The sequence below is a fragment of the Drosophila montana genome, unplaced genomic scaffold (assembly GCF_035044405.1).
Source record: "Drosophila montana isolate Dmon_TW-CO22-7 unplaced genomic scaffold, ASM3504440v1 contig_1505_1, whole genome shotgun sequence".
Classification (NCBI taxonomy): domain Eukaryota; kingdom Metazoa; phylum Arthropoda; class Insecta; order Diptera; family Drosophilidae; genus Drosophila; species Drosophila montana.
In genome coordinates this window covers 4,498,049-5,424,906 of record NW_026996452.1, presented here as the reverse complement: position 1 = coordinate 5,424,906, position 926,858 = coordinate 4,498,049, and the positions used below count along the sequence as shown (strand labels likewise).

General features: G+C 39.6%; 119 protein-coding genes and 12 long non-coding RNA genes across 240 annotated transcripts; 60 read left to right on the top strand and 71 right to left on the bottom strand.

Moving 5' to 3' along the window:
- Nucleotides 1-14,946: 14,946 nt before the first annotated feature.
- Nucleotides 14,947-15,809, bottom strand: LOC135434948 (uncharacterized). Of its 4 annotated transcripts, none has more exons than XR_010437318.1 (3): nt 15,512-15,809; nt 15,265-15,454; nt 14,947-15,202 (listed from the first exon to the last, which is right to left on the bottom strand). It is a non-coding gene; the product is annotated as an uncharacterized LOC135434948 (long non-coding RNA). The 4 variants fall into 4 exon arrangements; XR_010437319.1 differs by having other exon boundaries at nt 15,520-15,809; XR_010437320.1 differs by having other exon boundaries at nt 15,536-15,809.
- A 1,977-nt stretch (nt 15,810-17,786) lies between these two features.
- Nucleotides 17,787-18,566, bottom strand: LOC135437326 (uncharacterized). 4 transcript variants are annotated; one of them, XR_010437667.1, is made up of 3 exons: nt 18,352-18,566; nt 18,105-18,294; nt 17,787-18,042 (listed from the first exon to the last, which is right to left on the bottom strand). It is a non-coding gene; the product is annotated as an uncharacterized LOC135437326 (long non-coding RNA). The 4 variants fall into 4 exon arrangements; XR_010437671.1 differs by having other exon boundaries at nt 18,360-18,566; XR_010437675.1 differs by having other exon boundaries at nt 18,376-18,566.
- Nucleotides 18,567-19,878: 1,312 nt separating this feature from the next.
- Nucleotides 19,879-23,328, bottom strand: LOC135439053 (uncharacterized). 2 transcript variants are annotated; one of them, XR_010437979.1, is made up of 13 exons: nt 23,232-23,328; nt 23,006-23,090; nt 22,816-22,881; nt 22,306-22,752; nt 21,791-22,248; nt 21,521-21,690; nt 21,268-21,317; nt 20,998-21,167; nt 20,743-20,792; nt 20,443-20,656; nt 20,264-20,330; nt 20,056-20,202; nt 19,879-19,987 (listed from the first exon to the last, which is right to left on the bottom strand). It is a non-coding gene; the product is annotated as an uncharacterized LOC135439053 (long non-coding RNA). The 2 variants fall into 2 exon arrangements; XR_010437975.1 differs by lacking the exons at nt 20,743-20,792; nt 20,998-21,167 and having other exon boundaries at nt 20,056-20,330; nt 23,232-23,327.
- LOC135439040 (uncharacterized) lies at nt 22,019-30,528 on the top strand. Of its 2 annotated transcripts, none has more exons than XM_064697658.1 (3): nt 22,019-22,149; nt 28,567-28,691; nt 28,753-30,528. In XM_064697658.1, the coding sequence occupies exon 3, from the start codon at nt 29,066-29,068 to the stop codon at nt 30,395-30,397; it is 1,332 nt and encodes a 443-aa protein (XP_064553728.1). In that variant the 5' UTR covers nt 22,019-22,149; nt 28,567-28,691; nt 28,753-29,065; the 3' UTR covers nt 30,398-30,528. The 2 variants fall into 2 exon arrangements, with proteins under 2 accessions (XP_064553728.1, XP_064553721.1); XM_064697651.1 differs by having other exon boundaries at nt 22,046-22,257.
- Nucleotides 30,529-30,537: 9 nt separating this feature from the next.
- On the top strand, nt 30,538-42,285 carry LOC135439026 (rho guanine nucleotide exchange factor 17). 2 transcript variants are annotated; one of them, XM_064697630.1, is made up of 15 exons: nt 30,538-30,547; nt 31,538-33,663; nt 33,716-34,220; nt 37,193-37,453; nt 37,522-37,712; nt 37,779-38,224; nt 38,287-38,509; nt 38,567-38,658; nt 38,758-39,347; nt 39,402-39,553; nt 39,657-39,724; nt 39,781-39,923; nt 39,991-40,112; nt 40,178-40,540; nt 40,613-42,285. In XM_064697630.1, the coding sequence occupies exons 2-15, from the start codon at nt 31,544-31,546 to the stop codon at nt 40,770-40,772; spliced, it is 5,436 nt and encodes a 1,811-aa protein (XP_064553700.1). In that variant the 5' UTR covers nt 30,538-30,547; nt 31,538-31,543; the 3' UTR covers nt 40,773-42,285. The 2 variants fall into 2 exon arrangements, with proteins under 2 accessions (XP_064553700.1, XP_064553707.1); XM_064697637.1 differs by lacking the exons at nt 30,538-30,547; nt 31,538-33,663; nt 33,716-34,220 and adding an exon at nt 36,726-37,103.
- A 2,113-nt stretch (nt 42,286-44,398) lies between these two features.
- Nucleotides 44,399-56,532, top strand: TyrR (Tyramine receptor). Of its 5 annotated transcripts, none has more exons than XM_064697595.1 (7): nt 44,399-44,517; nt 44,594-45,521; nt 47,433-48,142; nt 48,282-48,384; nt 48,442-48,567; nt 48,834-49,017; nt 56,401-56,532. In XM_064697595.1, exons 3-7 carry the CDS (start codon nt 47,620-47,622, stop codon nt 56,515-56,517), a joined length of 1,053 nt encoding a protein of 350 aa, XP_064553665.1. In that variant the 5' UTR covers nt 44,399-44,517; nt 44,594-45,521; nt 47,433-47,619; the 3' UTR covers nt 56,518-56,532. The 5 variants fall into 5 exon arrangements, with proteins under 5 accessions (XP_064553665.1, XP_064553673.1, XP_064553649.1 ...); XM_064697603.1 differs by lacking the exon at nt 56,401-56,532 and adding an exon at nt 49,384-49,662 and having other exon boundaries at nt 44,403-44,517; XM_064697579.1 differs by lacking the exons at nt 44,399-44,517; nt 56,401-56,532 and adding an exon at nt 49,521-52,779 and having other exon boundaries at nt 44,609-44,948.
- TyrRII (Tyramine receptor II) lies at nt 52,249-56,017 on the bottom strand. The gene is made up of 5 exons (XM_064697618.1): nt 55,715-56,017; nt 54,700-54,802; nt 54,009-54,134; nt 53,628-53,811; nt 52,249-53,566 (listed from the first exon to the last, which is right to left on the bottom strand). Exons 1-5 carry the CDS (start codon nt 55,938-55,940, stop codon nt 52,823-52,825), a joined length of 1,383 nt encoding a protein of 460 aa, XP_064553688.1. The 5' UTR covers nt 55,941-56,017; the 3' UTR covers nt 52,249-52,822.
- Nucleotides 56,533-61,036: 4,504 nt separating the features above from the next.
- Nucleotides 61,037-65,416, bottom strand: Xe7. Of its 2 annotated transcripts, none has more exons than XM_064697449.1 (8): nt 64,801-65,416; nt 64,225-64,685; nt 63,910-64,167; nt 62,703-62,910; nt 61,941-62,641; nt 61,815-61,871; nt 61,684-61,749; nt 61,037-61,614 (listed from the first exon to the last, which is right to left on the bottom strand). In XM_064697449.1, the coding sequence occupies exons 1-8, from the start codon at nt 65,002-65,004 to the stop codon at nt 61,137-61,139; spliced, it is 2,433 nt and encodes an 810-aa protein (XP_064553519.1). In that variant the 5' UTR covers nt 65,005-65,416; the 3' UTR covers nt 61,037-61,136. The 2 variants fall into 2 exon arrangements, with proteins under 2 accessions (XP_064553519.1, XP_064553511.1); XM_064697441.1 differs by having other exon boundaries at nt 61,684-61,767; nt 64,801-65,414.
- A 246-nt stretch (nt 65,417-65,662) lies between these two features.
- Atg17 (autophagy-related 17) lies at nt 65,663-75,925 on the top strand. 5 transcript variants are annotated; one of them, XM_064697428.1, is made up of 5 exons: nt 65,663-66,541; nt 69,028-72,045; nt 72,950-73,325; nt 73,390-73,493; nt 74,637-74,884. In XM_064697428.1, exons 2-5 carry the CDS (start codon nt 69,242-69,244, stop codon nt 74,656-74,658), a joined length of 3,306 nt encoding a protein of 1,101 aa, XP_064553498.1. In that variant the 5' UTR covers nt 65,663-66,541; nt 69,028-69,241; the 3' UTR covers nt 74,659-74,884. The 5 variants fall into 5 exon arrangements, with proteins under 5 accessions (XP_064553498.1, XP_064553490.1, XP_064553484.1 ...); XM_064697420.1 differs by having other exon boundaries at nt 74,634-74,884; XM_064697414.1 differs by having other exon boundaries at nt 65,664-66,541; nt 73,390-73,489; nt 74,637-75,925.
- Nucleotides 75,926-77,892: 1,967 nt separating this feature from the next.
- Rab23 (RAS oncogene family member Rab23) lies at nt 77,893-80,925 on the bottom strand. The gene is made up of 3 exons (XM_064692152.1): nt 80,548-80,925; nt 78,811-79,523; nt 77,893-78,735 (listed from the first exon to the last, which is right to left on the bottom strand). The coding sequence occupies exons 1-2, from the start codon at nt 80,674-80,676 to the stop codon at nt 78,822-78,824; spliced, it is 831 nt and encodes a 276-aa protein (XP_064548222.1). The 5' UTR covers nt 80,677-80,925; the 3' UTR covers nt 77,893-78,735; nt 78,811-78,821.
- Nucleotides 80,926-83,631: 2,706 nt separating this feature from the next.
- plx (PTB_TBC1D1_like and TBC domain-containing protein plx) lies at nt 83,632-118,162 on the top strand. 4 transcript variants are annotated; one of them, XM_064690110.1, is made up of 10 exons: nt 83,632-84,116; nt 84,943-85,296; nt 96,694-97,185; nt 112,857-113,587; nt 113,688-113,825; nt 114,041-114,928; nt 115,471-115,613; nt 115,670-116,262; nt 116,318-116,887; nt 116,949-118,162. In XM_064690110.1, the coding sequence occupies exons 2-10, from the start codon at nt 85,177-85,179 to the stop codon at nt 117,981-117,983; spliced, it is 4,710 nt and encodes a 1,569-aa protein (XP_064546180.1). In that variant the 5' UTR covers nt 83,632-84,116; nt 84,943-85,176; the 3' UTR covers nt 117,984-118,162. The 4 variants fall into 4 exon arrangements, with proteins under 4 accessions (XP_064546180.1, XP_064546187.1, XP_064546194.1 ...); XM_064690117.1 differs by lacking the exon at nt 113,688-113,825 and having other exon boundaries at nt 83,634-84,116; XM_064690124.1 differs by lacking the exons at nt 83,632-84,116; nt 84,943-85,296; nt 96,694-97,185 and adding an exon at nt 106,299-106,559.
- On the bottom strand, nt 90,333-91,482 carry LOC135436845 (uncharacterized). 2 transcript variants are annotated; one of them, XR_010437613.1, is made up of 3 exons: nt 91,229-91,482; nt 91,072-91,153; nt 90,333-91,001 (listed from the first exon to the last, which is right to left on the bottom strand). It is a non-coding gene; the product is annotated as an uncharacterized LOC135436845 (long non-coding RNA). The 2 variants fall into 2 exon arrangements; XR_010437612.1 differs by having other exon boundaries at nt 90,333-91,153.
- A 2,072-nt stretch (nt 118,163-120,234) lies between the features above and the next one.
- On the bottom strand, nt 120,235-125,086 carry cas (castor). Its single transcript, XM_064696412.1, has 4 exons — nt 124,015-125,086; nt 121,582-122,275; nt 121,124-121,515; nt 120,235-121,060 (listed from the first exon to the last, which is right to left on the bottom strand). The coding sequence occupies exons 1-4, from the start codon at nt 124,942-124,944 to the stop codon at nt 120,632-120,634; spliced, it is 2,445 nt and encodes an 814-aa protein (XP_064552482.1). The 5' UTR covers nt 124,945-125,086; the 3' UTR covers nt 120,235-120,631.
- An 18,392-nt stretch (nt 125,087-143,478) lies between these two features.
- Nucleotides 143,479-144,692, top strand: LOC135435494 (probable RNA methyltransferase CG1239). The gene is made up of 2 exons (XM_064692580.1): nt 143,479-144,408; nt 144,469-144,692. Exons 1-2 carry the CDS (start codon nt 143,575-143,577, stop codon nt 144,631-144,633), a joined length of 999 nt encoding a protein of 332 aa, XP_064548650.1. The 5' UTR covers nt 143,479-143,574; the 3' UTR covers nt 144,634-144,692.
- On the bottom strand, nt 144,635-146,310 carry LOC135435490 (CCA tRNA nucleotidyltransferase 1, mitochondrial). The gene is made up of 2 exons (XM_064692567.1): nt 145,095-146,310; nt 144,635-145,037 (listed from the first exon to the last, which is right to left on the bottom strand). The coding sequence occupies exons 1-2, from the start codon at nt 146,223-146,225 to the stop codon at nt 144,693-144,695; spliced, it is 1,476 nt and encodes a 491-aa protein (XP_064548637.1). The 5' UTR covers nt 146,226-146,310; the 3' UTR covers nt 144,635-144,692.
- Nucleotides 146,311-146,595: 285 nt separating this feature from the next.
- On the bottom strand, nt 146,596-157,560 carry slmb (beta-transducin repeat containing E3 ubiquitin protein ligase slmb). Of its 2 annotated transcripts, none has more exons than XM_064691232.1 (8): nt 156,913-157,560; nt 153,342-153,564; nt 149,339-149,610; nt 149,102-149,281; nt 148,583-149,037; nt 148,328-148,517; nt 148,136-148,271; nt 146,596-148,065 (listed from the first exon to the last, which is right to left on the bottom strand). In XM_064691232.1, exons 1-8 carry the CDS (start codon nt 156,967-156,969, stop codon nt 148,046-148,048), a joined length of 1,533 nt encoding a protein of 510 aa, XP_064547302.1. In that variant the 5' UTR covers nt 156,970-157,560; the 3' UTR covers nt 146,596-148,045. The 2 variants fall into 2 exon arrangements, with proteins under 2 accessions (XP_064547302.1, XP_064547308.1); XM_064691238.1 differs by lacking the exon at nt 156,913-157,560 and adding an exon at nt 154,016-154,078.
- Nucleotides 157,561-158,845: 1,285 nt separating this feature from the next.
- Prosbeta3 (proteasome subunit beta type-3) lies at nt 158,846-159,637 on the top strand. The gene has a single exon (XM_064693366.1). It carries the CDS (start codon nt 158,966-158,968, stop codon nt 159,581-159,583), a length of 618 nt encoding a protein of 205 aa, XP_064549436.1. The 5' UTR covers nt 158,846-158,965; the 3' UTR covers nt 159,584-159,637.
- LOC135435953 (MYG1 protein C27H6.8) lies at nt 159,619-160,876 on the bottom strand. Its single transcript, XM_064693245.1, has 2 exons — nt 160,460-160,876; nt 159,619-160,402 (listed from the first exon to the last, which is right to left on the bottom strand). Exons 1-2 carry the CDS (start codon nt 160,849-160,851, stop codon nt 159,655-159,657), a joined length of 1,140 nt encoding a protein of 379 aa, XP_064549315.1. The 5' UTR covers nt 160,852-160,876; the 3' UTR covers nt 159,619-159,654.
- A 271-nt stretch (nt 160,877-161,147) lies between these two features.
- On the top strand, nt 161,148-169,396 carry LOC135435899 (facilitated trehalose transporter Tret1). 6 transcript variants are annotated; one of them, XM_064693159.1, is made up of 7 exons: nt 161,148-161,432; nt 165,600-165,745; nt 166,083-166,202; nt 166,256-166,341; nt 166,552-166,668; nt 167,576-168,964; nt 169,025-169,396. In XM_064693159.1, exons 1-7 carry the CDS (start codon nt 161,383-161,385, stop codon nt 169,313-169,315), a joined length of 2,199 nt encoding a protein of 732 aa, XP_064549229.1. In that variant the 5' UTR covers nt 161,148-161,382; the 3' UTR covers nt 169,316-169,396. The 6 variants fall into 6 exon arrangements, with proteins under 6 accessions (XP_064549229.1, XP_064549245.1, XP_064549236.1 ...); XM_064693175.1 differs by lacking the exon at nt 161,148-161,432 and adding an exon at nt 163,381-163,427; XM_064693166.1 differs by lacking the exon at nt 161,148-161,432 and adding an exon at nt 165,209-165,465.
- Nucleotides 169,397-169,781: 385 nt separating this feature from the next.
- Nucleotides 169,782-173,542, bottom strand: LOC135435985 (WD repeat domain phosphoinositide-interacting protein 3). Of its 6 annotated transcripts, XM_064693348.1 has the most exons (8): nt 173,349-173,542; nt 173,144-173,230; nt 171,939-172,700; nt 171,315-171,876; nt 171,079-171,253; nt 170,864-171,012; nt 170,423-170,708; nt 169,782-169,971 (listed from the first exon to the last, which is right to left on the bottom strand). In XM_064693348.1, exons 1-4 carry the CDS (start codon nt 173,413-173,415, stop codon nt 171,770-171,772), a joined length of 1,023 nt encoding a protein of 340 aa, XP_064549418.1. In that variant the 5' UTR covers nt 173,416-173,542; the 3' UTR covers nt 169,782-169,971; nt 170,423-170,708; nt 170,864-171,012; nt 171,079-171,253; nt 171,315-171,769. The 6 variants fall into 6 exon arrangements, with proteins under 6 accessions (XP_064549418.1, XP_064549378.1, XP_064549399.1 ...); XM_064693308.1 differs by lacking the exon at nt 170,423-170,708; XM_064693329.1 differs by lacking the exon at nt 170,423-170,708 and having other exon boundaries at nt 171,079-171,239.
- A 284-nt stretch (nt 173,543-173,826) lies between these two features.
- On the top strand, nt 173,827-175,977 carry E(var)3-9 (Enhancer of variegation 3-9). The gene is made up of 4 exons (XM_064693234.1): nt 173,827-174,120; nt 174,175-175,009; nt 175,075-175,122; nt 175,188-175,977. Exons 1-4 carry the CDS (start codon nt 173,938-173,940, stop codon nt 175,613-175,615), a joined length of 1,494 nt encoding a protein of 497 aa, XP_064549304.1. The 5' UTR covers nt 173,827-173,937; the 3' UTR covers nt 175,616-175,977.
- LOC135435868 (nuclear factor related to kappa-B-binding protein) lies at nt 175,852-182,288 on the bottom strand. The gene is made up of 4 exons (XM_064693106.1): nt 180,835-182,288; nt 177,677-180,167; nt 176,779-177,419; nt 175,852-176,722 (listed from the first exon to the last, which is right to left on the bottom strand). Exons 1-4 carry the CDS (start codon nt 181,981-181,983, stop codon nt 176,171-176,173), a joined length of 4,833 nt encoding a protein of 1,610 aa, XP_064549176.1. The 5' UTR covers nt 181,984-182,288; the 3' UTR covers nt 175,852-176,170.
- A 394-nt stretch (nt 182,289-182,682) lies between these two features.
- On the top strand, nt 182,683-188,166 carry XNP. Its single transcript, XM_064693146.1, has 4 exons — nt 182,683-182,873; nt 183,274-185,315; nt 185,615-186,502; nt 186,609-188,166. Exons 2-4 carry the CDS (start codon nt 183,326-183,328, stop codon nt 187,685-187,687), a joined length of 3,957 nt encoding a protein of 1,318 aa, XP_064549216.1. The 5' UTR covers nt 182,683-182,873; nt 183,274-183,325; the 3' UTR covers nt 187,688-188,166.
- Nucleotides 188,167-188,402: 236 nt separating this feature from the next.
- Nucleotides 188,403-189,133, bottom strand: MED28 (mediator complex subunit 28). Its single transcript, XM_064693379.1, has one exon. It carries the CDS (start codon nt 189,038-189,040, stop codon nt 188,477-188,479), a length of 564 nt encoding a protein of 187 aa, XP_064549449.1. The 5' UTR covers nt 189,041-189,133; the 3' UTR covers nt 188,403-188,476.
- Nucleotides 189,134-189,237: 104 nt separating this feature from the next.
- On the top strand, nt 189,238-190,495 carry LOC135435975 (neugrin). Its single transcript, XM_064693296.1, has one exon. It carries the CDS (start codon nt 189,314-189,316, stop codon nt 190,379-190,381), a length of 1,068 nt encoding a protein of 355 aa, XP_064549366.1. The 5' UTR covers nt 189,238-189,313; the 3' UTR covers nt 190,382-190,495.
- A 224-nt stretch (nt 190,496-190,719) lies between these two features.
- Vps33B (vacuolar protein sorting 33B) lies at nt 190,720-193,062 on the bottom strand. 2 transcript variants are annotated; one of them, XM_064693212.1, is made up of 4 exons: nt 192,908-193,062; nt 192,748-192,848; nt 192,366-192,693; nt 190,720-192,244 (listed from the first exon to the last, which is right to left on the bottom strand). In XM_064693212.1, exons 1-4 carry the CDS (start codon nt 192,962-192,964, stop codon nt 190,805-190,807), a joined length of 1,926 nt encoding a protein of 641 aa, XP_064549282.1. In that variant the 5' UTR covers nt 192,965-193,062; the 3' UTR covers nt 190,720-190,804. The 2 variants fall into 2 exon arrangements, with proteins under 2 accessions (XP_064549282.1, XP_064549291.1); XM_064693221.1 differs by lacking the exons at nt 192,366-192,693; nt 192,748-192,848 and having other exon boundaries at nt 192,908-193,015.
- A 461-nt stretch (nt 193,063-193,523) lies between these two features.
- Nucleotides 193,524-194,505, top strand: Tctp (translationally controlled tumor protein). Its single transcript, XM_064693393.1, has one exon. The coding sequence runs from the start codon at nt 193,629-193,631 to the stop codon at nt 194,145-194,147; it is 519 nt and encodes a 172-aa protein (XP_064549463.1). The 5' UTR covers nt 193,524-193,628; the 3' UTR covers nt 194,148-194,505.
- Nucleotides 194,506-195,621: 1,116 nt separating this feature from the next.
- ZnT86D (zinc transporter 86D) lies at nt 195,622-197,883 on the bottom strand. 4 transcript variants are annotated; one of them, XM_064693286.1, is made up of 4 exons: nt 197,534-197,883; nt 197,265-197,477; nt 196,760-197,188; nt 195,622-196,699 (listed from the first exon to the last, which is right to left on the bottom strand). In XM_064693286.1, the coding sequence occupies exons 2-4, from the start codon at nt 197,443-197,445 to the stop codon at nt 196,200-196,202; spliced, it is 1,110 nt and encodes a 369-aa protein (XP_064549356.1). In that variant the 5' UTR covers nt 197,446-197,477; nt 197,534-197,883; the 3' UTR covers nt 195,622-196,199. The 4 variants fall into 4 exon arrangements, with proteins under 4 accessions (XP_064549356.1, XP_064549345.1, XP_064549337.1 ...); XM_064693275.1 differs by having other exon boundaries at nt 197,538-197,883; XM_064693267.1 differs by having other exon boundaries at nt 197,542-197,883.
- Nucleotides 197,884-198,203: 320 nt separating this feature from the next.
- On the bottom strand, nt 198,204-199,171 carry RpS25 (ribosomal protein S25). The gene is made up of 3 exons (XM_064693405.1): nt 199,043-199,171; nt 198,478-198,754; nt 198,204-198,408 (listed from the first exon to the last, which is right to left on the bottom strand). The coding sequence occupies exons 1-3, from the start codon at nt 199,043-199,045 to the stop codon at nt 198,335-198,337; spliced, it is 354 nt and encodes a 117-aa protein (XP_064549475.1). The 5' UTR covers nt 199,046-199,171; the 3' UTR covers nt 198,204-198,334.
- On the top strand, nt 199,093-203,653 carry LOC135435877 (mucin-19). Of its 3 annotated transcripts, XM_064693124.1 has the most exons (5): nt 199,093-199,223; nt 199,289-199,426; nt 199,484-199,678; nt 199,739-200,144; nt 200,217-203,653. In XM_064693124.1, exons 2-5 carry the CDS (start codon nt 199,344-199,346, stop codon nt 203,571-203,573), a joined length of 4,041 nt encoding a protein of 1,346 aa, XP_064549194.1. In that variant the 5' UTR covers nt 199,093-199,223; nt 199,289-199,343; the 3' UTR covers nt 203,574-203,653. The 3 variants fall into 3 exon arrangements, with proteins under 3 accessions (XP_064549194.1, XP_064549202.1, XP_064549187.1); XM_064693132.1 differs by having other exon boundaries at nt 199,219-199,426; nt 199,487-199,678; XM_064693117.1 differs by having other exon boundaries at nt 199,219-199,426.
- A 317-nt stretch (nt 203,654-203,970) lies between these two features.
- On the bottom strand, nt 203,971-204,648 carry LOC135435861 (uncharacterized). Its single transcript, XR_010437443.1, has 3 exons — nt 204,581-204,648; nt 204,378-204,530; nt 203,971-204,301 (listed from the first exon to the last, which is right to left on the bottom strand). It is a non-coding gene; the product is annotated as an uncharacterized LOC135435861 (long non-coding RNA).
- Nucleotides 204,649-205,023: 375 nt separating this feature from the next.
- Nucleotides 205,024-219,960, bottom strand: Csk (C-terminal Src kinase). The gene is made up of 9 exons (XM_064693086.1): nt 219,017-219,960; nt 210,269-210,951; nt 208,823-209,547; nt 208,314-208,533; nt 207,979-208,247; nt 207,753-207,914; nt 207,489-207,684; nt 206,999-207,085; nt 205,024-206,933 (listed from the first exon to the last, which is right to left on the bottom strand). The coding sequence occupies exons 1-9, from the start codon at nt 219,903-219,905 to the stop codon at nt 206,757-206,759; spliced, it is 3,408 nt and encodes a 1,135-aa protein (XP_064549156.1). The 5' UTR covers nt 219,906-219,960; the 3' UTR covers nt 205,024-206,756.
- A 12,504-nt stretch (nt 219,961-232,464) lies between these two features.
- Elp1 (elongator complex protein 1) lies at nt 232,465-240,753 on the top strand. The gene is made up of 6 exons (XM_064696642.1): nt 232,465-233,101; nt 233,280-234,360; nt 234,913-236,322; nt 238,448-238,682; nt 238,792-239,153; nt 240,551-240,753. The coding sequence occupies exons 1-6, from the start codon at nt 232,529-232,531 to the stop codon at nt 240,613-240,615; spliced, it is 3,726 nt and encodes a 1,241-aa protein (XP_064552712.1). The 5' UTR covers nt 232,465-232,528; the 3' UTR covers nt 240,616-240,753.
- Nucleotides 240,754-241,383: 630 nt separating this feature from the next.
- LOC135438333 (mucin-2) lies at nt 241,384-272,788 on the top strand. 2 transcript variants are annotated; one of them, XM_064696630.1, is made up of 5 exons: nt 241,384-241,987; nt 264,609-268,738; nt 269,428-269,524; nt 271,320-271,894; nt 272,272-272,377. In XM_064696630.1, the coding sequence occupies exons 2-5, from the start codon at nt 264,873-264,875 to the stop codon at nt 272,303-272,305; spliced, it is 4,572 nt and encodes a 1,523-aa protein (XP_064552700.1). In that variant the 5' UTR covers nt 241,384-241,987; nt 264,609-264,872; the 3' UTR covers nt 272,306-272,377. The 2 variants fall into 2 exon arrangements, with proteins under 2 accessions (XP_064552700.1, XP_064552691.1); XM_064696621.1 differs by having other exon boundaries at nt 241,389-241,987; nt 272,246-272,788.
- On the top strand, nt 252,564-253,668 carry LOC135438356 (uncharacterized). The gene is made up of 3 exons (XM_064696654.1): nt 252,564-253,146; nt 253,201-253,352; nt 253,452-253,668. The coding sequence occupies exon 1, from the start codon at nt 252,665-252,667 to the stop codon at nt 253,073-253,075; it is 411 nt and encodes a 136-aa protein (XP_064552724.1). The 5' UTR covers nt 252,564-252,664; the 3' UTR covers nt 253,076-253,146; nt 253,201-253,352; nt 253,452-253,668.
- Nucleotides 272,789-273,092: 304 nt separating the features above from the next.
- Nucleotides 273,093-273,940, top strand: LOC135438314 (peptidyl-prolyl cis-trans isomerase FKBP2). The gene is made up of 2 exons (XM_064696599.1): nt 273,093-273,281; nt 273,587-273,940. Exons 1-2 carry the CDS (start codon nt 273,132-273,134, stop codon nt 273,851-273,853), a joined length of 417 nt encoding a protein of 138 aa, XP_064552669.1. The 5' UTR covers nt 273,093-273,131; the 3' UTR covers nt 273,854-273,940.
- On the bottom strand, nt 273,891-277,637 carry LOC135438242 (zinc finger protein 84). Its single transcript, XM_064696482.1, has 6 exons — nt 277,403-277,637; nt 277,136-277,345; nt 276,837-277,078; nt 275,857-276,781; nt 275,195-275,794; nt 273,891-274,744 (listed from the first exon to the last, which is right to left on the bottom strand). Exons 1-6 carry the CDS (start codon nt 277,532-277,534, stop codon nt 273,941-273,943), a joined length of 2,913 nt encoding a protein of 970 aa, XP_064552552.1. The 5' UTR covers nt 277,535-277,637; the 3' UTR covers nt 273,891-273,940.
- Nucleotides 277,638-277,756: 119 nt separating this feature from the next.
- On the top strand, nt 277,757-356,586 carry LOC135438256 (uncharacterized). Of its 3 annotated transcripts, none has more exons than XM_064696516.1 (9): nt 277,757-277,825; nt 298,063-298,156; nt 349,240-349,941; nt 350,472-350,782; nt 352,379-352,996; nt 353,089-353,312; nt 354,102-354,274; nt 354,868-354,991; nt 355,886-356,586. In XM_064696516.1, the coding sequence occupies exons 3-9, from the start codon at nt 349,466-349,468 to the stop codon at nt 356,015-356,017; spliced, it is 2,058 nt and encodes a 685-aa protein (XP_064552586.1). In that variant the 5' UTR covers nt 277,757-277,825; nt 298,063-298,156; nt 349,240-349,465; the 3' UTR covers nt 356,018-356,586. The 3 variants fall into 3 exon arrangements, with proteins under 3 accessions (XP_064552586.1, XP_064552577.1, XP_064552595.1); XM_064696507.1 differs by lacking the exons at nt 277,757-277,825; nt 298,063-298,156 and adding exons at nt 339,945-340,009; nt 340,843-341,160; XM_064696525.1 differs by lacking the exons at nt 277,757-277,825; nt 298,063-298,156 and adding an exon at nt 340,130-340,302.
- Ho (Heme oxygenase) lies at nt 277,820-280,820 on the top strand. 2 transcript variants are annotated; one of them, XM_064696566.1, is made up of 3 exons: nt 277,820-277,834; nt 279,697-279,904; nt 279,970-280,820. In XM_064696566.1, the coding sequence occupies exons 2-3, from the start codon at nt 279,727-279,729 to the stop codon at nt 280,713-280,715; spliced, it is 924 nt and encodes a 307-aa protein (XP_064552636.1). In that variant the 5' UTR covers nt 277,820-277,834; nt 279,697-279,726; the 3' UTR covers nt 280,716-280,820. The 2 variants fall into 2 exon arrangements, with proteins under 2 accessions (XP_064552636.1, XP_064552625.1); XM_064696555.1 differs by lacking the exon at nt 277,820-277,834 and having other exon boundaries at nt 279,622-279,904.
- Nucleotides 277,930-279,293, bottom strand: Taf12 (TATA-box binding protein associated factor 12). 2 transcript variants are annotated; one of them, XM_064696586.1, is made up of 3 exons: nt 279,157-279,293; nt 278,534-278,753; nt 277,930-278,461 (listed from the first exon to the last, which is right to left on the bottom strand). In XM_064696586.1, exons 2-3 carry the CDS (start codon nt 278,726-278,728, stop codon nt 278,141-278,143), a joined length of 516 nt encoding a protein of 171 aa, XP_064552656.1. In that variant the 5' UTR covers nt 278,729-278,753; nt 279,157-279,293; the 3' UTR covers nt 277,930-278,140. The 2 variants fall into 2 exon arrangements, with proteins under 2 accessions (XP_064552656.1, XP_064552648.1); XM_064696578.1 differs by having other exon boundaries at nt 278,534-278,957; nt 279,157-279,292.
- Nucleotides 281,945-285,875, bottom strand: LOC135438248 (uncharacterized). The gene is made up of 5 exons (XM_064696496.1): nt 285,460-285,875; nt 284,368-284,888; nt 283,739-284,298; nt 282,946-283,681; nt 281,945-282,618 (listed from the first exon to the last, which is right to left on the bottom strand). The coding sequence occupies exons 1-5, from the start codon at nt 285,791-285,793 to the stop codon at nt 282,055-282,057; spliced, it is 2,715 nt and encodes a 904-aa protein (XP_064552566.1). The 5' UTR covers nt 285,794-285,875; the 3' UTR covers nt 281,945-282,054.
- LOC135438274 (uncharacterized) lies at nt 287,418-290,276 on the bottom strand. 2 transcript variants are annotated; one of them, XM_064696538.1, is made up of 4 exons: nt 290,065-290,273; nt 288,907-289,261; nt 288,322-288,842; nt 287,418-288,260 (listed from the first exon to the last, which is right to left on the bottom strand). In XM_064696538.1, exons 1-4 carry the CDS (start codon nt 290,068-290,070, stop codon nt 287,736-287,738), a joined length of 1,407 nt encoding a protein of 468 aa, XP_064552608.1. In that variant the 5' UTR covers nt 290,071-290,273; the 3' UTR covers nt 287,418-287,735. The 2 variants fall into 2 exon arrangements, with proteins under 2 accessions (XP_064552608.1, XP_064552615.1); XM_064696545.1 differs by having other exon boundaries at nt 288,019-288,260; nt 288,326-288,842; nt 290,065-290,276.
- LOC135434915 (uncharacterized) lies at nt 292,222-293,932 on the bottom strand. 2 transcript variants are annotated; one of them, XM_064691714.1, is made up of 4 exons: nt 293,686-293,932; nt 293,127-293,614; nt 292,566-292,932; nt 292,222-292,507 (listed from the first exon to the last, which is right to left on the bottom strand). In XM_064691714.1, exons 1-4 carry the CDS (start codon nt 293,885-293,887, stop codon nt 292,302-292,304), a joined length of 1,263 nt encoding a protein of 420 aa, XP_064547784.1. In that variant the 5' UTR covers nt 293,888-293,932; the 3' UTR covers nt 292,222-292,301. The 2 variants fall into 2 exon arrangements, with proteins under 2 accessions (XP_064547784.1, XP_064547794.1); XM_064691724.1 differs by lacking the exon at nt 292,222-292,507 and having other exon boundaries at nt 292,850-292,932; nt 293,123-293,614.
- Nucleotides 295,983-297,474, bottom strand: LOC135435398 (uncharacterized). Its single transcript, XM_064692436.1, has 4 exons — nt 297,283-297,474; nt 296,714-297,207; nt 296,299-296,653; nt 295,983-296,234 (listed from the first exon to the last, which is right to left on the bottom strand). Exons 1-4 carry the CDS (start codon nt 297,464-297,466, stop codon nt 296,083-296,085), a joined length of 1,185 nt encoding a protein of 394 aa, XP_064548506.1. The 5' UTR covers nt 297,467-297,474; the 3' UTR covers nt 295,983-296,082.
- Fer3 (48 related 3) lies at nt 298,432-300,186 on the bottom strand. 2 transcript variants are annotated; one of them, XM_064692549.1, is made up of 3 exons: nt 299,556-300,186; nt 299,063-299,492; nt 298,432-299,001 (listed from the first exon to the last, which is right to left on the bottom strand). In XM_064692549.1, the coding sequence occupies exons 2-3, from the start codon at nt 299,394-299,396 to the stop codon at nt 298,541-298,543; spliced, it is 795 nt and encodes a 264-aa protein (XP_064548619.1). In that variant the 5' UTR covers nt 299,397-299,492; nt 299,556-300,186; the 3' UTR covers nt 298,432-298,540. The 2 variants fall into 2 exon arrangements, with proteins under 2 accessions (XP_064548619.1, XP_064548612.1); XM_064692542.1 differs by having other exon boundaries at nt 299,063-300,186.
- On the top strand, nt 301,612-302,988 carry LOC135434328 (sn-1-specific diacylglycerol lipase ABHD11). The gene has a single exon (XM_064690878.1). It carries the CDS (start codon nt 301,730-301,732, stop codon nt 302,747-302,749), a length of 1,020 nt encoding a protein of 339 aa, XP_064546948.1. The 5' UTR covers nt 301,612-301,729; the 3' UTR covers nt 302,750-302,988.
- LOC135436175 (uncharacterized) lies at nt 312,371-313,907 on the top strand. Its single transcript, XM_064693677.1, has one exon. The coding sequence runs from the start codon at nt 312,464-312,466 to the stop codon at nt 313,691-313,693; it is 1,230 nt and encodes a 409-aa protein (XP_064549747.1). The 5' UTR covers nt 312,371-312,463; the 3' UTR covers nt 313,694-313,907.
- On the bottom strand, nt 327,579-328,264 carry LOC135434760 (uncharacterized). Its single transcript, XM_064691442.1, has one exon. The coding sequence runs from the start codon at nt 328,227-328,229 to the stop codon at nt 327,594-327,596; it is 636 nt and encodes a 211-aa protein (XP_064547512.1). The 5' UTR covers nt 328,230-328,264; the 3' UTR covers nt 327,579-327,593.
- Nucleotides 356,587-364,722: 8,136 nt separating the features above from the next.
- Nucleotides 364,723-368,746, bottom strand: Scm (Polycomb protein Scm). Its single transcript, XM_064691307.1, has 4 exons — nt 367,863-368,746; nt 366,875-367,792; nt 365,752-366,813; nt 364,723-365,676 (listed from the first exon to the last, which is right to left on the bottom strand). The coding sequence occupies exons 1-4, from the start codon at nt 368,349-368,351 to the stop codon at nt 365,539-365,541; spliced, it is 2,607 nt and encodes an 868-aa protein (XP_064547377.1). The 5' UTR covers nt 368,352-368,746; the 3' UTR covers nt 364,723-365,538.
- A 4,092-nt stretch (nt 368,747-372,838) lies between these two features.
- On the top strand, nt 372,839-391,183 carry Dh44 (diuretic hormone 44). 2 transcript variants are annotated; one of them, XM_064691340.1, is made up of 4 exons: nt 372,839-373,501; nt 379,331-379,562; nt 385,707-385,829; nt 388,975-391,183. In XM_064691340.1, exons 2-4 carry the CDS (start codon nt 379,332-379,334, stop codon nt 389,632-389,634), a joined length of 1,014 nt encoding a protein of 337 aa, XP_064547410.1. In that variant the 5' UTR covers nt 372,839-373,501; nt 379,331; the 3' UTR covers nt 389,635-391,183. The 2 variants fall into 2 exon arrangements, with proteins under 2 accessions (XP_064547410.1, XP_064547419.1); XM_064691349.1 differs by lacking the exons at nt 372,839-373,501; nt 379,331-379,562 and adding an exon at nt 381,822-382,176.
- LOC135434694 (uncharacterized) lies at nt 380,057-380,677 on the top strand. The gene is made up of 3 exons (XR_010437268.1): nt 380,057-380,207; nt 380,286-380,313; nt 380,386-380,677. It is a non-coding gene; the product is annotated as an uncharacterized LOC135434694 (long non-coding RNA).
- Fst (Frost) lies at nt 382,311-383,819 on the bottom strand. Of its 2 annotated transcripts, XM_064691327.1 has the most exons (2): nt 383,076-383,819; nt 382,311-383,015 (listed from the first exon to the last, which is right to left on the bottom strand). In XM_064691327.1, the coding sequence occupies exons 1-2, from the start codon at nt 383,787-383,789 to the stop codon at nt 382,482-382,484; spliced, it is 1,248 nt and encodes a 415-aa protein (XP_064547397.1). In that variant the 5' UTR covers nt 383,790-383,819; the 3' UTR covers nt 382,311-382,481. The 2 variants fall into 2 exon arrangements, with proteins under 2 accessions (XP_064547397.1, XP_064547389.1); XM_064691319.1 differs by having other exon boundaries at nt 382,311-383,818.
- LOC135435692 (proline-rich protein HaeIII subfamily 1-like) lies at nt 387,081-387,680 on the bottom strand. The gene is made up of 2 exons (XM_064692860.1): nt 387,471-387,680; nt 387,081-387,412 (listed from the first exon to the last, which is right to left on the bottom strand). The coding sequence occupies exons 1-2, from the start codon at nt 387,640-387,642 to the stop codon at nt 387,165-387,167; spliced, it is 420 nt and encodes a 139-aa protein (XP_064548930.1). The 5' UTR covers nt 387,643-387,680; the 3' UTR covers nt 387,081-387,164.
- Nucleotides 391,184-391,906: 723 nt separating the features above from the next.
- Nucleotides 391,907-422,493, bottom strand: Dhc1 (Dynein heavy chain 1). Of its 2 annotated transcripts, XM_064697808.1 has the most exons (39): nt 422,033-422,493; nt 420,945-421,082; nt 420,724-420,883; nt 420,509-420,659; nt 419,321-420,065; nt 418,492-418,702; nt 417,570-418,438; nt 417,389-417,508; nt 417,172-417,328; nt 417,007-417,061; nt 416,395-416,528; nt 416,113-416,336; nt 415,762-416,058; nt 415,254-415,698; nt 414,387-414,586; nt 413,167-414,333; nt 413,087-413,105; nt 412,867-412,946; nt 412,595-412,752; nt 412,079-412,529; nt 411,847-412,019; nt 409,459-409,614; nt 409,155-409,365; nt 405,491-405,877; nt 404,835-405,420; nt 404,541-404,774; nt 404,402-404,473; nt 401,237-403,923; nt 400,928-401,176; nt 399,129-400,866; nt 398,919-399,071; nt 398,566-398,858; nt 398,000-398,492; nt 396,855-397,044; nt 396,614-396,770; nt 394,664-394,759; nt 394,442-394,498; nt 393,543-393,675; nt 391,907-392,160 (listed from the first exon to the last, which is right to left on the bottom strand). In XM_064697808.1, the coding sequence occupies exons 1-39, from the start codon at nt 422,141-422,143 to the stop codon at nt 391,907-391,909; spliced, it is 14,211 nt and encodes a 4,736-aa protein (XP_064553878.1). In that variant the 5' UTR covers nt 422,144-422,493. The 2 variants fall into 2 exon arrangements, with proteins under 2 accessions (XP_064553878.1, XP_064553885.1); XM_064697815.1 differs by lacking the exon at nt 404,402-404,473.
- Nucleotides 394,817-395,652, bottom strand: LOC135439201 (uncharacterized). The gene is made up of 2 exons (XR_010438000.1): nt 395,519-395,652; nt 394,817-395,456 (listed from the first exon to the last, which is right to left on the bottom strand). It is a non-coding gene; the product is annotated as an uncharacterized LOC135439201 (long non-coding RNA).
- Nucleotides 418,856-421,272, top strand: LOC135439205 (uncharacterized). 4 transcript variants are annotated; one of them, XR_010438003.1, is made up of 4 exons: nt 418,856-419,054; nt 419,107-419,291; nt 419,353-420,886; nt 420,967-421,272. It is a non-coding gene; the product is annotated as an uncharacterized LOC135439205 (long non-coding RNA). The 4 variants fall into 4 exon arrangements; XR_010438002.1 differs by having other exon boundaries at nt 419,141-420,886; XR_010438004.1 differs by lacking the exon at nt 419,107-419,291 and having other exon boundaries at nt 418,857-419,054; nt 419,292-420,886.
- A 357-nt stretch (nt 422,494-422,850) lies between the features above and the next one.
- Nucleotides 422,851-428,038, top strand: glo (glorund). 5 transcript variants are annotated; one of them, XM_064697827.1, is made up of 8 exons: nt 422,851-423,010; nt 423,297-423,723; nt 423,790-423,921; nt 424,772-424,916; nt 425,499-425,635; nt 426,135-426,389; nt 426,717-427,210; nt 427,276-428,038. In XM_064697827.1, exons 2-8 carry the CDS (start codon nt 423,321-423,323, stop codon nt 427,576-427,578), a joined length of 1,869 nt encoding a protein of 622 aa, XP_064553897.1. In that variant the 5' UTR covers nt 422,851-423,010; nt 423,297-423,320; the 3' UTR covers nt 427,579-428,038. The 5 variants fall into 5 exon arrangements, with proteins under 5 accessions (XP_064553897.1, XP_064553912.1, XP_064553929.1 ...); XM_064697834.1 differs by having other exon boundaries at nt 422,866-423,006; XM_064697842.1 differs by lacking the exon at nt 426,135-426,389.
- Nucleotides 428,039-431,371: 3,333 nt separating this feature from the next.
- Nucleotides 431,372-452,784, top strand: ClC-a (chloride channel protein 2). Of its 14 annotated transcripts, XM_064691840.1 has the most exons (17): nt 431,372-431,522; nt 433,898-435,025; nt 446,484-446,591; nt 446,989-447,154; nt 447,235-447,363; nt 448,112-448,245; nt 448,390-448,546; nt 448,633-448,843; nt 448,901-449,002; nt 449,178-449,412; nt 449,472-450,578; nt 450,707-450,751; nt 450,910-450,954; nt 451,246-451,605; nt 451,801-451,836; nt 451,931-452,164; nt 452,230-452,784. In XM_064691840.1, the coding sequence occupies exons 2-17, from the start codon at nt 434,852-434,854 to the stop codon at nt 452,539-452,541; spliced, it is 3,555 nt and encodes a 1,184-aa protein (XP_064547910.1). In that variant the 5' UTR covers nt 431,372-431,522; nt 433,898-434,851; the 3' UTR covers nt 452,542-452,784. The 14 variants fall into 14 exon arrangements, with proteins under 14 accessions (XP_064547910.1, XP_064547920.1, XP_064547972.1 ...); XM_064691850.1 differs by lacking the exon at nt 431,372-431,522 and having other exon boundaries at nt 434,883-435,025; nt 446,970-447,154; XM_064691826.1 differs by lacking the exons at nt 431,372-431,522; nt 433,898-435,025 and adding an exon at nt 442,241-442,755.
- A 668-nt stretch (nt 452,785-453,452) lies between these two features.
- LOC135436768 (uncharacterized) lies at nt 453,453-454,267 on the top strand. 2 transcript variants are annotated; one of them, XM_064694485.1, is made up of 2 exons: nt 453,453-453,608; nt 453,674-454,267. In XM_064694485.1, exon 2 carries the CDS (start codon nt 453,714-453,716, stop codon nt 454,260-454,262), a length of 549 nt encoding a protein of 182 aa, XP_064550555.1. In that variant the 5' UTR covers nt 453,453-453,608; nt 453,674-453,713; the 3' UTR covers nt 454,263-454,267. The 2 variants fall into 2 exon arrangements, with proteins under 2 accessions (XP_064550555.1, XP_064550563.1); XM_064694493.1 differs by having other exon boundaries at nt 453,497-453,608; nt 453,687-454,267.
- A 945-nt stretch (nt 454,268-455,212) lies between these two features.
- LOC135437304 (uncharacterized) lies at nt 455,213-456,737 on the top strand. Its single transcript, XM_064695225.1, has 2 exons — nt 455,213-455,997; nt 456,060-456,737. Exon 2 carries the CDS (start codon nt 456,087-456,089, stop codon nt 456,633-456,635), a length of 549 nt encoding a protein of 182 aa, XP_064551295.1. The 5' UTR covers nt 455,213-455,997; nt 456,060-456,086; the 3' UTR covers nt 456,636-456,737.
- A 4,731-nt stretch (nt 456,738-461,468) lies between these two features.
- On the top strand, nt 461,469-462,349 carry LOC135436780 (uncharacterized). Of its 2 annotated transcripts, none has more exons than XM_064694505.1 (2): nt 461,469-461,607; nt 461,673-462,349. In XM_064694505.1, the coding sequence occupies exon 2, from the start codon at nt 461,713-461,715 to the stop codon at nt 462,247-462,249; it is 537 nt and encodes a 178-aa protein (XP_064550575.1). In that variant the 5' UTR covers nt 461,469-461,607; nt 461,673-461,712; the 3' UTR covers nt 462,250-462,349. The 2 variants fall into 2 exon arrangements, with proteins under 2 accessions (XP_064550575.1, XP_064550581.1); XM_064694511.1 differs by having other exon boundaries at nt 461,481-461,607; nt 461,686-462,349.
- Nucleotides 462,350-462,946: 597 nt separating this feature from the next.
- Nucleotides 462,947-464,072, top strand: LOC135434921 (uncharacterized). Of its 2 annotated transcripts, none has more exons than XR_010437314.1 (2): nt 462,947-463,248; nt 463,313-464,072. It is a non-coding gene; the product is annotated as an uncharacterized LOC135434921 (long non-coding RNA). The 2 variants fall into 2 exon arrangements; XR_010437313.1 differs by having other exon boundaries at nt 463,304-464,072.
- A 338-nt stretch (nt 464,073-464,410) lies between these two features.
- LOC135435069 (chloride channel protein 2-like) lies at nt 464,411-470,624 on the top strand. The gene is made up of 12 exons (XM_064691968.1): nt 464,411-464,732; nt 466,359-466,466; nt 466,535-466,706; nt 466,769-466,897; nt 466,958-467,091; nt 467,156-467,312; nt 467,368-467,578; nt 467,648-467,749; nt 468,517-468,751; nt 468,818-469,759; nt 469,818-470,051; nt 470,113-470,624. The coding sequence occupies exons 1-12, from the start codon at nt 464,547-464,549 to the stop codon at nt 470,329-470,331; spliced, it is 2,829 nt and encodes a 942-aa protein (XP_064548038.1). The 5' UTR covers nt 464,411-464,546; the 3' UTR covers nt 470,332-470,624.
- Nucleotides 470,625-472,679: 2,055 nt separating this feature from the next.
- Nucleotides 472,680-493,043, bottom strand: Lk6 (Lk6 kinase). Of its 2 annotated transcripts, none has more exons than XM_064691948.1 (6): nt 491,936-493,043; nt 477,750-477,929; nt 477,163-477,674; nt 476,869-477,091; nt 476,593-476,803; nt 472,680-476,520 (listed from the first exon to the last, which is right to left on the bottom strand). In XM_064691948.1, exons 1-6 carry the CDS (start codon nt 492,135-492,137, stop codon nt 474,141-474,143), a joined length of 3,708 nt encoding a protein of 1,235 aa, XP_064548018.1. In that variant the 5' UTR covers nt 492,138-493,043; the 3' UTR covers nt 472,680-474,140. The 2 variants fall into 2 exon arrangements, with proteins under 2 accessions (XP_064548018.1, XP_064548027.1); XM_064691957.1 differs by lacking the exon at nt 491,936-493,043 and adding an exon at nt 486,569-487,081.
- Nucleotides 493,044-493,747: 704 nt separating this feature from the next.
- On the top strand, nt 493,748-497,158 carry dmrt93B (doublesex-Mab related 93B). The gene is made up of 3 exons (XM_064689293.1): nt 493,748-494,020; nt 495,529-496,032; nt 496,882-497,158. The coding sequence occupies exons 1-3, from the start codon at nt 493,763-493,765 to the stop codon at nt 497,068-497,070; spliced, it is 951 nt and encodes a 316-aa protein (XP_064545363.1). The 5' UTR covers nt 493,748-493,762; the 3' UTR covers nt 497,071-497,158.
- Nucleotides 497,159-497,164: 6 nt separating this feature from the next.
- HHEX (Hematopoietically expressed homeobox) lies at nt 497,165-503,297 on the bottom strand. The gene is made up of 2 exons (XM_064689283.1): nt 502,868-503,297; nt 497,165-497,655 (listed from the first exon to the last, which is right to left on the bottom strand). The coding sequence occupies exons 1-2, from the start codon at nt 503,295-503,297 to the stop codon at nt 497,165-497,167; spliced, it is 921 nt and encodes a 306-aa protein (XP_064545353.1).
- Nucleotides 503,298-507,322: 4,025 nt separating this feature from the next.
- RhoGAP93B (MyTH4 and RhoGAP_KIAA1688 domain-containing protein RhoGAP93B) lies at nt 507,323-523,841 on the bottom strand. The gene is made up of 14 exons (XM_064694578.1): nt 523,360-523,841; nt 522,178-522,268; nt 513,375-513,772; nt 513,213-513,310; nt 512,970-513,141; nt 511,324-511,673; nt 510,109-511,261; nt 509,164-510,030; nt 508,956-509,099; nt 508,717-508,897; nt 508,422-508,538; nt 508,237-508,360; nt 508,019-508,173; nt 507,323-507,948 (listed from the first exon to the last, which is right to left on the bottom strand). The coding sequence occupies exons 1-14, from the start codon at nt 523,377-523,379 to the stop codon at nt 507,724-507,726; spliced, it is 4,095 nt and encodes a 1,364-aa protein (XP_064550648.1). The 5' UTR covers nt 523,380-523,841; the 3' UTR covers nt 507,323-507,723.
- A 390-nt stretch (nt 523,842-524,231) lies between these two features.
- On the bottom strand, nt 524,232-540,822 carry mura (murashka). Of its 4 annotated transcripts, none has more exons than XM_064694519.1 (9): nt 540,734-540,822; nt 538,159-538,765; nt 536,096-536,479; nt 530,664-532,014; nt 530,021-530,371; nt 528,754-529,961; nt 528,509-528,693; nt 528,329-528,441; nt 524,232-527,920 (listed from the first exon to the last, which is right to left on the bottom strand). In XM_064694519.1, exons 3-9 carry the CDS (start codon nt 536,386-536,388, stop codon nt 527,720-527,722), a joined length of 3,702 nt encoding a protein of 1,233 aa, XP_064550589.1. In that variant the 5' UTR covers nt 536,389-536,479; nt 538,159-538,765; nt 540,734-540,822; the 3' UTR covers nt 524,232-527,719. The 4 variants fall into 4 exon arrangements, with proteins under 4 accessions (XP_064550589.1, XP_064550605.1, XP_064550611.1 ...); XM_064694535.1 differs by having other exon boundaries at nt 530,664-531,222; nt 540,734-540,819; XM_064694541.1 differs by having other exon boundaries at nt 530,664-530,982; nt 540,734-540,818.
- A 114-nt stretch (nt 540,823-540,936) lies between these two features.
- On the top strand, nt 540,937-542,520 carry RnpS1 (RNA-binding protein S1). Its single transcript, XM_064694563.1, has 3 exons — nt 540,937-541,096; nt 541,156-541,314; nt 541,377-542,520. Coding segments are annotated over exons 1-3 (1,149 nt in total). The 5' UTR covers nt 540,937-541,094; the 3' UTR covers nt 542,365-542,520.
- A 361-nt stretch (nt 542,521-542,881) lies between these two features.
- On the bottom strand, nt 542,882-544,656 carry LOC135436827 (probable tRNA (uracil-O(2)-)-methyltransferase). The gene is made up of 2 exons (XM_064694551.1): nt 544,353-544,656; nt 542,882-544,292 (listed from the first exon to the last, which is right to left on the bottom strand). The coding sequence occupies exons 1-2, from the start codon at nt 544,621-544,623 to the stop codon at nt 542,923-542,925; spliced, it is 1,641 nt and encodes a 546-aa protein (XP_064550621.1). The 5' UTR covers nt 544,624-544,656; the 3' UTR covers nt 542,882-542,922.
- A 242-nt stretch (nt 544,657-544,898) lies between these two features.
- On the top strand, nt 544,899-546,703 carry BckdhA (Branched chain keto acid dehydrogenase E1 subunit alpha). The gene is made up of 4 exons (XM_064688455.1): nt 544,899-545,070; nt 545,150-545,687; nt 545,761-545,926; nt 545,991-546,703. The coding sequence occupies exons 1-4, from the start codon at nt 545,011-545,013 to the stop codon at nt 546,538-546,540; spliced, it is 1,314 nt and encodes a 437-aa protein (XP_064544525.1). The 5' UTR covers nt 544,899-545,010; the 3' UTR covers nt 546,541-546,703.
- Nucleotides 546,704-547,657: 954 nt separating this feature from the next.
- Nucleotides 547,658-549,418, bottom strand: AP-1mu (adaptor protein complex 1, mu subunit). The gene is made up of 3 exons (XM_064688466.1): nt 549,301-549,418; nt 548,226-549,158; nt 547,658-548,154 (listed from the first exon to the last, which is right to left on the bottom strand). Exons 2-3 carry the CDS (start codon nt 549,045-549,047, stop codon nt 547,696-547,698), a joined length of 1,281 nt encoding a protein of 426 aa, XP_064544536.1. The 5' UTR covers nt 549,048-549,158; nt 549,301-549,418; the 3' UTR covers nt 547,658-547,695.
- A 226-nt stretch (nt 549,419-549,644) lies between these two features.
- Nucleotides 549,645-551,488, top strand: MBD-like (methyl-CpG-binding domain protein 2). 2 transcript variants are annotated; one of them, XM_064688479.1, is made up of 3 exons: nt 549,647-549,881; nt 550,142-550,540; nt 550,806-551,488. In XM_064688479.1, the coding sequence occupies exons 1-3, from the start codon at nt 549,751-549,753 to the stop codon at nt 551,287-551,289; spliced, it is 1,014 nt and encodes a 337-aa protein (XP_064544549.1). In that variant the 5' UTR covers nt 549,647-549,750; the 3' UTR covers nt 551,290-551,488. The 2 variants fall into 2 exon arrangements, with proteins under 2 accessions (XP_064544559.1, XP_064544549.1); XM_064688489.1 differs by lacking the exon at nt 550,142-550,540 and having other exon boundaries at nt 549,645-549,881.
- An 84-nt stretch (nt 551,489-551,572) lies between these two features.
- LOC135432714 (metaxin-1 homolog) lies at nt 551,573-553,908 on the bottom strand. Of its 4 annotated transcripts, XR_010436953.1 has the most exons (6): nt 553,669-553,908; nt 553,383-553,553; nt 552,993-553,271; nt 552,188-552,583; nt 552,006-552,131; nt 551,573-551,952 (listed from the first exon to the last, which is right to left on the bottom strand). XR_010436953.1 is itself a non-coding variant. In XM_064688503.1 (5 exons), exons 1-5 carry the CDS (start codon nt 553,747-553,749, stop codon nt 551,881-551,883), a joined length of 999 nt encoding a protein of 332 aa, XP_064544573.1. In that variant the 5' UTR covers nt 553,750-553,905; the 3' UTR covers nt 551,573-551,880. The 4 variants fall into 4 exon arrangements, 3 of the variants coding, with proteins under 3 accessions (XP_064544573.1, XP_064544580.1, XP_064544591.1); XM_064688503.1 differs by lacking the exon at nt 552,006-552,131 and having other exon boundaries at nt 553,669-553,905; XM_064688510.1 differs by lacking the exon at nt 552,006-552,131 and having other exon boundaries at nt 553,407-553,553; nt 553,669-553,903.
- Nucleotides 553,909-554,067: 159 nt separating this feature from the next.
- LOC135433869 (U6 snRNA phosphodiesterase 1) lies at nt 554,068-555,268 on the top strand. Its single transcript, XM_064690157.1, has 4 exons — nt 554,068-554,372; nt 554,426-554,773; nt 554,845-554,866; nt 554,921-555,268. The coding sequence occupies exons 1-4, from the start codon at nt 554,284-554,286 to the stop codon at nt 555,236-555,238; spliced, it is 777 nt and encodes a 258-aa protein (XP_064546227.1). The 5' UTR covers nt 554,068-554,283; the 3' UTR covers nt 555,239-555,268.
- LOC135433888 (dynein regulatory complex protein 11) lies at nt 555,260-558,140 on the bottom strand. The gene is made up of 5 exons (XM_064690178.1): nt 557,859-558,140; nt 556,690-557,687; nt 555,725-556,633; nt 555,499-555,669; nt 555,260-555,439 (listed from the first exon to the last, which is right to left on the bottom strand). The coding sequence occupies exons 1-5, from the start codon at nt 558,138-558,140 to the stop codon at nt 555,265-555,267; spliced, it is 2,535 nt and encodes an 844-aa protein (XP_064546248.1). The 3' UTR covers nt 555,260-555,264.
- Nucleotides 558,118-560,366, bottom strand: Vps45 (vacuolar protein sorting 45). Its single transcript, XM_064690146.1, has 3 exons — nt 560,157-560,366; nt 559,895-560,093; nt 558,118-559,832 (listed from the first exon to the last, which is right to left on the bottom strand). The coding sequence occupies exons 1-3, from the start codon at nt 560,247-560,249 to the stop codon at nt 558,400-558,402; spliced, it is 1,725 nt and encodes a 574-aa protein (XP_064546216.1). The 5' UTR covers nt 560,250-560,366; the 3' UTR covers nt 558,118-558,399.
- Nucleotides 560,367-560,420: 54 nt separating this feature from the next.
- Nucleotides 560,421-561,815, bottom strand: LOC135433880 (mitochondrial pyruvate carrier 2-like). The gene is made up of 3 exons (XM_064690170.1): nt 561,532-561,815; nt 561,415-561,455; nt 560,421-560,981 (listed from the first exon to the last, which is right to left on the bottom strand). Exons 1-3 carry the CDS (start codon nt 561,701-561,703, stop codon nt 560,721-560,723), a joined length of 474 nt encoding a protein of 157 aa, XP_064546240.1. The 5' UTR covers nt 561,704-561,815; the 3' UTR covers nt 560,421-560,720.
- Nucleotides 561,816-563,884: 2,069 nt separating this feature from the next.
- Nucleotides 563,885-567,004, bottom strand: Kap-alpha3 (karyopherin alpha3). Of its 2 annotated transcripts, none has more exons than XM_064688614.1 (6): nt 566,863-567,004; nt 566,308-566,497; nt 565,863-566,243; nt 564,447-565,277; nt 564,211-564,384; nt 563,885-564,146 (listed from the first exon to the last, which is right to left on the bottom strand). In XM_064688614.1, exons 2-6 carry the CDS (start codon nt 566,365-566,367, stop codon nt 564,051-564,053), a joined length of 1,542 nt encoding a protein of 513 aa, XP_064544684.1. In that variant the 5' UTR covers nt 566,368-566,497; nt 566,863-567,004; the 3' UTR covers nt 563,885-564,050. The 2 variants fall into 2 exon arrangements, with proteins under 2 accessions (XP_064544684.1, XP_064544691.1); XM_064688621.1 differs by having other exon boundaries at nt 566,308-566,500; nt 566,863-566,989.
- Nucleotides 566,934-570,053, top strand: Son (Son RNA binding protein). Of its 2 annotated transcripts, XM_064688602.1 has the most exons (3): nt 566,934-567,072; nt 567,135-569,179; nt 569,244-570,053. In XM_064688602.1, exons 2-3 carry the CDS (start codon nt 567,248-567,250, stop codon nt 569,901-569,903), a joined length of 2,592 nt encoding a protein of 863 aa, XP_064544672.1. In that variant the 5' UTR covers nt 566,934-567,072; nt 567,135-567,247; the 3' UTR covers nt 569,904-570,053. The 2 variants fall into 2 exon arrangements, with proteins under 2 accessions (XP_064544672.1, XP_064544662.1); XM_064688592.1 differs by lacking the exon at nt 566,934-567,072 and having other exon boundaries at nt 567,116-569,179.
- A 440-nt stretch (nt 570,054-570,493) lies between these two features.
- On the top strand, nt 570,494-575,128 carry LOC135437148 (oocyte zinc finger protein XlCOF6). The gene is made up of 6 exons (XM_064695011.1): nt 570,494-571,084; nt 571,494-572,343; nt 572,818-572,904; nt 573,706-574,182; nt 574,335-574,484; nt 574,541-575,128. The coding sequence occupies exons 1-6, from the start codon at nt 570,950-570,952 to the stop codon at nt 574,624-574,626; spliced, it is 1,785 nt and encodes a 594-aa protein (XP_064551081.1). The 5' UTR covers nt 570,494-570,949; the 3' UTR covers nt 574,627-575,128.
- A 244-nt stretch (nt 575,129-575,372) lies between these two features.
- Nucleotides 575,373-578,023, top strand: P58IPK (dnaJ homolog subfamily C member P58IPK). The gene is made up of 3 exons (XM_064688533.1): nt 575,373-575,956; nt 576,179-576,295; nt 576,360-578,023. Exons 1-3 carry the CDS (start codon nt 575,860-575,862, stop codon nt 577,640-577,642), a joined length of 1,497 nt encoding a protein of 498 aa, XP_064544603.1. The 5' UTR covers nt 575,373-575,859; the 3' UTR covers nt 577,643-578,023.
- Nucleotides 578,024-578,544: 521 nt separating this feature from the next.
- bocks (bocksbeutel) lies at nt 578,545-580,252 on the bottom strand. Its single transcript, XM_064688545.1, has one exon. It carries the CDS (start codon nt 580,019-580,021, stop codon nt 578,762-578,764), a length of 1,260 nt encoding a protein of 419 aa, XP_064544615.1. The 5' UTR covers nt 580,022-580,252; the 3' UTR covers nt 578,545-578,761.
- Nucleotides 580,253-580,322: 70 nt separating this feature from the next.
- Nucleotides 580,323-581,396, top strand: ND-23 (NADH dehydrogenase (ubiquinone) 23 kDa subunit). Its single transcript, XM_064688559.1, has 3 exons — nt 580,323-580,480; nt 580,642-581,093; nt 581,149-581,396. Exons 1-3 carry the CDS (start codon nt 580,441-580,443, stop codon nt 581,308-581,310), a joined length of 654 nt encoding a protein of 217 aa, XP_064544629.1. The 5' UTR covers nt 580,323-580,440; the 3' UTR covers nt 581,311-581,396.
- On the bottom strand, nt 581,146-582,399 carry Arpc3A (Actin-related protein 2/3 complex, subunit 3A). The gene is made up of 3 exons (XM_064688570.1): nt 582,243-582,399; nt 581,929-582,102; nt 581,146-581,863 (listed from the first exon to the last, which is right to left on the bottom strand). Exons 1-3 carry the CDS (start codon nt 582,246-582,248, stop codon nt 581,510-581,512), a joined length of 534 nt encoding a protein of 177 aa, XP_064544640.1. The 5' UTR covers nt 582,249-582,399; the 3' UTR covers nt 581,146-581,509.
- A 109-nt stretch (nt 582,400-582,508) lies between these two features.
- LOC135432765 (uncharacterized) lies at nt 582,509-583,250 on the top strand. Its single transcript, XM_064688580.1, has 2 exons — nt 582,509-582,666; nt 582,724-583,250. Exons 1-2 carry the CDS (start codon nt 582,628-582,630, stop codon nt 583,213-583,215), a joined length of 531 nt encoding a protein of 176 aa, XP_064544650.1. The 5' UTR covers nt 582,509-582,627; the 3' UTR covers nt 583,216-583,250.
- Nucleotides 583,251-583,327: 77 nt separating this feature from the next.
- rec (recombination-defective) lies at nt 583,328-595,470 on the top strand. Its single transcript, XM_064694709.1, has 2 exons — nt 583,328-585,651; nt 594,897-595,470. Exons 1-2 carry the CDS (start codon nt 583,391-583,393, stop codon nt 595,264-595,266), a joined length of 2,631 nt encoding a protein of 876 aa, XP_064550779.1. The 5' UTR covers nt 583,328-583,390; the 3' UTR covers nt 595,267-595,470.
- On the bottom strand, nt 586,243-594,129 carry LOC135436876 (nose resistant to fluoxetine protein 6). The gene is made up of 8 exons (XM_064694644.1): nt 593,742-594,129; nt 590,722-591,023; nt 589,001-589,175; nt 588,165-588,874; nt 587,908-588,101; nt 587,504-587,844; nt 586,891-587,033; nt 586,243-586,823 (listed from the first exon to the last, which is right to left on the bottom strand). Exons 1-8 carry the CDS (start codon nt 593,809-593,811, stop codon nt 586,719-586,721), a joined length of 2,040 nt encoding a protein of 679 aa, XP_064550714.1. The 5' UTR covers nt 593,812-594,129; the 3' UTR covers nt 586,243-586,718.
- Nucleotides 595,471-597,080: 1,610 nt separating the features above from the next.
- alpha-Man-IIb (alpha-Mannosidase class II b) lies at nt 597,081-624,098 on the bottom strand. Of its 2 annotated transcripts, none has more exons than XM_064691566.1 (5): nt 623,771-624,098; nt 603,248-603,781; nt 600,331-602,395; nt 599,399-599,939; nt 597,081-599,337 (listed from the first exon to the last, which is right to left on the bottom strand). In XM_064691566.1, exons 2-5 carry the CDS (start codon nt 603,665-603,667, stop codon nt 598,581-598,583), a joined length of 3,783 nt encoding a protein of 1,260 aa, XP_064547636.1. In that variant the 5' UTR covers nt 603,668-603,781; nt 623,771-624,098; the 3' UTR covers nt 597,081-598,580. The 2 variants fall into 2 exon arrangements, with proteins under 2 accessions (XP_064547636.1, XP_064547644.1); XM_064691574.1 differs by lacking the exon at nt 623,771-624,098 and adding an exon at nt 617,611-617,753.
- Nucleotides 624,099-624,641: 543 nt separating this feature from the next.
- On the top strand, nt 624,642-625,705 carry LOC135436305 (trypsin-4). The gene is made up of 4 exons (XM_064693881.1): nt 624,642-625,255; nt 625,335-625,375; nt 625,444-625,515; nt 625,574-625,705. Exons 1-4 carry the CDS (start codon nt 624,663-624,665, stop codon nt 625,651-625,653), a joined length of 786 nt encoding a protein of 261 aa, XP_064549951.1. The 5' UTR covers nt 624,642-624,662; the 3' UTR covers nt 625,654-625,705.
- Nucleotides 625,706-625,842: 137 nt separating this feature from the next.
- Nucleotides 625,843-628,580, top strand: LOC135436284 (glycerophosphodiester phosphodiesterase 1). Of its 3 annotated transcripts, none has more exons than XM_064693853.1 (6): nt 625,843-626,070; nt 626,167-626,486; nt 626,580-626,752; nt 626,814-627,018; nt 627,091-627,266; nt 627,580-628,580. In XM_064693853.1, the coding sequence occupies exons 2-6, from the start codon at nt 626,181-626,183 to the stop codon at nt 627,731-627,733; spliced, it is 1,014 nt and encodes a 337-aa protein (XP_064549923.1). In that variant the 5' UTR covers nt 625,843-626,070; nt 626,167-626,180; the 3' UTR covers nt 627,734-628,580. The 3 variants fall into 3 exon arrangements, with proteins under 3 accessions (XP_064549923.1, XP_064549940.1, XP_064549931.1); XM_064693870.1 differs by having other exon boundaries at nt 626,164-626,486; XM_064693861.1 differs by having other exon boundaries at nt 625,843-626,486.
- Nucleotides 628,581-629,420: 840 nt separating this feature from the next.
- LOC135439060 (microtubule-associated protein futsch) lies at nt 629,421-642,962 on the bottom strand. Of its 2 annotated transcripts, XM_064697681.1 has the most exons (7): nt 642,355-642,962; nt 641,994-642,200; nt 641,878-641,924; nt 638,896-640,784; nt 638,747-638,836; nt 637,951-638,322; nt 629,421-637,896 (listed from the first exon to the last, which is right to left on the bottom strand). In XM_064697681.1, the coding sequence occupies exons 1-7, from the start codon at nt 642,520-642,522 to the stop codon at nt 629,573-629,575; spliced, it is 11,097 nt and encodes a 3,698-aa protein (XP_064553751.1). In that variant the 5' UTR covers nt 642,523-642,962; the 3' UTR covers nt 629,421-629,572. The 2 variants fall into 2 exon arrangements, with proteins under 2 accessions (XP_064553751.1, XP_064553759.1); XM_064697689.1 differs by lacking the exons at nt 638,747-638,836; nt 638,896-640,784; nt 641,878-641,924; nt 641,994-642,200; nt 642,355-642,962 and adding an exon at nt 638,415-638,439.
- Nucleotides 642,963-643,104: 142 nt separating this feature from the next.
- Sdhaf3 (Succinate dehydrogenase assembly factor 3) lies at nt 643,105-643,735 on the top strand. Of its 2 annotated transcripts, none has more exons than XM_064697728.1 (3): nt 643,105-643,298; nt 643,366-643,463; nt 643,520-643,735. In XM_064697728.1, the coding sequence occupies exons 1-3, from the start codon at nt 643,217-643,219 to the stop codon at nt 643,715-643,717; spliced, it is 378 nt and encodes a 125-aa protein (XP_064553798.1). In that variant the 5' UTR covers nt 643,105-643,216; the 3' UTR covers nt 643,718-643,735. The 2 variants fall into 2 exon arrangements, with proteins under 2 accessions (XP_064553798.1, XP_064553791.1); XM_064697721.1 differs by having other exon boundaries at nt 643,112-643,298; nt 643,354-643,463.
- Dhfr (dihydrofolate reductase) lies at nt 643,698-644,458 on the bottom strand. The gene is made up of 2 exons (XM_064697710.1): nt 644,283-644,458; nt 643,698-644,211 (listed from the first exon to the last, which is right to left on the bottom strand). Exons 1-2 carry the CDS (start codon nt 644,360-644,362, stop codon nt 643,737-643,739), a joined length of 555 nt encoding a protein of 184 aa, XP_064553780.1. The 5' UTR covers nt 644,363-644,458; the 3' UTR covers nt 643,698-643,736.
- A 146-nt stretch (nt 644,459-644,604) lies between these two features.
- LOC135439072 (soluble guanylate cyclase 89Db) lies at nt 644,605-646,776 on the bottom strand. Its single transcript, XM_064697701.1, has one exon. It carries the CDS (start codon nt 646,676-646,678, stop codon nt 644,675-644,677), a length of 2,004 nt encoding a protein of 667 aa, XP_064553771.1. The 5' UTR covers nt 646,679-646,776; the 3' UTR covers nt 644,605-644,674.
- A 4,071-nt stretch (nt 646,777-650,847) lies between these two features.
- On the bottom strand, nt 650,848-653,006 carry Gyc89Da (Guanylyl cyclase at 89Da). The gene has a single exon (XM_064692064.1). The coding sequence runs from the start codon at nt 652,969-652,971 to the stop codon at nt 650,968-650,970; it is 2,004 nt and encodes a 667-aa protein (XP_064548134.1). The 5' UTR covers nt 652,972-653,006; the 3' UTR covers nt 650,848-650,967.
- Nucleotides 653,007-655,445: 2,439 nt separating this feature from the next.
- Nucleotides 655,446-656,727, bottom strand: CSN5 (COP9 signalosome subunit 5). 2 transcript variants are annotated; one of them, XM_064692006.1, is made up of 3 exons: nt 656,394-656,727; nt 655,762-656,332; nt 655,446-655,680 (listed from the first exon to the last, which is right to left on the bottom strand). In XM_064692006.1, the coding sequence occupies exons 1-3, from the start codon at nt 656,652-656,654 to the stop codon at nt 655,535-655,537; spliced, it is 978 nt and encodes a 325-aa protein (XP_064548076.1). In that variant the 5' UTR covers nt 656,655-656,727; the 3' UTR covers nt 655,446-655,534. The 2 variants fall into 2 exon arrangements, with proteins under 2 accessions (XP_064548076.1, XP_064548068.1); XM_064691998.1 differs by having other exon boundaries at nt 655,756-656,332; nt 656,394-656,724.
- Nucleotides 656,728-656,835: 108 nt separating this feature from the next.
- LOC135435121 (V-type proton ATPase subunit F 1-like) lies at nt 656,836-657,600 on the top strand. The gene has a single exon (XM_064692028.1). It carries the CDS (start codon nt 657,084-657,086, stop codon nt 657,456-657,458), a length of 375 nt encoding a protein of 124 aa, XP_064548098.1. The 5' UTR covers nt 656,836-657,083; the 3' UTR covers nt 657,459-657,600.
- LOC135435111 (uncharacterized) lies at nt 657,520-658,653 on the bottom strand. Its single transcript, XM_064692016.1, has 3 exons — nt 658,475-658,653; nt 658,069-658,416; nt 657,520-657,996 (listed from the first exon to the last, which is right to left on the bottom strand). Exons 1-3 carry the CDS (start codon nt 658,484-658,486, stop codon nt 657,655-657,657), a joined length of 702 nt encoding a protein of 233 aa, XP_064548086.1. The 5' UTR covers nt 658,487-658,653; the 3' UTR covers nt 657,520-657,654.
- Nucleotides 658,654-658,925: 272 nt separating this feature from the next.
- Der-2 (Derlin-2) lies at nt 658,926-660,644 on the bottom strand. The gene is made up of 4 exons (XM_064694230.1): nt 660,297-660,644; nt 659,852-660,208; nt 659,609-659,772; nt 658,926-659,520 (listed from the first exon to the last, which is right to left on the bottom strand). Exons 1-4 carry the CDS (start codon nt 660,381-660,383, stop codon nt 659,352-659,354), a joined length of 777 nt encoding a protein of 258 aa, XP_064550300.1. The 5' UTR covers nt 660,384-660,644; the 3' UTR covers nt 658,926-659,351.
- Nucleotides 660,645-660,962: 318 nt separating this feature from the next.
- Nucleotides 660,963-676,273, top strand: lap (like-AP180). Of its 12 annotated transcripts, none has more exons than XM_064694061.1 (16): nt 660,964-661,496; nt 664,733-664,875; nt 665,779-665,854; nt 666,314-666,346; nt 666,649-666,751; nt 666,825-666,946; nt 667,007-667,200; nt 667,265-667,401; nt 667,731-667,896; nt 668,005-668,284; nt 668,883-668,978; nt 669,577-669,807; nt 671,603-671,900; nt 672,884-672,983; nt 674,334-674,423; nt 675,404-676,273. In XM_064694061.1, exons 1-16 carry the CDS (start codon nt 661,361-661,363, stop codon nt 675,593-675,595), a joined length of 2,397 nt encoding a protein of 798 aa, XP_064550131.1. In that variant the 5' UTR covers nt 660,964-661,360; the 3' UTR covers nt 675,596-676,273. The 12 variants fall into 12 exon arrangements, with proteins under 12 accessions (XP_064550207.1, XP_064550131.1, XP_064550122.1 ...); XM_064694052.1 differs by having other exon boundaries at nt 668,005-668,326; XM_064694070.1 differs by having other exon boundaries at nt 660,965-661,496; nt 668,005-668,326; nt 671,684-671,900.
- A 2,030-nt stretch (nt 676,274-678,303) lies between these two features.
- On the top strand, nt 678,304-680,683 carry LOC135436560 (uncharacterized). The gene is made up of 7 exons (XM_064694195.1): nt 678,304-678,609; nt 678,672-678,979; nt 679,037-679,590; nt 679,673-679,819; nt 679,903-680,013; nt 680,076-680,233; nt 680,296-680,683. The coding sequence occupies exons 1-7, from the start codon at nt 678,393-678,395 to the stop codon at nt 680,577-680,579; spliced, it is 1,779 nt and encodes a 592-aa protein (XP_064550265.1). The 5' UTR covers nt 678,304-678,392; the 3' UTR covers nt 680,580-680,683.
- Nucleotides 680,684-686,228: 5,545 nt separating this feature from the next.
- Nucleotides 686,229-688,580, bottom strand: LOC135436568 (uncharacterized). Its single transcript, XM_064694207.1, has 7 exons — nt 688,278-688,580; nt 687,908-688,215; nt 687,297-687,850; nt 687,101-687,247; nt 686,930-687,040; nt 686,710-686,867; nt 686,229-686,647 (listed from the first exon to the last, which is right to left on the bottom strand). The coding sequence occupies exons 1-7, from the start codon at nt 688,492-688,494 to the stop codon at nt 686,364-686,366; spliced, it is 1,779 nt and encodes a 592-aa protein (XP_064550277.1). The 5' UTR covers nt 688,495-688,580; the 3' UTR covers nt 686,229-686,363.
- Nucleotides 688,581-689,815: 1,235 nt separating this feature from the next.
- On the bottom strand, nt 689,816-693,157 carry LOC135436522 (uncharacterized). Its single transcript, XM_064694149.1, has 7 exons — nt 692,854-693,157; nt 692,486-692,793; nt 691,866-692,434; nt 691,662-691,808; nt 691,493-691,603; nt 690,737-690,894; nt 689,816-690,670 (listed from the first exon to the last, which is right to left on the bottom strand). Exons 1-7 carry the CDS (start codon nt 693,068-693,070, stop codon nt 690,384-690,386), a joined length of 1,797 nt encoding a protein of 598 aa, XP_064550219.1. The 5' UTR covers nt 693,071-693,157; the 3' UTR covers nt 689,816-690,383.
- A 424-nt stretch (nt 693,158-693,581) lies between these two features.
- LOC135436533 (uncharacterized) lies at nt 693,582-695,807 on the bottom strand. The gene is made up of 7 exons (XM_064694161.1): nt 695,568-695,807; nt 695,206-695,513; nt 694,570-695,135; nt 694,373-694,519; nt 694,208-694,318; nt 693,990-694,147; nt 693,582-693,922 (listed from the first exon to the last, which is right to left on the bottom strand). The coding sequence occupies exons 1-7, from the start codon at nt 695,782-695,784 to the stop codon at nt 693,636-693,638; spliced, it is 1,794 nt and encodes a 597-aa protein (XP_064550231.1). The 5' UTR covers nt 695,785-695,807; the 3' UTR covers nt 693,582-693,635.
- Nucleotides 695,745-697,138, bottom strand: LOC135433256 (uncharacterized). The gene is made up of 5 exons (XM_064689273.1): nt 696,948-697,138; nt 696,781-696,884; nt 696,536-696,697; nt 696,191-696,473; nt 695,745-696,033 (listed from the first exon to the last, which is right to left on the bottom strand). Exons 1-5 carry the CDS (start codon nt 697,136-697,138, stop codon nt 695,946-695,948), a joined length of 828 nt encoding a protein of 275 aa, XP_064545343.1. The 3' UTR covers nt 695,745-695,945.
- A 494-nt stretch (nt 697,139-697,632) lies between these two features.
- On the bottom strand, nt 697,633-700,451 carry LOC135436578 (uncharacterized). The gene is made up of 7 exons (XM_064694220.1): nt 700,133-700,451; nt 699,766-700,073; nt 699,151-699,710; nt 698,930-699,076; nt 698,743-698,853; nt 698,068-698,225; nt 697,633-698,004 (listed from the first exon to the last, which is right to left on the bottom strand). Exons 1-7 carry the CDS (start codon nt 700,347-700,349, stop codon nt 697,727-697,729), a joined length of 1,779 nt encoding a protein of 592 aa, XP_064550290.1. The 5' UTR covers nt 700,350-700,451; the 3' UTR covers nt 697,633-697,726.
- A 4,305-nt stretch (nt 700,452-704,756) lies between these two features.
- Nucleotides 704,757-708,063, top strand: LOC135436549 (uncharacterized). The gene is made up of 7 exons (XM_064694183.1): nt 704,757-705,061; nt 705,124-705,431; nt 705,489-706,042; nt 706,132-706,278; nt 707,322-707,432; nt 707,495-707,652; nt 707,715-708,063. Exons 1-7 carry the CDS (start codon nt 704,845-704,847, stop codon nt 707,999-708,001), a joined length of 1,782 nt encoding a protein of 593 aa, XP_064550253.1. The 5' UTR covers nt 704,757-704,844; the 3' UTR covers nt 708,002-708,063.
- A 326-nt stretch (nt 708,064-708,389) lies between these two features.
- On the top strand, nt 708,390-709,855 carry LOC135436595 (uncharacterized). 3 transcript variants are annotated; one of them, XM_064694241.1, is made up of 5 exons: nt 708,390-708,677; nt 708,738-708,837; nt 708,907-709,064; nt 709,127-709,409; nt 709,567-709,855. In XM_064694241.1, the coding sequence occupies exons 2-5, from the start codon at nt 708,830-708,832 to the stop codon at nt 709,652-709,654; spliced, it is 537 nt and encodes a 178-aa protein (XP_064550311.1). In that variant the 5' UTR covers nt 708,390-708,677; nt 708,738-708,829; the 3' UTR covers nt 709,655-709,855. The 3 variants fall into 3 exon arrangements, with proteins under 3 accessions (XP_064550311.1, XP_064550315.1, XP_064550326.1); XM_064694245.1 differs by having other exon boundaries at nt 708,393-708,677; nt 709,463-709,855; XM_064694256.1 differs by lacking the exons at nt 708,390-708,677; nt 708,738-708,837 and having other exon boundaries at nt 708,875-709,064.
- Nucleotides 709,790-712,018, top strand: LOC135436541 (uncharacterized). Its single transcript, XM_064694173.1, has 7 exons — nt 709,790-710,032; nt 710,087-710,394; nt 710,465-711,030; nt 711,081-711,227; nt 711,282-711,392; nt 711,453-711,610; nt 711,678-712,018. Exons 1-7 carry the CDS (start codon nt 709,816-709,818, stop codon nt 711,962-711,964), a joined length of 1,794 nt encoding a protein of 597 aa, XP_064550243.1. The 5' UTR covers nt 709,790-709,815; the 3' UTR covers nt 711,965-712,018.
- Nucleotides 712,019-712,518: 500 nt separating this feature from the next.
- On the top strand, nt 712,519-715,763 carry LOC135433247 (uncharacterized). The gene is made up of 7 exons (XM_064689265.1): nt 712,519-712,735; nt 712,796-713,103; nt 713,155-713,723; nt 713,781-713,927; nt 713,986-714,096; nt 714,685-714,842; nt 714,909-715,763. The coding sequence occupies exons 1-7, from the start codon at nt 712,519-712,521 to the stop codon at nt 715,193-715,195; spliced, it is 1,797 nt and encodes a 598-aa protein (XP_064545335.1). The 3' UTR covers nt 715,196-715,763.
- Nucleotides 715,764-723,984: 8,221 nt separating this feature from the next.
- LOC135436188 (uncharacterized) lies at nt 723,985-725,253 on the bottom strand. Its single transcript, XM_064693700.1, has 3 exons — nt 724,595-725,253; nt 724,175-724,539; nt 723,985-724,117 (listed from the first exon to the last, which is right to left on the bottom strand). Exon 1 carries the CDS (start codon nt 725,147-725,149, stop codon nt 724,625-724,627), a length of 525 nt encoding a protein of 174 aa, XP_064549770.1. The 5' UTR covers nt 725,150-725,253; the 3' UTR covers nt 723,985-724,117; nt 724,175-724,539; nt 724,595-724,624.
- Nucleotides 725,254-734,947: 9,694 nt separating this feature from the next.
- Nucleotides 734,948-737,700, bottom strand: LOC135436645 (facilitated trehalose transporter Tret1-like). The gene is made up of 6 exons (XM_064694325.1): nt 737,540-737,700; nt 737,246-737,475; nt 737,055-737,185; nt 736,311-736,660; nt 735,820-736,232; nt 734,948-735,757 (listed from the first exon to the last, which is right to left on the bottom strand). Exons 1-6 carry the CDS (start codon nt 737,616-737,618, stop codon nt 735,560-735,562), a joined length of 1,401 nt encoding a protein of 466 aa, XP_064550395.1. The 5' UTR covers nt 737,619-737,700; the 3' UTR covers nt 734,948-735,559.
- Nucleotides 737,701-755,190: 17,490 nt separating this feature from the next.
- On the top strand, nt 755,191-763,287 carry thw (thawb). The gene is made up of 5 exons (XM_064689251.1): nt 755,191-755,266; nt 757,609-757,656; nt 759,531-759,577; nt 759,640-759,906; nt 759,966-763,287. The coding sequence occupies exons 1-5, from the start codon at nt 755,191-755,193 to the stop codon at nt 763,155-763,157; spliced, it is 3,630 nt and encodes a 1,209-aa protein (XP_064545321.1). The 3' UTR covers nt 763,158-763,287.
- Nucleotides 763,288-765,036: 1,749 nt separating this feature from the next.
- LOC135438765 (uncharacterized) lies at nt 765,037-767,540 on the top strand. 2 transcript variants are annotated; one of them, XM_064697252.1, is made up of 3 exons: nt 765,037-765,160; nt 766,291-766,331; nt 766,393-767,540. In XM_064697252.1, the coding sequence occupies exons 1-3, from the start codon at nt 765,127-765,129 to the stop codon at nt 767,533-767,535; spliced, it is 1,218 nt and encodes a 405-aa protein (XP_064553322.1). In that variant the 5' UTR covers nt 765,037-765,126; the 3' UTR covers nt 767,536-767,540. The 2 variants fall into 2 exon arrangements, with proteins under 2 accessions (XP_064553322.1, XP_064553314.1); XM_064697244.1 differs by having other exon boundaries at nt 766,291-766,337.
- Nucleotides 767,541-767,707: 167 nt separating this feature from the next.
- Nucleotides 767,708-770,726, bottom strand: Noc3 (Nucleolar complex protein 3). The gene is made up of 4 exons (XM_064697172.1): nt 770,583-770,726; nt 768,902-770,520; nt 768,224-768,844; nt 767,708-768,156 (listed from the first exon to the last, which is right to left on the bottom strand). Exons 1-4 carry the CDS (start codon nt 770,589-770,591, stop codon nt 767,925-767,927), a joined length of 2,481 nt encoding a protein of 826 aa, XP_064553242.1. The 5' UTR covers nt 770,592-770,726; the 3' UTR covers nt 767,708-767,924.
- LOC135438785 (G patch domain-containing protein 11) lies at nt 770,718-771,973 on the top strand. Its single transcript, XM_064697276.1, has 2 exons — nt 770,718-770,863; nt 770,922-771,973. Exons 1-2 carry the CDS (start codon nt 770,733-770,735, stop codon nt 771,673-771,675), a joined length of 885 nt encoding a protein of 294 aa, XP_064553346.1. The 5' UTR covers nt 770,718-770,732; the 3' UTR covers nt 771,676-771,973.
- On the bottom strand, nt 771,713-773,241 carry LOC135438778 (serine/threonine-protein kinase 16). The gene is made up of 4 exons (XM_064697265.1): nt 773,049-773,241; nt 772,189-772,783; nt 772,000-772,134; nt 771,713-771,946 (listed from the first exon to the last, which is right to left on the bottom strand). The coding sequence occupies exons 1-4, from the start codon at nt 773,156-773,158 to the stop codon at nt 771,830-771,832; spliced, it is 957 nt and encodes a 318-aa protein (XP_064553335.1). The 5' UTR covers nt 773,159-773,241; the 3' UTR covers nt 771,713-771,829.
- Nucleotides 773,242-773,261: 20 nt separating this feature from the next.
- On the top strand, nt 773,262-774,341 carry Dtwd2 (DTW domain containing 2). Its single transcript, XM_064697288.1, has 2 exons — nt 773,262-773,478; nt 773,530-774,341. Exons 1-2 carry the CDS (start codon nt 773,390-773,392, stop codon nt 774,236-774,238), a joined length of 798 nt encoding a protein of 265 aa, XP_064553358.1. The 5' UTR covers nt 773,262-773,389; the 3' UTR covers nt 774,239-774,341.
- Obp84a (Odorant-binding protein 84a) lies at nt 774,268-775,740 on the bottom strand. Of its 2 annotated transcripts, none has more exons than XM_064697298.1 (4): nt 775,558-775,740; nt 774,726-774,787; nt 774,546-774,672; nt 774,268-774,477 (listed from the first exon to the last, which is right to left on the bottom strand). In XM_064697298.1, exons 1-4 carry the CDS (start codon nt 775,727-775,729, stop codon nt 774,383-774,385), a joined length of 456 nt encoding a protein of 151 aa, XP_064553368.1. In that variant the 5' UTR covers nt 775,730-775,740; the 3' UTR covers nt 774,268-774,382. The 2 variants fall into 2 exon arrangements, with proteins under 2 accessions (XP_064553368.1, XP_064553361.1); XM_064697291.1 differs by lacking the exon at nt 775,558-775,740 and adding an exon at nt 774,847-775,091.
- A 98-nt stretch (nt 775,741-775,838) lies between these two features.
- On the bottom strand, nt 775,839-795,084 carry Gld (Glucose dehydrogenase). 3 transcript variants are annotated; one of them, XM_064697194.1, is made up of 4 exons: nt 794,955-795,084; nt 781,517-781,698; nt 781,335-781,455; nt 775,839-777,841 (listed from the first exon to the last, which is right to left on the bottom strand). In XM_064697194.1, exons 2-4 carry the CDS (start codon nt 781,682-781,684, stop codon nt 776,253-776,255), a joined length of 1,878 nt encoding a protein of 625 aa, XP_064553264.1. In that variant the 5' UTR covers nt 781,685-781,698; nt 794,955-795,084; the 3' UTR covers nt 775,839-776,252. The 3 variants fall into 3 exon arrangements, with proteins under 3 accessions (XP_064553264.1, XP_064553253.1, XP_064553274.1); XM_064697183.1 differs by lacking the exon at nt 794,955-795,084 and adding an exon at nt 789,650-790,021; XM_064697204.1 differs by lacking the exon at nt 794,955-795,084 and adding an exon at nt 789,650-790,021 and having other exon boundaries at nt 776,292-777,841.
- Nucleotides 790,907-795,261, top strand: Syt4 (Synaptotagmin 4). 3 transcript variants are annotated; one of them, XM_064697231.1, is made up of 5 exons: nt 790,907-791,020; nt 791,643-791,749; nt 792,347-793,524; nt 793,587-793,661; nt 793,730-795,261. In XM_064697231.1, the coding sequence occupies exons 2-5, from the start codon at nt 791,707-791,709 to the stop codon at nt 793,847-793,849; spliced, it is 1,416 nt and encodes a 471-aa protein (XP_064553301.1). In that variant the 5' UTR covers nt 790,907-791,020; nt 791,643-791,706; the 3' UTR covers nt 793,850-795,261. The 3 variants fall into 3 exon arrangements, with proteins under 3 accessions (XP_064553301.1, XP_064553294.1, XP_064553289.1); XM_064697224.1 differs by having other exon boundaries at nt 790,930-791,036; XM_064697219.1 differs by having other exon boundaries at nt 790,931-791,028.
- A 1,237-nt stretch (nt 795,262-796,498) lies between these two features.
- On the bottom strand, nt 796,499-839,629 carry rn (rotund). Of its 2 annotated transcripts, XM_064693046.1 has the most exons (9): nt 839,468-839,629; nt 837,967-838,616; nt 829,531-830,133; nt 823,458-823,559; nt 821,898-821,940; nt 819,686-819,739; nt 818,580-818,866; nt 798,819-799,875; nt 796,503-798,755 (listed from the first exon to the last, which is right to left on the bottom strand). In XM_064693046.1, the coding sequence occupies exons 2-9, from the start codon at nt 838,438-838,440 to the stop codon at nt 798,439-798,441; spliced, it is 2,937 nt and encodes a 978-aa protein (XP_064549116.1). In that variant the 5' UTR covers nt 838,441-838,616; nt 839,468-839,629; the 3' UTR covers nt 796,503-798,438. The 2 variants fall into 2 exon arrangements, with proteins under 2 accessions (XP_064549123.1, XP_064549116.1); XM_064693053.1 differs by lacking the exons at nt 818,580-818,866; nt 819,686-819,739; nt 821,898-821,940; ... (2 more) ...; nt 837,967-838,616; nt 839,468-839,629 and adding an exon at nt 800,670-801,464 and having other exon boundaries at nt 796,499-798,755.
- Nucleotides 811,696-813,317, top strand: RacGAP84C (Rac GTPase activating protein at 84C). Its single transcript, XM_064693062.1, has 3 exons — nt 811,696-812,264; nt 812,330-813,119; nt 813,186-813,317. Exons 1-3 carry the CDS (start codon nt 811,990-811,992, stop codon nt 813,201-813,203), a joined length of 1,083 nt encoding a protein of 360 aa, XP_064549132.1. The 5' UTR covers nt 811,696-811,989; the 3' UTR covers nt 813,204-813,317.
- An 8,230-nt stretch (nt 839,630-847,859) lies between the features above and the next one.
- Nucleotides 847,860-849,053, bottom strand: LOC135433234 (endoplasmic reticulum resident protein 44). The gene has a single exon (XM_064689240.1). It carries the CDS (start codon nt 849,051-849,053, stop codon nt 847,860-847,862), a length of 1,194 nt encoding a protein of 397 aa, XP_064545310.1.
- A 35,617-nt stretch (nt 849,054-884,670) lies between these two features.
- Nucleotides 884,671-885,703, top strand: LOC135435152 (BCL-6 corepressor-like protein 1). The gene is made up of 2 exons (XM_064692052.1): nt 884,671-884,885; nt 884,942-885,703. Exons 1-2 carry the CDS (start codon nt 884,789-884,791, stop codon nt 885,613-885,615), a joined length of 771 nt encoding a protein of 256 aa, XP_064548122.1. The 5' UTR covers nt 884,671-884,788; the 3' UTR covers nt 885,616-885,703.
- A 388-nt stretch (nt 885,704-886,091) lies between these two features.
- Nucleotides 886,092-888,601, top strand: Irbp (Inverted repeat-binding protein). Its single transcript, XM_064693442.1, has 3 exons — nt 886,092-886,294; nt 886,352-886,886; nt 887,137-888,601. Exons 1-3 carry the CDS (start codon nt 886,175-886,177, stop codon nt 888,354-888,356), a joined length of 1,875 nt encoding a protein of 624 aa, XP_064549512.1. The 5' UTR covers nt 886,092-886,174; the 3' UTR covers nt 888,357-888,601.
- Nucleotides 888,602-889,541: 940 nt separating this feature from the next.
- On the bottom strand, nt 889,542-890,053 carry LOC135434976 (uncharacterized). The gene has a single exon (XM_064691814.1). The coding sequence runs from the start codon at nt 889,982-889,984 to the stop codon at nt 889,664-889,666; it is 321 nt and encodes a 106-aa protein (XP_064547884.1). The 5' UTR covers nt 889,985-890,053; the 3' UTR covers nt 889,542-889,663.
- Nucleotides 890,054-901,249: 11,196 nt separating this feature from the next.
- On the bottom strand, nt 901,250-901,819 carry LOC135435350 (uncharacterized). The gene is made up of 3 exons (XR_010437365.1): nt 901,805-901,819; nt 901,524-901,740; nt 901,250-901,469 (listed from the first exon to the last, which is right to left on the bottom strand). It is a non-coding gene; the product is annotated as an uncharacterized LOC135435350 (long non-coding RNA).
- Nucleotides 901,820-902,324: 505 nt separating this feature from the next.
- Nucleotides 902,325-904,160, bottom strand: LOC135434743 (uncharacterized). Its single transcript, XR_010437281.1, has 4 exons — nt 904,004-904,160; nt 903,211-903,942; nt 902,616-903,144; nt 902,325-902,560 (listed from the first exon to the last, which is right to left on the bottom strand). It is a non-coding gene; the product is annotated as an uncharacterized LOC135434743 (long non-coding RNA).
- A 923-nt stretch (nt 904,161-905,083) lies between these two features.
- LOC135436316 (uncharacterized) lies at nt 905,084-905,603 on the bottom strand. The gene is made up of 2 exons (XR_010437503.1): nt 905,412-905,603; nt 905,084-905,347 (listed from the first exon to the last, which is right to left on the bottom strand). It is a non-coding gene; the product is annotated as an uncharacterized LOC135436316 (long non-coding RNA).
- Between the last annotated feature and the right edge of the window lie 21,255 nt (nt 905,604-926,858).

Sequence of the window (926,858 nt, the reverse complement as noted above, 5' to 3'; positions counted from 1 at the left end):
CCAAACTTGACTCAGATACCAGGAGCCCTGCCAATCTGGCATGTGCAGCCTAGGGGAGCAAGCTGAAGCCAAATAGCCTCACCTGACCCTCCAACCCTATAACATACAGCCCTACCTGGCCGTTAAAACTGCTTTACCAAACTTGACTCAGATACCAGGAGCCCTGCCAATCTGGCATGTGCAGCCTAGGGGAGCAACCTGAAGCCAAATAGCCTCACCAGACTATCCAATCCTATAACATACAGCCCTACCTGGCCGTTAAAACTGCTTTCCATTAAAAGCCTCCAATTAAAACGACCGTTGCCGCGTGGTCCACTCAGTGGCGTTTGCGGATACTCCTCGAATCTTACCATTGGTTATCCACTGGTAGAGATTTGGGCCCCGTCTTCTATATGTACCAAGCAACAGGCTAGTATATATTGTCAAAAAAAAAAAAAAAAAAAAGACAGAATTGACAACTATACAATCAAAGCACTACCAGACTCTGCCCTAATATACCTTATATTAATTTTTAACAACTCACTTCGACTTGGCCATTTTCCACAACAATGGAAAATGGCTGTTGTCACAATGATACCCAAACCGGGTAAGCCGACCGAGCAACTCGCCTCATATAGACCTATTAGCCTACTTTCTGGCCTGTCAAAAATTCTAGAAAAACTTCTTCTAAGCCGCATGTTCAAATCCAAAACCTTCATATGCTATATACCTAGTCACCAATTCGGATTTCGCTACGAGCATAGCACTGAGCAACAATTGGCAAGAGTCACCCAATTTATACTCAGAGCTTATGAAAGAAATCAATTCTGTTCAGCTGTCTTTATTGACATACAAGAGGCCTTTGATCGTGTCTGGCATCCAGGACTATTTTTCAAACTCAAACCACTAATACCTCATGCGCTTTACGCAGTCATTAGACACTATCTCTCAAACAGAACTTTCATGGTTGAATGCCATGAAGGTGCTAGATCGACCCCAAAAACGATTTCGGCCGGAGTGCCACAAGGTAGCGTTTTGGGACCAATTCTGTACACCATTTATACAGCAGACATGCCTACCCCAGATAAAGTCTACACCAATATCCCACGCAACTCAGCAGCCTTACTTGCAACCTATGCTGATGACACTGTCGTCATGTTTGCCAACGAATCGGCTATAACAGCCATTGAGCAAGTTAACATAATGCTGGAGACCCTAGAAAAATGGACCAATAAATGGTGTATAAAAATAAATGCCAGCAAAACGGCACACATACTATTCCATCTAAAAGAAAACTATGAACTCATACTACCCATAATTTCGCCAAAAATCTTAGGCCAACCCATTATCTCCAAAGACTCCCATCCCTATCTGGGTGTAAATTTAGATAAGAAATTAAATTTCTGCAAACATATTGCAGCCCTTACAACCAAACTCAAAGCCAGAAGAGCCCAACTCGACTGGCTAATAAATAACCAAAGCAAACTCACATTAAATTGCAAAACCCTTTTGTATAAACAATTAATAGCCCCAATATGGCATTACGCTCTGCCAGTCTGGGGTGCACTCACCAGTGAAACTCAGATCAATAAAGTCACTACATTTCAAAATATTACCCTACGAACCATCACGAACCCCCCACCACTAACCAGAAATAGCACAATACACAACGACCTTAAGATATGCACAGTCGAAGACACATTTGACAAACTTTCTGCCAATTATGCCAAAAGACTTGGCAAACACTCAAACATTGAAGCAAAAAAGCTTGTTGCCACCCCATACGTCCCATTTCGTTTAGCCAGAAGTCGAGCCAGATATATGGATCAACTTAACAAACACGTTAGACCAATACAACGCACTATAGCCCCATTACCAACAGTCAGAAAACCTGTACAGAATCTCCAACCAGAATATTTTGCCAAACTTCAGAGCAAGAAACATAGCCTACTCCAACAAATCAGTGAGCTACGCGCTAGACTACCATTCGACCCAGACACCACAGAACGATCCTTTACACTCCGCTTTCCAATGAGTGTCAACGAAATGAATAACATCAATCGAGAACTAATCGCTCTCAACAATAAACTCCAAGAAACAGAACGACTACTAGCATCCTTTCCTGCGCAAGCTGAGAGTGCACCCCAGCAGCAACAAAAACCGCTTACACAGCCCCAACAAATTTCTGTGCAACCAGCACTTAGCCCCCTAGATGATACACTACCACTAACACTATAATCTAACCAATCTAACCAACAATAACCATAAAACTGCATACACCATATAAGTATGCTATGCTTAATCTATATAAACACCAAGCCATACTTACCAGTAATACAAACAAAACTGCCTAGCCTAATTAACAAATATATGGCAAACTAAACCAAAATAAAAACACATCATACTTACCAGTAGCACAATGATAACAAACCAAGAAAACTGCCTAGCCTAGTGGGTCAGCATATAGTGATGAAATATAATGATAAGAGCATCTCACGCTATCACTATCATTATCTCTGACAATGCTGACCCATACCCCCCTGGCCTGTTCACCAATCAGAACCCCCCTAATAGCACTAACAAACAACCCAATACCCAATACCAATACCAACTGCTCGACCTAAGTGAGCTTAAACAAAACCTAGCCAAGTCATACTGTGAGCCAAATAAAAGTGCCACATATGAATAAGTTGCTTAGCCCACAGAAACCAAGCCACACTCACCAAGAAACACATAAATATTAACTGCATACACCAACCACAAATGCCAATCACTAACACAACTAACACAACCAAGACAAGGCACCAATGCTTAGCACAAACAACAAATGCCAAACTCTAAGCCACACTCACCAATGACACTACAGTCCCAACACCCAACCCGGGGGACTGGCCATAGAATGCAAATTCAAAAAAATCCAAAATACTGCCTAGTCAAATGGATCAGCATAAAGTGAAGAAATATAATGATACAAGCACCTTGTGCTTCACTATCATTAACCCTGATCTTGCTGATCCAAACCCCTTGGCCAATCTAATCACTCAATTTAAAATAACTAACTCAAACATTAACAATTAAATAAATATTAACTGCCAAACCAAACAATGGCCAAATAAAGAACAATCAAACACACAACCAAATTACACTGTGTATTAATACCAAAATCCAATAGTCTATGCAAATATGCAACAAACTTCAAACTGCTGTACAAACTTAACCACCAAAATATCCAGCCAAAGCATATTGTGCACTTACAATTCGCACAAACTGCACTCCCAATTCTCAGTGCCAGTATTACCATATAACCAATTCCACTAACAATAATACTAACCCATTAATATGCAAGTCATTCAGTTTGTCAGAATAGAGACTGAGAAGAGACCCTAAAGTGTATGTTCTTAGACATGCAGACGACAACCAAGTTGCATATTAACGTTCATACCAGACAAACAAAAACAAACCCAATTTGCTCAATAGCAACAGGAGACCCATACACACCAAAAGTGACCCAAAATAACAATACAGCCATCCAATATTCGGATATATCACACCCCTAATAAATCTGCACCGCCTAAATTCCAGTGCCTAGAACAGTCATATCAGACTTCTAAAAACTGCTTAGCTTGGGTACCTGGAGCTCTGTCCTTCTGGACATGTGTAAACCAGGTGAGTGAGCAGTTATAGATTAAAAACAGCACAACAATATCCCAGTGCCTAAACTGCTTTGCTTGGGTGCCTGGAGCTCTGCCCTTCTGGGTATGTGTAAACCAGGTGAGTGAGCAGTGATAAAGAATAAAATCTGCACAACCTCAGTGCCTTAACTGCTTTGCTTGGGTGCCTGGAGCTCTGCCCTTCTGGGTATGTGTAAACCAGGTGAGTGAGCAGTGATAAAGAATAAAATCTGCACAACCTCAGTGCCTTAACTGCTTTGCTTGGGTGCCTGGAGCTCTGCCCTTCTGGGTATGTGTAAACCAGGTGAGTGAGCAGTGACCATGAAACCCCAAGAAAACAATGCTAGCCGGCACAACTCCTATGCCAAACAGCTCAACAAACCTCAAAAACCTGAACTGTCCCACCAGACTTCAAAACTAATCCACAACTAACCACCAACCTGGCGCAAACACTAACCACAACTAACAACCTCAATATGCTCTACACTTCCAAGGCTAGCCACCAAAGCCACAATAGCGTATTGACCAACCACCAATAAAAACAATTCGTGCTTCACCCAGCACAACAAGCTCCAACCTGAGCAACACCTAAGCGCCAAAAACAAGAGCTATACCTAGCCATAATCTGCAATACCAACAATTGCCTTCCAAGAAAACGACCGATTCCGCGTGGTCCGCTAAGCGGCGCAGTGCGGTAAACTTGTCCAGATCCAGCCATTACACGGATCTGGGCCACCAGCCGTATGTACTGAGTAATAGACCAGTACATACTACAAAAAAAAAAAAAAAAAAAATCTCTGACAATGCTGACCCAAACCCCCCTGGCCTGTTCATCAATCAGAACCCCCCTAATAGCACTAACAAACAACCCAATACCCAATACCAATACCAACTGCTCGACCTAAGTGAGCTTAAACAAAACCTAGCCAAGTCATACTGTGAGCCAAATAAAAGTGCCACATATGAATAAGTTGCTTAGCCCACAGAAACCAAGCCACACTCACCAAGAAACACATAAATATTAACTGCATACACCAACCACAAATGCCAATCACTAACACAACTAACACAACCAAGACAAGGCACCAATGCTTAGCACAAACAACAAATGCCAAACTCTAAGCCACACTCACCAATGACACTACAGTCCCAACACCCAACCCGGGGGACTGGCCATAGAATGCAAATTCAAAAAAATCCAAAATACTGCCTAGTCAAATGGATCAGCATAAAGTGAAGAAATATAATGATACAAGCACCTTGTGCTTCACTATCATTAACCCTGATCTTGCTGATCCAAACCCCTTGGCCAATCCAATTACTCAATTTAAAATAACTAACTCAAACATTAACAATTAAATAAATATTAACTGCCAAACCAAACAATGGCCAAATAAAGAACAATCAAACACACAACCAAATTACACTGTGTATTAATACCAAAATCCAATAGTCTATGCAAATATGCAACAAACTTCAAACTGCTGTACAAACTTAACCACCAAAATATCCAGCCAAAGCATATTGTGCACTTACAATTCGCACAAACTGCACTCCCAATTCTCAGTGCCAGTATTACCATATAACCAATTCCACTAACAATAATACTAACCCATTAATATGCAAGTCATTCAGTTTGTCAGAATAGAGACTGAGAAGAGACCCTAAAGTGTATGTTCTTAGACATGCAGACGACAACCAAGTTGCATATTAACGTTCATACCAGACAAACAAAAACAAACCCAATTTGCTCAATAGCAACAGGAGACCCATACACACCAAAAGTGACCCAAAATAACAATACAGCCATCCAATATTCGGATATATCACACCCCTAATAAATCTGCACCGCCTAAATTCCAGTGCCTAGAACAGTCATATCAGACTTCTAAAAACTGCTTAGCTTGGGTACCTGGAGCTCTGTCCTTCTGGACATGTGTAAACCAGGTGAGTGAGCAGTTATAGATTAAAAACAGCACAACAATATCCCAGTGCCTAAACTGCTTTGCTTGGGTGCCTGGAGCTCTGCCCTTCTGGGTATGTGTAAACCAGGTGAGTGAGCAGTGATAAAGAATAAAATCTGCACAACCTCAGTGCCTTAACTGCTTTGCTTGGGTGCCTGGAGCTCTGCCCTTCTGGGTATGTGTAAACCAGGTGAGTGAGCAGTGATAAAGAATAAAATCTGCACAACCTCAGTGCCTTAACTGCTTTGCTTGGGTGCCTGGAGCTCTGCCCTTCTGGGTATGTGTAAACCAGGTGAGTGAGCAGTGACCATGAAACCCCAAGAAAACAATGCTAGCCGGCACAACTCCTATGCCAAACAGCTCAACAAACCTCAAAAACCTGAACTGTCCCACCAGACTTCAAAACTAATCCACAACTAACCACCAACCTGGCGCAAACACTAACCACAACTAACAACCTCAATATGCTCTACACTTCCAAGGCTAGCCACCAAAGCCACAATAGCGTATTGACCAACCACCAATAAAAACAATTCGTGCTTCACCCAGCACAACAAGCTCCAACCTGAGCAACACCTAAGCGCCAAAAACAAGAGCTATACCTAGCCATAATCTGCAATACCAACAATTGCCTTCCAAGAAAACGACCGATTCCGCGTGGTCCGCTAAGCGGCGCAGTGCGGTAAACTTGTCCAGATCCAGCCATTACACGGATCTGGGCCACCAGCCGTATGTACTGAGTAATAGACCAGTACATACTACAAAAAAAAAAAAAAAAAAAAAAAAATGTATGGTATCTGTAAATGCTCTGTCAATATAAAGGAAAGGCCCCTACCTGCACCGCTACGACACGGCAAACTGATGCTGGCAACTTATGCCGATGACACGGCCATCTTGTCATCGGCAAACTTGCAAGAAGATGCCATTGCCAATTTGGATTTGTTCCTTGCCACCATTACAACATGGACACAAAAGTGGAGCATTAGCATCAACATTACCAAAACCAAGCACATAATGCACACTTGGAGAAGCTTGCAGATGCCAATTCTTTCCCCAAGAATTTTGGATCAACGGCTCACCACAGAAGAAAGGATTTCATACCTGGGAGTGCAAGTAGATAAAAAGCTTCTTTTGAGCAGCCACGTCACCACCATTGTCGCCAGGGTTAGAGACAGGGCCAAAAAGCTGCACTGGCTAATATCAGAAAGGAGCAAGCTACCATTAAAATGCAAGGTATCACTTTACAAGCAGCTCATAGCCCCAATATGGCAGTTCGCACTTCCGGTCTGGGGATCACTTCTATGCGAAGGCCAATTTGAACGGATTCAAGTTGCGCAAAACAAGATATTGCGAACCATTGCTGGAGCACCTTGGTACGTGCGAAACCAAAGCATCCACACTGATCTGAAGGTCGTGCCGGTGGAAAAAATGTATCAGGATGCTTGCTCCAGGTACTGGGCTCGGCTCAGCAACCACAGCAACGATGAAGCCAAAAATATTGCCCTTAAAGCAAGACTCCCACAACGTCACCTAGGTGTCAGAAGAAGATACGCTGAAATGCTTCGGAAGCACCTACCTCTGGGTCGCCTAGCACAGCAGCAGCGGTCACAGCAGGTCCAGCTACCTTCTCATGGGCAGCCACGTCCGCTCCCACGACCACCCAGTCTCAGAGACTACCTTGTATTTGACATACAAGAACTGCTAAGTCAAACTGTGGTGCAGCCCAACTACCTTCAGGATAGACGAAACAGCCCGTCTCATATGCAGCTGTGCTCAACTCTCGCTGCCACTACAAGGCCAGGAGCTCTCATTCCTCCCAGTCCAGAGACACCAAGCTCGCATCCAAATCCACAGACGCAGTGGGACGTGGCCACCAGTGCGGATCAAGAAGCAGTGTGCAACACCATGTGCACACTTGCTACACTGTTCATGATGGCAGCCAACCTCTATGTACTTGTACCACAGCGAGGGCCTAAGACTAGGACTACTTGCAGGACACGGCAACTCATCCAATTGCGACTGGCTGAAAGGCAGATAAAGCAAAGATTGCGTTACGCTAACGAACCAATCAGATGGCTTCATACAACTCGTTGCCAAAGGGTTGCCTACTTACAGAAATTCAGACTGCGACATCCCATACAATGGAAAAAGGCCTTGATGCTACGTCTCTCAAGCACCCACACCAATGGCATCTGGCGGCAGGATCAACGGTGGTCACGCTGGCGGCTCCAACTCATCCAGATGCAACGGCTATCAGACTGGGTAGCTTCCAGACAATTGGGGATTTTCCCAATCCTCAAATAATTAATTTGACAGCAATCCCCATGCCAAGGCTGGGAAACTTCACTTGAATTGTATATAACATGTCACTTAATTCATTGTAAGTACTCTAGGTATTAAATGAATAAAAAAACAGTCTGGATCCCAGTCCCCACTTCTCTGTCTGTCAACCAGGCATGGAGCTGGGCTCCGGAATCCAGACCGACATTGCGTTTGTTCCCTTGTGTCGAACGGTAAACAAAACAAAAACAAAAACAAAACAAAAACAAAAACAAACAAAATATAATCTAAAAATCTGAAAAACAAAAATAAAAATATTCTAAAGACAAAAATCAACAAAATTTTGCCGACGCTACATACGGGCAATCTGCCCCCGTCCCGTGCCTTTCCAAAAGGTGAAAGCATGGGTATCAAGCTAAAAGAAATTGGAAACGTAAAATCTGGAAGTTCCTCTGACTGGGACGACGATGAGTTCATAAGGAGACTCGGTGCTGCAAACGCTCAGGCCGTCGCGAGTGGAACAGATGCCTCTGTGTCGGCTAGATCTAGCAAGACATCGTCACTTAGAGAAAACTATCTAAAAGCACGACAACAGGAGACTTGTCAAAAAGTGCAGCGAAAACGTCGTGTCACTGGTGGTGAAAGCCCTAGGACACAGAAGAAAAAAGCCAATGAAGATGAAAATGTTGTTGAAACTGTGTCCTTGGAAGATGAAGATGTGGACGTTGAAGCAATGGACGTTACCCCTCAGCCGATTATAAACCCAAATCCTGAAACAGATGCTGAGGACATCGCTACTATCAATATGAATGCCAGGCCTGAGGAACCGCAACATATACCCCCACTTATGCCTACCAATAACTCTAACGCAAAACCCAATGTTCCAGACGTTGCCAGCAATGTTAAGATCAGGCCTGAACCGCTCTACGTGCCTGGACTTAACGGTAATATTGTCCCATTCCTAAAGGACATTGATGACTTAATTGGAGAGGGTAACTACCACACCAAACCGACTTCGGATCGCGGACTTCGTATTCAGTGCAACGACATTAGCTCATACCGCGCACTAGTAAGATTCTTTGAAGAATGCAGTGTTGAGTCCCATACTTACCAACTGAGCAGTGACCGTGGCTTCAGAGTAGTAATTAGACACCTTCACCGAGCTACTCCTAATGACTGGATCAAGCAGAAGCTTAGTGACAAGGGACACAACGTTCGATTTGTAAATGTTATCAAGAAGCGTTTCTCTGGCGAGCCTCTTGATCTCTTTCAAGTTGAGCTTGAGCCTAAAAAGAACAATAACGAAATTTTCGACTTAACAGTCTTGGGAGGCCAGCGAGTCAAAGTCGAAAAGCCAATAAGAAATACGGATGTTGTGCAGTGCCACCGTTGCCAACAGATTGGACACACCAAAAATTACTGTCGCCGCATATTTAGATGCGTAAAGTGCGGACAAGAGCACCCATCAACACTCTGTGAAAAGGCGCCTAGTGCAGAAGCGAAATGTGCTAATTGTAAGGGCCCACATGCTGCTAGTTACAGGGGCTGCATCTTCTTCAAAAACAATGCTAAAAAGAGGGAACCTGCCGTTCTACAAAGAGCCAATAGATTGCTATTTCAGCTTGGAGAACCCACCATTCCAATTAGCTCTGGTAGGCAACAGGGACGACCAAAGCAGCAACCGCTTCGGCCTCCAGTTGTTCAGGGCCAGCAGGCACAACAGCAGCAACCACAGCGGCCCTCTGAGCAGCAGAAGCAGCCGCAGCACAACCCATTCCGTCAGCAAGTGCAACACCAGCAGCCAATGCCTCAAGCTGCAAGCAGCTATGCAGCCGCCCTTAAAACTGGCCTGCCAGATGAGCGCTCCCAAGTGCAAAAGCAGACCGCACAGCGCCAAACAACTCGTCAGCAGCCTCAACATGATTCGAGATTGCAGCACAACAATCAGCCGCCTCAGCGCCACCAGCATGTGCATTATCAGGAGCGAGAAACTCGGCAAGTGATAGCACATCCTGCAGAAGCGCGCCAGCAACACAGGAGCCGCAGCCGCAGTTCACCGCGAGCTGCATACCCGCGAGATGACCTCAGCCGAAAACTTGATCAGCTGATCAACATAATGGTTGAACAACAAAGGAGCCCAATTGCCCCTGCCAATAACAGCAACCTGGAAAGTAAAATTGACAGATTAGTTGATCTAATGACGAGTATGATGGCTACCGTAAGCACTCTCATGTCTACCATGGAGCGCGTCAATGGTAACCAAAATGTCTAGCCACGACGCCAACTCCATCACTTCCTCCTCAGAGAGAAATGGGCATAACATATATGCCAGACTCAACACCAACGGCCTTAAAATTGTAGCCTGGAATGCAGCAGGACTACACAATAAACTGGAAGAGATGGAGTTATTTATGCTGCAAAACGAAATCGACGTAATGTTAATAGCTGAAAGCTACCTACGGGATGCAGAAACTATTGATATAAGGGGATACCACACTTACCTGGCAAACCACCCATCTAACAACCGCCGTGGAGGTGCAGCCATCCTAGTAAAGCGCACAATCCAACACATAGCGCTCATGCCGACAACCCTGGAGAAAATTCAGTGTGCGCCAGTTGCAATTACACTGCTAAATGGCTCAGTCATTAATGTTGCGGCCATATACTGCCCCCCGCGGGAACATTGGCTGGTTCAAGACTTCAACTACGTATTTAGACAGCTTGGTGCTAAATTTATTGCTGCTGGTGACTGGAATGCCAGAAGTTATTGGTGGGGCAACAGCAGATCAAACCGCAGGGGTAATCTACTCCTTGAAAGTGTGCAGCAGCAAAACCTTGACATTCTGGCAACTGGCTCGTCAACGCGCTTTCCAAATAATGCGCGCCAGTCCCCGACAGCCATTGACTTCGCAGTATATAAAGGTGTGCAGTATGGTCTGCTAAAAATAAGCACATCCAATGACTTAGGATCGGATCACTTGCCGCTGCTGATTGAACTACTGAGTAAGCCAGCAGAAGGCGAACCCAAGTGTCATCTTCTTCCAGCAAATGCGAGCATACCCAAATTTCAATTGTGGCTAAACATGCACATCAATTTGAACACTGAGCTTCACTGTGGCGAAGATATTGACGATGCGGTAGACATACTGGAAAATAATATCCACTCTGCAGCGAAATTTGCAACAAACCTAACTCACCAGCCTTACCGAGGGCAACCAAAATATAACTACACAATCAACATGCGCATTCAACAAATGATTGAGGCCAAGAGGCTGATTAAACGCCACATACAGGCATACCACAACCCGGCTGCTAGGCAAGCACACAACAGATTAGCCAACAACATTAGCCGGGAAATCAAGCAGGCCAAGGCGAGAAGACTTGATGAGTTGCTGAAATCTATCGATGCAAGGGATAGATACAGTATGCAAAAGTTATGGCGGCTAACGGGGAACATCAAAAGGCAGCCCGCACCTAATTTACCAGTGAGGAAGCACACTGAGGGAACTGGGGCTTCCCAGTGGTGCAAGACCACCGAAGAAAAAGCCGAAGCCTTTGCGCAGCACCTTGAACAAAGGTTTAGGCCAATGATCACCACGCTGCCCTCTGACAAGAGCCATGTCGAGATGCAAGTATCGCTACCTGTGGCCCAAGGTGAACTCTGCTTCCCTCCAGTCACGCTAGGGGAAGTACAAGCTATTATCAAAACGCTGCAAACAAAAAAGTCTCCGGGGATTGACCGAATCGATAATCGCACGATCAAGGAACTGCCACAGTCAGCTGTACTGTACCTAGTGCTTATTTTTAACGGTATCCTACGCTTTGGACACTTTCCTTGCAAGTGGAAATGTGCCAAAATAACAATGATCCAAAAGCCAGGCAAGCCCTCTGATCAGCTTGGATCATACAGGCCAATAAGCTTGCTCGCTGGCTTTTCAAAAATCTTTGAGCGACTGCTGCTGCGCCGGATGTTCCAATTGGACAACATCATCAATGCAATTCCGAGCCACCAATTCGGTTTCAGACGTGAGCATGCTGCTGAACAACAATTGGGTCGAGTTACGCAGTTTATACTAGAAGCGTACGAGGACAATAAATACTGCTCTGCGGTCTATATGGACATACAGGAGGCGTTTGATCGTGTCTGGCATGACGGACTGCGATTCAAGCTCAAACAGCTATTGCCGGAAGTCCTCTACCGAGTTATGAATAGCTATCTAAGCGAACGCACATTCATTGTGGACTGCTGTGGAGGTACGCGTTCCAGCCTAAAAGGAATCTGCGCCGGCGTTCCGCAGGGTAGTGTTTTAGGGCCTGTACTGTACACCCTATACACATCCGACATGCCCCTACCTGCACCGCTACGACACGGCAAACTGATGCTGGCAACTTATGCCGATGACACGGCCATCTTGTCATCGGCAAACTTGCAAGAAGATGCCATTGCCAATTTGGATTTGTTCCTTGCCACCATTACAACATGGACACAAAAGTGGAGCATTAGCATCAACATTACCAAAACCAAGCACATAATGCACACTTGGAGAAGCTTGCAGATGCCAATTCTTTCCCCAAGAATTTTGGATCAACGGCTCACCACAGAAGAAAGGATTTCATACCTGGGAGTGCAAGTAGATAAAAAGCTTCTTTTGAGCAGCCACGTCACCACCATTGTCGCCAGGGTTAGAGACAGGGCCAAAAAGCTGCACTGGCTAATATCAGAAAGGAGCAAGCTACCATTAAAATGCAAGGTATCACTTTACAAGCAGCTCATAGCCCCAATATGGCAGTTCGCACTTCCGGTCTGGGGATCACTTCTATGCGAAGGCCAATTTGAACGGATTCAAGTTGCGCAAAACAAGATATTGCGAACCATTGCTGGAGCACCTTGGTACGTGCGAAACCAAAGCATCCACACTGATCTGAAGGTCGTGCCGGTGGAAAAAATGTATCAGGATGCTTGCTCCAGGTACTGGGCTCGGCTCAGCAACCACAGCAACGATGAAGCCAAAAATATTGCCCTTAAAGCAAGACTCCCACAACGTCACCTAGGTGTCAGAAGAAGATACGCTGAAATGCTTCGGAAGCACCTACCTCTGGGTCGCCTAGCACAGCAGCAGCGGTCACAGCAGGTCCAGCTACCTTCTCATGGGCAGCCACGTCCGCTCCCACGACCACCCAGTCTCAGAGACTACCTTGTATTTGACATACAAGAACTGCTAAGTCAAACTGTGGTGCAGCCCAACTACCTTCAGGATAGACGAAACAGCCCGTCTCATATGCAGCTGTGCTCAACTCTCGCTGCCACTACAAGGCCAGGAGCTCTCATTCCTCCCAGTCCAGAGACACCAAGCTCGCATCCAAATCCACAGACGCAGTGGGACGTGGCCACCAGTGCGGATCAAGAAGCAGTGTGCAACACCATGTGCACACTTGCTACACTGTTCATGATGGCAGCCAACCTCTATGTACTTGTACCACAGCGTTTAATCAAAATATATTAATTTTGTCGACGGTAGTATAATTTAATTTTCGGTTTTTTCCTTTTAATCGGGATATATTTAATTTTGTCGACGGTAGTTGTTCTAAAATAACATAAATAGAATTTTTTCTTTTTTTTCCTTTTTCCGTTTAATCAAAATATATTATTTTGTTTTGTTTTTGGTCCTAGTATAATTTAATTTTTTGGTTTTTCCGTTTAATCAAAATTTTGTCGACCCTAGTTTAATTTAATTTTTTGTTTCCGTTTTATATTTAATTTTGTCGACGGTAGTATAATTTAATTTTCGGTCTTGCGCGAGCATTTGTACCTGGCCCCTTATAATCTCTGCATACAGCAACAAGAATGGCAGTGGTCTTCATCTCCACCACGTTTTGGTTCTTGTGCCTTTGAATCGAATCCTGGGGCCTCCTAGCTGATGTCCGTGTTTTATTACTGATGTTTTTATGCTTGATGCCCTATAACTGCCACTACCTTCCTCAATGGTCTGCAAAACCGTCTATGATGATCATATTTAATGCCTTATACTGTATATCGTTCTTGATGTGCCTCCCGTTATGCCCTGTGCCATATTACTGATGTACTTATGCTTGATAATCCACAACACTACCCATTATGACGTCTATTGAGCAAATCCTGTTAACTGATGCCCTTATGCTTGATACTCTAAAATTTCTCTCTGCCACTACACCATCCACGATGCTTACGTCAACCGTCCTACGATGTACTTGATACTCCTCTTGATGTCCAGAGCTAGCGTAATACATATACTGACTGAAGCTGCTTCCAAGCCTTCGTGTCCCTGTGCACGATCACCTGGCCAGTTTATACTGCCCCCAGCCAAGCCTTTCGTGCCCCCTGTGCACGATCACCTGGCCGGTTTTACCGTGCCCAGCCCCACACTAATTCACCCACACATTATGCACTGGTTTTTCGGCAAGTTACTTTATCAACTGTTAGCCTTTCTCCTAATCTTCACTTCAATTAATACAACTCTGTCATGCGCATCTCTGCTGATATGCATTCCTCCCAATACAACGAACAGAACAAGTTTGTCTCGTATACCAGGAGCCCTGTCTAAAATCATGTGCAGCCTAGGTGAGCAAACTGACTATACTATCCAAAACAACGAACAGGACATGTTTGTCTCGTATACCGGGGGCCCTGTTTAAAAACCATGAGCAGCCTAGGTGAGCAAACAGACTCGACTCTATCTCGGTATGATTATCATGCAGATGATGACTAAAAGTATTGCATGCTTTTTGTAAAAGTCTTCCAAAGTCTCCGTCTAGGATACTCTTCATAATTATCCTCACGATCTCTATTAACAAACTAATTTCCAAATTAACCAATCTCTATCAACTTCCTGGAGCATTATAATTATTCAATATGCACATGCATTCCGCTCTGCATACTAGAATAGAGACAATGCCAAGACCGCAACCGTGTATGTTCTAGTTATGCTGTCGGCAGCTTGTTCATATTACAATTTCTCGTACAGTTGAACAACTCCCATAGTCTTTAATTTCCAAATTAACCAATCTTCATAAACTTTCTGGAACATTATAATTATTCAATATGCAACTTGCTTTCCGCTCTGCATACTAGAATAGAGACAATGCCAAGACCGCAACCGTGTATGTTCTAGTTATGCTGTCGGCAGCTTGTTCATGTTACAACCATCCACTCCTAATAAACTTTTGCATCATTCATTTGATGTCTTTGTCATTTATCCAGTTGCACAGTCACACAACATCACCCATAAATAAACTTACTCTATACATTAAAAATCCATCGCACGTCAGTCTCTATGAGAGGGGAGACGCACAAACGACAACGCATGGTAACCAGTTAAAATACTTTGTCATACCTGGCATTGCAGCAGCAGGGTATTCTAAGATGTTTTTTAGTCCTGCCTTTTGTCTCAAGCAGCAGTTTTTTCATCCAAGTTGCCCTGCACTCTTGCCATTTTTACGTCACCTCCTCTCCCTTACAGCACATTATCAGAACAGCCGGCTTATGGCATTCAAAATACTAGTAATGCTGTCGCCGCTTTCAGTCTAAAGATGTTATGCTCAATTAATCACAATCAATTACAAAGAAGAAATGAGACAAACATAATTACACTTGCTATATCATACCGGGATAAAACCCTAAACTATATCAAATCAAAGTATTGTGATTATATTAAGCTTCAAATTTTGTAACTGGAATTTGTAAACATCTATCCTAAATAAATCCGGACAAAGCTTGGCTGCCTACATATGAATGTGGAGCGTGTTTGTTTGGAATGTGTTTCTGCACCATGGTCAAGTGGGAACCAATTCCTCCTGTGTGTTCACTCATATTCCATTCACACACTCGCTTCCATTTGGATGTATGGTATCTGTAAATGCTCTGTCAATATAAAGGAAAAAAAAGCTCTCAATATAAAGGAAAAAAGTTTCCTTTTATATTAATTTGTCGACGGTAGTATAATTTTGTTTTTTGGTTTCCTCCTTTCGTTTAATCAAAATATTTAATTTTGTCGACGGTAGTATAATTTAATTTTCGGTTTTTTCCTTTTAATCGGGATATATTTAATTTTGTCGACGGTAGTTGTTCTAAAATAACATAAATAGAATTTTTTCTTTTTTTTCCTTTTTCCGTTTAATCAAAATATATTATTTTGTTTTGTTTTGGTCCTAGTATAATTTAATTTTTTGGTTTTTCCGTTTAATCAAAATTTTGTCGACCCTAGTTTAATTTAATTTTTTGTTTCCGTTTTATATTTAATTTTGTCGACGGTAGTATAATTTTGTTTTTTGGTTTCCTCCTTTTTTCTGTTTAATCAAAATATATTAATTTTGTCGACGGTAGTATAATTTAATTTTCGGTTTTTTCCTTTTAATCGGGATATATTTAATTTTGTCGACGGTAGTTGTTCTAAAATAACATAAATAGAATTTTTTCCTTTTTTTCCTTTTTCCGTTTAATCAAAATATATTATTTTGTTTTGTTTTTGGTCCTAGTATAATTTAATTTTTTGGTTTTTCCGTTTAATCAAAATTTTGTCGACCCTAGTTTAATTTAATTTTTTGTTTCCGTTCTATATTTAATCTTTGTCGACGGTAGTATAATTTAATTTTCGGTCTTGCGCGAGCATTTGTACCTGGCCCTTATAATCTCTGCATACAGCAACAAGAATGGCAGTGGTCTTCATCTCCACCACGTTTTGGTTCTTGTGCCTTTGAATCGAATCCTGGGGCCTCCTAGCTGATGTCCGTGTTTTATTACTGATGTTTTTATGCTTGATGCCCTATAACTGCCACTACCTTCCTCAATGGTCTGCAAAACCGTCTATGATGATCATATTTAATGCCTTATACTGTATATCGTTCTTGATGTGCCTCCCGTTATGCCCTGTGCCATATTACTGATGTACTTATGCTTGATAATCCACAACACTACCCATTATGACGTCTATTGAGCAAATCCTGTTAACTGATGCCCTTATGCTTGATACTCTAAAATTTCTCTCTGCCACTACACCATCCACGATGCTTACGTCAACCGTCCTACGATGTACTTGATACTCCTCTTGATGTCCAGAGCTAGCGTAATACATATACTGACTGAAGCTGCTTCCAAGCCTTCGTGTCCCTGTGCACGATCACCTGGCCAGTTTATACTGCCCCCAGCCAAGCCTTTCGTGCCCCCTGTGCACGATCACCTGGCCGGTTTTACCGTGCCCAGCCCCACACTAATTCACCCACACATTATGCACTGGTTTTTCGGCAAGTTACTTTATCAACTGTTAGCCTTTCTCCTAATCTTCACTTCAATTAATACAACTCTGTCATGCGCATCTCTGCTGATATGCATTCCTCCCAATACAACGAACAGAACAAGTTTGTCTCGTATACCAGGAGCCCTGTCTAAAATCATGTGCAGCCTAGGTGAGCAAACTGACTATACTATCCAAAACAACGAACAGGACATGTTTGTCTCGTATACCGGGGGCCCTGTTTAAAAACCATGAGCAGCCTAGGTGAGCAAACAGACTCGACTCTATCTCGGTATGATTATCATGCAGATGATGACTAAAAGTACTGCATGCTTTTTGTAAAAGTCTTCCAAAGTCTCCGTCTAGGATACTCTTCATAATTATCCTCACGATCTCTATTAACAAACTAATTTCCAAATTAACCAATCTCTATCAACTTCCTGGAGCATTATAATTATTCAATATGCACATGCATTCCGCTCTGCATACTAGAATAGAGACAATGCCAAGACCGCAACCGTGTATGTTCTAGTTATGCTGTCGGCAGCTTGTTCATATTACAATTTCTCGTACAGTTGAACAACTCCCATAGTCTTTAATTTCCAAATTAACCAATCTTCATAAACTTTCTGGAACATTATAATTATTCAATATGCAACTTGCTTTCCGCTCTGCATACTAGAATAGAGACAATGCCAAGACCGCAACCGTGTATGTTCTAGTTATGCTGTCGGCAGCTTGTTCATGTTACAACCATCCACTCCTAATAAACTTTTGCATCATTCATTTGATGTCTTTGTCATTTATCCAGTTGCACAGTCACACAACATCACCCATAAATAAACTTACTCTATACATTAAAAATCCATCGCACGTCAGTCTCTATGAGAGGGGAGACGCACAAACGACAACGCATGGTAACCAGTTAAAATACTTTGTCATACCTGGCATTGCAGCAGCAGGGTATTCTAAGATGTTTTTTAGTCCTGCCTTTTGTCTCAAGCAGCAGTTTTTTCATCCAAGTTGCCCTGCACTCTTGCCATTTTTACGTCACCTCCTCTCCCTTACAGCACATTATCAGAACAGCCGGCTTATGGCATTCAAAATACTAGTAATGCTGTCGCCGCTTTCAGTCTAAAGATGTTATGCTCAATTAATCACAATCAATTACAAAGAAGAAATGAGACAAACATAATTACACTTGCTATATCATACCGGGATAAAACCCTAAACTATATCAAATCAAAGTATTGTGATTATATTAAGCTTCAAATTTTGTAACTGGAATTTGTAAACATCTATCCTAAATAAATCCGGACAAAGCTTGGCTGCCTACATATGAATGTGGAGCGTGTTTGTTTGGAATGTGTTTCTGCACCATGGTCAAGTGGGAACCAATTCCTCCTGTGTGTCACCAGCAACGCCCGCCAAATCTGCAGACTCTCCTAAGGGGTCAGCAACAGCTGATGGCAGCCACCACGCCCACATACGGGCACATGCAAGAGCCGCAAAATCCGCAGACGTTTCCTAAGGACAAGCAGGCACAGCAGCAGCGATCGATGGTGCCCCCAATGGACGACATTGGCACGAAAAAGCAGCCGCCAATTCAGCATCCTGTCCTTAAGGGACAGCAGCTTCTCCGGCAATGGGACATTGTTGTCAAAACAGCCTCCCTTGGCCAGGCGCAGCTACTCCAAAATGAGCAGAATGCCCAGCCGGCCAAGCAGGTACGCAATACGGCAAATAAATGCCAGCAAATGCAGACGCATATTGCACACTCGGCCAAATTGGAGCGGCGACGAGTACGCAGGCAACAGATGGCAACCCAGAGGCCATTTATTCAGCCCATCAGCCGCCGTACATGCAAGCAAAACAGAAATGTTAAAAAACGCAAAATGAAAATAATGCCATGCTTTCACTTACCTGCCATACTGGACAAGCGAATGCATCAGCAGCCAGCCCAGCACAATTGGAAACAGGCCAAACGTCATCCACTCGACGCTGAGTGGCCGGACACAGCGCCACCCGATCGTGCAAAAATGATGCAGCGCAAGCTGCATATCACTCAGCCTTCGGGCAATAAAATGCGCTTTGGGAGAGGCGCAAATACGGCGATCCACTTTCCATGCATCCTGGGAGCGTGGTTAGTGTTGACCATTGCCAGTCATCAGCTCCAGCAGCAGAAGATATACACACCCAAAGTGGTGCATCATCCAGCAAAGTTAGCAACGGCCATCACGCAATGCAAATTGCAATATTGTGTACCAATAAGTCGGCCATGTACCCGATGGAAGCCAATTGTCCATCGAAAGGCCAGAGGCAGACGACCAGTGCATCGTAAGGCGGTGCGGTATAGAATATAGTAATTTATTAGTTATATTTAGTCATAAAATTGTTAAATTTAAAATTTTCAACCACTTACATGTACTCAGCGTGCCCCTTTTGTACTTATGTATACTTGCCATTCACACGACAGCATTGCCAGCTGATCGTGCAGAGATTTCCCCTAGCTAACGGACCTAAGACAATATGTTAAATGTACAGAATATGTTATTTTATGTTATGTTTAAATGTAGGTCAGTCGAGATTAAATGTTAAATGTATCTCATGTCATGTTCCTCTCCACCTTGCAAACTGGAGAATGTTGCATAATATTAAGCGCCAACTCTGTTTCTAAAATTTCTGTTTGCATACCAATAAGTAGAAATGAGTAACAATAAAAGACGTCTCTGGAAAAAGACCTCTGGCGAGAGCGGTGATAACAGCAGTGGAATTTGTATTTTCAGCCGTCGTAACAAAATGTCGTGATTGGTTGCTGTATGGCGGCCTGGACATAGGGAAACAGTTATGTTACCGCTTTATTTTTAAACTATGTTTTCAAACTCGTAAACTTACCTTATTTTAATTTAATAATGACCAAGATGGGACGCCATTTCAATCTGCGAACTAAGCCTGTATACATTGTTGAACAGCAACAGCGGCATATTTATTTGAACCAGTCGTCATAGTAAAATGTCCAGTGTCCGGTTGCCCTATGGCGGCCTGGACATAGGGAAACAGCCTTGAGACCGCTTTATTTATAAACAATTAAGAGCTCGTAAACTTTATTTTCATTTCACAATGGCCAAGATTGGACTCCATTTATATCTGCGTAGTAAGCGTTACCGATGCTATTATTTGTTTAGGCGGAAATATGTATATTGTTCAATTGAATTATAGGAGAGCAATCGAAAAGCAAACAGCTAAAAAACCATTTATAAAAAATTTGTTGTTGTAACTTACCAGCAGAAGAAAATCGTGGCGTATTCCAAGTAACAAAAGCAACCTAGTCCACAGAGGCGGCTAAAGCAACATTGGCAGCCTGAGCATTTTGAGCGGAGGAGTTAGTTACGTTTACGAACTCGTAAACTTACTTAATTTTAATTTCACAATGTCCAAGATGGGACGCCATTTATATCTGCATAGTAAGTGTTACCGATGCTATTATTTGTTTAGGCTGAAAAAATAAATAAAAGTCCATATGTATATTGTTTAATTGTATTATCGGAGAGCAATCGAAAACTAGGAATAATTGACACTTACAAGTTGTTACACATTATTCAAATAAGCAAGATCCGGCCTCAGAAGCGCGGCTGAAAATAAATAAAATTAGAGATGCTACTTGCATACATTTTTTTGGTTTAATGCCAGTCGAACTAACGATAAACTTTCAGCAACATATGAGCGAAGCTATGTACAGTTGAATGACCAAATATAGATGGCGCCATATCAATGTGCGTCTAATGCAAAATAATCAGCTACAAAGCCATTTATAAAAAATTTGTTGTTGTAACTTACCAGCAGAAGAAAATCTTGAAGTATTCCAAGTACCAAAAGCAGCCTAGCCCTCAAAGAGGCGGCTAAAGCAACATTGGCAGCCTGAGCACTTTGAGCGGCGGATTTAGTTACGTTTACGAACACGTAAACTTACTTCATTTTAATTTCACAATGTCCAAGATTTACCGATGCTATAATTTGTTTAGGCGGAAACGATGTAAAAGTCCATATGTATATTGTTTAATTGTATTATAGGAGAGCAATCGAAAACTAGGAATCATTGACACTTACAAGTTGTTACACATTATTCAAATAAGCAATCTCCGGCCTCAGAAGCGCGGCTGAAAATAACTAAAATTAGAGATGCTAATTGCATACATTTTTCTGGTTTAATGGCAGTCGAACTATCGATAAACTTTCAGCAACATATGAGCGAAAGCAATGTACAGTTGAATGACCAAAAATAGATGGCGCCATATCAGTGTGCGTCTAATGCAGAATAATCAGCTACAAAACCATTTATAAAAAATTTGTTGTAACTTACCAGCAGAAGAAAATCTTGAAGTATTCCAAGTACCAAAAGCATCCTAGCCCTCAAAGAGGCGGCTAAAGCAACATTGGCAGCCTGAGCACTTTGAGCGGCGGACTTAGCTACGTTTACGAACACGTAAACTTACTTTATTTTAATTTCACAATCTCCAAGATGTACCGATGCTATAATTTGTTTAGGCGGAAACGATATAAAAGTCCATATGTATACTGTTTAATTGTATTATAGGAGAGCAATAGAAAACTAGGAATAATTGACACTTACAAGTTGTTACACATTATTCAAATTAGCAAGCTCAGCAGCGCGGCTGAACATAACTAATTTTAGAGATGCTAATTGAATACATTTTTCTGGTTAAATGCCACTATCGATAGAAAAACTAATCGAATGCTCTCGATGGGGAAACTATTGGACAATAAACCTTGTATGGTAATCATTTCGTAAGTTAGTCAGGACAAACTATTTTACATCTAAAGTAGGTCTTGCTATTTATTCTAACCAGAGTTTCTCAACCAAATTGTTTAGTCGACACAATATATTCCGTACCAAATTGACAGTTGTTATTGTTTCCAAGTGTTGTTTTAAAAGGAAGATCTAAAAGGCTGCTGCTGCCTAGCCATCCGGTGAGCAAGTACTCCTGATGGTGTGCATTCGATGCCTGCCCAGGCCTGAAGCTGCTCACGTGTCCGGTGGCAGAACATGCCGAGTCCACGCTTTACCCGCTGCTTTAAGTAATTGTTAATCATATATGTAAATGCAAGCAACACAAAGTTTTATACCTGTTGTCGTCTATCCTATCATGGCCAGCTGCTCTCAGCAGCTCAGCTATTTCCTATATGCCTCTGGTACCTTTCATAGTAACCACCACAGCAAGAGCGGAGACCAATGCCTAATGCTGCATAAGACGAGGCAAATCTGCTTGCACATTTACACTTGCTAGCCTATACCCATCAATACGCTCTATTCTAAAAAATGAAATCCAGCTGGCTGCCAGTGTCTCCACTCGTTGGTTGGCTTCATACAGTCCACAGTTAATCATTGTCATAGCTTGTATTAGCAGATTAAATAAATGTGTTTTGAATTCTGCCATTTGTCCGAGTAGCTAGTTTTTACCGGACACTACTCCGCAGTCTTGCCATACTACACAGTTGACCTCCATTTATCAGCATTTATCCAACCAGATGGCTTATTGCATGTAATATTAATACTGTCTTCGCAATCCGGCTCTACATATTTTATGTATAACGCTTGTAAAATTTACTTTGTAATGTCGGATTTAATAAACATACCTTGCTTGCCAAATTTATATGAAAAACATACGCCTCACGCTTTCTAGACAGCGGTAAGCAACAATTCTTTGGTTGCCAATAGTTTTTTTGATGTACCACCATTAATGTTATCGGCCAGGGTATTAAATTGTAAACACAAACAAAAAAAAATGAGAAAACAACAAGTATTTTTTGAATATGGTTTTATTACCTGATACTTTTGTTTTTTTTTGTTTATGTGTCCTTGCGCCTTTGCTTTGTCGGACGCCTATGTAAACTGTAGCATTGTTGAGTCTCTGCTGATATAAAAAGAATGAAAAGTCAAACCTAAACTAGTTAGAGACATATTAAATTTAATTAAGAATTACGTAAACTTATTTAATTTTAATTTAATAATAGAATAGATGGTGAAATTGTAAATGTATATTAGAATTTACCAAACGATGTTATTATTATTTCTATTAAAGGAACTTTATTGTGATATAAAAACCTTGCAGTGTGATTGCGAAAATCAGAGATGCGCAAAACGGTATCGATTCATCGATATTTTAAACCAACAGATGCTGATCTTCAATTTAGAAGCAAATCTGCAAATCTTTTTTATATTCCATTAAATGTATTTTGAGAAAATTCAAAATTAAAACATTAATTTGTTTAAAGACAAGGTGAAAGTGTTAGTGATGATTAATTTAAATAAAGGGGAGTTTTATTTCCCATCATAGCGAACTAGTTACATGAATATCTCTAGTCAGATGCTTATTAAACTATCGATAGCCTGATTCGTAGAGAGAATGGATAGAGTACAATCGAGCGCGACTAACATCGGTCATACTCGGATCGATACAAATAATGTGTAATACCTAAAATTTGGTCTGAGTGAAATGCGTTAACATTAACAAGGCTCTTATCGTTGTCATATAGGTCACAGCATGCCCATGCAAATTTAATTTTTTTTGTTCCTACTTTATTTGGTAAAGTTCAACAACTAGTCTCTCACAAATATTTTCTTTTGGCTATGTGTTTAAAGTGTGCTTTAAAGTTTTTGCTCATTTGCTGGCAATAAGATCAAGGGACTCAAAGCTTGGTAATCCAGTCAGGGCGACCGCGACCCATATTTCGCACCAATTTCATTTAGGAAAAAAACACCGAAATAAAACAACAACATAAAACCGCTTTTGCATCAATACAAATGCTCACTAAGCTTCAGAGAAAGAAGTAAAAGATATCCCACAGAAAGCAGTCGTGCTGCTATTTTGAAGATGATTTTTCCTTAAGTTAACTGCGTGTTGACTGTTGTGCTAAGGCATACTTTCGCTTTTAATATATACATATGAGGGATATGTAGTACACAAATCAAATGAAACTTTATAATTAATATTGTAAATACCCATTCATATTATATTTCTTTGCTGTCTTTAAAGTCATTATTATTATTTTTTCAATAATAAATATTTATTGAGAAGCCATATCTTACACATGCTTCATAGTTCAATAGCTTTTGCACTGTTAGCTTACAAGTACTGTAAATTAGTTTAGGCCACAATGAAATACACTATGTGGACTTATGCATTAATATGTAGGTGTTGTCTTTTTATACCCTTGCAGAGGGTATTATAATTTTGTCGTGAAATGTGTAACGCATAGAAGGAGACATCTCCGACCCCATGAAGTATATATATTCTTGATCAGTATCAACAGCCGAGTTGATATAGCCATGTCCGTCTGTCTGTTTCTATGCGAACTAGTCTCTCAGTTTTAAAGCTATCTTTTTGAAACTTTGCAGAAGTCCCTCTTTCTGTTGCACGCAGTTCATATGTCAAAACCAGCTGGATCGGACCACTATATCATATAGCTGCCATAGGAACGATCGGTCGAAAAGTAGGTTCTTGTATGAAAAACATTTTTGTTTATAAAGTTATCTTTACTAAACTTGGTATTTATTAGTTTTACTACGTTCCCCATATATATGCAAAATCCTATTAAGATCGGACAACTATATCATATAGCTGCCATAGGAACGATCGGTCGAAATTTAAGTTTTTGTATGGAAAATTTTTATGTTTTTCAAGATATCTTGACCAAACTCGGTATTTATTAGTTTTACTACGCTCCCCATATATATGCAAAATCCTATTAAGATCGGACAACTATATCATATAGCTGCCATAGGAACGATCGGTCGAAAATTATGCTGTTGTATGGAATTTTGTTTGTTTTTCAAGATATCTTGACCAAACTCGGCATTTATTAGTTTTACTATGCTCCCTCCACTTATGCAAAATCTTATTCACATCGGGCTACTATATCATATAGCTGCCATAGGAACGATCGGTCGAAAATTAAGTTGTTGTACGGAAACCTGTTTTGTTTTTCATGAGATCTTAACCATACTCGGCATTAACTATTTTCCCTGTGCTTCTTAGATACGGGCAAAGCACTATAAGCATTTTGAAAAGGTTGGGTCTGCAAGGGTATTAAATCTTCGATGTGCCGAAGATAGCACTTCTTTCTCGTTATACCCTTGCAGAGGGTATTATAATTTTGTCGTGAAATGTGTAACGCATAGAAGGAGACATCTCCGACCCCATAAAGTATATATATTCTTGATCAGTATCAACAGCCGAGTTGATATAGCCATGTCCGTCTGTCTGTTTCTATGCGAACTAGTCTCTCAGTTTTAAAGCTATCTTTATGAAACTTTGCAGAATTCCCTCTTTTTGTTGCACGCAGTTCATATGTCAAAACCAGCTGGATCGGACCACTATATCATATAGCTGCCAAAGGAACGATCGGTCGCAAAGTAGGTTCTTGTATGAAAAACATTTTTGTTTATAAAGTTATCTTGAATAAACTCGGTATTTATTAGTTTTACTACGCTCCCCATATATACGCAAAATCCTATTAAGATCGGACAACTATATCATATAGCTGCCATAGGAAAGATCGGTCGAAAATTAAGTTTTTGTATGGAAAATTTTTATGTGTTTCAAGATATCTTGACCAAACTCGGTATTTATTAGTTTTACTACGCTCCCCATATATATGCAAAATCCTATTAAGATCGGACAACTATATCATATAGCTGCCATAGGAACGATCAGTCGAAAATTATGCTGTTGTATGGGATTTTTTTTGTTTTTCAAGATATCTTGACCAAACTCGGCATTTATTAGTTTTACTATGCTCCCTCCACTTATGCAAAATCTTATTCACATCGGGCTACTATATCATATAGCTGCCATAGGAACGATCGGTCGAAAATTAAGTTGTTGTATGGAAACTAACTATTTTCCCTGTGCTTCTTAGATACGGGAAAAGCACTATGAGCATTTTGAAAAGGTTGGGTCTGCAAGGGTATTAAATCTTCGGCGTGCCGAAGATAGCACTACTTTCTCGTTTAAATTATGATTGTCTTACAATTTTCATCTTTTCGCACATAACCCGAATAATTACCTATAACATTTTAATGACAAATCGAGATACTCTACGCATCGGACTGTCGTAATAAGGGTTCCTATTGTCTCCTTATAGACCTAAACGAAAATACACATTCCCATATACACACTTTTGCACAGCTACCCTTTAATATAATTTTGATAGGTATAGGGTATATTAAATTACAGTTTCAATTGTTCCCTCGTATTCATTACTTTTATATTATATAACACTAAATAGCGTAATATGTATTTTTAAACATATAACACTAAATAGCGTAATATGTATTTTTAAACATTTTACAACAATCTGATCTTTGTTCTGTTCTTTCTTAGTTGGTGTTTTTGAGATTAAAATTCTTACATAATGACATTTTTCTTTCTGATATTTAAGCACATTTAAGTTAGAAAATATTCGAGCTTTGTGCACTTACAAATTGTAAATTCAATAAGTGGTTCCAGCATATACAGCTGTGAAAAAAATAATAGCACCACCACGACAAGCAATTTTTAAATCGTTGCCCAACTCACATTTTTAACGTTAAGGAAACCAAAAGCACATTTTTAGAAAGGGAAGACTCTTACAAATCTGGGAGTAAAAAAAGAATCATCCTTATTTTTAACGTTTTTAAGTTATTTAAGGAACTTTACTGAAATTGAAAAAATTGGGAGAAAAAAATAATAGCACCACTTTTCAAATATGGGTTTAAAATTAAAAAAATGAACGATAAGTACCGAATTCATTAGTTAACAATTTTGAACTATCAATACTAAATCTATATTCATCATTTAATATTTAGTACAGTGTCCTTTGTTGGCAATAACAGCTGCGCAGCGTCTTGGCATGGAATAAGCCAAGTCCTAGCATCGTTTTAGGGGAATTTTGGACCAGGACTCTTTAATTTCTTCCCAAAGTGATCCGATAGTGGTTGGCATGGAAGCAGCAACTGCCTTCTTCACGTCGGACCACAGATTTTCGATGGGGTTCAGGTCAGGCGACTGAGCAGGCCACTCCAAAACGTTCACAGAGTTCGCCCTGAACCATTCCTTTGCTTTCATGCTGGTGTGTTTGGGGTCATTGTCCTGTTAAAATACCCATAAGAGCAGCATTTCGTATTCTGCAAAGTGTAGCATTACTGTCTCCATGATATTCATGTACACATGCTGATCCATGATGGTTTTTATCCATGGTATTGGACCTACTCCATAGTAGGAGAAGCAGGCCCATACCATTACACTACACCCTCCATGCTGTATGGTTCTTGTGGTGTACTGGGGTTTGAATTCTGTGTTCTTTGGACGTCTAACGTATGACCGAGATCCCTTTCCACCAAACATACTCATTTGGACTCACTTTGGACTCATCTGACCATAGAATATTCCTTCATAGTTTAAGGCGTTTTTAATCATTTTAATAAAGCATCATACAAATTGACCAACTTCTCTGTAAGTTTTCCGTTCAATATCAATTTTTTGATAAGATAGCGCTTTTCCGCAGTGCAGTGCTTTCCACGTCCCATTGTAATGATTATTATTAACTTTTATGATAGAAACAATTAAATCTTAGTTAAAACTAATAAACACGTGATTTCTACAAAGGCAATTCCGCGATATATGGGGGATACACTAAAAAAAGTGCTAATGGTGCTATATTTTTTTTCGCTGTTTTTTGGGGCTTTTTTCTTAAAATCTCCAAAAAAAATATATAGACCGAAAATTGAACAACGGTAACAATTTTTTTGTTTATGGGGAATACTAAACAATTTAAAAAAAATAAAGATTTAAAAAAATCGCAACAGTAATCCAATTTTTTTTTATCAAGTACAAAATGTGTTGTAGTGGTGCTATTATTTTTTTCTCAACTGTAGATATAGACAGGTGTGCATAAGTACACATATTTATACCCTGAACCCGTTGAAAATTTTCAAAAAGTGTATAATGGTTTTCTTAAATGTAGTATAAAGGTAGAAGAAAGCATCTCTGACCTATTGAAGTATAAATGTTCTTACTGTTTAGCTCTGTTTTTTTTTAAATTATTATTTATTTGCTTACCAAGTACTTAGATAAAAACTGTAGATAAAACGCACCTTTTAGCTTTACACAGCTACAAAGATTTTTATACGTATGTTAGAACACAATCTCTTATACCCTAGCTACTTTTATAAAACATTCTTTAATGGTTATATTATTCATATATGTTTATAAATATTTCGTAAATGTATTTCATAATTTAAACATGTTAAAATTCTCAAAGTTTTAAAACAGTTTTAAGCTTTAAAGTTTTAAATTGTACGTCTGATAAATTTAATCTAACCAAGGGTTTCATTTGTTTGTTTAGAGGTATCTTGGATGTCGTCCATGATACAGAGAAGATAAGAGCTGCTCATATTGTACTAGCTTCAAACATTCCAACAACTATTACGGGACTGTTATATCACCAGCAATATTTACACAGTTGCAACTGTGAGTATACAAAAATAACAATAGAACCATTATTAAATCATCAAGAGTTCTCTCAATTCAGATATAAATATGATCCAAATTGTAATAGAGTTCTGCTTATAGTAGTATCAGAATATCCACTAATAGCTTCACAACTACCTAACGGGGCCTATAATATGTAGCAAGAAATCAACATTTATTAACTGGAGATATGGAATTATATCAGCTGATGGTCGAGTACTTATTACATTATACATATATCTAGCAGACGGAATCAAAGATTATTAAAAATATATCACTGTCCGAAAGCCCAATCAACTTTCCGGAAAATACAACTAGCTACGATATTCAATAACAATGAAAATTAAGATCCACCAAACCAAAAACCAGATCAGATGCATCGACTGCGTGAAAAGCTTCAACGTTCGAGTGAAAATGCTACAGAAAGCTCGCTGGCATGGCCGTTCTGCGAGCGGTGCTGCGGAGAGAGACGGCAGCAACGGCAAGAGCAGCAGCAGCCTGGCATCGTAGCTTTTTATCGCTCGTGCATGGATTCAGTATCTGATTTGTCGTCGTATCGTTTTGTCTCCGATGAAGAGGAAGCCAATGATAATGTTGTTGATGCTAATGATGACGTTAGTGTTGGCTCGCTGTCGCTGCCGTGTGTAGAAATAGAACAAAAGAAGTCAAAAACATCAACTATAGCACAATACACAAAAACATCGGCAACGAATAAGGCCTCAAAAGTTGAGGTGCCGCACGCGTCAGCATTTTCTCTACCGGATGATATTCGCAGTGTGTTACCAATAATTCGTGGTTGTAATAATAACAAAGTTATTTTGCGGCAGACACAGGAGCAGCATTTACTAAAGGTCTCTACATCTTTTAGAAAAAATCATGCTCCAATTGGGCATAGTCCTAATGACTCGTGCCGTTGTAGCAGGGACTATAATTTTAGACCTTATTTACGTTGTGGTCGTCGGAATCCACAACCAGTGCAGCCCAAACCCAAATCTCGCCCTCGAATTTGCTTTGGAGTGACCGCTTGCGGTAGCAATCATATCGTCGAGCCTGCACTAAAAATACCCCGATTGGAAAGGTGTCAAAAGCATCGACATGTCCACCCATTGAGTTGTGTGCCGCTTAAAAAACCATTGGTGTTGACAAATACTCATTTTCTAAGACGTGGACCCAGAAGCTGCTCAGATTTAAAATACATTTACTCATACGGTAACGGCTGCACGCAAGTGACAGCTGAAAATAGCTCTGACTCAACGTCGCGTAAGAAATTGCAATGGAAATCAACATGCATACTACGCTACGATCGTAATGAACATCTTAAAAAAGACTTTAATCAAAAGAGAAACTCGGAACAAAAACAGAGGCTGAAAACAGCAGGGGAAACAGGAAATTTATCAACAAGCTATTTGGCTGCCACAATAAATAGGGACGAAACAAGTGAATATTTCAATATAGCACGGCGATTTAAAAATGAAGAAAGTAAATATATTGACTCTTATAAAAGGCTAAAGTCGAACGGGTTTGATTTATCGAAATCATATAGAACCAAAGCTAAATTAAAAATATCTGACGATAGTGCTGTCCATATAGATTTAAATTCACCAGATGAACCAATTACAAATCGTAGCGAAAAGTCATTGTTTTTTCATAATTTTGATAAGAGCTGTTCCCAATCGAACATTTCCTCTAATATTTCGTTGCATTGAACCTTCGCCAGCATATCGGTGGATAATTTAAGATATACCAACTGTTTCAAAGTGAAAAACTCAACACCTCAGCATACAAACACTCCACTGCAAATCAAGCATCTTCCAAGTATTCAAACTTTTGACAATTCTACAAACTGCGACAAAAATGTAAGTATTTACACTATTCAAACCAATTAGCTTATGTTCGAAAATATTACTAATACTTACACGTCAAAATATGTACGAAAAATACGAGCTTTAAGTACCGGTTTTTAAAATTGAATTTTTTAATGAACTAATATTATGTGTGTGTATGTATCTTATTTATTGTATTAGTCAAAATGATTAGCTTACCATTGATAGTAGAGTAATTGTTCTTTCGACCGCCTAAACAAAACTTCCTTTTAAATAAGCTCTGTAATATTTTTCACGAACAGAGAATCATTTACAATATAATTGAATTTAGCTGATGTCCACACATATGTGTACAGAAATGTGTTCATGCAAACGGAAACAAGGCACATGGGGGATGCAAGATTGTAAATTTGACTACGTACTTGTATTTACTTACAGACATTATTATGCATACAAACGTATATAGATGTGATATTTGTTCTACAATTTGTTTGAGATATTCTTGTTCTCTGTGGTGCTCTATGCTGTGATTTGTGTAAGATTCTTTTAATATGTTCACGGGTGCATACATATAAAGATATTTACAATTTTAGCTGCTCTTTACGCTCGCTCTCTTCTGTATTCAATATAAATTCTTGTTTATACTAAAAATATCACTGTGTGCGTATGTAGTGAGTTTTTTTCATTGTACACATATATTTATATGTATGTATATTTAAATCCGTAGCATTTTGCTTTTTGCCCTCTGTACTGCAAAATATAGATCTTAAGGTAATATAGAGCCCATTTTGTTCGAAAACCAACTACAACTATTATTTGCCGATTTAGACTTCTGTTAGAGCTCAAGAATTTGCCAAATTTTGTTAGTCATTAAATTTTGTTTATGTACTTATTGTATGATGCGAAACTTTCGAACTAGTTTCTCAGGCTTGAAGTTAACTTGATGATGCAGTGTAAACTGTGTTAACATTTAAGTTGAACACTCATTTAATAAATTTCTATTATTGAATTCTTTGTTTACAGCACACGATGGATAAACGACGTAACACCTTGGACCGATTTCAACGCATAGCTTTTGGGCGTAAATCTAAGCCTTCAGTTTCCTCTGAAGCTGCCTCTAATGAAGGTTGTAGGTCATTCGGTCCAGATAAACAATCTGGTTCAGAAAAACAGTGTAATCTTTCCGAAAGATCAGAGCGTCTTAAAGAACTGACAGAGCTTTTACGTGGTGGCAACATTTCATGTGCCTCCTCTACGCCAACACCCCCACCAGTACCACCGCCCCGCAAGCCTAGAATTTCTCATAATAATTCGACGACTAGTAGTACCGAAACTCATGAATGTCAGTTATCAACATGTGGCCTAGTAGATTCGGATCCAGGGATGACGACTGAATTACTAAAACAGATCAGCACAAATAGCAACAAGAGTGGCAGCGGGAGTATTAGCGTGCCCGCTACAGCCGCACGTATCTTACACTCAATTAGACCAAATACAAGTCTCTCCAACTTGGAAGCTTTCATGATGTGCACTCGCGAGAAGTCTAAATCACCGCCACCCTTTGCAGAAGATGATGCGGTCGAGCCAACCAGTACCGAGTGGGCTTCACAGCTGTCCAGACCAGAATCTCGCATTGGAAGCAGCACTAGCACTCAGAAAGGGATATTGCCATTCCGTTCTGTTTCGTTTTCACAAATTGACTGTAAATCAACTTTGAGTGCTTTGCGCGATCGACTACGGCGGGATAAGGCAATTGAAACACCCCCTCCTATTCAAAACAACACCAAAACCATAGAATCTGCGGATTTGTTGTGCGATCGATCGCGTATTCCGGAACCAGGTTGGGTGCATATACCACTCAAGAACACGGGTTTATCTATTAATTTAAACTATGGGCAGGAGAAATCTCTTGAACATGTTCTAGAAGATGTGCCTGATATCATAGGAGAAGAAGATATATTTAATACTGACAATTGCAGTATCGCTGGTGCTTTACCAGCAACTGCTAGCAGTGTTATTGCGGCTCACGCGAAAATGGAGTCGCTTTCGGATACTATACCCTCGGAAGGAGAATATAATATTAACAAGGATTGTGCGACGATGACAGTAAATAGGAATTTAACGCCCAATATAGAGGAACCCAAAGTTGACTCGGAATTTAGTTCACCCAACATAGGCAAACTTCTAGAGGAACAGTGTCTGATTGAGTCGTCATCCGATAATATTTTACAAACAGCAACCACTTGCCTTATACCTGTCCCGGTTTATGAATGTGCAGCTCAAGAGTGGCTTGAAACACCCACTCAAGAATGGGTTGAGTTAGCTCCAGAGTTTGATATTGTGCCCGAAATAATACAGCCACCTGTCTCGCATGCGGCATGCAAAATAATGCAAACAGAAACATTAACAACTCTACCCAGCAATTTATTGCCAAGAATATCTGTGAGTCGGAGCTCAGAAGAGGGTGATGAATGTGGAAAAGATATAATATTACCCCACGCTGAATTAATGTCCGATCGACATAATACTTGCGATTCAGTGGAAAACCAGCTTCAACAGTGTAGCCAAGAAGACCTTGTTTTGGAGCTGCAGAGTTCAGACACAATAGCTACACCCAGGCACAGCACTGGTGAGCGTCAAAAGCGTTACTTAGACAAATCCACAAAACGGAAGGGCATGTACATAGATAATTCAGACTGGCATCAGCCAGTTGCATTAGATATTTCTGTTGCCAATTTTCAGGCGAATAAGCCAGATTCCACAAATGAAACACAGATGTATACCAATAGTCCAATCATGTTTGAAATGAATACACCAGAATTGGAGAAGGCATCACCTACATGGAGAAGATCAAATGAAAAGTCTCAACTACTAAGCAGTTTTAGCTGCCAAAGTAGCGAAGAAAAGGAAGATGCAACTAACAATAATACCAGCAAAACCAACAGCATCCTGCAAAATGATTCGCTGTCAGACACTGAAGAACGTGTTAGTTGGAGTCCAACTCCCAGCGGAGATTATGAAAATAAACGCTACTCAAAGCGCCCTCTCACTGTACGAGGCCCATATGGGCAAATGTTAGAAGCCGAGCTTAAAAAGCAAAATCGAATGAATTTTGATGAAATTCTTGAAGAAATACGCGACGCTGACAGGTAAGTTGCAGTATGTGTCAATTTTCTTAAAACTAAACCGATTTCGCCATAGACTACACCCGCGTCGTGAGCATAGCATCGTTGAGAGAAATCCCTTAGTTGGCTCAATACGTAGCAATATGCCACAATATTCTAATTCCATGCGTGTACGTAAGTCAAGCGCATACTTGCCAGTACCAACGCATGCACGCGCAGCTTCGACTCCTTCGCAAATTGAGCATGTAAATAAGCCGATTTCGTTGTCTGCCAAGGATCTTAACGAAACGATATTAGAAGCTGATAAGCAGCCGCAAAATCTGATAAAACGTGCCGCGTCCGAGACACCTACACCAAAAATGCATCATAGCAAGCGTAATAATAATGAAAACAAAAGTCAACATCACCATAACCATCACTATCACTCTACCAAGCGCAATGTTGAAGGCAACAATAGTAGCAGCAACAAACCAAAGGTTCCTTATTCTGCTGACGTACCACCAACAGCAGCTTTGCTGGCGGAACTGCTTAAGGGCTCCAGCGAAAACATGCTCTCCGAGCAGCGTCAGAAAATGATTGCGGTAAGTAACGTCCTCCTTGTATCTATTGTGTACATGTTACTAAAATCAGGGCAACGTAAATTGCAACGGTGTTGGGATAACACGTATTAAATTTGGTACTTGGTATTCTCATCGCTCATTGATCTTCATCTCTGAAGTTCTTGTTTTTAATAATCCCAAAATGTGTTAGTCATTAGAAATACCGTATATGTATATACATACATAAATGGTATATTGTTGTATTATTATTATAAATATATATATGTATATATATATATAGCCTGGCGCTCATGCATGTATATATATTTGTATATGCATAAGCGCCACGTTTTATAAATATTTAGGCATGAGCGCCAGGTTTTGTATTGTTTGAAGAGCATTTGTGGAAATAATTGGAAAATGAAAATGCGAATGTGCGCATGCTCCAACAATCAATGCGCATTGGAAATGTGTCACTGTGTTAGAAGAGAGCCTCTGAAGCTTGTTTCATCTCTTTGTTGGTCGCATGCACCGTGGTTAAAGCTAAAGCTTTTTCGGCTTATTTTGTTAAGAGACTCTCCATAGTGATTAGTTGTCTAAAGAATAAAAACTTGAATATTTATAATAACTTAAAGAGAATCAGTGTTTAGTCATGTCTAATTGTACCCAGCATCTAAAAACATCAGTTGATAACAAATTTAAAAACTCGAACTCTTCATTTTTACATTTAGTAAGTTCCTGATGAGAATATGCCACAGTTCGGTCATTTGTGGTTACATTTTAAATTTTAAATTTTAATTATGCGATTGGGCAGAATATTCCTTGATAAATACAAATTTTTAGACTAATGAAAAAGCATGTTCTATGCCCATATACTCTTTCTCGGACACTTGTCGCGTGCAGACCGTAAGTTTTGTATTCCAATTTTATCGTAAGCGTTAGCCTTGCTGGGGTGGCTGTTTTCACTTGGAATATAAAAAATGGAATTTAAGTGTGTATTTGGCACAATGGAATGCTTTTCAACGTGTTGAGTAGTACACTCCTGTGCAGCTAGTTGTATGCGCCATCAACGATATGAGTATCAAACCGCATCGCACACTCGCATATCTACACACTACACACACATTTATTATCGATGCTCTCCCGCGCAGCAACAGAATCTTCTCCGCCAACGCTGCTGCGCGCGTTTAAATTCCTTGTTTGCTTTTTGTACCTCAGTTGTATAGCGAAATTTTTCGTGTTTCGTTTGTTTTATTTTGTGGTGTTGTGGAAAATAGATTAATCTTAACAGTCACTCGAAAAATTCGATAACAATAACAATAAATCAATTAAAATACGTTAAAATTCGCGAAGTTATAGATATCAATAGTTTTTAAATAAATAATACAATGTTACTTTTTTAAAAAATGCCCTTATTTATATATAAAGTTTATGGGAAATTGTATGTACACGCATTTAAACATGTACGGATAAATTCAATCTATGTCAATGCAATCCTCGTTAATGACAAAAAATAGGGCCGGAGCTGAAAAAGAAATAGACAAAAAATAGATATGTATACAAATGTCTGTATCTAACTACATACATATGTACATATGTATACACAAAACCATTTAGACTACCAAACCAACCTCTTGTTGCGCCGCGCAACTCGAAAAATTGTAATTGTGTTGTGTTGTATTGCATGTGCACTGGGAAATCACGAATAAGGCTTTGATTTAAAAGGCAAAGCGCAATTAAATTAAATTTTTAGATTTTTTGTGTAGAATTGTACATGCAGTAATCCTCTTTGTTACTTCAAAATTGTTTGAATTTGACTATTATTATTATTTCACATATATATATGCATATACATACATATATGGTATGTATACCATATACATATACATACATACATACATGGATTCAATAGAATTTTATATATTTATATATACCATATACCCGTCTGCATATGTATAGTATAGTAATATACATATATAGTTGTAATGCACTGTTTCCTATATATATATGTGTGTATATAGGGATGTAAGTTCAAATCCATTAAAAGCACTTGTTTTTTTGTGGTACTTCTGAGTGAGAAAACACACAAACAACTTGTTTTGGCTAGAAAAGAAAAAAAGATAATAATTTATACGTCGCTGTTACAACTTAATAAATAACTCCACGAACTATATATATGAACATATGCTCGTGGGTTGTAGCTGTTCTCCCACTCGCCATCTACGCAGACTTATCCATGACCCTCATCACATCTCCTCTTCCTGCTCCTCCAGTATTACGATGCCAATGCGTTTCTTGTTTTGGAGCACTTAGTAGACCCATAACATGTTTTGCGATTTTAGTTACCTGCCTTTAATAAATGGAAGAACACGCGGCTATAGTTTGTTTCACCATATCTAGAACATTTTATTTTAAAAGTTAAGACAATAAATTATAACCTGATAGACAACCGGAATATTTAATGGTTTTATCGACAGAAAATATTAAAAAAAAAAACAGTGTTAAATTAATACAATATAAAAGAGAAAATATCGATTTAACAAATCACAATTTAAATTAACAATGTCGCACAACCGCGAAAATCTACGATTAAGTTTGCTGGATTTACAAGCTACCTTAACTGCACCTTCGAATACCATTGCTGCTTCTCTGTTGCCACAAACAGAAGGTTATGTGACACAGCCGCTTGCGACATCGTCGACACTGCCGGCTAGCAGCAGCAGTGTATCACAAGCTGTATCTCAGGCTACAACCACGGTGGCTCGGTTGAGTAAGGCTGGTTTTGGTACAGCGGGTCATCAAAATGACAAATATGATAGGCTAAAGAAAATGACTTCCATCACTTGCTCCGATTCCGAGGATGACTCGGAAAGGCGAGCACAGTTTGAAATAAGCAGCAAATGGAATCTGGGCGGTTATGATGGCGTAAGTGTGGTGGTAGTGATGACAATTGAATAACACTAAGTAGGGCTAAAAATATTTGATTGTAAAGCTTTGTATACTCTCATTTATAGGACACTCGTACCTACGTTGTACAAGAGATTTATCGGAATGAGCAATCATATGTGGAATCTCTGCAAACAGTTGTGCTTAAATATTTGAAAGTGTTGAAATCACCAGAACATGCAGGCATGATTGATACACGTACCGTTGATGAGATATTCTTTATGGTACCTGACATACTGGAAATACATGAGAAATTTTTGGCTGAGTTAAAACAACGCCTCGACGACTGGGATATACAGCAAAAAGTAGGAGATACGTTTATTGAAACGGTATATATACTTGATTTTAATATGTGTAGAAATATTAACATAAACATAACTTAAACCAAACATTACAGTTTTCAAAACTAGAGGTACTTGAGGTCTACACATCATTTGTAAACAACTGTAATCGAGCAAAAAATGCCATTCGTTTGATGAAGCATCAGCGACCCTCATTTGCCAAATTTTTAGAATCCACAGCTCGTGAGCACAAAGGAAAACTAACTCTGGACAACTTGCTTATTAAGCCAGTACAAAAATTTCCAAAGTACGTATAAATCCCAATTTTAATCTTCTTATAATGCTTATGTGATTCAATTTTAATTTTATGTAGCTACGAATTGCTCTTTCAACGCCTCATCAAGCATACAGATCACGATCATCCAGATCAGAAACATTTACAGGATGTGCTTAAATTGGTTCATGACATTTTGGTGCACATTAATTGCAAGGAACGTGAGATTATGGAAAATGGACAGCGTGAGGCAACTTTACGGGAATTGGAAGGCGTCATAGAAGGAATAACAGATTTAATAGCGCCAGAGCGTCAATTTTTGTTATTCGATTTAGTATCCATGCCATCGGGGCAGGGTGCTCGCAAGGATCGCGGTTTTTTTCTGTTTAATGATCTATTGGTTTTGACAAGTATTAAAAAGCGCAGTGGGACAATTAGGAAACCAAATAGCTCAATTTGCCCCGGCTCAGTGGCTACTACTTTGGACACTAATAAATATAAGTTCCTCACAAAAATTTCATTAGACTGCTTAGAGATTGTCAAGTGTAAGTTTTTATATATTTTATTATGATGAAAACACAATAGCCTAACCTACAATTGTATACAGCTAAAGATGAGAATATAAAACGCATCGTAAGCGAAATAGAAAACCTTAGCGAAGACAGCAATAAGCTACAGCAAATAACTGAAATCACGGCATCCATTAAGTATCCTCATCAGTATTTAGAAGACGTTATACGTGAACTGCATCGCGAAATTCAGCGACAGCTATCCGAGCGTCAGACAAATGACACACCGCTAAATATGTTGGAATTGACAGTTAGCTCACCGTAAGTACAAAAATACATATATTTCGATATAATTAATAAATAGTGCTGTTGTTTAAGGAATGGAAGTCAAAAGCTGACGGTAGTATTTAGCAAACCAGAAAGGCGTTCTAATTGGGAGGAGGTATTTATTGAAGCTAAACTAAAACTGGGTATGTTAACCAACAACAAGATATATTTTTAGTGGTTAAATTAATGTTTTAAATATGTTTTATTTTTACATTATTTCCCATATATCTTATTATCTGTAGCCGCTACACTTGAGCGACATCCCATTCCTGAATTCCTTACATCTATACCTATACGCAAAACACGTGCGGGTCTACAGTTTACTTGCGCGGCAGCTACGCTGAGCGATAAACGAGATGTTTGGGTGTGCAATAGTGATGGCTATGTGGGCCAAGTGTGCATTATGTCCTTACATCCGGAACCAAATGTAACCAGCTGTAATGGTGTTTGCAATGCACGGATACTTTGCGTAGCGTCAGTACCAGCGTACAGCAACACCCCTGAAGAACAACTAAGTGGTCAGGAGGATAAGCAACAGATATTGCGCTGCACTAGCACACTGTCCCATAGTTACACACAACAATTGCGGGATTATCGTAAAAGCATCTCGCCTATTGCACAGCCTGTTTTAGGATTAACAGTGTTAGAGAAGAAGAAAATCCCCACGTCCATTATTGGCAACGGTGCTGATGGCACCAGCAACAGTGATACTCAGCTAGATTTAAATCTAAGCTCCAGCGAAGATGAGGCGGATGTTGTTTCAGCTGCGCCACTAGAACAACGTATTCCTAGCCCTGCGCCTTCATTACATGCCACATATCATTTGCAGCAAGTAAGTATTTAAATTTCAAAGTATTTTGTGCAGTTGTAAAAGATTCATTTTAAGGACTCTAATCCCGATGAAAACGAATGCAATCAATCAACTATGTGGATTGGGACTGAAGACGGCTGCATTCATGTTTACAACAGTACTGATAATATACGTATTAAGAAAAATCGTATTAAAATCGAACATCATTCAGCTGTTTTTTCCATATTGTAAGTGCACATACGTACAATCGCTATCTATGCAACATATGTTGTATGGTTAGTGATACAATGAAGTACAATTGGTACCTATTTACTAGCTCCTGCATTACAGATACCTGGACAATCGTGTTTTCGTGTCCTTAGCAAATGGCGATATTTGTGTATATCTCAGAGATGGTGGTAAGATTTAAATATATAAAATTTAAATAATATAGTAAAACTGATTTGCCTTTCAGCATCTTCTTGGAATACATGCTCATCACATTGTCTCTCAATTGGTACAGTTTCGAGTCCAGTGACTAAACTGCTTAACGTTAATGGCAAGCTGTGGTGCTCCATACAGGGGATTATAAAAGTTTTAGATACTGAATCCTTTTCGGTATGAAACATAAAACTTTTTATTTGAAAAACAGCCTGGACGGCTTGGTAATGTTTTAATATTGCAGGTCGTTAATCAAATACAAATTTCTTCGGACTCAAAACCAATTACAAACATGACAGTTGCAAATTCTTTTGTGTGGATATCAATACAAAATTCAGCTTATATCAAGTGTTTTCATTCCAATACGTAAGTGGTATTATGAACTGTCTTGACCTCTAAATTATATACTCACTGTTTATTTAATTCAATAGCCACCAACTAATTACAGAAGTAAATCTTGCTCCTGCAGTTAATAAAATGTTGTCAAATTGTGACGAAATAATTAGGCAACATAAAGCCGCTTGCCTTCGCGTGACTTCCCTTCTCTGCTGCAAAGATCTCATTTGGATAGGAACCAGTGCAGGAGTTTTGTTAACAATACCAGCCCAGGGTTATGAAAAAGGTGCACACAATATAGTACCCACAGGCATACCGCACGGCCATACAGGGCATGTGCGATTCCTAACCTTTGTAGAGACACCGTCTCATGGGCTAGAAGGTAACTCGCAAATAATACCGCCTGCGACATCACGTGAAGCAGGAAGCGGCACAAGCGATGAGTACACTAAACCAGGGTGAGCCATGATTAGATATTATATTTATTATTTATATTTACAAGTTTTTATAAATTGTTTCTTGGCTGACAGTTCAACGAAGAACTCTAAGAAAAAATTGGAAACAAAAAATATACTTATTATATCTGGTGGTGATGGCTACGAAGACTTTCGCAATTCGGGTGCCAACTCACTAAGTGAAATTGCAGGTCGCGAGGACAGCACCAATCATTTATTAATATGGCAAATTTGAAGCAGAAGACGTAAAAATCGCTGGCGGTTATTGCTTTCGAGATGGAAAAACAACAACTGAGGTCGTCTTTAAATGTCCTTAATCTTTAAGCAATTGAAAAACTCAGAATTAAAAAGTAGACTGCGGCGATTTTTATTGTACTATAAACTATGCTGACAAACAAAAGTTGGCAGACCAGTGGAACAGTAACCACTAGTGTGTGTATTTGTATGTAAATTTTACAAGAATTGCATTGCTTATGGTATATAATTATATATATTTAACTAAATAGGTAGCAATGTATATAATTTTTGTATTGATAGAAGACTATATTAAAAAAAGAATTATGAGTGCCAAATATACACATTAATTGCGCCAAACATTCGGAATGAATTATTAAATATGTCAAATAATAAACCTATAGCTAGTTTCAATGACGTTTTATTCCATGCCCAATAAGCATAACTACAAACGCATATAAAAACAATATTTTTATAAAATATAAGAAATATGCAGACTAAATTATTTCCTATATTTATTATACACATATATATTATGTATGTATCTATATATATTTATATCTTAAATACCAATATTAAAATGTAAATATATATATATACAAAATTATAATACAATAAAAAATATCGCCCTTAAAATATATTAAAGGAAAAACGTTATCGAATTTATTCTAAAAGTAATCATTGAGTTCACATACATTCATTCTTTTAATAAATGAGCGAAAAAGAAAGTGAAAAAGTTTGTAAAAAACATAATGTTAACATTAAGTAAATTTCGATTTATTCAACTAGGTAACTTAATGGCGTTTTCAAAATGCAATGTAATGCAACTTTCATGCAAGTGAATTGAATTTCAAAAACTGACAACCCATACATACCAAGTGATATTCAAATGTTTGGGAATGTATCAACATGTGTGTATATTTTTCGAAATAACATATTACTAAGCTTGACTATTGCTAGCGATGCTTGCAGTATTAGGCATGATTGGAACCTTTCTCTTCAATACAAACAAATAATTAACTTACGGTCAAAAAAGTGTTGTTCTTTATTCTCACACGCATTGCCTAACAAGTGAGCTCACGCCATCTGTCTATATTTTTGTTAAAAAATGGTATCAAATTGTACTAGTGTTTGTGTATCTCTTAATGTAGTTAAACCATAGTATACATTTTGATTTAAAACTTTTTTAAATTAAATTAAATTAACAAACTGTTTTAAGAAAATTTATATAAAATAATTGTAACTTGCTAACTACAATAGACTTTTTACTTTAATTTTAATTTATTTTAATGGCATCTGACAATTGTTATCCTACCTCTATAAATACCAGCAGGTGTTAGAATAGAAATCGATACACTTATACCAGAATAAATCTGAAACAGATCTGTAATAATAGATTGTGAAACAATAACTTCCCTATACAAATTGCAAAGTAAGATTTAACAATACAAAAATTTAAATGTATAAATATTAATGTGTACGTTACCTGTTAAATAAACCAAATTTTCAAACTGCAGTTAAATATATAAACTTCTGTCAACTTTTCTACAGGCTCTCTATGTAGTGGCACCATTAATCCCATATTTAATGTATTCTTAAATTATACCATCCTAGGAGAAGTTGTGTTTCCCCAACTTTGACCGAACTATTTTTTTTCCCTTTCAGTTATACATGCATATCCATGGAAAGTTTCAATCTACTACCTTGAAGTCTACGTCTAAGTTATTTATTATATGTTTATTTGAAAATGAGTTTTAAGTGCAACAAAAACAATTAGAATCAAAATTGATATCCTTAAGCGCATTTGTCTATTCCACTTTTGATCTATCTGTGTTTTCTTTTACGTGTTAATCTTTAAAGCAATACAATTTAGCGAAATGATATTTGAATGCAGGATGTTTCTCCCTCGGAAACATTAAAATATAAATCACATTTCTCTTAGTATTGCGAGGACACAAGTAAATAGTAAATACAATATTTGTTTATTCGTTATTTGCAGGTTATTATTTACATAAAAGTTTAACCACCATTGACCTTTACAGGTCAACTTTATATTAGCATTTCATTAAAGAGGTCATTTAACGTTTGACATTTCGGGAAAATACAAGATAACTTGGGTATCGATCATTTTGAGCAAACGCTATATTGGTATTTAATTTTAATTGTCAACAAGTAAAATATGGCAGGAAAATTAAATTCACTATTTTGGACTTTATCATTTTTCGATTCCCGAGCCCGAGTGAATTGATTCTGGGCTATTTTTAAAATTTACGAACTCAATGTCAATTGTGATAAAGCTTGTAGCTTATAAATTTGGTGAATACATTGACAAACTAATTTGTTATACACAAATTTTGATTTTTCCTACTTTAGATATGCCTTATGACACAGTGATTTGATCCGACCAACCCCAACATATGTACTGACTGATGTCTGTAAAGCAGTAATTGAATTTACTACAGTAATATTCAAAAATTAAGCTATCGGAAATTGCTCCTTTGAATTAAATTTCATTTTGTTGTTGTAATAGTATATATTTACAATCTTGTGCGAGCGTCGGAAATTTCCCATATGCAAGCTAAGTATATTTATTCACACATTTCTTAATTCTCCCTAGGGACAAATCATTAGTAGAGCGTAAAAATAGTTATGTTGTCATAATGTGACTCATAATATGAAAATAGTCAGGCTCTGTGGTAATAATTTGTTGTATCCTGTGACGCTTTGCAATAAAATAAATTATAACATGTAGGTGCGTCCATACAAAGTAGAAATTATTCAACTACCTAACTAACTAACCAATGAATGTAAATATTAACAATATGCTTTAAGGTTTCTCTTCATTATTTAATTGGTTTTTGTTTTGTATGCGTATCTCTAAATAAATTAGAATTGTTTGTTGGGGGTTTTAAGAAAATTAGCCGATAATGTTAAGCAAATAATTATATATAACAAGCAGAAAGAGTCATCTCCCATAAGCATAAACAGCCAATTCAAGATTGCCTTAGTTTTGCTCCGTTGTAGAAATGAAATGCCATTAGAGTTGGGCTACATATATACATTTTAGCACTTTTGTAGTATAAAATCGGGTCAGATGTCATTCGCATACTACATTTATAATCATGTTAGACTGTACGATGATTTGTTCAAATTACGAGCATACATTTTACTTTATTAGTGTACTTTGTTTGCTTAATATATTAGCTACAATTTAAACGAACGTAAATACTTATATATCAAAGCGTAAAGAAGGAGTCATCTTCGATAAGCGTAAACAGCCAGAGATCGTTTGAGTTTTGCCGAGATGTAAAAATTAAATGCCTATAGAGATGCTTAATACACTTTAGCACTTTTGTTGCATATATAAGCAGATACGTAAGATTTTATTTGTATCTTAAATTTATAAATATGGTATGCTTAAATGTTGGAATACATTGTTGTTAATAATTTTATTTGCTTAATATAGTAGCTGCAATTAAAATAAAAGTAGCCAAATTTATTCCAGACATTGCATCATAAAAAATGCGCATGCGCGTAAATATAACATACATACCTTTCGTTAATTCCTTTAACCTACGTTCCACAGTATGTTTTCCACTATTGGCGACATTACAGAAATTTAAGTTAATCTATTTGTTCAATGTTTAGTTTTCTATTTCCTACAAAACTATAGTTTTTATTACAATCTTAACTGTACACTATAGAGCATACTATTAAACTGCATTCTAAAAGATTTTACTATAAACGTATTTATGTGTACATAAACATTTTAAGGCACACATACAAATATTGTTTTAAAATACAACGTATTTTTCGTTATAGCGAAGCTTTGAAAAGTAAATACGAGTCTTCAATCGCGATAGAAGGATTAACACCAGGCTACACTGTACTGTATAATCTAAAATAGGCAATACACATATATAGCACATATATATAAACGGGTCCCACATATTGGAAACTGTTGCGGTATGCCGCTTACAAAGCAAATACAATTTCCCCCACATACGCACACTGGGAGACGTGAAGAACACTCGTGGCATGTATCTTTCGTGTTCAAAGGCACACTTACAGATACATATATTTTCTCTGTTGTGTTACGGTTGTCAAAGCAGACGGCAGTTTTGGAAGAGCTCTGAACCGATGCAGTCGCGTCTATAATTTCGGCTAAGTCGATGTGGTATTTAAAAAATCGTTAGCTAAACACATCGAGTTGATGAAATATTTACTTAATGGAAACTTTTAATAATAATTATAATAAGCCCTGTGAAGTAAAATAATACCAACTTTGCTCTGAAAAGCACCAAAATAAAGACGCTGCATTCAAAAGTTAAATATTTATAAAAACTTACCAATGACCTATACAGGCAATGTTCAAATTACAAAATGTGAAATATAATTTAGAATGATATCGAGTTGACAAGACTCATGAAACGGATGCGTAAAAATTAAAATGTACCAAATGAGAAATTTCGTAAATACCTGGGTGTATAAGTTATCCTATATTAACTCTTTATACATCAAGCATAGCATTACCATCGTCTCGAGAACATTTAGTTAAATGTCTGACTGGGGTAAAACTATTGCTACTGCAATGTTAGTGCATTGAACATATACATATGCACATACATATGGGAAAATGCTGATAATAATAATGGACAAAAGCCATTATAATTAACACAGTAAAAATAACATAAGTGAAAATATCCAACAAGAAATGTCTAATAAATAATAAACGTTACAATTTGCTAAGGTAATGCTTTCATAATTATAACTTATAGGTTAACAAAATTTTTAGACTTTAAGCTAATTTTCACTGACTTCAAGTCTCCTTGAATGGTTGATTAAACTCGAATAATATGTGTGGAAGAAGCTTCTAGCCAATATGAATACCTAACAAATTATATTCGAACTTGTCAGAAATTGACAAAATTTTACAACATTTTCAAAACAAAAATTACAAATTTATAAGTAGAGTAAAAACGCATTTAACAATATCATTTTATCCGCCAAATAAAACTCATATTGTAGAAATAAAAACCGATGTTCCACCAGCTGTTGTAGAAGCTATTATTGACAGCTGGCCATTTTAATAGCATTTTAGCGCTCAGATTCAACCCAAATAAATTGCCTTCTTATTTTTGCAACTATTTTTTTATAAGTATGTATATACGTGTACAGACAATCAATTTTGATACACATAAGTATTTATACATAAATGAAAATGTATATATGTATCGTTCTTTTTCGCTGGAATTACGTGTTTGCATAAAAATATCCATTAGAAGCTTATAATGTAATAAATGTTTTTTTTTTGAATTAGGTAATAAGGGAATGACGCCAGCTTCACTCTGCCCTTTAAAGTAAAATAGCAGAAAAAGTTGTAGATATGTATACAACAAAAACGAAAGGGAAAATTTTCCTAACTAGTACATGGCCATATGCACACATATATACATGTCGTACAATTTATGGGTTATAGTTTTAAATTTACTTTCTAAGTGGTGTGACTATTCTTTTGAAAATCTTTATATATTGATCGACTTGAGACAATCGATTTTGTATTCAAAGCATATTTTGAAAATTGTCGTTCGTGCGTATGATTAAATTTGAAACCTTCATGGGACCTTCATGCGTATCGAACAACAGAAATTACCAGTTGGTACCATTCTATTTTATACACGATTTATCTTCCATAATAACCAAATTTATATAAAGCAAACAAAATATAAAGAAGAAATACGCAGTATGCATATGTGTAAAAATGAGGGTTTATAAATAATTGCATTAGGAAATCGCTTGATTTGTTATCATATGTGCGATAAGAAACTCTATGACAATGAATACTTTGTGGCATATGTGTGTACCTACATATATAGGTTTTATTCAAGAGTTATAGTGATAGATTTAAGTTTAAAAACTCTTTAAACAAAGCAGAGTAAAGAAAAAAGTATATGGGCGTAGGTAATACAATGTAAAATTCGCTAAAGACATTAACGCTTACATAAGGTTCTCTCTTTATATACTTATGAACGCCACTTTGTCTATATCACTTTTGGTTTTAATTTGCTTATCACACACCTATGTGTACATATGTATGCACCTATATACGCAATAGCAATCTGCGACAGCCACGGCATTTGGTAAACGCTATCAGACGAAAAATAAATAATACTTAATTCCACATTATTGTTATTGGCAGCGTCGAAAACTGTCGGTTTAAGGCAGACCGGGTTCTTTTTCATTATTCCATCAGTTTACTATTATTGGTCGGTTACACCCCAGGGGCCCCCGAAAACTCATGCATTGTACATATTCCCTAAAAAAGAGTCGGAAATTCCCTTTATACGTTATTTAAATTAATAGCCAAACGCCTCTTTTAATGGTGTTTTTGGCTGTGTTCATTAATCGTTTTCACTTTGTTTGTCGTTCGAAAAAAGTTTACTGTATAATTTAGATTTTATGTCAATGTAACTTATTATAACTCTGTACTGAAAACGTTATAACGATCGTTTATAAATTGTTGTTCTACTAGTAGTAAGGTGTAGTCGCAAGGTATAATGAAATTGTAAAACAGGTTCACTAATTGAAAATGAAATGAATGAAAAATGAAAAAAATACATGTGCCCATAATAGAACTTATTCTTTTTTTTTATCATCGTAGGGCATCGTTTGAAGATAAATATATTTTAATATAACCAACATGAAAAATGATGACGCTAAAGTATTCCAATTTCAATGGCAACTTGAAGTTATCGGGTATAAAAATCTACAAAATCTCCCAATGACTGTACAGCTTGAACTATGTCAATTCAACAATAATACATACTGTTGACTCTGATACAGCATATATGGCTCTGCATTCACAGTTGGAATATCAAAACGTTTTACTTCCACCACTGATGTATGTGGCCACTACATTCCTTGCCACAAGCGGCGTTATTGGATTGCAGCAAAACGTTTCTATTGGTTACGATAACTTTCTAGAAACATGGACTATTGGCAATCACAGTTTGTCACCAACGTCATATACGTCTGGCATCCCTTCGGTGCAGTCAAAACTAAATGACTCAGGAAATTTCGGAGATTCAGTGCCTACCCTAACATTTTTCAATTACTACAATGAATCTACAGCGACGGCCGAATGGGCTCACTTCTACGATCTCGTTCTTTCATGGCAGGGCATTTGCTTGATTGCTGTGTTCTGCACGTTTATCATTGTCACCGTTATTGGCAACACACTCATTATATTAGCTGTTCTGACCACTCGAAGACTTCGAACGGTTACAAACTGTTTTGTTATGAGTTTAGCAATAGCTGATTTACTTGTAGGGATTTTCGTTATGCCACCAGCAGTAGCTGTACATCTAATTGGTAAGCAATTCCACCAATCGAGTATAAATATACACATACACATGCATTTATTTAAACGAAGATTAAACCGCATTTTTGTCGTATAAAAGATCCATTTAAACTACAGTATTTTCTAAGCTCATTCCGTTGCTTTTTTCAGGTTCCTGGCAACTCGGCTGGGTACTCTGCGACATTTGGATATCTTTTGATGTCTTGCTGTGTACAGCATCTATTTTGAGTTTGTGTGCCATCAGTGTTGATAGGTATTCCAGTTTAAAATAGCACGGCTAACTTGTTAACAAAAAAATTTTACTTTTTAGATACCTTGCTGTTACACAGCCACTTACTTATTCTCGGAAACGACGTTCCAAGCGCCTCGCGCTTTTAATGATTCTTATTGTTTGGATCTTGGCATTGGCAATTACTTGTCCGCCCATGTTAGGATGGTAAGAAAATAACACCTATATAACTAAAAGAAAATAGTGAATGGATAAATATTAAGACATGTATGTATACTAACAGCTACGAAATGTTATGTTCGAAATGTTAGACTATACATATTCATACATATTCATGGACGACGATTAACGCACGCAAGCTATTTACTTTTCATAAATTTATTGTTTATCAAAATGTACCCAGCATTATTAATATTCAATAATTCGTTAAATATTCATAACTTCGTATGTAATATTCATAACTTTTTACATAGGTATGAACCTGGACGCCGAGACCTAAGAGAGTGTCGTTACAACCAAAATGAAGGCTATGTAATTTTTTCAGCGATGGGTTCATTTTTTATACCAATGGCTGTTATGATTTATGTTTATGCCAAGATTTCTTGTGTGATTGCAAAAAGACACGATAATATGACTGAAATTAATGTTCATAACAAGGTAAGCATTAAACGGAACATATCAAAAAATGTATAAGGAGTAGAATTCATTAAAGTAATAATAATAATAATAATAATAATAAAAATAATAATAATAATAATAATAATAATAATAATAATAATAATAATAATAATAATAATAATAATAATAATAATAATAATAATAATAATAATAATAATAATAATAATAATAATAATAATAATAATAATAATAATAATAATAATAATAATAATAATAATAATAATAATAATAATAATAATTATTATTATTATTATTATTATTATAATAATAATAATAATAATAATAATAATTATTATTATTATTATAATAATAATAATAGTCATACTAATAATAATATTTTTATAGGTAAATAATATGTATATGTTTACACCAATGCCGTAAATTATCCGTGAGATATACAAAATGTATTATAAGATTACGTTTTGGTATTTATGATACCAAGCAAAACGCGACTATTTTTAAAATTTATATTTCATACACAGAAATTTAAACGGTACACCGCCGCCGACGTTGAAAATGAGTTCTCTGAACAAGAACATAGTACGGGCTACAAAAGCAAACAGGCTACTGCGCAAACATTCTTCAACCAAACAATTTCCAAGGATCTACATGAAATCGTACTTAGCGATAACGACAATCTTGGAGTACCAACATCAGGTGGAATTCATGGTGAAAATTGCCAGACCTTGTTGGCTCTGCCATCAACCCATAATGCTAGTGGAAAAAACAGTTGCTATGAATTAACTCGACCATCTTCATTGTCTCTGAAACGGACGTCTACCGCTTCTACGACTATAACCACAATGGCAAGCGCTGTAGGTCCCAGCAGCAGTTTATTAGATGCGCCATGGCAAGCCCAGCCACAACAACAACCGCACACTCACAGCTTTCGGCATTCGCATCTAAGTGTGGGTGGTGGAGACAGACTGCGTGGCCACCATAATCATCCGTCTGCAGGGTCAGGAACGGCTGATGTTTCCACCACTACTTCAACCAATATTAAATCTCTGTCGAACCGCATTACATCCCTTAAAAAGGAAAACAAAACAACCCAGACACTAAGCATTGTCGTTGGTGGGTTTATCGCCTGCTGGCTCCCGTTTTTTGTCTACTATCTTATAACACCGTTTCTGGCCGAGCACCAAGTCAGTAGCACTTTGGCCAAGGCTCTTACTTGGCTCGGTTGGTTCAACAGCGCTATCAATCCTTTTATCTACGCATTTTATAGTGTCGACTTTCGTGCCGCCTTTTGGCGTTTAACCTGTAAACGATTTTTTAGTGACGACCAAAAGCCCCAATTTCCCACAAACACAATGTCTATTAGGCGATAGTCGTGGCGTGTCGCCCCCTTACATTCCTCCCGTACAACCACAGAAATGATGATATAAGGGATAGGGCTTGGCGACATGGCAACATTTCCTAAGCTACTACCGATATTGCTTTTAGATTATACAACTAGAAATTGCTATAGACACAAAATATCTAAATATATATTATATATTTATAGACCCTAACGTGCTTGATATGGTTTGTTGAAGTTTTATTTAAAGAATATTATTTATATATTTCTACGATGCTATGTGAAAAAAGTATTAGCCAGCTTTCATTTAACATTAGCATGTAGACATAGACACATATGCATGTTTCACTCTAAAAATGAGCATACGAATAAGCACGTGTTGCAACTGTGCCTACGTTGCTAATCAACAATACAAACCAAATTTTAGACAAAGGTCACTATTAATATTTTTGGTTTATATATACATAGTATATACAAAAACTGAATATATGTATATATTGTTAAATAGGAATATCTATACACATTTTGATATCTTACCATCCTTCTAATGAGATTTTCTTCAAAACAACAACAACTTCCATAAGAAACATAGTAGTATTGTTCTTTGTATATATAACAGTTGAAAATAAATATATACACGCACTACATTTAAATTGTGATTTAGCCCTAATTAAACCTAATTACATTTAAAATAAAGATTTTGTGACATTTCTTAGATCCATTTTGGGTGGCATCGTAAATAAAATGCCGAAAAGAAAATAGAAATTGCAGTCAATTGTGAATAAGTAGAAGTAATCTTAGCAACTATCTATATATATATATTCTTAGTAAAAATCAAATATGTACATTTACAGTATATCAAACCAATTTATATATGCAAATGCTTAGGAAATCCAAATTTAAAATTCCTGCTCACCGACAGCATAATAGCATTTTCATAATATTTCTTATAAAATACCTAGTGACATACTAAACGGTGACCAGCGCGTAGCCAAGGCGTAATGGCTACAAATCGGACGAAACTCAAAATTTCGCCTTTACAACTTACATTTATCATCAAAAAAGGCCGAATTTTTATTAAAATCCTTTAAAATGATTTTGAAGCCGATCGGACGGTCAACCAAAAACTTTCATACAAACATTTTCCGCTAATTTACCTCTATTACGGGTGGAATTCGCAAAATCGCCGAACCACGTCTCCATTGAGTTTTTTTCATAAACATCTTTGGAAATGAAATTAATCTCATCACTTCACTCACCAAATCTTTGACCCTCATTCATAAACACCCCCTAATTAAGTTGTCTTAGCGTGCACCTCCATCACATAAGGTAACTACAGTGGAAACTTCAGCTACTTAGCTCTTACGGTTTGGGCTGTGCGTTGATCACCAATCAGTCAGTCAGGACAAACTGTTTATATATAGTGATAAATTTTAATTTGTGTTTTACAATGAAGTAAGAATTTAGTGATGCTCTTGTCTAGCGCTGCGTCTAAGGTAGAAGTTAGTATTTGTTCAGAGATTTGTACACTGTGAAAGTGATGGTATATATATTATCGTTTTTTCGTTAACAACTTTATTTTTCCTTATATAATTCTAAGGCCAAGATTGAACGGTTACAAAAGTAATATCTCAATTTTAAATTGAACAAAATATTTTTTAACTTATTTATGTTGGCTAGAATATTAGTTTGACCCTTTTTAGTTTTCCTTAAGATTGGTTTTTATAAATTATATATAACACATGCATATACGAGCAGGCTTACGTGTTTATGGTGACCACCTTTTCTTTTGTGGACTTAAAAAGTTAAGTTATTTAAGAAATGCACAACGCATAAAAAGGGTTTTTTCAACTTACAAATGGATACTTCTAATCAAGACGGCTAGTTTTATTAGAATGCCTCTAGAGGTATTTACAAGTCTTGAGTAATAGATCAACTTTTTAACCAAAAATGTACATATTTTTTTTTAAGGGCCAGAAATGCTTCCGTTAGCCTATTTGAATAATTAAACTTATATGTTCTCCAATCTGGGTATGAAAAATCTTGGAGCCGGGCACCATTGAATAACCCACTCTTAATTTTAAAGGGAACAGTGATATATTTTTTGTATTCTATAAAATAATCAAATTGCGTAATTTAATTTCTGTATGTCGTATGCTTTCGGAGATATCCTATTTTGAAGAAGTCAGAAGCAAATAACAAAATTGAATATACTTAATTTTCGAATGGTAACTTAGCCCTATATCTGTCTTATCTGAGGGTAGAGCATGTACAAGCTCTGGGCTCATTATCAAATGGATAATCCATCTCAATTAAATGCATCTACGTTAATAAGTAAATATAAGTAAATAAATTAGCATTTAAATAAATATATTTATTTTATACGTGCTCTTACCTATGTTTTAATTTAAATAAAAATGATGGACTTTGTAAGCAATTAATATAGACGCAAATATGTATGATTTTATTGTGGGACTTAATGCTTTAGGTGCGAAACAGGTTCATACGATTTCGAGCCAGTTTCTGCTTGCAGATTCGCCGAAATGTTAAACGCCAAAACGCAGCTCGAAAATCAGGATTAAAGGCATAAATAAATGGATTAATGGCACAGTTTAGCCAGCCAACCCATGTAAAAAATGACATAAGACTTTCGAGTTTTTTTAACTGCGGCAGAAAGGGTATCAACAAATAGTAAGCAAAAAATGGCGTCCAGCAAGCAATCAGACCTCCCATAACAATGGTAAGGGTTTTAGTCGTTTTGGTATTTTTGATTTTTGTTGATACTCGCATTGGAATGCGATGACTTGCTAACTGTCTTTGAAACTGATGTAATGTTGTTGACGACCTGTTGGGCCCGTTATTATTTATCGTTTCTAAAGATGTGCCAGCCAGACATTGATTTTCTTTGTAATACAGTGCTGGTATAGACAAAGCGGACGCACATTTTGCATGATATCTACAATTGTTTGACGACATTCGTGAAAATTCTATAAGTTCATAGAATGTCGGTTGATGTTTGAGTTTCATTCTTTTATCGCCCAATTTAGTGTCCTGGCATTTACCGCATCTAACGTGGTTGGTGCTTAGTATGGGATTTACATGGGTACTTATTACACTGCAACGAGCTTCACAACATGGTAAACATTTGTGCGGGTTACAACGATAATGTTCAGATTCCAGGATAAAGTTGTCGCCGTCTAAATCATGATCAGCCGTGCGTTCCGATTTCTGGCCGAAAAATGAATTATATAACTATATAATGATATAAATATATTTTTGGAATACTTACTGCATCGCGTACAATCCGCTGTCGTCGTGATGTCAGAACATAACCAATCCTAACGTAAACGTACAACATGACAGTGAGGGGGATAAAAAACGAACCCATTGCTGAGTAAACGACATATCCTTTATTCTGATTGTACCGACAGTCAACAAAGTCTTTTTGATGACGGTTCCTACCCGGTTCATACCTGAATAAGTAAAATAGAGAATGATAGATAGTTTGTTATTAGATAAATACTACATTTTGTATGAGATGCACATTATTTTCAAAATGTTTCTTAAATATTTTTCCTAATTTAAAACTCACAAAACTAAATATGAGAAATATTATCCTTAAGAGTGCCCATACGTCACTATGTTTATATGAGCATATGAGCATACTTACCAGCCAAGCATGGGGGGACAAGTGATTACAAAGGCCAGTAACCAAACTCCAAGAATCATTAAGAATGCCAATCGTTTGCAACGCCATTTTTTCGAATATGTCAACGGTTGTGTCACTGCGAGATACCTAAGTACAAAGCAATAAAAACAGAGTAAATGAAAACAAAAACCAAGCGGCATATTGTGTATTAAGCTGTTAACAAACGTCCCTAGCAAACAGCGAAGCATGGCGTCAGCTTGGAAATGCCATTTAAATGTAATTGAAACTTCCAACAAAAGAAGCGAGCACTACGTACCGCCCACATTATTACCATCGGGCTCTCTATACTATTTCATTCTTTGCCCACGCCCTGTTACCTTTAAACGGCATGCTCAGAATGGGTCAATAAAACATTTTTTGCAGAGTATTTTCACCTTTTTATACGTCCATGACGTCATAACAATGAATTACCTTTTTTATAACAACGAATTAACGCACGACATAAGGATTTTATTAGCTAAGGCAGGTATACGAGTTTTCACATATATTAGTCATGAACATTAATACTCCTACCAAAGGGTGCATGTACTCGAACATACATCTATGAGTATAATTTATTCGCGACATACAGAGTGGGGATAAGGAACTGTTATGCTATTTGTACTGCTCAAGATATCGAATTTATAAATATTATCAATTATTTAATACGAACCTGTCTAAGCTAATGGCACATAAACTAAGAATAGACGCCGTGCATAGCAATATATCGAAGGAGATCCAAAACTCGCAGAGCAGCCAGCCAAGTTTCCATGAACCTGCATAAAGAATACATATAGTATATTAAAAATAAAAAAGACTTCACAAAATAAAAACTATCTTTGACATCCAGTATAAGAATTTAATTATTTATTCAGTAAACTGATGATTTAAGTACGCATTTAGTAAAAAATTAAATATAAATGGTTTACACAATGTACTCCTTAATTCGATGTTTTCACGACAATCAACGTGCAGAAATTTATTATGTTTACCCCAGGCCTTACCAGCTTAAAGTATGTAAAACCATGTTATGTTTGTAAAGCTTGAATGGAAATTGTTACTCCCAATTCACAAAAGGGCTGGAAGGCAAAGTTTTTGTTTTGTTTTACTTTAACCGAATTCGTTTGGCGTCTAAAACAACTTGCGCCTACCCATACTATGTACTACATCTTTACACTTTAAGGGATTGTACAGCTCTTCATTTTTTTAATTTGATTATTTGTTTGTAAAAGGTTGCCCTTAAAAGGAGAAAGTTTTAATGCCTGGCACTTTAGGAATCATAAAAGCATGTAATTAAATTTTGAGGTACCCTTGGCTACTGACTATTTTTTACCGTAGCGTAAGTTGTTAAAATAATTATTTTCGTTAGTAAACACAAATAATTTTGATAAAAACTCATGTGCAATGTACAATGGGTCACCAAATAAAAAAAGTTCATACAGTATCCGCACATACTGAAATTGTTATGCATGAAATTATCACAAAGTGCAAGTAAGACCTTGGCAAAAATGCGCACACCTAATTTGATATTTTATAAGGTCTCTCGTCACAACAGATGGAAAAACCTACATCCAGAATTCTCTCATATATAAGTAGCGGTTTTTTGCCTTTAACTTAAAATAACACAGCAAAAATATTACAATATTTTAGGTAAGAGTATTCAGTTATTTTTTAATATAAATACATACCAATGACGTGCAAGGCTACTGCCGGTGGCATAACGAAAATGCCCACAAGTAAATCAGCAACCGCCAAACTCATCACAAAGCAGTTTGTAACGGTACGCAGTCTTCTGGTGGTTAAAACAGCTAATATAACAAGCATATTTCCAATTACAGTCACCAATATCAGTAGTAAGAAAATAGCCACAGCTATAGACTTTGGCCAGGCCATACTTTTCAATGATGAGTTCATTATTTATAAAAAATCATTAGAAACTCAGTTGATAGACATTTTAGATACAAATATCTCAAAATTTGTTTATGTTGTATATTTCGCGCATGGTTATTACGATTATAAATATGGTTGGCAAACTATCATCTGTACTGATAACCTAAATAAAAAAATTGATAAAAGATTATCATAGAATTAATAGAGATAAAGAGCAACTTACATATATACATACATATGTAAAACCCACATGTTCCATCTATGCATTTCGACCAGGCTTGCCGCAGATTTTAATCCCTTATAACTTTGTGATTCGAAGATGACATGAAAATATATAACATAAAGGAGTACTCAGTTCATAACTGTCCTACCATTCTATACTAAGCATACATGTGTATACGAAAACCCATGCTAGCACACCAACCAATCTGATTCTTTTACCCACGAAAAATAAGTTTTAAAAACCTTCTTGCTTTATTTTCAGCAATTGATAGCGTCAAAAAATATTGTTTATTTGGACAGACAACCAGACGGACGAAAAGCAGAAAGGACATTCCACAAAAAGAACATTCTCCCTATGACTTTTAAACAGATGATATAAACTTACTTATGTTATTCTGTATTTAACCTTTATTCAACAACGGTAAATCCATAGCTTATAAGTTTCTAAGAAATATTCATATTCAAATTGTTAGATTGACACACCTGTTAAACAAATTTGCAATACAAACAAACTTACAAAGTTGTCTATATTTACAATTGAAAAATGTTGTATGTACTAACCATTACTATTCTTATAACTAATTATTTAATATATTTTTTAACCCGCTATTATTGGATGATTCACATGTATATCTATGAGCTAGTTGCATTAATATTAATTAAATATATTTTCTTTTTATAATCCTAAAGATGTTTTAAAACACTTGTATTATAAATATAGAAATTACCAAAATATTTCATTAAGAAAAAATAAACTCTAGAGATTTTTTATACACCACACAGTTGGTTTTAGCACACGTTAATTACAAACTGACAGAGCAACTTTTCGACGTTTGGATGGCGCTGGTACTGAGCGCAGCCACTGCTTCGTATGAGCATTATTTTTTTTTATTGGCTGCTAAAGTACACAAAACGCAGCGCATTGAGCCAACATGGGAGAATTCATTAGCTATTCAACATTTGCGTTTTGTTGCTTTTGGAATTTGTATTATTATTTTTAGCATTATTAAATCGGCCGAACACATTGATGTTTGTAGCTGTTTTGTTTAGGAAATATTGAAAATTTTCTGAAAATTGCTTTACATTTTATAAGTAGAAAACAGCTGAGGTGTTAACAAATAATCTTGTTTTATTCTAGTTATTTACCTGGATGAACATATATTTCTAATTATATTTGATATGGTGCGACAAAAGTTTACAGTTCGAGTCAAAAGCAACAAAAAGCAACAAAAGCAAGTAAAAGTAATTGTAAAAACACAATGGTCATGGGTTTGAAAAATTGGTGTCTCCACATGAAGCGGTGTCAACTCGTACAATTGCGTCATTGTTTCTTTATTTCTTTTTTTGGCAAACTGTCATTACCCAATCGCTAAGAGAAACCCCTATTACTTTTTGAGCAAAGAAAGAATTGGTTACAGGGAGAATAGTGAAGCTAGTAAACCAAAAGTTGTTCATGCAAGAACTTAATTTTCGACCAAACGTTTCTATCGTAGCAATATGTCATAGTGGTCCGATATTAATAGTAATTTACATAAGGATAATATTAAAGTTAATAATTACAACTAATATATACTGCCTCTAATAGAAAGACAGACTTATGCAAAGTTTCAAGATGTTAGCTTTAAAAGTGAGAAACTCTTTGCAGACAGACGGGCGGACAGAAGGAGATGGCTATATCAACTTGACTCTTGATACTGATCAATAATATTTGTACAGTAGGGGGTCCGGGATGTCTCCTTCTATGAGTTACACATTTTATGAAAAAATAAAAAAGCTTCTACAATGGTATATAAACGTCGCCCAAGGGATTTATTTTCCAAAACAATGAAAAATGTGTGAGTGTGAGATTGAGTGTCAAAGAGTGTAAGTTTTCCATATTTTCCATATTGCGCTGTGCGTTGATCAGTGAGTCATCACAAACAAGTTTATAGATGATATATATTTAATTGGAATGAAATGTTTAATAGCACAACAATTTATAGTTAATCTTATATTATATTATATATATTTAATAGTTTTAGGCACAAAAAATTATATTATAAAGAATCAACAACATTTTTTAATTTTAATTAGGACCACATTTCTTAATGGCCTGTTGTAAATTTCTCTTGCATTAATTATAAGTTTCACTTTTCATAAGATGTCAAAACAAATATATCTTCAAAATATTTTGTTGGCTGGCTCGAGGTCCGTGTTTGTTAAAACAAACAATGAAAAACAATTTTATTTTATATTTGTTTCCGATATATTTCGGTTGCACATCGGCAAACCGTCTTCAGGGCAATTATTTTACACGTCTGCGCTTTTTGACGTGGAGATTGTTAACAATCGACAATCGGCTGACCTCGAGCCAGCCAACAAAATATTTTGAAATATGGAAAGGTCGCCAGAGCCATCAACAAATATATCTTCTTGTTAAAAAAACTTGATTATTTTTTGTAAATACAAAGCAAGGGTTCTATCACTTAAACTTCATTCATAGCTCTGTGCGTTGAACCGGTAACGAATTAATAAGTTTATCAGTTAATTACAGCCCTCATACCTTTTGACGTATATCCCGTTATACACTTATAAGCGTTTATTATTAATTTAAGATAACCATAAACATGAAATCATTGACGTGCATCAATATTGACCTTTAATGGTTTCTGACCATATTAATTATGACAAATATTAAAGAATATTTGTATCTCTTGTCAAAATGTTAACAATAATTTACATTTTATTATTTAGAGAATGATTTGATTAACTCTTTTTTTACTTTATCAGCCTCTTTTTTTTTGCAACCAACCGCCAGGACGTTTCGGCTACGACTAACACAATTGTGAACAGAATATTTAGCCAACTTTCCCACTCGCTTTAGTTGGTCCTCTCTAACTTGCTATGTACCTATTGCTGTGTTTCATTAGTGCGTATAGGCGCTATATACACACACATATGTAAATATGCGTGCGGCTGTCCACTTGTTTGACAATATGAATTACTTGGGTAATTACAAAGACTTTGTCGCTCTAATTTTTGGAAAAACAAAATAAATAAAAAAAAAGAGAAGAGTGTACTCGAATAGGATCTGTCACATACATTTGGACAATTAAAGAATACCATTTTCAACGTGTTCGCCGTATAAAAAAGATGTAACAAACGAAACTTTATGGTCTAAAATTTCTATAAATTATATAGTATTCTTTGACTGACAACTAATCCAAAAAGTTTAAATTATAAAAATTAATATGTCAACCGTTAACTTTTACCTTTTATTTGGTCTGAAAAACCACTACATTGCTATTTGTGATAATAAATACTATTAGTTATTTTTAATCAATAACAAATAGGCATAAAATAGTATATAATTGACTAGTAAACCACCTAATGACGTAAATGACACATTTGTACTTACATATGTACGTTTACTTTCAAAAATAATATACTAGTAATTATGTACCATTGAGAGTGCCGGTCGATTTTAAAACCTACATAATTTAATGTAAATGGCATACTGCAGTATGTTAAAAAGAGAAACAATATTGACACTCACTAAAGCGTATGCAAATAAACTGTACTCTTGCAAATATAAACGTATATATATAATGCATATAATATCCATTTATATATATACATATATATATATATGAAATTTTCACTGTAGTTACCTTATGTGATGAAGGTGCACGTTAAAACGGGGTTTCGGGTAATTCCACCCGCAAGTGTGGAAAAATCCTCCGGCCTTAGACTCAAATTCATTTGAGGGGTGTTTCGCACTTTTTATAAAATCCATTCCCCCTTGATGGAAATGGGGGTCACGTTTGGTGGGTGACGTTTCACGCTCAAATTCATTTCCAAGAATCTTTTCCAAGCATCCTTGGTAGAAATGCGATTTAAAGATTTTTTGGTTTCCTTGTTTTTTTTTTGTTAATTTATTTTTGTTACTGCAAAGGCAAACGAGCGCGTAGCGCCAACTGGATTTGGGGCTGGTACAAGAGAGTTCAGGGTATCCCCTAGTCGGGAGCTCCCGACTAGAGTCTCTTACTTGTTTTGTTAAGCACCGTTACAAAAAATATTGCCACAATTTTAATGTATGAAAATGTAAAATAAATGTTGCCAGCTATTTTTTTTTGCAATAACATAGGTATAATGAGAGAAATAGAAAAATGAGAATTTCTTAAAAACTGGTTGGACTTTTTTTTTTACTCAAAAAGCCAAATATGTTGAAATATTACCACCTCTTTGTTATTATGCTGTGTATAAAGTACATAAATGCACTGTTGCCTTGTTTAGCAGCAATCTATTTCACCAAGGATAGTGTTTTATTGTAAAAAGCCAATTTCTTTTACATATACAAATAATTTAAATTAATTTTTTCCCGCTCAATAGTGTATTAAATTATTCAACACTAATTCCAAGCAGTGATTCGGTTCCTATTAGAGCTAGTAGCTCGATAGGCCTTTTGAATGAACACTAAGAAACTAGCTTATCGATTTGTTTAGAATTAATGCGTAAGGCTTCCTATAACATGTATCTTCATATCGATATACCGTTCATTGATGGCCATTATCCCTGAGAAAATATATTACGGTTCAAGTGTTTATAAGTTATGTTATTTAAAAAATGGTGGAAACCTAATTTTTCACCCCATTGGTTTACCCATATTATAAGCTGAAATTCAAAATCAAATGGATGTAGGCAGTAAATAATTTAATTTTTTGCAATTCTGCATTTAAAATTATTTGGTTTTGTGCTTAAAAACATAAATAAAGCATTTAAAAGTGAGCGATTCCTTTTTCGATACCAAGTACCAAAAATTGACGCTAGGTCACCGCCGTTAATTTGCAAGGTGCAGTTTCCGATATTTAAAAATTCCGAACCGAAAATTGAGGCAAAATAAAAGGAACAGATATAAATTTCTATGCGATATGGTGCTATAATGTACATTTTATTAGCTTAATATTTTATTGTGAACTGTGTTATTAATGTAATGTAAAATTATGCTAGTTAATTATGCTATGCGGCTATAGAATTGCGGCGACTGCCTCGGTTGCTACTGCCATGTCTTTTACGTTTATCGTCTGCCTTTATATTTCCATCCGCTGTTTCCCGGTTGGTATCTGGATCGGCATGAGCATCCGGATCTCTTTGGTCGCTCTTGCGCCGATGCCTAAATGTCTGTTTTATTTCGCGCACCTCTTCTCGCATGCGATCCTTGGTGTGCTGCTCGATGGTGCGCTGTATGTGCTCCGCGGAGGCCACCAGCTTATCAGCCTCAAGGACAATGCGTTTCGATGAATTGCTGCGGCTGCGACTACGGCTGTGACTGCGACGCTCACGGCGCGAATTCGAGCGCTTCGAGTGTGTGCGAGATCGGGAACGGGAGCGTGAGTAGCTGCTGGAGCGTGAGCGTCGGGTTGAGGCTAATTTGCGATTCTTGCGCTGCGCCGGCGTTTTGCTGCGACTGTGTGAATGTGAGCGACTGTGGCTGCGTCTTTAGTGGAATATAGAGAGTACAAGTAAAAACTGAACTTATAAAGAAAAACCCCATTCCCATGCCTACCTGGAGCGCGATGAGTAAGAGGACTTGCGGTAATTGGAGCGACTGCGGCTGCGTGAATGTGAACGCCTGGAACGACAAATAAGACTGCACATATATTGCAATGGAAGATAATCCGTTCCAGTTAGACTTACCGACGTCCACGCGAACGACTGCGACTGCGCGAATAGGAGCTGGACCGTGAACGATTTCTGCAGTAAATATATTTATATATACATAAGCGTAAAAATAGATAAACCAATATCAGAGACATCACTCACCTGCCGCGCGAGGACTTATGATAGTAGTTATCGTCGCCATCGACTTCGTCGTAGCAATCGCCATCGTAGTGTTTCGGATTATAGTAGGAGGAGGAGTGAGAGTCGTAGCCAAGTCGACTGCCGCGCATGCCCCGACCGCGTCCACGGCCGCGCGGACGCGGCGCAAAGCCGCGATAATTGCTGGACACGGGAAACGGCGGTGGACCGGGTGCACGATATAATGCTGCCCCGGGAAAAACGGTCGGCATGCCGTAACCAAACATGGAAAGCGATTGCATCCATTCGCTGGCTGCCTCAGCATTATACGCGGCAGCCGCAGCTGTGCCCGGTACAGCGCCCGCGGCCAAAGCGGCCGTTACAGCTTTGAACGGATTGATTACCACATTCGCATTGGCACTGGCCGTCTGAGCAGCTACTGCTGCAGGTACACTGGCGTCCACAACCTTGCCATTAACCTTATGCCTCTTGTTACCAATCGTGCCTTCTTCCTCGCTGCTAGCTGCGGCGGTGCTGCTGCTCTTCTTGGACTTGCTCTTGAGCAGGCCCATGAGCGGAGTATTGGTTTTGATTTCCTGGACAATCTTGCGCTGATCGCAGACTAGTTTCTCCGTGGCACTTTTGTACTTTTCCACCAGGCGACCGCGTTGCAGATCCTTCGCCTCATCATGTTGGGCACTATACGATTTTCGCTTTTGTTTGAGCTGAGAAGGCAGAAGAGAGCAAAATAAGATTGGAATTACGTTAACCTATGGCCCAACTAACCTGTATCCGCTCGAAGACCTGCTCCAGGATGCGTATGCTCTCCAGCTTTCGCTGCGCTATCATCAGTTTGCGCTCCTCGATGCGTATCTTTTGCGAGATCTCCACTTGGCCGCGCTCCTGTATCTTTTTCAGATGCTTCTCCTTTCGCTTCTCTTCGCGCGCTCGCTGTTTCTCCAACTCGGCTAATTTCAATTGTTCTTGCTTTTGCCTGTAAATTTTGTGCAATTTTGCGCATGTTTTTTTGTTTGTTTTGTTTTTGCTAACAACTTGTTACTGTTTCGTCTAGAAGAGGCAGAAAACTGTGTAGCTCGCCAAATTTGCCACAAATAGCCGACTATATATGCTCTTTATAACACATACGATGAAGATAAATAGTCGACTATATATGCTCAATATAACACATACACATGAAGATAGGTAACTATCGAACAGAAAATAAAACCGATGAAATTCTAGAGACTGAACTTTCAAATTAAAACAAATTGAAATATTGCGAATAATTTCCCTAGAAAAGTATTACTTGCGAGACTTATACCAAATAATCTGAACTAAAGCTAAAATCCTTAACATGTTATAGTGATCCCATATTGATATGCTTGAATAGAAGAAGTTATAGAGTTTTCTTCGGAGTGCCAAAGATTGAGTATTTCAATACTTAACAATGTTTTCAAACAAAAAAAAAAACTGGATTGTTTTCATACAAGCTAAATTCGTTTACTACATCATAAGTAATTCGATGCAGATAATGTTGCTTATACACAAAAAAAATCAAGCGTGTAATTGCTGGATTTGGTTAAGATATCTTGCAAAACAAGAGAGCTGTACAGAAACTTTGTATTTGACGTATTGTACCTACTGCCTGCAGCTACGACGGACCATGAAAAGCTTTATCAAGAAAGCTTTACGACTGAGATTAGTATGCATAAAAAATAAACATACAGAAATGCCTATTGCCAATCGGAAATATGGAATAATAATATATATATACACAAGAAGATTGATTCATTTCACGGTTCCAACTAATGCCTTGCATTTGGGTTAGGTATTTGAGTACATGGTTTTCCATACACTTAAACTGTTCCCAGCGCTAACCTGACAAAGACAATTTCGCTTGATTGTTAACCCGGCTGTTGTAATCGGGTTGGTATTGTTCTCAGCATTCAGTTTCATTTTCTGCCCGCGTACACAAAAATGATTTAAATCAAACCTTTCGCGGTCCTCCAGTTCGGCTTGTTTCTTTCTTTCGCGCTCGCGCTCCTCATCCTCAGCCTGAGCCTTAGCAATGCAGCGTTTCCGCATGCGCTCCCGCCGCTGTACGTGCGAATCACTCAGATGCTTCTGTTTGTCAAAGTTTACGTTGATGTTGATGGCCTGTGTCTTGTCTACGAACTTGCGCACTAGCTTGGTGCTCCTGAACTCATCCATCGCACGCACAAAGCTCGAGTATTCCTCGAATTGCACATAGCTGTAAATGTAAGCAATTAGGGACTACAGTAAATCCTCCATGGAAGAGGCTACTCACGCTTCAAAGAGCACATCCTGCTCGAAGCTAAATGTTCGCATGCCGCTGATATCCGATTGCATGCTCTTTCTATACGGATCGCAGATGGGTATATCAACGGTACGCACACGCCCGAACTTCTCGAAGATGCGCTTGAATATGCTCTCGCTGGGTTTCACATGCTCGTCGTTTTCGGCATGGCGCGCACAGAACCAGCGTATGGGCAGGTGGGTGATATGTATAGTGTCCGGTCGCTCGCCCGCCTTCATCTCGTCCATGTTGCGGGCATCCCGAAAATACGAGTCCCAGTCGTGGCGGGTGGGAAACTCATCCTTTGTCTCAGTGCAGCGCACACGAAAGGCGTCACTGAAGCCAGACAGGCGCAAAGCAACTCCGTCCAAGCGGTCAATGGCCAGACGTAAACGCTTGCGCTCGTCCAGCTCCGCCTCAAAACGTATGTAGTTAACGGTGCTCTTGGAGACCTGGGGAAGATAAAACAGTTATCACCAGCTGCAAAGGAGACATCAATCCCATCAAACCCAAGTTAAGGTGTCAGCTCGAAGAATTCTCCTTTCTCTTCTCTTCAGCTATACTTACCTTAAGCACCAGAAACTTATCCGGCTTGAGTTCTGCACTGAGTTTATCCATTATCTCTAGATTGGAAACGGATTTTCCGGTTTTGATTTTTTCGGGCAATGCAACTGATATTTGCATTTTTGCCAACGGCTTGAGGTACAAACTGTGCGGCAGATACAGCGGCGTGCAGTCCGCAACATTTTCTATAGTCTGAATGTTGATCATTGTTTTATAGGGTATTTTTGTTGTTTATGTGTTTTTTATATAAGGTAATTAAGGTAAAATACAAATAGTAAAATTGATATAAAAAAACAAAATATATAAACTACTTATAAAGTTAGAATCCTGTGTGTATGTGTTTTATAGGATGTGTGTGTGTACATGAAATATGTGTGTGTTCCCCGCCCGTTGCCCTGGCCTAAATCCGATGATGACGATTTTTCAATGGTATGTGTGTCTCTGCCGCTGAAAAGCTATCTGTGTTTTTTTTATAACGAAATCGTCACCACGGTGGCAGATCTACTTAAAACTAATAATATTATGACTTTTTATTGCCAAGTTTTTCCTAAAAACGAGGCACTTTAAAATTTTTCACTTTGCTGCTTTTGCACTTTTTTTAACTGCTAGAGATGAGAGCAATATCGGTGTTATCGAGTGACTGATTGAACACCCGCTCACGACAAACGATATTATTAGGTATCGATTATAGTATATTGTGAGTTGATTTTGTAAGTCGGTTTTATATTTTTATTCCTTTTGGTCTTGGACAATTTCACACTGATATTCACAGTAAATATTTTAATGGTCTTATTTACCTAAAAACAGGCTGAGGCTATTATAAATTTTGATCTCTGTCAATAGCAGGTTGTCAAATGTTAATGTTATTGTCGCTGTAATAGTCGCTGTTATAATACAGAAGAAGAAGACGGCGGAACTACGAATGTGCGTTATTTCATTTTTATACCATTTAATTTAATTAGAAATTTAAGTAATTCAACAATATGCGTGTGTGAAATTAATGTAATAATAAAAACCAACAAGGGACCCACGGCACAGCGTGTACATGGGAAAAAATTGACGCGAAATATAACTGCCAAAAACAACAACCACAGCAGCAGCGACCAGCACACCAACAACAACAGCAGCAGCAACAACAACGCAATTGTGATAGACAAAGAAATAGATTAAGAAGGGGAAAAGGAAACAGCAAAAAGCCCAACAAAATAATATAACGCAAAACAAAAACAAAACGCAACATATTTAAATATTAAGCATATCGCGCTAGTTTGGGCAGCTTTAACACATTGTTTTGATTTCTTTTTGATACGCAACGAAAAGTGATACAACAAAAATAAAGAAAAAAGCAATAAACAGGCAAAAGCAATGTGGTAAAAAATAAATAAGAATATACATAATTAGAGGAAATGCAAAAACGCTGGCGCTGACGCTAAGAGACAAGAAAAAGACGAAGAAGGAGAAGCTAAAGCTGGCCACCAGCAGCTTTTGTTTTGGGCTCCGACGTCAACGTCGCTGCTGCTGCTGCGGACACACACAAACAAACACTCACACACATACAGGCACACACAGCCACAGCTGATGTCAAATCATTCGCAGCGTTCGTGTTCGTGCTCGTGAGCGTTTTCAATTGATTAAAACCAAAACACACATATGTACACGGACAGACCACAAACAAACAAACAAATACAATCATACATAAACACACACAGGCCAGCCATTGTGAAAATTGATTAAAGATTACAAGGTAAGTGCGAGGCAGGCTGTCAGCAGCCACCACATCGTTTTAATTAAGCATCTATAGTTATAGTTTATGCAAACAAGTACACATTGTTGATGACGCCCTTTTTGCTGCATAAATTTCGAATGACCGCCCACAATCCCCATGCCTCCCTCCCCACCCATTCCCGGTCCAACACTGTGAAACCAAATGCAGCTCTGCACCTGCTGCCATTTTCTTTCTGAACGTCAGGCAACCCTTGTTTCTTTCGTGCTGTTGTTATTTGTTTGTGTGCGTCGGTTGGTTTGAGCCAAATTACAATTAATTGCAACAATTTACATATTTTAAGCGCATATCTAAATTAGTTTTCGCACAAATTATAACGTTTGGAAATTGCAACTGTCATTATTGCTCTATCTCTGTGTATGCGTTTTCGCTGAAATCATTTTTGCTAGCCCAAAACAATCGGCGCGTAGACAAAATGCAATGTAATGGAATATAACAAAGTGCAGGCCAAAACTATACACAAACGCACGCACAATCACAAGCAAATGCATACTCATACAAGTGCATAGTGCAGTTTGTGATGGCCAGTGCTGCCAACCGAGCGAAAGAAATATCATATGTACTTCATAACTGGCTGTTGCTGCTGTTTTTATTACTATAATGCAATCGTGATGTGATCGCGCGCATCAGCTGTTCACAAACAGCTGCGTATTGACGGGTTTAAGCAAGGTCTTCAAAATTTTCGCTAAAACTTAGCAACTAACTGTCATGTTTATCTCATTTTACTTGTTTATCGCACTTTACTTTTTTTGCCTTGAAGTTTCGCGAACGTACTAGCTTAAGTAGGCTCTGCTTGTTTAACTTACATTTTTATGTGTGTGTTTGGCCATTACAAATAATAATAATATTAACGCATTATAACCTAGTTTACTTAACAGCAGGACAATAACAAAAACGCAAAAAATATTCAATTATAAAAAAACAGAATGTGAAATTCCTAATTAATGACTACTCTTGTTCGTGTGTGTGTGAATATATATGTATATATATATATATATATATATATATATATGGGCGCGTGTGTATGCTTGTGACAGTGTTTGTGCTGCTGTTTTTGCCTCCTGCAACGCCGATAAACTCTGACGTCGCCGTTGTTGTCGACGTCGGTAGCTGTTGTTGTTGCTTGCTTTAATCAGTTAACAGTCTGCGGAGATGCTGCTAAATGACCCTAACGCACAAAGTTCAGGGCAATCTGCAAATCCCCCAACCATGCGTTAACAGCTGTTATCTGGTGCTGTATGCGCAGCGAACTTGATTTATTCGCTTTAATTACATTGCATGTCACAGGTATGTACAATTGTATACACATGCATGCTTGTACATACATATACATCTACGTATGTGCGCATGCATGGTCTTTGTACTTAATTGCGTTGATAAGCTGTTATCAGGTGGACACCGTGGGGCGATCTTGAATTTCATTGATGAGTAATCGAAAGTTAAAGCTGTCATTTTGTTGTTCCTGCTGCAATTGCTATTTCAATTGAGAGCGTAATACTTTTACTCTTAAGGAACTCAAACGGGAATTTTCGGCATTTTCCCTGTCTAAAAATGAATATTTCCCCTAATTAGTGAGTCTTTCTGGTTACTTTAACTTAATAAAGCAATTTTGAGAAAAAAATGTTTCTTTTCCAAAAATTATGAAATTCGCCTAGGTAAAAAAAAGCAGGCAGCAAAAGACGTCGCAGGTAATACAAAACTCATCTCTATCTCTCTTTAACTCGCATTCGCTCTTCTGCTCTTTCCATCTCTCACCCTCGTTTAAGTCGAGGGATCGCGCACACGTGTAGCCCTGCTCTTAACAGCGTCGTAAGCGTCGGCGGCGTTGGCTTCGACGTCGACGTCTGTTAGTTCTGTATGTTACGCCCGCAAGTCTAGACGTTTTTTTGTTTTTGGTTTAACTAAGGTGCGTTGATAATAACATCCGTTGTTTCTGTTGTTGTTCCCGTGTGCAATTTACATACATAGCTAAATCGACGTTATTTTTGTATTAATTTCTTATCGCTCCGTCCACGTTTGCACAAGCGCCAAAGTTTGCCAGACAAATTGTAAACAATATGTATTATATACATGTAACAACTCGAGTTGAATAAACAGCCACAAAAACAACTAGTTCTTTATTGCGACTTTAAAAAACGAGCAGCGACGTCGACGGCAGCGTTCGTTTAGTCATTAACATTTGAACTGCTGCCCGCCAACAGCAGCGCCATAGTGTCTAATCTAGCTGGCATGTTATCGCTAGCATTAGATCATGTTAACAGTGTCTGTTAAATGTTAATTGTAGATACACAGATGGCGACTAAGCATGTGCGCGTGAAATCACAAAAAAAAGTATTATGCTCTAAATAGAAATAAATGTAAGCTTATAGTACAATAAAATAATGATGACCCCCTCAGAACTGCGCCACTGTTAACGTTCTCTTTCTTTTTATTGCCTTGTTTTGCAGCCTCTCAACGCTAGGTGGCAGCTCCACGCAAATCAAACAAACAAACACACACACACACATGCACATGCACTTGCATGAACTCGGAAAGCATTAGCACTGCCAAACAAAGAGGAGACAAGAAGAAGAAGAAGAAGAAGCAAAGTGTAGCAGTAGGTGGCGGAGGAGGAGGAGAGCAACCGTTGAAGCCTAAACCCTCACCGACAGCTTCTGCCTCATGATGTTGTACGTATTCCATGTGGACGTCGGTCGCATGCTGAGCTTCGATATGACCGTTGCTCTGTCCTCGGTGGAGAATCTTAAGGAGACAATACAACGGCTACACGGCCTGCCTGCTGCCAATATTGTGTTGCTGGTTAGCGGAGGCGAGATGCTGACACACTCCACACAGGTGTCCTGCTATTCGGCGGGCACCGATACGAATCCAATTTTTATGTTTCTCACCGGCGACGAGCGGCTGGCGCCAACGATAGCCAGCGGCAGCGGCGGCGGCGGCGCTGGTAGGACAGCCAGTGAAGTGATAGATGCAGAACTGCGACGCCAGGTGGAGGAGAATCAGCCCGCTGTACTGGAGACGGTGCGTCAACGTGCAACGCTGGCGCAGCACTTGCGCGAACTGGGCCGCAAAGAGGAGCTGTTGTGCGAGCGTCTGGTGCACGAGCAGCATCTGCAGCAGCAGGGCTGGTCCGCGGTGGTGGCCAACATGGAGGACCTGACGAGCGAGTTCAGTGAGCGTTTTCACAACTTCTGTCTGGCCTTCGATCGACATCTGGAGCAGCGCGAGAGCTACCTGGAACTTTTGCGCAACTTTGGCGATGATCTCAAGCAGCTGGCGCGCATACCCATATTGCCGGCGCTGATGACGCTGGCCCAGGCCGATTTCCATGGCTTTGACGAGCTACTCGGCAACGACAACGACAACGTTGACGAAAACGTTGGGCAGCCGCAGCCGAAAACGGAGACTGAGGTGGGTGATTCCGGCGAGGCGGGCGATTGTGTGGAGAAGAGTAGCAGTAGTACATCGCCCAACAAGAAACTGAAAATGGGCCACGAGCAAGAGGATCAAGAGGAAACCTCCAACCCAAAGCAACAGCAGCAGCAGCAGCACCAACTCAATCTGCTACAGTGGATCAGCTCGAAGGGCAATCACGCGGCGCTGCAGCAAATGTGCGATGAGTGCGTCCAGGGCCTAGACACCTTCTCCCTGGAAATTTACGAGAAACTGAAGCTCGAGGTGCAGAACATCATCAAGAGTGCCAAACAGAGCGACGTCAAGGAGATCAAAGGCCTGAGCGATCGTCTGTACCGTCTCGACGAGTTCAAGTATGAAATACGCAAAATCGTGCAGGTTCAACGGGAACAGGCCACAGCGTTCCAACAAAATGAGACCCGTGCGGTGAATCTGCGCGATAATTCGGTGCTGCCCGATTTGTGCCTCTCGCATCGCTCCCAGCTGATGGTGATGCGAGATAATCATATTAAGATACGCGAATATAGTCGCTGTATAGCCAACTCCAAGGAGGAGCTGGGACGCAATCTGAACACGCGTCTGCGTCGCATCGTTTGGATCGAAAACGGAATGAGTGAGTTCGACAATCGCTTGCTCTTTTATCTGCGCTGCCTGCGGCGGGCCGAACGCCACATTAGCATCATCGAGCAGATACATCGGGCGCCGAGCACCTATGTGGCGGCCGTCACGGAGGTGGTGCGTCGGAAGATTTTCTCGGATGAGTTCCGTTTGTGGGCATCTCGGCTGTCTGTTGATTTCGATCGCATCCACAGCGAGGAGATGGAGCGGCGGCGTCTCTTCAACGACAGCTTCGATGGCCACTTTTTGAATATTCTATTTCCGGGCATGGCAGATATGCCGCCCACGTTTGCCAATGAGCATCCCGAGCTCAGCTTCGACACACGTCTGCCCCAGCTGAGCTGCTCCGATATTGAACTGCTCTCCGTGCAGCTGCCTGACCTAGCCACGCAGCTCCAGCTGCCGGACATGGCGCCCGTCCTGCAGTTCTTTGAGCAGCGGCACAAGACAGCAGCACAACCGGAGCAGATGGAACTGGCGCCAACAGCTGTCTGTCAGCCTGTCAGCACACAAACCGTGAGCACCTCCACCAGTCAGAATGTGGAGCAAGTTGCGCGCAGCACCGCCACGGAACAGCTGCTGATGCTCAGCGCCAGCACGCTGACGGATGACAATGCTGGCAGCGAGCAGCGGCTGCGCGATGCCCTCCAGGATATGTCCAAGCTGGCGTTGCAGTGCGTGGCCACGGCGCGCTCCAATCTGAGCACCCTGCGCAATGAGCTGAGCCGTGGCCACCAGGATGAGCTGCAGCTGTTGCAAGACAAGTGGCAACTGCTGCGCATGCAGTGCGAGCAGCGGGAAAAGCAGCAGGCGGAGCAGCTGGAGGAATTGCGTCAACAACTGCTGGCGGCGGACCACGACAAGATGACGGCCGTAGCGCAAGCACGCGAGCAGCTAATACACGAGCACAAAACGGAACTGGAGTCGCTGCGCTGCCGCTTCAAGCTGATGACCTCGATGGAGCGTTCTCCGTCGGACAGCAGCCTGGAGAAGCTGGAGCGGCCCACAAGCAGCGCCAGTGTGGCCAGCCTGGATGTGGAACAGCTCCTGGTGCAGCAGCGACAGGAGTTGCTCGCCCAACGAGAGCGCGCCATCAGCGAAGCTGTCGAGGCGGAGCGCGCTCTCTGGCAGTCGCGGCAACAGTTCTTGCCACTGAACTCAGAATCTGTGATGGCGAATGTGTCCATATTGAAGGACGTTCTGGAGGACAAGGAGCGCCAGCTGGACTTACTGCGTGAACAAAATCAATTGCTCACACAGGAGAGCTACCAGCTGAAGACACGCCTCGAGATGCTTACCAATGAGGATGGCAACAGCTGGCTAAAGGAGAAGATCGACTATCTGAGCCGTGACAAGTGCCGTCTGGAGGAGGAGCTCAGCCAGGAGAAGAGCAAGCGACTCGAAATGGAGTCCAGTGTGGCTGCAATGAGAAGGTGAGTTAATTATTGTCGAAACTTCATTATCCTGCTTGATTGACAGACTGATTGATACAACTGACTGATGCCCAATAAACTGATAGATTAACTGATTGACTGGCTGATGACTAATTGTTAGATTTACTAACAGTCTGGTTGTCTATCAAATTGATTTGATTGACTGACTTGGATTATAAGCTGACTGATTGAATAATTGATAGACTGATTGATTGACTAACTGATTGATTGATTACTTTTGACTGACTGACCTATTGATTGACTCATTGACATTCGGTCTGGTTGCATGTCTTGTCTTATACACTGGCTGATTGAATAATTGATTGAATGATTGATTGACTAACTGAATAGCCTATTGAATGACTGTCTAACGGTGTGAGTGTCGGCCTAATTGAGTGACTGACTGATGGCTTATAAGCTAACTGATTCTACAATTAATAAATTGACTTACCGATTGACTGACTAACTGATGACTAATGGCTAACGATCGGGTTGTCTGTCTTGGCTTATAAACTGACTGATTAAATAATTGATTGAGTGATTGATTGACTGACTAACGATCTTGTCAGTTTTATTCATTCACTGACTTATGGCTCATAAACTGACTGAACGAATAATTTAGGGATTGTTTGGTTGAGCTACTAATGGATTGACTAACTAACTGGTTACCTACCGCATGAGTGAATTATTGATTGACTGACTAAAGGACTCATTATAATTACCTAGCTAATTATCTGACTGAAGATTAATGAATTGGCTGATAGATTGCCTTACCGGTTGAATCACTGACTGACTGATAACAAGTTAATGCCCAACTGGTTGATGAACTGGGCGACTGATGGATTGGTTGATTTAATGACTTATTTATTGAGTGATTGATTAATTCTGTCTTCTATATAAACAGTTCCACTTATGAGCTGGGCGCTGCAGGCATGACCGGCACACTGACGCGCTCCAAGTCAAGTGGCGGCGGCGGCGGCTCGTCCTCGTCGAGTCATCGCCACATCACGCTCGAGGGCTGCACCAAGGGCGATTTGGTGTTTGTGATTTGGAGCATGCGGCATGGACAGTTCATGGTTGTCCAGGATTCGCTCACCCTCTATTTTGTGCATGCGGACAGTTTGCCCGCTCTGCAGCTGACGGCGCCTACGACGACGGCATCTTCTTCTCTGCCGCCTGGCGCCGAGGGACCGCTGGCTGTCGCGGAACTGAATCAGATACCGCTGCCCTACTACGCCATCGGGCGCATCATCGACAAGGAGTACTGCCAGGCGCGCAAGGTGAGCTCACAGTGAATAGTATGCAATAAGTCAATCCAAACTAAGCGTATTGTTTGCCATACAGGACGAGAACCGTTATCGTGTCAGCAAGGGCTCTAAGTTCTATCGGATCAAACTGGCGCCATTGTCCTCGCGATATCCGTTTCGTCGCGAGCGTTTGGAATGTAAGTGAGTGAGCGGGTGGCTAAAAGTCACGCAGTGAACGAACTGAAGCTCAGAACTGGTTACTTAGTTGTTCATGAAGTAACATATTTTATTGGTTTACCATTTAAAATCCTAGTTCCAGGAGCAGATTTTAGCTTTAATCTATTTAATTGCATTGATAAAAAATTGAAGAACTTGTTATAAGGTTAAATGAGAATAGCTAAAAAAGATTCAAAATGTACTAATGTACTTCCTTTGATTCGTATATTTAATAACTAAGCTTATTTTATAATAAAACAAGTAAGAGGTTCTAGTCGGGAGCTCCCGACTAGGGGATACCCTGCACCCTCTTCTTCCGACAGGCGATAGGTATAAAATAAAAAATACTTGATATATATATACTATTCTAGAAGCTACTGTCAAGTTTGGTGACTCTAGCTGATATTATTTGCCGAAATTGCTCAAAAAACAGGATTATCGATTTTTATCGATTACTTGGAAACGGGGCAAGTTATCGAATATCGGAAAAAAAGTCGATCTGCGCGCGGATTCTGAGGACCTACAGCTAAAATTTCAATTCCCTAGCTCTTATAGGTTCTGAGATCCTTGCGTTCATTCATACGGACGGGCGGACAGACAGACAGACGGACATGGCTAGATCGACTTGGCTATTGACGCTGATTAAGAATATATATACTTTATGGGGTCGGAGATGCTTCCTTCTGCCTGTTACATACGTTTGCACAAATACCCTGTTTACCCATTTTTAATGTGTTCAGGGTATAAAAATAGCCTGTTACGAAATGAACTGTGCTTGGAACTCGTCATGATTTACTTAGCTAGGCTTTTCTGAAAGTACTTCAGCAATAATTCTATTTGAAAAGAATAATAGAATAAATTGTACAGAATGGATGTAAAGAGAAACTGAGAAATATTGATCTCTGTAAATATTCGTTTTGTATTAACACTTTTGGAATAATAAAACTGTCCGTAATGAAAAATGTTAACTAAGTTTAGTTAAATATTCTTATTAGCACACTTAAAAGGAAACATGGGCTGTTAAAATTCAAACTTGAGCGTTCAATAATTGTTGACTAACAGCTGTTAATTCAGATAACAGATAACAATTAACTAACTAAATCTCTCTCATTAATATTTTTTTAGCAGCAAGCTCAGTCGGCGTTATTAGCCGCTGGCAGCTGGCGACGGCGGTGCGAGATGTGATTGATGCGCCCGGTTCAACGAGCATTGCTGGCAGCAGCGTCTATCAAAGCTTCAAGGAGCGCACGGTGAGCATCTCTAGCGTTAACGAGGAGGAGGACGAGTCGGCCTCTCTGCTCAGCGAGCGCTGTCGCTACATCAGCGTTAGTGAGGAGGATGAATTGCTGGCGCTTGCTGCTGGCGGCGGCGGCGGCGGCACAGAATCAACAAAAGCGATAGCAGCAGCAGCAACAGCAACAGCATCAACAAAAGCAGCAACAGCAACAATAACAGAAACGGCAGCAGCGACGGCAACTCAAGCACAGTCTGTGATAACAGAGCAGCCAACGGCATCAAGAAAACTAAAGTTGGATCTACTGTTGGCCTCTGCTGATATAATAACACAATCCCTAACACAACAACAACAACCACAACAGCAACAACCGCAACAGGCGAAGGAGAGTGAGAAGAAATCAAAGGAAGCTGCACAGTCGGAGCCTGTGGCGGACAACACGACAACAACGATTACTACAAATGTACCCAATCCTGTTTCGGCTGCAAATCTAAGCGAACTGGCCGAAGAGCCAGTCAATATCTATGTATCCACAGCAGCAGTAGCAACAACCACAACAACAATAACAACGGCAACAGTTGCCGATGTTGTTGTTGTCGTGGAGCCAATTGTAAACACAGCGGCAATATTACCAAGATCAATTGGTACGGCAACCATTAGCGAGGATTCCGATGAGTATCGCTCGCTGGAGGGCAAGGATGAAGCCGATGAAGAATAATACAATTTTTTATATATAATTATATATAGGATGTCCTAAGGCCGTAGATCACGGCATAGAAATGGCAACAGACGTCGCGACGTGTTTATTTAGGCTAAAACTCTTACTATTTATATAGGAATCGCCACCTTCCCCCGCCACCCCAACCCACAACTTACGCCTTTGACAAGTGAGCCACAGTGGAGACGATGGCGAAACACACACTCACACACACAAGAAATTCACATAGCACATGAAGAAGAAAGTTATATACTTAAATAATTTAATGTTTACAAATTCTGCAAATGGAAAAAAACAAAAAAAGATAATGAAACTAACGGCTAAAGTTCTATTATAGTTGTCTATAGTCTACATCTGTAATGTATAATCTTATATCACAGCTGTAAATGAGTTCGACTAAAGTCCCACACACACACACACAAACAATTTTTATTTCAAATAAAAATGACCACAAAATCAAATAAATTCAATTAGATTTTTGTTAAAGTTTTGAATGAAAAAAAATTGCACCTTTAATATTTTAGTGCCAAGAAATTGTTTGCAATAAACATTTATTTTTCTAGCAATTAAAATATATATAACAAATATTTATACGGCTAAATTATATTTTTATAGGAATTTTCACAGTTCCCCCTTATCCACAAATTATTCAAATTTTGCACACACCCCACCACATGACACCCACCACACCACACACACAATCGGAGAAAGTTTTTTGATAACGGAGGCGTAGCCCCGCCTATCTAACACCTATAGCTCAGCTCTTACTATCCTATAACAAGAGTTTTCAATTCTCTCTGTAAATAGCAATTCACAAATATTTCTGCCTTTCTTATATAACTTACAAGGTAACAACAACAACATACAATATATACACATTCAAGAGGAATATTGCGTCAAGAAGTTAAACAAAACAAAAAACTGCTTAAATTAAATAAAGCGCAACTGTATATAGAGAAACAAACAAACAAAAACCACTAAATTTTACTTTTACCAATATAAATTTAATTATTTTGTTTAAGTTGTCAGCAAGCATACAACAACAAACCGTTTAAAAGCGAAAATCAAATAAAACAAAAAAAAAATTGTAAAATTCTCGATGGCTTCTTTCGGCATCTGATAATTGTGGGCGCATAGAGGCGTGGCAGTCGATCCTAGCACACATATCGCACATATGCAATACATTTATCCACATAACCCTTTTTTCACTCAGAAACTTAGCGAACCGCCGCTTGAGATTTTCAGAGGAGATTTTGCTTGATGAGCGCTTGTAATTGCTGATTTTGGCGTTGGATATTTTGGAAAACAGAAAAATCTTCATAAAAGAACTTAGTTTACTACCGATTTCACCTATTGATATAATATTAATTTTTGTCATACGTGGGAAGTATAGCTAACCTATATACCTGCAATAACAAAAAAGTTGTGTTTTTGGCCAATATATAGTATAGTGATCCGATCCAGGGAACTCCGAGATATATAGTGCCAGCATTAAGAAGATAGCTTGTTGACAAATCTCATCAAGATAACTTTAAACTGTGCAACTAGATTGACTATAACCAGACAGACAGATTGACGGACATATCAACTCGCTTGTCGTTAGATCATTTACGACGAATATACATGCCTTTTGTAATCGGAGCTATATCGTTCAATGCGTTGCACTTTTATGTAAAAAACTATTAGAAAATACATTATTGAGGTCTTTAAAATCTATCGAGCTTAGGAAATTCTGTTGACGTCAATATATATTGATAGAAATTTAAAACGTTAGATTAGATTTTTGCAAATGTCTGCAGATATTTTAACTAAAAAATAGATTCGAGTTTTCAGATTCCAGAAATTTTTAATATTTTATAAATGGAATTGTTAAATATACAAAATAATTTATTAGTTTAATATTTATGAGCTTAGGTAATAACATATACTTGTATAATAATGTAGTTATAGTTAATATTTGCATATTTTGGGCTTGGATTCTCTGATCTATTCTCATGCTAATTGGCATTAGGACAAAACACACTCTGCATAGCCGACATAATTGCGTTTCTACATGCCTCTTGCTTGGTTAATAATTAAATGAGTTGGGCAATTAATTGCACATTTTGCCAGGGCTAATTTGCGAAGGATTCACACGAAGGCGCCCTCTAACCCCGCAGCCCCTCTCTCAAGTTGGGAGAGGTCCGGTGCTAGCGTGCCAAAAAGCCAATCTCAACTGTAGTAGAAAAATATACATAGCTATATATAGGGTATATATACTCGTATTAATATAGATACATACATATTTTTACAGAAGCGCACACACATATAATTAGATAATAGATAAATAATATATATATTTATCATATATATATATATATATATATATATATATATATATATATATATATATATATATATATATATATATATATATATATATTGAACGCTGCATCAGTCTCCGTTATAGAAAAGTGGGCATTATACAATGAAAAGTCGGTTACATGCTTATCTATTACTAACTAGACTAAAAATTAGAGTAGTTGCATAAATTATTGCACATGCATTTTGAGCTTGTGATTTTAAATACCCTTGCAGTTGGGTCTTATACATTTCTAAAAGCTGTTCGTAACGCAGAGATTTAATCTTAAATTCTTAGTTTTTATTTTAGTAAGGATTTCTGTTTAACTTTCTTGCTTAGTAAATGTCAGTTAAAGCTGTCAAACTGTACCAAAATATATTTAACTCATGACAATATTCTTAAATTATTTATTTATAAATAGTTTATGATGTTATTAGTTGATTTTTTATTAATTTACAATCAGTTTAAGTCATTAAAGTGGACCAAAATTGTTTTCGCTTTACAATTTTTAGCTATTTCATTTTTTAAGCTTTTTAAAGTTAAGCTTGTATAATATATTAAATTTGCTGATACTTTACATGTACAAGGATTGACTGAAATATTAGTCAATTAACACCAGAGTTTAGGCAGTTAAAGTGGACCAAAATCTAAAATATTTTAATATATTTATTTTGCTGACTGCAAGAGTATTTAAACTTCGTTAAGCCAAAGTTTTTGTTAAATAAACTATTCGTGTGCTTATGTTTTTTATCTGTTCACACCCCCCTGATTCCCATCTTTCCCCCTTCTTCCCTGCTCCACTCCACATATCATGCAATGACTGCCAACATTGCGGAGTCTGTGCACGACTAGTGAATGGCTCTGACTGCTGACTTGGGGCTGTGGCTGCATCCAACGCTTGGCTGGTCACATGCCTACAACTTGATTTGGGGCTCTAAAATAATAAAGCGTTAAATATGCTCCAGTTATTAATTGGCCTTAGCTGCACAGATCCCCTCGTACACCTTACCCTTAGCCGCCTCACAAGATGCCGCACTTTTTGAGCACAATTTTGCGCTTTCGCGCCGCACTGGAGCTGCTGCCCTTTTTGGCCGGCCGCAGGACAATAGTGCCGCTGCTGGACTTGGTGAAGGTCGGACTGAAGGCGCTGATGGTGGGTGTGCTGCTGTAGGGCGGATGCGTTGACTGTTGCTGACTATTGTTGGCGCCAGCGCCGGCCACCTGGTCGTAGCTCTGCGTCATCAGCTGGTGGCACTTGGTGGCCAAATAGCGAAACACAGAGGCCACATTGATGTCCTCCTTGACGGAGGTGCGTATCAGTCGGCAGTTGAGCATCTTGGCCAGCGTTTCCACCTCGTCCGCACTGACCACAGCCTGCTCGATTAGATCAATCTTGTTCTGCACTATCACCGTGGGTATCTCATTGCATTCGTTCTCCACTTTGCGCTTCCACTCCTTGATGGCATCGAAGGAGGCGCGATCTGTCGTCGAGAAGACTAGCACTGAGGCCTGGGCGCCCCGATAATACGCCTTGGTTATGCAATCGAACTCCTCCTGGCCGGCCGTGTCCCACAGCATGATGCGCACATCCTCGCCATCGATCTCGATCTGGCGCTCCAGAAAATCAACTCCAATCGTTTTCTTGTAGTCCTTGGTGAAGATGCCCTTGCAATAGCGCTGGATCATTGAGGATTTGCCGACGCCTCCATTGCCGACGATCACCTGAAAAAGTAAATAGTGAAGTGTTCAATTTATCAGCTATAAGTTCATTTCTCGATCTAAAAAATGTCAGATTATAATAATTGATATTATATTATGACAATTATTCAATTTTAAATATAATATTTGTCAAAACGTCAATAATAGATCAAACTTCAAATGCTTAAGTTTATAAATATGAGAATGATCATATTTTTATCAAAAATTTCGAGGAACATAAGAGAATAAAGATATGTATAAAGAAATTTTATGTATATAAGATATTTAACAGTTACTTAATCTCTTATTTAATCTCTTAAACAAGAGTTTTTATTTCGTTTAATCCTCAGGTGGAAAACCGAATGCAGCTTTGTTTAAGAGTCACACATTCTAGAAGAGGCATTTCCTCAGAATTTCTCATTCACCGGCGAATAATAACCGTTGCAAATGATCAATGATTGTTCTGCCTGCTCTGGTAGAATATATATATATAGTATATAAAGCTATTTATATAATTGCTGATGGTGTGCGTGTGTTGTGCAGGGGTTATTATTTAACGCTTATCCACGGCACAAGCTGCAGCAGCAACTACACTGAGAGAAAAAGGTCAAGAGTGTTGTACTTAAATCAAGTAAAAACGTTTTCAATATACGAACAAGGACGAAATTTCTTCGATTCCTATTTTAAGAACTTTTATTAATCCCGAAAATACAAAATATAAAGTACTGAATTACTCTGGCTAAAAAATTTAATTTGTTTTTCGCTTATCTGGAAAAAAGTATTTTCTAATAATTCCAAGTATTTTTTGCTAATATAATGTTCACAAAATGCAAAAAAGTTCTGGTAAAAAGTATTTTCTTGTATTCAATTAAGAAATTCGATTTAATAGAATTCAACATTGATTTTCTCCCAGTGTATCATTTATATCTATCCTCAGCTGATTGGAACTGGACACATTCATCATTCTAATTGTGGGGTCTTCGGCTGTTAAAGGGAGGGGGGGGGGGGGGGGGCAGGGGCACACACTAATGTGTGTCGGATAACTTACCACCTTAATGGCCAGCTCGATATCGTCCTCACGCATGCTACTGTAATTGTACTGGGACTGCGAGTGGGACTGTAGAGCAGCTGCAGCAGCTCCGCCCGTTGCCGTTGCCGTTTGGATTAACAGACGCATCGGCGGCCGCACGATCCGCTTTGTGTTCGGTTCGATTCGGTCGGCCCGTTGATTATTTAGCAGGCAATTAAAGCACGCTAAGCAAATGCTAGTATTCACCTGTTTTCGGCAAAGTCCAGTTTGTGCGGGGATTTTCACTTTTCGCGTGGCTTTTGCGTAATGTCAAAGCGATTGCAATTCACTTTCTACGCATTGATTTCACCAAAATCGAATACAGAAACTGGAACTGTGGAAAAGAAAACCCAAACGTCACGAAAAAATAGACTCACAAAAAAAATGCATGCAACAGATAAAGTTTTTCTTTCGTTTTCATAGCAACCGGTTTTTCAGTACGCTCTTTTTTTCAATTTTATTCATATACATTTTTTTTTTGGTCTTTTTCTTGCCTTCCTGTTTTGGGCTAGGGGCGGGCGATGACTGCGGCTTCTAATAAGACGCTACGTGAGCCGGTTACATTTACAACAAGTGCTACCAACACACCACGCAGCGCAAAGCGCGCGGCTCACGCATCGCAAACGACAAGTCGCAACTTGTCTCTTCGCCCAGTAGTTGTCATTAGAATTGGGAATGTAGCAAGATCAGAGGTGATGCTATGTGCATGTGTGTGTGTGTGCATGACATTAGCGCGTGCTTATGAATTCTTTAGAAATGTTGGAAATTAACTGTCAGAAGCTTTGTGGGCGCGCGAAGTCGAACTCTATTACCATATGCTATTTTAGAGACAATAGTAGTACAATAACCGTTTTATGACTATGAATTTTAAATTTTGCGGAATATGAATATTTATGAATACCAATTTTTCAAATAAACTGCTCCACTTGACGCCGTTGACACCGCTTTTCTAATTTTTAAGCAGAAATTACAATTTTTATTTTTTATTTTTATTAATTTTTTTAAACTCCAGCACTTTCACGCTTTAGGTTGAATAACATGTGAGGTTTCCATTCATTTTTATTCTCCTCAAATTTCCATTGACCAATCACAACCATTCACCATAATCAATGCAAGGCCCCATCTCTAACTGTTCCAATTCCAATATAAATTTGATGGGCCACACTGCATTTGCATTTCGCTTACATTTGGCTTTTAGATTTATGCAGTCTTCGACTCTTGGTTTTTGTGCTGCTCAAGCCACGGTGCGACATTTGACCGCGCGCTATTTTGTTGCCATTCGCTCGTTCTAATTATGTTGTGACTATTTCGCTTTTGGGCCACATTCTTATACACTCTTCTGCCGCTGCAAATCTTGAAGCTTTGCGCTGCGGGTTATTTGTGTGCCTTTTTGTTTTTGTCTATTGTTATGATAATTAAGGCCAGCGAGGTTATAGATTTAACTAGTTCAATAAGCATACAAACATATTTACATATGTGTGTGCCAACAACAACCAGACAAAGAAGAGAGTCGTGCCAGCGAAGCTTGACATAAAATCCAATTGGATCGCGAGCGAGTGCGCGCGCTTGTGTGTGTTTGTGTGTGGGACGCTAAGAATGAAAAACTGCACGCAGTCGCAGACGCGGTCGATGCTAGCTGCGCCGGCCTACCTGTTTCACCTGTATATTTGTCTGTGTTTGTACAAATTACAAATAATGCACATCATTGCAGTTTTCCACAGCGCTCAGTTCTTCGTGCCTGGGCTAAATTGTCTAGAATGTGCAATTATTTTGAAATTTGCTCACAAACTAATAGATTATTTTTGTTGTAGTTGTAGTTGATGGTGCTGCTGCTGCTGCGCTCGATTGCCGTTGCTTGGCCACTTCCTTCTTGATGCATTGTGTTGTGGTTGTTCTTTTTGTGGAATGTGGATTCTAACTTGGCCATTTAAGTACACACCGAGCAGTGCAACTGTGTGAGTGCAACAGGAACAACAAAAACAACAACAACAAATGCCACTTGTTACTGCCACTGCAACTGGCAACTAAAGCGCAGCGAATTTTCATGTGTGTGTGGAAAATTATGCAAATGCATGAGGTGTGTTGTTGCTGTCTGTTGCGCTACTTAAATCAATTATGAGCGCAAATTCCTCATTATTTAAATTAACTTTAAACACTCGATTCGCGCACTAACGGTAGTTTTCAAAACAGCCGTGGTGCTGTCGCTATCGCTGACAAAAGTCTCTATTTTTCGTTATTGTTGTTGTTCCATATCTTTTTTATAGCCCTTTCTCACACACACACACAAAAAGTTGACGGAGGCTCATTGTGTTTGTTGTTGGTGAGAAATTAACCAGTATATGTAAGTTTAAATATTAAACAACATATGCGAATGCGAAAATGCGAGAGCCGGAGGAGCTGTAAAAAACTCATAAGCCAGCAGCTTCAAACCACTCTTGAAGTTTGAAATAACGACAACGCTTGCGAAGCGCATTAATTAATGTTAGCGTTAGTCGCATCTGCTGCTATCTGCCTTTGGGCTTTGAACCGTAGTGAAAGTCTCTTCTTCTACATGTACACCCAAGAAAATATACCGAAAACGTACACACGAGTCATGCAGATCGAACAAAGCGCAAAGCGGCAATGAGTACACACCTGATGCTTAACGCGTTCCAGCACAAACTAAGTGGCTAAAGCATGGCTTACAACAACTTGGCTCAAAGACAAAGCTGGCAAGGTAGCAGAAGAAGAAGACGCGAGCGACCGGTAGTGTTAGTAAGTGGTTTAAGTGCGGCATAGTTGTAAAATATTGTTAACGTATGCTTATCTTTAAATTATAAGCATTTATTTAATTAATTTCTTTAAAAATTAAAACGTTTAAATTGCCTTCAATTTAAATAATAACGCCATCTTCTATCGATAACTATTTATGCAAGTATTTTGCAACACTTTTTTGCGCAGCCACGTGATGGGCTTTTACAACCAGCTGTTCAGCTGTGAATGATAACTTGTGGAGGTCGGCCAATAGACTCATACTGTTTCTTTGCGGAATGCTATCATTTGTTTATTTGGATTTGCGTTATTGTTTGGCGGGCAATAGTCTATTGTAATTTAAATCTATCCAATAGAGTAATTAAGTAATGGTTTAAAGAACATTAAATTAAACGCGAAGTCGTTTCAATTGATTGTTCCCGCGATCGCTTATTGTCATCAGCGTTGTATGCAAATATCAACGCATGCGCCTAATATGCAGGACGAAGGACGTTTGTCGTTGCCGCGGCTACATCGGAATAGAGAAATGTTTCGTTGTCGCACTGGCAGGAACATTGGAGCCATCATTCGTTCGGATACCGATTCAGTGCTCTGCGTAATTTCAACGCGATTTTATGTATCCGTCTCCATTCAGTTAGTTGACTTATTGTTTAGTTGCAAATCCCACGAATACCAATAAACGTGTCGTGTACGAGTGTGTGCGAGTCTATGTGTCGCGTGCTACATGTGTGTGGCGTAATGGCAGAAGTAAACTCAAAAGCGAAAAAAAACATTGTGAAACCATAGGAAAGTAAAATGTAAATGTTTATGCAAAAGTAAATTCCAACATTGCCATCGAGCGAATTTTTTTTAGGGGTGATTCTGGCTTCTTCTGCCCATGCCATGCCCCTGCCCCTGCCCTAGCCACTTGTGGTGGTGGCTCTCGTCCTCTGGCTCACACATTCCTATTTCTGGCAGTCGCGTGCAAAAAAAAACTAAGAAGAAGCAGAAACTTTGAGAATGCGAAGCGGCAATAAAGTAAAACAAGAAAGAACGTCTTTTTTCGGCGCATAGAAGTTCAAATACCCTTGCAAACCTAATGCAGATTTTCGAAATGTTTTTAAACTGAAGAACAGAAAGATGATTGATATAAAAGTTACACTTTGATTACATGGTATTTATTATTATGCAAAGAATATAGACTTATGAAGAAAAGATAGCTCACAGTTGAGGAAATAGTTTGTGTATAAACATATTTGGCTATTCCGATTGTGCAGCTAATACCGACCATCGAAGATGTCACGTTCTAAGCGTTACGCGTTTGGTGACAAAATAATAATGCCCTCTGCAAGGGCATTAAAAAGTCTGTGGCCAGGGTAGCTCTGAAAAATCAATATTGATAGTAAACTTTGTTGATGATGAGCCGCAAATAAATTCTCCATCAATCCAAAAAGTATATCAGTCAGGTGGTCATTGTCCTTACCAACAAATGCCGTTGGTCCCGGCCCCAAAAGTCTCCCCTGAGCACCAGGCGTGACTCATGCAGGACTCGCACCTCGACATTCGCTCTAAAGTGGAACACTGGCCGCCTGTTAATTTTATTGATTTCAGTTTAATGCCTATTTATTTATTTCTCTCATGTAGCAAATCACAACAATTAAAAAGTAATTACGAAACGGCAAACCAACAGTAACGGCAGAAACCCAATGAGCGTAAAGTGAATTGCAAAAAACAAATAATAAAATGAGAAAATGTAATTTGCATTGCAAATTGAACTTGTACTGCATTTAATATTCAAATTCAACATTGAAAACAACTAACTGTATACGCAGCCAGTATACACCCAAGTCGAGCTAAAGCAAAAACAATCTGATCAAAATGAAAACTCGGCTCGTTTCGTTGACATATCGCGGCAGTGCGTCCGTCGATCCGCGCTATTCGGCATCCATGTTGCCATGGACCATCAACGACATACGATCCACTGAGAGCTACACAAAGGTAAGTTAATCAATAATTATGTATGGCGCAAGCCCCCACAGTTTAAGATTAAGAAATAAACTTAATAAAATGAAGAAAAAAATATAAAAAAAATTGTGAGTATTTCGTAATTATGCGAATTGATTAGAAAGGACTGTTTTGCTTTCTTCAAAATTCTTTAAATGTTTTAAATCGTTTTTAATTTTGACTAACAGATATCGCAAAATTTGTGTTTGATTCAAGATTTTAATACCAATTTTTGTATTATATTTAAAAAAAATATTTATATATATATATATATTGTGCGCGTGAGATTTGTTCTGAAAATCAAAGAAGAAAATTGGACGACATACTATTGCTCTGCTTAGTTAGATATTAGACCAAGAAAGTCTGTTAATAGAGCTTTCTTTCTTTTATGAATATGAGTAACCGAAATTCTTTATTTAAAACATTTTTCTTCTCTTATAATCAAGTACTATATTTATTTATATATGCATATACAATCATAATCTTGATGCCGCAAACATTATTAGTTTGCAACAAATCACATATAGTTTGGAACAAAGCAAAACAAAAGAGACTTATATTTAATTGCATAAATCTACTTTTAGTTATCAAATACAGAAATGAGTCTGATAGAAAACTATTCTTATTTCCGGAAGCCCGCTTATTGCTATTGATATTTTAAATTAGATTAAAAATATATTTTTTCCTTGCAAAATCATATAGACATAATAGTAGCGTAAAAAATTAAAACAATCTTGGAATGGTATGAGCATACATAATTTTCTATTATACATTTTTTTTTTAAAGATTTTAGTCTTAGTTTAATTAGGTTGGTACTTGGCATTTATTTACGATACTTTTCAATCCTTAATAAAAGTATACAAAATTGTTAAAGATATATTTCAAATACAGTATCCATCTTTAAATCTATTTTGAGCGAGCATCCATTTTAAATCAAACGAAATGTATTTTTCTTGGTTCAGTCCAGTCCAGTTAAACATACTTTAGATAAGGATATACTATATTCTAATGGTCAAATTAAGAAAGAATGTATAAGAACTTTATCTCATTCCATAAATCTGCCCATGAGCTTTTGCTTATTGCAACTTTACAGCATTTCCATAACTTGGCATATTCCATCACAGGCGCCCGATTAAATCATCATCATGCCACACACTTGCCCGGCAGTCGGCGTTCTGTCATTTTGAATTATGTTGTCAGTCGGGCTGTCAACGCTCCTGGCATTGGCATGTTAATCCAATTGCAGCTGGTGATATCCATAACACGCTTTTATCTTTGCCCAAAACAATTAAAAGCAATTTGCAATTATTACGGCTCAATAAATCAATTAAACAACCCGCCAGGCAGGCTGGCATGCAGGCAGCTCAAAGTGGGCGCAAAGCGTACGAAATTTTATTAAACGATAATTACACTGATTAACTCTGTTGGCAACCGTTGGGACTGCCTAAAATTAGAACCACAATGCGGAAAGGTGAGTCCTAAATGAAAATCACAGTCACAGTACGAAACTCGTAGCTAATTAGGAGGACGACAACGTCATCCCGAAACGAACAAACAGCTGAAATAGGTATAAATGGACCTTATCCGAGGGTTACACGTTGAGTAGTGCGAATGTGAAGGTTCTTAATGGTGTCATCAAAAATTTGGTAGAGTTTATTTACTTTGATTTATTTTATTATCAGTATTATTAGTTATATGACTAATAATATTATTATTTTTGAAGAATCTGGCACTGCGACCTTCTGTCTATTGTCTATTGTGCTTTTACTCTGTCTTTGAGCTATAGCCCTTTCCTGAGTCCTACTGCTTGCAAAAATGCAAGGATTGTCACTGGCTTAAGAGTACTCAAACCTCAAATACTAAGACTGAGGGCCTAGTTCCTGATATACTCAGAGTAAAATTCTCATCCTACTACCAGCATGTGGTTTGGTCTCTTGTCGTCTTTAATGCAGGCTGTATGTGTCACACTTTTTAGCTTGTGTAGTTACTTGCGGCATCTGATGATCTATAAAGAGATTTTGTTTTGTTTAAATCCAGAAATTCAGCAGTTCTTCTGTTCTTTTACTGTGATTCGGGACCGGATATTAATTGCCTAATTGATTGGATCGCTTAGTCAGCTCATCTACCGAAGAGTGTTGTTCTCTTATTTTTCCTTTTCTCACTAACAAGTTCATTTCTCTAATAATCTTCTGAACTATCTCTTGATTTAGCAGGCATTACGAATTTTTGAAGATTTATTGATATAGATATATATGCACATTGGCGATTAAATGGGCAAAGGAAGATAAATATTAAGAAAATCTTTCTATCTAGATTATGATATAAATATATACAAATATAGATTCTGATAATGATACGGGATACTAAGTAGTTATGTGTCGATGCATAGCTGATGTATTGCTATGTATGAATTAATATGTATATATGTATTTATATATACCATTCGTTTTCGGTTTTAGTTATAAATATTACAATAGATTTAGAACAAATGTAAATTAAGCAGCATATAATTTTTGAAACAGATAAATTATATATATAGGCATACATTTTCATCAAATATTGGATGTTATGCAGCTTCGAAGATTCTATTCAGTCTGTGAACTTCTTGAACCCATCTCGAGTGCGCACATCTAGACCTGCCAGATTTATATATACACTCATATATACCAGGTGATAGGCTGGCGTGTTACGCATACGCCGCGTTGAGCACGTGCAGCGGCTAGTTGTCTACTGCGCTTCAATGCTAGCTCTGTCTTACTTCCACCCACTTTAAGTTGTATGTGCTATTTCAGTCGCACGTTGGTGTCCCATGGCTAATATTATTTGAAGCTTGAAATTAATTTGAGCAAAGCTTGCAATTAGGCGCACATCAGCCGCATGTGTGTGTGTGTGTGAATGTGGGCTCTACCTGTGCTTAGGTGTGTTAGCCAATGATGCTCCAGGGTTTTTGCTAGGGTCTGCCAAGTCGGTGACAGTGAAAGGCATTGCATAATTAAATTCCCTACAGTTGCCAACAAGTTGCGGGTCGAGGCTGAGTGAAAGTTGTATGAAAATCTTGGGATTCTACTCTTTGTGAATTGTCCTGCTCTCGTCCTGCTTGTCCATTTTGGTTTTGTGTTGGCCGCGCAGGTGGCTATGCGTTGCATTAAAAAGAATCCTTTTTACGAGCTGGCGCCACCACCGAGCAAATTGTGGGCGCTTTCGACCTATGATCCGGCAATTGTTGTAAGTTCCCATTGAATAGAAGAGCTGGCGGATATGCAGAGAGGGGCAGAGAAAGAGAGAGTAAAGAGTGGGCGTTGGGTTGCCGGAAATTATATTTATATAAAAAGGTAACTACTCTGGGAGCCGCTAACCAGAGTTCATATATTTGATACTTGATCCTGGCTTTGCAGTGTGGTCTCTTAAATGGAAAATTATGAGAATTAGTTTTTCCTTTTTTTTTTATTTTATTTTTGCACAGTCGGTTATAAGGAGAGTTTTAATAAACTACGTCTGGGTTATGCTTTCTTGCTCCAGTAACATTATATAACAACTGGGTTTAGTAATGAAATACTACACAGTCTTCCCATTACTTTATTAAAATATATCTTATTTCCTTTTTAAAGAATTTTTCTTTACTTTTTAACTTGGAGCTTTGTCTCTTCACTGGGCTAAATATTATTATCTTTAGATCATAGCATAAATGAAAATTTCTCAATTTATCCTTGGAATTCTTAACGTCTAGGCTTCTAGCAAGTTCATTTTACATCCTTTTATATATTGAAATTGTATTTTATAATTTATTTACACATTGGGTGCTTAATATTTCATCCTAAGAAGATAATATAACAATTTTTCAAGCTTAATTTGCAAATTTTTTTAAGCACTTTCGCATATAATGCCATAAAATTATGCATTCACAGCACACATACGCAACGCTCTCTGTCCCTCTCTCTCTTTCTTTTTGGCTTTCCCTCTTACTCTCTTTTTCTCTGTTGGCTTTCCCTCACTGTTGTGCACTTGGTAAGTCAGGCACTACAGACCCGGCCCAGACTATAATTTGATGCATATTTTCTTGTATAAATATTTACTAAAGCCTGCACTTTTGTTTATTATTTTCATATATGTTTGCATGTGGGCTGCCGCTGCCCTCCTCCCCACCCCCACCCTCCGCTTCAGTACATTGACATAAAACCAACACGCACCCAGAAGCCGAGGGAGAGATAGAGAAAAACAAATAGAGAAACTGAAGTGTTTGCCAGTGCTCTGGTTCGTGTTCATTTGCAGTGTGTGCGACAAATGCTGTGGCAGCTTAATGCTTTATTATGTTAAATAGCGCATGGAAATTATAACAAGCTGTCTTTTGGCTGCTGCTCAAGTGCGAAACGTGCCACGCCCATCCAACTCCCACGCCTCAACATCAAAGTCTTATGTCAACTTTTGCGCTGCTTCAACGGCCAAGCAAGCAGAGCTTTGTCTATGCGTGTGTGTTTTCGGAATTTTATAAATTTTTAACATGCATATTGTTCAGCAATTAGTGCAATGAAATATATAGCTTTGGTGAATAGCTAAGTTAGGCCAAGTCTTTAAATCAATGAAAAAGTTTTATCAACTAATATCAGTTTAATTACTTATAACTAAAGAAATGTAGCTTAAAATAAATGAGTCTTTAAACAAAAAGTATTTAAAACAAAGCTATTGTACATAACTTAAATTTTTTGTTTATTTGTTTTGTTTTTTCTAAGTACCTTTTGAGTTTTCGTAGTTAATATTTAGTTATATCATATATTATCTATAAGGATGGTGTATATGATGGCCTTTACCCAAACATAATTCTCAATTTTTTGCTAATATGCATACAACATATATTTATTAATAGAAAGCGTACTTTTTTTTTTTAGATATTAAACGTTTATTTTGTTGGATTTAATATGAACATTAAAATTGTTTTTATTCAACAGTTAAATGTACATTATTGTGTCATATGGTATTAATTTTAGCTAATATAATTGTTCCTCCCTTTAATATTTTATTAAGCTACAAGCCCATCAATTGTATTCACTTTTAATTTGAGTTCATTTAACTTTGTTATAAATTGACTAAAATCTAAATCAAGTCCAACAATAATTTGTAAAATCCCTACTTATTTTGCTGCCCAAAAACTCTGAACTAACGCCGCTCGTATCAATTGTCAGGTGGTTACTGCCTTCCTCCTATGCCCCAACCCTAAGCTTTGTGGCAGGTCTTCCATTGACGTCACGACGGCAGGCAGGAAGTTGATTTGAGCGAACTGCAAAAGAAAAATCAATAGATCGCTTGTTTCATTTGCCTGCAGAATATTTTTTTCTTTTTGTTTGGCGGATTTTTTGTTGCTGCTTTGGAAAAGTCACTCAAGTCCCGCTGCTAATCCGTTTCTGGCCGAGTCGAGTCACTTGAGCCGCAGCACCAGGCTTCCCATCCCTGTGCGTCGCAAATGGTTTCACACTTTACCGTCGTCAGCGGCTCTCCCAGTGGAGGACTCTCTGCTGGGGCTTACGCGGCGAATGCGTTACGTTTGCTTTGACTGGGCGCGAATGATGTCGCCCACTCGATTCCATTTGGCCGACGTTTTGAATTTGATGTTGTACACTTCTGCAGTCGCTAGACTACGGCATTTTTTATGTGTGGAACGGCGCGTCAGTTGCCACACTCACTTGACACGCTTCTGCTAGTCAGACCTGTGCCACATAGAAAATAATATTTTAAACTATGTGCAACGTTGTTCGAGTGAGCGTTGTAGCTGAGTACTTAGCACTCCGAGCATTTAGCTTATTGATAACAATTCAGGAGGTTGAAACATTTCTTGCTCGTTCTTTAGTAATTTTAAATGCTAAGCTCCAAACATAAATTGAAAATGTATGAAAATCCTAAACAAGGAATTGATTATGATTAAAGCTCTTATTACCTGTGACACAATTTTATTTCCACGTTCTTGACTTTTTTTCCCCTTTTTACCTGCCCCAACTTTAGCCGCATACAAAAGCTATACTGTGGCACACACTTCGTATGAGTTATAATTTTTCTTTTCTTTGTCAGCTGTCAGCATTTGACGTCTTGACCCCTTTTATACGGCTTCTGTTTCGTTTCTTCTGCCCATTCTCTGTGTCCTTTCATTCTTTGCAACTCTAATTGACGGCAAGTTAAGGAAAAGTTATGTTGTGTTCTCTTTCTCGGACTGCAAACATTTTATTTACTTTTGTATTTTATACAAAAATCTATTGTTGTCAAGCAAACACACACACATACACTTGCACATATTGAAATGCAGTTAGCGCCACGTGAAATCAGTCTCCGCGTATTGTTGTCCATTGTAGGGGTTATTTTTGTTGTTGCAGTTACTTGACATATTCATTACACAATTAAATTAGCGATGAGCACGTGAGAGAATACACTATGGAACAAATCATGTATTTCTCGCTTAGTTAGTTTGTTTGTTGTATTAATTGCCCACCACTAGATCAAATATTAGTTGATACACGTATTCATTATATTTCTCCCGTTTATATACAAACTAGTTGTTCATTGACTTGTAATTTCAATCCTGCTTAAACTGACGAAAGAATTACAAGCTTGTCTCCAATTAGAATCAGAACTCGTCATTTATAACTAAATCAATTTTATAAAGTCTTCCATTTGCAGTCCTAGTTTGGGCGTTGTGGATCGTGTCACGCGCCCATTTCCCATAAGGGTAATGTCTTTTCAAAGTATTATGCCAAAGTATTATGCCTTTTTAATTAGTTAATAATATACCTTAAATTGCAGCTCACTGTTGGATTCTTATTAAGTCACGATTGTGTTACGCGCTCATCTCCAATTAGAATCACGTATCGTCGTGCTGTCAACATCGCGTGTTATTGCTCACTGATTTACGCGTTTTAACTGTTTCTTCATTACATTTTCATGTGCCAGCTGACGTTCGTTGTTGTTATGCATGAACTGTGTTTAGTTGTTCTGGTTGTTGTTGTTGCTGCACAATAGATTGCCTACAATTTCCCATTACATTGCTGTTATTTTTGCTGCTGCTGCTGCTGCTGTTGTCGTCGGCAGCATTTTAGCCATATAATTTACATTAACTACTTCAGCTATTGCTGGCGCTGTTAAAGTCTTACTTTGTACTTTGTCAAATGGGGCCAAAAAGGTCAGAGTCTGGTTGTTGGCCATTGCTGACATAGCGGTTCTCATAAATATGGGGCAAAGCATCTGAAAATATTGCAATTAATGGCTAATATAACATAATTGAGCTTACGGCTAATCTTTGGCTGGCGGAGATATTAGTAACTTTCAATTACAGGTAGCTCGGAGGGGGTAATCGATTTGATTAAATCAATGTGATAAATATATTTTTAATTATTTTTTATTTTATAGTTTGCCTTGCCAAATAAAGTGCAGTACTCTGTTTGATTAAAGCTTGTTTACATTTCAACCCCCTCGATATGCTTCTGAAGCAGAATAGAGGCATACTCCCTTTTCTCTTTTCATTCGAACTACTAAATAATACAAGATTCGTAATCGGATATTGACGTAGCTGGTTCAATTACATCAAATTTAAGTAACTGACGACCGAATCTCCACTCTTAATGACATTCTTTACCTTGGAAATTTGCCTATTTAACCCAATGTAAAATGCTATCATATTGTTATACATTCTTTTATTTTAAGAACTATTTTGAGAACCTAACTCGGCTTCTCCTCCTGATCATCCTGATCATTTGCGCCGTGGATTGAGTGGTAAACCTTAATCCACTTAAAGTAACTAACTGCCTTACTCAACAAAAATTGGCAGAAAATAGGTCGCAGTTTTTAAACCTCAACAAATTGTCAATAAATAAAGTGTATATATTCCTAAACGGTTTCCCAAATCACTGCCATCTATTTTTTTCATGGGAACCATGCTCCCTTCTTTCCAATCTGCCGCTTTTAATCGTTTTGTTATAATGAAAAATCCCAAATCGCTTTGTTCGCTGATTGCATTACAAACAGAAATGGAACAATTTGTGATTCGGTCGACGCATAATTGGATTTGCTCAGTCAATGTCAAAGGCAAAGCGGAACGGCGTAAAATCAGTCGAGAGTCGAGAGTCGACAGTCAACAGTCGACACCACTTAATTCACCTGGCAACGACAGCGTCTCTCTCGGCGATTCTCACATCGGGTGAGTGTAGTGCATCAAGTGGCAATCGCAAATTAATTGAAAATTGGCAACGTGCAGGCGGACAAGTTGCCATTAAAAAATTAATTTCGAATGGTAAAGGTGACTCGAGGTAAGCCCCCAATGATTACCGTGTTGCCAGGCAGCCTCATTAGGCGCCCACACCGCGCAACACTCCCACTGGAATGTTATTAATTGCGAAGCTTTTTCTTTGATGCTGGAAAAGTTTTTCAGCTTTTCCTACTCCTTACTCTCCGAGCACAGTGTATTTAAGTAGTTCTCGAGCTAACGCCCACGTTGCTTACTAAACAGCAGGCGGCCGCAGTTTACGGATTTTAATTTAATTTTCTCCAAAACTTTTCATTTTCCATTTTCTGTGCTTGGTCGACATCCTTTCGATCGGATTCCTTTACAAGTTCTACAAGCTGCTCCCTGGTTCTGTTTTCTTTTTGGTTGTTTGGTTTTGTTTGTTTTTCTTCCTTCTGCCTCAATTAGTGAAAAAAAATGGATGTGTGTTCAAGTTCTTAATTGATTGACTATAAAATAAAGATATCTCTATATATAAAACTGTTCGTCCTGACTAACTGATTGGTGATAATTTTACTGTAGTTGCCTAATGCGGTGGAGGTGCACGGTATGTCAGGTTTTTTGGAAATTCCACCCGAAAGTGTGGAAAATCGCGAAAAACTCTTGTATGAAACCGATTGGCCTCAAACACATTTTCAAAGCCCTATATAAAAATTAAATGAACACGTGATCAGCGATTTTGGAGAATATCGATATAAGATCGAGATTTTGGAATGAATTATGTATGGTTTAATAAAAATAGATTAAAAAAAATGTCTTAATTTTCAAACAACTAAAATCGATATACTAATATATCTATAAATCAAATACTAATATTTCTAGACTTAGGAACTTAATTAATAAAAGCAAGTTTATTAGTTGTCACGTTAACTATTCAAGTTCTGGGCTATAAACATTTTAGTACCGTTTACCGTGTGGTGAAAATTTGAGTACTATGAAAAGCGTACTTTACGAAGAAAACGGTCCTACATAGAGGTATTAAGTTAGCAACGGCAACTCAATAGATGATATAGTTTATATGCAATCCAATAAATTATATAGTGCAATCTGAGAGTTATATGCAATCCAAAAAATTATATAGAGCAAACTGTGCATAAATATTGGCTTGAAAAAAGCTAGAAAAAATTAGAATTAATATAAGTATGAATTTAATACTTATCAGTTAGCTCAGATCAGAAAGTTTTCCAACTAAAACTTAAAAAAAAATGTTATGTATAGTTTCTATTGTTATGTTACCAATATTTCAGGATTTTTAATAAATGTTGCTAGTTGAACTTACGTCAGCTTTACCCAAAGCCGTGCTTACCTCTTTCTGGAACACACGCATACACACACAAACACCCACCACGTGGAGTAAACTAGCGTCTGCCTAACTAACTGAATATAAATTTCATTTGCTTTCCTTTAATTTTGTAGAATAAAACCTTTTGATGGCAAAATTCTAACCGACGACCCAAATGGGGCGACTGTTTTCTGCCAGCTACGGCCCTAGCCACAACATTGGCACACCCCTTCAACGAGCTCCCTCAGCACACCTGCCCCACCTACCCTATCCGTGCTACACATTGACACTCCCTAGATTCCCCTTTGGCGCATATAGTAAAAACTGAGCAGCAAAAAAAATAGAAATAATAATAAAGGGGGCCAACAACAAAAAACAAGCATTGAGAAATGGCGGCACATGTTGACGGTGAGGAGGACACCGGAAATGGAGCAGCCGCCATGTTTGCCATGTTGTCAAGCTGCTGTCAGCCTGCGCTTGCCTGTCTATCTGCCTGCCATCCAGTCTGTCTCTCTGTCTATCTGCGCCTCATCCTTTCCCTGTTACTCTCTGCCTCTAAGTCCACCCCTTTTGTACTTGTGCATGCAAGTAAACTGATTAAAAGAATGTAATACTGTTAATCTGCTTCGTCTAGTGGAAACGCTGAATGCAGCCAAAACCAAGGAATGAGAAGCACGAGTAGTTGCTGCTGCCTGTCTGTATGATATTTATACCCCGCACATTCGTTAAAACACAGCATATGCATTTAAATACTGAAAAGAAATTATGCCTATTGCTTGTCATTTGTTTTGTTGCGAATGAGGAGCATTCCACTGACTAAGCTATATTTAAAAGTATCTTACTTGTTTCCGTTGCAAAAGGCCCTACATTCATTCAGTTTGTTACATACCATGGCTTGACATTCGTTTTAGTTTGAACGAGGGACATTTCATTATATTTATTACATCTTTGACATATTTGCATTTGATAAATTTAGCTCTCATCCTACATCATTCTCAATCGGTCAGTGGATGCAGGCAATGAATGTTTGAGTTTTGAACAATGTGCATTCTACTTGCTTAGTTATAATTAAATAATCTGCAACCTAATTGGAATACATTTTACCTAGAGATGCTCAGCAAAAGTTATTCATATTGCTTGACATTTGTTTAATTTTAAATGTTTTGGCTTCGAATAAATATAAATTTTCGAATGCCTGAACAATTCATTACATTCATTTTGCGTAATACACTTATCTATGGAAAATTTAGGAATTTATTAAAATAGTTATTTAAGTTTTCTTCAGCAATGTTGTTCTGTCAGTGGAAGTGGCCAATTGAAGTTGTTTTAAGCAAAAAAATGTGGAATAAAAAATACATATGTATATTAAATCAAATTATGCTTAAGACCTAGTTGCATAGCGCTTTATTCGATTTATTTAGACTTAATTAGTATAATTAGTATAATTAAAATATATGCAAGAATTAGTTATAAACCATGATAACAAATTATTTCGTCTCATATGATGTATATGATGTAATTCTTAAGTGATTCCTTCATAGAAATCGATGTTACGTTCATTTGGCATGAAATATTTATTTATCATTCTATTAAACATTTGAATCAGACTATCTTAATTATATTTTAGCGCTGTATACTATTTTTTCAAGCTATTTCGTATTTGAGCTTGTCCATACTTGTCTCTAAATGAATGTCTGGGAAAATAAGTATAACGTATAATAACAGATGCAGCTACAAATAGAACATAGATAAAACTTCCATTGAAACAGCCTTCAATCTGTTGGCTACTCATTAAGTTTCTGCGCAATTTCGCAACGTAATGCTAATGTTTAACAATATCTACTGATTGCAGCTGTCGGTTGGCATTGAGCATGGCATACTGGAATCATACAACTCGGACTTTGAGCTACAATTCAGCCATCCGCTGAAGCATATTGTGGGCATGTGCCGCATTATACACAAGCCGCAGTCGAAGAGCATCGGCAATGGCTTCATCCAGCTCAAATCAAATGCTGGCCAGGCCTCAGCCGCCAATTGTGGAACAGCGGCCGCCCACTCATCTTCCACGTCTGCCGCCGCTGTGGCTGCTGCTGCTACTGGCTCACTGACCGCCAATGGGTCGCGCCAGACGCTAACCACATCCACATCCTACGGCTCACTCTCATCCAGTGCTGCGGCCGCTTATCAGTTGCAGCAGCAACAGCAGCAGCAGGCGGCCGACGCAGAGCAACCGCAGAACTTTATGGAATTCCAAGGACCCATTACTGGGCTGGTCTATTTGCTAAAAGATCCCAAGGATCCGTTGCTGCACATTTATCTATTTGAGTGCGACACCATCGAGGAGGTAAGTTCTGATTTGAGCTCAAATTCTGTTTGATTCTCGTCATTTGGTTTTTGCTTGGCCTTTTGTTTGGTATCTGTCATCCTGCAACCCCCGCCGCCACTCTGTGCTTACGTATGTGCAAATTTTATGTGTGCTCTTTGAAATGTATTCGACATGAAAATCTTTAGAAAACTTGCAACAATGGGTTTTGTAAACGATTTGAATTGAATGCAAAAGGCACGAATGCAGCTACCGATTTATGAGGAAACTTTAAAAGTTTTTCCTCTCTATAACTTTTAGTTGACTTTCCGTGCGGAAAAAACTTAAGTAAATGAAATTCAATAAAAATAGCGAGTCATGAACGTGACTGACGGGTAAATGACCCCGGACATAACATCTTGAGCTAATTAATGCAAGTTCTAAGCACCACGAACCATAAATACAAAAGGTCAGCACCTTTCACATTTTAATTATCTAAACTGGGCATTTTGTATTATAAGCACAAAGTGCATAAAATGGGTGAAAATTGTTAAATGCAACTTTTTAATTGTTCGCGCTGTTAGATTTAAACTCATTTTAAAGTTTTTAATGGTAGCCGGAATCGATTTGCGAACATTCATTATCATGGCTGGAATTGTGATATCCACTTATTTTCGTCCAAATAACCTTATAATAAACAATAAAAGTAAATGTACCTTTGACTATTTAATTTTGGTGAAAGTTAAATTAATGAAAGTTAATTAAAAATATTAAACTACTTATATTGGCTGTTTTTTCTGAATTTATCACTAATTGCGGGATAGTATTTAAATAAGAAAAGCTTTTTTTTTTAATATTAATTTTATTTATTTTACCAAGAATTTATCAATTTTGGCTATAACACGACAGGTAGGGTATATAAAGAGGCCACGCTTTATCAAATGGAGAAAGGGAAGTTCTTACTGCAGCAGGTCAGGATGTTATGGTCTTTCCAGCCGGGTGATGGGAAATACAAAAAGTAAAGTTAATATATTGATTCATATACGAAAATGATGTCGGCATTTTAAAGGACATGAAATTTAATCTATAATATATTAATTTATAAATGTTGCCAATTAAGTTATGTTAACGTATGTGCTGTGTGTCATAAGTCCATCAAACACACATGTAAACACCCAAAGTGGGTCAACCTGGCGCCAGGCAAAGCCCACAAAATGGCGCCAGCACGCCAAATATTTAGCGTCTAGCACGTAATAAAACAACTCCCGATTGTGTTTCTAATTAAGAGCGCTCGACCCATAACTAAAACAGGGACGTAAATAAACTACAAACGTCGCTGCTGACCAACCGCAAAATATTAATTTCCAATAAACAGTCAAGTAGCAAAAAATAAAACCATTATAAAATGCTGACACGCCCACTTCACAATTTATTATTAAGTGGGCGCCCATGCAACAAAATAGAAAGCTACAAAAAAAAAACCTAAAATAAATCCATTCAAAAACATGATTTTTTTTTTGTTTGGTATTAAATATTTTTGATATATTAGATATATACTTTTAGTATTTTTTGTGCATGCGTTTTTTGTGGCTCAATTTAAATTGCAATTCACTTTTTTTTTCGTGTTTTATTACAGTTTCTGCCTTTGTTGCTGTTGCTGATTTCATGTCAAAAGTTATTTTGGGCAACGTCAGTTTGCCACGCCCCCCGTAGCTTAATTTACCAGTTGCCTTTCTCTCGCTCTCAGTGTGTGTGTTGTTAAAAAGAGAAAACACTTTACCTGACTGTTCAGGTTGTGTAAGTGTGCGCGTGTGCGAGTGAGTTTTTTGTTTAAAATTTTGGTATCTGGGGCAGCAAGCTTAGGTCAGAGCGCCGGTAAATATGCTACAAAAACGATTCCAGCAAGTTTTTTTGTCTGATTAAATGCAATCAAATTAAATCTCTGTTAAAATTTAAAATGATACATTGAGCAAAAGTTTTAAAGATTAAAACTGTTTTTGTATTCTGTGTAGTAGAATACAGAATTATGAAATTAAAATTGAATTAGTTCAGTTAGAAATCATTTTTTTTAAAAAGCTTTGAAAATGATTTTGAAAGTGATCGGACGGGAATCAAACAACTTTTATGCAAATCGGACAAAACTTAAAATTCACCAAAAAAATCTTTGAAATGCATTTTCCACCGAAGGAGTTTAGATTTTGCGAAAAAGGTGAAACACGTCTCAAATGATTTTTCAGATAGATCTCTGGAAATGAATTTGAGTGCGAAACGTCACCCACCAAATCCTTGACCTCCATTTCCAACAAGGAGGAATGGATTTTTCAAAAAGTGTGAAACACCCCTTAAATGAATTTAAACATAGATCTTTAAATATGAATTTGGGGCCGATCGGATGGTAAACAAAAAACTTTCATACAACCGTTTTCCGCCAATTTACCACTGTTGCGGGTGGAATTTTCCAAATCGCTGAAATACGTACTTATTAAGTTCTTATGAAGAGCTTTAAAAATAAGTTTGGAGCAAATCGGACACAACTTAAAACGCCGCCCAAAAAAGCTTTAAATCGCATTCCCCCCGAAGAAGTTTGAAATCTGCGAAAAGTGAGAAACACGTCTCAAATGATTTTCCTAAAAGATCTCTGGAAATGAATTTGAGCGCGAAACGTCACCCACCAAATCTTTGACCTCCATTTCCACCAAGGAGGAATGGGTTTTCCGAAAAGTGCGAAACAGCCCTCAAATGAATTTGAACAAAGATCTTTGAAAATAAGTTTGGGGCCGATGGTAAACAAAAAAGTTACATACAAACGTTTTTCGCGATTTTTACACACTTGCGAGTGGAATTTCCCGAAACCCCGTCTTAACGTGCACCTACATCACATAGCTACAGTGAAAATTTCAGCTTCCTAGCTCTTACGGTTTGGGCTGTGCGTTGATCACCAATCAGTCAGTCAGTCAGGACAAACAGTTTTATATATAGAGATTATTATTACATTGCTTTTATTCTAACTAAATTATATTTTGAAAGATTTTAAATAGAATATTTAAAAGACCTGATGAAATTCCTTACTTCCTAATCTTCTTAATGCATGCTTTTTTTAAAACGTTAGACATGTGTAAAGTTCAATAGGTTTGTACAAATAATATAAATGGAATGTATTATAATGTTTCAAGTTAAATCTACATTTGGCTTTTATCCATATGACAATAACTAAGAATATATCTATATATACAGCCAAATCATAAATTCAACTTTCTAAGCAATTACAAATAAATCATCTGTATTTGTGGATCGTCTTAAACTTGATTGTAATTACAAAAGATCTGGGAATTTAGTCTAGTCAGCTAGGAAAAAGTGTACAGTTCTATAATATTCTATGACATTTAGCTAAATACTTAGAAGGCTTTTTATACCCTGAACCCATTTAAAATAGGTAAAAACGGTATAATGTATTGGTGTAAATGTTTGTAACAGGCAGAAGGAAGCATCTCCGTATAAAGTATATATAATTTTGATCAGCATCAACAGCCGAGTCGATCTAGCCATGTCCGTCCGTCCGTATGTATAAACGCAGGGATCTTAGAACCTATAAGAGCTAGACTTGAAATTTTAGCTGTCTTCCTAGTGACCGCGTAGATTGAGTTTGTTTCGGATATTCGATAACTTGCCCAGTTTCTAAGTAATCAATAAAAATCGATATCGAAATCCGGGTTTTTGAGCAATTTTGGTAAATAATAAGAGCTAGAGTCGCCAAACTTGACATGTAGCTTCTAGAATAGTATATATATATCAAGTATCTTTCATTTTATAGCTATCGCCACCTCCCCTTTACCACCACAAAGCTATAATTCAAGTTAATAAACCAACTTGTACTGCCCACTAGTTTAAGCCACAATTAATGCAATTGATAATACAATTGAGAATACACAAATATTCTATATTCTATTCTACAATAAGATGTACTGCTGAAAATTAAGAAACACAAAGGAAAATGTGTTTTGGCTGCCCACGTGTTTGCGGCAGCTAGCGCAAATTCCAAGAATTTCTGTATACATGTACACACACACATTCGTGCACGTCTGCTTTGAATTCTATCAACAGCATTGCAATCGCGATTGTATTGTTTTCTGTGCTGCTATTTTAATTCGTTTTTTTTTCATTAAGACTTAATTATTGGCGTGGCTTTTGAGTAGATGCGGCGGCAAGTAGTGCGGACAGTTACGAGATCAAACCCTACCGAGGAAGCTATTTTTTTTTTATCTGGTGTGGCTGTTGAGTAGAGTCGGCAGCAAGTAATGCGGTCAGTTACGAGTTCGAACCCAGTTAAGGGAACTTTTTTTAAATTTATCTTTATTACTACTAAAGCAAAACGATCGCGTAGCCCGAGCTGCATTTGATGTTGGAATAAGAGGGTTCAGGGTATCACCTAGTCGGGAGCTCCAGACTAGAACCTTTTACTTGTTTTCTTTTAATTGTAAGCACAATCTTTTGCATGCCTTTCTATGCGATTCGCATTGCTAACTCTTAATAAGTGCGTATGTCTTATAGGAAAAGAAATGATTTTTCAAAGATTTCTAAAATGTAATGTAACAAATTTGTATTGTCCATTTAATTTTTAATAATAATGCGCAGAACACGGGAACTTAAAATTTCCAAGGTATCCAAAATAATTGCCCGTGTGCGTCCCAGCCGGGTAGCGTCCTCCAACGCTAATAGGCGTCATTAGGCGGGGAGAGAAAAAAAAATGATAAAGGGAAACCATTAGCAAAGCGCACGAAAAGCTGGCAAAAATGTACATAATTGCCGGGCGGAGATAAGTGGAGCAGACTTTCAGCTCAGACAGTAAGCAGCTAGTGGCAACTGTGGTCGCGAACATTTCATAAACTCATGAATATTTAAAAGGCACGACTCACCTGCTAAACGCTTTGCTAAACACCTATGGACCACGTGGCGTATACTTAATGCGTTATGTGTAATGCGATTTTTTTTTAAAAAGCGCACTTTGAAACGGGATCCCGGCAACCGGACAACCAATTCACGTTGAATGCATGCCCTGCGGCGACTGTCCTTTGATTGTTGTCGCGATGCTGTGGCAAATGACGCATGACGCTGAGCTGTCATTTGCATGGGGCCATCATTGCCGTTTTAAGTACGCTTTTATTGTCCTGCAAAGTGGCCCTGAGCCGGGTAACGGCAACAGCAACTGCGTCAGGCATCGGGCACATTCACGTTCATTCGGCAAATGTCGTTTCCGCTGCCATAGCCGAGACATCATTGTTGCCATTCGCAACGCTCGCCTGACTTTTAATGGCCTTTGAGAGAACTTGCCAGCGTTATCCTGCCTCTGCTACTGTTGGCCCACATCGTCGAATCGAGTGTTGGCCACAATGTAAAGCGTTGACAATACCACTTTCTTTATCAATTGTAAAATAAAAGGCGAAATAAAAGGCGAGCGTAGGCTCTCATAATGTGACCGTGCAGATCAAGTAATTTCAACATATCGATAGTTCACCCCGTTTAAACGATATCGATAAGTATCGATTTGTGGATTGGATATACGAGCTAGAGACGCAGCAGTAACATTTTGTGCTTTTAGGTATCTTGCATTAAAGAGCTGTGCTGGAACAACATATTATATCTATCTTATTCCACTTTAACTAGCTTTCAGCTTTGACTGACACTGCTTTTGCTTCCTTAACTTGTTTTGTTTGCTGCTATTAAAAGTTTTTTCCTCATGTAAAATAGCAAAAAGTGAACATATAGTGCAATCAGTTCACGATGTGGGCGTGTCATATGGCCTCTTCTGCGCTCCACCGCATGGTGAGAACTTTAACCTGGTTTGTGCTACAATGGATGCTACGAGCTGAACATTTGCATATGCTCGAACTGTGCTGTCAGTTCTTCACGGAATTGTTGGCCTTGGCCTGTTGGTCGTATCCTGGTCGGCAACACACACACCCTCACACACATACCCACACAAGCTGGCACAACTTTTGAAATTGATATTGAGTATTAGAGCCTTGTATACCCCGCTGTACAGCCTGCCTCTTTGTGCCATTGATAATTGGCTTTTAGTTTTGTTTGCTTTCCTAGCTTGCAGCCAGTCCTTGGAACATCAAAGCCTGCCCGACAACAAATTGAATTTATCGCACATTTTAGCAGGAAGCAGCACTTTATATGTAACTTTATCGCCAAATTGACTATATTTACTATTGAGTAACATAGATCATTTAGTTAGCCTTTGCCTCTATATGAATAGTGCAAAACTTGTTGGACTTGTGTCAGTTGACTGCAGTTCTGATGCTTCCATTGTTGGCCTAGTCCATATTGATGGAGCCACTTTTTTCCAAATAATTTATCTGGCCTGCAGCTATCTAAAAGTTTACATATCATTTTTTAGTGTGTTCATCAACAAATTTATTTGTTTGCTTTGCGGTCGTTAGCAAATTGCTGTCAGTTCTCAATTTACGTTTTGGATATTTATTAAATTTCAATTCCAGTTTGCGGCGTGCGTGTATGTGTGTTTTTGTCTTTACAAGGAAGCTAGAAAATGGGCGATGCGTCCCAGGGCGTGTTCCCGACTAGAGCACTTTTACTTGAAGTCTTCCCATTTGCAATGTCATTTGCCTAATAGTTGGATTGCTTGCCTTTGTTTACTGCTTAACAATCCGCACAGATCACACATACGCAGCGTTGCCAGTTCGTACTTTTGACCACATAAACACAAACACACACACTCTATCTATCTCCCGCTAGCACTCTCTCATTTTCTCACACTCTCACTGTTGCTCTCCACGTTTTCATTGTGCACTCATTGAGAAACTTTTCAACTGTTTTGCGCTGTTGCTTCAATTTCACATGCGCAGGTTGCTTGGATATTGTGGTTGATGTTTTTGTTGCTTTGGTTGTTGTTGCTGCCTGTCAGCGATTCTCTCGCACTCAATGGGCTGGGAGACTAGCGGATGGGATCCGTTGTTGCTTTTCAGTTGTCTGGCGGCAATTGAATCGCTTGCGCGCTTTGCTGAATGCAGCGACTGCTACCAATAAATACACAACAACAACCAAACTCATTCGTCAAATAAAAAAAGTAATAAGAAGCGAATTAAAAAAAATATAAAAATAATAATTTCGATTTGAACAAGAATTAAACTCGTTTTGCTGTGCCAAGTGATGTGCCAATACGAAACAACAACAACAACAAGTTATAGAATATATATAAATAAAACGCGCCACACAAAAACCATAACAAAGTCCAAATTTCCATACACATGAACATCGTATATATATAAATTTACATATATATAAATATACTTATGTATGTAGATGCATATATATTCTCGTTGCGTCAGTTGAGCATTTCTTTTATTTTATCTTTCATTATTCAGTTAATTGAAATGCCTTTAAAGTTAAACACAAACAAATAAACAATTTAAATAAACAATTTAAATAACTGGACTGCTTTGGGACTCGCAGTTAAAAAAATATTTAAGCTTGTGATTAACCATCATGAGTTATTTATCAACAGTTCAGATCTGTTTCTTAGTAACTATTCGCGATATATCTATAATTTTCAAAGTTGATTTATTATTGTAGTTGTTTTCGCAGTGGACTTCAATTGTACTTGGATAAACAACTCTTACATAAAGCACTAAAAGCATTAGATTGTATTTGCATTGTCCCAAATATGTTACTTAAAAGTTTTGCCTGTCAATGGGTAGCGCAAACAGCCGATTCTCAAATCAAGCAAACGAATTAAATACAAAATCAATTAACACGACAATTAGCAAAAGGCAAAAGATACATCTGCATGCATCTCCTCTCTCTCCCTTCTCGCTCTCTCTCTCTTTTTCTCTCTGTGCCTCTATATATATATATATAAGTATATATATATGAAGTATTCAGATACAGATACAATGCCTCAACACTCACATATCAATTAGATACATTTAGTACCCTTGTGTTGTATTCATTCGATATGTAAATGAAATATATGCGAGCTCTGGGAATAACTAAACTACATATAATTAATTTTGACTTCTTATCGCACAACTTCAACCGCAACGATGTATTTTGGTACACCCCCTAGTAATATCTGTAATCACAGATTCCACAAAAGCCGCATTATTAGTTTCTCGTTAAATCGAAAAATACTCTCGTGCTGGCACCCTTATATCTATAAGGAATAGGAACCCGCTCCATTTGCGGTTGTTGTAACCGGCTTACAAAATTTGCCCTCCAAACGATCTAAGACTATCGCACGAGTCGTTTGTGTTTTTCATTTAGTTTTTGTTTTTTATTGCGACACGAGTCCAAAAACCGAATAGGATTCTGTGCTTTCATGTAGATTCAAATTGTATAAAAATATGTTAAAAGAATTTGTTGATAAAGCATATCAAATCATAAAATAAATAAAGGTAAAGCCAGCCCCTTTCATTTTTAAAGAATTTATTATGGAGTTTTAAAAGCATTCGAATATTAAATAAATATTTATAAAATACTTTAATCAGTGATCAAATATAATTTATGTTCTATTAAAAAAGTTGATGCTAAAATAAAATAAAAATAATCAATAAATATATAAAAATATACAAATATACCAAAAAATAACAAACACAAAATTTCCAAAGAATTAGAGTTAGAAAATCATTTGAGTGAATATTAAATAACTATTTAGGAATTACTTTATTCAGTAATCAAATATAATTTATGTTCTATTAAAAAAGTTAAAGTTAAAAATAGATAACGGAAAGTAAATCAATAAATATATAAAAATATATAAATATTAATAAAATAAGACCTATTTAATATAATACAACTAAATGTGCTTATAATAAACCAAATTTAAAAGAAAGTAAATTTAAATAAAAATAAAACAAATGAAATAAAGGTGTAAATAAATAAAATAATAAAGTATAAATAAAAAATTAACTTATTTAAAAAAATCAAATATAGTCTACAATTTATTGATTTATAACAAATATTTCTATTAACAAGGAAAATCAAAAATTATAGTAACAACAATCTTGTAATGTCCCGTCATATAAAAATGATGTGAAATCTATTAATACACATATGCATAAAACACAAAGATAAAAATTTGTATAAAAATAAAAACAACAAACATAAAATGGCAAACTCAACAAATTTGTGATACTTCTTATCTTCAATCTTAAGTGCACAACAAATTAAAAACTCAAATAATTTATGATATAAATTAAATTTGCTTACTGCGCCCAGCAACAGTAAGTTTCCTAAGTTGGAACAACAACGTGAAAACTACCCAAAACAACAACAACAAGAGCAACAACTAGAGGCAGCAGATACAATAGAATAAGATGTTTACGGTGCCATTTCATCGGGACACAATCCTGACGGCCTCTGTCAGCGATGCATCCGTGCTGAATAAAAGCCGCACCGTATGTACAGAAACTTCGGCGGAGTCAAGGCAGACTCTTCTTTAAATTGATTTCAATTTTTGTTTGTGCTTCGAATTGATTTTATTACAATTTCTTTTTGATTTTATTTATTTATTGTTTTAGTTTTATTTTTTGTTTGTTTACTTTTGCATTGTTGTTTCTTTTTGTTTTCTACCTTATGTAATGGATTGTCTCGACCTATGCATGCAGCCCGCAACTCGACTAATTGCATTGCTTAGCCCAAGCTTAACAATCCATTGAAAACTGAAAACTTCCAGAGCTGCCGCTGGCGTAACCCTGACATTGCCGGCTCTCCATTCCCATTTAACTTTAATTAAGGCGCCCTTGAAACAATATTTCAATTCTCCCAGCTGCCCCTCACAACTTAATTTCTCAACTACATATGTATCTTGTTCGCATGGCAAGATTTCTTTGGATTTTATTCTCTCTGCATGCATTATTAAAACTGTAGCGTCTCTCGATACCCATGCAAATGGCCAGCACATAAATGCATTATCATATAGAGTGCTTTTATTGCATTTATGCCTGGGACCTCCTCACTTGCAGCTGCTCTTGGAAATGAAATTTCTCGCGCGTGCCAAGAGCCAAAAGTCAGATACACAAAGTGACGCGTCAGCTACTTCTTTTTCGTCCGAACAGGAATTCTTTGATATTTTTATCTTTATTTTCATTTTTTCTCACTGTCATAGGCGCCAGAAAAGTTGGGTTTTCCACTGAATTTGGCGACTGTCGACCACACTTGACCCTGACCATGTCGTGCGCAAAGGAGCGTAACGTCTGGTAAACATTTCTCCTGTAAAGTTTTTCAAGGCACTGAAAGGTTGTCCAAAGTGCTTAACAAATTTGTTGGTCAAGTTGTGGCGCAGTTACAATGTGGAAAAAAACAAAAGTAAATAAAAAGAAACTGAAAAATATTATAGAATATTGTATTTGACACCATTTTTTTAATATTCCTTGTTAAAGTCAATGTCAGCGAGCTTATTTATATTGCAGTGTTGCCACTTTGCAATGCAATGAACTGGCAACACCCAACAGTGTTGGTAAATGGCTTAGGAAATGCCAACTTGTTCTCATGATGCTACAATTATTAAAACAACAAATTTAACAACATGAGAATTTAATTTACTTGCGTTTACTCAAGTCTGATTCTAAGTATTTAAGTTATCATTGGGTAAAGCTTAAACGTGCATCAGTTAACTGTTTTTAATAATCGCCAAATCCTACCAGAGTTGAGTATATATTATCAGTCGATTGTACCAGTTTGGATCTTGCGGATCCCCTACCATCACAACGTACAATCTTTCTTATAAATATGCAGTCGTAAATTGCACAACTAATAAACTATAATTAGGAATTATTAAAGAGTAGCACAAAAATAGTTTGCTGAAAATTATAGTTAAAGCTGAATGTTAAAGTAGCGTATTAAATTTAATTACAGCATTTTTCATAATATTGCTACGTCAAACATTTTCCACATTTCGCATGCGAATTTCTCTGATATTTTGCCAATTGAGTTTATATAATTTTCGACGATACATGTATGTATATTTCTGTCATAATTGCAAATTGGCGTTAAATAAACAAAAGCTTAATATATGTGTGTGTGTGTGCTTATTTGTAAACAAATCTTAAAGCGAACTGTGAACAGGTGAACAGGAAATTAAACTAAGCGCTCTAAACGAATCGCAGGGCATTACAAATTGGTTAAGGAAGCAGTTTGGTAAACGATCTTCAAGTTTAACCAACTGCCAATCCAAACAATCGCACTTTCTGTTTGCTTTGATATTTACAATTAACATTTAGAATAGCTTTGTCACGCGGTCATTAAACATATGCCGAAGGTTCAATAAACCTTTGGCTGCTCTTTAAAATTCATGCGGCAATTTGTTTGTTTGTTTTTTTTCTTTTCGCATTCGCAATCCTTCAGACACTTTGCGAACTGCATAAAAAGCCATAAACCAGCAAGAGCAGGGAAAATAAAGCTAAACGAGTTGCAATAACAGTTGTGGCTCAGTCTCTTGTCAGGCGACATTTGCAAATATTGAAAAATATTGTGTATGCCATCTACTGTAATAATGCAGCAAAAAAAAACTAAATGAATGCAGTAGTTACTGCGTAGTTTTTTTCGATTTTCTTCTCTCGCCTTGGGAGACAAAGAAGCGATAGCTTGTATTTTCTTACCAAAATATCTCTTACTTTCAGCCGTTTCGATGGTTCGGCGCACGGTTTGAACCAGTGCCCCATGAACCTATATTTGGGTTTGACTATTATTTAGTCAACAAATCCGGCTTAAGAATGGATTAAATTGGAATAAGCAGCTATAATACAGAAAATTAACATAATTAATTTACTTGCTGGCAATTGCAATATTAAACATAAAACAATTTGAAATTAGGGGTATTCCCAAGTCAATCACTTAGCAGCTTACACTTGCATTTGAATATAAAATTCAATTTTTTTGCGACAACAAAGTTTTGACAACATGCTAAACAATTTAATAAATATTAAATGCATTTGTCTGGCTTGTATATCATGTCATGGCAAATGTCTGAAGGACATGAAGCCAGACAATCCGGCGGCACACAAAGAAAAAACAATTGCCGGGTATGTGAAAAGCATAAATCTGTTGGAAAACACGCCCCCGTCATGTAATTTGAGTTTTTGTGGCGCGACAAATATTTTTTGTCATTGCGCGCAGTTTAAATACTGTTGATGTTGCATTAAATATATGCATATACAGAGATATCGATGGGTAGTCGTCACATTAAACAATAAACCAAAAACAACCTTTTATTCAACTACAGTAAAAAGTTGAAAGCACGTAAATATATACATATACATACATATGTTCATGGAAACAAATAATGAAAAAAATGGCGTCAAGAAAAATGCGCACAAAACGCGATGTGAACGTGACGTTGAATTGAATTTCTGTGAAATGTTTCGTAAACAAATTAAAGGTAAATATGTGTGACAGTACCTTGTTTGTTTGCTAGCCTCAATATACCCTGGGATTACATCACATTTTTTCGCAAAATCGGGGTCGGCTCGTAAATCAAAACTTTTTTGATGATTTTTTTGTGAATATCTTGAATATCTCATATTGTCTGATTTTGAAATGTTATACCTTTTCGAATTCGTACGGATCTCTACTATCAATTGGCATTCAAACAAATGCAAAATGGATGGGTTAAAAAAAGTTGTTGACCAAAAAACGATTCATTTGTAAAGTAAACCTTTTTTGATGATTTTTTGGAATATATCGGCCAAATAATGTCCGATTTTGGAATTTTATACCATTTTAGACTCGTAAGGATCATCGATTGGCATCACAAAAAATGAAAATCTAAATTTTGACCCAAATCGACCAAAAAGCAAGGGGTTCCATCACGTTTTTTCGCAAAATCGGGCTCGGCTCGAAAATCAAAACTTTTTTGATGATTTTTTTTTAATATCTCGGGTAAATATCGTCTGATTTTGAAATATTATACCTTTTTGAATTCATACAGATCCCAACTATCAATTGGCGTTCAAACAAAATCAAAATGGATGGGTTGAAAAACGTTGTTGTCCAACAAAACGATTCGTTTGTAAAGTCAACCTTTTTTGATGATTTATTGGAATATATCGGCCAAATAATGTCCGATTTTGGAATTTTATACCATTTTGGACTCGTAAGGATCAATACTATCTAAAAAATGAAAATCTAATTTTGACCCAAATCGACCAAAAAGCTGTCTGTCAAGACTAGAAATTGACTTAAGTAAAAAAGTCCCTCACTTATAGAACATTTCTTGGGTGCTAACCAAGTGTCTCGCCTAGGAGATAGAAATGCGTTAAGCCTAAGAGAAACGATGGTAACTAACCAGATACTTAAAACGATAGAGAAACTCATCTGCGAGTCTTCCAATATGAATATACTTTACTTTTGCATATCGCCAAAATATCTTTTGACTCTCTTCGAAAACATACCCAAACTTTTTTTTTCATCTATAAAGATAAGGCACTTCTACTTCTTATTCCCTTCTTACTCCCTGGTATATGTTTATAGTATTTATAACAACTAACCACTTCCGCTCTACCTACAGGGTATCTGCCAGCCGAGCCGTCGAATCTTTACTGGAGCATTTAATAAATATATCTCATGTAAACAAAAATGAAGCAAAAACATACTTGAAGGATTGTATGTATGTATGCATATATATAAATGGATGTATGTATGTTCGTATACGTATGTATATTATATATGTATATATGTACATATACATATATATATGTATGTCAGCCAAACAAAATGCCAAAGACGCGTTGCTAAGCGTGTCCCTGCTGCCTATCAACTATATAAGCGAATACACATGTGTACATGTATTTATATATATTTGGAAATTTGTCAACTTGTAGAGTCTGCAGAGAAATGACGTCACGATCACTCGCCCAGCGGCTGATCAGCTTCATATAGACAAAGCAGAGACAGCACCAAAATCGAGAAAAAGAACAAGAAGATTCATTTAACTCAATTTTGGTAGCCAAAAAGTAGCGCAATTTAATTTTGTATATTCGTTTCGTTATTTTTGCCCTAAAGTGCTGATAAATGACAATTATTTGTCATTGCAGTTAATGTATCTCGAAGATACACGGCATATCTTCTAGACAGCGGCACTAAGCACTGACATTGGACTTTGTAATTTGCTGGCAAATTTGGTTTAGCTCTTTGGCAGCATTTCAATGCCGCACAATTGGGCCAGAGGGCAGCCAAAAGAGATCAGAGCGCACATGTGCGAAAAAGAGTTCTCTCTATTTTTCTTAGTTTCCTCGTTCTCTCTAGGGAACTATCGCAACAAGCAGCGAACAGCTGTTCAGATTGGAAGATTCATCAGTTTTAGCTGCTGCTCCCCCGCTATGATGCATTGCTCAGATATTTGCGAAGAAGCGCAGACATGATGTCTGCACATGAATAGTGAACGTGATAATGAATAATACAATTGCTTTGAAGAAAATCTCAATATATCTATAACTTTAAAAATTTTGGTATTTATTGAAGGTTACAAAAAGGCGCGAGATAAATGCTCGATAAGTAAAAAGATTGATAAGAATACACAGAAACATTTTACAATTTCTGATGAGGTTTTTAAGAATGTCGTAAAGTCTATAGTAAAAACTCAACAATGAGATACTGGGAGAAATATCCCAACACTTATTATATATTAATTTCGTATAATCTTTAACCAAAAGGCTAAATGCTGTGTCCAGAATGCTTGTCTGGGAAATTTATTTAAATAATAGAGTATTTGAAATATTTGTCAAGGTAATATTAATATTTTTATTAGGATGAAGCGATTGCACTATCTGAAAGATACATACTCTTTGGTTTACCGTATTAATTATCGTAGCTGGGTAAACAATATCATAACTCTTCCATTCAAAATTTTAACTAATGTATCTTACTCAACCAAGGCAGTAAGTTACCTTACAGAAATCGGAATTTATTGAAAATGTGTCGCTCCTTGAAGTAGAGATAAATAGATAAAACCTGTTCCACTACTAACCTATCTATCGAACTGAACTCGTCTTGAACATAATTATCGCTTACCTTAATATAGAAATATGTTGTTGGCTATCTTGCAAAAATATAGTCTCATTCTTAACTTATTTAAATCGAGTGTAATATCCTTCTGATTGAATATAGCTGCATTTAAAATTGAAACATTCGGAAGAAATGAGATTCTTTAGGATTATTTTATCTTAACCCCGCAATAATTTACAACAATTCAACTTTGAAGCAGCATCGTCTCGAATATTTATGAGCGCAGCGTCATAAAAATTTTAATTTTGTACAGATTCCCGAACCGTCGAGTTTTTGTCGCCCCTCAAATAACATAATCATAACATAACCTAACCTAACCGAACCGAAGTGAATCTACTTTGTCGGTGTCATGAAATTGATGTCCTTAAGTGACAAAGCCATAAAAAGTTTCATAAACTAAAGACAAAAGTCATTAAACTAAATGGGATGACAGACGGGAAACTGGACAGGACTAAAGCAGAAAAACGCACCGAACGGTCATATAGTCATCCAAGCAACCTGTGAGGTGGGCGGCGGGGTGGGGAGTGCGTGGAATTGAGGACGTGGAGCATGTGCATCCGTAATGAAGTGGTTGGCTGTGCAGTCTGTAGATTGTTGTTGTACTTACCGCATGTCTGCATGTCTGTTCCAAGGCAATCTGATATGAAGCTTAATCTCGTATCTCTTCTCTCCCACCCTCTCTCATTTTGCAGATGGCCGAGCTGATGCATCAGATGCGCGATCCGGCGCACACGCTCGGCGGCTCAGTGGGCAGCATACCGCAGACACTGATTGCTGGTACTGGTGGCACCGCCCATGGTTCACTGAATGGCATACATGAGACGCCGGCGACAAATCTGAAGATGAGCGAGGCGCTGCGCAATGCCCAACACGATGCTAGTCCCAATCCCGTGAGCTCCAAGATGAAGGCATCCAAATCGTACACGCATGGGCTTAGTAACTCCTCGGGCACTGTAAACATTCCCACGTCCACGTCGGCACAGAGCAATCTGTCGCTGCTGTCGGACATCTCGCCAAATCACACACACTTCTTTGAGGTCATGTATGTGGGCAAGATACGCGTCTCGCAGAAGCGTGTGCCCAACACCTTCATTGACGACGCCTTGCCGAAGTTCAAGGCCTACGATGCGCAGCGTTTGCGGATCCTCCAGAATCGCAAGATGTCCCTGAGCAGCGAGGGCGGCATCGGGATTGAAGCCAAGACTGCCGGCGGCGCACTCAAGGGCCATGAACTCAAGGAGGTGGACGAGGAAGAGCAGGAGTCACAGCCCAAGCCACAGATTGAACTACAGCTTACAGGCGCCGAGGCGGATGCCCTACCACAACCACTGGACTCCACATCCTCCAACAAGGAGAACAAATCGCCAGCCAAGCGTGTGCTGCTGCGTGGTCAAAGCCAAATGGAGCTGGGCCAAAAGGAGGTGTAAGTATGCCATATTGAACTGTCTGTTGTCTGTCCTTTATGCCCCCAATTTCCCCCCTGACCAAAACTTATTCAAAAACCTCTATAAAAACGCAAGCAGCCCGGAGGATTCTAGTCAGCAACAGGAGGCGCCCAATGTCATTGTTAACAAACAGCCGACGCCGCCCAGGGAACAGGGCGAGGCGGTTGCTGCTGCTGCTGCTCCAACTCAATTGCATACACACTATGCGCTGGAGAAGTAAGTGGCGACCTAGCCCAGAGCCCACGCATGTTTAGTTGGTTATTTAGTTATCGTTTTAGACTTTTTCAGGTTTTTCTTTTCCGTTCGTTTGTTTTCTGTTATGTTTTTGCCTTGCACCAACGCCTTTTTCATTAGCATGCCACGCCCACGAAAACAGAACACTTATATATGCACGCACAGCTAATTCTCTCCTGATTGTACCTCCCTTATAGCATACCAAAGCTGAGGGATCGTTCCGCCTCGCAGGGCTGCATTCCGCCGTATGCGGAACAGAATCGCACCATGGTCTTCCTAGTGGGGCGCAGTGATTTGCGGCTCATCTCGCCGGATCGCAAGCAGGTACTGCTCTACAAGGATTTCAAGGATGTGGCCAGCTGTGTGCACGGCCAGAAGTCGCTGGATCACTTTGGCATCATCTGCCGCGAGCTGAACAACGAGGGCTACATTGGCTACGTTTTTAAGTGCCAGTCGGAGCACGTGTGCGATGACATCGTGGCGGCCATTGCTCAGGCCTTTGACACCTGTGCCGAGCAGAAGAAGAAGCAGGAGACGCAAATCTTCAGTTGCGAACATTGCCCCATGCTCTGGTACCACAAACTCTGCACCGACGTGGAGGGCCTCTCCGAGAAGAAGACGCAGGCCATGATCTGGCGTCGCATTGCCACGCTAAGCGATGAGGAGCAGGAAATGGTATGGGCCAAGTACTGCGGCTCCGAGAAGACCAACTCCCCGGTTGCCGAGCAGAATCAGTTCCTCATGATGCTGCTGCGCGCCCACTGCGAGTCGCGCCAGCAGCGTCACGTCCATGACACCGCCGAGAATCGTTCCGAGTTTCTCAATCAGTATTTGGGCGGCAGCACAATCTTCATGAAGGCCAAACGCTCGCTGACCAACTCCTTTGACAATCTGCTCAAGCGCAAGCCCTCCAAGGACGACATTGCCTTGCCGCCACACAATCTGCGTGATATACGCGAAGGATCCGCCGAACCACTAGGTGCTGAGTCACCACCCGAGGGCTTCCGTTCGCGCTCAAACACGGTGGGCGCCAGTCCCAGCAGCAAACCCAGCGTTGAGCAGCTCAAGAGCCCCATGATGGACATGTAAGTGCAAAGCCGCAGTTTGCCAAGTAGTTTGCCTACCAAAACTGTTTGTTTAGGTTGCCAGCATACGTCTATAATGTCGCCTTCTTGGGGGCTTGATCGCGCTTCCGCTAGACCCCGCCTCCAGATGGGCACCAACCGAAGAATTTAATTATTATGGTTAACACACATTAATTTTCCATTTTCTTGTGTTTTTACATTTATAATTATTCCTTTGTTCTTTGTGAACAAATAGAATAAATAATTATAAACTTACGCATGGGTTTGAACCGGTGACCTTTCGCTTGCTAGTCCGACGCTCAAATTCTCGCAGGCAGGCCGGAGGTCGTCTCTGAGGTCGAATTTTTCGAAGCCGCGAGTGCTAGGCACTCACTTTCGACCCAAAAGGAAGCTTCTGTAAAGAATGTCAGCTTTCTAGCCCTTCCGTTTGGGCTGCATAGATACAGATTATGCTTAGCATATACTTAAAATTATAATAATATTAATAATAATACTTAATCTATTAATTGACAACAATCATTTAATAATTCTGTCATTTGCAGCTTCATCAAAGTAGGCAACAGTCCGAAAGAGGCGGAAACACATCAGGGCTCCTGGCGCCAGGCCATACTCAACAGCGTGGTGACGCCCTCCAAGGGTCTAGACAGCGAGGCGCCCACCGAGTATCTGTCGCCCATGCGCAAACGTAAGTCCTCTTGCTCTAATCTCCTCTTGGGATCCAATCAAACCAATATCTTATAGCTGTCAAACGCGGCAAGAGGGATGCAGCCGAGCTGCGGGAACTGTGGCGCACGGCCATACGACAGACCATTATGCTGAACCGCATGGAAACGGAGAATGCCATGCTGCAGGCGCGTCAGAACGAGAACGAGCTGAAGCGCATTAAGCTGGACTACGAGGAGATCGTGCCATGCGACAAGCAGCTGATCGAGCGCTGGGAGCAAATCATTGAGCGCAACTCCATGCAGATAGGCAACAAAAAGGATCCCAAGGTGCTGCGCCATGCCATACGCACTGGAGTGCCCCGATCAAAGCGCGGCGATGTCTGGACTTTTCTGGCCGAACAGCACTCGATGAACATGGCTCCGGTGGACACGAAACGTTTTCCCAACTACAATACGCCGTATCAAACGCTGCTCAAGCATCTGACCGAGCATCAGCATGCGATATTTATTGATCTGGGTCGCACTTTTCCCAACCACCAGTTCTACAAGGATCCGCTGGGGCTGGGTCAGCTGTCGCTCTTCAATTTGCTGAAAGCCTACTCCATACTCGATCCAGAGCTGGGCTACTGCCAGGGACTGGGCTTCATTTGCGGCGTGCTGCTGTTGCATGTAGGTTGATCCTTGTTAGAGTCTTCTACTATGTATTAATGCCTCTTCCTTGCAGTGCGACGAAGCCAGCGCCTTTCAGCTGCTGAAGCATCTGATGTTCTGCCGCAACATGCGCACCAAATACCTGCCGGACATGAAGAAGTTCCAGCTGCAGCTGTATCAGCTGTCACGTCTGGTCAAGGATCATCTGCCCGATTTGTACGTGTGGCTGGATCAAAACGATGTCTCGCCCACTTTATACGCGGCGCCCTGGATTCTTACCGTATTCAGCTCACAGTTTCCGTTGGGATTTGTGGCGCGTGTTTTCGATCTGGTTTTCCTGGAGTCCTCTGATGTTATCTTTAAGTTTGCCATTGCCCTGCTTTCGGTGCACAAGCAGCAGCTGCTCGCACGCGATAACTTCGAGGAGATCATGGACTATCTGAAGTCGGTGGTGCCCAAAATGGACTCGCACTGCATGGAGCAAACCATGAAGCTGGTATTTGGGCTGGAAATAAGCAAGCAACTGGCCGAGTACAATGTGGAATACAATGTGCTGCAGGAGGAGATAACCACGACAAATCATCATCTCGAAATGCTAAACCGAGAAAAGGCAACGAGTCAGCATTTGGAGCAACAGCTGCAGGTGAGTAGCTACAAGTTTATTTTCCTTTTGGCTATTTAATTATCGACTTCCATTCTGCCAGTTCGCTCAATCGTCAATTGCACAGCTGGAGACCACACGCTCATCGCAGCAAACGCAAATCTCTACGCTGCAGTCGCAGGTGCAGTCCCTGGAGCTGACAATACAAACGTTGGGCCGTTACATTGGCCAACTGGTGGAGCACAATCCTGATTTGGAGCTGCCCAGCGAGGTGCGACGCATGCTGCAGCAGCTGGATGATCTGGAGCGGCAGCGACGCAAGCCAATCTTTGCCGAACGCAAAATTGGCAAATCCATTTCGGTCAACAGTCACTTGGGGTTTCCACTCAAGGTGCTCGAAGAACTGAGCGAAAGAGACGAACCTGGTTCGCCACAAAAGCAGAAGAAGGAGAAGACACCTTTTTTTGAGCAACTGCGCCAGCAACAGCAGCAACTGCAGCAGCAGCGCAACCACACCAATGGCCATCCGGAGCCGACTGTTGTTCCACCTGCACCACCAACGCGTCCCAATCGTCTGCTAGACAATGCCAGCGCCCGCAGCGTCATGCAAACGAAGCTTGACGAACTGAAGCTGCCGGAGCATGTCGATAAGTTTGTGGCCAACATCAAGAGCCCATTGGAGGTTGACTCTGGCGTTGGCACGCCGCTCAGCCCGCCCAGCACTGCAAGCAACGCTAGCAGCAACAGCACCGGCAGCAACAGTAACACTGGCAGCAACACTGGCAGCCTCTTCAGTCGCATTGGCTACAAAAGCACGCCCACAGCCCTCTCGCCGATGACCATGCGTCCCTATTATAGTGGCGCTATTGCCATAACCACAGCACCACATGAACACGAACAAGTAACGGATCCAGAGCCGGGCATGCATCCACTCAGCATGGTGGGGGGCGATGTTAATGTCCGCTTCAAGGGCACCACACAGCTCAAGTCCATACGGCCCGTTCATCATATGCGTGCCATCACCTTGTCCGGCGTGCCGCTGAGCAGCGCGGATCCAACGGTGGAACTGCCGGCGCCAAGCAGCGCGGTTCCAACGATGGAACTGGCATCACCGGCGGCGCCCAACGGTCGCAGCTAACGGTTCTGATTCATCAGCAAGCTGCTGCGTAGCCTCTACCGAGAGACGATTCCTGAGCAGCCCTAGACGCCCTAACGCTTACCAGTACACCTCAGTTGCGGCTTAGATGCAAAAAAAAAGAAAAACATCAGCAAAATACAAAAGCTATAAATTTCATTATGTTACATGTTGCGCACAAATTGATGCCATACATAAATATGTAATGGAAATCACTTCCGAAATTACCTAAACGTTATATACATATATGTATACAGACCCTATATATATATATATACTAGTACTTATACATGGAATTGGATAAATGCTTTTGCAACAACAATTTTATAAATTTTGGCTAACATAAATTGTTCGAAAACCACCTTTATCAAATCGACGCTTAGACCCCATATATATATATATATATATATCCCTATATATATGGCCTGATAAAAAGAATTTGCTTAGCAGAGTCTCGCAGTCTCTGTTTTGTTTATCTATTGTTCAGCATATTTAATTTGTAACGAATTTAATTAGTTTTACTTGTTGAATTTAATGTTTCTTTAGTTTTAGTTAATTAGTTTAAACAGTTTTGCCTAATTTATTATCAAATAATCATTTGTACATTATTTCTATTGGTTCTTATTGTAAACAAGAAACACAAAAATCCAAAAATCCAGCGATATATTAAAAAAATTCCGATAACATTTGCATGTATGTGTACATTATAGTAGCTATATAAATTTCGAAATCTCTTCTTGGACTTGGATTAACTATATTGATTGTTTAAATATACATACTTATATGCGAATATAAGAAAAATTAAATAAGTATATACGAAAATTGATGGAAATGCTTCATTGTTAAGTAAATTGCTTAGCTGGACTGTTTTTCATAGAGCGTCCAGAGTTCTTGTGTAGCTGACTTGTGTTTAGTCAATGAGTAAAATGAATCATATAAAAAACAGTAATAAATTCAACAACAATTATTTAATCGGCATTCAAAATGTTGTTTTCTTCTATGGTATAAGTTGTATAGGGGATAACCAGAAGTTTTTGGAAAAGTCAAAACATGTATTTTCAAATAATATAGTTTTATTTTATATTTTCAATAACTAAGCTAATTAAAATTATGAAATTTTGCATGAGCGCTTCTAAAATCTATTGGCAACCAAAGCTTTTAAATTTACAAAAGCTGTGACACCCACGTGATTTGGGTGAGGGAATATGAAATGCTTGCCCCGGAAATTATGAAATTTGTCGATCGTATCATTTTTTGACCTATTTTCCAATTCTCATCACCCTCAAGACCTCCTGAACCGGGTCTTGACATAAATATCTCATACTAAAATTTAGACGATCATCGATCAGTATCACCCCTTAAGCCTCCCCCTTATAAGTTATCTTTAATTCATTGTTATGTTCTATCATAAATTATTTTGTTATTTTTAGTTTAATTTTCTGATTAGTTTAAGTTGCCTTGCAAGGTAGCAGCACACTTATCTTGTTAAATAAATTTCATTATTATCTTTAAAACAAAAAAAAAAAAAAAAATATTTTCCAATTCTGTTTACCTAGTACATAAACTGAGATTTTCATTTAAATTTAGATGATCAGTGGCCCAAAATTGTTGCCGATAAAAGTATGCAGTAGGGTTTTTCGACAACTAAATCGACGCACTTGCCATTTCCGTTCGCCTGGTACCTTATTTTATTGCCAATGCCAATTGAACGTCCAAAACATGACCTTAATATACCCATAACATTAAAATTATAATATTTTTTAAAACAAATTTAATTGACTGCGTTAAATTAAGTCTGATCTTGCAAAAAAATACCTTTTTTCTTTGTCATTCGATTGACTTTTAATATGTTTTCAAACATCTATGTACAATGACAGATAAAATGTGATTAACAACGCAGGAAAATCAACTCAGCTGGGTCGAAATGGAAGTTCAAGGTAGAGCGGAAAAATGTTATTTACTCACGTAAGGAAAACATGCCCCAACCAAATACATAAATATATAAAAAAATAATTTTTAACTTTTCGATTTTTAAATATTAATCATATATAAACATATAATTCTTAAAATATAATTCATAGGATAATACGACATTAAAACAAGAATTTTCATTAACATATCACAAAGAAATTTGTATTTTTATTGATTTCACCCCTTTTAAAGAAAATCTCCTAGGTCCCGCATAGACAACTAAAATTAAAAATATTTTTTATACATTCATTTTAAAGACAAGCGATTTAGTTAATCTTAGGAAAACATCACAGTTTTAGTTAAACTAAATTCAAGTTTTATTTTTTTTTAGTTCGAAATGCTGAAATTTTTGGATAAGAAAAGGTTTAAAAAAAAAAGAAACAAATATTTATAAAAGCGAATTCAGCAACATTTTGTAAAGGCTTTCGAGCCAACAAAATGTGGCTGAGTTGGCTTTTGCAGAAGGAATGGGCTAAAAAAAAGGCAAAGAGACGTCCCGGCCATCCAACATTTTACCGGATCCCCTTTGACGAAATCCTGCTTAGAGCCTGATGCCTGGCCGCTGTCTAACAAAACGTCCGTATCAGTCAGTCTTCTATATAACTACGACTACCTCTATATACATATACATATATATATATACACCTATAGACATCTGTAGAGCGCTAGGACGTTCCCAGCTACTCCTTGAACTCGGGCTTAATGCTAAACTCGCTCTTCGGCTGCTGCTGGACGCCCGCCGCTGCCGCAGCGGCCGCTGCGCTGAAGGCGGCCAGATTGCCAAACATGGACGCATTCTGTGGCACGGCCAGCATATTGGCTGCCGCGGCGCCCGGATACAGATTCTGATAGAAGAGCGGATTCTGCAGCTGGAAGAGCGCCATCAAATGCGTCAGCTGGAAATTCGGCGCCGTTGCAGCGTCTGCGGCAGCTGCGGCGGCGGCAGCGGCCGTAAAGTTGGGCAGCAGATTGGGGAACAGAGCGCTGCTCAATGTATTGCTGTTGGGCGTAGGCTGGAACTGTGTCGGTGCTGTTGTCGCCGGATTGCTTTCGGTGTCCTCCAGTTTCAGACGCTTCGTCTCCGATTGCTGTGCATCGGCGGGAAGTTGCTGTATGAGAACAAATCAAAAAGATAATGAGGTTGGCGGGAATTTGAAACTGCAGGCACTTACAATCTTCTTGGGCGGCCGACCACGTTTGCGTGCCAGAAAGTGTTCCGCGGAGAGCGAGGAGAGCGGTGTGGTGGAGTTGGAGCTGTTGCTATTGGCGGCACTGGTCGGCAGCGGTGTTGCATCCAGTGAGGTGGTGTCGTCCGTGTCCTCCTGTTTGCTCTTGAACTGCTGATAGGCCTGTTCGCCATCCTGGCGATCGTGCTTGCGCTTGTGGCTTATCATTTGGCTGCTTGAGTGCAGGATATAGTTGCAGTTCTCGCGCACGCAGTGTATGTGGTTGCACACCGTGGAGAACTTGCAGGACTCGAAAGGACACTGCTCCGTTTTGAGTATCTTCTTGAAGCCATCTTGCGTCAGCTGATAGTCCTTCAAATGGTACGTCTTGTGCTTGTCTACAGAGTGTGGCAACTAGATGCTGTAGACTTGAAGTGGAATGTACGATCTAAAGGATCACTCACCCATATCGGCCTTGTTTTTGAAGGTGTGATTGCAGCCCTCGCGGCAACAATGATAGTGCGATATCTTCTTGCCGTAGAAGGGGCAATCTTCAATGCGACAATTCTCGTGGGCACGAAAACGCCGGAATCCCTCGTTCACAATCTCCGAGTCCTTGCGATGGAAGTTGGCATGCATCTGCACATCGCTGGTGCTCACATAGACCTTGGGACAGTGCTCGTAAACGCAGTGATAGTGGGTCTGCTTCCAATTGTAGGCACAGCCATCGCCATAGGCGGGCGCACAGTCATCCGCGGAAGAGAACCGTGCAAAGCCCAGTTTGAAGCTCTCCTTGCGCTTCTTGTGCCACTTTAGGTGGCGTATGATGTCATCCTTTTTGCTCAATATCTTACCCTGGCAGGGCTCATCGTAGCAGTGGAAATGCTCGCGCAGCGTCTCCTGCCGACAGAGCGTATTTTCGCACTCCAGATACGAGGACACCTTGCGCAGATTCTTCAGATTCTCCTCGTTCTGCAGAAAGGCATCCAAGCTGCTGGCCGTGCTCAGACTGACAATGCCCTTGCCCTGATCACTGGATGGCGGCGGCGTCAGCAGTGAGTTGCTTTGTGCCAGAGGCGTGCTCAATTTGGCCTCATTACTATCGATGCTGGTGACGACATTGTAGGAGGAGTCCGCTGGCTGCTTGACGGGCGTGTACTGCAATGCACAGAGCACAGAACGAACGGCTTGTTAAATTAAATAATAATAATATTCCAACAAAATCAGACTGCTTGGTGCCAGTGACCAGTGGCCAGTAGCCAGCTGCAGGGTTGGGGAACCCACGCGTTTTCGACACAGCAGCTGTTTGTTTTCCTTGGAATCGAGTTGATGTTTACATTGAGCAAGCAAATTGCGACAAAGTTTTGCTTCGGTTATTTTTTCGCGCAAAGTGCACGAATATGTTCAACTTCCCCACACTTGTGTCGAGCCATTCTCGAATTACAGACAGCGTGGGAGTTTATGACAAACATCAAAAAACACATTAAAAGGCTTGAAGAAACCATAAGGCATGACAGAAAAACTTGGCTTGCTCTTAAATTTAAAAGTTTTCTAGCAGAAATTGAGTGTATTTGAACGGTATATATAAGCTGATACTCTAGGCAATACGAAGATTTTTGAAGAATATTCTTTTTAGCAGATTTGTTTTAGTGAGTTTGGTAGCAAGAAATATATTAGGAATCATATTAATCGATTTTAATAAAATAAAAAATATTAAACTTAAAAACAAATACTCGAAAATATGTTGAAATAAAAAGTAGTAGAAGTAGTATGAGAAGCAGTATTAATAGAAGTAGTAGAAGCGGTAATAGTAGTATCAGTAGTAGTAGATTTATTAGCAGTAGTAGTTGAAGTAGCTGTAGTAATATAGTAGAAATTGTATAACTAGTTGTATAACTGAAAGTACTGGAAATTGTAACATTGTGGTATTAAGTTATAGGGCCAGTACAATTAGTATGAGAATTATCAATAGAATTGGTAGAATGAGTAGTATAAGTTGCAGTGTAGAAGCAGTAGTAACAGTAGTAGATGTTTTAGTAGCTGTAGTATATGTAGTAATAGTAGTAGAAGTTTTAGTAGCTGGAGTAGAATAAGTAGTAGAAGTTCTAATAGTAGTAGTAGAAGTAGCAGGAGTAATGGTAATAGTAGTAATAGTATATACAAAATAACAGTAGTAATATTTATAAGCAGTATTTATATTAGTAATAGTAATAAATGTAATAATTATATTGTAGCGAATATAGAAATCATATTAGTTGTAGTAGGAGGCGTATATGTTACATTAGTTGTAGTCACTATTAGAAGTAATATTATGCATCATATTAAAGGCAATAAATATATAATAGAGAATGAATAAAAGTGGATGATAGTACTAATAATAGTAGTAGTGGAAATTTAAAAAAATATGAAAAATGTTATATTTTAAATTGTTGTAAAATATCCTCAAACGAAATTGATAAATAAACTTGAAAAATCTTGTACAACATTCGTATCACTTTTTTTAAGATTTTGATTTTTGAATATTAATGAAATTCAGTCAAATGCAAATAAGTGCAATGTAAGGCTGTATTAGACTCGATTGAAATCTATTAAATATGAAGATATTAAAATATATATAAAAAAAAGATTAATAGTAATAAATATGAAGAATAGAAGTTAGAAGAATAAACTTGGTCTCCATATTTATATAAATTCTTAATTAAATTTTATATGTCTTTAATTTATGTTCATGCTACTCTTAACCGTTTCTTTATGCCGTATTCAATCATGTTTGTAAATTAGTTATTAGTCAAAAGAAAATTAAAAATCTTTTCGATAAAGTATCTTGTAAGTTAAATTTAAATGGAAAATACCAGAATAAAAATTTTTGATGGAATAATCTTAATTATAGAACTTACCATGCTGGGCGAGTCGTTGCTGTCGGTGGTGCTCGTACTCTCCAGCGGCTGTATGCCGGACAACAGGAGCAGCTTCTCGGTGCTGGCGCTGGTGCTAGCATCATTGGTGCTGGCCAGGCCCGAGGAGCTGCAGCTATTCAAGCTGGACAGCGGCTTGTCGTCCTCATCATCGAAATCCTGCTCATGTTTGACTGTGACTGCCGAAAGGTTGCCAGCTGCAGATGTTGCTGCTGTTGCTGCTGCTGCTGCTGCTTGCTCGTTTGGCGTTGATGTCACTGTGGAGGATTGCAAAAAGTTATTTACGGAAAATTGCTCGCTTTTCAGGGAGCTAGGGAAATTCTCCAACAGCATTTGCTGCATGGAGCTGGGCGTGTTGGGGGTTAGTAACAGGTTTGTTGTTGAAGTTGTCAGCAAATGTTGCTGCTGCTGCTGCTGCGGCTGTTGTTGTTGCTGCTGCTGCAGCTGTTGTTGCTGTTGTTGTTGCAACATGTACTGTGTCAGTGGTGACAAAGTGCTCAGCAACATTTGTGGCAACTGATAGTCAAAGTTTGTGTTAGTGTTTGTGTTGTTGTTAGGTGTTGTTGGTGTTGCCTGTGTTGTTAGTGTTGTAGCATTTTGCTCATATTGTTGTTGTGATAAAGCATTCAAATTACTATTGGGACTACAACTACGGCTACTACTACAGTTCGTGTTTTGCGAATTTGTTCGTTTGTGCGTTCTTGTCTTGTGTTGCTGCTGCTGCTGCAGTTGTTGCTGCTGCTGTTGCAGGCATGTGCTGCTGCTGATATCCTCTTTCTGTGTGTAGGCAAAGCTGGACAGCTGTTGTTGTTGTTGCGGTTGCTGCTGCTGCTGCTGCTGCTGCAGTTGTTGTTGTTGCTGCAGCAGGTTCATCATATAAAGCTGCATCATAAATTCCATTTGATTGGACATTTTGTGATCACGTTATATTTTTTTTTATAAGGATAACACAGCACGCAAAATCAATTGATTTTTCTTTGATAAAAAATTCTTGGTTCACAAGATTTTCACAGATTTCACAGCACACGCTCGACTCTGATCACGATCTTCAGATTCTTATGGCACGTCTCTGGCGATCCTCGAAGTTCGGCTGCGCAGCTCAAACTGTTTCAACTCTTCCGCCACAGTCAGCTAATATAGCAAAAATTGCGCAAAAGTCCCCGCAGCAAACCCTCTCTCTAAAAAACAATATACGAGATGTGCTCTTAAAAAACTGATCTGCCGCTCGCTCTCGCAGTCCCGCACTCTCGACTCTCTTAAAAAATGGAAAACCTTAAAGCGTTGTCCGCTTCGTGGTGGTGGTGTTGGCTGAGGACGCACAACCCTTAGTTTATTTAGCGCCCCGCTTGTGGAAATTGTGTGAAAAACGAAGCGTTTCCCTTGCATAACATGGTAAGAGATTGTCGCCGTTTTTTGCTAGTTTTTTGCTGCCGACCAATAAAATGCCAGCGTTCATGTAAATTTCTGCAGAAAAGCGAGTTTTTTAGGTAAAAATGTCATTGTAACCACCAACGGCTGCTCAGGAATTTCCCCTGTGCATTGTTAGCGAAGAGAGAGAAATATTGGAGAAATGTAAAGGAATGTGATGAGAGTTTTTGTGTTTAAAATATATGAATTAGAAAGAAAGGTAAGTTTAAAGTTCCAACTATCAAACGCAAAACAAAATTAACAAAAACATATACTAAATCTCTATAAATTTTGAGAAAATACTTGTGAATTTGTATATGGGTAACAAATTAAATTCACTTTTGCTTTAATTTAAAAAAATATATTAATTTCTCTTAATATTTCCTACTTAATTAATACTTTTTTTACTCTATATATGAAATTAAACATATTCATATTTTTTAACATTTTTCTTAATATATTTAAGTAGCGTAAATATTTTTTAATAAACGCCAATATACTAATTAAAGATTTCCACAAATAATATTTATTATAAATATAACAGAAAGTAAAAACTAAATATTTGTTCTTGAATTAAAACGATTTAAATTATTTCGGATAGTTTAATAAAATATTATGCTAAAAATAACCCCCTTGTGTATACTAGTTACTATTATTACTACTATATTTTCTTCAATAAGCTATAAGTTTTAGTTGATAGGATAGTTTGATCAAGTATAGTAAAGAATAGTGCAGAATAGTATAGTACAGTATAGTATAGTATAACATAGTATAGTCTAAAGTGTGTATAGTAGAGTTATCATTCCCTAGTATAGTATAGTAGAGTATAGTATTGTAAAGTATATTGTAATATTGTATAGTAAAATGCAGTGCTGTATAGTTTAGTATAGTATAGTAGTATAAATTGTAGCACATACACAAATCAGATTCTTCCAGAAAACCATCGCAAATTACATTTCTCATTGAAGTTTTTTTTTCTCACAGCATCCAAAATAATTTAAGCGGATATACAATCAGAATAAAAGTCGCACCAAATGTAGAACCCACATCTTGGCCCATTGAACAAATCCTTATGCAAATTATTTGCACAACTCGATCTAAATTTTAGAAACTATTCGAAAAAATAGCGCGCAGCCATTGGCACAGCTGCGATTCCGGTAATAATCGAATGGAATCCATTCAAATGCAAAAAATAAAAACATTTTTGGCGCACAAAATTAAAATTACAAACGAACAAAAAAAATCTGCATTACAATCGCGCAAAAAAACTCAATTAAAAATGCCAAAAATATTTATAGGCCTCGGCAAAAAAATTTGCATATAAAAAACGTTGCGAAAATGCTAAACAAGAGCAAACCCTTAGAAAAAAACGGTCGCCTCCAAAGGACGCGACATGTAACATCCGCTGCGCAAGCGCACAAAATTCTTTCTAGTGTAATTTGCATAAATTATTGTTGTAAAATATTGGCACGCAAAAGGATTTGCATAATTTTGGCACAGGCGCAGCGACCCAGCCTCAGGCGAGAGCGGGCGACAGGAAGCAGCAACCATCATCAGGAACAGGATTAATACCAGCCACCAGCCAGTGTTATGCAAATCGACCTGTGACGGAGGAGGAGGAGGGTTACCTAGTTTACCTCATCGAACAGCGCACGCGCGCCATGTGGAATGGAAATATATGCAAATCAGCTGAGGAAATGAATGGAAAAGCAATGCAAATGGAAATCCCTTGCCGAACAAATTGATTGGCGAGGGGCGGAAGTCGAGCTGCAGCTATCGATTGATTTCGTATGTCGAGCAGTAGATGGGAGTGGGACAGGGAAAGGAATTGCTCTGCTGGTTTGTCACTTGGTTGGCGAATTGAGATTGAAGTGGATTTACCAATTGTTGCCATAATTGAGTGACATGGAGAGAGAAAGGCCGAGCGGCCAGGCAAAGCTATGATCTGCATGCATCTACCCAGCTATTGATTACAAAAAAGGTTCCACGGAAAATGGCAACTGAGCAACTGAATAACTGACGGAAATCTGCATGAAAATGCGCACAAAAGCCCAAACATAGAATAGAATCCCGATCCCGAGTCGCTTTGTCGACTATAACTACGAGTAGAATCTAACCCAGCCCCGTTTAAATTTTGTTTCTGTCTCTCTGATTTTATTTTAGTAGAATGCAAATTTGCATACGAGAAATTCATATTCAGTTACAAATGTTTTCATTTTGTGTTTTGGCTTTTGTTGCCAATGCGAACATTGATTTCTACTCGTCCCTGTTCTTGCTCTGTCCTAGAGCTATGGGAAGTCAATGGCTGTGTTATGTTTAATTCCGCAGGATAACAATCGCTTTGCTCATGAAGCGACAATTATTATTTCTGGCTCTACAAATGTGTAACTCTTGCCATCAGGATAGAGAAGGAATTAGCATTACATTGGGGAGTCCTCTGGCTGGCAAATTGGATGACATGTTTCAATTAGCTGAAGCCAACTGAGAGAGTGGAGAGTGAAGGGCACGTTTCAAATATTAATATAAAAGCCCACACAAAGCGATCCGAGTTATGGTTTTATGGGAATTTAATTGATGGTAAGGCTGATCTTAGTTGAGTATTTCAGGAGTATAGAGAGTGTTTATATCTGCGATGCAATCAACGTGAGAAAATCATTGGGAACACTTGGAATACATCTTCCTAATTGCGACAATTTCCTGTGGCATCTTTTGTCCTTTCTTCACAATTTATGCTAAAACGTAAACAAAACGCGTTTGAATATTCAAGCGGATCCCTCCGCTTCAGTGGGCCGGAACACCCTTAGGAACCCAAGGATAAGATATCCTTAATGCATCGATATTTTGCCTATTTTCTTCCTTTTTGTGATCCTTTGTTTTGTGATGCGTTTGGCCACAGATTTATTGCCTCAACGAAATCTCAACTTTTACCCCCGAAAACGGATAAGAGTATTCTCAGTTCTAGCCCTAAGTCTGGATGATATTTCAATAAACTCTTGGCATTTATGCATAATGCAGTTATTTTGCGAAGGAATTCTTTAAGAACTTTGTTTGGTCAACTTTTTTGACCCTTGACGAATAGATTGGGTGCCGCTTTGCATAAATCTTTGAGGCTATCAACGTCCACGGGGATGCCTAATGGGATCTTTTGTAAACACAACTGTGAGCACAAAAGTCTTCTTAGGGATGCTCTCGCTGATAAAAGATGGGACACTTTAAGGAAATGAAGTCATTGGAAATGACAATGCAAATGTGCGAAGTGTTGTCCTAACATCCTGTGCACTTATTAGGGGAAGTTAAGGGCCAACGATGACCATCTGACTGACCAACCCGGCAAGAGACACGCGTCCGAGTCATTAAATCATTTAATGCTGGTCAAGGCATTGAAACCAGTTAAGAGATGATCGAGCTCTAGGCCGATGGCTTGGCGGGAGCGTGAAAGGGTTGCTAATGGTCAGTGCAGAGGTCAGTTTTGCTTTAGGAGAAGCACGCGACATCCTAGAGGCTGCAACATCTGATAACGAGTTGTTATTTTCTATCACAAAAAAGATCCTATCTATCACCCTCCGCTTCTAGTTTGTGCTCCAAAAGGCTTTCCCGCGAATTTCTTGAGAAATGTCCGTTAATTTGAGTACATGCTTGGGTTTAGGTTCAACAAAATGGCTGACCTCTGGGACAAGCAGTTCTCATATGCCAAGCAGGCCGATGTTGAACATGTTGTCATACTTATTCGAAGTAGGATACCCAATAGTAGACAAACTGGGAAGATAATTTGAATGCATGACCGCAAGCGAACCCTTTGAGCCGCCATTGTCCTGCTGTCCTGCGGAGGCAACAAAAGCAACAACTCATGCCCAACTGCCACCCCAGAACTAGGATACGTTGGCAACTGCCAGGACGCGATGCTGCCGTCGCTTTTGTATTTTCATATTGACCAGATCCCGTGATGGACCGCCATATGCCATGTTCCTCGAAGGGGTTCGTCCTTTTTTTATTTTTGGCTGAAATTTTCTTCGCGGCCTTTTCGAAAATTTAATGCCAGTGTCCAAACCGGTTTCTCGGTGTGTGATTACTTTCATTCGGCCTCGCGGCCGTGAGTCCGGTCCGGTTTTTAGGCAAGGAAGTCGTCCTTTTGGGCGACCCTTCAACCCTTTTGTTGTGAGGATGCGCAAAAGCGAATAAAATTGCAGCTTTCGCCTCATTGTGTTTTGCCTAGAAGGCCAGGACTCAGATGGAAAATCTTTTCTCAAGTTTTTTTCTTTTCATCTTCAAAGGATAATATCTAAATAACCGTTATAAATTATAGCCGAGCATTCGCATCTGGACCCCGCACAAAATGGCGACATTAGCCCGACTTGTTGACCATCTCAATATGTTTTAAGGGTCCTGCCACGCGCCCAAAGGATGACCACCATAAATGACCACTTAACACCTTTCGGCAAACCTGTTTGACTGCTTGACCAGTAAGGACGAGCGGCGCGTGCTTCAGAAATCCTCTGAGGACAAACACACGCGCTGACCATTGGTCAAGACGCGGCTACCTAGCTGATCCCAGGCCACTCCTTAAAGATAATCTGAGACTTAACGATTGTGTCCTTATTGTTCTCTGAAATGCAAGCGTGTCCTTTCAACAAAATTAAGATCTTATTAGCATTCACAATCTCTACGGGCATCCATGAAGTAAGGCAAACTGAACCTTTGCATTCGCCAAGGGTCAACGAAATTGAGCAAACAAAATGTTAAGTGTATTTTCATGCAAAATTTCGCAAAATGCCAAGACTTTATTGAAATATCATTCAGACTGAGGACTCGAACTGAGAATTCCTTTTTCCGTTTTCGGGGGTAAAAGTTGAGATTTAGTTGAGGCAATAAATCTGCGGCCAAACGCATCCCAAAACAAAGGATCACAAAAAGGAAGAAAATAGGCAAAATATCGATGCATTTAGGATATCTTATCCTTGGGTTCCTAAGGGTGTCCCAGGCCCACTGAAGGATCCCTCCGCTTGAATATTCAAACGCGTTTTGTTTACGTTTTAGCATAAATTGTGAAGTAAGGACAAAAGATGCCACAGGCAATTGTCGCAATTAGGAAGAGGTATTCCAAGTGTTCCCAATGATTTTCTCACGTTGATTGCATCGCAGATATAAACACTCTCTATACTCCTGAAATACTCAACTAAGATCAGCCTTACCATCAATTAAATTCCCATAAAACCATAACTCGGATCGCTTTGTGTGGGCTTTTATATTAATATTTGAAACGTGCCCTTCACTCTCCACTCTCTCAGTTGGCTTCAGCTAATTGAAACATGTCATCCAATTTGCCAGCCAGAGGACTCCCCAATGTAATGCTAATTCCTTCTCTATCCTGATGGCAAGAGTTACACATTTGTAGAGCCAGAAATAATAATTGTCGCTTCATGAGCAAAGCGATTGTTATCCTGCGGAATTAAACATAACACAGCCATTGACTTCCCATAGCTCTAGGACAAAGCAAGAACAGGGACGAGTAGAAATCAATGTTCGCATTGGCAACAAAAGCCAAAACACAAAATGAAAACATTTGTAACTGAATATGAATTTCTCGTATGCAAATTTGCATTCTACTAAAATAAAATCAGAGAGACAGAAACAAAATTTAAACGGGGCTGGGTTAGATTTTACTCGTAGTTATAGTCGACAAAGCGACTCGGGATCGGGATTCTATTCTATGTTTGGGCTTTTGTGCGCATTTTCATGCAGATTTCCGTCAGTTATTCAGTTGCTCAGTTGCCATTTTCCGTGGAACCTTTTTTGTAATCAATAGCTGGGTAGATGCATGCAGATCATAGCTTTGCCTGGCCGCTCGGCCTTTCTCTCTCCATGTCACTCAATTATGGCAACAATTGGTAAATCCACTTCAATCTCAATTCGCCAACCAAGTGACAAACCAGCAGAGCAATTCCTTTCCCTGTCCCACTCCCATCTACTGCTCGACATACGAAATCAATCGATAGCTGCAGTTCGGCTTCCGCCCCTCGCCAATCGATTTGCTCGGCAAGGGATTTCCTTTAGCATTGCTTTTCCATTCAATTTCTCAGCTGATTTGCATATATTTCCATTCCAAATGGCGCGCGTGCGCTGTTCGATGAGGTAAACTAGGTAACCCTCCTCCTCCTCCGACACAGATCGATTTGCATAACACTGGCTGTTGCAGGATATGCTGGCTGGCTGGGTCTCCGGCTGGCTGGCACCTCCCTTAAAAGTCGCCTGTGCCAAAATTATGCAAATATTTGTTAAATGCGTTTTGGGCATCAGGTCCTCATGGCAAAAATTTACATAATTTATTAATGCTATAACCCACATTAGGGTTGTAAAAAAGTAGACATACTTTTTTGGGGAAAGATTGGCAGCTGATTTTTAGTTCGATTTAATGAACTTTAGCCCATTTCGCTGCCAGGCTAAGAAAATTAATTAAAGAAGCAATTGTAGACATTTCTCTGACAATTTTCACGCTTTTCAGCGAAAACAAACGCAAAACGCAAAAAAACATGCCCAAATAATTTATCATAAATATTTGCCTTTTCAGCGAGTGTCCAATTTGATTGATGATCCTTATGAGTTCCTGGGGGCTGCCTAGAATAATCATTAGTGAGGACTCAAGTTACGATCGCAGCAATTTTCTCACGAGTTTCTTGTAAATTTTGCAAGACAAATAATTAAAGTTCCTTTTTTTTTGTAGGGTTGTGCCGTAAATCTAATGACAATATTAAAATTAATGATATCGTGCAGTGTTATAAGATACTTTTGCCTTGGTATCCTGCAAATATTTATCCTTTCCTTTTTTGGGCAAAATGTTGCTAAAATGCGCAGGAATTTGAGAAGCCATCGAGGCGGATAAAGGAAGGAAACTGATTGAACATCGAAAGGGTTGCAATTGGAGAAACTTTTTATGCCCGATTTTCGCAACCCTTGGCGAATATCCTTTCACTGCATGGGGTCAGCTGACAAAGTTCTCTGAACTCGGCTGCAACTTTAACGCAAGAAAAACGGAAAGAAAAATATGAAATTATAATCCTATTACATCGTCACAACAAACAGCACAACACGGCGCCCCATCCTTGGCATCCTTTCTTTTTTTTTACCTCCCGTTTCTGTTGATCATCTTCAGCTGCCATTTCGGAGCGTCTGTCGAGATCCTTTGCCTGCAAATTGCGTGCCAGCCGGAGATACGCGCATTGCCGAGACATTTGTCCTTAATTCTTACTCTCTTACAACGCAATCCTTTCAGCTACGCACACACACACACACAACGTGTCCTTACAAAAAGGATTACGCCGCATGCTTAGACAAATAGGCCGTTGGCAAACATCTTGTTAGGAGTTTGGCTTCCAATTGAGGGTGGATTGGTTTCCTCTTTTATTTATTTTTTTGGGCATTTTCTATACGAATTTCTTTTTTTTCTGTGGAAAAATCTTCGACGCAGTTTTGGCAGTTGCGCGATGAGGCGCACTCCGCCGACACAACGATGCTATACTACAGGATATCATGATCAGTGTTTTCTTTTTTTGTTCAATTTGGATTTCAGCTTGCTTGAATTTTTGTCAAAACTAAGCGGCTACTAAAGAACCGCGAAATAAAAACTATTGACATTGATAGAAAATCTTGAATTAAAACAGAAGACAAAAGCTATGTTTTTTTCTTAATATTTTAGAACAATCTTAATCCTAATCAGTCTTACTCGTAATAAATTTTACTCCCATTTCCACACAGAGATTGATCACCTAGACAGATTACAAAGATACTAAAGCCGACTAGATTGTATATACATCACATAAGGTAGCTAAGTAGAGTTTCTAATCAATTGGGCAATTAGTCAGGACAAAGAGCTTGATTTATATACATATTTTTATCATTCTTTTGCCCTATGCTCAGATGTTACATTTTCCGTGTCTTCTCTCAAATGAACCTGATAATAGTTATTAAAAGTTACAGGCGTACCCCTGACCTCGTGTCGCGCTTTTAACCAGATCTATTAATATATATATATAATATGCAATATATATTTTTTATATGTATGCCAATTAATCCGTCCTGTAGCTTCCTAGCTAAAAATCTGGCTTCTCATTTGTTTTTATATAATTATTTCATTATTTCTATATCATATAAAACTTTTATCACAATCATGCCAGCTTTAGTTGTCTTTTACCCTATTAAGGTTTTTTATTTTAAGATAAACTGAGCATTAAAAAATTAAATAAATTCTTTCCTAAATAAACAATATAAATTAAATTAGCAATTAAAATTAAATATATTTTATATTCAAGATAAAAGCATATAAATTGAATTAGCAACATGTTGAAGATTTCTTTGAACTTTAAATATTGCTTAAATATCTAACGCAAGGCTTGACCTGAAACTGTCAACACAACTCGTTAACGCGTAATCAATGCGTGTCCTGTCCTCGTGGCTCCGCCTCAATGTCAATGTCCTGGCCACCAGCTGTTTTCTAATGACTTGCACAATTTATGCAGATTGAGTGTCAAATTGGGGCGTCGAGGTCCTGTCAAGCGACAGCCACGTTATAAGGAAATTAAATGGGTTTTGCTGTTGGCCAAAAGATTTTCCAGAAAATATTTCTCTGTTTTTTTGAAAATCGAGCAAATCAATTTTAATATAAATTGAAGTTAGTTTTGTGCATTTGATTGACAGTACAAATTTTGGTCTGTTTCGGGAAACTTGCCGCCTAAGCAAACATTTGAGGATGCGATTCCGCAAGTATTCCCAGCACATTGTCTGTGGCAAGTTTGATTTATATTTGTTTGGACATTCAAGCATAAAAATTGCACCAGAACATAGCAGCGTGGTTCAGGAAAAAGATTTCAGGAACCCAACCCCTATTATAGGGCTTGCAATTTCGCCTCAACGGAAATGAAAGAAAAATAGGAAAGGACGCAATGCGAGGCAGTCGAGCATAAGGACACTTTTGCCACAGCTTAGTGCAGCCGGCCAAGGTCAGGGTCCATTAGGTTAAATGATATTGATGATGATGACGATGATATGGCTGAGGATGCGGCCGTTGATCAGCTGGCCGTCTGGATTGTCTACGGGGTGGATTGGTCTCTTCTTGAAACTTTTCTTGGCATTTGGCCTGCAAATTTTCTCACATTTTCACACACAAATTTATTGAGCTGTTTATAAAATATTCACATTGGTTTCCGTTTGCTAATAAAGCAATTAATAGGATTATATATGCGAGGACTTGGCCAGCTATAAGTATGTTGACAGCCTCCTGGCCAGGAGGTCAAGTTACGCTGGTCACTTCGCTGGCTCTTTTGCCCAGCTTAGGGGTGGCAATGTAAATACCAAAAAAGTGAGAATACATTTTCATAAAAACCAATAGAAAAGTGTTCACAGCTTGTAATGTGAGCTAAGCCCCTGCTTGATTGATAATCCGGTGGACAACTTTCTTTGGCACTTTCTTAGCGCCAAGCCATCGATCATTTATTAAGGGGTTGTTTTTGCTATAAAAAGTTTCAGATTTCCTGCAAAAGGAAAACCATCAAAAAAGGATACAATTTTGCTGCAAATCCTTTAACGGAATTCAATGACAAATGCCATCTTAATGACGTCAGCTGCAGCAAAAATTTGGCATCGCGAGATTTATGTGAAAACCGCCTCGCCTCGCCTTATCCTTGAACCAGCCTCTAGTCCTGCCTGCACCAAAGGGTTGCACATATGCAATTTTCCTCCTAAGGGTATGCAAAAAGTGTTTTACGGTTTTCTGCCTGTCTGAGCAAAAGGATTGCACAACCTTTCGCAATTTCCGTTCAACAACAGCTTCGAAATTCATTGTCCTGACGCGTAATCCTTTTTTTTCCTCTGGTAGGACTCTGTTACTATTTTACTGACATTTGATATTGCAAATTGCATAAACAACTAGCTTGGGAAATTAATAAATTGACGATTTGCCTGCACAGTTATGTGCTAAAGGGTTGCAGTTTTTCCTATCATTTCCTTTTATCCGCTGAAATACTTTGGCCGAGATATCGGCTTGAGAAAATTGCGATACGAGATTGTGGAAATTGTAATAGAAAAATGTTGTATAAAACGTAGATATAGAAAAGGCATTAGTAAGAATTTAAGTAAGAAAAACTTGAAGAAAAGCATCTTAAAGCTTTTTAGACAAACGAAAAAACAATGACATGTAAGTATAATCACATCAACTTATAAATATATAAGTATATCCTATTTAAATTCCAGAAAATGGCCGGAAATGCCTTCTTAAGTAAATGCCAGAAATTCTGTCCTTAAAACGAATTCCATATTAACTATAATTTTCAAGTAAAACAATTAAGACACATTAAGTTAATGCGAGATGCTAGATATTATAGCTCTAGATCTGAAAAGGCTGAAAGCTGCCTTTAAACCGAACCGGATCATATCTGCGATTGCTATGAACAGGACCTTAAGCCAAACCAAAACCCGAATGGGCAATTTAAAATTAAAAACTGAATTGTTGTTAATAATAATATAAATTCGAGAAATTACGGATATCTTCAGTCCACCGAAAATAAATACGCTGTAGATATTTACCTTGTGGATTTGCTGAAAATATCTTGGAAACCAGAATATTTGCCATACAAAAACTAAGTGTTCCATTGATTCATCCTATAGAAGTATATAATATAGTAGTAGTACAATCTTGATAAAGATAATAAAAGAGGGGATTAGTCAAGGCATCTTCATAAGCTACGAGTAGCCCATACAAGAACCTAGCCGTATGATATAGTGGTCCAATCCGGCCGGTTCCGATATATGTATTGTGTGCAACAGAAAGATGGAACTACACAACACCTAGTTTCAATAAAAACAGCCAGACGGACGGATAGACATACTGCCATGGCTACATCAACTCGGCTATTGATGCTGGCATAGAATATATCACTTTATGGGGTCGGATAGGTATCCTTCTATGCCTCAATTTTATTTCAGCGAAATATAGTTTATTCAAAACTTAGTTTTGTCTCTAGACTCAAGCCAAATACGAACATATTCTAATCCACATTAAGGTCTTAATCAAAATACTCAGCCCCGATCTCCAATATTTGCACAATTCCAATCAACTTCACACAAACATCAATAAATTAAAATACATGAATATTTAATGGGAATCAATTAAGTAACCCGAAAACACACAAATGCCTGCCTGAGGACTGCGTCTTAGCCCGACTATTGGCACTTGAGGAAAATTAACATTTAACACGGTTAATGCCAAACAACAAAACATCAAAATCGAATCAAGGAGCAGGGGCAGGAGCAGGAGCTCTAGTCCTGGCGTGAAGTAGAATTTTAAGTCGAAATCGGATCGCAGGGAAGCAACAAATTTGCATAACATTGGCACAAGTCAAAAATGCGACAAGCCGTTGAGAGTTGCACATCCCTTTCGGCGGGCCGAGCCAGGACCTTTCCAGGCCACCCGCTTAATTGAAAATGCCAAAATTATGCAAATTTCCTTCAGTTCGATTTTGCATAATCATTTGGGTTACATTTATGGCTAGCGAAATTGCAAGCTAGTGGAAAACGCGGAAAATTTATGCATTTCCATTTGGCAGTTGCCCATTATTACGTTCTGTGAATAATATTATGTTTATTATGTTTTTTATACATTTATTTTTTTGCATACCAGTTGATTGGAATCAGTGAGAAATGAACTTCGAATGAAAGTCTTTGATAATGTGGGAAACTGGCAAAAATGCAAAATGCTAAAATCTATTTTGTAATTAAATAAAATGCGTGGGAACTTATTTATCTGTGTTAATATAAGAAAGTACAAATATGATAGTCCTGATTACACATATAACATTCAAAGTATTAAAAACTTTTTAAACAACATCTCTCACAGCTAGAATCTGGTTCCCAATAAGAACTTTGAATATTTCAAGGATATGGACAGGAAAGTTAAGTCTAGTCTCGTTGATTGCGATTTGTGGCTTAAATGAGTCCCTGTCCAATGTCATCAAGGAGCTGGAGCACCAAGACTGTAGATGAGTTGACCAACAGTAGGAACATTAAGCAGCCCATTTCCATGCACCAACTGATTGAATTCTTGAGCAAACTAATTGAGAGCAGGCATTGTTGCGCTGTGCGAGAGGAAAGTCAATCAAAGAACGCCAAGGTGCTCGCCTGAATGAGATAATTTGCCGACTCCAACTTCCGCATGAAGTTCTGTCGGCTGTATAGAGTTTTCTGAGCACCATCGAAAAGGATTTGGACGTAAAGTAGAGCACAACATAAAAATTTAATTTTTAGTAAAAATACAAGTACTTATAACTTATTTATTTATATTAGATGTGAAATCGAAAACAAAAATCATTTAAAAGCTGCTTCAGCCTATTGAAAACATAATAAAAACAAATTATATTAAGTATTTACGAGATCGAAGATGAATTTGGGGTTGCTGCAATATTTTGAGACCTTATTTTAAGTAAGTCAATAATTGATGCGTTTTAAAACTCTAAAATTTCTGATTTATTATGTTATATAAATTACAATAGTTTATTAGCTATGACAGAATGGCACATGTTTTGATACTTGAGCCTATTTAAAGCTCTACATTATATTTTTCAAGACAAATAAAAAACGGAAAAACTATGATTGCAACTTTTGCTTTAAATATCTATGTAAAGTACTATTTGATAGGTGGAGTTCAAGGTAGTACGGGTAGATTAAATGGGCGGGAAACGAATGGAAACGTAATGCAGAAAAAAACTTGGCCCGCGCAGTAAACATTCAGCTCCTTAAATGCGCGTACTTAATAATTTTAACCTCCATAGTTTTCGAAACTTTCAATCATTTTGATATTTTTTTGTAATCTTTTCACACCTTTCCAATGCTTGATTGCATTTTCTCAATTGCCAGCACAGAGATCATTAATATGTTGACCAAGGCCAGAAATTTGCAGCACTGCAGATCATGAAAAACTTGTTTATAGACAAAGCATTGCCAAAATGATTGATTATTAAAAATAAAAAAATAAAAGTAAAATACTTTTGTGTTTTTGCAAACGTGTCTCGAAAACCTACGGCCATTTTATTGTTTGCCAAAAAATTATTTTAAGAGCGCACAATTCTCTCTTTTTCATCGAATTCGCTGTCTATGCTGCAATCCGTCTCCCTCTCTCTCTCGCTTAGCAAAATTCTGCGGGCAAAGAGACGAAGGTCAGTGAAATATTGTTGGGTACACGCAACGCTTTTATGTGTGCCCTAAACAATTGAACACGCTGTCACAAGCGACTGCGCACAGCATCAGCATCGGCATCAGCTTTATGATCCTTTGTCCTTTGGCTGCGCAGCTACCCCTTTCCCTATGATGGCCGTGGCACAGGCAAAACCTTTGCCAAAAAATGTAGCATTTATTTTTTGTAAATTTCAAATCACAATTTTCAAATGAAAATAAAAAGCTGACAACAACAACAAAAAAAAGGGTTGCTAAAGGCTAAACATAGCGCACGTCCAGCCGTATGAGGTTCTGGAGAGGCAGAGAGAGGGGAAAGTGCGAGATTGAGATGAGACTCATTTGGCAGCATATACTGAAAATCTCGCAGCTCTGAAAATCTCGACGCGCCTGACCAATTGACCACTGGCAACTGCTTAAACAGCAGCACGTGCCAGCGCCGGAGGACGTTGCAGACAGCAACAGCAACAACAACAAAAAACAATAACAATGCCGGATAACTCGTTGGTCACTTGGGTCACTTAAGGGGTTAACTTAGCTGGACACGCGTCACCCAAACAACAACAGCAGCAAAATAGATTTACATAAATGCAAGGCACACAATGAAAATCATTTTCCATTTTTCCCGAAAAAAAGCGGCAGTAAAAATGGGCGCAACTCCGTGTTGTGGTCAATGGGTAAAAACCATAAAGCGATTTAGATAAACGAGTTTTCACAACAAATTGTGTGAAAATTGTCTGACCAGTCACTTGAGTCCATAATTAAGCAGTTAAGCTTTTGGCATATATTAGAGCAAGGCAAGGACATATCAAATTTCCAAAGAGAAACAAAAAAACACTCGCATTTTTCTTGACAGAAAAGTTGCAGTTGGTAGGAAAAGCGCCGTCAACCCAATTCTTTTATTGAAACCCTATACAGCCATCGATCAGCGAGCGAGCGAGTTTCCGCAAATATCGCAAGGAAATGGAAAAATTCCCACAGTGCGAAAATCGCCGGCAAGGATTACAATCGTGTGCGTTGAGAAATTTACGAGCGATCAAATAACCGAAAACGAAAACTCAGCCAGGTATCAAAGGGTGCAAATAAAATTGCAAGAGCGAAGATCCTTGGTTCTGCGCGGCCCGGGTTCAAATGTGTCACGTCTTATGATGTCACTTTTGCACACACACACATACACACGCACAAACACACACACTCTCACACACAGCAACCCCAACAGTAGGCAGCACAGATAGTTATCTTCAATTCTCGATGCAGGATTCTCAATCCTTGTTCTTCATCCTGATCGGGTTCACACTAAATTACGCACAGAGGTGAAATGCAAACAATAAAAAACGGCTGCTCCTTGATGCCTTGACGGCCTTTGGCAACCCTTGCTCAAGCATTTTTCATTTTTCTTTCATTTTTCCCTTTGCTTATTTTGTTTTTTTTTTGTGACGAATTTAATGATTTTTGCCTCAAAACTGAAGCGATTTTTCATTGACCCAGCGCGGGGTTGGTTCAGAGATCGTCTTGGGGTTTCCTTTTGTCTTTTTGTTATGCCAGCTTGAACTGGGAATTGCATTCACCCGTGCACGCACAGACTGCGGCTTAGCCAGGCCTCTGGCCTTGGCCTTGGCCTGGTTTTGTGGGTCAATGTCGCATTAAGCCTAAATTTATGGCCTCTGAGTGCCAATAGTCATGCAGATTAATGAGCCAAGGGCAGCAAACGGTCTACCCCAGACCAAAAACCAAATACTCTCCTCCTTTGCTTTTCAATAATCCTTTATAATTCAGGCCAAGAAAATTAAATTAAATTCAAAATATGTCTAATAACTGGAATGTCACAAATTTGGTCGGCATATTTTCGTCAGCATAAATAGAGTATAATTTATTAAAGTCTATAGCTTAAATTAACTAAACTAAACTAAAGCTTAAAAAAAACTAAAATCTAAATCAAATTGACTAAAAAAAATTCAAATTATTCTTTTCTTATATTCTTACAGCATTCTAAAATGGAACTGGGCTTTGAAGTTGTATACTATGTCGTATTCTGAATAACTTAAATAACCACTTTTTATATCACACTTTTTCTTTATAGTTTATTTTACTTTCTACTATTTATCTTATTCCGAAACTAGAAATTAAGCGTACATTTTATAATTTATTATTCACATATTTCTACACAATAATCACCCTTAAAAACTTGCCCCAATATCAGAATCATTTAATTATAAAATCTCAAATCATCGAAAGCAACAAAAATACAAGTAAAGGTGAGCTAGTCAAACGTGCCCTACTAAGAGATACCCCAAGTCTAGCGCCGAGCTCCCGTTAAAATAATTGTAGCTTCGTCCTTCTTTCCTTAGCCATAATCTTTGGGAAATGCGTTAGAGATTGAGTCGGTGGTTTTTGTCCAATCTTTTTGAAATAGCAAAGCTTAAACCGTTCAATTCTAAAAAATTTTGTTTCCAATTTTAGGGGGAACGATGAGTCATCAAAAAAGTGAAACCTCCTTAACATACCGGCACACTTTACTGGAAACTACACATTCAATTTTATGTACCTTTGAGGATGGCTTAAAAATCTGTTTTCAAAATCGATATTTATCAGTATAATGATATCTCAAAATTATTTTGAAAATGGAGAATACGAGAATATATATTTAAAATATCGTCTCTAGTTTTTTTAGTTTCCGAGAATGCCATCCTACAGACGGATGGATAGATAGACGGACCGACAGATGGACATGGCCGAAATATAAGTAAACTTCAGGCGATCAAAAACTTCCATTAGCTTTTTACATACTTTTCCAAAAAAACATTATACCTTTTTACCAAATACAAATAAGCTTAGGGTATAAAAATGTAAAATCCGCGCAGACTTTTTACTTATCCACTCTTCGTGGCCGTTGGTTTTTCGCTACAACAACAAAAACAATAACAAATAGAAGAGCCAGCAGCTTGGGAAAGGTAACCTCAGTTCAAAATAATTTGATGCTAGATTTGTATGCATATTATGGGAGTAGAGAACAACACGCTGACCCAAAATTATAAAGTTACAACTGCAACCCTTTTGCTACCCCCCGATTGAATTACACATGAGCCGGCGAGACGATGGACCTGAACATGGACCATGGCCAGGATCGACCCCTGGGCAGCAGCAGCAGCAGCAGCGCTGGCTCGTTGCGTTGTCAACTTTGGCCGTGCTTGTTAACTGCGCCGCCCCTTTAGGGTTGTGTATATTCAAATTTGATGGCAGCCAAAGGATTTGACCAAACAAATCCCTTCTAATTTCAGTCGGGCTGCTGTTGTGCCGCGCATGTGCAGCAGATTAAACGCCGGACGCTGCGCAGCTTTTGAGCAAATGGTAAACGGGTTTTGAATTTCATAGGCCGCAGGATGCATGTCCCTATGTCCCTATATCTGCGTATGTGTGTGTGTTTGTGTGACCCATCCATCAGCGCTGTGTGGACGTGCGGAAGCTGCAGCGCAGCTAAAACTACAAGTCATTTGAAGTTCTAATAGACGTTGCATCCTTTTGTCGACAAAAGGCAAAATAAAATGAAAAAAAAAATGAGAACTGGTTTCCAATTGCGCACATTTGGTCCACAATTCGTGGTCCATGGTCCAGGTCTAAGTCCGACGCCCAACCCCCTGACGAGCCATATGAAATTAAATTTTATTCAAATTTTATTCCTTGCACGTTGTATGTTTTTTTTGTACCGGGAAATGTCTTGTGCAGCATGTTTCCTTTTATATACTATTTTTTTTTAATTTCATAATTTATTTTATAAAATTTATCTCTTGCCACTTTATGAGCACTTTGGACTATTTTGTTTTGAGAGTTTTATGGGAAATTTTCGAGGCGCTATAAGAAGGAAGATCGGATCATAAATTTAACATGAGAATAGTGAAGTTTATTTCAAATTTCATACTTATTATATTGACTGATAAAGGAGCAAAAAATAAGTTTTGGTAAAAATTTGAATATTTACTTTTTAAGAATCGTTCTTATAAGGGGCTGTACTAACACAGCTATTCCCTTTGCACCTACGCTCATCCGAACCCTTACAATCTCAATTTGTAAATTTTGCCACGCGACGGTCACTCATTCAAATTCAACCCCTGCAAACACTTCAACTGACCGCTGGTCCACACACACCCAAAAACAATGCTTCGTTATATGATTGGCATAATTTGTTATACAAGCTATTTGGCTGTCCCCGGTGTCTATCCCTTCCACAAAGGGGTCAACGAGCACGGCACACGCTCGTTCGGTTTAGCGGTTTCGCGTTTCAAATAGTCGTCGAAACGTTTAACGGAAATTTCTGACAATAGCAAACGGAAGTGCCAATACGCGCATTTATTATTCTTCTATTAGCCTTGCTTTATTATGCAAATTGGGCGAATTCTATTAACCTCCAACAACTCAGAACAGTTGCAGCAGGAAAGGTAGCAGGATGCGAACACTGAAACATTGCGCGCTCAATAAAATCAATATACAATCTCAGCCGCTATAAATCGATGGATATTAATTGAATAAATTTTTTGTGGAAAATGGGGGTTGTCAAATAATAATTTGCATATTGCAAAATGTGGATTTGGAACACGGTAAATTTTTATTAAAAAAGCAACTTAGCTATTAATATTACAATTAATCTTTATATTTTACTAATTGTTGTTTTTTTGTCCCGCCTATCTTTTAAAAGAATGTTAGGCCGGCTAACTTATCAGACAATCGGTTATCGGTTCAACACTTAACAGAAAACTCCACCAAATAATCAAATTTAACAGAATCACAGTTAGCAGAACCGCAGAACAGCTGTGTAAAATGTACATTTCTGGTAACTTACAACACTACTCTAAGCAGAATCTGTTCATCCCGCTAAAATTTTGTTTATTGTGCGGTGCTCGGAGTTTAAACGTTTTAAAACGTTTGAATATGGAAGTGGAAAACAATAACAACACAATTGTACCTGTAAACAAAAATGAACACTTTGCTTATAAGCGCTCAGCAACTGTCGATGATGAAGACAACGCTGAAAAAATCAAAAGGCTGAAACGAAATGAACTCGAGCCCTGCAGCGACGCTCAAGGAGTGGACGCACATGTTACTGAGGGCACAAACAAAAAACTGGCGGCACACCGACCACCCGCACATAGTCCCAAGAAGCGAATTCAGCTGGACAATAAAAACGCAGCTGGACTGGACAAGAAGCCTAAATACAATAAACATGAAACGTTCATGTTTGGAAACTATAGACACTACTACGGGAAACGTATACTGGACAAGGACTTCCATGACATACGGTTGGATGTGCTGGCCACGCAGTCGGAGTTGTTTCGCGACAAGCAGTTGCTCGACATTGGCTGCAATTCGGGTCATTTGTCCTTAGAGATAGCCAAGAAATTCGAAGTCAAGAGTCTTGTTGGGCTGGACATAGATCGCTTTCTGACCCACGAGGCTCAAATGGCCGTAAACCTACTAAAACGTGCCAGCAATGTTTCGGCAGCAAATGCTGCCGGCAGGTTTCCATACAATGTGAAATTTGTGCATGGTAATTATGTGCTGGCCGACGATGTCCTGCTCGAGATAGAACGTCCACAATACGACATAATCCTTTGCCTTTCCGTTACCAAATGGATACACCTGAACTTTTGTGATGAGGGCCTAAAGCAGGCTTTCCGACGAATGTACCTGCAGCTGCATCCCGGAGGTAAGCTGATACTGGAGCCCCAGTCATTTGATACCTATAAGCGACGCAAAAAACTTACGGTGAGTGGACCACAACAGAACCTGGTGTGTTCTTTCTAAAATTGTTCTCTCTGTTTGCAGGATAACATACGAGAGAACTACAATGCCATTCGATTCAAGCCAGAACAGTTTACAGCCTATCTACTCAGTCCGGAGGTTGGCTTTGCCGACATGGAACTAATGGGCGTGCCAGAACACTGCCAAGCAGGTTTCAAACGTCCCATACAGATCTTCAACAAAGTCTAACCTCTATCAACAGTTTTTGGTTCATTTGTCATAAAAAAAAAGTTAGTAAGAAAAAGTAATTACTGCGTGCGCTGCTTTTTATTGGGCGACACAGACGGAGACTGCAGTTGCTCCAATATGGCGGGCAGGCTCTCCAGCAGTTGTTCTGATGTCAGCGTAAAATCGCTGTCCGCCCAGAGCAGGCGCAACTCCGATAAAACAAGGCCCATTTGCTTACCCACCAAGCCGTAACCCTTGAGCGTGTTGCCGTTAATCGGAAGGTTGGGCGTCTGCCAGGCCTTGAGTTGATTGTATAGCTCTAACTTGTTGGCATATTTTAGCAGCTGCTCAACGTAATCGCGTTTGGCATACGACTGCAAGCACAGTTTCTGATAGTCACGCAGGGTATGATAATCGGAGTCTACCTGAAAATGAAATACTGTTAACATGAAATCCATTTACTAAGTTTATATTATAGTTACCCGCTGCCGCTGCTGCGTAATAAACAGCGCCAAGTCACGCTCGTAAGCGGACAGCTTTAAGCGCTCGTGAAGCTTCATAGCCTGATCGACGGTGTGCAACAGAGACGTCAAATACAGAATGGGATAATGTGGCTGCTCAAACCGTTTCAAGTCGTCGCAGAGTCGCTTAAATTCTGTGACATTTGGCTGCGGTGGCAGCCCACATTGCTCCAGCAGGCCACAATTAAACATTTCCAGCATCAGCTCGAGACCAAAGTTGCCTGCGACAATCTTCTGCAGCTCTGCCCAAATGCGCTCCCCACTAATCCGTGCAAGGCCCGCTGCATTCGCCTTTATAGCTGCCAGGGTGGCCTTGTCATGGGATTGTGCATCCGCGGATATGCGTCCATAGAAGCGAAAGTAGCGCAGAATGCGTAAATAATCCTCCTTAATGCGCACATCGGCATCACCCACAAACACCACGCGACGCTGCTGCACATCATCGTAACCGTAGAAGTAATCATAGACTGTCCCGTCAAATCCTAGATACATGGAGTTGATAGTCAAGTCACGGCGATTTGCATCCAATTGCCAGTCGGTGGTGAACACCACATCCGCATGGCGTCCGTCTGTGCGCACATCTATGCGCAATGTGGTCACTTCGAAGTTCTCCTTGTTGTGGATGCGCGGCGTGATTGTGCCATGCTTCTCGCCTTTGGCATTGATCATGCGCACCTCCTCCTTGGTAAACATATCCTTCATCTGGCCCGGTGTCGCGGTTGTGGCAAAATCAATGTCCTTCGGCTTAATGTTCATCAGTATATCCCGCACAGCGCCGCCTGCAATGCGCAGCTCATAGTTGTATTTCTTGAAAATGTCCACCAGAGCCTCCAGTTCCGGCGTAAATATGCTATGGAACTCCTCACTGTCGACCTTCTTGAATGCGGGATTCTCACGCATCTTGGGCGGCTTTCCAAGCTGTGCTATTATATCCGCCGAAAGTTCGGTTGTCGTTTTGGCGATTTTTGGCGGTGAGGCCATGCGAATCGCAGATGTTCTTAAATGGCTGGTATGCTGAATGCAACTGGCAGCAATAAATGCAGTAGCACGTGGCACGATCAAAATATTCATAAGGTAACGTGTACCAAGCATTCGAAAGCTTTAAAGCCAGCAAAATCAGTTTGTTTTCCGAAAAACAAAAAATTAAAACCAAAACTAAACAACAGAATTATGTTAAAGCAGCTGAACAAATCTAATTTTTGATTAACAGAATTATGTTATTACCCAACAGCGTCAGCTGGTTGTGTGACTATCGATAATAATATTAAAAATCTGTTATCGAAGTAAATCAATTTTTAAATAATGTGGTGTTGAATTTAAATCCATAGTTCTTCTGATATCATTATTTAGCAAATTTTAACGTCCCCTGTTGTTGCCGCCTCATCTTTCAAATTGTATATATTTAAAAATAACGTTTTTGAACGGAAACCAGTCTCCATTCATAACAATTAAATCATATAAATAGTATTTATACACAATTTATTATTATTTATAATCATATATATTGCCTATGTTACCAATTTTCTCAAGTTGCAATTCCTTTTGCCTTTTTAGCAGCTGCGTTTCCACTCAAAGGTTTTACATATTACGTAAATTTCAATTTTTATCAACTTTTTAGGCTTACAGTAAAACATTATTTATGTACATAATTTTAGAGCGCGGAAGTACCAATTCAATAAGATTGCTTTGAAGCTAAAGTTAGGCAATATAGTGAAATATGCATTGATCACAATCAATGGTGTATTTAGAAACGACATGAAAATTAGCTAGTTTCTACATATATATAACATCTACCATTGTCCAATTAAAGAATTGTATATTTATTGCAGTTTATATTTCTTAATATTATAGTTTTTCATGGTTTTGCCTAATAAACAGTATCAAACCGCACTGCAAAATACAGGCTAAGTGAAAACATGCACGATTTTCATGTCTTTTCATATACATAGTATTCATTTCAATTAGTTTTATATGTGTTACTTAAGGCCTAATCTTTAAATTTATCTTTCATTAATTTTTACAGTTTTAACACTAAAACATCAGGCATGTAAATTAAACTACAAAATGTGCAGTATGACAAAAGCAATTTGTAATGTTGAAAAATCAAAAAATATGTGTTCACAAAGTCAATGAAGCTATAACCAACATCTACTCTAAAGACTATGCTCTGTACGATCTGACAGTTTTGCCCATTTTGTATATCCTACACATGTAAATGTAAAAAAAACATGCCTCAAATTTCAAAATTACATTAAAGCCGCACTCAGCCCAATGCGTTTTAGTTTTTTGAGCTAATCATTAGTTACATAAACATTAGTACCGCTGCTGCAAGCATAAACAGTAGATCCAACGATTTACAAAGACTGACCTTAATTATTTCTATAATGCCTAATTAACTAATATATAATTCTGTTTATATTGTATACTATATATATATATGTTTTCTCTTTTCGTATAATTCTCAAACCTAACAGCCAGTTTATGCAAAAATATTTGTTATTATGCTCTTTTTGTATTTATTATTCGTTTATCTTATATTCTTCAATAACTTCATTAATTCATATTATGCACGCGTATGTTGCATACAATCTTAATTTTTTGTTTATTTTGTTTGTTTCTATTGTGTTTTTTATTTTTCTTGTTGCATTTCAGTAAAATCGGAGATCGCAATATCTTGGGTTCAACATAATTTAATGGACGAGTCTCAATGCTATTTGCTGGCTTTGTATAATTAATTAGTTTTCTTGAACAGCATTATCGGGATCATCAACATCATAATCAATATCTTCCAGCTCATAATTATATTCATCATCCTCATCGTCATCACCGTCTTCGTCATCGTTGCCCTCTTGTCCCTCCTCATCACTTGAGGCATACAGCTGAAGCTCCCGTAATTGCCGTTGAACAAAATGTTAATGTTCCATAAGGGCCGCTGAAATAACAAAGTCAACAGCACATAAATATTTAACACTTGAGATGGAAAAGTGAAAGTTGCTTCTTACGTGATGGTGTTCGGCCGGTCTTATTCTCATTGGGTGTGAAATTTAGAAAGTCCCATATCAAAATAGTATCATCGTGCGAGCTGCTCACAATTTGAAACTCATCGAACTGAAGGCGAAAAACGCGACCAGTGTGCTCCTAGAAGAACATGAAATTCGTAATCCATGACATATGAAAGTCGAAAGTGGACTCACCACGAGCGTATTGAGGCACAGTGTATTGGAGGCGGCACGTGGATCCAGCGCTGCAACCAAATCCCATACCTTAATTTTACCATCATAGGCGCCACTGACAATGCGCTTCGTATCGAAGCGGATGCAGCGCACCAGCTCTTCATGACCCTCCAGCACGCGTAGGCAGGCGCCACACTCAATATCCCACAACCTGCCAAGAGTTGATTTTGGAATAAATATTTTATTTAAATGCAAATACGCTCAGCTTAATTTCACCTGATAGAGTTGTCGGAGCTTCCGCTAACAACAAGACGATCCCTGTACTGCAGGCAAGCGATGCCACGTTTGTGGCCATTCAGGGTACGCACAAATTCACAGCTCGACGTAGACCACACTTTAATAGTGCGATCACCGCTGGCGGACACGATATACTTCTCATCAAAATCGACCACATTGACTGCTGCACGATGGCCGACTAGGACGCGACGCAACGTGATCTCGCTGGGCGAGGTCATGTCCCAGACCGCAATGGAGCGATCCTTGGAGCAGGTCACCATCATGCCATTGTTGAAACGCAAATGTAGCACTGCCTCACAATGATGTATAAGCGTGTTGACCATTTCGCCAGTGTTGACATCCCACACACGCACCGTGGAATCGCTGGAGCCACTGATAATCACCTTATCGTCATACTGCAGGCACAGAACAGAGCCAGTGTGTCCCATCAGTGTCTAAAAGGGGGCAGTTGATAGTTATTTAAAAGCACATTTTGGTTAAGCCTGCACTTGGTCTCACTTTGACGCACTGCAGATCCGTGCGATCCCATATCTTAATGGTGTTATCCCTTAAGCCAGACACAATCTTGCCGTCATCGTACTGTAGACAATATACGCCCTTCGAATTCTCTGAGCGACAATTGATGCGACGCAACATATGGCGTCCGGTTCGCCAGTTGTTCTCTATACTGTCAATATCCTAAAGATGAACAATGTTTATAATTTAATATATTTAGTTTTTACTTCAGGTACGCACATTCATGATCTTGGGAAACAGCTCGCGATGGAATGAGTGCGGTCGCTGTATTTGTCCCGGTCTTGGTTTAAACAGATGCTGCATCCAATTGCGACGCTCGGCCAGGCCGCGCCACAGGGAATCGGTGCGCACTTTGCGCTCAATGAGCTTTTTCCACAGCATGCCCTCGGATATGACTCGCAGCCATTCCTTGCACACCAACTCGGCGGACTTAAGCGATTCGGCATCCAGATACGACAAAATGTTCTCGGCAATATGATCCAGACCTTTTTCTGTTGAGCAGACGAAAGAGATGAATTAATTTGTGAATTGGTATGTTTTTAAATGGAGGATTTATTAACCATCTAAAGAATCTAGTACAACTAGTGGAACGCAGAAGAAAAGTATTCAACCCACAAGTGTGGAAAGCTCAAGTGCTTTTCATTCAAATTAAGTTATTTTTTAAAAACTTTTAACTTCTTTTCCAAACTTGACCTACATATAATCAAATAAATCAGTCGCGATTTTTGGAAAAATCGGCACCACTGTCGAAAAATAAATGGAAAACTGTTGGTTAAAAGTGGCAAAAACGCATGTGTTCTTATAAAAAAAAATGAATTCACATGGCGCTTAAGTAATTCTTGAAATGTATTAACTTGAGATGATTAATGTGCGCCAATGAACCCATTATGAGATACGTATAGGTAAACCTTGATGAGTCATCACAACTTTCAGTTTGCTTAGCTTCACTGCGTTTTGCGCTTCCTGACATGCTCTGCACACATAAGTGACTAAACAACATATTATACATATAAAATGAATATATAAAGGTAAATAAGTAGATACTTATAAATAGTAGCACCCAGTTTAAGGTCTAGTTATGACTCATTGCAGCTGCGGATTGTAATCTTTCGCTAATGAAGCAACAATATCCAAGTAGCTCGTACATTGCGCGACTCTACAGTAGTTGCTCCAGACCCACGCGCCACCTACAGACGCAACTTGGACGCACCTAACGGCATTTAGGAGCGGGAGATGAAGAGGCTTGACAGCGACCTATCGACAGACGGAACGCAAGGGGGAGAAGATAACTTAGCAAAGGGAAAGGCGTTAGGGGCCGGAGCGGAGTGTAGTGGAGAGGTAGGGACCGCCCTGCTGGTCTGCAGTGAAGTGCTGCATTTTGCCAAACACAATTAAAAATGTGCATAACTCGCAAAGTGACTTGGCAACGACAACGATGACAACGACAACAACAAAGTTGCAACGTTGATGTAGTTCAAGTTGTCTTCGTTGTTGTTGTGTTTCGAAGTCGCCGTCTAACGGTCCATGTCGCTTGCCTATCCTCAGTCTGTCTGTCTGTCACTCCTCAGTGTATGTGTGCGTGTGTGTGTGCGTGTGTGTGTGCGTGTGTGTGTGTGTGTGTGTGTGTGTGTGTGTGTGTGTGTGTGTGTGTGTGTGTGTGTGTGTGTGTGTGTGTGTGTGTGTGTGTGTCCGACTGCCTGGTTAGCTGCCTTTGAAGTGGATTACAATGTAAATGGAGGAAACAACGGTGCTTATGTCTCGCTCTCGTTCCCATTTTAATACACGCGCTCATCCTGACTAAATACAAGCAAAAGTCTAACGAGAATTCTTGTTCCTCTTTCGACTTATTATTCCCTTAGCCAGAGGGACTTATAGCTTTGTCATAAAATGTGTAACGCCTAGATGGAAACTTCTGTCTGTGTCTCAAACAAGATCCGATCGGAACACAATGTCATATACAAAAAATGTGGTAAATTTTTTTGGATTCTTGTATAGAAAAATAAAAAATTATTTTTTATAATATATTTATTATTATTTTAATTCTATTCTTTAAACTTGATTTATTTTATTTATGCATTGTTTTGTTTTATATTATTCAATTTAAATTGTATTATTTTTACTTATGAACTATAATATAGTTCACATAAAAACAATAGCTTTTGTACGAACATCAAAATTGGGTGTCCAATAAGAATATTACATTGTACCTTGCCATACATAATATAACAGCGAGGGTATCTTAAATTTGGCACACCGAACCGTTTCTTCTTGTTGTTAGGCAACAAAACAACTGCGGATGAGCCTGTGACTCGCTAGGCTTACAATGGGTATGTAATTACCCAAGGATATCCTGAGGCCATTCAACATTTCTCAGTAAATTCTAACTTTTTGAAAGAAAGAAATAAACATTTCATACTTTTAAATGCTCGTGCTCACACCATTTTCAGTTTGTAAGTTATTTAGTTAGTTTTTAGTTGAACTCCAATATGAATGTTTCCTTAGAGCTAAACTTTAAATATATATAATATATGTGTCCTAACATTTTATTATTAGATATTAGAATATAAGATGTTAGCAATAAAATGGATTTAATTTATAAATACTTTCTTCATGGAATCAAGTACTATATGTATGAGGTTTTGTTTTGCGCAGGTTTTGCTTTTTGTTTTCTTTTTGTTCCGGCAACGCGCGTTTAATGGAAGCAATGACCTTTGAGTCAACAACATAAGCAGCAGCAGCGGCCACGACTCCACCAACAGCGGACAGCGCCACCACCACCTGCAGTCCGCCCTCCGCTTCTCCCGCCACGGAACAGTTGCACGGTAACAGACAAGTGGGCAAGGATTGGCAGTGGAATTCCATTTGTTTGGTAACCTTCATGTTTGCCGTTCAAGTTTGTTCCTTAACTTTTTGTATTTGTTTCTCACTTTTCTTTTACTTTGCCTGTGCTTTTAATCGTTTATCTTTTAGTTCTAATCTTCTTCTTTATGTTTAACATTTTGTTTTAGTTGAGATCGATTGGTGCGGAATTAAGAAGGCTTAAAAGTGTGTGGAGGATTATGGGGGGAGCCAACGGAACGAAACAAGAAAATTATATGAAAAGTCCCTTGAAACACATAAATTTAATGAAAATATTCTCTGTTCACATTCTTGTCCAATGCATAATGTTTAGATTTCAATATGGAATACCTAATTTACAGTCTTCTAAGGGAATTCACGGATGGACTCATACAAAAACTTTACAATACATACATAGCTTTTGGTCCGAGCCTCGGTTTGTCAAATCGTTCCCAACATTAAATGTATTTGTTTTGTTGATTTTAAAGTTGGTTTAGTTCTGAGCAATACGCCCTTTAAGGCCAGGCCATATATAGCTACTAGCGGCTATTGGCCGGCCTTGCCCGTGGATCGTTTTGTGCTAAAAGTTTTAGATATTACCCATATTGATCTCCACTTCTATTTAAAAATATGTTTCAAGGGCAGCGAATAAAGATCCAAATGTTGGAATCAACGGTTTCCCCCATGTTAGACTTGCGCTAAGAATCTTGAAGCTAAAGAATAAACTTTCATTTATTTAACCTTTCACCCACATTTGCCGCCCACGAGTGTATCAAATAAATTCTCACAAAGATCTTTGAAAATGATTTTGAAGCCGATCGGATGGTAACCAAAAAAGTTTCATACAAACGTTTTTCGCGTTTTGGCACAGTTCCTAGCTCTTCCGGTTTGGGATGTGCGTTGTTCACCAATCAGTCAGTCAGTCAAAAAGATAGCCAGTCAATCAAAAAGTTAGTCAGTTATTTTTTTTTATAAATAAAGAAATTAATATCAAATGCGTTCCCTATATTTGTATAAAATTTTGAAGACTACTTAAAAAAAAAGTTCTGAAGATTTAGTTCCCACTGTTGTGGTGTCTGTTTCTTATTCATTTAAAATATGGTAAAGGTTTCCAGTTTTTCATATTTGGATGATCATGCACCCATTTGGAGATTATAATATATATTAGCTTCTTGATATGTTTCATTTAAGCTCAACCTGTGTTGTAGAACATCAAAAGAACTCCATTCTTTTTTTAAAGTCTTCCAATAGGAATATAAGAATTCATCATAGGCGCGAGTCTTTATATATTTTTGTAATCAGAGCTAAAAGCGAACCCTGCCCACATGTTGTCAATGTGTATTGCCTGCTGTCTATTCATGCTATTTTTGCTTGGTTTACTTACTTGGCAGCAATGTTATGAAGTCGCGCTGCAGCATCGGTTTGAGAAACGCATTGATCTGTCCGTGCTGATAGTGGCACATGCGCGATAGCAGCTGCTCCACAAAGTCCACCTGTCCGGCCTCGCTCCACTGTGTAAAGTACTGAAAGCAGACATCCCGCTCCGTCTGATATGTGGGCGATGCGTCTTTCTTGCGCACCGGATCGTACAGCATTGTGGTTGTGAACTATTTAGTTGGAAAGAAAGAGAATAAGAAAAGTAAAGAGAAAAGTTGATTATAACATTTTCTTTGCAGCTTAAGCAATATACGTGTCGCATATAACTGAGGTCGGGTCTGTTTCTCGCGATGTCAGAGGGCAGCTCGTTAAAGAGCTGCAAAGTAGGTAGCTCTCGGTTTTGGTTGTGGTATGACTAATGGCGTGGCAGGTTATGTGCCAAGTTGAAGTTGTGCAACTCTCAGACGGGTTGGCGACCAGCAAATAAACTTGAGGCTTACAATTAGCTAATTAGTTGAGCTCAAAGCTTGGCTTTTGTCAATGCTACTTATGTATTTGGACTTGTATAGTTTTTGGTTTTACAAAGCACAAAAATGGCAAAGCGCACAGACAAGCTTGAGAATGGGCACTTAAACAGAGCCAAATCATTCATAGCTTCAGGCGAGAACTTGAAAAACCTACCTGTCTAGAAAGAATTTGAAGAAATTTGATTATAGTTTGTGTTTCCATGTATATATTCCATATAAATGACAAGTAAGGAAAAAGAAAAGATCGTCTTGAACTGAGCTATATGTACTCGAAAGAGTGCCAATTATAACGTTCGAAAATGAACACAGGTTTTAGTTTCAGCCTTGGTTCGTCAAATTTTTCAAGTTTAAAATTTAACTATTTTTAATATTATTTTTGGTTAACTACTTTTCATTTATATGTACTGAAAATAACAAAAACATAAAATATTTCCAGAATATTTTTAACTTAACCATTTTTTGAAGGAGTATAAGGAACATAATCCATTTTCATGGGGTTTCTGGATATTATATTTCCGAAAGTACAGTTTTTATTATTATCAAAAATGAATTCATTATGAAAAGGCACTCGAATCAAACTTAAAATAAGAGTTAAAGATGGTTAAAATGTATTTTTATTTTTATTGCATTTATTTAAAAAAAAAAACCAGCCCATAAATGCTATCAGAAAGATGGAAGAGAAACATTTGCGGTAAAGTTGTGTGATTTTTAATAATTAAGTTAGCTGCAATGTTGGCAATTGTATGTGTGTGTATGTACGTGTATGTGCGTATATGTGTGTGTGTATGTGAGTATGATAAGTGTTTAAATACTGTATATGTAGTTGTATTAACACCTTGACTACATCAAAGCCTTGTATATAGAGGTGTGTGTGTATGCGTTTGTACACGTTTTTAGCGGCTTAAATGAATAGCATATCATATTTGTTGTTGTTGTTTGTTAGAGTTGTTTATTTGCGCTTGTATTAAAAGTAAAGTTTAAATCGTTTTTGAGGCTAACATTTTGGTGTAGGTAATGACTGTTGAGACTTATGGCCTCCGGCTACGCTTATTAGCCACTTGGCAGTGCAAACAATGATTTCCACTTACAGCTAGAAAAAAAGGTTTTCCTTGCTTTTCGCACAACTATGTATGTCAGGGAGCTTGCTTGAAATTTTTCCAAGATATTATATTCCCGAGAAAGACTAAACACCCTAAATAAAACTACAGTGAAAGCTATCTTCGAGTGAACAGCCACTGTGTTAGGTATTTTTATATGATTGCTCAAAAGACATGTCAAATTTATAAGAACTATTGACAAAAGCATAGATACATAATAAAAATTACTTCTAGAAACACTAAAATGCTTGCGATCGGCTTATACCTAAAGTTTCCATTTATTATTTAGTTTACTAATTAAAATAATGGAAATATATACAAATATCAACAGGTACAATCACATACGAGAATGTAGTAAATAAAATGTTCATTTAACATATTAACAGATCTTTTAATATATGTTATCCTGAATTTCTGTTATTAACAAGAAGACTGATGTTAAAGCAACAGAGCTTTCACTGTTATAAATTTCTCTTGTTATTTATTCCAATAAAAATGTAGAATTTTGTGCATTGCTCGCATTTAAATGTTTTTGGATAATCTTTGCAATGATTATAAAATCCAGAGAGAAACGTTACCGAACTGGTTTGTAGCCTTGTATATATATATATATATATACATATATACACTATATATATATAGTAATGTTTTGCGACCTGTGTTTCGGATCTATTTCGCGAGAGACTGCGCTGTGAAATCTTAATGAGAAACGTTAAAATTGGCCGCCATCTCACCTTGATGTCAGCTTTTGGGCTAACAATAACAAATATGACTCAAATGTAACTTAATTGCTGACCGCGTGCATTTTGGCCAAAAATCAACTTTTGACCCAGAAACAGAAAAACCAACAGCAAGTAAGCAAATGAATGGAGAAGCATTTATTGACTGCTTGCCAGCGTATGGGGGGAGGGGAAAACTGACCTTTATTCCGCCTTCGCCCCATATTGACATACAATAAACTCAATACAAACAACTTGTATTAAACGGATTGAAATAAATATGAATATTTATACAAAGTAAATAATAACAAATATGCCTACATATATTAATATATGAGTTGTGTGCATAAACAAAACTTGAAAGAAATGAAGGCCAATTAACTGCTAATTACAAAATATACAAATATAAACAAGTAAAAGTACTGTCGTGATTTATTGACGCGCAGATACCCTGTTCTTCCACATACAGTTTTTACAACTAAATTCTTAAATAACTTGATCGCATTGAATTGTGTGAAGATACCAAAAATCAAGCTTATATAGCTGAAAATACGCTTTCCCTTTATTTTAGGATGTATTTAGAAGGTTAATTATACTTGGATGTATGCTATACGAAAAACTTACTTGTCAAATACTCTTATAATATAAAATATATATTTTAAAAATCTGAGGCACATATTCATATTTATCGATTTTACGGTACGAGACATTAAAATCAAATTGTCTTGCTTATGTTATAAAAAAACGAAAATGTCAAGTTGGAGACTTCTAGCTCTTGTAGTCAGATCGTACCCGATTGCTCTTGCTGATCATGATACTATATGTGTGTATATACAATAGCAAATCAGTTAATACCACCTGTTTCTGCTTTATTAATCATTATTATCAATTATTTAATGGTTAAAGGGTATACAAAATAATGAGCGAATGCGAACTGATTAAAAAAAGAAAAGCTAACAAAATTTTAATAGAGTGCACGAGTGCAAAATTTATATATACATGTATATAAATACAAATACATTTGTATACGTATGTGTATACGAAAATAAAACACAAATACAAACGAACATAATTCGTACATATTATGTTTGTACATGCTTGCATATGTGACACCTTGAGCATGATGTATGTATTGATATTGAACATTGCATACATATATGTATATACATATACCAATACACATATGAAGAACACAAAATCTACGCATGAAATAATTTAATGAATGATGTACTTACTGCTTGGGCATTGGAGTTAGTCTCGTCCATTATTTTGTCAGTCTCCATTTTTATCATTGTGTTGTTGTTTCTTTTACTGCTGTGTTTGTTGAATTTCTGTAGCTGTTTTGGCTGCTGTTGTTTGGTGCACGCACACACACACAAGCACACAGATTTATCGTTTCGCAATAACTTAATTCAAACAATATGTGAATTAACTTAGCACTTGTATGCTGGCATTAAGTGATATTTGGGCATTATTTAAAGTTGCAAGAAAATTTCAAATTTGGTTGTTTGTCCCTACAGCAACTCTCTTCTCAGGGTGGTGACTTTAGCGCTTTCTCGTTTTTACCCACTTACAATTTTCATTGCTTTCTCGTTCGCGCTTTATATATATTCACCACGCCGCGCGTTACTGCCTCCAACAAATTCGTGTTATTCTCTTTGACAAGTCATTCTTTATACTTTTCATTTGACTTTTGCGCTATTTGCTGGCCTTCTTTGTGGTTTTACACAGCAATAGGATTGTAATCACACTGTGCAATTGCCCGCAAATGCACGTGTATTTGTGTGACACTTGTACACTTAATTTTAAATATATTTATAAATTTTTCTCCACTATTAATAAGCGACGGCACGTAAATGTTAGAGTTGTACCAATTGTTCGGAATATGTTCGATTGAACGACTTCCCGAACTGAATGAACGAACAGAATCACTTATTGTCGCTCATTCGGTTCGTTCTTTCGAACAAAAGTATCGATATAAGAACATGATATCGGTCGTCTTCTGTTAGAAATATTTACGTGCGTCAAATTAGCGGCGGTGACTTAGCGTCGATTTTTGGTACTTGGTATCGGAAAAGGAATCGGACGCTTTTAAATGCATTTATTAATGTTTTTAAGCACAAGACCCATTAAATTTAAATGCAGAATTGCAAAATATTAAATTATTTACTGGGATAATTATTCAAATTTATATTCAGGGATGTAAGATCGACAACCAATCGAATGTAAATTTAAATGTATCAATGTAACCATATTATAGGATGAGATAATAAGCAACTTAGTGCAATATGCCTGATGTATCGATATCGCTTACGATATCGATACTTCGAGCAAAACAAGAAGAAGAATAAAAAGAAGAATTCAATTCTAAAATCGGAGCCGTACGGAACGGACGAGAATCGTAAAAATAAAGCCAACGGCCGTTTGTATTTTACAGGGATAATAGTCTCGAAAACCGCATATATACGATTAAAGTCTATTATTATATACGATTAAAGTCTATAATTTTACCTAGCCAACTGTGAAAATTTTATGAAAATATTCGGTACCGTTTTTTAAATATTTGGTAAAGAGTACAGCAACCCCTTGTCGGCCCCATACAAAATGACCGCAAAAAATCAACCTTGTTTTTGAGCCCTAATTTCTTAACTCAGGGACAATGGCCCTCAATGCACGCTATACCCTTTTCTAATAATTGATAAATCGTGCTCTATATGCACAGCCCCCGTGCATTTGAGGCCATTATCGGATTTATTTATTCGAATGTCATTAATTTTGATTTTGAATACGATTTCAATCAGATTCGGATTGATTTAATCCTTGACGTAATATAGCTTGCGTTTTTGGTAAGACCTATCGATACTAAATCAGCTGCACCATTCAAAGTTGTTACTTATTATTCGCTCTTTTCAGCTTTGATGCAGAACTTAATCTAACTAGCAGTATTTTGTAGTAGCGTTTGTAGACTGATTTAAAAACCACATCAGGCTTATTGGTTCGTTTGCTTATTTAATGTTTTTTAATGTATCATATTTATTTGCTGGACTCCCCTTAGTTTTTCGTATATTTATTTTTAAATTATCTACGTCAGTTCGATAACACTTTCACATCAAAAAGTACTGCCAACCTGTCCATAAATTTGCAGTTTTATTTAGTTCATTTCTTTGAAAACAGTCTGGCAACGCTGAGCATACGGACAGAAACAAAAAGTCATCTTCGAAGCGGCGTTTAGCATTTTGCAAGTCTAATTTACGCCCATCTTTGTTACAGAGTGAAATATAACTAACAATGTCTATTTTGGCCTATAATGGAGGTTGCGTGGTCGCTATGCGGGGTAAGGACTGCGTGGCTATTGCAACGGATCACCGCTTTGGCGTGCAGGCACAAACCATTTCCACAGACTTTAAGAAAGTGTTCCACATTGCACCGCGGATGTTCCTAGGATTGACTGGCCTGCAGACGGACATATTGACAGTACGCGATCGTCTGATGTTCCGTAAAAACATATACGAAACAAAGGAGAATCGGGAGATGGCACCCAAACCATTTTCGGCCATGCTGTCTAGTTTTCTGTACGAGCATCGCTTTGGACCCTACTTCATCGAGCCGGTGGTGGCAGGTCTGGATCCAAAGACCATGAAACCCTTCATCTGCAACATGGACCTTATTGGATGCCCCAACGAGCCTGATGACTTTGTGGTAGCTGGCACCTGTGCTGAGCAATTGTATGGTATGTGCGAGACGCTATGGCGCCCGGACTTGGAACCGGATCAGCTGTTCGAGGTCATCGCTCAGTCGATGGTAAATGCATTCGATCGTGATGCCATGAGCGGTTGGGGCGCCACTGTTTACATTATCGAGAAGGACAAGATAACGGAGCGTACGCTGAAGACTCGCATGGATTAAGCTTTTTTTTTTCGTATAACATGAAGCAAATAAAATTTGTAAGGAAATGACCTAGTTTATTGTATATTGATTTAAGCTGTATTCTCGTCGACAAACTCTATGCTTTTCTGTGCCATGGCCAGCGCAGCCTCTTTTGTCTTGGCACCACCAATGAAGCCTGTGTGATGCACAAATATTAGATCGTTAGTCCCAGCCTTCTGGCACAGCTGCTCATCGCGAAGACCCCGCCAAGGTGTTGGCAAGAACTTGCGACCAAGGAAGCTGCTTGGCGTGACGGGCACGCCTGCGACTCGCCAATTGGCACCCTCATTAAATATGACCAACTTGGGCACACCTTCCACGCCGTACTCCTTTTCCAAATCGTTCAAATGCACTTTCCACGGACAGAATCTTTCTAGCAGAAGTATTTGACCACTTGCATGCACCGATTTTGCTTGCTCCAATGCCTGACGGACATAATCACGCGCCGCAATCCAAGTGCAGGCCACTTCCAGCACGTTATCAACGAATTCCTTGCCAGCTACAGTCATGGCCGTATGGAAGCGCTGCTCGCTATCAACGTCTGTTTCCTGCCACGAGGGATTCAGTTTGCTAATGCGAGCCGACAAATGTGTCGATATCTTATAACGTGGCTCGCCAACCTCAAACATGGGCACGCCATTGTCGATGGCATCGAGCTCACTGATAAAATTCCGATAGATTTGCAGAAATGCAAGTTTTATATTTTTTGCAGATAGTTGCATATTTCTCTCGCGTTGTAAAATACATTGTATCACACGCTCGCCATAGAAGCAGTAAATTAGGCCCGCGCTGCTCAGTCTACAAAAAGACGGGTTAGGTAATTTCAAAAATTATCAGATCACCAACTTTTCTTACCTTATGTCAAATTCGTCGACCAGTTCCGGGAGAACAGTGCTGAAGGTTTCCTTAAAAGTCAGCTGATGATGATCGTACCATTTCTTCTCGTGGTCAAAGACGCCGCCCACATCTACAATTATATCGCATTTCTCACGCAATGCCTTTTCGTCGCGACTGCGGAATATTTCAGCATTTTCATATTCGGGCAATTGTTTAAGCAGAAAACAGGCAACAACCTCGTCACAGTGAAACGTTCCGTTGTGAGTGCCTATCGTTAGGGGCGTGGGACGTTTAGCCGGCTTTGGTTCTCCATTCGCAGAGCTCATTTTCTTTTTGTAACTAGTCTGATCAAAAGCGTTAAACGGTTTACGGATGTTGGACAAAAAACGCGGTAAAAATCGTGTTACCATTGACACAATATACAATGTGTACACAAAGTTTTTAAATCCGATTTCTTGTATGTCGTTTACAATTGGCTCAGTGTGTGCACACTTCAAAAAGTAATACCATCGTGAATGGGTTTTGGTGTATGCAAGCACAGGGCGTTCATACAAATGGCGCCAAACACAAAAGGCCTACGTAGCTATCAGCAAATGTAGAAGCATTAAGAGCAAAGTGTATTTATTTTTCATGTTACGTAAATTTGTTGGAATATTTTCTATTAATTTGCTTTATCTAAAAAGCAATGTGGCTAGACACGTCACAATACACCCGCTTCAAGCCTGTACATATGCGCGCTTGTATTGGCTTGTGCAATTAACAGTTTGCAGCTAATTTCTTAACCAAAAACTTTATTGGGTCGCTTAAACCCATTTTTGGCCGGTATTTGAAATTTACAATGCTTAAGCGAAGAAAAGTTTGAGGATCCATCAGTGCGCCGTCGGAGTTCAAGATCATCGAATGGACACATAAATCCCTAGCTATTGGAAATAAAAAATAAAATGGCGGAGGCTCGCTTGCGCAGAAACATAAGTCGTCAAACGCCCATGATGTACGTAAATATGCGTGTTCGAATATATGTACATATGTAAGGGCATCCACTGTAAACTGAAAGTCATTCCAAAATTATTTTCCCTGCCAATTAAGTACTTACTACGCTGTCGCACAAAATCAAATTGCTCGTGTGTCTGTGTGTGTGTGTGTGTGTGCGTCGCTTATATAATCGACTGATGCCTTAAAAATTTAAATTTCGCATTTCCGTTAATTGTTCGGTGAGAGAATTTATCATTTGAGAAGTAATGCTGTCAGTGCAGGGCAATTAAAAAAAAACAACTAGACACTTGTGCAAAGCAAACATAAATCACTGCCAATGATCACGTGTGCGGGGCATCCAAAAACGTTTATTTCAAATTGTTCGTACGATCCTATACAATATTGTTGTTGTCTACCGTGACCTTCGTTTGCATGCGAGTTCGGAAATTGACAGCGATGCGAAATGTTGTAACGGAAATGCAAGTGTATTGTGAGTGTTTGAGTTGCAGCCAAGAAAAATGAACACGACAAATCATGAAGCACCTGGCCCGCAACAAACCCGTCTCAATCACTTTTCTTTTTGGAAACGCAACGCGAAGCACAATCACAATTAAGTTGTGGCCAATTTTCGATGTAACAGGGCTTCTGAACCGGGCTTCTTTTCGACTCAGTCAAATCCCCTTTAAAACAATAAACTATATTAGCGATAATTAATTTTTAACACCAAACACTTTGCAGCTAAGTTTTTATATGTATGTATTCATATTAGCGTAATAGGTCTAAAGCGAATTGTTTAATTACCAGAATAAATGTGTTAGTCCAGGTGCGCTTCAGTCACAGTAAACAATGTGTATAACCCGGAATGCTGGCATTGTTATTATTTTCTATTTATGTAAGTTTAGGTTCAAAGCGTACCATTTTCGATTTTGATTTTTGTGATTTTTGGTTATTTTTATTTAAACCTGTTTCCATTTCTCGCATTCACTGTCTCGTTGTCGCGAATACAATTTAATTCTTAAAATGCGGTTTTATTTGCAGTTAATTGCCAATGTGTAAATTCTCGCTAAGTCTCCGTCAGTCTGGCCGCATTATGTGCTCTGTCGTTGTGACGGTCGCTGTCTGTGCTGCTCTGTCGCTAGAAAAAAAAACTGCAATGCTTTGTTAACAACAACAGTTTGTGTGCATACTACGTATGTGTGTGTGTGTGTGAATGTGTACGTGTGTGTATTGTAAGCGCAGCTTTGATTGATTTTATTTTCGATACAAAGTATAAATAGGATAACGTTAAATACCGGTTTCTGTTCGCTTGCACCGGTAAATAGAATGAACCGGGTTGATATTTCATACCTATGTTTTTTATAGTTTTTGTCAATTCAACATATACATATGTACATATATCTATACATATATGTAGCTAGGCATAACAACAAAGTGCAAATCATTTCAAAGGCTTAAACCAAAGTTGGTTATGAAGCTTACGTTTCGCTTTTATACATTACTATATGTATGTATGTGTGCTTATGTAAATATGTATATGTAAATATAATCGCCTTATGTACATACGTGAAGATATTGATTAAATTTAATCGAGTTAGATTAATAGAGGCGGGAGACCTATACAAAATACTCCCTATATTTTTTGCACTAAAGCCGAAATGGTCCGTCTTAAGGTTGGATTCGGTTACATTGTTAGAGTGACCAAGTTTTTTTTTTATAGTAATCGGATTAATAACACTGTACACTATTCATTAAAAAGCTGTATCCTATGGTTATAATTTTATGACAGCCTACCAGGCTTTTTTGGTAATTCAATTAGAATTATTTTTTTTAAATTGAAGTTTATTAAAATATATTCTGTTAAATTACAATGTTTAATTTTGAAATATTTTGAATACCCAGCATTATGTGGAACACTTTGTGAATTTTTTAAGCTATTTACAATCAATGCGACGCAATCAACTCTGTCGGCAGCAGCGTCGTTGATGGCGACTGTGGAGAGAGAGAGAGAGCCGAGGTTTGTTTTGTAAGCTGCGTTTGCAGCAAACATGTGTATTTGCTTTTAAATTGTTGTTGTATTTGTTTTTCTTTTTATTGCTATTTTGCTTTTGTTGTAAGTGACGAGCTGAGCTGAGCTGAGCTTCGGGCTTGTTTCATTTTAGATTTCAGTTTGTTTTGACCGCGCGACGCGCAATGTTGTTGGCCTAAAGTGAATCGCACAAAATACAATATAGCGTAAAATTTTCTATGTAACGGCATATTAAGTGCAAAAATTGTGTGAAATCTGTTAAACAAATTGGAAATTTAATACACAATTTAATCAATAATTATGTAAATGCCAACTTAATATAAGCTAAAAGGATTTGTTTGTGCGCCGTTTCTCGTTCACGCTTTGGCTAAAGCATACGATTTCAAGGTTTCTTTTATGACCAGAATTCTGCGGTTCCGGTTGTGGCTTACGGCATTTGCATTAACAATTGGTATTCGGATTGTGCAAGCGCGTGCATGTGACCATTGGCCAGCCCGAACGAATCTGAATTTCATAAATACGAATTGTTTGCGAAGAAGCTAAGCCGTGTGTTGTTTAAAAAGTCCATAGCTGACCTAAAAAAGTTACTAATGTCCCTAATAAAAACAACAAAAGATGTTGGCTATAATATTGCTCAGATCCAAGCGAACACAATTGGCAAACTAATGTGTGTCATTAGATAATTAATTTATTTTGGAGCTTATGCAAATTTCACACCTCAAATTCTTGGTACATAATTAAAAACCAGTTTCGAAAGACAGTAAAAACTACAAATAATTTTTTTATTTTTATAAACTCTTCATGCCACCCCTTGAGATGGCACCAACACCTGGAGTGCGTACCAGCTGGCGCAAAGTACCAGAAATAGCTATCAAAATAAACAACAGCACACCCTAGAAAACACAAGCAACAATTTTAATTTCTAGCCGGCGGTTATGTGAAGACACGATCAAAATGATGTAGTAGGTGAAAGGTAACCTTATAGTTGCGTTTCCTTAGGTGCGGTCCCGAGATGAGCATCTCAAACTGCTAACTGGTTTATGGGTCTGCTTAAGAGGTGCCGCTGTCAAGGTCTGACCTGGCTCTGACCTATAAATTAATAGCTTAGCAGGAAAGGTAAACAGCTTAAGCATTAAGGCTTTTACAGGAAAAGCTTGTTTCTAAACTTGCTTTTGTTGACATCAGTACGCTGAACCTGCGAATTTAACTGGTTTAAGCCGCCGACTGCTTTTTACGAAAGTATAATGCCGCCCCAGGTGTTAGCTGTGCTATTGATATTTTATTATTTATGCAAATTGTGTTGACTTCTCGTTAAAGTTATCAATAATAATTTATAAATGCTCGCCACTTATGCATAAACAATATTTCAATATGTTTCCCAAAATCAATAAAAGATGTTAAAAAGCTATCTGATACATATCTTAATGAATGCCTTCAAAGCTACAATCATAAATATGGTCAAAAGAAAATAAATCAATTTGCACATATTAACACGTAACAACCATTTGTGTTAAAATATGCGACGTTCCCAGGCGCATAATAATCATTCGTGCTGAGTGAAACAAAAATATGTCAAAGAAAGCCGAAAACAAAAACAAAAACAAAAAAACAACTGCATTGACGCTTCGTTTTGAATTTTGAGTAATTATCCGTTGTCGTTGTCAATTAAAAATTCGATAATTCACAATAAACAGCGCCGCGAAGTGTTGCGTTAAGTTGATAGCGTTAGGTTTATTGCGCAAGCTACGCTGCGTTAAGTGGAATTCAATAAGTTGGCAGCGTTAAGTTTAATGCGTTAGGTTTGGCGCGTTAAGTATACTATTCGTTAAATTGGTTGCAGATATTAACTTGAACGCTCTCCATTGATGTGTATTGTTTTGTTAGCTATGCAAAACACTTAGGAAAATAAAAAACACCAGCTGTGAAACGCATGACCAAAGCACAATTTAAAAAGTCATCATCATACAAATCAAGTATACGCCACCATGTTCAATGGCAAGGGAGCTGTGTTAGCTGAGAAAAATGGGTAAAGAAAAAAAAACAAAACAACAAATTAAATCGCCGCTGCTTAAATTACTATAAAAAGTCACTTAACAACATTATGTTAAAAAAACCTGTTTTTTGTATTATTATTATTATTACTATTATTATCGTTAACAGCGCACTGAATGATCGTCCTTTATTCATGCAAAATGGTAGCAACAACAATCGGCGCATTTCCGGTGTGATCGATGTGGAAGTGAGCAACTTTCGACGGGCCCTGCCACAGTTTCTAGCTGTTAGTATTAAGAACATATTGCTATTCGGTAAATAACTTGTGATACTCGGATTTTTAATTATATATGCATATTTAATGCAAAATTAAAAGCAATCAGGGAATGAAGCTACAGAATTTCGTTAGAGCTAATCAATATACTTACAAGCATTCAAACTAACAATGAACAATGGAAAATTCGTTTACTCAAATAATGTCTGTATGTGTTAGTTTTCTGTGAACTTTGCTCTCTAGAAAATTAGTTTCTTTGCAAAAATGTCTTCAATAATATTGGCTTCATTCCCTGATTTTAAAAAACACAAATTGATCGTAGTTAAAAGGAAACCTAGTAAATTCTAAAAAAAATCTACATGGACATCCTATTGCAGGCTATGGCATGACTCTGGGATTTCCCACAATTGTTATACCAGCCATACAGGGCGGCGAGGGGCGAAGCGAGGATCATAGCAGTGATATAGTGCTTAACAAAGAGGAAATATCATGGTTCAGTAAGTCAGGATACAACAGATTAGAGTGCTCGTGCTCATAATTATTTCCGCAGGTTCCATTAATTTAATTTGTGTGCCGCTGGGTTGTCTCTTCTCGGGCTTGTTAACACAGCCTCTGGGCAAGCGCAGAGCTATGCAGGTGCGTATCCAAAAGAATTATATATACATACCGATAAATCTCAACTATCGGCAAAATAAAACATTGACACACTGAACTGGAAATTGAAATGAACCGCGTGGTTTTATTGTGCAATTATGCTGATGCTCCAAACCGCGTGATCTTTTGTTATTAACGCATTTGCATTGTATCTGTGTGTGCCAATGTATCTGTATCCGATTACGCTTTCAGTTTGTCAACCTGCCCATACTGGCTGCCTGGCTTTTGTTTCACTTTGCCACGCGCACGGAGCATCTGTATGCGGCGTTATGCTTGGCTGGTCTCGGCGGCGGCCTGATGGAAGCACCAGTAAGTGATCATGACCATTCAAAACAAGCCCACTAAACAACTAACCAACTAATTGCATTTTTCTGTAACCAAGTTTTGTAAGATTGATTTTGTGTTGACCTTGCTTAAAAAACAATGCACATTTGTTATTATACCAACTACCAGGCTTCCTCTGCTCACAATGCAACGAATAAGTCTTGGCGACCGACCTACGTGACTCTAAAACATTTACTTTTTGTAATTTGTTATATTTATTAGCTTTTCCAGCATATTTGGGGCTTTTAATTGTGTCGTATTCGTTTAGTTTCACATGATAAAGAACAAAAATTCTATTTTGCGTCGTTATCATTTTTCTGAAAGAATTTAATTTTTAAAAAAATCAAAAGTAATACAATATTAGATTACAAGTAAAACTGAAAGTGTAATTAGCCCAGAAATTAGAAAACTATGTCTATATCGATTTTGGTTCTTATTTAAATTAACTATTTTATATTTCTTGCAATATCCGGAATAGCTTTGATTGTTTCGGCTGTCACGATTAGAATTGTTTAATTGGCAATATTCAATGCAATTTGCGCGATGTTGTTTTGTCACGATAATCCAAATAATCATGATTAATTAATTTTTTCCGAACAAGATGATCCTCAATAACAGCCTGCAAATAGCACAAAGCGTGCATGTTATAAAAATACCAAATTTTTCGAATGCCAAATCCCACCTGGTAACACTTAAAGCTGTCAAGGCGGCACTTGTTAAATTCTCAATCATACATACATACATATAAGCATTTGGACATAAATACGCGAAGTCGTATGGGGCAGAATTGTATTGCCATTGTGAGCTGGCCTCGAAGGTCGCCTTAAAATGCCACTTATTGTTGCAAACAGCAGTTAATGTCAAAATACTAAATGATCTTCACCTTTTGCAGGTGCTGACATATGTGGCTGAGATTACGGAGCCGAAGTATCGAGGTATTTTGTCAGCGCTGGGCACCACATGCGTCATCACGGGCGTCTTTGTGCAATTCATACTTGGCTCCCTGATGGACTGGCGGAGCGTGGCGGCGGTGAGTTCCGCTTTTCCAGTGATTACAATTTTTATGCTGTGCTTTGTGCCCGAAAGTCCCATCTGGTTGATACGGGAGCAGCGATTCCGCGAGGCAGTCAAATCCCTGCAATGGCTACGCGGCTGGGTGCCGGAGCATCAAGTTGAGGCGGAATTTAATCAGCTGTACGATGAGCTAATCACACAGAAAGCCATCGAGGAGGCTGCCGAGGGTGGCGGCGCAGGGCCAGGCCAACGTCGCACACTGAAGAGACGTCTGCGCATGTGGCGAAAGCGCACATTCCTCGCGCCTTTCCTGCTCGTCTCGTTCACCTTCTTTACGGGTCACTTTTCCGGGAAAACGCCTCTACAGACATATGCCGTGCAGATCTTTCATACGCTGAAAGCACCCATGAATAAATATCATGCCACAATCCTGTTAGGCGTCGCCGAGATGCTGTCCACCATACTGGGCGTAATTCTGATACATTTTACGGGCAAACGGCCGCTGGTGCTTGTCTCGACAGTGGGCACAGGCTTGTGCTTCTTTGGCACAGCGACCTATGCGTACTTCCTCAACGATGTTCCCGGATTTGCAGTAAACAATGTCGTGGTTAATGCCTCAGCGATTGTGCCCAAAGAGAGCATCATTTCGCAAGCGAATATATCGAGAATATTCGAGAATCAATATCAGGATGAGCAGCTGCAGCAGCAGCAATTGACTACCTTGCTGCCAGAGCTGGAGCAGGACACGACCACGATGGCAATATTTGACACAACGATGGATATATGGAATCGTAGCAAACGGGAGCTGGATACAACCTTAAGTCCAGAAGAGGTGCAGGAATTTGAGGCCACCACGCTGCTCCCTGAAGCAGCTGTTTTCCCTGTTGGCGTCAGTATCGGTGCGACGCCATCAAAACCACCCATTGCAGAGGATCTGCTGCTGACTGTACCCAAACAGGAGCACAACTATTTGGTTTGGGTGCCGCTCATTCTATTGCTACTTTCCGCCTTCTTTTCACATCTGGGCATACGTATGATACCCTGGGTACTCATTGGCGAAGTCTTCCCCGCAGATATACGCAACAGTGCGTCCGGATTTGCAGGCGGCGTGGGCTACGTTTTCGGCTTTCTGGCCAATAAGCTCTTCCTGGTCATGCTCAGTGCACTGACGTTACCGGGCACGTTTGCGTTTTATGCCACTGTTGCTTTCATTGGCACCGTTGTGCTCTATTACACACTACCGGAGACTGAGGGACGCACACTGGCCGTAAGTAAACCTTGTTATAAGCAATATAATTTTGTTTAAAACTCGTCCAATCGATTTCAGGAAATTGAGGCACATTTCTCCAAGAAATCCGACATGAATCTGCTGCGCAAGCAGCCGCCACAGACGGCAAGCGAAAAACAACCAAATCAATCCATGAACCCAACAAATGCCATACAACTGGACAACTTACAGAACCTGCATGTGCCGATCAGCCCGCAGCAGCAGGCAAAGATTATTCATTTGCAGCAGAGTGACTTTACGCCACGGACCACGCTGGAACGGTCAGGCAGTTCACTTGGAGGCGCCACCAATCTTGCCTTTGAGGAGAGCAGTAATACCACGCATCTCTGAGCTCGATAGATACATTTTTGTTATGTTTTTAGACAGTCCAGTGATATTTGTAAAGCAATAAAAATACCATTTTTAGTTCTACTTCTTGTTTAAATATTATTTATTATACAAAATATTGTATAATTTTAAGTGTGTTCCTCAATCAAGTTTAATCTCAATCATGTTTTCGACAGCTCCGTCCTTTTTCATATATAAATCTCGTATTTCCTAGCTATGGTTTCTTAGAGATATATATGGTATATACAGCTCGGAAATATTCTACTATTTTGGAAACACCCAAAGTTATGAGAAAACTAGAATACTCAGGTACTCCGAACTGATCGACCCCATTTAAATGTTACGAATCTCTACATGATATTAACTAGGCTGTAAAACTAAATAATTAAGTGTTGAGATCAAAACTCTCAGTTATTGCTGTTTTATTTCCTTAATAAGTGAAAGATTAATCAATACAGTGAGATGCGAATTGTGTTAGTTCTGGTATTCACGCAGATCCTTTATTTTTTAATAAGCATATGTGCCAATCATCAATGGAGAATCCCACTCTACAGGACTAAAGTGCCTTTTTAAAAGATGTGCCTGTCATTGCATAAACCATATAAACCAGAAGACGATTGCCAAAAAGGACTCTGCCCGAAAGATATATGTCACACTACCTGCAATAACACGTATAAAAGTTTTCGATTAGCTACAGTGGAAACAGGTAAGCATATTCAAATTGCAATTATTTAATGTAAGATGGGCAACAACTGGCTCAAGCCACGCGTTGATCTGAAACTGAACAATGGTAATAATCAACGGAATCCTAATCCAAAGGGGTTTGTCCTCTCTTCGGTAGAACGAAGAACTCTCAAATATTTCCAATTAAGATGGGGACAGTAAGTCAAAAATCCTTTGATTTCATAAAGGATAATATCAAGCTTTTGTATATGGTATAGACTACGTCAACTGGGGGATGACAAATCGGTGAAATCTATATTAAAAAAAGTTTAAGAGTTAGAGGACCAAATTTGGAATGAAGGACTTTTAATGAGCTCCTCCTGAAATTGATTTAAAAACACTTTGCCTATACTACTGGGGTGTTACAAATCGGAAAACACGACAAACCTTAAAGAAATAGTCTGGCGGTAAAGGGTGTATATCCATCCTTTCGTATATATCAACTCATCGATCTCAGGGACTATAAGATAGTCGATAAATCCTCCTATCTTCATTAAATCGATATAAGAATGCTAGAGATACAAAATAAGTAGATTATGTAGATATATACAGATCAAGCGTATTTCACTATTCGGTTATCTTCCATTTCCCCCAAAAATTGTATAACACTCCAGTTAACAGGTAGAGTCATTCGCATTGGAAATTACATACTCTTCTGTGCCATATTTAAGACCTGAAAAAAATCAAACGCATCGAACAATATAAACCGAAGTTAATTACGAACACATTTCCCACAGTGTAGTAGGAAGCAGGATCGCTTGAGACGGTGGCTCGACGCTGGGTTCAAGGTATTTCCTAGTCGGGCACTCCCGACTAGAGCACTCTTACTTGATATTCTTGCACAGATCCTTGCCACTACAGTTCTTTGTCCCACGGACAGGGGGCTGATGGCAAAAGATCGATTTTCAATTGCACACGAATTTCCAGATTATTACGATGGTCCAATATGATATTCTTGTGCTTTTTCGTGTTGGCATCTTATATAAAATAATTGCAATTTGAATATGCTAATCGGGTTCAGTTGTAGCTAATCGAAAACTTACAAGCATGTTACTACAGGTAATGTGACGTATAACTTTCGGGCGGAATCCTTTTTAGCAATCGTTTTCCGATTTATATGGTGTCTTCAATGACCCAGACATCTTGTAAAAGGGCACTTTAGTCCTGTAGAGTTGGATTCTCGATTGGAGACCGGTAAGTATGCCTATTACAAAAAAACTGAATCTGTGTGAATACCAGAACTAACCGAATGTGTATCTTAGAGGAATCTTTCACTTACTGCATCAAGTATTGCAGTTCTCAAACGTTTTTAGCTTAATATGCAATTCGATCCATGTTCCACTTACTTAGAAATTCTAGTGGGAGTGTTACGTGATCATCAACACGTCTTGTGAGTTTTTAATAAAATATTGAATAACAAATACGAAAATACCAACTCTTTTACTCTAACTGTATTCAGTATTGCAATTCTCAAGTCTATATGATAGAAAATGCAATTCGAACAACGTTCCGCAAATTTTAGTAATAGCGCAGATCTAAATACAAGCGATCCCAACTAGAAGAACGGCGAATCGAATTAATTTTGTAACATTTACAATTGTTAATTACAGTTTTCTGTGAACTTCGACTGGTAAAGTAGGTTTAAAGCATGCTTAAATATAATATTGTGTAACACGAATTTCATGTATGTATATTAATATGCTTATATAGGTGCCACACAGTAATTGTTCAACTTTATGTTTCGTCATCCTGCAGCTCAAGGAATTGCGTGCAAACATCCCGACTGCATTCGCCCTTGTTATTGAATAGGAATTTGTAGTAGTGTCCATCCGCACAAATAGCTTTAAGGGGTAAGGTGGTATTTTATAGTAAACAAATTGTTTTTTAGTTTTAATGGACTTACCCACAACCGAATTGGATTCGGCACCAAAGGCACAAATACAGCGAGGTCCCTGCGGTATGGAAAATTTAACAAAACTCCATTGACTTGAGAAATACTTGGGTATAATTGGAAGCGATGATTCACGCGCCTTGTTGTCCTCCAAATTAAAGACGTGTATGGTTCCATGATCGGACGCCACAACAATCATTGTGGACAGATGATTGAAATTAATGCAAAATATGTTTGCATGATTACTGCCGCGCCGCAGCTCTGATACCTTTTTGCCATTCTCTGTATCGAAAATGCGTATTAGTGTACCTTTCTCGCCGGCGGTGGCCAAACGAGTGCCCTGCAAGTTTAATGCAATGCAACTGATGGCCGCCTCATGCGCAATCACCTCCAATGGGGCACGCTCTGTATTGGCAAGATCAACGATTTGTACATGACCGGTACGTCGGCCAGGGAATGCGAGTAGACTTTTATTGCTGTGCGGACACAAGACGCACAGGCCATTGGGATTGGAGCTTGTTTCAAACACATGCAGCTGCTGTGGTTGCTGTGTAAATGTATACACTTTGATGATGCCCTCCAGCACAACGACAATCCGATCCCGTCTCAGACGTACAGCGCGCACAGGTTGATTGAAATCCAGAGTAATAGCCGGTGATTTCTTGAGATCATCCCAGACAATTACCTTGTTTGGCGGATACAGGGGCCGAATACCGCCACCAACAAGCGCCAGATAATTGCAGCGAAAGAGCATTTCAACATGGCTGAGACCACCTGTAAAGCGCAAATACAATGAAAATTATTAGTCAACTGTGGAAAAGTCTCACACAACAAACAGTGAAGCTAGTTGTTGCTATAGACGAGGATTGTTGTTATATAAATATAATTTAAAAGCACATAATGTTATTTCCTATTTAAGCCTATTTTAAAATCAAGAGCTGAACATATTGCTCATTTACTTGAAGAATGTCATAACCAAAAAATCACGATTATGCGGAAAACGCGTTAAAAGATTTCGATTCAGCACCAACATGTAGGAAAAAGAAGAAATTAATATCTTCTCAAGTGAAAAGTAAGCAAAAAATATATGGTTTAAAATCAATTCAAAATAAAACCAAACCAAGAAAATATGATTTGTGTGGAATTACTGATCTGATAATTTTCTGCAAACCATTTATTTAGTCCATTTGACTAAAGCCTTACACACACAAGCTCACCTTCAGGAAAGTATTGGCGTTCCTTCTCTTTAAGCGGGTCACAGTTGTACACCCTAAACCCGGTGTCCGTGGCACAAGCAAAACATCCTGCGGCGTAATAAGATTAGTAAATCATTACATACACTTCATATATAGTATGCGTATTGCACGTTGAAGCTTCGTGCTCATGAATATGTAAACAACAAAACTAAGTAGATCTACATACCTTGGTCCTGGTTAAAGCCAGCATAGAGCAGGCCATTGCCATACGGATTCTGTTCCGTTAAATTCATAATAAAGTCGCTGCACTCGCAAGCCCAATGGTTTGCAAATTGTTTGCTCGGCTTCAACACCCCAAAATTTTTAACTGCGTGATGATTCCTATTTATTTTCTTTCAAGCTAGGGCTGGCAACATGTATGTGGTGCTGTGGAGCGCTGCCAACTCATTTCTACTCAAAATGGTGCAAGCAAAGTTATTTTCACTTTATTTATAGACTGTGCGGTATTTTAATACAAATATGCGAATTGATAGATTTTAATAATATTTTTTGTGTATATATTATTTATAATATTAAGTTAATAATTTTATATTAAACCAATATACCAATATACGTTTTTACCATTTCCATAAATTGTAGTATTTCTTCCAGTTGGTATATTTTTTGGGATCTGAATTTGTGATATTTTTGAGCATAAAGCAAACTGTCATACTATATACAATAAACGAAGCGTTGTGCATTTACTTTGGTAGATTTTATGGACTAGTATTAATGACCTAACTGTATGCAATTAACCAGAAAACAACTGAATTGGCATGGATTGCACTGATCTAAATACTTTCGGGGATGATGACGTTATTGAGCCGTGCCGAACATGCGGCATTTATTTCATTTCTAACCATGCAATCATACAGCCGATATTTACAAACGGCGCCGGCGACATTTTCAATGGCAACATGCAGGAAATAGTGGAGCAAATGAAAGCCTGGAAACTTGAAGTAGCTATGAACATTGTTTGTTAGACAACAATTTGAAATTAACTCCTATTACAGGTGGACAGAAACGACGGGCGGCCTCAGTACATGTGCATTGCGTGCATTGGTGAGTTCGAAAAAGTGCTGAACTTTAAGCGCAGCTGCCTGGAGACACAGGAACAGTTTGATGAGCTCGATTACAAGCGTGCACACAATGGGGTTGTGATTAAAAAGGAAATAGATCCGCAAAGTGAGACGGAGAAATATTGTGGCTTCATTTATCTCGACACGGACGAAGAGGAGGGCAGCGAAGAGGATGGCAGCAGGCGCGTCTGTGCTCCCCTCGATATACCACATGTACCTATCAAGGAGGAGCACACGGCTCGTGTGCCACAAGAGACGCAATATCAGCCAGCAGCGCCTTTGGTTAATCATCTGCACGAGGAGGCCACCTTTGCACAAGTAAAGCCTGAGGAGCTAGCCGCTGCAAATGGCTTTAGCTCTACCCTGTTCGAGCGTTCGCCTCAGCCGAATGAAAGTCAAGATGACGATGATGATATTATTAAATTCACCTATGAAGATGATGATAGCGGCGAAGCATTGGTCACGCTACCAGCTCCAATCGAGGAGCCTGGCGTCTATTGCAAGCTATGTGGACATGCTTCAGCCAGCAAGGAACAGCACAACGAGCACATGAGTCGCATACATATGCTCAAGGATTGCGAGTGCCATATATGCGGCAAGAAGTTTGCTAATGCACACGAATCACGTCTCAGGTTTCACATGAAATGGCACAAACTACAAAAGCATCTCAAATGCCCCATCTGTGGCTTCTTCTGTAACTCCAAAGATACGCTCAAAGAGCACAAGCTAGCGGTGCATACGCGCTCTAAGTGTGATTTCTGTGGCAAGAGTAAGTTGTATGCAATTAACTATTTCCTTCCCTATCAAGGTCATATTTTGTTTTTCAACCATCAGCTATGAAGCACCGGCAGCTACAAGCTCATCTCAATCGACATATAGAGGGTAAGAGTATTCAATTATATTCGTTGCTGATTCATAGGTTAATCATTTATGCATTTTTGACGCAGAACATGAGGAAGAATTGGCGCGCAAGCTGGGATCAATGCAAACAATAGAAACTTCCAATACAGCACAGCCTGATTTGATACAGTGCGCCTTCTGCGAGTGCACATTTGACGATGCCAATGAGCTGCAAATGCATGTGCTGACGACACACCGAACGCCGCCCGAAGAACAGCCAACGGTATTGGAATCGGCAATCGAACCGGAGCAGCTAACTCCAATTGCTGCGTCAAGCATCGGTCAATCAGACTTTTCAAACGAGACTTCACCAAGCACAACAAATGCCATGCAAGATGATACCAATAGGAGCCAACATTCCAGCAATCCGCGGCACACCAAGTCACTGTGCGAATGTAGTATTTGCGGCAAAACATTCGATTTAAAAATTAAACTTAACCGACATCTAAAACAGCACACTAAGGCGCCATTCTGATGGATAAGCGATGTTCGTAATCCGCTACAAGCAGCTGAAAGAATGGCCATAACTGGATAGTAAACACACACGCACACTCACACATAGCCATAGTCATGTCATTGTTTATATTCAATTGTTCATTTAGTTTATCTTAATTTTGTATACTTCATTAGCAGATAATTTCGTAGAAAACATAGGCTTCATTATTTTGTGTTGCGGCTGCGTCGTTGATGCGATACAGTGTGCTAGAAAAGTATGTTGCTAAATTAAAGCAGCTGCTGAACTTTTATTATGGAAATTTTTGTCTGTCTGTTATTATATTAATGTACAGCTGTATAGGTCTTTTTCTTCTAAATAAACATTATAATAGGTTTAATGAAGCTGTGCATTGCCCAACTTTTCAATTCTCATATAATTATACGAAGCAAAATTTGTGTTAAACTTTTTGCTTAAAAATCGTAATTTACATATGTAAACTACTATATATAGATATATATAAATGATAAAGGTTAAATCCAAACAACTGAATATGAAAACAACATAGTTTTAACAAGCCTCTGCCATGTGCTCCATTTAATTTCCATGCCCCCCGCTCGCCGTCTTCAGCACAGCTGCGGGTAACAGTTTGGTGTTTAATGTTTTGCCAGCCACCGCATCAACAGTTGCCGCCGTCACATTACTCAGTTTGACGCCGCTGCCGGCGCCAACGGCTGTTGTCGCCGTGGCCATGGGTATCACTTTCAAGCTGGACAACGGCTTAAGATTGACGCCCTGCAGTCCGGGCGTAAAGAACAACTGTCCGCCATTGTTTTGAACAGCAAATACAAGATTGTTGGCGGGTGTTGCATTGGTTGTTGCCATTGTTGTTGTGGTGCTCACATTGCCACTGCCACTGCTGGCAGCGAGCAGCACATTTTTGCCCAGACGCAGCGTTTGTCCCGCACCAGCGCCGATAAGCAACGTTTTGGGCGCACTCGCAATGCCGCTGGACGTGCCGGGCAGGCTATTACTGATGGTCGCGGTGCTGTTCACGGTGGCGCTGCTGCTGGTGGCGAGGCGCAACAATTGGTTGCCCATGATGACCGTCTGCATGGGTGCGCCTGCCGCATTGCGCGTTGGAATCGTCTGCAATAGGTATATGTTATAGGTGCTTCTTGAAAATTACAATTCCACGTGCTTACCGCTCCCTGTAGCTTCACCGTCTGCCCGCCAATTACAATGTTTTGCGCCGTCTTCATGGCGCCGCTCGTCAGCGTTGTGGCTGTGGGCGTTTGAGTGCTGACCCCTGTATTGCCGCCCAGTTTAAGAGTCTTAGCATGCAGCAGCAGCGGTTTGCCAGGCACAACTGTCGTCTTGCCAATGATCTTGGGCACCATAGACCCGGCTGTCACAATTCGCGCCGTTGTCGGAAGCTGCTTGGTCGTGGTCACTTGCTGCTGTTGGCCTTGGCCGCTGGGCGACAGTGTAATGACATTGCCACCGGCTGTGGTTGTGGCCAGCTGTATGAGCTTCCCAGCGTTCTGTTTTTGCAGTAGGCTCTCCAACGTCAATATGTGGCCGCCTTGTGTTGCTGTGGCCGTGCCAACGGACGTTGTTGCTGCCACCGGGGTCGTGCGTATGATACGCGTTGTTGTCTGCGAGGCACCAGCTGCTGTCGCCACCGGCTGCTTGAAGCTCTGCAATACAATGCGCTGCTGCTGCGGCGAGAGATTCGCGGTGGCCAGCGGCTTGGCCTGCCCGGCCATGGTACTGAGTATTTTAGGTGCCGCCTTTGGCAGCGCCTGGAACACAATGTTTTTGTTCGACGAAATTGCCGTGTTACCTGCATATAGAAAATCAGAACGGAAAATATGAGCATAATTTTATGAAAAACTGAAAGCTGATACTTTAAATGCATTCGCACAAAGACCTTTGGATATAAGTATCAATCCGATCTGATGGTTCTGTGAAGACATGAAGTAACTTCAGTAGAAGCTTTAGTCTGCAGTCAGGACGAACTGTTTTATGTATTACCCATAGCGCATTACATTTTGAGTATCAGCTATTTTTTTTAGAAATTGGCATATGTTATGCACTTACCCACGAGTATTCGCTGCTGTGGTTGAGGCTGTTGTTGTTGCTGCTGGTGCTGTTGAGTTTGTGCAGCAATTGCGGCCTTCTGCTTCAGCTGCTGCTGCTGCAGCGTGGCAAATGCCTGGGGCGACATCTTGACAATGGTACCCGTGCCGCTGGCTGTCGCATTGGCAATCGGACTGCCGCTACCCGTGCCCGTCGGCTTATTGCTGACAATGGAGACAGCGCCAATCTTTTGCTGCAACGGACGCACTGTGGTCTGTGCAAGCATTCGAGGTCCAAGTATTTGAACAGGCGCCGTGGGCTTGGCTGCCGCCGGACTGGCTGGCAGCTGTACAACTGACGGCTTGCTGCCAACTGTGCCTGCTCCACCGGCGGGCATCAGGCGTATAATATTCTTAGGCATTTGCGGGCGCGCGGGCGATGCTTTATTCGGCTGGTGGTGCTGCTGCTGTTTCTGCTGTTCCAATGGCACAATGAAGCTACCAGCTTGTCCACCCGGTGCTGGCGTCTGTGCGGGCGTATTGATGACAATGGGCTTTTTGATGGCCAGCTTTTTGTTGGGCGTAGCGGCCACATGCACTGTTTGCAGGCCACTGGGCGTGGACACCAGTATGGGCGTAGTATTGCGCGTGGGACTGCATTTGAGCCCCGTCTGCTGCTGCTGTGGCATTTTTGGCGATGTTTTCAGTAGCTGCACGGTGCCAGCGCCTGGCGCTGTGGGCGATCTTTCAAGCAGGGTCACAACGCCGCTACGCTGCGTGGCCTTAAGCAGAGATTTCTGTGCAGTCGCTAGCTGCTGGGTCGGGACTGCACCGCTCGTTGCAGTTACGGTTCCAGCGGGCGTGCCACTCGGCGGTATATGATACTTGAGTGGCGGCACCGGCGGACATTTCACCTGCAACGGCAGCGTTGATTGCTGATGCTGCTTTTTGATCAACACAGCACCGACGGCTGGTAGTGCAGTTGTTGTGCCCGTTGCTGGTGTTGTTGCAGTAGCTGCCACCAATGCGGGCAGCTCCTGTGCCGTGTCCATTGCGTCATCCTTCTTTGGCTTATTGTGCTTGCGCTGCTGCTGTTTCTGCTTGACCATAGTTTGGTTCTGGCGATGCATACGCTCAAAGTCCGCCTCGCTGCGATTGCGATGCAAATAGATCCAGATCTTTCGGCGCGCATCATAGCGGACACATGGATCCAGGCCGCCATGCATGCGATCTAGCGCACCGCTCACAATCGTTTGCAGCACGTTCTCCGCCGCCTGGCGATTGATAAACTGCGAGCACTTCAACAGCTCCGATATTTCTGAGCGAGTGCCCTCGCCGTTCGGCAGCCGTGCAGTGGCATCACGCACCAGCGTCAATATGGTAACATATGGCGGCCTGTCGTCCACCATGACGGCATGTCCGCGTGCCTTATTCAAGGCCAAACTCTGCGTATAAATGCCCTTGACCGGACCCACAACGCTCTCATAGCCGTGCATTCGATATGTGAAGGGACGATGCGGTTGCTCGAAGCGCAGACGCTCCTGCCGCTGAAATTCCAGCATCTCTGCTTGCGTGGCTACACGTACCGCCCAGCTGGTGGGACAGCGTGGCGGCGGTGTTGGCGTCATATCTAGCACCGCAGTGGGACTTAATTGCTGCTGTGCCGGGATCTGTTGCAGCGGCAACTGTTGCACAGTTGGGTCTTCCTTGCGTCGCTGCAACCAAAATTGGCAGATCGCTTGCAGACGCGCATCCGAGTCTCGGCCAGCGCCAATCCACTGATAAATGTTTAGCTGGGTTTTATGCTCAATGTAGGGCACATATTCCGCCGGCAGCGTGACGAAGTCACCAGATAAGAAGTTAACAGCCGATTGCAGCAGTTGCGTCCAATCGTTGGGCAGCTGGCGTAGCCAGTCCGGTGCCCCACCAGTACAGCTTTCCGTGCGCCACTTGTGCAGCTGCGACTGCAGCTCCTGGTAGGTCAAACGATGCTGTGGCGTGGACACAAACAAATCGCGCAACAGTGAAAAATAACAGGTGTGTGCACGTGGCGTGCCAGTTGTTGCTGCATCCCTTGTGGGACTGCCGGTGATATGAGCGCCAGCCTTGACCAATGCCCGGGGCGAGCTGCTGAACAAGGTACGCGACGCAATGGGCTCCAGTTTGGGCAACTGTTGTGCGAGGCCAACTGCAGCTGCATTCGCAAATGTCTTCGACATTTGTTGCATTGGCTCCGTCTGCTCCTGCAATTCCTGCTGTAGCTCCTCCTCGTCGGGCTCCAGGGCAGCGCGTCCGTACAGATGCTGCGGATCATCGGTGAGCAATTCGGCTGCCTGCTCCGTTTGCTTGGCCTTGCCACCAATGGGCACCAGGGCAGGCGGCTCATTGACCTGCTGATTGAAACGCGCTGTTAGTGCCTTCGGCTTGCGTCCTGGCTTAAAGCTGCCCACAAACTGGGCGCGTGTGCAAATATCACGCAGTCGTATATCAGCGGTGTCAAAGTCCGGCAATTGCTGAAACCAAATAGATTTGTTTTACTCTCATCATATTTTCTATTGATTCTAGTAATTATGAACGAAAAATATATCATATTTTATATAAACAAGAAGGTCTTACGCAGGGGCTAATTGTTATGCAATATTTCGTTTTCAGCGGGCAGAAAGCCAGGATTGAATATCCTACCGATATATTTTTAATCAATATTTAATTTATCGATATCAAATGAGCGCGTAAAAATTCAACATTTCAACCGATCCCTAAAAGACTAAGATTATATAAGTCGATTGCGCTCTAATTAGTTCATTACATTAGAATGATTATTAATTTGAATTAATTTCCAGTATCAGAAAACCGCTAACAGTAATTTTAAACTAATTAAAATCGTAGAAATGCTGGGAATCCTTTCGAATTAGTAGTATTAATCGAAACCTGTTAACTCTTTTAAATAAATAAAAAGAAATGTCATCGCTTAATGTAGGCATTAATTCGTATTTGAGTAATATCAAACTGAAGAAAACAATAAAAATGTTTACCACCGTTTCAAGATCTCTTATATATATATCTTGTTTACTGCATTTGCAGTTAAGCTGTGCCTCTTCTTGGACTAGGCTACTCGCATTTAAAAATCGTGACACGCACCCATATCTAATTCGCTACAGCTGGTAAAAATGCTTTACTCACCGGTTGCTGCAGTTTCCGTCGCTTGTAGTCGCGTAGGTATTTCTTAAAGTTTTTCTCATTGAGCGGCTGTATCTTATCTGACTGCATCCTCCGCAGCACCTGCTCATCATCCAGGCCTGGCCGGCGCTTGAAGAAGGTACTGTAAATGCATTTCTTATCCGCCGCATTTGATGGACGCGAAATTGTTTCCGTTTTCAACTGTCGCTCCTCGTCAATTATGGCGATCTGTGCAGCCTCCTCATCCTGCTCGTCGGCACTGATGTCGCCGGGCTGCAGCTGCAGATCGCGTGCCAGCTGCACGAGCTCCTGGCAGTATCGTTTGCGTGCACGGTCCACACAGAATTTGTTCTCTCTGTGAAGTGTCGGTGTTTTCCGTTTACGTGGGCAGGGCTGCGCCTTGAATGTGTCACCTTCTGGCGGCGGCGCCATTCCATATACCTGCTGCAGCATTTGCTCGCGGGAAAGAAACAGCTCCTTGGCCAAACGACTGAGTCGTTCGGCTTGTTGGAAGCGACGCTCACGTCGCTGCGAACGCTCAATGCTCAGACGCAGCTGCAACACATCCGGCCGCAGACTGCCCTCCTCCAACTTGCGCTGCAGTCGCAGCAATGGAGACTGCCCAAAGCGCTGCAGTCCACCGTTGAAGAGCTGCAGAAGCGTGCGCTGCTGTTCCGCTGCCGCCTGAGAAGGCCCCAGCAGAGCTGCATAGCTAGGCAGCAAAGGCTGCAGTTGCGCCTGCATATTGTTGGGCAGCATTTGCCAGGTCTCTACGGAAAAGAATTCATGGAAGACGCTCGCATTCTCGCAGAGGCCGCGGGGCAATCGAAATGTGTGCTGCTCACTGAGCTGAGCCAGTTCGAGCTCATCGGATTGCGTAGTGGTGCCATCATCCGATTCGGAATCGGTACGCGTGTCCTGGTCCGTGGCGTCCTCTTCATCGTCGTCGTCCTCATCGCTGGAGTTGCTGCTAGAGCTGCTTGCCGTTTTTTCACTGCTGCTAGTGGCGCTACTGTTGCTGCTACTACAGTCGCTTAGCTGGCCCCCATTGTCATTGATGTTGTAAGACCCGCTGAGCTCCTCCTCCTCTTCCTCGGATTCCGGGTATGGCATGCTGCTGCTGCTGATATTGTTGCTGTTGTTATTGCTCATAGCTACTTGAGGTTTTTTGTCGTTTTTACTCAATTAATGAATGCAGCTTTGCTTCTCTTCGCACACTGGGCAAATTTTTTCTCTACACTAATTTATAATTTTTGTCTCTTCCGCTGCCTCGTTATATCAAACATATTTGCTGCTTGTTTTCCTCTTTTTTATTGCTTTTGCTTCTTCGGCTGGTAGCATGTTTTCTCTGCGTTTTTTGGTGTTTTTCTTTGCTTCGTATTTTCGGCACGTGTTGGCAGCGCCTAACAGTTAAATTAAGGTATGGCAACGCTATACGAAATAACAGCTGACTACATGCAAATTCAATTAAATAAATGAAAATTAATTTTAATTTAAGCAACATTCTTTGGCACTAAAATCAAAAATTTAAACTTTATTAGTAAATAATAGTTTACGTAGGCATGTCTGCAAACTCGATCGAAATGGAGTACATATTATAGTTTTAAATAACAGTGACAAGAATGTGATTGGGAGACTACATTATATGTAAGACACGGGTAATCCATATTTTAATTTGTACAATAACTCGCTTAAATATCAATTAGTTTGTTCCCAATCAGCCTTTTACTTAATGTAAATTGTGATCCTTTAGATATCCAGTCACAGGGTGAATAAATAACAGTTATACGAATACTACTCACCTCTAGTGTCGGCGCTAGAGTTGCCCTTGCCATTATCAACATCTGTGTGTTTGTGTGCTGTGTATACCAGCAAATAAAATTTTTAGCGGCGGCGTTGGCAGTGCGATGCTAATGCTTTATTTTAAATATATGTAATTCATTTTGATTTAATAAATTTATTCATAAATAATTTATAAATGTGCAGTGAGTACACTGCAAGTGCAGTGCAAAATGCAAAAAGCAAATGAAAAATCGCAATAGGTGAGTGGCGCATTTGCATGTGTGTGTATATATGTACATGTGTATATGTGCGGTGCTGAGCGCGTCTGTGCCAAAAAGCGCGGCGGTGGAATGTTGAAAAATTAACCATTTAAAATCGTTTAAATGTCGTAAACTTATAATTAAAGATTATGTGTGTATTTCCATTTTGCAAACAAATAGTTTGTTTAAAGTCCGCAACCAACCGAGCCACATAAAGGTGCAACTAGAGCATTTGCAAAAAAAAAAAAAGGAAAAACTGAAGAAGCAGGGCGCAACAAAAACGCCGAAAGCAAACGCGCATCGAACAGCAGATCAGCAAATTGAACTAAAATGAAAAATTTGCAACAAATAAAATGTACTCGATTTTGTTGTGTTTACTTTTTTTTGTTAAACGTTTTAGCTTTGTTCGAAATTGAGACGCGGCGCAAAGAAGCTCCTACACGCTGTTACCTATGGGAGAGGAAAAGTCGGACCCTCGGGAGACATTTGTTGCAACTTTGATCAATCCACTGGACGGCGACGATAGCAACAATAGCAGCAACAAAAGCGGCAACAGCGGCGAGCAAAATATCAAAAGTATAAAAACGGAGCAACCAGACACAAGCAACAATGACAACGAGAACTCAACAAAAACAACTATTGAAGCGAACAAAACAGGCAGCAAAAGTAATGGCATTAACGGAAACGCAACAGCTACAACTGCAGCAATCAATTCACTAACTGACGCGGTCGGCTCGGACGATCAAACTGTTACTGACGACAAGCCAGCATTCAAAATAAGCATTGTGCCGCTGGAGAAACTGCTTGCACAGCCAAACAACAAGAGCAATAACAGCAGCCCCAGCACCAGGTCCACAAGAAACGCCGCCAACGTTAACGTCAACGTTAAGGCAAAAACAAATTTAAGGCCAGCCTCTGTACTGCCACCGCGCAAAAGTCGCAACAAAAACGTTTCCATTATCGAACTCAGCGACGACGAGGAGTCAACTGACGAAGAAGAGATTGTTGTGCAAAAAGCCAAACGCAATTCACGCATAAGCTCCTCATCGTCGGAGCAAAGCAGAGGACGCTCCAAGAAGCCTCCAATTAAACAGAGTTTACTCTCAAAGCTGCTAATTGACAGCGACAGCGCGACAAACGAGGAGCCCACACAAAAGCTACGTCGTTGCGTAGTGCGCCTAAAGCGTCTAAAGCTGCCCGCAGCATCAGCAGCAGTAGCAGGACGCGAAACAGCTGCCAAGCAAGTGCAGTCAAAGCGCAAGATGAGCACTGATTCGGAACTGGAGCAGGCGAGCACCTCGAAGCGCAATCGGCGCGATAAAACTGTCAGCGATAACGACTCCGATTACAAGGCAGCTGATGAGCCAGCGGAATCGGAGCAGGAAAAGCAAGAGAACTCTGATACCGAGGCTGAGGATGCTGAGGATGCTCAGAGCAGCGCCAGTGAGGTGATGCCACAACGGAAGCGTCGCAATTTTGGAAGCAAAAAAGATGCCGGCTCCGCACAGGACTCATCTGATTTTGAGCCCGAGGACAAGAAAAAAAAGAAGCGACGACGCATTAAAAAGAATTCCAGTGGCGATAGCGATGATGGTGACGACGAGAAGAACAAGAACAAGCGCAAGCATATACGCAAAATAATCAAGACTAAAGATTTGGATTTGACCACCAAGGAGGCAGCCAAAGAGGAGGAGGATCGCCGCAAACGTATCGAGGAGCGCCAAAAGCTCTACAATCGCATATTTGAGAAATCGGAAAGCATTGAAATAAGTGAATTGATACTAGACTTTGACGAGGATTCTAAGAAGGCACTGCTCCAGGTAGACAAGGGTCTGCTTAAGAAGCTAAAGCCTCACCAAGTGGCGGGCGTCAAGTTCATGTGGGATGCATGCTTCGAGACGCTCAAGGATAGCGAGCAAAAGCCCGGCTCCGGCTGTATACTGGCCCATTGCATGGGCCTGGGCAAAACGCTACAAGTGGTCACGCTATCTCACACGCTGCTCACAAACACTCGGCGCACCGGCGTGGAGCGTGTACTGGTCATCTCGCCACTGAGCACCGTAAATAATTGGGCTCGCGAGTTTGTACACTGGATGGCATTCGCCCATCGACGCGACATTGAGGTCTATGACATTTCACGCTACAAGGACAAACCGACGCGCATCTTCAAGCTAAACGAATGGTACGAAGAGGGCGGCGTCTGCATACTGGGCTACGATATGTATCGCATTTTGGCCAATGAAAAAGCTAAGGGCTTGCGTAAAAAGCAGCGCGAACAGCTGCAGCATGCGCTTGTCGAGCCAGGCCCAGATCTGGTTGTTTGCGATGAGGGTCATCTCCTGAAGAACGAGAAGACATCCATTAGCAAGGCGGTCACACGTATGCGCACCAAGCGTCGCATTGTACTCACTGGCACGCCGCTCCAAAATAATCTCAAAGAATGTAAGTAAATGCCTCAATGACACTTGCTTTTATGCAGTAATGACACTTGATTTAAGTAACACTGAAGCTTGGCCATCATTTAAAGAATGGCAGAGATTATATTGCCTTAGCTTTAAAAATCAAATCTTAAAGACTTACCAAAATAAATCTCCTCAGGCTATTTGCAATCTATTACTGCTCATTACAATTGCATCTGAAGCTTTCACCTAGTCTAATTTTTCAGGAATGCTTTAAGCAAATATCATCATAGTATAATCCACAAGAATATTAAATATTAATCTATTTTTTTTTTTACTTAGACTATTGCATGATTCAGTTTGTGAAGCCAAGTTTATTGGGCACATATAAGGAGTATATGAATCGCTTTGTTAATCCGATTAGCAATGGTCAATACACGGACTCTACGGAGCGTGATTTGCGTCTGATGAAGCATCGCTCGCACATTCTGCACAAGCTGCTCGAGGGCTGTATACAGCGTCGGGATTACTCAGTGCTAGCGCCCTATTTGCCTCCTAAGCATGAGTATGTCGTTTATACGACACTTTCTGAGCTACAGCAGCAGCTATATGGTTATTATATGACCACGCATCGGGACCAGGGCAGCTCTGATATTTGCGGCAAGGGTGCACGACTCTTTCAAGACTTTCAGGACTTGCGTCGCATCTGGACACATCCAATGAATCTGCGCGTGAACAGCGACAATGTTATTGCAAAACGTTTGCTGAGCAACGATGATTCTGATGAAATGGAAGGCTTTATATGTGATGATTCCGAGGAGGAGGATGCGGTTTCCAATTCATCGGACAGTGCTGAATCGTTTAAGTCGGATGCCAGTTTGACCCTTGTCAACACAGATGCCGCAGGCGGCAGTAAAGGAAAGAGTCGCAAGACGCGCAACGGTGTACGCTCTGGATTGGTGGACAGCGATTCGGATGTGGAGCTAATGGGAGGCGGTGTATCTGCGCAGAAGGATGATCCCTCTGAATGGTGGAAGCCCTTCGTTGAGGAGAGGGAGCTGAACAATGTTAATCATTCCCCCAAGCTGCTAATCCTGATGCGTTTACTGCAACAGTGCGAGGCCATTGGTGACAAATTGCTTGTCTTCTCGCAGTCCCTACAATCCTTGGATGTTATCGAGCATTTTCTCTCTTTGGTGGATAGCAATACCAAGGGCTATGAATTTGAGGGTGAGTCGTATTGTGCTTTATCCAAATGTTAATAGAAATGCGCCATAAATTAACATTTCCGTTAAAAAATATCCATTTTCGTAATGTTTTCTTTTTCGTACCGCAGGTGACGTGGGCAACTTCAAGGGCTGCTGGACACCCGGCGAGGATTACTTCCGCTTGGATGGCTCCTGCAGCGTGGAGCAGCGTGAATCCATGTGCAAAAAATTCAATAACGCCAGTAATTTGCGTGCCCGACTCTTTCTTATCTCGACACGCGCTGGCGGCTTGGGCATAAATCTTGTGGCCGCTAATCGTGTGGTCATCTTTGATGTGTCGTGGAATCCCTCGCACGATACGCAGAGCATCTTTCGTGTCTATCGCTTTGGTCAGGTGAAACCATGTTACATCTATCGTCTCATTGCCATGGGCACCATGGAGCAGAAGGTTTATGAGCGTCAGGTGGCCAAGCAGGCAACGGCCAAGCGTGTTATCGATGAGCAACAGATCTCTAGGCATTACAATCAAACCGATCTAATGGAACTGTACACATATGAGCTCAAGCCGACCGTTGAGCGCGAGATGCCGCTGCTGCCCAAAGATCGGCTGTTTGCCGAACTGTTGACGGAGCATGAAAAGCTGATATTCAAATACCATGAGCATGATTCGCTGCTGGAGCAGGAGGAGCACGAGAATCTAACTGAGGAGGAGCGCAAATCCGCCTGGGCCGAATATGAGGCGGAGAAGACGCGCGCTGTGCAGGCGTCTCAGTACATGAGTTATGATCGCAACGCCTTTGGGGCACAGATGGCCAGTCAGTTTGGCAATGCCTCTGGCAGCGTTACGTCTAACAAGATCTTTGGTTTCCGTTCGGATATTTTGTTGCAGTTGCTCAACATGAAAATATCGAAAGATCATCCGGAGCTAACACAGAATCAGGTCATACAACTGGTGCCCAGCTATCTGCAGCAATTATATAATGAAATGAACAATGGGGATCCCACCATGTACAAGGATCTGCTGCAGCTGCACACGCACATTGTGCATCCCAGCGGCTTGTACATGAATCCCTTGCTTTATGCCAATCAAAATCCATCAGCGGCGGGCTACAATCAAGGCACCGGACAGGCACCTGGTGGCGCTGTTGCGCCCACCAATGCCAATCCGCCCGGCTTTGAGGCGGACAAGGTATACGAGATTGACTAGATCGGATCTATTTGTGTTTAAGAAATCCATCATATGCGCACACACCGACTCACGCTAGGGAGATGTAGAATTGGAATTGCGATTGCTACAGCGATTGCTTGGCATGTTGCCTCATTCAACATTACATATGTGGTTTTTTTTTTTTCCAATTCGATGTTAGTTAATTGACGCTTTTATTTTCATTGGGAACAAAACAAATAGCTTTGTTTTCACACATTCATGATTATAGCCCAAGCATAAGTTTATATAGTTTCTATCTCTGAATTAAGTTTAAAACTGTCCTAATACATTTAGAATTATATTAGATATCGATACCAATACACACTCACACAAACACACATAAGCGAGCAAACATATAATGAGTTATATATACATAGATATAGTAGCTATTATACGCGATCTTTACTAAGGTCTACAAAATTTAACTACACACGCAGCAAAATAACAAACAATAAATGGCACAGAATACGAATACGAAACATACGTATTTTTTGTATGATATAAACAAAAGAAACCTTACAGGGGCACTTATTCCATATTAAACTTCTTGTTAATAGGATCCAAGAGACATTTCCCACTCTCCCAACAGCCGACCTAGCCGACTGTCTCTTTATACAAACTTGCCTCAATTGTAAGACATTCTTGATAAAACTGCAAAGCTTCAACTACTCGTATAGCTATTACATCGGATGTACACAGTCGAAAGACAACTTCCTTGTTTATATATAAGGGTTTCATTTATTTAAAGTTGTATAACTTATGTTTTATATTACGTGCTATAATAGATAATCATTTGGGCGGCAGTTTGCCCATCATGCGCAGCTGCTGTATTTGCTGCGCCTGCAGTAAATGCTGTTGTCCTGCAGGCAGTTGACCTACGGGCGGCAATCCGCCCGGTGGCATGCCGCTCATTAAACCGGGTCGCGGTCCGGGGCCGCCCATAGGCTGCATGCCAGTAGGGCATGGCCCTGGCATCATGGGCGGCGTGGGACGATTGTGTCCTTGCTGTATGTCCGATAGACAGGCCTTCCACTCTTCCAGACGATTATAGTGTTTTTGCAGCAACGCTTCTTTACGCTGTATCTCAATGCTGAGATCTTGATTCTCATCCTTTATGAGCATATAGGGTTTCAGAGTGGAAACAAGAAATCGTTTTTGCAGAAAGAATGCCTCCATTTGGCGTGCCACATCAATAAAACGATTTGTTGTTTTTTGCACATCCAGCTCGATTTCCTCCTTATTGGTGCCGGAGTTCGGTTCCTGTTTTGTTAGCGACAGCAGACAGGCCTGAAAAGCTTCCTCGAATTCGTCCATTAAATTGCCCGCACCAGCTTCGTTATTTGGTGTAGACATGCTCCTTTTTGTTTATTTCCCAAATTGTAGACGTACTTAAGCAATTGTAAACAAGTCTAAAAAGTTCGCAAAATAACGCGTTGTTCTTCGAAGCATTAAAAAATACCTAAAATAAAAGACGGTCATCGGTCAATCGGGTAGAAAAACATCAGCTGTTAATCGATAACTTTAGGCAAATCGTAACTATTTCAATTGCGGGAATGCCGCAGTGCTTTTTGTCTTACCATAATAGCTTGCATGTTGCGATAAAAACGGTATTTCAATAATGTTAAAATGAGTGCACGCCGCATCATAAGGAGCCTGCACACGGCAAAGTGGGGTCTTCTAGCTCGAGTTCCCCGCCGTGCCAATCCGGGCATGAGCTATCAACTGCAGGATTTGCAGCAGCAGAGTGCCGACGCGAGTGAGGATTATGCTGACATGGAAGCGGATTTTATGTTCGTCCATCAAACAGATCGCCAACACAATGCTCAACAGCAACAGCAACGCGATCGTGTACGCCAGTTCATGATCAAGCACAAATATTTTCGCGAGGTCAAATTGCTAAATTTGTTGCTGTACGCGGAAAAGGAGCAAATGCGTCTGCTGCACGAGCGAGATCCGGACGAATGGAGCGTTGAGCGACTGGCTGAGAGTTTTCCGGCAACACCGGAAATTGTACAGAAGGTGTTACGTTCCAAATGGCGGCCACAAAGTGTGGAACGCATACGCTCCCACGATGCCAGCGTCATGCACAACTGGACCGAATTGCACGCTGGAAAATGCGCGGGTGTACCTCCAGAGCTTTTGCATCACCTGCAAAAGTTCGCACAGCGCCAGCGACGAGACCTGCAACAGTTAACGCCAGAGCAGTGGCCAACGCGACCGGAGCTACCAGTACCCCAAAAAACTGAGTTTCGTGCCTTATTGGGCTACGAAGGCAACAAGCAGCTGACAACAGGAATGTCTGCCCAGCGAACAGACCCGCGGGGCATGGTTCCTTCGGCGTCTGAGGATGAAACCTATTTACTGGACAAAGTTAAAAACAAGCGAAAAATGCGCTTGCAAGAGTTGAAGGAGTCGCAGCTGGTGCCCCAGCAACAGCAACAGCTGGAACAACAGTTGTCCAATTTAAGCGGTACGGGTGTGTTGCCTAGTTTTGTGCAAAAATTCGAGCGCACTGAAATTGTGATCAGCGTTGCGGACCAGCGTAAATATGAGATGAGCAAAGTGAAGGATCGCATTGTTATACCACGCAAATTATACCGTCAAGGAGCCACATATCGCGTGGAGGATGCCTATTACGATGATGATGGGGAGTTTCTGTACCGTGTGCCCGGCATGACGGGAGACAATCAGTAGCACATTAAATACAAATTAATAATGCTAAACACCGTTATGTATAAATGTCCGTTGAATAAAATACAAAATGTCCTATTCATTGGAATAAATATGGTCACACTTTTGTATAACCTATCTGCATATGGCGATTGTCATTTTGTACCAGTAACTACCAAAAATTTACCAAAAATGGAGGAATAACGTTGTGTGAAATAATCCTCCAAAAAAATATTTTTGGCAACCGATTATAAAACCATAAAGGAAAACAGATCCAGTGGACTATTAAACAAAAATGGGAACCAGATTTGGCAAAGGTCGCAGCCGTGTCAGCCCTTAGTAAATCTATAGCCTTGCCTATCGACAATTCGAATAATTTCCCACAGGGAAATTAGTGTAATTTTAAAATTTACGTTTATAGACATGTAATATTTGATTGATGTATACTCAGTTGTTGAAGGCAGCAGCGATAAGATCGCTTCCAGCTAGTAGTGTATCGGAGGCAACAGTTATTTGGGCGCCCGTCAGTTTGGCCACAAAATCACAGGCTGCAATCTCTGCATAATTAGCCCCGCCCACCACAAACACAAACAAGTTGCGAAGTCGCAGCGGAAAAACATCAGCTGTCTCTGTTGGCGCCATTTTCAACTGCGCCGCATAGGCTTTGGGCGTATTAGCCTCTGCGCCCACATGCAGCTGCAGACCCTCGATCATTGCCAACTTGGTGGCCAGCTGCTCGGCGCTGTTGACATTAAGAAGCATGGAGCAAAGCTGAGCCGCCAGCGGTATGTACATACCATTAAACACAAAGCTGGGGCAGGATTTTAGAGCAGGATGGCCACTGGTGCTACCACAAGCAGGTTGCTCCACATCTGCGCAGGATGTCAACAACTTAAGACGATTAGCATTGGCCTGAAATTCGGTTTGCTGGAACTTGGGCAGCGGCAAATTGGACAACAGCTTGGCAGATGTTTTGCGCTCTGGAACCAGCACCGGCAATAAGCCCGCCTGGGCCAGCTGCTGAAAAACGCGCAGCTCCCGATGCCCAAACATGTTGCAATAATTGCGAGCAAAGCTCTGCAGTTCCTCGGGCGCAACGCCTGCGCACAAATGCAGCAAGCAGAGCAGGCGTAACGTATTGAAACGTTGTCCGTCCGTGGTCAGCAGCTCATCGATCTCGGTGAGAAGGCGCTTGCGTGATACGTTGTTTAGGATGTCCTCTTCTAGAGTTTGAAGTCGGCGAAAATTGCCCAGCATTTGTATGACAATCTCGGAAGCATTTAGATGGCGCAACACTTTGGCCTTCAGCTCCGTTAGTTTGGGCAGCTTCCGTGCCACGTAGTCGTGCATTTCCTCTAGCTGCATTTCGTTAAGTTTCTGCAGCTCCAGACCCAAAGCTTTCACCTGAGCGCGTACCAAGCTGCTAGCCTGTGCGAAATGTTTGTAACGATTATCGCCATAAATCTCATCACAGTCAGAGCTCAGGCGTATGCAACTGGGCTTGCCTGCGTTTGGCGGTGGGCCAGTTTTGCCTTGGAGAAGTTGCAGCTTTTGATTGCGTATCTTGTTGTTGGCATTGTCTATGATTATTTCGCCAGCGCGCAGCTGAAACACCTCCAACAGCAGACCTGCATAGATTGCGGGTGTTAGCAGTGTCGAGGTATAGTCCTTGTCTCTGTCAATAATTAGCCAGGCACCAAATTCTGGTGGATTTGGGGGCTTCGGTATCTTTCCGAGAGCCTTCAGCAACTGCAGCAGTTGCGCCGAGTGGTTGCCGAATGTGATCGTTACAGTAGGCTTCCCACAGATCATTTGCAGCAAGCGAAGGCTCGTTGCCACAGCAGGCAGTACAGAGCTATTGCCTTGCAGATAGAGACCTTCGTAGAGCTGTGTCAACGAGCGATAAGGGAAGAGACCGGGGCAGAGATTAAATATGCTGTTAGTCAGAATTTAAAATTAATGGTAGGTCCATCTACATAAACCCCAAGTCTTGCCACCCCACACTCACATTAGGCAGCTCCAGACTGAGCACACCTTGATCGAGGTATATGAAATCCCAGTTATAATGATGCAGCTGCACCACACCCCACAGTCCCGCCTGTTCCAAAAGTGCATGAAAATATGCATAGCAGCTGGGCACGCAAATAATATGAAACATACGCAATGCCAAATCCGTTGACTCACTGGGCGCGTTTATAGCCACCTGCTGCAACTGACGCAGCAGCGTTTGATATGTGCCCAGTAGACTTCGTATCATGTAAATATGAACTTGATCGGCGGCGCGGGGCAGACGTTGTTTCGCATCATGCTTGTAAATGCGCTGGATGCCTTTTAACCTAGAAGAGGTGTTCCGTTTATCACAGATGTTAAATACTCAGAAATTCACTCACTTAAGCCAGGAGGCAGTGCACACATGTTCCAGCGGCTTAATCAGCTCTGGCTCCAAGATGAGCTCCTTTTTGCCCGGTATGGAACATAGTATGGCCTGCAACTATAGCGGCCACACAACAATTTCTATTTCTAAGCTATTGAATTAGTTGTTGCACACACCTTTTCCTGCGCTACCAATTGAAATCCTTGGAGTTTCTTCTCCAACGTCACTTCCATTAGAGGGAATCGCCTGCGATACTTTCTGCCTAAAGCTTATCGATTCGTGTGTTCTACCGATAGCGGTTTACGATGTATCGATTTTACTTTTTTTTTATTCTTATTTATTTATTCTAAAAGGAAACTCGCTAATTGTTTAGTTTAGGTATCGCGAATAAAGAAGTTCCAATCGAGTCGGGTTTTGGCAATCAGTTGATTTTAATATACACCTGAAAAGGTTTAATCAGTAGTTAAGAACTATCATATGCAAATTTTGTAGACAGCTGTATCCTCAACTATTAAACGCTCATCTCGAAGAATTTACTCGTTTGGTGCTGTCAGGCAAGTTTTATTTTCTAATTATTTAATTTTTTATGCAGCATACAAACTACATATATTTAGAAAGTATCGTGACTCATTTGGACCTGTTTTGCTTACGTGAACTGTATTAAATAGCGGTACAAAACTAAACAATCAAATTTAAATAATTTTCGATAAAGAATATTAGTGCTCACTGTTATTAACAGATGAGCAAATGTTAAGTTAACATCATTCGCCATTTTTTTTTCTCGTTCCTTCTTTTTGCTGTTGCAGCGCGTGGCAGTTGTGGTCCCGGTTCGGTGCATTGTTAATTGCAATATTGCAAGATATTTTAGCTCGCATCTATTAAAAAACAAACGCCAAAATGAAAATCTATAAGGATATCATTACCGGTGACGAGATGTTCGCAGACACCTACAAAATGAAACTGGTCGACGAGGTTATCTATGAAGTCTATGGAAAATTAGTCAGCCGCTCCCAGGGTGATATTGCTATCGAGGGTTTTAACCCATCGGCCGAAGAACAGGACGAGGGCACAGACGCCAGTGTTGAAACTGGTGTCGATGTGGTTTTAAATCATCGTTTGCAGGAATCGTTCGCCTTTGGAGACAAGAAATCCTACACTCTCTACCTGAAGGATTACATGAAGAAGGTGCTGGAAAAGCTACAGGAGAAGTCACCTGACCAGGTCGATGTGTTCAAAACCAACATGAACAAAGCCATGAAAGACATTCTGGGCCGTTTCAAGGAACTGCAATTCTTCACGGGCGAGTCCATGGACGTTGATGGCATGGTAGCCATGTGTGAATATCGTGATATCAATGGCGAGAGCGTTCCAGTTTTTATGTTCTTCAAGCATGGTCTTGATGAGGAGAAGTGCTAAGAACATACTTCGTCTCTGTGTATGTCTCGACTTGGTGACTTGCGGCAACAGTTACAATAAGCATCGCCCAATCCAGGCACAACAGCAAGAGCCACCACTGTACATACACACACCCAAATATGCAGACAGACAGCAGACACACATACTCACGCATACCTATTACATATTTCTAACGGATTTTATTAGTTACAGTTTTTCCTAATTCTTGGCAACAGTTCGACGAAATTTATGTTTATGTTTAGGCAAGGTCCAAATTTTCAATTTGATTTCGTAATATTATTTAGTATCAATGAATATAACTGTTAATTGTATGAGCAAAATTTGTAGTTGTAGCATGAGGCGAACCGGGAAGAACAAGTCCACCAGGAGCCACACTCACACAGTAGCTAAAAATAACTAAATTATGGTAAAACTATTGTAATTGAAAACAGCGTAATTTAATACTTTTATAGCAATTTTGTATGCTTTCGTTAACGTTTTGAATACGGATTGTCAAAAGAACATGATATTCATTCTGAAAAAAAGTACGAACATTTGTATGTAATAAAAATAAAAACAACATTAAACGGAAACCATATACACAAACTGCAATTTCAAATGATGTTTATTGTAACACCCTTTTTTCCTAGATGCTTCAGGTAGGCGCAATTGAGATATCATTGCAGCTGCCGACTTACGAAGGTTTGCTTTCACCGGTATTTTTTTATTGCTGCGACTCTCCCCTTGAGCCATGACTCAGCCAAGGTCTGGAGATTTTTGACAACCGAAATGTTATTGACCTTTGACAATGATACATACGAATACTTGTCGACAATTCTTGTCATGCGCAATACACGTATGTATGTACATCAATCCTACTCTGTTGGCATCTATACACCACTGTGAATAAAAATGTCCTACATTTTGTACAATTTGTTGCTTTCGATATAACCTCAAACAACTGTATACCGTTTTTCTGCAATATATAAACCTATTTAAGCAGATTTCTGTGCATGTGTGTATAAGCGTGCGTTGTTCCGAGGTGCCGCCTATCGCTACTAAGCACACATTCGCACTCTCAAATAGAATATTTAAATACACACACATACATACAGACGCACGTGTATACCTGTTAGATCGCGTGTACGCTTGTGTACAGTATGCGCTGCCTGTGAACACTTTATAGGGCACAAATTTGAGCACGGGCAACGGAAATTCAAATTTGGGACGGTAACGCTTTTGAATCAGATGTCCAGTTGATAATCTGGCAGCTTTTGACATACATACACTTGCGAGAAAAATGAATTTAATCAATTTGTTTATAAATATAACAATAAAAGTGGATCCTATCAGATTACAGCCGTAAAGATAACAATTTTATAAAAATAAAATTCTGGAGCCCAATATCTGAAAACATTCCAGTTGGAATTTTAAGTATTTAAGAATAAGATCAATCCAGCGGGAAAGACAACTAACTTTTTGAATAAACAATCAATTCTGTGTGTATAAAAACGCTATTAACAAATTCTATTTTATTTCGTTCAGATTTTGATGCAGCAAAAACTGGCTCTTGCAAGTATTTCCATTTAAATAATGAAACTTGGAAAAATGTATGTGTTTTCAGTCAAATTTCATTAAATGTGTATAGTATGTGGGTTTGATCTTTCGAATTTAAAAAGAAGACTAAATAATTGCATATACTATTTTGAATGCATAAGTTTGGGACTTATATATTACAATTATACTAAGTTTATATATAAACAGCAGTTGCTGCATTGTTGCACTACGTTCACTTTGTTTCGCTTTTGATAGTATTGGAATGAGTCGATTTAACAAGTTAAAAAAATAAATTAACAAAGTTTCCCAAATTACTCGTACAACTTTCGTTTACACTTTACAGCTCTTGGTTGTTTTTTTTATAGCGCACTCAGACTAAGAAACTAAAATTTAGGTAAAAAAGCACATAATTATCATCGTACTACAATACATACACACACAACACACGCTGCTCAATATACATAGTAATCATATATATATGTATATAAAGATAATAGAAAACTGGAGCGCCGCTCATCACACATAGTCGAGCTGTATATATATCTGTTTCACGCCCACCGCCTCAAAGATCATGCGCGTATGCGTTACCACATACGTGGGATCCACATTCTTGGACACTTCCAGCTTGATGGCACCCACATATATATCCGAGCAGAGCGTCCAAAAGTGCGGCTCCTGAACCGAATAGACGCCGGCCAGGCCGGTCACCTTTTGATAGCACTGCAGCAGGGAGCGATCCAAGGCCGAGGGCTGGCGTTGCATCAGTATCAGTATGGACTCTTTAATCAAACTAAGCACGCTGAGCGCAATTAGTAACGCTATGAATATGGAGCAAATGGGATCCGCTATCATCCAGCCAAACATTTGCATAAGCACAGCCGAAATAATGACGCCCACCGAGCCCAGTGTATCGGCGAGAATGTGAAGAAAGACGCCACGCATGATCTGGGAGTTACTGCCACTGCCAAGATCATGCGAGTGCCCGTGGCTTCCGTGATCATGCGAGTGCCCGTGACCTGTAACCAGCAGGAAAATAAGAATTACATGAAAATAACATGGTGTTAACCTCAACTTACCATTGTCCAAAGAGATGGCCTGATGATTATGATTGTTGTGATCGTTGTGGTTGTGGGAATGACCATGACTGGACCCACCGTGGGAGTGTCCATGTCCGCCGCCGCCGCCACCGTGCGAGTGTCCATGTCCGCCATGATTAAAGGCATAAATGCCTACGAGGTTTACTAGCAGGCCCAACACAGATACCACAAATAAACGCTCGTGTTTAACCTCTGGCGGCTCTATTAGACGCTCCACTCCCTCGGATAGTATGAAGAAAGCAATAAAGAGCAGAAACAAGCTGTTTACAAAGCCCGCGAGAACCTCAGCGCGCACATAGCCATAGGAGAACTTATCATTGGCCTTCCATTTCGTAATGACGGAGGCAGCAAGGCCAGCTAACAGACCCGTGCAGTCGAAGAACATGTGAAAAGAGTCCGAGATCAAACCTAAAGATAAGTAAATTTAAGTTAAGTGTCTCAGACTTGGATAAGATAATGTGCACATGCTATATGCTAAGCTCACCCAAGCTGTTTGTCAAGATGCCATAGAAGAGCTCGACAAAGGCGAAACTCAGATTAAGCAGCAGAAAGAGAAACAAATTGCGTGAATTGCGATCGGAGAAGATGAGGCGCTTCCAGCTGTTCACTTTCTCCTTCACGCGGTAGGCAAAGTTGCTGCGATCCTTGTGCGTTAACGGTATCATTGTAGCGGCAAATGTCAATAACGTGCGTTGGCCTAAAAAACCGAAACAATAAAATAATTGCACACATTCTCTACTTGTTATCACACACATACGCACACACACTAGGGTTTTTTTTTAATTGTTTGCATACGTGGTATTATCGTTGGGCTAAGCTCTGGCCCCACTACAGCTGGCTCTGTTGCTAAACGCTTAAAGAATTTCTCTGCAGCGTCGGCGGCAACTTTTCGTGTAAATGACCCGCACGTACCGCTTCCTGCTACGTTAACGTGCCGCTCGAACGGCCGCTTATTTACACAGGTGTTTGCGGATCCGTTTTTGTTTTTGATTTTTTGTATTGTCTTATTGAGAACTTGCAATTTAATTCATTTTTTTTAAATCAGTCGAAAAATACAACCTGCAACCAATCTGCCGTGTTGTCATTAAATGTATGTGAATGTTACCCAGTAAACATTCTTTACGTTATAACGGCGATAGGGTTGCACAGCTAACAGAAATGACATTCACACAAAACTATCGAGCGTGATTAGCAAGACAAATTGTTTCAATAGTTTATATATTATATATATATTTTACTTCATTTTTTAGCTGTATTTTTTTTTTGCTTGTAAATACAATTGCATTAAACAAGACGACAAACAGGTCGTGTCACGGACACATGCCTATTTCTACTCGGAACATCTGTACCATTCGCAACAATGCACAAAACTGGTTTATTGCAAATTACAATAACAAAAAATAAATAAAATGTGACACACATGTTCCTTACATCAAAAAGCAAGTTTATTCAACATTCTACTTCACATAGCAGAGCCTTGGTACTTTCCATACAAATCAATTGCAATATTGTAAATGAAGGTTCGACACTGTAGATGTGCGGTAAAAAAAAAATTTACGCCTCATCACCCTTGGTGGCACGTGTGTAGATGACCTGGGAATGATGTTGCACGACCTGCTTAATCAGACCTAAAAAAAAAAACATGAAATAGATGAAAAACATTGCTTTGCTTGGAGTTCAGAGTGTGGTTAACTTACCCTTTTCGCGCAGCTCAATCAGAGCACGCTTGGCCAAAGAACCGCGGATCTTCAAGCGCTCAGAGACAACCGAGGGGGTGATCAGCTTGTAGGCAGGCACTTCCTTGTACAATTTCTCGTAGGTGGCCTTATCGAACAGTACTTGATTGTTCAGCTTATCCCTGACTTTGCCTTTGGACCACTTCTTCTTCTTGGCCTTACCGCCACCGGAGCCCTCCTTCTTCTTCTGTGTCTTTTGCGGCTGCTTGGCCGACGACTTTGCGTCCTTCTTAGGCGGCTGTTAAAAATGAGAAACAGAAAAATTGCCAGTTAATATTTAATTGCAATAATTCTACGTGTTTTGGAATACACATATGATTGTAGACGTTCGCTTTCGAGGTTATGGCGCTCTCATGTTTGTTTGCTGCACGCACCCCGCAATAACGACATTTTTAACTTAACACATGTAAATGCCTTTATAGCGCAAAACTTTGGCAGCGCTTGGTTACTGTATATCCATCACTCAAGGGCCATTTGCACATTGAAAACCATTTATTTTTTGCTGAAAACTAGCAGCCGAACTCACCATCGTGAAAACCCAATGCAGAAAGATGGAGGACGGAAACTGACAGAGTTACCATGCATTGGTAAAATTAGCAGAGATGCAAGTTGCTACTATCGCAACTTGACGCTATTGCCTATCGATAGCCGATACAACGGCGGCAACCCATTTGGCTTGCTCGGCGTGTGTCTTGTCATTTCATCTGGTAATTTAATAAAGTTTTGTCTTACACATTTGTGATTCGAATTTGTCAAACGTACTTATATTTAGCAGATAAAGCTTAAAACACACTGCACTGTACGTAGTATATCAAAACAATAAAACAATGGAGCGTCGTTATAGTTTGAGCCACTCGCCGCGTTTATCAAAGCCCATGGCGGATTCCACATGGATTGATGGCATGCCCGCGTAAGTAGCATTCATGTTATACTTGTATATTCATTAAAGCACTATTTAATTTATTAGCAGACAGCGAACGGTGACGCAGCAGCTACAAACGAACTTTGGGTCCAAGGAGCGCAGTAACTCGACCATTTGTTTAAGTAACAGCTACTCAAATGGCTCACCGCAGCACAGAAGCCTGCATCAGCTATCAAGAACATCTACGAGCGTATCCAAAATGACTCGTCAAAGACTTAATCTCAGCCAGTTGGATCCCAAGTGAGTAACTGTGGTTAAAAGTCTCAAATTGAATATAAATATTATTAATCCCGCACACAGAACCTTTGCGGACGTGCATAGCAGCGGCCTAGCCTCGCGCATTGTTGAATACCAGCGGGAGAGTGGCCGTGGCTTGCAGCGTAGCATATCCTTTAACAATGTTTACAATCCGTTTACACAGCCGCGACGTTCCAGCATTGCAGTGTCACCACTCTGCCACAAACCCAGCCTGCCGTCGGTGTCTATGACACGCATAGCGCCGCCCGAGCGCAGCTTTTACTGTGGCAACACATTACCCAGCCTTTTGCGTTCCAATTCGCTGCTGGGTGTGGAGAAGATCAGCGATCAGTTGTCGCGCGAAAATCGCCCCATAATGCATCCGCCGCCGATGCAGCACGAAAGCGAACCGACGCGTAGCGTCTTGGAGGAGCTGAAGGAGATTTCGCGCAAGCGCATCAACAGCGGCGTAAGTCAAAGTCTATCCGATGCAGGCTCTGGTGGCAATTGCTTTGGCTTAACTAACAAGAACTGTTTGCAGGAAATTCAACCCAACGAATATAATAGCAAAAAGAGCTGCAATCGCATTGCCGATTACGTGGATCATCATCATCATCATCAACAGCAGCAGCAGCATCATCAGCAGCAGCATCACCAGCAGCATCATCATCATCAGTTGTCCATGTTGCAGCCACAGTCTGGCTTTAAGCGGCAGCGTGAACTGACCGTTTCGGTGCCACTACGATTGCATCATCCGCCAATAGCGCTGCCACAGCATCAGCATCCACATCAGGCTTTGCACATGCCAGCGCATCATTTTACCGCCAGCGTCTCGCCACAGCAGTCACCGGAACAGCTGGCCAAGCGTCGCAATTGCAGCTATAGCAATGACATTGCCAGCTCCCTGAGCTCTAGCAAGCTACACAGTTACAAGCGCAAGCTATACGATATGCGCGCAACCAGCAACATTTCCACAAACAATGTCAATGCCAGCAGTGGCAGCAACAGCAGCAGCAGCTCATCGGAAACTTCACCCCGCCAACAGGCGGCCAAAATACAGCGCAATCAGCAACCCTCCACAGCTGATTTACGTCTGGAGCATTTGACTAGGACACAGAGTACGCCCATAACATCGCTGCCGGTGACAGCAGCACAGCGCACAGTCTCCGCTCCCGCAGTGCAGAGCCGACACGAGCCATCCAAACCCAAACTGACGCTGTTCAATGCACAACAACGACAACAGCAGCAACAGGAACAGCCGTTAGACCTGGATCTGGACAGTCCCGATGTGGACGCCAACGAATATGCGGGCATACAGTTTGTCAAGCCCAAGCAGCAGCATACGCTGGGCGCAAACAAAAACTCTCATCTGGAGCGCACACAAAAAACCAAACTGGCTTTAATGTTGAGTAGCCTGCGCGGTGAAATCTATCAGGATGACACGGCGTCAGATGAGGCAGATGCAACGCCAGTGAAGGCAATTGTGGCAGCACCAGCAACAACGACAGCCACAGTAACAGGTGTAACAACAACCACAACAACGACGAAGCCTACTACACTAGCGACGAATGTTCCGGCGTCAACGGCAATAACAACCGCTCCTAAAGCAGCCGAGACAAAAACAGCAGCAGCTGCAACAACAACAACAACAACGACGGCATCAGCAACAACAACAGTATCAGCAACAGCAACAACTGTAGCAACAAATATCATCAACAGCACATTGCCTTTGCTGTCATTTAACAACGCGACACCTAATGTCAGCGAAAAGTCAACAACTGTAGGAGTTTCTATTTCTGGCCTTACACTACCGACATCAACAGGCAAGCCAATAACAACTGTAGCAGCTACAACAGCAACATCAACACCTACATTTATGAGTTCGGCTTCAGCAACAATTGCAACAGCAGCAACTGTTTCGCCTGCTCTGACGTTTGGCAAGCCCGTAACTGCAGAAGCAGGAGCAGCGACTGTGCTGCCTGCTTTTACGTTTGGCAAGCCAACAGCGGCAGCAGCCGTAGCAGATGGTGCACCAACAACAGCAGCGCCAGCAACGACGGCAGCGCCAGCAACAACCATGTTTGCATTTGGCAACCCAGCAATCGCTACAACTGCAAGCAGTGCACCTGCAGCGGCAGCAGCACCAGCAGCAACAGTACTAGCAGCAGCATCATCAGCAGTACCAGGAGAAGCTACAGTAAGCACACCTTTGTTTAGTTTTGGTAAGCCAGCAGCTACTGCAACAGCAAACAGCACGCCATTTGCAACAGCTGCAGCAACAACCACGACCACAACAGCGGCAAGCGCTCCAGTATTTAGTTTTGGAAAAGGTGCAACCACTGCAACAGGACCAACAGCATCAGCAGCCACAACAACCAGCAAACCATTCACATTTGGCAACAGCAGCAGCAACATCAACAATAACAATAATGCTGCAGCAGCAACAGTTGCAACAGCTGCGCCTGGTGTCAAGCTTGATAACTGGCCGTCTCAGCCCAAGGAACCGATCGCCCTTAGCAACAGCTTTGGCAATGCTTTTAAGCCAGCTGCAACGACGGCATCTGCAGCAACATCTGCTGAGCCGGCCAAGATGTTTAGTTTTGGCAACAACACAACAACGCCAGCAGCTACGCCAGTATTTGGCAGTGCAGCAGCGCCAGCAGCTACGCCAATATTTGGTAGTGCAGCAGCGCCAGCAGCTACGCCCGTATTTGGCAGTGCATCAGCAACAACAGCACAGCCTGCTTTTAGTTTTGGCGGTGCAGCAACTGCAGCAGCAGCAACGGAGACAACAGCTGTTCCGCCCGCAGCAAACAGCTCGAATCTATTTGCATTTGCTGGTGCTAACAAGCCCGTGGCAAAAGCAACGCCCTTTACACTGCCCAACAAGGCCAGCAGCAGCAGCAGCAGCATGTTCAGTTTTGGCGGGGGCAACGGTGATGGACCAAAAATGGAAGCAACTGCAGGATCAGCGCCAGCGCCTTCAGCAGCCAGCAGCTTCAGTTTTAATAGCACGACTGCAACTGCCGCTGCACCTGCAGCGGCCACAAACACTTTCAGTTTCAATGCAACGGCCAAGCAGACGCCCATATTCGGCAGCAACAATGCAACAGAATCCAAGCCATTTGCATTTGGGGGAAATGCTGGCGCTCAACAGCAGGAGCAGCAGCAGCAGCCACAACAGACGACACCGGCAACAGCTGGACAAGCACAAACACAGCAACAGCAACGAGCGGGCGGCTTCTCATTTGCCTCGGTGGCTCAAAAGAGCGAAACCACAAATTTATTCAGCTCACCGGCGGCCACCACAGGCGTCGTTAAGCCTAGTTTTGGTTTTGGCGGCAACACGACGCCAGCAAGAGCATCTGCAGCAGCAACATCTGCGCCAGCCAACGGCGTTGGTGCATTTGCGGCACCAGCACAATCAGCCAGCAGCACTCCGAATTTGTTTACATTTGGCGGCAATGCTACGACCAATAATGCTCCAATTCCTGGCGGTAATCTATTTGCCAACGCTGTGGCCGCCGCACAGAATCAGCAACAGGCCAAGCCGGGCGGTTTCTCCTTCACCGCGAACAACAGCAACAACAGCAGCAGCAATGCACCACCAGTCAATGCGAATACGCCGTTTGCTTTTGGAGGCATCACATCCACGCCGCAGAGCAGCAATGTGGCCAAACCATTTGCCTTTGGCAATCCAACAGCCTCGAATATCTTTGGCAGCCCATCGGCGGCGCCGGCAGCTATAAATGGTGGAGCCACCAATTTTGGCGGTGCCGCCATACCGACTTCAGCTCCCGGCATGCCTGGTACGCCGCAGCAGATGAATCCATTCGCACCGCCCAGCACGCCCGAGAGCCGACCCATACGACGTGCCACACGACGCCTGAAAAAGTAGTGCTCGAAGAACCTCAATAGACCGTCTTCAAATCTTAGCCTTAAATTATAAAAAAAAAAACAGGACTCTATATGAATGAACTTTAGCTCTAATCTCCATTTATATTTTAGGTCATCAATTAGTTTTTTTTTAGAATATTAACTGAAAATAAAAATGTTCACTAAAGAAATTTGTAAATAAATGCTAAATGCTTAAAGGAGAAGGCTCAAGAATATGACGCTGTTTACAGGGTATCTGCTAGTCGGACTCTTTTAAACAGCAATCATAATTATATATTGTTAGCATACATATGTTAAAGACGGCACATTTTGTTAAAGGCATTAAAATTTACACTCTTGGATTGAAATCAGTTTCAAGTTTTATTATTTACATTCAATCTTGTTACTAAATCAAAAGAATTTCCGAGAGATCTTAACAACAAATACGAAATAAGCCTCCACCTCGCCGGTAATACGGGCAATTATTTTATAGAAGCTTTCCGGCAGAATTTCTGGTACTCCGTACCCTATGGGCACACAATTTTCGTATCTAAAAGTTGTCTTGCTCCACGGGGTTTCGACTTTGTTTTTATATAGCGGCAAATTTGTGCAGTGGTTATAATTTTTATAGAACAAATCGTTATAGTATCTATCTAAAAAATCGTCAAATTTCATATTTGGTATATGGTAGGGCAACGGTTTATAGTCATTCTCGGCTCCACTTGGGGAACTGAATGATTTCATTTCAATCTGTCAAAACAGAAAAATGGATACATATTACAAAACTTAGTTAATTACCATAAGTGGAGCTTGGTGCATGGATTACCCCGGTGGTGTCGTCAATATCATATTGCCATGTCCATTCGCCGAATATTGCAGATTCGCCACGTCGCATCCGTTTGATGTGCAGATCTATTTTCATTTTGCTCTCATCAGTAGAGTTCGAGTATATGGAGATAAGTTCGAAGTCCCAATTGCGCTGTCATGAAAATGTATTTATTTTTATACGTTCCTTGAAAAAAATATTACCTTGCTATTGGAACTATCACATAAAAACAGGAATATTCCTAATACGCTAAACGGAAACAGCATTATACTGATTTGATAAAGCACGGATGCACGTTGGGTGCTTATATAGCTAAAAAGCGCATGATATACATTAATAGCAAGGCAATTTGAATCGTTGGCGTGTCTACAGAACGGATATATGTTATCCGATACGATTTCGTGTACAATAACACGCTTTTATCAGTTACCATATCCAATATAAAATCTCCACAGAATACAAGAAAACAAAATCTAGAGTCTAAAGTTTAATTGTTAGCTAGCATGAACTTTGAAAGCAAAATGTAAAAAGGGATCTAGGAGTAAAAACAATAAATAAAACCCTTAAAAGGTAACATTTGTATTGACAATTAACCTTGCTATTATCCTAGGCCTTGAAATCAACATTAAAAATTAAAAAAACGAGATATAATTTGTCACTTTTATTAAAAGTTTTATATCCTTCTCAATCTCCAACTCCATTCCATTTAAGTATTACGTGTTCGTGCGATTTTTTGTGTAAAATTTTTCATTTTTTTTTCTAACTTAGAGTTTGTTTGACAAAAATGTTGTGAACTATTTTTAGGTTTTGTTGTTTTTAAAAAAGTAATAACTTTAAATTAAATGTAAGTTGATGTGGACGTGTACGTGTGTTTGTGTGTGTAAAATAAAAGTAAGTGTTAAAGCAAAATTGTACATGTTTCTTATGGAACAAGAAACGTATATAAAACATAAAAAGTTAAGTAAATTATATGTATAAATTGTTAATATGCATAAATAAATTACAAATTCTCTTATGCTGCAGGGTATTTCATTTGCTGGTCTTTAAAGCGACATTCTGATTTATCATCTATATGTATTGCATATACCATATATATATATATAAAAAAGATTGCAAGAGATTCCACAATAATAAACAAAAAGGTAGACAGAACATTTGGATTGATTTGGGGGAATTTCACATAGTAGATGAAACTTGCGCGTAATAATTTATATTATTATTATGATTATTAAACATTAAACATGCCACATATGCTAAGTATTTAGAGTTTAATGTGTTTTTTGTAATATGTAATAGTATTAATGTAATGCATATCTTCACAAGTGTTTTTTTTTTGTTGTTTTTCGCTTGTTGTAGTTTTTAAGGACACGCAGCCCAAGCTGCCTTTTTTTCGTTTTTTGATAGGTTGAAGTCAAATTTTTAATTTACTTGGGTTTTGTTTTTATAATTTTCGCTCATTTTTGATTAGATATACAAATATAAATGTAACTAAATTTAACTAATTTGCTGTTTTATTTTTATTTATATTATATTTAATGTTGTTGTTTTTTGTTCAGCAACTTGTTGTACAAGTTTTTGTTGCTGGTCGTTTGTGCTACAAATAGAGAGTGTTTAACAGAAATTGTACATAACTCGCCCGAAATTGGGATTTACAAGTAAGCTGAAGAGAAAAACAATATATAAACAATTTTTTTTTGTTTTTTAACGCCCCAAAAAAACAGTTAAGCTCCGCCGGGCCACTCATATGTATGCGTATTCTATAACATAAAACGTAAAGATTTGTATATATATATAGAGAGAGAGAAAGAAGTAGAGAAAGTAGTGTGTACAATTGGTTGAATTTGGGGGCGCTAAACAATATAAATATAGAACCTACAATTAACACAAATATAGATGTATATAATTTAGTAATAGTAATAGTAAACTACACAACGCTGCATATGTGTTTATATGTTTATGTAATGTACGTATGTATGTTTGTATGTTTGTATGTATGTATATATATGTATATGTATATATCGTTATATTGTAGTTATAGATCGTTAGCTGGGGCGCAACTCACTAACATTGCTTGATTGTGTTGGGTTTCCTTCGCTTAAGCTTACAAAAAACTTATCGCATAAATTATATATGTAAATAAATTGTTGTAAATTAGTTGTATACGTCTAGAGAATGATATATATATATATAAAGATATATATATATCTATATATTATTGGTACGAAAATTTGTTGCGTTCAGTGTCAGTGTGTAAACGAAGTTTTCGTTTTGCCTTGCCGGTTCCCATTTCCTTTTTCCAGCCCTCAAACTAAAGACGTTTTAAACATAATTTTCCATTAGCTATTGGAATTGTTTTTAGTTGTTGTTTTCGTGAGCCTCTCACGCCGTTGCATTATTTAGCTGCTGCAGCTTCACTTTCAGCTCCGCAAATGTTGGCCGCTTCGCTGGATTCAAATCCCACGCCTGACGCATCATTTCGTAGATTTCCGCTGGACAGCCCTCTGGCGCTTCCATTTTGTAGCCAACCTCTACGTGCTTTACCACATCCGCCAGTGGCTAAAAGTGGGTCGGAAAAGTTTTTTACTTGTGAAATTTATATATATATATCTTAAAGTACTTACAATTCGGGGATAGGGCACACGGCCAAAGGAGTAGATTTCCCACAGTAGTATGCCAAAACTCCACATATCCGATTTGTTAGAAAAGCGCTGCGAAAGAAATAGTAACAAAATATTAGTTTGACTTAATTAAAAAATAATAGAATAAAATAATTGAACATATTTCCATATATTTCTAGCTTTTATGCGCTCTTCTGTAAATTCCAAGGCACAGCAGCTCCTGTTAACCGCTTTTAACAGCTGTTAAGTTTTAATATATACATAACTGTTATTTAAAGCGGGTGTAAACAGCAGTTTGCTTTAATAAGAGCTCTTATATTATTCGAGTTCTTGCATAACATTACACACGAATGTTAGTTAGAGCTTGCCACAGCTAACAGCTGTTAAGACATGAAATACACATCTTACAAAGCCAATTAAAAATGTGGCTTTTATACGCTAACTAGAAAACCAAACTCAAACTATACTTTTATTTATATTCAAGTTAACTTACGCCATTTTTGAGTGCCTCGGGCGCTGTCCATTTGATGGGCAGCTTGCCAACGTCGAGATTATAGCATTCCTCGCGTGCCAGACCAAAGTCAGATACCTTGGCCACACAGTCCTCCGAGATAAGCACATTACGTGCAGCTAAATCGCGATGCACAACCTTTTTGGCCTCCAGATACTCCATGCCAGAGGCGGTGTCGCTGCAAGGTCCAAAGAGAGGGAATATTAAGAATAGATCAATGACAATATATAATATGTGGGAGCTTACAAGGCGAAATTGATTTGATCCTTTTTGGTTATGTGCTGCCGTCCACGCGAACGCAAATAATCAACCAGCGATCCTTTGCTCATGTATTCCGTAACCAAGTAGAGATGTTTGCTGGTAAAAACGAGGCCAATGAACTTGACCAGATTCTCATGCTCCAGCGTGCTGCAAGCGCAAAAGCAAGTATAGATTAATTGAAAAAGCTTCTCTTGGAATTTATGTCACTCACGTCATGACCGACGCCTCGGCGAGAAACTTTTGCACAGCGCCCTCATCTTTGAGCATCTTGACGGCGACCTTCTCGTTGCGCAATATGCCCAGCATGACGTCGCCAAACTCGCCCTTGCCAATGCTCTCCCGCAGCTGCAGCTCCGCCTCGGGTATTACCCAACCCTTGTCGACAAACTCTTTGGAGTTGATGCAAAACTCTTGTTTACCCAATTTGGGCAAACATTTAATGAGCTGCGTGCATAGACCATCCGCATCGGCCTCATAGTGCTGGAGCAAAAAAAATAAAACTACGTATAAGTAAGGTTTTCGATTGAAAAATTTCGCAGAATTTACCGCTACAAGTTGTCCCAGATTCTCAAAGTATTCCTCATCGTCGATGGTTAACTTATTCTCCAGATATTTGACACGATAATGCTCCACCTTGCCCTGAAAGCAAACGCACAGCGTATAATCACCGGGAAAATTTGTCGATTCGCGCACCAGGAACAGGCCATCCTCGCGCGGCTGCAGCAAATGCTCCGCCTCGTCGCGCGTTATGCTGCCATGAAACCAGCTGTCGAGGAGGAAACAAACAAAACGAAATGAGAGCTGGTGGCAATTGAAAGTGAAGAGGATGCTTTGAAGGTTAAATGTATAATTAATTTAGCACCAATTAATACAGTCAGGTGTGCATATAACGCTTTGAATGTAGACCATGGAGAACATCACTTATGATATTATGACTTGTATACATAAAGTTTGGGACATATAGAAAATGTTATCTATCAAATCAACCAATATAGATTGAATACATGAATTCGGTTTATAACTGAAATGTTGCTCAATTTTAGAATTCAACTTACGGCATTGCATTCAGCTTAACTTCACATTTTCGCAACTGATGTTGCTGCGGTGCACCTGTGGGCGATAGCGATGCATGATTCATGGCAGTTGTGGAGCCACTTGTCCACTTGTCCAAGCTGCCGCCGTTTATATCGAAGCTGTGCAGCGATGTGGACATGCCTGCGGTGTTGCTGCTGCTAGTGTTGCTGCTGGTGTTGTTGTTGCCGCTGCTGCTCCCGCTGTTGGCAACTGTTGGTTGTGCGGACTGCAGCAACATGTTGTTGCTGCCGCTGTTGCTGCAATTGCCGACGCCGCCGCCGCCGCCGCCGGTGAGGGCTAAGCTTTTTGGCGGCAATGCGCCAACCGGCGCATGCAGCGTTAGCGAGGAGGACATTAGATTATTGCTGGAAGCGCAGTTCGCCAGCAGCTGCATATGTTGCTGCTGCTGTTGCTGTGTGACGGCGGCAACAGCTGCTGCAGTTACGGATGCTGCTGCTGCTGCTGCCTGCTCAACCTGGGCATGTGTTCCTGTTGCTATTGGCGCGGGAGCAAATGTTGACAATATATTGTGCTGTTGCTGCTGCTGCTGGTGTATTGTCGTCGTCTGTTGCTGCTGTTGCGTCTGGTTGGGCGATTTTGGCGAATGATTGTTGATTAAATTATGACTATTTAATGCATGCGATGACAGGTGCAATGAGGCCGCCGTCGCCGCCGACGCTGCTGATGCTGCTGCTGGTGTTGGGTGCTGCAACAAAATGAGGCAAGTTTTTTGGTGAGTCAGCGAATCGCACAATTTTTTTCTGCCTAGAAATTGTTTATGAACCTGTTTAATAATGATTTTATTGAAGCTCAGTTACTAAATTAATTAGTTCATTTTTATATCTTTGATGAGCTATCATCATTTATTATCTAATTATATATAAGATAAGATTGTGCCACATGACGTGGGCCAGAAACTAAGGACATAGAAACTAATGAGCTTTATTTTTAAAAATGAGCGCAAAGTAATGCAAAACTCTTTTCAGTTAGTTGAGCTTTAAGCAGAAATAATTGTAGATGGCTTTAGTGGAACATTTATATGTAGCTTCCAAATCTAAAGGGAAGCACATATTAAAGTCAGTTGGCAGATTTTTTTAATTAATTTATCTATAGCTAGACTGCATTTACATTCTTAAAGTCTGAGTAGTTTTCGGAGCTTTAAGCTTTAAGAGCAGTTAATGGAAGAGCTTTAAGTAGCAGTTTTAAGCGACGCAATGATTTAGCCAGCTTTTAAATATAATTGTTTCGAGCTTTAAGTAATTGAAGCTTTAATGTTTTTGTTACTACTCACAATAATGTTGATTAAATTAGAACTTTTTTCAGAGTGAGAGAAGAAGAGTATGTAACTGGAAAGTTAACTCAATTCAAGAGCAACTCAACCTGTTGGGCTCAACAACAATTTGTTTCAACTTCATGATGACACTTACCACATTGTTCTCGCGATGATGATGATGGTGCGGTGGTATGCTCGGCGGCATTATATGTGGCTGGGATTGGCTCAACTGTTGCTGATGTAGCAGCGTTGTGGCACCAACGCCCACACCGACACCGACACCAACACCAACACCGACCCCGACACCGACAACACCCAGGGAATTGGGCTGTGGAGCGGGTCGTTTATTGTGCCGAAGCGGTGCGGTTGGCGGCATTTGATGCCCGGTGGCCTGCAGATACCATGGATCGCCAGCTGTGCCGCCGGATGCGGCTGACGCGTTGACCGATGGCTGCGAGAAGCCGCGATGATGACCAACGACCGTTGTTTGTCCGTTCTGTGTGGCGGTCGCGTGGCTGTTCATATCCTCGACCTTGCAGCTGGTGACGCTCCTGTCACCTGCTGTTGGCGTTACGTTTCCGGTTTGCGCTCTTGCAGTTGTTGCTGTTGTTGATTTTTGCGGCTTTGCAGCCGCAGTTGTTGGTGTTGTTGGTGATGTTTGTGTTTTTTGCGGCTGCTGCTGCTGCTGCTGTTTGTGCCTCAACTGACCCTGTTTGATTTCAACGGTTATCAGCTCACCCTCGCCGGCTGCTTTGGTCGTCGTCCTTGCCTTTGCTATCCTTGACTGGCTTTTGCGCGTTTGTATGTCCCTAGCCTTTGTTTCGCTTGCTTCTTCGTCTGCGTAAAAAGTGAATGTTATTTAGTCAATTGTTAAACTCTTGGCACACTCGGCCTAATCTAATCACAACAAAACGCACACACACACACACACACACACACACACACACACACACACACACACACACACACACACACACACACACACACACACACACACACACACACACACACACACACACACACACACACACACACACACACACACACACACACACACACACACACACACACACACACACACACACACACACACACACACACACACACACACACACACACACACACACACACACACACACACACACACACACACACACACACACACACACACACACACACACACACACACACACACACGCACACGCCATTAGTTAACTGCCATTGTAAACTGATCTTTGGCCGAGTATGGCCCACACAATGGCAAATATTCTCGCGGCATATGAATTGTTTGCTCAGCTCATTAAATATTCATATATAACATTAAATATTCAACTGCTCGGGCATTACCCATAAATTCGCTAATAGGATTTCAAGTTCAAATTCATATTTGAATGCAAACCCAGTTGAAATTTGGAGGCATTCAAATGCAATTAGCATGGGTAACTGAATTATCCCTGTTTGGCAACGCCCTGTCAGCTTTTGTATCAAATTTCACAGATCTGGCTAAGTACATAATATTTTTGCTACTGTTTTTGGAAAGTTCCATTGTTTCGTGTAGCTGTCAAATGCTTACTAGTTGACAAGCGTTTACTCCCGCTGTTTTTAAACAAATGGTAAAACAAACTGGCAACGTCTGACCAATTCCAGGTGGCAACCCTGCTCTTCAATATGATAATCGAATACCTCAAAGATTTGCAAATACAAGAACAACTTTTCAGGCCATAAGCAAATTTACCAGTTGGATAAACTGCCTGGTAAATTTGAAAAAAAAAATTTTGTGTTTAAGCAAATAAAAGCAAGAGCTTTTGGCTGTTAAACTGGCTGGTAAATTAAAGAGAAATATTTAGATACATCTTAAATTGATAGGCTTTTAGTTTTTTTATGATTTTTATCTTAACGGTAATTTGTCTTTACATTTAGGATCGCATTAAATGTTTTGCTATAAATGTTTCCAATCTATTTTACAAGTGTTTATCAATGAATGCACGCAACAAGTTATAACAATTCAAATGGCAATCGTATTGCACATTTAGCTAATCCCATGCACGTTTATTTAATCGGCGAACTTAACTTAAAAAGTCAGCAACGATTACGCAAAAGCATGTTCTTATAGCGCAAACAAATACTTAACAAAATCTGTACATATGTGTTACACATATATTTCTTATATTTTATGTATAATGGTAAATGTTGATTGTTGGTCAACGTAAATGACGGAACTTTAGCCGCATGTTAATCAAGTGAGCGACAAAAAATAAAAGGAATAAACGACGCAGTGGCAACGCCCACGCAATCACAAGACATGAACAGTGAGTGAGATAGAGAAAGAAAGAAAGAGAGAGAGGGAGATGGTGAGTTTTTGGCAAATGTAAAACATTGACATGTGACATGCATAATTAAAACTTTTACTGCGCAATTACAGGAGTAGCTTCAGATACTGTAATTTTATTTGTAATACCCTAGAATCACAGGTAGTTATAAAAGAGTTTCTTTGGCTGTGCATTAACGTTAAAAATTGAAATTGCGAGCTTGAGCTTATAACTTAATGTATATTTATATTTATATTTTGTGTAATGTACGCATATAAAGAATTCAGAGACAAATAAGTTGTTACAAAGGAAATTTAGTGCGACCTCAAATTAAAGTTAGGAGAAATTTTGACAGGCACAAAAGAAATTTAGTATGACAAGATAAAGTTGGGGAAATGACAGGCACAAGGAAAATTTACTTTGACGACAAGTTAAAGCTAGAGTAGATTTAAAAGGAAAAAGGAAATTTTGTTTGACAAGTTTGAGTTGACAGGCTCGAAGGAAATTTAGTTAGACAAGTTAAAGCTAGGGAAAATATTGGGAGGTACAAGGGAAATTTAACAAGTTAAAATAAGGGAACAAAAGGTCGAATGTCCTTAGATTTAGAGTTCGAAGATCTTAATTTGGAAACTTGGAAGCTGAAGCCGGTTCGGTACCCAGCAAATCTGACCACACTTCCTCAATTATTCCCCAAAATAGTTCATTTAAAAATAAGCAGAACGCTTAAATTAAGATTTAAAATGAGGAATACCCTTACGATAGTCACATAAGCTACAATCGATATTTGTCTTTTTAGAGAGCATCCCACTGTCAAGCATGGTACTCATAGAACCTCCAATTTTTATTTCTTACCGTAAAATGCTACAAATTTAATTATGCGATGAATCAGCAAGCGGTTTGCCATTAAAATTCTGAAGGCATTTTAAACTGAATTCACGCTACAAATTCCCAGCGAGACGAAACTTGGTCACTTTTAGTTTCTGTCTCAGAACTCTAAATTTTGCTGTTGTTAGTTGTCTGGATTCATTTGGCTCGTAATTGAGTTTTAAATTAATTTGGGTGTGTTGCTATTTTTTTCGGTTTCGGAATTGCTTAATTTTCAGATTTTATGTAAATTTCATTGCGGAAACGCTTTTTGCATGTTTAATGTTTGATTCTAGTCATGGTGCGAGACAGCGATTTATCGTGGGAGAGTCCGTCTTTAACGTGGGCTACGTTTCAATTGTGTGAAAGGTGGCAAAGCAGCGAGTGCTACAGCTTCAATTGCGGGTAAAAGCCTATCAAATTAGCAGTGTTGAGCTTTGACCTTGCCCAATTCAACAACATTTCTGAACCACATCCGTTAATTACCACTAGACACATTGTACAGACTCATGCAATTGCAATTATCCACAGTTTTATGTATAATTTAACACGTTTGTTTTTGCTGTTTTGTTTTTTTGTTTTTCTTTTTCTTCTCTTTAGTAAATTAGTTTGAACATGACTTCCCAAAATTGACTGCATGCAATTCGTCATTCATCGTCATCGTCGGTTTCCTGTTTCAAAATCACGCCAATCGATCGATCCAATTGGCTTGGCTTTAAAGCAAAATGTAAACAAGACCACAACAAATCCTAATTACTCTAATGATTACATTTAAATAGTGTTAGCGATAAGACGAGATCATGTTATTATTTCGATAGTAAATTCCTATTTATATGTTAACATTCAAAATATCAATTATAAAAAGTGGGATCTTTATTCTCTAAGAGAGAACTTCCCGTCGAAGAGAGCTGAGGCTTATTTTGGTTTGGTCAACAATAAATTGAAAAGTATATTGGTCATCAGGCTTTATAAACATAAATAAGAAATAATATAATGCAATTACCCCAAAGTTGTTACAAAAACCTTAACGTAGTTAATATGCTCTGAACAGGCGAATAAAAATACACAAAATGAACTTTGTGCGTTTTATTTTTACTCACTGATTACATTTTCGATATGTCAGTTCAGTTAAGCCCCTGACAATATCAATATCTGGTGCGAACTTTACACTTGTTATGCCCTGTAGTTGATGTCCTTATGAGGTATATTGGAAGAATAGAATCGCGGAGTTTGTAAACTATTCAAATTAATTTAACTAGCTTCCAGCTGATTTTGATCGTTTCTCGATATCGATATTCACAGCATTTATCGATTAGCAATGTAAAAAGTATCTAAGTCGCTTAATTCGCTTGTCAATTGTTACCGATAACAAGGCTGGATAGGTATGAATATAATAAGTCAGATCTTATGAAGTATGTACTTGAAAAGTTAGCATCATATATCCCAAGCTGTGCTCAGTTTTAATAGAGATTATTAATAGTTTTATTACGTCAATAATTATTTATTTAAATATATTAATACAACGATAACTAAATATCGATTGTAGTATTCAACTCAAACATTAGGTTTAGAGTTTAAGCTTTCGAGTTATAACTTATAGGTTATTGCCTAGTTGATCATTGCCTTATTTTTTTGTTTTGTTTAATTCGAATCTTACTGTCATCCAGGCTTAAAACTAATTGATGCTTGACCTTCGGCGCCAGTCAGACTGTAGGATCTGAGTGCCTTTTGCAGTCGCACTTCATAAGTTTACGCATTTGGATGTCATGTGTGGCATGAGTCAGTCGGATATATGTACACATACATTAACAGTTGCCTTACGATTCAACATTTACAAGCCACGATTCATACCAAGCAAACAAAGTCGAGTCATTGCATGAGGCAAGTGTTGAATGTAATTACATATTTACATATGACACACGCAGCCCAGACGCACGATAACTGGCGGGGGCTCTAGACATGATGACATGTTTTATATATATGTATATATATATATATATATGCATATGACTTCAGTTTCTCACTTTGACTTTGGCAACAAAATTTTCTATTTGCTAATCTGCACTTTACTTTTATGCAAATGTTAGTCCGTTTAGCTGCCAGTTAAATGAGAATTGCGAGTTATCGATTAATCGAAGCTTAAGTTGGCTGCGCTGCCGAAAGCACGCACGAAACGTAAACATTTATGATGATATATTGTGAGGGGTCGAAAACTAAGAGATTGTGCAAAGCAAGAAAAACAGATCAAAACAAAAGCTGATTGCCAAACAAAATAGTATTTATAATCTTTATGTTAGGCAAGCGTGTAAACAAGGTGTTAAACAAACAACAAGAATTGCCATTTGTAGCCTCAAAAACAAACAACAAACTCGAAAGGTTTTTAAAGCGCAATTAAATTGCCTGAAAAATGATCTCAAATATATTTATTAGCTGAACTGTCGTCTGTCAAAGCGCAAGCATCATAAAAATGCAGCTTGTGTTATTGTTATTATTATTATACATATATCTGCATTGTAATTTTTGAGCGCACAAAATAATCATTAATTTTGACAAAGCAAAAAAAAAGAAGGGTGTTTAAAAATAAATACAATGATCTGCCGGACATAAGTGCAAACGCATCCATAAACTTAAATGATTCATTGACAATTGTTTTCTTTATTTCATTTCATTTATTTTTGTCGTCTGTATAGACACACACTTTTGTAATGCACTGTTGGAAGCGTGTTGTGGGTGTCCGTATACGTGTGTATGTGTGTGAAATGCGCAGTATGCCAATAGGCGATTGCTTATATGGTTATATTATTGGCTTAGCTGGCTGTGGATGAGGTAATCCTCATTAGCTTGCGCAAATTGCCATTCGAGCAAAGAGCTAATTAAAAACAACGTCTAAATTTTAATTGAGCCTAAATAATTCACGTACATTTTATGAGGAAGAGCGCATTAGCGGTAACAACTAAAGAGGAGACTTTAGCATGTTGTCTATACAAATTATCGATGGTCATAAATAAAGAAATTGTTGTGTTATCGATAAACATCAGGATTTAAGATTAGGGGACAGAGAAAGAAGCAAAGAAAGACAAAGTGACGAAGGTAAGAGATAGTAAATGAAGTATAGAAGAAAGGAAGCATAAAGAAAGAAGGGAAAATGGTTACAGAGAAAAATGAGTTGACTGAAAAGGGAGTAGATAGAGAAAGTTTTGGAGTTACAGTTGTGGGTGTGAGAGAAAGATGGAAGGATGATTATTGATGGTAAGAAAAAATCTTAAACATAAGTGAACATTGCAAGGGTCGAGAGCTCAACACATTATAAGCGTATAGAGTTGAAAGAGGGGTACACTTAAAAAGTAGAAGATATATACTATAATAATGAAAGCAATAAAATTTTGAGTAAGTGCCATATAAAATAGCAATAAATGAAGGCATTAAAAGCACCCTCGAGCACTTCGCTAACGTTGCTGCCAAAAACCCTTAAATTATTCCACTCGAATGCCTTAACTGCACATGTAGCTGTCCTGTCTGCCAGGCACGGGGTCAATAACAGCTAAACCCGCAAAAACAAGAAATAATGCTTTTAACGAAATGGCGAATTTCAAATACCCTAGCAGGCACTTAGCAAAATGCGGTCTGTTGATATGCATAGCCATAACATGATGTTAACAGAATCTTCGAGCGATCGTTACGATCAATGTGTTAATATTTATAATTTATTCCTTAGATCAGGAATATATATTTGATGCGTTTGATAGGTTCACAGATGTCTTGCTGTATAAGGCATTTTATAAATATTGCGATAAAATATACCCAAAAGATTATCCCGAAATACGAACTCTAACCACAAACTGTCTCTCTCTCTCTTTCTCATACTCGCTGCTGCCCACCTGACACACAGCTAGCCATTGTAATTAGTACGTATGTGTGTGTGTAAAGGTAGGTTTGCATGTTGCCAATAAGTTGGCTTCCTTCTTCCTGCTGTCTGCTTGCGGTTTTTGCCGCGTCCCGCTTTGCATGCAATATGCAAATTGCTGGCCAAAAAGCCAGCGGAGCAAGTCCGTCCGTTCGTCCGTCCTTGTAGGCATAGCCTGTCTCATCTATGTGACTGTGGCACGCCATTCATGCTATCATCACATGGGATGTGCCTATTGTTATGCCTCTCACTCGGGCACTGACAGACTAAAGTTACCTCTTTCTTTCTGTCTATTCATTATTATTATTTTACACTTTCCAGCTCGAAACTGCACGAAATGATTGTCTGCCTCCCCTCCTACGGCCGATTCTCCTCCAGTAGTTGGGTTCCTTCCTTAACTCACACACAATGAGGAAGCAATACAAAAGATTCTCACGTACTTGTTACCTCTATAGGCGTTGAACTGCAATATATATATATATGTATATAGTTTTTCTTTTTTGTTTTGTTTTTCCAGCTCTTCCTACTAACTGTAGCATATACAATTTCCAACCCTCCCATTTGCTGTTGCCGCCGCATGACGAGAGTTCCCTCTGGGGCATTCTGTCAGTTAGTTAGTTAGTTAGTAAGTTGGTTGGCTCAAGCGTTGAAAGCAAGAAAATTTAGAGTAGATAAGTTGCCTAATAGAATTAGGAGTTGGTCTATAGATTAAAATATCCCAGCTAAGCTTTAGGCTAACTTTTGCCAAGTTCTAGTTCCAGGGTTTTCCTTGAAGATATTTAGGTCAATCTAAATTTATTTGTACTAAGAAACTGCGAATTTCATGTGTAACTTTAGAGCTTTAACTGATTTTTTGATTACTGCAATTAGTAGGTTCTGCTTCCATTTGCTTCAACTCTTTTATTCCCCATTAAAAAAAACATGCGTCAGCCCATGATAAATGCATTTCCAGCTTATGGCCATTCACTTTTGAAAAATCTCAATGAACGCATTTTTATTGCCTCATTGGCGGGACAATTCTCGTTCCCCCCCCCTCGAAAGGTAACATCTTGCAATTGGAGACTAACTGTTATGGTTTTGTTAAACCCCAAAACCCAAGACCCAACATCAATGTCAACCGAAACAAGGCTCTGAATGTGTTGGCTCTTGGCGGGTTTCGATGTTTGTCCGGTGTTAGCTGATTTACCAAGCGCAACGCTGGTAACTTTATATGCAGCGCAGCGCACTTGCGACATTGGGCACAGGGCTGCTTGGGGTTTACATTTTGTATTTTGGAATGCTATAGATATTGCTTGCGGTCCGAAATAATTCGAGTGCAAAACGCATTGCGAAAATGACAAAGGAACTGCGGCGAGGAAGACACAAACCACAAAATTAAAGCATAGCTAATAAATATAAGAGAGTATCTCTGGCAGAAAAGTTAACTTATTCTTTGAGGTTCACGATATTTGGGTGGAATAAAACTTAGATCTAAGAGTAAATGTTATATTAACACCCCTCAAGTGCTGTTAACAGTTTTATGTTAACATATTATTTAAATTGTTGTTATGTATTGATTTTATGATGATAATCTATTCGAAAGGCTTTATTTAAAAAGATATGAACTACTTTTCGATATGCCTCAAGCAAAACAATTGATGCTGGTTAAGTTTGAAACTATTTCTCGATTTTAGGATGCGATATTTTGCTTCTTTTTTTTTCCAATTCAAATGAATAGGTGGAATATATTTTATCTTCTGTCTTATGTCTGTGCCTAACTTGCAAATCAAAGTATTTTTCTGATTTTAATCTTTGTTTTTGGATCTTTGAATTAAAGAATACTAACCAAACCAATCATCGGTGCTGATGATGGGCGGCAGGGAGCTGTTGCTGTTGCTGCTGTTGATTTTGTTTTTGTTGTTGTTGCTGTTGTTGTTGCTTCTGCTCCTGGCTGACGCACGTTCTTTGGTGTTGCTTCTGCTGCTGCTTTCAGACTTTGGTTTAGTTACTGCTGTTGTTGTGGTTGTTGCTGCGGCTGTTGCTGCTGCTGATTGAAATCTGCGCTGTGCGTTACGCAGAAAGTTTAGCAAACGCACATCAATTGGCTGCACAGCTGTTGTTGCTGCCGTGTGTTTGCCTCTGCCGTTGAGGTTGGAACCCGTGGCAGTGCCAGTGCCAGTGCCACCACCTGTGGCGGCATATTTGTCACAAAAATAAAACTCCTTGCGCTTTGGCGGCGCATAGGCAGCACTGAGGCTGCTGCAGAGCTGCAGGGGACGGCGACGCGCCTTGGAAATGATTTGACCAGCAGTTGCGTGGCCGTTGATGGCGCTGCTGCAGTCGTTCGATTCGCGCTGGCTCAGGCTGCTGGCGCTGCGCGTCAGGCTCTGCTTGCACCAATAGACGTCCTTGCTGCCAAAATAATAGTAACGCCTGCGCGTATCCTGCGTGCCTGCGCCAGCCGCTGCTCGATGCCTGCTGCAATTGGAGCGTGTCGATGATTTCTTGCTGCTGTTCTGGCTGCTGTTCGTGGGGCTGTTGCCTGCGGTCTGGCTGCCGCTGCTGGTCTGCGAATTGTCGCTCTCGTTGCTCAAACTGTTGCCAGTTGATAATGCTGCTGCTGCTGCTGCATTCGCTGCTACTGCTGCAGTCGTCGCATTCGTTTGCGTGGGCGTGAGATACGAGTTGGATTGGATGAAAACGCCATCGCAGGTAATTTTGATTGTTGTCACCATGTTCCATGCGGCATTTCGTTTGCCTTTAATCACTCACTACATATACATATATATTTTTTATAAACCGCACCAAACTTTAAACAACCTTTTTTGATGGGAATTTATAATTAGTTTTTTGGTGGAGCAACTTTTAATTGGTTAAACTAAAGTTTAACTAACATTTTGTATGTTATCCTGCTGTTAAAAACTAGCCAAAGTGCTGTAAAGTGCCTCGAAAGCTCCCCCTAAACACTTATCAACACTGTCTTTTACTAGAACAGCCCAATACGTTACAAGTTTTAAGTATTCTCCCAAATCAGCGATAAAATGTCTGCATCCAGTACAATTTATGTAGCTTACGGATTTTACATGCCTTTTTATACCCTTGCAGAGGGTATTATAATTTTGTCGTGAAATGTGTAACGCATAGAAGGAGACATCTCCGACCACATAAAGTATATATATTCTTGATCAGTATCAACAGCCGAGTTGATATAGCCATGTCCGTCTGTCTGTTTCTATGCGAACTAGTCTCTCAGTTTTAAAGCTATCTTTATGAAACTTTGCAGAAGTCCCTCTTTCTGTTGCACGCAGTTCATATGTCAAAACCAGCTGGATCGGACCACTATATCATATAGCTGCCATAGGAACGATCGGTCGAAAAGTAGGTTCTTGTATGAAAAACATTTTTGTTTATAAAGTTATCTTTACTAAACTTGGTATTTATTAGTTTTACTACGTTCCCCATATATATATGCAAAATCCTATTAAGATCGGACAACTATATCATATAGCTGCCATAGGAACGATCGGTCGAAAATTAAGTTTTTGTATGGAAAATTTTTATGTTTTTCAAGATATCTTGACCAAACTCAGTACTTATTAGTTTTACTAAGCTCCCCATATATATGCAAAATTCGATTCAGATCGGGCAACTATATCATATAGCTGCCATAGGAACGATCGGTCGAAAATTAAGTTTTTGTATGGAAAATTTTTATGTTTTTCAAGATATCTTGACCAAACTCGGTATTCATTAGTTTTACTACGCTTCCCATATATATGCGAAATCCTATTAAGATCGGACAACTATATCATATAGCTGCCATAGGAAAGATCGGTCGAAAATTAAGTTTTTGTATGGAAAATTTTTATGTGTTTCAAGATATCTTGACCAAGCTCGGTATTTATTAGTTTTACTACGCTCCCCATATATATGCAAAATCCTATTAAGATCGGACAACTATATCATATAGCTGCCATAAGAACGATCGGTCGAAAATTATGCTGTTGTATGGAATTTTTTTTGTTTTTCAAGATATCTTGACCAAACTCGGCATTTATTAGTTTTACTATGCTCCCTCCACTATTGCAAAATCTTATTAACATCGGGCTACTATATCATATAGCTGACATTGGAACGATCGGTCGAAAATTAAGTTGTTGTACGGAAACCTGTTTTGTTTTTCATGATATCTTAACCATACTCGGCATTAACTATTTTCCCTGTGCTTCTTAGATACGGGCAAAGCACTATAAGCATTTTGAAAAGGTTGGGTCTGCAAGGGTATTAAATCTTCGGTGTGCCGAAGATAGCACTTCTTTCTCGTTTTTTCTTTTTTCGAAACTCTTCCTTTGATATTTTAAAACTATAAAAACTGTGTTGCGCTGTGAGAGCGGAGTATCAAGTTTTAGATGTTAGGTTTTACCAATTTAATGCACTTAGTAAAATGTGTGTGTTTTTTTTTTGCTCAAGCCAAGCAGACTTGTGAATTCAGTATTGTAAAATGGATAGAATTTCAAATCGCCCTACAGCACTGCAAACGGCTTTTTGCACAATATACAACACTGCTGTGCAAGTTTTAAGTTTGATTTTTTTATACGCTCAGTACAATTAGTGTTGGAGCAGTGTTAAAAACGTGCAGTTAACTGACTTTGCAGCACTGTTTTCGCCGCCATTTATTGGCCAGCAAATTAAGCTTAATCCTATTCGATAATTAATGCTCAACGCTTGCTTTTATCGATTTTTTAGCTTGGAACCCAAACAATAGGCTCATGTTTAGTTAAACATTGGCAATTCTATAGTAGCACTCATTGAACTCATCATCAACATCAGCCACAATGGAGAATCTACGCTCTATACGTGCCCAAACGGCACTCGGACCTGCCTCTAGCTGAATCGAGGCTAATGCCGTGGCAAACAATGTGCACTGAAAAAATTGTTTTCTTTTGTAATAGTACTAATTAAAGTTAGTTTTTTTTTTATAAAGCGCTTCAATTTGGTTCCGACAACAAAAGGGGGTTAAAAAAATCAATGGAGCATCGAAGCAATAAAGGAACTACAAATAATGATAATACCAGAGACAGACAACAGAAAAAGGCCAGCAAAAAAAAAAGCGCAAATGAAAAATATCTATGGAGAAAATCCAAGCGCAAAAGAAAAAAAAAATAGAAATAAAGTGAAACAAAAACCAGCAGCGGAAAGTGTCTTAAAGCCGAGAGCATGCTCCATATTTGTCAACTAGTCAAGACCCAAAGAGGGGCACAAGCAGGAGGCTGAGATCTATACAGCGCAGTAATAATAGTAATTGTGCTGTTGTTTGTTTGTTTTTTTTCTCTTCTTTTTCCTTTTGGCAGTCAATTTGCCACTTTAACTGCAAAACAAAAAAAACTTGACTACAAGACATATCATAAATAAATGCCAGAAATAGCAATAGTTGCAAAAGCGCTCAGTAAAGCTCTTAAAATTGCTTTTTTGTTTGTCTAGCCTTTCTTCTATTTTAGGTATTTATTGTTTTTTGGGTTGGGAAAACACGAACCAAGTCAGTTGTTTGAATTGAATTGGAACTTACGGGAATTGTGTGTAAGTAAGTAGCAATACATATAGAAGCACATACTATATGTACATATATTTGGGCGTGGGAATTTAGACAACGCCCATTGTTATAGCTCCTGCTTATACATATATTTTATTCAAGGCAGGCAGATATGCCTTGGGAAAGCCCGCGAACAGCCAGGTGAAATGTTACAGTTGCTCAGATGTCGACACAATGTGCAGCTAAAGTGTTATAAAAAAAGTTGTTCGAATTGTGATGCACACTTCACGATAGTCTTATATGGGCGTTAATTGGTTGGGAATTATTGCAAGTGCATGAAAGAAATAAAAATGTAGAGCTAAAAGTCAAAGTAATATATTTTGAACAAAAAGAAACCCAATAAAAAAATTAATATATCAAAGTTTAATGATTAAAAAGTGAACTCATATAAATGGAACTAGCTCCGAGGCGTATATTTATTGATCCTAGTTAAAAGAACTATTATAAATGAACTAAGTCAAATGAAAGAATTAACTAACTCGTACATTCATGAAACATTAAATTTCAGTTTGAATGTTCATCTTTAAGTGCAAATGAATTAGTTAACTTGATTTGAAAGTACGCGAATTGTTCGTTTCAACTAGTTCTAGTAATCTATTCGATATGCATCAAACTTTATTTTGAATGTGCAAAAATCCGCTTAAGAACACTAGTTCATCTTCTAGTTCATATTAACTAATTAGCTTAGGATATGGAAGATATGAAACTAAAAGAATTCAAATGAACTAGTTAACTTATTCTTGGATTCATTAAACATTAAATTTCAATTTGAATTTGCAATGTGCAATGTTAAAAACACTAGTTCATTTTCAAGCTCAAATGAACTTGTAAACTTGATATAAAAGATATGAAACTACAGGAATTCAAATGTTAACATATTCTTTTATTCAAAAAACTAATTCATTTTCAAGTTGGAATGAACTAGTAAACTTGATATGAAACTACACGAATTCAAATGAACTAGTTAACTTATAATAAGGTTTAATAAACATTAAACTTCATTTTGAAATCAGGTTAAAAACACTAGTTCATCTTAGGTTCAGTTCATCTGAAGAAATTTTAGTTGCATTTTATGATGAACTTGATCTTCTCGTTCTACAAAAGACCCACGAAAGGCAAGTTCATGACCACCCATCGTTTTAATTAGAGTTTTCACAATATACCATTTGTTTTAAAGAGCTTTTCACTTTTTACATTCCGAGGCTTAAGAACTTTGCCGTTCAAATGTCAGCCCCCAACGGCGGGGGAACTACAACTATGTCAGCTAATGGACAACCGAGTATGGAAATGAGTTGGAAGCCACAGAATTGGGCACGTGGAAAGTGATTGCTTATCGAGAGACCCAAATTTAGAATTCTTTTCGAGCGGGAAACAGGCATAGAAATACGTGTGCTCTTGAGTTACCGTCAAAGTTGAAGAAGAGACAACGAAAGGAAAAATAAAAAACTAATTAAGAAACAGAAAGACAACAACAAAAATTGAAAATATGACACAACATGTTTTTGTTGTCGCTTGGACAAAATGCAAAATGAAAAGCGAAATCAAAATAAAAGCAAACTACGCAAAAATATAAAAAACCAGCTCTTGAGTAAAAACAAAGTGGGCAATAATATAAAAACAAAAAGACCATAAAAACAAAAACTAAAAAGAGGAGAAAAAAAAAAAAAAAAACAACAATGGGCCACAAACTGAAAATGCGTGAAACGCCGCGGCGGATATCCTCAGGCGCGACTCGAAACATTTTTTTTTTTTTGGTAGCCCGCGGCGTTACCTGTTGCATGATATGCATGGGTATATATATGTATATATATATTCGGTATATATCTGGTGTTTAGTTTTTTGGCGAGTGTGTAGTGAAAGTTGCGCTTTTCTTTATTGCTCAGTGTACGTTTTGTAGGGCGCTGCAGTTAAGTTTAATTATTAATTGAAAAATTTATAATTAATTTGAAGTCAGGCACGCATAAAATAAAACGCGGCGCCACTTGAAATTGTGGAAAGCAAAGCTTGTGACGTGCTAATACACTATATTAGCACGATTCAAATTTGTAAAAGAAAATCTTTGGGAGCTGAACAAAAATGTGTTAATTTGTATATAACAAATAAATGATTGATACATTAATAAGTATGTATATACTAAATAAATAATTAATATATATAATCTATTTAGAAGGGATCTAAATCCCGTTAAGGAGTATATCACAAATGTTAATTTTCTGGCATATTTTTACCCGAGGCAAGTTTATTGCTTAAAATTTTTGATCCAAGTTTATCAGCCAGTTTCTGCCCGTGGTAAGTCTACCCGTACGATCTTGAATTACACAACTATTTGAAAATATTTTTAAAGTTCATCGAATAAACAGTTTCCCCTCCTTTTTTTCCGAAAAGTGTGAAACATTCCGTAAAATAATTTGCACAAAGATCTTTTAAAATGAGTTAGAGGCCGATCGGATCGTTATTTATTTTATATATATATGTATATAGAGATTAAGTAAAGCTGTTCAAAATTATGCACTTTAGATAAAAGCAATATAACAAAAATAGTTTTACGTTACGTAACGTTAAGTTGACGTGGTTTTCGTCTATAAAATTCAATTAATTTTTAAAAGATTTATTATTAATGAATATTATTATGACATCAAATCCTTTTGTCATGTATACTTCTTAGTTTTAAAATCGAATTGTTTTTCCTTCCTTCTTAATTTTTAAATATTTTTAATAATAATGTATAGATAAACTAAGTTTTAGAGAAGCGCAACCAACGGCATTAAAAATTCCAAATACCCCAATCATCACGCACACTTGAAGAGTGTAAAAAAAAGAAGAAGCGAAAAGGCAGAAAAACAATAAAATGAGGGGGAAAAATAAAATGAAATGCAATTGAAAAATGAAATGCGCCATTGGCTGATGATTGTTGGGACTACGTTTGGCTATTTGTTGGGATCGGTTCGGTTTTTATTTTACTTCTTTTTATTTATTTATTATTTAGCATTTAGCGTCGTGTGCAGTGAATGGCAAATTGCCTAAGTAGATGGAAAATATGTGCATACGAAAAATAAAAAACAACAACCAAACCGAACACAAAAACGTTAAGAAAACATTAAAAATAAATTCACGCGTCTGCAGTTGTTGTTGTTTTTGTGGTAGTTGTTGTTTTGTCCACTTTCACTTGGCCAAGAGGCAACTCTCTCAGGATGATGACGTTTCATGTGGATTAGCCGCAAGAAAATTGGCGAAACATGGCCCGGAGAGGGGCGGGACGGGGCAGGGCAGGGCAGAAGCGGACGGGCGCGCGCGTGAAAACTAGTTACAGTTTAAGGCCCAAAGTCACCGCGGCGGTGACTAATGCGCTGGAAAATTGAAAATGACTTTTCGCCGTTCGACAAGCTTCAAACCCACGAGCTTTTTGTCAAAGTGGCTTGTCTGGAGTGCCAGCACGTCGCCAAAATTAGCGTGGAAATCAATTGCGAAAATCTAATGATTCATGCGAATAAGTTGTGCCCTGTTGAGATATACCGGGGATTGGTTAACTAAAGGGGGGGTCAAATTAACTAGCCAAGAAATAGAGAGAAAATTAACATAAACGAATGGTAAAAATCCGTTTATTAGCTTTGAACTGGGACATAACTGATAAAATTTCAGATATTATAACAAAGAGGGGGAAAAAATAGAATATGCAGGAATTAGATAGAAGAAGATTAAAGAATGCAGACAGAAGAAGAGCTCTGAGAATGGTAATATAACCAACTAGATGAACTACAATTAAATATTTTTAAAAATATTTTGTAGAAGAGTCGCTACCAAATAGTTTTTAAGTTTTTACGAAGCTTCCATCCAGGACGTCGGAAAATGAGTGAAAATTCAATGAATAAAGGTAAACTGATTACAAGTTCAAATAGGTTAAAACCGTGTTTTAAAACTCTCAAAACTCGCTTGTTCTCTGCGAAAAATGCATGAAAGTTTTTTACCATTAAAGGCGTGAATTGGCAGAAAACAAATTGTATTCAACTTGTTGATATTTCACTTTGAATTCACTTTGAGAGATTTGCAATTCACTTCGCTGTGCGAAATGCCAATCGAGACCCGGCCGAAACCTCTCAATTCATTTATATAAAACGTAATTATATAATTATTAATGTGGCACTCAATCGATATAAACATTTTCTGATAATCTGCCCCACACAAACGAATCCAAAACCCATAATTAAATCGAAAGCTCTATACAAAAGGTCGTTGCGCCACCAAAAATTCGACTTGAAGTTCATATTAAACACACAAACTCTGAACATATATCATATTTTAATAATCACATCTTAGTTATATTTTTATTTTTTGCCAATCATTTGTCTGTTGATTTGGCATGGAATTTGCATATGTAAAGAGCTTGAGCTTCCTTAAGGGCAAACAAAAATAAAAAAGGCCGAAAATTTCGCATGCATCTAATTAATTATTACAAATTTTTTAAATATATTTGTTACACAATCGTTGTTTGCATTATTAGCTATTTGCACACACTGCCGTTAGCTTTAATTAAATGTTGTTAGTTATTGCAAAAAAACAAAAAAACAAGGCAATTGCAATTCGATTATTGGCAACAACAAAATATGAACACGCGACGTCGCGAAAGTTCGTTGCGCATGAGCACGTACGACGTGAGCTGCGTGAACCGCGCGGCTCGCTGGCAAGTCTCAAACTGACTCGAGCTCTGCGACCGGCATCAAGTCGAGGCGGCTCAAGCAGAAGAGAGCCCAGCGCAGCGAGCGGCTGTTAAGTCGAGTTTGGCTGTGGGTATGCGAGAGCGTTAGCGCCCTAACAGCGCTCTGCTGATCTAGCATGCAGTATGCACTTTACTCTCAAGACACACTCACACACTCTCACTCCCAACAATTGCGGCTGGAGCTCAAGTAAAGCTCTCTTTCGTGATTGCGGTCTCATCCAACATGTAGTATGCACTTTACTCTCAAGACACAAACACACTCTCTCACTCACAGCAAATGCAGCTGGAGCGCAGGTAAAGCTATATTTCGTGATTGCGCTCTCATCTAGGGAGCAGTATGCATTTTACTCTCAAGGCACACACACACACTCTCGCACACACCAATTGCACCTGGAGTTCAAGTAAAGCTCTTTTGGTCTCTGCGCTCTCATGCGATTGAAGTGTATTAGTTTCTCGCTTGAGAGACGCACCTATGCAGCCATGGATAAATATGCGTACACACACATTTATCGCATGCAATGGAAACTTGTAAACGCAGCGCTCGGCTTTGGTAGCAATTTTTGGCTTTTAAATTAATTGCCAAAGCATAATTTACGATAACAAATGTTGCTCAATTTTCAGCGATTCTTTTTGACGTTTTGACCATATTTGTTGGCCGACAAAATAAGTAAGTCACTTGATGTTGTTTTTTGGTTTTCAATTTGTTGTCAAATGACATTAAACAAAAAAAGCCAACGTTGACTGTGCGAAAGCTTCACTGTGCGAGCGAGACAGCTGATGTGCTTTTCAAATGCTTTGAAATAAATACTTTAAATAATTTGAATGGACAAAGAGATTGTGAAAAATGAAATTATTTAATGCAATCAAAAACCATTTTATTAGAATGGTGTTATATATTATATTATATTGCAGATCGACTACAAATACCCTATAATTTAATGTAATAGATAGAAGGTAAACAACGTAAACTATAGTTTATTCTATAATCACATAGTTTTGTTTGTGATTATGTATTACCCCTTAATTTTAGATCTGAATTAAGTCAATTTAATTTTTTCCCTTCAATTTATTTATCAATTTGCCTTCGCTTGGTGTATCGTTTTCTTCCTGTATTTTCTTTTTTATTATAATTTACTTTTGTCTCGCTTTTTATTTGTTTTTTGTTTTGCATACGTTCTAATTGTTTTGCCCGCTGTTGCGGCTGGCAATTTTAATTAATTTCGTCGTTTGTGTTGCTTTTGTCGCTGGGTCTGTCATGTCTCATATGTCAATTTTCAATTTTCGTTCCTTTTGTTTACGTTTCGCAGGCTAGCTGTTGTTCATGTTGTTGTTGCATAAGGAATTAAGCAAAAAAAAAGAACAATAAAAACTGCAGACATGCATAAAAAACAAATGCGCTGTTTATTGTTTCTGTTTGTGTTGTTGTTACAGCGCAGTTCGTGATATTTTGCCAATTTTCGCTACTTCGCATTTATGTGCATATTTCCAGCGCATAAACAGTTAACACTTGACGACCGCCCCCCTTCGCCCACACCAAACTCTAACTGTGCAAGTTTAGCAGTCAGATGTGAATAGAGAAACTGCATACGAAAAAAGAGGGAGATGCCATCCACAAAAAGAGAGAGCGAGTTGGGGCGAGAGAGCTGTTGCTGACGTCATCAACAGTGGTAGGCTGCTTGCATTGGAATTCGCAATGGAATTCGAACAACAACTGCAACAAGCTAGCCCTCTACACGCACACGCACCAGTGTTGCCCACTTTGGAGCAGCTAAAATGCTAATTTTGAGCAAAATAGCTGTAAAAGGCTAAATTCAACAAGAAGAACCGAAATATTGAAATATTTTAATATATCACATCTCTTCTACAATCTATTTGATAACTTCTGGCTTTGAATCCATTAATTGCTTATTTTCCTCTCGCTCTTTGTTTTCCCGCAATCTCACTTGAGCCAGATCTGACAACACTGGAACACACACACAGACAAACTGACAGCAGCCGAAGTGTGCTAAAAATAAATCTGTGTGCAAATTCACGTAAAACACAAACAAAAGCCTCATATACAAAGTAAAGAAAGGAAGAAGCGCAGGCAAACAAAAATCAATCGAAAAGCTCAGGTCAAATATGCAGCGAGAGCAAAATGCAAACAAATGCGAAAAACGAGCACAACGAAAATACATATTGACTTAAAAGAACAACAACAAAGTTGCTTTTACTCTGCTGCGTGTCTTGGCGGTAATCAATTTGCGCGACGATAACGATGATAACTATAACGACAGGTGCCGCAATGTAATTCCATGAAAACCCACGCGCCGGACGACTGATAACATAATGTACATGTATATTTATGTACATGTGTGAAGAGATAAGCGCTGGCTTTTACTTTAGTTATGTAAACAATGTTAAATATTGTGCAGAAATAATGTCACATTGCAATATGCGATAAGAGTCGAAAGGTCAAAGCTAATTAAAAATATAACACTAATCGTTAGCATCTTTTAATATCGCTTGCCATTGGACAGCACCAGCGAGCCAATCAGATGATAAATTAGAACACACTGTAAGATCAGCGTATGAAATCCACAAACACCAATGCAGCAAAAGTTCACGCAATTCTGACATTTACATACCCACACACACTCACACAAACCAGAGACAGAGGCAGGCTCCTGTGTACAACGCCCACGCGCATTGCAATATACAAACAAAGCAAAAGCTTTGGCGCAACAACAACTTCAAATGTGTGACGTCAGCGATACGAACAATTTTGCCGACTGACCAGCAAGAGCAACTACAACAACAAGGCTACGCATACACATACATATACTACAACGGAAACTACGATGCGCTACGCTTCGGTTATTGCCGTTAATTATTGCTGTCTGTTGTTGTTGTAGCTGTATTGAACTTGGTCATTCATGGAGCCGCTTGTTTTGCATGCGTGCATATGTGTGTGCGTGGCTGTGTGTATGTGAATGTGAAGCCTCGCTTGCTATTCACAATAAGCCGAAAAGGCAACAACAGCAACAAAATTGCGCGCCATTGGAGCACAGAGTTGTAAAACGTGTTTTTGTTGTGCTGATGTTGTTATTGTTGTTGCTGTTGTTACTGAACAAAAATGCGTAGTTTGTTGTTGTTTTTTTTTTGCTTTCGTTTTTGGCTGCGTCAAATAAGGCAAAAACAAATATATGTACACAAACTTATGCGCATATATATGTGTGTATGTATATATACTTTCAAAAGATTTCTCAAAGCGTTTACATATAACTATAGTTTGACCTCAGACAACTAACATAAAAAATCTTGTTTTGATTTTTAATCAAATCTTTTGTTTGCGTTTTATGGTTTTTATCACTGCAGCAACACATGTGTGAGGTTTATGCAATTTTATCAACATTGCCAAAAATATTTTATCCAATTTTGAACAACTAAAAATTAGGCAAACACAGACAAAAGCTGCTCTCAATCACACAAACATAGACAGACAGAGACAGCTGCCAAGGCGTGCCCATGTGCGTGGAATGCGGGAAGATGGCAGATAAAAAAAAGAGAGCACCAAATTACGTTAGTTCTTATTGGCACAGCAGCCAGGCTGATTGCCTTATCCTTTTTGCGCCAGCTTTCGTCACTTTCACCCACACGCACGTACGCACACATACGCAATGATATCAAGCAGACAGCACGACGCGCAAAAAGGGCGTTGGGTAGTCCTTATGTCAAAACAACACCAAAATCTCACATACATATGCACATTTACATTCACATTTTACACCTTACCTGCTTCCTATTGCTCTGCTGCGGCGGCTGCTGCTGTCTGGCATTCCACTACGCCTTCAATGCTGCTGCTGCTGCTGACGACGACGTCGACGCTGGTCGCCCATCAAGCAGTGATCGTACACATGCACATTTTAATTTTGAATATTATAAATTATTTATAAACATTTGCACGCACACACACACCGACGCCCGCACACCGATAGATATATATATACATATATATGTATATAAATATATATATGGCCCAACTTGCTGCTGGTTTTTTGTGTGGAATTTTCTACACTTTTCCTGCTACCTGCCACACATTTGTTATGCTGTTTTCTTTTTTACTCCTATGCCCGCGCAGCTGGCATCGTTTAAGTAGAGTAGTAACACGTATGCACACAACAATGTTTTAACGCACAGAACGTACTAATTTTACAGCAACAAAAAATTCCATGAAAAATAAAGCAGCCATCTTTGCCCAGTATTAGGATTGTTGATATTATATCGGTATATCGATATCAAGTGTGCGATAAATGATATCTGTGCGTTTTTTTTATTACCAAATTTACAAGGCTTATCGAGTTACTAAATAACGCAATGAACAGCTATCGATAGGCGTAAGTTCTGTAGGTCGTGACGTGAAAACTAAAATATTTCTTATCAATATTAGTGGAACTAATTTAAATAAAATTTTGCTCCCTTCATTATGAAATTCATTATAATACAAAACTTAATTAAATTACATTAAGCCATAAACAGTGCCGTTTATTATTCAGAAATTTGATCATTGCTGACGCAGTAGCGCTAGAAGCGATAGTTTAAATATGTTATCGTTATGTTTATTTTTTATGAAAATTAAAATAGAAGACTAAACAAATATAAAAAAGTAACTTGTTGGCTTATTTTTATTATTTCAGACATTGCTTTTAGTGATGTAAAGTATTTTTAAATATCAGTATGGCGCCCTGCCTACTTGCTTCTTCTTACACATTGATGACGTATTGCGCAAGCCAACGATAGTAGAAATATCGTGATGTAAATATGTAAGTTCGATAACTGATGTTTATTTTAATTTTTATACAACAATATACATTTATACTAAGGAATTGTTTTGAGAAGAGCTTTAAATGTGCCAACAACAATGTTTGGGCTTTGGTTTTTTCTTATTAATTGTTACACTCGATTATTCTCCGATAAGTGGTTCATTCGATATAAAAGTCATTCAGAGTATTTTATGTGGTATTTACTTGTGCGCACGTTGTTGTCATTGCATGACAAAATAATATAAAGAAAATATGCGCAATTTGAAACTGCAATATTGCAAGGAACAGAATACAGGCGTTAAAAATGCCAGACAACTGTTGCTCCAACCGGATCACGAACGTAGTGGCCAAGAAATCACATTCATTGTGACCGACAGCAAAATCTACGCCGTAGACATTGAAGCCGGCGATGGAGAAGCGCCAAAACTTATAACCGAACTGCCGGATATAGTCGGCGCAGAGTATTTGCAGCTCGACAACGTAATATGTGTGGCCACGGGCGCTGGCGAGGTGCTAATCCTCAAACCCGACACACTGGCACAGAGCGAGGGCACCTACTGCGACGTGGGTATTGAGTGCATGGCCTGGTCACCCAACCAGGAGGTGGTTGCCTTTATAACCAAAACAAAGAATGTGGTCGTCATGACCTGCACATATGATGTACTGGGCGAGCAGCCGCTAGATGCGGCACTCGCGGACGATCAGCAGTTCGTGAACGTGGGCTGGGGCAAAAAGGAGACACAGTTCCATGGCACGGCCGGTAAACAGGCGGCCAAACAGTCCGCAGAGTTCCAACCACCTGAAGATGTGCAGCAGTTACCACAGGTGAGTGCCGCGATTGACAGACTGACTAAGCTCTAGGTGGCTGCTTTTTCCACAGACGCAAAATTGCATTTGCTTGGAATTTATTTGTTTTTTATTCGCGGTTAGATTTTATTTAATACGATTTGTAATATTTGCTTGTATACATATATTTATTTATATACGACCTATTTGCCAACAGGATGTGCAGATTGCCTGGCGCGGTGATGGCGCCTATTTCGCCGTCTCCTATGTGGCCGCCCAGGTGGGTCGCACCTTCAGCGTCTACGACTGCGAGGGCAAGCTGCAATATACGGCGGAAAAGTGGAATGGATTGCAGACACCAATCGCCTGGCGTCCCAGCGGCAATTGGATTGCCCAACCGCAAATTCTGCCCAGCAAATCAATTGTGGCGCTGTTCGAAAAGAACGGTTTGCGTCATCGCGAATTTGTGTTGCCCTTCGATTTGCACGAGGAGGCAATTGTGCGGCTACGCTGGAGCAACGATTCAGATATCCTAGCGCTGCATACGGTTACAGAGGAGGCGCAAACAATTTATCTCTATACGATTGGCAATTATCATTGGTATCTGAAGCAGGTGCTGGTCTATAAAGAGCAACTGGATCCGCTTGCCTTCTTCCACTGGGACAATCGTCTGGGTAATGAGCACATGCTGCACGTTCTCCTCGAGAGTGGCAAACGGTATACGCATCGCTTTCATTATGCCATCGATTGCCAGCCGGGCACAGCCATTGTCTGTGTTATCGATGGCAAGCGACTACTATTGACCAATTTCTCGGCGGCTGTCGTGCCGCCGCCCATGTGCTGGCGCGTCGTCGAAATGAGTAGCTATATAAATGCCGTTTGCTCCTGCGATTCCCACATATGTATTTACACCAGCGATCGTGTGCTGCACTTTTATGTGCCGGAAATGAATCAGTTCTTATGCCACGATCAGCTCCAACCTGAGTTCGCGCAAATCCAATTGGCCAACTTGAGCTGCTTTTTCGATTCCTATTTGCTGGCCACACACAGCGTGGGCAGCCAGACGCGCATCCTATTGCTGAATAATGGCAAAACGACAAGCTCGCAGCGCATCGCTGGCACCATAAATGCCCTGGCCGTGAGCAATGGCAATTTCTACATCCAAACCCTCAACAATGGCGACATCTACGAGTTTGCCCTGACAGCCGACAAGCAGACAAAGCTAACGCGCAGCTATTTGCATCTTGGACAGGCCGTGGATCAAATGATATTTCACAGCAGCCCTTTCGCACCAGCAGGTATGTTCAAATCTATATGCGTATTTGATTGATTGACTGACTAATGGTGCTTGGCATCTGTACCTACTCTATAGCTCTTTTATGTGCTGTACATGAATACTTAGACTTAGACAAGTGAAGAAAATTAGTGACTGATTGACTGAGCTCTTGTGATGTAAATGAATTCAACTTTTTAGTCTGATTGATTGACGATTCAAAGAATTTATATTTTGGTTTGGGCTGACGTTTGTTTTAATAAACAAAAAAGGTTTTTCATACAATCAACTTAAACTTCGACCGACCATTCCTATAGCAGGTATATGTTAGACTGGTTCTGATCCTGCCGATTCCTAAGCAATGTTTCCTGTTTCGAATTTGTTTAGCAACAGATAGACGGTCCCGGCTGTCGATACTCAATAAGAATTAATTATATATATATAATTGGCTGATAAAAAGAAAGGAATACCGTGCTCGAATAGAAACTAATTTTTTAATAATTAAATAAAACAAAGTGTTCTCATCTTATATGAAGACGTCCCTTTGATAATGCTTAACAATTCACCTTCTTTGCAGGCAAACTCATTACGCTGCGCTCGCAGCAGCTGCTACATATAGATGGGCAGCGGATTGACGAGGATGTGACCTCAATCTGTGTGGTCGACGATTATTTGGTCTATACACAGCTGAATTCGCTGCACTTCGTGCGGCTGTTGGATAAAAGCGCTGTGTCCACGCGCAGCATTGAGCGTGGCGCCAAGCTGGTGACATCAGCAAGCGATGCCCGGCTGGTGTTGCAGCTGCCACGCGGTAATCTGGAGGTGATCTGTCCCCGTGTCCTGGCACTGGGCCTAATTGGCAGGCAACTCGAGCGTTATCAATACGACGAGGCAATGCGAATAGTGCGAAAACAGCGCATCAATCTGAACATCATCTGTGACCACAATGTCGAGCAATTTCGTGCCAATGTGGATAAGTTTCTGCGCCAGATTATGGACGCCCAATGGATATGCCTGTTCCTTAGCGAGCTGCAGAACGAGGACTATGCGCTGGGCATGTACGCCGGCAACTATGTCGCAACGCAGCAACACTATCCGCCCGACTACAATGTCAAGCAGAAGGTGCAAAAGATATGCGCCCTGTTGATCGCCCACATGACCCAGGCGACAGATCCCGCGCTAATGGCACGCTATCGACTGCCCATTATAACCGCCTACGTGAAGGCCGGCAGCCTGCCGCATGCATTGCAATACATTTGGCGGCACAAGCAGACGGATGCCCAGCTGGGGGAGCAGCTGCTCAAGTATCTGCTCTATTTGGTCGATGTGAATGAACTGTATAATGCCGCTCTGGGCACCTATCATTTTGGCCTGGTCCTGTTCGTTGCCGAGCAATCGCAAAAGGATCCCAAAGAGTTTTTGCCCTATCTCAACGAGCTGAAGGCCTTGCCGCTGAACTATCGCAAATTCAAGATCGATGAGCATCTGAAGCGCTTTGAACGTGCTCTCAATCATTTGGCTGAATGTGGCGAGGAGCATTATGATCTGGCGCTCGATTTCATACAAAAGCATAATCTTTATAGCCAGGCTCTGGTCGCCTATCAGGCTCAGGAGGATTTCCATCGGCGCATTTGTATCGCCTATGCGGATCATTTGCGCGCCAATGCCCAACTGGAGGCCGCCAGTCTTATGTACGAGCGGGGCGGACAGCTGCAGCAGGCGCTGCTTAGCGCCCGCCACACACTCGACTGGCAACGTGTCCTGAGGCTGGCACAGCGTGCCGCTGAGCCACTGGCCCAGGTGGCCAATTCACTGGTGGCGCCGCTCCAGCAACACGATCGTCATTTGGAAGCCTACGAGCTGCTCAAACGGTTTGAAGAGCCGACCAGTGAGGCGCCGCTGGACGTCCTGCTGCACGGCCATCTCTACGGGCGTGCCATCTACGAGGCGGGCCTGCTGGACGTAGACGGCACAGCCGATCTGTTGGGTAAGTTAACTCCTCGGAAGTCTCCAAATAACTTGTGTAAAATAAGTTTTCAAGCGATCTGCTTGGTTTGGTACCTGGCTTTAAACTGTTTTATAGCGGATTTATAGCTGGTTGGAATCGGCATCGCTTGAAGTTAAGGTTTTGCTTGAAAGCAGAATTATTTAAAATATTGAAACTGGCCAAAAACAATGTTTCGAATTTAAAAAGTACTTATTGCTTGCATTTAAGCCTGTTTTGCTTTAATCAGTGTGACCAGTTCACGCTTCATAAAAATAGCTGAAAATAGCCGAATTAGCTTAGGAAACAGGGTTGGTTGCTACTGACATGGCAAAAAATAGCTAAATCAGCTTAGAAAATAGCTAAATTCGTAAGACTAGCTGGTTTGTAAATGCTCGCTTGAAAGTTTTATAATTCCTTGCATTGATTCCCCGAAATATTCCACAAATTTGTATTGAATCCTGATAAAATTTGCTTGTGATTGTCTTTGAAGACTTTTTGTGCATTAATATTTGATAACTCACATGCAATAAATTGATGAAATTGAATTGATTAAATATAAAACTATTTTTATATAACAAATAGTTTCCAGAACAGTATTTTTCTTACAAATCAGAAGCTGCTTTAAAAGCAAAGGAATATTAAAACGTTAATATATGAACAAGTGTTTCATCAGTTCATCAATGAAAATGCTTGTAAATCAATAAATAGTAAATACATTTTCAACTCTAGTTGATGAAAAAAGCTAAATGGTTAAATTTTGGAAATGTTTACAACTGACAGCAGTGAAATAAAGTTCAAGTCTTAACGATCCCAAAAAGTTCTACTTCGGATTTCGGTAATTGCATTAGATAAGAGCAAATTGTCGAGGCCCTAACCAAATGAATAATAGTCCATCAATTTCGATAAATAGGTAGCCAAATGGAGTCTCAGTTAGACTTGGGGTATAAATATGGACTGCTCAAGATTGGAAGCTTCAAATCAAAAGCCGATATCATGAAGTTTTTAACGCTTGCAATTTTCGCAATCTTGTTGCTCGCCGTCCTGGGACAGCGGGCGGAACGCTTTGGCTGTCATCGCCATGGTGATGAATTGAAAAAATCAGTTTATACTGCCATGCCGCGTACTCAGCGCGATGTGCGCTCAGAGGATGAGGTACGCGTTGGACCTCATGCGGGTTACATGCCTCGGATTCCTCAGTTTTAATAAAACTATGAATGAACGAACAAAGGACGATGGGCCAACAGGGGAAACCCATCATCAGCATTAAAACTAAAAAATAAAATTTTTTTCATGCACAAATCGATTTGAATAAAAGTCACTGTGAAAGGAACATAAAGTTTTTTAAATGTGGCTACAAGATTAAATGCCAGCTCACAATTATATATTCGAATATAATATAGGGCAGCTCTATATATCATAGAGCTGCTTGCTAGGATGGGCTTTTGAGAAGTTCCTCTAACTAAAGATCTTTGTTAAAATCCATTTCAGAGTTGTTTATCACATTTCGGCTAAAAAGTCCACTTCTCTTGGATGAAAAATAGTTCTAAATAGGCCGTAATAAGAGCGAAAGTTTAGTTATTTTTACTTTTACTTATTTTAAACGATTTTTGAAGTGCAAACCAGGCGGAAACATTGACTCCAACTTTTGGCTCTTCATTCGTTTGTCTGGAAACTCTTTTCCGCAAAAATTTTTTTTAAAACATAATTTGTGACGTTATCTTTCCAGAAAGTGTGCTTAGCTTTAAATTTTCCATGGGCTTTATGCTTTGCGTAAAGCTTGACCCGTGCAAGGCCGGGTAATTTATGCTTGTAATATATAAGCTGAAAAATTGCGATCCCAACTGAATAAAGAAAGAGCTGAATTTCTATTTGCAGTGAATGCTAGAAGGTTGTTTTTGGATAGTTCCACGTGCAAGTGTGAAAAATAAGTGGAAACTGGTTGCATGAAACTCTTTTTATTCGATATGTTACAAAGTCATTTGAAATATTCATGTAAGACGTGTTTCACACTTTTACATCTTATTAGATAATTTTAACGCCAATTCAAAGCCATGTCATGTATTGAAATGGCATTTTGTTAAATCCAGTCTATACTCAGCTAACTTATTCACCTCCATCCAATCAGATAAACGCGTCAAGCCCGCGCTCATTGCATATGTCGCACAATTGGAGGCTTCACTGCGTGCAGATCGCGACCTTTTCGTGGAGTACAAACAGCGTCTGCTGGACATACGCAAGCGCCAGGCGACGGCAGCGGATGCCGGCGAGGAGCACGAGTTGGATATTGATGAGGTCGATCTGTTGTCGGAGACGAGCAGCATCAGCTCGTCGCGGCACAGCGGCAGCTCGCGGGGCACCGGGTAAGGAGTCACTTGCTGTTGCACCTGACTGCATCGAAGTTTTATTTTCTTCTTTTTTTCTTTTGTTTGTTTTTTTTTTTGGTACTCACTTTCTTTCGTTTTGGTGCAGAAAAACATTTCGCTCCAGCAAAAATCGACGCAAACACGAACGCAAACTGCTCAGCCTGAAGCCGGGCAACCCCTTCGAAGATATCGCGCTCATCGATGCGCTGCACAACCAAGTCACGAAGCTTGGCCAGCAGCAGCAGCAGCAGCTTGTGCGTGACACATGCAAAGCGCTCCTCCAGCTGCACACCGAGGATCTCCAGGCGGCGGCGCTACAGCGCCAATACGATGGCATTCTGACGGAGCTGCTCGCATCGCTGGACGAGATCTGGTTGCCGGAGCTAATGGGCGGCACCACACAGCATCTGACCGGACCCAATGTCGACTATCTGGCCCTGCAAAAGGAACAGCGTTACGCTCTAATATGTGGGTATTATTCAAATTAAGCATTGACTAGGACAAACAAATGTATAAGTAGTCAGAGATTGTGAGACTCGAGGAGGAGGGTGCCTCTCTCTATGCATGTAAAAAATAATAGTAAAATAATATGATATACAATATGTTATCTGATATGCAACTGATCCTTATCTATATACATATATCATATTTTTATATGCTGAAGGAGAGAGATTCCCTTTCCATATATCTAAAAAAAAATTTGATGTAATGTTATATACATTTTTATATATGACACATGATCAGTTGATCTCAAGGAGAGAGATTCCTTTTCCATTAATGTAAAGAACAGTGCAATAGAATTTTATTTGATATCATCTACAATGTCATATATGCCTTATGATATCCAACTGATTCCTTATCTATATATATCATTTCTCAAGGAGAGAGATTTCTCTTCAATATATCTATAAAATAGTTCAATAGAACTGAATATGACGCTATTTACCATATGATATATAACATATGATACGTTATTGATTTATATATATTATATTATATTTATTTATTTATATATCATATCATTATATTCTCAAGAAGATTTCGTTACCAAATGTAATAGAATTTTATATGATGCGATCTACAATATGATATACAACATATGATATGTAACTGATTCCTCCACAATGTCATCTCATTATATTCTCACGAGGATTCCTCTGCCATGTATGTAATAATTAATGCAATAGCATTATATATATTATACATGATATTTAACTGATCAATGTATATACATATATGATATATCAAGCTCGGATCTATAAAACTCAAGTGTAATTCTTTAGTATATATTAAATTATCTAATATACATTTTATATTATTATATTTAATTAAAAAATTACCTATTTCCATTCGCATTTGATCTTAAGAATATCGCCCTAGTGTTGGGTAATTTGTTGAAGTCTTAAGTATTTTCAAGTTTTTCTCATTAAAATATTACATATTTGGAAAATACAGAAAAAACTCTACATAAACTTAGTAAACTGATCGAAAATGTTCAAGATTAATCAGAAATTGTATTGTGTTTCGATTATTAACAGATTTTTCGTCAAAAACGTTCAAAAGTTTTTTAAAATTAAATTTAGATCAGAATTTTCTGTCTGTCCAACGTTTTAAATTAACAGTTTTAAGGTCTGAGGAGAGTTTTGTTATTTAAAAAAAAACTATGGAGAGTTTTAATCCTAAGTAAGATAATATACAATTATATATGGTTATAGCTTTGTGTCAAATCGATCGGAACTTACATATAAACAGCTCTTTAAACTATGTTTCAGTTAAAAAATCTTTAATTTATTTTCACTTTATAAACTTTATAAAACTAAAACTCGATACTAATATGATCTTATTCTCCCCTCTATTTATTTCAGCTCCCCTGAAGCGATTCAAGCCGCAATTGATCATTATCGATTGGAAGCATGGCATATTGCATTAGTTCTTATCATAATTGTGGTCATATTATGGATAGGTTAAATGGATTTACACTTTTCGTGCAAATTGTTTTTGGGCTAAACAAAATCAAAAAAATAGTTTATATATCGAATCGCCGTCTCTAATTGACTTTCACTATATTTTCACAGCTCTGAGATAAACGTTGCATTAAAATCACTAATTGAGTTTATTTATTGGCACGCAAACAGTTGCGTGTTTTGGCTGTAAAAAATGGGTGTATAAATATTAATTTAAAATTGGTATTTGGTACGGACTATCATTTAGGAGGCGTTTACTTTTGCTTATCACTGTGCAACGCCCTTCAAAGAATTCCAGCTGATTTCCTGGCACTGTTGGCGGCTGTTGGCGCTGCGCTGGCGTTAACAGCGGCGTGGGCGTCGCTGCCTGAAACAAGTTTACAGTGATTTGTTAAAGAGCACAGTATGCTAAATGCTCTACCCAAAGCAAGGCATTTAAAACACGTTAAGTAAAAGTAAAAGTTTGGTGTAAGGCACTACTACCATATTATTGGTATACTTATGCCCTCAAGCATTAATAACTGCATTAAATTAGTATACAATTTACTTAAGCACCTCTTTAATTAACTCATTTCGCCACATGAAACACCCTAATGCCCGCTGGACATGCGCGGCTAACATAGTCAGCCGCTGCTGCTGCTGCACTGAGCGCCGACGTCGACGTCGCAACTCCAATTGAGCTCTCTCTCTCGGCAGTGCTCACGTAGTTTTCGTTTTCGCAGCGCATTTCAGTGAGAGCCATTGAACGGTGCGGTCGTGTGTTCGCTGTCGCTGCGCAAAACTTTTATATTGGCGCGTCTCCTGTTTCATAGTGCGCCAAAAAATAAACTAAACTTAGGTGAATTTGTTAATAAACAAATAAGAATTATTTGTGAGTGTATATTTTTGTATATAGAGCAGCTGCAAGCTGTTTAATAAAGCGAAATTTTTGGCCCAAGCAACAAGTGCGACAGGAAACGCGCGCGTGGAAAACGTAACGAAATCGAAAATAAAGTGCAAATAAAAAAGTGTATGTGCATGTGAAGTTCCATTAATTTGCTAATTGGAAATCGCACTGAAAATTTATTGCTATTGATAGCTTATAATAGTAAGCATTTAATAGTGCTAATTGGAAAGAAAGTGTGAAATATATAGAAATATAATAAAGTAAAAATATAAAAATTCCATTCAATCGCGCAGTCGCAGATGTGCGTTAAGTTAATAAGCGCGCTAAATAAATAATTGTTGCTCAAAGGCGCGCATATTGAAATCAAATAATAATATTAACCAAAGCTGATTATATTTTCCCAATTGGAAGCGGCCAGCATAACAACAACAGCAACTATAACAAAATTTTTGGTAAGTCCCAGTGTGTTCTATATGTATGTATGTATGTGTGTATTATAAGCAGCGCTGTTGCTGCGCCGCGCTCTGTCGCTCTGCGATAATACATTGAACAGTTTTAAGCTTTGCATTTGTTTTTGTTTTTTTTTTCGGTAAGTCACCTCTTGGTGTTCTATAAGCAGAGCTGTCGACGTCAAGTGCTGCTGTTACGCGCTCTCTCTCTCCTCTCTTCGCTCTCGTTGCTCTAGTACGCTGTCCAGTTTAAAGCTCAGCTCAAACTTGCAAAACGACTTTCAACATCACTTTTGGTGTTGTTGTTTTTGCTACTTCTATTCGCCCCACCGTTGTTGTTGTTTTTTTAATTACACCTACTTTTTTCGCCGTGCTTTAGATTTGGATTTGTCGATTTTGTTGTTTTTGCTGCTGCTTTAGCACTTTTATTTTTTGGCACATGTCGAAATCGCCGCGGGCCTTAAATTGTTTTTCGCACAAAGCAATTATTTATTTATAGACTAAATGCCATAATTTCTTGTGCTTTTTTTGTGGAAATTTGTAATTTTTTAAAATTATTGTTGGCACAAGTCTTGCTTAAGAGCTAAAATTGTTGATTGAAACCAATTTTTTAAGCCTTGACATTGGCTAAAGTTTAATTGGAATGCGTTGAAAGTCCTTGACCGAATATTTGGAATTGGAAAAGTTTTAGGTCATGTTTAAGATTCTAGGAAAAATGATACATTTTCGGAAAAATGATACAAATTTAGCAGTTGTTAGCAGGGAAGATTTTGAGTTAATAAGGTTACAATGGAACTCGAAGGACCCATTGGGAATAACATATGTTAGGCAAGGTTAATGTTAACATTAACAATAATCCGATTCAGATATTTGATTTCTGATGTTGATTTTCCAATAAGAATCGTAATGGGATATTCAAGTTTTTTTTACATTCCGTTGGACATTCTCTATGTGAACCAATCAGGCTCGATTTGCAAATCTGTTGATAGATCTTATTTAAAATAAACAATGGCAAGCTGAAGCCCACTTTGCGAATAAATTATGATTATTTGAAGTCGTTGCGCGACTTCCTATACGGATTCTATGACTGACATAAGAGTATAGCATAAATATAGCATACGATTATCATTTATCTCATGATTTACAATGCGAATGTTGCCGTTGTTTCATTGTTTTGTTTTTTTTTTTTGTTTCTGCCCGTCTATGCGAATGTTACCCAATCCGAAAAAGTACACACACAACTCGAGGCACGTCTCGTATCTCCACGAAAGAGCCAAAGCCAAAAAAAGTGCTGAACGTGACTCAGACTCGGCAAATGCTACTCTTATCTCACAGGGCTCGAGCCTCGAGTCCAAGTCCGAGTCCGAGTTCGAGTTCGAGCTCGAGCCTCGCATCGACTGTGACCCGTGCTGACCACAAACCCTATAAAATATTGTAAAAAAAAATACAATCCATAAGCTACCTAAATCTTATGTGGCGGCGGCGGCTCCATTGAAACCGGTTTATAGCCAAACGCGTTCTGGACTCAAATCGACGACATTCCATGGAACTCAAACATTGGGTTTCTCTGGGGTTGGGTCTTTCGATATTTCTTTCATTTTGCTAAAACCTCTCGCAGCTCCCTTTGCAACGTTGGCGGCAGCTCATTTGGCATTCAAAATGTTTTCTCTATAAGAGACCTGAGGCCCATTATTAACAATTTATGTTGTAACTGCAAAATGCATAATGCATTTGTTGTCTCAGTTGTTGTTGCTGTTGTTGTCGTTGTTGTTGCTTGTCTCTAATTAAAAAAAAAAATGAAGAAAAACTTGACTGCAACATGATGTGGCAAATGCGCCGAGCGGCAACCTTCGCCTGAGGCATTCGATTTTGCATAGATTGGCCTAAGAAGAAATATATATAAAGCCATATATACACATATAAATATATAGAGAGACATAAAGATATAGTCAGAGTTTCAGCCACGTTTTAAATGCAACTCTTAGCACAAGTTAAGGCTTTTGTTTTATGACCTTCCCGCTTGTTAAGTCAAAGACGAGAGAATCAACACCGTCTGCACAGTGGTACACAGCTGTGTGAAAAGTGCATGAAATACAGTGTGCAGAAATTAAGCGCAAATTGTAAATATGTGAAGCTGAAATGTTTAAGATTCAGGGAGTGAAAACAAAACAAAATCATAAACAATCCAGTTATTCATTATTTGTATTACTTTTAATTCTTTAATCTATTTCTAAATATGAAAATAGGAAGATCTTGTTTTTGGCCTCGATTATTTTTTGATTATTTTATATAGTTAAATATATAACATATTTAACAATCTGTTATTCATATTAATTTTTAAGAAAACCTTGTTTTGGCTTATTAATATTAATATATTTAAGATGTTGTCGAAAATATATCATATTTTTTATATCTGTAATACATATATTATTAAGTCTATATTAGGGTTGTTCAAAGCAAGCGGTAAATCTCAATTTTCTTTATTTTCTCGTATAGCTTTTTACAGTCGAAATCATAAACGTACCGGTTCTCAAGTAGTTAACCTCAAAGTTTAATATAAAGCTATATAAAGGTACTTGGAAATTTTAGACCGCATGCAAATGAGGCATTTTTATTACACTGAGAACTCTTTCCGATAGTTTTCTTCCTCAATTGCAATAATAATAATCGAAAGCAACTTTGTAGAACACAATCGAAATCAAACTTGAAATTTGTCAAGTCGTTAAAAAAAATGAAGAGGAGCCGAAATAGGAAAAGTGTAGAAAAATATAAATGGTAAAAATCGAGTTGAGAATTGGATTAGTTACTGTAGTATCGCTCTCTCTCTCTCTTTCTCTCTCTCTCCCTCTCTCTTTTTTTTCAAGTATCTCGCTTCTATTCCCTCTTATTAAAAGCACCATTCTATGTCTTAAGTTTATGCTGAAAAGAAACACTTCTCTAACTTCCCCAACTTACATCATCTCAAATTAGTTGGCTCTTAAGTAAAGAAACTTTTGCGGGCCCAGAAATTTACAGCTGAAATCTCTTTCTACGGTTCGCTTTGGTCTCATTAAGTTAAATAGCGAGTGCTCTGTGGGCGTTACTCAACACTGTCGCAAAGTGTCTTGAGTTTCAGTTGAGGTCTGTGGAGGAGGAAGGTGGCGGGGGAGGGAAGGGGGCGGCACCCCTGAAACGAGTCGCATTGCATTAAGGTTGCCCTGCAGACCCACAGACCTGACCTATCGCGGTTCTTGTTTTTTCTTCATCTTTTTTTGTCGTTGTCATGTCTAATTCTTTCTTCTTCTTCTTCCTCTTCTTTTTCTGCATCTCTTTGTTTCGGTGTCTTTTATTTGGTTTTGTTGTTGGTTGCGTCTTGCAAAACATTTTGCGGTCTGCGTGTGAGCTCTTATCTTGCGCTTTTTGCATTTTGCAATCATCGAATGGACAAAATGTTTATTGGTCATTTTGACTACGTTGTGGTTGATTGATGCGGAGGAACAGGTTGCACAGCAGAAGCAAAATGTGCTAGTACAACGGTACAATGTTCACAAGAGTCAAAGGTCCAGATTTCTGGAAGTCTTAGTTACTGGAAGCCAAAGTCACTGGAAAGCTAAACATCTTATTTCAAAGACACTTCAAATTATTAACTGGAAGTCTTGGTTTCTGCGATCCCGCTCCTAGAAATAACCACCTAGAAATCTCTGAAAGTCTTAATTACTGGAAGCCAAAGTCTCTGGAAAGCCGACAATTGAAATGTCAAAGACACTTAAAGCAATAGTTACTGGAAGTCTTGGTTCCCTTAAATGAATATTTCTAGAAGTCAAAGTTAGGAAGCCTTCGTGCTTTTAAGGCTGAATTCTTGGAAGTACCTGGAAGTCTTTGAAATTGATATACATATAGTTCAAAGTTACTGGAAGCCTTGCTTCCTCACGGTCAGTGTTCCTGGAAGTACCTGGAACTATCTGAAATACAAATCCCTAGTAAATTCCCAGGAATTTTCCGGGACTTGATTGCCAAAAATCCCAGGAATTTCATTTACTTAAATGTCAGACTACCTGGAAATCAATGTTCTCGGCAATCAGACTTCTTCGATGTCAAAATCTCGTCAAGTCAAAGTTCCGGTAAGTCAAAATACAACAAAAGTTATGATTTTATGCAAGCCAAATTGACTGTTTGTCAAGTTCAAGCAATATCGTCCCCTCTTATCTTATTAAATAAAGTTTAAGAGTTGTTTCAACTTTTAAATTCTCTCAATCTTTCAGTCTCTCTTTCTCTCTCTCTCTCCCTCTCTCTCTCTTTGTCTATCTGTTTATCCCTCTGTTTCCTTTTATAAGATGCGCGCTGCTCTTTGCGCTTCTCATACAAGTTTTCCATACTTAATTCAATTAAAAGTTAAATTATTTTGTTGACAAGCGCAACTGCTTGCAACGGAAAAAAGTCAACGAACGTTTAACTTTTCATAGGAAGTAACTTTTTGGGTGCGAATGAGACAGCGAATAATTCGAGTATTCACTTAGAACACTCAATGTTTTCTTTCAGTTTCCATTTGCAGTTTTTACTCAATGCCATTTGATTTTCTTTACATTATGCCAAGCGTCGTCTTACGCCGTTTGGCAAGTTTTTCCGCATTCGAATAAAAATGACAATGGAGAACTTGGTACAAGCAGCAGCAAGCATGAGCTAGTATAGAAATTAGCTTGAAACTTAATAATGAAAGTAAACTTAATAATGAAAGTAACCTAATCCATACTCCAATAAAGTAAAGAACATGGAGGACGCCTATGCGTTAAATGAATTTTTATAGGTTTCTTCTGTAACTGCCAGCTTAAAGCCAGCTAAAATTAAGCTGCACAAGCGCCGTCCTCCATGGTCACTTTATGCGAAGGCAAATTGATAAAGAGTTAAAGTGTACTTAAGTTAACAAGCAGCTGCTAAACATCGAAAACGTGGAATATATTAATGCACATAAATAAAAGCATATAATAATATATATGTATATATATATATATATATATATATATATGTTATGTATTGTAATTTTGATGTAAGTCCAACTAGTCTTTCAGTTTCTATTGTGGAGTGCTTGAAATGAATTAAATTCTGAGAATGCTTTTTGTAGGCTCTATTATTATTGGGCACATTGCGATGATTGAATTTAATTCAATTATATGATGTGTGTGTGTGTGTTTATGTTTGTGCGTGTGCGTGTGTGTGTGTGTGTGTGTGTTTGTGTGCGAGTTACATCTTGCTCTAGCATTGGGTCTCTCTGCTCCAATCGGCCCTGAACTGTGACCCGGTGCCTGGCCCCCTGCGCCATAAAAAGGCAGGAAATTGTTGTTTTGGGGCCTAGTTTTATGTTTTTGTTTCTTTCGCGTTGGTAACCAGCTTTTGGCCTAAAACCCATTTGTTTTGGCTCTGTGTTTACCTGTACACATATGTCGCTATATTTCTGAGTGTGTGCTCGTTTGTGTATATATATATATATATGTGTGTGGATGTGTGTGTATTTAGCCACAGCTGCTGGCATAAAAATGCATTTAACAAAAACTGTTTCTGTTTACCTTTCACATACGGCCATTGAGGGCAGCCCACACACACACACACACATGAACACACACATGCATCAACATAAAACATACACACTCACACACACACATTGTTTGTTTATGCTTTGCACTCACAGATACTTTGCCTTTTTAGCTGTAGTTCTTTTATGCATCCCAAAGATACACAACCTATGCCCATTGTGTCAGCCGTCAGTGCAATATGGCTTGCAATTTTTTGTTAAACAAAAATAAACAACATTTGTTGTAAACACTCGCTGTGAGTGGAAGGCGATGCGGCTTACACTGACAGAAAAATGTTGGTTGATAATGTTTTCAATATGCTCAGCAAAAGTTTCTAGCCATGTTTCTTTAATTGTTTATTTTCTTAAAATATATTTATTTATTAAACTGTTTGCCTTTTGCGCCATTTGTGTACCTCTGGTCACTACATAAAAGAGCCAAGTAATATTGTTGCATTTCCTAAAATCTTTTATATTTTATTGAGCCCATAAACTGCAAGAAGTTTTACCTATATAATATGTATAACTGTATACTTATATACAATACTTCGTAATATTACAATATTCCTACAAATAAAAATGTTATATATTTTATACCGTTTACTAATAATTCTACTTTTTGCTATTGCTTATACTATTTTCTTCTCTTATACTTACTACTAAATATACTAATTATATACTTCGGAGTAATACCTTTCATATTTATACTACGATTTACTACCTATTCTTCTGATTGTTATTTGTACATCCCTTCTTCTACTACCTATATCACAGCTACTTATAATTCTTACTTCTTATACGACTTATTCCGTTTACTACTACTTATTTTATTACCATTGCCTTTACTAGATTTTGGTATGCGGCTAAAAAATAGTTTATGAAGCAGTTTTATATACTTAAGAATATCACAAACAAAGAGTATTTCGCTGGTTGCATAAATTCCCCCTAGATAAATAAGAATACTACATGTTTCTCTTATACTCACTACTAAATATAATTGGGATTCTTTTATACCTTTACTACGTTTAACATATTTTTACTTGATTATTTTTTTAATTGTTGTTTTTTACTTCATTTCTTCTACCACCTATACCATGTCTACTAATATTTCTTACTTATACGAGTTATATGTAGTTTTTTCTTCGTTTCTTATACCGCCTACTACGACAACTTATATTTCTAAAAAGTGCTTATACTATATGTTCTACTTATACTTACACTAATTTTGTACAACTTATAACTCATTATATTTCCTGCTTATTACTTATTACCTATACTGGTTTTTTCTAAGCATACAACTTATTTTACTTATACGTTCTTATACTTTAAGTCTTATACTTTCTACTAATACTTTCTTTCTGCTTATATTACACTCCTTATGTACAACTAATATCTTAATTTATTTCCTACTTTTGCTAATACTTATACTACTTCTTTCTACGCATACTGCTTATATTACTTTATGCTCTTATACTTAAAGTCTTATACTTTCTACTAATAATTTCGTTCTGCTTATATTACACTACTTATATAGAAGTTATAACTCAATACAGTTCTTACTATTACTTATATAGCTTATACTTCTTCTTATTATGCATAATACTTATATTACCTATATGTTTGTAAACTTCACGTCTTATACTTTCTGCTTATAATTACACTACTTATATACAACTTATATCTCAATATATTTCCTACTTTTACTTATACTTATACTTCTTTATTCTACGCATGCTATTTATATTACTTATATGTTTATATACTCGTATACTCTTATACTTTTATACTGTTTATATTCATTCTATGAAAAACTCTCGATGTTTTCACATATTCTCTGCAGAATTACATAAATATACACAAAATGTTGCTGACATACTAAATGTTACTTTAAAATGTATTGCTGAAGCTGACCGATTTTAACACACAATATGAATGGCCTTTTTTCTCACAGTGTACGCGCTCGTATCCATTATGGCCGACTCTGAACACTTAGTTTTCCGTAGGCGCAACACGTGCACCTATTTTGCATACGAAATCACATTCTCCACGCGCTGCAAGTAATTGGCCACAGAATATTATAAACTGTGTAAATGTACTTTACATTTTTTATATGGTTTTTTTGATTTGTTTATTGTTTGTGTTTGCCCTTTGGGCAGCGATATTCCCCGAATTCAACATACACAAACACCTGGCATGTGGAGTTCCCTTGAATTTCTTTTTATCTCGACATAAAACCAGTTTTTATATTCGTGCTAGCCACAGAAGTCAGGTAAAACAGTTGGTCCAGGGGTCCGGCGGGGCAAAACCCACACAATTTATTATGCATTTGCGATTATCAAATAAATATATACATATATGTATATATGTATATATGAGTAGGTATATTATATAGCAATGTTTTTAACATTTGGTGAGCTTTTTATTGTCAATTAGCAACGTCTTGCCATATCATTTGCCTTTACTCGAGTTCGCGCATTACACAGATCGTCGGATATATTCTCTATATCATTCAATAGCCATATCAAATTCTCAAAATGCTAATTAAATTGTTAATTTATTGTTGTTTATGTACATTAATTGCGCACTTTCAATTTACTTTTTTTCAACCTTTTACCTGACTTTTCGAACCAGGAATCTTATGTAAATTAGAATCAGCTATTTTCAATACAAGTTCTAGGAAGTAAGCATAGATAAATTTAGGCTTAAAAATAACTTTGTTAAGCAGTTAGTAAATAGTTTATGTTAATGTTGTAGCTTATAATATATTATTATATATGTACATACTGCAGTATATTATAAACAAAGATAATTTAGCTAGTTGCATATATTTCCGTTCTTTTCTCTTAAAGTTTATTTTTAAAAGAATTTCTAAATGCGATGAACAACAAAAACCTTTAATGAACGAATTTCTAAATGAGATGAACAATAAAATTAGTTTTTAAAACAATTCCTATATGATTTTTGGAATATACACACATTCGAATACTATCTTAAAGCTGTGCTAGTTGCATAAAGATCGGACAATAAACACAAAAGTTATTGAAGAATGAATTTTTGCATAGAATTCGGCCCAACTGGAGAACTTGTGTGTTTATCACGCCCTAATTATTTTATATTATTTATAGCTTTTAGCTTGTTAAGGCATATCAATTGCAAGTCTTAAGTTCCATTAAGACCTTTCACTCCAAACACCATACATTTTTGCAAACAGCCTTAAGTTTTTTATGGGGCATATTATTTGAGTTAAAAGTTAACGCTCCATTGCTAATCAATTACTTGGACAAACCTTGAACTGTCGAGGTAACGATTTAAATATTAGCTAAATATATGTCTGCCACACACACATACATGCCCTTTACGTATATATATGTGTATATGTATTTGTATTTATATTTAAGTTTTTTTTAAACCTTTATTTTCGCATTGCCAATGACAAATTTGCGTGTGCAGCAACAACAGAAGATGAAAAGCGAGACTGCGATGACCCAAAAAAAAAAGACCAATAAAAAAAAAAAGTCAAAGAAACAGAGAAAAAGTTATAAATATTCGATAAGTTATTGACATTTTTTTTTTAGGCCCAAATTATTTTTTGTCGTATGAAAGACCTGCAAAGTCTGGGAAAATTTCTAAAAGAGAAACAGTTGGCAAAAATGGCAGCAAAATAAATGTAATTATATGCCAAATACGTTATATTGATCAGTACACATTCTGCATGTGGGCGATATCACCCAATTGAGTGGAACATAAATGAAAGTCAAGCGTGAATTTAATTATATAATGATCAGCTGCCGCCCACGTCAACCGCAACAACTTGTCGCCTCTCACTGCCCGCTCAGCCGCTCTCTGACATTAACACATTTGAATGTGCCTGAGTCTGCGGAAAAACTTGTTTTCTTTTTCTTTCTTTTTTTTATGTCTGCCATCCAGCTGTCCGCTGTGAAAATTAGCCATGAAAATGTGTCTGGGAGAGATGCCAAGCGATGGCATCTCAGAGCTCAGCTGGAAAGTAAAAGTGCTGCGGCAGCGCCTACTTTTGCTTTCATTTAACAGCAACTTTAACTGCAGCAGCAGCAACAACAACAACTAAAACAACAACAACTGCAACTATTACGAGCACTTTTAATAAAAACAAAAATTACAATTCATTTAGTTGACTTTAAACTTAAGAAAATAAACCAAGAAAAAAAAAACAATATTATTTTTCCACTTTCATATATTCGAGTGTGCATATTTTAAGGAATTTTCTTTTGTAAGCTTTTGCGCTCGTTTAATAGCAATTATTTTAATTAATTAAAGTGTATTTTTCTTTTTGCACGAACTCAATTTTCTGAATATTATTTTGTTAGTTTAAGCAAATCTTATTTTTACTCTGTTCTCTTCAAGTCTATTCTCATTTTTTCTATTCGATCCTTTTTATATTCCATTCTAACTGAACTCTGAAAGAAACTCCATTTTCAACACTTCCCTGTCCAGTGGAAGTTATCTAGGATCCATATGATCTATAAGTCGGGCTAGCTAGAATATGACCCTAAGTAATATCGACCGATCAGTTTTCTGACCTCCTGGTCACCAATTTGGGTTCAGGCGAGGGCAAGGGCACTTAACCATATTATTAAGGCTACGACGACAAAGACTAATGCTATGGGTTCTTCGGAGACCTAAAGCAGGCCTTCGACCGCGTCCGGATTAACAGATTGCTCCAAAAAATTGCTGTCTGTTAGCTTTATATTGGGTGCTCACTGAACCCCATTTTCCAAATCCTTAAATCCCTTTATCCATGTTTTGGTTTCAAACTTGATTTTCTTTTATAGATCGAAATAGTTTGCTAAATATTCCAAGACTAGTTTGGACTGCGGTTAAATTATTTTATATTATTTCTAGCTTTTAGTTTGTTAAAGTATATCAGTGTTTAGCTTTAAGAGCTTTAAGTCCAAGCAGCAGAAATGTTTGTTCGATTTGAAATCTACTTTAGAGTCTTTTACAAGGCACAACCTTCGACAGATTTTATGGGCTGCCTTTACATTAGATTTAAAAAATTTTAGGAATAGTTGGCCTAGTTGAAAATAGATTCCCAAAAAAATCGATTATATTTTATTGAAACAATAAACCTAAAGAAGTCTTCAAATCGGGTCAAGATGCCGCACATTAAGCAGACCCCTCACCAAAAAATGATTGGCAAGGCGCCACGCAAGCCCCTGACACCGAAGGTAACCCGCAAGATGGCACCACCTGGGTTGCCCGAGGTGAGGCAACCCCATCGGTATCGACCCGGTGCAGCTGTGCTGCGTGAGATACGTCGCTATCAGAGGTCGTCGGAGCTGCTCATCCACAAGCAGCCCTTTCAGCGTTTGGTGCGTCAAATAAGCCAAGAGTTTGGCTGTCGGATGCGCATCCAGCCGGCGGCCCTGGCTGCCATGCAGGAGGCTGCCGAGTCCTATCTGGTTGGGCTGTTTGAGGAGTCCAATCTGTGTGCGCTGCATGGCCAGCGAAAGACCCTTATGCCCAAGGATCTGTTGCTAGCTCAGCGTATAAGGGGTGACAAATAGTCACGAATATTTGAATATTCGTTCGTTAGCTGTTTCGAATGCTATTAGTTTCTAGTTCAAAATGTTTTAAAGTTATGATTACAAATTTGATTTGGAGTTAATAATAATAATTAATAATATTACAGATCCCCGCACTATATAAGTAGTTAACTGAAGGAATATGATGCCCAAAATCAATTATTTTTCATGGCTTGATATTTGTATAGTTCTTTTTGCTCAGATGACGGAATTAGCCCGTTCGGACTACTATATCATTAAGCTGTGCTAGGAAGAATAGGTAGAAAATTAATTTATTTTATGAGAAACTTGTTTGTTTTATAAGAGATCTTGACCAAGTCCGGCAATTACAAATTTCAATATCTTCTATTATCCACAGCGAATCACTATATCATACAGCTCTAGAGGAAGAATCGGTAAAATATGAGTTTTTATATGGAAAACCTCCGTTTTTATACCCATGCAGAGGCTAATAGCCTCTTGTGTCATGAAAGAGACATATCCGACCCCATTAACGATATACAGTATGTCAAGAAAATGTTTTGACAAAGCAACAAAATTCATATTTTCCAGATTAATATGCAATTTAAACCACATACTTTTAATGCTTTTATTTTTTACATATTTTATATCGATATATTATTATTCTAGATCAGCATCAACTGCCGAGTTAATATTGCCATGTCAGTCTTTATGTCCGTCTGTCTATTTCTATGCGGACTAGTCTCTCCCTCTTAAAGCTATAGTTTTGAACCGACCGGATCGGAACACAATCTTACATAGCTGCCTTAGAAAGATCATCCGATCAATAGATTTCTGTATGGAAAACTTCTTTGTTTCTCAAGATATTTCGAGCAAACTCGGCATTTATCAGTTTCACTTTGCTCTTCATATATATGCAAAATCTTATCAAAATCGGAGCACTATATAATATATAAACAATAAGGAAAAATACTGTGTTTTTCAAGATATTTTCATTGAACTCAGCAATTAAAAGTTACACGATGCTCACATATCTGCAAAGCCATAGATCAAATGTCAATAAGGGTATTAAATCTTCGGCGTGTCGAAGATATCCCAAATATCTCATTCAAGTTATCTTCAGGAAACAAGAAACAGTTAAAAGCTTTACAATTCTTCTCACTTGCTGATGAGATTTAGAATTAACTCTCATTCTTCTACTTGTAATGAACTTTCTTGTCAAACTAAATTGCAATTGCATAAATAGTTACTCGAAAATTGCCACAGCGTATTATTTCACGACTTACATGATCCGCAGCTCATTGCTATGCTGTGAGCTACGCGAATGAGCTAAAAGTTTTCAGCTGACGCGACAACAATGAATGAACTCACATGAGTCACAACTCCAATGCACACACACTGCACACACACACCACACACACTCTATGTAGACCTGGCTTAAAATGTTAACTCATCTGGCTGCGCTTGTGTGGAATAACCTCAATTTGGTTCACACTGCGCATTGCGACTTCATCATGGCTTTAACTATTTTCATGCTCTTCGTAACGAAAAGCGAAAAACCCAAAAAAAAAAACAAAACAGTCCAAATCCAACCAAATACCACAAAATACAAACCAGTACACGTGCAATTGTGTCCAGCAACAACAATAACAAAACCAATAGCAATAGAAATTTGTCGACTCTTTTTATTGCCGTACATTGGGACGGCATAGCGAAAAGTTGGTCAAAAATGGTAAGGGAAAGAGTTGCTTTAATTTCGTTAATATCAGACTAGAAAAGTTTTCTCAATTTTATTATTGTAGAAAAACCAAAAATATTTTATTTTTTATTAATATCTATATTTTTTAATGGAACACGTAAATTATTTTAAAATTTCGTTGATTTAATTTGTTTTTGATTTCTCGTTGAACTTGAAAAAAACGAAGTCTTAAATTTCGCTCGTTTTTTAATGCTTCAAATTCTCTCCATTTAATAAATGCGAGACCTAACAAATATACAGTCTGCGAATTATATCATCCTTATTGACTTGCCAGGCGTCTTTTAAAGATACGAAGAATTGGAAGAGTCCGAGTGCGAAAGAGATTGCGAATGTATCATCCAATCGATCTCTCAGATCGGTTTTTATAACCAAACTTTTCTAGTTTAACCTCCTTTGTTAGACTTATCTGTAGAACAAGATGAATATAAAGTCAACTTTTTGCTAAATACCTTACATTTTGAAAAGCAAATTAAATGAAGAATTTTCTACCAAAATATATCGAATGTTACCACTGTGCAACGGTAGCTCTCTTGTGTCAGTGCCCAATTTACCAAACGCTATTCAATTTCGTGACATTCAAATTGGCCACGTAAAAAGGGCACAGATCTTCGACTTAGTTGCCTCCGTATTTGTATGTAGCAAGTGGCCAAATGTTTGTTGTTTTTGCTCCAATTTTCAGTTTAATTTGGTCACCATAAACGCTTTATTTTTGTGGTACTTGGTGGACGGATAAGTGTCTGTTGATTGACGGCCTTCAGCTGATTGAATGTGTCAAGATTCAGACAAGGCTGGTCCAAATGGGCTGCTTATAGCAAGATGAAGACATTTGCTGCTGATTATTTATTTAACATATTCTGACATATTCTGTGCTAGAACTAAGTTATCTTTTGAATATTTTTTTAGCTTTAAGCCGAGATTTAAACTCACATACTTAAATTAAGGCTTTAATTTGATCAGCCAGCTTTCTGAATTTTAAGATTTAGAGATTAAAGCTTCTTATTACAAATATAATATAGTTTGCCCCGAGATTTTATTTAATCCACTGATTATATAAAATTTGATTTATATTATGAATTAATCAGTATTTCATTAAAAAAACTTTAAGCCTTAATATTCTGCAGTTAAAAACTCTTGAAGCTCAGTTTAGTTCTTGTTTTCTTGTTCTGAAAGTAAAAAGCTCTAAGCAGTTGAATACGTTAAAAAGCTAATATAAATATTTTGGAGTTAAGTCGTAAAGCTCAGTTTTATTTTTGATTTTTAAGGTTTTAAGTGGTTCGAGCTAATAAATAATTAGACGTCAAATTCTATTCAATTAAAAAGCTTTAAGCTTTTGAATAAAGAACTCAAGCTTTAATATTATACTGCTAAAAGTCTTAAAGTTCAGTTTAATTTTTGTTTTCAAGCCTCTAAACTTCGACGAAACAGTGCTGCGAGCTAATAAAGCTTTTGAATAAAGAATTCAAGCTTTAATATTATACTGTAAATGTCTTAAAGCTCAGTTTAATTTTTGTTTTCAAGCCTCTAAGGTACAACGAAACAGTAGTTCGAGCGAATAAACGCTGCTCCACATATTTCAGCTCCCCTTAACTATTTTTCCATCAGAGATAATACTTTCCAGCTCTAACTGGAGCCACCCTACAAATTGTGCACTGCTCCTGTAAATTAAAAACCAACCCCAAAAAAAAAACACATAAATTGCCTTTCAGTTTGCCGCTCGGTCACACTTTGCCGTTTCATTAGGCAGCATAGATTGAAATCTTGGCCACACCAAATGCAACTTATGGGCCCGGCCAACAGCCATATATAAATATATAAATGTCTGAACAGACGACAAGTCGCGTGCCCAATTTGGAGCCAAACTGGCTCAGTAAATCAAATTTAGTATTTGCCCCAAATGCATACGAATATTGTATCATGTTTTTCTTTCTTTGTTTTTCTTTTTTTTTACTGTACAATTACTCTAATGACAAGCTCTATGGAATTGGTGGAGATATAAGAGATATGCGACACGAAACGAATTCATTTGTACGTTAATGTGCTGCTGCATAATTGCCTCTAATGCAGTTCAACAATTAGACAAAATTGCATCGGTTCCCCTATAAAAAAAGGCCTATTTTGATTGTAATGCTCTATGCTTAACATACTATTTATATATACATATGTACTGCCTTTTCCAGTTCTGTTTCTCTTTTGTCGTTACTGTCGTCATGTTGTAATTGCTTTACACTCTCTTTTTGTTTTGCCATTCACAGTGAATGCGCTACAGTCATGCATTTGGTACAATCTCAGCATAGATTGGGTGAAAAAATTCTACCTTGATATACTCTTCATGTTCTATGAATATTATGTCAAAACGTTTGTCTCTCCTTTTCTCCCCCTCTCTCTTTAAGGTTAATTGTCATGCAATTGCTTTTAATTCTGTTCTTTGTTTGCTTTTTATTGGCTCAGTTGCCATTCACAGCGAATGCATTGTAGTGACACCTCTTGGTACAGTCTCAGTTTAGTTGGGGGCAGGCTATTGTAATATTTATATGGAGCGCACATTTGTCAAATTGATTAGTGTACATAACTCTTTGCTATTCAATCGCACGAAATGCTCGAATTTACTCGATTTTTGCATTTAATTTTTGGTGCGGCTTTTGTTGTGGAGCCAATTTTATTTCTGTGATCAGGCGATTGTGTAGTTGACGCCAGCTGACTTGATTTCGACACGAGCTTTACATGTAATTGCAACTAAAGTAGTTTATGTCAATAAATCATTTCAAAAAAATTTCAATTTAATATGATGCACTCTGAATTGGTCATGAGATGAGTGAAATACTCGTTAGTTTACTGAAAAAAAAAAACATTTAACGTTTGTGTTTATTCAAGTGCTGCCTTTTAATGGGTTATGAAAATATTCAAACTTATTTTGAATTTCTCTCAATTGATTTCTTTTTTCTAGTTAAATATTAAGAAAAAAATAAACGGGAAAGTAAAGTTATTATCAGTACACCGAAAATCTAATACTCTTGTCATTTATTTTTGCAGAAATGTGAGCATAGTGAAGCTAGTAAATGCTCAGTTGAGATGCAAAATATCTTGAAAAACAGAATATTTTGCCATACAATAACCGACTTTTCGATTGATCGTTCCTATGGTAGATATACGATATCTTGTTCCGGTGGGGAGCAAAGGGAAGCTTATAAATGCCGAGTTTGCTCGAGATATCTTGATAAACAAAAGAGTTTTCCAAACAAGAACCTATGTTTCGACTGATCGTTCCTATGGCAGCTATATGCTATAGTGGATTCCGATATATGTACTGCCTGCAACAATGATAAGGATCTTTGCAAAGTATCAAGACGATAGCTTTAAAACTGAGAGAATACTTCACATAGAAAAAGACAGACTGACAGAAGGACATGAGTATATCAACTCGGCTGTTGATGCTGATCTTAAATATATATGCTGATCTGCACATATATGTATATATATATATATATATAGATACTTTATGGTGTCGGAGACATGTCCTTCTATGCATTACACATATCATGACAATATTATAATGCCTTTACAAGGGCGTAAAAAGACTTGATATGAAAATATTTGTTTTAATATCTTTGATTTACAATTCATTAAGGATTTCTTAAAAAAAAGATTCTACAGATTCGTTTGGCAATATTTGGATTTTAATTCGGCAAGAATAAAAATTTGCAAATGTTTGCTAAAAATCTGGCAAACATATGATGCGGTCATGGAAATTCATATAAATACATCTATACCCTATGCCCATAAAATGGCTCAAAACGGTATGTATGGCCGCGTATGTAAAATCAACAGACGAAAATGTTTTATGCTGAATATCTACTCAGATACGCACAACTTATATAAGAACTTATCTGATGTTAGTGACAGGTGTTTATTCAGTAAAATAAGTACATATATATGGATACCCTAGGTATGCTTAGTTAGTTATTAAGAACTCATCAGCTACTATACACAGGGTATTTAGCCTTTCTGCTTCCATTTAATTCATAGTTTCAAGTGCACTACATCAAAATAACTGCGGCTATATCTACATCATTATGGAATATATATATAGAATACTCGTATATGTTTAATATGCTCATCAGTTATTTGAGCAACAAATATGAGAGCTAGAAGAAATAATAGATGCAAAAACTGACCGGCATGTTGTGGAGGCATCTCGCTGCCTGGTTCAATAAACGCCATAGCAGTTGGGGCCACAAGGTCAAAATTGATGGTATTTTTGGCATATTATGAATTTGTGGATTTTTGTTGTTTGATTTTGTTTTCTATTTTAATTACGTTGAAAGTTCAGCCCGAGGGGCCCAACAAAACATAATGTGAATTGAGCTTTGATTTCCCTCGAACGCGTGATATAAGCAAATGTCATGCAAATGAGTCATCCCAAAGACGAATTAAAATGAAACAAATGAATGAACTGCGGCTCGGCCCAAAAGCGTTGAATGCATGTGAGTTATGAATAAAAAACTAGAAATTGCTTAGTATCTATAAATTAGATTGAAAAAGTTGGAATAGACTTGTATTGGAGCTTGTTGTTAAAATGAAATCGTTGGAATTTTTTTTAAAAATTTCTCGAACATTATATAATGACTGAATGTCACACACAAATTCACAATATGCAACATTTTTACCATTCCTTTAAAGCATTTTCAATAGTAAACAGTAACAGAAACTGTTGAATACATATGTATGTTGCATATTAATAAATACCATTCAGATTTATTTATTTACTTCTCCATAGAAACGTATTCAACTTTTAATATTCATATTTCACTCGTATACAAATTTCCACTCTTGCGGGTGAAATTCTATTTGTTGCGTATTATTACATATTATTGAGAAAGGAAGTCAAAATAAACTAGAAGATATTTAATATTCATACCATATATATGTATTTTGTACCCCTAATATATATATCTGTTATTCCCAGAGCCTTTACGCCTTTTTCATCCGTTTGGGTATGGAAATATCTATTATATTCCATATAGGTATCTCTTAAGTATCTCTTAAAGAGTTGCCCACCTTCTACTTTACCCACCCACAGCCCGACTTTTAAAAACTTGAGCAACTGTCAAACATTTTGCGAAACAATTAATTTCACATTTCAACATACATAATTACCAAGGTAAAGAAAAACAGTTATATATACTTTTAGTCAACGTACTGTGAATTATAAGCCAAAAAAGAAGAAGAAGAAGAAAGACAAACCTGGAAGCCAACCTTATACAATAATTAACGCCCGGCAACCGCTATAAAGCGTCATGTGCCCCATTCTTCACTTGGCTGATTTTAATGCTAAAAAAAAAAAAAATAGAGAAGAAGTAAAATAAAAATTCCTATTTATTATTGTTAAATATGTTTCTGTGGAACTGCATGAAATACTTGCCAACAATTAGTCTGCCGCGATCTGTGATTAACAAGCATAACTGTCTGCATTCTCCGCAGATTCAACAATTCTACAATTTGTAGAGTGCGTGCATATACCCAGATTTGGGTTAGCTTCAGATTTGGTTCGTGAATTCTGGTGATTAGTCGCGCAGACCCGCCGCTGTGTAGAAAGAAAGCGGCAAATGCTTCAATTAAGGCTAAAGATTGTAAATAATTGTTGACTTTAAGAGTTGATTTAAATTTCTAGAAGATGATATCTCTGCGCTCGAAGAAAGCAACAGGCCAAATAAAATTCTTGTATATTCATTGTTAACTTTGGAGCTTTCCTAACTCTACGAATTTCTTAAATTTTCTGAGCTTCTCCTATTACGATCTACAATTGGGGCTTTTCACAATTTCCTGAGCTATTAAGGATCAACGATCAACTCAACAAAACTTCGATCTATGCGAAGATGATCTTGCTGTGCAGCAATTGTTAACCTCTTGGAGCACAATTTCTTCACTTCATGAGTATTCAGAGTATATAATTGATCCTTCCACATAACGATCAACTATCAAGCCAAGCATATAATTTGTAAAAATTTCCACGAACAGCTCTCACGCAACCTGCGATCATCTGTCACGATAATTATCTCATTGTTCTTAAGAGTTCAATTAAATTTGTAAAGATAGACTGAGCTGCTGTTGATCTTGAAGTCACAACAATTTCCACAGCTTTCCACATAACGATCAACGAGCAAGAGATCAGCTCTTGCCCAACTTGCGATCATTTGGAGTAAAAATAACTCACGTTCTGCTCATCAATCAATGCTACGGTCCAAACTTATGACTGACTGTCTGATCGAGTCACAGGTCTTGGTCTTTGGCAAGATCCATTAGACGATCGTCACAGTATGCAGCAATACATTTTTCAACATTTTCTGTTTCTGTTTCTGTTTCACTCGAAGTGAAATCATTTTAATTGCAAATCGATTTCAACTAAAGATCGTTTGTAAATCTCCCTCTCGTCTGGGCCGCTGCAAAAACTGGTTTTTGCATTCAGCTCACGATCATCCGTTGTGTGGCAGATCTCTGAAGTAGTCTTTGCTCAGATCTTTTTAGATTCTAAGCCATTCGTTCATCTTCAGCGCGTTGCCGCTGATGCGGAAATGATACTTCTTCTTCTAGTCAAAGTCCGCGGATTTCTTTCAGGGTTTCCATTAACATTTCTTTGGATCTTCTGCACTTGCTGTAATATTTTGCTCGAGTCACGTTTATAGCACCAGTCGCCGGGTAACTTGTTTTGATTTGGGTTAAGCGTACTGAGTTTCAAATTGCAAACCAAGTTATGCCCTTTTGTTTTGTTGCTCTTTTAACTCTCTGCTTTGCCTGCTTTGGCTATAGTTCAACTATGTTTCGTAATTGGATCTACGTAATGCTTCGATTATGCTGTAAGATTATGCTCCGTCATGCTAGACTTGAGGTTCTTGGTTCTTCTTGTTTTGGATTTTGGGATGCATTACTTTAAATCATATATTTTGTACATTAAGCAATTATATATTTTCCTCTCTTTATAAAGAATTGTGAGTAAGAACGATTTTTCAGATAATTAAAAAAAAAACAATTAAATCAAATATCTGCACTTTATATTTTGCTGTAGCATTTAAAAAATTAAAAAATAAAAAACTTTTTAAAGTAACTAACAATAATGATAAATGGATATTTTTATTTTTAGAAATACACATTTTCCACTCGCTATTATTCCTAAAGATTACACATTTTTATAAAAATTTATTTAAATGGCATATATTACAACAAAAAACATTTACTTGTAGTGATCTTCAGTTTAACAACCAAAAATATGCTTTACTTTAGCTATCCTATGGGTAACGAAGCGGCTTTTGTTAACATTTCTCGCTTAGCCAAAAAGTATGCTATGATTTTTATGCGATCACTTAACATTATATCGTATCGAACCCAATACACGAAAATAACAAGAGTTTTCAGTTATGTATATACCTAAAAATTAAAATAAATAAACTATAATTTAATATATATTGTTTGTATCTTACTTTATTTTCTAAGCAATTTGTTTATTGTCCTGAAACAGATTACAAATAAAAAATAAAATAAAATTGCAATAAATATTTACATAAATTTAATTGTTAAATTTTATTTATTTAATTTTTGAATAGCTTACTGAAAAGGTCTTATTCCAGAAATAGTCGCTTATATTTTATACATTCAAAGGTAAAAAATATATCTGTTAAAAATATTATATGTGCTTTAGATATAAATATATAAATATTATATAAATCTATTTTTGGATTCTGAGCATATTTTCGGCAGATTTGTTGTGCTCAATAAAGATAATTTGCAGTTGCCACTGTTAGCCCTGTGATATGGAATTGTTGTAAGCTCTAAAGCAATCTTTTTACCTTGCACAGTTGCTGGACGAGCAGCCGGCCTCCGCTGATAAGAATTTACCTTTGCCGACTCTGCTTATCAGCAGCGACAGTTGACATTCAGAAAAATAAAGTTACAAAATTCTGTGTTTTTTTTTCTACTGTATCTGACTTATATCTTATCAAAGTGTTAGTTTTTTTTTCTGTTCGTTTACGGTTAGTCAGCAAACGCACATTCGGAGTTTATGGGCTTAACATTTTTTACATATTTATTTATGAGCTTCTGTGCTCTATTAGTTGTATATGTTTGTTTGTAAATTGCTCAACTCTACCATATTTGCATGCCCAGGCGCCCATTAAGAACCCATATGTGGCCCGAAACTCCCTTGACACACCTGAGCTCAAGCCACACCTTAGGCTTGTATTCACAGGTAACCGCCATCAAGGCACAGTGGTTTAAGCTCTGATAAACTAGGGCTGAAAATTTTAAATTTGTAAAACTGACAAAATGTTATTTATATATTATATATATCATAACATAATTATATGTAATAATAATTAGCTGAAAAATTATCTAAATTTCAACGAAAGCAAAAAAAGGTTATAATAAAAAATGTTTAATAAATAATTAGTTTAAACAATAATATTAAAATTGATAAGTTAAGTAATGTTTTTGTATACAGAACCATTCAGGTAAATTATAATCATTTTTTTTTTTTATGTGCCCACTGTCTTCATATATTGCTATGACTTTGCACCACTGTGCAGCAGTTGCTTTTAACGTTAATTGCCAACCGTTTGGGCCCTTTACGTAGACCAGCACCTCGTGACCAGGGTGGACTGTTGCCGTTGCCGTTGCATGCATTATTGACATGACATCGGGCGAATCGGTAGATAACAAAGCCTCGAATAACCATGGTGAAACCAGCCCCCAATTCAGCCAATATATAAACTAGCTGCCTTATGTATATACACAACGGCTTGCAATAGTTTTTATTACTGCATATGAGACGATGAACTTTGCTGGGGGAGGGATGTCGACAATTGGGGGCCTTAGCATTAATATGGCGTGTGCGCTGCAGTTGAATGAACCCAATATTTGCTCCATTTTGATTACATTTGATTTCATTTCATCAATAGTCAAATTGGAGTTTCATTGCGAACCAAGTGCACTGAACTTTGCAGCTATTGTTCGTTATATCTATATATACATACATACATATGTACATAGGTAATATCTGGGCCCATTTGTGCCGAAATTCTTTGAGGGGTTCGCAAGGTAAAGTAGTTTTCGGAACAGAATTGCTTAATAGAAGAGAATTCAGCTATCTTAATGATGATGATGATGATGTGACGATTTATGTGAGGCTCATTAATTGGAACTGTGAACTCTGTATATATACGATATATATGGTATAGTATTTACATTCCCGATAAAAGATTTGTCTACAATATATATGATTTATATTATTATTTATTTTTGTTATTTCACCCCCTCAAAATTGGTATTTAGACTTTAGGAAAATTTCCAACAGTATTGTAATTATGGAACATATGGCAAACACGCTTAACTATAATTCAGGTCTGTGAAAAGCAATTAAAAAGCTTCAGATTATTATTTTTTCAGCTTTCCCTTTTGCTTGGCCTATTTGTTTTTGCCTAGAACCTCTTAACCTTGAACTTGTGCAAGGCCTATGGAACCCACATTTAATTAAAAAACATTTCATAACGTGTTCTAATAATGTTCCCAACGTTTATGGGGAATTTGTTTGGTTAACTACCGTTAAGGCAAGGGAAATTGTTTCGGTGTTAGTTTTTGTTTTTGTAATTACTTCAAAGAAAGTGCCTCGAAATAGTTAAACGTTCCTGACCCGCATAGGGCTGACCTTAAAGGGAGAAACGCTTGGGCAAATATCGACTGTAATTTAGAAAAAAAAATTATTATTAATTCTATTGTTTATTCATGTTTATGTTTTACGTATTTTTGCAGGTCGCGCTAATTGAAATAATTACAAAATGGCAACGTGAAGAAACGCGAAACAACAACAAAACACTTAAAAATAAAATATTAAAACAACAACAATCGAGCTTAAAATGGGCACATAAATACGCACAACAATTGTAACCAAAGCTTTAAGCATATACTAAGAGGAAGAAGAAGCAGCGAGTGCAGGAGAACAAGCGTTAAATTGCAGCAACAATTTTCAAACGCAACGACACGAGGAATTTCATTGAGAGCGAGCGAGTCGGCAATATGCGTCTAGCCGGTGGGTCTCTGTCACGCCACTGGGCCATGGGCGCCTGTTTGCTGCTGCTGCTGGTTTGGCCCGCAACGCCGACGCAGGCACGTTTTATTGCTAAAAGAGAAACCGCCCATGTGGGGGATATGGGTGTGGATGCCCATACAGCTGACCCTGACATTGTTAAACCGAGCAGTGAAAGTGCGAGCGGATCGGAACTAACAAAAACAACAACAGCCACAACAACACGTCAAGACAATGTTTTAGCTATGTTAGCAGCGCGATTGCAGCTGAGAACAACAACAACAACAGAAGCACCAATGCAACAGGCGCAGTTAACAACAAACAGCAGCGGCTTAACAGAGCTGATTCCTAAATTAAAAATAGCAGAAGAGCAACGGTTGGTGACAACAGAAGCAACAACAGCAAATGTAAATCTTACTGGAAACTCCAACACTGCACCTATCCTGCCTGTTAATATGGAGACTGTTAAACTAAATGAAGAAGCCAAGCGGGATTCGAACAGCAGCAGCACTGCAGCAGCGCTAATATTAAATGCAGCAGAGCAACCGACAGCCAAACAGCAGGATAACAGCGCTCTTGAAATTTTACAGAATAATACAACAATAGCAGTAAATGCAGCCACTGTTACACAGCCAAATGAACATGAGCTAAACGTTAAAAAAACACAGGCAATTTTACAGCATGTTACAACAGAGAATCCAGAAAATGTGCAATCTATGGTTGGTGATCAGCAGCAGCAGAAAACAGCAACAGAAGTGCCAAAGGCAGAAATTCAGGAGCAGCTTAAACCTCTGGAGGGAGAGCTATCAAAACTGCAGCAAGAGTTGACAACAACGCCCACAACAACAACGACGACAACTTTAAAAACGCACTTTGCGTCCACACAGCGAGCCGAGGATCATGCGCGTGCTATGCAATTTCCCAGCAGCACTGAAAATGTTGCCGCCCTCTCACCCGTTACCCCCATGAAGCTGCGACCGCTGCCGATGACAACGACAACAATAACAACAACGCACACACCACAGCTGCTGGCAGCTCTGCTGCACGCGGGCGTCACTGTTACGCCCAGCGCCTCGCATGAAAATGTTATCGAGGAGGAGCAGCTAGTTCAGCCACAGCACGAAAAACGTGCGAAATTCATCAGTGGTAATTCGACAAATGCGCAACAGCTGACGCTGCCCAACGCGGCGGAGGTGTGGAGCTTAGCTGCCATGAAAATGGTGCCAACAACAACAACAACAACAACCACATCCACCACCACCACCATTGCGCCCACAGAGCTGGCCAATGAAATTGAGCTGCAGCAACAGAATCTCACGGAACAGCATAAGGAAAAAATTCTGTTAGACTGGCAGCAGATAATGTTAATGCAAACGAGCCAGGAGAATCACACAGAGCTCACGATGAGCACCACACTGGATGCCACCGAGGCAGCTACACAGGCGACAACATTACAATTGGATGATATGTTAGATGAAAAGGAAATGGAGACTTCAGCTAGCAGCGCTGTAACAGCCAGCACTGTTAACAGCACAGCAGCAACAGCGGACAGGCGACAGGATGAGTATGCAATTGATGAGATAGCAGTAACAACAAAAGAGAACTCAACAGCGGCTATGAAAGCTAAGCCTGAGTTGGCAAAGGCAGCTGGCACGGGAGATGCAATAGTAACAGCGACTGTAACGGCGCAGCCAGAGTTAACAGCTGCAGCAAACGGCAAAGCAGAGGCAACAATAACAGCCACAAAAACACCGCAGACAGCCTTAACAGAGCTTAATAAGCATATCCCAAAAGCAGGCGAAGCAGATGCTCCAGTTACAGGGACTGCAACTTCACAACCAAACTTAACAGAGCTAGCAAAGCCTAACTCAACAGCCCACGCAGCTGCAGTAGGCGCAACAGGCGAAACAGACATAGCAGCGGCAGCGACTGCGACTGCACAGCCAGCGTTAGCAGCTGCAGAAGCAGATGAGAAAGATACAACAATAACAGCGACTGCAACTGAGCAGCCAGCGTTAACAGAGCTGACAAAGCTCGCCTCCCAAGTAGCAGCAGCTGCTGGCGTTGCAACGAAGTCCGTAATAACAACAACTGCAACAACAAATAACGCAGAGGCAGCTGCAGCAACAACGACATCTGCTGCGCCGCCAACAGCTGTGCCTGAGATGCCAACAACAACAACAACAACAGTAACGCAAACAACAACAACAACAACAACTGCTCTGCCAAGTGCGTTGAACGACACCCGCTATGCGAATGAATTGGCAATGAAAGCGACGGCGCATGAAAATAATGAAAACGGCGATAAAAGCAACAATGTCGACAGCGACGACGTCATCAACGTCTCCGTCTCAGTCGCGGTCTCAACGACCGAGCGCCAGCCAATAACAGTTAGTATGCGAACAGCTGGCGAGGTGAACACAACGAAGACGACGCCAACGTCAACGCCGACGCCGACGACGCGTACATTGCTTGAAGAACAATTAGAAACAACAACAACAACTTTGGCAACGCCAACGCCAACGGAAATTGTCCAAATTAGCAATGAAGTCAATTTAGACACAATTACATTTAAAAATGTGACAAAAGACACAAATAATATATTAATTGAAAAGAGCAACGAGAAAAACAATAACAGCACTGCCAACGTAGTATCGCAGCAAATCAATAACAGCGCTGCCTACGACCCAGCACTGCAAATCAATAATAACAGCACTTCCAGTACAACAACAACAAGCACAGCAACACCCTCAACTCTGTTGACAGATGCTAAGGCTAACAGTGCGCTGAACGAGCATGAAACACTGCTGGAAACTAATAACATAGGCGAATCACCGGCTATATCAACAACAATAACAACAACATCAACTACTGTTAAGCCACTAGCAACAACAGAATCTACAGTAGCAGCTGTTAATGAGGTAGACGTAAGCACAGCAACAGCAATAACAGCTGTTACTGCTGCAACAGCTGCAGCTGCAAAGGACGCATCCGAGCTTTACGATGAGGATGATGATAATGAGGATAAGCGACAGCAGATTGAACATGAAAGTGTCACAGAGCAACAGTTGCTGAGCAAAACGACAATGGCGAACGCGACAACAACAACAACTGAGACTACAACAACCACAGAGGCGACAACAACAACATCAATTAGGCCACCAACAACAACTACCACAACGGAGGAGCCGTTTATCAGTTTGCTAGATGATAGCACCACAACGACAACATCAACAACAACAACAACCGAAACCATAAGAACAACCACAACTACAACAACAGAGCCCATCTACAGCTCCACCAGCGACAATAACATTAATATTAACAACACCAGCAACAGCATGCTGCCCACTGCTAGCAGTGCCAATGTTAATCTACCCACCACCAGCAGCATCCCCATGTTAATGCCAACACAACCGCCCACCGATGTGAATCACATGCAACAGCCGCCCGGCAACACTGGCACCGATGTCAACGTCATAATTGCCATAACGGTTAGCGTAATTGGCGTCGTGGCGCTCATCCTGCTGGTGGCTTTCCTCTATTTAATGCGCAAACGCCAAAAGCAGATGTCCTATAGCCAGCGCTGTCGTCCCGTCAGCCTCGATGCCTACTCTCTGGACAATGTCTCAGTGTTGGGCAGCGTGCGGCGCAAGGGACGCGATTTACGCGCCTCAAAACGTACCTACGGCAACGCCGCCTTCGATGATCCCTCGCTGCGTCACAATCTGCTGAGCGCCACAGAGTTGGGCAAGTTTGTGGAGCGGCGTTCGACCATCTTCGAAGAGTTCCGGGATGTGCCCCAAATCATTGCTAGGGCGGACGAGGTGCCAGCCGGGTGTGAGGACAAGAATCGGTGAGTAAGAGGGGAAAATCGAGGGATTTAAAAACAGAGAATAAAAGGGGGAAGAAAAAGAATAACAGGAGCAAGTGAAAGTGAAAGCGATGAGATGAGGAAGGAAATTCAAAGAAAGGGAGAGAGAAAAAAAATAGGAAAATGTAAATAGAATAAGAAATAAGGCATTCGAATTGAAACTAGAATAGTCATTGAAAAGGAATGAAAAGAATTAAATAATGAATTTCTTCATGTTCAAGGTTACAAGCTTGTGACGTAGTAAATATATATATATTTTATTGGGCCTCAAAAGCCTTTTATTTGTTAGCTTTGTTTTAAAAGCTGAGCGATGAGTGTATAGAAAGAGCAATTGTTCTATACGATTTTTGATTGAATACACCAAAACTTATCTCCTTCTCTTATCTTATCAACATTTTTCCATTATAAAGTACAAGTTCGCAGGTTCAAGTTGCTTTTTAGGGAAAGTTATCTGTATAAATCATTATTACACTAATATAAAACCTCACGTGTAGTACTTATTATAAAGATTACGCATCTTATGTCAAATACATAAATTATACAACTCTTTACTTTTATTTTTATTTTTTCGAATCACTTCCTGATGATCGTGAATTCAATGAATCAAAAAAAATCGCTGGATTGTTGGATTATTGCTCACACCCAACGTAACCTCAAACTTGAAACCGCAGCTACGCAAACGTAATTCCGCTTCCCGAGACGCGAGTGGTGCTCCAGCGCCAGGGCGATGATGACAAAACGGAATACATTAATGCCAATTATGTGCGGGTGAGTGTAACGAATAAATCTCCTTTCCAAACAAAATAGTAATTAATGCTAAATTGAAGATACCCTGTACACAGCTCAGAGCTGCTATCTCTCTCTGAGCCCTCTTTTAAGATCTAAATGCAGCCTTAAGTTTTCCTTTTGGTATTTACGTGGGAGGGTTTAAAAATCTGTTATATTATGGGTATTTCTAGATACTATAATCTCTGAGATATGCTCGAAAACCTTGTCTGAACAGCCTTCCGCCTGTTACATTCATTTATACACAATCAGCATACCTATCTTGCCCTTCTCAAATGTTTCCAGGGTATACAAAACAATCAAAAGCTACCTCTCAACAGCCGAAGCAGCAGCTTTCTCACATGTGTGTGGGCGTCTGTAGTTGTAGGCGTGTATGTATGTGTGTGTGTGTGTCTTAATCTTGCAACGGTACTGCTCAGACTTGCCACTGCGTCTAGCCTTGCATGACGTGTGCATGAAAGGGGGTTGTGTGGGGAGCGGTGTGAGGGGCCATAATTATACGGCCCATGAGATTAGCGAAGTGCCAAGAAAATTGTTTCAACCTCTTTGTTACATTGCCTGTTGTAAGCAAATGAGTTTAGTGCAAAAAAAAGTATAAAAATAATAATAATAAACGTATCAAAAACAAAACAAAAACTTTATGCATAATAATCATAAACAGAGGGAAAGTTTTTCGAGTGCACAACGAACTGTGAATATCCTAAGCACATTATATGTGCAGTAGAAATACCCAGTTCAAATAATACAGTCTTATAAACTGGTTTAATTAATTTATAATAAAATCGAATCTGATCAGTCTTCCTCAGTTAAGCAGTCCCAAGTTAAATATATACAACTGAATCTTTATAGTTTATTTAGACACCAGCCCTTTTCCTTTGTTAATGATATTGAGTCGCTAGAAATCAACGCAGTTTTATTCTTAAGCAAATATTTACATATTCATGGCAAACTTACCAAGCGGATAGTCTTTGTTGCGTTCTTTAATACATATATATGTATTTTATTTTGGTCGCCTGTTTATTGATCATTATTATCAGGATGTCACTAAATTTATTAAATTGATTCGATAACAGCCAAAAATAACCAAAAAAATCACAATTTGTGAGTCACATTTGGAAATTGAGTAGATATAAATATTTTGTGAGGGGTTCGCCTGTTTGCTGTCAAGGCACATGCATAGCTGTTAAGCCCCTTCTGTTAAGGGTATTTCCTAGATCAATTAAGGCAAGCAAATGCGCTACAGCATTGACGCGTGACGCGTGCGTCGCGCTGCGGTGAGCTTTTCAGGCGTTGGCCAAGTGCATTCAGGCGAAAAGGCTGCAAAGAGATAAGCTCGCAGATATAAATAAGCATATGTATTAGTGTGCTTTATATGTATGCAACTAGATTCTCAGCTCTTAAAACGTGTGGCAGCTGGCGATAAGCAAAGCATGCCGCGATTTTTATATACAATGCATATACATCTACAATATGTGTGCATGCATTTGTGTACACAATGGATAATGTAAAACAATTTTTTAAAAGAGCGCGCGTGCAGCTCAATGTCGGCTATTAAATGACGCACGCACACTCACAACATGCACAAAGAGAGCGCGTAATTGAGAGAGGGATCGAGAGAGTCTCGCATGTAATATAAAGCTTTTAATTAACTGTTATGTCATTGATTTATGTTCGTTATGTTAAGTTATGCGTTAACGCAATGTACATATGTATATTATCTGTTATTAATATGCATTAACATAATGTTAAACGTTCGCTATCTCTTTTACACACGCAGGGACCGCGTGATGCGCCCAACTATTACATTGCCTGCCAGGCGCCCCTGGAGAGCACCACCGCCGACTTTTGGCGCATGATCTGGGAGCAGCAGTCGCGCGTCATCGTCCAGGCAACCGACCTCACCGAAAATGGCATCGAGCGCTGTGCTGAGTATCTGCCGCCGTCGGTGACACTCGATAATCACAGCAGCTACGGCGATTATCAGGTCACGCTAAAGCATCGCGAGGTCAAGGATAAATATGCGATCTCAACACTAATGTTGAAGCGTGTCGATGGCGCCGAGTGCCGCGAGCTGACGCACTACTGGTACAAATGGCCCGAGTCGGGCGTGCCGCTCGAGGAGGCGCCCATCATTGCCATGCTGCTCGAGGCGCGCTCCTCTCTCAAATCGTATGCCCTGGAGCAGGCCAATGAGCTGAAGCATGAGAAGTCCTCCACACTCACTCTCAAATCGCTGGAGGGGCAGACGCCAAAAGCAGCGGCAGCACAAGAGGAGGAGTGCAGCACGTCGAGCGCGGCGAGCAATGAGATTAACGGCAATGTGGCCAACAAGACGGCGCGCAGTCAGCAGGGGTGAGTAACAACTACATAGAAAGAAGCATCATCTTCGGTTTGCCGAAGTCAAAATACCCTTGCAGATTTGTAAAACGAACAAAGTTTTCACTACAAAAGCTTAATTTAAAATCTATTATGAATAAAAGATGAGTGGGCATAGAATGAGCTAGACGGTCTTTGTTAAAAAGTTCTCGGATGTCTTTTTCTATGAGTTACATAGCTGGCAAAATCAGAATACCCTCTGCAAGGGTATTGCAAAATATAATTGTCATTTTTGTGACTTTGTTAATGTGACGTTGATGGTTAATCGTTAATTGTTTCCTGTTATTCATTCTTTGTGTGTATCCTCCCTCCTCCCGTCCCTTTTAGACCGCTAACCATTCACTGCTCCCCAGGTACGGGCCGTACCGGCACCATCATTGCCTGTGACATGGCCATACGGAGCCTGGAGACGCCCAAGCGTTCGGTGGATGTGCCCCAGTTGGTTTATTATGTGCGGCGGGGTCGGGCAAGTGCCGTACAGACCAAGGAGCAATACGAATTTATCTATAAGGTTGCCAATATGTATGCGACCAAAATCACAAATCTGTCAAATGATAATTGAGACTGTGCGAAAACAGTTGAGAACATTTTAACAAGTCCTTATATACACGCTGTATGCATATTATAGTCATAGCTCATATATGTATCTATAAATATTTACATATATATTTTAAATGTAACGCTATTTGTATTAGTATATTATGTACCTAGGTATTATCTATGATATACACATGTACGTGCTGGAAAAATTTCATTTGTGTATGTATGTATTCCTTTATTATTGTGATATATTCGTATATTTGTAAATCTCTTGTATAATCTGTTGCATATTTATAATAAGGCTTTGTTTTTTAATTGTGCGCTATTTGTGTTATTTTAAATTAAAGCATCAAAACGTCAATATTATATTCGGCCCAACTTTGTATTTAAAAGAGCTTTAATGTAAATTATTTAATAAATACTTAGCATATATTATGTGTGAAAAATATTAATTTTAATTTGAATATTAATTTTAATCCTGCTCACTGTGAATGGCAAATGAAGCGCTAATAACAAATGCACCATTTAAGGGAAATTCAAATTTTCCGCCAGCTGTGCTGTGAATGACAACAACGCAGCGATGATTATAAAAAATGAAAGCCATGCGGCGATAGTTATCGATAGGCGATATCACTTTTGCTTGCATTTAGCAAAGCTCAAAGTTTGTGGTAAAATGAAGCTGCAGTATTTGTTATTTATTTGCGCGGTTTTTGGCGCCGCCGTTGCCAATGACACGCCCAAAGTGAAAATAGGCGTTAAGAAGCGTGTGGAAAACTGCACGCGAAAAGCCAAAGGCGGTGACTTAATACATGTGCATTATAAGGTAACGGTGCCTTGAAATTGCGGTACACGTCACTTAGCTTACAGTTTATTTAATCTATTTTCGATGCTCTGCTCACAGAGTATTAAATAGGGTATATTGGCTGCAGTTACCTATCTTATCGAGGGCCATATTATCAGTACTATTTAAGCTTATAGCTATATACTACACAATAATGATAACAGTTAAGCGTTAAAAATTGTTTGGACATGCCCACCAAGAGGCGATCAATTCGATACATCCTAAAGAATTAGTTCTAGATTTTGGACATTTGAGGTATATAAGTGATGATATTGTTTATATTCTAGGGTAGTCTACAAGATGGCACCGAATTCGATAGCAGCCACAATCGCGGCAAACCATTCTCGTTCACGCTGGGCGCACGCCAGGTGATCAAGGGCTGGGATCAGGGCCTGCTGGGCATGTGCGAGGGCGAACGCCGCACGCTGACCATACCACCGGAACTGGGCTATGGCGCCAGCGGTGCGGGCGGCGGCAAAATACCGCCCAATGCGGTGCTCGTTTTCGATGTGGAAATGATCAAAATCGAGGCACGCGGCTCCGAGGAGCTGTAGAAGCCGTAAAAGTCAACCGTGAACAATTTGGCGCACATTTGATTAAAAACCAAACATATATTAAAAATTAAATAATTTTAAACATAATTAAGCAATTGATGTATTAGTGCTGCGGTCCTCCACCTCGTCAAAGTGGCGGCGCATCATGCGATGCTTCTCCAGGGCGGTGCCCTGTATGAAACGTTCGCCACAGGTGCCGCAAATAAAGGGACACTCGCCCGTGTGCTGCTGCAGATGAAGTTTCAGATCCTTCGCCTGGCGATAGCTCTTGTCGCAGTAGGTGCACTTGTGCGGCTTCAGGCCACTGTGCGTCAGCATGTGCCGCTTCAGTTTGTCGGATCGCGCAAAATCCTTGCCACACACCGTGCAATGGAACGGCTTCTCGCCGGTGTGCATCCGGCGATGCGACATCATCTCCGAATGGCGCGGAAATGCCATTTCACATAGATCGCATTTGAAGGGCTTCTCGCCCGTATGACGTCGCATATGTGTGACCAATGTGGCCGCCGACTGGGTCTCCCGCCCGCACAGCGAGCACAGAAACTTCTTGATGGCCTCCTTGCGCTTGCGATCCCCATTGATGTGCACATCCCGTATATGATTGTTCAGGCGCGCCTTCATCTGATACGTGCGATCACAGTGTGGACACTGCAGCAGCTGCACATCATCTGCCGGCGCTGCGGTATCAGCTGGCAAAGCTGGCACCCGATCAGTGCTAGCTGCTGCTGCTGCTTCACTAGCGGCTGCAGAGGTCGACTCCGCGCCACCATGTTGCAGTTGCATGTGCTGCTGCAGATTCTCTGGCCACATGAATTTGTAGCTGCATTTGCTGCACGCCAGTTTCTTATCGCTGCTCTGGCACTGCGATTGCTTGTGCTGATCCATGATGCTCTGAAAAATCGAATAAAAGTGTAAGTAATGTAGTCATTCAGCTGAGACCATCTCTCTAGCTGTTCTCTCTAGCATTTAAGTAATGAATTAATATTAAAGTAGTTTATCTTACTAAAAGCTATATGATATGAAGAGTTGGGCAAAGTAAGCTTCAAATTCAGTTAAAAGCTAGTTTTCAGTGCTTTAAGTTTGCGATTAGGATAAAGTATATTAAATCGTTTCAAAAAAGCTCGCTTAAGGTTAATAAGCTTTTAACATAAATTTATATCGCAATAAAATATTCTTAAATTTAAGGAGATTTCTGAACTCGCTTAAATTTAAGAAGCTTTTTGAGCTCGCTTAAATTTAAGGAGCTTTCTGAGCTCACTTTTTGAGATAAAATATTTAAAGCTGTTACTCTGCCGTAGGATTAATTTGATTCCAAGTAATCCAAGCTGTTTAACATCTCACCTTGCAAACGCATTTGAATATGCATAGCTCGCACTCGTGGGGCATCTTGTCAAAGCGATGCATGGCCCGCTGATGCTGGATCATCTCGTACTTGCGCTTGCATTGTACTTTGCACAGCTCGCAGATGTAGACCAGTCGTGTGTGTGGCGAGGCACGCGGCTGCATTTGCATTTGCATCTCATCCTCCGTTTCGGAGTCGCCCAGCTGTAGTTCGTAGCCGGATTCGTTTGTGATGGAGTAGTTGTGGGGCGAGTCGTAGTTCTGGTGCAGCGACAGGGCCAGTTTTAGCTCCAGCTGAATGTGCGCACGCAGATCACATATGCGCTCGAACTGAAGGTTGCAAACTTTGCATGTGATGCGCTTGGCGCCGTTTGGCTTTGAGGTGGCCGCAATGAGCGTTTCGGCCAGCGGTATATCCTGTTCCCGTATGCCATGACGCTTCAGATGCTTCACCAGATAGTCGCGACGATAGAACTTGCGTGTACACCATTGGCACGGTATCAGCTTGGATTCCTCCGCATGCACGCTGAGCATGTGCACCGTCAGCGATTTCTTCTTGTCGAAGACGCGCTTGCAATCGTTGCATTCATACGTTTGATTCTGGAATAGATTTGCTTCAAGTTAGCGTCTTATAAGGATCAAAAGATTTGGTATACCCTTACAGTAATACGATGCTCGCGTATATGCGCCTTTAGATTGTGCCGCCAGCGGAAGCGTAGCGGACATCTGTGGCACAGGAAGCGTTTTTGTGCGTTCTTGCACTGCAGCTCGTTGTGATGTCGCAGCAGCTGGAGGCTAACAAAGCGCGCATCACAGCGTCCGCAGATATGCGGCGCCTCCAACCAGGTGTGCATCAGACGCTGATGATCGAAGATCTGGTATTTGCGTTGAAAGCGCTCGTGGCACAGTTCACAGCTATATTTGGCTTTTGGTATGCTGCGTTGCTGTTTGCCCTGCTCATCGGCATCCAGTTCAGCCTCGCTTTCCGTCTCCGAGCTGTCCAGATCCATTTCATAGCCCGATTGGTTGGTTATTGAATAGAAACGTTGGTAAATTCCCGCGGCCAGATCTTTTTGTATGAGCACCTTTAGTTGTTCCTCGCTGATATGCTTGGCATCCGGATAGAACAGCTCGGCCAGTTCGTGTGGCTGCATATTTGAGCGTGCGCCAAAATTAACAATGTCCGGATGATGCTCCAAATGTCGACGCAAATCCGCTATCTTATCGTATTGACTCTGACAGATCATGCACTCAATTAGCTTGTAGCCATGCGGTTTGCACATGTTCACATCAATATCCTTGGCCTTTTTGCTCTCGCCCAAGTTGGCTGATCGCTTGGAATCGCGATGCACTTTCAGATGCGATTGCAGCGCTTCTCTGTGACTGAACTTGCGTATGCAATAGGAGCAGGAGAACCAGTCGGTTTTTGATTTATGCGCGCGTGTTGCATGCTGCTTGAGATACTCGGGTCGCTTGAAGCTTTTTGGGCAATCCGTGCATTTGAAAATTGAACGCTTCACGGTGCGCTGTTTGTCCGTTTGCTTCCACTTGCGCACGCGTGTTTGCAGAGGCAAATCATCGAGTGATCTAGAATATGGGAAATCCTTTAATATAATGATACAATTTGTTATTCGACGCTTACTCCTCATCTTCAATATCAGCCTTATATTCCTGTTTCTGCACATTGGTTGCTCTGGCAGCGGATGGGTCATCCTCCTGTTTCACTGGTTCGAGCATTGTGAGCGGATCGCCAGACTTTTTATTATCCAGCTCATCGTCAGCATCCACTTCCACATCGTGGGCGTTTTGTACAGTTGTAAACTCCGGTAGTTCCGTGCAGGTTATATCATTTTCAGCCTCCTCCTCCTCTGTCTCCATTTTAATCTGCGTTTATACAATTGATATTAGAGTTTTATTAGAAACATGACACAGATGACTAACCTCCACATGCTGCTCGGCACACAGCTCCATAGGCGCCTCCTGCAGGCAGTCATTGACCGCAGATATGTCGCTCTCCAGGCGGTCCACATGATTCATGAGCAGCTCATTGGCGGCCAACGCCTGTTTCACATAATAATAGGCGCCTATTAGCTTTCTGGCACAATTGCCGCACAGGCATTGCGGCAGCTGTTGCGCCAGCGTTTCATCCAACTAGAACACATATAAATTAATTGTTAATTGGACAGCAGTATTTCAATAACAACTCACATTGATGTGTGTCAATTCTGCTAAAATGTCGGAGAGCTGTTTATCCGGAAATCTTTTGGTGGATGTTGCCAATTTGTATAGTTTATCTGTGTCCCTTGCATCGCAAGTACGACACATGACGGGCAGCTTCATTTTATTTGATTTAATTTACATTTAATACATTTAAAACAGACACAAAGGTAACAAAACACAACATAAAAATTCAATGTCCTGCTAATCTACTAAATACATATGTATGTATGTGCAGTGCAACTGTGATGACAGTAGCTGACACAAAATCCAAACCTATCGATTAATCACGTGAGCGTATCGATAGCAGAAAGTGATGGCAATTTTTGCATGTCATGCATGTAATCATTTTGTGTACGGGACTTTTGTAGTGCAGTGTAGTAGTAATATAATTTCTAAAATAAACTGTATCAAGTGCGAAATGTAAGTAAATAAAATATCTTATTGTTTTATTAAGCAACTGCAACATGTTTATGTCTATGTCCAGCTTCACATGTGAACCCAGATTAAGAAGAAACTTTTGCCTTTTGCGCTTGCATTTATTGCATTTTGGTGTATATTTTAAGTAAATGATATTAATTGTAAACTATTGTTTAGCCGTGATATAACTTTGCTGCTTATACTCTAAATTGAATGTGCCTAAAATGAAGTGGAGTGTTCTTTCATGAAAGTATCATAAAAATTATATTGACAAACAAGAAACCCTGCATAGCACCCGTCCGCCCCCCTCTAGTACTTTTTTATAGTTTTCCTTATCAATGCTAGTCGCTGCTTGTGCGCCTCGGTAACTGCAGCACGTTTATACGGACGCAATTCATCTGTGCCAAAACCGGGTATCCACATATTATATTTTCGCTCAAAGTGCAGCTGCACATCGCGCACCTCAATTTTGTTTGATTTGCGGTGCTTGGCAAAGGCGCTTGTCGATTTGACGGTGTCCTCGACGAAGTCGTCTATGATTTGCAGCAACAGCTCTTCCACATCCTCATCCAGTTGCGTGGTGGTGTCCACCTCACGCACCAGCTCTGTGAGACGCGGCTTCGTTAACATCTTCAAAAAAAAAAGTAAAGGAAGAACTTTAAATAAGTGAAAGAGTTGGCTTTTGAGTATGTTTGTGCTTACAGGTGTATTCTCCGCGCCCGTTGCAGCGGTGTGGCTTGTGCTTTTACCACTAGCCCCTGTACCGCTCCCACCACCACCACCGCCACCGCCACCACCAGCACCGCCAGCGCCTGCTTGAGACGCTGTTGTGCCACCGTTTTGTGTGGATGAATTACTGTTGTTTGTCATGGGGCTGTGTTGTGAGGGCGATGCCATTGGTGTGTCGTGTTGCCCGCTGTTGCTATCAAAAGTGGTAAAAAGATCCGACATTGCTTTTTGGATAGTCTTGCGTTTTACAATATAGACAGGATATAGATGTTTAAATAAACTACTTATGCGAGTTAAAATGTAGAAAAATTTAGCTGTGTGTGCGGGGGGAGGGGGGTAAACAGATAAAACCAAAGCGTTGCAATTGTATCGATGTTGTTGTAGCTGTTGTTGTGTACTGTAATTAGTGTGTTTCAGTGCGTGATTTGTATGAGAGCGTTATTAATATAAATTGAAAAAATATTTGCAAAAATAGTGCATAGTTTTTATTATGCCATAGTTTTCACATTTGTTTTATCATGCAAGGGCTCCTTAAAGTACATTTTTTATGTATGTGCCTTCACAGCCCGCGCATAGGCGTCAAGCAAAACACTTACAGTTCGAATTATAATTAGCGTTTTATTTATTTTAAACAAATCAATTGAAAATTTTATATGAACAACAGAACAACAACCTCATCAGGCTTGCAGTAGTACTGTGAAACAGCCAAGCATCGCTAAATGATAACAAGTGCTGTAAAGTTAGCCGAATAATAATGCTGCCAGACATCGATAGTTCGATAGGTCTGAGGTCTGTTGTTTTGCTTATCTATTAGGCGCGGGCAGAACGTTATGCATGGCGGACTATCTTGATTGTTCGATTTCTTGTTTGTAGGGTCGTATTTTTAATTATATCGTTTGTGTTAAGTTAAGGCGGAACTTTTATGTTTCGCTTGTTTGATTTTAAATCATTTTTAACTCGAGTAGATATGTGTGTAAGATATTTGATTTAAAGTTGCCACTTGCTAATAATCGATAATACATACAATTTATCTTATCGCTTATTGCGAAATCGAAAAAACGTTCATTGTGTTAATGCGCACGAAGTCGTTTGGATTTACGCATTATTTATTAAAAACATATTACGTTATATTGAAGTGAACGCAAAGAAACACTCACAAAAGAAAAATGTCAACGGCCGAGGCAACACCCGTTCTAGAAGTCAAAGAGACTCCCGAAAACACTGAAAGCGCTGAAAGCAAAGATGAGGATTATGTGGACATGACATTTACAAAGGAAGTGCGCCAGGCGACAAAGGATGTGCACAAGCTTACGGATGTCCTGGTTAATGCTAAATTTGCCATTGGTAAATGTTTTACAAATTTTCAATTTGCTTTGTTATTTAACTGTATTCGTGTACCATATGCGCAGCGCTTACGGATGATGAAGTTTGGTACGATGGACTTTTGGTCTTTTACGAATTATATAAATTTTTTGAGGCCAACTTGCCGGAGCGCCTGCTGCCCAAGGAACTGCATCGTGCGGCTGCATTTGAACGTGACTTTGCCTATTTCTATGGTGCCGACTGGGACAAGTCATATGAGCCGCGTCCAGCTGTCAAAGTCTATTTGGCACACTTGGAGCAAGTGAAGGCCAAAAGCGAGGTGCTACTCTTCGCGTTTGCCTTCCAAATGTACATGGCCCTAATGTCTGGCGGACAGCTGTTGCAAAAGAAACGCATGATTGCACGCAAACTATGGATTTTTCCCAAAGACAGCGCCGAGCAGCAGCAAAAGCAAGCCGAAGCGGATGCTGCAGAGGCAACAGCCAAAGCAGCTGCCACAGCTCAGGATGATGGCATCGCAGACAACGATTTGCGTGCTCGACCCATGCCGGAACAGGTGACCATTGCACAAGTGGGCTGTGAGGCAACATACTTTCCCATACGCATACCCGCTCTGAAAGTCAAGCTCCGTCGCATTTTCAATGAGGTTTATGGCCAACTGGATGAAAAAACGCGTGCCGAATATATTGAAGAGAGTCGCAATGTATTTCGCATGAATATTGAACTGTTGCGCACTGTCAAGGGTGTGAATCGTGCCAATCTCAAAAAACTCGCTATTGCCGTTGTCTTTGTAACCAGTATTTATGTTGCTTTCAAGTTGGCTATCAAGTGATTTGTTAGTTACACATTTACAACTTTTATTTTAAATTAGATATTTATATATTATATACGCATGTTCGAACCAAAGTCAATAAATTAAATGTTACTTCCAATAGAATTCTTAGTTAAACTAAATCCATATGGCGATTCAACATTTCTGATATATTTTTCTTTTACCAATTTGTTCTCATATTCCTCGACACACTTTAAAATCACGCACGACTTTAAGAAAAGCTTTTTCACAGCACTTTATTATGGTTTTAAATAGCTCGCGTGTTTTTTTGCAGATCATGCTATCATTATATCTAGCTGGATATGGTCCATTTAGTTCCTTATACCTCAGCGATGCGGCATGCCACTGGGCCAGCTTTTTCAGCGCACATTTGGTGTGGTCCAAGTCCAGACCTTTCATTCGATCTGCCATTGTAAAACGCCTCTAGATCATCCATAAGCAAAAAGTTTTTCTCAATTGACTTATTTAATCTGTAGGTCCTGGGACTGAAGCTGATCGACAGACCCGGCTCCTGGTATAGCTGCTCAAAGGCAGGCACATAATTTGCATATACTTCATGCTCCTTGGGAACCATGTTAAATCCTGAGTTTTCTTCTATCGTAATGTCAGGCTCTACTTTCTGCATATAGGCGTAGTTCTTTGTAGTGTTATCTAAGAATACATAGATCTTGAAATTAGGAATAGGGCTTACTTTATTTAAGACGAACCTCTAAGCTGTACAGGCTTGGTTGTCGAAGAGCCTTCCAAAATCTTCTCGAACTGAGGCTCTTCGTCGCCAACAAGCTTACCAAAATCTTGAAAACTTAACCAATCCCAATCCAAATCATCTTTGGATTTTGCTTCGACATCGCTAAAAAATTGAATACATATTTTTAATAAAGGTGCAATGATTCCAATTGGAGATATGAGCTGTAGTAATCCGATTTTTCTTTTAATATTTTACAACTAAATTAATTAAAAAGACAAAAAGTTTTTCATGCAGATTGGGCTGAGTTTGCAAAAGAAAGACGGATGCATGTTAAACTTGGCAAAATATGCTATGGTTTTAAAAATAGTTTATATACCTCTAAGATCATGTGTTTTTAATACATCTGATAAAGTGAACAGATCCGATAGCTCTCTCAATACTTACCATATCAGACCTTCTTAGGCTCGCCAAGAATTCTTGAACAAAAAAAAAATTGTTCTTTGTTTCCGTTTAAATCATGAAACAAAATCAGTTATTGTTAAAAATATATTTGTAAGCTTTTTATTTTTTTATTTTATTTTATTTGAAAACAAATTGGACTTAAAATAAGTTGTAACAGTAACATTTACAGAAAGAAAATAAAAAAGAAACTTACTCTAAATCCAGGAGTCCTCTGTGATTTAGCCAGGGATAAATCGCCTCAGCATGTTTGCGATATCTGTCGTTATGGAAGAGCTTCTTCTTAAACTGTTTTCCCTCCTCATCGTTGCCCAACATGGCGTCAATGCTCGCATTGGCCGTGGGATCGAGCAGCACAGCCGTCATGACAGTCGCAACCGTGGTTGTGGCCCACAGGGGATTCTTGAGCAGAATAGTGTGCAGCTCCTTGAGGCTGGGTATGTGTCGGGGATACTTTAACAGCTCCAAATTGCGCTGCAGTTCCGTATGATAATAGCGCACAAAGTAATCGAATTTCTCCAGTTTTATATCAAAACTGGGCGAGGACAATAGAAAGTAATACAAATCCAAGGCGGGCGAATTAAACGACGACCGCTGAAAGTCCACAAATAGCGTGTCCACAATATCGCCCTGTGCATCATATTTAAACATCACATTATTTGTCCAGCAATCGCCATGGTTGAGGCAATTAAATTGGGTATCATCATAGATGCCTGCCTTGGTTTCCCAATGGAGCAGGTTTTCCAGGATTTGGCTCTGTAAATGGAATACTTTATAAGCATACACTGAGCAAAAATATGACATTCTAAAGTCTAAATATAATTCATATTGTTTAAATTTAATCAATTAAAAATTAAGAGGGATGGCTTGGATGAAGTAGAATACGATTATTCACAAGAATTTGCATACTTTCAAGAAGTGCCCAAAAGGTTTTGAGATTTTGAGTAATTTGAGGATAAAAAAAGTACCTTAGCTTAGGAAATATCAGACAGAATTTGGACAAGATTCGTACTAAAGTTTTGTTTTTTGTTCTTAGTATACTTCAGTTTTATCTTTATCTTTTGACTCTAGCCCAAAACTTACCACTTTGTCGCCAAAGATCTCGCTGCCCTTAAAGCTTCTCACAGCCTCTGAATTTACAGCCATAAAGTTTTTACGTTCCGAGCTGTCAAAAATAGGGCGTGTGGCCTCATTGTACAGCGACTTGTCCAGGCAATCCGCATAGGGGCCCTTGGTCACATAGAGCTGTGCGGATGCGGCATGCAACAGGGCCAATTTGGCCAGGACATGCTCCGTTTCTTTTATGCTCAGTCCCTGTAGGCGATCCGCATTCTTGTAGCCCGCCGGACGCAGATTCTGCAACAGAATGTGATCCGACTCGGGTGCATTTTGTAGCTTGTAGCTCTTGGGGGCAAAGACAACTGGCTGGCCAGCCTGCTCGTACAGCTGCTCCAGCTGAGTTATGACATTATACATGGCCATCTCCTTCTTGAAGGTGAGCATAAGGTCAAGAATTGCGGCTGATGCACTACTCGCTGGCGGCACTTTAAGCATAAAGGACGCACTTGAACTTTGACCATTTACGGTCTGGTAATCAATATCCACAGAGAGCATAATTGAGGAGTAATTATCACCGGCTTCGGTGGCCTTTTTGACACGAAAATCGAGAATTTCCTTAAAATCGGAATGATCGCTCCGGAGCAAATCCTTGAAGTGATCGCTGTTTACCCAAGAGGGCACATTAGAATCGAGCTCGGCTTTCGCAGGCGTTGCAATTGTCCGAGGAACAGCTGGGGCCTGCACAGCTTGCGGTGGTTCACTGAAATAAATAAATTAAGGTTAGCAATTAACTATGATTATATGGAGCTTCACTTACTAAATCTCCAGGAGACCACGATTGTCCAGCCAGGGCAGGATCTGTTCGATGTAGTGCTTGAAGCGTTTATTCGTGTACATTTGCTTCTTGAAATTAGCCGCCGACTCGTCGGTGCCCAAGAAGTTCTCAAATGTGGCCGTTTCCGTGGGATCCAGCAGCACCACGGGCAGCACCAAATAGCTGGCCATTAATGCCCAGCTGCCATATTTGTACATCTCCATTTGCAGCTCCACCAATTTGGGCAAACGTTCCTTATACTCCAGCAGCTGAAGGTGTTTAATCAGCTGATCGTGATAGTATTTGATAAAATAGTCGAATTCCTTCAGCTTGTGATCTATATGCACAGATGTCATAATAAAGTAGAGCAGATCTGCGGAAGGATGACCGTATCTGGGATTCTGGAAATCCACAAAAAGCATATCAAGCAGCTGGCCACTTGGATCAAATTTAAATAGGAAATTGTTAACCCAACAATCACCATGATTGATGACATTGAATTCGTTGGGATTGGCCTGGCCCAGAGCCATGAACATATCGTGCATTTTAGAGAAATATTTTTCCTAAAAAAAACAGTTGGCAAAATAATTATTTTATATATAAAATTAATATTATTTACAGCAGCTGCATACCAACTTGTCGCGATATTGCTCGCAGTTGTCATAGTGCTTTAGATTCTCGACGAACATCTTTTGTGTGGGTATCAACGTGGCATCCATCATGGCCATAGCCTTTTCGGGATTCGAGCCAAACATGCCGTACATAACGGTATCGGAGTAGGGTCCATGTAAGCTCTTGTAAACGGCACTCGCGGCATGATATTGCGCCAGCTTGCAGAGCACCACCTTGGCCTGTTCCACATTGAGGCATTCCAGGCGATTTACATTTCTATAACCATCCTGACCCAAATCATGCATAAGCACCGTGTTCTTCAGTTTGGGCTCCGTTTTCTGGCCCTCTTCGAATCGATAGGCGCGTGGCCCAAAGGTTATATCCAAGCCTTTGGACTTGTACAACTGCTCAAATTTAGGTATCAGATCAATGTAACACTCATTTTCATTATCGAAGAAGTTTGCCATTTCCAACATTTGCTGCATTTGAGGCGAGTCGTGGGGCACTTTCATCATATAAGAGATCGGCTTGACGGTTTTGTCTTGTCGGTAGATTAAAGAGAAATTAAAGTTAATATCTATTTCCATACATAAATATCTTAAGTTTTAAAAATGACTATATATGCCTAAAAATAAATTTATATTTTTATTTTTTTTTCATTTTAATATTAAAAAAGTGCGTGGCCTTGAATTTAAGCAGACATATGTTTATTTTATTTTATTTTTATTATGCTACCCACGAATTTCTATTTATAATCTCTTTCATTCTCAAAATTCTTCTATTTTACAATAGATTAAGCTCATAAATTATACAATTTTCAATTGAACAATCTATAATTGCTCTATTTATAGTTAAGTACATGGTATTATTACCGTTATCTCAATGTGTGTGTAGAACCACCCCCCCCCCCCCCCCTCCCCCCACCCCCCTCGAGCAGTCGCGAATAACAGAAAATTGTGATGTGTTGATAAGAAAATTGGGTATTTCACATATCATAATCTTAATTGAATTTTCGAGCTATTTCCAGAGTCTGTATTTTATTTAAAGGTATTTCCTCAGTCTGCGTAGCTAATCGAAAATTTGTGACGTCATCGGCAGCTGTTTTTACTCACCTGTTAGCTCTGCCTCAATGCTGACTCTCAGCATGAGCGTCGCATAGTTCTCGCCAGCGCCCAGGGCGGGCTTTACGCTGAAGCTCTGAATTTTTGAGAACTGCGGCACATTTTGTTTGAGTATCTCCACAAATTGCGATTCATTAATCCATTTGGGCGCTGGCGTGGAATTGACAACGACTGGCGGTGGTGCAGCCGGTGCCGGGGAGAACTTGATCTTTGATTTGGCATCGTCTTCCACTGGCACAGTGCTGGGCTGAGGCTCTGCCTCTGGCTTCTTCGTGGCGGGTTCCACATTGTAGCTATGCTTTGACTTGCTGTTATTATGACCCATAACAGATGTTAAATTATAAGAAGAAAAAACACTGCGCGATTTCTAAACGTCTGTACGACTTGACAAACAATTTTCAACTGAGCATTTGCCTTAAAATTTACGTTGATATTTATACCCAACTTTTACCGATAGCCGCTGATAGTCGAACTATTTTATCAGCATTTGTATTGTATTCGAGTATATACATGAAAAAATACATAAATAAATAAAAGAAAAAACAGCAGCATTATCGTACGAATATTTCACTCTATTTAAACTGGTTGATTACTCGAAACGAAACGTTGCTTTACCTGCTGAGGGCAATCAAAAGCTCTCTAACATCGCAGATATGGATGAATTTGCAGTTGTGCAGGCAATTATTCAATTCAATGGTCAAATGTTGAAATAAACTAGATTGCTTTAGTGGGGACTGGAAGATGCCCTACACATAAGTTCTATAATAATTAGACCTAAATATTCGTGAAGAATTTATTCAGAGAAATGCTATTTTAATACAGTGTTCTTTCGCTATATGGAATGCTTCGCATTTAGAGCTTATTCCCATCTTGGTATCCCTTTTCGATAGTCAAAAGTGTGCTTAATTTTTAATAGAGTGGAATAAACGCTGAATCTAATTTATATACAACTTCTAGTTTAATTGAAAAAAAAATGTATGTATATAACTCTTATAGTCACATCGATATATATATATATATATATAAATCTAGCTTAGGTAGCGACCACTGTACCTGTAAATTTGATTTGTTTATGTACTTTTTTTTAACATTTTATTTACTTACTCTCTGTTTTAAGACAATAAGTAAATTTAGTGTAATTAAAATTAACAGGAATTTTTATATTTTATTTATTATGTATGTTAGGTTGAAGTTGAACCTATTTAATTTATCTATCCGGGAGACCGAGAATATGGACTGTTGAAAGTCTTCTTGCAGCTAGACTATTATCTGTTAGATAAAAGGCTAGGTTACTTTGTTTATGTATAGATAACTATCTACTTTTTCAACATCTTTCTCACTTTGGGGAGAGACAGACTAACGAAAGGCCTTGGATTTACTCTGATCGAGACTATATAAGCCACACACAAGCACAACTCTATTACACCCTGTATATTTGACTCAATTGGGTATGAATGATTGTTTGGAGAATTTATAATTTTAGTATCTCTCCCCTCATTACTACCAGATCTGCTGTTAGTATAATCACAATGACTATGTCAATTACATAGAATACTTATATTTGCTTTCATAACCTGTTTGCTTATCTAATCTGAATACAATTAGTTGCATTGCTGATTGTATACGCTTCTCATTAGTGTGTGTTAATGTGTGTATCTGTGTGTGTGTCTGTGTATACATGGTCAATTTCTAGATTAAAAAAAAACTCGCTCTGTTATGAACATGTAAAAGGTCTATGACCGAATGTTTGAAACATTAAAATCTGTTCTTGTTGAATAATTGTATTTGATTTCAATAGCAATCCATTTCGAGTATATGGGTTTTATGCAAAAGGCATCTCAACATTAATATTTATCTATTATATTAATTTTAATTAATTTAATTTAAATTAATAATTTTGTTAGACAAAGTCCAGCTGGGAAGGGCGAAACGAAAAATGTAAACGTGAGTTTTGTTAAAAATTGACTTATTTATATTTTTTCATTATTATTAAACAATATAGTTTAAAAATGCTATTAATATAAATTTTAGATAAATTTAAGATTTTACGTTTCAAATCCCAAATAGCATTGATTAGCTAAATAATTTTAGCACAAATGTTAAGTATATATATGTATATTAATTAAACAAATTAATATGCAGTTTAAAATAGTTGGAACGGGTTGAAACGGCCAAATTGAATTTGTTTGTCGCCTGCAGCCTTTCTCCCAAAACTAAAGTTCTTGGCGTGTTGTTGTTGATTTATCGAATTGGATGTCATTTTGCTGCTATACTTCCAATAGGCCACGATTGTCCAGCCAGGGCATTATCTGTTCTATATTGGCTTTGTAGCGCTCATTCGTATACAGTTGACTCATGTACTCCCTGGTTTTCTCGTTCTGATCCAATAACACAATGGGTAGGACCATAACGGAGGCTGTGATCGCCCATATACCATATTTATAGAGTTGCATATGCAGTTCCGCCAGCGTGGGCAGGCGATCCTCATATTCCAGTAGTTTTAGATGCTCAATCAGTTGATCGTGATAATACTTAATGAAATAGTCAAAATACTTTAGTTTGTGATCTATGTGAACCGAGGTCATGATAAAGTTTAGTAAATCAGCCGATGGGTGACCATATTTTGGCAACTGAAAGTCCACGAAAATTATATCGATCAGCTCGCCTTTGGAACCGAATTTAAAGAGTAGATTATTAATCCAACAATCGCCATGATTGATCACATTGAATTCGGTGGGATCGAATGTGCTGAGTTTCAAAAATTTTCTGCTCATTTTGGAGAAAAGTAATGCCTAAAATAAGATTACATGCATTGTAAACAAATATTTAGTCAAAATGCATTTTCATGCTTACAAACTTTTCGCTGTACTTCTCTCCATCCTTATAGAAGTAAAGATGTTCCAAAAACATTTTCTTGAATGGCCCCATTATGCCCTCCAGTATGGAAACAGCTCTCTCCTTGTTCGAACCAAACATGGGCTGCGTAAACAGTTCCGGATAGGGTCCATTGATGACCCGACAGTGTGCACCCGCTGCATGATATTGCGCCAGTTTGCGCAGCACCAATTTGGACTGTTCCACATCGAGGCATTCCAGGCGATTCACATTTCTATAACCATCCTGGCACAAATCGTGCATGAGCACCGTATTGGCCAGTTTGGGCTCCTTTTTCAGGCTCTCCGTGAATTTGTAGGCACGTGGTGCAAACTTGATGTTCATGCCTATCGATTTATAGAGATCCTCGAACTTGGATATGAGCTCTGTGTAGGTTGCATTCTCGACAGTAAAGAAATTTACAGTCTTTAGCATCTGCTGCATTTTGGCTGATTCATGTGGCACCTTCATCATGAAAGACATGGACTTTATGCTTTTGTCTGGGTTATGGATTAGCAAAAACAAGGAAAATTTTAATGGATTTATCAGGCAGCTTCAACTTACCTGTCAGCTTAACATCAATGCTTATGCGCAATATCAGCGAGGAATAGTTTTCGCCGGCCGTTGAGGCTGGCTTAATGCAAAAGTTTTCGATCTTTGAGAACTCTGGCACATTGTCGCTAAGTATTTCCAAAAATTGCGACTTGTTTATCCAGCCTGGCACCAAATTATTATCAACATGTATTGGATACGTTAACTGGGTCAGATTGTCGTCGTGCTCATTTTGAATAGTCTCCAAGGAGCTGTGCATTTGTTGAATGCCTCTCGATGTCTTTTTACAATTATGATTGCGCTTGGAGCTACTCTGACCCATGTTAAACACTGAACTAAATACACAAATTTCTAAGACTTGATGACACTAAGACCAGTAGGACACAAGCAGAGAAATGGAGAGAGAGAGAGAAAGTATAGAGGGAGAGAAATTATTATTATTATTATTATTATTATTATTATTATTATTATTATTATTATTATTATTATTATTAGGACACAAGCAGAGAAATGGAGAGAGAGAGAGAAAGTATAGAGGGAGAGAAATTATTATTATTATTATTATTATTATTATTATTATTATTATTATTATTATTATTATTATTATTATTATTATTATTATTATTATTATTATTATTATTATTATTGTTATTATTATTATTATTATTATTATTATTATTATTATTATTATTATTATTATTATTATTATTATTATTATTATTATTATTATTATTATTATTATTATTATTATTATTATTATTATTATTATTATTATTATTATTTTTATTATTATTATTATTCTCTAAAAAAGTTGAGCGACTTTTGTAAGTTATGAAGACGGGAGAAACATCTTAATATTAACTTATTTTACTTATTAATCCATTTATTCATCTGTATCCATTCATATAGATCCTTTCTAAATTCCCATTTTGTTTGAATTTAGCGGAATTTATTTTAAATGCCAAAGAGCAACAATAGCTAAAAATATGAATGAAGAGGATACTCTACGTTATCGTTATCGATACCAATAAATCGAAAACTGGTTTACAATCGGCTTCGAAACGATGAAAACGATTCCGTTTCAGCCGGAATAGAGCACGACACACAATATTTGGAAACGTGTAATACTCGGAATATATGTTTTTGTTCCTTGCCAATCTCTATACTTACATACATATTATTTTCAAGGATATGAGCGATCGCGCTGCGCCACCGATATCTGCGCTTTTCTTCCCAAAGTTGCAGTCATATTAATTCGATTTACATGACTTTAGTTGATGTTTACACTAGCACATTTGCCATGCTTGTTTGGCTTAATCTACCATTTTAATACTAAAATTTAATTACTTTTTTTTTTGTTCATATATAAATAATTATATACTTTTGTCATAATATAGCCTACTGATTTTTATTATATTATTGACAGTTTAAGAAATCAGTCTTTACACTAGGCTTGTGTTGCACACCCTAAGAATAGTTGAGAGTAAAAATCTATTATTCGATTCTTAGCCTATTTATAAACAATGAGTATCTCTGAAGTTTCCGACACGTGAATCCCATTTGGTCCCAATTCATTGTAGTTACTTGTCTCAGCATAGTTGAAGTTACTTTTATTCTCAACGTTTACCAAAGAGGCTTCATCCCTAGCTTCTTCGGGTAGTCTCGTATAGTTTGCTGTGGAACTTTTCAGATCCAGCGCAGATCCAACCTCATGACAATACAATTGGTATTAATTTTCATATTTATACCAAAACTATTGGCATAGGTCGGTCTAAAATCAGACAGCAAAAGCTTTACATATTATCTGTGTCGAGCTTAGCTTAAACTATATAGTGTGCGTAAATGGACTTAAACTTCATATCCAAACATATACTCAATCTTATCTACATAGTATAAAGTTTGTCAATTATACGAAATGCCAAATTGATTTGTTTAACAATATTATTGCACGCATGATGAAATAGGCGACGAAAGGAATCATATATGCTACGGATAGCCTTATCGGAAAGCTTATCAATAAAGATATGCGCAAATACCACTTTAAATTATTAAACATCAAAACTGAAGAAAAAAAAAAAAATAAGGTCTTGTTTATTAACTTGTACTTTGGGATTTTATCCTGTTAAGTTGCTAGCTTTGCTAACTTTACTGAAAATACATTCAAACCTGTTCAAAGAGAACAATAGCGGGCACATTTTATCAATACAAAAATATCAGGTGGAATTTAATTGATAGGGGTATTCAATATGTTAGATACTATATCCTCTCAGATATGTTATATACATATATAAACGATATTTATAGTACAATATTTCGGTTTTTTTTATTTGTATTTATTTATTTAAAAAAATGTCACCGAACATTGGTTACTTAAACTAATTTCGTTTTGTACACGTTATTAGATTGGGGTAATAAGTTTGATTGAGAAATTTGGAATATCAATTGAGAAATGTCTTCAATATGGTCTGATATCTAATCGGGCAATCCACTTAAACACTATATGCCGCTGGGGTAAACTTGCCAGAGTAGGTTGCTAGCCTAAACATTTTTTTGTTGCTTATAATTCTCAAGTGGTTGTAGCTTTGGACTGAGGAGTATGTCTGACAAATCAAGAACCGGCAAGCTCTTGAAATTTCACTTCGTGTTTATATCTTAGAGTACAGAAAATATTAAATCATTTAATCTGTTTTTAAAGGTTAGACTACGTTTACAACTCAAAATTAGCCCACCGATTGCAGTTGAAGGTTGACGTTTAACGCCAGAAGTTATCACTAAAATAATACGCAATTCTTTATCGCTAGCTCTTGTGCCACCTTATCAGGTCATAATATGATTTAGCAATGCTTATAAAGTTCCCAAATAAATGTACAATTTTTAAAATGGCAATTTCGATCGTAACAAACTGATATTTAAGAACTGGCAATTGGCAGAAGCATTTGATAAGACCAGAATCAATTTTCTTGGATTCACCTTTGTAGAATCACAATGACTGCGTCTTCTTTTTTCTTCCATTGAAATACTACCAGGCAATTTGCCAATTTTCAACACCTGTTAAAAATTTAAAGGCCTGTTACCCCCTATAGGGTAGCTCCTAATCTAGTTTTATCTGCGAGTGTTAGAATTTTGTAGATATCTGGTTTTATGCACCTCTTTTGTTTTCCACACGATGTTTTCATATTTGTGAGATATCAGAAGTTTTTCTAAGATTTTTAAAATATCAGAAATCTATTCTCCTGGGTACAAAACCGGGGTTAAGATTTATATAGGCCTTTCTAGTAACTTTTTATCTTATCCGATTTCAACTCCCTTTTAATACAATGAAAGGTATATTTTGTATAAAAACAATCATATTTTTATTTGTACTGTTTTGTGTGGCATTAGAAATAGATATCACAGTTGCTTTTCAGTTATTTCTTTTGTCTATACACAAATAAGCCACGATTGTAAGCCCAGGGCAGCAGCTGCTTATATTGCTGAACAACACGTGGATGTCCAAACATGGTGTTTCTCAGTTGGTCGCCTTCACTCTCCTGATCCATCATGGTGTCCATGTTGGTCTTTTCGCTGGGATCGATCAGCACGAGTGGCAGTAGCAGCGATATCACGGGGTAAACTAAAGAATAAATTAGATAAGTTAACCAATAAGTAAAGTAATATGTGTTAAAACCAACCCCAATCGCCGTGGTTGAGAATCGCAATGTGGAGTCCCCTCAATGTAGGCACAGGCTGTGGATAATCCAAAAGCCTTAGATACTCAACCAGCCTGCTGTGATAGTAGTGTACAAAGTAGTCGAATTTGGAAAACTTGAGCTCGAAAGCAACCGAGGAGAGCAGTATATATATCAAATCCTGTGCGGGCGAGCAATAGCGACTCATCTGCAGATCAAGAAAGAAGGTTTCGCGAATTTCGCCTTGTTCATCATATTGAAACATGATATTATTGCAATAAAAATCGCCGTGATTAAGACAACGGAACTCGCCCTCAAACTTGGGCGCATGGGCCTGAAACATATCCGGCGCAATTGAGGTGTAGGATTTCTGGAATTCAATTAGAAGTTGACAAATAAATAAATTGATGATACCCTGTAGAAAGACACTTAAATATTTTCTTATTAATATTCTATTTTAATTATCTTGAGAACTCTTCGTCTTCAAGCGAACTTCAATTGTTTATAGATTTGCCTTCAAATTCTCTGCCATAATTACAGGGTATACAAATATCGCTTACTTACCAGTTCGCTCTCCATATAGGCCGCCTCATAGAGCGGCAGTGCCTTGATAAGCGACTTGGCTTGCGTATCTCGAAACTCTTGAAATTTATCCTCCTCACTGCACAGATTCCGATCGTAGAGCTTTGGATAGGCGCCCTTGCGCTCATAGCGCACAGCTGAGGCGGCATGGAATTGGGCCAACTTTTCCAGCACAGCTTTAGTATGCGGCATATCCAAGCCCTGCTGACGGTTGGCATTCTTGAAGCTGCGATTGCCCAGATCTTCCAGGATGATCAGCTCCTGACTCGCTGCATTTGCTGGCGCATAGTATTTGGCCCCAAAGGTTATTTCTTTTTTGTTGCTCCTAAACATTTGCTCGAATTCAGGCACATAGCTGCTATAGGTAAGCTTCTCCTTATCGAAGATCTTCCAGCTGGCAATCATATCACGTGTGCTCAAGGTTGTGGGCAACAATTTGACTATATACGAGGTATCTGCTTGACTGCTGTCTGTGAAGTTTTTGTTTTGAATTTATTAGAGTTGTCGATTTCTTGAGCTTAAGTTGACTTAAATCATTTACCATTTAGTTCAACGTTTATCTTAGCGCGCACCACCAAAGTCGTAAAGTTTTCGCCTTTGCCGCCAGTTGGTTCCACCTTAAAGTTTTTGATGGCCTTGAACTCCTTAAAGTCGCGTTGCAAGAACTCCACAAACATATGCTCATCCAACCAGTTCGGAAACTCTGGCAACTCTGGCACCTCTTTTCCACCCGTCTTTCCCATGTTTTTTCCACGTTAGAATTACGTTTTTACAGCCAGCTCTCTCAATTTATACTATAAGTTTGTCACTTGCCGGATGGTATGTTTATAAACAAAACAGAGCTTTCGTGCTTAAAGCTTAAAGCTTTATTGAAATTACGCCACTTTGTTAAATGAGTAACAAGTGTGTATGAATTTGTGATGCCCTGTATATAGTTTTGACTGTTAATATTAATAATTAAAATATCGATTAATTTGATCAGATTTTATAAGATAAATTTGATTAGTAAATAGGTTCCTCTACCTATTAGGTATTTTTTTTTAATTTAACATATATTTTATTTGGCATAAAACATAAGTAAATTTTAAATTCTTAAATACAGAGTATTTGGGCATTTGGTCACTAAATGCGTAAAATAAGCTTGTTTATCAAATGTCACTTAAATTTCATTCAGAGCTTTTGCAGCTTTAATGATTATCAAAGCTTTGTAAGCGAGATTTTCTCATTATTGAGATACCTTAATAAGTAAATCTGGATTTTGCCTAACTTTCCTTAAATATTCAAATAATATCAATTTAAGTGAGCATTTTCAAGCTTTTCTGGATTAATTTAATAATACTCGTTGTATATCATATGACATCGTAAAATATAACGTATTAATTTTCAACACATAATTTCTGACCATCTGTTTGGCTCATCTATCATGCCGTCAAATATATATTGGATTTCGTTCTAATAGCCTCAGAAAGTGTCGATATTTTTGCGCAAAATTTGCCAAAAATTGTAACAAAATTCAATTAATTTGTCACAGCGATTTGACATGCGCACAATAGACCCGAAGGGGGAGAGGGTGAGGATTACGCAAATCTCAGCCGGGAAATTGTTCATAGACTTGTTAATTTCCTACGCTGATTTACTATGGGTAACATTTAATTAGGGACACGCGGCAAGGATATGATATGATATGATCTTTAAAAGTTCGAAATTTTAAGTTCAATTCAATTTTTACTGAAGTTTCCCACACAGCAGGTGGTCTAGTTTGAGTTAGTTACTCTAAATACTACAGATAGATACGATTCTGACATAAGCCGCTAATCACAGACACGTGAGCGCACTTCATAAAGCCAAAGCCAAAGTCAAGCGTCAACCCCTACAGCAGGGGGGTAGCAATTGCTCAACCTAATGCGGCATGAAGTGTCACGAATTCATCAAAACATATTGCCAGCTACCGCACAACCAAAACAGGAGCAAAAAGGGTCGCTCTGTGTTACATCCTGATCCTGCCGAGCAACCCTCAGGTGGGTCTAGTTAGGTCTAACAGATTTTTTCGCCCCCCTCAAAACTAATTTGCCCAATGTTGCGCTCTGTGGCAACAACAACAACAACAAAAAAGGGCCCGCTAATCTGTTGAAAATGGGCGTTGAACGCAAAAATTCCTCGGTATTTAGGCGGGGCGGAAAACAATATATGTAAAAATACCAATGTAAACTAACAGATACCCTGTATGTGCAGACAAAAATATAAGGCAGGCCAATTTGATCTACCCAACAAAAGTTTTTTCTAATATTTTTTCTGTTTATTATTCTATCGCTTAGACATTTTTGGACTAGATGTTTTATATGCCCCATGTACCAAATTTCGATCTTTAATTTAAGATAAGTGTAAAACCAATTGTTCCTATTATTGGATCAATATGTTTAAGTGAGATGTGTTAATTTCCTCTCATCTAAAAGAGTATTGTGTATCTCAATCTATTATAGGTATCGCACAAAAATTCCCAAAATCAAATCTAATTCAAGTAAATTTACAGGGTATTCAAACTCTGCGCAATCGCGCCTCTCTTAAGTGTTGCACTTGTTTGCGCCCAACGAGGGTTGTTACAACAATTGTCATTGTATTGCAGCCCTAACACATTAATTTATTAATAATAATTTTACGCTTTGTTTACGTTGTCAAATTGTAGTTGGGTTGTCTTGTGTTTCTTGTTTTTTTTTGGCTGCCTCGGTGTTCTATCTAATGTGACTTTATTGTGTAGCATCAACATGTGCCGCAGCAGCTGCAATAGTTCGCACGCAAATCAAGCTTTAATAATGTTGTAGGTTGCAGTTGCAAGTGTGGTTCTTAGGGGATTATCAGGTGGTTGTTGGTATACATTTATTTTTGTTTAAAGTAATTTGTACAAGTTGACTTTAAGCCCTATGTAAATTGATTACGTTTGCTATTCAACCTCAAAGTAGCCACGATTCTCCAGCCAGGGCAGCAGCTTTCTAATTTCTGCAGAGTATTTAGCATATTTGAACAATTCATCCGTATCGTCACATTCGTAATCGGCCAAGACAATGGGCAGAATTTCCGTTACAATTTCAAAGGCTATATAATAGGTAAGAGTATTATTATATAGAATTTATAATTTCCAGCTATTTCCATAGCTTACCCCAGTGCCCGTAGTTAATTACATCCAGCTGAAAGTCCGTTAAGGAGGGCAACTTTCCCTTGAACTTTAACAACTTTAGATTTTCCGTCAGTTCATCCGTATAGTAGCGCAAACAGGCGTCAAATTGTTCAGTTTTTGCCGCAGATGCTGTTAAGATTAGTTGCAGCAGATCACGTATAGCAGGTCCATAGCTTGCACCAGCGAAATCGTGGAAAATCACATCTTTAAGCTGGCCAAACGCATCGAATTGGCCCAGTAAATTGTTTGGCCAACAGGCGCCGTTCAGAATGACATTGAAGGATCTCTTCAGATCCGGCGTCTCCATGTAGCCGGCTATATATTTCTGATATGATTTCTGAGTAAAGAAAATAGCTGCAAATATCTGATATACTTAGTAGATATTATTTTCACCAACCACCTTATCCTCATAATGCTTCAAATCGTTTGACCGCAAACTCTCATGAAATTTGCGTTGTAGCCAGCTCTTAAGCTCTTGTAACTCTTGGGCTGGTTCCTTACTTGGAACTAGCTCATTGAACTGAGCTGGATTCAGTTGCAAATATCGCGCTGTAGCCGCATGATAAGCGGCCAGTTTTGATAGCGACACCTCCATAGCTGATTGGTCTAGACCCTGCGGCTGGTTGGCCGACCGAAAGCCCTTGGCTTGAAGATCATCCAGAAAGAGACAGTTGGACAGTTGGTGCCTTGCAGTTGGAACCCTTCTATAGCAGCTGGGTGTGAAGGCTATGTTCTTATCAACATCCTTATAGAGCTTCTCGAGGGCAGGCAGCACCACCTCGTACATGTGCAGCTCACGCTGAAAGTTGTTGTCTTGAGGAAACTTTAAAGTTACCAGCTTAGCAAGATCCTTCGATTTCACGAGGTAGTTGATAGTGCGAGCAGAATTGCCTGTTCGATTGTGCAATCGTTATCGTTATCGTTATCGTTATCGCCTATCGAGAAGTTAGCTCTCCAAATGCTTACCCGCCAACTTTATTTGGATCTGCACACGCTGACCATTTTGTTCGGATCTGCAGCGGAAGCTTTCTATATGCTGAAATGTGGGGAATTCCTCTTTAATTAGTTGCTGCAATTCCTTCTGATCCAGCCAGGCCGGCGGATCGCTGGAAACATTCGAGATTTGCGTAACAAATGCGGGCTTCAACATTCTCGTTCGGCTTTCAATCGAATACTGGCGATTTATCAATACCAGAAAATTTAACAATCGTCTATGGAATTTAATGAGATCTCAGATAACGTTGTAGGAAATATGTGCCTGATAGCTTTTGTGCTTGAACGTCGTATCAACTAATCTATTGAACGCAGAAATTATGATATTTATATTATTTATCAGTTGTTGGCTTACATACATATTGCAAATAGTATTATGAAAATTTTGATAGTTCTTATGTGCTTATCAGAATGTGAAATCAACAAGGGTAAGAATCGATAAGAATGGAGAATTTAATAGGAGGCAAATAGTGCTGTGTAATTGGTTTTGATTTGCTTACTAATAAAGCTCTATCATTATAATTATTATTAATGTGATTATATAATGCATTTTTAACCTTTACTTCTCTTTGAATCATCATTATCTTCATAAACTAGCCTGAGATTCGAGCTCTATTCTTCGTTAGTTCTTCAGTTTCCTTGATCAGTTCACAGATAAGTTTACTATTTTATATAATCTAATTGAATTTATAATTTCAAATTTATTCTTTTTCGATTCCAGCAAACTTTTAATAATGCTTCTTTTAATTTCAGGCTTAGATACGGAGTTGCGCGAACTGCAAAGAAATCTCACGCCCTGCCTTTCACACAGATATGCTATAATGAGTTCTCAATTCTATATCTAAGGGTATGTATATCGATAAAGCCAATTTTAATTTCACTCACTCTAAAGCAAAGAATCCTTCCTACTAAATTTAAAGAGTGTGATATAAGACTGTTTGGGTCTAGTTCTTATTCTAAGAATAAATATTTTTATCTTGCACATTTTTTCATATGACCAAAGAGAAGCTTCTCTCAGAAGTGTATTAGAAGTCGGTACTCCTTGGTATGCGAAGTATGGATCCCTATAAGGGGAGCTTAAACTCCTTATATCCATTTATATTATATTCAAACTCCACACACTTCATAATTTGCACATCTATCACATTTATATGGGTTAATCTTAGGTCTAAGCACATGATATGGCAACAAAGAACACGGAACAATATTGTAATAATCCGCCCGACGAGATCTATGTCAAACTGTGGTTGTAGGGCGAGGCAAAGTCGCGTTGATAGGCCGCCGGATGCAGATGATGCGGATGCATTGGCGGACCTTGGGCCACAGCCGTTGAATGATGATGTCCATTCATGCCGCCGTACATGTCCGAGCGGGACTTGTGGGTGTTGGAGGGCGTGCCGCTCAACAGCTCCGCCATGAAGCCAATGTAGGTAATGGCCAGGCGCAGGGTCTCAATGCGTGATAGCCGCTTCTCATAGGCGAACGTTGGCACCTTGCGGCGCAACTTGTCAAAGGCCTCGTTCAGATTGAACATGCGACGGCGTTCGCGTATGTTTGCCGCGCGCCTCTGCGCCATGGAGGCGACACGACGGCGCGTTTTCTTCGAGCTGGCGGAGGAGGAGCCATGGGAGCGCCCATTCGTGCTTGGACGTTGGTTAACTAGCGGTGCCACTTGAGATCTTTGCCAGAGCGCTGCAAATTCACAAAACTGTCAACCGAATTTTTTAGAGTATTTATTAACAGAAGCACTTACACAAATCGGAGCAGGGAAAACCCGCGATAAGTTCCTGATAGGGCACTATGGGCGGCGGCGGTGGTGCCTCCTGGCCCCACAGTGGCTGAAAGGGCACCTCGGGCATGTAGGTGGGCTGCTCGCTCGGATGCTGCATGGCTGCTGCTGCTGCTGCTGCTGGTATATAGTATGTGTATATTGTCCTATTCTGATACGACTCACGACCTTGGGTCTGTTCTACTGTTCTGCTTGGAAGCCCGAATTGGAATAAATTCTGATTGTGCTGACTGCTTTGAAATGAGCTCTCCTCGGTTTGGCTTATTGGATTTCTGCCCACCCTTATGGTGGGCAGCATCTGCGAACGGCAGTCAAGGCGGCCATTTTGGATTGGCAACAGTTTGCGGCATTTTGATTGGCTGCCGCTCAACGGGGGTTGGGAGTCATGCGAAATCTGTTGTTACATGCATTTGGTTATAGCGTATGGAAAAGTTAAGGCCTCTTATTGGAGACTTACTCCACAAATATAATCAAGGTTTTTTTTGTTATTTTGATAAGAAAACACTTTTTCCCTATCAGTATGTACACCTTAAGTATTGAGGAATGTGAGAGTTTCTTAAATCAAATTTTGAATTTTTAAACAGCTATTTGTCATATATTAAAGTAGAATTTAGAGATTTGCGTTTTTAAATCTAACCAAATATTTATGGCAAATATTTGGCAAGTAAGAAAACATATCCTAGCTCATTTAAGATTAGGATTTTCATCCCTTTGCCTCTGTGTTCATCGCCTATTGGTCAATCTTTATTGGTTTGTGTATTCGCTTTAATCATAAATGAAACATAGGTGGCGCCATGCTTTTTATTAAAAGTCGACTATCAAGTTTTAAGCGCCTTATCGGACTTTAAAAGCTTTTATCCTTTGCTTTTTTAATAAAGAAATAACTTGTTATAAGTTAAAACGGTAATAATAGCTGAAAATGACTTTTCGTCTCCTTGTCTTGTTACTCGATGGCTTTTCTAAAGCTTTAGAATCAATCAGTTAAATGCAATGGAAAACTTAATTATGATGTGAGATAAAGCTATTGAAAGAATTTCTCTAAAATAAGCTGTCATTTATTATAAATATATAGATAGATAAATATTTTTCATTATATTAGAGACTGAAAAACCAAAGGAGAACGAAATGAAAAAAAATAATATATAGAGTAATATGAAATATTAAAAAATGTTGCAAAGAAAAATTAACAAGTTGAAGTTCTGTCAAACTTTTGCACCTGTATTTAAACTAATTAAAAATATATATAAATGCAGCAAAACGAATACCCCTAATGTTTTGGTCATCTAACTGTTGCTTGCCTTGTTTTTGTTTATAAATATCTGCCATGAATCACGCTCAGCAGCTTTTCAAATTATGCTTTGATCTCTCCCTCTCTCTCTCTCTCTCTCTCTCTCTCTCTCAGAAAGTTTAAGCTAATGCGCCAGTGCGGATAAATTCACCGGTATTTACGCTCTTATAAATATAAGAGATAGAATAACAGTATAAGTGTGACTGTTTAGGAGACTAGTTAGAATACAGCATATGTAAAGTTTTAAATTTTGTTTTGAGGTTACCTAAATTTATTTATTGGCTTTCCTTTGTAGTCAATTCCAGTTGCTGATTAACTCTTAATTTTTTTTTGCGCCACAGGGGGCCAAACTCAAAGGCATTTAATTGTGTCAATAAACAGAAAGCGAGATAGGATGTGCTTTAGGTACGTACTATTAAAATCACAACCACCTGTCTCCTCCCCTTGTCTGGCACGAGTTTTCTTTGACACCTAACACCATTGAGATACCCTTTTGTATTAAAACAACTCAACTTCAAACTTTTCCTTACAGTTGCTCTATTAAAAGCACATAGAGCTTGTTGTGAATAGGTTTATAAATATATCTGTGTATATATTTTATGTCTCAAACGCACTTGACACCTTTCTAAAGATACGCACGCAAAGTTCTCAATAATCCTCAGATATTTCCAAGAAATTTAAAGTGAAAAAAAAAGAGAAAAGAAATTCCAAAGACGATTTGTTTGCGTCTGCGGCAGAGAACTGTGCAAGATTTATGCCCTTTATAAGGAATATACATATGTGTACATTCATACTTCTGTCTATGTGTGTGTGTATATATGTGTGTACTCCGATACTCTAGAGTTTCTGTATTTGTGTGCGGCTTGTTGCAGCGTCATTTGCTGCTGCCTAATTTTCCACACAAATGCATTTTATTTATGACGTCATTTGGGGATTTGCTTGCGTAAAAGCCGCAGTAAACGAACTATGTCTGCCTTATGCTAGAGTTTGCCGACGCAAAGCTTTGTGTTTACTTTAGAGGATTATCGGATAACTTATTCATATTTTGTGAAAAAGAGAAAAGAAATTCATATTTTGCGATAATATTTGGTAAAATATGTTATAATGCGATATCATGTCATATGAAATTGTATATATTGTAATTGGAATTGTTTCCAATTTCTAGCAGCATTTTGTGTCTTTTATGTCAAAACTGACAGATAGATTCACGATAGAAAGTCAGCTGACTATTAGAAGTCGTCACTCTCCCAAGACATTTTAAATATTAAATATGTAAATTTCTAGTTAGCGCATCAGAAGTTATCTTTCATGGTTTTGTGGCACTGAGCCAGAGTTTCTGGGTCATGTTTTGTGAAATATGCCTATTGACGAGAAAACTCAGTGAATCAGTGATCAGTTCAGTTGCATCCTCATTTTCTAATCCATCAGTTTGGTCTAATTCAAAATTTTCCGTTTCTATGATACACATGAGACGCTGTATAGTATCCACAAGGATACACTCGATGCGCAGCTATGGCAGCATAAAGATGGATTATACGATGTACGAGATGCCGCACAGTCAACTGAATTCGCCGCCCATATTGCTTATGCATGGATTGAATCTCTCCCGGTCCAGTTGGCGACGCACAGCGCGACATTTGGTGAAGCAGGGCTCACGCTCGATGATCACCGTGGATGCCCGGAATCACGGCCGGAGTCCGCATTGTGCGGGGCATACGCCCGCCCACATGGCTGCCGATGTGGAGGCCTTTATCGCGCAGCATAGGCTGAATCGGATTGTTGCCTTGGGCCACAGCATGGGCGGACGGGCATTGATGACGCTGGCGCTGACCAGGCCCGAGCTGGTGGAGCGTGCCATCATTGTGGACATAACGCCGGGACCGGTGCCTGGCGATGTGGTCAACGCGTTGGAGTTGTTTAAGGTTATGGTGAGCGTGGTGTCGACTATACCCAAAGATCTTACCCTCTCCGAGGGTCGCAAGCACGTAATACCCGAGTTCAGTCAACTGGTCAAAAGCGATCACGATCTGATGCTGATCATACAGAATCTGCGAAAGCTCAAGGATGGCAGCTTTGGCTGGAGCGTGAATGCCCAGGCGATCATAGACGGCTGGGATGCAACAATTGTCAACTATGAGCAGACGCTGCAGGGTCTGCAGCCCTATCAGGGTGAGACCCTGCTAATTGCTGCGAATAGGGAATCGTTTGTAACGCCAGCAAATGTTGAGACAATGAGAAAATTCTTTCCCAAACTGCATGTCGAGTATTTGGATGCCGAACATAAAGTGCATATGGATCAGCCCGCGAAGTTTGTTAAGCTGATTGTCGACTTTACCAAAGCCTGCACAGCCTGTCCCCTGTAAGCCATGAAAGTAACAGACGTCCAATTGGTTATCCTCAAAGAAAACTAAACAAAAGTGAATACAAGAAATTGCACATAGTATAATAATCCCCCTAGGATAGAAACTGGAAAAGCGGAACGTTATCGTATTTCTATCGGTCTCGATAACAATTTATCGATTTATATCGTTTTAGCTTTCCTTGTACACTATCGAGATATTTCGAAAAGAAATAAATATATCCATTCATATAAGAAAAAAAATATTAATTGAGAGCTTTAGACTTGGATAGGTGAAAATTAAAGTGACAGAGATGACAGACAGAGAGAGAGCGAGAGAGAGAGAGAGAGAAAGAGAGAGAGAGAGAGAACGAGAGAAAGAAAGAGAGAGAGACAGAGAGAAATGGACTGAGAGACAAGAAGAGTAAACTGATTAGTAAGAAACGAAAACCGAAGTGAAAAGATAAAGGTAAAAGTCTGTGGGAGAAAGAGATGGACAGAGAGAGAGAGAGAGAGAAAGGAGAGGGAGAGGGAGAGTAAAGAGAAAGAAATAAAATAATCCCGAAATGGAAAGATCGAAGTTAATGTCTGTGAGAGAACGAGGACTGATCGAGACAGAGACATGAAGGAACTCATAGATATGGAGAGAGAGGCTTAAAATGAGAGAGGGACAGAGAAAGACCGCGAATCATAGATAAATGTGGAAAAAGAGTGGCAACAATAAAGAGAGAGCGATATAGAATATATTTAAAAAGATAAGAGCGAGTCAGCGACATAGTAAGAATAATATGTAGATGAAAAGACTGAGAGTAGAGAGAAGTGGGGGAGAAGGCAAAGAAGTGCTTATAATTCTCAAAGCTTGTTATCATTTGTACAAAGAGAAGGTTTGCAGTCTTGCTCTTATATTTTAAAAAAGTTCTTTAAATTCGCACACGTGTGTTTGCGGAAAACTTCGCCCAGACATGGAAGTTTTCGTGACATAACTAGAAGACGAGTTTTACACGACTCGAATGGGAAAATGTATTGCAACTGGCTGCGTGTATTGCTTAAATTGTTTCAACTAAAATAAGTTTCGAACATTTGACAGTTTATGACGGTTGCCAGGGCTTTGCTCGTATAAATAAACATGTGTGTATGGTGCAGGCGCCGCATATTGAAAATTGTGCAATTCAATGACAGCACATTCATTCCAAATGTTGACGAAATAAATGCGCTGTCAGCGCATTTCTGAAGACCGCAACCCTTTTGGGCACTGACAAGGGGATTTGAGCACACAGAAACGCAGAGACTTCAGTGAAAGTCAAAATCGATGCGAAATCAACGTGGCAGCCAATTGAACCGACCCTTAAGTCCCCTTCCTCAGACACACACACACACAGAATTTTGATACAGAACGAATGTAGAAAATATCTTGGTATTGGTAACTAGCATAGCATAAGGTGAGTCTAAAGTACGCAACAATGGAATACAATTTAGAAGCTTTTCCTCTGATTTATTTGTATCGAACGTGCCGTCTGCTGCCTCGAAATTCCCGATACCAAAGCTCACATTGTGAAAGGTGCTAACAGGTCTGTGTCAGAGGCAATATTTGCTTATTTGGCTGCCCCAAACAGATTTCTGCTTTAAAGTGTTCAATCTTTTAAAGTACTTATAAGCTTTTTGACTTAGCAAAGGACTTATCTGCCTAGACTTAGGATTGCCATAACTATTTCAAATTTGAAGGAAGGTATATATCACAATATCAGAATTTGCAAGCTTACATTTATTTTAAAAAGTTGCTTTTAGAATATGTAATTTATATTTAAACTGAAGAACGTATGAGCAGTGCAATTTAAATTCATTACAAAAGAGCGACAAGTGAAAGCTATCATAAACTGTAGGCAAAGTAAATAAGCCAAGTGCCAAGTTTATTTGCGGCGCATTGTTTTAAGTTTTGTGCTAAGTTTAAGTTAGTTTGGGATAACAATGGGTATTTGGCATCGAGCCTAAGCGCCCAACCTATGCCAAACTCATTTGGCAAACAAGCCGGCGATATTGCGAGAATGTTCAGCGCAGTGGAAGGAAGCGACGCTGACATGTTGGCACTCATTTATGCCTCAATGCATCACACGCTCTTTGTTGTTTTCTGTTAAGATCTTGCACAACGATAAGTGCAAATCACATTAAACTTTTCGATATAGCAAAGTTTTTACCCAAGATTCAAGTGCAAATAGCAGCAGTGGGGCAATAAATTACATTTCGGAGCAGCGTGCTATCAAAAACTAGCCGAACTGGCCCCGTCATCGAACAGCACCCCTGAGATATATGTATGCGCAAAAAAAAAACAAAAACTAAAAAGTGGCTAAAAACAGGCTGCTTTTTATGCTCTGTTCACAAAGCGTTAAAGGGTATATGGGTTTTGTGCAGAACTCGTCTGTTTCCTCATATTTGTGAAAGCTAAAGACTTAAGAGAAAGGGTTAACAAATTTTACTTGCTCTGAAGATTGAGTAAAAAATATGTGCCTAAATTGCTAATATTGATATGTTCCAAATCAAATTTTGTAATGCACTGCTTAGGGGCTTGACAGTTGAGAGTCAGAGGCAATAAGAATTAAATTTTTAAAGATTCGAGATCCTAACAATAATAAATATTTTTGTTTTTGAAATTTCTCTTAATTTTGTTTTTTTTTTTGAACGAAAAGCTCAATCTTTTTTAAAACACCAATGAAAAGCCAATTGACATAGTATATGTTGCTAAAATTCTATTATATTTCCATTCCTTCACACATTATAAACAATTTTAAGGCTTATTTCATTTATATTACGATAAACAGAGAGGAAGAGAGAGAGAGAGAGAGAGAGAGAGAGAGAGAGAGAGAGAGAGAGAGAGAAGAAAGGGATTTCTTTCTAAATGTTCTTAGCTGTTTTTACACTCTGAACAGGGTATTGCGCCGTCGGTTGCCTACGACTTAGAGTCCTTTGGTGCTTTTGTTCAAGGCGCACAAAACTTGAATGCGACAATTAATTTTAGTGAATTATGACCGCAGAGTGGAAAATGGCGCTAATGTGATGGGTAGCCATTGGCAGAAAACACTAACAGCTGTCAGCGGACACCAACACACTCAAACTACCAAGCACACACACACACACACAAACACACACACACTCTTTTATGTGTGTGTTACTATGCGCCATGTCCGAAATGTGGTTAGAAAGTTGTTGGCTAACAGCCTCTCGGTCAGCCTTTTTGGCTTAATGCAGCGTAATGCGAACCACAGTTCAAAAATGTACAACTCCCCGATGTGTCATTTGGCATATATGTATAAATGTGTGTGTGTATGTGTGAGACGCCAGCGGCGTATACGTGATATTTGCATGCTTTAAAGCCAGCCTCAGATGTGAGTGCCAACTGTCGCCACATTCGCTATGACATTGCCCATTATTTATGGCCAAACAATTGAGGCAGCCCTGGGTTCAAACTATTGTTCGATGCACGTGCAACAAAAAAGGAAGAACAATCACACACACACACACGCACACACATAGAGAGGCAAAAAAAGGCGGATGACAACAAAACCTAACAAAATGGCGGCAAAACAACGCGGAAGTCGCGAACTCAGTCGAGCTAAAAATGCTCGTAAAGTACAATGAACCGCAAGAGTTGCATTCAATGTGAGTCTATATGTGTGTGTTTGTCTGTGTGTGTGTGAAGTTGAGTGGATTTCAGTGAAAGAAATGCCAGAGAATTGTGCTGGCAAAAAGCAAGGCGCACTGTTATTGTTTTGCAGCATTTGGCATCATTTATTTTGTGGTCCAAACAAAGCGTTAAGTGGGCTGATATGTACGCCAAAAAGGACACACATAGGAGAGCATCTATGGAGCTGTCTACCACTAGCTTCCATCTGGCACAGCTGTTGTCAGTGCCAAGGAGAAATATAGTTATGGCCAACGGGTCAAGAGTGTCCATGTGAAGCGCTCCATTCGAGCGGGCTAACACAATCTAACATTTGTGGCAGTTCGGCTCGAGACAAAGCCTTGTTATCCACATCTAGATTTTGCATCGGTCTTTGTGACGTCACATTTATTTATTTGTCAATTTTACAATTTTTTAAACTACATAATTTGATTTTGCAAAATACATTTTTTTTTTTATTTTAAACATGTGCAAATATCAAAGATATTTATTTTGCATTAACCCAGTCAGGCTTAGGCTTGGCTGTTCCATTTCCAGCTAATTCGATTAACGGCTCGGTTCCTACTAAATACAATATTGAAAATTTGGGTCTTGAATAGGTTTTTGCAAACAAAATATAAAGTTTTTAAGACAACTCCATTGTAAATAATTAAAATTTGAATTAAATAATTAAATAAATTCGAAACAATAAAGACGAAGGGCTTTTGAAAATTGCGTTTTAGATTGGAATTAATCAATTTATATAATATAATAATATAGTTTTGATGGGTGCACATTCATCGGCTTAGCGTGGCAAAAGTTTTAATTAATTTTCTGTTATACGTGTCGTATACGTGATACGCTTTGACACTTGAACAGAAATTTTAACGCTGCACATCGATTGCGATTCTATTTTTTTTCTCAGCGTATTATTCACTTTAAGCTGTCATTTAAATATTGAATGAATACCACAATGATTGAGCGTAATGCGTGTTAATTAAATTGTTACATTTTTTGTCGGCTTTACTATATTTAATATTCATTTAATGATGTTGAAACTGTGGGCATTTATTTCAACAGCTTTTAATAATTAATCAAAATAAAAAGACAAGTATGTTAAAATAAATTTAAAGCATGATTACAAAAGCTCAGTGTAGATAATGTTTTTTGCATACAAATTATGTTGAAAATTATAGATTTTAAGACTAAGCCAAAAAGATTTTGCCTTGAATTATATTCATATAGTTTAAATGAAATTCAAAATAGAGAAAATATGGTTAGAAAAAAAAAAGAATATCGAACATTTTGTAAGAATCTGTATCTGTAAGATCTGGTTTGCAAATTTGCTTACATATACTTTGAATTGATTGAATTTTTTGCCAGATATATTTTATAAGTATATTTTGATTTTTAGTTTCCTAAATACGCTACAATTTCCGCCTGGTCAACTGCTCGTAAACCTAATCAACTAAGTATAAGAAAACAAAGTGAATAAAAATAAAAATAAAAATAAAAAGAAAGGAACTTGGCAACTCGGACGGCAAACAACAGGCTGCGAACGATAAGCAAATCACGCAATCTACTTTAACTCGACCTTAGGTTGCAACCGACTTCATGGTGCCTGGCTCGGCCGGTTCGGCCGGTTCGGGGGTTCGTCTTATGAACCGCATTCAGTTAATGGTATCCGCAGACGCAGTTTTGAGAAACTTTTTCATTCAATTCACTTAGGTTTGCTGTTTGCATTTTTTGTTGCTGCAACATTTTCTGCACTTCGACTCTTTGCTTACCTTGTGGCCTCGATTCTTGTGCTGTGCTACATTGCTGCAAAAGTTTGCGTAGCAAAAGTAAAACATGAACAACAAGTCCTGGCATGGACTCTCTGCATGCACAGCCTGGCGTCGTTTTTGCCATCGCAGCTAATGGTGTTTATTGCATTTACTCTCTCCTGCTGGCACTTAAATCGGCATCAGAAGGACAGAACGGCATTCAGCTGTGACACTGTGACGGCCAACCCACCCGCCCGCTGCCCCCGGCATAAAGTCAACGGACATTGGTAGCACCTGCAGCAACACGCAAATATTCAGACAGCCAGCAGCCAGCAGCCGGAGACGGCTTCGAGTCCAAGTCAACAGCTGACGGTGTTCAAGAAAGTGCTAAGTAAATTCACAATACAAAGTGAACAAGTTCGGTCAGAGGTCCTGCGGTTCGCCTAGCCGTCTCCCCGTTCCGAATACACCCATCAAAATGCACAGTCAGCGCCACGCCCCCACATCCTGCCTCCCACAAGTGGCGACGATTACGTACAAGATTTGGCTGCAGCAAACTTTGATTAAATCACATGACAAACTCCTAGCCAGCGGGAGTAAAATGTCGAGCCACGAACTTAAGGCTCTCTTCATGCTGGCACTGCCTGGGGCTGGAGCTCGGGCTGGGGCTGGGACTGGGTCGGATAGACTCAAGTGGTTTGCCACGGAGCCAATTGACTGGGTGTGGTGCCGGGTGGGGGCAGTGGCCGCAGCAGTCTGGGGTAAATAAATTCATTAAGCGATTAGATACGCTCTGCAGGTGATGCACCAACCCAGAGTTGCTCGTTGCTGAGTCCTTTTTTGTTGCATATCCTTTGTGCCATGCTGAAGTATTCAGTTGCCCGGATTAAATGGGTTTACTGTCAGCTATTATTGCTATTGTTTTCCCTCCAGCTGGGGGATAACCACTTTAAATCTTTCGAGACAATACAGCTGAGCACAGACTGGCCGAATTTAAATGAAGAGAATCTTTAGTCGAACTCAGATAAAATAAAAGTTGACTATAAACTAGAGAGCTGTCGAAATTATAGTATATATTAAAATTTTATTAAGTTCAAGCACGCACGATAAATAAAACTTTGATATGCTCTCCAATTAACAACTGGCTTTATTATTTTAAGATAAGAGTTAATTAACAAACTAGCAGGAAAACAAAATTTATTATATAGGAAAATTATGGTTATGACAAATAAATAAGTTAAATCGAAAAAAAAATATATAAAATATGTTAATAATGCCTGTATTTAAAAATTTGCATTACTTTTAATACCTATAATAATTCAAGGACTACATATTAGGGTGCAACAAAATAAAGTTAAGCAAAGCAGGAGTATAAATATAGTAAAAATATAAATTAAATATATAAATTATATGTGTACATTTATAAATTATATATTATATATATGTATTCCTGTAATTAATTTAAACCCAACTTTAAAGCTGCTTTCGATTGCATTTCGATTAGCTGGTTTGTCTCATTAGCCATCTAATGCGAATTAGCCATTATTTCTAATCAGATTCCACATGGCTCTCTGTGTGTTTAACCAGATTCAAGTCAGATCGGCCTATGCTCTTTGATGGGGGCACGTAATTTATCTCAATTAAACTTGGATTACAAATTATGAATATTGATTTATGGCCAAGTCTGTTTGTCTGCCAGCTAATTTGATTTGGGACAAAGGTATGTGAGCTGTCCAACCCTATTCACGGGCATGGCAACTGCAAATCGGACACGGGTCCTGCAAAGTTTTGCGCTCTGTTTGCTGCAAATTCATTAGCAGAAGTTCCTGCTGCTCCTCAAGCTGCCAAGCGAGACAAGATGAAAAGATTGCGCTAGAAAAGGCGGATAAACTCGAGTGCAAGCCAAATTTCGCCTCGCTGCACTTTTGTCTTTTCCCAATTATAGATGAGCGTCAAAGTTTTGTGACAATTTGCGCTGTCTTGGTTTTGCGCGAGTCCTTGAGATAGTTCTTTACCTCCTTTCAACCAAATGTTGAGTAGTTGATTTTTAATATTGCTTCCCAACGATAGTGTGGAACGCTTTTATAAGGAAATTTTATGATTTAGTTGGGCAATCGCTACGCTTGCTTCCTCTGATAGGGCGCAGAATGCAGGACACAGGACACACGGCACAGGGCACTTTAACGGCCAACAATAAAAGCAACAAAAACAAACAAAAACAAAAAACAACACCGAAAGCCAACGTTGACCTAATGAGCTCCTAGCCACAGACGGCAAAATGAAATTGAGACGCCGCAGCGGCATTTCATTTAATTGTGCAAACTGTGTGGCAGACACAAGTCCTTGGTCCTGGCTCCTAATGAAGCCGCCTGTTGTCGCTGCTAATGTCGATAAGGTCATACGGGGCGTGGCATCGTAAAGAGGCGCCATAAAAGCGAAACGCCACTTGGCAATGCCGTGCCGCCAGCAGAAGAAGGAATGGGGCCAAGCGGTTTTCGCTTATCAGTGCCGTGTACTGAGAGCAACATAGATATAAAATATATATATATGCATGTATATTTCTATATATATCAGGATATGTACATAAATGCGTCCTTGCTGCGCAGAAATACGCAGAATTTATATCATCAGCTCAGTCGCCAAAGTTGGAAACTCTAGAATCTTGCTCTAGCGTCAACTTTGGCCCCCGGCCGACGCGTCGTTGACTTTTGTTTGTTGCCCCCCAAATTAATGTTCGTCTAGTTTTTGGTAACCCCCCCCCCCCCCCCCCCTCTTCTCCTTTGCGGGTGGAGTTAATGTGGTTGCTCATTAGTAAAATAATTGCCAACTAATTGGCTTGAGCAACAACAGAGTGTGTTGCCCGGCAACTGGATTAGTCGCAGCGAGATTGCAACACTTCTATTTGCCATAGAATATAAATTTCAACAGCGTTTATTGTTCATGATTAAAGATTAAAGAGGGTTTTAGATGGAACACTCTAGCCTTTTATCGATTTAACTTGATTTTGTACGAAATGGATGAAGGCTACATTTTGTGTTATGCCAAAAATTATATATTAGATGATGGGCAAATTATTAATATATTTATATATAAATACAGAGCTGCAAAACTATATATATAATAATATAGATAATGTTTATATATTAAATTAGTTATCAATAATATGATCGATAATACTATCGATCATATAAAAAAAAAGTCAGCTATATAGTTGAATAATGTTTATTATTATTATATATTTGTTATATTATTATAAATGTTAAACTATTCCATGTTGAATTAGTAATTGGCCGATTTACCCAAATTTAACATTTACCAAATATGGGTAGAATATACATCGATTGGTTGGGCTTCAAGTTACTTATGCTTTATGTTGTCATCCGAATTTTTGTATTTTATACCAAACTATTTTGACAAAAGATTGATTTAGTTCGGATGTCAGTTCGACTGTTATTGGGGCAGTTTATTTTGAATTCAGTTTATATTCAAAAATAAATTGGAATGAAAGGTACAAACCGGTTCGAATCACAAAATGCACGCCCATAAATATAACCGCGGTTCTAACCATTAAAATATTTATGCTTTTCTTAGGGTCTCACTCTTTTTGACTCAAGGTATTCTCTGTGCTTTTTATATATCCCTTTATATATTACTATTCTTCTATGCAACGAGTTTAATTTGCTCTTCAATTAGCCAGCATTTTTATTTTGTAAGTTTATTGCATTATAGCTTCACCTTTTCAGCTGCAGTTCTCTCCTTAAATGCGAATTTTACCGTATAATTTTCTTTTTTATTAACGCACTTAATGCTTGGCGTTGCCATAAAAACGCAATCAAACTTTACTGATTAAAGTGAAAATGTGAAAAATTATGAATCAATTTTTCACTCAACGAGCGAAAGTGCAAAGTCATCAGCTTTATGCAATGGGGGCAGGACGAGTTGTTGTAGTTGCACTTTGCATTTATTTAAAGCCCAGGACAGTGGGCCTTAAATTCGTGACCATTTTTATTTTGAAATTTTTTTTACTCAATAAAATGGCTTTACTCTAAAAGTATATTTTGTTCATTTTCGAAACTCTCGAGACACTCAGTTGAATACAGAAATTTCCCGAAATGGTGGCTGTTGATTAATTGTCAAAAAAAAAAAAAAGAGAGAAGCAAAATCGATAAACCGAGTAGTCTATGGGAATTTACATAGTTTAGGTAACCAGCTTTGTATGCTTATGAGCTAGAATATTCAGTAGTTTTTATTCTTTCATAGGGAACGGTTCATGTTTAGTTCGGCAGTAAAAAATCATTTTTTTTTTACACTTTTTTAAACGATGGACTTTGCGACAGTTGATTCGGTGTATGAAAATCTATTTTCAGCTCAAAATTTTTTTGCACTGCACGAGCAGCAACAATTAGATAAGCAAAATTACACTGATATGGTCAATACTGCGGTCGGAGAACTAGATATGTATCGCTTTGAAAATGGGGGCGGTGATGCGCGCGGTTCGCTGCTGCTGGGCGACGACTACTGCAGGACCTTCAGCGAGGATACAGTCGGGGCTGCGGCCGCGATAGCATTTCCATCAACAGCTGAAACAGCTGCCGCAGGAACAACAACAGCAACAACAGCAACAGCTGCAACAACTGCAACAACAACTGTATCGGCAACATCGGCAACTGTAACAGAATCGTCAGTAAAAGAAAGCACAGCAGCAGCCGCAGCAGCAGCAACATCGAATACAGCATCCTTGTTACAGCTGAAGGACAAGGACGAGACTACAAAAACAATAAATGATTTTGATCTTTTGACTATAATGGGCTATCGCCCACCAAATGACTGGGCATCACAATTTCGGCTGCAGCGTCCAGCGCCGACAATGCAAATAGGCGAGGAGAAGTTTGTGCTTCGCCTGGACACGATATTTGTGCTGGGCATGCGTCTGAATGTAACCAAAAATGACATTATTATATTCTTTGGTAAAATGGGACGCATCAAAATGGACGAGCTGACCATGAAGCCAAAGATCTTTGTTTATAAAAATAAGCTAACGGGGCGCTCGAAAGGTGAGGCAACCATTACATACACGAGCCCCTATGCCGCTCAGGCGGCCATACATTATCTAGACGGGGCCAAATTTTTGGGCCAAGTGCTCAACGTGGTGCCCGCCTATCTATCGACACGGCCCGGCAAGAGCGTACGCTTTAGCTACGCCCAGAAGACCGGGATCGAGCAACAGCGCCGTCAGCGACAGAACAAATGGAAGCCAGCATTTGACAATTGGGTCTGCGAATTGTGCCGGAACAGCAATTTTGTGTGGCGGATGAGCTGCAATCGTTGTCGGGTCAGCAAGAGCGAGGCCATTGCCATGGCCAATGCTGGACAGAGCAGCAATTGGCGGCCGCGCAAGCACGATTGGACCTGTGGCTACTGCTTCAATGTGAATTTTTGGTATCGTCAGAAGTGCAATCGTTGTAGTGCGCCCAAAGCTGAGCTGCATTCCAGCTCGGAATCAGACAGGGACAAGTGGGAGCTGGTAGTTAGCCAGACCTCTGTAGTTTAGTTTGATCCAATTCATATATTAGGCCTAAAACACCTAACTTCAAATTGATAGTGATAATATATGGTTACAGTTATCGAGCTGCCAGTTTTTTTTTTTTAATTTAATAACAGTTGCAAAGGAGCGCCTACTCTGTCGAAACTCTTGCCTCCTAAAATGTCAATGTTGTTAAAGTTTTCAATAAATGAAAAGTGGCGTCTTTACATGTAAACCTAAATCAATATTTCTCTTACGAATTTTCATTCAATCTATCTATACCCTAAAAGTATCCTGTTTTTCCGTTCATTCTTTTCGTCATATTCTACAGATCCTCTGTAAGCCGCCTAAACTTTCGTATTCCTATAATGAACAGATGTGAATTGAGTATAGATATATTTTCTCTTAAGGCCCTTTCAACCTCAAAACAAACGTAATCCCATCCGTAAATGAATAAATGACATCAAATTAATTCCATTCGATCGACGGGATTATATATATTTATAATACCTCACCTCTTTAATATAACTTTGTAAGTGGGGCAGCTTAAAATATTTAAATTGTTTTCGTTTTTGATGAAGCACTTCGCTTTGGATTAAAGTCTTTTGTTTTATTGCTTGATATGCGAACGCTTTAGCAAACACTATATACTATATTTATTGAGTTGTATGCCGTATGCGTAAAGCTGGCGGGCACTGTGTCGCAAAAGCAATTTGCTATTAGCAGATGGCGAATGCCAGGACAACAAAGGATTTGAATTTAACCAGAACCGTAGACAAGAGTCGGCACAGCCCCAACAACATTAACCAGCAATTGTTGCTATTTTTGTTGTTGTTGTTGTTGTCGTTGTTGTTGGGGCTTGTTGGGTTTATGTGTTTGTTGTTGTAGTTCTGCTTATTGTAGTTGAATGCCTTGTGCTGCAGAGCAGATTTTGATGTTGCACAGTCTGTGAAAGCTGTATCTGTGTGTGTGTGTGTGTGTGTGGAAATACATGCAATAAAATATGTACGTGTCTAAATTTTAATATGCCTGCGTGTCTGTTTAGCATTTGATTCAATTCGCTGCGTCTGTGTCTCCGTGACACTGCCATCTCTTGGTCTGTCTTTTCGCCTACGCTCTACTTGGGTTATATTTGACTTGCTACTTATTTATTGTACATATAATGAAATTTCACGTAATCCTCATTAAGACCGAAATACCCACACACACACACACACACACACACACACACACGAATCGTTGACATTAGGTTGACTCGTTTGCTTTGTTTTTGTTGATGCTACAACTAGCTGAGCTTGGAAAGTCTTTGTACATGGGTTTGTGTGTGCTTTCAGCGCACAGACAAAACTACAGCCAGAAAATAGATGGAGTAACTAAAGTTTTATTCCCCTTGAAAATGTACTTAGTTTTGAGCAGAGCTGCGAACTGCTTCAAGCTGGCTTTGTGAACAGCCAAGTTCACGAACTGAACTAAAGCTGTAAGCCGTGAACGGATAATTTTCAGTTGATTGTTTGGCAGCCCTGGCTTACTTTTTTTTGCGCAGAACTGCAAACTGCTTCAAGCTGGCTTTGTGAACAGCCAAGTTCACGTGCTGAACTAAAGCTGTACGCCGTGAACGGATAATTTTCATTTGATTGTTTTGCAGCCCTGGCTTAACAGTTGTGTCAAGCGGAACTTAGAACTACTTTTTCAATGTTAAAAGTTTTCAAAATATCAAAATGAAATAACAACAGCTTAATCAGTCCCTTTGAAGCCCAGCGAACTGTACTCAAAAATGCTTTTTACATAATTTCTGTTGTTTATGTTTTTCGTCCCGTTTGTGCCAGTCAGCTAAAAAATAAGAATATGAGGCAACAAAAAGTGAAGTGTTTTGCAAATTATGCAAAACATAATAATAAAATTTAATAAAAATGCCAAGTAGGGAGACGGCATGTGGAAATGGGCTTACGTACTGCGATGATTGTCCCAAATGTGGGCGGGGGCAGCCTGCAACATTTTTATGCAAATTCCTGTGTCCGCATTTTCGAGTGGCTCAATTTTGAGGCAGGGCCTGAGACCTCGAGGCAACTGCTGCCGAGATTATGTGTAAAAGGGCTGCGTTTGTTGTTTTTTTTTTCAATCTCCCCTCCTGCTCTCTCTCTCTCTCTCGCGCTCTATTCACTCTCGCGCTCTATTCCACTCTAACATTATGTTTATCAGGTAGTTGTTTATACAGCTGCACTTTTAAACTAATTTTATTACATTTCTTGAGAAAGTCTATGACACCTCTCTCTCTTTCTTCCGCTCTCTTGCTCTCTCTGCGTTTGGCTTTCAATTTCTCCCTCTCTTTCTGTCTTATCGCTTCTTCATTGTCGGATTTAAGCCAATGCTCATCGTTGTATTGTTGTTGCCATATAAGAATGGCTTTTAAAATAGGCAAATAAGTACTTTGTAAGTAATTTGGGCGCCAGCTGCTTGACGTGCGGGGAGGGGGGCGGTGGGGAAGTTCAGTGGGTTTGCCTAAGGAGCGCCCATCGGCAGACACTCATAAAAATAAGTGAAGAGACAGCCCTCGCGCAATATTGGCATTCAAATGCGAGCAGGGAAAGGCCCGCAATGCAAAAAGTTGAAAAACTTTTGTTTTGTTTTATTCGGTTGCGAGGTTATAAAATGAAACGAATGTAGACAAAAGTTTTCGCCGTTTGAAAAGTCGGCAAATACGCGTACCCGACACGCCCATTGACGTCGCACCGCCCAGCATCAGTGTGGTGTGCAAAGGTGGAGAGGGGGGAGGGGGGGAGGATCGCTGTCAGCAGTCAGTCAATGTACAATGGTCCAGAAAAGGAATGTTGGTGGCATAAATGCTTAACATAGTAATTTCCCTCAATAAATGATATTTCAACTTAATTTAAACAATATATAAAACGAAAGTTTTATCGACTTTAGTCATTAGCTTTTTTTAAACTCATAGAATCATAAAGAATATTTCAGTACACCTTTTGTTTCAAAATAAAGTCATTGGTAACAACGAGCAATAAATCCTACCTACCTACCTAAATTTTTTTTAATAAATAAAAAATATTTGATAAGGCCAATTATTTATAGTTTCCACCTTTAAATAAAATTTAAATAATTTTAGTTTCGTCCCACTGTTGCCTAGCCCTGACGCCTGCCGCCTGCCGATTCGAATGCGGCCGGAAACAATAAAAATGCCGGTCCGACAATGCGCGCTGCATAAAAACGGCTTATTACGCCGTATATTAGGCTACGGCATTTTTTCTATGCTCGCCCCCGCTCTTGTCGGGGGCTGCCAAAGCTTCAACAACAATTGAAATAAATGAATTTGCCAAAAGGATTGCGGGACGAGCGCACATAAATTGGCATATTACAATACCAAGTGGAGGTGGAAAAACCAAGAGTAAATTTTAATTTTCTGTGGCTGCGAATTTTGAAATTCAATCCTGTACAGAAAATCAAAATCAAATTCATTTCAAGCTCGGCAAAATTTGTGTCCAACTCAAGCCGCAAAAGGCCCAACGCGTTAACTTAATTAACTTTCGCAAAAAAGGTGCATATCCAGAGGGCAATCCCACTTAGTATGAGTGGGATTAGAAGAACACACACCCACACACAAACACACACCCACACAGACACACAAAAGTAAGCCAATTTCATGCGTCGTCGTATTCCAGTCAAAATAGGTCCCAAAAAACTGGCACCTATTTCAAACTCAATTAAACACGGCAGCGCTCGGGCCATGTACCAAACCAATTGGAACAGTTGGGCTGGGAGTTGGCTAAAAGCTTACTCTATACCCTGCCCATTTGCACAAATTGTCCACAGCTGTTTTCAATGTATGTGTGTGTGTGTGTATCCTGCAACTGTAATAACCCTTTTCTGCCTTTTCGGATTAACCGGTTGCCAGATTTGTACGGCCTTGTCTGCCCTTTGTTGATTTGTTATTTTATTGTGATCCTAATGTCGCCTAGTACCAGGCATGGGATAACATCTTAAAATAGTTTTTTTTTTTTAAATGTTTATTGTATTGAATCAAAAATAGCATACATTTTAATTTTTATTCTTAAAACAGTTAATTGAAACATATCGAAATTTTATATTATAATTAACTTTAAACATTCTCATGTTTCTTTTTTGACTGAAATGCTATAATACGTTATCGAAATTAATTGCAGTCCTTAATTCGAATCGATGAGTTCTTTCTTGATCTTGAAAAAATGTCCACTTTTTTTTGCAAAAGATTTCACAAATTCCACTAAAATAATCTTGATTGTGGCCTTTGACAATTTTATCGATTTTTATACTGATTTTAATCATATCTAAAAAGTGAGAGAAAATGTCTTGAATAACCCATTTCTTTCCTTGGTTATAAACAGCAACAAAGAGAAAAAGAAACCGTACGACTAAAAATTTCTTCATAAAAACTAACATAAGATATTTAGTTAAGACTTCAACTTGAAGCAGCCTCTCCCAGATATTCGATCTCGCTTTAGTCTATTTAAATTTTCATAAAAATTGAAGCCTGTTTTTGATATGAGCTTTAGAGATGAACGTAAGAAACAAAGGATTGGTAAAAAGCGTTAACTTATCCTATGAAGTGCCTTAAAATATTTGGTATAATTATTCCTTAAGATTCTATAAGATTGTGTCCAAACAGTTACCCAACTCACAGGCAAAGCGATCAATTATTACCCCAACAACGTTTTTGGACTCTAAGTACATTATTAAACCCGTTTACCCCTGTAGAGGGTAGCTACATATCAAGCATACCCGACCAAAGCTTTTTTACTTGTTTTGTGGTAACAAACAGCAGAAATTGGCAACAGTCTCTTGCATTTAAATGACTTAACTCTGTCATTGTTGGGATTATTTCATTTCGTGCCAACTAAGAAAATTGGCAACGAAAATTTACATATGCATGAAAACAGAACAAGAAGAAGAAGATGGAGAAGATGTGGCACAACAAATTCTCAACTGTGGATTATTTCCGCTCTCGTGTCCCGTTCATTCACAAACATTCACAGCATACACTCACAACATACACTCACAGACACTCACTTGCACACGTGTGCACCTTTTTTTGTGGACGGTTTGGGTCATTTTGTGCCCCATAAGGCTTTACATTTGAATGGGGCAACTGACCCGCATATGACCACGCATAATTAGACCATTTTTGGGGCCATAATATGGCCCAAATATTTGTGCTGGCAAATTGATTTCGTTGGGCCAGTTGTTTTGGGCGATTCGCTTTATTTTTGTAGCACACAGAAAGCAAGGTGTTTCGTGTTAAGCATGTTTATGTTTCTTTAATGGTAATATCGCAAATGATATGTAAAATGCAATTTAAGGTGTAAGCCTTTAAGGTAAACAGTTTATAGCTGTGTGGCTCTTAAGTGTGTGGGAGTGCTGACAACTGAAGTTTCTTTGGTTCGTGGAAAACCCAACAAGGTCTTGGAATCGAAACAGAGCCCATCAATTTTTTATGAAAATGCCAATTATTTCCAACATATTTTGCTTGTTAGCAGAGCTAGCAAATAAGCAGACTTGCAGGTAATACGCTTAATAATACCTATAGTAACAGTTGACTAAAAAATTAGAACCAAGTTTCATTGCTAGACAACACCAATGCCAATTGCTGTACGTTCCACTTGGCGAGTTAACACTGTAGTTGATAACATATTGCATGCCTTTCTGCAATTCCAGGTACATAACACGCTTTCAAATGCCATGGTGCTTTATGATTTTAGCCCAGACTATTCAGTTCGTGTCATCAGCCATTCGCATCTCGACTACTCAACTAATTGCTTATCCGTAGCTATGCGCTCGCACAGCCACGCCTACCGCCCACAATCGTTGTCCCTCGAATGGGAGTTTCTTGGGCTGTGCTGAATAGTTGTGTGCCCCTGGCTGAAAGAATGCCACGCATCAAATGCTTCTGCATTTTAAAATTCCTGTGTGCAACGTTCAAGTCACGCATCAGTGACGCCTTGGGGCGTGGCAGCCGCCCATTAGCAGCGAACTTGACAGTTGCTGATGGAGATGCTGTTGTTGTTGTTGCTGTTGCAGGTGGAGCCGTTGCTGCTGCTGTTATTGCTGCTGTTGTTGATGCTGTTATTGCCGCTCTTGTTGCTGCTGTTGTTGCTGATGAAGCTGTTGTTGTGATATTCTTTTGCTGCTGCTGTAATTTCTATTCTTTTGATGGAGATGTTGTTGTTGTTGTTTTTTAGGTGGAGCTGCTGCTGCTGCTGTTATTGCTGCTGTTGTTGCTGACGGAGCTGTTGTTGTGCTATTCTGTTGTTGCTGCTGCTCGTTGTTTGCTGTTCTTGTTTCTCTGCTGCCCTGTTGATGTTGAAATTGTTGTTGCTTCTGTTTTGATGATTGTAATTGTTGATGGAAATTTAGTTGTTGCTGTTGCTGTTATAGCTGCTGCTGATGTTGCTGACGACTCACTTGTTGCTGCCGCTGCTTATTAATTTCATCAACAACGCATCAACAACAGCAACAGCAGAAGCTACAGCTTTAGCATTTTTGTACATGTGCCCATTCATTGAGCAAGCAAAATGCGGGCAAATGGTACAACAAGTTTTCCATTAGCAATAACAAACTGCAGTTGCTGCAGCTGTCGTGAACCCAAGCTGACGCAAAAGAAAATGCATGCAAAAAAGTGTAGAAAAATGTCATAAAATTAATGGGCCAAAGGCAGGCAATCAGGGCGCATCCATTTTAATGAGAAGCAGCATTTGTTTATTTTTCCCTCATGTTTATGTCTGTGACACATTAGCGAAATTGCGTTAAATAATTTTTGTGTTGCGGCTATAAATTTAACGATGCATTAAGCTAAGCGAAGGGCAACAGCTGAGAAGCAAAAGTTTAAAGTCGCTGCCGCGCCCCTTGGCCGGGGTTCGTGTGGGGAGGGGGACGTGGAGTGGGCATTCAGTGTCGTTCATTTGCAATCATTTGGCAGTCGTGACTTTCGGTTACATTCCAAACCGGAAACAGCCAGACGCTTGCCAACATCCGGCCGACTGTGAGGCCAAAGTCGTTGAGAATTTTAACATTTCAACTTGGCACATTTGGCGAATTATTCAAATTCTTGTCACTGCAACACGCAAAAAGCACAAAAAAAAAGGAAACGCAGAAGATATATATGTATACATGTATATATATATACATGTTAAGACAGCTGGCGAAATAAAAGCAAAGGCAGCCGGCTATAAGAATTGCCAAAAGATTTATGCCAGTTCATATACAGGCAACTGGCAACAAAGTTAAAAGCGCAAATAAAATGTTTGCTCACATTTTTGTAATTTCGAGAAAATTGCACGTTTATTGCCCCATCGCGTGCTTGTCTCTGGCTTCAACTTTAAATTCAGCACAGGCAAAGCGGAGGCAGACACCGCGTTGAAGAGCAGAAGAAATATCCTCCTACCCTATCTACATATCTACATGCCACGCATTGAATAATTAATATTGCGCATACGACGTGTTGCCATCACGTAATGTCGCAACACTGTGCAGCTATGTATGTCCCATTTACAACACTGACTGCTCCCGTCACTTTATTATGATAATCAGCGCAGACAACTTGCATTTGCGTTAACTTAAGATGCGTAGTTATTAGTTATGACATTTTAAAAAGATGCCAACTAAAGGCTGTCGGAAAGGTGTTCAGTAATTATGTAAAAGAAAACTGCATTGCAGTGTTGCAAAAGAATCCATTTCTTAAGAGAGATGTATCTGCTCTTAAGTCATGTAAGTAGGTATCCATTATACCCTTTTACCAAATATTCAAATCTTCAAATTGGTGCCCCTTTTCGGACTCCTTAGGATCAGGCAAAATAAGGTGCATATAGATAATAGCGAGATATTATATAGATTTCTTATAAATAGTACTTAACGGTCCAGGAACAGATCTAGACTACACTACAAAGATTTAATGTATATGTATATAGGGTATACCCAAGTCGAGCAGCCTCTAGAAGTGCCACACATACACATATCACAATAATAGATGCCTGATAAAGCTGATAAACTGTCAAATTGGATTCCGTCAACTGTGTTAGGAAGTGTTTTGGACTATCTGAGCTGTTGCATGAAATGCAAAATCATAATTTACGCTAAGCTGACAACCCTAGATACTCGTCCATGAAGTTGCCAACACTGTCAAATGCTTGTTTGTAAATTATTTAAAGCCACATAAATCAAAGCACACAAAAGCAGTTCAAATGTGCGAGGGGGCGGCAACATAAACATGAACTCTAAGCCGCCCACTTTGACACAGACACACACGCACACACACAAACATCCATCCACTTGTACACACAATAACAACAGTAATAGGTAGACCAACAATAACAATTGGGGCAGCGACAACAAATTTGTCAACGCACCGCGTAAATGGCAAACGTTGAGTTCGAGATGTAACATTTTGGCATTACATCAATGCAACTGGGGCTTGGGCAAATTCCCAAGCGGCATATATATGAGGGGGTCTGGTCTATAGAATGGGAATTACCATGTCATGCATGCAAATTGGCAAAAACGGAAGAAAACTTAACAACTACTCCGACGAGCTACAGTTGAAGCAACGGAAATTGATGATGCGGTTGCCAGGTGCTGCTTCAAAGCGCGCCAGGTGAATCAATTGCGGCTTACGGGCGGGGCAAACAGGGTTTCAGGTTGTTGAGTAGTTGAAATGATGTGGCCTGTGCGCCAATAAATAATCAATAGTTACCAATATTTGCATATATTCGATTGTATTCATTTTGTTTCTTAGTAAATAAATGTTAACAAAACCAAGTCAACGTCTTTGAGTAGTTACAAATGATGTAAAGTGGTAATGTGCGCCGATAAGAAATCGATAATAATCGATATTTGCTCATATTCGATTCTTCAGTATTTTACCAATCAATATTATTATAAACATAATATAATCGAAATAATTGATTTAACCCCGATACAACTAGCTTTTTAACTATATTCGATAAACTTTCGATGTATTTACAGTCGATTGGCTTTTTTTTATAAGTTCGTTAGCTGTCGACTGTATTCGAAATTTATGTATATTCGATAGGTTATATATCGATTCATTCGATGTTGGTTTAACTATCGATAACAATCTCATATTAATTGAATAAATGAAAAAATGTTTCCTTATAAGGAACAAAATTGATAATTGATTTAACCTCGATACAACTTGATTTTTAACTGCATTCGATAAACTTTCGATATATTTACAGTCGATTGGCTTTTTTTTTATAAATTCGTTAGCTGTCGACTATATTCGAAATTTGTGTATATTCGATAGATTATTTGATATTTGATTATCGATATATCGATTCATTCAATGTTGGTTTAACCATCGATAACAATCTCATATTAATTGAATAAATGAAAAAATGTTTCCTTATAAGGAACAAATTTATTTCTGGCATACGGTAAAGATTTGTAAATTTATCAAGAACACCTCAGACGATTGAGATTTATTGATGGCTTTTATGGGCCTTTTGCAAAATTGCGCAACTAACCGCAAGAAGTTAATTGCGACAATCGATAAAAGTCAAAAGGATCTGCTGTATTAATCGATGGCATTTATCGAGCATTTAAGCTGGCTTTAAAAGGACTGCCGAGTGCTTAATTGACAACAATTAATTTCGAGTAATGCGTACAACAATTGTTGATTGAATGCGGCGTCGAGTAGTTCGTGTTCCGATTCCGGAACTGCTGCAGTTCATTTATCAATGTCAATTTTAAAGCCAATTTTAAAATGTTGTGCCACAAAATTTAATAACATTGACTCCTTGCCACTTTGTTGTTCTCGTGCTGCCAGCAACTGTTGTTGTTGTTGTTCTTGTTGCATGAGCACGTGCTGTTTGTTTTGTTGTAGGGCATCCTTTACCCTCTCTCTCTCTCTCTTTACCCTCGCACTCTCCTTGTCCTTATCGTCAGCTCTAGTCGCTTGGCTGTGGTTCAAGAAACTCACAAGTGACACTTGCACGAAAGATAAATGCGAACGTAACTTTTGCCATCAAATGTTGCCAATCTATGCGCAACTCCTTCTGTGTCCTTCGTCCTGCATCCTGCTTCCTGCCACCTGCAGCGACTGTTCCTCTCTCTCTTTCTGCTAAGCCATGGCTGTGCCTTCGTTGAAGCCTCCTGCACAGCGACAATCCCTCAACCGGTTTGGCTGCATTTGGACTCTGGTCCCTTTACCTTTTCGTTCATGCAGCACTTGGGTCAGGCCAGGACAAGGACAGTCGTCCTTTTTGCCTCCCTGTTGCGCGTCAAGTGTTCGACAAAGGAGGAAGTCACATTTACTTACTGATTTATGGGCGCATCCGTTTTGCCAGCGTTTTATCTGTTAACTTTTCGGCGCAATCACCAAAAAATACTTTCAACCTGAACTCCCCATATTAGTTGCTCTGTGGTTATTTCCCCAGGCAATGGCCAGCAATGCCCGACAACGACTCGTTAATCAATGACACTACGTTTATCTTTAACGTCTGCCCATAAATTTCACACTACAAAATTGCAAATCTTTGACAGACAACACACACACGCACACACACAGCCACACCTCCGGCTACACCCCCAAAAATTTGTTTTGGGTAAAGGGATTTTCAGTTTAGTCAGCTATTTTCCCAGAGTTGGCATATTTAAAACTTGCCTTCAAACTTGTCAGTTAGGGTATTTAGCTGAGCAATTTATTGCAGTATTCGTAGAAATTTAAGTTGAGATTGGCTAAATTATATGAACGTGTTTTTATAGGAAAATAAGTTTAAATTGGTTTAAATGTGAATACCTATTTGATTATTTAAATTAATCGGTATATTCTTCTGTGTACAGCAAGAAAAAAAACTTTTTCTATAGATTTATGAAGCTATTTCATAGCTTTTCTTTATACAGATATCGTGACGAAAACTGAGTGAGTAAATTGTTGTTATTATTATCATTATTAATTTCATTGTTTTATTATTTATCAGGGTTCAATATGCAATATAGAACTTAAAAATATTATTATTTTTTAAAATAATGATTATTAATGGATAATATTATTCTTAATTTTATTATTATTATCATTAATTTTCTTATATGATTACTTATTGCTATTAGTATAATATAAAAATATGTATTCTCTTTGAATTTTAAGTAGGTGTATGAAAAAACTGGATATATTATTAAGCGAATTTTCAGTTTTCCATGTCTATCAAGGGCATTCAATCTTCTGCAATATTTTTCCTACCTTCTGCCTTACTAATTTGATTAAAAAGTAAGTTCAATTTGGCGAACTCCTCTCTACAGCACTCGAGTGCCAGTGCTCACATGGGTCTCAAAGGCAGACAGAAATTCATTTGCATTTGGCTAAATAATTTAGCAAATATATTTACCCCTTTGCTTGTTTCGAGTGGCCTCCGGATAGGTTGAAATTAAAGACAAACCGCCAGGGCTGGCAAACCGAACCGGAAGTGGTCCGAGCTAGGATTTCAATAATCATATTGTTATTTTTATGTGGCAAAAAGTTGAAAAAAGACTGCTTGGAGGGGTATATGGTTGTTTGTGGAGCATTTAAGATAAACATAATTTGTTGGAGCACAACAAATGAAGCTCTTCTCACTGTTTACCAGGCAATATTTTGATTTAATTTACCGTGTGATACGGTCGCCCGGGACCACGGGGCCCACAGGGCGTATACGCAATGAGTTCCAAGGGATTTTCTCGTTTGGTTTGCCGACTGCGTCGTCAGCCAGCTAATTAATATTAAATCCGTTCGGTTGAACGGCATTGAAATGCCAAAAGCAAACAGTTCGAGTTTGTCCAGCCTAAGCAGACCCCCCTCTCCCCCCCTCACGGGCCAAAGGCGTGACGGGTTAAGGTCGGGTGAGGGTCGGTTGATTTGTTTCTGTGCCATGTCGCGTTTTATTCAATGTGTGTAATTATTTTACGGCTGTGTAAGTTCTGGACATGGACATGAACTTGGCCAGGACGATTGCGTGCCAAAGTATTTAAGCCCATTATGGAGTGGGCGTGGCGGCTAGTACGTGCTCTGAATGTGCTCTAATGAGAGAGGCGTTGGAATAAATTTGTATTAAACGCATGTAGCCGACACATAATTCATATAAATTATATTTACTATTTAAATTTAAGTATTATATACATCGCTCTCACACACGCACACGCACACAAACACACACACACACACACAATTACATTCGCATTACGCATACGCCGCGTGTGCCCCAAATGACACACATGCGTAATTACAATTGATGCTGATTACTATGCAAATCACAGGCCGTACGAAAACTAATTAAAATGTTTATTAACTTTGCAATTATCGCACCTTTACCTACGTGATTTCAAACACTGAAGATAGATGTGCATTTGACAGTCAGTTGTCAACTTGTCAGACTCGAGTGTTAGTCAAATGGTTATTAACAACAATTTTGTGATATTTTTAATAATAATTATGCGTAATGTTACATGTAACTGTGTTTGTATTCCATATGAGCTATCAATTTGTTTAAATATTTCAAGTGACTGTTACATTTAAAGATATTAGAGAAAATAATAAAATATACATTCCTCAATCAGAGTCTAAAATATATGTTCCCTTTAAATTTGTTTATTCTTTTCGTAGTCAAGTACTTAATGCCATTAAATTATAATTATAATATCAATTTGAAAATATGTTAAAATACTCATGGCTCTTTAACATACTGTTCGGCTGCTGTTTGTGCATATTTAAATAAAATAATGCCAATTTGAATAGGGCTTAAAATATTGATGAACGAATATGTCGCATATGGCAGCATTCTAACAAAAGCTATTGTCTCATTTACATACTGAAAAAATAAACACAAATTACTAAAATGTAAATTTTCACTTTTAATAACTTCATTTTTATATAGGTAAACTTTTATTCCGATATATTGTATTCATTTTCGTAATCAATTTAATTTGGCTGACTTTATACTAAAACAGTTATCAAGTCTAGGGTCGACCTTTTAAATGTCATGCCAAAGGCAGAGGCGCAGCTGCCGCAACGCCTACCAAAACGCTCCGCTAATAGATAGGTGCGATCCTTGTGCCTTTCCAGCAGCTCCTTCGAGCCCGAAGGCGTTAAGTGGATATGCAGCAGCTCAGCCAGCAAGCCGCTTTCATGGCCCAAAGGCAGCGCCGCGTGCTCGCAGATCAGACGCAGCAGGCAGCTGTGTCCAGGCAGGCTCACGCTCTGTAAAACCATCTCAATGCCACGATAGAATATCTCGCGATAAACTGAACCCAAGTGAAATTCTTCTTTATTGCTGCTTCTGTACGTTATTGGCTCTGGCTTTAGATAGATGCGTGTAATCTCCGTCGCATTGTTGGACAGAAAGTACTGCATCCGGAGCGCATAGCCAGAGACAACAGACTCAATGGCGCAGAGAAAAAAGTTCTCTTCATCTAATATTTCAAATTAACAAACAAAATTTCTATATTTGTTCAGCTACCATCTTTAACCTAAAGCTAAGTATCAAACCAATTTGAGCAGTCAAATCGCGACAGGCATTTCAATATTTGGATATGGAATTATGGCTAATGTTTTAAGCATACATTAAAAGTGCGTATTGGTAGAATAGAAATCCACAATCCACTTAATTTTGGCTAGACAATATGTATTTGCTATAACTAATCTTTTGCTTGTATTTCTAAAGTTGGCCACAGACGCTGCTGTCTCTTATTATTTGTCATCTGTCATCGATAAATATATATTTTATTATTTGTTTTATAAGACTGTCTGATGTAAGGTGGCTCTTGATGATCTGTTTAGCTATAAGGAACTGCTGCCTCTGGGCTTATTGCCGATCCTTAACACCCTGCATTTGCAGGGTTCGATTTCATTTGAATACAAAATATATCACAATTCTATACAAATTTACCCGCTCTTAACTTACAGCAACACTGTAACCAGTTGCATGGGAGAACTTGGACATTTGCGGCCATAGGCAGCCGCACAGTTGGCGCCACGTTTGCCAAAACGTTCCGCCACCAAATACTCGCGATCGGTGTGCTGAGCATAGTGATCCGTGGAGCTGGAAGGAGTCAGGACAATGTGCAGCAGCTCAGCCAGCAAACCACTTTCGTGGCTCAGAGGCAGCGCCGCGTGCTCACAGATCACGCGCAGCAGGCAGCTGCGTCCCGGCAGATTCATGTTCTGTAAAACCATCTCGATGCCACGATAGATGACCCAGCGATACATGAAAGCCATGTTGGGTGGCTCTTCCATAGCTGCCATATTCTTTCTGGCCGTTATGGGCTGCGGCTTCATGTAGACTCTGGTGATCTCGTCCGCATTGGTGGGCAGAAAGTATTCCGTCTTCAGCACATAGCCCGAGGTGACCGACTCGAAATGCAAATCTTCCACTGGGATGCCGATGCCGCCAATGAACTGGACACGCGTCGGGGCGGTAGCTGGAAATATCAGCGATCTGCTGAAGCGTTTCAGGTGATCAACTTGATAGCTACTCAAGCTGCTGGCCAGTGTAAAGGCTGTCAAATAATAGCACACGAAAATTGCTCTCAACATGACAGCAGAGCCTCTATACGGTCCAAGATATAATGTAGAACTGAGCCATGTGAGGTATTCAAGAATTCTCACACCTGCCAGTTACTTTCTTTGCTTGCACAGTGGGGCGGGGAGAAGGTACTTAAATCAGTTCAATTAGCAACCACTTGACAGTTTGTGACTCGGTCAACCAGTCAAATCGTTGATCTACTTAAAAACCATTTCACTAAAACTCACAATAATGTGACAAAGGGTTTCATAAATGGGGTTTTGTAAGAGAATTAACATTGCATGTGTTAAACGTTCTCTATAAGAAAGAAATGGTAAATATGTTTTTTTGAAGCGTGTCTTTGTTTACCAAACTGAAAGTACAATATGATTGGAATTTTTATGGGATCAAAACAAGACAAAGCAGGCTTTAAGTATAACTAAATAGATTTGCAAAGGAAAAAAACTCTGTTGAAATATATAATTAGCTTTATTTGGTTACTAAATAAATTTAATCCAAGTATGATATTCCTTTATTTCTTTTGATATTCCTTTATTTCTTTCCCTTTATCCCAAAATTACCTATTGTTTACCGAACTGAAAGTACAATATTTATTGTGTACTTGATCATGATACGTCTAAAGCTAATGATTGGAATTTTTATGGGATCAAAACAAGACAAAGCAGGCTTTAAGTATAACTAAATAGATTTGCAAAGGCAAAAAACTCTGTTGAAATATATAATTAGCTTTATTTGGTTACTAAATAAATTTAATCAAAGTATGATATTCCTTTATTTCTTATGACATTCCTTTATTTCTTTCCCTTTATCCCAAAATTGTTTATTGTATTGTATATTGTATTGTATTTTGTTTACTGTATATTGTTTACCGAACTGAAAGTACAATATTTATTGTGTACTTGATCATGATACGTCTAAAGCTAATAATTGGAATTTTTATGGGATCAAAACAAGACTAAGCAGGCTTTAAGTATAATTAAATAGATTTGCGAAGGAAAAATAATTAAGCTGAAATATTTAATTAACTTTATTTAGTTACTAAATATATTTAATCCAAGTATGATATTCCTTTATTCCAAAATTATTATAGTTCAGCTATTTTCTTCACTTAACTCTAATATTTAATGGGATTTGTTGTAATTAATTATTATATAAATATGACATAAAATATTTTTAGCCTTGCAAGCTTGCAGCAAACAAGATCTATTTATATGCGCAAACTTTTGAGACTGACTGTCTCAAGAGGCTCGGCTTGAGCCAGCTTTTTTGTTCTGCTTTAAATTTTCAGGTGTTTTCGCTTGATTCGCGCAGATTTGCAGCTTCATGTGCTTAGCTGTTGCCAACTGTAAATAGGTCTTGCGACCCGTATTACAGCCAACAGTAACTCGACCCACACAATTACGTCTAGTCCCCGCCCCAACAGCCCCCCAATCTGCTCTCAATGGTTAAATAAAGCGTACAAATGCACGAGCCAAAGGATCTCGAAATGTATACATCTTGGAAATTGTATAAAATGTGTGCGAGCATTGGCATTAAAACACTAAGCGCCAAGCTCAGCGTGTGGGATGACTATACCGTCAGGATTCTACTCCTTTTTCTTTATTTTTATTTTATTTTTTTTGAGGATTGCAAAGGAGTGCAGAGAAGTGCGGAAGTTATGCCGACAACGACTTGAGTAAGTTAAGTGAATTGCTGTTGCATCAAGAAGTGCAAAGGAAATGCGCCACGAGGCAGGAATGGAACTGAGAATGGGGCAGAGATTAAAGAGCAGCATGGAATGGAAAGCGGAATACAAGAAAGCGTCCAGCTCTAGGACGACATAAGGACGACGCATAAAAATAGATGACGTTTAAGTGAACGGCGGTAAATGCATTTCTGCAGAGCCAACTTTCGACAGGACACAGAATATGTATGTAGATATAGGCGGCTATTTATTAAATAAGCGAAACAGAAGCTGTAATGCTGCACGGTCTTCATGAATCATCTTTGCGATGCACGTATAGAGGAAATCATAAAGAGACTTTTAAATGAAAACACTTAAAGGCTTTTCTTTAAAATACATATTTGTGTAAAAGCAGCGGAAATGAAAATTTAAAGTCTGATTGAAGATTATAAGTTGTTTTAATAGGTTTAAGCTAGCTCGTTTAGAGATATAAACATTTTATTTTTCTTTATTTTACCAACATAGAATAAACAAGTTGAAAGAAAAAGGAAAATCTTAGCAGGTTGTCTGCTGTTCTATTTTAAGAAGCCTACTTTAGAATCAAAGCTTGCTGTTGTCTGGTCAGTCAGGCGAAGCCAAAACTCGTTGTGAATTATAACGTCTTTAGCGAGAAAAGCGCACAAAGTTGCCGACTACTTTCTGTGCGTATTTAATTTTTTATTTTTTTTTATTGCTATGAAAGATGTATGAACATTATTTCTTCTATTAATTGATATCCTCAAAGATATCCTACATCAAATATTTAGATCAATAGGCCATTTGCTTGCCTAATTTATTTAAGTATTGTTCATAGCCAAATTATGTTCATCTAATTTTATATATCAGTAATCAGTATTTGCCCTAATTGGATGCATAAACAGGCAATGCGCCAAACTGAATGCCGAATGAAAATTCGCATATTTGTAATTCGGCAAACCAAAATTGGAGACCAACTTTGGCAAAAGCCGAGCAACAATATTGGACGAGGCGAAACTTTAGCTGCAGCACTTTGAACTTGGCTTGCAAGTGGCAAGTGGCAAGTGGCATGCGGCATGTGGAACATTTTATGTGGCCCTTTAGACTCCAAGAGTTTGCCGGCGGGCCAAAGTTTGCACAGTGGGCTCAGCTCGGCGTATGCAAATTGCAATTTGAATGGCATCCAAATGTCCAAAGGCAGCGAGTCCTGTCAAAATAACTAAAGACTCGGAAAGTTGACAAAATCAATTAAACTGCAAATGGGCAATTGCCGCAAAGTAATTGATGAGCCATTGACAGTTGTTGCAACAACAGCTTCAAAACTGCATCCAACTTGGGGCAAGACTAAGACAAGCGTGCTTTAGTTGGGTGTGCCCGACTAGAAGACGCCCTGCACGCAGCACCGAGCTGCTGTATCGACAAAGTATGAGGCTGAGCAAAGTACACAAGAGTTTCAATTTGATCAAATGTGAAGAGAGATCAAATATGAAGCTTAAGGTTTTATAGTTTCTGTGGTCGTGGATATATGATAAACTTAATACAATAAATGCCTGTTACATACATTTGAACAAAACCAGAATACCTTCCTGTTACCCCTATCGCTACAGGGTATAATGATGAAAACGTTTAAGAAACTGCAATACTCAAGCAGTTAAGGTTTAATGTGTGTGTGCAAAAGTGTCGTTGTGTGTGTGCGTGTGTGTGTGTGTGCGTGTGGGTGTGTGAGTGTGTGCCTAGCCGCATCTTGACCTCATAGTTGCCTTTAGAATTGCCACTTGCTGGCACATATGAGGCATAAATCCTTTTGCAACGTCTGGCAAATAAATGTATCTTGTGCACATTTAGTTGGAGTGGAAGATGTTGATTAGGGGAAGAGAGCAGATACTGGGGGTTAGTTGCAATTCTACGAAATGTAATGAGTTAAATTATTATGCAAACGAAGTCTCTGTGAATGTGCACACACGTAAACAAAACACTTAGAAATGTGTGCCGGGGACAAGCAGCACAGGCAACTTATGCAGAAGACGATGATGATTCAGATGATTAAGATGATGATGATAATGTGGCTGTTGATGATTTTGATGAAGCAGCAGCTGTTGCACTTAGGGCAAGTGTCCTTTAAAGCACTCGCAATGCCGACAACGAGCACCTTATAACATTTCCTCACTCAACCCCCGCCTCAGACCCCCCGCCTGCCAACAACCACCTACCTCCATTCAAAGCAACCCCAAACAATGCCTTGCACGCATATTATTCATGGCATTCTGCATCATATAATTGGGTTGCTTCACATTTCAAAGCACATGAAAAGTTGAATGATATTAAAGACCGATTCGATTGACTGTTTGATTGCGTCGAGATGCAGGTGGGCAGGTGGGCAGCCGTTCAAATGATGGGCATTGACAAAAAAGCCAATTTGCGGAGAAATATACAATGTGAAATTTCTATTGACAAAATGTTGTCAAGCATCAACAAACACTGTAGTTGGCCCATTAAACTGAGAACTTATACATTGCTTAGAGGAAATTGAGGACATTGTGATGTATAATTGGCAATTGAAGATTCATTCTATTCTAGCTGGTCAACTTAGAGGGCACTCAATAAATTGGAAACAAGCTAATGGACTGCAGGCGAAAAACTATATTTAAAGATTTGTAGGAATAGTTTGAAGCGGATAGATTGTCGCTGCTACTTTCGATAAAGTATGCGGGTCTGCTCGACTTTAAACCTTCCAACCTTACAAATTATAATTGATTTGTATTTATTGTACTTTTTAAACCTATTTTGTAAAACATGACCATAGTTAAATGACTCTGAATTTGAAAATATTCCGGCAAAAACAAAAAGTATGTGGCTACAGGGTATAATATCCTGTTAAGTACAGGGTATATACATTGAAATTTGAAACCTCGTTTGTGCAGACTTAATGGACTTGCCACTGGCAAGCACCCGACTAGATTAAGCCCGGCATTAGCACCAGCTCCTTGACCTCAAGAGCCTGAAGCCATGGCAAACGCATTTGAGAGCTCATTAATTATGTAGTCGATTGTCAGGCATTCATGTGGCTAAGCCTGATAAATGCAACACTTTCATCAACCAAAAGAATACTCAGCCGACTTATGTATGTATTTAAATATATAATATATTAAATATAAAAGCAATTAAGCCGGCGACATTCAAAATGCGAGGCATGCATATAAATATATATCTACACCCGAACAAAAATGCGCTTCAAAGTTCAAGAATTAGTTGAATATAATTCCTGTCGTTTTTAATATTCAAGTACATTTCGCTTAAATTAAGTAATTTCAAAATGAAAATGATTCAAAAAACCATTTAAATAAATATTCTCAAAAGCCATATAATTACGCAATTATGTTCTTAACTTAGAAATTTGGAAACTATAAAAGTGATTTAAAATAAAACTAAATTCTTGTGTGCTTTAATATATATTTAGCCAATATTAATGCTCATATATTTAAACGTGTAAGCCAAATGTGTGTGTGCTTATGTGTGTGTGTGTATGTGTGTGTGTGTGTGTGTGTGTGTTGTGCAGGATAATAATTTTCTGGGATCTGCTGCCTGCCCTGCCTGTGGCAAATAGTACTCGTATCCTTGAGCATTTAAGCGCCGTTCATTTATCACACATTTCTCATTTGCCTTTCTCTCTCTCTCTCTCTCTCTCTCATTTTCTGTCTCTCTCACGCACTCAAGTCGAGCCAAAATTAATATGCGAAAATAAATTATCAAGCCAAATGAGCAGCGTGTTTTTCGCCAACAAGGTTTTGCACCAAAAATAGGCTGGTGGACGCTGGATAACCCAGGGGGCGTGGTGGGGGATGTGCTGTGTGTGTGTAAAGATGCCTACAAAAAGGCATTCCATTTGCACGCATGTTTGACCACATGGAATGCGTTTGGAGGCCTTTTCAGCTTCATCAGCCACAGCATTAAACATCATTTGTTATGCGATTTTACGGAGAGCAACGTCAGCAACTAACTGGCCAATAGGCCGGACGAGCCTGGTTTGAGGAGTCCTAGGGCGAGTGGGGCAGAAGAAGGTAATAGGTCAGGCGGCAGTAGTCACAGCTTTAAATGGCCAACAAATAATGTACACCCAGTCATACAAAGCTTACTAAAAAAACAGAAATTGCAAATCTTCGTGGAGCATAAAGACTTTCAATTACTCTTTTCTTTTTTACAGCAGCAATGAGACTTTCTATTTATATGTTTAGTCATAATCACTCACTTTATATTTAAAGAAGTATACTCAATAATGCTAATTTCTTAAATAATAACGCTTTAAGAATTTATTGTCCTCAAGTAATTACAATTAAATATCATTTTTATTAGAATTGCTTTGGAATTTATATTTAAGGAACTTAATTACTAAAATAAATAAAATTAATTGATAAATAAATTATGACAATAATTAATTTGATAATTACTTTTCATTTTTTATTTGTATGGCAACAATTACTTGAGTAATGCAACTACTCATGCAATTTAATTTTAAATACACAATAAAAACTGTTAATTTTTGTAATTTGTAATTGACTTAAAATTATGAATCATACTCATATAGTATTTGCAGAGCATTCTGTAGCCAAGAACAGATCACATTGAAGCTAAAATAGCCCGAATGCGTGTCTGGCTAATGCCAGCCGGACCTTTGTACACGCATTTGTAGGGTAATTGAAAGTTGGCCAACTGTGAACGACAGCTCTGAAATTGGATAGGGATATGTTTGAGCCACCTCTCTCTCCGCTCACCCTCCCACAACTAAAAGCTAACCCCTGCGCAGAGCTCGTGCATTATGGGGACTCTGCTTAACGGCTTGAAAAACGATAAAATTCAACTAGGCTCACAGCTGGGCAACAGCTTAAAGAAACTTTCTGTTCAAGTATTAAGTAGTATTTAAGAAACTTTAAAGAAGCCAACGCCAACGCCAACACCCAAAAGAAAACCCCAGCACGAGACACAGGCACACATGCTATTTTGGGCGAATAATCTGGCAACGTAATGAGCCTAATTTGGGCGCATTCATTTGGAAAATTAAAAATTAAATTGCTCTTGTCTCGCTGTTTTCTCATCATGAAAATATTGTTACAATCTGTTGTAATAAATCTCATTAACGTGCGACAGACAACAAAATGTAATGGCAAAGAGAAAAACGCGCTGACATTCGTTTGTGCCTGAAGAAACTCAAAAGGACTTGCTCAATTTTTGGTTTCAAGTATCAAAAGAGAAAAAAAATGATGTGTAGCTAAAATGCAATCTAGTCGTGCAGCCAGACTTGGTGATACCCTGGAAACAAGCTACGCTACATATGTTTCTAAATATTAATAAAAGCTATAACTTTTATATGTATATAAATATTCAAAGAATGTAAGTATTTTATATGGTAAACAAAGTTTTTTGTCTTACATTTTTAATTTATCCAAGATGTGATAGTCAATAATTATCGATTTTATAATCGATACTTATCGATTGTATAATCGACACTTATCGATTTTATAATCGATACTTATCGATTTGATAATTATTAAAAAATAATTTGATTTGCATGCGACACAATCGAAAAACGGGCAGACAGACGTTCTTTATACACTTACTCCTCATCTGATTGTTACATACTATCGCCAAAATTCGTTACACCCATTTCTAATTATTCTCTGTGTTTGCTGGATATACAATATAATTTTATTTGCATGGAGTGTTTGGCTGTTTTTCTTAGAATCACATTTCAACAATGTTTGATAATATAAAAATATAATTTCATAAATGCGCAAAAGTGTTTCTGAACAAGGTCTTGCATTTGTTGTTGTTTGCGTTAGTCTCTGTAATAATGGCAGTAGTAGAAATATTTAAGTTGCAACTGAGCTCTTTATTTTATTTTAACTCATCTGAACCAATCCTCACTTTCAGTACTCCTTAAGTTGTTATATGATAACAATCAAATGTTTAAATAAATTTTATATGCAAACCGCACTCAAAACTCAGCCCGGCCCGTCGGACTATTACTAAAACCCAAATATGATGAGTCATCGATGATGCGTTGATAAAATAATTGTGTAAGAGTTAAATGTATTCCAAAGATATCGCATATTTATGTATATTTTTTTATATCTAAACCAAGTGGCTTTTCATCGCAAAGCATTTGCATAGCTCGAGGAAAAGTTGGGAAAAAAGGTATCGCAGACAATTCGCTTATGGCAAATGCAGGTTTGAAATTGTATTTTATCGGCAGCCAGATGCTTGGCAACAAATATGGCCCGTAAATATACACAATAACCGGAAAGCAATTGCTTCACGCCATTCGAGCCGCTGAAATATTAGCCTCGTTTGCCCGGCGGCCCAACCGGCGGAGGACCAGTTGGTATCCGTATGTCCCGAACCCCTCCCCTCCCTCGATCCGGTTAAGGTAGATTTTCTTTTCATTTTCCTCTTTTTTTTGTTACACTGATTGAATATGGCCAGACATCTGGTCGGGATGGGAAGTTAAAGTGAGGCAAAAAGAGGTATTGAAGATTTTGCGCACGAATTGTTAAAATAAATACTTAAATGTTCAGCAGCAGCTTCTTCAAATTTATGTTTGCATGCACTCTGTAAGCCTGGCATAAGCTGGATATCTTAAATTTAAGCAGGTAATTGAGAAGGGAACTCGCAGATCAATGCTGATTGGGAATACTTATGTTATGTAGTTATTTACATTCAGAAATATGACAAAAGATAAGGAAATGCAAGGCGAGGGGGGAAATGTTAAAAAGAGTTTGCTCTTGGATGAATAATAAATATCCGTTCAAGGCCAGTTGTACAGAATTCCATCGCAAATGTGAAAAACATTTTGAAAATCGGGCAGATTTTTCTCTACGTAAAATCCATCTCCTGGGTGGAAAAGGGGGATATAAGGTTGAAAGGGCGAAACTTAAAGTTTGTATAATATGTTTTCTTAAGTAAAAGGTACTCCAAGTTAAATCAACTGTGGCGCTTCACATTTAAAAAAAGTGTTCTTCAATTCCGCACCTCTATGCGATTCTCATGAAACTAAGTAAGACTTGCAAGTTTTAATACTATGATTTTAAGTGTTTTTTTTTTAACAAGTGTTGCCAAAAGATTATTTAATGGATTACTTATAGATGCCAATCAGATAATCATGCTTGTGTATTCACATTTATTTATAGCTATATTTTATATTCAAAGTCTATCTCTTAGTTAAACTCATCAAGCAACGCCGTCTAATAATACCAGTTCGTATTAAATAATTGCTTTACCATTACCAATTTATTTTGCAACTAAGCACGTTTACCGTACCACGCACCCGCATCAATCATCAACTGTTTGGCCAAATGAGACTTCAAAGCCATAAACCCATCAACAGCTTGAAGCAAGCGGCTAACACGGCACTTGCCTCAACCAGCTCAAATATTGACGGCTCATCCACACACACATAATTGAGCCAGCGTTCAGCGCACTCAAAGAAAACACTCTAACACATCGTTTTTTTTTATACTCTATTCACACAGTGAAAGAGGGCATATTTGTTGCTCGCCAGTCGACACCGCGGTAACTCACAGATTAAATTTTGCGATTCATCAACCGAATAACCAAGAAAACTTATTTGTAACAGTTTTTGGTCGATGGGCACAGAGTATTGCGCAGTCGGTTTTACTTGATTGCAGTGGTCATGTGCTTTCTTTTTTTGAGGTTGAGTTTGGTTGAGTATTTGGTCAATAGGTTTTTGGCTTTTTGGGCAGTAATAAACTTTTTGCAGGCTCACAATGCATGCCCAGCCGCAACCTCATCCTCATGCTCCTGCTCATCCTCACTCTCCGGCTGTGTCCGCCTCCAATTAGAGTTGTGCTGATTTGGCGTACTTAGCAAACGGCACGCCTCGCTGCCCGCCCTCTCCCATCCCCATAATGGTGGTGTTAGGCTGATTCGGTTTAGCTCGGTTTGGACTGCCTGTTGTTGAAAACCCATTAAGATCATGCTCCATTAATTGAGTACTAATGAAAACGCCAGTCCCGGCCAGACCCGGCCAGACCAGACCAGGGCATACGTACTTGTAACTGGGCGTGTCTGATGCCGCATCGAAGGCGGGGTGGGTGTCAAAATTGTGCATGTTCCAAATGGTTTTTGGCTACTGTAACCGCCGTCGGGGTAACAAATTAAGTTACACTTGCAGAACGCCAAACGAATCGTGGTCAGAGAGGAATGCTGAAACACAGCACTATGAGTAGCCATAGAAATGGGCATGGGAATGAAAATGGAAACGGTGGAAATGGAAAATGGGGTAGGCAATTTGCCAGAAATTTTTCCGACTACACAGAGAATAAAATATGCATGGCTATGTTTGCAGTTTCGATGGGACTTTGTCGCGAGCAGCTCTCGCCCCGACACACGCCCGCCGATTGGATGGATACGTAATTGTAATTAGCGTTGAAACGAATCAGCCGCACAAAGAAACCATCGGGATGAGGCCGGGAAATGTTTGTATTAGCTGTGGGTGTGAAATTGGCACAGCGCTTAAATTGTTCTAAGTGGGTTAACACAGCCGATAAGGGGCATATGAAATGAGTCAGGATCGTACTGTCGATAATATGAAACAATTTTTCCTTTTTGGTAACAGGAATGAAAAAGTGCGAAGGGCGAGTTATATATAGAACGATTGATTTATTTGCTTTTTCAATAATTTATGGCTCAGTTCTTGGATTTTTGTTGATGAAACATAAAAAAACCCATCAAGTTTCTTTGAAGCCGGTTTGCTTTTAAGAAAATATCGAAAAGTTAAGGCTGACTAAATAAATGATTGGAAATTGATTTGAGAATGTTGTTTAGGTTTAAAAATCCGAAAAATTGTTTGTTGTGGACAGGAGGAAGGGAGGTATACGTTATTTTTATTATACAAATTACATGAGTTCAACTATTGATAATTTCTAAAGTTTATTTTAAATTATAATAAAAACCTTTGCATAAATCAAGCTACTTACATACCCATTGAATTTTCCACATATATATATATTCTAACAAAAACTTCTTAAAGTATCTTTTTTATCGAATCTTGTCCCTGAGCGGGCAATACAAAAGCAGCCACACTAAATGCACAAAACGTTCCTTACAAAAGGGGATTAAAATGATGTTGGTGGCTGCTGCACTTAACCAAAACGCAATAAATCAAAACACCTGGCAGGCTACTTATAAACTCTGCCAACAACAAAAAAACAATGGCGCGAAAAGAGCAGCAAGTGAAACAAAAGCGAAATCAAAAGTTTTGCTACGGGCAAAATCTAGAGAAAAGGCTAAGTAAGAAACAAACGGAGGGCAACAGCAACAGCAATAACGACAACAACAAACTTCCAGGTAATACAACAATAACAACAGGTGTTCGACACAGTTTCTATCAGCCACACACACACACACACAGAACACACACAGCACGCGCTTAGCAAATGAACATTTTATGTTGCCTACTTTTAAGCGCCGCCTTCTCACGTACCACACGGCGTATGCGTGCTGCGTGAAACATCTTTTGTCTTCAATCCGCATTTTTTAAAGTTGCATTTCAGGTAGAAAAATACAAAAAGAATAAGAAATAAAAAAAAAAAACAAAAACAAAAACAGAGCAACTGCGATAATGCCGCATCAAAAGTGAAAAACTTTAAAGCTGTAAAGTTTTGTTGCACAAAACTTGGCTCACACCTTTTGTGGCTTTGGGGTTGTGTGTGAGAAACGCAGTTATAAACTTGCAGCCGCAATTCAATTAAAACTTCACTGTAACACACACACAGTTGCATCTTAAGCAACACTGGGATGAAATGCCAAGTCTCTGACTCCAGCTGTCGCCATATGTAAACAAACGCCGCCGAACGCTGGCAAAAGAGCAGCGCACACAGCCGGCATCCTGTGCATCCTTCGGCAACCAGTTCCTGCATTTTATCCGCGCCGACGCATTTGCCAGGACCGCAACGCAGTATAAAACCAGCTGCCTCAAAGTATTTGCCAAGCAGTTGGCTCGCGGCGCGTTCACCGAATGCCACAAAACTTGGCCAAGAGCGGAGTTGGCAAGAGAGTCAGTTGGACAACTTGTAGATGTTGATTTCGTGCCCAAAAAGTGTAAAGTTTTCGTGGCCAAATTGACTCAATTAAAAGCTACTCAAATATATTAAAAATAAAAAAAAAAATCAAAACTCTTTCAACTCCAATCAGGCAATTTCAACTTGCAACAGTTTGTGGCTCGTTTTAGTTATTGGATTGCAGCATGTTGCGATTTGCAATTAAGTAAACTGTAATTGGTTTTTGATTGTGGTTACGTGAAATTTAATTGGCTTGGCAATTAGCTGGGCAATCAAACTATTTAATGAAATACTGTGAAATGCGCACAATAATTACAAAGCCATCAGTTTCATGTTAGTTTGTGGCTTGCCAATTATGTAACTAAATTTAATTGCGTCAATAAATATAAATAATACATTTTAAAAACACTTCAAACTAATTAAACTTGCTTGAATAAACCTGTTCATTAATTAATTCAATTAACTAATTGCTCAAAATGTCATTAATATTTGATTTTATATAATTACCATTCTCATTACATATTTATTATTTCAAAATTATTTAGAAATTGAAAAAGCTTAACAAAATTCAAATATCTTTTTTCACCACCGTAATATTTCAATTTTAACTAAAAAAGTCGGTACTTTTATTGAATATTCAATTTTTGTTTTAACATCATAAATAAACAGTTCTTTTTCCTTTTTGCAGTTAAATAAATATTTTCCCAGTGCTAAAGCCAAAGCAAAAACTTGTGAAACTATTTATTAAACTTAATTTAAATGAATGACTGCCAAATTTTAATAGAATAAATTACGGCGTGAATTATTCAAGCATAAATGGCAATATGCACAAACTACAAAGAACGACCATAAACATTTAATTAAAACTTTCAGATTAAACGGCAGAAACTCTGTAAGAATACAAATTTATCTATGTGAACCTATTTAATCTATTAGATACAGTTTTTCATTGACTCTGTGTTTCTTCGAGCGGAAAATTCAAGGTGTGAGCAGCTTTAAAGAGATTTGCAACCAAAAATAATTATTACGAATATTCGCCACAATAAATAAGACTCCAATTTAGTGAGTGTATTTGATGTATGTGTCCACTACAGACATTTGCTAATCTTATTTATAAGCAATTCCAACTGAGTGCCGAAATTGGTTATGATGGATACTTAACAGCCACGTGGATAGATCAGCTAAAAATAGGTAGGTATTAGGTATTAATAACGGTGAGTAATAGTAATTAATACCTAAGGAAAACTACAATACACAGATACATTTTTAATCTTAAGATGGTTATTTGCTTAATTTTTTATCCAACTGTATCTTAAGACTTTTCGTCGGCTATAATCATTTGTGAATTATAATGATTAACTCATATTCTATGCTTTTTGGCTGCTTAGTTCAAATTCTTCAACGATATATCAAATTTTAATTTAAATATCAACTTGGCTTTTATAAGAATAAATGATATACTTGTTTATCATACTTTAAAACAGCTTTTCCGAAACACATAAAAATTGTAAACAGAGCGAGGGCTAAGAACGGAAAAGACAAAGAACCCACAAAATATATATTTAACTCTGGGCTGTCTTTGCTCCCTTATAAAGCTGGCTGCTTTGTAGATTGATTTATGCGCTTGTATGTTTGTATGTGGCTCTGGGCGGATGTGTGTGGGGCAGAAATATGCTGCAAAGGACACATGTGCCGCATTGTGCATAATTGAATATGGGGCAGCTTGTTTTAAGGCATTTACAGTCGCAATTGTTTCTATAAAACACAACAGCGAAAATCTCGCATTGTTAATGGCAATGGGGCAAATGACAAAAGCATCCAACCACTTGCTGTTCAGAAATAAAAAGAGAAATCGCCAGAGAATATACAAAGATAGAAGAGGTAACAGGTTAATGTGCAAAGTTTTGCAGCGATGGCGCTGAATATTCCACGGTTTGTATATGTAAAATGCAATAAAATTAATGTATACATAAAGATAATGTAGAATGAATATAATGTGTTTGTGTGTGTGTGTGTGTGTGTGACTGTGTGGCTCAATAGTGCCCGCATCATTGTGGCATTCTGATCTATGGTAATTTGCAAGTTAAATGTCCTTAGCGATAATGTTCATAATTTACGAGCAAGAGCAATACAGGAGCGGAATTGACACTAAGCGAGCAGTTGGGCGCTAGTGTGAATGGGGCTGTTGTTATGCTGTCATATGCTCCTCCAATTTTATTTATTCATTAATTCAAAATGCATTTGTGGTATATATCTCACATATCACGACATATCTCCGCCATTCTACATACGACATGTCTCCGCGTGAAATTGGAGGAGTCCGAATGCGGAGGAGATTGCGAAGATTTCATCCAATCGATCTCTCAGATCGGTTTATGTAAACACCCTACCCTAGTATATTTTTTATAGTTGGACCTAATAATTTAATTTAATTTAATTTAAGTTGTTCCCAAAGTAACAGTAAAATTGAAATGAATCAAACAAAATGTAAGAAACCGCGCGAAATTATGGCGCTTCTAAATGTCGAGATATGTCGATTTTAGATCTCGGCAGAGATATGTCGCTTTAAGATGACATAATCTCGCCATGGTTAACGGCGGAGTTATGTCTTATCTAAACGTAGAAATGTAAATATTAATTTGAACTTTCTGTTAAGTTTTTCTGGTAAAGCCCCCTTACCGCTCCTGAACTTCAAGCGCATAATGCCCATGGCATTGAGGGGATGCAGAAAGAGGGGAACAGCAGTAGAAGGGCTATAGGTCTTATACCAGCATTATAATTATCATCTGCACAGCGAGCAGCACTAAGTGCTGAGAGCAAAGAAGCTTTTCCTTCAACCGGGCGGCAGCACTTTCACCTATAAAGTTCGCTTTTGATGTGCTCATTAAACCATGAATGAGGCCACTTAAATCGCACGGGTTAACTGCCAGCGTTTATGCCGTGGCTACTGCCACTGATTATCAGCCAGCAAATAAGTATTTGTAGAGGCGCCTAATCACAGCCGAAAATTAAAAGCCCGCCCAATTAGTAAATAAGGCGCTTGGTTTTTAATTAATTGCTCAGGCGAGACAGAAGGAATTAAATGTGCGAATAGAAGGCGAAGAGGGGTTTAATAATCTTGTAAGCAAAGATACTTGTTTTGCTTGAACAGCTTTTTGAACTTGAAAAATCTTGAATCTGATAATTATTAATTTCATATATAAGTTCTCAGTCGGCATTCTAATTTTGTTCAAATCTGAATAGAGAAAAACCTTTCTAACAGCTCATTTCTCAAAATAATTCGACATTTTTGGTAAACGTTTGTTTTAAAGAATTATTTCTTCAATTCACAAATAAATATACGAATAAATTATAATTAGAAAATATATTCAAACAGATAATTGATTAAATTCGCATGAAAATGATTATGACACGAGTGCTGCATATCTCATAGTCTATCATATCCAGCTGCTAATAAGCATTTTTTTTTTGCATATCAATAATACTCGCAGCAGGTGTATATTTTATATACTCGCAGCGGGCTTTGCCGCATGAAGCCCTTTTTGTCTGTTAACCATGTTGATATTGTCTGAGATTAGGATTTTAAAATTAATTGTGCGCATAAATTTGCCGGAATGCGCTGCGGACCGAGGGCCAGATTCAACATCCTTTCAGTTTCCGGTGCCAGGGCATTTGGTTAATGGAGCACACAACCTTTTGGCCTTTTGTTGTTGTTGCTGTTTGCTGATGGGGGCCATAAATTGACTTTCGTCTCAAATGACTTTGCATAAACAAAAGCTGAAAATTGAAATATATATTCGACGTCTGTGACTAACTTATTTGTTTAGTTGTTAAGTGGATTTACGTAAAATCATTATTTTTGAAATTGGCATCAGAATAAAGTAATTTGGATGCGTGATGAATGCTGGAATTAGTGCAAGTTCCTTTGGGCCAATAATCTTCAATAATAATTCAATGGATTTTAATATCGAAATAAGCTCAATCGTTTTTGAGTTCATCAATAAAAGTAAATAGCTTAAGTAATAGGTCCAAAATTTAGCTCATTAGCTGGGTAAATATTTAGATAATCAGCTTAATAAAGTTCTAGTACCTAAAAGCTTTGAGCTTTGAATAGGTCAGAATATTTATTTATTATAAAGTTTGGCTACGATTATTTATTTAACTAAAAGCTAACACATTTCAAGAGAAACATTTCAAACTGGATAAACAGCAGCTCTGCAGAGACTCTTTAAATTCTACAACATTTTACAGCACTGGCTTTTTAAATGGAGTACAAATAAGTATATATGCTCTTCGGTGATTATATTATCATTGTCATGCCGAGACAGATGCGTAAAGCTGTTGCTGTGTTGTCTAAGTGTATAAAAAGTAGAAGACGCACGAGATATAAATCAATAAAATCGGAATTTAATATAGCCACAATACGTGGCTCGACAAAAAGAGAAGAAGAAATGAGAGAAAAGTTTAGAAAGTGCGGTAGGTCGAACTTTAAATACCCTTGCACAAATATCTAAGTATGTACAGCTAACTGAATTTCAAATAGTAATCAGAAGAGTCCCTTCAATTTGTTCTCTATAGATTTTAGACACGGATTTTAAATAAATATACGTATATATATATATCGCTATCGTGAGCCTAATTTTCAACCTTAGCCCAGGTTCAAATCTTTGTTCGCAGCAATTTTTGTTAAATTAAGTAAAATAATTCCGGTATTTATATGAACATATGTTTCTTTATCGATATTTGTTTAATAAATAAGAAGAAATAAAGAAGAGGTTGGGTTTGCGCTAGTTGGGTTTAATTTTGGATAAAAGAATCTGGGTATTTGTGCAATTTAATATGCTAACTTATATGATTGTATTAATTTTAATACAATTGCTCAATTTACACAATAGGCGCTTAGCTTATAAGTATTATTTTAATAACTTACTAATTTTTAACGAAAAAACTCCTGCTGCATGAGACAACGAATGTGCTCTATGGTAGGGCATACGCGCAGTGCAAGGCAGGCGAACAAAATGTTATGCAGGAATTTTTGCGTTCATTGATAAAGTTCGTCGGCAAACAAGGGAATCAACGCAACCCAACCCAACCCAACCCCATCCTGTCACTCGTCTCCTCGCCCCGGTCCATGGCAGTTGGCTCAATTGTGTTGGGTGCAAAATAATTTACATATTATGAGAGCTGGCAAAAAAAAAAAATAGTAGAGAGTACGGAAAAACTGCACGAGTGCGTGGCAAATGGCGGGGAACGGGCAAATAGGAACCACTCGATTGAATGGCAGTCGCTGCTGTCGCCTGACAATGGTTGCGGACACCTATCAACTACTTGGATGTCCTTTTTTTTTATCATCTCTATGGCATGTGGAATATGCGACACTAAAATGGAGCTCTTTCTTTCGACAAATCTGTATGGCATATGGGTTGGCAATTGGTTATTTTATAGCAGTTTTTATTGTGGTTTCAGTGCGGATAGAGAAAGCGCAGAAAGCATTATTTATGCCAAGCAGAGGACACGAATATCTCTTTGCCGTAATCCGCATAATGGTGGGCCCCAGATTACGGCCCAGCGAATGTCTGGCTCTTTGAGGTGACGCTATAAAATTAATTTTAAAACATTTCCAGCTTAATCATTCGTGCTGATAAAAGGCGACAGTTGTCCCCAAGGATAATTGCGTATGCGTGTGGCACACACAAGCAACTCAGAGAGAGAGAGAGGGAGAGAAGGAGAGAGGGGAAGAGAAAGAAACGAGGATGCCATGTCGAAACGACTACATCCAGGGGCATTTAAGGCATAATTTGTGCACAAAATATATTTGCTGGCTTATGCAGAAAATTTGCCTCCCAAAAATGAACCCAACTTTGAACCACCGACCGCCAACAGCCCAGTGGCAATTCTCTCTGCGCCACTTGTAGAACTTTACAAAAAACGTGCGGCGCTTTTCAACTCTGGCCGGGCGTACGAGTGGGCGGCTATCAGTTTTACGAGTCCTTTGAGAGTCGTACTTGTTAAATTTTCGACCCGTCGCTCCACCCTGTTGGGATTCAGGTTCGGGTGTCGGGGGAACCGCTCGAAACATGCCAGAGATTTGCGTTTGGCAACTGGCTTTTGATATTCAATCATGTCGAGCATTGCTAACGAAACGCACAACTTACCCGGACACACACACACACAGCCGGACAAACGTACACACACACCGATTGGGAGACATTCGACTGGCCTTCAATTTATTTGTAATAATGGTCTCTCATTTTTAAATGTGGCCTTTTTTGCTTTAGCTATTTTTTTTATTTTTATTTTTTTTATTTATTGTCTGTTTTGCCTTTTATTATTCAATCGCAAACGAAATGGATTTTCTTTTTTTAATTTTATTTTTTTTAAAGAACCCATTTCATTGAAAACTGAAATGATTCCATGATTTTTTACGGATCAACAGCTGGTCCCATATCAAACTGATTGAGGCAAAAAAGTTTCCTAGAAAATGAAAAGTTTTTACTAAATATATTTAATTTGAAAAATGGCATTTGATTGATAAATAGAAAAAGCATTTCTTTTTTTTTTGGGGGGGAAAATCGTTACAAATGTGAGAAAAAGTGCTAATAAATGGCGTGTATTTATACATAACTTATCAAAAAAGGTTACACAACTAAAAAAGCGAAATTTAAAAAATTGAAATTCATTTAACATTCCTCCGCGAACTGTTTTAAGTTTTATTTTCCTTTGTTATTCATGTTCACCTTTTATATTTTTTGTAAATCTGTTTCTACTAATGTTAACTTTAGTTCCAAAAATTGGACTGGATCTATGCGGTTATATTTTAATTTAAATTGCCTACTCTCTGAATTCGGAAGCATTTTACTTTGCACATTCGAATCAAATTGTGAGTAAGGATTCAAAAATTAAATGCGACATATGCATTTAGAATTCTATCCATTGGAAATTCCATCTCTTAAGCCTTATAACCGGTTTATTTGGTATTCAACTGCTTTTAACCGATTGCTTGTCAGTTTTGTGGAAAAAAAGTTCAACAACGAAATAAAAGTGACTACTAGGGGCAACGGAAAAATAAAACCAAAAACAAAAACAATAACAATTACACTGATTGCCGCCCCCGGAGACTGTGCTGAAAGTTGAAAGTGAACTGACGAATGGTCACGAAATGGAAAATGCCATCAGAGCCCCTAGACCGTAACTCGGTCGCTTCTACGGTAGACTTGACCGAGTTAACATATGACAGTATACATCTACGATCGCATTGAATATGATCCTGAATCGAGTCGTCATAGCCATGCCGTCTTTTATCGTATCATATAGATACAGATATCATATAGATTTTAGGTTTTGTTATTTTTCTCAAATATAGTTTAAGCTCTCTTGATTCAAAAATGTATATATATCTATATTATATATATATATACTACTGTACAGATTTAATAGTAACCATATGTAAACTTGGTCGAAAATTGAGTTCTACAAAAACTTTGTTCAGCTGGGAAAGTATGCAAGGGTGTACAATATTCGGCTATTCTGGCCATTGTTCTGATGATTCTTGTTTTTTTGTATTTCTTTGTTTTACTGGAACTGGCAATGCCATAAAACAATTGAGAGCTCAATTTTGCACGGCCGGTGGGTTTTATTTTACATAACTCCTTCTGTTCGAGAAAAAAGGATGCGCCTGCAGCGCAGGATATGCACATTGCGAATGATTTCAGTGCCAGTCGTAACTTTGTTAGTCCCGCACACACACACGCACACACAGTCCGCCAAGGGGCAACGGCCAACATTTATCTGGCAAAATGTTTTGCTCTGCCATTACTCGCATTGTTTCTGCCAGCAGCAGGATGTGCTGCCCGGATAAGGATGGTGGCGAGCTAGAGGGGAATGCAGCGCTTATGTGCGTAAAAATTCTATTTGATTATTGCACGTTTATGTTGGCGAAGAATGGACCAGGAGCCAGCAGCCAGCAGCCTGGACAATGCATGGCCATTGAAGCTCGTTTACTACTGCCCGGCTTAGAGAGCTACGAAATAGCTAAAATATTTATTCGAAATATTTATTTCCTGCAGCAGGATACGAAAGTAAATGCATTGACTTTGATGGCGCAGCCCCCACCCCCCTCTTTAAAGAGGGGCACCCTATCAACTCGTGTGCTGACCAAAGAAAATATCTTAAATGGACTGCATCAAAGGATTGCGTTTAATTATTTCTGTGGTCTGTGCGGGGAATGGAAACTGGAAACTGGAAACTGGGTCTTCAGCAACATGGCAGCGTATCTTCAACTTTAATGGCTGCAATCAATTTCAAACTGAAACATTAAACGTGCCCCAGCGCTATATCCCGGGTCAAGTGGTGCACGCTCCACCCATGTAATCCCCAATTGCATGGCCAGTATGCAAATAAATGGCCAGAATCTGCAAGTGAAATTATTTTCTTTTAAGTAGGTAATCAAGAGGAATGAGTCAGCTCGCCGTGCACAGTATTCAGTCCGTCTGCGCTCATTTTGAAAGGGTTAAGTTTGGATATGCTTAAGTCGGGCAAATACTTTTGACTTCTTTCGCTTCTCGCTTCACTTCTTACTTCGCTTTACGCCTTGCTTATTTTGCGAGTCACTGTGCTGTTCGCTTGCTTTACGTTTCCCCTCTACGCGTCTCCTTTAATTTATTGCTTCGCTTCTCTCTTCACTTTACATTTTATCTGCTCCCTTCGCTTCTCGCTTCCCTACACCTCGCATTTTAGCTTGCTTATGTTCTCATCCCTCCAATAGCTTCGCTCACACATGCATTACAACTTCGCAAATTATTGAGCTTCTCGCTTGACGCTGCTTCTAACTTCGATTCTCGCTTAATTTCTTGCCCCCTTAAGAGTTTGTCTTCTCAATATGTTTCTTGCTTCACTTCCTTAGCAAACTTCTCTACTCTTATTGACTTTTAAGCTCTCTTTTAACCTTAATTCGTTTCTCACTTATCTTCGCTTCGCTTATTGCTTAATTTTATACTTTGCACAATTCGCTTCTCACTACTCATTTCCATTTGTTTCACTCGACTCACCTACTTACTACGCTTCTGTGCATTTAACTTTTCTTCTCGCTCTACGCTTCTCGCTTTGTTGCGCAAACTGTCATTTTTCGGTTCGTTTCGTTTCTCTGACGACCTGCATAATCACAAATTATGGTTTACCTAGGAATAACATTCAATTTATTTAAATGAGCTTTACCCATTGTCCCTGCCATCTTTTTCTCTCTAAACTTTTTGGTGTGTTTTATCTTTGCAGCATAGAAATGAATGTCAACGCGTTTTAAGTGCGCTCAGCACTCGCTGCTGGTGGCCCATAAAGGAATCAGGGCCGGAACGTGACTTTTGGCGCAAGTAAATTGAAGCCGCAGAGCGATAAAAAAGTGCAATGCCAACCTGAACGTAATTCGTTAGCGCAATCAAACAGATAAAGGAGACATATACATATATAAATATATATATATATATATATATATAGTTTGTCCATGGCGGCCACTTCAGCTGCATCAGGAATGGGCGCAGCCAGGCGACTGCGTCATCTACCCAGCCCGGCCATTTGGATGCTGCTGCTCGCCGCAGCTGCGACGGCAGCCCCGACATCAACGCCGACCGCGGATCGGCGTCGGTGCGCACACAAAGGCATCGCAGAACTGATTCGCACCAGTCCGGTGATTGTCAAAGCTCTGGCAGCTCGCATTTTCACCGATGCCGAACTGGCCGAGCAGGCGATGGACACGGCATCCGCATCGCAGGCTGCCACAATTTTAATAACATTAACTCCGGAAACGATATACAAAGGCGCCTCGCTGCTCAAAATGGCCAATGGCGCCGCTGCTGGGACAGGCGATGGCAGCCTGGGCGCTGACGGCTCTGCGTCCGGCGGAGCGCGACGCGGAGGCTTTGCCAGCGCCGGCGGTTCCAGTGCTTGGAGCGGCAGCGGTGCAGCCTATCAGTATGAGGGGTAAGTGCAGTAAAAATCAAAAATCATGATTAACATTTCCAAATTGCAATTTTTAGATTTAGCCTTAAGAAAAGTTCCTGTTCCAAGAATTTAACTTTTAATTTCCGATAAATTATAGTCCCTTTAAAAATTGTTTTTCAGTTTTGACAGAGTTACCTTCTGAATCGGGAATACTTACAATTTTAGATATTTGGCACATATTTAAACAGAAAGTATTGAAACAGCTTAGAGCGTAAATATAACTTTTACCATACCTGCTGTATAAGAAATACATAATCCTATTAGGGGCATTGCCCAGTATTAAAAATATGAAATGAATTATCGGATTTTATCTCTATGCACAGGGTAAAATAATATATTTAATTTGCATCGGGCCGCATAATTAATAAATAACTAAAGTAGGGGAATGCCACTATGAATTGGATGCCTAACTGCATTTTCAACAGATATGCGGCTTTACATTTTGTGCTGACTCTTTATTGGCTTTAACTTTTGTCTACCCATTTTCCCCTTACTTCGCTCTCTCATAGGCAACTGAATGCCACATTGCAGCCGCTGCAATGCTTCGATGCTAATATGCTGAAAATGTTGCCCACGGAATTAATTGCTTTTGGCAAATTACTGCCTGCCTCAGCGGTAACCGGCACGGGCTTCCCAGGCAGCCCGGAGGGCGCAGCTGTGGCCTCCAGGCAGATGCAGCGACCACCGCAGGGATCGGGCTTGGGCTTGGGCTTGGGTGGTGCCGTTGACATGGCCAACGACAAGGATGTGCTGCATATCAGCGTCAACGGGCTGCATCGTTGGACGCCGCAATTCGAGAATCATATCTGGAAGCATTTGGGTAAGTTGACCCTTTAAGCCTGCTTCTTGTTGTTGCCCCATTTTCGCAGTGCTTGTTGTTTTTGTTGCTGTGGCACTTCCGCTTGCTAATCGCATTTCGCTTGTCGGTTGCATTGTCCAGCAAATCTCCTTTGCGGATGTTTGTGGAGTTTACGTGCATCTCCGGTTCGAGTTTCGGAACTACAACGCATAACTAGCTCGATGGACAGCTCAGTCGGCCAATCAAACCTAAATGCCGGCTCCCAAATTGCCACCATATCAAGTTTGTCTTCGACAAGAGTTTTTCTTGTTTTCCTTTTGACTGCCTGAAAGCTATCCGGTTTATTTGATTTGATTTAAAAATTTTAAATATATTTCTAATAAAAAAAGACTTTCAAAATTCTTCAACATGTCAGAATATAAATATTCAATAATATTTAAAAATTGTTTTGCTTTAATTAAAACATTAATTAAATTCCAAAGTTTCTTTGGAAAACCTTCTACAAGCAAATTTAAAGCTTCCAACTATTTAACATAATCTTACTAAAAATTGGTTTTCATTGCTTTAATCTGAGATTCAAACCCGACACTTACTAATTTACTTGCTTAAATAACTCGACTGTTACATTTATATGTAGAACGCTTAGCTAAATTATGTTGCAACTTTTGAGGACAACGTGTAGTTCGATATTTTTTCATTCATCCCTTTCATATTTCAAATCAATTAATCTGCGATGAAGATTGATAACTGGCAGCCCATCGAAATTACCCAACAAACTTGTCGTCATGCCTGTGTGCATAGAACAGCTCGCTCTAAGTATATAAAAAATAAGTATTATATAGAAAAATATTGGGATGATGATGACGCAGCATGCGACTAGCTGCGAGTCCGTGTGTCCGATTATCCTCCTGTGCTGACAGCACAAGCACGAGGCGCTTTCAGACTTGCTGCAGCCCTTGTGGAAAGAAACACTTGACTTTTGTGTCAAGAGATAGATAGCACACACACACGCAAAAAAAAATGGTGGCAACAATTCAAGAGGTTATTTTTTTAGGTAAAAGGCAGAACATAAAAACCAAGCTTAGATTTTTTTTTATATTTTTAGTGATTATGACTGGCATAGTTGCATAGATACAAAGCTTCATAAATGTAGTTACATAGATACATAGATACAAAGATGCACAGATACATACGTACATAGACATACATGAGCTCAGCGTATGAGGCTTTTTTTGCTTTTTGCAAAAATATTTCGTTTTGCAATTCCTTCTTCCTTTAATGTTTTTTTTTTTTGCTAGCCATAGTTGAATTCAGGGCGAATTTCCTGTGTAAGGCCTTGCTAGCTATTTCCACACTTGACATTTGATTTTTGATTTCTTCTTGTAGCAAAAAATGAAATTGCCAGTTGCCCAGTTTCGTCACATTTCGTTCAATTTTAAAATTTGAACTTATGAAATATTTACTTATTCACATAAAGTTTTGTTGTGAATGTGCTCCTTAATAGTTGTCATTATTTAAAAATAGCAATATGCCCCCTATGTCACAGAGCTTATGAAATGCTAATCGTTTCGAGAGTTGGGCAATTTAATGGACAAGTGCTGCATTTATCAATTATAGGCTGGGACGATTGGAGCGATTTTACGCTTTGCAGCGTTACCTGCGGCAAAGGTGTGCAGCAGCGTTTCCGTCGCTGTCTGCTGGACAATCCACTGGTGAACATTAACATGAATATGAATCTGAATCTGAATCTGGACGATGACGATGCGATCGAAGAGGACGAGGAGGTGGCCGAGCAGGAGCAGCTGGATGTCGAGGACGCTGACGAGGCGAATAATGATGCTGCAGAGACAACGACAACGGCAGCAACAGCAACGGCAGCCGCCGCATTCAAGGCTGATAATAATGAAGTGCTCAGTCAGGACGATATACAGGACGAGCCCGAGGATGCGCTGCTGCTGATGATGCAACCAGCAGCTGTTGACTTCCCACTCGACCCAACGACAACTGCAACTGCAGCAGCAGCAGCAGGAGCAGCAACTGGGCTAACAAGCGGCGGTAATGAAGCGACGGGCACAGGTGTCAGCTTTGTGGCTGTTGCACGTAACGACCGTCGCAGGACACGTGCGAATAATCAGCACAAAAAACGCAAAGTGACCAAGAGCCTAGCCCTATCCACACTATTATGCGAGGGCTACAATATCGAGCAGCGCAACTGCAACAGTTTCGAGTGCAGCGGTAAGTGTTGCCCTCATCCTCATCCTCATCCGAGTCCTTTACTATATACTATATACTCACTGCCCAGCCCCGCCTCTCTATTCCATTTACAGATGATATCAGCGATTTGCTCAAGTTCTATAAGAAGCTGCCCGTGCCGGTCGCCGAGGAGCTGCCAACTGTCGCCAGCTATGACAATTTGCCAGCTGACTTCTCCGAGCTGACAACGCCCGTTTCTGTGGGCGTGGCCTACTCGTCGACGCCCGCAAATATGGGCTACATTCGCAGCTGGCGGAATATGCTGAACTTTACATTGATGATCACTCTGAGAGCGAAGGTAACGAGATCGTCCAGAAATATTTTAATTTGAACCCATTTAATCGATTTCCTAGTCTATCGATAACTAAGCACAGATCGACATGTTGCTCAAGTTAATCAAATGCCGTAGCTTAAATCAATAAATATATCCTACATAAATTTATTAAAACATGAGTTATCGAAACTTATCGATAATAATAGTCTTGTTATCGATTGCAACTTTTGTATTTTAATATATATTAAACTGCTTGTCCTGACTGACTGACTGACCGACTGACTGACTGACTGAATGACTGACTGACTGACTGACTGACTTATTGACTGGCTGATTTAAGGTCAACGTACAGAGCTAGGAAGCTGCAATTTTCACTGTTGTTTCCTTATGTGATGTAGACGGGTTTTAGGGAAATTCCACCCGTATATGTGGGAAAATCGCGTATATGGTTTACTTGAAACTTTTTTGTTTTCCATCCATTTTCAAAGATCTTTGTCAAAATTCATCTGATGTGTGTTTCGCACTCCTTGAAAAATCCAAAGGGGGTGTCAAAGATTTGGTGAGTGACGTTTCGCGCTCAAATTCATTTCCAAGGATCTATATGAAAAAACGATTTAAAACTCCATTTTAAAGATCTTTGCGATTAATTTGATGCCTGCCACGGGCAAGGTCAGGATATACCCGCTTGCAAATATATATACTTCTATTAGTTACTCTTTCACAAAGCGTTGCACGTAAAGTAATTATAATCTATGCGTCAACAAACATTGCCGAAGAGCTTTTCCACTTTTCATCAACCTTAATTTTTTTCAGAATGATACGAAAAATGCTTCGACACTTTTCTCCATACGCAACGGGACACACAATTTGTATCTGGAGGCGTGCAAGGATGGACTTCGTTTGTATCTGGAGCGCGACAATACAACGGAAATGTTGCCGGTGAAATTCAATTTATATGATTATCGCTGGCATCAAGTGGCTATCAGGTGAGGGGGGAGTGAGAACAAAGAGAGAGAGAGAGAGAGAGCGAGAGAGAGAGAGATTAAAGAGTCGGAACTGTTGTTGTTGCTGTTTTTCTAGATAGGCAATCAGTGTGCGTGCTTTAAATGGATTTATTTTGTGTGTGTGTGCGTGTGCGTGTGTGTGAGTGTGATTCTTGATGGCCATTCCCGTCATTGACACTTTCATTTTATTTGCATTTTCAATTTATTAACATAAATCGCCTGGGCCAATGAAACGCACACAGTGCCGACACTTGAAACACACACTTGACACACATGCAAATAGCACGCACAGTCGCACATAAAAGTACACGCACACACACAAGCACGCACAAGCACTCGTATACACGAATATCGAGTGTCGCTTTGTTTGTGGCTGTGTATGTGTGTGTGTGGATTTTTATATGCGATACAGCTACAGCAGCTGCCAAATTGACACTTGGTTAAAGTGGGCGCCATTTGTCATCGGCCGTTGGCACATTTTTCTATGCTACTGTACATAATACTCTGTATGTCTTTTAATTATTTGCACCTCTCGCCACTCGCCACTCGTGTTGCCACATTTATGCTGCACACAGCATACAAAATGGCGATTTCATATCGATTTACGTCGATTGCCTGTGGACAAACAGTTTTGTTGTCTCGAAGCGACTGTTTACGCTGCCCCTGGACGCGGATGTGGAAATTGGACGCGGCTTTAATGTGAGTATTGGGACAAATTCCACAAAACATAAATGGACAAACGTACAGCAATAAATTGTTGATCACTTGTTGGCTGACATATTTAATAACGATAGCTTAACGCATTTGGTGATAAATTCATCAAAAATTATACAAAAACTTTGTTGCAAGGCAATAACAATGCATTTAAGATCAAAAGTCGCTATGGCAAGTTTTAGTTAAACAAATTTGTATTTTTTTAAAATAATGTGATCGATAATTTATCGAAATGATAACCAATCTTCAGTTATTAAAGCATAGAATATCCAAGATTATAAATGAATTAGCATAATACGATGATCAAATTTTTAGTGAAAGCCTTCAATAAATCAAAGGTCTTTGAAAATTAAACATTGGTAAGTTAAAATTATATATTTATCGATAACAAATCGATATAAAATATCACCGAATATCATTGAAAAAAAAAACAGTTTTAATAACACTTTGACAACCGTTGAATGCAATTTGAAACATTTTCATACACAGCTGAACCATAAACGGAAACAACTTTTGTATTATTAATTTCCCAATTGATTTTCACCGAAACGTACCGCCCGCAGCGCTGTGAAAAACAACGTGCGACATTTTACAAGCAATTTCGGAATTGCAACTGCCACACTGTCAACGGGCAGGGTGTGGGGGGGCGGGGGCTGTGGGCGATAGCCCATAAATTGTGCAAACAATTTAATGCGATAAATGTGAATGCTACGCGGCGTATGCGTTATGCACTTTAAATGCTGCATAAAGCCGATAACGCATACGCCTCGTTGGCCCCAAAAATAATACTTAATATGCAGATAATTGCCATTCAAACGTTCACAATAAATATTTTCAAGCAAAATACATGCAAATATAAATATATATATATATTTGCAGGGGGAGCTGCAGCAATTACTGGTGCTGCCGGAGCACCAAGAGCGGCTGCAGTGCAGCAATAAGAGGACATCGATTAACGAGGTGAAGCGCTACATTATCGACACATTCATCGAGGACTATGCCAGCAATTGAGGCGTGACGGCATTTAAATATGCATGGTAAACAGAGCCTATACAATTCCAATAACAGGAGCCAAATCAAATGAGAATCGTAAATGTATTTGAGTGGCAAACATGTGAATGTGTAATGAATAATGCAAATCATTTTGAATGCGCCATTCAAATGCAATGGCTAGAAATTTCAGTCTATAAAACTACATATAAATATGCAAAACCAACAGAAAACAAAGATAAATATAAACACACTACATATATACATACCATATATTGTGATTGATGTTTCCTAGCAGCGCATTCAAGTATTGTAAATTACGATCTTTCCATGTGTGTGTGTGTGTGTGTGTGTGTGAGTGTTATTTTGTAATTATAAATGCACCCACAATATACGCACGAGTGTTTATCAAGTACTCACCGTAGTATGAATACAATTACGATTGATGCTTACGATATTGCACTATATTACACACGAACACATGTATGTGAATGCCAAAAAAACAATTTAAGTTAATTTGACATAAAACAATAATTATAATGAAAAACAGAAGAAAAAAAAATAGTTAACTCAAAAAAGAAAACTTATTATATAATTACATTGATGTAGAATGTGCGGCGAAATGCGTAAATGTAATACGAATATGATATAAGAATGGCGCGAAAAGTAAAAATAAATCAATAAACTAATTAATTATTTATGCATAAGTGTAAAATGCAAAATGCGTTATCATTTTTATATTTATTTCAATATTTTAGCAAGCCAGGTTTGTGTTTGCTTTTCACTTAAAGTTTATTTAAAGAGGTAAGGAAATGATAAAAATGCTGAATATTTATTTATTTATTTATTATATTTTATAGTAAGTATAGTTAACACATATCTGAATTTATTTTAAACGGTATACAACATATATAACTATTATAAAGGATGCAGACATATATATGGCCAAGATATTAAGCGGGTTATAAATAAGCACAAACTAAGAAAAGAGGCATTATATATAACTAAGTTGACGATCCGATTGGGCTCAGTTCTGCATCAGCGAAGATTATTTCTGTACTTAGCCTTAAACCTAAAAGACTAGTACCTTCTATAACTGAGTAACAGCGTAAAAGTTGAGAGACCCCAAAAAGCATAACTTGTAAACAAAATGCACAAGAAAGTCCATATTAAAGATTCACAATCGGAAACGGAAGAACCCAGGCAAAATCTATTTCCGTGCCTCTATGCGCTATCTTCTATTATTTATTTTCTATCTATCATTATCTATTTTCCTTCAGAATTTATGCTGCTTGAGTTTAAAATATGTTAGTTCTTTCTATTTTTACCCTGACAGTTTCTATATTTCGCATTTACATAGAATGCAAAATTGAATTTTAGGTATGTATTCTAATTGGCCAATCTATAGCCAATTTTTTTATTTGATATTTTATTTTGTAAGGCTTCGCTTGTTTCTATGCCTCGCTGGCGCTGCCTCTTGGCTGTGTTTTGGCTGACTAAGCTCATTTCTGGCCAAACAAAAAATGTGAATTTACATATTGTTGAGCTCTCTGCAGACACACAGGACGAGTGTGTGTGTGTGTGTGTGTGTGTGGGTGGATGTGGTGTTAATGCTAGTGGTTGGTTGGGTGGTTTGGTGGTTTGCTTCGCTCGCTTTGCAGTCACTTTTGTGGATTTTGCGCATTTGAGTGCGCTTGACTGATTTGACAAAGGATCAAGTTGTTAATTTTGCTCGCCGCGCCGACTGCCACTGACAAGTGCCAAGTGACTGGCCAAACAGACAGCGCATTTTGAGACAGCAAACATGAGCCACGTCAGATTAAAATACTACCACATAAGTACATATTTTTGTTCTCTCTTTTTGTGCGCCATGCTACCGACTGTTCCAAGTGCTATACTATGTTCAATCTTTAAACAGATATATGGCTTAAATACTTACATTTGTCATTGAGCCAAAAATAAATACAGTTTCAGTTGTGTGTAGACAGCTGCAAGTATCTCAGTCTTATATTAAGGCAGTGGAATGACAATAGATAGCTTATCGGACAGGCTAAAAAATTTGCTACCACGGGTCAATGATTTCCGATCATATATACAATAAAATACAACTTTTAATTATTATTGTGAATCCCCATCTGTCTATAATCCTTAAAAAATTCTCTTATATTAATTGTTTTCTTAATTTTTTTTTTATAATTTAAAAAAATTCTAAATAATATATTTTCCTACTATAATAACACCTGCTTAGCGGTAAATTCTTATAATGTCATATTTTGATATATTAAATACTTTGGCTGACACTCGTTTTGTCCAGCAGTAATAAATAATAATAAAAATATTAATAAGTACTAGGGATCTGTACATAAATCTCATAGCTAAAGGTTCCTAAATTTCTTTTTCACTTGTTCAAAGAGAAAACTCAATGCGGAATACCTGATGCCCAGTCTAAAGTTTGTGCTCCCTGTCACTAGATGGCGCCAGCACATCATCAAAGTAGCTGCTTTACATTAAATTTGCAGCCTTAAACAAAAATTGTTATGTAAAAGCGAATGGCAAAAAAAAAAATCATAATTTCCTCTTTGCTAAAAAAAAATTAAGGAGCAAAGGAAGAAATCGCAGTTGCTTCGCTTCCTTTTGCGTGGTTTTCGCGCTGTCTCCGGCCCGTAAATAAGCCCCTGCCCCCTAACAGAAGCCCAACGTGTCTCCTCATTTGCTGACATTCTGCTTATTTCGCTTTGCAACGCTTCTCAGAGTTGTAGGCAATTACAAGCTCTACTGAAACATGGGGTACGCCTCGGATGTGGGCAACAGACGTTGCAGACATTGATGAATTTCCTGTCGCATCCTCATCGCCCCAGTCAGTCTGCCGCCAGGTGAGGCAACCGAATCCCACTCAGCGCCATCCACACCTGGCGCAGCTCAAATACATTTTTATCTGCACAAATGTCGCTCCCTTTGCCGTTGCCCCATTGTGACTTAATAATTTCCTACTCACGTCCTGGCGGTGCATTGAACTGCGCTGCTGAAGATGCTCCGCAATCGTGGAGCGCACCTGGTGGGTTATACACTTCAAAGTTGATACTTTTTACATGTATATAATTATGTTTGCATCTGCTTATATGCGATATATAGTTTGACAGAAGCCTCCTCGAACTGGGCAGGACTTGTGCGTGTATCCGGCCGCATGTCAATGCAAAAATATTCCAATTAGTTTCAGCTCGTTGGCAATGCACGGGAAATGCTGCTAGGTATGTTAACTTTTTAACTTTATAAAAGCTTGCCACAAAAATAAACTAACACAAATATTTACACTTGGATTTTAAACTGAACTCAAAACTAAGGGCTTGCATAATTAAAATACACAAACAGTAAGGTTGAAAGTTCGAATCTCAGGTGAGGCACTGTGCAATTTATATTTACCTGTATATAGCTTGAATATTTAGTCAAATATTTTTTCCAATTTTATTAATAAGTTACTTGCGGCTGTATCTATAAAATCGTCGATCCAAACATTAAAAATTGACCCTAATTTTTATAATGTTCCATTTAATTGTCGTCGAAGGAAAGGTTTTGGAATAGAAGACATGTCACTCAATACTTAATAGCAGAATACTTATCCAAATGTGATTTTGAAAAAGGCTAAAATTGCATTTGATTTGAATTTTAATTGACCTGAAAATATTTTAATTGAACATACTTGAAATTTAATTTCTATACTATTTTCTATACAATTTGCATCTAAGGAATATGCTAATCCTATTTCCAGTACCAGCACCAACTGCCTGACGAATTTTTATAAATGTTGCTCACATAAGAAACTGGTCTACTTTTAAACTGAGTTTCTGGGTGTTATTTCCCCTATTCTCGCAGGACCCCGTTACTTTGACTACGTAGGCAACCCTTTGCCCTTAATTGTACTTAACATAACATTTATTATTCTCTTGCGGCTGCTTTACGCATGTGTATTGTGCCCTGTAATCACAGCCAGCCGCATTAGTTGCATAAATTAATAGCTTAACAATTACTAGCATAATTCTATGTGCAAACCTTCTCCTTCTCCCCCTTCTCCATCTCCTTCTCCTCCGCCTCCTGCCCCTCAGCCTCATTTGTTCCCTTGACTTTACGCGCAACGTGTTGCACTTGATGGGCCGCTTCCCTTTTTCGCCGTTTTTTTTTTTTAGTTTCCGCTGCAAATTGCAAACGTAAATCTTGCCAAGTTTTTCCTGACTAGAAACAAGAACAAAAATTATGAGAGTAATGAGAACTTTGCCACAACGAAGTTCAAATACACTAACAACAAATCTCATTTATAGAAACTATAACAACATTCAATGAGAATATTTGGATATTCTTAAATATTATAAAGTCTCGTATTCATAGCATATGTATTTATTGTATTTATTTTAAATAAAAAAGATATATATACATACATATTCTTTAGGCATAAAAATGTCATCGTATTTCTGGGAGTAGTCCAAGACGTAGCCCAATCTCGACTTTAGTAATTCGTTTCAAAGTTTTATAAAAAAGCGCCAGAAAAAAAGAAGAAATTTTTCGCAAAAATTGTGTGCCACACACAGCCATGCTGACACACACACACACACTCGCACACACACACACTTTACACACATTTGTATAAGTAGAATTTTATTTATTTATGACTGCGTCGGCAGCAGAAACAACTTTCACACGGCTTCACGCGCACAAATTTTACTCGCATTTGTCCGATTTCCACTTGGACCCAGTTTTTATGGTTCTTCTTGTGGTCCTTTGACCAGTTGCGTAATTTTAACTATTTAATGCTAACTTCAGTTAGTTTAAACAAGCGAATTTATTGCCCAACTCTCATTAAATGCGAAATTCTTATGGGAAATTGTAATTGGAATTGCGTTCTTGTTTAATTATTTATAAGCATGTCCGAGCTAGTTTTCTTACGTTTTCCTTAATTCAGCTTATTCCATATTTAAATCTTACTTTACTTACTTGAGCTACAGTCAAAATTTGGAGCTTAATAGTACAATAAAATTTATTGGCAATGTATAGCCTATCATCGGCTGCTATAATTTTAAAACAATTCAGTTTCATCAATTTTTCCTTATTGCGCGTTTTCAGAATTTTCAATTAAGAAACACTTTGATTTCAAATAGATAGCCCGTCAATAGCTTGGTTTAAATTGCAGATATATACTCATAGATTCTGTGCATACTTATATCTAAGAACCCAACTCTCTCTCTCTCTCTATTCCTCTGCCCGTAAATTATCAATCAAAGCGAAACTGTTAAAGTTCAGCAATGGAATTTGAACTCTGAAGGGGTATGGGGTTGGAGTAGGTTTTCGGATTTGTCCGGCATGTGGCATGCAAAGTTGGCCCGCAGGAGCCGGCTGAAAACTGTTTTGTGCTCAATGCCAATTCAATAGACCATGCCCGCAAATACGCCACACGCCCGCACGCCCATGCAAGGCCAAACTGGCCAATGGCCAAGGCAAATAGCACAATCTGGCTGAGAGATGCTGCCCACGGTCAGGCCGGGCATGCCGGGCAACTTTGCTTTGGGTGATGCATAAAATGCTTTATTTGTCGAGGGCAAACAAAATGAACTGTAACAATATTGATACAGCTGACAATCGAGGGTTCAAGCACAAAAGGATTGTTGTACAGCCCGGCACAGGACTCCGGACTGCCGTTCTGTCGCCCTACTCCTGACAGTCACGTCTAGACGCCAGCCATTGTCGATTGTGGATTTTTGATTTCCGCCGTGGAGCAGCTTCATTAACTCGGCCCACAAATGTTGTCATTGGCTTTGGTTACTCACACGATTAAAAGAAGCGACAGGGCCAAAGTTTCAACCAAATCCCCGGCTGTATCCTGCAGCAAATGATTTGCATGCCAAAACAAAATCCAATTTATTTGCTCTGTTTTTTTTTTTTTTTGGCCAACGTCGAAATGCATAAAAAAGTAAGCCGCCCACAAATTGTAACGGGCGGAGGGCAGTAAAAAATGCCATTTGATTTGTCTATAAATTGAACGATGATCGCTTAAATCCAATAAAAAGGGAAATCAACTCTCCCGCAGTGTCGACCGCTGACCGCAAATTGTAAATGCACCAAAGGTGGGTGGTGGGTGGCGGGTGGATGATTTGCGTGGTAAGAGGGGCGGTGTAACGCTTTTGTTATGCGGCTATCAACGGACAACGGGCCAATGACATGACAACAACTATTGTTGATTTTCACAGTGAACCCAACTCGGAGAGTTGGTTCGGAGTTGCCTGCTTTTGCAGGTTAGTTTTACTAACTTTCCGCTTCCAGAAACAACACATAAATCGTATTCTCTTTGTCGACTATTTTACAACGAAGTCTGTACCCTCTAATACAAATTCAGGGTTGGTGATTTTGTCACCAACCCTGAAGCAACTAAAAGAGGGGAGAACCTATAACTGAAAGCAATTCTATTCGATGGCAATATTTAGTTTAGTTTCGACAATAACAATTATAATATTGTACTCAGCATTGATGAGCAATAGATCAAAGATACCCTTTATTTTTCCTTCCCAGTTTCCTGGAGAACTTAAGTAATCTTCATAGCCAAATTAAAAATAAATCTTGGTAAAATTATGGAAAGAACTTACATAAAAATCTTGATATATCTTGATAAATGAATGCATATATTTTTTAATACAACATTTTCCGATAATAAAACTTAACTAAAATCGCTAAACTCAACTCAAAAACCAAATTTTAACACTAACAAAATCATTTCGAAAGTCTTAGACTATAACGCAACCAGTATAACTATAGATTTGCTCACTTTCGATAATATCACGGCCCCAATGGTGCTTGGCTTTACGTTTTCGTGGCTTTTCGGATCCATCGACTGGTGGCTCTAGGCAACGCTTTATCCCCCAACAACGACGGTGAATAGTTTCCGGCGATTCCATTTCTAGTTCCACATAATGTTCATCAAAAAGACCCGATCTCGGTATATCGGGTGTCATTTCCTTGCTACAGCTACATTTACTGCTAGCACTTGCCTGAACCGGACCCAGTCGTTTTATATTGCAGAGAGGAAATGGATCGTGTAGCTGACAGCCATAATAAACTGATCTCCCGCCTTGCCCAATTGATGTTTCACTAACATTTATCCATAAATCGTCGCCAGTTGTGCGCGATTCCATTTCGTAGTCACTTTAAGTATATATTTGTTTTTTTTTTGAGATAGTTTTGTTTTGTTTATCTACATTTTTGTAAAATGATTTTTGAGGCAGTAAAGAAAACTAAATGCTTGCCGTAATGATTGACTAAAAATAAAGCAGTTCTCTTCCCATTTTGATTTGAGGATGAATTGTAAAATGGCAATCATCGGTAGAAGAATTAGCCAAGTTATGTACAACTGGGCAAAGATGTTACAGATTTGAATCCGAGATCGAATTCAAATTTTAGAAAGTCGTGTCTTGCACTTTCCCTTTGCTAAGTCCGAAGTTATATGGGCGAATAATTAAGTTTGTATTTGGATATACTGATCTTTTATATCAAACACTCCCTCTCGCGCTGAACATGAAAAATACGCCCTTCTATGCGAATCTCATTGATTCTGCTAGTATTATATATGTATATAAATTGGTTAGCAAAATAAATAATGAAAATTGTATAATAATATTTACAAATATCAAAAAAAAAATTCTGCATTCTTTTTAAAAGAATATTTCTGATTAGAAATCAAAGAGAGATATTTGAAAAAATTGATTGAAAGCTTAAAACGCAATAAAAATGTTAGTCCACATAGAATGTCAGCCCAACAGAGTTAGATGTTGAAGTATAACATAATTTTATAGTATTTAGATACTTATCTATATGCATATGCTTTGCTTTATTCAGATTTCAATTGTCTGATACAATTTTGTGAATCATCTCTATACATACATAACATGAAATGAATTAAATAACTATTCACTTAGTATCTAATTTAATGTTAATGGCAAAACAAAATGAATACATTATAATCATTTGTATATGAGTGTGTGTGTGTGTATTTGAACTAGCGTGTGAATGTTTGGGTGTGTGTGTGTGTGTGAGAGAGAGAGAGTGGGTGCTTTTAGGAGATTAATGTATTTTTCGCATATATTCAATAATTGTATTCCAATTTGTTCATTAGTGCTAATTTTTATTTGGTGTAACTCGTATATCAGCATCTGATAAATGTCCGTTAATTTTCTATATATTTGTTTCTAAAGGTTAGCCAAAGGTTAATACGGGATATTATTATTCTCGTTTTTCAAGTATACATGAAATTTTTGACTAATTTTATGATTATATGCAAATGCTTTTTGTTTTATTCGAAATTTACCTGTGTCAATCCGAAAGTTATATATGTATACATCGTATATGTGGGGCTTATGTATATGAAGTATGGGAGTGTTATAGATTGGAAGTATATAAAAAATAAGCGCTTTGCAAAACTTAGCTGGAAGAAAGAAGAGCCATAGACTCTTACAGTTGGCAATCTAAAATTTTAGATTGAGTACTACAAATGTTAATACTTCTATGGTTCCTAACAGTTTCGCCTTACATAAGCAGCAATTATTATTAAAGTGAAAATAAATAAAATATTTGTTGTTGACCAATTTTAATAATAATGTTTACAGTTTGCTATATGTATGGTATAAGTATATCTTATGTGTAGATGTCTGTGAGAGTTTATGTGTGGATGTGTAAATAAACATAATGAGAAATATTGCATAGAAGTGAGTGTATATATATATCTGATTCTGTATTATATATCCGCTGTCGGTTCTTTCGAGTTAATATAGTTTACATTTTAAGTTTGGGTTTTGTGTTTAGTTTTGTATTTTAGGTTTCTTATGTGTCTACAAATAAAATTAAACAAATTGTTCTTTTGTTTGTTTGTTGATTTCACTTAAAAGTAAATTGCTAAAATTAAGCAAACATTGTAATAGTTTAAGTTTAAAGAAACGCAATCAGTACATACATAATTACAAAATTATATGTAAAGTTATGTACAATATTTTCAAGGTTTTTTTTTTGTCGTATATATTTTTATTAAATACAAACTGTTTTTGTTTTTCGTGCCTAATGTGCGTGTGTGTGTAATAAATATTTTGCATATGCATTTTAAAGGTAATGTGTTTTTTTTGTTTGTTTTATACGTTTTTCTTGCTGGAAAAACTGATATTTTGAATATGAGTTTTTGGAATTTCAAGTTCTTTTTTGCTCGACATTTGTTTTGGTTTCCTTCGCGCATGTTTAACATAGGTCGCATTAGAATTTTAGGTTGAAAATTAAATATTTAAAATTAAATTGTTAACGTTCTTCAACTTCATCAATGCCCGAAAACATTACAAATATATTCTGCATATCTGTTACCTATTATGTGATTATCTTTCTTTTTTTGTTGTTTACTTTTACTTTTACTTTTTAAGGAGGTACTAATTTGTTAACACTTCAGCGCTGGCCTTGTTCCGTTACTTGCGCTTTATTTTGTTCCATTTCCATTTCTATATGCATATTTCTTTTATGCTTCTGGCAATTTACAAAGCCATGTTATTCCTTCGTCCATTGACCTTATTCACTAGATTGCATATTTTTAAGGCTGGCCCCAGCTTTAGGCCCATATATTTCATCATCATCTCCGAGTTAAGTAAAAGCAAGGCTTTGCCATCGATTTCCTGCAGATTAAAGGCAAATATATACAATTCATGAGTATTCAATTATAGTGGATATATGTCATCTTGGCTACTCACATGCTTTCTGAAGAGATCGCCATGCACGGCCAGCGAGTTGTCATTGCTCTCGATATACTGGATGACCTCTTCGATGGACCAGTCGATGGGCTGCGCTCGCAGATGCGAACAGGCCGTCGATGTGGGTGTGCTGAGCGGTGAGGTGATGGCTGTACCCGCATAACTGCTCGATGCAGAAGCAGCCACTGGCGCTGTTGCCGCTTTGGCAGCACTGGCAGCCGGCGCCGCAGGACAGGCCGTCTGTGAGGCGGTGAAAGGCGTGGATACCGAAGACGGAAAGGAGGCGCTTGATGATAATGTGGTTGGAGATTTATAGTAGCTGCTGGGCGGCTTGGCGCTCAGCTGCTCTGGATGCACCTCGGCGACGAGTGGTGCCAAATATTTGGCATTTGCTGTGCCGCCGGCTAGGCTACTGCTACTGCCCCCGCTGCTGCTGCTACTGCTGGAGGAGTTGGAAGAGGAGGAGCTGTTGTTACTGTTGCTGCCAGTTGAGCCCAAGTTATTGCTCGTCTCCTGCTGGCAGTTGCCATTGTTGTTGTTGTGATGCTGGAATCGCACCTTGCGCAACGCCTGTGCCTGACTCTGCGCTGAGGCTGTCGCTGGGACGCCATTTGGCTCCGCTTTGATGGCCACCTTGCCACTGTTTACATTATTGCTGCTGCTATTGTTGTTGTTGTTGTTATTGTTATTGTTGTTGTTGTTAGTGTTGTTGTTGTTGTTGTGGTTAATTGTCTCCTTAGTGGCTTTGCTTGCGGTCTGCTGCGTCTGCGCCTTGACGCCCGCCTCCTGCTTGATAATTAGCGGCTTCTCGGCGGGCGATGTAGGCGTGGGCGTGGCAGATTTGGATTGTCGACTGCGTTTATCGGCCAGCACAGGCGACGGTGGCGGCGTTGCGGTCTGCAACAACTGACGCTTCCGACTATGTGCGCACTTCTTGCACTCCTCGGTCTCCGGCATCAATGAGATAAGATTTGCACATGCTCGGCATGTGATGCATAGCGTCTCAATAAACTGGGCCAGGCTTTCGTCATCCTTCATGCGCAGCGGCGAGGGTATTTTCACCTGAAAAAAAAAACAGCAGAGGATTGGCAACTGGAATTTTGATAAATAAACAAGAAATTACCGTAAAATTCTTGCCAGCAGCGGTCACAATATGCACATCCCCGTCGAGCGCGAAGAGCAGCTTGGACAACTGCTGTGTATCTGTGCTGGCGGCCAGCACCTCCTGAAGGCAAAGCTTGGCGAGCGTCTGATGCGTCGGCCCCGTCACCATAGACGGCAGCTTGGAGCCATTAATAAAGGGTCCGCCCTTGCAGTTGGTGTGAAAGTGCGCCGTTACCGGGGAGGCGGCCACCATGGCATCCGATTCAGCGACAACGGTGTATCTGGGACGCGGGCAACGCTGCTTGCCAGAGCTGGAGTCCATGCGCGACTTATGGCCCGGCGGCTGCATAGGATGGCAGCTGCGCGCGCACCAACCAGCTGGGAAAATGTCACGAGAACGATAATTGCACCAATAGTCGAAGGCGCCGCGCCAGCCATCGAAAGTGACATGAATTTGATCATCCTTGATGGCATCAACTGTTGCGCAGCAAATCAGTTGAGGATTCTTTTTGTCCACCGCCTCCAGTTTCTGGCCGACCTTAAAGAGATTCTCCGTTGGCGTCGGCGGCTCCGGTTGGAATATCTCCTCGGGCGCAACCATTGCATTGTTGAGTATCTTGCAGAGATAGCCGGGCCAGCTGGACGCATTCATGCGAAAACCAAGCGGTGGCTGCAGCATGCCGCCATTCTTCTCGCAATGCCCGATCGCATGGATCTCCGTCGAGTCGACCAGTCGCCAGAAATCGTTCTGTGAGTCGCTGCCGTCGAGCCGCAGGCGCAATCGTGAGCCCAACACGCCCACTACCGTCGCAATACAGGTGGAAGTGACGTTGCGTGGATCCAGTGCCTCCAGTTTCATGCCAATCTTAAAGTCGTTGTTGGGCGGATTCAGCGCCTGCTTGAAGCACTCGGCGGGCGCCGCATCACTGCCAGTTTCCTAACACACACCAGAAGCACAAGCAAAGATTAGACGATCGTTTCAACAGCTGCTAGCAACCACTACTCACCTCCAGATAGGCCTCCCAGTCGAATACATGAAAGCTCTCGTACTGAAAGGGACCCGTGGGCGCCGGCGCACCGCTGCTCAGCAATTTGCGCTCACCATCTGCAGCGCCACCAGCGCCTGCACCACCACCGCTGCTGTGCCGCGTCGACCCATTCTTCTTCTGATGCTTGTTCATGCACATCATGGAGCAGAATTCCTTATTGGGCGCACCCTCGCGTATCACGTTGTCACACTGCGTGCACGCCCCCTTGCTGTACGCCTTACGGAACTCGGCGATGCATGTCTCCGAGCAGAACTCCTTTTTGCCCGTCTGTGTGGGCAAGACGTACTGCAGCGGCAGCTTCCCTTCGCCGCACCAGGTGCATGTCGCCCGTTTAGCCGGACGACCGCGGGCGCGCTGCTGCGTCGGCGTTTGCGGTGTGCTGGAGTTGGCAGCGCTGTTGCCGTTGCTGCTGCTGGCGCTTGCGCTGCTGTCGCGTCCGCCAGACATTTTTGCGTTGTTTTCGTTTTATTTACCGCGTACTTTTTATTTTTATATTTTTACCTTCACTCCACCCTTATTAATCAGTTAATCTGCATCTTAATGACGCATTTAGCTCACGCAGTGTTGCATTTGCATCAGAGATATTCGTTTTTAGGTAAAATAACACTTTTTGCCACGGCTCTGTGAATTTTAATTTTAGCGGCGTTCTCGAGGTCACGTAATAACAAATTTGTATTTGTGTTGACTGTGCAAATCGCATTGCAGCAACAAACGAACTCACATACGAACATGAGAGAGCGCACAGTACGAGCTATTGATTTATATATGCTCAGCAATTGTACATTGTACGCGGTTAAATGATGCTTGCGATTGCGAATTAGTTAATTTTTTTAGTTTTCTTTGCATTTGCGTTCCGCCATATTTGTTTTCCTAGCGATGAGAAAGCGCTAGAGATGTGCAGCATTTATGTAACTGTTACTTATCGCTGGTGACGCAAAGTTGCGGGTCACTGTTTGAGCTAAAAGATTCTTACTATAACTTGGCAAAATGCGATTATGTATAAATGTGAAAGATCCACCTAAATTATTTTATTTAATCTTCTGAGCATATAACTGTTTACATGCACAATGTTTTATTTATGAGTGCAATCACAAAGCAGCTGTCACTGCGACACTGAAGGCGAGGTACTCTCATCTCTATAGTGCTTGCTTAGTGCAGATAAATATATCGATAAGAATGATACATCGTTATATTAATTTTAACACGATACGTTAATGTTTTGTTCTTAATTTTTGCCTATTTCAATTTAATTTACAACTAACGCTAATAATGTCAATAATTAAATATATAAACATAAATAGTCAGTTTCAGCTTATTCTAAGCAAAATTGTATCATTTTGATGCTAAGCGACATTTGACTGGCGCCCTCTACATTTGGTTTGTGGATGCCTTCTCAACAGTTGCTCAACAGTTAGCAGTAAGCTGAACGAAGAGAATTCGCGCGAATTTAACTAAAAACTCATAGAGTCTAGAAAACCAGTTTATCTTTGTTTCAAATTAAAGGGTTCGTATGACCTAGTTTTGTTGCTATCATAATGACATTAAGTGCGCAGCTATAAATCGCCCAGCTCTACACGAAATTAACCAAGTAATGCAATTAGGCGCAGCAAAATGGGCCCATACCCTGCTGTGCCATCCAATCCGTACCCCATCCACGCACCCAAATCCAGTCTCATTGATTTCTCTGGCTTATTTCTGCATACATATATCACAACGCGCTCATAAATCAAGTTTGGACCGGCCGCAGGGGCGAAACAGTTGACAAATGCTTTAGCACAGTGGGCGTGAATTGTGAGTAGGTGCGTGTGTGCTTGTGTGTGTATTTTTAATCGCCCCCAACAACAAATCAACGCCAAAATCGGCGCAAAAAATCAAACACACACGCACACACACTGACAACTGCATGTCTGTGAAATATATTCGCCAGCTTTTCGCCTGCATTTGTGCATGTGTTCATCCATCTGGCAGCCCTGGCATGCTGTCACGAGCAGCTGCTCCATAAAAATCAGCAAATGCAAATAAATTTGCACGAATTTTTGGCTGCACACAAAAAGCTAACCAAAATTTGCGCATAGTTCAGCGATTCACATCCCACGACCACCTGTTCATCTAAATAACAAAATCAAAATCATGCCCAGAAACTGCACCATTAATATTTCAGTCACAGTTAATGCCAAAAGTTAAGCGCCAAGCCCTTTGATAGCTGCTTAAACCAGAAACTCATTCGCTGTAATAATTGCTGTCCAAGCAGAAAAGTTTTTTCTTTTTTTTTTTGCTTTTTGTTCTTGTGGTTTTCTTAGTAAAATATTTTGCTTAGCTTTCGGCCAAGTTTGGAGGCGATTTCGTTGCCTGTTTTTGCTTAACTTGGCTGTAACTCGGTTTCATTTATGGCGCTTCTTATGCAGGCAATAGCAATAACTATACAAAAAGTTTGAGCCTGAAACAATTCGTTATTACAAAGAAGCCCCCAAAGTCAATTTAAGATTTGCAACCGATTTGGCTAAGCAGTTAATCTCTGCTGAGATATTGAAATTTAGTAGATAATTTCAGAGAATTTGAATTCTTAATGTTAATCAATTATACCCTATTCATATATGAAATGCTATGTAGGCAGTTTGGGAGCATGTCATAAATTAATAATTGCTTCAGTTTATCGACAGCAGCTGTCAAGATGACCCTCAGGTTCCTTGACACTGTGAACAGAGACTGGCGGCTGCGAAGGGGGATGCGAGGGGCCACATTAACACGCATAATTGAGCCAAGTGACGTTTACCGTTTAAACGCTTGTCAAATCGACGCTGCGCAATTAGAAATTGTCGCCCCCAATCCGCCAAGGCCCCCCCCCCCCATTGACTTATTACGCAAATCAAACAAAAGATTGAGACTCGAATGATGGTTGGGCGCGAGGATTTGAACTTTGTCGTGATTTTAATCAACATGTTAATGAGTTTATCTCAGCCAGCTCGAGTGTTTCATCGGTGTTAATGATTCTGTTATTGCTCGACGGCTATTGACTGACGATCAAATTGTTGGCCCAGGCTAATGAAAATGTTTAACTTTGACACCACTTGAGCTGGCAAAGTTTAGCTTGTCTGAGGGTATTGAGGGATTACAACTTGCAGGAGCTTAGTTAAATGTGCCAAAGTTATCTCTAGCTTATATTTAAGGGGCATTTTGGCTGGATACTATGGTTGTTTAAGATGATTTTGTTTAACAAGTATTTTTATGCATTTAAGATGCTTTGAAAGCACCTAAAAGCTTCTGGAGAACTTTTTACACTATACAACACAAAGTTCGAAATGTTTTGACACCATATTAAAGCTTAAAGTAAGCTTGAGTTCAATTCATTAGTTGCATTTGTTTATTCTATTGCGCTCTTAAGTAGGGCTAAGATACTTGACAATCCTCTTAATGTCAGTTCACATCTTTTTAACAACTTACCCACTCTGCCATTACCAAACCTATTAAAATACTCACTTCATTAGCTTCCTCAGCTATTGCTAGTGTATCTATAATTGATCGTCACTTTCTATTCCAATCTAGTCACATAAGTATTTCCTCAGCCGTTTACAACTCAATTATAGATAACTACTTTTCTCTGCTTTAACGACATCAGATTACCATAATAAATAACCATTTCCAACACACACTCTAAGGGTCGCCATATGTGAAGTGGCAGTCAGTGCTGTAAAGCGTCAGCAACTTTTTGACAGATTTCAATCAGCCGGCAAGGCAAATGGTTAACACAAAGGACAGCAGCAGCAGTTGGCGTTGGCAACGGGTAACATGATTCGGCCCACGTGTTTAATTACACCCGGACACGCATTGACAGCGATTAAAACGGATGTCAAAGCTGTTGAGCAACAGGCAGGACTCCGCTAGTTGCTTGGTAAGGGGGAGGGGGGGGGAGGGCGATGCGATTCGCATTTTGATGAATGGTGGCAACACTGTTGCGGCGACATTTTGACAATTCATTTGAGCAAAAGGTTAAATCGGAACGGAGCCCATAAAAGTGATAAAAACGCAAAAGTTGAAAGATGTGCACAATGCTATCGAGGAGAATTCCAAAGAGAGTTATAAATGAGATTCCCTCAAGAACAATTTAATTGCTCTAAATGTGTTAAATCGTCTGCAATACGAAAAAAAAGGGGAATATTCTTTCTGATTTATTAGTACTTTTCTTGTAAAATTCAATTAAACCATTTAAAAGGTAAAAAGTTATATTTTCTTTTATTTTTTGTGTGTTTTTAGATTTAAACGTAGCTGTTGAAATTGAACACAAGGCAAGTCACGATTAAGATAGAAAATCTTCTATTCTTCTTTTAAATAATATATTTTGTATGATAAAAAGCATCAAAATTTTGATATGTTAAAATGCGGTTATTTAACATAAGAATACACATCTACAATTATATGTACAACAATTTTAAACCACCTTTTAAAAATATTGTTATATTGTTCGACATGAAAAGATCAACTCTTAAGTACTCACACTTTTATACTATCACATACCAATTGTTGATTATTTTTTTTTTCAGAGACAAAAATGACGGACGTGCAATTTCACACCTGAACGCTGATCCGCCAAAAGCTGTTAGCCACAATGGCCATAAGGTTGTCTCCATGTCGAACCCTTTGACCGGCTAAAAAAAGGAAAACAAACAATTGACGTGCAAATAAAAACTCATTAAATATTAATTGAGTTCGATAATTACAAGACAAAGTGGACGCGGAAAAAAAACAAATAAAAATCAGTGGCTAAATGTTGCTGCAACATGTTGCCGGTAGCTCCTGTGGCAACATTCGAACGCTCGAAATTTCGTACCTGTAACTGCCATTGTCCAGAGTTTTGTTTTTTTTTTTTTTGTTGGGGCAACATGTGAAGCCACCCACGAAGGTGCGTGCCGCATGGTTTCATTCATAACTAGACGCGTGGCGAAATGTTGAGGCTTCGTCCTTGTCCTCGTGCTCGTCCTGTCGTCGTTGTCGCTGCTCGGCTTCGTGCTGTGGCACTTCGTGCAGCGCTCAGCGTCCTTGCCTCGCATTATAAAAACAAGCGTCGTACGCTTCGAGCTCTGAGTTCTTCGCTCGTCGTCAGCCTGTTGCGTTCTCGGACACAGCCCAAAAAACAAAAAAATAATAATAATAAAAAGCCCAGCTCCACCAGAACAGCAGCAGGTCCTTAAGACCTACTTTATGGCACCCAATTAAAACTTCAATTTCAAAATAAATTTTTGTGCGAATAAGAAATACTCAAAATATTCAAATTTCAACATTTTCTCTCTTGTCTCATTTGGTTTAAGTGCCGTCGCGCGTGAGCACATAAAATAAAATTTGTGAGCCAATTTAATAGGCCCAGCAAGTCGCAAATCTTGAAAACCATAAATATTTACCCAGTGTTAAGATCAAACGAATTATTTTCCCGGCCAATTACCAAATTGATAAGGTGCTAACGTTTTTATGTGAGAAAATTGTTACCAAACAGCCACAAAACAAATAAAAGAAACGAAACTTAATCGCATTTTGGTGTCATTTAACGCGTTATCAAGCAGACGATTTGCATTTTGGTGGATTAGTCCATATCAACGATATAACTGGTGGGTAAAAGGAATTACATATTTTGAAAAGATTTTCGATAAATAAACTATAAATTAACTATATTTAAGCTAATTAAATTAAAATGAATTTCAAAAATCGTGTAAAGAAATAAAATATCGCTTAAATTGTGGAAAAGAATAAATCAGCAATCGAATCTATTTTTATTTAAAAATTAATTTGAAATTTTATTCGAAAACAGCAAAAATCTTTTAAAAACAAGTAATATATTGGTGAAAAGGTGAAGAAGAGTAAATCAGAGTTGAAAGTTTTTTAAAAAAAAGTTTAATAATTCTTTAAAATCAGCAAAAAGCTTACATAGTTCTTGTCATGTTTAGAATAAAAGCTACAGATGAGAACTTTTGAAAAAAAAAATGGATTGCTTTAAGAAGAAAGACTCAAGAAAAACTCTTAAATTAATCTTTGCTGAGCAGATTTTTTTTAGAATAAGTAGAGGAAGATTTTTTTATCAAAGAAAGCAGCAAAAAAATTACTTGTATAATTTTTTTTATGATAAACTTATGTTAAATCACGCAAAATATAAACTGTTCTTAAAAAGTTTGATAAAGAATTCGAATACTTTTGCTTAAATATAGAAAATACTTAAACAAATCAAGTATTAAATATTGTGAGTACATCAAATAAATCTTTTAGGAATTGAGAACGTGTTTAATCGCTTTTTTTTAAAAGAAGTTACATTTAATAATTAATCAGATGTTACATTTCAAAAAAATATTAAACATTTTCAACTTTTGTGTGCATTGTGTAGCCATTAAATGAAATGCCAATTTACATTTGTTTGAGGCACAAGGCTTAGCCCGAAAGAAAGCATCAGTTAAATAAAATGACTTGCAATTAATTATGCTTGAGGCTTAATTTATAGATGTCCATTGGTAAAGGAACATTGGCCAATTTCATTATTTGTTGGCGATTAATTTGCTGGTGGTAGAAAATGTATAGAATCGCAGCACGTTCGAGCGAAAGCGACTTAGAAAATGCCAAATGGAATTAAACTTCACAGTCAAAATATGGTATGCCCTTTAATTTTAATTTCATATAAAAGGCGGGAATTAATGGTTTGTTTAGTTGACAGATTCTCAATAGAAGACACTAGCCAGCTAATTAGTTTTTCCCTTTATGCAATTTTCACTTTTGTTCGGCAACTTCTGTTACGGCTCCTTGTGCTCGTCCTGTCGTCGTATGTCCTGAGCCTGTAATTTAATAGATTGCAAACAAGATTTGAAGAGAATTTTCCACTTTTGATTGGCTACGAAAACTTGCCGTCCTGCTATTCCCATCAGGAAGAGCCAGGCGATAGGTCACGTTTGTCGGCGCTCATAAAAGACGGTTTAAGATCGTAACTGAAGGACTTGCGGCAACATTTCCAATTCGATTTTGATTTAATTTTAAAATCTTCGCTGCTGTGCATTTTAAGTGTAGGGTTTATGTTCTAGGTACGAATATGGTATACCCTGGTATATTTTATAGAGGGTATTATTTGATAATAATTACAAAAACATTTATTCTGTAATGTCATGTATGTGAATAGTCGATTGAAAAGAGTGCAAGCAGATTGGACGGCTATTGCACCATAGATTAATACATAGACCTTTAGTTTAGTGTATTGTTTTTTGTTGCTGAAGGATATTTAAATTATATTCAATATCTGTTAAACTTTCTGGCGAGGGTATACGCGACTGCAGGTGATTAAATGTGTGCTAGTCATTAAACAAAAACATTCATTTATTCATTATATGTTTCTGTTGTATACCTTTATGCTAATGGATATCTAAATAGTCGTAAATACCCGTTTAATTGTGGACTATTAAATTATTAAAGCTAATAAACGAAACTTTAATGGGTATTTTTTCTAGTCTAACATAGCAGTATACCAGAATTGCACTTTATTAAGAATTGGAAATAGTCTGAAATGAATCTTCTGCCTGCCAAGGGATATTTGATTAGTCTAGCATACCCGCTAGGCTGGGCTGACAATACGATTGAATCACAGCATTGCAATTGAATCACAACATTGAGCAGCAGTGAAAACATTCATTCGCTCATTTATTCACTCATTCGTTTATTTACCATGGATCAGCGGGCAAATCAAATTGTTCGCTCGTAAAAATCTTTTTATCGACCAAAACTTTTGCCCAACTTCGCAGCTATTTGCATACATGTTAAATGCAAATAGACAACGAGACTTTTGCTGTCTTATTTTCTTATATATTTTTATATATGAATTATTTTATATTTTTATGCATACTCTTTTGTTGTTGTTGCTGTTTTTACAGCACAGATAAAAGCGAGCGAATTCATAGGCACAATCGCTGCAGGCAATCACGATTTCTCAGTGGGGCAGTCCCTTTATTTATCGAAAAGTTAGGCAGAGGGGTGGAGCAGGTGGGGCACACAGTGGGGCAGGGCAGTTTTTATTAGGCCATACCATGCCAAGCATTGTTTAACGCTCAAACAAAATATATTTATTTGCTCAACTTCAAATGCAGCCATTTTCATATGCTGGCATTTTAACAATGTAATTTCAATTTAGGCTGCCGCCGAATGTTTTTTTTTCAACATTTTTGGCTTCAATAGAGCGCGGGAGGCGCTGAGAGGGGGGGAGGCAGTATTGGCGCACATCTATGAATTGTGCTCACCTGCAGCTGCTGTCAACATTTCAATATTCGAATATTGTTCAACATTCGCAAATCCTGGCACATGAAATGGCCCCAAATATGACAGTTGCCCGAATCCCAAATGTCATTGCTGCCACTTATTACAGTTACTTACATATGTCTCGTGGGCGTGTCGTAAGCTTCGCAAATAGTTAAACATCCAGAGATTTGCGCCAAAGTCTTACGCTGACAGCTCAGCTTTACTAGAGCTCAGTGTTTGACAGGGAAGGGGCGCCAGCAAAGGTGATAGAAATAAGAACAAGAAAAAAGATGCCCTGCCTTTCGAAAACTATCTATTTAATGCGTGCAAAAAGATGTGAGAAATTATATGCTATGCATGTCAATTTCACTTCTCACAATAATTTCAAATTATCAGAACTAATTATTTCATTTCACTAAAGAACTTCGTATTGTCTGTTAACAAATGCCATTTATCTATAAAATATCATTATATTTACGCAAAATTATATTATAAATCGCAAGCCAGCTGCCAAGCGATCTGACTAAATGAATAATATTAAAAGGATTCTGTGTGCGCCCAAAAGTATGCAACAGAAACTGAACACAAGGCCCGTTGCGTATACGCCACGAAGTACACGCTGCAATCTCATGTTATAATTGAAAAGGAAAAGAAAAGAAGAAGAACTTATCTCGATTTGATGACAATTCAAAGAGCAGCCAACAGACAGATGACGCACGATAACTTGAGACTGACATTTGGCCGAATTTCAATTAACAGTTGGACCTTAAACTCGAGATATGTTTATATGTATAGAAAGTGAGTGCACTTTATACAATATTAAAGCTTTTTGCTGGCCATAACAAAGCGCATTAATAAATATGTGTATGCGGGTCACAGGAAAATATATATTTTTGTGCGTCAATGGGAGCCCTCATAAACATTGCTGAAAGCTAATCAAAATAGTTAAAGGATGTGACGATGAATAAATGAGAGGACCTTACAGTGGGCACCAAGTGAAGGCAAAATCAATTTCCAAGCGCCCAACCCATTTGGGGGACTGCAAAAATAGGCACTCGCCACCGCCGCAGCGCTTGCAAAACTGTATTTACACGGTTTTTGCATCTATTTATAGATATCGAAAGACTTTTGGGATGTATGCTCTTTCCTGCTCTAAGGTCAAGCGGAAATTGTAAGCCAATTTCAAGTCATTGGACTTTTGAGCTTTTGTATACTCTGGCCGTGGGTTATTATCAGTTTGTCATGCAATGTGTAACGCATAAGAGCTGGCAACGACGACAAGTCGAGTTGATTTGGCCAAGTTTTCAGACAGTTTTTTTTCTAAAAGGGCGGAAGGGTATTTTGTCTATGGCAGCCGAAAGCGAATTGTTCATTCTCGTTTGCATAATCGAGCTGGCACAAAAATTGTCCTGTGGCCACAAATGGAGTCCCTTTGGTTAGCTGCATCCTTATGATGCCTCATTCTGTCAGTTTCTATACACTTCACAGCTCCAGAGCGCCACGTGTCCATCTTCATCTCAACCCAAACGCAGCCCCGCAGCCCCGCAGCTCGTCAGATCCTTCCATCTGTTTATGTTATTTCCACACATTACGTTTATGTTTCGCTGTCGCTGGGCAAAGTCATTTGGCGAGTCCATCCAGCTTGAAGTGTTCAGTTCAGCGTTGAATGTGGGGTTAGAAGAGGTCATGCATGTGCATGAGCCATAAATTATAAGTACACTTCACGATGTCAAAAGGTTGCGTATTTTCCACGCAGCGTTTCTCACATATTCCCGACACGCTTGCAACGTGCAATATCAATGTCAAAGTCCAGATACGTTGCGTGCTTATATATTTTTTATTTATATTCTAACAATAAATATTCCCTGATGTTGATAGATTGCCCTTGAATTACGCTCTAAACTGTTGTTGTGCGAGAGAGCGCAAGAAATAATAAATGCTATGAAGAGCTCAACATGTGTAGGTGTCAGAACTGGTAAATCGAATTGTTACAAGTCTTATGCAGTTCTTTAAGAATAACAAGTAAGAATAACAAGTAAGAGGTGGCGAAAGCTATAAAATGAAATATACTTGATATATACATTCTATTCTAGAAGCTACATGTCAGGTTTGATGACTCTAGCTCTTATTATTTATCAAAATTGCTCAAAAAACAGGATTTCGATTTTTATCGATAACTTGAAAAAGGGGCAAGTTATCGATTATCGGAAACAAACTCGATCTGCGCATGGCCTAGGAGGACCTACATCTAAAATTTCAAGCAAATTTCTCTAGCTCTAATAGGTTCTGAGATCCTTGCGTTCAGACATACGGACGGACGGACGGATAGACGGACGGACAGACAGACGGTTATGGCTAAATCGACCCGGCTGTTGATGCTGATCAAGAATATATATACTTTACTTTTCTGCCTGTTACATTTGCACAAATACATTAACCCTTTTTACCCATTTTCAATGGGTTCCGGGTATAAAAATATGGCTGCTATTTAAAGTAATTTAAAAAAAATTAAATAGATAATCAATCCGCCTCTTAGTTTAAAGCTGGTTGTAAATTATAAGGAAATTAGGTCGATAAAATGCAGTTTGCTTAAACAAATAACCTTATTTAAAGGTGTTAAGATATTCTTTATAATCGGCTTAAAATCGATTGGATGAATAGTTAGACTAAGAAATGTTGGAGCAATATTTTCGCAAAAGTTGATATGATTTAGGTTACATTAATATTCTATAAGAAAAAAACTGAAATTCAGGAAATCTCATTTTACAGACCAAATATAAACAATTTTGTTGAAATTTAATTCGTATTTTTTCCGAAAAATTTTCTATCGAATATGCAATCTAATTGATAAGTTGACCCGTCAAACATTTTTGATAAAAAATTGTATTACATTTCAGGTATGCATTTATATTTTATAGATTACAGAGTTATGCATTTTGATGCTAGATTTTTGCACAACATAAAAAATGATGCTTCCAGATGATGAGTCAGGGTCGGTTCAGTATGCAATTATTCAAAAACGAAACGATGAAATTAAATTTTCATGTAATTTTATGCAATTTGTGGGTCGGCATGCTGTTAATCGCCCGATTCATGCATCCGTTGATTTTCCATGCAAATATTATTGTTTTTATTTATTTACATTTTTGTTTTTAAATATTTTTGTTCAATTGCAGAATGATGAAAGCCACAACGTGGTTTTGCCCGGTGCTATTGACTTTACTCAGCGCCACGAGGCTCGTTTGTACCGCACAGCGGGGTGCGGCGACAACGGCAGCGGGTGGCGGCGGCGGTGCCGGTGGAGCTGGTCGTGCAGGCGGTGGCTCAACACCAGCAGCAGCTGCAGCTGGCGGGGCGGGCTATGCCAACGGATATCCGCTGGACTATCTGGATGCACAGGCCGTACAGGTGAGTAAGTTGTGCCACAACAACTTTTCATTCTCGTTCACCTGCCTTTTGTGGCTTTCACCAGTTGTCGCTCATTTTTGTGACAGTTTTTTCGTTTCGGTCTCATATTTCATTTGACTTTTTAAAGGTGAACAAAAAATTGAGAAATGCTTTGATGTTGCCATCAGAGCATTTATCTGTACGCATTCCCTTTTTAAAAGTTTACTGGAAAAACCGAGAATTTAAATCATTTAAAATAAAATACAACCTTATACATAATATACCCTGTATATAGTAAAGTCATAGCAATAGAGTTATTAAAATATGTGATTAAGTTTATAAAAGTTTTTGGAATTTTGAATAACAGTAGACAAGATCTCCTATTCTTAGGCAAACTTCTCAAATACGTAAGATCCTTAAAAATTCATAGACTATAACCAATAGGTTAGCGTATGAATTTTATTTAATATTTTGACTTGCTCAATTAAAATTGGAAACAAAATTTTATTCACAAATAGTATTATTGGCTAAAGAAAAAATCAAAATCAAAGGCTAACTATTTTAAACATTTTTGCAAGACATTTAATTGTCCGCTTTACAACTATTTTAGTCAGAGAATAATCAATGTCGTGGTTGCAAAGCCTATTATAAATCTTTATCTGATTGGTAAATATATCTCTGATATAAGTTAGCTTTCAGTAGCCCCATTTAATTAAGTATCTTATCGCAATTTTGTTTAACTAGCTCTCACAGAATGCATCAGAGTTTCCTGGTAAGTTTTCTTATGTGATGACAATTGATTTGAAGTAGGATTTCCGATGAAGTAACTCTTGATTTCTGCCAGAGACGCAATAAATTCTATAAAATGGAAGTATTCTCAATGTTATTGGCAAGCGAGACGCATTTTTTCCAAATACTCCCCACTTATCTTATCGATAGGCCGTGAAGCGTGACCACCGACCAAACAAGAAGATTGTTGAAAAGCCTGTAAAGCAAACAAATTAGTCAATGTATAAAAATGGATTCGACATTTATTTTTGTTCGTTGTTAAATTTGCTCAATGGAAAATTTTTTAATAACGATTTATGCATGCTTCATTAGACAGGCGGGAAAAAAACTTGTAAACAAGAAGTAAACAGAACATATTATTACCTTGTTTATTACATTTGACAAGAAGATAAATAAAACTTGTAGCTTTGTTGTTTTACAGCGCGAATAAATCGCCAAACAAAGTTGACAAGAAAAGTTCAAGTTTTCATGCCGTTTAATTTGGCCAATGTGTGTGCGTTCCACTGGGAACAATAGAGCTGAACACCTGGAGAAATGCTGCCAACACTTGTCAAGCCGACAGCTTAGCTGGCGAACATTTCAAAGGACCAACTTCCGGGGCCACTCAAACACGATCCGCAACACCTGCGAATGTGGTCTTCATATTCATTCACATTCACTTTCCATCATGGGTCCATCATATTTTATCAGCCATTTGGCTGCATTGTGCGCACATTGAAAACAATGAAAACTATTTAGGGCCGAGCTAAAAGTTTTTGCAGCGTAAACATTTTAGCCAAATTGAAACTTATGCGGCAAGTTTGCTAAAAACAATTTATAATAATTTGGGCTGAAGCTGTGCTGAAACGATGTTGATGAATAGCTGATACTCTGTACTTTGCACTTCCATTAACTATTGCAGCAGCTTCAACTATATTCGATTCCTAAAATTAAATAACATATACTCTAAGCCAGCCATTTTCAAAAGTCAAGTTCTCCAATGTCTAAAGGCAATGGAAAAATAGGTCAAATTAGAAGTTAGGAAATAAATGTTCTTTACTGAATGACATTTTGAAAGAGGAACAGTTGGGAGCCGCACTTTGGTGCCTCGAAGTTCTAAGCATCCTGATCGGCGTCATTCTGATCATCGTCAGCATCTTTATCCTGATCATTATCCTCATCGTTATCATCGTTTTCATCTGCATCATCATCAGCATCGTCGTCATTATCATCATCGTTATTATCATCGTTATCATCATCGTTATCGTCGTCATTGTCATCGTCATTATCATCATCATCCTGCTGAGGTCCACGCGATGGCCCATGTCCGGGCGGGCCACGCGGTGGTCCCTGTCCGGGCGGGCCACGCTGTGGTCCCTGGGCAGGTGGTCCACCTGGACGACCCGGTGGTCCTTGCCCGCCGGGACCACGCTGCGCCAAAACGGCGACCAACAAGACGGCAAAGATGGCTAATGTAATAGCTCTCATGATTGACTTATAATTGCATTGGCCCCGACAAACGGTCTTTTATAGGCCCAACTCCAGTTGTCGCCTATTTGAACAGTTGCCCCGGGGTCAATAGAATTAAATACAGTTGGTTATGCAAATCTATTGGCATTGGGCAAATAATTCACGCAACTGATGCAATTCAAATGCTTACGTAGAAAGTTTTCCATTGCCGCAGTGCGAATATAAATCGATCGAACGGCATGACTAATGGACCCGGTTTATTGTTTTATGTGCTGCTTGGTTGAGATAAGAGCTACGTTGGAAACATTTTGCGATCTATCGGAACTGACAATTGTTCAACGATTAAAAATTTTGGATTAGCAACTGGCAACATTTATTTATTTATGAAAGCTACTTGGTGAGTTATCTTAAGTGCTCTAGACATTATGATAATGTCATGTTGACATAACGAATCGAAAGTCTGGACAAATTCCATGCTTTAATCTATTCAAGTGCCTTCTTCAAGAGTAGTCAAAAATAAAATGTGGAGTATGTGATTTATCAATCGTATAATTAAAATAAAACCAACTACTTATAATAACATAATAATAATAGCATAAAAAACCATCAGTACACTTGGTTTTCAATTGCCTTTTTGTTTAGCTATCATCGCGTTACATCGAGCTTATAATTAAATTCCTACTTCTGCTCCTAAGGGAGTACTTATGCACTTGCCGATCCGCTGCCCTCCACCGACTCGGTCGTTGACTCAGCGGATTCGCCGGAGCCTTCGGTCGTTGATGCTTCGGGTGTCTTGGTTGTCTCGGTCGGCTCCTCGGGTGCCTTGGTTGACTCCTCAGGCTCCTCTGTTCCCTTGGTAGACACTTCAGGCTCTTCCGGTGCCTGGGTAGACTCTTCAGGTGCCTGTGTAGTTTCTGTCGGTTCTTCGGGTGCCTTGGTTGACTCCTCAGGCTCCTCTGTTCCCTTGGTAGACACTTCAGGCTCTTCCGGTGCCTGGGTAGACTCTTCAGGTGCCTGTGTAGTTTCTGTCGGTTCTTCGGGTGCCTTGGTTGACTCCTCAGGCTCCTCTGTTCCCTTGGTAGACACTTCAGGCTCTTCCGGTGCCTGGGTAGACTCTTCAGGTGCCTGTGTAGTTTCTGTCGGTTCTTCGGGTGCCTTGGTTGACTCCTCTGGCTCCTCTGTTCCCTTCGTAGACACTTCAGGTTCTTCCGGTGCCGGGGTAGACTCTTCGGGTGTCTGGGTAGTTTCTGTAGGTTCTTCGGGTACCTTAGTTGACTTCTCAGGCTCTTCGGGTGCCTGGGTAGTTTCTGTTGGTTCTTCGGGTGTCTGAGTGGTTTCTTCAGGGTCACCCGAACCTTCGGTTGTTGAATCCTCTGGTTCTTCTGGTGCCTGGGTAGTCTCAGTTGGGTCATCGGGTGCCTGAGTGGTTTCTTGAGGGTCACCCGAACCTTCGGTTGTAGAATCCTCTGGTTCCTCTGGGGCCTTAGTGGTTTCTACGGGCTCTTCCGGCGCCGGGGTAGTTTCCTCAGGTACTTCAGTCGTAGATTCCTCTGGTGCTTGGGTAGATTTCTCTGGAGTTTCTGGGGTGGACTCTGCCGGGGCCTGAGTAGACTGCACAGGTGCTTCAGGCGTTGACTCTACCGGAGCCTGAGTAGACTCCGATTCCACTGGAGGTTCTGGAGTGCTTGGCGGTGCTGGCGGCTGTCCAGTGCGTATTTCATGCTTGTTATGATGTTCCCAGCGCTCGTCTCTGTGCCAACCGTTCACATCGCTATGCCAGCCGCCAAAGTTGCCATGCCATCTGTCCCCATTACGATTCCAGCGTCCATGATCCAAATTGTTGCCCCAGCTACCGGAGTTACCATGCCATTGATCACCGTTGCCATTCCAGCCGCCGCGCTGAGCATTTCCTGCCCAGCCTCCCTGGTAGCGTCCCCAGCCAAAGCCATTCGGCCTGGCAGCGACCACGGCGCAGAGAACCGCGAATACCGCAATTGTTAGAACCTTCATTTTGCTATTGTTCGATGTATACTAATCGGCTCGGAGTATAGAGCGGGCTTTTATATGAAGAAAGCAGGCGGTCATTGTCAGCGCAGTTACCATGGCTCTCAGACATTCTGTCCATTCACTACAAAATGTTATCTAATCGCAATCTCAATTATAGTGTCTGATAAGCAAAACGGCAAAAAAAAAGTGAATTTCATTGCGTATTAACCAGCGACAGGTTTGCGTATAGCAATACGTGTTCATCTGATTTGTTTGGGGATTTTGTTTTCAATTGAGTATTTTTTTATTTTATTCGAAAGATAGATTAAGTTAATCTTTCGAGGATGAACTGGTTCAGGCTTTGGTGACTTGAGTTGGACAGGTTAAGGTTGCAGTTAACCTCAAGTTATTTTCCATTGTAAAGTAAACAAGGTTAAGGTTTTAGATCGTACCTCGAACCTTCGGTTATTTTCCATATTCAATTTGGTTTTATCGCAACTCAATTGGCGGCGTCTATGGATGGGCTGAGTAATCGATAATGAATTACCAATCGGAATGCGTTAAAATTCGCTTGACTTGATAGCTGGGGGCGTTCACATTTTTCAAGGCTTATCAGTTTAGTTTTCTACGACAGCTTTAAAGAACCCAGGTTTATCGAACTATAGATAACACTCATACAAAGATAATTCTATATAAGCTTAAATGTCTTCCATTGTAATAAAGCTACATTTGAGCTTTTATCTAACTATCGATACAAATTATTTTGATAACTATTAAGTGCCTCACTATATCTTATCCATATCTTATAATGGTAATTTAAATATATTCCTACATATAATTACTCCATATTATCTTATCATTAAAGAATTTCCCACACTCAACATTTATGCCTGGCCCTGATCATGATTCCTTTACATTTTGTCTTTCATTAGTCACTCACAAATCATCTAGAATTTTTCATTGTTATCTGCATTGAATTGTTTACACTATTTGTTATCTGAAAGCTGCTCGAGTTTGCAAATTATTGTAAATATTTATTTATGTGCCTGCAAACAGCAGCGAGAACATATCCCATAATGTTTTTTTTTAATTAGGCAAATAAAAAAATAAGAAAAATGTGAAGTAGTTCCACGGAAGCGTTTATCAGCGTGAGGAGGGGCTTACTTATCACGCAAAATGATTAATCATCTGATCATTTAAAACTCATTTACAAATGTGACATTCAATAATTTGAATGTCGGCACACGATAAGATATCTGAATATTATTGAATGTGTTCCGAGTTTCACTTTCTCCTTTTAATATTAGAACAAATATTTAAATCATAGATTTGCCAGAATGTGTAAATTTAGAAATTTAGTTTTCGATATTATTGTCAATTTATGGATAGGCATTTTTTCTTAATAAATATCTTCTTTTATTATAAAAATCAAAACAGATTAGATATATCCCCTTCTCATTATATAGCTTCTATAAATTTGCCATTCATTGTGATATTTCTCCCAGACAACTTTCTTTCACTTTCTCCCTATAATATTAGAACAAATATTTAGCTCATAGATTTGCTAGAATTTGTAAATTTGGAAATTTATTTTTTATTGTCGATATTATTGCCAATTTATGGATAGGTATTTTATCTTAGGAAATATTATCTTTTATTATAAAAAAGCAAAACAGATTAGAAATAGAATATTTTTATATCTTTGTCTCTCTCTCTCTCTCTCTTTCCTCCTGATTATATGTATTATTATGTTCATCGTCTTTGATAAAATTTTTTTTATAGTTTCTATAAATTAGCCATTCGTGCTGATATTTCTGCCAGACAACTGTTTAACCAAGTCAAACATTTGTTAACTTGAAAACTTTTTGTATTAAGAATGCAATCAGAAGTTGAAAATGAATGCATATAAATGGATCTCTCCCCCTTATTCTCTTCTTTCAGGATGAGTACGCCCTGGTGAAGCGAAATAAACCGTCGCTGTCCATTGTCAATCCGTTGGATGTGCTACGCCAGCGGCTGCTGCTGGAAATAGCGCGCAGGCAGATGAAGGAGAACACACGGCAGGTGAGGAGTGTGTACCTGAGTTGGCCACCATTGTCCACTTTGGTATTTTTAATAAGCGCAAATGAGCACAAGGAAAACTTTTCAGTTTTGTTCCATTCAACTAGCAAGATAAACAAAAGAGAAAGCAACGCGTAAGCACAATTTTATTTTTTTCTCCCTGGCAGTTGCGAGTTGAAAGTGCGATTTGATGTAAATGGAAAATTGTTGCAGCTAATCAAAATTAGAGCTGCAAATGGCAAAATGCAAATAGTTGGAAAGAAACCTAAAAGGTCATGCGCATCGTTTGCGTAAACTTTTTTCATTTAGCGAACAGGCTAAAAGAACAATAAATTTATGTATTTGCAAATAAGCGTCAAATGCCTAGCCAGTGGCAAGGTCATCTCCAGCTCCCCATTTCCCATTTTCCTGTTGCCCGTCTCTCGTTACGCTGTTGGCCCATTTGTCAGACACTCGCCCAAAGGCGCATCTTATCGCTGGGCATTGAAAAGCCCTCATGCTAGCCATGTAAATAACACATAGGTAGATATCAAAAGGAAAGCTGATATAAGCTGGAAAGTGTGAACGGGTGTGAATGACTTGAAGATGCCCTCTGACCTCTGCCTGAAAACTGACCTATTATACACTCGCTTAAATAGTTATACTTCTGCAATACATAAAGATGCATAAATATTTAATAAATATTTAATCTTATTTCTAATCAAAATATGCTTCTTAGAAATCGACAAATCGGTTCAAAACTGAACCAATTTTCATAAGGAACATCATTTGAGCCTTGGCTTAAAACTTAAGAAAACTTCTTTGAAACCTTATAGCATAGCATGCCAAATATTTAACATGTACAGGGTAGAAAATAAAATGCTTCTGGAGCTTAAGGCTGTTGGCAGCCAACAAGCAAAGGCTTAGTGGCATCCTGTTTGCGTGTATGAGGAAAGCAACGCGTCGTATGCGTAATATAAATATTTCACCCTGGCAACAAAGCGAAATTTATTTGGTTACCAAAATGTTGATGCACCCCACGGCGCAAGGTAAAATGTGGCAAGAAAATCAAACGATTTAATGGCAGGAATTCAAACGATTTGGCCCTTGGGTGCCTCTCCAACAAAAAATCCCGACCGAGCAGAGGCTGTGCGCTCCATTTACACATGTCGAATCATATTGTATATTGATTTGTCAAAGGGAATGAATGCGAGAAAACTCTTCAGTGCACTCGAATAATTGAGCTGTGGGTGTAGAAAAGCGGGAATACTCGTGTGTGCTTAAATAACAAATTGTGATTCATTTAATAAAGTATTCAAAAAGAAATATTTTCATATATATTGGAGAGTATTTAGTATTCTATAGTGTAGTATTTTCCTCAGGCGCCAAGGTCGTCGAGTCCTCAGGCTCAGCTGTGGTAGAATCTTCGGGTTCAATTGTGGTGCTATCCTCCTGAGGCGGTGGTGTGGGGCGATGTCCATGTGGGGGACGATGTCCGTGTGGTGGACGCTGCTCGTGGTCGTGAGGAGGACGTTGTCCCTGCGGCGGACGCTGATCCTGGCCCTGAGGAGGACGCTGACCATGGCCTGGTCGCTTGTCCGGCCGTTCTAAAAGAATACCAGAAAAATAAAATAGATCGCTTAAGAACGAGGTCGAAGGACTCACCATTCGAGTCCTCATCACTGCTTGGAGGGCCCACTGGCCGCTGCTCCTCGCCGCCTTCCCTGGGTGGCCTCTGCTCTTCAACTGCTCCGTCGTGGCCAAACCTTTGTGGCTGGGCTGCTACTAGCACCACCAAAAGGCTAACTGCCAGCACTGTAATTGCTATAGCTTTCATTGTTGGATTGTTGGTTGTTACTGTTTGAGCATTTGGCTTTCTTGGTGGCTTTTATAATACTGGGCCCAATTGTGGAAATACAGAATTCCCAGGCATGCGATACATGTTGCTATAATCTTATCGCGCCCAGACATTCCAGGGAATATCCCAAAAAGTGACTAAATTGTTTTTCTTTTATCTAGCAGCAATTTAAGTCGTCATAACATAACAACACAAACTGCAGTTCCTCAAGTTTATCACTTCTGTGTACGTCGCACTTGAAAACTATCTCATGGGGTATTCCGATTACTAACTGCCAATTGTTGGCTGATAAGAACGTTGATAATACAGCTATTGTATAAATGCAATTAAGTTTTATAATTATAGGCAGTGATTGCCTATAATACTTTTGTACTTAATATAATGATTGAACAAAGAGAATATTTATAATTCGATTTTGAATAATAAATAAATATTCAAATATGGTAAGAAATATTATTTATTTAAATAAATTATTAAATAAATATATTTTATATTAAACGCAGAACAAGTTACATTACTTCCCGCATTTGTCCAAAATCGATAAATATCGCTTTTTTCCATTTCCCTTCGAATATCTCGTAGATTGAAAGAACTTGTGATACCTAATTAATTATGTTTGTTCTTCTGTCACAGATAAAAAATATGTTCGCTTTTTTTAAAAAATTAAATTAGATTTTGAGGTGTTACCTTGATTTTGAATATATATCCATACGTATCTGAATATCATCTTTTTGCCATATAAATTGTATAAATAACTGATTATATTCCTTGGTTAAGGGCAGAAGAATCTTAATAATAACGAGAGATAAGCTAGCATGACTATTTATTTGTATTTATCTATCCTATGCGGCATATACTCGACATATATCTGGTGAAATAAACAGTTAGCTGCACGGAGTATTTATTTTACTGTTCTTGCCCGATTCAAGTATTGTAGCATACTTTTCAGGCGAATCCATTGAGCACAATTCGTAGCGTACTTTTTGGAGTTGGCAAGTAAACATTCTTTGCAAATAATTCAGCTGAAGACGCATTAAATTTAACACTAAAAAATGTTCATTAATTTAGACAGGAAATTAACAAACTGAAATTTGAGAAAACTGTAAGTTTAAATTGCAATTAAAAATAATTAAATTAGAGCATAAATCTAATTGACAGTGTGTTAAATTAAATATTTATGCTGTGCATGTGCCTGTGTGGGGGGGGGAGCTGTGGCGTGGCACACATTGCGAATTACTCGCAACATTCCCTCTACTCATTTCCTTTAATGTCAAACGTTTTCCCTCTTTACTTTTCACACCCTGCGCACAGGTTGAATTGAATCGGGCCATACTGAAGAACGTGGGTAAGCGTGTGTTTCTGGAGCCGGCGACTTGGGGCAACAGCCGCTACCAGCAGCAGCAGCAGCAGCAATTGGAGCGACAGCGTGAGCTGCTGCGTCGCGAGCAGCTGCAGCAGCAGCATTTCCCCAGTCAACTCTGGAGCTACGGCTGGCCGCAGACCGACTCCGGCTCTGTCGCCGGCTCTGTCGCTGGCAGCCCAGCAATCTCTCCGGTCTCCTCCTCGGCGATAGCTGCCTCACGGTTTTTTGATTTTCTGCAGCCACTGGCAAAACAGCAGCAGCTGCTCGACGATGCCAACAAATCCCTAAACGCCGGCACCCACGGCCAGGGCGTGGCCAAACATCAGCAGCCAAACGGAAATGAAATTGCAAACGAAACAAATCATTTAAACGGCATTCGCAAAAGCGCAGCAAGCCTTCTGGCTGGCATGGAGGAGGAGGAGGAGCAGCAGCAAGAGGATACCGGCGAGGACGAGAACGAAATGTTGGATGAGCTTAACTTGAACTGGGCCAACGAGCAGCCGCCGATGAATGATATGGACAGACCCCTAGAAGCGGCAAATGCAAATGGACGGCTGCCCTGGCGTCTAATCTATCGCATGCACAAAAATCCACACTATGCTAATTAAGTGACAGCAGCTAAATATACAGATACAAGTGCAGATGCAGACCCAGATACAGATACAGATACAGATACAAATACAGATACAGATTCAGATACACAACACACACAGACACTGTTACACTGTTACAGATACAGCAAACAGTTTTAGAGTTTAACTAGATGTTAGTAGTTGCTAAATTGACGGTTCCTAATGGCTGGCTATAAGGCAGGCATATTGTGTGTGCAACCCTCCGATAATCAAATCCTCCCCCCTTTAAGCGACCTGTTGCTAAATGTACACAAAGCTCACACTCGCACTTACTATTTGAATTTCGCCTCGGTATTTGTGACTAAATGGTTTATGTAACGATTCGTGCTACCTCTTTCTCAGATGCTCCACTTAAACAAAATATATAAAAAAAAACCACATGAAACGAACGTTCCCTTAACACAACGTAATTATACTCAACAATTGTATTTATTGACTAGCAAAAAAACTTAAAAAAATATATAATAAAGAATACTAACAAAAAAAATAAATAAATATATATATATATATACATGTATATGAATATGTTTAATAGCATAAATGATGTTGATTAATAAAAGTAAATAACATGTGTAGTTTTTAAATAAATATTATAAAGTGCAATATGCATGCTTAAATACATATATATATAAAATGCTTCAGCTATTGAGTTTAATATTTATTTATTAAATAATGAAATTTAAAATTTTTAACTTTAACTATGCTGAATTTGATTTCTTTAACAGCAGTTTATTAAATTCTCCGCTGGCGGAATGCGTATTTTCTTTTAGTTTAATATTTTTTAAGCATTTTCAAAAGAATATACACTTATAATGTTCAGATGCTCAAAATGAAAAATAAATTGTTCCAATTGAATTTTAAAGAATACTTACAATAGTAAAAACCTTAAAGATATCACACAGTCAAAACTTACTGTCAAATCTGAATGCGACTGTCAACCCAATCAGGCATATTATATCATTATTTTCATTCCTTTCTTCCTTTAGTTAAAATACGAAAGTTATAACAGAGTTAAGAAAGATGTTAAAGACACAAAAAATGGTTGCAAATCATACAAAAAAAATACGACTAACGATTTTAATGTAGATGAGCTACTTAATCCTAACCTAAACTTATGCATGTGAAAACTAAAACTCAATTAAACTATCTACATATATACGATAAACAAATATTTATATATATATATAAATATATATATTAAAGCTATGTGTTGTAAATGGATCGAGTCGACACACGAATACGCTACCATACACACACACACACTTATGTAAATTTATGAGTTTTATGCAAAACGAAAAGGAAACAAAGATTATTTTCTATATGTAAATAAACGTTTTTCTCATACCTAAATAAAGCTGAATAAATGAATGTAAACGCGAAGTCAAATGATTTGAAATTCAAAACTATATATATAAATGTTTATATACTACATGGATTATAATCGTATATGTACGCATGTATATGTATGTATTTATTTTAATGAAACCAGTGAATAAAAAACACAAAATATGAAAACGGCATTCAATTCCAAGAAGCTTGATTTTTAATGGCTGCGATTCAAGAATAAAACCAAATTTGAAAACTTCTATCCTAGGGGATCGAACCAAGATTTCTTGAAGAACACACTTAGACAGACTTAAATCTAACAAAACTAGTCATTTTTTCCATCCTCGTACTGGAAGTAATATAATTGCGGCTTTAAGCATCTATTGATTAACTGAAAAGTCCAAAAAGAACATTTATTTCAGCGCACAAGCTGTTTGATGTCTCTTTCTTACCAGCTATTATATTTGCTATGTCGAACTTATTTTAAAACAAATTTCCCCGAAAGCATAATAAAAAATTCATTTAGCCATGCTAGATAGTAAAGAGGGGGGAAACGTTTATTTTCAGTTGACAAGTGTATTTGAAGTGTAGATTGTGGCCAAAACACTTAGGCGTAATTCTAGACATGGGCCAACAGCTAATTATGGTGTACGATGGATGTGCCCTTGGGGCTGCCACTTGAATAGCTCGAGGGCATAATTAATAAACTTGTTGTATCTCTGACGTCTCCTACACGAGACAGTGCCCGGACTCCCTGTCATAGGGGCCAAAAGAATGGGAATAGGAATAGGAATAGGACTCCCAAAAACGATAATTATCACAGTACCATTACGAGTACGAGGCACGTACAAAGCAGTCGACAGCAGAACAAACAATGACAGGGACAGCAAGTGGATGGTGTGTGTGGTTGTGTTTTACTTCTTCATTTGATGTCACAGAGCAACGCAACGCCGCGCAGTGTCCAGTGTTTGGGATTGAAATCGGTCTCGAAATCAATGGAGCCCACATACTTGAGGTCGGTGCGCTGCGGCTTCCTATAAATTGGGCACTCATACAGCTTGGGATCCTTGCCGGCGGTTGTGTTAATGGCATATATATATATAACAGGCATTTGTTCGTAGAGCACCTTCATTTTGGACTCAATCAGCTTGCCGCTGCGTCGATCCAGTGAGGCGCCTGCAATAAAAGACAATAAAAAGCCAATGTTTAAATCCACGCCAGATTATGCTTACACCTAATTGTGGCCATGTTAATTTGTTGGCCAGCATAAAGTTGGGCCCAACGTTCGGGGAATATGTGTCAGGGGCCCACGCATGTGCTTTCCATTTTTGCGGCCCCAAGTTTTTATTAGCCTGGCAACAAGATTGCCGTGTTTTAATAGACGGGCCAGGAGAAGACCCCATTCTAATTGTCCCCATTGGCGGGGCACGTGTAAAGGACAGACAAAACTTATGTACCATAGAAAATATACATTAGACTAGATATGTGTACCACGCTGCGTATGTGTTATTTAATTTTGCCGCCAATTGTGCACACGCATTTGGCACTGCAGTTGGATTTATGCAAATGCCAACATTGTTGAATTCAGCTGGAAATGCACTGAATTTGTCTTATTACGTCACGTATAAGCCATTAGAGAACTGCTAGTTGGCACTTATCTATCGCTCGAGCATTCAATGCAAGTTTTTTGGCTATTGTATAGATAGATCTATTGAAAATACAAAGCTTTGTGTGCTGAATAAGTTGTAAAAACACCTGAGAAAATCCATTAACAATGCAATGAAGATACCCTGTACTACAAATAGAAGTTGAGGGAAATGTTTAAGATATAATATATATTAAGTTCTATTAAGCTTTGATTTACAAGAGTTACATTCTCCAATTGTGACTTGGCATTATATTTCAGGGAATACATTTAACCAAGGAGCTCACTTAAATGGTTTGGCTTTCCAGATTTAACTTAATAATTTAATTTAAACGTGACGCTTGTAAAGTTTAAAAGTTCTTTTGCACACAATTAAAAAGAAGCCGCAAAAACTGGAACGCGCATGACAAAAAAGTGGTAAATAGCCATTCTAGCAACTATGTACATGTAAAATATGTGACAAATATGCACAAAGGAGGCGCTCGTTTAGCTGTTCGTTGGAAAATTCGACAACTTTTGGGTCTGCCACGCCCCCAGCTAATCAACAGCTGACCACAACAAAGATCTGCAGGATAAGCAGAACGCACGCAACGCAAATTATGCCTTTAACATTCGTATTATCACACATAGAATTTAGTCGAGCAAAAGAAAAAAAAAATAATAACAAGAAGGATAGAAGCCGCACAAACAAGCCGGCACCAATTTGTGGGGTCAACAAAAGGGCATGAACCTAGACCAAGGACTAAGGAAAAAGATGACATTGTAAAGCAAATAATATATATAAATATATGTATATGGCGAATGCGGATATATTAGGTGCAATATATACAAATACAAATGAGATCCTGTGAATGGCATTTGAATGAGAAGAAGATAACGCGCGGCGGTAAAGGTGGTAGGTGTTGATACTTACCTTCCAGAAAGAGTCCATTCACGTATACACCCTCTGTGGGATACTCGGTAATGTCCTCCTTGTTGTATCGCGTTATTTGATTCTGCAGCACAACCGAGTCGAGTGCCCAGCCTTTGTGCGCTCGTGTTACCTCCTGACAATTCCAGCGGCACACGCGGCGTATACGCAATGCCAAACCAGCAGCAGTTCAGTAAGCACCAACAATATATATACAAGCCAGCGCCCAAGTTGTGGCAAATAATAAAAAAGAGGACAAAATAATTGCACAAATGTGTGAATAACTTGAAGCATATTGAATATCAATAAATGGTTAGAGGAACATAGTTTCTTTTAGATGTGACAGGAATGTAACTTTTTGTTATTTACATAGTATAATTTACAGATATTTAACTAACATATTTTGTGAGAATGTTGACTTGACATCGAGCCAACCAATATACAAAAATCAATGCAAGGTCTGTAATTTATTATTTTTGTTATAATTTGTATGCATCAAGGGTAACCTAACAATACAATTTACTGGGTATCTTTAAGTAGGGCATGTATATACAATTCACTGGGTATCTTTAAGTAGGGCATGTATATACAATTCACTGGGTATCTTTAAGTAGAGCGCTTTAAAATGCATCGTACACGTTTTAAAGTTGAGTGTTTATCATATCCCTCGAGCAAGAAACACGCCACGTATGCGGTAATTGTTGAGAGGAGTGTCCCAACAACTAGGAATAGCTTATTATCCAGCTTAACTATAGCTATTAAGTCCTCTTAGGTTCTTCCGGCTTGTGTCCGACTCTTTTGCGCTAACATGTTTGTTCTTGTTATTCAAGAACTTATTTCAAATACGTTTTCATAGCAAATGGCAACAAATGCAAATTATTTTGATTTCTTTTTATACTCACTTGCCGCATGGCGGTCAGAAAACCTTGTGGATTAAAGAAACCCGTCATCCAGAATACCTTTTTTAAACGTTTTCGTTGATGAATTTTCACAAACATTAAAAAAGAAAAAGATGAAAGGACAACAAAAAGTATTAAGCAATTAGCGAGTCTGCTTGCAAAGTTTATCCCAAGTTAATGTCAACTGACAGGGGAAATGGGAGAGGCTATTAGATAGGGACTTACCTTTGGACGATCCGTAGATATCCAATTACGAAATTGTCCATTGCGCTCCAACAGCTCAGTGTACCAAAAGCCAAGCGTTGTGGACTCCCAGGATATCTGAAAGGCAAAAGTGACATGATAACAATTACCAGAACTCTTCGATGCAAGGGACAAATAATTCCCAGTTTATTGAAAATATGCAAATACACATAAATGCATATGGCTGATATATGTATTGTGGTGTAGAAAGTGTTATATTTGTATCTAAAAGTCTAAGCCCTTGCTTATCTTGATATTTGTGGTACGACAGAACCCTTCCATCTCTTGCATGACATGCTGCTGAGAGTCCAGCTCAGGCAGCTCATATTCAATTTGGATGAAGCATTTCGCCCAATTTCTTGCCTCGAGTTATTGTGAATTCGCCCTCATCGAACCGCTTTCGTTTCATTTCAAACAACGTTTCCGTATTGCGCAAAGGGGTTTGTTGTGGTTTCTCGAATGAAAAGTCAATGGAAATCATTGTTTTCGTGACATTACCAGACATCATTGGGGAAACTGAACTCGGTTGGACACCACGCAGACGGTCCGTCAGCATTTGTGGATTGAAGAGATTCGTTTTCTTTGGAAACAGAGTGACCCCTTTGTTGGTCTTCATGTATCCATAATCACGATTTCCCATCGGCATACGTGAGGTGACCTGCAAATTTTCCCTGCTGAAAACCAGGCGCTTCGGCTCGGTGAAGCCTGTAGGTTTTTCGAGCGATTTCTGTCCAGTCCGCTTCAACATTTTCGCAATTGAATTGGTTAGCTAAAGCTGTTATAAATATCTACGTATTAAATGCACTTGAAGAAATTATAGGCAGGTGCTCTAAATACCGTCAAAAAGAAATATACAAAATTTACGATTCGCTTCTTTTGATTCAACTGCTCGTATTTTGTATGTGTATTATTTGTTTTGTGATGTGAACTACTTCCATAAAGGAATAGAACTGAATTTATGTCTCCCTATATTTACAATCTGGCTTTTTTTGAATCTCTCAACGCTTGCTTTTTATCTTTATTTGTTTTGTAAAGGCACAATCAAATCCATTTTAATAATGAATCTATCTTTTAATAGATTTATAGTACTTAATACTTTATTAACGATTTTTTTTCAAACTCTTTAATATACCAATTTTTGAAACTTGCATTCAATTAACCCATTATATTTAATAATTTGCTCTCAAAACTCATCCAATTTATCCAATGATTCACACATCGTTTCATCCCAAAATCGACCACCAAAATGCCGGCAATTATCTCACAGTATTATCATAGGTAATTTGCTACATTTATTTGCTTTGATCCCAACCCCCAACTGAGTTGGCAAATTATTGACCTAACCCAAGTAAAAAAAAAAAAGACCACCCCAAATATGAAAAAATATCCCACAATCGTCTGCCCACCTCTTAAACCGCGTGTCAATTAAAGAAGGTACGGCGAGGCGTTAAAGGTTTACACGCATAAATATTAAAGGACCAAGACGCAGCGCGCAAAATCAATCAAAATTTTATAAGCGGCAATTGAAAGAGCGGCAACAATTTAGGCAGCCGCCTAAACAGACCAAGCACTGGGACAGCAGGAGCTGTTTATATGCTATATATAGTATCGTATATAAGATATATATAATATGTTATATAAACTTTTATTTGGGCAGCTCTGTGCCCAGTTTCGGGTCCAAATTTGTTTGTGCGCCGATAAAAATCTCGTGAGACAATAAAATAAAAAAAAACCAGGCAATGGCCCACGCTGAGCAAATCGCACGTTGAGATTACTTTCGGCCACGTTTCTCTGCGGGACACCACGAGCTGTGCATAAACTGGATACAGCTGGCCGGCACCTGAGAGACCATAAAATGTGCCCACACTTAAAGTTAAAGCAAATGCTAGTGCGGAAATTGTGCTCTAATTTAATACACACACACACACACACCTTCATCCAGGTCTCCGGTATACGGGCATCATACATGGCATCCAGTGACTCCTTGAGCGCCGGACTCATCACAATGGTCCCATCTATGGCCAGCTTCAGATCGCATAAGCATGTGTGGACGCGTTTGATGACGCGTTGCATGCGATCGATTTCCTGCCTAAAAACGTAGACAAGTAGGTTAATCAAACCGGGACTGGACTGGAATTCCGGCCCTCCTCTGCCCCGTTTTTGGCTAACATACCTGAGAAAGATGTTCATTGGCAGCAGGATGCCCATGCGTGTCAGATTCTCACGCACCTCGTACTCATTGTACTGGGCCGGCAGCTTGCGCAGCATATCCTCGGCCAGTTGATAGACGATGCTTTCCCGGGACTCGCCACCCCCGCCGCCACCCTCCTTGGGCTGCACACTAAGTATGGTATCGAGTATGCCTGCAACAACAACAACAAAAATAACAAGTTTCGGCTGCCCAATACTCTGTTCTTAGTGGAAGAAAATAAAAAATTATTGGCTGGGTGACTCTCAAACTGTAGACGTGGACGTAAAACTGTATGCACACGAGAATATATTTAAAGTTTACATGGCACCCATCCAATATACCCTTTTGCACATTCTGAACAGAGAACAAACACAATGAGTCGACCGCGAGCTGCTTACGCAAATGCGTTAAATGGCACGCGTGGGTCGCTGATTGGTTTTACCTTTTGGGAATAAGCCACAAATTCCGCAACTAAAATGTATAGAATTTATATATCGGTTTCACACAGCACAGCACACACACACCATACACGCGAACACACACACCTTTCCACGCACTCAAATGCAAATTGTGTATTAAATCGAGTGCATTTCTAATTTATTGTCTGGTTTTCTATGCGCTGACGTCACAGAAATGAAGTGTGGCACGACTAATTAATAGGCCATTAGATTGAAATAGTTTAATAGAAAATCACTAACAGCTATCTATGGTCGACCCCAAGATACCCTGTGGGTAGTACTATTGTAATACTACAACCTTTAGAGATCATAATCTTCGAAACATGCTTGAAAAACCAAGCCTGGAAAATGTCTGCAAGCGAGAAGCTATAATCCAAAATTCTAGCTTCGAAAGTCTTTTAGATCCGCTTTACCCATTTTTTCCACACCTTTAAGGTGTTAAATAAACAAAAAATCAATTGAAACAACTAACCAAAAATGATAAATTCAACTGCAAGAAGTTAAAGTATTGAAAACCTTCTTGGAGGGACTCCCAGTGGAAAATGAAAGACCAGAAAACCATTGACAGGTGATGTCATTGACCTGACCACACAAACCGAGCGTTAATTTCAATTCCCTAAAGTGCCAAAAAAGAGACAAAAAAAAAACAAAAATTGAAATCAGGCTCACCTTTGGCCGAGTTAATCTGGTACGTGATGTCAGCATTGGAATGCAAGCCAAACACTTCGGGCGTGTCGTAGGCGGGCAGACTATTGATGTAATCGATGAAACCCTGCAGACTCTTTGTGCTGGGCACCTTGTAGCCCTTGTAGAATTCAAAGGAATTGGACAACAGCTGTTCGCAGAACCACACCGAGGTGAATGTGGTCAGAAGGCGCTTGTCAAAATCATCTGTGACACGGCCGCCGTATTGCACCTCGCCAATCATATAGACAAGCGTTTGCCAGGAGACGCCCTTCTTGGGATCCATTTCATCCAGATGATTCTGTATAAACTGCACGCTAGCGGCAAAGTCCGCTTGATTGAATTCATAGGGTATATTCCAGCCGAGCGGACCGAATTTGCGTCGTTCCTGGACGATGGTGTGCAGAAAGGCAACTGTATACAGCAAGCAAGGCCATTGCGTCGCGGAGGTGTAGTCCAAAAAGTCCTGCGTAAAGGACTGCAAAAGAGGAATGACAAAAAAAAGGTGAGAGCTGTAGATAAGATTGGGTACAGTGTAGCAACGGACTCACCTGGTAGCTGCGCTTCAGACTGGCGCGTATGCCCTGCGGCGGCTCGTTAGTAAATTTGAGCGCCATCTGGAGCAGGCCAATGGGAAACTCCGAGTGTGGCTCGGTGGTGACCCACATGCGAAAGGTATCATCAATGTGCTCCGTCTCGACCAGCATATCGATGACCTCCGAGCAGAAGGGCAACGATAGATGCACATTTTGAAGCAACACCCAGCCGCCATTGGCCATTGACTCCATGATCATTTTGCGCGCATGATACTCCTGACCCTGACCCATGGAAACGCATTTAAGGGCTGGCCGAAGGAAGATATAAATATGAAATAGATTTAAGCTGGTACTATAAGTACACTTACTGATGCCCTTCTGCTTGGCCAGTGCACCAATTTGTGTAGTCGGATCCGAGCCAATGGACAGTAGGCAGACAAAAGGTGTGCGTGGCTCCGACTCGGCCCAGGTAGCCTCCAAATCCAAGATTTGCATCTCACTGTACTCGGGTCCCAAGGATTCTGTGTCAAGTGGAACATTAGAAGTGGTCGTGGTGAATGCCGAAATCAAATACATACCTTCTATATACTTCTTGGCCTGGGATATTGTGCGATCCGGACACCAGGAACGTATGAGCAGCAGCTTGCGAAAGCTGTCCAATAAAGCATTATAGCCACAAGGTATCTCCTCATTCTCCGGCTTTTCGCACTCATACCAGCTGCGCCAGTCTCGCTCGTTTAGCTCAATGATTTGCAGCACCGTGGCGAAGGTTTCCAGCTTGCTAATCTCCACCAAGTTCAACCAGGTGATATCCAAAATCCAGCGGAATGGTTTGGGCGCCACAGCGTTCAAATCCAACGAGGCGCCACCCTTGATAAAAGTCAAGAATTCCTCATGGCTAATATTGCCATTATGGTAATCAATCTTAATAGCCAGCATCAGGGTGAAGAGCTGCTTGTGGCGCTCGTAGAGACTGCGATTGGTAAACTTGTAGACCTCATAGGTGAGATAGCGTAGGATAATATTGATGCGCTCCTCGGTGACGCTGGACTTGGTTGACTTGGTAATTGAGTTGTTGAATATGACCAGGAACTGCTTCAGAGAATTCTGATACATAGCATTCACATTGCTCATCTCGACAATCAGAAAATAGAGTATGGAACCGCGCTTTGCCACCGCACGGAACTCTTCGCGCGCCTTCATAATCTTGCGTTCGGTAACCTCAGAGATTTTAAGCTTCTGGTTGACCTCCTCGGCGGTGGTTTTAGTTACGCGCAGCACCTCGATCAACGCCTCATCGTCGACCAGTGAGCCCTGGGAGGAGCTGAGGCGCAGCAATAGATTCGCCTCGAGTTCCTTCATGTTGCGCTGATTCCGCATGACCGTCTCGAAGAGCGCTACTCGTTCCGCTTCCAGATCGGACTTCTCCATGAGTATGACACGCCCCAGCAGCTGATCCTCCAAGCCACGCATGGTCACTGTGAAATCAATAATTGAGGTCTTGGCGCTGACCTCCGGACTGAAGGCCGGATTGGGCAGCTTGGTGGTTATGTAAAGCATAAAGCCAGGCATTACATCGCACTCCTTATCTCCCACCAGCACCTTTTCAATGCTGCCCGACTTGATGAAGTTCTTCTCGAGCACATTGTCTATAACCGGATCCAGATCTATGCCCACATCCTCAATAAGCAATGGCCTGCCCAGGGACAACGAGTCCTCAAGATGTGTGCGAAAGTATTTGTGATTTAGCGAGGTTATCTGCAGCTCATTGCGATCCTCCTTGCATTTGATCCAGATCTTGCCCTGCGTCTGCGGATCCACCAGCAGCGGATAGCTACTCGATTTGGTCGCAATTAGCGCATTCTGCACGGATAAGTCATCATTGGGCAGTCCCTGGAGCGTCCACTCGGATACAGTTGAGGAGTCCACCAGCATATTGATAATGTTAAGGCCTGTGGTGAAGGGTATGCACTTCTGCTTCAGTATGCCCATCCAGGTCCTAATTAGATTGGCTCGAAATTCTTGATTGTATGGGCCGCAATAGGAGAGAAATCCTGTGGCTAGAAGTACATCGCCCACCAGCTTGCCCAGCTGTATTTTGAACTCCTTGCTCTGGTTGGTCCAGCGATGCTTCTCATCGGACAAGCCATTGATAAGGGCCGTGGCGGCCGTCATCTTGCGCAGACATACATTTGCCGCATCCATAAGGCGTTGCTTTTCACCTACGGCCTTGTCGTACTGATCCTTGACCGCCTGGAGTGCTTCCTCGCGCTCGCGCAGCTGCTCCTCGGCACCAGACAGATCGTCCATGGCCAGCTGGCGAAGAATGCGTGCGAGTTTATGGAGCTTTCACTTTCGACTACTTAGCAAAACCTACCTTGAGGCGCGCCTCCTGCAACGTGAGATTTGACTTCAGTGGCAGCACCTCCTTGTTGACGCTGTGAAAGAAGCCCATGGCCTTTGTCCAGGAAAGGAGACCAGCAACGTCACCGCATACACGACGCGCCATATCCATGTTGTAGTCCTCCATGCGAAAGTAGGGCTGCAGCAGATCAATCATCTCATCATTGATGGTATCCTTGGGGTAGTTCTGCAGCTGCAGCAGGAACGTGGCGCTAGCCATCATCTGGGGATTATCAGAGAATAGCCTGGAGTAAGGATTAGTTTGGAAGCGAACGTGACTGACCTTTAGCGACTCCTGCCAGGAGGGTTTGGGGCACGGTGTACCGGAATCAGGTATGCAGGGATGCAGCTTACGTTTGAAAAGGATGAGCACACAGTCCATGATGCGCATTATGAGATGCGGCGGTCGACCTAGCTTACGCACCGTGGCTATGTGAGCGGGTTTGATAGTGTTAAGCGCATTCTCGGCCTCCTCCAAGGCTGGCTTTGCCGCCTCCAGTTTCTCCTCGGCCAAGGCCTTCTCATTAGCAATACATGCAACGAGAGCCTCGGCCTTGTCCTTGACAATGAGAACCTGATTCTTGACTATCTCCGCTTGCATTGCACGCTCGGTAACCTCAACTAGCACAGATTCAGCGTTTTTGGAGGCTTCGACAAGCTCTTCCTCCATGACGACTAGATCTTTTTTAAGTATCTCAACGGAGGCGGAGGCCTCTTTCAGTTTCTCCAAGCCCGTATCCATCTTCTCCACACCATCGCGCAGCTCTTGCTGCTTGAGCTGGTAAATGTTCTTGTAACCGGCAATGAAGTTCAGATAAGATTTGGGTGTCACGTGAGTGGCGCGACGGAAACGCTGGAAATATTCGTGCGATGTTTCAGCAACAATGTCCTGAATGGAGCCGAGCGCATTCACAAGCTCTTCCTTAACGGCCGGTGTACACTCAATCTCGAAGTGGCTGAGAAAGTGTCTGGCAACCGAGACCAATGCGTCCTTGGGCCACGGATGCAGCCAATCGATGGTGCAGCCGGAGACCAAGGCGGGAAAACGCTGCACCCGCGACCTAAATGTCTCACCCACTGGCGAGAAACAAAATGCCACATGCAAATTGGTGCAGGTGCGCGCCAAAAAGAATTCCATCACACTTTCCGGGGTCGCTGTTTTGCGTTGATTCTCGCGTTTCATGACCGGCGTCAATTCCTGCACGATTTCGGCCTGCTCATCGCGCGAGAAGAGATTTGATATGACACCGCTCGAGAGTATATTATTGAGATACTCGAGGAAACCTTCCTCTTTGATATCCATATCGGTGAAGAGAAAGGTTGTGCCCTTGCCCTGAACGCCGCAGGTGCGATAGAGCAGCTTTAGGTCCTCTAAAAAGTTGGCCACATTGTACGAACGCGTCAACGCAATTTGGAATGTCTTGTAGCCGGCAATGAAGGATGCCAATTTCGTTAGCGACTGTTTTCCAGAACCTCCGACCCCGACCAGCATGACGTTGCCTCTCGGATGCCGAATGATGCGGGAGATCTTCACCAAATGCAGCATTGCATCTGGGAAGAAAACCAAATCCATTCCGGAGCCTCGCACCATCTCATTGAATTGGGCGAGAAACATTACGAGACGCTCGCGAAGCGCTTCATACGAGTTATGAGAGTTCACCGGTTCATAAACTTTGGGTAATTCCATATCAGTGTCCTCACCCTCCTCGCCAGTCGGCTCGGGGGCATCCCGCATGAAGTCCACAAATACCGGATTCGGTATTATCATTTGGGAATGGGACTCGCCCAGCTCCTCGCGCACTAGCGCCGCCAACTCTGAGCCGAACCATTCCTTGTCCTGGAATGTGGTAAAACGATCGGCAAACACACGCGTACACTCATGCTTCCACAATGACATGAGCACACTCTCCGCGGTAATCACTGTGGATAAGGTGCCAACCATGCCCTGCCAGATACGCGACAAATCGCGCAAACTGAATACGTAGTGGAATTTTGCCGGCGTAGGCAATAGTTTTTCGCGCGTGCGCTGCCACAGATGTCGTGTCACCAGGATCAATTTCTTGACCAGATTGCGAACTTCGGGCACAAAACCGCGCTTGGCATTATAATGACCCTCACCGATAACGCGGAAGATCTTATCAATGGAGTCGTTGTCGGGTATATTGCAATTAAATACGCAAAACTGTCGCTTCAGGCGAGATGGTATATCATTGCGTCCACCGCCGGGCAGGCCCATGGCCGCCACATATTGTACATCCACAATGGTGGTGAAATCGCCCGGTTTCTCCAGGCTATAGAAGCCCTTCATGTCCATGGACTGTCGCACAATCTCGTTGGTTATCTGATCGCCCCATTCATTGATCTCGGGCAAATTAATGTCATCGATGAAGACAATCAATTTCCGACCACCGGGCGGTCCAAATGTGACACCAACCCGCTTCTCCACATAGCTTTCGATTGTGCGCTGAAACTGATAGGGACTGGTTGCCGATGAGAAATTAAACGACCTGCCCATGTAGGTCTCAATGTTCATTTTCTTCATAAAGTTCTTCATAATGACGGTCTTGCCGGTGCCCTGTTCGCCGATGACCATCACGGCGCGCTCCTGATTGGCAATTGTGCCGATCAGATAGTCGATACGCACATTATCCACAATGGGCACCAGAATGCTTAAATAGTCCGGTGTGGAAAGCTCCGGATACATATAGGGTGTGACTAGCGTCTTCCACGACTGCCACACGCCCGTTGGAGAAACGAAAAAGTCAAATATTGTATTCTCATGGGCACTACCCTTCGGGTAGTCCAACTGCGGAAACGATTCCTTAACAAATAGATGCATCTTAACGCGATCGCTAGTTGAGAGATAACCCCCTAGACCCCAGGCCAGCGCAAATACATACAAGCGCTGCAAATGCTCCGGCGTACACATATCCTCCTTCTCCTGCACGGCGCTTTCATCGGGCACATCGTCTGTTAAAGTAAAGCTCATCATTTAGAATGACTGTAGATATTCCATTAAGATACGGACACACATAGACGACACAAATATTGGAGGGGTTTGTGAAAGACAGAGACACAGGTTGACATACAAACTACAACAATTGGACGCACACAAGGTGGGAAGGAAAAGCGAGTTTGTATCAAAACGTAACCAGTACTAATTAAAATCATGATAGAATTACATTAAATACCCATGAAATACGCTTAGTCACCAAATTAAAGAGCAAGTGAAAACATTTAATCTAGTGTAGGATACATTTGAAAGACAAACGACGATTTCCTTTCCTGAATACACATGGAATAGTTAGGAGGGTGCAGTTAGTAGGATTATTTAGGGAGTAGTTTTTAGCGGAGTTAATTTTAACGATTTTAGATAGAAAGTTAGCTCTACGAGAACAGTTTTACGTTCTAAATTTATCTATTAGGTATTACGGATTGTATACTTTACCGACAATCTGACTGCCAATCGATTGCCGTCGCGCTTCTTCGATTTGTTTTTGATGCTCGAAACGCTTGGCCGCTGATGATTGAATATTTTTGGATGGGTATAGCTGCTATGGGCTAATTCGCTTTCAATAACAACTTACCATCTTGACTCTCCTTGCTGGATAAGCTGACAGCCTGCTCGTCATCCTTTTTGCAGGGTATTAGACCCTCCAATATAAACAGCATCTGCTGCACTATGTTGCACTGCAGCACAGGCATTTGTAGCTTCACATTCTGTGCACCCCAATTGTAGACCTCGACGAAGGTCTGCTCAAAGAGATGGGAGAACGTGCTCTTCTCACCAGGCGCACGATTCTTGAGCCAAGCCTGAACAACTGCCGGATTCAAAAGTGTGATTAAAAGCAAGCTATTTACTAAGTAGTTGAAAAACTTACTCGGTCGAGAATCCAGGCCGGAGGAGCTCATGTAGACCATGCCGTTGCGTGAAACCGTTGCCGGCGACGCATTATCAATATTATGTGGCTCAAAGATGATCTTAACCGTAGGTGCCATGGTCAGCCGATCGCCATTGGCCAGGGTAAGGGTCTTATTATCATCCAGAACAGAGTTCAAGTTCTCTATCCAAATGCTGTCCACAGGGCCATCCAGAACCAGCCACACATGCTCGCCAGCTTTTAGCTTGAGCGTCTTCCGCCACAACGCCGAGAAGATGCCGTCGGTCCAGTCATTGGTGGCCACATCGAGGCGTCCAAACATCTGAGCCGCCGTTATGGCCTTGGGATTCATGCGCATCTCACGATGGCTATCGCCCATTTGTGTCATGGCCTTCATTAGGGTGTGGATGCAGGTGCTTTTGCCAGCGCCACTGGGGCCCAGAGTCATGATGCCGTGTCGCACATTCTGCGTCTCATACAGCTGTATTAGCTTTAGAACCCATGGAGGATGGTAGACCAGACTAGCCTCTTCCGTTTGCTGTAGTATAGCTGCCTCCAATTCAGGGTAGTTGGTCTTTTCGAGAGTCTGTAAGAGAAATTGATTTGGAAAACTTTGTAAAACATACATTATGTATAGACATCGATTTTTAGCCCACCTGATTGGGAAACAAATCCGACACGAGCGATATGAATAATGGCTCATCGTCGTCTATCAGCTTGGATAGATTCATGTCGCGCAGGACCCGCATCACAATCGTACTCTCGCTATCCTTAGAGTTCCGGCGCTTCGCTGCGCCCAATGTGCGCAGCACCGATAATATATTCCTTAGACCGAAATCATAGTGAACCTGTTTGGTTAGCTGCTCCTCGCACAGCTTGTACAGGGTATAGAATTTGCGTGCCAGCGTTATGTTCTCCAAAAATCCACAACTAGCCAATTTAACTCTTATGATTATCTGTCTATCCGGCACCATCATGGCCACCGTGCGAAATTGAATTTTCAAATTCTCCGGCAGCTCCTTGCGACCAGCATATCCAGGATTCTGTATGCCACGTGGGTAAACATTTAAAATCGCTTTACACAAGTTTCTATTGCTTTATGGCTGTGTGTCGAGTAAATAAATAGCAAATGCTTGCAAATATTGTGCACGGTTTACGTAAAATCCTCACACACACACATACATAGTACGATAAAACCACAAACACACACACACACACACACACACCTCTCAAATCCCCTCCACATCCGACCCTCGCCCCTCTCTCCACCTGGCAGCCATTACTCAACCACCTGGTGGTACATTTTGATGCATCTGCGAGCGAATCGCATGAGTCGCACCCATCAATAAGTTTATCAAATACAAATTGATTTATCATACTCGCACTTTATGCGCTTCCCACTCATTCAGTCAGTCAGTCAGTCAGTCAGTCAGTCAGTCAGTCAGTCAGTCAGTCAGTCTGTCTGTCTGGCTGTCTGTCAGTTCGCGAGCTAAGAGATTGTTAGGGAATGAAATATAGTTAGAGTATGTCATGCACTTTACAATTTGAAAGAAAGTATTCATAAAAAATAATGGTTTACATTCTATTTAGACTAAGGCTGGCTGAAAGGAATCCTGATGGGATTTTTATTAAAAATGAAAGCTGTGCAATTGAAGAACTCGTATGAAAGTAAAGATATTTATATGGATAAATACACAGAGAGAAAAACGGCGGGCTAATCACAAGACTTTTTGTACTTGTTTCTATACCAAAAAATTTGTAACGTTTTGAGCCCGAATCGATATAAAAAAAATCCTTGAGTTAAGTATGAATCTAGTTTAAAGACTAAATTGGTCTTAATTAAAGGCCAAAATGTGATTAATACAAGTATTTTGAATACAACCTTGAATCAAGATTTATATAAACTTATTTCAAGCTCAAACTGGGATGCTATTGAGGACATATTGGTGTTATATTAAGAATCATTAAAACTTGATTCAATACTATTCCGTTCCTCAAATAAGCGTAATAAGGCTAAAAATACGTAACAAACAAAGCTTGATTCAAGTATTTTCGTACTTCAAAATTAATACATGAAATAAGAATTTCATACTTGAATCAAGTATTACCGGTCTTACCAAACTTTTATGACCGGGTTTACTTGATTCAAGTACGAAATTCATCATTTCTTTTCTCTTTGTGTATATAAATGGATTGGATATGGAAGTCGAACTAAATTTGCCATAAAAAAAATTTGCGCTCATTTATAATCCATCCTTAAAAGCAATCTATGTGCACTGCTCTAAAAAGTTGAGAACCGGACTTTAGTTGATTTTAAATGATATTCGATTGCCAGCATAACCCATCAAATTAGTAGCAAGTGCTTATAGCTAAATTGGGGGAATCTAATCTAGACAAGCAATCAACTTGTTAGACGGAAAAGCTGTCCCATGTTAACCAAAAGTGAAAACTCATTTGTCAACTTACGGGGACATTTGATATGAGCAGCATTTCAGAAACTAGCTATATAAAAAAAAAAAAAAAAAACTAAACAAAATAGCCCCAATCGATTTTGCGGTACGCTAATCCAAATGTAAACAGTGTCCATGCGTTGGAGGAGCAAGGGAGGCATGGGTTGATGGGGCGTGGCAAGCTCATGTGACAAGCTGCCTGCCTGGGTGTTGCCTACAGAAATAAGCAAGGCAGCCACAACAAAGGATTTAGCCAATAAACTGGGACGCACACACAGCGACAGCGACAGGGTGTGTGTGTGTGTGTGCGTGGGTGTGGGTGTGTTTATGTGTGTTAGCTGTCACATAATGTTTCATCAGAATCAAAATGCACGCTAAAGGGGCTAAAAATGTTACATAAATGCGACCAATAATTCAGTTAAGCAAATTAAAATTGCGCATACGACCCGAATGCCCAGCGCCAGCCAAAACCTGCCCCATTGTCAGCCACTGTGTGTGTGTGTGTGTGTGCACATTATATAAGAGTTGTGGCTTTATCACTAGTCGGCAGCAGCTAAGCACATTACCCATTGATAGTTGCCAACGTTGGTAATTAAAATACGGCACTCGCCAGTTTTTGGCTGTCTGTGAATAAGCCATTTAGTTCGTCTAAAAGCCAGGAATAATCACATTTTGTATACGGGCTAGCCCAATGCAAATGTGGCCCAAAGTAAATACATGTCTAGCTGGCTGTGTCTGTGTATGTGTGTGTGTGTTGCCTGTTAATTTTATTATCGCTTAAGTTGAGCAAAATTTCACATGACTAATAACGCCGCATTGCAAAAGCTGCTGTCACTTTCTTTCACCCTCACCCCCCCCCCCCCCCCTCCCCCTTAAGCGACATTAATGTGTTTGCTTTTTTATGCTTTCAGAGCTTGCTGACGCTTCTTTGCAACAATTTGTATTTTTTATTTTTTTTTTTTTTAACTAGAACCTATATGTATATTTAATAAATATCAATTTGGCTTGAAAGCCTCGCGCTTGACACATCTTTTTGGCCTGTTTTTTTTTGTTGAATGTGTTGCATTTTTTGTCTGGTTTTTAAATTTGGCTTGACTGAAAAAAAGCTTTTGCAAAATTGTCTGGCATTTATTATGGCAAGCAATAAGAAATGTTCACGGTTCGAAACAGGTTTCAGTTGCAATCCCTTAATATGCTCTAGTAAATTTTCAATAAACCAAAATACATATTGACAAAAAAAAATGATTTTATTGACACTAGTTTGGGATAAGACTGAAGTCGTGAGCATTAATTATATTTGATACATTTAAAAGTCCACGTCAGGCTATATTTAGTGCACATTATCTATGTACCAAGTACACATTTTGGTGTCTCAGCTTTAATGGATACGAAGGACATGAAATTCAGCCAGACAAAGGGATAAGATGCCTTATTTAAAAATAAATTTAAGTACATATTACAGACTGCTGCCTCTTATATATCCATATAAAAATTAGGCAAGCTTTATGATACCCTTTATATAGATTTTTATGTGCTGTGTGCTGGGCATAATCAAAATATTAATAGATCAATTTATGCCCTATATAAATGGACTGTTCATTGAACTGGTAGATAATAATGCAAAATATGTTACTTGAGTTTGTCAAAGTCTGCACACACACACACTCTTTCTCACACACAAGGTATGCGACGGTTGCAATTTGCGATGCAGTTTAATCAAATAAGTGTAAAGTAAATTAAAATTTGAAGCAAATGCAATTGAGCTGAGTTGAGTGCGTGATAAAGTGCGCTAGTTGAATTAGAAGACTCATTAACTAGGCACCAAGGGCTGATAGATAGTGTAGAAAAGAGTGTAATTGGAAATGCTCACCATGGTTATGAAGATGCCGAACTCGGGATTCATTTCGATGGTGTCGCCATCCGTGAATAGGAATGTTTTCTTTTTCTCCTTCTTGGCGGTGAGGACAACGGCCACCTGTTGGGCGGCCACAGAGAGAACGGGCAGCTCAATGCGATTGAATTCGTCGAAACAGCCCCAGCTGCCGGACTGCGCCAGACCCTTGTAGATGCGTCCCAGACCCCTGGACAAAGAGAGAGTTGTGCGAAATTGAATGAGTTGTTGCCCAGCGATGTGGGCTGCATTTTAAGTACATTTGGCGTGGTGGGCGTTTTACCTGTAATCCATTTGATCGGAACAATTAAAAACGACAACATACTTGGCCAACGTCTTGCCCATATCCTTCACTGTTTCCGTTTTGCCCGTGCCCGCCGGTCCGCACGGTGCGCCGCCCATACTAAGCGTCAGCGCCTGGGCCAATGTAATGTAGCAACTGGAAGAGGAAGTGGAAAGGAAAGTGGAAGAGGACGATACATGGAAAAGCCGCAGAAAATTGCATTTAAAATGCAAAAGTCTAGAAATTAATATGCTATATTTATTATTTCTATAATATTTATTTCCTTGGAGGCAACTGAACTTAACATGAGCACGAATCGCGTATACGCCGCATGGCACAGCCCATTTAGCTAAAGCAGGTGCTGGCAGTCAAATGCTAAGCTATTCCCTTTGGCATCCTCTCCGCCAGGATAACAAAATAGGCGCGAAATTTACAATGACGTACAGCAAAGCATCGAGCCCAAGGACTACGCTGAGCAAGACAAACAATGCTGGAGCAGGAGGCGGTGCGAAAAAAAATCGCAAGTTAGGCAGAGGCAAACTTGAAATATCCTTACAGGAATACACTGATAGATATTATATAATGATATGGGGACATGAAACAACATCTAGCTAAGGGTTTTCCTTCAATTAATTCTGACTGTAGCCCGATAAATCGAATAAAATTTTATTATTTATTATTGTTTCTTCAGAAACCTACAAGAACTTCATCTTCAACCAAATAAAACTATGTTAGCAGTACGATATAGTTCTCCGATTCATTAGAAAGATATATACGAAATGTATTCAAGACAGCCTGAAAGCTGAGAAATGATGATGCACTTCTCAATAGGCGAATTGTAGTATTCCTTTTGCTAGCTGAATAACAAGGTTTAAGCTTCGAATCTCGATCTATCGACAAAATACAATAAATTGTTAATAAAATAATTATTATTTACATATGTTAGTTTAGTTTATGGCTGCCTAGCTCCCACCAACAATGCCAACCACGCTTTGCGACCTAATCATAATACCCGTTGTGAGTGTATGGAGAAAAACCGCCTCGGGATGTTTGATGAAATATGCCGTCACTTGGCTGGCTTTCCGCGGGGCCCTCAACAACGTTTTGGGTGTCCAAAAAACTTTATTTATATTCCGCTAAGTGAAATTTATCTTTGCGAGCATGTCAACGACGTCGTCCTGGTAGTCGTCCTGCGTGGGCTGTCAGTACTTGAGCAGCACCATAAAAAGGATTTCAATGCTGCCATAGTGGCTGCCACTGTCTGTTGCCATTTGGTATCGACTTTGAACTTGTTTAAGTGCCCACCAGCAATTGTTGCCCATGTTTGTGCTTTATTTGACCAGCGCAAGGAAGTGCGAAGTGCGGCAAATGCCCAGCCCAAAAATTGGTCGATTGCTGTGCAAAAGTTTTTGCACGTGCCACAAGGAATGTAAATACAATAAATTAATTTATCTTAAGTTCTTCCTCTGGCACCCTGCGTGCAGGCAATCAAGTTAAACGATATGACAGTAGCTACGAGACTGAATTTTAATTGGGATTCCAAGTGATGCTATGGGTAAGTCAAGGTTTAAGTAAGTCCGTGAGTTGAGCACTATTTGTGGCATTTATTGTCTAAAGTTGGAGGATTAACTAGCAAAATATGGAGTATAATTGAAACTTTTACGTCTTCACTCACTTTCTCGTTGCTTACTGCTTGCAATTCTCAACGAGTTAAGCCTTTGAAATGAATACAAGGCATTTGCAACCCTAGAGTCGATAGTAAAGTCTGGCGTTAACAGAACCGAAAGTTTCTTGAAATAGCTAAGTATATGCCCATTTCTTTGTTTTTATAAATTATTGTTTGTTAGTAATTATTTATATAAAAATATTCATAGTAGAGGACTAGAAGCAAATCCTGTCTAACCTATAGAACTTTTTGTAGCATTTGCCGAAATGGAGAAACGGAGAATTTCTGTTCGAGAAAACAGAATTAATTGGTTTTTTAGCAAACAGTTTGATTAGGTGAAATCTTAGGTCAACTTCGAGTAAGTATTCTACACAAACTCTTTAAATAGTATTAAATAGGTATAAAATATTTGCATATTTATAACAAGCCAAAACTATCTCAGACCTCGCATGTGGTTTCACTTGACAGTGTTTCTATGCAAAACCTGATTTGCCATTAGCTAAAGCTTTTTTTTTTTAGTTACTTACAATATGGTTAAAGCTTCAAAGTTAAAATTAATTTTACCAAGCTGCCAGTTTTATACAATTTTAACAGCAACTTTTTAATTCAATTTAAAACACAGACGCACACACACATGACAAGAACTGAAGCGTATTACGTTGACGGAAAATTGAATTAAATTGTAAAAAATAAAATAAATATTATGTTGATAAATCACATACCGATCCGTTAAGGGCGTTATAACCAAACGGTCTGTGCAGCCCAGATACTCATTCTGATAGGTAAAGGTAACATCTGTAACAGATATCCAGGTCTTGTCCAGATCCTCCTTGAAATAGAAGCGGCATTGCTTCAGCCACTCAAAGTCGTTCGAGGATTTGATATTCATGCGGCACTAAAAGAAAAAGCGTATATATGTAAGAGAAGTGTATGCTATAGTCTTTAATGCCCTACCAGTATATCAAAGATATCACGCTGATGCACATGTATTGTGATTAATGTTTCAAAATTAGTTCGTTCACGCTTGGATAGATTGCGTGTCGTCTGATCGATAAGGGTGTTGAGCATCTCGAGGAATTTATTATTCGTCTCGGACATGACCTTCCTCTCATGCCTGGCCTGCATCAGAGCCATTTCTGCATCGCGTGTCCAAATCATTTGTATACCCAATAAACCGATTTGAGCCGGCACCTTCTCTAGGAAGGTCAACAGCGTAAAATTCGGATCGTTTATTGTCGCATATGCGGTGCGTATTATGGAATGCAGTGACTGCTGTGCTGTGACCAGCAATTGAGTTAGCCATGTCTCGACCGAACCCTCGGCACGTATGGCACGATCCAGCTGTATCATCTCACCCTCGCTGCTAATAATCGCCATCATTTTATTGTACTCAACATCATGGAATCTGAAAGTGTAGAGTATTTGATTGGTGTGTGTTTGAGTGCTGGCTTCCATTTCATTTGTACTCACTTGACGCATTTGGTATTATCGAAGATGTTTAGCAAATGATTCTGTATGGTATGCGAATCGGAGCCCTGCCCAAGTATCTCGAGCAGCGCCGGATCCGATACGAAGAAGAAACGCGGAAACATAATGCGTTTGCGTTCCAAATAACCACTCAAGGATTTCTATAGTGTGAAACAATTATAAATAATTCATGTAATCCAGATACAGATTGAATTCATTTATGTATATTTTTTTTGTTTGCATGCCATGTCGTTATTAATTTATTAAATGAGTACCTGGCAAATTTCTAGCTGCTCCTGAAGATGTGGCAGCAGCTGCTTGAGCAGGTCATCGCCCACGCAACAGGCCACAACGCCTGTTTTATTATTTTAAAATCATATTTATAGGATTTATAATTTTAGTTACAATTATGTTTAAGGGAAAATTAAATAGTAGGTTTTAGAGATACATTTAATTTCTATGAAATATATTCAAAAGTTATTCCGTTTGACTTACCTGGAGTCTCGTGAGCGCGCTGCACGAAAGAATTTGAAAAATGCGATACATAAAAATGAAATGAAAACCATTTTGTGTACCTGCATGATTTTTTGCCAGGACTTGTCGATTTTGGAGAAGCGCTTGGCCTCCTTGGGCAGCTGCTTGGCTATGTCGCCGCCCACAAAGACAGCCTCCAGATAGACCCACATGTTTTGAACAAGCAGCCAGCGTTCCAGTATCTCGTTGGAGTTGGACAGATCGTAGACCCATTGCTGGATTTGTTTGCGAAAGGGCGCGTTATAGCGATTCGATAGCAGTGAGCCAAGCACCATGAGACTATCCTCTAGCTGGCCAATGGTCTCCGCTGTGGTATCGCCACGCAGCAGCAGTTCGCCGCGATTGTTGAAGCTCATGAATTGCAGCTCGTGTACGGACCATTCGTTGGTCACCTGCTTCAGCTTGGCCTCTATATCCTTCTCCTTCATGGCGCTAATGCAAATGTCTTCGATGTCCTCTTTGTGCTTGAGTAGCGGCGCCTCCAGTATGTTCTTGAGCGAGAAACCCTCCGAGTCGAACTCGAAGATGTAGCGAGTAACGTCCATGATCCGCTGCCAATGGCGTGGCTTCATAGCTTTATTCGCCATCAACTCCAATAACGGGCACATATCATTGAAATCATCGATGGTCTTTTTCAGAGCATGAAAGGCTGGCCATTCCTTCAACCCCTTGGGCAGCTTGCGACAACGATTCTGGAACTCCATCAGCTCGTTGTTAATCTCCTCAATGTCCACCTCGTTCCAGGGTATATCATAGTAGCTGCTAACCCTATCAATAACATCATTATATAGCTTGTACAGCTTTTGCAGCAAATTGAGCTCCTTGCGTATTTGGCCCAGCTCTGGGTAATCCGTTTGTGGCAGACCGAAGAGTTCCTCGCCGCTTTGGTACGTCTGTAGGCGGCGCCACATGCCCTCAAAACGATTCTGGAACAAAATCAGTCGGTCGGAAGCCTCGCGCGGCGTCAGACCCGCCTGCATGGGTCCCGCTGTGCGATATTCCGTCACATAGGCAATCTTATCCTGCTTAAAGTTGTCTAGATTGCTGCGCAAATCGCCCTGGAACGCCGGCTGCATATCCAACAGCTTCACCTGCGCCTGCAGTGCTCCGGCCAGCAAATTCTGAAACGTTGTACGCAAATTGTCGACCAAATCGAACTGTTCCCGCTCCACCTGCACCTCATAACGGGTGAGAACATTGAATGCCTCCTGGTAGTTGGGACAATGAATTAGAAAGAATCTATGGTAGATTTGGAACGCACCTCAATCGGATCTATGCGCATCTCCATGTCCACCTCCTGTTCCCGTATCTTGCTTAATGTCTCCATTATCATACGCACATCGTCCAGGTCACGTATGGGCCGGTCCAGTTTACGATCCATTTCATTGATCACCGCATAAACATAATCCATTTCCTTCTTATACTTCTTCTTCATGGCCTGGCCAATTTTGTGGTTACAGGCTGAAAATAGAAACAGCCGAAAAGTGTTTACACCAACAAAGGATATCGAAACCCATTAATCAATGCGCGCCAAGCTGACAATGCGGGGCAGGGGGCTAATTGATTTTTGCTTTGGCATTCATGGATTCAGACATGGCAACCTATCCGATGCTGCTGTCTGTCCCTCACAAACGCACATTTATTTCCCGGTGCTTCCTTTGCACAGCTAATTCGGCCAAATATATTTTATTACTTAATTGGAAACCAATAAATTTGAATAGCTGCCTGCTTAAGACTGTTTGTCTAGCAATCGTGAGCGCGTGTGGGTGTCAAATTTGTGGCTGATAAGCCGCTAAGTGTCGTAGGTGTTGCCAATGGGAATTAGAAACGAAATTTAAGTTGGTTAGGAACACAACAAATAAATCGTTGGGCTAGCCGAAGGTAAGAAAAACTCACGGAAGCTTTATTAAAGCGCAAGACGGATGTGAATGAATATATGGCCCACACACTCATCAATATATAGATTTATACTTTCACAAACGCACAGATTGCATGCGAAAAACGTTTAAGATTCTTCATCAAATACTGCGTATAATCTACGATAAGCTTGAAGAAAATACTGCAAACAAACTGGCAATCAATTAATAAACTAATAAATAAAATAATATACACCAACTGGAGTACTCACACTTGATCTCAATGGCCAAACCATATTTGAGCCTTTCATTGTAGACCGCTACGCATTGTCCAAAGATCTCCATGTCCGGTTCAACGAGCAGATTTGCATCCAGTTCCGCCAGACAACGCAATGTGGACTCAAATTGTTGCAGTCCAAACTCCATCAGCTGCCGCGTGGTGCGATCGTTTTTCCAAAGAAAATGATACGGTTTCCAGCGTTTGATGTAGGTTTGTATCTCTGGCTTGATGTTCTTGGTGCAGCTGGAGAGCTGATTAAGTGCCTTGGCGACCTCTTTGTTATCCATAATGGCCGAGTAGAAGCTCTTGAGCATATGCGGCATCTGTGGTCGTTCCTCAGAGGCTAGGCAATAGATTTTGCGGCGTCGATTCTTTGACCCGCCAGCGGCGTCCGTGTGATTGCGTCCGACGCGCGGCTGGGCCGTCATCGAAACTTGCTGCGGTTGGTAAGACAAGATTTTTGTGAACATTGCGAAGCTATTTAACGGTGTGGTACGAACCGGCGGATCCTTGCCGCTAGTCCATTGCGCCACACCCTTCGCAATGCCCGTGATATTCTTGCCAGCCGTCACCAATATATCCTGCAGCTCGTCCAGACTCGGCTTGATGACCACATTGGGTATCTGCAGCTGCGCGTGTAACGCAAAGATCGGTTTCTTTGATGCCGTCTCATGCTCATCGGCGATGAACCGACGCCGCATTGTGTCCAGCGCTGCACGTATCACCTTAATCAGCACATCGATCACCTTGCGACTATAATAGCGACGCATTTCTACGACGGCATTGCATACCATGTCCTGAAACAAATAAAGGGATATTAAATGCGTTTCTGGTTAACCATAAAAACTCACCTGCATGCCCTTGGGCAAACTATCAGAGGTGGAGAGCAGTGTCAGCGGATTCTCAAAACAGGACCACAAAATGCTCCAGTCCTGCTGTTGGCCGCCCCCACCACCTGCACCAGCGCCAGATGTTGCACCTGCTGCCGACGTGTTTGCACCTGAAGTTCCTGCAGCTGCAGCGCCGTCCTCCACTTTGCGCCCTCCCGAGCCCGTCTGTTCGCCCTTGGGAGTGGCTATTGGCCAGGGTTTTGCATATATTTAGTTAAGTTACATATCAATTGTGCGACTTACCATCGAACAAGGTAACCACATCATCCCCGGCAATCTGCTTAAACGTCTCCGTTGCCTTGTCCACCAAATTCAAGACTTCCTCCACTGCCTCCGAGACCATTTGACTTTTTCGATTAAGTTCAATGGCAGCTTTTCTGTGGAACAAGAATATATTTTAATTATATTTAGACAGTTTGACGTTAAAACAAAAAGCCTTTATTTGCTGCTGATTGACTAACGCATTCACCTGTAAAATTGCTTAAAAATAGTCAATAGAAGAGCAAATCAAATAGTTTGGGGAAAATGCAACTGCACTTAATGACGAATGGCCTGAGAATATGCTTTCATTAAAAGTTGAGTACAAAGAAAAAACGCAATTGTGCTTCCCCAACCCACTCAGACACACACCGCACCCAGACACACTCTTTTACATGCAGATCAAGTTTTCAATCTATGCAAATGGAAAACCTCATACATAAATTAAAATTGATAAATTCAATAAATCACACAAAAGCTAACAAAGTCAACCGCAGGCAGCCAAGTTGATGGCAAAGTTCAAACGAGTTTTGTTGCCACATGCCTAACACACACACACACTCCAGCGCGAGCTGAGCTGACAGGTAGCAAATTTACCTGCACGCCTCCTCGCTGCGCTCCAAAAATTCATCAACTGTCCAGATCTCATCGTCTGCGTCAGGAAACAAATGTGCAAAGTTTTTGAGAGCATAAAATTAAATATAGACCCAAGTGTGGGGTTTAGCAATTAGATACTGGCAGCTGTGCCAGTCGAGCACCCACCTGCTGGCAGTATTTGGAGCGATACCTCCTGCATCCACATGAGCACGTTGAGTATGCGGTTCGAGTAGATGTCATGTACGCGCGCCACCAGCACCTCAAAGGTCTCAATGGCCTGCTTGCAGCGCTCATAGAATTGTGTCCAGTTCTGGTTGGTCCACTACAAAACGGAAGCTTAATTGTCAGGTGCTGAAGTCAGCGTACAGAATGTGCCACTTACATTGATGTTATGCAGACCCGGCTTCAGCATGGCCGTTAGACGAACCAGCTGTGGCAGGAACAGTGGACGCACCTCCAGCTTGACAGCCTTGACCGTTGACAGAAACATTTTGATAAGGCTCTGCGGACAGAAATGCAAATTAACAAAGGAAATTGTTGAGGTACATCTAGTGCAGACTCACGTTCAGCGAGTCCTGAATGGTAATGAAGTACTGTTGTCGACTCATCAGCGTGGCTGCCACAATGGGCAGCTCGATTTTCAGCTTGGCCAGCATCTTGGCCTCCCTTATAAGCAATGGAATTGTCGGATGCAAATTTACAAACAAGCGATCGCCCTGCAGACAGAGCAGCGGCTGGAGCAAGCAGGCATCTGCGACACTTATATCCTGATCCAACCAAATGGATACAATCTCATCCTCATATTCCTGCAGCACGTCCAGCACATTATTAAAGCGTACATCGAGATCTCTGGCCAGCGGCAGAGTGCTAAGAACCCCATGGTCCATCACCGCATCCATCAGCTCGGTGAGATGTAAACTTAAGGCGCGACACCAATGAATGCGACCTGCGATGGGCGGAAAGTTGCGCGCCAATGGCGGATCGTCACGCTGCCGGCGAAATGTCTTTAATATGCGATCGACCTCCTTTTCCACATAGCGTAAAATTCTCGTGTACTTCTCATCCATACGGGTCAGTGGAATCTTCTCGCTGACCTTCTCAAAGCGCACCAGGAAGCGTATGCATTGAGGCGTCTCCCACACAGTGTCAAAGTCCCGCTCGATCAGCGTGGCAATCGTATCCTTCAGCGAATCGGTTTTATTCATGAACCGATCAAAGTCATCATTAAATTCGGCATTGCGATGATCCAGATAATCGTATTTCTTCGATGTGATCTCCTTTTTGGCTTCCTCAAAATGATTGGAGGCATCCTCCAAGGCTTCGCCCAGCAGCAGACCCTCCAAGCGACGCTCAAACAAATGATTATAATCGTCAATTAGATTGAACATGTTTATTATCTTCGAGAGACGCTCGCAGAATGTGTCGAACTTGCCTGGAGAGAAGCGATAAATATTATTAGGTATACTATACTATTTATTTACATACCAAAAACAAAGTTCTCAGAGAAGCCAAATGGTGTCTGATGCGGCAGAAACGGCTGCTCCCGAACTGTATAATAGGTCTCATGATAGATGTGGTTCAGTTTGATGCAGTTGCTCAGCTTTGTGCGAATAAGGCTACGATCTTGAGACCAAATAGTTTCCTTGCAGCGACAAGTGATGTAGGACTTGCATGTTTCGATCATTTGGTTTGTAATCTGTTAAAAATGTAAAGCAAGCTTATAATTAAAAATGTAACGTTTTCAGCGCCAAAATAAACATGAATACCAGGGCAGCAATCAATACCAGGACTGCCAATCTGCTTACATTTACTTGCCAATGCAACCGTGTGTGTTACTTAACCATTCAAAATGTAATTTATTTTTAAAGCTCAACACCTTTATAGCAATTTTTCATTTTTTCATATTCAATGCAAATATCAATGCACTCGTTGTTGACAGTCGCACGGTTCGACACGCGCGGAACGTAACAGCCCCGGCAAGGTGCAAAAGGTCAGCGACCCAATAATATCCTGGAAGCTATCCAAGCAGCTCTATAGCAAATTCCAGGGTAAGTGAACTTTATAAACTCAACGAGCACCATATAAGCTGCTGCCCCGCAGAAAATCAATCAATTCAGTTGCCTTAATAAAATAGAGAGCTTATGGCAAAAGTGGAACCACGAGCAGAACAAGTCAAATGCATAAAAGAAAACGGAAAATACGCTCTTGAATGACGACAGCAGTGCCAATAAGTTTCTCTATTTGGAAGTTAAAGATAACCAATAGATAACTGCCTCTTATCCCAGGTAAATAGACAACATCACTTCCGACTTACCTTAACCATTAGCGCCGAGGTGCGCTCGGAAGTATTGTAGAATTGTGAGACACTGTAGATGAGACGCACCGTCTGAAGCAAAGCCAATATGGACTCCTTCATGCTGACAGGATCGTCCAGATACAATGAATGACAACATGTCTCCATGGCCTGTATAAACTTGGAATTGTCGCGCGCTTCGTTGTAGCAGAATGTTATCTTGCGATCGGTTTCCTTCCACTGACGCATTACCCTTGAACCGGCGAGAAAGAGGCAATGGAGAGTGAATTGCACTTCCTTGTCCTGCAGATGGGCGAGCAGCTGTGAGAATTGTGCGCCACGTTTCTTCCAATACTCCAGCTCGTCCTGGGGTCCGCTGTGATCGTTCTCCTTGCGCAGCTGCTCACTCTCGCCCAGTATTTTCAGTATGCCCTTTGTCCAGTTGTTGACGCGCTCCTCCAGCTGCGTGCAGAATTCCTGATTCTTGGCCATGTCCTTGACCTCCTCGACAACTATGCAGCCATCAAACATATCGCAGCCATCGGCAAACACATTATAATGATCGCAGACCTGCTCACAAACGCGCAGAGCGCTGCAAAAGGAGCGCAATCCCGGCAGCAGTTGCCCTTTTATGAGACCGCAGCTCACGTCTTCCTCATCGCCTTCGAGGCTGGGAAAGGCCAATGCCTGCATAAACACAAACTCCACAATACGCTCTATGGATGTGACCAGGCCAATATTCTTGGCGTCGATGACGCCACAGTATCTAAATAAATTAGGGAAGAGAAGGCGACCAAAATATTCAATTACCAATACCCTCAATCATGTGTGTGCGTCTCTGTGTGTGTGTGTGTGTGTGTGTGTCGTATAAATCCCCGATAATCCGCGTGCCAACAAACTAACTAAAAATTGGCTATTCTTAGATAACAGTTTTTAAGTTTAGTCGAATCAAAAAGAAATCTATGAAAGATAAACAAAGGCGCAAACTAAAACGGAAAACAAACGTGGAGCAGTCAAGAGTTTCCGACTAGCAGATACCACGTACCCAGCGGCGATTCATATTAAAGATAAACTGGTTGAAGTTATTTAACTCTTAGCGATATATATAAATTATGATACAATGATCAACTCTTTTATACAAACGGAAGGCATTAGACCAGCATAGCCGTTAAAACATTTTCAATGGGTAGAGGATAACGAAAAACTTACAAATCCTTTTGAAATCCCTCCTCGGGCAGCTGCTTTGACGTATTCACGCGAAAGATATAAATACAGACGCCGGTAAAGGCGCAGGTCCAGCCATCGGTTAGGAACAGTTTCTTATGCTTGGATGCCGGCAGGCCGCTGGGCGAGGCACCACCTAAAAGGAAAGGCAATATATATTTCGACCAGATATTGGTATATCAATTTGATGTTCAACATACCCTGTGGCGTCTTCGAGCTGCTCGATGCCATGCCTGTGCGCGAAGGTCCTGGCTTATTGGCATCCACCACTGGCGGAGGTTCCGGCTCATCCACCTCCTGATAGAACCACAGCAGCTTGTTCTTCATGTTCGGCAGAAATAGCTGATTAATCTCATCGAGCTGGTGAATACACATACAAATCAATATAATGCGACTTTGGCTAATTAAATAAAAACGCTACCATATCCCCTTCGAATATGTAGTCCATGAGCTGATGCCGCGGCAGCTGTGTGGCGTCTATCAGCAGCTGGAATGTGAACTCCAAACGGGGATCCATCTCCCCACGGCGCGCCTTGCGCTCGCATTCTTCGCGTCGACGCTGCGCTTCGTCCGGGTCCATGGCCATGTTTATTGTTTTATTTATTTTTTTTTATCAAATATCCATATAAATGGATTATATATATTAAACCGTTGGAGTTACCAAAAAATACGCGCAGTAAAAGTTTATCAGGTGCCGCAGAATGTTCATTTATTGATATTATATATGTATTAAAAATATAATTTATTAAGTTATAGGTTTTTTATTTGTTTATCATTTTAGTGTTTTCGCCATTGCAAAATTCAAAAATGGGAAAAGACCAAAAATATAAGTTAGTTTCAAAAACAAATTTCTTGTCATTGCTTGCGTTGCAAAAACTGTTGACGCGATATTAAAGTAAATCAAATACATTTATGCAAAATACAAAACTACTTACAGCAATTGCCATAACAAGAACAACAACTAGAACAACTTTTAATTGAATCTTTGCTTTTACGGTGCAGCTAGAAAAAACAACAACCAACAACGTGGGAGCACAAAAACCAAAATTTGTTCTTCAGCTCAGTAAAACACAAAACGCACTTAAGAGTTACAATTGTTTATAGTTTTTAGTGTGTGTATATAGTCTTTCGATATTTAAAACTTGAGGGTTATTTCTGCAACGAGAGTGAGGTTTCATAAGATTGCATTACAAGTGTACTAAAAAATAAAATTTTAATTTATGGATTAGTTGAATATATTTATCTTATTCATAAGCCAAATTCCGTTTTAGCTTTGTTCAACTACAGCGCATATTTATAAGTTAATTTGCAATTTATTATTTTTCTCTCTCTTTTTTTACACCATTTTAAGGATTACATAATCAGCCAACGAGTACAAGGAGCTAAAGGGTTACATTACATTTCGTACTGAAGCAATAATTATTTATAATAATCTTGCATTGAACAAGTTACAAATTTAATTGGCAACTAATTAATTAGTAAATTGTTTAGTTGTCTCTCAATTGGCACCTGCAAAATGTCGCCCTCGTCCTCCTCCTCCTCATCATCATCGCTGCCACTGCCACCATTTGCACGCATTGCAAGCACATGCTCAACCAGTTTTTTCTTTTGCACGAACATTGTGCCAGCAATATTAATGCAACACAAAAAAAAAATAACAAACGCAAAAAACGCAATTAATTTTATAAATTTACTAGTTTTGCAAATCAATTTTCGGTCACTGTGTTATTTTTCTTTCTGCTTTCTGACAAAACCAATGCACAAACTTTATTGAACAAACAAACTCGTACAGGAATCGAATTGCGCGCCAATTGCCATGGCAACAAAAGTCTCCAAAAGGTCTTCAATGCGACTGCCACGATCATGGGAAGCGCCAAAATTCAAACTGGTTTCATAAGTGCGTTGTTTTTTTGCCAGTATTATTATGGAATCAAACAATAAATTGAACTTTAAAAATCTTTTGTTTTTCAAAAATATATTTTAAAAACCTTAACGCTTTTCAACACTATCACACTGACATCGATACTTAGCCATATCGATGAATTACTTCAGCTCTGCTCAGCGCTTAGTTCATTTATATCGATAGGGTGATATTGTTGTGCCGTTTATGCCTCTGTTAAATTTAAATTCGATAAGCTTGCCAAAATTAATATTGCAATGTCTATAGGCTAAAACTGTTGCTAAACAAATTGTAATAATCAAAATAAATTGTAAAATATCAGATAAAGTCGTAAAAACCAAATTTATAAGAAATAATGGTATTTCAGCCGACTGTTACTATAACAGTGACAAGGGCAGAACAAAACGATGCGAACTAGATGAACGAAAAATCGTTCATTCAGTTGAGTGAGTCGCTCCGTCGAGCTGAAAGATTCGATACAACTCTAATCTGGACGCGTGCTGTTCCTTATACATAAAAATTGTGCAAAAAGTGCCGAAACAAATTAATAAAAAGATTAGTAACAAATTCTAAACATCCAAAAGCAGGTAAGCTATGAGCTGTGCATATGTGTACACAAATTTACGAAATTTTGAGCTTGAAAAAGTGTGATTTTGGGAAAAAAAGTCGACAGAAAAATGAGACTAGCAAAGGCAAAATCAAAATGGCGTAAGCGCCGCAAAAAAAAAAGAAGCAAAACGAAGCGGCATTGTAGAAAAACGTAATAAAATGCGTAAAAGCAATATATGTAGTTGAATGGGAATAATTAATAATTCTGGCTAATATATCTGTATATTATTAATGCTATCCCTTTCGCTTCGCCCCCGCTGACAGAATTGCCGCCCTCTGAAAGCAACCATGTCGAACGCAGACGTGCAGTATAATCAGGGATTCGCCCAGAATCAGGACAACAATGAAGACAACTATAACGATGACAATGATCAGCAGCAAGAGGATGATGAGCAATACGATAATGATCAGAACGATGCCGACGATGATTCCAATGTAAAAATCGGCAGCGTTGGCGAGAGTCCCAAATTTATACGACTACGCGGTCTGCCATGGTCGGCAACACACAAGGAGATTCTTGACTTTTTGGTCAATGTGGAAGTTCTCAATGGCTCGCAGGGCATACATCTGGTCACCAGCCGTGTGGATGGCAAGAATACCGGTGAGGCGTACGTCGAAGTTGCCAGCCAGGATGATGTCGAGGAGGCACGGAAGCTTAACAAGGCCAGCATGGGTCATCGTTATATTGAGGGTGAGGCTCTCTAGTTTTCGGTTATCCTTGCCAAGTATTAACTTTTAACTCTTCTGTGCTCCTAAGTCTTTGTTGCCACGCCCAAGGAGGCTAAGGAGGCCATGCGCAAGACGGGCGGTCATGGCCACGCCTTCGTTGTTAAGCTGCGTGGCCTGCCTTATGCTGTCACAGAGCAGCAGATCGAGGAGTTCTTTACCGGTGAGTCCATGCGCTAATCGTGTGTGTGTGTCTGTTTTTCTTTACATGTATTTAGTGGGCAAAGGAGAACTCGTAAAACGTACTGATGCGAATGCATCTATAAAGCATATGCATATACTTATATATATATATATATAAATATAAATATATACATATGTATAGAAATATATATATAGAAATCTATAGCGTTGAGCCACGAATTGAGTGTTAGTCTTGGGCTCCATTTGAGTTGTATACCCAAACGTCTGGGGTGTTTGCATCCAAGGACCAGGGGTCGTTATATGATCAAGCACCATTCAATATTCATTTCATTTCCATTTCCAATACGCACACATACACAAGCACACACACACACACGCTAAAATTGGAATTTATCTAACCAAGTAAATCGTTTTTATTTTTTAATGCATTTAGAATTGTTAATATATGATAATAGTATCAACAATATTAATTGATATATGTTGTCTTGCCCTCTAATCATTTTTTTTAACAAGTTTATTCTGTTATTGTATTTGGTATGATCTATATATTAACAATTCAACTGCACACATGATATTAAAGTTAACAAAATATTGATTTCATCGTCGTATTGATAATATAACTTGAAGGCAATCCTTTAAATTAGATCGCCCTCAAGGAACTGTTACAGTTCTCTTCGAGCGACAACAATAAGACAAGCAAACAATTCACCACTTCTCTATAAAAAAAATATATATATATATATCGTCCAATCTCTATCTCTCATTCTCTGTATCTATCGTTAACTGCATTATATATATATATATATAAATATATATATATATATCTCTATATATTTGTATAAATCTTTGTTGGTTATCGTCATGGGCAGGGTTGGAAATCAAAACGGATCGGGAGGGCATACTTTTTGTTATGGACAGAAGGGGTCGTGCAACTGGGGAAGCTTTCGTTCAGTTCGAAAGCCAGGATGACACTGAGCAAGCCTTGGGCCGAAATCGGGAAAAAATTGGGCACAGGTGGGTTTCTTACACATCATATTTACCAACTACAACAACAACAGCACAACAGCCAATAAACATTCAACATTCAAATGGTAACATGAATCAACAACAAATTAAACTTTTCAAATGTTGCAATTATCAGCAAATGAAAAACAAAAAATAAACAAAGCTAATTTATATACATTCCTATTTCAGTAAAAAAAAAAAAACAAAAAAAAACTTAATTGTGCATATATATATACACATAGTTTATATATAGAGCACAGGCTATGGGTCTGGTTGGGTGCAACAACAATAGCAAATTGATAACACCTATTAACCAGAGAAAGTCTTTTGATAAGTTCTATATACTTTAATTAATTTACATTTTTTACCCATTTAGTATATTCTTATCAAAAGTCTCAGAGCATTGACTGTCTGTGTTTATCTAACCCAAGGATATTCTTTAATAATATGGATTATTGTGTCATTAACTCACAAATAAAAAAATAAAAAACGCCGCCGGCCATAGCAAACCCCTCTCAATAAGCATGGTACTTTTCTCACCACAAGTCTGCTAATATGATTTCACCCTCTTCTCATTTTCACTGCTCCTAGGTATATTGAAATTTTCCGCAGCTCCATTGCTGAGATGAAGCGTGCCACGGGCGGCGGCGGCGGTGGACGGCCTGGACCATATGATATACGCGATCGCGGCGCCAATCGTGGCGGCAACGATTTCGGTGGACGAAATGGTAAGTTTGGCCCGAGAATGCCCTAAAATGGGTTAGACCTTAAAGCAGTTTAGATATACATCAGAATATATTGATTGACTCACTCATTAATTGATGATTAACGTACGCAGAGTTCCTTGGGATAGTTGTTTTGAGATGTTTTTCACACTTTTTGGTATATTCCACCTAAATGGGTGGAAAATGGGGATTCCATTTTTGTCTGATTGTCATCAAAATTATTTTTGCAGCTATAGCTAACCCCTACATTTTGTCAACGATTTTAGAAAATCGGTCCTAGCCGAAAACTAAGATATAATTCAAAGATGTAAAATTGCACATGTTAGATTTTTCTGATTGCGGGTGAAAATGGGGGCTTAAAGAACAACACTTGGCCTGAGAAAAGCCTACACGGCTTACCCCTGTATTAAATCATCTAGAACCTTGACTCATTTGCCTCAGTAACTGATGACTAATTAGGAGCTCGACTAATGTTCAAATTTGGAACATTCTCTTTTTGCAGACTGGGGCAACAACAGCAACTTTGGCGTGGGCGCCAATAATATGTTGGGCTTTAACAATTTGCCCAGTTTAATGAACTCGGGTAATTTTGGCAATAACTCCGGCGGCGGCGTCGGCGGCGGTGGTGGTGGCGGCGGCGGCGGCAACAATGGCAATTTTGGTCAAAACACTGGGAATTTTGGCAATTTTGGCAACGATTTTGGCGATTTTAATAATTTTGGAAACAATCGCAGCAACAACAATGGTAACAACTTTGGTAAGTAAGAATTGCAGAACCAAAAACAACAAAAAAAAAGTCATAATCTTTGGGTTTGCGTCTAATTCTATACAAAATCTTCGGGCATTCAGGGGCTTGAAGGGGCTTGGTTTGAATCTCTACTTAGTGCAAATGGCATGTTAGACAGTTCCTAATAATCCTCCTGATCTAACAAAAGCAAAACCAGCTCGTATAGTTGATTTTTTTTGTCTTCTTGTTACATGTACCCCATATTAGATAGTTAAATATTTTTAACCCATTTTAGCCGAAACTAAACCAACTAAGCCTCTTGGTTCTTTCTAATGAAAAATGTGCCTTCCATTACAGACATGCCTGGAAATTTCGGCAACAACGGCGGCGGTGGCGGCGGAGGCTTTGGTAATTTTGGCAACAACGCTGTTGGCGGAGGCGGTAATGGCTTCAATAATGGCGGCAGTGTTGGCGGCTTCAACAACGGTGGAAATGGCGGTGGTTTCAATAACAGCAGCAACTCTGGCGGTGGCTTCAATGGCGGCGGTGGCGGCGGCGTAGGTTTTGGTAACTTTGGCAACAATTCCGGCGGCGGTGGAGGAGGCTTTAACAATGGTGGCGGCTTCAACAATGGCGGCGGCGGTGGCTTTAACAATGGCGGCGGCGGCTTCAATAATGGTGGCGGCGGTGGCTTCAACAATGGCGGTGGCGGCTTTAACAACGGAGGCAATTTTGGATCGGTTGGAGGCAATTTCGGTCCCATTGGGGGTGGTCGCAACAATGATGTAGAGTATTACACCATTCACATGCGCGGCCTTCCCTACAATTCGTTTGAAAATGATGTGTTCAAGGTAAGCATCAAATGCAGAGCAGCCGAAGCGATTCTTCTAGTTAACCTGCTTTCTTCATCTTGCAGTTCTTTGATCCCATACGCCCAGCTAACGTGCGCATCAATTACAATAAGAAGGGCCTGCACAGCGGCACCGCAGACGCCTATTTTGACACGTACGACGATTCGCAACTGGCTATGAAGCGGCACCGCGAGCAAATGGGCTCCCGCTACATTGAGCTCTTCTATGATGGCAAAACACGCGGCGGCGTTAATGTCGGCGGCGGCGGCGCCGGTGGTGGTCCGGGCAACCTTGGCGGCGGCGGCGGCGGTGGCGGTGTCGGTGGTGGTGGTGGTAGTGGTGGTAGTGGCTTCTCACGTCGCATTTAAACGCTTACCTTTACATTAATTCCTTACTTTTACATATGCTAATGTAAACGCAAGTATTTTATAAGATTGCGGACCACCACCGCAACCGTCGAACGCACCTTATAAGCAAACACGAAGGACATATTATGTCGCTAGGACATAGAATTACAACGTTTCGATTGCATATGAAACAAATACACATCTTTTATATAATTTAAGCAAAAATGTATCTATACTAACCAGATGGTTAACACTTAGTTTTGGTCGCAAATGTAAAGAGATGTTGGCCTCCCTTCCACAAGAATGAAATGATAACAGGACAAAAGGAATAAGATTTGGACAAAAAGAAATGTCAATTTTTTGTAATTACTGAATCAATCCTGACATGACAACAAGAAATTATAAACATCTAAAAGCAATAAAATGTATAAACCAATACATCGATTCGTACTCCCAAATAAAAATATTGTTTTATACTGCATATTATGGGGATCGACTCTTTCTTAAAAGATAATCAAGATGATTACCTCTGGAATCAATTTTTATATAAACAGTGGAAGATCATACGAATCGAATTGTAATCAACAAAATGCGGATCGGGTTATGCATTATTTTTAGTCTCGTTCTGTTTCTTATTGAATTAATATATGTTCAAGCATTTTCCCAGAATTGGGAATCGGCGTCAAGCCGAATGGGTTCTAAGTTTCCTCAGTCCACGATCGACTTGAAGCAGCAAGTATTTCCCAGACTATACCAATTACAGGGCTATACTATAGAAGTCTAGATCAGCAATAGATCGTGCAATACTCTAGACTTGGTCAACAAATGCCGCGGCACTTTGCATTATTGTTTTTGTTGCTGTGGCGAACGCGCGCGCTCATTCCACGAGTCGAAAATTTTACCCACACGCCAACAATTGGCGGGGAAAGGGGCAACAGATTGTAATTACGTTAAACGTCGCTTTTGAATTAGTCGAGCGCAAGTAAAACAATTGTTAATACAGCAGAAAAAAAAGTGTGCATGGAATATTTGAGGCAAATATGGAATATTTTTTATAACACTATTTGGCTTACAAAAATGTGTGAACTCCGATGGGTTGTTTTTATTATTTGTTTTTTTTTCTACTCTCCGCCTGAAATGGGCCGTAGAAAATGTGCTAAATTAATGCTTGTTAACAGAGCTGCAAAATATAGCGGCTTCTACGTCTAATGAATGGAAAAAGTGAGGTGAAAAATATGAGAAGTGTTTGATATGTACACTCAGCGAAAAAGAAACAATGAATTTATAGTCGAATCAAGTTCAAGGACAAGGCCAGAACCTATTAACCTAATGAAATTTGTGTTTTAAGTCAAATTTCGAATCCTAAAATTTCACAAGATATGTTATTTCCTAAGATTTAGATATTATAGTATATCGTATGATTAATCTTTTGATCCAACTTAGCTCTAGAATAGTTATGGTTTAAATATTCTAAATGTATGTATAATATATTAAACGAAAAACTGTACAAATTCTACATCGGATATATTCGAATTTGGAACAGCCTTTTTCTCTGAGTGTATGTAGGTATTATGACACACAAATTAGCAATTCCTGAAATAACTTCAGGCTGTAAGCTTTGGGTGGTCTGACAAACTGCTTGAATAATAATTTACTATAAATATTCAATAAAAATGTGGTCATAATTATATACTTTATAACGTTTATCTTCCAAGTCATTTATAACTTGTGCATTCGCTAATTTACGATTACGAAAACTCAATTGGGTTCTGTTCTATGTACATCTTATAGACTATGCACTTTAGTTCTTACCCTCACATTTCACTTTCTTTCATCTGCTATCGACATCTCTCCCCATCTCTCGCTCTATCTCGCTCTCTCTCTCCCTCTGGTACGTCAGCTAGATAGGTTTTACTCAAGCGACAATGACAATAATAATTTTCGCTAATTATGTCAATAAAATATGTACGAGAGCAAGAAACCCAAAATAGATAATGCCATCACATTCCAGAACGTAGACTCGTTCCATGGCGTCTATATAAATTCTGATCACACTTCAAGATGTGATTGTTAGCCAATTCTTTGCGATTGCGCACGCAGTTATTAAAGACTTGTGCTTGGGGTCTACCAATAAAATCGGGCATTTTTATTGTGGGTATAATAAATTCACATGCCCAAGGACTTGGACGGGGGCGAGTATCTTTACATAAGTGCAAAATTATAACGCTCTAATCAGTTGTATCTATTTGCCAAGTTATTTATGCGCTTCACGATGCGAAAGAAAAAAAAAATGCTAAAAACCAACAGACGAGAAATAATTGTCAGATTTTTTTCCATTTTCCCCATCTGATTGTTGCGACGTGTGTGCAAAGTTGATTTATGAAAGTACTCGTAATTTATAAATCAAAGCGTTTTCGTGTTTAAGTTTGCAATTTTCTTTAAGTATGTGGAAGCACGATATTTCAGCACGACTCGACTTCAAGCTACAATATGCCAGGCAAGAGATTGTCAGGGACAGAATAAAAATCATTTAAGATCTACCAGAAATATTTTTTCATACACATAAATTTCAATAAAATATATTCATCTTATAAAATTTCTTATAGAGGTAATCAAAAGAAACATCTGGACGTTTATTATTTAGAATTATGAAAAAAAAGGGCTTGTAAGACCTCTGCGATAATTTTCTAATTATGTTTAGTTTTATTGTTTAAACACATTGTATCAAATATTTATCGAGCGATCACATACATTTGCCTGACATCTTTAGAAGCACACAATAATTTTCAGAGTGCTTATGAAATGCACGTACAATTATTTATTCAATATGGTAATAATAACAATAAAAATTATTGAATTTTACGCAACTGGCGTGAATATGTCATGATAGTAAATATTTGTAAATATGGCGCAGCTGCAAGTAAAGCAAGTAACATTTAGCTTTACATATTGTAATTGTGGAGAAAACCAATTACGTAATTCTGGGTACTCGTGTATCGTGTAGGCTTTGGATAATCTTAATCTATCTGCGCATCATTAGTTCTAGTGTTATGGCATCGATGATAGTAGCCATAAACAGTAACAGTAATTAAAGCACAGTTATCAGCTGGAATATCGAAGATTTAGTGCCCTTGCTGGCGTGTTAATTAAATTAAGCTAAGCGATATGATATGATCAGATTTCCATTAACATGTTTCTGTCGAGCAGCAAACCAAAATAATTAAATAAATTATATGCAATAAAGCTTTTAAAGCAGCATATAAATGTTTAGTCTGTTTCATATGTACTGACAAAATTATAATATTAATGCTTGATTATAAAAAAAAAATCTCCCCTTAAATTTAGGTAAACATTCAGATGTGACAGCATTACGAATAGTAAATTGAGACAGAAAATAAAAAAAAAACTGGCTTTTAATTTCAAAATATATACTTTGATTAAACTAAGGTTTAATTGCAAAATCAAACACTTTTTGCTATCAAGCAATGCAAATTCCGTGCTCAATTGCAATGGCAGGGAGAAATTTGTCCAGCGCTTAAGAAATCCAATCAGAAAGCCAATCAGAAAACGAAACTGTTAAAATGCAAATCAGCTGATCGTAGCGCGCGCTAAAAAGCTCTCGTTTTGTAGATCAACGTCATCAATCGAAACGGAACGAATTGTCGAACTGACCGAAGGTGATAACCGGGTCCGGAGCAACAAAATCACCTAACAACGGCGACAACGCCAGCAGCAGCAGCAACAGCAGCAGCAGCAGCAACAGCAGCGGCGGCGGCAGCAGCAGCGACAGCGGCGACGGCGACGGCTACGGCGCCAGCAGTCAATGTCAGAACGCGAAGCGGCCGCGTTGACAACGGAGCTGCTCTAAAATCGCTCTGCCAGCGGCCAACTTACAGCTTACAGCTAACGGCTTACGCAAAGCGAACGCGGCTAACGGCAAAAACAAAACAACGAAAAAAAAACAAGTAATCAATCCAAGCGTCAATCAAACGTAATATGCGCGATCACAACAAGTGTCTGTGCCAACAACAACAATAGCGAAAAAAGTGCTAAGCAAATCAAAGCACGCGTTCAGCGTGTGTATGCGCAGCGAAACAGGTGTCGCAGGTGTGGCTAAAGGGAAGAGGTGTTCGCTTGTGTTTCAGCTTTTATTTTATTCGGATGTTGTAGATGTGTTTTTTTTGACGCTGTTTTTTTAATTATATTAAAATGCAAGTAAATTATGTGCTGTAATTACAGGTTCGGAAATTGACTTTAAACAAATATCAACAACAAAATAGATAACAACTAATGAGTACTCTGAGTACTTTGTATATTAGACAAGCATTTGCTACATTTGTTCAAACAGCCACACAAAATATTTGCCTCAACTCAATGTTATATTCATTATATGTTAATTGTTTAGAACATTTTCTTGTTTTTAATGAAAAAATAATGAGTTTTTTTTTTGCACATACGTTTAACTAACGTGCAGCCAAATTGAAGAGAAGATGTTTAATTTTTATTAGTCTACAACAAAAGTCTCCGGTTTGGAGACCTATAGATACTTTTTACACCGACTTTCCAAATATGTTTCAAAAAAATCGACTCTTGATACATGAGTGTGTGTAGTTAAGCTTAGTTCTTAAGGCTTAAGAGCTAGCTTTAACTATTGACTATTGAACATTTTAAGAGGTAATCAGACAAAATCAAAACTTGAGCAAGCACTTATAGACATCCGAACTACTTAAAGAACAACATTCATAAGAAACGCAAATAATCTTATCGATAAGAGCTGTGACAAATATGTTGTAATTACATAGTAATAAATAAAAATAATAATGCTAACATAGACTGAGAAAATTGAGAAAAATATAAATTAAAAATTAAAATAACGGAAATAACTTATATACACTCTCGAAAACCATATAATACAATTTAATATAGCCTATGACTCGTTAAGTTGAAACTCAGACAAAAAAAATTGGAACAGTCAACAATAACATTTTGTTGGCGATTTAAAAGTTCTTATATACGTATTTTGCAGTGCCATAAAAAGAAATAAAAACTTAATGGAATCGAGAATTATTTAAAGAAACAAAGTATATATATAGAATGCAAACGACACACATTTGTAAAATGCAGTTTTTTTTTTTATATACTTTTACATAAACTCCCAATGCAAAACAAAAAGGCATTATATTCCGAGTATTTGCGGCTCATTATCAGCGCGTGGATTGAGTGAAAAAAATAAAAACCGGCTAAAACCGCTTTCTTCTTGATTTGTTGTTGTTTTTGTTGTTGTTACTTTAAATAAAAATATTCTATGCAAATGCCAGTAGTAGTTAAAGGGCCATGAGTTTGGTGTAAATACATGTAAGTGTGTTTACTTATGTCATATTTGTGCAAAAATTAATACGCTTTGCTTCATAAATCGTTCGGCCATAATGCTGACAAAAGATTAAAACATTTTAATAAATCTTTGCAGCTAAACATGTTCCAAGTGCTTTTATTAGTAGGAGATCGTAAATCAAAACGCATTTGGGCACTTGCTTCGGGATTCCTGGGTTACTCGGTTTTTGGCATACCGATAAGGCTTGATAGGGTAGGAAAAGACCTCGTGAACTAAACAAATTATTGCACTAAGATAAATGTGTTCTCGCTGTGCTATACGATATCATTTAGGGTGATTAGAGAGTCCGCAAGATGTTTTTACACATCTCAGCATTGTTGTGGTTTTAAGGTTAAAATATGTATATTATTGTTTGTTTTTATTGTGACAAATATGTGCACAACAACTTCTTAAAATGTGTTTTTTCAAAAGCAACTTTAATGGATCATAATCTAGTCTATACTCTTGTTTTCCAACGTTTTCTTCGCTTTCCACAACCAACAACAGGACCTTTTGCTGAAAAATTCCAACTATAACTCATACAGGTTCACTGTCTGTCGCACTCTCACGATATATCTCCATTTTGTTTGAGTTGCCTTTAGACATTCTATTTTACTCATTTATCGGTTATCCTGTTTATTAGTGTAAGCTTCACACACACACACACACGCAGCTCGCATTGTGCATATGCGCGACGGCCTTCAGCGCAATGCGCTCTCAATTCACACTCTCTGCTTTTTCGCACTTACTCTCCAACGCACACAACTCTCTCTTTCTCTCTCTCTAACAAACATCCAACTTGTTTTGCATACCAATTCACACCACATTTACATGTGTGGGCGATCGTTGGGTGGCGTGTGTAGAGAGTGAGGAGTGCTGCTTGCTCATGCATAATTTAATTAGCATAGCTAATAAAGCAGTTCATATTCAGTTATTTACAACAGGCTATTTATATTTTTATCATTTCAGGCTAGAACAATAAATACCCATCGGATGTGACCACCTAATATTGAGCACAGTTAATTAATTTTCAAAAAAAAAAAGTAGTTGCTAATTTCTGTCTGCATTTGCCGTTAATCCAGCGCACAGATAAAGCAGATAATGAAACTGTGATACATTCGGCAGTTTCAGTTGTCGCCGTTGTTAATTAAGCCTTCACACCCTCAAGTGCGCCACTTCAAATACAACGCATAACGCCACACCACCCCGCGCCACACTATCGCAGTTCGAAAGAGGCAACAACAATAAGAAAAGGAAGCAGACGAAGAGGAAGAACAACAACAAGTCGGTTGCGCACAAAGTTATCACCGGTAGCCGCCGAAGCCGCCGCTGCCTCCGCCGCCGCCGCAACAGCAGAACGACAACAACAGTTCCGCGAAGCATAAGCGCTGTCAACGCCGCAGTCGTAGTGAGCTGCGTCGCTGCCGCAGCAAGCTTAACGCATTTTTTGTTTTTGTTCGTAGGCGAAACTTTTCGAACGCGACTGCGCGCGAGCGTCGACCGCACTCCCGCACAGTGCGCCCAACTCTACTCACTCGAGTCGCAGCAGCGCTTTGGGATGCGTTGGCGTCGCTGCCGCTGCAAAGGAAGTCGATCTTGTGACTTGGTTGGTGCAACAAAAGTGCAGCTAATTGAATTTAATGCACAAGCAAAAGGAATTTGATTTCATTTTCACATGTGACGCAGCAGAAGCGAACGCAATGCGGAAAGAAAACGCGAGTGTCAATCGAAGCAACAGCAGAAATCGCACAACAAGCGAATCTGCACAGTGAATGCAATGCCAAAATAAACAAAGTACTAAATAAAGTGAAAATACAAAACAATATATAAATTAACTACTTATTATAGCGACACATTAATATTCAAGTCGTCAGCTTTTTATTGTGATATTGCAACTTGTTAAACGAAAACGAAAACTCAAACATGAAGATAAATCATAAAAACGGACGCGAATCTCTGCTGCTGGTGCCCTCGCCGAACCACACGTTCCCCGTGCGCACGTGCTCCAATGCGTCCTCGCTGCGCTTCAATATGGGTCACGAGCACGACAAGAGCCCCGATGGTTCCGAGGAGGGCCTAGGCTATACGCACACGCTGGTAAGTTACAAATCAGGGACACTGTTTAGCCTAAAATATTTTAATTTAGAAAGTAAAAATCAAAAGATTTATCTGAATTCGAATTGGGGTTTCATTTGGGGTGAAGCCCTATAAAAATGAAAAACAAAATATACATTTACTCAATCATCGAAAAATTCTTTAAGCATTTCAGCAAACTCAAACTTCAATTGAATATTATTTAATTCTATAAAGTTCCCAACAGCAAAAGATATTATGAATCGAAAAATATACTTCTGCTGATTAGCTGTGTGTTTCCTTATTTCGTTGTGTGACAAAAAAAAAACTATAGATTGCAAAGTTTTTGTGTAATCTGCTCGATATAATAACATATTTTTCCCTGTTCCTAGAACTAATATTATTATTTTTGAAATTATTGCTACAAGTAATTCCTGCAAAAAATTCTTATAAATACCTTTTATAGATCCCTTCATCAAAGTTAGTCACTGTTCTCCATATTCTATATATACCTTATACTTATTATATATATTTTATAGATTCGTAATCTTATTGATCGATTTTGGTTTTGCATTGCGATCACATGACAGCCTGATCATATGCTCGTATTTACGTACAAAGATTGTGCACCTGATCTGGCTAGGCCAGCAAGACAACCAGTCGAATTAAGACATTTTACTATGTGGTAAATACATATGTTGTACTACAGGTGTGGGCACATCGCAGCGATCTCTGACTGCGGTCAGGTTTTTACACTCCATACCTGTTGATAGGCTTAACGTGTTTCATTTTAAATACGCATTAGATTGGTTGATTTTTTTTTTTTTTTTTTTGCATACTTAATTATTGGGAATTTACAAGGGAATCCCCTAAGCATTTTGGTGGCAATAACAAGATAATTTGAACTTTGAATCTGTATATATAATAATATTTCAAAAATCTGCCTCGTCATCGAAAGCTTTCGTTGATATTGTTTTGGTCTTTCTCCTGTTGCTTGTTTGGCTCTAAATGCTGACGGCATGGCATTCATGGCATTTGTTGTTATACCCTGTTAACAAATTCAGTGCGTAATGGGTATCTTAAGATTTGCATTAATAAGCAATTTGACTTGATACTAACTACAAATCTATCCATCCTTATGTGTGTACCCATTGATCTCAGCAACTATAAGAGCTGGTGATAGCGAATTTGGTATGTAGGCTCTTAAATACCCTATGCGGAAGTACATTATTATACCCTAAACCCATTGAAAATGGGTAAAAAGGGTATTATGTATTTCTGTAAATGTATGTAACAGGCAGAAGGAAGCATCTCCGATATAAATATTCTTGATCAGCATCAACAGCCGAGTCGATTTAGCCATGTCCGTCTGTCCGTATGTATGAACGCAAGGATTTCGGAACCTATAAAAGCTAGAGACTTGAAATTTTAGCTGTAGGTTCTTCTAGTGCCCGCGCAGATCGAGTTTGCTTCCGATATTCGATTACATGTCCCGTTTCCAAATAATCGATAAAAATCGATTCTAGAGTCTAGAGTCACCAAACTTGACATGTAGCTTCTAGAATAGTATATATATATATATCAAGTATCTTTTATTTTTGGAAGAAGAGGGTTTAGGGTATCCCCTAGTCGGGAGCTCCCGACTAGAACCTCTTAGTTGTTTTAAATATGGAACTGAGAATTATTAAAAAAAAACATAAACATAAACATTCGTGCCTCAGAACTGAGTACAGGGCATCTTCGAGTCTGTACACACTTACTTTTGAAACTAAATTTGCGTCATCAAAGCAAACGCAAATATAATTTGATTTAATTTTCTACATATATATGTATTTATTTTTCGTTTGTCCGTTGGTGGGGTGGGCGGCTTTGGGGGTGGCGCCCCCTTTGAAGTTGCTTGACCTTTGCTGCGAGTGGGTCACCGATTTATCTGCTTGCCTTAAGAATTTTATTCGTAAGTGTTTTGCGTGTGCGATAAGAAGCAATTAGCGTCGGCAAGCTGCCCCCCAAAAAACCGAAAAAATATTTATAGAGCAAACATTTGCACAGATCTTTGCCTGAAAGCTGCCAGAGATCTTTCCAACAGTTCAAAGGCAGATAAAATGGCGCACGCTAATGGAAAGATATGGGATTAAATTCATTATATATGAACGCATCTAGGTTTTCTGTCTTCTTCATGTCAATTTGAACAATTTTTTTTTTTAAATACAAGTACAATATGCTAACCGACGGACTTTAAGCACATTTTTCACACTTCCATACATAGTATTAACAAAAATTGTTAACCGATTGACGGGCAAATTGTGTTCGCATTTTTATACAAATTTCCGAAAGTTGTGCTAATCATAAATTTTTTCAAATTTTCTTTTTTTTGTTTCGCTTACCGATTGAATTTTAATTGATTGATTGATTGATTGATTTAGCACAATGATTCAAATACCACAATTATCGTTTAATGAGTAAACAAAGGTAGCAAAAGAACACGAACATATGATTAGTATTTATGTTACCTCGAAAAGACGCGGGCTTGGCCTTTTAATTAGTCGCAGGGCATATAAAATGTTGACTTTTTTTTTTAAGCTCCACTGATAACAACGATTTCCGTGGCTCATTTATCATTTATTTGGCATTAGTTGGAAAATCCAAATTGGTTTTCAATTGTTGTTTTAATGAGTTCAGCTTTTCGAATCGGTTATTTGGGGATTTGCTGATTGACTTGTTTGTAAGCCCAAAAGCTGTTTAAATATATAAAAAAAAATCATTCTTATATTTGCCGCCTAGATAAATTGTATATAAATCATATTGAAAGGCGGCTTAAGAGATGTAAACAATATGTAATTGGGTTAACATTTTTGTGGGCAAATGTTTGCACTCAACTGAGCGTATAAGTAATATTTGATGCTTAATATGTAGGGGGGCACAGTTAACTGCGGATTTCCCTACACTAAAAACTGAATACCCTTTAAAACGCTTTAACTAAAACATAACCACAGAAATTAGAATAGGTGAGACATCAAATCAAATCAAATCAAATCAAAGGATTTATCTGAATTCAAATTAGGGTGTCACTTAGGAAAAACTCTATATGCCTAATATTTAGACGGGGCACAGTTAACTGCTAAATATTAAATACTGCTACTAAATACTGAATACCCTTTTAACACAACAGAAGTTGTCTTTTCGCACTAACGAATTTCGGTCAACGGGACGTATGAGTAATGTGCCTGTCGCTTACCCAAGTTCGTTAAGATGCATCCCCAAAATCGGACAACGTTCACTAATTCATTATTGAATACCCAACGCAAAGCCACAAAATTGGAATTTGACATTTGTAATTAGCACCTGCCGAGATGCACATAAATAACTGCCAGCCGTCGCAGATAAAAAGTCTATATTTCTGTATTGAGATATTTCTGTATCTGTTTATATACTAAGTAGTATGTACTTTTGTTTATTAAGTAATGTATAGTAAAGTATAGTATACTCTTACAGCATAATATGCTTAATTAATTTGATAACTAAGCAAGGTTGATAACAATATAGTTTATCTAAAGACCATAGTAGGGGAAAAACGGGAATATCGAGCTTGAACTCTGTTAGATGCTCCGACAAAAAGCCTTGTGATAAATACTTCGGGTATGCCATAAAATTAAAGTGTAATATACTCAATTAATTATATAATTAAGCATAATATTTTTTTGTTTGGTTTTATCTAAAAACCATGACTTGCTATGATTCATATAAAGAGAGAGAAGTGAGCTTGAGCTCTGGACGCAGCCTTGCTAAATCCTCCAACAAAAAGAATTGTGGCTAATATTTAAATCAATTAATACTCTTTTCTAGCCTATTTAGTTATTGTATCTTAGATTACCGGTGTCGGCTATATTGGTGTTGCGGTCTGAGCCATCATCAATCAAATGGGCTTCCGTATCGCTACGGCACTTTGATTTAGTGCCGGGATCGATGGGGCGTAAAATCCGAATAGATTTGATTTCTAGCGTTCAATTGGCAGCCCGAACCGCTGCTGCATTCATTGATTATGAATTTTTACGGCCGGTTTATTGTTAAATACAATTAACAATGTGCTTTATTGCCGGGGGGCCTTAAAAGCTGTCGACAGCCCGTTCGCAGTTGGCACGGGCCATAAATGTGAATTGTGCTCGAGATTATATTGTATTCCATGCTATTTGAACTTACATTAGTTGGAAATTTATCTCGTGCATCTATGCAAATATTACATAAACACGCTATTTGCTTTGCGATCGCATTCTGAAATTTTTTAATTAATTTCCTTTCTTCTGTTCGGCTTTTGAGTTTTGCACAGGTGTTGTTCCTGTTGCTGTTATTCACGCCTTTATCTTGGCCGGAATTCGGGGCGTGGCGGGGGGTAGGGGGGTGGTGTCAAAGTTGGATTCCGTGGCGGCGCCCAAAGATGCCTCGTTCTTTAGTTGCCGTGCAATTGTTGCCAGATTCACTTTGCATTGTGGCCAAAATTGAATATTTCCATACAAGTATAAAAAGTTACACGAATAATCTGTGCCATGTTTAACCGAAATCGAAAGGTTTGTTAACTAATAAAAAAACAATAAATAATATATGGACAGCGGAACTTTATTGCCTCGATTTGTGTGGAGAATTTCTTTGAAATTGAAAATTGAAAAATGATCAAAAAAAAAGAAGCTTAATATGTCCGAAACAATCGTTAAATAATTTTAAAGCACCATTTGGCAACTTTTGTTTACATTTGCTTTTAATAATTAATCGCGTTATTGGATTAACTAACGCCACTTAAAATTAAGTTATTATAATTGCTATACACAACAATTCCTCATTTTTTTAATATTCGAGAAGCTGCAAAATCTACAATTTATACATATTAAAATATATTCAAATGTTTAGCTACCTTTTTTTTAATAAATATAAAACGATTTTGTATAGCCTTAAAATCTATATACATAAATATATATATATTGTGAATATTATATATTTCCTTATGCATATATATTGCATAAAAATTAAATTCTTAAAAATCTGCTTAATACTCAGTAGATATATAAAAAACAAGCAAAGTTTGCCAGCTTCATATATTTATTTAATTTACGAAATAGAAATCGTTTTGCCTGTTTAAAATGTTATTTATTCAATTTAAAATAATGAAAAATGTTTTGCCTGCTCATTTCTGGCTTAGCTTTGAGAGCTTACAGAGTTCTTTATAAGAGATCTATATAATAAAGAGATCTTAATAACATTAATCTCTGTAATCAGTTTGTCGCTCATTTCAAATTTCAGATCGGAATCATTGAGTAAGAATTAGTAATAATTACTCAATGGATCGGAATCAATCGAACTTATCAGCGTCGAGCGTGAAAACAAAAAATGTTATCGCTCTCAAATCGCTTGTCAACAAAGTTTGCAGCGCAGCGCTCTTAATTTCCGCTCTCTTTGATTCTCTTAACTAAAGAAATGTCGAAAAGCTTTCAAATAAATTGACGCATTTTAAAGCGACCTAATCAAAGCTGAAGAGTACTGAATTAAAAAATATGTGCTAGCAATTTTCAGATGTTGTTAAATATATAAAAATATATAATAAAATAAATATTTCAAATATATACAAGTACTGTGTTTCTGTGCTTATGTGTGATATACATATATGTGTCCAAAACTGATTTATGCATGTAATAGAAGTGGCAGGCTATTCAATTTGAGACCCCTTAATCTGAATTTATGTCGTTGTCCAAATGTGCACATACAAAAACTAGACAACTACTATAACGATATAATAGTTATTGTACCGCTAAGAGAATACTAGACTTATTAAACTAGCAGAATATCAAATATACTCAGTATATACTTTATTTATATATAGAATTTACTTAGAGGGATTACATTTATTATTTTAATTCTACATTTAGTTATAATATATAACATCATCTATCTGTTGAAGTATTTTCCAAATTTCTCCATCGCCTTTTTCATTTTTAATTTTTTCGTAACTCTTTTTTCTTTGCTATAGAAAGATAATTATTAAATATGATATAACTGGATTTTGTTCTTGTTTTCGGGCTTTCCCAGTTACAAACAGATCTCTCAACCTCTACCTCATTTGCCCATATTCCTATATCTACTTTGCCTTTCTTTCTTTCTTCTCTTGCTGTTAAAACTCCCGTTAGTAAATGATTTGTTGCAACTCTTCTTTGTATAACTTCCTCAAACGTTTTACTGGCCTTTTACTTTGCCTTTATTGGGGTGGTGCACTTTACTCCCTTAAGAACAAGAGCAACATCTATTTTATAGATAGTTAAGATGCTTGTAATCCTCGGCGATCACCCATAAATCGGCGACAGTGTATTCAACCTAGTTAGGGTTAGGCATATCATTAATGCCGTCATTTGGACGGGCGACGTACTAAATTGAGCAATTCAATCAAAGCGAAACTTTGCACTTCGTTCACGACACTTACACAGAAACAAACAAACGAAGAGGAGAATAAGATACATTTGTTTCTGAGGAAATGCCGCATAGAAAATCACAAACATGTGACTCCGTGCCATGTGCATAATCCACCTACACATAGACATACAGTAGAAAACACTTGAAGAGATTAAAGCAAGATGATGTCGTCGAGAAGTCAGCTCAATTTGAGCTGTTTAAGTGACATGGCACAGTGGGGCAAGCAGCAAAAAAAACTAACTGAACGAATTCTCTAAAATGATGAGCTCGGCAAACAATTTGCCGGCACTGTGCAGGGTTAACTATATAACATAAGCTAAATCATATTTTGACAAAGCAACTGTTTGCAATCGCTTTTGTCCCACTGTGCGGCGTGGCTTGTTGTCAACCCAACAGAGTCATTTTCACTTTTGCTCTAGCACAGGCGGCACGAATTATTAAATTTATGAACTTTTATTGATGTCTTACACACAAACTTTGACCGCTCGAGTGCGGATGGATGTGCGTGTATGTGTGTGTGTGTGTGGGAATGGATGGCGAGAGGGGAGCGGGGGGGCAAATGCAAGTGGGTTCTAAGCACTTGAGACTGTAAGCCCGGGTCGCAGACTACGACGAGTACGCTGGTATTGGTGTGCTAAATTCCGTAAAGTCTTGATCCTAAACGAGACAGATTCAGTTGAGTTCTAAGCTCGGTGCGAGTCGCACGCAGCAAAAAGTATCTGACGGATACAAAAGTGCAATAGCTACAATCAGGACGGGAAGCGCTCAATTAATGCAATTGCATAAGCTGCGCGGCTTTGGTAGAGAAAATATCGACAACTGATTAGCCCGTTAAGGCTTTTAGCCATGGCAATAGCCACGCTTGGTCAATCAGACTGTTGATTAGTTCCTGGCTCGTTTTTTTGTATCGATATCGCGTCACACTTTTAGACACACACACACAGACACCACCCTGAATAGCCGCCATGGTGTACTTTGCCACTCGCGAGAAACGTGATCGGAACGGCAAAGCCAAAGCTAAAGCCAAACAACAGCAAGTCGAACGGATCATACACGATGAAGAGTTTGGCGAAGAGAACGTCGAGCTGGTCGACTCCGAGTGGGCCGATTTTGAGAAGTTCATTCGTCAGTTGCGCCAGCGACGCAACAGCAACATATCCATGGAGGCGGAGCTGCGTCATGTGCCGCGTCACCATCCCAAAGTCAAGTCGCAGGCATTCTATCCCTGTCCGCCGCCAGCCGAGAATGGACCCGATTCCGACTCATCCGACGATGATGATCCGTTTGGATACATCGATACACTCGTAAGCAGCAACACAATTTCTATCAATCTCATCGCTCAGTGCAGGTTCAGTTCTAGAGTGCACAAACTGTTGTTAATCTATGCCATTAAGTCATCCGTTTTAGTGATAAGATTTCTCGACCTATATGTAGGTTACCTACCTGGTAACGAGTGCGAAAAGAACGTTATCTTTATATCGATCATGAATGGCCAGCAATCATAGCCGAGCTAAATATCAATTTAATTGATCTTGTTCACTTTAACAATATGTGATTTGTATAATTATTATTATCGGTATCAGATGGCAAAGGGGGAAAACATTTAAATTTCTTTGCATCGACTCAATAACCATAAGAAAAAGCAGAATTTCCAGAACCACAAAACCGACAAAAAGATAAAATTTTGTGTAGCAAAAACGTTCATCATAAACTGGGTAAATAATAGGAGAATTTTTCAAAAATCTATTAAAAATCAGACAATGCCCAAAATGGTATTTCTCATCGAAATTGACTCAGTTTTATCTGATTAATAGAAGTAGAGTATACTTTTTACATCTTTACCAATTGCAATTTTTCTACTCTAATGCATTTCATTAATTGTTAAAAATTTTTTATCTTTTAAAAATATCCATGAGAATACTTTTTTATGTATTGAAAATAATTAAAGATTCTTAAATCTTGATCTCTTAAATTTTGAGCATTAACTGTGAATTGAGAACTTTGAAAGCTATTTACGATAAGATTTTAGAATTTGGAGTGTATTAAATTGGTTTTCTGAAAAAGAGGAAAATCTATTTTACTAAAACAAGCATTTTTAGTACAGTCAAGAGTTAGGGTATAGAGCTTGTTGTTTTACCGAAATTTTCTTGAATATTTCGATTCCCTTTCCCTGTCCGAGTCAACGTGTAAAAGCAATGCAAATATAATGAATGGGAATGGGAAGACGAGCAAAAAAATATGTCGCTATTTATAATCGGATTATAATGAATAATATTTTGTGTTTATTATAAGTTAAGAAATTATTTCAATGTAGAAGGTAGTAGGCTGCAAAGAAAAGGGTGACCTTGCTGCCCAAAGAATTTTCAACATTACAATTATTTTGAGGTTAAGTTTCAAGAGATCTAAGAAAACATTATGAAAAAAAAAATTAATTAACAAGGAAAATTTAAGTATTTAAGTAAAAAGAAAAGATAATTATTTTTTTTTATCAAACATGGTCTTTCAATTTTCAATTTATAGCATTTTAATTGTTTTGAATTATGAAACTTAAGCTTCTAACAAGTGTCAAGAACTCTTGAGAGCTTTCTAAACATTCGAACAATTCGAGATTTTGTCGGCATAGCTGGTTACCCTGGCCCATGCACAGCACAGCGTTGAAAGAAAATTTTCAATAATTTTTCACACAAACGGAAAAGCTCGAGAGCGTCCGTCTTAGTTTCAAAAAAGTTTTCACAAAGTTTAGAACGTTGTGTGAATGTCGGACAAAGACGCGAAAATCAATAGACAAAACTAAGAAAGAAATCGTTAGAAATTATAAACGACGCGAAAGTTTATGGATAAATATTTAAAAATAATAATATGCATATAAATAAATATTAAAAGATATTTATGCATAAATCATGTGAAAAATTATGATGCATAAATAATGTGATTAAAGGCCGTGCAGCGTTGTAAAAATGTTAAAAATAAATTGCAATTAAAATTACAACTGTTGACGGGACGGGCCTCAAGGGCAGCGACATGTAATTCCGACGACTTGCAATGAGAAATATCAACTGAGAAGAAGAAGCGCAACAGCAACAGCAACAACATCAGGGAATCAGCAACTAAAAATAATTGGCAACAAAATGCGAAACAGAAATTCGGCCAACAGCCGCAGGCATGTCAAAGGCCGCAATACGGATCTATGCGACTGACACAAAACACGCTTGCAACAAAAACAACAACAACAAGAACGTGATCGAATATAGAACAATCGGATTCGTCTATTCGAATTGAAATTCGCAACGTATTTGTGTGCGGTAGTCAAATCGGTTTGCTTCATGTTCAACAACAGTCGCACTCACCAGGATGAGTACATTCGGGAATACGCCTTTGAGCCGGAGCTGCTGATTAATCGCGCCGATTATCTGCGCGAAGAGGAGCTAGCCCACAAGTTAGCCTCGACGCCCGTCCGCCTGCGCTGGGATGAGGCCATTGCCAAACAGAAGCAACAACAGAAACGGAAACCCAAACCCAAACCCAAATCCGCCGAAACAGTCAGCGATGACAAGAATCAAATTGAGTTCGAAATTGAGGCTTTCTACTATGTAAGCATATTAATTAAGCGAATCCAGATTGGAATCGGTTAACAGCCAAACCGGTTCGAACCGGAATTTTATCAACTGTATTAGTAGATTTCTTTAAAAAATACTTTTAAAAATTGTATAACATTTGTGCATAAAATATTTAATGCAAAGCTCGAAAAAAAATAACTAAGTAAATATTTAAAAAACAAACTTATTTTCCTGAAGAATGTAAGACTATGTTCCAAATTGTTTAAAACTAGCTTCACGCTGAGATCGCACTGGTTCGAATCCTACATAGAATAGAGCATTATCTAGTCAAAGCAGAGACACATTGAATTTACCCAGCCAAAGCAGACCTTCGCCCAGACCTCTGGGAAATTAGCGGCGCTCTTGGTTTTTGCTTTCTCTTTTGTTTTTTTTTTTTTTGTTACATTTTCTTTTATTTTCTTATATTTTCTTCTTGGTTCTTGCTGCTTTTTCTTGTCGCATGCCTGAACAATTTTTATTTATTTATGTAGTTCGTTTTTGTTTTGACCGTGGCATATGTGTTGGACACCTTTCGAAATATATTTTTGGATTGCATTTTCAATGGGTTTTACTTGAGGTACTCGCGGAATAAGCCAACTACTCGACTATAATTTATTTAATTTTTTCTTCATGAGAGACTAAATAATATCATGTATATTCAGAGAACACGATTTTGACACAGACATAAAAATTAAAAAAAAAAATAAACAATAATAATAAACTGAATATTTGTGGATCGTGATTAATAAATATTTATAATAAAATATAAAGAAAATACAATTTTTTATCTGTATAGCATAAACATATATACTTTTCTTGTAGTGTACTTTTAAAATGAATTTATTCGAAATTTTCTGTAAATACCCTTAGAACCACTTAAACTTTAAAAGACATAAAATGTTTTTATAATTTGTTGACAGCATTCGAACTTCTTTTTAAATTGAACTATTAAAAACCTGTTTGCTATATTAACCAAATGATTTTCCTCTGCTATGAGAAATCTGCAAAAAATACAATTTTATTCTGAAGATTTTGAAGCTCATTTGTCAGGCTTATCATTGTCGACTACTTTGGAAATGCTAAAGTTTTCTTTTTGCCTTTGTTATTGTTATGGGAATTTCCGTGCATGAAAAATCGTTTCATGACGAAAATTTTTTGCCCATGGGATATGTTCTCTGTTTGTGTTTTGTTGCTTTGTTTATTTTAAAAGATGAGAGTTTTTTAAGTTATTTATATTGTACTATATTGGACTTTTGCCTGCTGCCAAAATGATCAACAAGTGAAACGAATGCGTTAGTAAGTGTTTGGCATTCTTGGAGGATGGTGAAAAATGTCTATTTACTTGTACGCTCAATCTCCATATACAAATAAATATAAAAATATAAAAAAATATAGTCATATTTAATTCTAATACTACACTTTATATTTATGCACAGATGTATGGTCGTTATACGAAAGATCTAGGAGAATTTGCCAAAGATGAAGCCAGAAAACTCAAACTACTCGAAAAGCGACGAAAGCAAGAAGATAAACAAAGGAATAAGGTAAATTTGAAATATATGAGTACAATGAAAAGACTTTATTTGTTTAATCATGTGACAATCCACATAATATTCAATGCAAACGTAATGAGCAATATATAAATACTTAAGGTAAATCGTTTGTTTGTATATCGAGTATTTAAATTAAAATAATGAATATTCACTTGACATCAAATGCCTGCGATTCATGTTCAATGGCGACCAAATTATGCAAAGTGCTCGCATTCATGAATTCATGAACGCCATTTTGATTCAGCACACAAAAATAATTTGGCATCCATCCCAATAGACCCATCGACAGTAGTAGCTATGTACATTATAAATATCTATATAGCACATAGTTTGAGAGCGTTTTGAGTGCATCGGTTTATAAAGCAGCAGTGCTGGGAAATATTTACAGGAATTGCTGGGCAGGCGAGCGACGCGTATAAAACGCATCTCATCATGGGTCTGGAAGCATACCCTGGCACGCCTGGGCGAGGACTGGGTATTCCTCGCCCTGCTCGGCATCATAATGGCCCTGCTCTCCTTCATCATGGACAAGGGCATATCGATATGTACAAACGGTAAACGCATCACAAGACAACCTATAGTTGACACCATTATTTTTTTGCCTACTAAATATTTTGGTCTGATATCATTTTAGCTCGTATTTGGCTCTATCGCGATCTTACTTCACAGCCCTTCATACAGTATATTGCTTGGGTCTCATTGCCGGTCTGTTTAATATTATTCTCAGCCGGCTTTGTGCATCTAATCGCGCCACAAAGTATAGGTAAGTCCAGAATTAACTATGTTAAGTAGACTTTGGTATTTAGTTTTGTTCTTTCAAGTAAATAGTATTTAGTAGTTTTTGATAACAGTATATTTTGAGAGTATTTTTTATGTTTTTTTTTTATTTCAACTAATCTCTCGAACGTGAAAGTAGTCTTGTTTGTAGTTCTAAAATTCATTGATATTATTGTAGTTATTTGGGTTTTCCAAAGCAAAAACCAACTTCAAAACCGAAAACTATATTAATTTTTTTACTTACTTACTTACTTCGATGGTTGTTTAGGATTTGTAATAAAACCCAAGATATATGCAAATAACGTTTGCACTTTTAGACTACAGATTCAAGTGTTTCGGAAAATTTGTTTATCTAAATAATTTTTCAAAAATTCCAGAACGTGTCGAACCACTTAAAATAATATCTTTAGTTACTAGCTTCTTTGATACCTCAATGTTATATATTTATCTGCCTTGCAAGTCATAGATTATTCTAACGGAAAAAAAAACCCCTCTGGCACTTTATAAACAGCCTGTACCACTGCACTCCGGCAGCTGCCCACACCAAGCACACTTGGCACCTCCAATAACTGATATATTCCCAGTGTCTATATGTTATATACTCAAATTGAACACCTTAAAAAATGAATCAAGAAAACTATATATTTATGTACATACCCAAGCACTATGCATATGCTCAATGCAAATTCCACATACGTACGAATTGTATTGTATTACCATATACCTGTGTCTAGGTTCCGGTATACCTGAAATGAAGACCATTCTGCGTGGCGTTGCGCTGAAAGAGTATCTCACATTTAAGACATTAGTGGCCAAGGTAATTGGTTTAACGGCAACTCTGGGCAGCGGTATGCCATTAGGAAAGGAAGTAAGTATGAAAAATTGATGCCAGCTTGACACAGCTTGGCACACACACACACACACACACACACACGCATACATACGAACACACTCACAATGTTTGGAAAACTCTTCAAAATATAAAAAAAAAAAATACTAACTTCGTCTCTAGGGTCCTTTCGTACATATAGCAAGTATTGTAGCACAATTATTAAGTAAACTCGTCACATCATTCCAAGGCATCTATGAGAACGAGTCCCGCAACTCTGAAATGCTGGCGGCCGCCTGTGCCGTCGGTGTGGGCGCCTGTTTTGCCGCGCCCGTTGGTGGTGAGTACAGGAGAGATCGATTAGATCCTCATTTAATAGCTGAGCAACAGCAGAAAAAACAAACCAGCAAAACGATCCACCTGCAGGCGTTTTATTCAGCATTGAGGTAACCACCACCTATTTTGCGGTGCGCAATTATTGGCGCGGTTTCTTTGCGGCCGTCTGTGGTGCAACGGTTTTTCGACTGCTCGCCGTTTGGTTTCAAAATGCGGACACTGTGCGTGCTCTGTTTCTGACCAATTTTACCACCGAATTCCCCTTTGATCCGCAGGAGTTGTTTGTTTTCGCATTGATTGGGTGAGTCTTAAAGGCAATTATTGAAATTAGCAATTACAAATGCATCACCTTTAACAGCTTCGTTTGCGGCTTGGGTGGCGCCACCTATGTTTGGGTGCATCGTCGCTACGTCCTTTTCATGCGCTCTAACAAACGTATGAACAAATTTCTGCAGAAAAAGTGAGTACCCAAGGTATCGATTACTTATGTCAAGCAATTTATCGATATCGATACGCTCATTTCGTTCTCCAACTATTTAAGTATCGATATTGACCGGTAGAAAACTATCGCTGCATAATTTACACAAAGCTCCGTTATATTTTTGGATTACTAAACACACTTTCATTCTTTTCAGCCGCTTTTTGTATCCTGGTTTTCTGGCACTGTTGGTCTCCAGCATTTCATTTCCCCTTGGCACGGGTCAGTTTCTGGCTGGTGAGCTCAGCACACATGAGCAGGTGACGCAGCTGTTCAGCAATTTCAGCTGGTCACGCGAGGATTTGACCGTGGAACAGGCTGCCGTCGTGACCCACTGGATGACCAGCTACACCAGCGTCTTTGTCAATCTGGTAATCTTTACCATCTTCACGGCAAGTATTATAAAATATTTAGACTATATGCACAACGAATTGAATGTTTCATTCTGCAGTTCTTCTTTTCCATCATTGCGTCCACGATACCTGTGCCCTCGGGCATGTTCATACCGGTATTTAAAATTGGCGCCGCATTTGGTCGCTTGGTGGGCGAACTGATGGCCTCCTGGTTTCCACATGGCGTGCGCTACGGCGGTCGATTGTCACCCATTATGCCAGGTGGCTATGCAGTTGTCGGTGCAGCTGCCTTCTCTGGCTCTGTGACGCATACGGTATCCGTGGCAGTGATTATCTTTGAGATGACCGGTCAGATAACGCATGTTGTGCCCGTGATGATAGCCGTGCTGGTGGGCAATGCGGTGGCAGCGCTGCTGCAGCCCTCGATCTACGACAGTATTATACTGATTAAGAAGCTGCCGTATCTGCCTGATCTGCTCCCCTCCAGCTCCGGCATGTACAGCATCTTTGTGGAGGACTTTATGGTGCGAGACGTGAAGTACATTTGGCATGGCATCTCCTATCAAAAGCTCAAGGAGGTGCTCAAGATCAATAAGACGCTGCGCTCGCTGCCCCTAGTCGACAGTCCAGAGAATATGATCCTGCTGGGCTCCGTTCAGCGCTACGAGCTAATCAAGATCATTGAGAAGCACATAGGACGCGAGAAGCGCATGGAGGTGGCACAAAAGTGGCAAAAGGAAGCCGAGGAGCGCGCCCTGGAGGAGGAGAAAAAGAAACAGGAAGCGGAGCTCAAGCAACGTCGACCCTCACGCTTCGAGGTGCTGCCCGCACCGGACATACTCAGTCTGCGCCAGATTGCCAACGATGAGATGCTGCCGCCCAAGAAGCGAGCAGAGACCATGCACAGCTCCCTAACGCCACGAAAATCCATATTGAAGAAAACCAACTCCTTCAACTTGAAGACCTATGCGCCCGCCTCGCCGCACAGCCCCAGCATCACACCCTACACCACCATCACGGGCAACTCAGAGTTTCGTATACGCTCCGCCTTTGAGGCCATATTTAAGAAGTCTACCACGCTGCAGGATGTGCAACCGGATCCGGAAATGGGCTCTATATCGCCGGTGGCCAGCAACAATGAGGTGCAAGTTCAGCGTGCGCCCAGTGCGCCCAGTACACCCGGCATATCCAAGAAGGTTCAGCTGGTAAGTACAATATCCTTGCAAACTACGATTTATGGTTCAGAATGAGGGGGGGCATAACTACTAATGGAGCTAAGCTCCATCATGTTCTATATCTGCCACGCTTATTTGTACAAATTTTGCATTCCAAGCAAGCACAAAACAATTGGAACTTTGTTACCGATCAGATCATGCTGGTAAGTATCTGCTCTGAAAAAACATTCCTAACATTCATCTTTGGTATTCTGATGAAACTCTCTCTCGCTCTCTCTCTCTCGCTCTCTCTCTCTCGCTCTCTCTCTCTCTCTCTCTCGCTCGCTCTGGCATATTAATTATCCTATTCTATATCTGCAAGCAAGTAAATCCTATAACAATTCAAACGAAGGGCACCAATCAAATGGTAATATATACCTAATTGAATCTTGTCAAGGCAGGCGTCACAGATATCGCTTTTAATTAAATCCGAACTCAATTCCAATCGTATTATTTTTTTTTTTTTTTTAAATCTCTTAAGATATCTGTGACAGTCCTGAATAGTCCTGAAAGTAGCAGCAGCTCTTGTTTTTCTTTTCGCTTCTCTGCTTGGCTATATATTTGTATGCTCAAAAATCTGCTGATAATATAAAAGTTGTATTGCACTCGCAAAATAATATCTATAAAATTTAACGCTTTGTGTTTGCCGCCCGATAAGGATGACAAAGATGATACCATAACAGATAATACAGATTCATATAAGCCAATTAATTTGCCGCTTAACGATGTGAATACAGATAAGACCTGCATTAAATACAAAACAAATAAAGTTTCAGATATTAATAGACATTCCTACGAACCGGCTGCTGTGTTCCATGTTAACGAGAATCACATAGATAAACAGAAAAAGCCAAAGAAAAAAATTCAATTTAGCAGCGATGTGAGAGTCAAAGATTCACCAAATCGTAGCTATACGTTGTATAAGTTATCCGATAAGCAAGAATCAAATGAAATGGATCTAACGATAGAAGATGACGATCAGAAGTCGATTGTTGACAACGAACCGAATGCAACTAAGGTAAGTGGGGTCTGTTCTTTCGTCTGTATTTTTACATGCTGCGTATTGTAATCCATACTAACCGATCTAATGTATATATATATATATATCCAACATTTTCTATTCTCTCTATTGTCCCAATCGTAACTGTTCTTGTATACACATATATATATATATCTCAATGCGCACACACACAAAAACAAAAACATTAAACAGAATACGACTATTAAAAAGACGAAATCGGTGCAATTGGTATGTATCAATTAATAGATAGATCCATCGATAAATCATATATTGAAGCTGCAGTTCACATAAATGTTGACTCCTATGTATCTGCCTCTTTTAGCCGAGGGAGCGCGTCATAGACATGTCACCGGAGGATCAGAAGCAATGGGAACTGGAAGAAATGCTTAAGCCCATCGATTTGGAAAAGACACAGATACACATTGATCCCTCGCCCTTTCAGCTGGTCGAACGCACCTCCATACTCAAGGTGCATTCGCTGTTCTCCATGGTGGGCATCAATCACGCGTATGTAACAAAAATCGGACGACTTGTCGGCGTGGTGGGCCTCAAGGAGGTTGGTTCATATCAAATATCTTAACATGCACATTAACCGCTGCTAATTAAAACCGTATTTGACAGCTTCGCAAGGCCATCGAGGATATCAATAGCAATAGCTTTGTGGCACATCCGCGTGACGATGAGGTCGACTCCAAGCCAGCGGTGGAGAAGCCACTGCTCGCAGCCAGCGCCAGTGACAAGGCCGTAGACATGACCATCACCTCAATGGACTCAGCGCTTTCCAATTCCGACAATTGTTCCGATATTGAAATGGAGCATCTCAAGTCTTTGGATACGCCGGAAGTAACGCTCACAATGCCGCCAACCGATACAAACGCAAATACAACAATACAAGACACAAACAACACACAGAACATAAACAAATCTGTTTAAATTAAGCGAACATCTTTTGAACCATATATGTTAACTCGTTAGCCACTGCAACAATGCTTGTTTAATGCTGTTGCAAAGTCTGTAAAGATACAGTTAAATACTAAACTAAGTTATGTCATAATTAATTAATTAGATTGTCAAGTTGTTATGTATTTATATCTCGTTAGTGCATAAAGTCAAAGATATCGTGATCTATTTTTAAGTTACAAGCAATGCGAAATAAAAGTTTAACAAATATTCAAATTAACGTTGCAAAACTTACTCTAAATATTAATTTGTCTTAATGCTTACCTGCAAACTCAAATAAAAAGACAAAGTCGAGGCTTAAACTACGAATCGAATCAAGTTGGAACCTTTTGATTCTGTTCGTGCGCCTCTCCACATAGAACCCGCCTTTCCTCGAACCAAGGTTTGTTATTTTCGTTAAATTTAAAAGTTAAGTAATTCTTATTCTTATTCTTCTCTCAATTTAAAAGGTGTTCTAATATATCTAAAGATAACATTTCACACAAATACGATTCAGATTAAGAACAGGCTTTTTCTCATTATCTCGGATTAAGAATCGGTTAAAATTCTCGGTCGGAACCGGCCTATTTTTAATCGAAAGGTAAGGTATAACTCTTGTTTATTACAGCTGATTAAATATAATAGAATAATTTCAGGTTTATAACAAGGATTATTTTAGGGTCACTTCAAATATTTACCCCAATGAAAATTATCTTTGTTACCTAAATTGGATGAGTTTTAAAAGCAAATTATTAAATATAATGGGAAAATTGAATGCAAGTTTGAATAAAGTTAATAAAGTCTTAAGTACTTTAAATCTATTAATAGATAGATTCATTATTAAAATGGATTTAATTTAATTGGATTTTACAAAACAAATAAAGATGAAAAGCAAGCGTTGAGAGATTCAAAAAAGCCAGATTGTAAATATAGGGAGACATAAATTCAGTTCTATTCCTTCATGGAAGTAGTCCACATCCCAAAACAAAAATACAAAATCAAAATACGAGCAGTTAAATAAAAAGAAAAGAAAAGTACATTTTGTACATTTCTTTTTTACGGTATGTCTCTTAAGCATTATTTAGAGCACCTGCCGATAATTTCTTCAAGTGCATTTAATACTTAGATTTTAATAACAGCTGTAGCTAACAAGTTCAATTGCGAACATGTTTAAGCGGACTGGACAGAAACCCCGGGAAAAATCTAAAGCTTTCACCGCAACGAAGCGCCTGGCTTTCGACAGTGTAAATTTGGAGCTCACCTCGCGTATTCCGCTGGGAGATCGTGAGTATGGATTCATCAAGACCAACAAAGGGGGCACTCCGTTTCCAAAGAAATCGGATCCCTTCCGCCCACAAACGCTGTCGGACCATCTGCAAGGTGCCCAGCGGGATTCAGTTTTCTCAATATCTGGCGATGATGAAGTCTCGAAGACAACGATTTCCAGTGAGTCTTCATTCGAGGAACTACGTCGATGCCCTTTTCGTGATTCGGAAATGTCGTTTGAAATGAAACGGAAGCGCTTCGATGAGGGCGAATTCACAATAACTCGGGGCAAGAAAACCAGCGACTGGTATCATCCGGTAATTGACTATAAGCTGTCCGAGCATTCCAAGCGAGACTCTCAGCAGCATGCCTTGCAACAGCTGGAGGAGTTCTGTCGTACCGCGAACATCAAGATAAGCAAGGGCTTCGACACTCCGATACAACTATAACTTCGACACTCCGATACAACTATAACACTATCTCCACATCGGTCATACACATATATATATTTATTTATTTATACATATTTTCTAAGTCAATAAACAACTGGGAACTATTTGTCCCTTGCATCGGAGAGTTCTGGTAATTGTTGTCATGTCACTTGTACCTTTCAGATATCCTGGGAATATACAACGCTTGGCTTTTGGTATACTGAGCTGCTGGAGCGCAATGGACAATTTCGAAACTGGATATCCACGGATCGTCCAAAGGAAAGCCCCCATTTAATAGCCTCTCCCATTTCCGCTGTCAGTCGTGTCTTTTACGCTTGACATTAACTTGGGATAAACTTTGCAAGCAGACGCGCTATGCGATTGCATTGTTTTCTGTGCTGTTATTTTAATTCGTTTTTTTTCTTAAAACGCAGTTATTGGTGTGGCTGTTGAAAAGACGCGGCGGAAAGTTGCGCGGTCAGTTAAGAGTTCGTACCCTACCGAGGAAACGGTCAGTTACTACGAGTTCGCGCCCTGCCAAGGGTACTACTTTTTTTTTTTTTTAATTTATCTTTTACTACAATTGCTGCATTTGGTGTTGGAAAAAGAGGGTTCAGGGTATCCCCTAGTCGGGAGCTTCCTCTTGTTAGTCTTCAATTTTCTGCATTTGTTGCCCCATGATAGACATCGCTATATTACCGAATATGTACATACATTATAAATAATTAATATATATATCGAATGTTCGCAATAGATCCATTGTTTCATTGATATCGATAAAAACGATTTTAAGCTTCGGAAGGTGAACTCGCGGTAAAGCACAAACAGACCAAGTATATTTTAAATTCAAATATAAGGGAACTGTGATTTTTTCTCAAAACATCCGACTTATAAGTCAAACAAAAACTAATGAATTTGTGAAAATAAAACCTATAACAAATTGAGCCGGAAAAACGTGTTTTAAAGGCAGCACGAAAGTATGAAAACCCGCCAACTGCCTAAAAGCTGCTCACCCATATTTGACGAAAATTGGACTAGGGTTTGTAACGGATATTATCCACCAGTGATAGTCCAAAAATATGTTGATAAATTAGTGTCAGCAGGCGAGCCATATGTAGTATTCAAAATTAAAGAAAGTGTTTATCTAATATCTATGGGCGAGTCGGAAATATTTAATGAGACCCAAGTTGCATTAAATGTTAAGGGACATTTTGTTAATCCAGCACTGGGAAAACAATCGGATACGTGGTCGCCCTTACATGTTTACCCTATAGATTTCGCTATACTGAGGAACTCGTGGCGGACTGTTTATACACTGCAAATATGCCCGATTCGAACTATACAATACTTAACTATCCACTCTATGAGAAGCAATCCATCCATGCCCAAATGAAATACGGCTTTCAACTGGGCGGCGTGGTTGAAGACGACGGATCCAGTTGTGCCATCTATTCAAAGAACTTCAATTGCTGGGTTGCAGTTCTCTTCGGTTTGCTGCTATGCTGGGCAATCATTTCAAGTCGTTTTCGAATATAAAACAGTGCATACAAATAGATATAAAACAAAACAAATAAATAAAAAAGGCAAGCGTTGAGACATTCAAAAAAGCCAGATTGTAAATATAGGGAGACATAAATTCAGTTCTATTCCTTCATGGAAGTAGTCCACATCCCAAAACAAAAATAAACTATCAAAATACGAGCAGTTGAATCAAAAAAAGCGAATCGTAAATTTTGTATATTTATTTTTTACGGTATTTAGAGCACCTGCCTATAATTTCTTCAAGTGCATTTAATACGTAGATATTTATAACAGCTTTAGCTAACCAATTTAATTGCGAAAATGTTGAGGAGGACTGGACAGAAATCGCTCGAAAAACCTACAGGCTTCACCGAGCCGAAGCGCCTGGTTTTCAACAGGGATAATTTGCAGGTCACCTCACGTGTGACGATGGGAAATCGTGATTATGGATACATGAAGACCAACAAAGCGTGCACTCCGTTTCCAAAGAAATCGAATAGCTTCAGTGCACAAATACTGACGGACCGTCTGCAAGGTGCCCAGCGGGATTCAGTTTTCTCAATATCTGGCGATGATGAAGTCTCGAAGACAACGATTTCCAGTGAGTCTTCATTCGAGGAACTACGTCGATGCCCTTTTCGTGATTCGGAAATGTCGTTTGAAATGAAACGGAAGCGCTTCGATGAGGGCGAATTCACAATAACTCGGGGCAAGAAAACCAGCGACTGGTATCATCCGGTAATTGACTATAAGCTGTCCGAGCATTCCAAGCGAGACTCTCAGCAGCATGCCTTGCAACAGCTGGAGGAGTTCTGTCGTGCCGCGAACATCAAGTTAAGCAAGGGCTTCGAAACTCCGATACAACTATAACACTATCTCCACATCGGTCATACACATATATATATATTTAATTATTTATACATATTTTCTAAGTCAATAAACAACTGGGAACTATTTGTCCCTTGCATCGGAGAGTTCTGGTAATTGTTGTCATGTCACTTGTAACTTTCAGATACCCTTAGAGTCCACAACGGATATCTACGGATCGTCCAAAGGTAAGTCTCTATCTAATAGCCTCTCCCATTTCCCCTGTCATTCACATACACATACACATACACATACACATACACATACACATACACATACACATACACATACACACACATACACATACACATACACATACACATACACATACACATACACATACACATACACATACACATACACATACACATACACATACACATACACATACACATACACATACACATACACATACACATACACATACACATACACATACACATACACATACACATACATACATTACATTTCGAGATCCACGGGAGAGGACGGAGAAAACAGCAGCCCAAAACAACAGGCCCCAAATGGAAGGACAACTGCCTAGACAAGGAAACATACACGGATTTCCTAAGCCATGCTCGATGGACTGGGGCCGCGGAGTCAGCAGAAGACATGGCACGGCAGCTTACGGAAAACATCTCGGACGCGTGCGACTTATCCATGCCCAGGTGGAAGCCAAACAGAAGAGGAGCACCTTGTTACTGGTGGAACGAGGAAATCAGCGACCTAAGGAAGGCCTGCCTACGCGCTAGAAGACGCTCCCAACGAGCCCGAGGCCGCCCAGACTTTGCATCTTTTTTTTTTTTGCTGGATGACCTGCGGGCAGCCAAGCGAGACCTCAAAAGAAGTATCAAACAAAGCAAATCCAGCTGGTTCCGGAAAATATGCGACGAGGCCGATGTAAACCCGTGAGGCACGGCTTATAAGGTAGTCACGAAGAAGATACGCAGCCAGGGAACAACCCGTGTGACCTGTCCTACCGCACTTGCCACTGTAGTTGAGGCACTGTTCCCCCATCACCCAAGATTGGAGGTCGTCAGCCGCTCACGCAGCACGGAACTTGTGCGGCAGGTGTCGACAGACGAAGTGGTAGTGGCAAGCAAGAAGCTAGACGACAAAAAGGCTCCAGGATCAGATGGGGTGCCAAACAAGGCGCTAAAGTTAGCCATGCTGACGAAACCCGACGCCGAGACATACAATAGATGTCTGCAGGACGGTGTATTTCCCAAGAGATGGAAGCGACAGAAATTAATCCTCCTACCGAAAGGGGATAAGCCAATAGAGGAACCCTCGGGATACAGGCCAATCTGCCTACTGGACACGGCGGGAAAGGTTCTGGAGAGGATCGTGTACAACCGACTAATGGTGGTTGAAGAGAAAGAGGCCCTGTCCAAACAGAAATACGGATTTCGTAAGGCTAGATCTACGGTCGACGCAATTAAGGCGGTGGTAGATATTGCTACTAAAGCAATAGAGGGTACCCGATGGAGGTGGGGAGACAAGGAGTACTGCGCGGTGGTAACGTTTGACATCCGCAATGCCTTTAACTCAGCAAGCTGGTCTCGCATACTGGAAGCCTTAGACCGAATAGGGATACCGTCCTCTCTTTTCCGTATAATATCCAACTACCTGCCCGATCGACCATTAATTTATGATACGGAAGACGGTACTAGGAGCTACATGGTCACCGCAGGGGTCCCACAGGGGTCGGTCTTGGGACCACTCCTGTGGAACATAATGTACGACGAGCTGCTCAGAGTACAATTGCCCCAGGGATGCAGAATCATAGGATGCGCAGATTATCTGGCCGTAGTAGTGGTGGGCAAAGAAATAAAAGAAGTAGAAGCGGCAGCGAATGCACCCATAAGTATCGTGGCCAGCTGGATGCGTGGCGCTAGCCTGGAGCTGGCAGGCCATAAAACAGAGGCTGTGCTTATCACAAGCCGCAAGATAGTTGAGTTTGTTAGATTTCAGGTAGACAGCGTTAGTATCGAGTCAAAGGCTTCCATCAAGTATCTGGGGGTCATGTTAGACAACAGGCTTAGCTTTCGTCCTCACGTAGACTATGTTAGCCAGAAAGCGGCAAAAATGCAGGCGGCCCTTTCGAGGATGCTACCAAACATAGGAGGACCTAGAGCAGGTAGACGCCTACTCCTCGCGAGAGTTGTAGCCTCCGTGCTGCTCTATGCTGCACCGATATGGGCATCAGCAGTTGCAAGCCAGAAAGGCCTCAGAAGGAAAATGTCAGTCCCCTACAGGCTAAGCGCACTGCGCACTATTTCTGGATTCCGGACGGTGTCGGACGAGGCGGCCACAGTATTGGCAGGCATGCTGCCAGTAGATATATTGGCCAAGGAAATGGAGAACATATACAAAGCACGAATAGCGACAGGCGACGCTGTCTCAATAGATGTCATCCGACGGTCGGAGAGAGCAACATCAATGGCAACTTGGCAGGAGAGATGGAACTCGGCGAACAAGGGGAGATGGACACAAACTAATCCCCAACCTGGACCAATGGATTAGGAGACGGAACGGTTAAATTAACTTCCACCTAACGCAGTTTTTAACTGGACACGGAGGGTACAGGAAGTATCTCCACAGGTTTAGGCATGAGGACTCCCCTGAGTGTCCGACATGCCCAAATTTGAACGAAGACCCGGAACACGTGCTGTACCAATGCTCGAGGTACAGAGACGCAGTAGGCTCTGTACCCCCAGCTGAGGGACTAATAACGTTCATGCTGGAAGGAGAGAACAACTGGAGGAATATAGTTCAGCTCATAATAGGCATCCAGAGGGATCTGAGACGATGCGAAAAGGAGCGACGAATAATGGAGACTGCCTAAAATAGGCAACCCATCCCCGCGAAGTAATACTTTGCGGTGATCCCGCGGGGAATGTGGTGTGTGAGTGGGGGGTGAGTTTAGTACGTAGGTGTTGACGGAGTCGGCGAATCGTGCATACGGTTGGCCCGGGCCATCAGTATCTTACGAAGTAAGCAAAAAAAAAAAAAAAAAAAAAAACACATGCACATGCACATACACATGCACATGCACATGCTCATGCACATACACATGCACATGCACATGCACATACACATGCACATGCACATACACATACACATACACATAAACTTTGCAAGCAAACTTGTTGTTCTTTTATCTCGTTTCTCTTTTTTAATGTTTGTAAAAATTCATCAACGAAAACGTTTAAAAAAGGTATTCTGGATGACGGGTTTCTTTAATCCACAAGGTTTTCTGACCGCCATGCGGCAAGTGAGTATAAAAAGAAATTAAAATAATTTGCATTTGTTGCCATTTGCTATCACAACGTATTTGAAATAAGTTCTTGAATAAGAACAGAACAAACATGTTAGCGCAAAAAAGTCAGACACAAGCCGGAAGAAGCTAAGAGGACTTAATAGCTATAGTTAAACTGGATAATAAGCTATTCCTAGTTGTTGGGACACTCCTCTCAATAATTACCGCATACGTGGCGTGTTTCTTGCTCGAGGGATATGATAAACACTCAACTTTAAAAACGTGTGTACGATGCATTTTAAAGCGCTCTACTTAGATACCCAGTGAATTGTATATACATGCCCTACTTAAAGATACCCAGTGAATTGTATATACATGCCCTACTTAAAGATACCCAGTAAATTGTATTGTTAGGTTACCCTTGATGCATACAAATTATAACAAATAATAAATTACAGACCTTGCATTGATTTTTGTATATTGGTTAGCTCGATGTCAAGTCAACATTCTCACAAAATATGTTAGTTAAATATCTGTAAATCCTTGTATTTAATTATACTATGTAAATAACAAAAAGTTACATTCCTGTCACATCTAAAAGAAACTATGTTCCTCTAACCATTTATTGATATTCAATATGCTTCAAGTTATTCACACATTTGTGCAATTATTTTGTCCTCTTTTTTATTATTTGCCACAACTTGGGCGCTGGCTTGTATATATATTGTTGGTGCTTACTGAACTGCTGCTGGTTTGGCATTGCGTATACGCCGCGTGTGCCGCTGGAATTGTCAGGAGGTAACACGAGCGCACAAAGGCTGGGCACTCGACTCGGTTGTGCTGCAGAATCAAATAACGCGATACAACAAGGAGGACATTACCGAGTATCCCACAGAGGGTGTATACGTGCATGGACTATTTCTGGAAGGTAAGTATCAACACCTGCCACCTTTACCACCGCGCGTTATCTTCTTCTCATTCAAATGCCAATTCGGTGCGAATTGTTAGTTTCCTTTGCTACACTCACATTCACAGGATCTCATTTGTATTTGAATATATTGCACCTAATATATCCGCATTCGCCATATACATATATATATATATATATTATTTGCTTTACAATGTCATCTTTTTCCTTAGTCCTTGGTCTAGGTTCATGCCCTTTTGTTGACCCCACAAATTGGTGCCGGCTTGTTTGTGCGGCTTCTATCCTTCTTGTTATTATTCTAAATTCTATGTGTGATAATACGAGTGTTAAAGGCATAATTTGCGTTGCGTGCGTTATCCTGCAGATCTTTGTTGTGTTCAGCTGTTGATTAGCTGGGGGCGTGGCAGACCCAAAAGTTGAAATTTCTTGAAAAGAGTTTTCAAAATCAAATTATTAAATATAATGGGAAAATTGCATGCAAGTTTCAAATAATGGTACATTTCAGAGCTACGCTTAGAATATTAGTGAAAATATCGTTAATAATGTATTAAGTTCAATAGATTCATTATTAAAATGGATTTGACAGTGCCTTTACAAAACAAATAAAGGTAAAAAGCAAGCGTTGAGAGATTCGAAAAAGGCAGATTGTAAATATAGGGAGACATAAATTCAGTTCTATTCCTTCATGGAAGTAGTCCACATCCCAAAACAAAAATACACAATCCAAATACGAGCAGTTAAATAAAAAGAAAAGAAAAGTACATTTTGTACATTTTTTTTTTACGGTATGTCTCTTAAGCGTTATTTAGAGCACCTGCCGATAATTTCTTCAAGTGCATTTAATACTTAGATTTTAATAACAGCTGTAGCTAACAAATTCAATTGCGAACATGTTGAAGCGGACTGGACAGAAACCGCGGGAAAAAACTAAAGCTTTCACCGCGACGAAGCGCCTGGCTTTCGACAGTGTAAATTTGGAGCTCACCTCGCGTATTCCGCTGGGAGATCGTGAGTATGGATTCATCAAGACCAACAAAGGGGGCACTCCGTTTCCAAAGAAATCGGATCCCTTCCGCCCACAAACGCTGTCGGACCGTCTGCAAGGTGCCCAGCGGGGTTCAGTTTCCTCAATGATGTCTGATGATGTCTCGAAGTCAAGTGAGTCTTCATTCGAGGAACTACGTCGAGGCCCTTTTCGTGATTCGGAAATGTCGTTTGAAATGAAACGGAAGCGCTTTGATGAGGGCGAATTCACAATAACTCGGGGCAAGAAAACCAGCGACTGGTATCATCCGGTAATTGACTATAAGCTGTCCGAGCATTCCAAGCGAGACTCTCAGCAGCATGCCTTGCAACAGCTGGAGGAGTTCTGTCGTACCGCGAACATCAAGATAAGCAAGGGCTTCGACACTCCGATACAACTATAACACTATCTCCACATCGGTCATACACATATATATATTTATTTATTTATACATATTTTCTAAGTCAATAAACAACTGGGAACTATTTGTCCCTTGCATCGGAGAGTTCTGGTAATTGTTGTCATGTCACTTGTACCTTTCAGATATCCTGGGAATATACAACGCTTGGCTTTTGGTATACTGAGCTGCTGGAGCGCAATGGACAATTTCGAAACTGGATATCCACGGATCGTCCAAAGGAAAGCCCCCATTTAATAGCCTCTCCCATTTCCGCTGTCAGTCGTGTCTTTTACGCTTGACATTAACTTGGGATAAACTTTGCAAGCAGACGCGCTATGCGATTGCATTGTTTTCTGTGCTGTTATTTTAATTCGTTTTTTTCTTAAAACGCAGTTATTGGTGTGGCTGTTGAAAAGAGGCGGCGGAAAGTTGCGCGGTCAGTTAAGAGTTCGTACCCTACCGAGGAAACGGTCAGTTACTACGAGTTCGAGCCCTGCCAAGGGTACTACTTTTTTTTTTTTTTAATTTATCTTTTACTACAATTGCTGCATTTGGTGTTGGAAAAAGAGGGTTCAGGGTATCCCCTAGTCGGGAGCTTCCTCTTGTTAGTCTTCAATTTTCTGCATTTGTTGCCCCATGATAGACATCGCTATATTACCGAATATGTACATACATTATAAATAATTAATATATATATCGAATGTTCGCAATAGATCCATTGTTTCATTGATATCGATAAAAACGATTTTAAGCTTCGGAAGGTGAACTCGCGGTAAAGCACAAACAGACCAAGTATATTTTAATTTCAAATATAAGGGAACTGTGATTTTGTTTGTCTCAAAACATCCGACTTATAAGTCAAACAAAAACTAATGAATTTCTGAAAATAAAACCTATAACAAATTGAGCCGGAAAAACGTGTTTTAAAGGCAGCACGAAAGTATGAAAACCCGCCAACTGCCTAAAAGCTGCTCACCCATATTTGACGAAAATTGGACTAGGGTTTGTAACGGATATTATCCACCAGTGATAGTCCAAAAATATGTTGATAAATTAGTGTCAGCAGGCGAGCCATATGTAGTATTCAAAATTAAAGAAAGTGTTTATCTAATATCTATGGGCGAGTCGGAAATATTTAATGAGACCCAAATTGCATTAAATGTTAAGGGACATTTTGTTAATCCAGCACTGGGAAAACAATCGGATACGTGGTCGCCCTTACATGTTTACCCTATAGATTTCGCTATACTGAGGAACTCGTGGCGGACTGTTTATACACTGCAAATATGCCCGATTCGAACTATACAATACTTAACTATCCACTCTATGAGAAGCAATCCATCCATGCCCAAATGAAATACGGCTTTCAACTGGGCGGCGTGGTTGAAGACGACGGATCCAGTTGTGCCATCTATTCAAAGAACTTCAATTGCTGGGTTGCAGTTCTCTTCGGTTTGCTGCTATGCTGGGCAATCATTTCAAGTCGTTTTCGAATATAAAACAGTGCAAAATTTCTGGATGGGAACAGTAAACTGCTGTTAAAATAAGTGGAGCCTTAACATATTCTGTACAAATTATCAGCACGTTAACAGAGCTTCAAGGCGCGGCTTAACATAATTAAAAGATGTAAACGATAATAGAAACAGAATTGCAAGTCCCACATACTAGCGGCTCTTCAGCTATCACAACTGCAAGATACCCAGTAAATACTATATAAATTAATTTGACATTTGTAAAAATTTGTTAAAAATCGGAACAAATTAAACAACACGAGAAAGTTTTTCCGATTTTTATCTATTACAGAAATAAAATACAAGCAAAAACAATCTTGAACTCTTTTTTTGCGCTGAAAGAAAACCTTCTAAGAGAAAACCTTCTCGGTAACATGTCATTGACAACAATCGACAGAACAACATTTTCGATTATCTTTTTAAAAATGTATTGCCCAAAAATGTACAGCAGTTAGTAGGCTTATTGGCCAGTTGGACTCACGCAGTTATCACCTGCGTCCAAGTCGACTGAGGCAGCAATCGCAGCAGCAGCCGCAGCAGCAGCCGCAGCCTGAGGGCAACAGCTGTGGAAGCTTCAGCGCATTTATTGCTCTGGGTTGATAAACCTATTTCGGCAGCGCTGGTGCTCGGATGTCTTCCGCAGTTGCCAAAAAACTAAAAATAAAATAAAAAAAATAAAAAAAAAAGTGCAAGTGTTGATTAAATAAAACTTAAAAATAACACCAAAATTATTTGATAATTAATTTTTATTAGGGTACTTATCGTGTGCGCCGTTCGATAGATATCCAAATGAAACGCCACAGCCAGGCCGACGATGTGGAGCCCATTGTCTCGTCCTCGCGACAGCCGGCGCCCAGCATTGTAGTGCCTCAATCGCCGGATACATATTCCAATGGCTCCACAGCGCGGCAGGAGCAAGAGAAACGCGAGATCGCCGGTGATGATCAGGAGGATTTGGGCTACACGCATACGCTGGTAAGTTAAGCCAAGGACACCCGATGACACATAAGTTATTGAGAGTCCTTTGTAAAAAAAACATATCAAAATATTATATACATATATTTAAGTTCTGGTCTTCAAGCTGTGGCTCTTAATGTTGTACAATAGCTTGAAGCTCTAACTGTTGCCTCATTTTTTGAATTAAATAAAAGACACTTAAGCTTTGTCCATTTGACAAGGCGTGGCTTCTATATTTACCCTACCTGTCCTGTTATAACCGTTATTGATGGAAAATTTTAACTTAATTTGTTCACCCGATCTATAGAGTTATGCACTCTTGTTAAGTTTTTTTTTTTAATTCTAATCAATTTAACGGTTATAACGGTTATAACCTGTCCTGTTATAACCGTTATTGATGGAAAATTTTAACTTAATTTGTTCACCCGATCTATAGATTTATGCACTCTTGTTTAGTTTTTTTTTTTAATTCTAATCAATTTAATTACAACTAACATTTTGAAACATTTTTTTTGAATTTGAGAAATTCAGAGCTTAACGATCTTTTTCCACATATCCTGGCCCATTGGTGCAGAAACTAGGTGTCTGCATGTAAAGAGTATTTAGCAAAGACACAAACCCAGATACAACATTCGAGCTATCCGGGCTGCCAAATTCGAAAACCGAAAATAAACGCGACTGGTACGATTTAAGTTAAACAATTGTAATGACAAATACATTATAATCTGACAAATGGGTAAAACCAGACAATTTATAATAAAAAAATATTGAATAAACAGGCGAAATACATTTTTTTAATTTGAGAAATTCAGAGCTTAACGATCTTTTTCCACATATCCTGGCCCATTGGTACAGAAACTAGGTGTCTGCATGTAAAGAGTATTTAGCAAAGACACAAACCCAGAGACAACTTTCGCGCCCTTTAAGCTATCCGGGCTGCAAAATTCAAAAACCGAATCTAAACGCGACTGGTACGATTTAAGTTAAACAATTTTAATGACAAAAACATTATAATCTGACAAATGGGTAAAACCAGACAATTTATAATAAAAAATTATTGAATAAACAGGCGAAATAGATTCAATCAAGCCAATTTTTTGCTGGCTGGCTGGTGTTCACAGCTTGTGGCTATTCGGTGACAACTAATTGGCAAACATCTAGTGATAATTTGTCACTTACCTGGTCTAATATTTATTTGATGGCATTGTGACACGAGTGGGGAGCAGGCCCCGACTCCCAATTGTTTGCATTGCAAATATATACCATTTTTTTATCCACCTGCTTTGATTAATGTCACGCTTGTTTTTTTTTCTTTGCAATTTTATCCATTATTTTCCGGGGAAGCTGCGTTAATTGTGCCTAATTAGCATCGCTTAAAGTGTTTAATTCGCTGCGCATGTGAGAAAATGTGACTATATTATTTACAATTCTTTTATATTTTGCCAGAAAACATTCATGAAAAAAATATATATGTATATACATGTATGTGACATGTATTGTGCGACTATCTAAATACGTTAATTTTTTAGCACCTCACATGTGACAAATTCTGTCTGTTTTTTATTTGTCCTACCGTCTAAAATATTGATGAGTCATGTCTTATTTTTTCGGTTTTTTCTTGTTTTTTTTGGTATCGATCTGTAGATGTATGGCCGTTATTCGAGGGATCTACAACAATTTGCAGGCGATGAGGCGCGAAGGTTGCGCAAGCTCGCCAAGTTGCGCAAACAGGAGGATAAGCTCAGGAGTCAGGTTTCTATATAACATATAATTAATTAACGATAAATATAACATACACACACTCCCTTCACTCCGTATAGCTACTGCAGCTGGAGTCCAATGATCCGACACGATTGCACAGCATGTCCTCGTGGGCCTGGCACCATGTCTCCGATCGCCTGAGCAAGGATTGGATCTTTCTAACCACGTGCGCCATTATAATGGCCATCATATCCCTGGCCATGGACGAAGGCATACGCTTGTTTGTGGCAGGTAATACTAGCTGATAGCCTGATATCAAGAAATATATTATTCACTCCTCGCATCATTTTCAGCGCGCTTTTGGTTCTATAAGGATATTACGGCCGATCCGTTTGCCCAGTATTTGACTTGGGTCACAATACCCGTGCTAATGATATTATTTTCAGCAACTTTTGTGCATTACTTGGCACCACAAGCTGCAGGTAGTTGCCTGTCAACAGTTCTCCCTCCTAAACCAGCACTATAATTGGTCTAAATTTTAGGCTCTGGCATCCCTGAAATGAAAACCATTTTGCGTGGCGTTCCACTGAAGAACTATCTCACATTTAAGACCTTGGTGGCCAAGGTTTTGGGCCTAACATTCGTTTTGGGCAGCGGCATGCCGCTGGGCAAGGAGGTGAGCTGAAATAAACAGTTTTTTGCTTACAATTCGCAACTAGTTAAAGCTTGCCTCGGTTTAGGGTCCCTATGTGCACATCGCTAGCATTGTGGCGCATCTTTTAAGCAAGCTGGCAACGCCATTTCGCAGCATCTATCAGAATGAGTCGCGCAGCACCGAAATGCTGGCCGCTGCCTGCGCCTTGGGTCTGGGCACCTGCTTTGCAGCGCCCATCGGAGGTGAGGCGTAAACTGATCTAATACTTTATAAACTAATACATCTCATGCCCGACAGCTGTGCTCTTCAGCATTGAGGTGACCACCACGTATTTTGCGGTGCGCAATTATTGGCGTGGTTTCTTTGGCTGTGTGGTGGGCGCTTCGGCGGTGCGACTTTTGGCCGTGTGGTTCCAGGGCGCTGACACAGTTACCGCTGTCTATCCTACCCATATCAGCACAGAGTTTCCTTTCGATTCCCGGGAGCTTGTCTTCTTTGCCTTGACTGGGTAAGCACTCTGTTAAATCTGAAATCTTATGCTCTTTCTTCATATACATACCTCGTTATGTTGTTCTAGTGCACTCTGTGGCTTGCTGGGCGCCTCCTTTGTCTGGGTGCATCGTCATTATGTGCTCTTCATACGCTCTAGCAAGAAACTTAATAAGTTTCTGCAAAAGAAGTGAGTTTATTTTTCGGAAATGTGATCAAAAAACGCATTATGTCTCATGATTCCATTGGTCAATCTGTTAATCCTTCAATCGGTAAATCAGTTAATCAGTTAATCAATCAGTCAGTCGAAAAACGAACTATTTCTTATGATTCCTAATCAGTCAGATAATTATTCAATCGGTCAGTCAGTAAGTCCTTCAATCACTTTGTAAATAAGTCAGTCAATTAGTTATTTAATCAGTCAGTCGAAAAACGCACCATTTCTCATGATTCCTAATCAGTCAGATAATTAGTCAACCGGTCAGTCAGTTAATCCGTCAATCACTCGGTAAATTAGTCAGTCAGGCAATCAGTTAATCAATCAGTCAGTCGAAAAACGCACCATTTCTCATGATTGCAAATCAGTCAGATAATTAGTCAATCGGTCAGTCAGTCAGTTAATCCTTCAATCACTCTATAAATCAGTCAGTCAGTCAATGAGTTAATCAATCAGTCAGCCGAAAAACCAACTATTTCTCATGATATCTAATCAGTCAGATAATTAGTCAATCGGTCAGTCAGTTAATCCTTCAATCACTCTATAAATCAGTCAGTCAATCAGTTAATCAATCAGTCAGTTAATCAGTCGGTCAATTAGTTAACCTGTCATTCAGTTACTCAGTTAATCTGACGCTCAATCAGTCAGTCAGTCAATCAATCAGTCAATCAGGACAAACAGTTATCTGTATATAGATAGATATCATGAAAGATTAATTTAATACCGAGTCTCTTCAACAGTCGCCTCATATATCCCGGCCTTCTGGCCCTGCTGATATCCACGCTGACCTTCCCCCTGGGCACTGGCCAGTTTCTGGGCGGTGATCTCAGCACCGAGGATCAGCTGATTGAGCTCTTTAGCAACTTTACCTGGACCGAGAAGGATATGAGCGCGGAGCAGGCGAACATTGTCGCCCACTGGCAAACCAAGTACACCAGCATCTTTGGCAATCTGAGTAGCTATACGCTCTTCCATGTAGGTAGCTTTTGGCACAGCCAGCGGACCAATCACTCATCCAACACATCCAACCACTTCTTGCAGTACTTCTTCTCCATCATTGGCTCCACGATGGCCGTGCCGCATGGCATGTTCATACCAGCTCTGAAGATTGGCAGCGGCTTTGGTCGTTTGATTGGAGAATTTGTGGCCTGGACGTTTCCGCTGGGCGTGCGCTATGGCGACTGCATGTCACCCATTATGCCGGCGGCGTATGCGATTGTGGGCGCCGCTGCCTTTGCCGGTTCGGTAACCCATTCCATTTCGGTGGCCGTGGTCGTGTTCGAGATCACGGGACAAATTGCGTTTGTGGTGCCCGTGCTGGTGGCTGTGCTGGTGGCCAATGCGGTCGCCTCGCTGCTGCAGCCGTCCATGTACGAGAGTGTGATTATGATCAAGAAGCTGCCCTATCTGCCCGATCTGCTGTACACAAACTCCTCGCTGTACAACAAGTATGTGGCGGACTTTATGCTGCGCGATGTTAAGTACATTTGGCAGGGCATCTCCTACCAGTGCCTCAAGGATTTGCTGCGGCAGAACAAGAAGCTGCGCTCGCTGCCTTTGGTTGAGAGTCCAGATAATATGATTCTCCTGGGCTCCGTGCAGCGTCTAGAGTTGGTTAAATTGATCGAGCAGCAGGTTGGACGCGAGAAGCGCATGGAAATGGCGCAAAGATGGCGCGAAGAGGAGATCAAGGAGCAGTCTGCTGAGCGACGACCATCACGCTTCGACGTTGTGGCCGCCCAGGACATGCTGAATCTGCGCCAGCTTAACGCTGACGAGGCCGAGGCGCACAAGTCCATCCTTAAGAAAGGCAATCGGCAGTCCAGCGACTCGCTGAACAGCGTACACAGCAATTCCGAGTCCCCGCTGCGCTCGGCTTTTCAGTCCATTTTCAAGAAGTCCTCGGATCCGGTGCTCGATCTCGAAACTGGTTCCAATGACCAGCTGCAGTCCGTGGCCAGTCCATCCAAGCGTGTGCACCTGGTAAGTGCTGTGGAATGTTTCGAAAAAACTTCAGTTTCTAGCCATTGCCCAACACTAGATTGGCGATCGTGTCGTCGACATGTCACCCGAGGGCAAGAAGCTTTGGGAACTAGATCAATTGGCCAAGCCCATCGACTTTTACAACTCTGCGGCACGCGTGGATCCTTCGCCCTTTCAGCTGGTGGAACGCACCTCCTTGCTGCGCGTCCACTCCCTCTTCTCCATGATGGGCGTTAATCACGCCTATGTGACCAATATTGGTCGCCTTGTGGGCGTGGTCAGCCTGAAGGAGGTGAGTCAACCATGGCCCAACTATCGAAAACTATTTCAGCCAATGCCCGATTGTTTTCTAGCTTCGCAAAGCCATCGAGGACATTAACAATCAGAGCTTTGAGCCTTCAGCACGCGAACATCCGCCAGATGTGAAGCCCCTGCTCGCAGGCAGTTCCAGTGACGAGGGCGTCAATAGCACCATCACCTCCGTAAACTCCATGTCTGGCGAAATTCGAGCCAATCTCATGGAGGCACAAGGAAATGGCGCAGTCAATCAGGGCGCACACTCCAGCGTTTAGCTGCGGATCACCTCAAGGAAAACTATTATACCTAGTATGGAGCAGGACTCAAAGCACACTTGTTTGAAATGCAAAAATAGAAATCAGCTATCTATAGAAATGTTAAAAGTTAAATCCAAATGACTGGACTCATCTGGCGCGCCGCCTTCGAACCGAAACTGAATAATACTTAAACTACACACATATATTTTAAGAGGTTGTACCTTGAATATGTTCAATAGTTTTGCTTGTTATGTATTACAATTATGTTGATATATCTAACGACAATAAATGTCTTACAATTTTGTTTATAATTTATGGCTAAAACGGGTGACCATAAGGCAAACATTATTTGGGCAGGTGGATCAATGTGAGAGAAAATATTCAGACTTTAAACGATCCACAATCAAAAGAAATCCGTAAGAGCTGGAAAGCTTTATACGATCCACACTCAGAGAAATCTGTGGGAACATATTCCAAAAGAACAATTTTTTCATATTTTTTAAACGGTTCCATAAATACCAATTTTGTAAGGATATGATTTTTAGAGCTGCGAAACTCTAAAAAATCGTTTGAATTCAAGTACTTTACTTTAAAACCGACTCCACTTGAGTCAAATTGTTATGTTTGACATTTGTGTCAAATTTGGTCAACATATTTAATTAAATTTTTGATCCGTATGAGTTTTAAAAGTTCTCTCACTTCCAAATCGAATTTTATAGGCGATAATCGTTAAAACCGGCAATTGCGATGTAACCACCTCCCCCGGGCTAAGCCGGGTAATGGTCGCTAGTGCTCAGTTAAGTAAAACTCGAACCATTTAACATTTTGTATATTTTGCATTTTTATTGACTTTTTCTTCGTTTTTATGTATAAAACAATATATCTTCTTTTTTTTTAGTATGTTTTTTTTTTGTTTTTTCTTTACTTTTGCATCATCTCGATCTCTTTTTGCCGTGTTTGTTGATAGTTTAAAAAAGGAAAAAAAAAACAATTCTTCGCATAGAAATATATTCGGACATTGTTGTTTGCATTCCTTAAAGATCTTTTAAACATTCCTAGGGTTCACAACGCTCTCAAATACTCGCTCGTTGGCTATGCAAACACTTAAAAAATACTCTACTCCCAGTGGGACAACAGAGAGTATATTGGCTTTCTTCTTTTTATATTTTTTTAATGAGTAAAGCAGCGCGTTTTTATTATAAATGTTAACTGCCAAATATTACTCGTTTTTGAATGGACATTTTCTTGCAAAAGCATAAAAACTAAAGTTAACTTGTTTTTTGTTTGTTTACATTTACGAAGTTTATGTAAATGTGTGTGTGTGTGTGTCAGAGTGTGTAGTGTAGTGTAGTGCTGTGTAAAGTAGTGTTGTGTATAGTATACGATTCATTTTTTGGAGCGCTGCTTGCTTAACATGCCTCTCGCTTAGTTCCCCTTTACTTAAAAATGTTATTACATATATTTTTTTGTTTCGTTGCGAAACATTTCTCACAGTTTTACAAATTAAAACAAGAGCGTTCCTTAGTTTTGTTTTGTTTTGTTTTTTGTTTTTTTTTTAGTTTTTTTTTTGTTGTTTTGCCATCATTATTAAATATCATCGTGAGTTCCTGTTTACAATGCAAACAAACTAGTTGTTTCTTTTTTTTGTGTTTTTTTTCATAGGAATACATATTTGTATAAATTAATTTTAAATTATCTGGGGTATTCGCACTTAAATATTAAAAATATTTTTTTCAAATTGTAACTGAATTTATTGTTTTTCATGTTGAAGTTCGTTAAAAAAGTTTGATATTAATAGGATTGTATTTTTTTTTATTGTATTTTATGCATAGCAATATTTAGATTCTCTTTTAAATTATTTTTTGTTTGTTTGTGGAAGTATTGTTTTTTGTTTTTGTTTTGTTTTGTTTTGTTTTTTTTTATAGTTTTTAGTTACAGTTTTGTTGTTTGGAAAAATAGAAGTATGTTCTTATGTATACAATTAATTGAGGCGCAAAGCATTCTGACATTCTCCGATCTCGTTGGGGCGTAAACGTATGCAAAAAACAAAATCATTATAATAATAATTAAACAAATTTCTGTCTCCCTTAACCTCTGTCTACTACTTTTATTAGTTTTTTTATGTAGTTGTTGTTGTGGTCGTGTTTGTTGTTGTTGTTGTTGTTAATGGCACAGCGTCAGTTGATAGTTTTTCTTTTCTTTTTTTTCTTCTTCATTCTTCAGGTGCATTTTACATTTACATTTTATATCACAATTTTTTATTATTATTTTTATTTTGTAATTAACACATGTTTTCCATTTCATCAATATTGTTATTTACGCCCAGCAAAAAACCTGTTGAGCAATGTGTCAAGAATTCTCTCTGCTTTTTTTTTTGTTTTGTTTTGTTTTAATAAATGTGTGTGTTTAGTGTTGGAAAAGTTGAAATTTAGTTGGTAAAAAAGTGTTGGGATATGCCCTTTCAGAATTTGTTAGAACACTCAATACGCGTTTAACATGCATGTTAAAGGAATGGGAATTTGTTTTTTTTTTGTTTGATGTTTTATTTTTTTAACATGAATGTTAAGCGCATATTAAGTAAAATTGCCTGAATGGAGTTTAAAGCAATAGTCAGCTATTTTATATGCAATTGTTTAATTACATTTAATTATTCCAAATAAATATAATAAGCAAATTGCGTATAAAATAGCTAGGAATTCTAGGAAAAGTCCAATTAGGCAAAGGCAAAGTCTGTGTACATGTATGCTTAAGTGTGGGACTCGAACTTTTGTTCAGAGCCCGTCAAAAATGTAACTCAGTTCTTCAACTTTAATGTTCGTTATGATTTCTTTCTTCTTTTTTTTTCATGCTTTTTGTAACAGTTTTCGTTAATTGAAATGAAAATTGTCAAAAATTTCAACGGCTTTTCGTGTGTTCGTGTTGTACATTTTTTGGTTTTCCTTAATTGTTTACAAATTTTGTTTATAATTTATATATTTCGGCCAAAAACAGAAAAGAAAACATTTATATGCAATAACTTCGGCTTCTTCTTCTAGTCTCAACAGAAAAGCACAAAAAGTTAACATTCTTTTTTTGGTGGCAACTGGATTTTCTTTTTTTTCAAAAATAGAAATATTTTCTACGTTTAGTTGTTGGTGTATGTATGCGTGTGTATGTGTGTGTGTGTGTGTATAACTCGCTTAAACACAATTTTCGTTCATGTTTTTGTTTTTATTTTCATAATAAAAAAATTATAGCGATTAATTACATGTTCTTTTTTCACTTTTTTAAATCTTTTTTATAAAAAAAGGTTTTGTTTATATATTTGTTTTTTTTTGTTTTTTGTTTTTTTTTTTCGAACGACTGTTTGGTTTTTTTTTCGTTTACTTTCAAGATCAAACAGCTTGTTGTTTGGATTGCTTTTTTAAGGCGCTCTTTGCTTCTCTTCTTCTTCGTATTCTTTCAGCTCATTTCTTAAGGATTTTATCAACACAATTTTAAAGTTTGGATTAAATGAAGATGGAATTCCAAGTAGTTTCTTTCTGTTAACAGTTATTGTAGAAAGTTTCAAGAAATTGTGTATTGCAAATGAATAATTATAGTCTGTTTGCTATTTTTGTTTGTTTGTTGTTTTGTGATTTGTATATAAAAAAAAAAGAATTATACAAAGAAAAGGAACAAAAAAAAAAAAAACGGGAAAAAAAGAAAACATTTAACATGTTTCTTCTTTTTTTTTTTGGCCAAAACGCCGCAAGAGTTTCCACAATTTCGGGCCAAACATTAAGCAGCCGACGCCTGCTCACAGCTGCTCTTGTTGTTGTGTGGATACAATTGTTCCAGCGCCCGTCTTAGCCACTGGCCGTGGCGGGCTCACAGTATACGGACAAGTCACCGGGTCGCTGCTGCTGCCGCATGCGCCGTTGCAGCAACAGACTCTCGCTGGGCGGCGACAGACCTATGCCCAATGTGGGCGGCTCATCCAACAGATGCGGCGGCACCATCGATGAGTGCGCAAAGCGCCCGGAACCGATGCGACCAGGCGGATGCTGCTGCTGCTGTTGATGGGCGCGTTGCATGCCTCTGGGCTGGTTCAGGCCGCAGCTGCGCATCGGCGCATAGACGCAATCCTGACGCCAGTTGCGTATCTGCGTGGCGGGCGAATGCTCATCGGATGGTGGCGAACCGCCGCTGCTGCTCCCGGCGCTGTTGTGCCGCTGCTGCTGCGGCTGTTGCTTTACCGCCAGCGGTGGCTGTGGTGCTGCGGTTGGCGCCACTTTGTAGCCAGCGGCACCGCCGCTGTGCGAAAAGCTGCCCAAATAGTTGCGCTGCTGATTGCCATAGTGACCGCCACCGCCGCCGGTGCTAAATGGTGGACGATATTTTCGAAAACCGCCGGCGGCAACAAGTGTAGGCTGCTGCGGCTGCTCCGATTGATGGCTGCTGCGATAGCGCCAGTTCTCTAGCCGCTGTTCGGGCCGTGGTGCTATATAGCGCTGTTGCTGCTGCTGCCGTTGCTTGCGCGTGTAAGCGTTGCAAATGGCAGGCGGCGTGGCCTTAAAACCATTTTCAGTTAGCTTCAGCTCGTGCTCATCATCATCGTCATCATCCTCGTAATCGTCATCCTCCTCATCAATGTCGGCGTCCTCGTCATTTTGATATGCATCCAATGAAAAGTAAACATTTCGCTGTTGTTTGTTGCTGTTGCCAGCAGCCAGATGTTGCTGTTGTTGCTGTTGTTCTGGCTGCTGCTGCTGTTGTTGTTGTTGTTGTTGTTTGCCAAAAGTCGTTCGCATTGTTGTCCCCTCAGCTGCAGTTGCCGGCACTTTTGTATCATTTACATTGTTATCATCATTTGGTGGGCATGTTGCACTTGCTGCTGCTGCTGCTGTTGTGGTTGTTGTTGTTGCTGCTGGCACTGCCGCTGAGTTGACAACAATATTTGCAGTCTCATAAATTTCAGGTAGCTTTTCATTTAAATCACTAATACTATCCAATAGTTTAACATAATCATCATTATCATCATCATTATCGTAATCGTTAGCATAATCGTTATCGCTTTCATTGCCAGTTGGCTGAACGCCGTTGCTGCCATTCATTTGCGTTGTTGTTATTGCTGTTGTTGTTGTTGTTGTTGCTGCTGCTGCATTAACTGGTATTGGTTGCTTTTTGTTGCTGCTGCTGTTGGTGATTGTAGTAGCACTAATATCACTTGATGCTGCTTGTTGCTTTTTAGCCCCATCAACATCATCGTTCTTCTGCCTCGCCTCATCCTTAAACATTTCTATCTCCTGCGCATTGTTGCGCATTGTTGTTGTTGTAGCAAATTCGCTTTGCTTCGATTTTTCCATATTATCAATAATAATCTTATCCTTCTTCTCCTCCTCTTTCTCCATTTTCGGCTCCTTCTCTACTACCTTTACCTCTTCGTTCTCATCAATTTTAGCTTTCAATTCTTTTCGATTGTCGGCTTCCTCCTTCTCCTTCTCCTCTTCCTCTTCCTCCTCCTCCTCCTCGTCGTACTCATCTTCTTCAGCTATGTCATCCACGCGCTGCTGCTGCTCATAAAGATAATCATCGCCCTCATCTTCGTCCAGCTCGCGCCAATAATGCTTATAGTGCTGATAGTTCTCGCCTTCTCTCTCCTCCTCACCCAGCTCATAATCTTCATCATCATCCATCTCGTCGCCCTCAGCCTCGCTGCCAGTATCATGGCCTGTTTGGTGATGTTTCTCCTGCTGCTGTTGCAGCTCACGTTGCTCCTGATAGCGACGCGTCGCCTGCGCCCACTCATCATCGACACCTTCGTCCAGGCGTCCAAAAGCTTCCAGCGCCTCATCATCATCGTCGTCCTCCTCATGCACATTAAGCGTCTTAAAGCCGCCACTGTTATTGAATATGCCGGAGGCATTCCTTGAAGATTGACGACTGAGGCTGCTGCTGGCGTTCCGCTGAGCCGTAGACAAGCGGCCGCCATAACTAGACGATGAGGAGGCGGCGGCAGCAGCTGCTGTTGCCTTGCGCTGCGAGCGGCTGCGTGTGAAATGAGCCGGCGGCTTTGGATTATAATTCTCATCGCTATACGCATCCATGTAGGCCTGCGACGGCTGATAGATATTCGGGCGCTCCTTCATATAATCGTAGCGCATCGAGAAATGCTGCAGGATCACACGCTTCACGGCCATTGCAGACTCGGCAAACTGCGAGATCTCACGCGCAGACTGATGATTGCTGAGATGGTGAGAGGAGGTCAGGCAATTATAATTAATGTATGCTATATTTAATGGATAAGTCGAACCCTACCGTCGTATATTATTGGGCGTTTGAAGCGCCTTGTGGCGACCCGCCTGCTTGCTGACTGGTGGCTCCTGTTCGCACATGCGTATCCAATTATGATTGAGCACCGCTTCGGCGCTGAGACGCTTGGATGCCTGCTTAACTAGCAGACGGCAAATTAAATCTTTGGCCTCATCGCTCACAGCATGCCACTCGGCTTCCGGAAAGGAAAAACGTCCTGTGATCAAAGAAAATATATAAATTAAAATCGTTTCAAAGCTAGTTTTAATCCGCTGGACATACCCTCTTGAATGGACTCGAAAAGCAGCTCCTGGCACGTGCGACAGTTTTCACCGCGATTCCAGCCGCAATCCTCGCCGCAATTGCCTGAAAATGGCGGATAGCCACAGAGCAAAATGTACGCAATAACACCCAAGGACCATAAATCGCAGCGCTTATCATAATAGTTGGCCTCGCCGACAAACAGATCGACAACTTCGGGCGCCATAAACTCGGCGCTGCCGACCTGTGAATATGCCAAAATCGATTAGCAATCAGGAACAACTATATATGTATATTAATCCCTAGCTAACTCACTGGTGTCATTAGCTGCGGCGTGGCGGCTGGCGATGATATGTCCGTGGTGAACTTAATGCCAGAGCCCAAATCGAAATCACAAATTTTAATTGGGCACAACGAATCCGTTTTTACGCACAATATATTCTCTGGCTTGAGATCACGATGAGCAATGCCCTTCTTGTGCAGAAAATCTAAGCCGGACGCAATCTCTTTAATGATCTGCGCCGCCTCATGCTCCGAAAAACAGATATGCTCCTGGATACGTGTCAGCAATGGGCCGCCATTAATTTTCTCAAAGACCAAATAGAATTTCTCATCATCCTCGAAGAATTCGATCAATTGCAAGATGCCCGGATGTCCCTGACAGTGATGGAATGTCTCCACTTCGCGAAAGACACGCGCACGCGCATGTCCCGGTATCTTATCGATAACCTTCACGGCATACTCCAGATCGGTGTAAATGTTAACACATGTCTGCACCGATGCATAAGCGCCCTCGCCCAGTATTTCGCCCGTCAGCTTATACAGCTCTAAAGTGAGAAAAGTGAAATCGGAATTCATTAGAAAAGATCTTCGAGAAAGAATTGTCATATAAATAGACTTGCCCTGAAATGTTGACGAGTGCAGCGAGGAGCTGATGCGTTTTTTACGCCTCTTCTTCTGCATCTCCTCCTTGTGCCGGTTGAGCTCCGCCTGACGCTCCACTTCGGTCATATTGGGCGCTTCGCTTGACTCGTTGCCGGACACATCTTCGCTGCTGTAGCGCGTTAGCTCATTCTGGCCGTCTACAAAATTAAAGAATTCAAGATATTTGTTATTATAAACTCAAGTTTAAAGAAACTAACTAACTTATTTGAAATAGGTAGAGTGTTTGGGAAATATGATGAAATATCAAGCGTTTGATCTTTATCTATGATAGGGCTGATTGCAACTGCTCTGCACCAAGTTTGAAAGCGAACTGAAGCATTTGCTAAAACTATTGCGGACCAAACTGTAGGTCCAAAAATTAATTTCGTTATACACAACAAGATATGTTTATAAAAACAAAATTGTTGTTTACACTTTATTTTATATCACAATGTTTATTAGGTATTCTTTTTTATTCACATGATTAACCGATTGCTTTTGATTTTTAATTCTCGTTTAGATTAGAAACTATAGATGCATATATTTATTTTTATTTTCATTTCCTTTCTACTTAATCGAACTTCAAAAAATTAGAAACTATAGATGCATATATTTATTTTTATTTTCATTTCCTTTCTACTTAATCGAACTTCCAAAAATTTTCTTCTGTTTCGATCATAATTTGAAACAACGTGTAAACATTTTGTCGCTTATTCTGCTATTCAACTCGTCGTTTGAGTCACCTTTTTTTTTTAAAGGGGTTCCTACTCGGTTCGCCGTAGGCAGCTGCTTGCAAATAATGACGAAATCGCCTTTGATGGAATTAAAATACCATACGAAATTAGAAATTGCACCATATAATGCTTTGATTTACATATGAAAGAAGCGAAATGTTGAATAAATATTTATAAGGGTAATAATAAGTAATGAAGAAACATAGCCAAAACTAGCCGAAAGAAAGCAGCTTTAAAGGTATTTTAAATAAATAATTAGAAAGATATTGAGTCTGGGAGAGCAGAGAATCTAGTTCAATTCATTGCAAAAAGAAAATTTAATATTTCAAGTAAACTTTACTAAAAACTAACGCTAAGTCAGACTTTTTTGCAATCATGAAAATCGCATAGAACGGCAGCTTAGCTAACGGCAAAAACAGTATGTGCGTATTGTTTTAGTTGTTGTCCTGAGCATCGGTGTGTTCAAAGAACCACACACGCGAATTTATCTAACTTGTTTATATGTATATGTATATACTTAATAGTGTCAATAATGTCTTTTGTTGAATCATATTTTATCAATAATAATCAAAATATACCCCAATAAATGCCAGTGTAACTTTCTAAACATCTGTTGCTGCCGTCCATCTCGATAGCTTCAAAGCGTGACAATTTAATTTTTTGCTAAAATAATTATTACCTAGCCTTCGATTTCGTGGGCTAGCGTTAAATCGAGATTCAAGAAATGTTTATCAAATTAACCAACAAGTACTTATCAGTTGACAATTGACTACAACAGAAATAAATAGACATGGCATCCCATTGGGCTTTGGCTTTGGCTTTGGCTTTCCGTTCGCTCGGGGCTGAACAAACAGCAATATAAATATTTGCGCACATTTATCGGCGACCACTTGCCAGCCATATTTGTATGCCTATTTTCAAGTTTTTATCAATGCATAAATGTTTATAAATAAACGAGTATATTGAAAAATAATATACATACATTTATGTATATATTATAGATAGATCGCTATAGAGCGAGTACATAATTTTAGCGCAACTGCGTAGAAAGCAAATCGCGTGTCGTAAACAACTCGCCTCCGATGCAAAAGCGAGCCAGTAAAAATAATATGAAAGAAACAAACAAAATAAAAAAATAAAATATGTAAAATTCAAATAAAATAAATGCTAAATAAATGAAGAGAGCGCGGCACAACGGAAGAGGAGGAGAGTGAGCAGCGGGGGCCAGTGACTGAGCAAAGCCTGACAGTAATTATCACAATAATGTTGCTTGTAATGATCATCATAATGATGATAATGACAAAACGAAGGCGACGCATTTTTGCGTATCTATACTCTTGGAAAGGATATTATAATTTTTACATGTAGTTTGTAACGCTTCGGAGAATTCGGCGATGTGACTATGTTATACATATATGTATATGTATATATATATATATATCAGTATAAATCCGACTACCTATAGCTGCTATAGGAACACAAGGTAATATATAAATATTTATACAGCTCTTTATCAGCAATCGATTGATAGCGGATTATTTTCATAAAAACCTGCGTGCAAGGGTATTTGAACTTCGGCGTGCCCAAGATTTTCTTTTAATTGTGATCATAAACCAGGCACACGAATCGGTTGTGCGTTCAATGTTCTATTTATAGATACCATGCGACTTACGAGTCTGTCTGGCCACTTACTTAAAGGCGTATAGGCAGGGGGAGGAGCAAGAGGAGGAAGAAGACCAGGAGGGGGTGGGGAAAGCAACTGACAGATCGCTGGCCCAGCCAATCGCCAATCTTCAATTGCATTGCAAATGCAAGGCGCAATCAACACAATATGCCGTGGAGTTCAATGGGGTGTAGTTGAGTTATGGGCGTGGAGGGGGGGAGGATGGTAGGGCAGGATAGGGTGTCCATAATAATAATAATAATAAATCTAATGCTAATATGCATTGTTACATTCTGTTGGACTTTTGAGCGCCAGAGGTAGTTGGCCTTTAGCGAGTGGCTCGTGATGTTGTTGTTGAGACGCATAATAAAATAAATAAACGACCAGAGGAGCCATTCAAGTACTTGAGGAGTATATAGATGGTGTGTATAGACACACACACACACACACACACGCACGCACACACATAATTGGATAGGGCTGCACAACAACAAAAGCTCGCATCACATGACAAGATCATTGAGCCTTATAAAAAAAAAACAGAAATGCAGTTTGAATTTCGTGGAACGCTTGAAATATATATTTAAAACAATAAATATTGCATATAAAATGATTACTTAAATGAATATGAATGAATAAATACGATTACTACAATTACAATTATTCACCCAAGTTAATATTTCTCGGTCTCGATCTCGATCTCGATTGTAACTGCCAGAAAAAGAATTTTCCAAAGCGATCAGTGATCAGCAATGAAATTGGAAGACATTCAAATTCAGTTTGCTTATAATTTAACATTTTTTCACTCTTAGCATCAAGCAGATGGCAGATGTCAGAGTTCATCGAAAGGTCTCCTTCATTTTCTATAGATACAAAGAACTGAAGGCGATCAATCATTCTTATCGCATGCTTTATAAATCCACTTGTCAATCACATACACTACACGTACATGCCATATACTTAGTATATATGATTTTCTTGTGTGACCCAATTTCTTTCTAGACATTCTCTTGTATACTCTTCCGCCTTCTCGACTGCTGCTGACTGCCGGCAGCAACTATTTCTCTAGAACGCAATATACGCGCAAACCGCGTTGATAAACAAATACTTTTAAATATTTAGACAAGCTTTCATTTTTATTTTCTAGATTTTCCGCCTTTTCTTTTTGGTTCCGGTGCAGACCCAACCCCCTCCCTCCCCCTTACGCATCCAATCGTCAATTGGCGGACGTCACACACAGTTGCTCTCATCGAATGATATTGCGATTATAAAATTCTTCTCGTTTTGTTGTTTCTTTGATTTTGATTTTAATTGTGTCTCGCCTCGAGTGAAATTTTTGGCTGAAAGCCCACCAAAGTCTACATCCCCCGAAACGCGTCATTCTGCCATGCTGCCACGCCCAGCGCACACACGTTGCTTGCGCCCATTTGACGCGCACACACTCACGCACACACATTCGGTCCTATCTAAATTTAAATTTGGCCTAATTAGTGCGTTTTTTTTTGTTGTTAATTCTTATCAATTACGTAAATTAAATTGTGGCAAAAACAAAGACGCGTGCTGCAAGCAATAATAAAAATATATCTGTACATTGTGTATTCTTCCTCTTCTTTTATTATGTATTTTCATTGCTTTCGTTTATTCGTCGGTTTTTTGTTGGCGCCTCTTGTGATATTTTTTTGCGCATTGCTTTTGCGAATTTTTCTGCAAATCATTTTGTTTATTTGGTGCATATTCTATTTTTCTGTTCATTTTCCACACGAACCAGTTTTTCTAACGATTTGCTGTCGTAGGAAAATTAATTATGATAAATCGCCGGCGATTTGTTGCCAAAAAAGCTGTTGACATTTTACATGGATTTTCATCTGCTTCGAATGATTTCTGCTTTTGCATTCTTCTAGAAACTATTTAAAAGTACGTTTCCCTTTCTAGAAAAGTGAAATGCATGCTGAAAACTTTTAGTTTCGTTTCTTAGCATAAAATTATTGTAAATGAAACCGTAATCATTTTATATTAATTACCAATTAGAATTAGCCTAAGATTATGAAAGCTTCTCATGGAAATCTTCAAATTGTGCAAAAACATGTCAACATGTTTTTCTTATAAATTGAATTTAATTGTATGCGACACGTGTAATAAATAGATGCAATGCTTCTCTATATGATTGATTAAATCAGAAGCTAATCTTTCGGAAGACATCACCTGATGTCTTTATTGCATCGATTGGGAGACGGCTTATGAAACATGTTCATCGTATTTCATCAGCTTGTTTTTAGTCCAAAAAAATAAACACCTCAAAAGTCTGGACATTTTTTTTGTTTTTGACGCTAGAGAATCATTCGATGTTGCCAGCTTATCTAAGAACCGGGAGAAGCGTTAACAGTTTTGTATTGCTTTTGACCTCTCGCATTACCGATTATCGAATCACCTTGAATGTGGTTCGGGAACCCTATTATATATGCATATATAGTATATATACACTACGTAAGAGACCCTATTGCGAAAAACATAAAATGAAACAGCTTGTCTGTTATTTTCTTTTTACTCGTCGAAGCCGTAGAAAACTGAAACTAAAACAAGCTTAAAAATAGTTGTTGTTTTTTTTTGTGTTTTCATCTTCTTTCTTTCAGTCTGAAATTTCTAGCTCTTGAGTCAACTTATCTCTGACGTGTTTGCCGGCCGGTATCGGATCGTGAAGCGGGGAGCGGGAAGGGGCGAGAGCATATTGAGACCTGAAGCCGTCAGTCGTCGCGGCCGTCGGACTATCAGGTTCTGGCTGTGTCTCAAGTTTGCGGCATGTTCCGCGACTCTATTTAAATTTATTGCGTCGTACTCTCCTCCCAGCACCCAAAGTTGTTTTTCTTTTTGCTCTGAGCCGCAAAAAAAAAGTTCATTTAAATATTTGTAGAACAGCAGATAAAGTTTTATAATTAAATAAATAACGAAAAATCGAAAGTTTGCAAGTTTAGTTGAGATTGTTTGACCCAACGAATACCCTGTACACAGTGAAAAAAAAGTTCTCAACAGTTTGACAAAGGTCCTCCTTGATTATGGTTTAATTGTAGGTTTTTGGGATGGGAAGAGCTGGCTGAATTCTAGATTTATATACCTTAGGGAACCGAGTAGAGAGTCGAGATTGTTTGACTAACGGAACACCCTGTACACAATTGAAAAACGGTTCTTAACAGTTGGGCAAAGGTCCTCCCGTGATTATGGTTTTATTTACGATTTCTGGTATAGCAAGAGTTGGTTGATTTCTAGCACAAAAACACCTTAGAGAACAGAGTAAAAGGCTTCAACGCTTTATTTTACAAATGAAATGAAATTCTTTAGCGAGCGTCTACTGTCAACTTCAAGTGGGTTTCTCCCTCTATAAGCAAACACCCAACCACACAAATGTTTAGCTCAACTTACCCTTGATAACAAGGTTTTTTTTTACCGCTTAGACAACAATATTAGCCAGAGTTCTATACATGTATGTATATGCCTCTCATTCATTATTTTTGTTTAGGGTGTTTGTTTGCTGAGCACACACAAAAAGCCCAGAGGAATGAATAAATAAATTGTTTTCGCTGCTGCTACTGCCATATTTTTGCATTAAATTGCCAGAACAACTCTATAAACAAAACTATGCAACAAATATTTGCCAAGAGATTGTGTCTACGTATACACGAGTGGGATATGTGGGATATATAAAATGCAAGAATTATTAAACTGCGTTTCAGATATAAGGCCATAAATAGGCTGTACAAAAAAAAAAAAAAAAAAAGCAACAATAACAATAACAATTGCTGTCATGTGTTTGCCCAAGAATTGCAAACTGTAAGAGTTGTTGCTAAAGGCCGCGCCTGTTGCTTATTTTTCTAGGTAGAACTGATGATGCAACATGTGGCAAGTAAATAGAACATTCTAGTTTAAAGCGAGACGTAGATAATGCATTTCAGTTTAGCCTGGGTTAGGAAACAAACATCGAAGCCAAATAAATGCCAAGAATACAGGAATTAAATGACTAAAAAACAGCAACAGAGTGTTTGAAAAACTTTTCCACAGACTACGAAATTCGTTTAGTATACCCTGTAGTTTATATGGGGTATAGAAGAGTTGGGCAAATGTATTAATGCGAGCCCCCAGAGCCTATAGGAACTATAGACAACAAATAAAATTAATGATAAGGGGGCAAATAAGTTATTCCAAAAACTTGTTTTTAACATTAGAAACCTTTTTCTTAAACAAAAGCATATTTACTAGTTATAATATCTTCGGCGTGCCGAAGATAGCCCTTCATTCTAGGTTTAATATTTATTTTAACTTTTCCAATAACCCAATTTACTAAATTAGTTAGAAGCAGCTATTGTTGTTTATAAAATTAAATAAATAGCAATAATATTAGGCTATATAACAAGAAAAATGCTCATAAAGAACACGAAACAAGGTCAGACTTTGAAAACAAGTCTCTTAAAAATAAAAAAGCAGAGAAGAAGACGAAGTAGTAAACGAAAATAACGCTTGACTAATATCAGCTCATAAACTCAGACGATCTGATTGCGCTCCTCTTGAAGCACAAGGCGTCTGCCAATTTTTAATTGAAAGCCACTCCCCCACCGCCTCTCGTCACACCGGCTTATCAAAACGAAGCTGATAGGAAAACGACAATCAAACGAACATAACTTGAAAGCAAATTATGAAAAGAAAATAACAAAAGAACCTTGAAACATTTTAGTTATGCTGCAAGTAAAGTGCTTTAAACAGTAATAACAATAATTAAGAAGAAACAGAAGAAGCAAAGGCAAAATAAAAAGCAGAGTATGAGCCAGAGCGCCAGAGAGCACCGGTACTCAAGATTAACAAAGCGTGGCAAAACGAAATTTAAAAAAAAGGCAACAGCAGTAAACAAATTATATTGTAGCAAAAAAATGTAAGCAAAGCAAAAAGATAACTTAAAGCAAGACAGTTCCCAATCGGAAAACACATGCGGCTAGATGCGAGAATGGAGCAGCAAAAAGAGCAAAGACCATTCAAAGAGCAGGTCCGATACACGCGCCGCTCTCTTTAGCTGTCACGCTCTTTTGCTGCTGTCGCTCAATCTCATGGTGTGTTACTTCATACGGGCAGCAACAAACACAAATCCACCAGAAGAAGAAGAAAATTATTGCGCCGCCGAATAAAATTGTAAAAGCAAAAGTTGAATAAAAATGGCGAGAAGTAAAAGAAAAGAGCAACAAATAAGCCGACCGGCAAGGCAAGGCGTACGCGGGGTGCGCCAATATTTGTGTGTGTGTGTGTGTATGTTTGTAAAAACAAAAACAACCAACTAAAATGCATAATTATATGAAAAGGCAAATATGTATACAATCACTAGCTCGTACACATATATGTACATACATACAAAGAACTGATATTTGTATATTTGTGGCTATGCCTGCCGGCACAACGCTCAAGGTCGCCAATTCTGCTATGCAGGGGGTGTTAGGGCGCTGCAGTGTTTGCCTGCGTGCTTTCTCGGTGTGTCTAAGACAGAAGAGAGGGAAACAGAAAAAGAAGGCACGCGCTACTGCCTCAACTTCCTCGCTCACTTCATTTACGCCTTGTTCGCCCGCAACTAGACTTTCGTTGAGCATGTTTGCTGCAACGCAATTTCGTATTGGAACGTACAGACTGCTCTGGCTCAACGGGGCTGCTGCGAATGGTAATTGGTAGGGTTGCCATGGCTGACCAAACACAACTGTTCGAAATAAGAAAAAATAATTTATGCAGACTCAAAGGTCCGGGCCTCCAGATTTTGGAATTGAAACTAGTTACACTTGGTAGAAATAGAAATTATTTCTAATATTAACAGTCTTATTTCCTTTACACCCATATCAGGTGTTCGTCTGTAGCGATTTAATAGCTCAGCTACCTTGGAATAGAACAGCAAGCCATTGGCCCCTCCAGTTAGGTTATAGTTGTAGTTGCCAAGTATTCTAATTGGAATTGCAAAATGTTGTTTACCGTTTGTTGTACTCATGCATATGCATAGCAAAATATTCACAGGCCATTTACTTTTTTCCTTACTTTTTTATGTTTTCTCGCAAAACAATGGGAGTAGAAAGAATTAAATATAATAGTAGCAGTAACAAGGAAATGCAATAGCAGAAGGCAGAGCAAATGCCAAACGACACACACACACACGCGCACTGAGTTAGCGGAAAGGCAGTGAATGAAACAAAAGGAAAACACAAATGCAAAACCGGCATTTTAATCGAATTCTGTTTTAGAGAGCACACTTATTAATATCCCCATACGTATGGATATGGGATATATGTATGTATATGTGCTTATGTACATATACATATATGTATGTACGTATGTACATAATCTACCACTTAAAGCTTCTTAAAATGTGTAATTTTTTTGTATTTACCCAACATGTTTGTGGTTGTTGTTGTTGCTGCTGCTGTTGCTGTGCTTTGCTTTTAGCCGCAACGCAATTTATCTAAGCAACGCCCGCTGCTCAGTCAACGTCGCTGCTAGCGTCGCACGTTTTTTGCTCTTTTTTTTTTGCGTAGCTAAAAACTGCTTCTACACTTTTTGTTATGACTGTTGAAGTAATTTTTCAAATTTGTTGTATGCAATTTTAAAAGGCAACCGTCATCTTTAAAGCAACCACAATTCGATATCGAATCGAACGAGCGCTGATGAATGAACGTTGCCGAAAACACGCGGAAAAACTTTAGCTACTGAATGGTTGTGGGAGAAGACGACGTGGTTTTTTTTTTTGCTTTTTCTGTTGTATTGCGGCTGCTGCGGGAAATAGTATATATATGTGCGCGAATGTGATAAAACCGAATGGTGGAAAATATATAAAACAGAACAATTCTTAAAACACGGACGAAAATGTAGCCGGACTGTCGTCGCGCGGCGCAAACGAGGAAAGAAACAAACACGCGCCGTCGAGCAGTCAGCAGTGTCAGGCCCAGGCCAGGCGGCAGCAGCCGAAAAACTAACTCAACGAGAGAACGCGTCAGAGAGCAGCTGTGAGAGAACAATAGCACAGAGGCAGGGCACAGAGCGTACAACACTGCGAGAGAGTGCCAAACGCATTTCTAATAAGAGTATGGGCGAACTGCCCGCTGTCTTGTAATGTAACGGGTAAGGGCGAAGGTGTAGAGCGTTGGAATATTAATGTTCAGCTTCGTGCTCTTTGCACGTGCCAAAGAGCGAGTTAGTGCACGCTGACGTAGCAAATGTTTGTGCATATTTTTTGTGCTTACGTGACTTTTTTGACACATGAAGCGGTTTAAGAAATATGCAATAAAAACATATGTACACATTGCGGTTACACCCGTTATGTCAATAAGTACACATGTATATACGTACAATGTATGCAAGCGCTTTTGCGGTTTTTGTTTACACAATAAATTTAACATTTTAACCAAATGCAAAAACGAACAGCCGGAAGCAAAGTTGAGCCGGTTTTAAGAATTTTTGAGATAGACATTTGCTTACGAGTCTTCAAGCAAATTGCAGTAACAAATGATTGAGTTGGGGCCAATAAAAACAATCGAGTACTTTGGCATGGAAAGTTTTTCAATTTGAATCAATTTAGAGAGTCGATGTGGGATATCTAAAAGAATCTCCACAGCGTAAAAGAGTGAAACTGAATGGCGTATGAAATTTGGCAACATGGCATGGGCGTGTGTGAAGTGGGAAGCGAAAGATGATGGCAGATCGTGTTAAATGTTTAACGAATTTAAATTGCGTTCTATTAAAAATAATGAAATAAACATTACAAATACATAGGCAGACTAAAAAAAGAGCGTAAAAGAGAGAAAGAAAGAAAGAGAGCAGCTGACGATAACAGAGGGAATATTGGAGACTGACATAATCGCAGCAGTAAAGCACGTTTTTTTGTTTTTGTTTTGGGTTGGCCCCGAGAGAGCGAAAGGAAAGCCACAGTATAGACGCGCAGACCGACAACCAGCTGAGCCAAAAGGCGACAGCCGCTTTGTCGCTGCAGCTCAAAACACAAACAGCAAAATAACAACAAAAGCGACAAGTGGTGGCCACAACACAGCCGTACAGTGCAGGACAGAGCGGGCGGATGAGCCGAGCAGACACTGGGAGAGAGAGAGAGCCCACTCATTGGGCTGCGCATTGAAAAAGACCGGTATGACCACGCAAAAAGCAGACAACGCCAGCAACGAATGAGCGAGTAAAAGACAAAAATGAACAAACAGACACGGCGCTGCCACTCGTTCGCTCTTTCTCTCTCTCTCACTCTCTCCCTATCTTTCTCGCACTCTTGCTTGTACCTGAATTGAAGTGTGCGGCACACATACAAGCACAACATCACGTAGGCTTCTGACGTGCTGTTGAGGGCAGCGTGAAAAACGAGGTTAACGCAGACATCGACACCACTATATATACAAATACACGCGCACCAATATCATCGCCTGATGTGCGAATTGCGTTCAAAAACAAATAAGTGGAAGGGCAAAAAGCAAAGCAAAAACAACAAAAACACTTCTTTTTTATGGTGCTTTGTTTTCTTAAAAGAAAAAACGACAAAACGAATAAATATGTTTGAGGCTGGGATTTATTTTCCTTTTTTTTTTACATTGCACGACAGCAACAGCGTTGCCATATGCACGAAAAAACTTTGCAGGGCAGCGTTTACATTTACATATACCCACGTTGCTTGTGTGTCTGTGGGAGGGGGAAGGGTGTTTGTAGCAGATGCGTGTGAGAAGCTGCACGTACGCACGCAATTTTTGGGTGCTTGTTGTTTATACAAAACAGACAACTAGTGTGCACGAGGTTGGTTCTTGATAATAATGATGATACACTTTATACAGCTTGTCTGCCACTCATAAAACGTGGCATAGACCAACGCACGGTGGCAATTGGCCAAGCAACCACCCACAAAGTAGTCGTCAAATAGCGATGCTTGCTCACATATGCATACATACATATGCAGCAACTTTCATTGTTGCTTGCGCGAAAATTGTAAAATAAATTATCGGCACAGCGACAGACGATGCCTCCGCCTTTTTCCCCACCAAATCCCGTTTTATTCGTAAGGCGCGTGTATCCAACATGCAGCTGCAAATTTGCTGAATATACACAGCGCTTCACCCGTCCCTCCCCCCACACACACACAGCCTTCACTTCAATTGATATGCATTCAGCTCAGTTAAGGCGCTGATAAACGTGGTTTTTATTGTTTTTTTTTTCTCTCAATTTTTTTTTTTTTTTAAGTTTGTCATCATCAACCTCTGCCGCCGCTGCTGTTGCACTAGTGGCAGCGCAGTCGCTACACGTCAGCAGACGTTAGCTCGAACTCGGTCAGCGTTGCTAGCAGAGAGCGGGCGGCCACAGCGCTCATCGCTTTGTCTTTGTTCGCACTGTTCGTTCATTTTTGTTTGCTCGCTTGCTTTGGCTGTCGTTCTATTTTGGGTTGCTGCTGCTGTTGCTGCCGCTCGTTGCAGCGGCAAAGTGCAATAAACGTCATCAAGGTTATGCGCTGTCGCTGCGCTGCCCGCGTCGCTGTTGCAGTTGCAGTAGCTGGTTGCCGCAGCGCTAGTTTCGCTTTACAGTTTATTAACACTTTGATCCGTTTTCATTTGTTAAGCTCTTTGCGTGTTGAACAGCGCGCACAGTGAATCATTTTGTATTAATTGCCTGAACACTCAGCTAAGATAGCCATGCATATGGCCGTCTCGCTTGCACGCGTTCAGCTCATTTTTATATGTATTTCACAGAAATGCAAATGAATTTTGTTAATTTGTCAATTCCGGAAATAAGCTTCGGCGCGCAGCTAGCCCAAAAGCAACAACAATAATTCATTTCACGCTGCTGCCCACACAACGCCGCGTCCTACCCCTTACCTCCACCTCTTCCACTTTCAAAAAAGACTTGATAGGCAACATTCTGGGAAAGTTTCTTCGGTTTGGTCTGCGCGTCTCTTCTGAGGGCAGCTGTTTATACGCGGTGCGCATTTCCTTCCAGCTGTTAGCCGATCTACGAGGCAGAGACAGAGGGGAATACGCACTCTATCTTATCGCTGGCACTCTTTAATTTTCATTTCCCATGCTCATTGCATAGATAAGCCAATCGTTTATTAATTTTGGAATATACGCGCACTTGGTACTTGGAAGAAGGATTAATTGAAGTGAGACTCTTTCGGTTGGTGCTCAAGAGATAAATGGAGAGGCCTTTAAAGGCCAGTGGAAGAAAGTCCAATGTTCTTTAGATAACAAAATAAAACGTAGGATAAAAATAATAGTCTTATAAAGCGACATTAAGGATAACAATGCTGTATGACAAAAATATTATTAATATTATTATAATATTAATGTTGGCTTGGAAAAATTTGTGCGTAGAACGATTTTCCCTTTTAGAGATGTAACGTTTTTCTAGCTGTCCCTCATATCAAACCAAAACAAAATCATTTTCCTATGAATAATATTACGACTGGCGTGCCTCCATTTTCTTTTTACATTGCTTATTGATAACACAGATCTTATATATTCTACATTAAGGTATTTATGAAGTGATGCAAGCTTTGTTATTGACATCGCAAAAGTCATAAAAGACAATCAAGAACGACACGTGATTTGATTATATATGTACATATATAGTACATTTGTTTATATAAATATTTGTATTTATTTAATTTAATAGAGGCGACTGAGGTCTAGAAATGCATGACGTAAAGACGCGATTATAAAAATGCTTATTGTTGTTAAAACTTTTACAAGCGGCACTTGCGGTATTTGTTGCCGTAAGACCGCAAAATATGTGGTTCCCGCAGGTTTTTGACTAGGTAAAAATAAATGGTCTTAGCCCAAAATTGTTGCTTAGTTTTTCAACTTATCTTGTTCCTTGTAGAAATATTATATCAAATGAGGCATACTTAATTTTCCAACAAATATTAGACAAATTATAAAACGTCAGCTTTAACTCTAGGCACAATTTATTATAAGCTCAATGCTGGGACAAATTCGCACGCATATTTAATAAGCTGTGGCCCACTGTAGATGCGTAATTGCTTACGAATAACGAGTGATAGGTTTGCGCAAATCAATAGCTGACGTGGCACAATTGATGGGCAAATTAATGAACTTGTTGCCGAAATTTGTATGTGCGGGATATACCCTACAATTCATATTCACACACATACATATAATTTATAATGTCGAATACCTCAAGGAATGCCCAAATATACATATATATATATATACACACGCACATTTCAGCATAGAAAACTCTATTCAATGGTTTGTTGCCAGGGGCCTCAGCTGTTTGAGCGCAGCACTAAAAATATAGCATGAAAATGTATGCGTAATGGAAATGTGAAAACACACGCACACTAAAGCAAGTGCATTACGTTTCCAGAACAATTTCAAACTGAACAATAAGAAGAAGAAACAAGTGGTAGGCATTACACAAACAGGGGCATAGAAACGTAACAGAACGTAACACACACACAAGGGCAGCTAACACGCAAGGTAAAGGGATGAAGGGCGCTCTTCAGTTATGCGTCTCTCTCTCGCTCCCTCTCACTCTATTCATGTGCGTGGCAACGAGCGGCAGCTGCAAAAAGTTTCAATGCACATAGCTCGCACAGTGGCTACGAAACCACTTAAAATGCAACGAAAAAAATGTACATAAATACATTGTATATTATACGTATATTGACAAGGGAAAGCCAAAGAGCGCGAGAGCGTAAGAGTAGCAAAAAAAGGAGTTAAAATTGGAGAAAAAAAACTTGAAATTCAACACTCACCTGATTGACTTTGGCTGCAGCTGTTGTCGGTGTTGCTGCAAGAGACATTGCTGCCGCCTACGCCGCTGTCTGCGGAGCCGCTAGCGTTGTTGATTGCGCTGCTGCTGGTGCTGCTGCCGCAGCCGGTGTTGCGTCGCAGCGACGCAAACTCCTTAGCAGCAGCTGTGCTGGTATTTTTCTCTTCCAAAATGCGTTCAACCATTATTTTTGGCGCTTCGGTTTCTTTTTCCCTTAAATTATTGGCACTCACACAGTCTCTCTGCTCCAATCACACAAGCAAGCAAATGCACGCACTGTTTTTTTTTGTTTTTTATTTTTCCGGTCTAACAGCTGCAATGCTTGGGCTTGCACCTCCTCTCCGCTCTTACTCGACGCTAATAAGACACAACGTTGACGTCAACGTCGCTGCTGCGTCGTGCTCTCGCTCTCTCTGCTGCTGCGGCGATAGTTGTTGTTGCTGCGCTCATTCAAAATGGTGGCTGATGAAAAGATTTTTCTGCTGCTGCTCTGCCAAGAAATGATCTGAATTCTAGTTACTGCAGTTGATATTGCTGTAATTGCAGTCGGCGTCGTTGCGAATTGCGCAGCAGCATGAAAAAATGTTTGAAGAAAAATTTAATTTGGCAATAAAATTTTTAGCCACTGTTCTGCAGCTGCTGCTCTGCTGGCGTTGGCTGCGCTGCACTGTTGTCGGTCGGTTGTTGGTAATTGTGGTTGTTATTGTTGGATTTTCTCATCACATCGGGAAAAGCGAGCAAAAAATTGAATATTCCTTCTATTTGTTCAATTTAAATGAATCTTGCGTTTCACCTTTCCTATGTGGGGGCTTTCTATTGGGCTTTGATAGTGGTTGCTGTTGTTGTAGTTGCAGTAAAATTTGATAGAATATTGCAAAATTGCTGTTGGTTATTGCCTGGGACTAACTGTTGGTGGTGTTTGGTCGTTGTAGCTGTTGTTAAAAATTTTCTGCTGATTACAACACAAAAAAAATCGCTGAAATAGCGGACAAAAGCCGTTTTCTTTGCGTTTTTCGCTTTAAATTATCTCTTTTAGCTACCGATCCATTTTTTAACGTACGAAGATGATTTCCGACTGACTAAAATTAGCGATGCACCGTGGAAGAAATATCGAAATATCGATAAATTTTTTATTTCACAACATTTGCGATATTTATTCATTGAGGTACTCGATGTATGCATGTAAACGCAAAAGTTATGTTAGTAGAACAAAATGCATTTAATTTTAGTATTGCTATTAGTTATTAAATTGTATGCTTTGCCAACGTGTTTGCTGTTTGGCACTTAAGAAACAGCTTATTATCGATTGCATATTCTGTTAGCTGTGGAGTTGCACTCTGTTAGGTGTGGAGCAAATATGTTAAGTGGTTAGCAAACGTAAAGTCACTTCATTTTCCCGCTTACCAACACACATTTAACGCATTCTGTATTTAAATAATTACAAAATTCGGTTGAAGAATCAAAATTGCAGTATTTCTTAAATTTAGAGCACTCTCCGGTATTTCACTTTGTAGCTATGTCTTAGCTTATGACTTTAACCGCCCCCTTTTTAAGCGCCGCCCTGTGGGTGGTGCCAGAGCACGTTACAACCACCAATCACATTGTCCAGGACTTGCTGCAAGCACATTTCACTAATGCGCCTGCGTAGATCAACAAGACGGCCAATTGAAAATTTGGTTTGAAACAATTCGACATCAAGTCAAGTGTTTCCAAAATTTAGTTTCTTTTCGCTTGGCATTTGCAACGCTACCAAAGCCAACGGTCGCAACTTTCAACAATTATCACTTGGAATTGAATCCTTTCTGCTGCAATGGCCGATGACATCGCGGCGGTTGGGCAGGTCAACGCGGCCAAGCGGCCACGACTCGCAGCCGGCTCGACGAAGTCGACGAAACCCATCGAGACGCAGCTGGCCAAGGCCTCGAATCGGGTGCCCAAGTGCGCCCGTTGCCGCAACCATGGCATCATCTCGGAGCTGCGCGGCCACAAGAAGCTCTGCACCTACAAGAGCTGCAAGTGTGCCAAGTGTGTCCTGATCTTCGAGCGACAGCGCATTATGGCCGCACAGGTGAGCTGAGCTTTTGCTGAGAGAAAGGCAAAAAAGAGAGTATATCGAAACGTATTGTAACATTTAACTAGGCATTTTTCGAATCGACAAATATTTTAGCGCCTTATAAGAAGCTCGCAGTTTTTAACTGTTCTCTAAGATTAGGAGTTCCCTACAATTTCTCCCCTTGGGCGTAGTTTGATTTTTCTCTATTCTCTGTTGTTACGCATCCGTAAACGTTTTGCAAATTGTTTTACCGTTATAGTCTCTTTCTAACTTTGGAGTCAATTTAGCCTCGTGTTTTGCCCCAAGCTGACAGCTCCTGCTATAATTATACGCTTGTTAACCCTTTGCAGCCTTAACTTAAGAAACTATCGTTATTCTTATCGGATGCTTCGCACATATTAATAGTTATTCTGTTAGTATTGTCTTTAGATTAACCACCGCAATGTTCTAATTTGAAAGATAAACATGCCATGGGCCAACTGCCCCAGCCCCTGACCCCTGCCCCCTGACCCCTGCTCCCAGCTCGCTGCGAGCAAATGCAAACAAATGAAATACGAAATGCTGTCCAGATTTGTGTTAACCTTCTTCTTCTGGTCTCGGTGATGATGATGGAAAGTTGTCAAAGCGTACGAACAAATCGAGCTAAAATATCCGCTTACCAAATGTTTGCACAACTGTTGCCAGGGCTCGCATTACACGAGGGGCAAATTAACTGGGCGAAGACAGTTCCCAAATTCGCAGAAATTGAAGTTCTGAAAATCGTTGAGTGTTTTTTACAGTTGGCCTTGTAAAAATCTCGCAAATGTTTTTCTAGGGTTACATTAGATTTAGTTAAATTAATCTTAAGCCTTAAAGCAGCTTTTTAATACAAACTTAACAGCTTTCCATGAGCTTTACGAAGCTTTTATTTTACGTTAAAATATCAAAACTAAACAATTTTTGAGCTTTCGAGTTATTAAAGACTCAGAAGCTTATTTTGAGCTTATACTGAGCTTTTTAAAAACTTTAAATATTTAAAACTTTCATTTATTTAAATATATTTTTAACTTTATAACGAATAGGTTGAGATTTACTTTAAAAACTCATTTTGATGTGGAGCTTTTTAAGAGCTTATAATGAGCATTTAATTGAATTAAAAACTTCAATACAAAAAGGATCAAAGCAATTAGATTTTAATCAATAAGACGCGTAAAGCTTTGGATGAGCTTTTATAGAGCTTTTAATTGATTAAATACATCTATACATATTTATTAACCATATAAACCATATTAAGCTGTGCTCAAATTTATTGGCATATTTGACGACGCAGCACGCTTAACTATTTCTTTCCATTTTTGGGCCGGTTTCTGTATTTGGGAACACCCTGCTTCGGTGCGTTTGTGATACCCAAAGGAATTGCAGTTGTTTTTGGCCGTTTGGCGGTTTGTTTTGTTTGTCTGTTTGCCGCACGCAAAGTCAAACAGAGATTCGGGCAAGCCGCGTCCAACACTTGTCGCATATTAATTTCAATTGGCATTTCGCAGGTCGCCCTCAAGCGCCAGCAGGCGGTGGAGGATGCCATCGCGCTGCGCCTGGTGGCGAATAAGACGGGCCGCAAAATCGATGCACTGCCGCCGGGCAGCATCTTTGGCCTAACCGTAACGCAGCCCAAGGATCAGGCTGCAGCAGCACACAGTCCACAGGAGGCGCCACAGCAGCAGCCGCAGCAGCAGCCGAAGCCAGTTGATGCGGAGCCCGAAGCCTTGGCTGTGGCCCAGGATCTGAGTGCGCCGCGTCGCGAGTTCGTCTCCCAGACGGCGATCGATATGCTGGCGCAGCTCTTTCCGCAGCGCAAACGCTCCGTGCTGGAGCTGGTGCTCAAGCGCTGCGACCTGGACCTGATACGCGCCATCGAGAATGTCTCGCCGCCGGCGGAACAGCTGCCGCCGTTGCCGCAGCCACTGTCGCTGCCTCCGTCGCAGCCCGCGTCGCTGCAGCTGGCCATGCCGCAGCGCAGCAGCGCCTTCAGGCCAGTCATAGCCGAACAGGTGAGCCGCTGCAGCAGTTACCAACTATCCCCATACTCTGTTTCACGAATCAGAAAGTGTATTTTCGGTTTGTGTCCGTTCGACTCTTAATCAGTACGATTTTGATCAAATTATACCCTATTCGCATTGAAAGCGGCTAGATTAGTAATGTGAAATTTCAATTACGCATTTTCCATTTTCCAAACATCGATAAATATCGATTTTCATCTATATACCCTGTTCCCATACAAAAATTGCTAATAAATTAATTAAATAAGTTAGAGGGATGGGGACAGAGAGAGAGAGAGAGAATTTTGTAATCTATACTATCGATTATTTGCTTCGATTTATTTTCCGAACATCGATAAATATCGATTCTTGAAACAATGTTATTTAAATTTAACTCGGGGAATTCAAGAGCTAGAGACGGACAAATTCGGTTTGTATGTTCTCATCTCCGCCTCTATATACCCTGTTCCCCATTGAAAACGGGTATTATACATTATAGCCAATGCTTATATGATAGATTGTATATATGAGAACTGTAAGAGCTGGAGAGAGAGAGAGAGAGAAATTCGCCTCCACCTGCAATACCCTACACCCTGTACGGGTATAATGCTCGTAAGTATGCTAGGTATTATATGGGAACAATCAGGGCTGGAGAAAAAGAGAGAGAAATTCCGAATCAAGTTTACATTCCTTTCTATCGATATCTTTCCCCGATATCCCTGATATCGATATTTCGGGAAATATAACCACTAGTTACCCAAAATGGAACACCTCCACTAGATAAGTTACAGAGGCTGTGAACAGAGTATTGCGCAGTCGGTTGCAGTCGACTTGCAGCGTTCTTCATTGTTAAGTCTGCAGCTTGCATTACTGTTGCAGTATGCGGCGAAGGCAACGTCGACGACAGCCGCCGCCGCCGCCGCGATTTGCGCGTATCCGAAGTGGTTTGTGCCGCTCTCCTTTCCCGTCACCATGGGCCACCTGTCCAATTTGGCGCCGCGCTGCAACCTGCCCAACTGCAACTGTCTGGAGAGCTATCAGTTCCACTAACCACAATTAAAACTATGCAAAAATTAATCAATTTATTTTAAAGTAAATGTGTAAAGCAAAACTTAAATTAAATCTGTGTTTGTATTCTAATTGGCTACGTATTTGCCTCCTGCGCCACATTCTCCTCCTCCTCCGCCTCTTCCTCATCATTGTCATCATCGTCGTCCTCGTCTGCCGACAGGTACATGCGATCCTCATCTTCGCTGTGCGCCTGCTGCTGCGCCCCTCTGCCCGTCCCCGTCGGTGCGCTGCTGCTGCTGCTGTTCGAAGTGGGCGTGGCTGCTGAGCCGCCGCTGCCGCTGCGCTTGGTCTGATTGGCCCGTCGCCATTTGGCGCGCCGATTCTGAAACCAGGTCTTCACCTGGCGATCCGTCAGCTTCAGCTGGAGCGCCAAATGGCGCCGCTCCTCGGGCGACAAATACTTTGAGCTGGAGAAACGATTCTCGAGATTTTTCGTCTGCTGCGACGTGAAACGGATTTGGCCACCTTTGCGCTTCACCCCGAAGTTGGACATGTAGAAACTGGCGCCCGGATAGGCCGCATTGCAATAGAGGGCAGCGGCAGCGGATGCGGGATTGCTGAAACCTGAAGAAACAGTTTGGCCACATAAATATGAAGGTAAATCACAAATTCGAATTTAAATGCAAAGATTGTCGGTTAGGCAACTTTATTTGCGCCCATATACCCCTATAGGGAGGGTATTATAATTTGGTCGTAAAATGCATAACGCATGGAAGGAAATGCCTCCGACCTCATAAGATGTATATATATATTCTAGATCAGCCGAGTTGATATATCCGCCCGTCTATTTCAATGCGAACTAGTCTCCTTATATATATGAAAAATCTTATCAACATCGGACCACTATATCATATAGCTATCATATAGTCGAACTCATCAAGCTTCAATATGTTTACATATCTGCACAAGGCATATGTTTGAAAGGGTATTAAATATTTTGCATGTTTTTTATCAAATTAAATATACATTTATCACATTTCCTCTACTCGCAATTGGGAATAAACCTTTGCTAATTTTACAAACTTTCATATTTTAAATATCAAAATAAGCATAAGACAATATCTGTTTGATTTTTGGTTAACCAGCAAAAAAAAAAAAAAAAAAAAAAACAATATCTTTAAAGTGTTTGTGGATTTTGTTTTCGAACTATTTGTTTACACCTCCCAAAAATTGAAACTCTATCTAAATAACTAAGTATTTGAAAACCAATTTGATTTTTAAGCTCCTTAACAGCTTGATTATGTTGATTTTTCTTTTATATATTTTCCAACTATTTCAGTAATTATTCACTCGATAATTTCTTTTTTTCCAATATTTCAATATCAAATAACCTTTTGTAAATTTGATATATTTTAAGTTCAAATTAGTGTAAAACATTTTTTAACTTGTTTTAGTCCTGCAAATTATTTCAAATTTAGTAAATTAAATAAATTTAAATACACTTAGATTTTTTTGAGAAAAATGTTTCCTGACTTATGACGAACTAAAATCTTGATATTGATGCGTTCCAATTTTTGTATGTAACTGTAAAAGCTTTAGTACGTTTGAATGTACTTCATAATAAATTCGAGGGAAATTTTCGATCGCTTTTGATTGGTTGCTGCGCCAGAGAGAGTGATTTGTGCGTCTCTTTCGCACACCCAGAAGGGCCGTCGGGCGTGCTATTTCGCCCACTCTATATGCATGGCTACGCCCACCAATGGGCTGCGCCTGACGGCAATTGAGAAAGAATCAATTGCCATAATTGTTATCGGAGGGGGGGGGGGGGGCCAGCTGGCCAACAACTAATTCGATTGTATATGAGCTCGCCTAATGAAAGAGTGTCGAGTGGATGGCGTGATAAGGTGCCTAGTCCAAAGCTCGTATCGCTCCCGGGCGAACAGAAATGCCCATGTCGGACTGCGAAACGGAAATTTGCACTAACAATTCCAATTTAACGGAGACTGCCTTATGGCGGAGAGTCATACGACGCTGAGATAACTATCCATACTTAGACCGACTGACCTCAGGCCATGTGCAATATAGTAAATATAAATATATATTGAAAACATGCGAAATGGAAACATATCGTTAAAATTAATAACGCTTGCGATTTAATGTCATAATTTAAATTGTACAAATACAATTATTAACGTTTATTTTTATTAAGTGGCGTATTGCGCGATAAGCTCTGAAACATGGAACCACCTCTCCGCGCCACCCCCCCCCCCCCCCTCCCCGTCGCTGCTCTGCTTGCACTGGTTTTCTTTTTATTTTTTAGATTGCTTTTTGTTGATTTCTTGCACTTGAGAACAATTTGTTGTTAATCGTTCAAATATTGAATGAAGAGGCAGCGACACTTGTACCCAAAGAAACTAAAATATTATTGAAAATGGAATTGAGGAACCCGTCCGTATGCGACGACAGCGGACGCGCTTATCTCAATCTGAATCGAATGGCAATTGTCGCCAGAAGATGATGGACAGCGCCTATTAATCGCCACTAATAGCATTTTTTGTTCAGATAAGCTAAGATAATGGTATTACCAAAGATTCGGACACGAATCGCACATGCTCTGTTTGTTAGGGAAAGAAATGTAAAAATTGATTTTCAAATACAAATCAAGCTTGAGATCAGGTCGATATTATGAAAAATACTTAGTAAAAATAATAAGTAAAAGAAAAACGTAAAAATAAAAAATAAAGAAATAGAAATAGAATAGAAAAATACTAGGTAAAAATACTTAATAAATATACTAAGTAAAAATAATAAGTAAAAGGAAAAGTAAAAATGAAAAATAGATTTTAAAATACAAATCAAACTTTAGATTAGGTCAATATTATTATTATGATTACCAAGTAAGGGAGAAAATAAAATGTATATTTTAAATACAAATCTAGCCTCAAGTCAGTTCAGTATTATGTAAAATACTAAGATCCTAATGATAAAAGTAAAAATGATAAAAAAAAAATTCGGAAACGAATCGAATATATTCTGTTTGTGAGAAAAATTCAAAATATATTTTAAAAGCCTTACATTAGTTCAATATTATAAAAAATACTAAGTAAACACTCGAAGTAAGGGGAAAAGTACAAAATATATTTTAAAATATAAATCAAGCTTCTCATCAGTAAACTATATTTTGCAAAATAATGAGATCCTAAGTAAGGAGAAAGAGTAAAAAATATATTTTAAAATAAAAATCAAGCCTTTGATCCTAAATACTTGTTCTGTGCTTTATCTATATTTAACACAATATATATAAGATATTTATTCTTATTTATATGCAAAAACTTTATTTAAAAAGTTTTTCACCTTGACTACACATTTTTTTTTGACGTTATGTTCTGATGCGAAATTTAAAAACAAAAGTAACGGAACCTAAGTAACGGACTTAAGTTTCAACAATTCCCATAACATATCCTGTAGCTAAGAAAACAAAAAATTCGAAATGGGTTTGAACCGCGACGGTTCGAAATCGCACGAACTACAACTTTGCCTTTTACTAAGAAGATAGTCTTAGCCGGAATCAACTAACGAAAACAGCCGAACCTTAATCAATTCCCCAGAAAAAAACGAGACCTGAAAAAAGGAAAAATATGACAAACCAAGATGTGAACCGAGAAAAAACATCATGAACCTAGCTTTGAAAAACCTAGCTTTGAACCTAGCTTGGACTTATGATATTTTATCACACGTCTCTATAACTATTAATTCTAGATACTTTGCTTTTAAATATATATCATTTTATATAAATAGGGTAAAATGAATATTTATTTGCTAGAAAAATATCCTAAGCCTGAACGAAGAAAGAGAAAATATATTATTCACACGGCACTTAATCTATAAATGCCCGATACTTTGGGTTTCTTATAAGCCTTTTTATTGAAATAATCGAAAATTCGATTGAAGATTATTGAAAATGTCTTACGATAAATATTATCAGCGCCAAGTTAAGCTGAGAACGGTAAACTTTATGCACGATAATCCATAGAATCAACATTAATATGTATATGTATATATATTTACAGGGTGTCTGTGGGACAGTCATACCCAAAGAATGTGATATTACTTTAGCTGGGCCATTTGCTTGTCTGGCTCTCACCTCAATTTCAAACATTTGTCATTTTGATAAGGCTCCCGAAAAATAATGCGTGTCATATGAGAACGACAAGGGCTTTCGGGTTGTAAGGCGGGGAGTAAGGGGGTGTAAGGGATCGGACCGCAGTTGATCCAAATGCCAGACGACGGGCTAATCTGGCCAAACACGTTGCACTGGGAAATGCACACAGCGTGTGGGCGAGGGCGAGGGCGAGAGAGAGAGGGAGCTGAGAGAGGGGGGGGGGAGGGAGAGGGAGTGGGAATTTCAAGTGGCCAGCGTTGGCGCCAACACTTGACTTTGACAAACATCGATGCACATTAATCATGATTGGGGGGGGGGGGAAACTCGTAACAGCATAATATTTGATGCGGGACAAAAAAGGTTCAAAATGCATTTAAATATGCGACTTAGTTTTAAATATACTCAATCAGCAAGGTCGTCGCGTACTTAAATGAAGCCATATGATATTGTGTTGGGGTTAGTTCTTAAAATATTATGGGGCTTTATAATGCCAAGTTCGTTGACTTGAACTTGGGCCTGGCAACGCCCCAAACGCCCCAAACTCCCCAAACGCCCCAAAAACCAGGAGCTGGGCATGTTTTCAGCTCAGATCTTAAATAATATTCCCACGAATTATTTTTCATATATTTTCATTTGTTTTTCCTCCACGGCGCCCAGCTTATTGTAATTTCTTTAGTATGGGACGTATTCTGCCTTAGTAATTACGATTTGAACAAATGTTCAATGATTTTCTTTATCGAAATTGGGCAAGTTTTATTAGATATTATAGTTGGACTTTTACCCGCCTAAGTTATTAATTATGTATTTATATCGCTCGTTCATTATAGGTGCTACGAATTTGCCCTGACTCATATCCGGTATTTCATAACCCTGCCCGATCGAATGATACCTTTTTAGTAGCCATTCGTATTAACTTTGGACTTTGGCAATACATATATACTATATATGCAGTCATTATTATTTCCCTATTTAAAGTATTTAAGTAAAGTATTTAGTTTTTTTAATAATATTTAAAGTAAATTTAGCAAAAGGATCTTCAAAAATGACAGCAGATGTAGTTTAAGATCTATGCACAGATATAACTTTCTTTATTTATATAAAATTTAAATTTATTTGAAGGCAGTAACTTCTGGATAATACTGGAATGAGGTTTGAATTATTTATCTAACTATTTATCCTATAGATGGGAAGAAAGATTAATTTACCTCTGCTTGTGCTTAGCCCCAAAGAAGTTATAGACAGTACGAAAGATAAACTTTTGCTATTCGTAATGATCTTTAAATATCTGGAGCTTTTATTATAATCTTTATAGAAAAATAATTTCTTTGAAGATCCTAATCAAATTTCTTAAAATTCGCTACATTTTTGCTCTTAATTAATCGAAAAACTCTAAGGAACTTTTTTCAATTACATTTGTCCCATCAATTCTTTTGAGTTCATTATCAAAATTCGTCTATTATTACAAATTCGGTACTTTTAGCTCTTAATCCTTGTAGCATCAAGTTTCTTAAGAACTGTCCTGATATTATGCAAATGTCAGCTAAGATATTAGATTTCAATTATTAAAACAAATATGTTCCGCTTTAAACTGAAAACCTCACGATATCTTCAATCGATAATTCTTAGCTTTGGTCTATATTGAAATATATTATATTTTCTTCATATAGAGCTCACCTTCACAATCGAGAAACGGGCTGTACTGATCACAATAGGCGGCTGGCTGTGCTGCCGCAGCGGCTGCCACCGCGGCGGCCTGAAAGTGTGGCATGAAGAGCGAAGAGTTCTTCTGTAGATTCAGCATTTGCTGATAGAACAACGAGGCGGGATCTGTGTAGACGGGATTGAAGCGCAGCGTTGTGGGCGTCAGCAAAGTGCCCCCCGTGCCGTGCTCCAGATTCTTGAGCGCATATTGTGCGGACAGATCGTATATGTTGGACGCTGGACTCCGGTCCGTGGGCGCAAATCCCGTTGCAGCAGCTGCGGCGCCGGGACTCGACTGTGTTGTTGCTTTTTTAATGCTCCCTTGGGTGGCTTGTGTTTTATGCTCCAGAATGTTGTCTATGGAGAAAGCGGACTTGTTCGCCTTAATCGTGCTGTTATCCATATTTCGACTGGCGATCCCCACAAAAGAGAGGCGACTTGCGACTTGAACGGGCGCCGACGATGAACTAATTGCTGGCCGTTCGCGAGGGTCCCCAATAAATTGTACTAAATCTGATTTCACAGAACATAATAGATTGTACATATACATATAATGTTGTGCTAATGGGTATTGATATCTACTATATTAACAATAATATAACCGACGCTATGTAGATACGCATGTATGTACATAGATAATGAATGGGGGGCTACTATCATCGATAAGGTCGCCGTCGCCCCGGTAGGCAGCCCCGATCCGGCCCGATCTGGCCCGATGGCCCGATGGCTCGTTGGCTCGGCCCTCAGTAGTTGGCAGTCCAATCGAGCCGATCCACCAGTCATATAAATCAAAACACTCGGGGCTTATTAAACACGCACACGCACACACGAGCATTGACAACACTGGCTGCGGCAATGTGTTGCCATCTCGTTCAGCGTATGGCCATCTCAGTTGCACGACAATATTGTCGGTACTTTTGATCGAGTAATTGTTAATCACCCGCTTATCAATATCGCTCGGACGTCGTTTCGACTTCTCGTTGTTCTCATCCTCGGAGCACAACTACTGTTCGTTTTGCTATATACCCTGTAATATAACCAGCGACTGGCATGTGCTCTGTTAAGAAAAATATTGTATATGTCCATAATATATACTTAATTGAGGAGAGCGTGTGGCTTTCGAAATGATATTTAGTTTCTGAGCACCAATATATGTATATTTAAAAACGAATCTTCCTTTCATCAATTTATGTACAACACTGTTTTTAAGTGTTCGAAATTAAAGAAGATAGTGTACTCAAATAAGCGAAAACAAACATTGACACGTTACGTAACGTGCCTCTATAAATCGAAAAGTTCTTCTTAAAATAAGTACTATAAATTTGGACTTTAATATTTTTCCAAATGCATTCGATTTCAACCTTCTACAGAGTAACTCGTGGTCGTGCAATACCCTAACTCAGCCGCACTCTCTGCTCCCATTCGCTTATTGTAGTTGTAAACAAATTAAAATTACCAATAGGCTCTCACCGGCTTGCTGCCGCCTGCCCCCGCAGAACTTTCCACGCACCGCTGCGATCCACGAATTTCGCTTTTGATTGAGTAATCGAGTTGTTGCTATGATTTGAGCCCTCTGGTTAACATTACTCTATATATTTGGGACTTTCGAAACAATTTATGCGTTTATACAACTGCTTTTCGGAGAGGGGTGGAGAGGTGGAGTAGGGGATGGAGGGAGGGTAGGTAGGCTGGCGGTCCCTTATCTGACGGGGTAGTCGGGGTCCCCTTAAAGCCTCTGAGATGATGGATTACTTTTGATTTTGGGCATTGGCGTTCGCGATAAAATATATACAAAATAAACGCGCCTAATTGTTGTTATTGTTATTTACTCGCTACCTGAGCGCGATATTGTTTTCAGGTCGCCGTTTGTATCTTTTAGATACAAGTATCTACATAGTAGATATCATTTCGAGGGCGAACTCTAAAGCGCCTATTCAACTATTGGAAATACAAAAGTCGAAGATACGTAAGTATTCCCCTTTTGGTAAAATTTTTGTTAACCTAACTGTAAGACTTATATCCTACTATGTGTTCTGAAGCCTGATTTTCTTTAAACATAATAACTATCTTCTAAATTTCCCATATGTATACCAGTCTTTAGCTATTATAATATTATGTTCTGAAGAAATGAATTTATCTTATTTTCAGATAAGTATCCAATCAATTCCGATAAGCTTCTAGTTCCGGTAAATAATAAAAACCGACTATAATCGTAAAGCCATACAAATTTCTCTATAAATAGCAATTAATAAGCTATTTTTGATTACCCGACGGGTTTTTTTTTTGTGACATTTTTGACTCAAATTCGTAGAAAGATAATCAAATTTGGGGTTTCAATTGGTTCACATGGCAAAAAAGAAGGTAATCAAAAGACGCATGCCCAAATATCAGGTAAAAGAAGGGGCACACGAGCAATTGATAAACAAATTTTGAAATATTTGCCAGTTTATCGTAAGCATGATAATTTTATTATTTAATTCTTAATGTTATGAATGAAGCCGAGCATGACAATAATATTTTGATAATATGCTGCTATCAAAACTGGAAAAGTTCCATTTAAATCCACCCTCAGGCAACATTGAATGGCCTTTAATGTTTGTAGCTTAAATAGTTTGTATTTTATCAATAGAAGCTAGATAGATGGTGTTCCCATTTCGAGCAAGCGTACTTATTTTGAAAAGTCAGTGCTGTAAAATGTTTGTTTATCCCGTTTACATGCGCCCAACTGTATGCTTTGTTTTCGCAAGCAGTCTTTTATAACTATTTACTTTAGTTAGCTAAGATTATATTTTCCATGTTCCTGTCAAAGTTAACAGCTACTTTCACACTTCAAAGTAAGTTTCGTAAAGGATCGTATTTTTGTCAGTTGATTTACCTGACAATGCTCAAGTTTGACTCTAATTACTATTAAGCTCATTCCCATGTTCTTATCAAGTTTCACAAGTTGATCTGCCTGTCAGTGCTTGGCTCAACAGTTGACAGGCAGATAGCCTTGCAGGGTTGCCACCATTGCACATTTGAGAATTGTATGTAAGCGAAAAACAGCTTGTAATTGACAGTTTAGTCAGTTGCTAGATTATTTTCAAAGCAATGACGGGGCGTTGCCACATTTTAATACAGTTACCCTACTCTACTTTAAGTTCCTGGCAACTTTGACAATAGGTTAAGAGCTCGAGCGGAATAAAACCTGGATAAATACTCAATGAAAACTCTATTTTGCGCACGGCTTTTGCGGCCATTTTGAATATTCAACTACATGAATCACAATTAGTATTTAAGGTGCTTATAGGCATTGAATGGTATGACAATCGCTGCCTTCAAGATTGCTGCATAAACAAGCCTCAGAATTGTACTTAAACAAATTACCAAATGAAAACCTTGATAAAAAAAAGAAAAAAAAAATAACCGAAATTATTTCGAATGTGAAACCTAATAAACAAACGCTTGATTATAAATATAAATGCACCCGATTCGAGGGAATTGATCGCCGTCTGTGGGCCACAAAATGCCAGTTGGCAAATAAATGATAATGGTATGTCGTTGGCGCGGCTTAAGTTTCGTCAAGTGACACTAAATTATTAGCAATTATCGGAGACAAACGGTTCGAAACGACTTTAAAATTGGGCATAAATTTGCAGTACAATGAAACTAAACAACAACAAAAATTAAATAAAAAGGAGGATCTCTTCGAAATTTATTATGTGTCTGAAAATTGAAGCCGAGCCATGTGATAAGAAGCGTCAGAAATATAATTCTGATAGGCATGCTACAATAATTGGCATGTTTCACATTTTGAATGATCGTCAGGGGCGTCAATACATCAAATTTCAATCATTCATGCTAAGACTCAAATATGTTGGCTCTTTATTTATATAACTTTATTCATTCTCATGCTTCAACCATTGCGTTTTACATACGTACATATTTATATATGTTCAATTGATTTCTGGTTCTTACAGCTTCGTATTCAGATATTTATATCTATATATATATATATTTGAATATTTGTGTAAAATTGTTGTTTTACAGGTATAAACTAATTGATTAAATTGTTTGCGCAGCATTGTCTGAATTATCCACTTTTATAACATTTATTTATTAGTTAATGCACACGAATAAATATTTATATATATATGTATATAGCACTAAGTTGCTGCACGTAATTTTAAAGCAGGTTTCTATTTATTGAATTTAATCAGTTATTGCATTCGCTTCTTGTTTACAGTACATTTATAATTATATTTCTATTTATAGTATTTATATATTTATATGCTTCACAAGTTGTTCAATGTTGCAGTTTTTGAGAGTTGTTTTTTGTGTGTGTATTGAGTATTACGCTTGGCTTTTTTGTTTGAACTTTCATAAATTAAAATGCGAAATAAATAAATAATATTAAAATGTCACACACATTAGGTTAACACTTTCAAATTTAAATTCATATGTTTTTTTTTAATTTCGGTATTGGATTAGATCTGTTTTATCTTTTTGGTTTGATAAGCACTACACATTACAATGCCGATAAAAGTTCTGAGTATTTGTTGTTAAAAATTAGGCAGCCTAGGCATACAATTAAATTATTTGAATTAGATTAGAAAATTCAAGTAGCAAAAAATTATTAGTATAGTTAAAGTTAGGAGTTAGTTAGGAGCTGTTGACCTTCTCAATTTGTATAAATACAAATTCAAGCAGGTAATTAAGTAAGTTTAGGATAGGTTAATAACGTTTTACATATTTGTGTAGATACATATATATATATATGTATATATATATATATATATAGGTATGCTCATTGGTATTTGATTAGTTATTTAAATAGCTATCAAAGCTCTCTAGACCAGATTGGCCACATGCGTTGTGTCCATGTGCTGTATTAAGACGTGTATAAAGGACATCTCCTTGCGCGCATTCTCCAGTATCACCTTGGGATCATCTGAAGTGCAGCGCAAACAATTTGGCGCAAACACCATGGCCAAATTCGATGAATCCATTTTGGTGCAGCTAACCACTTCCGAAATGGAGAATTGTTGCAGAAAGTGTATTAAATACGTTAGGACCTATTTATAAAAGAAACCAAAAATTAAGTTAATTAGCGAGTTACTCAAAAGCTAGAATTTGTTAACTGACCAGTTGATTAATTTGTGGCAACTTATTAACTATTTCTTTGGCTTTATCGGGATCCTCGGTATTCACACAATCCTCGTAATAATCATCGGGTATGAGCGGATCGTACAGTTCACGATACCATAACTTAAGCAGACTAGCGGGCGCATGTGCATCAACTGCGGAAACAAATTAGGGTCTGAGTATATATAGATAAGGTCTGGTTCATAGCTAACACACACCCATAGTATTCTTATAGTCAGGAACATCCCATCGATCCAAGCGATTCTTCATGCAATTGACCTCATCCACATCGGCGGATACACGAAAAATGCCCTCCGTTTGTTTGCCATTGAGCAGCAGCACCTAGAAAATACGAGCAATATTAAGGAGCTGCATGCCAGACTTCAGTTAGGGTATTACTTACATGCTCTGAGAGCGTGGTTTGTATCCAAGGCAGTTTACGCAATGGAAATTTATCCTTTTGTAGATCCATCACCTCGGAGAGCGTATTGCCAAACATGCTATTGCGAAGGATTTGTTGCTGCAAATAAAACAAAATTAATTATAAAACAATTATTAAAGAAACAGACAGACAGAGGGACATGGCTATATCAGCTGAGATATATAATATATGCACTTAATGTTCCATAAGTATAGGATATTCAATGTAAGGGTATAATAGGTACTAATAAAAATTATTTAAAAGAATGCCAGCTAACCCGCGCCTGTTCCACCTCATCCTCGGTGGGCTTCTTAGCCAAACGGCGACCGCTGCTGCCGATGCGATCCAAGCGGCGACAACAAACAGTTGCATAATGCGATATCTGAACATGTATGGGCCATTTGCACACCTCCAGGAAGCCGGTGGCAAACGAAGGATCACGATGACGATTCACATAGCTGCAAATGAACAACCGGATTAGAAGCTATAATGGGCTCAGGAACTTGTGGCACCTACTTGAGCAGCGTGGGCTGAAATGTGGGTGACGGCGGCACAAAGCTTAAACAAATGGCCATTAGCTCCCAGCCGCGTATAAGTGACTCGCGCTTGGGATTCTCTGTGGTCTGACGGCATAGCTGCACATAAAGCTCATCGCGTAGTCTGGCAAAGAAATACATAGGATAAGACGTTGAATATGAAATTAGATCGAGTTATATATACTAACTGCTGCTGCGGCAGGGAGGCGGTTATGATATCTATGGCCACCGAGTTTAGGCTCATGCCAATGCGCGCCTTGCGATCGCCCATGTAGATTTGGACCAGCTTGAATAGCTCAATGGCCGTCTTTTTGTCGGCCTTGTCCCGCGACAGCGCCAACATGGGTCGGGTAATGGCCTCCGCCGTCCAGCTAAGCATGTCGCGCACCGATGCCTTCTTGCGAAAGATGCCCTTCGAGTGCAGATTCAAATTGTCAGCGGCGAATTTCTCAATATCACATTCCTTCATGCACGCCAGCGTTGCGGCGCCGGGCGCCCGCTCGCTGGGCGGAAAGATCTGCTGTATGGTGGGCTTTAGCGATGGCGGCGCCAGCTTGTGATTGCCGCCACGGCTCAGGCTGCTGCTGCCCGCCGTTGATTGCGCGACAGTTGCCAAAAGCTGCGACTGTTGCTGCTGCTGCTGCTGCAGCTGCTGGGGGTGCAGCTGCTGGCCATGATTGGCTTCCTCTTTGGTTAACTGGCCGGTGACTAGACGCGAGATTTGACGATTGGGCGAGGGCAGAGTTTGTGATTGCTTCTGCTTGACGCTGGACGCATCGCTGGGATCCAAATGCAGCTGCTGCTGATGCGGTGGCGGCGGTGGCTGGCCCAAGCCATGAGCATGACCGGCGAACGGATAGGAGGGCGTATTCGAATACAGCTGCTGCTGATGATTATGCTGCTGGTTATACTGATGGCCCTGACCCGCCAACGATGCGGGGCTGTGCGAGACGGTGTCATAGTATGAGATCTGATAACGGGCTTTCGGCTTGGGCGCAGCAGCAGGCTCCTGATTGCTTCCAATACCCTCCAGCACGGCCTCCACGTTATCGGAGCTGTAAAATGGTAAAACAGGATTAGTGAATGATATCAATCGAGCGATAAGTCCGGCATATATCAGCTATATGTCTTACATTTCCTCGCGTCCAGCTGGATCGTAGGGCGGATACTGATAGGCATAGTAGGACACGCTGTCGCCCATATTGGCATAGTCATCGATCATGCCATAGTTGTGCTCCAAATAGCCGCCATGCGTATCCGAGCCACCATCGGAGTCCTCATTGTCCGGCTCATGACCAGAGAGCGAATGCTCCGACTGGCTATCCGAGTGATACGAGTCCGAATCGTTAACACCGTCGCCATCGCCGCGATAATCGTAACCACCACATAGCTTGGCCTGCTCAATGATGTAGTGCTTGAGCGGCAGCAGATGCGGCATCTCCTGGCCACAATTGCTATACAGCGGCGATATGTTGCCATTATCGTACTCCACATCGCTGCTGTCCGCGTGCAAATGCTGTTGCGGATGATGATGCGTTTTGGCGCGACGCGAATCACGCTTCTCACCAGCATTTTGTAGGGGATGATAGCCACGCTTGTCCAAGCTGGAGCTGGCGCTGTGCCGCAACGAGCTCTGACCCGGATAATGATGCGATTGCGAGCGATTTGCCGTCGAGCTATTCGATTTTTGCCGCCTTGCCGCTGAATCATTGGAGCCCCTGGACGAGTGTGTTAGCATACCAAGATTATCGGAGCCACCGCTGGGCGAAATTGGCGCCGTTTTGCCCAGCGACATGCGCTCCAAGCTGAGCCGATCCAGGCCGCAGCTGGGCTGCTGCAGTTGCTGCGCCAACTGTGGCGGCGGATTTGTGGCACTTGTTTTGGCCTGACGCGAGCTTTTCGTTTGCGGACTAATCGGACTTTGTGGACTGGAGTCGCTCGAGTGTTTCTTGTGGCCGCTGCTGCCGCTGCCGGCGGTGCTGGTGGCGGTATTGCTGCCACTTGCCCCGCCGCCATGCCCCTTCGTATTGGTTGTGTGGCGTCGCCGCGATAGCGGTGTATTCTCAACCGATTTAAAGTACTTTTCGTGCATGGAATCATCGCTGGCGGCGCCACCATAAACAGCACCGCCAACACCACTACCGACGACGCCGCCGACGACGCTGCCGCCATTAGCCTCGGCGCTGCTTTTGCGATACGATTTGCTGTGATGTCCAGCGGCGGCAGGATTTATAGAGGAGGACATAAAGCTGCCGGAGCGCGCCAGTGCGACCTTGTACTCACGATCTGTCAAAATGAAAACGTTTAGTTCGATATTTCATATCTAAAAACATTTTCAATAAACTTACCGCCCATGGCCGCGCCAAAGGATTTGCCTGAAGTGGGCGCAGCTGCTCCGCTGCGTTGTGCGTTGCGTTGTTGCTGCTGTTGTTGTTGTTGTGCGTAATTGTACTGTCGCTCGGCATCTGGGGATATCTTCTTCTTCTGCGCCTGCGGCGTATGTATCGAATGTGTGGGTGAGGCAATATCGGATGACTTGGAGGAGCAATAGCCCTGCATATGGCTGGGCAGCAGCTGATGATCAAAGTATTTGTTGCTATCAACGACGGCGGCGACACTACCACCAACATACGATGAGGGCGTGGCCGAGCCATGCGGTAAATTATGTGAGCTGACGCTTTCTTGCAACATTTCAAAGCTGATGATAGCGAGAGAGAAAGAGAAAGAGAGAAAGAGAGAGGGAGAGAGCGAGATATGAGATAGTTGTTGTTTTTTTTTGTGATGAGTGTATATGTATGTGTGGGTGTATTGGCAGGTGTTTACCAAATCAGTATTCAACCAAAGACAATATAAACACTCAGATGAGCAACGCCATACAACAAAAAGCAGCTACTATGCAGCTTGATTTTTTTGAAATTGAGAACACAAACGAACTCAGTATCATTGCGCTCTCTCAACTGAAAGAGCGTTAAAGCTAAAAAATATAATGTACTCTCAGCTTCGGATCTATGAGAGCGAATGGTGACTAACTTCGTTGCTCGTGACAGCATCAACAAGCCGCGACTTCGGCATTCGTTCGTCTGGCTTTTGGAGAGCGAACAGCCAGTCGGCTGTTATGTCATGTGAAGTGGGAAAAGCCAGATGAGAAGCCAGGCTAGAAATTTTGCGTCGCTTTCAAATGCATGGGCGGTACTCATTAGTGTTTATATTGTCTTTGATTCAACCAATAAAATCACCCTTGCAACTATAACTATGGTATGGTATATTCTAATCCTAGCTCGAAAAGATCCTAATCTTATAGCAGCAAGCTCTCAAAGATTGCTAGAAATATTCGTTAGTAAGAAACAATCTACATCCTGCCTAGTTTTTAGTGTGTTAAATGCGAGAGCAGTTGGTTGTAAAGTTATGAGATATTATTGAGAAAAAGAGATGTTCCATAAAAATGTTTTTAAATAATATGGAAAAGAGGTCTATTTTAAATATATTATTGTTTTGGCGACCCTATTGTAATATTAATCATAATAGTTTAGGTTATGTGACTCTTAAATTGGTTCATAAAACTTTTTCAAAATTAAGTCTAATTAAACCTTTGATGGTAAAAGAAAATGTTTTTATTTCTATAATATTGGCTATGATAGATATTTTTCCATAAAATGAGAAATCCTATTTTTTCTGGTAAATTCAAAGCCTTACGTTACTCTAGCTATCGAAAGGTTGCATTTAATGAGAATCTCGAATCAAAGAACATATGGAATTCAAGATGACAAATCTGTAAAATACCAATATGCAGTCTATAGCTGATGGTGTTGAAAAGCGCATACAAGATCCGTTAACGATGTGTAATTCTAAATGCATAACACATACGCCTAGTAGAACAAGCGTTTGACATAAGCTAACATGACCATTTCCAATCCATAGAAACCAAACCTTAACATGAATTGCTTGCATCTAGCAACAACTACCAAATGCCAACCGAATTACGATCAAGACTTACGCGCCATTATCCTTGCCAGCGCGTTGCTGCTTCTGTAAGGAGCCGAGACGCAGTGCCTCATTGGGCACATTGGGAGCACCATTGGCGGCATCGTTGAATCGCCGATAGCCATGGGCGCTGGACAGACTCGAATCGCTCGACTTGCCCGATTCCTTGTAGTGACTGCAAGAATCTATGCGAGAGAAAGGCAAATTAGTGTTGATTTGCAAAGAGAAATGGAAATGACATCATGCAGCTGCTTACCTTGCGAACGGCGGGAGACATAGCCCTGCAGTTGCTGCTGCTGCTGCTGTGGCGGCTGCTGCATGTCCATCGAGCGAGCTGAGTCACCTGTGCCGACGCTGCAATAGAAGTGGACCAGGTCATAAATAAATCAAATGACAGGTCATTTAGATAGAAGCCCACCGAAAACTTTGACGGCCTCGTGGACTAGAGATCATTTCATTGCACGCGGAACTGCTCAGCTTCTCCTCGGAGCTGGCCATGGTTCCGTTGCCGCGCTGGCCACGCCCCTTCTTATTGGCCGCCGATATGGGCGATGGCTGCTGTTGCTGTTGCTGGGTTTGCTGCTGCTGCTGCTTAGCCAGCAGAGATTGCTTCTGGGGCGTGGTCTGCTCCCGTCGCTCGCTGGGATCGGTGTTCTGTTTGAGGGTCTGCAGCTTGGCCAGCGGTATGATGTCACACTTGCTCGGCCGATGCCACACGGTCTTCTGCGTGGCCGCATTATAGTAATAGAAGCGCTGCGTATTCGTATCAAACAATTCCCACCATTGCGATGAGTCGGTCCGCTTAATTGGCACATCCTGTACAGAGTCAGAGTCAGAGAGAGAGAGAGAGAGAGGGAGTGAGAGAAATGGAAATGAATCCAAGCGAATCAAATGAGCAAATCTCATATATCATAACTGGCTTGCATAAAGCTCTAATGCACGAGTGTGTGTGTGTGTATGTGTGTGTGTGGGTGTGTGTGTGCGTGTGTGTGGGAGGTGTTATGTACAATTATGTATGTGTTGAAATTGTCGAGTGCATTGGATTATGCGCTTATTGAATGAATATCATTCACATCATTCATGCGCATAAACCATGCACATTTTATCAAATGCTTGAGAATTATTTGGAAAATGATAAAATCATGTTTTTGTTTTTTTGCTTTTTCTACTAAATAAATAATTGGTAGCAGACATTAACTTTGGCTTTGACCCAGGCCAATGTTTCCTTATCTTATCATACATAATTTAACATTTGTTTTTTACACATTTTCCGATCGTGTTCGTCGATTTGGCAAAAGCGATTAATCAAGCATTTTGTAGCCGAATAAAATTGGTTAGTTGGCTCTTTGTGTCGCGTCCGTCAAAGATCTCGCCTTAATCTCGCACAGTGCTAACCCATTTAAGAACATATATTTTCTTTTGAACAATTATTTCCTGGAGCCTTCAGAAATACTAAACGCAACGAATAATAATTAGACCATATATCATAAGACATTTGTCAGCATCAGCATTTTATGCATTGCATCCAATAGGTTTCTAAGGGTAAAGCAAAAGCACCCCACCCCCCACTGCCCTCCCCATCCCCTCGTTTAAGTATTATATTTCAACAGAATTGACGTAAACGTGTCGTCGCTCAAATTCCCCCCTCCCCCCCTTATCTACCGATGTCTGTCGTTTATTTAACTCAATTTTTATGCAACAATACTTTGCAAAACAGTTTCGACGCAAGGGTTCTCTGTGAATTTGCGGCTTAATCAGCGAATTTCGAGCTGCAATCAGCTGCATCTTTTGGCCCATTTTATTGTTGGCTTTATAATCGTGCCATCAGCTTTTGACAAATAAAAACTCATGTCTACTTTTTGCCCAGGCTCAGGCTATTATTTTTAGCTATCTCTTTCGGTTTGTCAGCAGCCCGTCTCTGTCCGGCCCGTGGCCAAGTTGGCTTCATTTTTCCTTGCGTTGACCTTGAACTTTGCAGCTGCAGCCGCAGCAGCAGCAGCAGCAGCTGCGCCCAAGCGGAGAGACAGGCCCTGACCCAGGCCCAGGCCCAGGCACAGGCGAGGGCCTCTTCATTTCTCCTCTTGTCATCTGCGACATTGTTGTTGTGGTTTGTTGGGTCTGATAACAGCAACAATGCAGTCAAGTCCGCCCACTGCGCGCTTTTGCATTGAAAGCTTTCGGCTCGGCTGGCTTTTCATTTCTGGTTTTCATTTCCATTCTCATACGTCGCGCGCATTGCATAATTTTTTGTGGGCGCGGGCGCAGCCAACGCGCTGATTGGGACAAGGCTAACAGCAGGGAGAAGCATCAGCAACGTTACGCTTTTTGCATTGTTGCGTTGCCAACTGTCAGTCAGTCAGCCAGTCCGTCATTCCGTCAGTCTGTCAGTCAGTCATTCATCCGTGCAGCCGTTGAGCCGGACAGTCGGATAGACTGACAGCGCTTAAGTGGGTCTATTTCATTGTGAGACCTTCCACTTTGAACCTCCCCACCCCGCCTGCCGCACCACACTCTGTTGTTTATTCCAGCGCGTGCCACATGCAGCAGCAGAAGCCACAGCAAAAGTAGCGCAAATAAAAATCTTAATTACAGCAACACGAAGTTTATATGCCCTTACTGCAATACTTCTTATATTACAAGTTAATTACGATAAATGCTATTCCGATATTAACCAAAGTTCGATATATCGATAAATTGTCTAGTCGATTATCGATTGTTAGTACTTTAGCTAGTAACACTAGAAATGAAACGCAATAAAATATAGAGTGTGACAAGTTCCGGTATTAAACATCAAATATCGATAAATCGATAAAATGCAAAAATCGATATTTCGATAAAAAATATACAGTATTTAGTAATGTGTTTGACTAACTATTTGTGACGCTCTTTCGAAAAATGTATTTAATTTATGATATCGATAGTTCGGGCAATCGATTTATTTACTTAACAAAAGTATCGATAATCCTATCGTTGTTTTAATTTTCAAAATGTTCTTTTGTGATTAAGCTGTGCAAACAAAATGAATTAAAACTTCACAGTATTCCCCTCCTGATGCTTACACTAAATAAAAGTATGGACTGATGTCAGCGTCTCCATTTGCTGCCTTCGACACGTCCTCATTTCGGCCTTGTGCGATATACCGAATATTTTGTAATTATGGAAATACAACAACTACAACAACAATAACAACAACAACGAGGCTACATCTTTATCTCATTGATGGAATTTGTGTTTTTGCCTCCATTTAAGAAAATGAAATTAGAGCAACGCGCACACTGTCAAAATATCTGAGGAAAATCTGTCAAAATTAATATGCATGGATTATATTTGTGTACATATTTGCGGAGCAGTGGATAAAAGCGTAGCAGAAGCTGACAATATTTATAATTATTACTCATACGCAAATACGCACCACAACATTTAACTATGAGTCAAATGCATACGATAATATTTTTAAGATTTTTAATAATAAACAAACTGTTTCGAGATGAAAAACAACGAAAAATAGCAAAGTTTTCTATGTGATATAGAACTTTAAGAGAGATATGAATAAGTTTTTGTAAATAGTTCGAAAATTGGATTTCTCAAAAGAACAAAAATCAATACAATACAGATTTAAGTCCATTTAAGACCTTAATGTGTTTCAATACATTTTTCAGTTCTTTACGGCAGCGGAAGATGGGTGGAAAATGCAAAGCTAAAATTTTGAGTAAAACTCCTGTAATATCATGTTAAGCCTGGCAAATCTTTATCAAATTTTAACTGAATTAGGCGATATTTTTATTGCTAGTAAACTTTTGTATGAAGGCGGCATATTTTTGGCATCTAAAATAGAAGCTGGCAGCGTTTTAATTGCCCAAATTCCATTACTCCAATGAAATTCAATTGCTTCGCAAGACTCATGGATAAGTTGCGCATTCCTGATCATTATAAATTCATTAAATTTGCTAAATTTAGATCGCATATTATTCTCTCGGCCCTATTGAAAAACAATTAAGCTTTTAATCAGTGGAAGAAACATACACAAATAGGCACGCACAGTTTCTAATCAGCTCCGCCTATTGCCGAGGTCAGTAATGGAACCCAATCCCAAGTCCCCTCAACATAAATGGGCAGCACATCTGTGAGTAATGCGCAAAGAGCCAGAGAAAAATTCGTTAATTAGGTCATCGTCGATGTTTAAAAAAAAAAAAGAGGAAAAAACAAATAGAAATAAGAAAAAAAAATAACATAAACTTCAAGCGCAGCAGAGGCCTAAAAATAACACGGGCGATAACATCTGACTGCAATAACAACAACAATTGAAATATTTCAAGAATCTTTTCGCAAATTAAATTGAAAATGTGTCATCAGTTGGCAAAAATGTGACTTTAACGGCATTTTTATAGAGTTTATTATCTGTTCTCCTAGCCTGGCGTCTGCCTGTCTGCAAGAAGAGTCTTCAAGTTTGGTAATACTCAAAATATCTACATAATTTAATATAAAACTAGGCTTTCAGGAAATTAGAATTTTCCACTAATTAAAATAACTTCGAGTCAAAGTCTCACATTTTAATCCCAAACAGCTTTTATAAATAGAGTTTTACTAAATTTTGTGTGGTGTTGAAACAATTTGTAGAGCATCAGAGAGGTTGCATAGACTCGACAGTGGCACAATTTTAATTGCCGTAGATTGATAATGAATTGAATTAATGGCGCGTGCACAGTTGTGGACAATATTTCTAAGCAAAATTGTAAAAACTATAAAAAAAATAGAGATATATAAGAAAACATTGCTAATTATAGATTATAGTATTTTCTTGGTTCGAAAAACTTATAGCCTCAGGGGAACTGATAAAAACATGTGTTTGACATTAAAAATGATTGTTTTTGATTTAAGTAAAACCGATGAAATCTTTGAGAAAGTAATTCCAAATAAAACCCTCTAAGCCCCTAGTTTCCATAAATGGAGTTTCCTAAGTTTCCCCCCACAGCCTTCTTATAGTTCCATTAATGACGCAAGCTCTGAAACCGATTTCGATTGAGTCAGCTTTGGATATGAGAATTGGGAAACATTCAACGAATTTGAATGACAAATAAATTTGCTTTATAATAATATCCATTCTTTGATGTGGGGTAGCATTTGATATAGTGTGCAACTGATAAAAGAGAAATACAGTAAACATTCACTTAAGCGAACACCTAGAGCTAACCCAGGACAAAAGGCTGTTTATCAAATCAATTAAGCTCCTCCAAAGAAGATATATACAGAGATAAGGGTAAATAATGATTTATTTAGCTTTCACTGTGCAACCGAAATATTAAACTATTATTATTATTTAATTATTAATCGATATTGGTTTAAACGCAATCAACAAGTCGTAATATTTCCTGTAACTGATGCATGACGTGGGCCTCGAGCCGGGCAATGTAACAACCTCTAATAACCGAAATCTATTAGCGATATTTATGCGCGTTTAATTGCCAATGTAATTGCCAACAAATTTATGCAGGCCGTGCAACTTGGCCAAGCTTATAACCCACTTGGCAAGAAGAAAACAAATACACAGGAAGTCGCTGCGGCCAAAAACGGTAATGGCGATAACTATGCGATAGTCCAACGATATATAATGAAAAAGAAAACTGAACAACAATTTGAAATATTTTGACGATTGCGTAGCACCGGCTCCAAGCCCAAAAGTCACCCTCTGCGGAGCCACTGCAGCCTTTGGTTTTGGGCCGCTTTGGCGGACGCACGTAAGCATTATCGTTGACTGCTTCTTTGCGCTTCTCTCCTCTACTCTTGTGTCGTTTTGTAACACTAAACGAGCGTGTGGGCAACTTTTCTGTGCTTCTTTCTTAACCGGAAGTTTTACAAAGGCCAATGAGCAAAAAGTATGAAAAAAGAAAATAAAGCAGCCCGGCATCGAGCACTGAGGGGGAAGTAAGCCAAGAGTTATAATAAAAAGCTTAGGTGCAATTCAAAGCACAAGCACGAAATACCCTTTAATTGGTGAGAAACTTATGAAATAGAACTTGCTTATGGTTCGTTTCGGAGTACAAAGTTCGTACTATGAACCAGCCGTAACAGCCGTGATCCGATTCAAGATTCCGCTTGTAGCAATTTGAAAAACGGTGCTTTACAAAACTGGTTTTCAGCCAATATACCCCATTTCTCATTATGCTTACAGGGCATACACAAAATAGGCAGTGGACTCAACTTGCTGTGCATAAATTTCAAATCACGTACAATGAACGCAGCAATTGTTGCTGTCTTTGTCTTCTATTATTGTTGTTGTTGCATCTGCTGGTGACACAAAAAAAAGAGCAGCAGTAGCAGCGGCAAGAAGAAGCAGAAAAAAAAGAAGCGACGACGTCATTAAAACATAAAAGCTGCCAACGGCAAAGCGACAACAAAAACAAAAACAAAGTTGTTGCTAATTTAAAGCGCGTTTGCAGCTGGGTGGGCGTAAGAAAGAGAGAGGGGAGAGAGAATAAAACTAGAGGTGAGGGTGAGAGTGTAAAGGAGTGCATGTGTGTGTGTGTGTGTGGTGTGTTCCTTTTGTGCCCTGTGCCCGTGCCTGTGCCTGTGCACGGTATGCTGCATCAGCTGAATAGATTATATTGCGCAGCTAAAAGGATTCCTCGTTCACTTCCTCATGGCAACTCGGCAATAGCTGCAGTGACATCTGCGTCGGCGCCAGCAACATTGCTGCAGCAGAATTTAGGGCATGTGGTAGGGCTATTCCATGTGCCAGTAGGGTGCAGTGAGGGTAGCTGTGACTGCTTGTCCTGACTGCTTGACTGACTGTTATAATAAACGCTAAGCCCATCCCATAAAGCCAACAATGCTGATTTTTTAAAGTATTTACTTTTTCAGACTTTAGTAATAAGAATATTTCCCACAAGGCTGCAAAATATGTGCAGAATGAAAACAAAAAACGGACTTTATTATGTGGACATATGTAAATCTGTAATAATACAAATATCTGCAGCTCCATTTACTTATATTTATATTCTTTTCAAATTTATTTATTATATTAAAATTATGTTTGTATGAATTCTGCCCAACGTAATTTGAAGTGTATTAAAAGGTGCGACTTATCAGTAATAAAATTTCGATTAGCGCTCACTTCCTGCAGCGCAACACGCGGTCACACGGCGAACCAGGCAAAAGTGTTGTGAAGTGTGGGCGATGACTCAAAAGAGAGCGAGAGTGACAAAAACCGAAAAGCAGCGTACAAAAACACAACACACACATGCACACACACACACACACACACATTGACGAGAGAGTGCATTCAGAAGGCTTCGCTTTTTAGCTGCTGAGCAACTGCTTAATGCACATACACATATGTGTGTGAGCATGTATGTGTGCATCTACATAGCTGCAAAAGGGTCGCAATAAATCTCTGCGTAAAATGGACAATAACACCCTAGTGAAGCCAAAGGCAAGGCGAGGCAAGCGCCATGCACTGCATGTCCTGTGCACTAAGGCGGCTGCACTGTGCATGCAAGTCTTTTCAGCAAGGACGCACACACACACACACACACATAGATAATCACACGCACGCATGAAAAACGAGGACGCAGTCGGGGACATTGCGGAGCCCAACAACAAAATCAATGAAATTTTCACTACTTCCGGCAGTACAAAAAAAACTAAGCCTGCTCTAATCGGGACTGATCGCATAGGAGATACTCTGTATTAATAATCAGCAACAGCTGTGCCTCTTCTTCTTCACTACACGCTGCCACATTACGAAATATTCATTCAATAATAACTTCTAATAACATAATGATGATCACGAACACTTCTTAACAGGATCGAATATCCCCATATTCATTATGTAGGTACAGGGTATACAAAAAAAATAACAAAGCTAAAAAATAAGCAGAGGTATATCTACGTTATGACGTGCACTGAAAGAACTTTTGCTTCTGTTGGATTTGTTTGCTTTAGAGCTTTGGCTCTCTGGCCAGACGTCTAAAGTTATTAGCCTGCGACACCTTTTGGTAATGCCGCATTTCAAAGGGAGACTAGTGTGTGGAGTGAAGAATGGACAAAGCGTCTAAAGGAGCTATGCAAACAACTCGCCGCCGTCTCTGACGATGATGTTTTGTGTGCTCAGAAAGCAAAAGTTGTGACTGCATGCGAGAAGAAAGGATATACATTTAAGTAGGGTATACCCTCTGTACATATACATGTGAGCACATGTGCGCTAGATGTCAATTGCATAATGTTGACATTCGATATTGATCCGTCTATGTTTTACTTTAAGTTGTCTATATTTTGTTTGTTTGCCCTCACAGAATGTTTAAGTGAAATGTAAAACGACCATTAAGGATATACCGCCAAAGAACTCAACTAACGGGTAACTTTCTTGGCCCACTTTACCTTTTTAATTGGGTATTGAGGGTGGATACCCAGCTCAAGAGATTATCCACTGTATTCTTCACGGTTTTTATAAACAATTTTCTAAACAACAAGTGTAATCTAACTTTTAACCCAGTTGTTATTAACCGATTACATAAGCTCATGCCCTATGCCAATCGAACGAATGTTACGCAAAGAATTGGTTTAAATACAATTAATTAACATTGTTTACGCCATTGACGAACTGGGTCAAATAATTTTCCATAAACATATGTGTATATGTGTAGGTTTTGCTGTAAAATTTGCAAAACAAGTGACCCATGTCAATTAAGCAAAAGCCGAACAAGAAGGCAGAAGTTATGCGCAACATACCGAAGATTCTGTGCCCTTACTACATAGTAAATGCTCGCAAATTAGAACAGTACGCTTGAAATAAGTTTTCCTAACAAAAAGTGGTAAACTAATGAATATATAACAAAACAAATTTTCAATTTAATGATTTCTAGACATCAATTTTCTGTACAAACTGCAGAAACGATTTTTCTTAAATTATAAAAATTTTGATCCTAATGCTTTAAAAAATGCGATAACTATTTATTTGAAGATTTTAATTTTAAGAAAATTAAATTATTTACGTTAAAATAAAAGCTTGATATTGTATGATTGCCACGGAGTATTAATGCTTAAATTATAATACCCAAGGTAAGGGTATATAATATAAGCCTGATAAAAACAAATGAGTTCATTAATCCCAATATGGCAATTGGCGTGCGAGTGTTAATGAAGCGTACTGTATGTACTATGTGTAAATAAAATAATTAATTTAATTATTTACACGTAGATCGTAAACGATTTGAGGAACTTACCTCGGGTGGATCCCAGACGCACTCGCCAGTTGTTAAATTGGCGTACATGTGCTCCTTGGTGCGTGGTTCGATAATTTCTACCCATTCTATTCTGTAAGCCAAAAAGAGAGCGTGAGAGTGAGTGTTAGAAAACGTAACATAAATAAAGATATTAAAAAGGCGAGATGCGAGTGTGTTGCTATTTTAAAGGTAAAAGGCATCTCTGGAATGCAGCACACAACGCACTGTGGAAGGTAAAACAACAACAACAACAACAACCAAATTTAAAGAATTGAGTGCACACGCAGACAAATTTCGTTCAATATATCATTTATTCATTCATTCATGAATGCAAACACGCAAAAGATGTGTTGCAAAAAAGGAACAAGCCAGAAAAATAACCCAAAAATAAAAATACCACCCACAAAAAAGTACCACCCAAATTGCCCTGTGCGTGAGTCGTCGCTCTATTTTGTGTGTGTGTGTGTGTGTGTCCGTTGTTGGTTTTCCCCCATGAATGCCTTGTTTTGGGCTTTTCTCTATACACAAGCATACAAATATATTTTGTCAAACATTTTCCGGTTTTTCCTTATTCGAAGCTGCAGCTAGGAACGCCGCGCCGTCCTTTCACACACACACCAAATACATATACAGAGAGCGGGCGCTCTCTCTCGTTCTCTCTCTCGCTCGCTCTCTCGTATATGTATATGTACTTGAACAGCCGCGGATGCCAAACAAAACGACGCTTGTTGCCGCGCCTTGCAAGAAATCGATTTTGCAGGCCAAAATGCATAAATTTTGAGGCAACTAGCATTTAATTAAGCGAAGGGGAAAATGGCTAAGTGGCTGCGGTAGAGGACGGGGCAGGGCGACACAGGAGCAATGCAATCCACACGCACACATTCACGCACGCACGCACACTAAGACAGGCTGCGGTTGGCGTTGCCATCGTTGGGCTAGCCTTAAGGGGGAGGAGCTCCTGCTGTACAATCCATTGAGTTGCATTGCGTATAAATTTTCGCACTTCCCAACACACGCACAAAACAGTCGTTTGCTTTGTTATAAGGCAATTATTTAAACAAAACATTCAACAATATACCCTGTTGTTGTTGTTGCTAACATATTTGTATACTCATTTCAACACTTCGTTTCGTTGTTGTTGTTCTTTTTTTTCAGTGCTGGATATAGTGTAACGGCACACACCTTTCACAACTTGAACTCATTTTTCCAACGCTTTATTACACTTGGCCGCTGTCGTCGCTGTCTCCTTTTGCTATTTCTGCAGCTGCTTTTCTTCTTCTTTTCTTAGCACATGCACCCGACTGACTCTCAGCGCACAAACACGTACAACAACTTAATATATTTTCACTACTACAACTACACTTTTATTTGATTTTTTCGAATTCGGGGGCTGGGGCAGCAACAGCGAAATGCAATTTTTCCTTTTCAATTGATTTTTCTTCCACTCGCACTCCTTTTTTCACTTTGCGTTTGCCGTAGACGCTTGGCGAACACTTTCACATTTATGATATAATTTATAGGCCATATTTTCGCTTTGCTCTTCGCTTGCACAAATGCATTTTCTTTTTTTTTTCAATTATTTATGTGACCGTGTTTATAATTAAAAATAATTCATCCGCCTTGCATTCACACGCCGCCGCCGCTGTTAACCAACTGTAAACGTCAGCTGTTTTCGATTAAGAGCACAATCGATAGAAATACAATATCGCTTTAAAATTGCTTACAGCCTCTGTTAAATGTTAACATACCTGTAATCACCAGCTGTTTTCGATTTTAATGGACAAGTAGTTGTCGATAACGTCTAAATAGCTCGGCCAAATTTTTTTGCTAAACTTAGAAAAGGTATTCTGAATTGAATTTAACATTTACATAATTTAAGCAACGCACGTATTCGCAATTGCCTAACCCTTTCTGAAAACATAATCGTCAGAAGCAGGGTGACCAATTTTGCAGAACTTATGGATTAGCGCTTATTACATCTGGCCACACTTTTTACAACTGACCATAAGTTCAACTTAATATAATTTTGAATGCAAATGAATTTGAAAATAAAGTACACATTAGTAAAATCAGGTAGATTTCATTTATTTTTTACGTTCATTGAATTTTATTGAAATTTTGCGAGTTAATACAAAAACAAAACTGAAATTATTGCAATTAACATTAAAAACGCCCGCTCACCATTACAATGCCATTGAAAAAGGTTTGTTTAATACTATGGTTAACTGATTTTTACAATTACTTTAAGAGTGTCTCGGTTCTTGTCTACAAAAATGTAAAATAATAGTCACATTTAAAATTGCATAATTCTAGACAATTCTAGACAAGTGATGTTAGATTATGACGTACATATTGTTTGGAGAAGATCTCATGCATAAAATGTTTTTATTAATTGATTTTTTTTTATTATTTTTTTTTTTTTTTTAAATCGGTTCTCGACGTAATAATTTCGAATAATTATGCTTTTATATGCTTGAATTTTTATTGCATTTTATGTAATTAAATATATATATAACGTACATCTACATCACGAATCACAGCAAAACTTTATATTATAATTTCTTTTTTATTTCTTTTTCATATAATTTACGAGAAGCTTTTGATTTTTTGTTGGTGTTTTGAAACTATAAAAACAATCAAGTTTAGAAAGTGCCGTTATTATTGTAGATTCCAGAGAAAGTTGGTAAAAAAAAGTTCTATGAAAGAGAAGGAGGAAATTATAAAATTTCAATAGGGAAATAAGCTTCCAAAAATGTTAATTTAAGCTATTTGCTTCTTAGTTCGGTTGATTGAGATTTTATTTATATACTCGTAGGTAAGTATGTCAGTGCACGTACAAAAGGTATTCAATTCATATCCATGTATATATGTATATATATATATTTGCTTTTATCTTTTTGTTTTCATTATAACGTTTGGTTTCTGTTTTAATTTATATTGTTTTATCATTGTGACAAAAAATAAACATTTTCTTCTACTAATAAAATTCTAGAAAAGCACAACACCTTTATAATGGTCTTTTGAAAATACCATTTACATTTATGTAGATTTAAAATAAATACACACACATTTTACAAACACATACATATGTATATATATATGTATGTATTAATATATACTATGTATCAAGAATTGTTTTTTTTTTTTTGGTTTCTTCACTTTTATGCATAGCATTTTATAAGGATTGAAAACATTATTGTTTTTCAAGGGGGACAGGGGGGAAAGAGGAGGAAAAGTGCTCATCGTTGTCGTTATTCTTCTTCTTCATGTTGTTGTCAATACTTGGCAAACGGATCCAATAGTAATGCGAAAAACTTTGATTTTCTGGGTGGGTACCGGAAATTGTGGAACCATATTTATAGCAGAATACAGCATAGAGATTTAGGAAAAAGAGCTTTCGCTATAAGCAAATCATCTTCTATTTGTTAGTTTAGTACTGTCGGAAAATGCTAATCTATTTTATATGTATATAGTTTTCCTTTTTTTATATATATATATATATGTATGTATGCTCTATATATATGCATTTGTTACAAAAAAATCAATGCCATACATGTGTTTTATATATAAAAAACGCTTTGAGTTAGTTTCAATGGTTTGATACGAATGGAGGGCAGGAATCATTTCAATTTACTTGGTAATTCTGTATTCTGTATTTTAAAGTGTATATAAACATATTACTTGTCATTGTTAATCATTGTTATTGTTATTATTATATATATATATGTATATTGTTAAAAACCGTAAGGATTTACAGGCTAGTCAAGTGCATGTAAATATCGTACACATTATGCATATACATATAATTAAGTTATACCATAATAATAGAAGAAAACTCTATATAGATAGATATATATATATATGTATATATATAACTACATATATGCATCTGATGCTCGGCCAGCGTGCTACTTTTAATAGACAAGTCACATTGATTCAAATTCAAGGAGGTTTTTGGTGTAGATTATGATGTATATATCATACATATAACATAGAGCCTGGTTAAACACGTTTTTTTTTTTGTCGAAAAAGGCAAAACTACTGTGGAACTGTGGAGCTGCCGGAGCTCTCTCTCTCTCTCTCTCTCTCAAAAGTGGCGTCTATATATGCGGGTGTACGTATGTATGTATGTATGTATATATTTAGCGAATTGCTCACGTCTACGACAATACAGTTAAATAAGCCCACCAATATATGTATGTATTTATATGCATGTATGTATTACGAGTCTAAATTCATATTATTATTATTATTGTTATTATAATTGTATGTCTGCTCTGTTATCGCTCAATTTGTATATATGCATATATAAATGTTTTGTTAAACGTTACGTTCATATTTTTAGTTTATATTTTAGTCGATTTCAAAGATTGCTTATATGTTTCAAAGTTAGTTGCTTTGTTTAAATAGTTATTTATACTAATAATATAACGAAAATTGTTAAACACTTGAAACGCAAAAATTGTAAGAGTTGAATAGTCATTTTTTAAAAAGTTGTTTTGTGGTTTTTTTTGTTTGTGTTTTTCTTTGCTTAGTGCAAAAAGAAGAAGAACTTCTTCAGTGGGTTCAGTTCGTACAATATACAGGACTTTCCAATAGGTACGTGTCGAATCTGACAGCCGAAGGCCCCCATGTTGTACTATCTCTATTGAAAACAACATGGCCGCCAAGCACTTTCAAAATCAACAAATACGAATTGGATATATTTATATATATTTTGTTGTAAGTATAAAATTAAAATGCAATGCAAGTATTATGTATGTATGTATGTATATAAGAAAACATAAAGCATAAACAAGTACAAATATAATTTTTTTTTTAATTTTCTTTTTTTTTTTGCAGATATAGTGTTAATTAATATAATATATATGTGTGTATGTATGTGGACAGCAACATTTTAAAATACACCATTTAGTATAGGTAATGTATGTTTTGTATATATAGTATGCACTCGTTTTGAATGGAGCTGTTGCAATGTAATGCATAAGGAAAATATAAGCACAGGCGGCAGCTGAGACCAAAATGTCACCCGAATTACATTATTGATTCCGTTTTTAAATTTGGTTTTCTTTTAACTTGCACTGTACTACATTAAAAAAAAACCGTAAATTTTGAATTGATTTTTTGTTTTACAGTTTTCTCATTTACAACACATTTAACAAAACTATCGATTATGTTTATCGATAATTGTGCATATTATGTTCTGCATTACTTATGTATGTATGAAATCTTGGTGGTATGCATATTTGATTATAATTACATTGTTGTTACAAATTATTGTAGTTTTTAAACCATTTACCGTTACTTACATACAACTACCGCCTAAGTAGAGTTCTACGACAAGCTATTGAAGTGTTCTGGTTTAACGGGAAGCGATTTGGCAGTTGGATTCGTTGCGCGTTGTATTAATTAATTAAATAGGCTATCTGTGAGTGTTTTGTTGTTGTTTATGTATGCGTGTGTGCTCCATTACTTGCTGCACCTGGACGACGTGGCGAAAGCGTTTGGTTATGGTTGTGTTGTCTTTGTTGCAAGCATTGCCCTAAGCGGCCTGACTCTGCTGCGAATTGGCGCCGGTTGCTGCAACGGTCACTGCCGGATTGCTGGTAACCGTGGCAGCGTTGCCAGCTATTGTGGTTGTGGCCGCAGTGGCAGCTGCTGCCTGCGCCTGCTGCTGCTGATGATCGGCACTGTCAAAATAATCGGAGGCATTGCCGCGGCAAATGGGGCACGTGCGATTCGACTGCAAAAGTAAAAAAAAAAATAAGTTAGTAGCTGCAACAGCTTAACAGTGTGGATCAATTTATGATGGACATTTCGGAATCGAATATTGTATACATTTTATAATGCGTTTCCATCTACATCTAAAATTGTATTATTTGTAAGTAGTATGTAAAAAATATTTCATTTTAAAATAATGGTGTGATAATAATGATAAACTATAAAATAATGATTAGCGCTGCCGATTTTTAAATTTTTGCCGCACTCCGTAGAGCTGGCAACACTGGCGGGCAGGCGGCCACATCGATAAATACAATTCGCCAACTGCCAAATGTACAGTGTTGCCAGCATGGAATGCACTGCCAGGTGGCAGCACTGCAGTTCGAACAAGAACATTTTAAAAATATTGAAAATTATTAATTGAACTTACGCGCAGCCATTTATCCACACACTTGGCATGGAACTCGTGGGAGCAGGGCAAAACGCGCAGTAGCTGCCGCAGCTCAAAGTCGCACATGCAGACCACGCAGGAGGATTGATCGCCTATTATGGATTCATAGGGCAAAAGAGGTTTATTAAAGAAGACATAAAAGAATTGATTAAGTCTTACCATTATGTGCTTCCGGATTGTACTTGTAGCTGGGCAATTGATCAACTTCGTTGCGTGTGAGTCCGCGCGGCTTGGCCTCGCCCAGACGCTCGGCCAGACTGAGCAGCGCCTCATAGTTCTCCGTCTCGTTGGTGTCCGCGGAGCTCAGGTCGTGCTGGTTATAGGGAGATAGCGGGAACATGGCACTGCAAACAGGCAAGATGATTAAAGATAAGAATAAAAATAGATTGATAATAAGGACATACAGGAAATTGAGCAAGAAGCCCGGATTGATAATGCCAGCGGTGGTTTGGATCTGCACGGGCGCCTGATGAGGTGCCAACGATTGCGGCGGCAGGACATGCCGATGAGGACCATGATTTGCCGGCCAGAAGCGCGGTAAACGCCTATGTGGCGGGAATGTGCGTCGCTCCGACGATATGATTATCTGCTGCGGTGCTGCCGCCGCCGACATCTGGCTAACATGGGCAGCTGCTGCCGCCGCCGCGGCATTGGAATGTAGATGCTGTGCGGCAGCCGCAGCAGCGGCGTTCATCGAGGCGATGTGGATGTGGCTTGCCGGCAACTGATGTGCATGTGGATGTGCATGCGGATGCGGATGTGGATGCGGCGCTTGGCCGCCCACTGGCACAGATGCAGCAGCTGCTGCGGCTGCAGCTGCCGCCGCTGCAGCGGCTGCCTGATGTCCGTCCAGATGATGTGCACTGGGCGGCTCAGCCAATGTTAAATTGGCCACCGCAATTGCGGTCACATCGCGTTGCTGCTGCTGTGCCGTAATCGTTGCCTGCTGTATCATGTGCTGTGCCGCTGCCGCAGCAGCCGCCACCTGTGTGGGCGACGGCACCTGGGCCACCTGTAGCGGGGCGGCGGCCAGGCCGGCGGGCGCCGCCGAGAAGGGCTGCGTATAGATGCCGTGCAGATGGCAGGGCGCCAGACGCGCCTGCGCTGGCAACGGATACGTGCAAAAGGAGGCCCAGATGGGCTCATGGCGCAGCGCCAAATTGAGGTCAACCATTACCGATGCGGGTGGCGGTGGTGGCGGCCCACCGTTCACTGCCTGCTGATGCGTGGGAGCCTGCGGCGGTGCCGGTACCTGTTGCAACATCGCGCCAACGCTGCTGTTCGCCGGAGGCCCGCCAACGACATTGCCGCCGGCATTTCCCACCGACGGCACATTGCCGCCCAAATCCCAGGGTGAGCGATGCGTGTGCGGGTGTGGATGCGGATGCGGATGTGGGGCCTGCTGCTGCTGCTGCTGCGGCGCATAGTGCGGCTGTGGCTGATGATGATGCATTGGATGGTAGTTGGGTGGCGCCTGCTGCTGCTGTTGTTGCTGCGAGTGGTGCATCTGTGGTGCGTATTGCTGCTGGTGCTGCTGCTGGTGCTGCTGCTGGGTGGAGGTGGCCACATCACGCAGGCGTGGCCGACGCAGCGGTGGACTGCCTTGTTGCATCTGTGAAGAAAGAAAAATACATTAGAGATCTGACCTGATATTGAGCCTCGGAGTATCACCATGACACGTTGTGAGCGTCGCGGTTCCCAAACGGCTGGCGGCGATTGACTTGGTCGTCCCGAAATGCGGCGACGCTTGCGCGATGGACTGTCCGAGTTCAGGCCGTTGGGACCAGGTCCCACCAGTCCATTGTTAAGCGACAGTGTTGAGCCAGACAAACCCGAGCCGGAGGGCGCATCGCCCATTAAACCAGGACCAGCGGCAGATGTGGAGGCACCATTGCTATTGCCATAGCCATTGCCCATGTGCTGATAGTGTGCACCATTCCGACCATAGCCGTTGCGCATAAAGCTATAGCCACCGTCGGATCTATGATCCAGACCCTGGTCCGAGCTGCCATTGCCAAAGTGCTGCAAGAAGTCGAAATATAATTGAATCTCTGAATGCAGCTAATGCGAAACTGGAGTAGTGTCGAGGAGAAAATACCCTGTAAATATAATTTCTGCTTCAACTAAATTGTATCGGAATAACATATATTGATTTTAATTTTCTTTTACTTTTAGATTTTTAATGCTATTCGTATGCCGAAACATTTTAAAATTTAAAAGAGAATTTCTCATAGTATGGCTTTAAGTTATGATAAAAATTTGCGAAAAGGTTTTATTAATAAATATATATTAATGAACTGACTTGCTAACTCACATTATTGTTTGGATTTCTATCGTAGTTTCCATTGTGACGACGATTGTTGTTGTTGTTGTGACCATTGCCCGTATTGTTGTTGTTGTTGTTGTGATGTTGCTGATAGTCGCGGGACAAAGCGGGGCAAGCTCGACGATAATTCATATAGTCCGGATTGTTGCCATTGTTGCTTAACCCGTTCCCATTGTTGTTGGTGTTGCTGTTGATGATAATGTTGTTGTTGTTGTTGTTGTTGCCGTTGCGATTGTTGTAGTTGCGCTGGCTATGATGCCCATGGCCCGTTGGTCCTGCCTGTGGGCCGGAAGGTCCTTGGCTATGGCTATTGATAGGTGCGTGGTTAATATGAGAATCAGTCAATTGGTTGAGGTTTATCATAAGAGGCGACGGCGACAGTTGTTGTTGTTGTTGTTGTTGGGTTTGAGATCGTCGTTGACGTTGTTGTCGTTGTGAACACATTTGTTGGGGTTGTCGTTGTGGTTGTTGTTGTTGTTGTGGCACAGACGACCCATGAGGAATTATATCGGTACAAGAATTGACATTCACAACATCAGTAGGGTTACTATTTGTTGTTGTATTGGTTGAATTGAAAGTTGTTGCGGTTGTTGAATTTGAATTCGTACGTGTTAGCGGGAGGGATTGGCGATTAGTCGGTTGTTGTTGTTCTTGTTGTTGGTGTTGGTGTGTTTGGTGATTGTTGTTATTGTTGTTGTTGTAGCTGTGATGGGTGCTGTGATATTGATGATTATGATTGAAATTATGGGAATGATTGTTATCGTGACTGGCTGGAAAGGATAGCAGAGCAAGGGGCGTGCTACGGCGCTGCTGATTTTGGTTTGGTATAGGCATGAGCATGGGCGTGGGCGTGGGTGTGGGCGGGGCGGCAACAGTTAAACATAAGCGTGCTGGATTCAGTCTAACAACGGACACGGACATTGAACCAAAAGCGGGCGGCGCACTCGGCGCACTGTTGCACATATCAATATAGCTGTGATAGCCGTGATTCACAATTGGGTTCTGATTGGGATTTGGGCACTGATTGGGATTGTGGTTTTCGTTGTGTGGTGTTCGTAAACTACTCAGATTATTGCTGCTAATGTTATCAGTGCAATTGTTGTTATTGTGTGCAGTGTTGGTAATTGAATGATGATAACTGTTATGATTAACGTTACTGTTACTGTTATTGTTACTGTTACTGTTACTGTTATACTGTGTGTGGTTATGTTGGGCTTGTGACTGATGACTGTTTTGTGGGGCATTGCGACTGTGATTGAGGTTAAGGCTGTTGTTGTGATGATGCGTTTTGCTATTGTTATAAATACAAGTACCGCTAGAATTACTTGTTTGTACATCGCTGGATTTTCGATTTAGGTTTGCAATTGCGTTTTTTTTTTTCAGATAATATGTAATACATATAATAAGATATACGTATATAATATATATATTCGGTTTTACGAGATACATTTGAAAATTGTTCAATCAAATCAATGCAGTAGCAGTGTGGTGGTAGTATTAAAACACAACCCATATATAGTTATTTTTGTATGCATATACATGTACAGGTAGTAGGTAGTAGTAGTAGTAGTGTATATATGCAGAGTGATAGCCACACATATACGTTATTTATATAGTTTTTTTATTTTTATTATTTTGCAGTTTTTTTTCGGTATTTTTTTTTTTATGAAGAAGAAAGAAAAACGAAAAAGATAAAAATAATATATATGTAAATGGCAAAATGCAATAATTAGATTATTAGTTTAATATAGATATATATATATATATTTATGTAATTATATAATATCAATATATACACACACATATAGTTTATAATAATATTATGGCAATGCGTGTATATGTAGCGAGAATTTGTTATTAATATTATTCAATAATTAACTACATATACACACATATACAATATGCATTTAGTAGAAACAAATACGTACTAATTTTGCACAATATGTTCTTTTTTATTTTACTTTTTTTTTTTTTGTCTTATTGTTTTTGTTGTACTTATGCATTTTAAATAGAAATTGTTAGTTTGCTATTTTATTTATTTATTTGTTTGGCTTTCGCTTTAATGCACACTACGCTTACGAAAAGAAATGAATAATAAATTTAAAAGAAGGAATTAAACAACAAATGCGAGTATCACAGTTTTTAGGACACTTTTCAACGCAACACTTTCACTAGCTAAACATGAGAGATAGAGAGAGAGAGAGTTATATGTACTTATAAGAGAGAGAGAGAGTGCTTTACATGCTCAAAACTATACAAAAGAGAACGCAAAAAACGTAAACCGTTAATCCAAGTACGAGTACTTTCTTTTAAAAAAAGCTTGGGGAGCATGTGGGTGTGGCGCGCTCTGAAGAATCAGCTTTGGGCACGCAACGTACGACGTAATCGTTAACGTAATGTAAACGTGAGCACAACAGCATGCGTATGCAAAGCTTAAGACAATATCATAGGGTGACACAGGTCGAGTGATCGAGCTGGGGTATACAAGATAGTACGATAGTATACACATATATATATTCACATACCTACACACACACACACACACACACAAACACTCAGACAGACACACATACAGACAGCAGCAGTTGGGTGGGCGTGGGCCAAAAAGCGCCAAAAATTATACGTTAACGTTTAACACTTACGCACTAATTGCAAAAGCTGCGACTGCAACTCATTCGCTTATGTGTCCAAAAAAACGTAAGAGAAGAAATCATATATATAGTTAACTATTTTAAACAGACAGTGTGAGAAAAGTTCAAAAGTTATAGACTATAGTTGTGGTTCTGATTTTGATGTAGCGCTCACACACACAATCAAATATTGAATATATTGATATAAAGAAAGATACGAAAGAAATTATAGTAACGCATTTACTATATATTTTGAGAGTTGTTTAGTAGCTTTGGTTTTGTTTTTGGAATTTCTAGTTAGGTACATTAAAACTGTTTATTAAACATTCTAAGCCGCAGTGTGCATAATGCAAATAAATAAGTAAAACATTAAGCTGAGTTTCTTGATCATTAAATATGATTTTTATTCCAACTTTGTCAAAACAAATTTGTAATTTTTTACCAGCACCAAAAATGCATCATTAAGCGTTTATACAAAATACACCAATCTATTAAATTCTATCAATAACAATCAATAAACTCAACTAAAATGCATCATCATTCATAAAATGTTGAATTGAAAAAATATTACAACTAAGTATTTACTGTACGGTTTGGATAAAGAGGAAATTTTGTAACTAAATTTTTATATATATGTATATTTGGCTTGCACTTTGACGGTTGCATTTATAATAATCACAAGGATCTCAAACATCACAATATTTGTTCTCAAAATTATTTAAGTTTGGTATTTTTTTTTTTTTTTTTTTGTAAACTTCATTTAGCATAAACGTGAAGCAAAACTAAGCGCAGAAAATCAAAAAATATAATTAAACAAAATATGTTTAAGAAAAATAAAAAAGGAAAGCAAATAGCAGCCCAAATGAGCTATACTATTGTTAAGTAGTACAGTTGTGCTTTTGTTCAGCTGATTTAGCTCCAGTTGGAACTAGTTCGCATTGCGACTGGAACGAACACAATTCGACTAAATGTGGTGTACTTATTGTTGTTTTTAATTTCTTGACTGATTATGCATGAAAAACACTTGCAGGTAAAACGTTGTCTCTGCTTTCTCCTTTTTATAATTCTACTCGTTTTCCCTGAGTCGCACTGTGTCCAATTCATGTACTACTTGCACTATCTAACCTCACTTTAAGATTCGTTTTTTTTTATATTACAGCTATAAACACGCTATGAATAGGTAAAGAGATTAATGTGTATGTATATTTTGATACTAGCGGTAAAACTCGATGGAAAGAAAATTATTTGTAATTTTTGAAAATTATAATTTAAACCCTTTTTTTTACAGACAATTGCCAGGAGTTCTGCAGGAGCACTTTAAAGATATATAAAAAGCTGCTTTGTTTTCTTAATATCCATACCAAAAATCGTTAAAAATATACATTAAAAATGACATACACACGTAGCATTAAACTAGTTTTTAAATAAAAGCAAACAAGTTATATGCAAATTGCAATAGTAAATTATTTACCAACTACGAGTACGAATTTACACAGATCTTAGGTTTATATTTTGGCTCTCGGCCAAGAAAATTGTTTCGGCCCAAACTTGTAAAGTAAATGTTGTTGTTTTTTTTCATTTTTGATGATGGCATGCTTGGTAATAACCGTTAAGCGCGCTTTTCATATGTACGAGAGTATTTAAAAGTATTTGATAAGTACGATAAATTAAGAAGCTTTTTGTTTTTTGGACAAAGAAACAACTACTTAAAAACTTAGGACATTTGCTACGTATAAAGTTTTGTTCGCCATTTTCAAGTGCTCTTCATGCATTTTTCATAGGGTTTTTTGAGTTTTTTTTTTAACGGTTGAAAATTAAAAATTTTCTGTTAGATGTAAATATATATGTATCTACTGTGGAATTTCGCCTGGTATGTATACATATACATACATATTTGTAATTGAAGCGGTTAGAAAATGTACATACGATACAATTAGGAATGTATTGTTTTATTTTTAATATTTTTTTTTGGAGCAAAACGAAAGTTGTGTATTGTTTTTTAATTGAATGTAAATGCAGAGATAATAGATACAACGATAATTAGTAGTTAGAAGTAATACATATGTGCCAATTGACAAGAACAAAACATAAATAAAATGTACAGTACGAAAGAGAACAAAAATTACAAATGAACACGAATTTATAAACGTTGAGAAAACAACAAAACAGCTGCAGCTGCAAACCATTGTGCAACACGTGCAGTACTGCACAGCTGCCAAAGAGAGAGAGAGAGAGACAGACCAAAAGAGAGCGTGTCTGTGTTGTAAAAGCTTGCACTCTCTTGAAGTGCTGAGACTGCAGCTGTCTTGTTGTTAATGCAAGTTTGTTGAGTGCTTCGAAAATTCAACGGTAAAAGGAGGCCAACGAAATGTTTTGGCTTTGCATGATAAATTTTGTTCTTTACTTTTTACTCGATTGGACAACACGCAATTAATTACAAAATTCTCCCTTTAACCTAAAAGCGATTTTTATATCTGAGGTGTAGTTACGTAGAAGTAGTTAGATATATATATATATATATAGAGATAGATATAGATTGAAGAGTAGAGAAAACTGTTCTATAGTTGTCGTGGGGAGCGTGGGGAACGAGTAACAAGGATGTTGTTGTTGTTGTTATTATTATTTTTATGGCATAGTACGGTGTGGGATAGCGGCGGGATAAAGGGCACTTGGATAGGGTACTTCAAATTCGCTTTTATGTCACTTAAAGCTAACGTAATTTGCAATATTTTTTTAATTCTTTTTTTTTTTTTATATATATTCATATACCATAAGCTGCGTAGCTCTTACCAATTTGAGTTTCTGCCATCGATTGCGTCTTTGTTATTGTTGGCATTGTTGTTGTTGTTGCTGTTGTCATTATTGTGGCGATTCAGATTGACATTGCACCAGGGACTATGACCCGGCACAAGGCCATTGTTGTTGTTGTTGTTATTGTTATTCCGCTGCTGCTGCTGTTGTTGTTGCTGTCCGTGTGGATGCGGCGAGTAGACCATGCGGCCGCGCTGGGAACGCGCCGATGAGGAATTACGCGAAAATGGCCGCCGGTTGTTGCCCGAATGATTCGCATTGGAGTTCAGCATGTTGCGGCTGCTGTTCCTGCTGCTGCTTGAGACTTAGTTGTTGTTGTTTCTAGTAATTTGTTTATTCAAACTTTGTTTTGTTCATTTATAGCTGCAAGTTGTACAAGAGGAAAAACGGAAAACGTTTGCGTTTTGAAAAACTTGAACTGAGTTAAGTTTAATGCCGCGCCCGCGCTCCAGTACACAAAGCAATAACAACCAACAAAGCCAACATGCTCAAATATTATAGATAATTAAATAAAAAACAAAACCCAAACGATACGAAAAAACAAAACATTTATGGATAGCTCTAAACACTAGTACTTACTGAGAAAATAGCATAAAAATGTATGTGTGTGTGTGTGTGTGTAGTGTGGTAAATATGTAAAGAAGATAGAGTATATATACTTTCTTGATCATAAATAAAACAGCAACAATTTGATTTTGGTTTTAAAACGTGTAGCTTTAATAGTTTGTCAATAATTGAAGAAAAAATAATAAAATGTAATTTCATGATTGGGTAACGTGCGTGATTAGTTTTCTGGATACTACAAATATATATAGAGTATACAATATGCCTGATATATGCGTTTTATTATATGGGAAAACAAATTCTTGTCATACAGAGCTAAGAGTTATATATTTTAAATGCATGAGTGTGTGTGAGAGAGCGTGAATGTATGCATGTATGAGATAATACAATAATAAACAAAACACAATTTTAGTAAATGTTCTCTTCTTTTTTTTCCTAGAAGTTGGGTGGGTTTATTACAAAATTACTTATCAGTTGTTTGGGAGTAGTTAGTACTATTGAGAGCTTTAGAGTTGAGAGAATCTAACACTTATCTTACGTGTATGTATGTTTTGTATTTATATATATAGATTTATATATATATGTAGGTACATGTTTTTAGGCGACAGTACAACTTTGATAACATATCTATGTATACTTAGAAATTTATTTAAATGGCTTTACAGCTACCACAGCGTACAATTATCACGAAACTCTTTCGGATTAGTTCAAAATTCATATTACAATGCTTTTGATAAACAGTCTTTTTTTTGAGAAATAATATTTGATATAAAAATACTTTAATCAACTTAATTTTAATTCTATTTTAACTGCTCTGACCCATATATGTATATTGGTTTCACTGATTTTTAAATTTCTAGTTTCCAATCCATACTATTATTGCTTTGCCCCTATTAACTGCTCCTCAAAACTATTTTAAATATTTTCTTGAAAACCAGACAATTCCAGGAAACAAAAATAGAAAAATTGTTAAATAGATTTTCTCATGAAAATGTATTTAATTGTATTAATGGAAAGCTTAAACAATTACAATCACATTAAGCAATTGAAGAAAAGATCGTACAAATTAGTACAACTAATAATATAAGGTCTCCTGGAAATGCCCATATCTTCTTCAATTAGAATTTGTATATAGTAAATTCATTTGGCAATCTATCAAAGTTGTACTGTAAGATGTATATACATATATATGTGTGTGTGCAAAAACAAATATGTGTGTGTGTAGTTGTAGTTGTTGTTGTTGTTGTTGAATGGTATAAATGGGGTTAGAGCAGTATTGGAACCAAAGAACGTAGGACAAATACAACAAATTACATGTGAGCTCTAAGCCATGCGAAATAAAAGATAAACAATTATTTGTATTAATTTGTAACGTTTAGAGAGTTTGTGTGTTTGTCTTTCGTTTCGCATGACTTATTTTGAATAGTACATATTAAAGATAGTATAAATGTTTATCAAATTTACAAAAACAAGCTTACAATCTAAAGCCGAGTCTTTTGCCAAGTTGCAGTAGAATGTTGTTGTTGGTTGTTGATGGTGGTGGTGGTGGTTGTTGTTGTTGTTGTAGTTGTTGGTAGTAGTAATTGGTAGGCGGTACGAGGAATAATACAATATATATAGATATAGATATATAAGTTGGCATTTATGGAGGCGAGCGAGCGATAGATGGCGCTCTATTTGTTTGTTTGTTCTTTTTTTTTTCTTTTTGTTTATAATTTGAACATGAGCTTGATGCTGAGGTTGAGGTGTGTGCAGTTTGCGCTTGCAGTTACAGTTGCAGTTGCGGTAGTTGGTCAGTGAGATACAGATACAGATACAGATTCAGATACAGATACACGCGCGGCGGCAAAATGGCAGTCTTATGTGCTATATCGTACTTAGCATACATTTCGGTTTAGTTTCAATATTTATTTTTACATGTGAGGATAGTCAATAGATAAAAAACACTTGATGAGCAGTTTTCATTGTTGTTGTTTTTTTTTTGTTTTTTTTTTTTGTGTGTGTTAAAAAGCTGGCACGTCTGGCCACGGCCATTAACAAATGTAAATTTACCACCAAAACCAGCAATAAAATATTGTATGTATGCTAAAAACAAAGAAAAAATAAAAGTAAAAGAAACATTTGCAATTACATTCATAGTTTTCGAGACTAATTTACTTTTAAAAAGGTTTCCTTATACATATACCCTTGCAGTAGGAATGATAATCATATGTTATTAATCAATTACAACAGCCGGGACGATATGTTTGCGAGAAATCATGACCAAATTGGACAATAACTAACTCTACTACCGGCTTCTGGTATATGAGCAAAGTGTCATCGGTATCGGACCACTATAATATACAGTTCGTATAGGAGCAATCGGTCAAAAATTGAAGTTTATTGTGAACCTTACTCAACAACCGAACATTCGACTGGAGTGTAGGTTATATGAATTAAATTATCGCCAATCTTCTGTTTATCTGCAAGGGTATTCAATTTTCGACATTCCGAAAATAACTAAATGATTTTTTTTTAGTAAGGTTAGTAATAAATACATAGTATACATGTGTAATATGTGTTTTTGGACGTAGGAATGAATGTATATATATATATTTATATAAAAAGCGTGGTTTTAATTGCCAAATAGTAAAATGCACAATGTTATATAAATTTAAATACTATGTAAGTTAAGCAGGCAGTTAAAATATATATATATATATATATATATATATACATATATATATATATGTGGGTATGTATGTTTGTATGAAACAAATGCACACACTGGTCACATAAGCAATTGCAGAATCCTAAGCCCTGGTAACAAAAACAAAATACGTTTATTTGTGTTTACATATAAATGTACATACATACAGCTGTATGAAAGCATTAATGTAAAACACCTCACTTTGCATTAATGTATGTATGTATGTGTGTGTGTGTTACTGAGGGCCAGGGCTCCACACAAAAAAGTTGAACACACTTTGCCACCCTCTCACAATTAAAACAATAAATTATCAAAACGAAAATATGTACGTCTATAAAATTGTACATATGTATGTATGTACATCACTCGTCTTTTATTCTCCACACAGCTCAAAGCCAAATTGTGAGAGAATGAGAGATAAGCAAAAGCAAACCAAACAGACGGACATACACACACATACATAAAGCTGAATGAGAGTGCGACGGCAATGAGCAGAAGAGAAAAGCAAAAACCCACCTAACCAAGTCTCGCTGTCTCTTGTTGTTGCTATTGCGTAGTCATGGTAGTCGAACTTCAACGACGATTGCTCTTTTTTGAGACACACACACATACGCATACGCACATCGATTATATGAATAAATGTATACCATAAAAATGTTTGCCTGCCTTTTGTTAACTATGCACATACAGATAATTACGTTCCATATTATTGCATATACGTTAACAACATTCACAATAACGCGCACACCACATACACACAGGCACAAACGATTGCAAAATCAACGGAGGAAAAATAAATAATTTTACACATCAACGCGAGCGAGTAAAATACCAGCACGAGAGCTCGCTTGAACAGACAAAGAGGTAGTGTGGTAAAATGCTCAGACAGACCATTTATTTGCTCCCCCGTTTTACTTGAACTCTCACCATTCGTCTGCCTCTCTCTCGCTCTTTGTGTGGGGAGCCAAAGCGTATCAATTGTAAATGCGTTGTGGGTATACATAGATATGAGTAAAAAAAATCGAAACTTTATGCCCCACAGTGGCTTCGAACCGCTCCCCTTTGACCATAGCTCACTTAAATCAACACAAGTTCACATATTTATAGGTGTATGTGTGTGTGTACACATGCATTCAAACACACATACATACGCACATATGTATATGAATTCACAATGACAACCACTTCGTCACCATCCACAGAAAAACTGGCATTAAACAATTGCGTTTTATATAATTTCACTACGTATATGCGTTAACGTTGAAAAGCACTATTTGCATTAGAGAAAAGCTCAAGAAAAATAGTCCTTTTAAAAACAAATTACACTTGGTATAAAATGTATCCAAATTTTTATGGGAGTTTACCTCTGCACGATTCTCGACCTGACAAAGCGTTGTATATGTATGGACATATGTATTTCTTACTTCAACAAAACGGTCACACTGTCTATGCTGTGAAATTTATTTATCAGGGCTGCATTGCGCGTATATCGAATGTGTATGGGGTACTTATGCACATTAAGGCAATCAATGCAGTCCTGCATAGTTTGTTGAACTGACATCGATATGTTATCGGGAAATAAAAAATATACATCGATGCCAGAACGCCATTGAATATTTAACTTGGTATTTTCGTGTTTTAAAAAGTTTTGTTTTTGCAACAAATTTGTTAACAATTTGACAACTTATCACTGGATAACTAATTAAGTTAAAGCTCAAGTGCAAAATGTAAGTAAAAGTGGCATTTTCGTAGCGGTATTTGATGACCGACATTTTTTTCCCATTAGGGCGCGTGCCCGGTCTCCCACCGCCGAGGGCGAAAAGGAAAATAAAGAGAAAGATATTAAAGAGAAGGACGCAAAGGCCGCTACATCCAATTCGTCGCGCCGAGAGCGAGAACGCAAGCGTCGAGGCTCCGCCTCCTCAAGCAGCGACTCCAGCAGAAGGTGCACATTTATTTCACACATTTTTGCCGGTCTAACACAAACGTTTACTCCATTTTGTACAGTTCATCGGGCAGCTCATCATCGCGCAGCAGCTCCGGCTCCAATTCACGCTCCAGTTCGAGCAGCTCAAGTGATTCGTCCAGCTCCTCGTCCTCATCGTCTAGCGATACCGATCGCAGCGAGAAAAATCGACGTCGTGGTGCCGGCGGCAGCGCAGCAGCCGGCAAGGATACCTCTCGTTCTCCACGCAGAGCCTCCAAATCGCCACGCCCCAATAGCAAGGTTCGCAAGGAATCAGAACGTGAACGCACGGAACGCGATCGGGATCGTGTGCAACGCAGTCGTAGCCGTTCCAGAGATCGAGCACGTCGCAGCTCCAACGATCGTGGTGCTGCAGGCGGCGGGGTAGCTGGTGGCGAGGTAAATAACGTGAAACGCGAACGTTCCCGCTCGATCAGCCGCTCGCGTTCGCCACGGCGCCGTGGTGGTCGAGGCACCGTCGATCGCACTCCGCCGCCCAAGCGCCGCGAGCGCTCACGTAGTCGCAGTCGCACCCGTTCACGCTCACCCACACCAAAGCCGGTGCGCATTCATGTCGGCCGATTGACACGCAACGTGACTAAGGATCATGTGCTGGAGATCTTTAGCAGCTTTGGCACTGTAAAGAATGTGGAATTCCCGACGGATCGTTATCATCCAAATTTTGGACGTGGCATGGCCTATGTGGAGTATGCCACGGCCGAGGACTGCGAGTCGGCCATGAAGCACATGGATGGCGGCCAGATCGATGGCCAGGAAATAACAGTATCGCCAGTTATTGTGCCAAAGCAGCGACCGCCAATGCGACGACCATCACCACAGATGCGCCGTCCTCAGGGCGGTCGCTGGCGTTCCCCGCCGCAGTTCAATCGCTTCAATAATCGTGGCGGCGGCGGCGGAGGTGGCGGACGTCGTAATTCACCACCGCGCGGCCGTCGCTCGCCGCGGCGTCGTTCACGCTCACCCATACGCCGCCGGCGTCGCAGCAACAGTTCGGACAGCTCCCGTTGAAAAGAATTTAGTAACAATATTTCATTTCAATTGGTAAACATCAAAAAACAATAACAGAAAACCAACAGCAATAACAAAAATGCACTGGAATTAAAATTTATATCCCAAACAATTATTTAAATGTAGAAACGAAATATATTAAATTACAAAACTAAACCCTTAAAAGATTTTAAGTTATAAAAGCTGGGATAGATGTTATATATAATTAACTTTGCGACTCCGAAAATCGAATACCCCAACTGGACAAGACAAGATATAATAATATTGCTATGGCAACGGGACGTCGTTCTTATGTTAATCTTCAATTCACTTGGGTGATCCTATAGTATAATTGTATTCTTTTCGACAACTCTATTTAATTGGAATACAGCAAGCATTAGAACTCCAAATATAATACATAGATTACAAGTATTTTCGCGGATTTTTATCTAAAAACAACTCAACATTTTCACAGCTTTTGCAAATAAATATCACCAACTAAAGCATCCACTGTATTAATAAATTGTTTGAAAATAAATATGATTTTTTAAATTTGATTTTAATGACGAAGATTTACAATTAATGTATAAAGGAGCAGTCGCTACCTTTTAACGGACAGCCCTGAGGATGGTGTAGCTTAAAGAAACAGGGTCGTTTCTTAGTCGTTACCTGTTTTGCGGTGCTTTCAGTCGCCGCCGCATTAGCTTTGGGCTTACGTATGCCAATACGATCTTCGCCGCAAAACTCAAAGACTTCGTGCTTATTTCGCAGCAGTGTTTTAATACCGCCGCACTCGGACTTGATGCCGCTAAGCTCTGCTTTGGTGAGGCCCTGAGCTATGTCACGCATTGTCAACTGTTGTCCTGGCAGCCAATCGTTATTCATATATGTATTTGTATTGGGCAACAACATGCAAAAGATTTTCAAAACTAACGCGTCAATTATGCTCTTTTCCACTTGCGTGCAATTTCTCACGCTCTCTGCTTTCTCGCGCAGCTTTACTGAATTCGCCGCGCTTTCCACGCTCGCTTTATGCTTTTGCAGCTCTTGCTGCACAAAATGTTCCAGGCACTGGGTCACTTTTACTGTGTGCCTTAAGCCAATTAAAGCTAAGCGTTTGGTGCTTGGTATCTTCAGCCGATCCTGCAGCGTTTCAAAGCCACACTTATCCGAAATTTGTCGTGCATATATCAGAAAATCCTGATAAGCGCTGATGCTAGTGTTGCGCCGCTGAAACTTGGCGCCGGACAGCTCAAACGGACAGCACGGCAGCAAAAAATAACTGGTTTTCAGGCGCGCTGCCAACACTGGCAACCAGGGTGACAGCTCATCGGAATGATTGCCTATTAGCCAGTCAATGTCCGGATAATCCAAAGAAAAGCTATTTGGTTCCACAGTTTGCTCAATGAGACTCGCATTCGTTTGCGCCGGATAAAGTGACCACAGTTTACGCCTGCGCACATCGTAGCCGTATCCCTTGTACCCCTCCGCATTGAGCACATGGACGAGCAGCCCATTGCCACAGCCCAAGTCAGCAAATGCTGTAGGCTGCGACTGTGTGCAGTTCCACAGAGTGATTAGGTATGCGGCAATGGCTAAATCCTCGTATATAAACTTTAACGGATCTGTCGATTCGTTTGCCGTTTGCCAGCACTGCAGCAGACGCTGCGCGTGCTTTTGCTTGAGTTTTTTGTACAGTTCGCTGTACATTTCCACATCCAATAAACGCAACGATTTCTGTGCGCTTTCGTCCCGCTTGCTCTGCGACCAGTTGTATAGCTTAGGCTTTAGCACAAACTGCACCCAGCGAGAGCTTTGCTCGCCGATCTCCAATTCCAGTCGATGCGGCAGCGTAACCGCTTCCAGCTGGTCACCAATTAAATTGACGGAGAAATCATCAAAACCGGCATCCCCCAGGAAATGGCATTCATAGCTTTGCTTGCCAAAATCTGTCAATTCATTTATATTTTCTAATTATATCATTCAAAATTAATTAAGATTAAACTCACCCACTGTTCCATTGGCCAAAATATTTGTGGCCAACTTTTTGGTCAGCATCTTGTAGCCAATCCTAAAACCCTCACATGTTCTTTCATTAGCATTAGTTTGCAGCTGCTGCTCCAGCTCAGCCTCCGTAGATTCATATAGTTTACCCTGCTGCAGCTTTTGCACCTGTGTTATAAGCACATCGAATATTTTTTTATTCAACGCATGATAGTTTTTTATTAATATTTCTATGGACTGCCAGAATTGCGCCTCGTCGAGCTTCACAGCTGCCATTTCTTGCAATGTTTACCAACACTTGCGGACTAGTATGCTAATCAAGTATAGCAAAAGCAGAGCAAAATGTGCCATAATATATATATAAATATTTTGCAAGGGAAAGAGTCTTGTGCATAAGGTGATTAAATGTAATTTACAAAGACTTGTTGAATATTGTCTGCTACAAAATGACGTGTATATTAATTTCTAAGAATTCTGTTCATGCAAATTAAGCGAGCAAAGGTTATTTGCTGCATACTAAGCCTAAGAGCATACCTGTTGCGTAACGCAGCTGATTTGTAGCACAAGGCAGCGGCAGAACACGACGCAGCAAATAAAAAACTACAATATTTTCCTTGCATTTTGTCCTGTTGCAGTTTCCGTTTTCCCTTTTCATTCGTAAACATGTCATTCCTGCGCAAATCCGTTCAACTGTTAAATGCTGCCAGACAAAATGTCAAAACGGTGCGTATTCCAATTGGACTTTATAATAACATGTAGTTAGTTGTTTTGGTTATTGACTCTTTTTACGTTTTGTGCTCAGCTTGGGGCAGCGAGTGCTCAGCGAGGCTACAGTTCCAGTGGAAAGCCAGCGGACGATCGTTACGCATTTCCAGGCGCTCGTGATGCGCCATTTATAAACAATCTAAAGTTGACAATGCCCGAGGACTATTCGCCCATACCCATCTACCGGGTATTGGATCGCGATGGCTACATACTCAATGAACAAGAGGATCCACATCTTAGTCAGGAGATCGTTGAGAAAATGTTCCGCGACATGCTCCTGCTGTCTACAATGGATAAAATACTGTACGAATCGCAGCGACAGGGACGCATCTCCTTCTACATGACCAACTTTGGTGAGGAGGCATCCCATATTGGCAGCGCCGCTGCCTTGGAGATGCGCGACATCATCTACGGCCAGTATCGGGAGGCGGGTGTCCTGGTCTGGCGCGGTTTTCGCATTGATCAATTTATTGATCAATGCTATGGCAACGATGATGATCTTGGACGCGGCAAGCAAATGCCCGTGCATTATGGCTCCAAGGAGCTGAACTTTGTGACTATCTCCAGTCCGTTGTGTAAGCCGCAGTTATTTTTCTATTTATCCTCAAAAACAATGCTAATCTTTGATCATGCACTTGCACTATTTAGCCACCCAAATACCACAGGCTGTGGGTGCCGCCTACGCGTTGAAGCGTCAGCCCAACAACGATTCCTGCGTTGTTTGTTACTTTGGTGAGGGCGCTGCTTCCGAGGGTGATGCACATGCTGCATTCAATTTTGCCGCCACGCTCGAATGTCCAGTCATACTGTTCTGGTGGGTATTACAGTAGAATCTCAGTTAATATCCAAATGTAATCTCACAATCCGTATGATTGCAGCCGCAACAATGGATTTGCCATATCCACGCCGTCGAACGAACAATACCGGGGCGATGGCATTGCCGGACGTGGTCCCATGGGCTATGGCATTGCTACCATAAGAGTGGATGGCACCGATGTCTTTGCCGTTTATAATGCAATGAAGCGGGCCCGCGAGTATGTGCTGCGAGAGAACAAGCCGATTGTGTTCGAGGCGCTGGCCTATCGTGTGGGTCATCATTCCACTTCGGATGACAGTACAGCTTATCGTTCGGCGGAGGAAATCGAAGTGTGGAACACACTGGAGCATCCCATCTCGAAGCTGAAGAGCTACATGGTGCACAAGGGCTGGTTCAATGAGCAGCAGGAAACGGAATTTGTAAGCGGTGTGCGCAAGCAGGTGCTCAAGCAAATTGCCATCTCCGAGAAGAAATTGAAGCCCAATTGGCGTGAGATGTTCGAGGGTGTGTACGATGTGATGCCCGAGCATCTGAAGCAGCAGCAGCGCGAGCTGGAGCAGCACATCGAGGCGCACAAGCAACACTATCCGCTGAAGAGCTTCAAGCAGTAAAAGTGTGGACCAAAAAAAAACCCAACACTTGAATATCCTACAAAACTTAACCGGAGAGACTCATTAAAATGTGCATTTATTAAGCTTAAGCAATCTTTTGTTCTGTTTTAAGGGTTCCAAACCACTTGCGATTTGTTGTTAAATATGTAAACAAAACTGAAAACTTCTTTTTTATTTAGAGGCATGCCATGCAAAACCATTATAATATACATTTTTTGGGCAATCCAGAAATACCACATATTTACTCGAGCTTAGCCTTAATTACATTTGAAAAATGTGTTAAAAATTTATTAGTTTGATTTACATATAAAATACAAATACAATACGCAAAAATAAAACAATACAATATATAATAATAATTAAGGGTATTCCGGCAAACGCCTAAGCTGAAGTGTATAGAATAATGTTGTGCAGAAATGAACTTAGATCGTTTCGTTAAGTTTTTTTTCCGATATGCAACACTTTGGAGTAGCAAATACTACAATTTATCTACAGTGGGCTGTCGAAAATTGTTGTAGTCCAATATTAAAAAAAATTTAATATTTTATATTTTAACTGGAAAGATTTTTAAAGTCAAATTTCAAAGGGGGTTTCATAAATTCTATATTGAAGTGTTGAAAAAACGGTGAAAGTTGTAGAAAATATGTCTCAAAAAAAAGATTTCTAAATAATTTATATATAATCAATGTCAGTTTTCAAAAGTGTGTACGAATGTTTCTGAGAGCTTATATTTTCGAGCCGTTTTGAATTTCTAAAACCTTCTAATCAGCTATATTAAATTGTTGCATAGTTATTCACAAGTTAAAATTCAAAATATGGCTAATTGGTTGACATTTTTGTAAGTACAGCCTAGGCCGGCTAGCATTTGACCCAATTAAAAGCTTAACAAAATGTTTAATAAAGTTGATATCAAAGGCTGAAAAATCTATTATTACTAATCAGCTGGAAAAGCTGTGCGTTTGCGGGAACGCCCTTTTCAAAATGCTTTCGACTTAACGCACAGTGTGAAGGTGAGGCAGCTAACTAACATAATCCTAACTCAAATTGGACACAACAAGGTTTTTCGCTTAAGCTTGCCTGGAATGCGCGCGTTTGTGTTTGTGTGTGTGTGTTTGTGTGTGTGTGTGCGTGTGTGTGTGTGTGTGTGGGCACGGATTAGTTGGTACGCAGCTGATAATCGCCGTTCTGAGTGATATAACGCACCCAGGGCAATGCCTGGTAGCCGCTCTTCTCAATGATCTTCAGATAGCGCACCTGTATGCCCGACGTTGTGAAATAGGGTATCTCGAAGCGCACCTGTATCGGTGGCTTGCCTTCGGTATTATCCTCGCTCTCCACGCTGGGCAGGCCAAAGTGTGCACGCATTAAATACTCCTTGCCGCCTGGAAACGATTTGACTGTCCATATAATGGCATTCTGCTCTGGAGCATATTTGCAGCTGCCAATGGTTGTTTTGAATTTGGGTGAATCCGCATCTGCGGGCACGGGTATAACAATTTCCACATTATTGGCCGTTGATCTGCGCTTAAATTGAGATTTTGCCTTAATCATGTACTCGACGCGCGAGTGTGCATGCCGCTCAATGACCGATTCAATCCAGATCAGTGGCTTGACCTGTCGTGAAGGAGAGGAGATGGGGGACAGCTTTATTAAATGGATTCTTTTCGATTATTATATATACTCACATGCGTGTTGAGGCGATAGGACATCAGCTCGAATTCGCCATCCGGTGGTATAAACGAGATTGTGCGATCATTTTCGAATCGCGACAGTCGCACGCACTGATGAAATTTGACATCCTCCAGCTCCACGGACTTGGATTTGCCACGCCCAGTGCTCTCGAAGAGCACCTTATCGTTGAGGCCCAAACGCAGCTCTGGCATGCCAGACAAATAGACGCGCATTTTAATGGCGCCAACGATTTCGCTGCGCAGCACATTGCCATTTGCATTGGCAAGCAGATTGACCGACTCGATGACATCAAGGAAAACCTCATTTTTGCGATACTTGATGCCCTCCGAGCGCCAGGAGACGGCATTTGTTACAGCTACGGGTATGCGCGGCTGCAGCTCTAATTTGTGACCCTCTTGCGTTATATACTCCTGCAGTATTTTGGAGTCCGTCGTTTGTGGATAGCCAAAGTCAATGAGTTCGTCGAGCAACTCGTATATGATAACAAAATTATCTCGGATGGATTCCTCCTCCAGCTCCTTGAAATACTCCACAAACACCTGTGCGATTTTGTGCAGAAATACAAAGACAAGGGCAATATTCACATTCTTATTACGTGGCGTCGTAGACACAATATACAAATTATTTGTCTTTATATAGGCAAAGGTGGTCTCTGAAGTCTGCAGAATGGGCGTGACGAGACCTTCCTCTTCGCGTTCCATGAGCAGTGGCATGAATTTATCGATTACAGCCATGTCAATGTTGTCGCCGCGATAATTACGGGATATCAACACCTTGCCCTTCACGTCCAGCACAAATATGGCTGATGAAGACATTTTTCCTCTTTTTTCTTTCAGTTGCTTTATTTTTTTTGTCTAAAAGCTTCCAGCTGCCACTTGTTCTTGTTGCCCCAAAACGATGACTGTCAAACTCTTGTGTTTACGAGCCTGTAAAGTTGATGATAACGTGTTGAGATGGCTTGGTCAAACCTTGGGCACTTATATATTACATTATGTTTATTATAACTGGGAATTTTGTCGATTAACCGCACAAGTGGAATTAAAGTTTAGTCACACGAAAATTACTTACGTCGTCGACTGGATCTTCTTCTTTATCCGCTGATTCGTGTTCACCATTAGAACATTTTCCAACACTGTCATTTTAGCAACGAGTACAAAAGCATATAAATGCTGGCATGTATAAGATTACGCCGGTATCGTTAATCAAATTTGTAATTTAGCGAATCTACTCAACTATGTAACCAACTTGTCTTTGAATGATCAAAAAATTAAATTTGTCTGCTATGTTTAGTACAGTAAAAACAGAATGTTAATGGAGAATCATCATAGAATTGATAATCATATGTAACTGTGACGTCATGGGCAACTGTTGCCACTGCTGTCAGTGCCTGGCGAATCTTCTAACCCCTATTATTCTTGTGAGTACATATATCTCTAAGCAAGAGTATCGAAAAAGACGTTCTCTTCAAATGTAAAAAAAAATAAACAAAAGTGGCAGACATAATTAAATATTTGGAGCATGCAAATGAATCCGAGCATCACTATTGAAAGGAAACGCGTCGATTGCAGCGCACTACCAAAGGGCTGGCAGCGCGAGGAAGTGCACAGGAAATCGGGCTGTAACACGGGCGTTGATGTATTCTACTACAGGTAACCAAGCGAATTACTTGGCTGAACTTTAAGCAGGTACACGGTGAAGGTGAAACCTGGAAACTAACGTAAATTGTAATATAAACACACACATACACACAGCGAGTGCACGTGCGATAACGAATACGTTTAACTCACTCTCACTACTTTTTTTGTTATTACATTTACTACACACACAAACACGCACACACACACACACCACACCACACATTACCTACCCTCAACCATACCTGCCCCGTTCACCAATTGGATGTGTACAGCCCCACAGGCAAAAGAATTGAAAGCAAACCGCAATTAGCACGCCAATTGAACGCCGAAATGTTTGACGTTAGCAATTTTGATTTTCAAACTGGCAAAATGCAGATACAACGGCAAATGCCCTCGCCATCCATATCACTATATCGTTGCAATGCAGCGGGCGCCATTATCAGTAACGCTAGCCTAGGTGGCAACGCTACCAATGCGCTCAAACGTAAATATAGCCGAGCTCAAGCACAAAGCTTCAGCAACAACAACATCAGCGGTGGGTTTATTGCAGCATCGATAACACCAGCAGCATCAATAACAGCGACTTCAGCAACGACGACAACATCTGCAGCTAATCTGCGCCAGCAGCAGCAGCAGCAGCAACAACAGCAGCAGCAACAATTTGAATTCAGGTATAGCCAAGTTGATTGTCCTTGGCTGACCGTGGTCTTGCATGCGCCTATCAACCTAATTTTGTTAAACTAACCACTCAAATTCTTAGTACAATCACAACAATTGGCCAAATTGTAAATAATTGCTATCATTTTCTATTTTCCTTCATAGTTCTTACTCGACAAATATGTAATTGCATGTACTCTCATATTTCCTATGTGTTGTCCAATTTTTGTATACGTCTTCTATATGGCTGAAGTCTAATTGGTAGTACCATTTTTACAGCCGTGCTCTGCGCACAGATGTCTCCCTGGTACCGCCCATACGACAAACTGCCTCCATATTTAAGCAGCCGGTGACCGTGGTACGCAATCATGAGCCCAGCAAAGTCAAGCATGATGCCAAACACGGTGGCCAGGAGAAGCCAAAGCAGCTATTTTGGGAAAAGCGTCTGGAGCGTTTGCGTGCCTGTCATGACAATGGCGAGGAACTGGACGACATAACACTGCCAAAAACCATACGCACCGTCGGTCCCAATGTCAATGAACAGACCGTATTGCAGTCGGTGGCCACTGCGCTGCATATGCTGAATGCCGGCGTACATGGCCAGAGCTCCACAAAGGCGGAGCTAACCAAGAATGCGATGGCTTTCATGAATCCTGAACAGCCGCTTATGCATGCGGTTATCATTTCCGAAGACGATATACGCAAGCAGGAAGATCGTGTGGGCGTAGCACGACGAAAACTACAAGATGCGCTCAAGACATAAATGCTATTATAATAGCTTGGTCATTCACTTAGATATTCCATTGCGGCTTCTATATATCGTATAACTTATCATATTCACTTCCAATTTATGAGGTAAACCAATTGCTTGATTTTCGTTTCCTCTGCAAAAATCAATGTGAAAACCATTTTAATACTTAGCTTAGATTTTTAATAAACATTAAATATAGTCAAGCAAAAAACACACATATAAAATGGGAGTCATTGTATATACTTTATGCAACATTGCATATGTGGGTATATATATCATTAAAATAACAGGATAATTCAATCTAGTTACAATTAACGTTAGCAGCGTCAGTTGCACGTTTAATTACGTTTTGGTTGCTGCTTATTTTTCTTTTTAACATACAATTTCATATAGGGTAAATAGTTTTAAAAACAATGAATAATGGTTGAGGGCGCATTATTAATTTATATAGCTTCAAATCGTATATACATATATATATATGCGTGCTTTTTTTTTAACGAATTGCTTAAGGACAAATTACTGCTGTGCCTTCCGTTTCACTCATTTTTGAAATATTTATAAATATACATCGATGGTTAGAATTATAAATGTACAGAGCTGAAGTTAATCCAAGACCTCCTCCAACTCATCGTCCTCATAGTCGATGCCGTCATAATCCGTTGACGAGCGTGTTAACTGCAAGTAAAAATTTACATAAATCAAAATATATCAACATTACTTAAAGTTACCTTTAAATTTGGTTGCATCAAAATTTAAATTTGATCTGTTTATCTTTTGATTACAGTTCTTTTTGATCTATTTATTTTTTGATTACAGCGTTCGCTTTGAAGTCAAGCGAAATATTTTCTCTTGAGCTTGCGGCAAAATGATGTTTAGAAAATACATTTTAGAAATTGCAACTGATGCCTACCTGGGTGTAAATGCCACGCCAAGCTGCAAATGCGCCCATTGCCAGCATAGCGCCAACGCCAGCGACAATCTTTGTATTTAGCTCCGTCTCCAAGAATTTGCGCTCCGACGGCGTCATCGTATTGTCTGGATGGCTGGGGGCTTTGGTTAGTTTGGTGGAACTATAACATTCATTGCGGAATATATCCTTGGTGATGCGATTAATGAAATTGACTAGATTTTGACAGCCTTTTATGTGATTCTGTAGCGGATTATTGGGCAGTGTTATTTTGTAAATGATCGCCAAATAACTGTAGACAATGGCGTCCAATTCGCTGTAGGTGTCCCCAAAGAACCAAACTTTACGTCCCAATTTACGAGAAAGTAAGTTAACACACTTTTTGGCATTAGCTGTCAGCTGAAAGCATATAAGAAATTAATATTTCCAGGTAGCCGAAGATTACATTTTCTTGCATATATAATAGGTCGATGCTACGAACAGTTTTGTCTTATAAATAAGGACTAATGTGAAACCCAAAATCGATGAGTTAGGTTAAGAAATCCAAAAAAAAAAAACATTAAAACTTATCACACAAGAATTTTTTGTTTGACCAATTGTTCCAACGTAAGCCTACATTGTATAGGGATTCGAACCGGTAAACCTAAAGTCGAAAAAAAACGAATCTATGCGAAGTTTCACGAAGATAGCTTCCACACTGGGGACTATGTTTTTAGACACAAGCTGACAGAGGCGGCTTAGCTGCTGTTACCGATTATTATAATATAAACTTAATGACATTAAATGGGTGTAAACAGTACACACTTACATATTCGCCCTCATGCTTTTCCAGCTTATCGTTAATGTCGAAACCACCAAGCACCTGCACAACATCGGTGGCTTCGCGCTGATAAGTTGAAGGATAGTAGAAATTGAATGGGAATGGGGTGCGCTTTGCGTACAAGCCACGTGTGGTTGTATCATAGTTGTGGGGTTCACCGTACAGGAAGTAATGGTAGTAGGCATGCAGTTGTGTGAATACCCAGTTCGAGTATGTGGTGGACAAGTGCTTTTGTTTTATATTTAAATGCGCATCGACCGGATAACCCTGAAATAAACGACAAAAAAGCAGTAAATTAATTTCGCGCTCAATTGGAATAAATGCAGAGATTTTTAAGAGCTGTCGCACGTGCTATAAATAGCCAACAGGTTTATTCACCCGGCTATTTGATGTTTTGTTCACCTCAAGATCCAGCACGCGTTTGATTTCCTTATATCCAAGAAATTTATCATTGCCAATCTGTAGATAGGGCAACTTTCCAGCGCCCGAGCGCAATGGGTTTGTGTTTGTTTCAATGTCCATGGGGCAGCGGGTGAAGCGCAGAAGACACTGTCAACAATTTTGTCAAATGACAATATATTTGTTAATATATATATATGTATGTATATACCCATTGATATTGCCGATAGCGAGGAGTTGCTGATTATGATGCAACTGAACTTACCAAGGCACGCATACATTCGAAATCAATGGACGGCAGACCCCACTCGCCCTTGTACACATGAAGCTTGGAGCCCAATTGCATTTTGTGCTTTTAATATTTCTAGTCACTAAATATACTCTTTTATCGGTCGTTTAGCAATGCACATGCATTTGCATTGTTGAAATATATTAATCAAAAAATAAATAGATCTGCCTAAAATGTGCCGGACGATTTGGAGAGAGACTTTTGATTGACACTCAGTACGAGTGTGAACGTACGCAGCAAATTCAAAAATATGCCGAAATTGAACAAAAAAATATATACCACAAAAATACCATAGAAAATGTCGAAAAATGTATCGATTATCATATTCTGGTTACTGGGCAACTCTTAGCGCCAATGCGCATAATTTATGAAATTAGCGTATTTAGTAGCGTTTAACGAGAAAAACTATTGGGCATCATTTTTTGTTATTAGCTATGTCCCGTTATTACTTAAATTAGGCATAAATGGTAATGCTAGCAAGTCTTGTTGCCTACAAAATATGGGTTTTATCTAGACATATGGTCACTCTATAAAATGGTGGCAAGAGCAGCATAATATATGTTAATAAAAAAATAAAGAAAACTGTTCAGCATGATGGCTCTGGTGGATTATGGCAGCAGTTCAAGCTCAGAAAGCGACGAAACAGAAAACGAAGCTCCCGCGCCGATCAGTCTGAAGAGGTAATGTAAATTACTTTTAATATACTATGATACCTTAATTAAAAACCCGCCAGACCGGCATTACCCACAGCTGCCTCTTTGCTGGGCTCTAAGATAACAAAACCTGCCGAAGATGAGGAGCAGGAGGATGATTTTGATAATTCCGAGTTACATGACGGGCGCATACGTAGCTTTAAGCATGAGCGCGGCAATTGGGCAACTTTTGTTTATGTGCCAGTTCTGGCTTGTGCCGAGCAGCTGGAGGATTTTCAAATGGAAGCTATAAAGAGGCTTTCCCCGGAACTGGAGCTGCGGGCCAATGAATCACTGCATCTGAGTTTGAGCAAAACTGTGGTGCTACAATATCATCAAATTGATGAGTTTCAGCGATCGCTGCAGCAGGCGTTGCACAGCTGTGTGGGGTGCGTAGTTTTAATCCTTTAACTATCCCGTTAATGTATATTAAAGTTGTATATTCTCTGAATCTGCACAGCTTCAGCAGTGCGCTAAATTTGGTATGTACCAGAAGGCTAATGGTTTATAGACTTATAACGTATTTTCTGACCTAGCTCCAAGTTTACACAAATGAGGAGCGCACGAGAACCTTTCTGGCCGTACAGCTTGATGCTGCGTATGGGACCAAAATGTCTGCCCTTTTGCGACCCGTGGACTTGGTTATGCGTGACTATCGCCTAGCGCAATTCTATGAGAATCCTTCATTTCATGTCAGTCTGCTGTGGTGTGTTGGTGATCAGCAGCTCTTGCTGCAGGATAAGCTGCGGGAGCTGCAGCAACTGCTGGAGGACCATGAGACGCTTAAACTTGCCGTTCATGAGCTGCGCTGCAAATGCGGTAATAAGGATTTTATTTTTAAGTTAAAATTGTAATAGAGAGCTCAGAAACTGTGTTTAGCTTAATTTGAGCCCTTCTTTTTGTTGCCATTGCCCTGTTTGGCCTGCTGTGCCTGCTCCTCGAGCATGCGCTCCTCTTCCAGTTCCAGAAAGCGTTGTCTCCGTCTACCCAGCGGCGTTTTAGACCACCATGATTCGAAAGCCTCCTCTTCCTCCCGATAAACAGGATCACGAGCGCTGCAACGATTAGATAAAGCTGATGAGCACAGCTCGACTGGATCAACCATCATACCTACCAGAGTACATTGATTATCTCTGCATTGGTCAACGGCTGTGAACGCAGCTGCAGCTTCCGCTTGCAGGTCATCACCTCGCGTAGGCAAGCATCAACAGCACCTATAGTATACCCATCGGATATTTTTGCCATGGCACTGGTGTCCAAATTGGAGATGCCGCCAGAGTACTCGCTGCAAAGCATTGGGAATAAACACAGCCACAGTGTAAGCCATATCGTATACTCACTGGAGCAGCGTTTTCCAGGCGTGCGACATGGCGCCGTAATCTGGACGTGGAATGTATATGAAACGATTGTACACAGACTGCAATAGCTTCTGATCCGCCTCCCACGGCAAATTAGAGGTGCCTATAAAGATAACCCTATCCTCCGGTGCAATGTTCTTAATCATCTTAGGCAAATCCTTTTTCAAGCGCTTGGGATCGGTTCGATCGGTTTTTGGTATTTTCTTCATAAACGGACGTTCTGCATCGCCCATATATATGACCGCCGGCTGCAGAAGCCTGGACACCTTAAGCACCAGATGTATAAGCATGATTAAACCAGATTTGCCAGGATATTTGCCAACAATGTTAGCTGGCGTTAGGTCAAACAAAACGGCGCCAACCTCCGTGCAGATGGCATGTAGCAGCGCCTTTTTGCCAGATCCTCGCGGACCGGCCAGCAGTACTGAGCGTATAAGTGGCGTACAATTGTGTATGGCCTCCGAGCCGAGCGGTAGGATGCAGTATTCGGTAAGCACCTGGCGTATGTCACCCGGCGAGGGATTTGTACCGTTGCGTGCGGTTAGCGCCTTGTCGCCCAGAAATTGCTTCAATTTGAGCTCGGGATGATTGCGTATAATGCCATTGGTGACCAGCTCTTCGTACAGCGATTCCGTGGTCCGATCGGGCGTCAGATCCTTTTCCTTCTTCTTTTTGTTCTTCTTGCCGGAACGGCGAGTCTTCTTGTTGCTTTTCTTCGCTTTTTTGCCTACCATGGTCTGGAGCAGCTCGAGCTCTTGGCGCATAACATCGTCGACGGCGCGTCGGAACTCCAGCTCCACTTCCTGATACTTTTCGGCATAGATCATGTCCTCGTAGGGTGCCTGGCTAATCGCGCCCGACTCGTCCTTGTCACGCCACGTGTCATTGAAGCTGTAGAAGGACAATTTATTTTTTGATTGTATTAGAATCTTTTTGGAATTGCTTACTATTCAATTTCCGCACGTATATCGGGCAGGCAAACCGATGCAGCCGGTTGAAAGTTCATATCCTCGTCCTGATTTTCGTTAACATTCAAATCGCCGCTGCGCGCCGGCGATTTGGATTTATCCTTGGTTTTGCGCGACTCCTTGGAGGAACGCGCCGAGGAGCGACTGTGCTCGCTCTCTGTGCCGGGACGACTGAATATGTGCAGCGAGCCGCCCTGATCCTCTGTGGGAAAATCGGGCAGCTTGCCCGTCTTGTCATAACAGTCCTTTATCCAGGCGCGTATTTCATCGGCAATATCCTCCTTCATGGTGGGGCCATGCTTTAGCCTAATCTCCTCTTGTATAGCCACTTGGCGCGCCTCGAACTGCGCCGCATAGGTTTCTTGTGCCACATGCCGGCGTCGCACGTCCGTCGCGTTGTGCCGCTCCACCTTCTCGGCACGTTCCTTGAGCACCGACGCCGGTGGCGGAACCATGCCAATCAATATCATCTCATCCATCTTACGGCGTCGGGTGATGCGACGCGCCGTATGGCCGCGCCACATTTTCTGTATCTTCATGGCCGCCAGGAGGCCGGAGTCGCTGCGCTCCTTATCGCTGCGATCCTCCATTTTGCCCTTCTCCTTGCGTATCTCCTTCATAAAGTGCGCCCGAAGGCGACCCTGACGCGCACGCTCGTGCATCTGCAGCAGACGTATGGCCTCGATCTCGGTGAGCGGCTCTTCCAGGGCATGCTCCTCCAGCCAGCCCAACTTGATCAGTAGCCCATGCATGGTGCGCTTACGGAACTCCAGCTCTGGCTCACGCTCGCGCTGAAAATAGCGTGGAATGCGCAGTTCCGTTTCCATAGGTGTAAGACGCAAACGCTCCACCACCTCATCATTGTAGCTAAACTCCATGAGATCAATGTTGACCAGATCATGTTTCAGTTCAACGACACGGCCCAGGCATGCGTCCAACAGCTTACGCACCAATTCACGTTTCTGGGGCTGAATCATCTGCGGTGCCAGAAATAAATTATTCAAAACAAGATTTAAGTTCCACTTTAAGAAATAATTGCAAAGCTCATCTGAATCAAAGAATGAAAATACTTTTATGAAAACAACTTTTTCTTTCATTTATATGGGGGGATTCCCAGGATTAGTTGAGCAATAAGCCCTGATACTTGCATTATCATAGACCTCCTCCAGGCGATTGCTCAGGCAGATGTAACGCAGATAGAACTCGTAGAGGCTGGCCTGCAGCAGGGCTTTGGATTCGGCCGCAGCGGCCACGGAGCTGGTAATGACACCAGCAACACCACTTATGGTGGCCACCGTGGTGTCCACATTCTGATGCTGTCGCTCATAGTCGATAATGGCCAGTTGCTCGCATTCATGCTGCGCCTGATGCCAGATCTCGTTGAAATAGCTGCTGGACATGGCTAGCTTAATTTTCACAATAATTGTCATTTATTATTAGCTTTTGGCAGTTGCATTGGGTAGCCTGCGTAACCGTTGTCATGGCAGTAGAGAACCCTTAACATTATTATTCTCTATACACCTGAAGTTGCATAGCTAATTTGATCTGTTTATGTATATATTAAGTATGATACATATATAGTTTTTACATATTTAGCAAAGAATTAAAAATATACAATAAATGGTTTAGATTACACATAAATAGTTAACAATAGCAATAGTTATTTTTAAGGAATCAGCTCGGGCTCTTTTATAGGTTATCTGGGGAGCAATATTTAAGCATGGATTTGGTATGTTTGAATTGGGTGCCACTGGTGGCCGCCAGCACTTCGTTGATGAAGCTCTGGGAATTGTGTATGGTGGTGCCGCCCAGAATCACCCTATATCCGGCATTATTGAGCTGATGTACTGTGAGGGCCTCCTCGTAGGTGGCGCCACCGATGATAAAGACAACCACCTCCCGTGGAGGCCTTCGGTATGGCACTAGCTCCGAATTGATGGCTGGATAAACAGGTTCCAGCTCGCGGCCTTTGAAGACATCATCCAGTGTTTCCTTCAGAAGCGGCGTGTGCTGTGTGAACACATTCTCCACACCCTTGAGGCCCTTGATCAGAATCCTTGTCAACTTGACGGCATCCGTGATGCGCACCATATTAAATAAATCGCCCTGACGCACATGCATGCCCGCATACTCAATTAAAGCGGGCACAATTTGTGTATTACCGCCGCGTGTCTTGATAATCTGCAGGAGACCGGATGTATCGCAATTCGCATGGCGTTCGTAGCGCAATGCATACAGTGCTACCAGTTTGATGGCATCATCAACGTTGACGCGCTCGTCGGCAATCAGTTTCTTGATGCGCTGTAGCTGTGCCGAATGCTCCGCCTTACAGGCGATCTCCTGCTCCAGTTCGGATACTTCGAACAGATTGCGCTTATTGGATATGCTGGACAATTCACCCATGACGCACAAATGCTTTTGTACGGTGCCCGACATTTTCTTAAACTGCGGATAGGAATCAATGAAGTTCTTCATATCGGCTATGCTCTCGACTTTTTTGTGATCGTTTGCCTTGCGCTGAAACTCCTCCATAAGCTGCTTAATTGTGGAGCCGATTTCACCATAATTTGCATACATGTTGCTGCCATAAAACTCATCCTGATCACCGGACAGCACCAGCTCCTTGAACTCTTTGGGCACATTGGGACGCTCGGACAAGTCGACTCGATTGTTGCGTATATTGAGTAGCTCATGCACCATGGCCTGATACGACCACTGATGCAGCAAGGGCGTTACTGGATCATCCCTACGATCCAGCAGCAAGAGCAAAGGCGGCGCAGCGCCATCCACATTGCCGCGAAAATCAAATAGCGCTGATTCCTTGGTCGTTTGATCGTAGATCAGCTTGGCCAGCAGTTGCGCCACCTGCGAGCCGGCCCGATAGCGTATGACCGGATTAAGTTTTAGCGACAGCAGCACGGCCGTAATGCCCTGCACGCTGCGAGTCAGTGCATCTGGCAGCCAGTTAAGGTTTGTCATGCAGTTCGGCATATTTATGGAAAATAAATTGGGATTAACGCACAAATAGTCCGCATACAGTTCTTTCACTTCGCGCACCGACTCTGACTCATCGCATTCGGCAAGGTATTTGATATCAGTGCGTGGTATAATGTTGCTAAAGTCTATATAACAGGATTAATTTACGTTATCAGGCAATCTTTGGCAACTGTTATAACACACTTACATATGAAATAGGCGCTATATTTTGGGTTGCGTAGCTCATTGGCCAGCAGCTGGATGTTTTGCTTTGTGGGGCGTATGAAAACAATGCACTTGAGATACTTCAAACGCTCGTTGGAACGGCCGGAATCCAAGCGTTCGAAGAGATAGACTTCGCGTTGTAGCATATCAGATTGGCTAAAGGCCATGGAAATTATGCTTGTCTAAAATAACGTAAAAAGTTGGCAGTGAAAAATTTGTCACATCGAAATTGGGGTTCTTAATACCGTCTCCTTGTCTAGCAATATAATTTTCATGCCCGGTCCAGACTCTGTGCACATCTTTTCAATGTACAATTTAATACCACTTATTAAATTCATTATTGAATCTAGTTTTTTACTAAGCGAATCAAATTGCAATTATTTTATTTGTGTGAACAGCTGTTGACAGCATTGTGTAGAGTTTATACCACACACCTCAACCAAAGTACTCACTAGTTATCGATACTTATCGGGCGGCGCAAGCGCGCCTCGATTCAACTTAAAAGCTCGTTTATTTTACATTACATTCTACAGTCTTGAGAATGTATTTGTTTATTTCTCATTTTTCTTGACAAAAATCACAAAAAGTCTATTAATGCTACGAGTAATTACAAATATACGCGAAGCCTCCAACATTTACAAACTTAAGTAATACGAATCACGTTTTGTAAGGCAACAATAAACCACCGATTAAAAATGGTCAGCCGCTGAAACAAAAACAACTTAATATAAAACGCAGTGGTTCGATATGCGTCTGTTGTGTTCTACGTTGTGCGTGTTCACATCCAAGGGTCAGCTTTGTGCAGAGGTTCATTGGGTTATCGCTGGCTTTTCGCTCTGCTCTTTCTTCAGCTTTTCCTGCTCCAACTGATAGTTATATGCTCGTCCCAGTTGAACCAATTGCGTTAGGCCCACAAACAAATTGACGGCAAACAAACTGTAATTTTTGGGTATAATCACCAGCGAATAACGTGACCAGATGATGCCCGTGGCAGCCAGTGCACCGCATGCAGAAACGGAAATGGTGTCCGCAGGACGGGCCAAATCACTTAGTCCAGCGGCGACTAGACCCTATAAAAACGTAGATAATAAAAATTAAAACGTAAACACATTTATGTTAATTAACATTAAAAGTTGCGATTACAGCGTTAGCTTATGCTATCGTCATTTTGGCGCGTGCAATAAAATAAATATAAATAAATACTTATAAAGCAATAACAATTCCCACACATACAACCACACACACACACACTAACATACCCTAATGTAGACCTATCGCGTGCGCTCTCTGAACGGGCAGCTGTCTAAAACAACACCCGAGTTTAGTCTGCTCGAATAAACAAATAATCATAAAAAGCAATTCGCACACACTCACAGATTTGTGTATTAATGTCATTTAGATTTTGTATATCAGCAGCAGACAGAGATAATGAAAATTAGCGAAGGTCACGCAGTCGAAATTATGTAACAGGCTGTCCGTCATTCTGTCTGATAGGGAACTTACCCATTTGAAAATTGGTGCCCAGAAGAAAATCGTTTTTGGACCTAAAAATGGATTTATGTTAAGCAAATGCGACACGTGGTATATTTCATTTAGTTTTTGTTGTTGTATTTAGCCCACCTGCAGGATGCATCCAAAGTGGCCGCATTTTAGCTGGCACAAATTTGTCGCAGGCACCAATCATGCCATTGTAGATCTTTGTATGGATGCCCTTTCCAGCAGCGGTAGCAGCTGATGAGGGTGGCGGCGGTGCGGGTGCGGGTGGTGGCGGCTGTACGGCGGTCGACGACATTTTGTTTGTGCGAAATCAGCGGCGAATTTAGGCAGAAATACAATTCAGACAACTGCGAGCAGTGACTAGTGTACGGACAGACAGCTTTACCCGTACTAAATTGATTCAGTGGCAGGCCCATGTGAACAACAAAACCGTGTTGACATGATTAACATTAGAGTCGGCGCTCTTGCTCTCGCTGTGTGCATGTGAGAGCGGGTATGAGGGGGCGCGAGAGCTCACACTTACACACACGCATAAACAGCTGAGAGCGCTATTACATGAGTTTTTTACTTTCCAAATATTCCAACAAAACAAAAACAACAACAAAAACTGGTTTGACGATCCACTTTCAGATTGCTCTATTTTCCCGTCAAACTCTCAACTCAAATGGGAAACGCAACGTCCTTGGCCTTGACAATCGTTTAATGCCAGCGCCAATTTCCGCAGCGCACCGTTGACGGAAGCAGCTAAAAACGCACTTAAATGCATTCACAAATACATGTATATTATTCTAAAAATAGACATTAAAATGCAGTTTGTGTCTCATTTTGCTCTGGCTGCATCACGCGACAATTTTATACTTGCTCGCCAAGCACATATCTGTTTATCTCTTTAGGACTACTCGCGTTTAAAATCATGTTAATAAACCACTTTTATGTAATATGGAAAATTGCGACAAAATTCAAAGCAACAAAAAGCTTTTTTCCGGGCACGTGCTACTTTTAAAAGCGACTAAAAAAGAACCTATATAACGTTTTTTTTTGTTATCCATTTTAAAAAATACAATAAATAAATAGGCACAGTAATTCCAGGAGCAAATCAAATCATTTTATAGGCGTATCAAATTTAAAAGCTAGCTCGAATTGGATTTTAAGCCATGCATGTCGAAAAGGTCAAGACACTTAAAAAACACTTTAGTTTATAACAACTTAGAGACTATGAGCTTTAGAAGTCGATAATTTTTTACATGAGCTTGGTCAAAATCTATAATTCTTTCCCTACAACTAATTCAAGTATTTCGAGGGTTTTAAAAAAATTTTTAAAGAATTTTCCAATAGGAAATCGCATTAGCGTTTCGTGACTTACAAATGCTTTTAAATGAAGCTTCGGAAAGCTTTAAAAAATTCATACAATAAGAAAAACCTCTTGCTCAAAACTATCGAAAACTACATAGCTTCAAGATCAATCGATATTATCTTGGTGTTTTAGAACATCTTTCTGTAGACATCGATAGTTGCTTGGTCTAGGCTGGTTGATGGATTAACTATCCAACACTTATCGTGTCGGTAAGGCTCACCCTAATGCTATGTATATATGTGTTGGACAGCCTCTATCAAATTGGAATATGTATACACATCGTGTGATTTACATATACAAACCAAACAATCAACTCTCAGCACAGTGTGGCAAAATAAATGAAATATATCAAATTTGGAGCGCCTATTGCGCATCAACACATACCGTATGTACATTTATGCATGTGCGTGTATACACGTGTATGTATGTACATCTTCTGTAACTTGATTAGCTGTTCGCCCCACCTTAAAGCCGCAGACAAATAAACACAAGTGTTTTCTTTTTTTTTTTTAGACTGCACACATCAGGTGGATGTTTAGAAATTTCCTGCAAATGTAAATAAAACTGGAGAATATGTCCGTTCTTTTTTTTTTATCGTTTTTCATGTTAGAAATGTATATGTAATTTCAATTACAAATCAAAGGCGTACATGTCATTAAAATTATTCATTACAAATCAAATAGTTCTACAAATTTTATCATTCCTGTGTAATTTTTTGTTTGTTATTGTTATTTTTGCTTTGTTTAGCACATATGTTGCAGTTGCAATATTTCGTTTGCGCCTTTACAGCCCGTTTGAAGAAGTATATACTTAAAATTGATTGACATATGATGATTTTTAAACTTATTCAATTGAATGAAAACATAAATAATCTAAAAAAAAGGATTTCGCTATTGCAACATGCATCAGACAAAGTTTAACAAAGTATAATAATTTTTTCTTCTTATTTTGTTATAGGTTGACATACATAGAGTTATGTATGTTTGAAAACACAAAAAATTATTTTTTAAAAAACTGTTTTGCTGCAACGATTTTAGTTCGTGTGTGTGTGTGTGTGTATGTATAATTGTTATTGTATAATATAACCAAGCTGTCATATAGAATGTGCATAATTATTTTCCCTTTTGTTTTTTTTTTTGCTGTCAGTGTGGCTGTTGTTTTTGTTGGTAAATGGGCACAGAGTATCGCTCGAAATCGTATTGCTTTATGCTTTCAATCGAGTATACCACCAAATCAGAAGTGTGTGTGTTTGTTTGTGTTTATGCGGTACTGCTCTCAGCCATTGGTATTAAAAGTTGAACGAATTCATTGGTAGTTTATCTGTATTCGGATCAAAGTTGTATTCTGTGCCATCAGAAGTCGGTGCCAGATTAGATTGTTCGCCCTGTAAATGCCAAGTGGAGAGGGGTTAATATTTTGCTGAAGCAGCTACAAGTTAAATGTCCTACCTCTGTAAAGTATTTCTCAATAATTTCGTATGCTAGCTTGTAGATCTCAATATTCTCGTGGTTTTGCAGACGTTCAATTTTGGCGAGTCCTTCGCATTCTTCAATCAAATTGGCAACCTCCTCCACATGTGATGCGGCCACTTTGAGCATATTGTTGAGACCATCGAGCACAACCTGCCAAAATCGACATTAGTAAATATAAGATGCCAGTTGTGTTATTTATGATTTCAGCTTACATTGATCACTTGTGTGTCCTGGCACGAGAGCAGATCGCAGAATGGCGGTATGACACCCTCCTTGATTAATGTAAACACTTGCTCGGGTCTGCCGCTAATGGTTAAATTACTTATGGCCCAAGCTGCCTCTTTCTGTGTCTGGAATTCGCCCTTGCTCAGGTTGTCAATGATTTTCGGCAGCAGGCCAACATTGATGACAGCCTGCACCTGGGATTCGTTGCCGGCGGTGATGTTCGATAGAAACCAGACAGCTTCCTTGCGTATCTTTTCCTTTGGATGCGACAGCAGCGCTGGGAAATACGACAGTGCATCGTAATTGAGTACCACTTGTGTCTGCTCATCCGATCCGGTTACAATGTTGCCCACAGCACGCAATGCTGCCGTCTGTACCTTAACCTCGCTGTTGCCCAGCAGCGGTATCAGCTTGGGCACCACACCGCTATCGATAACCATTTGGATTTGTTCGTTGCCGCCATCGGTCAAATAACTGATGGCCCAAACCGTATCGACCAAGATGTTTGTGTCAGTGTGATGGATCAGCACATTGAGTGCAGGCAGGATTTCATGTATTGTGGCAGCTGGTGGCGGCGGATCCTTGTTTCTGCACAAATTCACAATTACCCAGGTGACATTACGTAAGAAAGATATGGGTATATCGGGCTTAATGAACGACAGCAGCGGCTGCACAACGCCAAGCTTAATAACAAAATCGCGCAGCAAGGGTCCATCGCCAATGATATTGCCCAGCGCCCATACGGCTTGTTCGCAGACATTCGGAGCGGGTGAGTTCAGTAATTGAAGGAAGAGCGGCACAGCACCTGCAGCAACCACCTGCAAAAAAAATAGAGACAAATATAATAGATGCGAATTTATAAGTGCTGACAAATGTGATTATTCATTTGGTTTTTTTGATAGCTACATCAGCAATATGTATTACATATATAAATATATGAGTATATAGATAACTGTATATATAAATTTTTGCATTTCTTGAGCACAGAACCTTTGGAATTTTCGATGCCCTCTAAATTTGTTTATGCCGCTTACCACACGTGTAACTCATTGAAGGACACATTACTGACCACATTAAGTATTTACAGATATTCAGATACAGTATTGAGAGCAGAATTAAATGCCAAGCTATATTAATATATTGCTGCAGCTACTACGCATGTCGAATTTGGGCGAATTAGTGATAGCTGTATCTTTCTTGTGATATTTGGATGAAGCTTGATAATTTTAAGACCTTCTAGGTATGAGCCAACATCAGACTACAATATCAGCAGTATATAGCTTTTATAGGTACAAACGGAACAAATAAATTGATGTATTTTATATCGTATACAATATACTTAAATACAGCACAATATGATAATTTCTGTAATATTATAAGGTTCAAGGATATCGACAGCTCACCTGATTGGTTTGATCGGAAGTTCCTGATGCAATGTTGGTCAATGCCCATGCGGCCTCAAACTGGAGCATTGTGTGATTATGTTGCTTCAGGCATTCAACCAGAATGGGCAATATATCGCTGTTGATCAGATCATTAATGGGTGGATTTTTGTCCGATGATAGCAATTTGCGTGCCGCTTGAACGGCTGCCAACTGTTGATCCGGTTTCGATGGATCAGCGGCGGCCTGAGCGAGTTTCTTGAGATTTATCGAGTTGGGCAATTGCTCATCCTCATCTGTGTTGGAGTCCAGGTTGGGCACATTGCGACGCTTCAGAATTGTTTCGTCGCGCTTATTTTTGCGCAACTCCACGGTTACTTCATTGCGGCGACGACGCATCTCCTGTTGATTAATAATTAATTAATTTTAAATTTTTAATGCAAACTAATAGAGAAGCGCAACGTACATCTTGATCCTTTCCTTTGTTTTTAAAGTTTTGCAAGCGATTTTGATCCAGCGATGTCATTTTCACTGTTTATGTGTGTGTATATGTGTATATATGCGACTTCCAACAACTTCCAATCAAAATTGAAATGCCTTTCCTGTTCAATTTCTAAATAAGTTCGTGGCTTTTATATTTTATTCGTTGTCCACTTCTGCTTCAGTTATTTCAATTACACGCGCAACGAAAATTTAACCACATACAAACGCACATACACAAATACAAATACCGACACAATCATAAGGCCAGAGCACGGGCATGGCAGAGAGCAGCGTAGACAGACGTCCGTTCGTTTGTTCCGACAAAATCGACATCGAGAGAACCAACACAGTTGCATGGCAGAGCAGCACGGGCAGCACGATGACAATGACAGTGGCAGAAGAGAAGGAGGAGGAGGAGGGCAAAGCCACCAGGCGAAGAGGAAAAAATAAAAAGAAATGGCGTTTAAAAACGTTGCCAATTTGCAGCCAGGTGTACGAATCACCATTGTTAAATAGAGCTGTCGAAAGTTTCACTTACATTTTCAGCTGGTGTTCTCCGTAATTATAACTGGACTGACACCGTACAGGCCTATGATATAGTGATTAAACCTTTTCTTTTTTTTGATATAAAAATTGCAATTCGTGACAGCGACGTGACTAAAGTTGGCTGCGCTTCAAATCGACAGGGCTGCCAACTTACAGCTACCTAGCTGCAAAGAATTTATCGTTTTTGTAACATCACTATTAGGTATGTGCAATATATTTTTTGTAATATTTTGGCCATCAAATCTATCGATTGATATGATTTAGGCGTGCAAAAACTGAACAATTTCTGTATATATGCACATATAAAATATAGTCGCTGCATGTAGTTCGATGTGCATGCATTTTTATAAACGCTACCAGATGACGCCGATGCGATAATGACTGAAAATACGGACAGCGCCAGCACGTTGGAGCAGCAGGCACAGCAATCAACGCCCGCAGGAGATGTACCACTGGCCGTCATGGTGAAACATGAGAAGATTGACGCAGAGATCGAGGCGAAGCTTGTCGCAATAAATGCGAAGGTCAAAACTGAAAGCACCACGCCCCCAACGGCATCGGGCACCGACAGCGACGCGAGCAACAGCATCGACTCGTCGCAAGACGATAAAAAGCAAATAGCACCAGTTAAATCCTCCAATGAAATACTCGCCGAGCTTTTTAGCGTATTCAATGCGGCGCCGCCCGTTGAGCTGCTGGATGACAGGAATCTGTTGAGGAAACACAGGAAATCAAAAAAAGACAAGAAGAAAAAGTCGCGTAGCAAGCCGACCAGATCCGATGGGGAATGCACCGATACGGATGTGGCGCCCGCTGAGGGAAAGTCCAAGCACAAGCACAAGCGGAAGAAGCACAAGCACAAACATAAGGACAGCAGGGACAAGCTCAAGGACAAAGATCGCGAAAAGTCTAAGGAAAGGACAAGCACGGTAACAGTCAAGACAGAGGAACGGACGGACAACCGCAAAAGACACGCGCCAGCGGATGAGGAAAGGGCGCCTGTGCCGGTCAAGAAGGAAACATTAGAGCACGAACAAAGGGACGAACGGGAGAGGGAACGCGCACGTGAGCGGGAGGGGGAAAGGGAGAGGGAGCGAGATCGCGAACGCGAACGTGAGCGCGAGCGCGAACGTGGTCACAATAGCTTCTACAACGGCTACCACGAGGACAAACATGCGCGTTCCAAGGCGAACAACAACAACAACAGATCCTCCAAATTAAAGGTGGAACGGCGAGAGTCCGACGAATTGTCGTTGTCCGATGAGGAAACATATCTGCGGGAGAAGGCCAACGAACGACGTAGTTTCTACGGCGCCACCAAGCCGGAACCGAGCGATAATAAGCGCCACAGCGTCAGTACTCGTCACCAGAGCGGCAGGCAGCGAACGCGTTCCCGTTCACGTTCACGTTCGCGCTCTCGTTCCCGCGATTTGGGAATCGATAAGAAGCGTTTGCTGGAGATCGCGCGGCGCAATGCAATCAGCATGTTTAAGCGTGGCAACATGGCCGGAGTGGCCGAGATGACGCCAGAAGTGAAGGATAAGGTGCTGCTCAAGATGCGCTACGGTGGTCGCACCGTCCAGGATCTAACAGATTTCTGCAAGAAGATCTCCAACGGTGAAATGCTGTCCGATTTTAGTTCCGACGAAGATTCGGATGTGGATAAGAACGGCAATGCCAAGGCTTTCCATCATCCGTTTCAGCTAAAGGAGCGCGAGCCAATTGTCATGCACATACGCAACTCCACTCCAATAGTGCCGTCCACGCGTCGCGATGAGCAGACCAAGGCCATTACCATGCAATTTCCAGTCTCCTCCGGACAGGTACACCGCATGTCCGAGGTGTGGGTGCCTGTAGAGCCAAAGGACTCACTGGCACCGCTGCCTACCCTGCCGCCGGCCAAACAGGCCACCAACATTTTCAAAGATGTGCAGCGCAATGTCTTTGCCAAAACTATACCGCAGCAGGAGCAGCAGGAGCCCGCCTTTAAGTCTGCAACTAATCAGCCGGATGCCGTCGCCGGCACAGTCGAGGGCAACGCAATGCAGCCATTGGCCGTGCCGCTGCCCGTGCCTGCTCCAGCAACTGCTCCTGTTCCGTCGACGGTTGTTGTCCAGAAGGCGCTGCCGCCGCCGGCTAACAGAGCGCCAGCGCCTCCCAGACCGCCAGCGCCTTTTGTGCCCGAAGTACCCATACCATCCACAGCACTAGCCGCGCCGAGTGCTTCTATATTTCCGAAGGCCTTGGTGCCGAGCATGGATGTGTCCAGCATTATTACACAGCGTTTGAGTGCCATACGACGCCTGCAGGTAAGCAGCTGTTAGCTTTAATCCAATAGTTGCAATCACAACTAATAAATTAAACCGTCAACAGGATAATCCCGCCGATTCGGAGGCACTGAAAATGATGTTCAATGCGCAGCGGGACATGTCTTGCTGGGCCTCCTCAAAATTTTTGCCCGGCCAGTTTACGGGCAGCACTGGTGCTCAGGTGATGAAGGTACATGAGCTGAACAGCGGGCCGCAGTTGTGGGCGCGCCGGGATCAGCTGACTTCCAACAAGCCCGTTACAGGCGGCATGGGCATGGCTCTATTGCAGAAAATGGGCTGGAAGCCGGGCGAGGGCTTGGGACGCACGAAGACCGGCTCACTGCAGCCGCTGCAGTTGACGGTCAAGCTGGACAAGCGTGGCCTAGTCTCTCGCGAAGATCTTAAGCAGCAACCGGCTCGCGGCCAGGGCGCACGTGCGCATAAAAACACAAGGGCTACAAATATCGCCCAGGCTGCGCTCACCGCCCACGACAAGCATCCGGTTTGTGTGCTCAACGAACTGACATCGAAAAACAAATGGACGCCACCGCAATATACGCTAAGGGACGATTCAGGTCCGTCGCATAGCCGCATGTTTCGCTTCTCCGTGGAGATCAATGGACAGACATATACGCCCGACCAGGGCTGCAACAGCAAGAAGGAAGCCAAACTGAATGCGGCCAAGTTGTGTTTACGAGCTTTGGGTATTTTGCCGCCCAGTTAGTAAGAAATCTTCGAACTGCTGGCGGCATTCTTAGTTTCTGCCTATTCTAAGTGTATACATAGTTAGAAATATATATATATATATATATATGTATGAATATGCTTCTGTATATAATTAAAAATAAACTACGATTAAGTGAAACGTTAATAACTGGAACTGTTCAAGAATATGCATACATTATGGGCACAAGAGATCTTCTATGCAAGGTAAACGAAACTTCACCATAAAAGCTCTTGTGAACAACTATCGAATTTTATCGACCGTTAGAGTTAAAAAGCTCTTGTGGTATGTGGCCAATGGGAGAGCTTAGTGTTGGGAGGCAAATGTTTTTTATTTTCCCCTCAAGCCTCTCAGACCTCTTGACCGAAACGTTTCTCTTGTTTTGCAAATTATTAAAGCTTTGGCTGGCTTTTGCGCAAGTACACAAACAAATCAAATCAGCTGAGCGGGGCAAAAAGCTGGGGTTGGCCAACACCGACACATGCGCCCGTTGCAATTCTGTGGGTGAATGTGTGTGTGAGTGTGTGTGTGTGTGTGTGTGTGGGAATTCAATCTCTACACGGAATGGCTTAAGCACACATTGAAGGTCAGTTCAGGCGGGAGTGTGGCAGAGACAACATCTCGAATTGCTCAGGATGTGGCTAAAGCATCCCGATTGCAGCTCCCTTCAATTGGTGTACAGGCACAAATTTTTTTTGAGTGGCCCAGGTTCGCATGGCACAGTTAGGCAGCATCCAATTGCATAAAGTTGCATATGGAACAGATGTTGGCAGCCGATGCCAGCTGTTGCCAAGTTTATAAGCTGTATGTGTGTGCGGTTGTATGTTTTAGAGTTATTTCTGAAGTTGCATAACTTTGCATGGGCACGAAAACATACCCATAAGTACATACATACATACATATGTATGTATATGCAACCATTTACATACATATTTACGGTACTATTGTGTGCATGCTTCTACATATGTATGTCCGCTGACTATTGCAATTTGGACCTGGGCGTCACGGATTGATGTTGACTGCTCAGTTTGTTTATTGCCGCAGCCATGGAAACGTGTCGCACTTGTGCAAGGTGCGATTTCGAAAATGGCAACAACTATTGGCTGGACATGTTCCATCCAACGCGTTGGCAGAGCGAGATGGCGCAAATTCGCCTGGAGTTTGACAACTGGAAGTTACAGGTGAGTCTATGCCGCAAATGCAATAATACAGAAGTAAAAGCAACCATTATGGAAAATGCAATTTGTGAAAGTTTGTGCGTTGCATTTTAATTAAGCTTTTGATCGTGCAACGGCGCGTACGCGGCATCGATAACATTTATTTATCGGTTTTTTCAAATGTAACGTAAATATTCGATCAAATTAGCGACTGCGACTGAGAGTGTGTGCGTGTCTGATCGCAGCATGTGTATGTGTGCTGTATCGATAAGCTAAATATATCTGTTTTTTTCAAATGTACCGTAAATATTTGATTTGATTAAGAAATGCATTGAGTGAAATTCGGAGCTGCGTTAATTTACACTCTTTTTTTCCTTTCGGCGTTTAAAAATTTAAAGTAAAAATAACTTAAACTTTGCTGCATTGTTTGTAGATCTCACCAAACGATGGATTGCCCCAAAAGATTTGCAGCGATTGCTTTACAAAATTCTGCTCCATATACACATTTCGTATGGCCTGCCAGGACGCACAGTTAAAGTTGTCGAATATTTTTGATAAAATCGATGCGAATTCGCTCTTTGATAAAAACGAAGAGGATAATATTGAGGAGGATGTGGATGAAATAGAAGCGGCGACCGAAATAAAAACAGAAACAGAAACAACGACAACAACACAAAATACTGCCATTATTGAGGCCAACACGGAAACACCAATAGAAATCTTTGTGGAAACGATTAGCATCAACGAATCTGAATTCCTACAACCAGATGAGGAAACCGATTTAGCTTCAGATTACAGCACATTGAACATAAGCTATGCTTGTAAATTTTGTCACAAACCACAGGAAAGCTATGAGCTGCAGCACCTATTACTAGAGCACATCAGTAACGCACACGATCCGGATCAGCCCTACAACTGTCCGGAGTGCACAGAGTGCTTCCAAGATGCCGCATCGCGTACCGTGCACATGAAGGGCGTGCATGTGGTAAAGCATCACACCTGTGAGGTGTGCGGCAAAAAGTACGGAGATCGTCATAATCTCGACCATCATATTGAAAAATATCACTCGGAAACGGATTTCGAGTGCAGCATGTGCGAGAAACGTTTCTTTACGCGCAAAAGCCTGCACTACCACATGAACTGGCACAATCCGGAGCGGCAGCTCCGATGTCGCCACAGCGGCTGCGACAGGCTGTTTATCAACCAACGACATCTCAAGTGTCACGAGGCGACGCACTCAACGGGCCCCCGCAAGAGCGAATACTGCGGCTTCTGTGGTAAAGGTGGGTGGCCTGTTTACATTTTAATAATATATACTGATAGATAAGCCATGACCAGGTCTGAATTACTTTAATATATTTTAAACATATATACACAAAAAGAACATAAGTAGTAGAGAGCGGATTGGAGGGAGGGAAGGAGGAGGCGTGATTTTAAGATTACCAAGGTTACATCTAAAATCAAAGCCTGGTAGGCTTACTTAAATTCATGAGAATCGCATAGAACGGTAAGCTTAGTCTGCGAGAGCGAACATACAGACTCGAGTGGGCTAGGTTTTTATATTTAAAGTTTAAGAATCGCATAACGAATTACGTTTTAAATCTCATTTTACATAGATCTAAATTGAGTTTGAAGCCAATCGGACGAAAAATAAAAAGTTGCAACCAACAAGACACTAGGGACACTTTTATGTGTATATAAGGAATTATTTATTATTATTATTTATAGTTAATTTTGTATTTAATATCGTTTAACAGCTTTCATACACGTTAAAACTCTACGTTGGCATATCTATCGACAGCACGGCGGGGAGAAGCCTTTCAAATGCGCCAACTGCTCTGAGGGTAAGTTGATCTGGACAGATGCAAGGCACTTTAGCCTAATTTGGACAATCAATCAGTTGCTGTCAAAGATGTTTCTCAAGTTTCCTTTAGCATATTCTTCCTATTTGCTTATCCTATATTGGCATTTTTGAAAATAATAATAAATTTGAAAATAATTTGTTACTATCAACTTTTCAAATTTGTTGATAGTTTGTTAAATTATTAAATTATTGTAATTTGAGCTTAATTCAAGCATCAATCTGAACGTTAACGATTTCTGCCCTCCTTGACAGCTCCTAGAAGATTTCTAAAAAGGTTTCAAGTGCACAAATATAACAAAGTTTTTCGTTTTGTGAGCCTTAAATCGGAGACATTGATAAAAACTCAAATCAAGTACGGCTCACATAACGAAAGGAAACATTTTAAATATAATAATAACTCAACATCTGTCATCAAAACATTCATCGCAAAAGCTTTAAGATTTGCCCAAAAACTCTGAAGAAGTCAAATGCTGCTTTTTATTGTGTGTGTTAGTCAAGTTATTTGCAAACTAAGGGTAAAGCTTTTCTTAAATACACCTATTAGCCAAAAAAAAAGAAGCATGCCAATAAACTTCATACATAATGTTACAACTTATTGTACAATTAGTTTTTAAATTAATTAAATAAAATACACCTTGCATAATTCCACACCCAAACCCCTCTGGAGCGCCGCATGCAAGCAATTATAACTATTCAATTATTGTTACATGACACCCCCCAATAATAGTTTCATATCTTGATCAATTAATTAATCATTTTCCTTTGATTTTCAATCAACTAGTTTTTGGCTCCTATGCGGAAAAGCGCCTGCACATGCTGGAGCAGCACACGGCGAATCTGACGCATCAGGAGCGCAGCGAATGCATGTTTCAGTCCTGTCGCCAGGAGTTCGACACCGAACAGGCGCTCATCCAGCACATGAGCGCCGAGCATGTGCAGCGCGAACCCTCCGCACCGATAATTGCGAACAATAAACGCGTGCTCCAGTGCAAACGGGAGCGACAATATACGGGACTCTTCCAGTGCGTCAGCTGTACGCAACGTTTCAACATGAAGTCCGCCCTGGAGCGGCACATGGCTGTCCATTCCGCTGACCGGCTGCACGCCTGCCCGCACTGCTCCAAGCGGTATAAGCGCGCCCAGGACCTGAAGTGGCACATGAAGACGCACGCCAATGAGAAGCCCAATGTCTGCGATGTCTGCGGCAAGGCGTTTGCCCTGAAATATGTGCTCACCCAGCATATGCGCAGTCATGAGGGTGAGTGGTCCCTTTTAGCTGTCGATTAATTTTAGTCATAGTGATTAGTATCTGTCAAAGCTCTTAACATATTTACTAGGCCAAATTCGATAAATACGACATACTGGTAACTTCGTCTCGCATTTTTCTAATTTCTATTACTTGTCTTTTAGTTCTTGAGAAGAACTTCAAATGCGAGACCTGCGGACGGGCGTATCTGTTTGAGAAGTCTCTGCGTCTGCATCGACGCGTTCACACGGGCAACACATACTACAAGTGCGATCTGTGCCAGGAGCGCTTTGTCACTCACATCAAATTTAAAAGTATTTGATACGCTTCTTTTTTTATCATCGGAAATGAAAACTCTTTTGAATTTCAGCTCATATGAAAAAGACACATGATAGCAACCAGTCGCATGCCAAAGATACGTTGGATGATGATTTGATCAACATTGTGATTTCCTGAATTGTACCAATGATATATATATAGTCCAAGTGGACTTCAGTTAGCAAAGCATCAAAAATACTGGAATACTATAAGGGTGAAAATGCTTTCAAAAAGTCGGGCCCATCACAGAATTTTTAAATCGTAGACCCTCCATTCAATCCTATCATTAGACTTAACTTTAATACACATTCATATATGGATGCATGCACTATATATATATATTTCCTTTATACTTTACTCACATTCTAAGCTCTCACATAACGTATTTCTTCCATCCAAATCTTTAATATTGAATACCTATTTCCATGCCTCTCACATAATGCACAAACATGACTATTTGGTGACCATTTTAGTGATAAGAAAAAGATAAGAAAAAGAAAAAAATTATATAAATGTATTTATGCTCGAAAAAGAAATTGCATTTATTTAAAAAGAAGTAAACACACATATTTACAATAACAATTATGAGATAAAACGTATTTTAAGAAATATCAACACCTGTAGTAATACCATGTATATTAGTTGTGTTAGTGCAATATATGTATATTTACCAAATACGAGTTCCATATACTTGCAAAACATAAAATTAAAATAATATTCGTTTTATTTGTTATGGAAACTTTAAATTTAAAATTGGATATCGCGATAATTATCGCATTTGCTTTAGTGAAAACGTCCCATATATTTAACAGCCCTGTTTTCAATTGAGCTGCCAGAAGGTGATAAAATCATATGCCGCTAAGCTGTCTGGCAACGCTATTTCTTCGGCCTCTTGTAGCTCGCATAACACGTCAGTGTTTAGGTTTTTAAGCAGCCAGTTCTACCAAAATTGAGGCAAACGTATTTGCTAAGGTGCAATAACGAGTCGGTTACCGATCAAAATGGACACAAAGCCACAAATTGCGTAGTAATATTTATATACTTAAAACAAAGAATCGATTACGTTTATATTTTTGTTGTTCCCTAAAACGGACAAAATTATTCGGCAAGCGCGAAAACAACAACAAGCAGCATCTAGTAAGCAGGTGCAACGGTAAAGATTAGCAGCTGTGATATACAGACAATTGGAAGAAGAAGCCAGAGCTAGCTGCCACGCCAAAGTTTAAAGCATAACGTGTGACGTGTGTATCGCATTTAAATTTGATTATTAGCCTCGTCTCTCAATCACAACTGGTTAAGACGCCCACAAACACGCACACGCCCACACACACACACACAGCCATACACACATACACGCACACACACAGCATAATGGCTTTGCCATTAAGCGATCTGCTGCTGCTTGGCAGCGGCGAAAAGAAATTGGCAGCATGTGTCCTGCTGCTGCTGCTGGAGCTCTTCATGGAAGGTACTTTACGGGTGGCCTAGTGGGGAGGGGTTCTAGAGATGAACGCGTGTCTGACACAACACGTATTCGAATCACAGTCCAAAAACATTATGCTTATGTTTTAATTTTGACCGTGCGTTTTGCATTCGTCAGACACGCGCCTATCTCTATTATGCACTCTAATTAAAATCAAATTGATAACACTTAAATTCTTACTGTTTTGGCACACGTCACTTGCTGCAGGCGCCGATGCGACATCGCCAACTCAGGCGGACATCGACAATCATCTGGAGCTGGGCAAAGACTTTCTAGCGCGCGGTCAGCTGTCCGATGCACTGACGCATTATCATGCAGCTGTTGGTGAGTAAATGAAGCAATTGCTCTCCACTTTGCCAGATATTCTTACAACTACATCCATTTTCAGAGGGCGATCCCAACAATTATTTGACGCTGTTCAAACGAGGAACTGTCTACCTGGCGCTGGGCAAGACACGCTTTGCCATCCAGGACTTTAATCGCGTGCTAGAGCTCAAGCCAGACTTTACAGCCGCTCGCAGCCAGCGTGGCACTGTGCACATGAAGAGCGGCGATTATGATAACGCATTGCTAGACTTTGAGTATGTGCTCAGCGAGGAGCCACAAAATGCGCTCGTGCAAGAGCACTATTCAAGACTGAGGCCGGCTAAGGAGCAGTGGCAGCTGGTGCAGCATCTGCTGAACAATAATGATGAGCAGAATGCCATAGGCATGATAACACAGCTGCTAGAGATCTCGCCCTGGTCCGTGGCATTCAGACAGGCTCGCTCCGATGCCTACCTGAAGACAAACGATCCGCTTTCGGCCATTGCGGATTTGCGGCAGGTCAACCGCCTGTCACAGGACAGCACCGAGGGGCATTACAATATAGCAAAACTGCTATACACTATAGGACATGCGACTAATGCGCTGAAGGAGATACGCGAATGCCTCAAATTCGATCCCGAGCACAAGCTTTGCTTTCCATTCTACAAGAAACTGCGCAAAGTGGAAAAACAGCTGGTGACAGCGGAAACAGCGCGAGAGGAAAAACAGGCGACGGAGTGCATAATCGCCGGCGAAGCGGTGCTTAAACATGAACCCGAGGAGACCATGATACGCTACGAGGCGCACAAGCTGCTCTGCTCCTGCTACACCACAGACGAGCAGTATGTCAAAGCGTTGTCACACTGCAAACAGGCGCTGGAAATTATGAAGGATGCGCAGCTGTATTGTGATCGCGCTGAGGCGCTGCTGGGCAGCGAGATGTATGACGATGCTATACACGACTACCAGGCGGCGCTCGAGATTGACGAAAACAATTCCCGCGCCAAGGAGGGCATACAGAAGGCGAAAAAACTGCAAAAACAGGCTGAACGCCGCGATTACTACAAAATCTTAGGCGTTAAACGCAACGCCAACAAACAGGAGATTGTGAAGGCGTATCGCAAGGCGGCTCAGAAATGGCATCCGGACAACTTTAAGGATGACGAGAAAAAGGTGGCCGAAAAGAAGTTCATTGATATTGCCGCTGCTAAGGAAGTGCTCACAGATCCGGAGAAGCGACGTCAGTTTGATAATGGCGAAGATCCGCTGGATCCGGAAAGTAATCAACATGGTTTCCGTGGAGCAGATCCATTCGCACACTTCCAGCACGGTTCGCCGTTCCAATTCAAGTTTCATTTTAATTAAATGGATCTGTCAAGCACTGCGGCCAGTTGCCATTGTTGAAACAGGGTTTATTTTTCTTCTTTTTCCCCATTTGATGCAGTCACTTTAATATCCACACTCTAACCCTCCTCTGCCCGCAATTGTTCACGCACAACAATCGCGGCACTTTCTGTTTTGCCTACGCCTCCCAGGATAACCCCAAGCCTTACGATTTTACACTTGTTTGTGTTGCAACTCTTAAATAGCGTGTAAATATTAGCCTAAAGACGAGATCCGATAACTGAAACACACAACACAAAACTGAAAAAAAAAAACAATTAAATTTAATTAGTTTATTTAATATTATAATTGTAATGTAGTACATTTTTCTAATTATATATACATAAAAAACGATTAAGCGAAGCAGACGAACTAAAATTGTTGATCAAAGTATGGGTGGGAAAAGGTGTAACAACAACTTGTCGAATCTAGAGGACAATTTTATCAATATCCGAGCAGTATATCAGATGGCTGCAATGGGAACTTTTGTTTTAAAACTTTTTTTCAATATCGGACTAGCATATCATATATATTTTGTACCAAAATATAATGCATAAAATGCAAGGTGTATAAATCAAAGGCTATTTATTCTATAGAATATTCAGTCTTTTCCCCAAAGATAACTATGCTTTCATGTTCATTAGGGATAAACAAATAATATTACAGAAGATATAATATTCATTAGTTTAATTTTTGTTTTTATTAAACAATTTATAAGCAACAATTATGTTCAGATTTTATAAATTCTTAATATGCAAAATTAATTGTTACAATTATAACAAAAAACAACCAAGAAAAGTTTAAAAACAAAAATGGAATCTTTATATTAATGAAGAGCAAAATGTTTTTTCTTTTTTTGTTAGAAATTTACTTAGAATATTTCTGCTTATAGAATTTTCATTTAAGATATTTACCAAGTGCCAGATTTATAGTCATTAACTCATGATTTCTAAATGAACCAGAAAACGTGAGTATAGCTCGATATTTGTCTAATAAAGTTATGTATATAGGAGTTTTACATACAATGTACAATGTTTTACAGATGAGAGTTATTACAAACTAATTTAAGCCATAACCATATGAAGAAGTCATCGCAATTCCTCAGACAGCGGGTGTGACTATCACATAAATAAGCGTGGCGAGCATAACAGCCAGCATTAGAAAGAAATAAAACCGGAGATGATATTGACGATCCAATGATGTAATTAGCGCACGAAACTGATTCATAGGAGCATTCGGATCCTCTTGCTGAATGGTTGACCGCATTTGAGGTCTGGCCAGCGGCGATGAACGTTTTCTTGTGTCCAGCTGACGCGAAAAGTGACTCAAATAGGGCGAATCTGTGCTGTCGCCAGGCGAACGCTGATGTTGACGCCGCTGCTGATTCTCTGCCTCCGATTCGCTATCTGTGTCCAGGTCCATGGGCTGCGCGGTGTTGTTGTGCTGATCATAGAACTCGTTCAGTTCTGGATACAGCGAGTTCACTTTGTATGTGGGCTGCAAAAGGCGACCTCTGGCAAAACCGCTGTCTCCAATGGTCTGGCGCTGACGCACCGCCGACGTGGTTGCTCCACCCAAATTGAAAGGCGCCGCAGAGCCGCTGAATGTGTTACGTGGCGCCTGTTGCATGAGCGGCTCATTGTACTCGTTGCCTGCTTCCAAGTAACTCGTCGAGTTTAGTTGCGTTTGGGTAAGGCTTTGCCTGGACAGATCCGGGCGATAGCTGCGCTCAATACGTGGCTCATAGATGGGCAGCGTTCGCGCAGGCGCCGGCGCTATCTGTGGACGTTGATATGTATAGCTTTGCGGCTGTTCCTCTTCCTCGTAATGCGGCTTCTCCACCTCGCGAGTATATGATGTGGTCAGCACGCCGGATTTGGTTAAGGAAACAGAGCGACGCAGTCGAGGGTCATCACGTTTTTGGGATTTAAAGCTTGGTGAATTAACTTGGTAGAAATCATCATCCTCCGACTGTGAGCCTACATCAGACACGGTTGTTGTTGTTTGTACAGAGCGCACGGGTGAACTATCCAGTGGATAATATTCGCGAGGTGTCACACCAATTGTGCGGCGACTATTGTTGTTGTTGCGGCTCGGGCTTTTACCTGCCACACGCGGCACACTCGTGTTCATCACAGGTGCCGGTGTCGCCTTACTGCTGTGTATGGTTTCGCGTCTCGGCGTCTTCTTTGTTGCTGCAGTAGCATTTTTGCTTGGAACGCCCAGAATGGATGACTGCAAACGACGCAATATAACTTTGCGACTGGAATCGGTGACCGGTATATTGGGCAGGCCATATTCCAGGCATTTGGCGTGCAGTTCCTTGTTCGAGATCGTTTCGAGATAGGATAGATCTGACATGCTTACGTCCGCTTGTGAAATTTGTAAACAGAATTAGCGATGTCGTCACCGTTTGGAATGCTGCTGCGATTGACCTTTATTTCTACACAAATCAGCGAACAAATTGTTAAATGAGCACAGTATTTATAAAGGGCACAAAAATACAATTTGTTGCTCCAAATTAATTTTCCAGATTTTTCCAGAAAAAAGGATGCTTCAGCTATAAACGACTTGCTGCCTTGCTGTTTAAAAACATACTAATCGACACTTAATAACACTTAATACTCGATATTCGTTAATCATATGATATATCGATACATATCGAAAAAGGCGAAACGAGCTGCCATCCCTGGACAAAAAATTGACTATCGACCCAAAAATACCACAACAAAAACAATTGTAATTCTTGTTTTCCGACAATTAATTTGTGTGCCGCAAACATGTCGCTAACAATGCGAATTTTCACAGTCTCGCGCAATGGTTAGTGAAAAAATGGTCTTACAATTGATACAATTCAATAAACATATTTCTAGTGAATTTCATTGAATGATGTTACGTAACCTTATGTCATAGTAAATCAGATTTGCCATACTGTCAATTTTTGGATTGGAATCAAATAATATAATATGTTTTCTGCACAGGTCAGCGGATGTTTGGCACTAACGGCGCACGTATGCTGTCTGCCAATAGAGCCGAGCCTAAAGACATCGTTTGTGTGCCCAAGGGCTATGTTTATGTTAACAATAAAGAGCTGAGTATGGAAATGGAGGATATCACAGATCGTGCTGCTACCACAATGTTCTTTGGTGAGCTCTTTCGTGGATTTGCCGTCACACTGGCGCACATCTTCAAGGAGCCGGCCACAATTAATTACCCATTCGAGAAAGGACCGCTGAGTCCACGGTTCCGTGGTGAGCATGCCCTCCGCCGTTATCCAAGCGGTGAGGAGCGTTGCATTGCGTGCAAGCTTTGCGAAGCTATTTGCCCCGCTCAGGCAATTACTATTGAGGCAGAGGAACGCGCCGATGGCAGCAGGCGCACCACGCGGTACGATATTGACATGACCAAATGCATCTATTGCGGTTTTTGTCAGGTAATTATTTTCCATAAGTATCCCATATGAAGCTCATAGAGTGTTTCATTTGCAGGAGGCCTGTCCAGTCGATGCGATTGTTGAGGGCCCCAATTTTGAATTCTCGACAGAGACGCACGAAGAATTGCTCTACAACAAGGAGAAGCTCTTGTGCAATGGCGACAAATGGGAATCGGAGATAGCATCCAATCTGCAGGCCGATCATCTGTACCGTTAACTCTTATTGTACATATTAGAATTTTTGCTTAGAAATGTTTTTCCAATTAAAGATCGTCGTTGACCGGGCAACACTTACAACGTAAACACATTTGCGTAATTATTGTATTCGAAATAAAAATAAAACAATCGCCATTACTAAATAATACAATTCGATATTGGAATATAATGCACTTGTAAATTCCTTGCTACGTTTTAATTTACTGGCCTGGACCGGCCAGGCTCTTCTCCATAAACTTCTTCTTGGCAAAGCAAGTCCACCATTTGTTTGGCTTGCCATCCTCTGTGCTAAATACTTTCTCCACTACCCGATTGCCTGTCTCGTGACGCAGCTGCAACAAATACTGACGCATAAGATCGGCATCCTGGGCGGACTGGGGCTTGGCGTAGACCGAATTCAATGGGAAACCAGCCTCGCCGGGTATATCGAATTTGGAGATGGCCAAACTGTACATCTCCTGTTGACCCTGTGATTTGCTGGTGCAGCGGGTCAGTCTTTTAAGACATTCGGTTATATATAGCGTAATATAGATGAGTACACGATCCACTTCCGACTGCACGAAAGATATAAAATATATAAATATATACACAAAGCACTTGTACCTAGTCCAATACCCACCTTCACTTCGTAGGTGCGAAAGAATACATTTGCTTTAAAAAAATAAAGTGACTCATCGATAATATCACTCTCTACATTGGCACTTGGGGCTGGTCCGCGTACCTGGGTCCGCAATGGTAGGATGGCCATGTTGCCCACCTGTTGGCGAAAGTCCTTGATTTGCGAGTGGTATGCCTGAAAATAGGTAAGCAATTGATACGAATTTTATGAATTGCTTAGCGTGTGGTCTAGCATTTCGACAAAAACTAAGCACAATAAACCGGTGTACCTATTTGGAATTTTTGCTGGCTACGCAAAATAGCCTAAATACTCACCGGCATTCTACAAATTCAATAGTTCGCGGCTTTAAGCTGTAATTATTTGGGTTTTCTGTAAAACAACTAGCAAAGCACTCACTTAAAACAATTTTCAGTATGAGTGCGTTCGGTGTATTTCAAAATACCAAAAAATATATACAAAATACTATAACGAAAAATACTGACGACATTTTTCGATATATAAATATACTTAATTTTGTAAGGGAGGCGTTTTTTGCGCATAATAAACATTTGAAATGTTTATTACAACTAATTTTCAAAATGAGATTGCTGTGAATATACTGTCGTTACTGTAAAATAGCCTTTTGATATATCTTCATTATTTTAGAGCAATAAGTAAATTCATCAATAATTTTGATTTCAATTTTAAGAGTTTACAAAAATGACGAAAAAGAATAAATCAAAAGCTGCTCAAAAGAAGGTAATTAGAAGGTAAAAATTAAAAGCTAACATTGGTAACAATCTTATTTTGTTACAGTTAGCTGGCAAAGGAGCGGATAAAAAGCAAACGAAGGAGCAGACCAAATCTCTAAAGACTGGTAATATTCCACCAGCTCCCGTAGCAAGAAATGAGGAATGCGCTGATGATACAGGCATCGATGTGATGGATATTAGTTTGGATAAGACAGCTTCAGAAAACAAGGATGATCAACACAAGGCGCAGTTGGCCTCTATTGCGTCGATGTCGACCCGTGTTGATGAGCATATAATAAATATTACGACTTTGCAAAAGCAGTTGTCCGAACTTCAACTAAAGCAAATTAGTTTACTTGATGGATGCGTTAATTTCTTTCACGAGCTTCAAACATTCCAGGCCGAAAACGAAGAGGAAGAGAAACTTGTGCTGGAAACATTTATCGAGTTAAAAACTAAGGTCAAGATTGTGTTTAAACATTACTTGCCCACTGAAATAGATATATTGGAGCGCGATATGAAGATGATGCAATTAAACAATAGAAAACAATTCTAGTTAGAATATGATATTCAGTTTTGTTATGTGCATTTGAATTTAAATAAATTCGATAAATCGATAACAAAAAATACGGCGACTTTTATTGATATCGATAACAGTTGGAAGAGGAAGCAAAGCGCCAAAAACGGTACATAAATAAGTGCATATTTCGAATTTGTGTTGCGAAATTAAAATGAATCCGCCGTCAGGCGGACGTTCAGCTTCGAGATTTGTGCGCGGCAGAGCGCGCGGCGGCGGTGGCTATCGTCCATATTTCTATTTTCGTCGCAATGGCCGCGTTATACCTGCTGGCGGCAATCGTCAACCGGCAGCAGAGCAAAATCCAGCTGCTAGGGGTGCTCCACAGCCCCGAGGGTGGAGTCGTAGTCGGTCCGGGGGCGATGCAGGGCGAAAGCGTGCGTCAAATGCAGCAATAGATTGCAGTTACTTGCGCCCTGAAAACTATGCTGCTCCAGAGGATGCGCTGGAAGTGCGCAGTCTACTTGTCAACAATCCACGAGCTTATCCCGGTTGGCGCCTGTACTTTTTGCGTGAGGAGTACGTAGCGGATAGCGAGCTGGCCAAGCGCATTGTCGCTGTGGAGGCGCACTACCAGCGTAATCCGCAAAAATATGATGCGGCACGCATTCGGCAACGCGGCTACTTTCAGGTCTCAGCTCCGGGAATAGTGCAAGATGAACAGCTGACGGCAGTGTGGCCAACGCTGACAGAAGATTTGCAAAGACAACCGCTACGTACACTCTCCACAATAGGTGTGGCCATGCACACGGTGGTCGTTAACAATTGCCTGGACGCTGCCGAAGAAGCTGTGGACAGCATATTGCCTTTGGTGACCACAAAAGAGATGTATGTGCCGCGCACTGGACGCACGCGCAAGATATACGCGCGTCCCGACGACTTTGTGCCCGTCGAGTTGGTTAATAGCATTACACATGCGCGCGTTGACAGCCTGTTTGCGGTGCGTGGCATTGTGAGCTGCGTGGGTGAACCCACATTGGGCCTAGGCTGGCAGGCATTTCGCTGCACACGTTGCCAGACGGAGCAGACGCTGCGCCAGCGAGGCAACTACACGCCGCGTCCGTATCACTGTTTGAAGCCACAGTGCGGTGCCAAGGACAATTTTCTGGCGCTGCGCAGCTCGCCGTATACGCGTCTCTCGGTGCGGCAGATCATACGGCTGGAGGAGTCCAGTCTGGCCCTGCTGACGGACTATGACAGCACGCTGCCAGGTGAACTAGACATAGAGCTGCGTCACGATCTGGTTGATGCTGTGCACGTGGGTCAGGAGATTAAAGTCACGGGCGTCTTGAAGTTGCGCGAGCTGTGCGACAACAGCGAACAGCCGTCGACTTCTGTTGGCGCAGCAACAGCAACAGCCAGCGGAGATTTGCAGGCGTATTTACGCGCTTGCAGCGTGCAGCTGGCGCGGCACGTAAAGCTTGAGTTTAGCGAACGCGATTTAGAGGCAATTTCCACGATAAACTCGGAACCCAATTGCTTTAAGCTGCTGGTGCAATCGCTGGCGCCGGAGTTGCACGGTCACGAATTGGCCAAGGCCGCCTGCTTGCTGTCGTTGCTCGGCGACAATATTAATGTGCTACTGGTCGGTGATCCCGGCATTGGCAAATCCATGCTGCTGCAGAACTGTGCACAGATCACCGAGCGTGGCAGTCACATAAGCGGCAAACGTGGCGCCCAAGCAGCCAATCAATTGGGAGTCAGCTTTAGCGGACGCAACAAGCGGGTCATGGATGCGGGCGCACTACTCATGGCCGGTACAGCGGGTACTTGCCTTGTGGACGGTGTGGACAAGTTGGCCTCCAAGCAGACGTTGCTGCTTCAGTGCATGCAAGCCGGACAGCTGAATATGCCGTTGCCGGGCGTCTTTGCCTCCTTTGAAGCACAACCCGCGATTATTGCCTGTGCCAATCCGCAGCGTGGACAGTACGACCAGGCGCGTTATTTGTTGCAGAATATTCGCATCACTGCGGCCCTGCTCAAGGAGTTTCATCTGGTCTATGTGCTGCTGGACAGGCAATCGACCACGCGCGATATGTCCCTGACGGAGCATGTGCGTGCCCTACATGCCGGCTCCAAGAAGCGCGAGCAGATTGCCGCACGCTATGCACTGAAGCCCAAGAAGAGCGAATCCGTGTGTGAGGCCACCTTTCATGATGCGCCCGTTGTGACGGACGATGACAAGGATAGCATCATGCAGCAGGATTATGATCTGGATAAGCGGTTGGAGTATAATGTGCTGGAGCCCGAATTGGATCTGCTGCCACCCATATTGATGAAGAAATTCATTGCCTATGCGCGCCAGAATGTCAAGCCGCTGCTCAACGATGAGGCCGCCAATGCCATCAAGTGGCATTTCATGGAGCTGTACCGTCGCAGCGAGCTGGAGCACGAGCAGAGTCAGATTGGCATGGGGTGAGTTACATATACATAATTCTCTTACTACTTCATTTCCCAAATGTTTTTCCCTCTTTGCTTTAATCGATTTACTTCGATAAGTATCAAGCGAACGTTTTTTTTGTATACATAGAGCATCCTTAATAGATATTTATTTTTTGCTGACACTGAATAGCCTTTATGACTTTATTGATCAACTGCGATAAGTATTGAATTAACAAAAAAATCCTTTGTAATTTTATCGATCAACTTCGATAACTATCGATTTGACACAACAAAATATTAGTTATTTACACATTGATCACAGCTAATACGATTTCTACTGTGGTTTGAATACTTTTTGTCCTTTTATCGATACACTTCGACACCGATAACATCTTGGTATTTATCGACACTTTGTGCTTTAATCGATTTACTTCGGTACGTATCGAGTGAACGTTTTCTTGCATACTGAGAACATCCCTAATATATATTTGTTTTGTGCTGACACTGAATAGCCTTTATGACTTTATTGATCAACTGCGATAAGTATTGAATTAACAAAAAATCCTCCTTGATTTTATCGATCAACTTCGATAACTATCGATTTGACACAACAAAATATTAGTTATTTACACATTGAGCACAGCTAATACGATTTTTACTGTGGTTTGAATACTTTTTGTCTTTCTATTGATACACTTTGATACCGATAACTCCTTGGTATTAAACGAGACTTTGGGCTTTATTAAGTTTAAGTTACTTAAATTTAGGTTTTACTAACAAAAATCTTTAGCATAAGTTAAAAGTTTAATTTACACAATGACGACACTTGCTTGAAGTAAGGTTTAAAAGAATCAATTCGAAATATTTTATACTTTAATCTAATAAACCCTTTGCTTGGGCTTTGTTTGCTTTCACTTGTTTTCGGTTTTCTAGATAAACACTATAAAGCTAACTTGAAGCTTCTGCAAATTTGTCTTTCAACAAGCTGATAACTCTTAAAGTTTTAAGAAAACTTTAAGCTTTCGGTGACTTGCTTGATAAAACTAATCCTTAGAGAGTTACTTTAAGCAAATGTCATCAACATTTTCGTTTAACTTGGACTAGCGCAACAGCTTAAGACATGATGATACAGGCAACTCCACAAAAATGGCCAGAAGCAGAGAACTCAGATACGAGGCGCATAACACGTAGAATATATAAGCAAACTGTGTAGGATAAATGCAAAATATTAAATGCGAAAACTGGAATATGTTAGAAACATCTTCAACTCACCATTGTGCCCGTGCCAAAGTATATGGGCTCACGTACCGTGGCCAGCGCCAGACGTGCCACCAGGAGATGTACAATGAAGGCGCCGTAGGTCAGTCGACCCAGTATGCGAAATATGGGTAGGCAGGCAAACTTGCGTAGAATCCCTGGAAAATTAAATAACTTATAATTTCATTTCTGGAGTATTTAAATGATGGCAATAATTAAAATATAAGATGTTGAATGGAATGACAGCTCCACTGCTCACAAGTAATTACTGTTCAATTAATCAAAGGTAATTAATGTAATTAAAGTTGCAAATTCAAGCATGAATATTTGTGCAAGGAATTAAATGCTGGCAATATTAATACGTAAGATTTTAACAGGAAAAAATAATTACATTTTAATTACTCAAGTAATTACTAGTCAGGTGTGCCAGGAACATTAAGTAATCAATGACAATTTAATTATGAAAATTAATTGCTGGATAAACAAGAATTTAAGTGGAATTACGAACTACATTCTAATTACCTATAGGTATTACCGGATTGCTACTTAAAATAATAATATGTTAATGACTTGAAAGTAATTGTTGCTGGTGAAAAGTAATGTAAATGTGATTTGGAACTGTTCTTACATCCCACTTTGGCAGCCATTCCCACAACGAGTATGCTCAGACCAAAGGCCCAAAAGTTGCGCTGTACGGTCGCATAGATGGCGCCCCAGAAGCGCGGAGTTTCCGTATAATAATGCTGATAAATGGGATGAGCCGTGAAGAGCCACAAGACACCCACTGGAAACAAACTGAACCAGAACACTTGAAAGCTGCGCAGCTCACGCAGCTTGTACTGCTTGAGGGACAGCTGATCGTAGGCAATGGCCGCCAGGACGCCACAGAAATAGGCGCCGAAATTCATTTGAAAGGATGTATAAAACTCAGTAAACTGACGATCGCCAATAAACGAGTCCTTCTGGGTTCTGTAAGGGAGACACAAATTAACAAAAAAAAAACACAAACAAAGCCACTTCTCGGTTACTTACTGCGGCGTTGGCAGGAAAATGGGATAGTAGTCAAAGACATATGTGAGCACAGCGGGCAGCAGCATAAAGATGGCCAGCACGATGCCATAGAGCTGCTTGCTCCAGCGTCCAAAGCGATGTCCCAGTATCAGCACCAACAAGCTCAAGGCAAAGGATTGCGTGTCCGCGGCCAAATACCAGCCCTGCAGCAGGCACTGCAAACATAAACTAAGACTTTAGCCAGCTGTGGAATCAGCTCATTCCGCTGCTACACTTACACGCTCATCGGTTCGCACAAAATTGTTAATAAATAGCAAATTGGTCCACCAGTTCTTGCGGCAGGCCAGCTGCTCCCGCTGGTAAATGTGCCGCCAGAGCGGACCGCCGGCGTTCTCAAAGTAAACGCCGCTCAGCAACAGCACAAAGCCGTAGGGCACCGTGAGGCGTATATAGCGAAACACATTGAACTTGACAAAGAGTGCCGCATATTTGGCCAGGCTCCACGTCTCGTTCTTGTCGTCCGTCAGCGCCCGTGTCACCGCCAGCCAGTTGATGGTCAGCAGCAAGCCGCTAATCACAAAGAAGGTGACGGTGATGAGCGAACCGGAGATTAGGAGCGTGCCGGCAGCCGTGTGCAGCATGCGCTCCGGATCTTGAGGATTACTGATGGCGCTCTCGTAGATCACCCAATTGGTGTGCGCAAAGATGACCAGGAACATGGCAAAGAACTTGAAGCAATCGAGAAAACGCAATTCGCGTCCGATCTTGCCATTTGGCTCCTGATTCAATCGATACCAATTCCTGGCCACGGAGCACGTCAGCAGCAGGCGCGTGACCAGGCTACGTGGCGGCGTCTTATAATGATCGCGCTCCTTCAACATTTTATCATGTCGCCGGCGCTTCAAATGCAAATCGACGAGGCTGCTCAGGCAGGACAACAGGATGAGGGCACAGACTAAAACATAGAAGCCCAAGTTCCAGGGATCATCTGTGGAGAGGCAGAGCACTTGTTATACGTTTGCTAAGATTATGGATGGATGGGTCTCAGATCTGAATTAAATTCTCTTGTTGTTGGCATAATGTCAAATGTCACCTGCTTCTCCCTGTGACTCACCCTCTTCGCTGACCTTGCCGGCGGTCGCTGTCGTATCGCAATACTCCACCACACTCTTGGCCCGAACTCCAAAGTTGCGCTGCTGCAAGCGCCAGTTAAGGCAGGCGTTGCTCAGTTCGTTGTAACGCGCCCGATTGGCCGACTCCATGGCGAACAGTTCCAGATACACGTTCACCTGCAGCAAACAAACAAAAAAAAGATGACACCACAAAATGCCAGCCAATTGGCCTTGGCCCTGAAAGAAATGCAGCTGCTCCAATTTTTCGGTGCCCGCCATTAAATGGCCCACGCCTGACTTTTCTGTAACCCAAAAAATTTTAAACTATATGCCATTGGCTACTGCAGCAACTGACATCGGTCAATCAGTGGGTTTTCCTCGCTGGCATCGTCTAATTATGCAGCAGACCCACCTAAAATGATGACCAACTCTTGATGTTCAGCGATCGACTCGAGCTTGGGCAGCGGCACAGCGCACAAAGGGGGGGAAGGGGGCTACTCGAAGAAGCCAGCAAATAAATTCTAGCTTGCATCTGAAAAACTGTACTAGGGTTTCAATATTTAGTATATAATATTTTCGAATTGAATTCGTCATCCTCTTAATATGAGTAGCTCTCCCCTTAACTAAGCCACTGTTGACCGCAACGTTGAGTTGAATAAACTGTGGGCTATTCAATAATTGCAGTCTTGTTGGGTATATAGACTATCTGAGACTGTTTGCTACATATGGAAGAATTTCTATAGCCATTTAAGCTAAGGATTTGCTTAATTCAACTATATATAAGTTGCCATATCTGAGGATGTAAATTTGTAGTATAAGCATTTGCGGTCAGTAAAACTTTTAAGAATGTCACACAAGCTGAATTAAGGAAAAACATTTAAGAATGTCACGCAAAGTGAATTAAAGAAAAACATTTGAGAATGTCACACAAAGTGAATTAAAGAAAAACATTTAAGAATGTCACGCAAAGTGAATTAAGAAAAAACATTTAAGAATGTCACACAAAGTAAATTAAGGAAAAACATTTAAGAATGACACACAAAGCGTAATGGAAAAAAACGAAATATTAATGACAGATTTTTAACGTTTACGAATGACGCACAAAGACAAAATAAAGAAGTCTGCTGTGCAATGAAGAGTGACAAAAAAAGGACTGGAAAAACAAAGAAACTTTTATATCATACTCCAACTTGTGAAGGGTATACACTATTCGTTGCGCCCGTAACATACATTTTCGGTATTTTGTTTGTTTTTTTTTATTTGTTTTTAGTTTGAACACTTTTAGTTTTCATTCAACACTTTATTTTCGTTTCGTTTATGTTTTTTTTTTGTTTTTCAAGTTTTTTTATTGGTAGCTGTGACAGATTATGAAATCTTTGCTTTTCTTCAGGCTGCAGCTGGTGGCGGTTGGGCAAAGGCGTTAAATTAAATTAAATTGTGTGCGATCTTCAAAATGCATTGAAAAGCGGTTTTCGATTTTATGGCTTAGCTTGGCTTGAATACATTTTCATGGCTTCATATGGTTGTGTTAATTGAATCTAAACCAAACGGCTGATAGAATTCCATTGAACCATCTTAATCAGCCGAAGCTGTTCATTTCATAAGTTGTTAATAATTACTAGACAAATTTTGTCGATTCATTGCCAGAGAATATTGAACAGAAATCACGTCTTGGAATAGGCATAGTTTCTAATATAACATATACGAATGTGTCCATATTCACCTTGGCATTGTCTGTGAGAATGCCCGCCTGCAGCTGCTGAATGGCATTTGCATCCAGTTCCGCCAGCTGCGCCTCGCACTTGTGCACGCACAGGCCAAAGTAGAGCTGGCGATGATCAAAGTGATGCCGATCAAACTTGGAGATCTCCTGTATGGCACGCCAGGCGGCTGTTGTTCTATTCGGTTGCACCTCGGCGCGCACAAAGCAATAGGTGGCTGTGTCGTCGCTTGCCCCGAACTCCTGCAGACAGCGATCGTAGTCATCGAAGTCGTAAAGCTGCGGCATCTCGTAATACTGCGTCACTGAGGAGGCAAACAAATGGACAGTCATTAAGGAGTTCTCTCGTCTGATTCAGGCAAGCAAAACTAGTTTTATTCGAATAAAATCCAACAAATTAGCCAAGAAGATGGTACCCTTAACTGGCTATAGCCGTATCTGGTCGTATGATCAGTCAAGTGAAGGGAAACTCGTTTTCCTGCCTTGCAGTTCTGTGAATTAGTCGAAAAGACTTAGGACACAAACTTGAACTTGAAATTCAGGTGATTCACCTTTGCGGATGGCAAGACAAAAGGAATCTTCTGGAATTCGCACATTACGTTATGACTTGCATGAGAGCTCTGAGTCCTTGGCGGGAAAAAAACAATTAACTGAAAGTCAACTTGCCCAAAAACAAGTTCAAATTTTTTCAAAAAACTGGATTTATAGTTTGCATACAGAAAGATTTTTGATGTTAAGCATCGAAAAACAAATACCCCGTATAACACAAAACTGAACTCAAATTTCAAGTCCTTGAACTTTGCCGGATTTTAAGCTCATCGCAAAGAAATTCCATAAATTTGCACTCACAAGAAAAAGACAGCTATCCTAAGTACTTCAGAGTTTGATTTGTGATGTGCAAATCAGTATGCAAATAGTGCAAAGTCATCGTGTTCCTGTCTCGAGCAGATAGAAAAGTCAAATATTACCCTTGATTTAAACGCGTTCATATGCAAAGTGAAAAGAGTATATTCGTCGTCTGTCTTTCTGTATGAAGGACCACGAGGAGGGAAGGGAAGGGACAATTGCATAACAAATGGATATCTGCCACAAATCTGGAATGAGGCGCTTCTCTAAGGCTCGAGACTAGAATATTTTTGTAGATAGCCTGTCTTAAACTTTTGTTGGACTGTGAATAGAGTATTAAGCAGTCGGTTGCACCCGACTGTAAGATTCTTATTTGTTTTGCACAAGTGTGAGGGAACTTTGCTTTTGGTGTTTAACTTTATTTATGTTGTTGTCATAACGCGAAGCTGAATGAATTGTAATCGCGTAATTTGGGAAACGTTCAATAAAGCGTGTCACGCAAAAGAGAAAAAAGATGAAAACAGATGAAAAAAGGTGTAGAAAAAACCAGATAGAACCCAAAAATCAGCCGTAGGCAATCGTTTCGGGTAAAAAACCGTTTTTTTTGGAATGGAATGTTTTTGCTGACTGTTTATTTAGTACATTTATGACAATTAAAATAGCCAATCGCTTTTGTGTATCTAGTGCGGATTTGTCAAATCATCTGACGTTAATACGAAATGCAAGTGTCTGTCTAAAATCTTTCATTGTCACTGTTTGTAAATTATGAGTGTAGAGTGCGGGGCCTTGGAGATAAGTCTTGATTATGCACATCAGGGAATATTTTCAATTAAATGAATCTTTTAATTACATTTACATAACTTGCTTGATCTCAGGACTAAGCTTAAGCTCTGGGAAGTTAATAGAAATTGGGTAAAAATTACGTTCTGCTAATAGCTGTACTTGACTCGAAAGATTATATATGTTATTGAAAAAAAAACATTTAAGATTGTTTTTGATTTAATACACCACTTTTTTGACATTCAAATTTATCAAAAGTCTTTAATAAAATGATGTTATAGCTAAGATAATTACATTTTTTAAGGCTATTGAATATAAGAAAATCTGATCATAAATCTGAGCCTTATTAAAAAGTTATTAATATTTTGTAGGATATATAAATATATATATCTATATCTATATCTATATCTATATCTATATCTATATCTATATCTATATCTATATCTATATCTATATCTATATCTATATCTATATCTATATCTATATCTATATCTATATCTATATCTATATCTATATCTATATCTATATCTATATCTATATCTATATCTATATCTATATCTATATCTATATCTATATCTATATCTATATCTATATCTATATCTATATCTATATCTATATCTATATCTATATCTATATCTATATCTATATCTATATCTATATCTATATCTATATCTATATCTATATCTATATCTATATCTATATCTATATCTATATCTATATCTATATCTATATCTATGTCTATATCTATATCTATATCTATATCTATATCTATATCTATATCTATATCTATATCTATACTATATCTATATCTATATCTATATCTATACCTATATCTTTCTATATCTATCTATATCTCTAGGTATATTCCTAACAATGCCAATATCTTTTTCCTGTTTCTATACCAAATTTATATTATAGTCTGTCTCTATATGTATGCAATATTAAAACACATTCCTAAGACTTTAGCAATATAGCGAGCTAAAATATAGATTTGAATGATATGCATGATGTGGATAGTCATAAAAAATGTGCTCAAGTTCGTATTCAGTTCTCTATTTAATTCCCATCAGGCTTCAATGATTGAAAACAAAATTGTTTAATTTAATTTGAATTCCATAAATTAGATTTGCATTTAAACTGATATTATTTTGCGCATTGTATCACAGATATAAACAATTGTCGGGCGTTATACAAACTGTCGTAAATCTAAACGTTCCCAATTGTAATTAGAATCATTTGATGGGTAACAATTTAATGCGACGAAAACGCCCGCCAATCGTTGCGTGCGGGCGAGTACATTTTATTAACCGACAGATAACAAAATTACTATAAAAAATCCCATTACAATAGCAATAATAATACCGATGCACTGTAGCATATAGTAACATATTACTTACTGTTCATCTCAAAGCATTGAACTGCCGCCAGGAGCACGCCACAGCTTACAATAAGCTTTAGCGGCCACATGTTGTCGCCTAACAATAGCACAGTGCACTCTCAATAACAATAACAACACCTACTTAATTGTTTTGGCTGCACTTTTTAATATTTATTTCTTGTTTTTCCTTTTTTGTTTTGTGATAAGCTCTTTAAGCTTGCGACACCCAACTTAAATTTCATCAACCAAAAACCTGAGCATTCAACAAAAGCCGCTTCAATGCCAAGTGTTAGGAAATTGCGCTGCGCTTCCGATAGCTGTTCACGATGCGCTTTTCCACAATATAAGGGAAATGCTGTTTAAACCAGCCCGTAACCGAACTGAACCATGCGCGGCAACGTGCGAGCCGAGAATGAAAATACGAAATTGATAAATTCAAATGAAAGGTGCGTGTGCGCCGTGATGTTTGGCATCGATTTGTTGAGCCCGGTTCGCCGCTGGGCAGCCAACCAGTTGGCCAGCTCAGCTAGCCAGCATCATCATCATCTGTAATATACAAATTTATTAACGTTTCAAAACTCTTCCGTTAAATTGCATTGGAACATGTTCGATGCGCCCACATTCAACTGAATTATAGTTTGAGTTTGAGCCCTTTACCATAGCTGACCGATCAATTTGCCGTATATGGAGCATGGCGGCTGGTTTAATCAAATGTTCTATTACCAAATAGGAAAAATAAATTATATCTTCACAAGTTGCCAAAAAATTAGCATACCTTTTTATGGCCCAAAAATACGTATAGAAATTTACAAACAAGTGTAAATAGTCGGAACAGGTTGTGCTTCACCTGTTCTTATATGGGTTTGATGTCAAATATTAGTCAGAACAACTGAAATCCTATTATGACTATGAAGAATATCAGCTAAAGCATAACAAAAAAAAAACAAAATTTGGCACATGGCGTTTTGCTACAATCATAATTAAAACAAACAAGAAGCAGAAGAGCCTCCAAGGCTAGAAAATAAATAGGCAAAACGAAAAACTCAGGCAACGAACTTCTGTTCTGTATACCAAACGAAAGACTTAGGCAACGAACTTCTTGCCTCACCCAAAACGAAAGATTTAGGCAACGAACTATCATTAATCTCATTTTGTTTGCTTCAACTCTTTGCAGCCAGCTGCTCGGCTTGATTAGCCTTGCGCAGGCACGTGCCCGCCTGGATTTGTCCAGCGTTGTGACGCCGCTGCATGTGCGTGATGTGATCGCTGTGCTTACGGAGAGTATGGCGCAGACAAGACTCGCCACCGCGGAAGCAGCTGCCCCAAGTAGTTCCGGCAAAAGTTCACAGCTTCAGAGTTTTGTACACATGATGCAGTTGCGCTCGGCTGCGCTGGGTCGGCGCATCTTTGAGTTCGAGGAGCTGAAAGATATGGCCACGCGTGCTGGCATCATGACGGGCATCACAAAGTTGGTGGAGATTGCCAACATAGGCGGCTATTTGCTTAAGAAGGGCGCAAACATGTACGAAGTGGTGCCCGACTAGGCAAATGTCTATGTAAATATTGTAACAATGTTGTTGTTAAACTAATACATTAAGTTAGTTTTAAGTTTCGCGAAGTCAAGAATCATGTTTAGCTAAGTTCCTTATTTAATTTCAATCAGTTTAAATATTTACCAAATGTTCACATAAACAACAAACAATTTTGTTCAATTTCGCACTAGATTCATTATTACAAGTGCTTTAAATAAATTCAGGCAACATTATAGCTGCAAATATCAAATCATTTTATTCGTAAGTCGCAAATTGTTCACAACGTTTTGCTTTTTTTTCGCCTTCTAAGAGACAAACAACTTTTGAGATGTTAATCAAAACTTTTGTATAATTAAAAGAAGAATCACAAATCATTAGATGTGAACTGCAAATCATACGCTTTAAATCCCAAATTAGTGTGGGCAGCGTTAGAGCCATCTAGCGACATGTAGCAAAACTAAGTAGTTTACAAACTTTACCATTGCATACTTTTGCGCTGAATTCGAGGCGTAAAGTACAGTATTTGTGTTGCATACTTTTATGCTTTGCCATAAATCTACAAGCAGAAATATTTAAACAAAAAGGTAGCTTGAGCTTGGCCGAATCCTTGCAGATTTTTAAAGGATGTGGTGCGTTGGAACCGTTTGGACGATTTCAATCGAGCTCCTAAATAACTCGTTGACTAACAGAAATATTTATATGTCCTTTAGCTAGTTGATAGCTCGGGTCCATACGAGTTGTTGGACACAGGACTTGCCAGGATCCGTAAGATTGCGGCCGAGTTTCAGCTTTTTTTCTAAACGGTACATTCTTTTTAGAGCTCTATCTCAGCCATATCCTTGCAGATTTGTAAAGGACATGGTGCGTTAGGTTCGCAAGGACCAGCACTATCAATATGCATTCAAGTATATTGGGGTCATCTAAGAATCCGGGACTTGTAAAATTTTTAGTTGCGGCCAGCAAGAAAGAGGCCAAAAACACAAAATCCTTGATTTCTCAGAAACTATAAGGACAATTTGGATGTCGTTTGGCCAGTTGATAGCCCTGGCCAGTATACATTTTTTCACACATAATTTAACAGGATACGCGAGGATTCGGCCGAGTTATAGCCTATTTTCTGTGCACAAAAATGTAATTTTTTCTCAGCTATTTGAAGGACTTTCGTCCTTTTTGTTGTATATTTTTAATCAGGCCTATAAGGAGTTCTTGTTGGCCAAAGGACATCCCATTAGTCCTAAATATGGCTAAGTTTTACCGAATTCTTGGCGTTTTGGCCAATTTTGCGACTAACCCCCTTGGAAAAATTGAAGTAACATTTTTTGAGGAATTCTGAAAATCCTTGAATGCCAATCGATAGTGCTGCCTCCCACGTGTTCGAAAAGGTATGTCACTCCGATATCCTTAAGGATAAGACCGAGTTATGAATATAAATAGAAACTCCTTTTGAGAAAAACAGACATATCTTGGAAACTACAAGGACGATCGCATTATCCTTTGGCCAGTTTGTAGACCTTACCCAAGAAAATTGTTTGACACAAGACTTGTGAGGATGCGCAAGGATATAGCAAAGATACGGCCTGTTTCCTCCACAGAACTAAGGTTATTTATCATGGCACCTTGAAGGATTTTCGTCCTTTCTTATTGTTTATTAAAAATTGGCAAGATTGTCCGTGATATGACCAAGTAATGGCCGATTTTGTGATAAGTAGATCCTTTAGGAACCTTTAGGATTCCAAGTACGTCTCAGGATCAGAAATAAAATCAATGCTAGCTGGTTAACTACCAGGTTAATTAGGATGCTCCTTGAAAAGCGACGCTTAACCTAATTGTATTGGTTTCAATTAATACTTTATTCATTTTGTATTCATAAAATTACATTGAATTTGTCATGCTAATTTTTCCATATATATTATCAAATATAAATACATATATGTTTAAAATTCAACTCATAAAATGTCTGTCCTTGCTTAGCTTTCGCATTTTTTCATTCAGTTTACTATCCTATGTATTTTCATAATATATATTTTTGCTTGGTTTGAATGCATTTTGTTTTCGGTACATGTGAGGCTTTACAATTGTAAATATTTTGTTTAGTTAGTAACTATGGTATATTTTGTATGTATTTTATATCAAAGATTCGTTGACGTTTATAAAGTACAGCACTACAGGTAATGTGGCTTAGCCTAAATGGGTTAGTTTCGATTTTATATTAGAGCTATCATTTACCGTGCCTTTTAGAACTATATACAAGAAAACAAAAAAAAACAAAAAATTACAGCGAACATAATTATAGGGTTATGGGGTAATTAATGTACTTCAATATTTGGCTTAACTCTTTCTCCTTTTTGTTTCGCTATCCAGCCGTTCGTTAAAATCTTACACTAATTCCACGTGTCTTTCTTTAATTGAGATATTTGCTAAATAAGCATTGATTAATTTTTGTTTTTTTCTTCGTTTTGCGTATATTTTAAGCTAATCAGTCTAAATAAATTAAATAGAAGGCAACAAAAATTCAACATTTGTGGCTAAAACTGAACAAATTTTCTCTAATACGCGTTCTAAATATTTGCAGCTAAATATTTATATGCTATAATTATTATCTTTAAGCTCTACTAATTTTAACTAAGGCCAATCAGGCAAGCAATGTAAGAAAAAAATGTTTATATGAATTTCAAGTTAGAATTAATTTAGATATTGCCTGTTGGCCTCAAGTTAGATAAATTATATAAATAAGAATTTGCATATTAAATCCAACAAAAATTGATTTAATCTAGTTAGGAAAGTTATAATTATCTAAGAAAAATATTCGAATAGTTTGAGATATTATCTGTTGGTTTTAGCTAAACTAATTATATATCAGAAGTTTACAAACTATATCGAAGAGTTAACTTTATCTAGTTTGCCGATTCAGAATTTTTATAGGATTTAGTTAAAACATATTGCACAAAGTGTGGACCGCACAGTTAGAGTTATAGATTTGTATAGAGCTCGGATATGACAGTTGCTTAAACGGAATGCTGACGGGCAGTAAAATGATCTATTGCATATACATTCACATAGATAATTTTGGTATATGATAACTATGCTCTGCTGGGCTTTGTACTTGTAAAATGTGCGGAGAAGAGTGTACATTGTGTGGAATAAAGCTAAACATAAATAACATGCACTTGTCCGTACGTAAAAACTAAAAATATAAGAACTTAACTCAACGTGTCATCAAATAAATACAATAAATATTTTGTCGTTTGTTACACATGAGATACAACGCCAACTTAGAGGCTACACTAACTGAAACAGCTGTCCAGTTGCCTGGCGGAGCTTACAGCTTACAGTTCCCCACGAAAGGTCAGATTAAAGGTGCGCAGCTCCATGGGCTCCAGCGTGATCTGTGCCAGCGAGCGCAGTGTTTGCGGCTGCATATGCTTGGGCAAGCCCGTAAGGCTGGTCGCCTCGATGCTCAGCAGACGCAGATCACCGAAGCGCACGGCGCCCAGGCCGTTGCCCGTCAGTGGGCACAGGCTGCTCATGTCCAGATGCTGTGCGCTGACGCTGCAATCGTAGCCCTGACGATGCAACACCATTAGCGCCGAGGCGGACGGAAACAGCTGCAGCTGCGACTCGGAGAGCGTGCGCAACGTGGTCAGATGCACATCGCAGGGCAGCGCGCCATGCGGGAGCAGGCGCACCAGCGGCTGTAGCGCCGCTTGCGGCTGCTCAAAATTGCTCAAAAAGTAGATATTCGGTGGGTAGCGCAGTCCGTTGGCCAATTGTTGAGCCTGCAGGCTGAGCACCTTGTAGCTGGGCGGTTTATCGACGTGCTGACTCTGCGGCACATCCTCGACCAGCAGCCAGAACTTGTGACGCGTCAGGCGACTGTCGACCACGCCCTCGCCCATGCCGCGATAATCATCGTAGAGTGTGCGACGATCCAACATGACCTCCAGCTGGCCAGGCTCATAGCTGGCGGCGCCTTGGGCGTGCGTGGTGAGCAGTGTCAGCCGCAGGCGAGCATCCTGCAAAAATGCGGCCGAGGTAATGGGAAAATAGTTGCCCTCAATGCCAATCGCAGGCACCTTGATGCGTCTGTTGAGAGAGAGCACAGATTAACAACTACATACATAATCCTTGATAAAGCAACACTTACTGATGAAATTGGAAACCGTTTTGATCGCTGTAGAAAACGGGCAGCTCGGGCATGCTTGTCTCGGTGGGCTCCTTGAGCGGATTACGCTGCAGCGGCGCCGGCGCAATGTTATCAATGTTCGTGATCAGCCGCATGAACAGCTCCGTTTCCCGATTCTTTGGCGGCGGCTCAAAGTCAATGTCGTTCTCTATATAAATAGCCGCATCCAAATGGGTGCGCGTGTTGAAAATGCGTACAGTGTGCGCCAGGAAGGGACCATAGATGACCGTCACATCGCTGGCAATGGGTCCCGATGTGATTATGATCCGCACATCGTCATACTGCTCCAGCACATCCCTTTCGGCCTCGCTCTGCTCGGGATCTGTCTTAAAGAGATACGCGCCCGAATGGAACTGGGCACTGCGATAGGCGGAGAATTTAACAGCGCATTGCATCGGCTGCAGCAGCTGCTGCTGCTTGTTCTTTCTGGTGATGGTCTTCAGGAAGCCGCTCTTCTCATCGAACAGCAAACGCATGTGTGCATTCTCCAGCTGGATGTCACCTGGCCGTGTTCAAATCAATGGCTTAATTAATAAACTCGGCTCGAAAGAACAAAATAGAAATAAATATTTGTTAAACATTTAAGAGGTTTATACACCCTGTTCGCAAGGTATAGAAGAGTCCATTGGTTTTGTATAATGTCGTTCAATTTTGGGTCCCACAATTCAAGATGGGATGGGATGGGAGGAATAGATATGATCTTTTTTACAGATCGAGCCAAATATATTATTATTAAATGCATTACACTGTCGAGATGGGATCGGGACGGAAATTCTGTTTTTTATAGGATCAGTTATAGGATCAATTTCAATTTCAGTTGCATCGATAATTATTAACGCCTGATTAGTGCTGTGATTAGTATAATTATTAAACTATTTAGTGTCTATGCTTACCCGCTGGCTTGGCCTTCGCCTCAAACTCCACAACATTGAGATTGCGCGCCGTGGCGCTGCCTGTTGCCGACTGCGGCTGAGGCTGCGGCTGCGGCTGAGGATCGGCGACGGTCGCCTTCTCCGTGCAGTCATCGCAGTAGATGGTGGCGATGTTGCGCTTGTAGTTGAACTCGTCCAGCTGGACGCGATAGGTGCTCAGCGATAGGGGCTCCAGTTCGGCCACGAACATGACCTCGAATTGGCGTTGGGAGGTGCGTATGCGGCCGCTGTTCGCCTGGAGCCGCTGTTCATTGAAGCCCTGCTCATAGACGTTGGTGATATTCCAGACGGGATTGATCTGGATGTGCTTGAGCTCCACGCCGTGCTCGTTGTAGATGCGCACATTGGGCTGCTGGACGCGCAATGTGACAATTTCGATGCGCCGCTGGGTGAGCGCATTGAAGATCACAAAGCTGGCCTCGGCATTCTTGGCCAGCGGCACAGAGGTCTCCTCCTCGTCGACGGTGTTGGTGTCGCTGGCCTCGTCGCTGCCCGACGAAGCGCTCGGATTGATCAGCTGTATGGGCATTTTACGTGGCAATTTACTAAAATTATCCCGCTCAAATTCGCTGAGCAGAAAGCCGTGCTGATGATGTGAGCTGGAGTTCTGGAGCAGCAGCTCCACGCACGCCTCCTGCATCTTGACCATGTTCTGGGTGCTGTCGAACAGGCGCATGGCATAATCCCGCATCACCGCCGCCTTGGAGGTGCCCGTAATGGCATCGTGATGCTGGAACAGGCCCAGATTACGCCGGGCGTGTATTATCTGCTCATAGTTCTTCTCATAGATCTTGATGGCATCCTCGTGATGCGCCTGGCGCGCCGTATTGTAGGCAATCGTAAATAGTATCTCGGCGGCACGCAAATTATGCTCCAGCTCGGTGCTGAGCAGCTTGTAAAATGGCCGTGTCGTAAAGTAGCCCGACCAATAGGCGGGCCTGCCCTCCGAGAAGATGTCCGAGTAGACAAAGAAGTCGCCCTTGAAGCTGGGGAACGCCTTAATGTCGCCCATGCGCTGACGTATGGCCGCAAAATAGTCGCTGGGCGTGCCAAATTTAATGTCCACATTGTACAGCCGCTTGTTGGCCATAATGTGGCTGATGAGCTTCTTGTAGTTGCCGTACTGTTGGTCCACCTCGCGCTCCCTGTTGTAACGGAAATCATCGCCGACAGGTATGAGGGCAACATTGTGCGGAAATAGGGAGGCGGTGCGTGCATATTGCTCCAGCAATAGCTGCGCCTTCTCCTCCACATTCTCATCGGTTATATATTGTGCTTTAAGTGAGTATTCCGTATATTCGCCGGGTATTTTGCGAAAGTCAAAGTTCAGGCAGATGGAGGGATGTGGGCCACAGGAGCCCTTAATCGAGTATATGTCAAAGGGCATATTGTGTGTCAGCAGCCTGCCCTGATCCTTGGCCGAGCGCCAGTAGGGTGTCCATATGAAATCGCCGCTTTGCTGGCGCGCGAACCACTCCTTCCAGGCGTAATGGATGCGCTGTATAATCGCCCCCTCGAATTGGGCACCGGATAGCAGATATGGCACCGTGCTCCCATGCCCAAAGGGATCAATAGACCAGCCGACCTTGGGCGTGACATTCAAATTGTTCTTCAGCCACTGATGACCCTCGATTAGTTGATCCAGCATGGGATATATGTGTACGTTGGCCTCATCTGTCATGACCCAGCCGCCGGTGGTGATTTCTATGCGTCCAGAGTTAACCAGGCGCTTCAGAGCGCGTTGCTTGGTGGGATGTGCCTGATCCCACCAGAGCTGCAGGAAACTAATCTCCGACCAGATAAAGGTCATGTCCTTGTACTCTTGCATTTTGGTCACCAACAAATTGAGTATCTGCCGCGAGTCCGATTGGAAGTAGTTGAAGAAGGTCTTAAGCCAACCGGGATCATTGTGCGAATGTGGCACCACAATGACCTTTAAAGGTGGCCGCTGTTTATCCTTCTTCTGCGCCTCGTAGCGCTCCTCAAAGCCGCGATCCCAATACTCCTTTGAGCGCATCCATTCGGGCTGCGGATAGAGATAACAATTATGGCTTTCTTTAATAATATCTGTCTTTCTTAACCAATCTTGATGAATTTGTCTACAGCACATCTTATTGTGACACAGAATATTTGTGTATTCTCAAAAAGTCAATTGCATTTAAACTGTGGCCTATGTTGGTGGGCAGTGAGCAATGAGGTAGTAGTGGGGAGGTGGTGATAGCTATCAAATGAAAGATACTTGCGTGTGTATACTTTTTTAGATGCTACATGTCAAGTTTGGTGACTCTAGCTCATATTATTTACCAAATTTGCTCAAAAAACAGAATTTCGATATCGATTTTGATCGATTACTTGGAAACGGGGCAAGGTATCGAATATCGGAAACAAACTCGATCTGCGCGGGCACTAGGAGGACCTACAGCTAAAAGACTCTAGCTCTTATAGGTTCGGAGATCCATACATTCATACATACGGACGGACGGACGGACGGACGGACGGACAGACAGACGGACATCGACTCTGCTATTGATGCCGATCAAAATTATCTATACTTTATGGGGTCGGAGATGCTTCCTTCTGCCTGTTACATACATTCGCACAAATACATTATACCCTTTTTACCCATTTTCAATGGGTTCAGGTTATTAAAATGGGCTTGTCTTGCATTCAACAGAGGAGAAATATATTGTCTCTAGCTTGTCACATGGATGGAAAGGCGGGTGGACATGGCTAGGTCAACCAAGTTCGGCGTCCTGATCAATAATGCATATGCCTTTCTGCTGCCTGTTATACACCTTTTCTCCAGGGTATCGGTACTTGAACCGGGTAAATCCGGGTATTAGCCGCATTAATATAAAGGCAATCCGTGAATACATACCTGAAAATCGAACCTGCTGTGCTCCTCCGAGGCAGTTATGTTTGTCTTGCTTTGGAGCAGCACGTAGCACTTGTCGCCCCAGTGCACATTCCGCACCGTCTCGTCGTCCACATTCTCGTGTTGCTGCGTGCTGGGAAAATGCTTTTCCTGCTGTGGCAACTGTTGCTGCTTTTGCTGTTGCTGCTGCTGCTGCTGCTGCTGATGGACGGCACTTTTGCCGGCGTCCACATTGAAGCTGTTAAGAGACGACTCGTGGGCACGATTCACGCTCACAGCCAGACCCAGGGCATTGGCATCCGTGCTGTGCGCCTGATTGGGCTGGCCAATGGAAATGTAGTACAGGCACAGCAAAATGGTCACAAATGCCGACAGGAGGCCAATGCAGCGCGCTGAGCCGCGTCGGAAGAGCTTAAAGGACATGTTGCGCGCGTGCCTTTACGGCGGATAAGTCCAGCTTTCGTTCTTGCTCCTTTATTGCGCTGCCTGTGTGCGTCGCAATGGATGTCTTTGAGAGCTGCTGCTTTGTGCCTGTATCTGCAACGGCCAAAAGAAGAATATCATTATCATTATCGAAATGGAAGCCAAAGGATTTAAATGCGCACTTCAAAGGGATTTTACAATTGGCAGCAAGACAACAACTGAGCTGCTTGACTAACAAATACCCAGCTAAAGGGCAAGTAATTAACTATATAAAATATTTTATAAATAAAGTATTCCCTGTAAGAAAATCAATTAAATGTTGTTGAGAAAAATCAGAGATTCTTTTGTGTAGATGAGAAAATTGCGAAAGCAAAGCATTTCGCACTTATTCATTTATTAATGATCGTAATAAAGGAGATCCATCCCGACTATTTAATGCACTTAAATATTGAAATAGAAAGTGAAAAATAGAATAGAAAATAAAAAATTAATCAATAGACAGCAGTTGGTACAAACGATTTAATAAAGCACAGCCATGCGATAAACATCTCAAACATTAAATATTATTGTTACTCCACTTCATATTTATATAACAAAACAGTCAAGAAAGTTTCTGGCTAAAATAATTGCTGAGAGCTTGAGCTCTAACAGTTGGAAACTCTTTAGCTAACTTTCTGAACAGCCTACCCGTTCAAAGCACAATTCTAGGGTATATATAGCTGTACGAAAAAATTATTGCATAATCCTTGATTTCAGTTGCTGTTCTGTTCATAAATTAAAGATGTTGCCACGCAACGCCCATTCCTTTCACCCGAACCCACTTTGCCTCGATTCGACATCAAGTGCCATAATATTTTACATGACATTGAATATTTCATGCCAGGATAAGCCAAGGAGTTCGGCGGGAAGGGACACACAGAGCAGGCAGAAGGAGCAGACACGCTGCCTGCTAAAATTTAATTAAGGCACATCCCGAAAATGCTTCGCATGTCTGTCACGAATATTGCGCATACATGTGGAATAGTTCTCGGTTACAGAGTGGAGGCGAAGGGGGGTGGTGGTGTGGGGTGGGGGGGTTGGTGTCCTGTGGTTAGGACCTGCTTTCAGGAGCTGCGCGCTTGCGGCATAAGTAAATTTATGAATGTGTAAAGCATTAAATTCGCAATTCCGCACACCGAATGCTGAACGCAATTTGCATTTAATCAACTATAAATAGTTTGCGGGCAAATGCGGTTAATTGCCTAGTTATTGAATTATTACAAATTACGTTCTTGCCAATTATGCTAATAACAGTCGGTGCAGATGAGGGAGCCTGTATTTCGACTTCCTAATGCAAACATTAATGCAATGTGTATCAAAATCTCTATATATAAAACTGTTTGTCCTGACTGATTGACTGACTGACTGATTGACTGACTGATTGACTGACTGACTGACTGACTGACTGACTGACTGACTAACTGATTGACTGACTGATTGACTGACTGACTGACTGATTGACTGACTGATTGACTGACTGACTGACTGACTGACTGACTGACTGACTGACTGACTGACTGACTGACTGACTGACTGACTGACTGACTGACTGACTGACTGACTGACTGACTGACTGACTGACTGACTGACTGACTGACTGACTGACTGACTGACTGACTGACTGACTGACTGACTGACTGACTGACTGACTGACTGACTGACTGACTGACTGACTGTACTGACTGACTGACTGACTGAGTGACTGACTGACTGACTGACTGACTGACTGATTGGTGATCAACGCACAGCCTATACATTAAAGAACCTTATGCGATGAAGGTGCACGTTAAGACGGGGTTTCGGAAAGTTCCACCCGCAAGTAAGGAAAAATTGCGAAAACGTTTGTATGCAACTTTTTTTTTTAACTTTGTTCAAATTCATTTGCGGGGTGTTTCACAATTTTCGCAAAAATCCATTCCTCCTTGGTGGAAATGGGTTCAAAGATTTAGTGAGTGACGTTTCGCGCTCAAATTCATATCCAAGAATCTACTATATAGAAAATGATTTGAGACGTGTTTCATATTCGTGTGATTCAATTTTGATGATGGAGTTTTAAGTTTAGTCCGTCTTGTGTTAAACTTCTTTTCAAAGCTCTGCATATGAGCTTAATGTGTACCTGTTTTAGTGATTTGGGAAATTCCACTCATAGCAGACGTTGATTACCATCCGATTGGCCTCAAAAACATTTTCAACGCTTTTTGAGAAAATTTATTTGGCACGTGCCATGGGCAAGGCCGGGTTTGGCCCGCTAGTAATATAATATAATAACACTTTAAGTAACAATTTCTCTCGTGAGAGAGCATTCCGAATTTTTCAGTTCGTCTTTGTGGTGAATTCTTAAACGTTTTAAGTATCTTATTGCTAAGTATGCAAATATCATTGTCCTTATATCATCATTATTCTATTATATTCTGCATTAATTCGTAGACAATTCCTGCTCTGTGCTCATTTGCATATCATTAGTGAAGGCTTCATTATATATAACATAAATTCATTCAACTACATTACTTAATTTTTCACATTTAATTTTGAACTTGGTCCCCAATAAAATATACTTTATGCCGCAATTTTTTGCACTCAAACAAAGCGCACCAAAGCGAGCAAGTTTGGAAAAGTCAAAAAGTCAAGGCAAGCAAATTACTTTACCCTCGACGATCTAACGAACCAGAAGAACCAAAAATAGCAGAAAAAAGTCAAATATTCAAAACTCAATCAAAAACTATTCACACACAAACGCGTGCATGCTGGCATAAAGTTTTGCGAAAACTTTCTCTGGGCTGGCCTCAAAATTTGTTGCCTGTGCGTCGGCACACAGTGCGTATGTGTGATGGCAACAGGGAAATGCATTACGCATACGCCATGCAAAACAATTTTCAAATTATAACTTAATAGGCTTGCCGAAAGAGAGAGACAGGGAGAGAGAGAGAGAGAGAAAGAAAGGGGGAGAAAGACATTTATGGAAGCTAAATTTGAATTGCATTAAATTTAATCTGAAGCGAAAAGCTTGACTAAACTACATAGTCAAGAGCTAAAGTGTCCCCTTAACCAATGTTTCAATTAGCCACACACACACATCAAGCACACACACTTGCACACACACTCACACACACACATTCAGTCACACACACACACACACAAGTAACACAGCCACAGTCAAAGACCCTCGCATGCTAATCAGCGGCCATTAAATGACGTTTGCTCTGAGCCCCCCCCCCCCCCCGCCACCCCTTCCCCTTCTCTCCGGAGAGCACCTGCCACTGGCAGCATGCAAATATGTGTCTCCCTCTCGACACGTTCGGCAGTTAAGTTAAACGTTGCACCCTTCCCCTGCGCACCTTACCAACAGCATGTCACAATGTGCCAAGCGTATAAAACAAAAATTGTAAAACTCTTGCTTAAGCTCATTAGAAGTGCGGCGGGCGGTTGAGTTACCGCGGGGGGGTAAACTGGAACTGGAACTGGAACTAACATTGCGCGTGTTACACTTCAGTTGGTGATTTTTTTTTCCCTCATTTTCTTTGCCTGACATCTTAACGTTTAAAGACACGCTTCGACTAGAGTCCCATTGGCGGAATAATAAAAAAAAATATATATATATACATATACAAACATTTATCAAGTGCCGCTCAAGTGCCTTTCAATTGACATTGAAAAATATCATTCGCATCGCTGTCATAACTTTTCTCCAGTTGCTGGGAAATCGTGAAATAATTCAAGTGGGCTTTCAGCTTAAGAAGAGGAGTTCATGCTTAAGTTGAAGCATGCAACTGCGTTTCTTTTAGAATTTGCATTATAAGTGGGTTTTTTTTTATGCTGCCATCTGTCATTTCAATTTCTTTACTGATTTTAAAACAATTTGAATGGATTCCTTCTTCACCTATTCTTTTACTTGATTTTTTGTTATTAATTTGTATTCTTGTTGAATACTTGTAAAAAATGAATAAATTGTTTAATTTAAATATACTGTAGGAGATAAAGGAGATAAATTGACCTAGCATATATTTATATTTATATATATGTATATAAGTAATTGCATGTAAGTTCACATACACACGCACGGATATTTTATTGCCATCTATTAGTTGTATGCAGACAGACTCTTTTATATGCACATCACTTAAAGATCAAAAGAGGTATTTAATAAGGGAGAAATAGAGAGAAGATGTATCAAGACAGTTAATTAGAGTGAGCAGGGATCAAGTTTATCAGATGTGGGATGGATCACTTATATTCAAAGCATAAAAACCGGTTGTTCTTACTCAAATTCATGAAAAATCATCAAAATACGTTTTATTTTAATTTGCTGCGCAATTGGAAGTAAGCTTGACTCCCCTTTGGTCAAAGAGAACAAAGACACATTTATACATAAATACATTCGCACATATAAATTGTATACGCATTGGAACAACACGCTTATCAATGTGAATAGCTGCGAAATATTCGCTTTTTTTACTCACAGTTCCTAAAGCTAAGACTGGTATTTTATCAGTTTAGAAAACTATTTTTCAAAGGTTATTTCCACATGATTAATCCTAATCAGCAAGTTCGTGCTTAACTTTTACGAAGCGATGATTTACGGGCCCACGAGAATTTAAATTTTACAGTTCCGTAAATGTGGGAAATGTTTAAACGTAGCTTCGTTTTAAGCCAACTGTCGGAATGTTTTCAAATCAAACCATCTGCTGACACATTCCGACTTATTAGTTGCCCGAAAGGCCAAAAACTTTTTAGCCAAATTTGATTGCATCGTAAATTGCTCTGGCCATAGCCAAGGGACGGACAGTTGCTTTCAGTAGCTCGTCTGGTTGATGTTCTCTTTGACATGGTTGCACGTTGCCGTTGCTTGGTTTTTGGTTTTTGGTTTGTCGCCAGACTTTCTGCGCAATATGCGAGTCATTCCAGCTCAAAAATGATTCGGTTCGGTTTTGTTTACCCTGTAGTCAAAAAGGCTTGAAATTGGCTATGCACAATCTGTGACAATGTGTGTAACAGCTAGAGGGAAGCAGTTGCATCGCTTATTACTATATATAACATACATAACATATATATTTATATGCTCTACGGTATCATTGTAAGTCAATTTCATCTAGCCTTGTTTGTCAATATTTTATAGCCTTTGGTCTGCACGATCTCATGAACTGTAAGTTCTAGATTATCTATATTTGATTTATAGGTTTTTCTTATTTTCTATGAGTCGAATTCATGAGCCTTCTGAAAATGTTGTATTCAGCGAAACGAAAAAGAATAAATACACGACATCAAATTAGGAAGCTACAGTTTCTGCAGGGCATCTCTTAGTCGAGCATGTGCTTCCCAAGCTGTCTTTCCTGTGATTTTTGTGCTGCAACCCGTTTTGCATGCACCCACAACAACAACAACAACAAGAAACATAACAACCAACAACGACAACCTGATACCCAAGTCGAAGCCCAAAAGTCGTGAAGTTTTTCCGCCTGCCACTGTTGCTGAGTTTTCCCTTTGTTTTGCAGCCGCAAAATCAACGTATTGTAGTTCAAATTTCCTATATGTAGTTTTTGCTGCGTACAGCCAAACGCATTGATTGCTGCCAAACCGAAAAAAGTTACAATTTTGTTTTTAGTTTTTGTTTTTGTTGATTTTTTTTTTGGCTGGCTTACAAAAACTTTCTGAAAGCACTCGAATTCAATTTTTAACTTTGTTTATCAGAGTTCACAGCGTGTTATGCACTCTAAATTGTTGTTGTTGTTCTTTGTGCTAGTCAATATTGGTAATACATATTTTCAATTTGAATTGGATTTGGCTGGCAGGAAATTGCCAGAGTTGGTAAAATGCATAGAAAACGATGGCCTGCTCTTTTTGCTGTCAGCATATAAATGGAAAAACTAATAAACAAATAGGAATAAATGGAAACTTTATTGACATCGCAGGTATTTGGTTATACGAATTGGAATAGCTGAAAAGTAAATCGTAGTAATTTACTTAGACTCTATAAATTTTGTATATTGGATGGAAATTATAAACTTAGTTTAGACTTTTCTGTCTGTGTGGACAAGCGCTTACAATTAATATATAAATATATATAAGCTGCAAATTTCATAACCATCACAAAAGTTAGCGAAACTTAAGAGAGAAACATGGATAAGTTCTGTGCACGGAATAACTGCGACGCTCAAGTAAAGCTCATGTAGATCTTTTAGTGCTTAAATATTAGTTATACTTTGATCCAGGCCAAACTTTGAATACAAAGATAAATCACAATAGGAAAGTTAGGTCTGGACCGAGAGAAACTTGGTAAAGAAAGAAAATGTAGTAAACAATAACAACACTTTGGCATTTATCAATTGCGACTGCAGTTGAGAGCCAAATTGAGAATTTCACAAAAGTTTCCGCCGGAAAATGCAGTAGCGAATACTGGAAAATAAGTGTGTGTGTACGTGTGCGTTTGTGTTTGTGGCGATTATATGAAGGGCTCTGCCGTTGACACCAGCACAAAAGCACTCAGGAACTCTGTGGAAAGTTCAAGATTTTAATTAAACAAAGCAGCCAAGCACTGAAAATCGACAGAGACAGGCACAGCGTGACAGGGGGAGATAGGCGCAGCGGAACCGGTAATAGAGCTTAAGATAGTTAGTCATCTTCCGCTCTCTCAACTATGATGAGCATGAGCTTCAGGGCAGGGCGGGGTCTTTTGGGTGAGCGTGTGGGCACGACATGTGCGCCAAAAACATAACCGAAAAAGGCCCATTAGCATAGGCAACGACCCAACAAACAAGGTAAAAAGAACACGAGCGGCTTCTATATATTGTAGATATAAATATATATTAGTATATATGTATATATGTATTACTATAGTTATTAAAGTTGTTTAAAGAGTTTTTAATCTGTTCAGACACATGCCCGGAAAAATTAACTTTACTAGCTGCTGCATGCTTTAAATGATGTATGCAGGCTATTAAAGATAATCTCGGCCGACTCTTTGGCGCTCACTCACTACAAAACAACAACAACAGCAACAACAACAACAACAATCACATAGCACAAATTGCTTTATGTCGATGTCAGTTGCAATTGAGCCAAAAGCAGTTTAAGCAAACTGAGCAGCAACAGCGCCATTGGGACTTAAAAGCCGTTAGACGCGCACAAACAGATACAAATACAGATACAGATACAGATACAGATACAGATACAGCTACAGATACAGATACTGAAACAGATACATATACATATACAGATACAGATACAGATACAGATACAGATATAGATACAGATACAGATACAGATACAGATACAGATACAGATACAGATACAGATACAGATACAGATACAGATACAGATACAGATACAGATACAGATACAGATACAGATACAGATACAGATACAGATACAGATACAGATACAGATACAGATACAGATACAGATACAGATACAGATACAGATACAGATACAGATACAGATACAAATACAGATACAGATACAGATACAGATACAGATACAGATACAGATACAGATACAGATACAGATACAGATACAGATACAGATACAGATACAGATACAGATACAGATACAGATACAGATACAGATACAGATACAGATACAGATACAGATACAGATACAGATACAGATACAGATACAGATACAGATACAGATACAGATACAGATCCAGATACAGATACAGATACAAATACAAATACAGATACAGATACAGATACAGATACAGATACAGATACAGATACAGATACAGATACAGATACAGATACAGATACAGATACAGATACAGATACAGATACAGATACAGATACAGATACAGATACAGATACAGATACAGATACAGATACAGATACAGATACAGATACAGATACAGATACAGATACAGATACAGATACAGATACAGATACAGATACAGATACAGATACAGATACAGATACAGATACAGATACAGATACAGATACAGATACAGATACAGATGCAGATACAAATAAAAGTACACATACGGATACATATCGAAATATACGTAGAGCAACAACAAGCAGCATGGAGAAAAGTCACAACACACCTGCGGACCAGTTAGTCATTTTTACAGCGTCGCCTTGTGACATATGGGTAACAATAACAACAACAATAACAATAAAAACAACAACTACAGCAACAACAATAATAGTAACAAGAACAAGCTCCAAAGGGTCGCCAACTGACCCATCGAAACTTATGCACAGCGAGAAAAGAATGTTTGCTAAAATATGCAATTCAATTTTGTATTTATCCTGACGGTCTTTTATAGTTTACATACTTTAATAACATTGAAAAGTAGAAAACAAAGAAGATAATGGATATGTATATAAAAAGAACCCGTAAGGAATATATGTATATAGTATGCCATGTCCGCATCAACACCCGAGTCGATATATTCATCTTTGTACTGGCATCTATATGAACTCGGCGATCTGAAAGTCTCTGAGAACTAGACCCACACTTGGGATACAAATTTGAGTATCAATTCGAACTAATTATTCGAGAACTACCGATATTTTAGCAAAACGAATAATATCGATTTCAGTCGTTAATCAAGTGCACACAATTTAAAATACTTTTGCATTATAAAATGGATTTTATTTATTACATTCCAATTCATATCGATTTTATTTAAAATATTTTTGCACATAGCATTGATTTTATTTTTATCGATAAATATCGATTTGCGTTATAGGTTAAGTACAAATAATTGAAATATATTTATGCAACTGATTTTAAGTATTCACACTTATTTCACGATATTCTTTATGGTCTAAAAATTCTATAACTCTTGGTCAATAAGCACAAAAGTTATTTACAATATAAAAATATATTTCCTATCGGAATATATTTATATTCTAGCAAAATAAATCTAATCTAAGCATCATATGTCTGATATTTTGTAGATATATGTTATACGGAACTCAGAATTTAAATGTGATATACATATTTTTACCCTACACTAGCAAAACAATATGAGCATTATGAATAGGTTCGGTCTGCAAGGGTATTAAATCTTCGGCGTGCCGAAGAGAGCTCTTCTTTCTCGTTTTATTTACAAAACTGTATCAGACAGATTCCTTTAACGCAGCAAATCTTTGTTTACTTCGATGACGCAAACATGTCCAGCTGCAGATGGTTTCTTTTGACTTCTTCTAACTCCTGGTTCATTGGATTCTTTGCAGCTGCCTCAGCCTGAGGAGCTGACTCATTAATATAAGTTTATCGTGTATCTGCAAAACCTACACTAAAGTTGCAGCGTTAGTTTCTTTTTTTGTCATATAGGAGCTTCTCAATATTGAGCTTGGGTTTAAGAAATGTTATGTTCTCTTAATTGAAACTTATGATTTTGGCTGTGGTTTAATGGTGAATAATGTCACCAGTTTTAATAATATACTCAAATCTCTGTAGCTACAAAAAGCACATTCAAGGCAATCATATAACACTGTGCGCTTCGAATTCCCAAACGGTTTAAGTGCAAACTTGATGAAATGATTTCACATGAGAATGCTGTGCAAACTTTGCACAAGAAGGACATTTGTCTGCTTAACTGAAAGATGAGCTTTTATAAATTGCGGCATATAAGATGGCACAACAAATATAAATAATATTACACAAGACGAAAAACTGTTAGACACGATTTTGCCGTCATGTTAGTATATCAAATTTCTTGACAAAAATTCAACGAACAAACCAGTGTATAACAATTTTCTTTCTTACCAATTGGGGTCGCAAGCCCATATTCAAAGGGGCAAAGTACTTGGGTTGGGCTTGGGTCACAAAACGATTGCCTAATGGGTCTGTGCTTTGTTTAGATTTTTTTTTTTTGTTTTTTTCAGTTTACAGAACCATAAAATCGACTAGCTTTCGTCTGGCCAGGGCGTTATGGCCATAACCCGGTTCTGTCCAGCGACATTAGCTAATGACTGTGAAATGGCCTGTGAAAGTGGCTCGCAGATATTTGCATAAAGACTTCCTTGGTGTACAACAAAGCAGAAATTAATTAATCATGCCATTTAATTATACAACATTTAGCAATTAAATTGCAGAAAACAGCGATTGATTAAATGGAAAGTCATTGGCAACGGCTCTTTAGAGGGGATAATTTCAGGTGAAATTGAAGACATTTTATTAAATGCATAAATCACGAACGAAGAGGACGATTAAGATTTTATGTCTCTGAAGAGAAATTCAACTTAATAAATGGTAAAGAAAAAGTAAGAAATAAATGATATGATTTAAAAGTTAAGGTATAAAGAATAGACATAAGAACAAGTTAAGTATTAGACTAAATATTGTGATTAATTAACGAACAAATATTGAAATAAGACATGAGAATTATGATATCATATATATCAGGCACAGCTCTCAGCCCTCCATGGTCACTTTACGCACTTCATTGAGAGCCTAACAACGACATATCAAAGTTAAATGAAATTTCAAACACTTAATATACATAATGACACTTTACAACACTAATCCCATTTAAGTGCCGGCTACGTCTGTGTATTGTATGCAAATAACTGAACCCATTTCGCAGGCTTCTTGTCAGCTTGTAGTTTTAAACGACTTGCAATTAGTTTCTCATGAATTAGCCATCAAAGAAACAACAAAGTAAATTCCAGAAGCCGTTAAGGCACTCCAGTACTTGTATTTAAGCATTTGGCCAGAAATTTCGATGTAAGTTTTAGACCTAAAGCAGAGCAATAAGTGCTGGAAAGCGCTGATAAAGCACAAAAATGCCTGGTCATAAAATTTAAAACGTGAGAGTTTAACGTTGTAGAGCACTCCACAAAGGGGCGTGAAGAATTTTTGTTTGCCTTTTTCTATTTTTCTTTCTGTGAAAAACACACGCAGAGGAAAGGAAATATATTGGTGTGTTTTTATACCCTTACAGTAGCAACGAGGCAATTGAATGGGGCATAACCGACAGCATAGAATAAATATACGCTATATTTTAATATATATAAAAGTATTCCTGATGTGAGCTAAGTTTGGATATAAGTTGATTTCCAAATAACAAAATGTTGTATGAAAAGTATTTCATAATTTAAATGTAATTTGAAGGGTATTTCAGCTTCGGCTAGCAGTAGTTAGTTCTTTTCTATTCATTCTGTTTTTCCTTGGGGCGTTAAAACAAAAACAAAAGCTATGAAAGCGACGAGCACAAACAATAGAGTCGTTTATTGCATTGATTATGAAATTTTTCATTTTATTATTATTTTTTTTCATTTTCATGCAGTTTAAATGCTGGGAAATAACACACACATTGTTGTGCTACAGATATATGTATAACAGGTTTACCGTTACTTATCATGTAATTCCATACTCATACATAAGTGTGCGTGTGTGTACGTGTGTAAACCAAACGCAACTCTGTGGGAACGGGAAAGTATTTTACTTACATATATTAAATAGTTACTTCATTTTTGGTATCTGTAGTACTGAAAGTACTGAAAGTACTCACTTGAAGTAGTCATTTGATTCTTTTGAGCCGCTCAATGGACATTCATTATCAATTGATTCATATAATGAATGAGTGATATCACGGCTGAAATGGGTTCTGGTTCCGCACCTGGTGGAAATGTTCTGCCAACGTGTTTTAACTGCAGCAGAAGTCAGTTAACTGTAACTAAATGGACCTTATTAGATCCGATAATGTGAAATCGTGAAATCGTAGCACATGGCATACGTGTACCAAACCCTTTTAGCCAACTCATGATCCCCCTCTGCTTTTGTAACGCATCATTAGCAACTGCCTCAATTGTTGGCCAAAGAGTCGTTGTCAGCGGTACCATCGGCGTTTATTGCGAGAGCGCTACCGACGCGATGCCGTGACCAAAACTGAAGCCCAAGCCGTCGGCTGATATGTTGATTATATTGGTAAAACGATATGATTGCATGATGACATGACATATAAAAAAGTCTATTGAAGAGGCACACAACCACAGGGACTCAGGCGGCAGACAGTGCCCAAGCAACTAAAAGACAAAATTCCAATTAGAGATGGGCATGTAGAGAACAAACACACACAAAAGACAACAAAACTAGAAAATCAATAGACAATTCGAAAAAAATAAATAAATATGCTTATAAGCAATATTTCATATTTAAATATTTCGAGAATTCTTAGATAAAATGTTTTCAAATGATTTATATAAATGGCAATTATATAGTTTATTTTAGTACATTTTAAGTACAAAATATTTAATATATTCGATTGATAGGCAGAACCTGTGTTAAGTGTACATTAGGCCAGATATTGCTATTTTACTTTCATTCCTGGACCTATTTATGTATTGTTATGCTTAGCATGATCATATGGGATTTCAGCAATATTTAATATATTCCTCTCACGACACGGGCCCATCTCTAATGTCAAGCTTCGCCGCATAAAAAGAAGAGCTGGTAACGGCAACGCCATCGGAAAATTGACAGAACGCCAGCAACAATAACCGCATCGAATGGAAGCGAATCAAACACGCGGGGGAGTTGTGAGAGGGAACCAAAATCCAAGTATGAGAAGTAATGGGAATAAATGGAACACAGCATGCAGCGAGTGCGCTTTCTGGGGGTCTAGCGGCTAATTTTAGTGACACAAGTTATTAGCTGCAAGCACGAGTGTGTGTGTGTGGGTGTGTGCAAGCGATAATATCTAGAGCCTTAACTAAATAAAGTGATATAGGTAATCGATAGGCCTCTATTGAGGCCAGGCAACACAGAAAAGTTAAAGAGCGAAATTAAAAGAAAGAGTTTGTAAATAGAAATATAGAAATATGTATATCACATATTATATAAATACTAATGCATGTAATAAAAAAGAAGGAAGAGGTTCTAGTCGGGAGCTCCAGACTAGGGGATACCCTGAACTCCTTCCGACAGGCCGTAAATATAAAATGAAAAATACTTGATATATACATATATACTATTCTAGAAGCTATATGCCAAGTTTGGTGACTCTAGCTCATATTATTTGCCGAAATTGCTCAAAAAACAGGATTTCGGGGCAAGTTATCACATACGAAACAAACTCGATCTGCGCGGGTACTAGGAGGACCTACAGACAAAATTTCTCTAGCTCTTATAGGTTCTGAGATCCTTGTGTTCATACATACGGAAAGACGGACAGGCAGACGGACATGGGTAGATCGACTCGGCTTTTGTTGCTGATCAAGAATATATATACTTTATGGGGTCGGAGATGCTTCCTTCTGCCTGTTACATACATTTGCACAAATGCATAATACCCTTTTTACCCATTTTTAATGGGTTCAGGGTATAATAAAAGTATGATTTTGTGTAGAGCCAAGAAGAACACGCAAAAACCAACATGCTGCAAGTTTCGGTAGCAAAATAATGTTTTCCATTATGAAACATCCAGAACTAACTTATTCTATACTTAAATAGAACGTTTAAATATACCCAGAGGTAATTAATATAAACGTAAGAAGATTAAGTGAAGAACGAAATGAAACTTATTTGCCAAAGGACCAAGCTTGGTTACAGGAAGCTGCTGCAATGAGGAGGAAAACGAACAGAACAGGTACAAAAATAATTGTGTGCTGGAAATTAAATAAACAAATAAAATAATATATATGTATGTTCTGAGAGCAGCAAACGGAAAGAACCTAATGAATAGCACATCATATCTTGGTTGTGGATCAGAATTTATGTGGCAACACCCTCTCTAGAGGGTGCTCCCCTTCCCCGCCCCCTCCCCCTCCCCGCCCAAAAGCCAACAAAACAACATATTTAAATGCACATGTTATAAATGCCAACTAAGACACACAGAAAAAATCAGAAAAGTTGCGCTGCAACTTTTAGTGCCATGCCACCGAGTCCTGGCCGCACCAAGGACAACAGAGGCGGCGAAAAAAAATAAAATAAATCAGAAACATAAATCAAGGCAAACGTACACAGTGTAAATGCCTGGTAGAAGGGAATTAAAGAACAATGCGGCACTTTAAATGGGTTGCGCGCTTCCAGGAACCAGATTCGCGCCGCTTAATGCTCCAGCAACTGGGCGTTGAATTTTTTGTAGTAATTGCATTTACCGTACGAATAATTACAAAAAAAAAAAGACGGCACACAGCACTCAAAAGGTTAAAAACGTTAAAACATTTAGTTTACTTCAAATCTGGCACGTTCTAAATTTTCAACGTCCTGCGTTGGGGACACTCGTTAAGTTCCAGGTGCCAAGAGAAAACAACAACAACAGATAATATACGACTTCGGTATAATATACGACTCTTTTTCGCGTTTGCCCAACCGTCACCGATGCCGCACAAAACGCAACTGAGCGCAGCCAACGAGCGAACGACTTTAACAACTTCGACTGTGACTTTTACTTCGCTCGTTCACTCGGCTCCAGCAACAACAACAACAACAAGAACAACAATCAACAGCTGCTCTCCTTTTAGCTAGCGACCAATGCGGGGGCCCGACAGCATGCACTTTGCCTCGGCTAACAACAACAGCGATGCGTTTGTTCTTATCTGTATTCAGTTCGTGCGCTCGCTCGTGTATTTGCAACTGTAAATTTTGGCGTCTTGCATTCATTTAGGCAACTGAAAAACGAAGATTCGAATTCGAATCTCGGGCCATATGATTATAGTATTGTTTCAACTGAAAGTTAATGTATAAGAACTGATATTTGAAAGTTGGTTAGATAGTTAATAACTACAGCCTATATTAATATTTGCAAGAAAACCGATGTAAAATTCTCAAACTCCGATTCTTCAACTAATACTGCATCTACATATCATGCATATTTGTACAAATATTTTTTTCAGATTTTTTTTTAAGTAAATGTTTAATGTACTATCTCAAAACACATTTTAAAATATAAATTCCAGAGATTTATATTTATTATTATTTTTAGGCATATATTGGCATTATATCCGTCGAACCTGAAGCTTTTTGCAGACGTCGCGACTTTCTGTTCATTATTTCGCCTTTTAGAGTAAATTATCATTTAAATATAAAAAAAAGATATATATATGTATGTATTTATATAGGGAATTTATCCCAAACATGCATTTGTTGTAAAGTTCTTGAACCTTGTTGCCTATGAGCCATTTAACTTGCTAAGTACTCAGACGGCAACAACGTGGAAATCTTTACCATGGCATTAATCTGCGAACTGCTTAGCGCTGTGAGTTCATGCCTTAGGGTAGATTGGCAAGACTCAAGGGTGCAGCTTGTTCGCTTGAAAGTGGCTTACCTGCGCTCAGTTGAGTGCAGCAATTAACTGTTAAAACCGCAAGGGCGGCGGCGACGGCGAGTTGCAACCATGTGCGGTCTGAATGGGAGAGAGCCCCAAACAGAAGGCTGCCGCTCGAGTGGCCCTAAAAGCGAAACGAGCGGAGAGCTTAAGACACAAAGAATCAAGTAACTTTTAAGTGGAGAAGGTCGCCGTTTATTGATTGCGATGAGGATGACGGCAAAAGCAAACGCTAAAGCAGAAACCAAAACAGACCAACAAGAAAAGCACCAGCAAACCGGCAATTGGCACAGGCCCTTGAAAAAAACCGTTGAGCCCACGCAAAATGCGACGCGACACAACGTGAAGATGACGACCAACTGCAAATGGCATATTTACTGACAAACAGCAGCGGTACAAATTCTCGCACAACGAATTTTCGCATGCCCTACACACAATAGAGACTCTTTCCAATTCTTTCAATTACTTTTATAATAAGTATTTTGTACTTAGTTCTAGTGTTTTTTTTCATCTTCTTATATTTCATTAATACCAAATTTAGGAATATTCAAAAACGGAATTTTCTATTTTAATACCATATATATATATTATATATATATATATATATTATATTTTTTACAGTTATACTAACCTATATCATTTATTACTTCATTCTTCTACTTATGATACAACTATTTTATCAAGTAATGGTTCAATTTAATGGAGTATTCTTATCCTGTGGGATTATGATTTAAAGGATATAATGTAAATAGCGCATCAACTCTTGTAGTTCTTGTAGGAGATCTAAGCAACACTTGAGCCGCACACAAATATGTGTGCACACTGCAGATTTCTTCCTTAGAAAAATTGATGAAATCGTCTTTGTGTGTGGCACAAATCGGGCACGTCAATGGCGGGCAAATTGCAGCGGCTACAAAGACGACAATCTTCTCAAGAGCTGTTGTTAATGTTGGGGCACAAATGCTTTCTGAGAGCAGCTAGCAACTTGGATGTGCCCCCAAATGCTGGCGACTCATTCAACCAAGTGGCACAAAACACATAAGAAGTGAAAGAAGTAAGCGATTTACTCAACGTTTGCAATCGACTGCACAATACTCTAAAATGATGTGCTATGTTCGAACAAGTTCGAGCCCGATGTTCCAATTCGCTCAAAGTTGCAAAGAATATGATGAACCGAGGTTCGAACCGCGAACTGTGTGCGTTGATGTGGAAAATTCGCGTGCTGAACTTGATCTGAATACAAAATATTGGCCCCAACCGTAAAAAGAACTAGCCAGTTTTTTCTTTGGACTGCAGCGATTTGTTACACAAAACAAATATACGCCTTTGCACTTTTTTTTACAGTGTATAATCAGCGCCAACGATGCAGTCGGCAGGACATTTCTCTTGATTTGCAGGTCAATTGGGCTGCAGACAGCAGTCGGTCACTGTCCTCGTTCACGTCAGCGTTCCCGTTCACATTTTTCCCCCCAGTTGGCAATACGTTCTGGGCCAGGTCCGAAGTGCCCGTTGAACTGCACTCAACTAAAACGTAACGGTAGAAAAGAGCCAGTCAGTCGTCAGACAGTCTGTCAGTCAGTCCGTCAGTCAGTCAGTCAGTTGGTGAGCACTCGAAGTGCGTGCAACGTTTGTCAAATTGCAAACTGGCGGTTGCCACTTTCTGTTCCCATGCCCAACAAGGGGGCCCATACCGATCCCCATATAGCCGCAACCGGTAGCCGCATCGCCAGCAGTTGACAAAACCCAACCAAGCAACCAACAACAACAACAACAACGATAACAACAACATCAACCGCAGCATTTGTAATGGAAATGGAAATTCCTGCATTGAAATCTCGTTTTATATGCTTTCTTGTTGTTGCCGTTTATGACTGTTTTTATACCCTTACAGTGAGTGGCATATTATTGAAACTAACTAAAGGAAGGATTCCACTTCAATCCTTTAAGCATATGCTAAGCTAAATAGTTTGGGCCAATTCCCACTTCTAGTCCATACGAACAGCTCTCTCCGATTAAATATGGTATAGTTCCTTCATCGAGTAACTAAATCATATAGTTGCCATAAATCTTGCCAATTGATCTGTTCTTTTATGAACATTTTTATATATATTATATGCCATTGTCAACCCTAACATGATTGCATGCTCCTTACATATGATTAAATCTTATTAACATTGGACTTATATATCGTTTAGTATCCATAGGAACCGGAATCGGTAATAATTCCAAGGTCTTTGCCTAGAAATTTATTGCAAATGAGTTATAATTTTGTTAGGGTATTTTATCTTCGGCCTTTGAAAGTCTATAAGTTCTATCTTGTCCGACTGCAAGCGACATTGCCCATCAGTCGTCGTCATTGTCATTTTTGTTGTTTTTATTGTTATTTTAACTGTTGCACTTTTGTCCACGTTGCATTCTCCACTCCAAGTTTTCGACTGAATTGTGTCCATTATATAGTTTTTCTCAATTCACGTCACGATAAACGAAATACCACCCAAAAAGCGAAACTCAATTGCAATCAGGAAATGATATTTTAAACCTTTTTTTGTTTTGAAGTCTCATTTTACCGGTTTAACACAAAAATTGTATGTCTGTTGGGGATTTTTCTGTGTTAGAGACTCTACGGATTGATAGCAAAATCATATAACTATAATTATTGTAATACATGCGATAAATTAGACACTAGTTTTTCTCATTACGTGTTCAATTCCGTCATTGAACCGACCTTATCGACTATATCAAAATTAAACTTTTTCTTAATTGGATTTCTGCTAATTCAGAAGCAACAAAAATGCCAATTCTTCTTATTTGTCAAGTTGTCTACTTTAAACAATCAACAACAAATGTTTGTTAAAAGATAAAAAGAGAATAAATGAGAATAATAAAAGAAACTGAAAGTTATTTTGTTCAATCCTCAAAATATTTTATAGATTATCTTTATTGTTTTCATATTGATTCGGGGTATTCCGTTGTTTTCTATTCCTGCTCTTTATTTTTTTGTACTTAAAATATTTCGTTTTATCTGATCGTTTTTTAATTTTCGAAAATTAAATTTAACTTTTTGATCCACAAAAATCTCGCTTAGATACGAGTTTTTAAGTTAATTGTACTTAAACATTATTGCTCCAGGCCAAGTTTGCGTGTTGGAATGCAATTGTTCCAAATCGTTAATTCACATTTCGCTAATAGCAAAAAAAAAAATATTTTACATGTATTTTTTTTTGTTTTTAGCATTTTTAGCGTGTCATTGGCAAAAGTTGCTAAATATAGCTCTAATATTTCAAGCTGTACCCGCTAAAAAATAGCATAAAATTGGGTAAAATGGAACTTTGCAAGGGTATGTAACAAGCAAACCTTTTTCCAAACGATTGTTAAATAAATATGAACGTTATTTAACAATCAATACTGTGTAAATTTTAAGAAAAAGAAACATCTTATAAATAGGTCTCGGAACAGAGTAAACAGTATCACTTAGTCGGGCACAGTTGATAATTGACATTTAATAGTGAATTTGCGGTTCAGTTGCAATCTAAACTAAAACATTTATGTTATATTATATATGTAGCTATGAAAATTCAAATAGTTAACTTCAAATTAAATCATTTGACACAAATTAAGTAAGGAACTAAATTTCCGGAAACATGATAATTGTTTAAAATTGATAAGAGTTTGAGAATTTCACACTTTAAACCTTTCGTCGTGAGTGATTTATTGATATTCATTGATTCTTAATATAAATTGTTTATCCGCAGCTTTACCCGACAAACAGGGCGAGCCTTTCTTTGATCACAGAAACGATTATACATATGTATGTATGTATGTGTATTACACGAACATCAAACAAGCAAGCAGCAAAAGGCAACAACAACAACAACAACAACAGCAACAAATACCTAAGCCAAAACGAGATTAGAAATGGACAACGAAGTTCAAGAGCACAAACAAGCGTGTAGTTGTTAATGGAGCCACGCGGGGGTCGGCGGCAACGGCGGCGTTGCCAATAGTGTGTGAAAAAGGGTCAAAGAAAGCAAAGAAAAGGGAACGTATTGAACGTATGACAAAGGGGAAAGCACAATGCATAAAGCATTTGCAAAACAGTATAAAAGCAGAAGCAGCGGCAGAAAATCAATTTAAATTGAATTATACAATAAAAAAATAAACGATTATTGCATGCAAAGAATTGAGAAACGAGCTCAGCATTGAGCGAAAGAACTGAAGTAAGGCATACGAAAACTGAATGAATGAACGCGAATGAGTAAGTAAAAAGCTAAATAAAGACAAGCTGTCGCTGCTGCTGCTGCTGCTGCGACAGCGGCGGCTGCATAAATTAAAGATGCCGCAATTTTGTAACAATTTGTAAATGCAGCAGCAGCCGCGCAGGCAACAAAAAGGAGATGCAAATATTGTGGTGTGGCCAGACTGTCTGGGGCATTTTTTTTTTATTTTTATTTTGGGCCAAACAAATTGCTGATAATGTTGGTGGGGGGGAAAAGTGATAGACAACCTTGACGCACAGCGTCAGGTGCGCTGTAACGGTAATTGAACGTGCATACATTCACGCAAGCACACATACGCAAAATCAACAACGTGCAGCAATTTTGATAATTTGATTTAAGTCAAGCAAAATACAAATTTAGTTGTCTCGTCTGGTTGGTTTGTACTGTCGCTCAACTAAACTTGAATCCGGTTTCTTATTTTTTTTTTGTCGGGATTATAAACAGAGGGTTGCATTTGAATGTGTGCGTGCTTGTGTGTGTGTGTGTGTGTGTGTGTGTGTCTGTATGTGTGTAATAGTGCCTGTGTTGAAAGGATGAAAATACTATTGATTGTTGTGACCTGCACATTGTACTCACCTTTTTCTATAAACTCGCACTTGTTTAATTCACTGCTGTTGGCGCAGTTTTGTTTAATAAATACACTGCATTTTGTTAAATTGGACATACACACATGCACATACACATATACCGTCGCGTAATCCTTACACCAACAATGCGCGCACACACCGTTACAAACACTTAACAGACTTGTTTTAATTATCAAATAATTTGAAGCTTTATTAGGAGGACCGTTAAATGAGCGGCTTAACAAGCGTTGTTTTTGTTAATTAAATGTAAACATAACGCTTAATCAATTAAAACGCGCTGCGCGCACTCATTTCGGCCGCTGTTGTTGAGCAAGACTAAGCGCGAGACTATTGGACAGTGTGACCGTGCAACGCAAACAGCAAAAAAGCAAACAATTCGCAAATGATGTAAGAACTATCGATGCATCGCAATTACAAATATCGAACAGCACACCATAAAGTAATCGAGTATTTTGACGGTTCAATTAGAAATTTCAAATTTTCAAAGATAACATTAACATTAATTCAAACCATGAACATGATTTTAAAGTAATACACGAAAATACTTAGAACTATGTTTGTTACTGTCCTCATGCCCAATTACAAATATGAAGTTTAACCAAATTGTTTTAAAACTGTGGGTAATTCCATTACCACTAAGAATAACCCAAAGGGGAGTTCATTGCCGTCGCTTAATAAACAAAAAATCAGAAAAAACAAATCAAGCCAACACACTAATTGACAATTGTTAATTATAGACAACGTTTGAATTCAGCTGAAACGAACTACATGAGCTGATAACAGAGAGCTTTGATAATGAAGACGTAAAGTGCAAGTTCGAGACTGTTTGATCAAAATGTTTCTGCCCAGCGAAACTCCAGTTACGTTGAATCAGCGACGCCATGCGGAACATAGCACCAGTTGTTGCTCTAATATTTGCAGTCTTTTGGGCTGGCAGCGAGGCGGCTGCCCAGCGTCGGCCCGACGGACGGATCGTCAATGGCCGGGAGGCCAACGAGGGCGAGTTTCCCTATCAGCTGTCGCTGCGCCGCCTCACCGTGCACATCTGCGGCGCCTCTGTGCTGGACGGCAGCTGGGCGATAACCGCCGCCCATTGCATTGACGGGCACGAAAATCAACCGCAGGAGTTCACCCTGCGGCTGGGCAGCGTCAAACGTGCCAGCGGCGGCAGCCTGATGCCTGTGCGTACGATCTACAAGCATCCCTCGTACGATCCCAGGGACATGAACTTCGATGTGGCACTGCTGCGCACCCAGCCTGGCGCCTTGACCATGGACCCCAAAGTATCGCCCATCGGCTTGCCGGAGTCGGGCGAACCGATTGAGGAGCATCTGTTTGCTGTCGTATCCGGCTGGGGCTATATGAGCAGCACGGAATCGGTGCTATCCTCTGTGCTAAAATACACAACAGTGCAAACGGTTAATCAGGCAAAATGTCACAACGATTTGAGATATCATGGCGGTGTCACCGAAGCGTGAGTAATGCGAGATACGTCTCCAAAATATCCAATTAATAATGAACTGTATCTGTATCTGTATCTGTTTGTGTGTTAGCATGTTCTGTGCGTCGGCACGTAACACGGATGCCTGTCAGGGTGAGTAGTTGTTAAAGAAGTAATACAATTATTATTAGTTACATTTCATTTCTTTTTTTTACTTTTAGGCGACAGCGGTGGCCCACTTACCGCTCAAGGCAGACTGATTGGCATTGTGTCCTGGGGCGTAGGCTGTGCTGGTGGGTTTTTAGCTTTTGTTTTTTATACATCTTTGTATACCCTTTAATTTGCTTGCAGATCCCTACTATCCGGGTGTTTATACGCGCCTGTCACATCCATCTATCAGGCGTTGGGTGCGCTTGCTAACCAAATTGTAAATTTAATTGCGCTTTGACTGCTAATCAAACCTAATAAATACATTCAGATCTATTTAATTGTTTGCAATCGTTTTTACTCACTAAGTACTCACTTTTAAAATGCGCGCACAACGCGTTGCCTGTTATCGATAGTTATGTGCTACGCTTGCTTGCATTTGGCACATCGCTAAGACCACTTCTTATTGGAAAATTTACGCACACATCGTTTGGGCTGCGTTTGTGCTTGATTGAGACGGTTTTATTTAGAAATAATTTATAAATTTATTTGCGATTTAAAGTGCACTTGAACGAAACGAATTGTGCAGACAAGCAAAACACAAGCGCACAATACAACAAAAGAAACTGTCGGCACAAAGGCAAAGCAGCTGAGTGGGAGTGGCAACGGGCGTTAGTTGGCGGCGCGCATTTCTTATTGGGGTAAATGCAAATAAACCAACTAACAAAATAGATGTTTATAAATAAACCCAAAACAACAACAACAACAATTTGTGTGTGTGTTTGTGGATTTAGCAGCAGTCTTGTGGTGAATGTGGTGGCGCTGGTGCTGGCTGTGCCTGAAAATGATCTATAAGCTATTCTGCTGTTCGGTCAGCCTCATATTCTTCTGCTTCAACGTACTTTGGTTCTTCTGCAATTTGGCCATACCATGGTGCACACTGACCCTGCTCATCATTTGTGTGGCTTCCAAATTCGTGAAGCTACAGCGCAGCCCGAACGAGAAGCGTTTGCTAAGTCTGCTCAATACGCCGGACGACTGGCCCAATTATTGGCCAATTGCGAATCGTGGCGCCGGCTACGATGCGCCCGAGAACTCGCAGGCAGCTGTGAAAAAGGTGAGTGTTAGTGTGCGTGACGTCAGCGCCAGTCGGTGGTTGATTTTCGGGCAAATCAAAAATCAATAACATCCCCACTTAAATGTTTTATAGTGCCTTGCACGTGGCTACCGAAATGTCCTGCTGGATGCCAGCATAACGGCATGCAGTGAAATTGTTATTGCCAATCGACTGATTGTGGAGCGTGCCGGGCTAACGGGCAGCCTGTCGCACCACACGCTCCATGAACTGCAGCAGCTTAGCATCACGGAGCAGCATCCCATGGGGTACGTTTAACCTAATCTCAAAAATACAGTCACAAGCGAATATGCAAATCCTGCATTATAGCTCCCAATACGACAGGGAATCCGTGGCGACGATTAAGCAACTGGCGGAATTTCTGGACGAGCAGAATATATCGCTCACATTGTTTTTGCATCTGCAGGACACCAGCGCGATCATGATTGATCAGCTGCAGAAATTTATGGCTGCGAATGAGACATTTACGGAGCGCACCATTGTCGTCAGTCGCTCGCCGTTGGCCATTTATCAGGTACAGCAAAACTTAGCTACAGTGCACAGCCGTTATGGTGAACTTTTAATTATATTTGATTAACGTTGACAGCTGCGCAAATTGAGGCCCGAAATCATTTGCGGTCTGTGGCATGAGAGTTATTTATCACTGTCGATACTCAAATCATCAACGCTTATTACCTCTATTTATGGCGCAATTTTGCGTAATATAATTGCACCTGTAATTGGTATAAGTGTTGTTTTTCTCAACAAGGAGGAGTTCAATTTGTAAGTTTCACACTCAATTTATATTAGCTAACAAACCTAATTTGATTTTTTAATGCTAAAAAAAACGGTAAAAGTTGTTTTAAATTTTGGCAACGCCCCAAAAACGAAGTTGGCAAAGCGGTTCGATAAATTTGTAAAACTCTGTTGTTGTTTTGTTTTGTACATATTCGTTGATCAAGGTGGCAACACTGCAGCTGATTATATTTTGCATGCCAATTAGCCGTTACGTGAGAAAATCAAATCAAAGTTTGGCGAAAAACTGACCCAAATTTATATATTTGTACATATTTTATTACATCCGAATTCTTTGCAGGCACATTGGCGATCTCTGGCGCAATGTGGGCGTGCGTCCAATTGTTTACATGGTTAATTCGCCCAACGAGAAACGCTATTTTCAGAAAACAATGAAAACGCAATACCTCACGGACTCATTGCGCTCCGAGCCGCATCTCTTGATGAAAGCCTAAAAAGCGAACAAACATTATTTCAAGATAAAAGCAAAACACACGCGCGCGCACGCACACACACACACACACACACTAACACACAAATCATTTGCATTTACATTTATATGTATAGATTCTGAGCACAGTTTGCTTTTAAAGTTGTTTAATTTCATTTGTTGTGTGCCTAAAGTGAGTTCTTGAATACTTAAAAGCTTTTGAAAGTATTACCCAGTAAAATTGAAGCTACTTTTATACACAAGATACGTATTTATGTTTTATGCTAAGTTGATTATGCTTTATTTTATGTAGACGCTATTTATGAGGCGCAGGTGCTGCAATTTATATTTGCTACACAATTCCCACACGTCCAATTATTTTTATTGAATAATTACATTATTTATTTATCGCTATTTCTTGTTATATATGTTTTTGATATTTCTTTTATAGTATATAGAATTTCATATGCTTTCATAAAACTAACAAAAGAAAACTCTGCCACATTATGTTCTCAAGCCTTGTGTATTAAATATACATACATACATAAATATATATAAATAACTTTTATAGGCAGCTTTTATATGCGAACGTTTACTCTAATATACGCAACATTTTGTAGTCCCTTGTTATTTAGAGCCCACAGCCCAAATATAAATATATATATATATTTATACACAACTAAGCTTGTATAGAAAGACACAATCCGAACTACTTAAACAATAAATATTCTTATGTATTTGGATGAGCACAAGCTAGAACGAATTAGTTATACGATTATACCAAAAAGCAAAAACCATTTTATAACGATACGGCGGATTTGTGTGAAGAATAATTATAAAAATGCAATAAACGAAAGTAAAGTTAATCGTAAGCCAACCATTGTTTTTATTCTTTAAACTTTAACTGTGGGAATTTTGCAAGGCAAGGAGTCCTATTGAAGGACACGGTATTCAATCTCGGGAAATTTTGGACTGACCTCTGGATTACCTTCATTCCGAAGGCATTTGCGGTTACCACATATTATCTATGGATGATCTACCATTAAGTAATTACATCAAAAAATATATTCTAAGGATTATAAACATAATTTAACTTTATCCGCTCTATAGATTATTTCCCCACTCTTGAGATAATCAAAGTACTTACCATTTCGGAGGATCAACCAAAGCTTAAGTGATTATATCAAAAAATATATTCTGGAGAATATAAGTATAATTTAACCTTATCCGGTCTATAGATTATTTCCCCACTCTTGAGATAATCAAAGTGTTATCTACCATTTCGGAGAATCTAAAAAATATATTCTGGAGAATATAAGCATAATTTAACTTTATCCGCTGTATAGATTATTTCACCACTCTCGAGATGATCTAAGTATTATCTACCATTTCAAAAAATATATTCTAGGGAATATAAATAAAGTATTATCCCTTGCAGACAAGCACCTTTTCAACATTCAAAAATTTGCCATTTCATTTAAGGTATTTTTTGAAATTTTCTTTATTAGTTATTTGATCTTTCTGAGAATCCTTACAGGGTAAGTTATTTATGTATATCTATATATATATATATGTATTCATATGCATTCTTTTATGTATTATTATTATAACTCATTTATGTATGCTTGAGCGTGTGTCTTTTATCTTAAACGTATAGCACTCGCTCCAACTCCAACTCTCTCATCTGCTTCCGGAATTTGTAAACTTAAAAATTAACAGTACGTAGCTAAATATATATTACCATGCTGCAAACCATTTTTTTTTTGTACACAGGAGGCATAAACAATAAACAAAAACTTATGAACTTTAAACGGAGAAATGGTAAATATGTTAAAATATATAATATATATGTATGTATGTTGATTTATTTACGACGAGAGCGTGTGGCACGTTTGGGCGCTTCGGATTGCCCAGGCTGGGCCGCAGATGCTGTTGACGTTGTTGTCTCTTCCGTCGTCTCGAAGTGCACCTTGCGACCGCGTCCGGCGCGTATGGGTGCCGGCGTCTCCGACTCATTTTCTACTTCCTGGACGGGCTTGGTGGTGCGTGCAGCACGTCCACGTGCAGCCGGTGCTCGCTTGGTGGCCGGCACCTCCGTTGAATCCATCTCCACATCGTTCGGGTCCGCCACAACGACTGGCGTCTTGGCGCGTGCACCGCCTCGGGCTTTTTTGGTAGCCGGCTGCTCCGCCTCTGGCTGCGCCTCAGCTGCTTTGGCTTTGCGTGCATTGCGCTTCGCTGGCGTCTGCTTTGGCTCCGCCGCATCCTCCACATCGGCCTCTTCGTGTTGACTGGTGGCACTCTCCTTGCGATTGCGTGCAACGCGTTTAGCTGCTGCGGCTACAATATCGGCCCCTCCATCCATTTCAGGCGCCTTGCGCCGCGCACCGCCACGCGGTTTGGTTACCACAGGCGTGGCCTCGTCCGCTGCGACCTTTTTCTCTGGCGGCTGTTCGGCTTCGGCTTCGTGTTCGGCGGCAGCTTTGCCCTTGCGCCGCTTGGGCGTAGCGGGACGTTGCACAGCTGCATCCACCAAAAGCTCCAGCGCCTTGGCCGTCGGCTGACGGACACGACGTCCCCGCGATGTGGCCGGCTTCTCGTCGTCGGACGTTTCATTGTAATTCTTGCGCGGCACATTGCGTCCCTCACGTCGCTGTGAACTTGTTTGATCTGGCAGTACAATCGTCTGTCCAGTGGGCGTGTGCGGCGCCACGGGCTCCACGGGCTCCACAGTCGGCTCCGCGGTTGCTTTTTGCTTGGTGGGCAGCGGCGTGTTGGGCTTTGGTATGGGCGATGTTCCTGCACCTGGAGATTTGGCAGCTGTAGTTGCGGCCGTTTTGCCGGCTGCAGGTTTACGTGCTCGGCGAGACGAGGAGCCCAACTTATCCTCATCCGATGTTTCGTCATAGTTCTTGCGCGGTAAATTCCGTCCTTCGCGACGTCGCGGCGTTAGCTCATCCTCTGAGCTTGGCAGCTGTGGCTTTGGCGATGCTGCCACAACAACTATGGCTGGTTCCGGCAGCTGCGCGTGCAAATTCTGCACATCGAGCTGCTGCTCCAGCTCATCAACCGTTGCGGACAATGAGGCTTTGCGTCCACGTCGCGCGGTTGCCTTCTTCGCCTGCGGCGTCGGCGGCGGCGGCTTCTCCACGGAGGTTTCTATATGAACTGACGGTTTACGACCGCGTCGTTTCGTGGGTTTCTTTTCGACTGGCGGCTCTGCTTCTGCGGCAGCTTTGTGCTCTACGTCCGCGCTGGGCTTGCGACCACGCCTAGCTTGTTTCTCTGCTGGCTCCTGCGACGTTTCATCCGTTGAGTGCATTCCGTCGTCCGATGCCTTACGACCGCGTCGCTTTTGCTTAAGCTCAGCCGTCTCAGCTGGCGCATCTGTATCGGCTGTGGCCTTGCGTCCGCGTCGCGTTGCACTCTTCTCCCGTGAACCGGATGCCACGACCAGCTCCTGTGCCGGGGATGCTGGCTGCACAGATTCCGCAGAGACAGATGGCCGACGGCCACGCTTTTTGACTGTGGACGACGTCTCCGCCACAGCTGGGTCTTCCAAACGCATGCTCTTTGCCGCCGGCTCGGCTGCTTCTTCAATTATAGCAAGATGCTCCTTGGATGCTGCTTGCTGCTCCACAGTTTCCGCTGAAGCTTTGCGTGCAGTACGCGCGGGTTTGCGCTCTGGCAGCTGCGCTGTTTCGGTTGTTTCTGCCACCTCTGCCGATGATGCCTTGCGACCGCGTCGTTTGGGCTTCTCTTTGATTGGCTCCTCAATGGGCTTTACGGATGCAACAACTTCCGGCGCTTCAGCTTCAACATCAGCGGAATGCTTGCGTCCCCGTCGCTTTGGCTTGTCTGTATCGGTTGACTCCTCTTCCTTCTCCACTTGAGTATGTGTTTCGTCATTTGTTCCCTCTACGAGTTTCCCTTGTGCCGGCGCCTCGCTTGGTTCAATTTCCGTTGTCGGTTTTCGGCCGCGTCTCGTCCTAGGCTTATCCAAGTCCATTGTTTTATCCACAATTGCTTCTTTCAACTTCTCAGCTTGCTGCTTAGTTTCATTAACCTCAACTGTCGCTTTTCTTCCGCGACGTTTTGTTTTGGGCAGACTGTTTGCTTCTTCAGACGTTTGACTTTCTGCTTCGATAGCTTCTTCCACTTTCTTCTCTGCAGGGGATTCCGTTTCAACTGCCTCAACTGTAGCTTTTCTTCCACGACGTTTTGTTTTGGTTAGATCGCTCGCTTCGGCGACAATCTCTCCGTGTGTGACAATTCCTACTGCGATTGTCTCCTCAACTTCCCGCTCAACTGCTTCAGTGTCCACCGTTGGTTTCCTTCCACGGCGTTTCGGTTTATGTATTTCTGCGATTGTGTCTTTCACATTCTTCTCGACTTCGACATCAACTGTTGATCTTCTTCCACGCCGTTTCGCTTTGGTTAAATCGCTTGTTTCATCGAACTTATTCTCTGTACTTATTTCGACTCCTTCTGCAATCTTTTCAGCTTCCTGCTTTTCAACGGATTCTTGACTTTCATCCGTCTCCAACGCAGATTTACGTCCACACCTTTTAGTCCTGTCGTCCGTTTTCCCTTCTACTTGGGCATCAACAATTTCAGCGGCATGTTTTTTGCCACGCCGCTTCGGCTTTTCCTGGTCAGTCGCCTCTGCAGACACTTGCTTTACATTTTCCGCAAGCTCCGCCGTAGATTTGCGTCTAAGTCGCTTGGGCTTTTCCATGGTCTTATCATCAGCTTCTGGCGCCTTTTTCACATTCGTCACACGCGCAATATTTTCGACGACATCCACCTTCTGCTGCACTTCCGCTTTCTCAATAGTTTCTTGATCTTGACTTTCGGCAAACACATCTGTTGACAGTCGTCTGCTGAGCTTGGAATTTTCTGCCTTCACAGTAGGTGTTGCGTTTCTGTTGCCACGTTTGCTTGACTTCGGTTCGTAAGGTTCGGCTTCGGGTTCCACAAGTATTGATGGCCTGCGGCCACGTCGCACTTTCTTTGGCTCTTCCTCCATTTTGTTCTCCAAATTTTCAGCTTCGTTTACTTTCTGGGCTTCAGTAGCTACTGCCTCTATTTGAACCTGTTCAGAGACTGCCTGCCGTTCGTACCCGTCGCCTACTGTTACCTGATTTAAGTTGTCGGTAGTTGTGACATTTGCTTCGGCATCGGCATTTTCTATATTCGAAATCGAGCTGCTATCTTCGGGCAATTCGATTGCGACTTGCATTGGCGGTGATTCAAGAGGTTCAGCTTTTGTGTCCTCACTTTGTTTATCCAGCACAGAGTTGGTGTCAGTTGAGGAATCATTCAGTTCAATAACCGCTTCATCAAAAGGTGCAATAACTGTTGCATCAGAGCTGGAATCTGCTGTAGTAGAATCATCTAATTCAATCACAGTCGCAGCTACAGAGCTGGAGTCAACTGTGGAATCATCCAAGTCAATTACCGCCTCGCTTTCAACAGGTGAAACTTCTGCGGGCATCTTTTCAGTTTTCTCCACCTCATCCTCATCATCTTTGTCTAGGCTTTCAACTTGAGACGAGCTTAAATTGATCTCTTCCATTGGAATAATATCTTCCGCTCCTTCGGATTGATTAGTTTCAGTTTCCTGTGCAGCATTCGGTTGATCTGCCATTTTACCAACTCCTTTATCTTCCTGTCCAGCCAATTCTTCTTCTTCAGCTAAAAATTCTTCGACGCCAGTCAATAAATCTCTCGACTGCTCTTCTGTATCCATTGCTAAGCTGTCTTCAATCGGATCATCTGCTACAGATTCGGAATCATTCTCAGCCGCGCAGCTGGCATCCAAATCAATAGCTGCCTCAACTTTTTCTGATTCATCAGAAGACTCTTCCTCGTCAATCGTGGGCCTCTCCTGATCATTTTCAGCTACAACATTCAGCTCCGACTGATCAGCGCTTTCTTCAATCGGATTATCTGCTACATATTCGAAATCCTTCTCAGCCCCGCAGCTGGCATCCAAATCAATAGCTGCCTCAACTTCTTCTGGTTCTTCAGAAAACTCTTCCTCGGCAATCTTGGTCTTCTTCTGATCATTTTCAGCTACGACATTCAGCTCCGACTGATCCGCGCTTTCTTCAATTGGATTATCTGCTACAGATTCAGAATCAATGTCAGCCGCGCAGCTGGCATCCAAATCAGTAACTGCCTCAACTTTTTCTGGTTCTTCAGAAGACTCTTCCTCGGGAATCGTGGGCTTCTTCTGATCATTTTCAGCTACAACATTAAGCTCCGACTGATCCGCGCTTTCTTCAATCGAATTATCTGCTACAGATTCGGGATCATTCTCAGCCGCGCAGCTGGCATCCAAATTAATAGCTGCCTCAACTTTTTCTGATTCTTCAGAAGACTCCTCCTCGTCAATCGTGGGCTTCTTCTGATCATTTTCAGCTACAACATTCAGCTCCGACTGATCCGCGCTTGCAGCTTCTATTTGGTCAAGAACTTGATTACTTTCTCCTTGAACTCCCAGTTGTTCGTCAGGCGCAGCTTCAGCTGTCACATTTTCATCCATTTTGGCTACACTTGAGGCGGATTCATTCAAAGTGTCATTTGAAGCCTCAACCTGTAGTTCTATAGACTCTGCGACGGGACTTGATTTTGATTCTTCGATGTCCTTCTCTGCCACATTATCAGCCGTGTAATCCAAGTTTGTAGTTGACTCTTCAGCCTGTACTGATGATTCTGGAACTGGGCTTGATTTTGCCAGTAGGTTTTCATTTTCTTCTATAAAATCATCCCCAGCTTTGCATGCAGCATCTGTATCGATTACATCCACAACTTTTTCATGGTCAGATTTGATATCTTGCGAGATCTCAATAGGTTCCTCAAGATCTGACTGATTTGCTGTCGAAGCATCTAAAACAGTATTCACCGCTTCCTTTATGTCTTGGCTTTGAGCTGAGGATTCAATAAAAGGTGGTATTTCCTCTATCGGTTCATCTTGTTTGCCATTGGTTGTATTTTCTTCTTCCGTCTGCTTTTCGTTTATGGATATTTCAAGAGATTCCTGTCCTTCCGTCTCTGCATTCGATTTAAACGAGCAATTATCTTTCCGCTTAGCTTCCTCATCCACTGACGCTTTATCTTTGGATGAAATTGGAATTTCAGTTGTTGTTACAACTGAAGCATCCAATTCAATAGCAGACTCATGCATAGCTTCATCAGTGACGTGCATTTCATGTGCATCAGTAGCCTCAATCGAAGCTCTTTCAGAAGATGATTCCATCATTTCAGGAGCTTCTGCACCAAGCTGTTTGTCCACATTATCTGCTTCACCCACAACTGATGTGTTCGGTTCAATCAACGACTCATCTACATTCGTGACTTCAGATGGTGCAGGTGCTTGTTCTTTGTGTTCATCCAAAGTATTATCAGCTTCTGCTACAACTGAAGCATTTAATTCGATGACGGACTCATCTACATTCGTGACTTCCTCATCGCCTTGAGTTGTATTCTTATCCTTATCACCAATTGATTTTTCACTTGTTTCGCTAGCCTGTTCATTGACATTTTGCTCATTCTTATCGCCTTTGACTGCAACGGATGCATCTGGTTCAATCAGTGACGCTTCTACATTGGCGGGAGCTTCGTTCGTGTCCGCTGAGGATTCTTCGGAAGATCTGGGCAGGATATCACCAAACGATGCAGTGAATTTATTTTCGTTTTCATCATCAAGCTGAACTATCGACTCATTCTCATTGGTTGTACTGCTTTCAAGGATAGCTTGAGCAGCAGATTCCTCAGATTCGGCATTGTCAGATTCACTTTCAGCGGTGGGATTCAATTGGTTTAACAATTCCTCGGCAGATCCTGGCATAGATTCTTGGATATCTTCTTGAACAACTGATTTGCCTGCTGAGGCATTCATCTCCATTTCCGGCTCAGCTTCGATAGAGGTAGCCTCGCCTTTGCATTCAGTTTGAGCCACCGTTGAGGCACTGATTTCCATCAACAACTCATTTAGTTGAATAGCTTCCACCCCAGCTTCACTCAAATCTAGTATCTCACTGGGCGATGTTATAACGATCTCTGGAATTTGCTCCTCTAATTGTTCAATTAGAATATCTGCATCTTCTAGTACAGAGGCATCCAATTCGATAACGGACTCTTCTAGGTCGACTGTAATCGTAACATTTTGAACAATTGCCTCCTCATCAGCAGGTGTTTTTGTAATTTCCTCAGCTTGTACATCGGCAGTTTCCCTAGATGCGCTTGTGCTACTTATTGAGGTTTCTTTGGACTCTATAAACTCTTCCAGAATAGACTCTTGCTCATTTGTGGCTTCAAGTGTTCCCGGTATTTCGGCTTCATTTGTATCTTTTGCCAAGTCATGTTCAAGGGATTCTTTAGATACATTTGATTTAAGCTCTGGACTTTGCTCTTTTTGAATCTCACCCTTTTCTTTGCTGGAGAGTTCACATTCCAGAACTTCTTCAATCGACCATTCTTCGACAGGTTCATCGACGGCTTCGAGTTCATCAGCTAGTTGCTCAAGATCCTGAGATTTATTGAACTGAAAGTCTTTATTTTTGTCATTAACTGTTGATTTATTCCATTCCCCAACACTAGACGTTGCTGCATTTGATGCATCCAGTTCTATTATGGACTCATCTTTACACACGTCTGGAGCTTTATTTATATCTTTGCTCAACGATTCTTCAGCTGCGCTTGAAGCATTCAGTTCAATAATGGACTCATCTTGCACTTTGCTTAAATTGTTGTCTAAAGATTCTTCTAAGCTCGTGTTAACTTCATCCTGGCTAACATTAATAGTATAAATTGTAGATTTTCTTTTGATATCAATCTGAGCCAACGTTTCGTCTATGTTAGTTGCCTCCAAATCAATCTGGAATACGGTTTGAGTTGATGTTTCAAGTTGAACTGATAATTCCTCGACAATTGAGACTTCAGTTTCCTGGCCATTCTTCTGAGAATTATCTAAGATAGCTGATTTATTTTCAATGGACTCTTGCTCTTTGACCGATGAGTTCTCAGCTATATCAAAATCGTATCTATCTTGTTCCGGTTCTTTGATAGAAACATGATGAGAATGCTCCTGTTCAAGATGAGTTTCTTCTACTTGAACGACAGATTTGTTGGCATTTGGCTTCTCTAGTTGCTCATTGCCATCTGGTACCACTTCCACCTCATCCTCATCGTCGCTAAGTACTAGAGGCTCAGTCAGACCCACCATCGAATCCGTATCAGAGCCTTCTTCCAGCCTCTCTTTCCTGGGCGTACGCAATTTTACAAGACCCGTGGCCTTTGTTTCCTCCAATGTCACATCGCACGAGGCCACGCCGGAAACAATTAGTTGCTCAGAGAACATGGAATCCGATGTCTGATCGAGTAGTTGTATGCCGCTCACTTCGCAAATTTCCGTTGATTTGGCTATATCCGAATAACGCTCATTGCTCAGCGCACTCGTATGAAGATCTCCTCCAGCGCCAGGCTTGAATGCGGTGCTTGTTAAGGGATCCCGATTGCTGCCATCAATATTAGCAATTGTCATCAGCGCCTCGGAGTTCATAGTGTCACTCGGTTCCACAGACTCGTCTCTTGCTACAGTTGTGGACAACGGATCCGGAGCGGAAGTATTGGCTACGCTGACAGCAGTCACATTTATCTCGGCCTCCGAGTCCTCGACAGTGATGACGGGATTCGTTGCTTCCGCCGTCAGCACATCATCAAAGATTTTATCCAAGTGCAACGTTGTATTTGTTGCATTCAAATCGTATTCAGTGGTCGTGGCCAGCGAATTCTCACACGTTTTCAGCACAGCGCTAGCGGGCTCGTTTGGTATCATTAGATTCTTGCCACGCGGCGTCTTGAAATACAAGTCCTGTGCATCGCCCGGCGCTTCGGAATGTGTCAGCTCCAATGTAACACGATTTACAGTTAGTTGACGTTTGGGAGTGCCAGTTGCATCATTTGAATCAGCTTCCAGTAGCTCGTCAATGTTGCCCAGTATTGGCGATTTGGGCACCTTGGGTGTGCGCATCATTTCGCGGAGTCCCTTGAAACGCGGTGTACTGCAGCTTTTGGGCGTCTTCAACAGCTCCCGCATGCCATGGTAGTCAATTTTATCTGGTTCATTCGCATCAGCTGTCAGTTCATTGCCGTAATCCTCATCCGCTGGCAATTTATTAGCTGTGAAAAAATTGTTCATTACTAAAAACGTTTTCATCGCATTTAGGTACTCACCTTCTATCTGTAGTGCATCCTCCTCTTCTACTATGACGCCCATGTCGCCCACAGATTCGTCCACTTCCGCTGCTGGCTTCGGTGTATGGATTAGCAGGCGTAGCGATTTGCGAGTTGGCGTGGACAGCTCCTCCGTGAGGCGCCGCTTACGTTTGGGCGTGGCGGGAGCAATGACGTTTACTTGATTTTCCAGACTCGCCGTGCACGAGGCACGACGTGTGGGCTTGCTGCACTGCTCCAGTTTGTTGCTGGCCTCCATTGAGGCGCGGCGAACGCTGCGTCTGGTCGTTAAGCCGACTGCACTCTGTTCCACTGAAAGGCGTCGCATGCTGCGTCTTGGTGCTATCTGTTCGACACCTTCTTCTGGCGAATCTATATTCATATAATACAAATATACAAAATACCTTAATGGATAATACTATACAAATTTGTTACAAAAAATATGTTGTTAAATGAAAAGTTACTTTTTTCCATGATTTTTGATTGATAACTTATTAGGCTATGTTTTTTATAATTCCAATATTCGATTAAAATTCTAGGAAACCTTAGTTTGACATAAGGTTAATATTTAAATAAGCTCTGTACCCAGGTCCACACTGTCATAAAATATATGTTACTAATACTAGATACCAGCTGCATATTTTAGACATCGGTTTTACTGCTTCCACCCTCGGATTCACTTTAATAGATTTAACTAATTAACTTCTGTGTTGCCCTTGACTGTTGCCGTGGCTCAGGCAATATCATTCCATTGTGTACATCTGTTAATTGCATTTTATCAAGTCCTGAGACTCACCATTATCTTGGACAGCATTCTCTTGGCTGGTAGGCACCTCCTCGCAAATGGCGTCCTCAGCTATATGCAGGTCTGTAATACCATCCTCAGCTGTGTGTGAAATTACATTAGTTAAATTTGAATTGAAAAATGATGATAGACCTTCTTACCTTCTTGATATGTTGTTGTTGTGGCCACCTCCTCGCAGATGCTATCGTCAATAACATCAACTGTTGTCACATTGCACACGCTTTCAGTGTGTGGATCCTCAATCAATTCCTGGTCTGTTTCTTGTGATCCAATAGATTTATCATCGCTGGCAACTTTATGCTCAACATCTGTCGGTCTAAGATTCTCTTTCCGAACACTGGTAGGCTCAACTGTTGTCGAATGCTCCACGGCTGCCTTCAGGGATTCGTTATTGGCTTCAATACAAATATCTGCAGGCAAATTCTGAGAAACATTCGCATCGAAGGTTCTGTCTAGTGCATGCTTATCATTGGTCTTATTCATGGCTTCACTGATTTCGCTGCTTGTTCTGGAAATTTCGGTATCTTTGGTGGCTGCTGCAGACACAATTCCTGTGCTGCTCTCATTAAGCTCCAATCGTGCAGCATTGCCATTACTTTGAATTTCATTTAAAGAAGCTTCCAGCTGTTTGCTCTTATCCACACTCCTGTCCAGCAAACCAACTAGGAGAGGCTTTCCATTTTCTTCATCGTTTATCAAAGCAGCCACTGCCTCCAAAGCTGCTGCTGCCATGGGCTGTTCCACGTGCTCGCCATTATCATCTATGGTAAACGTGCGACTCAGCTCAGCTGAAGAATTAAGTTCAAGATCTGTTGTAAAGGTGTCATTGGCTGCAAGGTCTGGTGCTCCTTTTGGCTGTGCCGCATCAACTTTGGGCGAGGCGATGCGCTGCGGTGAATTTTGCTTGGGCGAGTTAAGAGCACGACGTGCTTTGGCCACCAGCTTGTTGCTCATACCCATGCCGGGACTCAGCTTGGCGGCGGCGGCCAGCGTTTTGCGCACCTGCGAGATTTTGTTGTCGCGCGGACTGCTTAAGCATACCGACTGACGTTTGCGTGGCGATGTCAGCGGTGCTTTGGCAGGCACTCCGGACTGCTGACGACGGCCCACTGTGCGCCATTGCGGCTGCGGGTGGAAGGGCAGGCGTCGTGGCGCGGTCAGGCACTGACGACGTGCCTCGAGCAGCGACTGCCTGCCAGACGTTGCCGCCGGCGTGGTGCGTTTGCTGTTAGTTGTGGGCAATTGCTTCTTGGCGCTGGTGATCAGTGCACGTTTCATCAGCGACTGCGGCGTACGCTTCGGCGTGGACCCGGCCGCCAGCAACTGCTCCTTGGGCGTTTTGGCCAACAGACGTGGCTGTTGTTTTGATGATGAGGGCGTGGACGAGTTGGTTATGTCTATGACCAGCGGCGAAGCATCAGAGGATTCATCTGTGGAGTCGACACTGATGATGCCAGCACTGCCGGGCGTATGTCTGGGCGTCACGGCTAATGTGGGCCGCAACCGTTGCGGCGTTGTCAAATCAATTAGAAACATGGATGATGCACGTTTGCCAGCCAGAGCCTTTTTCGATGTGGACGGCGTGCTGAACTCCATTAGATCGCGACTGCAGCTATCATCGTTCTGTTCGGAGAGCACACTCTTCGGCGTATTATAGACGCTTTTCGGCGTTGTCGCCGCCGACAGCAGTCCGATTGCTGTGCTGGGTTTCATCACGCGCATGAAGGACTTTTCAATCTTGACGCCCGTTTCGCGTGGTGAAAACGATGTGATTGCCACATCCGAGCGGGCACACAACTGTAGCATTAGCTTATTGCAAGGCTTGCTGGTATTCTCCTTGTTCTGTGTCGCCTCCAGCAGATCCACTTTGGGCATCGTATCGTCCACGTCTTTGGCTGGCGGTGTTATACAGCGTTCCGGCTCTGCCGCAACCGTAGGCTCTGCTGCATTGCTGCTCGTGCTAAGCTCCAGTTCGCGCGATTCAATGGATGTGTTGCCATCATCGTCCGAATTGATTGAATATCGAAAGCTGTAAGCAACCGCATATAAGTAAATCACATATTCACTAAAATCACAAAAGTTCCTATTGTCTTTAGAAACTTTTCAATTAGAGGTTTTGAAAACATTTTCTAGCATTCTACTTAAAGTTTCTAAGATCTGGCAGAGGCAATCAAGTTTTAAAGTAAAGTACACTAATTATTACTCTAGAAATATTTATAAGACCATTTGCTAGACTATATACTTGTTCACTTTATAAAAGTAAAACACGTCATATAAATTTTGTCATATAACGTATTATAATTTTGCCTGAATTAACACCCTAATGAATATTTTATAAGCTAATATTTAAAATAAAATATTAGCAAACTGTATAAGAAACTGCTTATATTATTATTTTTTGCTCATTCTGCGAATCATACTTTAAACAGTTTCCAAATTTTCAGCGGAAATGGGAAATTTTCCCTACTTGAAGACTATTCTAAAATCAAGCCGCCCGAACTCTTCTTCCATATGGAAGACATACGATTGTCATGTGCGTGGCTCTGGCTCTAATAATCAAAGATTTTGTTTATGCACAGTTATTTGAAGTTAAATTGTACACATTTCCCTTTGGAAACATGTAATATATGTTAAAAGCATGTAGAGTAAACAAATATTTGCTTTTATCAAATTGCGTATTGTTTCTATATCGCTACAAATATAACAAAATTTTGAATAAATATCGCTGTTTATTTCTAGACAACATATAATAGTCCTGTACTATATTTTTGTATATATGTGCATACACATATTGCATTTGTAAAGCTCCTATATAATAATTCTGTATGTAGGTATTTACACACATTTTTATGTGCTACCAAACTACTACACAATATTTCTGTTTAATAAAACAATATCACAATTAACTAACAAATGAAGTTTTCTAATCTTCTGCAGCGCCCAAAACTTCTTGATTGTATTGCAATTTCTTGATTTGTTCTTGAGTTTTCTTGTCTCTCAGAGCATATGTTAGCGCATTTAGGGGTTAAATGTGTGTTTGTCCTTTGTGTTTGTCCTTAGACAGTCTCTGACTACCTGGGCCGCCTGCTGCTTCATGCTTCATGCTGCTTGCTGTTACTTACTTGTGGACGGTGAGGCGATTGTCGAATTGACGACGTTGTCGGTGAGCCTGTAAAATGCGCCAAAGCCAGCCAGATTAGCGTCTATATAGCTGTACCAGCAATTGGACTGTACTCACTTTTAAACTGGGCGATGAATTTGGCGCCTGCTCCGGTGGCTGTCGATCCGGTGTGTTAGACTCTTCACTTTTGGGAAAATGCCAGATATACGATTCATTCAGTATTTTAATGCGTGCGCCATGCAGCAGTGGACGCTTGGCCTTCATCTGCACAATCTGATCGTTAAGCAGGATTGGCTCGCTGCTCGAGTGATTGTAGATGGTTACCTAGATGGCGAATGTGAACAGATTTGACAATTATAAACATTCTTATTATTAATGCTATGGCAAATCGATACGCGCGCATTTCATTTACACACAAACACACACGCACACACACACGCACTTACACACAACAGACGAATGCACACACTGTACTCACCCTGCCAAAGGCATCGCATTGTATCTCGCAGTGAATGCGCTCAGCATCGGGCAGCACCAAATCGCAGCCCAAAAAGGAGCCCACATTGAAGTTACGTCCTTTCGCCGTGTATGCGACTGTAGTGCCAGCGGCATTTACATAGTTTAATTGGGCGCCATCCAGCGACATTATACATTTAGCATTAAATTAATTACAATGCAGCTGCGAATGAAAATTTGTGAGCTTGTGGGCGGTATGAGCGTCGGCGACGGTGGCGGCTGCAACTTTCGCTTGGTGCAGAAGAAAATGAATAGAAAAAGGAAGCCGCAAGCGAAAAGTAAAGCTAGACTTGTACAGCGCACATAAAAACACGTTTAACACTATAACTGATACTCGCGCAACACTAACCGAACAGTTTTTCAGTGCAATAGACGTTTATTACGCACTTTATTTTGTGTTTTTTTAGCGCAAACAGCCCGGTTTTCTGTACAGGAATTCTTTTTGCAAGGGACGCGCGGCTCAGACATGCCAATCTGACTAAAACTGCTGTTAAATTCAAATGCTCGAAATTGCTAGTTGTGTAAGTGCTGCCAACCTGCTTGTATGGCTTTGTTTATGATAATTACCTAAATTGAAAATGTCTTTTAATATGGTTTATTTACAGACGATATTTATGCGTTGTTAACGGTTATTTATATTTTTTATTGCAGTTTTTCTTTTTAGTTATTTGCACCTATCGATAAGATTCATCGTCTACGATATATCGATAGACTTCCCAGCCCTGGGTTTGACTAGCTGCCTGGCGCAGCAAGTTGTTATTATAATATAAGATTTTGTTATTCCTATATGGAACAGATTTAAGTATATTTATTAAATAAACACTATGTCGAAAATAACAATGAGTCAATTGACGCACCCACAGCGCGTGCGTTTACTGTACAAAACCATATTGCGACTGCATCGAGGTAAGTGCAACAGCCGCATAAGCATAACCAGATCTTAATTCAAAACATTCCGAAGGTCTGCCCACAGAACTGCGCGCTTTGGGCGATAACTATGTGCGCGATGAGTTCAGGCGGCATCTCAAATGCAATCCCATGGAGGCACAACTTTTTATGACCGAGTGGGCTGTAAGATTTACGTAAGCGTGTTCAAGGCTTTCTAATTGCCACGCCTCTTCTTTTAGCGCTACGCCTCTACCATCACAAAGCAGCTGGGACTGCGCGGCAAACCGAAAGGTGAACTGGGCGAGCCGCTGGATCCCCAGTCGGTGGAAATGCTCAAGGATGACCAAGTAGTACAGCTATACGAGCTAATGCTGGCCACCAAGGCACTTGATGGAGATACAATAACGGCAGATGATGTGAGAGGCAGTAATCAATAAATTGTAGTTTTATTATTAGTTATTGTTTTTCCAATATTTTGTATTCGTATTTAATACCGTTCTCCTCCTGCACACCATGTGGCGTGTCCTCATCGAGCGGTACCTCATGAAAACTAACCGGTATGTTGGGAAAGAATGTGTCGCATTCGAACTGCTCTTGGATTTTCGTAATATACAGGCGATGGCAACGCGGCGATGCCATCGCCTCCTCATATACCCCGCTGCCGCCCACAATCCAAATGTTCTCGATCTGATCGCACCATGGCTCACTTTCCAACGTTTTCAACGCCTCCTCCAGACTGCGGCACAGCAGCACATCATTTGGTAGCTCTGCTTTAGACATCGTCGTGCTGAGCACAATGTTCAGGCGGTCTGGCAGCGGTCGCTTACTGGGCGGTACACCAAAATAGGTCTTTCGGCCCATGATGACAACATTGCGTTTGGCAGGATCGCTAGTGCGTTTCGTCGTGCGACTAAAATACTTGAGTTCGGATCTGTCGATGGGAAATGTTTAAAAAAAAAAAAATAACAAAAAACTCGGAATGCGCATGACTTTGAAACTTACTTGAGACGCCAGGGCAGATCGCCCTTGAGGCCAATGCCAAAGTTTTCGCAAACTGCAACAATTAAATTATACCTAAGCATCTTGACAGTCTGAATCAACTAATTGAGATAATATGGATGCTATCTTTATATCATCAAATTCAAACACAAAAGTTTCAAGGGAAGAAGCAGACCGGTTATCGGTTTAATTTTCCATGACGTTGTGTGCCTGGCTAACTGCCGCCGATAACTGCATGTGATGTTTATCGGTTTATCGGCTTACCACTTATCGCACATTTTAGGTATTTAAACTCGGCGTGTTTTCTTTATTAAAATGCCAAATCTTTACATTAAAGTGTCATTTAGTACTACAAAGACAGATATATTGACTTGCACTTTTATATAATAAGTTTATTATTCTGGTCCTGCGAGCAACCAATAGGTTTCCATATCCCCCTTGCCCTTAACTTTCACAAAGCCGCGCGCCTCCACTTTGTATCCCACCTCCCGCACTTTCATGGCCGTGTAGTTGGACAATTGTATCTTCCAAGGATCGCAGCTGCTCTCCATGCGCGAGGCCGTATTCACAGTATCCCCGAAGAGGCAGTACCGTGGCACCTTCATGCCAACCACACCAGCTACCACTGGACCAGAATTGATGCCCACGCGGATAGCCACATCCGGAAGATTGTGGGCCTTCACCTTCTTAATAACGCGCAACGCCAAGTCGCAGGCGTGTTCGGCATGCAGAGGATTGATATCCGGTGCTCCAGACACTGCCATATAGACCATGCCCACGGTCTCTACCTTATAGACAAATGGCGATATGATCTCCTCGTCCAGCGCAGAGAACACCTTGTTTAGGGTGTTGACAGCCTGCATGGCTTCCTGTACGTTGGTTGAGCCGCTGTCGTAAATATTCATTACTTCAATGAAGATGACGGAGACCTCCTCAAAGCTTTGACAGACGTGCTCTTGTCCCATTCGCATGCGCTCCGCAATGGGTCGTGGTATCATGGAGTAGAGCAGTTCGTCACCTTGTCGCTTCCATGAATCGGCCAGCTCCAAGGACTTTTCCAGCTCATCGGAGCGCTGCTCCTCCTTCTCGAACATAATCTCTAGCTTAGAGCAATGCTGCCAGCCCGCCATGACCAGCTCACGGCTCAGGCCATGTGGATTGAGATCATTCAGGTATAAGCCGATGCCATGCAGCTCGTCCAGATTCTCAATCAAGGGGCTGCACAGAAAGATTAACGAGTCCACATCCTTGATATAGAACATCTGACCCTTGAGCAGAATAGAACGAAGACCTACTGAAGCCCTGCGCAATCCTGTGGCCGGATCGATTTCCTTCGTTGCTGCTGCCGCTTCTTCTTCATCCTTTTCATGCTCCTTTTCAAACTCCTGGGCCTTGGCCACTGCCATGGTCTGTGCCTCGTTCAAGCTCGAGTCGTCGTAGTTCTCATAATCGAGATTGAGGGCCGCATCATAGGCGGCTCGACTGTGCCCGGTGCGTATCAGCTCCATCTCGAACAGCACGGTTCGCATCTGTAAAATGGTATCCCACTCGATTTTGGTGTCTTTTGGCCGCCGGCACTTGAACACATCCATGACATGGGTGCCAATAAAGCTCTTGGGATTAACGCCCGGATTATGCAGTATCCAAGTCTCAATGATCTTCTCGCCAGCTAGCGTTATTTTCATGTCATGATTCAAAACAATTGTAAAGGGGAACAGCTCTAGGAACACGTTCAGGTCCACCGACGGCATCTTCAGCTGCGATGGATGGGCGACAACGTTGACACGTTGGGCCATATAGTCGCGGTTGTCAAAGTCCAGGCGATACTTAACTATTACCGTTAAGGGACCGTCGGAGAGCTTAATGGGTCCCGCGGTGCCGCCGCATATATCATTCTGACTCTCGATAACATAGGCTGTCATTTGCAGGCCATAGAACTCCCGGGCCACCTCCGTCATCTGTCCGATGAGATATTTGGACATGCCTGTGCGCCCGCTGCGATATAATATGACCGCTCCATTATCATCCATATTGGTCAGCTGCATGCTGGGCGACTTCATCTTCGGGTATGTGAATCTCATCTGCAGATGTATATTATCGATGGACTGCAGGAAATCGCAAAAATACCGACCCGTCGAGCGTATCATCTTGTCATAGCCAAAGTTACTGAAGAAGCGCACGAAACATTTGCCAAAGAAGTTCATGCAAAAGTCAAAGGACTCGCCCGTACAGGCGGATAGCGCTGCGGCAATATCCGGCATCAGCTTATCCGGATATATTTGATGCGTTTTAAAGCTATTATGCTTGCAGTCGACTATCTGGCAGATCTTTGTCCATGTCTCCATGCCGTATTCCTCCTGGATATAGTGCTGCACGCTCTCGTACAGCATTCCGTACATGATGGCGGCTGTGGTTTTTTGTTCAATTTACGTGGCCCCCCCGGGGCGTAAGGCGTAAGGATTCGACTCGAGTGGCTGGGCGGCCAGGTGTTTTTGTGCGCTCAAATTGTTTGCGTCAAGTTTATCTGCAACGAGTAAAAGTTTGTAAGCGCATAATTAGGGCAGCCAATTACAAAGTTTTTCCATTATTCAAAGAAAAGAACTTAAGTCAATTTGTCAGGGATTACCGAAGGTCAAGTCTTTGATATTAGATTAGGCAATGACATTGAACGTACTTTAGCTACACAATTTATTTTTTTCATATTTCTGAGATATACTTTATGGAACTATTTTATTTATAGACTACCAAATATTTTGAAATTAGTAATAAATTGTTATGTAGATATTTTAAGCATAGATAGTCTTGCTTGTAAAAAGAATCAATCTCCCATCGGGAACATTTTAGAGCTGGTTTATGCCAAGTGATTGACGGCTGATTTAGTTTATTTCTTTAAGATTATACGCATGAGTTGTTAACCCGTTACAACTTTGCCGTCAAGCATAAAATTGAGTTAAGGATTTGACAAATGTCACTTAAGGAGCCTGCTCGAAACAGAAACTCAGCCAAGTATATCTTTCGCGGCAACATGCACAAGAAGTTAAGAGGCTTCGGCGCCGATATATCTTTTGATTTATGGCCCTGGCAGTTTAATTTGGTTTTACTTTCACGCCGCCAAGACACGAGCCCGCCTGCTACCGAGGCTGCCCCCCGGTTCCCGTGCCAGGAGTCGTGTCCTTGCGCCTGTCACGTTCACAAAATAACAGCAGCTCGTTGTTTCTTAACTTATTTCAGTTGCTTTTCGCTTTTGCTCCTGGTAATTCGTTTTGCTGTGCTCTTTTATTTTTCAATTTGCCCTTGTAAAACATTTGTCAAACTAACTGAAAGGCCATAAATTTTGCGCATTAAATAAATTTAAACGTTGCCTACTTACCGAAAACTCATCAAAAATTTTATGAATTTAATATGGCGTTAATATTTAATTAGGTATATATACAATATTTTAGAGAGTTTTTAATATGTTTTTTGAAAGATAAGTCAAGCTATTCTTACCGATTTATACCACTTTAATGCATATAAAATATTTATTAATATCTTGGTCTATAAATTCGAAATTTACGCCATGGTTTTAAATGTTCTTAAGTATTTAAAGATCGAAGCACATAAATAAATAATTCAGTTTTTAAAGATCTCCCAACTAAGGACTTTGCACTAAAGTTTAAATTCTTTAAAGCATTACTTGGCAAAACAATAAATACATCAACTGAACAGGCTATAAAAGTTCTGTGTTTATTGGTAATACACTTTCTATGTCTCTTAAAATAAGTTAATTTGTAATTGTTTATTGCAAAACAGAATAAGAAATAAGAACAGAAATCAAGTTTAAATTCTGTTTAAAGCAAAGAACACAATAACCATAGATCATAAAATCAAATGTATTAGAGTATGTAGTTAATGCTGTGCAGACATCATATTATCTGTAAAGTTCATAAAGTGTTTAAGTATTCAATGTTTGTTAAATTAAACCTCAGATAATACCGTTAGCTGCTTAACATTAACATTAGCATATTTATTGCCTGTTTATTACGCCGAAAAGTAGCTTACATTGTGCGCCAAAATCCTCAGATAGATTCCATACATATATAATATATATTTTTATGCCTTGCGGCAGATCAAACATTTAAATAACTTCCGTGTTCACTTTTGTTTTAAATTTATCTTCGTCGACCTATTCGCATTGTTTATTTATAATTTACAGTTAGCTGACACAAGCATATGCTCCACACACTCTCTCACTCATACGCACATAAATTTGCCCGGATTTGTCGCAGTTTCCCGTTGTTTAACACTGAGCTTTAGCTGTTGACGCACCGTCGCTCTCGGCTGCTGTTATTGTACTAATTTGTTGTTGTTGCTTCGACTTGTGCTCCATAGCGGCGGCAATCATTCGCCGCGCCTTGCCTTGAACTTCGTTCGAAATCGTCTCGTGTGATTGCTTCGGACAGCGATTTGCAGCGTTCGCGCTGCGTCGTGCGAATGTAGCGTGTTTCGTTGGCGTCCAGGTCTTTTATAGGCGACTCCCGGATCTAACACTGCTCGCCATTTCCGCGCACTTTACGCCTTTTTTTTCCTCCTTGCAGACACGCACTGCACGACACGTCGCACCGCTCCCGCCCCCGTCATTATCGTTAGTGTTTCATTTCATGTCAATGTGCTCTGCCCCCCTCACTAACGCCCCTGGTGGTTTGATGCCAATTGACGCTCGCTTTTCGATAAAGCATCAAATGAAAGCGAGTTTATTCTTTGCTCCTTTCCCGTTACGTGCTTATGAGCTCTTGGCATTGTCCCTTGGCCCTTGTTCCGTTACATTCAAGTGTTACAGTAGGGACGGGCAGACACACACAGGCTGCGCGGCATTAGTTCTTTGTGTTCAGGGAATCATATTATTGTAATGTAATAGTTAAGAATGCAGGAAATTGATTTATGCTCCATGTTAACCACATTAAGGACAAATAACATTCTAAACTAAATTAAAAATTTATAAAAGCCTGTCCGTTACACTTGTCCCTTTTAAACTATTCCCTACTAATAGAAATAAGCTTACCTAAGACTAGCCTTCTATATGAACTAGTTCCCTAATGCAAGCTCCAGTTCCTTAAGCGCGCAGCCCTGTGCTATTTTCTCACAGTTCGTGAAATGTATCATTTTTGAAGCCTTTGCCTTTGCCCTCTGTGGGTTCGCTTTGGGTTCTGCTGCTGTGTTTAATACTCTGACATTTTCACGCATACCTATAAAATACAGAAGCATGCGTGTGTGTGTGTGTGTAAGTATTCGAGTTATGTTTTAAAGCAATTTAATGGGGATTTTTGTCGTTGGGTAAACCAAAGCCTTGACAGCAAACGCATCTTTTACCCAAAAAGGATTTGGCAATTTTATGGGACAACATTTGTATAGTCAAACAGATGATGTTGATAAGCATGGATGGGACCTTAAGCGATTCGAGCTTAGATATATTCAGTTTATCAAAAAAGGGCTGAGGAACGTTGCGAACGTTTAAAAGCTACTCAAAATGCTATTAATCAAAGACAACAATAAATTATGTACAGATAGAATTTCCTTGAAAAGTTTACATATTTTGATATATATACACGCAAACAACTTAACTCGGAATTATCGAAACTCGAACCGGCAACGGAAATTAATTGACTTAACAAAGCTTAAATTGTACGTGCGACTTTGGGGTCCCCTTTGGTCACGCACAATGTCTTAATTTAATTGTGGTGGCACATCCCAAGGGACAGGCGGGGGCTGGCTGGCAGGGGGGGAGGGGGGGTGGGGGTAGCCACAATTGCCACTTAAATTCGCCAGAAAGTATGCTATGCTCCTATGATGAGCTTGACACGCGAACAGCTAATAAAAGTTATTAAAAATGATATTTTTGATGTCCGGAGAGTACGGCTCGGCGACAGTACGTTGCGGCTACGTAACGAACACGGACGTCGAGCGATTACGTTTTATGGCACATAATGATAGCAATCGGGCTGATCAAAGCATCGTAAGCGGGCTGTGCGGAGGATGACAACCAGTTTGTAAAATCAGTAAAAAAAAAAAAAATGGAAATTTGTAAAAGCCTATAACACGTACGTATTCCTTTAAAATGATTAAAGTCTAATTTACCCTTCTTTTGACGGGAAAAGGAGCGTCAAGTAGGGAACATTAATTTAGCTCAAATATACCTTCAAGTTATTTTTCCTTACAAAACAAAATTATAATCCTAGAATTAAAAACTTCGAAGAATCTAACATATTACACTTACTATAAGAAATGTTAGAAAAAGTTTGTGTCTTATTTTGATTCTTATATGCTTTGAACTATATAATCTCACAATTTGTAAAGAATGTACACTTTACTTTATTACTACTCTACTTCAAGATATATATTTACGTCAAGAGATATATCTAACTTAATTTGTGCAACGCCCGATAGATGAGTTTACAATGTGGACGCGGGTTCAAATCCTAGACCAGACATCGCTATTTTAAAGCTTGTATATACTTTACTCCCAGCTAATTATTAAAAACACAGCACAAAAGAAGAATATTCAAATTTAATGCAATTTAGAAAACTCACGAGTGCCAAAGAAAAATGTAGTGCAGTGCGCTGATTATATCATATCTTTGAATGTACTGCAAGTACACAGAGTGGATATGGGAGGATTACAATAGTATAATGGGGAGCATATTTGAAATCTTCAATCTTCAGGGCCTCCAAGCAGCCAGTAGGTTTCCATTTCGCCTTTACCTTTGACCTGAACAGTACCGCGTGACTCAACCTTATAGCCCACAGCTCGCACTTTCTCGGCCGTATAGGTGGACAATTGTATCTTCCACGGATCGCAGCTACTCTCCATGCGCGAGGCCGTATTCACAGTGTCCCCGAAGAGGCAGTACCGTGGCACCTTTAGACCGACGACACCCGCCACCACTGGACCCGAGTTGATGCCCACACGGATGGCCACATCTGGCAAATGTTGGGACTTCACCTTCTTGATGACTCGCATGGCCAAGTCGCAGGCGTGTTCGGCATGCAGAGGATTGATGTCCGGCGCGCCAGAGACTGCCATATAGACCATGCCCACGGTCTCTACCTTATAGACAAATGGCGATATGATCTCCTCGTCCAGCGTAGAGAACACCTTGTTTAAGGCGTTGACAGCCTGCATGGCTTCCTGCACGTTGTTTGAGCCGCTGTCGTAGATATTCATGACCTCCATAAAGATGACGGAGACCTCCTCAAAGCTCTGGCAGACGTGCTCATGACCCATGCGCATACGTTCCGCAATGGGTCGTGGTATCATGGAATAAAGAAGATCATCCCCTTGGCGCTTCCACGAATCGGCCAGCTGCAAGGACTTTTCCAGCTCATCGGATCGCTGCTCCTCCTTCTCGAACATCATTTCCAGCTTGGAGCAATGCTGCCAGCCCGCCATGACCAGCTCACGGCTCAGGCCATGTGGATTGAGATCATTCAGGTATAAGCCGATGCCATGCAGCTCGTCCAGATTCTCAATCAAGGGGCTGCACAGAAAGATCAACGAGTCCACATCCTTGATATAGAACATCTGTCCCTTGAGCAGAATAGAGCGCAGGCCCTGTGAGGCACGACGTTCGCCTGTTGCCGGATCGATTTCCTCCTCGCTGGGCTCCTCATTCGGATTATCCGAATTCTGCTCAGTTAATTCCTTGGCCTTGGCCAAGGCCACATTCTGGGCCTCGTTGAGCATCATGTCATCATAGTTCTCAAAGTCCATGTTGATTACAGCATCATAAGCAGCCCGATTGTGGCCCGTGCGTATGAGCTCAAACTCAAAGAGGACCGCGCGCATCTGTATCAAAGTGTCCCAGTTGATGGTGGTGTCCTTGGGCCGACGACAGTAAAAGAGATCCAGGATGTGCGTGCCGATGAATGCCTTGGGGTTGGCGCCTGGATTATGCATAATCCACGTCTCGACAATTTTCTCGCCCGCATGCGTTATTTTCATTTCATGATTGAGCACAAATGTGAAGGGGAACAGCTCCAGGAACACATTCAAATTGACTGTGGGCATCTTCAGCTGGGACGGATGCGCCGCAGTGTTAACACGCTTCGCCATATACTCGCGATTATCAAAGTCCAGCCGATATTTGACAATAACCGTCAGAGGACCATCTGTCAGCTTAATGGGTCCCGCGGTGCCGCCGGAAATATCATTCTGGCTCTCGACCACATAGGCCTTGATCTCCAGCCCATAGAACTCCCTGGCCACCTCCGTCATCTGCCCGATGAGATATTTGGACATGCCCGTACGCCCGCTGCGATATAATATAATCGCTCCGCTGTCGTCCATGCTGGTCAGCTGCATGCTCGGCGACTTCATCTTCGGGTATGTGAAGCGCATGATCAGGTGTATATTATCGATGGACTGCAGGAAATCGCAAAAATAGCGACCCGTCGAGCGTATCATCTTGTCGTAGCCAAAGTTACTGAAGAAGCGCACGAAACATTTGCCAAAGAAGTTCATGCAAAAGTCAAAGGACTCGCCCGTACAGGCGGATAGCGCTGCGGCAATATCCGGCATCAACTTGTCCGGATATATCTGATGCGTTTTAAAGGTATTGTGCTTGCAGTCGACAATGCGACAAACCTTCTTCCAGACCTCTATGCCGTACTCCTCCTGCACATAGTGCTGCACACTCTCATACAACATTCCATACATGATTCAGCCGATTTTATTGTGCCTTTAAAAATTATATATATATGGGATTTTAATCATTAATCAACTTGGGAAAACGGGAAAAAAAGGGGTTATAAATAAAGAGTATATTAATTGTATAAAATTTCATTAAACAATGCCAATGTTGGAAAAGCTCGCAAAGCAGGTCGGTTTCACCCGACTGTGCAATACTCTGTTCACATTGCAAAATCAACTTATATTAGTCGAAATTCTTGTTCGTGACTAAGAGAGTACAAGAAGGACGAGCACAATTTAATATACTCGATTTCACTTTGTGAACAGTGTATAAGAATTAACTTCACTCCTCGAAATTTGTGCAAATCGGACCATTATATCATATATTTAGCTAGTTATCAGTTATTATATAGAAATTTTAATGTAATTAAATTTAAGATTTTTTGTCATTTTATATATGTACATCATCCCGATTTTATCTACATCATCTCAATTTTTTAAGCTTAAGCTAACATTAATTTCCGATTTAATTTTCACACATTTTCACTTACTTAATGCTCAGTTCTGCTTTAAGGGAGCAACAGGTGTGCGCTTTATATAAATTAAAAATTCAGATCCCTTTCACTTTTTAATGGCATTAATTATTTATGGCCTGAACAAAATGCATGCCGAAATCCTTAATGTAATTTTCACAGGCTTCGCTTTTTTTTTTTGTGCGACCGGCTTTTTTGCCCGAGGATGTTTTCGTTGATTTGTGATTTTTGCTTTTGCTTTTCCTTTTTTTTTTTTGCCAAATAAAATATGTAATTGTGCGTCGTACTGCGTGCGGGTTTCGTCCTGCGAATGAAGCGCCTGCCTTCGCTGGCCAGGACTTTTATAGCCAGATGCCTGGCAAGCATTTGGCATCGTTCGCTCGACCCGTTCGTAACCCTTTCGGGCGCGTTCCCCTCTTCGGCTGTCGGAAGGGAGACCCATTCCCTTTGACTCGACTGGTCGTTGACAATGTCATTGCTCCTCGTTGATGCCAATTGACTCCTGCTTAGTCGATAAAGTGTCCGCAATGAAGTATCCTTCCTCGATTTTATTGCTTTTATAACAATAACTCACACGCACATAATGCGTTCTTTGCATTCTTATCTTTTCAATATTTGGTTGGGTGGGGTGTTCCTTTGGCATTTCGATTGTCCGAAATGACGAAAGTTTCTCTAAAAGTCAAATGTTTATATCCTGTGCACAGGAGACATGGATGTACGTACATGCAAAAATTTGCCTTTAAAAACCTTTGAGATGTCCTCTATGACTTTGTCTGGAAGTCAATATACGATAAATTGCTTACGTAGGACTTAATCTTCCCTCTCTCCTCTCTCGATCTCTCTTATAAATACAATAAATAAATTAATATATATCTATATATTTACTTTTTCTCATGACTATTAACTTTATAATACTCATGTTTTTTGCTTTTCTGTTATCAATAATTGATAATTAGCAGCGAAAGCCTGTTGCATCTGCGGCAGATATGGCAACTCTGTTTAAACAGTGTCTTTGGTGCTTCCACATGCTGGGTGATTTCCATGTGTACGCCAATATTTTCACCAGTCGGCTGCTCGTCTTTCCTCGTCCTATGATTTGGCCTTGCGCTTGGCCGGCTTAGCAGCGGGCTTAAGCAGACGCTGATTTCGTTTATAGCTGAGGCGCGTAATGCAGGGATGATCATTTGACTGCTTTGCAGCATTCGATAATTATTTATTAAAGTAAAATGAAAAAAGATCGGAGATGAGCAACCATTTTGAAAGCTTGCATTAGAAAAATCCACTATATTGTGAATGCAGTTTTGTTATATGTTTACCAGCATTATAAAATGGCGCGAAACGGTTAAGCCCATTCCTGTTATATATTAATTGAGCACAACTCCTTAACATTTTAAGTAAAATGCTAAGGCTTCGGAATCGAGACTTGTTTAATGTTAAAAATAGTTTTAATAAACTGTAATATGACTTCGAAAAATTAATGTAATAGCGCTATGGATAATTTAAATTGCATGATAGAATTTAGACATTTTCAGTTATTATTTACATGAATGCTATGAAATGTTATATTCGTTTAAAGAATTCTGTGGAAAAGCACCACGTAACAAATCACAAAAACACTTTTACTAGTGGAAATTATGCGGAGCACAAAAACAAATGTTGACAGTTGATGACAACGGTTAAGCGTTAAGGACGTTATTTATATTAGCTGCCACATAGATAACACATACATGTGTACATACACACACACACACACACGCACACAGGGCCTGGCGCGTGACAGCGCACTTAATTAGGGGCCCCTCCCATTACCCCGCTCCCCGCTGCTTGGCATCGATTGGGCAAACAATTCGGAGCGTTGATATTTCACTTGTGGCTTATGCGGAGAATAGGATTCATGTTGGCGGTGTATATATCTACATTAATACAGACAACATTAAAATCATGATTGATGTGGCAAATAAGGCTGCATTTGTCATGGAAAATGCCCCCAATTGGAGATTTATATATTTATGAATGCAATTTCTGACAATTACAAAACGTTAAGCTTTCAGTCCAGCCTATTTGCCCAGGCCCACTTTGTTGAAGAGCTTGTCCTTGACAATTTGTGCCATCAGGCCGTGTATGAGCTCTATTGTGGAGCGGCTGCAGTCGCGCGTTGCCTTGGACAGCTTATCCTCGGATCGCTTCTCATTGACATCGGTGCCTGTGTGTAAAGGTAAAGCAAATTGTTAATTATAAAATGCAAATGAAATATTTGAAAAGAACCAAGTGTATGTACCGCGACCTAAAAAGTTTTCACTTTGCTCCAGCTTCTCAGACAAGTCCATGATTTGGCCGGTCGTGTACTCGGTATTGGTTAGGAGACCGGAGCTGCCCAACGTATTCACCCAATACTTGTTCCACAGTGAATCGAGCAGTTTGCGATCCAAGTCTGACTTAAAATAGCTTATTTCCAGCGGATAGTATTGCTTGCAATGAACGCCAAAATCCTCAATCTTGTTTAGCGGTATCGTTTGATATTCGGATGGCTCCTCATTTGGCGGCTTGTAGCCCTTTGGATATGTGCGGAATGCACCGAGGCATACCTTGCCGGCGGAGACGGTGCGCACCGGATCCACGACAATGGCTACGAATGGCTCCTGGTAGGTCTGATTGAGCATCTGGGTGGACACATCGATGCCCGACAACCAGCAGCCGTAGCCTGGATGGCTGTGATACCAGCCAACGGCATGCTCCAACCGTCCAACTTCTTTGGCTGCCTCCATATAGGCGGTCATGTACTCATAGGCCTGTGCCTGGGCATTAACGCGCGTCTCTGTGCCCTCCACGGGCAGCGCAAATGCGTCCATCACAATCTACAATTACAATTTATTTTTATGCTGAAAGACAGCCTGAACTGGTGAATATTTGAATTACCATTGTGTTGTCCTCCACTTTGCCCAACATTAGGCCCATAATCTCCAATGTGCCACCGGAGCGGGCGTGCATGACCATCTTGAGCAGCGCGAGAGCCGAAATTTTAATGTCCTTAAAGTAATGTGGATCTTTCTCCCATGGTTTGGCGTCAATTATCTGGCGCTGTTGTTCGGCATCATAACGAAAAATATCATCGCAGCTGGGCAACGTTTGTATATTATTTTCCAGCTCCCATTTCTTTTGTGCAGCATCAACATCCATTTTATAGTTTATTTATGTGCTGCTTCTATTTTTCCGGCTCGATGATTCTTTATTATACTGCTGTTGTACTCAAAAGAGTGCACCATCATGTGGCAACGCTGTTCTCGCATTAACAGACTCCCCTTTGCGTTAACAGTGTTCATATTAGCGTTAGTTATCGATAATACTTTTTGCGTTAACAACTTATATTACTCTCGTATACACCACTTACTAAGATAAATGTTAAGAATAGCTGCACCGAACCTAGAAATTACAAGCTTTACAAATATTCAATAACTTCAAATATTTGCAAAGCCGTGTGCCATAATTCTGTAAGGGCATTTGATAGTGTACTTTCATCTGTTAAGGCGATATTGGGTGTTTTTATTTTGTCGTCTCGTGACTTTCGTCAGCTGACATTTGACTTGGTGGAAGACCTGATTAAAAAAAATGGCTCTGCATTCGGCAATCAAAGGGAAATTAATCTCTGTTATAGGAGACGAGGACACTTGTGTGGGATTTCTTCTTGGTGGTATTGGTGAAATCAATAAAAATCGTCATCCCAATTTTATGGTCGTTGATAAAAATACTGCTGTGAGCGAAATTGAAGATTGCTTTAAGCGTTTCTTAAAACGCGATGACATCGACATCATCTTGATAAATCAAACATATGCTGAACTTATTCGTCATGTAATCGATGCACATACTGCACCAGTACCAGCAGTTCTGGAAATCCCATCAAAGGATCATCCCTACGATGCCAGCAAGGACTCTATTTTACGTCGTGCTCGTGGCATGTTTAATCCCGAGGATTTGGTACGCTGATTTCTAAAATTGCTGCGCTACACATATATAAACTTGTTCAATGTTTTAAAATACCTGTATCTAAAGTTTTAAATCTTAGTTTATTGTTGTAAATTGTATATTGAATGTATTAAAGCACAGGTGAAAAATATAAAAACTTAAATTACCGAATCTTATATCTGGACATATTAGTTTGACATACATTTAAGGCATACATTTATTTATCTGTATCTAATGCTTCGACAACTAGTTTCAGAATATTTCTTTTCAATTGATCAGCTATTTGTGGTTTAAGCTGGCGCATTTGATCTGCCACAAAATCGCCAAAAATTTGGGGGGAATTATGATTAGGCTCGGGCGGAGAATCCGTTTTATCCGATTTACTTCGATCATTCAGTTCTGGCGATTTGTTCACCTCCTCTTTAGTCTTGACTCCATGCGTGGACGTGGAAAACGAACTAGAGCAGGTGTCCAAATCATCCATAAAATGCATATGGCTCTGTGAAAGGGGACGTTTGATGGATATTGTATCATTGGTGTCATTCGAGCCAAGGTTTAGCTGGAATTTAGTTAAAAACAGTTCTGCTATATAGTAGAACTTATATGCATATATGTACATGTGCTAATTTACCGCATTGCCTTTGGACTTGCGAGGCTCGCAGACTTTTTGCAGAAAACTCAAAGATTCAAAGTATTGCCATTTGACTTCGATGTTATGTTGCGCCTTGGCCTGGTAGCTTCTGTATTGGTTACGCAGATTATCCCACTTGGCCTTGCAGTCGGGCGTTGTGCGATCCAGAGTTTTGGCAATAGATTGAAATGTGCTCTCACGCAATTTGCTATCCTTGTGGTTCGATTTGCTGGGATCCCACAGGACTTTGCGCTGCTCAACCAGGTGAATTAGCAGTCGGACATCGTTTGGCAACCACTCCCGTTCGATTTTTCGTATCCTTCGCGGTCGTTTACTTTCGCTTGTCTCCTGGAGTATTTCTTCATATAGTTAAGAACAATTTCATTAAAAATAATTGTCAAATTACCCAATTCTCCATTTTTTTTATGCTTGTTATCTGGCCACAAATGTATGCCCACGCGCGATTGAACAGCGCTGCCAGACTTAATCCTGAATGCAGACATTTTTGTATGGCAACATCTGGCTAGGTAGTTGCCAGATCCGGGTTGTCAGCTAATAACAAAATCTGGTACAACTCTGCCACTTGGATATTTAATTTAATTTAAATTTAATACAAATTTGAAGCGAAATCCAATTGTTTATTTCCAATTTCCTTTGTTCATAAATTGCAACTAAACAGAATTTTATGGCCACATGCAGTTAGCAAAGCGCTGCCAGACTTGGCCCCATTCTCTGACGACGTCCGTTCGTGATGCTGGCAAATTTACGTTCATACATGTATGACAGCCGACAACGAAATATGGCACAGAATTGCCGGTTCTTGGTGCTATAAAAAATTAACAGATGGCGCCACCAACTTTACAATTCCACATATGTTTTCTTTATTTTTTTTTCATGTTTGTATACATAAATATATATATAATTAATCACATGTGCTGAATCTACATAGAAGGGAAAACTTAAGGCCAATTGTAATAATTGTACAACTGAGTACCGAACTCGCCGCTACAGAATCAAAAAATCAACCAGTAATAAATACATACACACACTTGAATTAACTTTGGCTAACTATTGCACGCCATATCGGTCCGTTGAATGGCTGAGCTCTCCCCTTCTTTCGCTCTATATTTTTTTCAATATGTTCCTAATCATACCAAGCACCAAGTGAAAGCTGGCGGAGGGGTCTTAAATTAACATTTTCGTCGTCTCTTTCAAGTTCCGTGTCTTTGTTGGGCCGCATAATAAAATATTTATCAACAACTTGGTACACATAATTGTGTTTGTTATTGAGCTGCCGCTGGCGGTTGCTCGCCAGCGTCCTGGGCTTGATTGTGCTCTGGCTCTGGCTCTGGTTCTAGCGGCTGTCCCTCGCCGCCCCACATAAAGCCGCCGGGACGATCCTCTGCGGGAGCTTGATAGTTTCGTTCAATGTGCTCGTTGAAAATTCTCTTACTGCAAAATAAAAATTAAATGAGTAAGATTTGATCTATAGGTGGCAAGACTGCAAACTATGTCCGAACTGAATCGGTTTGTAGCTTACAGAAAATATGGCGTCTTGATCAGTCGAAAGCCGTTGGACAGCTGCGGATAAACATCTTCCAACACATAGTAGATGTGGCCGACGCCCATGCCGATGATGTCCACCCAAACGGTATTGCCCAAAATCATAGAACAGCATAGCAGCACCCAAGGCAGATATGGCGCCTGTTGCACGCCGACAGCAAAATACATAATAAAATTATACAATAATTGAATGGAATTGCATTGTTTTCAAAGCACATGCCTGAAAGTTGAGCACGCCGAAAAAGTTCATGGGCACCATAGGATTTCGTCTGGACCAAACATAGACCAGCATTAACGTGAATGCCTGGCCGAGGAACAACAGGTTGACAAAGATGCCAAAGAAGGTCATTAGCACGCCGCCAAATACGAACATCATCACAAAATCGGAGCTGCGACCGCGGAATGATCCATCCTCCAGCATGCGGCAATAGCGATATGTGAATACCATATTGAAAAAGAAACTAATGCCAATGGTGCCAAAGTATAGGAATGTGGTGGCCAGACGCCAAATTTGAAATTTTCGCACTATCAATGTGGGATTAAAGTACAGCTGCAGCGGCGACACCAGATCCAAGTGCTGGCAAGAAGAGATAAAGAGATAAAAAAAAAATCAGATTCAGGGTACACGTCAGCGACGATCTACAAATTATTTGCAAAGGACTAACCACCGCAAGCGTTGTGAGCACGCAGACTGTGGTATAAGCCCGGGTGACTATGGGTATATCCATGTAGAACTGACGCAGCGCATTCATCCTGGGGCTGTTTTTGTGGGTGGGTCTGTTTTGAGGAATAGTTGAACGAGTTGCTGTTGTGCGTTTTGTGGTTGGCGCTTTGGCAGCGCAAGCGTTCACATCTGCTGCAGCTAAGCGTCCTGTCCTGGTTGATTGTGGCTTTCAGGAATTGACAGATCGACAAGCTATGGGCTCTGGAGTCTGTTTTTCAATTTATATTATTGTTTCTTTTATTTTTTATTTTTACTGCTTTGTAGCGATAGAAATAATATTGTTATCGTATATCGTTAGGTGCATATATCGCACCCACAACCTTACAGAGTGTGACCTTCCAGCAGGTGGTTATTTGCTATCGGAATTATTTAGTATATTACTCTATATTATGACATACAGCTCAATACAATTTTATTTAAAGCCACACGAATATTGTATTAGAAAATTTGCGACTAACCAAGTAACTTAAGCTTGTACAGATAATAACGCTAACATCCAAATTAAGGAATACCTCTAGTAAATTAATATCGCATATGCTAAGCACTTAAAAATATCGATAGGACTCATATCTCACTCACAAGAAATCATCGACATACCAGCGCTCATTATTCTTATCGGCTGCAAAAGTGCTGGTCGCCATTATCGATTTGTGGCAAAAAGAAAAAAATAGAGAATTAAAGATCGCGTTACAGCGTTACGCACCGGCTAAAGAGCGCATTAAACGCGACGTTAAATCGAATTGTGCAGCAGCTGCAACTGATGAACAGTTTGTGTGGCACCAGCTAGTCGTGTTTTTTTCGTTTAATATTTGCCACAACAACTAATCAATATCAATACGTCTCCCAGCCTCTGAGTGTGCGTGTGTGTGTGCGTGTACTGGCCTGTGTCACAGTGTGTGTGTGTGCTTTTTGGTCCATTCTTTGCAGCACATAATCAAATTAGATTGGAAATATAACTAGTGTAAATTAAGTGAAAACAACAAAAACAACAAAAACAGCTTCATCATGACTATGGCTGGTCAAACAATCAACGACAGGCTGTTGGCTGCCCGTCACAGCCTTGCTGGCCAAGGACTGGCCAAATCTGTGTGCAAGGCCACAACTGAAGAATGCATTGGGCCAAAGAAGAAGCATTTGGATTGTAAGTGCAATGCAAAACGAAGAAAAACCAAAAGACTTAGACTAAATATGCTAACAAAAGCGAACAAAGTTTGGAAAATAACGGTTAGCTGGCGCAGACTTGCTTGTATATGCATGAAAAAATTTGTCGTCTTGTCTAACTTTTTGCCATTCATTGAATTACACAGAGAAGCACTTCACCCTCTAACCCCTCCGCTTGGCGGCAGTTTTTTTATTGTCCATTTTTGTGGGATTTTTAACGTAACATATGTATAATATATGTGCGTGTGTGTGTGAGCGTGTGTGTGTGAGCGTGTGTGTCGTAGGGCCCAGGGCTGCGTTTTCTTCTTTTATCATGCCTGTGTCGCTATTCCAATTACTGTAAACTTTTATCATTTTGTGCATGTGTAACTGTGCTTAGTAACTCATAGCAGAAAATAAAACAGCAAACGCTCCGCTCTCCGCATTTACGCCCACTCGATATACATATATATAGCTTTTGCAATGCACCTGCTGCCTCGCCTCAGCTGCTGTTTGTGGTCTTTCCTTTTGGCTGCTTCGTCATTCGCTCTTACTGCTGTAGGCCTCTCTTTCTAATGTTACGTCACTTTCTCACGGCTGCACGTGTGTAAGATTTACAATGACAGTATGGCTGTGTGTGTGAGTGTGTAACAGCATTTGATATTATTTTTGTTGTTAAGCTATGTGCCGTTTCAACGGTGTCATTGCCTTTTAAATTTATGCACAAGTTGTGCACAACAACAACAATAAAGGCAACAACAAAAATTAGGCTCGTCTATGTTTTATATTGAATTTCTGATTGGCCAAGCAACGTGATCTTTTGTGTGTCTTCTTATTGGATTTTGGTTGACGTTTTTGCTGTTGCTGCCGTTGTCAGTGTTTGCTTTGACCTGTTTCTTATTCGAGTTTGCCGCTTTGGCACGTTTGCAACTTATGCGCGAAATGACTCATGAGAAATTTTTGTTAATATCTAGTACCGTACATAAATATGTACATACAGCACCATATACACACATGGATTCATTCGTATGCATATGTGTTTGTATGGGAATTACTTGAATCGGCCCCATAATTAGCATAGATTTGCTTGTATGCGATAATACTTCGACTAGAAATGAGATGAGACTTTTAATGTGTGTATGTGTGAGTTACTTTGTTGTAATTAAGAAAATAAAAATAAATCAAGTTAAGGCTTGCGGTCATTACATATGCGTCAAGTGTGCCCGCGTCATGCTTCAGTTCCAAACAAAAGAGCGGCCACATTGACCCAACGAGAATTGTTGCCCTCGAAGCAAAGTATGCAGATCACGAGCAAAATATTATGTCAAGCTTCTTGTTCATAAAAGTCAATATATTAGAAACTAGTCGCTATGTGGATTTATCTATTTTGATGGTTTAAATATTGTTTTGGGTTCTAATTGGTATTTATGTTCCTGCAAATATAAATATGATATTTAGTTTTATTCTCTAAAAACAACAGCACAAACTTGTTCTAAGATTAGGTATTATTATTTTTCTAGATCGAACTCTATGATCAGCATACTATTCTTATTAGAAAAAAATAAATTCTATACTCAAGTCTGACATTTGTAATTAAAACTAAAGTCAATCAAAAGTTGGTCATTAAAAACGAACATAAGCTACAATTTAGAAATTGAGAAAGAAACAAAATAAAAATAAACAAAACCAGTTCTCAGGTTACATTCTGCCATATCTCAGGTAGAATGTAAAGAATACGATTCATTTCTCTCCTTTACCCTTTCAACCGTTTTCATTTGCCAATAACTAAATATAAATCTGTGAATGAAACCAGTTGGAAATTCGTAGAATTAAAAAAGATGAAACAAGGGTTTCGATGGTAATTAAGTTCTGAAAAAATGCCTAGCACGGTTTCCTGTGGAATTCCTATTAATGTAAATTGAATGGCGAATAATATTCCAATTAGCAGAAAAGTGCACCGCAGCGTTAATAATAATATGTTATGGAAATTTGGTATTTAAAATAAGTAAACAGAAAATATCTGAGGAAATCAAGTTTAAATTTAAAACAAAATATTTTCCATGCATAAAAAGTTGAAATGAACATGCTCTGGTTCTTAAAGTCAATCAATTTGATTTGGGTCAATGGCTTTTATATTTGTATACCCTGTGCCCAAGCATCTCAGGCACCTAAATAGTATTTACACACACTCGAATATATCCTTTACTTTTACTTCGAATTTAGGTTATTGTATAAATAGTTATTAAGCTAGACTGTTGAAACTTTAAGATGAACTATTCAAATGATCTATTCAATAAATCTTTAAAAAATATGTAACATACATATTTCATGAAAAATTGAGTAAATTGTATTAATTGCTTTGGAAAATCAATTAAAACTTGTCTTCAAGCGTTAATTTAACGAGTAAATATTGATATTACCATATGGTTTAATATATTTCAATTAGTGCACACATATGCGCACGAATATCAATTATTGAATTGAATAAAGTGATTCATTTTGTTTCTGTGTGAATGTGTGTGCGCAGTGTGTGTGTGCGCAATGTGTGTGTGTGTGTGTGTGTGTAAGCAATCAGCGAGTGCATTGCGAGTCGGTCTGAAAGCAGCTGCTTGGTCCACATGTAAACAAACGCCCCTCTTTAAATGTCGATAACAAGCGGTCGGAAACAAAATGATGATACTTATATAATATCCATTATAGATAGTATACTGCGATATATTGTATTTAGCTTATGCATTTAATTTTCATATGTCAACCCAGACACAACAGCTTATCACAATTTAAATGCACTGCGAGTCTCTTGGGGCGACTTTAAAAGTCATATGTGCAGAATATAAGAACGATAAGAACAACAATGAACAATAGGCCGTATAAGTCGACTCCAAGATGATAACACCATATGTATTAAAATACAGTGAAAGTCCTCATGAACGGACGCCCACAAACGACAAGGAAGACGTTCGCTAAAAGATTTGAGTAAATAAAATATAAAGATCAGGAAATTTAAAAGTTGATATCGATAGCACCTGATCACCTGAAATCAGCACAAGATCAGAAATCATCCAAAAAGAGTATTAAAATCTTTATTTTATGAAAATTGTTCACTTAGAGTAGATAAACGACCAAGTCAATTGCTTGTTAGCAGAGCTTTCACTGTACCTATTATTGCATTGAATAATCTCTTACTTATTTACATATATATATTTATATATATATTTGTTTTTGCTTCTTTTGCAGATCTGGTGCACTGCACAAACGAACCGAATGTCTCGATACCACATTTGGCCAATTTACTTATCGAACGTTCACAGAACGCCAACTGGGTGGTCGTCTATAAATCGCTGATAACTACACATCATTTGATGGCATACGGCAATGAGGTTTGTAAATATAAAAGACCCCTTAAATGTCTCTCTCTCTCTCTCTAAGCATATAGATAGGGGGCGGAGGGCGTCTCGCGATTAAAACTTTTACTTTTATTCATTTCACTTTTCGCTTGCGCCAGCCGTAATTGTGGGGCGTTGCTTTTATACTATAAAAAGGTCACGTTCGTTGTCGCTTTGTTTTATTTTATTTCATTTGTTTTTTAATCGGAACTTTTTTCGTTAGATTTGCTTATTTTTTGGACTTGCGTGCTCTTTAGTTCTTTATGTTATCTTTTTTATTTTTTGTTTGAGTGTTGCCTGGTTTCCTCTTCTACACATTTTTTTTTGGCGACAAAAACGCAAAGCTTTCTTTGTTTCCGATTGCGACATGGTTTTAAATTGGGACCCCTCCCAGCAGCTATTCTCGAGTGATTTTAATGGTATATATGATTCCAATAACATTTCAAAAAGGGAACTAATGCTTACATATTTATATAAAATACTCTTTCTAAACTTCAAACTGAGATGAATCTGTCTAAACTTAATTGGTTTTAAGCTCTAGATGCAGATACTACATCTCAAAATTATGCGTTTAAAAAGTATATTTCATGTCTAATAAAATTGAAAAATTGGTTTCAATTTAGAACTTTCGAAATTGTAATTTCATCCAATGTGGGAGTCAAAATAAGTGCAAAACGCGCTACTTAAATAAATTGTTAATGGGTCTCATAGCCTTGACAAAGATTTAGAAATAATTCTATATTGTAAACGTTAAAAACAAAGCATTTTTATATGCATTTTTTTATTCAAAAATTTTATTAAACACTTATATTTATATATTTTTTAATTTCAACTTATTTTATTTACAATCAACTTTTTATTAATCAGCAACAAATTGTTTTTGCCCTCTTTTTGCAGCGTTTTATGCAATATCTCGCATCAAGCAATTCAACATTCAATCTCAGCTCCTTTCTGGACAAAGGAACTGTGCAAGGTATAACCGAATGAATTTCAACAAAAAACAAAAAAAAGCAAAACAAAAAAGAAGAGCCTTTTAAAGGGCAAAAAAATAACGAACCACGATTTGATGCTTTCTAACATTTACTCACGCTAACAACAAACAAAACAATATTTAACTACTTAACTATATTTAAAATTGAATATTACATGGCTTACCCTCTTCTCTTCTCTTGTCTTCTCTTTCTATTTTCACCCATTTTTTTCGAATCACCACATGTGAATGCTGCGAATTGCGTTTGGCTTATTCATTTGTGTATTCGTTCTAATGATAATATTTCAATAATATTTACACTGAATTGCGCTGCTTACACACACCCAAACGAATACATAATATAAATCTAATTATTAATAACTTTGAAATTCATTCCTAATACATATATAAAAAAAAATATGAATAATATATGCAAATGCGAATTATGAACCTATACTGCAGATGGTGGCATGGGCATTCCAGGTGGCAGAATGGGTGAGTATTTGTTGAAAAACAGAATTTTCATAACGGTTTATGGGTTACCAACAACAAAAAACAACAACAACAAAAACATATTGTACACTAACTCTTGTGGCCATGGCTGTAAACTAAAACCGAAAACCATTTCCTACAGATAAAGCGAGACAAATTTGACTAACTGATTTAATTTAACCAACATATTCCTAGTCTTATATTTGGCCCTCAAAATTGACTGTCCGACTGGCGTTAAATAAATGTGTCTTGTGTAATTCCTGATTATATGCCTAATAATACCCTATTATTATCATGTACAATAGGTTATGATATGTCGCCATTTATAAGACGCTATGCCAAGTATTTGAATGAGAAGTCGCTCTCCTATCGCGCCATGGCTTTCGATTTTTGCAAAGTGAAACGCGGGTAAGTTGGAAAGCTATATTCATATAACAATTACCATTAGTTGATTGATTTATATATACATTTTGTACTTTAGAAAAGAGGAGGGCTCGTTGCGTAATATGAACGCGGAGAAGCTATTGAAGACGTTGCCCGTATTGCAGGCACAATTGGATGGGCTTCTGGAGTTTGATTGCCAGTCCAATGATTTGACTAATGGTATGTATAAACTACTATATCTTGACATTAATCCCTAATCTCTTAATCCATCTTGAACAGGTGTCATCAATATGAGCTTCATGCTGCTGTTTCGTGATTTGATTCGTCTGTTTGCCTGCTATAATGATGGCATTATCAATTTACTGGAGAAATACTTCGATATGAACAAGAAGCATGCACGCGATGCTCTAGATTTATACAAAAAGTTTTTGGTGCGCATGGATCGTGTCGGGGAATTCCTGAAGGTTGCTGAGGTATGTATACATAACATAGAATCATCATAAATATGTTGAAAATAAACAATTATTTTAATTGCAGAACGTGGGCATTGACAAGGGCGATATTCCCGACTTGACAAAGGCGCCCAGTTCTTTGCTGGATGCCTTGGAGCAGCATTTGGCTACGTTGGAGGGACGCAAGGTCTCCGCAGCCAATACGCCCACACAATCATCGAGGTGTGTTGCGGCTTTTAGTTATTTATTTAGCTATTATTCATTATAAGTTGCTTACTTTATTAACTGTTCAGTTTAGCTTTTCATTTTGAATACTCTAGCAGAGGGATTTGTTAGCTTGTTGCGAGATGTAAAGGGAGAGATTATTTGAATTTAGTTCGAGTCGGTCATATCGTAACTCTATTTGCCAGAGTTTTCAATCGTCGGCACTCCGAATATATATTAACTGCTTATGTTTTAATTAATTTATTTTATCTTTTACTCCTTTTTTCTCTATGATTTTGCATATGTTTTGTCACGTGCTTTTGGTTGCATTTGATTTGTTGGCGCAGCTATCAACGCACGAATGTTAAATCCGCTGTCTCTGCACTCTCTTCAACTAGCTCGGCATTTGGAACTGCAGCCGCATCCAGTAAATTTGATACCACCAACGGCATTGATGAGCAGCTAAAGGCACAGGTGCTCGCCGAAGAGGAGGCGGCCATGAATCAGTACAAAGTGAGTGCGAATGCCAAGTACATTTCATTGATTCAATTGATCGCGATCTAAACAATCAATTTTTGTTGTATTCTTCCCCCGTTTTGCCGCTTCCACGCCCAACATCAGTCCAAGGTATCGTCGCCCACCAGTAGCGGTGCTGCTGGCGCTAGCGCTGCACTAACAAATCCATTCCTATCGTCACCGCCAGCCTCACAGGCTGGTCAGCCGATAGTTGATCTGTTTGGTGCCGCGTCGGCACAGCCCGCTGCTGCTGCAGCAGGTGCGCCACAGGCGCATGCCACAAAGGCATCCGATGATTTGCTGCAGTTGGGCAATCCGTTCGCTGACATGTTCGAGGCCAGTGGCAATAGTGGCGGCAATGTGACAGCTGCCGCCGGAGCAACAGGTGCTGCACTAAATGCCAGTAATTTATGGATGCATAATAACGGTAGCATGCTATGATTTTCTTATGATTTAATTAATTAATATTTTCAATTGAGATTAGTTCGTTACGTGCTTTCCAGTTAGTTGCTTAAGTGTTGTTTTTTTTTTTATTGTATAAGTCAATATCTATATGTATACGTATTACCCATGTTGTGTCTTGTAGCTGTCTCAGACCCAGAAATTTATATATATCCAAAAGGCGAGCACTCCGTCCAATCTATTTCTCTCTGGCCGTCTTTAAGCACAATCTTTTGATGCACATATATTTCCCCATCATAAATAACATTAAATCTTAATTATCTTTATTTTGTATATTATGTATATCATATTATTTTGTAAGTTTTTATTTATTCATTTTTCAATTTCTTCTCTAATGTATTGTTGCTCTTCATTTCCATCACTGGTTTTCTTTCTCCACACCAAAAAACAAAAAACAAAAAACAACCTACAACAACAACTACAACAACAACAACAACTGCAACGCTAAACATGACTCGATAAATCACACACACATGAAAATCCAATCAAAAACCTCCCTAAAAAAAACAACCATAAAATAGGTTTCAATGGCTCTACAGTTTCCTCCGCTGCTGCTACAAATGCATTCGTTTCCGATAGTAATTTTACGTCCGTTTTTGGTAATACGGAACCAGCAGGTAAGTGTTCCAATAAAAAAACAAAAAAAAACATTAAAAACATAAAAACAATTAAATAACAGCCAGATAATTTGTCTCATTAATACATTAACAATTGTAATGCAACTTAATGTTTATAAACGAAAGTTCTAATTTTTGGGGATGGGCTAAAATTTTACGTTTATATATTCATATGTATATGGCGCGGTGCTCTTAACTTGCACTTTTTAACGAACTTAAATGTACTTTTCTTCAATTTTCTATAATATATATATATATATATATATTAATTGCTAATATGTTTGGCATGTTGTACTAACTAACTATATAATTAACACAGCCTACAGTTATTATTTTATATTGTACACAATGTGAGCAGACCCCAAAAAGGCTAGACAACAAACCTAGTCTTAAGTTTTCCAGACACAACTTACTTTTGCTGTATGCGTGAAACTCAATTCTACACATTTTTCAACCAAAACTTTTGAATTTTGTGCGTAATTTTGTTTCTACACCAAACGATTTAATTTAGTTAAAATTATAATTTAATTGATTTTCTTTATGGCTACCCCCCCCCAAACTAAATCCTTGCAAATATATCTGTGTTGAATGACATCAGCCGCGTCGTCGTCGTCAGCCGTATTGCCAAATCCCTTTTTTGATGATATGCAACCCCGTGGTCATTATATGGAGCCACAGCAGCCGCAACAACAGCAAGCCGCCTTATTTTATATGCAACAACAGCAACAGCTCCATGAGCAGCAACAACACCAATACCAACAACAACAACAACAACACCAGCAAGAGCTGGCCTTATTATCAACGTCCACGATGCCACAATTCTCTACAGGTGAACTTTCGCGTGCAAAATGTGTAACACAAAGAACGCAGAACCCAGTTTTACGTTGCGTGCTTTGTTTTTGTACAAAGTTTCAATCGTCAATATTGGCCTCATTTTATTGTGCTTGTAGTGCTGCTGCGACACATACACACGCACACACAAACACACGTCCATACACACACACACCCAACCAACCAACCATTTACAGATCGCATAATCTGTACAAAAGTCTGCCTCTACTTAACTTACTGAGTCTTTTGCACAAATGCATTTCAAACCAAGTATTTACGAATGTTGCAAATGAAAGAAGCTTTCAACGCATTTTAGCAAATGTTCAACAGAAGCATTTGCTACACACAGGCTAATACTTAATATTTGCTTTATATTTGCTTCATATTCACTTAACCTGATATCATTTTTAAATACTTTCAAATATTTAAGCTACATTTGCTTAACAAGTGAACAACTTTCAAAGTGAACTACTTGCAAGTAATTATTATTTCTGAATGCATTCATTTCATTGGTTCAAAAATACATGCTATTTTTGAATGCATTCATTTGATTTCGTCAAAATTACTTGGTATTTCAATCATAGCTTAATTGGCATTTGAAAAGTATTTGTAAAAGACTTAAATACTTGAGTATATCTCATGTGAAATCTCCTTAAAAGCTTAAGTATTCATATAAATTTCGTCTTCAATTATTTTGTGTACATTTCGATTTATTGTCAGTTTATTTCTTATTTGCTTTTGTAAATATTATTATCAATATTTATATTATTTATCAATGTCATTTAAATGTTAAAAAAAAAATTGCGTGATTGTGCCTTGATTGTGTTGTTTGGTGTAAGTTGAATTTAGTTTAAAGTATTGGAAAGAAAAGGAAGCAGCTTAAAGGTAACAATTTCTTAGAGCTGTTCAAAAGATAAATAGAAAAATATATTAAGGGCTTTGTTTAGAGCTTGACCGAGGTCTGTTATAGTAAAATTAACGTGAATTAATTTGTCTTGGTATAAAAGTTAAAGTTGTGTTAATATCTTAGAGAAGTCTGTGGAAAGTATGGGCTTTGTAATTGTATTTATTCAAGGCTTTAAGCTAAGTCTTTTAGGCCCTTTCGCTTCTAGTTAAAGTATCTAAACAATTGATATTTGCACCTGTATATTATATTACTTGCTTTATAACCCGCTTTACTAATTATATACATATTTATTAACAATTCCTACTATCGCATAAATCTTCCTGTAATATGCCATTTATATTCAATTGAAACCAATTAACAATTTTAAAATTAAACATTGATAAAGCACTTAACATTATACAGAAGAAAAAAAAGAAGTATTCACAATATTTATTTTGTCAATGTATTTTTTCTCTTTTTCTCTTTTTTATGTTCCTTTGTACGTAACATAAAAAACAAAACCAAAAAAAAAAAAAAAAAACATTGTTTCATGTTAATGTTGGTGGCACAAATCCATTAAAAATTCAATTTTCCTTATACATATTTATATGTATGTGTGTTCGCAATAAAAAAATTGAATAAAAAAAAAATAAATATATAAACAATTGTAAAAACGGGCAAAATTTGAAAAACGAAAAAAAACAAATCGAAAAACTCATTAAAATTTCTTGTGGGCCTGCATTTATCTCATGCTCTATACATATAAAAACCAACAACTGTGTATGTCTCTTTGTGTAAATGTCTGCCTCAAACGGTGCACTGGCCATATCTCACAACAACAACAACAACAACAACAACAAAAAATATATCATATATATGTAAATGTGTGTGTAAACACGATAAAAAGGCTTCGATGCTTTGGGCGATGTTCTAAAACCGGCCACAGCCAACAGCAACAACAGCAATCAAATAAATGTTGTCACCGCAGGTGCTGCGTATCAGGGCTACAATAGCAGCAATCCGGCCCTGACGCTGCAACAACAACAACAGCAGAACACACAGCAACAACTGCTACAACAACAGATGCAGCAACAGCAGCAACAACAACAACCAGCTGGCACTGGCAAGATAATTACGGGCGATCTGGATAGTTCACTAATGTCACTAGTTGATAATTTAAATATAAATAAAACGGCAAGTGCAAAGTGAGTAAATTCGTCAAGAAACCCAACAATTAATGTGTGTGTGTTTGTGTATATATAAATGTGTGACAAAAGTCTGAGAAACTCATCACGATATCATCTCAAACACGTTTCATCAAACAAAGCTGAAAAAAGTTAATGCAAATTTAATGGTACAGCCTTTTTCAAGTCTTCGAGAAGTTCATTTTCCAAAGACAAATAACTTAAGACACGAGTAATAGAACCCAAATAACCAGTGTACAACATCGGTTAAACATAACTGCAGCCATATTTCTATATGGGCAGTTTCCAGAAAAAGGTCAACTCTAATCAATATATAAGAACGTTTCTTTTCATCTTTTATCATCAAAGAACATGTATTAAATTGACTAAATTTATGCTAGTTGACTTATCTAGAATTCCAAAAAGAGCCAAAGTCGCATATTTTCGTTTAGTTTATGGCCTTGTGTAAATTTGACTTTTTCAGATGTTTGAGAATAGTGAATATTTTGCCAAACAAGAACCTACTTTTCGACCGAAAGATGGATCGCTTCGATCGCCTTAAAAGTAAGAAGACTAGTTCGCATTGAAACTATATCAACACGGCTGTTAATGCTGATCTAGAATAGTTCCACTTTGTGAGGTGGGAGATTTATCCTTCTAAGCGTTACACATTTCATGACAAAATTATGATACCCTCTACAAGGCCAGATAAAATGTTGTGTAATTTGCAGAGAATTTTGCAGAGTCACTTCAATTTCAGCTAAGGCAAAATATTTATATTATTAGTTAATTGTCTATCTAACCACAATCATATCCATAACCATATATATTCATGTTCCATTTGTGTACATAACCAACTCCCGTTCCATAGCCCATTCGGTTTCGATTAATTCGAAAAAAATTCCTTTAGAAACGTAACTAGAAAATCGAATTGAAAATCAAACAGTTTCATTGATTTCGTCTCTCTATATACCATTACTCTCTTACCACATTATATCTCATAGACCCGTGCAATGGAATTCACCTAAAAATACAGCGAAACCAGGTGCTAATTGGACACCACAACCAATGGCGGCTACAACTGGTGCTGGCTATCGTCCAATGGTGAGTTTTGACCACAACTAACTCTCTACTCTTTCTCTCTCTCTCTCTCTCTCGCTCTCTCTCTCTCAACTCAAACGTAACTCCACTAAATACAACAAGAACAACAACAAACATCAATTGTATGAGACAAAAACATAAACTACAGATTGATGAGAGCTATAAAACAATATATAGATAGATAGACTATTTGTGCCCTAAAAGTGAAAGGGAAAGAAAGAATACTCGAGGCAATTGCAAACAATTATATTGGGCATATATCTTTTCTATGTATAGGATCCATAAGATTGTGTCAAACAACAATTTAGGCTCACAATCCATGTAACATGCGAGTACTCTTATCATTATTGTTATTATTTTATTTAATTTTCTTGATTTATTTATGTTTTATGAACATGATTTATATATTTTTTTTCTTCGAATTGCACCTAGCATTTGCCTAACAACTACAGCTACTTGGTTTATTTATTGATTGTCTTGATCTGTGTGGACATTTTTCTGACTTGCGCCTAAGATTAACCCTAAATAAATTTATCTAGATGTTGTGGACATATTATATCTTTATACATATACTTATATACATATCACCTTGAATTGGTATAAAGCTAACTAGGAATTAAACCAAGTTGTTGCAAGTTGTAAGTTTATTTAACTCTTATTTTCTTACTCTCGCTCTCTCTCTATTTGAATACATATATGATATATTGGTTAAGGTCTCTCATTTAAACACGACATCACAAAGCACACAGCGACAACAACAACAATAACTACACCTAGCACTAGGGCTAACTGTTCTGGCACACCTCTTAAGTGTAGGTACTGATTAAAACAACAACAACAACAACAAAACAAGCAGCTACTTGATTCAGCTACCCCCTACACATGCAGGCCAATTATTCACAAATTCCATATAATACTCGTACTCGTACTCGTACACATATACATATAATTGTATTTATTCCGTTTGGTTTTTATTTTTCTTTATATTGGTATTAATATAACATTATATATATATATATATCATACATATATATGCATACATATATATAAACTATCACTTTCTTTTCTTTATTTTATGTTGCTTTATATATTTCAACTATCCAACGCATACCGCAATATTGAAACATATCAAAAATAACAACAAATCAAATGATAATAATGATATAATAAAATTACACCACCAAAAACTCACGATGCGCCTGTGTTAATGCTGTCTGTATGTTTGTGTTATATATATATTCAATATATACACACACACACACACTAAATGTATATTAATATAAATATGCAATTATCCACATATATATATATATATATATATATATATATTTATGTATAAATATGTATATAAAGGCACATGGCATGACCGTAAGTCCAGCGCCAATCACAATCAATCATCCGTATATACATGCTAGTTATCCTGTAATGCCAAATTATATGCAGGTAAGAATGATGCAAACGAACAAAACAAATTAATTTATCAAATAGAAAAACAACAAATCCAACGTACTACAAAAACAAAACAAACTTTGAAAAAAACAGAAAAACATAATCAAATATAAAATAAATGTTTGTACTTAATATGTTCCATGAGTTGCTTTAGTTTTATATAATTTTCATTTTTTTAAAACTGCATATATATATATAAATACTTTATTTTTGATTATGTTTGTGTTAATATATATATGTATATATTTTTTTATAATTTTGATTTTTGCCTACGACTTCACTATCACTATCGAATCTACTTACGCTGACTTCTGCCTACGCACTGAGCTTTAAGAACGGTGCCCCGTGCTCTATTTTTCCGGTTATGGTACCCACCTATATATCTACCTGCCCTTTCTATAGGCATCTCCCTCTCTCTCTCTCTCTCTCTCTCTCCCTCTCTCTCTCTCTCGAACAATCACTTGAGAAAGTATAAATTTAATTATTTTCGTATATAGACTTTTTTGAAAATTCACGTTCTTTTAAGTTCTTTTAGGTTTTGAAGTTTTGAATTTGTAGTATTTTATATTGTAGCGAGTTTTTCCACTGAGTTTGATTTTCTTTTTGTTACAATGTTGCAATTGTATACCTATGTAGAGCTCACTAACCCAGCCTGTCCCATGTTTAAAAAACCATTTATATATTATATATACACATATATGTATGTGCATATATATATGTATGTAGCTTACGGCGGCCAATCTCTAAAAGCCAACTACTTGTTAACCCACAACTCTCTCTCACTCTCTCTCTCTCTCTCTATCTCTCTCTATCCCCCCGAACTGATGTAGCCCTTTGGCGTCTGTCTTAAGTCGTTCCAGTAATCCTCCAACTCCTGCATGATTTGGAATTTTTGATATGAAAATAAAATAAAAAAAAACCAAAACGTACAATTTTGAAATATGTATACTAATTATATATTTTGATTATTATAGGGCATGCCGGTGATGGGTCAGCAGCCGAATATGCTGGCACAGGCAGCCCCTTTGACTGGGGGGCAACCGACGATGATGGGCGCGCCGCACAGTAATGCGGCGGGGCCGACGACGGGCATTATGCAACCCACGCAGGCGACGCAGAATGGAGGCAATAAAAGTTTACCACTCGATCCATTTGGGGCTTTATAAGGCGCCATCGCAACACGCACTCACACACACACACGTTAAGCGCGATAACCTCATAGACCAGCAAACATTACAAAATCACACACACACACACACACACATAATATAATATATATAAATATATATTTGCAGATATTATAAAAAAAAATGAAATTCAAGACAAAACTAAGAAATTATAAATGTTTACACTATGCTACATACGAAAAGGAAATGCTAAGAATTCTATTATAATGTTGAGCAAAATCACACACACACACATATATATTAAAATGAAATTGCTATATACATATACGTATATATATATACATATATATTTATATTATTACTATAAAATATAAAATGAGTTTGACTATTTATATGTATACATCTATTTATATAAGTGTATGCGAAAATTTCCAAATTTAGCTAAAGTGAAACAAAACAACAGAAAATATATTACAAAAAATAACAAAAATGCAAATAGCCTATGTGAAATATACCTACGTATATGTATGTACATCCTACATAATAAGTGTAAGCAAAAACCTGTAGTTGTGTCCTACGCCAATCACTAAACCTAAAGCTAAACAAAAAGGAACACGTTAAATGGAATCTGTTAAATACTGAAAATTATTGTACACTGTCAGAAAATATATATAACTATTAAAATCAAGTCTTTTTTAGACGCCATAAAGCTATAAACTATGTTATAATTATGCTTAAGTGAGAGCAAATCTGATAAATGTTTTAGCGCCTCGTAACATTTTGCAATACTTTGATCCGTCTTTATCAAAAAAACAAAAAAAGAAACAACTAATTTTCTATTGTTATGTGTAGTCTATTCTGTTTTATTTTCACACACGATTTTGTTTATTGTTAAAAATTCTTGTTGATTTCAAGGCAGTATAGAATGTGAAAAAAATGAGAAAAAACTCGTATTTGTAAAGCATTCCAAGCTAGTTTCAATTTGGTCCCAAATTCAATTTGTAAATGTTAAGTATTATTTCAATTTGAGAGGAGTTATTATTATTGTATATTTAAAAAGAATAGAGATCAGCTATACATATATTTATGTGTGTATATGTATTATGTTATAAGGCATGCGTTGTATTAGCCATTGATTAAATTGCTTGCTGCATTATTTAAAAAACAATCATCAAATCAAATCCAATATATATTTAATATATATATATATATATAGTTGATTTATAAATTGTGTAAATAACACTGGGGCAGCAATACGCTGAACTATGTTTAAATAAAAGTCTCATACAATACACGTTGTAACAGATTTGTTTTTTATATAATTTTGTTAAGCATAATGACTCCGTAAAACTGAATCCGTCTATCTTGATATAGATAATTCTTTTCGTTACAGTTGGTTAGCAAACTCGTAAAGCAGAATTATTTATTGTTAAAACAAGTTTTATTTATTGGTTTTGATTTTGCCAATATAAATTAAATGTTCTCACTTAAGCGTTGACAATTTTTTAAAAAATTTCCTCATAAAAGGTTTCTGAAACATACAAATAAATTATCTTTTATGAGTCAACCAAAAAATTGTGTTTACTTTCAAAATTTCCACTTTCGAAATTGTGATTATTTAATTTTTAAGATACTGAAAATAAATATGTACCTAAAGAATATTTAATAATTTGCGCTATGCCTAAAAGTAGACAACACTTTTAAATAAACAGCGGGGCGCCGTAGAGTAGGCAACTCTCTCACACACACACACACACATATACACACCAATGCAATAATATTAGAGGCAACAATCAGGCATGGAATTTTCATGAAAGCTTAAGCTACCGAATAAATCAATGTAAATTTAGCTAAATTTTACACGAACTAAAACAAAACGACAAACTTAAAAGAAAAGTGTTTTATGACAATATTTCTACGCTGCTATTTGAGCTATACCCTACTCAAAGGAAAACCTTACTCTAGATCTTTAAAAAGAAACCAAAAAAAGAAAAAAACTAACATACTTACCAGTACTATCTACATGAACAAAGTATGTATGTACTATCTAGATAAACCTAAGAATTCCCAAAGAAATGTTGATGTTTTCAATTAACACAGAAATTAGCTTGCCAACCTAAAGAAAAGTTAATTATTTACATTGAAAAACACATGAAATTCCAAATAAAAGCTTAGCGTGTTAGCTATTCCCGTACATACATACATAAATTGTAGTTTATTATAAGATGTGCAATACAGTTTATCGTACACATTCATCACACACAATTAAAACGGAACGTCAGAGATTTATTTGTAATCGAATTGTTAATGCGTTTCTATTAGTTAATTATTACCCAGCGAAAGCAAAAGAAAGAATGTACACCAAATATTTTCACGAAAATCAGAATCATTTTTATGCAGTCTAATATAAGTAATATTACATACTCAACAGAACGAAAACCGAAACTTCTATTGAAACATTTTACGAACTGTATAAAAACTTCTGTTGCAAAAAAACAATATAAAAGTAAACGAAAAAACCACAAAAAGAAATGTTAGTGCAAAATAAATGTGTAAAAAAATATCTTTCGTCTTTTCATACATTTATTAATTTCTTAAATTAGATAAGTTCATCAAATAGCAGATCGTCATGTATTTAAACTGGGTGGCAACTCTGTTCAAATATATTGAGGTTAGGTGACGAAGTTTTTTGATTAATCTAGCAATCCAGGAATATTTATCAACTGCTGGAACATAGTAAAACTGGAAATATTCATTACAAATATACGACTCACTCAAGATATACATAAAACATAACACTCCAACATATTATAAAATACAAATAGATATATTCACAATGCCGTGTTTAAAGCAAGAGAAGAGCCTAGATTTCCGCTCCCGGCGGGATACCACAAACGATACGGATCCGATGGCTCCGAAGCCAGTTCGTCCGCGGGCCATAAAATACCATGGACTCTTCGGCATGTCCATTGCGGCCCAGCATCTCATTGTTGACGATAACTGGACTCCGGGTTCGGTGGATGAGCAATATACAAACATGGCCGAACTGCTAAGTACGTGCTGCATGCTATTTGCGCACAAATCCTGTTATCCTGATCATAAAATGCTTCCTTAGAACGGCGCGTAATATACAAACGACATGAGACCAAGACGAATCATTCGCGTCTTTTGGTGGAGAGAAAGCATTTGAAAACGCAGTGCACCGATGGACGCCTCAAGCTGAAGAAAATCTCGACCGGGGATAACGCCCATAAGATACGTAACATGTTGATCAAGCACACGAATATGCAACGTCTCTACCAAAATATGCCCATTCACCTGATTGCGGACAATGTTAATCAGCGCACCTTTGTCCTGCGCAAGGAGCGGGATCGTCTGGAGGCTCGTTTGTCGGTGCTAAAACTGCAATATAAAAACTTATTAGTCGGTCAAATGTTAGCTCAGTGATCAAACACACATTAAGACTCCACACTTTTACAGGTAAATCGATCGAAGGTGGAAAATCGGATCAAGTATGAGAATGAGTTTGTGCTGGAGGAGGAGCAGCAATCGCGTGTATTACAAAAGAAAATAGAAAACTCTAACTTGCGTTTGAAAGCCATTCGCACCGTGAACATCACATACAAGAAAATGATCCAGGTGCTATTACAGGACGAAATATTTTATGAACCAATCTTGCGCTCTCTCGACGACGACATGCAGGATCAGGTGAATTTTATAAAGCATATACTCTACCTTGGCATGCCAGCGATAGCCAAATTTAAGGAACTCAATAACAAGTTTTTGCAATTGGAGTCGAAGTCGCGAAAAAATCTTAGAGCCAAGCTACAAATATTGGACTCCCTGAAAAAGCCCGTTGTTAGCGGCCAGCCGGTCGTCGTCAAGGTCAAAGAGTTATCAGCAGACCCCAAGCGCTATGTGCGTGAGACCAAGAGCATGCAAATTCTCAAAGTGCAGCTGCGGTCCATTGAAAAAACGATTAAGAACTTAAAATTAACGACCTTATGCTCGCAAGCAAAGGAGATTTATCCGCGGTAAGTCTGAAGTCTGAAGTGTGAAGTCTGAAGTGTGAAGTCTGAAGTCGGTTAAAAAACTGTATCTAAATCTTTGCCACAGCATTAAGCGTAGATTTGAGGACAATGTAAACATGCGTCGTAAGAATGAACATGATTGGCAGAGTAAACATATGCTGCGCACCAAAAGGAAATGCGCTACTTTGCTCTCGGATCTATTAATAAACAATCTATCGGAGGAGGAAATTAAGTAAGAAGCTTTTTAAATTTATTTATTCATATTGTTCTTTAATAACTTTTTATTTATAATATATTTTTTAATCTGCTCGACAGTCGTCTGGCGCGCATTAAAGAATTAAAAGAAATTCTGATAGTTGAAAACGAATTTGAGGAGGAAACTGTCTCGCATATTAGGAACCGCGCCGATTTCTATGTGATGTTGCGGTGAGCTGTTAAGAAACCCACCGTATTTCAATCAAACTTTTAATTTCCATTTGTTTTCACAGCCTATTCATTTGGAATTTGATAGAAGTCCTCCGCCATGTAAATCGCAGTCCCAAAGAACTTCACAAAGATTATCCAAATTCGTATTTGAAGCTGCCGCTTCTCAAATTCGATCTGTTCCACATGTATGCTGTGCCCCCCGAGCTGTATCTGGAAAATAGTTGAGTTGAGTTATCCTATTGAAGGAATCTTATATAATTTGCTTTTTTCTGCTATACACAGTCGATGTAATTTTCGGTTTTCTTAAGCGTTCGGTATACAAGCTGATGAAGGGCTACAAACCGCAGATGAGTGCAAGTTTAAATGAGAGTCAAAATAGTTATCATCTCGCTTTCCTGGCTTCTGTTGAGCCGCGCGAAACCAACCAAGGCGAGGAGCAAGATATAGCGACGTTAGGAGATGATTTAATTAACGACAGGACCTTGGCCAACATTCCAAATCGCAAAAGGATCAAGGCACAGAGTGCCAAAATTTTGGATGAAGCTTCCAAGCGGGATCAAGAATAGCTTTTTGTTTGGCTTTGTGTCTATAAACATGATTTATTTACATATTACATTTTAGACATTACATATATATATATAATAATAAAAAAAACACAATTACAAAAATATTTCATGATATTTGTATTTAATGCTCGAAACATTCGAAAATTTCGAATTTTTAATGAAAGTAATGTTCTTCTTTTCAATATATCGAGACTTTTTGAAAGCACGAATTGGCCAATACACAGCCAATTGCCCAATAAACTTCATATTTTGTAAACTTTTTATACCCTGAACCCATTGAAAATGGGTAAAGAGGGTAGATTGTATTTGTGCAAATTGTGAGGCGGCCACTGTGGTCATAATTGTAGTTATAGGATGCAAGTATTGTTAGTTTATAAGCATTAATTGTATTAGAATAAGAGCATAGTAAATTAAGGGCAAGGAGCCACGTAGCCAGCAAGGGCATCATTTAAATTTGAATTTAACCGCCGGCCGCCGCAGCAACCGTGCGTTGTTGATCGGTTGCTCAACACCGTGTTCGAGAGCGCAACTTCAGTTCGGCGGCGAAGAGCGAAAGCTCCGAGGTGAAGTTGCGAAAGCTCGCGGCGAAGTTGAGCGACCGAGGCATGCGCACGGTTCGCTGGCGAGCGTGCCGGGACTTTGGAAAGAACCTTAAGGGTGAGTAGACGTGCGTCGCAACGAGAAAAATCATAGAGTGTGTAGCGGAGCGCTAGAGCTCCAGAACAGTGCGGCAGGGTCTTAGTTTAGGAAATACGACAAGATAGCGTTAAATAATAAGTGAACAAAAGTGCGTATGCCGTGTTTATCAAAAGAAACTCGTTAGTTCTTTATTCTCCGGTACCCTGTTTGTTCTAACATCGGAATAAGCCGATGTTCAACTGTAGGGACTGTAGCCCAGGAGTGGGTATTACTGGGATAGTGTAGTCGAGTGTAGTGTAGTGCGAGGCAACGGCCCGCTAGTGTAGCATACCCTAAAGGGAAAGTACCCTAGCGGAGAACAAGAGAATAATAATATCATATATGGGTGAAGTATAAAACTAGGGGTATTAGGTAGTCCAGTATACCCCAGCGAACATTTTTATACCCTGTGTTAGGCAGAGGCAGAAAAATGAACACGTGCAGCATTTTAGCGACGAAAATGCTTGCAAAAATCTAGCACGCAAAGCAAAGAGACGAAAACATAACGGTCGGTCGTAAAAGTACAGCGTGCGCGCGCCAGACGGGCGACGCCGAGACCACGCTCGCACACAGTCGACGTCGGCGTCGAAGGGCCGTTAAGGCGCCGCGGTCGCGGCTGTACAGTTCACGCGCGGTGAAAAGTTGAATTCGTCAGTACAGTTGGCGAAAGCAGAACGGGTGCGTTTAATGATAAACAATATGGAGTGAACAATAAAAACAGACAAATACAATACGAGTTATGTAAATGAACGAGGATTTAAAGATGGGAAAACGTCAAGTGGATAAGTTTTTTTTTGTGTGAAGTGAACAACAACAAGAAAAAGATTTTTATAAAAGTTATAAAAAAAAATTTATTTACTTTTTTATTGTTTGTGGAGTGACCAAAAATAGAAAAAAAAAGAAAATATATATATGTATATACAGAAGTGAATAAATAAATGAATAATTACCCGAGGAAAATAAAATAAACGAGTGACAAAGGCAAAGACAAATACGGACCAAAGTGACGGATGGTCAATATTGAAACGAACATTAAGTGCAGATTTTTTTTATTATATTGTTAAGGGTTCAAATTGAAAAAAAAAAAAAAGAAACGGAAAAACACAAACAACAACAAAAATATATTAATAAATATAAATGAAAAGAAAATAAACCTGCACAAACCAAAGAGAGTTACATAAATCAACGGAACGAGAATCGCCCAAACACCAACCACGAAAATCAAGCGAGAGTCCACGAGAGAGAGCGGCGCAAGGAGGAACTAGTGGCGATCGCTCGTGAGTTCGGGCTGGACAAGGTAGGGCGCGTGGAGGAGCTGCGTAAGCGGCTGTCCACCTACGTGCAGGATGGCGGCCATTCAACTGAGATTTGGGCTCGGCTTGCCCAGCTGGAATCTCAGTACGCTAAAACTCTTGAGCTGTCATCCTGGGGCGTCCCACCCGACTTTGGCGGGCGGTCGCATCAAAAATCGGAGCTCGACCTTAGGAGCTCCCAGTTGTACGGGCGTTTGCAGGCGCCCACCCCGAATTTATCCGTCTCGGGTGCGGAGGAGGCTCTTGATCTCGGTAAAAACGAAGACCGTCGAGCAACCGCGGCCAACGCGGAGGTAGGGCGGTCCCCTGCCGAACCGGGTGGTGGTCCCTACCACACTAGACCGTACCCTCAATCGGAGGCGAGGCCACTTCCCAATGTCCCGGAGCAAGTTCGGAAGTGGGGCATGAGGTATGATGGCTGTTCCGACCCCCTTGGGTTCTTAGAGGATCTCGAGGAGTGCGCCATCACCTATGGCATTGCCCTCGACCGAATGCCCCGGTCAATGAGCGAAGTGTTCTGCGACAGGGCTGCGCGTTGGTTTTTGAGCAGTGGACTAAGGGATGTGCCGTGGTCCGTGTTTAGGAGGGGTTTCCTGGAGTTTTTCTTACCTCCACGTTACTTCGAGAGGCTTGAGGACGAGATCCGGTCCCGTAGGCAGCGCGTAGGCGAAGAGTTCAAGGAATATTTGATAGAGCTGAGGGCTCTTATGCATCACGCTAGATACGAGCCGGCGCAAGAGCTGCACCGGATATACGAAAACGCCGCTCCGGAAAACAGGCTTTGTGTGTGACGGCAAGACTTCTCTACCCTATCCCAGCTAACTCAACTGGCTGTAGAATACGAGACCGTCGTGAGGCAGAGGGCGGAATACTCAGGAAGCCAACCCGTGAGCCAGGGTGTCTCGAGTTCGAATAGTGCAGAATGGGCGAGGGCGGCACAATCCCCGGGGGGACATCTCAACCCGTTCCGATCTGCTCCCAGCGGATCCGGAACGACCGTTGTAGACAACAGGGTGTCCGCCCCACCCGCGTAACTCACGCAGAGGTGGCCCATCGGATGATAAGCCAAGGGGCCGGGAATGGATATGATCCGGGACGAGCGTGTCGTAGGTGCGCACAGGAGGGGCACTTCGCCAGGGAATGTCCCAACGCCCCCGTCTTATTTTGTTGGGTATGTGGAAGCCGGGGCAGAAGTAGTCAGGAGTGTTGTCGCCGCGCGGAGGCGGGAAGCGGGCAACGGCGTCGCCCGGGCCAGGATCGGGTCGGCGCCGAGACACGCGGAACGCAGAAGTAGGACACCCACTGAAGGTGGACGGTGGCCGGATCGTCGCTAAGGTAGAGATTGGCAGACGAACGATGCCTGCTACCGTTGATACAGGGGCCACTCGCAGCTTCATGAGTGAAGATTGCGTACGCAAGTGGGCGATTCGGGGGAGAGTGGAGGACATACAGGCGCGCATACGGCTGGCAGATGGGTCCACCCTAGAGGTAGGGAAGGCCTTGAGATTAGACGTCAGCCTAGGGGGAAAAACAATCAGCATGATGATGCTCATCATGCCCTCAATGTTAGACCACGTCGTCCTGGGTATGGATTTCCTGAGTGCAATGGGAACTACCATACGCTGCGGCCAGGCGGAACTGGTCCTAGAGGCAGTGACGGCACCGGTCGTGGGGCCAGGAACGAGCGAGGAGCCGAAGGTAGGCCTCCCAGGTCATGAAAGGGGAGCACCTGCTCGGCTACTGAGAGAGGATACCAAGAGGGAACCGAAGGAAGGCCTCCCAGGTCATGGAAAGGGAGCACCTGCTCGGCACCCGATGGAAAAGGTCGTGAAAAAGGAAGTGAGGTCCGGTTCAGATCGAGAGCCTGAAGAGCCCAAGAGGCGGCGCGTAGAGCTGCAAGGGCAGATCTACGCTGGTTACGGAAGCGGCACGGCGGAAACGTGCCAAGGAAAGGACAGAGTAGGAGCAATGGCCAGAATCCACACGGAAGCAGGGGGCCAGGAGCGACTGTCAGAGTCGAGCGATCGTGGAGCTCTATCTGGAGTCGAAGTGGTACCTGGAGGGGGCGAGAACAGCATCGAAGAGGCGGAGTGGCCAGCGGATCTAGATCCGGAACTGAGGGAGTTCCTGGAGTCAGAACTGGCACTCTTCGAGGGGCTCGGAGGAGTCTCGCACATCGCGGAGCACAAGATCCGGCTAAAGGACGACAAGTCGTTGAAGCAGAGATATTATCCGAAGAATCCGGCCATGCAGAGGGTGATTGATGAGCAAGTGGATGAGCTGATCCAGGCGAATGCCATCGAGCCTTCGGGTAGTCCGCACAGCGCCCCAATCGTCTTAGTCAAGAAGAAGACTTGAGTGGCGCATGTGCATCGACTACCGACAACTCAATGCGCATTCCATTCCGGATGCTTATCCTGTGCCTCGTATTAATCACATCCTGGAACGGTTGCGTCACGCCCGATTCATTTCCACTTTGGATTTAAAGCACGGGTACTGGCAGATACCAATGGCAGCCGACAGTCGAGAGTGTACGGCGTTCACGGTCCCTGGAAGAGGTCTTTTCCAATGGCGGGTGATTCCATTTGGGTTACATTCGGCGTGTGCGACATTTCAGCGAGCCTTGGATACGGTAAAAGGGCCGGAGATGGAGCCTCATGCATTCGCCTACCTAAACGACATCGTGGTAATAGGAGCAACGAAAGAACAGCATGTAGAGAATTTGAGGCTCCCATGGGCATGGGAGCAAGAACAGGAGGAGGCATTGCGTCAATTGAAAGATAGCTTGACGACTGCCCCTGTGTTAGCTTGTCCGGACTTTTCCGCCAAATTCGTCTTGCAGACTGACGCGAGTGAGTATGGCCTCGGCGCGCAGCATCTCCGACCCCAGAAAGTATATATATTCTTGATCAGCATCAACAGCCGAGTCGACTTAGCCATGCCCGTCTGTCTGTCGGTATGAACGTAAGGATCTCAGAACCTATAAGAGCTAGAGACTTGAAATTTTAGCTGTAGGTCCTCCTAGTGCCCGCGTAGATCGAATTTGTGTCCGATATTCGATAACTTGCCCCGTTTCCAAGTCATCGATAAAAATCGATATCGAAATCCTGTTTTTGGGCAATTTTGGTAAATAATATGAGCTAGAGTCATCAAACTTGACATGTAGATTCTAGAATAGTATATACATATCAAGTATCTATCATTTTATACCTATCGCCTGTTGGAAGAAGAGGGTTCAGGGTATCCCATCCCGACTAGAACCTCTTGTTTAATTTTACTATGCTCCCTCCATTTATTTAAAATCTTATTTACATCGGACTACTATATCATATAGCTGCCATAGGAACGAACAGTCGAAAATTAAGTTGTTATATGAAAGACGTCCTTGTGTTTCAAGATATCTGCACCATGCTTGGCATTAACTACTTTCCCTGTGCTTCTTAGATACGGACAAAGCACTATGAGCATTATGAAAAGGTTGTGTCTGCAGGGGTATTAAATCTTCGGCGAGCCGAAGATGGACCTTCTTTCTCGTTTTTGTATAGTCTTACTTATAAAACTATTATTTATTTATTTATTTACGTGATTAATTATTATACAAAAAAATAACATAATAACTAAAGGGAGGGAGTGCTAGCTTCTAGGGGCATCGACTAACTTATATATATGTTAAAAAAGCGATCGTTGTTGTATTTTAAGAATTGATAAGTCAAATGTACAAAAATTTTGCGACGATAGTTTAAATGGTTTTGACAATATAATAATGTTTATAGACACTAAGCCAAACAAAAAGCTATTGTTGTTCCCGCTTGGAAGCTTCTTCTACAACTCGGGCACTCTGTGCCTTGATCCTTTTGCGATTCGGAATATTGGCCATGGTCTTGTCGTTAATTAAATCATCTCCTAACGCCACTATATCTTGCTCTTCGCCTTGGTTGGTTTCGCGCTGCTCAAAAGTAGCCAGGAAAGCGAGATGATAACTATTTTTACTCTGCTTTAAACTTGCACTCATCTGCGGACTGTAGCCCTTCATCAGCTTGTATACAGAACGCTTGAGAAAAGTCATAATTACATCGACTGTGTATAGCAGAAAAAAAATAATTATATAAGATTCCTTCAATAGGATAACTCAACTCAACTATCTGCCGGAACCAGCTCGGGGGGCACAGCATACACGTTGTACAGCTCGAATTTGAGAAGCGGCAGCCTTAAATACGAATTTGGATAATCTTTGCGAACTTCTTTGGGACTGCGATTTACATGGCGGAGGACTACTACCAAATTCCAAAGAAATAAGCTGTGAACACAAATGGAAATTAAAAATTTGATTGAAATACGGTGGGTTTCTTAACAGCTCACCGCAACATCACATAGAGATCGGCGCGGTTCCTAATATGCGAGACAGTTTCCTCCTCAAATTCGTTTTCAAGTATCAGAATTTCTTTTAATTCTTTGATGCGCGCCAGACGACTGTCGAGCAGATAATCAAAATAGAAAAAGTAAGAATAAATAAATGCAAAAGCTTCTTACTTAATTTCCTCCTCCGATAGATTGTTTATTAATAGAGCCGAGAGCAAAGTAGCGCATTTCTTTTTGGTGCGCAGCATTTGTTTACTTTGCCAATCATGTTCATTCTTACGACGCATGTTTACATTGTCCTTAAATCTACCCTTAATGCTGTGGCGAAGATTTAGATACAGTTTTTGAGGGACTTAAGAAGACTTACCGAGGATAGATCTCCTTTGCTTGCGAGCATAAGGTCTTTAATTTTAAGTTTTTAATCGTTTTTTCAATGGACCGCAGCTGGGCTTTGAGAGCTTGCATGCTCTTGGTCTTACGCACATAGCGCTTGGGGTCTGCTGATAACTCTTTGACCTTGACGACGACCGGCTGGCCGCTAACAACGGGCTTTTTCAGGGAGTTCAATATTTGTAGCTTGGCTCTAAGATTTTTTCGCGACTTCGACTCCAATTGCAAAAACTTGTTATTGAGTTCCTTAAATTTGGCTATCGCTGGCATGCCAAGGTAGAGTATATGCTTTATAAAATTCACCTGATCCTGCATGTCGTCGTCGAGAGAGCGCAAGATTGGTTCATAAAATATTTCGTCCTGTAATAGCACCTGGATCATTTTCTTGTATGTGGTGTTAATGGTGCGAATGGCTTTCAAACGCAAGTTAGAATTTTCTATTTTCTTTCGTAATACGCGCGATTGCTGCTCCTCCTCCAGCACAAACTCATTCTTATACTTGATCAGATTTTCCACCTTCGATCGATTTACCTGTAAAAGTGTGGAGTCTTAATATGTGTTTGATCGCTGAGCTAACATTTGACCAACTAATAAGTTTTTATATTGCGGTTTTAGCACCGACAAACGCGCCTCCAGACGATCCCGCTCCTTGCGCAGGACAAAGGTGCGCTGATTAATATTGTCCGCAATCAGGTGAATGGGCATATTTTGGTAGAGACGTTGCATATCCCTATGCTTGATCAACATGTTGCGTATCTTATGGGCGTTATTCCCGGACGAGATTTTCTTCAGCTTAAGGCGTCCATCGGTGCACTGCGTTTTCAAATGCTTTCTCTCCACCAAAAGACGCGAATGATTCGTCTTGGTCTCATGTCGTTTGTATATTACGCGCCGTTCTAAGGAAGCATTTTATGATCAGGATAACAGGATTTGTGCGCAAATAGCATGAAGCACGTACCTAGAAGTTCGGCCATGTTTGCAAATTGCTCATTCACCGAACCCGGAGTCCAGTTATCGTCAACAATGAGATGCTGGGCCGCAATGGACATGCCGAAGAGTCCATGGTATTTTATGGCCCGCGGACGAACTGGCTTCGGAGCCATCGGATCCGTATCGTTTGTGGTATCCCGCCGGGAGCGGAAATCTAGGCTCTTCTCTTGCTTAAAACACGGCATTGTGAATATATCTTTTTTTTGTTTTATTTTATAAGTTGGAGTGTTATGTTTTATGTATATCTTGTGTGAGTAGTATATTTGTAATGAATATTTCAGTTATAATCATGTTTCAAGAGTTGATAACTTTTTCTGGATTGCTAGATTAAGCCAAAAACTTCGTCACCTCACCTCAATATATTTGAGCAGAGTTGCCACCCAGTTTAAATACATGACGATCTGCTATTTGATGAACTTATCTAATTTAAGAAATGAATAAATGTATGAAAAGACGAAAGATTTTTTTTACACATTTATTTTGCACTAACATTTCTTTTTGTGTTTTTTCGTTTACTTTTATATTGTTTTTTTGCAACAGAAGTTTTTATACAGTTCGTAAAATGTTTCAATAGAAGTTTCGGTTTTCGCTCTGTTGAGTATGTAATATTACTTATATTAGACTGCATAAAAATGATTCTGATTTTCGTGAAAATATTTGGTGTACATTCTTTCTTTTGCTTTCGCTGGGTAATAATTAACTAATAGAAACGCATTAACAATTCGATTACAAATAAATCTCTGACGTTCCGTTTTAATTGTGTGTGATGAATGTGTACGATAAACTGTATTGCACATCTTATAATAAACTACAATTTATGTATGTATGTAAGGGAATAGCTAACACGCTAAGCTTTTATTTGGAATTTCATGTGTATTTTAATGTAAATAATTAACTTGTCTTTGGCAAGCTAATTTCTGTGTTAATTGAAAACATCCACATTTCTTTGGGAATTCTTAGGTTTATCTAGATAGTACATACATACTTTGTTCATGTAGATAGTACTGGTAAGTATGTTAGTTTTTTTCTTTTTTTGGTTTCTTTTTAAAGATCTAGAGTAAGGTTTTCCTTTGAGTAAGGTATAGCTCAAATAGCAGCGTAGAAATATTGTCATAAAACACTTTTCTTTTAAATTTGTCGTTTCGTTTTAGTTCGTGTAAAATTTAGCTAAATTTACATTGATTTATTCGGTAGCTTAAGCTTTCATGAAAATTCCATGCCTGATTGTTGAAATCAATTTTTTAAAAAATTGTGAACGCTTAAGTGAGAACATTTCATTTATATTGGCAAAATCAAAACCAATAAATAAAACTAGTTTTAACAATAAGTAATTCTTCTTTAAAGTTTTGCCTAAATAAAGTTGTTAGATTTTTATGATACTCGCTCGTTCACAATATAATTTTGGGTTTTCTTTTCTACCTAGAGGAAGTGGCTTTTTATGGGGTCCGAGGAAATGATTAATGGGCCCTATTAAAATGCTTATGCACACTATAACGAGTTATAGTGTTATAAAGTGTGTCACAGATCGTATAATATCCAAAACTATTTTTTAAGTGAAGAACAATCGCAGCTTTGATCTATAAGATAGGTATCTGTGTACACAGCTCATAAATAAAATGAGAGACTCTCTTGTCCACAATTATATTGTGTGGCAACAACAATTGTGGCGACTACTGCAAACCCAAACGGGAGGGCGTCCCATTGCAGCCGAAATCCAAAGCAAAGCAAAAGCCAAAGTTGAGGCGATGAAATCCCAGACTGCGCTGCCAACCGACTGTTTGCAGCAATTTTGGATCAATTATATGAAGTTAACTAGCGACTTCTGCAGACAACGTCATAGCCTCAACGCTTCCATTGTTTGGCTGGCGATTGTCCAATGCAGCTCACGATTTATTCAATTTTTCTTCTTGTTGTTTTTTTTCTCCTCTCGTTACTATTTATTATGAACAAATTCATTGCAGTACTCTACAATCAGACTCTTAAGCTTTGGACTCTTCAAAATTTGGCCATCTGCTCTCTAAAAAATGTAAAACCTTAAATTTTGTTCGTTAAAACTAAAAGAGATATATGTGGGTTATTCATCCCGTTTTGCGAGCTCCTCTAAGAATTTGGTACTCTGCGCCTTAATCTGTTTGCGATTCGGCACATTTGCCATTGTCTTGTGATCCGTAAGTAGATCCTCTCCGGGCGACACGATCTGCTGCTCATCCTCATCGATTTGCTCGTACAATTCGAGGCTGGCAAGGAAATCGGCATGATACTCTTCCCTGTTGCGAGCTAAAATTGCCGGTTTCATTTCCATCAAGTAGCCCTTCATCAATTTGTACACCTTACGCTTCAATACGTGCATCACAATATCAACTGTGTGATTAAAATAGTATTATATATATTATCTTGTTATATAATATTATATTATTTGCACTCAACTGTTTTCCTCGTAAATCTCTGGTGCTGCGGCGCGCATATTGAGCATTTCGAATTTCAGAAGTGGCAACTTCAAATACGAATTCGGATAGTGAGAGCGCAACAATTTTGGCTGGCGATCTACGTGCCGCAGTATTTCAATAAGATTCCAAATACTTACGCTGTAATAGCAAATATATTTAAGATTATTTATTAACGAAAAATCGAATGCTGGGAATTCTTGCGTAAATAAAATATACCCTAATATTAACGCCATTTCTATGGAAAGTATTGGAAAATTAAAAATATCCGTTAATCTTAAGGAGGTTTGGGCTAGTCTGGGCTAGTTTGGGATTAAAAATACCTCTTATGCTCAACGGTTAATGACATAGTCTGGCAACGTTATGATACATTTTGCACAATTAATAAAAATCCCTGCCAATAGCTTAGTCTGGCAACATCGTGCATAATTTAAATAAATCCCTTATTAGCATGGTTATGGAAAGTCTTGGTCAGTGTAGTTGCTTAAATATATTTTAGCCTTGTCAAGCAATTCATTATCCCCTCATTAGACATATTGGATAAATGATAAATACTCTGTATTTCGCTTAGCCATGGAAATTGTGGACATTGTAGTTAGAGTTCAAATGATTAAGCATATTAGCAGCTTAATTTTCTGTTGGGTATTTGTGATCAATCAAGCTGTTTTAGTCTCACAAATTCGGGCATCTCAGTTCTAATTTAGAAATTAAATATAGATTGTGTATTGTGTTTACTTACCGCAACATGACATAGGCGTCGCCGCGATTTTTCAGATAGGTTAAAGTCGACTTCTCGTACTCCGTTTCGGTTGCAAACATTTTGCGCAAATCCTTAATGCGCTCAAGCCGACTGTTGAGCATGATTTTAGCAAATAAGTAACAAATTCGATTTTAAAGGGGTATCTCACTTGATCTCCTCCTCGGATAGATTGTTCACCAGCACACCCTTCAACACATTGGCGCATTTCATTTTCGTCTCGAGCATCTCGTGAGCCAACATATCGCAGTCGATGATGCGATGGAGCTTCTCATTGTTGTCCACCTGGCTCTTCATGCTGCAATCGGAATATTCAACTTGGGCTCTTGGCTGTTTATCGTTTCAGAACGCTTACCGTGGATAAATCTCTCTCGCCTGCGAGCAAAGCGTCACAAACTTCACCTCCTTAATGGTATTCTCGACGGACTTGAGCATTAGCTTGAGCACCAGCATGCTGCGCGTCTCGCGCAAATAGCGCTTGGGATCTGCGCTGGGTGGGATCTCCTCTTTGGGCTTTGCACGCGTTGCCCGCAAAGAACCGAGTGGCTTTACGATTTTAAATGAGGACAGCATCTGCAGCTTGGCCTGCAGATTTTTCCGCGACTTATCCTCCAGCTGTCGATACTCGTAGTTAAGCTCCTTAAACTTGGCTATGGCCGGCATGCCCAAATAGAGTATGTGCTTTATGAAATTCGCCTGATCCTCCATGTCACCATCGAGAGAGCGCAGAATTGGCTCGTAAAAAATTGCATCGTGACGTAGCACCTGTATCATTTTCATATATGTCGAGTTGATGGCCTTGATGGCCTTCAAGCGCACATTCGAATTCTCAATTCTTTTGATGAAACCCCGCGATTTGATTTCCTCTTCCAACACAAACTCGTTTTGATACTTTATGCGATTTTCCAGCATGGCGCGTTTCATCTGCAGTTAAGAAATGAAGCACTATAGCTCATACACTAATCGACGACCTACCAGCATTTCTCTGTACCGACTCTTTAGTTGACCCAATCGACACTCGAGACGATCCCGCTCCTTGCGCAGCACAAATGTACGCTGATTGATATTGTCCACGACCAGATGTATGGGCATTCTCTGGTACAGACGCTGCATGTCCCTGTGATTGATCAGCAGGTTGCGAATGTTGTGGGTATTATCTCCGGAAAGTACTTTCTGAAGCTTAAACCGTCCATCGCGACACTGTGATTTTAACCGCTTACTTTCCACCAAGTAGCGCTGGCGATTGGCCTTTGTCTCGTGTCGCTTGAAGACCGCACGACGGGCTATCAATTTGTAGTATTTGACCTTAAGGTATATATGTACTATGTACGTCGAAGGCTTACCTAACAATTCGGACATGCCACCGAATTCCTCGGTCAAGGAGTTGGGGCTCCAACGATCGTCAACCATCACATGCTGGCGCACATAGGACATACCGAAGAGTCCATGGAATCTCAAGGCGCGAGGATGCACTGGCTTGGGCGCCAATGCATCTCGATCGGGCGCCTTATCACGCCGAGGGCGGTGTGATAGACTCTTCTCACGCGTAAAGCAGGGCATTGCAAGTGTATTTATTTATCCGTTTTTTTAAATATATTTTTATCTCAAAAAAATTAAAAGAACTGTACTAAACCGAAGAAAGAACTAACACTCTGAATAAATAACAAACTAAATTAGTAAGTAAATATAATAGAAAGTAAATTCATTGGCTACCTAAATTGGAAACTCCGAAAACTTATTTCGGGCTCGCATTCCAGTGTATGCCTTAGACAGAGAACACTGTTGCGAGGGTTATTCCATTTTCCTTACTTATAGTAGTGCATTTAAATAATAATTAAAACTATAATCAAAATAATATTTCCCATTTAATTTAATACAGTTTTACATCCATCTAATATTCCCCGAGTTGGGATCTTACAAAACAAAATGGCCGTCTTATTAACTGTTGATTACCCTTCGATTGCAAATCAAAAAACCTGCTCAATCGATATCGATAAATTTCACTTAGGGAAACTTTGCGATCGGCTATCGATTTCGATCCCCATTTTTGTGAATTCGAATATTTATACGATTTGCTGTATATTAATATTTATTGTAAATACAAATGCATAGATATTTTTGTACATTATAGTTGTTCTTCACGTCTGATAGCTTGCTCGACAGTTCTGTTGCTCAGGCTCTTGATCTGCTTGCGATTCGGTACATTGGCCATGATCTTCTGGTCCTGTATTATATCATCAGCAATTGCTGCCTGATCCTCGTCATCATCCATGAATGCGTTAGTATTGACGGTGGCCAAATAAGTGGAATGATACTTTTCTTTACACTTATGCTTCGACGGTTCCATGTCCGCGTTGAAGAGATTCATCACCTTATATAGTTTACGCTTAAGCACGTTCATAACCTTCTCAACTGTGTGCAAAAAAAAATAGGGTACAACTTAAAAACAGTTCGCTTTTAGCGGATTTCTCAACTTAACGATCTTCCATGTAAAGCTCTGGCGGCGCAGCGTACATGGTTAACAAATCGAATTTGAGAAGAGGCAGTTTCAAATACGAGTTCGGATATTTCCTCTGGAAAGTTTGGGGGTTGCGATCGACATGTCGCAATATTTCAATAAGATTCCAAAGACTTAAGCTGTATGGCCAAATAAAATGGAATGCAATAGTCAATTGCAAGAGAAAACGATAGACTTACCGGAGCATAATAAAGGCATCGCCGCGATTCTTTAAATACTCCATTATCTTTAACTCAATATTCTCCTCCTCTTTCATAGCTTTTCTCATGTCGTTAATGTACTCCAGGCGGCTGTTTGACATTATAGTTGAAATAATTATTGCATAAATATGATTATGTGCATACTTAATTTCCTCCTCGGATAGATTGTTGACCAAAACGTCCTGTAGCACAGAGGCCAATTTCATTCGGTCCTCCAGCGCATATCGAGTCATCCCCTCGCGCTCTGCGATCCGACGTATATTCTCATTGTTCTCCACCTGGCTCTTCATGCTACAAACAGATGGTAAGACTTTAGCCGTTCTTGATTGTGCTAGACTTACCGCGGATAAATCTCCCTGGCCTGGGAGCAGAGTGTATTAAGCTTTACCTCCTTGATGACCTTCTCGACGACATTCAGCACTTTCTTGAGCAACAGCATGCTGTGCGTCTCCCGCAAATAACGCTTGGGATCTGCTGTTGCAGAGAGCTCTTGTTCGGGCTGAAAACGCGTTGGTTTCCTAGCAACAGCTGGCTTTTGGGCTAATGAGACCAGTAATTGTTGCTTTTGCAAAAGAGTTTTAAGTGACTTTGCCTCCAACTGTCGATACTGCACGTTGAGCTCCCCGAACTTGGCTATCGCTGGCATGCCAAGGTAGAGTATGTGCTTTATAAAATTCGCCTGATCCTGCAAGTCGTCGTCGAGAGAGCGCAAAATTGGCTCATAAAATATTTCATCCTGCAAGAGCACCTGCACCATTTTCTGATACGTAGAGTTAATGACCTTGATGGCCTTCAGGCGAACATTCGAGTTTTCAATCCTCTTGATGAGCCCTTGCGACTTCACCTCCTCTTCTAAGACAAACTCATTCTGAAACTTGATGCGGTTTTCTAGAAGTGCACGATCAATCTGTAAATAAATTTATAAATATTTAATATCTTATTTCTGCATTTATTCATCATTTCTTATTAAGACCTACCAGCATTTCTCTGTACCGACTCTTTAGCTGACCCAATCGACACTCGAGACGATCCCGCTCCTTGCGCAGCACAAATGTACGCTGATTGATATTGTCCGCAATCAGGTGAATGGGCATTTTCTGGTACAGACGCTGCATATCCCTGTGTTTGATCAACAGGTTGCGAATGTTGTGGGTATTATCTCCGGTTACGATGTTGATCAGCTTTGTGCGACCCAGGCGGCATTGCAACTTAAGTCGCTTATTATCCTTAAATAAGAGCTGGCGATTGGCCATTGTCTCGTGCCGCTTGAAGATCGCAAAACGGTCTGCCGATTAAGTGGTAATTAGTCCCGCAGGATGTGCATATATCGATCACTTACCCAACAGTGCGGACATGCCACTAAACTGTTCGGACAAGGAGTTGGGCGTCCAACGCTCGTCGACCACCAAATGCTGGCGCACAAAGCCCTCGCCAAGGAATCCATGGTAGCTGAGGGCGCGTGGATGCACTGGCCGCGGTGCCATGGCATCTCTGTCATTTTGCTTATCCCGCCGCGAGACGTACGATATGCTATTCCTTCGCATAAAGCAGGGCATTGTGTTTTATTTGTTTTATTTTTTTTTTTATTTTTTTTGTTTTTTAATTTTTTTAAGGTTTTGTTTTTTTATTTTTGTGAAACTGTTGTATTGAAGTGTACCTAACAATTAATGTGACAAATATGGAGCATGAGGCATGTAAAAATGAGTAGAAACTTAAGTCATGGGCTGCTATGAAAAATTTTAATGTATTTCACAAGTTTTTTCTCATTTTTTATTTTTACAAATTGAAAGCCAAGAACGAGGCAGCTGCAAAGTCAAAGCACATCCAGGGTTCAATCTAATCTGCACATCGGAGCACGTAAAAATTGTCTTGTTTTAATAAACCCATTGCGAGCTTAAATCAAATGCGCCTAATTGGACAGGTAAAGTTTATTTATGTTATTAAAATTAATCTGCACATTACTTTTCATCACGCCTGGACGCCTCCTCCAGAAGTCTGGCACTCTGTGCCTTGATCTGTTTGCGTTTCGGTACATTGGCCTGGGTCTTCTGCTCCTGCAGCAGATCCTCCCCAACTGTTTCACCCCGTTGCTGATTCTCATCGAAGTAATCGTATTTATCAATTGTGGCCAAATAGTCGGCATGATATTTTTGTTTACTGCTCTTTAACGATGACATCATATCCGCATTGTAGCCTTTCGTCAGTTTGTATACCTTACGCTTGAGTAGATGCATAAGCTTCTCAGCTACATAAAAACAGACAAAATAAATAAAAATAAATTCTTTAGTATCGATTAGCTTAATATACCGTTTTCGTCGTATAGCTCTGGAGCAGAGGCAAACATGGTAATCATATCAAATTTGAGGAGTGGCAATTTTAAGTACGAATTCGGATATTTAGTGCAAAAGGCTTTAGGATTGCGATCTACATGCCATAATATATCAATAAGATTCCAAAGGCTTACCCTGTCTCAGCAAATGAAACAAAGAATTTAGTCAAAAATTATAAAGTAAAAGTAAACAAATAAAGCTTATGATTTACTTTTGCAAAGCTTACCTGAACATGGGCTCGATTTGTCATATATTCCAAAGTGTCCTGTTCGAATTCCTCATCCGCTTTTAACGCAACTTTCAGCTCTGCAATACGCTCAAGTCGACTGTCAGGCAATATAATTAGAATAGTTAATTTAAAAAAATTATGAATTAAAGGAGCTGCTCACTTGATCTCCTCCTCGGATAGATTGTCGAGTAAAGCCCCTTGCAGCACTGTGGCGAATTTCATTTTGTGCTTCAGCGACTCATGAGTCTGCATTTCATGGTCGATAATGCGATGCAGCTTAACATTGTTTTCCACTTGGCCTTTAACGGTGTTGACTTGAACTATAGCAAGTATTTGTTGAAGGCTCTTCATGAAGCCAAGATTTGTAACTTGCCGTGATGATTCTTGCGTGACTTCTCCTCCAACAGTCGAAACTCGCGACTGAGGTCCTTAAACTTGGCTATCGCTGGCATGCCAAGGTAGAGTATATGCTTTATAAAATTCACCTGATCCTCCATGTCGTCGTCGAGAGATCGCCAAATGGGCTCATAAAATATTACATCGTGTAATAGCACTTGGATCATTTTCTTGTTTGTGGTACGAATGGCTTTCAAACGCTCGTTAGAGTTTTCTATTTTCTTTTGCAATATACGCGATACTATCTCCTCCTCCAGCACGAATATATTTTCATACCTGATCAGATTTTAAACTCTAGATCATTCCATGGCTTGCTTTTTTCATTTCTATTTATTTTAAATCTTTTTTATTTAATACATATAAATGCATAAAAACGAATTTTCAAAGAACAAAAGGCTTTCTTAAAATTCTTCTTTATGTTTCCCTTAAATAATTTCGTATAAGACGTATGTATAGGTTATTTTAATAGCATACAAATATATATCATTTAAAAATATTATAAACCATTAATCTAATATTTTTTTTTTTCGATACAAAAATATCTTAGTTGTTTTCATTGAATCTGGCCGCTTCCACAACTTTGGCACTGAAAGCCTTAATTTGCTTTCGAGACGGAATCGTGGCATTCGCCTTGTCATCGTCGAGTCCAACCACAGCCATATGCTCATCCTCTCCATTGACACTTGAATACGTTTTGCAAGTAGCCAGAAAAGCCTGATGATATTTATTCCTGCAGATCGGGGTCTCCGATTCCATTTGCACCGTGTAGGCCTTTACCAGCTTGTACACCTTACGCTTGAGCACATGCATGAGTTTATCAACTGCGTATTTCGAAATAACTAATATTAGTAATAGCTATTTTGTGATGCGCTGCTTAACTCAACTGTCTTCCTCGTAGAAGCCTGGCGGCATGACGTGCATATCGAGCAATTCGAATTTGAGCAATGGTAACTTCAAATACGAATTGGGATATCTAAAATTGAAATGCCTAGGATTCCGATCGACATTTTGCAAAATAGCAATAAGATTCCAAATGCTAACGCTGCATTAAATAAGAAAAAGAGGATTAGAACAGAAAAGAATAAAGACAGCATGGATATCTTTGGCATGCCGAAGATATGCATATAGCATGTCTTTTATATGATACCAATTAAATTGCTACGATATTTCAAAAATATATTATCATATATTACGAGAATAGAGAAAAGAATGTGGCTTGGAATTCTTGAAGAGCAAAAAGTTGAGACAATCTAATTTTAGACCGATATGATACTATATAAGATGTAGTGATACGATGTTAATAAGATTTTACTCGTAAATGCAAATGGTGGGAATGATATCTTGAAAAACAAAAGAGCTTTTCATACAAGAGGCTAAGATTAGACCAATCATTCCTAAAAGATATTGAAAGCCGATCCGGCCGACATATGTACTGCCTGCAAGTTTCGTGACTATGTTTTGAAATTGAGAGAGACCATTTTCCAAAGAAAGAAAGAGACAGACGGAAATTAATATATCGAATCGGATGTTAATGCTGATCAAAAATATATATACTTTACCGCAACATTACGTAAATATTCGCGCAATTATTGATATAGTCGACAAGAGATTGCTCGAAATCCTCATCCTCTTTTAAAATTTTTTTCAATTCTCGAATGCGTTCAAGTCGACTGTCGAAGAATACAAGACGTTAAACATATATCAAAATTAAATAGGATATTTGGAATAATTCCAAATAGTACACACTTGATTTCCTCTTCGGATAGATTGTTTACTAGCACCTGCTCCAGCACAGTCGTGTATTTCATTTTGGACCTGAGCATGTGGTGAGCCTGCAGATCGTTTGCGATCTCCCTGGCCAGGCTTTTATTGTTCTGCAGTTCACCTTTAACGCTGCAAAAGGAGAAAGTTTGTTTAAATTTGCTAAAAATTTTGTTAAATTTTGACAGGAATTTCTGTAGACTAACCGTGGAAAAATCTCCCTGGCTTGCGAGCAAGTTGTTATATATTTTAGGTTTTTGATGGTATCCTCGATGAGGCTTGACTGCGCCCTGAGCGATGCCATGCTCCGTGTTTCTCGCACATAGCGATCATTGGGATCTTCGCTAGTGACGGGTTTCTCTTTATCCTTCGGTGGACCCACAACAGCAGCAGGCTTTTGCATTGAAGCTAAGATTTTCAGCTTGGCCTGCAGATTTTTCCGCGACTTTTCATCTAAAAGTTTATACTCGCGATTGAGCACATTAAACTTGTTAATGGCAGGCATGCCTAGAAAGAGGATATATTTAATCATATTTGACTGATCCTCGATGTCATCATCGAGGGAATGCAGAACGGGCTCATAAAATATTTCATCCTGCGACAGAACTTGCACCATTTTCTTATATGTGGTATTAATGGTTCGAATGGCTCTGAGCCGCACACTAGAGTTTTCTATTTTTTTAAGCAACACACGCGACACGAGCTCCTCCTCTAGAACAAACTCATTTTCGTATCGGATGCGATTCTCCACCTCGGCGCGATCTATCTGTTTAAGCGAGTATATTGATGCATGTTTCACTTTCTCGTAGCTTTATACCTACCAGAAGTTGATTGTATTTACGCTTTAGCTGATCCAAGCGATTACTTAAGCGATCTCGCTCCTTACGCATGACAAAAGTGCGCTGATTGATATTTTCCAAGACCTGATCTATGGGCATCTTCTGGTAGAGACGCTGCATATCCGTGCGGTTGATCAACATGTTACGTATCTCATGGGCATTATTCCCGGTCGAGATATTCTGCAGCTTGATGCGTCCATCAGTGCACTGCGTTTTCAACCGTTTACTCTCTTTGCGGAGAAGCCTTCGATTGGCTTCCTTTTCATGCAAATTGTAGATTCGGCGACGGGCTAAAGAACAACATATGCTCATAATCTCATAGATGATATCAGATGACATGAGCACTTACTCAGCAAGTCTCTCATGAGCGTGAACTGCTCGTTCAGCGAATCGGGCGTCCAGTTATTGTCAACAAAGAGATGTTGGCTCACAAACCCCATTCCGAGAAGTCCATGGAATTTCACTGACCGTGGACGAACTGGTTTAATCACGACGTCTTTTCCATTACCCCGCTTTGCCCGCCGCGGGCCCAATGATAGACTCCTCTCTCGCTTAAAGCATGGCATTTTAGATAAATGTTGTTAATATATATATTTTTTTAATATATATGTTTTTAAGAAGCGTTTGTATTGTTATGTGCGTCACAATTGGAATGAGTTGTATGCTTTGAATGTTAGCTTTGGGTTTTGAATAAGTTCATCAATATGAAAGTATTTCCACAGCCAACATTTTAAACGGAAAGGAACATGACTAATAAAAAAGTTTATAAAATATGTTTTGATATGAAATATGAAGTTTATTGGCCAATTCCTGCTTTCAAAAAGTATCGATATAATGAAAAGATGAACATTCCTTTCATAAAAAATTCGAAATTTTCGAAAGCTTTGAGCAATAAATAAATAAATAAATAAGTAAATAAATAAATAAATAATATTATTATTGTATATTTAAAACGAATAGAGATCAGCTATACATATATTTATGTGTGTAAATGTATTATGTTATAAGGCATGCGTTGTATTAGCCATTTATTAAATTGCTTGCTGCATTATTTAAAAAACAATCATCAAATCAAATCCAATATATATTTAATATATATATCTATATATAGTTGATTTATAAATTGTGTAAATAACACTGGGGCAGCAATACGCTGAACTATGTTTAAATAAAAGTCTCATACAATACACGTTGTAACAGATTTGTTTTTTATATAATTTTGTTAAGCATAATGACTCCGTAAAACTGAATCCGTCTATCTTGATATAGATAATTCTTTTCGTTACAGTTGGTTAGCAAACTCGTAAAGCAGAATTATTTATTGTTAAAACAAGTTTTATTTATTGGCTTTGATTTGGCCAATATAAATTAAATGTTCTCACTTAAGCGTTGACAATTTTTTTAAAAAATTTCCTCATTAAAGGTTTCTGAAACATACAAATAAATTATCTTTTATGAGTCTACCAAAAAATTGTGTTTACTTTCAAAATTTCCACTTTCGAAATTGTGATTATTTAATTTTTAAGATACTGAAAATAAATATGTACCTAAAGAATATTTAATAATTTGCGCTATGCCTAAAAGTAGACAACACTTTTAAATAAACAGCGGGGCGCCGTAGAGTAGGCAACTCTCTCACACACACACACACACATATACACACCAATGCAATAATATTAGAGGCAACAATCAGGCATGGAATTTTCATGAAAGCTTAAGCTACCGAATAAATCAATGTAAATTTAGCTAAATTTTACACGAACTAAAACAAAACGACAAACTTAAAAGAAAAGTGTTTTATGACAATATTTCTACGCTGCTATTTGAGCTATACCTTACTCAAAGGAAAACCTTACTCTAGATCTTTAAAAAAAACTTAAAAAATGAAAAAAACTAACTAAAACTAACTAATTACCAGTACTATCTACATGAACAAAGTATGTATGTACTTTCTAGATAAACCTTAGAATTCCCAAAGAAATGTTGATGTTTTCAATTAACACAGAAATTAGCTTGCCAACCTAAAGAAAAGTTAATAATTTACATTAAAAAACACATGAAATTCCAAATAAAAGCTTAGCGTGTTAGCTATTTCCGTACATACATACATTACTTGTAGTTTATTATAAGAAGTGCAATACAGTTTGTGAGGCGGCCACTGTGGTAGCCACCCCACAGTTCATAATTGTAGTTATAGGATGCAAGTATTGTATAGTATATAAGCATTGTATTAGTTATAAGAATGGTTAACACAAGATGCCAAAGTATTGAAGTGTATAATTAAGGGCAAGCAGCCACGTAGCCAGCAAGGGCATAATATAAATTTGAATTTAACCGCCGGCCGCCGCAGCAACCGTGCGTTGTTGATCGGTTGCTCAACACCGTATTCGAGAGCGCAACTTCAGTGCGGCGGCGAAGAGCGAAAGCTCCGAGGTGAAGTTGCGAAAGCTCGCGGCGAAGTTAAGCGACCGAGGCATGCGCACGGTTCGCTAGCGAGCGTGCCGGGACTTTGGAAAGAACCTTAAGGGTGAGTCATTGAGTAATAAAGAGACAGAGCTGAAGGCTTGCTTCGAGCTTTTTTTACCGTTTTAAAAATCCCGAGAGGTAGATCGGGATGGTCCGCAAACGCAAAATCCAACTCAAAAATAAAGCTCATTTACTATAGGAAGCAACAACAAATCACTCGCAAAACAACAACAGTGCGCATGAAAACCCATTTGTTTTTTTCGTCGTCCGTCTTGATCAAAAGTTTCTGCGCGATGATGAGGACATAGGAAACTCAGTGCAAAGAAAAGGGACAAATAATGCCACTGTGTTTGTTCCTGGTTTCTCTGTCGTTCTAACAAGGCGGCGCGTAGAAACAACAACAACACTATTTGGGTTCTAATGTTGTTGTTGCATAGCCGAGTCTCGGCGCAAGTAGGTAGAAAAATCGAATGCGAGCAGGCCATGCCATTTAAATCAAAGGGTTACGCATACGGCGCGTCTACATCATATACTATGACGTCACATCTTTACGTTTATTTAAGTTATAAATTAATTTTATAATAATGCATGTATTTAATAATGCATTACTTTATTGTACGCAACGGTCGCACACAAAAAGCCTTAAGCTGTGACGTCACATGCGCAACAGAATGTTGCAATCTTCTCAAACTCATTTAATCCCTTGGCTGGGAAAACACATACATGCATATTTTTGCCAATGTGTGTGAGATGAGACACACATGCCAACAACTATTTGGCGTGTCGAGGCATTGATACCCTTATTTATAGAAATGGTATAGAATGTTTAAAGAAAACAATTATTATTGATTGTACTAATAGTTGCACACTAAATACGAAATTATATTTTTCTCAGACATTGGGTCAAATATGTGTATATAAGAAGGTTAGTGGTACTTGGTTACAGAACTTATGAATAGTTAAAATACCCTATTTTGAGAAAGGGTGCCTTGCTGATCGAAAAATGAAAATTATAAAATCTGCCGGGCTGCTTGCAAGTTGAAGGCGAGTGGAGAAGAAGAAGACATGACTTTGCGAATAAAAGGCATAGCAGTGCTTAGAAACCACAACAATAAGTTAGAAGAGTGTAGAAGCTTATATCATAGGCTGTAGCTTCAAACCAAAAAGGGATAGCAGGGACAGAATTTGGGGTGTGCTTTTTTTATTGTCGAGTCGTTTGTTTTAATTATGGTTGTTGTTGGTTCATATGGGAAATATTCTGAAGTTGTCTTTTATTTTTGGGCAACGGCAGAAGTAGCTATAGACAGCCGAGTGTTGTGCTTGCAATTTGTCATTGAGTTATACTAAATTTGGTTGCAACCTTGCTATCGCTCGTGAACTGTTTGGAAAAAGAGCTTTTGATCCAAAAGCCTCCTCTGTCTCTTTATTACTCAATGAGGGTGAGTAGACGTGCGTCGCAACGAGGAAAAATCATAGAGTGTATAGCGGAGCGGTAGGGCTCCAGAACAGTGCGGCAGGGTCTTAGTTTAGGAGATACGACAAGATAGTGCTAAATAATAAATGAATACAAGTGCGTGTGCTGTGTTTATCGAAAGAAACTTGTTAGTTCTTTATTCTCCAGTACCCTGTTTGTTCTAACATCGGAATCAGCCGATGTTCGACCTAACCTAGAGTAGGAGCATGTGGTACGGGACTGTAGCCCAGGAGTGGGTGTTACTGGCTAGCGTTTGGATAGTGTAGTCGGTGCGAGGCCACGGCCCGCTAGAGTTTGGGTAGTGGAATTGGTACGAGGCCCCGGCCCGGCAGTGTAGTTGGTGCGAGGCCACGGCCCGCTAGTGTAGTTGGCGCTAGGATACGGCCCGATAGTGTAGTTGGTGTAAAAATAGAGCTAGGTTTGGTTTGGTCAAAATATCTATTCCCCTCTTCCTTAATGTCTTGTAACTCGCTGGACCTGGTAAGACTGAGAGTCATACCCCGGCCAGTAGCTTCTTTACAAGTTTATCGTACACATTCATTACACACAATTAAAACGGAACGTCAGAGATTTATTTGTAATCGAATTGTTAATGCGTTTCTATTAGTTAATTATTACCCAGCGAAAGCAAAAGAAAGAATGTACACCAAATATTTTCACGAAAATCAGAATCATTTTTATGCAGTCTAATATAAGTAATATTACATACTCAACAGAGCGAAAACCGAAACTTCTATTGAAACATTTTACGAACTGTATAAAAACTTCTGTTGCAAAAAAACAATATAAAAGTAAACGAAAAAACCACAAAAAGAAATGTTAGTGCAAAATAAATGTGTAAAAAAATGTCTTTCGTCTTTTCATACATTTATTCATTTCTTAAATTAGATAAGTGCATCAAATAGCAGATCGTCATGTATTTAAACTGGGTGGCAACTCTGTTCAAATATATTAAGGTTAGGTGACGAAGTTTTTGGATTAATCTAGCAATCCAGGAATATTTATCAACTTTTGGAACATAGTAAAACTGGAAATATTCATTACAAATATACGACTCACACAAGATATACATAAAACATAACACTCCAACATATTATAAAATACAACTAAATATATTCACAATGCCGTGTTTTAAGCAAGAGAAGAGCCCTGATTTCCACTCCCGGCGGGATACCACGAACGATACGGATCCGATGGCTCCGAAGCCAGTTCGTCCGCGGGCCATTAAATACCATGGACTCTTCGGCATGTCCATTGCGGCCCAGCATCTCATTGTTGACGATAACTGGACTCCGGGTTCGGTGAATGAGCAATTTGCAAACATGGCCGAACTTCTAGGTACGTGCTTCATGCTATTTGCGCACAAATCCTGTTATCCTGATCATAAAATGCTTCCTTAGAACGGCGCGTAATATACAAACGACATGAGACCAAGACGAATCATTCGCGTCTTTTGGTGGAGAGAAAGCATTTGAAAACGCAGTGCACCGATGGACGCCTTAAGTTGAAGAAAATCTCGTCCGGGAATAACGCCCATAAGATACGTAACATGTTGATCAAGCATAGGGATATGCAACGTCTCTACCAAAATATGCCCATTCACCTGATTGCGGACAATGTTAATCAGCGCACCTTTGTCCTGCGCAAGGAGCGGGATCGTCTGGAGGCTCGTTTGTCGGTGCTAAAACTGCAATATAAAAACTTATTAGTCGGTCAAATGTTAGCTCAGTGATCAAACACATATTAAGACTCCACACTTTTACAGGTAAATCGATCGAAGGTGGAAAATCGGATCAAGTATGAGAATGAGTTTGTGCTGGAGGAGGAGCAGCAATCGCGTGTATTACAAAAGAAAATAGAAAACTCTTACGTGCGTTTGAAAGCCATTCGCACCGTTAACACCACATACAAGAAAATGATCCAGGTCCTATTACACGACGAAATATTTTATGAGCCAATCTTGCGCTCTCTCGACGACGACATGCAGGATCAGGTGAATTTTATAAAGCATATACTCTACCTTGGCATGCCAGCGATAGCCAAATTTAAGGAACTCAATAACAAGTTTTTGAATTTGGAGTCGAAGTCGCGAAAAAATCTTCAAGCCAAGCTGCAAATATTGGACTCCCTGAAAAAGCCCGTTGTTAGCGGCCATCCGGTCGTCGTCAAGGTCAAAGAGTTATCAGCAGACCCCAAGCGCTATGTGCGTGAGACCAAGAGCATGCAAATTCTCAAAGTGCAGCTGCGGTCCATTGAAAAAACGATTAAGAACTTAAAATTAACGACCTTATGCTCGCAAGCAAAGGAGATTTATCCGCGGTAAGTCTGAAGTCTGAAGTCTGAAGTGTGAAGTCTGAAGTGTGAAGTCTGAAGTCGGTTAAAAAACTGTATCTAAATCTTTGCCACAGCATGAAGGGTAGATTTGAGGACAATGTAAACATGCGTCGTAAGCATGAACATGATTGGCAGAGTAATCAAATGCTGCGCACCAAAAAGAAATGCGCTACTTTGCTCTCGGATCTATTATTAAATAATCTATCGGAGGAGGAAATCAAGTAAGAAGCTTTTTCATTTATTTATTCCTGCTTTTTATATTTTTATACCCTGAACCCATTAAAAATGGGTAAAAGGGTATAATGTATTTGTGAAAATTTATGTAACAAGCAGACGAAGCCGAGTCGATCTAGCCATGTCCGTATGTCTGTCTGTCCGTCTGTCCGTCCATCCGTCTGTCTGTCCGTCCGTATGTATGAACGCAAGGATCTCAGAACCTATAAGAGCTAGAAACTCAAGTTTTAGCTGAAGGTCCTCCTAGTGCCTGCGCAGATCGAGTTTGTTTCCGATTTTCGATAACTTGCCCCGTTTCCAACTAATCGATAAAAATCGATATCGAAATCCTGTTTTTGGGCAATTTTGGTAAATAATATGAGCTAGAGTCACCAAACTTAACACGTAGCTTCTAGAATAGTATATATACATATATATCAAGTATCTTTCATTTTATAGCCATCGCCACCTCCCTGCTACCACCACAAAGCTATAAATCAAGTTAATAATCCAACTTGTATTGCCTACCAACTTAAGCCACAAATCATATGCAATTAACTTTTTGAGAATACACAAATATTCCATGACACAATAAGATGTACTGCTAAGAAACACAAAAGTTATGTGCGCACGTGTTAGCAGCAGCTAGAGCAAATTCCAAGAATTTCTGTATACATGTACACACACATATTCATGTGCGTCTGCTTTAAATTCTATAAACAGCATTGCAATTGCGATTGTATTGTTTTCTGTGCTACTATTTAAATTGGTTTTTTTTCTCACTGAGACTCGATTGCTGGCGTGGCATGTAGTGCTGTTTGTAGCGGGTTCGAACCCTACCGAGGAAACTATTTTTTTTTAGCTGGTGTGGCTGTTGAGTAGAACCTGCCAAAGGAACTTTTTATTTTTATTAATTTATCTTTATTACTACTAAAGCAAACGAGCGCGTAGCGCGAGGTGCATTTAGTGTTGGAATAAGAGGGTTCAGGGTATCCCCTTAGTCGGGAGCTCCCGACTAGAACCTCTTACTTCTTTTTTATCTGATCGACAGTCGTCTGGCGCGCATCAAAGAATTAAAAGAAATTCTGATACTTGAAAACGAATTTGAGGAGGAAACTGTCTCGCATATTAGGAACTGCGCCGATCTCTATGTGATGTTGCGGTGAGCTGTTAAGAAACCCACCGTATTTCAATCAAGTTTTTAATTTCCATTTGTTTTCACAGCCTATTCATTTGGAATTTGATAGAAGTCCTCCGCCATGTAAATCGCAGTCCCAAAGAACTTCGCAAAGATTATCCAAATTCGTATTTGAAGCTGCCGCTTCTCAAATTCGAGCTGTTCCACATGTATGCTGTGCCCCCCGAGCTGTATCTGGAAAATAGTTGAGTTGAGCTATCCTCTTGAATGAATCTAATATAATTTTGTTTTTTCTGCTATACACAGTCGATGTAATTATGACTTTTCTCAAGCGTTCGGTATACAAGCTGATGAAGGGCTACAGTCCGCAGATGAGTGCAAGTTTAAAGCAGAGTAAAAATAGTTATCATCTCGCTTTCCTGGCTACTTTTGAGCACCGCGAAACCAACCAAGGCGAGGAGCAAGATATAGTGGCGTTAGGAGATGATTTAATTAACGACAGGACCATGGCCAACATTCCGAATCGCAAAAGGATCAAGGCACAGAGTGCCAAAATTTTGGAGGAAGCTTCCAAGCGGGATCAACAACCCTGATTTATATACATATAACATCTGACATTACACATATATACTAAAATAAACACATTACAAAAATATTTCATTATACTTGTATTTAATGCTCAAAGCTTTCGAAAATTTCGAATTTTTTATGAAAGGAATGTTCTTCTTTTTAATATATCGAGACTTTTTGAAAGCAGGAATCGGCCAATAAACATATTTCATATCAAAACATATTTTATAAACTTTTTTTTTAGTCATGTTCCTTTCCGTTCAAAATGTTGGCTGTGGAAATACTTTCATATTGATGAACTTATTCAAAACTCAAAGCTAACATTCAAAGCATACAACTCATTCCAATTGTGACGCACATAACAATACAAACGCTTCTTAAAAACATATATATTAAAAAAATATATATATTAACAACATTTATCTAAAATGCCATACGAGAGAGGAGTCTATCATTGGGCCCGCGGCGGGCAAAGCGGGGTAATGGAAAAGACGTCGTGATTAAACCAGTTCGTCCACGGTCAGTGAAATTCCATGGACTTCTCGGCATGGGGCCATGCAAGCCAACATCTCTTTGTTGACATTCAACAAATATTTGCTAAGTTTCAAGTCTACAGCGTTAAGGGCCAAGTGGAAAACAATGTTAAGCTGCAGTGCTGCAAGAGGCTTTAATCAACAATCTATCCGAGGAGGAGATCAAGTGAGCAGCTCCTTTAATTCATAATTTTTTTAAATTAACTATAATTATATTGCCTGACAGTCGACTTGAGCGTATTGCAGAGCTGAAAGTTGCGTTAAAAGCGGATGAGGAATTCGAGCAGGAGACTTTGGAATATATGACAAATCGAGCCCATGTTCAGGTAAGCTTTATTTGTTTACTTTTACTTTATAATTTTTGACCAAATTCTTTGTTTCATTTGGTGGGACAGGGTAAGCCTTTGGAATCTTATTGATATATTATGGCATGTAGATCGCAATCCTAAAGCCTTTCGCACTAAATATCCGAATTCGTACTTAAAATTGCCACTCCTCAAATTTGATATGATTACCATGTTTGCCTCTGCTCCAGAGCTATACGACGAAAACGGTATATTAAGCTAATCGATACTAAAGAATTTATTTTTATTTATTTTGTCTGTTTTTATGTAGCTGAGAAGCTTATGCATCTACTCAAGCGTAAGGTATACAAACTGACGAAAGGCTACAATGCGGATATGATGTCATCGTTAAAGAGCAGTAAACAAAAATATCATGCCGACTATTTGGCCACAATTGATAAATACGATTACTTCGATGAGAATCAGCAACGGGGTGAAACAGTTGGGGAGGATCTGCTGCAGGAGCAGAAGACCCAGGCCAATGTACCGAAACGCAAACAGATCAAGGCACAGAGTGCCAGACTTCTGGAGGAGGCGTCCAGGCGTGATGGAAAGTAATGTGCAGATTAATTTTAATAACATAAATAAACTTTACCTGTCCAATTAGGCGCATTTGATTTAAGCTCGCAATGGGTTTATTAAAACAAGACAATTTTTATGTGCTCCGATGTGCAGATTAGATTGAACCCTGGATGTGCTTTGATTTTGCAGCTGCCTCGTTCTTGGCTTTCAATTTGTGAAAATAAAAAATGAGAAAAAACTTGTGAAATACATTAAAATTTTTCATAGCAGCCCATGACTTTAGTTTCTACTCATTTTTACATACCTCATGCTCCATATTTGTCACATTAATTGTTAGGTACACTTCAATACAACAGTTTCACAAAAATAAAAAAACAAAACCTTAAAAAAATTAAAAAACAAAAAAAATAAAAAAAAAAATAAAACAAATAAAACACAATGCCCTGCTTTATGCGAAGGAATAGCATATCGTACGTCTCGCGGCGGGATAAGCAAAATGACAGAGATGCCATGGCACCGCGGCCAGTGCATCCACGCGCCCTCAGCTACCATGGATTCCTTGGCGAGGGCTTTGTGCGCCAGCATTTGGTGGTCGACGAGCGTTGGACGCCCAACTCCTTGTCCGAACAGTTTAGTGGCATGTCCGCACTGTTGGGTAAGTGATCGATATATGCACATCCTCTGGGACTAATTACCACTTAATCGACAGACCGTTTTGCGATCTTCAAGCGGCACGAGACAATGGCCAATCGCCAGCTCTTATTTAAGGATAATAAGCGACTTAAGTTGCAATGCCGCCTGGGTCGCACAAAGCTGATCAACATCGTAACCGGAGATAATACCCACAACATTCGCAACCTGTTGATCAAACACAGGGATATGCAGCGTCTGTACCAGAAAATGCCCATTCACCTGATTGCGGACAATATCAATCAGCGTACATTTGTGCTGCGCAAGGAGCGGGATCGTCTCGAGTGTCGATTGGGTCAGCTAAAGAGTCGGTACAGAGAAATGCTGGTAGGTCTTAATAAGAAATGATGAATAAATGCAGAAATAAGATATTCAATATTTATAAATTTATTTACAGATTGATCGTGCACTTCTAGAAAACCGCATCAAGTTTCAGAATGAGTTTGTCTTAGAAGAGGAGGTGAAGTCGCAAGGGCTCATCAAGAGGATTGAAAACTCGAATGTTCGCCTGAAGGCCATCAAGGTCATTAACTCTACGTATCAGAAAATGGTGCAGGTGCTCTTGCAGGATGAAATATTTTATGAGCCAATTTTGCGCTCTCTCGACGACGACTTGCAGGATCAGGCGAATTTTATAAAGCACATACTCTACCTTGGCATGCCAGCGATAGCCAAGTTCGGGGAGCTCAACGTGCAGTATCGACAGTTGGAGGCAAAGTCACTTAAAACTCTTTTGCAAAAGCAACAATTACTGGTCTCATTAGCCCAAAAGCCAGCTGTTGCTAGGAAACCAACGCGTTTTCAGCCCGAACAAGAGCTCTCTGCAACAGCAGATCCCAAGCGTTATTTGCGTGAGACGCACAGCATGCTGTTGCTCAAGAAAGTGCTGAATGTCGTCGAGAAGGTCATCAAGGAGGTAAAGCTTAATACACTCTGCTCCCAGGCCAGGGAGATTTATCCGCGGTAAGTCTAGCACAATCAAGAACGGCTAAAGTCTTACCATCTGTTTGTAGCATGAAGAGCCAGGTGGAGAACAATGAGAATATACGTCGGATCGCAGAGCGCGAGGGGATGACTCGATATGCGCTGGAGGACCGAATGAAATTGGCCTCTGTGCTACAGGACGTTTTGGTCAACAATCTATCCGAGGAGGAAATTAAGTATGCACATAATCATATTTATGCAATAATTATTTCAACTATAATGTCAAACAGCCGCCTGGAGTACATTAACGACATGAGAAAAGCTATGAAAGAGGAGGAGAATATTGAGTTAAAGATAATGGAGTATTTAAAGAATCGCGGCGATGCCTTTATTATGCTCCGGTAAGTCTATCGTTTTCTCTTGCAATTGACTATTGCATTCCATTTTATTTGGCCATACAGCTTAAGTCTTTGGAATCTTATTGAAATATTGCGACATGTCGATCGCAACCCCCAAACTTTCCAGAGGAAATATCCGAACTCGTATTTGAAACTGCCTCTTCTCAAATTCGATTTGTTAACCATGTACGCTGCGCCGCCAGAGCTTTACATGGAAGATCGTTAAGTTGAGAAATCCGCTAAAAGCGAACTGTTTTTAAGTTGTACCCTATTTTTTTTTGCACACAGTTGAGAAGGTTATGAACGTGCTTAAGCGTAAACTATATAAGGTGATGAATCTCTTCAACGCGGACATGGAACCGTCGAAGCATAAGTGTAAAGAAAAGTATCATTCCACTTATTTGGCCACCGTCAATACTAACGCATTCATGGATGATGACGAGGATCAGGCAGCAATTGCTGATGATATAATACAGGACCAGAAGATCATGGCCAATGTACCGAATCGCAAGCAGATCAAGAGCCTGAGCAACAGAACTGTCGAGCAAGCTATCAGACGTGAAGAACAACTATAATGTACAAAAATATCTATGCATTTGTATTTACAATAAATATTAATATACAGCAAATCGTATAAATATTCGAATTCACAAAAATGGGGATCGAAATCGATAGCCGATCGCAAAGTTTCCCTAAGTGAAATTTATCGATATCGATTGAGCAGGTTTTTTGATTTGCAATCGAAGGGTAATCAACAGTTAATAAGACGGCCATTTTGTTTTGTAAGATCCCAACTCGGGGAATATTAGAAGGATGTAAAACTGTATTAAATTTAATGGGAAATATTATTTTGATTATAGTTTTAATTATTATTTAAATGCACTACTATAAGTAAGGAAAATGAAATTACCCTCGCAACAGTGTTCTCTGTCTAAGGCATACACTGGAATGCGAGCCCGAAATAAGTTTTCGGAGTTTCCAATTTAGGTAACCAATGAATTTACTTTCTATTATATTTACTTACTAATTTAGTTTGTTATTTACTCAGAGTGTTAGTTCTTTCTTCGGTTTAGTACAGTTCTTTTAATTTTTTTGAGATAAAAATATATTTAAAAAAACGGATAAATAAATGCCCTGCTTTACGCGTGAGAAGAGTCTATCACACCGCCCTCGGCGTGATAAGGCGCCCGATCGAGATGTATTGGCGCCCAAGCCAGTGCATCCTCGCGCCTTGAGATTCCATGGACTCTTCGGTATGTCCTATGTGCGCCAGCATGTGATGGTTGACGATCGTTGGAGCCCCAACTCCTTGACCGAGGAATTCGGTGGCATGTCCGAATTGTTAGGTAAGCCTTCGACGTACATAGTACATATATACCTTAAGGTCAAATACTACAAATTGATAGCCCGTCGTGCGGTCTTCAAGCGACACGAGACAAAGGCCAATCGCCAGCGCTACTTGGTGGAAAGTAAGCGGTTGAAATCACAGTGTCGCGATGGACGATTTAAGCTTCAGAAAGTACTTTCCGGAGATAATACCCACAACATTCGCAACCTGCTGATCAATCACAGGGACATGCAGCGTCTGTACCAGAGAATGCCCATACATCTGGTCGTGGACAATATCAATCAGCGTACATTTGTGCTGCGCAAGGAGCGGGATCGTCTCGAGTGTCGATTGGGTCAACTAAAGAGTCGGTACAGAGAAATGCTGGTAGGTCGTCGATTAGTGTATGAGCTATAGTGCTTCATTTCTTAACTGCAGATGAAACGCGCCATGCTGGAAAATCGCATAAAGTATCAAAACGAGTTTGTGTTGGAAGAGGAAATCAAATCGCGGGGTTTCATCAAAAGAATTGAGAATTCGAATGTGCGCTTGAAGGCCATCAAGGCCATCAACTCGACATATATGAAAATGATACAGGTGCTACGTCACGATGCAATTTTTTACGAGCCAATTCTGCGCTCTCTCGATGGTGACATGGAGGATCAGGCGAATTTCATAAAGCACGTACTCTATTTGGGCATGCCGGCCATAGCCAAGTTTAAGGAGCTTAACTACGAGTATCGACAGCTGGAGGATAAGTCGCGGAAAAATCTGCAGGCCAAGCTGCAGATGCTGTCCTCATTTAAAATCGTAAAGCCACTCGGTTCTTTGCTGGCAACGCGTGCAAAGCCCAAAGAGGAGATCCCACCCAGCGCAGATCCCAAGCGCTATTTGCGCGAGACGCGCAGCATGCTGGTGCTCAAGCTAATGCTCAAGTCCGTCGAGAATACCATTAAGGAGGTGAAGTTTGTGACGCTTTGCTCGCAGGCGAGAGAGATTTATCCACGGTAAGCGTTCTGAAACGATAAACAGCCAAGAGCCCAAGTTGAATATTCCGATTGCAGCATGAAGAGCCAGGTGGACAACAATGAGAAGCTCCATCGCATCATCGACTGCGATATGTTGGCTCACGAGATGCTCGAGACGAAAATGAAATGCGCCAATGTGTTGAAGGGTGTGCTGGTGAACAATCTATCCGAGGAGGAGATCAAGTGAGATACCCCTTTAAAATCGAATTTGTTACTTATTTGCTAAAATCATGCTCAACAGTCGGCTAGAGCGCATTAAGGATTTGCGCAAAATGTTTGCAACCGAAACGGAGTACGAGAAGTCGACTTTAACCTATCTGAAAAATCGCGGCGACGCCTATGTCATGTTGCGGTAATTAAACACAATACACAATCTATATTTAATTGCTAAATTAGAACTGAGATGCCCGAATTCGTGAGACTAAAACAGCTTAATTGATCACAAATACCCAACAGAAAATTAAGCTGCTAATATGCTTAATCATTTGAACTCTAACTACAATGTCCACAATTTCCATGGCTAAGCGAAATACGGAGTTTTTATCATTTATCCAATATGTCTAATGAGGGGATAATGAATTGCTAAAATATATTTAAACAACTACACTGACCAAGACTTTCCATAACCATGCTAATAAGGGATTTATTTAAATTATGCACGATGTTGCCAGACTAAGCTATTGGCAGCGATTTTTATTAAGTGTGCAAAATGTATCATAACGTTGCCAGACTATGTCATTAGCCGTTGAGCATAAGAGGTATTTTTAATCCCAAACTAGCCCAGACTAGCCCAAACCTCCTTAAGATTAAGGGATATTTTTAATTTTCCAATACTTTCCATAGATATGGCGTTAAGATTAGGGTATATTTTATTTACGCAAGAATTCCCAGCATTCGATTTTTCGTTAATAAATAATCTTAAATATATTTGCTATTACAGCGTAAGTATTTGGAATCTTATTGAAATACTGCGGCACGTAGATCGCCAGCCAAAATTGTTGCGCTCTCACTATCCGAATTCGTATTTGAAGTTGCCACTTCTGAAATTCGAAATGCTCAATATGCGCGCCGCAGCACCAGAGATTTACGAGGAAAACAGTTGAGTGCAAATAATATAATATTATATAACAAGATAATATATATAATACTATTTTAATCACACAGTTGATATTGTGATGCACGTATTGAAGCGTAAGGTGTACAAATTGATGAAGGGCTACTTGATGGAAATGAAACCGGCAATTTTAGCTCGCAACAGGGAAGAGTATCATGCCGATTTCCTTGCCAGCCTCGAATTGTACGAGCAAATCGATGAGGATGAGCAGCAGATCGTGTCGCCCGGAGAGGATCTACTTACGGATCACAAGACAATGGCAAATGTGCCGAATCGCAAACAGATTAAGGCGCAGAGTACCAAATTCTTAGAGGAGCTCGCAAAACGGGATGAATAACCCACATATATCTCTTTTAGTTTTAACGAACAAAATTTAAGGTTTTACATTTTTTAGAGAGCAGATGGCCAAATTTTGAAGAGTCCAAAGCTTAAGAGTCTGATTGTAGAGTACTGCAATGAATTTGTTCATGATAAATAGTAACGAGAGGAGAAAAAAAACAACAAGAAGAAAAATTGAATAAATCGTGAGCTGCATTGGACAATCGCCAGCCAAACAATGGAAGCGTTGAGGCTATGACGTTGTCTGCAGAAGTCGCTAGTTAACTTCATATAATTGATCCAAAATTGCTGCAAACAGTCGGTTGGCAGCGCTGTCTGGGATTTCATCGCCTCAACTTTGGCTTTTGCTTTGCTTCGGATTTCGGCTGCAATGGGACGCCCTCCCGTTTGGGTTTGCAGTAGTCGCCACAATTGTTGTTGCCACACAATATAATTGTGGACAAGAGAGTCTCTCATTTTATTTATGAGCTGTGTACACAGATACCTATCTTATAGATCAAAGCTGCGATTGTTCTTCACTTAAAAAATAGTTTTGGATATTATACGATCTGTGACACACTTTATAACACTTGGCTGCTAAATATTTAAACAATATCCAGCCTTAAACTCGTTATAGTGTGCATAAGCATTTTAATAGGCCCCATTAATCATTTCCTCTGACCCCATAAAAAGCCACTTCCTCTAGGTAGAAAAGAAAACCCAAAATTATATTGTGAACGAGCGAGTATCATAAAAATTTAACAACTTTATTTAGACAAAATAAACTAAGTGCCATTCAAGCGGTCATCGACAACTTGCGACTCATCTGCACCGCAAACTCGAACCTAAGAAAAAAAAAAGCAGTCGGGAGTGTTCGACTGGCAGATTCCCTAAACACTCAGACACATATAGAGAGAGGCGCATCAAGCTACGCAGTTTACGCTGCAGACGTGTTAATTTTTATCTTACTCTTATCTGACCTATAAATTAGAAATTTATCTGGGGCTACTGATACTTCAGATAGTAAGTTCTTTATTAAATTCAGTTTTTAAGGTATGTTTTTTTTAAACTATCATGGCTTAAAGAAATAAATACATGAGATACGATAAATGAAATTTCTTCTCTCTGGCTCTTATAAGTTCTGAGACACGCTAAAAAAACCTAGTTACATTTGAAAATTGATTTTCATCGAGTTCGTGAAGTCAGTCATCGAATAATTTTAACAAACTTCTACAGCGTACCAAATTTGAAGTCTCCGGCTCTTTTAGTCTTTAGTCTTTTAGCCAATAGACTCGACTGTTGATGCTGATTAGGAATATACACTTGATGGAATGAGAGATGCCTTAATCTGCCTGTTACTAACTTTTCCATAATACCCTTCCTTAGCCATTTTCAATGGGTGCCCATTTTTCAATGAGTAGCACACGCTTCAATCTCAAAGCTAGTGTAGTGCACTTGTTTATGTATCGTTTTTTCTTTTTCAAATTTTTATCTGCGTACACGATATCACGCCGACGCCGACGCCGACGCCGAGGACGGGAGCACGCGAGCTTCAGATACATACATAACCTCCCAAATGAGGTTATATAAGTCCGCTCAGACAATCGATGCGCCAACTTTTGCAGCCGCAGACGCGGCAGTGCCCAGGCCAATGTTTATTCATAGTACAGCCCATCGTATTCATTCAAAAATGTATTCATAGTGTGTACATTTCATCCGCCCTTTATGACCATTGCGGTTTTTTATTGTTGGGGGTGGGAGGAAGCTGCCGAATTGTAAGAGCGGAGAAATTGGGCACAACAAGTGCTAAAAATTAGCTGATGATATTTTGCGGTTGCCCTTAAAAGTTAATTTTGTGGCCGCTCAATAAAAAAAATATGATTTTCGTTCGAAACACATTATTTAATACAAATTGTTTGCTCCGGTTCATTTCTTTTGTAAGTGCTGAAATTAGTTTGTTGTGTAAATATAAAACATAAATACACTTCATGTCAGTTGGTTAGGTACAGTTGGTCATATTAATTCTTCAGTAAATTGTTAAAACTTATATTTTTAATTTAATAATAATAATTTTAATTACTAGTTTAGTGCATTTCTTTAATACCCTGTTCATAAATACACTTCATGTCAGTTGGTTAGGTACAGTTGGTCATATTAATTCTTCAGTAAATTGTTAAAAATACAAGCAATTACTAGTTTAGTGCATTTCTTTAATACCCTGTTCACATAAAATAACTTATGTACTATATGATCTATATATATTTAGTTTTTGACCAATTTTATTAAGGCTTTAGCTTATTTACCATATTTAAAAATATTTCATTTCATTACACCGAAAACCCAACAAATTGTACATAGCTGGGCTTAAAAACTAATACTTATTTTCAAAAATTTTAAATAAAATTCGAAAATATTTTATTGTGTTTAATGTTTAATTTATTCTTCATGCTAAATTTAACAATTTTTTAGTTAAATATATGATTTTCATAACTTAGCTTGAACAAGTTTCTAGTCAAGTGGCCAGTAGTGTAAAAAGAGATAAATGAGGGCAGCTGTCAGCTGTGAGTTGTGATTGACCTGCATGTTATATACGCACAGCTATCTATAGACATTAGTAGAAAAACTAATTTGTTATGCCTCGCCCCAAATATGTTTATGTACATATACATAATTCAATTAAAAACATATTTATCATCAAACATAAGCCCAAACATAAGCATATCATAATAAATCACAAGCGAATCTATATTCATATAGGTACGGAAATATTGGGCAATTAAATAGGATCATTTAGGTGTGCTCCCAATGGATGCGATTCATTTCACATGACCCCATCTATACAAAGCCAAACGAATATCCAAAGATTGTGTGCCAGTGGAGTAGACCTATTTAACCCGATACTTTGCACTCTTGGCCCAAAAGCAGCAGCAGCAGCAGCAGCAGCAGCAGCAGCAGCAGCAGTTGGCAGCTCCTATAGTTACATTTTTTGTTGTATTTTCTTTTGGCATCGAAACGGTTACAACATTTTTTCAGAAGCCACAGCCCCACTAAAGACCGTTGCTCCGGCCGCAACAAACCGTTTGGGGTATCGATAATTATGAACCTTCTTGAATGTTGGCGGCAGTTTGTGTTTGAAATCGTTCGTGAAGGAGTCGCAGTTTCGTGGCTAAAAAAAACAATTGGTAGTCAGTCAACTTAACGCGAACTGCGAAACTAGCCAATTTTAGGCATTTTACTCAGCTGGCTGAGTCGTGGCCAGCGTTTCTCTTCTTCTTACCATTTCGTACAAATTGTAAAACGAAGACGGACAATGGATACAAAAAACCAGATGTAGCATGGACATCTTTATATACTCTTATTGGGAGCTTCTACTGTATTTAGTAAGAGAGCATTCCCAATTTTTACAAATCTTTATTAAATAATCGTTAAGTAGTTTTACACAAAGAAACAACAAGGTATTTAAGAGTTATTTGAAGTGGTTTTTATATACAAATTTTAAGGCAATCGTAAGTTTTTGGTAATACAAATTTATAGATCCAATTTGTTTCTAGAATTAAATTTTATTCAGTTTAACTATTATATCTACTGTTTATATAAATCTGATTATCATTACTTGTTTCAAATATTTTGTTGCAGCGTCATAGCACTAACCATACAATGCATAGACTTGTCAAATGTTAAAATAATCGGATACCGATAAATCGTCAACGACTGAGCCCCATGGGTGACCGCGACCATTTTAGTGTGCCCAGACAAAGTAAGACTGCTGAGAGTGGCAGCCGAACGCCGGCCTCGACAGCCGAACGTTCAGTATGAAGCCGCATCCCGCTCAGCGCACAACGTTGCTGCGGCTGATGCTGTTTTGTAATATATGTATCTTTTCAGCCCAAATACATACATATGTGTATATGCGTGTGCAGAGTGCCCCTCGCTCACACTTATTGCTTTGCGCACTTGTGTGCATCTCCTTCTCCCTGCATAGCTTCTCAAAAACCCCGAGATCTACAAACATACATACATATGTTTGTGTTGTGTGGATGTGCGCACAAGTAGATCGCGGCGTTTGTCGCGAGCCAGAGATTTTTTCTTCAATTGTGTGCCCTTTGTGCCTGTGGTGGCAAAAGGCACACACATTCAAATGCTCTATCATGTATTTCTTCGTCCAGTCAGGCAAATTAGAAGAATCTGATATATTTATATTCATTAAAAACTTAAATGACCTAAATAATATATTTATATATTATATTTTAATTTTTTTGTTAACTGTGGGGACCAATTTTGCTTAAAATTAAAAAAAAACTAAGTCGTATTTCTGCAAGGGTAATTCTTCGTCGGCTTGTCGAATAATTTAAGAAAAGACCAAACATTGAAAATGTTCAATTTTTTCGACTTGCTACTTGTGCACACGCACACTCTTTCGAGTAAGCAGTTGTGTGAACATTATTAAAGGGTTTGGCCTGTTCATGTGCAAATCTCCTATTTTCCATGCTTGTTGTAAGGGTAAGGGTACCTGAACGTTGGCATGTGTGCATAATAACTTTTTGGGCCTGCCAAGCACACATACTTACACACTTTTCTATATGGATGGAAGCATTTATGCGTTTGTGTGCGTGTTGCCTGCCTGCCTGCCCGATGCAAATTTGACCAAATTTGAAGTTTTTGGCATTTCTGAATTTCGAGCTCTACACACAGACACACACACACACAAAAATGTGTGCGAATGAGCCGATCAAGGGTTTGTCGTGAGACAGAGATATTTTCATCAATGGGTGCGTAAATTTGGGCGACGGTGGGCTTGCGGCCGCGTAAGGCACACATGTGTGAACAGGCAACGAAAACAGGTGAACCGCACTTGCCGCTCGTTTGCACTTTGATATGGATGCAGACGCATGCTGCACATTCTTATCGTTAATTGCCTGCCATTTAACCCTTTAACCCAAAATGTTTACTATGTCAAAAAATACATAAAAAAGATCACTTGCATTTTTCCATATCAAAGTGCAAGTGAGAAGCTATGCAGGGAGAAGGAGATGCACACAAGTGCGCAAAGCAATAAGTGTGAGCGAGGGGCACTCTGCACACGCATATACACATATGTATGTATTTGGGCTGAAAAGATACATATATTACAAAACAGCATCAGCCGCAGCAACGTTGTGCGCTGAGCGGGATGCGGCTTCATACTGAACGTTCGGCTGTCGAGGCCGGCGTTCGGCTGCCACTCTCAGCAGTCTTACTTTGTCTGGGCACACTAAAATGGTCGCGGTCACCCATGGGGCTCAGTCGTTGACGATTTATCGGTATCCGATTATTTTAACATTTGACAAGTCTATGCATTGTATGGTTAGTGGTCATAGTCTCTATTTGTGAAGTGTATTTGAATGGATTTACTGCGCGCATGCAGCTCCTAGGAAATTATCTTGTCAATGGCTGCGCTTCAATTGCGGTCCATGGGCTGGGCCCATGTGTAACCTAAGTGTACGTGGATAGATGGAATAAGGGAGTGGTGGGGGTAGGGTGGGTGGACAAACTGAAGGCTGCTACCAACTTGAGCTTCCCTTTTGGCGAGCTGTCTTCGTTTTGAGGTGTGTTCCTCCTGTGCATGCGATACTCGCATCGCAACGTATTCGTGCAATATTTCTTCTTCATTTGTTGGCATAATTTACATATGGTTATGTAAGCCGCATCTATTGCCAGAGACCCAACAGCGGCATGTTTTATTTAATTGCCAAAAACGGCAAATGGCTAAAGAGAGAAAGACCCATAAATTGGGTAAACCATGTAAGACTAATATAATTTTTAAAGTACTCCATGCAGTGCCAAATATGTTTTGTTTTTCATTTCGGTGAGCAGTGCGTAGACGTTGTGCCCAATTTGTTGGCCATTTCTCGGGCACAGCATGAGAGCGAAGCTACAATTTGGCAACGAGTTCTCAATTAACATAATCCTAATTAACCAATCAATTGAGTACTTTCCAATTGAATTCGTTTTAGAGATGCGGTCAATACAGCATTGTTTTTTATTTTAATTTTGTATTAGCAATAAATGTTCTTAAGCTTTTGTTATCGCACCCATTTCCCCCGATTGCTTCAAACCGGCTTTTTTTTTTTCGTATACAAAACAAAACTTGACAAATAGCTGCTATAAATAAATCTGTGTCACCAACAAAGCCGGCCAACAAAGGCCCAAAATGAATACATTTGAGCCATTCATGATTATGCAATTTATAAAATTAAATGAGAATGTCAAACACGCAAACGAAGACAACTGCTTTATTTTGTTTTGTGATTTGGTCAATAAACATGCTTTGGTTCTAACTTTTATATCGCAAAAACTTTCCCAGCATTAACGAATGACTCAGGCAACGAACTTGGCCATCAGTATTGGAAAATGTCATGCATAAATATAGTCATAATATTGTTAAAGCCGCCTAATTAAGTGCGCCTCATAAATATTCAAAATCGTTGATCAAGAATTACAGCTAGAAAATCAAAAACTCCATGTTGCACGTTCCATTTCGTGTTGGGATGCCATTAAAATTGAGCCTCAGTCTGAACCGCCGAATTTGATTCTAAGATGCCGCTGGATATTGCGAAATTACTCTCACAATCTTTTTTTTTTTTTAAATTATGAATTGGTCGCTGTGTGAGCGCTATAACCACTGATTATTTTAATTAAATTTTATGATAATTGACAAAGCCAAACAAACGCCCCGTTGTCAATGGCAAAAGGCAAAACAAATGCCGAAAATATATGCTTGTTATACCCTGTAATTGCATAGATATTTGTTACCTTGCTAGAAGGGTTGCAACAGTCAGCAAATAACTTTGTGCCTTAGCGTCAATCTATTCTATGTTAAATAAAACCAACAATATAGGAAACTATAGCAGGTAGATAAAGTGGATTTTATATAATAACTTTCGTTTATCTAAGGCAGATTAAAGTAAACAAAAACTTTTCATTGAGCTTATTACAATACTTGATTCAAAAAATACAACATGATCTCAAGGACTTAAGCTTCAAATCGTTCAACCTACATTATTCGGATTATGCTTCATTTTATGTCCTTGTTAACTTTGACTAACTAACAGACAGACTACCATGAATGATTATTTTAAATAATCGTTTCAATAAATAAAAATAATATATTCGAACTCTTAACAATGCGATACGACTGTCCGTAGTTGCATATGTTCTGAGAATCACTTTTAATCTAGGTTTAGCTGTTTTTGGCATACAAGGAAAATTTGATGGTTTCTGAATGCAGGGTAGCTGTTAGTCGGCCCTAGTCTAGTTATCTGGCTGCAATTATGCAATTGTATGGCTTGCTTTGGCTAGGTACGCTTCTCGCGTTCTTGCCGTCAGCTGCTGGTCTATGCAAATGTTATGTCTTTATGCCGAAGCGAAATAATTACATATACAGCTGTAGTTATCAGCAAATTGAAACAACAGCCGCAACGACAAGACCTTAGGACCCCCAAAATCCATTGTCGATTGCAGCAACGCCCACGATTTTGGCCAAGTCAAATGCATGGCAACAACAACAAAGTTGTCTCTGAGCGTTGCCCTTCAACAGCAGCGGCAACTGCCTGGCATTGTTATTGCATTGCATTGCATAGTTGTTGCTGTTGTTGTTGTTGTTGTTGCTGTTTGTTTGGCTAACTGCAAAGCGTGATAATGCAAACATTATGCACTTCATTTCATTTGGATTGAAGATTAAAGTAGCTGTAGTTGTAGTAGTCTCTTGTTTTTCTTTTTCAATACCTCAATTAACTCATTATGCGCATGCGCAACTTCTGTTTGCCAGCAAATTTTCAGCTTTGTTTGCTCAAGATGTCTATCAGACGAAAAGCTTACACGACCATTTGCCAGCATCTGAGATTTTAGATTTAGACTCTTGAACCACTCTCCGAGTATTCTGAGATTGGCGATAGTCGCTTGTTGTTTTTGTATTTAAAGTTAAGCAATCGTGAGGGCTTGCCGATAAACAGTTCCGTTTTAAATTTGTACTTGAATTAATTGCGTTTATACATAAGCATAATATATAATATTGTACTATATTTTGCAAATTCCGAAAGAAATAATTTTATCCTTGAAATAAGAAAACGTTTCAATTAAGCTAGAAGAACCGAAGAGATTATAGGGAAGTTTCCAGATTGCAGCTAGGTGGATGGTAAATAAACCAGATAATTAGTCGCGCTTATAAGCGGATCTTCTTATGTTAAACCAGTCCAATGGCCAGTTCTGCGAAGTGTGGCTTGTCTAGTAAACAGATCCCGACATTATGACGGGAAACATGATCCCCATATCTAAATAACGAATAAAAAAAATGAGAGCATTAATAACTCAAGCCATAAGGCCGGTAGGCTGTTCCCCTTATATTCCTGTTAACAAACACGTTTTTTTTTTTAAATGCAAGAGTTCTCATTTTTCTGATTATCCAAATGCCCGCAAGGTTTGATATCGTGGCTCAAAGGCTAGTTAATTTGATATCCCGATTCCATTAAAAATATAGGAGCTTGTATATAATTTGCAATGGCGTGTAATAAATTCAATATCGATGAGAGATCGATAGATATCGATGAGTATATCTCGCAGACCAAGCTCTATATATACATGCATGTATATATAATAAGTAGAATAGATATTAATTATTTTACATATCATCCCTCCCTCCTCAATCTGCCAAAATTGATAAATTTAAGTTAAATGTAGGGCATCTTTTTTTATTTATTTTATGCACATTGTACAAGTTTGTATATCCCATATAAGCTATATACTGCTATCATCCTATTTGGAGAAAGTTAATTGGGATCAGAAAAATTTTGTATTTCCACGATTAAAATTTGTCAATTTGTTAAAAATTTGCGTGCGGATTGCGGACTTGTTTATCAACATTCCTTGGTCATTGCTCCTTGAATTTCAATTGAGAAAGCTTCAGCTGGGGTCAAGAAATTAGCAAACATATTTTTTCGATATGTATTCTGTTGGGACTTACCATTGTCAATCAAGCCAAAAATAAAAATAAAAAAAAAACGAATGCCTGGGCGTCGGAAAGGCAATAATACTAGTCGCCATTTGAGAGTTGCCTGTAGCTCGTCTCATAGTTGGGAATTCGGAAATCCATTTATAAAATGTTGGGGGGGTTATAGCTTAAATGTTGACCCGGGACAACATATGTCTCAATCTTGACGAGAGACATTGGCCCGGTGGCATATGTAATATTTATATATATATATGTGTTAACTAATCAGGAACGACCCGACAGTTCGGTTTGGTGAGTGACGTCACAAGCATTAGCAAATTTAGCTGAACAAGAATGACCGGATGGGTTGCCGCATACGCAATTGGTCCGAAAAATATCTGAAAGTACAACTAATTAATATTTATTCAAGATTTAGGCATACGAATTGCTTACCCAAAAAAAAGAAGCAATTTGTTTACGATCTTAGCTTAGTTGCTCCAAGTCGAAAGGCACCTCCAGCACTTCGTTGGCCTCAGGCGGCTGCAGTTGTTGCTGCTGCTCCAGATCTTTTCGTGGGTGCTGGTGCACCAGAAACTTCATGATGTCAGACTTATTAAGCACTGCGGTTGAGCACGGCGGAACGGCTGGCTGCAGTTGCTGGGCCTGGTTCGGTATTGAAGTCGATTGCCTGCTTATTGGCTCTTTCCAGTCGCAATTGTACAGAATGCGACACCAATCCGATGGCCAATGACAACGACCGCAGGGCGTTTTCGTCTCGCTGGACTCGCTGCTGTTTTCCGGCAGACCGCTCTGTCCGAAGCGCAAGTGTTGGCTTTTCCTTAGCTTGTTCATATCGTCCATTGCAACGACAACGGCAAAGATAACCAACAAAGCTATTGCGCTCAGTACTAGGAAACAGAGTATATGATTCAGCATTGTGTCCAAATAGCCGCCAACTGTGAACAGCAGCCGAGTACTTGATGCGAGCTTGTTTTTGTCCGACTCCATTTGCGTAAACTAAGAAAACATCTAAGAACTATAAACAATTTTATTTCGAATTTCCTTATTCAATTTTGTGAATTTTTGGGTTGAAATGTATAAATTAGTTCGAGCTAAACATATTGAATGGAACGGAATGTATATAAGAAAACATGTTGACAGCTGAAACTTCATTTTGGTTACCTACATATGAGTCATTCGGTACATTCTTGAACTGAACTATCAAGACAGTTTCCAACATTCCATGCTGTGGATACATGTGATGCATTGCATATCTGGCAGCATCGAACGGAACAAACCTGGCGTTGCCACTCTTGCACGAAATGCCATACATGTCGTAATGTGCTTGGGCCAGCTTGTTGAGAGAGCTTTGCCCTAATGCCATTCATTAGGATCAAAGTTCAACTATTTAGTATGAACTATGATCTTGTTTTAATCCACATGCAAAGTGGCGCATCCCACATTTCTAGTACAAAAATCAACTGGAGTCAAGACCTCGACTATATATCGCCCTGTAATGTTTATTGGACGGAACTGTCCATTTAAGGATTAATCACTCGATGTAAATTTAAATATATTTCGATTCATTCTTTAAATAACCAATGATTATTTAATTTATTTTATGGTAAATATAATTATTCAATTTATTTGTTCAGAGGGAATGGGGGGGATGTGTATTTATATACATATAATTAACAAGTTGTAGTTAGTGGTATTTTTTTTTGTAGGGGGTGTGGATTTTTTTTTTGTATATATTGGAAGACATCTTTGGAAATGAATCGGGATGCAGCTGTGGATGGTGCCATTCTTTAGATTAATAATTTTTAAACAATTGTATATTTAAGCTTACCTTAACTGCCACCGAAACGCATTGAAAAGCTGGGCGTCAGAACACATGTATTGATAATGGCCATTTGAGAGTTGCGTGCTGCTCATCTCATAGTTGAGGTTACGTATTTTTTATGTATATTTTTTTCGAGAATTGTATCCGTTTGTGCATATATATTATGTATACATATATTGTTTATATTGACCCGGGACTATGTCTCAATCTTGACGAGAGACATTTGCCCGGTGGCATATATATAATTTAACTTCAAACTTAATCAGGAAAGACCCGACAGTTCGGAACGCTTAAGTGACGCCACAGTTGTGGAGAACATACGATAAGTGCATAATGACAAGTAAGGTGCAGTCGGTTAACCATATACGTACAGAATATTTAATGTATTTTATTATGGTGCCGCTATGTGGCTCTAAACATGTAATCTGGAAAAAAAAAATAGAGCAAGGTGAAAATACATATCACAACCAAGAGTTATTTATCTACTCACCCAAAAAACGAGCATATTTCGCTCGCGACCGTTCCATATGCTGTTGCTGCATGGCGAGTGACTCCGGTTCATGCAGATTGGGCCGCTTGTTGAGTATACTACACCATTCTTTGGGCCATAAACAATGTTTAAGGGGCCGTGTCCTATTTGTGGCCATTATGGCAAAACTATTCAACGTCGTGAAGAACACGACGAAAACCATCGCCGATATCGAAAAGAACAACAGAAATATCAGCACTTCATGCAGCAGGGTCCTGCAGAAGCTGGCAATCGTTACGGGCTCCACGACATCATTTGAATTTAGTTTTTTATTATTCATTAGCAGCAACAAAAATACAATTTTCTATTCCAACGGTCGCAAGACAAAAAAAAATCACTATATCACAAAAATATTTTTTGAGTGTAAACAAATTTTAAGGCCGAAAATAAATGAGAAAAATGCGTATTGTTCTTCAAAAATTGAAAAAGGTCCAAAAGAACTAAAAGGTATCAAAAACCTCTATGTCGAATTTTAGAAGTACAAATTTGGTGCAATAAAAAAAATCTAAAAATTATAATTAACTAATTTTCAATTTAATTTGAATTTTTTTTTTTTGAATTTTGAAACCAAAAGAGTTGTGTTTCGCTCGATCTGAGCATGAAGAATGAATGAATATTATTTGTGTGCAGAGCTCGAGCGTAGTTTACATTTTGATAAAAAGCAACGCCTACTGTCGACACAAATTGAACATTTTCCAACTTTCTCAACATTTTGAGCAAATCTCTAGCTCAATTGGTGTAATTGAAAGCCTTTTAACGGCATTTTAGAGAGCCATTAGACTGGCGTTTGATGTGATTGAATTATTGGACACTTAAATGGGCGTCCCGAGCCGGCCCAACATGCCGATGTCCAATACGCTTCCCCACTAGGTTGGAAAAGCGTGAAAAACCGTTTTAGCGCCCATTTAGCAGCAATCTCTAACTGAACGCCTGTAAGCGTCAACACATCTGCCCCTTACTTTCCCCCTCATACTCTCCTGGCCTCAATTGAAATGGAAGCCTTCACATATCGTATTATTGTCGGCGGCGCTGTTAATGAAGATGTTGCCGAATGGGCTGCCTCGTCTGGCGTTTCATTAGTCCGGAAGTGTTATACTATATGTTGGAATCTGCGCAGCTGAGACAGTTGAGCCAAGGTGCGAGGAGTTGGTTACTTGGATGCATGTTAAGGGTAATTGGAATTTAATTTGATTATAGCATAGCAGCTTACATAATGCATGTTATTTAACAGTTATGTTTAGGGATCTTCAAAGATACTATCGAGAAGCATATAAGTCGATGAAAATACCCTGTAGTCCGACAATGAGGTAGTAGAGTGTAACAGTTGACGGCCGACAGGCGACTTTTATGACTTTATAAATCGTATATACTTGATTAACATGAAGAGTCAAGCCCATATAGTCTTCTGAATATCCCAAAAGTCTCTATGAACTTGGTATAGTCGCTTAAACATGACAAAAATGAGTTGGTATACCCTACATATATAAATTATAATATAATACTGGACTATATGTATATATATATTTTAACAAATCCTCCTCCCAGCCAATAATTTGCATGAAAATCGAACAATAATAATAATAAAATATTCACTTTTAGCTACAGGGTATTAATACGAAGATTATTTAGCCTTGTCATGTGTGGATTCTGTAATAATAATTGACAATTGATTTTTTAACAACCGGAAAATGTTTGTAATAAAACGTAAACACAGCGGAAATTGTAACAAAATTGATAATTGTTGCAAGAATAATCAAGTACTTGCATATTTTCCTTGAATTTCCGATCAATATAAATTAATTTTTTTTCAGCTTTAGCCTTTTTTAATAGCTGCTGGCATTCAATTACGCCAACTATTATATCATTCGGTGTACAGCGCCCGAGTGCAGCCAAGAGCTGATAAGCGGCAGCCCAAGCCCAATTGCTGCTGCACACAGGCCCCAACAATGGCAGACAATGGCACAATAATCCACAAGAGAGCCAGAGCTCGGGTAACCCAAAAGACTAAAAATTGTCGTAATACAGTTTACAGCTTTGAGCTTCTAACAACAAAAAGAGAAGTGTGTGGGAAACGACAAATAAATTACAACAATGCTTAAGGTCAAGTGATTTGTGCTGAAAATAAGGCATATAGAAAACATATTGTTTGAATGCCCAAGATGCCAGCCATGGCTGCTTTTTTTGATAACCAAAGAAATGAATGGGCTCGGCTCGCCAAGGAAACGTGGCTAACTCTCCAAGCGCTTGGGGGTCAAATGCCGTTAAGGTAACGAGCGAGCGACTTGCCGTTGGATCATCGCGCATTTCAACACCGTCGCAGCCCCACAGTCGCAACACGTGGTTAACTCTTTTGGCCAAAAAGAAGAAGATGACGACAGAAAACCATAAAAATAAAACAGAGAGAGAGAGATAGAGAGAAAAAAAATTGATTGCCACTTTAGAAGGCCATTTGGCTGCCGTATGAATCAAGAATGTCTGGCAATTGCAGACAACTCTTAAGTTCATTGGGTGCCTGCACTCAGCTATTTGCAGCCCGAGTCAATTGCCTCTGACATTAGCTATAGGTTACGGGGAGTGCTGACTGCCAGTTAATTTGGGCGTCAATTTGTACTGCGGCTGCTCCATTAATTATATTCGCATTAGCTGCTAAATTATTGACTGGCAAGAGTCTCTTTGCAAATTGTGTGAACTAGTTGGTTAATAATTCGATGGTTCTAATCTTGCATGGTAAAGCTCATGTTAGTTTGGAGTACGCTCAATTAGATAAGAAGGCAACAAATGTTGGCAACAGCTTTGAAAAGCGAAAAGTAAATTTGCGTAGAATAATTACTTAGCGCTGCCAGACGTGCACTGCACCATAAGGTGGCAGCACTGGCATTATACTTTCTTTGCAAATATTTAACTTGAAGCTAAGCTGCCTGATAAGTGTAAAGTAGTCAAATTTACCTAGCGATGGCAAAAGTATTTTAAATATTTAAATGTTTATACTGCTTATTATTATTTTATAATTTAAACTGCTTAACATTCCTTTTTCATGCAGGTACATCAAGCAATCCGTCAGTTTCTTTCGCCCACATCAACATTATCTTTGCATAATTGAAAAAACTTTAACAACTGCAAATTTTTGTTAGCTTTGTAATTTTGCTCGCGTGCACAACGTCTGTTTTTTTTTCGGTGATTTTTTGTACCGTTCCTTAAAAAATAAAATAAAGTAAAGAAAAAACCCAAAAACATTATCACAAGCTGCAACGTGATTTCCGGAAGTTAAAGCGCAACAAAGGCGCCTGCGCAAATGTCGTCGCTGTCGAATTGATGTTGTTGTTGTTGTTGTTGTTGCTTTTGTAGCTGCAGCTACGAAGAAGCTAAAGAAGAAAGTCGTGCGGCAACAGCTGCCGCAGTTGCAGTTGCAGTTGCAACTTCGGCCGCAGCCATCCTGTTTTTCGTGCGAATAATGTCATTTGTGTTTGTTTTATAACCAAAATTACAACAACTTGCCAGAGCCAAACGACAAGGGGCCAAAATAAACATGCAGCCAGCATAATTGTCGACTAGCTCAAATCAGCTCAAGGCGGGGGACACAGTTCCATTGTCATTCGCTGAACTGCTGTTACTGCGGTCAAGAATATGGCATTCGTATATGGATATTTGATGTTTTATCAGCAGCTAGTGTGGAGCCGTGTTCGTGTTTTGGCCATATACAGGTGGCACGTGGCAGCTGACAGCTCTTTTGGACTGTCAGCTGAGCAGCAGAGTGACACCGGGCGACGGCTAGACCCCACAGACGTACACAAAATTAGCTGACAAGCGGGCAACAATTTAAATTATTTAACTTTTCTTTAAGCAAACACCTGTCTACGATTTAATGTGGGTCTTTGCAGTTCCTCTATGGAATTAATTGGATTTTGTTAGCTGTACTGGGCGGCAGGTGTGTTGGTTAATTAAGACTTCTAAGAAAAGCGCCTTTGAAGCAAAAATAACTGATCAAACGTTCAAGAATGTGGCTAAAGAAGAATCGTAAAATATGTATAGTATGAATACCAAATAGAAGGAAGAGTTAAAAATTATATTCTTAAGAGCAAGTGAAATAAATCTATTTAGCTTGGGCTTATGACTAAGTAAAACTTCCGTGAATGCGAAAATTAAATAGAAATTTCAAATCGAACTGCCTTCTAGAAAATGTTTTCATAAGCCAAGTCTTCTATTATATTTTGTTTATAACAATTATTTTAGTAAAAACATATTTACATATTAATTATTTTTATTTATATTTATTTAGTTTGTGAAAAAATTTCACTTTTTATAGGGAAAGTAACTATAGCGTCTTCTCTTTACCAAATGAAAACGATTTAACTTTCGGTTACACACTTAAGAATTTCCCTTACAGCACATAGTCATCAATCATTGTATAAGATCTCAGATTGCATAACCCAAAGTCATGGCCAAAAAAGAAAAAGTTGCGTCACTCGCGGACATTCCCTACCAACTATTTGGCCAAAAGATTAATTTCATATTAACATTTTGTTCTTTCTATAGAATCTTCTTAGCGATAAAGCTGTCAGCTGCAGACATAAATAAGAATTAAAGAAAATAGAAAAGAAACCCATCAAATTGAAAGTTATAGCCAGTTAATTAGTTGTTGGACCAACCCAAATGGTTCTTTTGCCCTCTAGACCATTCTTTCTTGGACCATTCTTTGATCATGGCTAATTTTATTCTATTCGCCGGCATCGGAGCATATCATATATCGCGTTGTCTATGGCGCAATTGGAACCTCGGAGTCTGCCACTTAATTAATGTTCTGAAATAAATTCATATTTTCGGAGTTTCTGTTGAGGTTCTGTAAGAAATTATTTTCGGCTACCTGTCGTGACTTAATGACCTTTTGGCCGCTGAAGCCTGGCATCAACTTAAGTATATTAATTATTATTGGCAGACACTTTACAAAGCAGCCAACACGAAAAATAATAAAATAACAATAACAAATAATGTTGCATTTGAAAGTGTTCGACTGCAAGATACTCCGCAATAGCACGATGCCGAATATGCGCATGACAATTGTATCTATAGAACATTCTTACTGATTTTAAATAAATAAATATTTCAAAAGTTTACTTTAAGTTTTAGAAAAAGACAGAGAAAGACTGTACAAACCTAATATACTCTTTGTCTCCTTCAAATAACAGAGTATAATAAAATGTTTTAATGAGGCGCATCGTTAATTGTAGTCAAATTTTCTATGCACTTCAGTCGTCGGCATTTAATTAATTATAAGTCTAGTTCTTTAAATGGCCAAAACCTGTAGCATCCCGACTGTCTATCCACAGTTGACTGAAGGTCACTTTGGCATAGCAGACAAATTATTTGTGCTGCGCATCCGCGAGACACATCCGAACAATTGCCAATTAACGCAGCGTTTTTAAGTTTCAGTTGAGACACTGCCTTGATGAAGTCTTCACAGCTTTCAGCTCTTAACTTGGTCTTCATGCACTTCACAGCCGCTGCTCAACGCTTGACCTTTCAATTAATCATGGTTAATTTATTTGTGCATTCACAAAACAATTTTTCCAGTTTTAAGTCGTTTTTTTCATATTTTGAACGGTAGCTGCTTGTCAGCTCGTCTAGTTTTTCATATTCAGCATAAGTTTTGACCCGAGCATCTATTAATTTTCACACCAATCGCCCGGTTTTGAAGTGAGCCCCAAAAAGTGGCTTTGCATATTTGCATATTTTGGATTTTATTTCTATTTTCTTTTGTTTTGGTTTGCATTTAAATAATATGTAAATGAAACTAGTTTAGAAATGTTGTTATTTAGGGTTTTTTATGAGTTCAATCAACCCTTTGCTTGGCACAGAACGTAGCTTAGCTGTATTTTTAACATAATATGGTTATGAAATTCTTAGCTTGTTGCTAGCAAAATATAAGATTGTAAAGCTTTTGCATATATATGAATTTATATATATTAATCTATTAATATATCTATGAGTGCGCAGCATATTATCAAATGCGTAATTTTAAATGTCGCCTTTCTATGCGATTCTCATAAATGCAAGTTAGCCTTTCAGGTTTTCATGCTTTTAAGTGTCATAAGTGATAACTACTTTTGTACGTGTGTATTAATGTATGCGGGTAATATGGTAATATATCATATCTTCGAAAATGAGTTTGATGCCGATCGAATGGTAAACAAAAAAGTTTTTCGCGATTTCTCCACACTTGCGGGTGGAATTAACGTGCACCTTCATCACATAAGGTAACTGCAGTGAAAATTTCTGGCTTTCTATGCGATTCTCAAGAGTTCAAGTAAGCCCTACAGATTTTCATTCTGTAATTAAAGGTATCATATATTCCATTTGTGTAAGCACAACCACAATTCCAAATATAATCAAATATCATTTTTGTTATCAAATAATTTTCGCAGCATTTATGCAAACCTTTCTAAAGCTAATCTTTATGGAAGCACAACTCAAACGATTGTATAACATATTATAAAAATAATGCGTAATTCAATAAGCTCCGGCTTCTATTTACAACACCTCTTCGTAAAAGTAGCGCCACGAAATTAGAGCAGATAAATAGTCACAATTATATTATACAATTGCAGAAATTGATTTCCAGCAAAGAAGTGCGGACAATAGAAACGTCGCATCATCAAAAAAAAAAGGCGTTAATAATAAATAATAAATACCATATTTGCAGTGACACAATAAATAAATCGAGAAACAATTTTTTGTTGGCAATTGTGTGAAATTCAAAATTATTTCTCTCGCAATTTGAAGTGTTATCAATGGAGATCAGTGGATGAGTGGCAAATGAAAAAAGTATAATAAAATGATATACAAAAAATGCGAAAGGTACGGATATTGCTACTGTTGCCACACACACACACACACACAGACACACACTCACACATACAAAGGATGACAGTTTGCATTGCAAATGGTCTATTAATGGTCAATGGGCGCATAGGCCGGGCTCAGACAATAGGCGGCTGCTGCTGCTGCTGCCACTCGCAGCACTTTCTTTAAACAATCCAGAGTAAACAATCGGAATTTAGGTAACCACAAATCAAACACTCCTAACAATGAGAAATCGCTCGCATTAGCCGCAATTGTTTGGCACTTTTCTTATATTCAAAGGCGATTGAAATTGCATTTGGCCACACACAATGTGAATGTGTCGGAAATGCCCTAACTGAGAGTATTGTAATGTTTCCTTTAAGAATATAACCCATTATTTTTGTTATGTACCGGAAATAAACTGGCTCGCATTGTAGGTTTATAACTTGGTTCAAAAAGAGATATATTAGAATTAAGTTTTTTATTTAACTAAGTCAAGTCGATTTGGGTTTTATTGATAAGACTTGGGAAAATCGGTAAAAAAAATATTTAAAAAATACATATGCCTATACAAAATATTGTTAAGGAATTTTAGAAAACTCTGGACGAACATGTATTTGTTTATTTTTTTCTGAGTATATTTTTTATTTTATATACTTTTATATTTATTTATTTATTGACATTTTTTTATTTGTCATTGTAGAATACATTTCTTGACAGCAAAATGTCTGAGAGGGTATTAAATCTTCGTTACCTCTCTGGCTAATTTCATTTTTAGCATCCGGCAAGTCATCCGCAGTGGGAGTTGGACGAGCTGTGTGCACTAGGTCAATATATGCGCTTATCAATCCGATCAGCGCCTGCAATTGGCTGAAATTGCATTTAAACCACTCGTGAGGGCAACCCAAAAAAAATAAAAAAAAACTGTTACAAATTCTCCTCATTGCGGTTAATTTCCGCTTGTCAGCAACTGGGAAAACGGCTCCCAGTTGATAGCTGACGTTTGGAAAAACGTGTGAAAATTATGAAATTGCATTTGAAGGCGGCATTTGCTGACGCTGCTGCACTTAAGTGGACTGCACTCCCGAAAGCCCAGCTGCAAACTGCAAAGTGGGGTTAATTGCGCCTTTTGTGGGTCTTGTATGGACGCTTGCGTTTCATTTATCATCGCTTGTGATCTGAGCTGAGATCTACGGAGATTTGTGTGTCCTCCTGTCAGAAAGCTCATTTTTACGTGCACATCCCTCTACATTTTCGGCTAAAACAAAACCGAAATAAATAATTTCTCGGAATTAATGTGTCTTTCTTTGTTTGCTGATGCGAATTCATTAATTCGCATTTATCATTTCATAATCGCGAAAGCGGCTGCCAAAATGTTTTCTTGCCACGTTTTTTATGGTATGATATCAACTGCAGACTGCATTTGATTTCAAATAATTATTTGGTATTATGCAAGCTTGTTTTTGTTTTCGGGTGTTTTTCAGCCTCCAGGAAATGTCTCCGATATTTATCAATTTTTATATTATATATTTGTTGAGCATGATGAGCAAGAGTTGATCTATGGATGAATTTTGCAAAGAAGAAACCAGATTAAATATTTGTTTTCTGTAATTTTTTTTATTGCGTCTAATTTGTAGTCTTAAGTACGTTAGCTATGCCTAAGTCTTGTTTAACTAATTGTTATTTTAGTCGCAATACGTACGGGCTAGCGAAATATATATAACTATAGCTAAATGATTTGGTTATGCTAAATTTGAACTCGTATCACAGCGCTCAGACTTTCTCCAAACAAAATGAAATAATATTTAACAAAAGTACATGCAGTCTGTCTATACACACACACACACACACATACACACACACACAATAGACGCGAAACTGAGCCAAGCAACAGCAACAACAACAACAGCAGAAAAGCCGCAAAAACTGAAATTGAATTAAGTTCAAGAGTTCAGGATGAACCATGCCCCCATGCTATTTGTGGCAAGCTGTTGAGTGAGCTGCTTTGGCGGCGATATCTTGACAAGCAAGTACTCGTAACCGTACACACACACACACACACACACACACACACACACACCCATACAGTCATAATGGTAATCCCAACTTATGCAATGAGTCGCCCATACAAAAGCGACAATTTGGCGTGGTCGCTGGGATTGATGCCGTCGCTGAAGTCATCATCAACATATTTCACACGCGTCAACAATTAGTGCGTCAGCTGTTTGCCTTTGGTCTCCGGCAGAAATAGACCCAATATGATAAATCCGATGGCGCAAACGCCGGCTGACATATACATGGTGGCTGGCAGGCCGGGGCCAAAGATCATCATCGGATAGATTTTGAGCGAGACAAAGATGAAGGTGCTCAACGTGGCCATGCAGATGGAGGTGCCCAGAGAGCGTATCTGTTGGCATCAAATATAAACGTTACTCTATGATATGGCTGTCGTATCTAATCGGTACTCACCTTGGCGGGCAGTTGTTCGATAATGATAACAAATATAAGCGGTATAACGCCCAGGGATGCAATATAGGCCACCCAGCACATAAGCAGCAAGGACAACCAATTGGCTCCGGCTAGAAACTGCTTGGAGGCAAATTCCTTGAGCAGTCCAATGCCTAGCTCACCCAGACCCATGCCCGCCATGGATGTAAGCAGCAGCTTTCGCCGTCCCACACGATCTACCAAAATAACGGCACATATTATGCCAAACACCTGAACAGCACCAACTATAATGGTGCAGGTATTCGCTTCCATTTGGGTCTCCAGCTCGTTGAAGATGTGCGATGTATAGTTGAAGACCGCAAAGCTGCCCGACAGCTGATTGCAAATGAGCAGCGTAAAGTTCAAAGCAAAGATCTTCATGGTAGGCAGATTAACTGTAAACATAAGGTACACACACGCACACATAAATCAATAGAGCCGGATCTTATCATTATGTTTGTCTAGCTACTCACAGAAATCTTTCCAGCCGACGTCTTGCTGCACACCACCGCTCAGCACTTGTTGCTTGAATGTCTCAAACTCCTTTTTAGCCGCATCATTGTGAGCTGACTCATTATCTGGCTTAGCTGCTGGCAGATTTTTATAGAAGTAATACGCTTTCTCGGCCTGCTCATTGCGTCCCTTGCGCAGCAAGTGCTGTGGCGTCTCAGATAAGCCCCAGATGGCCAGCAGATAAACGACTGGCAGTAATATAGCTATGCACGGCATCAGATAATAGCTGAGATAGGTGGTGAGTATATATCCCATAATCATGCCAATGCTAACATACATCATGGCCATGGAAGATAGTGCGCCACGTATGCTGAAAGAGTCCAGATAAAACCAGAATCGTATTACAAACAAAAATAAAATTGTAGAGGGGCAAAGATTAAATAGAATTAGTTAAGAATATTACAGTTTACGTATGATATAATTCTTTCAGTTTACCATGGCAGCTATATAAAAAAGTGATGTGATCCGAGCAGCACTGCCTAAAGCAACAATTTATTACAAATTTTCATCAATATCCAAGCATCGAAAGCGAATTAATTTTCACTATTCAAATTTAAGTAATAATCGGAAATATCCACTTGAATTTAGACTTCGCAACATAATGGCATAACAATTATTAAAAGCACTTCCTATCTAAATTTGTTAGACAATCGGCAAATATAATCATAAGTACGTGCTTAACGTAATCTATAACACTCACTTACTTGTTATCAGAGATTTCAGCAACGAATATAGGTAATACCACATAACAGCCGCCGCCCGAAATGCCGGCTAGGAAACGACCCGCATATAGATACGTCACATCTTGTGCCGTATAGATAAGAATCCAATAGGTCTACGTTTTAAAAAGTGCTTGAGTCATTGTGCTGCACCACGAATATGCAAGTTTATTTACCATATTGGGTATGGCCAGAAAGTACATGCTCAATTTGCGACCCAAACGATCCAGCAGCAGGCCAAAGATTATGTTGCCCATGAGCGCGCCCAGGCCGATCAAGGAGCCCACCCAGGAGGCCTCATCGATGCTGATGGGTCTGTCGAGCGGCGACAGCTCGGAGCCCAGCAGTGGAAGCGATGGCGCCAGCCAGCCCACACCAATCCCGTGGGTCAAGGTCATGATGTGCACTATTTATCAGATCAAGTTTTTCTAATGTACGAAGTACATATATAAATCTCACTCAGTATTCACCTGTCATGGTGGCTATGACCTGCCAGCGATAGCGCGCACTAAACACACTCAACTTTTGCTCACCAACACTGTGAACCATTTTGGTTTTGATTTAATCGTTTTTCAACACTAACTAATTAATATGCAATGTTCTACGGTCGTGTATCTACTGAACGTTCTGAATGCGCTTCTCATTTGCTTTTATAGTAAAAATCTCGACCCCTAGTCGCTATAAGCGCCCCATAAAACGTATTGCTAAGATTAGATACGTGCGTAAGTATATAAATTTTAGGTATAGCTGTTGACTTTTTGACTACCGACTGATATACTTAGCTCGAACAGGGTTTATCGGTTGAACGTGAGCATTTTGAGTGGATGTTGGGGAATTTCTTTAATTTTCCTTAAGAGCTACGCAGCGAAAAATAAATAAAATCGAGAATTTATTCCGGATTATATAGACAAATACCTAGACTGTCAAGAGATAAGTGAGTTGTCGTGTGTAAACTGTAAAGTGTAGTTGGGCTGTAATCATACAAAGCGCAATCTCATTGTGTGAAAATTAAAGAGTTTTTCGTTGCTGTTTAAGTGCTGTCAACATTGTAAAAGTAATTAGCTTTCCATATACATATTTTTTTTACTTAAGCATCGTTATCTTTATTGTAACAACAATTACCCTTCGGCTTTCTATACGTACATATTGTTGATATTCTGCTCTAGTATTTCTTTCATCATTGTAGAACGTTGTAGAACAACTAGATATATTGGGTATATTCTTTGACACTTCCTATTTGTCACATAATTAATTATCAAGGTACCTTTTTAGTTAATAAATGCAACATATAGTGCTTATCTCTAATGAAGTCTATAGAGACTTACAGCTTCTGTAAAGAAAGCATCTGGCAACAAATCTGGGTATACTTATATACATGTGTGTGACACATCTAAGTTAAGATAACTTTACTTTTGGATTTGATTTTATTTACTGTGTGTTTAGTTTATTAATAACCTGCTGAATGTGAAAACGTGTAAAAAAGTGCTTGGGGTTTGTTTGTGGTCTTAATTTTGATCGGCATCAACAGTTGAATTGGACTTGAGAATATCAAATACTTTAATTGATATAGAGTGAGTATTTTATTTTATAAATTATTTTACTTTATTTTTAATTCGTTTTTAAACATTGGTTTTATTAATGATAATAAATAATATTGATAAAAATTGTTATTTCGATTTTTCGGATATACTTAATGTTTATTTATAAAGTTCTGCCCAACCTCAGTACATTAATTACAAGTTCATCTTTAAACATATATTTATAATTAATTAATTAATTAATAATTATCAAAGCTTTTTAGTACATTGTGGGTTTTCAAAAACAGCGCAGAGATAGCAGAGGCGCACAGTCGTAGCTTTATCTGTCTTTAATTTAGTTATTTGCTTAACAACCAAAAAGAAAGAGAAGAAATTTGGGGAAATTATTGCCGTTCCCAGGCAAATTATAAAATGGTAATATAAAACTCATTACACAAAAAGATGACTTTAACTCTTATATGTATACAAAAAAATCCAACGACTTAGCAACTAGATGCGCTGAGCGCCGCAGACAATTGGCAAGAAGTATCAGACTGAACTGAACAAGTTGGCAATTTGGAGATTTATTGCATTGATAAACACAATTTACAATTGTCGATCGTGTCACAATAAATGATTTTCCTGCGATCAAGTTATTATGTATAGTTCCTGGCAAAAATGCTCTGCGACGTCTGCGATCCCATCATAGAAACAAAAAAACTTATGTCGTTCGATAATGATGGATTCGCTGTGCTACCAGCTAGTTGGCAACTCTGCACCGAACTTGCATAAAAGTATTTTTTTTTTGTTTTTTTTTTTTAACTGGCGGCTGCTTCGTGATTCGTGGCCAGAGTTGGAGTTTGTGCAGGGTCAGAGTTCAGGCCCTGCGGTTTGATATGCAGTTTTGTAAAATGCTCAATAAAAGATACATTTTTTTGTTGTTGCTGTTGTTAGCCTGGAATTGAGTAGCCATTAGCCAGGCATATTATGTCGCCGTGTCGGTCTTTTGAATTCAATATATTCGTATAGCCAACTACGACAAAGATCCTGCATCATTAGCACACGATTGTTTGATAATTTGCAAATGTTGGCCTGTCACATTCAATTGCGAGTTGTTTAACTTTATTTTGCGATCATTTGTTTTAATTGTTGTCGAAATTTATTTTCACTAGAAATGTACACATTGACATTCCCATTGGATGAGAGAGGCTGGTTCGATTTCAAGTTTGCTTGGATCGGAAATTAATGATGTGGTGAACACTAAATTGGTGCTATATATTTAAAGGTTTGGTCAATAGATAAGATCCGATTTCGTGTATAAAATTCGAATTTCGGGTTTTTTTCCAATGTTAAAAAAACCAATTGCTTATAAAAAATGTTTTAATTTCTATTAATTTACAAAGATTCCCAATAAATCTTCTTTCTATATAATTTATATGAGTGTTAATTTTCTTTATGTTAGAAAATTTATTCTAAGCTTAGTTAATATATTATTTAAAATAATTTTCAAATTAAAATCAAATCTATATACTTTATTTGTATACGAATTTAGTTAATATCGAAATTCAACTTAGATTTTTGCAATTATCATCTATATTATATGATGATTCATTCGGATTTTTAAGAATCTTGTTTATTTAAATTTAAAGCACACAAATGTGTGTCGCTTATAACAAGTTCATTAATCAAACTGTCTTCTTATCGTTTAGCTTTGATCTTGACATTTTTCGGCCAGAACAAAACCCAAGCTCCGACATTTTTGGGTCTACAAAATAATACGAAATTCGCAAATATAAAAAATGTTTGTCGTATGTTAAAAATGTGCCCACATACACACATAACAAATGAGGGCTTTACTTTATAAATACCAAAGGCAGGAGCCACAACAATGGATGAACAAACCTTTAAAGACCTTTGGGTCGCCAAAAATTAATTAGATTAATTGCAGTTATTTGCAATTAGTTGAAGAAGCTGCTGAAAATGCAACTATTACTATCAACAAATTGCCACTGGGGGAGCTAGAAATCCACAAGTGGTCTCTTGCCGCTGTGGAAATGACGGCATGAATGGATGAATAATTGAAGGCAGTAGCAGAAGACACCAACGTACAGCGAATACAAATTCGTTGCTTTTTATTGTTCTCATGCTGTGACTGAGGTCTGAACATGTTGACAGCCGGCGCGACAAACGATGCCGACTGCTGCTGCTGCTACTGCTGCTGCTACTGCTACTGCTGCTGCTGCTGTGTGTGGGTGCAACGTTCCAGTGGCAGATACAAAGGGTATCTGCCAGATAGAGGCCAACATGTGCCGCTAGCAGCACACCGAAAATCGCACGTTTCTATGCAAATCTTTGTTGCTTTTCAATCATCTCGCTGCTATTATTTTTTTATTTTTTATTTTTTGGGGATCTCCCTCTCTTCGTCTCTCTCTCTGTCTCTCTCTCTCTCTCTCTCTCACTCTGTCTCTTTGGGTCTTTGGGGCCTGTAGGTAATAATTATCGCTTGCATTACGTATTTCGGCTGCTTCTCGCTTTTGTTTACGATGCCAGCGTTGCGCCTCATTTTTTTTTTTTTCATTCGAAATTCTGTTTGGCAATCTTAGCTAAGCCGCTGGCATAGAAAATGGGTGTTAAAATTAACGGGACCTAAATGGCTTTTCAATTTTACAAAAGGCTTCGCTGTCTCGCATTCGATTGCAAGAGCAACAAGAAAAACAGAAGCCCTCATTTCGTGTACTTTGATGGATAGTTTGGGGTTAAATATAGGTTAGTTTATGGCTCCTTAACTGCTATGGCGATGATTTGACACTTTGCTGTAAAATGGCAAAACGACCTTTTAAGGTTGTTGCCCAATGTGCACAAGCATCCAACTATCTGGCTCGCCTTTAAAGATATGCAGCTGCAATGAGCTCTGTTGTAAAATGAATTAATTGTGGCAATGAGTCTGCCTGCAAATTGCCAAATAATTTTCCTATTATCTGGTTAAACTCGGGTCTTCAATGCTGCGCTGAAGTTTGTGTGTGGCACATATCCTTGAACTGTTGTGAGTTGCGAAAATTCGCACTTTAAAATTAAGGAATTTAATGGTAGGAATTTTATTCTATCTAGACGAAGCTTAAAGATAAAACGAGTTCTGATTAAATCTATGATTCCCAAGCCACACCCATCTCCACTTAGGAAATATTTTTGCAGTTCTAACTCAGCGCGTTTATAAACATAATTATGACAGAAATACTCAATAAAAAATTGTTAACTGCAAATTTTTGACGTTAAATGAAGCAATCAATTATAATAATAAAATTTATATTAAGTTATTTAGTTGAAAGTCGTGTGACCAAGGGATACCCTGTATTAAAGTCAATACTAATATTAACTAAACTCTGAACTTATAGGTGAAGGATATAAATGACAGTTAATATACTATATACTATACCATTATAATAATAATATTAATAAACTCCTAACTACATGTAGAAAAGTGCCTCTATGATTTCTGAAATCTGCAGGTGAATAAATTGGAAAACGGATAAACATGATGAGATAAGCTATATCAAAGTTATTAATAAATAATGTATTTAACGCTCAAAAGTATTATTTCAACTTTTAATAGAGACTTACATAGCCTTGTTATAATTCTATTCTAATTATAGGCCACGTTTATGGTTACAGGGTATTACAAATGTTCAATGTCATTTGCATGAGCCAATGTACTGTCTATATACATAACTATACATATTTATTTATGCTTGATGGTGAAGAAGGAATATGAAATGCAGAACCGACTCGCTATTAAAATCACGTTAAGTTAAGCATGCACGGCAAGTTCGTTGCTGCAGTCTTTCGTTTTGAGTCTTGACGGTGATTACCAGCGTCGCTTCTGACGATTACCGGCGCTTTTAATAGAATCCAATGCGGATTCGTTCATGTAGCAGACAATCAGACGCTGCTGATGGCTGGAAGTAGATAGCTGCTACCAAAAAAAAAAAAAAACAAAATACTGAAAAAATATGAAAAAACTCGTGGGAATATTTGCGACTGCGATTATTTAAGCATTTCCTATAGCAAAATGATAATCGAAGGCGCACTGAATGCGCCGTGTAATGCTGCCATCTGCATCGCGTGGAGGCGGAGATGGAGGTGGAGATGGAGGTGGAGTTGGAGAAGGAAGCAGAAAGCGACAGAAGCTGTGCCCAAGAAGCGGCCGTCACAAAACCAAAAACTCAAACAGTTTGTTATGCAACAGCGGCGCTTGTCAGGGCTTCGAGTCGCAGTCCAAATCACTGCGCCCATCATCCTCAAGAAGCTAGCAAATCATAATAAAAACTGTCCACTGTCAACTCGTCAGCTGCCTCGCATCTCTTCTGTCTTTGGCCCATAAACAGAAACCAGCTCAAGTCATAAAGTTGTCAATGACAGCGTTTCGAATCAATAATTTACAAATTTGCCTTTACCCCGCACCTCGACAGCTGCTGAAGGGCCCCCCATATTAATGATATGTCTACCCGCTTCCCTTTCCCCAACAGCAATTAAATGAGCCATTCGGATGTTTTTGTTTTACGATGAAGCTATCAAATTTTGAGCTTACATTTTTATTATAGTTTTTGTTTTTTAATTAGGCTCTTTCTTTTTATTTAAACTATTTAAACAATAAAGCAAAAGTTGTTAATTATAATATATCTGTAGAGAGTAAAAACTATTTGTATCAGTTAAAATTATTTAATAAATTATATTAGTTCAACATGTATTCGATTTGCATGTGAAAAAAGAAATAGTTTTCAAATATTTCTAGTTAGATAAGTTTCACCATTATTGAAAATATATTTCGTAAAGTTACATTAAATTACAATAATCATACATTAAATATTATTTGATAATTATTTTTTTCACATTAAACATGCTTTATGCTTTTTTTAATTAATACTTTTCTTAACCATTTACTTCCTTTGACACACGGAGTCATATGTATATGCATTAACAGACATCTGTGGACAGTTAACAGCGATGTAACAGCTTAACAGTGTAATTACATGCGCTGTGTTAACTCTCTTGCTGTCTCTAGCTTCAACAGCTGATCGCTGGACCGGTCGCAAAGTCAATTGCATTTGTTTTCATTTCTGGTTTTTGACTTTTTGCTTTTGGATTTGACTTTGTTTTTAGCTGGTTAACATAAAAATGTTGTTGTTGATGTTGAGGAAGATGTTCGCTTACTTCGGCGAAGATTTGCGGTAGCTTCGGCGACTTTGCCGACTGCTTTTCTTGGGTGACTTGGCTGGGAGTCGCTGTTTGTGCGTTTTCGCTGGAGAAGAGTGCGCCGAGTCGGAGTTGTAGTCGGGGGCCGAGTCGGAGTCGCTCAACTACTAAAGTTGGACGCCGCATTTGCCAATTGAAACATTCAAATGTGAATATCGTACGGGTGAAGACGTCTTCTGTGCGGCCTGGCATCACACTTTGTACTTAAATTCAAAAGATTTTTTACACAATTTTATTGTATCTCGAAACTGTTTTGTGCTTAAACAAAATTAATTGTGCATTGTTTCAAGCGTATTTTCATAAAGTGTCTTAAGCTTGGAACTTTAGTGTCTTTAACGGCTTGATTTTATTATTTTTAAATAAATATCTAATATACCAGACTTTGTGCAGAACAATAATACATATTATATTTGTCGTGAAATGAGCTAAAATATAAATTTCTTTAACAAAGTCACTTCAAAAGTTTGTCCAAAAATGTTGTCAAATTTTGTAGAAATTTTCAGATACTCAAATAATCATTTTTGATAAGTTCTTGAGAATTCATGATTTGCAAATACATTTTTCTGATTAACATTTTTCTTAATTTTTAAATTGAAATATCTGTTTATTTAGTTATATTTTGTTGGCGCAATACACCACAATTTGTATTGTTAAACAAATTAACATTGCTGATGATCTGTGGGTGGCAGCGACATCACATTTGAAGTGACTTCGTTTTTTACTAACGCCTAACTACAACTTAATCGCGATATTTGTGCTTTAGACAAACAAAACCTTAGTGAGTTACAAAAAAAAAAACATCTAAAAAACCAAATAAAAAATGCAACATTAAAGCTAATATACAACGAGAGAGAGAAAAAACTACGAAAACAGCGGAAAACTCTATAATAATAAAGCAAAACATATTACTTCACTCACGAAACCGAAAGCAAAACCACTTTGCGAGCACAGGAAGAAGTTGCTTCCACAGTGTGTTGCCACAGAAAAAAAATACACACGCACACACACACACACACAAATCTGACATTGAGGCTGCTGCTGATGCTGCCGTCTAAAGGTAAGTGAATGCTCAGAGGCCTGGAATCTTGCCAGCTGTAACTTCTAAGCTGTCCATAAATGGCAAAAGTGCTCAGCCAACTGCTGCCTTTCACAAACGAGCCTAGTTTTTTTTTATGGACTTTAATTTAGCATGTGATTTTAATAAGTGTTTTTAATAATTAACTTTAAGATTGAAGCTTGATTGCAGTGCGTTAATCAGCTTATTTCTGGGGCGTATAGTTCTTGCAGAGGTTTTTCTTTACTTGTTAATATTTATTAAGGAATTATCTTTCAGAATTTACTGGGAATATGTCTTGTTATGTTCGGCTTAAGTAAATTTTGCTTATGAACAGTATATATATTTATTTTGTTTTATGCTTTTATTTAACTCTTTTACATTAAATAATTTTTAACCATTGTCAATCAAATCAATATCTTTGTGAATGGCCAATGTATTAAAAAGATACACAAGCTTTCAATAATATTTGTGCATTTTTTATTTTTTAATATTGATACAGTTTGTATGTCTAGGCCAAGTTTTATATTATTTGAATTTTTTATACTTGTTTTTTTTATTGATTAAACCGTTTTTGATAGGATTTTTCTCCAACATTTTATTTTGTTTTTATTTTTGTGTTAAGAAGAATTTTTTCATTATTACTTATTATATCTTATTTTTTCATTTATATTTGATAAAAATGGTTTTATTATTAATTGAGATATCTATTTAGTTATAGAATCTTTCAAAACCTGCATTCTCATTGCATGGCGACCGATTTTTTTAGATTTTCTTTAAATTGTTTATTAATTAATTTTTGCAACACTGAGCAAACTTCCAATTGTCCTCAAATATATTTGATTATTTATATTAATTGCAGTTATATCCAATATATAAAATGCAAATTCATAAAATCTTAATCAGTTAATAATCATACAAAGTCATTGCAATTAAATGTCAGCGACCTCAGCAGCAGCTGCAGCCGCTTCTTCTTTTTGCCTTAATTAGCTGTGTGTAATTAACGAAAATATTAATTATTTAAATTGTTCTAACAAGATATGCATAAATTTCGCTCATGTTTTAAGCAAGTGGACTGTCCGATTAATAAATCAAAAAATATGTTTTTAGCATAGATGCATAGATAGAGAAAAATTAGGCAGCCTTTAAAGTGATGGCATACATTTCAATAATAATTATTATTTTTTTTTTTATACCAGTTTTTAATTGTATATTTGTTTTTGCTTAACCGCATAAATTTACCATTGCCGAATTGGCCACAGCTGAGTTTTTGGCATTGTTATTAAAGCATCTGAGATAAAGTACCAGCAGTTCAAGGATGTACAGCAGCCGCAGCCGGGGCAGCAGTGGCTCAGAATGAACTGCTTGGGGCCATTTGGGGCAGCTGCAAATGCTTGGGTTAGATAATTTTTTGTATTACAGCGCCCCAAAATTACAGCCGAGGCGACAGCAGAGACACAGAAAGTACTTGTGCAGGAATTAGGAAATGCGGCTTAAATGTCAAGAGTTGCTACAGATTTTTCCAGCCTTGTGGCGCAAATGAACAAAAGAAAAGCGCCAAGTTGCCGCAGACATTGCTTAGCCATAGCCAAGTAAAAGACAAATTTAGGCCAAATGTGTGACTTAACATCTTTCACATCACACACAAACCTACACACACACACACACAGTCGTCCACCCGCACCAAGCGAAGGTGTTTTAGTTATTTTGTTTTATGTGGCAGAGGGTTAAAGTTGAGCTGGCAGAAAGAAATAAAGCTAGGGGGAAGCAAAGAAAAAAAAAAAGAAAACACCAAACTGGCTGCTTTAAGTGTAAGTAAATGCTGTATACAATATAATTTTGCCCGCCAGTTGTTGTTGTTGTTGTTGTTGTTGCTGTTGCAGATGGCCAGATAAAAGTTCAAAATGCGAATGTTGTTGCCTGGCTAGTTCGGTTTGAGTACGAGTTGGTCTGCTTTGCTCATTAACGTTCGCCAGCAAAGAAATGGCAAATAAATTTAAAAGTCATTCAAGCAACAATGCCCAAAAGCAGACCTACGCCCCATACACCTCCCCCCTCCCCCCAACCACCCTCTCTACGGTCGTATTCAGCAACAGCTACAACTTTGTTGTCTTCTATTTAAGTTGCTGTTGCTGTTGCTGTTGTTATTGTTGTTGCTGCTGCTGTACTTGTATTCCATTCAAGTGTTGATGCGTTAACTGGCGCTGCGTGCGCATCGCTGAAAAGCCAATGAGCCGCATCTGTTGCCGACAGTCCACGGCAGAGCGTACGATCAAGTAAAAGTAACCTAATCTATCTTGTTTTCCCCACCTCCTAGACATCTAACCTTACGTTTGCTGTTAGCATTTTTTTCTTTAGTACCCATCTTTAGTGATTAATGAAGTGTGTAAATAATGTACATGTTTTCTGCTTTTGATGCTGCCTCAAGATTTCAACATATTCTAAGCATTAGGTTTGTTTTTGTTTTTTTTTCTGACTTAACGCATGTTGCTGTTGTTGTTGTTGTTGTTATCGCTTTGTGTTTTTGTTGTTGCTATTCTTGAAGTGCGCAACATGTTTGCTTTGTCTTGGGCGCTCAGCTACATTACAAGTTATGAAAACACTAGGAAATACAAAAGACTTTGACAACGAACTTGCCCAGGCGCAAAAACAAACTTAAACAACACGTCAACGTGAGTTTTTTCTTTCGATTTATTTTTTTGTCATTTGGTCAAATGTCAGCTACGCTTCAAGTGTAATAAATAAATCGTTTGTCAACTTTTTTGGCAGCAAAACGAAAGACTTAGGCAACGAACTTGAACTTTTGTCTGCCGTTTTTATTTGTTTATTTCTTTTTTTCCTTTTTCGCCGATGTGTATGAACTTTAAGTCAAGTCAGCTGTAACTGTTTATATCTAAAGTGTTATTACCACATCAAGTTGCAGCTTCCCACCGTTTATTGCATGCGTAAAATGTTGTATTACATCACGATTTTAAATATGATCATTATGTGTGCATTTAACAACTAAATGCCAAGTTCTTAAATTACAGCATGCAACATGATTGTAGAAAAAATAAAAATAAGTTAAAAAAAAAACAGCATATTCATCAAGCCACGTGCGTTGCAAATTGCGTAGCCACAACTTTAAGTGCAAATGCTGACCGCTTTGTATATGGCAGCCCAGCGCTTGATATACGGGCAGCAGCGGCATGCGACGGCTTGCGGCATGCGGCTAAATGTCAGAGCAAAATGCTGACCTCCATGCGCTGACAGGCCACACTTTGCGTCATGCCATTTTAGGGCTAACATTGAATGGCATTTGCTTTGGCCAACTTCAAGTCTTAGATTGAGCCAAAGACTTTTTTGATGAGCAGCAGCCAATTGATTATTAGAAATTGGAGCATCTTTTTTCTGGTAAATATATTTTATGCACAGCTATAACTCAATGTCAGGCAATTCTTTATATAAATAGTTTTTGGTTAAGACCCGCATGACGAATTGTTTTGGCTGTGATGCAAGATTTTGATAAAACAACAGCTAAAATATATAAATATAATGCTATTTTTCAGATTTAATAAACTTAATTATCGGCTTTAAAATGCCAATATGCTAGAAATTTATTCTAGCAAACGAGTTTGATGCTTAAAAGTCTATAAACTTATCAGATTTGTTTTGTTTAAAAACGTGAAATTCACTTTGCAGTTAGTGTTAACAAAAGAGCACAGAACTTGTTTTGATGAGTTCTATACTACGCCTCATCAGGATCTATATTGGGCCAATGACATCACTTAACCAAAAGGATGCTGTGGAACTAGTTTTTATTAGGGTGATTCATTAGTATTATGTTTATGTTAATAGTATACTTAGCTGGTGTCTGAACAGTAGGTGGCTTCAAATTATGCGACTTAATTTGATCATAAACTAAACTCTTGTTTAAGTTGTCGCTTAATTTTATGCTCCGCACATCTTCATTTCTATGGTTTATGGATGCTCAAAACAAAGTCTGTTGGCTAACTTTCAGTTCCGTATAATTTTTCTCAGGCCGACAGCAATAGCGAACTGTCATTGCCAGCGTTTCCACGAGTACTTTAAAAGTAGCTGCCAATGATACGTCTATTAGGCAACTACTTAAGTAGGCATCATAGACTTCTACTTGGCGGCTTTAAGCCAATTAGAAACGCCTCACCCTGTGAAGAATCATAAATCAAAAGCACCTATAATTCCGCATCTCAAAAAACACACACACATACATATATATATATTTTTTTTTGTGATATGGTCGGGTAGGTCATTTTGATTATGTGCTTCAGGCACAATTAAAAGCGCGAAGGCAACGAAATGACAAGAGCTCTTAACAGTCATAATCGAGGCACTTTGATGTTTTCGACAACTTGTTGGCTTTGTCATCGTTCAAAAGCAGCACGAAGAACAAAAAACATGGCAAAGAACTACAGCTTTTAAGGCGGCGTGTCTGCCGCCGTCAAGTTCGTTGCCTAAGTCTTTTGTTGTTGCTTCTTTTTATTTAGAATTTGGAAAGGCGCACAAAAGCCGATAAATTATTAATTTTATTATTTATGTTTAATCGCAGGCTTTTAATGTTTGCTTACTTGCATTTGCATATTGAACAAATTTTAAGATAACGAATAATTATAAAAGACAGCATTTTATGCGACGGGAATTAAATTTAACTTTGATTATGATAAAATTATACAAAAATATTTCAAGATTTCGAAAATCAAATATCGTGTGCTGCCAAAATTAAAATAATTATTTTTCACTGTTTAACTTTCCCTTATTGTCAACATTTATTGTTATTATTAATATTTATTTAGTTATTATTGCTTGTAAATGTTATTATTATTATTATTTGGTTTGCCATTTCCGCTTGTATTACATTTCCCGCTACTGACCCAGACTAAAATTGCACAAACAAAAACACGCTTTAAAATCATAACAAAATGAATATCAAAACTGACTTTCGTTTACGTAGCACAGCCCAAAAAAAAAAAAGATAAAAGAAAAGATAAAGACAACAACAGCGTCGGCAACAAGAAACAATTACTCCAAACAATAAGCGACTAATTCGCAGCTTCAGTTAAGATGTTGGTGGCGAATGAGCAATACAGATTGAAACAGTATGTGTGCATGTACTTGTGTGTGTATGTGTGTGTGTGTGTGAGCAGAAAGTGTATAGAGATGAGTGCGAGTAATCATAAAAAGGCCATCACGATGAGGAAAAGTGCGCTGGCGTTGTATAAATTAGAGAAAAGCCGCAAAGGCAAAGAAAATTGTGAGCCATTGTTGTTGGTTAATTAACAACAATAGCAGCAGCAGCAACAACAAAAACAACAACAACAACAACAACATTAGCCACAGCTGATTATTTAACCAAGTGACATAAATCAGCAGTTGGGCTGAGCATGCAATACTGACCCACATTTTGTGGGTGGTTCATAAATCAGATATCGAGCCAAAAAGAAAATAAACGAAGGAATCGAAATGCAATGCAAGAGCTGCCACCGGTTTTTTTTTTTGTTTCGGATTGTGGCAACTCCCGACCAGACAAACTGGCGGCAGAACAACACCAATTACCTATTAATTGTTGTTGTCGGCGTTGTTATTGTTGTTTTGGTTGTTGCTCTTGTTGTTGTTGTTGTTGTTGTTCGACTGCCGCAATTGTTTGGCGGCGTGGCAGGCGCCGCCTTTGCTTGTCATAAATTGCGGCGCTGCTGTTTTCGCTCGCCGGCAATTGCCTCATAACAATTGCAACTGCGGCGCTGCAACTGCGACTTTTGTTTGTTTTCGATGGCGGCTTTGCGAACTTATTTATATTCCTTTTAGTTTCAATATTTGTTTTTATCTTCGATTGTTTTGATATTGGTAAAGGTAATTTATTAAAGAATTATATTGTATTTTTCGATTATAAATATTTACTTTTGTTTTTCCTGGACAACATATCAACCCACCTGCCTAACGGAAGTTCAAGAATATAAATATTTCAATGCTGACAGCAAAATTAAACACTTTTATTTCTAAATATATGCACATATATATTTGATATAAATCTTTATAGTTAACTACAACTTAATTTATATGTTGCGGAAAGCTCGAACGCTTGTCTATGTCCGAAGATTTATTGCTAGTTGATAGATTTAAAGCATATTTAAATGTTGAATTAAAATATTCCACCCCAAATATCACATACGACTTGAACTTTTTATAAAAACAGGTTCGTTGCCACAGTCTTTTGTGTGCAGTTCGCTGTTTGGGTCATTTGATTTAAGTCTTGTTTTTTTTTGATGTTCACTGTCGTTGTTATGATAAGTTATAATAAATATACCTTAAATTATGCGCAATTTTATAACCTTTAAATTTGTAATGCAATCATTTTTAAGGATTTGTGTGATAATTGAACTCATACATGGAACTTAAATAATGATATGGGTTATTTATTTTAATTCTTTAGTCATTTTGTATTGTTTGCAGTTCATAAACTTATAATAAGAGGCATAAAATTTGAATAGTCCGGTGAAAACAATTATTAAACAATTGCCCAGATAATGAAAAAATACTGTAAGTTATAATTAAATTCAAAAAGCCCCGAAAAATAAACATACGTAATAAAGATGAGCTAAAGAAAACTGGCGGCTACAAATTTTCAACATCTCATAAAGTGGGGCGATTGTTGGCCAGCGGAACGAGCCCACAGCAGGAGGCGGGCAATTAGCGCCCTTCGGCGGGCGGTCCATTGCCGCCGCGGGGCCAGTGTTTGCATGAATAATTGTTGCGGCGGCAGCGTGCACCACGAAGCAAGGAAAAATCTAAAGCGTTAAGTGCCTCGGTTTGCTTTACAAAACTCAACCGAGTTCCAATTAGCCACTGCGCATATATATTATACGTATATGGTGGGCGGCGCTGTGGGCGGTCCTGGTTAGGGGGCAAGTGTGAAACATGCAGACAGGCATGCTGGCACGACGCGTCGAACTGTCTGCCGGGCAGCCAGTTTTTGCGCCGCCTCACAAATTGCAAATGAGCAGCGGGCAAAAAACAGCGCTGCGGAAATGCACAAGAATTCTTGTGCAAAAAAAAGCACACAAAAACATACCGAAATCGTATCACAAACAGAACATACCAAAAAAAAAAAAAATAAAAGAGCTGCTGGCCAAAACCAAGACCAAAAAAAAAAAATAACAAAAAAACACTTGCATATGACCTCAAAATCTATTAGCACGTCGAACTCTGGCGGCTATGAAATGCAATCGCAGCCGCCGCCCCCTTAGGGCATTTTTTCTGGTCAAATTTTTTGTTCGACTGCAAACATTAATGTCCAAAAACTGTGAAGATGCCCTAAAGCCAAACAACAACACCAGCAGCAGCAGCAGCAGCAGCCACATCAGCAGTAACAACAAGAGCTACAACATTTACATCAGTTGAGCATCTGAGCGTCTGTCTGAGCATCTGAATCTGTGGCACGTAGGTCAACGCATCAGCAATCGCAGCGACTACATCGTCTGGCTGAGCAGCAGCCAGCGCTGTCCGCCTGTCCAACTGTCTATCTAGTTGCCTATCTGGCGGCCTTTAGCTACATCTGCATTATACAAGAAAAAAAAAATTGTTTAAGTTTTGTTATTGCAAAATTTACATGGTTTTTTGCTTGACGCATATTCACACCTGACTGTCTGCGTTGTTTGTGCTTTGCCGAACTCTTGGCCGCAAGTTAAGAGTGTTTAAATTGTGTTTAAAAGTTACTAAAATACAAATAAGTTTTAATGAATGGAAGGAATGCAAGGAAGTTTTCTCATACCTATTTATTTTATTTAACATTTATTTATTTTGGATTTTAATATTACTCGCATTTAAATTTGTTAGGTTTAACTTAACTTTTTTTAGGTTTTTATGTCATCAGTAAATAAAAAATGTAAATCAAAAATGTTTATTGATCTTTAATAAACAACTTTTAATTCTAAGAAATTAAAGGATATTTTAAAGCGTTCAAGAACCCCCATTAAATAAGTTTATTATTGCATAAATTTATAAGATAAACAACGCAATAATTTTAAAACCCGTCCAAAATTACGCCGTAATTAAAGGTATTGTACAATGTTGCGCTCACATGTTTTTTTTTTGGAAAGGCATAAACATTTGTTAATTGCACCCCAACAAATCAAATTGTTGTTGTTGTTTGGCTAATCATTCATTTGTTATCTGTGCGCTTGATTTACCGTATTTGGCATTTAGCCGTTAATAACACAACAATATCAACAACAATTTAACCCGATTCACAGGCCTTACAACATTTGCCGTTAAATTATTCAACTTAATTATATTTAAAAATTATGCAAATATTTAAACGCACAAATGGTTCAACAGCAAAGACACAACGAGTTTGAAATATGACAAAGTGCGTCACAATTGTGCAGGGGCTCCATTGGCCAAATGATGCCAATAAGAAGTAAGCATTTAATTGCTCAGATCTCGACTCTTCTTTTTTGTTAACAAAACCAAAAAGAAACCAAAAGCAAAGTACATCACTTGCAAAATCCTCTCCAAAAACAAAATGAGCAGAGTAGATACAATGGTAATTTTTGGACTTTCAAAAAAGTTGTTGTTGTTGCTGTTGCCTGGGAAACGTAGTGCAAGTTGAGTTGTTGGCGCGATTTATGCATTTTTAATAACATTTTTCACACAATTAATTTAAAGCGCGGGTTGTAAAAAAAAAAACAAAAACAAAAAACAACTAAAAATGAATTTTAAATGTTTAACATTTTAATTTGCATTGTATTTAGCAGCAAATGTTACGATTGATAATTAATAGTGGAAATTAACATAAAGTTGCTTATTCGAAAGTGTTAAAACAAAAGACTGAAGACACGAACTTGAACTTGCCAAACTGCAACGCAGCATTTCATTTATAAGTGTGATCTATCGCTGGCACAGCTGCCTCTTCTCGACTTATAGACAACATTTTAAGTCCCACACCATTAGCCAAAAAAAATAAAAATGACCAGCTGCATCGCGACGCTCCCACATCAAGTTTTAACATTATCTTTCGCTTTTTTTTTGGTGTTTTTATTTTTGGTTTTCTGGCGATTGCACTGAAGATGCGGCAATTTTATGCAATTTTCACAACAGGAATTGCCAGCAATTCCCTGTCCGCGCCTCTGGCTGCCGTTTCATAATGCAGTGAATGCAGAAGGTGCACATTTCGCATGCCATTCGATAAAGGTGAAATTTTTGTTTGGCATCTTCAGACACAATACAAAAAAAAAACTACAACAACAAATTGAAATGAAAACAATTTATCTTTTTGGTACCCTAACGGGGGGTTATTATATTATTGTCATAAAATATGCTTGACATTTATGAGCACATGAATTAAATAGAGCAGGATGAAGAGCTGAGTCTGACTCCATCTCAGTAATGGGATATGAAGCTATTTTTTTAGTAAAAGGCAACATGTAGGATGAAGTCGTTAGGATCGGGTCAATATATGATATAGCTGTCAAAGACTAATTTTTTTTTTTTAATTTTTTTTTAATTATAGTTTAAATTGAATAATAATGAATATGCCTGCAAGGGTATTAAATCTTCGTCCCATCTGCCAATAAGAGTTCCTTTTCTTGTTTTGTTTTGCTCAGTTAGCTGCTGAGCGGGCCGCACACAAAGACGCTGCAAAAGGTTCGCTTGAATAAACAACATGCGGCGCGGCGAGACGAGATAAAAATGGCAAAACAAATAAATCAAAACTACAAATAACACGTATACGACACGTTGCACGTTGCGGGCCCAAGACAAAAGCAAGCAAAATATTTTGACTAGGCATGGCGCTGCCTCAGTTTCAATTTCAGTTGCTATGTGTGCTGAATGTCTGAATGTGTGTGTGTGAATGTGTGTGTGTGTGTGTGCTGCATGCAGTTTCAACACTTGCGCAGACAACAACAACAACAACAACAAATGCTTCCTTCATGTCAGCGCGGCAACCGTAAAGGTTAAGCGGCAACTTGACAAAAAGGTTAAAACGATTTAACAGACATTTGGCAGCGCTGGCTGAAAGCTAGACGACTCGCAGATTGGACGATACATGCAGCGAACACCCGCATCGCGTCCTGGACAGCAGCACCTATCAGTGTGTAGGTGTGCTTGAAGGCGGAACAAATTTTGTTTGATTGTCGCGGCCCTCGCCTAGCCAAATGCAAGAGCCAAGCCGGCGTTGCTTTATTATTATTTTTATGGCTGCTGCAAACACCTGTTGCCCTGGCCCGTGTTGACAGTTTTTTCGCTCTCTTGCCGCTTGTATTGCTGCTGTTGTTGTTAACTGATAATGATTCAGCAGCAACAGCAGCAGCAGCAACAGCAGCAGCCGCCGCAGCATCTCAGCAGTTGCAACTTCCTTATTTGTCATTGTAGTCTTTGGATATTTCGCTTTTTACTCGCTGCTCTTTTATTTATTTTCACTTTAGTTCGAGGCGCTCTGCCATGTGAATGGCCAGGTATATCCCATTTATCATTTTTGGCGTCTCTCTTGAAGATGATTGCATTGAGTTTCTTGTTTTGCCAGTGCGTTCGAAATTGTGTAAACATTTTGCTGGCAAGTGTAGCTAATTAATAAATGTTATTGAATGACTCTCAAAATTGATTTAATAAAAAGCACACAACTTGGGCTTAGCCTTAAAACAAAACTAATTATAAGCCAATAAAAGAGCAAAGGCATAAATAGTCATTAGAGATTTATTAATTTTGTGCAGCAAATATTAATTGAAATTCAAAAATAATTGAAGACAAGTCTTGCTTAGGTTTAATTTGAGCAAAATAAAATTTGTATAAAAATCAATATTTATGCTTTGGCTTGAACCTCGATTCATCTAATTTATTTTATAAAAATAATCAAAAAATTAATTCATTTATTACAAATTGCTTAAGTTCTTATATATTAAAGATTTCATTTATTTCGTCCCAAATAACTTAATCAAAATCCAACTCAATCTTCACAAGAAAATTAAGAAACTTGGCCAAAAACAATTGCATTCAATTTCAATTTGCTGTTGCCGATAACTAAACCTTGGCAATGACAAAAAAAACTCTTGCGGGTAATTGCAAATTGAAAAACGTGCATTTTGGCTAAAACGAATCGCAGCAATCAATTTAAATATGTGGAAGATGCATGCAACGCTTGAACTTTAAATAATAAAATTGTACAATTTTTTTATTGGCGTATTAAAAACGTTTTATTAAATTTCAAAAGCCAGGTGTTTCTTGCTATTTTTTTTTTTTGTATTATGTAATTTGTGTATTTGATGAAATGCAGAAAAAAAGAATGAAAATTTAGCTGTGAGAACGGCAAATCCGAACAAGAACCCGAAATCCAAGGCAGGCAACTAATTTAAATACAAAGAAGCATCTAACAGACAATGCATACAAAAAAACAAAAAAAAAAACGCTTTCGCAAAACCGCACCCGCGAGCTTCTAACTCCCAATACACACAGCACTTAATGTTAAATTTCAATTTATGTGCACATAAAAAGTGTATTTCGATATATTTGTTGTTCAATTTGCATTGTTATTGAAAAAGTAGAGAGTATTAAATCTTTGCCAGAAAAAACTGGAAGCTTAGAAATGTATTTAGCTGTGAAAATTATTCAATTGAATTCAAAGAGTGTCACTGGGCAAGCCGGTTGCTTGCTCGCTTCTCTCTCCTCCACTTGATATTGTTTGCAGTTGTGCAAATTAAAACAATTATATGAAATTATGCAAAGTACGCAGCAGCAGCAACAACAAAAACAGCAGCAGCAGCAGCAGCAGCAGCAACAACAAAAACAGCTGCATAAATGAGCTGACGGAAGTGACAACGACGCCAAAGTGAATGTCTGCAGCGATTGACTGACTGACTGACTGACTGACTTAGTGACTGACTAACTTACCAAGCGCCTGGCACAGCTGTCGCACAGCTCGCGTTATTTACTTTTGCCATGCGCCCAGGCTTTAGCATATTTCATTACACATACGCCCTGTAGGCGCCTTTGTCTGCCTTATCCATAGCTAAATATCCCGCTAAGGCTTACTGCCCTTATATAGCTGATTGAGAAATTGACCGCTTACAGCTTCGCACAGCTCTTGTCATCATTTGCTGGCCTGAGATCAGGCTCTACCATATTTTATTAGACATACGCCCTGCGGCGCCTTTAAGTGCCGCATCTATAGCTGCCCATCTATCCAGCTAAGGCAGCTGTCTACATAAAACCGACTGAATGATTAATTTAGTAGCTGGCTGAGTGCCTTACACAGTATTTGTCATTTGTATGACCCTTTACTTTATCACACATACGCCCTGTGGCGCCATTGGCTGCCTGTCGCATCATTTGCGCTTTATCTGCATAGCTGCATATGTATTTATCTATTCATCTTAGACAAACTCTACCTATCTATAACTTGTCTATGGTGTGTATGCAATTGTATTATGTAATCAATTTCCAGCGACTTTGTGTCCATGCTGCGCGTACGCTCGCACAATTATATATATTTTTTGTCTTTGTAGTATTTTTTGTTTTTTTTTTTTTTTTTGGGAGTTCGTATAATTTTCATTATCTAATATGCCAGCGTGCATTCGGTGTCTAGTATGTGATTTTATTTGTTGTTTTATTTTTGTGGCATCCCACGAGCTGTAGCAATAAATATTCATAATTTTGTTAACAAGCCAGCAACAAATTTTAATCTTAACTTTATGTTGTTGTTTATTTTTAGGCATTTCAGTGCATAAAATGCGGCGTACACAAATACATTTGCTGTGCTGTGGTAAGTTAATTAATTATAAGAAATTATTTAAAAAAAAAAATTCAAGCTTAAAAGTATACAAAATTGTTGTAAAATTATTTTTATTACTGCACTCTTGGTTAGCTTCAACCCAATATACATATATGCACACATAGGTAAATGCAGGTGAGAATATGAGAGGTAGATCACATAGGTGATATATTTAGTATATCATACTTAGACTCATACTAAAACAAATATTATAGTCCATTTTAATGCCCTTGAAGAAAGCAATATAATTTTATGAAACAGCAACGGAATTTCGTATGATAAACGCTTTTGTTTTTAAATGATTCGGCAATAGCCCAAACGCATCTTATGCTATATATATATATATATATTATTTTTTATATCATTTAACAGCCATAAGATGTAGGTCATCTTTCAGAGACACACAATATATCAGTTAATCAGAGCTGCCTCATTATAATTGTGAAAGTCCGTTTCTGTTTTAGATCTCCTTGAGTTGTTGTCAACACAATCTTTGTTTATTCAATTTTCAGGCAGAATGCAAATTATTTATCTTTAAATTTATTGCGCCTTTCAATGTGTTGTCACAACTTTGTGTTGGAGCAATAAGTGTAAGTAAATACGAAAGACGACGCCCACATTTTGCAACAATCCTTGACCTTGTCAACGCAGCGCAGATTCCCACAATCCATTAACGCTAACGGCACATTTAAGCCAGGCTAAAACCAAAGCTCGACGCGTGACGCGTGACGCATGCGTAGGCAGCAAATCGGCGGAAAAAAGCATCATAAAAAGGCGCATAAAAGAGGCGGATTGCGTGTCTTTGTTTGTTGTTGCTATTGTTGTTGTTATTGCTGTCGTGCGACAAAATTAAAAAAACGTGAAGACCTGAGTTGAAGACATGCGTTTGGGCTGAGCTGTTAATTAATATACAGCTGTCCCAGGTGAATGCCTGGGAAATGCCCAGAGAAAATGCCACATTTAAACGTTCATTAGCCGCTGACCCAGACCCAAATGTCGGCGTGCAGACAAAGATATAGCTGCTTAACAAACCGTCTAAAATCAACAATAAATGCCGAAAATAATATGTTAGCTATTGGACAATGCAAATATTTGTGTAATTGGCAAGTGTGCGCCGCTTGATCGCGCCTGCTCGACGCTGTCCACATGGCGTATGCTTAATGTTGGCTCATTCGCTTCGCGTTGTATTTCTTCGTTTTTGGGCCGTTTCAATCAACGTGCACAAATTATGGGCAATTGTTTAATTATCTGTGGCAGCAACACCCTCGATAAAGCAAGCGCTGGCATCTTCGGTTACTTCGGTTATTCATGGACAATTGAATAATGATTCATATAATCACGACGATTATGCGGCAATCGAACCTTGAATCTTGCGGTTACGACTTTTTGGTGGTGTCGTCTTCAATTCCAGCCGCTGATCCATCAGCCACATCTCTTACTTTATCTCTTTGCCACATACATTTAATTGTTTCTATGCTTTGAAAATTTAATTATTGCATTTGCTGGCCTAAGGTCAGTAACTCGCCACAACATAGTCATCGCCATCGCCATCGCAGTCACAGTCGCGTTCACAGTGACAGCCACTGTCACACTTTTTGCGTAATTCGGCAATGAATATACAAAAGTCAAGGTTGTTTCAGTGTTCAGCATTCGGGAAGTTAATATTAAATCAAATTTATCATTGCTTAGATAATAAATGGCTTGAGATTGCAATTAGTTATATTTAGATACAATCGAATGATATTAAAATGACAGCTTGATATTAGTTGAATCACTTACAAAAAGCACATGATACTCTTTTGTTCCTTAATGTAATTCATTTAATTTTTTTATTATTTAATGTTTTTCTTACTCTTTCGCAGCGCTTCTCCTGGTGGCATTTTTGAGCCAAGCCAGCGCAGAAACGAAGGTAAGAGCTTCTTTAGCTTAAATTTAAGCTGAATCCTTATGAAACCACTTTACTGTTTGCAGCTCCGCACGCCGGCTCGCGTTCTGGCCAAGCAGACGGGCGCCACACAGTTTGAGGAGGAACGCTATGAGACGCATACGAACTGCAATGAGCACAAGCATCATCTGAAGAAGCGCGCCTCCGACGAGGATGTCGACTATGAGGTCTATCAGGGCGTGGTGGGACGACCGGGCATTGATTTTCCCATCTATCCGCGCATACCAAAGACCACATTCAGTTGTCGCTCCTACGGCAATGGCTACTTTGCCGATATGGAAACGGATTGTCAGGTGCGTGTGCAGCTCGAAAATGGCAGTCAAAAGGAGGTTAATTCTTGCTCTTCCTGCAGGTCTTTCACATTTGCGAGGAGGGTCGCAAAATCTCGTTCCTCTGCCCCAATGGTACGATATTCCAGCAGAGCGAGCTCACCTGCGACTGGTGGTTCAAGGTCAACTGCCTGGGCTCCTCCGGCTACTACGCCGAGAGCGCTGAGATCCTCAACAAGCAGCGCGTGCATCGCGTGCGCCCCTCGGTGCCAGTGCAGGGCTTCAACATTGTGGGCGGCGGCTTGAATATCAAGCCCAAGGTGACACCTGCTGCGGGTCAGGGGCGAGCGGGCACGCGTGCGGGCAGCAAATCCGATAGACGCATCGATTCCACGGAGGATCTGCATGCCTCGCTGGAGAGCGTTGACTTTGACGATGTCTCCGGGGAGAAGCAGCGCAAGGTGCTGCCCAGCATTGATAACAACAACAACGAACATGAGACGCAAATCGCAGCCGAGAGCTCATCCTTCGTCAGTGGTGCGAACAAGCGACGCAACAACAACAACAGCAATGGCAACTCCAATCCCAACAGCAATGATGATGCAACCATATTGAAACCAACACGCAGTCGCAGCAGCAGCAGCAGCAGCTCCTCCCAGGAGCGCAGCACAAAGGTGCGTGGCGAGTCGAGAGATCGTTTGCGCAACGGCCAACGCGGACAGCAGCGCTATAAGGAGCTGGACAGCGAGGAGCAGCAGAGCAAGGAGAAGAGCAGGGATAAGCTAAAGGAGAAGCCCGAGTTCTACGAGACACACTCGATCCGGCCCGTGCAGCACACTACGCCCTATTACACGCCCAGCAGCTACTCAACTGTGCGCCGCCTGGAGCCCAGCAAATCGACGCCCTACTACACGCCCACTGTGCCCAGCGTGCCCAAGTCCAAGTCGACCGAGGGCAAGCTGAATTACATTAAGGGCGTTCATTCCGCAACGACGCCCAATCCGAATCGCTTTGGCAGCGCCGCCATCCCAAGTCTATTCCTGGAATCCTCTCAGGCGCCCAAGAGCGCCAGGCCCACGGCCAGCGCCACTCTGGAGCTGGACAGCAGCACCTATAGGCCTGTGATCATAGGCATGCGCCATCATTACGATGTGGCCAGCTCCGGGGAGCTGAAGCGTCTAGCGCTGAGCATCAACTCGAATGCGGAGCAGGCGTCCAAGAAGAGCGAAACTAATCGCGATTACTTGCCCACAACGCCGGCGCCGACAGCGACGAGCAGTGGACCCACCTATTTGCCCAAAGTAGGCGCCGTTGTGCCCAGATCCAATGCAGAGGCAGCTGGTGGTGAATCGCTGCTGTTTGCACCGAATCCCGTAAAGGAGGAGTCCGTATATCGCAATGTGCAGGATATGCTGAAGACCGTCAATCTGCTAAAGGATCAATTCGAGGATGTGGAGTTGAATGCACAGCCTGCATCAAATGCACGCGCTGGCCTAGAAATACCGCCTTCATCCGGCCCAGATGCGCTCGTCTCGCTGGCCAAGTACTTTGCCCAGGAGCACAATGAGTCGAGCAATGCTCTGCTCAAGCCGGAGAAGAGTGTGGTGCATACCAAGCTCTCCGCGAAGCCGCCGCCGGCAACCTTATTGCCAACGGCGAAGCCATCTGATACGACAGCCACACTGACCACATCCGAGACGCCTGCCAGCATTAGCGAGCAGGCGGACGATATCAAGCAGAGCCTGCTCAGCGCCAAGACCGTGCAGAAATATAGCAATCTCTTTGGCCTCAAGGCGGCCAAGGGACGTGGCTCAGCTGAGGGTCAGGCTGATATTAGCACAGGCCTGCTCTCCGCCCAGCTGAATGAGACGCAGCTGCCGCCGGCCAAGTCGGCGGACTACCAGCCCTTCCCACAAATTGGCAGCACGGGCTCCACAATAGGCGCACTGGCCGAGCAGCCGGAGTCGCGCAAGATAGCGCATATCTTCTCGAACGCCTTGACCAGCTATCTGGACAACCCCGGCAGCTTTCGGGCAGAGCTAGCGGCGCGTGCGCGACCCACCGAGCCGCCAAACTTTAAGCCCGTGACGACAACAGATGCCACCTTGTTCAGCGACGGCACGGCCAAGTATTATCTGCCCACGAAGCCCTCGCCGGATGTGACCACGCCGCAAAGCATTGCATTCGAAATCAATCACAAGTTCGACTCAACGCCAGCGCCGGAGTACTCCACCACCACCACAGAGCTGTACGAGCAGAGCACCAGCAGAGCACATGATTCGGAGCTGGAGCTATCGGCGGAGCTGTCGCCGCCCAGTTCCGATTCCGGCGAAGGAGATGAGTCGCTGCAGCAGCAGCAGACGCAGTCGTTTGTCAAATCGCGCAACGATCTGCTGCAGGATGCACGTCCTCAAAAGCTCATCACGACGCACAAGCCCACGGAGAATCCGTGGACGCTGAAATCTCAAACGGATTTCCTCGATCCGCTGACCATCAACGATGCTCTGATGAAGGAGCAGCGCACAACGACCACAACGACAACAACAACATCAAGCACCTCCACGCCGTTCACATATTCGCCCAGATCGCTGGGCGGCAGCACGACAGGCACACAGACGACCGAGAGCTCGCCGGTGCACTATGAGTGGGATGATATATTCCGGAGCTATGATATACCGCGCGATGCGCTGCCGTCGAGCAGCGGCCTGCAGCGCATAGCCAACAAGCTGTTCGGCGGACTCAACGAGCAGGAAGCGCTGCATTTGCGCAATGTCATGGCCAAGGCGGAGCACGATCGTCAGGTGCTGAGTCTGCTGCTGCTGCTCATCCAGACCTGTGATGATAGCAATGGCAAGGCATTGGAACGCTCCCGCAAGCATCTGTTAAATGCGCTCATCGACATCGACAGCAAGTTGCCCGGCAAAAATGTAGCCAGGCAGCAGCAGCAGCTGGCAACGACTACGACGCGTGTGCCCGGCGTAACCACATTCCGACGCACTGGCAATGCGGATTACTATACGAGCACCGCGGCACCCGGCTATACGACCAGCACAGAGCTGCCGCTCTCGACCAGCACCAGCTCGGCGCCGGGCAGCTATGAGGAGACCACAAAATTCGAGATACGTGTCGAGGATGTGGACGATGCTGACTTGGCGGCAACAACGCCAGCGACGGCGCCAGCGCCAGCGCACACGGAAATCCATTCGGATCGTCGTGCTTTGGAGCTGCTCAAGTCATTATATTCGCTGGCATCGAAGTTTAGCAGCAGGCGATAGGATTGCCAATGCCAACGGTTGCCGATTCCTAAGTGTGGCAGTGTGGCCAGCCAGCGCTGCGAAAGTGTGCGAGTAAATGCTTAACTTTTAGTCAACTCTCTATGCCCCCCGGCGCCCACGAACCGTCCAACAACCCTCCTCCTCTCACTTGGCTTGCAAACTGAGTATTTTAGCTTAAATTTGATATTAAACATATTTTGTATACCCTGTTCTATTGACAGTTCTTCTTGTTCGCAACTAGTTTGTAAATATGTAAAAGTTTGAAAACGAAATACTCGTAAAAAAATACTCGAATATCATAATACTTTAATTTTACATAACATCGAGTTGTATTTAATTAGTTTCTTTTAGTTTTAATTACAAATTACGAGTATTTTTCAATTTTCCACATTTTTCCCAATTAATTCCGAACAATCCATATGCCCATATATACATATGTATGTTGTCTTTATGTCTTGCTCTTTTTTGTAAATATTTATTTAACGTTAATAAAGTACATATAAAAATAAATAAAAACAAAAAAAAAACAATTATTAACATGATTGGAGTTATTCGAGTAATTTAATTTTATAGACAAACGAAAGGAAAACTTAATAAAAAAATATTATTAAGGCCTTTAAGAAACGAGTGTGTAGAATGTGAAATTTTATAAAACTTTATATCTGGCTGATTGTTCCTATAGAGGGATATAGTAGCAGGATGCTGAGGCTGGCTATTGAATTTGCCTTTAATTAATCAAACAAAACAGATCGCGTAGTAATTGTTTGTATAAACTAATTGATATAATTGTCAAAATGTACAATTATTGAAAAAATGTTTTTCTTTTTGTTAATATTATAATTATAATAATTAGAAGTCCTGGACATAGTCACCACTGTAGGGAACACATTTAGTTGATGCAGAAAAGATAGAAGTTAGTTTTTCAAAGCCAACACATGATTTATAAGAAGATTCGAATAACTCAGACATATGCTTTTCACTTGTAGGACACAGAATTAAACTCAATAGTTTATGTTTTATTGCATTTTAATATTATGCGTTTCTTCAGTCATTTTCTTTTCATATTATACATTTTGGTGTACCAGATGAAGACGCTATGAAGATACTAGTAGAATTTATTTAATTTTGGGTTTAATGTACCCCAATAATCATGGCTGTTACCCGCCAACATAATCTAGATAATTATATACAGGCAAAAATAATTCATGGTTCAGTTTAAAAAGATTTTAGCCACAAAATGCTTACGCATATTGTAGCCGCATAAAAAGATAATTCAACAAGCCATAGAATAAACAACCATCAACAATAAATCAATAAAAATTGGTTACACATTAAATAACTCAACTTGGATAATCGAAAAACTCTGAACACAAATGCGATTGTCTTGGCCTGCCAGATCCAACTAAAGCTGCTGGCCAAGCGGGAAAGGTCAAATAGAACAAAAAGACATAAAGCGCTCATGTAATCAGGCAAAAATTTAAATATTTTTGTCATTTTCTATTTTAAGCGAAAATAAAAAATAGAAAAAAAAAAATACAAATTGCCAATGGCTCAAGGGCGCAACGGAATCCGATTTCAATTGGATTGCACTTGAAATGCAATACATATATAATTAAATTACGTATACGTAACGTAGCGAATTGTTACGTATACGTACGTACGGGTATAGAAGCATCTGTGATAGCTGGGCAACAATGGTTAATTCAGTGTCATAAATCTGCTAAAGCGCAAGCACGAAACGAACTGACGAACTGTCAAACCGACAAACTGTCGATCCACATAAACATAAATATCGCAAAGATGCCGCAACCGGGCTGCAGCCAGCTTAGAACATTTTCATCTATAAATGTCTCTCGCCGTTTGCATGTGGCTTGCAGTTGGTTCTGACGAGTGGTGCTGCTCACAGGCAAAAGGCCCTAAGAAGGACTCGAAATACGAAAAGAACTCGAAATTGTTGACTTATTTTGCCATGCTGGTACAACGTTACGCCGCCCTCTTGGCAGGTGAGTAAAGCCAAACACAGCTGCGGCTCAGGGTCGGCGCGTAACTCAAGAGTGACCGACCCGCCTCATCATTATTAGCACTTCCTTTGGATCTGCTGTTGCCAGTTGTTGTTGTTGTTGTTGTTGTTGTGGGCGTCTGTCTGTCTAAGTTTTTGCTGCCTTGCATATTTACGAGGCATGCGTCTTGTTTTTGGCCACAAGCGAACAGCAATCGCAATTCTTGGCAGCCAATTGATGTGGCAGTGCGTTGTTGTGCCACAGTGGCACGTGAAACAAACTAAGCTGCATTTCCATTTAAAATGAACCTGTGCATATAATTTATTCTACTTTCAATTCAATTTATTGAAGTATTTATATATGCTATTGAATACAGTTTAATTCAAGGTAATTCTATGTCAAATGAATTTGACCAATCAACAAATTCAACACAGTTAAACCGAGCTATTTACTCAATTTTTAATTAATTTATTTTGAAAAGGGACCTGGCACTTTCTTTAGCATTTCAAATTTATCTCATAGTTGGTTTTCTTATCCAACCAAAATGCCATTCATTTCAATTTGTTTATTCAATTCATTAATCAATTGAATACAATTTCTGTTCAACTTCAAATAAATACTTAAATATTAAATTTGTCACATTTCAGTTTGATTTTAAATAAAGCACATAGTTAATTTTCTTAGTCAACCAAAATTGCATTATTTTAAATACGTTTATTCAATTTATAAACCAACTAAATTGAACACGATTTCTCCTCAATTAAATTAAACGCATTTCATATTATTTTTAATTGAAAGTCGAATAAAATACACGCATTGAATTTGAATCTCGCGGATTGCAACTAATTTTTGCGCTAATTCAACTCGCACCACTGTGCAAGACACCTGAGTAGGAAACTGATAAATAAAGATCGCAATGTAGAACCGTCCGCGTCTGCTATCAGTGGCAAGCATCGCATCTGGCATCGTACTTGGCCCTAAATTGAACATGGGCCGAACGCTGTCGAAGCTGCGGCTCAGTTCATTTCGATTTGTTGCGTCGACTGGTTCGAAACTCGGAGCGAATAGCCAAAATCTAAGCCAGATTTAACGCAATTAGAAAGCTTTAATGTTCTTGAATTCAATTGTTCCAGTTTTCCTGCTGCTCTGGTGCGGAAGTGGCGCCCAATTGCAGGTGCAGGTGAGTTGGGAATACTATCGTAAATGAAGCCTTATCAAAATCCTTACGCTGTCAGGCACAAAGCGGCTATAACTATGTGCGTCCGGAGCTGGCCACCACGGCAGGCGGCGGAGCTATAGCGGGTCGTTTGCAACCTGGTGCCTATCCCACGGGCACAGCTCTGCCCTTGACGCCAGCGCCGGCCACAGCCTATGGCGCCGGATTGTTTCCTTCGCCAGCTGTGGGCTATACGCCCAGTGGACAGGCAACGACTGCTTTTGGAGCACCTGCCGCAGCTGCTGTGGGCAGCGTACCCAATCTGCCAAGACGCCCAACTGGCTCCGGTTTACAGAGCGCATCTTCTGCAGCCCGCGGCGGTCCTTACGGCCCACAGCCGCAGTATGGCAACACAGCGGTGGGATCGTCGGGTGCACGTGCGCCCCTTGCGGAGGATTACAATGACGGCGCCGATGGTGACTACTCGGCCATACCCGGTGAGCCCGGCGTGGATTATCCCGTTTACGCCCAAGTGCCACGCACCAATTTCGACTGCTCACAACAACCACTTCCGGGCTACTATGCGGACATTGAAGCCCAGTGCCAGGTCTTTCACATATGTGCACTCAATCGCACCTACTCCTTCCTGTGTCCCAATGGCACAGTGTTTAGCCAGGAGACGCTGGTCTGTGTGTGGTGGAATCAATATGACTGCGTCTCGGCGCCCAGTCTGTACGCCAACAATGCCTACATCTATGACTATAGTGGTACCAGCTCCAGCTCCAGCTCCAGTTCGAGCAATCTTAATCTGAATGCCAATGTCTATCGAGGTGGCTCGCAGCCTGTGAACACGGCCTACGGAGCAGTTGCTCCATCTACCTCTGCAGGCGGCGTGCTGCGCGCTACTGGTGCCCCACAGATTGCAGGCTACAATCCACAACGTGGCGCCTACGCCTCACCCTCACCCACGCCCACACAAGCGCAATCTCTGTATGGAGCTGGCGCCATTATACGCCCGGCTGGTGTCTCGGGCACTGTGCCTGCTCCAGGTGCCAATCGCTTGGCGCCAGCCACAGCTGCTGCTGGTCTGGCGGCCACCGCGGCGGGCTTACTGCCCGACAATGCTGTAGGCAGCTTTGCTCAACCCGTCGTTGCCGTTGGCAATCGAGAGTATCTGCCGCCGGCCAGCGTTGGCCAACGCCAACAACGCACTCAAGCATAGGCGTAGACAAATCCATGCATCTGTACCCGGTTAAATGGCAATAGACTCGATTGACCCTAGGCTTAGCATATTTAGCATTTACATCCACACACTTAGGAGCTCCTTACACAACTATTGTAGTTAAAAAACTAAATTCATATGTATTCAGTTCTTATACTATATATAAATTGCATTTGTTTGAAAGAATTTTCTTTAATATTTACAAGGGGAAACTTGAAACGTTAATTGAGTTCTTTAAATTTTAAGCTTAAGATGAACAGAATTAAGTAAACTACTGAAATGTTCAGTTTTAATGTTTCTGTAACAATTTCAAAGTTCTAAAACTTAAGAAATAGTTCGTCTTGTTGCTGACAGTTGGGCTCAAGGTTCTGGGCTCCTGAATTATAAATTCAGTGTTTGCTAAGTTCACTGAGAAAATCTAATTGCAGCGCATTTTTTTTGGCTATGGTTCGTTTTGCCCTTGCGTCTTTTAACAACTTTACATAGTGCTGTTTAAAATCTGAACGTAAATACATATGTCTGCCCCTTTTCAGCTTGGGTTCGCCCTGCTTGGGCAGGGGTATAGTGGGATTAAAAGCCATTTGCGTGCTGTCGTACTGTACAAAGAGTTCATGGGCATTGCTGGAGATGATAAATGGATACGTTAGCAAACATTTAAGCTATGTCTATATTAGATTATATTACTCACAGTTTGCCTATATCTGTGGGCAGCGCACCTTCACCGGATGCAGGCACGCCGTTGGCTATATGCGCAGCCATGCGACGCACCGTGGGATGATAATGCCGCGCCAGCAGCGAGAGCTCATAAAGCGAAGTGCTCGCCGCATTGCAGTACTCGGGATCATCCAGTTCAGGATCATAGCGGCCGGAGCCAATAGTGGAGTCCGTATCGAGTAGCGCATCCAGCACCGAGGTCAGCTGGAATGTCTGCTTAATGGTGCCCAGCGTGGCCAGTGTGCCATTGTGCAGCAGATGAAGACTTCCTGTAAGCAGACGCTTAACAAAGGCCATCAGCCGCTGTTGGCTCATGTTGCGCCGTCTCTTAACCAGCACCTCATCCAGTGTGCGTAGAATAATGGCAAAATCATTATGATTCTTGCCCGCCTGAACGACCAACATATTGCGATAGAAATGCTGATAAAAGCGTATGGGATCTATGTTCAAGACTTCACCCTGGCCGGAGAGTATAACAAAAATGGTTTGGATGCAATGCAGCTGCTCGCGATAACCCAAGTCCTGTTCCTCAAGTATGCGATTTAGCACATCTATGAGATCGGAAAAGAACTCCAGATTGATAACATGAGCAAATCTGTAAGTCAGCATATAAGTTAGATTCTCTAATAGGGATGTCAATTGCAGTACTCACTCCGCCAGACCCTCCAGTATCGCGCTTAGCACCCGCGACGTGGGATCATTCTTGAGCACACGAAAATATATAGTGAAGACCATTTTGATAATTTCGGTCAGTTTGTGGTGCTTGGTCTGCTTATTTTCCTCGGCGCGCGTCTCCTCTAGTTCTCTATTGACCTCGGTGAGTTTCTTGCGACGCTTGCGCTCCTTCTTGGACAAGCTAAGCAGGCGCTGGCGATGCGACTCCAATTTCTTTTGCTTCAGTTCATTTTCCTTTTCGGCATCCAGATTCACATGCTTGATCTTAAGGCCCATCATGCACGTGATGCACTCGACATGCACGTTGTTCTGCTTGGACTTGATCAGGTGATTGATGCGACGCACAATAAACAACGTCATGTCCAGCCGCTTATCGCTGCCGAACAAAGTGCGAAAGCATTGATTGACTGCCACACGCATCGTTCCATAGTTGCAGTTAAGCATATAGACCAGCAGCTGGGCAATGTTTTGGACGTAGTTGAAGTAGGGATGTGCTATTAGCAGATCGCACATGCATTGCACTGCCACAGTGGCCATTTTGATGGTTTGTGGTGTCTTTTGGCCACCACGTTTGTTCACCTGGCCAGTCAGCTGTTCCAGCTTCTGCAAAAACTTCTTGAACTGCTGCAGCAGCGCATTTTCAAAGGTAACACGATCTAGTGTGGCTTTGCGTACGGTTTGCATCTTGGTATCCACCTGACCAACACGATACTCGGGCAGAATATCCTTAAATATTTCCGTGATCGAAATGATTGCCAGTTTGCGCACAGCGAGAAGATTGGGAATGCCAGTTTCTGCATTTATCTCATCCATGAGCTCATAGAGCGCATTAATGTTCCGCATTTTATCCTCTGGCCTCTCCAGGATACCAGAACAAATGATACCTATGCGATATTTTTGACGCTCTATTTCCTGCTGTCGGGCAATTAGCAAATCTGTGGTAGATACCAGTTTCTGTTTGGGCACGGGCGCCTCATCATTGACCACATCATCGTCGCTGTCTTCAAATACAGCGTCGCTGTCTTCCTCTTCGTCCTCCTCAGCCTCTACCTCTTCCTCCTCCACCTCTGGCTTGCGTTTTGGTTTCGGTACGTAGTCAACTTCTGTGGTTCGCGTTATGATCTCACCATCGCGCGATTTAATGGGCAACAAGTTGACTTTTATCTTTTGGGCCGCCTGCTCTTTTTTGCTGGCCGTTGCGTAGGCCATTTCCAGACCCACCGACTGCTGCTGTTCCTCCACTGGCTCTGCCTTTGCTTTGCGCTTGCGTTTGTTTGCATGCAGCAGTGCCAGATCATCGCCGTCCAACATGTCCGCAACGTTGTCCAGCAGCTGCTCCCCGCCAAGCTCATCTCCATCCTCATCAGCATCGAGTTCTCGGAGCAGACCAAGCGACTGCTGCTTATTGTGTTTCTTGCGCTGCGCTAGATTGTCACGCTTGTGCGCCTTTTGAGAGAAGATGTTTTGTCCATGTTCACGTTTCGAGCTTAACTGCTCGCGTTTCTGTTTTATTTTTTGTTGTTGCTGTTTGCTAAGCGGTGCCTTCTTTGATTTCAAGTGAGCGGCACGCTTCACAGAACTGATTTTCACCTTTTTCTGCAAGTGTCAAGTATATATAAAATTACTTAGTATAAAGAAGTGCTTTATTTAACACTTACCGTGCCCATTTTATTTAAATCTTAATAGATGAAAGCTGTAATTAACAAAATTTAAAGCGAGCACATGGCATTTGCAGTTGCCAATAGCGATGGGAATTTGTCGTTGCATATAATCGATAGTACTAACTAATTGGTCTATCGAAGTTTGACATGTATCGACTGCCGCCACTTTATTACAGTTCAGTGTTAATCAGCTGTGCAGTGATGTTTGCATTTTACTATACATACATCAGAATGTCGGACGAAGAAGAGGACTACATGTCCGACAAGTTCTTAGCTGGGTAAGTAAATCATTAGACTGCTAGCTTTTTGGCTTTATTAATATATATACTCTTGCAGTCTACAGGAAGTACGCCCCAGTTTAGTAAATAATCGCGCCAAAAAGCGTCAAATCCAAGTGCAAACAAAACAGGAAGAAAACAGCAAGCGACAACGCGAAGCAGCCAATGCCACCACAGTAAATAATACGAGGCTGCAACAGTCTTTAAATAAGCCGCTAGCAGCGGATAACAAAGGCTTTCAGCTGTTGGCCAAAATGGGCTACAAGGCAGGTAGTGGCCTGGGTAAACAGGCAGATGCACGCATCGAGCCCATTGCCATTACTATTAAAAACGATCGCGGTGGGCTAGGACGCGAGGCAGCGATTGCCGAGCTGACAGCCAAGCGACAGGAGCTGCGGCGAGAGCATTTGCTGCGCAAAGCAGGCATTGGATCCGGCGAGGAAATCAGCACAGAGGAATATCGCCGGCGAGCTACACAAAAAGCCGAAGAACGCAAGCTTCACTACGATATAAAGCGTTGTCAGCAAACGTGCGAGTCGCTGGATCTAGCAGAAGGCGTCACAGAACCAGATCTAGACTTTTTCTGGCCACCCAAACCCATAGAGCCAAGTGAGGAGACAGAAGCTGAGGCAGTAGTTGAAGCAGCAGAGCCTGAAGAGAAGGAGGAACAGTACAGTGCAGGCGAGCAGCTGGAGCTACTGACCAGCTATCTGCGCACCGCTTACAAATTTTGTTATTGGTGTGGCACGCATTACGAAAGCGCCGAGGATTTGGACAGCAACTGTCCCGGTTTGACACGCGATGAGCATTAGCATTATTAGTATTAGATCTAAGTTAATCATTTAAGCGTTAGTTTCACAAAATACGTGCACATTTATATATTACAACAAATGGTAGTCAAAAAACAGTTATGTATAGCGGTGTACTATGATTGAGTCGGAATTGAGGCGTACAATTAGAATGCGGCTATACGCGTCCCTCTAATTTCTGTATAAGATCGTGCGTCTGCTCGATGACGCTGTAGATAAATGGTCGCTCCATAGGATCGATGCGCAGCATGTACTTAATCAGTTCATGCATGTCCTGTGGAATAAAAAGTTCTAAAGTAAAGTGTATGCTTGTAATGATTGACTTACCTCTGTATAAATTGAATCCTCAGGAATGTTTACATTGCCGCTGAGCACGGCCAAGGCAACGCTATCGCCACGCTCATAGATGGGATCGAATGGGCTGTTAAAGTAGCACATGGCATACAGCACGCAGCCGAGACTCTGGAGGAAAGAAACAGTAACCAAGTGCTAACTTATTTATAATCAGTAACTCACCCAAATATCCGTGCGTTCGTCGATGGTGCAATACGTTTTCACGGTAAATAGCTCGGGCGCTCGATAGACAATTGAGCTGCGCTCCTCAGCCTCGTCTTGGAGCCGTTGTGCATCTGATTGACCGCAAATTTGAAGGCGCGCCTCTGTCATGGAGCCGAGGTCCACAATGATGGGCTCAAAACAGTCTGATAAGCATATGTTGGCAGTTTTCAAATCACGGTGCGCCAGCGGCACTGGCTTTGCCTCATGTATGGCCCGGAGACCTTCGCAAACGCCCAAAAAGATTTGCAATATCTGTGCCTCGGGCATATGATCCTGTTTCCGTGCGCGCAGCTGCAAGTGATCCGACAGCGAGCCATGCTTGTAGTAGGGTAACACAATGAACAAAGTGCTCGTCGTGTTTATCACAATGTCCGCCTGGCCTTTCAGCTCGTAGTCAACGACGCGTATGACATGCTCCGAATCGATTTTACGACAACTCTCGATTTCACGCAGGGCGATATTCTGATCCTCGATGCTGTGGCAAGTTATACGCTTTATCGCATAGTTGCGCCGCGTTGCCGCATTCACCGCAAGGTCAATCAAACTGAAGCCCCTGCAGCAGATAGTGTAAAGATTGAGATTAGATAGCAGTAGCTATGTAACGGGAATAATTGTACAATTTTGGAGGGGGCAACGAAATGGACTAGAGATCTAGCGCAACTGTGACTGCTGAGTATGACGTCTTGATGTAATCAAGAACTTTTTACTAAGTTTTAATGAGTTTAGTACAGACTTGAAGCTGTTACAGGGTGTCTACCAGTCAAAAACTTTTCAAAACAGTCTTGTAACGGGGCTTTTTATTTGTGGTTTTATTTTACCCTTGTGCCAGGCGTTCGCGTACTGTGTAGCGGGAGCCATTGATGTTAAGCTTTTCTTTGCTGCAAAAGCAGCCACGTTTTACAATCAGCGTCCATCCAATGCTGTGCATTTTACTTTCTCTTATTAATTATTTACAAGACGCACAAACTTCGAGCTTAAGAAACTACCTAAACAACAACAACTAATTAATGTCGCGCTGCACAGCTGTTGGCAAAGACAGGGCTGTTAACTGCAACACATGCCGCATGCTGATGTGGTGTTGCCACCTGGTGCAATATAATCAACTAAGTTGAACTGTATATTTTTTAACGCAATTTCAAACGCTTTTCTCGTTTAATAAATGATGATAACCACGGAAGACGCTTGGCAGGATCTCATTGGCATCAGCGCCGATCCGCCTGACAGGCGCGATAAATGCGAGCGATGCAAGTAAGTAAAAAAAACCAAAACAAACCCCCTTTAATGCAAAGTCTTTCACAGACGACCCGTAGTTGTCTGCTGGTGCTCCGCATTACCTCAGCCGCCCCTTGCGGTGGCCTCGCAAATTGTGATACTACAACATCCCGCGGAGGAGAAGCGTTCGCTGCGCACAGCTCTGATGCTGCAGCTGGGTCTGAAACCTGGAAAATGTGTGGTCTACAAGGGCAAGCGATTTCCCAATGCCCGCCACCCAGCTGAGCTGCAGCGTGTGCTTGATTCGCCACAGACGCTACTCCTGTATCCTAGTAAAGATTCAGTACCATTGGAGCAGATCGATCGAAGCGCGGGACCGTATACGCTCGTGCTCATTGACGGCACCTGGCCGCAAGCGAAGGCTATCTATGCCAGCAGTCCGGCACTGCATCGCCTGCGCCAGGTCAAACTAATTGCGGTGGGCATTAGCGATTATATTATACGTACACAACCCACCGAGGGATGCCTAAGCACACTGGAAACGGCAGCGCAGTGTCTGGCTGTGCTGGAATCGCAGCCTGAGCTGCGCCAGGTGCTGGTGCGACCATTGCATGCACTATGCAAATACCAGCTCGATAATGGCGCCGTGGAGCACCAGTCAAAGGAGTTCCTGATGAAAACCAATCAATATCCCAAACCCATTGGCAAGAGGCTAAGTCGCTTATTGAACTACAGTAATACGGTGTGCGGCAGTGCCAGTCCTCTAGAGCAACAGGCGGTTACGCAGAAGTCTTGATGAATGAGGCAACAATATGGTTAATGCTCTGTGCAGGAACGTGCTTTTATATTTAATGCATACTATAAACTATTTGTAATTTATATACACAATAATGTGGTAATTTATGTGTGTATATTCGTCTTTCCAAGTGGTTTTTGGAATCTAGACCATGGGATTATTCCTGGCATCTGTCAGAGCACGCATCATAGCACACTGTGCAATTGCATAGGCCCTAACACAAGCATTCTGTTCATCCACTGCAATAATTTTGAATTAAGAGCTAATCCTTTATATTTTGTATAATTTTGCTGAATGCTCTACTCACTGCCCTGGGATTCACAAAACTCTATGGAATCACCCGTTGCTGGCCACATATATTTGCGCACCACATCCGGATTCAGCTTGAAGTTTTCTATTAACCCAGCTTTTTCGAAGAAACAGCGAAAGTAGCACTAGAACATATTAAATGAGAAGTATCTCTTCAGTTTTGGAGTCAGTCACATACCATGCTGGTCATATCCTTCTCATCGAAAAGCTTGCCCGTGGTATTAAACTGCAGCACATTCGCTGGAATGATAAAATGTATAGAAGCATTGAAATATATAATCTGTCCTCCCAGGACTCACACATGGGCGTCACAAAACTAGCATTACAGACATGCATAATCTCGTCAAAATCAATATAGCCAGCTTCTCTAGGCGCTTGGGTTGTGGTCGATATGTCATCCACATCGCCATCGAAGCTATCGTAATTTATTATAAATATATCGCCATTGTCCCGGGCGCGATCACTGAAAGCACTAATAAGCCCGAGACTCAGGCCCAGCACGGTCGAAAGAGCAATAGAAATTTGAATTTTCGCAAACATTTTCGCAACGGTAAACCGACTTTAATGAAGGTTACGAGTTCGAAACCCATTTTATATGAAATATGAAACGTCAATTAGATAAACAAATTGTTCCAGTGCATTTTACACTACACGCAATAAACAGTTTTATTATTTAAATAATATTTACGGAAATGGCGTGATAACAAATTGGCTAATTTACGATAACTTTGATACAATAGTTATAAACATATATTTTTGGTTAAATAACCTATAAGAGAGCGTTCCTCTGAATAAATTTACAATTTACAATACAAATAAATAGGTTTTCCAATTTTGCTACTTGTGCATTAATGAATTAAAATAAATATTTCTTTTCGGACTATATTATGGATGAGGTTCAATTCAACTCTACGGTACGCTACTTTCAATTAAATTACAAAAATATAATTCGCAGATGCATTTGGTACGCTTTCATGTTTATATTTGATTCTACTACTTAGTCTACTTACCATATGGTAGCAGGAACTCCTTGGCACAGGCTGTCCTAACCTCAAGGAAACGTGCATGAAATGCGCGCTGCACTTCCGGACTATCCGGTTCCGGTTGCAGATCCTGAGCGCGCAGCTCTATTAAAAATAAGCCGAACAGCAACAGAATTCGGAGCATATATAGCCGTAACATATTTTCTATAGCCCAAGACTTAACTGTTTAACAACCTAGAGAATCGTTTAGCTTTTATAGAACGAATCAAAGTCAGTTAACAATAGATCGATGTGAATTAAACAAAACGTTTAACTAAATAGTTGCACTTTAATCGAACAATAAATACATGCGACAGCAATATTCTCATTCATATAATACAAAACTAATAATATTTAAATGAATGATAAACGAAATCTACAAAATTCAATGGGTGGTTTTTTTTTCTATTATTTTTGTTTGTTTTTTTTATGAAAATCGTTAACGAAAATTAGTTAAAATAGCGTAAAGTTAACTTAATGAGTGTCGGGAACTTTAGTATAGATCGCGCAACGAGGTCAGTGCTTAGAGTGAGGATTATTACGTATAGATATAGTTGAATTAGTATAGCCAAAGGGTTTCAATTTACAAGTACATAATTGTAGGATAATATGTAGAATAGTTTGAGTTGTTGCCTTATAAATAATTTCGCTTAATTTTGCAGTAATTCTTGATGGAATTTTCATTAAATTACTCTATGCAGCGTCCACGTTGCATCCACACGTCAGACCTTGGCGCCCCAGGCCCGTTTCAATAGATAGGCGCCCTTCTCCGCGATCATCACCGCCGGCGCATGTGTATTACCCGATGTAACCTGGGGCATAATGCTCGTGTCCATCACACGCAATCCTCGTATGCCATGTACCCTCAGCTCGTGATTGACAACGGCCAGGGGATCCTGTTGCGGACCCATTTTGCAGCTACCCGCCTGATGATTCTCCGGTCCGGTGTTCTGACGCACCGCACACTCCCAGTACGCATCGCTGCCAAAGGTGTGCGATTCGCAACCCTTGACGACGGTCTTGTCCAGGCGCATGCCGTACTGCTTGAGAGGCGAGCTCTGCGATAGCCTAATGGCAAACTTAATGCCATCCACCAGGGCTTTCACATCATAATCATCGGTCAGGTAGTTGGCAAAAATGCGTGGCGGATCCAGGGGATCGGCGGATCGTAGCTGAATATAACCGCGGGATCTCGGATTCAGCACAGCCGGAAAGATTTGTATGGAGCGTGAGTTGTTAGAGAGCAGTTCACCCACTTGACCTGTGCGTGCGCAGCTGGCCAAATAGCCGCCAAAGTAGAACTGCAGATCAGGTAAATCTGGTCGTTCGGCCCAGCGCGAGGACACCTTGGCGGTAACATCAGAAATGCCCGTGCCCGACATTAAGCCATCGCGGAAGAGTAAATATTCCATGGCGGTGGCCCAGTTAAGCGGCGCTGTGTCCGCATCATCGATAAAGAAATTGGTAAAATAGGCCACGTGATTCTGCAGATTCTTGCCCACGCCTGGCAAATTGTGCACGGGTCGCACATTCACCTGTTTCAGCTCATCCTTGGGCCCCACGCCGCTGAGCAGGAGTATTTGTGGGGAATTGACGGCGCCAGCGCTGAGAATCACCTCCTTCTTGGCCATAATCTTGCGCATGCTGCCAAACTGGTCGCTGACCTCCACACCCAGCACGTTCTTCGTGTGCGGATGAATCAGCACCTTCGTGACGGTTGTGTTCAGCAAAATATGCAAATTGTTGCGCATGCGTGCGGGTCGCAGGAACGCCCTTGCTGAACTATAACGAATGCCATTACGTGCGGTCATTTGGGCGATCATGAAGCCCGTGGAGTTCTGCCCGTTAAGGTCCTGCACCGAGTAGCCCATTTCCTCGCCAGCCTTGAGTATGGCATAGGACAGTGGCGGATTGTAGGGGAACTTGCCCACTGGCAAAAGGCCGCCCTTGGCATGGTATTCGGTGCCAACAGCATCTAGCTCGAGATTATCTTCGGATTTCTTAAAGAACGGCAACACATCGTTGTACGACCAGCCGGGATTGCCCTGTGCCGCCCATTTATCGTAATCCTCACGATTGCCGCGTATGTACATCATGCCATTCATTACCGATGTGCCGCCCAAGACCTTGCCACGCGGCCAATAGCAGCGCTGCTCCATCGAGGACAAGCAAGCCATGGGCTCTGGTTCTGTATTATAGCGGTAGTCAATGTCGCTGCCAATGAAGTTCAGGAACATGGAGGGTATTTGAGCGCCCACGGGTTCATCGCCACCTGCAAAGAAGCAGAAAATTAAGGGTATTTAGCTACATTTAATTGCATCATAAAGCTGGAACTAGCTTGGCATCCTCATTGCGTAATGGCAAGAAAAACACACACGCAAAGCGCAGCCTTAACTATTATTCGAACAAGTGTAAACACTTGTAACACGTAGCTACTAGCTTAAGTGTAAGCTCAATAAGACAAGATCTTAAGTGATCCGCATAGCCGCAATGAATATGCACATTGAAATATTTTATAATTCACAACTGGTTTTTGTGTAGACCTTAAACAATTGCTCACAAGGTAAGGGACACTATTATGCTTTGCAAAAATATTCACACGCCCAAGACAAGAAAAGATTGCTGACTGTAGAAAGGCCGGACCTTACAGTGGGAATGCATCTCCCGCAACAAAAAATCGATTCATTGTTTTTGTTATTTTCGCTTCAACTCAGTTTTGTGACTAAGATGTTCGTAGCAAACGGAACAAATTATGCTGATTAGAAATCAATTCACAAAAATTCTAAATGTTATTTTGGACACTAGTTGACATTTCCCAAAGCTGATTGTTAATTTCTTGCTGGATTCCTTTTATAATTTTGAGTCAGCCTTCTAGAATTTCCGTTGTGCATGCGCCCACGACGTTTGTGCAATTCGGTGCTCATCAATTAATTAAATCAATTTAAATAAAAGGGTATTTGATTGCTATTTAAACCGTGGGAGCTAAAAATTCACCGCAAGCTGTCCAAATAATAATTTAGCTTGTCATTTTGTCAGTTGAACTGAAGCCAAAACAAACAAGCTGCAATTGCAACAAATTGCGACCAGTTCAACAAAAAAGTTACTTCGACTAATAACTTGTTCTACAAAATTCAATTAGCATGCAAATAAAACAAAAAAAACAAGATTCTTTCACAATTGAAAACTCGCAGTTGTTATTTAGTGTTTACGCCGCGATCAACACAAAAAGCAATTAGCACAAAAGAGTTGGTTGAATTTATGCATTGTTGAAAATGAAATAAAACTTATAAATAAACGCGCATATGTATTCTCGTTATATTATGCAATTTTCAATTGCGTATGACAAATTAATAGCGTTACATAAATAATTGGATAAATAAAAATGTCAACAAAAAAAAAAAAAAAACTGAATATATAACAGGGTGAAACACCTTTTAACTGTATTAATTAATATATATTACTTTAAGACTGTCATAAACAAAATACACAAATTTTGTCTGGCACGCAGCACGCAAGAAATCAAAAGACTTAGAACACAAACTTGCATGTCATGCGCTAAGCTTTTTTTTTTTATTAAAAACAACATGATGTACAAGATGTTGGTATTATTTAGTACATATACAAATTTAACTTACGCGCAAATAAAACTCTTGGGATACAAACTTGTACTAAGCGTGAAATACCATATTAAAAAAAACGTGTGCTAGTTTTAATATTATATTAATTTGCGTATAAAAACCAAAGCTACTTATTTGACCTCTAGAAAAATACATCCGCCTGATGATGCACAACTTGTGCAGACGGTCGACATTGAAAATGAATAATGAACCAAGAAACAAAACGTCTATTGTCAGAATTGGAAATCAAAAAAAAAAAAGTGTCAACCCGGTGATTATAAAAACTATGCGTGCAACCAAGTGGAACCAACGCACTTAGCCAAAACGAGCACTTAACAAGCACTCATGGTAATATCGTATGGCCAACTAAGTAATCAGAATAATAGCCACTGTTAATTGTACTCTAGGCATTGTTAGATCATTAGCACCAACGCACTAACAACTATCTATCTATCTATACTTATATATTTTATATTTTTTGTTTAATTTCAGTTGTGCAATTATTATAATTAGTGACATGGCATAATAATTGTTGCACGGTAATATTTAATTAAAAGGGTTACAAGCGACACAAGCCCCAAAATCAACTCTGGCAGTGCCAAAGTACGCCTGCCGATAGGCTAATGTAAATGGACATGTTCAAGGTTGAAATCATTTGGCCAAGCCACAGTTGAGCTGTGGGGCATGACACCTTATTGCCATGTTGCTACCTGCAATTGAGTCGAGTTCACAGGTGCCAAATAATCATCCTTATCGGTCTGTGACCCACAATATCTGCTGCCTGGTACCGACTGGAGTCTGGTAAGTTTACAAAAAATAAAAGAACAAACATCTTATGATTTATGGCATGCCAAATTTTAATGCTTGGCACGTATGGGCACAGCTTTTATTTTAAGTGGATATACTAGTTAACTAAAGGCTTTGAACCAAATGCGTTGAACTAAGTATAGCATATATATGTCTGTTGAAATGTTAAGCTTTTGAGTCTCTTAATTGCTGGTTGTTTTCACAAAGAGCGCTTAATCTCTTTTGTTCTCTTCACTGAAAAAAAAAAATGAGTTTAATGTATTTTTAAACTTGTCTCACAATAAAAGATACTAAGTATTTGACATTTTCTGGCGAATTCACGCTAAGAGATGTAAAAATTTAAAGCTTTTTAGCTTCTTAACTGCTGGTGGCTTTCACAAAGAGCGCTTAATCTCTTTTGTTCCCCTTATTAAAAAAAAAGAGTTTAATGTATTTTAAAAAACTTGCACAATAAAAGATACCAAGTCTTTGACATTTTCTGGCTAATTCATGCTGAGAGTTTTTGCCAATAAATTTGAGCCAATAAATCAGGTTTGCCAGTGTTCAATACCTTATTAAGGTCTTCCTCTAATGAACTTAACATTTTTGTATTATATTTACCTTAAATATAATTAAGCGTTAACTGCTTTTATTAAAGCACACGAGCAATTCATGTTTAAATAGTCGTCAAGTTGCTTTGGGCTAAGTGAATGCCCCTCATTAAAAAACGAGCGAAAATATCGCTCTACCCACGCGCATACATGCGTTAAGTACGCGCATTTTAATTCATTCATAAACGCATTTGTAAATTGATACAAAAACAAATGCCAATTGTTAAGTGCAAAAAAGCATTGAAGCGTTTAATAAATAAATTTGCAGCTGAACGCCAAGACCAAGTGGCATATAAGCCCATAAACAATGTATATATATATATATATATATATATATATATAGTTATTTGCATAGGCGCAAATTACCGGCAGGGTAAAACTGAATGTAAGAGCTGCGTGTCGGGTGGGAGGGGAGCAGCTCGTTTATTTTACATAATGCTCAAGGCAGTTGCGGTTGCTTCTTTGCCACATTGTTGTTAGTGTTGCATGTTGTTGCTATTGTTCAGTGTTGCTCAAGTTTCATTAGTGTTGTTGCCTTTGTTTTTTCTATTCGGTTTGGTGTGCGGCTGTTGCGGTTAAGCTTCAATTACTTCTAAACAAATGCCACATAACGCGCGTCTAATTGCCCAGAGCTCACCCAGCTGGCAACATGTATACCATACATATACGGCAACATGTTGCACGGCCACAGCGACAACATGGGCGCGTCTGGCAGTTAAGCAGCTGTCAAAATCAATGGTTTACCACTTACCGGCTTCAATGAGTAGCACTTTCCACTGCGGCACCTCGGAGAGACGGGACGCAACCACAGAGCCCGCCGAACCGCCGCCAATGACAATGAAATCGTACTCATAGTCTGGCTCCGAGCGAAACTGCATGAATACATAATTAAGTTCGAGATTTGCTATTATTTTAGGAAGCATAATGACCTACCCTTGAGCTGGCGCGTCCGCAGGGATCCTCCAGATCGCATTGGGAGCGTATGAACACCTCGAGCAGACCCATGAACAGCATAAATGCGCTGCCGCCGCATGTGGAGGCGAGTGTTGGGCCGGTGGGCACGCCCACCAAACAATCGCAGGCTGATGGGCTGGTGGACATGTTGTATTAAAACACTGGAAATAGCATTTAAAAAACAAAAGACTTAGGCAACGAACTTGACAGGCATATAGTAACAAAAGACTTAGGCAACGAACTTGACTGGCTATAAAATAAAATATATTTTTAGTTTTGGCAAATTAATGTTAATTATCAATAGGAATTAAATACACATTTTATACATTTTACAATTAGATTTGGCCTTGCAACTGGAATCCATTGCAAAGATCCAAGAGCTCAACAGCAGTTCATTAAAGTACAATAGTTTGGCTGGCGTCGCTAAAGAGGCGTCGCCTGTGCACGCGAAATGTCCATAAAACAAAACAGAAACGAAAATAATTTTTGATACCTTTGGCCAAATTGCCGGCAGCATTGGTAATAACAAAAGGCCAACATAGGCAGTAGACAGACAGAAGTCATAGCTCATCATCAGCGGTCCAAAAGAGCTTGGCCCGTTGGCTTGGCTTTGTTGTTTGCATAGTTTCACATGACCTTAGCCCAATGTAGCTAAAGTGCTGGCTATCTTTTATCTTATATCTGCTTTTGACTCTTTTCCAAAAATTTCAAAACGTTGCACGTTGAGTTCATGGCGCCTGTGCCTAAAACAGAAGCAATTGTTAAACAACACGAGTACTCGCTGTAGCCCACAATCATTGAGTAATAATTATGCCATTTGCTAATCCAATTGCATTTTTGCTGCTGGCCTCTGAACTAGTGGGTGAAATTGAAAGTGATCTTTGTTGCTTCAGTTGAATTTGGGGGGTTGGACCTAGATTTGAGGAATCATTCGTCTAACTCAATCTATTTTGTTTCTATACATTTTTGATTTCTATAAAATAGCAAAATATAAATCAACGAGTTCAGGGTCCTGCTTCCTATACATCTGCATTATTTTAAATATCTTTAGAATGCGTTTCTGAGTAGAAAAATAAATTTTGATAAATATTATATTTATAGCGACAGAGGAATATTTTTTGAGGAAATAATTAGGACCTGCGCGTCCCTGGGCATCTCGCTTCAGGTTTTGTATGAAAATTTGTTTTTAATCGTCTAACTCTTTTATAAAATCAGCTAAATGTTTTTTACATTACCGAAAATCACCTATTCATTAGTTGCATACCCGAAATATCTCAATTTGTTAGCTGCACATTTTTTCACACAATTTCGGTAAGCAATTACAGCGCCAGCCGCCCGAAATCAGCATCAAAAGTGGCTAAACAATTTTGTATATTTTTGTTTTAAGGTTTTGGAGATGTCTACAACGTTTTTGACCTCAATTAGACTGAGCAACTCGGTTGATTTGGATACAGCAATCAAATTGCAATTTGTAAGCGCAAAACCAAAAACAGAAAGTTAAACAACAGAATCAAATAAACAAAAAAAAAACCAAACAGAGTCGAGAAGTGCAAGCAATTGCTACAATTCGAGATCGCCAGATCGACTTGGGACAATGATGGTGCGCACATTTGACATTTGAAACACGATTATTTTTTTTTCATTTACCATTTGAATTCGGGTTTTGGCCTCAGTTAGTGTCTCAGTTACAGTTTCCAACTCATGTTGGTAACGGCAAAGTTGAAGGATGCCTCGAAAGTAATGCAAAGCGTACGCAGCGCGCACGCGAGCGTGAAAAATCAAAAAGAGAGGCAGTTGACCTCGCAACGAGTTTTTCCATCAAGCGAAAAAAAAGAAAAAAAACAAAAACAAAAACAAATCAACAAAACACCAATCAGCAACAACTGCCTAAAAAAAATAACCAGGCGAACTTCAGAGCACAGAAAATGCGTGCAGAAATCGTGCACAGTTGTGTCCATAAAAACAAAAAATAAAAATAAATATATATACTTAAAAGTTGTTCCGATCAACTTTTGGCTCCAATGCCTTGGTTAATATAAAAATGTGTTGGAAAAACAAGCTAGGACTGTATTATACTTTTTACTATGGCTTTAAGCACGAGCCATAAATAATCGATACAATTTTATGGCAACAGAAAAGGAATACAAAAGTCTTCATTTATAATACTTATTTATCAGTACCAATTTTGAGCTAAGATATATGTTTTAAATAAATGATAACTAGCCTAAACAAAATTTCAAATTAATTGTTGTATAAAATAATTTAACAAGCTTCTGATATATCATGATTGATTCAAAAATAATCATGTAAATAATTAAGATAATTTCTTTTAAGAGAGCTAACATTGTATTCAGCTTGTTAGTCATTAAGTAGTTTTGCAATGATAAAAGATTTAAATCTTTATGCTTGGCACTTCCTTTGGCTGCCTTAACAATTGACATGCTATCTGAGGGGTGCCACTTCATAATTAGCTGTTGTATATATGGTATATATCTATATATCGCCCGGGCGTCAAACGTCTTGTGCACTGAAGCGACGAGCCTGTCGATTACACGAGTGCCACATATCAATTGTTGTTGCTGCCTGTTGCGGTTGCTACGAGCACTCACATTGTATTCGTGCTATGCGTTTGCATGATATCTTCATTGATAGGGTTGGCATTGTCTGCATTGCTGTTGCTTTTGAAGGTTTCTTTCAGCTGCTGTCAGTCTGTCAGTCCGTCAGTCAGTCAGTCACTCAGTGAGTCAGTTCAGCGTGTTGGACTCGTGCTCATTGACTTGTTGCGTTGGTGTGAACAAGATAGTTATTAAATAAAGACACGACTGCAATCTGGCATATGTTGTGTGCCCCCTACTGGCTGACTGTATATTTGGGAGATTTTCATTTTTTGGCGCTTATTAATGTGGGAATTATGCATTTATTAGAATAATAATAATAAACTAACGGAGTTTATGCGTGCCATGACAAAGGCCTCAGATTAAAGCGTGCGATTTTGTGTGTGGCTTGCGTAATGCTGTTCGAGGCTTATAGACAGGGGGCTCTGCCCAGGAAATCTGGCTGGCATCTCAGGGTCTCAGGTTTAGATCTAGCTACATCTTAACTAGCTTATAACAATTAATTGTAGCTATAGTTGACACTATGCTTGCTCAAAGAAAATATAAATAAATAATCATTATCAACGCGTCTAATCATTAACTAACAGCCGTAGCCAAATTAATGCTCTGCGCATTGTGTGGCACTTTGTAGTAATTAATTTCACCAATATGACTCAGTTTGGTGCCGCGCTATAATTTGAAACTGGTTTGGCAAATCGAAACCAACTGTTAACGGGCCACAAAAAAATTGCGAGAGAAAAAAACGGGTCATAAGGTTTTTCACGTTCGGGCGCGTCAAAATGACAAGCTGGCAAAATGTGCGCATAATTTAAAAGAGATGCAAATAAAGTGCACCATAAAAAAGAAATTAAGAGATAAAATGGAAAACAAAAAACTATCATAATACCCAAATAAGCCACGGCATGTTGCTGCTGTGCAGCCGCTTAAAGCGGATCTATAAATTAGCGGCAACAACAGCGCGGCGCGGCGTGGCAGCAACAATTTAATGCAATGCAAACATTGCATATATGCTGCCGCGGTATTGATAACTGAACTGCTCTGCGGCTATTAGGCGGCTGCAATGCCGGCGGTTGGCCATTAGAAATTGGCCAAGAAACCAAACAGTGTGGCGGCTAACAACATTGACAACAACAGCAACAAGCAGCAACAAGCAGCAACAACAGCAACAAGCAGCAGCGGCAGCAATTGCATTCGCAATTCGAAGGAAGCGGCCGCGCAATGTTTGGCTAAACTTGGACAATGCATCTCATAGCTTGCATCTCTGACTGTGGCTGTGTATCTGTGACTCTCTCGCAGCTCGGATGCCGGTGCCGGTCGCATGGCTTAACTTCCTATTTTCACTTTCGTTCGTCTTGCGCCCAGGCTGGCCATGGAAATGCAACAACAACATTTCCAACTACTGCCAAACTGCAACCAAGTGATTCGTATTTTTGTATTTTATTTTTGTTTCTTTTGTTTCGCGCATTGTCAACGCGCTTTCAACAATGTGCGAATATTTTTATGTGAGAATTTGCCAATTGTTTATGTTATTTTCTTGTTGTCATGCCCATCACGTAATTGTTGATTTTGTCTTGAATGCGCTTTGCTTTATTGGATTTTTGGTTTTTTTTTTAGACAAGTGTTGTCAAGTTTTACATTTGTAAAAAGCATTTACAGATTATGTAAGAAAGCTTTAATTCTTTTCCCATACGACTCTTTGATTATATTTGGAATATTATGCAACATATTGGCAATTTATTTATTTAATTATAATTTTTCTAAGTTGTGCTAAAAACGTGTATTATTTTTGGGGTGTTAAAAATGTGCATATATTCAATATTTTCACATATATATCTATTAAAATGTATTAGTATTCATTTATTTTAGCATTTAGCAGTTGACAGTTGTCGGGTTTTTCATTATGATATAAGAACGAACATTACGCTGCAATTGTTGAATAATCATTGTAGGCACGCTTAAATAGCGATAAAAATCTCAAATAAAACAATAAAAACTAAGAAAAGCCACTGAAGGGGCATAGAGCACAGCAGAATTGTAAAATTGTTAATTTTTAATTATTTCCAGTTAATACAGACCCATAATTTACATAGCACGAATCGGTTTTATGGACTATACGTATTTCGTAGAAACGGAAATGCCACAAACAATACTTAAAAGTTGCTTCCACTAAAAATACCAGCTCGAAACGTGAACTTTTTGTTTTATACAGTTTATTTAAATTTTTTCTATGTTGCACGAACTACGTGATTGAATATTTGCAACATTTTGCAGCATTTGCATTTTCCCGAAAATGTTCAGTTGCATTTTTCTACAGTTTTTTTTTGTTTTTTTTTTTTGGGCTGTTGCAATGGCAACGCCATGTAATACCCTTGGCTGCCCAGTGCACGGCCGCTGGGCTGATGCTTGCCAATTACGTTGGCGCTGCCAACAACTAGCAACAGCAATGAGGTGCAACAACAACTAGCAACAACTGCATTGTGACCACAATTAAGTTTAAAGTGAAATTCTGCAATTGCTGGCACATCATTTGAGGCTACGCTGAGATGAGCTTTGCGCCTTTGATTGATCGCTGGTTACGTGCTGAAAAAGGTAAAAAGCGGGCAGCAACAACTGCAGCAGCAGCAGCAGCAAATGAAATGTGTTGCTGTTTTGGCCTCCAGGCGGATGCAACAGCGCTCAGGAGCTGCCTGTCAACTATGTTGGAGCTTGACTCCGGCTTGAATGTGCCACCGTGATTTCTGCCAAATGCCCGACACTAACAACACTTTTAGTTTCATTGCTAAATGAGTGAATTTGTTAACAGAGCAATTGTTGTTGCTGCTGCTGCTGCTGTAATTGATGTTTTATACAAATTTCTCACGCTTGTCGCTAGGATAACATTTTTTTTAAAATCGTTTATACCGGCCAGACAGACAGCTAGAGGCTAAAAGCATGTTTGCTGTACACTCAGCTTAAGCTGATAACCAGCTTTGATAATATTCGCATCAATATGTTCAAGCGCATGCTATCAATATTTATTATGCTATTTTTGAAAGCTGAACAAACAGGAACTTAATTGTTCTTAAAACCACTCAAACAAGCAGACATGTTGCATTGAAGCTTATTGACTATGGGATACACTTTGAATTTAAATTAATAAATTAAATAGATAAGATATAAAATTGCAATATAAGTATACAATTCACATTTATACAATGTATTAATTAATTTATTCATAAGGCGAAAATAGGGAATAATTTATTAAAATCTTAAATGAACAATATTTTTTGAAAGCCTCACAAATATTGGAATCATGCCATATGCAGCTAGTAAGGTAATACATACATATATATAATGCTAAATTAAAAAAAAAAACAATAAATAATTAATGACTAGCAACTTAAGCCTTTGACTTAAGCCTTTCGACTTTCTAAAAAGTAAATATGCATAAAATGATATGCTAATCAACATTTTGAAGCATTCTTAAATGCCAACACCAAGTCAGGCAAAGACTACAACCAATTGCCCGTCTCATGTGACCCAGTTAGGGTTTATTTTGTTAGTGTCACCGTTTCTGGCTTATAAAGTGTGCCACTTCTAAGCTGCAAATAAAAATCTGCCATAACGAATTGTAAACAAATAGAGTCCAAACCGAAGATCGTTTAAATGGCAAAAGGCAAATGGAAAAAACTACAACAGCGGCACAAAAGGAGCCAAGTAAAAGGCACACAGATCGCAGATGAATGAATGAATGAACGAGTGCCAGCCAAAACAAAAACAAAAAAAAAAAAAAATCAAAAAGGGAGCCAACAGCAAGGCAGATAAACAAACAGATAGCAGCAAAAAGTCAATCGTTGCCGTTCAAGAGTAGCAACAATAGGCAACAAAAATCCTATAAAAATAGTAACAGCAACAACAATGGGAGGTAGCCGTTCAGCACGCTCCCAAAAAAACATGGGGAGATACAAATTGTATCTTTAGCTGACATTTCAACATGACTCCAACTACAATTCCAACTGTGACTCGTGTGTTTGATTGTGTCTCTGCATGTGTGTGTGTTTGTGTGTGTGTGTGTGTGTGTTTCGGTTAAACTACATGCCAAATCTGTCAAGACGCCACAAAAGAAAGCGGGCATCGGCGTGGGTGTCTGGCGGTCAAAGCACTCGCCAATTCAATCTGAAGCTGAACATTTCATTTCAATGCCCGCAGTCGGCACATGTTCGAGATACCCTAGATAATGAGCAAGCCCACCGATTGGCAATTGCTTTTTAACCACTGTCTGGCCTCAATACCAAAATGTGATTGATCATCGCTTCACGCGCTGCACCCCCTCCAAGCATCGCTCCTTAAGATCGTGCGCTCTTCAAAATATCATAAATTTGATATGTAATATACAGAAGAAAAAAAGTGCGCGTTCGAACTTTTGCTTAATGAGTTCAGGTAAAGTCATAATTTTAAAAATTATTTTTAATCCAAATTATTCATTTTATTTGAAATTTATTCAAATAAAAAAAAAAGGTAAATATCTCCCTTTATTTTTATGTTATCGATGAGCAAAAAATTCAATTATATTTGCGACATTTTTTGGCATGATTTGATACTGAGATAATTTTGTATACCCAGCATCACATTAAAACCGCATTAAGAAGGGTATGATCATGTTTTGAGATAATAAAAAATAGCCAAAAAAAAATCGTCTGTCATCCTATAAAGCATTTTTGAGTGTTTAAAATAGCTGGGCCCAGTCAAGCAGATCTCAGAGAGAGATTTCATATAATTCTTAGACAAGTCTTAACCATAATAGAATTTATTTTCACACTTTAACTTGAAGCCTAAAATAAAACTGTACTTTGATATGTTTAGTTGAACATATTTAACTGTCTTTTAGTTTTTAAGTATAGGGTATTCGCAAGTCAAACACACTCATCCAGCGTACCCTTACCAGTTGTAGGTAAAATGCACTTAAAAACGGATATTCACATGCATTCAAATCGATTGCAGATCTTTTACACACACTAAATAAAGTGCTCTGAAGTCTTTTACAAAGCCGAACGCTTCCGTTGGCAAGAGAAAAAATCAAAAAAAAAAAAAACCGGGCTAATTTCCTATTACTGTAATGAACGTTTTATGAACTGCTATAACGCAACACCTTAATTCGAGTACGATACGGTATTTTTTTTTTTTTGTTGTTGCCTCAGATACAGAGAGCAGAAAAATCGAACCGATTAGCGAGCACATGGGTCACATAGGTATAGAAAAGAAAAACCTGTACAATGGTCAAACTAAAATTAGAAGTCGAAAAAATCGTGAGGCACACACAGACACACAAACACACACACGTAATGCTCGTTAATTGTGTCAATATGAAACGTAATAAAGCACTTTTTAGAATGTAACTGCAAAAGGTGCAAACACTAAATTTAAACCAACTTCGTTGCCAAGTTCCGTTTCGGGATTGCAAGCGACGCTTCCTCAAATGCCAAAGCTGTGGTCAATCACAGAAATAAAAGGTACTCACAGTTTTCTATGCCCGTGTCCAGTTGTTGGCCAGTTTCCTTTTCGGTTTGCCGCAAAAAAACAATTAGCTCTCTTGGCTTTTATTTTCTGATTGTGCCGCTCCTTATTGGTAATGCCTTTTTGGCAAATTGCACAACTCACCGAAGACGTGCACAATAATTTGACAAAAACTATTTTTTAAATGTTTTTCGGCTTATTTTTTGGTGACTTTTTTTCTTTTGAATTCGTTAGCACACACAGTAGCACAGTAACACACGCACAGTACTTAGTTGTGCCTTCTTTGGCTTGAACGGGCAGCAGACAAGTCTGCTTGCAGTTTAGGCCTGGCTAAGATTTTGCTAAACTTGTTTTGAACTGCGCGCAATCGCAGACCGTCGTCGACTCAGCGTTTGGCCGGCAAGCGCGGCTCTTTTTAAACTCCCCCCAAAAACGCCAATACGAAGCTTGAGCTGTTAACTGGTTCGTTTTTTCAGTTGGTTCCGGAGCAACTGGTTCCAGCTGCGCTCACGTTGTGTAGCTTAAAGCTCGCTTGCCGCTCTCCGGTTGCTTGCTAGCAAATTTTTATTTTTTAAGCCCTAATATTGTTTAATATAAAAACATGTTCTAACTATTGAAATGAATTTTATAAACTTGCAAATATTTAAGTTACAAGAGTTAGCAAGATCACGATCAATAATATATATTAAATGGCAATTTTTATTTAAAGATATTCAATATTTTATTGTCAGTTTAAGCTACTTGTGCGTTGTTTAGTGGTGCAACAAATATATGCTTATATTGAAATGGATTTATGTATTTTTATGCATATTTCTAGAGTTTTTATCACCATAAGCAATATTCCTATACTTAGCAAATCTAGGCTATATATAAATAATTTCAATTCCAAATGCGAAATGTAACTGAAATATTTTCGTTTCTACTGAGCTTAAAAGCAGATGTTGATCTTAATGCTTTTTGATCTAATACAGTTTAAGACCTTGAATAAGCAAGCATACGCAACACACCCCAACTCCTTATTTGGGTGACTCATGCTAAAGTGTTGGTGAGCCTATTCGGATGCAGCCAGTGCTGTATAGCTCGCATTCGAGCTAGCGAATCATACCCAGCAACTACGTCACTGGCTTCTTCAACCACCGCTTAGAGGCAAATGCTACGCAAAATGTAACGAGTGCCAAAGCACTCGCTGAGCAGCCCACACGAAAATGTAACGAGTGCGCTCAGTGCGCGGGCGCAGAATTAACGATTTGCAGCTGGGCAACGAGTTGGCTCAAGACACTTGAAAGGCAAAATAAAGTACAACGGCTGTGGAACTGCGTTGTACAATTTGAGCATATAAAATTTGAAAAATAGTAGCAAAATAACAAGGAAGAAAGTAAGCAGGTATAAAAGTAAGAATATAATAATAATAATAACTAAAAGAAACGTTTTAAATCAGTTTTAAAAATGCTGAAAGACACCCAATTAAAGCCAGCTGCAGCAAAAGAAGAGAAAATTTGGCATACAGTTTAAAACAAGTGTTAAGAAAGCTCTTAAAGCACATTTCAAAGATTGAGTGAAAAAATATAACAAAAATACGTAAGTTTAGTAAATTTGGAGTAAAAGAGTAGTGAAAAATTTTTATTGAACTTGAAAAAAACCCAAGAAGTAATGCGAGCTGTGCCTTCAGCGGGGGTGGGTCGATGAATCATGCGAATTAGCCACACAAGTATGCATGTACAGGTTTCCCGACTGTGTGAGAGTGTGTGTCCGTGTGTGTGTGTGTGAGTGTCGCAAGTAATGAAAAATAACAACAAGAGTGTGCGAAAAACGTAAAAACCCCAGCAGCAGCTGGCAAAAAAGAAAGAAAAGCTTAGCACAGATTTGTGGTAAAATCGATGTGAGGAGCCGACACCAAAAATCTTCTTTTCATGTTCCTTTTTTTTTTTTTTAACTTCTATTTTTATCTTTTTAACTAACTTGAGGTACTCATTCTGACTAATTGTTCTTCCGTACAGCTACGCGTAACTTCAAAGCAGCTAAGACCAAGCGCAGGGCGGCTCAAGCCACAAGGCACTTAAAATGGCTGACGAGTATATGCCAGATGTCAGCATGATGGACACAAGTGAGTAACATATTGTGGCCAAAGCTAATGGCCATAATTAGCATTGTCTAAATGTTAGAAAGTTGCGGCAGAAGTTAAGTCTTCAGAAGTTTTCTTTGTAATAATAATATCTTGGGGTATTATTAAATTGTTACGAACGATGTAACTCATTATTTATATTATATATATATATATATATATATATATATATTTTAGATAAGAACAACGATTCAGGTCGATAAAGTCATATCAATTCGGCTGTCTGTCTGCTTCCAGATAAAAAAAAAGACTTTTTAGCAGCTTTTCAAAACTTACTCTCTCTATTGTTTTTGTTCTTCGAGATATGATACATTTTTAATAATTTTTATCAAAGTCAGCTTTTTTATAGCAAGGTTTAGAAAATATGAAGTTATATAAATAATTATTATTTTTTTTTTTTAATATTTTCATCATGTTTGAGGCAGCATCTGAGTGATTTGGCTTAAAATTAGTTTAGTTTTCAGCACTTATCTAAATACAGCCAATATAAATATGAGAGCAATTAGTTTTTCCCCACCGAAGCTAGCTCTAGTAAAGTACTTTTTAATTTCTAATTATTTTTGTTTGTATCTGCTGCAGTTGTGCCCGCCATATTGGGCCTCACTGCAGCCGCGGTGCTCTCGACGGTGGCCTGCATCTGTGCCAAGCAGATGCGGCTACGCAACAAGAAGCAGAACCATCATGATGCGTCATTCCCATTCCAACCGACACGACGTCCGACCGCAGTTCGTTCGCCAAGCGGCCAGCCGCCGCACTATCTGAAGAAATCACCATCGCCCACCGGTGGCAAGCAGATGGGCTTGCTCTCACCCATGCAGGATCAGTCGACATCGCCGACAGCGCCGCCAAATATGAAATATGCCGAGGAGGACGAGGTGGCACAGTCGCAGCTTGCACAGCAGCAGCAGCAAAACTCCAACAAGCTACACGTTGTGGACAATGCCAAGCACCACAATCAACACCATTCGCCAGTGGAGACCATTGCCAATGGCAATGTGACCATCACACTGGACGAGACGCTATCCAATGGCAAGGAGCTGACCGTATGCGATCAATATGGCAAGCTGGGCACCATTTACTTCAAGCTGCGCTACTTGGCCGAACGGAATGCACTCATGGTATCCATCATACGCTGCCGCGGGCTGCCCAGCAAGGGTGGTGCTGGCGGCACTGGGGATATACCCACTGGCATGAATGGACGCACCCAGGCCGCAACCGATCCGTATGTAAAGCTGCAGCTGCTGCCGGACAAACAGCACAAGGTGAAGACTCGCGTGGTGCGCAACACCAGGAATCCTGTTTACGACGAGGACTTCACCTTTTATGGCTTGAATATGAATGATCTGCAAAATATGAGCCTGCACTTTGTTATACTCAGCTTTGATCGTTATTCGCGCGATGATGTTATTGGCGAGGTTGTCTGCCCATTGTCTTCCATCGAGATCGGTGATATATCGAAGGAGGCGCTCTCGATTAGCAAGGAGATACAGCCACGCAGCCTGAAGATACGCGCTCAAGGACGTGGCGAGCTGCTCATCTCGCTCTGCTGGCAGCCGGCAGCCGGACGCTTGACCGTCGTTTTGCTAAAGGCGCGCAATTTGCCCCGCATGGACGTCACCGGCCTCGCTGATCCCTATGTCAAGATCTATTTGCTGTACAATGGTCAGCGCATAGCCAAGAAGAAGACTCATGTCAAAAAGCGCACCCTGAGTCCGGTCTTCAATGAGAGCTTTGCTTTTGACATACCCGCTGCAGAGGTGAGTTGAACTAAAAGTCTCTTATGCGTCTCTTAATTTTACTATTTGTGCATCTTTTGTAGGGCACTGGCGCCACCTTGGAAGGTGTCTCCCTGGAGCTAATGCTGCTCGACTGGGATCGCGTGACCAAGAATGAGGTAAGAGCCCATAGTATACTTTAAGTAGGTAAAACTATCAAAACTCTCAACCTCTTACGTCCACCTAGGTTATTGGACGCTTAGAGTTGGGTGGACCCAATTCAAGCAGCACCGCTTTGAATCATTGGAATGAGGTTTGCAATTCGCCACGTCGCCAAATTGCCGAATGGCACAAGCTAAATGAGTAAAACTCTTAAATTTTATCAAATTTTGGGGCAGCGATCCGGCGCTGGCGCCGCCTATTCAACCACAACAAGAACAACAACAGGCAAACAAAAATTAAATATATTATAATTTGTATTATCATTTTTATACTGCGTGCATAACAAACATTTATTTTCAATTAATTAAAGATTTTTAAATATTTGTTTTAATTATGCTCAATATATTTCTTTAAACTTTTAATGTGTGGCACAAGACACACAACATTTACATAAAAAAAAAAAAAGTTGAAGAAAAAGTAATTTACAAAAAGAAACAAGAAAATTTAAGTAAATTAAATGTATTAGAAAATGTTTAGTATGTAACGACGCGTGTTAATGTAAGATAATTAATTTAAAGAACATGATACACTTATAATTATATTGAAAATTAAAACAGGTACACATACGTATAAAGAACTTCAATTTGTTGCTGTATAAAAATCATTACTTAAATGTTGGGCTACATTTTTTTGAATTAATAATTTCTTATTGAGCTTTAACTTTTATTTTGCACTGTAAAATTACATATTACCTGAAGAAAAATTGTTTGTAGTCCATTTATTATAACTCTGCCCACCATGAATACATTTGGTATTTGTTTAATATGTATTTATATTGTAGCTTTAATTTTAAGCATATGTTTATTTAATATTTACCACAAACTGAGTTCTGAATACCAAACACATGTAGGAAACCCCCGAGAAAATACTTGAATAGTGCTTTACACAACAAATTTTCCAAATGTGTCCGCAGTGAGACAAACGCTTACCGCTTATATCTTTATATACATATAAACAAAAGAAAAATAACCAAAAAAAAAAAACCAAACCAAAATAAATCGAAAAGAAAACGAAACTTGAGAGAACACGCAGCAATTTGCTTAGGCACCAAAAAGCTACAAAATCACACACAAAAAAAGAACGAAACAAGTCAAAACCCAAAAACTAAACAACACAATAGAATAGTACTTATAAGATGGCAAATCATATTGTATGTAGAAACCACAATTTAAAAGTAATTATATTATGTAGAGTTACGAGATACATAGAAGGCATAGCTCAAAATGATGGCAAACTCTTACGGCACTTACCCAAACGTACTTCTATAATATTTCTAAGCCCAACTAAGCAAAGCTTACCACGCAAACCCCACAACAATTGAACCGTGTAATTGGATGCTATGAGAGACATTTATAAAATCAATTTTGTAAAACGTTGACAGAAAATGCAAAAAATGAAAACAACAGAAAATAAAAAGGAAACAAATGCGAGCACAAAATGCATACTATAATATAATCATACCCGCAAAAATAAGAAAACCAAAAATTCAATTTGTGTCCACAATCAAACTTCAATTCGTCTAAAGTGCATACAATAATTAAAAAAAAAAAAAAGAAAGCCGATTTTCATATACATATAAATATATATACATACATCAAAATATAGTATATACATACTTCATGCAAATGATTATATATACTAACTGACATATATACTAACTAAATACATGCACACATATAAAGTGAAATGTATAATTCTACATATACATACATATGTAATAGGAATGATAAGAGACATTGAATGGTTAATTTCAGTAATAAAAACATATATAAAATATAAAAAATGATATAATATTTTAGTATTTTATTTGAATTTATTAGAGTTGAGAATATATTCAGTACTATTTAAAGTTGATAATTCCAAAATGTAGTTGAAACTCAATTACATGCATCTCGACTCGAACTCTTGGTTTATATTATATATGGATGGAAGCCAGCAGTGGGATGGTAAGTGTACAACTTTAGACTTGTAAAATTCTCTTTTGTTTACTTGGATGGAAAATAAAATAAAATAAATAAATATTTATTTTTAATGCTGGTTTGGGCGACCTTTTCATTTTTAAATATTTACTTAGCTGGGTCGATGTTTTGTTTATATTGAATTTGAATAATATATTCAAATATCGACATATAGTATGCAATTCTTATGAATTCATTTAAGCTTTAAATTTTTTCCAGCTTTGACTATAATTTGTAGCTGGGCACGGTTTATCTCTTTGTTAGTAGCAAAACTAAGTTTAGCTAAGACTCATTCTTTCTACTCTGAAGTTTTTATGCCCTGAACCCATTGAAAATGGGTATAATGCTCTTTTTTTTTTATTATTGAATTTAGTGTTTGCATCTTACTTTCAAAATTTAATTAACTCTTTTAAAAATATTTAAATTTGTTTGTAAAAATATCTAACAAATACTTAAAAAATTAAAAATGCTTTGGGAATCATCGGAAAGGTTTGGCAAAGTAAAAGAAAACTCTTTTAATGCTGGGTGATTTTGACGTTCTGCTTACAAATTATCTGACTAATTCTAACTTTAATCTTTAATAGGATGCAGCAACAAAGCGCAAAAATAAACCATCCCTTACCTTTAGATTTGGTTCCTAGTCTGACCCATGGGCTTGGCTGCCAATCGAGCTATAGCCCAAGATAAATCAGAGCAGAGCGTTAGCTTTGAAGTCTTCCATAAGCAACGGTTGGCTGTGGGACACACATGTGAGAATTATTGTGGACAGCGAATCGGGCATATATATTATATAAAAGGTTTTATCAAAAACGATAATGCAAGAGCGAACTGAATCCTTGAACATTGAATTCACTTTATTATGGTTTAATTTAAGAGCTAGAAATAAATGTGAATTTACATTAACTAAAACACACACACATCTACTACTTGGCAATTACACAAGTGTATTATATATATATGTAATTAGTTTTATTTACTTATATTTTGTAAAGTACTAAACTTTTCCGTCCGCATAAACCTTTGACGCATCTTTCTTTGTGGCCTGCTTCCATTTGCTATGCTTAAGTTTAGTATTCAATATTTATGCCGTTTCCTGTTATTAATTATTATTATTTCGCGTTTAGTTTTTATACATTGAGATTTGCGGAATTATATTCTATTTGTTTAAATTATTTTCTTTCATCTGCGTTTATGTTGGTTTTTCGTCATGTAATGCATAATTGTTAGTTCATTAATTACTGACATTTAGTATGAATTTTAGGACACATTTAGTTGAGTTCACTTAGCTAATACTTTAGTTTTCCATAAAAACTTTATATTTAAATTTGTATTCAAATTTTTGCTCTTGATTTTTCAATTTTGATCACTTCAGTCTTACCAAAAATATTTATTTCAACAGTATTTTTTTTTCTCGCGGTTTTGAACATTCGAAATTTAGTATTATTTAGTATCAACTCTTAGGCTTAATTCAAAATAGTTTGTTTTTACTTCTTTAAGCTATCGCATAGTTTCTTTAATAGGTTGTAAACACATCAATATTCTAATTCCCAACTGTGTTTTTCTGTTTTTATTTGAAAATTTGAAAATTTCTTTAAGAAATTTTTGTATTCAATACGATACACGTAGATACATAATGGATTACTTATCTTTTGCCAGTACTAATCGTAGTAGTTGTATATGTACATAACTTTTATAGTTTATAGTTTACATTAGCTTTGATTTCAATGCTGCCATTTGATTTAAGATATTACTGCGAGATCTGTTTTGCGCATGGAATAAAACTACATCTTAAGAATGTGACGTTTAAAAATATTTACATATGCACTTCAAGAGCTCTGAGAACTGAAATATGTTTAAACTAAAGTTCACAAGGATTCTTGAAAGGGTATTGAAATGATAAAGCTACCTTTAAGGTTTATAGGCTAGTTACACATCCAAGGGGCTAACGTTGAATTTGACATAAAGTTGATCAGGCGGTTCATAATATTAAACTGTTAATCTTTATGTGTTTCTACAAGCACAGTAAATATTTTGTTTACCAGGTGGTAACACTGCATGTCAAATATTTACCAGCCAAATAAACCATCTTGTAAGCTTAACATGAACACGAAAAGCGCTAATCGAACTTGCTTGCAGTATGCAATCTTTATGTCAACTATTTACTAGGTAAATAAACCACCTTGATAGCTTAACATGAAGACCAGCGGGAGAAATCGACATTAACAACATGTTAAACTACATGTTATGAGTTTATGACGCTCTCCAGGGAACTAAACGAATCGGACAGATAAAAATATGTAACCAAATTCTGAAATAGCTCCAAACAGCAATTCTATTTATATAAATTCAGCAAATACGCACAAAGTAAAGTGCCATAGTTCCCACAGGAAGTCCAATCAGTAATTGAGTTTTAAAATTAATTTGGACGGTGTAGTTAAATTAGAATAATTAATACGTATAATTGGCAATTTACAGTTTTGTTTATCGTAATATAACTTAAAAGAACTGTGTGTGTGTGTGTGTGTGTATATATATATGTAACCTAAGTCATAGTACACACTAGGAGTTACTAACTACAAATTAATACTGTACAGGATGCGCGACACTCCTTATAGAAACTAATTAAACGGGCCTCAGCTCGTATTGCATACAAATCGGCGGTTAACGAAATATCTGATATATGTATACATATATATGTATATACTATATCAAATATGCAGCTAAGTACAAGAACTTAAGAAGACGGGGCGTGGCCAACTTAAAAATACGACGTTAGCTATCCTTTATCCTTGCCAGGCCCGACGCTTACGCCGAGCAGATGCTCCCCGGCCATCAGGCCCGCCGGCTGATGCGCATAGTTGCGTATCTGATGCAGCGAGATCAGCTGATTGGGAAAGGCATTGGCATTATTCTGGTTGACATTCTTATTGGGAAAACTGATGGCATCATAGAGATAGGGACGCTGCGCCATCGGATGGTGGCTCAGTGAGTTCAGGTGCGGCGGCATCGAGTTGATCGGCGTAAAGGCCGAATTGCTGGTGGTTTTCGTTATGGATGCCGCATCATACGGCCCCACAGTGCTGGGCGTGGTTACTGCAGATGGAGAACATTCCCTTAAGCTATTCCCAATTTGAGAGTTGCGAACTTGAAACTTACCAATATCCTCGCGCACAGGGTCGGGCATGATGCGATGATGCGGCTGCAGCTGATCCGGCGGATGGCCATTGCTCTGGTTGCTGTTGGGCGCTGTCGGTTGGGCATAGTGCGCCTCCATGCTGTGCTGGGGCGGTGGTTGCTGTTGCTGCTGCTGTGGGTGATGGTGCTGCGGCTGTTGCTGCTGCTGCGGTGGCACGCCCAGTTGCGTGTGATGGTGATGCGGCTGCTGCTGCTGTTGTTGCTGTTGTTGCTGCTGCTGTTGTTGCTGCTGCTGTTGTTGCTGCTGTTGTTGCTGCTGCTGCTGCTGCTGCTGTTGCTGCTGCTGATGCATAACCTCCATGGCATTGGCTGCAGCTGCAGAGTCCGGACTTACCTTTGGCCAGTAGCTGTTGTCGCTAGGCGCTATTGAAACGGGTGGCAACACCAGATTGTTGCGCTGATGCTGCGTGTTGCTGGCCGCCGCTGTTGATGCATTGCTCGTCTGCCCGCCGGCAGCAGCAGCAGCAGCGGCCGCAGCGGCAACGGCTGCTGCGCTGCCCGGCGCAATGGGCGGCCGCTTGTCCGTGCGCTCCGCATGCTTCTGCATGTGCTTGGTCAGGTAGGTCTCCTGGGTATACGACTTGCCACAGTACTGACAGATGTGCGTCTTCAGATGCTTCGACTCCTTGTGCTTGGGTATGTGCTCCAGCAGCGAGGGCTCATCCGAGAAGCACTTGTAGCAGGAGTTGCACTTGAACGGCTTGTCCGTTTGATGGCAGCGCGAATGCGACTGCAGATTGGACAGCTGCGAGAAGGCCTTCTGGCAGCCGGGATGCCGGCACTTGTACGGCTTATCGCCCGTATGGGTGCGTATGTGCTGCTGCAGGTGCGACAGCTGCGTGAACTTGCGCTGGCAAATCTCGCAGCGATACGGCTTAATGCCCAAATGGATGCGGGTGTGCTGCGACAGATACGACGAGTTGGCAAACGCCTTTGAGCATTGCGTGCACTTGTACGGTTTCGCCTCACGCATATGGATCTGCGTGTGCAGCTGCAAGTCCGCCTTTGAGCTAAAGATCTGCAATGGAGAGATTTTGAAAATTGTGAGCGAGTCGGACATGGCTGTGCCTTGGCTGGTTAGGATTAAGATTTTTATATTTTGCCTAACTTGCATTGCACTGGACTCAAGCTATCAACTGTTTATTTTTCGTTAAAATCAAACTTCATTTAAAAATATGACATTTTTAATATGCAATTGTTGCAAATATATGACAAGATTTTTATTTAAGATGTGAATTCGAAATCCATGTAAAACATGTTATTTCGTATTAAAATCGAAACAATTTCGACAGAACTATTTTAGGAAAGGGATTAATTAAGTACTTGTGCTATTTGGAAGTACAAAATTTGTTATTTTTGGCATGATTGAAACTCCAAAAAAACTGTTTAAAGATGCCATTTAGCTACTAAGTCGAATTAAAAGCAAATGTCAGTAATTTGTTAACATAAGGAAATACACAAAATTTTTTAAAATTAAAAAAATTTCCAAAAATTCGAAAAAGCATACATTTTTTTTGCATAGTCGATTTAAAACCCAATTTCGAGGTTCCAAATTTTTAAAAAGAGATATCCCCAATAAAAAGTAAGTACATATTATTTTTTCAGAAATTCGAAGAGCTTACGGAGTTACAAAAATATTTTGCATCAATAATAAATGGTAAACCTTGTCCGAAAAAGCATCGAGCATAAAAGTCGATTCAGATTTCAAGAGGTTATTTAAGTTTAAATGCCACGCAAAGCATTGGGTAGAATATTAACTAAAGTTTAGTCCAGATGGATTTCTTTGTATTGCGCGCAACCCCAAGCCTTCACCTTGGTATCCTTCACATCGTGCGGCATGTGATGCGGCGAACTGGTGGATGATGAGATGCCACTGGCATTGGCAACGCTCCCACTGACTGCAGTTGGATTTGGATTCGAATTCGAATTGGGATTGGCATTCGGATTACGCTCATTGATCGTTGCGTTTTGCATGCGTATGCCGCCATTGTCCACGCTGTTGCTGGTGACCACAATGTGCTGGTTGGGATTGGGATAAATGCGCGACTTGCGACCACGTGTCGAACCCGTGGGTGCTGTGGTGCCGGCGCCACCAGAGCTGCTGCTGCTGCTCACGACAGCATCGTTGACCAGCTTGGAGCTGCTGCTGCTGCCGTCGGCAATAGCTAGAGTGGAGCTGTTTTCCAGACTCGGCTTGGGCTGATGCAGTGGCTCCCCGCCCCCACTCAGGTGATATTGATGCTGCTGCTGTTGTTGTTGTTGTTGCTGTTGTGGCTGTTGTGGCTGGTGTGGCTGGTGTGGCACCTGTGGTTGCTGCTGCTGTGGCTGCGGGTGTTGGCTATAGCTAAGCACCGAGCTGCGCAGATCAGGTGTGTTGGAGAAGACACTAAGGGGTCCCAGGGCCACGCGCTCGTTCAAGCTGTTGCGCAGATGATCTATGGAGCGATGCACTGCGTGGGAGTAGTCGCCGCCAGCGGGCGGAATTTCGCCAATTAGCGGGGAATTGTGATGGTAATCGAGGCCACCGCCAATTGGACGATACTCAATCAAACGGCCCTCCATTTTATTGTTAATATTTTTATTTAAGCTCGTTTTTTTCAACCGTTTTTAGTATTATTATGTATATTTATTTTTTAACAAGTCTTTAAAATGAGTTTTAAGCACAATTTTTATATCTGTGAAGAAAATGTTTCGCGGGTCATTTAAATAATTATTAATTTTATTTCGTTGTTTATTTCTTTTTGTTTTAGTTTAAAAGTTATTTTTAGTTATTTTTATGGGGTTTCAAACAGCGGAATTTCACTTGGTTTTTATTTCGCGGTTAACAAATGCAAGAATTTTAGATAACTTAAATATTTAGAATGTATTTTATCTGTATGTATACGGAGATTTTATTTTAACTGCATATAGCAGATAAAACGATTTAATATCCGCAAGGCACACAAGAATTTTAATAAAATTATAGAACAAATTTTAAAAGGTATTAAAATAAACAAAAAATAAATCAAGTGTACATTAATTAATTGAAATGTAATCTATTCAGAAGACATAGAACCCAAAATCAAATACCACAAAGTATTTTATGCTGAAGATAATGTCTTTAATATTATATGACTATCGACATAGGTTTTACCATTCTCTTTTTTATCAAGCTTAGTTTAGGTTAAGGTATTCTGCCTGTTGCACAGCTTTTTTTAGCGCTGTTTTTGTGTCCAATTTTATAGGTGACGGTTTTTTAAAAAATTCAAAATCTGCGAGACGCGACCGCAAAAACGTTTAGGTCTCGGCTCGCTGCACCAGTCACAGCAATTTTGGATAGAATTTTATTTCCTTTTTGGGCATTTTTTAATTTTTTGTGCCTGCCCAAATCTAACGCCACTTTTTCTATGCTTTTTTTGTTTTTATTTATTTTTGTTATTTTGCATTTTCAATTGCTTCGTTTGCGCTGCACGTCGGCATTTTTTTCAAATTTTTTTTACGCGGTAATATTTTTTCGCCACGCAGTTGACTTTTCAGACTTTATACGACCCACGCCCCCCCCCCCCCCCCTCGCACTCTGTGGCCGGGAGCGTGCTTTTTTCAATTTGACTATTTTCTATTTTCTATGCGGCCTTTTCTCTGCTCGCTTTTGGAGCGCTTCGATTAGAATTTTTTCCCCACATAAAAATCCGCTATGTGTTTCCCTCTGCTGCTGACTGTCTGTGATTTTATAGAGCAATATTTTTTTCTATTTCTTCATTTTATTTTTTGCTATTTGTTGTGGGACAAGTCATTGAAGCGCAGACAAGCAGCAGACAATTTGCGTATATGTCAGGTGAAAGTCCTCGTTGTTTTTATTTGTATTGTTCCATTTTTTTTTTTTTGGTTTTTGTGACGTTTTTCTATTTCTAAGCGCCGCGAATAATTCATTCATTTGTTGCATATTTCAACATATATTTTTTTTTATGAACTCTGTGAATGTTGATTTTTGATATGACTGAAACGTACTCGTGGCTGTATTTTTTTTATTTTGCGTTTAGATGGAATTGCAAGTTCGTTAGCCATTGACCTTGAATGCCATTTTTATGGGTTAACATTTCTATAAAGCCGCAAGTTTATTTATTTTTTATTTGCCAAATTGTGTGTTATTTTGGAGAAGTTAACTGGCAATACATTTTTATCAAGACTATGGAAATATAATAGATCTGCAGACTTATTATTTATTTGTGAACTAATATAAATTAGTCAAAAATAACAAAGTATACCAGAAACTCAACATTTAGAGCTAAAAGTTGATCTGATAAAAATGAGCAGCAGGTAAACTAGCTAAAAGTTGAGCAGAGCGTGCTTAAAACTGTCTAAATCTTTCCGAAGAACATATAGTATGCTATTGATAGGAAATACTATCTGCACACGTTTGTATACCAAGATGCAGAGAATTATCTAGATACGTTGGGGGAATTATCTAACAGCTAACAGCAGGAAAATTGCTTAATTTCTAGAAATAATATTACAGCAAATAGAAATTTTCAAAAATATTTCAACTTTACGAGTTTTATAATTCTAACAAATGGAGCAGAAAATATATATAAATATATATATATATATATATATTTATTGCCAGAGCGATGTGTTAGCATCAAATCACAATCTTCACTGCATATAAGCTGCATACATACTTAATATAGGGGCAGAGGTTATATACATACATATGTACATTGCATTATTATTATTTTTTCCTTTCAATTTTTATTTGTTAGCTAAATAATTATTTGTGTACAAATTACGACATGCATTTAAAATGGGCTCTTCCTTCTTTTTAATGGCATTCAGAGTGTTATATAAAACAGTATATAAATTCCAGTGTGTGTTACATATGTGTGCGTATTTATACAGACTTATCCGCATATGCGCTGCACATAATGTAGGCCCCGTCCTAAAACCGAATTAACAATAAAAAAAAAATAAAAAAAAACAAATAAAAATACAAAAAATACAAAAAAAATCTGCAAAAACTGGGGAATGTTCTTATGTACTTATGTGCATGTGTTTGAGTGTGTTTGTTTGTTTGTGTGTGTGTGTGTGTGTTTGTGGGCTGAAGTTCGGGTTAATGCATAGTTCGGGCTTTTAACTAATTAACATTTAGCGGTTTGGCCTGCCCTCGTCGCTCAAACTCTATATTTATTTTTAATATTAATTGAAAATTGTTGAAAAATTGAAAAAAAACGGAAAGAATTCGCCCGCTCTTTTATTATTCATAACTTTTTGCTATTGTTGTTGCCTGATTAATGCATTTTTCACACCACTTTTTAGCATGTTTTTATTAAATTGTACAAAATCACAAAAATGTTTCCGTGCCGTTTTTTTTTGGTTTTTTTTGTTTATAACTTATGTTTATTTTTTCGACTTAATGTCAGTTAATGAAAAATGCATTGCCGGGTGCCATTTGATCCGTGCAAATATAATTTTTCTATATATTTAATTATTATTTTTATTCATTTTAATGATATTTCATTTCACATTTGTCGCGGTTTTTTTCCTTAGTTGGGGTCACGCTTGTTTGCACTAATCATTAATTAATTTCACATCACTTCAAATATGCAATTAATTTTTGCTCTGCTCCTTAATTAAAGGTAACATATATTATTTTAATTATTAGAAGCGCACGCCCGAAATTCTTGCTGGTTACGTTGTGAACGCCGCACTTGCCATTGATTAACTGATCGTTGGCCAAATTAATTTCGTGGTCAACAGGCTCCACAAAAACCGCTAGTAGCTGTTATGAATGTGTGTGTGGGGGCGTGGCACTGCTTTGAACGCGCAGCTGTGTCCCATTAACGGGCTGTGCAGCGATTTGTGTGGCGCTTGCTCTGCATATTCTCAGCATATCAAATTTCCGAGCCTGGATCATGCGTGCCTCAGGCTCAAGCTCAGGCTCGGACTTATATTTGTATTCAGCTTCAGGTGTTTATGCTGCCCAATTAGCTTAAGCTTGAATGGTTTTTTTTCTCCCGCAGAACTCACAGTTGCTAAGACGCAGGCGAGCAGCATCAGATCGAGTTAGTGTGAAGTCAGCTTGAAAAAGATGAGCCAAGCCTGAGCCTGGGTAATCGAGCCTGGGATTATGTCAACTATGTGCTTGAAGAAAGCCATAAGGTTATGAATATTAATAACAGCTTGAAGTACGATGTCACAATTTCATCAATATATAATGCGATCTTTTTAAGCTTTTTTTTTGCTTAGTCAAAAAAGAAGAAACTGTTAAAAGCATTGCACAGACATATTTAGACCTTGTTTGCTTACATTTAAGTCTATTGAATCTAGCGGAAGGATCTACAAACTTCTTTATAAGTGACTTGATCTTAGTCCCAAATGGGACTCACAAATTTATAGATTTTAGATTTCAATTATTTTCTACAGATATATATTTGTTTATATTAAAACATTTGTTTGATTTCAAACATCACCGAGTAAGTGTTATTGATCAATTTGGAACTGATTTGAAAAACTATTCTTAGTAGATCAAATATTAAAAGAATCAAAAATAAAAAATGATGTAAGCTTTTGTTAAAAAAAAAGTGAATATTAGAAAATATTTAATTAACATAAATAACGTTTAAAATTATACAGAATTTTTTGGATAAACTTGTTAAATATTGCTATGTATAAGACTCAAGTAGATTCTAGATTGCAAATTTTAAATGCCAATCAGAGGAAGCGAAGCTAAACATATTAGATTAATTAAAACTCAGAATAATAAGTTGAATGTACCGACCAAGAGCGTAGATAGCCTTGATCAGCAATTTTATTGAATTGGACACTAAAAAAACAACTTACTAGTTGGCTTAGCTGGTACTATTAGATATTATGAACTCCTGAGCCTAATTGTTTGATATATTCCTAAGCCTTAACAATTTTTTACAAATATTCCATACCGCCGGAATATTTGTTATGTTTCGCCGAGTTAAAGGCGGAAACGGAGAGTAATTGTGACCTTGATATTGAACACAAGAAACAGCTGATATGCAGCACCCACACACGCACACCCACCAGCATTGGCTGTGCCGTAAAGAACATTTATTATTTATATGCACACACAGACACACACACACACACACACATACACATACACAAAGGCAAGTGTGTGGCAAGGAAAACAAAAGCCAGCTGCTGCGCCGCTTCGCTTTCTTCTTAGCGCCAAAGCACGTGACGGGCAGCCACGCTGCATTAGAAGTTCGCGTATCTTAAAGATACACAAACACACACACACACACACACACACGCGCGTACGTTGTTTGTGTGCTGCAGCGATAAATAAACACATAGCGCGCAATTGAATCGAAACGCAGAAGCCGGAAAAAGTCTAAAAGCGCGCACCGGAAACGGAAACCGAAACCGAGTCAAGTGCAAGTTTGAGTTTGAGTTTGAGTTTGTTTCTCTATTTTGTTTTTTTTTCTAGTTGTTGTTGTGCATATTGCTACTTTTTCTTAGCCTTGTCGCGGCAACAACAACAACAACAACTAAAACGTCGACAAGGACGACGCCAGCCGAAGACGCTGTCCGCTGTTTGTTGTGGCTATGTTTGTGCTTGTTGTTGTCGCTGTTGTTGTAGCTGCTGCTGCTGTTACTTTTATTGGCGGCGTCTCAAGGAACATGTTGCGCACACAGAAAAACACACAGCTGAACTGAAAGTCGCGCGCTTTGGCCCTGTCGAGCAGCGAGCGTCCAAAGCGTCAGCTTCTAGCGTCGAGAGTCGTTTCGTTGAAGCAGCAGCGCGCGTGCCGAGCCGAAAGCACGATCCGTCACCAATGTAAAAACTCAACTAAAGCGATGATGAAAAAATCTGAAACAATATATTTTCGGGGGGTCGCACACACATACAGAGAGAGAGATGCAAAGCAACGCAGCGGCGACGGCGGCGGCGGCGGCGGCGGCATCGACAGGCACGAGGTGGCAGCCAGACAGACAAAACGCGCACTAACACAAACGCAGCGGCGTCCCAAAACGCAGCAGCAGCAGCATAATGTAGTTGTGTGTGTGTGTGTGTGTGTGTGGGTGGCGGCCTGGCTTACTAAAGGCCGCCGCCGGCCGACACAGCGACAACAACAACAACAATAACAACACACACACACACACACACACGGCAAAGGGGCAAGCGCCAACCAACACGCTCTCACAAACAGGCAACGGCAACTTCGCAAAAAAAAAAGCAGCCGCGACAACAACAACAACCAACTAAACGGGCAAAAAAATGCCACGCACACATACACACACACACACACAGCGAAAAAAGCAGAAAAAAAAGATTCGGTTGCATAGGCGGCGTCGCTGCTGGCGCTATTCAAATGCTGCGCCGTCCACAGCAGCAGCGCTGCCAGCGTCGCAGCCACCTGACAGAGCAACGCCAAAACAACGATAACAACAACAAGAGCAGCAACAACAACAACTACAACAACAACAACAAACAGGCGAGCGGGCAGCAGGCAGTCGCCGTCAACATTGACCCAAACTCAATTTGGTGTGGGGCAAGTTTGGAGCCAACCGATGGGCTCTAAAAAACGCGCAAAATACAAAAAAAAAAAAAAAGTATTGTATGTGTAAAAAATTTAAAAAGGGGAATTTTTGCCCACGCACACACACACACACACACGCGCACAAAGCAGCATGCGCACACACACATAAAGACATACAAACGCATGGAATTTTTTCGCTGCCAGCGTCGTGTTAGCCTTTGCCTCCCCCAAATTCGCAGCCAGCCCCCGCCAACCCCCACCTAACGCAGTCGCCGCCCCCGCACCCAAGCCAATGGTCTGCCATTTTTTCCAGCATTTTGTTTTGTTCGACTTTGATGCTGTCTGGTTTTTTTATCCCTTTATTTTTTTGCTGTTTGCATTGAAGAGCTCTTTGCAATTTGACTTTGCATTTTGCTTTTGCCTTTGCTTTTGGCTTTGGCTGTGGGTTTTGGCGGAGCGGCGGTGTATAGCATGTAAAAAATGTCAGCTTCATAAATTAACTAATTATGCGGCCAACAATTGTGATTATAATTGCAATTATTTGTATATCATTTCTAATTTTGATAACGTTTTAAACAAATTTTATTGTTGCGCTTAAAAGTAGGCAACATATTTGTCGCCGCGTGGTTGACGCTACGCACGTGCAGCGCTGGTCACACTAAAACATGGCGCAGTGTTGGCAACCGCCGCGGCCGCCGCGTTTTAAGGCACTCTATCAGTCTGGCGTCGAATTACGCCAGGGGGAAAACCAAAAAAATACAAAAACACAACTCGAAGCGCAGCAAAACTGAAAAAATATTTCAAACACACTCACACACACACACACACACACACACACACAGTTACGCAGAGCACACCTCAGGCAATCTCCGCCCTGACCTAAGCCATCTCGTGGCTTAACTGCCAGCAGCAAGCCTCGTGCTCACACACCACTACACACACAGGCCCCACACACTCCCTCCCCCCACTCCCCACACACACACACACCTCCACACAGACAGGCCACAAAGCGCACTCCTTCCGCTGCGTTGCAGCCGTCGTTTGTCTGCTGCTCGTCGCCGTCGCCGTCACCGTCGCCGTAGTCGTGGTCGCTGCTATTCCTAAGTTGTTTTTTTTTTACCTCCTCCTCCTCCTCCTCCTCCTGCTATGGCTGCTGCTGCTGCCCCATTGCAACCTTGCCTCAACTTCTACTCCATACTCTTCAGCAGCTCTGCTTGCCCCTCTCACTGCGCATTTTTGCTTTTATTTTTTTTCACATCTTCCATTTCCATTTGCTGTGCATTTTTTCCATGCAGCCTCCCCTTCAACATTTTTTTTTTCCACCGCCACCTTGTCACAGGAAACAATTTTTTCCATTGCCTCGTGCCATCTCGCTCGCACGCCGCACTTCTGACCCGCTCAAAAACAGCATTTTTTCTGTTCCGTTTTGCTTTGGCTTTGCTTTTGGCCACTTCTATCGCCCCTTCTGCACGTTGTTGCAGTTGCTTTTGTATTTTGTGTTTTGTATTTGCATTTGCTTTTAGATTTTGTTATTTTCTTCTTTCTTTTTTTTTAGTTTGTTTCAATTGAGTCACACGGAAAATTGTGCGGCGGCAAAAAAATTCGTAGAGTTGCCATTGAAAAATTTATTTATTATAAATTGCCGTTTTTAGTGTTAAATAATTGGGTTAGACTATTGAGGCTATTGAGTACAGCAGCAAGTCAAGGGTATATCAGTTTAAATGGATTTTGGCAGAAGCGAAGGGTTTTTTAAAATGAGCTTGCAAACCTATAGATCATATAGTTAGCACGTCTTAATAATTTAAACAAAATAATTGATCTCTGACATAGAATCCAACTAAGAAAACTGAGCCTCCATTTTAACCCAAATGTACACTGGCAATATTTTGCAATCAAAATTGATTAGTAAATATTTAATGATAATTTTTAAAAAGTTTACGTTTCATTTATTTACTTTTTAAAATTAAATTTTTTTGGTTTATTGCAAAATTATTGTATGATGAGGTAAATCTTTTTTTTTTTAAAGCATTTCAAAAACATAAAAAACATTAGCATAGGTTCGCATTTTTTGGGTCAATACGAATTCTCATGAATATATATAAAATATATAGTTTTTATATCCATTTTTTTTTTAAGTTTGTTAATTTGCATACACTTAGCTCTAATACCTTTACCTACTTCTAATTTGTATACCTTGAAAGGATTGCTATCTTCTAGCACTTATCAAACATCAGCTGCAACATTTTCACTTGTAGTCGGAAGAGAAAACATTTCAATATTTACACTTTTAGAAAAACTGTGGCAACATTTGTGTGTGTGAAAAATTAATTAACACCATGTGGCAACACTGTCAGTGGATTTTGATGTAATGTTTCCTTCTTTTATTATTGTGTGTGTGAGGTCAGTCTGTGTGTGTGTGTGTGTGTGTGTGTGTGTGTGTCTGCTCGTTCTACGCTGTTTTGCATTTTGCTTTGGTTTGCTTTATTTTTTGTTTCTTTTTTGCATGTCACAGAGATTTTTTAGTTGTTTTGTTGTGTGTTGTTGTATTCGAACACAGTGGGCAGTCAAAATCACACACACACACACACACACATACGCATACGCAAGGTGGATTTGTTGGTGGTGGGGTTAGAGGGGAGTAGGGGAGTTGGGGAGTGGGGCAGTACGGTGGTTTTTGGGGGCAAAGCCCGCATATTTGCTATGGTTACTTGCATGGGCTTATGCCGATGCGTGACTGGCGTTTGTGGACTTTGAATACAAACAAAACAGACGCATACACTCAAACGCACTCACACACTCGCGGCCCACTTATACACACACATGCAATGGAAAGAGAGAGTTATGTAGATATATATGCATGTACATGTGCATTTCAATACGCATTAATAACTACGAATTCAATGCGACGCCCATCACACACACACCCACACAGAAGCAGGCACCCCATCCAATCACACACACACACACACATACATTCACATGTGCTGTCGCTGCCGCTGCCGCTGCTGCTGCTGCTGCAACTGTCGCCTAAAAAACGGCAACAAAACATAAAAATCAAATTCTTTCGCCTTTTGCCCGTCTTGTTCGTTTATTTCGCCAATTGCTGTGCCTCATTCGCACCCATCCCCCGCCCCTGCTGCCCGCCCAGCCACTGTTCGTTCAAAAATTGATGCCAAAACGCTGCGCCGGCAAGTATGCAACACATTTGTCAGACTCCAAAAATCAAAAATCGAATAAAAAATATTCAAGATTTTTATTTTTGAACTACGCTTAGTTCTTACTTTTCGCTTTTTAGATGTCCTCGCGTAAAGTTCGTTTTGTTTTTTCTTTTGGTTTCGAGTTTAGTTTTTCATTTGATTTTGCAATTTTTTGACGTATTTTGTTTGTCGGTCGCCAAACGTTTTTCCCATGCATTTTTCATCCATTTAGCGCGGCCATTGAGCGATTTTCATCGCGCTTAGAATTCATTGATACTTTCGCAAATTGTTTTTCCATCAGACGTTTTTTAAAACCAATCTCAGTGGCTTGACATTGAATTCTCAAGAGTGCCGCACAAATATTTAAAGAGAGTTTTTGTAAAGTGCCTTTGGAGATGAATTCTAAGCTTGCCATTTGTTTTGAGTATAAGCATTTTTTAATATATTGAAAAATATTCAATATGAATTGATTTTGTGTGTTCCTTTGTTGTTGGTGTTTTTTCTACTCGTTCGTAGTATTAAATATCTAGTTAGAATTAAAGTTTGTAACTTTTTCTTTAAGAAATTGTTGTTTATCTGTGCTTAAATTATACTGCAAAAGTATAACAGCACTTCCTTAATCGAAGATCGTTCTTGATAATATTCAAAATAGAAGATCGTGTAACAGAATTATCGATAGTTAAATTATAATCGATTAAAATTACTACCCAAAAATAGTTTAATTCAACAGATAATAATCGATAAGTAAAAATATCAATATTGAGCAACTTTCATTATTGCATTTAACCTAAACTCTAGAAACATTTATACATTTATCGGCTGCATCCCAGAAAAGCTATCAATTAATTATAAGAATTTAAAGGTTTCATTGGAGGCAACAAGAAATCTGTATAGAACTTAAAGATAAAGCCTAAAATAGCTCGATTGGCATGTTTATTTTTCTGCCTTGTAAATATTCAAATGTAATCAAGTAATAAAGATCATATTTTTGTAAATCTTTTGGAGATTGTTTTAAAAACAGTTATACGATGATTTGAAGCGATATATCGTAGCAGCATCGATGCCTACAAATTCGTTTCAGTTGTCTAATCAAGTTTTACTGGGCAGTCATCGAGTGAGGCGTCTGAGTTTCCATTCTATTCTGAATTCTAACTTTTTCTCTAGTCATTGTTTGAGTGCGGTTCGGTACTGAGAGAGTCTATTGAGACGAGCCGTCGTTGTTGAAGCAATAGGCAAACATTCTGCGAAGTTAACTTTAGCTGGAAAAATATTGGCAGCTGACTCAATGAAAAGTGACAGCTGATTTGGTGAGTATATGGGCGGGCGAGGAGGTATACATATGTGGTTAAGTATCAGAAGTTGGCGATAACTGGGCAAAACAGACGCTAATCGTTCGGTGGGCGATAATTGCAATTTGGTTAGTTGTTGCCACAGCGCGCTGCAATGCAGACCAAAAACCGTTTGCGACGCGAATATAATTCGTACAATGATCTGAGCAGAGAGTTTCGCATGTACGATGAGCAGTCGATGGACTCGCTGCTGGATGATCGCCTGCGCATCCACATGAATCCCAATGGCAGCGATGAGCTATCCTTGCATCGTGACGATTTCTACGCAACCGCCTATCCGCAGTCGCCGCAGCTACTGCTGCGCCAGCACAACTTCAAGCTGAAGGTCTACTACTCTAATGTGGGCAACTGCGTGCAGTGCAACAAACGGTGAGTGGCTGCAACAGCTTGAATATCTGTTTTATTGTGTGTTGCATGCTCCCGGCTACTTGCAGCATACGCTTTGCGATGGCCAGCCTGAGGTGCCGCGACTGTCCGCTGCGCTGCCACACGGACTGCTGCAGCCAGCTGACGGTTAACTGCATACCACAGCCGCTGGTCAGCACGAAGCGCGGCCACTTGAGCGACTTTGTGCCACGTGCGGCACCCATGGTGCCTGCTTTGATAGTCCACTGTGTCACAGAGATTGAGGCGCGCGGCCTGGAGCAGGAGGGTCTGTATCGGGTCTCCTCCACCAGGGAGAAGGTCAAGCGTTTGCGGCACAAGCTGCTGCGCGGCAAGGCAACGCCACATCTGGGCGACAAGGACACGCACACGCTATGCTGCTGTGTGAAGGAGTTTCTCCGCTCCCTGGAACGCCCCCTGATACCCATGTACCATAGACGCGACTTTGTGCTGGCCACACAGCAGACCGATCCGCTGGCTGCCGAGGAGCCATTGTATCTGGCCATGGTGGATCTGCCGCAATCACATCGTGACACATTGGCCTTTCTCATGCTGCACTGGCAGCGCATCGCCCAGAGCCCAGCCGTGAAGATGTCCATTAATAATATTGCCGTTGTATTTGCACCAACACTCTTCGACGATGTCGATCTGAATCTGAGTAACATTGTGCTCTGGCAACAGGTGCTGCGCATTTTGCTGCTCCAGTCGCCCGGTTTCTGGGCGCAGTTCCTTGAGGTGGAGCCGCTGCTGCCAGCTTGTTCGCTGGATGATGATGAATGGAAACGTGAAAATTACCATTCACCCAGCTGGCAAACCGTGAAAACCTATTTTAGATCTATGGTAGGTTACACTCAACACAAAGTCTTTCTCTGCTCTGTTTTCTCAAAGACCGTTCCACTTCAACAGGTTAATCTCGCTGACTGAGGCAAGTTAGTTGACAATCTGACAAATTGATGGAATACATATAGTAGCCAATAGCCGTTAGCCTTGTAATTTTATAATTTCCCAAGAGCTAGTTAATATATCCATAGACTATTAGCTTGTTTTGGTTAATTGTAATTTGAGTACAATGCGCTTATCATTAACCTTATAACACCACCACAGCTGGTTTTCAAGAAATGAGTGTGGCTTTTATATATGTGCGTAAAAACAGCGCCTTCAGAAAACAACTCGGTGAAAACTTACACCTGGAATAATAAGGTGTCCGGGAAAATGTGGAACAGTGAAGACTTGTCAATAGTTCCCACTAATTCTTTTTTTTACACAATGAGACTTGGCATTTTTCGTGAACAAGAAACTATTTGCATTTATGATGATAATAAATCTTGTGGCTCTTCAATAAAATGCTTTAAGATTTTACAACAATCAATTGATTAAGGAGACATGAAGAAAGGCCAAACTTGAGAATTTTAAAAGATTAAATTATTAAAAAATCAGTTTTTAAGGCAGGCTTCAAAGGCCTAGTTAAATTAAAATAAGGCTTGTTACATGACTACGAACTGAATTTTGAGTACCTTTTTTTTGAAATTAGAAAATAGTTCGTTCATATTAACATGCAATTTATATTCATATTTATAGTGTTCCATTCATTTGGAATTTTGACTTTATAATTGTTAAGATATTATTTTGCTAGAGCAGAAAAAGTAATCAATTATTTGCGAATTTCATGAACTTCATATTTCACCTTATAAGCAATTATTCTTTTGAAAGTTCTCATAGAAATAACGCAATCTATTTAAGCAGCTGCATTTTTCGCTTATGTTTGATATTTAAAATTTCCAATTAGTTATTAAATCTAAGAATATAAAAATTATTACGCTGGATTGTGTTTCTGTATGTTGATTATATTATTTTAAGCAGTAAACACAACATCAACTGCATACATTTCCATGTCAATAAATATGTTGTTCGTAGCGTTAATACAATAATAAAAAATTAATAAACAAAACTAAAAAAAGAAAACTAGACGTTTTAAAAACAATTTGCTGATTGTAGAGTTCAGGCTGGAAAAAATGTGCATGATTTCATGAAAAATGCAAAATACAAGCAAAACAAAACAAAACAAAACACTCAAATGCAACGGTCAAGTGCATAAATAGACACACACACACACACACACGCACACAGTCGCACACGTCAATGCATTGGAAAAATAATGTACATATAATAAAATTAAAAATAAACAAGCTACAGACTGCAATCGAAAGAGATGGCAAAAGCTGTGGACGCGAGATAGCTGTCATAGATTTGCCTGCGTGCGTATCTGATATGTGTGTGTGTATGTGTGTGTGTGTACTGTTGCTAACCGCACTAAAAATGCATGTGAGGTATACTTTTTTCGGTCGATAGAGGGCGACACGCGTTAACATTAACCAAATACTAATGCCAAAGGCCGCTGACCACTACACACACAAACACACACACACACACAAACACACACACACACACACAGGTTGGCACGCATACACGCATACGCAGGGGCAATGACAATACGCAGGGGCCACCAATACGGGGACAGGAAAAATGGCAAAAGCGAAAAAAAAATACAAAAAATAACAAAAATCAACGGCAACAATAAAAATAAATACAAAAATAGTTTACATATTTCATGCATTATATTGGATAAAATGTTAATGCCTGGCGCTTGGCATGCCTGTGTGCCTGTGTGTGTGTGTGTGTGTGTGTAGTGTAAGCTGCGCTGTTTGGCAAAAAACGTTGCCTACTTGGGGGCGCGTGTTAAAATTGTTTAACAAATGGCACGCGCGCAATGTATGTACGTGTTTGTGAGAGAGTGTGTGTGTGTGCAGCATGTATGCATAATCGCTTGCAGTTTTAACTCTTTTTTAGACTTTTTAGCCTATTTTTATTGTTAATTAAATGAGGGGAATTACAGACAACAAGTGCACATGCGTGTGTGCGGCATGAGTGTGCGCTAAACTTTTTTTATGCATTTTATAATTTTTTCTATTTTTTCGTTATTTTTTATTTTGTTTTTTGCCTAACGTGGCAAAACATTTTGCGCTCGTTTTTAGCATGTAATTTTACTAATTGATAGTGTGAGCTATTTGAGCAGCACCCGGCAAACCGCCGCGCATCGCACACTTCGGGCTGCACATGCGGCATGTCCAGTGCTTCAGTGGCTTTTCTGTGCGTGTGTAATTGTGTTAGTGCACGGCATGTAGCTGGGCAGCTGAGCAAGTTGACTGAATGCATAAAACCAAAAAAAAAAAAAACAAAAACGAAAAATAAACGCAAATGTAACTAAAAAATTGCTGTGAAAAATAATAAAAGGGGCATTACGCGTGTAGGGGTGCATTGGGAAGGGGGGGGCAGGCGCCTAAAAGGCAGCAGCAATTTAATGCAGCACACACATGCATCCGCATGTTATACGTGCGCTAATAATAAACGCGGCGCAAAAAGTGTTGCATACTTTTGTGCCCATTTTTGTTCATTCTTTTTACGTGATTTTATGTAAGCGGCGCCTTTTTTCTGGCTAGTGGGCGCAACTACGCCTCTTTTTTTTTTTGATTAATATTGAATATTTTCCACGCACAAAAATTGATATATATTGAGATTTTTGCTTAAGTAATGTATGAGCCTTAAAAACAGATTATCGCTTGAGCCTGAATTTTAAATTTAACTAATAGCTTGATGCAGACAAGTTCGGTTCACATTTGCATAAAACTCTTTTAGAAATATGTATAAATCATGTTGCATATTTGTCAAAGGCAAAGACAGCTTCACACATATAGAAGTAATTCGCTTAGAATTTCATTGCATTGATCGCATTGATTTCACACAGATGCATGCGCTAACTCGTACATTGAGAATAATTTAATAACGTCATAAAGCGAGAAGCACATAAGTATACCAGCTACTACCTGCCCATACTCTCGCACATAATTTTTTGGCCAAAAAAAAAAAATTGCAAAAATAACACTTGCCCCTCCTTTTCCAGAGTTAAAAAGCAGAGCTAAAAAATAAAAATAAAAACGAGAAAGCAGGCCAGCGCACACTAACATGATAGGCTGACTGCAGCTGTACCTCACACACACACCCACACACACACACACACACACACACACCCAGAGGCAGACACACGTGCACATGGTATATACTATATGGATACGTAGATGTGGCCAGTCAAAGGCATTAAAGAAGACAAAAAAGTATATGCTGCTGCTGCTGCTGCTGCTACAACGCAGATGCGAGTGCCAAGTGAAGTAATTCCAATTGAAGCTTTAGCTGCATTGGCAACAACAGCAACAACAACAAGGAGACTGCCAAAGCAGCGCCGTAAAAAAATGCCAAGTGTGGGTAATTAAAAACGTAGCAGCAGACCAGCAGACGCTTTTGAGCGTAGAAACGCACTAATTTTCAGTAGTGCAGCTCTCACACACACACACGCACACACTCATAAATTTGTATGCATGTGTGTGAGCTACAAAAAGAAACATGAATTTGACACACACACACACCCGTACACAACCGTACACACCCACACTCGCACAACTGTGAATTCACTCGCACGCAGCGGCTGCTACAAAAAAATTTCACAGCATACTTTTAGGCATGCTGCTATTTCACTTCGCCTCGCACAAATGAACACCTCCTCGCCCCTGTTGCTGTTGCCGTTGCTGTTGTTGTTGCTATTGTTGCTGGCTTTTCAGCAGCGTCATCAACATCATCAGTCGCCCACACACACACACGCACACACACACACACATGCTAGCAAACGCACACACACTGTCGCTCATCAGCGCACGCTGCAAAAGCTGTTAGCTCCGCACCACAATTTGTGGGCGTTCTGGGTGTGGCATATCTGGCCGACATATCATTCGTCCAATGGACAACAAATTTTCGTTGCCGTTCTTGCTGCGCCTGTTGCCCAAAAATATACATAACACCAACAACAATAACAACAACTTTTGCTATTCCTGCTATATATTTTTTTTTTTTTTGCTTTTCTCTCGGGGCGTTGTTCAATTTACTTTCATTTGTTCGATCTTTTTAACACACAAAAAAGTACACACTCACGTATAAGCAGCAAATTGTATAAATTATTAATATTTTTAAAATATTTGCATTTCTTTATTTGTTAATTTCTCTTACGTTTATTTTGTTTATTAAATACAAAAGTTTTCTGTTATTGTTTTACTAACGCACTTGTTATTTAAGTGCTATGCAATTGCTAGCCTTAACGAGAAGGTTAGCACAAAATACCTGACAATGCGGGTATATGTAATATTGTCTTTCCCCAATATATATTTTTATATACTTGTTTCATATTCGAATTGGCAAACTTTACATTGTAAACACAAGTTTCTTGTTTTCTGAGTAAAGTCATTTGTTTTTCACAATATCTAATGTCAGCTTTTAGAAAAATTGGCATCTGTACGGTTAACTATGCAATACGACGCCTTGCTATACAACTTTAATACTCTTCACATATCTAATTGCTTGAAGCTTTCTTGTTTATAGTTGCTAAGCGCATTCAAAGTCATGAACAAATGGCAAGCAACTGAATGTCTGTCGTATTTATTTTATTTAATAACATGTGCAAAATAAAATATATATCCAAAATATACCCAAATATGCTACGGCACTTGCATTTCTTAAGCTTAAAAAACTTTGAAGCTTCCAAGAAACTCTACCCGGTAATACTTATGTCCCACGCATATCACTAACTTAACGCTCCGAAAATCTGGCGAAAACCACCTGCCACTGGCCAATAAAAAAAAAGAAATGAAAAAAAAAGCGAAACCGTTAAAAACAATAAGCTCAATTAGCTGCAATTAACACGCTGACGATTACAGACACCCTCACACACACACACACACACACACACACACACGTCGATGCATAATTGACATTTTATGAGCAGCTGGAGCATCTGCTGGCCGCAGCTTGAGTGTCATTAACGCCGTTTCTGTCCAGCTCTGTTTCTGGCCAAGTGCGTTGGCCGCCAAAAACTGAAGTTGAATGAAATGTGGGAAAAAATGCACTTGATATGGAAACAGGGCACAGGGCGCAGAGTACTGCGCACGGCGCGAGGGGCAAGAAACCGGGACGGGTCGAATGAAATTCGAAACTTTGTTGCAAGCAAATCAAATGGAAAATTGTAAACAAAAGCCGTCGCATCGTTGTCCCGAGCTGTTGTCAACAATTTGCTGCACGGCCAATTTGCGCAAGGCCGTCGGCCAAAATATTGTTAAGCCTTATAGCCTTAACTTAACAGTTAACTTAACAGTTAAGTGCAATGCAAATAGCAGCTGGAGCAAAGGGAGGGGCTGCACTTACCTGCGGGCACATTTTGCATTGATACTTGCGTCCACTGCCGCCGGCGGGGCCATGCCCACCGCCAGCGCCCACACCGGGACCGCCCATTTTGCTGGCATTGATCGGCTGCGGGACGACAAGCAGCGCGGCCGCCGATGCAGCTGCCACCGCGTTGTTGTGATGATGCGCCGCGGCCGCAGCGGCGGCGGAGACATGATTGCCATGATGCGAGCCGCCGCCGAGGCCAGAGTTGCCACCGCCAGGGCCAGAGCCGGAGCCATTGACGCCGCTACCAAGTCCCAGGCTGCCTGTTGAGAAAATTGATAACAATAATTATATATGATAATTGAATAAACTATCAGTTAAGAGAGAAGAGAAATGGCAATTGAATTTTAGAGAGAATGCTTTCAAAGTATACAAAGTTTTATCCCATTAAAGAAGTTTTTAAACTTCTTAACTTAACTTCGAGTAAAATTGTCGTTGTTAACATTTGGTTCGGGCAACGCCGGGTTATATACGCCATGCATGTTCTCAAAGACTATGTATAATTAACAATCCCCTTTCATGTATGTATGTATATGCTTTAAAACTGTTTTATACCAAGCGCAGACGAAGGTTACTTCCGTTTTTCAGAACGAAAAAAAGTGTTTTTCAATATTGCCTTACTATGCGATTCTCATGAATTCAAAAAAGGCATACAGATTTTCATGCTTTGATTTGAAATGTTGACCAAGTTGTATTGGCAATCTATTTATTCTAATGCTCTCTCTCCTTCCCATTCTCTCACTATTTCTTTTGTGTCACTCATTTTATTCTTATTATTTAGTAAAAATGATTTTATGTGTAAAAAAAATACATATTTTAAATAATTCTCCTGGGCTTTCAATCTAGTTGTATGTGCATGTTAAGATAATCTTAGCTTGAGCTTAAACTGAAATAACACCAAAAACTTTCAAAATTAAGACTCGACTTTTTAAAGCTTTCTCGCTGTTGTAATATATGTTTCTTGGTTTTTCTTTTAAATCCTTAACATGAATAAGAAAACATGAAAAGCATTAGAAATCTTGTTGACAAGTGTTGCAGGACCCTTAAAAGGTAAAACTTTGACTTGCGGTTTTAGGACTTACCTTGTCCGGCGACCGCCGCATGATGCTCCAGACGGTTGTCATCCAGAAAGTGACCTGCAATTGAGTTGTTTGCTTCAGTTGCTGTTGAATTGTGTCAGCCGTGGCGCCATCTAATGTTGCCACGGCTGTCAGTCGAAACGAGTCGAGTGGAGTCGGATACAAGTCATGCCGCGCGCCTGTCTCTGTTGAAGTTGCCGACGTTCACTCACATCACGTTGCCGCCAGGCTGCCACCTGCCACCTGCCACCTGCCACTTGCCCCGCCGCCCATATTCCTGAACCGCGACGCTCGCTGGCTTCTCTAATTAAACTTGGCCGCTCTGATTGCCACTGGGAAATCGCGCGCGAGCTGAGTTCCAGTTTATGTGAAAATAGTTTCACAATTTTTATATTTTTTTCAAATATTTTTTATGCCTGGCCTCCAGCTATCCATCTAACCCATCCGTCTATACATCCATCTATCCATAATTGAGTGCCCAGCGCATTTGCGTGCAAAAATTGTGTGAATCTGTTGATGAGCTAAAATGCTGAGTCTGGCCAGTCTAGAGAGGATTACCGACAGTTGCTACAGTTGGGCCCAGCTGAGGCAGTCGACGCGCCCCGTTGGCATGTCAAAAGCATTTCTAATAAAACATTTGCAGACAATTGTTGCCACCAAATTGGTAGCAAAGGCTACTCAAGTTGTTCAACATTTTTAGTGTTAATTACAGGCGGGCGAATGGCGCCAGCTCCGCAAAGTTGTCCAAACTGAATGAACGGGCACAAGCAGCAGCCAGGCCAGCAGATACACTCAAAGAAAATCAAAGTCAACATTTTGTAAGGAAAATAATATTCAAAAGTGGACTCATGACATTGAAATGTGGTCTTAATTGAAGGACCCTTCTTGAAAGGAAAAATCGTTCAGCTAAGTTTGCTCTAATAAGAATTATTTTGGATGAACTTCTTGCCAAAAATCTAATCGAATCCGTTTAAAATGTTGCTTGGGTTACAAAAATACCTAAGCTTGTGAATTGTTAGGAGTGGAGCTAAACAATAATATACTACTATAATATAATATCTACAATTCGTTTCAGTTTGATTTAGTTTTAATTTCGAACCAACTACTTTAAATTTGATTTCTACCATATATGATATAAATATGAATATGTTGGATGTAACCAATAATTGGGACTATTATCATTATCATTATCATTATCATTATCATTATTATTACTATTGTTATTATAATAAGCATTGTTTATTTTTATTTGAGTTTTTTTGAGTGCAGCAATATGAGCTACTACATGCTAGTTGCAGTCAGGCAAAGTCTTAGTCCAGTCTCTGAGTCATGGTTAACATAGTTGAAGCCGTCCGTATTGTTAATTTGTACAGGTAAAAGCCAACAGGCGAACAAGTAAAAGCCAATGAATCGCATAGATACATCTACATCTACATTGTTGCCCGCAATGTTGCTGCTGATGCTTATCGCAGCAGCAGCAGCATCAGCAGCAGCAGCAGCAACATCAACGGCAGCAACAGCAACAACAATGTTATTGGCCAATTGCCTAGCGTTGACATTATCGGGTCGAGATCATTGCCGCCAACGGAGCTACTAACCCGATATCGAACCCGTTTACCGAAAACCCTTTTGGAGCGTGTTGCTGTCAATGTTGCCGCCGTTGCTGCTGCTGCTGTTGTTGTTGTTGTTGCTGTGCACAAAGATGTTGTTTGCATTTTAGGAATTTATGTAAACATGTTGTAAGCAGCTTGTTGCCAATTGTTGTTGTTGTTGTCGTTCTTGTTATTGCTGCTGCTGTTCTTTCAGTTAAAGGTCAATTTTTCGTGGGAGTATCTGGGGTGTATCTGTCCTTTGCTGAATGGGGCCACATTGTCCGCTCGCCTTTGTCTTTGTGCCAACATCATGCCGCACGCGTGTTGCAATTTAACTTTTATATGCAACGTATGCATTTTTCGTTGCAGATTGCAATCTAAAGTCTCGCGCGCGCCCTCCCCGAAACCGCATATCTGCTCGAGATTCGTGATTATCGTTTGTTGTTTTTGTGAGCAATTAATTAAGCAGCGGAGCACTGAGCTAAGCAACTGGATGGCTCAGTTGCCTGGGTCAGCTATTCCAGTTTTGGGGCAGGTCATTGCATGGGGCCAAAGTAGCGGTAGGAGAGGGGGGGGGGAGGCGTTTCGATACGTTTCGATACGGTTTGCATTACTCAACTCACCTTTTTGCAGATTATTGTGATGGTGGTGATCATTCATTTTGGCCTGAAAAGTAAAAGAAATTAGCTGGCATTGAAGAGTGGGCAGAATTAAAACGAGACTAAATTTATAGAGAATATGTTTTTATATGAATAGAAAACCAACCTCCTGCTGCATAAAAGTCCCGATAGTCTTAATAGTTGATTTGTAGAGTTCTACATATAGAGAGTAGCTATGTTTGGTCTTGAATCTTTGACAATACTAAGAACCGCCTCCCTGCATAAATACGTAGTCCAATCAAATGTATTCCACTGCATTATAAGCTAAATTATTTATTCATCAAGCTCCTAGACGCTCCTCCAAATTAAATTTAACAACAAATAAACAACATTAATTATATTCTTGACTTCGATTTAGGCAACCACTCAAAATGCTATCATTTCGATGACTTTTAAACATGCAGTTGTTTTATAAAATCAATGAACAATTACGATTAAATATTCATTAAATAATCGCTAGCTTCATCAATAGCCAATCAAAGGCAACTGTCAAAATAATAAAATACATTTCTAATAATTGCGCATAAAAAGCCAAAATTGAAATATAAACGAATTGAAAAGGTCAACAATCGAAAGCAACATCAAATGAAATGAATGCCATACAAAAAACGAAAACAAAAACAAAAATATCAAAAAATATCTAAGCCAAAATATTGTTGGACAAATGTTTTCAATGTGGTTGTCAAAACGATTTACGGCCAACAAAAGGCACAGACAAATATCTGACAATCGCCACAAAATTCAAATTGAATGCGTGACAAAAATTCGCGTTGAAAACCAAACAATATCAAAACGAGAAAATATGAATAAAAATAGTGCAAGGAAAAGTGCGAAAAAAAATCGCATAAAAATAGAAAAGGAAAAGGAAGAAAAACATGAAAAATTTAGTTGCGGCTTCTGCTCTCGATTGCATGTAAATTGTGAATATGGGTTAAAAGCCTCGAGACTAGCTCTCACTCTCACTCGTTTGCCCTCTCCCCTTCTCTCTTTTTCTCTCTCTCTCTCTCTCTCGCTCACTGTCTCTGTGCCAGACATGACCTACGACAGGGCAAATAAAATGAAATATATTCCAAAAACACCATCACAAAAAAAATGCTCTCTAAATAAAAGCCGCGTCTGCTTTTGCCTAAACATATTCGATATGTTTAGAAAAAAAAGAAACAGCCAAACAAGACAAAAGGTAAAAAACCAAAACAAACTGCCTGGAAAATGCAACAACAACAACAACAACAAAAACAAGCAAATACAGTTATTTGTATACAATATTGCACACAGCAACAAACCTTAACCTGGCTGATATGCTGGGGTCTAAATAAAAGCAACAAATCCGGAAGCAAACGACGAGTCGCGCGAATTTTAGACATTTTTTTTGTTTGACTTTGGCTGTTGTTGTTGTTGTTGTTGTTGCTGCTGCTGTTGGTATCGTTTCTATGCATGTGGCATAGAGTAATGCCAACAATCTATGGACATTTAACGGCACTCGCTTATGCCACTTAAACCACTTGCACCACTTGCACCACTTACCTCGTATTCCTGTTTCAGGGACATCGGATGATGCTCGCTGGCATGCTGATGGCTGCGCGGCGTCGGTGGCCAAAGATTGTAATCGCTAATTTCCTTGGCATGCTGCATGTTAGTTAGTCATAAAATTTCAAATAGAATAGGAACAAAAAGATTAGCAATTAGTTTATTATGAATTAGATTAAAGAGTAGCAATTATTCTGGCTGAATTTTGACCTTTAAAGTAAATGCCTTAGCAAGAGATATTCAATAGAATATGTGTATATCTAAAATATCTATTAATTTTAATTAATTTAATTTTAAAGTAAGATAATTATGCTATTGTCTTTTTTATTTGTTTTATTTTTATAACAATCTGTTGTTAAGTAAAGTTTATCCTAAACAAGCCTTACAAAATCAACCTTAACCAAATAGAGACTGAAAATCGAAAAAAGGTCCCCAAAAATAATAGAAAAATAAATGTGTATTAATATGATATATATAATATTTATATATATTTTGATTATATATATTATACATTCTCATATTTTTATATATCATACAGATTGAGTTGTTCCCTTTTCACTTTCTAGATTAATACTTGACTATGCGATTCTTTGAAATTTTATATATATTTAAAAGCATTTTTAATATTCATATTAATATAGAATATTTTGGCACAATTGAAACTAGTTAAAGAATTCCATGAATGAAATATTCAACAAAAATTTCACTTGAAATCAAATCAATTAAAATTCCATATTTTTTTACAGACTCACTTGAACAATATCTGAGGTAATATGAGTTTTAAAAATAATAAACATATATAGAAAAAACTGAAATTTATAGAAATAAACCTATCTTTGGACTTGTCACAATTTGAAACCGCTGGCAAATAAAATCGAAGTGACAATAGCAAAAAAACAGGAGCTATATATAGGTAAGTGTATATATTTATATATGTATATATATATATGGGGGAGTGTCAATTGAAATAGAAAACCGCGTTACACACAATCGGAGGTGTCAAAGCGTCGGCAAAAATGCGGCGGCTTTTGCTGCTGCCAACAAAAGGGGTGAAGAAAAAAAGTGGAAGAAAAAAGTGTTGCATAGCGCAAGGGGAGTTGCCACGGCGTGTGAAAACGCTGCAGCGTGTGTGTTTGTGTGTGTGTGTGTGTGTGTGTGTAAACCACGTAACGCTAGTTTTTGTTGCTTTACTTGCTTTTAGTTGCAAAAGTTGCAAACTCTGCAGCAGTGTTGGAAAGCGAGTTGTGGGCTGTGAGTGTGTGTGCGTCTGTGTGTGTTTGTGCAGCAACGACTAGTTAGTAGGTGGACAAACGAAAAAGTAGAAGAAATATCTACAAAAAATGCAAACACAGCTACACACACACACACACACGCGCACACTCTCAAACACGCACAGCGAACGTGCTGCGTTGGCAGCTGCTGATGAAGATGACCAGAACCAGAGCCAGCTCCAGCACCAGCGCCCGCCACATGAACGGAAGTTCTCTCTAACCAACACGCCAGCCAGCCAGCGACAGCAACAACAACAACAACAACAACAAAAACAACAGCAAGTTGTAGATGAAGGCGTCGCATGACCCACGCCAGCTTCCGGCCAGCCGCCGACGCCGCGTTCGGCTTGCAGCAGCAGCAGCAGCAGCAGCACGCAGCAAAATGGAACAAAACGAAATTTCGAAAAAAAATTTCCCAAAGAAAAGTGGGAAAAAAAATTTTGTAATATTGGTACAGCGCAGCAGCAGCGCGCGCCATTGCTGTCTCGCTCTAACCACCGCGGGCAATCGCCTCTTTTCTCTCTCTCTCGCTCGCTCTCTCTCTCTTCCGCTGACCAGCGCCAAAACATTTGGAAGAGCAGGCAAAAGCTCTTCATTCTTTTTTTTGCTAGTGGAAAAAAATCAAAACAACATTTTTTTTAACCCCTTCGCAGCGGCAGCGACGTCGACCGCAGCGTCGACTCACACTCTGGCAGCGCGCTTTGACCGCCGGGTGGTGCAGTTTCTATGTCCAGTACTCTGTCTAGTAAAAACCCAAAAAAAAAATAAATAGGAAAAAAACCAAAAAAAAATTGCAAAAAAATTAGGCGGAAAACGTGAATTTTTTCGCAATTGCAGCTCCGAAGCAACCGGAGCCCCAAACTCCGTACCGAAACGCGTTTTGCACATTGTAGCAAACCTTTTTTGGCCATTCCAGACTCCAGCTTCAACATTTTGTTTGCTGTAGCCTTTTTTTTTTTTATGTTTTTCGGAAATTTTTTGAATTTTTTTTGGAACTTGTTGTTGTTCTTTTTTTTTGCATTTTGGTTCTATTTAACTTCTTCTTTCGCCGTCATCTTTTTATTCATGCCGCTGCTGTCTGGTTCTATTGATTTTTTTCGCATTCAGCGTCGGCTAGGATAAAAACATTTTTTGTATTGTTCAATGCTCAAATGTTTGACTATTCTCCCCCCCCCCCCCCCCCCCCTCCACCCACTAACCAACAACCCTTTACAGCGGCCTGAGGTTAGAATTTCGTAGCTATTGTTGCTGTGCACAAATTTGTTCAACTTTATTGCAATTACTTTAAAAATTGAAGTTGCCAGCGGTTTTCGGGGTTTTCGCGGTCTTTTTTCTTTTGGCATAGGAGTGGGGCACTCCCACTGGCCAATAGCGTTTCGAATTCGTATTGTATCAGCCCTGACAACTGGCCCCATTAGTCAGCTTCAGTCCAGTTTTAGCCTCATACCATGTTGTGCTTTTGCCCCGCTTGGCCTTTCAATTTTCACTTTTTCCTGCTCTTTTTCTACTCTAGTATTTTTTTTTTATTTTTTAATTTTTTTTCCTTCGCTTTTCACTTTAGCGTCACGTTGACTTTTTTCTAATTGAAGTATATAAGTATTAATTGCAATGCTTTGTTGTGAGGCGTGCTGTGGTTTAGGGTCTTTCCTCTGAATGGCTGCCACTGTTGGCTGCACATTGGAACAACAAGCCTCAATGGCTTTTTAATTGGAATCTTAAAGTGAATCAGCTAGGAATTTAACCAATGTTCTACATTGCTTAAAGTCCAAACCATCTACATTTGTTACATATGTAAAAACATGAAAGGTCATCAACAATTGTTTTTAGGGTAAATAGTGCAGCGGATTTTTTGCATATTTTCTGTTCTTCATATTTTCATATATTTTCAAGCCGTTTATTGTATTAAGTTTATCTACAAATTTTATTGGCTGTCTTATGAATTATTTATTAAATACATGCTCAATATATTATTATTGCAACTCTGCTAAGGAATATTTTCCCTTGATAGACTTTTGAAAAAGATTTAGCCGCATATATTTTCTAAAAAATAAAATACTTTTAAGCTACATATTTATCGATTCCTCTATATAATTAAAGTATTTATTAAAATATGCATTCATTTTTCATTTGCACTCTATATTCTGACTGTGTATTCCCTATAATAAGTATTTATAAGTTAATATTCAACAAACGGTGAAGATAGTATCTTTAAAATTGATACGCTCGCAATACATATATAAAAACTGTAATATTCTTCTTCTTTTTTTTACATGTATGCATCTTATTTTATTTCAAATTCAGTCTTAGGGCCCAATCACCCGCATCCCACGTCTTCAATCAACTCTGCTCTAAAAGTGACTCTCGCCTGTTTCTCAACACTGTCAAGCTAGTGAAGAGTAAAAAGCTAAGCTGACTGGAAGCTAACTCGACCTATAGTCACTCTTACAAAATACTGCATATACCAGCCTGTTACAAAACTGAAGAGTTTTCATGCAAGAGTAACATATCTGTACCAGTAAAAGGACGTATATAAAGTCCAGTCTTTATACTATGATTTCTTGCTCTTTTAACTAAAATACTTTTTAATTCATATACTTTATTTATACTGTTCTCTATAATTATATATACTCTTCCCTACATTCTTCGCACGGTCAATAAATCTGTAAATACTCAAACGCACATTTTACACAATTCTAATATACACATTTAAATTAAGTGCATTTTCATTTCTTCTTCTTCTAAGTTAGCCATTAACTTGTTAAGAATTGTGCGCAAATCAAGTCGAAATCAATTTCAAGTTGGGTTAGTTCTCAACTTAGCTCGGAGAAAATTAAGTGCAATTTCTTTCAAAATTAATTAGTAAACTCAGCATTGCCCCCCTCTCTTTCTCTCTCTCTCTCTCTGTCAGCTAGCTAATTTAACTAATGCAAGTGACAACAAGAAGTCCAAGTTGTTGCCTCGTTGATTGTTGATTTTAAGCTCCGCTCGTTCATTGTTGAACTTTAAAAAATTAATTAACTGCGGATATCCTTTAAAAATCATTCGACAGGGTCGTCGCATCGAGTTTTAAATTGCTTTTGCAGGGGCAAAGCTTCTCGTTAACAAATGATTTCCATTGTGGGAGGTGGATGGGGCGGGTGGGGGGCGAGGGGGGGAGACCCTTTCCAGCTGCGGACACGCTCGACTCGTCGTTGTCCTTGGAGACAATCAATCTCCATTCAAAACAATAATTTCAACGCACGAAAAAGTGAAAAGCGAGCCAATGCAAAGAACTCGACTCAGTTCAGACCAAAAAAAAAACGAAAAAAAACACAAGCAAAGTTCAACGCGTCGCGCAAAGAAAAACTTGTTTACATCTTGAAAAGCGAAAAAAAGGAAACACGCGAAAAATGCAACAATAAAAAGCAAAAGCAGAAAAAAACTCGAAGAACTTTTTTGCTGCGTGGCACGCGAGAGCGAAACGCAGTCAAGAGCAAGGATATTCATGAAAGGAGCAGCAGGAAAGGTACGAGAAAAAAAGTTGTGCGTTGCGTGGCAAAAAGGGACAGCCAAAACTGGAGGATGCTGCTCAAAGGACACGCTACATCTTTTTTTTAGCGTCGCGTCTGCTTGCCCAGCAGAGCTGGGGACAGCGCACTTTGTTAGCTGAACTTAGGACTGGAACTGGCCATGGGAAGGGGAACTGCGACAGCATCTACCTCGCTCCCGCTCGTTCGTGTGGCAACAGACAGCCACGGTTTGGGTGTTCGGTCAGTTGCCGGCTGAAGTTTGTCGAGTGAAAGTGCAATGGGGTTTGGGCAGCGGCTGCCCAAACGGGCTCAGCGGGGCAGCGGAGGTGTTGCCAGCCGAGGGTTTGGGGGTGTCGCGGTAATGAGCTGACCTGAAGCCGCTCGCTGCTGTACGCTGCCATGTTAAGGTACTTGTATTTATAGCAGAACTTTGCCTTCGACTTACAACACTGCAAATTGATAAGGCGACTTGCAACACTTTAAAATCAACTGCAAGAGCTTTCTGCTTGTACTCTTAATATTTAATTAACTATAAATATCTATTTAGTGTTGTTCCCAAGAAAGTTCAGTGGAGCCAGTGTTGTAAAACGGGATACACGAAATCGAACTGAAAGGCAGGGCATTGATTCAAACCAACACACTCTGTACTTATTTTAGCTTAGCAGCCATGCTTATTTTTAGTATAGAACATAATTATAAGCTTGCGAGCAAGCTTTGAAATAAGACTAGCGCTTGGCTGAGACAAATTTTAACCAAAGCCAAAGGCTGTTCGAATTGAAACCGGATCCTTGTTGTGAATGACCGCGTCGCTAGGATAACTGGTCTCAGCCTCAACTGATGAAACATCAAACGTTCTAAAAGTAGAAGTCTATTGAATTATTCTGGAAAAACAAGCCGCAAAGTTAACGTCCATCGGCTCACATATTTTTAACCCGTTAATTGCCGTAACTAGAATTTCAATTAAATCAAATTTTTTCTAAGGGGATATACTCATTTAACTATCTCAATGCTAGCTGCCCTCGTCGTCCTTTTCAAGCTGCGCTCATTTAATTCACTTAGCGCGACAAGTTCCAGGTCACATTAATTATGAGCACTTCCTTTTGGCCACTTTCAAGCCCCACCAACCCGCCCACATTTAACACCGACATATAGTCGAGCGCCAAGTGCAGAATTGAGCGGCCAACTTTGGTCAAAGTTCGCTTAAGTCAAAAAGTCAAAAAAAAGAGGCTGTGAAAACTTTCAAAAAATTGTAAGACTAGGCAGGAGGGGTGTTGGGATTGGGATACTCACATCGACATTGCCGTTCCACATGTAGTGCATGCCAACGGCAGCGCCGGGATCGTGATGCGTCTGCCCGGTCATGTGCTCGGCCATCACGGCGCTCATCCAATGGACCAGGCCCTGGGTGGGATTCTGTCCCTGCACGCCGCCGATCGGCATGTTGACAGCGGCGGCAGCAGCGGCGGCAGCGGCTACAGCGGCAGCAGTTGTGCTGTTGTTGTTGCTGCAGTTGTTGTTGCTGTTGCTGCTGCTGCTGTCGTGAGTTCTGCAGGTGGCAGCGGCTGCTGTTGGCTGCGCGTTGCCTGCTTCCGGTGGTGATTTTACGGAATTGCCGTAGTTCGTACGCGTCTGGGTTGCGGGCTGATTCAAATTAATTGCGGATCCAGCGGCTGTCGCTTGGCTGGCGTCCACGGGCGGCGTTGGCGGCGTCGCTGGACCAGAGCCCGGCAATAGTCCTGAGCCAGGTCCGGTAGCGCCTGTTTGGTGTGAATTGTGTTGATTGTTGTTGTTGCTGTTGTTGTTGACGACTTCGCTTTGCGGCCCGTTGCTCGTTGACCAGGCGTAGCCGTTGTTGTTGTTGTTGCTGTTGTTGCTGTTGCTGTGTTGGGGTTTCTGCAAAGTAAAAAATTGGTTGTTTTGTTTGAAAAGGGTTTTTCATATTTTTCTTGTTGGCCCAAGCATTGAGCATGAAATATTAAATGATTTTTTGATGATTTTTCATGTTGTTGTTGCTGCGCCTATTTTTTTGGGCTACCCATAATTAGCGTAAACAAACAAACCCAATTTTATATTTTTCTTGCGCTTCTTTACATTTAAGGTAAGGGCTCAACACAAGTTGGAGACGGGTCTCGTTTTTTTTTTATTTTTTTTTTGTATATACTTTAATTGGATTTTAAAGCCAATTATGTCTGTTCAGATGGGCTGTAAGAGGACTGAAGAGCCTGTTCGCGCTCATATCCATGGAATTTAAGTCTTATAGCACCACAAAGCACAGTTGTGAAAAGTTAGAGCTAAGTATGATATACAAATTTATTTTAATACCCTTCCTACAGCTTCTTTCTTAGGAGAAGTCATTCAAGAGTTGCAAGAAAATATGAGAAATTCCCAAAGCCAGATTTCAATATAATTAATGTTTTCAATGTGAAATCCCAAGAAAAAGTATCTTAAAGTGAACTAAACCCAGCAATATTTGATACAAGCAAAATATCAAAACCAAAAATCATTGTTTTCTTCAATTATTCTTATTTGTTTTATTTGTCCATATTTATATATGCCTTAAGCTCGGCTGGCTTATAGAGTCGTAGATTCCTTAACTTAAATAAAAGATGTTAAATCAATTTTGATATAAAACCAAGACATTATCGCATATAAATCGTCAGCAGAGAAAGTATGTCAATTATGCATATATTCACACGTAATTAATAAAAAACTTTTGTTAAATAGTTGCCCAACTTTGCAGACAACTTTCATACTAACATGCTCTGCCAGCGCCACATTTGAAACTTTCTCAAGGACACGCTGCTGCGCCTTAGTTGCTGCCACATCCTGCGGCTTCAGCTGGCTGCGCTTGGCTGACTCCACGGCGGCAACACAAACAGCTGAGAACAACAAATTGCTCGACAGGTGTCCTGGCGGGGGCGTGCCAGCTGCTGTAAATTTCGCCGGGGGCGTGGGCGATGGGGTTTGCGGGCACCAACGGCTGGCCTCGCCTTGTTGTTGCTGCTGTTGCTGCTGCTGCTGCTGCAGAACGGCGCTGGCGAAGAGGCTCGTGTAGAATTCAGCGGGCATAAGAAAGGGCGGTGGTGCGGGCGTGGCAGCACTTAGCGCTTCCATATAGCTGCCCAAGTCGTGGGCGCGACGACGCCGCAGCTGATCCTTCAGCATGGCTGGCGCTCAAATGTAGGCAACACTTTTTTCACACACTGTCTCTGACAATTTCACTTTCGTTAGGCAGAGGCAGCGGCAGCGGCTGGTGGGAGTGTGTCTAACTCGTGCGCCGCTCGTTCGATTTACACATGCAAACAAAGCTGTGACCGAGCCGCAGGCGTAAAACAAAAAACAAAAAACACAACAAGTGGCATAAAGAACAAAAAATAAACACAAAAAGTTTTTGCTGGCGCTGTTTTTTTTTTTTGTTTTTATTTATTATTTCTTTGGCTAAACTTTTATTTTATACGAGAGGCCGCACGAAAAAGTTTTGTTAGCATTTGATATGCTTTATTTGTGGCTGCGACGCGTCGCCTTTTTTACCCCAACACTATTTTGTATTTTTAGATGCAGTTTTGTTCAAATAAAAATTCGAAAAAAAAACCTCTCGGCAAATGACCTTGAAAAAGGTTTTTGTTGTTTTTTTGTTTTAGTTTTTCTATTTTATTTCGCTTTTATTTGGCATTTTAGCGGTGCTCTTTGTTTAGTTTACATTCGGTTGAGAAATTGTGTATGATTTATTTGTTGCTTTAGTTGATTTGTTGTTGTTGTTGTTGCATTTCCATTTGCTGCCACACTTTGTGGCAGGTTGCGTGTGATGTGTGGTAAACGCTATTTTTCCCATGATATCGCTCAGATTGTCGCTGTTTGGAGTGCACGGATTTTAGATTGGTTTGTTGGTTGTCGGTTTCACTGAAGAGCTTAAAAGTATCAAAGGGCTAAGGGCCCTACAATTTTATTGGCTAAATGAAGCTAATAGAGTTTGCTCAGCTAAATAATAGAAAACTCAGATCTAAATAAACTGTTAGGGACAAAATTACACAGTTTTAAATATTATATAATTAAATAAATATTTGAATAAATTGCTATAAAATAATTAAAATTAAATTCTTTAAAACAATGTTTGACTTACTTGAAAATAAATTAAATAAATTACTTAAAAATAAAAAATAATAAATTTTACACAAGAAATGTCTTTAAATATTCATACTTATATTATTTTTCGTATATTTATTCTTTTTATTACTACTTGTTTATATTTTGCAGCTTCATATATATTTTATAGATTTAATTATAATTAATATTTATATTAAAATGCCATTTATTATTTTGAAATATTTTGCACTTTGTGCGTTTTAGGAACTTTTTGTTGCAAATTGTACACTTCTTCTTTGGTTTCAACTTTTTACATGATTATTTAATTGTTTTGCACTTTCTTTAGGAACTTTCGTTGCGGCATAGATTACGTTGTCTAAGCCAAAGCACACGCTGCGCGCATTTAGCACACTCTTTGATTCATGTCGTATACGTGACGTAGCACACACACATATATATTTCTGATATATATCAGATGTCAGATCTTAGACAAATCGAATGCGCGGGCTCTTGTTCACGCTGTGCTGGAAATTGAGGCGTTAGTCGTATGCATATTACGCATACGCCGCGTTGCAGCTGCTGCTAAACGTTGCGGCTTGTCAAGTATTTGTATGTGTGTGAGTGTGTGCGTTTTTGTGTGTGCGTGGGATTTTATGTCGAGTCCTTGTCTCAGTCCCGTCCGTCTCTGTCATGCAGTCAGCGAGCGTGGGATAGCTTGCAACAACTGAACAACAGAAACTCAAAGTGCAGCAGCTGAAGCTGAAGCTGCCGCAAAAGAAATTGCGAGCGCGCGCGAAGCAGTCAAATATGTATACAAAGAAACACACACACATAAACACACTCACATACATACATGCTGTGTGTGTGTAAAAACTGTTTTGTATGTTGTGAATGTTTTCTTTTTTTTCTCCTTGCTCTGCTGCCCGCGTCCCTGCAACGTGAGAGCAATCTCAGAGTCAGCTCGAGTTTTTGTTGTTCTCTGTGTGTGTGTGCATTTCTTCTTATTTATTTTTTTTTTGCTTGCTTTCATTTTATTTTTTCTTATTTTATAATTTTTGCTCCTTGCTCCTTTTTTATGCACGCTGCCGTTATAAAGACATACATTCGCAGCGCACTGCAGCATTTTCTTGTAAGAAAACGTAGCGTATATGAAAAAAATATAGCTGAATTTGCGCGATGTCCTGCAGGCCGTGGGATGTTCTAGCAAAGGGGACGCAGAGGGTGTAGGGGGGGGGGGGGGGCTGTTAGCTTGGTTTATGTCACAGGGGTGGGGGTGGGGGAGGCGCTGGTCTAGTAACTTTGTGCATTTGGTGCAAGGGTTTCGGTGCTTGGGCTACAGCACGGCAGATTGATTTTCTTTTATACGGTTTGCTCATCTTTGTGATTTTTATTATGTTTTTTCTTGCTGCTGCTATTTCATTTTATGTGCGTGCGTGTGTGTGTGTGTGTTTGTTAAAAAGTTCTAAGTACTATAGTTATTGTAACTGAAACTGAAGACGCGCCGCTGTTAAGCATTCTGTATACTCTATGTATGCGAACTCGAAACAAATCAAATGCCAAAAGAAAATAAGCCAGACATTTGCTGAAAATTGGAAAAGTGTTCAAGCTTCAAACGAGGCAGCTTTGCGACAAAGTATAAACAAATTTGTGGTTCTTAGAAGTCTCAGCATAGAAACAATCTCAGAATATAACGTTTGCCATAATCTAGAATATAGTATATACGCCTATTCGAAGTCTAAATCGCAATAATCTCACAGAATTTATCTCAGAATTGTATGCAAATTGTTTATCAGGCGTGTTTATCTAAGCCTAAATTGCCACAAAATATGCGCACGAATTAAAGCGACAACAGAATAAATGTAAACAAAACACAATTAAATAACAACATTTTTAAATAAAATTGTTTTGCTCTTCAAAAATAATATTGATTTAAAGTTTTTTTTATTTAAAAGCTTTGCCAATTTTATAATTTTTTTAAAGCTGTAGCTCAATAGTGTGGAATTTAAGAACTGCCTAATCAAATTATTATTATATTATCAAGATCTTACAGTCTGATGTGCCATTAATTGCATTAGCTTAATGCAATACAACTTACTAAAAGCTTTAAGCTCCTTGCCTGAATATAGAACATACGAAAGAAATGCTCAAAAGTCTATACAAATTATTGCTAAGTGTTTAGAACGCTATTTTCGCAAAGTTATGCAGCACTGTTTACCATAATACTGATTTGTTTATTCAAAATGAACGATATCTAGTGTTGTGTAAGGCTAAGAATAGTTGTTGAAAAATGCTCAAGCTAACTGGGTTAGCCAACACTGCAATTAGTGTTGCACTTGCAGTTATTTCAAGTAGAAGAAACCGGATCGTACTACACGAAACGTGGAGAACTCGAATGTGAATAGACAGATTTTGGCTGTCTTAAATGGGGCACCTTTTAACACTAAAATATTTTTAGAAAAAAGAGTGTTAAGCAGTCATACAAATAGTGCATCAAAGGTCAGCCACTAAAACGACGATCTAAGTAGCGGAAAATTCTTCAATCGAGTTATATAGAAAGATAAGATGCAGCCAAAAGCTTGACTCCACCCAGGGCAGCTGGTCTTAAGATGGAATTTCCCACGGTACGTCAGGTGAGGTAAGTCAGGTTGTTGTTGCTGTTGCAGCGCGTAGCACTTGTAGCTGTTGATGACGCTTATAATTGGGCTGTGTGTGTGTCTGTGTCCGTGTCTGTGAGTGTGCTTGTGTGTTGGTGTGTTTGTCATGTGGCGCCCGGACCTAGCATGCAGGTTAGTTAGCTGGAAAACACGCGACGCGTACGCGGCACGTCGCGCCGACGACCAATAGATTTGGCCAAACGCAAGCGAACTGAAGACAACGACAGTTGCAGCGCGCCAAAGGCCACGGACACATGCAACAATCGTGAACGTCGCAGCTGGCGTCGGCTGCGCCGGAAGCAGCAGGATAAAAGCGGCGACTTATGCCAGCAGCAGCAGCAGGAGCAGGAGCCATGTTTGTTGTAAGTAGCAGAAGCAGCAGCAAAAATGGCGCGCGCGAAGAGGAAACTCAAGAAGTAGCAGCAGCTAGGTCCAGGGCCAGCACACACACAGGCACACACACAAGCACACACACAGACACACACAAGCGGCAGTAGCATAAAAAAATTCAAGTGAAATTGTATTTTTTTTTAGCTGCCTTCACATGAAGCAAAAAATAGCAGCGACTAAAAGAAAATACATTACAAAAGGCAGCGGCGAGTAGCAAAAAAACGAAATAATAACAAAAAGTTGTAAAAGAAAAGCGAAACCGTGTGATGTCCTGGCACACACACACACAGCCATACACACACACACACACATTCAAATATATATATATATATATAAAGTGCTGGCAGCAGCAGCAGCAGCAGCGCGGCGACAACACATCGAAGAAAGGATAAAAACATTCAACATTCAAGCGCGCTGCGCTGCCAGCAGCGACGCCGACGCCGGCGTCGACGTCAAGCGTCAGCGCTTGGCCGTTAACATTTCATGAGCGCCAATTTCTTTGCCTTCATTTTGTTTATTATATGTTTGTTTTTTTTTTCTGTTGCTGTTGCTATTCCTTCTGGTTGTTATTTCTGCTGCTTGCACATTTCGAGGACTTTTTTTTTTTTTTCTATATTATTTCCCAAACTTATTTCTTTATTTTCAAAGCGCATTTTCTTGTGTTTTTCTCGATTTACGTTATGTGTTTTTTTCAAATCTTTTATATGTTTTATTTTGCTTTTATTTGATCATCCGAAATAATTGCTCAATAAAGCTATATTGTTTTCGGCCATGCTTACAGGACTTTATAGCTATTACAGCATCAAGCCACCTAGTCGCCCTCCCGCTGCGTCCTAAGCTGGCTTTTCCGTACTGTTTCTCCTTTTTGTTAAGCGCCTTTGAAACAACTTAACAAACGGAACAAGAAAACTTTTAGCCCGCAACTGCAAGGCTTTGGCAGCGCTGCTCGCGTCGACGTCGACGGCGACGGCGACGTCGTAAATGCAATGCGCACAGCAAAATATAAAAAAAAAAAACAGAAAAAAAGTAAAACAGAAAACAAGTATCCTGAACCGGGACCTGAAGCATATGTTTTTATGTGCGTTGCTTTTTTATGTTCTAGGATTGCGCTTGCCGCTTGCAACGCGAATATTCCTTTTACAGCAGACACACACACGCACACACACACACGCACAGGCACACGCACACCCTCACCTAAGCCCACACACAGCAACATTTCCAAGTAATATGGTTTTCCTTCTGCATTCGCTGATAACAGCAAAGGATATGCTCCTGCCAGTTCTCGCCGGAGATAAACCTAAACGTCGCCTTTGAGGTGAGCTGCATCCGGCGTTAAGCGGAAGCGAGAATCGCCGTAGAATAACGTTAACGGATAATTGAAATTAAAGGTCAGGCGTGCAGGAAACGGCTCCGGGTAAGAAATAGGCGCACATAAATGTGGGAAATAACAAGCAGCTCTATAAACTCCATAATCTTTATAATATGCTTAGATGTAGTTTCAAGCCAAGAGATATTATTCACGAATGTCTTAAACAAAAGATGTCGAAAGATGGGAATTTCCATCTCTATTTCTATGTTATATAATAGGGATTCTTGGGTAAAACTAATCAGTAAGATAAATAAGATAAAGAGCCAAGAGATATTATTCAAGAATGTTTCTCTGACCATTCCTATCTCTATTGTAATATTATGTTATAGAAATTCTAGGGTAAAACTTATCTATTAGCTAAGCACATTAAAGGAAATACAACACTAAAAAAGAATTCTGGTTCCATTTACTTTATATAATAATTTCAGCTTCTCTCTTATCTCTATAAAGAGCAACTCCTTTGTAACCCTGACCTGCCCCACTTTATTCAGCTGTAGACAATATTTCTTAGGGCTAAGGTCTAAGTTTATGTAAGTCCTTTAGAGCTGGTTTTAGTTACTTTATTTCAGATTCTCTTCGATTCCATAAGAGTCTACAGCTTCTCTCGTATCGCTATAAAGTGCAAGTCCTTTTTACCCTGACCTGCCCCGCTTTAACTTGCTGCGAACAAGTCAAAGCCTCAACAAGGCTCTACAAGTTGTTTTTACCTTTTGCCATAAAGGACATTTTGATGTCCATATTCAGACCCAACTGTTGCATCCTTTCTTAACATGCGGAGCGTAGCTCTAGTATATTCGATTGCAGAGCTTTTCGTTGAAAGCTTGAAAGCGCAACACTTTCGCTGCCTAATTATGGCATATCCTGTGCACGAACCAGCTCAGCAAAAAATGTCCTGCGTGCACAAAAAGCAGGCGCAAGCTTTTAGGCTTTGCGCTCAAGAGCGCAAGAAACCAGCTCAAAAACTGGCCGCGCTCTTTAAATCAAGCAAAGAGCAAGAAGTTGCCGCCTCTCTCTCGCTCTCTCTCTCTCGCACTGTGTGTGTGAATTTGGGGGCGTGTTTGTTGTCATGTTTTTTACTCGCTGTCATTTTTTGCCTCTCGCTTTTTTGTCCCCCCCGTTTGTTTTTTGTGGCCTTTAAGTGTTATTGGATGATTTCATGAAAATTGATTTGGAGCACGCCCCCTTGTCGGTGGCAAGTGGCAAGTGCTGCTGTACTTAAGTGCAACTCACCCGAAACTGATGCTCCACGGGACAGTCCAAGTTCAGGGCATAATCCTCGACAACGGCGCCCAGCGATGAGTTGGCAGATGCCTCGCCAAAAACCTGCTCGATTTTAATGGCCGGACTCAGCAGCGTGCTCCCAGATGCAGTTCCCGTTCCACTCACTGTTCCCGTTCCCGTTACCGTTCCCGTTCCGTTAACTGGAACTGCAGCGGCTGCAGCAGCAATTATTGGCGTCCCCTCGGCTGTGCTCTGGCCAAGTCCAAGATTGAGTCCAAGTCCAGTTGCGGCATGGTTGCTGCTGCTGCTGTTGCTGTGGCTGCTGTTGCACGGTGTACAGGGCGTGGGCGGGCAGGGCGTGGCCGCATGTCCCTCGTGATAGGGTGTCACAACGAACGAGGGATACGATCGGAACTGATGGTAGTCGGTGTGTGGATGATGCGCCAGCTGTGGTCCTTTGTACCAGGTACCATGCATAATCATTTAAACAGATCAACCCGCGGCGTTGCTCAACACTGCTTTTGGCACTCAGCACTTTTAGTATTTGAAAATATTTAATTTTTTTTGCCACTTATTCGTCTTTTCAAGCACTTTTGTATCGCGTTTCGCTTCTGGTAAATCATTTGATATTTTTTATTGCTGGATGGGACAACTCTAGACTTTATGGAAAGTATAATATTGTTAGTTTCCTTTCCAGTTACTTTGTCTCAACTTTCTTTTGTACATCTTTATAATGTTGAGCTGCAAGTTCTATATATTCTTCAGCTACTTTAAGAGAGTTTAAGATGTGCCCAAAAAAGACGGGATCTTATTCTTCCTATTTCTAGGCATGAGATTTATATAATTGGTCTGCTTACTTTTAAAAAGTCTTCAGCTAAGTTGGCAGATAATCCGGCTATAACCAAGCTGGGATCAGAGTCCCAACTGTTGACATATGATTGATTCATTAAAAACGGACTTGAATCAATACTTAGTAATAAAATCTTGCCTGTAGCTACAATTTCTTGATTCGTTTGCATGCACTTTTCCAAGCCTGGGGAATACTTCTTACCAAATTCTCAAATTTTATTATATATATATATCTTTTTCCATGCATATTTTTTTTCAGCAGATACTGCATTCGATAAGTCTGATTAAGAATCAAAAAAAAATTATAATTTGAATAGAAATTAAAAATTTGTGATATTTTGTCAACTTTATTTAACTACCAGCTTACGTAACATTATTTTATCATTTATTGTTATTTTCTATATAAATCATTAACAAGTAGATCAACTTTCTGAGATTAGAAATACAAATTTACGGGATTTTGAATGCTTGAAATACATCGCAGTCACGTTTTGGATACTCTATTTCGAATACTCACATTTTGATTACTCTCTTTCATTTATAACCCAGTCAAATCTATTTCAAATACTCTCAATTTGATTACTCTAATTCATTTAGACCCTAGTCAAATATATTCTTGACTAAATCATTTAATATTCGTAAACAGGTATTTTTTATTTACTTGACTTTCACTTTGAAGCAGTCCACAATCAAAATGCTTGGCAATTAGCACTTTTGTTATTCTGAGTGTACTCAAAATGGCGTCACAATATTCATTCACTTTTGACCGCCGATTCATTCACAAACGATTCAATACATTCGTTTTGACTGCACTTCTTCGTTTTTTATTTTTATTTGGTTGGCTTTCTTTCTTTCTTGTTGTTGTTGTTGTTGTTGTTGTGTTTAACAATATGTTGCACTTGCTTGTTGTTGTTGTTGTTGTTGTTGTTGCACTTTTTAACGCGCTTGTTAATTGTGAATGCAGAGCAAAGCCAGCTGCAACTGCGGTATGGCGAAAATGCGTTGCACTTGGCGACTGCAACAAAATTCTTGGCGTAACGCGCGAGCACAAAAAAACGCTCGACTCTTGGCAAACGCGCGCGAGACTGTTGGATATTATTGGTAACTGGATACTGGCTACTGGTCTACTGTGCTGCTGTGCTGCTGCCTGGTACAGTGGCTACTCGATAGTCTGTGGCCCGGTCTCTTGGCGCTGGCAAAAAAAATTGCTGCCAGCTCGCAAGAATTCCGAACTCGAATGCTGACTGCGGCGACGAAAAAAACATTCAAATGCCTTCGCCGCCAAATCGCAGCCACTGCGACGACGTCGACGGCAGCAGTGGCCCCACACACACACACACACAAACAAACACACGCAAGCACATATACACGAGCGCTCTCTCTTTGGCCACTGTGCGCTCTCGCTCTGATGGTGCAGCTTTTTTCGGCAAAGGCAATTGGGGGGACGCAGCGACGGCGGCGCATGCGCAGCTTTTTACTCTTTTTTGGCGCGCGCAAACAAAGCAAATAACAACTAAAACGACAGCAAAATCCACGCGCGCTCACTCTCTCACGCTCTCTGCCGCAGCAGCTGCTGCTGCTGCTGCTGGTGCTGCTATGTAGAAAAAAATTGTTTGTGGTTTTTGCTCAGCTGCGCTCTTGAGCAGCTTTGATTTGATTGTGTGCTTTTTGCTTGAGTGCTTTTGCTCTTTGAGCATGAATGAGCATGCTTCCACTGCTGCTGCTGCTGCTGCTGCTGCTGCTGCTGCTGCTGCTGCTGCTGTTGTTGTTGTTGTTTGGGGCAGTAGGCGTAGGCGTTTTCCAACAAAAATGGAAAGTTCAAGCCAAACCGAACTGTAATTAACTGTTCAAGTAGGCGTGTCAATCATTTTAATTAAATTTGTTTTTGTTAAATTTGTAAAATGTTGTAGGGTTCTCTTTTCGGCAATCCATAAATTCCAAATTCTTTATAAATCTTCTTCATGGCAGATCCCAACGCACAGGATGAGCCACCGCCAGGCGATCAGGGAGATCAACCGCCTGCCAATGAAGAAGAACAACCACCACCGCCACCCCCCGAGAACCCGGAGGCGCCACCGCCGGCCAACAATGACAATCCACCGCCAGCTGAAGACCAGCCGCCGCCGCCGGAAAACGCTCAACCGCCCGAAGCGCAGGCCAATCCCGAGGAGCAGCCCAATCCCAGCAGCCAGAGGTCGCGCAGGAGACGCTCCTCGACTAAAAGCAATGACGGCAATGACAATGTCTTATATGGTTTCCGGATATTCCGTACTATAGTTCTATTTGTGCTGGGCTGCAGCATTACCTGCGAGCTGACCGGCATCGTCCTTTGGCGCTGTCTCGAGGGGAAGAATCGATAAGCCCCAACATCAGATAAAACGATAAATTTCTTTCTTTTTTTTTTTAAGCTTTGATTCCAGCATCTAAGTTGTTCGAACCGAAATAAAAGTTGTCTAAGACTCAATTCAATCGATGACTTTACATATATATAATATAATATCATTTATCAATTATATATAAAAATAATATATATATAGTCTGTCCCTAAGTGGAGACTACTATATAAAATGCATGTCCTAATATCTTTTAGGAAAATATGCTTTTATACTTATCCAGAGAAAAGAGGAATTTGAAGTCTTCAAAAAAGGATGGTATAAGTTTTTTAGTTCAGAGAAACTAAGTTTCTCTCTTTATTTAGAGAATATATACTATAATTTGCAGTCATAATAACAAATTTTCTAAAGAAATCTTTAATACAATTATTTTTTCGATCTTAACATTATTATTATATTATTTTAAAATAAATATTAAATATATTATTTGCAAATTGCAAACCCTTCTCAATGCATCAAGACATATATCTAAATTCTTATCTAAACTTTTTCTCTCTTAAAATGCAGATAAAGAATATGGATGAGCCAAAATCCGAAGAAAGATCATACACATATATCATTTATCACATTCAAAATCTATACAACAAAACTTATCCCCACACACACACACACATACATAACGAAAAATCTTAACTGTACCGTTATAAAAACCACAGTGAAACCTCTCCATTTCAGGGTTATTCGCCGACAAAAGACAACAACAAATGCATCCGCAGCGTTGGACGCACATTAGCCCATTGACCAACTTTTGCGGATCGGGCAACAATAATGAGTTTTTAATACATGTAATATTCAAATTAAAATTTCAGCAAAGAAAAAAAAAGCCGTTAGCAAAAACGAAAATCAAATACATAGCCGCGTTTTTTTCTTATTAGTTTTGGTTTTTTTTTCGCGCGGCCAATAATCGCACGTATTCATTTCAAGTGCACATAAAAACACTCAACTGAAAGCTCAAGAGCAGGCGCTGCAAAAAGCGCGCTCTTAAAAAAATGCCCGAGCGAGACAACAGGCGGCAGCAGCAGCGCTGTCAGCGCTGTGGGAGCGAGCAGTGCAGCGTGTGCCAAAGGCGGCGGAATTTTTATTGGAGCACTTGACGTTGCCTTTTTTTTTCGTGTTCGCTCGTTTTTGTTGTCTCTCCGGCTGCTCGCCTTTGGATTGGCATTTTTATTTTTTTTTTGTATGTCATTTTTTTTTTATGTGCTGCTGCTCTCTTCGCTCTTTGCTATGGCTGCTTTGGTTGTTGTTGTTGAAGAATTGAAGAAGATTTTTCGGCTCGTTCGCTGCGCCGCTGACAACTGCAACAAATCCGTGGGGGAAAAGCGCCCGCATAAAATTAAAAATTAAATAAAATCAAGAAAATAAAGAAAATATAAGGCAAGCAAAAAGAAAACATTATGCAATGGCAGGTTAGTTAATCAATGCAACTGCAACGTTGCCACCTTTGGGGATTAGGCCGCGCGTTGCGTCCAATTCGAGCCGAGGTCTGGTACATGGAGCTCTACAAATGGAATGCGAAACGCTCGCAATGTTGTAATGCTTGCCATTTTTGCATTACTAGGAAATTGCTTTATTTAGCGCTCGATTTGCAAGGCTTCCGACGGCAAACAAATATAATATAGAGTCCATTTTATCGACGCTTATCGGCTAATTTGATTATTTCATTCAATCAACAGCAACAACAACTGCAATTAGGTTTTTTTAGTTCCCCTTTTTTTTGTAAATTATATTTTCATGTTCTGTCATTTGCTTAATGCCAACATTTGTACTCCAGTCTTTTGGTTCGTGCTAAATTTCCATTTGTTTGAGCGCCATTAAAACTCGCCTTATCGCCCAAACGCGGCTGTCATTTCAATTGTTTGCACTGTCATCAATGCAATTTTGACCAGTTCTGCTATATGGAGGGGAATTATAAGTGAATCTCCATTGATAATTCCAGTAATGGTTTAATAATGATTATGGAATTGGTAGATGTGCATTGTAGTGCAAGAGAATGTTGATATCTAAGTATTATATAGATGAGTCCATAGAGCTTAGCAGCTATTAAGATAGATACTAGTAGCATAGCTTAACAGCGATTAAGATAGCAGTTACTATCTTAGAACAGAGCACAAATAATCCACATATGTAAATTCTGCCTGAATGTTGGGCACTCTCAAAAGAAAAGTCTTAAGAGAAATTCAACAGGAAAGAAAGTTGGAAAAAATATTTAAAATGTCAAAGAATGTATTAAGGATTTTATTAAATAATTATTTGATTATAATCAAAGCTATTTTATTTTGTAAGATTGATTTATATTTAGGCATTTAAATCTTTCCAAACTCTGTCTCTATATGTAAAAACTGTTTGTCCTGACTGACAGACTGACTGATTGACTGACTGACTGACTGACTGACTGATTGACTGACTGATTGACTGACAGCCCAAATTGTATGGAGCTATGAAGATGAAGTTGCACATTAGAACGGGGTTTTGGGAAATTAGGTATATAAATGGATCAAAATTTTCGATTTGCAAAGGTTAAAAACCTAGATGAAATCCATATGCTTGTTTTGTTATGATCGTACCTAAAGGTATATCCATATCATATTATATACATATTAAACGCCTTGATTCTTATATCCATATTAAAAATATGTTCGAGTTATTAATGTTTAACATAATCAGCTCAAATATATTATAAATTAAGATGATTCATCAATATTTGTATAGCAAAATAGGGTTTTTTTCTATTTGAAATAAAGTTTGGATCCAAAGTATGCTTTCTTTTACTTTTAGTTTAACTAAACTAGAATAAACTAATCACTGTTTAACTAATTGGTTCTTTTCTTTTCTGAAGAAAATCCACCAATTAATTTTTTAAACACTGAGCCAATATAATATAATAATATATATTAGTACATTTTTAAAAATGATTTTATTGTCCTATACATAGTTTGCTGGCAGTGTTCATCAGATCACTTATACAAATATTTTTAACCACAATTCTGAATAATTTTGGGTAATTTTCCTTTCTGAAATACACTGAAAAAACCAGCAGATGCACAAAACGTTTCGACTTATAAGAACTGTTGCTGAAAACATGCAATTAACAGCGGAAACCGCAATGGGAAATCTTCGAAAATGCATTTTGTTGTATTCAACATATTAAAAAATTGCGGGGCCCAACCGCAGCTGGACAGGAATAGGATGGAGACAGAAACAGCTGTGCGGCGCCATTGACGATGCGAGCGAAATGTCAAAATGCAAAAGCCACAACATTTTGTGCTGGCGGAGAGGCAGTCGGAGCTGGAGTCAGAGCTGGAATCGGAGCTGGAGTCGGAGCTGGAGTCGGAGCTGGAGTCGTCATGGTTGGTCATGGACGCCAAATTGGTTGACAGACAGGCTGGCAGCGCGGCAATGGCGCAGGGGCAGCGCTGCCATAGGGCTGGAGCACCTAGGGGCCATCAGAGGGGAGCTGCGCGGCTGCGAGGGAGCTTTTGTGCTCCGCCTTGTTTTTGTGCGCACATGGCGAGCAGACTGGTCCGAGCCGCTTTTTGCCGATTGGTGGAAACGGGTTGAAACCAGTCGGCGAGCGAGATGGCAACGCCGCACACGGCCCACGCACGAGTGCGAGCGAGCCGCAAGACAAATGGACTTGAAAAAGCCGCGTCTTGTTGGGGCTGTGCGAGTAGGAGAGCGCGTCTGCCAATTAACAAGCAGTGGAAGCGAGAGCGCTTTAAAAGCTTAAGAGCATGCAGCGAGAGCGCGCACACACCCGCTCTCGCTCTCTCTCTCTCTTTGGCCGCTCTTAGTTGACAATGCAGAAAACACGTGTTGTTGTTGCTGTTGGCGTGCAAAATATTCGAGTTTTTGTTTCTTATCGGTCGCGTATTTTGTTAATTTAATTAAACAAAAACGTTTTGTTTGTGTTTTTTTTTTGTAACTGCCGTAAACTGCTTTTTGTGCGCGCAGAACTTGCAATTGGAATCAGCGCATTTGATTGCCCGTCGCGTCGTGTTGCTCGGCACAACTTTGAATATGTTGAGCACTTACACAAACAAAAAGAGAGAGAGAGAGAGAGAGAGAGAGACGGAGAGAGCGCTATGTTGTTGTTGTACATGTTGTATTTGTTATTTAATGACTTGTGCCGTTAGGTTTTAATTGAAATATCACACATTTTGCCATTGCAATTACAACTGCAATTGCATTTGTGTTTGTGTGTGTGCTTGACTTTTGCCTCTCTTTGCTTTTTCTTGTCGTGCTAACTGTAAATTGAGTTCATTTTGCGATTCTATTGGCGCATAACGCGATCTCTGATCGAGCTTTAAGCCGCAGCATGCTTGGTGCGGTACTTGAGAGAGGTTATGTTGAATTTGCTAGAAGAAGAGGAAGCAGAACATAATTTAAAAATACATGATGAATGATGAAGAAAAAGAAGAAGATCTCATTTCGAGAGGTTTTCCTAGGGATGAGCAATAGGTTCAGCTCTAGGTGAGAGCAAGTCGTGTTTCCTCCGTGAAAAAATAGTATAATTTAAAGGTATCGTATAACTTTAATGTATTCTGGAGTCTATAATCATCTTCCGAGATCGTTTAAGTCTAAAAGAATGCGGGTAGCTCAATCATTATTTGCGAAAGCCGATTTCTTTTAAAGCTTGTTTCTGGTTGATTGATATTAGACTAAAAAAGCTAGTGGATAAAAAAAAAAACGACTAGCATAGTAAATATATCAACAGTTTAACCTAGTTCGTGTAACAAACGTAATTCTAACAGCGCATCATATAATAAACATGCAACAAAAAGTCAAAATTATAAAAATTTGGGTTAATTTCCACGGAAAATCAAAGTGTGTAAATGTTAAACGGAAGCCAAATTAGCTTTAATATAGAACTTGCATGTGAATAGCCGGTCTAAAAATCGGGTAAGTATTGCAGGTACTTGAACCATAAAGTAAAACTTCCGCACGTGACTTCCGCGACAGCTGCTGATGAGCCCAAGCCAAGCCAAAGGTAACTAACGATGGAGCGGGAATTACAGAAGGCATCGCGTCGACAGGTAATTGGGCATCCGAGCCAGGGCAGGCGAGGCGTAGGCGATTAAAAGGCGATTAAATCAATTGCGCCAAAGACAAGCGCTGACAGCGATGGATGGCCATAGAGCCAGCAACAGATACAGCTCAAGATACAGGTACAAATACGGCTGCAGATACAGATACAGATACAAATACAGCTACAGCTGGTGCCACATCTTGGGGCAAACGTCGGCAGCTGTCAGCCGGAATCGGCTTAGCTTCTATGTTAATGCGCCCCAAAAACGTTGACATTTATTGACAGTTATTTATGGTGGGCATGGCCGTTGGGATGCTGCTGGTGGTGCAGTTGCTCAACACCTATTTGGTGGGGCAGCTGCCACTCCAAAACGAGGCGGCCGCCGAGCACCGACTATGGAAAACTCTGGTAATTGCAGCGCTGGCCACGCGAAGGTGCCGCATTTGGCACATGTGCACGGCACGCGCTCTTGACGCTCATTAGAACCGGGTCCAAGTCGCTGCTCCAACTTGGTTCATGTCAGGCTCTTTAAGGCAGTCACCAACTGCCCATAAATTGATTATTAATTATGACAATTTATGAGTAAAAGTGTTTGTTTCTATGGCGCTGCCTTAACGGGCGCTCTCCCCGGGGCCACTACAACCAGTTCAAGTTCCAGTTCCAATGCCAGTACCAATTCCAGTTCCAGCTCGCACTAACCTGTCAATTGTGATTGACTAATGAGTCCATTAGCATTTCCCTGCACTGCATATTCAAATATTTGGCGTTCCTTGATCTGGTTCCCGGAACCAACTTGAGTGCAGCTCTCCAGATCCTCCCATCTGGGCACGTGCCAGCACTTTAGTTGGCTCTCAATGGCCAGCCATGTCCATATTGGCTGGTGTTCGATTTGTCGCAGCCGCCATAAACAGAGCGCCCATTTCCAACTAGGACCAAGCATTCTACAATCCCATACATACTCCCTACATACAAAACCATTGTGAATGCCAAGTCGGGTGCAAATGTAGCTCTTGTTTGTTGTATATATAAAATATTTTCTTATTAGGCACGTTTTTTTAAAAAGAAACAGCATATTTGAATAATAAAAATGAATAAATTAGATGAAGGTATATTCTCGGAAATGTAAAAAAATAATATATGTAGAACTTTATTTAAAATTGAAGAATAATTTTTGTAATTAACCACAACACTTTCAGATTTTTCTGAGTGACGGAAAATTTTCTTTTAAATGCGACAAACGCTCACGAAAATTTGTTAACTTGGCTTACTCAACCAACATTTTTATAGCTCTTTCTATAAACTGTGAGAAAAGTCACAAGAATTTTGGCATATTTTTTTTCTCTCAATAATTATTTTTTTTTATTTAAATCATTGAATTATTAAGTTTTATCTGTAAGCAATGCATTTAATTATGTTTTAATTATATTTTCATATGCATTTTATTAATGTGATTATTATATTTATTTTCTTTTTTTTTTATTTAATTATATATGAATTTTTAAGCTATTATTTTTTTTTTTTTTTATTATTGTAACTTTTATTTTACTTATTGTAACTTTGATTTTTGTAACAAATTGTTGCACCTATCGCCGAACTGTATATTTTTATTTTATTTCACAGGTACGCAACTTATATCACAATTCATCTTTGGCGAATGTGTATCGACTTTTGGAGGGCAGCAGTTCCTTGAACTTTGACTCGGGTGCCATCGTTATCACTATCTCAGGTTCGTCTGCACTTGAGATAGTGCTCTCCTCGTTGGCCTCGTCGAAATGGTGGGCCCAGTGCAGCTCGCCGGTGTGGAGTCTGCGGACGAACTGCTTCAGTTTGGCTGGCTTGTGCAGATCCTTGTAGTTGGGAAAGACAAACATGTGCACAAAGCTGTCTATAGCTATGAAGGGTAGATCCGCGTCCGTTTTGTTCAAATGGTAGACGGGATGCGCAAAGAGTTTTGCATCTGCAGTCAGAAAGATAACATTATCCAGCTCGTCCATTAAATCGGCCTGAATAACCTTTTCAAATTCCGTTGGGGATATGCGATCATCTTTGTGATGGAAGAGTATAACAAAGGGTTTCCCCTCTTCCGACAGCTCCTCGGCATTCTCGAATGTCAGCACGCGCACCGTGGGCACACACATCTCCTTGAACCAGCTGAGGACCGCAGTGAAGTCGGACATGTTGCCGGAGTAGACGCTATGCGAATCCGTATGACTCAGCTCGCGCCTGAATGTTAACATATTGTGGAGATGCGTCTCAGCGAAATTCACATGGAACTGGCAGTGTTCCTTCATATTGTATGCTGCCTTTTGATAGATCTCATATTCAGCATGTTGTTTCCTCGCAAAGTAACCAATTACCATATAGTTTTGGCTGACCACAGCGTTTAGCTCGTGCAAGGAGCCAAACTCCTCGATGGGATTCTGCAGCTCCTTGAGGACAAATTGCATGAGAGCCTCCGTGGAGCGTTTTCCTCGATACTCTTTGCGGCTGACATGCGTATGTCGCACGATCTTCACCGTCGGATATTTGCCTATATCGAAGTTAATCTCCATTTGCACCTCCTTCAGACAGTCGACCTTGCCCAGAGTCACTTGGCCAGAGTCGACAATTAGAGACCGCAACTGATCGGCGGCCGCATCGAAGAGGGGCAACATCTGCACGCTGAATCGGCATGCGTTCGAATAGAAGAGCAGCAGAACCAGCTCATTGGACTGAATTATATCGCGCACATTTATGCTGTCCACTTGGACCGCTTCACCAGCTGCGGGCACCAGGAGTTGAGAGAGGGCCAAATGTAAAGCCAGACACCAGTAAAATATCTCAGGCATTTCTATTCAAATGCAACTTTGGTAATGTCAAAAAAAACTTTAAAAAACATTAGACATTAGCAATTTCTTCTGTTCATTAGTTGCGGCTGTTAAGCTATTCGTTCTGCTGGCGTATCTAAAGCTGTTCCGTTCCGGTTCAGGCTAAACGTACTCCTTATCAGAGATTTTTTTCTTATTAAATATGCTTTAACTATTTGAGAATTATAAGCGAGAACAATTGCAAGTCTATTTTAATGTAACATCCCTAAAGTTCATATATTTCTGTTAGGAACTAGCTTTAGTTAATGACGAGTTTTCCTTGTTAAAAAGATTGGTAAGTTACAGTATTTTTCTAGTCTTCCAATTTAGTTCATCTTCATAAACTTGGGAGCTTTTTTTATGTGATTTATGATATATCAATATTTTAGCATTGAGCTTAAGGCTTACGAATATTTTTATCGAAGGATTTTGCTCCTTCAGAAACTTGTCGGATCTAGTTGTCCTAGTCTTCAATATTGCTCACATGCATTTCTATTTCTACATGCATTATTTTGAATACTTTAAATTTAAATATTCTATATATTGAATAGTTCCTTGAACAGCCTATATATAAACATTATAATCCCAGAACTCCTTATCGATGCATTAGGAAATCGCATTACAAGAAGCGCATCTAATGAAATAATTGTATTAAAATATTTACAAGCATTTAATGCCAATACTATTCCAATAACAATTTCTAAATGCAATTAAAATATGCCATAATTACACAACGCGCAGCCGACTTGGCTCCCTAGATGCCCCATTAAACAATGAGAGCCTGCCGAGTCGGAACCAGAACCAGAACCAGAACCAGAACCAGTTCCCGGCACCAGTTGCAATGTTAATGACATAATTTAAAAAAGCATTTCATGAATAGCCATTACCACAGCTCAAAGAGACAGAGAGACAGAGAGAGAGAGAGAGAGAGACAGGGAGAGAGAGAGAGGCACTGCGTGTTGACATAAATAGTTTTGATTTGAAATTCAAAGTGGAAAAGTGGAAAACAGGAGCTTAGGATCCGTCTGGTGTTGCTGTGACCATGTTTCATATCATTTATTTATTCATTCGGCTGTGGAAATGCCAGACTAGCAGAAAGATGTCCACTGCACTCACTTAAGGAGCTGATTCTGGAAGCTGTTGTAGACTTTAAAAAAGTATTTTAAAGGCAAATAAAAATATATATTTCCCATCTACAATCCAGCGCAGACTTCCACTCAAACTTCGGGCAGATTTCTAATCAGCTTGTAAAATCTGAGACACGCCTCTGTCGCTGCAAGTTGTTGGCTTCAAGCGTGCCAAAAAACACTATTTTCAATTATAAAGCACAAATAGTTGGGCTTACACACACACACACACACCCCGCACACACACAAACACACCTCCGATATCCGTTTGGATAGTGCCAAAAAAGATGGCATAACAATTTAAACACAGCATGTGGTCGGCATATCTAATTTTCGGTATCGAAAAGGAATAACTCAGCGCTGAAATGGCAAAAGTCAGCAATTACTTAGAACGGAGCACAGCCTGCGAAAAGGATAATAGTGCTGAGGCCAACAATTTGCGCCGCATCTAGTTGGAATGTCTCTTATGTCGCCCGACTGCGACTTGGCATATTTATTTATAGGAGCAGCATTCGGTTACATTCTGTGCAGGCAGAAGACGCACATAAATCACTTGGCAGGACCTGCAAAAGGATGTGAATTATATACAAATAATTTGACATGCCGTTCGCTTCTGGGCGCCGGAGAAGGTCTGAAAGGGGGGAAGGGGTGGGGCGGGGAGGCATGGCATATCCTACCCCAGTGCCGCGAAAACGATGCCAGAGCAATAGATAAGCATAACTAGCAAATATTTTGGTGACGTTTTGGTTTTTTCCTTGTTATTTTTTTTCCAAGCAGCAGAACATAAGACTTAAGTGTTGCCAGAGCTGCGCGATTTTCGTGCTTTTTAGCGTGACACGAATATTTTGTAATTAAATATAATTAGTTTTGTTATTTTTGATAATATTTTACTTTCATAAGCAAATTAAGTCTTTTTTAAGTTATTTAATAAAATCAAGTTAAATAACCAAATTAAAGAAAATAACTGAAAAGTAAGGGTATCTTCGCCGGTTATTTAATGCACTTGTAGAAAGCTGCGCGATTCGTGTTTTTTATACCCTGAACCAATTGAAAATGGGTATTATGTATTTGTGCAAATGTATGTAACAGGCAGAAAGAAGCATCTCCGACCCCAGAAATTATATATATTCTTGATCAGCATCAACAGCCGAGTCGATCTAGTCATGTCTGTCTGTCTGTCTGTCCGTCCGTCTGTCCGTATGTATGAACGCAAGGATCTCAGAACGTATAAGAGCTAGAGACTTGAAAGTCCCCGCGCAGATCGAGTTTGATTCCGATAGTCGATAACTATAACGATAAGCCCCGTTTCCAAGTAATCGATAAAAATCGATATCGAAATCCTGTTTTTTGAGCAATTTCGGCAAATAATATGAGCTAGAGTCACCAAACTTGACATGTAGCTTCTAGAATAGTATATATATATCAAGTATTTTTCATTTTATACCTATCGCCTATCGGAAGAAGAACGACGAGAACCTCTTACTTGTTATATAATTAGTTTTGTTATTTTTGAAAATCTTTCACATATATAATAAACTTAAGTTAAATAACAAAATTAAAGAAAATAACTAGAAAGTAAGAGCATCTTCGGCACGCCGATTATTTAATACCCTTGTAGATATGGGAGAATAGTGATGCTCGAGTTTGATAAAACTATCTTTAAAAACAGAATATTTTGCCATACAAGAAGCTACTTTTCGGCCGATCGTTCCTGTGGCAGGTATACTGGTCCTATATTATTAAGATTTTTCATATATATGTGGAGCAAAGTGCAACTAGTAAATGTTCAAAAGTTTTCAAAACAAAAAACCTACTTGACTGATCGACTGATCCAATTTTGAATAATCTTCGTGATTTCGCAAGTGATTAAAAATATTTTTGAAAAATGCAGAAAACTGCTTAAGGATAATTCAAAAGGCGGAATAATTAGAAACATCGAAACTTATAAATGAAAAAATATTTTTCTATTTTAAAATAAATATAAATATATATAAAATATATTTAAAATATATATAGTAATATTGTATAATATGTTTGAAATAAAATCAATACATTTTTCATTTAAAAGTTATTTAAATACTTTCGTAATTCATAATTTTCAAAGAGTACAAAACTGTATTTCATTGTTTATTTATATTTGAAGCCAACGATTATTTATTTCTCTTCCTATATCACTGTCCAATCCGCCTGCTGGGCCATATATCATATTGTACACAAAATTTCATAACTTTTGCGTTCGGCACAAAACTATGCACAACACTTTGGAAATGCAAAATTTTAGTAAATTGAAAATCAGCGCCGCATTGCAAAACCACGAAAAGCCATCGACAAATAAGTTTTTGCTGCTAATGGGGCTCTGCAGGGGCTGGGCAGGGAGGTGGGGTAGGTGTTGTCCAGATCTCGGTTCAGGTCCAAAACTTCAAGACGAGCATGTGCATTTGTCATAAATTAGAAACTGTAACTGTAACTTGGGGGTGTTGCCTTTTTGCCATTTGGGGCACGAACCGGGTCCGAGCATAACACTTAAATTTATTACAAATAACTCTTGCCCTCTTTTTTGTAACGCTTTCTGACCATGTTCAAAACTCGGTGTGGGCCACATTTTTTAGCCTGGCTAAGCAAACTAATCAACGCTCGTAATTTTGGTTGGCCAATGGGGCCTGCGACCGGTTCAGGCCAAAAAGGCACGCGGCTAAATGAAGTGTGCACATTGCGAGATCCCCTTTCAAATGAACTCTGGGTGCGGGTATCTCTGTCTGTGTGTGTGTGTGTGTGTGTGTGCGTGTGTGCAGTCAAAAGTAAACAACAACTTGGCTATTATAAATCTTGGCCTAAGTGTTGTGGTCATTTAGCAAATGTCCAGCAATGTCCGGCAGCTAACGTTGGAAACTGGAAGCAGGTCCCCAAGGATGAGCAGCTCGGCGGTTGCCTGTGATTTATAAAATATATTAATTAAATGTAGCCCAAATGTAGCTTGAGATTGTGATAAAAAAGCATAAAGGGAAACTTTGTGAGAGAAAGGGTATATAAATTGTGGAATACTCATCTTTAATTGTTCATAATTATTTAAGTTCTTGCCGAAATAGAAACATAATTTTAAAGACAACTTAAACAGGCATTAAAATGGTATAATGGCCATGTCTCGACACACACACACACACACTCACACACACACACAAGTGTTTGAGCTGTCAGAGTCAAAATAAACGCAGCGACGAATAATGATTTATGTGCCAGAGGCAAGGAAAAAAGAAAAATGCCAAAAGGAAGCCAAGTGGCAGACCCTTTGCAAAAGCCTCAAGTCGTAGGCAGCGGGCGAAAGGGCGGGGCAAGGCGGCTGGTTACCACCACAAAGACATATGAGCGTATTTGTTGATATGCTAAAGTGTGTCGGAAAATGCTGCTCTCTGCCAGCAGATAGCAAGAAGCGCGACAAATCTGTGTATAATTCAAAGGGCGGCCTGCACCACCCAGAATATGGATATTGAAATATGCCTAGATTTATTAAATTGCTCAGCCGAGTCATAAATCTTAAAGCAGCTGCTGCTTAAGTAAAAGCTATACAATTAGCTAACTCACAAATGCAACAAATTGAGCCACAGGCAGATCTTAAAGTTGGCCAATGCTCTGCAGAAATTGCCAATATAAAAAGTTGTTGCCAGACCATAAAAGTTCTGGCCCCTTTGGGCGGCAAATTGTCAATGATGTTGGTCATAAAACGATTTAAGATATTGACCCGCCCGTTTCGAGATATTTATGGAGTGACAAAAAAAAGTTGAGGGCAAAAGGTTTGACAAGCAAATAATAATAATAGTTCAATTATATTTGTATATTTTCAAGCAAATATATCTTTTTGATGTTAAGAAAAGCGGGCTTGTGCGAGCGACAACTCAACTTTCTTCTAATCAGCTTCATGGTAACATTTAAAGTTCCAAGTATTATCTATCGATGCCGCCAACAATTTCCTGTTAAGCTTTAAAGACAATGCGTACAATTTAAAGGACTTAATTGATTTCGGAAAACAAAAATAAATTCCAACAGCCATTACCAAAATTGAATTCGCATAACACAACACACACACACACACACACACGCCGTGTCTACAAACTGTGCAGATCCAATCAGGTTGGTATTGCCCCAGCCAGAGCAGAGCTGAGCGGAGCAGTCCAGACCAGACCAGACCAAGCCGGGCCACGCCGGGCCACGCCATGCCAGGCTTCACTAGCTGGAAACGCGCGACCCTCTCGGTTGGCGTGCCAGCTCATAAGGCACAGAAATGCAAAACCGCCATAATAAAGGATAATGTTGGCGCATATTAAATAAATGACTTCCGTCGTCGTCGTCGTCGTCGTCTAGGTCTAGGTCTGTATGGTGCCCCCAGCCCAGCAACCCCTGCCCACAGCAGCATTTACTCAATGAAAACAAGCGAAAGGATATTGAAATGAGTTGCTGAAAATGCAAATTCATGCCAATGGGAAATGACGTGTGCAGAATTTCACAGGCCGATGATGGGGCAAATTACCTAAATATATATATATACATACATATATATAAATATATATAGTATGTACTTTCTCGAGTGCCTAATTAAAAACTTTTGAAAACTTGCCGCAACATTTAAAAGTGAATTAAAGGAAGGCGCAGGAAGTGCCCATATAACAGACGCTTGCCAGATTTTGGACTCCTTATTGACCTGTTGCCCCAGAAAACTGTATGTGCGAGCGCTTCTCACAGTGGCTCAACTGATGGCTGGCTAATTACAAGAGCCCCACCAACAGAGTTCGAGTCCGAGTCCGAGTCCGGGCTTAATCGCTGTTTAAGTACACGGTCGTGGCTTAAATGCGAATTACGCCCAATGCGCTCACTCGTCTCACTCGTCTCACTCGGCGCAGACTCATGACCATTTAATGTAAACAATAATTAAAACCATGAAGCGCTCGACGAGTCCGCGATGCTTCGACCAGGCCTGGCTCGAAACTGGCCACTCTTCGCCCCGCCCGCGGTTTATGGCTTAATAGCCGCAATTGCAGATGCTAAGCGTTTCAGTTCTCGGCTTGATTATACGTATTTACAGGTGGGCAAGAGGTAGCTATAAGGTAGCTACGAGACGTACTCGTCCATAAACCTCATCGGCTTCGGTGCTTTATTAGTCATTCAGCGGAACGGCAGACTTCTCTAGCGAAAGGCAGAAGCACTCGGCTAATATCTATTTGCTTGCTAAGAATATTACTGAACTGCACTTGGATTGCCGTCAATTTCAAATCTTAAATATTATTATAATTGAATAAAAATAAAATAATTCATAATTTAAAACTGCAAAAAATTCTTTAATTGAAGAATTACAGTTTAGTGGAGTCGAAAATAATTGAGTCGAAAATACTTTAGCTTGGCTGAAAATAGAATTAATTAAGTTATTTGAAGTTTAAAAACTATTTAAAGAAAAAGTATATAGTAGCTTAAGTAATAATTTATTAAAACTAATATGGGCTTGAGATACTCTAGCTTGAGAGAAAATAATATAAAGAAAACAAAATATAATTAATTAATGTAAAATTATACCTAATAATAAATTTGTTTAAAGCAAAGCTATAGCTAATAAAATGAAAGCAATAAGAATTTTAAAACTAAAATAAATTTAAATAAACAACAAAATAAATACATTTAACATAATAAATTTAAATTCCAAATATCTTAACTAAAGATCTAAAAATATTAAAAAATGAATGATATATTTTTAAGTATTCTGATTACATACTAGTTAAGAAATATATTATATATTTTAAGGAATATAAAAATAAACTTTGCACTTCTCCAATTATGTTTAATAACAAAAGAAAATGTAACTTTCAGCTTAAAAACAAAATTATTTAATATTTTTTTTTTTTTAAATATGAATTGGATTAGTTCTTATTCAAATTTATTCCAGTATATTTTACCTTTCCCCTTAAAGGAAAGCCAACATCTGAATATACGTGTACTTAATATTTACTCCCACCTACAGATAATATACAATACCCTAACTCAGCCCGATATCATTGCGGTTGCTGTGCATTATCAATGTCAACTTTGTTGTTTATCTTTTGTACAAAATCGATGTGAGTAAGTGCGGGAACATCCTTTTTGCTGCTGCAGTTGGCGCTGCAACAAATCTAAATTCGTTTATTAAATTCACCCCTAAATTTGCGCTTTTTGTTGCACTTGCGGGGCGTGGCCAGACTTGGATTTGGCGCACTGCATTGTGCGCAGCCAAGTTCTCCTCCAGGAAAAGTAGGCGTCTATGCAGATTTTGCAGACGCTGCAAGTGGCCCCAGGCTTTGCTTTTGGCAACGCCCACAACAAGGACAGAAATTGCTGTTGTTGCGCTAGGAAAGGGTTGAGTTTTCACTGTGGTTAGATTTATTTAGAAAATTGCATTTTTGACATTGCAGCTGGCTGCGTGCTGGCTTTTTTCTGCCCAACTTTATTGTTGTCTTTGAGTCTCGAGGATGTCACTTTTGTCTACGTGGTTGAGGGTTTTTTTCACTCAGTATCCTTTCAATTAAATTTAGCCACAAATAAGAGGTTTTTCTCTCTCATGCCTGAAATGCCACACAAACTTAAATAGAACGCTTAAAGAACTTAGTTTTTCCCCCAATTTATCAGAATTGTTGGGGAAACAAAATTACGATTTTAGTTCGAGCTCTACATTGATTATGTATCAACATCTTGTGCATTTATTAAATTTATAAATTTTCTATGGTATTATAAACGCGTATTTGTGAATGATTATTTTGTTTTGAAAATATAAAAAATATATAAAAAAAAGTTCAAAAAATTATTCGTACTTGTAAAGCTAATCCTAAACCAAAGCTCATTTGCAAGAGGAATATCATTTTGACCTTGGTATGTTGGTTTTCTCTAGGTTGAGCCCCTTACAAATGAAGAACTTTCTGTCAGCTGTTTTTGGTATTTTTAGAAGCAAGCACCAGAACGATATGAATAACCCTATGCCAAAGCCAAACCTAAAACGTGTGCTTTATTATCTCTAAGTGCCCCATCCCCGCCAATTGAGTGCACCCGCAGCCGAACGCGGCCAAGACAAACCAACATGCGCTTACCAAGTTGAACATTTATCAAAACTATTCGTACGTGCTGGGCCAAGTGCCGGAGACTGGAAAACGGAGACGGAGTTTGAGGTTGTTTCACTTGCTTCCCCGTTGCCCCGGAGAGAAAGAGAGTGCTGGCCCAAGGAGCTGCTGCGACTGCCATTGGGTATGGCTGGTCTCTGGTAATCGTATTTTTCAACGAAAATATTTTTGCATAAATTACAATAACAGCGACAGCAGTAGCAGCAGCAGAACAATAAGCAAGATGTCTACCAGGAATAACAACAACAGCGACTAGTAAACATTCTTGGCATATAATTTAGTGTCGCGTATGAAATAAACTTATCTAAGCGGAAATAAAAAGCCCGCTGTGTGTGTGTGTGTGTGTGTGGGTGTGTGTTTGGTTGTGGGTGAGTGTGTACAAACAGGTTGTTTAAGCGTCTTACATATGCGAGCCCACACAACACCCCATCCAGCGCATAAATTTAAGCGCTGTGGTAAAAAAGTATCTTACAGATACGTTCAGTATCTGCAGTATCTGTTGTATCTTTAGGTAGCGCGGGTGTTGAAATTTAAATTCCTAAGAAAGTCGTAAATTATTTTTAGTGGTTTATCAAGTCAACACACATGCTGGCTGTGTGAAAGTCTTCTGTGGCAGCGGCTGCAGTCGCTTGGAAAAGTTGGCGCTGCGACCCTTTGGGCCAGTTTAATTGCCATTGTGAATTGACGCTTTACTTGAATAACTCATTACAGCTTCCGCTGTGACCGCAGGCGCTTATGAGTGCATTCTATGCACTCCTTGACAAATGATATGAATGGGCAATCATCAGGGGCCGCGGCTCATTCATTCAGCAGGCAACACTGTGGGCCATGCTGTACAAATAGACAGACCATGGCCAGCGACTAGTAATTAAGGCGACAAAACTCTCATAAGTGGGCGTGGCACAAACACAATGTCTGCCATGCCGCGTTGATGTATGGCCCCGGCAGCAGCTAAAGCCGCAACGGCTACCGATGCGACCGACCTGTACCGCAACATCAGGCGCCAAGATTAAAGACATTTTTCTGTGATTTATTTTACTGCAGGCGCTACTGTCAACTCCCTTGCCCCCTGCTCCTGCCCCCTGCCCCTCACTTCCACAATGCTCAAGATGACTGCAGCTTGCCAGAGACTCTTCAAATCCGTATATGAAGTTGAAGTTCTTAAAGTCTGCTTGCATTTGTTATACGGTTATGATTTCATAAAGAAGGGTATATTCGCAAAATGGAGAACGAAGAAAATGACAGAACGTATAGACTATAATAAGTTTAGGCTAAAAGTCTTCAATATAATCTTTTTTAATTGAAAAAATATCCAAAAGATTGTAAAAAATATTATAATTAAATCAACTTTTCTAGCGGTAAATTATTATAATTTTTTCGAATTTTGTATAAAGTTAAATTCTGATTAAAATAATCAATCTTTTAAAAAATTGCAGATATTTAATGAAACTTCAATTGGTATACATCAATATCTTGTCTCAAGTTCTTGTTTATTGTTTTGGATCTGCAAATCTTCTAGCTTTAAAATGAATTCAGAAAATGCACATCGTGTCAGCCCATTTATGAGCCCATACTTCAAGCGTTTTTCAACTTTGCGCTGAAATTGATTTAAATTCAATGACACATTAAGTGGCGCTATAAAGCAGCGCATTTAAATCAGTTGCCAAAGTGCTTGGAGCCCAAGAACACACTCACACACACACACACACATGAGAGTGCCACGAAAGTCAGGCTGAACCCCAAAAAGAGCGCCACTCAGGCACTGACAAGCAGACAAACAGACAGCCAAGGAGTCAAGCAGTCGAGCCGCTCAGCAGTCAAGGAGCTTGGTTCCGATACCCTGCAGTCAATGACTAAAACTGGGTATATAGGCGAGCTGTGCAAATGTAGAATGCGCTCAGCCAGTTATCCAGCTACTACATAACGGCAAATAAATGTAAAATGTAAATGTATCTTTTATATCTTCCATATGTAAATTCTATATCCAAGTCAAATTTTTGCCAAGACTTTTTCATCAAATTTGAGATATTTTCAAACTGTCTGCATTTTATGCTAATCTTATTTAACGCTTCAGCTTAAGCTACAAATAGAGTATACACAACATTATTCTAAATATGTATAAATCCAGCGACATTTTTATCGGATTTGCAATATTTAAGGAATTATCTGCATTTTATTCCAATTTTATTCATTCACACATTCGGCTTAGGTTAAACATGTTTCTCTTGAGAAATGAAAATGAGTATAAGTCAAAAAACTGTCTGCACTTTTTTTCCCATTCCCAGCTAAAACTTAACATTTATCTCCATGTTTCGACTTATATGAGTACAGGGTATCTTAAAGTCAGGCACTGTGCTAGTTGACAAGCTTTGCTTGTTTAACATAATCCTGTGCCGTAAGGCTGACAAAATGCGTCGGCAATTTGTTTATTGGCGCTGTTGTTGTTGTCGGCAAACATGCCACAAACTACGCGCTGCAAATAAATCACCAAAAATATTTCAACTACACTCGCTGCTTGAAGCCGAGCTGGGCCTTGTCTTGGGCAGGGACTAGGGCTATGTAGCTGTAGCTGTAGCTGTACCCACACCGCGGGCATATGTTTTCGCCAGTTCCTTTGGCAGTCGGAAGTTTGCAATGTTTCAACAGGAAGCGTTTGTTTGTTTGTTTGTCAGTTTGTCAGTTTGTCATTCTGCACACTGTTATTTCGACTGTGGCCTGACACTTTGACTTTTGCATTGAAAGACACGCATTGTATGCGACATCATTTCCCATTCGCTGTGCTCTGCTCCGAGTGAATTGCGCTAATTCATTTGTCAAGTCGTGAATCATCGATATTTCGATGCTCTCCATTGTCTGGCCATAGACACGAGAAATATGGCTTAGCCCAGATAAAGGAGTTGGTTCATTGACTCGCTTAAAGCTCAAATTATTTCAGATTTAATATTTCACATTTATTGTATATACACATAATAATTTTGTTGAACTTTCGCCAGAGCACATTTCAAGCGTTTTTACAATCTCATAAATCAGCGTGAAATTCTTTGCCCAGGTATTTTTAGCATTTTCAAATTTTCCTTGCATTGTTTTTAACTTTTTTCCGTTTTCGTTTGTTTTTAATGCCAAAGCGCTTTTTCTTTTAGCATTTAGAATACTCATAGGTGTGTTACCTTTGTCAGGTAACATGTGGCACATAAATTATAAGAAACAAGAAGAACACACAGAAATATGTGTGATTTAAATCAGCGGAAAACTGAGTGAAATGCGGGCTGAGTGGGGGGGTGGGGGGGGGGGGTGGTATCTGTGGCACCCTGAAGGGGTTGTGATGCGGAACACTTTTTACATACAATTTTAATGAATGTGTGAAATCCTTGGAGTTCTTTTGTTCTAGATCCTTGGTGATAAGCTGTGGAAACGCAAATAGGCTTAGTCATAGCAAAGCTCTAAGTTAAATTATTTTTAAATTTGTAATAAAAATAATTTTAGCATATTTACTTTAATTTTAAAAGAAATTATGCTTACATCTTGGGCTGTATGTATTAAAAATTATTTGAATATAGTTCTTATAATTTAAAAACATTTTCAATAATACCACAGAGAACTTATATAGAATGGAGCTAATATAATATATATTTATTTTTTTGCAGCATGTAATGTACCTTTTTCTCAAATATTGACTTAAATCTGACTTAGAAGTTCCTAATTTCTTAAATATTGACTTAATATTATCTTGCATAGACAACATTATTTAAAGCAGCATTTAAGTCCCATCTAATCCAGAGCGCCCTAAAAAGTTGTGCGCCCCTGAGGTCGCAGCAGCAAACAAAAGCTGCCAGGACAGCCGCAGGCATGTCAAGTGCCACACGCACACACATGTGCGGCTACCTGGATGTGTGCGTTTGTGTGTGAATGTGTGTGTGAGTGTAACCTGCCCCTTTTTAAACCGCTTAATAAAGTCACTTAAGCCCGACCTTTTGACTACGTTACAATTGACACGAGCGGAGTGTTGGGCTGTGCGTGTGTGTGTGTGTTGACAAAGGCTGTCCTGTCGCGCTGCCATTGTAGTTACAAGACACACACACACACACACACGTACAGCTGTAGCCACAGGCAGCGTGACATCATGTCTTTTGTTGCGGTCAACCGGAAAACTGCAAAACATGTCTCCCAAAACAGGCGCAAGCCGCCGCGTCCCTTGTGCTTGTCCTTGCTGCACGTTTGTCATAACAAACCCAACAACAACAACAATAGCGGCAACAGGGAAAAAAAGGATCACAAACAAGTCTGTCAAGTTTTCAACTTACAAAATACCTGTCGCCGTCGTTTATGTCTGTGTGTGTGTGTGTGTGTGTCGCACACTCAAATGTGATAAATACGCGCTACATAAAATTGTGAATCATTAATAAAGGCTGCCCCCAGAGCGGGGGTTGCTCGCTTGCCGGCTGGCTGCCCGTGCAACCCTCCCCTGGCGAGTCCTGCATCATGTTCCTATATAAACAACAGAAGTTGTGTCCGAAATGATTTTATTTTGTGCTCGCTGCTGCTTTGCTGGACTCAAGTAATTTGTACAATTTTTCAGCAGCATCATGTGTTGGCCCGTATCATGGGCATTATCTGGCGTATCCTCTACATAGTCCTTGCTCTAGTCCTTGTTGCTGTTGGTGTTGTTATTGCTGTTGGTCATTACGGTCATTAAGCTGTGCGGTAGCTGCGGCTGTGGCTATGCCGGCGGCTAATGCTACACGCGTCTTAATCCTTGGCCCATTTGACGGGTTCTCTCTCTCTCTCTCTCTCTCTCTCTCTCTCTCTCTGTCTCTCTCTGTTTGTGTGCGCTGAGCGCTCGTTAGCCAGCTGCACTCCTGCCGCGGGGGTTTCCCTCGCCGGGAACCAGGAGCCACTTTGTAGCTGCTAAGCCCACGTCTAACATTATGACGGATTGTGCTGTGTGTTACCTTTAATTTGATCTGATTTTGACCGCTAGAAAAATCGACCATTCTCTGTTAAGTGGCGGCATTTTCATAGCTTTAAGAAAAGATAAATCATAGGCAAAAAGCAGATAATATATAAGAGCAGCTTGAATAGGAAACATCTTTGTTGTTTTGCTTGGCTTAAAGATTTTTGAAAGCTGCTTAAAGTTCTATGAGATTGTTAGATACATTATCTATTGCTTAAAGCTTAAATCGTTAGGATTAAAATGTGTTAAGCTGGTTTTAAGGTAGTTTAATTTGGCCAGGCATTTAAAATTTACGATATGAAAAATCTGTATTCAGATAGCTTCAAAAGCACATGAAAGCTTTGAGTGAGATTGCCTTAATAAGAAGTTATAATAATATATTATCGTAGTAAGAAAAGTGTTAAAAGCACGTGAATATTAAAGCATCAACAACTTGGAAAGCACATTAAAGCTCCAGGTATGCGATATGAAAGCTTTAAGTTAGATTAAGAAGATTAATGCCATAGTAAGCTTTAAAGCATTCGACAGCTTTAAGGCATACTCAAGCTTCAAGCATGGTTCATTAGGATGGGTTGGCTAGAAAGCATAAGTTTCTGCATAAAGCGGAAAGCACGGCAAAATATTAAGTCTGTAGACAGTTGGGCTTTGCCTTTGGCTGTCATTGCTCGAGAATCCTTAAAGATTAATCTTTGGCTTAAGTGCCACTTATTTGATTAGCCATCTGCACATGTTTTTGATATGATTGGGCAACGCAATATGCGCAATCATTACTCACTGTTACTCTCACCCTGTCTCTCGCACTTTCACTAAGAATTTCGCTCGAGACAATTTGGACATTTGGTGGCAGCCAAGGGCAACGTCTGCAACTGAGGCTAACAATAAATGTGTGTGTCGTGCGTGTCGCAAGACATCAAAGTCAAGTCGCATCGAGCAGTGCAGAGTGCTCTGGCTGGTCAACTGTTTTGATCATAATCATGGGCATCATCATGGGCATCGGCTGCGAAATGCTTTTGTGAGTGCCGCCAACAGCTACGCAGAGCAGCTGCCGTCCTGCAGTGGGCAGCGGCAATAGACTCAACGAGATCGCGTCGAGATCGGCTGGTAGACCGACCCAGTTTGGTCTACGCATAATTAGTGCAATGTGGCTGCTCATGATTAATTCGGTTTAATTAGAAATGCAGACGAATGACGAAATTAATTCAATAAAAATTCCAGCTTCGTTTTCTCAGCCTCTAAAACTTTCAGTCTTTTTTTTTTATACATTCTCCTCCTTTTTCTGTTGTCGCTCTCTCTTGTTGAGCCTAAAGATCGCAATCTAATAAATTATCATTTGCACTGCAATCGTCAATGTCCTCAGCCTTCAATCAAGCTGCGGCCTTTGATCAAGCTCTTTGGGCCGCAGGCTTCTCGACTCTTCGGCTCCTCGGCTCCTCGGCTGGCGGACTCCTCCTCCATTTTTGGCCTGATCAAAATTCTGTCCAGCTCGAGTCCGAGTGACAGACGTTTACTTAGTTGTTATAATTCTGGTCGTGTTGATGTTTTATTGGATTTCGTTTGCTGTAGTTTAGCTACCTGAGATAGGTAGCTTTGAGTTTTTTCTCTCCGATTTCTTCGCTTTTTTTTTTTTTTAGTTTTTTTGGGGTAGACATTGCGCATTCCAGCCACAGTCTGGGACCGACCCAATACGTCACTCCAAAATTTGATGATCCTTTGATGGATTTCTGTTGCGTTCCAAAGTGCCGTTAGCAGCGGCAAAAGTTGCGCTAATCTAAAGCAAAATATTTCAAATATTTTTGCAACCAACGAACAAAAAGTCAAAATGACAGCAGCCAAAACCAAAGCGAGCTGCAGCTAAATGTGTGGCATCCATGTGAAGGGCAAATATACGAGTATATTTTGAGGGTCATTTGGACGGCCTTTGTTTTCCGCACTATTTGCGTCTAATTTTTAAAAGAGGTTTCGGCAGCTCTTTAGTTCGAGCAGGGGGCACAATTTGGAGCCGCACTCAATTGAACAAATCAACAGCTTTTCCAGCAGTGAAGGGGAAGGGGAGGGGACTTGGGTTGGCTGGGCCAGAAAATAGCAATAATTCCAACACCTCACGCTGTGTTGAGCGTCGATTGCTGCATCGCTGCGTTTGTTTACCCAGTTTCCCGGCCCGTGCCCCTGCCCCCTGCCCCTGCCCCACGCGCACATTTAATTGCCACACTTCCTACTTCCGTTTTCGAAGCGTTTGCTCTTTTTATATTTTTCACATTTCACACTGAGTGCTGGAAAAGTGCTGGCTTTTCCAGCGGGTTTTGCCTATCGAAAGTGGTTGAGCGCGTTGGTAATAATCGTTTTTATGTGGAGTACTCGTATGTGTGACACTTTCATTTTCATTGAGTTTTGCATTCATGAATATCCGAGAGCTTGACACTGCTTGGGAATTAAATTGGCATTTAATTGCCTCAATTAATTACAAATTTGTCATTTTTATCATAAGTTGATATATTGAAATGTTATAAAAGTGAATTACATAAAAGCCTATTATCTCGTTGTTTTATCTGTAATACTTCATATTTTCCAGCATAGTTTAATAATATAATTACTATTAATCTATCAATAAATATCCAAAAATAAGCAACAAAAAAAAAACAATTAAATATTTTGAAGTAAAGCCCATAAAAGGCAAGCCCATGAAAAAGACATTTCCAAAAAGTGTTACAAATTTTGTTGTTAATTAATAAAAAATTGTCAGTTAATTAAATGCCACGTAAAAAATGGTTAATTAATTCAACAATTAATTTATTTATTAGCACAAAGCAAACAATATGAAACTGCACTGCTTCACACAGTCCTTTTATAAGCATTTTCACATGTCAATCGAGCATTTAAACTCAATAATTTACCATGTGCCATTCGAGTTGTCGTCGAATAAGTCGTAGTACTCGTATTCGAACTCGCACTCGTACTCGTACTCGTAGTCGGTCAAGTAAAAGTTTTTGCCTCTACTTGTGGCAAATATAGCGCCGGCTCATATTAAGCTATGAATTTTCATGTTATTGCAGCTAATTTTCATTTAATGCATTTGCCACAAACAAAAAGGACAGAGACACAGTCAAAGGGGGCTCAACTATATACATTAAATACTGACTATAATTCTATAAATATTCAAGACTGTCATGAGAGATATTTTTCTTTTAAATGTGTTATGGTTGATCTTAAAATCTCACCCCCTTTGGCTGGCAGCTACGCCTCTGGCCGCTTCACTGTTGTCGCCAGCCGACAAACGTGCAATTTTAATTGTAGACCATAAACTATCGAACGTATCGCATGCGTATCGTGGCAGTATCTAATGCCGGTGGAAACCCGTTCGCTCAGGAAACCGTTCAGACATTGGACATTAGATTCTCACAGTCAGCAGCAGCAGCCAGCAGCAGCCAGCAGCTCCGCCAGACGCAATCCTGAGCCAACGTCCACGTCGAGCGGACGTCGTTGGCAACCGAACGAAAGTGGCAGCACCTGATTTGAGCGCCAGTTGTCCGCCGTCTGTCACTCAGCCACTCAGGCGACCATTCAGTCAGTCATTCAGTCATTCAGGCGCTCATTCATGCATGCTTAGATACTTATTGGAGTTCCAATTGGAGTTGGAGTTGCAGTCGGAGTTGGAGCCGAGCGCTTCGACTGGGGGCATAATTCAATTTCCGTTGCAGTCGGATTGCTGGATCGCTGGATCTCTAGTGTATCAAATACCCATATTGACACATTGATTTAGTGCTTACATGGCTCGTTGACCATTTGTTTTGATATTGATTTATATTTTTAAGTTATTGATACGTTTCGTTTTTTTCTTTTTAATCATGTTTTTTAGCTCGCTGATTAAGCGATTAACGTTGCGTTCACTCGTAAACTTTGTCAACTTATGTCAGCCACTTGAAAGCCTTCAGTCGAAATAAGAAATACCAATAGCTATACAAACAGCTAAGCTAAGTCCAGGATATGCCTAATGAGTGGCTGGGAGAAATGTTGCCTATAGCCGGTTCAGTTAAAAGTGAAACAATTTCTTTGTATACTCCATTAACAATTTTATTTTGCTAAAGATAAAATAACGAACGTTTGCAAATTTTCATTCAAGTTTTAAATGCCGAACTTCAAAATATTTGCATCATATAAATAAATTAATTAACAGCTAGGGATAAGGAGAAATTCTGATAGAAATATGTGAACGTAAATATACTTTTCAAAAAGGTTCTAAAGGAAAATGAATTGAGATATGCTGAAGATGTTAGATGACAATTAAATAGTAGAAAAGCTGTGTTTACTTTAGTGAACAGATCAACTTTAACTTGTAAACACAATCTATAAAATAATCTATGCTATTAATTAAGGCATGTCTGCTTATATGTATCTATGCATCTGTGAGATACTTTGCCGTAGCTAGCATGTTGCTCATAGCTAATGATTAGGCTGCACTTAACAAAGCAACACCTCTGAACAACTATGATTGCTAGTGCTCCAACGGCTGATTATTCTATGCGTGTGTATCTAACAGAACGCCAACAACAACAACCACAACAACAAGAAACATCAACAACCTGTAACGAAACAGCCAAACAACTTTATCGCGTGCAGAGTGCGAGACTCGTGCTGTCTCGTTTGGTCAGCAGTTTGGGGTTTGGTAATGATGATGATAGCTTTTTGATGCTAATGATAGACGAGGCAGCCAACACTAGCTCACACACACACACACACACGCCCAGTGTATCTATGTGCGCCATGTGTGTGTGATTTTGCTCATCGCAATCGGAAGTGACTGCGAGAACATTGATTGAAAGTGAAATTTTGCATAGGCAAAGCGAATGATAATCGTTTAATCAATTAAGGTTAATTACAATTTAATGCAATTGGCCAAAAGCACCGAAATTTGGCAAACTTTAGGCTTGGGGAAAGAAAAAATTAATCGCAAACATTTGACGTCGATTATGCAAAAGTCTCAGCGAAGAACAGTTAGTTTTTGTAGCTAAAAACGCGATGATCGGCGTTAAATTTTTTATGTTTATATATGTATATAGTTTTTATTTGAGCAACCCTTTCGTGCCGTGCCATAATTTTGGCTGAAGCTCATTTCAAAATTGCAGTAGCCGAATTATTGGCAAAAACGTTGCTCGAACCAAAAAATACGCATATGCAAGATATATTCTAATTTTGTTTTTGCGTTTTTATGAGTTATAATTTGAAATTATTGGGCTACTGGCTTTTGGCCCTGCGGGCAACTCTGGCTGAGGGATATGCAAATTTTAAAAAATACACTCACCAAGAGCGTATCTCAAGTTGTATACTCATTGTAGGTATTCTGAACTTATTTATAGTAGCTTAGTCACAAAAGTCAGAAATCAAACTTTGATCCTTACTTGAAGTCATGAAAATCGCGAAGAAAGGCGACATTTCGGAAAGTTAGACAGCGAGCGGAAGAGAGGACGGAAGATTATGGGGCATATAATTTGAATAAGTATAAAGATTAAAATTAAGTTTACTTCAAAAATACCTTGAAAGGGCAACTAATATAATTTTTCAAATAAATGTTCGATATAGGCATAACTATCCAATCCATATTTAAAGAGATAAAGATACAAATGTTTGGCAGAGTATTTAATATTCGACTGTTGATACTTGGCTGTTTTTCTGCTGTCCTTTTTGGCAACTTTGATTAGCTCTTTGGCGCTTCTAACGGTAATGCTTTTTGGCCCAGTCGCTGATTGATCGCCGCGTAACGTTTATAGCCCGGGATATGTGTGTTTATCTGTCTGGGCCATTTGCATATCCGAAATGATAATTGAGTTGGGCTTGGGTTAGCTGTGATCAAAACGTGTTCAAGGCTATCGGGATCTTTGGTAAGATCTCAGGCATTCAACTGCTGGCAATCTTTGTGGGTTTCTCTGCAAGCTGTGCTGATTATCCACTCAAAGCTGAAACCACTTCCCAGCTAAATGCACAGCGAAGCAAATAAAACAAATTCGAACCGCAAAACAAATGTAGTTGCAACAATGAAAGCTGAAACTGTTCCTGCCGCTGCCAACTGAACCTGGGGCAATGTTTGCAGAGTTTTCTGGTTTTCGTATCGCTTGATGATTGTCAATCAGAGCAGATTTAAACGAAGGTTAAGAGTTGCATACGTTTAATCTGGCACAACGAGGCTGCGGCCAGGCCGCAACCAAATCATTGAAGCGCGTAAAACGTAGCAACGGATGCTGCAATGTGCCCCCCCCCCCTCCACCCCTCCACCACACCCCCTCCTTCACCCGTTGCAGACCCCTTTCAAGAAGTGCATGGTAATGATGTTCGCTGTGATAGAGATGCGGCGCGCCGGCTGATTGCAATCGCTGGCTATTTGGCCATTTGGCCGTTAACTGTTTGCATTTGTGTTGCAAATTTACAGCTGCAACTGCAACTGGGCGGCATCATTAGCCGCCAAGGTCAGCCCCATTGCAACAAATTAACCAAAGTGATGATGCGTTAAGTGGCAAAAATGGCGCAACCACCAACAGCCACTGAGCCAACCCCAACCACCATCACCACCACCACAATACGGAAATTAGTTTTAGCGGTTTGCTCAGCGCAAGGGCGGCCATGTCATATTCCTGTGACAGCTGCTGTTGCGCTGGCACGCCCACATTTTGGCAGTTTGTCTTTGGCCAATTAAAATCAAATTTCATCAATTTTAGACAATTTTCATGTGGCAACTTTCTGACACTGATGACAGTTTAATTGCCCTGCCTCAAACTCAGCCACGGAATTAAGCTCAACAGCTGCTTTCACTTGCAAAAAAGGACATTCACTCATCGCTCGGTTAGAGTATTAGTATCATCAGCCATTGATGCGACTCGATAAGAAAGGACAGCGCCACATTTCGGACATTAATTAGTACTCATTTTGTGGCTACAACAAAATACTCGCAATTTTATTTCACTTTTCTGCCAACGTCATTGCCATTATTGGAGGGGTGAATTCACCAGGGTAAACAGTTTTTTAGAGTGCAAATATATTTCATTGTAATTATTTTAGAGTGCAAATATATTCCATTATAATGCAAGATGAATGGGCATAATGGCAATTAATATTCTAGAATTATGCCACATGTTAAGCTGTCCGACGCGACTTTAATAGGTAAAAATATTGAAACCGAGATTATCTATATAGCTACTGTAAGTATCTCCCGACTCGGTTTTCCTCCCAGTTAGAGCGCATAGCTAATAGATTGTTATTAATATTTTGTATAGCTTAATATCCTCATAGAAAACCAGAGTATTACGAGAGCGATTGGAATAGGTTATAATTTGTTGAGTAAAATATTAACCTTCGAGCCAAGAATCTTCTAGTTAATCTCTAAATACCCAGCAACTGGTATTGGAACACAACGTGTCTGATAGAAAGTTGATGAAAGTAAATTGAACTTTTCTGGTTTCAAATTTTGATTGTTCGAATATAAACTTAGACTTTACACTTTGATGTATAGCTAAAGAAATGGCTGTACATTTTATGACCTCACAGAATCTCACTATAATTCCCTCCATACGTTCTCCACGATTTTGAAACTTTATTAATACTGTGCAAAAATTTGCATTAAAAGTTAGTATAGGAGAACCGTTAAGCTGTAATAAATACATGTTATTGTTTTATGAGCAAAGGCGCCGCCAACGAAATTACCTTCATGTTTGCTTTCTAAGCGCTATCAAAATTTATATTCTTCAAATAGATAGCTTAAAGCCTGCGTATTGCCAGAAATTGATGAGAATTTCGAAAAAGTTATTGATTTAGCTCTTAGCGGAAAAGAAATAAAGCAACCAAAGTGTCCGTCACTCGAACAATGGGGTATACGCAATGGCAGCAGTAAAAACTGCAGGCACTCGACTCATTATTGAAGGAGCTGCGAAGTCAAAGCCAAGTCCATTAGCATGTGAGCGACAGGCGGCGGGTCAGACTTTCAGCACGTTTAGCTCAACTTAATTAGCCAAGTTGAGATCAAAGAGGCGAAACCACCCAGAAGCCCAGGCACTTAAACAGTAGTAGCTACCGTCCATGCTTGACACAAATTACCAACTTTAATGCGACAGCCAACTGACTAACAACCAGCCAGCCAGCCAGTCGGTTGGCCAGTTAGCCAGGCTGCAAAATTAACATGACAACGGCAATTCTTCAATAGCCTAAAAACTGAAAACCAAACCCAAACAGAAAGACTGCCCGTGCAGGAGACACATACATATAGACTTTTTGGTGTTAAAATGAGTATAGCTGCATTTTATTATGATTATTATGATTCTCAACTGGCAAACGGCGAAAAATTACAAATCATCGTACAGCGAGCGGCACTAAACTCATCAGACGAGCCAGTCAGACAGACCGACGGACAGCCAGACAGGCGGACAGACAGCCAGCCACTGGCCCATCAGCAGAACCATCAACAGCAGCAGCAGCCGCCGTCGCAGCAGCCGCCGCTTTAGCGGTAGCAACGGTAGCCGATCGAGTGCAAGTCGAACAGCTTTAATGGCCAACCTTTTGGCTTGTGCACTCCAAAAAAAAAGGTGTGCGGATTATATATAAAATTTGCAGCAGTGCATATTATTGCATTGGACAAAAAAAAAATAAATAGGTTTCGAGAAGAAATGGAAGCCAGAAATTAATAATAATTTTTTTCAGTTTCTGCGTCTTCTGTTTTTTTTTTTTGAATAAACTAAAATAAAATTCATCCGCTCTTTATATAAAAAATCGATTTTTTTATATTTTATAGACAGTGTTTTATAAAAAAGAAATTGATTAAATTTTTTATTTACATATCATAATAAATATAATAATATTAATATTGGTTATTACGATTTTATTCATTACAATTTAAGATATATTATACTATAAAGAAAATAATTATAATAATATTTAAAATAATAATTATTTTAATGTTAAATTAGCTGGGTCGAGGTCCGACTAACTGAATAATTTGAAATTGGAAAGTTCGTCAAAAACAGCAATAAATAATTATTATTATATATAATATAAAAAAATAATGCCAAAACTTTATGTCTGAAAATATAGTTATATATATTATTTTATTTATTATATTATATTTAAAAAATGATGAATAATAGTAATTATAATAACAGCACTAATACTAATAATAATAGTAATAATATCACAACTATTTTTCTGAGTGTAGCAGTGGTTAGTGGGGTCTTGCGGCAGGCTCGAATGTGAATTCCGTGCATTTGCAATCGCACTTGACTGCAAGCACTACGTCCGGTCGTTGGGTCAGTTGCTGCTGCTGCTGCAGTAGCTGTTGCTGCTGCTGCTGGTGCTGCTGCCGGGGGCCTCGGGGAGTTGCTGTTGCCGCTTGCCGCTTGCTGCTTGCAGTTGCTGATGACGACGTTGCAAAGTTTAACGCGTTTTTCGCTTTTGTATGATCATTATCACAGTTTTCGCTTTACGCAACTTCTTCTACAGCTCATTTGGCATTTGTTGGCCGATGTTGTTGCTGTTGCTGCTGTTGGGCCTGTTGCCCCGTTGCTTTTTGGTGATCCATCAATAGCAACTGTTGCTCTTGCTTCAATGATATACGCTCATTGCATTCGCTTTGGCTTTTCGGTGTGCTGTTACCATTTGGGCCCTCTCTCGGTCTGCGGGCCAAGTTCGACTTGATTGGTTTGGCCTTTGGTGGCATCAAAAACAAATAAAAGCTTAAATTGTTTTCAGATCATAAAGCAAAAAGGGTTTTCAGCCCATTGATTGTCTGCCTGATTGCCATTTATTGCCCAGCCCCCAAGCCCCTCCCCCCCTCCAAACCCTACAACCCCCTCACAGATGAACCACAATTGCCTGATTTTGGTGGTTTTACAGCTTCACAGTTACAGTTATTGGGCTAATGAGACGCTGGCTGAGCGAGTTTTGCAGTCTATCAATACTTTGGCTACAACCACGCCCAACAAATATTATACAAGCACATTACGTATACGCAGCGTATGTAATTAAAAGCGATACACATGAAAATTGGCCAGTTGAGACATTTACGAGCCATAAACTCATGCCACATACATTGTTAACAGCACTAAAATAAAAACAGCTACAACAACAACAAGCACAACTAATTGGGTCAGTGCATAGGGTAGGGTAGGCGGATAGGGGCAATTGGCACACCTGTTTTGGCAGCTGAGCGCGTAAATGCTGAACGCAAGCGATGTTTCACTTAGGGTCTGGCCCAGAGCTGTCATAAATAAATAAATAATTTTTGCCATTTTTGACAGACAGCAAATGGGTGACAATAGAAATGATGACATGACAGAGCGTTTCTTCTTTTTTTTTTTTTTTATTTGTATGTTGTTGCACCTTTTGCTTTGAGCTCAACCTGTTGCCTAATTGCGTCCTGCGCATGTTTTTGGGGCCTTGCTGCACGCAGCATTGTTGCAACAACAGCGAATGGCATAAATTTAAATTTTAATTTACTGCGCCGCGTCGTCAATTGCAGTCGTGCCAAGGCACTTGCTGCTCCCGTAAACGGAGCCAGTCGCAGTCGCAGTCGCAGTCGTGGTCGCAGTTCCAGTTCCAAGCTAAAGGTGGACGCTGCCTGCCTGCTATTTTATTTCATTTCATTTATTTATTTTGAGCTACTTGCAAAATAATTGCATAAATAAATATTTTAAGCAAAAGGTACGAGCCTCGCTATTCCCTGCTGCTGCCTCCATCTCTCTCGCTCTCTCTCTCTCCCTCGCTCTCCTCAGTGCGCCGCTGCCTCCTTAATTTGTTGCATTTTGATTACAATCGCTCCGCAGGTTGTCCACTTGCTCCGGGGGCAGATGTGGCCCAGACGCCGGACGCCGGACGCCCGTTGTTGCCTCTCACTCTCCTGCCGCCTGATTGAAGTGTAGTGATTATTTGTGTGTGTAACTGACATTTGCTACCTGTCCACCTATCATTGCTCCGCTTGTTATTGTTGCTGCTGTTGCTGTTTGTCAGGGGGGGCGCTGCCATTCTGTTGACAATTTATCAATGAAACGATGGATTTGCGGATGTACTCAGCTCAGCTCAGCTCAGCTCAGCTCAGCTCGTCTGCTAACTGGCATTAGTTGCATGTAAATTTTGGCATAGATATGCAAACTCTGGCCACAAATGGAGACGACTTCTTTGGGTCAACTGGGGCTAATGACGTGCAGCTAATGAACGGGAATTAACAAGTCAATTGGTTTGGCAACATTATTCCAATTAGAAAGCAAAATGCAGGTTAAACAAATATTTTGTATATTTAATGTTTAATAAATATGTTAGTAAATTGATTTTAATAGAAAAAATTTCAATGCAAAATTAACTTACTGAATTATTATAAAACTATAAATGTTAATTTATTCAGTTAGAATTTAAGCTACTTGATTGACAAACTCCTACCTTTCCCCTCGTTAAAATTACATTTAATTATTTTATTTTTGGTATTGAAATTAAACTAATATTTACATTGACTTGTTTCCATTTTGATCTTGTTAATTAATGGTAAGCATTTTCCTATTTTATGTAAATATAAATAAATTAAAGTATATGTTATATATGAGCATAAATGTAAGAAATTATTCACATGCTCTTATCCTCGTATTTATGAATGAATCATCTTAATAAAAAAATCAAATAAATTAAGCAATAATGTATTTTACCATTAATTTAAGTATAAGCAATATTTTAAAGCAACAAAACAAAATACCAAAGTAATCCACTTACTTACCACTCGATAACTCCAGCCTCAGGGCAAATTGACAGTCATAAGCGTTTCCCGAAGACAACTTAATCCGGTAGCTACACACAAAAAAAAGTATCTTACCCAAACACGCGCACACATACACACACAAGGACAGGCAATTGACATATGCACACACGATTAACAAGTGTTTAAATCACAATAAAACTTTAAATCCCACAGATGAAGCCATAAAAACTTATGAAAACAAAACGAGTCAAAAGAAAAGAAAACCAAATAAACTGCCAATGGGCCAGGGGCAGCAACAGGGGCAGCAGCAGGAGGGGCAACATGCAAAAACTTCCCGCAATAAGCGGGAGTATCAGAAGGAAAAAAAAACCGAAAAAAAAGCAACTTACGCATCCAAAAATTGGTCAATAAAATCAACGACAAAACTTTTGTTTAGCGGAGTACAAAGGACACCCAGCCAGGACAGGGCACACACACACACACACACACAATGGCAGTCATGCGAGTGAAGACGGAGAAAAAAAGTTTTTAGCGGGGCGTGTGCGTCTCTCACAATGGTGGACAAAAAACATTCCCAGGGCAATAAAAATGACAACAGTTACAAAGTGGCGGCGGGAGATACATATTACAAAGGCAAACAGACAGACAGTCAGACAGACAGACAGAGAGCCAGAGGGGCAGACACTGGGACAGACACTCACACACTTGTGCAGATTAAGCCAATTTAACAGATGCTTTAAGTCAACCGTCCCATAATCTCATGTGGGATTAACGCGTGGTAGTGCGAACTGCAGGCAACTTGTCCGCGGATGCGCATATGAGCAGCATTCAAACGGATTCACCTGTGTGCGCGCGTGTGTGTGTGTGTGTGTGTGGGAGAGTTTGTGTGTGGACTTTATAGATGCCCTGCAAACGTAGTTGGGCATACCTAATTTGTGGACAGTTTTCAGTTTGAGTAAGAAAATTATTTGAACAGAAAATTATTTATTATTTATTTTATTTATTTTATTGAATGTTAAGAATTATTTTGTTTTAAAAATTGTATCTTTGTGTCAGTTATATCAAGAGCAGAACTTGAATAAGAAGGGTATTTATTTTATAATTATTATGAACGCCTTGCTTAAGTATAAACTGATAATAATAAACTAAATAAACAAATATTAACAATGACAATTTTCGATGAATTTGAACTGGCAACCTCTCGCTTACTTGTTCAACGCTCAGACAACTAAGCCACACCTGTTTAAAATGTATCCATATCCAAAGCCTAACTTAAATAGTATATTTAGTATAATCAGACTTGGAATCATTATAATACCAATTCTTTTGTGCGTGACCTGTGACCTTTGCATTATAATAATAATAACAAATATTATTAATTATAGCTAACTTTAAATTACACTGTTAAACGTGACCAATCTTAAGTGTTTTTTTGAACGCATGTATCTTTTTATTGCCCTGACATTTAGCCAGCTACCGAATACGCAATTCTCTGACTTGAGCCGCCAGTGCGACTTGCATTTATTTCACTTTTCGTTAGCTTCTGTTTTTCTTTTTTTTTTTTTACTTATTTTCAAATTGCAGCATAAATTCCCAAACACACACACACACACACAGAGAGAGAGGCACACACACTGGCTACACAGCTGCAGACAGAGCGACCTCAGCATATCTTTTGCCATTGCCTTTGCCTTTGCCTGTGCCCGGCAGCTTTACAGATACTTTTTCCACAGATACTTTGTCTTTGCTGCGTTGTCTGCGTTGGCAAATCCTTTAGACGACGTCGCATGCTTGCCTTTTTTTGGCACTCTCTGTTTTTTTTTTGTTTTTTGTTTTTTGTTTTTTATATGATTTCATTTCATATCATTTTTGTTGTTGTTGTTGTTGTATTTGCTTGAGTTGCCCATTTGCGGCGTTTTGATATGTTACCCGGTAGCGATCCTTTTTTTTCTGGTGTTATTTCTGGTCTGCCCTACCCCCTGGTGCCCCTGGTGTTGCCCGGCTGCCTGCAGCTAGGGCTGCGGCCGTGCCCCAACTCTGTATTATTTTTGGGTGCCCCAGCCTCAAAATGAGCCACTTAAAGAGATGAGATTTTTGGCGTCTGACGATGTCGGCATTTATCAAATAAATATCTTTGAAATATATAACAAATAATGAAATGCAGTCGCACAAAATTGGTGTTATTAATTGTGGCCAATTGATTCGATTTGTTTATGGCTGGGAGTGAGCGGGCTTCTCTTCTTCTCTAATCTCCAGCCAGCCGCATCAGCAGATAGATACAATGGATAGATACATCATCTAGTCCTTGTGAGCGGCGCATCATTAGCAGCTAACCGCAGCAACAACAACTGTGCGCCACAAATGAATTAATTGAAACATTACCTAAGCAAACGTCGCCCCACAACTAGGTCCAATCATTGGGTTGGCTAATTGAATTTCCTCCACACAAAAAGGTCGAGCCACGGTCCACGTGTCCCGCCTTCCCCGGCCCGTGCCCCCTCTGTCAACGCTTGTTCATGTTTGTTCACTTGTAGAAAAATGAATGTCTCGCATTTTAAGTGTGCCTCGCATTGTCTCTTCTTCTTGTTTTTCTCTGTTTTTCTCTGTTTTTTTTATCTATACCAGGGTCCATTGGCATTGTTGCTATGTGTTTTCACGCATAAAAATTAAAGTCCACGCGCTTTTGTTTGTGTTGTGCTCCTGTGGTTGCCCTGTTGCCCTTTTGCCCAACCCTCTATCCCTCTACCCGTCTACCCCTCGGCCATCCTCATCAGCTTTATGGCAACAATCGGCCTTTGTTGTAAATGTGGCTATCATTAGTCCGCTGGCTACTTAACACGACATTGATGCAGCTTAATTATGCCTCAGCTCTAGACAAAGATGATCTCGTTGAGCATAGAGCATGAGCGGGCGAAAAGGGATGCACTGGACAGAAAAATATATATATAAAGCTAAGATGATTATCCTTCTGTAGCTGAGAAGACCTCTAGGTAATTGATGTATACACTTTTGGCTTGAGTGTTTTACAGTCTAAGCACCTCTTAAGAATTTTAACAAGAAGATTATAAACTTGCTCTGTAAATCTTTAGAGATTGGGAAAGTAGCTAATTATATTGTTAAATTTCTTGTTCGAGTTGTCAACGAAGAAGAGAGAAAGAATCTTTGAAAAGCTTACTTTCCAAGTTATCGAAATTCTTCACTTATTTTCGGTAAATAAAAATAATAAATAAATAAAATATTAATACTTAAATAACGATAATATTTTCAATAATTCTTTAAAATAAAAATTTTTTTAATCTTTTGTATATAAATTTTAAAATACATTCTTCAGTTATTTTTGGTAAATATGAAATAGCATCAAAAAACATTAAATATTTTAAGCAATATTCCTACAATCTTTCGTAGTATAATAAAAAATGTTTTGTTCAAAGTTAAGATTTCAAAATAAATATATTTTTCCTATATTATGTAAATATGCTTGAACTTAAAAAGAAAATTAAATCGCAGCATTCTATTTATTTTCTATTATCATAAAATAGCTTTGAATATCGTCCGAATCAGTCCCTTTATGCGCTGCCCCTGTGCACTTTACACTAGATGACATCGAAAACAGCCGCCGACTGACTGACTTTAATTACATTCAGGCCAAAAACTTTGGATGGTAACGAAACAATTCATTAAAGCTAAACTGGCCAAGTGGGCAAGTGGTAGGTGGATAGCTTCATAACAATTTGCCTGGGATAACGGCTAGATGAGCTCAACTGTCCAGCCGGCAGAAATTTGAGGCTGAGTAGGTGGAGCTGTGGCCACACCCCCGCCGGAACCGTTAATGATGTGCACCATGCTAGAAGATTGCGCTTGAAGTTGACTGAAATGAGATGGATGAACGCTTGTATATCTGGCTGGCTGTCTGTCAGTCTGGCTGGCTGGCTGGCTAGAATGGAATGTCTAGCTGAATGGGCTGTCTGGCCCCGGTTGACACCGAGTTCAAGTAGCGGGCTGCATCTCAAGATTGACTAATGGCAATGGAAGCGACGACATACCGTTGATTGATTGTTTTTCCATGTAAATCGTGCGACAAATTAATCAATGCTAATGACACTTTCAGACCGACAAACTAGTTGCCATCTTCAGGTTGCCCAAATGCGGAAATGTCACCGAACGGACCGAAGTGCGCTCTGGAAAAGCAAACAAATTGCATTTTAAGCGGCTGACGCGTTGTCCTTTTCGCAGGATCTGCTGGTACGTGTGTGCAATTTTTCAAAACGGCTTTAGATAAAACTGATTTACACTAGCGCAATTGTTAATTACCCGGTTAGATGTTAGATGCCTTGAGTATCTCGTAGATACTTTTATACATTAAAGCAACGCTAAGATTCACTTGGCATAAATTTCACTTATCTTAACTCTGATTTTATGCTAATGTGTCGCAGCGTCTTGTTAGCTGCAAGATTCAAAGATAAAATGCGCCAAAAGATGCGAGACACGCCGGCAACTCTTAAGCTGGCCAAAACAACTACCAATACACACACAAATACAAAACAAGCCTTCCATGCAATGTGCGTCTGGTTGACGCCCACTGTGCCCTGCCTGGCACTGTCAACCCTTTCTGCACTCCAGTTCGCATATCCCGTTTCCCGTTTCCCATTTCCCAATTCCCACTTAACAGTTTCTGTTGCTGTTGTTTTGCACCCCGAGTTGCGCTTTTTGTTATGCTAAACTGCAAGGGTTGCTCCGTGGCGTGCATTGCACTTTTGTGGGCTGGCTGTTTACCAGGCGCTGCTCACGAGTGCTCGTAGTACATCTATAATTACGTCACCTTGGCTCGACTCGAGGCAGCGTGGCAGTCACAGCCAACACCCAAACAATTTGGCTGGTCTTGAATTAATGACACGAGCTAACAAATGCCAAGTTGAGCTTTCGTTTAATCTTGTCTACGAAAAACATTTTTTTTTTAAAGTTTTGTGTAATAATTGGTAACAATATCTTATGATATTTTAAGAAACTTCATCAGTTAGCTGGGGCTATAATTGCTGTTGGCAAAAGCATATGAAAGCTTCAAGCCAGATTAAATGTAAAAGCTTACTTCATTTTCTACACACTCTCCTCTCATTCTTCCACATGCTATTTTAAGCTCTATAACTCGTGCATATTCAACTTTCAAAGCACTTGAAAGCTTGCAGTCGAATTAAGTAATAAGAAAGCTTTTTTATATCCTTGAATCTATGAAGATCATAAGAAGCTCCGCTTATGTGACTATTAACCGAAGAGCTTTTAAGGCACAGCTAAGCGTCTGCTAGCTGACCAAAAGCTTTTATATTTCACAACTTGAACTTGTTGTTATTCTCTTAAAAATGGATTTTTTCTTCAAGTATTTCAATAAAAAAATAAAAGCTTTGGAATCTGATGTATTTTATTATTTATCGAAAGACATGTAACAGCTTTCAAAGCACATTAAATTTTTAAAGCGAAAAAAAATTAACAGCTGATTTAAGCTTTTCAGTTTGTATTGCTTTATTATTCGCCTGCATTAGTTCTCTGCTAAAATTCAACTATAAGCTAATGTCATGAGTAGTTTAAGCTTTAAATGTTTCACATCAAGCCCAAAATAAATTCGGATAACCACAACTAAGCGAAGACGCTGCCAGACTCAGACAACATCTTGACCGCAACGCATACCTAGAGAAGGGTGTAAAATAGGTGTGGAGGTGGTTTTGGGTACTTACTTACCTATACGTTGTGCCGGTCAATAAGCCGCTTTGGAATATATTACTACAAAATTTGTAAGCCGCTTGCCAAAAGAAAATAGAAATATTTTGTGGATGCTAGTCAACTTATGCGAAGCGCTGTCCGCAGCAGTCCACAAACTTTTTTCTGCCTCATGATTTATATATAGTCGAGATATATGATTCAATGTGTGTGTGTGTGTGTGTGTATCTGTTGTGCAGCTGGGGCAAACGTCGCGTATACGCAACGTCGCGTTGACACGTCTTGTGGTCAGGCAAAAGATAATAACAGCCCTGAACTGGAGCTGGAGCTGGAGCTGGAGCTGGAGCACGAGCAGGAGCTGCATGCGCCGGCCTAGTTTTTCCACATCATGCGAGTACCCATAAGTCGACACTCAGTTGTATTCAAAGTGAAGCTTGTGAATGCTGTGAATGTTCTCGGACGGCGCGTGGTTTTTGCTGATTTTTCACACTTGTTCGGGCCCTTGGCCAGCTGTTGTCCAGCGCCCTTGTCAGCCAGCTGGCACGCCCCAATTTTTTTTTTATTAACTTTTTGCCCATTTTGGTCACGTTTGATAAGCTGCAAGCAAATAATTCATGAATGGGCCGCGCGCGTTGCCCTCTGGCCAGCTGTTGCGCCTGCTGCTGCTCGTTGATATTTTAAATATGATTTGAATGAGTTTATAAGTTTTGTTTATTTGCTTAAGCAGCAGCCAAGTGATGTCGCATTTCCCTTACTCTGCCTCGCCCTACCCCTCCCCCTCCCCCCCAATGCCGTTCCACTACAATTGGCTTGCGGGGTTGATTCAATACAATTTGATTGATGTCTTTGCTCGCAAGCGTTTGTAGACAGTCATTAGCTGCGCATTCTCAACTGACGTTGTCTGTGTTCTATTCCAGCCCAGGCCAGGCCAGGCCAGCCCAACCCAGCCACGCCCCTGCCCCTGCCCCCTGACAGTGAGTGGCGCTGACAGCTTGCCAAATTGTCTGCTAAAATTTTAACTCACACACTAGCTGATATATTTCTATAAAGACGCCTCTGAGGTCGTCACAGCACATCATTAACGTTTACATACGTATACCTCAGTCTAACAATAATAAATTTATTAACTTTTTTTTAAATCGAACCTTTTAAATTTAGCTACAAGTACTCTACACTTATTGATAGCTAAAAACTAAATATCTCAATTCGATATGTAGGTTTTCTTTTAAAAACGTCTTAAAAGATTTTTGAAGTTAAGCCCTAAAAATGCTTACAAAACTTTTGCCTGTGTAGTTCGCCTGATTTAAAATAATAGCAAATAAATACAACAAAGAAAGTTAATAATACATTGTGAGGGGAAATAGAAGAAGTTGAGCTAAATGTAAAATATTCCAAATAATAGTAGGAAAATAAAGCAGAAATATAAAAATAAAATAAATTTAAGTGAATCGAAAAAATCTATATATATATAGTAAGAATTTGGTGATTCAGGTGTTGCATTTATCAAGGATTGCCTGATTGATATATATCTATAACATGATGAAGTAAATCATGCTTAGCTTCGACAAAAAGACATCGGCTTTCAAGTCCGAAGACTTCAATAAAGTCTTGCTTGCATTTAAATGCATACTTGTATACACACATGTATGTTTATTTAGTTATGTCTACATACAAATGTCTAGAGGTATTTAAAAGGTTGTAAGCACTTTATGCCAAGTCCGCTGAAGTTAATTTTTGGCACTTGAAAGCAAGCCCTATGAAGGCCATATACCATGTCACAGACTTTTACACGGGGCTGGGCGTTTGATAAACTGTGCACTCAATTCCAGGCCAGTTTAGCTAGGAGCAAAACAAGCTTAGAGAGAGAAAGAGAGAGAGAGAGAGGGAGCGAGGGAGAGCGCAAAAGAAATAAAGTTAAGTCTCAGCCACATGCGGTCGCGGTCATATTTGGCTTATTATAAATGACTGAATGTGAACTGCCTGTCATGTTTTATCTTTATTTTCGTGCATTTCTGGACACATTTCACTGGGAGTACTAAGCGGCGCAGAAGGATAGATGGCGATGGCGATGCGGATTGGGGTAGGGGCAGGGGAGGACTGTCGGCTGCCGGCGTGTCTGCACATTTTCCATTTTCCGATGTTGGCTTCTTCTTCTTTTTTTTGTTTGGCCTGGCACACAATGTGATGATAATGGCGCTTGCAGGCCGACTGACGTTTCTAACAAAGTGAGTCGCATTAAGGATAATCGAGGCAACTAAAAGCAAAGCCAACAACAACAACGACAACAACATGAAACAAAGCAGAGACAGCGACAGCGACAGCGGCGACTGCTGATGGGGCCCGATTTGCGCGTCATTATCCTTGCAGGCTACAGCGTCTCTGCTGTGTGTGTGTAAGTGTGTGTGTGTGTATGGCCGCCAGGCCTGAATGTCCATCAAGAGTGAAGACGCTGCAACGCCCGTTGTCCTTGCCGCATCCTGTGCCTGACATTTTCGTCGTCATCGTTCGGCGTTACGAATGATTTATGGCCAGCAGCTCGCCCGCAACAAGAGCTTAAGAGCAGCCCAAGCCGCCCAAACCACCCAAACCACCGCACCACTTGCCCCGCTGACAATGTGAAAATAGCTCTGCAATTGACAATTGTCCTCGGCCAGGACTACCGAGCTCGATGGCTAAACAAATATTTATTAAGCAAATTAAAGGCGCGCCGGCAAATCCGACGAAACAAATGACTTGAGATTTTGTAGGGATGCCCTACCTTCCGGATGATCTGGCACTTTCCCTTTACCATTTACCATTTACCATTGGCCAGTCGAATTATGCGCTCTAACGCGCCACTCGTCATTAGTCAATGTTTTAAGCCCAATTTCAGCCATGGCCAAGAAACACTTGGCTCTTGCTTAACCCAGGCCCAGTTGCGTGTCTTCGTTCGTTGTTTTGCTCTTTTTGGTTTTCTCGGCCGCAAAATTATCAAAATTAAATGGAATACCTCACGTGCCATATGCACTGTGCCAGCTGCTGCTGTCCTCAGCCGCCTGGCTCGGCTGCCATGTTGCCAAAAACAAAAAAGAAGGAAAGAGAAAAAACCAAAAAATTATAAACATCGCCGCCGATACGCACTCGGGAGGAGCGAGCGGGACAGCAGTAGTGAGACTTGTACTCATTAAATAATTAAAGTTGTTTTTTTTTTGTCCTCTCTTTTAAGTTTTTGGTAATTCGTTTTGGTCTTAAATCACACCACTTTAAGCTGCGGCCTCTATAAATGGAACGTCTGCACGTACCATACATATGGCCCTTATTTTCACATTTCCTTAGCCTTTCCCTCAGGAAAGAGCACATTTCTTATGACAGCCATACAATTGAATTGTCCAAGGAAACTCAATTGTTCTTCAGCGTCTACACAAAAATCACACGCAATAAATGAAGAACTCAAGCAGCTGGAGAGGGGCACGTCAAATATATACATATACGACACATTAAGATACTTTTTGTATAATTAATATGATTTTTTTTCGGTTATAAAAAAATATTTCATTTAACTATGTAATATTTAATACGTTTTCATCAAAAGCTGAGTTGCTTTTAAGTCTAATTAAATCAGTTGAGAGAGATTTTAATAAAGCAGCACACACTTTAGTAGATTATTTTGTGGAGAGTGGAGACTCCGAAACAGTTTCACAACACGCTGTAATTTCGTTCAGGTTCGAGGCGTAGAATCTAAAATTAAGTCACAACTTAACATTTTAACTGTGCCCAGTTGATTTAGACCGAGTCTGGCTCAGAGTCCAACCAGCTGCCGAGTTGTGCAAACGAATTTCACAATGTCGGTAACATATTTGGCCAAAATACTGCTGATCGGAGCGCTAATAATGGTCGACAGCCAATCACAGCTCAAACGTGGAACAAGTCGCGAATTTGGTAACCAAACTTAATTAATCCCATTCCCAGTAATCTCAGATTCTTCTTAGCGGCCTGGCCAGCGCGAGTGACCCAGGACGTGAAGACTACCACACCCGATGAGAATGGTTGCTTCAAGAAGACGATCACAACATGCCTAACGCAACCATTAAGATCCTAGCGCCGCAAAGTAGACATTAAAACTTTATATAAAAGTAATCTGTGAACCGATTTTCAACGTGTTATATTATATTTGCCAGCAATGATTAATAAATGGCCAGCGCCATCTAGCGGCCAGCTGCCGGCAGATCATCTGACAAACTAGGCGACTGCGCAATTGGGGAAATATTCATTTTTCGGAAAATTCGGACCTCCTAGAGGGATGAGCCACGTTCACATGTCAGACTAGAAAAAGAGTCAATAGTTTTTTGGCACCGATCCCTTAAAGAAGGCTTACAACTTTCTATTCAGATTACGTCTTTTTATTGTCTGCTTGTTCTTTGCTTAACTAGAAAGGACTCGTAATAAATAGTTGAAAATAATATACAACAGGGAATTTCTTTTCTTTAAAATCCTCATACTGCGTTTTGGGGTTGTTAAGGTACTAAATTATGATGAAAGAATTCCCTTTGTAATCTCAGTGCCATAGCAACGAGCTATTAACCATGCACAGAAGCATTTTTTTCTTACACACACACACACGAACACAGATGCACCGTAAGATCTTTTTCACGCTGGTTGTTGATTTAAGTATTTGCATTTATTTTTAATTTAATTAAGTAAAGACATAACCAAGTCGAGCAAAAGCTTTACTCTGAAGATCTTACCTGGACTACATACATTTGTATGTTTATATAATGCTCTGCGGTTTGTGCTGCTTATATTTATGTCATGCAATTTCAAGTGGGCAGCAAATTGTCTGGAGGAAAATATTTAGTTATTAGCGTGGAGAATCTGAAATGGTTTCACAGCAAAACACAATTTCGTTCTGGCTTCTAATGAGCGTGCGATCGAGGCGTGGTATTTAAAATTAAGTCACAAGTTCTTGTGGCTGGCGCGGCGCACTTGGCAAAACAACTGGACAAATATTTACAAGCACGAAACAGAATTTCGACTGTGCCCAGTTGATTCAGATATTTCTTGGCTCAGAGCCCAACCAGCTGCCGAATTGTGCAAACGAACGAATTTTGAGAATGTCTAGAACGCATCTAGCCAAAATGCTGCTGATCGCCGCGCTGCTAATTGTCGGCGGCCAAGCGAGACCCGGACGTGGACGGAAGCGCGCCTTTGGTAAGGGATTCCCATCGAAACTTAGCCCATGGCCTAATCTCTCTCGTCCCTCACAGGCGTTGGTCTGCTGGGCGGCGCCTTGGCGGGCGCTGTCATTGGCAATGCGGTGGCCAAGGCGCCGGGCTCGGCGCAAGCGGCTGCCCCAGCGTCAGCGCCAGCGCCATCGCCAGTGGCTCAGGTGGTGGAGACGGGCGTGCCCGATGCCAATGGCTGCTATAGGCAGACGATCAAGGAGCCCCTGCCCGGCAATAACAAACTGTACACAGAAACGGTTCATCTAGTCTGTCCCCATAATGCGCCGCCAGCTAATCCACAGCCAGCGATGGTGGTGGTGCCAGTTGCCCAGGCTCCGGCGGCAGCACATCCAGTGCTGGTCGCACCTGCGGCACCGGCTGCGACACCTGCGACACCTGCTGTTGTTTACAATCAGACGTCAGCGCTGAACTCCACGCATTTGAATGCAACGCATGTGCTTGCCACTGGCCCGGCGCCAGCTGCAGTTCCCGCTTCGGTTCCTGTTGCAGCCGCAGCGCCTGCTCCGCATTCTTCGCTAACTGTAGTGTACGCAGCTCCGCCGCAGCAGCAGCATCCGCAGCCTGCACAGCCCGGTACTGCGCACGTGATTCTGCTGTCCAAAACAGTCAAGAAGCAGAAGTCTGCGGCTTGTTCCATAAATATTTCGCAGGGTCTGCTGATTCTGGTCGTTCTGTACTGCTTAATAAGCAAATAAGTTTAAATTTCATAAAAGTTGTTTCTTCAAAAAAAAATTATCTAGACCTGCTACCAGTCCTACAAATAAAGCATATGCTTTTCTTTAAGTTTTTGCTGCAGTTTTCCTGGTTTCCATTTGCATATTTTCCAATTTCTATTTTTCTTACATAAATCGTTCAAAAGAATTTTATTGCGCATTTTAAAATTGGCGCACACTCAACTTCACGTGTGTTGAAAAAGTTAAAGCGCAGCCAACTTACTGCCTGCCCGCAAATTTTCGCGCAGCCAACTTCAACTTAAAGCATAACTGTGTATGCTATGTAAACTGGCTGATAAAATATATTTAAATATTTGAGATGTAGATGGCGCCAGCTAACTTTAGCTACTTTGTGGCGCCACCTATTAACAATTCTAAATATTACATGTGGAACTCAAAGGGCACTGTAAATCAAACAGAACTATGTAATGTTAAAGTTATGCTGTTGCAATTTGGTCACACTGTTTTGCAGCCGGCGTCGTTTCATTGTTTTCGTTGTGAAATTCGCGCAATTAAAATTAAAGAATAAATAAAATTAAAAATGAGTACTTGGAATCCGGAATACGATGTGGAGCTAACCGACTCCGAGGATGAGATTGCAATGAAACGCGATTTTCACGGACGCGAGGCAATACTCTTTGTTGTGGATGCCAATCTGGAGGTGGGCGAAAATTCCAGCTTAATATAAATATTATTAATAAATAATATAAATGGGCAGACAGAGCGCCTGATGGACGCGCTGAAGCTAATACGCGGCGCCTTCATCTCGGGCATGCTGGTAAATGGCAAGGATTTGATGGGTCTGGTGTTTGCCAACACCAAACACAGTCCGCCGCCGCAGGAGCTGCAATGCCTGGAGAATATTGTGGTGCCGGCGAACTGCGCCGTCTTCCTGCCGCTGCGACAGCTCACCAAGGCCATAGTGGAGCACTATCTGGAATTTATGGCCAGCGCAGAGGAGCTGTTCGCCAGCGAATATGGCCTGGCGGAGCCAGATGGACGCGGCAGCTTTGCCTATATGATACGCCTGTGCATTGAGCTGCTGGAGAAGTGCGGCAAGAAGCTAAACAATGCCAAGATTGTGTACCTTACGGATGTCGAGGAGCCGCATCCGTCATCCAGCCGAGAGTTTCAAGCGGCCCTGCAAAAGGCCAGCGATCTGGAGGGCAAGGAGTTCGAATTCCAGGTGGTGCCCATGACCGATGACTTTAACTATGAGCCCTTCTACAAGGAGTTCATAACGCTGTCGAGAGGTAAGCAGCCCAAACCGGGCCACAGGATGCGCGACATCTGTTCCCCTTGCTGGCGTGCAGTTGTAGCCAAAAAGGTTTTAAGATCTCGCAGAGCAAACTAAGCAAATGTTTCACTCGCAACCAATCGAAGTTTTATTGGGCTGCGCTTTTGTATTTGCTGACACGATTCATATACACATATATTTATATATAAAATTGATTGATCGGTGATCAAAAGACTATTTAATTGAACTGCCAAAATTCTTTCTAGCCATTGAAATAGATTCATTTCGCGTGCCCGATGCGCAGCTGCAGCGCGAGATTCTAGAAGATCGCAAACTCAGACAGGACTTTCTGCGCCGCTGCCTGGGCCACTTCACACTCTCGCTGGGCCCCAATGTGTCCATATCGGCGCAGTACTACAACTACTTTTATCGACACGTCTATCCAAAAAAGGTGCACATCATGCGGCGCGACAACAGCGTCGTGCAGAAGCGGCGCCAGATTATAGTGCGGCAGGAGGACAAGGAGACGGAACAGATAACGCATGAGTATCAAATCAAGATGACGGGCGGCTGGTACGAATGCAAAGTGGGCGGCCAAGTTCTTCGCGTTACCACAGAACAATTGAATCGTGTGCGCAACTTGCATCCGCCTGGCATGATGCTTCTGGGCTTCAAGCATCGCTCCGCGCTGCCTGATGTTATCTACAGCAAGCCCTGCAACTTTATGTATCCGGATGACCAGAACATCATTGGCTCCAAGCGGCTGTTTCGCGCGCTCTGGCAGCGTTGCTTGGAGCGCGAAAAGATCGCCATTTGCCTGTTCCTGTGCAAGCGCAAGTCTGTGCCGCGCTATGTGGCGCTGGTACCTGTGGAGGCCGCCCAGCCGGATGACAAGAACTATCGATCGCTGCTATCGGGAGATGGCTTCAAGATTGTCTACTTGCCGGAGTCCAAGCATATACGTCGGATAGATTTATGCGACTGGAACAAAATTGACAATACGGCAACGGATGAGGGCGTCGATCTCTTTCAAAAGGTTATCAGGAAACTGAGCGTCGACTATCAGCCCAATCTCATCAACGATCCCAATCTGGAGGTGCTGCAGGCCAATCTGCTGGCGCTCGCCTTAAACTTCAAGACCGAACAGGACGGTCTCACCCAGCTGCCCGATCCGGCGCTGCAAAACAAGCGCATCGAAAAGTTCTTGCCCACCTATGAGACGATCTTTGAACCCGAAATTGAGCCGGCCAAAAAGCGTACAGCCAAGCCCAGCCCCGACGAGGGCAGCGCGCCAAAAATGCCGAAAATTGAAGAGTCGCAACTAAGCAGCTACGACTTTGTGAAACAGCTGATCAAGAATAAGCATCTGGGCTCCTGCACTGCCCAGCAGCTGCGTTTCATACTCGATCAGCATTTCGAAGTCAAGCCAGCGAAATCTCTAACCAAGGCTGTGCTCATAGAACGCATCGAAACGCTGAGCGATTAAACTTTTTTTTTAGAGACATTTGTTAGTTGTTAAAATGAATGATAAATATACTAAGTATTGTTAGATTGCAACAGGATCTGGATACCAGTGAATGAATTGTTATAAGCTTAAAGTTGTCAAGCTGAGTTACAAGAGAGAAAAAGAGATAAAAGAACAAGGCTAGCCTGTATATATATTTGCATCGAAATACATTCGAATTAATTTTAAAAATTGTTAACTAATAAATATTTGTATGCTTTCTCTAATTGAAACATTTATATTATTCCAAGAAAACCCGAATGTTTTTAAACAATTTGAAAACAGGTTTTTGTTTAATGTTTCTTATTTTTGTAAATTACTTTTAATTAAGATGGATTTATAATTATTCCTTTAAACTTTCCGAAAAGCTTCGGATGTTGCTCTTCACATTTCTAGCCCATGTAGAGAGCTCTTAAGTTGGATCATTTTCGTTGCCGGACATGGTTTAATTCTTCAGGTCAGCGTTAACGACATAATTTGACTCTTAACCCGAATAACACCGAATAAGATGTCCTTATGCAATGAAAAAGCGCAACTTTTCGGCGACTTTTGAACACAAAAACTTTGCACTCGCCTTTGTGCAATTCGTGAAACAAGCGCTAAAAGGTGAAATGTTGGCGGTAGTTGTTGTTTTCCTCGAGTGCAAAATGAGTTAAAAATTATAAAATGTGGGCAAAATGAGTGTCAGGTGCCGCAAGGGAGAGGGGGGGGGGGGGGGACGACGGTGGCGCACACGCACTGCCAAACAGTACTCAGCAAATGGCAAAAAGTTGCAGCACGGAAGTTGCCGTTGGCTTTGGCCAACTTCAAGATGGCCAACATGAATGTGGCCAGCACTCGCCTGCCCGCCTTTTACTTTCTTGGCACTTTATTTTAATTTCTGCGGCGTCTCTGCTCGTTCCAAAGTTACTTTCTTCAGCTTTTTGCGTTCTGCTGCCACTTTTCTATGCTGCTCACAGTTAACTTCCAGTTAAGTAGAAATTACTTTAGCATGCGGTTTTCTGATACCCATTAAAAAAAACAATATGCCAGATCTATAGGTATATATATTGGCAAAAATAATCTAGTTTTGGAGACAGAATACTTTTGAAAATAAGTACAGACCTTCTCAGAGAGTCTACCCTCAGCTTGTCTGAAGCCCTTATTATAATTGTTTGTTCAGAAGAATTCTTGTTAAGAGATGAATGAAAAATGATGTACACCCTAACTTTATTTGGTTGTCATTATGATTAAAAACTATGAAAAATTTGGTTGCCTCTGTGGGTCGGTTTTGCGGCCAGTAACTTGGTTTAGAGGTGCATGTCTTTCAGGACATTGCCAGCCTGCTGATAAAGCTCACTTTCATTCAGATCGGGATGCGAGTCGAGGTATTTCTGCAGCTTGTCCTGTTGCTTTTGCAACTGGGATGTGCTCTCGTCTAGCAGCAGTTTATATTCCTGTATGTGCGTTATATGCTCCTGTTTACGATGGTCTGATGCCGATTTCAAGATCGATTTCTTCAGGCGATTCTCCTCGGATCTGATCTGATGCAAGTGAAACTCCTGACGGTTCAGCATGAAGAGCAGTGTATTGACAAGTCCTTTCAAGTAATAATCGAGCTGGTTAGCCATGTCTTCTAATTACTTTTCTGTTTTTATATATTTTAGTTCCGTACGGTTGAAATATTGTTTATATAATGAATGGCAAGCGTGCGGTTTACAGCTCGACAAAAAATGTGACAGAAGAGGCAACGCAAGAGTTCAAATACAATTTGTAGTTTGCCTAAATTGCCATAAAAAAAAAAACAAATATATATTTCAGCAAAATCCAAAAACTAAAACGAACTTTTGGGCAAACTACAGCAAAAATAAAGTTGAACCATAATCAAGGTAACAAACAGCTAAATGACATGGCCACAAATGCACAACGATAAAACTACGAACAGTCAAGTCCGACGTGCAACGTGAACTGCATTGAGCTATAGCTGGCATTGCTACGAGAAAAGTTGCAATTCCAAACCGACTTTACCAACTTTGTTTCCACCATGTTCAGCTGAATGACAAGAAGAAGAAGTCGAAGCTGACACATATGCGATTATTTCCAATCAAGTTCTAAGCATGCGAGTTAGTCGCATCAGCTACTGTAGGTGGAAATTGCTGATTGCATATAAGAATAAAAGTTGATGCTAAATTATTATTTGCAAATAGGTTTTTTTTTCTAAATAAAAAAATAATTATATATTAAACTTATTACGGTATATTATTTTTTAACTCTGTTGTCCCTTTTGTCTCTTTTGTACGAACCTTTCAGCTCACCTGTTATTATTATTATTATTATTATTATTAATATTTTTAATATTATTATTATTATTATTATTATTATTATTATTAATATTTGTAATATTATTATTATTATTATTATTATTATTGTTATTATTATTATTATTATTATTATTATTATTATTATTATTATTATTATTATTATTATTATTATTATTATTATTATTATTATTATTATTATTATTATTATTATTATTATTATTATTATTATTATTATTATTATTATTATTATTATTATTATTATTATTATTATTATTATTATTATTATTATTATTATTATTATTATTATTATTATTATTATTATTATTATTATTATTATTATCATTATTATTATTATTATTATTGTTATTATTATTATACCCTTATAATTTTTTCGTGAAATGTGTAACGCATAGAAGGAGACATCTCCGACCCCATAAAGTATATATATTCATGATCTGTATCAACAGCCGAGTCGATATAGCCATATCCGTCTGTCCGTCCAGGATATAGTGCAAAAATTTCCCAAGAGCAGAAATATATCAAGATCACTTTGTTTTTTATATACGAAATGCATAATTGGCGCTTGTTTTATTTGTCTTTCGATTAATGCTGAATTGAATGTCAAATGAGGAATGGGTGTGTGCAATAATTATTTCAATTAACACATTTGCCCACATTTGCCCATGTCATGCCAGTGTGTTTGGACTTTGTTGGGGCTGTTTAAATAAACAGTCAATCCTTTCACCAATTACTTTAACGACAGCTTTAATTGCGGGTTGGTGTGGCATGCCCCAAAGTGTTTGCCACCTTTGCCGCGAAAAACCGCATAGCACGCTAACTTAAAGCTACAAAAGTTAAATAAATACAAGAAACAAACACAAAAGCCACAAAATACACAATGAGTTTAGCTATAATGCCACATATATGTATGTGTTTGTGTGTGTGCGTTTCAATTGGGTCAAGCGGAAGTGGCGCTAAAATTCATTTCCGCTTTAGTCACACATGTGGCAAAGTTTCGGATAGCAAAAGGCAGTAGAGTGAAGTGTGCGTGGAGTGTCAATAAAAAGGTTAACATAAATACGTAAAGAAATGAGAACATAAGACAAAAATATAAGCCTCCCTGACATAAATAATAATTAATTCGTTTCTATGGTATTTAGCTAACGTAATCGTAATCAAATTCTGAATTGATAAATATGATTAATTCGATATTCCATTAAAAGGTGAATTTTGCAAATTATGAGACTGCTCACATATATTTATAATTGGTTTTAAAAGTCAAGCCTAAAACCGTTTCACTAAAAAGCCTAATTAAGACTTGTACAATTGTCTCAGACGCAAATGGGTGTATATTTGGTAAATTCGAAAGCCGAGTCAAATAGATTTTGCCATTAATCATCATTTTATTTATCTTTCGAATTTAGCTTAGCATTAATACCAATGAAAGCATGCTCTCCGGCTGTTTCCACAGTGTTGCCTTAGATAATAATTGTATGTCAATTAATTAGAATTACCCTGCAGCTGGCTAACAATTATGCAACTTTGTCAATTGAACGGGTAAGGCAGAGGTAAAGCTACATGCAGCTGCCCGAGAATTGCAGGCAGTAGTGTGCGTGTGTGCGCGTGAGTGTGGGTGTGGGTGTGTATAGATGCGTGCGACTGCTGAGGGGAAAGTGCATTTGTAGGGCGTACTTCAGTGCATGCTTCCGTAAATGCAACAAAAGGCTAAATATTTGCCAGAAGCCAATTGTCAAGGGTATTTGCCGAGCAGACTCGCAATTGAAGGCACATTAAATTGTAGAAAATTTGAATTTAATCAACTTGCTGTAACCCTGCGGCGTATGCGTAATAAATGTGGCCATAGCCATAAATGTAATACTACCTCAAAAGACAAACAACGTGGAACTCAGCTGAATCAACTGTCCACAATGCAAACAATCAAAAGTGACAACAAAAGATTTGTCAAGTACCCTCAAGTTGGTGTGTGTGAGTGTGTCCGTAAATTGGTCACCAAACTACAAACAAGCTGACAAGAGCCATAGCTGAAGTAAATAGTTAAATAACTGTCTCTAAATTGGCCTGAACTTAAGATTATTCCCTTGTTTATCACAAATATTTGGAAAACTTACTTTAAATGTGCCAGCACTTCATTTTTTTGAGCTTTATTATTTTAACTGAACTTGAATTTGGCTTGTCTTTAATATTTCTTGATTACTTTGATTATTGGTATAAAATAAAAAATCCTATTGCGTCGCTTTTGAGCTGCTTTTCGATTACGAAAAAAAATTCATTTTCAGCTTAAATATATGCCATACAAATACAAATGCAATGCATAAGCTGCCTATAGACACCTCAGATTAGATGCGTATTAAGCACGCACAAGCATAAAAGCTTACAGCACGGCTTAAGTTGCGACGAAAGAAACGTTGCCTACTTCTTGGCGCAAAAGTAAGATGCATATTTAAAGCAGCTAAGAAATTAAAAAGAGGATTGAATGTGTTTAAGAAATTGAAACAAACGTGTTTTAAATTCTGTCAGCTTAAACAATATTTAAATTTTAATATATTTACTTGGCATTCACGGATTTTATGTGCAGCTCTCAAGTACGAGTTTGGGATGAAAATGCTGTAAATGAGAAATTAGTGTATCAAATATAAATATAATTATTTAACTATATTTTCTTGAGAGTAGGCTTAGCATGTGCTTTATCTTTATATGCTGTCGATTGGGTAATCCAGGCTCATCGGAAATTTTGTCAGCTGCTGCTGCTGTATCATCTGCGTTTACATGGATCCTAATTTGTGTGGTTGGAGCAAAAACCAGTCCGCAACCGCACCACCCCAACACCCACCCACCCACCGACTTACGACTGTCAGCACAACACCTTCTGCCTAGCAACTGCAAATGACTGATATGTGTGCGTGTGTCTGTGCGTTGTATGTGCATGGATGAAAACATGGATAGCATAAGAAAAAAGCGCAGCGCAGCGTTAAACCGTTGGCGGTTGCGTTAAGCAACAGCTGCCAGCGACACCTTGCAAGCGTTGCCGTTGTAAAGTGTTGGGCGGAAAGAGAGAAAAGAAGCGCCAGAAGGCTGACGTTGCTAATGCCATGCATGCTGCTGTCTGTGTGTGTGTGTTTGCGTGTGTGTGTGCATACCAAGCGACAGCACATGCACACATACACACACACACGCACAGACAGACACTAGCACAAATGCATTGTGGTTAAGCAATTTGTGCCAAACAAAATGAAAGTGCTAAGCGCATTGCCCGTCACATGTATCTGCACCCAAGCACACACGCACACACGCATGCACACACATACATACACACGAAACACACTAACAACTACCCAGCCATTCGAATGAACCAGGCAACAAAATTCGAAAAACTAATGGACAATGTAGCAGCTCTTATTATGATTAAATGCCAAAAAAAATATGAATATTGCATAGTTAAACACATTCTCTTTTCACTACCTTGTCAGGCTAAATATCAGCAGGTCATGAAACTGCTGCTGCTTTTATCAGTTCAATAAGCATCGTTCCCTTCTTTGCTGCCAGCAGCACTTTTTGTATGCAATCAAGTCCTATTGGGTGCTATCGGCTTGTGTGCAGCAGGTGCGATATGGCAAAGCTGTCATATAACTGCCTGTCCGTGTGTATGTGTGTGTGTGTGTGTGTGTGTGTCTGTCTGTGTGTAGCTGTCGGTGGTTTTTTCTTGGTTGCTGCTGTTTTGTGGCTTGCGCTAAATTTTATAATTTTTGCTGCTTTTTCTGTTCCTGTTGCTATTTCTCCTCTTCCTGATCCTGGTTGTCTCTCAGTCACGTGTCATTCATATCATAACGCACCATAAACAAGAGCGCCGGCAATGGCCGACCAGTCCATGCCGGCGCCCCGCTGACATCCGCTGTCCTGCCACACACTGCTGCTCCTCCCGCTGCTCCTCCCGCTGCACCTTCTGCTGCACCTCCTGCTGCTTCTGCTGTTTGGCGTTGGCAACGCGCATCGTTTGTTCGTCCGTTCGCCTTATTTCGATTTATTTTTATGTGCATTGCCTTGTGCACTTTGCATTGCAACTTTTTTATATATGTATATATATTTTTTTTATTTTTTATACAATTTTTTGCTTATTTTTGTAACCCAACCCTCAGAGTTGTTAGCTGAAAATATTTTCTCATGCGTAAAATGCATGACAAGCGATGCAGACAGAGACGTTGACGCATTGAAATCCCAGCTGGGTGGTTACTGAGTGCGGGAGCGTTGCTTAGATTGCCGGCTTTGGCTGCCAAATTGTCTGGCTTTGAAAGGGTTGCACGGTGTCGAGGGTGTTGCTCTGTCAGGTGTGTTTAGCGCGCAGGTGTATCGATTTGTTATGTGCGTGAACTTGATGAAGTGCCGGGCAATCGGGCAAATCTTTTATGCGGGGTTGCTGAAAAACATTCTCAAATCATTCACTTTGGGGGCTTCTCTGTTTCGCTAGGCGAGTGAATAACTGCTGAAATAACTTGCAAGTCTTAAATTCATATTTACGTGCATTTGTTTAGGGATCTGATTGAATGCTGATATACTATTACCAGCGATGTGTGATACTTCCCGTTCTTTTCACTTTTTATGTCTACTCAAAGGCGAATTATTTATCCTCTATTTTATTTACTACATTCCAAGGTTGGGTTTGCATTCAAATAGTCAACGACTAAGCCTTTAATCTGCTTTCGATCCCCTTTAAAAACTAGCATGCAAATTGTTTAATTTATATGTAGAAATGTTGACAATAAAAAAATCTGTTTAGCTTGAAAACAAATTTTAAGCGAAGTCTTTTAACGGTTTAGGAAGTAATTTGAGCTAATGTTTAAAATGATATTTTTTTCTCTACTTTCTTTTTGACTTATAAGCCTAATTCTAAAAAAAAACCCCAAATAAATATGACGAGTAATCGAACTGACAGCCTCTCCATATATTACCCAATATCTACTATATCTACAGCATATTCCCATTTAATTGAGCATCAAATGGCAGCTGAGCTCAAGTAAAGTCCGGCAAAGCTTTTGTTAAAACTTAGTTTTCACAGTAATTGATCGGAAATGTAAACAAAAAAACAAAAACAAAAATACCAACATTTAATTAAATATGCAATGCGAATTAGCCTATAAAAGGAAGGCAGAAAACAAAACGGAAAATCAACAGCCAATTGCCAGCACAATATCAATGGATAAAATATGCAACAACAACAAACACACAATTGAAACTTTGCCACGCTTCGAATATTCAAGCGAAGCTGGCACGAACAAAAAAAAATATATAAATAAAAGTTGCATTGGACTGATATAAACAATTATTAAAAGCCACCCACAGTCGGGTTGTTGGCGGTCGGGACAGGCTCACAGTCCAGGCAATATGCATAACAATGGCATGGCGGCAGCTGATTGTTGGCTACCCCACACACCCACACACCCGCACAACCGCACACAACCGCACACCTTCCATGCTGGACACACGAGTCCCCTTTGGCCAAATAATTAAGCCTGCCATTCATTAACCAAACTTGGACCGGGGCGTTACAGCACAACTGAGCAAAGTTGCGGCCACTTTTCTTGCATTGTGTAATGTAAAACAAAAGTTTTTATATAGCTGTGCCCGTGTGTATGTGTGTGTGTGTGTCTGTGTGTGTAGAGAAATCAGCAAATCAGAGAAAACGGCACAATCGACAGCTCAGACATGCTGTTTGTGTGTGTGTGTGCGCAATGCAAATACTTTCAGCTTTCAGCTAACGTTAAGCGTTGCATACTTTGAGGCAACTGCCCATTGACCAGACCGAATTAATTTACGCCTTCAGCCCTTTGGTCATTTTGGCCAAGTTGAAGGCAAATTGCAAGCTGGCGCTAAACTTGGTCCGCAGAACAACTTCGAACCGACTGTGAAATAAAACAAAAATATGCCCACCATATATTCGTATAGATGTGTGTGTGTGTGTTAGAAATGAAATGTGGCGCATTAAAGCAGCCTGTGTATGTGTGTGTGTGTGTGTGTGTAAGAAGCGGAATGTGACGTATATTTGCGGTTTTGCGGCACATACTCATTTTTATAGGATACTCCAAAAATCTATTAGAGACGAATAGAAAATATTTCAATTTTCAACTATCAAGTGCAGATAAATCGAAAGCTTTAATATTAATAAAATAATTTGAGGTCTAAATCAAATAGTAAATATATTAAAAGACTTCTTCTAAATTGGCATAAGTTCTTTGTATAGTTAGGTCAGGCCAATTAATATTCAAAATGCTAAATAAAAAACCCAGTACTAAGCAAAAATTATAATAACAATAAGAGGTTGAAAGTTTACCATACCAGCATATAAGTATTATTTGTGCAGAATAGTTAGAAAAGATTAGATAAAAGACTTCACTGAGAAATTAAAAAAGATTCTCGCTGCATCTCAAAAAATAATAAAGATGAGAGTTAACGATTAATTAATAAATATAAATTAATTCTCTTTATATTTAAGAATAGCGTCAAAGCCTTAAGACTGCTTGGAATAAAAAACGGACTTTTTGAAAATAGTTGTTTTGAAATCTTATGAAAACTTTTTCACATATTGTTCGTGGTATTTTTTGCCTTTTTCAATTGAAAAACTCAAGACGAAAAACGTTTGAAAAATTTAGCTGCTGTGTGTTGCATTTCTTTGCCCGGTTTCCCTTAACGTTCTCGACAAATTTACAACAACTAGCGCTCAATTTGGCAACACATTCATATGTTGGCCCTTTTGCCGCACAGCGACAACAATCGTTGTAGAGCCAAACAAAAAAGAGAGAAAGTCGAGAGAGAAAAAAGAGGGAAACACACAAAATAAATGCAACACTTGACGGCACTTTAAGTAGCCACTGGAGAGCTGACCAACACAAGTTTTTGAAATTTTCAAAAGCTTCACGAACAAAGCATTGCATATGCAAAAGAAGGACCAACTGCAGGACAAGCCCAGTGGCTCTACAAATGTGGTCGCATTGTCCAAGGGCGGTCAAGAGTTTATCAGGGGCACAAGGTTTATGTAACGGGCTCCGACTGCAACAACTTGACACTTTGCTCAGCTCCCAAATGAGCAACAAATACTGGGCTTGGCACAGTGGAGCGTCGTGTAGGTGGCTGCATAGATAAGCAAATGCGCGTTGCAAAATGCTCAATCAACAAAGAGAGACGCCCAAGCGGCAGTTATTAATGCCACGTTATCAGCAGCGCGTCTCCAACTGTTGCCCATTACTCGCATCTCGCATCTCCCATTGCTTATAAATTTCAATGTCCTTCATGTTGCACCACCACCACCACCAACAGCAGCAGTAGTAGTAGCTGTAGCTGGGGCAGCGGCTGGAGAATTCTGTTGCATAAAAAGCCAAAAAATTAGCATAATTTCAGGCGCTGCGGCGAGCACTTGCCACACTTGCGGCCACAGATAAAACGCAAAATGAACGCGACTCTTCCCAGTGTCTGTGTGTGTGTGTGTGTGTGTGTTGAATCTTTGCTTGTGTGTGCGGCTCGCTTGCTATTTCCGGTGCATCGTGTTCTACTTGCTTCAGCCGCATGTGAGTTTTTTGCGCTTGGCCATGAAGTTGTTTTGGCTGCTCGCAACATGTGGCACAGCTACGAATACTCGCACACTAACACACACTCATCGTGGCATTTGATTTGCATAAATGCACAACAGCGACACACTGCGTGCTGCTCGAAGATCCTGGACAATGCATCCTTAGAGGCACCAAAAGGGAAGCAGTCTATAATGTGATTGTTTGCTGCTATGGAGACAGGGCGAGAGGGAGAGGCTATCATATTTCTAACGGAAATAACTATAAGAGAGCCAAAAGAAAACTACAAAATCTGTAAGCTCTATGTGAATTTATGCAAATCGCATAGAAAGGCGTTAAGGAGATGAGCTAAGCAATTAGAACCCAAAGAAAGAATGAGGAGGAGGAGTGAGAGAGATAGAGACTGAGAATGGGAAGTGGACCGAGAAACAGATTATGAACGTAGATCTTTTAATATATTATCCCCATCGTGTTGTGTTAATATCATATAGCTATTTTGAAATCTATGAAAATCACATAGAAAGGCGATATTTTAGACAGGGAGCGTGAGTGAAAGAAAGAGGCAATAGATGGCTAAGCAACCCTTTATTTTCGATTCACTTGGCTTTCTAACAATATTTCCATGATTTCAGAACAAATTTTTTGGTACAGTACAAATTCTAACAACTAAACTGCCATGTCCTCGGTAGAAGAATCAACCAATCCGCTACGTTTCGCCGTACGAGCTGATCCCCTGGCCAGTCCCTTTATGGCCAACATGATGCTGGCAACAGCGCCGCACATTGTACATAGCTTGCTGCCGCCTGCGACTACAACTGGCAGGGTGCGGGAGTACAGTCAGGTCGGCGATGGTGTTCACATGAGGCAGCAATCATTGCCGCTGCTGCCGCTAGTGGAGCGCGCCCGTCCACGTCCACATACGCTGGTGCGCAAGGTGTCTGTGGTGGGCAGCCATGTGCTGCGCTATGTGGGCCGGCACAGCAACTTGTCCACGAGGCGTCCCCAATTTCAAAACTTGCAGCGCTCGCAGATGTCGCCCATCGATCAGCAAATGAACTATGTAAATACCTTTAACTACGATCGGGTGGATGACATAGACTGGGCAAATCGCAATAATGAGGCGCCAACGTCCAGCTCTGGATTGTTGCACATGCAGCCAGAATCCTATGCGGTGCGTCTTATGCTGCCGTCCAATTCCGAGGACAGCTCCCTGCTGGGGCTCTTCAATTGGAAAATTTATCTGGGCATGCTCTGTATTATAGCCGTGCAGACTCTCCTCAAACTGGCATACCAACAGATGTATAGCATTAGTTGAGCCCCATAGTGTTATACGATTTTATTTATAAGATGTATAACATGAACTCTGAGGACTTGTACCCAACTATACGTAGGACTTGCTAACGTTTCACACAGCAGCTGAATCAAATTAGTTATGTTTATAATTGAATTCCAAATTTTTTAAATTAGTTACAACTACACATCAATAAACCGGACTGACCTGAAATCCAAATTGGGAAATGCGAAATTATTATTTTGTTTTTAGATCTGTATTAGGAATTACAAAAACAATTTTTACTTAATTAATTTACGGACATTTATTATATGTTCTAGCTACAAATTTTGATTTTAAAAAGCTCGTAAAAAAATAAAAATTTTTAATTATGAAGCATTGAACAAATATTTTTTTTTAATTGTCAATAATATGCAAGCATGTAAAAATATACGTAATTGCTCTTGCTTAGTATAAAACATATTTTTAACTAAAAATTGCAGTCCATATTTTGGCTTTAAAAATAAACTGATTAAAATGTATTCGAGCAAGCGCGTGTCCTTAGAGTCCTTTGAATTATGATATCAGTTTGCTGGCGGCTCGCTTTCATCCAATTAACTTGTTGGCATATGCGCAATATTCATATTACTTATTCATATCGATGTATATTGCGCTTATTAAACGCTTCGACTTGCCCGCCAGGACGGCCAGGAGAGTCTGGGGGGAGCTAAGGCAGGACGAGTCAAGTTCAGCTAACATGAGAGGGAAACGTGCGAATAGAAACAATTCATTTGCCTGCCACTCAGATTCTCAGCTGCTTATTCCCAAAGCTGCGTCATCATATTGTGTATCTGTGTGCGTTTTTGTGTTTGTGTGTGTGTGTGGGGGATTACTTGTATGCATAGAGGTGGCCAATGATGATGCTAGCGTGTACACACTGGCTTCATAATTCAAAGTGGCAACACTTTTGCTAGCAGCTGAAAACTCAGCTCGACAGACGCCGCTGTGCTGGAGGAAATGAATGATGGAAATCATCTCTCCAGGCATTTGGCCCCAACAATCTAATACGTGATATACAAAACAGACACCAGTGCGATCCGAAATGAATTGAAATGTCAGCAGGCGGTCGACGGGTGTGTATTTGCCTTTTTCGTGTGTTGCACCACTTGCAGCAGTCATTAATAATTGCATGTGCCACATGGGGCGTATGAGCAACTTGGCTAGCAATTTACTTTGAACAACTCAATTGCTGACATCAACAATGAGCTACGCCCCATGCACATTCCTTCTTCTTTTTTCCCATTTCTGGGCAGCACTTGTGTCACTTGACATTAATTAAAATCGCTCGTTAGCTTATTTCAATGCCAGAACGCTTGTGGCTGCTTTCATTTTGCTGTTGCCACAATTACCTGCAGCATGCTGCAGCTTAAATATAATTCCGTAACCCGACCCTGTCGGGCATTATGGCTGCTGCTTGGCTTCGGTTCCCGTATGCCATATGCCACACTCTACTCGTACTTGAGGCCTGCACCACAGCAATTAAGTATCGACTGCATTGGCCCGTGTTTCTAATAAGCTTCATTGAGTCTGCAGGTTGTGCGTGCTTGATATTGGCATTTGTCAAAAATTCCGAGCAAATGCTTGAACGTTGCACCTGAATTACATTCAACCCATATTCAAATAGGTTTAGGTAGATATACAAAAATATGCATGTACAAATGTTTGACAGTCTTAGTCTATACTATTGCATTTATTTAAATATTTAACTAACTACGCCTGAACTTTAAGGTATATACATAATGTAGGTGAGTCGTCGCATCTGTTTTCATGCATTTGATCCAGCCTTAGACGCATCGATTCGTTGACAATCAACAGCCACCGTTGCTCTTACAAGAACCGCCCAACGATCCACACGGCCAACCACAGCCAAGGATCATATCGTGCAGGTGTTCTACAGTTGAAGTAGATATTTAAACCAATTGCGTTTAATAATTTAATCGCTTACCTTTCTGAACCGGACCAATAAACATTTTGAAGATTTAAATATACAGAAAATTTAGGTGTTTTTCAATCGGACTCTGGTGCTAGACTGAATTGAATATAACAAAATAGATGTTGGGTTGCCTTGATCGGGATTAATTTATCAAAGCTGACTTGATTTTTGGTTTAATTCAATTTAATTTTTATACTTTTGTGATTATGATATGATTCAAAGCATGCGTCTATAGTGTACGAGTTGGTCAATTGAATTGTTTTTTTTATTCATTTATTAATTTATGTATTCACCCTTCTGAACCGGACCAATAAACATTTTGCAGAAAAAGAATACAAACAATTTAGATGTTGCTCTTTTGGTGTCTGGTGCAAGATTGAATTCTAACATAAAATAGGCAGATGAATTAAATCGAAAGTGATAGGTTTTCAAAGGTGGTTTGATTTATATTTGATTTCAATTTTTTAGATATGATTGTGAAAATGCAGGCACTAAAATTAAAATAGAATATCTGGCAATGATCTGCAGAGGCAAATATATGTAATACAGGTCAGAGATAAAAAAATACATATATTTTTATTTTATTTCATTTTAATTGATGTGCTTTGTGCCTGAATGCATTGATCCATGTCCAAATGCATCAAACTGGCGGCAGTTTTTACACGGGCCGCTCAATGACCCACAGGGCCAACATCCTGATTTTCAAGAGGTGCAAATTTTGGAAACTTCTCCACGAACTGCGAAATATGCCTAATGTATTGCTGAGGGGTAGAGGAATCGGGCAAAACGAATGTGTAATGAAAAATCGATCAATTTTAAGCTTTAGTCCATAAATACAAATTTTTTTTTATTTATGTTTATGTTTAACATCTATTTTTGTGTTTTAGTTGCCCGAATTAATTATAAGAGACTTCCCTTCTTAATGCATTGGTCCATGTCCAAAGAGCATCAAACGAGCTGTCGACTTTACTTGCACCCGCTGGTGTCGCACGTGCCGCTTAAGGATCCACAGGGCCAACCGCAACCCAGGATCATGTTGTGCAAATGCTCTATGGGAAAATGAACATGAAAGCTGATTATTTAAAAAAATATATATATATTTACCCTTCTGAACTGGACCAATAAACATTTTGAAGATAGAATTTTACAATTTATTTAGTTGTTGCTCGCTTAGGATAACTTTCAAGATTGAGACTAGAAAGTATTGTTGGGACTTAGGTGGGTAAAATATACGATTGAATTTTCAAAGGTGCTTCGACCTATATTTCTTGTTGAAATTCATATGAGCTTTTATTCGTGCAATTTCAATGAACTGGCAGCTGGAACTTTCGTGGACTTCTTAAAGTATATGCACGTATTAATATAAATACATGCAATATAAAATGGTATACACCATGTCAGATAAGGTTGAATCAGATACGAAAAGAATGACTTAATTGGTGGTTAACATGCTTCCAAATCTTGGATTATCATGGGTGTAGTATCAGATGTGCTATTTTAGAATAGTGTTCCTTAGAACTTAGCCCGTTTGTTAATCCTATACACTAGAACAGGGCCGACTAAAATAGTGGCGGTCAGTTTCTACTTTAAGAGAGAGCCTTTAAAGGTCTTAATGATCTGTGCAGTTCAGTTCCTTTCAATAAATCAAAATACATATCAAACCATGACCACAGTACGCAGCATTACACTAGTTACCTACCTGGATTATTGGGCAGCATTTCATACTAAAACACCTTTGTTTAATAATAATTTGATACTTGTTGCCTGAGGGGCTTTTCCCAAAATGTCGTTTTATCTGTATGCACTGCTCAAAAAGCAGCATCCGCTGGTGTCTCCGGCTCCACTTAATCCACAGAGCCTATCGCAACCTAGATAATGTTCAAATCTTCCGTTTCTATTTAGTTTACTCGTTTATTTTTATAGGTGCCCTTATGTACCGGAAGGTAGAACTGTACGTTGGAGGAGACTAATTTATCAAGGGTGCTTTGAAATTTCTTTCCCAGCACAGATTCTTTAGTTTTATTCGCAATGTGTATGATTACCCAAGAATGAACCTAATTTATTTTCATATACCATCTTGAAACTACCCAGGAACAACCAATGGCTACTGCCATAGGTTCAGTATTGAAAAGAGAGCGTTTTTGGTAAGTCTCACTTCGATTATTTATTAAACATTCTTCACGTTGAACAACAATGCCTTAAAATAGCGTTTGCAAGTGGATGTCGTTTGTGGTCTATTTTCATATGGATCAAGGCAACTGTTGCACATTAGTCCGGGTCCAACACCGCCAGCTTAAATATCACCAGCCGCAGCCACCACAGCAACCTCCACAGCAGCTACCACAACAGCCACCACAGCAGCTATCGCAGCAGGGTCCGCTCAGTGATCCACAGGGCCAACCACATCCCAGGATCATGTTGTGCAGATGTTCTATAGAAAAATGAATAAAAATAAAAAATTATGAACTATATTTTATGAAAAGTATTTTTACCTTTCTGGACCGGACCAATGAACATTTTGAAGATTTTAATTTGGAAAAAATTTAGGTGTTATTCCTTTGCTGAGTAGGGTAAGACTGAAGAAATTCAACAAGGAGCGGGCTTGGGTCGAACAATTTATGATTAGTTTTTCAAAGCTACTTTGATTACAAGTTTTTAGTCAAATATTTGTTTTTAATAGAATATGCAAATTAACTAATTTTTTCCGAAAGTAAAATATGAAGGCTTCTTCTGATGCTTTTAGTCGCTCTGATATTGCTAAAATTTTGTATGCACTTTAAAAATCCTTTTTAATTTTTAACTGTTAATAAGATATTCCAATTGAACTCTTTTACTGCGAAGAAAGGCAGAGCTAAGTGGCTGGCCGATGCCAATGGCAATAGAGCTTTAGTTCCTTAAAAGAGCCAAGTGGCTAAGTCAATGATTACATTATTTAAAAAGCCCAGCGCAGACTGTTAAATAATTCAATAAAAATATTAAAATAGTATATAAAGATAAAATAAAGATTTTAATGTATTGTTTTAACAGCCATTGTTTGCTAGAAAAAATTGGTACACTAATTTCCTTGAAGAAAATAACCGTATAAAGAATTGTAAAAATGTAATAGAGCCCAGACCATATACCACAAGTAACTCAAGAGCTGAGAGTAGTTTAAGATATCGAATCTATTCTGCAAAAATATATTGCATTTAAGCCAGACCACAAAACTCCTACATTTTTATACCAAAATGCTTTTGCTTCTAGACGTCAAACCTGATTTTGTGTGGCTTCTGCGACTCCTGCCAACTGATGTGCATTAGTTCTGTTTCGAAGGACAGTATGCCGCAGCCACCGCAGAAGCCTGCAGCAGAATCCACAGCGATTTACAGAACTGTATCCAAGACTGACCCCAGGTATGAGAAGTATATTAATCCAAAATGTTTGGAAGCAGTGATAAGAGCTTTGGTTTGTAGACGTTTGTCTCACGAATTGTGCAATTTAATCTATATAGGATCAAAGCCATTTGAAATTTGTTTTTAACAACCAGCCACGCCCTTAAAGAGCCCCATTAAAGCCCACAAAAACAAGCATAATAACGTCTCACAACAATTTATTAAACATTCCTCATGCCGAGACTTTGCACATGCTTGCAGATGTTAATTGTGGTTTCATTTGCTTCGCAAAGATCCTGGCAACTGATGTGCATTGGTCCAGGTCCAAAGGTCTTTAATAGCTCGTTCAAGATTAGCAACAACCGCCGCAGCCACCGCACAAGCTGCCACAGCATCCACCGCAGCAGGGTCCACTCAGAGATCCACACGGCCAACCACAGCCAAGGATCATCATGTGGAGGTGCTCTTGGCAACGAAAAGAAATTTTATTAAAAACATAAGCTAACAAATATTAAAACACACATTTTACCTTTTTGAACTGGACCAATGAACATTTTAAAGACAAAATTAAATAAAAAAAATATGTAGGTGTTTTACTTTTGATCGGTGCCGTAAGACTGAAGCTATTGAATTGGGACCGAGCCTAGGTGGGAAAACTCATGATTGATATTTCAAATCTACTTTGATTTTAGAGTTTTGCTAGCTTTATATTTTTTGTCTGCTTCCATTATTTTTGGTATGTAGAAAATGTAGATGAAAGTTCTATATGCAACATCTGCCTTACCTTTACCATAAGGAGAATAATATTTAGACGAGAGTTTTATAAGCTAAATCTGCTTTCCCTTTACCATAACCATGCTTTTGCCCTATTCTTGATGACTTAATTAACCTATTGAGCTAACTTTATATACTCTGCTTATCTGACTAATTATAATTGCTAAGCTTAATATATTAGTATTAAGTTTATTAATGTTCAGCCTCCAGCTAAATAGCTTGTAAGATTTCCATAAATTCCTTAGTTGAAGCACACTTTTTGTTGCATTTATATCTTAGTGTATATTATATATTTATTTCGTGCATCAACAAATTAATTTTTTTATAGTAATTTTAAGAGTATTAATGGATTTATTAATACTCATCATCAGCATCATATCCAATTTCCTGTTTAGTTGGAGTTTTTTGCTGATTACTTTCATTGCTTTGATAACATTTGGCTAATTCTGCCCATTCCTTGATGCACTTCCTGCGCTTGACTGTTATCCCGTTATACACATCCACACATCTCTTGCGCTTCTTCTTCATGGCACCCCGCTCGACTTCTTCGTAAGTCCAGTATAGTTTCACCTCCAGCGGATACATGCGGGCATTTTCGCTTTTCCGCTGAGATTCGCTTAGTTCCGGTGCCGACTGTACGCCCTCCGAATCACTTGACTCATAGCATTCAAATGAAGCTCCGTTTAAAATGCTAGTGGTGTCCGAACCATCCTTGAAACTAGATAATGCCGACAGTGCCTGTGCTTCGGGATCGCCCAGACCCAAGCTCGACATCTTGTCCAGACAGTCGTTCACCGTAACGTTCATTTTTTTTGGTGTTTTTTATTTTGTTTTTGAGTGTGAGCTCTAAGGCAACCAAAACAAAAATGAAATGAGGGGAGCTAATATATTTGATTAAACGTCAGAAGTGCGCCAGAGTTGCCCAGCTATTGGAAAGTAAATGATTTTCATTTTAAGAGAGTTGCCAAGTAAAGGTTTAACAAGAAGATGCAAAAAAGAAAAGGTGTACTTACATATAATAGTATCTGTTTAAAGAGACTTATTCATTTATTAAAAGAAAACTAATTGAATTTACCTGAAAATATGTTTGCTAAGTTTCAAGTCTTCAGTTCAAAATAAAACACACACATTTCTAAAAAAATGTTTGTACTTAAACTGCAAAACTGGCTGAAACCACTTGGCCAACCTTCGGACAATGACAAAAAGCAATCAGCTTCAGATGGTCAGGAGGTGAATAGTTCGCGCTGTGCTGTCTTTTTGTGGACCTTCAATACGCTTGCGTTGCAATTTAAATAATGCATCAAATGAATTAAGTCACCCGGCCAAATGGTTCTCCCACAGCGTTTCCAGTTGCTAGCGTCGAGCTGGGCGGTTAAGGGGGTGTGGCCTTGTGAGCAAACTAAGCTAAAATAAGTATTTAAGCCAAATGGAGTAAATCCATTCACAGTTACCATAAAAAACGAATCATGTTAACAAAGAAATGAAATGAAGCGCAGACAAAAAGCCAACCAAGTTAAGATGGCGACTGATTCTGAGTTCCATATGTATATAAAAAATAAGAAGGAATGTGGAGACAACATCGAGAAGGTGTCTATGAAATACCCTGAAATACTGCATGGTAATTTAATTTTCATCAAACTTTTTATATCAACATATGAAAATGCTAATAATTTAATTAAGTTTTACTGTAAGCTGTACTGTTATTTAAAGCCCGAAACATATAAATATTAATAAATATATTGTAATCTAATATACGCAGATATATAGTTGTTATAATGTTTTAAATTATTATAATATTCTATTTAAATGTGTTAAAAAATCATAATTACTATTTTATTTTAATTAACATGTGATTTATTTATTAAGAAATATTGACTATCAATTAACTAAAACATTCTTTATTCGATAGATTTCTTATACGATTGTTATGTGATATAATATTCTGAGAGTTTACATCTGTTTGCATAACTTCTGACAAAGATATAAAACCCTCAGCAAGTGTATTTGACGAAGTATTAAACTCTCTTTAGCAATAGTTGTAAGAAGGATTTTATAGAAAAGGCAGCAGACAAAACGCTTAAACAACTGCCCGGGAGCCTGAGAGAGAGAGAGAGAGAGAGAGAGAGAGAGAGAGAGAGTGGGATGGTGAGGGGAAATGGACAGACGTGTTTGCGAGGCGACATGCGAGTAGGTATCCAGTTACATATATACACACATACATTTTTTTGTTGTACATAAATATATAGCATGTGTGTGTATGTGGCGCGTGTGTCATTGATATATTGCTTGAGCACGAGACGGGCGACTCGTCGATACAGGAAACACACGCAGACACTGAAGACGCCAATAAAAGTGGTAATGATGCAGTGTGAGTGTGAGGATAGCAATGCGGGAGAGAGAAAGAGAGAGTCGGGAAAAAAATATATCAAATCGAAATGTTATCAAATGTGAAATGCCAGCAGGCAAAAGGGGGTTGCGTTGAGTGAATGTGCGGCTAGGCAAGGTTGTCTATGCGACTTAAATAAAACCTGTTTTTCTCGCGACTATTGCAACTCTTTATGGCCACAAATATGATTATATCAATTGGTACGCCACATTTAACTGTGTTAGCTTAATTTGCAGCTCGACGGATGTGCCACGCGTGCGAATCACGTATACGCTGGCGCTCGAGGGGACGCCAGATATGTGACATGTGTAGCCAAAATTACCGCAACTAGCGGCAACCTGCATCTAAATAAAACATAATATATGTGTACGCCATCTAATTAAATGTATCCGCATGTAATTTTGCAAACTAAAATACATACCCTGCACACACACCCACACACACACACACAGCCGGAAAAGGGCTGTAGCCACAGTGAGGGGAAAAAGTATGCTAACTGCTTAGAGCTGGGGGCAAGTTGTTGTTCGCTGCGACGGCAGACTTTTGTGTTGAACTGTTTACAAACGGCAGCCCTGGCACGTTAGGGGCACTCACCCACACGCACACACACACACACACACCCACACGTATGCACATTTGAACATTTGAAACGCAGCTTCCGGCAAAATATTTCAGTTGAAAATTTTTAATGAGCTCGAAATTGTGTGGGGGTGCAAATAAAAATAATACGCAACAGCAAATAAAATCAAATACGTAAAAAATACTTTTCGAATTGATTTTAATTGCAAAATACTATAAAGAACATAATGGCCAATCAATAAGTACGTGCTTTGTTCCATAGGTTACGGGCAATGCGAAAAAAAAGTACATATATGTATATTTGAACATATATTTGTATATTCGTGTATTTGCAAACAATGCAAGGTAAAACCTGCGTACAAATATACATATATCAAGTGTTATATGAATGATGCGATGGCTTGTGCTATGCACTGAGAGAAAAGGTTCATTAAAAATTATGTATATGAATAATGTGGCTGGAAATTACAGTACAGAGTTAGCTATACACATTTTATGTACATATTAATATATATTAAATTAAATTATTGGCAAAAACAAACGATTTAATTTTAATTTTGTTGTTTGTTAACTTTAAGAACTGTGTTGCTTGTTTGTTTACATGTGTTTGTTCATTGTTCATTCTGTTTTAATTCCGTTAATAAAACATATCTTTTAATGTTAATACAATTTTTTTGAAGTGGAAGTCATGCTGCAGCTATAATTACATGCGGGCATAAATTTAATTTTGATCTTCTACTGTGTTCCTTTTGCAATCAATTCCTCTCCGTGCAACATATCGTTGCCTCTTTTGGATTTTTTATGGTGTCAATACAATGCATGCATAAATATGCCACTTACATTTGCCCCCCGCCCTCCTCAAAGTGAGTGCGGGTGTGCGGTATGTGTGCTTATAAATCTCGAAAGAATAACATGGCAGCAGTCAGCAGCAGCAACAGGACCTGCAGTCCTTAAATAACGACCAGACATACAAATATGTATAAATTGTAAAAGCATATGCAGCAAATGCTGACGAATCTGACGCGTCTGACGTCGTGTGAGCTGTTGTCGTATATATTTAGGAATATATATTTTATTTTATTTTATTTTTTTTAACTGACATGTCTGACATTTTGTTTTAATTTTACAGATTTACTCAGATTTGTTCAGTTCGGTGACGACTGAAGCACTGCAACCCTTAGGCAGCCATCAATGCTGCATGTTTTCAAAAGTTGTTAACGGTTTTGTCAAGCGAACCATTCATATATTCATAACTTACCCACACACACACACTCACACACAAACACATTAAATATGTATACATAGATATGCTGATATTTTGTCTCTGAGCATGCGACACGAACTCTAAATGCCTCATACCCTCCGCGTCTGTCTATCTACACGCTTAATAAATACGAAATGCACATGTTCATAAATAAAATATCTTAACATATATATGATTATTTTATTTCTATAGCACAACTTTAAATGCGTGCATAGAGTTTTAGGATTTTCACCATAATGAATATAAAATTATTCGGATCGACATTCGTGGCTGGATTATAATATATATAGATATATAAAGAAAGCCTTTTTTCTTTGATCGATAAATACTGCAAAGAAATAAAATAATATGCATTAAATGTTCAAACAGACGTAGTTTTGGCATAAATAAAAGTTTTTAATTTTATTTTTTTATTTTAATTAGGTTTAGTTCGTAGAATGTGTTTGAATAATTTTTGTGATATTTTAAATTTTGTTTGTACTTTTTATATGTTATATTTAGTATATTTTTTAGCAGTTTCCTAGCCAAACGTTAGCTTAAACTCTTGAACCCATACAAATACATTTTAGCCTTTTAACGAGTGTTATTGATCCATTCCAGAGCCATGTGTATTGCTATCTAAGTACATTTTTAACGAACAATTTCCCGTTTCCTGATTTGCACGCTTCAAAGCCGCTTCAAAGTCGAAGGGTGCAAACGCTTTAGTTCCGTTGGACGCATCCGCTACACAATTACGCTCCAGACCCATCCCAATTAGTGAGGCAGTTAAATATTTTGCTTTACATTTTGCAACGGAACTGAATTTGTCAAATTGTCGTCAGTTGTCAACTTAATTATCACACAATTGTTTGTTATAATATATTATTAAATGCCCAAATTACTGACAAATGCAAACATAATTAGGTGGATTTTGTGCTCGTCAGCTGAATGAGGAAGTCCCATATATCCTATATATATATATATATGCGGGAATATTCGTTTTACCAGCACAAAGGGCTTTACCAGGCAGATTCTGTCAAATCAAGCCAAAATATGCTTTGGGGTTTGATTGGTTTTAAGCAGAACCACCCGCGGTCAACTGTTGAAGCCTCGCATATGCAATGCAACATGTTCAATAAACGTGTATGCTATGATTTGCAGTTACAGCTTTGATCGCCAAACGTTGGCTGCGGGCTTAGTTTTAGAATTTGGGCACATAGCGTATACGCAGCTTAAGAGGAGAGAAATCCGTATGGCCCGCTGGTTATTAAATGGTTCCAACGCTATGCAGCTTGACAGCTTACCAGGCCGGGTTTCAACTGCAGTCTGTTGTTGCTCCAAGTTGCACACACACACACACACATACACACACACACACATACACAGTTGTTCCTGTTTCTAAGCGCGAGTTGACAATACACTGCGCTTCATCAGCTACTCGCAGGCATCGCTCTTCATTTCGCCACGGCGATTGCTTTTGTTGTTGCTCTGTGGTCTACTTTTTTTTTTGTTCTGGGCCCTTGTATCGCTTTACGTTTTGGGCCTTATTGCTGTGTATTGTTTTCAGTCAACCGTGGGGCAAGGTTCAGGAGGCCATCGATTGTAGATGTGGCGTATGCGCTTTTATTTACAGCTCGTGCTCTATTGATGCGTTTCATATTGTTCCGCTGGGCCGTTGCTTTGCTGGCTTTTGGGAATTGTTGCGGTTTTTTTTCAATATGGTTCTCAGTTAGACCTGAACAGTTTAATTGAAGAGGGAGTCAAACGGACCTAGCCCAACAGCCGCGTGTATCAACTGAATAAATCTAAAGGTTAAATTGCGTTCAAAGTGTCGCTGTGAGTACATTTCGATTTGGATATACTTTGGAAAAGTCAGTTTCTGAACTCTACACATTTTTAAGAACCCATTTCACCATGTACGATTAAGATTTTTTAAATTGCCTGTTTTAATTACAATTTCCCTTTATATTAGTTTGTTGGGAAATTCCCTGTGAATTTCCTTTCAGACTCTGGTACTGTTATTTTTTAATTTCTCCATATTTCTTGTCGAATTTATACTCAATAATTTTAAGTGTTCAACTTTCTTATATTTTCAGAACCCTAAGGACATTATTAATTCAATCCGCAAAAACATATCGAAAGTGAAAATGACCAGCAGATAAAAAACAAGTTTTTGCTTACATTCTTAGCCATTCACCTTTGCTTCTCAGTACATCAATTTCCAATTACGTTCACAATATGTTACGACGGTGTGAAATCAATAAACTGGCCACAAAAACTGATGGAAAACCTCTTCGAGAACTATATGTCAGCTTAACACCTTGAGGTTAAATCGAGTAGCACAAAACGCATGGCCAGCATGTGCAATTTAGCCTTAGACCGCAAGCCGGGATCTGCTGCAGGAGAGGAGCCGGACCATGATAAAAGTTACAAAAGCGCAAAGCAACAAAAACTATTTCTTGGGAAAAGCGGGGAGCCAGGTCAAAGGTATTGTTGAAGCGAAACAATTTCGCCAGCACTTAGCCGTTTAAACCCTAACTGAACCGAGAGCGCACGTTTAACCCTGGGATGTGGAATAGCAGCAGAAAAAAACAGACCAAAAACAAAAAAATATGAACCCTGAGACAAAGCGTCCGCGTACGCGAATTGAACGGGATGTTAGCTCAAGATTTGGTTGGGGCTTGATTTCGAACCACCCAAAAAAACGAAAAGCAAAATGAAAAAAGAAAAAATCAAAAAAAAAAAATACTAACCGCATAGGGTTTAAATTTATAACCAACGCGATGCTGTGCCCCTGCAGGGCGTTGTGCGGGGGCGTGGCTAACAAGCAGCAAAATGAAAGCCACTGTGAAATGCATTTTCAAAGTTGTTGCGCGGCGCAAAAAAAGTGTGTGTGTGTGTGTGTGTGTGTGTCGCCCGCCCATGTGACGGCGACGATTTGAGGTCCTGACCCCGCGTAGCATGCCATGCTATTTACCTTTTTCCTTTTTTTTTTTGTTTTTTTTTTTGCTGGCTGCTCTGGTCAGCTGGCGCCCAATTTGATATAGCAACTGCAAAAATGGCAGCTCACCTTAACGGGCAACTCAACGGAGCTGAGCTCAACTGAACGTTGCAACAAAAACTTGTCACATGTGCAACGCAAAATTTCCGCTGTGTGTTTAGGTCTGCCTTTGTGTAGGTTTCTACATGAGTGTATGAGGGTGTGTGTGTGTGTGTTGCATGTGTGTGTGCTCTGCACCCTTTCATTTTTTGTGTAGCTTTTGGTCGAATTTCAAATGTTGCTTACTCTGCTGAATACTCGGACATTCGGACATTCGGACATTGCATGTGCCATCGCAGTTCGAGCTGCTCTACTTTTTATAACTTGTCAGGGGGAGGGTACTATAGATCGGCCGTTGAGTGTGTATTTTATTTAGTGGAATACTTAGCAGCTAGGCCCTTGGTATCTGCATCTTTATATCAATATGTATTTATGCTTATATGTATATCGTCTGCGTCTTGATGTTTGATTCTATGGTTTAACAAGTTTTCTACTCTTTCTCTTAAGTGCTAATATTTTTCTCATGCTTTTCTTTTAAATTATGATATTTTTGGTGCATGTTATGCTTTATTTAATACTATTCTAAACAATAGAATAATTCATCTAGCATTTTGTGTATTATAGTGTTTTCATTTTTAGTTGGCTGTCAGATCTAACAACATTCAGCGAAGCTGTAACATACTTCTTACTATTTGCTAGACTTTTATTAAACATATACATTTGAAGAACACCTGTGCAGCACACTCATGTCGCATTAACAGCAACAGCTACAGTATTTTAATGCCAACAGCACGCAATTCTCGCATATTTATCGCTATTTTTGCAGCTTTTTCGCCACTTGCCACAAATATTTGCATCTGTTTACATTAAATATGCGAAACAGTTTCATATATTATTTCATATTATTATATATGCGAAACAGTTTTATATTTGCTGGCTTATCAGCTGAGATCTAGCGCACACCCCTCCTACACCTTGTTTGTCACAATATTTTGTGCTTTTTACGAATACCCAATAATTCCCAATTGTTTCTGATAGCTGAGAGCACAGTAAAGCACGTGATTTGATTGTGAGAATAGCCGGCGACCATTTGAGAGGGAGGAATTTAGAAATCCTTTTAAAAAGCTGATATGCTATGTCTATATCTCGATTAATTGTAATAAACTACCAATTTACGAAGAAAAGAAAATGGATTTGTGAGCGTTTGCTTGCAGCTAAAAATGTAAAAGATGCAAGCAAAAGCAAAACTGGCCGTTTTCAGTCAAAGAAAATAACTGCAATATAAAAAGCTGTCTAAAAAAAAGTAAAGGTGTGTGCGTGTGTGTGTAGACATATGCGTACTGCTGCAAGCAAAACAAGCATTGGATATCAGAAGCTTAAATTTTTAACAGCCGCTCTCGTATTTCTGGCTACTTATTGCAGCACAAAAATACTGTCGAGTTATTGCCTTTGCTGTTGATGTTGTTGTTGTTGTTGTTGTTTTTGTTGTTGTTGTGGCTTGTACGACACACAAAAAGCAATGTTAGACAGACCAATAGACAGACCAGATACAGCACGCAATGTCTGTCTGCCTGACTGCTCCACAACAGAGCATACACACCCACATACCAACACCAACACCCACACCCACACACCCACACAATTCGTACACTTATGCACATATTTGTGTGTGCGAGTGTTGTGTGTAAAGTACTTTTTCTTGCTGCCTCGCTTGCTAGCTTGGTTTTTCCTTATCGGAAACGAGCTTATTCCGTTCAATGAACTGCAAAATATTGTTTACCTCTGAGCTTCGTCTACCGCCCCTTCTGCAAGAAGCTAAAATTGCGTATACGAATCGTTTTCCCTCATACAACTCCTGTTGCACACAGCTTTTTCTGTTTTTTTGTTGGTTTTGCTGTTGCTGCACATTGACATTGCATTTTGATAAATTTTTATTGCATGACCGTTCGAGACGGCAGTTGAATTTGTCATTAGCGCATAGAAAAAAAATAATATTGCACATTACTCATACGCCCCGCTGGGCGCAGTCTCAAGTGTGCACAGCTTGAGTTTTGGCTGAATAAAGTTCAGATCAACCGAGTTCAATGAGTGGAGTTGCTGTGGCAAATATTTAAAAAATGCCTTTTGGTTTGTATGCGAAACCGCTTTCAACAAACTTTTAATTTGCAACGCATTTGCTGGTAGCATGTCCGCATTTTTATGTCACTAACCACAACACAAAACCAAGGGCTACACCGGCCAAAGAACTTTCAAAACACGACATCTGACATATTTTGGGCAGAAGTTTGGTACCCTTCTCAATTAAGCTGACGTTGCGTATGCGTAATGTGTGGCCAGAGGAATATGGCGGAAAGTAATATGGGCAAAAAATATTACGTTGATGACAAAAAGTTTAGCATGCGTTGCTTTTGAACTTTGATAAGGCAAAAAGCAACACGTAAGTCCGTCAGCCTTTGTGAAAGCCGGACAAATGTGTCCTCGCAGAACACTAAACTTTCAAGTCTTTTAAACTTGAACAATGTTTAATTGCTGTACTAGAAAGCAGATAACTACATATAAAAATTCACATATATACATACATATATATATATATATAAAAAAGTCGATAAGCCTAAGTTTAAATAAATTGTTTTGCATTTTTAAATGGTGCTTTAGTTTAATTAACACCAACAATTTGTTAGACTTGGCAATCTGAAATTTTCCCAGCTGATTTATAAAAAAATGTTGATCCCTCTTTATGGTAATTTCTATATTCCTTTTGTCCTCTACACGAACAATTTATCAAGGTCGGGTGCAAAAGTTTTTAACTGCGGTCCGTAAACAGTCGCAAAGATGCAGATTGATATTGAAGATTACCTGATGTAGGCCAATCAGGCAACATTTGTGGGTTAATAACAACCAAGCACTTGCCTATATGAGTCCCAAGTGAATGCATTAATTATGCTGAAAATTCAAGTTTTCTAAGCATTTACATTTTATTTGCAAATTTCTCTCTCAAATGCTGCGAAATTGTTTGCTTTGCTCTACGAGTTTATCTGAGACGATCACTTTATTGGACATTAAAAACAGAAACGTGACGGCACATCAACGCCAGTTACATAATATTAAAAAGCTATACAAATGTCACATAAAAAAATGAACGAAACAAAAAAAAAAACAAACTTTGGCAAGAGTCTTCAGGCAGGGCAGCTACTTAGCCTGAAACATGAGGCCAAAAGTTGTTGGCTGCCGCGTGTGCTTGTAATGACAATAATAACAACAATAGCTACTTGGCTAACACACATACATATACGTATGTGTGTACGTAGGCCTGTATCACATATCCACACATATCATGTCCATCAGTCATAAACTACTGAAGGAGCTGCTGGCTTTGGCATATGCCCACGAAGGGACGATCGACTTTGCTTAACAGCAACATGACATAAAACGTAAATGGCATAAAAAGCTATAATGTCCCGTTACTTGTAAGATAAACAATAACAAACCGTTGACTTGTTTGTTACGGCCGCACAAAGACAAAAGGCCGAATCTGCTGCCAAGTAATAACTCAGCCTGGGCGTGCCGCATGCAAGAGCCACAGCCACAGTCAGAGCCTGAAGCTGAGGCGCCCAAAAGCGGAACAGGACACGCCAAGCGTTTGGCCCATTGATGCCCGACCGTACTTCGTACTCCACATGTCGATGCCAGAGTTCTCTACGTGCGTGTCCCTGTGTATATGGAATAAAGCAGTTGACGTGACTGAGTATAAAGTTCATATAAATTTAAGTAATTTATATGAGGGCTATTAAGCAGTTCCCTATTAAGTAAACATTTAAATAATAATTTTTTCTAAGTCGGTAATATTTTACATAAAAGAAATAAAACAGAGGCAAACTCAACATAAGACATTTTCTTTATAATTTAATACATTTTTTTGGGGACTTGATACTTCCTTTTAAATTGTTAACATTCGTTGTACTTGAAATAATATTTTATAGTTAATTTATTATTTATTACTCATGACTTTACTTTAAACAATATTTTATAGTTAATTTATTATTTATTACTCATGACTACTTTAAGATTTGCATTATTCATTTTTATAGACCCTTCCCATTAGTTGCGTGACACTCAAAATACACAAATTGTATTTGTTGTTGTTATGCGAACATATTTTTTATCTGTCTATGGCTACATCATGTTTACAAATGTAAAATTCAATAAAATGTAACGATTATTTGTTTTCGACGATGATATTTCGATTGCTATTAATATATTCTTGCGATGCTTACAATTTGTTTATGGCATTTCGTGCCATTCCGACCGACAACAACAAAGCACAAGCCGAGCTCCTTTGCGATGACAAATGGCAACTTAATTCAATTGAGCACATTTTTTGATACTGAACGTCTTTAAGTCCTCTTTGCGGGTAATGGGTGAAACTTTGAGCTATATATATATTCAGAGTACAGCAGCTAGCGAAGCATATCGATGGAATATAACACGTATACGCACTGTCTGTCTGTCGCCAACAGTAGACAGTCCGTATATGTATTTCTTCAGTTTTGACAACAGCAAATCGCTGTTCGGGCGGGCAAATTTACAACCACCAAAAACAAAAAAGAAGCTGACCATAAAAAAGTATTGGAAAAGTGAAATTTGATTTAAGTTATAAGCAGCTACACAATATTATTTGCTCTGCATTTTGAATAGGCATTAAATAAAAATCATGGCATTGTGTTAGATTGTGGGTCAGCGCAGCTCTAGTCGCACTTGATATAATGTTTATAAATTTATGATTGCTGCCATGTGCTGTGTCCCTTCTCTGCGGTTGTTTATTTATGCGCTGCCAGCAAATGCATTATTGAAATACAATAGATTTGTATCGCAGGTGTGACACCCGTTGGACTCTTTCTGCTATATGCCCAGCCACCGGCTCAACCCGTTGACCACACTTACAAGTTGCGTTGCCCACAAACCATTGTACAATAACTTATCGCATCCTGCCTGACGACAACCCACAGTTACCCACAGTTGCCCACACTTCACCCACACACACACACACACACACGTTGCTTTAGCTGTAATATCCTGCCAGGCAGCAACAGGCCTGCATCATTTTGCGTGTGGTTATTGACAAATGTATATCCAATTGTTTTTGCCTCTCTTTCTATCCTACGCTCGTGCTCTCTCTTTCTCTTTTTTGCCCGCTTGGTATCAGCTGCCTGCTACGTGACGCTTATTACAATTTTCCTCACCTGTGTGTTTGCTTACATGTTTTATTGAGCTGCAATAATTTCCGTTTTCCTCCCCTATTTTTTCTGCACAACTCTCTAACACTTCATTGAGGTCAGTTGCCATGTGGGGCTTAAAGGTAAATGTTTATTTATATATTTAAAAAAAAAAAATGGGAAACAATGCCAGGTAGCTAACTAAATGTTTGCTTTACTCAAATATTCGATTGAAATAGCTTTTAAATATATGAACAAAACATTAAGTGGATTGCTTTTAAATACTTTTGAAACCCTTTGAACCCATTAATATGTGATAGGCAGAGGGAACGTACGTCCTACTGTCTGCGCAGTACGAATTTGTTTTCGATAATCGACAATGCCGCGATTATGTCGTTAAAAAGCGACATAGCTCAACCGAGATCTTTAAACGACATTACTCCGCTATTGACAATGGCAAGATTAAGTCATTAAAAGCGACATTTCTCTGCAGGTCAAAAACTATATAATTCCGCGAGCAGATATGACGTTTGAAAACGACATAATTTCGCGCAAGAAGTGTCGTTCTTAGAGCGAGGAGGAGGGTGGAGTATGAGGCGGTGGCGGGGTTGAATGGGGTCGCGAGTTAGTTAGTCGGGTAAGGGGGAAGCAACTTTATAAATATTTTTTTAATTGCCTAATCAAACGAGCGCGTAGCTGCATTTGGTATTGATTGAAGATGGTTTAGGGTAGCCCCCAGTCGGGCACTTCCGAGTAGGAAACAATGTATTTTATTTTGAAGTGCTTTAAATTTTCTGCCGCGTCGGCAGCATAGCGAATTGAACATCCAAATGCCGTGCAAATATTTTTTCAATTTCTGATTTGCCTGCCATAAAAATAATCAAATATCAACTATAAAGGGTGGAGTATGAGGCGGTGGCGAGGTTGAATGGGGTCGCGAGTTAGTTAGTCGGGTAAGGGGGAAGCAACTTTATAAATATTTTTTTAATTGCCTAATCAAACGAGCGCGTAGCTGCATTTGGTATTGATTGAAGATGGTTTAGGGTAGCCCCCAGTCGGGCACTTCCGAGTAGGAAACAATGTATTTTATTTTGAAGTGCTTTAAATTTTCTGCCGCGTCGGCAGCATAGCGAATTGAACATCCAAATGCCGTGCAAATATTTTTTCAATTTCTGATTTGCCTGCCATAAAAATAATCAAATATCAACTATAAATGCTGAGTTATAGTTCAAAAAGCTTTATATATCAAATGCCCGACCAAACCTCGTGCACGGCACTCGTCGCGTATACGTAATGCCTGGAATTTATCCCATGTGCGCATCGGCGGCCAAAATCTGAAAATCGAGTCTCGTCCATTTTTATTTGCCGGCATTTTTTGTCGTTTTATTTGCTATGGTTTAGTGTTTTTTTTTTATCAAATATTGGAACATGGCGTTGCAATTGAAATTGCCTTCGACGAAAAAACATTTACGAAGAGCGAATAAAAAACGAACCCAAAACCTAACAATTTTAATAAAAGAACCAAATAAATTGTATTAAATTTTAATAAAAAAATATTGTGATATATTTTTTGAAATGCGACGAAATTGTTGCGAAATTTCGACTATACGAAAACAAGTGTAATATATCCTGCAGGCGGAAGGAAGGTTGAAGCATAGTTAACTTGGAGAATACAACAAAGGCAATACAATCGAAAAAGTCAGGAGTTAATTATCTGACCGTAATAAAGGGGATAAGATGCAAACAGACTATTCAATATTGATTAAAATATGTTAACAAATATGTGCACATTGGGTTATGAGAAATCACATAAGACCTGGGTCACCCAAACAATTACATGCTCAAGAATGTGAACTAAGCCTGAAAGAAGACACCACAAAATCAACTTCTACGGTTTGTAGAATAACAGCAAAAACAACAATGGCAAGTAAAAAAGTATGAAATGTGACAACCACAATTTTATCTGCCTCTTGTTTGTTGTTGTCTCTAGCAATTTTTTCTGACCAAATGCAACAGCATTTTGTGGTTTCGACAGGACCAAAAAAAAGGGATTTTTGAAATTGCACAAGCAAAAAAAGAGACCTAAAGACGCAGCAATTAAGCTGTATCAACAGGCAGGGAAGGAAGTTGTGTGGGAATTGCGTTCGTCACAAACGAAAATTGAGTTAGGTCGTAGGCCCAAATTAAACGTCAGTCATGGACTGATCGATAAAGAAGCTGGACAGTTAAACGTAGATGCCGGATATATATATGCGCATAGATGCTGTGTGTCCATGTTGGCCGCAGCTTGACCAAACAATGGCCAAGACAAGGACACAAATTTGCATAACAATTCGTTTCAATTTGAATAGCACTTTCTTGCAGCATAACCACATAATGTTGGCCATTATTAGCGCTAGCCAGGCCAAGATAGCCCAAGCTCTGGTCAAGTGAATAAATGCGTAAGCAACAATTTGGACTTAAATAACAAGCAGCCAACAGCAGACGCTGGCGCTGCAGTTGGCATTGGCCATGATTTAAGATGCAACTGCAAGTGGCAATAAATCAAATCAAAGCTTTTTTTCTGCACTCTCCCCCGCACGACCACATCATGGGCTGCATATAGATGGAGGCAAATGGCGCATGGATACGACTTGGAGCTGAGATGGGCATGCGGGCAGGTGCCTTGTGGCCAACAATAACTTAATTGCAAAGTCATGTTTGCTTTGTGGCCATGTCTTAGATGTTACTACCTGATGCAGTTATTGTTGTTGTTGCTATAGCTGCTGCTCTGTGGTTAACTTAACCCAAGCACGCCAAGGGCCAGCTGCAGCAGGCAGCTGGCACACACACACACAAACTCTCACAACATACTCCAACATACCGCCCATTATAGGCAGCTGTACACGACTGCAAGCACCGCAAGGCTGTATTCGTATTCGTGTTGTCGACATGGTCATTGGGAGAGTTGCTGCCAAGCAAATTTCTTGGAAATCTGGTTACCAGCTGCTGAGAGCCGAACACTGTCAAAGCCCAAGTGTGTTAATGTGTCAATGTTTTTGGCTATAACAACATTTTAAAGCAAAAATGAGATTAAGTTTTGTTTGATTGACTAGACGTAGCCCAGTTTATAGTTGCAAATATTGTTGATTTTAGATCAATATTGTCTCCCTGTTTGGGAAATCAAGTGCCGAGGGAATCTCAATGCATTGGCCAAATGCATATAGTTCAGTTAGCAGAGATAATTTTAATGCCTAATATGTCTGGACTGCAACAAGGAATTATTCGTGTTATAGGGAGCTCCTAAGAACTAGAAATCTCCTTCAAGAATATGTTCCTGATCAGATTTTTCTCAAACGACTTCCACTTATATGCTTTTGCTCAAATATTTCTGTGATGTGACAATTAACTTGTGTTGAATTTTAAAACTTTTAGTTTCAAGGCATGCCAAAACTGTCCAAAATTTCTAAATGAAAAATATTAAAAAAAAAAATATAAAATAAAAACAAGAAACAAGTGCAAACTGCTATTAGCAGCACATTTAAAATAAGTTCCCCAAATAAAACGGAGAAACTCAAATATATATAATAAATATATTTGGCCAACATTATCTTGTTGTTGCTGCACATGGTCGCTGTCCAGGGCATAAACTTTAAAATTGAGCCAGGCCCAGAAAGAAAAAATATAGAGAAAAAAAAAACGTAGCACCAGCAACTTTTAGTTTTATTGTCATTTCAATGTATTTCCGCACTTTTAACCGCAGTCGCACATGCCTGGTGACCCAGCTCTAAAAAAAAAAAAATAGAAGAAAAAACCCTGCAAAGAGAACAAAAAGTATTTGAAGCAGCTTCGAAGCCATAAAAAACTGCATTTGGCAGTTGTCGCCAAAGGCAAACTGTAGACCTCTAGGAAGACCTCTCAGTTGCCAGTCGCAATACCCAAATCTATTTCACTATCATGTAATGCCCTGTAATCAGAAAAGGGTATAAAAGATTCATAAATGTAGCTCAAAGGTAGAGGTAGGGATATGGGAACATTTCAAGTATATACTTCTGATATTGTTAAGAAATGTGAACGACACATATATATATTTCTATCAGTCTGAATAATTGTTTTATATATTACCTAAAATATTTGCTATATGTTTAAGACTTGCGTACAGGGCATCTTCTAGTCGATAACCTTTTGAAAAATTTATTTTTTTTACTAACATTTGCCGCAATGTCGCACAGATTTGCGTGCCAACGACATATTTAAAATGTTGAAAATTATTTATAATTAAAAGTTGGAGGCCAGAAAGTTTTTCGGCAATGCCTGCTGCCAGCTTATACGCGCAAGTGCTCCAATCCCGACCCACACCATCCTACCCACCACACCCTTCTCATCGCACACAGGCATAGCTGGGGTGCATGAAATTTTTTAATAAAAGTGCCGGGGCAGACCAGTCCGTTGGAGCCGTGAACGTAGCCGGAATGATTGTTATTTACGCAATGGCAATAATAATCCGTATTTTTGCACGCCCAACGCATATACAGACACAAAGCTAAATATGAGTCGTCTATCTGTACACATAACCAGCAGAAAATTCAATTTTCCTTTTCCTTTATTCAAAATTCCAATAACTCACAATCAGAGCGAATTTCTGCCTTTTTTGCCTTCACTGCGTCTGCGGCTTTGCCTTTCCCTTTCATTACGATTTATTTTTCATTTGGTTTGCTTTTTTTTATTATTTGTTTATTTTATATTTATTTATATTTTTTCTGGCTTGGTATTTGCATACAGTCATGTGTAAATATATATTTTCATGTGTGTTAGCAAATATTTTTATGCAGTTTATTGCTTTAGCATATTTGGCTGCTAAGTAACAATAAATCAACTGCGGATAACTGCAAGCAAAATGCGAGCGAAATTAAAAACAAAAACAAACGTTTAAAATATACATCAAAAAATGTGGGAAAAATAGTTTTTGTTAAAATTTGTTGCAACTACATTTCATTTTATAAAATGGCTTAACAAGCTACAAATTACTTTTTTATATATATTTGATTTGTGTTAAATATTATTTTGTATACGCATTATCTGCAGAGCTCTCTATGCAATATTTATTATATATTTCGATGATCTTATAATTATTTTTTTGTGTTTTCATTCACATTTTTATTTTCATTAAATATAAATAAATATATAAGTTAAAGCAGACAACAGGCAGAATAAGGTAAGCTGGAAATAATTATTTCTTGATAACAAAAAATTTAAAAAAAAATATTATTTATGATTTATTGCACTAATATTAGGACTCGATTGCTATTTACACATTTACATTTTTCAAATAAGTTATAATATTTATGCAATTTAAGTTATTTTTGAAAAATTATAGATCAGTAAATTTGATTTAATATTGTAGGAAATCGCTCGAAGCTGACATGCTGACATTTAATTAACTGAATTGGCACATACATGAAAGCCTCATTATTTTAATTGCATTCAGTTCTATAGCTCGATATTTGCCCACAAACTTAATTGTCATTAGAAATGCATTTATTTAAATGCCAAGCAATTTAAGAGTCTCTAGTCTATGCCCTACAAACAGGACGACTGTAGTCGAACTGTCCAATAAAAGTCAATAAGCAAACTGTAAGATATGCGCATTTTTCAATTACGTATGCGTAAAGCGACGCCGAACTATGCAAAAGTTCAGCTAAGCAATAACAATAGATATAGCTTTAGATATATGTAAAACTGTGAGTGCGCTTGTGTGTGTGTGTGTGTGTGTGTGTATAGTGCATATAACAAAACACAAATTCAAATGGCATTTTATGCAACATGCCCCAGCAAGCCGTGTGCGGACAAGGAGTAAAGCGAAGTGGAGCGGGGATGGTTGCACTCGTTGAAACATGTTAGCCATGTATTTCATTATGTTACGACAAACTGCCTGACACGGGCGGCTAATAACGGCAACGATGGACACAGACAGTTGTTGTTGCAGTTACCCAATCCCAATCACAATCCCAATCCCAATCCCGGCGACGAACCCTATTCCAATCTCAAGCGCCATGCAAATTTTTTGTTGCGAAAAAAAGAAAAGTAAAAGCTGAGTTGATGCGGGTCAATAAGCAGTGCTTGCTTACAGAAAAATCAAATTAGTATTAGGCGAAAAAAAAAGAAGGAAAACAAAATTAAGAAATAAAATGCTACGACTGGTCCATGACAAAATCCTAGCACTTTCCAATGCCCAAACCCAAACTTCTTGCCCCGCAACCACTTCGTGAACGCTTCCATGCACATGACTGGCCAGCACAACTTTAAATAAAAGCCAGCAACTGCAGCTCGAACTTAGCACAGTGCCTGTTGGTAAGTCAATGTACTTGTGCTCAAGTCCACTTTGAATGCCATCGTAACGCCCACCCAAAGTTTTGGGCGGGCATTTTTGAGTGCGCTTAGTCAAGCGTGGGCCTTTAGTTTAAAATCAAGTATTTGTTAAGTGCTGCGATTCGATTTTATGACTCGCCATGAACTTTATAGACTGGGTCGCTCGCTCGCTAGATTATGATACCAGTTGGTCTTGGGGTCTGGGCTTATTCGATCAGCGGAGCTTAACTCAGCTCGGTAACCAACTTCCATTGCAATTGGCGCTATAAACTTGCTCTCCCACGTATCCGTTGTCGTATCCGTTACATATCAGCTGCCCGCAGGAACTGGAAGTTGCATAATACATATTTTTATATTTGATTTTTTCGCTGCTGCTGATGTTAATATTATTTATTAATGTGCGATTTATTTGAATTATATTATTTAAATAAGATATAAAAAATATTGTTAACATAAAAAGCAACCAGAAAACTGCATTAATCATGTGTGTAACAAGCGCAACAAACGGAACAGGATGCGCTCCTGTCAAGTGTTTAAATAGTTTTTATATTTCAATTTATTTACACATAATTTAAAGGTACTTTTCCTGATAAAAAACTGTACGTTAAAGAGAAAAAGCTTGATCAAATACCTGAATTTATTCCAAAAATTTATTAAATATATTTTGTTAAGTCAAATCCTTTTAATTAGAAAGTTCAACTATTGTTAAACTGCATAATGAATTATCCTTTAATAGTTTTCACTATCCGTAGCACCAACTCTCCTCCATTTGAGAAGAAAACTTGGCACATGAGCTCATCTAATATTTAAGAGACTTTAAGCCATGTTTTAGCCGCAAACTTGACGCGTTATCAATCAAAGCGCGTTGACAAAATCAGCTCAGGCAACTAAATTAGGCAAGTCGGCCAAGTTGGTTGTGAATGGGCCAAAACAATAAACTGAAACGACGGCCGCAGCCAAGTGAAATTGTCAACAACTTATCAGCTGTACAAATGAGCTGCTGTTTAGCAACTGAAGAGCGGAACTCGATGGAGGACCACTAGCATTCACTTACAGTTCCGTTTCCGCTGCGGCGACCATCGCGCTGCTGGTGGCCATTGCTGCTGCTGCTGCTGCCAGCAGCCTAATCGGCGGTCGTTAGTCGCTGCGGGGGCGTTAAGCGGGGTCAACATTCATATTACTGGGCCATTGTCATGATGTGTAGTTATTATTTCTGTTCTTCTTCTAGCTGTTTTTGTTGTTTCAAATGCGTTATTGTTGCTCAGGCAACAAACAGGCGCATTAATAACAAACGGCATTGAAAGGCCATGTCATCAAATGAGCCAGCAACAACTGACCCGGCTAGCGGCCGCCACTGACTGAGCGTCTGCCTAACCGACTGTCTGTCTGTCTGTCTAAAAGTCAGTCGGATTGCCTGAGAGTCGCACTGATGCTGATTATGGTTGTTTATTTTTGCACGCCACAATGACAATGCCGTTCGAGCATCATTAAATGACCAAAAGTCACGCATTTGAAGTTGACGGGCGAAGAATGACAGTTAGAGATGCGAGCGTGTCAGACACGAACACGAAATATAAAACCCCAAAAATGTTTTCCCAAAAATGACTTGTGCAGCATTATGCTGACTAGTGGAAGGTTATTTATCAAGACATCGTCTTGAGTTATTTTAAGTCGTGTTAGGTCGTGCTAGATAACACGATATGTTGATTTATATTATTGATTTATTGTATTTTGTTTATTGACATGATTATGTTTGTTAAGGCATCTAGTTGAGGTCGTGTTATATGCTGTTAAGTCGTGTCAGGTCGATTAATATATATTTTTCTATGATTTAAATTGTATCGTGTTGATTGATATTAACTCGGGTTATGTCGTGTTTGCTCGTGTTAAGAAGAACTGGCTCCTGCTAGGTCGGGCTAGTTCCTATTAATTGCCAAATAAAGTCGTCTCATTCTAAGTCCCTATCTTAATTAAGGTAGGATGGGTTGCCTCTTTCTTTTGTCCACGTAGAGACGTGATAAGTTGTTTCGTGTCGCACAGTCACGCACGATCTCCTTGTGCTAAGCTGTGTAGAGTCGTTTCTTATTCACGAAAGCCTTGTTTTGAGTCGTGCGTGTTTTTCGCACGCCAACACATGACACGCGCTCAATTCTAATGACAATTGACGATGCGAACTGCACAAGTCATTGGCTCTAGCGGCGATTTTAATGACGACCGGTACCGGGATGATTACAACTGGCCCACTGCGCTTGGCAGCCGCTGCCCATCCCCTCCCTGGCCTCATCAAATGGTAAGTGTAACAGTAGCTGTCGATGTTTAGCTGTCATTACGTGTCAGTAAACCGTGATCAGAAGGGGATTCTGCCAGGGGCACCTCCCGCAACTGGAGCGGCT

Bases quoted from the DNA above. Each gene is read 5' to 3' on its own strand.
- LOC135439040 (XM_064697658.1), top strand. From the start codon at position 29,066: ATGCATCGACTGCGTGAAAAGCTTCAACGTTCGAGTGAAAATGCTACA.
- LOC135439026 (XM_064697630.1), top strand. From the start codon at position 31,544: ATGGATAAACGACGTAACACCTTGGACCGATTTCAACGCATAGCTTTT. The intron at 34,221-37,192 runs GTAAGTAACGTC...TCTCATTTATAG, and splicing joins AGCGTCAGAAAATGATTGCG to GACACTCGTACCTACGTTGT. The intron at 39,348-39,401 runs GTAAGTATTTAA...ATTCATTTTAAG, and splicing joins CCACATATCATTTGCAGCAA to GACTCTAATCCCGATGAAAA.
- TyrR (XM_064697579.1), top strand. From the start codon at position 47,620: ATGGCTCTGCATTCACAGTTGGAATATCAAAACGTTTTACTTCCACCA. The intron at 48,143-48,281 runs GTAAGCAATTCC...TGCTTTTTTCAG, and splicing joins AGTAGCTGTACATCTAATTG to GTTCCTGGCAACTCGGCTGG. The intron at 48,568-48,833 runs GTAAGAAAATAA...CTTTTTACATAG, and splicing joins TGTCCGCCCATGTTAGGATG to GTATGAACCTGGACGCCGAG.
- TyrRII (XM_064697618.1), bottom strand. From the start codon at position 55,940: ATGAACTCATCATTGAAAAGTATGGCCTGGCCAAAGTCTATAGCTGTG. The intron at 54,803-55,714 runs GTATGTATTTAT...TTCTTTATGCAG, and splicing joins AGTAGCCTTGCACGTCATTG to GTTCATGGAAACTTGGCTGG. The intron at 54,135-54,699 runs GTTCGTATTAAA...CTTTGTACTTAG, and splicing joins TGTGCCATTAGCTTAGACAG to GTATCTCGCAGTGACACAAC.
- Xe7 (XM_064697441.1), bottom strand. From the start codon at position 65,004: ATGATCAACATTCAGACTATAGAAAATGTTGCGGACTGCACGCCGCTG. The intron at 62,911-63,909 runs GTTTGATTTAAA...CAAAATTTACAG, and splicing joins GAACTGGAGGACCGCGAAAG to GCAAAAGCAAGAACAATTGA. The intron at 61,768-61,814 runs GTAAGTCTAACT...ATATATGTGCAG, and splicing joins AGTCGTTCGCGTGGACGTCG to TCTTATTTGTCGTTCCAGGC.
- Atg17 (XM_064697398.1), top strand. From the start codon at position 69,242: ATGATGTTGTACGTATTCCATGTGGACGTCGGTCGCATGCTGAGCTTC. The intron at 72,046-72,949 runs GTGAGTTAATTA...CTATATAAACAG, and splicing joins AGTGTGGCTGCAATGAGAAG to TTCCACTTATGAGCTGGGCG. The intron at 73,490-74,633 runs GTAAGTGAGTGA...ATATTTTTTTAG, and splicing joins TCGTCGCGAGCGTTTGGAAT to CAGCAAGCTCAGTCGGCGTT.
- Rab23 (XM_064692152.1), bottom strand. From the start codon at position 80,676: ATGCGTCTGTTAATCCAAACGGCAACGGCAACGGGCGGAGCTGCTGCA. The intron at 79,524-80,547 runs GTAAGTTATCCG...TTACTTTTTCAG, and splicing joins TCGAGCTGGCCATTAAGGTG to GTGATCGTCGGCAATGGAGG.
- plx (XM_064690110.1), top strand. From the start codon at position 85,177: ATGAAAACTCGGCTCGTTTCGTTGACATATCGCGGCAGTGCGTCCGTC. The intron at 85,297-96,693 runs GTAAGTTAATCA...TACTGATTGCAG, and splicing joins CCACTGAGAGCTACACAAAG to CTGTCGGTTGGCATTGAGCA. The intron at 115,614-115,669 runs GTAAGTCCTCTT...AATATCTTATAG, and splicing joins TCTGTCGCCCATGCGCAAAC to CTGTCAAACGCGGCAAGAGG.
- cas (XM_064696412.1), bottom strand. From the start codon at position 124,944: ATGTCCAATCAAATGGAATTTATGATGCAGCTTTATATGATGAACCTG. The intron at 122,276-124,014 runs GTAAGTTCTATA...TGTGCATTGCAG, and splicing joins GCAACGACTCGCCCAGCATG to TACACGCCCGTCAAGCAGCC. The intron at 121,061-121,123 runs GTAAGTGCCTGC...GTTCTCATACAG, and splicing joins GTCGGCCGCCCAAGAAGATT to CAACTTCCCGCCGATGCACA.
- LOC135435494 (XM_064692580.1), top strand. From the start codon at position 143,575: ATGGAAGTGGAAAACAATAACAACACAATTGTACCTGTAAACAAAAAT. The intron at 144,409-144,468 runs GTGAGTGGACCA...CTCTGTTTGCAG, and splicing joins AGCGACGCAAAAAACTTACG to GATAACATACGAGAGAACTA.
- LOC135435490 (XM_064692567.1), bottom strand. From the start codon at position 146,225: ATGCTTGGTACACGTTACCTTATGAATATTTTGATCGTGCCACGTGCT. The intron at 145,038-145,094 runs GTAACTATAATA...TTTCATTTTCAG, and splicing joins TTACGCAGCAGCGGCAGCGG to GTAGACTCCGATTATCATAC.
- slmb (XM_064691232.1), bottom strand. From the start codon at position 156,969: ATGATAAAAATGGAGACTGACAAAATAATGGACGAGACTAACTCCAAT. The intron at 153,565-156,912 runs GTAAGTACATCA...CCAACTAAATAG, and splicing joins CTAACTCCAATGCCCAAGCA to TTCACAACCACAATGCTGTA. The intron at 149,038-149,101 runs GTGAGACCAAGT...GCCCCCTTTTAG, and splicing joins CGGATCTGCAGTGCGTCAAA to ACACTGATGGGACACACTGG.
- Prosbeta3 (XM_064693366.1), top strand. From the start codon at position 158,966: ATGTCTATTTTGGCCTATAATGGAGGTTGCGTGGTCGCTATGCGGGGT.
- LOC135435953 (XM_064693245.1), bottom strand. From the start codon at position 160,851: ATGGTAACACGATTTTTACCGCGTTTTTTGTCCAACATCCGTAAACCG. The intron at 160,403-160,459 runs GTAAGAAAAGTT...GTCTTTTTGTAG, and splicing joins GTCGACGAATTTGACATAAG to ACTGAGCAGCGCGGGCCTAA.
- LOC135435899 (XM_064693159.1), top strand. From the start codon at position 161,383: ATGGCGGAGGCTCGCTTGCGCAGAAACATAAGTCGTCAAACGCCCATG. The intron at 165,746-166,082 runs GTAAATAACTTG...ATCCTATTGCAG, and splicing joins TAAGAACATATTGCTATTCG to GCTATGGCATGACTCTGGGA. The intron at 166,203-166,255 runs GTAAGTCAGGAT...TTATTTCCGCAG, and splicing joins AGAGGAAATATCATGGTTCA to GTTCCATTAATTTAATTTGT.
- LOC135435985 (XM_064693348.1), bottom strand. From the start codon at position 173,415: ATGAATTTAACGGAACAGAATCCGTATGGCAATGGCCTGCTCTATGCT. The intron at 173,231-173,348 runs GTATGTAGATCT...ATTACGCCGCAG, and splicing joins TGGCTTTAACCAGGACCAAG to GATGTTTTGCTTGTGCCACG. The intron at 172,701-173,143 runs GTGAGCTTGTGT...TGCGCTTTACAG, and splicing joins ACGCCAATACTTTCCTGAAG to GTGGTCTCAGCCATGTTGAA.
- LOC135435868 (XM_064693106.1), bottom strand. From the start codon at position 181,983: ATGAGCAATAACAACAGCAACAATATCAGCAGCAGCAGCATGCCATAC. The intron at 180,168-180,834 runs GTGAGTAAAGCA...ATTTGGTTTCAG, and splicing joins GACGGAAACTGCAGCAACCG to CAATTGCCGGACTTTGACAC. The intron at 177,420-177,676 runs GTAAGTGCATAA...TTCTATATGCAG, and splicing joins ACAGCAGCGAATACTCGTGG to GTAACACGGCAATTTCGTCG.
- XNP (XM_064693146.1), top strand. From the start codon at position 183,326: ATGGGAGAGGAAAAGTCGGACCCTCGGGAGACATTTGTTGCAACTTTG. The intron at 185,316-185,614 runs GTAAGTAAATGC...TTTTTTACTTAG, and splicing joins CCAAAATAATCTCAAAGAAT to ACTATTGCATGATTCAGTTT. The intron at 186,503-186,608 runs GTGAGTCGTATT...TTCGTACCGCAG, and splicing joins CAAGGGCTATGAATTTGAGG to GTGACGTGGGCAACTTCAAG.
- MED28 (XM_064693379.1), bottom strand. From the start codon at position 189,040: ATGTCTACACCAAATAACGAAGCTGGTGCGGGCAATTTAATGGACGAA.
- LOC135435975 (XM_064693296.1), top strand. From the start codon at position 189,314: ATGAGTGCACGCCGCATCATAAGGAGCCTGCACACGGCAAAGTGGGGT.
- Vps33B (XM_064693212.1), bottom strand. From the start codon at position 192,964: ATGGAAGTGACGTTGGAGAAGAAACTCCAAGGATTTCAATTGGTAGCG. The intron at 192,849-192,907 runs GTGTGTGCAACA...TGGCCGCTATAG, and splicing joins AATTGGTAGCGCAGGAAAAG to TTGCAGGCCATACTATGTTC. The intron at 192,694-192,747 runs GTGAGTGAATTT...CACCTCTTCTAG, and splicing joins TGCACTGCCTCCTGGCTTAA to GTTAAAAGGCATCCAGCGCA.
- Tctp (XM_064693393.1), top strand. From the start codon at position 193,629: ATGAAAATCTATAAGGATATCATTACCGGTGACGAGATGTTCGCAGAC.
- ZnT86D (XM_064693286.1), bottom strand. From the start codon at position 197,445: ATGATACCGTTAACGCACAAGGATCGCAGCAACTTTGCCTACCGCGTG. The intron at 197,189-197,264 runs GTGAGCTTAGCA...ACTTATCTTTAG, and splicing joins CATCTTGACAAACAGCTTGG to GTTTGATCTCGGACTCTTTT. The intron at 196,700-196,759 runs GTAAGTTGAGGT...TGCTGGTTACAG, and splicing joins GGCCATCTCTTTGGACAATG to GTCACGGGCACTCGCATGAT.
- RpS25 (XM_064693405.1), bottom strand. The intron at 198,409-198,477 runs GTAAGTTAACCA...TTTTTTTTTTAG, and splicing joins GATTGAGCTGCGCGAAAAGG to GTCTGATTAAGCAGGTCGTG.
- LOC135435877 (XM_064693124.1), top strand. From the start codon at position 199,344: ATGGAGCGTCGTTATAGTTTGAGCCACTCGCCGCGTTTATCAAAGCCC. The intron at 199,679-199,738 runs GTGAGTAACTGT...TCCCGCACACAG, and splicing joins CTCAGCCAGTTGGATCCCAA to AACCTTTGCGGACGTGCATA. The intron at 200,145-200,216 runs GTAAGTCAAAGT...AACTGTTTGCAG, and splicing joins GCAAGCGCATCAACAGCGGC to GAAATTCAACCCAACGAATA.
- Csk (XM_064693086.1), bottom strand. From the start codon at position 219,905: ATGGTGACAACAATCAAAATTACCTGCGATGGCGTTTTCATCCAATCC. The intron at 207,685-207,752 runs GTAAGCTCCCAC...TGGACCTTGCAG, and splicing joins GATCAAATCAATTTCGCCTT to CGACACCGCCTCTGGCATGG. The intron at 207,086-207,488 runs GTAAGTTAACTT...TTTCTTTCGCAG, and splicing joins CCGAGGCACTCAAAAATGGC to CGCTTTTCTAACAAATCGGA.
- Elp1 (XM_064696642.1), top strand. From the start codon at position 232,529: ATGCGCAATTTGAAACTGCAATATTGCAAGGAACAGAATACAGGCGTT. The intron at 234,361-234,912 runs GTATGTTCAAAT...CCTTCTTTGCAG, and splicing joins CAGCCCTTTCGCACCAGCAG to GCAAACTCATTACGCTGCGC. The intron at 236,323-238,447 runs GTAAGTTAACTC...CCATCCAATCAG, and splicing joins CGGCACAGCCGATCTGTTGG to ATAAACGCGTCAAGCCCGCG.
- LOC135438356 (XM_064696654.1), top strand. From the start codon at position 252,665: ATGCCGCACATTAAGCAGACCCCTCACCAAAAAATGATTGGCAAGGCG.
- LOC135438333 (XM_064696621.1), top strand. From the start codon at position 264,873: ATGCGTCTAGCCGGTGGGTCTCTGTCACGCCACTGGGCCATGGGCGCC. The intron at 268,739-269,427 runs GTGAGTAAGAGG...TTGAAACCGCAG, and splicing joins GGGTGTGAGGACAAGAATCG to CTACGCAAACGTAATTCCGC. The intron at 269,525-271,319 runs GTGAGTGTAACG...TTACACACGCAG, and splicing joins TTAATGCCAATTATGTGCGG to GGACCGCGTGATGCGCCCAA.
- LOC135438314 (XM_064696599.1), top strand. From the start codon at position 273,132: ATGAAGCTGCAGTATTTGTTATTTATTTGCGCGGTTTTTGGCGCCGCC. The intron at 273,282-273,586 runs GTAACGGTGCCT...TTTATATTCTAG, and splicing joins TAATACATGTGCATTATAAG to GGTAGTCTACAAGATGGCAC.
- LOC135438242 (XM_064696482.1), bottom strand. From the start codon at position 277,534: ATGAAGCTGCCCGTCATGTGTCGTACTTGCGATGCAAGGGACACAGAT. The intron at 277,079-277,135 runs GTTAGTCATCTG...GTATAAACGCAG, and splicing joins GTGCCGAGCAGCATGTGGAG to ATTAAAATGGAGACAGAGGA. The intron at 275,795-275,856 runs GTAAGGGTATAC...AATCTATTCCAG, and splicing joins TACGCGAGCATCGTATTACT to AATCAAACGTATGAATGCAA.
- Taf12 (XM_064696578.1), bottom strand. From the start codon at position 278,782: ATGTCGGATCTTTTTACCACTTTTGATAGCAACAGCGGGCAACACGAC. The intron at 278,462-278,533 runs GTAAGCACAAAC...TTTTTTTTGAAG, and splicing joins CGGGCGCGGAGAATACACCT to ATGTTAACGAAGCCGCGTCT.
- Ho (XM_064696566.1), top strand. From the start codon at position 279,727: ATGTCAACGGCCGAGGCAACACCCGTTCTAGAAGTCAAAGAGACTCCC. The intron at 279,905-279,969 runs GTAAATGTTTTA...CCATATGCGCAG, and splicing joins TAATGCTAAATTTGCCATTG to CGCTTACGGATGATGAAGTT.
- LOC135438248 (XM_064696496.1), bottom strand. From the start codon at position 285,793: ATGGGTCATAATAACAGCAAGTCAAAGCATAGCTACAATGTGGAACCC. The intron at 283,682-283,738 runs GTAAGTGAAGCT...TATTTATTTCAG, and splicing joins CGTGGTCTCCTGGAGATTTA to TGAACCACCGCAAGCTGTGC. The intron at 282,619-282,945 runs GTAAGTTTTGGG...TTCCATTTACAG, and splicing joins AGATCTTTGGCGACAAAGTG to AGCCAAATCCTGGAAAACCT.
- LOC135438274 (XM_064696538.1), bottom strand. The intron at 288,843-288,906 runs GTAAGTTGAAGC...TCCATAACCCAG, and splicing joins CATTGATGTTAAGCTGACAG to ACAAAAGCATAAAGTCCATG. The intron at 288,261-288,321 runs GTAAGCATGAAA...ATCTTATTTTAG, and splicing joins AGAAGTACAGCGAAAAGTTT to GCATTACTTTTCTCCAAAAT.
- LOC135434915 (XM_064691714.1), bottom strand. From the start codon at position 293,887: ATGGGAAAGACGGGTGGAAAAGAGGTGCCAGAGTTGCCAGAGTTTCCG. The intron at 292,933-293,126 runs GTAAGTAAGCGA...ATTGAATTCCAG, and splicing joins CCTATATGGAGAGCGAACTG to AAATCCTACACCTCAATTGC. The intron at 292,508-292,565 runs GTTGGTTTTAAC...TTTATTCTTTAG, and splicing joins TCTCAACCACGGCGATTGGG to TTTACCCCGTGATATCGCTG.
- LOC135435398 (XM_064692436.1), bottom strand. From the start codon at position 297,466: ATGTTGAAGCCCGCATTTGTTACGCAAATCTCGAATGTTTCCAGCGAT. The intron at 297,208-297,282 runs GTAAGCATTTGG...ACAATCGAACAG, and splicing joins GATCCAAATAAAGTTGGCGG to GCAATTCTGCTCGCACTATC. The intron at 296,235-296,298 runs GTAAGCTATGGA...CCTATTATATAG, and splicing joins AATTAACTACGGGCACTGGG to CCTTTGAAATTGTAACGGAA.
- Fer3 (XM_064692542.1), bottom strand. From the start codon at position 299,396: ATGCTGCCCACCATAAGGGTGGGCAGAAATCCAATAAGCCAAACCGAG. The intron at 299,002-299,062 runs GTAAGTGCTTCT...GTGAATTTGCAG, and splicing joins TTTTCCCTGCTCCGATTTGT to CGCTCTGGCAAAGATCTCAA.
- LOC135434328 (XM_064690878.1), top strand. From the start codon at position 301,730: ATGTTTTGTGAAATATGCCTATTGACGAGAAAACTCAGTGAATCAGTG.
- LOC135436175 (XM_064693677.1), top strand. From the start codon at position 312,464: ATGGACTTTGCGACAGTTGATTCGGTGTATGAAAATCTATTTTCAGCT.
- LOC135434760 (XM_064691442.1), bottom strand. From the start codon at position 328,229: ATGTTGAGAGCAATTTTCGTGTGCTATTATTTGACAGCCTTTACACTG.
- LOC135438256 (XM_064696516.1), top strand. From the start codon at position 349,466: ATGGCGGCCACTTCAGCTGCATCAGGAATGGGCGCAGCCAGGCGACTG. The intron at 352,997-353,088 runs GTAAGTGTTGCC...TTCCATTTACAG, and splicing joins CAACAGTTTCGAGTGCAGCG to ATGATATCAGCGATTTGCTC. The intron at 353,313-354,101 runs GTAACGAGATCG...AATTTTTTTCAG, and splicing joins TGATCACTCTGAGAGCGAAG to AATGATACGAAAAATGCTTC.
- Scm (XM_064691307.1), bottom strand. From the start codon at position 368,351: ATGTCTGGCGGACGCGACAGCAGCGCAAGCGCCAGCAGCAGCAACGGC. The intron at 366,814-366,874 runs GTAATTTCTTGT...TTTTTTTTTCAG, and splicing joins CTGCTGGCAAGAATTTTACG to GTGAAAATACCCTCGCCGCT. The intron at 365,677-365,751 runs GTGAGTAGCCAA...TTTAATCTGCAG, and splicing joins GCGATCTCTTCAGAAAGCAT to GAAATCGATGGCAAAGCCTT.
- Dh44 (XM_064691340.1), top strand. From the start codon at position 379,332: ATGATGAAAGCCACAACGTGGTTTTGCCCGGTGCTATTGACTTTACTC. The intron at 379,563-385,706 runs GTGAGTAAGTTG...CTCTTCTTTCAG, and splicing joins TGGATGCACAGGCCGTACAG to GATGAGTACGCCCTGGTGAA. The intron at 385,830-388,974 runs GTGAGGAGTGTG...CCCTGCGCACAG, and splicing joins TGAAGGAGAACACACGGCAG to GTTGAATTGAATCGGGCCAT.
- Fst (XM_064691319.1), bottom strand. From the start codon at position 383,789: ATGAAGGTTCTAACAATTGCGGTATTCGCGGTTCTCTGCGCCGTGGTC.
- LOC135435692 (XM_064692860.1), bottom strand. From the start codon at position 387,642: ATGAAAGCTATAGCAATTACAGTGCTGGCAGTTAGCCTTTTGGTGGTG. The intron at 387,413-387,470 runs GTGAGTCCTTCG...GTATTCTTTTAG, and splicing joins CAGTGATGAGGACTCGAATG to AACGGCCGGACAAGCGACCA.
- Dhc1 (XM_064697808.1), bottom strand. From the start codon at position 422,143: ATGTTCGTGCAAAAGAAAAAACTGGTTGAGCATGTGCTTGCAATGCGT. The intron at 416,529-417,006 runs GTAAATTTGCTA...CTTGTTCCACAG, and splicing joins CGCAGCGAGGAGGCGTGCAG to AAAAGCTGCCATTGAACTTA. The intron at 396,771-396,854 runs GTATGTTAGCCA...CTACGTTTTTAG, and splicing joins CCAATGAACATCTTTCTCAG to GCAGGAAATCGATCGCATGC.
- glo (XM_064697827.1), top strand. From the start codon at position 423,321: ATGTCGAACGCAGACGTGCAGTATAATCAGGGATTCGCCCAGAATCAG. The intron at 423,724-423,789 runs GTGAGGCTCTCT...TGTGCTCCTAAG, and splicing joins GGGTCATCGTTATATTGAGG to TCTTTGTTGCCACGCCCAAG. The intron at 426,390-426,716 runs GTAAGTAAGAAT...CTTCCATTACAG, and splicing joins CAACAATGGTAACAACTTTG to ACATGCCTGGAAATTTCGGC.
- ClC-a (XM_064691826.1), top strand. From the start codon at position 442,417: ATGGTGTACTTTGCCACTCGCGAGAAACGTGATCGGAACGGCAAAGCC. The intron at 448,547-448,632 runs GTGAGTACAGGA...ATCCACCTGCAG, and splicing joins TTTTGCCGCGCCCGTTGGTG to GCGTTTTATTCAGCATTGAG. The intron at 450,579-450,706 runs GTAAGTACAATA...TTGCATTCCAAG, and splicing joins TATCCAAGAAGGTTCAGCTG to CAAGCACAAAACAATTGGAA.
- LOC135436768 (XM_064694485.1), top strand. From the start codon at position 453,714: ATGTTTAAGCGGACTGGACAGAAACCCCGGGAAAAATCTAAAGCTTTC.
- LOC135437304 (XM_064695225.1), top strand. From the start codon at position 456,087: ATGTTGAGGAGGACTGGACAGAAATCGCTCGAAAAACCTACAGGCTTC.
- LOC135436780 (XM_064694505.1), top strand. From the start codon at position 461,713: ATGTTGAAGCGGACTGGACAGAAACCGCGGGAAAAAACTAAAGCTTTC.
- LOC135435069 (XM_064691968.1), top strand. From the start codon at position 464,547: ATGAAACGCCACAGCCAGGCCGACGATGTGGAGCCCATTGTCTCGTCC. The intron at 466,467-466,534 runs GTTTCTATATAA...CACTCCGTATAG, and splicing joins AGGATAAGCTCAGGAGTCAG to CTACTGCAGCTGGAGTCCAA. The intron at 468,752-468,817 runs GTAGGTAGCTTT...CACTTCTTGCAG, and splicing joins GTAGCTATACGCTCTTCCAT to TACTTCTTCTCCATCATTGG.
- Lk6 (XM_064691948.1), bottom strand. From the start codon at position 492,137: ATGGTTGAACGCATTTTGGAAGAGAAAAATACCAGCACAGCTGCTGCT. The intron at 477,930-491,935 runs GTGAGTGTTGAA...TTAATTTTGTAG, and splicing joins CTGCAGCCAAAGTCAATCAG to ACGGCCAGAATGAGCTAACG. The intron at 476,804-476,868 runs GTATGTCCAGCG...CTTTGATCACAG, and splicing joins TTTCGAGTCCATTCAAGAGG to GACGTTTTTCCTTTCCGGAA.
- dmrt93B (XM_064689293.1), top strand. From the start codon at position 493,763: ATGGCCGATGACATCGCGGCGGTTGGGCAGGTCAACGCGGCCAAGCGG. The intron at 494,021-495,528 runs GTGAGCTGAGCT...GGCATTTCGCAG, and splicing joins AGCGCATTATGGCCGCACAG to GTCGCCCTCAAGCGCCAGCA. The intron at 496,033-496,881 runs GTGAGCCGCTGC...TTAAGTCTGCAG, and splicing joins GGCCAGTCATAGCCGAACAG to CTTGCATTACTGTTGCAGTA.
- HHEX (XM_064689283.1), bottom strand. From the start codon at position 503,297: ATGGATAACAGCACGATTAAGGCGAACAAGTCCGCTTTCTCCATAGAC. The intron at 497,656-502,867 runs GTGAGCTCTATA...CTGTTTCTTCAG, and splicing joins CCCGTTTCTCGATTGTGAAG to GTTTCAGCAATCCCGCATCC.
- RhoGAP93B (XM_064694578.1), bottom strand. From the start codon at position 523,379: ATGAGTTCAAGTTGTGAAAG. The intron at 513,773-522,177 runs GTAAGTTCCTCA...GACTCTGTACAG, and splicing joins GCGTCTGGGATCCACCCGAG to GATGTGCCAATTAAGCGGAC. The intron at 509,100-509,163 runs GTTAGTATATAT...TTTCTTTGCCAG, and splicing joins GCCTCCCTGCCGCAGCAGCA to ACTACGCGATGAGCTTTATG.
- mura (XM_064694519.1), bottom strand. From the start codon at position 536,388: ATGCTGAACTCCAATGCGAATCATTCGGGCAACAACCGGCGGCCATTT. The intron at 528,442-528,508 runs GTAAGACTTAAT...AATCCATAATAG, and splicing joins CAATCCGGAAGCACATAATG to GCGATCAATCCTCCTGCGTG. The intron at 527,921-528,328 runs GTAAGTTCAATT...TTACTTTTGCAG, and splicing joins GTGTGGATAAATGGCTGCGC to TCGAATCGCACGTGCCCCAT.
- RnpS1 (XM_064694563.1), top strand. The intron at 541,315-541,376 runs GTGCACATTTAT...CATTTTGTACAG, and splicing joins AGCAGCGACTCCAGCAGAAG to TTCATCGGGCAGCTCATCAT.
- LOC135436827 (XM_064694551.1), bottom strand. From the start codon at position 544,623: ATGGCAGCTGTGAAGCTCGACGAGGCGCAATTCTGGCAGTCCATAGAA. The intron at 544,293-544,352 runs GTGAGTTTAATC...ATGAATTGACAG, and splicing joins TTTGGCCAATGGAACAGTGG to ATTTTGGCAAGCAAAGCTAT.
- BckdhA (XM_064688455.1), top strand. From the start codon at position 545,011: ATGTCATTCCTGCGCAAATCCGTTCAACTGTTAAATGCTGCCAGACAA. The intron at 545,071-545,149 runs GTGCGTATTCCA...TTTTGTGCTCAG, and splicing joins CCAGACAAAATGTCAAAACG to CTTGGGGCAGCGAGTGCTCA. The intron at 545,688-545,760 runs GTAAGCCGCAGT...TGCACTATTTAG, and splicing joins GACTATCTCCAGTCCGTTGT to CCACCCAAATACCACAGGCT.
- AP-1mu (XM_064688466.1), bottom strand. From the start codon at position 549,047: ATGTCTTCATCAGCCATATTTGTGCTGGACGTGAAGGGCAAGGTGTTG. The intron at 548,155-548,225 runs GTGAGTATATAT...CCTTCACGACAG, and splicing joins CCTATCGCCTCAACACGCAT to GTCAAGCCACTGATCTGGAT.
- MBD-like (XM_064688479.1), top strand. From the start codon at position 549,751: ATGCAAATGAATCCGAGCATCACTATTGAAAGGAAACGCGTCGATTGC. The intron at 549,882-550,141 runs GTAACCAAGCGA...GGATGTGTACAG, and splicing joins GTTGATGTATTCTACTACAG to CCCCACAGGCAAAAGAATTG. The intron at 550,541-550,805 runs GTATAGCCAAGT...CCATTTTTACAG, and splicing joins CAGCAACAATTTGAATTCAG to CCGTGCTCTGCGCACAGATG.
- LOC135432714 (XM_064688503.1), bottom strand. From the start codon at position 553,749: ATGCAATTGGGCTCCAAGCTTCATGTGTACAAGGGCGAGTGGGGTCTG. The intron at 553,272-553,382 runs GTGAATAAACCT...CGTTTATTTCAG, and splicing joins ACAAAACATCAAATAGCCGG to GGTTATCCGGTCGATGCGCA. The intron at 552,584-552,992 runs GTAAGTGTGTAC...ATATGCTTTCAG, and splicing joins AAAAGCATGAGGGCGAATAT to CTGACAGCTAATGCCAAAAA.
- LOC135433869 (XM_064690157.1), top strand. From the start codon at position 554,284: ATGATGGCTCTGGTGGATTATGGCAGCAGTTCAAGCTCAGAAAGCGAC. The intron at 554,373-554,425 runs GTAATGTAAATT...AAAACCCGCCAG, and splicing joins GCGCCGATCAGTCTGAAGAG to ACCGGCATTACCCACAGCTG. The intron at 554,774-554,844 runs GTGCGTAGTTTT...GAATCTGCACAG, and splicing joins GCGTTGCACAGCTGTGTGGG to CTTCAGCAGTGCGCTAAATT.
- LOC135433888 (XM_064690178.1), bottom strand. From the start codon at position 558,140: ATGACAATTATTGTGAAAATTAAGCTAGCCATGTCCAGCAGCTATTTC. The intron at 557,688-557,858 runs GCAAGTATCAGG...CTGGCACCGCAG, and splicing joins TGGAGGAGGTCTATGATAAT to ATGATTCAGCCCCAGAAACG. The intron at 555,440-555,498 runs GTAGGTATGATG...TAATCGTTGCAG, and splicing joins GAGATAATCAATGTACTCTG to CGCTCGTGATCCTGTTTATC.
- Vps45 (XM_064690146.1), bottom strand. From the start codon at position 560,249: ATGAATTTAATAAGTGGTATTAAATTGTACATTGAAAAGATGTGCACA. The intron at 560,094-560,156 runs GTATTAAGAACC...ACGTTATTTTAG, and splicing joins TATTGCTAGACAAGGAGACG to ACAAGCATAATTTCCATGGC. The intron at 559,833-559,894 runs GTAAGTGTGTTA...CCTGTTATATAG, and splicing joins ATATAGCGCCTATTTCATAT to ACTTTAGCAACATTATACCA.
- LOC135433880 (XM_064690170.1), bottom strand. From the start codon at position 561,703: ATGTCGTCGACCGCCGTACAGCCGCCACCACCCGCACCCGCACCGCCG. The intron at 561,456-561,531 runs GTGGGCTAAATA...ATCCATTTTTAG, and splicing joins ACTTTGGATGCATCCTGCAG to GTCCAAAAACGATTTTCTTC. The intron at 560,982-561,414 runs GTAAGTTCCCTA...ACGTTTTTATAG, and splicing joins GGGCACCAATTTTCAAATGG to GGTCTAGTCGCCGCTGGACT.
- Kap-alpha3 (XM_064688614.1), bottom strand. From the start codon at position 566,367: ATGACATCGCTGGATCAAAATCGCTTGCAAAACTTTAAAAACAAAGGA. The intron at 566,244-566,307 runs GTACGTTGCGCT...ATTAATCAACAG, and splicing joins ACAAAGGAAAGGATCAAGAT to GAGATGCGTCGTCGCCGCAA. The intron at 564,385-564,446 runs GTAAGCTGAAAT...CGATTTTGGCAG, and splicing joins AGGACACACAAGTGATCAAT to GTTGTGCTCGATGGTCTCAA.
- Son (XM_064688602.1), top strand. From the start codon at position 567,248: ATGACTGAAAATACGGACAGCGCCAGCACGTTGGAGCAGCAGGCACAG. The intron at 569,180-569,243 runs GTAAGCAGCTGT...AACCGTCAACAG, and splicing joins GTGCCATACGACGCCTGCAG to GATAATCCCGCCGATTCGGA.
- LOC135437148 (XM_064695011.1), top strand. From the start codon at position 570,950: ATGGAAACGTGTCGCACTTGTGCAAGGTGCGATTTCGAAAATGGCAAC. The intron at 572,344-572,817 runs GTGGGTGGCCTG...ATCGTTTAACAG, and splicing joins CTGCGGCTTCTGTGGTAAAG to CTTTCATACACGTTAAAACT. The intron at 574,183-574,334 runs GTGAGTGGTCCC...CTTGTCTTTTAG, and splicing joins GCATATGCGCAGTCATGAGG to TTCTTGAGAAGAACTTCAAA.
- P58IPK (XM_064688533.1), top strand. From the start codon at position 575,860: ATGGCTTTGCCATTAAGCGATCTGCTGCTGCTTGGCAGCGGCGAAAAG. The intron at 575,957-576,178 runs GTACTTTACGGG...CACTTGCTGCAG, and splicing joins GCTGGAGCTCTTCATGGAAG to GCGCCGATGCGACATCGCCA. The intron at 576,296-576,359 runs GTGAGTAAATGA...ATCCATTTTCAG, and splicing joins GCATTATCATGCAGCTGTTG to AGGGCGATCCCAACAATTAT.
- bocks (XM_064688545.1), bottom strand. From the start codon at position 580,021: ATGTCAGATCTATCCTATCTCGAAACGATCTCGAACAAGGAACTGCAC.
- ND-23 (XM_064688559.1), top strand. From the start codon at position 580,441: ATGTCGCTAACAATGCGAATTTTCACAGTCTCGCGCAATG. The intron at 580,481-580,641 runs GTTAGTGAAAAA...TTTTCTGCACAG, and splicing joins TTTCACAGTCTCGCGCAATG to GTCAGCGGATGTTTGGCACT. The intron at 581,094-581,148 runs GTAATTATTTTC...TTTCATTTGCAG, and splicing joins TCTATTGCGGTTTTTGTCAG to GAGGCCTGTCCAGTCGATGC.
- Arpc3A (XM_064688570.1), bottom strand. The intron at 581,864-581,928 runs GTGGGTATTGGA...TCTTTCGTGCAG, and splicing joins TTCGCACCTACGAAGTGAAG to TCGGAAGTGGATCGTGTACT.
- LOC135432765 (XM_064688580.1), top strand. From the start codon at position 582,628: ATGACGAAAAAGAATAAATCAAAAGCTGCTCAAAAGAAG. The intron at 582,667-582,723 runs GTAATTAGAAGG...ATTTTGTTACAG, and splicing joins CAAAAGCTGCTCAAAAGAAG to TTAGCTGGCAAAGGAGCGGA.
- rec (XM_064694709.1), top strand. From the start codon at position 583,391: ATGAATCCGCCGTCAGGCGGACGTTCAGCTTCGAGATTTGTGCGCGGC. The intron at 585,652-594,896 runs GTGAGTTACATA...AACTCTTTGCAG, and splicing joins CAGAGTCAGATTGGCATGGG to CCAGCTGCTCGGCTTGATTA.
- LOC135436876 (XM_064694644.1), bottom strand. From the start codon at position 593,811: ATGTGGCCGCTAAAGCTTATTGTAAGCTGTGGCGTGCTCCTGGCGGCA. The intron at 589,176-590,721 runs GTGAATATGGAC...TGTTTGCTGCAG, and splicing joins TTCTCACAGACAATGCCAAG to GTGAACGTGTATCTGGAACT. The intron at 587,034-587,503 runs GTAAGAACAGTT...TTAATTTTCCAG, and splicing joins AATGGCTGCCAAAGTGGGAT to GGATTCTACGCAAGTTTGCC.
- alpha-Man-IIb (XM_064691566.1), bottom strand. From the start codon at position 603,667: ATGTCCTTTAAGCTCTTCCGACGCGGCTCAGCGCGCTGCATTGGCCTC. The intron at 602,396-603,247 runs GTATGTATTCAC...CTCTATCCGCAG, and splicing joins ACAGCAGGTTCGATTTTCAG to CCCGAATGGATGCGCTCAAA. The intron at 599,940-600,330 runs GTAAGCATAGAC...GAACACGGCCAG, and splicing joins GGCGAAGGCCAAGCCAGCGG to GTGACATCCAGCTGGAGAAT.
- LOC135436305 (XM_064693881.1), top strand. From the start codon at position 624,663: ATGCGGAACATAGCACCAGTTGTTGCTCTAATATTTGCAGTCTTTTGG. The intron at 625,256-625,334 runs GTGAGTAATGCG...TTTGTGTGTTAG, and splicing joins CATGGCGGTGTCACCGAAGC to CATGTTCTGTGCGTCGGCAC. The intron at 625,376-625,443 runs GTGAGTAGTTGT...TTTTACTTTTAG, and splicing joins TAACACGGATGCCTGTCAGG to GCGACAGCGGTGGCCCACTT.
- LOC135436284 (XM_064693853.1), top strand. From the start codon at position 626,181: ATGTGGTGGCGCTGGTGCTGGCTGTGCCTGAAAATGATCTATAAGCTA. The intron at 626,487-626,579 runs GTGAGTGTTAGT...AATGTTTTATAG, and splicing joins CGCAGGCAGCTGTGAAAAAG to TGCCTTGCACGTGGCTACCG. The intron at 627,267-627,579 runs GTAAGTTTCACA...AATTCTTTGCAG, and splicing joins AACAAGGAGGAGTTCAATTT to GCACATTGGCGATCTCTGGC.
- LOC135439060 (XM_064697681.1), bottom strand. From the start codon at position 642,522: ATGTCGCTGGATGGCGCCCAATTAAACTATGTAAATGCCGCTGGCACT. The intron at 638,837-638,895 runs GTAAGAAGGTCT...TTTCACACACAG, and splicing joins AACAACAACATATCAAGAAG to CTGAGGATGGTATTACAGAC. The intron at 638,323-638,746 runs GTGAGTCTCAGG...ATATGAATATAG, and splicing joins GAATGCTGTCCAAGATAATG to ATTCGCCAGAAGAAGGTGTC.
- Sdhaf3 (XM_064697721.1), top strand. From the start codon at position 643,217: ATGTCGAAAATAACAATGAGTCAATTGACGCACCCACAGCGCGTGCGT. The intron at 643,299-643,353 runs GTAAGTGCAACA...AACATTCCGAAG, and splicing joins CATATTGCGACTGCATCGAG to GTCTGCCCACAGAACTGCGC. The intron at 643,464-643,519 runs GTAAGATTTACG...CTCTTCTTTTAG, and splicing joins TTTTTATGACCGAGTGGGCT to CGCTACGCCTCTACCATCAC.
- Dhfr (XM_064697710.1), bottom strand. From the start codon at position 644,362: ATGCTTAGGTATAATTTAATTGTTGCAGTTTGCGAAAACTTTGGCATT. The intron at 644,212-644,282 runs GTAAGTTTCAAA...TCCCATCGACAG, and splicing joins GATCTGCCCTGGCGTCTCAA to ATCCGAACTCAAGTATTTTA.
- LOC135439072 (XM_064697701.1), bottom strand. From the start codon at position 646,678: ATGTACGGAATGCTGTACGAGAGCGTGCAGCACTATATCCAGGAGGAA.
- Gyc89Da (XM_064692064.1), bottom strand. From the start codon at position 652,971: ATGTATGGAATGTTGTATGAGAGTGTGCAGCACTATGTGCAGGAGGAG.
- CSN5 (XM_064691998.1), bottom strand. From the start codon at position 656,654: ATGGATGTTGATGCTGCACAAAAGAAATGGGAGCTGGAAAATAATATA. The intron at 656,333-656,393 runs GTAATTCAAATA...TTGTAATTGTAG, and splicing joins AAGTGGAGGACAACACAATG to ATTGTGATGGACGCATTTGC. The intron at 655,681-655,755 runs GTACATACACTT...CTTTACACACAG, and splicing joins TGAAAACTTTTTAGGTCGCG to GCACCGATGTCAATGAGAAG.
- LOC135435121 (XM_064692028.1), top strand. From the start codon at position 657,084: ATGGCTCTGCATTCGGCAATCAAAGGGAAATTAATCTCTGTTATAGGA.
- LOC135435111 (XM_064692016.1), bottom strand. The intron at 657,997-658,068 runs GTAAATTAGCAC...ACTAAATTCCAG, and splicing joins GCAAGTCCAAAGGCAATGCG to CTAAACCTTGGCTCGAATGA.
- Der-2 (XM_064694230.1), bottom strand. From the start codon at position 660,383: ATGAATGCGCTGCGTCAGTTCTACATGGATATACCCATAGTCACCCGG. The intron at 660,209-660,296 runs GTTAGTCCTTTG...TCTTCTTGCCAG, and splicing joins TGCTCACAACGCTTGCGGTG to CACTTGGATCTGGTGTCGCC. The intron at 659,773-659,851 runs GCATGTGCTTTG...GGCGTGCAACAG, and splicing joins TCGGCGTGCTCAACTTTCAG to GCGCCATATCTGCCTTGGGT.
- lap (XM_064694052.1), top strand. From the start codon at position 661,361: ATGACTATGGCTGGTCAAACAATCAACGACAGGCTGTTGGCTGCCCGT. The intron at 665,855-666,313 runs GTATAACCGAAT...CCTATACTGCAG, and splicing joins GGACAAAGGAACTGTGCAAG to ATGGTGGCATGGGCATTCCA. The intron at 667,201-667,264 runs GTATGTATACAT...TTTTAATTGCAG, and splicing joins AATTCCTGAAGGTTGCTGAG to AACGTGGGCATTGACAAGGG.
- LOC135436560 (XM_064694195.1), top strand. From the start codon at position 678,393: ATGCCGTGTTTAAAGCAAGAGAAGAGCCTAGATTTCCGCTCCCGGCGG. The intron at 678,610-678,671 runs GTACGTGCTGCA...ATGCTTCCTTAG, and splicing joins AAACATGGCCGAACTGCTAA to AACGGCGCGTAATATACAAA. The intron at 680,234-680,295 runs GTTGAGTTGAGT...TGCTATACACAG, and splicing joins CGAGCTGTATCTGGAAAATA to TCGATGTAATTTTCGGTTTT.
- LOC135436568 (XM_064694207.1), bottom strand. From the start codon at position 688,494: ATGCCGTGTTTTAAGCAAGAGAAGAGCCTAGATTTCCGCTCCCGGCGG. The intron at 687,248-687,296 runs GTAAGTCTTCTT...TCTTCGCCACAG, and splicing joins GCAAAGGAGATCTATCCTCG to CATTAAGGGTAGATTTAAGG. The intron at 686,868-686,929 runs GTGAGCTGTTAA...TTGTGTTCACAG, and splicing joins GATCTCTATGTGATGTTGCG to CTTATTTCTTTGGAATTTGG.
- LOC135436522 (XM_064694149.1), bottom strand. From the start codon at position 693,070: ATGCCCTGCTTTACGCGTGAGAAGAGTCTATCACACCGCCCTCGGCGT. The intron at 692,794-692,853 runs GTAAGCCTTCGA...ACAAATTGATAG, and splicing joins TGGCATGTCCGAATTGTTAG to CCCGTCGTGCGGTCTTCAAG. The intron at 691,604-691,661 runs GTGAGATACCCC...CATGCTCAACAG, and splicing joins CTATCCGAGGAGGAGATCAA to TCGGCTTGAGCGCATTAAGG.
- LOC135436533 (XM_064694161.1), bottom strand. From the start codon at position 695,784: ATGCCCTGCTTTATGCGAAGGAATAGCATATCGTACGTCTCGCGGCGG. The intron at 695,514-695,567 runs GTAAGTGATCGA...CTTAATCGGCAG, and splicing joins TGGCATGTCCGCACTGTTGG to ACCGTTTTGCGATCTTCAAG. The intron at 695,136-695,205 runs GTAGGTCTTAAT...ATTTATTTACAG, and splicing joins GTCGGTACAGAGAAATGCTG to ATTGATCGTGCACTTCTAGA.
- LOC135433256 (XM_064689273.1), bottom strand. From the start codon at position 697,138: ATGAAGAGCCTTCAACAAATACTTGCTATAGTTCAAGTCAACACCGTT. The intron at 696,698-696,780 runs GCTTTGCAAAAG...TCATTTGCTGAG, and splicing joins TCGAGCCCATGTTCAGGTAA to ACAGGGTAAGCCTTTGGAAT. The intron at 696,034-696,190 runs GTAATGTGCAGA...TTGACTTTGCAG, and splicing joins GCGTCCAGGCGTGATGAAAA to CTGCCTCGTTCTTGGCTTTC.
- LOC135436578 (XM_064694220.1), bottom strand. From the start codon at position 700,349: ATGCCATGCTTTAAGCGAGAGAGGAGTCTATCATTGGGCCCGCGGCGG. The intron at 699,077-699,150 runs GTTAGTCTACAG...CTCCTTTTGCAG, and splicing joins GCCAGGGAGATTTTTCCACG to CGTTAAAGGTGAACTGCAGA. The intron at 698,854-698,929 runs GTGTGTACTATT...ATTCTTCGACAG, and splicing joins CTATCCGAAGAGGAAATCAA to TCGACTTGAACGCATTCGAG.
- LOC135436549 (XM_064694183.1), top strand. From the start codon at position 704,845: ATGCCGTGTTTTAAGCAAGAGAAGAGCCCTGATTTCCACTCCCGGCGG. The intron at 705,062-705,123 runs GTACGTGCTTCA...ATGCTTCCTTAG, and splicing joins AAACATGGCCGAACTTCTAG to AACGGCGCGTAATATACAAA. The intron at 707,433-707,494 runs GTGAGCTGTTAA...TTGTTTTCACAG, and splicing joins GATCTCTATGTGATGTTGCG to CCTATTCATTTGGAATTTGA.
- LOC135436595 (XM_064694241.1), top strand. The intron at 709,065-709,126 runs GTATATTAAGCT...GTTTTTATGTAG, and splicing joins AGAGCTATACGACGAAAACG to CTGAGAAGCTTATGCATCTA. The intron at 709,410-709,566 runs GTAATGTGCAGA...TTGATTTTGCAG, and splicing joins GCGTCCAGGCGTGATGGAAA to CTGCCTCGTTCTTGGCTTTC.
- LOC135436541 (XM_064694173.1), top strand. From the start codon at position 709,816: ATGCCCTGCTTTATGCGAAGGAATAGCATATCGTACGTCTCGCGGCGG. The intron at 711,031-711,080 runs GTAAGTCTAGCA...ATCTGTTTGTAG, and splicing joins GCCAGGGAGATTTATCCGCG to CATGAAGAGCCAGGTGGAGA. The intron at 711,228-711,281 runs GTATGCACATAA...AATGTCAAACAG, and splicing joins CTATCCGAGGAGGAAATTAA to CCGCCTGGAGTACATTAACG.
- LOC135433247 (XM_064689265.1), top strand. From the start codon at position 712,519: ATGCCCTGCTTTACGCGTGAGAAGAGTCTATCACACCGCCCTCGGCGT. The intron at 712,736-712,795 runs GTAAGCCTTCGA...ACAAATTGATAG, and splicing joins TGGCATGTCCGAATTGTTAG to CCCGTCGTGCGGTCTTCAAG. The intron at 713,724-713,780 runs GTAAGCGTTCTG...TTCCGATTGCAG, and splicing joins GCGAGAGAGATTTATCCACG to CATGAAGAGCCAGGTGGACA.
- LOC135436188 (XM_064693700.1), bottom strand. From the start codon at position 725,149: ATGGAGTCGGACAAAAACAAGCTCGCATCAAGTACTCGGCTGCTGTTC.
- LOC135436645 (XM_064694325.1), bottom strand. From the start codon at position 737,618: ATGGTTCACAGTGTTGGTGAGCAAAAGTTGAGTGTGTTTAGTGCGCGC. The intron at 737,186-737,245 runs GTAAATAAACTT...TTTAAAACGTAG, and splicing joins TTCTGGCCATACCCAATATG to ACCTATTGGATTCTTATCTA. The intron at 736,661-737,054 runs GTAAGTGAGTGT...GGACTCTTTCAG, and splicing joins GCTGAAATCTCTGATAACAA to CATACGTGGCGCACTATCTT.
- thw (XM_064689251.1), top strand. From the start codon at position 755,191: ATGATTCAGCAGCAACAGCAGCAGCAGCAACAGCAGCAGCCGCCGCAG. The intron at 757,657-759,530 runs GTGGTAAGTTAA...ACTCTTTCGCAG, and splicing joins ACAAATACATTTGCTGTGCT to CGCTTCTCCTGGTGGCATTT. The intron at 759,907-759,965 runs GTGCGTGTGCAG...CTCTTCCTGCAG, and splicing joins ATATGGAAACGGATTGTCAG to GTCTTTCACATTTGCGAGGA.
- LOC135438765 (XM_064697244.1), top strand. From the start codon at position 765,127: ATGCTGGTACAACGTTACGCCGCCCTCTTGGCAG. The intron at 765,161-766,290 runs GTGAGTAAAGCC...CAATTGTTCCAG, and splicing joins TTACGCCGCCCTCTTGGCAG to TTTTCCTGCTGCTCTGGTGC. The intron at 766,338-766,392 runs GTGAGTTGGGAA...TTACGCTGTCAG, and splicing joins GCGCCCAATTGCAGGTGCAG to GCACAAAGCGGCTATAACTA.
- Noc3 (XM_064697172.1), bottom strand. The intron at 768,845-768,901 runs GTGAGTACTGCA...GCTGACTTACAG, and splicing joins ATACTGGAGGGTCTGGCGGA to ATTTGCTCATGTTATCAATC. The intron at 768,157-768,223 runs GTGAGTAATATA...TATCATCTCCAG, and splicing joins CCCACAGATATAGGCAAACT to CAATGCCCATGAACTCTTTG.
- LOC135438785 (XM_064697276.1), top strand. From the start codon at position 770,733: ATGTATCGACTGCCGCCACTTTATTACAGTTCAGTGTTAATCAGCTGT. The intron at 770,864-770,921 runs GTAAGTAAATCA...ATACTCTTGCAG, and splicing joins TCCGACAAGTTCTTAGCTGG to TCTACAGGAAGTACGCCCCA.
- LOC135438778 (XM_064697265.1), bottom strand. From the start codon at position 773,158: ATGCACAGCATTGGATGGACGCTGATTGTAAAACGTGGCTGCTTTTGC. The intron at 772,784-773,048 runs GTAAAATAAAAC...TATCTGCTGCAG, and splicing joins CGCGAACGCCTGGCACAAGG to GGGCTTCAGTTTGATTGACC. The intron at 771,947-771,999 runs GTAAGTCAATCA...TTTATTCCACAG, and splicing joins AGGATTCAATTTATACAGAG to GACATGCATGAACTGATTAA.
- Dtwd2 (XM_064697288.1), top strand. From the start codon at position 773,390: ATGATGATAACCACGGAAGACGCTTGGCAGGATCTCATTGGCATCAGC. The intron at 773,479-773,529 runs GTAAGTAAAAAA...AGTCTTTCACAG, and splicing joins GATAAATGCGAGCGATGCAA to ACGACCCGTAGTTGTCTGCT.
- Obp84a (XM_064697291.1), bottom strand. From the start codon at position 775,087: ATGTTTGCGAAAATTCAAATTTCTATTGCTCTTTCGACCGTGCTGGGC. The intron at 774,673-774,725 runs GTATGTGACTGA...AATATGTTCTAG, and splicing joins AGAAGGATATGACCAGCATG to TGCTACTTTCGCTGTTTCTT. The intron at 774,478-774,545 runs GTGAGTAGAGCA...AAATTATTGCAG, and splicing joins GTTTTGTGAATCCCAGGGCA to TGGATGAACAGAATGCTTGT.
- Gld (XM_064697204.1), bottom strand. From the start codon at position 781,684: ATGTCCACCAGCCCATCAGCCTGCGATTGTTTGGTGGGCGTGCCCACC. The intron at 781,456-781,516 runs GTAGGTCATTAT...GTATTCATGCAG, and splicing joins GCGGACGCGCCAGCTCAAGG to TTTCGCTCGGAGCCAGACTA. The intron at 777,842-781,334 runs GTAAGTGGTAAA...GCTTCTTTGCAG, and splicing joins AGTGCTACTCATTGAAGCCG to GTGGCGATGAACCCGTGGGC.
- Syt4 (XM_064697231.1), top strand. From the start codon at position 791,707: ATGGCTGACGAGTATATGCCAGATGTCAGCATGATGGACACAA. The intron at 793,525-793,586 runs GTGAGTTGAACT...CATCTTTTGTAG, and splicing joins TTGACATACCCGCTGCAGAG to GGCACTGGCGCCACCTTGGA. The intron at 793,662-793,729 runs GTAAGAGCCCAT...ACGTCCACCTAG, and splicing joins ATCGCGTGACCAAGAATGAG to GTTATTGGACGCTTAGAGTT.
- RacGAP84C (XM_064693062.1), top strand. From the start codon at position 811,990: ATGCAGACCAAAAACCGTTTGCGACGCGAATATAATTCGTACAATGAT. The intron at 812,265-812,329 runs GTGAGTGGCTGC...GGCTACTTGCAG, and splicing joins TGCGTGCAGTGCAACAAACG to CATACGCTTTGCGATGGCCA.
- rn (XM_064693046.1), bottom strand. From the start codon at position 838,440: ATGATTATGCATGGTACCTGGTACAAAGGACCACAGCTGGCGCATCAT. The intron at 821,941-823,457 runs GTAAGTGGTGCA...TTTACTTTTCAG, and splicing joins CCCTGAAACAGGAATACGAG to GCCAAAATGAATGATCACCA. The intron at 818,867-819,685 runs GTAAGTCCTAAA...TTTTCTCAACAG, and splicing joins TGCGGCGGTCGCCGGACAAG to GCAGCCTGGGACTTGGTAGC.
- LOC135433234 (XM_064689240.1), bottom strand. From the start codon at position 849,053: ATGCCTGAGATATTTTACTGGTGTCTGGCTTTACATTTGGCCCTCTCT.
- LOC135435152 (XM_064692052.1), top strand. From the start codon at position 884,789: ATGTCTAGAACGCATCTAGCCAAAATGCTGCTGATCGCCGCGCTGCTA. The intron at 884,886-884,941 runs GTAAGGGATTCC...CGTCCCTCACAG, and splicing joins TGGACGGAAGCGCGCCTTTG to GCGTTGGTCTGCTGGGCGGC.
- Irbp (XM_064693442.1), top strand. From the start codon at position 886,175: ATGAGTACTTGGAATCCGGAATACGATGTGGAGCTAACCGACTCCGAG. The intron at 886,295-886,351 runs GTGGGCGAAAAT...ATAAATGGGCAG, and splicing joins TTGTGGATGCCAATCTGGAG to ACAGAGCGCCTGATGGACGC. The intron at 886,887-887,136 runs GTAAGCAGCCCA...AATTCTTTCTAG, and splicing joins GTTCATAACGCTGTCGAGAG to CCATTGAAATAGATTCATTT.
- LOC135434976 (XM_064691814.1), bottom strand. From the start codon at position 889,984: ATGGCTAACCAGCTCGATTATTACTTGAAAGGACTTGTCAATACACTG.